Source organism: Globicephala melas, chromosome 9, assembly GCF_963455315.2.
Source record: "Globicephala melas chromosome 9, mGloMel1.2, whole genome shotgun sequence".
NCBI classification, from domain to species: Eukaryota; Metazoa; Chordata; class Mammalia; order Artiodactyla; family Delphinidae; genus Globicephala; species Globicephala melas.
Window position 1 is genome coordinate 18,557,315 of NC_083322.1, and position 971,980 is coordinate 19,529,294.

At 39.7% G+C, this 971,980-nt stretch overlaps 1 protein-coding gene, 1 non-coding gene and 1 pseudogene across 4 annotated transcripts; all 3 read right to left on the bottom strand.

Moving 5' to 3' along the window:
• Positions 1–31,881: 31,881 nt before the first annotated feature.
• EXOC4 (exocyst complex component 4) lies at positions 31,882–838,936 on the bottom strand. 3 transcript variants are annotated; one of them, XM_060305296.1, is made up of 19 exons: positions 838,834–838,930; positions 821,004–821,059; positions 818,517–818,706; positions 807,212–807,406; positions 783,755–783,939; positions 772,703–772,812; positions 741,701–741,944; positions 720,633–720,807; positions 600,660–600,805; positions 595,216–595,304; positions 456,463–456,559; positions 269,234–269,453; positions 201,047–201,183; positions 177,433–177,588; positions 149,500–149,678; positions 100,317–100,458; positions 90,764–90,942; positions 87,746–87,905; positions 31,882–32,757 (listed from the first exon to the last, which is right to left on the bottom strand). In XM_060305296.1, the coding sequence occupies exons 4-19, from the start codon at positions 807,377–807,379 to the stop codon at positions 32,520–32,522; spliced, it is 2,625 nt and encodes an 874-aa protein (XP_060161279.1). In that variant the 5' UTR covers positions 807,380–807,406; positions 818,517–818,706; positions 821,004–821,059; positions 838,834–838,930; the 3' UTR covers positions 31,882–32,519. The 3 variants fall into 3 exon arrangements, with proteins under 3 accessions (XP_060161279.1, XP_030709707.1, XP_069902403.1); XM_030853847.2 differs by lacking the exon at positions 821,004–821,059 and having other exon boundaries at positions 838,834–838,936; XM_070046302.1 differs by lacking the exons at positions 31,882–32,757; positions 87,746–87,905; positions 90,764–90,942; ... (4 more) ...; positions 269,234–269,453; positions 821,004–821,059 and adding an exon at positions 390,889–391,250 and having other exon boundaries at positions 838,834–838,936.
• Positions 107,688–107,794, bottom strand: LOC115851967 (U6 spliceosomal RNA). The gene has a single exon (XR_004038982.1). It is a non-coding gene; the product is annotated as a U6 spliceosomal RNA (small nuclear RNA).
• Positions 733,415–733,748, bottom strand: LOC132597838 (large ribosomal subunit protein P1 pseudogene; annotated as a pseudogene).
• Positions 838,937–971,980: the final 133,044 nt, after the last annotated feature.

Here is a 971,980-nt window from a genome sequence, read left to right on the forward strand (position 1 = left end):
AACGACTGTCAAACTGACACTGTATCAGAAAGCCTCTGTAAAGCTATTAGCATCGCATAAATAATTGTATTAGTCAATGACCTGCATTGGTAATTATTTTTATTTTGTTGCATAGGTTCTCTTTGCAGTTTTCTAAAATACTCTTTCAAGATTTCAAAGCATGATTTTATGCTAGCGTGATTTCATGTAACCCAAATCCCATAGCCTTGAGCTCCACAAAGTAGACACTGTATAGAAAAGCAGAATGAAAATTATAGTAACTATTATTGCCATAGTGATGACAATAGAGATCCTTGTGGGGAAGTCACCCTCATCCTCCTGGCCTTACAGGGCCTTTTCTCCATGCTTCAATGACAGCAGTTGCAAATACAAAATGATCCTGTCACTGGCTGTCAGGGGAGAAGGAGAAAAAAATTCTTATGGACACCATTCATTGACTGTTATCTTTCTCAGTGCTTGAGGGTCCATTAAAACTGACAGAAAGCTTTCAGAATTACCTTCCTTCATTACCTTGCTAGTCATAAATGTAAAGGCCATAATGAAAGTATCTCTTTCTGCTAGGCTCATCTTACTGCTTGCCTGCTTCTTTTTTTCCAGTGTCTTAAAAACTCCTCCAAGGGATTTTTCTCTACCCTCACCCCCATAGGACATAGCTAGCTAACTGACATAAGGACGAAGGGGGCAGAAAGTATAAAAATGGAAACCCAGTGTGTTTTTTGTAGTTTTCAATAACTTAATCAGCATTTTCAGCAAAGCAAGCTTTGCCACTGTCATTCTATTGAGAAAAGTGTCTTAAGGCAGAGTTAGTTAGGACCTGTTAAAGAGTAAATTTCAAAAAGTTAAAAAGAGGGCTTCCCTGGTGGCACAGTGGTTGAGAGTCCGCCTGCCGATGCAGGGGACACGGGTTCGTGCCCCGGTCCAGGAAGATCCCACATGCCGTGGAGTGGCTGGGCCCGTGAGCCATGGCTGCTGAGCCTGCGCGTCCGGAGCCTGTGCTCCGCAACGGGAGAGGCCACAACAGTGAGAGGCCCGTGTACCGCAAAAAAAAAAGTTAAAAAGATGATTATCATACAAAAATAGAAACACGTGTGAAAGATTTTATTTAACACATCAATTTATGAGGGAACCAGTAAGAGGTTAACAGGGTATTCAGAGTCCACAAACAGAAACATTCTGAAATAAGTCCACTAGGTTAGAGATAAAACTGGTTTATGCCCTACAGGACATTAAACTCTAGCCTTTAGAGTTATATATTTCTAAATGTTTCTCTCTTTTCATCTGCACATCTACTCTCTGTCTATCCGCATTCAACAGATGAGGTAACTGAGGCCCACAGAATTTAAATAACTAGGCCCAACGACAAGCAGTGGTGCTGAAATCCAAACCTAGAATGACCAACTCCACTGTCTACCTTCAACTACTGCTTTTGCAGGTGGAAAATGTGAGGCAAGATAAAGGTACACAAGATGTCTCAGAAAAAAAAATGTTATCAGCTAATGTTCTTAAACATAAATAAAAGAACTCAGAGAATAACCCTTTCATATAGAATCATAGCATGTCAGAACTAGAAAGAACTTAAAAGCCCACGTTATTCCAACTCTCCCTTTTATAGAAGAAGAAATTGATGGCCCTCCAAGGATAATGACTTACCCAAACTCACCTGACTTGTTAGCAGCCAAGCAGGAATTAAAGTCAACACCTCTCCTTGCTCAATCTTTGTTGTCGCTAGTTCACCAAAATTCCCCCTACGCTGGAACTGTATGAATAGAATCCCCTAATTTGGAATTCTGGGCATCAAAATAGAAGGCATTCTCTCTAGAAAAGTTATTTTACCAGGTAGAGAAGACAGAATTAGGCAGAGGGAGGGAGGGGAGGGGAGGGAATATTTTGTCAAAAGTCTTCCTATTAGCATAAGACGTCAATAATTGCTTCTATTTATTCATTGCTTACTGTAAACCAGGCCTGTGCTAAGTGCTGTAGATATGTCTCAGTTAATTATTCCAACTGCTCTCCAAAATAGGAATTGATATCCCCATTTTACAAAGGAAAAGAATGATGCCCAAAAATGCTAAGCAAGTTGCTCAGTCACAAAATTTGTATCCAAACCAAAATTCCAACACAAGTCTTCCTGGATCCAAAGCCCCTGATCTTAACCATTAATACTCTGCTTTCTCCAGAAGTATGAATTAGTTTCTCAGGAAGTAATTGTGAGGCACAGAGAGTCTGGCCCTGGTGAGGTACTAAAGGGGTGTGTGTGTGTGTGTGTGTGTATGTGTGTGTGTGTGTGTGTGTCTGTTGGGGGCCAGGCAGGACAACAACTTAAGATTAAAATGATTAAAATGTTAAAATGATGACCAGAAGGGACTATATACAGTCTTTTGGAAGAAGATATGAGGATGTTATGCTAGGACATTCAGAAGAAGATCGAAGAAGAGCAGAAGGAATTCGGGAAGAAATCATCGCAGAAGGGATAGAAAGGAAAGGGCGTTTGAGAGACATGAGGTTTAATAACCAAAGCCTCCCAATGGCACTAAATAATAAAAACAGAAGGAAGGGCAAACAGAAGTCAGGTGAATGAACTGTGCCAGAAATCCCACCACAGCCACAGACTTCAAAAAGCACAACATACTTCATCTAGTTAAGAGCAAGTTTGCAATGGTGGCGCTCTGTGGGAAAGCAAACCATGCAGGCCGTGATGTAAAACACAGGAAATACACAGGTCATTATTATCAGCAATTAAATTACACAACCTATGTAAGCGGGGTCTGTTTCAGGTGCTGGCGATATAAAAGTTAAAGTCTGTATCTCTTTAATCAAGAGATTTGCATTATTGTTGGGGCAGCAGGATACAGAGATTTTCTAAATGAATTAAAAGTACACAGGAGAGGGCTTCCCTGGTGGCGCAGTGGATGAGAGTCCGCCTGCTGATGCTTTGCAACGGGAGAGGCCACAACAGTGAGAGGCCCGCATACCGCAAAAAAAAAAAAAAAAGTACACAAGAGAAAGTAAGTCCCACCTGATTGATTTCTAGTTAATGTTACAGGCCCTCAGGGAGGGACTGAGTTGGAGGCAACAGGACCACCACTTTCCCTTTACCACTCTTGGAAAATAGGACTCACTCCTTGAGGTGGATAAAGCAGGGCCCCAGCCTGGTCCATGGGAGTGGTCTGTTGAGATCAAAGCTGTGTCCCAAGACAGGGATGCTCAGAAGCTTCATAGATGAGGTAAGAATTGAGTTAAGGTCTTCAAGAAAGGAGGAGAAACACAGGAAGAGGTGCTGGACAGTCCCAAAATGGGAAGTGGCATAAATAGAGGCAAAGAGGCTGGCCTGGATGTTTCAGGAAGAATCTCTGAGAAGTCACTGATATTGAAAGAAAACCTGCTCACAGGAAATTGGAAAGATGGGGAAGGGTGCTGCCTTCCTGGGAGAAATGGAGCATGAGTGAAGAAGTGGATGAAACTGGCTCATGTGTCAAAATGTCTTAGCAGAGCCTAGGGGATAACACTTTGAAAGAGGGGGAGAAAAGATGGGCCTGGTGAGAGATTCTGACAGCCATGAGGGGAAGGCAGGAACCTTATAATTCTTGTAATGGACAGTTTCACATAGATGATGCTTTCCCATGAGATCAATAGGAGACTCTGTTGGTCTCTGATATACTGTGTATTTTGGGCACTTTACACGACATACATCTACACCTTATGGCCAAACTTCCTTAGTTACCTCTCTTCACTGAGGGCCCCTCCTTTCCTTGCAAAAAGTGCCTTGTCCATAGCAGATGCTTTATAAACATATATTGACTACACAAAAGCTTGGCTTTACAGTGAGAATACGGAATGTAGCTGCCACTTCACTCCTCCTGAGTGAACTCACATCTGTGTAGATGAGTGTTTGGAATTAAAACAGCAGGATGCCTGTCTCAGAACAGAGTATCTGGACTCTCAAGCTGCCAAAGAAATAAAAAGACACAAACCAGCATTCAAAGGGTCTAATAGGACTTCTTTAGAGTCAGACCTGGCTAATCAAAGCCAGTCCTCATGCCTGCCTCCCAAGGTTACAGAGAGAGTTAAATGAGATGAGTGTGAAATTGGCTGACTCACATTCAGCCAATGGTGTGAGGGGTAGATTGCAAATATGGCCACCAATTCTTCTTATCCCTGTACACACCCCTTGCAGTGTGACTTTAGCCCCTCCCATCAAGTGGTAGAGTCTACTTCTCCACTCCTTGAATCTGGGCTTGGCCATGTAACTCGCTCTGGCCAACAGAATAGTAGCAAATGTGGCACCAGCAGAGACTTGGAAGTGCTTGGGCTTTGGGATGCTGTGATCACCGTGTGAAGAAGCCAGGGCCAGCCTAGTGGATAATGAGAAGTAATGGCCTAGCTCTCTGGGGCCTTGGCCAGCTACTCCCATTGCCAGACGTGCAAATGAAGCCAGCCTCGGTCATCCAGTACCAGCCACCGACCTGCCAACTGATCTAAGATTCCTGAGGGAACCCAGCAAAAACCAGACCAGAAGAACCGCTCAGTCAACTCAAAAAATCATGAACTAAATAAATGGTCATTTTAAGCCACTAATACCTGGGATGGTTCGAAAAGGCAGCAAAAGTTAATATACAGTGCATGAATTGCCTACAGTCTCACCCAACTGTTTAGTGACAGATTGAATTTAGAATCTTTATCTTTGACTCTTACTCAAGTGATTATTTTCATATTGGCCTTTGCTACTGTCAGTATTATCTTCCATCAAAAACAAATATTTGCTGCTATAAAGCCCAAAAGAGAAGCTGCAAATCTTTCCAACAACGCAGGTATATTAGTTAGGGCTCTCCAGAGAAACGAAACCAATAGGATATTTATATAATATTTACAATAAGGAATTGCCTCACATGATTAGAGAGGCTAGAAGTCCCAAGAACTGAAGTTGGCAAGCTGGAGACTCAGCAGAGCTGATGATATAAATTCCAGTCCAAGAGCAGAAGACAGATGTCCCAGCTCAACAGTCAGACAAGCAGAGTTCCCTCTCATTCAGTCTCTTTGTTCTGTTCGGGTCATTAAATGATTGAACGAGGCTCACCCACATTAGGGAAGGCAATGTGCTTTACCCAGTCTACTGATTCAGATGTTAATCTCATCGAGAAACACTCTCACAAATGTATCCAGAATAATGTTTGACCAAATGTCTGGGCACCCCATGGCCCAGTCAAGTTGACATGTAAAATTAACCAGCATAGAAGGTGACACTTATGGGTGGTTTCTAAGTAAGGTATGGAAAGAAAGTCCTTTGGAGTCTGTGAAAAAGAACAAATCTCACATCTTTTACTGTCTTTGTACCAGCCACCCTGTCCAGCCAAGTGGCCTTGGATATCAGCCTCCATTTCATGTCCCACTGTATGGGAAGCACTCTTGCTTTCCTTAAGATCTATGATGATGCAAACCACTAAGAGTATTAAAAAAGTCTAGGATGCACACAGAAATGATAGCAACAACAACAACAATAATAAAGCCACACTTGCACGAAAACGTACAAGTAGATAAGAGGTAGCTTTGGAATACTTTTCCCTTCAAATGAAACATTATATATTCAAAAGTAGAAAGAAGATGGTAAAGAGAAATCATACCTTGAGTCATGCCACAGGGCCTTTTAGTGAGTCATGGGACTCTGTAAAGAGTCTTGCAGATACAAACAGCTCTGGATACGCATAGTATTTTCATGATAAATAAATGGAGGCTTAGGGCGTTTTTCAAAGTTCATTAATTAGTGAGTTCCCCTCAAGCAGCTCGCACTCTGTCATGTTTTGATTTTTGTTCCTGACCAAGTCACATTACTAAAGAGTCCATCTTGACTGTGAATTCATTCAGAAAGTGATTTATGGCTTTTATAAAACTCTTTTGCATAAAAATCATCTTGGAGAAATCTGATTTTAACTATTTAAGTACTGAGTTGCTTTTTATACTATGCCTTTTAAAAACTTGTGGTAAAATACAGATAACATAAAATTCACCATCATAACCATTTTTTTTTTTTTTTTTTTTTTTTTGCGGTACGCGGGCCTCTCACTGTTGTGGCCTCTCCCGTTGCGGAGCACAGGCTCCGGACGCGCAGGCTCAGCGGCCATGGCTCACGGGCCCAGCCGCTCCGCGGCATGTGGGATCTTCCCGGACCGGGGCACAAACCCGTGTCCCCTGCATCGGCAGGTGGACTCTCAACCACTGCGCCACCAGGGAAGCCCCATAACCATTTTTAAGTGTACAGTTCAGTACCATTAAGTATATTCACACTGTTGTGCAATCATCACCATCATCCATCCCCAGAATTCTTTTCGTTGTGCAAAACTGAAATTCTATACCCATTAAATAATAACTTCCTATTTGTCCCTTACCTCAGCCCTTGGAAATCACCATTCTACCTTCTGTCTCTCTGAATCTGACTAGTCTAGGTACCTCATATTAAGTACAATCATACAGTATATGCCTTTTTGTGACTGGCTTATTTCACATAGCATAATGTCCTAAAGGTTTAGCCATGTTGTAGCATGTGTCAAAATTTTCTTCCTCTTTAAGGCTGAATCCTATTTCACTGTATGTATAGGCCACATTTTGCTTATCCATTTATCTTTCAGGGGACACTTGGGTTGCTTCCACCTTTTGGCTATTGTGAATAATGCTGCTATGAACATGGGTGTGCAGAGACCCTGCATCCAATTCTTTTGGGAATATACCTAGAAGTGAAATTGCTGGATCATGAGATAATTCTATTTCACTTTGTAGTGAACGGCCATACTGTTTTCCATAGCAGCTGTACACTTTACATTCCCACCAAAAGAGCACAAGTTTTCCAATTTCTCCATATCCTCACCAACACTTGTTATTTTCTGTTTTTTGTGTGTGTTTGTTTTGTGTGATAGTAGCCACCTTAACTGGTGTGAAGTTGTATCTCCTTGGGCTTTGGTTTGCATTTCTCTAATGATTATTGACATTGAGCATCTTTTCATGTGATTATTGGTCATTTGTATATCTTCTCTGGCGAAGTATCTGTTCAAGTCCTCTGCCCATTTAAAACTCACGTTGCTTGTTTTTCTGTTGTTGAGTTGTAGGAGTTCTTCATATAATCTGGATACTAATCTTTCATCAGCTATATGATTTGCTAATATTTTCTCTCATTCTAAGGGCTGCATTCTCACTCTATTGATTATATACTTTGATGCACAATTTTTTATTTTGATTTAGTCCAATTTATTTATTTTTACTTTTGTTATCTGTGCTTTTGGTGTCATATCTGAGAAACCACTGCCAAATCCAATGTCATGAAGCTTTTGTCCTATGTTTTCTTCTAATAATTTTATAGTTTTAGGTCTTATGGCTTGGGCTTTGATTCATTTTGAGTTAATTTTTACATATGGTGTAAGGCAAGGGTCCAGCTTCATCTGCACGTGGACATCCACTTTTCCCAACATCATTTGTTGAAAAGACACTACTACTTTAAAAAATATTTTCAATTCTTAAAAAAGAAAAAAACCCGGGGCTTCCCTGGTGGCACAGTGGTTGAGAGTCCGCCTGCTGATGCAGGGGACACGGGTTCGTGCCCCGGTCCAGGAAGATCCCACATGCCGCGGAGCGGCTGGGCCCGTGAGCCATGGCCGCTGGGCCTGCGCGTCCGGAGCCTGCGCGTCCAGAGCCTGTGCTCCGCAACGGGATAGACCACGGCAGTAAGAGGCCTGCGTACCGCAAAAAACAAACAAACAAACAAAAACCCCAAGACTGTCTCTTCAGGCAGACAGCATTAACACTATTAACACTATACAAGATGGGACTGACAATAGGGTAGGCACTATTGAGCACCTGATCAGTATTAATTTAATAATCTGTGAGACATAGACACTGGTTAGTTTCCCTTTCTCCCTGTCCCTTCTGTTTCCTTCCAATCTCTGTATCCCTGGAGGGGTTAACTCCTGCAGACAGTATCACCTGGATCCCTTGCCCTCTGTCTTTTAATTGATTTTACCCAATGGAAGGCAGAGGATAGGGGACAGGCAAGAGAATGGTCAGAATTTCCCTCACACCTGTATCGCTCTGTGACCGTGGTTCCTGTCCGAAGGTCCCTTTTCATGGCTTCAACTAAGGCATTGTTTATATACCATTCAGCCATAGAGCTATGTTTACAGTTTGGGCATAGAAGTAAACCCAGGGGTGGATTATATTAAGCAATAATTTATATCAGAGGCTAACAAGAGATGGCAGAAATCTGGGACTATCCAAGTATTCTATTCCTTTAAATCTTGCTCTTTTAAGTCATCTCTCAAAGGAATCATGTCTTTCCTTGTCTCATTTCTCTTCTATGCATTTGAATCTAACTGATGGGCAAACTCAACCCACACCAAAGCCTGCCTCAGTTATTGAACTAATCTGATTGGTCCGGAAAGGACCTCTACTATCTAGCTACCTACTTGAATTAAATCATTCTGTAAACTACCCCTAGAATTTTATACCTTAGGGGTGAATCTTAGGCACAAGTAGTCAGTATAGCATTTCCCACACGTACCATCTACCATTATTGCTGATTCAATTCATACGACAATGCTTCTGTACTTACAGATATCCCCAGCTACCTCCGGCCAGCAGCTATCAGGAAGAGAATAATCAGTGCACTACTTGTGGGATATTTTGTAAACCCAACCTATTCCAAGGATGACAGTCTTCACAACTTACCAGGTTACAAGGCTAATTCTTAGTCCTTTGCCATCTCAAAAATTACCCTTTATGTTAACATTTTAAAGAAATAAATGGATATGGATCATAGTTAAAAATATAGGTGGAGAGATCTTCATGCCCAATCAGTTCATACTTATTCAAATAACGACTAGGAAGCTAGGAGACAGGACTTCCAAACTTGATTCCTATCTCCCCAACCAACCATTTCTCAAAGAAGCTACCAAGTCTTCTTAGACAAACCCTAAACAATATTTTATATTTTCATTATGCTTGTTTTAAAAAATGAAAGTAAAAAGACAAAGTATTTTTCATCCTGGCAATAAACCTGCACAGGCAGAGAATTAGATGTCAGAATCTTTAGTAGCAGCTGCATTATTTAGCTGATGAATTAATAGGAATTTGTAGAAGAAGAGGTAGGATTTAAAGTTAAAGCTGAATAACAACTAGGTTTTAGTGTCATTAAAATTCTTCTTTCAGCTGCTACTAATTTTCTTTTTGAACACAAAAGACATTAGTTTTTCTGAGTAAAGAGGAAAAAAATCTATATTGTTTTACAACAGTACCCACTGAAGAGGCTGCCACTGTAGTAAGAGGCAGTCGTTTGAATTGTGTAGACAGGAATAGATGAACAGAAGAGAGGAAGATTGAGAAAGGAAAGAATGTGCTGGGATGCTTGCGAATTTAGAAAGCATGAGCAAACTTAGAATGGAAACAGTAAGACTGTTTCTAGTGGTAGGAAAACAGATGAAGGAGAGTAAGAAGAAATAGCACCTGGATCCCTACCTTGACATAGGGGGCATTATTGAGAAAAAGATCAGGTGCTTCGAAAGGGAAGATTGGGGGCGTCATGTGAGGCCAAAGACAAGTCCAATTAATGAGAAATTACAGTGTGGCTATTGGTTTTAAGCCTTAAGCAAATTTCCATCATTCAGATACTGGTTGGTATTTGGTACTTACTTGGGGAGAAGGACTTGGATTTATAGCATGGTTATGTTTTACCACACTTCCTTCCCCTCCCCCCAAAAAATGCTGGTCTACTATTCATGTTGCCATGACTATCCACCCACCCAACTCCTGATTAGCAATATTAAATATGGAAATGAAATACATTTCATTGTTAAGCAGGTCCATTAATGTATTAATTGAGAGAAAAAGAACATAAGCATTTTAATTATGTGACTGACTGCAGAATGTGGGCTGTAAGCTGTCAAAATTACAATTCTGAGCTCAACCATTCAAAAACCGAACCATCTAGAGAGAGGAAACACCATAGCATGAGTAATGTGTGGAAATCCCAAAATAGGGACTAGGGTTACTGCCAAACCTCAATCAAGACTGTTTAAAAAATTGGACATGCTTCTTGAAGGAAGTCTGGTAAACACACAGCTCCTGAAGAAAAGCAGCAAATTGAAGAGAGCTGACTCCATAGCTTTTGATCCACTCTACTAGAATAGAGGAACAAGAACTCCCTCTCAAGGAGCAGCAGTTAAAAAGAGAGCTGCCAAGAGAGGCTGAGATAAGAAAGGAATGACTCAGCAAGAAGATGGCAGCCGCTTCAAAATTAAATGTGGGTCAGAGCCTCATTCCTTCCTACCCTTCCTAACGGCTCCTCTGAGGGCAGTTCTGTTAGCTTTGCAGTCATCCCTTAAAGACAAAAGCAAACATTCCACGACCACATCAGAGCATTAAAAGGGGTCACAAGTTAGTTAGTAAATGGCAGTCTCTCTTCAGAATTTACATACTAAACAGAAGCTTCTATTCCTGGAATTTCTCTTAGGGAGACAAGATAAATAAGAAAAGTTGCCTATGCTAACCCTTGGTCTAGTAGGAGAAACTTAAGTATAGATGATTCATCAAGATGCGTCAGGTTTTTTTGTTTTGCTTTTTTTTTGGCGGTACGCGGGCCTCTCACTGTTGTGGCCTCTCCCGTTGCGGAGCGCAGGCTCTGGACGCACAGGCTCCAGACGCGCAGGCTCAGCGGCCATGGCTCACGGGCCCAGCCACTCCGCGGCATGTGGGATCTTCCCGGACCGGGGCACAAACCCGTGTTCCCTGCATCGGCAGGCGGACTCTCAACCACTGCGTCACCAGGGAAGCCCAAGATGGGTGAGTTTTGTAATACAATGTGAGAGATGCTAATGATGGAGCCATGGACCAAGAGCTAAGGAAAGCAGAGGGGGCTGTGGCTACCTGAGCCCTTTTAGAACCCAGCCATTCTCACTATCGTAGGCTAGTGAACAAGCACCAGTGTCAAATCGAGTGAGGAGGGAAAGGGCATGCCCATGGTTTCCCCTTTGTTTGGGTCCCCTAATTCGCTAGACTGATTCTAGATGCCTCCCTTCCTCAGTATTTATGAAAAATACCTCATTGCCCCTGTTTCTCAGGAGACTCTGTGGAACTGTAAATTATTTCATGTGTTTCCCCTGAAAAATCTAGGATGTCACCCTCCCTAGCAAATTAACAAGTAGCTGGCCCACCCAGTATTGCTACCATTTCTAACACAGCTAAAGGAATTTCACAATGAGGGCAGCTGGTATGTGGCAGGCATTATGCTAGGTTCTTTACATACTCTGTTTCTTAATATTCACAACAATGGGAATTACTATTCCCATTTTACAAACCAGAAGACAGAGTTTAAGAGGTTAGGTGACTTGCTTAAGAGTGCATATGGCCAGTAGGTGGTAGAGCAAAAAACATAAGCCTAGGTCTCTGACCCCAAAGCCCATGCTCTTTCTACCACATTCTGTGCATCCCATGGAAAACTGAAGTATAATTAAGTACCAGTGAAATCTCTTAGAGGAAAAAAAGCTGATTAGTTTAACAAGTAGAATTAAAAACTGATACCCAGGTTGGAGAATACCCTATTTGCAGACCTAGCATCTATTACCCCCAACCTCTGCCGCACCCCTCCTTCCTAACAGCACTTCAACCTCCTCCAGGAACCCTGCCTTCCAGAAGCCAAGCGCTGCTTCCAGGAGGCTGGCCCCATGCAGTGGCAGCCCCTGCTGAGGGCCTTGATTCATTTCAGTCAATCAGAGTGTCCTGTTCCCTGCTGGTGACTGATTTAGGTTGATCACATGGCACTTGTCTGGCCAATGGTATGTCCCTATTGGAGGGGCTTCTGGGTCTCCTCTAAAAAAAAATGGTTCAGAGGCAGAGATGGTCTCTTCTTACGTGGATTGGTGACACGCCCACATAGGGCTCTTGCAACTGTGTTAGTATAACATCACCAACCTTTGTAGTGGTGGGATGGGGTCAGATGGAGCCTGGGTTTCCTAAAATGGCCACCTTCTGCCCAGGCCAAGGACCACCTTGTGTCTTTCATTATTTCCCTTGATGACGGAACTCACTCTTGAATGTTTCCAATGGTTAACCTGTTACTTGAGCTATTTAGTGCTTTTTTTTTTTCCTTTTGGTAGAATCTGGGGCAGTTAATAACTTCCCATTCATTTCTGTTTTGTAATTGAGAGAGCTTTCTCTGTGAAATGCAGAGCAATTTCACAGAAGCTATAGGAAACTTCTCTCCCATGTTCTTTTATAAGATCAAACAGGTATCTGTCAACAAAGGGCAGTCAACTTGGGCTCGAGCTCTTTAATGTGATAATGAGATAATGCCGGGTCTCTGATTTCTCTGGGGCTCTTCAAGGGTCTGCCGACTGCACCCCGCATGTACCTCTTCTCCCAATTTGGTCTCCTCTCAGCATGCTCCTCCTACTTGTCTGTCAAATTCAAATGAATTTCTCAATATTCTCTGTGTTCTTTATACTCTTAAAACTTTTCACACTACAACTTTATGCTTATAGGGCACCCCAGATTTTTATCCTTAAATTCAATTCCACAAATGCCTATGGAGGACCTGCTATGTGCAAAGCACTATGATAAGCACAGTGCAAAATACAGCCTGAGGGAAGTCTCTGCCCTCAGGTAGTGTATACTCTAGTAAGCTCCATAAAATACCTCAAAACTTTAAAAATATTAATTATATGTTGAAATGGTAATATTTTGGACATATTGGGTTAAACAAGCTATTTTATTAAAATGTTAAATTTTATTAACATTAATTTCACCTGTTTGTTTTCACCTTTAAATGTGGCTACTAGAAATTAATTACTTGTGGTTCACTGTTGCGTATTGGTTTGATATGATTTCAAATCCACTTGCTTATGACAAAGACCAAAAAGGTCTTTTTTAGAAGTGGTTTTGAAACTGTGCAACTCAGATTGGAACTTGAACCCACGGTCTTTTAATTGAGATCACACACCTGGTGTCAGGACTTAATGAAGCTCAGTTTCTTGTTGTCTCCTTACAGAAAGAATTCAGTGGGAGACAAAGTGATAGGTAACAAGTGGATTTATTTATAGAGGAACACACTCCACAGACAGAGTGTGGGCCATCTCAGAGGGCAAGGGGCCCTGAACTACGGGGTGGTTAGTTTTTATGGGCTGGGTAATTTCACAGGCTAATAAGGAGGAGGATTTTTCCAACTACTTTGGGGAAGGGGCGGAGATTTCCAGGAACTGGGCCACCCCTCACTTTTTGATCTCTGATGTTCGTCCTGGTAACTGCCATGGCGCTGGTGGGTGTGTCACTTAGCTTATGCTAATATATTACAATGAGCCTATAATGAGGCTCAAGGTCCACTGGAAGTCAATCTTCTGCCGTCTTGGACCTAGCTGGTTCTAACCAATATTTGTCATGTCCAATGGCTATGTCATTCTTTTAAAGGTTGTGCGCTGCCCCCTTCCCTCCAGTTTTAGTTTTGAAATAAGAACGAAGTAAGCTGTGTCCAGATGTCATCGTCTCATCTGTTGTCATTGATAAGCACTCTGAGCTCAGCTGCCCAGCGGCCCCGATGGGGGCTTATCAATCAAAACATATGAAAAAGCAAACATGGTGAGGGGACATTTAGATGATAATACCCAGAGTTTGTGAGGACCATCCCAGAGTTTTGGTCTGAGCAAGGCGACCCTTTGCGGACCTAAATAGGTCTCCAAATACCCTTAGGGCCATGGCAAAGGTGACTCTTCTAGTGGCAGTGGCAAAAGTCACGCAACCGCTCTTGGAGATCACCTTGCCCACCAGCACCATGGCACCATATTCCCTAGAAACATGGTTGAGCCGCAAGGGACTTTGGCCTTTGTGCCGGCAGCTGGACGTCAGTTCTTGGTTAGTCAAGTCATCTCTACCGAGTACCAACTCATATAAAGGTACCTCCTGAACTAAATTTGGACTTTATTCCTTTTGTCTCCCCTTGCCTGGAACAATAGTGTGATTAATCTATCCTTGCACTGGAGTATGTTCTTTCTTTATTGGCTCATTACGAGACATTATCCTGTATGCTATTGGCTTGTGAAATTATTATAATTCCTGCAGTGAACCTGTGTTAAGTAAAATATTGGCAAAGACGGGCTTCCCTGGTGGCGCAGTGGTTAAGAATCCACCTGCCAATGCAGCGGACACATATCCGAGCCCTGGTCTGGGAAGATCCCACATGCCGCAGAGCAACTAAGCCCATGAACCACAACTACTGAGCCTGTGCTCTAGAGCCCGCGAGCCTAGAGCCCATTGTCCACAACAAGAGAAGCCACCGCAATGAGAAGTCCACGCACCGCAATGAAGAGTAGCCACCACTCACCGCAACTAGAGAAAGCCTGTGTGCAGCAACAAAGACCCAACACAGCCAAAAATAAGTAAATTAAAAAAATATATATTGGCAAAGACAATCTCAGCCTCTGTCCCCAAAATAAATCTGTCCCCAAAATAAAACACATTATATTTTTATAATGAGGCAATGAGGTAGTGAGTAGTTCGGGTGACACGCCACCATGGGAGCTCTTATCCACTTTTACTGGGCTTCATAAGTTTTGGTGATGAGATTGTATGAGCTCTGTTCACTTTTACCTGCTTAAGTGTTCCTGAATCTTAAGCAAAGGCGTTAAGTATGGTCAGGTATGAGTTAAGTATATTCTTCTACTACCCTTTACTGTTGAACTTAACCATGGTTTTTCTTACTCTGCTTTAAAGAAAGTACTTTTCCATTCTGGTGCTAAAAGCATCCAAGGGGTCTTCTTCCCAGATGCTGCTCCTTTTGTCTCTTTCTCCTGATGCATCAGTTAAGAATACTTTGATGACCAGAGCTTCCTCTGTCAGAAAGCTCAGTACTCACCAACTAATTAACTCTCCGAAGAAAGCCAAGCTGCTGTGTCTGTCTTTGCTTCCTACTCTCTTGGTGGCTCTACTTCTGCTTCCTCTCTCTTGCTGTGGCCCAAAGAGCAAAGCAGGGAGATCACCCTCAAGGGCTGCAGGGCCTCAGGCTTGAGTTCATGCTTTTGTTTTTCCAGTTGGTAGAGACCTTCCTTGATAAACAGCTATTCATTTCATTACTTCAGCCTTCCACGGGGAGGGATGACTTTGCTAAAAGCAAGGTTCAAGCAGTTTTTTCCACTAAATGTTTTCTTTGTTAATAGTACTTTGAAGCAAAACAACCCATATTTGAATATATTAGAACAATCTTCAAATGGATTAACACTGTTTTTTTTCACATTTCTAACACTTCTAACACATTAGAAGTGTTATTTTTCAGCTGGCTTCAAAATTTCAGTTCTCTTATCTAGGTGAATGATGCCATATTTTCTTCCAAGCTCAACTGGCTCCTGGACTCCTCTGCTTGGGGCCCACACAGTCACCCCAAAGTCAGTGTGCACAAAGGAACTGAAACCAAACAGGACATGTGCGGCCTTTCTGTCCCCTGTTTCTTGACTCCAGCCTCCACGATCTTTCCGGAGTCCCAAAGGGCAGATTCCAACAGTTGCTAATCCAGGACAGGAAGGGATGCAAAGAAAAAGGAGGGGCAGACAGAAAACAATAGTGCAGCCTTGGGGCAGGGTCCTGGTTCCACCTCAAGGGATACACATGACAATGTCTTTAAGCCCTTCATAGAATTAAAACCCAGAAAATGGAAGATGTCAGCATTCTCCATACTAGAGAAGACCACCTGGGGCCACACTAAAGGAACCAGAGAAGTTCATCAAGAAGATCACCTGAGACCAGATTAAACGAGTACAGCACCCCCCTCCCCCCCACACACACCCTAATCTTATCAGCAGTCCCACCCTTGAACCCTTGCCATAAAACTCCAAACCAAACTCCCCTGGGCTGGGACACATACTTTCCGAGTGCAGGAGCCCACTGTGTCCCCCTTTGCCTGGCAAAGCAATAAAGCTATTCTTTTGTACTTCACCCAAAACTCTACCTCCGAGAGTCGATTCGGTACCGGTGTACAGAGGCTGAGCTTTCGGCATCAGAACCCCTCAACTCCCCCAACACTGGAAGGAGTTCCTCACTAAATGTGTAAATGGCACTACTGTCCTCCCAGTCACCAAGCTCAGAATGTTGACAACATTATGGTCAATTCCTCCCTCTCCCTTCCTCTCCACTAACGAACATTTGCCAGGTCAACATAGACTTTTACCTTTTTACCTCCTCCCCTCTTCTCTCTTCTGCTGCCACTTGCCTGTGTCAGCCCTTCTTTGCTTCTTTTTCAGATGATCGGTGCAGCTTCTTACCGAGGTTGCTGCTTGCCTCTCATTTCCCTAAGGAGGTGGCCAAGTTCAAGGTGGCCAAGTTCATTTTCCCGTGGAGGCTCCGATCAAGTCACTTGGCAGCACACGACCTGGTTCCCCATGACCTACAGACTAAAGGCAGATGCCTCAAATCACTTCCTGCCCAAGTGGATGTAAAATAAATATAAACACAACATACATCGGCTGAGAAGCAAACTCCCCCAGATAAAAAGTCTCCTGGCATTCCAAACTCTCTATGCCTGACTCTAATAGAGCTTCCCCCGGCTCCTCTCCAGACTCTTGGTTCCAGTAAAACTGAACTGTAGGATGCTCCTGAGGTGCGAGCACATTCTCAACTGAATAAGCTTGTGCTCTTCTCTCCACCCAAGTTTCTCTTCTCCCATGTCTAAAAATATAGTCCTACAAATCTGTGTTGGTGTGCTAGGGCTGCCATAACAAAGTGCCACAACTGGGTGGCTTCTTAGAACAACAGAAATGTATTGGGTCACAGCTCTGGAGGCCAGTCCAAAATCAAGGTGTCAGCGGGGCCATGTTACCTCTGAAGGCACTAAGGAAGGGTTTGTTCCAGGCCTCTCTCTTAGCTTCTGGTTAAGTTCCTTGGCTTGTGTCAGCATAATTCCAATTTTCATATAGCATCTGTGTGTGTGTGTGCGTGTGTGTGTGTGTGTGTGTGTGTACTTTTCTAAATTTCCCCTTCTTTAAGGACACCACTCACATTGGATTAAGAGCTCACCTTACTCCAGTATTACCTTATCTTAGCTATTTACATCTACAATGACCCTTTTCCAAATAAAGTCACATTCTGCCGTACTGGGGGGTTAGGACTTCCTCATATGAATTTTGAGGTGATATGATTCAACCCAAAACATCATACTTATAGCCAAACTCAGATGTCACCTCCTTATGGAAACATCCTGGATGTCCTCTTCATCTCCCTATCCAAGCTTGACATAATCTCTATCCCTCTTTGATGGCCTTTGCCCTAAGTAACCCCTATAACTTTTCTGTGCTTTATGACATGCGCACTGGCTTTGCATCTGGTTCAGGTACTTGAATGGGCTCCAAGCTATATTTTGAAGGGAATGTTGACACTGCTTGCAGGGTCTCTAGTTCCCACGTCCATTTCTCATCTCCCTCGGAAGAGGCAAGAGAAGCATATGTACTTCAAAGAGGGCTCTCCTTGGCCCTGGGAACCTGCTGTGTGTGATGAGGGGGTGTCCCAGTGGCAATTCCCTGCCATGACAGTTGTCCCCAAAACCAGTGCTGGAGTTTTTTATTTTGGCTGTGTTGGGTCTTCATTGTTGCACGTGGTCTTTCTCTAGTTGCGGCGAGTGGGGGCTACTCTTTGTTGTGGTGTGTGGGCTTCTCATTGCGGTGGCTTCTCTTGTTGCAGAGAACGGGCTCTAGGCACGTGGGCTTCAGTAGTTGTGGCATGTGGGCTCAGTAGCTATGGCTCACAGGCTCTAGAGCGCAGGCTCAGTAGTTGTGGTGCACGGGCTTAGCTGCTCTGCGGCATGTGGGATCTTCCGGACCAGGGCTCAAACCCGTGTCCCCTGCATTAGCAGGCGGATTCTTAACCACTGTGCCACCAGGGAAGTCCCAGTGCTGGAGTTCTGAAGACAGTACAAGCTCAAGGCTGTACTTCCAGCTGCTCCCACGAAAAACTGAGCTTGCTCTGAACCATGCCCGCTTGCCAGCAGCTCTCCCAACCAGAGCAGTTAATTTGCTATTTAAGATGCACATCTTGATTTCTCTCCACAGCCTGCCCAGCCACATTTTGCAGTTTTGATTAGGAGATAGCGCCCTGTGTGCAAGAACTGGGTCGGGTCACACCATTTAATAAAGTTATCATGACTGACGTGAGCACTACACAAAAAAGGGAACAGGAGTCACACAGCTGTACTTTGTGGCATGAGCTCATGCAGCTTCCACTTGGGTAGAGACCTTTTTGATGTCACAGGGTGAGGGATTAAGTCATAATTATGTAGATCTAAATTACCTTCCAGCAAACCCACTGGTGCTTCTTCATTAGCATCCCAGCAGGCTTTAATTCCAGCATAAGACTGATCACCCTTCAGCTGCCCGACATCCAGCCTGCAGAATATGTTTGGAATTAAGCAGGGACTTTGGTTGGAAAGAAAATCAGGTGCCGTTTCTCTACTTTTGTCTCAGACTTGATTTCGATGAATAACTGTACAGCCTCCGTTCATGACAGTGCTGGGGATGCATGTTTGCCGGGCTCTACACAGTTGACTTCACTGCCCAAGGCTCACAGCACTGGAATCTGAGAATGCAGTAGTTATTAGGGCCTTGGATATCCCGGATCACCTGAATTTTCATTGGAAGGCAGTACAATTCCAAGTCAGATTTCTTCCAGAGCCTTTTATGACTAAGGTGGCCAACTGATACGATCATGGACATTTTCTAGGCCCAGTCAGACTCAGAATCAGAGCTGTAACACCTTCGTGTCTTTTTCAGGGGCACTGAAATAACCAGGAGGAGAGACTTAGGGATTAGAGGGACCTGCTAGGAACTTGGATGTTTCCATCCCATATCAGGTTGTGCCAGTTGATCCCTGGTCAAAGTACAGGGTGCCTTGGGATTGGTGAGTTGACCCTTGTCTTGTGTCACCCAGGAGCTTGTTTTAGCAAGGATGGCCTATGAGCCAAAAGCACTTCCTGCACCTTCCATTGGGGGGAACCAAGGAGACTGCCTCCCCATGTTAGCAAGATTCAATAGCCTTGTTTTTTTTGCGGTACACGGGCCTCTCACTGTTGTGGCCTCTCCCGTTGCAGAGCGCAGGCTCCGGACGCACAGGCTCAGCGGCCATGGCTCACGGGCCCAGCTGCTCTGTGGCATGTGGGATCTTCCTGGACCGGGGCACAAACCCGTGTCCCCTGCATCGGCAGGTGGACTCTCAACCACTGTGCCACCAGGGAAGCCCTCAATAGCCTTGTTTGAGGAGATTTCAAGGTGGTCCCTGGAAGATATGGACAGTGAGATCTGCTTTTCTCCATTCAGGAGGGAGCCAGCCTTTCTCATACTCACCTTAAGGGATCCATTACAAATCAGTTACAGTGCAACACCTTAAGGTGTTACAGATACATTTTTTTCTATCTGTAACAGGGAATATTCTTCAGTTTACCTTAAATTGGGTAATGTTTAGCCCCTAAGAAAAGCATAGAGGAGATGACAGAGTTGGGAGGAACATTCCAGGCCAGCAGATCCTCCAACCAGAATTAGCTAGTAGGCTTAAAAAAGGAACATACTGCCAGGTCCCACTCTACACCTACTGAGTCAACATCTCCAGGGGTTGGGAGTTGGATTTCTTCTTCTTTAAGCTTCTATCAGGCTTAATCTTGATTGCAGTAATTTTCCTAATTCTTCTATGTGGTTTCTGGTCTCTGCTTTTTGTTTTTATCTTAGCTTGTTTATGTATTTGTGTCATAATTCCAGAGCGCTTCAAATTCTTTCTGGAAAACAGATGGCAGTGGTAGTGATGGGTGCCAAATTCTAAGTAAAATTGAAAACAGAGGTCATTCACAAAAATCATCTACCCACTGGAGAAGGAAACCACATTCATCACCTAGGATAAGTGGCCATCTATCTTTGGTTGAAACCTTTAAGTGACAAGCAGCTCACTACTTTAAAATGTGACCTGTTCCACTGTGGGCTGCTCTCACTGTGGAAAGTTCTTCCCTGTTTTAAAACAAAATTAGCCCCCTGGTAACATTTCTCTAATGACCTTAGTTCTTTTCTTTGATTATTTTAGAGGGTTTTTCCTCTCAGCATGTATTAGTTACTACTTGGGACATAACAAATCATCCCCAAACTTAGCTACTTAAAACAACAATTTGTGTGAGACACACAGCTTCTGAGCGTCAGGAATCCAAGAGCAAATTACCTGGATGGTTCTAGCTCAGGGTCTCTCATGAGTTATTTGGATGTCAGCTGGTGTATTTACAGCCAGCTCAAGGCTTGACTGGAGCTTCTGCTTTGCTTCCAAGGTGACCCACTCACACGGTTGTTGGCAGGAGGCCTCAGTTCCTTGCCATGTGGCTCTCCCCATGGGGCTGTTTGAGGGTCCTCATGACGTGGCAGCTGGCTTCCCCCACAGCAAGTGATCCAAGAGAGCAAGGCAGAGCCTCAGTATTTATAGGACCTCATATGGTCACACACCATCACTTCTGCCATAGTCTACTCAGTAGAATTGAGTTGCTTACTGCAGCCCAACTCAAGCGGAGTGGAATTAAACGCTGCCTCTTTTAAAAAAACAATTTCTCTCTCTTTACTGATGTTCTCCTTGGTGAGACATTATTCTTATTCTTCCCTTTAGTTCGTTACACGTGGTTTTCTTTAGTTCTTTGAACATATAGCTGATTGAAAGTCTTTATATAGTTAAGTCCAACATCCAGGCTTCCTCAGGAATAATTTCTATTGACTGCTCCTTTTCCTGTGTGTGGGCCATACCTTCCTGTTTCTCTGTGTGTCTCATAATTTCTTTGTTGAAAAGTGGACACTTTTGTCTTAAAAATAGTTTGTTGTTGAGATATATATCATAATGTTCACACTTTTAATGTGTACGACTTCAATGGATTTTAGTATACAGGCCTTCATGGGTGATATTGTGGGTTCAGTTGCAGACCACCACAACAAAGCGAATATAGCAATAAAGTGAGTCACACTTTTGGTTTTCCAGTGCATATAAAAATTATGTTTACACTATACTATGGTTATTAAGTGTGCAATAGCATTACGTCTAAAAAATGTACATATCTTAATTAAAAAATACTGCTAAAAAATGCTAACCATCATCTGAGCCTTCAGCCAGTCGTAGTAGTAGCATCAAAGATAATTGATCACAGATCACTGTAATAAAATAATAATGAAAAAGTTTGAAATATTTGAGAATTACCAAAATGTGACATAGAGACATGAAGTGAGCAAATGCTGTTGAAAAAAAATGGCTCCAATAGACTTGTTTGATGCAGGGGTGCCACAAACCTTCAATTTGTAAAAAATGCTGTGTCTGTGAAGAGCAATAAAGCGAAGCATCATCTTCCTCCTGGATTGTATTAGTCTCCCTGTCGTCCACCTTCCAATTCATTATTCATCTTCTTCCCAGGGTAATATTTCTCAAGTCAAAACCTGATCCCACTCTATTGCTTAAAATCCCTTAGTGGTTACCCCGCATTCCTCAATGTAAACACTAAAAACACATTCATGTCTCCTACGAGCCCCCAAGTCCTTCTCCAACCGCATGTCCCCCAAGTCCCCGCTAACAGCCATAGCTACTTCTCGTTCCTTCAGTAAGCATGGTGATGAACTTTTTAAAACCTTCTTAAGCTCCTCTCTTCTCATTCCACAAAGAAAATAACGGGATTTTATTTTGTTGGTGATTCCTTTTTATTTGGATTTGAGATGCATTTTAGAGAACTTGGCTCCCTTTAAAAGAGCCATTCATTAAGAAAGGGTAGGTTTGGGGACAGGATGAAACTTTCTAATCAGTAAGGTAAGAGCTAATCATGCAAATGAGGGACCTTTGTAGCTTGACTAAGTCAGAGGCTGCAGCTATACATTATTAATAAGCTGTGGGCTAGTGGCATGGCCCTAGATAGTAACAGGATAAGTTAGATGGACTTTAATTTGGGCATGATAAGGGTATAAAGCTCTACACCCCTGGACAGGGAACCAGTTTGTACCAACAGTAGGGGTTAGGTTTGGGGGGCTCTCTCTACTAGTTCATGGTTCCTAATTGTAGGCGGCTACAGTGGAGCCCTTAGTGGGTCAGAAAAGCACCATATCACTGGGGTTGAGCCCAGCCTTGTTTTCTGTGGACCTAGTTAGTGTCTTTGTGCTCTGAGGCAGGTTGGGACTAAAGCCTGGGTCCTGCCTTGCAAATTCGAGTTTTAGGTCCCAAGGTCATATGGACCACTCAAAGCAAAGCCACGTCCACAACTAGGAAAATGACAATCACTAGATGTCCTATGGTGGGGAATTAGAAACTGACACTAACGCAGCATCTGCAGGGCGGGATATTAATGAGAGGCAGGATAGCCCGAGCAGGTGGCTCCCTGAGGAATGCTGTTCCTCAAGGCCAGACCCCGGGGCATCCTTCCAGAACCTGTTCTCCAGAGATGGCTGTGGCAAACTTTTTAAGTCCTGCCATCTAAATCTGACCAGTACCAGAAGGTTGGTTAATTACCAAGAGAGGGGCTAGAAGTGAGTGGTGAGATGTGTTCAAGACATGAGCTTGGCTGCTGAGACGTCATAGGCTTTACCGCCTTCTCATGAATGAATTTAAAAATAAGTAAACCCAGTACTTGACAGCTGTGGACTTTGGACCCAGTACTTTGGGTCCTCGATCCCCCTTAATTATGGAGAACTATGCCTCCAGATCTGACTAGAAGGTGATTCTGATCCTGCTGTCAAAATGTTGCGTTTGCCTTGAAGTGAACATTCCAATAATGGTGTTGGTCAGAGGGGAGGGACAGAGGGTGGGGACTTTGCTGAACTTACAGAGCATGTTGAAAGACAACTTTTGTCCTCGCTTGCTAAATGCTGTCTGTGGCCTGCTTACTTTGTAGCATACCACCTGCTAGCAAAGCCATGGGCAGGAGGTATGCTGCTCCTACTTACTTCTTATGGTTGAAGGCTACTAATGTGTACCAAAGGAAGCTGACAAATAGGAATATCAAACTGGTTTAGATTCATGCCATGGGCTGAAGGTTTGTGCTCTCTCAAAATTTATATATTAAAATCCCAATCTCTAAGTGATGGTATTAGAAGGTGCTTAGGTCATGAGGGTGGAGTCCTCATAAATAGGATCAGTGCCCTTATAAAAGAGACCTCACAGAGCTCCCTAGCCCCTTTCACCATGTGAGGACATGGTAAGAAGGTGCCATCCATGAACCATAAAGTGGGCCCTCACTGAACACCAAATCTGCTGGTGCCTTGATCTTGGACGTTAGCAGCCTCCAGAACTGTGAAAACTAAATTTCTGTTGCTTATAACCTACCAAGACTCTGGTATTTTAGCAAGTCTCAGCCAGAAGAGACTAAGACAATCAGTCCTCAATTGACGGGTGGAACATGGGGCAAATTACTTAGATACCCTTTCTTGCCTTCTAAACTCTGAGTAGGGTTTGGGACAGTGTGTAACCATCACAGGGGTCTGCTGGGGCATGACCTGCACCACAACTAACTGTATCTAAGAAATAAGGAAAGGTAAATGGAAGAAAATTATAACAGTTAATAAAACTGCAAAACTTAAGGACTTCTATAACCTCTGTGAAAATACTTTAACATTTGCTATATTGTAGATGAGTGAATTGCAGCTCTTTAAGTGCCCAAAGGCCTAGTACCTTGTGCTTTATTAGTCTCTTAAAACTGGCTGAGTTAACAGCACCTCAGCGTTATGTTTTCTCTTTTCAAATTGCAACTTCGTACCTCCTTCAAAGCCATTAACATTTACTTCCACTGGAACACCAGAGAAATATAAGGAACTCTGCGCTATTGGAGAAGAGGGTAGAAAAACAGAAAATAGATTTTTCTCCCAGTCTTTTTCATGTTTTGGTGAATGGACCTGTTGTTGTCAGAGGATAAAAACTCAATTCTGGGGACTGGCACTGAATGGCACTGCTATGGAAAGCTTCCAAAGAAAAAAGGGTCTGGTCCATTGAGATGATTAGACCTCAGTGAAAATGTAGAGGTTTTAAGCTTTAATAACTGTTAATTATAACAGATACTAATTTTTCCTCTTTATGTATTGAATATAGGAGCTTTCCTATGAATAGTTAGAAACACTGAACTAAGACGTATGTACGTGGTGTACTAATATTACAGGAGTGAAAATAAAGGAAGGAGGCAGAAAAAGCAAAAGACATAAATAAACTGGGGGCTCCAGGGTCACTCCTTGGGCGAAAAACACATCCCTGTTGTTGCCTCCATCTCTAGGACAAACATGCTGACTGAGCACCTGACATTGGCAAAGCACCACCTCTTCTCCCCTGAGCCTCCAAACTTGGCTCCTGTGCCCATCACTCCACTCAAACAGTCCTCTTTGATGTAATAACTTCACTACATCTTTGATGTAATCCTCCATTAAAACTCCCTTGATCTTCCCGTTCTCCTCATCTTTGTTATGTGCATTATTCAGGATAGGCAAGGTTATGATGCAGTAACAAACACTCCCCAAATTTCAATGGCTTAAAACAAGAAAGATTCATTTCAGGCTTACATCACATGTCCACTGCAGGTCAAATGGAGCTCTTCATCTTCCTCCCTCTGGGACCCAAGCACACTGAGTGGTCACCATCTGGAATGTTCCTAGATGCTGTGGCAGAGGGGGCAGTGCTGTGGAGGCTTGCACACAGGTAATTAAATGCTTGGGCTGGGAAGTGACACACCTCTACTCACAATTCATTGGCCACCTAATCTTATGGTTCCAGCCAAACACAAAGGAGCCAGGAAATGCAATCCTACCGTATTCCTAGAAGGTGGAGAACAGGAAACATTGAGAATCTAATTAAAACTATCAGACTTTTATTTCATATAATGCAGAAACAAACCAGCCCTCCAAATGCCGCATCCATGTAATCCCAAGAGATTCAAAGATCCCACGTATCCACTGACTCCCAGCAAGGTCTGGAACAAATGAAAGCACATCCAATGTGCTGGGCCTCCTCCCTGACTCGTTTTCCCTCTTGACTAGTTTTCAAAACTATACTCTGCTGATCCTTTTTCTATTTCTGAGAGTTTTCTTTTTTGCTTAATTTTCTTTGCTTCCTTCCAAACTGTAGCATTTGTCAAAATGTACCCCTTCACCTCAAGTCCCCCCATCACTACCCTAACTCTACACTTTCTTCAAGACCGTAGTCCAGTTCCTACCCCTCCATGAAGTTGTATCCGGCTAACAGTCGTCTATAATGTTATTATTTTTTTCTGAATTCCTCAAGTACTTAGCCTAAACCACATAATGAACTTTCAGCACCACGCTGGCTTGCAGTATTCCGAAGTTGAGTCCTGTCTGTGGCCCTGTTCTTTCCATGTGACGGTCATGTGTTTGAAGGCAGGGCCTTGCCATCTACTCCTTCGCGTGGCAGCCTAATAGGGTGGGGGCACATTTGGGCTCTAAACGCAGGCTCTCTGGAACTGGCAGTCTAAGACCTGGGTGCTGGTCCTGCCTCAGTCACTAAGCGTCTCTACTCTGTTCCTTAGCACTCTTCCCCTGACCCCCCAGAAAACTGAGATGGTTGGGACGAAAGCGCTCCAAAGTTCTATCCAGGTCTTATGAATCGACTACTGGGCAAGTTACTGAGAAATCAGTTGACGTCATCTCCTCATCCCCAACTAGAATGAATACTCCCTCCCTCTGCCGCCCTATGGGAAGGTTATCTGGAGCCTGTTCCTGGAGCTCAGCAGGGCAGAAAAGAAGAGGGAAGGGGGTGGAACTCCCTCAAGCAGGCTATTGTTTTGAAAGGTTTAAGCCTTGGGAAAGGACCTTGGATCTCCCAGTGGCAGAAAGGAGAAGAGATTTTGGCATTGGGAAGAGAGAGGGGAGAATCGTCCAACCTGGAATGTTGAATCCCCCAAAGCTGAGTAGATTGACAGGGGCCGTAGATTCCATGGTGGCTCCAACCTGCGCCCAGCTCAGTGCCTCCCAGTGGGCAGGACGTGGGTGGGGCTGACGGTGGGGGGATCACGCGTGGAGGCTGGTCACTGCAGCCTCAGAACACTGGAGGGGACCTCCACATTCGGAGCTGCGGCACCTGAGGGCAGTTGGCATCCAGACCAGCAGTGACGAAGAGATCAGGACACAGTGATGACCATATTGTCTTCATGGAAGCCTCCCCTTCCCCGCCCCCAGGAAGAAACCACAAAAAATTACTGAAGTTGGATTTCTGCTAAGAATGGTAAATGAGAGCTCAGACCGGATTTGACTTTTAAAAGTGACCCTTTTCTCACCTCGATTTCACAGACCAATTTGTGAACTTAGAGATCCAGGATCCGACATTCCTCAGCATAGGTGGGCAGAGTGACACACAGCAAAGTCAAAGCCCAGGCAGGCCATTTCCTCTGTTAAGGTCCTGGTCCCTAAACGGTACTGGAGCCTTCAGAGTTTAATGAGATGTGCATAATACTTTGGTGGGCAATCAGATGCAAACTCACTAATAGCTGTTGATAAAAAGGAAGCAGGCTTGAGAACCAGACACCAAGGGCAGTTGTCCTGTGTGGGAGGGGGGGCTGAAACAGTGGAGTAACAAAATCAGGAATGACTGTTGGCGGGTGGGAGGGTGGCTCTTCAGGCTTCCAAATCCTGGGCTCCTCCTGGCAAAACCAAGGCCTTTCTAAAAACAGGGCCTGTCAGGGCGGCTGTACTCGTAAAAGCCACATCAACAGGGCAGGTTTTCTAGATACTGAGTCAATAGCACCTCAAAGAAACAGACAAGATCATATTATTATTAGAATATTATTTATCATGTATATGTAATACTTATTATGTGCCAGGTATTGAAGACCCTCTTTTACTTTACAGAGCAACAGTGTTGGATAGGAGCTGTTATTATTATTATTATCCCATTTCACAGATGAGGAAACTGAGGCTTGGGGCATTTAATAACTTGTACAATAGCAAACCACTTGTAAAAGGCCGAGGTGACCTTCTGAGCCAAGGTAGAGCAGATTCTAAAATCTGAGCGTTTAGCTCTCACCCTCCTGGTCACTCCAACACTTGGCCGAGGTGTGGGTCCTCTCCCATCTCCAGCTGGCTGGGCTCAGCCCCTGCGCCACATGTTTTTGTTTCCAAGAGTTATGTTGATGTACTGGCCACAGAGGTGGCCTCAGGCAGTGGGGGGCTGAGGAGAAGCAGGGGAGAGAGACAGGTAGCCCCAAATTCAGTGGGGCCACAGGAGAGGACAGAGCAAATGGAGGTGTCAAACTACCAGAAAATGTCATTTGGAACTCAAATGCAGCACGTGAAGTGCCCTCCCTTTGCTACAAGGGATGAGGGGTTTTGGCTCAGGATAGAGAATAGAGGGGTTCCAAACACGGACTCTGGCGTCAGCATCTGTCTGGGGTCAAGTCCTTAATCTAAGCCTGTGTTTCCTTACCTCTGTAAAGTAGGGATGATCATACTACCTACCTCATAGGATTATTGTGAGGATTAAATGGAAGTACGCGTTAAAGCATTCAGCACTGCACCTGACACGTATTCAGTCTTCAATAAGCGGTATCTAAAATAACATAATAGCAACCATAAAATAAAAACGGTAACAAAAAACGGGTACTAAGCGTTTCCTGCTCTCTCACAGTAAATAAATCCTCGTGAAAGAAAACTCAGCTTGGTAGTAATTAAGTAAGTTTGGGATGAGGAGATTGCCCATTTTCCTCCTCCTAGAGTATCTATTTGCAAAGTCAGCAGGCATCTGAGGCCACATTTCTAAATGAGATTGAGTATAATGGGAACTCCACTCACCCGACAGCACCTGACTTTATTTCTTTTCACTTGTATGTCCATAAATAAACTGTATATACATGAATAAAATACATGTGCTGCTTTCACAGCTCACTGCGTTCTCTCTCGGGTTCCTAGGGACCCCTGCTCCAGGTGTGTGAATGTTCTGGTGATATTTTTAATTACAGACATAAGTCTGTGGCCCAGGTATGTGAAAGCAAGTCCTCAAATCGGGCACATTTCCCTTTGAAAGAAACTTCCAGCTCAATTCCAGGGGCTTCTGCATCTCTTGATAATTAACTCTCTCTCATTACACCCCGGCCCAGTTGGAACAGGCCAAGCTGTTTTCAGATGTGATGCTGTGGTCGGTTTCCCTCTGCACCTCCTCAAAATTCCAGGCAGGTCTTGAGCCTCAGCCAAATTAGGACAACCACCTCCAGCTGTGTACATCTCATTACAACTTCCATCTCAGGAAGAATCTTGGCTGTATTTCACATCTGGTCATCCGCTTATTAATTATGTACTTCTTAGAACAACTGTGCCTAATTAGGACAGAGTGGAGACCTTTGCTGAGCCCAGTCATTCTTTGTTTTCTTGTTCTCGGTATCTCATTTCGCTCCCTCCAAATTATGCCCAGTTTGTTTTCCATCCCTGCCACATTAAGACAATTGCTCTCAGGTATGTGTATTACAGCACACGCTCTGCTTTTCAAAGCTCCTTGTTTTCACATCCTGCTAGAAGGACGGCCACTTCGCTGGTTTTCTCATTGCGTTTGTCTCCAATGGAGTGAGTCTAGCTTGCGCTTGTGGGACCCTGGTTACCCTCTGTTGTTTACTGTGAATTTTCTGTGCCCTGGTCCTGGGGAAGCAGCCACAGCTACGTCTCAGAGCAAGAATCCTGAACGCAATGGCATTGGTACATTCATGGAAGCTGTGAAGCGGGAATCCATTTGTTCCATCAACTTCCACGCTCTTTGCTGGTTAAGGAGGGAAGAGTGAATAGTGAGATACAGCCCAGGGCTTCCAGAAAGGCAAAGCTCAGAGAGAGCAGAAGAGGGGTGGGCTGAAGATTTCAGTCCTCAGTCCTACCAGATGTCTTCCTAAATGAAAGGGGAGCCTTGGGATGTATGGACTCTGACGAGGGCAAGATCAGAGTGGAAGTACCAGCGCCACGTCACAAGGGACTGTCTCTTTTGCTTGCCATTGCATGAATCCGTATCCGGATTTGTTATTGCTGTAACCGGCAATCATATCCTTTTGACAATGAATGCCTTAGCGCTAAGACATTCATGGATATGACTCGACAGTAAGAGTGATCAGGCTTTGGTTGCCAGTTCAACTTGGCTGTATTTGAGGTTTTCTTCTCAAGCTATTTGAAACACAAATTAATGACTGTCAGGCCGAGAAAACATTCAGGCAAGAACGATGTCCTGGAGAGAGGCTGGGGCTTCTGTGAGTGAGGTCACTCTGCCCAGGGCTGTAATTCCAGGTGGAGAGTCCCCGCCACATCCTGCATGACAGGCCGTCTCAAGGGTCTGGGCTGTGGGAGCTCAGGCCTGGTCCTACCACTGAAGTTGAGCTGATTTGCCTCCTCAGAAATGAACTTGTCTTTCAGAGCCTGGAAGCAGGGGTCCTCTTCGGCCAAGGGCTGCACGAGGAACGTCTATCCTTGTTCCTCATCTTATCAGCAGAGATGTAATCACGTGTGAGAGGGAAAAAGTTCTACTTGGGCAATACGACTAAAAACACCTCATTGTGAAGTAGGAATAAAAACACTGTACAAGGATGAAAGTCCCTGAGAGAAACTGTAACCACAGCACAGGTGTAAATGAGGGCTCATGGGGTGAACGGCACAATATTATCCAGAGTATTGTTTACAGATTAAGAGGTGTACTGATAAGTGATAATAAGATAATCGAAAGTAAGAAAACACGGCAGAAGAAGAAACCACTGTCAGCAGGCAGTTCTGAGAACACGATTTACCAAAATCTATCAAGGGTTGGATCCTATCCTTTGAAGAATACCTCTTCTTCAAGGAATTTATTCTAAAGGAGGCTGAGTTGGGAGAGACTCCTTTAATATTTTCCAATCCCTTGAAAGAAAGTAGTACTGGCGACATGGTTGTGGGACAGCAAGCTCAGTACCAGAGAGTAGATGACAGGGACGGTAAGAGAAGGAATCTCTCTCTGGGGCTGCTCTTGCTTGTGGAGCTGGTTCTCTGATGACCGGGCTGGATCTCACCTCAGGGTCGGCCTTCCTCGTGCTCTTGTCTGTTCTCCACCTCCAGACCCTTCCTCATGAGCCCTCTCCATGGTGCTGACAGTGGTATAGACAGTAACCCATGCATGTCCATCCCATTTGCCGCTTTGTAGAAGAGCGAGATAACGGTTTGCTTTGGCTTAGTGCCCTTTCTGGGGAGGCCTATTTTATTGGCCTTTTTAGCTGCAAAAGCACATTTATGGAGTGGTCTTCATGGCTGGAAACGAACTCTTGTGGCTACATATCAGTGTCAGTTGAGGTTGGACCCCGCCCTTGGCAGACCCTGGCTCTCTTTAGTGATGTCCGGTCATGGCTGTGAACGGCACAAAAGCAGTCTCACAAAACATCCCCAAAGTAGGACCACAACAAGTAGAACTCTTCACTGTGTCCCAGAAGGGGGTAGGTCTTGAGGCAGCTGTGCCATCTCCATGGCATCCACGTGACCATCCACCGAGTGTGTCACTGGCTATCCTTGACCTGTCGAAGAATAATGACTGATGCACCATCTTGCATAGAAATTCGGGACAAAGAACGCTAGATCGCTTTTTCTGTGCAGAATTGACCTTTTTCAATCTTATCATCGTTGTAAGCAAAGCACGGATTTCACTTTTCTAAGCGCTCCCCCGAAGCAGCTCATGTGGCCATTTGTCTGCCGGTTCTCAGCGTGTTTGGCATTCTACTCTGTCCAAACCCATGTCCCTTCCCACATCCAATCAAATGATCCTAAGTACTCCCTCATCCCACCCTGGCTCTTCTGGCCTCCCTATCACCACTCCAAGGTTCTTTGTCTAGAGTGGACAGGAAGGGGAAGAAAAGGCACAGGAGCTCTGTGGGCAGGCCACGGCCACTAAGGGGAGGCTTGCAAACCACAGTGATCAGCTCTGATCTCCCCTTGTCTCCCTCTTCCCACCTGCACTTCTCGGGGAGACTACTTCCAGTGATGCTGTTTAGGGGCAGTACATTTTTCCATGGTCATCTCCCATATAGATTCAACTTCTCCCCAGTTGGGCATCTGAAGCTACACAGATTTACAACATTCCTTCCAGAATCTCCTGGAAGACCATCTTCCAGCTGCCTGTTGAGTTCCCTTCACAGATGCCCCACTGGCCTGATTTCTAACCCAGCCCCAAGTGCACATCTCTTACGATTTTGGTTAGAGTCCGGTTCCCGTCCCGTCTTAGAGGTAGGTAATAAGGGTGTCCTCATTACTGACGATCTGCCCCCCTGCCCAGCAGCATTTGGTACATGTTAGGCTCTCAGGGAATGTTTGCTGAATAAATACAAGAAAAACAATACTCAACATTTAAGCTTCTCAAACCATTTTTTAATTTTCTGCTTTTCCCAACAAGACCTAAGTTGTACAAACAGGTGTAAAATTCTGAACCATCAGGGCATAAGGCATGACCTCATGTGGTCCAAGTTCTTTCCACTCTCCTTTCCACGTGTTTTCAAGTTGTGTCCCAGTCAGGACATTGCTTTCTTCTGTGATATACGAGCCATAGGCAGGAAGAGAGCTTGGAGATATGGGGACAGTGGGGAAGGCGAGTGTGCCAGGAGCAGCGAGCTCCCACACCAGCCGAGGGCAGCCTCAGCTGGTGGGTGCACAGAGGAGGAACGTCACAGCTGTTCCGGCTTCCTTTCACTCAGCTGGCAGGTCTGGGCTACTTTCTAAGATGAGAAAGACCTAGGGGCTCCCAAGGAGAGTAAGCATTGAAGAATCATTCACACCCAGACAATGTTTCAAGTAAGATAAAAAAATTCTCTAACCATCACTTTCTCTTGGAGAACAGAGGAGAAAAATCAAGAAGAGGGTTGAATCGCCTTTCCTTCTTTCATTTTCGTCATTAATTTGATGGTGCTTGGTTTTGATACAGCAGAAAAAAAAAAAAAAGGCATCAAACCAACCTATCACCTGGGTCCAGGCTACTGCATACAAAACTCTCCCAAGGATTGAGATAAAAGGATTTTTTCTCCCAATCCCTGAAGAGGTCCTGTTTCGGTCAGGGAAACTTGTTGAAAACTGCAGGCAGCTGAGAAGCCATTGGCAATAGAGACAGAAAGCAATGCACATACACTTATCGAACTGTAAACTGACAAGGTCAAGACAGTAAAAATCCTACTGTTTATGTAATAGAACCCTATTAAGTGATTTTAGGGAGGGACTAGAACTTAGGAACAATCTACTTACCAAAGATTGCTGGGTATTAGTCATTCATGCATTCATTGTTTTGCAGAGTTCAATTCGACACAACCTTCCACCCCATCCCACCCTAGGCCCTTTGGAATTGACTGCATCGAAGTAAATGTTCAATCCAAACATACTGCGAAGTCCCTTTACAGTTTATATGAAAAACCAAAACCAAAGAGAAAAGAACCCTTACAACTTCTCTCCACTCAAGCATCAGTGTAGAGGAAACTAAGTCAGCTCGGAATATACAAAATAACATACCAAAGAAAGGAGTATGACCAAGGAAACAAAATGAGCAGTCCCCCGCCCCCTCCCATGGTGTACCCATTACACCGTAGTTATTTTCTTATCCTTGGTGGCTTGCTTGATGGCCGCCTGCTCGCAGATGATCTCCTTGAGCCGCTGCAGCCGCATGTTCTGGGTGGTCTGGTCTCCCACCCCCGTCTGGCTGCGGTGCAGCAACGTCAGGGCGTGGATGTACTCCAGCTCTGTGTACTTCACGCCCTGGTCCACTACCAGGTTCAGGAGTTCATCGGCCGTGTTGTACAGCATCTCGTAGTACTGCCTGAGAAAGCAAGACACAACACTGCTCACTGGCTCCGTGGTCAGCAATCTATGTGGTTTCAGTGGTAATGAATGTGCTATTTATAAACTACTTAGTTTATCTATTCAATAAACATTTATTGATCACTAGACATTGTTCTGAGCCATATGAATGTAACGGAGAACAAGACAGACATGATCTCCATCCTCTTGGAGCTCACTTCATGAGAAGTCTAAATAAAGACCCAGGGACACCTGTCATCAAGGTCTCAGTTCACGCAAGACTTTCTCCTAATTTTGCATTTGCCTCAGGAGATCAAAAGAAAGAGAAGTTGGCGTACAGAGCAAGAGAGAGAAATAACCATCTGGCAGGCATTGCCAGTAGTTTCTGTCCCATTCAATCCCTCATTCATTGACTCATTCATTGGAGGCTCTGTGAAAAATATGGCTTTCTCCATAAAGTGGGATAATAATAGTATCTCTGAAGTTACAGTACCTCTTAGGTTGTTGGGAGAATTAGTTAATCCATATAAAGTACTTAGAATGGTGCCTGACACAATTCTACCTGCTCCATAAACATTAACTATTATTACTGGAAATATATTTATAATAATGTATTAATAGTAATAGTAGCATATAATGATGAGCAAGACACAGCCCCTTTCCTCAGATAGCTCAGAGACAAGTAGGGAAAGGTAATGAAAAGCACAGAAAACTGCTAGCAAAGTTAATTTCCATGTACTGTGTCATGTAACCCTCACTACACCTAGGGAGCTATTACTGCCTTTTCTCAGATAAGAAAACTGAAGCCCAGGGAAGTTATAGGACTTGCCCAGTGTCACAAAGACATCTGTGGCTGTGACAGAATGAACCCAGGCTTCTGACTCTTAAGTCCAACACTCTTCTTCACGGACAAAGACAAGAATGTTCCAAGTGCCCGGAGTGAGGTATCAATGGTATGAATTTCCAGCAGAGGAAGGAGGAATCACACCATGTTGAAGGGAGGGGAAGGATCAAGGAAGACTTCAAATGGTGTAGGATACTGTCAGGCAGGGCTTCCAGGAAGGAAATTCTAGATTAAAGGAAAAGAAAAGAGATGAGCAAAGACAGGGAAGAGTAATCTGGTTAGCCCGGGGAGTGCAGCTGAATAGCAGAGAGTCAGGGCAAAAAGCAGTGAAGGACAGAGGTAGAGAGTCTAACAACATCAGGATAGTTAAGTCAATAAAGCACTTTAGGTCTAGATAAGTCAAGAAAGCACCTCCCATCTGGGGCCCCAAGTTCTGCTGAGAACAGAGGCACCATTCCAAGTTGTGCTTCCGGAAGGTTAATGTGACAGCAGTATGTAGGATGGTCTGGGAGGGGACCAGGTATAATTCTAGCAAAAAGGAAGGGCCTTGAGAGCCATTTGGCTCAAAGCCATTGGCCCAGGTGATGGAGAGAAGAGTAGTGCCTTCTAATGTAAGGGAAGCAGGCATTAGAGTGAACGTGCAGTGCAGAGAAAACATGAAGCTGGGAGCGAAGGACGGAGAGGGCTGCCACTTGCCAATCTTAACACCAACATGATGCCACTACAGTCCTCACCAAGTCTACTGGGCTCTGAGGCTATGACTTGCCCAGGTACTACAAATGCCCCGGGAGGTAGAGTTCAGTGCAGGCTCTGAGCCAGTGATGCTATCATAGCCAAAGGACAGAGGAGCCTCCCCAGGGACAGTTTACTTCCTCTTCTCATCCCCACAGAAAAGGTGGCTCTTCCAGGATTGAGGGGACAGAACAAGGCAGTTTGCCCAAGGCAACTTGGGGGGGGGGCGGGTGAAGGGACCTTTCAGGATCACTTGCCCCAAAATCTTGTACTATTGGACTTGGAGCCTTGGGATGTTGGATTTCTTCTTCATCAGGAACATCCTGAAAAAAAGACTATCCTATGGGAGAACTAAGCCATCTTTATGGTAAGGAATACATTCTGGGAGCTTGGTCATTTCAAGAATACTTTATAAACTGCTGCTACAAATGGGAAAGTGGCAAGAGCGCTGTCATCTTTTCACGTGGCTAGTTCATTTTCCTGCTTTGCTAAGCCGCCTTTTCCAATTAACACTCTTTTTTTTTTTTTTTTTTTGCGGTACGCGGGCCTCTCACTGTTGTGGCCTCTCCCGTTGCGGAGCACAGGCTCTGGACGCGCAGGCTCAGTGGCCATGGCTCACGGGCCCAGCCGCTCCGCGGCATGTGGGATCTTCCCGGACCGGGGCACGAACCCGTGTCCCCTGCATCGGCAGGCGGACTCTCAACCACTGCGCCACCAGGGAATCCCTAACACTCTTTTTTTTTTTTTTTTTTTTTTTGGTACGCGGGCCTCTCACCGCTGTGGCCTCTCCCGTCACGGAGCACAGGCTCCGGACGCGCAGGCTCAGCGGCCATGGCTCACAGGCGCAGCCGCTCCGCGGCATGTGGGATCTTCCCGGACCGGGGCACGAACCCGCGTTCCCTGCATTGGCAGGCGGACTCTCAACCACTGCGCCACCAGGGAAGCCCCCTAACACTCTTTTTAAATGGGGGAAATAATGCTCTTTTATGACTACTTCCTAAATGGTGGCAGGAATAGCAGGTGCTCGTCTTAAATTGGAGAGTTTTTGAGTTACTCCTGGCAGCAAATAGCTCAACATCCTTGTGTAAACGGTCTTCTTGGGGCTAGTCTTCTGTAGTGGTTTCAAACGAGTGTTCACTCTAACCTCATGGGACCACGTATTTAGGAATCACTGGTCAACGGTAACTTTGAACATAGACAGAGGTACTTCTGAAAGAATAAGTGAATGAACTCTGACTTCCAGAGGTCTTGAAGCCCAACATTAGCTACAGTCAAGAATTGTTTTGAAGCTTCATGTTAGCATAAAACTCATGTGAACTATTCCTCCTCCACAATACCTCTGCTGGAATTAAAAAAATACTATTTGTAGGAAAAACTTGCTGCTGTAGGAGAGTGCATCACATTTAATCCATGGCTTCACATGTCCCCTGGCACACCTTGGCTTCCTCCCCCATACCAGCCCCAGTTTTCAGAAACGAGGCCCTACATCCTCTGATTCCTCTTACCTTAGATGCACAGTTGAGGGAGACAGCTGTCCATTTAGGAAACTACTAAACAAATGTTCAAAACACTGTTCAAGAAAAATACATGTTTGAATCTAGAATTGTCACATGGAATGAGAGAGAACTGGGGGCTCATGGTTCTTTCAAAGCTAGAAAGGACTTGATAGCTGCAGTTCCAGAATGGTGATTCTCTAACTAGAGTTACTGGGAACTTATGAAAAGTACAGATTCCTGAGGTCCCATCCCCAGATACTGTGATTTGCAAAGGTTTGGAACCAGCCAGGACTCTGAGCCAGAGTTTGTTTGATGGGGGAATAGTTACAGACCCATTCCCATCTGCTTGAGCCAAGGATCTAAAAGCATTAGGGAAGAAGACAGAAGCAGTAAGTGGGGTTGTGATGCTTTTCGCTGAGATTAAACCAAAAGAATTGGGTTTCTTTGTATTATGATGTTGATATTTTCATCATTCATTTTAAGAAGTAACGCTGAACCCATTAGACCAAACGAAATTGGATTTCTTTTGAAAAATCTGATGAATTGTTTCCAGGGATACTGGCTGGTTTTCTACAGAGACCGCTGTTCCATGCTGGGAGCAGACACCAAAACAAAGATGCCTGGATTTCTAGACCTGGAGCCTGCAGCGTGATAAGTGATAAAGGGCACGCCACTTAAGTCCTTAATGTTTCAATATCCTCTGTGCAATGAAGACCTTTATAAATCCCAGGATGACACTCTGAAGTGGACTGAGAGACTAAAAGAGTCCTCAAGAGCCTCAGATGAACAGTGCCCCAGAATTGCAAAGCTGAGTTATTAAACAAAATTGACAGGTAACTGATGGTGTATTTTCTATAGTTAGGGGAAAAAAATCCCCATAACCATGATGATATATTAGATCATAAAGAAACATAGATATTTAAGACAGAATGCAATTCATTCATCTTTCAGAAGAGTACCTAGGAGCAAAGACTATACTAAATCAGCATAGCAACAGTTGTACTTGGAGGTGGAGAAAGGGTGCTACAAGGTGCTCTAAGGAGAAAATATTTAGGAAAATGCCTCAAACTACACAATTAGAATGAGCTTCCATGGTAAACACTGACACGCTGAAATGAACATGTAACCCAACTGGAATAAATAATTTAAACACTGACACACTGAAATGAACATGTAACCCAACTGGAATAAATAATTTATCAGGTCCCAGGGAAATGAAAGCTTGATCTTTATCATCACACATTAAAAGAGCAGCCATGGCTTCCAGGGCACCACATTTTATATGAGATAGCACTTGACTTAGCTGCCTGGATGGGACCAGTGAACACGTATTTGATTTAAGCCTTTTTTGGCTCATGACTTGTAGAGCAAGTTTCTTCATAGCCTGTGATATTCAGGGTCCAGTTGCTAGACGTGGACCAAATATCCCATTCCAGAAACCAGAGATCCATGTCCCCCTTAGGGATGGAAATTTCTGTGAGGAGGTGGTTCTTCCCTGTGGTTTCTCTCTCCCTTTGCTGTGGGCCTTTGGGCAGAGTTCCCAAAGTGGAGAGGGAGGGGAGTGCAGAGATAGAAAAGTGATGTCACATAGACTGGTCTCACAGTCTATAACACGACAACGTTTAAATTTTGTTCGGGTCCAAACAGATAATTTTCTCATATCTTCCTCATGTTTCCTTTATCCACAGACTGTTCTTCCTTGTGTTTTTATCTTCTTATTTTACTTCAATGGTATTGCACTGCAACTTTTTCTCCCCAGTGATTCTATCTGAAAACATTCATACCAGTAAGGATACGAAGGACATTTTGATAAGTTGGGCAGATCTTCTTTTTAAAGCGTAAAAATAAAGTTTATTTTGTTTTTCTGTGATTGGAAAATTAAGACACGTGTCATATAAGATATACAGACTATACAGAAAGATTAAGCGGAAAAAAAATTACTCATATCATTCCATCATAAAGACATACCACATTTTGGCATTTCCTTCTAGATTTTTTTCCCCCACATGTAGTAGCCTACCAATTTCTTTCTTATAGTTGAAATATTTCGGCTGACACACTATTGGACACTTCGGTTGTTTCCAATTTAAAAAACTTGCTTTCCTGAGGACAGATTTCCAAAGCAGAATTAGTCAAAAGATAAGTATATGTTTTAGGACTTCGGCAATGCCACCAAATTGCTTTCTAAAAAACTTGTATCAATTTATCTTCATACCAACAGCACATGACAGCACCTAGCCCCTCATATTCTTTTTTTTTAATTAATTAATTTTTGGCTGTATCGGGTCTTCGTTGCTGCGTGCGGGCTTTCTCTAGTTGCGGCGAGCGGGGGCTACTCTTTGTTGTGGTGCGCAGGCTTCTCATTGCAATGGCTTCTCTTGTTGCGGAGCACCGGCTCTAGGCATGTGGGCTTCAGCAGTTGTGGCACGCAGGCTCAGTAGTTGTGGCGCACGGGCTTAGTTGTTCCACGGCATGTGGGATCTTCCCAGACCAGGGATTGAACCCATGTCCCCTGCACTGGCAGGAAGATTCTTAACCACTGCACCACCAGGGAAGGCCCCCCTCACATTCTTTTAATTTATATGAGGTTGAACAATTTTTTATCTACGTATCAGTTTTTAACGTACATGGGTATGCACACATGTATAAGCAAATTGTCGATATCTTTGTATCTTTTGCGTATTAGTGTTTTTCTTACTTCTATTTCAGAGCGCTTCATAAATTTTTACAGGTACGAAGCAAGGAGTGCTCTAGTCTCTCATCCCTGGTTCTCCCTCCCACTTTGCCATACTCAAAGTTATCACTGTATCTCTAAAAGCTACTGGAAACAGATTCAGTTCTCTTCTTTGTCAAGTGAGGGAAGAAAGCCCTAATAAGACCAGTTATTCCCAAGCCAGGCACGCCTCATTCCTATACCTGTAGGAGGCGCATAAAGTCTGCGTGTGGGGATGAAAGGAAGGCACTGACTGGGGGACTGTTCACTGACTGGGGGACTGTTCACAGCTCCTCCATCTGTCCCCCTCTACTGGATGGTGTTCAGATTCCTAGATCCCCAAATGGAAACTACATTTTCCACAGATATACAGCTATGTCACAGGCTAGGTTTTAGAATTCGTCTTGATCGTAGTAATAGTTAACAGTAATGTTGAACTTTTAGATGCATTAACGTATTCAACCCTTTGAAGTAGCTTCTGAGATCACCTACATTTTACAGATAAGCAAACTGAGTTTTAGAGAGTGTGAGTCATTTGTTCAAGGCTTCAAAATGAAGGACTCTGAACCCTATACTTGCTCTAAAGTCACTGTAATACAGAAATATTTGAACCTGTAAAAAGCGGAAGTACTAATTACAAAGGATACTTGTCTAGCTAATTCATTTTTAGTCAGGATTTAGGAAATATGAATTAAATAAAATTCACATTCAACTCTGCCTTCCATTGTAATGGAACAAACTACTATTGTGGCAATTCAAAATTCATTTATACAATTCACAGTAATATTTGAATAACACTGGATTTGATCTGAGAATTCACTGCTCTAAACCAAATAATGAAATCATGTTGTATATTCAGCATTCAAGAGTTACAGGAGGGCTTCCCTGGTGGTGCAGTGGTTGAGGGTCCGCCTGCCAATGCAGGGGACACGGGTTTGTGCCCCGTGTCGGGAGGATCCCACATGCCACGGAGCGGCTGGGCCCGTGAGCCATGGCCGCTGAGCCTGCGCGTCCGGAGCCTGTGCTCCGCAACGGGAGAGGCCACAACAGTGAGAGGCCCGCTTACCGCAAAAAAAAAAAAAAAAAAAAAAAAGTTACAGGAAAGACTTTTGGCTTTTTCATTCTGTCACCTCTCTCTACTTCTCCCTTTTTGCCCCTCCAATCTGGTAATGGACAAGGTGCCCTTTCTTTCCAAAAGTTGGCTGCCTTTCTGATTCATTACTTCCTCGAGGAAGGGGGATAATTAAGTCATTTCATTGTGAAGACTTTCTCATCTAGTCCTTCCCGAGATAACGATAGTATTAATGTCAATAAGAGAATTAGGCTCTGAAGCTGACTTAAAATGTAAGTTTCAAAGGAAGAAAAATTTACGTGAATATAACTTAGCATCGACTGTAGCCCCCCAAATTCTTTTTAGCCAATAGTTGCAACATTATGAGCAATTTAATAAAAACCCAGGAGTTGATGGGTCACAAAATTGTCAGATAAAACATTCAACTCCTGTTTTCTCTACTCACTCAATGGTATACATGGTAATAAGCAGGGAGATGGAAAGAGAAAAGAAAGGAACTGAATAACCCATAAACCAGATAATCATCCCATGAATAACTGAGAGGTAGTTACAGCAGAAGGACTGAGAGAAGTAAATACCCAAGAGATCAGCTAAGCTCAGATTCTGGTTAAGTCTTTCATTCCTCCCTAACTAGCTGTGTGACCTTGGACAATTGCTGTCAGCTTTTCGAATCTCTGCCTCCCCCCACGTGAAAAACAGAGGTTACAGCAGATGCTATTTTAGCACTGGCATTAAAACCTTTACAGCATCCTCTGCTTAGTCCTTTAAAATCACGGGCTTCTAGCAGAATTAGTTGATGCTGACTTTCCCTAAGCTATGGGAGGCAAGATGCAGTAGTGATTGATTCGAAAACATTCTGAACAAGTGTAAACTTAGCTCGGATGTGCCTTCCAGACCAGCGATAAACGGATGGTAATTCTGTGTGTCAGAAGAATAAATTAGTTTATTAAAAAATATAACATAATTGCTCTCATTTGTCTTCCCCTTAAAAGAGCTTAGAGTTTATTACAGACATGATTGAAAATTCTAATTTGAAAGAGTTGAAGTTATTTCCATTTCAGGAATGAGAAAACTAAGGTAGAGAAAAGCTAAATAATTTTCAGAGCATCAGTGGCAGAATTAGATTCGTATTCTATATGGGGATAGTTATTAACACTCCTTACAAGAAGTTGTGCAGGTCTTTTGTTCTCACCAGGACAGTCTGAAGAGAGGTAAAGAAGGCCAAGGTAAAGAAGGGTGAAGAGAGGTAAAGAATGGTCTTTAGAAAACAACAGTGCATAAATTCCCTCAGCTGGTGGCAGCAGAAACCCATTCAAGAGGTAAAGAGAGCCCGGGAGTCTGCTGCTGTCAGGCTTGCAGAGGCTTCTTTGATGGGTCGTCTACCTACATTTTCTCTGTATAATGAGGCACACACACCACTGCCTCCATCAATGGCACCCATGCTTAAACCGCCGTGCTTCAGCAGGACTAGGGGCGGGGTGGCAGTGGCTCTCCAGGGGAGATGTTAAAATTTAAAGTCAGCTGCCTTCATTCCTCTCAGTAACGGACCCCGATTTTTTTTTTTTTTTGGCGGTACGCAGGCCTCTCACTGTTGTGGCCTCTCCTGTTGCGGAGCACAGGCTCCGGACGCGCAGGCCCAGCGGCCATGGCTCACGGGCCCAGCCGCTCCACGGCTTGTGGGATCTTCCTGGACCGGGACACGAACCCGTGTCCCCTGCATCGGTAGGCAGACTCTCAACCACTGCGCCACCAGGGAAGCCCCGGACCCTGATATTTTTGATAGCAGTGGCCAGAGCCTTGCTTTATTTCTCTTCAGAAAATAAAACCACTCAAAGGAATTCCTCTGAGAACCAGCCCTTTTGTGATGATGACCCTCTCCCCAGCTCAGTTACACTTGCTGATATGGGAAGAAGATGTCTTTTTGTTCCCTTCGCTGGAAATTCTGCTCCCCAACTTTGGAACACATTCTGAATTTATAAATATCTGTGGTTAGAATTTTCTCCTCAACAACTTAAGGATTCACATGTCACTCTCTGCTACATCAGATAATTTTTTAAATTAAGTTTTCTAAAACAGGGCTAGAGGAAGAGCTGCATTTTAAATTCAGTACAATTAAAACTGTGTCTCTTTGGTCTGGCACTGCCTTTGGTCAAACCCCATTTGTATGAATAATTATTCAGTCCATTAAGAAGTCTGCTCAACTCCTTCTCCCATTTTGAAGGTTTTAATAAATAGTGATCGGGCACATTTTTGTTTGCACTTGCCAAAGCAATTCTGATGAAGTCATCTTCTGATGTTATCAAATAATGAAATATGAAAGAGTGAATAGAATTATCCTCCTGTTCTGTGACTTTTTTATTTACGTCCTTCATTTTACTTTCATAATTGTGTTTGTCTCATACTCCTGTAAATGCTCTTTTGATTATCAAAAGGTGAGTCCAGGTTAAGGAGAGCTATGCTGTGCTGAATATCACTTAAGAGAGTCTTTTCCATTAAAAAAATATAATTTATTGAATATCACTTTAGAGTCTTCTCAATTAAAATAATAATTTATCTAATATCATAGGTGGATAAAAGGACATGGTATTATGCACTTTGGTGGCCTCAACACTACAAACTGTTTACCAATTAGCACAAGGCCCTTGTATTGGATATTATCTATATTTCTCAGACTAACAATCCGGGAAATAACTGCTGAGATATGCTGAATAAAAATAATTCAAAGGCCCTATGGTTTTCTCAGTTTTAAGTAATGAAATGGAATGATCAACTTTTCAATAAATAATGCAAAGGATCTCTTCAAAGGAAAACCCAGTATTATTATTACTAATGCTTAGGAAGCTCTAATAACATTTTAAATGCTAATATAATATACAAAGGTATAGTCCTTGATTTCAAGAAGCTTTTTTTTTTTTTAATCTATACTTAAAAAAAAAAAAAAAATCCAATCCAGGCCCAGATCAAAGGTCTCTAAGACACCAGGCAAATGTTTTAATTTAAAGTAAAATAAGTCCTGGGCTTGCTAGCCAGCCTGCCTGCTAATTGTGCTACTCTCTTTCGGTACATGAGAAAGAAGAGCTGAAGGGCCCTAGACAAGGTACAGAAACCAAGGTTTCTGCTTCAAGTGATGGAGAAGTGAAGCGGTAACAGGTGCTGGGTTACTGTATTTATAAGATGGAGATTCTTCTCTACCTGTAGTGCTTGGGGAGAAGGGTCAGTGAGGATAGGCATGGACTGTCTGGTCTGATGGGAGACCATGCCCATTAGACTATTAAGCCGATGAGGCCAGGATGATGGATTGATTCTGGTAAGTGCCAGTTAGTTGTATTCTTTAGCTACTGACTCTGACCCTAGCCAGCTACCTCACCAGTGTGTCAAAGACAAAAACTCAGTGAAGCTGAATGGACAGTTCACTGCAAGCCATTATCCCTGCTGGGGGCTTAAGATGCAAAGATTGCTATTCAGCCAGCAGTCCGCTGAGTTACTCAAACCCTGACTCCTTACCCTTTGGTCCTAGGCAGAGACCCTACTATGCTGCTCACTTTTGTTACAGGAAATTTCTCTACTTTGCCAAGACAAAAGACTGTATCTTTTAGGACTGAAGGGCCAGAAGGGAAAACGGTTTTGGCAGAGGGACCAAAAAATCAGGGGATTATTTGAAAATATGAGCATATGCCAATCAGTAGGTCCCAACGGCAAACACTCGAGGGGGTATTTACTAAACCCTTAGGTTATTTATGAAAGGGAGAAAAGCTAAACAAACCAAAGCTACAAAATGGGCCACCTGAGATTCACAGACATGTGACTCAGAACGGATGTCAATTAGAAAAATAATAGACTAAATCAGAAGGAGCTAATGGAAATATGTACCATAACCAGCAGGGTTTAATTAAAGACCCAAATACTCTGACAAACATGATGGATAGCTTTGGATAGCAATATGAATTTGGTGGATGTAAAGACCACTGTGGCTGGTATATATTTGGATGTCAGTGAACCATTTTATACAGTGCCTCTAAAAAACTGTAACTAGCAAAATGAATTTATTCTGAATGGCTACTCCTGATAGGACACAGACTGCAAAACAAACAAAGGATAACAATGAAGGCAAATCAAATTCAGAGGAGAAAGCATCTACTGAATGCTAAGGACACTGCTGTGTAACAGTGATCTCACCTAATACTTTAATTAATGTGCAAGAACTACAAAGAGTGCTGAAAAGGTCAAATGTTACTAAGTGGGGAAAGGCCGGGAACAGCAACAAAGTAATAGAAATAATGTAAAGGACACCAGAGAATTTAGAATTATGGGCAGCTGATAACGAAAGGAGATTTATCTTAGAAAAACCCAAGTGAATATGTCTGGAAGAAATTATGATCTCCTATATTCAATAGTTGGGAGAAACTTTAGAACAGGACTGGTAAAAATGGTCCATGAGGGTGTGCGGGGGGGTAAGGGCCTTGAACCAGGGCATTTTTTTTACTTACTGTTAAAAAAGTACCCGTTATAGGGCAAGAAGGTGATGATAATCCCTGCCTTTGTTGTGCTTCCTAGTTCTGTGTTGCTTTATACTATAATCCACTTGAAATAAATCAGAAAAGAGTATCAAATGGGATTAAAGGGACAGAAGACTGGAGGAAAATAGAAGATTAGAAGAGATTCAGTCCAATTTTTGCTCAAATGTCAGCTTATCAGTAAGTGAGGTTTTCCCTGACCACCTTAGGTAAAATGATACCTGGCCCATCCTCATCAAGCTTTGTCCTTTTGCTTAGCTTCTTTTCTTTTTAGCCTTCATCCCCATCAGAAGATAGATATATTTCCAAAATATATTTTTAACATATATGTGGTATATTTAAAAAACTATGTGCATATAAACACACAAACACAATTAGAGACACAGCATAATACAGTGGTTAAGATCATGGACTCAGGAGTCAGGGGCCTGGGTTTGAATCTCAGTTCCGCCTCTTACTATTTGTGTGTTCTTGGGCAATTTATTAAACTCTCTGTGCCTTATTTTCTTCATCTGAGAAAGGAAAAAGTACATGAGGTTGTTACAAGGATCAAATAATGAAGAACAGTGGCTGGAACAGAGTAAATGTTATGTAAGCATTTATTACATAAATTAATGTCTGCCTCCCATCCTAGAATGCAGGCTCTCTGAGGGCAGGGTTGGATTCTGTACCATTCATTGTTAACCCCCTGGGCATCTAGTGAGTGGTGAATAAATGAAAAGGAAAGAATGAATGAGAGAGCCAACAGTCAGTAAATTTCATTAAGTGATAGACCCCAAGATAAAAAAGCAGTCAATGATCCTTTGACCTTGGGAAGGGAGGAACTATGAATAACACAGGTTCTCTGTGTAACAGGCTAAGGGGTATTATTCTGATGTAATTCTGAGGGGGCAATGTGGATGTTTGGGATAACTGGTTGCAGCTGAAAAAGGGGAGGGCACAGAGGGAAGACATCTGTTTTTGGCTAGTCATCTGCAATCCTCCCCAACTCTTCTTTCATTCGCTGGCAGAATTAGACATGAATCCCGTATCATTTACTTAACCTGTTTGACCTAAGAAATTTCTTAGCTTGTCTGAACTTCAATTTCTTCATTTATGCAATAGGGTAGATAATATAACATCACAGGGCAGGTTTGAGGATTAAATCAAACAACATGGTAGAATACCTGCTCTGTAAAAATGGTAAAAAAAAAAAAAAAAAAAAAAGCAAAAACAACAACAAAAAAACCACAGGCAACTTTTATTGTACCAGCCACATATATATTCTCTCTTTGGAACCTACTTTACCATAATTGTGTGAGGCATCCTATCCTCCACATTGAAATGACTTTTTATTAATCTTTTCCTGTCGACTCTTGGCTCAAAAGAGGGGTTTCTTTTCTAGCCTTTTTTTCCCTTTCTTTCTAAGATTGGCCTTATGCTTTTAATCCCAATCCCTCCCATTGCCCTTAGGATCCTGCTGGAGTTTTGCTTTCAACTCCTGTATCTAGTATCTACCCCTTTCACAGGTTCTTTCATGTCTGCCTTCAAATATCCTTGTTTCTCATATCTGGACAAAAACAAAACCAAACAAGAAACTCTAAGCCCTTCACGCAATCCTGTGTCCACTCTATGTCTCATCTCGTCTCTATTCTCTCTTTCATTGTCAAATTTCTCAAAAAAATCATTTGTATTTGCCATCCTTCAAAAGCCTCCACTTTGTCTGAAACTATATTCAAAAAGGTCACTGATGACATCCTAGCAGACAAACACAGTGGTCTTTCCCCTTGACAGTTTCCATCCTGGACTCACCGTTCCTGGAGCCACGTGGTTCAGGCTCCTTCCCCAGCTCCCTGAGTTCCTTCCTTCCCTTTAAAGGCTCCTATTCTGTCTGCCCACTGCAGGCCTTCCTCCCAGTCAGGGGCTCGCCCTGCTCTTTGTTCTTCTCTCTCTGCTTCCAAAAGTCTCTATATGAGATGGTTTCTCTCTCATGATCTGGTCTCTGAATAGATCAAAGCTTCATTTTCACTGATTTGCAGACATTTCTATCAGATGCCCTTATCAGGTGGCCTCCCTAACTTGCAAGTTTTGCTTCACAGCACTATAGTTTGCAAAACCTCTGGATGTCAGTGTCACTTTTGAGTCTTCGCTCTTTATTTCTTTGCCTGATGATCACTAGGTCTATCAGTGCAACATCTTATATATTCATTTCTTCTTACCAATCTCATTATCATAGATCTTAACTATTTAAACTCCTACCTGCGTCTCTCACAATCACTAAGTCCTCCTAGGTTAATCTTCTCCAGTTCTACGTGCATCAGATCACTATTCTGTGTTAAAACAACAACAACTTGTGTATTCACTAGTGCCAATAGGATAAAGTCCGAACTCCTAACACTGACATCCAAAGCCTTGGATTTGGTGCCAATCCCACCCTTTTTCCCCACTTTTCTCCTCTATCAACCTTCTATTGAAGCCAAACTGAGCTATCAATGCCCCTTGAACATATTTAGTTCTTTTTGGCTCTGGGTTTGTGTATTCAAAGCCTAACCTTCAAGATTGCTGAAACCCCTATCCTCTATGAAGGACGCTATCCTAAGCCATTTCTTCCTTCTCTGTTACTTACGGATGCGTCACCCATTTAACATGTATCATCCACAGTAGGATCTGTTTATTTAAAGTACAAAACAAAACAGAGCAACTAAGATTCTTCTGGAACTAGAAGTGTAATTTTTAAAAAAGGTATCGGGGTATTGAGTTACTACCTGTGTGAACTTGCAAAAGTTACCTCTCTGGGCTTCAGTTTCCTCAACCATGAAATGAGGATACTGACAATATCCACCTCATAGGGTTGTCAGGAGGATTAAACTAGTTAATATCTGTAAAGTGCACATAATACATAAGCGTTTGTTAAATAAACAAAATAAAAGGGACAAAAAGCATACAGTGCAAAGTCTCTCTCCTACTTCTGTCCCTTAGCCATCCACCCTGTTTCCTTTCCTGGAGACAATCGCTGTTACAAAGTTTCCAGGGTATCCTTTCAAATACATTTTATATTCAATACATATACAAGCATAGTTGTGTGTGAGTGCACACGCACGTGTACGTATGTGTGTGTGAGCACGCGTGTGTATGTACCCACACACAGCACACATATTTAAAGAGAAGTGGTGTTTACATGCTCTTCTACAACTTGCTTTTTCCACTTAATATACCTTAGATGTGGTTCCATTTCAGTACATATCAACCTGCCTCATTCTTCTTAATAGCTGCAGAGGATTCAATTATATGGATGTACCATAATATATATTTATTATCTTCTCCCAGAATGCAGCCTTCTTGATGACAAAGACTGTGTCTTATGACTCCCTGTAGCGTCCTCAGTGCTTATACAGTACCTTTCAAAATTCTTTTTTTGTTTATCTGCTCAACAAATATTTAAGCATCAATTATGCACCAGGTAGTATATTGTAGGCACTGTGGATGCAGAAAAGAGTAAAACACAGTCCTTGCTCTCTGGAGATGCAGAGTCTGGTGTGACACTGGCCACGTATTTACAGTAATGTGACAGCAGCTCTAATACAGGTACAAACGAGACAATCTAAGATCACCGAGAGGAAGGGCTGTGTACTTTTTAGATCAGTCAGGGGAGGCTTTTTTGAGGAGGTGTTACGAGGAGGCAAACATGAGGGAAGGAAAGAACTCTTAGAAGTAAGGGAGGCAGAATGTGTGAAGTGGGTGGGAAGGTAGGAAGAATATGGTATTTGGGGGGAACTACAAATGGTTTATCCCTCCCCAGAGTGCAACGGGTGTGTGGAGGGGGAAGGAGGGATGAGAGGTTAGCAAGGTAAGCTAGACCAGATGATAGCGGACCTTGTGCGTCACAGTAAAGACTGGACTTCGTGGGTGGATCGAAGAAAGGGATGCAGGGTGTGACTGTTTTAGAGCTGTTAGCCTTTTGTTTTGCTCAGGTTATTAAGACAAAACTATTATCATCTATTATTACCAGGATTCAATAAAAGAAGGTATTTTAATACTCCTCAAGCAGGAAAGAAAGAATCTCAGAACAAAAGGGACATGTTTTCCTTTATGAGAGACTCACAAACTCACTAGACTGTCATTATTTTCCTCATTTTCCTAAGGAAGACAACAGCGGTCTAGCTTCAGTTTCCACGCTGACATTTGGGAACCAAAGCTGTAGTTGATGGGGAGGAATCTGAAGAGAGGAGTTTTGGAAGAAGTCAGACATGATGACAACTGGGTTTTAGAAAGACCTCTCCACGTCTTTCTGTAGGTGGAGGACGGACAGTTGGAGAAGCTAGAGAGCCTTCAGGCTGTCGGACTACCCAGCTTCTCCTTGGTTTGCTCAGATTCTCCTCTATCAGGCCATATCCATCTTCCAGGTTTCCTCACAACTCCTGTTCCCAAGCTTGTAGCTGAACAAAATCAACCTCAAAGAGAGAGAAGGGCGCCAATACCTTGATAGGAAAATCCAGGCCCTCACCTCTAGTAGCTTTTGTTCAGGTCACGACTGGCATGAACTACTACAATACCCACTGCCGGGCTGAGATGAGGCAGAGAGGAAAGGGAAGACAGGCAGTAACAACAGGAGAAAGCAGGAGGGATACCTTGTACCAGAAGCTACCTTCTATCCCTACTCCTCCACTCGTCTGGTTGAGGGAGCTCAATGTGAGGGAGAGAGGATTTAAGACACTTACTGTAAGGTCGGATCTTAACAAACGGCACCGCGAAACAGAGGAAAGCTTCAAGTGAGCTTTATTAGGGAGCGCTCCCGGGCGAGGTTCACTGGTCCGAGAGAAAGGGGCCAGAGAAGTCGCAGCCGGGCGAGGGTTGGGCAAGATTTTATAGGGGAAGAAGGGAAAGGGGTGTGGTGAATCTGGGAGGGCGCAGGGTATTCCTTATTTGGTGGTCTTTTCGGGTATCCTGGGGGACCGATAGTCCCGCCCCTCGAAAGGCGGGAAGGCTGGGCCGGGGCGGGGTGGGGAGTCCCCAGGTCAGTTCCTGGAACTGGGTGGTCCGGAAAGTCTCCAGGTCAGTTTCTGGAACTGGGTGGTCCGGAGAGTTTCAGTCTGATGCAACCTGTGAATCTGATTGCGTTCCCCTGCCTCGGGCCAGTTGGCCTTACACTTACAATTACATATAAAATCATAAATTAGGAGGAAGGTCACTATGTTGTTTAATCTCTTGACAACCACACACATTAGGCTTGATAACCTTAGTTGGCAGATAAATAGAGGGTCTGAGAAGAAGGTCAAGTTCTCCATGAGACTGACCCTAGATTCAGACCCTGGCCCTTTGGATTCTCTACTGTAGTTGTGGGGAGCTTCTGGGAACACTGGTACAGGGAGCCTCATATTACATAGCAAGAATTGGCTGGCACTAGGTTCTTAGTTTATAATCGGGATTTGAGTTCCTAGAGGGTGTCTGGAGAAAAATGAGACATAATAGGATAAAATTAACCATAGGAAAATTCATTCTTAGAGTCAGCAGAGAAAATCAGGCCTTGAGGGATGGAATAGCAATTTTTTTAAACTGACCCTTTCCATTAAAAAGACTAATAGTAAGACTGATCAACAATGCCTTTCTCCTAAGTCTGTATATATAAAGAAAAGGGCCTTTGATGGGGAAAATACATATAGCATTTGCATTCCTTTTTTAGGAAGAAAAAAGTATCACATTTGAAAAACCTCCCAGAAAGGGCAAGTTCTGAGAGAAAGGTCTTTGAGTATGCTTAATACTTCTATTTAAATGCTAATGCTAACCTATAGCTCTGGACCACACAGAAACTAGAGTTTTCAAAGAGCAGAAAGTGAATTTAAAATGAAAACTTAATTTCTGGAATAAAAGATTTTCTTAAAATTTCTGCAGAGAAGCTAACACACAGAGTCTTGTGACAGGAATACCCCTCTGATCAGAATGGAAACCAGCCGATGACACAGCAGGTGAGTTTAGTGGCTGAGTGAGGGCTGCCTCCATTGTAAATGGGAGTCTCCCCTCAAAAGGTTTGTCTTTGCAGGTCAACGTCTGTCACAAACTGTGCCTGCCCAGAGGTGGTGCTTTTCCCCCCTCCCTTGTAATGGCCCGTGCTAAAGGGAGTGCTGGTGTTTGGAAGGGAAGCTGGAGACCAAGACAGGAGAAGCATGAGGCCTGGGGTCAGGTGGCCCAGAATAGCCGGGAGGACACAGAGTGCACAGCGAGGGGCTCCTGAGAGGTTCAGTATTGCTTTACTTCCCATGGGAACTAACAGTAGTGAATGCAGTGACTGAGGCCCTGAGTGCTGAGGAAACGTCTGTCCTGAAATCAGAGTTCGCAGAGGCTGGGACACCCACATGGCTGCATGGTGGCTGTGCAGGGAACCGAACTCAGAAAAATAAAATCAACCAAAATCAGGAAATACCTGTCCTGGGGGTAGTGACTAAGAAAGGGGTACAAGGAGGCTTCTGGGGTGATTCTAATATTCTCTGCTTTTATCTTGGTGATGGTTATCTGAGTGTATTCACTTTGTAAAAAGTAATCAAGAGCTCCCCTGGTGGCGCAGTGGTTGAGAGTCCGCCTGCTGATGCAGGGGACACGGGTTTGTGCCCGGGTCCGGGAGGATCCCACATGCCGCGGAGCGGCTGGGCCCGTGAGCCATGGCCGCTGGGCCTGCGCGTCCGGAGCCTGTGCTTCGCAACGGGAGAGGCCACAGCAGTGAGAGGCCCGCATACCACAAAAAAAAAAAAAAAAAAGTAATCAAGCTGTATAGTTAAGATTTGTAAAGTTTACTGTCTGTATATTATACTTCAATAACAACATATTACCTTTCTTTTCTCGCTTCTCTCCCTACTCCAAACAAAAAAGAAAAGACAAAGAGAGCAGGCAATAGGCCAAGTGTTGGAGTGGGTACCTGGGTTTTTAATTCAGTCTCATATCCTAACATTAAGACAACTGCTAACTTTATGAACCTTGAAAACATCCTAACTAAAAGAAGCTCATCACAAAAGATCACATGCTGTATTTATATGGTACATCCAGATTAGGCAAATCCACAGGGGCAGGAAGTAGATTAGTGGTTGCCAGGGGTGGGGTGGGGGATGGGAGTGACTGCTTGTGGGTACTGGGTTTCTTTTTGGGGTAATGAAAATGTTCTAAAATTAGCTAGGGATGATGGCTATACATCTATGACTATATTAAAAAAAGTGAATTTCACACTTTAAAAGGGTTAATGTTTATGGCATGTAAATTCTATCTCAATAAAGCTGTTATAAAAATGCTAATTTTATGAACTAGAATCTTGACTTTTTTAAAAAATATTTTTTTAAAATTAATATATCTATTTTTGGCTGCATTGTGTCTTTGTTGCTGCACGTGGGTTTTCTCTAGTTGTGGCGAGCTGGGGCTACTCTTCGTTGCGTTGCGTGGGCTTCTCACTGCAGTGGCTTCTCTTGTTGCAGAATACGGGCTCTAGGCACGTGGGCTTCAGTAGTTGTGGCTCACGGGCTCTAGAGCACAGGCTCAGTAGTTGTGGCGCACTGGGCTTAGTTGCTCTGCGGCATGTGGGATCTTCGTGGACCAGGGCTTGAACCCGTGTCGCCTGCACTGGCAGGCGGATTTGTAACCACTGCACCTCCAGGGAAGTCCTAGAACCCTGTCTTAACTCTGCAGAAGACGTACATCCACAGCCAATACTGTTGTGAAGATTGATCCATTAATCAAGACATTTGCTGCAGTTTCATGGTCTTCTGTGACATTTGCAGAAAAGATTCTGTAAGCTGCCAGATACAGAAACGTTTTTGCCAGCTCACATTTTCATTAAGTGTCCCGAAATGAACTAAAGCCATTTCTCAGGGTTCTACACTTTTGTAGGTTCTGTGACTCCCCAGCATCTTGGCACTAAATGCCTTTGAACTCTCTCCATCCCCATTCTCAAGAAAACTTTACGACAACTCATAATAAATAAACTCCACTAGAAAAACAGGTTAGGATTGGGAACAATTCTATGTGTATGATTACAGAGTAATAGAAATATAATTGAGTCAAAGATACACTAATGATTATACTAATGTATTTATTAAGGGGAACAATGACTACTTATTTAACACTTGCTATATGCCAAATGCTTTAAGGTTTACCTGATTTCGTCCTCACAATCGAGCATCACAAGGGCTAAATACCTAAGGTCAGCAGGCTGGTTAACAACAGCCGGATCCCTATCCTACCTCCCTCCCCCAGATCATTCCAGAAAAACCCTTGAGTTGGGCCATGAGAAAACAATTTGCACCCAGAATCAAGCTTGGGGAGACAAAAATGTTTACTCGTAATCAAGAGACTCATTCTGAGCATACTTGTGACAGCCCTATATAAACTGTAAAGGGCTAATGCAAATACACGTATCTGGCAAGAATATACGAATGCTATTTTAGCCTGGGCATCAGATGGGGGAAAAAATTAGAAGCGGAGGTGCAGATGACTGCTCTGTGAAATAAAATTCGTATTTTATGGCAAGACAAGAAAAATGTAAACACAAAAATTCTCTGCCCTTTGGCCTCCCCTGCTCCACTGTGCATTGTGTATCTGCATTATGCATTGTCCAGACCTCCCCCATCAAGCAGGAATACCTGCTCAACCATAAAGAGCAACGTTCTCCCAGCATCAAAAAGACAACTCCTTAAAAGATACCACTCCGTCTTGGGCTTGTGAGGGGTCACATGTCGCACCATGATGACACTTAGATCTGGATTATGTAAACTGTCAATAATACATCATTTTATGTACAGCCCTCTGTCTCAAAAAACTTATATGACTGTGCCTTGACTTCTAATGGGTGTAACAGTTCACAGAGCTTTCTGAGATGCTCTTCTTGGGTTATAATCCTCAAATGTGGCTCAAATAAAATTTTCCATTTCTTTCTTAGATCGACTGATTAATTTTCTGTCGACAGCTCAAAGTGTGACTGTTGTGCTACCTTATGCAAAATTAAAGTGAAATTTGAGACTTCTTGCACTCATCTGCTTTTTCACACAGCTGACCTTCAGATCTTTATTCATGGTAACGAGTGACTCCTCAGGGTTGAGCTGAGGCTGTACTAGAAAGGAAGGTGTACGGTGGGATGGGGACAGATTTTACAGAAAAAGTATGTTGATCTATAATGAGAAAAGTTGAAAGTTATTTTTAAAAGCAGCAAGAATAGCCTGGACTCCTGAACCCAGTTTTCCACAAATACTGTAGAATAAAGTGGTAGGAAAGAGTGAGAGGGCTTATTCCATTTCCTCCCATCTGCTACCTTCAGAATTAGTGTCTCATAATTTCCAGGGCTTTCAAAAATCGAATGCACTTCCACAGTGCTTCACATACAGTCTAGTGGGGCTCTGTCAGCAAGCAGGATGGGGCCTATGATTATTCTCCCGTGGCCCCAGGGAAATGCTGCTTTCGAGACCTGGGATCAGTATAGGAAGCGAAATGAGAGGAAGGTGGCAGAGGGGAGTGAAATCAAGTCCCCCTAAAACTGAGTTCCCCTAGTGAGTTTATGATGAACCTCTTTTTTTTTGTTTTTGGCTGCACTGTGTGGCACGCAGGATCCTAGTTCCTCGACCAGGGATCCAACCTGCGCCTCCTGCAGTGGAAGCAGGAGTCTTAACCACTGGACTGCCAGGGAGGACCCTATGATGAACCTCTTCATCTAAAACTTGATTCCCTTTCTTGTTCCATCCCTGTTCCCCTCAGGATTGAGGAGTATCAAAGAAAAGGGGGGACTGAAACCAAGTAGGGCTCTATGGGGTCCTCCTGGGTACAAAAGCACCTCCGTGTACTCTGTTTCCTGTTTGTAGAAAAAGGGTTTGGTTTCCTAGACCTTTCCTGAGGTCCAAAGAGCAGACTAAAGCAGTTATCAATTAGGGAAGTGAGGGAACACATAAGCAGTCAAGCAAGAGTAATGATAGTTTAAACAATAGTTCAGCGATCAAATAGAGTCCTAGCTCCTCCTCAAGGGATATACATAACCATCTGACACATATCTTTGAGTTGTTCTGTAGAAACAAGGACCCCCACCCTGGTAGACAGAGGAAGGTGCTACATGCTGACCACTAGCACGTGGACTCCAGACTGGACAGAACCAGAGGTTGCTGATTAAGATTCACAAAACATCACCCTATTACCCCACCACCAACCAATCAGAAGAAAGTCTATGAACTGCAACTCTCACTCCAAATACTGCCTTTAAAAACCCTTTCCTGAAAGCCATCGAGGAGTTTGGGTCTTCTGAGCACAAGCTGCCCATTCTCCTTGCTTGGGGCCCTATGATAAACGCTGTAGTTTCCTTCATCACAACCCGGTGGCAGTAGACTGGCTTTGCTGCGTCGCAGGTGAGTGGACCAAAGTTTGGTTTGGTAACAGGATTATTTGAGGTAATCCATAAGTCAGAAGTAGAGTTATGATTAAGCCCCCTCTGCCTGGACCCCCAAGTTACTGATCTAGTCACTAGTCCATGCTCCATCATTGATCAGGCCAGTGCTACTAACCAAGGTTAACCTAGATACCCTGCTTGAAGCCAGCACTACAGTGTTGAAGCTGCACACTCAGCAGGGTAGGGTGGCAAAAAATAAGGAAGAAACAAGTAAGCCGGCAGTCTGTGAGTCAGTGAGACTTTCTGGCCAGTTTTCTGCTTCTTCTCTCCTCACTTCCCCTTCAACACCTTGTCTAAATTCACAGGCACAGGAGGGAACTAACCTGCTTACCCACACCCACACCCACCAAAAAACCCTCACCTAACCTGTAGCACTTCTTCATGTACCTATTTTACTTCAAAACCAAAGAATGCCCCAGTCTAAGGTTGTGCTGGGAGATGCTGCACGTTCCTTCTGGGCCTGGAAGGGACTGCTGTGCCTGGAGGTCCCTGAATGCCCCAAACTAGGTAGCTGGGAGTGTCCCTCCCACTCCAGGCTTACGCTTCTGTCGAGAATCCGCTTTACTGGCACCATTTCTAATGTTTTCAAAGGGAAACATTTCAAGTGTGTGTGTGTGTGGGGGTGAAACAAACATTGGTTTGTGACCCAAATGTTCCTGCAAATGTTTTCTCAGACTGGGAGGTGCAAATGGTTACAAACCATTTGGGCAGGGAAACTGCAGTGACATGTTTCAGAAATAGTTGCTTGGGGAAAAAAAACTGAGTGCTACCAAGTGCAGCCAGGATGTCCCTAAGAAAATACCCATGTGGGGGACTTCCCTGGTGGTCCAGTGGTTAAGACTCCACGCTCCCAATACAGGGGGCCCAGGTTCGATCCCTGGTCAGGGAACTAGTTCCTGCATGCCGCAACTAAGAGCCCATATGCCGCAACTAAGACCCGGCACAGCCAAATAAATTTTAAAAAAAGAAAGAAAGAAAATGCCCATGTGTTCTTTTATAGTCCATGTGACAGTGCAGACCTGATCTCAGAGGCATCTATTCTAATCCTGGCCCTGCCACTAGCTCACCAGTGATCATACCACTTAATCCCACTGTACCTCAGTTTCTGTATCTGGAAAAGTAAATGGATTAAAACTAGAATAGACGACATTTAAAAACCATCCCAATCCATGAGGGAGACTGAAGTAGGCAGGAGGGGCAGCATTATTAATATTATTTCCATTTTCCAGGGAAAGAAATTTAGGCGTGGAAAGATTAGGTCTCAGGTCACACAGCTAATCAACAGCAGAGCTTTAAATCTGTCTCTCCTAAGCCCAAAGCCTGGAACTTTTCGATCACACCACACAGGCCCTCAACAGTTTTTCTGGTTCGCTGGCTTCCTGGGTGTCTCTGTACTGAACAACAGTGTGCCCAGTCATAGATGGCCTACATTTGTTATTTGTCCTCTCACTTTCTTTTTTCCTTTTTTTTTTAAACCATGCATTGTGTCACTCAATCTGCACTGGAAAAAAAATGTGCTTTTTGACAAGAGCACTGAGCACCCTGGGAGTGCGGTAGTGTGGCTTTATTTCAGTGCATACTCAATGGAAAGTAATAGTGGCTTCATTGTAGTAAAAGGCTTTATTGTGCTTTGTAATGAAGACACAAAGCACTTAGTTGAAATCAGTCTTTTAAATAATCTGCTTTATATTCTATAGCGGAGTCGCAGATACAAGGGAATTCAAAGTGATTTCTACAAAACAATTTATTCAAAGAAGCCATACTCGGGAACCTCAGTTTTGCCCCGGGACTTTCTCCTGGGTCAGGGTTTCTTATCTTCTCCCTTTTCCTACTGTGTTTATGGTGGGCATTCTCGGATCTTTCTCAGTGTTTATCCTACTTGTGAGAACTGGTAGATTTCCCCATACAAACCATTACATATTATATGATCTCAATCAGGGTTTAAAAATCCTGTACCACCTACCTGTGTACACACACACACACACACACACACACACACACACACACTCACATGTGCACACCAGAATACAAGACAGTTAGCTCAGTGGGAGGAGAAGATTTTAAAGTCTTTAAACAAAGATTATAACTGTTGTTGGACTGCACGAAGATACAGAGTAATTAAAAAGCTCTTCAAAGAATGGAATAAGTCCATTAAATCCAGTTAAATAATTTTTCAGAAACACTGCAAGAAACACTCCTTGCTGTTTCGTTCTCTCACAATGAACTGAAGGAAGAATATCTCATTTTCTAAATGGAACTTTATGGAGTTTTCAATAAGTCCCCTCAGCACTTATCTAAATCTTTAATTAGTTCTATAATATACTGATGATATCGAGCCTAATTAAATTTATATAGATAAGGCGCAATGAAATTCTAACCAAGTGAGCTGGAAAGCATATATTAAATAGTAAATTTAATGGTTCAAGCTGATAACTACAATTTTATATCAAAAAATTAAATTCAATTTACATGTTGTATTCAAATTGATTTTGAGTGTGCAAATTATTGGAAAAATCTCTTGAATATATCAGTAAAATTGCTAATCCAGCCTGTTTAAATATCAGTTATTAACGTCTGCATTTGCAAATAAGCCACACACATTTGCATTTTTACTGCATATAGTAAAAAAATTATCTAAACCTTATGCCATTTCATTAAGAATACTAAGTGGTTTTTCTTTGGGCTTCATGCATAAATTAAGGAGGCAAAGAAATGACTATTGGCTCTAAAGAAGAGAGAGTCAGCAATTTATAATACAGCAAGGCAAAGATGATATATATATTTTGCTGACTAAAGCAGTTTACGTTAACCTTTGGGAATAGCAATTACAATGGTAAAATTCTTCCTTACATAGGATCAACTGGAATGGAACTGTACACAAACGTCTGATGCCATAATCACAGGTAGAGGTGGATGTACACAAATTTAGTGGTGTTTCCCATCAGTCTGGGGAAGGGAAATGCCTTATGTTTATCAGAGGGTAAAGGTATATACCGGCTGATCTCATTTCACAGTTCAGCCACGGAATATGCTTCAGAAGCTATATTAAATATTCACTTGACTGGTCAAAGAGAAGGCCCAGTTACCTATGCCATATGCGTCGATTGATGAAAGTACCATTCTTGGTTACCATGGGTGACTGCCTACCCCTTAGAAGCATCAGCATTAAACATGCACAAGACATACAGGTATATTGAAGATATGACAGATAATGTTATTTGAGCCTCAGTGACCTCAGAATTAGCTGTATATTTGTAAAAATGTGTGCAGTGATTACTCTGGACCAGCCATTATCTGCTTTTCCCCAAATATACCTTTTTATTATTATTAGCTTCCACTGGTTAGAAAGCTATCCTTGAAATAATCAAATATTTACTAAATATCTATTATATGTCATGTGCTTGCATTATGGGAGATATAAATAATATGCCAATGACTGTAGAGAACAGAAAAATGAGTGTCAGCTGGAGCAGTCAATCATTTCAAAAAAGGTGTGGGAGGGTGATGCATTTTGAAGAGGAGGAAGTTTAAGAATAAGTAACGACAGCCAGAACAAAGGCATGGAGACTGGACTATAAATCACATGTAAGGAGGACTGTGGGATCAGTGGGAACAGAAGATTCTGGAAGAAATAATGGGAGAGGAAGCTGGCCAGTTAAGAAAGGGCAGTGATTAGCAGAATTTTTACTCACACCTGAAAAGTTTGTGCTGGATATAGTATTTACAAAAAACTCACTCTAAGGATTGAGCAAAAAATTAATTTCAGGGAGCAGTATCACAAAGGATGACCGAAGGGAAGAGACTAAAAGACATAAACATCAGCTGCAGGATTGTTGCTTTATTCCAGATGTGATATGGTAGTGATGGTGGGAACAGCAAAAACAAGAATCAAACTGAGCACCACTTAGAGGAAGAAAGAGTCAACAAGGACGTGAGAGCTTGACATGATAGACGGATGAGCCATGGTGAGGTGTCAGACATTTTTGTAATGTAAACTCTAAGGTTCAGGGATGGGGAACAGAATTAAGGTTCAGATTTGGCACACTGTGAGCCGGCTCTTAGAACCAAATCCAAAGTGAACGAACCAATTATTAATACCTGAAAACTTGGAGGAAGAATTGCTAGGACCAGCAAAGAGTGATGAAAGAAAATTAGGAGCCAATGACTAACCGGATCTCCCTCCTGAATGGAGAGTGCTGTCAGGTTTAGGAATGGGAGCTTGCTTTATGAAAGAAGATGAGCTCTTTTCGAATGTAAATGCTTCAATTAAGTGAAAGCCTGTGTATTCTGAGACTCTATGCCCATGATCATTCATTCTATTGGGACAGCTAAGCAAAGCAATATGAATATCTGGGGAGGGGTTGTCAGTTCTGAATGGAGGACCATGATGGTGGGCAGTGAAGAGGGAGACAACATTCTCAGGCCTGGGCAAGTTTATATCATTTCATCAGTAGCATGATTGTCTGTTCCGATCCCTAACTTTCTGTTCAGAATGTTCCAAGGATGACAGAGGGCCGAAGAGAAAGGATTTAGAATTTCATAGCGCCTTTCGAAAATTTGGTAAAACCATGGACTATCTTGCCAGAGAAAATTAACATCCACATAAACACAGATTTTGCACATAATTTAGGGGTGTTTATGGACCTCCTGAAGCTCCATCATGTACTTCAAGTTAGGATTATATCGTTTATACTCTGAATACCACACATACACACAAATATCTATATCTAGAGAGACACTCATCTTTTCTACACGAACACGCACCATACGCATGTGCATGCGTATCTATCTATGTATCTATTAATATGGCTGCACGTAGCTCTCTTTCACCCACTTCTACTTCTGATTAATCAGGGTCTCTATCCAGACCAGATGGAAGCAGAAGAGTTGGGCAATGGAAAGGTGGGTGGATCTTTCCATGTTGTAGCAAAGAAAATGAAGGAAGAAACCTCAGTATCAGCAGAAGTAGCAACACAGGTTATGGGATTTATTTTATGGACACATATATAGATATCTTTCCGTGTGCACCTGGAGTGCTTTGAGGCTGCTGGGTAAGCAAATGTTCATTTATCTTGATTCTTAGGGTCCTGACCTAGAGCCAGTCAAGCTCTAGAGAGGTCCTGGTTCAAACATATAGCCCAGGGATCTTACAAAAGCCCCTCATTATTGCTGCTGGTGACATAGACAGGTTGGTAGTGTCCTGTGTTGTGCCTGCTCTGCTTGGTACAGGCCTCTCACTGCTTACTATCTGGGAAGATGAGGGCTTAGGGGCCCTGGAGAACAGCAAAGGAACATAAGGCAAGAAACAGTGAAAGAAGTAAAACAGAGATGAGAAGGCAGAGATAGGGAGAGGTGCAGAATCAGAATGTTTTGCAACTGATTTCTCAAAAAAGATTAATTTACCCACATAATTTAGCTCAGCACTCTAAGACAAGTTAAAAGATATGGAAGACAAATTAGAGAGGCCAACAACTTCTGAAGAACTGACTACATGCAGTGGTTCTCAAAGAGGAGAAATTCAAATTCAGATGCCTACAGTATCAATAGAGCACTTGGAAAAAATATTTTTATGCCACAGAGCTGGAATTAATAAAGGCTTAAATCTTTTTATGTGTTCACTGGATATCCACCGGAGAAGTCTCAGGTTGCTACATCTTGGGCTGCACGTTAAAATCCTAAATCTGACGTGTGAAAGTTCAGCAATGCCAGTCCACCTGGTGCAGATGAATGAGTTCAGACAGTCCCCATCTGCCAGATATGCTAATTCTTACACAATCAATACTGCAACTCCTTAGCCTCATACTTCTCAGACAGGTCTCAGAAAATGTGATGTCTGTTCCACTGTGCAGCCCACAGTGGGGGAAGGAGGCTGATATTGCAGCGGATTTTGTTCTCATCTTGACCTTTTAAAAGTAGGTAGTGGAAAGACAAGTTAACATATTTTATTTCCTTGTTATTCATGGTGCTAGGAATTTTGAAAAGAACTCCCTAGGTTCAGAATCAGTTGGTCAGTAGTAAGATGCTGAGGATTACTCTTTTATAATTGGAATATTGGAAACAAAAACATGTGCTTTTTCAAGAACACCTGGGCTACAGGCAGGGAATAACAATGTGTAGAAAGTCACAGGAAGTCTTCAGTTTACTTTGTTGTGACATTTCATTCAACTAGAGCAACTGCTCTAAGGGCATCCAGAGATGAAACAAGAAAGATGATGCCTCCACTCAGGACCAACAAAGCCCCCGAGGAGGGATGGGGATAATCTACTTCCACATTGTGCCTAAAATGTTCATGGCAAAGTATATAAAGCCACGATGCTAAAACTACAGGAGCACTGTTCTGCCTCATTGCCTTATTCTACAATGTGAAGAACAGAAAGTTAAACACCAGGCCCTCATCGCCCTTGACTGACGACTGACACATGTTGTAACTCATTGAGATGATACATTTGAACTTTTTTGAGTTTCTCCACCAGGGAGAAACACTCCAGAAATTCAATTATTATTGAATTGTAATCCTATAATGTATTTTAACCATCATCTCATGCTTTTTGATTATCTGAACCTGATTTCTTTTTATAATTCAAAGTGAAGAAATAAACTCACCCCAGTCTCCTTCTGTGAGGAAACCATCCCACTGAAATCCCCTTCAATGGCGCTGCCTAGGATCCAGCTCAGGTCAATGTGACAGCAGCTTGCTGTCTTTGATTGGGGAAACTTGGTCAAAACCACTGATATCTTCTTTCTTTGGTCTTTATCCTTGCTACCTTTCATCTCTCCCCTTGTTACTATATTCACATTTCAAATGAGAATTAAATTCCTCTACCTTGCCCCCTAATTTGATTCACTTTTCAGTAATGTCTACCAACTCTCAAACATATAAACTGGGAAACCAGGCACTGGCTACCCTTTTGCATGTTGCACTAGGAAGAAAAAGAATGAACAGTTGCCCATATCCTCCTTATATTTATACTAGGTACTTCTATTTGCAGTTTCATTTAATCCTTAAAATCACCCTAAAATGTAAACAAATCATTTCCATTTTAGAGATAACTAAAGTGTTCAAAGGTTAAGAAACTACTGGAGGTTATACAGCTACTAGTAAGTGGTAGAGTTGGGACTCAAACCTGGGTTTGCATTTTGTTTCCACTTTACCAAGGTACAAAACATGGAAGTTTTGAGGAGAGATACAGAATTCTTCTCTCTCTGTAGAATCTACATATTATGTAAAAGCTATGGATTATCTAAAGAGAGGAAGGATATTTTAGGATCTATGAATTATATAAAGCTGTTTAATGAAAGGAAAAAAAAACTCACTTAGCCGTTCCGAGGATTCAGATTTGATACATAAGCCAGAAAGAAGGAACCTATATATCTATATCTCAAGGGAGGATTGCCAAAGAAGGAAATTAGATTGTCTCTATAGTCTTTTATTCTGAACTATGTCTGTAATTGAACTGAGTACAGAGATAACACAGACAACTTTTCTTAGTCCGTTGGTATAAACACTTATCAATTAAGAGAAAGATGAGATTAACAGTTGTCATGCTCACATCTTAGGTTCATGCTGAGATACAAACTGCCATTTTGAGGGAACTTCTGCCACGTCAAGTCGGCTGACGAGTGGCTGCAGGAAGGCAGCTTTCCATTTTTGTTGCCAATGACTGGTTTAGGGGAGGGTATGTGATGCAGTTGGGGCCAGTAAGACATGAGAGGAAGTCTGCTGAGGGACCACTAGAAATGTTTCCTTGTTGACAAACCTAAAGCATAGGAAGGGAAACACTCTCTTCCACTGGATATTTCTATGGTGCTTGGAAATGCAGGAACCAGCACAGGACCGCTGAGGGGGCTGTGGAAGAGGAAGCCAACACACCTTGAAGAAGGAAAAGCAAAGAAATGGAAGAACCTGGGTTCTTAATGACGTCAATGGGCCACTGAATTAGCCAACCCTCAAGAAACCCTACCTTGGGACTTCACATGATGGGAGATAAAACATTTTTTTAAATAAATATTTTAAGTCATTTAAGTCAGGGTTTCCTGCTACATGCAGTCAAAAGTATCCTAATAAACCTCCTGATGTGAAAGATAAAGATATAGCTCACCTCTAATACTTCTCTCCTCTTCCTATATTTTATCATTTTAGTGTGAAAATGAGGTTCTATTTATTTATTTATTTATTCATTCATTAATTCTTGGCTGCATCGGGTCTTAGTTGCGGCATGCGGGATCTTCCTTGCGGCATGCAGGATCTTTCGTTGCGGCGGAGGGGTTCTCTCTAGTGGTGGCCTGTGGGTTTTCTCTCTATTGTTGAGGTGCATGGGCTCAGTAGTTGTGGTGCATGGTCTTAGTTGCCTCGCGGCATGTGGGATCTTAGTTCGCCGACCAGGTATCTAACCTGCGTTCCCTGCATTGGAAGGCGGATTCTTTACCACTGGACCACCAGGGAAGTCCCTGAAAATGCTGTTGTTAGTAATTTAAATAAACTACCTAAACCATTATTTTTACTTCTGCTAGTTTCCTGCCTGTCCCCACTTTTTGAGATGAAGCTATTAATGACCCTTTTTAAAACTGTCCTCCCGCTATTATCCCCCTACCACCCTTCACTCTACCCCCGTCTTCCATTTTCTCGCAGCTACATTTTTACTGTTGCCTGTGCTGTCCTGCAAACACAATCAAGTCTTTCATTCTTTGTCTAAATTATTCATGAAAAACTATAAAAGCATTTACATTATCGTGTGTTCTAAGTACTCTTCTGTGCTCGGCTTGGTGCAGTCAGGGATACTTCCTGCTCCACCAGCCGGTCACAGCCCTTGGGCCTCTCAAAGAGGAGAGCTCTAGAAGTTTACTTTGTACTCAAACCATAAATTTCTTGTAGAGTTTTTTTTCCCCCGGAAAATTTCCAGTTGACTTTCCTTTTTCTTGCATTACTTGTATTTATCATACTTAGATTTTTTCCCCCTAGATTTTTTTCCCGCCTAACTTCTCAATCCTACTATCTATTTTCTTGAGTCTTTCCCCTCCCCAGAGACCATTCTGAGGAGCTGTATCTTATTACTGCAACTTGGACTGGTTCTCTGCACCTGCCTTATGGCTGCCCTTTCACTGTTTTTCTGAGTGGGAGCAAGTGTTTTTTAAATATTACATTTTTCTAATTTTTTGGTTTATTTACTCTCTTTGCTCAAACATACACTTAATTAGTTCCTCAGGAAGAAGAACATGAGAAGCAAACTTTCTGAATCCTTATAAATCTGAAAATGTCTTCATCTTGCCCTCAGAATTGGCTGATACACTCTTTGGATATATACTTCTAGGTCGAGATGGTTCTTTTTCAGAACTGAGAAGATACCAGTTCATTATTTCGTAGCACTTAGTGTTGTTGGTCCCAAGTCTGACGCCAGCTGACTTTTTTTCCCTCTTTCTCTCCCTCTGTAGCTTTTAGCGACTTTACTTTTGGCCTTCTGATCATTCATGAGGCTGTGTTTAGGTGAGGCTGTTTTTTCATTCACTGCACTGGGCGCTCAATACGCTCTTTTACTATGAAGACTTGTGTCCTTCCTCAGTTTTAGAAAAGCATTTCTACTAATTCTGTAGTACTTTCCCTTCCCCTTCATTTTCTGATCTTTCCCTGGGACTCCAAGTAATTGGATACTAGGCCTCTAAGTATAGGTTCCTAAAAAGCCTCTTCTCTGAGTGGGAGGGAGTTCTGCCTTTGAGTTACCATGTGAGTGGTGCAGACAGTAGTGTTAACAGGTAGGTTTCTCTTTAGGGTAAGCAGGTAGGGTGCCAACTGTCAGTCTGGGAACCTCCTTCTCCGATGCCACGATGAGGAGGGTCTATCCTGGGGTTCCAACATCCACGCCAGAGCCTTGACTTTCCTTAACTATTTCCTAAGATGGCTCTTTCAGGAATAAATTCTGGATGCCACCATGTTGAAAGGGTGAATAAAACAGTGCTATATATTTTATCATTTATAAAATTGTTACTAATCCCCGTTTTCAGTTTTTCGTGGCACGTTCACATTTTTTTGGGGGTGTGTGTGTGTGTGTGTGTGGCAGACTGTTGATCACGAGCCTGGAACTTCTCCAAAGCACTCACTGCACTTCCCAGACTGAGGTTTACCCCCACTGGTTTATCCAGTGTCCCATCTTCTTCCCATCTTCCAGAAATCTGTTGACATCACTTGTTCATTGGTAAATCCCTTCCTATTCTTTCTCAGTTGTGGATTTATTCCTTTTTGCTTCTCTGTGAATGTGCAGGCGTTGGTCTGCCATCTTGAACCCTACGTATTATTTAAACTTCATGAGCTTTGTTAAAAATATTGGAGACGTCATTGGCAGTATAAGAGAGTGCTTGTTTTGTCACACCCTAAAGATGATCAGATCTTTAATCTTTGCCAGTTTGGGACGTGAGAATGGCATCTCATTTTAAATTTTACTGTTTTTATTACTAATGAAATTGAATGTTTTTCCTAAATAGAAGAGTCATTTGTTTTTTCTCATTTGTGACTGTTCGTTTATGTCCTTTTCTGGTCAAACTGTCATTATGATAATTGTGACATTTATGATTTTTTTCCATTTTCCTAGAAGGATGTATTGGAATGCATACCTTTGAGCATAGTGTCTTCGCACTAATACTTGACTGCGTGCCAAATTGGCCTGTATTTGAGGGGACATCAGATGTGGAAGTGTCAAAGAGAACACAGCCGGAGGTCATGATGTGACTTGTTGGTTGTGATAGTCAGCATCTGGGAAGTCAAGTCTACCCAGAGAGTACCCATCCTCCCTCACCCAGACCTTGTGGGCACCCCATCATCACCCTGGATCCTGCCCTGTCCAGGCAGATGTGTTATAACGCCTGTTGACAGAGGAAAATAAAAATACAACCTGTTGGCAAATAAATAAATAAATAAATAAATATATATATTATATATATATATAAAATATATATATATAAATATATATATATATTGGAGATGATGCAGATCATTTTAAAATAACTTTTAACGTATGGCATTGAAATTCAGTGTACGGTCATGGAGCACAGTATTGCTTGGTTTTCAACTTGCTTTCATCTCCAGAAACAAATAAAGAAGAGAGATGCTGGGTTCTAACGTGCTGACTCTTAAAAGTGCAGGATTCTTTGAGTGCCCAGGGCCAGCCCAGGGCCAGCCTCACTGAGAGGCCCAGCTGCTTCCACAGGTAGCAAGGTGACTATCACACCCCATTCACCAGTGAAGCTATGGTCTCAGCTGGCATCATTGCTGGGAGGGTGGTAATAAGCAGTAACAGTAAAGGATGTCAGATGGCTCTGCGCCTGGGGTTGGTGAACAGCTTCTGCCCCTTGATGTGGCACAGAGAGGTGCCCATCAGTCCCATTAGCAGCAGGATGACAGTCGCAAGGGCAACAGCTTGTATGTGATGGTGATGACAGCAGCCACAGTGAGAACAGGCTGGCAGCTGCCACAGACACCCCAGTAGCAGCCACTGGACAGTGACAGCAGCTCCAACTGCAGGAGAAAGTGGTGACAGACATAGGGCAACACATACCTAACACTTGGATGTAATAGATTGAAAATCACTTTCAATATATAAGAAATTGCTTTCCAGGTAATGTGGTTATGAGAAAAGACTTCAGTATGCTTAAAGATGCCTCTGACAAAAGGTGCCTCTGTTAGAAAGATGCCTCTTTCTAACACCAACGTCAGAGGACCTCATAAAGGGCCTCTGTCACCATCTCTGTATCAAAGATTCTGATTTCCGGCTTACAAGGGGTTAATTTGTTTCTAAAGAGCTTGTGTTTCTAGATGGGCTGTACTCTTTGTTGTCATCAGGTGGCAATACAGAGTCATAATTTATAATCCCAGATGGTTTGGGTTACTTGGGAGATCAGACGTTTGGTATTTTAAATCACGACTTTGTAACTAAACTCACTGTCTGCTTGTTAAAACAACCTGAACTGAGAGATGCAGTGAGGAACAAAAACTTAGAAAAGACAAAGCTTCATTGCAAATACAAAACAAAAGAATGCCCTTACATTTATTTAGCTTTCCTTAACTTAATGGATCTATAATGAAGTCTTAGCTTCATTTGCACAGAAGTTTCTTTCTCTTCATTAGATGCATCTATTTTAACTTCCGAGTTGTTATTAATTCTGTAGCTTCTTGTAGCCCAGCTCCTTTGCTATAATAAGAAAGTCTTCATCCAGCTGGGATGGCAGTAGGTATCAGATTTTGAACCAGTAATACCTGTCTCTTCCCTCCCAGTGTGATCTACTCTTTCTCTACCTGGAAGTTCTTTAGTCCTAATTAGCTCCATTTCCAGGACTAATAAAAGCACCCTCTTGCTACCAGAGGCAGTGTTACAAATTTTGTGTCTGTCTTTCCTTAACCAGAGACGAGAGAGAGAGAGAGAGAGAGAGAGAGAGAGAGAGAGAAAAATAAAAGGGTAGGGGGAGGCTCCCTGTCATTCTATACCACTACTCTCAATTTTTGTTCTTATTGGGGTTTTTTGGAAAACAGATTTATTGAGATACAATTCACATACCACATAATTCACCCATTTAAAGTGTACACTGGTCAGAGGTATACAGATCCTCCCTGTCTACCTGGCATTTTAAGGCTACTTCTCTACATTATTATAATGAACTCTGGGCTCAGGAGGAGAACCCATGGAGAAATCCTCATTGGAGATGGAAGACTAGTACCAGAGTTAGCACTTAACAAGGTAGTATTGACATTCAAATTCTAAGCCTAGGCATATGCACTGTGCCTACCGGTTCAGGAGTCCAGCCACCCTCCACATCGGGGTGACCTCAGAACCCCATGTTCTCCTGTTGAGGACTTGACTTTCCACTCCTTAGTAACAAGTCTCCCCCTACAATATCTCCCTCTCATATAATCACAATTCTTATATTTTGTTTTGACTTAAGAGTTTAGTGGAATTTAGATGGTAACTAACTGTGTTATCATCTCTACTTTAATTTACTTGAGAAAAATGATTCAAACTGATGTGGGCAGAGCAGATATTTATGGCTTACAGAGAACATGGCAATATCAATACTAAAAGCTAAGAAAACTAATAATGTTTCTGTGCTTACTTAATAACAAGGACACGAGTATGTGTAGATGATGAACAGAAGTCGTAATTATTATCACATAGTAACTTCTGTTTATAAAGAAGTGTCCAGCAGCAATGTTATTCTGGTTAATCTTAGAGAAGGCAAACATTAAGGGGAGTGGGGTTAGCATGACACCCTTAGAATTTTATCAGAAACTGGGAGGGAGGGAGGGTTCAAACCACAGGATGATGTCCCTTCTCCTCCAGTTGCCTGTCAACTGCCCTAGGGCATCACGGGTCCCGATGTGAATGTGAACTTGTGAGTGCTTTTGACAGTAGCCTGCAGGAAACATCAAGGTCTCCAGGAGGGAGCCCTGAGTGAGAAGTCAGGAAATCTGGGCTCTAGTCCTATCAGGATCATTTACTGGCCAGTTACTGCATCTCTCTGAGCCAGTTTCCTACGTGTTAAAGGAAGTGGCCAGGTGATACCATTTTGAAGTCCTACCTAGCGAAGTCTTTGTAGAAAGGTTTCTGGGAAGACAATATGATCTAAGAAGTCTGAGAGCTCATCAGAACTCTTCTTACCAAATTCTATTTCTGTTTTTTTACTGAAATATAGTTAATTTACAATGCTGTGTTACTTTCAAGTGTACAGCTAAGTGATTCAGTTATACATCTCTCTATACACACACACATATATATCTATTCTTTTTCAGATTCTTTTCCATTATAGGTTACTACAATATATTGAGTAGAGTTCCCTGTGCTATACAGTAGGTCCTTGTTGTTTATCTATTTTATATATAGTAGTATGTATATGTTAATCCCAAACTCCTAATTTACCCCTCTCCGCTAACTTACCAAATTTTAAACTTCCCCCCTAACCCTCTACTGCTTTCTCTTTTCACCAATCTTATCGAAACTGTAGTCACTTTAGACAGTTCAGGTTTTGCTACTGTCTCCTCATACTCTTGGTTATCTTTCACTGTCTTTGAGACCTAGACAGGGAGAGAGGGAGCTGGGCTCACTTTCTTTCCTTCCTTTGCACATGAGACAGGAGCTAAATTAATTCACATTCACAGAAACTTTCAACTTCACAGGAGGACTATAAATGCAGAAATACAGATTACTGTTATTTCTGGTAATTTCAGCATTTATTATTGATCCAAGTGACAGAGGACAACAGATGAGTATATATTTTAAGAGATTTTCTTTTCTTTTGATAGCAATCACCTTGGAAGTTTTATTTTTGTATGAACCCCTTAAACACTTAAAACACCCACATGCCACATTCAGGGTTAAAAAATAATTCTTCCTTAGAACCGACTAAATCTGAAACTATATAGTACAACACACTATAGTAACCAAACTCTCAGTTTTCTTAAAGGTATAGTTTAAGGAGAGCAGTAGCATTCCAGAACTATACTTTGTAACCTTCTTTTTAGTAGCTTTTGGTTCTTGACAAAGTAACCCTTCAGCTGTCTATAATATCCTCCCATTCCTTCTATATCTCACCTCTTTCAAAGTACAGCTCAAAAACTCCTTCTTTTACATTTTTCTCTAATTATTCCAATCCACTCTGAATAATGTCCCAGCAGCACCTCTATCTAACTCCTTCCATAAAATAATTTTTAATTGTCTATCATCTTTGGCATATGATAAACTCCATAACTTTATTGGCCATGCCACTCACTTATTAAATTTCATTCATTCAGCAAACTGCTATTGGATGTAGTAGTTATCTCTTTTTGTTTATCCAGCATCCGTCCCACTTCTTTTGGTAACAGAACCTTTCCTCTTCTCTGGAACCCATTCTATGAGGTCCAGGTTAGGCTGATCAACCCTTCACAATAGGTGTGGATGCGTGACTGGATTACCCAATCAGAATGCTCCATTCTCCTGGGCCACAGCAATTGGCTCAGAGATGGATAGGGCCCATCAGAGTCCCTCCAGGAGATATGCCATATGGATGTCAGGAGAGAGGGTATCCCTTTCCCTAAGATTTCCAGCTATGAGTATGATGTAACTTTGGGGCTACTATTTTGCCACATGGGGAGTGAGGCTATACAATGAAAGCCTGGCAGATGCAAACAGCAGCAAGAGCTTGACAGAAAAAAAAAAAAGATTGAGTCCTGCTGATATGGTTTGAATCCTTGGACAAAATCAAGTCTAAAACCAATCACCCCTTAAATATCCCAGTTTCATGATTCAAAACATTCTCTTTTTTGGCTTAAGCTAGTTTGGATTTGGTTTCTGCTCTTTGCCACTGAAAGAATCCTGACAAATACATGAGATATTTACTGTACCAAGCACGGAACATCTAACCTAGGGCCTGAAGTTTCGATACAGTGCTAGCTAAATTTCAAAGATAACCCCTAGGGCTTCCCTGGTGGTGCAGTGGTTGGGAGTCCGCCTGCCAATGCGGGGGACATGGGTTCGGGCCCTGGTCTGGGAGGATCCCACATGCCACGGAGCGGCGAAGTCCGTGCGCCACAACTACTGAAGCCCGCGTGCCTACAGCCCACAAGCCGCAGCTGGAGAAAGCCCGCGCGCAGCAACGAGGACACAATGCAGCCAAAAATAAATAAATAAAATAAATAATAAATTCAAAGATAACCCCTAATGAACCATGCCTTACCTTATCCATGTCTTTGTGTAGTCTCCTCCTATACTAAGTCTGGGCTAGGCTAGTGACTTGCTTTAACTAATAGAATGTGGTAGACGAGATACTGCACCAGTCCTGGGTCTAGGTCTTAAAAAGGCCTGGAAGCTCCTACTTTCATGCTTTTGGGAGTCTTCTTACTGTGTAAGAAGTATGACTACCCTGATGGAGAAACCACATGGAAAAGCTATATGAAAGGGAGGAATCTCTGAGACTACATGGGGTGGGGGGAGGGATCCAGCCACCTGAGCATCCCAGCTGAGCCCAGCCTTCCAGCTATCCCCACCGGACATATGAGGCAAACTATCTTGGATGTCCCAGCCCCATGTGCCACCAGATTACAGCCATGCAAAACACCCCAGGATGGGCCAGCAGAAGAACTGTACAGCTGAGCCCTAGTCAATCTTCTAAATCAGGACCAATATAATGGTCATGGTTCTTGGTATTAAGTCTTGGGATAATTTATTATATAGCAAAGGATAATGCAAACAAATGTATAGATCCAGTAATTAAGTTTTCTCAGCTACAGGGAGCCAAGCTATAGGGCATGCAATCCAGCCAATTTTGTTTTCTTTTTAAAAAAGTAAAATTCTTGATTAGAATTTAAGTACTCTCTATAATGGATCAAGATAAAGAGATATGATATAATTTTTTATATCAAAACTTCAATAGTGATGAGTAATAATGTAAGACTCCAAGCTTTACTGAGGATTGACAGGATTAAAAGCTAAATTTTTTTCCTATGTATGTATGGAACAATCAAGATTCTAAGTTACAGAGACGGAATTATCAAAAGGATTCTGGGTAAGTCATAGATGATTCAGGAAGACTGAAGAATCAGACTTGGAAAGTGAGCAGGGTAAACAATGCTAGGCACAGTTGGGTTCGAGGCCAAAATCACTCCAGGATCACTCTTCAAGGACAGTTTCTTGAAGATGCCACCATTGCTGCTGCTAAGCATAGAACACCACGTCTTAACTCTGCTGCCAGCAGAACTGGATGCTGACCGCGCCATGGCCACTGCTGCTGCTGCTACCCCAGGTGACTGAAAGTTGCCACTGCTGCTGATACCATGTCACAAGACTCTATATCACCCCTGTACTCAGAGTCCTGAGCTCCCTGATTTAGAGTTTCGAGTAGGTGCATCTGATCGGCCCAGCCAAGGCTGGGTCCCCATCGAGTGATCAAGCCTGGACTCTGGGTTTTTATAATGGAAGATGGGCTCTGCCTCCCTCCAAGGCCACGTTGTGGGGAATTCCCTAAACACAGAAAGAAGCTAGGTGGTCCAAAACTGACAAATATCAATCATATATCACTATTTTACTTTCCTTTAAAAATGACTCGGTTTTCTATTGATAGAACAAAAGATATAACTTCTTTCTTCCCCCTCCTTTCTGAATACATTAAATTCATTTGAAAAAAACAATAGCTTCTTAAAAGCTATTTTAAGACAATTTCATCAGTCATTGTATTACCATCACATGTAGATGTTTTACTGATACGTTGGGAATTGAGGTTTGCACTTGGCAGTAACCCCTCTCTTCCTGTGCTGTCTGGTCTAGTCTTCCTTCCTGACCTGGACACCCTGTAATGCTGCTGCTGGGCCAGGTCTCTTGGAGGTCCCATCCCCCATCCTGGCCTTGTTGGACCCAACAATGACTATGATCATTCCTAGACAGGCCTTAGGTGCTGTGCTAAAATCCCTTCTCATAATCTTTCTGGTTTTCTTTTGTTTATCCCTACAGGCCTACATAACAATCTCTCCTTTCATTTTCCCTCAGGGAAGATAAAAAATTGTTACCCTTCCTTCAAAAGCCCTTTCAACTAGGAATACCCCGTCATCATTGTTCTAATAGAATCTACAAGATCACTGAGGCTGTGGTATATCTTCTTGAAATACTAATGCATTACATTGTCATGAGCTGTATAGCACAACAGCTAAAATGCAGACAGACCTGGCTTTGAATCATGGTTCTGTCATTTACTAGTTGTGTACACCTTGGGTTATTTAATCTTTCAGAGACTCAATTTTCCCATTTGTAAAATGAAAACTAAGAGCTAAGCACACTAGGTTATTATAAGGATTAAATAAGATAATGTGTATAAATCACATAAGCAGAGTGCCTTACACAAAGTATGTACTCAATACAATAGTTGTTATTAGTAATAATAACAAGAATAAAATAATAAACAATATTTATTTTAAGCAATTTGTTGTTACTACCTAGTTTTACTTATGTGTGGAAAAATGAGATGCTGTGACCGAATTACAGAGCTATAAAAACTTTACGACGCGGCATGAAAAGAAAATGAGGCGTTACAGTTAATCAGATGTTCTGGCCTATACTGAGACATCATATTGAATCATCAATTTTTAAAGGCAGAATACAGTAAAATATACGTAATGCTAAAACTATACTAAATGCGGTAGTCTTCTTTGATGCGGGACAGGATTTTCCATCCTCAGGGGTAAATATCATTACACTGAAAAAACACAGAGGTCCCAGGTGGTATGATTTTTCATACAGAAGAATTATCAATAACCGATTCTTAACTGCTCTTCTATCTGGTTCTAAATATAAATAATATTTCAAAGAAAGAGATTAATATGGGAAAGGGAAAAACAAACTTATTGTTCTAAGAAAAGGACAGTCTGATATAGGAGACTAAACAAACCTTTGAAGTTAGGGTTTATAATGGCTCACTGATCAGGCAGGAATGGCCAGGACAGATTAGACAGAATAGAAAAACTTAATATTAATATTAATTATTTGAGTTAAAAAGAACTGTGAACATGTCTAATGTATAGTTCATATTTTTAGGGGTGAGCCAGCCTCAGCGCCAACAGCAGGATACCTGTGTGTGATCGTTAAGTCACGCTGGCCAGTATCTGCCTGGGTGAGGATCCCTTTTAAGGTAGTTGCCAAAGGGAAATTTGTCTTTCATTCTACAGGTGAGCTAACACAGGGGTGGATGTTATCCAAACAGATCTGCACAGGTCCTGTGAGAAGAAAGGGATCTCATGAAAGGAGCTGCAGCTTTTACTGGAAAACTGCATTTTTTTCTAACTTAAAAAAAGGAAAAAGAGCTATTAGAGACTCTTTGGCTTCAGGGCCCAAATTTAAACATATGCCATTGGTGAGGAGACTCAAAATGCCTGAGAGGACATTCTTTTCCTCTGCACACAACAAAAAGTAAATATTTAAGGCTCATTAGAGGAACTGGCAAATAGCTGATAGCCAATAGCTACAAAATTTAATGAAGGCAATCAGCTCCCTGGCAGACATATGCTTCCCTTGTTCAAATGTAAGTTATGTGTCATTATCACTTCAATACTTTCATCCCTGGAGAACCAGGAAACCAAGAAAGGAAAAAAATGCAAAATTTCTGAAAACTGAAAAATAAAAATTCTTCGATGCTATATAATTAAAGTTAACAACAGAAACAGACCCACCGCCACATACATGCAGCGGAGAGAAGCTGAAACTTCAAACAACTGACTTATCACAGCAAGTAATTACTTTATGTTTTTCACAAACATTTGAAACCTATTATTACTTTCACGGTGGCACACATCAACAGAAGACTGTCACCTAAGGGAGAAATGGTGAACTGGGCTGTAATTAATTTCTGGTCGAATATATCATGAAGCCTTTAATGTTGTCAATAAAATGCTCTAGCCACTAAAAATCCCCAACCTCTCCCTCCCTCCTCTGTCCCCTGTACCCCAAAATGTTTAATCAGCGTCTTTGTGAAAGACTGCCAAAAGGAGTATGAGATGCGGTATTAATGCTCACTGCAAAGTTGAGGCCATCGATCCGCTCCTTGCCTTGACCCAGGTATCAAGAGAGAGACGTCAATCAAGAGCTGGCCTCTCATACCCCGCCTTGTTTTTTTCATCTGACTCCCATCTCCAATTGAGAAAAACAGAAGGTGTGCAATTCTTTGGAGAAATTTAAACATGTGGATACCAGGCAATGGAAATCATTACAGCAGCAACTGAAGGCTATATCCTTAAAGGTTAGAACACAAAGATTAAGAGTGCCTCCAGGAAAAACTGAAATGGCTGATCTGAATAAAACCTTTCCATCAATTGGAAAACCACAGCACAGCAAAGGAGATGAAGAGCTACAGCAGATGTGACATTTATATTTTTGAGTACCTACATGTTTATTTTTTGAGTTACTGTTCAGAGTCTTATATGACCTTTATAGGTCATGCAAAAAACAGTAGCCAGCTTCTCTATCTGTCTAACTCCCCAGTACGTGTGGTGAGCAAATGCTACAACCATGATCTTGACTGTGAAAAGAAACAGGCCTACAATGCTTCTTTCTTCATTCATTCATTTATTCATTCACACACACATGCATTAGTTCGTCCATCCTGTCAACAAACATTAAAGCACCTGCTTTACACTGTATACCTGAGGAATCTTTACAGTATCTTTATGGAATTAGATGGAAGTTAACTACCCTCCTTTTAAAAGCCTTTCCTCTGATGGTCTCCTTTGACAGGGGTCGAGGTGGAGCTCTAGACCCCTTAACCCCATCTCTGGCTACACATAGTGCAACTCGGGGCGAGTCTTATCTGCAAGATACCCTAGAGTTGATCTTCTAGTCAAACCCTTATTTTATAGATGAGGAAACTTCAGCCAAGAGAGCTCAAGTGACAAGTGCACAAGTTTATGCAAAAATCATGGGCTGAATTTGTTTACCAGCCACCCATTAGATACAAAAATACTATTTTGTTCACCCCGAAACTTCCAAGAACACAACGTGACTCTGCCTCAAAATAATAATGGTGACTCCGTAGGGGTTTTAAATGATGATTTAACCTAATCCATAAACGTGCTTTCAGGTAATTTTTACTTTCACTGCCTGCAGCAGGAGAAGAAAAAAGAGTAATGGGGACTGAAGGGGAATAAGAGGCTGAAAGAAAAATGGCCTGGATATTGTAGAGTCTCGAAGAACATGAGGTTAGGCCAGTATTCCTCCAAGAGTGCCCCAAACTACCTGCATCAGGATCCCCTGGGCACTTGTTAAACAAACTGCAGTTGCCCGGGCCCCACCTTCAACCTTCTAAGTTGGAATTTTTAGGAATGGAATCAAAGAATTCCACCTAAAGCAAGTTCCCTAGGAAATTCTTATACCCTGTAGCTTTTGAGAACCACCTGGTTAATCGGCTTGGTGTTTTAAGAGTATAGGCGTATGTACTTGGGATTTATGATAGAGTTTACCAGTGATATGAATCGTGTACTGGTTCTAATTTGCGGTATGGTTCCAAGAGCATGGTCTTGGGCGTCCAGTGCTATTGCTCCAGGACGGTTGTTTGGAAAGCGGGCAGAGGACCAACAAGCAGCACCAAGGACCTAATGGCTGAGCAAAACCAGGCCCAACACATTCCAGCATAAGAGGGAGCTGCAGAGTCCTCCAGTGACACTGCTAATTAAAGCATTAATTACAACTGCCAAGACCAGAGCTCAACGGAGACACACAACCAGAAAAAATAAAGGAAAAGAAAATGTTTGAAAGATGAGAGCCTAACTGAAAAATAAAATCGTATTTTAATTAAACGAAGCAAAACAGAAACCCAGTATTACCAGATGACAGCCCTGATTTCACATGGTTAAGAACATTCAGAGACTTTGGGGTTGGACTGACCTAAGTTTGAACCCTGAATCTTATTATTCTGTAAACTGGGAATTTACTTAGCCTCTTCAGGCTTTAGTTTTTTTCAACTAGAAAATGGGGTAATAATAGCTACATATATAGTTTCAGGGAGGATTCAGTGAACCAATGTAGGTAGAGCATTTCCTATGGTTTGTGTCATTTACTGAGTTCGATTATATAACAGTAACAATAATTGCCCTTTCATTAAAATGGTAACATATCATCATCGTCACTGGGAGAAACTAACTAATTTAGGCCTCTAGGTGATTCACACTAAAGGTACTTGATTTCTAGAAGCTGCCTTTGCTTTAGTGAAAGTCAGTCCGGAGTCAAAGGTTTACAAGGCTAGGTACATGTTTATTTCTTGGTAACCTATCTGTAATTAGCTATGGACGCTCTCCGATACGTGCATGGAAATTCATATTCATCAAACATACTTGAAAACTCCAATTACATTTTGGAACACTTTAGATTGCTTACTATTACGAAGAAGTAAAGGAAAATGAAAACAAATTCAGAAACCAAAAGCAAGCAAAACAAATCATGGCAACTAGTCACAGGAACTTTATAATGAAGTGGGGAGGAAGAACACATTAATAAAAATTAGAGCAATAAAATATTAAATGATGGGTACAAATGAAGAACCATATTGATATAATGAGGTATTAATTACAGAGTACAGAAAATAGAGGTGGGGGAGGAAAGAGATTATAAAGCGAGAAATCGATGTGGACCTGGCTGTTAGGGGGGCTGAGAGAGCAAAAGGGCCTGGCTGGGTGCTGACCACTGAGCTCACTGTGGCCACCTGGCCTCCTTGCAGCACTGTGGTCTTGTTCTCTTAGACTGGCAAATGGTGTTAGGCAAAGCAGGGGGGTGGGAATGGAGAGAAAGGCTTTTTGTAAAAGATGGAACAAGAAAGGGAGTGCAGAAGGAAGTCTGGTCTTGATATGGTTTGTAAGGGGTTGTAGCTCTGCTTTTACCACTGTAGCAATTGTGCCTGTTTCCTACTTTTAAGCATCAAAATCAAACATTCTATCTTAATTTATAAAACAAGACAGGTCAGCCTTCAGCCTCAAGTTTTTCAGTAAGAATTCTAATAGAGTCAATAAATGGTCATTCATGGGCTCTAGTCACAGAATAAGCTTAATGCCTTTCTAGAACAATGCAATCTTTTCCTGGCAGAAAATGGCCTCACTGGGTGAATTAATTTAATTTCCGCACTACGACGACTACAGAGGTAGTGCAGGGGATATAAATAGCACAATGTGATGACAGATTCTGGACAAGTCACTTCTGATTTCTGTTCCTTGGGATCTTTATTGGAAATAACAACACCTGTCACCTATGCTAATCTCTGAATCATTCCAATGCACGACCACTGGCTGCCAATAATCTCGAGGAACCCTAAATTATACATTGACATTACGTATGTACAAGGTATGGTGACATTAATTGAGCGTAATCAAAAGAAATCTTACTTAATCAAGGCCTCACACATCAGATAGTTTATGAGAAATCAAACACCAGTACTGACAGGTATTACTTTTTGAGAGCCTTCTGAGTACTCACTGTTTTATGGTGCTCTTGGGGGATATGAAGACCAGGAGGCATATTCACTTGCCTTCAGAGAGCCCTAATTAAGCAATTGATGTATGGAACCTACTATAAGTGCAATAAACATAGAAAAAGGAGATCAGTAGAAAGTGGTATGGTTAGAAATAGGTATGGTCAGAAACAAAGTCAAATAAAAGTTTAATTAGGGGGATGTAATGCTATTTAAATCTACTCATAAAGATATTTACGAAAATTCCTCAGAGATCATGCCATACAAATTTGTTTTGTTACTAAATTTTACTAACTGGCATACTTCCTTAAAGGTATTTAGCCCATTATATTTCCCAATTTACTTGGGTACTTGGGAAAGTCAGGGCTAGTTTTGCATCACCATTAAATTCAAGAGGCATAACAGAATTTTTAGTGGCATCATCATTAAAAGAATTTTGGTAGCATACTAATCTCTCCTACAAAATCAATCACAAATCCACATGGTTAATGATCTTGAGTCAAAAATCTGGAGTATTGCAGGTAAAGGGTAGAAAAGGTATAGGTTATCCCCGAATCAGAAAGGCAGTTAAGACTAATGGCACAATAAAGTTGGGGGAAAATGTGCAAATGATGTGAAAAAAGAATTTTTTTTAGAAACAAAGTTGCTCTACAAGCAAGGCAAGCAAAGAAACTTTTACGAAATGCGGGGGTGTTTCATATTTTCAGCCGAGCCACCTCTGAAGCTTACCCACCTCCTGACTGTCGCATCAGAGTGACAGGGAGTTAGGGGACCACAGGTCTGTCTAGATGTCTGTGGGTGCTTCCAGCAGATGGCAGCATGTCATCGCTATTCCCTATCCATCAAAAAATGCCCTGGTCACTGCAAATAGGAAAACCCATAACTTTTCCTGCCCCAAACCAAAATAATGTTCCTGGTACAACAGGTCTGTAGGAAGTAAGTGTACCTAAGCAGCTCCCGTGGAAGGAATTCAATATTCTCAGCTACGCCAGAGGTCCTTCCTGGCCTTAGAGAAAGTACAAGGTCAAGGATAAAGCAGGGGTCCAAAACTGATATATTTAAGCTGGCTTTGTCAATTGCTCTGTCACCTTGAGGAAAGCACCTGAACAGTTTACCTCAAAGAGGAGTTGGAGAAATTAAAATGAGAAGATGCTTTCATTTACTGAGAAGAAAGATGCTGTATCAATTTGTGGGTAAAGGACTACTGCAGTGCAGGCAGCACCTTCACATGCTGTCCTTTTCTGGCTCTTGTACTGTGGGACCATTCCTTCCCTATCCTCTTCTGGGGTTCCTCTTCCTTCTCATGCCCTTTACATGCTGGTGTTCCGCAGGAGATGGTTCGCCATCTCCTCTAATAGTTGTTTTTTTGTTGTTGTTGTTGTTGTTTTTGGCGGTACACGGGCCTCTCACTGCTGCGGCCTCTCCCGTTGCGGAGTACAGGCTCCAGACGCGCAGGCTCAGTGGCCATGGCTCACGGGCCCAGCCGCTCCGCGGCATGTGGGATCTTCCCGGACCAGGGCACGAACCCGTGTCCCCTGCATTGGCAGGCGGACTCTCAATCACTGTGCCACCAGGGAAGCCCTCCTCTAATAGTTTTAAACAACAACCCCATGCTGATGATTCCCCAAACTGTTCAATCCAGGCCCCTCCCATCCTTCACTCTCCTCCAAGCTTCTAGCTTACACATCCTGTTGCACGTGAGCCACCTCCACTCGGAAATCTCACAGGCATCTTACACTTGTCATGTCCACGATGATCTTCCTTCCACAAAGCCTATTCCTCCCTCTTCCTGTAGGCGTATCTTATTTGATGGTACTGGGACCCAGCTAGATAGCCATGTCAGAGAGTGGCGGTCATCCCTGACTCATTTTTCTTTATCTTCACCATTCAATCGCTCTTTAAATCCTGCACATTTTAGCTCGTTCACACGTCTCAAATCTGTCTCCTCCATCCCCACCAGGACAGATCTGGTTCAGGCCCTACACACCTCTCTCTTTACAATCACCTTCCAATTGGTCGGCAAGGCCTCCAGCTTTATTGCCCTCAAGTCCATTTCCTATACAGCTACTGAAATTATTTTCTTAGAATACAAACCTGACCATCTCACTCTTCTGCTTAAAGCCCTTTAGGTCACCAACAGCATAAAGTTGTCACTCCACAAATATTTATTGAATGCCTACTACATGCCAGGTATTGTTCTTAGCCCCGGGGCTACAGAAGTGAACAAGAGTCCTTGCCTTCTGGAGCTCACAGACAGGCGAGGAACAAGTAAACAAGTAAATATAAAATATGTTAGATGGTGATACGTGCTGAAACATAAATCAGGGTAAGGAACATAGGGAGTGCTGGTGGGAGAAGAAGGCATGATTTGAAACTGTAGAGAGAAAGCCTCTGATAGGGTGGCGCTTATCCTGAGCTAGTTCTGATTTCTCCTCAGGTCTCCTATTTTATCACTCCCTTCCTTGAGCATCTGCTCCAGTCACTCTAACTGCCCTTTCTGTTCCAAATGGCTCTCTCCCTACCCTGGATAATTTCATTTAAGATTAGTATTAAGTATCACCTCCTCCAAAAATTAATTCTGCCTCCATTTCCTCTCTCTCCAGATGGGTTAGGGGAACTCAAAAAAGCATTAGATATTTCCTTTATAAAGTTCCTCATTAATGTGAGTAAAAAACTTGGGCTACTTATTTCCTATGACTTAACATTTAGGATTTTCAAAGCTTTAAAGCTCAACCTTTAAAAAAATTGAGGTATAATTGTCATATAACATTATATTAGTTTTTCTTTTCTAGAAAAAAAAAAAACCCAGCTTTATTGAGATGTAATTCACATACCATACAATTCACTCATTTAAAATGTACAATTAAATGTCTTTTAGTATATTTACAAGGTTGTGCAACTGTCAGCACAATCTATCTTGGAACATTTTCATCACCCCAAAAGGAAACCTTGTACCCATGTCCCTATTTCCTTCCAACCCACCTACTCTAAGTAACCACTACTCACTCTCCTTTCTACCCCTATAACTTTGGCTATTTTGGGCATTTCATATGAATGGAGTTAAACAATATATGGTCTTTTGTAACTGGCTTCTTTCACTTAACATAAAGTTTTCAGGGTTCATCCATGTTGTATTATACATCAGTACTTTAGCTTTTAGTTGAATGATACCAATCGTATGTATGGATTTATCAAATTTTATTTATCAGTCGATGGTTACCTAGCTTGTTTCCACTCTTTGGTTTTTATGAATAATGCTGCCATGAAAATTTGTGTACAAGTTTTTGTGGAGATATAAGTTTTCATTTCTCTTGGGTATATGTCTAGGAGTACAATTGCTGGGTCATGTGGTAACTCTATGTTTAATTTTTTGAGGAACTGATGAATTGTTTTCCAAAGCAGCTGCCCCATTTTATATTCCTATCAGCAATGTATGAATGTTCCAGTTTCTCCACATCCTCTCTAACACTTGCTATTGTCTCTTTTTGATTATAGCAATCCTAGTGGGTGTAATGTGGTAACTTATTTTGATTTTGATTTGCATTTCCCTAGTAACAAATAATGTTGAGCATCTTTTCATGTGTATATTAGCCATCTATATATCTTCTTTGGAGAAATGTCTATTCAAATCCTTTGCCTATTCTTTTTATTAATAATTTTATTTTTCCCCAATAGTTTTAGATTTAGAGAAAAATTGAGTAGAACAGAGACTTCCCATATAACTTACCCCGAGATTCCCTATTACTAACATCTTACATTAGTATGATACATTTATCACAACTGATGAACCAATATTGATACATTATTATTAACTAAAGTCCATAGTTTATTCACATTTCCTTAGTTTTTACCTAACATCCTTTCTCTGTTTCAGAATCCTATCCCGGATACTACATTACATGTAGTTGTCATGTCTTCTTAGGTTCCTCTTGGCTACAATAGTTGGTCAGATTTTCCTTGTTTTTGATAACCTTGACAGTTTGGAGGAGTACTGGACAGGTATTTTGTAGGATGTGCATATATTCGAATTTATTTGATATTTTTTCTCTCTATTATATGCATGATTTATGCATGTTGATGCTGACCTTGACTGCCTGACTGAAATACTGTGTGTCAGATTTCTCCACTATAAAGTTACTCTCCCCCATTCCATATGTACTCTCTGGAAGGAAGTCACTATGTGAAACCTACCTTAAGAAGTGGAATGTTTGGCTCCCCTACCTTTATTTTTTATAAGTTTATTTATTTATTTAGGCTGCATTGGGTCTTCGTTGCTGTGAGTGGGGTTTCTCTAGTTGCAGCGAGTGGGGGCTACTCTTTGTTGAGGCTCACAGGCTTCTCATTGCAGTGGCTTCTCTTGTTGCAGAGTACTGGCTCTTGGCGCATGGGCTTCAGTAGTTGTGGCACATGGGCTCAGTCGTTGTGGCACGTGGCTCAGTAGTTGTGGCTTGCAGGCTGTAGAGCGCAGGCTCAGTAGTTGTGGCGCACGGGCCCAGCCGCTCCGCGGCATGTGGGATCTTCCCGGACCAGGGCTCGAACCCGTGTCCCCTGCACTGGCAGGTGGATTCTTAACCACTGTGCCACCAGGGAAGTCCCTCCCCTACCTTTAGAGTACGGTAGCTACAGAATCTATTTGGAATGCCTCTGCACAGATTTGTCTCTTCCTCGTTTACCAATGTATTCAATCATTTATATCAGTATGGACTTATGGATATTTATTTTATACTTTGGGTCATAATTCAGTACTACTTTATTTTCTTACTCAGATTATCCCAACTTTGCCATTGGGAGCTCTTTCTGTTGGTTCCTGTGCCTCTTTGACACAATGTGTTATGTGTGTGCATGTTTTTAGTACTTCCTTACTTTATGGTACTACAAGATGCTCCAGGCTCATCTTGTATATTTCCTGCTCCAGTCCTACAATCAGCCATTTCCCCCAAGATCCCTGCTTTCTTTTTTTGAAGAATAGTACTTAGAAACCAGATTCGGGTTACTAGGTATGCTCATTGCTACTGAGATATCTTTATCTGGTCTTTAATTAGATTATTTGTTTTTGTATTATTGAGTTGTAAGAATTCTTTATATATTCTGGATATGAGTCTCTTATCAGATATATGATATCCAAATATTTCCTCCCACTCTATTGGCTGTCTTTCACTTTCTTGATTCAATCTCTTATTGAGTTAAACAAATATTGGTGTATTGTACTTCTCCATATAAACTTATGTTCAGAGGCGGCAGTTCAGGTAAGATTTCTTTTCTCTTTTGGTCCCCGGGTACCAAACGGTTCCTTCTCTACCAGTGAGATTTTTCTGGTATCTTCTGTGGAGATGCTCCTGCTTCACAGTATGGGCACTATACATGGGAGATATAGAGCTTCACTGGTTAAGTCAGCATATATAGAACAGCTTCAAAGCTAACCTGGAGCTGCTGGAAGAGGGACTGGGGCTAGAGAGGGGTGGGGCATCTAGAAGCAGAGAGTGTCCATCATTAAAAACAAAATCACTCGGTTAGTATCCCTCTAAGAGTGATCATAACTCTGCTACATCATGGGAAATAGATGATGAGTACCTACGCTGGGAAAAGCAGGGCTTTCTTAGTAACCATTCAATGAGAAAAGAGAGGCTGCCAATTTGGTCTTTTACACCTCACACCAGAATCACTCTAATTGCGTTTTTGTTTGCTCTGAATGCTTCAGACCCTACTATGGAATTGAGGAATGAGCAGCTTTCCCCAAATTTGAAGCTTGTTCCTACACTAGGTAAGTTGTATAGGGCAGATAAAGGAATGCAGGTCTCCAAATATGCTTAGAGGTTTCAGTATGTCTATTCACTATCCAACAACAAGGATATAAGAGATTATAATTTTGATTTAATGTGAAAATGGGAAGTGGTAGATAGGGTGTAGCACTACAAATCAAGTACCATTTATTTAGGAAATGAAGAAAAATTTAATACACTTTGATATTCATTGACAGCTTACAAATTAATTTTCCAAATCCAATATCATCTGTTCCTGAGTTCCATTAAGGTAGGCAGCGCAATTTTCATCAGAGAAGTTCAGTGATTTACCTAAAGTAACACAGCTCCAAGCTAGGACTCTAGCACCTTAAGAGTGGTTTGACTTCCACCACAGTGTTCTTGCTAACAGAATCTTAAAAGGTCGAATGGTTTAAGAGGGCAGCCAGGGAAGCCATCTCAATTTTAGTGTGTTCTTGATTTATGGATCTAAACACAATCTGAAAAGACTAACCTAATATATTTTTGACCCAGAGTTGACCCAAACCCAATCCTAACTTGCAAAAGGAGGAAAGCTGAAGTTGAAGGTTTGAGGCCATCAATCTTGTTACACATCTTAGATGGAAAACATCAGCAAACTAGCCAAGAAAAGGATTACTGAGCAAAAGTGAAGGAAAACAGCTAACAGGTAGGAGTATTCTAGATGTACATAAAAGAGTGTGAGTTTAAATATAATGAAGATCCTTTACATTGGAAAAATTCTCTGTATATGAACTGTCTATGTTTATACACACACACACACACACACACACACAGAGTAATATCTTTTTTTTTTCCCAACCAAGATATTCTGAAATTTACATGGAAAACCAGTGCAGGGAACATTGGAACATGGAAAACAATGGAATATTGAGGAATGGCCAACCTTCTCTCATGAGGAATCTAAAAATACAAAATGTGACTGCCTGTATTCTTCAGCATTCTCCAGAGAAACAGAACTAAATGGATGTGTGTACATAAAACTATATTACGTATATACACATATATCTATATCTATATATATAGAGTGATTTTTTATTGGGGTTATAATTGACATATAACATTATATTAGTTTCAGGTGTACAACACGAGTCAATATTTGTATATATTGTGAAATGATCACCACAATAAATCTAATTCACATCCAGGAAAAAAAAAAAAAAGGCCTTCTACTTTCAAGTTAGTCTGTAGTGATTTTCCAGGACAAAGCCTCTTTTTGAGTCTGAAAAATCAGCGGTTGGGTCAAAACCATAGCAGAGAAAATTACCATAGGGGACAGGGTCTCTCTGCAATTCTGGTCATGTTATAGGTTATCTTGATCCTTTGCTTACCCAAGATTTATCCCTATTAGAGATTAGCTGGAGCAAAGGTGTGTATGAAAAAAAAGACAACTCAACAATACCACTGAGTAGTGGTTTACCACTACTCAACAATACCGCTGAGTAAAAGAGTCAGCATGAATGGAATCAGTGCAGATCTCTCATTTCTTTATTATGGAAGGAGTGTTCTATTTTCCACTGGCCGGGAAGGCTATGAAAGTAAAAAACTACAAGAGCCTTGCAACTTCTTGTTAAATAAGTTTTCTGACACATGGCAACTAGTGATTAATTACTGTGTTAGAAGATTACATTCCTATAGAGATTTGCTGGAAATACAGATGCTGTCTATGCTTGATTAGACATTGCTTAAGGAATGCTGAGACACACTGCTGCTACAGTCTATTATTTCTGGCTATTTTGGTATCGCTGTTATATTTACTTTACATAGCTTCACATTCAGTAGAATTGATAGAGCCCATTTCATAAAACCTGTCCCTACCAAAAACAAGAACAGAAAAAAATAAGGCTATGAAGTGTGTTTATGTATATGTGTATGTATGAGAGCGAGAGAAAATGAAGGAGAAAGAGACTACGAATAGTAGGGGTGTAGTACTCCTTTTTGTAATACTTTCTCTCTACAAAGAAAGAATTGCAAGGGAGATGCTCTGTTTCTCATAAGCCAATAAGAAAACTGACCCACGTCAGCTGGTTAAAACGTTCAGGGCATTAAAGATAAACTAAACTTTGTCATTATCCAAATTCTTTACCACAAAAAGAAGCCTTGATTTGATACCTAGTCATTCATCCAATACACAAAATGAGCACTTACTCTGGTCCATGCACTGAGGAAACAAAAAATCTGGGCTTCCTGGAGCTTACAAGTCTGGTAAAGATGTGTCTTTTGAGCTGAGATCAGGACAGAATCATCCAATGCTATACACTTAAGCTAGCCTATCTCCTCTCATAATCCATTAGGAGTAGTAATAGCAGTACCTCTCCCAAGAGGTCACATTTCAGCTTATACCCACTTCCTTGGATACCACTCCCAAATCCAACTGTGAAAGGCATGGCTTTGCGGAAGAATTGCTTTGCCGGTATACGGCCCATCGATGCCGACCTCAACACCGCCCAGTCAACATTTCATTATTCAGATGCTAGTGTTTTTACTATGTGTTCGGGCCCCATACTGTCTGCCAAAAGCTGTGTTAATTTACTTATTTCAGCTAAATAAAAAAAAATCATTTAAAAAAAGGTTGATTGAATTTAGGAATTATATTCCTCAGAGAATTAGTAACGCTTCTCCGTATCCCTCAGGCCTCCATGTTCTTACCTTCCCCTTGTCAATGTTATTATGAATAGACTAATTCAATAATGAGATCATTCCCCATCAGAGAGACCAAATAAATGCAGCATTCAGTCACACCTGGTTTCCCTAATCTGAGCAAGGAACGCTTTCCAACAAATTTAGCCTAAGATAGGGAATTTAATGAACACACACACAAATAGAAAGAAAGACAGGGAAGGAGGACAGAAAAGCAGAACAACAGGGTAGCAGTGGAACAAATGGAGTGATAGACTGGAGAAGACAGGTTAAAAGTGAAGATACTTGGTTATACGATTTCAAAACAAAGATCGTAGCATAGATGTCTTAATAACTGTCAAAGTAATATAACATTTCATCATCCCCTTAAGTGTCTCAAGAATTATTTCAACTTTTCTTGAACTTCTACAAGAATCAAAAAATCAAGTGGAAAAACACAGAAATACTAAATATTAGGTAGGAGCATTCTGGACTATTAAAAACAAAAGACTTCCTCGCCATAAAGGAGTTCATGGAATAATTCATCTAGGTATAATCGTCAATAAAGCACCAACACCATAATCATTATCCATCCTGTTCAAAACTTGAGTTTTCATTAAAGCTCCAAAGGTATGGCTAGTGTTGATACCATATGAAGAGAGAATAAAATTAACTCTTGTATCTGAAAAAGTGTACTATAAGGAAACACTAAAAACTGAGATCAGCAACCCTAGAAAAGAGAAAGTGAAAATGCTATTTAAAAAAGAACCTTCAATTACATAAAGTAACAGTGCGAGTAGTGATGAGTAACCATTTTCCCCCCAATGAAAAAAAGAAGGGGGGATGGGTTTCAACTGGGAAAGATAGAAGAGATGAGGAAAAAGATTCATGTAAAACTACATTCAACACGTTATTTAGGATGAGAGAAAATGTAAAAGATTCAAATGTCTACAAGTCTGCGTATACGTAGATAACTAAATTATGGTTTACTTACTCCATGGAACATTTGTTCAGGTGTTAAAAATAATACTTTCAAGGGATATTAATGGATATGGGAAAAACCATGCTTTCACAGATTATTATTGATATAGGAAAATGCAATTAAATGAGTAAAAAACCCATTAACAATTTTGTAAAGAGAAATGATATGCATGCCCATGAGAACTCACCAAGACACACAGCACATGTACAAAAACCAGGAGAAAGTGTATCACATATCATAGTCTCTAGATTAAAAGTTTATGACTAATGTTTATATATTCTTCTTTATATTTTATGTTACATATTTTATGCAATGAGTATATATTACTTTTACAATTAGAAAACAAAGTTACTAAAGTTCTGTAGTAAAAGAACTTAGGTTCGACAATAGGAAAAATCACCTGTTTAAGAGTTGTTAAACATCCAATAGAATTTTAGAGAATTACCTTCTCTATAACCAAAGTACATCTATTTGTTCCATTTTTTTCCTTTTTTTGAAATTGAGGTATAATTGACGTATTAGTTTTAGATGTAAACATAATAATTCAATATATGCATATATTGTGAAATGATAATCACAATAAGTTTAATTAACATCCGTCACTTCTGTTTCTCTTTTTTTTTTGTGGTATGCAGGCCTCTCACCACTGTGGCCTCTCCCGTTGCGGAGCACAGGCTCCAGACGTGCAGGCTCAGCGGCCATGGCTCACGGGCCCAGCCGCTCCGCGGCATGTGGGATCTTCCCGGACCGGGGCATGAACCCGTGTCCCCTGCGTCGGCAGGCGGACTCTCAACCACTGCGCCACCAGGGAAGCCCTCATTTTTTTTTAAACTAAGTTTTTAAGTACTAAGAACCCATTTTAAAAAATGACTTGATAGACAATGAGGCCTTGGCTTTGGTACAGGAACTGAGCCCAATCTTTCCTCCTACCTTGCAAAGTCCAGGTCTGCCTCCCGAGACATGGTGATGTTTGTCAAATTCTGCTGAAGGACAAAAATGTTCCTACACATCTTCTTGATGCCAGACTCACTGATGCGCCTGAAGTACTGGGCGCCATTAATAAGGATGCAGGAGATCAGGTGTCCTAGGCCTGAGGGATCAGCACAGGGCAGTGGGGAGGAAAGAGAAGACAGATTAGTGCCATCATGCTTTAACCGACATAGGATTTCTCTCTTCTACTGCTCAGAAAATTTAAATGACCAAGGAAAACTTATTTCTGATGGTTGGACCAGCTGATCTTACAATGATTTCAGAGTATTTAGACAGTGCCCAAGTAGTTACAAATGGGAAGACTTTCTGCTGGCAAAAAAACTGGTATATCTGCAGCTCCAGCACTGCCATATACAGTTAAAGCCACCATTCCAGGGCTTAGAGTACATGCCAGGTTGCTTTAAACTACTGAAGTGCAAAGAACTCTTGTTTTTCTGTACAGTTATTTTAAAGCAGAGAAGAACACATGTAAATATGATGATCTGTTTGGTCTCCTTTTCCTCCTACAAAACAGGTAGGGGTGTACTTTTGGCTCAAACGTTGATTGGCAACCTACATAAGTAAAAATAAGAAAATGGGCTATTGGCATTCATGTTACTACATCTCAACACTGATAATGGAGTATACTTCTGAAGTAGTAACTGGAGAGAATGTAATCAGAAACAAAGTGCAAAGGAAAAGCAGATCATGCATTAACTGTGGAGTTCCTGCAAGACACCTGTGCACTTCTCTGGGGTATCGTTAAGTGATTTGTTCTCAAGGTCTATGAAATTCAGCAAAGAGCTGGGTAGCACATCAACAAACTAAGAGGTCCCATTCAGGTTACCCTAGGTAATGAAGTTGAGGAATGCTGGTTCAGAACAACCCGAGGCCCATGTGGGTTACCATTCTTAGAAGTTAGACTTTAATTCTAAATACTTGGAAGTAAGTAAACCTCTCTTCCTTCTTCTTCTCTTCTTCTTACAAAGTTGGACTCTGGCAAGATGTTCTCCCCAGAATTCTAAAGTTAGTCTGACTAGTCACAAGCAGCCTACTATTTTTATCTCAGGGCGTAATTTCAGGGTCAATGGCTCCTTCTGTCTTCAGAATGAGTTTTCCCTTGATTCGGATAAATATAGAAAAAGGACAGGAGAGGGCACTGTCTCTTGCTTCAGCTACACTCACCCAGTGTTGCTTCAAGACCACAGATTTGTGTGTATGTGCTACTATTTGAAAGCGAAGTAAAAAGCTTTTCACTCGAAGGGAAAGAAACACACACATGGATTTTACATTTAAAGCAAGACAGTTTATGTGAAAAATCTCTAGGTTATTTTGCTGTGATTCTCCTGAGCCCAACTTCACGCAGAATTTTGTTCTGCAGTGCTTTAATGTGGTCTGCCCTACTTGGAGGCTATGAGGCAATGCAATGCTTGTAGAGAATAATAAAGAAAGAAAGAAATGTATATACCAATTAAGTATAAGCAATTATAATAATAAACCAATTAAAAGTTGGTCTGCTTTGTATTATCACTATACATCAGGAATTCTAAACAATATCTGTGATTAAAATACTCCTTAAAAAAAAAATTAAATACTCCTTCTTGACACACCAAGAAGACTGAGACCACTGCCACCTCCCCAACTTGGGAAACTCAATGTTATGCCTTTTGAATTTGGAAAGTGATATCACAGAGGGATAGCTAGCTTTTTAAATAGGAATTCTCAAATTTATGATTTTTTTTTATAGCTAAAGTATCTTCTATGTCAGAGGATTATACCTGTATCTCAAGAAGATGTTGCTGCCCAGCAGAATTAGATGTTAAGAAATGTCTGGTCAAAATGAGAGGAAACCTCTGGGATGTGAATGTTGATACGTGGGGCTTGGAAGAACCACTGTCAAGAGCCCGAAGGGAATTCTGCGTAGCCGGGAAAGTGATTTCTTAGATGCGCCCTGTACCGCCAAGCTGCAGACTATGCTGCAGTCTCCAATTCACAGAGCCATGGGGCTCACTAATAGCCAACCTTGTTTCATACTTTCTGGCTAAAGTCTTTTAGGGATACTCCCCTTGAGAACAGATCTCCATCACTATAATTTAATGGGAAAACAGGATTTTTTTAGGGGGCAAGGGGTCCACATTTGCTAGAACAGGACCATTTCATAAAGCAAGACATGGTCATGCGTTGACACTCTCTTTCCATCTTTAGGCTGCCACAATCCTTTGCGCTAAGTACCTTCTTAATTGTTTTAAATGACACTGGCTCAATTCTGTGAGATGCCACAGATACTTTTGGCCCCCAAGTCCACATATAAACCGAGCAGAACAAGAATAAAAGGGGATATAATTTGAAATCCTAAAAGGGGTCCTTTGGAGGAATTCATCATGAAAATGATTTGGCTGGCGGTGCATTTTTTTAAATGTTGAAGGCGAATGCCTTTGGAAAGTACTGTCTTTCACACCCTTCCTTACTTGCTTGACCCTGAAGGCATTTATGGATGCAGCCTTCTTAAAACTGCTGCTAATCAGAGGTTTCTGTGTTTTTCAGACAACAATTCATTCTCTGAGAGAAACCTTCCTCTTCCAGTGATACTTTTAGCCAACAAGGGGATCTTTCAGGGTTGTCTCTGTTTGGTGTGTGTGTGTTTCTTTTTCCATTATGAGCTTCTCTTGAGTTAATCTGTGGTCCACTCTACAAATTTACCCAGCTCTCATGAGCAGCATGTCAATGAGGCAGCCTGGCTGCCATCTGCCTTACCTCGGATTAAATCTCCTTATGAAGAAGGAGCAGATGGAAGCCATACTGTTGCCTACCTAGACACACACACAGAGGCTAGGCACTGCAGCTTTAAACCAAAAGGAAAAACAAACAAAAAATCAACAACCTTTTCCTACAAGTTTTGAACTTCAGTAATAGAGAAAATCAGGAAAACCTTCACCTTTCCTTCCTCCCAAACTCCCAGGGACAGAGGCAGGGTCTGACCTTCAAATATATACTGGAACTTGTGCTGCTGGAGGCTGGCACTCATGGCCTCCTCAATGGCGCTGATATCTTTGTTGAGCTTGACCACCAGAGGGTCATAATCCATACTTTCCACATTAGCGACAATGGCGTAGTTCCCCTCCTTCGCTAGAGGGATGAGATAGTGGAAACAGTGAACCCTGAAAGGGAGAGGGATGGGGAAAGCAGTTAGTAATAACTCCTTCTGATGAAAATAACCATCTTCCTGTGACAGAGCACCCCAAAATTTAAGACAGCAGTGGCCCTGTACATTTTAATGTGTCCCTCCCCCTTTTCACCAGGAAGCCTTCTAAGTTATTCTATAGAAAAACGGAGTGATCTCAAACAAGTCAGCTTCTGTGATCCTCGCTTGTTTAATCCATACATGGGGGGTGAAGAGTAGATGAGCTTTAAAATCCTTTCCATGACAAGATTCCTTGCATAGAGTGAAAAGCATTATCTCTTTCAAGCAGATACTGTTGTAGTGAAAATGAGAGGCAGAGGTCACAGATCTTTGAAACTGGTTTCAAGTGCCATTTACTAGCTATGTGACTTCAGGCAAGTTACTTTCTCTCTCTAGGCCTCAGTTTCCTTATCTGTAAAATGGGGATGATAACAACACATACCTCATAAGGTGCTCCGAGGAGCTACTACATAGAAAGAGTAGAGAGCACGGGGGCTGGCGATATTATATTTAGCATTGTTAACCTATTACTTAACCAAAACACTTACTGAACATGTATGAGTGTGTTAGAAATTGTGCTAGGCCCTGGGAATGTAAGACACAGTTTGTGCCATTAAAGACGCCACAGCCTAATGGGGATGACCAAGAAAAAAATGACCCAAAGATGACAGTTTCTCACTCAGAAGCATGTGTACCCAGGGTGCCATGGAAGTTTGCAGAGGAAAGGTTCAGAACAGGAGGTGATACCGGTCACAGAGGACATATCTGAGTGAGCTTGAGGAAGGAGTACATTCCTATGTTGAAATGCCCCGAGTCAGTCTGATAATGTAAAATTCTTAGGTTCTTTTTGGTAGGTATCATTAACTGCCAAGGAACTCTGAGATGCGTAAGGATTGGCTACTCCATAACCTCTGTATTAAGCTGTAATGAAAGACGCTGCAGGCCAAATAATTCTACCACTCATACAGGTATTTATTAAAAACAAACATACAAACCCCCTGCACCATCCATTGGCAGGCATAGTTGAAAACAGGTTGTTCTGTAAGCTTAGGGATTGTTTTAGGTTCTCTGTCTGATCTTGACATGGAAGGTTGACTGGGAGTAGACATAATGACAATTCAGAGTTAGGATTCTGTTATGCTTAGAGTTGGCATCAGGTAACAAGAAATATTCCTAAACAAATGGCCACAGCCTTGGGCATCATCCCCAATGATGCAACTATAGGCTTAACCATAATTTTTCTTTTTTTTGAGTCAGGTTTATTGACAGATAATTTACAAACAGTAAATTCACCCGTTTTAGTGTACGCTTTTATGAGCTTTGACAAATGCAGCCAGTTGTATAAGCATCAGCATAATCAAATTATAGAACAATACCATCACCTCCAGAATTCCCTTGTGCCACCCTTGAGGTCAACCCCTTCTTATACCCCAAGGCTCCTGCAGCCACAGCTCTATTTTCAGTCCCCACAGTTTTGTCTCTTCCAGATGCCATATAAATGCAATCATACCGCATGTGGCCTTTGGGGTTTGGCTTCTTTCAATCTGAGATTTATCCATGTTGCTGTTCATTCCTCGTGATTGCTGAGTGGCCTCCTGCGTATGGATGTGCTACAATTTAACCCTTCACCAGCTAACATCTGGGTTGTTTCTAGTTTGGGGTGATTAAGAATAAAGCTGCTTCGTGTATAGGTTTTTGTGTAAATATAACATTTCCTTTTTCTTGGGTAAATATCTACAAGTGGGATTGCTGCATCATATGGTACATAGACGTTTAATTTTATAAGAAACTGCTAAACTGTTTTCCAAAGCAGCTGTGTGCTGTTTTGCTTTCCTACTACCAATGTACAAGAGTTCCAGTTGCTCCACATCCTCAAAAGCACTTACTGCTGTCAGGTTCTTTTTAAAATTTAAGCTTTATGGAGGTATAATTGACAATAAATTATAAGATATTTAGTGTATGCCATGGTAATTTTTTTTTTTTTTTTTGTGGTACGCGGGCCTCTCACTGTTGTGGCCTCTCCCGTTGCGGAGCACAGGCTCCGGACACGCAGGCCCAGCGGCCATGGCTCACGGGCCCAGCCACTCCACGCATGTGGGATCTTCCCGGACTGGGGCACGAACCCGTGTCCCCTGCGTCGGCAGGCAGACTCTCAGCCACTGCACCACCAGGGAAGCCCTGCCCTGGTAATTTTATATCTGTACACCCTGTGAAAGGATTCCCTTCATCTAGTTAATTAACACACCCATCACCTCACATATTTAGCCTTTTTTTTTAAACATCTTTACTGGAGTATAATTGCTTTACAATGGTGTGTTAGTTTCTGTTTTATAACAATGAGAACATGAAGTACTACTCTCTCAGCAAATTTCAATTATACAATACAGTGTTATCAACTAGTCATTCTGGTTTACATTAGATCCTCAGACCTTATTTATCTTAGAGCTGAAATTTGTACCCTTTTACCAGCCACTTCCTATTTCTCTCATCCTCCAGCCACCACTTTTCTACTCTGTTTCTGTGATTTTTTTTAAAAAAAGATTCCACATATAAGTGATACCATGCAGTAGTTGTCTTTCTTTGTCTAGCTTATTTCTCTTAGGATAATGTCCTCAAGTGCTTATCAATTAAAAAAAATTTTTTTAAGTCATTCTAATAGATGTATAGTGGTGTCTCATTGTGGTTTTAATTTGCATTTTCCTAGTGACTAATGATGCTGGACATATTTTCATGTGTTTATTTGCCATCCATACATCTTTTTTTTTAAAGTTTTTTTTTTGATTTGGACCATTTTAAAAGTCTTTACTGAACTTGTTACAATATTGCTTCTGTTTTATGCTTTGTTTTTTTGGCCAAGGGGCATGTGGGATCCCAGCTCCCTGACCAGGGATCGAACCCACACTCCCTGCATTGGAAGGCGAAGTCCCAACCCACCAGACTGCCAGGGAAGTCCCGCCATCTATATATGTTTGTGTTCACATCATTTGCCTAATTTTTTTATTGACTTGTTTTCTTATTATTAACTTTTGAGAGTTCTTTATATATGCTGGATACAAGCTGACACACATTTCGTAAACATTTTCTCCCAATCTTTGGTTCGTCTTTTCATCTTAACAATGTCTTTCAAAGAATTGTTTGAAATTTTGATGAAGTTTAATTTACCAGTTTTTTCTTTTATGGGTGGTACTCTGGGGGTCAGCTTTAAGAAATCTTTGCCCAAACAAAGTTACAAAGATTTCTTCCTATATTTGCTTCTAGGAGTTTTATAGTTTGAGGTTTTACATTTAGAGCTATGATCCATTTTAAGCTAAGTTTTACAAAGGATGTGCTATATTTTTATAACCTGCTCATGGAAGGGAATCCAAGTATCTTGACTACTAGTTCATTTTCATGATAGGTGATCACCTCAACAGTTGCTAATCAACTAATGATTAATTTTGCCAATAAAAGCTCATTCTGACATTCACGTGCTAATTATTAAAGTATATGGCTTTGATCAGGATACCAGTAACGGCATCAGTTGCAGTCCCTCCAGAATGTGACATTTTTGGTATAATGAAAGTTGATCAACCCTGGAGTGGGATTCACGCCTAGGAAAATTGATTGCTACTGTGGTTGAAGTTTAAACTAAGTAACTCTTAGTTGAAAATAAAATCAAGCCATTAATGCTAAAGTATTTTTACAGTAAATTATAGACATTACAACCTCAGACGATGGGAAGACCACATATCAATACAAAGGCATGAGGGTGTGAATGGAGGACAGTTTTAAGGAATGACCGGAAGTTCCTTTTAGTACATACAGATCACACAGAGGCGTGAGGTGAGCTTGGGGAGATGTGCAGGGGCCAGGTCATCATAAGCTTTGAGGCCATCTAAGGACTCCAGGCTTTATGTGAGAAGTCACAGGGAGTCTTAAGAGGATTTTAAGAGGTGAAATTATATAATCAGATATGAGCTTTGGCAAGATGACTCTGCACAGTATAAAGGGTGGATTAATGGTGGAGAATGGTAGAAATTAGAAGTAGAGACTACTTAGGTAGGAAATTACTATGAATTGGAGGTGAGTGCTTATGCGATCCTGAAGTGAGTGGCAGAGAGGAGAGATAAAAACTGTTTTAAGATATTATCTTCCTCTCCCAAAATGATTAGAGATGAAAAGAAATTAAAATAGTCATTGGCAAATGTCAAATCCAGAAAAAGGTTTTTTTTCTTTTTCTTTTGAATTCTGGCATGTTGTTGCTGACCTTAACACAACTTTGGCATTAAGGTTTTCTGCAAATATTGCTGATTACACAGCGGGATGGTTGATTTTCAGAAAGTGCACACTTAGGATACCAACAGCGACAGGCAGTTACTGTGCAACCCACTTAGAACCCTCCTGATGGTGAGAGAAATCAGCTGATAAAGGTGACATTCTTAGCATCTTAGACTCAAATGGCAACTTAATTTTCTTCTTCTAAAGTTCAAATAGAAAAAAAAAAACAACGTCAACAATTTTTAATGGTCTCACCATGTCTTTCATCTCTTGGGGGTGTCACATGCCTTATGATTCAAACTGTAAAAAAGCACTGCTTAGTGGTTAAATGTGACCTACAGTGACACAGGTAAAATGTCACATGCTCTTTGGATGGGTCCTTCAACACAGAACCTACTGGATTTGAGAACCCTTCTTGGTTTTTTGTTGTTTTTTTTTTTTAGTGAAACAAATAAAGTGGTTATTAGGAGGAAAAAGAGTACGTGTGGATAGACACACAGGCGGGGAGAACCCTTTTTGGTTTTAACTTTAACAATGTTAAAGAAAAGGATGGGCTATGGATATAAAATATTTGAGGGAATAAGACAAATTTTTGGCATTTGAAGTTGTTCTGGACTTGCTAGCTTTCCCCATTAATTTTTTCCCATTAAGTTTTTTTGTCTATTGTATCTGTGCTCTTATTATAGTGGCTTCTTGGGTAAAAGTGCCAGAGACAGTGCCTAACTAGCCACTTCTTCATTGTACCAGCTCCTGGACCACAGGACCTGAGTTCTAATTCTCCTTTACAGCGGGATGGGAACAAAACAAACCTTAGCTGCTGACGGTGACAAGGATGATGCTGGCCATGCAGTCTTTGTACCTCTTAAATACATGTCACGGACTGCCAAGTGAAAATGATCTCCAAACCAGTTCATTTTCTTTAATGAGCAACAGGTTTTGTTTGGGGAACCCACACTTACTTTATCTGGGTTTGATTTCAAACCAGCTAATTCTCGAGAGTCACGGAGCCCTTATTATGCAGCAGGACTGTTCCAGGTTCTGGAGCCAGAGCAGTGAAGGAGGCACACCTGATTCCTGCCTTCTATGTGCTAATGGTTTCTTCCACAGTCACCCACCAGGGGTGCCCAGAGCACTTAGCCATCTCCTCTATTCTAGCTTTGGACAACTACGGTAATGATTTATTTGAGATTTTCCTTATTAATTTTCTATCATCAACTGTACAAACAAACCAAAGCTTGTTACTGTGACAAGGAATGAATAAAATTGTGTCAACATTCACTATCTGAGTAGTACATGGAGTGTTCTGTCTAGTTTTTTGTACCATACTTGAGAGGAACAAAGACAATTTGGAGCACATTCATAGGAAAGCAACCTGAATGTTGAAACCATGTTAAATGAAGACATAAGGAAATTTAATTTGGAAAAAATAAACATGTTTACTGTTTTCATTTAAAGTCAGGGAAAGATAATTCTGCATCCAGGACTCTAAAACTCAGTGTTTTTTTGTTATCTATTCTTAAAATGATCTTTTTCTGTTTTTAAACTAATGATGAAGGAGAGATAGCAATAGGTGTTACAGCATTGAATGGTTTCTTGTAAAGTTAATAAACAATGACTAAAATATGTTCGGCATTATTAAGAACAGTACTGCCAATATGTACAAAAATAAAAAGGGCAGGATAGAGGTCAAGGATTGAAAAGGTCTTACTCAAAGACCTTTGGGTAAGGCAAAGATGCCTTGAAAGTATCCCACTTGGAATTGACTACACACTACAGGCTGATAATTCCAAATGAAGAGCACACCGTGAACCCACACAACCAATGGCATAAATTCCAGGAGCCGTGATAGTAATTAATTTGATGTTCCCTTGTTTTTCTATGCAACCCAGGTAACAGAGGCATCAGAGTGTTACTGGGTGTTTTTTTTCCCCCGTCGATTGCGTTTATCTTATTCACAGAAAATACCCGATTTATTTCACTGTCAGCTTGTAAATAAATAGAAAACAAATCTAACCCTTATCATAAAACAAATCAGAAATCATAGAGGAAAAGTCTTTATTTCTCAACAACTGAATGTAAGAAATAAGATCAGAAATAATGCTGAGTAAAATAGACTTGAAATCTACCATGCTACTTCAGTTGCCCTACTCGAAGGTCTCCACAAGCAATACAGAAGTAACTCACTGGACAAGATAATGAAGAATGAAAAAAGCAAGCAGCATACAAAAGAAGTGACATCAACAATACGTTATCAAGTAAGCTTTGCCTGAGCACACCTGCAAGATAGCCAAGTTCTAACAGGAGTCCAAACATACGAACCAAAATCCTATTTACATTTTTAAAACCTAAATCTACTAAAGACTTGAAACAAAAAGGCAATACTCTATCAACTTTAATAATGTCTCACAGTAATACAAAATCAAATGTATTACTATACGCTTTCTGACCCTGAGCGTTTTTTGTTTGTTTGGTTTTGGTTTTTTTTGCGGTACGCGGGCCTCTCACTGCTGTGGCCTCTCCCATTGCAGAACAACAGGCTCCGGACGCGCAGGCTCAGTGGCCATGGCTCACGGGCGCAGCCGCTCCGCGACATGTGGGATCTTCCCGGATCGGGGCACGAACCCGTGTCCCCTGCATCGGCAGGCGGACTCTCAACCACTGCGCCACCAGGGAAGCCCCAGATCCTGAGGGTTTTGATCCTGATGTTTCAAAACTATATATCCAACTGTCTCTTTGACATTGGTATCCAGATGTCTAATAAGCATCTCAAACCAAACATCACCAAAATGGAATTCTTGATTTCTACCCCTCCCCCAACCTTTCTCAGTCCCTCAGTCTCTCTCACCTCACTCAATGGTCTTGGCATCCACATAGTTTTGCTCTGTGGTTTCCCTGGAGTCCTGGCCCCAAAGCTGTGGTTTTCCTGGAGTCCTTTCTTTCTCTCACTGCCAGCAGTCCTGCACCCAATCCAATCTATCAATATATCAGCTCTACCTTGAGAACATGTCCCAAATCCAACACTTCTCACGCCTTCACCTCTGTCATTCTGGTGCTCACATCTGGTCTTAACTGATCCCTCTGCTTCCATTCATATTTCTCCCTGCAATTTTTTTTCCCATACAACAGCCAGAGTGATCTTTTAAAAATGTGAATGAGTGAATGAATGAATGAATATCTCCCCCTTGCTTAAAACCTTCTAATAGCTTCTTGATGCACTTAGAATAAAATATGAACTCATGCTGTACAGCAGAGAATGGCACAGCACTGTAAATCAACTACACTTCAATAAAAAAAATAAAACAATCCCAACTCTTCACGTGGTCTGTAAGACCCTATAATGAGTCGGGCTCCATGACCCCACGTGCTCAGGCTCCAGCCTGCCTCTTTACCTTTCCTTCCATTCCTCCCCACCTCCTTATTCACCGGGCTACAATCATACTGGATTCCTCTCTGTTCCTCAAATCTGCCAGTTTGGTTTTGTCTCAGGACCTCGTGAGTGCCCCTCCCTGCCTGAAACTCTTCTCCACTAGGTCTTTGTACAGATGGCTCTTTCTTGGTACCTCGGCACAATTTCCCTGGCCATTTTATCTATGAAACAAAATACCAGATCTCCCTTTCTCATCAACCCTAGCCGTTCTCTACACTGTCCAGTATAACAATAGCTACATGTGGCCACTGAACACTTGTAACGTGACTAATCCAAATTTTGACGGGCCGTAGCATAAAAGATGAAGTAGATTTCAAAGGCTTAGGACAAAAAAATGCAAAATAGATCAATAATTTTTATGTTAATTCCACATTGAAATGATAATATTTTGGATACACCGGGTTGGATAAAATATATTATGATTTACGTGTTTCTATATTTTCAAATGGAACCATTAGAATATTTAAATTATTTATGTGGTTCACATGTGTAAGCTCACTTTATATTTCTATTTGATAGCGTGGTTTAATTCCATTCTGCTATTTTTTTTTTTTAGTTACACTAACCTGAAATTTCCCTTTTTATTTACTCACTGGCTGTTTACCCCAATTAGAATGTAGCTCTATGAAAGTAGGGACCTTGAGTGTTTTTGTCATTGTTGTATCCGAATTCTTAGACCACTGTCTGGAACAAAGACAGCACTCAATAAATATTTATTGAATGAATAAATAAATGATTGGAGACTTTCTGGTCTTTTCTTCCTACTGTTTCTAGAGGTGTGATAATAGAGTCTACTAAAGCTAATCAGAATATTCTACACTTCAGGGGAAGAAGCAAGAGTCCAAGAATATCATATCTTGGAAATTTCTTGAATTATGATTGAACTTAATGTCTTCAATTGGGTTTTAGGTTCTTTTTTTTTTAATATTTATTTCTTTATTTGGTGGCACAGGGTCTTAGTTGCAGCAGGTGGGCTCCTTAGTTGCAGCTCCAGGGCTCCTTAGTTGCGGCTTGCCAGCTTCTTAGTTGTGACGTGTGAACTCTTAGTAGCAGCATGAATGTGGGATCTAGTTCCCTGACCAGGGATCAAACTTGGGCCCCCTGTATTGGGAGCGCGGAGTCTTATCTACTGCGCCACCGGAGGAGTCCTGGTTTTAGGTTCTTAAAGAAAGGGATCATGGTTCTTGCATCTGTATACTCCCTTCTTAGTATAGATTAGCATAGTACCTTACTAAAAATATCAATGGCAATAAAGTCATCATAGTCGAAAAGCTACCATATTTTGAGCACTTACTCTGTGGTAGGCATTGTACTTATAACTTATCATTTCATTTATAAAATCTCTAAGTTAGAAATTACTGTTCCTATTTTTAAGAGGAGGAAACTGAGTTAGTAAAGTTAATTAACTGACTTAAGATGGCCTAGCCAAGTAGTATAGACATTCCAATCTAGATCATTCTGATGTCATAGGCCATGCAAACTCCAAACCACCATATTCACAATACAGCATGTGCTTAAAAACTTTAACACTAAAAATCACTTTCAGTGTAAAAAAAAGACATCTATAATATGAACCAAAAATGATAGTGACACTCTCCAGACATAAGCGAGTGATTTATGACCCACAGTGCAATTAAATCACAGTCTTCTGCTTGGCTGTGTCATACCTTACTTCCAGGTGTAGGACCAGCAAGCAGCGGTCAGCCATGTCCTGGAAAGATTTTGCAAGTTCGCTCAGAGTCTGCATGATCTGCTCTGACACTGGTGGGAGATCCACATTCACGTGGGTATCTTGAGCAGGAGACAGATCTGAAAGAAGGGTGAGGACAAAACACCAATCATTTCATTAGATGCCTACAGATAGCTTTTGAAATGACATATGATTTTGTTGTTCATCATGTTGTTTTTATCAATTTGGCTAATACTAGTGTTGGCAGCATCAGACATCTGAGACATGACAGACTATTTCGGTACTTGATTAAACATAAAAGCCCAGCTGATTGTCTTGCATCAATTCACAGAATGACAGAAACAGGAGCTCAGAGTTGGAAGTGAACCTAGTAATCTAGCCCAACCATGTGGTCTATGCTTGTGTTATCTGTACATCTTCAAGTGGCTGTTCAGCTTCTGCTTGCACACCCACACAAATGTTTGTGAAAGGAAACTCAGTTCCTCTTGCGGCAGCCTATTCCATCTAAGAAAGATATGACCATCTTACATCAAGCCATGTCTGTTGTCATTGACTTCTAATCATTGGCCCTGGTTCTGCCAACTTAACAATCACTCTTAATTGTGTCAGTACTTCAAGTACTAAAGATATCTCTTTTGGCTTCCCTGAAGTCTTCTCCTTTTTGGGCTAAATGTCCCCAGACTTTTCAACTATTCTCCAAATAATCCAACTGAGTCATTTTATAATTCTCATAATTCACCAAAAAAAAATTCCAATTGTTCTGTATTTCCCTTGAAGTGTGGGACTTAGGACCAAACATAATAAATACCACAGAGTGGTCTGACCTGTCTAGAAAGAGTGATCAATTCCCTTGTTCTAGAAGCCGTGCTCCTTGCGTGTAAGCCTAGAATCTTCCTGGGGTGGTGTGGGGCGAGGGAACAGGATGTGCTGCATTCTCCTTAACTCAAACAGAGCTTACTTACAATCGGTTAAAAGCCCTAAAAAGGTCTTTTGGGAAAATTTGATAAACCTACCTTCTCTATCTCTTGCAAGTAATTGATAAAATATTTAATAGCATTTGGCCATTTTCTACAGGAAAATACTAAATAGCAAAAATGTGAACTACGTTTCCTTATGTCTAGACTTCTGTTGTGTATCCAGTTCCCCATAATTTCTCAAAGATCATCAACAATAATTTGGCAATTTAATTCAAAAGTTCTTTGAATTCTCTAGAGCCTCAAAGGCTGGCCTTGAGTCCCGTCTCCACTATTTACTTATTATTGTGACCAAGAGCTAATGGCAAATTCCTTCCGCCTCAGTTTCTTCTGTAAGATGGAGATAACATACCTTCAGAATGTTGTTGGGAACACTGAGTAAGTTACAGCTGTTGGGAGTATTGAATGGGTTAATGTAGATAAACTGCTTCGGACAATAGCACGTAAAACTCACTGAATATTAATATAAATAATAAACACAAGTAATAATTATTCTTTAGCAAGTGATTTGTCCAGGTTAAGAGTCCTAAGCTTAATTATAGCAACAAGGTACTTAAAAGATATAATTCCATCCACCTTGAGGTTCAATTTCCATTTATTAGTATCTTTTGCTTTTCCATGTGAAAATTCTTCTCCTTCTCAGAGGATGCAGTGTCATTTGGAAGAAGGGCTCCCTGGACTTAGGGGACATGGGATTTGGCGAGGCACTACTGGCTAACTTGGGAGGTGTCCACCTTATATATGTCGTGGAAGGCATATCTGCAGTTGTGGGCTTTCAGAGCTGCATCTGTTCCTAGACTCAGCCAAGCACAGAGACAAGCCTGGAGAGACTGTCAAGAATTAAAAGGTTAAGTTCTCCTCAGTGGAAACAGACTTCAATAAATTAAAATATCATGGCAAACACACACAAAAAAGAATTTTGTTCAAGGGAACTGACGTGTAAGGAGGAAGGAAATATAGCGATGGAGATTTAAACTTATTACCAGCCTTGGCATCGTCCGAGATGTTCACTAACTCGGTCTGCAGGACTGGATGTAGACACTGCTTTCCTTCTAATGCTATCATTATTCAAGTTGTTTGATTGCAAGGTGAGATTACTGCCTTCATAATGTTTTCTTTTGGCAGACTGGATGAAAGCAACTATAAGTAACACTAGTCTAATATTTCAAGGCGTTTTAGTGCTTTTGATTCCTCTGTTGTGTGACACTACCTGTTCCATGAAGAGCAATGTATATATCAATAAAAAAGGGAAAGGGGCTTCACTGGTGGTGCAGTGGTTAAGAATCTGCCTGCCAATGCAGGGGACACGGGTTCAAGCCCTGGTCTGGGAAGATCCCACATGCCGTGGAGCAACTAAGCCTGTGCACCACAACTACTGAGCCTGCGCTCTAGAACCCGCGTGCCACAACTACTGAGCCTGCGCGTTAGAGCCCACGCTCTGTGACAAGAGAAGCCACCACAATGAGAGGCCTACGCACCACAACGAAGAGTAGCCCCCGCTCTCCACAACTAGAGAAAGCCCACACACAGCAACGAAGACCCAGTGCAGCCAAAAATAAATAAATTTAAATAAATAAATAAAAAGGAAGAAATCAGACCCTAAGGAAACCGGGCTCATGGTCCAAGGTCTAAGGCTATACTAATCTCCCAACCTACCAAAGGCATTTTGGACAAATTTCACCAAGTTAAAAAACATTCCCTTTCTTCTTATGGAAATACGTAATTTCATCATGTGTAGCAGCTGACTGGCCAAACTCTGCAAATTAAAAAAAAAAAAAAAAAAAAAAAAGAATCCAAGTAGAGTAAGTTAATAGCCGGGAAAGCAGTCTACATAAAACTTGCAATAGTTTAGAATAGCAGCCTGCTGTACATTTAGCTAGACTGTAATCTACAGCAAAAATAACATTTTAGTAAAGCACATGAAAACTGATGCCCAGGGCTCCACTGAAAAGCTGGTCTGAGAATTCCTCAGGGCTCACTGAAATTTATGAAGTTTTCTTAACAAGAAGGAATGTACTGAGAAAAGAAGTGCTGAGCATTGCAAAGCCAACACAAAACAATTACCTAGCTCTCAAATGTCAAATGGAAATCTACAAAAAAGCAATGCTGAGAGAATCTGCTTGGGAGATTATAGTCAAGATAGGAGGTTACTGGACACCCGCACACATACACACTCAATCTTTCAGAGGTTCGTGGCTGTATATTTATCTCAGGGATTGCTCTTCACATTGGCGGAGCCCACCTATATTAGGCTTTAACAATATTAGTACTTGATTATTTGATTAAGATATGCACTTTGAGCTGTTTTTCTAATACTGGGGATGGGGCACATCAGATCATTCAAAGTATCCTTGTTCCTCTTACAACCACTGCATAAAAGCAGGCATCTTTGAGACGCCTAACTATTTGTGGCAACGTGACTGTGGCTTTCTGTGCTAAATTGGTTGGTTTATATGAGGATGCTGAACCTTGGTCTCTGGGGCAGACACTGCTTGTTAGGTGAACCAACAGATATTGCCAATTCTCTCTTGTTCACTCCACGGTAGACTATGAGAAGCTAAATGTCTGCATTCCCAGCCTTGCTTGTGGCTGGAGGTGGCCATATGCCACTGTCTGGCCAATGACTCTCTAGGTAGATTCTTCTGTGGCAACCTGATCTAATCCTGGGCTAATTCTGCGACTCATCTTTTGACAGGAAAACAGAACAAAGTACAGACTGTTGCCACTAACATTTTCTGGATTTTAATCCCCCGAAAGTCTTCACTACCACCTGTCAATCCTTCACTAGTACTTGGCTAGTTCCTTTCTCTTTCTCAGCAACTTTCCCAAATTCATGCTGTGCTCCCCAGGCACTTTGTCCTTCCCACTCTCTTAACTCCTCTCTTGAGCACTTCAGATTCTTTTTTTTTTTTTTAAAAAAAATATTGTATTTATTTATTTATTTTTGGCTGCATTGGGTCTTTGTTGCTGTGCACGGGCTTTCTCTAGTTGCAGCGAGCGGGGGCTACTCTTGGTTGCGGTGCACAGGCTTCTCATTGTGGTGGCTTCTCTTGTAGCACGGGCTCTAGGCACGCGGGCTTCAGTAGTTGTGGCTCGTGGGCTCAGTAGTTGTGGCTCACGGGCTCTAGAGCGTGTGCTTCAGTAGTTGTGGCACATGGGCTTAATTGCTCCATGGCATGTGGGATCCTCCCGGACCAGGGCTTGATTCCGTGTCCAGTGCATCGGCAGGCAGATTCTTAACCACTGCGCCACCAAGGAAGTCCCTCAGATTCTTACTAAGACTTCAAAAGGACTGTCAGCATTTGCTTTCTCCATAGTCTTGCCTTCCATTAGTTCTTCCATAATCTGATTTCTGCTTTCACCTGTTTATTAAATAATTATTCTGATAATAGTCACCAATGGTATCCTAACTGCCAAATCCATTGGGCACTTTTCAATCCTACCCTCAGAAAGGCTCTCTGCTACATTCCACAGGACTGCCCATTTCCTTCTTGAAATTCTGCTTTCTTTTGGCTTGTACGGCACCAAAGTTCTCTGGGTGTCCTTTCACCTCCCTGCCGTTGTTTTAATAATTTCCTTCACTGGATACTCTTCCTTTAGCGCACCCATAAATGCTGGGGTTCCCGGGGATTTTTTTTTTCTATTGGTCTCCCTTGCTTGTCATTCTATATGCTCTCTCTGAGTGAGCTCATCAATTTTCATGGTTTTTCCTATTATCTTGGAATTGTTGACTCCTAAACTACATTCGATCAACTGTCTGCAAGCTATCTTTACTGTACATCCTGCAGGCCTCTCAAATGCAATGTGTTCAAAACTAAAGTCTATCTTTAGCATCTGCTCTTTATCCTGAATTCTCTTTCTATTGGAAATCTCAGCTGCAAATACTGAGAGTAATCTCCTCTCTCACTCCCCTCAGCAAGGAATAATTTCTGCCAACTTTATTTCCTAAATGTTTTCTTAATATATTTTGTCGTTTCTGTATCTGCTCACTTTCTTGGTGGAACCCTCATCTCTTCCATGGACTACTGCAATAGTCTCCTAACTGATGTCTTTGCCTCAGTGCCTGGCCCCTACCTTACTTCAATCTTCCATATTTAGCTAATTAAATATAAGTTAAACAGTTATTTATCTAAGACACAAAATTTGACTATGTCAATTACTTGTAAAAACAGTATCAATGTTTCCCATTGCTTATATCATGAACCTCCTTAGCAAGGCTTTCCATGATTTTGGGTTTCTGCCCAACCCAGTTTTTCTCCATCTTTCATCATTTTCTCCTTCCTCTCCAACTTCCCTCTTCCGCAACTCTGGGCCCTTTGACCTGCCACCCTTTTAAAGCAAATTCCCTAAACATATTATGGTGTTTTAGGATTCTATACCTTTGATGGCTCTTATTCCTCTTTCTGAACTATTCATGCTTTCTGCTCAGAAAGTCTTTCCCGATTCTCCAGGCAGGGTCACTTGTTCCTCTGGTTGTGTTTTTCACACAGTTCTATTAGTTATCATATTCCATTGATATTATCTGTTTATCAGTATGTATCCCTACCAGATCATTAACTCCTTCAAGTAAGGGATTTTATACAGACACACACACACACACACACACACACACACAAATACACAAATACACACACATATACATACACACACACACACACACACGCACCCACATTTTCAGGGCCAGCAGAATAACAGGAGGCATTACAGGAGCTTGATCAAGGCCTTTTTAAACAGAACAAATGATTTAATTGACCGATGTAACATGACAAATAATTCATATAATAACAGATTGATAAAGATCAGGCAGGAGAAGGAACGACTCGCCATTTACAACTATAACTTTCACTTTAGTTTCTTGAGTATATCCTAGGGACAGAGTAGGATAGGGAAGTAATTTATTACAGCTGGTTTCCTGGGCTGTCTAGGAATCTTGCAGAAGTACAATTTAAGACAATTCTGGCCAATCCCTACAGCCTAAGTACTGTTTCTATAAATTGTATTGCCTTTAGAAGTCACCTTGATTTCATGAGTCCACCTTCCTGAAGCCAAGACTTGGGGGTCTCTCTCTTCTATTGAAATAAAATCCCTGGCATATCGAATACTCAGCATCTCTCAAGGAAAGCCATATACTAACTGTCACGGAGAAGCAATCAGCCTAGGCCATTAGGATGTCTCAAGTGGTTCCACATCCTAATATTAACCAGACTGAAATCTGTTTAGGTCTTAAAATTAGTCAAAATTGAACACATTCAGACCCAGAAGAGCATCTGTTTTCAAGGATGCAGCTGCTACACTTTCAATGGCAACTTACTGTGACTTCTTTAATTGATTCATAGGAGGATGTCCTTGTGCATCTGCAATATTATCTAAAATTGTTGCAATATTAGCTTACACTAGTATCAGCTGTCATGAAAGTGATAAATTGAAAAGGGGAAGATGGTCATAGAAGGAAAAGTAAGGTTAACTCTGTGAATTCAAACTTTTTAGAAGATGGGAAAAGACAATGAAGAATGATCTCATGAGATTTTCTCACTGGAAAACAGTTTAGAAGATCAAATTTTGGTATAATCGTTATTTCTGACTCCTCTTCCTGTTTGTACAGATACCACATAAGATCTCTGCTTGAACCTGGGATAAAATTATTTAGTTTTCAATCTTCAGTTTTCCTATTTAGAAAATGGTGGCAATAGGACCTTCCTAACTCCTAGAACAATGTATTATTAGATTTTGGAAATAATTTTGAGATCCTTTGATGCTGTAATCTGGCACACATTATAAAAAAATAAAATTAAGGATGCCAATTAGCCTGTGACACTAAGAACTCCTGGGGCTTACAGAGTCAATGGGGGCTGTGACAGGAGACCCCCATCTAACCTCTTTTTTCTCCTTAAATACCTATGGGATATGCTACTATCGAGCCCAACACTAGGATAGGATTTAAAAGTGTCCTACACTATAATACCACAGATCCAAGTTGGAACTCTAATGCCAGCTAGCTCTATCCTCAGCCTTCTTAACTTCTCTGCACCACTATCCCTACTTTTTTTTTTTTTTTTTTTGCGGTACGCGGGCCTCTCACTGCTGTGGCCTCTCCCGTTGCGGAGCACAGCCTCCGAACGTGGAGGCTCAGCGGCCCTGGCTCACAGGCCCAGCCGCTCCGCGGCACGTGGGATCTTCCCGGACTGGGGCACGAACCCGTGCCCCCTGCATCGGCAGGCGGACTCTCAACCACTGCGCCACCAGGGAAGCCCACTATCCCTACTTTTTATTCATTCCCTTAAATTATTTGCAGCATATGTATGCTAACCTTCCTCCACCCCAGTGCTTTGTACACATTAGGCACTTATAAGTATTCTTCTTTTTTTCTTTTGCTTAAAAATATGGAACGCTTCATGAATTTGCGCATCATCTTTGCACAGGGGCCATGCTAGTCTTCTCTGTATCGTTCCAATTTTAGTATATGTGCTGTCGAAGCGAGCACTATAAGTATTCTTTTTTTTTTTTTTTAACTATAAGTATTCTTAAATTATTTATCTATGAAACCTACTGGCTTCCAGTATGGATAGGTGATTTTCACATGCTAAAGAATCTACTGTCTTATTAGCATCTAATTTGAATTTTCCTATGATAGAGACGTTCTTCCTCCTTCACTAAGCCAATTACTCCAAGCTAAAATTTCATGGTGACTCTTCCGATCACTCTTTCTCTTTCCTGAAACACATTTTTAACACCTAGCTACTCTTTGCCAACAGCCCTAGCGTTAGCCCCTATTATCAAGTCATATAGTCACTCTTTCCCACTCTCCTAACAATTTAGAACCTAGTTTTAAGTTCTTTTCTACGTAAGTATGGGCCTTATCTAAGAACCATGTTTGGTAGGTTCTCTCCATTTTGCTTCCTATGTCAGAAGCAATGGTTCTTCTGCCCCCAAACAGTAACTACCTGTTTTCAGTCCCGATTACTTTAGAAATTTTGGGTTTAAACTAGCAAAGTCAATTGATTTTGAAAACCAAAATGCTGACTCAAATTGCTCCCTGACCTATAAAATTATGATGGTAAAGTATGGGGACATATTATGCATTATTCAGATTAGAACCTGTATGTGCATGCATACACATGTGTATATGCCTGTCCCACTCACTGCCCAGCCCAATGTCCCAGATGTTCAATAACATTTATTTGGGAATGTATTATTATAAGACAAAAACAAAAACAAAACAAAACCTACACCAAAAGAACCCGAAGACCAGCTTCGACAAAGAAATTGCACTTTTGCCATTTGCAGCAACATGGATGGACCTAGAGATTAGCATACTAAGTGAAGTAAGGCAGACAGAGAAAGACAAATATCATATGATATGACTTATATGTGGGATCTAAAAAAATTATACAAATGAAGTTATTTACAAAACAGAAATAGACTCACAGACACTTAAAACAAACTTATGGTTACCAAAGGGGAAAGGGGGGAGGGATAAATTAGGAGTTTGGGATTAACAGATACACACTATTATATATAAAATAGGTAAACAACAAGGTCCTACTGTATAGCACAGGGAACTATAGTCAATATCTTGTAATAACCTATAATGGAAAAGAATCTGAGAAAGAATATATATATATATATATGAATCACTTTGCTGTACACCAGAAACTAACACAACATTGTAAATCAACTATATTTCAATTAAAAAAAATAACTTGCACTTAATTTTGTGGATGATGCTAAGAGTAATTTTCATCTCTGTGAAACCATACTCTTTTCTATTGTTTCCCAAAGGAGTAAAATGTATTCTTCCACTTTTTAGTCACCTCTAGAACACATTTCTTAACAACCCCAAGCCTCGTTTTCCTCATCTCTACAACTCGGAGCCTTGTTGTGAGGACCAAAATGGGGAATGTGGTCCCTAACACAGCACCTGCCACAAAGCTAGGGACCGTCCCCTGAACTCTAGTAACTCTCTGCCCCCCTCTTCTGGCCTCACCACTTTCACCTTGCACTGTATTTTCCCTGGTAGATTGTGAGACCCAGGACAACAAAGGCAATAACTTATTCTTCCTGGTATCTCTCATAGTCTATAGCTCTTCTTTACACTCAGCAGTAATGCCTATGGAATTAAATCTTCAAGTTAAGAACAAACCAAAGAATTTCATAATTTTTTTCCCATTATATCTTCACAATGCTGTTAACCTATGTTTTCCAAATAGTTTAGTAGCCTGTGACATTATTCTATTTCAGGGTAAGAAACTGAAGCTCCAGAAAGCCTAAGAGTGTTTGAAACTGCAGAATTATGCCAAATGCTGACCTATACAGGGAAAGCAAGGGAGATTTGTGTAAGGCCCATTGTGAAGAACAAATCAAAAGTAAGAACCAAGGTAAAAAAGGATAGCTGTTTCCTTAGGCTACCAAGGAGAGAGGCCAATTCTGAGCCAACAGTTTATCCTACACACCGCAGAGTTCCATAGTGGGAAAATCACATCCAGTTCCTCACGAAACAGTGCTTGATGGTCACAAGCTTGAGCAGGCCCTGGACCTCCATGACATTTAGCATTAGACTCCTATCTCCATGCAGTGCAAACGGCACACACACATGGTTTTTACACCTTGGGAATGATAGAACAGACCTCAGTCTCTTTCAGTCCTGGGGGGAAACATTAAGATTGATTTTTCTTTTATTCCAAATAATCCTCCCTGAGGCTTAGTAAAAACCTAATCGTCTACTGAAAAGGTGTGCGGTACGGCCAGTTCAGGTCCTGCCAGACGTGAAAGAGAAATGGGGGGAAACGTTAATGAATAGCTCCTGTCCTTCTGTTGAAAGACACTATTGTAGAGCTATCTTAGATTTCCATGGACTCTGTAAGCCTTTTGTATTCCTGTAAAACCCTGCATCTAGGAGCTTCCCTGGTGGCGCAATGGTTGAGAGTTCGCCTGCCGATGTAGGGGACGCGGGTTTGTGCCCCGGTCCGGGAAGATCCCACGTGCCGCGGAGCGGCTAGGCCCGTGAGCCATGGCCACTGAGCCTGCGCGTCCAGAGCCTGTGCTCCACAACGGGAGAGGCCACAACAGTGAGAGGCAAAAACAACCCTGCATCTAAGAGCATCTTAAAATGTTAATAAAGACTTAACCAGATATTTTGGTGAAAAAACGACACAGATTTAAGTTTTAACAGAATTTTAGAGGCAAAAATATTATACAGCGAAGCGATAACATTTATGCGTGTGTTCAAACAGGATCCTTCCAGCTCTGCATTTGTAAAATTTCCAAAGAGCCTAAGGGGATGGCTTATTCACTGGGTAAATTAGAAACATTAGGTCCATTTACAAATGGTAAAACTGAACCAAACGGAAAGAAAGCATGTAACCCAATATGACAGCAAAAAAGTGCCACAAATAAAGATAGAACTAAAGGAGTTAAAATGAAAATCCTATATGTCATCCCTCTTTATTTTAATTTTTTCTTTGCCTTTTTTCACGAGTTTCCTGCTCAGGCAGCTGCATCATTCATAAGTTTGGGCCAAGTTGAGAAATAAACATCACCTTTTTGACTGACAGCAAGTACAACCTCACTTTTATCTTTGTAGCCCCAGCATAGAAAGCAGTTTCTGCAACCTGCAGTCAAGTATCAAGTTCAATGAACAAGATGGTACCCTTTGGAGACAGACCTGAGTTCAAATTCTGACTTTCTCATATACCATTTGGGTGAACTTCTCATCGCAGATTCTCCACTTGTAAAAGGAGAATCCTCATACCTACCTCACGGGATTCTGAATATTAAATGAGAAAAGGTATAAACAGTTAGAATAGCGTCGGCACACAAGGGCTTAATATAAGGCAATTACTGTTACTACTACTATTACATATTCAGTAACGATGTGTTGAATGAAAAAAATGACAAAGTGACAAAAACCCAGTATTCTTCTCCTTTATCTATATAGCTTCAGGTAAAGGAAGGATTATACTAGCTTTATGCATTTAATGGGAAAACCTGATGAGAAAAATAGGTAGAATTCTAGAAGCATTGGTCACTCTGATCCTATTGCTATGCGGACGACACACAGACAACTGACTTAACTGCAAGACAGAGTTGACCCGGCCACCAAGCACACAGACCATCACCGAGACTAGCTGTGTAGTTGGTGACAGCTCGCTTTGAAGCAGGCTGGAAGTAAGAAATATGGAGAGAATTAACTTGCTAACACACAGGGCAGGGTTTGCAGATGTAAATTTTGCTAAGAGAATTTCTACTCAGTGAGGACAAGCGTGGCCACTTCTCCAGGATGCAGTAAAGATAACAGTTAAGCAGCTCCCCTTTCATTTCTGCTGGGTCAGATACTCCCTGTGCGGGCTAAGCTGATGAATGGGTGCCACACACCTATTGACTAATGCCTTGTGAAGGTTCATAATATACAGCCATATTTCTGTCTTTATACATTAGTAACACATGAATACTGTTCACACATCCATTCTGGTCTTGCCATATAATCCCTAGGATAATTAACAGTTCACAGAGATGCTTCCAGAACCAACTTTCTAAAAACCAAAATTAATAATCTGTTTTTTATGCCAGTTAAGGGTAAGCTACATAGAGAAGCAATCATTTATCTATCAGGTGATTATATAATTTCAGGATATTGCCTGAAAATCTAAATAATTTTATTTCCTGAAGTAAAAGAGTATGGTTCTCATATTAATTATGAACCTGATTTTTCTACCTACCACAACATTTCTTTGGGGTTAACTACCGATGTTTAGGCTCAGAAAGTAGTGGTTAAATTCTGACTCAACCACTTGACTCGGATCAACTGAATAACCTTGGGCAAATTGTGAAAACTTTGAATTGGAGCAGTTACTGTTTCAGCCTCCAAAGGTCTGTGTAAGGATTCAACGATATAGAACACATAAAGCTTTCAGAACAATGTTTAGTACATAGTAAGGGCTCAGTAAATCTACGCTATTATTGTTGGATCTCCTAGTGGGAACTCTGGAAGAGTGAAACTCCTAGACTCATCTCCTTACTCATCAAAACACCTTGCAAAAAACCAGACAGCTGTGGGCTTAGTTGTTCCTGTGGCTAACGCACAGAAAGGAAATCACATGTTGAGATATTAAGACATTCAAACTGTATAAACTCATGACATTTTGACCTTTAAATAAGGAACTGCAAAGGTCTGAGAACACTACAGAATTCTCTCAATGTTCAAATCAGTGGAGACATGCAGGAGGAAAAAAAGGCTTCAGGGTGGCAGGCTTAAATTTGCTCTTTTCATCCACAAAAAGGGGAGAATGATTTTCTTCAGGGCTGCAAATCCAGTAAAAGAGGGCATTTCAGGCAGGCATGAGGAGGTGGCCGTTTGGTGGGAAAGCAAGGAATGACACTCAAAAGCAGCTTGGGAGGAGATCAAGTTGTCTTCCTCACCTTATTGTGAGGGAGGAATGACAAGGATCTCTCTTTTCCAGAAAAGGATGTCCCCAGTACTTGATTCTTTAGCAAAGTGAACTGGGGTGTTATCTTAGGAGTTCAAAAGGATATTCAAAAAAGCTTTGAAATTGTGTTTTTGAGAGATCAGGTCTTCCTTACTCACATAGGGCTGGAAAGGTCATATTTATATTTATATTTTGAATTAGAATTTATTTCATGGTCAGTTTATTTTCCCTCCTGCCAAAGGCACTATGAGGAGAGAGAAGATATACACACGAGTACGTGTCCATGTGGTAGAGGTAAGGGAGTAATGATGATGAATCCGTACAGACTCTGAAATTTTGACCTGAAATGATAGAAATTGCGATTTCACTTGAAGAGACTGAAATTGCGTTACAAATTATTTCAATATGCACATAAAGACACTGACAAGTCAGGTCTTCTATTAAGGCTAAAACAGTTGAATCAGGCTTATTTTGGAAAGATGGTTTCTATATTTACCACCATAGGAGACTTGTTATTTTATTTGCTTTCTTGGGACTATGTTCCTTTTGATATCACCCTAGATTAAATTTACTACAGAAAGTGAGATGGGCAAATAGTCTGTGCCCTTGTCTGCTGTCATCTTGGCATCATCCCCAGCCCCTTTCCTGGAAGCACATTTTCCAACTTCTTGCCAGTAGGGTTTGGAGTTTAGATTCTGCCAGTGAGAGGCACTCCCGAAAGATGTGGAAGGCGAAAAGAAGGGGAGGGCATCATTCTCCTCTTGCAGCGGGAGAAAGATGCTCAAGCAGATGGCAAATAAGAGGCTTGCGGCAGCTTCCAGGAGAGCTCCTGCAACAGCTGCTTCCTGACTGCAGGCAGGTGAAACCACTGGCGCAGTTCCTGTATTTCTTCATTTCCCTGCAAGCCAGCCGCTAGTTCTCCTTGCTCTTTGCTTCCTTCCAGCTATTTTCTAAGCCCTTTTAGCAATTTTTAAAACATCTAATTCCTTGTATTCAATTCCCTCTTGCTTGAAATCCCTAAAATGGCTTCTGTTTTCCTGACTGAGCCTTGATGAATAAATATAACCTTCTGCTCAGGAGATATTTCTGAGCTAAGGCAACTCAGATCTCAGAGCACATCTGGAGCAGGAAGGAGTGGGATGAAGGGTCACCAAGAATCCCTGGGCCACCCTTCGATGGCATGTCGTAACCCCTGAGGCAAGGATTTTCAGGATGTGCTCCATAGCGTTCCTAATCTCCCAATCTCCATTCTCTTGGTTTTGCCCTCCTCCGCCTTCGGAGAAGCTCCTCTTTCATTCGTTACCCATTAAGATTTGGCAGGACAAGTCTGCTGCTAAAAGAGCTGTTTGCAAACCACTGCCCTTGAAGAGGAAGGATCTGGTCACAAGCAAACAACGTCCCACTGTACTGCAACCTCCGAGTGCCAGCCAAACCTTTAAATTATGGGACAACTCTTATAGAATGGGGATGAGTGGCAGGAAGAGCTATATAAGTAATAAAAATAATATTTACCTGGAAACGAACGACTTGCTTTCTCTTTATCATTTTAGTTACACGAACTGTAGGATAATTTTTTTGGTACTTACTGAGTACTGAACAAATTATAAATTGCTCTCATTCTGACTAATGCACGCCAAGATTCCCTTGCAAAGTAGATTCAATCTTCCCTTCAGGAAATGTTTCACAGAACCATCCTGCTGTCTAATTTTTCAGAAAACCGTGCCGTGGGGTTTTCTGCAGTTTTCTAAAGAAATCACAGATTAAAGGTATAGGCTCAACAAAGTAGACTTCTTTATTTTCTTTTATTTATTTATTTTTGGCTGTGTTGGGTCTTCATTGCTGCACGCGGGCTTTCTCTAGTTGCAGAGAGCAAGGAGGCAACCCCTCGATGTGGTGCACAGGCTTCTCATTGCGATGGCTTCTCTTGTTGCAGAGCACGGGCCCTAAGCGCCCGGGCTTCAGTAGTTGTGGCACACAGGCTTAGCTGCTCCACGGCATGTGGGATCTTCCCAGACCAGGGATCGAACCCATGTCCCCTGCATTGGTAGGCAGATTCTCAATCACTGCGCCACCAGGGAAGTCCCTAGACTTTTTAATCTTAGCGACGTCACTCAGTTTGGAGCTGCTTTCAATGACTATATAAAAGCTTCGGCCTCATACTGAGGTATCTTCTAAAATACTCCATGTCCGTGAGAACACTAAGTATGTCGCAACTTCTGGGCTCCATGGTTTGGATCACCAGCCCTTTGGCAACCAGGTTAAAGGCCTGAAGTTTAGAAGGAACCATCTAGGTATTGACCCATAAAGGCTTAGATCTCTTTGTTCTTAGGCTATTCATCAGAACACTCACTTTTAAAAAGTGAATAACATTCTTACATTTTTACATCTTCCTCTGTTGGACTGACTAATAGAATTTCATTTTCAGAGAAACAACAAGTGATTTCGGTAAATCTTGGTTTGATAAAACAAAAGAGCTAAGTTGAAAAACATGTTCATATCTATTTGGAAATTAAACATACACATTTGAGATTGTGGCTAGACTTGTCTCTGCCCACTAACTAGACAGATATATGCACAGTGACCATTCTCTCCACTATAAATGCTGTCCAGTCTCTTTTGGTGGCTCTTGGGCAGCTATGATGCCTTCCTTTGCCTCCTGTCCGTCATCACATTGTTCTAGGTGCCAACAATCATATCAGTTCTAGGGATCACTGTCAAACTTTGTCTATAGTTTCTAGAATTTCTTCAGCTTTCACTGTTTTAAGAATAGGCATTTCCACTGCAGGGGGCATGGGTTCGATCCCCGGTCAGGGAACTAAGATTCCATGTGCCATGCAGTGTGGCCAAAAAATTAAAAGAAAAGAAAAAAAAAAAAAGAATAGGCATATCTGCTGTAATCTGGTGTTCTGTCATATTTTACATGCTCCACATTTCCTCAAATTCAGCAGGTTTCCTTAAACACCCCAACATAATATATTTGAACTCCACTTTGGAAGACAGATGCCACCTGATGCTTTCCTCACAACTGTTTCTTACCACGAGTTGTCCTACCCTTTCGTTGGAAGAACAGTCCCCTTTCTAAGTAAGACAGAAACAAAAGAGAAATAGAATCGTTGTGCTTTCTGTTAATGGCCTTCACTACTTTACTAATTGGGGGCCTATACATTTCCTGTTTTCTGTGCCTAAACGTCCTCAGCATCTCTAATGAGCAGCAAGGCATTCTGGGTTTTGCCTCCCTGACTCTTTACCTAAAGGCTCCCCTTACATTTCGTGTGCCTGCTCTGCACTCATCTATGATTCTTCTATGTGAGCTCATCAGAGAGCTCTCTGGATACTGTACAGCAGTGTGGTGGTTAAAAGTACAGACTGTGGAGGCATACTGAGGAAGTTCAGATTCTGGTCCACCACTTGATAACTTAATAGCTATGTGTCCTTGAGTAAGTAATTGCACCTCTGTGCCTCAGTTTCCCGGTATGTAAAAAATGGGAATAACTACGGTATCTACTTCATGGGTTATTGTGAGGATTGAGTGTGTGTGTATGAGTGTGTGTGTGTGTGTGTGTGTGTATTTTAAAAATACACCTTGGCACAGAGTGTGTTTGATATTATTTTTTGTTGAAATTACTTAGCATTATATGGTTCAAATTTTACACTGTATAATCTCTCAGCCCTCAATCATGAACTATATTTATATTCCCTTTGATAGGTTCTAACCATCACATCTATATTTTTTTCCCAAATCTCTGAAAATGTATTTCACTTTCTTCGCTGTGTGAACTCTCATTTGGTAAAATTCTCCAAAGACTATTATAATTTTTGCTTCTTAAATTTTCTTCTTTTTGGTCAGAATTAAGTACAGAATATTTAGTCTCCATATTTTTCCCTCTTGGAAGGAAAATCATCTAAAAGACAAGTGGAGAACTTACATCTCAGCCTATTTTAGTTGAATTAGACTTCTGAAAACATCAAGCTAATTGCAACCTCCCATCACGACTATCAGCATATCGATGCCATAATTATATCAAGAGAGCACCATCCATCGTCTGTAGCTCACTGAGTGGTCTGTAGTACACTTTTATAACAATATTACTTGCTGCTTCTTTTTATGTTTCACTCTTGAACTGAATGTTATTTCTAACCTCTCCTCAGAGAGGTGGATTTTCATAAAATATTTCTCTCATGTTATCTATTAGCAAGGATGGTTGCTAAACAATTGTGATTTCTTCCATATGAGATACAGAACTCAAAATAGATGTAGAAGAATTTCTACAGGGTTTTAATTTCCTTAGGTACCACAAATGGTCCATTTTGTATTGTGCCATTATTTTACATGAAAGCACTGTACATACAGCAAACATGTTTATAAGTAATCGCAAGATCAGTAGTAGAGTCAATTCCCAATGAAACTTATACAGGATCCCACATCTTAATTTTAGTTGGTAGCGTTAACCTCTTCCTTCATTAAGCCATTCACAAGAACTTTTGTTGTGATACCAACAATACTAAGTTGAGTTACTTTAGGGGTATTCAGAAGTTTATTGCCCAGTGTGGGAATTACCTCTGAACACCTCTAGGTTATTTATCTTACAATTATCTTAACATGCTTATAATTCTACATGTTAACCCTATTTCACTCTTATCTCTCAACATGGGGCAAACACAGGGCATGAAAAAAAAAGACATTTGAATGAGTCCATTTTGCAACATCTAGCAGGTCTGCTAGGAAAATAATAATAATAATCATCATCATCATCTAATAACAATGATCATGATCACCATCTAAGACTACATTTGTGTATTACAGATCAATTACTACTAATACAATTATCTCTACGATGAGAGAAATTTCTGTGAATCAATTGAGTATATATCCTAAGGAGAATTTTATACAATAAAGTTCTAGTTCAACTAAATCATCTGGATATTCTTCTTTAGTTGCTTGTATGTAGATGTAAGCTGTACTACACATCCATGATGTGCAGGGAGAGTTTCATTTTAACGAGCGTCATTTTAACTTCTGGCCCTGTTTGGCAGAGCTAATTCCATATCCTGGCACAAAGCTTAGCACAGCCATAGTCCACCCAGTTGTATAGCCAAGGAACCTGGAAAGGCCTTGGATGCCTCCTTCTCCTGCACTTCCTATATCTAACTAGGAAAGCCTGCTGATCATTCTTCTGTAATCTCTAAATCCAACCTCCCTGTCTCCATCGTGGTTCAGGTTTTCACCATCACCCGGCTTTTTTTTTTTAATCTAGTATTTTTTCTTTAAATTTATTTATTTATTTTTGGCTGCTTTGGGCCTTCGCTGCTGTGCGCGGGCTTTCTCTAGCTGCGGCAAGCAGGGGCCACTCTTCGCTGTGGTGTGCAGGCCTCTCATTGTGGCTGCCTCTCCCGCTGCAGAGCATGGGCTCTAGGCACGCGGGCTTCAGCAGTTGTGGCAGGCGGGCTCAGTGGATATGGTTCACAGGCTCTAGAGCGCAGGCTGGGTAGTCGTGGCACCCAGGCTTAGTTGCTCCACGGCATGTGGGATCTTCCCAGACCAGGGCTCGAACCCATGTCCCCTGCACTGGCGGGCAGATTCCTAACCATTGCACCACCAGGGAAGTCCTATCACCCATACTAATGTAGCAGGTTTCTAACTAATCTCTTTGCCTCAAGAATTATTCCTCTGTAGTCTTGCTGAAGAAATCACTCCAAAACCCCATCTGACCATCTCTCTACATCTAAAATCTTTCAATATCTTGGGATTTACCTGGTGGTCCAGGGGCTAAGACTCTGCACTCCCAGTACAGGGGGCCCGGGTTTGATACCTGGTCAGGGAACTAGATCCCACGTGCCGTAACTAAGAGTTCACATGCGGCAACTAAAAGATCCCGCATGCTACAACGAAGATCCCGCACGCAGCAGCTAAGACCCTGTGCAGTCAAATAAATAAATAAATATTAAAAAAAAATAAATATTAAAAAATAAATAAAATAAAATCTTTCAATATCTTGACATCGTCTTCCAAATAAAATCCCAGCTGACCTTTGCCCCATCTCTAGTTTCATGGTTGTTGCTCCCCTACTGTGAACCTCATGTTCCAGCCCTCTGGAATATTTGAATTACCCTGAACTCACCATATTTTTTTCACATCATAGCCTTTTCTCCTCCCCTCCCCCTCCCTTCTTGGTTTCTCCTCCATAAAATGCCCTTCTGTCTGGTGAATTACTATTTAATCATTTAAGATCCAGATGAGCTGCCACCTTCTCCAGAAAGCCTTCTCTGATATTTATATTCTCCTTTAAAATGTGCACTTTATATATTCCCATAGTATGTTGCCGAATCACAACATGGTGTAATAACTTTCATGCCTGTCTTTTCCATGACTTATAAATCCCCTGCAGGCAGAGGTTGGGTCTTGTTTATTCATGTCCCCAGGACCCAGCACATAGCTGGTACTGTGTTATTTGTTAAAACAAGTTGATCCATAAATATTTACTGAATGAATGAGTATCTTCCCTGATGGCTCCATGAGATAGGACTTCACTGATCCAGTAAATTAAACTAGATAAACTTATCCAATAGAAATTAACTATTGGATAAATTCAATAGAACACATGATTTATGAATCCTTGTCTATAGCTGTAACCATTATGACTCTCGAGCTAACTGACCATGTGCCTTTTTGTCTCCTCAGTAGGGGACGCCTACTGGAGAAGATGGATGTAGGGTGCCGCAGCTGGCAAGACCAGGGAACACGACAGAACAGTCAGAGGTCAAAGGCAAAATCAGAGGAAAGCCAAATTCACTTTTGTAAGGAATACACTTCCAGCCCTTCCTTATTCTCTGCAATTCAAAAAACCCATAACACACAGAATCACAAGAAGTTCCCTAATACAGAGAGTGAAAATCTGTAAATTTTTGCATTTGCAGTGTTCATCTAAGACTTGCTTTATTTAAACATAAAGACACATGAATAATACTCCCTCTGCACATCCTACCACAGTATGCTTTCAAACATGCTTTGATGGGTAGAAGACCTAAATAGACATTTCTCCAAAGAGATATACAGGTTGCCAACAAACACATGAAAGGATGCTCAACATCACTAACATTAGAGAAATGCAAATCAAAACTACAATGAGGTATATCACCTCACACCAGACAGAATCGTCATCATCAAAAAATCTATAAACAATAAATGCTGGAGAGGGTGTGGAGAAAAGGGAACACTCTTGCACTGTTGGTGGGAATGTAAATTGACACAACCACTATGGAAAACAGTATGCAGTTTCCCTCAAAAACTAAAAATAGAACTACCATACGACCCAGCAATCCCACTACTGGACATATACCCTGAGAAAACCATAATTCCAAGAGAGTCATGTACCACAATGTTCATTGCAGCACTATTTACAATGGCCAGGACATGGAAACAACCTAAGTGTCCGTCGACAGATGAATGGATAAAGAAGATGTGGCCCATATATACAATGGAATATTACTCAGCTATAAAAAGAAACGAAATTGAGTTATTTGTAGTGAGGTGGATGGACCTAGAGTCTGTCATACAGAGTGAAGTAAGTCAGAAAGAGAAAGACAAATACTGTATGCTAACACATATATATGGAATCTAAAAAAAAAAAAATAAAGGTTCTGAAGAACCTAAGGGAAGGACAGGAATAAAGATGCAGACGTAGAGAATGGACCTGAGGACACGGGGAGGGGGGAAGGGTAAGCTGGGACGAAGTGAGAGAGTAACACTGACATATATACACTACCAAATGTAAAATAGATAGCTAGTGGGAAGCAGCCGCATAGCACAGGGAGATCAGCTCAGTGCTTTGTGACCACCTAGAGGGGTGGGATAGGGAGGGTTGGAGGGAGACACAAGAGGGAGGGGATATGGGGATATATGTATACATACAGCTGATTCACTTTGTTATACAGTAGAAAGTAATACAACATTGTAAAGCAATTATACTCCAATAAAGATGTAAATAAATAAATAAATAAAAGAAAAAACATGCTTTGAACTTAAGCAATTCTGATATTTCAAGTTTGTTAAAATGTCACTATACTTCTTTTATTAGGTAAGGAAGCAACTTAAATGATAAGAAAGAGAAATAAAGGACTTTCTAATCCAGAAATTAGAACACATGTCCAAGACTCACCAAAACGGATTTTTTAGAAGGAAATAAAGCACTACAGATGAATGACTGGTAAAAAAAATCTGTCATATGAGGAAGTGGAAATCACAGATGGACAGACTCATCATGTACAATGAGGGGTGCTGAAGAATGAGAAGTACAGAATTTGAGAAGAAAAAAGAGAGGCAGAGTAAAATGTCTTTTTAGTTTAATGAAAAGTAATGAGGCTCCGAGATCAATACCCGAGCTCTGTCACTGGCTAAGCATAGCTCACACTGTTTTGCTTCAGGTTTTCCATCTGTAAAATGGGAATAAAGATGTTGCTTTCTAATTAGCTCAGAACATGGCTGCGGGGATTAACCAATGGATGACTGCAGTGTAAGTGACACATGTGTAGAGCCAGAGAGGTTCTGCTGGGGACATGGAAGGAAGTCAAAGAGCAAGTTAGAAAAGTTTTAAATACACAGAGTAACTCAGAGCCTCTTTGGTACCCCTGGCCTGCTCACTTCAACGAAGACAGGAGAGATGCCCAACGAAGCTCAGAGAGCGGCGTAAACTCACTGAGATGAGCTGTGATCAGCAGGCCTGACCACGCTCCCCCCAGCTCAGCAGACACTAACGCGGGAGAGGCTCCCCTCAGCTCAGCAGACACTAACGCGGGAGAGGGCGCAGCTGCCACTGGTGAGGAGGACCCAGCTGAACACTTAACTGGTTTTTCATTTTGTGAATTAACAGCCTTCATGGTGTGTATACTCCAACCAGTAAGAAACTGTCTCCTTAGAACTGCCTGGGGTACTCCTCTCTGCCTCTGCAAGAAGGCATACGTTTCACATGGAAATTATAGCACTTTTAAGGAGGCAGTAACTCTTCCGAAAAAGGTTTGTTTTCAATTAGTTTGTGCAAACATCGTGCCTTAAGAAAACGTACTCCCTTCCTCCTTCTTTCCTTCTTCCCTTCCCTTCCTTCCTTTCTCTCTTTCTCCATCTTACAAAAATTAAAGAAAAAAGGGGCAAAACAATTCTCCATCAGATTTTATAGATAGATATATCTGATTTATATAAGAGCCCAGATGTGAGCCGGGAATATTTTTTAAAAACCAACAACTCTGAAGCCCTATTGGTCCTCTACAACAATAAAGAGCAATCAATCTTTTACGAGTCAAGCCTTGCACATTAACCCTGATGATCAGGTTTCTCCATTTGCCAAGGTCCTCGAAACCTTATCTCCCCTGCAGAATTCCAAAGCCAGGCCTGGGCCGCTGAGGCACATCATCGTATTTCATTTCTCTGGGGTTTGTAACCACTGTAGTTCACAAAGGACTACACAGTTAGGGCCTAGGTTCTCTTTTCAGCCTTTAACCAGCCTCTCCACAGGTGGTTCTTAAGAAAGATGGGTCTGGGGAAGGCCATTTAGAAACTAGAGTCTTCCTTCTGGTGGCGGTTGTTTGCTCTATGGCTGACAATCTTGAACCAGTGAAGTGTAGACTGATAAAACTAAGTTTAAAAGCCTGAGAGACAAATATGGCTGTTTCTTCAACTTAGCTGGCTTTCTGTTTTAATATAAAAAGTTAGTATCGGGCTTCCCTGGTGGCGCAGTGGTTGAGAGTCCGCCTGCTGATGCAGGGGACACTGGTTCGTGCCCCGGTCTGGGAGGATCCCACGTGCCGCGGAGCAGCTGGGTCCATGAGCCATGGCCGCTGAGCCTGTGCGTCCGGAGCCTGTGCTCCGCAACGGGAGAGGCCACAACAGTGAGAGGCCCGCATACCGCAAAAAAAAAAAAAAAAAAAGTTAGTATCAGGGAGACTGTATTGTATTCTGTCGTAAAGAACTAGACGAGGAGCCAGAAGACCTGAGCTCTATGACTGGTTCTTTTACCGACTTTTCTAAGGGAGTTTTGGATTTATTTTCTTCCCCAAAGATTTATATACTGCCGATTTTCCTAAGAACTTGTGCTTTCTTATAGATTCTCTCATATTAGAGTTGCAGATTTTAGTTGAAAAGATTTCACAGGGGCGTACATACATAATAAAAACAACCTCATAAAATATGTAAGACAGGCTGCCATTTCTAAACTTACTCTTAACATTCATCTCTTCAGGTCGAGCTACCCCTTTCTTCTTTTCTCCATAATCTTCGATATTTCCTAGGTGACTGTGTTAAAAATAAAACAAAACCTCTGTGTAATTTAACCACGTATCTGCATTCATGTCCTATGTAGATAATGGCCCCACGAGGCTCTAAGGCCCCAAATGGCATGGATCCCGGATCTTCTGTTCACCACTGAATACCCTTCCCCAGGCCTGGGCACAGACTGAAGGGACAGACGGTTTGGTGTCAATTTCATCCTGCTCTTTCCCTTCATGGGAATTCTCATCTCTTTCTTTTTTGATACTTTAATATCATGGATTCCTCTCTAAAAATTTAAGTATAAAATCGGTCTTTTCCCCAAATCCTTGACACTAATTATCCCCGTTTGGTGCCCACGGCCTCCACTATCTGTCACTTTCTTTCAACTCCATGCCTTACTTGTAAGAAATGCTTCTGGGCGCTGGTACTTCTTTTGCCCCTCGACTGTCTGTAGTCTAAAGAGAAGTTCCTAAGAGTTCAAAATTCCTGTGTTCCACTATGGACCATATTTCGTAGTTTATTGTATCACAACACTATATAAGGGAGGTTGATGGTTTTCTTGGTTGGTCAATTGGCATTTATTAAACACTTAGAGTATACTCTAAAATGTACTCTAAACCTGAAAGGCATTCCCAGAGCTGGTCTTTTTTTTAAAAAAAAGTCTGAGCCCTTTAAATACTGAAGGACCCACTCCCCCACAAAACGGGAGCCCCATGACAACCTTTTGGGGATATCTGATGTAGGGGAGTCAGATGAGGCACAGGGGCAGGGGGTGATTAGCTGGGGCCACCTGGCAAAGTGGAGGAACCAGGGCAAGTGGCCACAGGCTGTGGTGCTGGCTCCTCACGGAAGCATCTCTTTGTTTGTAGGGTGCCTGCCACCCTAGCATCGCAAAGCCATTCCTATATGTACCGCATGTGAAAACATATTGAAAGCCTCTTTGGATCACAATACATCTGTTCTAAGAGGCTGAATGAGTGATGCCAGGGGAACATTAACTCAGAATTTCCTAACTCGAGTGCAATTAAAATCTCAGCCACAGCACGGAATTAATGTAGCCCTTTGCATTTTAAATACATATTTTAATTAAATGACACCCATCTGTAGAATATGAGACTGCATTTTTATTGAGGATTTCAAATGATATAATCTGTTCCTATGAAGCGTAAGTGGCTTGGTTCATGTTTCCAGAAACCTCCAAAGAATTATATAGATCTGGCATAAGCACATGTGGTGACACTCAATTTTGCTTAAATTTAAATCTGTTTAACTTGCGTTATGTGTTGTTTGTGTGATAAGATTTAGATTATGTACAAAAGTGACAGAAAATAAGAGCACAGCCCTTTCAACGTCTTGGACCATTTCTCTGGAGAGTCTGTCAAAGGAAACACAGGGTCAAGGGCGGCGCATCTCAGCCCCAGCTAGAGCTATGCAGTCAGGGTGATAATCTTTTAACGCATTTAACCTAATGAGAAGCTTCACCTAGGTAAAAGATATGTTAATGAGCCTAACTACTAAATTACAGACAGGACAGCTACCTGGGAGCTGCACAATTATTTGTGACAGAAATGATTTGGGGTAGGTGTAAAGTTTCTCAGGAAACTGAACTGCACCAACAAGAAGTAGAGAGCAAATGTACCCTTTTCTCTCTAGAGTATGTTTGTTTCAGATTTTTTTTTTTTTTTTCCTACCTGTATTTCCACATTAAGTACATTCTTCAAGAAGATGAAGCCCTAGAGGAGGCAGGAGGTAACCTGGGTTCTCCATCTGGCTGTGGCTCCACGTTGATTGGTGACCACGCAAGAGTCAGCCAGCTGACACTCAGTTCCCTTGTCCATCAACTGCAAGCGGATGGCGAAGTGGTGTTGAGATGAAGAGTGGGGGTACTCGGGTCTGATGGTACAGATTTAAATCGTACCTCCATCACTCTCTGTTACCTCCCTCAGCCTCAACTTTGTCCTGTAAGAAGTGAGGATAACTACCCCCTCCCTCACAGGTTGCTGTAAGGACTAGATGAGATAGCACAGTGGAGACCTTAGGACAGGGACTGCCTCATTCTTGGTTGGTGTTCAATAAATGTCAGCTACAACTGCAAGCAAAATGTCAGGATTCACTCTTGGGAAACCTGGGAATCACACTGTCCTAGGTTCCAGTCCTGGCTTTGCCACTTACTACCCCTGCATGCTTGTAGAGAAGTTACTCAATCTTTTGAACCTTATTTTTATCATCTTCAAAATAGAGACAACAATGCTTACTATATTAGTTTCCTATTGCTACTGTGACAAATTACTACAAATGTAGTAGTTTAAAACAACACAGATTTATTATCTTCCAATTCTAGAGATTAGAAATCTGACACGGGTCTCACTGGGCTAAAATTGAGGTGTCAGAGGCTCTAGGGGTGAATTTGGTTCCTTGCCTTAGCTAGCTTCTAGAGGCTGTCCACATTCCTTGGCTTGTGGCCCCCTTCCTCCATCTTTAAAGCCAGCAATGTAGGGTTGTCTTTCTCTCATTGCATCACTCTGGCCTACTCATCTGTTTCCCTCTTCCACTTTTAAGGACCCTTGTAATTACACTGGGCCCACCTGGATTATCCAGGATAATTTCCCTACGTTATTTAAGGTGAGCTGACAAGCAACCCTAAGCCCATCTGCAAACGTAATTCCCCTTTGCTGAACATCTTCACAGGTTCTGGGGATTAAGACATTGACACCTTTGGGGGGGTGATATTCTGCCTACCACACTTACCACCACAGCATTAAGAAAGTTAGAAATAATATTCTAAAACTCCCAGTACAGGTAAATGTTTTGCTAAGTTTTACGTTTTGATCATAAAGAAGTAGGCTTCAAGTTCTGATCATACACCTATAAACACTTGTCTGTTAATAGCCAGGATACTATTACAGCACAGTATCTGGCTCTCTGGGTTAATCTGTTGGTAGCAATTTGAGGTAAGTAAAATCTTCTTGCATGATTATTATACTACACAGGGATTTGCCTCAAAAACTCTGTCATATAGTTTGTGGAAATATCTTAACAATAGTGAATTATTTATAATATTACTTATGGGGTATAATGTTATATCTCTAAATATTAAACATACTTGAATTACTTTACCAATTTTTTCTCTTGTGCATTTATTTATGCATGCATGCACGCACATATAAGGGCTTAAATTTTTTCCATTGTATCTAAAAAAAAAAAAACCTAAATCAAATTATCAGGGTTCTACTATTTCTCATGGAATTATTGCTGATAAACAGAATCTAGCTCGATCTAGTCTATGTTAGGCATCCTGTTAATTTTAGCTATCTAATAGTCCTTATGAAACCAGAAAACATCTTCAAGATAGTGTAACCACAAGCAAGGCAGAATGTAGAAGCAGCCTCCTGGGATCTTATTACATACTGGATAGTAGAGCATTTATTATCTCACCCAAACCCAAGCAAATACTTCTGGTAAGATTTGGGTTTGGTGGAGAGTACTAGGAACAAGGGCAGATTACATAGTTACCATAAACTTCACAGGAGAAATCGTGAAAGCCCAGATTCCAAATGACATTTGGAAGGTCTGTTTTTCTCTAGTTTTTGGATCTCAGGAAGACTGACTGAAACTTCGTAGACAATAGGCTCTTCTTAGATTGGGTCTACCTAACATGTTCATATAGTAAATTATTCATTAGAATTGATTAAAACTTAAAAATGAGGGCCCAGGGACTTCCCTGGTGGTGCAGTGGTTAAGAATCCGCCTGCCAATGCAGGGGACACAGGTTCTATCCCCGGTCCGGGAAGATCCCTCATGCTGCGGAGCAGCTAAGCCCGCGCACCACAACTGCTGAGCCTGCGCTCTGGAGCCCACGTGCCCAAACTACTGAGCCCAAGTGCCACAACTATTGAGGCCCGCATGCCTGGAGCCCGTGCTCTGCAACAAGAGAGGTCACTGCCATGAGAGGCCCATGCACCGCAACGAAGAGTGGCCCCCGCTCGTCACACCTAGAGAAAGCCCACACGCAGCAATGAAGACCCAACGCAGCCAAAAAAAAAATACATAAATAAATACGTAAATAAATAAATCAAAAAAAAATGAGGGCCCAGCGAGGACCTTTACTACTGTAATCAATTTTTAGCTCCCTTTTTATTTTAATCAAATCTAGATATGCACATAGATTAAAGAGCCAAGTAGTGTTTATAAGCTTTTTCATTAGGTGACAACTTTCAACTCTTAGTCAATTTCCTTGGTGCTTATCCCTGTATGGTTAAAGAACTTGTCCACTTTGCTACTTTCTTAATTTTTCAGGTTTAGGTGTTTATTTGTTGCCCTCCCACTAAGAAAGATTAGGATTTAACTCCCTCCACTTATGCACTCTCTTCCCATTACTTTCTCACTCAGTTGTCTCATAACTGTGGTTAGATCAGTATTTCATGTTATTATGACTAGATAAATGCTACTGACATCTAGGGCCATGCAAGATGCCACATTTCCCCCTGCACAATACGTTTGTTTTCTCTGGTGCTAATAACAGCCTTGTTATTTGTTTGCTTCATTTTTTTGTACTTGACAGATCGTTCAACCTCAAACACTTCTCTCTCAATAAATCCAAACACATTGGGTTTTCTAGCAACATCACCTTCCTGAACAAACCTCTCCTGTGACCTTCTGAATCATTCCTCTGGGGGCTAGTTACTCCCTATGCCTGTTGCCGTATTGGCACCTCCCGCCATGATCATTTTTGGGGGTTCCTTCTCTGTGTTGGAATCTCCATTTCTTGTATACTATGCCTTCCTAATTTTACGTAAACTCTTTCAGTTTGGTAGATTCTGAGAAAGATTGCATGGAAAGTAAGTTTTTTGAGACTTTGTGTGCCTGAAAAGGTTTTCTTTTTCCCTCACGCTGAATTGATAGTGTGGTTAGGTATATAATTCTAGGTTGGAAATACTTTTTCTTAAAAATCTAAAAGGTATTTTTCTATTGTCTTCTAGCTTCCAGTGTTACCTTTGAGGAGTTATTGCTTTTCTGCTTCTTGATTCTTTCTATAAAACCTTCCCCCTGCCCCCACACGCCCCCGCACCCTGACAGCTGTAGGATTTTCTTTTTATTCTGAGGGTTCTGCAGTTTTGCAGTGATTGACCTGGTGGGAATCTAGGTCTATTTTCATCCACTCTGCTGGGCACTCTGGGCCCTTTCAACTTGAAAATTCATGTTGATCCAGCAATCCCACTCCTGAACATCTATCCAGACAAAACTATAATTCAAAAAGATACACACACCCCTATGTTCATAGCAGCACTATTCACAATAGCCAAGGCATGGAAACACCCTAAATGTCCATTAACAGATGAATGGATAAAGAAGATGTGGTACATATATACAATGGAATACTACTCAGCCATAAAAAAGAATGAAATAATGCCATTTATAGCAACAGGAATGGACATAGAGATTATCATACTAAGTGAAGTAAGTCAGGAAGAGAAAGACAAATACCATATGATATCACTTATATGTGGAATCTTAAATATGACACAAATGAACTTATCTACTAAACAGAAACAGACTCACAGACATAGAGAACAGAAAAGTGGTTGCCAAGGGGAAGAGGGGGTAGGGGAGGGATGGATTCGGAATTTGGGATTATCAGATGCAAACTACTATATACAGAATAGATAAATAACAAGGTCCTACTGTATAGCACAGAGATCTATATTCAACATCCTGTGATAAACCATAATGAAAAAGAATATATACATATACGTATAACTGGATCATTTTGCTGTACAGCAGAAACTAACACAATACTGTAAATCAACTATACATCAATAAAAAAAGTGAACATCCAGAATAAATTTCTATTATAAAGATTAAAAAAAAAAAAGGAAGAAGGGTATGACCATAATTTAGCCCAGAAGTAGGCAAACTTTTTGTTGTAAAGGGTCAGCTAGTAAACATTTTAGGCTTTGCTGATCTATGACTGCTGCAACTGTTCAGTTCTGGCGTTGCAGTGCAAAAGCAGCCATAGATAGTATGGAACAAGTGGGTGTGACTGTGTTCCAGTAAAATTTCATTTACAAAAACAACAACAAAGAAAATTCATGTTTTTTGTTTTGGGAAGTTTTCTTAATTTTTCTTTGATGATGCTCTTTATTTCTTCTTCTCTCTGTGACCCTATTATTCAGTTCTTGGACATACTGGTCTGCTCCAGAGGGTCCTTTTTATTTTTTTCCTATTTTCTATTTGTCTTTATGTTCTACTTTTTTTTTTTTTTTTTTGGCTATTTCGTCAACTCTGTCTTGTAACCTTTCTTCTGAGATTTTTATTTTCACAACTTATTTTTTATTACCAAGCATTCCTTTTTGTTTTCTGAATGCTCCTTTCATATAGTGTATTATTCTTATGTCACAATATCTTCTCTTATTTCTTCTTCTAGGGATAGTAACTATAGTTTTTTTTTTCTTTTAAGTGGTTTTTCCTTTCTGGAGAATCCTCTAAGTTACTTTTTTGGTTTATTTCAATTATATGGTCTCCTTAAATGTCTACTATCCTTGGCTGTCTGCTCATATTTAAGTGGGGCTGACTGAAGTTTTGTGTCTGTGGAGGCGGAGCCTGTGGACTGAGGTCATCATTGTAGGCGATCTGGCTGGTCTGTTTCATTGGGGAACCACAGACGTCAGTGTCTTTGGTTTTTGGGCTGTTCAGCTTCCTCAGAGAAGACTTTCCAGTCTCTTATTTGAAGTTATATGCCTGGCTGCCAGCCAATCAGTGAGGGAAGGCAGGTCTCAGTAGTCATTAATGTGAACTTTGAATTAATTGCCCTAATGTCAGGATGGTAGCCCCACACTCAACTATGTCTTACGTCTTGCAGTCCAAGGAATTTCTATTTAACCATTTTTAGAGAATAAATCTCTAGCGCTCTTTTGTGATTTTGATAGGAGCAATGCCACAGCTACATGAAGTAGGGGAGAAAATCTGATGGTAAATGTCTCATAAACAGACTTTCAACAAGTCTTCCTATTTTTAGCCCCATCTTCACTCCCTCTTTCAGAGGTAGTTAGCTATGCCAATTTTTTTTTTTAAATGTAGGTTGAATAACCTCTTGGTGTCCTCACTACTGGTACAGAAATTGCCTTTCTTGGATTTCCTCTTCTGCTTTTTAGTTTCCGTGGACTTTTTGTTTTGTTTCAGTGGGGCAAGTGGTGGAAGCATTGATAAATGTATGTGTTCATCATATTTTTTTTTACAATTACTTAAGGCTCATACTAGGTGACAAATTGCTTATCTTTATTAACTATATGGTTATATAACCACGTGGCTGGACCTGGGTTGTATTTTACTCAAAACGGTATTCTTCCACTTTCCCAATCTATAGGTTCGTCAGTTTGATGAATATCCTTCCTAAATTCTATGCCAGTCTCCTCCCTGGCAAATTATAATTAGCTAATTATAGTTAGATAATTTCTTCAATGTCTTGGGAAGAAATATACCAGGAACAACATAAAAGATGGAGTTGGCAGCCTTCAGTGGTTTTTCAAAGCCTCTGACTCTGTGGACATGAATGAGTCATAGCCAAGTCTATGAGTTGAGTTCAATACTAATCTCAGTTACTGGCCTAAAATTTAAGAAGGGGCTCTGGTTAAAGGAGAAGGTAGAAAGCCTCAAACTATGCCTGCTCAGGACCCCTCTAATCTGTCTGAAAAACCACTGCTCTATGGCAAAAAAAATTGGGTGTCTAAGTCAACAATTCATTAGTCTACCGGAATGAACCTCGTATTCTTTTCTGGGAAGGATTTTGACCCTGCCCATAGTGCCTCCTTTAGTCCAACTCCAGACAGGTTTTCTTAATTGGCTCTCAAAAATGTTTACTGGATCTCTGCCACAATACTGCCCTTGTGAGAGAGGTTGTTCTTGTTTATATTATAGCATTGGATTTGGTCCACATCACATTATTTAAGGTGTAGTCTCATAGTAAGTAAATGTTAGAAATCAAAACTAGGGGAGCTATTGGAACCTGTAGGGGCAGTGGTGGGGAGGAAAGTTCTCTCTGAGACTTTAGAACAGGGGACTGTGTTCTTGGAATTATTCAGATAGAAATATATATTTCCTCCCTGGAATAATATTATTAACAGAGGTTAAGGTCAATTAGTTTATCCATTCATTTGCTGTTTGATACAATCACATTTTTGAGTCCCTTCTATGTACTAGTTGGTGGTGTTAAGAGGAAAGAGACAAAGTGCATACTTTCAAGGCACTTACAGTTTGGTTGGAAAGGCAGAGAGAGTAGTAAATAAATGCATAATACAGTATGTAAAATGCTAGAGATAGTTCTTGGGTATTTTTAGAGCTCAGATAGACGTTATTTAATACAGCCTGAGAAGGCTCCCCAAAGTTTCTTGAAGTGGTGATGCTTAAGCTGAATTTTAAAAGAGGAACAGGACTTAACCAGGTTAAGGAGAAAGGGTACTCAGAGGGGACAGCTTGAATAAAGGCAAGAAGGTGAGAAATGGCATGGCACTGCAGGAGAACTAAGGGCAGATCAACGCCCATAAAACCATCTAGATTGTGAAGAACTTTCTGTGTCATGTTAAGGATCTCCCAGGGGATGATGAGAAGCCACTGCAGCAAGTTAGCTGGTCATATTTGCATTTAGATAGATCACTTTGGTATGGCAGTTGTATCATAGGAGGATAAGGAGAATGGAAACAGGCCAATCAGTAGCAGGCTACTGAGATAATTCAGGTGAGAAACAGTGAAGGTGTAAATGTATAAATTACGTCGGTGACAGCAAGGATGAAGAATAAATGACAAATGTATACATATATATTTAGAAATTAAAATTAGCAGATCTTCACAGCAACTATCAAAAATAGGCATTATTAAAATATGCAAATAACAAATACTGGAGATGGTGTGGAGAAAAGGGAACACTCCTACACTGTTGGTGAGAATGTAAATTGGTGCAGCCACTATGGAGAACAGCATGGAGGTTCCTCAAAAAACTAAAATTAGAGTTGCCATATGATCAAGCAATCCCACTCCTGGGCAAATACCTAGACAAAACTATAATTCAAAAGGATACATGCACTCCTATGTTCACAGCAGCACTATTCACAATAGCCAAGACATTGAAACAACCTAAATGTCCACTGACAGAGGAATGGATAAAGAAGATGTGGTACATATATACCATGGAATACTACTCAGCCACAAAAAGGAATGAAATAATGCTATTTGCAGCAACATGGATGGACCTAGAGATTATCATACTAAGTGAAATAAGTCAGAAAGAGAAAGACACATACCATATGATATCTCTTATATATGGAATCTAAAGTATGATGCAAATGAACTTATCAGCGAAACAGAAACAGACTCACAGACATAGAGAACAGACCTGTGGTTGCCAAGGAGGAGGTGGGGTCAGGGAGGGATGGATTAGGAGTTTGGGATTAGCAGATGCAAATTACTATATATAGAATGGATAAACAACAAGGTCCTACTGTACAGCACAGGAAACTATATTCAATGTCCTGTGATAAACCATAATGGAAAAGAATATGAAAAAGAATGTATATATGTATAACTGAATCACTTTGCTGTACAGCAGAAATTAACACAACATTGTAAATCGACTATACTTCAATAAAATAAATTTTACAAAATAGGCATTATTATACCTAATTTGTAGATGAGAAAACTGAGACTCAGAGATTAAAAATCGTGTCCTGTAGCCCATAACCAGAAATAACAGTGTTTCTATGGGAGAACCACACTCAGAGCTTCTAGCAGTCAATTTACAAAAGAACTTCTAGAATATAACACATTCATTAGTCAATGAGTGAGTATTGGTGCCAAAACAAGTACTGCAGGAAAGGTTATTAAGGAAAGGAAAGACAAGTCAGAGTGGAAGGTCAGAAAGAACATTTTCAGTAAATAACATCCACATTTGGCAAAAGAGAAAATTGATAGAGACTTAAATATACTGCTTTAAATAAGGAAGTTAATGGCCAAAAATATTGTGGAAATCCAAAGATAATCATACTGTTTAATCCTAGGGGAAATTCTTAACAGAGATAAATGGGTGCCTTGGGAGGAACTTTCCTGTGCTATATAACTGTTGCTATCAGTGCTTGAATTGAGAGGGGAAAGAAAGGGAATGGAGAAAAAGAGATGGCTCATTTGCAGACATAGATTTACCAGCCAATCAGCAAATGGAAGAAGGGTAGCAGATTTCAGGCCCTCACTGGAAGCATTTTGTTAATTTAATTCAATTTGATGAAACATTTACTGAGTACCTGCTATGTTCAAGGAGATAAGCCTTGAATTGGCTTTATTACTGATACTGATAATTAACACTGCCCTTGTCAACATCTGTATCAACATGAAGTACTACTCACTAGGCCCTGTTCAGCACGCCTGGGTTAGGTGTGATTTCTACCTGGTGCTTTGGTGTACAATCTAAGCCAATATGGAGTATTGATGAGGGAAAGAAGTCTCAGTACTAGCTGATCTGGCAGTGGTGGCAGGGTTGTTAACTAATTCACATGACTAATTCAGTGTGGAAAGTAGAAAATTAAGTGAACTGCAACATGGGTAAATGATCCCTATAGAATTTAAGCTAAATAGCTAGTTTCACTATTCTTGCTTCTCATCCTTTCTAAGTATATTATTGGGATGCACTTCTCAACTGTTTAGATGTTTCAAGTGATTCTGCTGAAGTAATAGAAGCTCTGTGATAATGAAGTCTTTTTGTTGTTTCACGATGAAAGTGAAACCTTAAGAAGTGATCCTTAGTAAAGGGTTGGTATACAAGGGAAATCATGGAATAATCCATTACCACAACAGTGGACACAGAAATTACCATATTAGCACTTAAGAATCTTAACTTCTATGAGGTACATATATATAATGGAATACTACTCAGCCATACAAAAGAATAAAATAATGCCATTTGCAGCAACATGGATGGCCCTAGAGATTATCATACTAAGTGAAGTAAGTCAGAAAGAGAAAGACAAATAATACCATATGATACCACCTGTACGTGGAATCTAAAATGTGACACAAAGGAGCCTATCTACAAAACAGAAACAGACTCACAGGCATATAGAACAGACTTGTGGTTGCCAAGGGGGAGGGGGGTGGGAAAGGGATGGATTGGGAATCTGAAGTTAGCGGATGTAAACTATTATATATAGAATGGATAAACAACAAGGTCCTACTGTATAGCACAGGGAACTACATTCAATATCCTGTGATAAACCATAATGGAAAAGAATGTGTGTGTGTGCATATACATATATATATGTATACACATATATGTATTTATAACTGAATCACTTTGCTATACAGCAGAAATTAACACAACATTGTAAATCAACTATACTTCAATTAAAAAAGAAAATCTTAAATTCTTAATCTAAAGACCAGAATGGCCTGAACTCCTCAGATCCTTATAAGAAAAATCCTACTTTGGACTAAGTCATACTTTGCCATCAGAATTTTACTGAACATTACAGACTATAGCTAATAAAATCTTAGTATGTTAAAGTTATGGCAGATGTTTTAAATTAATGCATATTTACTTCTTATTTTAAAAATTCTACCATTTATGGCATTAATGAAGTGTCAGTATCCTGTTCACCTTCCTAGGGATATTCAGGGCTACTGAGACATTTAATAGTCTATAGTTATTCTGCTTTTTAAAAAATAAAACAATTTATAAGACATCTAACTGAAAAAAGTCCATAGGAACAATCAACTCAATGAGACATGTTACAAGTTAGTCCCTAATGAACAAAAGAATGCAGCTGAACACAGACAGAATCCTTTGATGCCTCTAAAAGGCCCAAGAGCTTCAGAGCTCCTACTGGCTCTGGAGTTGGATGGTCTGTCATTTTTCTTAATAGTTTTTACTAAAACCACAGTGCAGCAATTTCTTCATTTCCATATCTCCTGATATGGAAGTACAAGTTTACAGAGAAAGTCATTTAATGAGAGCTGAGGTTTAACCTTAAGTTTCACTCACTGTGGCCCCGAATAAACACACCCTGTGCCTGAGTTCAAAGGCCACATGGATCTTGGAAGGCTGTTAAACGTAAGTGCTCAAAGTTGAATTTCAAACGCAATGTACCAGTGATCCCTTGGCGGTGAAATTCAATGATCAAGCAGAATGGGCCAGTCATCAACAGGAAGGATAGGAGAAGGGGGGAAACTGGAGGCGGACTTGGGCATTTCACACTGAGCACCATCATGGGCAACTATGGAGAGTAAAATGAAAGAGTTGGAAATGAAATATTCTTAGGATGGCTAAGATTGAGGCAACGAGTTTAAAGAGAGAAGAAACAGAAGGAAAAAACTACCATTTATTGAGAGATCATTGTATAGTAGGCACCGGATCAGGGGTCATGCGTACAGTAGTTGGCTTGATCCTCGAAGCAATCCTGTGAGGGATTTAGGACACAGACAATATCATCGATGATATCAAAAGTGCCTTGTGCCAGGCCGAGGCCATGCTCCTCTGTTTTGTTGGTGCTGAGTAATAGAAATAAGGCAGGATTGTAACGTTAGATGTCGGTCTTGCCTCAATATTCCATGGGTAGGGCTGGGTCAGGGGAGAGAAAGTCTAGGCATGGTGTTGAAGAAAAGCATCTCTCCCCGCTTGTTTGTGGGAACAGGAGGTGGTGGGAAGAGCTTCTGGCCACTGGTGTCGCTTGTGGCAGCCATCTGTCTGTCAGTGACCCCTGTTGTGCTTCGCAGATCGAGGCAGATCCAGCAGCATATGCAGAACTCTTTTGCGGGGGCATTTCTCTAGCACACTTCCAAGATTTCTGTGAGAAGCCCAAAGGCTGTTGGCTTGAGCAAACGCGTTAATTGGGCTTGTGGTACCTTTAAACAAATAATACGATGGTGGATTTTTCATCACATTCCCTCTTTCAGAAGTAGACATGACAGAAGTTCTGAACATCTCTCTCCGGGTAAAGTTTGAGCAAATATTTTTCTTCATAAAGCTGATCCTACAGGATGGCCTTTATAATTAGTGTACGAAAAAAGACTCTGATGTTATTTCTGTTTTGATACTTACGATAATAATCCATGAATCTTAAAATGAATATTTCAGTGAGAATTTCTCTCTACACGGTCTTTCTCAGTATTCTGGCACCACTATTTAAAGGCTGTGGCATAAAAGGTCAAAAATCTTGTCATCATTTCTTGAGTGAAGTTCTCTATTTCCCTAAAAATTGTGCAACAGACTCTCTTGGAGAAAATGGACAGGTCCTCAGTAGGCCCAAGGAGAGAGTTTCCAATAAAGTCAGAGCGTATGTGGCCGCTTTATTCTGATCCTTTGTTCAGGCTGCCTCACCCAAATCTCCCAGAGATTCCTCATTATAAAGAGAAGAGACTTGATCTTAATTTGAAAATAGAACTATTCCATGAAAGTGGCCAAGATAAAACCTGGGATAAAATGTAAACACCTAAAAGTATGTGTCATGGAGCTTTTAAAAATCATTCACTTGGAACCACAGGTAGCTGCATTTTTTCAGACTTAAAATGTTAAGATTCTCAATAATGAGCTATATATAGAAAGAGATATTGTTTGAACTGGCAATCCCCCCCACCCCAGGTGTTAGGCTAATGACTTTATCATTTTCCTTTCAGTAAGTTTCTCATATAAAGACAATCTTTACATACAGAGACCCACTTACATAGCTTATCACCACCTTTCCTGAGGTTCAGGAATACAATAATTCAAATAATACGTTGTCTTCTAGCAACATCAGGCTTCATAATACCTCATCTTTGCTGTACACTGTGTGTTTTCGAAGAATGAGGTTCCAAAGAGATACAGAATACACAAATATTGGAAAATAAAAAGAAAGAAAAAGAAGAGAGGAAACCCCAATTGCAATTAAAATGCAATAGTCTTCCACTGCATATCCCAATGCTAGTTAATACAGACATTTCCAATAACTTTAAGTGGTGATTGTTAAAAAAAAAGAAATCAAGTTTGCATTTCTTAAAAGACAAGAGGGAAGAAAATGACTTGTCATATCTGGCTGGTTCAGAAATATAAAATCCAATTCTGAAGAAGTAGAGATAAGAAAAGTGCTGTGGAAGTGCCGTCAGCTCAGCAAACACCAAATAATGAACAATGCAGAGACTGTCCAGCATGATAAAATACTCTATTAGAGGGACTGTTTTTAAATGAGTGATAATTGTGGCACATCCACAGTGAAAGGTTACTGAATTTTTATCTGTAGCAAGAAGCTTTTGACAGACTTGCTGAAAAGTCACCTGCAAGTAGACCTTCTTTAGATGAATTTGACCAAAGGGGTTTTCCAGAATGTAACACCTTTCTGACATTTACAGGATTGTTGCTTCCTTGAAGAATCTGATCAGATATTCTTGATTTCTAGAAAAACATTTAGGTTTTTCATTAGTCTTAGAGAAGAGTCCTCATTATTCTTCCTTTCATAAAAATTGGATTGGATTACGTTGTTAGTTAAGAACTCCAGCCAAATTCACCTAGGATTCAACGACCAGACCTCAAAGATGTTAGTACACAGAATTAACTGCTATTCATAAACAACACTGTGCCTTGGAGACCTACACCTGATCTATTCCTGTACCTCATATGAAGAAGAAGGGAGTTCTTTTACATTTTTATTGTATAGTTTATAAGAGTGGATATAAATTACGATATTGAATTTAGGATAATAAAGTAACTGAGAACCTTTCCCTAAATACACGACTATAAAATTTGGTTTCGAAATAGATCCTTGGCAGGGGGGTGGAGGTTTTCCAGCTTCGGTTTCTTACAGCAGGTGAAGGTCAAGACCACCCCCTTTAAAGTGCACCCAGTGTCATTCACAGACGCATTCTGGGATGCAGCGTGCCATTTATCTCGCTGCTGTGATTTTGGCAGACAGCTAGAGAATAACATTATCCCGGGGAGGGAAACAGAGGTGCGCTAGTTTGGTGTTCTGGGGCACACTAGCAACAGGCAATTATGTTGTTTTTCTAGACACTGTGGTCTGCACTCTGAGAACAGTAGGGTTCAATCTAGATTTTGTCACTGTCTCACTTTGACCTTGGGCCAATGGCCAAACTTCTGTTTCATGATCATGCTTTGTAAAACTGAGAGAATAAAGGCTATTAACTGCAGCTTGAGGCAGGGATAAAGGATTAAGAATGAATGATTATAAAGGTCCTTGAAAAAGTATGAAATGCAGTCTAAATGTTGAGTGCCATTGTCATCATCTTGCCATCCTCTGGGACTGTCACATGCACACACATTCATGTATACCGTCCCTTTGTTACACTTTCCCAGGGGCTGGCTGACTGCAAAGGGTCTTTGTGTATTACTGATTAATAAGTAAGCTGTCTGAGAAAGCAGATTCAGTTTATATCCAAAAATGTTTTGGAACATTTTTCTAAATCCAATCCCACAAAGCGATAGAGATTTCTTCCATTCAGTCCAGGCCAGCCCTCTATCCTCTTTCTGTTTCCCCCATCAGGATTCATCTTTCCTGGTCCCCTGCATTTGTAGTACACCCACGCTTAGTTTTGAGGGTGAAGAAATTAAAAGACACACTCTTTTTCTAGTGAGAAGTTCATGAAGTCATGGCTTCATGTTGGTAAGGGGGCTTATCTCACATTTTAAAGCACCCAACTATCCGAGGGCTTTTCCAGATAAGAGCTTACATTTAATAGCACAATCAGTGCCTTCAGGTACAATCTTTCACTTACTTCTCATTCATTATAAGAGGTTTTTTTTTTCTGTGTGGCGGCCAAGTCGGTCCCCTCCGATTTCTCGTTCAAAACCTGCTGCCCTAGTAGCCACTTCTCCTCACCTCCGCTCAGGGTGTCAACCCGGGTAATTCTGCATTTCCACTCTCTCCTCCGTCTGGCTCTGCTATTTCAGCATGCTATTTTAAAGCCCTCTCTTGCTTTCCACCTTCTTCTGCCTCCCCCTTTCCCCAGAGATTTTCATTCCTATTTCTTCTTCCTGTTTCCATTTTAGAGTTTTGTTTGAAGATACAATCATTCATCTGGAAGCTCCCAGTCACCACACTTAAGCCATCCATGATATTACCATATTTTCATAAAATATTTCCCTTCTGGATACAAATGTTGGCATTTTCAAAGAAACAGCCACATAATTCTTTATGAGTAGATACTTAAAACTCCAAAATTACATCAGAATGCCCACAGCACTAGCCCTCCATAGCTTCACAACTGATAATCACCTCCTTGCTGCGGGAGGTAGGGTGCTGTTTTCTAATCAGTACTCGGCACAGGACAATGGACTCGGCAGATGACCAGCTGATTGACAAGAAGGAACTGTATTTGCTTCTGGCATGTTTTTCAACAACATCGGAACCCTCTTTTCATAGTTTTGAAAAACAAAAAGGACAGATGTTAACAGGGTTTTAAAAGCAACCACAAGACTTGAGATAAAAGAGAACCCTGAAGGGGTGGGAGAAGGTGAAGACCCAGTATTCGGGGAGCAGAGCAATGAGTGAGAGCCCCAGTGATAGGATTCATAGTAGTAACCCCAGGAACCCCATATTAAGTTCCCACTCTGTGTCTCATGCTTAGAACTCCAAGTTCATCATCTCATGTAACGGTTACACACCAACCCAGTGAGGATGCATCATCGTATCTATTGAACAAGTAAGAAGACCTATTTAGTCCAGAAAGGTGAAATAATTTTCCTCTGGTGATACAATAACTTGCCTCATTTGTCCCCAAGTGTACTTGACTTCAAAGTCAAATATGTACTATAAGCCTCCAAGACTAAAGGAGAAGCATGGGAAAGAGTCTATGAAATAAAAGAAAAACATAGAGGTTTAGAGGGAGGCAAAATGACCACGATCTAGGAGCCATGTGAGGGTATTCAATGAGAGGAAAGGGAAAAAAAATAAGAAATGTTTAAAAAGGGGACTAACCCGTGTTATCAGTACTTAAGATGTACTGAGAAGAAAGGAACATGGGAACGGCATGGGTCAGCCTGAAGTTTGGATGATAATCAGTAGTAACAGTGCAGAGTACATCAATGTGGAGAAGGAGCTACAGGGGTCCAGATGTTTTTCCTTATAAAGTGAGAGAATAACCAGCATCTCCATTGTTTGTAACAACATGGGCCTCAGAAAGTTCCTAAGAACAACCAGGTGAACACCCTGAGCGCAGGGACTTTCTCCACACAAGTCTTTCTTCATGAAGATAAATTTCAATCAGCTTATAAGTAACAATAGAGTACAATTAAGACTGAAAATGAACAAAACTGAATCATCATAAAATTGTCGTTTAGTGTTTTCATTCCTACAAAACATATGATTAATTCGGAAACTGGTACAACATGGAAGTGTATTTGGACACTTTTCAAAAAAGCGATAAAGGCTCACACAAAAGTAGAAGTTGTGTCAATTAGATAAGATCAAAACAAATTCCAGATTGGACAGTAGGTGGGAAAGCCCTGAACAAGGTACTATTCCAGTGGTAATGTAATTTTCTTAGTAAACAGTATGCTCATGAAACTAACCAATGACAATGAATTTGGAAGTTGTCAGCAATTGAGGAAGAGGAATGATAAGAGTGAAACCACAGAATGAGAGTCAGCTGAAGAAAATGACAATGAACAAGACCAAAAAATGATTATGGCAGAGAAAGCCCAACCTCGAAAAGAGGATTCGAGACACTAAGTATGTAGAGTTAGGCTAAGCAGTTGCTGAGGAGGTGCTGTCTGATAACAGTCCACAAATATTTGAAACTTGTAAATACCGGAGCAGGAGAGAAATTACCATACACAGAGTTTTAATTAAAAATAATCAGATGAAATCATGACAGAAAAATTCTGGCTTAATGGTTTGACAAAAGCAAAGCTGAAATGGGACAATGTCCCAGGAGATCTTGTCTAGGGACATTTTAATTCTCATTTGTGTCAAGGCAGAAAAACAAACAGCAAGGGGAGGGGGTGGGGGTCTGCATTTTATCTTCCATTTGCCATTAGGGCAGAAAAAGCCCATGATAGAGAGCTCTATTCATATTCAATTCCTATTCCACCTTCTAGAAAATGTTAAATCATAGTTGGCAATGTATAAAGGCCTCCTGGTTGGCGAAAAAACCATATACTCGAGGGATGGGGGGGTGTACAGACACCTGGACCTTGTCCATCTTTATTTTCAGTGATATAATTGACTTGTAAACACTTCTACATTCATTCAATTGGTTTGGCAATCACAGCCTTTTGTGTTAAGAGAGACACTGATTCCTGTGCCCTTCTCATTTCACTGATTTGAAAAAGGTAAGAGGAAGGTTTTTATTTTTAATCAGACCTGGGGGACAGTTTGGTTAACTAGGAACTGCTAAGCAGAAGTGGGCAGCTGTCCTGACTCTAGTATAGACACGAATTACAACACTCTGAGCCTGGTGTTCTCGTCTGTAAAATGGGAAGTCATGTTAACCCAAAAGATATCTTGTTAACTCAAAAGATAAACTTTTGAGACTAAAACTGGCAAAATAACTATCAAGCATTTCCCAAATATAAGAGCTCTAGAAATTAAAGAAGAAATTCTGGAGGGCTCAAAAATCAGTGGGTCTCCACCTCGGCTGTTTGTTGAAACTGCCGGAGGAGACTTTTGAAAGCATGGTACTCTGGGCATCTCCCGCAGAGAGTCTGACCGGAAGCTCAATAGGTCATCCTAATATAAGCCGAGGATGAGAACCAATCCTCTAGGACAGTGGTTCTCAACCTCTGATGTGAATGGTTTGGGGAGGCCCAGGCCACATCTTGGAACGATTAAATGAAAATCTTTGGGAGTGGGGCCCAGCATCAGTATTTTTTAAAACTCCCCAACTGATTACAGTTGACATGCAGCTAACTTTGAGAATCGCTACTCTAAAAGGACATTTGTCAGGAAATAAGTTTCACTTGTAAGTGGGTTTTCAGTCAACACTGCACATTAGAAGGACCTAATGTAAACGGGTTAAAATAAAACTTTATTTTTGGTGAAGAAAAGTTCAGATAGCTCTTTTAATCTCAGCATGGCTTTGTCTGAAATTAATAGGTTTGTATACATTTACTAAGGATTGTTTAGCACATGTGGCAACTAAGAAGTAGCTGCAGGCCCGAATCGAGTGGCTCAGGGCAGAAAAAAACATCTCCTTCCGTAGGCCTTTCAGACCCACAAGATTATAATCTTCATCAACTGCATAATTGTGACGACTATTTTTTTAAGCAGCTATTCAACTTGTCCAAACATTGGGCTTATAATAGATGCATTCATCATGTTAAAAAATGGTCACTAGAAAGAGAGACAAAAGCAGTTTGCCGTGGGAAAGTGGAAAGTCAATCTAGAGTTCAGAAGGAACTGTCTAGAGGGGACTATATGAATCGGAGGCACAAAAATCAATCCCAGAACATCACTAGTGATAAGGCATATTGATAGCAGTTATCCTTGATAGATGCGATGAGAATGTTTTTATCTTTGTGGTTTTCCTTCCCCAAACCCACCAGCCCTGTCTAATCATGAAAAGAGATTAGACAAACCCATATTGAAGGACATTCTGCAAAATATCTGACCAGTATTCCTTTAAACTGTTAAGGTCGAGGGCTTCCCTGGTGGCGCAGTGGTTGAGAATCCGCCTGCCGATGCAGGGGACACGGGTTCGTGCCCTGGTCCGGGAGGATCCCACATGCCGCGGAGCGGCTGGACCCATGAGCCATGGCCGCTGAGCCTGCGCGTCCGGAGCCTGCACATCCGGAGCCTGTGCTCCGCAACGGGAGAGCCCACAACAGTGAGAGGGCCCGCGTACCGCAAAAAAAAAAAAACAAACAAAAAAACCCCCCAAAACAAACAAACAAAAAAACTGTTAAGGTCATCATAAACAAGGAAAGTCTAGGAAACTTTCACAGTCTAAATGAGGCTAAAGAGACAATGACTAAATGTATTATGATATCCTAGAGATGGGAGCTTGGAACAGAAAAAGGACATCAGATAAAAACTAAGGAAATGTGAATATAGACCTTAGTTAATAATAATGTATCAATATTGGCTCATCTGTTGCGACAAATGTAAGATGTTAACAACTGGGAAAACTGGGTATGAGATACACAGGAATTCTGTACTACCTTTGCAACTTTACTCAAAATCTGGAAGTATTCTAAATTAAAATTTTTCTTAAAAAATCAATCTCTGGACATATTAACATTCATCAGTGAACTGAGGTGTGGAATTATATTAGTAGCTGGAATCTTTGAGAATTGTGAGTGAAGTGTAATGATTGGGCAGCAGCCAGGTTTGAAACAAGCAAAAAAGAAACCATAGTCATTTCATATTGGTTGACTTGAACATTTCTAAAAATAATTCAATCAAGTAATAAAGTAACCAAATTGCAACAGAAGTCATCTGATGGTGTGCAAATCTGCCAATAATATGAAATTACATTCCTGCAGTAGTGAAGCATATGCCCTATCTTGTGCCTATGCTGTGAGAAATAAATGATTCTGAACAAATTATATAAATATAGCATAGGACAGTGTTTACCAGAAGTTGTTCCATAAAAGAAAAGTCCTGTAAGATGCTCTGGGGTGAGAGAATTCCATTGATAAAGAAGTTTGGGAAACACTGCATTGCTGTAATTACTCCGTTGACATAAAAAGACTTTAAAAGTTTTACTGTATGCAGGAACTACATTTAAGGTTCTTTAACCTAATGGGTCTCAAGTGTATTTGACCACTAAACTCTTTTCCTTTTAGCATCAATAGAAAAAAATTTGGACAAAGCCAGGCCTAACACGTACTTCTCTGTCAGGGGATTTGGAGACTGAACAAGTAAAGTATTTATCCATGTCTTGATAGAACTAGGTGGACATTTCAAGTATGTTTCAAAAAGCTAACTGTATGAACTGGCATTATTTTAGAACTTTATCAGTAGCGAACTAAGTGTTGATCTATAGCACAATCCAACAGAACTTTCTGTGATGATGGAAATGTTCTACATTAGCCTCGCTAATACAGTGGCCACTGAACATCTGAAATGTGGCTAGTGTGACTAAGCAAATGAATTTTATATTTCAGTTAGTTTTAATTAATGTAAATGTAAATAGTCACACAAGGTTAGTGGCTGCTGCCATAGGAGAGTGCAGTAGCTAGAAGATACTCTGTTAACATGATAACAAGACAGGTAGAGTTTCTAACTTCGATAATATTTGTAGAACAAAAAAAGAGGGAGAAAAATTAATGAGATATTTTATTACAACTAAGATGAAATGCAAAAAGGGATATGTGCAATAGTTCCGTATATTTAAAGCACAGAAAGTCTGGTTACACACAAGACGATGATCAGAAATGATCAGTAGTTGACTGTAGGCATTAAAGTGCTTTCATCAAAAAAAAAAATACGATGACCTTCCTGGATGGTTTAATAGGAATAGGGTATGAATGGAACTGTTATCACTGCCAGTACTTAACCTTGGTAATGGTCAAGACGATGATGTAGTAGAGAGAAAATTAAAGTGGCAATTTGAGGGCTTGTTTCCATACCAGTTCAGGCAGAGACATGCAGAGTGACCATTCTGAAGCCTTGATTCCTCCATGTGCAAAACATCTGAGTTAGACCAGATGATTTCTAAGATCCCTAAGAATAGTTCTGCTTAAAGAAAGAAGTATAATTTGCACACTTATGTGTCACTGCAGCATTATTCACAATAGCCAAGAGGTGGGTGAACTCTGAATGTCCACTGACACATGCCTGGATAAAGAAAATGTCGTATATCCATACAACAGAATATCATTCAGCCTTAAAAAAGAAGGAAATCCGGTCATATGCTATAACACTTTGAGGACACTAGGCTACAGGAAATAAGCCAGTCACAAAAAGACAAATACTGCACGATTCCACTTATAAGGGCGCATCTAAAAGTAGTCAAACTCATAGAAATGGAAAGTGGAAAGTGGTTACCAGGGATTGGGGGAGAGGGGGAAATACGGTATTTATTGTTCAGTGGGTACAGAGTTTCAGTTATGTGAGATGAAAAAGTTCCAGAGATCTGTTGCATAGTAATAAATAGAGTTCACGTGACTCTACTGTACTGCACACTTAAAAACAGTTAAAATGGTGTGTCTGATGTTATGTATATCTTACCACAATACAAGAAAAAAGAAGTACATAAATAACTGCATAACTAATACTGCAATTCATGAACCAATTCCAGGAACCAAAATTATGAGATTTATTTGACCCTGTGGTTTTGCAAAAAAAAAAAAAAAAAAAGATTACAGTATGACTTTTTATTATCAATGCACGTGGGCACAGCAAGAACTGCGGTAACAGGAGCTGAGGGAGCCAGAAGGGGATACAACTGGTGTTGAAGGAACCTGCAACATGGGCCACATTCACAAAGGCTAACAGTCAAACCACCATCCGAGAGAGTGTAAGCGAACTTGGGCCTGATCTGGGCTCCTACTTCTGCTAGATTTGGTTGCCCTGGACTCAGAGACTGGGTGGGACCCTCAGGCCAAAAGTTTTTAATATCCAGAGATGGGCAGGTAGAGACCAGGGAAATGTTTTCAGACACATTAAAGTATTTCATAGAAAAAATATTCAACATTTAATTTCTGAAGAATAGGACAGAAGAGGTTTAGACTGAAGCAAAGGGACTTTAATAAAAAACAGATGACCTCCTCGATGGTAAGGTTACTTAAAGAGCAGAATATATAATCAAGGAAGTTTTAGATTCTCTAACCCTGGAGATTTTTTTTTTTTTTTTACAGAATCTGAGAAAGAGAGGAGGCGTCCCCTTGAGGAAGCAAATGCAGTCAAAACAAGCTCTGGAGCCCCCTTCAAGTTCTCTGTACCCTATTTTTAAAGGCAACACATCCTTAAAACAAAGGGATAAAATAGAAAAGAAAATCATTAGTGTTCCAATTGAATACACTCTTAATTTTTATCTAGGTCACTATTTTCTGAGAATTTTCTTAACCATAACAGTTAATCTCAGACTTCTTATTTAGGATTGTTACAAACAGCAGATATTACAGATACTATCCTGTGCCTTTACTACAAGGTTGAAATTGTGATCAATGAGAGAAAATATGTATAAACCTAGATCCTGAATGCCCAACGCTACATATGATTCTGCTCAACTTCCTTGCACTGAAAGCATATTTGTTAAAACAGACCCTGAACATAAAGACATTCTAGAAGTGGGAGTGGGAGACTGAGTCGTGGGTAAAGAGTCAGAAAACTAGGCATATACAGAGAGAGCCTGAGAGACCCATGAGAGGAGGTCAAGTTAGGTCAATCCAAGTCTTCTCTAGGACTGTTTCAGGAGCTGTTGGCAAAAATGCTCTTTTTGTCTGGGATCAAATAATCTTGGGGCTGCTGGTAACCAAGGATGTTGCCATACGAAAAGGTCTTACCTGAGACGGAGAGCAATAAAGGAAATACACCAAAAATAGAGAAAGTGGGGGAGAGAGAGCAGGTGTGTAAACATGTCTGTTACATGGTGTTATCTTGTGAACCTCTGGATCCAGCCACACCTGAAGTCTTTTGATTTACCAGTTTTATAAATTGATGCATTCTTTTTCTTTTAATTGGGCTGTGACTTTCAACAGAAAGAATCTTAAGTAGAACAGGGTTAAGGAAGGCTGAGCGGGGGAATACCAGGAGAAATGGAGCAGGAACCATGGACTGTGAAAGTTAAGAGCAGTGCCTTTGGAGTGGTCAGGATCTACAGGAGGTGAGGAGACTCTTTTAAATGTAAAGAACACAGAGTGATGCTTAGGCAAATACTAAAAGAGATGGAAAAACTGTCTTTGAAAAAATGGTCAACTCTTATCTCCTGGGCAAGTGGCCAGCCATGCTCTGCCATTAAAATGCAATACTCTCTTCAATATGACATGAGATATTTCAGGTGGAGGAGAATACTGCTATTAATATCTAAAGAGATTTTCTACTATGAAAATAATTTTCTGCAAACTTCCTCCATTCCATTCTACTAGTAGCTTCTTAATTATAAGAAAGCATGGCATTTACCATACCAAATAGTTAAAGGATGTGGACAAGAAAAGAAACTTCTATGCTTCTTTTCTTGCCTTTTCCCCATCCTGAGTCTCTGTGAGTGCTAGACAACAGTCTGGCATTTTCTTCATGCTATCGAGTCTCCAGACTTGGCAACACTTTTGTTGAGGTAATCATCTGGTTCACTTTTCAAAAGAATAATAAAGAGCTGTCCTTTATTCCCTTTCTAAAGTCACACTGACATGGCCAATCAAAGTAACCCATTCCCTGCTTTGTTCAAATTATAAACATCAGTGGGCATCCCTCCTGGGAATTCAAAGAACAGCCCCGTGTGGGTGAGCAAGGCATATTGTTAGCAGAATAAACCAGGTTTGCTGGATGTTCTGTTTTTACAGAGACAACATAAGTAGTGATTACAGTTCACTTGGGCTTTGCACTGATCGTCAAAATGCTAACAGTCACTTAAATCACTCACTGGCTGGAATAATCACCCTGAAAGGAACTGAGAGGGTACAGCCTATAAAATGGAACTGAGCACATGAGAGGTATTAATGGGCATGGGACAAGAGGTCTCTGTCAGAATAACAGAGGTGCTGGAAGACGTGAATTAGACATCAGCTGTACTAGGGACTCTCGGTGACGTGAACAGAACAGGTAAATGGTGCAGTTACAAAGTTGACCGTAACTCACAGAGCATCTTTCTCTTTTTGAGAACAGCTGAAGCCAGGTTAGACTGTGTGAATCACTCAGTGGCTTGCTGTGGAGGCTGTGTCCTATTCTGCCTCGTGGAGCTCTTTTAGGATGGACAGAACAGAAACCTGGGAGGCTGTGCTGCCAAAATAAGAGACTGCATTATGAAATACTGGACTTCGATGGCCCACCGAACGAGAGGACTCCTTCCAATCATCACTAACAAACCAACCCAAGCAGCCCTACATTTGCAAGAGTCAAAGGAAACTAGGAAAAGAGGCATCTGGTCCCTTTTCAGAGCTGTTTATTTTGCAACTAGCAAAAGGGAGTCAGCGCTTGCTGACTTTTTTTTTTTTTTTTTTGGTGGAGTCGGGTGAGTCTGGGAGATAAAATGGCTTATTCTGACTACTACTTGTGACAGGTTCCCTGATATGAGGTCGTTATAAAGTTGAAAACCTCTCAAGGATACCTACTTAGGCAGAGTCTGCTCAGACCCGATACTGAGTCCAAACTATCCTTAGTAGGTGAATACATTTCTAAGAATAAACATGTACAATTTTATCATCAGCTAAAAGTACTATTTTAAATACTAAAAAGTGCAAACATAAGAGTATAAATAAAAAGTAATATTTGAAGATTTCTAAAGCAGAATACGTAATCTCAGAAGCCCCCTCCTTCCATCTGCTTTCCTCACCCCCTGTTGACCCCCAGGACAGCTACACAATCAGCATGAGATCATAAGTAAGTGAGCATTCAAAGGTCTCCTAGACTCTGCCCGTGGGGCCTGCATTTCAGGGCATAATTTACTCTGGTTTATTTCATCCACATCTTCTCCCTCTCTGGGCTGGAAATCATGGTTAATCAAGCAATAATAACTTTTCAAGAGACAATGATAAAAAATAACTTTCTTTGAAGTCCACAGTCCAAATAATACAAGTTTTTTCCTTCTAACAATCTTCTAACAGTTCGTTCTAATACTAACTTCAGAGCTGATTCAGTTTCTTTCATGTTCTTGCTGTGATTTTGCTTTTTTCTATCCTGTTTTCTGTCCCTCCATTCATGCATTCAAATCTCCCATCTCCTTTATTCCTTCTTCATATCATTTTTTCTTTGCCTTTAACTGTTTAACACTTCTGAACTAATGCTTTTAAAAAACATTTGTGCTATACTTATTGAATAAAGTTTATGTGTCCCAAAGTTTTCAAATTATTTTTGAAATAATTGGTCATTGGTCCTTGATAGAAAAAGGTTTCCCATTTTTACTTCAGACCCTATTCCTTAATTTCCTTGAGATGTATAATGAGGTTATCGTTCAGCCATCTCTTTTCCAGAATAAATGTTTTTCTCATTGTCTCTGTTTTCTAGCAACTTGATCACTTCTATTATTCTCTTTTTAGATACTTTTTCATTCGTTTTCTATCAGTTAAAATGAAAACATCAACTGCGTGCTCAGCTTTGAGCTCTGAGACACAGTTTCTACCCTTGAAAAGTTGTAAGAAGGACAAAATGTATTGCTTTCTGTGCTAAGACACAGTGGTTCAATCTTACACAATCCGGTGTTTCTAAGGTTTAACATCAAGCTATGTTAACATGGGCCTTTTTGGCTTCCCACGCCCCACGTGGGGAAGCTGAGATTACTTCCTTTCACAGAATGACAAAGTACCAGAGGCTCAGCACAAGCAGAATTCTTGCACAGATCTTCCAACAACTCGGACATGTCCCCTTATGGCATTTCAAATGAAAGTATTCAGTCTAGTTCCTCAGCTGTCCCCACAGGAACCACCCTGCTGGTACTTACTCTGGGATGTAGAAAGATTGGAGAAAGCCGACTTTGTTCGACCTGCTAACCATTCCAAGCTCTCATGCATGTTGGCCAAGGCTTTGAGGTCGCTGACATCACGGAGGATGTCCTGTGGAGGGATTAATTTATCACCCAGGTTCCCAATAAGAACTTCTGACTCCTTGCCAAAGGCTGCTCTGCAAAACAAATCAGAAACACACTTTACTTATAGCATGGAAAAGATAGGGGTGGACAAGACATTCTAAGGCATGCCTAGCAAAATGGTTGTTATTGTCACTATATTACAGCATGCTATTTTTCCTAGGTTTAATTTTGTGAGAACACTATCTTATACATAAACTGGCTTCAAATTACTCTTGTAGGAGAAAGAGTTCGTGGAAGAAGAATGAAGCGACTCTGATGCTTGTACCCTCAACCAGCATGGGCCTGACCTATACAGTGATGGTCCCTGGGGATGGCTTTGATGCCTGCTCTTCTGTAGGTTTTTCCCTTACCTCTTCTGCTATGGAAGTTGAAGAACAGCTTAGGGTGTTAAGTATATACGCGGTTTGAAGGTGATTATAATATATAAAACAAACACATTCACCTGGCAGCTTGAAAATCTTTTAACCTGTTCAAAAGCGGAGGGCACAGCCTCTTTGAGAAAGCAGATTATAGTTGAGATGGACGACAGGCCTCATTCATTCATTCATTCATTCATTTACTTGTTCTAACACGGATCTGAGGCAAGGAAGCTACACAGCGTCAAGGCATTCATTATTCGGACAGAGAAACGAGTACGAATCAATGAGGGATCCTTTTACTGGCTGAAAAAACATAATCAAGTAGATTTCACATACAGTCCAGGGTCTTCATAATGTTTTTGTTTTGGGGGGCTTGAAAAATCACGTTATGTGGGGTTAGAGAAGAATGACATTGGAAGGGATCCTAAAGACCATATGGCACAGGCAAGGCACAGATGGAGAAATGGAGGCTGATGTTCTGCCTACAGGACACACAAGAACTGACCCATAGTTCTCTTTCTTTCAAAAACAGGGCTGAAATGATACAAGATGACTGAAGATGTTAGGGAGAAAAATCATGTCTTTTCAGGAAAGTTATACAGAGGTGGGTAAGCAGAGATGATGCTGCCGGAAGGTAGAACAGGTAGCTGAACAGTTTTCTGTTAAGTCCCCAAACTTTTAAAACTCACAACACCTTAAGTTAACAGAAGCAAGGGCGTTATTTCAATAGAACAAACCAAACCAAGTTTCAAGCAAGCAGTGATTGTTAGCAGCTGACACATAGTCAGAATGGCGCTTAACTGACACAGGAATGTAGTGCTCAGCACTACAGCAGACACTCAAGGTTGAAAGAGGTTAACTGTTCTGAATTAAGTGCCTATTCAATTATTATTAAATGCTACCAAGCAGTGACTCATGATAAGGCTTCTTGCTTCAACAGAGGGTAACATTTTTTATGGGAAACTCACGATTGAGTTGGTTAAGTTGTGGCTACGAAGGCAGTAACAGTGCAGTGGACAGAGCATGGGAACCCCGGGTGTGCAAACAAACCTTATTCGGGGGTCCTGTAATAGGGCTTGGGTGGGGCCTGAAAATCTACATTTCTGATGAGGTTTAGTCTCCTTATGGGGGAAGGATGCTTTCTTTGAATAATAAGGGTTACAGCACAGGCTTCTAAGTCAGGAAGACCTGGGTCTGAATCCTAAATCTGCCACTCACTCACTGTGTGATGCTGCTTAACTGCCCTGAGCACTGTTAGCTAGGGGTAATAGTACCGACCTCATATGAAATAATGTAAGATGTAGATGAGGTGATTTAAAGATCTTTACTGGGAAAATCTCCGTTATTACAAAAGGAGAGAGAAAAGTATATAAATAATAACAAACTTCCATATACCCATCGCTCAGCTTCAATTATTAGCAACTCATGGTGAGTATTATTTCATTTATCCATATCTACTCCCCATCCCCCTTGGAGTATTTTGAAGCAAACCATTCAGGTGATGTGAAGTGCGTAACACAGTGCATGGAACTGGGTAAAAGCTAGTAAGCTGTAGTTATTATTATTCTTAGGTCTGCTGAGATGGCTGGTTTATTTAGCATCAACCCAGGGTATGCTGTGACAAATAAATTGAAATAGATGAGTGACGTGAAGTAAATAAATTAGATCGCAAGGGCTAGTTTTACAAATGGAACAACATAGCAAATGTCACTGTGTCTCAGAGTCCAGACTTCTCAGAATCTTTAAGAGGTAAGTCATTGCGACAGAAACCACCAGTTGCCTACCCGGCAGCCATGTTCCCATGCCTTCTCAGTCAAAGGACCTTGATATCGCTGTGGTAAGCAAGGTACCCAACGTAAAAACAAAATCAACCAAACCAAAAACCCTGCTCAGTTTCCCAGCCCCTCTTGTTGATGTGGTGGTCAATAAGATATAAACTGGAATCAGGAAATGGGCTTCCGAGAAAGTTCTTCCAAGCAGTCTTAGTTGGCAGGGACCTCTTTTGCCTTCCCCTTTCTGGAATTCAGCCAAGGTAAGTGAAGCTGTGGTAGCTCTTCTTCAAATACCAGGTGACCTTGAGTACGAATATCATGCTGAGAATAATGGCGCCAAAGACAGGAGGGCATGGGGGCACCGATGACATCATGGAACTGCCACATGGCCCCAGACGATACATTTCTGGGCTTCATGTTATAGGAGAGAAAATGAAACCTTATTTGTTTAAGCCACTGCTATTCCAAGTCTCTGCTAGTAAGCAGCGAAATGTAATTTCAACTGACAAAATTATCTAATTAGCATAAGTGATGTCATCTTCAGAAAACTTTCTCTGAATTTAGATATCCCTAAAATTGAGTTACTGGGGAAAGCAAAACAGTATCTCTTCCATGATTTGAGCCCAGCAGACAGTTATAGTATCTTCCCCCTTGGCTATCACTCAGTCAAGTTGTAAATATTTAGTTTTCTTAATCTGTCCTTATATATCAGCTCTCCCAGCCCCTTAATCATCTTTGATAGCTATAACACAAAAAATGCCTGTGAGCTGGGTGGTTAAAAAGCAACAAGGGAGGCAAACTGCCTTTGAAAAACAGGCTTGGAGCCATTTTTACGCATGTAGGTGTAACCCTGGGTGGAATGTGACAATCAAGACAAATGTATTTATGTAGCAGTCTAATCTACTTATGCAGGATCTCTGGGACCCGGGCATGTCTGCCGTGTGCTGCCAGCACTAGACGTCTATCCCATTCCCCTTTGGCTCACAGAGATTTGCTTAACTTCCTCCGATGGGAAAGCAATAGATGGAGAAAAATACAAACTGCCTCGTGTTGAATACATAGTAGACATCTCATTTGACAGGAATCCATAATCACCCCCTGAAAACCTGGAGAGAGCACCAGAACCATGACATGGAGAACAAATGATTGACAGCTATAACCATTTCACACGAAAAACCATTCCTTCGAGGATTTGTGTATGTCAAAGAGTTTGGTGGACGGGTTTTATGTGTTACAATAACCTTAAGGGGATGGCTCTAGCTGCTCAACTACAGATTTTTCCTAAACCCTCTAATTTATTAAATAAATTATGGCATATCCACACTGTGGAGAACTATGCAGTCATTAGAAATTACATAGTAGAAAATATTTGATACCATAGAAAAAATGTTTGATATAGTTTATTTTTAGCCATAATATGAAGTTGAGTAAAAAAAAAACTGTAGTCACTCTATATTTAAGAAGAACATAATTATATATCTATATGAACTGAAAAAAGATTGGATATCTATATACCAAAATGTTTAATTGTGTGACTGGATCATGCTTTGTGTTTCTCTGTATTTTCTATACTTTCTCCAATGAACATGTTTACCAAAAACCTGAAAGCCCTACCACAAATGAGAAAACCTTCCAGATGGACGCATCAAGCATTTTAACCTGGAAAATTGGAGGACACGGGTATTACAGTTACTTGAGCCAAACTGGAGGCAATGGTTGGTTGGTCTAAAAGCTGGTTAAGACCGTGGCTTCAGGCTTGCTCAAGATGCAGTCAGAAGGGGACCCTCCTGCACTGCTGGTGGGAATGTAAATTGGTGCAGCCACTATGGAGAACAGTTTGGAGGTTCCTTAAAAAACTAAAAAGAGAGTTACCATATGATCCAGCAATCTCACTACTGGGCATACATCCAGACAAAACTATAATTTGAAAAGGTACATGTACCCCAATGCTCATAGCAGCACTATTTACAATAGCCAAGACATGGAAGCAACCTAAATGTCCACTGACAGATGAATGGATGAAGAAGATGTGGTGTGTGTGTGTGTGCGTGTGTGTGTATACACACAATGGAATACTACCTAGACATAAAAAGGAATGAAATAATGCCATTAGCAGCAACATGGATGGACCTAGAGATTATCACACTAAGTGAAGTAAGGCAGACAGAGAAAGACAAATATCATATGATATTATTTGTATGTGGAATCTAAAAAAATGATACAAACGAACTTATTTACAAAACAGAAATAGACTCACAGACATAGAAGACAAACATATGGTTACCAAAGGGGGAAGGGGGGTAGGGATAAACTAGGAATTTGGGATTAACAGACACATACTACTATACATAAAATAGATAAACAAGGACCTACTCTATAGCACATGGAACTATATTCAGTATCTTGTAATAACCTATACTGGAAAAGAATCTGAAAAAGAATAGGTATATATGTATTTGTATAGTCGAACCACTTTGCTGTACACCTGAAACACTGTAAATCAACTATACTTCAATTTTTAAAAAACGTTCTCGGGGCTTCCCTGGTGGCGCAGTGGTTGAGAGTCCGCCTGCCGATGCAGGGGACACGGCTTCGTGCCCCAGTCCCGGAGGATCCCACATGCCACGGAGCGGCTGGGCCCGTGAGCCATGGCCACTGAGCCTGCGCGTCCGGAGCCTGTGCTCCGCAACAGGAGAGGCCACAACAGTGAGAGGCCCGCGTACCGCAAAAAAAAAAAAAAAAAAAAAAAAAAGTTCTCAAAAAAACCAAAAACACAGATGGCAGTCAGTGTCCACTGTGGAGGTCTCATGGCTAGAGTGACTACCCCCAGCATCTGGGTTAATACTGTTTCTTCTTTCTAGATCTGAATTTTTACTTAGCCTTCATCTTCTGCTTATTATGAAAGCACATTATTTACTGAAGATATTCAATATGTTTATGTGAAATGGGCAGCAGAAAAATCATTATCTGGAGAAGGTGAAATAAGAGGCATTCAGTCGTGGCCTAAAGAGTCTCTGATATACCCAGGAACAGACATCAGAACCCAAAACTCGTATGTTTCAGGCACTGAACCTATGTGAGAAGTCACCCTTATTATCGGTAGGCCAACATGCTCACGTAGAAGCCTAAAACACTGAAGGAGTGTGTTAAACCTGTTCAGTTTAATTTTACCACACAATTATAATCTTTAAAGAGCTTGAATCTGACAAGAAATCATTTAAGAGAACTTTGCCAAGAGTGTAAAACCTGTTTAATTTAATTTTACCACACAATTATAATCTTTAAAGAGGTCGATCTGACAATTCATTTAAGAGAAGTTTGCCAAAGATGTGAAAATTGTCTCCATTTAGTCTTTAAATAATTCTGTTATTCCCTGAAATCTTAGGAAGGAAAAAAAAAAAGTGCACTTTCAGCAGACTAAATGCACTTATGAAAGAAACATCACAAATAGTTTCAAGGTGACTGATTTGCAGATCTGGGCTACATTTGACCACATAACATACATGTTCAGACCCTGTCCCACTCCCCAAATCTTCTACTACTACTTCCCATTGCTGTCCCGCTGTAAGATAACTGCCCCAAGAGCCAGGAAACACTGTACAAAGGGCAGTCCCCTATGATCCAGAACAGAGCAGGGGAAAGACACCGGCTGGCTCAGGTGGAGAAGCAGACGATAAGGACGCCTTGCGTCCTGGAGGGGGCAGTGCTGTACCCACTCTGAGTACGGAATTGCTTTCCTTGCCTGAAATGTTTCGAGGAGCACCACTCCCAGGAGATTTATTCAAGCTCTTATTCACAATCATGGTATGCTGTTCAACAGTGTTGCTGGCCAAGAAACTTACCGGGAGAAATGGCTGATGCAGGATTCAGCTATGGTGCAGTTGGGAGACAACATGTACAAGGCTGGAGTGCTGGGGTACTTTGACTCAGGACACCAATATATAGTGCTGTTATTTATTTATTTATTTTTCCAATAACAAGAAAGTATAGGTCTGGGAATCCAAGGATTAGAAGTAGGAAAGGTCCCTCTTCTCATTATTAAAACTACTCATGGAGGTTTCTGCTCCTGTTCCCACAACTCTGGTCTAGAGGCACTCAGGAAGGAATGCTTCCACCAGAAAATACAACAATGACTAAATTATATGGGTAAGAGAGATTGTCAACCAGTTCTTTTGGGCTTCTCACACTACTGAACCAAAAGGCAGAGAAAGGGGTCAATTTGATGCCTGGAAGGACTGACCTCAATTGCCAAGGGCAAAGTGAGTTGCTTCTATGAAGTAAAGGCAGAGAGGACTACATCGGATTCACTGGAACCCCTTTTAGTATTTTCAGGTCCATAGTAACAGTCACGGAAAAAAACCCATAGCAGCCGACTAAAGGCAGAACTGCCAAGAACTCAGCCTTTTTCAGGAACAAAGGCTCAGTTCAACACAAATAGGCTAAACACTCTGAGCGGCTGAGCGCTGGCACAGGGCAAGGGCAACATGGGATGGATGGTAGAAGAAGGAAGTAATAAATGTCACCAATTAGAGAAATGTGACCAGTTAGAGAAATGGAGGCTGCAGCAGCCTTGCATTTTTTTTTTTTTTTTTTTTTGCAGTATGCAGGCCTCTCACTGCTGTGGTCTCTGCTGGTGTGGAGCATAGACTCCAGACGCACAGGCCCAGCGGCCATGGCTCACGGGCCCAGCCGCTCCGCGGCACGTGGGATCTTCCCGGACTGGGGCACGAACCCGTGTCGCCTGCATCGGCAGGCGGACTCTCAACCACTGCGCCACCAGGGAAGCCCCATGCCCTGCATTTTTATGCATATATTAATCAAGGGTTTCTTTTTGTTTTCCACTTCCTTATTTTTTTTTAAATGGAAGTATAGTTGATTACCAATATGTGTTAGTTTCAGGTGTACAGCAAAGTGATTCTGTTGTGTGTGTGTATATATATATATATATATTCTTTTTCAGATTATTTTCCATTATAAGTTATTACAAGATATTGAATATAGTTCCCCGTCCTTATTGTTTATTTTATATATAGTAGTGTGTATCTGTTAATCCCAAACTCCTAATTTTTGTAGCAAAATATACATAAAACTTACCATTTGAATCATTTCTAAGTGTACAGTTTAACGGCATTAAGTACATTCACAATGTTGTACAACCAACATCACTATTTCTAGAACTTTTCCATCTTCCAAATAGAAACTCTGTACTCATTAAAGAGTAACTTCCCATTCCCTCCTCCTTCCAGTCCCTGGGAACCACTATTCTATAGCTTGCCTCTATGAATTTGCCTATTCCAGGTACCCCATATAAGTGGAATCATATATGTCCCTTTGCGTCTGGCTTTTTTCACTTACAATATTTTCAAAGTTCACCTGTGTTATAGTATGTATCAGAATTTCATTCCTCTTTAAGGCTGTGTATTTCATTGATTGTTTATCCTTTCTTCTGTGGATGGACATCTGAATTGTTTCCACCTTTTGGCTATTGTGAATAATGCTTCTATGAACATTGGTGCACAAGTATCAGTTTGAATCTCTGCTTTCAATGCTTTTGGGTATACACAGAAAATGGAATTGCTGGCTTATACGGTAATTCTATGTTTAACATTTTGAGGAGCCACCAAACTGTTTTCCAGAGCGGCTGCATCATTTTACATTTCCACCAACAATGCACAAGGGTTCCAATTCCTCCACATCCTTATCAAAATCTACTATTTTCCGTTTTATTTTTAATTTTATTTTAAAAAATAATAGTCATCCTAATGGGTGTGAGGTGCTATTTCTTCTACTATTTTACATGAGGAGCTGGTAGTATTAACTTTCCATTCTAGTTCAGAGGTCACCGTACATGAGGAATCACATCTGCCTTGACATGGGACTGCAGAGATCCTAGACTTAAGATGAATTGAATGATGGATGAGGCTGACTCACCCTTGTTGGGGAGAGAGGGAGAATTCCTTTAAATGATGAGTAGTTACCTTGAATTGGGCAGAAGTACCAAGTTTTAATGGATACAGAATAAAAAGGGGGTGAACCCTGGAAGTCCAAGCTTGTTCGCCCTAAGATCCATTTCCTCACCTTTGCTGTGATCTGTATCAGAGGGAGGCAGGGGTTGACTCCTGCCAGCTGTTTTCCAGGTTCTCAGCTGGGTTCTGACAATGGGAGGCCCTGGTGGGAAACTGAAGGCTAAAGGGGAAGGAGAAGAAGTCAGGGCATTGCTATTCCTCTCCCTCCCCCTCGCCTTGGGTCCTGTCTCCAACCGCAGACACGCCTCCTTTTTGGCTCTAGCTCCTACCATGCCCCAAATTCCTTTGGGTACCTCTGTGCTCCAGTAAATGGCTCTTCCCTTTGGAAAGAGCTAAAGGGAGGCAGTGGCTCCTTGCTGTTGCTAATCTACAGGTTCTCCTAATGTCCTCTGTTTGACACTCAGATCCTCATTCACCTGTAATAACAAATTCCCTACATTTAATTCCCACTTGAAGGAATTTATGGGAATACTTGAAGTGGTTTCTGTTTTCTGGATCAGACCTTGACTTATACTAGACCTAATAAGATGTCTGACCATATTCACTGCAGCTGGAACTTGATTAAATTCTTTGGCATGGGATTAATTAGTTCTGTTGTATAGACAGAGAAACTGAGACATGTTAAGGTAACCTGTAAAGACCACTTAGCCATTATCTGTCAGAGCTTAAACTGATGAAGGTTACAAAATGGTCAGGTCACCTACCTAGATTCCTAATAATACCGAGTGATTCTTACGAGATGTGACAATGACACTTCCATCTATCACTCCTGCTTTTTACAACTGCTCAATCTTCAACACTTCCAAAACCTTATTTGTCTGTGTCAAAAATAATGGAGGTGGTACCATTCTGATGGGTTCTTTAATCAGGTTTTTAAAAACTTTTCTAAAGTGATCTTGGCTAAACCCTCATAAATAGGAAGAAATAAAATAGTCCCGTTACCTTGATTACAATATTATTTTTTTCTTCCTAGAAACTGCTAAACCTCATCACTAAGTCTATCCTTCAATAGTTTTCATCACACACAATCATGTGAGTAGCTATTTTTCATATTTAATAAGTAATTTCTCCTCTTCAGAAATTTGTCTCCTCCTTCAATAATCACAATCAAAGATTTTTCATTTGCTTTCTTTGCCTACTGTCTGTCCATGATTTAGAAACTTGCAATACTCTTAATATACTTGCTATATATATATACATATATGTGTGTGTGTGTGTGTGTGTGTATATATATATATATATATATGTTGCAGGGGAACTGGGGTTTCTACTCACTCAGAGATGTCAGCCAAAGAAATTAATCATGACTATTATTAAGGTGTGTTGGGGGGTGACCACCAGCTTGTCCCCTTGTGCTTTTAAATCACCTTGTTCACTGGGACAGGCATAAAACACTAGACTTTTGGATTTACAGTGTTCTGGCACTGAGAAGGGTCTTGGTAGTTAGCCTAAACCAGTAGCTATAAGCCTGGCTAGACATTAAAAACTGAACTAGAGAAGTTTAAACAAAATACCTGATGCCAAACTCGACCTGCCAAAATTCAACTTTAATTGGCATGGGTGGGGCTCGGTCACAGGCACTTTTTAAAATAATAGCTTTACCGAGATCGAATTCATATACCATAAAATTTACCCACTTAGTATGTGCAGTTCAATGGTTGGTTTTCAGTATAGTTACAGAGTCACACAATCACACAATTAACTTAGAACATTTTTATCTCCTCCAAAAAGAAACCCTGCACCTGTTAGACTTCCCATTTATCCTCAACTCCAGCCCTAGGTCACCACTAATCTACTTTCTGTCTCTATAGATTTCCCTATTCTGGACATTCATATATAATTCCTATTAATATAAATGGAATCACACAATATGTCATCTTTTGTGACTGGCTTCTTTACTTAACATGGTTTCAAGGTTCATCCGTGTTCATGCATACAATAGTACTTCTTGTATTACCAAATAGTATCGCATTGGATATACCATAGATCTATCCCATTTTGTTTATCTGTTCATCACTTGGTGGATAGTTGGGTTGTATCCATTTGTTGGCTATTATAAATAACGCTGCTATGAACATTCACATCTAAATTTTTGTGTGGATGTATGTTTTCATTTCTCTTGGGTATATATACCAAGGAATGGAATTGCTGGGTCATATATGGTAACTCTAACCCTTTGAGAATATGTCAGACTGTTTTCTAAAGTGGGTGCATCATTTTACATTTCCACCAGTAGTACACAAGGGTTCCAATTTCTTCACATCCTTGCCAACACCTGTGATTACCCATCTTTTTTTTTTTTTTTGCGGTACGCGGGCCTCTCACTGTTGTGGCCTCTCCCGCTGCGGAGCACAGGCTCCGGACGCGCAGGCCCAGTGGCCATGGCTCACAGGCCCAGCCGCTCCGTGGCATGTGGGATCCTCCCGGACCGGGGCACGAACCCGCGTCCCCTGCATCGGCAGGCGGACTCTCAACCACTGCGCCACCAGGGAAGCCCAATGATTACCCATCTTTTAAAATTATAGTCATCTTAGTGGATGTGAAGTAGATTACCCATCTTTTAAAATTATAGTCATCTTAGTTAGTGGATGTGAAGTAGTGTCTCATGGTTTTGACCTTCATTTCCTTGATGGCTAGTGATACTGAGCATCTATTCATGTGCTTACTGACGATTTGTATACCTTCTTTAGAGCAGTGGCAATTCTGACCCTTTGATCTTTTTTTAAAAAAAATATTTATTTATTTGGCTGTGCCGGGTCTTAGTTGCGGCACACAGGCTCTTTGCTGTGGTGCACCGGCTCTAGAGCGCGTGAGCTCAGTAGTTGCAGCGCACAGTCTTAGTTGCCCCGTGGCACGTTGGACCTTAGTTCCCCGGCCAGGGATCGAACCCGCGTCCCTTGCTTTGGAAGGCGGATTCTTAACCATTGGACCACCAGGGAATTCCCTTTGATCATTTTTTAATTGGGTTATCTGCCTATTACTGAGCCATACATTCTTTAGCAGATATTTACTAGGAATCCACCATTACCCAGGCCCTGTCCTAGTTCCTCTGGGGGGGTTCAAAGTCCACTAGAATGATTTTGTAATTTGCTAATATGCCATGATCCACAGTTTGAAAAATGCTGTGTTAAAGTCTGGCTCTGTGAATGTGTTCCTTGATTGTGTCTCCCAAAGATGGCGAACTTCTATCAAGCATTTTATAGAGAAACCCCCCACATTTCCAATGGGGCAATCTGGCAGTCACTACCTTAAACAAAAAGTCAAGCTTGGCATTGCCAGTAGCAGCACAGCCAGACTTTATATGAAGTGACATAGTGGGAAGCACAAAACACCACCTACATGGGTATTCTTGATAGATACGTTCAGTCTGGATATAATCACAAAGAAACTTTTAGCTAAATTCAGATCTCTACTTGGTAACTGGCCTAGACTCTTTATCAAAGGATTCCATGTCATGAAAAAGAGAGGGAGCTGATGAGACTGTTATAGATGACTGGAAACCAAAAAGACATATTATAATATGTAAACCTTGATTGGATCCATGACACTTTTTTGGTAATTGGGGAAATTTGACTATAGCCTGTATGTTGGATAAACTTTGAATGAAGGCTGGTTTTGTTAGGTGTGGTGTAGTAGTCAGAACAATGGCCCTTCAAAGATGTCTATACCCTCATCTTGGGAACCTATGATTATGTTACTTTATAAGGCAAAAATGATTTTGCAGATATGATTAAGGTTAAGGACATAGAGATGGGGGGATTATCCTGGATTATCTGGGTGGACTAAATCTAATCACAAAGTGAAGATGCTTTCCTAGCTGTGGTCAGGGAGAGAGATGTGATGATGGAAGAAGGCTCAGAGACAGGCTAGGTTGCTGGCTTTGAAGATGGAGGAGGAGGCCACAGACCAGAGCGTGAGGTTGGCCTCCAGAAGCTGGAAAGGCAAGGAAATGGATTTTCCCCTAGAACCTCCAGGAAGGAACGAAGCCCTGCAGACACCTTGATCTTAGCCCAATGAGACTTGTATTGGACTTCTCGCCTACAGAACTGTAAGAAAATGAATCCGTATTGTCTTAAGCCACTGGTAATCTGTTACGGCAGCAACATAAAGCACATGGTAATAATGCGGGTGAGTAGGAGAATGCCCTTGTTCTTGGGAGAGTCATGCTAAGAATTTAAGAGTAAAAAGCCATGATATCTTTAGCCTACTTTTAGATGATTTGGCAAGAGGGAAGTGTGTATATATATTTGGAGAGGAAACTGAGAGGGGATGGCAAGATGTTAACAGTCAGTAAATCTAAGTCAGGGTATATATGCAGTCATTGGAATGTTATTTCAACTTTCCTATGGGTTTAAAACTTTCCAAATTAAAACAAGTTTAAGTTTAGGGGAAAAAATCAGAAATGAGAAATAGATGGAAAATTGATGCACGTTTCAAAATCAGTATCTCCCCTGCCCAGAATAGTTCCTAGAACAGCAATCTCCTAATTGCTTCCTAACTGGATCTCTTGACAGTACTCTTTAAGTTTCTTCCCAATGTGCTGAGTTTCGGGAAACAAAGGTTTTGTATGAGGTACAACATGACTTGTATGGTGAGAATTTAATGCGCTAAATTAAAAACGTAAACAATATTACTGAAACAGTCAGAGCTCTTGCAAACTGTTCACGCTGTTCTCCTTTCAGATCTGGAGAGAGAAAATTCAGCATGACAGCCAGTTATGTTCCGACATGTTCAATCCACGTAGGCATAAACGCAGATTTTCTTCTGTCATTTCATCTTTCTGTCCTTGTATAGGAATTCTGGAGTAGTTTATGTGCTATGTTCTCATGGGTGAGCACAGAAAAACTATCATGCTCAAATAAGTGTCTTCTAGAAAAGAGAGGCTAGAGGTTTACCAAGGTGATGGCAGGGCAAAGGTCTAGAGACTGAAGCTCAGGCACCATTCTGCTCCAGGCAGTTTTACCTCTACCTGGGTTCCCTGCCTGAGAGACAGACACAGAAACATCACCCTTTTTATCAAAAGCCTGTATAGGCTGGGCTGGTGGCAAAACATCAGGGTTCAAACAGTGAGCCTCCAATTAAAGGCCAAGATTTTAATCACAGGTCAACAGAAGACGACTAGGTGATAAGTTCAAATACTACATTACAGGAGATTCATTATGTAGAAAAAACAACCCTGTTCCCCTTTGACTCAGAACTGCATAAGTCATTTGACAAGAAATGCTTTAAATTTTCTCTACAATCATAGTTTTAATTTAAGTTGCCATTTTTCTTCCTGAAGCATAACTTTTGTCCCTTTGCCTGTATTAGTAGCAACATATTCTATACATTAAACAGTCAGCCTTTTTATTTGACTAATTTCCAATCATGAATGTAAAATTACAGCTCAGACTGTAACAGGTAAAGGTAAACAGTTAAGTATCTTCACCTTGCTATGAACTGAGATGTAGTCCCCCAAATTCATATGTTGAGGCTCCCAACCCCAAAATCATGGTATTCAGAGATGGGATCTTTCGGAGGTAATTAAGTCATGATGAAGGTGGAGCCCTCATGATGGGATCAGTGACCTTATAAGAAGAAACCTGAGAGAAATCTCTTGTTCTCTCCTTGACCTGTGAGTTCACAGCAAGAAAACAGGCCTCTGCAAGCCCGGAAGAGAACCTTTATCGGGAACTGAATTGGCCAGCACCTTGATCCTGGACTTCCCAGCCTCTAGGACAGTGAGAAATAAATTTCTGTTGTGTAAACCACCCAGTCCAGGGTATTTTGATAAGGCAGCCCAAGCAGACTAATATACACCCTATACTCTAAGACTCCTTCTATGCTATCCTTACTCTTATTTAACTCCTTTACTTGTATATCAAGTAGTACATGAGCACAGACGTAACAGTCACCAAGCATTTATTGAGCAACTGTTGTGTGTCTTACTCTAGGCCTGACATTCAACAACAAAATCCTAAAGCAATGATGCTAGAAGCATGCTTGTCATTAACCCTACTCCTCTGATGGTGCTGAATCCTGATCTGATCAAGGAACCTGGTTTCAAAAGCCTTTACGGCACTTTCTGCTTTTATGATGATGTTTTTCTGGAAAACAATAATCATCAAGGAACTGACCAAGTTTTCTTATCAAAACAGCTTTATAATTGAAAGTTGTGATTCTGAGATATCAAATAAATGATGAATGTTTACCAAAAATATGCCAAAAATGTAAACATACTAAAACCAGAACCCTTAGTAGCTAAAAAAAATAGAAAAATTATATTCAAAATTCTATAAAATGGACAGAATGTACTAAGTGTACTGATTACATAAAGGGCTCCAACCTATTCTAAAGTGTAAATACACAACATAAAAATACAACTTTGGGCTTCCCTGGTGGCGCAGTGGTTGAGAGTCCGCCTGCCGATGCAGGGAACACGGGTTCGTGCCCCCAGTCTGGGAAGATCCCACATGCCGCGGAGCGGCTGGGCCCGTGAGCCATGGCCGCTGAGCCTGCGCATCCGGAGCCTGTGCTCCGCAACGGGAGAGGCCACAACAGTGAGAGGCCAGCGTAACGCAAAAATAAATAAATAAATAATAAATAAATAAATGCAATAGATAAAATGTAAAAACAAAACAAAACAAAAAAACCCCACAACTTTACTGGACATAAAATATGACCTAATATGCTAGTTAAAGCGTGTGTGTGGGTGTGCACGCACACCCACACACACTCACAAAACCAGCCTATAAGTTTGAGAATCAAAGGTTGTCATTTATACAAGGGCTTAATCTCCAAAACATAGAAACAGCTAATACAACTCAATAACAAAAAAACAAACGACCCAATTGAAAAATGGGCAGAAGACCTAAACAGGTATTTCACCAAAGAAGACACCCAGATGGCCAACAGGCACATGAAAAGATTCTCAACATCACTGATTATTAGAGAAATGCAAATCAAAGCTACAATGAGGTACCACCTCACAGCAGTCGGAATGGCCATCATTAAAAGGCTACAAATAACCAATGCTGGAGAGGGTGTGGAGAGAAGGGAAGCCTCTTACACTGTTGGTAGGAATGTAAGTTGGTACAGCCACTATGGAGAACAGTATGGAGGTTCCTCAGAAAACTAAAAATGAATTACCATATGATCCAGCAATCCCACTCCTGGGCATATACCCAGACAAAACTATAATTTAAAAAGATACATGTACCCCTATGTTCACAGCAGCACTATTCACAATAGCCAGGACATGGAAGCAACCTAAATGTCCATCGACAGATGCATGGATAAAGATGTGGTACATATATACAATGGAATACTACTCAGCCATAAAAAGGAATGAAATAATGCCATTTGCAGCAACATGGATGGACCTAGAGATTATCATTCTCAGTGAAGTAAGTCAGAAAGAGAAAGACACATGCCATATGATATCACTTACGTGTGGAATCTAAAATATCACAGAAGTGAACTTATCTGTGAAACAGACTCACAGACACAGAGAACAGACTTGTGGTTGCCAAAGGGTGGAGTGGAGGAGGGGTGGATTGGGAGTTTGGGATTAGCAGATGCAAACTATTATATATAGAATGGATAAATAACAAGGTCCTACTGTATAGCACAGGGAACTATATTCAATAACCTGTGATAAACCATAATGGAAAAGAATATGAAAAAGAAAGTCCCACCTCTGCTGGGACTTTCAGAGCTGTGCAGTTTTTCTGCCAGGAGCCACTGTATATGTATGCATAACTGCATCACTTTGCTGTACAGCAAAAATTAACACAATCTTGTAAATCGACTATACTTGAATAAAATAAAATTTTTAAAAAAGGTTGTTGTTTACAGATGAGGGATGGAGATGCAGAAGAGTGAGGGAACCTGGCTAAAGACACATGGAGAATTAGGGGTAGGGGTGGGGTAGGAGCTCAGGGCTCAGTCTCAGGGTTTTCTCCACATTCTGTGCCTCCCTTTTTGGTACCAAGTAGATGAGTACACTGATATATATGTATGTAAGTACAGTGAAAAGTTCCATGAAAATCGATACTAGGTAACAACAAGCAAAGAGCGAATTGGGAAGCAGCACATTATTCTCAGGCTGATGGCACTGCTCAGAGTTCTGATTCAGATTCAACTTCGAATAAAGCTGCACTTGAAATGCTCGGTTAGCTTGGAACATGAATGCGTCTTTCTTTAGCCAAGCCACTCAAATAAGCCTGGCTACTTTGTAGGATGTTGTCCAGCAACACAGGATATAAACAATAAGGTGCCAGGGTTTTTTTCTGTAGGTGCTGGGACTTTCAGAGGTGCACAGTTTTTCTGCCAGGAGCCACTGTTAAGTTATGCATTCCTAGAAATAGCAATAGTTTTCTATAAAGAACATTTCTTAAGCTTCAAAACAGATTATCAACATATGGGATTAAAATAACCAATAATTACTTACTATAAGCTAAACATATATTTTGGTCTTTCAACTACCAAGAATTATTATAGATTTCAAAGTCAAAATTTATACAGCACTGAACTTCCTCACAGAGTATTCCAGTTTATCGAAGATTCTGGTTATTTCTCAAATTGCTATACAATTTCCTTTTGAGAATTTTAAATCTATTCAGAGCAGACACTAAACAACTGATCTCAAGCAATGGCAATAATTCTGAAACTGAGCAACTAAGCGTCATGTCTTCAAAGTAGCTCTCTGGGGAAGGGATTGAGCAATTGGTGGGGGGTCTTAGGAGGAAGACAAAGAAAGATGGGAATCTCTGGGGCAAAGTATACTACAGAGAGGAATAAATGCTTCACATAAAATTGGCAGAAAAGTGAAGATGGCTTAAGATTAAGGTATTTTTTCAGGGATAAAAAAATGTTAGAATGATAGTGTATTTGTGAACAATTGGTGAACTGGCAGTGAATACTAACAGAGTTTGAGGACATGTGGAAAATTTTTTAAGCAAATAAAAATTTAAAAACTAAGTACTAATTATTCATGGTTAAATAACCGATAATGATGAACCGTGACCCCCTGTCCCACCACCACCCCTCACCTCAGTCTTATGCCCCAGAAAGAAGCATCTACAACTTTAAAAAAAAACCAATTTCTGTTTCTAATTCTTCCTGTGGTTCTATCCACCGCTGTATATAATCTGTGGAAACTGCTATGCACTGCTACATTCAGTTTAGAATTTTTATACTGATCTCCTGCCCCGTGGATGGGTGAGGAATTAGCTTACTTATGTCCCCTCTTCCCACCCCCCAATCATATCAATTTCCCCTTCTCAGTGTAGTTACATTATTATTTTTCATTTTTCTACTGGTCTCTTTTTAACATATTTACATATTATCTTTACCTCTAGCAGTAGTATTCACCCTGCTCTAAGGTGCTTATTTGCTTAACTCCCCCAAAGACTGTGAGCTCCTAACCCAGGAGGGAAGCAGGGTGAGATGCAGAAAGGGAGAGGGTTATGGGGAGGAGATGCTGGAGCAGTTGATACCTGAGCTGTATCCTGAGAGCCCAACTGGACAGGTACAGGAGGCAAGGGTGGGATGAGCAGAGGGGATCTCAAGAAGAGGAAGGGGCATGGGCAAACACATAGCGGGAGGAAAGAGTATGGTAGACTGGGAACAGGAGAAGGTTCAGTAAGATAGGGGCGAGAAGGCAAGGGGTCCTTCATCATCTGGCAGGGAAGTAAGCCTGCAGCAGAGAGCAGCTACCAGTAGAGATGGCCTGAGGGAGAGAATAGCAGGCATGGGACTTTTCAGTGGTGGGTGTGCACTGTCTCGTGTCTGCCCCTGGCTTAGGAACACCTCTTCTTGCTCCTACCCCAGAGAGATGACAGGTATCCTTGCCACCATCACAATGGCACAGAACATCATTCTCAACCGCACTTTCTGAAGGGCTGAGTAGGACTAAATTAGAGGGATTATTTTTTTCTTTTATTAAGACTCCAAATGAGAGAAAGAGGAATGGTATTGAATGTACATCTAAGTTAAAGAAAAATAAATAAATAATTCAATGATCTAAAATTAAACAAAAAATAAAATGTAGAAAATACTACATTAGTGACTTTTTACTGATACTAATAGATAACTACAATCCTCAAATAACCGTCTCAGTAGGCTAGCATTTAAGCACTGTACAGAGGAAATTTACATTTTTTTCATTTACTGCCAATTGTACGCTAACAAGAGTCATATCATTTTCATATAATAACAAAGTGCCTGATTCAATCATCTTGAACACTAATTGATATGTCTGTAGCTGAGACTCCAGTTAATTACCTGTCTTTTTTGTTTAATTTTGAGATTTAAATCTACTTCTCATCCAGTCTTGCCTGTCAATGTCCTATATACGTCTATGACCTTCATCTTGTGTAACTGAGGGAAAAAAAACATCTTAGCAAAGCATTTTCTACTCCTGTACTTATTTAATATATTCATATTTTCTGATTCATCTTTCCTTTTATAATTATATTGTTAAAGTCACATTAAGCCTGCAGAGGTAGTGGAATAAATGTCTCTATTCTAATAAACATTTGTTCGAGCGAGCTAAAGTCTTTTTTTTTTTTCCTGCATCAGATCTTTTACTTATTCCTTCAAATTTTTCTAAAGATTCTTCAATGGCTGTAGTTATCTAGAACCTTTTAACAGTCATTGCTTACATTGTTTTGAGATGCTTTAAATTTCCAAGTGGAATTTTTCTGAAAATTATCTGTGCTCTACTTTCTTTCTTTTCTTTCCTTCCTTCCTTCCTTCCTTCCTTCTCTCTCTCTCTCCCTCTCTCTCCCTCCCTCCCTCCCTCCCTCCCTCTCCCTCCCTCTCCCTCTCTCTCTCTCTCTCTCTCTCCCTCCCCCTCCCTCCCTCCCTCTCTCCCTCTCCCCCTCCCCCTCCCTCCCTCCCTCCCTCCCTCTCTCTTTCTTTCTGGCCGTGTTGGGTCTTCGGGTCTTTGTTTCTGTGCAACGGCTTTCTCTAGTTGCAGCAAGCGGTGGCCACTCTTCATCGCGGTGCGCAGGCCTCTCACTACCGCGGCCTCTCTTGTTGCAGAGCACAGGCTCCAGACATGCAGGCTCAGTAGTTGTGGCTCACGGGCCCAGTTTCTCCGCGGCATGTGGGATCTTCCCAAACCAGGGCTCGAACCCGTGTCCCCTGCATTGGCAGGTGGATGCTCAACCACTGCGCCACCAGGGAAGCCCGATTTTTATTTTTTTAATGTTTATTGTTTTTTATTGAGGTGATTTTTAAAAATAAATTAATTAATTAATTTATTTTTGGCTGTGTTGGGTCTTCGTTGCTGTGCACAGGCTTTCTCTAGTTGCAGCGAGCGGGATCTACTCTTCGTTGCGGTGCACGGGCTTCTCACTGCGGTGGCTTCTCTTGTTGAGGAGCACAGGCTCTAGGCGTGTGGGCTTCAGTAGTTGTAGCACATGTGTTCAGTAGTTGTGGCTCGAGGGCTCTAGAGCGCAGGCTCAGTAGTTGTGGCACATGGGCTTAGTTGCTCAGTGGCATGTGGGATCTTCCTGGATCAGGGCTCGAACCTGTGTCCCCTGCATTGGCAGGTGGATTCTTAACCACTGCACCACCAGGGAACCCCCTGTGCTCTATTTTATTAGTACTATGTTTACATTTAAATACATTCCCAGGCTTACTAGATTTCTACTTCTCTTGTTTAATCTCAGCTGGATGAAGAAAAAGAAGTGTAAAGACCAACCAAAGGCAAAAACAAAACAAAACAAAATAGATTAATTAATGGCAGTGCTGAGGGCTAGAACTCAGGACTGTGAGCTTTCAAAAGGAACATGCTACCATTCATGTAACTTTCAGGGAGGCCACTGAAAGTATTTTCTTCCAATTAAGGCATTTGGCTCACCATTCTTTATATTTTAGTTTTTTTCAATTGAAGAGTGAATGATCCTTCCTATTTTTAAATTCAGTTTCATTCAGTCAATATTTATTGAAAGTCTTCGATGTACTATTAGGGTCCACAGAAGGTTAAAGTACAAACCTGCTTTCTGCTTCTATTCTGACTCTTTTTATTAAACATCTAATATAGAACTCATGCCAAACAAAGTCTTAGGAATTGCCTTGCTCTTTGAAAGTTCTTTAAGCACTCTGAGTTCATAATTTTGTAAAGTGACAAAAATCAGTCTTAACATATCACTCATTTGATCCTCCAGATGAAATAAATAGTTATCTTCTAAATAACTAAAAATAGCTAAAAATGTTGTTTAGTTTTTCTTCCTTATTCAGGTCTGTGCCACACACTATCTAAAACCTACATAATTTGTTTTATATCATTTTTATATTTCCATCCCTTTTGTATCCTTCTTTCTTTTTTCAACAATAATTGTTTTTTCTTTTCTTTGACTAGGCAAACATAAAACTCAGAGGAAAGATAAGACAATCAGTTTTTTAAAATTTAATTTAATTATTTTTTATACAGCAGGTTCTTATTAGTTATCTATTTTATATGTATTAATGTATATATGTCAATCCCAATCTCCCAATTCATCCGAGACAATCAGTTTTAAAGCACTGTACATTTCTGGTTTCAATACAGTCTTTCCCTCAAATATCTGGATATTCTGTTACCAACCTGTTACTGGAAGGGAAAGAATGGGCAACAATATAATACATGAAATATAATACAATTAATTCTAATAATAACAAACTAAACCCAGGGTAAAAGCACCTGTACGGTAACTTTCTGCAACGTTAGCAAATTACGATTAAAATATCAGTCAAGAGGATGACGATCAATGAAAATGAAGGCATAAATCAAAGGTCCAAAAGTACAAATTCCTCACCCAATTTAAGACTGGATGGTCACTCTGTGCTAGCTCTAGGAGCCAGACTACTTGGGCTCAAATTCTAGCTCTGTCAACTTAGAGGCTCTGTGAATTTGGGGCAGTTATTTAAGTTCTCTGTACCTGTTTCCTTATCTGTTGAATGGGAATAATAGTGCCTGAAACCACACAATGTTGCCATCAAATACAGGCACTGTCAACTTTGATTGTAATAGATTACACAATCTTTCCAGAAAACTTCTTTATCGTTCATCTTTCTTCATGCTGGAGCTCAAGACTAATTTGTAAGTTTTATATATTCTTTGGCTTTTATCACCTGAATACTCTTGTCCTGGTCCTGCCAATCACATCTATCCACTTCAGGATTTTCAAACCTGGCTCTAGGGAAATGACTCTTATTCTTCGAAATTCTGGGGCCCTGAGTGAAATGGGGGTAACAGATTTGGGGGAATAGTCTCTAATGCACAGGGCCTCCCCACCCCCTTTACTTCTTCCAACACCTTAACTCTTCTGTTAATTACATGACCAGAAAACAGGACTGCTTTTATCAGTGGATATTCATTGATCTCAAAAGGATAACTACACACATATATATGACAGGTGCAAAGATAATGGGCTAGAAAGCCTGCTTTCAGCTTCTTTGGGAACAAAAGGATATTTGCTATTTTTCATTTTTCTATTAAAGTCCTGGCCTGACCTATTTTTTTCCTTTATTCGAAGTTAAGCCAGGAAATGATACATTTTATTTTTTAGTTAAAAAACAAGAATAGAAAAGGGCCTCGTTTAGTAATGAAGGGAGCATAACCTTTATTCAATGCAAAGGACACTGGATTCTATATTCATCTGGGCGCCAAATAGCTCTCTAAGCTTTAAAAACTAATTACAGGAACAGAGTGTGATTTTTCAGTCTTTTTAGCTCATGCCACGCTCTGTGGTACTCTAATGTGTGAAAATCAAGGCTCTGTAACTCTACCACATTGGAATATCAATGAAGAGTCTTCCCCTCTATGTACCTTTGCTTTCAGGATAGAGAATATGACAGATTAAGAGAAAACAATCAATCACATACAAAACAAAATAGATCTAAAAAATTATTTTTCTTCTCTTAAAGTAAATAGAATTTGTTTTCAAACCATGTCTGTTTGCATGCAAAAACGTGGACAAATATCTCAGTCATAATGTTCAGTAAAATGAACCAGATACTATGGTGAAATTTATATAAAATTCAAGGACAGTCAAAACTAAACTATGGTGATAAAAGTCAGAATAGTGGTTACCTTGAGGTAACCTTCTGGGGTGCAAGAAAAGTTCTGTATTTTGATCGGGGAGGTGGTTACATGAGTAAAATCACACATACCATTTCTTTGAGTTATATACCTAAGATTGCATCTTACTTCATGGATATAATAATTCACCAAAAATTAAAAAAATATGTTTAATTTGCTTTGCCTTCAAATTTAAGATGGAAGGTGACAATGCAGTGAGAAAAAAGGAAATAAAGAAAGCCAAGAACTTAATTCTAGCTCTTCTAAATCAGAAGCATGAGGTGGCATACAGACGTTCATCTCTGCATTAGCCTTCTCTTTTCTGAAATAGGGCTAGAAACCCTTCCCCTTAACTCTAAGCTATTGAAGATAACTAATAAAACTGATTGACAATCTCTTTGCAGGCATAAAAGACAATAAGCCTAGGAACAACAGGAAGAAGACTTACTTTCAGTTAAAGTAACCTGAAAAGTTGGGGAAAAATAATTATCCTCCACAAGTTACTTCTAATACAACTACTCAGGTTATAGATGTATTAAATAAGTACACTTAAAGATCAATAGTGGGACTATGCTTACCCAGACCTCTTAGAAATCTAGCAGCAGGAAAACATGATGGTAACATGGCCTGACTCTCCCCTAAGGTCAGTCTGATTATTCCTAGTTGGCACTCTAATTCATCATGTCTCAATAATTCTTTACCTCTTTTGATAGAAAAAATCATGAGGCTACTCTCTTCTACTATTGTTATGACAACATGATCTAAATTAAGAAGTGTAGAGAGCAGGGATAGGAAATATAATTTTAAGAGTGTATAACTTATTTCACATGCTTGGGAAAAACATTCATCACAGTAAAAGTTTTAGAGAAAAACACCTCTGTGACTTTGGCATAAGAAAGGATTTCTAAATAGGAAACAAAATGTCCTATCTATTAAAGAAATAAATTTGACTTATTAAAATTTTAAAAGTCTGTTTATTAAAAGACACCATTAAGAGAGTGAAAAGGCAATTTGTAAAGTGGAGGAAGATGACATTATCTATCTATCTATCTATCTACCTACCTACCTACTACCTATCCATCACAAAGGAGTTACATCCAGATGTGTAAAGAATTCCTACAAATCAGTAGGGAAAAGACAGACAACCTAATTAAAAAATGGGCAGTAGATCTGAACAAATATGTTGTGAAAGCGGATATTCAAATGGCCAATAAATACCATAAAAGTACATTAAAATATGTTCAACTTTATTAGTCATGAGAGAAATGCATATTAAACCACACTGAGATACCTCTACAAATCTACTAGAAGGCCAAAATTAAAAAGATGGAAAATATCAAATATAGATGAGATACAGAGCAATTGGAACTTTCATACACTGCTATGAGAGTGCAAACTCTTACTACCAGTTTGGGAAACTATTTGGCAGTGTGCACTACAACTCAACATATGCATATGCTATGACCCGGCAATTTGACTCCTAAAATGTAAGCAATAGAAATATATACATATGATTACCAAGAGACATATAGTAGAATATACAAAGCAGCACTATTTGAAGCAGTTTTAAATTAGAAAGTATCCAGGTACCCAACAGGAGAAAAATAAATGAATGCATATATACACACATAAACATTCAAATAATACAATATTAAAAAAAATCTGGGGTGTACCCATATAATGGAATACAATATAGAGTACAGAGTAATGAGGACCTATACACAGGAATATAGATGAATCTTGTCAATATAATGTGGAACAAATGAAGCCAGTCATAAAAGAATATATAAGTGCATGATTCCATATAAAAAGGTCAGATGCGGGTAATTTTCAGAGAGGAAAACAGTGACCATAAGGAAGCACGAGAAGGCTCACTATTGCTTTGTTCTGTTTCTTATTGCTATTATTCTGTTTCTTGATCTGGATACTGTTACACATTGAAAAGTATGAAAATTTGCCAAGCTGTGCCTTTGACATGTGCACGTGTAAACTATAGGTAACATAAGCAGAGAGATGGAAACTCTAAGAAAGAATCAAAAGGAAATGCTAGAAATCAAACATGCCATAACGGAAATGAAGAATGTCTTTGACGGACTTATTTAATAGACTGGGCATAACCAAGGAAAGAATGAGTAAGCTTGAAGAAACATCAATAAAAATTTCCAAAATCGAAATCCAAAGAGAAAAAAGAATGAAAAGAGAACAGAATATCCAAGAACTGAGGAACAAATTCAAAAAGTTATAATGTATGTATAATGGGCATACCAGAAGGAGAAGAAAGAGAAAAAGAAACAGAAATATTTGAAGCAATAATGACAGAGAATTTCCCAAAACTAATGACAGACACCAAATCACAGATCCAGGGAGCTCAGCGATCACCAAGCATGAAACACACACACACAGACACACACACACACACAGACACACACCCCTATACCCAGGCATACAATACTCAAATGGCACAAAATCAAAAACAAAGGAACATTGCAAGAAGCCATAGGAAAAAATTACCTTACCTACAGAAAAACTGGAATAAAAATTACATTGGACTTTTCTTCAAAAACCATGGAAGCAAGAATAGCAAAGTGAGATAATTAAAGTGTTAGAACAATCATCAACCTAGAATTTTGAACCCTATGAAATTACTCTTCAAAAGTAAGGGAAAAATGAACACTTTCTCCAACAAAAATTGAAGGAATTTGTCTTCAATAGACGTGCCTTACAAGAAATGTTAAAGAAGTTCTTTAGGGAGACTTGGACCTACATTAAAAAAGGAAGAGAATTAAAGAAAGAATAATTGAAGGTAAATAAAATCTTTTATTTCTCTTATTCTTAATTGATCTAACAGGTAACAGTTTGTTCAAAATAATAACAGCAACATTATGTACAGTGATTATAGCTTATGGATAAATGCAGTGAATGGCAGCAATGTTATAAGGGATGGGAGGAAATAATTGGGACTTTGTTATAAGGTACTTGCATTAGTTATAAACGTATGTTGCAAATTCTAGGGCAACCACTAAAAATAGAAGTTAAGAAAAAAAGAAATATAATATATATACTAAGAGAGGAGAAAAAGTGGAACTATACAAAACACTCAGTTAAAACCAGACGGCAGAAAAGCACAATCCATTGTTTTAAAAATCATTAAGATTGCCTCCATTAAAATTAAAAACTTCTGCTCTACGAAAGACTCTGTGAAGAGAATCAAAAGACAAGGCATACACTGGGAGAAAATTTTTGTAAAACACCTATCAATTAAAGGACTGGTATCCAAAATATACAAAGGACTTTTAAAGCTCAACAATAAGAAAACACATGACCCAATTTAAAAATGGTAAAAGATCTGAACAGATATCTCACCAAAAATATACATATAGTTATTAAATAAGCATATGAAAAGATGCTTAACATCATATGTCATTAGGGAAATACAAATTAAAACAATGAGATCACTACACACCTATTAGAATGTACCAAATCCAATACACTGACAACACCACATGCTATCGAGGATGTGGAGCAGCAGGAACTCTCATTCATTGTTGGTGGGAATGCAAAATGGTACGACCACTTTGGAGTACAGTTTGGCAATTTCTACAAAAACTAAACATACTCTTAACATACATCAATATGATCTAGCAATCACATTCCTTGGTATTTACCCAAGTGAGCTGAAAACTTACATCCACAAAAAACCCTGAACACGAATGTTTATAGCAGCTTTATTTATAATTGCCAAAACTTGGACGCAACCAACAAATCCTACAGTAGGTGGACGAATAAACAAATTATGGTATGTCCATACAATGGAATATTATTCAGAGATTAAAAAAGAGCTACCAAGCCACCAAAAGACATGGAGGAACCTTAAGTGCGTACGGCAAGGCAAAAGAAGCGAATCCGAAAGGCTATGTATTGTATGATGCCAACTATATGACATTTAGGAAAAGGCAAAATTACGGAGACAGTTTAAAAAAAAAAAAAGGTTGCCAGACGTTGGAGGAGAGGAAGGCTGGGGTGAATAGGAGGAGCACAGAGGATTTTTAGGGCAGTGAAACAATTATTCTGCGCGATACTGAAATGGTTACCTTCACTGTAACCAATGAATGGGTATACTCATTATACATTTCTCAAAACTCATAGAATGTACAACACAAAGAGTGAACCCTAATGTAAACTACAGACTTAGTTAATAATAATGCATCCATATTAGCTTACCAATTCTAACTAACATACCACATTACTGTAAGATATTAAAAATAGAGGAAATTGGGGGGGGTGAGGGTGAGTGATGGGATATATGGGAACTCTGTGTTTTTCACTCAATATTTTCTGTAAACCTAAAACTGCTACCTCATGCAAATAAAGTCTATTAACTAAAAAATAAATTATGCACATATAATATAGTTTTCTTATAACAATATAACTAGCTGACAAGTTTTTCTGAGATAATGTGAATGATGAGGGAGAAACCATAAACAGGAAGACTTTAGGTTAAATTACAGGTGAACTTTTGAGTCTCACGATTTTGAGAAAGTTTTAAATGGCACTATAGCAATTTTTCATAATAAAATGTTGGTAAAAATACGGCACCATAGTGTACGGATACGGTTAACTTTGTGAACGGTAAAGACCTATTTACCTATAGTTGCAACTCACATTCTGAGAGAGATGAGCTCATAGTTCTATGATGACTTAAGAGTAAAATATTGGTCACTACTTCTTTTATTCTTTTTCTGGTCTTTGCTTCCTTAAAGTGCTTTTACTTTATTTCTTTTTTTTTTTTTTTTACTATTTATTCATTCACGTGGATAGCAAAAGACAATAAGAATAAACTTACTTTTAATGTGACAAAATACTACCTCCACTTTTTTTCCCTATTTTACACAGCTCTAAAATGACAGACGTGAAAATATTTCACTGTGGCAAGCGAGCCATGTGAAAATGAGTAGCTTCATCAAATTAGGCTACATCTTCATGGCTAAGTAAGAAATTTAAATTGTGCAAAGGTAAAAGTTGAGTGATAAAGTTGAAACCGAGACCTTACTTTTGTCAAAATAAGTAGAAAACAATTGGATACACTATACATGAACAAATGTGGGAAGCACATATATATTTCTGGAAAGTTCAACTAACGGTTCTGTGAACTAAAGAACATGCTAAGAACAATTGTAACACACTTATGGGCAGGAATTTTACATTATTAACTGTCATGTTTCCAAGGTATGGCACAAAACAAGGGCCATACGGCTTTGTTGAATAAATAAATGAATGAATGAATAAACTATGAGCTTCCCTAAGAAGGGAGAATGACCTACAAAGTAAAAAATATTTTAACTTGATTTAGCAATGCTCCAAATTTGATTCACATCAATCCCTTCCTTCTAAAGTTTTGAGCACAAGCCATACTTGCACAGGAAATGAGGTGTAGTACAATAGAAATGGACTTTACTAAGTTCAGTTCATTGCTGTTTGATATTTAGAAATGGTCAAAATTTCATGTAGGAAAGAATTAGCTAAATGGATGTTTTTCTTCCCATGTTTAGTACAACTTAGAAAATAGACCATTTTACCTTATGAAATCTTCTTCCTCTTCTCTCTTTGCCCTCAGCTGTTTGGGTTGAGCCATGTTAATCCAGTTTGGTAGAGATTTCAAGAGCCTGCTGATATCATCATCTTTTGCCCAAGATGCACTGATGACAAGTTTTTCTTCTGACTGGACAATGCCCCTAAACACGACCAACAGAAAAGACACACTTCAGGACACTGCCTGGCTTCCAGTTAGCATTTTCCATCCACCTTTGCTGCAGAAAAATAAGATACCATATCCACCTCTCCTATTAACATAATCCATTATCTAGTTGGAAGCATGACATCCGTGAATAGGTCACTTTTGTGGGAAACATCATTCCTAGATTCCATTTTTAGTTTCTTCATTGTTGAGTAATTATGAAACTAATAATATTAATTAGTTCCCCTTATCATAGTTAATCCCTTAGAATAAATGAAAGTGTATGGGAGGTTTGGGGGGTGGGGGTAGGTAGGGATTCTTTCGAGAAAGATGTTGAACAAATAAAAAGTGGGTTAACCATACAAAAGAGTGCAATTAAATAATTGCACAATAACATAAATGATACCTGAAAGGTGATGGAAGTGTTACAAAAAGTTGTTCTCTGACCTCTTGGTTTAAACTACCAATTAGCTCTACTTGAAGGTGTTTTCTGAACCATGGATACCCCTCTATTCAAAGTAAATCTACCATCACAGAGAAATCTTCTGCCCCTGATGTAAGGCAGAAAACTCTTTGATTATTGCTCTCTCCAGTGGGCTTTGACAAATGACCTAGAGTGACAGGTTTCAACTCCTTTAATAGGGCCCATGGGTGAGCTATTAACACGGCTCTTTCCAAAATGTACTTGTAAATTCACTGTAAACGTTCAATTTCAACTTAACTAAGAAGCTTCCCTTTCTGTTCAACATTTCTGTCACTATAACTAATTTCAATGGTCTAAAAATCCCCCTCAGCAATTCTAGGTGACAGAATGACATTTATTTATGAAGGGATTGCTAATTAGCTGGCTAGTCCTCTGAAGTTGACCAAGACTATAGGAGGTTTTCCCCTCCATCACAGGCAGGAATTTATGTTGGTATAAGGGTTATACTGAAGAACATCATGTGCTTCTAAATATACAATATATACACGGTGTATATGCTTGGATGTACGGTAAAATCTCCTTTACCCAACAGACAATTAATGTCTGTAGACAGAAGTTGCTGATGCCTAAAAACCTTGACTCATGACAACCTAACTTGAGGTAACAAGATTTCAAGATGTAGGGAGCAATATTGCCCTGGTAATCTGAAAATAAGCTAGAATAAATAAGAGAACCATAGTTGAATTCTTCTAACTCACCACAAGCAAAAGTTTTCTAATAGTAACTATGGTCAGCAATACAAAAATTAGACTACAGAACCTTCTTCCCTGGGATCTCTCAAATTACCCTGACTGATATCTTCCATTTCTGTTTTTTCTTTGTTATTTTCTTGCATCTTTTCTGCAATATTTATGGATTAATCCCACAATATAATTTTTACACTATCAGAATGGCACCATCTCAGATTTATGCTATTCCACAGCAGAAGACTCCTCAACGTTCTTTGGCATTCTTTTTACCTGCCTCTGATCGACCTCCTCTCTCATTTGCTCTATGACTATTTTTTAAAAATATATACATATTTTTCGAATTTTATTTATTTTTTTATACAGCAGGTTATTATCTATTTTATACATATTAGTGTACATATGTCAATCCCAATCTCCCAATTCATCACACACACACCCCACCAGCTTTTCCCCCTTGCTGTCTAGAAAAGGGAACCCTCTTCACTGTTGGTGGGAATGTAAAGTGATACAGCCACTATGAAGAACAGTACAGAGGTTCCTTAAAAACTAAAAATAGAACTACCATACGACCTAGCAATCCCACTACTGGGCATATACCCAGAGAAAACCATAATTCAAAAAGACACTTGTAGGACTTCCCTGGTGGCACAGTGGTTAAGAATCCGCCTGCCAACGCAGGGGACACAGGTTCGAGCCCTGCTCCGGGAAGATTCCACATGCCGCGGAGCAACTAAGCCCGTGCGCCACAACTACTGAAGCCCATGCACTCTAGAGCCTGAGTGCCGCAACTACTGAAGCCCGCGCGCCTAGAGCCTGTGCTCCGCAACAAGAGAGGCCGCCGCAATGAGAAGCCCGCGCACGGCAATGAAGAGTAGCCCCGCTCGCCGCAACTAGAAAGAAAAGCCTGTGCGCAGCAACAAAGACCCAACGCAGCCAAAAATAAGTAAATAAATAAATTTATTTTTTAAAAAAGACACTTGCACTGTTCACTGCAGCACTATTTACAACAGCCACGTCATAGAAGCAACCTAAATGTCTATGGCTATCTTTTAAACCTTTGCCCTTTCTTTATCTCATTGCTTATCCCCCCCCCCCCCGCATTCTTCCCATCCGTCAAATAAAGGAGGAGACCTAATTATATACTTTCAAACATCCCACCTCCGATCCCCCACAGAAATACTTTCAAATCTGTTTCATTCTCCACTTCCAGTAATCCCTCTACCTAGGCTCTGGGGGACCCTTTCCCCACCCCACAACGATCCCCCCGTTTTTTCTGCATATTTAGGGCCTCTCTCAATATATTCCTCAATCCCGTGTTAATTTTTTAAATGAATGAATGACTGAATCTCTCTTTTTCTTTTTTTTTGCGGTACGCGGGCCTCTCACTGTTGTGGCCTCTCCCATTGCGGAGCACAGGCTCCGGACGCGCAGGCTCAGCGGCCATGGCTCACGCGCCTAGCTGCTCCGCGGCATGTGGGATCTTCCCGGACCGGGGCACGAACCCGTGTCCCCTGCATCGGCAGGCGGACTCTCAACCACTGCGCCACCAGGGAAGCCCCTGAATCTCTTTCTTGATCTAGCATTTGTCTCTAGTAAAGCTCCTCTCTCTCCTTCACACACACTGTCATCAAATGAGTGCAGCCTCCACTCACTGACGTTACTTTCTCACCTGTTGTTCACTTTTTCAACTCGTGAAGTCTCCCTCCAGGATCTACTCTATGATTTAACCCATCTATTCCTTCTTGCAAATTTTTCAATGATCATATGTTTTACTTCTAGACAAATCCACTGGCTTCCCCCTCCAAACTCTCCTGTGCTTGTATTATGAATTCTGTTCCTTCTTTTATCTCTTTGAATATTTTAAAAACAGTAATTGTAAAGTTCTTTTTATGTGTCTCTGTATTTTTTGGTAATTCTTTGGATGTCAAATGTCCTATCAGCTGCATTTTCCTTCTTTTCTCACGATGGTGAGTTTTCTCATGTGGTCTGCTCTGCTGGTCTGCAAGCTCTACCTCAGTGGGACATGTCCTCTGTAGGAGTCCCACATTTGCCCTGCATTTTGGAGATGTCACTCTTAGGTGGGTTGCATTTGCCTCTCCTGGATCCTAAAGGTTTCACCAGTTCCAAATAAGATTTTAAGATTCTTTTTTCCTTCCTTGTCTTGGCTTAAAATTTTCTCTCCCTACATGGGCGGTACAAATTGAGGTCCTTACTTGCACATGTCACATGTGTAGGATTCTGATTTCTTTTAGGGGCCACTTTTTCTACTCCAAGTAGGGTGGCTCATTCTCAAGCACAGAATTTTCCTGGTTCCATGTGTAGGTGGAAAAACCCCATGCACAACTTCTGCACTGATAAAATTTCAGGCCACGCAGGTGTTAATAGGCTAGGCCCCTATTGGGTCTTCAACTCTGCTATGGTCTGAATGTTTGTGTCCCCCCAGAATTCACATGTTGGAATCCTACCACCAATTTGACAGTATTTGGAGGTAGGGCCTCTAGGAAGTGATTAGGTCATGAGGGTGGAGCCCTCATGAATGGGATTAATGACTTATAAAAGAGATCTCACAGAGCTCCCTAGCCCCTTCCGCCAGGTGATAATGCAACGAGCAGTCTGCGACCTGACTCTTCCAGCACTATGATCTTGGACTCCAGCCTCCAGAACTGTGAGAAGTAAAATTCTGTTGTTTATTAGCCACCCAATCCTTGGTATTTAGTTATAGCAGCCCAGACAGACAAGGACAACCTCTATATGTGGTCCTGACACCTTTGTGGGCCTCTCAACTTCAACATTTGCTTGTTGCTATGGCTTTTGGTTCCCCCTTCATTTGAGGCATGTGGAAAATTTTCTTTCTTTTGAAATTGGTCACATATTTAAAATATATTCTTAAAGATACATATTTTTATCTGGACTTTCTATGTATTAGGAATCTCTATGTATTAGGAGGAGGAAAAGGGTTTCCTAAATCTATCCACTCCACACTTCTAACTGAAGTCAAAATTCAGTATTAAATCAATTGCATTTAGGGTTCTAGAACCACCGGTTCCCTGACACTGCTGTACCAATCCGTGGGTGTTTTTTTTTACTTTATACTCTGATTATTCAGAAGCATCTGATACTTTTGACTATTCCCTTCTTAAAATATTACTCCTTTGGTAACCACATCATCATCTTCTCCTAAGCTCTTTCTTAGCCGAACTGAGGGTTCTTTTCCTCTGTCCATACTTTACATGTTGGTATTCCACTGCATGTCTCACTTGGGCAATCTCATCTTCTGGCCAGACGTGACCCACCTGTATTCCAAAGACTCCCAAATTAATATCTTCAGGGCTGCCCTCTCTTCTAAGTCTCGGATCTGCATATACAAAGGTTAATGGGAGAACTGAACTTGGAAGTCCTACCAGCTATTTAAATTAGAGTCAAAGGAGCTCATTTATTATCCACCTTTCCGTCTCCCACTGAACATCTAGTATTCCCTATTTTGGCCAACAGTCCAACCATCCATCTTGTTACTTAAGTCAGGAACTCGGAGTCATCCTCATTACCCATAGACACCATAACCTCCCAATTCCATCTGCTTGGTAACTTAAAAATCTGTTGTTTCCTGTCCAGGTTCACTGCCCTTAGCCTATATTTAGACCCTCATCATTTTTCACTTGGACTTGGCAGTAACCTTATAACCGGGTGTCTTGCCTGGAGCTTCAAGACCATCAGTCCAACTCACCAAATCAGTCAGAAGAATCATTTTTCTAAAATTGTACAAATGCAGTCATGTTTTTTCCTTCTTAGAATTCTTCACTGATGCCTAATTCTAAGACCAAGTCCAAACCTAGCAAGGCATGAACATCTACCTTTTCAACTTCATCTCCTGCTACTGCTTTCCTCTTTTGTCTCTGGTCACTACTCCCAGTCAAATCCCTGCCTGTGTTGGCTCAACACCCTACCTGCAGTGAGTATTCTAATGGTTTTTGAAGGGGATATACTGTTTCCTGCTTGTATGTGTTATCTCTGCCCAGAGAGCCTTTTTCCATCTTCCTTGTTTGCCTCTACTGATCCAACGTTACCTAGGCTCTTCCCTTGGGACAGCTGAGTCCTTTCTTTTGTACCATATCACCCTTTACCTGAGGTTTTCAATCTCGACTGCACCTGGAGAGCTTTAAAAAAAAACAAAAAAAGTACTGGACGCCCAGGCCACTTCTAAGACCTAGTAAATCAGAATCTCTGGGGATGGGACCCAGGCATCAGCATTTTTAAAAGTTTCCCAGGTGATTCCAATGTACACTCAAAGGTGAGAACCACTGCCTTACACACACCTCTGCTCTCAGTGGTCCTACCACACTTCTTTACAAGTTGGCATCCCCTACTAGATGATGAGTTCTCTGAGGACAGAGCTGATTTCTCATTAGCTTTTGGGCTCCTAGCGCCTAGCACAATACCTGCTATTTGGAAAGTGTATAAGAACAGAACTGGACGTAAAAATAAGCCCTCTTCAGTTTTAGGAGACTGGGTAACTGATTAAGCTAAAACCATTTTAGTGGTTTTCCTTTACTATTTCTCTGCCCTGAACGACTTAGGTGAGCCATCAAGCCATCTGGCATTTTGACCAAATTACAGATCACTTTGCCATGGTCTCTCTATACCTGTCTGAATTCAGTACGAGTCAGAATAATGAATACAGGTGTGTCCCCTTCTGGAAAAAAAAAAAAAAAACGTCCAACATAAAAAAGTCCTGACTCAAGACAAATGAACCAAGGAGTGATTATTGTCAAACCTTCCCCTTCACTTATTCATAGGTGGCCTATTACTGGACAGTCTCCTTAACACCTCACTTTCTCTAGGAGGACTCTGTTGATTATGTCAGCCTACAGTAATCTTCCCCCTTGGAAAGCAAATGAATAAAAGCCTTCCTTTTATACTTACTGTTTATAACCTCATAATTAGGACTCTGTCCAACACAATGTGTTGGACAAACTATGGTCTGTCTGTCAAATCTGCCCCATTAGCTTACTTTGTATGTGTTTTAAGCTATGAATACGGTTGACATTTTTTAATGTTTTTTCTTAATCTAAAGAAGAAGAATATTTTGTGACATGTAAAAATTATATAAAAGTTAAATTTCAGTGTCCATAAGTACAAAGAACTGTGGCTGACCGGTTCAATTCCTCTTATACCCAAAGTACAAGTCAAATTCTGCCCCACAGAGTTAGAAGTCCAAACCCAACTCAGTTTTCTTTGAGCCCATCCATCCTGGCTCCCATCTGCCCCAGGGTTCAGGAGACAGTTTGGGTCTGTACGTGTGAGATGGTACTGTACGTTTTCGGGATCTAGAATTTTTCATTTTAGCACTCGCTGGAATGAAAAAATTAGCTTAGTGGGATACTATGTTAAAGGTACTCACATCATTTACTTATGTATTTTTTTAAGACTGGTTTAATTCAATAAAATGGTATCATATTACTGCCTTCACTAATATTCATAGACCTTGTCTTATTAAAAAACAGTAATCCAAATTAACTAGCACGCTGCCTACCTATATATTGCCCTCAACAATAAATTATTAATTCATATTGTAATGAACATCAATCCCAAAAGCAATTCCAAATATTCTGATTTGAAATATTAGCACTGATTAGCACCATACGGTCACCCTAAAGGGAATTTTTCATTCAAATGGCAAAGTTCCCATCCTAACTAATTGTATTTATTAGTTTATAATTTTGAGATAAATGGGATTATGTGGGTTACAAAATTCCAGGATATATCTAAATAGCCTCAAAAAAGGAGAACTAAATCTACAATAATTATTCCACAAGAGGAGTAGGGTCAATCATCACTACCAGGACCATAATCTACTAATTAATTCACAGCTCAATGGGCCACAGACAGAGCCATCTGTGAAACTATTTGTACCTGTTCCCAGGAGGAAGAGGAAAATAGGTATACCTCTTGGAACAGGTGATAAGGCTGCTATGGGAAGAGTCCACCCTCTAGACACAGCTGAGTGAATTTCATTCAGAAAACATCTGCTGGTGTCTACTGGCTCTGATGTGCACTGCTTCCTCTCTGGAACAGTTGGGAAATCCAAGTGTGCCTGGTCCCTGGATACAGCTGGGGTGCTGAGTCTTTCATTAGGTAAACAACCAGGGGCAGGTGGGGCTAATTGGATTCAACTGTTTGGTGGCAGCCTGGGCATGATGTTTACTTTCCCAGACTGAATCTTTCAGACACTTCAAAAACTAGGAGCCAAGCTAGATAAATAAACCCCGGACAAGGCTGGTCCAAATTAAGCTACTGTAGTCAATTTTCAACTGTGAACGACTGGACCTGTAGCTGGCCAAACTACAGTGCATCGTCCAGCAACACTGTGATCATGACAATGATGGATGCAGAAATCAAAGCTGGTACTATGCTGCTGATTAAAACAAAACAAACACAAAAACGAAACTAAAAAATCTCTTAAGATAAGATGGAGCAGAATAAATAGGAAGAGCAAAGAAACATCAGGTTGTCTTTCACATCACACTCATCATAAAGAGAGCTTTATGCTATGTATTTCTACCTTGGAATCACAACTTAAGAAACATCTGATAACTCTGGAGATGGTTGATGGGAAACAGAAACAATTCAAGAGGACCCAGGGAAAAGGACTTGGAATTTCAGAGCTTACAGCAGGTAACCTTTGGGGATAATTTAATAACAACCTTTAAATAGAGAAGCTCTCATATGAAGGGTCGTAATTGTTTGATATTTAAAAAACCAAGAAGACAATAATCATAGAGTGGACCAAGAATGTAAAATTTCTGAGAAACTTATTTTGTTTGATACTTGATTATTTTCTATTAATGAGTGTAAAAATCCAATAAGGCAGGACGTTGCTTAGTTTATTCACTTCTAGACTCTTAGCTCTAGAGTAACAATGGACTCCAGAAATGCTTAATAAATAATTACTGAATAAAGTAACAGACTGAATGAATGAATGACTGATATTACTGAAGCACAAAGCATCAGGGATGTAACAGATGGCATAAAAATACTTTTTTGCCATCTTCTTAGGAAACATCAACAATATTATCAATGAATTAATTTAAAAGTAAATAATAACAAGAACACCACTTACAGCAACAATAAATAACATTGGCTGAGACTTCTTTAGTATTTACCACGAACTAGGCATTCTTCTAAGCACTTTACATACACTAACTCTTTCAATCCTGATAACAACCCTGTGTGGTAGGCACTGTTATTATTCCCATTTGACAGATGATATACCAAGTTACAGAGATTAAGTAACTTTAGTGGCTGATGAGGGTACAGCCTGAACTGAGCCTACAGTGACTGTTCTGGAGTCTGTGCTCCAATTATAATGTCTCTCTGAACTATTTGAAACTTTGCTTGAGTTTCCCATTTCCTCTTTAATTCCACTGCCTCTTCTTTGGGCTTCAGAGACAGACTTAGCTCCTCAAGCACGTACAGCCATGTGCATACTCTGTGACCTGCATACTCTGTGTTCATACATAAATGGTATGAACCTTTCTGAACCTCTGTTTTCTCATTTGTAAGGTTGGAAGAATCTAACCTTCAGAAGGTTAGACTGACGAGATGAATCGATGACTATAAAGTCCCCTGAGCAGTGACCATGTACTTTCCAGAGTGTGTATTTCCATTCTAGTCCAGTTTGCTTTGCTTCAAACTGACTGCAACTGGCTCCTCACTGATCACGGTAGACTGAGTTAGGTGCAGGGAAATTAAGACTGGCTGTTGCTAGGGAATTCGTGGGACGCCTGGTTGGGTGGGTAGCATCTGTATTTGGCAGGAAGGCAGTTAACGGGCACTACAAAAGTAAAGCTATTCACTTGATCAATAAACATGAGGGAAAGGCCTGAATGCAGATACCATGCTAAATGTTGGGACAATTATGTGGGAAAAAACATAGTAACTTCCTTCTAGAGCCCCAGAGTTGAGATCAGTAACACATACGTGAATCACTTTGGGGACATTTTTGAACTACTCTTGCCCAGGCCCAGGGCTCTGTGGGCCTAGTGTGGGAAATCCAGGTTGTGTGTTTTAAGATCTCCCCAAATAACTCTGATGCGAGTCCACAGTTGAAAAACGGTATTTGAGAGAGAAAGACATGTAAACCAACAACTGATCAAATAACACATAATAAAGAAATTTTAAATTGCAATACACTGGGATAAATATCAAAATAGTTACGGGTAGTAAGTTACAGGAGCACATAATAAAAGCTCTCATTTGCTGAGTGCTCTCTATGAACCAGATACTGTACATATTTTATAAACGTTCTTTTGTATCTCTTCACTATTTAATAAAAATGAATGTATCAATGGTAGGTGAACCAAGAGAGTGGGTTGGTTCAGTTTGGTTCATATAGCACAGTTGGTTCATATAGCACAGTTTCAAGAGGCAAAGCGGAAGACAGGCTGGCATGGAGCTTGCAGAGGGTTTCTCGGGCACATGCCCTTGGCTATTCTGAGGTTCAAAGTTATTTAGCTGGCAAAGACAGCCAGGCCAGCTCAACTAGACTCTCATTCATTCACGATCCTGGTCTCTGTCTACACAGGAAACCCAAAGGGCTTCACAAGCCGTCACAGCCTACAGTGTCTAGTCTCTGCTCTTTGGCACAAGGGGGCCACTGAGACCTTTTAAAGATACCACTCTGATGACAGACGAGGTAGGTCATCTTCCTTCCCAAGACCTACGATGGTGCTCCTGTACTTAATATGGGAAGTTTAAAAAAACAAAACAAAACTCTTTTCTGCTCATTCTTACCCGACTACATTGTTCACCCCAGTCATTTTCATTTCTCAACCCCTCCTCCACGCATCATGTCCCTACTGCTTGCTCATCCTCTTTGGTCTGTCAAGAATCTCCTCCTTCACTCAATAAACATGTTGAGGGCCAACAAGGTGTCCAGCCCTGTGCCAGACCTGGTTTCTGCCATGGCTGATCACAAGTTTATCTCCACGTCGCTCTTCCTTCATGCCCTGGCATGAGTTCTCAGGCCTCTTTGGAGAAGTAGTAAAACGTGGACCCTGGGGATGGTTACACCTTCCCCTAATAAAAACATGTTTGTGTCTTATATCAACTGAGCCTCTGAGATTAGAAGATGTTTTATTTGTATTTTCTACCAGGCCCAACACAATGCAGGAAGGCAAAAATAAAAAATAAAAAATTGACTGATGAACTGATGCTAAATTGGAACAGACAGAAACTTTAAAGAACTGTGATTTTCCACTGTCAAATGACTATTCTGGGACACATAAGCTGCTGCTCGTACCTCAGGACAAAAGGGGGACAGAGGGAGAGAAGCACTCAGCTTGGAAGTAGCAGACGAACAGACCAACTGCCTGATCACTAATGCAGAGCTCCAGAGAATTCACAGCTGAGTTCTCCTTTAAGCCCCAAGGGGTGTGACTAATTAAGAAAAGACTTCTAGTCCTCACCTCACTTTTAGGAAACCTCTCTTTATCCAAAGCACGTAACATGACATCATTATATAAAACAGGCTTTCTCTCCAGAGTGAGGGGCTCAGAGAAAGGTGAGATGTTTTCGACCTTTCCTCAGATCTTCAAACTCCCAGTGGACACTCAGGTTCTCATGGTAAACTTGGAAAACATGCCAGCTCTCAGCAGAGGGCATTGTGAGCTTATGGACTGGATCCTTTCAGTAAAAGATATCTGCTGAGAAAGAATCGGATGGAAATGTTTCCCTGCCGCCTTCCTCCTTCCCCAGTGTTACAGCATTTTGGATCATTTGAATTGTATATGGATTTCTATTTAAGTCAGTCATTTGCTGGCAGCGAAACTAGAACATTTCCTGTTTTTCCTGTCACTGTAATCAGGATTTGGCTGTCCAAATTAGGACTGCCCTAATTACTCTTCAGCAGGTGCCAATCTGGGGGAGGGCAACAAATGGGAAGAGAGGAAGTAAGGACACTTTGCATCTTCAGACTCATACAATGAGGAAACACTTTCTTCCGAGCCTGGAAAACCTGATTAAGTAATAGGTAAAAGGCACCATGGGGTTATATGTTGTGTGTGTGCGCACGCTGTTGTGTAACAACTACGTAAATGATTTTCTATTTAATTCCCTTCAAAGCTTCACAGAATTACTTTTCCCAACCCTGAGATAAATTCATCCAGGGCCTGTAATTCAGCAACTGTGAGAGACTACTACAGATAATACCCTGTATAAGGAATGATGTGATAGTGGGCACCAATAAGTGGACATCATTCCAGAGAATCTGGCCATGAGGGATACCAAAGCGGTATAGTCTCTTCGGGGAAGGATCATGATGCTTGATGACCACAATATACCAAGAACCAAAAGCAATGGGTATTTTCCAAGATCTGGGAGAACACCAGTAAGAAATTTAAGTCTCTTATAGAGTGGATGAAGCAATATAGGGTGTGGTCATAGATGGTAGTAAAGGTAACCTCTGTCATCACTGTCACTGTCATTATCAAAATAGCAGCTAATCATTTGGGAGGTGGGGCTTAATATTTTGTTAAAACAGTTCTAAAAGGTTAACATTTTCAAAACAATCCTATGAGGGAAAAACTATTATTATCTTTTTTCACAGATGGGAAAACTAAGGCACAGAGAGGCTGAGTGACTGTTCAAGGTCATATAGCTAATAGGTAAAAAAGCTGGTATTCAAATTTAGGCCCCAGAGACTTCTCTTGAACCAGAGTCTGGATTTATTGTTAGAAAAACACATGAGATCTTGAGTTGAGCGTCCTGTGAGGAGCAGCGTCAGTGCACGCCCGAAGCTGAGCCATCTCACGAGGAACTCTGGTCTGAAGGGCTGGGGCAAGGCCTCTGCACGGGGCCTGCTACGAGCAAGTGAAACAGACTAAGCACAAAGAGAAAAAAGGTGGATGGGCTAGGCCAGAAGTGAGATTACCAGATTTATGTCCTTTCCAGATGAAATGTGGATCCTCTAGCAACAGGAGTAATGGAAGATTTCCCTAAATCTGCCTTCAAGCTTTTCCCTGATTGATCTGTGTGACGAGAGAGGACCTTCAAGATGGCGGAGGAGTAAGACATGGAGATCACCTTCTTCCCCACAAATACATCAAAAATACAGCTACATGTGGAGCAAGTCCTACAGAGCAACTACTGAATGCTGACAGAAGACCTCAGACTTCCCAGAAGCTGTGTGGCTGACAGGGTCTTGGTGCTCTGGCTGGCTGTCAGGCCTGAGCCTCTGAGGTGGGAGAGCTGAGTTCAGGACACTGGACCACCAGAGACTTCCCAGGGCCATGTAATATCAGTCGGCGAGAGCTCTCCCAGAGAACTCCGCCTGAACGCTAAGACCCAGCTCCACTCAATGACTGGCAAGCTCCGGTGCTAGACACCCCATGCCAAACAACTAGCAAGACAGGAACACAACCCAACACATTAGCAGAGAGGCTGCCTAAAATCATAATAAGTTCACAGACACCCCAAAACACACCACAGGACGTGGTCCTGCCCACCAGAAAGACAAGATCCAGCCTCATCTATCAGAAAACAGGCACCAGTCCCTTCCACCAGGAAGCCTACATAACCCACTGAATGAACCTTAGCCACTGGGGGCAGACACCAAAAACAACGGAAACTATGAACCGGCAGCCTGAGAAAAGGAGACCCTAAACACAGTAAGTTAAGCAGAATGAGAAGACAGAGAAATAGGCAGCAGATCAAGGAACAAGGTAAAAACCCACCAGACCAAAAAATGAAGAGGAAATAGGCAGTCTACCTGAAAAAGAATTCAGAGAAATGACAGTAAAGATGATCCAAAATCTTGGAAATAGAATGGAGAAAATACAAGCAACGTTTCGTAACGACATAGAAGAACTAAAGAGCAAACAATGATGAACAACACAATAAATGAAATGAAAAATTCTCTAGAAGGAATCAATAGCAGAGTAACTGAGGCAGAAGAATGGATAAGTGACCTGGAAGATAAAACAGTGGAAATAACTACCACAAAGCAGAATAAAGAAAAAAGAATGAAAAGAATTGAGGACAGTCTCAGAGACCTCTGGGACAACATTAAATGCACCAACATTTGAATTATGGGATCCCAGAAGAAGAAGAGAAAAAGAAAGGGACTGAGAAAATATTTGAAGAGATTATAGTTGAAAACTTCTCTAATATGGGAAAGGAAATAGGCAATCAAGTCCAGGAAGCGCAGAGAGTCCCACACAGGATAAATCCAAAGAGTAAACACCAAGACACATATTAATCAAACAATCAAAAATTAAGTACAAAGAAAAAACATTAAAAGCAGCAAGGGAAAAGCAACAAACAACATACAAGGGAATCCCCATAAGGGTAACAGCTGATCTTTCAGCAGAAACTCTGCAAGCCAGAAGGGTGTGGTAGGACATACTTAAAGTGATGAAAGGGAAAAACCTACAACCAAGATCTCTACCCAGCAAGGATCTCATTCAGATTCGACAGAGAAATTAAAACCTTTACAAACAAGCAAAAGCTAAGAGAATTCAGCTCCACCAAACTTCTCTAGGCAGGGAACACAAGAGAAGGAAAAGACCTACAAAAACAAACCTAAAATGATTCAGAAAATGGTAATAGAAACATAGATATCGATAATTACCTTAAATGTAAATGGATTAAATGCTCCAACCACAAGACATAGACTGGCTGAATGGATACAAAAATAAGACCCGTATATATGTGGTCTACAAGATACCCACTTCAGACCTAGGGACACATACAGACTGAAAGTGAGGGGATAGAAAAAGATATTCCATGCAAATGGAAATCAAAAGAAACCTGGAGGGCTTCCCTGGTGGCGCACTGGTTGAGACTCCACCTGCTGATGCAGGGGACACAGGTTCGTGCCCCGGTCCGGGAAGATCCCACATGCCACGGAGCGGCTGGGCCTGTGAGCCATGGCCGCTGAGCCTGCGCGTCTGGAGCCTGTGCTCCGCAACGGGAGAGGCCACAACAGTGAGAGGCCCGTGTACCGCAAAAAAAAAAAAGAAACCTGGAGTAGCAATTCTCATATATGACAAAATAGACTTTAAAATAAAGACTATTACAAGAGACCAAGAAGGACACTACATAATGATCAAGGAATCAATCCAAGAAGATATAACAATTGTAAATATTTAGGCACCCAACATAGGAGAACCTCAATACATAAGGCAAATACTAACAGCCATAAAGGAGGAAATCAATAGTAAGACAATCATAGTAGGGGACTTTAACACCCCACTTTTACCAATGCACAGATCATCCAAAATGAAAATAAATAAGCAAACACAGCTTTAAATGACACAGTAAACAAGGTGGATTTAATTGATATTTATAGGACATTCCATCTAAAAACAACAGAATAACTTTCTTCTCAGGTGCTCATGGAACATTTTCCAGGATAGATCATATCTTGGGTCACAAATCAAGCCTTGGTAAATTTAAGAAAATTGATATCATATCAAGTATCTTTTCCAACCACAATGCTATGAGACTAGATATCAATTACAGGAAAAAACTGTAAAAAATACAAACACATGGAAGCTAAACAATACACTACTAAATAACCAAGTTACCACTGAAGAAATCAAAGTGGAAATCAAAAAATTGCCTAGAAACAAATGACAGTGAAAACACAACAACCCAAAAACTATGGGATGCAGCAAAAGCAGGTCTAAGAGGGAAGTTTATAGCAATACCATCCTACCTCAAGAAACAAGTAAAATCTAAAATAAACAACCTAACCTTACATCTAAAGCAATTAGATAAAGAAGAACAAAAAACCCCCAAAGATAGCAGAAGGAAAGAAATCATAAAGATTAGATCAGAAATAAATGAAAAACAAATGAAGGAAACAATAGCAAAGATCAATAAAATTAAAACCTGGTTCTTTGAGAAGATAAACAATTGGTAAACCATTAGCCAGACTCATCAAGAAAAAAGGGAGAAGACTCAAATCAACAGAATTAGAAATGAAAAAGGAGAAGTAACAACTGACACTGCAGAAATACAAAGGATCATGAGAGATTACTACAAGCAAATCTATGCCAATAAAATGGACAACCTGGAAGAAATGGACAAATTCTTAGAAAAGCACAAACTTCTGAGACTGAACCAGGAAGAAATAGAAAATATAAACAGACCAATCACAAGCACTGAAATTGAGACTGTGATTAAAAATCTTCCAACAAACAAAAGCCGAGGACCAGATGGCTTCATAGGAGAATTCTATCAAACATTTAGAGAAGAGCTAACACCTATCCTTCTCAAACTCTTCCAAAATATAGCAGAGGGAGGAACACTCCCAAACTCATTCTACGAGGCCACCATCACCCTGATACCAAAACCAGACAAAGATGTCACAAAGAAAGAAAACTACAGGCCAATATCACTGATGAACACAGGTGCGAAAATACTCAACAAAATACTAGCAAACAGAATCCAACAGCACATTAAAAGCATCATACACCATGATTATGTGGGGTTTATCCAAGGAATGCAAGGATTCTTCAGTATACGCAAATACATCAATGTGATACACCGTATTAACAAACTGAAGGAGAGAAACCATATGATCATCTCAATAGCTGCAGAAAAAGATTTGACAAAATTCAACACCCATTTATGATAAAAACTCTCCAGAAGCAGGCATAGAGGGGACTTACCTCAACATAATAAAGGCCATATATTACAAACCCACAGCCAACATAATTCTCAATGGTGAAAAACTGAAACCATTTCCACTATGATCAAGAACAAGACAAGGTTGCCCACTCTCACCACATATTATTCAACATAATTTTGGAAGTTTTAGCCACAGCAATCAGAGAAGAAAAAGAAATAAAAGGAATCCAAATCAGAAAAGAAGAAATAAAACTGTCACTGTTTGCAGATGACATGACACTATACATAGAGAATCCTAAGATGCTACCAGAAAACTACTAGAGCTAATCAATGAATTTGGTAAAGTAGCAGGATACAAAATTCATGCACAGAAATCTCTGGCATTCCTATACACTAATGATGAAAAATCTGAAAGAGAAATTAAGGAAACACTCCCATTTACCACTGCAACAAAAAGAATAAAATACCTAGGAATAAACCTACCTAAGGCGACAAAAGACCTGTATGCAGAAAACTATAAGACACTGATGAGAGAAATTAAAGATGATAGAAACAGATGGAGAGATATACCATGTTCTTGGATTGGAAGAATCAACATTGTGAAAATGAGTATACTACCCAAAGCAATCTACAGATTCAGTGCAATCCCTATCAAACTACCAATGGCATTTTTCACAGAAGTAGAACAAAAAATTTCACAATTTGTATGGAAACACAAAAGAACCCTAATAGCCAAAGCAATCTGGAGAAAGAAAAACGGAGCTGGAGGAATCAGGCTCCCTGACTTCAGTCTATACTACTAAGCTACAGTAATCAAGACAGTATGGTACTGGCACAAAAACAGAAATATAGATCAATGGAACAGGATAGAAAGCCCAGAGATAAACCCACACACGTATGGTCACCTCATCTTTGATAAAGCTGGCAAGAATATACAATGGAGAAAAGACAGCCTCTTCAATAAGTGGTGCTGGGAAAACTGGACATCTACATGTAAGAGAATGAAATTAGAAGACTCCCTAACAGCTTACACAAAAATAAGCTCAAAATGGATTAAAGACCTAAGTGTAAGGCCAGACCCTATAAAACTCTTAGAGGAAAACATAGCAGAACACTCTATGATATAAATCACAGCAAGATCCTTTTTGACCCACCTCCTAGAGAAACGGAAATAAAAACATAAATAAACAAATTAGACCTAATGAAACTTAAAAGCTTTTGCACAGCAAAGGAAACCATAAACAAGATGAAAAGACAACCCTCAGAATGGGCGAAAATATTTGCAAACGAAGCACCTGACAAAGGATTAATCTCCAAAATTTACAAGCAGCTCATGCAGCTCAATATCAAAAAAACAAACAACCCAATTCAAAAATGGGCAGAAGACCTAAGTAGACATTTCTCCAAAGAAGATATACAGATTGCCAACAAACACATGAAAGAATGCTCAACATCACTAATCATTAGAGAAATGCAAATCAAAACCACAAAGAGGTATCACCTCACACCAGTCTGAATGGCCATCATCAAAAAATCTACAAACAATAAATGCTAGAGAGGGTGTGGAGAAAAGGAACTCTCCTACACTGTTGGTGGGAATGTAAATCGACACAGCCACTATGGAGAACAGTATGGAGGGTCCTTAAAAAACTAAAAATAGAACTACCATATGACTCACCAATCCCACTACTGGGCATATACCCTGAGAACACCATAACTCAAAAAGAGACATGTATCACAATGTTCATTGCAGTACTATTTACAATAGCCAGGACATGGAAGCAACCTAAGTGTCCATAGATAGATGAATGGATAAAGAAAATGTGGCACATATACACAATGGAATATTACTCAGCCATAAAAAGGAATGAAATTGAGTCATTTGTTGAGATGTGGATGGACCTAGAGACTGTCATACAGAGTGAAGTAAGTCAGAAAGAGAAAACAAATATCGTATATTAACGCATGTATGTGGAACCTAGAACAATGGTACAGATGAACCGGTTTGTAGGGCAGAAGTTGAGACACAGATGTAGAACAAACGTATGGACACCAAGGGAGGAAAACCGTGGTGGGGTGGGGATGGTGGTGTGCTGAATTGGGCGATTGGGATTGACATGTATACACTGATGTGTATAAAATTGATGACTAATAAGAACCTGCAGTATAAAAAAACAAACACAAAACTAATACTAATCTTTCTTTGGGTTATTTGTATGTAAATATGTTAATATAAATGTTTCAGACATTACATGAAATTTCTAAAAATCTTATATGTTCTGGTATAATGTTATAAGTCATAATTCTAGTTATTACTTTAAAATGTATATCTCAGAAATAACTAAATTTCCTTGTCTATTGCATTACTATGAACTTTCATCAAATCTTTAACTGTGGTCACTTTCAAGTCTTTTGTCATTTACAGACAGTTCTGGGTGCACTCTGATGGTTTTGCAAAAATGTTCCTATAAAAGGGTTTCATCTTCAAGGAATTCATGGAAAAGATTCTGACAAGTACAGGTTTCTGGTAACTGACTACACTGCTGAACTGAATGAATAAGCATTTTCAGAACTCTAATGGAAAACTGATGAATTCATAAAAGTGCTAACAAAAGATCAAGATAAAAAAATTAATTACATGGGACTGAGTGAACTGATGAGGATGATTATAATTTTTGTGACTTTCTGTTTGAATCAGAAAAAAAAATCCCACAAGGACTCAGAGGCAAAAAATATACAAATCAATTTTCACTGCAAAGTAAAGGAGCTGTTACAGTGGAGATTCCTGGACTGAATGTCAATATTATGACACAGTATGAGTGTGTTTCGTGTTTGGTAATTGCAATCAGTGTTGCTTTTGTTGTGGTCATCCATTTACAATGCTTGGTGTCAGTTTATCTCTTTTAAAAATAAAATACAGTGTGTGTGTGTGTGTGTGTGTGTGAGTGAGAGAAAAAAAAAAAGAGACATGTATCACAATGTTCATTGCAGTACTATTTACAATAGCCAGGACATGGAAGCAACCTAAGTGTCCACAGACAGATGAATGGATAAAGAAGATAAAGAAGATGATAAAGAAGATGTATATTCCAATATACAATGGAATATTACTCAGCCATAGAAAGAAACGAACTTGAGTTATTTGTAGTGAGGTGGATGGACCTAGAGTCTGTCATACAGAGTGAAGTCAGAAAGAGAAAAACAAATACTGTATGGTAACATATATATATGGAATCTAAAAATAAAAATGGTTCTGAAGAACCTAGGGACAAGACAGGAATAAAGATGCAGATGTAGAGAGTGGACTTGAGGACACGGGGAGGGCTAAGGGTAAGCTGGGATGAAGTGAGAGAGTGGCATTGATATATATACACTACCAAATGTAAAACAGATAGTTAGTAGGAAGCAGCTGCATAGCACAGGGAGATCAGCTCGGTCATTTGTGACCACCTAGAGGGGTGGGATAGGGAGGGTGGTAGGGAGATGCAAGAGGGAGGAGATATGGTAATATATGTATACGTATAGCTGATTCACTTTGTTATAAGGCAGCAACTAACACAACAATGTAAAGCGATTATACTCCAGTAAAGATGTTAAAAAATATACTAAAAGTTATGGAGTGGAAAAAAAAAAAAAGAAAAACATATGAACCCCTGAAGTACTGAGTAATATATGGTCATCAATCTCAAAGGAAGTCTCAAGACGTGTGCCCCCCAAAACTCTCAACTTAGCCCTGTCCTGTTGAACATTTTAAAAAATGACACACACAAAGAAACTAAAAGATTGCTAATAAAATGAAGAATGACATGGAATTTGGAGGAATAGCTATGATTTTTTGATGACAGAATGAGGATTCAAAAATATCTCAATAGACTGAAATGATGAGCTAAAAATAACATTAAATTTAACGGCTACATGTGAGATCTTGAATTTAAGTTAAAAAAAAATCCCTGCAAATATAGCTTAGAAAAGATAAGGTTAATTTCAGCTACTGTTTCTTCTTATATTTCCTTATTCCCTACAGCCAACCAGTGGCCATGCCCTACAAATTTACCCCCTTAATTTACGTTTCCTGGTCTGCCCCTTCCCCTCCGCCTCCCCCGCCTCTCCTCTAATTCAGGCACTCTCTGCCTCTCTCCCTTCCACCTCCACACTCTTGCCTTTCCAATCCATTTTACACAAAGCTCAGAAAAATCTCCCTAAAGCACAGGTCTTCCCTGGAATTCCCTGTTTACTGACCTTCAGTGGTTCCCACTACCGAACTTTGAAAGGTCACGTTCCTTAAGCCTGGCATTCAAAAGCCTCCATTTTGGCTTAGCCATCTTTTCCAAAACCCAAACATTCATCACTTGCTCATCCTTTTCCTGCTCTTCCCCACCACCTTGACATTGTTCTGGTTCCTTCACTCCTTTAGCTCCTTCAGTTTTAATCCTGTCTAAATCCTCCTCATTCTTCATAAACTCTAGGTTTGTAACCTTCACCAAACCTCTCTTGTCCTCTTTAAGTAATTTCTTCCTCCTAGAGCATGTCATCATTACCTATCTTACCATATTTTCTGTCATAAATTGATGCTGTGGATACATGTCTGATTTCTTTGTCCCCTATTTTCCTTTCTATCCTCAACCAAGGACGTAAGCTCATTAAAGGTACAATCTGTAACTGATGGACTTCTTTATTCCTACACACTCACATGCAATGATGTGTGTCTGGCACTGGGTCCTGCACAAAGAAGGCAATGGTTTTGCTGAAGAACAAGAGCACACTTGCAACATTGGGCTCAGAGTGGAGTACTCCTTTTTTAAGATAGATACTACCAGACTAATGGTAACAGAGAAGGAAGAGTGGGATGGTTTGCAGACCCAGGACGTATCAGAAACCAAGGATGTTCTGTCTAGGGGAAAAGAAAAACAAAACAAAACTACTAAATGGACCATGATAGCCATCTTCACATATTTAAAGGGTTTTCATGTGTAAGGATGAAACTGATTTGGAATCACTACAGAAATAAGAACTATGTCCAATCTGAATATCATTTCAAAACAAGAAACTGTTCAACGGTGACCACTCTGCTTTGTGGGTTTAGTAAGCTTCCTATCACTTGACTTGTGAGGCAGGATCATAAATGAGGAAAAGGTCACCTACAATCAATAAGGTGCCAAGCTATACAAACTTTTAAAAAGATTTCTTTCAAAATAACAAGAACAACAATAATATATAAATGACCATCAGTGGGACTTAAGAGTCTATTGTCAATTTTGCTATATCTTGGGCAGGTTAGGTAACATCTCCATTATAATTAATACTCACTGGCATTATTATTTGTTAGAAATTATGGGCTGCCCTTAATGAAATATAAGAAAAAGAAGACATGCCTTGCTTTAAAAAAAAAAAAGCTTAAAATTCAATGCAGGTTAAAGTAAAAGTAAATTTTTAAAGTATGTTATTTGACTGTCATTTGGTAGATGTGACATTCATACAACCATTTTGGAGTTAACTCTGTGGCCCAGAAATTCCACTCTTAGACAACTAACACGAGGGCAGTGGCTTTTAAAATTTTCGTTTGGGTATCTCTTAAAGGAATTTTGAAAAACTATATTCTCTTTCCCACATTTTAAAATTGAAATTTAGCTGTTTTTTTTTTTTAGCATGAGTTTAATGGTTACAAAATATTGAATTTTGGCACATTATAAATATTGACTCTTTAAATCACTATTTTAAGCGTAACCAACAGAATCTCAATACCATAGGGATTTGAATGGGCATGATACATTTAAAACACACAAAAATAAACTCTTTTTTAATGGTTAGGTATTTTTCATTTTTCTCTTTCAGTTATTATTTCTATTTCATTTCCTCACCAAGTTTTACCCTACTGGAATATATCTTTATGCTTTAAAGTACTTTACCATTACTCTATTTGTAGTTTTCTGCAAAAAATAAATTATTTGTACAAATTAAAATCTAAAAAATTTAAATTAAAATTTTCTTTACCAAAAGACTAAATGTTAACATATCTTTTGTTTGAAGTGCCATTAGAATTATCAGTTGGTACACAACTGCATATAGCACACTTGTTGATTATGTGTATGATTTTAATCTAAAAGTATTATCATTCCTGATGAATAATTATTGAACAAAAAAAGTAAAATATTATTGGGAATGCATCTCTCTGAGTTTCTTTTCTTTATTTGGTTCTTGTAACTGTGGATAAATATTACTTATTGCAGGAGTGAAGGAGGTTAAGCATTAATCTATGTTATATTCCTTGGCCAGATTAATCTTCCCTGAACACTGCTCCCTGGTTTACTTATAATGGCTCCTTATCATCTACTAGTCAACATCTAAATTTCCAAGTCTTATTATTTTTTTTTTTTTGGCGGTACGTGGGCTTCTCACTGTTGTGGCTTCTCCAGTTGCGGAGCACAGGCTTCGGACGCGCAGGCTCAGTGGCCATGGCTCACGGGCCCAGCCGCTCCGCAGCATATGGGAGCTTCCCAGACTGGGGCACGAACCCGTGTCCCCTGAATCAGCAGGCGGACTCTCAACCACTGCGCCACCAGGGAAGCCCCCCAAGTCTTATTTTTTAAGATCCTTTGTTATATGGTCTTACTTTTCCTATTCAACATTACTTCCTACTACCTTCTCCTAGGAACTCTGTTCCATTCAAACCTCCTCCTCCTTTAATCCCCCTCTGAATACCAGGCAACTACGTTTGTGCTTCCTCTTCATCCCTGCAATGCCCCTGTTTATTCTTTCCACCTCCCTAAATCTCACCCATCTTTCTAAGGTCCAGAACCTAACTCACGTTCTGTGAGATCTTTCCTGACTCCAATCAGCCTGTCACTCTTTTTCGTGTTTTATTCCTTCTGCTCTTATAGTCTGTATTGTACAAGTAGTACCTGATGATATACTATACTGTACCCATCTATCCTTAATTATACATCACATAAAATTTAGTATTTTATTATACATTCTTTTCTTCTCTAATTGTTTCATGTCTTGTCAACCAGACCATAATTTGTTCCTATTATTACCTTTTTACAAGAAGTGCTATGATCTTTTCCACAAGCTCAAAGAGATTTGTGAACTCAGAGAAAAGAAATCAGAGGGAAAACTAAAGGTTTTCAAGTTCATAACAATGATTTTTCATTTCCATTGATGCTAAACAGGGTAACCATCCTTTCATGACAGTAGGAAGGCTATAGGTCAAACATCAGGAGGAATACGTTTGGACAGACTAAAAAGAAATCATATTATAGATTATTAAGGGTTACTAAGAGTTCCAAATTGCTTTACTTTAAAGATCTTTTAGAATCACAGGAGGGGCTAATCAAGATCCAGAATTTCCTTGAGGAAGACACATCTTATGATTCTAGACTTTCATAAAAATCAAGGCTGACACTTCATCGAAGCCACCCAAAGGCAGTCCTAAGCGGCTCTGTCCCTTTGTACCTTCCATTCCCTCTGCTGGTACGACTATACGTGTCTAGGAGACTATTTCTTTGGCACATGTTCTCATCAGGCCTCTTGACAAACTCAAGGATGGTCCTTTTCTACAATGACGGAAAGTTAGGCTACAAAGGCAGTATCAGCCACCACCCCAAAGGTCAAGTTCTAAATTGATGTTGCTTAGCTTCCAACGGAAGCTCTACCTGTAGGCTGCAGTGCAGGTGTCCTTGTACTCCTGTAGCTTCACGCACACCATGTTGAGGAACTGATCCGAATAGGCACTCAAGTCATGCATCAGGTTCATGAGGTCTTGCACTGTCTTCTCTACAATGATTGTGCTCTGGAAAAGAACACAGAGAGGACAAAGAAACTCATGAGTGTTTTGACTCGAGTAATGTTTACGACAAGGAAGGGCTACTGAAAGGATGTGATCACTTAAGACACTTGAGCTTTCCTAGAAGGATGTGACATTTAAGAATACTCCTGAAAAACAACAACAAAATAAGTATCTTACATAGTGCTAATCTTCCAAAGACCTGAGAAAGTGTTTTTTATGGAAGGACACAGGACAGGGAATTTCCTATTGATTTCATGGAATTCTTGGCATCTACAAGATATCTCTGCGGCTTTTAAGAAAGAAAATGCATATTCAGTTGGAGCCTGATTTATCACCCCCAAGGTTATACTTTGAGATGAGGGACTCATGACAGGCAGCATAAAGAAAAAGCCTTCTAGGATTTGTTTTTTAAAGTTTCAAAACCATCAATCTATTAAGAATAACAACTAACATTTGTATTGTGCCTTACAGCTTGTAGAATGTTTTCACATATACAGCATATGTTACCTCACTTGAAACTCACAGAATAATCATGATAATCATGAACACTTATTAGATTCTTACAAGTGTGAAGCTGAGCTAGGCACTCTACATGCTTTATGTCCTTTAATCCTCTCAACGCACCTACCTATTGGCTGAATCCCTTAATCATCCCCAGTGTAAAGAGGAGGAAACAGGCTTAGAAAAAGAAAGAACCAAAGCAAGGGCTCCAGACTTTGCTCTTTTAGCTATACCTTTCTGCCTCAAACTTTTTCTCATGACATCATAGTATTTCCTGTTGTTTTTGTCACTGTAGAAGCAGTGTCCAAAGAGACTCAGACATGTTTTTAAACTGAATTAAAGGAATATCCAAGGGAAAAAATAAGCCCATCTTAGACACTGATAGTACTGTGCAGCAAATTGGTGTTATATCTGAAAAGAGGCATATTCAATAAATTCTAAATCTTTGGTTAAGAAAAGACAGAGTTGTTTAAACCATTAGTTCATGCCTCTTTTGAAAGAAGCACAATTACACTGGAGTAAATATTAATCACATGCTTAGAAGCTTGGAATTCTTTGGCCAATAACCGGTTTGATGAATGTGTATTTATTTATATAGAATTCCATAAGCAATGTAGACTTAGCCATAAAAGTAAACATTAAAAATATTTTTTCCAGCCTGACACTAACCTTTGAAATAATCAAAGGCATTTTATTATGCTTAAATACAGACTATGGGGTACAGCATTTGGGTTAGCTTTTTTTTTCTTCTAAACATAAAAAGAATGGATAAACATGTACAGCTTTTCTCAACACAACGGAGGATCAGTTTGAGCTACGAGCTTACATATGCATGCTTATTCAGGACTATTTGGTTCTAGAGGTTTCTTCTTTCCTTCTCCTCTCCCCATACTCCAAGTAAAATAATCAGAAGGTGAAAAGGAAGGAGCAGTTATACCGTGTAAGGCAACTGCATAGGAAACCAACTTACAGTCTCTATAGAATCCCCACAAGTTCAACTTCCTTTTCTGTATTGATTTTAAGATTAAAGCACTGCAGCTTCACCCTGATCCATAATCCTGTTCCTCTGTGTTTGTGTGTGAGTGACAGGAATTGATTCTGCTTAGCTACATGTCCCCATGCTGCTAAGAAGAATCAAAAATCCTCATCCTGATTAAGAGCACAGGATATCCTACAACACGTGGACAGCAATTAATAAAGGAGAGTAGAGTGCACCCATCCTAACAAAAGCCGTTTGAAATCTGACAAACACTGCAGGGAAGATGAGCACAAAGAAATTGCTCAGATTATTGAGAGAAAGGGCCTGGTTCTATTCCCAATTACGCTACTGATAATCAACTCTGGGGCAGTTTCGGGAGCCCCTTCCTTTCTGACGGCTCCATCTAGCCTTCTGGTAACCAAGGATAATTTGATGGCTCCTCTACTCTACTGGCCCTCATCGCTCAATCGGTGTCTTGGTGCTTGCAGACTTGGGGAATATTGTGTAACTGTTCCAGGTCATCTTAGGTGTGTTTGTTCTTCCTGATTAGATTATCAACTTCTCAAAAGTGAGACGGGTGTTCTTATTTTCTAAAACCTTCCCATCCTTCCCTTCCTTTGCTTGTTTTATAATTTCTTAGGATCTTCAGGACAATACTACTAATCAAAGAAACAGGACTAATAATGTCAACCCATATAAATAATGTGAGGGATGTCATATATGTGAGGGATACTAGATACAGGCATCTTTGCATTGGGAAGTCTCTTTGGGTGGTTCAGTTTGGTCTGTATTTATGCCCGTGTTTTTGGGTGATGAGAACTGTGCTGATGACAGTCGGAGAGGAAGGGGAGATTGTAGGCACAGAGGAATATCCCCTGGAGATAAAGATTTTGGGGGTAAACAGGAAGTACCTGCAGGGAATGATTAGCTTATGTGATGCTATATGATTATATACAATTTTCTAGCTATTTGGTTGGTTTACCTTGTCACGGTAGCACTCTGGATAATCAATCACTACATTCTCTTCAAGGAAAATGACACTGTAGTTTGCCAAATGATGCATATTTTTACAGGGGAAAAAAGATTCCATTTTCCAAGAATTTACAACAATTTCCAAATCAGTGGCTCTGACAGATAAATACTGAAAATATCAAATTTCTAACAAGGTCAATCCTGTTTTTATTTATTTGATCCCTTTGGTATCACAAATGATTTACTGTCTCATTATTAATTTGGGGAATTGCCAATGTTGACTACAATGACTTCATAGTAAGTAAAACCCTGACTTTATTCATTATAATTTCTATTAAACATATCACAAATGATTGATATTTGTTTAAAAATAACTCAATTCTCATTTCTTGCAACCTATTACCAGGTAATAAGTCTGAGCATGACATGAAAAATGAGAAAAGGAAAAAATATCCCAAGATAGCTGAGACAATAAAAAAAAAAACCACTGCTATGAAAAATAAACAACTAAAGTTTCTTACAGGGATATATCAGCAATCTAAAATAAGAGGACAGTATATAATGACCAGCTCTTTGGTTCTGAACTTAAAAATTTTAATGAATGAATGAATGAAGATCATTGGACACTGAAGACCTTGTCCATTTGGCCCAAGCCCTAATGGGGTACGGCAACTACTGGTTCACTTCTTTATTTAGAGTCTCTTCTGTCACACTACAAAATCCTTTTGATCAGTGACTATACCTTCATATCTCTACTGCCTAGTAGCAAGGTATCTGGCACACTGAAGGTGCTAAAAGATGTTTATTAGATGAATTAATGCACATTCAGAACAGAGTGAAAAGACAGATTTAGAGTATAATTTTAATGTAAAATAGTGGGTCAAAAGCCTGATTTGGTAAAGTGGAATCAGACCATGGCCTCTTTGTTACTACATTACTGTACCTTAATTCTCATGGCTCTAAAGACTGAACACTTATTACGACTAAAAGTCTTAGACTTTGCTACCAAAACATTCCTAATTTCACTTGACTGTATTATTTTCTATAATGGAAATCCATAAATATATATACACACACAATTCAGGAAGTACAAACTCATAAAACTTTAGTTTGGAAAATGCAGTCTCTGTATGTGTGCTGTTTCAGCCCTTGAATCAGGGATGGTTCAGAGATGCTGCAGAGAACCTAGGGTCCTGGAAAACTACTTTAGGAAGAATTTGAAAGAAAACATAGAGTAAATCCATTCGCCACTTGAGACACACCCCACTACACCATACATATACACCAGCAACTGTGGAGGGAGAGGGCTTGACGAATGTCTGACGATGACAACAATGTTTCTGCTTATGGGGACACATCCAACTACAAGTCACCAAAACTTGTCATTCCATATTGTCCTTCCAATTACCATCAGCTCTAAGCTGTGGTTGGCCATAAACGGTAACAACTACAACAATGACAGTAATGACAGAAATCAAAAGGAAATTTTGCTTTCTGTTTTTTTAATCTATATTTTGATTTGCGTGATGTTTAAAATATTCTGAATGGGTTTGCTCCTTTAATAAGCTAACTGGTAAAAGACTATGCATCCAGGGGGTTGGTGACTGAGGAAACTGCCACGTCTATGCTCTTCCTAATCATCCTCCACCTCAAAAGCTGAGTAATCTTTTAAAAAGTTATGTCTGGGCTTCCCTGGCGACCCAGTGGTTAAGAATTCGCCTGCCAATGCAGGGGACACAGGTTCGAGCCCTGGTCCGAGAAGATCCCACATGCTGCAGAGCAACTAAGCCCGTGCGCCACAACTACTGAGCCTGCGCTTTAGAGCCCACGAGCCACAACTACTGAGCCCACGTGCCACAACTACTGAGCCCACGTGCCACAACTACTGAAGCCCGCACGCCTAGAGCCCATGCTCTGCAACAAGAGAAGCCACCACAATGAGAAGCCTGCGCACCGCAACAAAGAGTAGCCCCCGCTCAACGCAACTAGAGAAAGACCACATGCAGCAACGAAGACCCAGTGCAGCCAAAAAAAAAAAAAAAAATTCTTAAGAAAAAATGAATCTTTAAAAGACAAAAAGAGTTATGTCTCCCACAGAAATGAGTGCTTATGTCCACCAAAAAGACATGAACACAAGTCCTCATAGCAGTTCTACTTATAATAGTTTAAAAAAATAACAAAAGTGGTCCTTATGTGCATCAATAGTTTATGGGCAAATGAACTGTGGTATACTCATACAACGGAATACTGCAGAGCAAGGAAAAAGGATGAACTATTACTACACATGACACGGACGTGCATGCCGAGTGAAAGTATTCAGACACAAAGCAGCACAACTGTATGGTTTTGTCATTACTGTAGTTCAAAAACAGGCAAAAGTAATCTCTGGTGATAGGAGTCATAACAGTGGCTACCCTTGGAGGCGGTGGGTCCTGAATGGGAAGGAGAGAACCTTCCAGGTGCTGGAAATACCTTGGGTGGGTAGCTACTGCACGAGTAAAAACATGTGTAAAAAATTTTTGCACTTGAGATTGGTGCACTTCACAGTTTGTACATTTAACATCAAAAGAAAAAAGTTAAAGTTCTATCTGATTATGTCTCTACCAACTTAAAGCTCTTTAATGCACTAGGCCCCATATTCTTCATGTAATCCATAGGGCCCTTCATGGCATGGCTTCTAGCTACCCCTCTAGCCTCACTATTTGCCATTTTCCTCCTGCTTGTCTAACATCTGGCTACGTGGCGTTGCCTCAGTTCTTCATTCTCATTTCAGGGCTTTGCGCTTGCCTGCAAAGTTCTGTCCCTTGTCTCCCTTTCCTAGAGTACTTTTTCTTATCGTTCAGGTCTCAGCTAAAAACTCCTTTGTGTGGGAAGACTCTCCCTAACCTTCATTAGGTCCTCCTGTTAGAAACACCTAGAACATATCTATCTATCTAGCCATCTCCCCCAGAGATGGTTCTGTTTCATTTGAGAACCCAGATTAATACCCACTGCAAGAGAGGAGGGGGGACTGGGAGGGACATCTGGTCGGTGGTTACGTGCACACATGTTAAATCTCAATTTTAAACAATTTATGTCCAACCATCACACAAATGAATAGGCACCCCTTCAAAAATTTGTCTGAGAATACCATCTGTGAGTGTGTGAGTCTTCCATTATAATGGTTTTCACTTAGGGTATATTTTTAAAATGTGAAGATGTAGCAGTACTGTTGGCAATATTACCATAGACCACTGCTATAGATGAGAACTGTTGAGAAGGCTTAGACGTTTTGTGGGGAAAGAGCTGGGATTTAACGAATGGATTAAATAGATACAGATTTATTAAGCAAATATGTCCTCTATGCCAAATACTAGGCTAACTTAGGAGATCAAAAGGCAGATGAGACAAGTTTCCTGCCCTCCTGCCATCTTAGATATTAGTAGCAGAAGACACACAAGTTCACAAACAAGGACAATAAAGGCTCATAGGTGCTGCTACCTTGGGCATCTGTATATTGGGCAATAGAAGCACGGAGGAGGAAAGAGTTAATTGAACTGGGGTCGAAGGGGTGCAGGGAGTCCTGAGAAAGAGCAAGTTACAACTGAACTGAGTCCAGAAAGATAAATAGCAACTTGTCGATTGACAAAGACTGGGGAGGGAAGCACTTCTGGCAGATGAAGCAGCATGAACATGAAGTGGTGTGGGATTCGGGGAATTGCACATGGTTCTTCACGGCTGGGGATGAAGGGTGTGCATGTGTGTGTGTAGAGAAGCAGTACGAAGCTAGATCCTCAGGGTCCTTTTACAACATATACATACATGACACCTAAATATTTCGAATATCTCCTCCCCACCAAGAAAATACAACAAATTAATCCAATCTGATGTCACTAATCACTAGATGATCCACTCCAAGTGTAGGAAGATAATTTCAAAAGGTTCCATTCTACCATTCAGAAAAAGACAAATACACTTATATAACCAACTGGGAAATACATTCGGAGCTCTGGCAGCCTCAAGCGCTAGGTAGAATTTATACGTAGGCTTAAACAAAGAAAATATGAGGTCAAATTTTGGGCAATCAGAAAAACTATATCCCTTTAGAATTCACAAAAGTGGTCATAAAATTTATTTGCCAAGTGAAAACTTGGAAAACACATATGATGTAAATTACAAATAGTATTTATTTTTAACATTTTGAGTAGAGGATCATTTATGGTTGAATAAAATCTGTGCCTAATATATCTTATAAGTACAGCTGGCTTTTTATGAGGTTTATTTAGGAGGTTGTGACTTCATATTCACAGCAAAACAAAATAGCAGGGAAGGGGAAAGAAGTATACAACAGTTGTGCTTAATTAGACTATGAAATCCCAAGGGCATCTTTGTTTCCCAAGCTAACACTAAATAATAAAGGAATGTTTGTTGACTTATATACATCAAATCAATATAACTCTATGGACAGGTTATCAATTCCCTTTGATATGTAATGGAACCCAGAGAGGAGAAATAAATCAACGAATAGGTGAGCATTAGCACTTGTAAGAAATATCTCCAACTCCACCCTTCCCTCGCCCCATACACACACATACCACACACATAATTCAAAAGCACTTTAAGGTTACTATCCTGCAAACTACATAGTGCTACATGTTAGGAGGGAGACAGAAGTATATTAGCAACAAAATTAGCAGCTATAGTACTTCTTTTCTTGCCAAGCAATGTTCTTGGTATAAAGCATGGTCTCTTTTCCCAGGCGATAATGATAATCTAGTTGGGATAACATCATTCAGAACAAGAAACAAGTGGTTTTCCAAGAGATGAAAGTGCAAAAGACAATGGAGGAGAATAGGAGTTGGGGAGCCTGAACCGGGATCTGGAGGATGGGTCAGGTTTGGATTCATGGAAAGGAAGGAACAAGGTATTTCAGGCTAGAGAAAAGAGGTAGGCAAAGCCTGGGGATGAGGAGTGAGCTGGTCACAAATAGCAAAGAGAAGTCAAGGGTGGTTGGAGGATGAGAAAGGGTTGACTGGACAGTGGGGAACCAGCTTGTGGAAGGCCTGAGTGACAAGCTGAGGGCTTTTTCCTGCAGATGGAGAGAAGCAGCGCAGTGTATTAGGTAGTGGAGCTCAGAATCCTAATTCTAGAGCTGAAAGCAACTTGCTATCCACAGTCAAATTCTCTTAAGCACATAACAATTATGGTCCTAGATGGAACCCTAGTTTGGACAAACCAGTTGAGAAGAACATTTCTGCAACATTTGGGAAATTTCAAAATGGACTAGATATTACATGATATTAAGAACTAACTGCTAACATTGGTAACAGTGATAATGTTATTTTGATAAGAAAATGCTCTTGCTCTGCAGAGAAGTAATACTAAAGTATTTTGGTATAAAATAGCTTGAGGTCTTGGTTTACACAAGAGGAGATATATGAAGCAATAGTTTTCAGACACCGGAGAAGGAAAATAAATGAAGTGAGCCCTATGGATGCCCCAGCTGGTGTTTCCAGGCCATAATGCAGGAAGGTGATACTTAAACAGTGCCTGGAAGCCTTGCTGAGCTGAGATAGAACTTGGAGTTTTGGAACATTAAGGTAGCTAGAGTTTTATGAGGCAAAATAGTGGAGAGGAGGGAGCTGCACAAAGAAAGGGGAGAAGGAGGAAGGAGGGAGGAGAGAAGGAGGGAGAAGGAGAAAGATCCAGGGAGGGAGAGAGATCTCTGTAGATCATCAAGAGTGCCCTCAGATCTCTGGCTGAGGTCTGATCTGTGCCTGTGGAGCTGAAACATGCAAGGCTGGTGAAAGCACTACCTGGAAAGAGCAGGTGGAATTCCCAGGGTTCACACAGAGACGGGAGTGGTTCATGCTCCCACCGGCTGGAGTGGGACACCCAATAGATCTGCTGGAGTCCTCAGAAAGGTACTGGCACCATAGTGAGGCCAAGTTAACCTTGGACTAAAGATTGCCCTGGACACGCTGACATGTCTAACAAATCCTAGAAGGAAACCTTGAAATAAATGGCATAATTCTAAGTCATAAAACGTGTCCGAAACAAAGCTCAGCAATATTTAAAAGACTACAACAGAATCCGGCATCCGATGCTGCACCCAAATTACACGTCCAGCACCAAATAAGAGAAACAGACCCAGAAAGAACCCAGAGGACAGAACTAGTAGACAAGGAGGCTAAAATAACCGCTATAAATATGCTCCTATGTTCAAGAACACAGAGGAAAACACGAACATGACAAGAAGAAAAACGGAAGACATGGCAATGGAAACTATCCAACATAAAACACAGAGGAAAGAGAGATGGAAATGATGGAAGAGAGAGTCAGTGAACTGTGGGACAACATCAAGCAACCTAGTGTACGTGCAACTGATGCTCCCAAAGCAGGTGGGGAGGGGCAGAATAAAATGATGGCGGAAAAAGTCCCAAATTTGATGACAACTATAAGCCCACAGATCTCAAACAGAAGATGACAAAAACCACAGTGAGACACATTATAATCAAATTGCTGAAAACCAAGGATAAATAGAAAAATCTTAAAAACAGTAAGAAAAAAAAAAAAAGAAATGAGATTTGAAAGGAAAAAAGAAGAATTCAGGTCTTCTGATTCCCATTTCAATGTTCTCTTTTCTACCCCATACTGTGCCTTCTCCTGGCAAAAATGGTGTCAGGTGAAGATGGACCTGGCTGGCACATGGGGGTTGACAGAGGTACTAGAAACAAGTACTAGAAAAGCTAAGGGAGAAGAGCTTCAAGTAAGAGAGGTAGTGTAAGGGCTTCCAACTTTTAAGAAATAAACCAACCACTCACAAATCCTCCGATGGAGAAATAAGAACCTCCAATGGAAGACTTACTCCAGGTCATAGTCTCCCCAGGAATTTTATTTCCCAGTTGTATATTTTGAAACATTCTCTTTCTGTTCAAAGGACCCAATATTATTCCACGCTCTACAGTCGATACACATTAAAAAAAAAAAAAAAAACCCAAACTTTCTTTTCCTTAACCCAACCAATACAAGTTGATTTTTTTAAGGTAATTTACTCAAAGAAAAAATTAATAACAGGAAGCCACATAAAAGTAAAAAGGCATGAAAAAGAACAAATATAAACTTATAGAAAACATACATTCAAAGATAATCAAATTCTAGCCCCTTCTTGACTTGATTAACAAAGGTAAAATACTCAAATACTGTACCCTGGTTTCCTGTCTTATTTTGGATATACCAGCAAATATAAATAGCATGTATATTATAATACAAATGTGAACATTAGAATGAGCTACCTACCCATCACCCATCTGAAAATCTATCCAACATTTACTGAACACCTACTATGCATTATCTCATTTAACTCCCTAATACATTTTATTTATATAATATGTACTTACTACCTATAAGATGGCTACTATTATTCCTATTTGATAGTTGGGGAAACCCAAATACTAAGAAATCGAAGAGTTGTTCAAGGTCACACAACTAGAAAGCTGTAGTTCCGGCGGGGATTTGAACTCAGGCAGCCTGAATTTTTAGTTGCTTCCAGAAAAAAACACAGAAGTGCTAAGTGATGAGTTAATTTTTCCAGGCATTCCACAATACCCGGTGCAGCACAGTCGAGGTGAATGAGGACTGATTCTGGAAGGTTACTGTGACCTTCAGATGACAGTTTCAGCATTGCGACTGGTGAGACCAGAACCAGGTTTACAGGAAGCTGTGAAGGAGCTCAGCAAGTGGATGGGATGGAGTTAGGGCAGGAAGTAAAGACTGGACCCTCCTGGTCCTAGGCTCTCCGGGATGATCAGCCATCTGGAGGCACAGGTCACTCCAATGCCAGCAGCCAAGAGACTCTTCAGTGACAGTTTTAAGCCAGCAAGGGCTCTAATCTCTTCACACCTTCCTGATACCCTGCCCTCGTAAACCACCCAGAACTGATACCTAAGACAAAAGGTTTGGACATAAGGACATGAGACTGCCAGACAGGCTCAGGCTAATAATTCAAACTGTCCCAAACTTATCTTTCTGAAATTATATTTTCGCATAATTTTCCATGCCCTGCCAACATCATCACCATTGCATTTTCTAACACCCTTCTTCCTGAGAACTCAGAGTACTTCATAAATATCTCAATCAATATCCCAACAGATTGTGAGAAAGTAGAGCAGTCATTATCCCTATTTTTTAGCAAGTCTAACATTTAAAGCAGTTTCAAGCAACAAGTATAACAGTTCGAAAGAGGTTTTTAAAGAACTCGAGAACACCAAGCTGCCAACAAAGGTGGTCTTAAATGCCTGTATTTGTTTATATTTCTCAAGTTCTCATTCAACTCGGACTACTTTCTGTCGAGTTGCAAAGCACCTGCATTCCCAGAAACCCCTTTCTTGACGTAGCGGTATTATTCAAGCCTATTACGTGACTATTTAGCCCTTTTAAAGATTACCTGTCCCCAGTCACTCTACTTAGCACCAACAGACAAACCAACCTGGAAATTCACAGAGCAGAACCTTTACAATTCTTTCACCTAGCAAAGGCAAGGTCTCCCCAGCAAGAGGTTGCAATGACCCACAATGGGGCACAATTCATTAGGGAAGAGCTACAAATATATAAGTCAACGTGACAGAGGAGGAAGTCCGGCTGAACCCAGTGGGAGATGCAGGCATTTGTTCCACTCTGTGCAGGCTCACCTGTCTTTGGTGGCTCACACCATATAATCATCAATTATGCTGACAAGTTTGCCTCCAAATCGTTTCAGCCTCAGTTACTCAGGCATCTCAGAAGTGAGAGCCGGAGCCCTCTGAGGAGGAGAATGAGGAGGGAGCTTGGCTTCCAGGAAACGAGAACATATGGAATTATTTGGGGGAGAGAGTATGTGAGGAAGCATGCAAGCGTGCAAGCGGAAATTCGTTCAAGGGTGGAGATCCAACTCGGTTATGACTTATACTGGGAGGGACTATTTGAGAAGAGCTCATGAATTTCAAAAAGATCTTGTTTTTAACAAAACTGGCTGTTGTAAAACCAGCATTCCAGCCCATTCGATAAAGTTAACCGTTCTACGTGACCTTTGCACGCTGAGCAGAACAGTACGCACCACTGGGCAAAAATCACATCACCGTGCATCAGGAGACCTGGGCTGCAAACATAGTTGTAACGCTGCCTGCCTTTGGGGATACTGAACAAGTTACTCTCTTTTCTTCACTTGCAAGGGGTGTGTGATAGTCTTCATGACCCATGGTGGCATCGCCAGCCTGCCCACCGTAAAGTCAATTTGAGCTTTACCTCATTTTCCCAAGTTTAGGAGATGAGTCGATTCACACTTATCCTAGATTTTAGTTATCAAAGCACATTATTTGTGCCTATACAAGATTAGAAATTACCAAAATGCATCTGTTGAACTCAACTCAATGGCATCCCGCCGAAGTTTGCATGAAAGGAACAGTAATAGAACCACCCACACTGCCCAGGGAAGCAGCTTTTCTCCTGAGTCCAAAAAACAGTTAGTGGTTAAAAATCAGAATATCGAAGCTTTGATGTATTTCCTTCTAAGAGAATTTCTTCACACAGGAAACGCCCACGCCACTGGGAAAGATACAGCCAACACTTACGTGTACAATAATTTCTAGACTTTAGGATTTCAGCAGCCAGGAAACATAAATGGATCAACACAGATCCAACTTTTTATGGTGCTAAGTTATGACGCTTAAAACAAAACCAAAACAGATCACTTACACTATCACTGTTTTTACAGAAGTATGATAAAAGTATGACTATTTTAACACCAAAAAATGGGAGGAAAATAATATCAGAAAAAAAGGACGGTTCTTCCCCCAAAAGTAAACTTAAAAATCCTCTCTCTCTTTCTCTCTCACTCACATACTCACCTACACCCCATCCCCCCATTACCACGCCCACTACACTGACCTGGCTTTACCCATTATCTGTGGATGCCACTTTGGACTGGCTGACCCAGGTTAGTGGATTGGGCTTTGGGGACCACAGCTCTAGGAGGGAGGTGTTAGGTATCATTAACAGAGTACATGTTTTACAGGTCACTATGTCTGATGAGCCATAGATGCTAAGGGACAATGTTCAACTGTGGTGATTGTTTTCGGCTTTGGGCTCGAGGGGGTGGGCAGTCATCAATCCACCAAACCAGGGTTTTGTATTCATTCTGGAGTCTCTTATGAGACGAAGGAGGAGAACAGAGACAGACTCACGTGTTTTAAAAAGTAGGAGGAATTAAGCACACAAAGATTCAGCTGTCATGATTTTATCTTTGGGTTGTAGGTATAAAATTTCTTACAATATGAAATGAATACAAAATTCAAAAGTACTAAATGGAATAATAAAATCGTTCAACAGCCTCTTACTGTGGGTAACTTAGGAGGCACTTTAAGAACATACAGATATAATTTGGAAAGAAAACTCTAACGGTTCATAAAATTACCACTGTTCCCATGTAACTGAAAACAATAGAGCCTACCGCAAAATATAGACAGAGCATTCAAATCATTTTAATGGTTTCTCATTTTTTTCTTTTAAACTCTCTGCTCCTTTTATCACTAAGATTTTTTTTTTAATGAAAAGTGGAATGTCCCTGCTGCCCATTTTCTTCTTTTATTGTTTCCCTTTTGTTCTAAAAATGAGGGTAAAATTAAATGCTTAGATCACTAGAGATTTCTAGATGGTCAGACAAACGAGTACGGGGCTCCTAGGCTTGCGTTTTTCATAGATATGGACATATATCTCTCACTCGGTCTCCATGGCTCTTGTTCAATACAAATTTGATTTAGCCTAAGTACCTTCAGTATGTGACAACCAAATTTCTACCTAGAAGGAGGGGTAAAATTGGTTTCATTGCTTAAATTAAAATGGCAAATTTCTATGCATTATAAAGTATCCCTTAATTTTCTTGGTTTGTATATCTAAAATAAAATAGAAAACGTTTATATTTATACACTTTAATCTTTGCAGATTATTGTGAAATGTAACTGTTTTTCTTCCTATTTATTTGTCTCCCTTCCTGATCGCCACCTTTTCTCCAGGTTATTTCATTAACACTTTTCCTAGTTCCCTGGAGCTACTAATCCTGTGTTATAACCCCAGGCCATTCTTCCTCTTCTTTTATTCTCCTGTGTTCCTTTTGCTATTCTCCTTTCTGTCTTAAACTTTCTACCACACAATAAGCCTGTGGGTAAGGGCTGGAGAGCAACTGGAACTGTTTGTTCTCTTAAATAAATACGCATATACTTCTTATGGTATGCCACGCATTATTCTAGGTGCTTTTAAAATTATTAACACATTTAATCACCGTAGTAACTCTATGAGGCAGATAGTACTATGATCTCCACTTGACAGATGATGAAACTGAGGCATAAAGCCCAGGGTAACACAACTAGTGAATGGTGGAGCCAGACTCGAGGCCAGCCAGTCTGGCATCGGAGCCCTTGTTCTTAAGAAGAATAAGGAGAAGTAGAAGGGGAAGGGAGCTGGAAAACAGAGGGGGAACGAGAGAAATGAACAACTGATTCACTGGGAATGAGAAGGATGCAGGGAAGGGCAGCTTCAAAGTAGCTATGGAGACATTGTAAAAATCTGGGCTTGATGTTCACAGGAGCAGAGACACGTATGGCAGGCATGACCGTGCTAGTGGAAGAGTGTTGCCGTCTTGAAGATAAATGGTAACTGACGTGGCTCAAGGTCATCAGTGACCGGAACGCTGGCAGCAGTAGACTAGAACAGCCTGACTGGTCATGTGCTGGTAAATGGTTAGCAACCTGCTCTTCAGGGAGCTGAGGGAGTCCCAGTTTGTAATATTTGCTAGTTTCCATTTGTAAACACTCCCACCACGGCCGATTTCACAACTAGTGAATTGCCAGTGTGACGGACGTCACTGAACTCAGAGGTGGGAAGAGAGATGCACAGTAACACCCCTGGTAATACAGTGCTGCTGCCATCAGCTACGATAGGCGCAAAAAACTAGTAACAGAGATACTGGTAAAATGTAAAATAATCAAGAAGTGTTGAGTTTGAGTAGTTATTACCTGTGTTTTTAATATTACAGAATTTACTTTTTAATAATGGCTGTGTTTAATAACTGACTTACGAGATTTCTGAAAATTTAACAGCCAACCCTCTGGAGCCTATGGGAGCTAGGTCCTGCACACCACTGAGCGTGACCACCCGAACACATCCATTCTCAGATAAGTGGGTGGATCGTCATCTGGAGACTTGACCTTCACAATGTCCCAAATTTGCCACACCAGGAAATAAATGCAGGAAGAGGGAAACAAACAAAATGAAAGAGCTTTTGAAAAACCACAGAGCCATTCTAATCTGATGCAAGGAGACAGAGGCCAGTGCGAACAAGGGAGTTTGAGAAGGTAAGTTCAGAGAAGGCCTGAGCCTACGTTCTCTAACATGTCATCGGTCATGAGTAGCAAACAAAAGACCATGGTGGAAACCTGCCACCCAGCCTCACACTCTTTAAGTGAGGTCCTGCATCTTCATTCTCTGTTCTACGTAGACGCGTTATTTGCGGGAAACAAGACGTAAAGGAGGAGTAGGAAATGATAGGCCTTAGGTAAGCAATAATGCGAAACTGTATAAAAAGAAGATTCAGGAACATCATGAATCCTATTTTAGTATTAGAATCTAGATATGGCACTGAGAAAAATGTAAAGCTCTGATACAGAGAGAAGAAAAAGTCAAATATCACAGGGAACTAGCAATCTTTGGAGAAAGCCAGTCTGTTTCACTGACCAAGGTTTCCCCATAGTCAAGCACAGTGTAGTACAGTCGTATTCAGTAATTTTTTTTTCTCTAAATGAATTTCCATCCTATCTGTTCCATGAGGTGACTGTCTTTGAAATTCTTGTCACTTGAATACAAAGCGATGCTTGTGTGTGTGTGAAAACCATCTGCTTTTTTCTCTGTTACTCAAGATTCTAGTAATATTTGAAAATTCATGAGCTTACAAAAGAATGCACATTTAAAATGTCGACCTCCAGCTCTTCATATAACCTTACTAGGTGTAGTATGACATAGAATTTCATGTATAAAGTACTTATCAAATGCTTGTCAAATTGGAAGATTAGTGTAAGATCCATCTCATTACTCCAAACTGCCAAATAATGGGCTGCTTTGCTAACTGACACCTGAACATATAATTATAACTGGCAACCCTACATAGCAGAGCAGCTTAGGTCAAAAAATCAGCTAGCTTCCAGATCCCGAGTGGCAAACTGCGGATTGAACTGGAAGTTAGTTAACACAGTTCTCACTTTTATAATTGCTAAGAGGAAGCACAGCTGTAAGCCCCAGGTTGGCTTTGGTAAAGCCAATATTGAGATTAAGGCCCTTTCGGTTTTGTTGATACTGTGTTTTTCCTCCCCCAGCGTCCCCTTACTCAAGCAATAAGGATTTCCTGCTATAAAATTCTAGTTTAGAGAAGAGATCCTACCTTCCTGCTATAGTTGATGTGGTACAGCTTGGATACAGAAAAATAGAATAACTGTGTTTAATGAAGAAACTTTATCAACTTCTTTTTCCAAAACAATCATTTAGTGAATATTGTTGAGTATCTACCGTAAGGAAGACACTATGCTAAGGAGATACGCACACAGAAAGGGAGCGGGGGAGACTAACCTTTAAAAAATACCTCCTGTATGCCAGGGATTATGCTAAGCAGGGCCACATGCTTCATCTCATTGAGTCTTTACAGACCTCATATCGCAGAAAAGACAGGGAGCTTCAGAAAGGTGAAGTTCCTTTGCCCAAGATAGCAAAGGGTGGGGCCCAGAGCTGCCCTCAGACTGGTCCTACTCCCAAGCCCAGGCCCTTTCCATTATACCACGTGGCAGCTTAATCATAAATTCTCAGGCAAGGCCCTGGCAGGAAACAGACTACAATTTAGTTTTCAGCTTCTTGAGGAGGATGTAAAAGATATATACACAGACTGAGCGACTCATAAGAGGGATATATGAGTGCTGTTCATCACAGCCTGAGATGCTCTGCAAAGGTTTCACAGACAAGTTAGCATCTGAGCTGGGCCTCCAGGGAAGGCAGGTAGAAAAGGCAGATCTTAACAGTATTGGGAGGTAGGAAAGAAGGGGTCTGGGTGTTCCATCTTCCTCCAGTTGCCTGAGAGGAGAAGCAGGGCAGAGCTTTATGAGTAGAGGCATAGGAACAGGGATGAGAAAGATGTGCTGAGGGGAGAATTCACTTCTGGGTAAAGAAAGCAGATTGAACATACACATCTATTCTCTCTCCCTCCCCAAATCTCAATGAAATGGCAGTAAGGAGATTATTTTTGTCCAAGACACAAGCCTGCAAGGATAAAGAGAATAGGAGGGAGAAGACAAAAGCAATGCAATATTAGAAGCCGGAAAGCAGATCAGAGTGGTAAATGCTTCTAACAGGCTCAGGAAAGTGGAATCTTATGTCAGTAATAGGAAAAGGTGAGAAACAATCCACTCTCTACTGCAACTTCCCGACAGCCCCCCAGGTTCCTCTGGTCATGAGGACAAAAGAGAAGGAGTGCCTAATATAAGGGTTAGTTGAAAGTCTATTTAAGAAAGTAGTCAGATCCACAGATTTCCCCTCGCCCCCCACTGGGTAATTGTCTATCCTCCACTCTGATAAAAATCTGAAGGTTTATTCCTTGAAAAGAGTAAAACAGAAGGTCTCTGGACTCAGAGACTGGATGACAATTAAAGATGGAAGAACCAGGGGAAGGAAGTGAATTTATACATATGAGATGCCAAGACCCCCCAGCCCTCTTCCATCCTCTTCCCATTTGGTTCTCTGGATGCTGGCAGCGAGGCCTGCAGACCGCAGATCAGAGAATCTTCCTCTGTGGAGTCTGGTCCAAGAGAAATGACCTCAAGATACTGTCATTGGAAGTGTCCCAAACAAATGGCCCAGTCAAATCTTCAGGGTTCTATGAACCCAGCCCAAGCCAGGAAGTGAGATTAGAAGAATAAATAAAAGCTAAAAAAGCTCTAACCCTTAATATTTGAGAAACAGAAAGGATCCCTTTGAACCAAACTCTTTTACTAAATAGAGTTTAAAGTACTTTAATTTACTTACAAAAGGAAATTCTTGTTTTTTACCTTCTGTGTTCTTGGCAATTATCTGATTACCTAATTGATGAAATAAGCTCCAATTCATGCTGCTTTGAATGAGAAGCCATTAGCACACACGCTTTCAAGATCCCTGGGAACTATACAGTCAGATAACACACTGAGTGCAGTGCACCAAGTTATAATCTTCCTTCAATTGAGTTAATCAATACGCTTTTGCCCAGGTTCTACTGAAAGGACCTGGTTTCTTTTAATATGGACACCCATCTCTGAGGCTTTTAAAAATTAGTCTTTGTCAGGTTTAGGTAAGTGATGAGTTTTCCACTGCTATCGTACAGGTCAGACCACGTATCACGCTTAAGCGCATGTGGCAATAATCTTCTGAGAGACTAATTTCTGTGCTGTCACAGGAAACTTGGGGCGGGGGGGCACTCTATGAATATTTTTCTCCTTTTCTGCTCCCACTTGTAAAAGAATAACCGGATCTTTGGTTCCCAGGGAAAGGATTAACAGCTGCCTTTTGCTTCAAGGAATTCCCGAAAAGAAAATCTGCCATCTGGGTCTCTGGGAAATGGAGCTAGACTGCCTCAGTGGGAAAGGGAAGGAGGTTTTGCATGCTTTGGAAGGATTGGGATTGAGAACTTTCACTGAGTTCTGACCGGTGCCTTAGAAAGTGTTCGTAAGTTAATAGGTAAGTGAGAAATTTACATAGTAATTTACTCAATCCTCGCAACAACCCTGTGAAGAAGGTACTGTAACTGCCATTTTCCTAAGGAGAAAACTGAGGCACGGAGAGGGTAGGAACTGTGCCCAAGGCCACACAGCTAGTAAGTGGCAGAACCAGGACTTGAACCCAAGCAGTCTGGCTCAGAGCCCACTGGCTGCGTCACTCACAGTGGAGCCCTGGAGTCTGGGAACGCCTGGACTGGGGGGACGTAGCTTCCATAAATGGCAGAAGCTGCTGCCATACAGTGCCCTGACAGGCAGCAGGACCACTGATGACATGGAGCCCAAGATTGTGCTATAGACTTGAGAGTCCCAGGACAAGGTCCAATAGTTGAATATGCTTGGCACGGGTAGAGAGATTGCAGGGCACGGAAGAGCCAAACGTTTTCAAATCAGCTACAGGAACTTGCAAATGAGCCTCTCAGCAAAGACTAGGATGGAGAAAATCCACCTCTGTAGACATAACACGCACATCTCTCTCTTCATTAGAGAAAGCTGCACAATCCCTGCAGAGCTTTAAAACTCAAAGTTTCAGAGCACACGTGGGCTCTCCGATCCAGAGATGAATCAAAATGAGTTCTACCCTGGAGGGAAGAAGATAAATAATTAAATTGGAAGGTGCTTGTCAGAGCTGAGACTTAGTGGAAGAAGGAAGTAGCAACGTCCCAGATGAACCGACCCCACTGCCCACCCAATACCTCCTCACCACGAATGGTACGGCGGTCTCATCAGCATGGCCTTTCCAGCTGGCATTAACTCTTGCCTTCTTCCCCCATGATCCACGGCTGCACTGAACTATACACCCCCTGCCACTTCAGGGCCTTAGGGCCTCCTCTTCCCAATACCTGAAATGGCCACCCCTCCTTTCTCTGCTTCGTACTCCCCTACTCAATCTGCAAGTTCAAATGTCAGCCCTCTGGCGAAGCCTTTCCTGACTTTTTCTGAGTTGGTCCTTCATTCCTCTGTGCTCCCACAGTGCTTTGGACAAACCATGACTGCAGAATTGCTTGTCTGCCTACCTCCCAACCATTTCAACAAAACTAGACCTTGAGACACATGAGGCCCTGCATATACTCAGCGGCTAGTCAGCTTCTGGCCCCCACTAAGCCCAATGCCTGAGGGAGGCAGTAGAGGTCCTAGAGCCAGAGGCAAGAGTTAGAAAGACCAGGATTCAGCCCCGACTCTGCCAGTGACTTGCCCTGTGACCTCAAGAAGTCACTTAATTTCTCTCAAGCTCATCACTGTTGCAAAGATTAAATGAGATCACATCTACGAAAAGCATATTGCTCAAGAGTCCCCTCTTCATAAATGATAGTATAATGAATGTAATTTTGCTGAGAAAATATTGAGAAATAAATATATTCTTTATTAAGAAAATACATACAGCCAAATAGATGTCTCCAAGTTCACAATGAGGGGCCAATAATAGAGGTACTGTAATGGAGCAACTAACTAGGATACGAGTATTTCTATAGAGGAATGAATAAAAATAAACATGAAAATGCAAAACACGGGAAGGTAATCTGGTCCAATTATATGTTGAGAATATTAACATAAAAGAACTGTTCATATACTGAATTTATATACATTTCTAAGTAAACTACATCAGAGGACTCTCAAGGTTTTCATCATAAACAAACTACATTTATGTTTTCACCTGTTTCAATGCATTGCCAAAGAATTTCTTAATCTTCATTTCTACAAATATAAGGTTTCCATTTTTTAAGGGAATGAAAACACGAAATTTACTGAAAACAGAAATCTTAGAAATCATCTCAAATCTGTTTGGGCAAATGAAATTAGTCAAGATAATAACTTTGTCCTGTGAAATTTATCTAGGAAAAATGTTGAAGTATTATATAATGGTAAACATCTTTCAAATTACATCCATAATAATCCTTCACTTTCATTTTTCAGGAAAAGTTTCTCAAAATCCTAATTCCTAACAGGTGGTTTACTTATTTCAAAATAATATTTAATAAAACAAAATTTCCATACAACCATATACTTTATATAATTTCTTACACTCCCATCTCTGATGCTTTTCAAAAAATATATTCATACATTTCTGTCCACTGGAGAAGACTCCACAGGTCTTAATGTGACTCCATAATGACTCATTACAAATTAATGACTCATTAAAAATTAATGTTTCATCACTATTAATATCGACCTTTCAGTTTAGCAATAAAGCCATGTCTTTACAGGCTATCAAGGCAGACAAAGCAGTTTTCACCCCATTTAAATGTTTCCAAACCAGCATGTCACTTTATGATTTTATAAAGTTTTTCTTATGGAGACTAGCAGCTATTAAATTTCAAACTTTGAGTAAAAAATAGCAGTAGATTCTTATTGTTCTCAGTTTCTGCAACTAATTTGCTGCTTCTTAAAATAATGTGAACCAGAAAATCAGACAGACAAATTTTTCTAGAATAAATGGGCTGTGACTAAGGGTGTATGGGTAAAGCACATGGGCTTTGGTACCTAGCTTTATTATGACTGCTGTTTATGTAACTCGGAAGCTTTCAATTTTGCTTATACTAACCAACCTTTGGTACTTAATTTTCTTAATCAGTCAAGTACTTAGAGGAAACAAAATGCAAGAGCATCACTATCCTTGTCAACGACAATAATTCAGGTGTGAAAAAATTACAGGAGAACTTCGATAAATAAGATAGGATTTATGACAGATATATTTTTCATATACTTCTGTTAGAATTTAAGTTTCTTGAAAGCAAAGCCTGGTCCTACCCAATTTTCTTATTTTAAAGACTCTGTTTTTTGTAAAATTAATTAGTTAATTAATTAATTTATTTACTTTTGGCTGCACTGGGTCTTCGCTGCTGCGCGCGGGCTTTCTCTAGTTGCGGTGAGCAGGGGCTACTCCTGGTTGCAGTGCACGGGCTTCTCACTGCGGTGGCCTCTCTCGTTGTGGAGCACGGGATCTAGGCTCATGGGCTTCAGTAGTTGTGGCACAAGGGCTTACTTGCTCCACGGCATGTGGGATCTTCCCAGACCAGGGTTCGAACCTGTGTCTCCTGCATTGGCAGGCGGATTCTTAACCACTGTGCCACCAGGGAAGTCTCCATCCATTTTTGTATATCACACAGTACCTAGTGCTGTGCCCTGTATGTATATAGTTAGCAATCAATTATTTACTTCTTGAAATAACCACAGGAGTAAAAGAGCCTTTGATATTTCATCAAGTACACCAACTGCCTCCAGTGAGGATGAGAGCCACGCATGTGGGCACACCTCCCTATCAGAGCACAGAATGGGGAAGTGGGTATAACGACAAGGTAACTGGATGGAGAAACCAGAGGAGGGACCCAGGGCTGGAGAAGATAAGTGCTCAGAGAGGACCTCTCCCTCCACTGTCCCCAGGCCATCAAGTATTATCACGGCATAGGAGGACTAGCTGTCCATTCCTTGGGTGTCTGCTCTCAGGGTTCCTGCTCTGAGGAATCTGATCATCGAGCCTCACTCCTGCATTTTTACTTCTTATCATGTAAAACTACTAGATCCAAATACACCATGGCAGGACAACGTTTAGGTTTCCACATCTGGTAACCTAACTTACTTACAAAATCCAAAATTCTAGTGACAGGAAATCTATCTATTGTTCTGGAATTCCCTATACTAACCAAACCCCTCTGCCTTTCCTAATCTGAGTACAAACGTCTGAAAGGCCAGAAGAAAAGGATTTGACAGTTTATTGCTTACCAATACGCTACGGATTGATATGCAAGTTACTAAATACTAATATTTGTAGGAAAAGTTTGGGAGCTGGTAGAATTACCTAAAAATTACAACTTTTGTAAATTAACAAGACCTCCTAAAACCTTCCTAATCCAGAAGAGGCAGTGCAGTCAAGTGAGAAGAACACGGAAGCAGGGTGAGAAGAGGAGATCTGGATATTAGATCCTGATCGACCACTTACTAGCTGTGCTACATTAACGAAGTCATACATTTCCTTGTCTATCAAATGGAAGAAATAACCTACCTCACAAGGTTGTCGTGCACATGACACCAAGGCTCTAGGTAAAATGCCATTCAAATATTCACCGATCTCATCAACTTCCATATATAAATCAATGGACCTAGTCAAATCAAGTTTCAGGAACCCAGGAACAAATAAATAGCCACACAATGTTCTGTCGCATTTCATCACAGCTATCTATGTGAAGTTGCCATCAGAGGTTACGGTAGAGATGGTCAGCCATCATCAAAAGAAGAACTGATGATGGTGACAGGAGTAAGTCCGAGGCGTGAAGAGGAGAAATTCCAGAAACAACATAAAATGTAATTATTATTGCTACTAATACCATCCTAAACATGTGCAAGTAGAAAACAACTCAATGGCCACCTAATGCCTTTTGTGAAATCTGTTTACTCATAAAGCTCTGTTTGGTCAGTAGATTCCAGTAGAATTGTTAATTGTCACAACTGTCAGTCACTAGTATGTCAGAGCTTCATAGTTGGGCATTTTTCCAAAAAAGAAAGCCATCCCAAACTAGACGGCATCCTCTAACACAGCCTTTATTTTCTTGGCAAAGTGTTTAAAGGAAATATAATACACAAACAGAAAAGTCCATTAGTAAAAAGCATAGAGCTTGATATATTTTTACAAAGTTAATCCATCCATACAACCACCACCTAATGAACAGGAGAGCATTGCCAGCATTCCAGAAGCCTCCATTACTCACTCTGCCAGCCACTGTCCTTGCCCAAAGATAACCACTGTCCTAACTTGTACCCCCCCCCCCACTTTGATTCCTTTGACCTGTTTCTGAACTTTGAGGAAATAATATAGGATATAACTTTTGTGTATAGTTATTTGGCTCAATACTGTGTCTGTGAGATTCATCCATGTTGTGGTATTTATCAAGAGTCTGTTCTTTTTCATTCCACTATATTATTCCATTAAATAGACATACCATAAATTATTTATCTATTCTATTGTTTACAGATATTGGGTTGTTTCGAGTTTGGCTATGAACATTCTAGTTCATGCCTTTTGATGAGCATATGTACACAGTTTTATTGGGTTTATACCCAGGAGTGGAACTGCTGGGCAACAGGATATTTATTTATATGATCATCTTTAACAGATAATGCCAAAGAGTTTCCAAAGTAGTTGTGTCAATTTGTACTCCTACTAGCAGTGTGTGAGAATTCTAGTTACTCCATCCTTACTGCACTCAGTATGACAGTGTTTTTTAAGCCATTTTGTTATATGGGCAGTGGTATCTCAATATGGTATTTTATATTTCCCTTAAGGATAATGATACTGAACATCTTTTCATATATTTATTGGAAAACCTTATTTTCATAAGTGCCTATTCAAGTCTTTTGCCCATTTTTTATTGGGTTATCCATCTTTTTCTTACTAGTTTGTAGAAGTTCTGTATATATTCTGGACATGTATCTTTTGCTGGAAGCGTGTAGTACAAATAGCTTCTCTCACTCTACGGCTTGATTTTTTTACTCCCTTAAAGGTGTCTTTTGATGAACAGAAGATCTTAATGAAGCTCAAAATTATCCATCTTTTCTTTCATCACTTATGCTTTTTATGTCTTGTTTAAGAAATCTTTGTGTAAGTCGTGAAGATATTCACCTACAAAAGCCTTATTTTTATTTTTTTTTAATTTATTTATTTTTGGCTGTGTTGGGTCTTCGTTTCGTGCGAGGGCTTTCTCTAGTTGCGGCAAGTGGGGGCCACTCTTTATCGTGGTGTGCGGGCCTTTCACTATCACGGCCTCTCTTGTTGCGGGGCACAGGCTCCAGACGCGCAGGCTCAGTAGTTGTGGCTCACGGGCCTAGTTGCTCCGTGCGGCATGTGGGATCTTCCCAGACCAGGGCTTGAACCCGTGTCCCCTGAATTGGCAGGCAGATAACCACTGGGCCACCAGGGAAGCCCCAAACCTTATTTTTAAATTCCAGTTGGTTATCTAGTTGATCCAGCACTAGCTACTGAGAGGATCACCCTTTCCCCATAGCCCTGCAATGGCATTTTTGTCATAAATCAGGTGTTGGTCTGTTTTTGACCCTCTATTCTGCTTCACTGGTTTCTCTTTAATGTAAAAAAATTGTGCTGATCTCCTCCTGGTGTTATTTGTAAATACTTTCAATAGTCATTGATAAAGAAAATATCTAATGAGCCAAAGATACTATGAATTCAGTAATGCTTATAGATCATATTATATTGTTATTATAGCTTTTATCTGTATTGACAAGTAGTCCATTTTTGTCTGAGATGTAATTATTCAGATTCATGAATAAAAACTCAGAAACCCTCAGCCTGATAAATGCTGCTTTAGAAGTTAATTTTTAAAAGCTTTTACTCACAAATCTTTGCCCTAATATAACTTCTCACCATTAACATAAATCTATCACCACCACCAAATGTAAAAAGAAACATGTATGTGTGTATACATCTATCTATCTGTAGTTTAAGAAGCAACCTGGACTTCTTGTGGAGATCCCTGAAAATCTTAGGAGCAGCCATCAGTTTCTCAGCTGAAAGCAATGATTTAGCTTACCTAAAGGTAATCTTTTGTGCCGGAACTAGGATTTCGGTTACTTACTCCATCAATCAGTTGAGCAACCCAAGAAATAAAATGGGTCAGTTAAAGAAGTCTCCAGGAATAAAGCTCTTTTTAACGAAGCAGGACAGAGGGAAAACAAAAGGACAAAGAAAACTAAAGATATGAACCATGTGGGCCAGTGTTCGTGTGTGCCTTATGGCTGTATCGGAATGATTCTAAAATTATGCAAACAACAGCTGACCAAGTACCCTGTTTCATGACCTTGCCTCCTCTACCCTTCATTATCTTCATATGTGAACCACCTCCCTCCAAACCAGTGTTTCTCAAAGTGTGGTCCAGAAACTTCATCAGCATCACCCTGGAGTGCTTGTTAAAGTTGTGGATTCTTGAGCCCCACTCTGGATCTAGAGAATCAGAATCTGTGCGGCGGGGCCCAAGAATTTCCATTTTAAAACAAGGTCTGCAGGCAATTTTGTGCACCCAAATTTGAGAACCACTGTTTCTGGTCCTATTGTAGCTTCTTCTCAGTTCCTGAAAACCACTGAGGATCTCTTCTACAGCTTAGTGCCTACCCTGCCTGAGCGTAGGTCTGCTTTAAAGCAATCTTCCCTTCTCATACCTCAATTCCTTTTCTGACTTGAGAATAGATGGAGAGAATTCCTTTCAGCTAAAGAGAATGAGGGGTTGCGTTGTGAAGGAGATGGCAGTTAAGCTAGTAATATTTGGATAGTTGGAGATGGATGGAAGGACATTCCCCGTAGAGAGAACGGAAGGAATAAGAATGTAAAAGCAAGAATGCTCTCAACCATGCATGGGTGACAGGGAGCAACTGAGTTGAATTATTTCTAGTTATACAGTACAGAGAAAGAAACATACATGTTGACATCATGTGTACTATGCATATAATACATTTAGGTAGATCATGAGAATACATGTATGTGGAGACTTTTTAAAAAGTTTCTAGTGTTTTGTATAGGGTATTATTATTGCATAGACCTAAAAAATTTAAATTCCAGCTCTGAAACCTGGAAATAAAGAGGAAGAAGAGAAACAACATCCATAAGCACCTAAGTATTGTGGCTCTATACCAGACACTTTACTATTTGATCTTCAATTCACCATTTCTCTGAAATATATTTTCCTTCGTATGAAACCAAAACTAGTAGACATTAAGGTATTTGTCCCAGCATAGCCGCTATAAGGGCAGGAGTGGGGGAGGTATGGGGGAGGGAGGGAGACTTGCTTTTAATTTGTTTTGTATGGTTCCTTCTTCTCTCTCACAAATTGCCACAATTAAAGTTTTTCATTGTAGGTGGCAGGTTTTTGGAATGAGGAATTGCTGGCTCTTCTACTTTCTTCCTCGGAACTTGTAGTCTGATGATCTCTCATGCTCCGTTAGCTTGATTGTATCATATGTTGAAAGGCTGAGGAAAATGAGGCTTAGAAAGGGACAGCGAGCTGTCCAACATGAGACCGTCTGTGTAACCAGATGTTCCCCTCGTGCAGCAGTCCTGAGGCATATTTCTGACTCACACAGCTAACAGCTTGGAGTTGGGCTCCTCTTAAGGACATATGGGCGCTGGTCTACAAGCTTTGGATTTTTGTCAAAGGGAAAAACTTATCTATGATGCCGTTGGCTTTCAGAATTCTGTCTAAAAAGCCAGCATTGCATAGGGCGAACCATATGAAATTGCCAATATTTGACCTTGTGTGACCTACAAAAGAGGTGATTTCATAACCTGACAGAAGCATCCCAGATGTGTTCTAAGGAATGTGTTTTCTAGTCGGCTTCTGGCTCTGCTTTCTAGACGATAATACAACTATTTGTTACAAAATTTCTTGCATTTTAAAAAGCTTCAGCATACAAAACAATGGCAACACTGACTATTATATCTGTAAGTGTTCAGAGCAATTTTCATCTAGCATCTTATTTTATCTTCACAATCCTGTACACCAAAGGCACACAAAAAAAATCCCATTCTTTTTCAACTCTCAAAACTCCTTCATGAATCTCTTAGGTCCAGCCATTTGTTCTATTTCTGGAAGGATTCTGTGGCTTCACCCTCTAAAAAGAAAAAAAAGCCAACCAAACTCTCCTAAGTGATGGAAGATGGCAGGAAGGCAGCTCACTAGTCCTTGTCTTCAGTATGACTTCCTTCCGGCACTGACGACTGGAAGTCACTACCCTGTGAATAAGCCCATTTAGGTCTCCAACGCCAGCTGCAAGTAGGAGATTAAAGTAAATAGAAAGCCAGGCGCTGCTGCAGTTCCAGTGCGGGTACCGGATCCAAGAGATACTCATTCATTGACCAAACAGCAGCACTTTCAAACCCAGTGGGAACCTGTGGCTCCTGCTGAGAAACAGAAATTAAATTTGCAAGCAGATAATTCGTCTTTAGATGGTTGTCATATTCAGAAAAGCTCTTCGAGAGAGGTGGTGGGAGGAGTGGAAGGGAAGCTCCTGGCAACATAGCCACATCTAAAAAATGCTTATCAGGGAGCCAGGTGGCACTGAAGATTGATGTAGGAAGTCTTGTTACCTTCGGGATGCACGCTTGAAATGTAGCAGTGGCTGGGGTGCCATTTACCTCTGAGAGCAGCTGGGGTTGGGGAGAGGACAGCGCAAACAATGGGTATAGATTTAACTCAACTGAAAAGGATCAATGAGACAAGTGGAATAAGGTCTTTGAGAAACAAACTGGTCCCACTGGGTGGGGTCTTGCAAGGTTTCGGGGGAACAAGAGTCAAGGACCCAGAGAATGCCAAAGATGGCAGCAAAGCAAACTGCTGGAGTAGATGGCTGTTCCCAAATCAGCAAGTGGAATTTGAAACACACCCTGGGATTGGACAGCAAAGCTGCAACAAGATGTCACTTGCTGTTCAGAACAGATGAAGCACAGAGATGCCTAAGATGGTGACACTCTTTTGACTAACTTGAAAATAATTTAATATTTACAGGGCTTGGAAAGTGCCATGGAGTAAAAATATAGGGAAACTCTCTGATGTTTGTGAACTGAGCAGAACACCATCCCGTCTCCGAATCCACGTTTCTTGAGCACCTGCACAATGCCAAGTCCCTACCCTCAGGGAGTTTCCAAGATGCGTGATTCCAAAAGGCACTCAGCACGTCTTTACCAGAGCCATCGGGCAAATAAAATGAGGTCTGTTTAGTCTCAAGGTATTAGAGGACAATCATCCAGGTAGATCAAGTGGAGATATTATTTTTAAAAGGTTCTATTTCCTCACTGCATTTCTGGCTTTAGATAAGAACCGATCAAGCAAGGAACTTGAATCAAGAGGTGTTAAGAAGCCTAGAGATGCAGAAGGGAAGCAGCATTGGCCATTGCCCTACCAATTCAAATGTTTGGTTATTTTTGTAAATACGAGTGATACTTACAGGGTACAACAGCATAAAGGTATAGCCGATGATAAAAATCATGCATTTATTCATTCAACAGACTTTTTCCGAGCTACTACATGTTAGATACCCCACTAGGAGATGCACATGCAGTGAGAAGACAATCTCTATATTCAAGGAATTCACAGACTTGTGGGTGACAGAGAAGTAAATAAGCCATTACAAACAGGTGATGTCACACTGTTGGTAAATGGCAGTGCCAGGAATACGCCCGGGCAGTGTGCCCCAGGTGCTCAACCGATATGATGTTCTCACAACTCGAAGGCGCTACATCATCACATACGTATTTTCTCATTTACAATTGCACCAATAACTTAAATCTGTATAGAGCTTACATACACAATGTACTTTTATATGCATTACTCAGTTAATTCCCATGCTGATGCTATAAGGGTCAAGTTAGTATTATTTCCATTTTGTAGATCAGGAAACAAAGGCTTAAGGAAGTTAGGCTTCCTGTCAAAGGCCATACAGCTAGTGAGTGGCAGGTCTGGGATCTGACCCCATGTCTAATTCCAAAGATCATGTTTTTTAACCATGCGGGCCAGATTCTTAAAAATCAATATTCATGTACGGTTTCCCTCTACAAAGTGCTTTTGCATGTTCCAGATCATTTAATCTTCCAGACAACACTGTAAGGTAAATATCTCAGATTACAGGCAAAGAAATTGAAGCTCAGAGATGTTAAGGGATAGGATCCATTTACACAGCTAATAAGTGGTAAAGCTAAAGGCTTACAAGAAGGTGCCGGACTCTAATCGATGCTTCTCCCACTAGAGTCTACACATGTGATAACCGTTCACCAACACTGTTGAGTGTGAAGGGAAATGCTTTGACTGCCAGACAGAAAACAGGGAGCTGATTTAATGCCTACTTTCCCGTCACTAGTTGCTGCCACCCTCTCCCCAAAGCAAAAGGTATAAACTCTGCTTTTCAGAATCGTTCATCATTCTACATTAGGTTGAGTACTATTACATCACCACTTGGGCACTTGGTGCAGAGAAAATGAACTTGGAGATTTGAAGGTGACAGGCTAAAACATGGATCCCAGGGCCCTAGACACAAAAAGCTCCTATCTCCTTGTGCTGGTATCTTGAGAATCGAGACCAAGAGTCAGTCCTGCTTGCCCGATAAGTCAAAGACATGGGTGTGGGTGTTGTTTAATCTTCTTTTCATATCTTACTAGGCAGAAGAAATCTTTTAGCGTACCTGCTGTAGAGGAGCAGTTAAAATTCACAGGCGAAACCAAGTTGGTTTTCTGGCTTAGATTACTAGATTATTCCAGAAAGGCTTGAGAAGGGTTGAGAGAGGAGTATAAAGTGGCAGAATAACTCTCCACTAAATGCCTGGGAAAAGTTGAACATGAGAAGCAACTGTCCACTTCTCTTTGCTGGTAGAAGGAGCTGATTTGCTAGTGCCTTGGTAATAGGAGTGGGGAGTTGGGGCATTTACAAGTCCATCATCAGCTAGAGGGCAGGGCCGTGTTATCTCCTTCCTTCAAAGGAGAAAGACGTGGGGACATTACGAGAGTCACAAGAAGTAGGGAAAACATACTGCACGAGTCTCTAGCTGATGGTCTAGATCACAAGGCTTCTTCCTTTTTTAATTAGTGCCATCAGGCAAGTTTGTTATTATTATTTAATTTGTTTCTAGGGAGTAAAGGAAAGGGATAGTGAGTGAGGAGGATACATCCAAAAAGAAATGGCTAAGAGGGACTATTGGAAGGTAGGGGTGAGGTGGGAGTTAAGAGGGCTCCAAAGTTTCATATGCCTCAGGGTCCCACACAGTCTCTCTGTTTTGCTGATGGCTGTACTTGTGTTTTAAAAATAAAATATCTGCTGAGTGGATTAAAGGAGTGAATTGAATTCCTGAGGCTCTGATTACCTTTCCCTCCACCAGTTGTTATCAGCAACGATCAGTAAGACTGTCAGATCTGATGTAAACTTTTTCCCTCTTGCACTCTTTTTAGCTTTAGAGCATATGAAGTACAGGATTAACTTTTTTTTCTTTTGAACAGTTGAGCCCAGGAGGAGAACGTGCTGGAAAAATACCTCGTAACCAGAAAACCAATAAGAGGGGGCATGTGTGTGTAAGGGCTGCTGCCCTCAGAGTCTCCAAAGGCACTTCCCTCCATGAGTCCCAGATCCCCAAGTGCCCTATGTCCACACTCAGCTCTACCCGCACTCACCCTGAGAAACAGGAAGCAGGACCACCAGCGTCTAAGAGAGGCAGGTGTGAACTGACATGGCTGGTCTGCCTTTAGGAGGCCTCTCCCCACAGTCAAATGGGATGGACCATTTCACACACACGCTCTCCTAGGAACACTCCTGGTGAGGGCTATTTCTTCCGCGTGTACCACATCTTCTCGAGGTTCAACACTCCGCCTCCACTAGGCAAATGTACACAGTGTACCCACCAGGGACTGGGGACTGTCAGGACCTGCGAATGAGAACCTCTGTGCTCACAGACAAGTCAGGAAAAGACTGCAGCTGGAGGCTGAGCTCTCTCCGAGGAGGAGGAAAGCCTGGGGTTAGCAAGAGCGTGTAATTCACACATTCTGCTTGGCTAATATGAACCGACAGGTTCTTCTGAGGTTAATCCTGGTTAGAAGAGGTGGGGAGTATTAGAAAAGGATCTCTGTGCCCTCCAGAGATGAATACAAACATAAGCACATGGTAAGAGTTCAATAAATGCTTGTTGAACTGGACCAAATGGAATCAGGATGTCCGGGGAGTAGCAACAGGTGTGAATGCTTTGCTGGGCCTCAGGTACGCCTAAGCCTGATGCTAAGCATCTTAGATGTTAGGGCAAAGAAAGATTTTCTTTCCCCACAAAAGAGAGGGGATGATTATCAAAACAATGAGACCTTGACAAAAACAACAGTAAGAAGAAAGCAGCAGACGGCAACAGAACCCAGCTAGCTATATGGAGCAGGTGTTCTGGCTGGTGACTAAGCACGCAGTTATAAAGGATGGCACTGTTCCCAATACCTTGATTGCCTAACACACAGCCACATTGCACTTTAACAGGCACTCATCTACCTTAGGCTAGAATCATTTACTGGATTCCGAACATCAGGAGAAAAAGACAGGTAATTGACTAAATCTAGCTTACGGTAACTTAACCACCTCTCGGATACCCCAGGCCTTTCAGGAGGACTTAAGAGCAAAGATACCAGATTGTCTTTTAATTTATTTGTTTACTGTTACATTTTGTGTACTTAACAAATCATTGGTTCCTAGGTCAATATGAGAGTACTCAATAAATATAAACTTATTTTGTGCGAAGTCATGTTGGGCATGGACTTTGGGCAACAACAGATGTTGCTATTCCTGTCTCTTAGAAAGAATGCTTTTCTCAAAGAAGACTCTAAGAGTTTTGCTCGTTCCCTAATCTCCATTCCAAAGACTGGAGTCAGAAAATGCTGAGGCTTTTTTTTGTTTTTTGTTTTAATGAGAGAGAATATACTTTAGAAAGAATTGGTTAAATTTCATCACTTCGCTGTACAGTAGAAACTAACACAACATTGTAAAACAACTATACCCCAGTAAAAAAATAAATAAATAAAAAATAAAATTAAAAAATTTCAGTCATCTTTTGGGTTACGAGCATTTAGAAAAGGAAATGTTATCTAAGTGATATCAGGCATTCACTAAAATGTTATGTAAATTTTTTTTTCTTATAGGATTACTAGACTGAGTGATCTATATGTCTTCAGTTATCTTGAGGTCTATCCTTTTGGTAAAAATATGGGGCGGAAGACAGTTCATGAAGTCAATTATTAGCAGGCAGTTGAAAAGCTATACTGAGAAACGGTTGCTTAGTGGATTCTAAAAGGACATCCATAACCGATTATGGTCCTTGGAAATAACCTGTACAATAATTTTATCGATAACTTTGAGTAAAGGCGCATAAGATTTACTTACTAAATTTAAGAAAAACAGAAAACTGAGACTACTGTTATTACTACTGATGACAAACACAGAATTCAACATCTTCCTGATAAGCAGGAAACCAAATCTATGAAATTTAAGAGCAACAAATATTTTTCATTTAGATTCCAAATTACTGGCTTTGTTATTAGCATAAGAAAAAAATAAAGATGTGAGGATTTTATCAAAAATCAATGGGAATTAGAAATTTGATCAGATTCTTAGAAAAATAACAGCAACAACCAAAAATTGTGGGCTGGATTAGCAGCAGTAAAATGTCCTATGAAAAAAGTATTTGTTGGGACTTCTCTGGTGGCGTAGTGGTTAAGAATCTGCCTGCCAATGCAGGGGACACGGGTTCGATACCTGGTCCGGGAAGATCCCACATGCCGCAGAGCAACTAAGCCTGTGTGCCACAACTACTGAGCCTGCATGCCACAACTACTGAGTCTGCGCACCTAGAGCCTGCGCTCCACAACAAGAGAAGTCACCACAATGAGAAGCCCTCATAACGCAACGAAGAGTAGCCCCCACTCGCCGCAACTAGAGAAAGCCCGCGCACAGCAACGAAGACCCAACACAGCCAAAAATAAATAAATAAATTTATTATTTTTTTTAAAAAAAGAAGTATTTGTTGACTAAAAAGTTAAACATTTGTACTTGGCAGACCATAGCACTGTATTTATTTCTAGGTATCACATTTTGAGAGACATTGGACGTTATCCAGAGGAGAGTAATCAGGATGGTGAGAATCCCAGAAAATTCTTTATATGAGGAAGAGTTGAATAAACTAGAACGGTTCAATTTAAAGAAGAGGAGGCGGGCTTTCCTGGTGGCGCAGTGGTTGAGAGTCCGCCTGCCGATGCAGGGGACATGGGTTCGTGCCCCGGTCTGGGAAGATCCCACATGCCGTGGAGCGGCTGGGCCCGTGAGCCATGGCCGCTGGGTCCGGAGACTGTGCTCCGCAACGGGAGAGGCCACAACAGTGAGAGGCCCGTGTACCGCAAAAAAAAAAAAAAAAAAAAAAGAAGAGCAGGCTAACAGGAGACGTGATAGTTATATTGTAGAAAGGAAGCAAACTTGTTTTGCCAATATTTCAGATGGCAAAACTAGAAATAACGGACAATTTAAAACATATTTTTGGTTCAATTATAAGGAGGAACTTTGTTTTAAAAACAAAGAAAGGAAAGGAGGCCAGAAATGGAGTGGTGAGTTTCCTGCTAAGGTTGGCATTCAGCAGAGGCTGCATGGCCACCTAGCAGCGGTGATGCAAAATGGATTCTGACATGGAGGTGGGAGTCGGGAGAGGCAGCCGAGGTATATTTTAAGGGGTCTCATTTCTCAACATTACATGATTCTATAAGTCTGTTCATTTGTGAGCGTGATATTTCCCAAAGAGTACTCCTTCGAACATCAGGTCCTTGTGATAAAACTCTTGTGAAAAAAATCCATTGGGAAATAGTATATACTGTATCCCCCTCTGCAATGTGCTATTATAAAAATTTGATTTAATGTTAAACTAATTTTTTCCCAAGCCCATTTTACCGTGGAACCAGTTCTCACACAATACCTATTAATATCCCACAGAACTGGATCCTTTGGAACACATTTTGGGAAATGTTAGCCTACACTATAAGAGTGTATTATTTTCACCTTAGAATACCTTAAAGTGCACGGATATTAGAATTTCTGTGTCTGGTCAATGCCAAGCTTTAGACTGAAAATACAGAAGTTATGCAGCATCAAGAGAAGTGATTATGATTTTCTGCAAGTTTATAAAGAGAAGTAATGTACATATCACAGGAACTGGTAGTGTTCTGTTGATTTAAAAGAACACAAACAGATCAAAGAAATTGACATTCTACTGAAAAATAGTTCCTGAACATATTTACATGATGAGTTATTTCTCTGAACACTATGCCCATGAAAAACTCACATACCTTTAGTTACAAGATATTGAAAACATTAATATTTCATATGCTGAGGTGCCTAGAGTGAACATTCATAGTAAGTATATTGTCAAAGCTGGCCAAAACCAAGAAAATAAAACATGGTTTTTAGAAAAAGAAACCCTTATTTTTTGTTTCATGGTGTATTAATTTGGTGAGAATGCAAAAGATTGGAAAAATTCATTCAGTCAACAAATACCTGAGAACCTACTATGTACTAGGCATTAGCAATGCAATGGTGAGCAAATCAAGACACTGTATGTGCTTTCAGGAACTCATTATTTAGGGAAGAAGGAAGACAAATAAACCATTATGATACATTGTGCTAAGAATAGTGATGGGCTGGAGCTGTCTCCTTTTGGCTCATAAGAGTGAATTGTTAAATTTTTACTACTTTGGCAAAGGAGATGTTAAACCCAGGCATTACTAAACACACATATCATTGCTATTATCCATGCTCTTGAGGTCATTTGTGTCCATTGTATCCGTACAGTAAAAATTCTATACAATGGTGTTCATTTCTTTTCAGCACTGCATTCAGTACCATGTTGGTAGATTAAAATTGGCCAGGGTTAACTCCTGGGCATATATCAAGACAAAACTATAATTTGAAAAGATACATGCACCCCAATGTTGGTGGGAATGTAAATTGATGCAGCCAATATGGAAAACAGTATGAAGGATCCTCAAAAAACTAAAATTAGAGTTGTCATATGATTCAGCAATCTCACTCTTGGGCAAATACCTGGATAAAATTATAATTCAAAACGATACATGTACCCCTATGTTCACAGCAGCACTATTCACAATAGCCAAGACATGGAAACAACCTAAATGTCCATCAACAGACGAATGAATAAAGAAGATGTGGTATATATATACAATGGAATACTACTCAGCCATAAAAAAGAACGAAATAACGCCATTTGCAGCAACGTGGATGGACACAGAGATTATCATACTAAGTGAAGTAAGCCAGAAAGAGGAAGACAAATACCATATGATATCACTTGTGTGTGGAATCTAAAATATGACACAAATGAACCTACCTATGAAACAGACACAGACTCGGACATAGGGAACAGACTTGTGGTTGCCAATGGGGAGCGGGTGTGGGGGAGGGATGGACTGGGAGTTTGGCATTAGCAGATGCAAACTACCGTATATAGAATGGATAAACAACAAGGTCCTACTGTATAGCGTGGGGAACTATATTCAATATCCTGTGGTAAACCATAATGGAAAAGAATATGAAAAAGAAGGTATATATGTGTGTGTGTGTGTGTATATATATATATATCTGAATCACTCTGCTATACAGCAGAAATTAACATAACGTTGTAAATCAACTATACTTCAGTTTTTAAAAAATGGCCAGGGTAGGGATAGCTACACCATGGAAATTAACAAAACTACAAATCAGGGCTTGATTTATGGATCTCCCTCCCACTCCCCACTTTTTCCCCCAGAGGGCTGCTTGTTAAATAGTTACCAGGACACCACTGTATAAAAATTACTTTCAAGTCCCCAAGGTTCAGGTTAAAATAGATGAGACCTCCATTAAAAGGAAAAAGCTACCAAACAAGGTTTTTCAATCCTGGTATTCTTAGCTTCTGAAAGGCTGTCCTATACCAAAAAAAACCTGACTTTTCCCTGAATATATTTCCACTCAATGAACACGTATTAAACATCACATGTAAGACATTAAGGGGTTAAGAAAATGCCACGTATACTTTGGAGGACAGTCACCAGTCTAATTAGAAACTTTATGTTATACAGAATATACCATTCTATCTAAGATACAATTATCTTCCACTGTTGTCCCTTATGAGACATGTTTACAAGCTAGCTGTATTAGTGTAAAAAATATGGAAACTGGGAAAGTTTCAACATAATGTTCCTTGAGTCTAGCAAATCCTACCTGGAAAGTTTAAAATTTTCACATGAGATTTATCTGGAGAAAACTCTAATTTGAAAAGGTACATGCACCCCAATGTTCACAGCAGCACTATTTACAAAAGCCAAGACATGGAAGCAACCTAACTGTCCATTGACAGATGAATGGGAAAAGATGTGGTATATATACACGATGAAATATTACTCGGCCATAAAAAATGAAATAATGCCATATGCAGCAACATGGATGGATCTAGAGATTACCATACTAAGTGAAGTAAGTCAGACAGATAAAGACAAATATATGATATCACTTATATGTGCAATCTAAAAAAATGATACAAATGAACTTATTTACAAAACAGAAACAGGCTCACAGATATAGAAAACAAATTCAAGGTTACCAAAGGCGAAAGGGGTGGGGAAGGATAAACTAGGAGTTTGGGATTAGCAGATACAAACTACTATATAAAAACAGAAAAACAACAAGGACCTACTGTATAGCACATGGCACTACATTCAATATTTTGTAGTAATCTACCTGAAAAAGAATATATATATATAAGTATAACTGAATCACTTTGCCGTACACCAGAAACTAACACAACATTGTAAATCAACTATACTTCAATAAAAAAGATTTTTTTTTTCACGTGAGAACACTTAGATGGGAGACCATCCTTAATACTGATCACCCCATTGACTGCCAGGGTTGATGTAAAAGACTGAATCAGAGACCACGAGGGCATCATCTCCCCTCTCCTAGATGATCTTCCTGAAGCTGGGTACTCAGGCAAAAAGGGCCATTTCTGATTTCTTCCCTTTGCTACGGTGATACGTTGCTAGGGTTTCAAACTAGGACCATAAGCCTATGAACATCTCCAGGTGCGGTCTACGTCCCAGTGTGGGCTCTCGGACGACTTGCAGGGGTTTTGCTCCCAAACCCGTAAGTTCCAAGGTACTGTGATACAGTTGTGAGAAATAATAAGTGAATCCTAATCCTCTGCTCCTCCAGGAAAACTACCCTTGCTAACGTTAGTAATAGTCATCAGGAAAAAAGGCTATGTTTACCGTAATTCATAGTGAATAAATCTTATTCATCCATATTACCCCATTTACCTTTCTAAGGGAGGCATGACAAGTGCTAGTTCTACAAATTTTACAAATAAATATACAAGTGATGAGACCCACTTAAGACCACATCGTGGTGATAAAGGTTTTAAGCCTCACGTGAAAACCCAGCTCAAAATCCAGCAATCTTGCCGCTGTCACGGGTCAGTGGCCTAAACTACGGTCTGAGCACACATTTAGCCTGCCGCCTATGTTTTAAACAAAATTTTATTGGAACAGAGCCACATGCGTCCATTTAGGTACTATCTGTCCACGGCTACTTTCCTACTACAAAGGCAGAAGAGCGCGGACACTTTCAGTCCACCCTATAGTGGAGTGATCCAGAGGTACTGGGTACCGGACAGGGGCTCTCCAGGCCCAGGGTGCCAGCGGGGGATGCATGTCACCTACACATCAACCACAACTCAGCTAAGGGTGGTAGGAAGACTGGGCTTGCAAGGTACTTGACTAACTTCAGGTTGGCCTTTGATTTCTATTATCAGCATTTTGAGGTTTACACGAAATTGAAGAAAAGAACTGAATAAAAAGATAGAACTGAAGGCTTAGAAGATTAAATGAAAGCCTAAGGTAATGAAGCGAGCAGGTGACAGGACTAGAAATGGATTTTATGAAATTCCAGTCTCAGCTTTCTTCTTGCATTGTCTTTTTTCAAATTTCCTTTCACTTTATCCCCTATTTCTTCGCTTCACTGAAGACCAACTACACAGATATTGAGTAAGTGTGTTGTCTTACTATTTTTTGCTATAAATTACATTTTTCCCTGTGTGTTTACATGTATTCTATGGGGGGGAGTGAGGGGCAATTATCATAGAATTCATTGCAAAGTCTGTTGGTTTACTAGGGTGAACAAATGCCTGCCTTTTATGTTCTTTTAAATCCTATAAGGCTGACAAGTTCAGTCAGTCAACCAGAGACACTCCATTCCTCCACCACCACCGCCACTCCACCCCCCGAAAACCAGAAGAGTGCAGCACCAGCACTCTGACACCACTGCAGCAAAGACCAGATTACGGAGACCTGTGTTCATGACGTGATTATAAAAATGGACCTTTAATCTGTTAAAGGAAGCAAAGCTTCCTTTACACCTCACTGCATGGCAACACAAAGTGTGGAGTTTTGTTTCATCCAGGCTCCAAGCTGGTACTAAGAAAGATTCGATCTGTTGGGTGACCGGGGGATGATGTTGGTAGGATGTGTGTTAAGTGTCTGTGTCAGGGAGAAAGTCCACCAAGCCCTACCAAGGGTTTTGACTTTCCAAGGGAATCAGACACCAGATGGTCTGGGATGAGTCTACGCCACAGATCTCTTGAGTCCGTACGATGGGAAGAGGCTATATTACTAACCCAGCTATCTGTCTCTGCTGGTTGCCCACACTGCGGCCTCAATACATTTTGACTGAATGGAATGGTCCCAGTGGGCCATCTGCCATGCGATGACGCAGGCCACAGGATATGCATGGATGATGCAAATGCAGCACTCGCACCAGAAAAACAACATAAAGCATATGCCTACCTAGTCAGAGGAGGTATCATATCATCTCCATATCATCCTTCTAAATAGGTAACAGTTTATTCACTCTATTTCATATAGAGAAAATGCACAAGCAATAAAAAGCTAAGTTCCCATGACGCACAGTCTACTTATACAAATTTCAATTTCAAGATATACGTCTGAATTTACAGTCTTGAGGTAATGAAAGGCCCCCTAAGTTAGAAAAAAAAGAAAGAAACCCATATGAGAAAGAACCAAATCTATCACAATCAAAGTAGAAAATCTAGTGTGGTTTTAAGGTAAACACAGATATTTTCAGGAGTTAGTTTCGAGAGGCCCGATAATGAACTTTTTTAGTAAAAAATGGGCTTCTGAAGGGGATTTTAAGTTTGGTTGTAAAAACTGAATGGAATCTGAGGAAAAGGATAAAGCAATGTTATTACACCTATAGAAGCATGGCAGAGAGGTACGGCCAAGGGCACGGAGAAGACAAGTGAGCATTAAGGACTGTGTGTATTGTGTGTATATGTGTGTGTGTATATATATATATATATAGATAGATAGATAGATAGATATAGTTTGAGGTGATTGTTGGAATTAATGGAGGTATAGGCAACTGAAGATAGGCAACTGAGCAGTTTCTTGGTAGGATTGTTGTGATATCCTTACCTGAAGAAGTAGTTATGAATAACAACCTTTGTGTAGAGTAAGAATGGGCCTAAGAGGAGAGAAAGCTATAGCAGGAAAGGCCTCGCCAAACGTGGATAGTATATTCCCTATCTCAACAAAGGCCATCTTTCTAGTCAACAAATTAAAAAATGTGGGATCACGGCAGACCCTGACTTTCCATCCTCAACTGAATCAGTGGCCGTGTGATTCTGTTGCTTAATCTCCTTCCTGGTCTTCCATTTCCTACAGCCTAATGTCAGGGATTGATCTTCTCTTTAAAAATCTCTTTTATTGTAAAAAATATATATATATTTCACAATAACATATCTATAAGAATTTTTATAATATGTATGTACACCTTAACCAATAATCATAATGCAAACACCCAATGGAATCACAAACCTGGTAAAGAAACAAAACCTTCCAGAACACCAAGCACTCCCCACCCCAACCAAAACCTCCCTTCCCATCTGAGGTATCTTTTTTTTTTTTTGCTATTCTTTATGACTGTACTTCTTCAATATGCATCCCCAAACTGTATAGTACCATTTTGCCTGTTATGAATAAAATTATAATTTACAGTCTTTTGGATCTTAATTTTTTGAACATTATTTTGTTAGATTCATCCAGGCTATGTATATCATGCAGTCCATTCATTTTCATTGCTGTACAGAATTCCATTACAGGCATACACGACAATGTATCGGTATCTATTTCCCTTACTGTGCTGTTCTATTTCATGCCTCCATATCTTTGCTAATGCTTTTTCCTCTATTTCAAAAGTTCTCCCACCTTTCTGTACTCAGCTTAAGCATCATATCCTTTATGAAATCTTTGTTGAATGACCACTCTTTCTACCGAACTCCCAATGTTCCAGGTACATCTGTAGATCATGGCAGATGTAACACTGATTTGGTAATACGTCTGCCGCTTCTATTAAACAGTAAACTTGAAGGCAGGGCTAGCTCTGTGTCTTACACCAAGCTGAATGCTGAGTATCCACATGTAGCATGTTGGCTAAATATGTGAAAGAATAGTTAGATAACTTTCAAGTATAACACTTCATGTGCTCTACATCAACAAACAGATTAAAAAGGTGAATCAAATACACTGGCCTGAGGTTCATAAGTTTGGATTCTAATCTTCCCATAAAGCACCAGTCACTATAAAATTGGGGTACTGGCACAAGTCCTCCATGGCTGATATCCTAAAACTCAACAGTACTCTTAAATGATTACCAGCTTTGCTCTTCATTCTTTGTTGATTTCCAACTGTAGCATCCATTTCTCCACTACCAGCAGACAAACAGGCAAGTGCTAACCAACCTTGCCAAGGAAAATCCAGTGAAAATGAATTTATTAAGAGCATACATTTTTCACCAGAGCACAATTTTCAAAGCAATATGCTGCACTGTCATTATCTCATTACAGTAATTTCAACACTTGCTCCTATTAACTTATTAAAAAACATTTTAAATCATTTTCTTCATTGCAGGCACAACAAACTATCTCATTACCCAAATATGGATCACTGCCAAATGATATGGCAAGGGATGTGACAAAAGAAACACATACAGGAAAGAGTCATAGCTCTGAAAAAGGTACACATATAACAATATATAACTGCAAACCACTGCTTGCCAAATTAGAAGGGTTTTTTAAAACTGTTACCATTATGCCACAACAGTGCTAAGACATTATGCCTCTCACATTATTCTAAGTCCTCTAGAGGGAAAAGATATCTTTATTTGGCTTAATTTTTTTTTTTGCATAGTATCTTGGTAGAGCACAAATTAACTTCTAACCATTTTATATATGTTCCTAACACTGTAGAACAATCCTATTTAAATATGTGGATGAAAGCCTTCAAGTTTTAGAAATATATATACATCATTTCAAACACACTGTCTAAAGCAGGGGTTGGCAAACTACAGTCCGCAAGCCAAATCCAGTCGTTGCATTTTTTGGTAAATAAGGTTTTGCTGGAATCCAGCCATACTCATTTATTTACATATTGTCTAGGGTTGCTTTTATACTACAATGGTACAATTGTTCAAACAGAGACCATATGGCTCACATACCCCCAAGGAAATATTTACTATCTGGCCCTTTACAGAAAAAAGCTTACTGATTCCCTGGTTCATAGCCTTGCTGCTCAAAGCATGGTTAATGAAGCAGCAGCATCAACATTCCCTGAATGCCTATTCAAAATGCAGAATCTCAGGTCTCAACCAGACTACCTAAATCAGAATATGCATTTAAAAAAGATCCCTGGTTATTAACATGAATATTAAAATTTTAGAAGCACTGGTCTAAAGAACACAGTCCTAAAGACAAATAAAATGACTAAAAAGAGGCGGGCTTACTACTAGAGTCACAGCATTTTATTACTAGACAATAGAGGGGAGGGCAGCTTGCAAAGATTTTTATAAAGATAAAGAGAAGGAAAAAGGAGGTAGGTTGTAAATTAGGAAAGCATTAATATTGCATACGAAGGGGAGAGATTTCTAGCATCAGTTTATACCCCTATAGAAGATGGGACAAGAGCAAACTACTTTACCCCAGATGGTTAGGTTTTTTTAATAAAAGAACCATTACTGCTGAAAGCAGGTCTAGGCGCCATGTTACTCTCCCTAGTGCAAAAGCAAGTAAATAAGAAACAAATTTCCCGATTTTGACCAAGTCCATTTTGTTGTCATATACATTTCCTTTTTAAATACTCCACTTTCCCTGTGTAACAGGAAAACTGTTTTTCCAATAGGGCAAATGGATTATGATTTGCTCCCTGAAAATAAATATGCTATAAAATCCACTCTAAATTTCTATTTTATCGTGTGTTATTTGTGTTCCATTTGTAACAGGCTATATGCTGTCATTTTGGGTTTACTTTATCCAGCACTATGAGGATCTGACAAGAGATGAATACCATTTCCTCTTAAAAGCTACAAAGCCTGATCCATCACTGTGTTTATTCCTATATTCTTGAATTGGCAAGTTTCACCGTATCCAAACTACGCACTTCCAAAGAGAAAGAACAATATATAAAGAAGCACGAGAACCATTTTGTGACCTTTCCTTCTAGCCAATGGACAGCAAAATTCAGCCTTGTGAAAAACACGTGTTAGAATCAGAATCCTCACTGGAAAAGCAGCTCCATGAGCTAGCAAAAAGATGTCAGGCAAAAAAAAAAAAAAAAAAAAAAGATGTCAGGCAGTAATTTGAGAGGGAAAGTTACTGCTCCTTTGATAACAACTTTCAGTTGCTTAGAAACTGTTACCTTCTGCCCCCAAACACACCCTGCTTTGGTCATACTGGACTTAGCAGGTAGAAAATATATATTTTTTTAAAAAAGGAATCCTTTGTTTAAGAGCTTTGAGGCTGGACCATCTTTGATTTCAGAGGCGACAAACTGACTTCTGTCACAGAAAATTTATACCTTTTACTACCTCCCAATCTTCCAATTAAATCTTACAAAGAAGGAACGTGGCTGCTACCTTATGGTCTGTTTTCAGAGCATCATGGGATGTTATAGCTAGAAGGACATTCTGAAGAGGCACAATATCCTTTATTTAGATGAGAAATTGAGGCCCAGAGAGGTCACTGCCCAAAGTCACAAGTTGGGTGGCACATCACCACGATATCCACTCCCGCAGCACTTTTCATTTAAGTCTTTGTACTTCTTCATGCTTATACCAGTCCAGTGCCTGGTATACAGCAGGCATTCAGAAATTGTTTGTTCAGCTGAATAAAGATCCCTGAATTCCAGTCCAAAGTTTTTTCCACTGTACCATGCTTGTTCATGTTTAACAATGGATTAATCTTTTATCTTCCAAAATAATCTGAAGTCACATTTCAAATTATGCTTTTACACAGATATAATGAAATCTTTAAAAGGTGGGGTGGCAAAGAAATCAGAGGCTAGAGCATGACTGACATTTTACAACCTTCAGATGCCAACAGCAGGGGGCCCACCAGAATCCACCCTCTTCCCCCACTGTATAATGGCAATTATATTCCAGGGTGAATAACAGAATTATCTAAATGAAACCAGGAAGGTTAAAAAAAAAAAAAAAAAAAGCATACATCATAAAAGGATTAGCTGCTCAAGGACTTGGAGTTGGGGGAGGCAGGAAGATGGATCCAGCCTGACAATTTCATAAAGTAGCCATCAATTATTTAAATCACTGTGACTTTTCAGACAGCATTCTGGACAGCAAGAGAAAGAGAAACACTCTGAAGTTCTGAAAACCATAAATTAGAAGAGAGATGCTTGTTATTTTGTTTTGGAGTGAAACGTGCTCTGCCTTTAGAGGAAGGAGCAAAAGCAAAAGTAAAGGCATCCTAAATCGGAGGTGGTTCAAGATGATACTTTTCTGGAAGTTCAGCAGAACAAAGTATTTTTCTTATAGTACAAATGTTGGTGCTGTTAAAAATCCAGTGTAAATAAATTATTCAGTACATGAAAGGGTAGCAAGCTTTAAATAATACTGCAGGTAGAAAAGAAAGAGAAGTGGGTCAGCAGGAGAGATAACTGGATTCTACTGCTAGAGTTGCCATTTATTAGATGTGTTTCCTAAGATGACACTAAACCTGTTGAGCTTGACTTCACTCAGAGTTGGATTAAAATTCTAGCTCTAAAATTCTACTGTAGTCTAGTCTTTACATGACAGAGAATACCAACATTAGCTGGGGAATATTCATACTGAAGTTTAACCATACACAATCAGTCATTTACCAAACAGAGTTACGACTTACAAAGAATATTTGTCCCCTGTACATGAATTCGGTTACAACATTTCTTGTTTGCTTTGTTACATTTCTGTCATCTAAGTAAACTAGCCTATGCCTATTATGTCCAGGACCTGAAAGAAATAAAGAAGTAGAATTCAAATAAACCTAAAATTTTGGCCAGTACTTGAACTATTTGTATTTGCTAAGCTAGCTCTAAAGCAGTTGATTATTTCTAGCCAGGTACAAGGTCTGCAATAGGGTTAGTATTCATGAGGTCAACCTGGTCAGTAGTTTCATAAGCTTATTACCTTGGTTTTCCCTCGATATATCTAGTTGAGAAAGAGTAAAAATAGCTTTTAATCCAGTCACGTATGATTATTTCTATACAACTACTCCATAAGGAAGTAGACATTATAAATATATTACTAATCACATAAATAATGACTGCATTTTAGACAAATATAAGTACTACAGCAAGATTTTTAAAAATACAGTTACCCAGGGACTAATTAAATTGTAACATTATTTAATGTAATAATTAAATAATTATTTATTGTAACATTATAAATTATAACTTATCTCTGATTGTTTGTTTTGTTTTTCACTTAAGGAGAAATCTTTAATTTTCTCTTATTTATGTTCTATGCGTCGAAAAGTTTCTGATCACTTGCAGCTCGCAAACTTCTTGTTATCCAGGGTGCTGGAGAAAGTTCTTTCTGTATTTACAATGTGGCCCCTCTACCTACACTCCTTCCTAGTAATTCCTCTAGAAATGAAGAGAACTTGCTCATCGAATCAAGCCTCTGAGCTTGTGTTATATTTTACTAAATGCAGGTTACTACACATTCAAGAAGGGTGTGCACAGACCAATTCTTGTGCATTCCATCTCCCAGGCAGTAAACACTCTTTCTCCACCTTCTTCACCACTGACTGGTGAATAAGTCAGGTTCCAAATGGCTCAGTAGAGCCAGCCAGCTAACATTCAAACGTGCACGAGCAGGAAACACGAGTCCTCCTCGTGGCCCCCTGGCATCTCTTCCTGGAAGCTGAACACAAAAGCTCTTCTTGAAAGACACAGGTTTAGCTCTTGACAAAGCAGGATTTCATTTGACATGTGGCTATTTCCTTTGGGTTTACCTCTTTCTATAAGAAATCTCTGGGGGAGGAACCTCAAATCCCAGAATAAATTTACTTGTCTTTAACTCTGAAGGACTTGGTGAAAGATTTATATCTGTTCCTTCGTCCTATTAATCCCAGTTTTCCAGACAATTAAAAATCCCTATGCCTTTTTTCTTTTTCTTCTCCTGGGTAAGATCTGTTTTTTCACCCTTAAGTGGATTTTCTCCCCTACTTTTAAGTTGTGAAGGAGTCTGCCACCAGTGAATTCCTATGACCCTGTTTTTTTTTTTTTAATAGTTTTTTTGGGTTTTTTGGTTTATTTATTTATTTATTTTTGGCTGCGTTGGGTCTGCCTTCATTGCTGTGCGGGCTTTCTCTAGTTGCAGCGAGCAGGGGCTACTCTTTGTTGCGGTGCGCAGGCTTCTCATTGCAGTGGCTTCTCTTGTTGCGGAGCACGGGCTCTAGGCGTGCGGGCTTCAGTAGTTGTGGCTCGCAGGTTCTACAGCGCAGGCTCAGTAGTTGTGGCACACAGGCTTAGTTGCTTCGCAGCACGTGGGATCTCCCCGGACCAGGGATCGAACCCGTGTCCCTTGCACTGGCAGGCGGATTCTTAACCACTGCGCCCCCAGGGAAGCCCTATGACTCTCTTTTTTCAGACAGAATATTTTGGGCCACCTGACTCATGCTGTAGCAGAATGTCTTCAGCAAGTTGGTTTTATTATTTTTTTTGGTGGTGGGGGGAGAGATGGGTGGAGCTGGAGGGAGGGTGTTTTCCTGGAAAAGAACGCTAAGTTTTTTTTTTTTTTAATGGAACTTGAGTAAGTTTTAAAATAGAACCTAAGAGTAAATTTAAGTATTTTTACTTTTGCCTTTTTCTTAGATTCAACAGTTTACTTATATTCATACGTTTATTAAAGCACTTACCACATCATGTACTTAATTTGTGAGTTAAATTGTGAGTTAATTTGTGAGTCCGTCCTCACCACCATCCACAGCCCCCTCATCCGCACAACTCCTCTACACAGTTAAAAACAATATCCAACTGATTTGCAGACTTCTCACCACACAGAAACCTGTTTGTGGATGCTTATAGCAGCTCTACTTGTGGTGGAAGCAACCAAGATATCCTTCAATAGGTGAAGGGATAAACAAACTGAGGTATTTCTGTAACATATACCACATCCATAATCCATACCATGGAGTACTACTCAGTGATCAAAAGGAAGGAGCTGTCAAGCCATGAAAAGCCATGAATGTTACTCAGTGCTAATTTAAAGAAGCCAGTCTGAAAAAGCTAAATACTGCATGATGCCAATTATATGATTTCTGGAAGCTGCAAAACTGTGGAGACAGTAAAACGATTAGTGATCGTCAGAGGCATCGGGAGAGGGGACAAATGCTGAGTAGATGAAATATAGGGAATTTGGGGGGTGGTAAAAATCATTTTGGTGATACTCCAATGGTAAATACATGACATTATGTGTTTGTCAAAACCCACAGAACTTTAAAGCACAAACAATGAACCTTAATACATGTAAATTTGAAAAAATTCATTTAGGAGGTTAAGGGATCCCAGGATGAAGTGCGGAATGTGACAAAACCATGTAACTTTATCACAAATGTAAAAAATAACCCTCTTGAAAGGAAGGTGGGAGAAAAAAGTGCTGACCCAAGTAATTTTGGAAATTAGTAGAGTTTGTAAAACTACAGGCAAAAGGAACCGCACATAAGGACTGTGACTGGTTGATAAAATTGTTTCCCACAGGGCATGGATTATCGATTCTGATATTGCTATGCATGTAAGCTGGGATCGAACAGTTAGGGAAATGGATTATGGGTGGTAGGAGCCAGGTTCTTCCACTGTTGGAGAGGAAGGCTACAGATAAGCAAGAGGAAGAGGCTAGAATGATCCCTATGGCAACGCATGTGAGTCAGAGACATCAGTATTACCTCAGTTTTAGCTTAATAAGTGGCCACATACAGAAATATATATATAGATATGGATATATACAAGGGTTAGTACACACACAGATTTCCTTTCCCTGTCAGCTGAGAGGGCCTAGAAGTAATGATGCCCAAGTAGCAACAAGCATATCAAATCCCCAGATCCTGGTTGCCAACACTGTTCTCTCTAATAACAGGAACTGGAGCTTCTTGGAAAAATGTCTGATTCTAGAACTGGGCCAGGAAATATAAAGATGGAGGTTGGAGCATCTGGGAGTGTCAGAAAATAAGTGCTAAAAAAAAAAAAAAACAAAATCACAAAGATGGTGACACAGGAGCTCCCAATGGCCAAAGCTGGAACAACTTGAGCAAGAAAATAAAGATAGTATTGGATTATAATCTACTGTATACAGTAAAAATCCATGAGTTCATACTGACATAAATAAATGAGTGAATAAATACAAAAACTGGGAGGAAAGAGACAAACCTTTCAGGCAGAAGCATTCCAAATCATTTATGCAGATACTCCATCCTCAAGGAGGTGTAGCGTAACTCCCCACTTCTTTTTTTTCTCTCCCCACCCCTGAGTGCGTGTGCTGTGCATAATGAATTGCTTCCAAAGAGTAGACTATGGAAAGCAGAGGAAAAGAGTGACTTTCTAGTGGAGAAGTCTGCCAAAACACAGCCTCGGCCAGGCAATCAGGGTTAACGGTGACGGTGATAAGTCAAGCTGATAGCATACACACCTGATGTGACATGATGAGAAAGGCGCTTTACCTCTATGGTCTTCCTCCCCAAAACACACACCCCTAGTCAAATTACGAGAAAAACGTCAGACTAATCCATATTGCAGGACATTCTACAACATATCTAACCTGCTGTCAATATCATTTAAAAAAAAGAACGTCTGAGAAACTGTTACAGCCAAGAGGAGCCGGAAGAGACAATGAAACATAATGGGGTGTCCTGGATGGAGTTCGGGAACAGAAGACATTTAGGTGAAAAACAAGGCAATCTGAATAAAGCATGGACTCTAATTAATAGGAATGTGTCAATATGGGTTCATTGATTGTAACAAATTCACCATACTAATATAAGATACTAATAAGAAGGAAAACGGGGTATGGGCTGTATGGCAACTGTACCATCTTTGCCACTTTTCTGAAAATCTCAAACCTTTCTAAAATAAAATGTTTATTTAAAGAACCCTAAAATTCAAAGCTACTTTCCTTGGCAAACAACGTAGGTTGACTTCTATATACCCTGTTCCTAACTGGAAGCCAGAGGCCATACTTTAACATAACTGCTGGCAATTTCCACGTAACTCATTCAAGCAATGAGTGCCTACTATGTGTCAGAGATTTCTTTTGGCTCTAAAGTAAAACTTGGAAAGGATGGGAGAAAAAGGGATACTTCTTGTTCAAGAGGTAAGAAATCTGCATACTGTCCAGCCCTCTCTCGCTCAGGCAAGCTGCTCATTCTGGACAAAGCCTTGGAAGCCAGGGGCAAACACAGCAAGCAAGGTCACCAGAGCACTTCTGCAAGCACCTGATACGCAGCCTTGACCTTGGAACAACCAAGGGGAGAACAAATTAAAAAATGCTTTGTGGAATAAAAAGGAAGAAGCTATTAAGCTCCTGTGGTTGAAATGGGGCAAAGAGAAGTAGTGTGTGTTCGATGGGGAGAGCACAGAATGGCTCTCGTTGAAGTGCAGTTATCTGAATTTGACTTTCTGGCTATTTGCAAGTGAATACCCAGGGTATTCTGGACTCCAAAGATATTACCATCCATCATGGGAATAGCTGTAACTATGGAGGTAAAAAAGTAGATAAAAATGAGGAAGAAAAAGAAAGGGAAACTAGAAGCCTAGACGGATTTTTCTTTTTCCTCCTCAAAAGGCTGTATTTCCCATACGTACAATCCAAAAAAGACATAATGACATAGATAACCCGTAATGAGTTAGCTGTGTGTTGCCTTCTCCCTGAAGTAGGACTTTAACTGACAGAGCTCCTGTGTGTCTAAAAAGGTCATAAGTGAGAAAAGTACTGTCCAATCTTTAAACAAATATGAACATGCTACAGCCAAATGGCTGCTCTTGCGGACAGAGGTGATGAAAGCCCCCATCCAGTGGCTGCCGGTGAGGGCTCAGGGACGAAAACCTGATGACGATTTATGAGCACGACACTTATCCCAGAAAGTAAGCCCATGTGGTGTGTTCGGCCAATCATGACAATCAATCAGAAGAATGACTTCAAATCGGAGCAAAAGGTTGAGGTCACCAGACCTCAGGCAGCCATGAGGTTACTACCTGAAGCTTCTGTCTGGAGAGAAATACTCACCAGGAAACTGTCTTCCTTTCAGAGCTGGATTACTGGACCCCTGCCTTGGCTGGCCTCTCTGACCCCAGGCTCTCTGCCCTCTAATCTTGACTGTGAACTACCAAAGCCCACTCTCCCTGTGTTTTGGAACTTAAAAAAAAAAAAAAAGAGCACTGATTAGAGTGTACCCTTTCGCGGCTCTGTTAGAAAGGAAACAGTTCCGCCAAAGTTTAAGACCTCCGTGGGAGTCCTGTGCCCTGTGAACCTTACTTCTCACTCTCCATTCCTTCACTTACCTAGACTAATCCCATCATCTCATGAACAATCCTTTGGTGTCTTCACTTACGTTATGTTCCTTGTTTGGGGCACTTTCTACCCCACCTTCTCCATTTCTACATATCCTACAACGTACCAGTTCAGGACCCACCTCTTGGCTAAAGTTTCTTGAATCCTCCAGCCCTCAGCTGAATCCTCAACTCTTAAACTGCAAATCTTCTGAACCATCACAGTCAGTGTTCAGGTACCAAAGGTCCTCTACTGTTCTCACATTCATAGCGGTGAGGAATTCTGATTCCCCAACTAAACCAGAAGCTCCGGAGAAGTGGGAGCCATGCTTTAAATTTCTTCTGCCTCTCCACATCTCCTTGTCCAGTGATAGCACAAAGCAGCTGTGTAATGAGCAAACACTTATCATTTAGTTGCATTAGAATTTCAACAGTGGAAACTATTCAACTGTGTTGTGTCACTCTTGTTAGAGTTGATGTGTCAGATTTTCACCAGCCCATTTTAGAGTGTTTAAGCTAAGATAAAGTACATCCAACGTTGTGAGTAGGACAGGACCCTTGCAAAGCACGAAGAAAAACATCTGCTTTATTTGAACAGTTCCTTTTAAAGGGCCATTTAACTTGCAAGCTTAGAGAGTCTTCTTTCTCCCTCTTCCTTTTCTCACTAGAACATCTCTAAGCAAGAGCTGCACTATCCAGACGGGGCAAAAATGACTTAGGATAAGAACCTCAAAAATTCCCCAAGAACAGCAGTTCTCTGTCTACACTCATCCAGCTCCCACCACTAATCTTGCCAGATCAGCAATTGTGCTTCTCTCAAGAATGATAGCTATCATTTGCTTGGGCTGTCAAGCCAGACTTTTCTCCCTTCTTGGTATCTTTTTTTTGCGGTACGCGGGCCTCTCACTGCTGTGGCCTCTCCCGTCGTGGAGCACAGGCTCTGGACGCGCAGGCTCAGAGGCCATGGCTCACGGGCCCAGCCACTCAGCGGCACGTGGGATCTTCCCGGACCGGGGCACAAACCCGTGTCCCCTGCATCGGCAGGCGGACTCTCAACCACTGCGCCACCAGGGAAACCCTCTTGGTATCTTTTGATGGGATGTTGGGATGTTTTTCCTCTTCTCTTGTATTTAATGAAAAGAAATAAATCTGAGACTACCTTTGTTAGCAAGTAAAGTCAAATCTATTTCAGGCAAAGGCAGCTCTCTAAAGATCTGAGCGACAGAGTAGTTAATGTAGTTCAGCCCCCGTCAGCAGATCTGTCGTAAGTCATTACCTTCTCTCCTGCTTATCCACCAAGGAGTGGACCGAGGCAAGATCAAAACAGACAGCAGCCCATCAAACGTTTCAAAATACTTACCCCAAATAAGCCCTATTACATAGAACAGTCTAGGTGACAACCAAGATGGCCATCGGTGCCTGCCTTTACTTAGAAAGTAAATTCAGAATCCTCCTTTAAAACCCAAGGCTTATCCCTATATTGATGTCATTCTGAAACAGCCTGGTGCTCAGACAAGTTTCTCAGTACCAAGCAAAGCTGGTAAACAAGTGTCACTAGCTGTAACTGCTCTCTCATTCAGCAGTCCCTCACGACTCCTCCATCCATGTGGATAAGCCCTTCCAGCCTGTTGGTTTTAAACTGACCTCATAACCCAGATATAATAAATGAATTCTTGAAAAGTTGCATCTAAATTAAAATCTGTCCCAAACTCATTATGAGAATTGATGGATTGCTGAAGAAAACATCTGGAATTTTAATGGACTTCAAAAAATAAAGACTTCAGATAATTAATGATTCTTACACAATATATGGGGTTGGCTGCAGATGATTTTCTGCAGACAAAAGAAAAATAATTTCTTTGTTTCGAGCCCCTCTGGGCTTTCTCCAAAAGCCTAGCTGGCTATACTATATAGAAGTTAGTTGAGAGGAAGACGGCGGAAGAGTAAGACGCGGAGATCACCTTCCTTGTCACAGATGCATCAGAAATACATCTACACGTGGAACTGCTCCTATAGAACACCCACTTAACACTGGCAGAAGACCTCAGACCTCCCAAAAGGCAAGAAACTTCCCACGTACCTGGGTAGGGAAAAAGAAAAAAGAATAAACAGAGACAAAAGGATAGGGATGGGACCTGCACCAGTGGGAGGGAGCTGTGAAGGAGGAAAAGTTTCCACACACTAGAAGCCCCTACACTGGCGGAGACTGCGGGTGGCGGAGGGGGAAAGCTTCGGAGCCACGGAGGGGAGCGCAGCAACAGGGGTGAGGAAGGCAAAGCGGAGAGACTCCCGCACAGAGGATCGGTGCCGACCAGCGCTCACCAGGCCGAGAGGCTTGCCTGCTCACCCGCCGGGGCGAGCGGGGCTGGGAGCTGAGGCTCGGGCTTCGCTCGGATCACAGGGGGAGGACTGGGTTGGCTGCATGAACACAGTCTGAAGGGGTTAGTGCACCACGTCTAGCCGGGAGGGAGTCCGGGAAAAAGTCTGGAGCTGCCGAAGAGGCAAGAGACTTTTTCTTCCCTCTTTGTTTCCTGGTGCGCGAGGAGAGGGGATTCAGAGCGCCGCTTCAAGGAGCTCCAGAGACGGGCGCGAGCTGCGGCTAAAAGTGCGGACCCCAGAGACAGGCATGAGACGCTAAGGCTGCTGCTGCCACCACCAAGAAGCCTGTGTGCGAGCACTGGTCACTCTCCACACCTCCCTTCCTGGGAGCCTGTGCAGGCCGCCACTGCCAGGGTCCCGGGATCCAGGGACAACTTAACCGGGAGAACGCACGGCGCGCCTCAGGCTGGTGCAACGTCACGCAGGCCTCTGACACCACAGGCTGGCCCCGCACTCCGCGCCCCTCCCTCCCCCCCGGCCTGAGTGCGCCAGAGCCCCCGAATCAGCGGCTCCTTTAACCCCGCCCTGTCTGAGCGAAGAACAGACGCCCTCCGGCGACCTACACGCAGAGGCGGGGCCAAAGCCAAGCTGAGCCCCAGGAGCTGCGCGAACAAAGAAGAGAAAGAGAAATCTCTCCCAGCAGCCACAGGAGCAGCGGATTCAATCTCCACAATCAACTTGATGTACCTGCATCTGTGGAATACCTGAATAGACAACGAATCATCCCAAATTGAGGAGGTGGACTTTGGGAGCAAGATATATTATTTTTTCCCATTTTCCTCTTTTTGTGAGTGTGTATGTGTATTCTTCTGTGTGAGATTTTGTCTCTATAGCTTTGCTTTCACCATTTCTCCTAGGGTTCTGTCCGTCCATGTTTTTTTTCCGTTGTTGTTATTGTTTTTTTTTTTTTTACTTTTTTAAAAAAATTTTTTCCTTAATAATTATTTTTTATTTTAATAACTTAATTTTATCTTACTTTATTTTATTTTTTCCCCTTTCCTTCCTTCCTTCCTTCCTTCCTTCCTTCCTTCTTTCCCTTTCTTTCTTTCCCTTTCTGAGCCGTGTGGATGAAGGGCTCTTGGTGCTGCACCCAGTAGTCAGTGCTGTGCCTCTGAGGTGGGAGACCCAACTTCAGGACACTGGTCCACAAGAGACCTCCCAGCTCCACGTAATATCAAACGGCGAAAATCTCCCAGAGATCTCCATCTCAACACAAAGACCCAGCTTCACTCAACGACCAGCAAGCTACAGTGCTGGACACCCTATGCCAAACAACTAGCAAGACAGGAACACAACCCCACCCATTAGCAGGGAGGCTGCCTAAAATCATAATAAGGCCACAGACAACCCAAAACACACCAGCAGACGTGGACCTGCCCACCAGAAAGACAAGATCCAGCCTCATCCACCTGAACACAGGCACTAGTCCCCTCCACCAGGAAGCCTACACAACCCACTGAACCAACCTTAGCCACTGGGGACAGACACCAAAAACAACGGGAACTACGAACCTGCAGCCTGCAAAAAGGAGACCCCAAACACAGTAAGATAAGCAAAATGAGAAGACAGAAAAACACATAGCAGATGAAGGAGCAAGGTAAAAACCCACCAGACCAAACAAATGAAGAGGAAATAGGCAGTCTACCTGAAAAAGAATTCAGAATAATGATAGTAAAGATGATCCAAAATCTTGGAAATAGAATACAGAAAATGCAAGAAACATTTAACAAGGACCTAGAAGAACTAAAGAGGAAACAAGCAATGATGAACAACACAATAAATGAAATGAAAAATACTCTAGAAGGGATCAATAGCAGAATAGCGGAGGCAGAAGAACGGATAAGTGACCTGGAAGATAAAATAATGGAAATAACTACTGCAGAGCAGAATAAAGAAAAAAGAATGAAAAGAACTGAGGACAGTCTCAGAGAACTCTGGGACAACATTAAACGCACCAACATTCAAATTATAGGGGTCCCAGAAGAAGAAGAGTAAAAGAAAGAGACTGAGAAAATATTTGAAGACATTATAGTTGAAAACTTCCCTAATATGGGAAAGGAAATAGTTAATCAAGTCCAGGAAGCACAGCAAGTCCCAAACAGGAGAAATCCAAGGAGAAACATGCCAGGACACATATTAATCAAACTATCAAAAATTAAATACAAAGAATACATATTAAAAGCAGCAAGGGAAAAACAACAAATAACACACAAGGGAATCCCCATAAGCTTAACAACTGATCTTTCAACAGAAACGCTGCAAGCCAGAAGGGACTGGCAGGACCTATTTAAAGTGATGAAGGAGAAAAACCTGCAACCAAGATTACTCTACCCAGCAAGGATCTCATTCAGATTTGATGGAGAAATTAAAACCTTTACAGACAAGCAAAAGCTGAGAGAGTTCAGCACCACGAAACCAGCTTTACAACAAATGCTAAAGGAACTTCTCTAGGCAAGAAACACAAGAGAAGGAAAAGACCTACAATAACAAACCCAAAACAATTAAGGAAATGGGAAAAGGAACATACATATAGATAATTACCTTAAATATAAATGGATTAAATGCTCCCACCAAAAGACACAGACTGGCTGAATGGATACAAAAACAAGACCAATATATATGCTGTCTACAAGAGACCCACTTCAGACCTAGGGACACATACAGACTGAAAGTGAGGGGATGGAAAAAGATATTCCTTGCAAATGGAAATCAAAGGAAAGCTGGAATAGCAATTCTCATATCAGACAAAATAGACTTTAAAATAAAGACTATTACAAGAGACAAAGAAGGACACTACATAATGATCAAGGGATCGATCCAAGAAGAAGCTATAACAATTGTAAATATTTATGCACCCAACATAGGAGCACCTCAATACATAAGGCAAATATTAACAGCCATAAAGGGAGAAATCGACAGTAACACATTCATAGTAGGGGACTTTAACACCCCACTTTCACCAATGGACACATCATCCAAAATGCAAGTAAATAAGGAAACACAAGTTTTAAATGATACATTAAACTGAATGGACTTAATTGATATTTCTAGGACATTCCATCCAAAAAGAACAGAATACACATTTTTCTCAAGTGCTCATGGAACATTCTCCAGGATAAATCATATCTTGGGTCACAAATCAAGCCTTGGTAAATTTAAGAAAATTGAAATCGTATCAAGTATCTTTTCTGACCACAATGCTATGTGACTAGATATCAATTACAGGAAAAGATCTGTAAAAAATACAAACACATGGAAGCTGAACAATACACTACTAAATAACCAAGTTACTACTGAAGAAATCAAAGTGGAAATCAAAAAATTGCCTAGAAACAAATGACAATGACAACACAACAACCCAAAACCTAAGGGATGCAGCAAAAGCAGGTCTAAGAGGGAAGTTTATAGCAATACAATCCTACCTCAAGAAACAAGTAAAATCTAAAATAAACAACCTAACCTTATATCTAAAGCAATTAGACAAAGAAGAACAAAAAAACCCCAAATTTAGCAGAAGGAAAGAAATCATAAAGATCAGAGCAGAAATAAATGAAAAACAAATGAAGGAAAACTAGCAAAGATCAATAAAACTAAAAGCTGGTTCTTTGAGAAGATAAACAAAATTGATAAACGATTAGCCAGACTCATCAAGACAAAAAGGGAGAAGACTCAAATCAATAGAATTAGAAATGAAAAAGGAGAAGTAACAATTGACACTGCAGAAATACAAAGGATCATGAGAGAGTACTACAAGCAACTCTATGCCAATAAAATGGTCAACCTGGAAGAAATGGACAGATTCTTAGAAATGCACAACCTGCCAAGACTGAAACAGGAAGAAATAGAAAATATGAACAGACCAATCACAAGCACTGAAATTGAAACTTTGATTAAAAATCTTCCAACAAACAAAAGCCCAGGACCAGATGGCTTCACAGGCGAATTCTATCAAACATTTAGAGAAGAGCTATCACCTAACCTTCTCAAACTCTTCCAAAATATAGCAAGGGAGGAACACTCCCAAACTCATTCTATGAGGCCAATATCACCCTGATACCAAAACCAGACAAAGATGTCACAAAGAAAGAAAACTACAGGCCAATATCACTGATGAACATAGATGCAAAAATCCTCAACAAAATACTAACAAACAGAATCCAACAGCACATTAAAAGGATCATACACCATGATCAAGTGGGGTTTATTCCAGGAATGCAAGGATTCTTCAATATATGCAAATCAATCAACGTGATACACCATATTAACAAATTGAAGGAGAAAAACCATATGATCATCTCAATAGATGCAGAGAAAGCTTTTGACAAAATTCAACACCCATTTATGATAAAAACCCTGCAGAAAGTAGGCATAGAGGGAACTTTCCTCAACATAATAAAGGCCATGTACGACAAACCCACAGCCACCATCGTCCTCAATGGTGAAAAACTGAAACCATTTCCACTAGGATCAGGAACAAGACAAGGTTGCCCACTTTCACCACTATTATTCAACATAGTTTTGGAAGTTTTAGCCACAGCAATCAGAGGAGAAAAGGAAATAAAAGGAATCCAAATCGGAAAAGAAGAAGTAAAGCTGTCACTGTTTACAGATGACATGATACTCTACACAGAGAATCCTAAAGATACTACCAGAAAAATACTAGAGCTAATCAATGAATTTGGTAAAGTAGCAGGATCCAAAATTAATTCACAGAAATCTCTGGCATTCCTATACACTAATGGTGAAAAATCTGAAAGTGAAATAAGAAAACACTCCCATTTACCATTGCAACAAAAAGAATAAAATATCTAGAAATAAACCTACCTAAGGAGACAAAAGACCTGTATTCAGAAAATTATAAGACACTGATGAAAGAAATTAAAGCTGATACAAATAGATGGAGAAATATAACATGTTCTTGGACTGTAAGAATCAACATTGTGAAAATGACTCTAGTACCCAAAGCAATCTACAGAGTCAATGCAATCCCTATCAAACTACCACTGGCATTTTTCACAGAACTAGAACAAAAACTTTCACAATCTGTATGGAAACACAAAAGACTCCGAATAGCCAAAGCAATCTTGAGAACGAAAAATGGAGCCGGAGGAATCAGGCTCCCTGACTTCAGTCTATACTACTAAGCTACAGTAATCAAGACAGTATGGTACTGGCACAAAAACAGAAATATAGATCAATTGAACAGGACAGAAAGCCCAGAGATAAACCCATGCACATAGGGTCACCTTATCTTTGATAAAGGAGGCAAGAATATACAGTGGAGAAAAGACAGCCTCTTCAATAAGTGGTGCTGGGAAAAATGGACAGGTACATGTAAAAGTATGAAATTAGAACACTCCCTAACACCATCCACAAAAATAAACTCAAAATGGATTAAAGACCTAAATGTAAGGCCAGACACTATCAAACTCTTAGAGGAAAACATAGGCAGAACACTCTATGACATAAACCATAGCAAGATCCTTTTTGACCCACGTCCTAGAGAAATGGAAATAAAAACAAAAATAAAGAAATGGGATCTAATGAAACTTAAAAGCTTCTGCACAGCAAAGGAAACCATAAACAAGATCAAAAGACAACCCTCACAATGGGAGAAAATATTTGCAAATGAAGCAACTGACAAAGGATTAATCTCCAAGATTTACAAGCAGCTCAGATAGCTCAATAACAAAAAACAAACAACCCAATCCAAAAATGGGCAGAAGACCTAAATAGACATTTCTCCAAAGAAGATATACAGATTGCCAACAAACACATGAAAGAATACTCAACATCATTAATCGTTAGAGAAATGCAAATCAAAACTACAACAAGATATCATCTCATACCGGTCAGAATGGCCATCATCAAAAAATCTACACCTTAAAAAACAAAAATAGAACTACCATATGACCCAGCAATCCCACTACTGGGCATATACCCTGAGAAAACCATAATTCAAAAAGAGTCATGTACCAAAATGTTCACTGCAGCACTGTTTACAACAGCCAGATCATGGAAGCAACCTAAGTGTCCACTGACAGATGAATGGATAAAGATATGGCACATATGTACAATGGAATATTACTCAACCATAAAAAGAAACGAAATTGAGATATTTGTATTGAGGTGGATGACCTAGAGTCTGTCATACAGAGTGAAGTAAGTCAGAAAGAGAAAAACAAATACCATATGCTAACACATATATATGGAATCTAAGAAAAAAAAAGGTTATGAAGAACCCAGGGGTAAGACGGGAATAAAGACACAGATCTACTAGAGAACGGACTTGAGGATATAGGGAGCGGGAAGGGTAAACTGTGACAAAGTGAGAGAGTGGCATGGACATATATACACTACCAAACGTAAAACAGATAGCTAGTGGGAAGCAGCCACATAGCACAGGGAGATCAGCTCGGTGCTTTGTGACCACCTAGAGGGGTGGGAGGGAGGGAGACGGAAGAGGGAAGAGATATGGGAACATGTGTATATGTATAACTGATTCACTTTGTTATAAAGCAGAAAGTAACACACCATTGTAAAGCAATTATACTCCAATAAAGATGTTAAAAAAAAAGAAGTTAGTTGAAATATATATATGTTTTCACACACACATACACACACACACACACACACACACACTTTTTCTCCCCTCCCCTTCTTGATTTGCAAAAAGTTACTGATAGAAGTCTAGTTAACCAGGGACTTTCTAAGAAAACCAGCCAATGAGACAAGGTCCTATTTCTTCTCCATCTGGAGATAAGACTATAAAGATATTTGTAAAATTCAAGTTGATCATATTACGTGCTTATTCTGCCTGTAAATAAAAATCATCTCTCATTTGCTCACTTCAGAGCCTTTTTCATCAACAGTTATGAGGGCAAGTTCCCTGGTAGCATCATGTCGGTAAAGGCAGTACTTATAGATTAATCACAAGCATGAGTTGGTCAATTGCCTGTTCCATGACACCATTTAAAGGAAACGTCAGAATGGGTACTTTTAGAAATTGAACACTCTTAACAAAGCAACTACTTTCCCACTTAATTTACTTCCCTTTATGTTCAGATTTCCTAAGTAAGATATTAAAAACCATGGTAAAGTGCTTAGGGAATGATTGGGAATTCATTTCTGGGATGGCTGAAAAAGAATTCAAATGACCAGGTTTGGTTATGCTATGAAACCAATTCAGTAAAGTGTTAACTGTAGAATCCTGATGGTGAGTGTGCGGGTGTTTTTTTTTCAGTCTTTTTAGATGTTTCAAATATTCTCACGATAAACTGTGGGAAAAAAATTGCTGGATTCTTATGTTGGTTGTCTAATCATGTATGAAACAAACTATTGGTAAAAACTAGTGAAGCCTTTCATGTAATAGGAAATATTTTTCATTTCTGTAGGTGTAAGCATCATTCCCTTTGATGCTAATGGATTTTCTGAATGATCATGTGGGTGTGTGGACCAATAATAATAACAATTATGAGACAACAACTCAATATGTAGAGCAGTTCAGAAAGCCCTGCTGAACACATGATCTCATTGTACTCCTCACCTTCATCTTATGAGGTTGTTTGAGCTAGCATCATTCTCATTCTATATGAGGGACGTGAAGTTCAGGGAAGATAAGTGGCTTGGGCTTGTCTAAGGTCACTGGATTGACAAGACCAGATCCCCATTTTATATGCTTTTCCCACCATGCCATGATGAAATTTACATTTCCTGAATGGCTATGAAGAATCACAACAAAAATTCTATGAAAAATAAAAAGTATTAAACTAGTAATAGAATTAATCATACAAAAATAACACAACTTGATAAGAATCTGAAGACACAGATGAATGTTATGAGATTCCCAAAGTCCCCATTAGTACTGAAAGACTTAATTTGCTCAGCTGTCTCAGAAATAGACAGGTGAGTGTTGAAAGCCACGGTGACAATCTGAACAACCAAAGACAAGAACAAAGGCATCTTCTACTGCATCTTCCTGGATAAAACCTGAAGCAACCACTAGTTGGTTGGTTACTTGAGGCCTTCATGTGTCATGAAGAACCCAAACAATATTGCTGGTGAATATTTTATTTTACTTTTATTTTACCTTTATTAAGTAACATTTAAAGAAAATCAAACCCCCACACTGTGTTAGTATTTCTTTCGGGTTAGGTAAACACTGAAGAATCAGCTTAGACCCCAAGGCATCTTGGTTCTAAGACTTATTTTAGCATGGTGAGACCATTAGCACCAACTCTCAGAGCTTACAGGGGAGAAAAAAAAAAAAATCAATTGATCAGCTCTTTTTTCCATTTAATGATTTTCATGATGACTTCCTACAGACCTTAAACGGGACTAATCTATTTAGGCTAATAAAAGCTAAATCTATTCTGCACCATGGAGTGCAGTGGCAACAACAGGCCGCAATGCAAATACCACTCAAATCCAACATTCTTCATATTAACATAATTTGATATGATGAAACCATGTGCTATTGCTGCTGGCCACACTTCCCTGGGAAACGAACAAGAGGTTGCCGGCAGTACCTTGGCGTAGCTGGGGAAATAACAGGCTTGGGCATCAGTGTAATGGCAAATCATTACACTGTAAGCAGCTGTTCTACCAACTTTCAGTAAGGCTTAACCAGAGCTCCAGCGATCATTCAACCTACCAAAAGCTTTCATTTGGAACCTTCCTGACACCTACAGTTTAGACCACCTTGGCCCTATTGCCTTAACAGCAATACTGCTACACTGCTTCCTGCCAGAGGGTTTTCAAGGAAAATATAGCAAGGTGAATATGTTGCATTCTATATAATTTGCTTCCAATTATTAGGTGTAGTGGGATGAATAGTGTCCTCCCAACATTCCACACACAATCTCAGAATGTGATCTTAACTTGGAAATAGGGTCTTTGTAGATAGAATTAAGGTTAGGGTTGAGGTGAGATCATGCTGGATTAAGGTGAGCCCTAAATCCAATGAGAGTGTCCTTATAAGAGCCAGAAATGGAAAAATGGAGAACATGGGAGAAGCCCATGTTAGGATGGAGGCAGAGATCAGAGTTATACTTCCAGAAGTCAAGAAGTACCAGGACCACCAGAAGATGGAAGAAGCAGGGAAGGGTCTTACTCTAGAGCCTTTGGAGGGAATGTGGCTCCTGGCCTCCATAACTATGAGAATATCAATTTCTGCTTTTTAAGCCACCTAGTTTGTGGTAACTTGTTATGTTTGCCCTAGGAAATGAACATAGTAGCTTTTTTTTTTTTTTTTTTGGCGGTACGCGGGCCTCTCACTGCTGTGGCCTCTCCCGTTGCGGAGCACAGGCTCTGGACGCGCAGGCTCAGCGGCCATGGCTCACGGGCCCAGCTGCTCCGCGGCATGTGGGATCTTCCCGGACCAGGGCACAAACCCGTGTCCCCTGCATCGGCAGGCGGACTCTCAACCACTGCGCCACCAGGGAAGCCTATAGTAGCTTTAATGGTCATAAATACTGCATGTTGCCTCTGCTGCTAACGAATGACCAGCGGGCAAGTCCAGGAAAAAGAGAAAGGAAGTGAAACAATACCATCTCCTGCTGTCACTCTAGGGTAGTGGAAACAGAAGTTATAGGTGGGTCTTAGAGCACAAAGAACAGGAGTGAGTAAGCAGCAAGTTAGTGATAAGAGGAGATGCAGGCTGAAATCTACAAAGAGATGGCAGGGGTGCAGAGGCACCGTCAGTACAAATCAGAAGTCTATGAAGGTGAGAGTCAGGGAGCAGGCGAGTAGCCGGTAACAGCGGGCAATGCTGAAGTCCAGATGTCTGTGACACGGGCAACGAAGGTGATGTGTTCTACCACCATTACTCCGCCTACACCTTAGAAATGATGTGTTCCTAGGACACAGATTTTATTATTCTTGTTTTATAGAGGAGGAAATAGATACGGAGAGGTTAGCAATTTGGTCCTGACCACAAAATTATCCATTGAAATGTCTGGGATTTCAATCTATTTGTATCTGATTCTAAGACTTATGGATCAAGCTTGATTCAAAGTATCAAACAGAGCCCTCTGTTACAAACCTAAGTGAATTAAAGAATGCCTCAATTATAATTTTTTTGTACTTCCTCTCAGGGCAATAACTGATTCTATGGAGTAGAAAGATCCAGGCCAGCGGCACTAATTCGGGCTGCATATGTCGGGATCATCTGGGCAGCTTATAACACCTGGATGCCCAGGCCCCACCCCTGACCAACCGAACCAAAGCTCTGGGATGGGATCTAGGTGTGTTCAGAGAGCTCCTGGGTGATTCTAATGGGTACTGTTGAGAACCACACCCCTCCAGGTAGCCAGCGAAAGCACAGGAGGATGAGGAAGAGATGGGAGTGTGGGGTTTGCAGCCCACCTCTAACCATCTGACTTCTCAGATGTGCTCTGACACATACTGGGGCAATGAGGAAAATGAAAATATGCTTTAAATGTTTCAAGATTGCCTAAAATTTTTGACTTGCACAGCTTATGTTTTTTTTTTTTTCCTCCAATGATGGGGGAACAGAAGCCAAAGCATTAGGAAAGCTGTCTCTGTCTCACATTGCCCTACATGAGCCAGAAAACGTAGTCTCATCCTGTGTCTAGAAAGAACTTTGCAAAATTCAGCAACGTGCTAGACTAGGAAGCAGCTTCCGCTGCTGCTGCTGCAAATATTGTTTTTACAATTTCTGTGCCTGTATGAAACAAAGCTGAATAGCTTTTTGAAGTTAACTACTGTTGTTTGTCTCAAGGCTAAGAGTCCGGAGTGTTAGAGCCCCATTTCCTAACCTCCAGCTGGAAACGTTGGCATTAAGACAATGCTTCTAAAAGTTCTGTCTCTATGAAAATCAACTAGAGGGCTAGTTAGACCAGAGATTCCTGCATCCCATCCCAGAGTGGAGGGAGGTTCAGGAATCTGCATTTCCCACAAGCTCAGCTGATGTGGATGCTGCCCGTCCACGGATCACACCTGGTGTTGCACTGGTACAAGGCCGTGCTCCTCAAAATCTCATGTACATACAAAGCACCTGGGGATGCCGTGCATATGCAGATTCTGACTCAGAGTCTGATGTTCCTGTCCACAGACCACTAAGTAACAAGGATACCGGGTATTCCACTGGGAGGTAGGGGAGAAAACTTTACTTGTATTTTTTGTTCATACAGATGTCCATTCAGCTATGTGATAGGTAAGGGATTAAAAAACTTAAGCATTAGTCCCCCCTCCCCTTTTTTGGGTGGAGATACTAAAGAAGAATAAATTACATTCCCCAAACAGTGATAAACTAGGGAACTGAGGGAATTTTTCCTCATGTCTGATAAATGAACAGTTGGTAGATGCCTGTTACATATAAGGCATGAGGGAGTATCCACTTCAAACAATCAATTGTTTCCATAGCTCCATGTCCGGAATGCCAGAAGATCTGACTCAAGAGAAATGAGGAATTTCTCTTAATGGATTTCTTTAATTTGCATCAGTATACTTTGTCTTGCAATGGATGGAGCCATTTTGCAGAAAAAGCGATGGTAATAGAGGCCTCGCAGATGGTAAGAGCATGAAGTATAGTCCATCCTGCTTCTATCTGAGAGCATCAGAGGCATAAGATCTATGACATTTTAATTTAAACATTGTCATGAATCTTAAACCCAAGACCATGAATCTTACACCATGGGGCAAAACACGCACACCCATGCCCTTGTACTAAGGAAGTCATCATTCATTCATTCATTTTCATTCACTCAGCCATTTATTCAACATTGCTTTCTCTATAGCAGGCATGGTTGCAGGAGCTGGGGATTTAGGAGGGAACCATCTGTAACAAATATCCGAGCTATTCCATCTGTTGGAAAGTGGTTTAGACGCTGAGGCAAGAAAGACGGTTGGTTTTACACTTCTACTCCTGTGAGGCAATATACGGATTTAGAGCAGTACATCTCTGGCTATGGTGAGAGTCTGGTTCCAGACTCTCCCCCATCCCCCCAGTCTGTCACAGATGTATACTTTTATAAAATAAATAAAAATGAACTACTGGAAAAAAGAAATTTTTAAAAACCCGGTGATAAAAACACAAGTCCCAATTTTTTACTGTTAGGTTCAACAGACAATGTCAAATTGCTAAAAAAAAAAAAAAAAGTGTCTAAATGGTCTAAATGCTTACTCTCAAACTCTGCCCATCTCACAGCAGACTAGTAACAAAGAGGTTAGCGCACGGGATCCAGGGTTGGGTCGCCTGGGTTTGAATTACAGTTCTAGCGTTGCTAGCTAGGTGACTATGGATGGGCAAGTTATTTAATTTCATTGTTTCTCAGTCTCCTCCTTATAATAAGAATGCCACCTTCACAAAGCTGTTGTCAATGCATATAAAACATTTACAAGTCAATACATATAAAGCACTCAGTAGTGTCTGGCTCACAGTAGATGTTTTAAAGTGTTAGTTGTCACCATTACTACTATTTACTATTATGAATGCTATCATTACCACCATTAGACTTCCACTGTTACTACTATCACTTTGGGCATCTGCACAGTTGTTTCACCTATAAAATGGTGCTTGTAATTTCTTCCTTCCTATTTCCTTCCTTCCTTCCCGCCTATGAATTCTGTGCCTAGAAAGTAAAACTACCAATGCAAAACTACATTATCACCCAAGTAAATGCCCCCTTATAACCGACTGTCTATCCTGACCAATGTCATTTCAAAGAGGAAAGGACAAAATGTCCTGGGGTTTTCTGCGTCTGCACATCATCAGATAAGTAGATGGAAGCAGCACTGAGACAGCTGTCTGTCCACTCTCTGTGGAGAATCCAGTTGGGCTGATGCTTCATGACACTGGGTGCTGCCTCCGGGGAAAGGCACGATCCCTTCCACTCTGTGACCAAACAACAGTCTAGCAGAGGGAATGACTTTGAAGGACATGTAATTGAATACTTAACCCGCCTGCATTTTTCACACATACATATATTTCTTCAAGCTCCCTTCTTAACAATTGTTTTGTATTCTCAGCTAAAATGGTTGAGAATAATTTCTCCATTATTTTTCTTTAGTTACGTCTAATTAGCTGAGAATAAAAATATCAAGGTGACACTGAAACACATTTAAGAAACATTGAAATTTGAGCATGGGAAATTATGTTTGAAAACAATTTACAATCATTACAAAGCAAGAGACTTTCTCAAGATGGGAAAGGAAAATAACCACCTCTTCACTTGCTTTTGTAACCTCATAACTGACAATATTAAACAAATTTACTGATATGGTCTAACTAATTTGCATTCTTATAAAATTTTTATGAAGAAAGAGAGGACAACAAAATAACCAAATAAGAAAGCAGGTGTTTGGGCTCTGTAAACATATTTGGAGGTTGATAACTTGCATGGCCTTAGTTTTAAGACTTACTCACTTACATATAACTATCATATCTTGACAAGGTCAAAGAGAGGAGAGGTAAAGTTGGAGTTCTTACACAGCCTCGGAACGGAGTAACTGACTTAAAGAACAAGAGGTGTAGCAGCACGTACAAATGGCTGGTGATGAGGTTATGAGTGACTTGACAAGCACATCGGTAGGCTGCCCAGAGATGCCATTTAGCCAGCAGTGTGTGGCCCTGACATGGCCCAGACTGTAGTCAACTAGTGGAGTTCTAATCTGTCTTTGTTCCTCAAGTTGAAAATCATCATGTTTAATGAGCCAGCATCTTTAGTTCCCAGATTCACTCTGTAGTGCATTATTTCTCTTACATTTAGTACGCTAAGCATATTAAAGTTGCTCTGTGCAGCATACGGCATGACCCTTGAGGGATATACATACTGAGAGGTTTTCTGATGGAGAGGATGTTAATGATATTGTCAGACATAAGATAAATGTAAACAAGTTTTTGTCACTCTCTTTCTCATCTTCCCACTCTGACTCTGCAGTTAAGACTCTCAAAATTTATTCACTGTGTCCATCCACCCATCCATCCATCCACCCATCCATCCATCCCCCCACCCACCCACCGACACACATAAACATTCATTCAACAAGCTATCGAGTGTCTTCCTACTGCCTGATACTGTACTATACTTTTGGAACTTAATTTCTAGTGGGAAAAGATAGGAAATCAACAAGCTAGAAAATAAATGATTATAGTTGTGCTAAGAAGGAAAAAAAATTAAAATGTTAAAATAGTGACTAACTGGGGAGATCTATTCATGATCCTAACAAAAAACAGAATTCCATTCAGATGACTAACTGAAGAAATATTAATGAAAAGATGACTGACAGAGGTACAGGCAGCACTGAAAGAAGCAACAAGGGACGCTCAGGCACCCAGACACCAGTAACAGCAGAAAGCTATCATCAAGGGCCAAGGAGGAGAGACGGTGTTACCAGCGTCCAGTGAGAGCTGAAGCCATACAGGAAGTGTCGCCTGGCAGGACCTCTGGTGACAGAGGGAGGCACCCAAAGACAAAACTATGATCCAAAGTGGAAAGGAAGGAGATAAGAACCCAACCTCTTTCTCCTTTCACCCTCCAATCTCCTGCTAGTGCTTCCTATTGGCAGAACCTGATCACAAGTCATTGGCAAGGGAGTTTTGGTGACACAGTTCATAGTTTGGCTTCAGTGTTGAGAACAGACAGATTCGGAGCAGGAGGTGGGGGCGGGGGGGGGATGGAGAATAACCAAGGAAGGGGACCTACTTAGGCAGGATAGTTAGGAAAAGCTTCCCTGTGGAGGGGACGTTTGAACAGGCACCAAGAGAAGATGCCGGCCATGCAAAGAGCCAGTGGAAGAGTAATCCAGCAGACGGATGGGATGAGTGAGCACATGCGTTTGCTATTCTTCCTTCTCTGCATCCCATACTCAGTACAGATCCTCACTAGGAACACATCTAACATAAACTCAGGCAATGCAAATGAACACTTTCCTGGGTGTGATGCTACTGTTCAAGTTCTGGTAGAAGTGAATGCCTCTATTCTATTTTCTCAATACCATAGAAGAATTTGCTTATAAAAAAAGAATGCTCACAACTAGGACATTTCCCTATGAAAGGGCCAGCATTTCTATTAATTCTAATGTACAAAGAAGGAAGAACCAAGGAAGACATATATAAAAGCAGGTGAAGGCAGGCAACTGAAGCAACTATATATATATCTATATATCTATATATCTATATCTATATATATATATCTCACTTATAGAACTTCTCTTTGAAGATCTCAAGTCTTCTACATTTTGAGATATCCTCATACCATGCAACTTACATAAAACTATGCTATTGTACCCATCATTCTCTTAAATGAAGAAACACTATAAAGATTCAATTACAGTGTAATAATAATTAACGTATAGCCAGAATTGAAATTCATAGTAATTTTCTTTTAGTCTTATATTTACCTCTAAGTCACTGGCTTAAAGCATATAAAACAAACACCTCAAGTCTATTAATCCATACATCTGACAAATTATCTTATTTCTGTTGTCCAGAAACCATTTCTTTATACAATGAAAGTAAAATTTTCATATTAAGATGATCATCACTTAAATTAATAAATGATCTGACTTTTAAAAGCCAGTTTTTTGGGTGGGTTCAAATTCACTGTGACCTAGCCAAGTTATATACGGTAAGTCAGCCCTCAAATGGTACAGAGGGTTTACTGTTGGTAATTGAGGTTAGGCAGAATAACTTCCTTCCTATAAGTCCTTCTACTCCAGGATGCATTCACCATTGGAAAGAGAGTTCTTTTCAAGGACAAATTCCAGGCCAATAATGAGGAGTTGCCTGCATGTTAATGAGACTCACCATCTCCCATATTCAAAGCTAACCACTTTTTTCTTAAAGATCTTCAGGAATTTCCATTATCTCTACACTAGTCCTTAATTTCCCTGGTGCCTGTTTAATTTATTTCCTCTTGTTTTGTCCCTGATGAATATGGAAACAGATGGTAACTCTTCTCCTTCTTTTTTCAATTTGTGGTTCTTGCCAAGTCAATGAAAACTGCAGATAAAAATAGTAAGTTCAAAGGATGTGATTACCTGTAGGAGAGGCCGCTGCACCCCCAGCACTTTCATGGTGTCTGCATTAGCTAGGATCTTCAGGGGGTCAGATGTTTTCGTGACTCCTTCAATCTCCTTGTTGATCTCAGCCAAGACCTGATGGAGGAAGATGTTTTTGATGTACACGGTGAGAAACTCTCGAAGAGGACACTGTTTGGCCGGGCCAAGTCCCAGGGCGTGCTCTATCTCCTGAATGAATCTGAAAGACAAACAGAGCACAACCACTGTTAAGTGTATCAGAAAGATAGCTACAGAAATATGACCAAACACACGTGGGTATCTCTGACTTTTGCTGCTTCCATGGAGAGATGTGGGGAAATTACCAGAATTCTCAACAAGAGCAGGTCACTCTATTTTCCATCTACAGATTAGTTTTTTCTAACACAAGTTATTTCACTTATTCAATAGAAATAGGATGAAACAGAAACAAAAATTCCACACTAGGGGGAAAAGAGGAGAGACAAAAATATTTTTTATTAATTCAAGAAGGAAATAAGAATATAAGAAGCAAAAGAAAGCATTACACAAAAAACCAAATTATGATGCAAAGTACATCCCAAATACTGCATATTTCTTACTAGGATCTTTATACGTGTAGATAGAACTTCTAAAAAGAGAGAAAAAGAAAGGATAGTATTTAAATTTATGATGCTGTTGGGAGGTTATGAAAGGAAACAGGATGGGAGGTGGGGGCAAAGGAGAACTTTAACCTTATTTGTAATGATCAATTTCCTTTATTAAAAACACTTAAAGCACACATAGCAGAATGTTAACTGTCAAAACTCAGAGATGAGTATGCAGATATTTGTTATGTTATTCTTTGTACTTTTCTACACTGGCAGTTCCTGCTTTCATGGTTCTGATATGCACAAATGGAAGTTACTAAAGTTTAGTGAATAACACCAGTACAACAAGATTTGAATTCCAGTTACCACAGTATGTTAAGAAATCTCTATGTAAATAATTAATGTTTATCATAATCAATGATCAAACATGTCACTTCTTTCAAAGTCAAGCAGTGATTGGTCACTGCACATCCATTACGCAGTTCATGGACAGACAGCAAAGTGTGTAGCTGTGTTGTCTCCTTGTCTCTCAGTGATAGACCCATGTGACAGTTTACAAAAATGGATAACTGAAAAAATGAATTGGCCCAAACACCTAAAAGTACAGGGGAAAAAAAACCCTGAAAGTAACACTGGGAGCGACATTTGAACTGAATGTAAATGGATTTACAGAAGAAATAACTGACCCTGGGAACATCGACACTGGCCCCATTCGAGAGGTATCTGCAGCCAGAGTAAAGGCGGACTTACTGACCTTAAAAGAGAAAATGATTGTGATAAAAGAGATGAAGACACCCCAGGAGAAGGGATGTAGGCAAAAAATGTTACCTTAAAGGAACCCTTGGAGATGTTTCATGACATTGAAAAGCAAAGAATTAAATGCTGGCAGCTGATCTAAACTGAGAAGGAAGTATGACATTTCACCAACGCACAGAAAAGATGCTCACTGTGTATCATAAAGTACCCAAAAAGAAGGTGGCATGCACTGTTCAAATTACTCTTGGTAAGATTTACGAAGAAAACACTTTAATTCTCAGTGTTTCTAATGTTACAGTGTATGAATACATATTAGTTCTACTTTTCATTTCCGTATATATTTGTAACTGACAGTAGAGAATTTTTAATGTTTTCACAAAAAATTTTAAAGTCATGAAACAATTGTGATTTTTCCCATTGATTAATATTGCTTTGCATGGTGAGTTTTACAGTTCCACAATGCTTTGCAAAGTAAGAGTGGCCTCGTACTTTAAATTTTTCTCAAAAGTGTAGAAGCGAAATAAAAGGAAACAGAATCACATGAAATAAAGACAAAAAAATGAATGACTAACTGGGAATATATATGTGCAACTTATGTCACAGATGACAGTTAGTAAAAAAAACAAAGAACATGGTAGAAAAATGATCAAAAGACATGAAACGACAATTTACAGTAAGTGACCATTAAACACACCAAAAGTTTTAACTTCATTCATAATGAGAAAAATGAACTATACTGAGATACCATTTTTTTGGTAATTAATGTATTTTTATTATTTATTTATTTATTTTTAACATCTTTATTGGAATATAATTGCTTTACAATGGTGTGTTAGTTTCTCCTTCATAACAAAGTGAATCAGTTATACATATATCCCCATGTCCCTTCCCTCTTGTGTCTCCCTCCCTCCCACCCTCCCTATCCCACCCCTCTAGGTGGTCACAAAGCACCCAGCTGATCTCCCTGTGCTATGCAGCTGCTTCCCACTAGCTATCTATTTTACATTTGGTAGTGTATATATGTCCATGCCACTCTCTCACTTCGTCCCAGCTTACCCTTCCCCCTCCCCGTGTCCTCAAGTCCATTCTCTACGTCTGCGTCTTTATTCCTGTCCTGCCCCTAGTTTCTTCAGAACCATTTTTTCTTTTTTTAGATTCTATATATATGTGTTAGCATACGGTATTTGTTTTTCTCTTTCTGACTTACTTCACTCTGTATGACAGTCTCTAGGTCCACCCACCTCACTACAGATTACTCAATTTCGTTTCTTTCTATGGCTGAGTAATATTCCATTGTGAGATACCATTTTTTATACCCATGCATCAGCCAGATTCCAAAAGTTTGAAAACACACTGTCGGTTTAAGTGTGGACAAAGCCATTCTCATATATTGCTGATGGGAGTGAAAAACGTTACAACCCTCATGAAGGGCAAATTAGCACTATATCATCCAAAACTACAAATGCATTTCCTTTGACCCAGAAATCCCACTTCTGGGAAATTCTTCCGACAGCTGTTATCTAAATATGGATGAGATGATCTTTGTACAGGGTACAGGGATCAGTGTAGCACTGTTTTTATGGCAAAAGACTGGAAACAATGCAAAAAAATCCATCAATGAGAGATCAGTTAAATAAACTATGGTGAATCTACACATTCTGCAATACTGGGCAGCAGCCCCAACTCTCAAACGTGGAAGCTTTTGATGCACCAACAGGAAAAGATCTCTAGGATATATATTGTTAAGTGAGAAAAGCAAGGTATTTAGCAGTGTTCATATTTACTATATTGACCTGCATATAAGAATTATATAACCTCATTTATTTATTATAAAGACATCCTGGAGGGATTCACAAAAAACTAGTAAAAGTGAGTACCTACAGGAAGAAGGGATGGTGGTGGGGCCTGGCAGAGGACTGGGAATATACTTTTCAATTATAACTTTTTATAATCATTTGATTGTTTTAAAAACTGTGAATATATTAGCTACTCAAATAAAATTAAATTAGTGTAAAAATTATCGACATTTATCAAAGACTATATTTTATAAATTGCTTTCCAATTAGACCACATTTAAAGTTTGGTGTATAAATGTTCCTTAAGTTTAGCCGTTTAACCTAATTAAGAGTTTCCTTTACTTAATAAATAAATACATTGTGGTTGTTCTTCCATATCACCAGTGAAACATTCCATTAACCTCTGTGGCATGTGGAGGCGGGGGGTGGGGGGAAGGAAGGAGAGCACAGGGGATTATCACAATCACCCAGGAAAGTGGAAATTGAGAAGCCATGACAAACAGCAATGAGGTTTCTTAATTGATGTAATCAACATGGGAAGGGAAATAAAAGCCTGACCCAAAACAAGATATAATAAATCTTTTAAGAAGAGAATGAGTAGAAGAAGCCAGGAAAAAAATGAAGAAATAAAGAGTACATAGTTAACCATGGCTATAATTTTAAGATCTCCAAATACCACATCGTACTATGTTGCGTCCTTCTGATCTCATCTAACCCTCAGAGAAACCATCCACCCAGGGGCATCTTGGTCCCCTTGGTCTGACTCTGAAAGACAACCACTGTTATTAATTTAATAACAAGTAAATATACCAATCATCAGAAACGCTATTTATTCTTTTCAATGGGACTTAGAAGAAGAGTTTTCTGAGCAGAAGTACTTCTTGCATTTCCAAAATCTTTACCAGTTCTTAGGAGGAGATTTTTAGTAGTTAACCTGCTCCTAAACAAAGTGACAGAGGCTCTAAATTATCCACTTTTTCTTTTTTTCTAGTCCCTTATTTGTCTTTGGTGCCCCTAAAACATGAAACTGCTCTGAGCAGCACGGATGGAGGCGCTCCCATTACTTTCAGCTGAATGATCTCTTTCGAATACAAATCATTTATTCCCTAAAGCACACACATCAGTCTAAAATGACACATTCAGGTTGATGGTGTCATCTCTAACTTGAGGGGACCCATTCAACATGTTTCCAAATCTGCTTTGGGAGCTGTGAGGGTCCTCACTGTTCAGAAGGCATAAAACATGCAGAAGAGAATGAAACAGAAAAATTAGGGCTGTCTCACCAGCCTCTTCTTTTCTCTGGAAAAAATGAGAAGCAATCACATTAAATGGCAAAATGCCCTTTCTTGGGCAGGAAGGACACAGAATAAGAACTTTCCTAGGCATCCAGGAGGCGAATCACACTCACAGTCACTGCAGAGAGGAAAGGTTTAGGGAAGTGGAGTGGCCAAGGGCAAGACACGTAAAGTAGGTATTCCTGGGTCTGGATCTTGAGTGTATAGTCTTGGGCAGATTACTTAGCTTCTCTTCATCTTATTTGTGTATTCTGTAAAAATGGATATAACATGCAGGATTTGTTTTGATGATTAAATAAGGAAATAAAAGTTAAGCGCTCAGCACAGAGGCTGACATAAAGTCAACTGCTAATTAAGTGACGGCTGCTGCTATCTGTATAATTACTATCAGTACATAAAATCCTGATGAGGTTGGAGACTAGAGCAAAGTGTGACGCATTCTGTGATTGTTTTCACTTGCTCCTTTACTTTCCCATGCAATTATCTGCAATTGGCAATATGGGCCATTAGATTATTACTTTGACTATTTCAGGAACACACGGGATGTAGGAATGACCAAAGCCCCACGTGGCCAGGGGACAAGTGTAAATTTCTCACTGATGTATCCTCAGTGCCTAATACTAGTCTACGGCTGCTACACAGTAGGTTCTCAGGAAATAACTGGTGAATGCAGTGTTGAATAAAATTAATAGCTCCTTTAATTTCAACCCATAGCTCCTAAAACTAGGGCGTGACCTCTCCAATAAATAACGTCCTTCTCCCAAGGATTTGGACTGGAGGTCCAAATAAAAGATTCATAGAAAAAGAAAGAAAGAAAATTAACCCATATCTCCACCACAGATGCCTTGGACTGAAAGAGTATTCTCTAGTCCTTGCCCACCTTCTCACATTGTTTTTTGCTTTATGCAATTTGGTTGTTCACAGTACTTCATATTTGCCCTTTCACAGAGGATAATACTCATAATTGTAAGATTCATTCCATCAATACATTATTAACCCAAACATCTATTAAGAAACGTTAATGCTGCTTCCTGGTTTTATTACAGATAATCCTACAGTGAACATCTTCATTTTGCTTCTGTTGAATTATTTCTACATGTTAAGATACTGGGAGTAGGGCTTCCCTGGTGGCGCAGTGGTCGAGAGTCCGCCTGCCGATGCAGGGGACACGGGTTCGTGCCCCTGTCTGGGAAGATCCCACGTGCCGCGGAGCGGCTGGGCCCGTGAGCCATGGCCGCTGAGCCTGCGCGTCCGGAGCCTGTGCTCCGCAACGGGAGAGGCCGCAGCAGTGAGAGGTCCACGTACCGCAAAAAAAAAAAAAAAAAAAAAAAAATTACTGGGAGTAGCTCCTCATCATTTTCCATGGGTTACTCTATATTTTATTTCCCCCGGATTCCCAAAGTATGCTGCATGTATCCGTTCACCTATTAAGAACCGTAAAAGTAATCTGTTGAATGGGAGGTAGGAGAGTCAGTCACGGGTACAGAGGAGACTCATCAAAAAGCCCTGTTTTTCCAACAATGCTCCTAATCAGCTTTATGGAAGTAAGAAAACATCGAATTGTGAACAGTGGAAAGAATCTCATTAGGAAAGAAAACACTTCAAAGTTAAGATGGAACACAGATGGAACCCTGTCAAAAGGGTATTATCTAATCTTATGAAGTGCTTTCACACTAGGGATTTCCTATCCTTGTAAATGATGAGAAGGCAGACACAAAGCGCAGGTACATCTGTGTATATGGAACAGAGAGAGTAAGAATCAAAGAGGAGGATCTACATAATGCTGTAGGAGGAGTATCTAATCATAGGATTTTGAAGAAACTTATTCAGATCAGGCTCCCAAACCTCAACCTGTAGAGTAGGCTAGACCAAAAAACACATGAAGAGTGTAGGCAACCTATTTTTACTGCCTTTGAAAGTCTACAGCATGGATCTTATTTCCTAAATTCTAATGTTGCCATTTGTAAATATTTCACCAAAGATTTTATTGTCAGATTATCATCAACCAGTGGGCCTCCAAAAATCTGTACATATGCAGTACCTATATTTTAAATTTACTCTTTCTTATAGCAACTATGTGTCCTTTGGAATGCATACATGAACACACAGTACCCACACCTGACCCAGTATTTTCAAAATTTTTATACTGATTTGATTTATATCCAGGAAGATTATACTAATTAAAATTTCATTCAAGCTTCCCAAGCCCATTCCTTAACCCAGACTCCTCAACACAAATTCCATCTTATTGTAAAGCTCCATTTCTTCCATTTCATCTCAGCCAACAATTATGGCTGCCACCAGCTGGAAGTATTCTTGAACACAGAGGATCTGTACTGTATTTTAGAAGTTGCAATGACAGCAATATTCAGTTGAATGAAAATACTTGCTCACAGTGTATAAGTATTCCTTATATTCACAGCCTAGTAGTTTAAAAAATTCTACGGCCAACATTATCAGTAATGGGACAAACTGACGTCATGTGCCATATGACATGATGCAGAGAAGAATACAGCAACACTTCTTTGATATCTTGCCAAAAATGCATCACCTGAATCCAATCAGGGGGAAATAAAGTCTTTCCATAGAACCGAAATACAAAACTAAGGGTACAAATTTCAGAAAACTCAAATGCAGAATTCTGGCTTTTGGAGTACAAGGAATTCATTCATGGCTCTCCCACAAACAATGTCACTGTTTATTGGTAATTCTGTTGGTTTTCTTTTTCTTCAGTGATATCTATTATACTAAGGCTTTATTTATTTATTTATTTTAATAGATCTTTATTGGAGCATAATTGCTTCACTATACTGTGTTACTTTCTGTTGTACAACAAAGCAAATCAGCCATATGCATACACATGTCCCCATATCCCCTCCCTCTTGAGCCTCCCTCCCATCCTCCCTATCCCACCCCTCTAGGTCATCCGCAAAGCACCAAGCCAATCTCCCTGTGCTATGCTGCTGCTTCCCACCAGCCAACTCTTTTACATTCGGTAGTGTATATATGTCGATGCTACTCTCACTTCGCCTCAGCTTTGCCCTCCCACCCCATGTCCTAAAGTCCATTCTCTATGTCTACCTCTTTATTCCTCCCCTGTAACTAGGTTCATCAGTACCATTTATTTTTTTTTTAGATTCCATATACATGCGTTAGCATACGGTATTTGTTTTTCTCTTTCTGACTTACTTCACTCTGTATGACAGACTCTAGGCCCATCCACCTCACTATAAATAACTCAATTTCATTTCTTTTAATGGCTGAGTAATATTCCACTGTATATATGTGCCATATCTTCTTTATCCATTCATCTGTCGATGGACATTTAGGTTGGTACCATGTCCTGGCTATTGTAAGTAGTGCTGCAATGAACACTGTGCTACACGTCTCTTTCTGAATTATGGTTTTCTCAGGGTATATGCGCAGTAGTGGGATTGCTGGGTCATATGGTAGTTCTAGTTTTAGTTTTTTTAAGGAACCTCCATACTGTTTTCCATAGTGGCTGTATTAACTTACATTCCCACCAACAGTGCAGGAGGGTTCCCTTTTCACCACACCCTTTCCAGCATTTACTGTTTCTAGATTTTTTGATAATGGCCATTCTGACCAGCGTGAGGTGATACCTCATTGTAGTTTTCATTTGCATTTCTCTAATAATTAGTGATGTTGAGCATCTTTTCATGTGCCTCTTGGCCATCTGTATGTCTTCCTTGGTGAAATGTCTATTTAGGTCTTCAGCCTATTTTTTGACTGGATTGTTTGTTTTTTTGATATTGAGCTGCATGAGCTGTTTATATATTTTGGAGATTAATCCTTTGTCTGTTGTTTCATTTGCAAATATTTTCTCTCATTCTGAGGGTGCCCTTTTTGTCTTGTTTATGGTTTCCTTTGCTGGGCCAAAGCTTTTTAGTTTAATTAAGTCCCATTTGTTTATTTTTCTTTTTATTTCCGTTACTCTAGGAGGTGGGTCAAAAAAGATCTCTCTGTGGATTATGCCAAAGAGTGTTTTTCCTATGTTTTCCTCTAAGAGTTTTATAGTGTCTGGTCTTACATTTAAGTCTTTAATCCATTTTTTTAACATCTTTATTGGAGTATAATTGCTCTTTAATCCATTTTGAGTTTATTTTTGTGTATGGTGTTAGGGAGTGTTCTAATTTCATTCTTTTACATGTACCTGTCCAGTTTTCCCAGCACCACTTATTGAAGAGGCTGTCTTTTCTCCATTGTATGTTCTTGTCTCCTCTGTCGTAAATTAGGTGACCAAGTGTTCGTGGGTTTATCTCTGGGCTTTCTATCCTGTTCCATTGATCTATATTTCTGTTTATGTGCCAGTACCACACTGTCTTGATTACTAGAGCTTTGTGGTATAGTTTGAAGTTGGGGAGCCTGATTCCTCCAGCTCTGTTTTTCTTTCTCAAGATTGCTTTGGCTATTCGGGTGCTTTTGTGTTTCCATATGAATTGTAAATTTTTTGTTCTAATTCTGTGAAGAGTGCCATTGGTAGTTTGATAGGGAATGCACTGAATCTGTAGATTGCTTTGGGTAGTACAGTCATTTTCACAATACTGATTCTTCCAATCCAAGAACATGGTATATTTCTCCATCTGTTTATGTCATCTTTGATTTCTTTCATCAGTGTTTTATAGTTTTCTGAGTACAAGTCTTTTGCCTCCTTAGGCAGGTTTATTCCTAGGTATTTTATTCTTTTTGTTGCAGTGGTAAATGGGAGTGTTTCCTTAATTTCTCTTTCTGAATTCTGTTTTTGATGTATACTTTTGTATATAATGTATATCATTATCTAAAATATTTTAAACATAAATTTAAACATAAATTAATTCTTTTCATTCTGACGTTTCCTGATTCTGTCATATGACCACACACACGTTTTGGTAGTTTGGGGTGAATCATGTACACAAAATATTTACCTGACAGGCCTGGGATTTTTCTCCTGATCGCATGTATTAGAACCAGTAAATATGTGTGATTTATTCCTCTGAACTCCTACATTCTGCAGAATCTTACAACATATCATTTCCACTAAAGTAACTTCTAATCCAGTCTTGCCTCTCTGCAGAGATGTACCATGCTTACTTCCACCGAGAAGCTCTGAATCTCTTCTACTGTATAATGGCTTTAAAGACATTTAAAAAAAATCTGAACCATCTCCTCCCTTTCATTTAGTTCAAGGTTTCTATGTGAAAAGCTACGAGACATTTACAGGCCTATAGGAGCTCTGCTTAAGTTGTCAAGCATATTCAAAAGTAAGTCCCCATGTCACCATTCTCATGGTCAAGTTTAATATATGTACATTTAATAATGTCCCAGGACACAGATATTTACAAATATCTACATGAAAAACTTAATTAGCAATAAACAGTGATGCACTATTTATGACAGAGACACGAATAAATAATTTTGTGCTTTAAAAGCCAGAATTCTGAATTTGAATTTTCTGAAACTGATTTTGTGTTTTGGTTTTATGGGAAGATGGCAAACAACAGCACTAACCACCACCCTATAGCCTGAATGACACATTAGTTATGAGGAGACAAAAAAAATGCACATTTTCCCTCAAATCCAATAAACAAATAATCTTCAGAGCCAGAAGGAGAATGAAACACTGACTGCCAAATGCAGAACTTTTCTGGAGAAATATGGGCCCATGTGAAAAGATGCCAAGCAGTACTCACAAGAGTCCTGTGTGCTCTTCCTTCACATCACTCTAAGGGAACCAGTGGGCTATTATGAGAACACAGAACTCTCAAAATCCCTACCATCCTTAACTGGTTATGAAAAAAATCAATCTACAGCCCAGAGTAAAATCCATTCTTGGACACAAGCCCATCCTTGCACAAAGAACTATGTCCAGTTAGCTGTACTCAGGTAAATGGGCCTTTGGAATCAAACTCAAGTGAGGCCAGGCAAAGGCTGGACACAACTCAGTGTAAAAAGCAGCTGCCCCAGGGCTTCCCTGGTGGCGCAGTGGGTGTGGGTCCGCCTGCCGATGCAGGGGACGCGGGTTTGTGCCCCGGTCCGCGAAGATCCCACGTGCCGCAGAGCGGCTGGGCCCGTGAGCCATGGACGCTGAGCTTGCGCGTCTGGAGCCTGTGCTCCGCAACGGGAGAGGCCACAACAGTGAGAGGCCCGCGTACCGCAAAAAAACAAAAAAAACAAAAAAAAACAAAAAAAACAAGCAGCTGCCCAGCAAATACGGCTCCTTTACAACATATTTCTTACTTAGTCAGTTACTCTCAGATACGACATTTAAGGCACAGAGCAAACTGAAAGTAACTTGGGCCAAGAAGGAAAGAAGCCTCAGAGGAATTGATTGGAGATATATTCAACTGACTCAGATGATCTGACTCGAAAAAGATCATTTAGAAATGATTTACAAGGGACTCATTCAGAAACAGCAGCAACAGGCATATTTAAGACCACAAATCAGTGGAACATGAAAACCGAAGAAAAATCCATAAAGGTTAATGCACTTTGGAGCACATTTGCCTCTTAATTCATGGGAGTAAGTCACCGGCACATCAGGAAGAGTCTCCCCCAACAGTCTGTAATCGTTCATGCTGAGTGTAACTACTTTCCGTGGCTTTTGTATCTGAAGGTTTTCTGGGTAAAAGTGCAAAATACGCTCATCATCGCAGAGCCCAATCATGGCCTCAGTCCATACCCCTAGGAGACAATTTGCTGAACTAATGAAATAAAAAGGGATTTGGGTGCTCTATTTGTAACGAGTGAAATTCATGCTTAGGACGAGAGGAGAAAAGAGGGAAAAATCATTAAGTAGAGGGAGAAAAGAATATTATCTACAAAATTTGAGCTCTGCAGGCTTGTAAACAAATTTAACTTTAAAAAATCTTACCATGAGTATATTGCAAGTGATTTGTGACTACATTTAAGTGTTCCCTCCAGACTGAAAAGCACGTTAGGTAGAATGAAGTAAGCCTCTTTATAATGACAGCTATTTGTATTTTTTAAGCATATAATTGAGAAATTGAAAGAACCCAAATGCTAACTCTTAATATTAAGCAATCTTTTTTTAAACAAAAAAATCATGTAAATAAGGACTACTGATATAAAACTCAGATAAAATGATAATTCTGCTTCTTCCAATAGGCCTGGAATTCTGTTTTTATGCTTTTCATTTATCTTATTTACAGTAAAATAACCTTTTCTTTGTATTTTTTAATGGAAGATAAGGCTGTCAGGAAAATTTTCAAGAAAAAAAATCTCAACTTATTACAAAATGTCTATCATATCACCTGGAAACTTATGTGTAAAATATTAAATATACTTTATTTTAGGTGGTTCATATCAGTCTGGCAAATTTCCTCCCTGTTGCTACGTGAATAGAAGCAGTATTAATAACTGATTACATCTATTGAGTTCTCACCATGTTCTAACTGAAGAGCTTTATATGTATTATTTTAGGTAGTTCTTGCAATAATTCCCTGAAGTCTGTCCTATTATAATAATATCTGTATCTTACATACGATCTATGCAGGACTTCACTCTATCCATCGTACTTTTCTAACATTATTGTCTCCCGGATGTTTGCCCCTGGGGTTCGAACTGTTGAGGAGGGCTGGTGAGCAGAACACAATCAATAGAGTCCATGCGGAAAACCCTACTAGCATGTGTGTTGAGGTAGTGGAACCTTGTGTGGATTGAGAGGACCATAATATTGCTAAATACAAATATTTGAATATACCAAATTACTTGTCTTGAAATATAATAAATCTGATCTCCAGTCCTAACTTCTTTCCCCAAGCTCCTAACCTGTGTTTGTAATCACCTGTTAGATACTTTCTCTGGGTATCCTCTTGTTAACTCAAACAATGTCCAAAATGGAACCTCAGAGCCGCCCTCCCATTATTTCAACCCTCTCTTTCTGTGTTCTCTATTTTTGTACCATCCCCATTCAGTTACCCAGTCTTCTTGCTACTCATGCAAGACGCTTCCAGGCTTAGAGACATTTTCTTTATATTATCTCGATTCACTTCTTTATTCCTTCACTTATTTAAGCAATATCTATGGAGTGTCGACCTTATGCCACGTACTGTTATAGGGGATAAAGCGTCCACGGTGAAAGCATACTGCCCAGGGGCTGTTGTGCCCATAGCACATGATGTGAATGGTACCACCTCAAAGAGTTCCATGCCAGAGCCTGAGAAAACATCCCTGTGTCTCCTTTTGTAACACCTGGCACCATACTTTAGCCTTTCATTAAATTAGATGATGTAGATGAATGGATGGAATTTGATATAAGGTAATTTATTTCCCAGGCCTTCCTAAAACAATCTCCTAACTGGTTTTTCCATCTTTCATCCCTTCTTCCTTCAATGTATCTAACATACAGCTACTATATTAATTTCACGAAAGCACAGATTATATAACTACTTGCAGTTTCACGAACATGCCCTGCTTTCTTACCTCCAGGTCTCTGCCCATGGTGGTCCATTTGCCTAAACATTCTGCCCATACCTCTTTTTCCCAAATGTAACTTGCTCTACAGCCACTAGCTCAGATAATACTTTCTCCAGGAGGACCTGTCCCTCGAGTCTAGGTTGAATGCCTTTCACTTTGTCCCCCACAGCACCCTAGGTCCACAGAATATTCCTGTTGAGGTGTCTGTATTCCCTCCTAGTTTGTAAACATCCTGAGGAGAGGGGATGTGTCTTGTTCCTGTAGATAGTGTTTAGTACCTAGTAGGTAATCAAGAAATAAGTAACGTATTTCCACTTCCAGTCATTAGCAAACTTTGTTTTCTGTGTCTTCTCCACATTAAAAAAAAAATCCATGTCTTTTTTCATGATGTCCATGTGCTCTACTTCTAGTTCATCCAGGCGTTTTCTATATTGTGACAAATGAGCTAGAGTGGATGTTTAAAAAACTGTCATTTTCACTATAACCTCCCTTCAAGGACCCATTCAAAGCTCACTCAACTCGAAGTTTTCCCTGATCTCTCCCTTTTTTTTTAGTAAAAATTTATTTATTTTTGGCTGTGTTGTGTCTTCGTTGCCGTGCACCGGCTTTCTCTAGTTGTGGCAAGCGGGCGCTACTCTTCGTTGAGGTGTGTGGGCTTCTCATTGCGGTGGCTTCTCTTGTTCTGGAGCACAAGGTCTAGGCTCGTGGGCTTCAGTAGTTGTGGCGCGTGGGCTCAGTAGTTGAGGCTCGCGGGCTCTAGAACGCAGGCTCAGTAGTTGTGGCGCACGGGCTTAGTTGCTCCGCGGCATGTGGGATCTTCCCGGACCAGGGCTCAAATCCATGCCCCCTGCATTGGCAGGCAGATTCTTAACCACTGTGCCACCAGGGAAGCCCTTCCCTGATCTCTTTAGGCCACTTTATTAATTTGAACTCCTTTACTTCGTCACACAGCATTAGCCATTCTCCTCCCTATCAGAATTAAGCTCCTTCAGAGCAGCAACTGTGCTTTGTACATTTCTGAATCATACTCGAAGCACTTAACACTATGTCAAGTTCAGTGGACACAGTCAATAAATGCTTTAAGAAATGATAATATTATGTTTTTGTCACAACTTAGGCTCGTCTGAAAGGCCAGTGCTTTTTTGAAGGGTTACAATGCACAGGTTATTGTAAGGCTATGTTTTAGGGTATAAATATGGATGGCTAAACAAGGTGAAAAAAAGAATAGAGAAAGTGAAAGAAAAAAGAAAAGACTGTGAAGTTAAATGATGCATACATTATGTGAAATCTATTAATATGAGGCCTTTTAAGGCAAACTACTAACAAATCAAATCCTGATCACATTCCTGGTAATGTGAAATCTACCGAATCTGGCCTAAACTGAATACTACTTCTGCATCAATGACAGAAGTCAAAGCTTGGATGTATATCATGTGTCAAAAACATGAACTGTGAGCCTGCTGGGATAAAATTACAGTATATATTTGCTGGAAGAGGCAGGCTGGCCACTTGGTTCTCTCCTTCACTGTTCTTCAACAAGGATGGATTTTATTATATTTAATAAAGGAGTGCTTTGGAAAACTCAGTTTGAATTACCTCTAATGAGCCTATTTGGCAACTAACCTTGTTCCTGAGCTTAGTTTGTGATTTTTAAAAAAATTAATTAATTAATTAAGTTTTGGCTGCACCGGGTCTTCATTGCTGCGCGTGGGCTTTATCTAGTTACGGCAAGCGGGGGCTACTCTTCGTTGAGGAGCACTGGCTCTAGGCGCACGGGCTTCAGTAGCTGTGGCACGCGGGCTCAGTAGCTGTGGTTCGCGAGTTCAGTAGTTGTGGTGCATGGGCTTACTTGCTCCATGGCATGTGCAATCTTCCTGCACCAGGGATGGAACCCGTGTCCCCTGCATCGGCAGGTGGATTCTTAACCACTGCGCCACCAAGGAAGACCCAGCTTATGATTATTTCATATCCCACTCTTAGGTTTATCATCACTTGATTAACTGCCAAGCTGAATGCAAAGTGCTCTAAGAAAAAGTACCTGGAAAGTAGTGAGTGATCCCCCAGCCAACAATTATGATATATGCGAGTCACAGACATTGCCTGCCTAAACTTTTCTACTTTTATCTCCTTTATTCACATACTTGTTTCAATTAAGTCACGCTCTTCTTCTCATAACACTGTTGGTTCCATCCTCTGCTCCCACGTCCACACTTTTCCAGACCAATATCTATAATTATCTTGCAAATATTCACGAAGTTATTTTCTGTAATGGTTCAAAGTTCTCCTCAAATCTACCTCCTACAGAGCTCTTTCCTATTTGGAAGAAATTATGTGCCTTCTAGAGTCTCACTTTTGGCCATTTATAGTCATATCACACTGTTAGGGTTTCAACATGATAAAATGGGCTGTAGTAATATCAGCTTAATATTGAAAGTGAACTAAGCTAAACATTTTTAAGCCATCTCAGCTGGCGTTCTACTATTATTGTCCTACTTTCCTGCCAGAGGCCTCAGAGTCACTTCCTTCTTTATAGTTTCATAAATAGGTCCACTTACTGGAGGAAATAAAGACTTTATCATTCCTACTGTCCTATTTTATTCAAGTTTTCATATCCTCTGTAAGGCTAAATCAGAATTTAAAATTCTGCTCACAAATCTGAGATGCAGAAAAGCATAGATTATTACATTTATATGTAAAACAGTACAGAAAAAATAGAGCCTCTTGTCTGCAGATTATTTGTAGGTTAATATCTATTAATCGTAGAGGCATTAAAATGATGGAATACACAACATTTCTGAAGAAAAACTAGACCCTACAGAAGGATTCTGATTACAATATTATCAGTTCCTGCAGAACTGGTATTTCTCTGGATTATGCTGATGACAAATATCTAAAACACATAGAAGATAAAAGACCTGTCCAATAGTCAGTGTCTGCAATCAGATTACTCTGTTCACTGAGTTATACTCTTGGGCTGATTATTGCTACTAATTGTCGCTGAATATACCAGAGACAGAAAAAGCCTATGGAGGTAGTCTGAACATTAAGGAAAAAAAAAAGCCAACGTCTGCCCTGGTTTCATCTGAGAAATGCTTCCTGTTTTCAAAGCAATGGAAAAAATGTAATGAAAATATGATTCATCAACGTAAAAAATATGCAGTACGTCTTACGGAAAAATTAATTTCAGAAAACTACTTTGTTTCATATTAAACTTTTGAAAAAATATCTAGTCCATCTGATTGGCTGCAAATTCCCTCAGCTCTGTGTGTGTGTTTGTGTGTGTGTGTGTGTGTGTGTGTGTAATTTGCTGAAGGTCATACTGCTATCAAGTTTTAAGATTGTGTCTTGTACCTAGATCAGGCTCCTAATTAGTTCACCATTCTTTCTTCTATATCATATCCTAAAAACAGCAAAACCCATATGCATGGAAATTCAGAAGAAAGTAAAATAACTGGTCACAGATTCAATGATTTTAGAAAATTTCCCAATGTGTCCATTTCCAAAGATGGAAAGGCATATTTTTCACAAGTTAGTTTTAGATATTTTGGTAGCTTTAAAAACATTGGTGAAGTCAAATACATATAACTTGGGTGGAAAAACGAATGGGCAAAATACATGTATTAAAAAGGAAGGACACGACAGGAACCTCTACCATTGGTGTGCTTCTATAGGCAGGGATTCCAGAATGTGTTGTGACGTGGCACCAATGCCACACACAGGCCCGAGGAGCTGCGAGAGATCTGGAATTTTATGAGACTCGATCACAACGTTAGGCATCTTTTGCCTCTTGGTTCAATGTTCTATTTTTCAATGACAAAAGTGAAAGAGTAATTAGACTATGTGGGTTTCTCTTTAACCTGGTTGGCCATTTCTCCTCACAGCACAATTACCCTGCTAGATTAAATTTGGTTTAACTAGGGGGTTATTCCACAGCAGAGCCCCCCCACCCCCCCACCCCTGCTGACTCCAGTTCCCAAAGGACCTATCGTTTTGAGGTTGCACCCATCTAACATTCATTGGCCTTAATGAAAGCCAGATGGAAGAATGGGGCAGGCACAGTTGCCAAAAAAAAACACAAGGGCTTTTGCTTACATTGAAAAAGAGCCTCATTTAGTCAATCTGAATCTTCCTAATACCCAGTCAAATATTTATTAATGAGTATCAGCGTAGCAAGCCAGAAAGTCTTACTTGCATTAATTTAAACCATAAATAATTGAAGGTAGATTTCATTCCTTAAGTCATGGTTTCAGGAAAAAAAAATCCTCAATAGCATGCTAAACAAAGACCATTAGTGAAGTAAAATGGATTAAAAGTTGAGGGTGGTACATGTTTTGCCTACCCTTGATCTGCATGGATTGCTTCTCAATAATATATAAATCATAATCCTGTTATATGCACCTCAGTAGAGGGGACCCAATGAGAAACAGGATTATAGGGAATATATCTGTGCTGTCAGGCTGGATCAAAAATCAGTTCTGAGCAGATGTGGGTATCCATTTCTTCACTCACCAAACATTTAGTGTGCTTACTGTACAACAGGCCCCAGATGACAAGAACGAAAAACGGACAAAACATAGAACCTGCTCTTAAGAGAGCTCAGGCTGAGGCAATGCTGAATCCAAACCATAATTAACACCGATGTGGGAACATGAAATAAAATTAAAGGATTGCAATCAACATTCAGAGAGACAGAGTAGAGGGGAGAGGAGGTGGACTGCATAGGATAGAAAATATCAGAATGTATTACATATATTAACGGTAAACACTGATTTGTGTAATCTTTATTTTACATATATGTATATGTGTGTATTTATTTATTTATTTATTTAACACCCACATGTAGGAATGTACCAGATCTTGATGTATAAAATACAATTTTTACTGTGAAAAGAAGTATGTAAGCCACTGATCCAGAGAGTAAAGAACTTAAGAATTATACTCTAGACAGGCTAACATCACTCACTGTACCAACCACTTCGTAATTTGTTTATACACCTCATCCCCCTACATGACTCTAGGTGCTTTGAGGTAGGATATTGGTCTCTATCACTGCATTCCCCTCTGTGCCTAGCATAGCATATTGGCAGAAGCTCAGTGTAAACTTTCCCAGCTCTGAAAATGGCCACAATATAAGCCAGCCAACTTAGGTCTGTGATTAACTGAGCATATGTGAAGAAAATGTATATTCATTTGCTATTGGCCAGTGTTTATGATCATTCTATGCTTGTATCTTCTCTACCCATGACAATTAGATCTAACATCATTTGTGCAAGCTCTAATTAATTCATAGTTCTTCCTTTAGGAAGCATTCAGAAATTACAAACAGGGCTTCCCTGGTGGCGCAGTGGTTGAGAGCCCGCCTGCCGATGCAGGGGACACGGGTTTGTGCCCCGGTCCGGGAAGATCCCACATGCCGCGGAGTGGCTGGGCTCGTGAGCCATGGCCGCTGAGCCTGCGGGTCCGGAGCCTGTGCTCCGCAACGGGAGAGGCCACAACAGTGAGAGGCCCGCGTACAGCAAAAAAAAAAAAAAAAAAGAAAAGAAAAGAAAAAAGAAATTACAAACAATATTGCTGCTAAGACAAATTGTGCCTGTTATTAGCTGGGTAGGCAGTGGTGTAGAGGGAGGGAAGTAGGCCTATTGATTATTCATAAAGAGCAAATATGATATACTCAACCAACTAGAGAACATAAGCATGAGGGGATGGTAGTAAATAATGTCTATCTCATAGCCAACAAGAAGAAAAGCATTGCCAAATACAGTCCATGCCTCTCATCTCATTGCTACCCTTGGAAATACGCACAGGAATAAATAGCATTGTTAAGAAAGCAATAACAAGTAGAAAGAGAGCCACCTTCATGCTCTCGAGTCACCCTGGCCCCACGTGCCATGCCTTCATCTTCTGCCCTCACTTCGTTAAAGGATCCCATGGGCGTGTGCCATGCAGGTCGTGGCTCTTGGCCAGTTGTCATGTAACAATTCTTTTTTGCATTTGAAAAAAAGATAAGCTTGATCAACTTTGACCGTAATTCTGAGCCATTCTATTCCCCAAGGTAATTTTTGCAAGTTATAACACTGGAAAGGAACAAAAGCATGAGTGATCTTTAAAATTTTGTATCTTTCTCTCTGACTTGAGAAGTTGTGCATGATTGACACTCTGTAGTATTTTTACCAGAGGATAGAAGATACCTGCCTGTTAGGTCTCCACACTGGGAAAAAGAAGTTTTCATTAGATATCAACACTGTCAGTTACTTGGGTCACCTAAACCTTGAAAGCAATCACCAGGAGATGCCCATGAAATGTTGAACTTGAAATGAGTGAACTTTTTTTAACTACTGTTCCCCAAAGACTGTTTGAAATTCTGAAACAAAAGGAAGAAAATCGTATCATCAGAGGACTGAAAATTCAGTGCAGGAATATTACTTAATATGACTATTTTTTAATACTGTCTTATGAGGAAAATAAAAGAGATGTTATTAAAACAGCAAAACTTTTATTTTAAAGTTATGCCTCTTTCATTCAGAGCATTATAAAGAGAACCAAAGTGATTATTTTAGGTCTTGAAGAAGAGAAAGAAGACTCCTTTCCACTTTGGTTAGCTAATTTTCTAGTAGAAGGTACTGTCATAAAAATGCAGAAGGAATCAGAATAATTAGAAACTGGATCACTGAAGGATGTATTTATTTTCAAATGTACAAAGTAATACATATATCTACCTGTCTAATCTAAATATGATTTTAAGAGAAGACAAAAGGGATGAAAACTAAATAATAACCATAATGTTTCAAATCTGTTTTCAGAATTTGAGTCACTTTCATATTCATTACCTAATTTTATGCCACCAACATAGTGTAACATTGGAACTGTTATCTGGGGAAGTAATGTGTCTGTGAGTATAAGTGTAGAGAGGGAGGAAAGAATGTAAGATAGATGGATGGATGGATGGATGAAGTACATTCCAGAAAGCTATAGCTAGCTGATTCAATAATTTCTTTGTATTTAACCTACTCTTTGGAATGTACAACATTCCCTTTAATGAGATCAAGTAAGGAGAAAAGGCAACAAAATCGTCTCCGAACAGGTCCCATCTCTATGACTGGTCTATAGTTCTGGTCTATACCCTCTTCTAGACTCTTACAACTGTGTATGAACCAGTCTTTCCCAGCCCCACTTCACTATCCACCCTACGCTCCACCACCAGATTACTCTACGTTAAAGATCCCTTTCACAGTGATATTCCATTTCTCAAAAAACCTTCAGTGGCTTTGACTTCCCTCACATGAATCTCAAATTCTCTCTCTGGTTTTCAGGGTTGTCCTACCATCTGGCCCCATGACGTTCCCACATCTCTGCAGTATATTCATTTGCTCATTGTTTCATAAGAACCCCAAATTATTCCTGCCCTGGACTTTTCACTTAGGTTTTTCCACTCATTCAGAGCACACCTCATTTCAGTGAAGTTTCAGAATACCCATATTCAATATATATGAAATCAACAATACACGGGTTGAGAGAGAGGGCAATGTAAATACGGCGAGGCATTCAGCCTGCCATTCTACTTGATGAGAATAGGTCCCAGGGTAAGCAGGACTGGGAGACACGAATCCAGGTCTCTCAATCCGACTCAGCTCCCGGTTCTTTTGGTGTCAGCATCTAGCCACTCTGAGTGTGACTCTGTTATCTGGTATTTTAAAATCTGTATTTTTAATACACTATGATGCCTATTATTCATAAGGTGAATACTTCTATTGGAGCTTAACCAAAGAGGAAAAAAAGACCTGGAGAAAAACCTCGCTGCATTGTCTTTACCATGTTGAGAGACGGGAGTTAATTTCTAACTTGCTAAGTGGTTTTCATAGGTAATCATGATGATATCCGATTTTCCCCTTAGGTGCAGGAGTAGATGCTAACACCCATATGTAACTGAAACTCCATGATATAGCCTATCTAAATTCCACCTGTCTTCTAAAAGCTTAGCTTCGGGCCTATTGTCTCCAGGCTGCATTAATCTCCCTTTCTTCCCTAGCTTTCACAGACTAAGGAACACAATTATGTGTTTATACCTCATCTTTCACTGTCTGCTGTTATTTCTCATGAAATCATCTCTTCCCAGCTATATTTTCATTTCTCTGAGTACAGAGACAGTGCTTTTATTTTTTTCTCTATTTCTCACACAATGTGCCACTCATGTTAAGAACTCCATGGTATGATCTTTTGGACAACATCATACACAGGGTTGGGGTCAGACACGCCCAGGTTGGAAACTCAGCTCTCCAGGTATTTAACCAGAGGACTTCCCTGACCCCCACGCCCCAGACCCCTAATCTACAAAATGGGGAAACAATACCTCCTTATTTTAAAGTTTCCAGTGATGTATGTATTGAACTAATGCCTAATATTCACCTTATAATGCATATAAGCAAAGTACCTGAAATATAGTAGCGCTCATTATATGGTAGGTAATGCTTCTAACAATTAATTCATTTGTTCACTTGTTTGCAAATGTGCCTATCAAATAAATGATAGAGTATTTGTATCATGAAAATTCGGCCATCACTGAGTCTCTTTAAGTAGGACTCCCTTTGAAACTTTTAAGAACTCAGTTTACAATAATGGAGCTTTCTAGAGTTCACTCGGAGCTTACTAACCATATCCATGCCTGTATACTGTTTAGAGTTGACAACACCCTTTCATACACATTATCAGTTTTTCCTAACTTGCAAACAAGAAACGCCGGAGACCTTTTTCACGCAAAGCAAACCGGCAGCACCTCGTGTCTAGGGACAATAATCCTTCAAATGTACTCCGGGTCTCTGACGGCGCTGGGCCCCTCTGCCTGGGCTGCCCTTCCTCCCGTCACACAACTCTCTCCCTCACTTCAGCCAGGTCTCTGCACACATGTCCTCTTCTGAAGAGGTTCAAGGAAGGCCTGACATCTACAACAGTTTCCCAACCACTATCTCCTTCAATTGCCTCTTCTTTCTTTTTTTTTTTTTTTTAGAACTTATCGAATTTGGATACCATATATATCTACTTCCTTATTTGCTTATTCTCCATTTGTCTCACTGCAATGTAAGCCTCAGGAGGGCATGAAGTTAGGTTGGTTTACAGGTAGATACACAGAACTATGTGAGTGGAAGAATGTTGCCTGCCGTATCAGTAAACAAAGGATTTGCAGCCATCGAGCCACTACATTACAGCAGCCTCGACGGTGAGCCCTGAGGAGACTCAGGATGGAAACAGGATGCCCCCCAACTAGCAGTCAGCCACTGCAGCCACCCCCAACGACTGTACCTGAGGAGACTCAGGATGAGAAAGCATGGGACGCTGGCCCCAGAGAGCTGATTTCAATGAGCCCAGACTCTTGCATCTTCCTGTACGTAGAAAAGCACTAAATTCCTTAACTTGAGATGTCTGGTTTTCTTTAATTAACAATAACCTTTTGATGTTTTGACTATCCTGGCTCCTCTCTTACCTCTTCAGAACAGTCCCTCAGAGCTATCTGAGAGGCCATGTCCCGGGCCTAAGTCCTCAGCAAATCTGCTAAATAAAACGGAATTCTCAACGTTTCGGTCATGCATTATTTTTGACAACCAGAAAACTGCATAAGACACCGCAGGTGCTCGACACATACTTGTTGAATAAATGGAAACTTGCTGGGTTCTTGTCTAGTTCTAGCTGTGGACTCCAAGGACTAGGAATTCTAGGAGGTGATGGTTCCCCCTGAACCGATCAGTGAATGAATGGAAGCACTATCTCGACCGCTTCTCCCCGCCCCCACCAGAGCCATACCACCCAGTTGTTCCGAGAAGAATGAAGCTGCAGAGCTTATCTGCTGCCCTACTCTCACACTTAGCCCATCCTACGAGTCCTCTGACCTTCAGTGGTGCCAGGCAGTAAAACTGGAATCTGTGAAAGAACAAAAGTGCTTACGCAACATGGTGCTCTAGACCTTGTCACCTTTCTTTCATGACTCTTTAAGACTACTGTTTGATTATCATACCCGAAACGTAAGGAAAGAGCATGGGTCTAATGACATTCCCTGGGCAGAATACCTTAAATTTTTTTTTTTTTAATTATCACCAGTAGCACATTCTTGCATGTTCCAGTCCTGCAGCTCTCAATCTGGCCCCCTGTAAAAAGTAACATATGCTCATAATAAATCTTTAAAATGGCTCTATTAATAGAGTGGCTGCAGTGACAGTTTTATAAATGGGCCCCATCTTTATGTAAACTCTGTTTTATTAGATTGCATTATAATGATTTGTAATAAGAATATAGAGATGAATTCTGAGAGCAGGAACTGCAAATGCTCCTAAGCCAGTCAGGGGTTTCAAAGCCCATGAATTCTGTGTGGCGGACTATGCATTCCGGGAACAACAGACATCATCAGATTAGTTTTGCTACAGTTGTATGCTTCTCCGCCTGCTTTTTCCAATCAGATAATAACAGTCTCATAACTGGCTTTGTGTCTGTCAATCCAATTACTTCCTATTTGGGATGTGCTGACACTCCATTAAATCGGCAGACAGACAGCAGTATCTTTCATTACCCTCCGACTGAATAATTAGCTTCCTCGGTACATAACTAGGGAAGGAGCCCATCTATATAAAGTCAAGTGTCTTCCAAATAAAACCAAAGACACAGATCACTGAAAATAATCTTGTTAGCCTAATGTTATGTCAACGCCATGCCTAAAATAGGCAAAGTCATCTAGTTTGCCCTTCAGCCAACTTAGGAGCCTATCTGGGCAGCCTTGATCAGGAGAGGGGGCTTTGGTCATATTTCCACTAGAGCCTTCCCCCCCCAGAAATCCGACTGGTATCCACTCCAGGAAAAATACCACTTTAGTCTGGAATCCAAAGGAGATCCCAGGGATCCCACCATTTCGTCACCTTTGGGAAAGCTAAACTGTTCTTTCATCTGACCTGATTTCATTAAGAAATTAAAGGAGTATGACACTCATTAAAATAAGCTGCCTATGGAGAAAGTTAAGTAAAATTTAACCTAAAACTTTTAAGGCTGAGGACTGGGTAGCTGCAGTAAATTAAAATACAATTACAAGAATTTTAATGAAGTTATCTTATAATTATAAATCTTCACAGGATGCTTACAGTACTATTAAGAAAAAGAAATTTTAAAGGAAGAACCATCGCGTATCTTCCATATTCTGCACTCTATCTACCATAATGATCAGCATTTAACAGGTGTCCCATAAACTCTCTGTGTATCAACTTAAGGATGTTATAAAGAAGTTGTTAATACTCATGATAATTTTCAAAAGGAAAAATCTGATGTAGTTGGTGAAATTAATGCCCCAAAATATCATGAGAGTTTACTACTAAGAACCCACAGGGTTGACAAAAAGAGCCCCTTTTCCAATCCTTTTCCCTCTTGGAGCAGCTATGACACAAAACTCTTACTATCACAGTCAAATTCTAACTAGATATTTGGCATTTCACACCTTCAGTGGGTTAGAACCCCGGGAATGAAAAAGGGAAATTAATATGGAGACAGCACGATGTCATGGAAAGAACATGGCCTGGGAATCCAAAGACCTGGATTCCAACCTGGATGCCCAATTTATGGGTGTGGAACCCTGGGCCTCAGTTTACCGATGAGATGAACTTCACAGATTCTTCGCATATGGCCCCCACCTTACAAGAGTCAATATGGAATGATGGAGTGATTTGGCCCTTTCCTCAGCTTTCCTAGAACCTAAGAGTAATTCCCTCAGGGCCCTAAAAGAGACCTGGAATATCACTGCTATCTCATTATGAATATTCATTTCCAAAGGCCACAAAGACTAATAAACTCCCAGCTGCAGGGTCAACATACTAAAAAAGCACTAAAAGCAAGGAGACATTAATGTGTTGAATCACTAAAGCAGACAACTTTATAGCCCTTTAATGAGGATTATATTTTTTCCTGGTTGTGGAAACAACCATGATTGTGGCTAAAGGGAAAGGCAGGCCCATTAACCATTGTTCTCCCCTTTCTAAGTGTCTTCATTCCTTATTTATTGAGAGTAATAGTTATATTCAACAATAGTTATATATGAACTTGCTTGTGTAATACTGATTTTTTTTTTAAGTTCTTTGAATACACAGTCTCTTCGATTGAACACGTGAAACACTCACAATGAGTAGCTACTGTGGAAAAACAGAGGGATTAAGAGTGATTAGACTGGGAGATGCTCCGTCAATGGAGCCAAAGAGCTCTGATATTGAAGAAGTGAAGGTGATCAGTGGCAGTTGCTTGTGACACATTCAGGCTGTTATCAACAGCCTGGACAGTGCCCAAGGACACTAATACAATGATGGAAGGAGCACCTGGGCTGGAAGCACTGAAACCTGAATGAGTTAAATTCAAGGTAGTGCCACTCAGGTGCTAAGAGATGGAATAACATAGTGACTAAAGTTCAGTATCAAGAAAAAGGTGATTTAATTTTGAGACTTCACAAACACTAAAAATTAAGTAAGAATTCCAAAGCAGAAGAGAGAGGCTCTGCTGCCAGGCTCCCTAGGGAGGCCAGGGAATGTCAAGGTCTTTAGTAAGGGTGACAAGGGGCTAGGCTGCCAAGGGTTTTCTGAACTAATTCACCACTTAAAATGGGAGAGATACACTTAGTCTATGACTCATCTGGACAGCAAAGGTGAAAATACCACCCTAAGTACTGAAGTCACCTGAATGTATGAGATGGTATCTCTAAAGGGTACTGACATATTTTTACAGGTAAAGAAGAAAAAGGGTGGGGGTGGGATGGGAGAGAATGCCTCAAGAAAGCCATGTCCACTTTCACCTTTCTGGCACCAGTCCTGTGGCTGTTCCAAAGCTGAGAACCCTCTGGAAAGACAGCTCCCCACATCTGGAGCTCTCTATACTAAGGAGGCCCCCTCCAGACCTACTCAGAGAACCTGAAGTTGACTATTCCTTCTGATACCTCCTCCTGGAGAGCTATAAACACGTATTATTTTTATACACATTTTTTCAGACCAGCAAAATTGACTCAGTTTTCACAGCTCCATTTCCGGTTGGGGACAAAAATGCACATTCTACAGTAGCTCCACTTACGGCTTCATCATAGCATAGGAACTTACAGTTGTGTTCCTGTGAACAATTTTCTTCTATAGCAGTGTTTTTTTTTTCATTTTCCATATTTTCAAAAAAATGAAAACGCCTTAGCTATAAATAAAATAATCACACTTTCTATGGACAATGTGAAAGGTACCCTTTGGGGTATTTTAAATGATTAACCGTTATAGGCTGTTTAATTCTGATCTGAGTAGAAGCAAATGGGAAAGCCCCAAAGAGAACATCCAAAACTACAGGAGGGACGAAAGGAACGGCAGCAGAGTCCCTCAACCAGGGTCCTTAACCTGGGGTTTGTGAATCGCCCGAGCTGTGTAAAACTGCACAGGTCTGGGCATACAAGTATTTCTCCAGGGTCCACAGCTGTCACCAGATTCTCTAAGGTAGCTGTAACCACCCCTTCCCAAGTTCCCTAAACCACAAAATTCCCCTAAATAGAGTCTCATCTGCCTGGAAAAAAACAACGTTCAATTTAGTTTCCACGCTTCATACATCAGAGTAAGGAAGTAACCAGAGGCAAGTTTTATTTAGAGCCACAGATGTTTGCTTTCTGTACCTTGGACAACATTTTTATTTCATAAAGATGAAACATATAAAGAAACATGATCAGTTGTAGAAAATATAGTTGGTGGTGGGAACACTGTGTGGACCGCAGCTCTGGATTCTAACCCTGTTTCTGCAGCCACCCTGCTGCTCAGCTTGGAGCAAAGCCAATGAGCTTTTCTGGGCTCTGGTTCAGAACTACTGGAGGCAGTTAACCCACCCAAACCTTAATTTACTAACTCACTCTCACCGAGATTGTTTTGAAATATTTTTAGTAACCAAGCTGCATTTATTAAACAATAATTTGTTTCTCCTTTTAAGAATTAATTCAAATTTATATAACTGCCAACAGAGCTTCTGATCAGTGCTCCGACCCCTTTGTCTAACCATGCAACCGACGAATATTTATTAAGTTCCTAGCATGTGTGAAGCCCTATTTGGGAAGCTAAGTACACATAACTGAACTAGGGTAGACCCAGCCTCCCCTTCTATGGAGCCTACAGTAAGTGCTACATCTTGAGCTGATATAACACCAGCCAGAATATAAATAAACCTATTTGTAATTTTGCAGCCATATCATGCGTGCATCCATGCTCACGAATATACGAAAATAACTTGTGAAGCTTATCACCGACTTCACAGACTTCTAGGAGCTGAGAATCCAGGACAGTCAGCTGCTGAATGAGATCAGCTGCCAGCTTCCTGCTAGTTCTAAAACGTTAAGATCTTACCATACTAAGTGGAGAAGACAGGACCCACAGTTCAATACCAGTCCCTGACTATCCAGCCCTAATAAAAATGATTCTTCAGGGCTCCCCTGGTTGCGCAGTGGTCGAGAGTCCGCCTGCCGATGCAGGGGACACGGGTTCGTGTCCCGGTCCGGGAAGATCCCACATGCTGCGGAGCGGCTGGGCCCGTGAGCCATGGCCGCTGAGCCTGCGCGTCTGGAGCCTGTGCTCCACAACGGGAGAGCCCACAACAGTGAGAGGCCCGCGTACCGCAAAAAAAAAAAAAAAAAAAAAGATTCTTCAATAATTAAAACATTCCCACATCTCCCCGATCTACATAAATGTCTTCTTTCACTAAAACCTAATTATGTCTATAACTAAAGTAGATATTTATAATGATAATTCAATTTATGTAATGTACATCTTCCTCCATGCTTCAGAGAGTTGAGTTTAAATGCCCTTTTTGATTACTAATTATTTTCTAAGTGAGTCAATGCTTGTGAAATCTATTGGGACCACGTGCTGGAGGATGAATGTTCTGTTTATCTGACAAGCAGGCTCCAGAGCCCCCCACAGCGTGCACCGTGAACCTCTACCCACAAATCTCCAGCTGGAAAGGCTCCTTCTGTGAAGCTGAAGAACGTTCCAGTCATGATCTCTTCCCTTCAGTTACTGGCTAGCTGTAAATCTTGTAAAAGGATAACCCAGCTCTGGTAATAGGGGATAAATTATACGAAGAATTTGCCTCATCAATAATTTCAAATGGTATGCATGGGGCCACTCAGAAAATAAAAATTATGTAAAACAAGGCTAACATGGGATAAAGGCAAAGAGCTTCTACATATTTTCTACCAGTTGTGCAAGTTCTCTCACTTTGGTGCAATTTGAGGTGTTATGGCCATCACCTCCCCAGCCCCAGGAAATCGAAGCACGGTTTTTTGCATCATTTGTTTCAGCCTGCTCAGTGCTGAGCAACTTGTATGCGTGCCCCCAGTGGGAAGGGCAGAGGCTTTAGCAGCTTCAAGCTTTAGGACTACTAGGCAACCTTAGGTTTCCTAAGGGTAAAGACATCTCTCAGACTTTTCCAGTGAAAATCAATTTATCAAACTCCTTTCCTGTCTACACTCCACTGCATGCTCTACTGCTGCTAAAGAAGCTTGATCCTCCTCCACCTGGGGTAACTGCAGTTCGCTCAGCAGGCTCTGATTCATTGCCCATATGGCGAACCGTAAAATAGGCTGACTCTTACTTCTGCTGGGAAGATCGCATTGTGTGAGACATGTGCTCGTCCCTTAGCAGGCTGGAGGCAGCTCTGGCCTTCCTCAGGAGGCACCCCGCTCTAATGGCGTCAGGTGGGTTACATGAGAATATGTACTTCTCCTAATTATGTTGTCAGTGGGCTGAAGATCTTGCTGTCCAGAAAACGTAGCAAGTCCCTGGACCCTTTAAACTAGATGATCAATATGCTGGCTACATCTAAGATGAAGAGTTAGAAACGAAATACAGTAATACGGTTGTGATGGTTCAAATGCACAAGCTTACACATAAAAGCTTTCACTACTTTCAACAACAGTGTATTCTTAGAAACTGAAATATCAATAGAAAGAAAGTCTTTTCTCATTATTCTCCACAACTGACATCAAAATAGCATTTTCCCTTTGAAATGGATAGACTTAGACTGATTAGTAGACCTGCAATTATTATAATGGTAACACAATCCTATAACCAAAGTAAATAACTGAGGTATGGAGTTTCTGTAATTTGACCATGGCTAGATCTAGGTCAACACTGGGCCTAGAACCCAGGACTTTCAAACCCTCTTCTGGTCTTCTTTCCAATACACTGCTTTGTTTTGCTTTATTATTAAATGGTAATCCCATATTGTTAGTGTGGATGACTATAAAATTATATTAGAAAGTTTGCTGGAAATTAATAATTGAACAAATGAAGAGATGCAAAAGAAAAATGTGCCGTTTTGTGTCTGGGTGGGGTGAGGTAGGGAGACGTGGCATAGAACTGAACCCAGGTCAGCAAAATACAAAGTGGCACAAGGTAGAGAGTTTCTGTATAGCCTTAAGCGTGACGAAAATGCGGTCTCAACCCAGCGTTCCAGAACTTTTTTTTTTTTTTTTTGCAGTACGCGGGCCTCTCATCGTTGCGGCCTCTCCCATTGCGGAGCAAAGGCTCCGGACGCGCAGGCTCAGCGGCCATGGCTCAGGGGCCCAGCCGCTCCGCGGCATGTGGGATCCTCCCAGATCGGGGCACGAACCCGTGTCCCCTGCATTGGCAGGCGGACTCTCAACCACTGCCCCACCAGGGAAGCCCCAGAACTTTTCAAATAATTTCCTCCCTTGCTTCCTTCCTCCCTCCCTCCCTCCCTTCCTTCCTCTCTTCCTCCAAAGTACCTTTAATCAAGATATAATTCACATACCATACAATTCACCCATTTAAAGTTTATAATCCAATGGGTTTTAGCATATTCACAGAGCTGTGCAGCCATCACCATAACCAACTTTAGAACGTTTTCATCACCTCCCAAAGAACCCCACACCCATTAGCAGTGATTCTCCATTTCCCCACAACTCCACCCCACCTCCAGCTCTAGGCCACCACTAATCTACTTCCTGTTTCTATACATTTGTCAGTTCCAGGCTCTTCATATAAATGGAATCATACAATAGGTGTCTTTGTGACTGGCTTCTTTCACTTAGCATCATGTTTTCAAAGTTCATCCATGTTATAGCATGGATCTGTACTTCATCCTTTTTTATTCAGAATAACATTCCATTATATGGATATACCTCGTTTTATTTAACCATTCATCAGCTGGTGGATGACCTTGCTTTTCAACGTGTTAAAAATCCCTCCTCTGGGCTCTTCACTAACTTACAGTCCACAGCTAACACTATTTTTATCTTTCATTCATAATCACTAATGGAATATTGACTGAGGAAACCAAGGCAATCCAAAAATGAACTGAAAGCCAGATTAAAGATAACTGAAAGGTCATGGATTGGTGTGAATAATAATCCAATCAACTGTAAACCGAAAGTGGAACACCAAAAGAAAGCAATGTGGATCTCAGGAACGAGGCCGTACATTATCTAGGAATGTGCTGGTGTGTAGATTCAGTGGCATCACCGCAGAATAGTGACTGAAGAGAGACAGCGGGTTTCACAGCGCTTTCATTATAATTTCTCAGTAGGTCATTAGCACAAGGCAATGTCACTGCTGGAGCTACTCACTTGCCAGCTCCTGTGTCTTACACATCTTTGAACCTCCCCAAAAGCCTAGAATAGCATCTGGTCCAACTGGAGTTAACAAATATTTATTAAACGATCACATATTCCAGCTTCAGGGTTTCCTATGAAAATGCCAGAACCTGCCCCTGCGCCGGGATCCCACAGCAAACTTTCTAAGAGACATCTCTTTCAGGTCACTGCAGAGTATGAAGACATTTGATCTGTGGAATTGTATGTAAAATGACCGATTTGTTTTGTGTTAAATAAACATGTGAACCCAATGGCTAAATCAGTTCACAGGTATTTGCTGCGTATCTACTATGTGGCAGGCGTTGTTCTAGACACTAAGGGCCCAACAGACAGAGATGCTAATGCAGCTTACATTCTGGTTAGGGGAGACAGACATGACACAGACACGTATCAAGTAGTGACTGATGCTATGAAGTAAAATAAAGGAGACTCGGAAATGGGAAGTGATGAGCGTGAACATAAAATAATCAGGGAAAGCCTCTGGAGAAGGTGACATTTTAAACAGAGACAAGAAAGTCAAAAGTGATGCATTTTCTGGTGCTACAGCATTCCAGGATGGGAGAATAGCAAGTGTGAAGAGGAAGAACATATTTTTTGCATTTGAAAAACATTAACGGGGCCACTGTGGGTGAAGCAGGAAGAGGGAGAGAGTAACGAAAGATGACACCTGAGAAGCTGGGGTGGGGAGCAAGTTAAGAGAGCTTTAAAGGCCATTGGAGTATAATTGCTTTACAATGGTGTGCTAGTTTCTGCTTTATAACAAGGCCATTGGAGAAAAAAAATCCGATTGAGTGCCATGATCTACCTTGTGTTCTACCAGGATCACTAGAGTGGCTGCCATGTGGACCACGAAGTTTAGCAAGCAAGAAAAGTAGTAAAAGCTTCAGACAGTAATCTACTGAAACAACGCAGATGAGGGATTACGGTGGCCTGGATCAGAGGGCGAGCAGCAGAGGTGGTGTAAAGCAGCTAGATTCTCTATATAGTCTGAAGGCAGAGCACACAAGCTTTGCCAATGACCTGTTGTGTATGGGGCATAAAAGACAGAGAGAGGTGTCAAGCATGGCATGAAGAGTGGTGGTCTGAGCCCATGGAAGGATGGGGCTGGTGTTTACTGAGATGAGTAAGACAATGAGAGGAACAAGTTTGGGGAGAAATTAAGAGTTTTGTTTTGGACAAATTTAGTTGAAGATGCCAATTAGACATCTAAGTGGAGAGATCAAGTAGGGAGTTGGATGTATGAGTCTAGAGTTGAGAGGAGAGACTGGCAGAGCAGATAAAAATTTAGGAAATATTAGTGCATAGTTGGTTTTTAATGGCATGAGATTAGGAAGTGCATCTGAGAAAAAAGAGGAGAGGTCCAAAGACTGAGCCCTGAGATACCCTAATTTAGAAATGGAAAAGACACGGAAGGGCCACAGCAGAGAGGGAGAGGAAGAACCCACCAAGAACCTAATAATTATACTGTTTTGAACATGTATGAACTTTATTCCCTTTCCACTAGGATATTCCCTAAACTGGTTAAGAATAAAAGCATTGAGAAGAAGTATCAAGGTCATGCCACTACTATCTCTGTGACCTTGAATCAGTTATTTAACCTCTATGAGCCTGTTGTTTCATCTACAAAACAATATCGCATATATGTTGAGGGATTAAATGACAGAGCCCATAAAAAGTACTCAGTATAGGACCTGACAGAAAATGCTCAATAAATATTACTTCTCATTATTGTTATCCATGAATCCTTCCTCTTTTATGTCTAAAGCACTTCCCATCCATACTGATCATTTGCGATTTATTTACAACCTTGAAGTATAATGGTAACTACTTCTGTGTTTATGTCTTACATTGTCAACTAAAGTGTAAGCTATTTGAATTCAGAAACTGGTTCAACTTCTTTATATTCTCCACAATTCAGAGCACAATACTCTGAGCATCGCAGAAGCTTGAATATATATATATATATATATATATATATATATACACACACACACACTAGTGGACTAATTTCATTATTTTACATTTTTGACAGGGCAAAACAGAAAATAGGTCTTTGGGGTTTTCTTCTCCATTTGCCTGGATACTTGGAAGGGAAAATTTAATATGCAGCAACTAATATGTTCCTTAGAGATCCATAAACCATAGCCAGGATGATGACGTCATCACTGTTAAATCTTACCTGGCCTTTTGTTGGATGGGGGAAGAAGCGGCAAACAACTGAATAAAGATCAGCAAAATGTAACATGACACCAAATGTAGACCTTCTATGCAGGCTTAAGCCTGAGGAAAAATGTTTTCCAGATCTAGCGTTCCAAACTTCTCAGGTACTAAAGATGCTCTGAGAGCTTTCATTGCATTTCTGCAACGGGTGCTGATCTAAAAGACTCTGACACCTACTTTTTTTTTTTTTTTCTGTACGCGGGCCCCTCACTGTTGTGGCCTCTCCTGCTGCGGAGCACAGGCTCCGGACGCGCAGGCTCAGCGGCCGTGGCTCACGGGCCCAGCCTCTCCGCGGCATGTGGGATCTTCCCAGGCCGGGGCACGAACCCTTGTCCCCTGCATCAGCAGGCGGACTCTCAACCACTGCGCCACCAGGGAAGCCCCGACACCTACTTTTTGATTAACTAAAATGAAGCCTCTGGAAACTTCAATAAGAACAAGGATGCTTTGAGGATGGCCCGCCCAGTCCCTTTCTCAGGGAAGAATCCATAATCCCCAGAAAGATAGACTCTTTGAAACTAGTTTTTCTGTTGCACGGCCCTGTCTTTACACAAACTGATTTGCATGGTGTCCAAAGATAGCTGGCAAAAGTGGGAGAGCTGGGTCAAGTAACACGCACACTGCAGAGGGAAGACACATAGACTCCTCTTGTTCAGGCCCCCAGAGCTGCCCTGGTTTCTGTCCTTCCAACAGAGACCTTGGATTCTATCAGATACTCTACTTTCCTTCCAAAAAGTTTTCTTTTTTGTGTGTGTGTTGGTTTCTTTTACTTACAATTTTTAAAAAACCATCATTAATATATGTGTAGATTGGAAAGAGTAGGAGATTTGAAGGAAGACGACTTTTTAGGGTTTCTAAAGTAAAACCAAGAATATAGAACATTTGCTCGTTTCCTTCCTCTATCTCTTCCTTTGACCTCTTCATTGGTGATGGAGGTAGTGGCTTTCTCTGGGGCTGAGGATGGAAGAGGCCAGGCAGTTTTGAGAAAGTAAGTCTGTGCTTAGGGAAGAAGGAAGAAATGTGGGGTGGTTTTTGTCCCAGTCATCCCAGTTCCTTCCTCTCTTACCACTCTCCCTATATTACTCAGTAAACAAAGGATAAAACGCCTAAATTATGACACAGTGTAATAAACCAGACATATGGGAAGGAGAAAATCCAGTGAGAAAATTTTTCACTTCTATAGCGGTGCCACAGAAAACAGTGACTGAAAACCTAAGACTTAGTCAAGTACCTATATTATTTTTTTTATATTTAAAAGGGAACATCACAACTGATAACTGAAAAAGATTAATGTACAAGTATAAGCTGGTTTTAGTCACAACACTTCTGACACCCAACATGTCAGATTTTTTCCAGCTCTCCAGACACCAACTGGATGTCAAATGATTCAGTTCTGACACTAACTACCTAGAGTTAGCACAGACCCCACAAGTTAAAGGCTCAGTCCTACAAGACTGCCCCCACTTTGCACGCCCGTCACAAGCCCCAGGCCTTTAATGCTTTTCACTGACTAGCTAAATCAGGAGCTAGGCTGTGGGAACAAAGACCTCCTCTTTGGGTTTGGTAATTCGCTAGAACAGGTCACAGAATCGGGGAAAACAATTAACTGACTAGTTTATTACAAAGCATATTATAGAGGAACAAATGAAAAGGTACACAGAGTGAGGTCCAGAAGGGTCCCAAGCACAGGACCTTCTCTCCCAGTGGAGCTGGGGGACAACACCCTCCTCACACGTGGGTGTGTTCACTAACCTGGAGGCTCCGCGAATCCTGTTTAGTAGTTTTTAAGGAGGTGGGCATGGTTGATAAAATCATTGGCTGTGGGTGATTAACTCAATCTCCAGCCTCCCTTCCCTTTGAGGAGGCCGGGGGAGGGGGTGGGGGGCTGAAAGTTCCACTAATCATGCCTTGGTCTTTCTGGGCTCCAGCCCCCATCCCGAAGCTACGCAGGGGAACCCGGCCACCAGTCACCTCATTAGCAAAGAAAAGACACTCTGGGGACTTCCCTGGTGGTGCAGTGGTTAAGAATCCGCCTGCCAATGCAGGGGACATGGGTTTGAGCCCTGGTCGGGGAAGATCCCACATGCCGTGGAGCAATTAAGTCCGTGCCACAACTACTGAGCTTGTGCTCTAGAGCCCACAAGCCACAACTACTGAGCCTGCATGCCACAACTATTGAGCCTGCATGCCACAACTGCTGAAGCCCACGCACTTAGAGCCTGTGCTCTGCAACAAGAGAAGCCACTGGAGTGAGAAGCCCATGCACTGCAACGAAGAGTAGCTCCCGCTCACTGCAGCTAGAGAGAGCCCACCTGCAGCAACAAAGACCCAATGCAGCAAAAAAATAAATAAATTTATTTTAAAAAAAAGAAAAGACACTCTGTCATTCCAGAGAGTCCAAGGGTTTTAAGAGCTTCGTGCCAGGAAGCTGGGACAAAGACCAAATAAATATTTCATATAGTAGCACAAGGAATCATACTAGAATTCTAAAAGTTAATTCTAAAAACTGCTTAGCCAAATAGGCATAGAAGACATAGTTTCATTCCAACAGTGGTGGCACTTTGGGGCTGATCAACAGAGGTTCTTTCTCCAGATCCCCTTTTGCTGTGACGCAGTAATATGGGAGATGGCTAGCTAGGGTTACAGAGACAGTAACTGGTGATTTAATTTACTCAAGTTAGTTGGTCCTATGGGAACTAAAGTCACAGCCCTGGTCTCACCAAACTGTGCTCCCGTTAACTACAATATACTATTCTGGGGTCATGGAACTGCTGATAACAGCTGAGAATTGCACAACTGTTCAGAATGAAAACCAGCAGCCACGTAGTTAACTGCATTGGGGAAAGAAAAAAGCATTTTTTTAAAAACGTCTTCTTTTTTTAAAAGTTAGCCTGAGTGCAGCTGTGATTCTTGAACAGCTTGTTCCGAACCACATGGCCTTCCAGCCTCCTATTCTTCCCACTACGTTCCACAGCTTTCCCGAAGCAACTCTTCAGCATACTAAACTTGGGATTCTTTAACAGCAAGTAACACTTTTCTCTCTTTAATGGGATAATTTAGCCTTCTGACTTCCACAGCAGATGCATTTAAGACCTAGTGATGTCATTTAATTACAGACTCTGAAGAAATCTGAAAGCATCATTATAACTAGCCTGTGCTGGCAGCTCCCTGATGGAGCCCACCAGCAATGCCATGTACAAGAAGAACAGACTCCAGGGAGAAAAAAAGAAGAGAAAAAGGTACAGGTCAAGGCCTGTGCTCCATCACCTGAATACCGATGTCTAAAGGTCTCCATATATCCATCAAGTTAAATGGAGATAAAAATCAGAAAGGCAAAGACCGAGGGTCCAAATTACAAGGCAAATTAATGATCAGGTCAATATACCTACTGAATTATTATTAAGGTGTATTTTTCTCAATTAGAGTGATCAAATTAAGACATCAAAGGTACATTTTTCTGTCCTCTTAATGGTCTCTCGAAGTCTTAACCACTAGAGTTCAATAACTACTATGCACTTGCACTTGACCTTTTGCCTAGTTAAGAGAGAGATGAAGTGGTGAGAAAGTGCTTTAAGAAAAAAATTAAATGGCATAATTAAAAACTTTATTGATTTGAATTAACATAATAACTTAATAATATTTTCATTGAAAATGGAAGGGTAGATAAAATGGATGTTTTAAACTAATGATTACTATTCTCTAAGAACATAAGGATGGGGATGTGAAAAATTTATCACATTCCTAAGTTGTCCAAAGAAAGCAAATCAAAACAAGTCAAAAATAAATACACGTTTCATCTACTGCATGAAACTTTCTCTTGGTACTCACCACCATAAACTAATGATCTGAACAATTAAATTGTATAGGAGAGTTTAGCAAAATTTGAAAACATCATAACCCCAAATCTGTATTACCTCCTGTTACTGAGAACATATATCACTGGTATATCATAAGCAAAGGAAGAAAAATTAAGCTTTGTTAGTTTGTGAAAATCCGAACCTTCCTCCCTTCCAAATAATTTACCATTTTTAAAACCACCTACAAGCAATGATCCTATAAACTAACTCTCCACACAGTTCGCACTTTATGCACACTTTATTGCATTCACACTGAATGCACTTTATTATGCTACTTAAATGCAAGAGTGCAAGAGCCCAAACATGGATGAGTAACTTGGCAAGGTGAATGAGATGAACACTGCCCTTCCGCCACTAGGCGTCATATAAAATTCACTGTTCATAAAAGCAGTTATGTCCTAGGGGAACTGCAAGTAGGATAATGGCCAGGGCCATGGCTTGATATCATGATGCCACACACAGCAGTGCTTCATATGTAAGCAAAGCCTGCACGGGTATTAGATATGATCCTTTCTTCCATCAGTCAACCACAGATAATCCCTGGTCTCTGGATCCCTTCAATCAGAACTGGTCTTGGCAAAGAGTTTAGCAGCTCTGGGACTTAAGGATGCTGTGATGAGGTGGAGGCTCTAACTACTCTATGACCGGGCAGGGGCTAAAAAAATAAAGTTCTCAAGGGATACAGTGGCTCATATCCATGACAGAAGATGAGAGTTACAGAACGTTCTTTAAAAAAAACATCATTTACTGAATACTATGAACTATAAAAATTGCCACATACATTCTATATTTTATTTATTTATTACTAACCTTCATAATATTCCCATGAGATAAACATCCTCATTTTAAAGGGGAAGCACAGTGAAGCAACTTGTTCAAAGTCACTAGGCAAATAAAAATGGCACAGTTGGGATTCAAACCCCAGTCTGTCTTAACACTTGGGTCTTTCCACTCTGTCACCCCCTACTCTCCAATGGCTTGAGCCAGGGACCAGAGCAGAATCCACTGGTGTGTGGCTTTGTAGCCAGAGGGCTGAGGGTTGTGGAAAGTTATCTTGTCTGTCTGTATACTTCACACAAGACCATCAAGTGCTTGATACAACGTCCCTCTCCCCACATGCACAGTATAATTGTAGTTACATATGTACCTGGAGCCGGGGAACATTTAATATAAACACAACAATCCCTGGCATTCATTTAAGTGGATTTCAGTGACAAAAGAAAGTGTTTCAGGGGACCCATTAAAGTGTGGTTTGCCCCAGGCTCCACTTCTACTATGGACGATGCTTTGAAGAAGTCTCCCATGTTGGGATCATTTTTCTGCCCTGATTTGAAACTTATCCTTTGACAGCTTTCAGCCTGCCTGATGTGAGTCTCATCTGTTCAAGTAGATTACTGCAAACGAGACTCCTTGCCTAGTGAGATCAACATGCAGGGAGCATCAGATAATTTCTAACTGAATTTTGCAACACTTTTATTAATGTTAATGCCCTCAAGGCCCCATGGATGGGTGTGTTTGTGTGATTTGAAATAATCCAACAATTTTGTATAAAACCAAGAAGGGATATTCGCTTATTGGTAAGCCTAGAGGTCCAGGTATCTAACTAGTTTAGATCCCAGAATGACTGCATCCCCTTAGAGGTTACATTTATTTTAGTAAACCTAGGTACATATAACATTTCCTCATGTAGCATTTTGACAAATAACTGCCCATGTCTGGATTGATGACTTCCTCTGAGCTAAGGAAGCTCACATGTTCTCAGCAAAAGCTTAAAAGATGTTACAAACACAGACAATATTGCAACCCTTGGCAGCCTCTTCCTATTGACCCAACTTGGTTGTATTCTCCCCAAAGATAAATTACGTGGAAAAACTCATACAGGCTAGGATTACAAAGGAACAATAAAATATATATATATTAGAAGCTACAGGGGAATGAATAAAATTAGGTTGATTCTGACACAACAAAAGCTTTTTTTGTGTTGTCATCCATTAAGTGGCATGTCTGGAAGGAGGTATTATTTGTGTTTTATAGCTGGTGAAACTAAAGATAAGTTAGACAAGTTGCCCAAAGGAATAAGAGCTGTAAGTTAAGAATACAACTGGGAGTTGAGGTTCTACGTCCCTACCTCTCCATTGATCACAGTCAGGTAATGCTCAGCCCCATATGGGAGACTCATGTAGGTAAAGGAGGCCCACTATAAGACAAATTCTCTGGAGATGTATCAATTTTTACCACAAGCTTCAGCTATGAGGGCGGCTTGGCTTCCATCATATGGAAAAACACCAGATAGGATCAACAGATTTTAGAATTGAAAAGGGTCTCTGCATTCACTGGTATTTCAGTTCTTTTATTTTGCAGATAAAGAAAGCAACCCAGAAAGACTGAGCTATACGTTGGAGGAAACACAGCTAGTAAGTGGCAGACCTAGAACCCAAACTCGGGTCTACCAGCTCCTAGCCCATTTTCAAGAACATCACCACAGAGTGAAAAACCATCTTAGATTTCAAAACCTACAGAAAGCCGGTTTATTTTTATAGTGAATCCAGGAACCCCGAGAATTCTGGTCTAATCTAGAGTTTAATGACCCCCCAGGCTACCAACAAATGAACCAAATAACCTAACACTGCCTTCAAAAGTTTTCAGCTTCCAACAGCCTTTTGCCCAGGCTGCTTTAAATTCTACATTCAGAGAGGGTCTTTTTGCTTCTTGACACTTCATATTTCCCTTATATAAAAAGAAATACTAGGGCTTCCCTGGTGGCGCAGTGGTTGAGAGTCCACCTGCCGATGCAGGGGATGCAGGTTCGTGCCCCGGTCCGGGAAGATCCCATATGCCGCGGAGTGGCTGGGCTTGTGAGCCATGGCCGCTGAGCCTGTGCGTCTGGAGCCTGTGCTCCGCAATGGGAGAGGCCACAACAGTGAGAGGCCCGCGTACCGCAAAAAAAAAAAAAAAAAAAAAAAGAAATACTAGCTAAGAGTCATCATTTTCTTTTAGAACCAAAGCATTAGGGGGAACATACACAGCATGTTCTACTCTGGTCAGTGTGGCTAAGGCACGGCCAGTGTCGCACGCTTCCAAAAACTAATAGATGATCATCTGCTCATTTTAGCGATGTCACACGTGGAGTCACCATGAAGCAAGGCATATTCTAGTCAGAGCAACCTTCAGAGGCTCAAGGCTTCAGTGCTTCACACTGCAGGGGGCAAAAGTTAATAATTCCTAGTTTTAAAAATACCAACATGCTAGCAGGGGCTGTGGCAGCCATGGAAGCGCTCCACTTAGCTCTCCCTCTAAGGGAATGTGCCGTGGGGAGCAGAGCTGACTGTCAGCCTTCAGACCCTCTGGGTGTTCACGGCGGCCATGTTCGCCAGAGTTGCTCCCGGCCAGCGAGTGAGCACGGCAGGCATAGCTGAACTGGGCCGTTGCGGCCCAGTGTGGGATTCTTTACGAAACTACTCGGCTCCAAAAAGAAAAAAAAAACAACATTGCTCTTGGGGATTATTAACAATAATTCTGGTAGACTCCCAGTAAACCTGGGGGAGTTGCTAAGCCCAATCAAGAAGTTGACTCTATTAACATAAAAGGGCACTTTGAAAAAAAAATATATATATATATAAAGGAAGAAACTTGTTTGGTGACAAGCTCCTCAACCAACTTATGGGCTCCTAAATCCAACATATCTCGGAGGCTGCTGATACCATTAACGCTTCCCTTTTCCATAGTTACAAAAACAGAACAAATCAAAAAACCTCTCATTGACTTGGTAACACTGTCAAATAAAATGCTAAAAGTGTGGCTTTTTTAGTTCGTAAAAAGGAATCATAGGAAGAAGATATTATTTCACATATAAAGAAAATGAAGGATTTTGGGGGGAAAGCATTGTAACTATGAATGTTAAGGCATTTAGGGTACTGCTTGATGACTAGAAATAGGAACATAACGAGTTGTAAAAACAACTGTAGTGCCCCATTACTTTTATGATAATATCACTTGTCAAAGAAAACCCATCCTTCCGGCATCCAACCCCTGCTCTTTCCACCTACCAGAACACACTGCTCTGCTTCCCTAGTAAATCATCAGGATAAGTTCTCCAACCTAGACACCAAGAAATCTAACTGAAATTTCCCAAATGATCCAAAGGCCTAGTGAGCTCTGAAAAGTTTCAAGGAAGAGAGTTTCTAAGATATTTGTACCTTCTCTTTTTTTCCCTTCACTTTGCTTTTTTTTTTTTTTTTTTTTTTGCGGTACGCGGGTCTCTCACTGTTGCAGCCTCTCCCGTTGCAGAGCACAGGCTCTGGACGCGCAGGCTCAGCGGCCACGGCTCACGGGCCCAGCCGCTCTGCGGCACGTGGGATCTTCCCGGACCGGTGCACGAACCCGTGTCCCCTGCATCGGCAGGCGGACTCTCAACCACTGCGCCACCAGGGAAGCCTCACTTTGCTTTTTGTTGTATCATAAATGCACACCTTCTCACCAAGCACTACAGCAAAAATAAGAGTTAGCTGTATTGAGAAAGCCATTTAAGGAAAAAAAAAACCCCTCATTTTTATAGACAAGGCCATTAAATGCATAGTATTTAAACCTCTCACTTACACAATGAAGATGGCAAGTAGACATAAATTTTACAGTATCTAAAAGCAAAACCCTGGGGCCTACCAAAACAAAATTACGTTTCTAATGCAACTTTGCAATGGAAATTTAAACTCCAAAGGTAATTTTGCATCCAGGGTACTTATGGATGTATGAATTACACTCAAAGAAATGACTCAATACAATTTGCTTGATTGCTTTATCATTCCTCCATTATATCAGATCTTCTAAGGCAGCAGAAAAGATCATAAGGATGTTTGAGGATTGTTCATTTGAAGATACAGGGGAGGCCAAATCCTATCACACCTATTATGGAAAAGCGCCTGACCATGAAATCTTAATTAACACCGTAACAATTACTTAAAAGTCTCTGATGCAGCCCATGCGAGGCTAAGTCAGAAGGGAACTGCTGTTGGCATTTTAGAAGAATTAAAAGAAAAAAAATCGACATGGCAGAGGCCACATTATAGACTAAAGCAATTATTGCTTGGGTATTGTTTCTGCTATGTGATAGAATGAAGGGAAAACGGCTCTGAAACCTTGGTTTGACTACAACTTTCAGAATTAGTAATGGTGGGACGACAGTAAGTGAACCACAACTTTCTGACTCTATCCCCACCCGAGAAATAGTGGAAAAGTCTTAAATGAGATAATACCTCAAATTAAGTCCTCTTTAAAGTTAATAAGGGAATCATGAGGAACTTGGTTTACATTTTTTCTCATTAATTATCCCCTAAGATCTGAATCAAGAGGTAGGTAGGATTAATGGCAACTTGAGTTAAAACTCTTACTCTATATATTTTGGACCTTTCCTTTGTCTTAATCACAGCATGTCCTAGGAAGAGTGCCTGGGATTCCCATCAATCAAGTATACTTTTATGAGCCTTTCAGGGACACTTTCCTTTTTATAAATAAGTGATAAAGAATGAATGTTACTAAATATCTAGGCTGCAAATAGCAAAGAGATGCGGGGGAGATTTAGTTCCAGGGAGAACAGAGTATCACCTGGTTAAGGTATGGGACCAAGATAAACTTCATAATGACTCATAATAAAGGTGCTATATATGTCTAGCTATATGCCAGAGACAGTTTTCAGAACTTCACGTGTATTTAACAAGCTTAATCCTTACAAAAATCGTTTAAGAAAAGTTCATCATTATCATCCCCATATACCAGATGAGGACTGAAGAAAAGAGAGGTTTAGTGACTTGCTCAAGGTCACACAGCTAATAAATGACTAGGCCAGGATTTGAATCTAGACAGGATATTTTTAAGTCTGCATTCTCAACCATATGTCACATCTCTCATCTATACTACTCACTGGCTTCCTATTGCAATTCCAAATCAGGCTATTCCTGATTCCACCAATAATCATAATACTGCCTCATTCTTCAGAATGGCATTCACTAGGAATGTGAAAGCACTTTTCAGCTCTACAGTAGCAACTTCTCACATGACCCTCTGCAGGAAGTATTTTTACTATACATTGTGGTCCAAAAGGAGACCTTCAGATTGTCTGAATCAAACCTGGATATACAACTCAGTAATAAGGCTTTCTGATAATTTCTTCCAAAGATATAGCTATAAAAGCAAAGTCAACTGACAAAAAAACAAATCTCAGTAGAAATTCTGATCAGCACTATGTTCAAAGAACTCCTTGATAGGGAACAAGAATCATGAAAGATCCTAGTAAAATCATTTTAAGCCTATCATCTTAGCAGACTAAATATAAAAAAATCAAACATAAAAGAAAATTATAAAAAAAAGTCTGAAAATATAAATTAAGTAATTTTCTTGGCCCTCAAGTGGTCCTTTATTTAGAACAAAATTAAAGCTTGTACTTTTTTGTTTTCACTTTAGTTCCTTTCCAGAAGGCTAAAGATGCCTTCCTGTTACAGGACAGTTTTATTTCATATTTTTAATGTGGTAATGAACTACACATAAGTATTCTTAGATACAAAGCAATTAGGAGGACATCGATAAAGCAGGGAACAAATTCATGGCCCATAACTTGGAATAAAGAAACAAAGAAAATCATACTATGTTAAGAACACCCATTTGAAGACCCAAAGCAATAGGCTTCTGGACTTAATCCAAATTATTTGGCATATGAATAGGTTTATTCTGAACCAAATGTTAGCTCTTGAACATTTGATAACTCTTAAGAAATAATATGTTGATGACTTAAGAGGAAACAAATCAAATATGAATTGAGTTGTTCATAAATTACACAATTTTAAAAATTAGAGGGGAGAGTGAATGAATCTTGTCCATATTCACAAAGGAACCCAATCCATCATTCACATGCTGTAGTCCTTCATTCACAAAGAGGTCAATTAGCCTTCTTTGATGGTCCCTTTTTCCACATAAAGGAACTGAACTTGGGGCAACAGATGCCAAATGTCTGGAACAAGGGACAAGATGTTCAATTAACTCCTGAAAGATGACTGAATAGATTAATATAGAACTGAAACTAATGTACATTTCCTGTCAGTGCAGTTAGTACTGGAAAGGGAGAGGAAGAAGAGTAGTCTGCAAGGAGGATGCTGCACTGTTGCTTTACTGAGCAACAACGTGAAGATACCACCATTTTTATTCCTAGCCACCGAAGGGTGGAATTAGAAAACAGAATGTGACAATACATAAGGAGACAGTAAAAAAAAAAGAAATCAAAGAACTCCATTTCTTCAGGCGGCTAACCTATGCCTTAAAATCATACATACTTGCAACTTGAAGTCCCCTCTGCCTCTAGCTTTCTAACCTAGCTAGAGTTATGTCTCTATTTCGCCCTATTTAAGAGCGCTTTTCATCCATAGAATATCCATAAATGTCCAAAGTACCTTAAGTCCACTAAGACCGTAAGCAAAAAGAAGACAGATGTATTTCCTTCAAGAGAACTGATGATATAGTTCTCTTCTAGCACTGAGTCTAATTCTATACTCCCTAGAAATCCTTTTCTGAAGTTTCAAGAATGCCAAATTTCAGTTTTTCTTTTGTGGACACTACAGCATCCCAAATGGTCTATAGCCATGACTTACCTACATTGAGTGAGGGTTCCACACCAGTCCTACTATATCGCATGTATGTATGGACTTAGGACATTCAGCAGAAGACTGAACGAATAAGCTTGTGGGATTATGGATGCCTCACAAAAAACATGGACAAGGAAAAGATCTCGTATATTTTCTTGGATATTTTGATGCCTTAACTGTGTCACAGTCCTTTCTATTGTACTAAATCCAGAGAAAGCTATAAGGGAGAATATATTGCAGATAACATTAGTGTAGCTATACATATATTCTTCCAGACGCACCTGCTACATATTTGGCAGGTAAAATAAATTTGTCTTCTTGTCTAACTTCATTAAGGATGACAAACTAAAAGACAAGAGTACAAGGACAATGCTACATTGTGTACCCAGATTAAGGAAGCTCTGTGTTTGCAGATCACCCTGTGGGATTACCAAATTGACTATTTACTGAATAGCTTAACAAATGGCTGGAAGTCATTTCTCCATGATGCAGGCTAAGAATGATGAATGTACACTCTTCTCATTTATATACATGCTTAACGCATGGAGGCTGTGCCTTTCATCCATGTTGATTTCTAGGCCTTTTCCCCAATGGATAGGCATATTGCAGATTAAAGAGATTAAGAAACCTTGGCATGTGACATTACATAGTAAAGAGTTTAGGAGGGAAATGAAATTCCTCACTTCCTACAAGACAAACTAAGAAAAAAACCATGTCAATATTGTCTACCATTTTTTAAAACTGCCACAATTATGACTCCATAAAGAGTTAAATCTTCTTAAAATCCATAGACCTGGGGTGCTGGGGTAAAGGCACTGCTCCATCTTATTGCCATATATCTGAGTCACTGCTGTAGGTAACAGACTTTAGTCAGGTTATCCACATTTTCATCATTATGTAATCAACTAATAACGGGGTAGGGGTAAGCTGAGTGGAGGATTAGAATCTTCAGGGAAAAAGAATCATAAACTTTGAAATGACATCATGAGTTACCCATAAACCTCAGTGATTCCTGAAATTGGCCCAGGGATGAGATTCAAACAGCCCATGTAATTCACCTAAAAACATCTAATTCACTAAAGCCCACTGGAAATATGAACTCAGAACTATTGTCCATAAGTTAAGGACCATATACTATAATATGCACAAATAGAGTAAGAAGTTAGGCTTGAACTAAGTGGATTTTTAAAATTGCTTCTTTCTAAAAAATCAAGTTAAATGTCCTCAAGTTTCTATGCTTAATATCCATGGTCAATATGCCACTGACTATCAGCAACAGGTTGAGTTAAAACAGCACTGGCATAAGAATAATAGTAATAACTTCAACAGGAGCTAACATTTATTACATGCTTACTATGTACGGGGCTCTGTCTAAACTAACTTTATAGGTATATATTATATATATAATTTTTATAAAAAATATATATAATATTTTATAAAAATATATATATATAAAATCTCACTATCTTTGATTGCCTTCTTTTCCCAACATCTTTATTCAATGTCATTCTACTTCCTACTGGAACATCTTTAAACCTTTACAAACACTAAGAGTCCACAGCTGGTAAGGGGGCTGCATTCATTTAGAAAGCAAGTGAACCATTATAGTAACACAGACGGAATTGGCTAAGCATACACTTTCTGCTCATGCCTAAGAATTATTCAAGATATTAGTCTGGATCTTCAGGGATGTTGATGGTCTGCACCCCTGCAGCCTTCCCAGCTCTGCCCTGGCTGGTTAGCTCATGGGTAGAGAATCACACGATGAGGTCAAGACTGTGTGGTTCAATCTGCTTTCTGTTACCACTCAATATCACACACCATTATCCTTAATCCCAACTACGTGTTTTGAAAAGAATGTGTCTTTGATCATGAGGGGACCTGATGTAAGAGAGAATGGCTTAATATAAACTCACGTCTATTATTGGGATTGTGGGTGTGGGGAGATTAAAACCACCACCGCCACAAAACAAAACAAATCTCCAACTGGTAATGGACGGCAGACCTATCTTCATCGACACCGCTACCTGCAGTATTGTCCATTTAGGTCGGCAGGGCTGTGGACAGGGTGGTGGTGGAGTTGTGAAGGGACAGCGCGGGTGGCAGCTTTTTTATGTGTGACTATAAGGGCAAGGAAAGGAGAGCCAGCACCTCCAAGAATTGTATTATCAGCTTACTGCTGACATTTTAACCTCCAAAATGTAAAAGTTAATTAGAACCCACAAAAAAGTATCCAGAGACTTTAGCAGCTGTGGAAGGTAGCACATTTGGGGATCCGATCTGCTTGGGTAAGCAGCATTTCCCCGGCAGTCATCCAGGGAGCTTGAAAAGCAAAAACAAATAAAACAAAACCTGGCAGATCTACAGATGATCAGGCTCTGCTCCAAACCTACTACATTAGATCTCTTCTCAAGGGGGACTGACAGGAGGGCAGAAGTAGCACAGGGAACAGGGATCTGTACTTTTAAGAAACTCTGTAGGGAGTCTTACTTTGTCGTGTTTGGAAAACACCCCTAGCCACATCAGGGATGATACCTCGGGTTGAAAAAGATTGAACTTCCGCACATGACTTGAGTGGCCATGTCTCTAAAATCAGTAACAGAAACTGAGTGCGTAGCTTGTAAAAGAGTGTTGTTTTCAACCAGAAAGGGGCTGAGAGCCTTCTTACGCTTCTTGGCAGGTGTTGATGAAGCCCAGGCATGCACTGGGGAAAGATGACGTGTGATAAAAGCGATCAGAGGGCAATACAAGATTCCTTGGAGTCCCATAAAGGACCATGGAGTAGTCTCCCCATTCAGGCTCAGTGTAACCCTGAGGTAGCTACCATCCCTATGCTCATTCTACGGATGAGGAAACTCAAGGCCAGAGAAGTCCACTGATTTTCACAGTCACCCAGATAATCAGGCAGGAGGCAGTGCTATACAGGGAAAGGAGCAAGGCTCTAGAAGTCAGGACAATGAAGTTTCCACGCAGGCTTGCCGAAATTGCTTTAGCGCTCTGGGCCTCAAGTGTCCTTACTTGTAAAGTAAAGGGGTTAGATTAGATCATTTCTAAGGTCCTTTAAAATTTTAACCATCTATGATTTTAAGCTGTCCCAAGCAGGGTTTCTGCCCCATGGCTTAGTTTCTTTTATATTATATTTGACTGGCACGCTTATAATGATATTCAGCAAAAGGGGGCATTGAAAATCTAGGTTAGGTTCTACTGCAGGAGTTATCCAAATTTAAGGTTTACATATGAGAGTAAATCATTTTAATTAATGCACAGCAAGTTCTTTAGTAAAGATGGAAGACAGGGGCTGGCGGGGAGCTAGAGGTTTGCACTCAAAAGTGAGAAAAATTCTTTGTGTTCTAACACATAAGCTACAATGCTAAGTGGTATGTTCCACGAGACCAGGTGTGTTAGAGGCTGCTATGTGAGATGTTCCTAAATATAACCAGGGCTGCAGTAACAACTCTGTCTGCAAAATGCATGCCCGGCACAGCCTGGGATGCAGAGCACATACTAAGTAGGAAACGTAAATGTGCAGAACGGCTGTATAATTGTTGAACTCGTGCCTCATATATTCATAGTTAATTTTGGCAACCGATTTCAGTTATGGGAAGGGGGAAGACGGGGAGGGGGGTGACTTCTCCTGTCCTTCAACTTCCCAGAAATGTATTAGAAATGACAGCCTATGATTGCTGCAGACAGTATCTAATTAACTGTCATTATAAAACACATGTCAGAGCCTGGGGCCTATGAGGGATCTGATGTCTGATTTCTCTCTAGAATAATAAGAGTCTCCTTTGAAACAAGCTGGTGAATGAATTCTGTTGTCTTATTAATCAACCGATTTCAATCTGACCCCCTATTTCCCTCCCATACCTTATTCTTTCCTGCTGCATCCCCCTCCCCTAACTACTTTGGAACTCATATTTTAGACAAGTGATGGATTTAAAACGACTTCTGTCACCTTCTGCCTAAGCAATCTCAATAAAGATCCACTGCAGAAATATGATATGGAAATGGAAGCTGTTTGTAAAAACTATTAACTCAATAATGAAACAATTATTCCTGAACAACCATGAAAATTACTTACAAGCCTTATTTTCTCTCATTTTGCCATACCGCAGATTGTGATTCTATTTTCATTCTTATTAATTAGAACAAAGAACTTAATCCTTTTCTCCTTCTATTATGCAAAAACAAGCATGGTTATTAGGGAGCTATCTAGTTACCGATTAATTTTATTTAGGAATGAGTTGCAGAGACGGAATCATTACTGATGTCCTCTAACTAGAGGGGTTAAGACGAAATGCGGCCTGAATCAACACAGAAAGTAAATAATTTCCCTCAGTTCAATATTCCATTCACAAGATTACTCATCTGCTTCCCCAAATGGATCCATGACATTCTGCAACTAAGCAAGGAACATTAACAGATGTGGTCGAATGAAACAAGAAAAAAGACTGTCATCTGACAGAAGTTGTGTGAGATCCGGCATATAACACATCCACAGTAACTCCCACTCACCCCCTACAAAACTGGTACAATGCACATCCACAACCATGGAGAATGTGCTGGAGGTGGAGGCCACATTCTGTACCTGCTTAATATGTGTTACTGATAATGATCAAAGCAGGATTTTTCAAACTGTATCATAACCAGCATGGAATGGATTGATACCTGAGGGAATAGGATAGAATAAAACAGAAAGTATCAGAGTGTATTATATGTGGTCATATTATCATTATATATATATGTATGTATGTAAGAATGTATGTATGTGTGACTGTATACTGTTATGGCCAAAATTTCTGAAAATCCTTGGACCAAGGCTAAGAAATTGGTCAACAGATATTCATTAAATACACAGATGACCTCAAAGTAAATTCAAGTGGCCTAATGCTTGTCAGCTACTTAATTTAACTTCAAACTCTACTTATTAGACATATCTGCTCCCATCTTTCTTCAGTGTGGGAATGATCCTAGTGTCAAAGGTCTAAGGATAAACCCATACATAACTTCTTAAAATCAGTTCCAACTTCTACTGAAGAATTAGCTGAGATCTAGGACACTGGTAAGTGTTGAAAAGCTCCATTATGTGAATTACTGAAATGTAAAATAAGCCATAATATTTTATCTAGGTGATCATAGCAGATAATTATGTTCTATTTTTAAAATGCTATACTCTTCACTACACAGTCAGAAGCAGTCACTTAATTGTGACAGAGAGCCAATAAAATCCACTAATCTACCTATACAGCAGATATTTACATCTGCCCATCAGAGTACCGATAAGTAATTATCGTACTGGAACTCAAAGCTGACTTTTCCTACATTAGCTCTGCTGCAATACCTTGTCCAGAGTCTTATGTGGCTCAGGCCTTAGAGGGGGAAACTGGCCCAGAGGTAAAATAAGGCTAATGGACTTTGTGAACTGGATTGCTGTATAGAGAGTCCCCTCAGGACAAAATACTTCATTTGTCCATACGTCTATCCATCTATCCAACCAGTATTTACTGAGTGATAACTATGGATCAGGCATAATGCTAGGTACTGAGGATGTGTAGATAAAACTATGTTTTTGTTCTCCAACAACTTACTATCTAATAGGAGGATATCAACCTGTAAACAAATGAGTGCACGAAATATTAGAGATTCTGTGATGTAAATGTATACCATGTATGGTGGAGAGGAAAGGAAGGAGCAATTAGTTCTCAGGAAGGGCTAATCAGAAGAGAGCTGACTTTAGGTAGGATGGTTGGAGAAGGAGCAGACATAAAACATTCGGTTATGAGTGAGACACAGAAGTAAAGCAGAGCAAAGCAAAATGAGACCCTGCAGACCTAGGGTCAGATCTTGCAAGCTTCATTAAAGAGTTTGGACTCTACCCAGAAAGTGGGGAAGGGTAGGTAATGTAACAAAGTAACTGGCTGGGTGTTTTAGAAATACTGCTCTGGGGAGAAAGAGCCACGACCTAGACGGGTGGGATGGGGGGAGGGAGGTGGGAGGGAGGTCCGAGGGAGGTGGGAGGGAGGTCCAAGGGGGACGGGATATAGGTATGCATACAGCTGATTCACTTCACTATCACAGCAGAAGCTAACACAGCATTGTAAAGCAATTATACTCCAATAATAATTTTAAAAAAGTCATTGACTACGAACCTCTCCATTCAGGGTTTATCTCCTCAAAATTATGCAATCTATCTCCCTCCTAATACTCTGAGGTTATTTCCTGTCTAAAATTTATCACCAAAGTACCTTAAATAAAACCACCTTTTAAAAAGGAAAAAAAGGTATTCCTCAAGATTTCCCCTCACTTTTATGTTGGGGTAAAAGAAATTTGATCTGAGAACATTTATTTCATACATTCATTATACTTCTATATAACCAAAGCACTGTATAGGATATCCAGAAATAAAGACACCTACTTTCCAGATAAAAGAAAATTTAGCTTTGGTGCATGGGTGATATTTCTCACCTTCAACACCCAGCCTAAATGTCTTCTCCACCAGGGAGTGCACCCTAATCTCTCGGTAAGCTTTTAGGGTTGTCTGGAAGATTAATTAAAATGTCTAGTATAGGGCTCCCCTGGTGGCGCAGTGGTTGAGAGTCCGCCTGCCGATGCAGGGGACACAGGTTCGTGCCCCGGTCCGGGAGGATCCCACATGCCGCGGAGTGGCTGGGCCCCTGAGCCATGGCCGCTGAGCCTGCGCGTCCGGAGCCTGTGCTCCGCAGTGGGAGAGGCTGCAACAGTGAGAGGCCCGCGTACCGCCAAAAAAAAAAAAAAAATAGGACCATATCTTTATTTCTTAGAGTGCCTAGGAAGAAGCAATACATTAAATATATGCAACATATACTTGATGGCTGAGTGGATAAATGAATGAATGATAAACAAATGAAAACAATACATTAACAATAAATCTCCAGTAGCAGAGTTCAATTGCATTAATAGACTCAAGGGAGAAAGACTTTCGGACATGGACATGTCCCTGGACCCCCTCATATCAAATCATGGAGACGACAGTCTCATGTCTTTATGGAAGGACAGTTAGGGTTATGGCATGGGAAGAGTCAATCATGGGATGTAATTTTGTGGATTTCTTGGAAGCGATGAAACATGATGCTGATTAGATGGAGAGTCACTGTGAAATATCACGTACAACTGCCGACTGAAGGGGATTTATGAGTTTCAGTCATTACCCACCCTTTCCCCACCAACCACACTGCTGTGGTTCTAGAGGTTGCAAACAGCAGCTTCTCTACTTCTGGCTGAGACTTGGTTCTTTAGAGTCAGTTTCCCACAGGGGCCAGGCATGAGGCTTTTCTATGTAAAAGATGCTAATCTTTCAGGATTTTCATGAGTAATTAATCAGTGTAAGACGTCTTGTTTGCACATTGCTGGAGAAGATGCATTTAGGCTACCTTCTTTAGCAATACAGACATACTACAAGACAGAATTTTCTATTAGGAGAAAACAAAGAAATTTTTAAGGAGAACTGCTTCCATAGTATCTTCTATACATAATGATAAACTGTTCCATAAAAGGCAAATTCAAAGCTCCTGATGAAGGACAAGCAACACTATTTTTGAGATGTGAAGCTACTGAACCCCTTTGTTCTTTTCAGTTTGGGGATTTATTCTTCAAGATCCTCCTCCCACCATCACACTTCACGCCTCACCTAAAAATATGGACATTACAATTGATATACTATTTTATCACCAAGTGGTGAAAGTCATTTGGGTCACAGTTGCATACAATTCTTAAACATATATAAATCTATAACGAAACTGCTTAAAAATAAATTAAAAGCTAAGTTCTAATTGGTATTGCACTTACAGATTATTCTTGGTTTCAACCCTAGTCCTAGATTAGAATCCCCATGGGTAATGCATCTGGAATTCATTTCTTCACATCAAATCCATGTGAAGGCTTGTCAGTGGCACCAAAACTTATTTCATTGCAGCTTAAAATAAAAATCTACTCAGTTATTCTCAAATTGCATTGGAAACACATTTAATGGCTATACTTTAATTCATGCTGTTGGAGACAACGTCTAAGAGACTTAGCTGGTAGGATTCTCTCCTTTATTTACACAGGAAACGAGCAGTGAGCCACAGGTTATAGCTATGCTGAGAATAATTTAATTGCCTCTAACATGTTACTTCAATCAATTGTTGCCTTCCAAAGTATCTTGAAGGATGAGAGAACCCTCTGTCTTGTCCACACAAGTTTTTTAGAGCAGTCTGCACTAGTGGTGGGCACTTCCTCGGCCACCTTAACTTCGGCTGTCACAGAACATGCTGGCCTGAAAGTGCCAAGTGATCTCTTGACAGTGCGCACGCTCTCTGATGATGTCTCCACAGCAGCTGACAGTATCACCTGACGCCCCCGTCATGCAGGGAGGAGACACACTCCACTCTTCTATTCTTTGCTACTCCTCCCTTTTTCTTCTCCATTAAATGCTCCTCTTTAATCTCTTTAGCTTCATTTCTTCCATCTAACCTTAAATTTAGGTCACCTGCATTTTTTTCACTTTGTATGCCCACCCTCAATAATATCATTTACTGTAGTAGCTACAAGTCATCATTAACACCAACGACTAAATACAAAGTTTATGACCAGTACTTCAGACCCCAAATCTCAACGGCCTGCTGCATCTCCACAAGCATGCTAGAGAGGAAAGTCAGGTTCAAAATGGACATGATCACTAGGCCCACTAGCCCCTCTCTCCCAATCCAAACCCTTGCTCTTCCTACTGTATTCCACATCCTGGGTGATGGCATTCCCGTTTACCCAGATGCTCAAATTAGAAAACCTGGGAGTCAGCTTTGAGGTGTTTTCTTCATTTCTCAAATCCATCTCCCCTCTCTGTCCTTTGCTTAATTACTGCCACTGCCTTGGTTCAAGTCTTCATCATTCTGGACCCTGTTTACTACTAAAGCATCCAAGCTGCAACAAGAGGAAATTCTCCAACAGAAATCCGGTAAGATGACTCCTCTGCTTAAGGCCTTCCCAGGCTTCCCCAGGGCTCCGACACAGCGAGAGCACCAGTGCACACTCCCTGTGGCATGCAAGGCCCTCCGTGATCTGGTGCCAAGTTGTCTCCCATATATACCCTTGTCAGATTCTTTAAGGATTGTAATATCTTGGCCCTTGACTTCTGCTCTGCCAGGATTGCCTTCTACTTTTTGGTAAATTCTATTTTCAGTGCCTGAAGCCTCTCTTCCGTGAATCTAACTCAATCAAGTCAAGTGACCGCTCCGTTCTCGGGGCCTCCACATCTCCATTCACTGTATGGGTGCACGATCCCCTCCGCTAGACCCTTATGACCAGATGTATTTCAGAAATGAGAAGTTCAAACTTTAGAAAAGTTACGCAGGGCATTTACTATCAATTACGTAACAACTCCAAAAGGCCACGTAGAGCCTCGTATCAATTCAGGTCAGGTATTAGTGCTAAATGAGCCTCATGCAAAAAACTTTTCATTTTTCAGAGCTTTTTGGAATTTGGAATTGGGAACTCTTGTACATTCTGCCAAATAGATGTGACCTTCTCAAAGTCAAGAGATATCTTTTTTATTTTTCAAACTCCAATGCCTGGTATAATGTTTGGCTTATTATTAGCAAAAACATCCTTGCTAAATAAATATCTTATTAAGCCTGCATTGGCTTCAGCTTGCTTTTAGTGTTTACAAACAAAAATATTAATAAGCTAGTAAGCAGTATCATAAAAGATCAAATTATGCTTTACATTAAGGACTGTCATGTGTAAAGTCTACTTTAGAAGATCTTAGAAGGATTAAAAAGATGTAGTAGAGCCTAGTGTTTCAGAGCCTGGGCTCTGGAATCAAACAAGCCCTGGTGTGTATCCCGGCCCTGTCAGCTGTAGAATAACAGGCAAGTTGCTTGACTTCTTGAAGTCTTAGTTTCCTAGATAAACGATATCACACAAGCGTCTACGTGACAGGACCACTGTAAAGATGAATGAGCTAACACACGCTAGGTGCTTCGTATAAGTTATGTGATTAAAAATATAGTTAACTCAGGATTATAATAACATTTATAGGATTTTTAATTGAAATAGCTACATGAGGGATCATGTATAGAAGGCTGTACATGTTGATTTTACCAAGCTTATTAAAACAGTGATCTACTCTTTCTAAACATATAATTTGGTTACTTTCTTGATGTCTCGTCATCTTGGCACAGGTGGACATATTTAAAATATAGATGATGAGGCCAGCAAAACAAAGGCACTTGCTATAACTATATAGAAAATGATTCTGTTCTGGAAAAAAGGGTGGCAGATACAATCGGAGTGTAAGGCTCCCTGTGGTGACTGCTAATAGTCCAATCCTGGAAGCTAATTCTGAACAAAAATTGGTTCCTTTGGATATTAAACATTCATGATAAAGGGAATAAGGGAAAAGTTCAAAACTGTCTCAGATTTGCTTTGTTATCCTGGAAAGAGGATTGATAGATTGCATTTAGAGATTTCTTTCCTCATTAGAAAATAACCAGAAGTTTCTCTCAAGTAAGTCTTCTTTTTTCTTAAATGTTAACTATTTCCCTTGGTTGTTAATAAAAAGAAATTGGAATAAAAACCAGACACAGGGGCTTCCCTGGTGGCGCAGTGGTTGGGAATCCGCCTGCCGATGCAGGGGACACAGGTTCGTGTCCCGGTCCGGAAAGATCCCACATGCCGCGGTGCGGCTGGACCCGTGAGCCATGGCCCCTGGGCCTGCGCGTCCGGAGCCTGTGCTCCGCAACGGCAGAGGCCACAACAGTGAGAGGCCCGCGTACCGCAAAAAAAAAAAAAAGAAAAAAACAGACACAACCCCAGGACGGGAAGATCTGGTGGATCAAAAACGTGCCTGTTCAAAGTCTCTGAGAAAAACGGTACATTAATTGGGAATGAAACTTTCCATTTGACTAGCCTAACCACTGGGTAGGTGGTTGGCAAATTCAGCCGCTGTTAAATACCAAAATTTGGCTTTCTTGGCAATGAAAGCCAAATTCTCAGTGTTTACAATCAAACCAACTTATTTTTAAACAACTACGCACCAGGTCTCAGTTCGCCCCTTAATATGCATTCTCACACTTAATTCTCATGATGTTTTGTGGTAAACACTAAAAGTAGACGTGGAAAGTGATGTTCAGATAGGTTAATTAAGTAACTGGCCTGTTTGTGGATCACACAGCCTTGCCCGTGGCCGGCCGGTCTCTGGTGTATCAGACAGCAAAGCCCTCGTGTTCTCCACTCGAAGAGAAAGCATATAGGGCCTCCTCCCCCATGTCTTCATCGGCCTAATTCCTCACTGATTCTGAAAGACTCAGTTTAAATGTCACAGCCTCTGATATGACATCCTCTTTTCTATGTTCCCAAACCTGCTCTCTATATTTCTTCTATAGTACTTAACACAATATTCCAAAATTATCCATTTACTGGTCTGACTTCTTCATGAGGCCTGGGCTCTCTGAGAAGAGAGGCCTTACCTTTTACCTCTTGTACACAGTGAAGTGTTTGGTATATGGTAGTCAATCAAAAAGTATTTGTTGAATTGAACAACTATCATAAATTCAGCATCACATTTTAGGGAATTCCTCAGAGTGTTACCATGTAGCTAATAGACACTACCTTCCTGTGAGCCAAATACAAATTTCACATGATAACTAAGACTCCCTCTCAAAAAAACACTGCAGTACTTCCACTTTTGCCAATTAAGGTTCATCATCTAGCCTTGGTGATGGTTTCAACTAGATGCTTTACATATGTCATATCATTTGCCTTTCTCTCTAGCCCTATAAGGCAGAGACACCACTTACAGCCCTGTTTCATAAATAAGAAGCCTGAGGCTCAGAAAATTGGCAATTTACCTGAAGAGGCATGTTTTAAACCAATTTCTGTGTGGAGCCAAAGCTAAAGCCCTTGAAATAGAAAAGAAAGTTTTTGATGTGAATTAGAGTAACATTAAGAGTATATTGCAAGACTTTCGAGTTGGTATTTTAGAGAGGAAAACTAGTTTTAAACAAAATGAAGGAAAGGAACAGATAAGAATCGAGCCCTCTGAATAGGTGGGAGTGTACATGCAAATGAAAGGGGACAATTACATAAATAAGGGTTCTCAGCTCATCATGAGATAAGTGGTGGAAATTTTTTTTTAAAACATCAAGTGTCTGACAAAGAGTGGGAGGAAGAGGAAACCTATAGAAGAATTGTGAAAATGAGAGGATGAAAAAAATGAAATGGAAAAAATTCCACTGGGAATCTTATTTTAACTCTAATGAAAGACTTGCAGGCTTGAGAAAGTCTATAAATATACTAAGTATCATGGGTGATCATAACCAAGCGATCTGGGCAATCTGTTATTAAACAAGTGCTTCAGAGAATTTGTGTATTAGAAGGAGAAGTGCACTTGTTGGGTCTTTGCGAATCACAGTCAAGTACTAATTCTCCCCCTCTTTCTTCTAGAGTAGGTGATAAGAAGGTTCTGAAGGGCAGGGAAGGTTTTCCTTAAAGGGTGAAAATGTATTCTTCAGTAGATGAACCATACGTAGCATCAGATGGTGGTTTGGGAATCTTGACCATTATACTCTAGAACTGTATGATTTCCAATTACAATTTGATATTAAAACAGCTCTGTTAAATTTTAGCCGGTCCAAATTCCACTGAGGTAGATACTTTCCAACCACCATTCTAATGAAACGTCACTACTATTATTTTAGAAAGCATATTAAGTTGAAATTTAATTTAAATAGAGAGCGAGCTGCTTTCCTTTAAAGAATTACACTGTTCCCTGTGTTAAGCAAATAATAATTGACACAAGTACATACAGTTATAATTAGCAGGGAATTTAATTAAACAAATATGGCAACATAACCAGATGCATGACAAAGTAATTGTAATAAGCCTTGCCAATGTATTCTTCCCCATTTCATAGTTCTTACACAGTAATTATAAAGCTATCTCTTTTTTTATAAGCATAGAAATTCTAAATATGAGCCTCCTAGAAGCCATATTCAAGTAAAAGAATACGAAGAAAAGAAATCCTACTGAAGGGGGAGCACTGGAGAATGCAAATGATTATTTCACTCAGAACTCCTGATAAAAGTTCAATTGATCGGGCTTCCCTCGGGGCGCAGTGGTTGAGAGTCCGCCCGCGATGCGGGGGACACGGGTTCGTGTCCCGGTCCGGGAGGATCCCACGTGCCGCGGAGCGGCTTGGCCCGTGAGCCATGGCCGCTGAGCCTGCACGTCCGGAGCCTGTGCTCCGCAGCGGGAGAGGCCACAACAGTGAGAGGCCCGTGTACCGCAAAAAAAACCCAAAACCAAAAACAAACAAAAAGTTCAATTGATTTTAATTCTTTAGCTCTGTCCGAGCTTCACCAGACTTCATCCTTACTTCAGCCTTATGGGGTAGTATCCCAAACCCGGGCAGAGATAGAATTATTATCTATTTTTAAAAGCCTGATTTTACATAATCTCCTAGAGTAAGTTCTCTGTCCTTTGAAAAGAAAGCAAGTCACCCAGAAATCACATGCCGATGTGAGGCCCAAAACAGTCTCAAAAGAGAGAAGGGGAAATAAATTACAAAAGGGAGAGAAACTATGACTCACAGGTAAAGTCTATAAAGCATACATGCTTACTTAACACTGAAGAAAGAAAAATGATAGGTTAATCTGACATTTTCCTTACAGAAAAGATTATAATACAGAGGAAGATGATTAATGCAGAGAAGAGAAAATGCTATACAAAGATCTTAAAATACATTCCCTTTCTTATCTTATACTTACAGAAACATGATGCTTTCAGTGATTAGGAAACAAATGATTTGCCCATGGTAAAAAAGCACATCTAGAGAGACACACGCAACTTCTAATTCCGTAGTCTATCCTTGTTAAAAGTATTCCATTAATCTTGGGTTTTCAAAATGAGAATAAGCCATTTTAAAATCCTATCTCCTCTGCATACAAAAAGAGTCACCTATTCAGCTTCTAAAATTTTACCTAGCACAGGTTACATGTAAACCAGTGATAAATTCAATCAAGAGGCAGGTGCCTCATGACTATATCTGTTAGAGATCTCTTCCATCTAAATACTAAGTCCTGAAATCAAGGAGAAAAGATAGTGATCCTAATTAGATATAACATCTAGTTAAAGTGTTAACTCTCCCAAAACAACAGGATATGCTCATTTTACGGGGAATAAAACCCCAGACAAAAAACCCCCAAAACTTATGTTCACAGTGTAACATAAAGGCAGCAGCCAATAGCCTAACAAGTCCCACCTACCTTGACGTAAGACTTCATAGGTTATAAAGTTTTCACACATTTTACCTTATCTGATGATTATTAACAACTGCAATTACCTAGTGATTAGTATCTGCTTTTAATAATGCAGCATCTGAGACTGGAGAGGTTAAATGTTCTGCTCAAGATCACCTACCTAACAAACGGCATACCCGGGATTCAAAACCAGATCTTTGGGTTTTGAATTTATTGCCTTTCCCACCACTTTGCAGATGTCACACAAAGAAGAAAGGCCTGTATACATGCATAATAAATCTCAACAATCCAGACTAGCAAAAGCTTGATCAATACCAAGCTACTCCCGGCTGCCTGGGAAGAGCAGTGAATTTCTCTTTATCTTTCAGGCAATCTGGGGTCTGCCCTAGCTCTGTCACCCCTACTAGCCATGGGACGTTCGCAGAGTTAACAGCCAATCTATCCATCAGTTCATTCTTCTGTAAAAAGGGAAGAGCTCTGAAGTCTGTTTCCAGTTCTACATTCTAGGAAGACACTGGCAATTGGCTAATACTAGAGTCAACCTCTTTTCCTGTTGACTCTGGCAATAGGACATTTTCTCAAGGGAGACTCATAGCAAATCTTTCAAAGCAGGCTCTTAAGCACCCTTAAACTCTCACATACGCTGGAAAATACAAGGCTTTTTATGAGTTTCATGAGTCTGTTTCAGATACTTTAGAAGAAAGAGCGTTATCCAAGCTAATTAAATCATTTCATCATGTGGATCTAAGCAATTGTTGCGATTTTTCCAAAAATGCTCCTTAGGGTATCTTCTGCTTACATTTTGTTCAAAATTTCAGAGGTAAATATCAACAGAAAATGCTAATCTGGGGCTTCCCTGGTGGCACAGTGGTCAAAAATCTGCCTGCCAATTCAGGGGACACAGATTAGAGCCCTGGTCTGGGAAAATCCCACATGCCGCGGAGCAACTAAGCCCGTGTGCCACAACTACTGAGCCTGCACTCTAGAGCCTGCAAGCCACAACTACTGAAGCCCGCGCACCTAGAGCCCATGCTCTGCAACAAGAGAAGCCACCGCCATGAGAAGCCCACGCACCGCAGCGAAGAGTAGCCCCCGCTCAACGCAACTAGAGAAAGCCGGCGTGCAGCAACAAAGACCCAATCCACCCCAAAATAAATAAGTAAATAAAAATAAATCTGTAAAACAAAAAGAAAAAGTTTATCTTCCTTTAAGACTTCTTAATTAGGGAAGGTTGAAGCCCTAGTTGATTTATCGTTAATACTAAATTCTTAAATTATCAGTTTGTTTACTCTCTCCCTGACTGCAGATAGGCTGATGCATGCAAACTTTGGTGCAGGGTTGTGAATTTGCTGTCTTGTTTTTGCCATCAAGTTGTAAAGCTGGGTATTCCAGGTCAAATAATGATAATGGAAAATCCAAAAGATGGTTCGGCACAGTTTATTCTGTTAGCATTTTGTTGTACCAAATGTTGTATTTCTCAGAGTAAACAGACCATTTCCTAGGCCTTGGAAATATTTTTGTCACACACAACTTTCTGTCATCTAGGAAAAAAGACTTCCTTTAAATCAGCCTTATAAAACATTAGACACATCGTGTGACATTCAAACTTTTTAAGGAAAGACAGTTTTGTGTCAACTGGAGATGAGAGAGGAACGAAAGCCAGGAGATCCAGGTCCTGCCTCTGCTACCAATGTCTTTCCTAAATGAGGCCTAGAATAGTGCAAGGTCAAACCAGCTGGGCAGAACGGAAGTCCCTGGGACCGGAAAGAAGAACCGCAGGTGTGGGGTGATATCGGCAAGAGAGGTACCAGCAGCAGAGACTTGTCCTGGGAGACACTGGATTCTAAGATTCAAAGAGGACAGGTTGCCAGTGATTGTACAGCCCTCTCTCCCCTCTTCTCCCCCTACCCTAAGAACTGACATTCTATTAAAAGAAAATATTGAGATGGTATATATCCTTCCATATCCCATCACTAAAACAATATTTTGAAAGAGTTTCTGTGTTAGAGTACACATATTCAAATGTAGTTACTGTACAAAGATACTACAGAACTAGCAAGAACAGGGCCTTCTCAGTGCCTCCATTGTACAAATCTGCTTTGACTCAATACCGTGTGCTGTGTCCACAGGCTCGCGGAAGAGCTTCACTGCACAGAACTGAGCATTACAATCGGATGTGTAGAAACAGAGGTTACTTCCCAGTGATCTTTCCTGTAAGGGATTTGACTTGTCCTGACATTTTCATCTTTGCTCAGACTGGTGCTGACTTGGACAGGCAACGATTCATGCTAACCTGTACCCTGCTTCTTCTCATTTTGATTTCTGTGTCATATTCCTCATGAAAAGAAAGAGGATACTTCGAGCCTGAACTGGAAAGCAGAAGGCGGCTACCACGACCTTCCCACTTTACCTTCCTTCTACTGTGCTCCTTCCTCCCTTCCCCTGCCCCCACCCCACCCCCAAAGTTCAAGCGCTGATGCCCTTTCTCTTCGCTCCTCTGTCTCACCTTCATCAGAATCCCAACTCAGCAAGGCCCTTATTTTGCTGGCTGTCATGGTGAAAAGGGGTCAATGACTCAGTGATTCTAGGCTGTAAATATCTGATGACAGCTTTATGTGCAGGATTAAACAGTGCTGGTAAAGACAGAGGTAAGTGGCTCTGGAGTCATACTACCTGACTAGTTGTGTGTGTGACCATAAAATGTTATGTAATCCTGTTAAGCCTATATTTCTTCATCTGTAAAATGAGGAAGCTCATAGAATTGCTGTATGTAAATGAGATAACGCATGTAGAACCACTTTGGATCTGTATGTGGGACACAGTAAATACCCAGGGAAGTTTAGATACTATGTTATTACATCCTTAATGTCATCATCATCATCTCATCATCATTTATTAGCCTCTCCCAGAGAGCCATTAGAAGATTGGTTAGAGAAATAATATCTTAATCCAATATTCTATGAAAAAGAAGTTCTGTGGTCATATACATTTGGGAAGTGCCGGTGTAACAAAACTAAATGGATTTTTTTTCTTACTATGGGACTTTTTAGAATCTTTATTGTTCTAAAAAGTAATGAACTACCTAGAATGGGATTAATAACAGTATTTTCCAATCTTATTCTTATTGGCTTACGGAACTCTTTACTTGCCCAGAACATCTTTCAACATCTTGCAAAACAAGATAATTCTCCAGAACACAATTTAGGGAAAAGTGCCCTCACCTAGAAGATTTTAACGGCATAATTTCAGGCACGTTATTTCATCATATTTAAAACTGCCCACCCTATGAGGATGCTACTGGCTCTTTTCCTTATTTTTCCTCACCCTCCAGAAATACCTCCAAACGTTAACATTTATTCCTTAAGTACTTGAAACTGCCAACGCACTTTAAGTCTTGATTTTCCCTAATGAACAACATGATCTTTCTGCTCTATAATCTGAAGGTTGAAAAGGCACAATGTATCCCAGAAAAAAAAATACTATATATAGTAGTTAGATTATCAAATTTCAAAGATTAATAAAGAATCCTTTGGGTATCTGGGAAGAAAAATTAATGCTACATTATACACACACAAACACACACCACACTTTTCAGTGTATAACTATATAACATTGTATACCATTAGAACTTTATACCATGTTCTGTTTTATTTATTAGAAATGTATATACATACATAACATGGGGCAAAAAGGAAAGAACATGTGTTCATCCCCAATGCTCCCACTGCCTTTGTAACATGTTTCACTACAGAAGCTCCCTCAGCCTAAGTGTGCCTGTTGGTTTACACGTCTGCCTCTCCTGCAGAGTGGGACACACCCACAGGCACAGAATCCTGGCCTTTTCATCTTTGTAACCCTAGCACCCGACACGGGGCCTTCAATAAATAGCCACTCCACTCAATGGATAAATTATGCATTGATTTAATCATTTTATACTAACGTCATGACGTTCTGCCTGGGTCACAGTCATAAGTGGTACCATTAAAGATATTTCCTAAATAGCTCAGTAATTCAGAATTCGCCTGACTGAACAGAAAATAAAAGCAACCTGAAAAGTAATCGTTCCTTAACCTCTCTGGGTAAGGGAGCAGGCTCTGGAGCCAGACAGCCCGACCTCTGATCCCTGCTTCATCATGTACCTTGCTGTGCCAGGCAAGTTATTTAAAACACTTAAGACTCAGTCTCCTCAAAATGAGAATAAAAATAGTACTGTAGTAACCGGAGTTCTCCAGAGAGACAGAACCAATAGGATGTGCTATAGGCGGTACTGAGGATTTAGGAAGAGGCATTGAAAAGCAAATTGCTCTGAGGTCACTGAACAAATATTTAGCTAGAATCCAGATGCATAAGTACCTGGTCTTTACCAGATCTGCAGTATTCCAAGAATGTTCATATAAAAGACTTTCCCACACATTACAGAAGACATCTCATTACAGGATTATTGTTCTTTTTGTTAATCACACAATGGAATTACATGGCAAAAAAAAGCGCCTCCGTTAGAAGAATCCATCACGTAGTTTTGACTCCAAAATCTCTGAGGAAAAAAGCTGTCTGTTGACAGTCTTCTTTCCCATCTCAACCTGGCATTCCCAAAGCTGAAGCATCCTCATGACACTCCTTTGAACATCTGAATCACAAAGTGAACAGAGTCTACATCTTTAAAAAGTGAGATGCTTCCTATTGTTTTCTAAAATTGCTTTCTTCCCCTATCTTCTTTAGCTCAGCAGAAAACTCCCAAGCAATTTAACTAGAGCCACAAAATGCAACTTATGTTCAATGGCTTACCTTCAACATGACATCACTTCCCCACTATAATCACATTTTAAAGTGAGGATCCACTAGCTTCACACAGAAGGAGATGATGCTGGAGGAAGGAGTGGTCTCATCTGTGTTAAGGCTGGATGTTAGTATCTGCTTATGCTCTCGCTCTATACAGAAAACAAAACCTTGAACAACCAACTTCACAGATAGATTTTCTAACACTGTACAGTGAAGCTAGGGGGTATATTTAGCCCATCAGCACACATTTTAAAAAAGCAGCCAGACAGTGGTGATCTTGCCCATTGTTTCCTCTCATTCTAGAAGTCTGAATTCAGTATTTCCACGTATAGCTCTAAGAGTCACCGTTTTTTACTACAGTAACAGCGATTCTCCTAAATTAAATAATTAGATCACACCCAAATACTTTCAACTCATTTTGGTCAATGTTTTTATGTAACTTTACAATGTGTTTTATACATGCTTTTCAGAATTTCTTTCCATTTTCTGCTTTCTGGGTTACACGATACTAGAGAAAAATCAACCACATCATTTCTCCTACTTCTTGGATATGAAATACTTTCTGAATTCTATGTCATTTCCATATTTTTTTTTCTTTCCTTTGCTTAGGGCAAAAGGTTCTTGGTTCCTCGATCGTGAAACATTTTTGTGTTTGTGCATAGTGGCATTTTTTAATGGAGAGGATCCAAAGCTTTCACCATATTCTTCATGGCGTGTAAGACACAAAAAAATGAAGAATTACCAGTGCTGTAGAGGTTTATTACATTAAAAGAGTCATAGAGTCACAGACTGGTTATCATGTAAAAGGACTTAGAGATAATCTCAGAGACAATCAAGATCAATACCTTCATTCTACAGGTGGGATAATGGAAGTTCAAAGCGGTTAAGTAAATTTCAAAGAAGTTTTTCTAAAAAACTTACATTATGAAAAAAAAAAAGAAAGCCTGCGCTCTACAGCCCACGAGCCACAACTACTGAGCCCACCGCACCTAGAGCCCGTGCTCCGCAACAAGAGAAGCCACTGCAATGAGAAGCCCGAGCACCGCAACGAAGAGTAGCCCCCGCTCGCCGCAACTACAGAAAGCCCGCGCGCAGCAACAAAGAACCAACGCAACCAAAAATAAATAATTAAAAAAAAAAAAAAGAATTACAGTAGTTTGTAGTAGTAGTATCTTCATTTTAGTCTCCCTTTCCTCTGACCACTCCTTAAGTGGGATATTCCCTAAGGTGTCACCCAGTAATTTTCTTAATTAACAAACGCCCTAGTCCATTCAACTACAGTCATGGCTTTAATTACCACACAAATACCACTAACTCCTTTACATTTAAGTTACTGCAAGGTAACTAACTAATGCATCCTTCCAGATATTTCTTCAGGACCAAATGCCACAAGTTCAAACCTAAACTTAACATCTTTCCCCAGAAACCTGCTCCGGCTCTCAAGGTCTCTGTTTCAGAGAAAGGCACAGTCATATCCCCAGCTGCCCAAGGCAGAACTGGCACCCTGGCCTCCTCCCTCTCTTTCACCTCCAACAGCCTGTTCAAAATCTGTCAATTCTGCTGCCAAGACTTCCTCACTCTAGTCTTACTGAAACAATCTTATTTTAAGACCCCATCATTTCTCTACCAACTATTATAATAAGCTGTCCTCACTGTCTTCAGCTTTGCCTGGTTCAAAATATCCTTGACGCCACTGACACATTACTGTGGGCACTGAAGACGTGAGGTCTAAATGAGTCAGTGCATGTGAAAAGTGTACAGTCAAGCTGGTGCACTGTAATAACTCATCTCCTCTTCACTTTCCTCCACCTTTTTAAGTTCAAATCTGATCCAATTATTCTTCTGATCTGAACTCCTTCAATACTCCCCAACTCACAAAGTCTAAAATTATTAGCCCTAAACACAAGAAACCGTCAGGTTCCAGCCTGGGCCCACCTCTTCAGCTGCGCGTTCACCGTGCCTCCGCAGACTCCCAGCTCTCCAGGTTCAGTGAGTGACTTGTAGTTCAGCCAATGTGTGAGCATCTTTCCAACTTTACACAATCCACATGTTAAATTCTCAGGCTAGAATGTGCTTCTTTCCTTGTTCACCTGGAGAAATCTTTGTCATCCTTTAAGATTCAACATAAATAGTTGCTATGGTCTGAATGCTTGTGTTCCCCCAACATTTGTATGTTGAAATCCCAGTTCCAAAGGTGATGGTATTAGCAGGTAGGGACTTTGGGAGGTGATTAGGTCAAAAACAGTACTAGTGCTCTTATAAAAGAAATCCCACAGAGTTCCCAGTCCCTTCCATCATGTGAGGACACAACAAGAAGTCTGCAACCTGGAAGAAAAGGTCTCACCCAAACATGCTGGCACCCTGATCTCAGACTTCCAGCCTTGAGAGCTATAAGAAATAAATTTCTGTTGTTTATAAACTGCCCAGTGTGGTATTTTGTTACAGCAACCTAAATGAACCAAGACAGTGGTGTAATGGTCACAGAGCCTTTCTGGGCCTTCTCAGACAGAAGTCATTTAATCCTTCCATTGCACCTCTGCAGCATGAATGACATCTTGCTGTACCTACTACATATCTCATTTCTAGAGTTTTTGTTTGCTGTTTAGATGTAATCTAAGCTCACCCCTGAATGTTTGTTAATATAATCCTTTACTTAAAAACATCTTGTTAAGTATCTACCAAGTATCATATGCTTGTGTATGCTAGTGATACAGCAGTAAGTTCCAGGACTGCCTCAGTGAGATTGCCACTGCCATTGTAATCTGAAGACTACAGAACTGGTGGTTATTTCAGCTTCTTGGTGTTCATATTACCACTAGATGAAAGTTTCCTATATTCATACGTTTAAGCTGAAAAGATACAGAACACACAAAGCAGATTCAGAACACACAAAGCACATTCTAAAGAGATTAAGTTCTTTGATCTTTGAAAGAGATGGTCAACACGGTAGAGAAAAACATCAAGAGTATTCTGCAGGATAGGGATAAGAGGACTGGTGTCAGAGAAGCAGAAGGGACCAAATCCCAGGGCAAAGAAGCAGGCTTCACCTGTTCGGGGCAGCATTAGCAAAACATGGGGCCAGATGCAGGTAGTTACGTGCAATAATGTCTGATAGAGCAAGTTGAGAGTTCAAAGGTTGAGACAAATTGGAAAACTGAGACTGGTGAAAGATATGCAAAATCTCCTAAGGCCAGCAAAGCATGGCCTGTTTATAGCTCACCTTCCATGGAAACATCCATTAAGTTAACATTTATTTGCTGAGCAAAGCTGTTCATGACTTCTCTCAGTCTCTCTCCCCCGTGAAAAACATTAAAAATACTTGGATGACTTCTGCTATAGACTGAATATTTGTGTCCTCCTAAAATTCATATGCTAAAACCTAATCCCCAATGCGATGGTATTTGGAGATGAGGCTTTTGGGAGGTGATTAGGTCATAAGGGTAGAACCCTCATGAGTGGGATTAGTGCCCTTACAGAAGACCCCCCAGAAAGCTCCCTTACTCCTTCTGCCATGTGAGGGTAGATGGTCATCTATGAACTAGGAAGCAGGCTCTCACCAGACACTGAATCTGCCAGTGCCTTGATCTTGGAGCTCCCAGCCTCCAAAACTGTGAGAAATAAATTTCTGTTGTTTAAGCCACTCAGTCTATGGTATTTTGTGTAGCAGCCCAAATGAACTAAAATAGCTTCTCACTGTTTCTACCCTGTCATACTCCTATGGCATTCTGTACTCACTCTTTTTTTTTGTTTTTAAACAGTGGCCATGCTTGTAACTACTTGTTTCATATCCACTTTTCCCACTAGATTGTAGGCATCCTAAGAGCACAGACCGTGTCCATGTTGATATCCCTAGCATTTGCATGGTGCTCACCACAGAGTGATTGCTCAATACCTATTCTGAATGAATGAATGAAAGAATGCACAAACTAAAGAATGTACAAATGAAATAACAAACAACACCCTAGAAAGACAGGTGCCGTTGGTCCCATTCTATTATGAGAATATCATCGCTCTGAAAAGTTAGATGACCTGACCAAACTCAGAGATGGTGAGCAGCAAAGCCAGCTGTAGACCCAGAACGATTCAGTTTCTACCACCTATGCTCCTTCCTCTTGCTCACACAACTTTCCTTAGGTAGCAGTGCAATAAGAGAAAGCAAATGAATTAGCTAAATTCCTAAGCATTGTAGAGACATAAATGAGTCCCCTGGAAAAGGAACACTAACTGGAAGAAAAGATTTTAGATACTGGTCTTAAAGAAAATAAATTAGAAAATTCAGGAGATATAACAGAGTAGCCATTCCAAGTGAAAGGAATAGTATATAAGAGAGCAGTGTCAGCTCTCTTGAAACAAGTTAAAATAGAAGATCAGATGTAAGTATTTTGCAGTTGTGTTTTAAGACAATACGTAAAATCCAGCAAGACAAAAAGCCGTATATGAAACTGTGGTTTTGATGGAAACGAAGAACAACAAAGAACTAACAAACACTCAGACCAAGATTCTGTTACATATGGAGTTATTTGCTCACTTACATCATCCACCTAACTTTTGCTTTCCTGCTTTAATTCAGTCCCTGAAAACCAATTATACTTGAATGGAATGGAAACCAAGCAGTTTCTTAGAAGATCTAACGCCCTCTCACATGCTGACAAATCAAATCTGGTTGGAGGCAAAGCAGCAGGGAAATTTCAAACTATTTTGGGCTGTGTGTTTTCTCAGGTCTTTCCCTCGCTAGCCCTTCTCAGGCCTGATATCTGACTAATTGGAACTCTAGATTTCAAGCAGAAGTCTTGAGCTGTAATGTGGTACACCTGCTTAGAAATGTGACCAGAATCTCCAAGGATTCAACTGTAACATTTGGGAACGGTGAACACTAGTGCAATTACAAATAACTACCAGGGAAATGCTAATACATGTCACTTTGTTGGGAAAGAAGAAAGACAGGATACAACTTCATGGAAGCAATTAAAAGTGCCTTTGTGACTGTGAGATACACTGGCCTTCCAAATATTTTTATGGTCTTCAACGAAACAAGAGATTCAAAGGATTTGGTAAACCAGTTGAGGGGAAAAAGCACTTTCTGTGAGAGGCTCCTTCTCAACGTTAATAGACGTCTGGATATGAAATACAAACGACTTCTCTCCAAGTGATCTGCCTCCTGCATTTTAGGAAATTTTACATTCTCCAATAATTGATTTTCTGAAGTCTTCTCATTGACAAAGTTCAAAACAAGTTTATAATCCCCTCACACATCCACTACCCACCTCTCAGGTCCTACACTGTCTTATTTAAAAACTGGACTCTCTACAAAATGAAGTACCAGAGGCACTTCTGCTTTACATATGAGATTCATTCCAGAAGAAACCAGTGGTCTACCAATGATGCTCTGGGTCTCCATCCCGGGAAGTGCCTACAAAATCAAAGTAGCCAAAGACTTCCCGAGAAACTGGAGTTCAATGGACACATTAGAAAAAGTGTTTTAGGCCAATGATTCTTAAACATATTGGGGTCTAAATATCCTTGAAACATAAAACACATTTCCATCAACCACTAATAACAATGGCTCAAAATTAAGGACATAGAGAATCCACAATCTTGGGGGAAAGGAGACAATGGAGGCGGATGTGGGATGGAAATAAAAGCCCATGTAATTCGAATCTCCAGATAACTGTAATATAGAATCTACCTTCTTTGCTGATGACTGGAAAATCACAACATTAGGCCTTCACTTAAGGAAGTAGCTTTCCTTCACTGCAGATAAATTTCCAGCAATCTCATTTCAGTTCCAGAGGCGTGCCTGTTTAGTATTCATGGCACTAAAATCCACTGGCAAAGAAAAAGCCAACCAACCCCTATGAAGGCCAATGGGGGAAGGGAGAGAGTATATTAAACAAGTGGCTAGAATTCATCTTTTACTGAATCTCAAGGTACTATAAAAGGAGACTCAATTTAGTATGAAAACAAATTGGTCACTGATTTGATGTTAAAATACTAGTTCACACTGGATCCTGCTCAGTGCTAGAACTAGGGAATTTTAGACATAATATTGACCCTGTGAAGTCTGACCAGCTTAGAATTACGTATGACTGAACACTCAAAACAAGCCATAGTTTTAGAGTACTTCAGTCTGATTATACATAAAGCTTTTTAATATAGGCCATGATCATCAGGACCCAGAGACATGAGTAAAATTGTAAAGTAGGCCATCCGGGGAAATCTCTCCCCTTTCCATCACCTCTTTGGCCTGCACTGAAGTCTACAAGCTAGGGCAGGGAGTCCGGAAAAAGAACAAAAAACAAATTTAAATTTTGGAAGCGTTCTCACCTTTCCCTGATAAAGGTGGTTTACTGAGCTTAGACTGTTTGTGCAAACAATGTGGTTCATGCTGAACACCTGCTTTCTTTCTTGTAGTCTGGGATTTGGGGCGCTAGACAAAGGGTGCCTACATGACCAGGCGGCTAGTCCCTGACCTTGGGCACGGAATCTCTCATACATGCTGCTGCATTTCTGTTGCTGTGAGAAGAAGGTGCCCTGAGTGATCTCATGGGGGAGAGAGAGCATAAGGAAGCCAGTCCATGAATTCCTGAAGACCATTTGTGCCTTTTTCCCTTATCAGCCAACTGTGTATCCTGACTACATCACTGTAATAAATCTTAGCCATAGGTACGACTCTACGCCAACTTCCATGAGTCCTACTGAATCTTCAAACATAGGAGTGACCTTGGGGACTCCCAATGGAACGATGAAACGACTTCCCAATCCAGGGTTTCATGTGATTCCTCTTGAGACAGGGATTCATTCATTGGTAGGTTTCACATTGCCTCTCCTGAAGCTTGTCATAGATTAGTTATAAAGTATACTAATGAAAAGAATCATTGTAAGTTTCTAGGATCTGAGGTCTTCCTTCAAAAGTATATCATTTTTAACAAGTACCCTTCTGAAGAAAATATCCTCAGGCTCATTATCTAATCCAAAGTATTGATTCTGGGGTAGAAATCTAAGGCCAGGTAGAAAGATGTTACTTTAATAACTGATCAGTGCAAGAAGCATTTGTGGGGAAATTGCCTGGCGGTCCGGTGGTTAGGACTCTGCTCTTTCACTTCCTAGGGCATAGGTTCAATCCCTGGTAGGGGAAATAAGATCCTGCAAGCTGCGTGGCGTGGCCAAAAAAAAAAAAACAAAGGGATTTGGGGGAAATACAGGTTTTGTAGTACTTCAGCTCATACTACACCAGCAGTGCCTAGATCTGTAAATAGGGCTGGCCTAGCACAAAGGGAAGGTTTAAAGGACATACCCATAGGAAGAGAAAATCTACTGGTCTCCTAGCCTCTTTGTTTAGATTCTTCTTTTTCAGTATGAGAACAGGAAGCAAAAAGTTAATGAGCCATTCTAAGTCTGAAAGACTAAATTTTCAATCAGGATGTAGCTGTTGCAATTATGTGGTGATGGCTGATAGGCAAGAAAATAATTAATATTCTCCCTCGTTGCCGGTTTTTCTTGCTGAATTATACAGATTTTAGACACTGCCTCAGAATAGGAACAATTATGTTGAGCTGGGGGGAAGGGGAGTAACGAAGAGGCTAAGTTAGGCTGCTTGCTCTGTCTGATCCTATGAAGGGTAAGACAGCTCAAATCATCTTTACTTTTGAACAGAGTAACTCAATACATAAGGGTCTAGAAAGATACATCATCATTTTGCCAACATACATTTCAATGTATGTGAATTTCAAAACCAATTCACAAATTATTTCATCTGACCCTCAGAGCATACCAATTTCCTGTGTGATTTTAAATAAATCATGTTACTACTAATCCTCTTAGAGTTATTATTACAAGTTAAACATGCCAAATTTATTTCATATAAGAAAAACGAAATAATAACAGCAATATAAATCACCACCACCAATGCCATTAAGAACAACATAGGGACTTCCCTGGTGGGTCAGTGGTTAAGAATCCGCGTGTCAATGCAGGGGACACGGGTTTGAGCCCTGGTCTGAGTAGATCTCACATGCTGCGGAGCAACTAAGCCTGTGCGCCAAAACTACTGAGCCTGAGCTCTAGAGGCCGCGAGCCACAACTACTGAGCCCGTGTGCCACAACTACTGAGTCTGCGTGCCACAACTACTGAAGTCCACGCACCTAGAGCCAGTGCTCCGCAACAAGAGAAGCCACGGCAATGAGAAGCCCGCGCACCGCAACGAAGAGTAGCGCCCATTCGCCACAACTAGAGAAAGCCCATGCACAGCAAAGAAGACCCAACACAGCCAAAAGTAAATAAATTAATTTAAGAAACAAGAGCAATATAGCACTTAGCATTTATTCTTTCTACTAAGTATACAGCTGTCTTGATATTCTGGCCTAAGTTACTTTCAGTAGTAACTGCTTCTAGGTGAGTTCACCGCAATGCATTCCAATATTATACAATAATTTTAAAAGAATAGGTCTTGGGCTTCCCTGGTGGCGCAGTGGTTGAGAGTCCGCCTGCCGATGCAGGGGACACGGCTTCATGCCCTGGTCTGGGAAGACCCCACATGCCACGGAGCGGCTAGGCCCGTGAGCCATGGCTGCTGAGCCTGCACGTCCGGAGTCTGTGCTCCGCATTAGGAGAGGCCATAACAGTGAGAGGCCCGCGTACCGCAAAAAGAAAAAAAAAAAAAGAATAGGTCTTAATGTACAGCAATACTAGTAGTTTAGAAAACGGAATCAGTAGCAATTTGGAGTCAATCTAACTTAAGGGCTCAGAGGAGAGAAGTCTCAGATCTTCAGAGCAACAAAATGCTACTGGAGAATTCACTACACGCATTCAATTTATATTACTTTTACCACAGATTTGGAGATGCAGGTGCTATTCTAAGTGCTTCTTGAAACAACATATCTTTTGTCTTGATATATGAGTCCTAACCCTTCCCAGATGTAGTTGTACTGGGATAATGTCCGTCTTCTGAACCTCTGACTCTCTCTCCTCAACCTACTTTCTCCTCTCCTTCCCTTATTCTCCTTTGTTTTGTCTTTCTCCAAAATGCTTCAGTGAGACCCTCTTTAGAAAACAGAAAATTGTGTCCTGACTTATAAGAACCGTGGTAGAATTTATTGCCATCAGCCTGGCAGTTGAATGAGGAATTATGGGAAAGATGAGATGCATCTCTGTGACTGAAATTTTTAAGCAACAGATGAAAAGATTTCACCATTCTGTTTGAATTCTCTCTGTATGAACCTTTGTCTACTGCTACAATCCGATTTCGCTGAAGTTTCCTCTTCAAAAATGAACACGGAATTTTAGAGCAACCAGAGAACCTTCTGGACCTCAACACTGAATGCCAAGGCCAAGTTTTACTGGAAAGCAAAATATCTGGCACAGAAAAAAGTACTTCCTCTCACTGGCACGTGCGCATGTAATTGAGCCTCTGGCAGAGATGTGCTGTGGCTTAGTGGGTCAAAAAGATACTAGGTAGCAACTCTAGCATTGGGAAAATTTATGATGAGCAAACGAATGAAGGAATCTGTGACTTAATTAGTCAGGCTACCATTTTTTGCATAAAAAACTGGAATAATATTTCTTCATCTACAATAAGGTTTTAAGGTAATACTTAACTAACAAAATAACTGAAGCTCTCTATATAACTTGGAACTGGCAGTAATCCTAATTTAAAAAGAGCTGTAGTATGTTTAAAACAAAATCCTGCATTGGTGCTCACTGCCTCGGCCTTTTCTTATCTCCTCAAAAGGAGGCCAGCCAGGGTGAGCCTTTAATCCAGACTCCCATATATGGTTGCAGACTCCTGGGCAGCTGGCGGGTTAGGGCAAGTGATCTCAGAATCCTAATGCACACCAGATATCATGGCTAAATAAAAAACAGGTCTTGCAAAGATTAAAAAATAGGTCTTGCAAAGATTAAAAAAAAAAAAACAGTGGAAAATTAACTACCTAGGATTTTTCTAGATTGATAAAAAACCTAAAAAAAAAATTTTAAAAAATTCAAAAAGCTAAAATAGTTCCAAAGGAGGGCCTCTGGAGTGTGGAGTTCCGGAGGTTGGACCCGTGTGGCTGAGAAGGTCTCAGTGCTCTGACCGGGTATCAGGCCTGGGGCTCTGAGGTGGGAGAGGTGAGTTCAGGACATTGGTCCACCAGAGACCTCTTGGCTCCATGTAATATCAAACGGCGAAAGCTCGCTCAGAGATCTCCATCTCAACGCTAAGACCCAGCTCCATTCAATGAACAGCAAGCTACAGTGCTGGACACCCTATGCCAAACAACTAGCAAGACAGGAACACAACCCCACCCATCAACAGAGAGGCTGCCGAAAATCATAATAAGGTCACAGACAGCCTAAAACACACCACTGGACGCAGACCTGCCCACCAGAGAAACAAGATCCAGTCTCATCCTCCAGAACACAGGCACCAGTCCCCTCCACCAGGAAGCCTACACAACACACTGAACCAACCCTAGCCACTGGGGGGAACCAAAAACAACAGGAACTACGAACCTACAGCCTGTGAAAAGAAGACCCCAAACACAGTAATTTAAGCAAAATGAGAAGACAGAGAAACACACAGCAGATGAAGGAGCAAGGTAAAAACTCACCAGATCAAACAAATGAAGAGGAAATAGGCAGTCTACCTGAAACAGAATTCAGAGTAATGATAGTAAAGATGATCCAAAATCTTGGAAACAGAATGGAGAAAATACAAGAAACGTTTAACAAGGACCTAGCAGAACTAAAGAGCAAACAAACAATGATGAATAACACAATAAATGAAATTAAAAATTCTCTAGAAGGAATCAATAGCAGAATAACTGAGGCAGAAGAATGCATAAGTGACCTGGAAGATAAAATAGTGGAAATAACTACTGCAGAGCAGAATAAGGAAAAAAGAATGAAAATAATTGAGGACAGTCTCAGAGACCTCTGGGACAACATTAAACGCACCAACATTCAGATTATAGGGGTCCCAGAAGAAGAAGAGAAAAAGAAAGGGACTAAGAAAATATTTGAAGAGATTGTAATTGAAAACTTCCCTAATATGGGAAAGGGAATAGTTAATGAAGTCGAGGAACTGCAGAGAGCCCCATACAGGATAAATCCAAGGAAAAACATGCCGAGACACATATTAATCAAACTATCAAAAATTAAATACAAAGAAAAAATATTAACAGCACCAAGGGAAAAACAACAAATAACATACAAGGGACTCCCCATAACGTTATTAGCTTATCTTTCAGCAGAAACTCTGCAAGCCAGAAGGGAGCGGCAGGACATATTTAAAGTGATGAAAGGAAAAAACCTACAACCAAGATTACTCTACTCAGCAAGGATCTCATTCAGATTTCACATAGAAATTAAAACCTCTACAGACAAGCAAAAGCTAAGAGAATTCAGCACCACCAAACCAGCTTTACAACAAATGCTAAAGGAACTTCTCTAGGCAGGAAACACAAGGGAAAGAAAAGACCTACAATAACAAATCTAAAACAATTAAGAAAATGGTAATAGGAACATACATATCAATAATTACCTTAAATGTAAATGGATTAAATGCTCCAAACAAAAGACAAAGACTGGCTGAGTGGATACAAAAACAAGACCCGTATATATGTTGTCTACAAGAGACCCAATTCAGACCTAGGGACACATATAGACTGAAAGTGAGGGGATGGAAAAAGATATTCCATGAAAATGGAAATCAAAAGAAAGGTGGAGTAGCAATTCTCATATAAGAGAAAATAGACTTTAAAATAAAGACTATTACAAGAGACAAAGAAGGACATTACATAACGATAAAGGGAGCAATCCAAGAAGAAGATATAACAATTGTAAATATTTATGCACCCAACATAGGAGCACCTCAATACATAAGGCAAATGCTAACAGCCATAAAAGGGGAATTCGACAGTAACACTATCATAGTAGGGGACTTCAACACCACACTTTCACTAATGGACAGATCATCCAAAATGAAAATAAATAAGGAAACACAACCTTTAAATGACACATTAAACGAGATGGACTTAATTGATATCAATAGGACATTCCATCCAAAAACAACAGAATACACTTTCTTCTCAAGTGCTCATGGAACATTCTCCAGGATAGATCATATCTTGGGTCACAAATCAAGCCTTGGTAAATTTAAGAAAATTGAAATCATATCAAGTATCTTTTCCGAGCACAACGCTATGAGACTAGATATCAATTACAGGAAAAGATCTGTAAAAAATACAAACACATGGAGGCTAAACAATACACTACTTAATAACCAAGAGATCACTAAGGAAATCAAAAAGAGAAAATCAAAAACTACCTAGAAACAAATGACAATGAAAACACGAAGACCCAAACCTATGGGATGCAGCAAAAGCAGTTCTAAGAGGAAAGTTTACAGCAATACAATACTACCTCAAGAAACAAGAAACATCTCAAATAAACAACCTAACCTTACACCTAAAGCAACTAAAGAAGAACAAAAACCCCTCAAAGTTAGCAGAAGGAGAGAAATCATAAAGATCAGATCAGAAATAAATGAAAAAGAAACAAAGGAAACAATATCAACGATCAACAAAACTAAAAGCTGGTTCTTTGAGAAGATAAACAAAATTGATAAACTATTAGCCAGACTCATAAAGAAAATAAGAGAGAAGACTCAAATCAATAGAATTAGCAATGAAAAAGGAGAAGTAACAACTGACACTGCAGAAATACAAAGGATCATGAGCGATTACTACAAACAACAATATGGCAATAAAATGGACAACCTGGAAGAAATGGACAAATTCTTAGAAAAGCACAACCTTCCGAGACTGAACCAGGAAGAAATAGAAAATATAAACAGACCAGTCACAAGCACTGAAATTGAGATTGTGATTAAAAATCTTCCAACAGGGCTTCCCTGGTGGCGCAGGGGTTGGGAGGCCACCTGCCAATGCAGGGAACACGGGTTTGATCCCTGGTCCAGGAGGATCCCACATGCCACGGAGCAACTAGGCCCGGGAGCCACAAAAACTGAGCCTGCTCACCTAGAGCCCGCGCTCCGCAATGAAGAGTAGCCCCCACTTGCAGCAACTAGAGAAAGCCCACGAGCAACAACGAAGACCCAATGCAGCCAAAAATAAAATAAATAAATTTATTTAAAAAAAAAGAAATTCTTCATATTTACCTCCCTCCCTCCAACTTGTCCCAGTTCTTGGGGTTTTCCATGGAAAAAAAAAAAAAAAAATCTTCCAACAAACAAAAGCCCAGGATCAGATGGCTTCACACCTGTGAATTCTACCAAACATTTAGAAAAGAGCTAAAACCTATCCTTCTCAAACTCTTCCAAAATACAGCAGAGGAACACTCCCAAACTCATTCTATAAGGCCACTATCACACTGACATCAAAAACAGACAAAGATGTCACAAAGAAAGAAAACTACAGGCCAATATCACTGATGAACACAGATGCAAAAATCCTCAACAAAATACTAGCAAACAGAATCCAACAGCACATTAAAAGGATCATACACCATGATCAAGTGGAGTTTATCCCAGGAATGCAAGGATTCTTCAATATATGCAAATCAATCAATGTCATAAACCATATTACAAACTGAAGGAGAAAAATCATACGATCATCTCAAAAGATGCAGAAAAAGCTTTCGACAAAATTCAACACACATTTATGATAAAAACTCTCTAGAAAGTAGGCATAGAGGGAACTTACCTCAACATAATTAAGGCCATATATGACAAACCCACAGCCAACATCATTCTCAATGGTGAAAAACTCAAACCATTTCCACTAAGATCAGGAAAAAGACAAGGCTGTCCACTCTCACCACTCTTATTCAACATAGTTTTGGAAGTTTCAGCCATAGCAACCAGAGAAGAAAAAGAAATAAAGGGAATCCAAATCAGGAAAGAAGAAGTAAAGTTGTCACTGTTTGCGGATGATATGATGACATGATACTATACACTGAGAATCCTAAAGATGCTATCAGAACACTACTAGAGCTAATCAATGAATTTGGTAAAGTAGCAGGACACAAAATTAATGCACAGAAATCTCTTGCATTCATATACACTAATGATGAAAAATCTGAAAGAAAAATTAAGGAAACACTCCCATTTACCACTGCAACCAAAAGAATAAAATACCTAGGAATACCTACCTAAAGAGACAAAAGACCTGGATGCAGAAAACTATTAGACATGGATGACAGAAATTAAAGATGATACAAACAGTTGGAGACTTATACCATGTTCTTGGATTGGAAGAATCAACATTGTGAAAATGACTATACTATCCAAAGCAATCTACAGATTAAATGCAATCCCTATCAAACTACCAATGGCATTTTTCACAGAACTAGAACAAAAAATTGCACAATTTCTATGGAAACACAGAAGACCCCAAATAGCCAAACCAATCTTGAGAAAGAAAAAAGGAGCTGGAGGAATCAGGCTCCCAGACTTCAGACTATACTACAAAGCTACAGTAATCAAGACAGTTTGGTACTGGCACAAAAAGAGAAATATAGGTCAATGCAACAGGAGAGAAAGCCCAGAGAGAAACCCACGCACATACTGTCAGCTTATTTTTAATAAAGGAGGCAAGAATATACAGTGGAGAAAAGACAGCCTCTTCAATAAGTGGTGCTGGGAAAACTGGACAGCTACGTGTAAAAGAATGAAATTAGAACACTCCTTAACACCATACACAAAAATAAACTCAAAATGGATTAAAGACCTAAATGTAAGGCCAGACACTATAAAACTCTTAGAGGAAACATAGGCAGAACACTCTATGACATAAATCACAGCAAGATCTTTTTTGACCCACCTCCTAGAGAAATGGAAATAAAAACAAAAATAAACAAATAGGACCTAATGAAACTTCAAAGCTTTTGCACCACAAAGAAAACCTTAAACAAGACAAAAAGACAACCCTCAGAATGGGAGAAAATATTTGCAAATGAAGCACCTGACAAAGGATTAATCTCCAAAATTTACAAGCAGCTCATGCAGCTCAATATCAAGAAAACAAACAACCCAATCCAAAAATGGGCAGAAGACCTAAATAGACATTTCTCCAAGGAAGATATACAGATTGCCAACAAACATATGAAAGAATGTTCAACATCACTAATCATCAGAGAAATGCAAATCAAAACTACAATGAGGTATCACCTCACACCAGTCAGAATGGCCATCATCAAAAAATCTACAAACAATAAATGCTGGAGAGGGTGTGGAGAAAAGGGAACCCTCTTGCACTGTTGGTGGGAATGTAAATTGATACAGCCACTATGGAGAACAGTACGGAGGTTCCTTAAAAAACTAAAAATAGAACTACCATACGATCCAGCAATCCCACTACTGGGAATATAACCTGAGAAAACCATAATTCCAAGAGAGTTGTGTACCACAATGTTCACTGCAGCTCTATTTACAATAGCCAGGACATGGAAGCAACCTAAGTGTCCAAAGACAGATGAATGGATAAAGAAGATGTGGCACATATATACAATGGAATATTACTCAGCCATAAAAGGAAACAAAATTGTGTTATTTGTAGTGAGGTGGATGGACCTAAAGTCTGTCATACAGAGCAAAGTAAGTCAGAAAGAGAAAAACAAATACCGTATGCTAACACATATATATGGAATCTAAAAAGAAAAAAAAAAGGTTCTGAACAATTTAGGGGCCGGACAGGAATAAAGATGCAGATGTAGAGAATGGACTTGAGGAGATGGGGAGGGGGAAGGGTAAACTGGGACGAAGTGAGAGAGTGGCATGGACTTACATATACTACCAAATGTAAAACAGATAGTTAGTGGGAAGCAGCTGCATAGCATAGGGAGATGAGCTGGGTGCTTTGTGACCACCTAGAGGGGTGGGATAGGGAGGCTGGAAGGGAGAGGCAAGAGGGAGGAGATATGGGGATATATGTATATGTATAGTTGATTCACTTTGTTATAAAGCAGAAACTAACACACCATTGTAAAGCAATTATACTTCAATACAGATGTTTCAAAAAAAACTAAAATAAATAAAGGCTGTGAGTTGGAATGACATCAAAAAAAAAAAAGTAAACATGTAATGTGAGAAACATTTTCTTACTATTTGCTACCTTACCATGAACTACAGAGCAATAATATGCCTTTAGGAGAGCTGACATAACGTTTTTAAAATAAAAATTTTTTCCTTTTATAGCAGTTAGAAATTTTCTTTTCTTTTCTTTTTAATTGAATGATTCTTTAAATTCCACAGTGCTTTACAATTTTCAAAAGTGTCACACACATGATTTCATAGAATCCCATCATAACTCTTTTTCCCCGACCCTATATTGCCCCTCCCCCTCTCCTCTCCCCTCTGGTAGCCACTAGTTTGTTCTCTAGCAGATCTATAAGTCTGCTGCTTTTCTGTTTTATTCACTAGTTTGTTGCATTTTTAGACAGAAATTTTCTATTAACATAATTAGAAAACAGAAAAGAAAGAAGTAAACATATTCATTCAACAAATATGTGTTGAAGGGATATATTCTCTGCCAGATATGTGGCTCTGGACATGGGCTAGACAATGGTGGAAAAGACCAGCTTGAATCCTTTCTCATAAAACTTCCATTTGAGAGGGAGACAATCAAAACCAAGTAAAGAGATCAATAAAATAACTCTGTACTAAGTATCTCAAATTTACAAAAATAAATAGATAAAGATTAACAGGAGGCAACAGTTCTAAAACAAACCACAATTTTGGTCTATTTTATTCTGGCCTACTTAAAAATGTCCAAGTGTTTGTTAACAGTTGTAATCATATAGCACTTTATATCCTATTTCTTTCATCTAAAGTTCTCTCATGAACATTTTCTATATCATTAAACATGCCATATGAATATAAATGTAGTAATAGTTTTTATTATTAAATATGCTAACATTTACAGGGTACTGTATACAAGGTACTTTCTATACGCTAGGTCATTTAATCTTCATAACAAGCCTATAAGATAGGTTCTTCTACTACCCTCATTTTATAGACACAAAATAAGACAGTAAGTTTAACTAACTTATTAAAGATTACATAGTTAATTTAAAGCACTATCTAAGATTCAAGCCAGGCAGTTGGACTCACATCTAAGCTCCTATCACAGAATTAAACTACACTGTCTCAATGGCTGCATAATATTCCATCACTCTTATTTGGTACTTGGTGCTCAAACTTTTTGTAGGGTAAAAATGAAAACAAGGTAAAAAAAATATGGAGTGACAATGGAAGCAACAAGTAGAGAAAAAAAAAAAGCAGAGAGGTAGAAAAAGGTTTTCGTTGGGATGTCTAAATAAAATGGGTCAGGAGGGAAGAGGAAAATAAGCTTTCGAAAATTATCCCCTAGGCAAATTTCTAAAAATATTTAATCCAGAAGTGGTTGTGTATTCTGAATCACTTTTTTTAAAGTAAAGGAACAAGGACTTCCCTGGTGGTCCAGTGGGTAAGACTCCACGCTCCCAATGCAGAGGACCTGGGTTTGATCCCTGGTCAGGGAACTAGATCCCGCATACCACAACTAGGAAGTCCGAGTGCTACAGCTAAAAGATCCCGCGTGCCGCAACTAAGACCTGGCACAGCCTAAATAAATAAATAAATATTTAAACTAAAGGAACAAGTGCTTATTATGTATTACTTTCACGGTGAAAGCATCAGCTAGAACCTTCCCAACATTTGAGGTGGTGGGCAATATGCCACAAAGAATTCAGCCATCAAATGTGTCCAGGTTTAGCTACATTTGCAATTCCTTGGCCTCAGCTAATCCAAAGGGTACACAGAATCTTCTGAGGGCCTTCACACAATCTTATAAGAGTGACAGACCCAAATCAACCATCAGCACTGGTTTTACTTGCTGTAAGTTCTATTATACATGTAGCAGAGATTCACATATGCAAAGGCAACAGTGGTGGAATAATATACAACCATGTGTAATATTAACAACTATTAATAATAATTCACACCAAAGCTCCAGTTCCACCTGTGACTCCTCATCGTACTGTTCAATGCTCTTGGGTGTACATGTTTTATTCAATACTCTTCCATTCCCACACCCTAGCATCACTATCATTAATTAGATTTGCATTTACTGAGTAAAGATCACACTTCACACATTTCATTTTCCCCTAGACGGTCTTTTTTTTTTTTTAAGCTTCAAGTAAAAGTGATCCTCTATTAATAGAGTTAAGCGCTTGTGCTTTGAAATCAGACTGTCCTGGATTCAAATCTTGGCTCCATCACTCACTTCTGATTTACAAACCTACGTGGTGGGGTGGGGGTATGTGCAGAAAGTTTGTTATATTATTTCCTGTACCCAGGGAGTCTTCTGTAATGCTCTGTACATAGCAGATGCTCAATAAATATCTGCATATTATACTCCTCCGTATCTAAATTTCCTCTATATATTTAACCAGATCTAATTCTCTTCTACATTTATTTTTTTTCTTTTTGCCTCTAGGAAATATATACCTGGCAGATGTTTAACAGCTACGTATCGGCAGTGAATGAAATGATGTTGGTACATAATTTGGTTCTAAAGTTTATAAAGTGCTTTGAGCTGACAGAAATAGTGCAGATGAAGACTGTAAATGGACATAAAACATGAAATATCTGTCTCACAAACCTATCTTCTCTCCTTAGATTTCTCTCTCTCAAACTAGGAATTCCTCTGTTTTTTTCCTTCCCCTAAAAGGCAGACATACCAACCTTATACGCAGCAGTCAGAAACAGGGTGGCTCTGATTCATTTAGGACTTCCAGCATCAAGGCCCAAAAATGTCAAAGTAGCTCAAAACCAAAGATTAGGCTCATTCACCTAATGTGGATAGCTCGTTCATTAAGGCCCGGTAAATGGACAGTGATACCTGTCAACAGTGGCCACAAGGAGCAATGGCCGAATTACGGCAGCCATACGGTTTTGAGCTGTTTCGTGGTTCTGTAAGGGATGGGATCTAATTTCCAAAACGATCCCATTTCTGAGAGAAGTTCATCCACTACCTTCCTCTGGAGCTTTGATGCATGACATGTCACAGTGCTTCTGAGTGGGCTTCTGCCAGTGGTGCAAAAACTGATGACATGAAACAGGTACCAACAATGGCACAGCTGCTAATGGGTGCATTTAAATCAACGTCTATTCTTCCCATGCCATCAGGCAAAGCCCCTTTTACTGCTCTAAAACAAATACAGCTTAATTTTATTTCCTGCCTGGCTTTGTATAATCTTGACATGTCCTCAGTCAAACACGACCCAGTCCCTCAATCAGGCCCTATTTTTCTGGAGATGGGAAAACTAGAGAAAGCTAAAGTAATTATTGAAAACTCATAAGCAGCAGCTTCAGCCTAATTACCTTGACTTTCTTTTTAAATTTTTTCTATCGATTGTCTCTTGTTAATATACAAGTATTGACCAAGCGGATAGAGCCTGGTGCTACTGTGATAAGAACAGATGCCGTTGGGAAGCAAAATGTAATTAGGAGACCCAATATTTCTGCTCTTCTTTTTCAGAAGCACACACGTACAGGACAGACTTTGGTTGGAGACCCTCTTAAGAATCACCAGCAGCATCTACACAGCCAGAATCTTTGTTTGATGCCTTTGCTGTCTGTTGTGCCTTTGCCACCAGGGGGCAGCTGGGAAAAAGAAAAACAACCCCTTTTTCTTTGTTCCTCTTCTAATGTTAAAATAATGTATTTCCCTTATTTTCAGCACATAATCTACTAGAACTCCCAGGTCAACAATTCCAGGGGGACAAGCAACCCAGGAATGAAGGTGACATCCTTTGGAGAGGCGTGTGTTGTCTTTTAAATGCTGTCGTATTGAAAGTTTTGACTTGAAAACACCTACGTAATATTGGGTGAGCTGCCCTGAATATTAATGTATCATTGACAAATGCTTTTATCAGTTCCTGATTCCTTTGTCAGGGAGGAATGTGAAGTTTTCTTGCTGTAGAATATGAAACTCACTTAAAAAATAATTATTTCTCAAGCACTTTACACTTCTCAATTTCTCATATATCTAAGTTTTCAAGAGCATTTATAATGTGTTGCTGGTTGAAAGTCTTAAACTGCTATTGAGGTCTACCTCAATATAAGCAAACACAATTTAGTAACATTGGGTGGAAATCAGTTTTCTTAGGAGACAAGAAAACCCTGATATATCAGGGTGTCATGTTGCATTCTGCTTTATTTCATCTTTTAAATCAACTCTATGAGAAAATCAATAAAGCAGGAGCAGTTAGCGATGCTAAAAGTAATCAGAAATATCTAAAAGGGGCAGTTCTCAAAAAATAAACCTTGGTCACAAATTCTGTTACATATTCCAAAAGGAAAGAAGCATTCTTTTTTCTTTTTGCGGTACGCGGGCCTCTCACTGTTGTGGCCCCTCCCGTTGCAGAGCACAGGCTCCGGACGTGCAGGCTCAGCGGCCATGGCTCACGGGCCCAGCCACTCCGCGGCATGCGGGATCTTCCCGGACTGGGGCACGAACCCGTGTCCCCTGCATCGGCAGGCGGACTCTCAACCACTGCGCCACCAGGGAAGCCCAGGAGAGAAGCATTCTTAAAGAAGGACTGGAAATAGCCGTAACAACGAAGTGAGCAGTGCAAAATCCAAGAAGCATGGGGGAAAGTGATAGGAGAAGGCAGCCAATGGATCCAAAGGAAAAAATGAATGAAAGAATCATTAGACTAAGGAAGAGGGTTAAGGACTGGTACACAACTGAAATGGTACACTCAACAGCAGAAGCAGTAGCAGGAGAAATAGTTTAGTCCCCATCAAGCATATTACAATAACAACGAAGGTACATCAACCATAAAGTAACAAGTTTACAGACTTTGGGGGACAGTTCGTGAAAGGGCAAATGGATTTCTAGTAAAATAACTTCATCAGCCTCTGAGGGCATCACTGTCATCAGCAAGTCACAGGCATAAATATATAATCAATCCAGATCAACAAGGGGCAAGCAATTCATTGGAAGGTGCTGGGAAACAAAGTCACACTACGGTCTGTACAACTGTAGTGCATAACAACATCAGATGATATCACAGACATTCATCCGTGACATAGGTTTCAAACATGCCTTTAGTGAAAGATCGGTTCAGGTACCTTACATAATATTTAAGATTCAGAAATGAAAGCTGAAAAATATCTTTAGGATTTTGAATTAATGAATTCCAATGAGTAATACTGTAATCTGCATATAGCGGGATCAGAACACTCAGACAATGTTTCAGCAGATCAGGATATATTTTCTGAGTGCCTACTATGTCCCAGACAGTGGAATTCAAAGGCAGATAGGACCTGGTCTTTCTTTCTACAAAGGTCATTGTCTAGTGGAGAGAAACACTCAAACAATTATGATACAGAGTGACAGGAACAATAATTATCTTAGGAACAAGATGTTAACTAAGCCAGCCAAAGAAAATAAGGGGAGGCTTCATTTTTTTTTTTTTTTTTTTTTTTGCGGTACACGGGCCTCTCACTGCTGTGGCCTCTCCCGTTGCGGAGCACAGGCTCTGGATGCGCAGGCTCAGCGGCCATGGCTCACGGACCCAGCCGCTCCGCGGCATGCGGGATCTTCCCGGACCAGGGCACGAACCCGTGTCCCCTGCATCGGCAGGCGGACTCTCAACCACTGCGCCACCAGGGAAGCCCCGAGGCTTCATTTTTTTAAAATGTTATATTTAAGGCATATCTTTAAATGTATTTGAAATGACCATCAGAAGAACAGCAGGACTGTAAAGAGAGCAGTGTGTAAAGAGAGGCCTTAGCATCCTTACATCAGCTCAGGCCTCAGGTGGAGAGGAACAAACCAGTGTTGACAAGGGAAAACCTGTATTTAGAAAGACAAGGGTGGGAAGAGATACAGACACTGCTGGGAAGATACTATTGAAGACAAAGGGAAAGGCAGACAAAACGAAAGAAGAAAGCAGAGTCATCTTCCAGAAACTGTCTTATTGACAAACTAGTCAAGGTACAATGGAAAGAACTATGGATTTGTTGTCACATGACTTGGACAAAGTCCCAGCTCCACTATTTACTATGTATGTGACTGTTTCAACCAGGATTCTTTCAGCTACAAGTAAGAGAAAACTGGCTAAAAGTGGTAAACAGGGTTTTACTGTAAGAAACAGAAACCAGTATAGTTAGTTCAAGCAGAAAGGGAGAAATTTGGTACTTGTGGTATCACAGGAAGGGATGGCGGAGCTGGATTGAAGTTGTTTCCAGGAATTATTTGAAAGTAACACTAAACAACTGACCCCACCAGGCACTACTAAACCTGTCCCTATTAGGAAAGTGAGGAATTAAGAGGCTGCCCAGGCTACAATCGCCTCTTGATAGCCATGAAATTAGTAATTTTTAACATTGTTGCAAAAATACCAACATCTCCATTCTTGCTCCCAGGAAACAGCCAAGCCACAAAAAATAACCTTCACCTCAGTTTCCCCTTCCAAATGTCACATGAATGCACCTAATAGGAAGAACCTAATTCATCCCCTGAATTCTGAGGCAGGGACATCAGAAATGTACTCCTGAGGGCACACCAAGGGAAGGTGGGAACGTTTTCTGAGTGCCAAAGCACCAGGTTCACAAGTGGATTAAACAATAAAAATAACGACTGGAATTCAGGACAAGAATTCCAAAGGCAGGGCATTTTCAGAATTAATTCAGTGTTAATTCAGTGTCTTTACAATATCATTAAGGACTCAGGGTCTTTCCATTTTTCTATTCTTTAGCATCAGAGGCTTGTCCCTTTTCGATGGCAAAACGGCTGCCGCAGGTAACACAGGCACTTTGGACACTGTTGACGGAAACAAATGGGCTTATTTCTTTCTATTATCTTTCAATCAAACAGAACCTTTCCCCAGATGCCTCTGCAGACTTTCTCTCAGACTTTCTGAACAGAACTGTATTATTTATCCCATGGCCCAGACCATCACTGGTGAAAGAAACAGCATTAACATGACTGGCCTATAGATAAATCATGATGTACCCTGAGAGGCAGGAAAAAAGACCCTTCCCTGAGCATGTGGCCTTGCAAGAGAAGAAAAATTAGCATTTGACAGCCAGCAAGAAGGCGGGTGGGCAATCCTGAGGTGCAGCAAGCTGTTTATCTCCAACGCTCATTGTCTTACTTTCCTCGATTCTAACACAAGGATGTTAGTATCTGCCTCCTCATCTAACAGGGCCATCATTCCTATGGTACCTATGCCTATGATTTAACAGGACCATCATTCCTATGGTACCTATGCCTATGATTTAACAGGACCATCATTCCTATGTTACCTATGCCTATGATTTAACAGGGCCATCATTTCTATGGTAACCTATGCCTATGATTTAACAGGACCATCATTCCTATGGTACCTATGCCTATGATTTAACAGGGCCATCATTTCTATGGTACCTATGCCTGTGATTTAACAGGACCATCATTTCTATGGTAACTTTTGCCTATGATTTAACAGGACCATCATTCCTTATGTACCCTACACCTATGATCCAAGAGGACCATCATTCCTGGAAGATCACATGAAGTGACATATGTAAAACCTCTACAGACAACGTGATAGGTTATCATCATTAGCACATGGGGGAATGAAAAAGGAGACTTTTGTTCTCAGAAAGTACCACCCTATCTGGATAGCGTTAATTGAAAGGGCAAATAATTGTCTTGAGGAAAAGCAGTTTGCTGAGATGAGTGTTTTCCAAGCATTTTATACTGTCATTATGGAAAAGAGGGCTGGATTCTATCTGAAGGAAGACAATCAATAAACCATGAAACTGCCCAACATTACTGGAGTGCTTCCAGAGACAGAACTTTTGTGTCGCTCGGTTGATGAAGCAACCATGTTTATGAAGCATGTTAAGCGTTATCCCAGCAGGCAATAATGGATCAAGAGCCTGAAGTTGAGAGGACAGGGCTTATTATTAATGCACATGCTAATATCCATGCAGGTTTGATACATAAAATTTGTGGATAATTGCAAATTTCAAAGTCCTAGAGTTTTCAAAGGGTCATACCTGTTGCTTAAAGGGTACAAGCTAATGCATATCAATTCCTCCTATCAAGTTCAAGCTCTTTTTTGTACACTCAGTGGAATTTCATTTCCTATGGTTGGATGAGGGTAGCAAGGATAACTGTCTATTAATATGCTCATAGTATCTTTCTGTTTGCGAAAATTAATTCACTGAATCGAATTACACTATAATATGAAATATTATTATAGAATTGATCTCATAAATTGATGGAGCTTTTCAAAGGAATTTCCCTTAATATTCCCATTTATTTACTCTTAATTTTACTGCATTAGAGTCCTACACCCTCAAATACAATGAGCCATTATATAGGTTCCTCAGCCCCACAGTAACATTAAAGATGCAATTATATACACTGGCTATGCCTAGAATTTTGTCATACAGATGTTACGAGGTGAGAAGAAGTTTGACCTGTAGAATATTACCCTCCTGAAATGACCGAGAAGTAGTACAGGAAGGCTAATTTGTTATATGGTAGCCGTGTGATGAGCCAACTTGGCTAGGCTAACCTGCATTTCTCTGAATTCCCTTCCCTATGTGTTTCTGGTTAAAACGGGCTACAAGAGACATCCTTGCTTGAGATTTGAGGGGTGGAAGTGAAGTAGTATTCACTGTGTCTTATAGATTCAAGAGGTTGGGCTCTTAATGCTGATGCTGGTTCAACCCCTTGGCCTGGGACACTGTTGGGCCCACAACTCCTCCACCTTCCCCTTGGACCTTTGTACAGCTTCTTTGACTCCTGTGCCAGGTGTGTCTTTAGCTCAGTGATGAAGGGGGCACCTTCTCCTGCAGAACACTCATATCATCAGAGTTGGAGACAGTGAGAACTCACACAAATTCCAGCCTATTCTCGTAAGTTCCAGCTTGTCCACATTATCCCTTACTTTATAACCCTCTCTCCTCCTTCCTATCTGCTCTGCAGACTTCAAATTACAGTAAGAGGTGTAAAGAAACTGTCTAACCAGAGCCCACAACTGCATAAGATCAAGTCCCTGTAACAAATTTTTTATTACATGTGTGTTTTTATATAATACACACACATACCTACACATACTTCTGCTTTTCTGATTGAACACCAGTAATTTAATGCCACAATTAATTTGTTGGAATATCATTTCATGGCATAGTATGCATAAAGATCTTTATTTTGAAGAGAAATGACTAAAGGTAAGCTTTTTTTCTTAAGTTCCTACAATCCAGTAGTTGACAGATGTGTGGAAACATTAAGAAATGAAGACCTAAGGCTTAGAGAGGCAAGAACGATTACTACACATTCAAGAGACATTTCCATTTGAACAAGTTCAAAACTAAGTTTTAGCATTAAAAGCTAAACCTCATTATCTGCTAAATTTTGCTTTCAAAACTTCTTATTCTCCCATCATTCTAGAAAGCTTTGGCATTGCTATATTTGAAATGTTGATTTTTTCAAAACACACACATTAGAGAAAATGATAAAATGAAAATAGCATTAACAATATGTTAACTATATAGATCTCTATAAGGGGGGTTAAGAGCAGCATCTATTGTGCAAAGGGATCAAGTAACAAAAGTCTTCTAAAGAAAAATTAGCCAACACTCATATATACGGTTCTACAATGAAATTTCACTAAAAGCACAGGCCTATTTTATGAGTTTTAGATGTAATATTTTACCTCAATAGCGATTCTATAGGAAAACTCTACGATTACCTCCTTTGTACTGATGAGGAAACTACGACAAGAGCAAGAACTTTCCTAGGATCCCCTAATAGGAAAGTAGCAGGACAAGGCTTTTCGCCAACTCCTGAACTCATACTCTTAGCCAAAATGCCATGCTACAATTTTTAAAATTTATCCAAAATGTTTAGAAATAGAAATACTGCTTATAATAATCAATGACTCAACATGTAATGCCTCTTATCTCAATGCCTTACTCAGATTCCCTAACTGAACCATCTAGTTTAGTTTGCTCTGATCAGAATGTAAGCTTCCTGAGGCCCAGTCCCTATCTTCAAGACACTTCAAGATATTTCAAAGTCACGTGCATATAGACATGCCTTTTATGAATCAACGGTTTGTGGTATTTAAGTGCCAACTGGTATTAGCCTCTTGATGACATATACTGTATCTTCTACTTCCTTGCATCCTCTCAAGTACACACAGTGCTTTACTCTTCAAAGAGCCGATATTCAATGAAGTCCTGTTAATTTTAATAGTCAATTGCTTTTTAATCCAGCAATGTAAGGCTGAAAACGAAGACAAAAACATATTTTTTCACTGAAAAAATCTATAAAAATGATATACAGACTCATTCACCAAATTGCTTAACTCTACAACAAAGGCGTCCTATGTTGAAGCTTAAAGGTCCTTTCAGAGCAAATCCAAGAAAATATCATAAACAATAGCTAGAAGATGTATAGAACTTGTTTTTCTTACTCAAGGAAGCAATACAGATTCAAAATAATAAAGACTGCAAAAGGGTTTTGATAAATTAAAAGTACACATTCATCATTGAGAAAAAAAGACAAGGTAGGCTGATGTCTCAAAGTTCAATGTTGTCCTTTCACAAAATGCCTTTTGTTGCCCTGTTAGAAAAAGCATAGTCCTGTACTACAATGGGTATTGTTACAAGACAGGAGAGGAGGAGTGTCAGGTCTCAGAGGACCACATGTAGTTTGCATTTATATTATTCTGTACAGTCTAGACGGCACTTTTAGATCTCAGGTTTGGTTTCAGTCTTCATCTGGACCAGGTAGTTTTGTTCTCTTCCCCACCTACAAACTGTCAAAACAAGCCATATATTTCATAAATGTGTTCCACATATAAAAAGGAAAACTAGTCCAGAGCATTTTCATCTCAGTTACGGGGGAAGAATTCAGACGGAATGGAAGTAACAATGTCGAGATGGAAGGCAACTTCCAGGCAGGTTGGCTCAGATGGTGCCTAAGCTCCTTTCTGCAGTATCCCTGGAGACATAAGTAACATTATCTTCAAATCAGAAGAAGCTAATAGTTAAGACAATTTCTAATAATTACTACTTTAGAAAAAGATTTTAAGTTATGTTCTACTACAATGATGTTCTCAAAACACTAAAAATGCATATCCAAAATTATCTATGCGAAACAGGTCATAGTGACTGGAACAGCACAGCTTTCGCAGAAATTCAGAGCCTGTAGTTAATCTCTGCCGAATGCCTCGTAGCAGGAAGCTCAAATAGCAAGAAGTTATCAGTTTGTCATTCCATTATCCACACCTTCAAGTATAAGGCTCATTCTGCTAAGAATTCTTCTTGTCTTTTAAAATGTTGCACTAAGCATTATACGGTTTCCCAGTAATGCTAACCACAAAGGTAATGATGCTGTACATTTAATTTTTCCAGCCTTCATGTGTCCGCCAGCATTACAGATGAGTCATTAACAGTCTCAAATAGACTGACATTATTGTTTGCTACTGCTGAGAAATCTCATTTCTTTCAAGACAGCAGGAGGACAGTTTGGGTTTGATAATGGAGACGCACAGAAAGCACGCAGAGTTAAAAGAATCTAAAACTATACTAGTCCAACCTTCTAGGTTATTTATTTTGTCACTGAACTCAAAGGCTGAATGGCATATTTCATCAAAAGGTCCAGGCTGGGAAGATAGGCTCCAGCCTACAGAAAACATGGCAATTGTCCCCAACAACAACAACAGATTTGAAAAACCTCATCTTTCCCTGGAATGATTCAAAATACAGAACAATTTGCTAGACAAAGCCCCAGGATATGCCATGCATCGCAACTGGCCAGAAAGGCATCTTCGAAGGTACAAACACACTCTGGTTAAATTATATCCAAGCAACCAGAAACCTTAAGCTACTTCGATCCATGTTGACTTTGGAAGTCAAATAACATGAGAAGAATCCACACAGACCAGAACTTTTATGGCAAAAATCCTCCTTCCAAAGAGCTTCAGAAAAACTTAGTAAGCTTCATAAGGTAGAACATTTATACAAGAAAAGGAATGTCAGAAAAAAAGCTTAGCGGTGAGGGAACAGCAAACAGCCCAGTTTAGCTGAAGCATATAATCTTGTGGAAGAGAAATGGGGATAGACTGAAAATGCTGGCAGGGACCTATTATCAAATGCCTAGAATTTCTTGATAATTGTATTCAATTATAGTCAATAAAGATCCGTAGAAGGTTTAAAAGATAGTGAAAGGATTGGAACTGAGCCTGAAAATGAAAATAACAGCACTGAGTAGGACACAGGAAAGACCAGCTAATGGACTATTGCAATTGTCCATATGCAGCCAGAACAAGATTAATGACTGTGGAAATATTAAAAGAATAGCAAACCAAAGAGCAGGTCCTAGAATAAAATCTGTAAGATTTAGATGATAACTGGTAGTGGCAAAAGGAAAGATAAATATTATGCTTGTGGCATACATGGCTGAAAAAACAGAAGCTAGAAAGAAAAAGAACAATTCCAGCAAGATGAAAAGCTCTTTTTTGGACATGAGTGACAATGGCATATGTAGCTAAAGATGTCTAGAAGGCAGTTTATAATGAGGATTCTGGATTTAGGGAGAGAAAGTAGAGTAATATTACATAAATATAATGGTAAAGCAGGGATATAAGATCTCTGGTCTAGATTCTAGATATAGGTCTAGTCTAGATATAGACTAGAAGACCTACTTAGGTTAATACTTCAGGAATAGGAAAGAGAAAGCAGGCAAAAGAGGACAGAGAAAATGAACAGTCACAAAGGTAGGAGATAAATACAGGGCACAGTTCCAACCATGAATATTCATGAGCTTAAAGAAAAGGGTTTTACCTATCTTGAACTAATAAGACAAGGAGGAAACACTGGGGAGAGAATCTTTTGGATTTAACAATTAGGGGTTTATTAGAGTGATCATTAAGACCAGTGGTTCTCAACCCTGGCAGAATCAGAATCTTCCAGGAAGATTTTTAAAAATATCAATAGGGAAGCATATCACTGACCAATTAAATCAGAAAAAGGGTGGTTCCCAGACTTTTGTAGTTTTTAAAAGCCATCCAAGATGATTCAAACGCAGCCAGGTTTGAAAACCCCTGTTCTAGACAAAATGATGAAGTAAGAATACATGAAAAGAAAGAGGAGGAAGAGGAAGAGAAGGAGGAAGAGGAAAAGGACCGGGAAGGGAAAGAGGAAGAGGAGGGAGAAAGAGAAAAGAACAGAGTTGGTGGGTGGTAGAGAAAAGGAGCACAGTCTACTCTATGGATAAACCTGGTGTAGAAAGGAGGGCAGTGGTTTTTCTTGCGGTACGCGGGCCTCTCACTGTCGTGGCCTCTCCCGTTGCAGAACACAGGCTCCGGACGCGCAGGCTCAGCGGCCATGGCTCAAGGGCCCAGCCGCTCCGCGGCATGTGGGATCTTCCCGGACCGGGGCACGAACCCGTGTCCCCTGCATCGGCAGGCGGACTCTCAACCACTGCGCCACCAGGGAAGCCCGAGGGCAGTGTTTTGAGAAGATCTCAAGTCGGGAGGTTTCCTGAGGATAAGGAGAGACTGAGCATGTTTGTAGGTAAAGGGAATGAGACCAGTAGATATAGAGAAAATAAACATCCTATGGGCATGGAGAGAGGGTTGGGCTGGGGTGCAAAGGGAACAATAAAGCAAGATTCTGGAAAATATGAGAGAGAGGAAACAAATGGAGAGCTAAACTCAGTGGTGAAAGATTTATTTCTCATAGAACGGAATAAAGGAAGAGAAGTAAGATGAAGATAAAGAGCAATTTTTGAGGTAGAATGGAGCAGGGCCATGCTAAGAGAATCCTCTTCAGATGGTCTCAACAGGAAGATTAATAGGGGAGGATTTGGGGTTTCAAGAAGTAGAGAAGGACCACAACATCCCAAAAGGTAAAGCACTTAAGATCCCACTGAACTGAGGCAGGTAAACAATCTTTGAATGTAAGTAATCAGATTTCTTATGAGAAAAGCCAGGAAGATGACTGGATTACATGGAGAGGACTCAGATAAACTCGTGAATCGTCAACAGGGCTCGAATTAGAAGTCAGACACCAACTGCTCTGCAAAAAAAAGGAAAAAGACTGAATGAACCAAAGTTTCAACTGACATCTACATTAAGTCTCAGGAAAGTTAAAGATCTGATCAAAGTTTGGCGTGATGAGTGGCTTTAAAGCAGTTGACTAACACTAAACTATACTTTTACCTTCAAGAAATACTGACAATGAATTGAGAATCACAATTCGTTAAATCCCTTAAAATTTCAAAAAGTTGCATGAAATCAATACAGAAAAATTAGAATGTCAAGGAATCTCTGGATTTCTAGAAGGCATACAGAAACTAAAAGAAACTAGAAGACAGAACTCTAAATACAATTTTCCCAATAAATGGAGTCTAACAAAAACAGTAAGAGATTATCTAAAGTTTCAACCTGATACCTATGTTGAAAAAAAAAAAAGAATTATCATGAGATAAGTGAACTTCAAAGATTCCACTTACATTCTGCCAGGTCCTGTTTAAATAAAACGGAAAACCAATTTATGACCCATCACCATCTCCCCGCTTAATGTGATAATGACTGCACAGGCTTAAAAGGTTTAATTTTACATTCTTTCTAGTACTAGGGATGTTCCCATCAATAATTTGAGTTTTTAAGTGTCACCAACTCTCACCCTGGGCTGCTAACGGAAGCTGTCCCCATGATACAATGAAGCTCTCCTGGGGATAACAAACAACCTACCTGTACAAATTTGATCTGCCATGGGCGCTATTGTCTAGGGCTTGGCAAATGGTTTGTATAAAAATCCATATATTGAGTTGAGCAGAAATGAAATAAAGTCTGAGAAGTGACAGAATGTCAATTATGGAGTTGGTAAAATAGCCCTTTTAAAAAGTTGTTAACTTCGGCACTTTTCTGACTCTACAAATTTTATTTAAATATCATATTGCTCTGTCACAAGCCACGTCTTGAAAAATAGCAAAAACTATTTGGTGAAGAGGAGAAAAATAATTCTCTTAGGCAATTATTTCTCGGGACTTCACTTAAAATGAGTTAAAATTTGCATTTTAAAGTCTATCTACGTGACGTGTTTAAAATAGAGGGCAAATAAAGCAACAATACCCGCCCCCTCTTATCAAATAACAGGTTACTTGTCTCTGTCATTTGCACAGTATCTTGGGGAATTAGAAGAGTCCCAATAGATCACTACAATATATCTACAGATATATGGTGGTTTCCAAACACTGAAAAGGAAGTCACCATAGACTTATAAAAATTAAAGCTTAGGGGGAATTCCCCGGCAGTCCAGGGTTAGGGCTCCACGCTTCCACTGCAGGGGGCACGGGTCTAATCCCTGGTCGGGGAACTAAGACCCCGCAAAACTGCATGGCGCAGCCAAAAAAATAAATAAATTTTTTTTAAAAAATTTAAAGCTTAGGGACAATAATAATTAAAAAATGACATTCACATTTGTCAAACATAATGACAAAACCTCAATGTAGGATACTTAGACTTGGCAAGGAAAGGCAATAAGAGGAAAACACTCAGGTACATGGAATAACAACATACAAATTAACATGCAAAATGTGAGCTCTGATTTGCAGAATACTGTGATGTAATTAACTCCTTGGTTCCTTACAAATACGCTAAGAGGTAGATAAAGTAAGCTTTTTATTTTTTTGAGTTTATTCCAATACTTTATTTTTTTAACTTTTATATTGGAGTATAGTTGATTAACAATGTTGTGTTAGTTTCAGGTGTACAAAAAAGTGATTCAGTTATACATATACATGTATCTATTCATTTTCAAATTCTTTTCCCAATTAGGTTGTTACAGAATACTGAGCAGAGTTCCGGGATGCTATACAGTAGGTCCTTGTTGGTTATCCAATTTAAATATAGCAGTGTGTACATGTCAATCCCAAACTCCCTAACTATCCCTCCCCCCGACCCTATCCCAATACTTTGTTATTATTTTTTTAACATCTTTATTGGAGTATAATTGCTTTACAATGGTGTGTTGGTTTCTGCTTTATAACAAAGTGAATCAGCTATACATATACATATATCTCCATATCTCCACAAGACTCTTTTTGAATTATGGTTTTCTCAGGGTATATGCCCAGTAGTGGCATTGCTAGGTCATATGGTAGTTGTATTTTTAGTTTTTTAAGGAACCGCCATACTGTTCTCCATAATGGCTGTATCAATTTACTTTCCCACCAACAGTGCAAGATGGTTCCCTTTTCTTCACACCCTCTCCAGCATTTATTGTTTGTAGATTTTTTGATGATGGCCATTCTGACTGTTGTAAGGCGATACCTCATTGTAGTTTTGATTTGCATTTCTCTGATGATTAATGGTGTTGAGTATTCTTTCATGTGTTTATTGGCAATCTGTATATCTTCCTTGGAGAAATGTCTATTTAGGTCTTCTGCCTATTTTTGGATTCGGTTGTTTGTTTTCTTGATATTGAGCTGCATGAGCTGCTTGTAAATTTTGGAGATTAATCCTTTGTCAGGTGCTTCATTTGCAAATATTTTCTCCCATTCTGAGGGTTGTCTTTTCGACTTGTTTAAGGTTTTCTTTGTGGTGCAAAAGCTTTTAAGTTTCATTAGGTCCCATTTGTTTATTTTTGTTTTTATTTCCATTTCTCTAGGAGGTGGGTCAAAAAGGATCTTGCTGTGATTTATATCATAGAGTGTTCTGCTATGCTTTGCTCTTAAGAGTTTTATAGTGTCTGGCCTTACATTTAGGTCTTTAATCCATTTTGAGTTTATTTTTGTGTACCATGTTAGGGAGTGTTCTAATTTCATTCTTTTATGTGTAGCTGTCCAGTTTTCCAAGCACCACTTATTGAAGAGGCTGTCTTTTCTCCACTGTATATTCTTGCCTCCCTTATGGTCATCATAAGATGACCATATGTGCATGGGTTTATCTCTGGGTTTTCTATCCTGTTCCATTGATCTGTATTTGTGTTTCTGGGCCAGTACCATACTGTCTTGATTACTGTAGCTTTGTAGTATAGTATGAAGCCCGGGAGCCTGATTCCTCCTGCTACTTTTTTCTTTCTCAAGATTGCTTTGGCTATTAGGGGTCTTTTGTGTTTCCATACAAATTGTGAAATTTTTTGTTCTAGTTCTGTGAAAAACGCCAGTGGTAGTTTGATAGGGATTGCATTGAATCTGTAGATTGCTTTGGGTAGTAGAGTTATTTTCACAATGTTGATTTTGCCAATCCAAGAACATGGTATATCTCTCCATCTATCTGTATCATCTTTAATTTCTTTCAGCAGTGTCTTATACTTTTCTGCATACAGGTCTTTTGTCTCCTTAGGTAGGTTTATTCCTAGATATTTCATTCTTTTGTTGCAATGGTAAATGGGAATGTTTCCTTAATTTCTCTTTCAGATTTTTCATCATTAGTGTGAAGGAATGCAAGAGATTTCTGTGCATTAATTTTGGATCCTGCTACTTTACCAAATTCACTGATTAGCTCTAGTAGTTTTCCGGTAACATCTTTAGGATTCTCTATGTATAGTATCATGTCATCTGCAAACAGTGACAGCTTTACTTCTTCTTTTCCGATTTGGATTCCTTTTACTTCTTTTTCTTCTCTGACTGCTATAGCTAAAACTTCCAAAACCATGTTGAATAACAGCAGTGAGAGTGGACAACCTTGTCTTGTTCCTGATGTTAGAGGAAATGGTTTCAGTTTTTCACCATTGAGAATGATGTTGACTATGGGTTTGTCATATATGGCCTTTATTATGTTGAGGTAAGTTCACTCTATTCCTACTTTTGGAGAATTTTTATCATAAGTTGGTGTTGAATTTTATCAAAAGCTTTTCCTGCATCTCTTTAGATGATCATATGGTTTTTCTCCTTCAGTTTGTTAATATGGTTTATGACACTGATTGATTTGCATATATTGAAGAACCCTTGCATTCCTGGGATAAAACCCACTCGATCATGGTGTATGATCCTTTTAATGTGCTGTTGGATTCTGTTTGCTAGTATTTTGTTGAGGATTTTTGCATCTGTGTTCATCAGTGATATTGGCCTGTAGTTTTCTTTCTTTGTGACATCTTTGTCTGGTTTTGGTATCAGTGTGATGGTGGCCTTGCAGAATGAGCTTGGGAGTATTCCTCTCTCTGCTATATTTTGGAAGAGTTTGAGAAGGATAGGTTTTAGCTCTCTTCTAAATGTTTGATAGAATTCGCCTGTGAAGCCATCTGGTCCTGGGCTTTAGTTTGTTGGAAGATTTTTAATCACAGTCTCAATTTCAGTGCTTCTGATTGGTCTATTTTTATTTTCTATTTCTTCCTGGTTCAGTCTCAGAAGGTTGTGCTTTCCTAAGAATGTGGCCGTTTCTTCCAGGTTGTCCATTTTATTGGCATATACATGTTTGTAGTCATGTCTCATGATCCTTTGTATTTCTGCAGTGTCAGTTATTATTTCTCCTTTTCCATTTCTAAAACTATTGATTTGAGTCTTCTCTCTTTTTTTCTTTGTGAGTCTGGCTAATGGTTTATCAATTTTGTTTATCTTCTCAAAGAACCAGCTTTTAGTTTTACTGATCTTTGCTTTGTATTCTTCATTTCCTTTTCATTTATTTCTGATTTGATCTTTATGATTTCTTTCCTTCTGCTAAGTTTGGGGTTTTTTTGTTTTTCTTTTTGTAATTGCTTTAGGTGTAAGGTTAGGTTGTTTATTTGCGATGTTTCTTGTTTCTTGAGGTAGGACTGTATTGCTATAAGCTTCCTCTTAGAACTGCTTTTGCTGCATCCCATAGGTTTTGGGTTGTCGTGTTTTCATTGTCATTTGTTTCTAGGTATTTTTAATTTCCTCTTTGATATTTTCACTGATCTCTTGATTACTTAGTAGTGTATTGCTTAGTCTCCATGTGTTTGTATTTTTCACAGATTTTTTCCTCTAATTGATATCTAGTCTCATAGCATTGTGGTCGGAAAAGATACTTGATACAATTTCCATTTTCTTAAATTTACCAAGGCTTGATTTGTGACCCAAGATATGATCTATCCTGGAGAATGTTCCATGAGCACTTGAGAAGTGTATTCTGTTGTTTTTGGATGAAATGTCCTATAAATATCAATTAAGTCCATCTTGTTTAATGTGTCATTTAAAGGTTGTGTTTACTTATTTACTTTCATTTTGGAAGATCTGTCCATTGGTGAAAGTGAAAGTGTGGTGTTAAAGTCCCCTACTATGATTGTGTTACTGTCGATTTCCCCTTTTATGGCTGTTAGCATTTGCATTATGTATTGAGGTGCTCCTATGTTGGGTACATAAATATTTACAATTGTTATGGCTTCTTCTTGGATTGATCCCTTGATCATTATGTAGGGTCCTTCTTTGTCTCTTGTAATAGTCTTTGTTTTAAAGTCCATTTTGTCTGATATGAGAATTACTACTCCAGTTTTGTTTTTTTTTTTGCGGTACGCAGGCCCCTCACTGTTGTGGCCTCTCCCGTTGCGGAGCACAGGCTCCGGACGTGCAGGCTCAGCGGCCATGGCTCACGGGCCCAGCCGCTCCGTGGCATGTGGGATCTTCCCGGACCGGGGCACAAACCCATGTCCCCTGCATCGGCAGGCGGACTCTCAACCACTGCGCCACCAGGGAAGCCCTCTAGTTTATTTATATATTTTTAAAAATAATATTTTAAATAAACTTATTTATTTTTAGCTTCATTGGGTCTTCATTGCTGCACGTGGGATCTCCCCAGTTGCGTCGAGAGGGAGCTACTCTCATTGTGTTGCACGGGCTTCTCACCACGATGGCTTCTCTTGTTGCATAGCATGGGCTCCAGGCGCGTGGGCTTCAGTAATTGTGGCACACGGGCTCAGCAGTTGTGGTGCACATGCTCAGCTGCTCTGCAGCATGTGGGAACTTCCCGGACCTGGGCTCAAACCCATGTCCCCTGCATTGGCAGGTGGATTCTCAACCACTGCGCCACCAGGCGAGCCCTCATTTATATATTGTCTATGCTGCTTTCATGCTCCAATGATGCACTTGAGTAGTTGCAACAGAGACTGAACGACCTGCAAAACCTAAAGTATTTGCTAATTCCAAGTCTGGATTATTACAATAGCTTCTAAGGTCTTCTCCCTGCTTCTGTCCTTCTGCCTCCCCATATTCCATTCTCCACAAAGCAACCAGTGAAAATTTAAAATCCTGCTTTCCAATATGCTAGCCAGTAAGCACATGTTGCTACTCAAATTAAAATGTTATTAAACAAAAAATTCCGTTCCTTAGGTACATGAGCCCCAGTTCAAGTGCTCAATAGCCACAAGTGGTTACTGGCTACCTTACTGAACACTGCAGATTTTTTTTTAATTAATTATTTATTTTTGACTGCGTTGCGTCTTCGTTGCTGCACGCAGGCTTTCTCTAGTTGTGGCAAGCGGGGGCTACTCTTTGTTGCGGTGCGCGGGCTTCTCATTGCAGTGACTTCTCTTGTTGTGGAACACAGGCTCTAGGCGTGTGGGCTTCAGTAGTTGTGGCACCCAGGCTCAATAGTTGTGGCTCGCGGGCTTAGTTGCTCCATGGCATGTGGTCTCTTCCCAGACCAGGGCTCGAATCTGTGTACCCTGCATTGGCAGGCGGATTCTTAACCACTGCACCACCAGGAAAGCCCAACACTGCAGATTTTTGAACATTCCCATCATCACATAAAATTCTGTCGCTCAGCATTGCCTTAAAATCTAAGGTAATTTCCCTCTACTTCTCTAAACCCTCCAGTAACTTCTTCTTTTTTTTTTTTTTTTTTTTGCCTGTCCCGTTGTGGAGCACAGACTCTGGACGCGCAGGCTTAGCGGCCATGGCTCACGGGCCCCACCGCTCCTCGGCATGTGGGATCCTCCCGGACCGGGGCACGAACCCGTGTCCCCTGCATTGGCAGGCGGACTCTCAAACACTGCGCCACCAGGGAAGCCCCTCTTTTTTTTTTTTTTTTTAACATCTTTATTGGGGTATAATTGCTTTACAATGGTGTGTTAGTTTCTGCCTTATAACAAAGTGAATCAGTCATACACAAACCTATGTTCCCATATGTCTTCCCTGTTGCGTCTCCCTCCCTCCCACCCTCCCCATCCCACCCCTCCAGGCTGTCACAAAGCACCGAGCCAATATCCCTGTGCCATTTATTCAATGTCAAAGTCTTGGCTGAGGCCTACTAAGATCATCTCCTCCCCCCAGTGCCCCACCACTTCTCTGTCCCCATCTCCTCTCACTCTCTGCCTCACTGTGCTCTAATATGGGTCTTCACAGTGCTATCCAAATGCCAAGCATGCACTCGTCTCAGGCACTCTGCACCCAGTGTTCCCTCTGTCTAAACACCTGTCTCCAAATATCTGCAGGAATCATACCCTCACTTCCCTTGGCCTCTGCTCTGACAGCACTTTCACAGAGAACCCTTTCCTAACTTGCCCATTAGTCCACTTTATCTGTCCTTATGACATGTGTCACGGCTGGCCTATTATACCTATATTTTATGATTCACCAATAAAATGAGACATATTAATAATTATTATTAATATCTGTGTTTCCCCACTAGAGTATGAGCTCCAAAAAGCAGGAATGTTATCTGTTTTGATCTCTGACGTATCCCCAGAGACTAGAACAATGCCAGGTACACAGTAGGAACTCAATAAATATTTATCGAATGAATGAATGAGTGAATGAATAAATGGGAACACCCTTCAGAAGAGGCTCCAGAAGGATTCAGATGTAAGATGTTCTGCTTTGAAATCTGCCTCACTGACCTATCTCCCAGATGTGGGTTTAAAAGTTTGTCTTTAATATGATACCACTTATATGTGGGATCTGAAATATAATACAAGTGACCTTACAAAATAGAAACAAACTCACAGACATAGAAAACAAACTTATGATTACCTAAGAGGAAAGGCGGTGGGGGAGGGATAAATTAGGAGTTTAGGATTAGCTGATACAAACTACTATATATATAAACAACAAGTCCTACTGTATAGCAAAGAGAACTATATTCAATATCCTGTAATTAACCATAATGGAAAAGAATATGAAAAAATATATATATATATACAAACTCATATAACTGAATCACTTTGCTGTATACCAGAAACTAACACATTGTAAATCAATTATATTTCATTTAAAAAAATTTTTTTTAATTTTGTCTTTTACTTCCAGCAAACCTTAGTTTTGCTGAGATCTCTTTTCAGCTGACTTTGGAATCACTGTTAAAGTGAAATTTTCTCAACAGGTCCGATTGAGTCCTCTCTGCCCCAAGCTGTTCAACAAGAAAGGCTGTAAGACTGGAAATATCAGCTTGGGAAAACCCAATCTGACTTAGCAGCCCAAGGCCTCAGAGTAAATTTACCAGCCCAAGGGCAAAATTTAGCATTGCTAAATCTGCCAGTCTGAGGTTCATTATTAATCATGATAATGGGGTTTTCAATTCTCACGTAAGTTAGATTGGCACGACTAGTGATTACATGTAAGATTTTTTTGTTTTTATAAGTCAAGGTTTTGTTAATTTTGAATAAGTCATTATGGAAAGAAAGTAAACTTCTTTAGTAGTTCAAGATATTATTATTATATTATTAGCCATCAAGTCATACGGCTGCCCAGAGGGAGATACTATTTCTCTTGTTTTAAACTGTGTTCTGTTTCTCCACCCTAAACAACTCCTCCTAGGATTTAATGAAGGCAACACATAAGGGGTGGAAAGGTGAATGCAACTGCTCAAGGTTTAGTAAAAGCTGCTACGGGGCCAGTTGGTACCAGCTGCAGCAAGGCTGACTTTGTTACGGACCACCTGGCCTCTTCTCCCTTCTTTTCTGTCCTATAAGACAGACTTCTTTTTTAATTTAAATCTTTATTTTATATTGGAGTATGGTTCATTTACGATGTTGTGTTAGTTTCAGGTGTACAGCAAAGTGATTCAGTTATATACATACATATATCCATTCTTTTTCAGATTCTTTTCCCAAAGAGGTTATTACAGAATATTAAGTAGAGTTTCCTGTGGTATACAGTAGGTCCTTGTTGATTTTCTATTTAATATATAGTCGTGTGTATATGTTAATCTCAAACTCCTGATTTATCCTCCCACCTTTCCTAAAACAGACTCTTTATTTTTGCCAAATTCCCCAATTCAGCTACGTTAATGGGCAACAGATAAGTAGCACAAATATATTCGCTCATCTGACAGCTTTCATCTTGCTAATCTGCAACGAATGAATTCCAAAGCAGGTAAATAATTTAAGATTACTAATGTAAACAGAGAAGTAACATTTCACTCATAAATAATACTCATAAGGAAAGGAATCTTTATTCTCTGAGGCATACGCATAAAAGCAAATCTATGAGATGATCACTGACCTAGGAAAAGGTTAAGAACAGCTTAAATAATAAATGCAGAAGTAGAATTCAGACTGACATAAATTTATTTTTCCTGCTACTGCTTCCATATGGCAATAATCCAATCTGAGAAGCTGAATTTATGTGGTCAGGGCATAACTCAAAAGCCTGCTTGTTTAAAAATTCAACAATTTAGGGTAGTTGGGAGTAATGATATTATACACCACTCTGCATTTTGAATGGCAGGGAAATTTTACATTGATTTTCACAGGAGAAACTTAAATGAACACTCTAGTAAAAATTAATGGATTATTTTCCCTTTCCCAGTGACCTTTAAAATGCTTAGAATTCAAGGTGATGTACCTAACAGTTATCACTTCTGCTTACTGCATCAGTTATATTATATCAAAGACCTAAAGTTTCAATAATGTTTCCAAATTGGCTACTGATAGAGACATACAATTGCTCAAAGCAGAATCTAATGATAGCCAGCTTCCTTTTCCTTGTGAAAAGGATACATTTATTTCTTTTTTAACATTCCTCATTCTGCAGAATCTTGATTTTTCCCTAAAGGAGAAACAAATTAACTATTTTCCTTCATTGAAAGAGCCTCTGATTGCCCCCCTGAAACCTAGATAAAGGTAGAAGCAACAGGAATTTCATGAACTCAGGTAAAGCAGCTGATTATGTGCGGCCAAAGAAACTGTTTTTCTCTAGTTTTTTGGTCTTAACCTCTCATAATCGAACTGCATTATCCGTAGATGTCTAACATTTCATGGCAATGCAACAATGATTTTAACGCACGTCTCAGATGGGATAATAGGTAAAGCCTGTTTAGCAAGAAATCTTGAAGTTACATTTTCTATCTTGAGTTCTGCCCTCTTCTTTTGGGCCAGAGCTCACATGAAGTTGCCAATTTCACCAGATGCATAACTTCATCTATGTATCTTACTTCCAAATCAATATGTTCAAACTCCACTCTGTCAAGAACGAGAAGGATCTGAGTTTTTACCCTACTCACAAGCTAAGAAGTTAGCATGTCACAGTTTCAAGGATGCTGGCACAAGAAAAAAGCTCCGTGGGTCAGAGACAAAGTACGTTTCATTACTTTCAGCAATGATAGAAGCCAGAGCATCATCACTTCTTTGTTCAGGTTCCTTGAGGACCAACTGCCATGGAGCCATGTGACAAGGGTCAACTAAGTACATGACGCATAGCGGGTTACAGGACAAGAGGGGAATCCTGAGGTTCTTTATAATGGGCTGCAAGCAAACCTGCCCAATCTTTGCGCCCTGGAGGGAGCCATTATTTTTGATACTGGACAGTAAACAACCTTGCCTTTTGCTCCAGAGGAGAGACACTACTTCTTCTTCCAAGGCTGTTCACCGTACAACTGTCCTTGAGAAGATAATCCCCCCAAAAAAGGGCGCCATGCTATTCTGTCCACGAGATGTGAAGAAACAAAAGAAACCCATGGAAAACTGTCTCCCAACAAACATCTTACCATGTATACCTTCCCATTGGTTACAAGTAAAAGAGACACTCGACTCAGTAGGAGGTCAAAAAAAAGACCTGGCTGACTACAAAGGTTCAAAAATTTCTTCCATCTTACATTCAGCCTCATATTATGCCTGCTTCTTTCTGTTTCTAAATCTTACAACGGCCTATATCCAATATGATAAAAATTTGGTCTCTGACATAGTAACAAAATTAGGAATAGGAATGAGACCTCTTGACTTTCAAACGTATCAATGTTTGTGCTACACCACACTCCCTCTGTATTAAAAGAGATTCTCTATTTTATTAATGGTTCCAATTATCAGTTTTGATTCCTAGCTCTTTCCCTAAGGATATTATATGAGCCCCAAATAGGTAACACTCAGAAAGTATGCTTGATGGTGTTTCAAAGTATTTTTCTCTATAATAAGCTCCTAAGAGTATGGAAAATAGTAAACTGCAAGGTGATGCCACTGCTGATAAATGTGCAAAATATGGTTGTTTTTCTTAATCTTAATGAAAAAATGGAAATGAAGCCCCACATTTTCCCACGTCTACCCCAAACCAAGGCCAGTCCATTAATTTAGTGACAAGAAGAATGAGGTCTCTGAATTTCAAGTTCTCCATTCTCCCTTAATTGGATGTAGATGGTAAATGCAAGGGCATGTCTACCAGAAGCAAAAGGAACAGAACAAAACACCAGTCCTAACATCAACCACCACTCAGCTGCATGTTTACTTAGGAAAATTGAAGGGTCCTATGTAATGCTAAGTTCTATTTTAGCCCCAAATTATTCCTTCTTAAAATTATCAGATAAATTTAAGCCCTGACCAACACTGCATGTTTTGCATGGCAGTCAAGTCAATCTCAAGTTACCCATCCCCTTGCTGGAAAGTTCATTTTTCACATCTCCACGCGGTCTACGTTCTGTTTATCTACCACAGAAATATTGTTTGGTAAACACCACAGCTGGGCTGTCATAAGGATGCCAGGTAAGAAAAATACTGTTCTGATTCTCTTAAAAGTTCTTTTTCTCTGATATTTTAACAGAAAACCACTGAGGCAGGAGTGCAAAATTTACTACATTGTCAGGGACTACTAGTTTTACAACTCGGAATATCCCCAAGTAACTATTTCTCTTCGTCTTACATGAATAAGAAAATAAAATACCTCCAAATTCAGACCCTAAGGTGGGCTGGTTTGTGCATCACAGTCTCCTTGTGAAAGTGATCACTTCCTTATTGACGGTTGTGCCTTCAAATCTCATTGTTGGGATGGCTCACGGGCAACACTCAGGAGTCAAGTCCCTGCATTAGCTGCATGTTTAGCAGACTTAATTATTAAAATTCTGAAGTATTTGTATTATATTTCAACCTATCATTTATTAGCAAAATAGGTGTTATATGCATTTTTACAGCTAAGGAAACTAAGACTCAGAGATCTTAAGTGAGTGGCCCAAGGCCCAGAAATAATCCCTTTCTGGTGACGTACTCTCAAAATCCCATAATTAATCCTATTTCAGGGGCAGATTCACTTATGCAAGAAATAATGAAAGACCATCCTAGGCATATGAGTTAGGAAATGGAGATACAGGGAGAACAAGAGAGGCACAGTCCTTGTGTCAAGAGGCCTACGGTCCACTGGTGGTGATGGGGGAAGACACATTAGGCAATCATGCTCCATCAGTCACAGTCCCATACAGTAAAGGCCAATAATTCTGAACTCCATTGCAACCCATCATTTTACTCATTCATTTATCCATCATTTCTTGTTCACTTTCTATCAAGCAGTACACTGGGCAGGGTTGGAAAACAGAATGCTAAACTGCAAACTTTTATAAAACTCTGGCTTATTACATTAAAAATAATTATTTCTTGAAAAGGGGAGCATCATTTCTCAGGTTGTCAATTTAATTTAGTGAGAAATCACCAAAATCCACTTCAAAGAAATGCCTTTTTTTTTTTTTTTTTTTTTTTGCGGTACGGGGGCCTCTCGCTGTTGCGGCCTCTCCCGTTGCGGAGCACAGGCTCCGGACGCGCAGGCTCAGCGTCCATGGCTCATGGGCCCAGCCACTCCGCGGCATGTGGGATCTTCCCTGACCGGGGCATGAACCCGCGTCCTCTGCGTCGGCAGGCGGACTCTCAACCACTGCGCCACCAGGGAAGCCCAAAGAAATGCTTTTTATATTTATTGTCTTATAGTGTTTTTTTATCTGTTACTATATCCTATTAAAAATAACTTAGATGACTTTTTAAACCCTTTGTTTTTAAAATGCTAAGCTTCAAACTCTGCACGCAAAGAACAGCAGCAGATGGACACAGGTTTGAAGGCATATTGCAACTAAGATTACAACTAACCGGAAGAAGGCTGATGGTAACCCAAATGGAAGTCAAAGTTCACGCAACTCAAATCCGCAGGTTCCTGGAAAATAAATTACTTCTAACCTATAAGGTCTTCCTGCTTTCAGTTTCTTTACCTTTTAAAATACCTGGAATGCCTACCACCACATTATTTTTCTGAAAAATTCCTCGACATATCATGGTTTGACAAGAAAATCTCCAGTGGCTCCAAACTGACTGGAAGATGGTTCTCTAATTTGCATTAAGGGCCCTCCACAAATCCAGTCTTATTCTCCCCAAAATGAGCCCTTTCCCGGACAAAACTGGTCCGCCCACTGTCCCCAGAACATGCCTGCTCCCATACAAACATTCTCACTATTTCCTTCCTTGGAGGATAGCAATCCTTCCTTTTCAGCTAATGTTCACTGAACACTTACTAGGTATTAAATGTCTATTCTATTTGTCTCATTACAATACTATGAAGAATGAATTATTATTATCCTAATTTCACATTTCAGCATATTGAGGCTTAGAGAGGTTAAGAACCTACGGTCACATAGCCAGTAAGTGGGCAAGCAGGGATCTGAATTGAGGCGTTTACTTTTGGGGCCCAAACTATCAACCACTGTGGTGCAATGAGTAGGATTATCTGATGGAGGTCCCAGCGCTCACGCAGTGTCACCTGGAAGACAAACTAGCTGGGGCAAGTGAACACCTTTTTCCCAGCAGAAGGGACTGTACTTCAGATCAGTTATCCACAGCCCTGGTGGCTTCCTCCCTCAGAAGAGGAAACTGAAACTTGCCATGGGTCTGAAAGCATCTAGTCCAGCAGATGGACTTAGACAACTTCTGTAGACAGCTGGGACATCAAACTGAACTGTCTGGAACCAAGCAGCCTAAGTTTTCCTCCAATGCCAAGGCTGCTTTCTCATTCTCGCCCTATGGTAAGGCAGAATGACAAGAGAACTCAAACCCACACTGCAGGCTTGCAAAGCCCAAACCCAGTAGACATCTCTGTGGTATGATGGGAGAACTGGGGGAACTGTGCCGTCCTTTTTTCTCATCTTGACTTAGCCGTGTAAGTTTTCCATTCCCCTAGTAAAACCTATTCCTTAACCCATGCTGGGTGAGGTTGCACAATCAGCCTTGAACCCTGTCTGGCACATAATTAATGAAGACCTAGATGGAAGCCACCAGACACAACCACCACCTATGATGCCTTCTGGCATAAATCTTACCCACTCCTTCAAAGCTGAGCTGAAGTTCCGTTTACTCTGTGAAGAAGTGCCTGATTCTCCTTAATGAAGGGGGGCTCCTTGGGCCTCCAAGAATCCTGTGGCAGAGGTTATCCTTTGGTCTCTGTACAAAGCACACCTTTGATATATACGTTATTAGTTATGACATCTTTTTCACAAACTCAGGCAGACCTCAGAGATATTAGAGGTTCCGTTCCAGACCACCACAAAAAAGCAAGTGTCACTATAAAGTGGGTCTCAGGGAGTTTTTGGTTTCCCAGGGCATATAAAATTTATGTTTACACTATACTGTAATCTAGTAAGTGTGCAATAGCATTATGTCTTAAAAAACAATGTACATACCTTAATTGAAAAACACTTGATTGCCGAAAGAAAAAAATACTAAGCGTCATCTGAGCCTTCAGCTACTTGTAGTCTTTTTTGCTATAGCAGCATCAAAGATCACTGACCAGAGATCACCAAAATGAATCAATAATAAAGAAAAAGTTTGAAATATAGCAAGAACTACTGAAATAAGACACAGAGACGTGAAGTGAGTGAGCAAATGTTGTTGGGAAAATGGTGCCAATAGACTTGTTAGATGCAGGGTTGACACAAACCTTCAATTTGTAAAAAACACAGTATCTGCAAAGCATAATAAAACAAGGTATGCATTTAGATTCCAATGAAACTGTAACCTTTTCCCAAAGGTCGGGGAGGGGCCCTATATATTTAGTACCTTCAACGGGCCCAGTGGCAACCCTATATAAAACAGAGATTTAATGCCTATTTGCTGATTGTGTGTGTGTGCGTGTAACTATGTTTTGTTCTTCAGAAGGCAACATTTCATTCACTCATTAGATAGATACGAGCACCTGCTCTATGCCAAGCACTGTGTTGGGCACTGGATTTACAAAGATACTGTTCTGGCACAGGGAGCTCATAATCTAGCAGAAAGATGGCTATATGAACGATGTGTAATAATAAAATTACACAAAACCGTGCCAAAAAAAATACAAAACCATGGGGTGGAGTGGGGAGCAGAATATGCAGAGCTTCACTGACAGGGTGAGGGAGAAGCACACATGCAGAACCTTCACATTTTAGTAGGGTCTTGATGAGGAAACCAGCACGCTTCTACAACCGAATGAGAGACACACAGCAACTCTTCAGTTATTAAATGAATAATACTCACTTAAAAGGAGAGGACACCTATCATTTGTAAAATTATAAAGCTCACCTAATGATCACAAGTTCTTTCACCAGTTATTAACCTTGAAATACACACAAAAAAGGGTCATTTAACTGATTTCATTCTTTGGTAGCAGTCACCGGAAAGGATAAGAAAGAGCAGTGAAACTTTTAGAAGTTCTAATAATTCATCGTTCTCTGGACTTTTTTCTTTTTTCTTCTGTGTGTGTGTGTTTTTAAGAGTAAAGCTGAATCTGTGGAAAATATCAAGTAGAATTACTTGCTAACAAGATTAAAAAAAATGTTAAGTGAATGAAAAAATAATTCGTTTCTTTGTTTAGACCTGAGTCTAAGAAACACAGAGCTGGTGTAAATTATACGCAATTGAAGAAATATACTTTTAAAGAATTTCTAAAACTAATGTAAAACAAACTCTTTAATTATAAAAACACTCTAAAACAAAGCTCCAATTTGGGGGTATTTTCATTTTTATATCTCATGACAGGAGTCCAGATCTGTATTAAAAATCGTTTTAAGTCTTCAAGTCAAATTGCCATGGCCAGATGTGAAAAGTGCATACAGTTGTCCCCAGAATTCGTCCCTTGGATACTTGGTTCTGATACAAAATCCGTGGATGCTCAAGTCCTTATATAAAATGGCATAGTATTTGCATACATCCTACCCACATCCTTCCATACACTTTAAATCATCTCTGGATTACTTATAATACTAATACAGTGTAAATGCTATGTAAATACAATGTAAATGCTGTGCAAACACTTGCCGAGTATGGCAAATTCAAGTTTTGTTTTTTGGAACTTTCTGGAAATTTTATTTTTTTCAAAAATTTTCAATACACGGTTAGTTGAATCCATGGATGTGGAGGGCTGACTGTACTTTTTCTGAGAACAGGGAGAATTTCTCACACAGATCCTTCTCAACCCGTGCTCTCCTCTCTCAAAATTGTCTAAATCCATGTTTGTAAACAGGTTGTGTTCACATGTAAGTCTCTGCCATACAGAAGTATTTCAAGCTCTATAAAAAGCCCTTGCAACTGTTCAATTTGTTTTTCCCACCATGTTGAAAGCCTTTTGATGGTAAGAGTCCCGTGTCAACTTTTTCACGGCTATGTCCCCAGCACTCTGCAGTGCACTGCACACAGTAAGTATTCAATAAATATTTGCTGAATGAATCACTAAATGAATAGAATACATCTAGAAAAAGAGTATTTAACAAGTATCATGCTAGAACAAACTTCTCTGAGGGTAGGAGAGTAACAGTCTTTTGAGAACTTGTCTATAATATTTTCAAGCAGAAAAAATTTCTTGATTGGCATATGGTATGCTTTCTACTATACAAATGTGACTCAAGGCAATGCTAATTGCTTTAATGATTCTGCATCACCTGTAAATGGTTCTCCCCATCTGAACAGGAGTAGTACGCATATTGGACAGTAACTTTCCTATGAAGAAATATGCTTTCTAGAGAGAGAATAAGAGTTACCATGAGAAGTAAACTTCCTAGTTTCATGTGTCTACACTGAAAATACCATTTCCTCCCCAAGTTCAATAATTAAAGGCACTGGCACCCTAGCACCCTCCTTTTCCTTCCCCTCCCCATGCTCCCTCTCTCTCTCTCTGAATGCTCCTAATAGTGAAGAGAAAACAAACAAGCAAGCAATGTCTCGTGAAACAACACGCAAAATATAGAAGTAAGAGGGGGTCATCATCGAATTCAACAAAATTAATTGGGACTGAAAGTCCCTAAGAAGCAGCTTAAGAAGTAAGAGAAAAATATTGATTACAAAAGAAGACCAGGGACAGGTCAAACATCTTTTAAAGTCCCTACAATGCTCAGTCAAAATACAGGGGTCTTCATGTTTAAGACTCTAAATTACTCCAACTTTTAACTTAGAATTTTTAACCTTGGATATCTCCTGTTTGTTGAACTCCAATATTACTACCTCCCACCCCCTCAACCCCCCGCCACAGTCATTAGAAAACACTAATGATTTCAATGACTACTCCAGGGTCGGAGGGAAATGGTTAGAGACCAGATCCATCTTTGCAGTCTCAGGTGAAGAAAGACCATTTCCATCTGGGAGTGTTCAGGGGTGGCAGCAAGAAACCAGAGGACAATGAGACCTCTGAAGTCCTCAAATAACTGTTTCGGCAGCTCAGAGCCTCGAAGACCCAGCACGATGTTACCCATAATTGTTATTCTCTGCCTTCTAGTCGTCTTCTAGCTCTAAAACCCAGCAAGAAACTGTTGCTCTTTTGTGAAGATCAAGATAATTTTCGGAAAAAAAGTCCAAAATGGAGAAAAAAATTAATGGAATCAGAAGGGTTATACCTGAAAATTTGGAGATGAACAGATACAACCTACCCCGTTCTATGGAAGAGAAAATGAGGCCCAGAGATGGGATGCCTTGCTCAAGATCATGTAGCGACACAGCAGAGGCTTAAGTCTGGAGTCATTTATTCCTTTCTAGTCCAGAATTATTTTTTTTATTATATTATGACAGCGATTATGATATGAATGGGAAAGAGAACTAGAGTTCGGTTCTGAAGATGAGGACTCTAATCCTGGCTAAGCCTTAGGTAAGTCACTTCCCCCCTAGATCATTTCCACTCTGTCAGATGCTAGCTAACTGACAAGAGTTATTTCCTACAGTAACACTCTGTATTTGAGTGTACAAGACAGACCATCCAAGGCGATCTAGCTAACAGTATGCTTTCAGCAGCAAGCGAACACAACAGTACAACAGACAATCTATCTTCTCATACGGCAAGAAGTCCAAAGGCAGGAGTGCATCAGGAATGGGAAAATCAAGGCTCCTGCCCCTGTTGTCCGTGATTCTCTTGGCTCTTCCCTCCTTCACTGTCAACTTGTCCTTAGGTTACCTTCCCTAAAAACTGCAAAAGAGAGAAAAACCTCTCTCCCAACTGTAGAATAAAAATCCTTCCTTTCAGTCCGATTGGGCCAGAAAATAATTTGAAATTTATCCTCTTCTTCACTAGCTGAGCTCTTAAGAGCACCTAAACAAGGAGTGTTAGAAGTATTCAAGAGCCATTATGATGGCCCTAATTATAAGCATGTACACCCCAGGCTGACAGTCTGAGTTCCTGAAAATGTAGAGGGTCTATCAGTATCTAGCTGAGTCTATTTTCCCTATAAACATCAATGAATTGCTTAATACCATGTACTTTTATGAGATACTCAAAAGTGATCGTGTGTATCTTATCAGTGGGTTTCAGTCTGTGCATCCTGCTACAAAAATCCATGAAAACCACAACTCTGAGTTTCACTAAATCCGTTTCTCTCTCATTTCAGCCTGAGCATCGCGATCTAACTCTATAGGTAGCAAATTGACATGTTTAGTGGCCCAATGCAGACAGATTGAATCTGAAAAGAATACGGCAATAAGAAAGAAGCAAGGCATCAATATCATACAGTAAAGCTCTCGCCAACGACAGTGATGATGTAGGTGAATGACTGAGCATTTGTTAAACTTCTACCATCGTGAAAATAACCTATTATTTTCCTGGCTGTGCATTGAAATGCCTCCATCACCAACAGAACAAGTCAGTTAAAAATGATACAGTGTTTTTTCTATCACTGTTGTTCTATGCGGACAGTGTGGCATATTGTACCCCCACCCCCTGAACTCCACTTTACCAATAGTGTGCTTAATTTACCCCTCTCCTTCCTTCATTTTGTAACATGTTCGATATACTGGTGGTGATGGCTTTTCCTTTTTATTTTTCTGTTTACAGAGCCGGAGGTTCTTCACTACTACACTAAAATCTCATACTTCCCTAAGAATGAAATAGAAAACAAATTATGACAGTGATGATTCCATCACAGAAAATCTTCAAAACAATACTAAACTCATATAGGCAATGATTAGCTGTAATACCCGAGCTACCAGTCTGAGGCTTGGCCAAACACACATTAAATACGATTATGCCTCCTTCTATTAAGCCAGATGTAATCAAAACCTTAATCAGACAAGAAACAAGGTGTCTTTACAACTTGGAAAATAACAACTCTAACCTGATGGGGCAGAGCCTGGTGACAGGCCACTGCTGATAATCAGAACTCTTCCCTGTGGCTTAATCAGTAACGTGTGAAACTGTCTTCACCCCTTTTTATTTTTACTGTTTTTCCTCTTGATGTCATCTCCTGAATACTATTCCTGCCCCAAATCCATATACCTCTAGAGCACCCCCCACCAATGCCAGCCTTGGCAGACACTGCCTAATTATAACTGGCTGTCCCTTGCTATTACACCGACTACACGATTCAAGAGGAAATTGCTTATCAGAATCACCACTCTGAAGATACTGCCCGTTAAGAATCTTCCTGTTGTTACTGAGGGGAAAGCAGCCACTTGTGCTACCAGATCAGACTAAACATAACAGATGTAATTTCTTCTGAAGAGGTAATCAAGCCTAATACTACAAAATGACTTCTCTGAAAAAAAGCAACTGAATGATGAGCAAACTTACAGGTTCTAACATTACTAAATGCTGACATTTGGTAACGTATTCTCGTAAAGAGTGTGACCACGGGTGATGGTATAGTAGTGGAGCTATGGGGTGAAAGGGTCAGACAGAGCAAGGTTTAACTACTGTTACTAACTCCTATTGCTTACTGGTTGTGTATCTTGAACAATTTACTGGGACTCAGTTTCTTCAACTTCAAATTGGAAATAATGGTAATAACATAGGTTGCTATGGGACTTTTGAGAGAATATATAAAGCACCTAGTACAGTACCTGTAATAATATAAAACCTTCTCTCCCACCAGAATTTAAGCTCCAGGATGGCAGAGATTCTTGTCTGTTTCTCTCCAGAACAAAATAAGTGCTCAATAAATACTTCATGAATGATAAAAGAATAAACATATTGACTGCTTCTTTCCTTTTAGCCATGTTGATTAATGTCAATTCCTTTTTTTCAGTGATGTACAAAGAAATGTTCTTACTAGGACTAGGTAAGTTACTGAATCCAATCAGTATGTCCCCATGAAGCCATCCAAAATGTTTGTTCTTTCCCAAATTTAGCATTGAAAACTAAAGAAGATTTTGTGATAAAAAATGTCTTAAACTCTTCATTAATTTTAGTTTCCTATGTCACAAAGAATTCCTTTTTCCTGTATTGACCACCAGTCTACTTTTTTGGTCTTCTTCTTCTTATGATAATTCTTGTACATTGGGAGATTCACCTGCATTGTAACAGAAGAACTAACAGATCTCCAGTGAGAAGTAGGATTGTCTTAACTGACAGCTGTGCGGCCTTGCCCTAAAACTTCTGAGACTGAAGGTTTTCATTAGGTTCCACCTTAAGGATTTCAAAAAATCATTTTGTAAATACCATGAACTATAAAGCACCACACAAATTTCAGCTATTATTTCTATTATTCCATTACCTAAGTAACTGCCCATTGTCACTTAAGATAATGGTGACTAGTCCAAAAGATGGTGGAGGAGTAAGACATGGAGATCACCTTCCTCCCCACAAATACACCAGAAATACATCTACATGTGGAACAACTCCTCACATCTACTGAACGTGGCAGAAGACCTCAGACTTCTCAAAAGGCAAGAAACTCCCCTAGCTGGGTAGGTCAAAAGAAAAAAGAAAAAACAGAGACAAAAGAATAGGGACGGACCTGCACCTCTGGGAGGAAGCTGTGAAGGAGGAAAGGTTTCCACACACTAGGAAGCCCCTTCACTGGTGGAGACGGGGGTGGCGGGGCGGGGGGAAGCTTCAGAGCCGTGGAGGAGAGTGCAGCAACAGCAGTGCGGAGGGCAAAGCGGAGAGATTCACGCACGGAGGATCGGTGCCGACCGGCACTCACCAGCCGGAGAGGCTTCTCTGCTCACCCGCCGGGGTGGGCGGGGGCTGGGAGCTGAGGCTAGGGCTTTGGAGGTCGGATCCCAGCGAGAGGATTATGGTTGGCTGCGTGAACACAGCCTGAAGGAGCTAGTGTGCCACAGCTAGCCAGGAGGGAGTCCAGGAAAAAGTATGGAACTTTAAGAGGCAAGAGACCATTGTTTCAGGGTACAGGGAGAGGAGATTCCTTCCCTGTCTGCCCAAAGAAGGCACAGCACCACCTAAACGAGCTCCAGAGACGGGCGAGAGCCACGGCTATCAGTGTGGACACCACAGACAGGCATGAAACGCTAACACGGCTTTTGCAGTCACCAAGAAGCCTGTGTGCAAGCACACAGGTCATTATTCACACCCCCGCCACTGGGAGCCTGTGCAGCCCACCACTGCCAGGGTCCAGTGATCCAGGGACAACTTCCCCGGGAGAACACACAGCATGCCTCAGGCTTTTGCAATGTCACGCCGGCCTCTGCCGCCACAGGCTCACCCAGCATTCCAATTATAACTACCATACCCCTCCCTCCCCCCAGCATGAGGGAGACAGAGCCCCCTAATCAGTCGCTGCTTTAACCCCCTCTTGTCTGGGAGGGAACAGAAGCCTGAGGGCGACCTACACGCAGAGGTGGGGCCAAAACCAAAGCTGAACCCCAGAAGCTGTGCGAACAAAGAAGAGAAAGGGAAATCTCTCCCAGCAGCCTCAGGAGCAGTGGATTAAATCTCCACAATCAACTTGAGGTATGCTGAATCTGGGGAAAACCTGAATAGAAAACAAATCAACCCAAAACTGAGGCGGTGGAATTTGGGAGAAATGTAGACTTGGGGTTTGCTGTCTGCGACTGACGTGTTTCTGATGTTTACGTTTATCTCAGTATAGTTTTTAGTGCCTGTTATCACTAGTGATTTGTTTATTGGTTTGGTTGCTCTCTCTCTTTTTTTACTACTTTAAAATTTTTTAATTTAAATTATTTAATTTATTTATTTATTGATGTTCTCCCTTTTCCTCTGAGCTATGTGGCTGAGAGGGTATTGCTGCTCTGGCCTTGCGTCAGGCCTGAGCCTCTGGGGTGGGAGAGCTGAGTTCAGGACACTGGACCACTAGAGACCTCCTGGCCCCATGTAATATCAGTCGGAGAGAGCCCTCCCAGAGATCTGTTTCTATGATAAGCCCCAGCTCCACGCAAGAGCCAGCAAGCTCCAGTGTTGGACACCCCATGCCAAACAACTAGCAAGACAAGAACACAACCCCACCCATTAGCAGAGAGGCTGCCTAAAAACATACTAAGTCCACAAACAGCCCAAAACACACCACCAGACGCAGCCCTGCCAACCAGAAAGACAAGATCTAGTCCCACCCACCAGAACACAGGCACCAGGCCCCGCCACAAGCCACTGAACCAACCTTACCCACTGGGGGCAGACACCCAAAACAACAGGAACTATGAACCTGCAGCCTGTGAAAAGGAGACCCCAAACACAGTAAGTTAAGCAAAATGGGAAGACAGAAAAATATGCAGATGAAGGAGAAAGGTAAAAACCCAGCGGACAAAGCAAATGAAGAGGAAATAGGCAGTCTATCTAAAAAGGAATCCAGAGTAATGACAGTAAAGATGATCCAAAATCTTGGAAATAGAATGGAGAAAATACAAAAAAAGTTTAACAAGGATCTAGAAGAACTAAAGAGCAAATAAAAAATGATGAACATCACAATAAATGAATTAGAAATTCTCTACAAGGAATCAATAGCAGAATAACTGAGGCAGAAGAACGTATAATTGACCTGGAAGATAAAATAGTGCAAATAACTACTGCAGAGCAGAATAAAGAAAAAAGAATGAAAAGAATTGAGGACAGTCCCAGAGACCTCTGGGACAACATTAAATGCACCAACATTTGAATCACAGGGATCCCAGAGGAAGAGAAAAAGAAAGCTGCTGAGAAAATATTTGAAGACATTATAGTTGAAAACTTCCTTAACATGGGAAAGGAAACAGTCAATCGAGTCCAGGAAGCACAGAGAGTCCCATACAGGATAAATCCAAGGGGAAGCACACCAAGACACATATTATTCAAACTATCAAAAATTAAATACCAAGAAAAAATATTAAAAGCAGCAAGGGAAAAACAACAAATAACACACAAGTAAATCCCCATAAGGTTAACAGCTGACCTTTCAGCAGAAACTTTGCAAGCCAGAGGCAATGGCAGGACACATTTATAGTGACAAAAGGGAAAAACATATAACCAAGATTACTCTACCCAGCAAGGATCTCATTCAGATTACATGGAGAAATTAAAACCTTTACAGACAAGAAAAAGTTAAGAGAATTCAGCACCACCAAACCAGCTCTACAAAAAATGCTCAAGGAACTTCTCTAAGTGGGAAACACATAGAACAAAAGGACCTACAAAAACAAACCCCCCAAAATTAAGAAAATGGTCACAGGAACATACATATCAATAATTACCTTAAGTGTGAATGGAATAAATGCTCCAACCAAAAGACACAGGTTCGCTGAATAGATACAAAAACAAGACCCATATATACGTTGTCTACAAGAGACCCATTTCACACATAGGGACACAATCAGACTGAAAGTGAGGGGATGGAAGAAGATATTCCATGCAAGTGGAAATCTAAAGAAAGCTGGAGTAGCAATACAAGGAAGGGCACTACGTAATGATCAAGGGATCTATCCAAGAAAAAGAGATAACAATTATAAATATATACGCACCCAACATAGGAGCACCTCAATATATAAGGCAACTGCTAACAGCTATAAAAGAGGAAATTCACAGTAACACAGTAATAGTTGGGGACTTTAACACCTCACATACACCAATGGACAGATCATCCAAACAGAAAATTAATAAGGAAACACAAGCTCTAAAGGACACAATAGACCAGATAGATTTAATTGATATTTATAGGATGTTCTATCCAAAAACAGCAGATTACACTTTCTTCTCAAGTGCGCACGGAACATTCTCCAGGATAGATCACATCTTGGGTCACAAATCAAGCCTCAGTAAATTTAAGAAAACTGAAATCATATCAAGCATCTTTTCTGAACACAATGCTATGAGATTGGAAATCAATTAGAGAAAAAAACATAAAAAAACAAACACGTGGAGACTAAACAATACGTTACTCAATAACCAAGAGATCACTGAAGAAATCAAAAAATACCTAGAGACAAATGACAATGAAAACATGACAATCCAAAACCTATGGGATGCAGCAAAAGCAGTTCTAACAGCGAAGTTTATACCTATACAAGCCTACCTCAAGGAACAAGAAAAATTTCAAATAAACAATCTAACCTTACACTGAAAGGAACTAGAGAAAGAAGAACAAACAAAACCCAAAGTTAGCAGAAGGAAAGAAATCATAAAGATCAGAGCAGAAATAAATGGAATAAAAGCAAAGAAAACAATAGCAAAGATCAATAAAACTAAAAGCTGGTTCTTTGAGAAGGTAAACAAAATTGATAAAGCATTAGCTAGACTCATCAAGAAAAAGAGGGAGAGGACTCAAATCAATAAGATTAGAAATGAAACGGGAGGAGTTACAACAGACCGCAGAAATACAAAGCATCCTAAGAGACTACTACAAGCAACTCTATGCCAATAAAATGGACAACCTGGAAGAAATGGATAAATTCTTAGAAAGGTAGAACCTTCCAAGACTGAACCAGGAAGAAATAGAAAATATGAACAGACCAATCACAGGTAATGAAATTGAAACTGTGATTAAAAATCCTCCAACAAACAGAAGTACAGGACCAGATGGCTTCAAAGGTGAATTCTATCAAACATTTAGAGAAGAGCTAACACCCATCCTTATCGAACTCTTCCAAAATATTGCAGAGGAAGGAAAACTCCCAAACTCATTCTATGAGGCCACCATCACCCTGATACCAAAACCAGACAAAGATACTACAAAAATAGAAAATTACAGACCATTATCACTGATGAATATAGATGCAAAAATCCTCAACATAATACTAGCAAACAGAATCCAGCAACACATTAAAAGGATCATACACCATGATCAACTGGGATTTATCCCAGGGATGCAAGGATTATTCAATATACGCAAATCAATCAATGTGATACACCATATTAACAAACTGAAGAATAAAAACGATATGATTATCTCAATAGATGCAGAGAAAGCTTCTGACAAAATTCAAAACCCATTTATGATAAAAACTCTCCAGAAAGTGGGCATAGAGGGAACCTACTTCAACATAATAAATGCCATATACAACAAACCCACAGCAAACATCATTCTCAATGGTGAAAAACTGAAAGCGTTTCCTCTAAGATCAGGAACAAGACAAGGATGTCCACTCTCGCCACTAGTATTCAACATCGTTTTGGAAGTCCTAGCCACAGCAATCAGGGAAGAGAAAGAAATAAAAGGAATACAAATCGAAAAAGAAGAAGTAAAACTGTCACTGTTTGCAGATGATATGATACTATACATAGAGAATCCTAAAGATGCCACCAGAAAACTACTAGAGCTAAACAATTAATTTCGTAAAGTTGCAGGGTACAAAATTAATGCACAGAAATCTCTTGCATTCCTATACACTAATGATGAAAAATCTGAAAGAGAAATTAAGGAAACACTCCCACTTACCGCTGCAACAAAAAGAATAAAATAACTAGGAATAAACCTACCTAAGGTGACAAAAGGCCTGTATGCAGAAAACTATAAGACACGGATGAAAGAAATTAAAGATGATACAAACAGATGGAGAGACATACCATGTTCTTGGATTGGAAGAATCAATACTATGAAAATGACTATACTACCCAAAGCAATCTACAGATTCAATGTAATCCCTATCAAATTACTTTACAGAACTAGAACAAAAAAATCTTAAAATTTGTATGAAGACACAAAATACCCCGAATAGCCAAAGTAGTCTTGAGGGAAAAAAATGGAGCTGGAGGAATCAGACTCTCTGACTTCAGACTATACTACAAAGCAACAGTAATCAAGACAATATGGTACTGGCACAAAAACAGAAATATAGACCAAAAGAACAGGATAGAAAGCCCAGAGATAAACCCACGAACCTATGGTCAACGAATCTATGAGAAAGGGGGCAAGGATACACAATGGAGAAAGCACAGTCTCTTCAATAAGTGGTGCTGGGAAAACTGGGCAGCTCATGTAAAAGAATGGAATTAGAACACTTCCTAACACCATATACAAAAATAAACTCAAAATGGATTTGAGACCTAAATATAAGCCCAGGCACTATAAAACTCTTAGAGGAAAACATGGGAATAACACCCTTTGTCATAAATCACAGCAAGATCTTTTTTGACCCACCTCCTAGAGAAATAGAAATAAAAACAAATATAAATGGGACCTAATGAAACTTAAATCCTTTTGCACAGTAAAGGAAACCATAAGTAAGACGAAAGGACAGCCCTCAGAATGAGAGAAAATATTTGCAAACGAAACAACTGACAAAGGATTCATCTGCAAAATATACAAGGTGCTCATGCAGGTCAATATCACAAAAACAAACCACCCAATCCCAAAATGGGCAGAAGATCTAAATAGAAATTTCTCCAAAGAAGATATACAAATTGCCAACAAACGCATGAAAGGATACTCAACATCACTAATCATTAGAGAAATGCAAATCAAAACTACAATGAGGTATCACCTCACACAGGTCAGAATGGCCATCATTAAAACATCTACAAAGAATAAATGCTGGAGAGGGTGTGGAGAAAAGGGAACCCTCTTGCACTGTTGGTGGGAATGTAAATTGATACAGCCACTATGGAGAACAGTATGGAGGTTCCTTAAAAACTAAAAGTAGAACTATCATATGACCCAGCAATGCCACTACTGGGCATATACCCTGAGAAAACCATAATTCAAAAAGAGTCAGGTACCACAATGTTCACTGCAGCAGTATTTACAATAGCCAGGACATGGAAGCAACCTAAGTGTCCATCGACAGATGACTGGATAAAGAAGATATGGCACATATATACAATGGAATATTACTCAGCCATAAAAGGAAACAAAATTGAGTTATTTGTAGTGAGGTGGATGGACCTAGAGTCTGTCATACAGAGTGAAGTAAGTCAGAAAGTGAAAAACAAATACCATATGCTAACACATATATATGGAATATATTTTTTTTAAAAAAAGGTTCTCATGAACCTAGGGGCAGGACAGTAATAAAGTTGCAGATGTAGAAGATGGACTTGAGGACACTAGGAGGGGGAAGGGTAAGGTGGGACGAAGTGAGAGTAGAATTGACACATATACACTACCAAATGTAAAACAGATAGCTAGTGGGAAGCAGCCGCATCGCATGGGGAGATCAGCTTGGTGCTCTGTGACTACCTAGAGGGGTGGGACAGGGAGGGTGGGAGGGAGATGCAAGAGGGAGGGGATATGGGGATATATGCATACATATAGGTGATTCACCTTGTTATACAGCAGAAACTAACACACCATTGTAAAGCAATTATACTCCAATAAAGATGTTTAAAGAAAAAAAAGGAGAATCTGAATTTCAGGTTGTCAAATCTGTCAGAAACAAAAATGATAGCAAATTTTTTCAGAAATAAGAATTTGGGAATTGAGAAAAAAATAAGAGGTTTCTATAATCTACTTTAAAAGAAGAAAGTATTAAATTAATTGGTATTTTGTTTTCAGCTTTATTTTTTTTGTTTCTATTTACAATAGCTTTTCTTTTGTCATTTTCTTAATTACACTGGTGTGTGTAAGTTGCATTCCATAATTTTACCAGTAAAAGCTTCAATGCAAACCCTTCAAAGCACCTCACAATTAATTATGTGCTAAAATAAATCTCTTGGCTTCAATTTTACACTGGGTTTATTTATTTATTATTTTTCGCTGTGTTGGGTCTTCACTGCTGCGTACGGGCTTTTTCTAGTTGCGGCGACTGGGGCTTAGTGTTCGTTGCTGTGTAGAGGCTTCTCATTGCGGTGGCTTCTCTTGTTTCAGATCACGGGGTCTAGGCACACGGGCTTCAGTAGTTGTGGCTTGCGGACTCGGTAGTTGTGACTCACAGGCTCTGGAGCACAGTCTCAGTAGTTCTGGTGCACGGGCTTAGTTGCTCCGCGGCATGTGGGATCTTCCCAGACCAGGGGTCGAACCCGTGTCCCCTGCATTGGCAGGCGGATTCTTAACTACTGCACCACCGGGGAAGCCCTACACTGGTTTTTGAAAAAGAAAGAAGAGGCAAAGAATGGCCACTGAATGTGTACACACACACACACAAAATATTGTAAGAACTCTGGTTTACCAGGAATGGAGAGAGTGAAAGCCTGAGATATGAAAGCAATTCCCGTGTCATGGACTGAATGAATGTACCTCCCCAAATTCATATGTGAAGCCTTAACCCCCAATGTGATGGTATTTGGAAGTGGGGTCTTTGGGATTAGTGTCCTTATAAGAAAAGGAAGAGCCATCAGAGCTTCTCTCTACTGAGGACACAGTAGATAGAGACCGCAAAAAGAGGACACAGCAAAAAGAGAACCAAATGTATAAGCCAGGAAGAGGGAACTCACCAGAACCCAAGCAAGCTGGCACCCTGATCTTGGACTTCAGCCTCCAGAAATAAATTTCTGTTGATTAAGCCACCCAGTTTATGGTATTTTATTATGGAGGTCCTCGCTAAGACAACCCCTTCATACTCCGTCTCTATATTCAGATTAATTGGGCCTGAGAGTCTGCAGGTGCAATCTCTTTGGAGAAACAAACAACTCTGCACCTGCCCTCACAGAAAGCCGGTCGGTTCCAGACCTCCACACAAGGAATGTTAATGAAGTTTTCCATCCCTGCAGGGAGGCTTTTCCTCCCCGTTCTGAGAAGGAATCAGCAAGGTCTGGACATTTCTGCGATTCTTATCCCCAATCTGAACTTGAAAAATGTTGCTTCTGTCAGCAAAGAAAGAAAAACAATATAGGCATCTCTTTCCCCTGTATCCACAAATACTTAGGAAGCTGTCTTTTTTTCTACACTGCGTTTCTTTTGACCTTCAGTAGTAAAGAAGCAGCGATTACTGGAGAGGCTGTTAAACGATCTATGATTTCATCCTAACTTCATTATCCTCTCCATCCCCATCCTCCTCCCGGCTCACCCTGGTGTCCACAGTGACAAGCATCAAGCTCTGTGCCATCCTGCACAGGAGCCACAAGCCACACGTAGCTAGTAAGCGCTTCAAATGTGGCGAGTCCAAACGGAGATGTGCTTTAAGTGTAAAGTACACAGTTCTAAGATTTAGTATGGAAAAAAGAATGTAAAATATATTAATAATTTTTCTGTGGCTTATGGGTTGAAATGATATTTTGGAGGTCTTGGGTGAAATAAAATATATTACTAAAGCTTATCTCTTTCTCTAGACTTTTTAAAAATATGATACATATTATATTTCTATTGAAAATAAGTTACATTTGTGGCTCATATTTCTTTTGGAGAGTGGTGATCTGTACATTCATTAGTCAACCAAAGCCGTGTCTAAACTTGACATTCATTAGTCAACCAAAGCCACGTCTAAATTGTATATGTGTATAAATGTAACTAGAAATACAAATATACGTGTGTTAATCACCTTTGTAGTATGCTTTTGTAACTGATAAACCAAGTTTGTAAATTCCTATAAAGTAGAAGGAAGGTAACATGCTGGAAAATGTTGAACCGGATGTTTTCACCATCATAATTTTATCATATTAAAGCTAATGGAACTAATCAAATTAAAAGGTATACACACATATATATTTTTTCATACACACAGATCTGCATACATACATGCACATGGTGGTCATAAAAGTGGCATTAATTCTAAACAGTTGGTAGGAAAATCCATTCATACACCAATAGAAAGGACAAGTGACTACTACAATTTTATTTAAAATTAAGCTTGATCATTTCTAAAGTTATAAATGCACTGGAACTTCTAGCTAAATGCTGTCTAGTAGAAAATATAATTTAATACACAAATAAAAATCACACACAATCAGCACAGCAAAGCCTCAGTGGCAGCAAACTCCTTACCAGTGCCTAAAAAATGCTTTGATTATTAGCTTTTGATCTTGTTTAATGGTGTTAATATTCTCCTTCATTAAAACCTTTAAGGTGACATTATGCTTCAACTCAGCTCCAATTCAAATTATCCCATCTCAGACTGTAAATTATGCAATTCTATTACACTCTGCACAGAACTTTTTGAGGACGTGTAACAGCTATTCAGATAATGGAAAATTTCTAAAGTCTAGGACTACATTTTAATTTTAATTACTCAGGGAAAAATTCAACTTGGAAAATTAAGACTTTCTAGGTATTTTTAACCCTTTGGTGTAATACCACATGCAAATTCAAGATACTATTTATTTTCATTGACATATATCTCTGCATTCTGATTCTCCAATCTACTGCTTACCTGGCCCTTTCTGTTTATTTCACCAGGTAAGAATATGCTGTAAGATAATTGCTATTTTTAATTATCGTAGGAGAATTTAAACATCCAAGTAAGTGTTAGTCTTTCCAAAGTACTTGCCTACGGATGTTAGATATTTACTTCAGAGATGCTGCCACTGTTAAAAATATTATAGAATTCTATTTTAGGAACTGTCTTAAATAAATTAAATGGTAACTTTTCTTTGTCTGGTATAGAATTTTTGACCATTTAAAATCATTCAAACCTCAGTCTAATGAGTGAAGCAGTAAACAAATTAGGGACTATCATTTGCTCTAGAGCTCTCCCTTCCCTTTCAATTCAGACAGACCCACATCTGTGGGTCTAGAGCTCTCCCTTCCCTTTCAATTCAGACAGACCCAATATTCTCTGTCTGAATTCAATATTCTCATTCTGAAATTCAATATTCTCATTCTGAAATTCACAGTATTTCTTTTGTGTGGATGTTTTATTCCAGGCCACATTTAACCAAATTAAGCTACCTTTTCCCTTGGGGAAACTATAAGAACACAATTGTCCCTCTACTATTATGAATTCCACATAGTGCTAGCATTAATACTCCCTTGCACTGATTACCCTAACGGGTTCTTTTTCTCTACAACCAGGGCTGTGGATTCTCTCCCCAAATCTACAATCTCTATTAGCTTTCTGAGGTTTCCTTCTCAAATTACAATATAACTACCTCTAACTGCCCTCTTGCAATTAAACTTTAATTCATATTGAGTCTAAGATTTGAATTCAAGTTAAATTTTCTAACAACAGATACTATTAAGTTAATATTTAACATTGGAGAATGGTTTTTTTTCCTCTATCAACTAACGAATAAACTAAAACAGAGAGTGATCCCTGCAATGTTCCCTGGACCACAATGGATACCTAAGTCTCCATATAAAAACCAATTACCAAGCCAACCTCTTTCAGGCAATAAAACATAAATTCAGTAAAATAAACACATGTGGACTATTATTATTGTTATAATATGATTTGACACATGCATCTTGGCCAGGACTTACTAGGAAAATAATGACTATAGGCTCAAAATCACGAATCCAAAGGTTGAGTATTTGACCATGTGTCTCCCCAGAGATTCCCCTTTACCAATGAATAAATGGAAACAATTTCCTGCAATTTTGGAATATGTCAAAGCTCATGGAGTAAATCAGAGACAAATCCAGGAAAAGAGTCCACAACCAGTATCTTTCAATTTCTTTTGTTCACATACAAAGTCAAGATGACTTTGACATAAAGAACTTGAATCAACATCATACAGAATTCATTTACTGCAGCTTCTCTAAATTGTATCTTTCAAAAAAAGTCTCTTAAAAGAAGAGTAATTTTAAAAGAGGGAGTTCTGTTAACATATGACTTTGGAAAATACTCCACGTTATAGCAATCTCTTTGGCAATATACCCTTCAGCACATTATAGTTCAGAAGAGTCCTGAAGTTTAAAAACAAACAAAAAACTCTTAAATTTTATTTAACCAAGGATTTTTTTTCCTCCTAAAATTCCATTTTCTCCCTTACCGGCCATGACTCCAGTTATATTTCCTAGGGCACTAGTGTCCTGGGGAGCACAGTTTGGCAAATGCCGGTGTTGAAAATTATATAGGATTGAAAGAGAAATGAACATAGTGCCAGATTAAATTTAAGGAACATTCTATATGACTTTAGCAGCTATGCTGGACCTCAGTTTTCCTAAAAATAAGTCATAATGTATCTAACAACTATACAATGCAAAATTAATTGCTCTAATATGTTTTCCATTGCAAAGGCAAATCATAAACTTTAGTCCTTAAACCAAAATCCAACATTTAGTGAATGTGTAATGTTTCAGACTCTGCTGGAGCTTCTAGAGACGGTCCTTAAATGAAAAAGCTCACATTTAGTTGAGAAGGCATACACTTAGGTAAATCATTACAGGGAGCTATAGAGGAACAAATACTGATTCAGCCTAAAAAGGGTCAGGCATAGAAAGCTCTACTGAGGAGAGGACCTGAGGGATGAATATCAATTTGTTCCAAGGGCTAAAGGTGAAGGGCATCCCAAACAGAGAGGAGTTTAAGAATATGAATCTTTAAACAGCCTAAACGTAAATATATTCCTCTATAAATACATTTCACTCTAGCCTCTTCCATGTATGTTCTAATTTCACCCTTGCAAATATTTATATCCTATCTATCACTGTTGCTACTAAACAATAACAGCACTTTTAAAAAGCAACCTTGGGTTAGCGCACAGTTTTATAGAAATAATACATGCATGGCATAAGAACTGATAAAGCACATGCCTACTTTATTAATTTATTAATAATGGCCCGATTTTTAATTTCCATATTACAAACACACACAAGTAAATTAACCATCAATGTCTAAACTTTAACATTCTTTACAAAATCTCAATACACGGCCTCAAAAACCATCAAGAGAGAAAAACAATGGCCAATATATGTGACATAAGACAAAACAAGACATTAGCTCCTGGTGCAGAGTAATTGTCCACTGAATATTGGTAGCTCTCTTCATAAGCTTAAGAGATAGTCTGTAGCGCTAAAAATAAAGTTGTACAATATCTCTATGCATCTTAAGTCTCAATTCAAACGTGAAGCCATTCCTTGAAACTAGACACAATGATTTTAAAAAATAGCCTAACGCTTTGTTTTTCCCCATGGAGAGGCACTGATACACAGAGTAAGAGGAAAAAAATGAAAGCATAGGTTACAAATATAAACTTAATCTTTTTTTTTATAGAGCATTTGAGCTGTTTTATGATGCATTAAACTTATCTGCATTTTTCCTTTGTTCTTAGAACACATAGGCAGTTAGCACAACACTTTTTTTTTTTTTTTTTTTTGGCCACACCGTGGGGCATGTGGGATCTTAGTTCCCAGACCAAGGATGGAACCTGAGCCCCCTGCAGTGGAAGCATGGAGTCTTAGCCACTGGACCACCAGGGAAGTCCCAGCACAATACATTTTTAAAAGAGCTAATTTCAGTTTTATGGTATAGCTTGTTACAGTGAGGGAAAAGCAGGCAGGCTCCTGAGTTGCTGAGCTCTGGTTTCTGAACCATACTTTACCATTAATTAGATGTGTGACCTTAAGTTTTCATAACCTTTAGTGATCTATGGGCGAAGAAAGGGAATAATAATATTTACTTCACAGAGTTATTTTAAGAGTTAAATGAAATATCTTTGTTAAAGTGCCTTCCCATTCCTTAAGCTTAAAAATAAGCCATTTCACCACCCCATTTGATTTCTTTTGTTTCCATGAATGAGAACAAAGATAAGAACAATAGAAACAAAGATAATGACAAAATATAAGGAAGCCTAACCAGTCTAGGGAAAGGACCATCTTTCCATCTCTCAAACTCTGAGGGTACATTAAAATTACCCCGGGAGCTTCCCAGGTCCCAGGCCTTAACTTATAGTATCAGGCTCGCCAGGAATGGAGCCCAGGAATGTGCACTGGTTTTAAAGTTCCTCGGTAATTCTGATACAGCCAACTCCAGACCTGTGCTTAGAAAAAATTTCCTAAAGCAGGTAACAGTCCTAGCATAAAGCTGGTAATCAATAAATGTTTATTAAATAAACACATTACATGTGATTGACTGATTGAACCATTTGTGACATCATTTAAAAAGAATTTCTGAACACTACACTAATAATGTCCCAGGCACAGGACGCTGACAAATAACATCTTTTGCCTTCAGAGTTTAATAAGGGAGGCTGACATGTAAACAAATGAAATAAAATTGTGATAAATGCAACAACAGAAACACAGCAAAAAGAAGACTGGGATTAATGTGCTGCTCTAAAGTAGCTACTTTCAAGAAACCAATAGATTATGTTAGTTCAATGTCAACAACAACAAAACCTAAAACATTATATAGGGCTTCCCTGGTGGCGCAGTGGTTGAGAGTCCGCCTGCCGATGCGGGGGACACGGGTTCGTGCCCCGGTCCCGGAAGATCCCACATGCCGCGGAGCGGCTAGGCCTGTGAGCCATGGCCGCTGAGCCTGCGCATCCGGAGCCTGTGCTCCGCAACGGGAGAGGCCACAACAGTGAAAGGCCCGCGTACGGCAAAACAACAACAACAACAACAACAACAACAAAGATTATATAGAAAAGAGACCAGATTTAAGGGGGACTATCAATTGGTTTTGCATTTATAATGTATGCTTTTAAACGCTCCTTGATCAATAGTATGTTTTAGTCTTTACCTAAGAAACGGTACAAATGTGGAAAATACCCGACCCATATTTATGTTAATCTTCATATAACACAGTATTATTTCAAGCAATCCCTAACACAGCTGCATTTCAGTATAATAAATGAATCTGGGGGGCTTCCCTGGTGACGCAGTGGTTAAGAATCTGCCTGCAAGTGCAGGGGACACGGGTTCGAGCCCTGGTCCAGGAAGATCCCACATGCCGCGGAGCAGCTAAGCCTGCGCACCACAACTACTGAGCCTGTGCTCTAGAGCCCACAAGCCACAACTACTGAGCCCACGTGCCACAACTACTGAAGCCTGTGCACCTAGAGCCCATGCCCCACAACGAGAAGCCACTGCAATGACAAGCCTGTGCACCGCAACGACAAGTAGCCCCCACTCACCGCAACTAGAGCAAGCCCGTGCACAGCAATGAAGACCCAGTGCAGACAAAAATAAATAAGTTTATAAAAAAATAAAAAATAAATGAATATGGACAGTGCTTTGGCTTTTTTTTTTTTTTTTGGCTGTGTTGGGTCTTCATTGCTACGCGTGGGCTTTCTCTAGTTGTGGCGAGCAGGGGCTACTCTTCGTTGAAGTGCGCGGGCTTCTCATCGCAGTGCCTTCTCTTGTTGCAAAGCACGGGCTCTACGCACATGGGCTTCAGTAGTTGTGGCACGCAGGCTTCAGTACTTGGGGCTCATGGGCTCAGTAGTTGTGGCGCGCGGGGTCTAGAGCACAGGCTCAGTAGTTGTGGCGCACAGGCTTAGTTGCTCCACAGCATGTGGGATCTTCCTGGACCAGGGCTCGAACCCGTCTTCCCTGCATTGGCAGGTGGATTCTTAACCACTGCGCCATCAGGGAAATCCAGTCCTCTGGCTTTTACCATAATAGGATTTGATGCATGCAACATAATTGTTCAGATAAGCATAATTCAGATACCTCTAGAATTGCATGTCAAACTTTTAAAATGCTGAGACAACTTAATGGACATCACTAATAATGAAGACTAGAAATGCTGCTGTCACTAACAGTGTAACAATTATCAACACAGGCTTATTTAAGCTGCTAATACTTGGTTTTTGTCCCACCCATTAAATAATGATTATGGCAGTAAGTCTTCTCAAAGTTGATAGGTTAGTTGGGAGGAGGCTCAACTCTTGAGGGTAACAGGGTCCCTGTCTTGAAGTAGCTTATAAATGTCATGGGGAGAGACAGATTAACAAACAAGTCAGGTAAAGTGTCCCTGGGGAGGAAACGCTGAAATTAAGAATTTAAAGTGCTGAGGTGGGGAAGGGCTTGGCATGTATGAGAAACTGAAAGGAGGCCAGTGTGGTTAGAGCAAAGCTATGGTAAACCATGTATATAACATGTGATACAAGGATTCACATGAGTGATATATATGGGCATGTCTGCAGAGACCCCTGGAAAGCTCAGACACACATCATGGTCTGCCTGTGACCAGGGGACTAACGCCAAGACTGGTTCTACCTGAACTTTTGAGCCACAGTTTCCTTCGTTTTCCTATTTCTCATACATTATTAAGTTGAGCTTACGTACTTGTATCTCTATAAGCCACCTTAAATCCTTTGTGTAAAAGGACAGACTATAAACATATGAATCTGTTTGGTGAGATGAAGCATTTTATTCACCAGAATTCCTTCAAGACAAGGCCTACAGCTGAGAAGGCCAGCCGTCCAAGGAGGCAGAGTCTGCCTGGGCAGTGAGAGGAGGAAGGAGAAGGCAATGAGAAAACAGCACTGTGAGATGGGGCCTGTGGACACGTGTTTAGCAGCTCTTGAGACTCTTAACCTTGGGGTTTGGAAAAGCTACATGAAGGAGGTCTTTTTTTTTTTTGGTAACACAAGACCTTTTTATTTATTTTATTATTATTATTTTTTAACATCTTTATTGGAGTATAATTGCTTTACAATGGTGTGTTAGTTTCTGCTTTATAACAAAGTGACTCAGCTATACTTATACATATAGCCCCATATCTCTTCCCTCTTGCAGGAGGTCTTTACAAAGTTTTGCTGCAAGATGAATTTTCAACAGTGATTTCTCTCCTCTTCAAGAAAACTGGTGGTAAAGATCTTCATTAATGCCCAGGTCTCATGGTTAAACTGGTATAGTAAGACTGGGCCATGAGACTGCTCAGGTTTCTGTATTTTATATGTGGTAGAATAGAGAGATGCAAGAGAAACTGGTTGAACACTAAAGAAGGAAGCTTAAACTGATCAGGGAAAGTACTTCAGCAGGGTCACAATCACACTACTATAAGAATTACTTACCAAGAGGTTGCTGACGTGTTGGCTAGTTTACTTAGAGACTGAAACATAGTTTCAAGACTGGATTTGTTTTCCAAACTATTTGACTTATGTCAATAAATCTGGAGATGAGAAGGACTGGGCTGCATATGAATAAACCATTTAGATAAATAGTAATAGAACAAAATATACATAAGGAAAGAGGGCATTTGAACAATTTCAACGTATACACAGAAAACTGTGAATGCGTAACTGGTAGAGGAGATACCACTGACATCTTTTGGTTTCTCAAGTATTCAGAGTGTAATAAAAATGTCAAAACGTTCACACAGGAACCAATGAAGCATCGCCTGACACAGAAAAATGGGCCTGGACTGGACCAGGGGGCTACGCCTTCTGAAATGTTTAAAATGACAGACAAGCTAAATTACATTTAAAGGTTTTATTTTTCTAAGGCAGACAAACTACATGTTTACTGATACTGAAAGATCATTAACTTGTTTAAAAAAATATATTCAGGGTTTCCCTGGTGGCCCAGTGGTTGAGAGTCCGCCTGCAGATGCAGGGACACGAGTTCGTGCCCCGCTCCGGGAGGATCCCACATGCTGCGGAGCGGCTGGGCCCGTGAGCCATGGCCGCTGAGCCTGCGCGTCCGGAGCCTGTGCTCCGCAACGGGAGAGGCCACAACAGTGAGGGGCCTGCGTACCGCAAAAAAAAAAAAAAAAAAAATTCAGGCCTTGCTTTTCTCGTTCCAGAGCTTCCCATACCATTTATAACAGAGAATACTAATCACTAATAAAATTGGGCACCATTTCTTTTCTTATCAGTCCCAAAGGAGCAATAATCACCACTGTACTGCCATCTCCAATGTAAAGGAAAATCACTAATCCACTGGGACTCAAAGTAAAAAGCTGCAAGATACTGTTTTATTGTTGCCACTTTTTTCAATATATATTTTCATTTTGTGGAAGACTTCTACTTAATTAAACATATACATTGATCAAAGGAAAATGCATGCAGATATGCACATAATATAACGCCCGTTCTATACATTATGTGCCTACACACAGAATTCCATTTTTAGCTGGCTTCACAAAAAGGCCAGCTTTTTCAGAGTTAATCTCGCTGTAAAACATACTACCTTCTTCCTGATTTTGGTGAAGATCCCTATAAAATTATGCAAAGGCCTCAGGACATTTCTATGTGCATTACAGGGTGTCTAAATCATGCTTCTAACTCTGAGTTCAATGGCACGTAAAGTGATGCTAAATAGTTCTACTCTGGACAAACTATTTTAAGAGTGCTTTAAGGCAAATATAGATATCCTTTAAGCCTACTCTTAAAAATTTTACATATGAGGCTTCCCTGGTGGCACAGTGGTTAAGAATCTGCCTGCCACTGCAGGGGACACAGGTTCGAGCCCTGGTCCAGGAAGATCCCACATGCCACGGAACAACTAAGCCACTGTGCTCTAGAGCCCTTGAGCCACAACTACTGAGCCCATGAGCCACAACTACTGAGCCCATGTGCCACAACTACTGAAGCCCGCACTCACAGAGCCTGTGCTCCACAACAAGAAAAGCCACCGCGATGAGAAGCCCGTGCACCACAACAAAGAGTAGCCCCCGCTCGCTGCGACTAGAGAAAGCCTGTACGCAGCAACGAAGACCCAACACAGCCAAAAAAAATTTACATATGCCTGTACACACAGTTTGCTGGATTCATACACTAGTATCTTAAGATGCAATTAAAAATGTTAAATAAATACCCTTATCCAACAAGTTTTTTTCTAAAGTTGTATTTCATGGCAACTAATTAATAAATAGTTAAGATAAAATAATGCACAACTGCTTGAATGTATATTAAGGCCAGATTGAAAAATTTAACTAGTTTAGAGAAACATTAGTACTTGTAATAACAGTCAGATCCTGAGGTGTGGGGAACAAAGGTGCTAAGAGGCAACAGAGAGAGAGGGGCAAGTACCAATATAGAAATTTAGAACTCAAAATATATGGAACAATAAGGACACCAGAGAAACTCAATTGTTAAACTTAATTTGATTTCAAAGCATAACTACTCTTTGCCTAGAGATTAATCAAAAATGTAGGAGCCCAGTCAAATCTCAGTCTGTGCTAGCTGATTAGATGGAAATCATATTCTGCTGACTGTACTTAGCTGCATGTATTAATTAGCTCAAGTCACTGCCACAGTCATTGAGGACATCTGCTCCACATATAGCACCTTTCGATGGAGTCAGCCTAGGTACCTTGTTCTACCGCGAGACTCCGTCCTATCAAGCTACAGCTAACTGCACCAAGGGTAAACATCTTATCCAATGGCAGCCAATCCACAGGCTGGCTACAAGCCAAGCTCAAATTCCTACTGTCAGGAAGCTGAAATTGAAATGAGGAAGTTAGGGGGAGGGGAAAAAAGGGCAACTGAAGGATTACAATGCAGAGATATACTAGAAATGTCATGATGAGTAAGTTGAATTTTTAAAACTACAATGAGGGAAAAAGCAAGCATGAAAGTTAGTTGAGTAATTTACTGGAAGACAATATTTGTGAGCCAGCTAGCATTCAGATTCTGCTGTCTCTTTTTGCTCAGCTTTACAATGTTTACTGTCATTCTCATTTCCCCTGCAGTTTTTTATTTTTATTTTTTTTTGCGGTACGCGGGACTCTCACTGTTGTGGCCTCTCCCGTTGCGGAACACAGGCTCCGGACGCGCAGGCTCAGCGGCCATGGCTCCCGGGCCCAGCCGCTCCGCGGCATGTGGGATCTTCCCGGACCGGGGCACGAAGCCGTGTCCCCTGCATCGGCAGGCGGATTCTCAACCACTGCGCCACCAGGGAAGCCCCCCCTGCAGTTTTAAATAACTTCCAAGTACACCACATACATGCCATAACACCTGCAATAACCTGAACGAGTCTCCATTCTTTGCCAAGAAAAGATCCAACTAAAAGACTGAGCAAAAGTTTTGCCAATGGATTTTAAAACTGAGTTAAATCTCTAAGTAAGCTGTCCTTTCCCTCACTTGTTCTTATCCATTTGACCAGATTACCCTTAGAGAGAAGAATGAAGATGGTAGTAACAGCCTCAAAACCAGCATTCTTAACAATTTTATAATCAGTAACTTCTTCACTTCCCACCTATCTCTCCACAGTCTCTTCTCCCCAGCCCCACACACTTCCCTTCTCTTTCCCGTTCAGACTCACTTAGAAGACTTCACTTACTGTTGACAAATCAGTGATTGCCAGGTGTTTGAGAAATAAAACATAGTCATCTTCAACAAGATGTTGCAGACTATTTGTCACTACAGATATTCAGAAGATTTTAAGAATATAAAGATTTTTCAATGGTATCACTAATAATATAAAAGCTCAAATTCCACCGTGCTCATTGTCAACCAACATATCCCATTTCTAACAATTCTGAGACTTCAGCCATAATATTCCATATCTCCTATTTCACTTCCTCCACTCTTCCCCTCCATCCCCTCCCCTGCTTTTACCTTTTTCCCATGTGATAAACCATTCACTTAAACCAAAAGGTAAATAGGATTTGCTTAATCTCTATCCTCCAAATCCTTGCAGACTAAATATGTACTAAATATGTACTTCAAGGAGATGTCACACAGCTTTCTATTACTACCATCCATTAAATCTTCATATTCTTGGTCAAATTTTTATTATATAATATTCAAATATAATACTTACAAAAAAGTGTAAAGAATAATGAATACCCATGTAGTTGCTACTCAGTTGAAATAATAAAACAGTACAGAGTTGAAGTGTTGAGTGTAATTACACTCCTTTTCCTTCTCCACTCCCACACCCAGAAGTAACCATTATATGGACTTTAATGTTTACCATTCAAAATGTCTTTGTATTTTATATATGTATGTATTGCTAAAGAGCACAAAGACATATCCACTTGTACAGTTTCTTATGTTTTTCAACTTTATATAAATGCCATTGTACCATATTCTTCTTTACATTTGGGAGACTGATTCACCTCTATATATAAAGTTCCCATTAATTCCTTCTTACCGCTGGATAAAATGGGTAGCTTTTTATTGTTGTAACGTATCAATGTATTTATCAATCCTTCTGCCAATGAATGATTAGGATGTCTCCAGTTTTTTGCTATACCAACTAACGTAGCTTGTACTCCACTGGTAAGTAATCTATCTGTCTCATTTTAATATCTTATCTTTGGCTTTGGTGTTCTACGGTTTTATTTTGCTGCTTGAAGGCATGGGTTTCTTCTAGCTTTCCTGCTTGAAATTCATTATATTTTGGGGATCCAAGGATGTATGTCATTTATCAAATCTGGAAATTTCTCAACTTCTATTTCCTTAGATATTGCCTCTTTCCCATTCTTTCTATTATCTTCATTTGAAATTTCTTTCAGATATATGTTAGAACTTCTTATCTTGTCCGTTCCATTCACCTATTGCTAAGTAAGAAACCACACCAAAACTTAGTAACCACCACCATTCTGTGGTTCAGCCATTCACAGGGCAGGGCAGAGATGCACCGTGTTTGTTCCAGGATGTCTGGCACCTTAGCTGGGAATACTCAAACAACTAGTAGTGACCCAAAGAGTTGGGACTGAACTCTCTATATGGTTTGGGATTCCTCAGAACACTGCAGCCACAGGGGATCTGGATTTGTTTCCTGTCAGGGTTCCAAGAACAATTATTTCAGCAAACAAGGTAGAAGCTATATAGCCTTTTAGGACTTAAGCCTCTGAAATTACATAACAGGATTTATGCCACACACTCAGTTCAATTAGTCACAATCCTGCCCTGTTTCAAGGGCATGGACTTCATCTCAAGATAGGAGTAGCCTAAAATATACAAACAGCTCATGGAGCTCAATATCAAAAAAACAAACAATCCAGTTAAAAAATGGGCTGAAGACCTAAATAGACATTTCACCAAGGAAGACATACAGATGGCCAAGAGGCACATGAAAAGATGCTCAACATCACTAATTATTAGAGAAATGCAAATCAAAATTACAATGAGGTATCACCTCACACCAGTCAGAATGGCCATTATCAAAAAATCTAGAAACAATAAATGCTGGAAAGGGTGTGGTGAAAAGGGAACCCTCCCTGCACTGTTGGTGAGAATGTAAATTGATACAACCACTATGGAGAAGAGTATGGAGGTTCCTTAAAAAACTAAAAATAGAACTACCATATGACCCAGCAATCCCATTACTGGGCATATACCCTGAGAAAACCATAATTCAAAAAGAGATATGTACCGCAATGTTCATTGCAGCACTATTTACAATAGCCAGGACATGGTACCAACCTAAATGTCCATCGACGGATGAATGGATACAGAAGATGTGGCACATATATACAGTGGAATGTTACTCAGCCATAGAAAGAAACGAAACTGAGTTATTTGTAGTGAGGTGGATGGACCTTGAGTCTGTCATACAGAGTGAAATAAGTCAGAAAGAGAAAAACAAATATCGTATGCTAACACATATATATGGAATCTAAAAAAAAAAAAAACAACGTTTCTGAAGAACCTAGGGGCAGGACAAGAATAAAGACACAGACATAGAGAATGGACTTGAGGACACGGGGTGGGAGGGCAAAGCTGGGGCGAAGTGACAGTAGCATCGACATATATACACTACCGAATGTAAAAGAGTTGGCTGGTGGGAAGCAGCAGCATAGCACAGGGAGATCGGCTCGGTGCTTTGCGATGACCTAGAGGGATGGGATAGGGAGGATGGGAGGGAGGCTCAAGAGGGAGGGGATATGGGGACATGTGTATGCATATGGCTGATTCGCTTTGTTGTACAGCAGAAACTAACACAGTATAGTGAAGCAATTATACTCCAATAAAGATCTATTTAAAAAAAATGATAGTAGCATCGAAGAATCTGTGGTCCTTTGCAAAAGGGCCACAGCCTCCTACATATTTTAACTTTCTTTCCTATTTTCTAAATCTTTTGTCTTTATACACTGCATTTTAAGTAATTTCTTCAGATGTTTTAAATAGTTTGCTAATTATCTCGAGTGTGTCTAATCTAATATTTAAACCATAAATTAAATTCTTAATGCAAAGATTAAAATTTCATCCTTAGAAATCTATTTGGTTCTTTGTTAAGACTGCCTAGTCATTTTTTGAGAGCATCTTACTCTGTTATCATGTTTTTGAGGCAAATTTTATTTTTTAAACGTTTGAAACATACCCTTTTTATATTCTACAATTAGTAATCCCACTTCTAAAGTTATTGGGAACTAATTCAACTGCTTATTATCTCTGCTTGACTCCAGCTCATGGTTACCTATTATTTGGGGTTGTGAACTCATGCACTAGGAAATTTTATCCATGGGAAGAACCAAGGCCTAAATGAGGCATATCCCTGTAGAGAAGAATTGTTTGCTCTGCCAGGACAAATTGTTTTGTCATCTTCCTTTGCTGATGAGTGGATTTTTTTCTATTTTACCCTTTTACTGAAGGTGTAACCCATCAAAAATTCTAGGCTTTATATGGTGGTTTTAATTCTAAATCCCCTCTTGTATAGGGCCAAGGTCCAGTCTCCAGTAGTGATGCAGCTGTTAAAACTCAAGCCCCTTGGTTAGTGAGACTGACAAATGCCCCCCAGGCAGCTGCAATACACTATCAGCTTACTGTTCTGGTTTCTCAGTTTTCTCTTTATTTTCACCCCCAAGGGACCTCTTACTCTCTAACGAGGTCAGCAACACATTTAAAAGAAAGTTTATTACACTATATCCAGCTTTTCTAACTGCCTTTGTACTGGCAAATTTTCCAGAGTTTTTAGCCTTCAGCCTTGCCAGAAATCAAAGTCCCTTTATTTTATTTTTATGTGGTCATTGCTAACATTTTTTCTCCCCCATTTCCTTTGACCTAGAACCCACACATTTGTCACATATCGTGTGAAATCTTTTTACTTCATCAAACCCAATTATTACAGAGGTGATGTAATTTGGCATTGTTTAAATTACCAATCCTTAAATTAAAAATCAAATAAAAATATGGTAATTTTGTATTAAAATTATTTGTCTTTAAAAGCATATCATATAGAATGGATTAACAACAAGGCCCTACTATATAGCACAGGGAATGATATTCAATATCCTGTGATAAACCATAATGGAAAAGAATATAAAAAAATGTATATATATGTATAACTGCATCACTCTGCTGTACAGCCAAAATTAATACATTGTAAATCAACTGTACTTCAATTTAAAAAAAGGCTATCAAGTTTACATTTATTGTAGTTAAACCATAATTTTGCATTATTTACAAAGTTACAAGAGTGCATTAAAACTCAAAGAATAAAGTTTTCTGGCATTTAAAATAAATTTTAAATTAATGAATGTAAATTTAATACATCATCACGAAAGATGAATATCTTTCATTTGTAAAACACTATTTCATAGTTTACATGTAGTCATGCCAAAAGGCAGAAGGATGATATGATACTTAGAGACATCTTTTCTGAGCTACAATTTCCTCGTATGTGTGCTAAGTAGTTTGCACTAGTTAAGGTTTGTTAAAGCAGCTAATTGGATAAATCATACATGTTAATACTAGCAGAATAATACATCTTTAAAATAGCAAGTGCGATTTGTTGACTTTTTAAATGATCTAGTACAGCTTGCTATACGTGTATAAACAAACTTGACTGTGCCGTGTGATCATTTGCTTAATATGCTATGTTTCAATAAAAAGGGGGAAATTTCTATATTCTAGGTATTTTATTTTACATCCTTGGATGTATGGGTAAAATATTCACCAGTTTTTCATATCTTGATGTTAATATTTATTACCTGATTTTTATTTCCACATGAAAAACTAGTGTCATACAAGTGACAACTATTTTAACAAAACTGGCAAAACTGCTTTCCTTGGTTCAAAAATGCCTAAAAATCTCACGTGAATTCCCCAAAGTTGGGTAAAAGAAACAGTATGTTGTGTAGACCACAAAACTATACTAGGAGTAGGGCTTTTAAATTAGGATTTTGCTGGAACTTATTTTTACAAATTCTAACCTTAAACAATACTTAATGATCAGTGAAAGAATAATAATCACCATGTTTTCTTTGATTCAAAAGCTACAGATATTAGTTCTAATGGCTCAGATGACCAAATGATAAAGCACTCATTCTTCTATTGCCAGTCTCTGAACAGTTTAATATATACATACATAAGATCATGAGCCCTATCATATGAACAAATGCTGGATATGAAATCAGCACACTGTGCGTAAAATTAACAAGTCAGATGTAGAATAAGCTGCAAACTTGATACTGATCAATTATGCCCCAAGCAGAGCAATCAAGGAGCCCTATCTTTGAAAGTAAGCCTGTTGACCTGAAAGAATGAGAAACAACACTCCGGGTGATTTTACTCCTTCTAATCTGTCTGATAACACTAAGAAAATGTGTCAGCTGGAATGAGCCATGTAATATAAACACAGGGAATGAGAAGTGAGGCCCCACAAAGACAGACAGAAAAGGAGAGATGACAATCAAAAGAGTCACAGTGCTCAGAAAATCAAGGTGGGAAGGGCGGTCTTTCAAAGGGGCTCTCAGACTTTCTCCCCCTTTCATATAATGACAAAGTCTCTGCAAGATCAGAACACCAACTCGTTTAAAGAAAAGCATTTCATGGTGTTCAATGCAGAGGGGAAATCCATACAGCCTTTCGCCATCTGGGGACCAACTCCTTTCCTTCAAAAGCACGTAATGGTGCTTGAGAAAATAACAGTGTGCTCCAGGACCCCGCAGGTGTAGCTTTTGAATCATTTTGACTGGGAGCCTCAGACCCTATGTGGTGGTAAAAGGGTTTGATCATAAACACTACTTTATATCTGGTACAGGACTAGTATGCAATGAAATGATAACATGTGCATGAGAAAGGTGGCTTATGAAATTGTTCAGTGTATATACCTCTTCCATAATGCCACCCGTGGCTACCAGGGTGTTTCTGTAGTAAACATTTTGGTATGAACCTAGTAGCATACGAATTCTTAGTAGCGCAAAATGGTTGGTTTGTGTATTGTGAGACTTTGAGCTTTACCTCTGTGACTCAACTTCTTCATCTACAAAATGAGGATAGTTAACAGTGCCTGCCTCATGGGTCATAAGTTTTAGGTGTAAGGATTAAACAAATGAATATATGTAAAGGGATTAAAACAGTGCTAGATTTATACCATTCCGTAGTTGTCAGCTATTCCAATGGCATTATTATCTTTACCATGCTTAACAGACTTATTTCTATATCATTTATCCAACTTGTCAATTTTCATATTTTTTATGAGCTTCCATCTCAACCATTTGGATATAACCTCCCTCCCAAATAGGAAATGGAAAAGTATGGTACAATACATGTGCATATTTAAAAATAAACAGATTAATTTTTAATTATACAGATGACAGATTTTCTCTATTATATACAACTGAATATAGTACCCAGCATATCACTTCTTTTGAATAAAGTAGTTATACACCTGTATGATAATTCTCATGTACTAGACTTTTCTTTAACATTTTATTTTGAAATAACTGTACACTCAGAGAAGAGTTGCAAAGACAATATAGAGAGTTCCTGTATACCCTTATTTAACCATTGTGTAATTACCAAAACTAAAAAGTCCATCTTTGTATAATACAATACTATAATCTATAGACTTTATTTTGATTTCCCCAGTTTTTCCACGAATATCCTCTTTCTGTTCCAGGGTCTAGTCCTCGATGTTTCATTGAATTTAGTTGTCATGTCTTAGTCTCCTCCAATCTATGATAGTTCCTTGGTCTTTGTCTTTCACGATTTCAAAACTTTTGCAGTGTACGTGCTGGTTATTTTGTTTCTTTGATGTTTTCCCAGGATTAGACCGTGGTTATGGATTTTGGGAGAGGATACCACAGAGGGGAAGTGCCCTTTTCATCTTACCACATCAGGGGATACATGATATCAGTGTGCCTTATTACGAGTGCTGTAAACACTGTTCACCTGCAAGGCAGTGTCTATCAAGTTTCCTCACCATAAAATTATTTTTTACCTTTCCAGATACCCTGGTTGTTAGAAGTGAGTCACTATGTCCAGGGCATACTCTAGGGTAAGGGAATTGGCTTTGCCTCCTACTGGAGGGAAGAGTATCAAAGAATTTGTGTATCTATGTTAAAACTGTTGCAGGAGAATGGGGCACAAGAGGATGGTCATGTCCCAGGTCTCCGGTGAGTCCCTGGGACAGGCCGCCAAGTGACGGTCCTTGCCTTTGTGCAGGAACGAATTCAAGAGTGTGCCGTAGAAAATGAAAGCAGGTTTATTTAGAGATACGCATTCCATAGGTAGAAATGGGGTTGTCTCAGAAAGTGAGAGCAGCCCCCAAATAAGGGGTGGTTAGTTTTTATGGGCTGGGTGATTTCATAGGCTGACAAGTGGGAGAATTATTCCAAATACTTTGGGGAAGTGTCAGGGATTTCCAGGAATCGGGCCACCCTCCACTTTTTGACCTTTTCTGGTCAGCCTCCAAGGCTGTTCCAACTGTCATGGCACCTCTGGGCGTGTCATTTAGCATATGCTAATGTATCACAATAAATGTATAATGAGGCTCAATGTCTACGGAAAGTTGAATCTTCTGCCATCTTGGGCCTAATGGTTTCTAACTAGTTTTCATCCTATCCTGTTTTTCTCAACAGCTATGTCATGCTTTAATGGTTGTGCCCTGCCTTGTTCCCTCCTGTCTCAAAACCACCACAGTAATTAATAAATACTTCGGGAGAGATATTTCAAGGCTATACAAATAACCTGTGTCTGTAATTTAGGTGTTTTTCAAAAGCCATTTTTACATCTATCATTTTCTTTGACCTTCACAAGAATTCCTTACCTTATGAAGAGATAAGCTGAGCCTGAAAAAGATGGACTCGGTTCACTATAAGGAAAGGGTAAAATAAATTCCCAAGTTCTTGATAAGACTGTAAATCTACACGGCAGTGCTAATTCTGTTGCTCAGTATCAGCACCGGAAGATTTCACTGTGCAAACAGCAAATGGGGGCGAAAGTAGGCATGCGCACTCACTGGGATTAACTCCCTTTACTGCATACTAAATAAATTTGAATAATAGAAAGTAAAGCAGGGCAGAAATAGAGACACAAATGTAGAGAACAAACATATGGACACCAAGGAGGGGAAACTGGCTGGGGTGGTGGTGGTGGTGGTGGGATGAATTGGGAGAGTGGGATTGACGTGTATACACTAATATGTATAAAGTGGATAACTAATAAGAACCTGCTGTATAAAAAAATAAATAAAATTCAAATATTCAAAAAAAAAAAAGAAAGTAAAGAAGAGGGCTGGGCTGGAGACAATTAAATGTTTGATACCAGAGCTCTGTGTACACCAGATCGCCATTCGCCTTCTAAATTGAAAGCAGTGCTTACTGACCTAAGGACGTCTACTGGATTCCCTTTTGCAATAAACGAGACTCTGAACAACCTAATCAGTTCTTCATAGATATCTGAATCCCAATGGGGGATATAGTTTAGACTGAATCCTAAGATAGAGTTTTAGACAAACCTGTTTTCTAACTATTGAATCAAACTTCATTCATTCTTTCATAACAATTTTAGAAAATATCTTTAGTTAATACCGTTCATACCTGAAAGTTTGTAACGTTGAAATTCTAAACAAAAAAGAAAGCCTAGATAGAATACAACTTTTAGGTAATATTTATAAAGCACTTTTACATATATTTCCTCATTGCATCCTTCCAACCATCTTGAGATCAACGGAAAAAAATGACCTTATTTCCATTTTCCAGATGATACTTCTAAGGTTTTAAGTCAGTTTCTGGTAGCACAAGGACTTGAAACTAGATAGAACTGTATTATGCTGTAATTCTACATTTGCTCTACACGGATGGGTATTCACTCTTTTTATTTATATCTGAATTTGCCTGAGCATACCTGGATGTATCAGATCATTTCTCTTAGAAAAAATGCATTCTTGGATTCTATGTCAGAGCTAGTGAAAATCTTTTAAATCACATTTTTTTCAAATCATAGAACATACGTTCATCCGATTAAAACAGAAAATACAGACAAAATTAAAAAGAAGAAAGGAAAAAGAATACCCAGTGATAACTATGCTTGTTATTTGTTATATTACCTCCTAGTAATATTTACATAGTTAAGATCATACCGTGTCTATAATCACAAATTCACTTGAAACGTATATACTTTTTCCTAATAAAGGCTCTTCCTGGACATTTGTTAGTGTTTACCACTAATAAGAATAGCAAAAAGCTATATGATGCTTATGTGCCAGTCACTGTTCTAAGTGCTTCCCATATATGAACGTATGTAGTCTTTATCTTAGCCCTGTGAGCTAGGTATTATTATCTCCATTTTAAAGAACAGAAAACTGACTTCATGGCTCTGTAATAGAACACGATCTGGAAATACCATAATTTAGTTAGCTTTCCCACTATTCTCTGATGTTCACGTTGTTCACAATTTATAAAACACGGTTAATGTTAAGTTCTGACCCTGCATGTACTATTAACATAAATGTATGCTGCTTTCGCTGAAACTGTGGATTAAGTAAACTAAGAAGTGAAACATACTCTTTTTATTAGATACTTCTGAGTGAGTGGTACCAAAATAAAAGGTAATAGAAAGCAAGGCAGCCTTTATATTTTCAAATATCTTGGCTTGCCTAAAACACTGATTGTAAGTCCCATGGCCAGAAACCCACTGAATCGCATTTTTGCCTGAAAAACAGTCATTATTGGTGATATCACCTTCCCTCCATGATCAAAACATCTGGTGGTATGGTTTAGGTAAAGGAAATTGTGACATGGCAAAGCAAAATTACTCATGTATCATCAGTTAAAAAAAAAGCCAGCTGGATCAGAAAAATCACCTGTCTATCCTAAAACTAAATAAAACTTTCTAAAGTCCTTCAGAAATGTTTCTCTAAACTACAGTGGAAGGACCTAAGTCCATATACTAACAATACTGAATGTAAGCTAAGGCCCAGTGAATGGGCACGCTTGCCTTGCTACTGCCAGTCTGGAATTGTTTATAGGGATAAGGCAGTTGTCCTATTTTGTCATAAACACAGATTGTTTTCTCACTACAGATACAGGGAGAACATTTCTTTTTAACTGAAAAGAAAAGTTTCCCTTCAAAGCAAGTTTCCGTCATTCAAAAAGATATCTGGTGCTGAAATGCCCTCTACCTGCTTTATTTACATGAGAAACATGGCAGAAAGAGTCTTGCTCTCCACCATCTAATTTCTCTAAGCTACAGCCATTGATTCTTTGTAAGTTTATTTATTCAAAACAACAGCACAAACAATTCTTTTTTCTTGGGTCAGCAGCTTACTGAATGAACATCAATCATCAAAGGAGACGGGGCTGAAAGGAAGATGGAAGCCCATTTTCTCACAGATTGATTTTTTAAAGCCAAAACACACAGGCATAAGCAGGACGCTATTTATCATCAAAAAGGTTCAACTTGAAAGTCACAGCTAAAAACCAGGCACTTGCAGGACTGCCCAGTTTCCTTGAAATCTTAAAGAATTTTTTTAAGTCACATATTTCTTTTATGATGGCCTGTGAGAGTTAGATTACTTCACTATACAGAACCTACCTGAATAGCTTAAAACGAGGGGAGGGGAGGTTCCAAAGGAGAGAGAAGTGGATCAATGTTGGTGTTTATTATAATGATTTTCTAATGGTTTTCTCTACTCTCTTTACTTATGTTGATGTATTTAGAGTGGGGAAAGTTCATCAAAGACCTCTTTGATTAGAAGCTTAAATGTATTTAAATAATTATCTTTTGCATGTTTTAGAGGTGATTTGCTCCATAGGTCCTAGCAAAATTATTCTTTGAAAACCCTGATTTGCTTCTTGCTAGGAATTCTGCTCAATTATTTTTCCTTGCAAGGTGGAGGTAGAGAGTTCTTGCCTCAAAATGAAGTCAGAAGGGTCAGTATTCCTGAGACTAAGAACTGCAAAAAGTAATTGGTTTATATCCATTTTACACCCAGTCGTGTCAGAGGAATGTGTTTCCTTCCTATAGCTTTTCTGGAGGTTCATGTAAGGTAAGGAATGCATTAGACCAAGCATGTATAAACTATTGGCCTCCTATTTCAGTAGAATGTGCTATTCTCTTTATTTTAGATATTTTTAAACATTTGCCATACTGTTAAATCAATTTTAGGAGAAAATGTGAGGTTTTCAGTCCAGGATACAAGCAAATAAAGATGAAAGAAAAATCTCATATGCCTTGGGTTGGCTGGCTGAAAGGACCCTGTGTTATCACTATTTTCTCTCAAACTGAGACAAAATTTATTTCAGTTAAGAATTTGATACCAAAGCTATCAATCACCCTCTTGTCTGAGAATGAAGTGGGAACATCCATTTGCTCTCCAGATGTAAAACAAAGATTTTTAGCCTCTAATTCACAGGGATTACACTTAGAAATAAAGGTCACTCCTTGGAAGGGAGAAAATTCATTCATTCGTTCATTAAATCAATATGAAGGACTTTTACCTAATTTTTTAAAAACCCCACTACTTAACAATGAGATATGATTTGTTAACCATTCTAAACTTTCTGTTCACTCCCAACTTAGATCATAGACAAATTAGCAAACTAATGTTGTAAGGCATATATTATCATCTACAGCCATTTTGAGTAGTCTTTTAGCATCAACATTCTACAGGATGTTCTGCACTGAGAAAATGAAACATGTAGGAGAAAATAAAGGCCTGCCACAAAGAACGACTGGCAATTTCAACTGCTTATAAAGCATTATAGTTAATATAATGTCTATATCCTGTGAGGATTAGTGCAACTCAGGTGAAGCTAAAAACACTCCTCAGGGCCAGCTCTGGGGCATGCATGATACAGCAGCCCCAGTAGGAGCGCTGGGAACATCAGGCCGAAGGCTCTGCTCTGAGTGGCTGTGTGGTGGCCATCTGCAGTGAGAAAAAAGCTCAGAGGCCTTCAGAGATGGGGAGAGGGATATATTAGATCACAATCAGCTATGAGAAGCAGAACTTAAAGACAACACTTTGTGAAAATGCTTTGAGACTGTGTAAAAGCATGATTGGGAACAAAGGTGGCAAAAGGAACAAAAAGGCTTTGTAAAATTCTAAAAACAAAATGTTCTAAGTGGTGTATTCACATGCAGTATGATGGTCCATCTCCGAAAGAACAATTTATGGGAGAGAAGCAACAGACTTCCAGGGACAGTAGGTGAAAACATGTCCTGCTTGTCCAAGGTTAAGAGCATTAAAAAAAAAAATACTCCAAGGCAAGGGCCTATGTTATTAATATGTAATAGATAAGAGGTATTTTAAACGAAAGTCCTGAGATTAGTTTGAACATATAAAGAATAACCAGAACAATATAAAAATAGATATCCAAGTGAAAGAAGTAACTTCAGATCAACCAAGCAGGAAGAGTGGGTAGAAGTTATCAAGAGCTGGTTTGGTGACACAATGTGAAAACTTTAAAGGGGAAAAAAACAAAAGGAGGATGAGATCAGGTGTGGGATGAAATTTATGACCTCCCCCCCCACCAAAATTTTTTTTCCAAAATAAACATAACCTTGAGAAATCAGTCACTTTAATAAAGGGGTCAGCGTGAGGGAAACAGTTGGAAGTAAACTGCATTAAATTATTTCCCTGTGAGTGAACACACAGAGTAATAAGCTGTGAAGAGCGTAATTCTGTACTTACATTGTGTTTTGCAAGCAAAGTGGGAAATTGAGAATTACTGAACCTTGCTTAAGTTCTTATCCAAATGAGTGTTTCACTTAGTTAACTAAGATTCCATCTAGTTTTAGAACTGGAGTTAGTATGTGGAATAAAGCTGCCCATCTATGGTGCTACAAAATGGCCCAGCAAATCTGTTATACATGGGATTAAATCTAACCAAAGAAGCCTATTTGTATTTATACAGCAGTATTATTTAGGTAAGATCTGTTAGGTTCCTCCACGTACACATAACGGCTTTAGTGAGATATAATTTCCACACCATTAAGTTCACCCTTATTTTGAGGTTATTCTTAACTTGAACAAAACAGGAGAAAACAGAGCCTTATTAAAACAGTCAATGAAAGTTTAAGAGTACAATTATAGTGATGCATTTTAAGCCCAGTATACTGTTGAACACATAATAGGACATTAAATAAACATTCTAATTCACTGAGTGATGAAGGCTCTCTAAAAAGTAACTACCAGTGAAAGAAACAAACAAAATACACAAAATCTTTAAGTTAAAACTAACAAGAAAAAAAAAACACCCCAAAGCATTCTATTTTGATGCTATTCAGCAGAAAGGGAAGGATTTAAGAGTGATTGTTTCCTTGGGTGGCTTTGGAGTGGGATAAATGGAACAGAGCTTTCATTTATCTTTGTAACCATCAAGGTGCTTAGCACAGTTTTTTGCACACAGTGATGACTTAAATATTTGCTAAATTAAACTGAAGAATGAAGGAAGCTGGAATATAGAAAAAAAGCAAAAGCCAAAGTAAAAAGCCAGAAAAAAGCAAACTTTCACACACAAGCCTGTAATCCCAAATTGAAGCTTTGGAATTTCATTCTTATGGTTGATAACTTGGACGACAGTCTTTTTTTTTTTTTTTTTTAATTGCATGCAATACATTTGACATCCGAAAATTTCTACTACATACCCCTTGTGGGGAGGTCAGGATGGAGCTGACAAAGACGAGAAGTGTCTACTGATGAAATCATGGAACAAATCTAGCCCAGTAAATCATCTGGATAGGGTAGTCTGATCCATGGATTTGGTAGCAGGCTTGTGCAATGACAAAGACATGGGGATTGGTCATCTGTTCCCATAAACAGCAACACATCTTAACCGTAACAAAGATGTCAATAAGAATCTTGTAATTCTTTTCTCTAGAACTTAAACATGAGGAATAAGGGAAACACTAAGAATTACCAAACTAATTAGTTTTGTGTTATGCATAGGAAATAAGGAGTTCAAATAAAACAGAATAATATTCTATAAGGATAAGACAAATATTATCAATATGAAGAAGAATTACCATCAAACAAAAGGAGGCAAGAACGCCAAACCTTGGAGATTGAGCACTTCGATCTCACTCCCTCTGTCTCTGTTTCTCTCTCTCTCACACACACAGACACACACGTTTACTATATTTTTGTACCCCCAAATGACAACTGTATAAGAATTTTCAAAAAGCTTTCTATAATTATGCATAAGAACTTCTGACTGCAAATAAAAAGTCTTAATCATAGACAATCTTTTCACGAGTGAAAATTATCAGGAAAACAGGAAAGTAAATAGTTCAAGGGCATACATGCTTGGGTAGCAGATAGATATTTAACACCCTGTAAATTACTATATTTACTTAATAAAATAAAAGTAAGGCAACCTTGGGGGAAAAAGGAGAAGGTGATAAGTTAATAAATGCCTTATGGGAAATTAATGAACCACAGAAAGCACAGTACCCTCCCCTTCACTTTGTCTAGATCACATCCCATCACGAATGTTGTATTCAGTCCTGTTCCTACACATGAAGAGGGACAATACTTTACTGAAAAAGAACCAAAGAAGGGCAATCCAACTACGCAAAAGAAAGAAATGTAAAAATTAGGACTATTTAGCCTGGACATTATGCTAATGTGACATATATTTAATGGCTGCCACAAAAGGATTAGATCTCTTCTATGGTGCTCTCCAAAATATGTATAACTAGATCTTCCACTTCTTTAAAAAATAAACTTCTGAGCACATTCTAAATGTAATGTACTATGCTGTGCTAGGTGAGGCAGAAGATACAAAGGTGATCAGACAAGAACGCTGCTCTTAAAGAACATACAGTCTAGAAAGTAAATTAAGATACGAAGTTAGAGTATGAGTATCATCTTGTATCTGAAACAGTGCCTGGTGTATAATGGGCACTCAGTAAAATTTTTTTGAATGAATGAATTGCAACTCTCATCCCACTGATCTTGTGACCCTCTGCTTGACTTGAGTTGCATTAGCGGATCTGACTCATGTGCTTCGACAAAGCTGCAGGCTCATGGAGTAGGCAACCTTCCCAATGTCACTATTCTTTACTCATGAGACAAGTATAGATAATGCACAAGGCAGAAACTCTCAACTGCCAGAGAAGAGAACCAAATAGTGCTATGTGAATTTAGAGGTTGAAATTAGAAGTAAAAATTACAAGGAGGCAGATTTCATCTCCATCTAATAATTGAAACTGTCCAAAAAAGGAACAAGTATTGAACTCTGGGCTTCCCAAATCAAAATTGTGCCTTCTGAAGGCTCTCATCAGAGGGTTATTTTACACTGTTCCCCACTCCTACCCTGTTATCTGAAAACACAGTCCAGGGCTATTTATCTTAGCAGGGCCATCAGGAATACAGTCTGCTCTAAATCAAATAGTCTACAAAGTAGGATGATTTATTCACACTGGAAGTAGACAACTAGTAGATTAGCCCTCAGAATCTTTCAGAATAAAGTCAACTCTCCCCTGATCGAGAACCACAGGCTTACACACAGCCTATAGTGTATTTCCATAATACACTGCCTGGTTATTATGGGTTACCTGGGGTTTTCTAAGGTGGTTTAACCTATCCTTAAGTAGAACTATGAAGACAAAAAGCCTTCATAGATTGATATGCTATTACATACAGGTACAAATATACCATTCTAGTTGATGCTAAATAAATTTTTATCTAAAGAAGCAACATTGGATCATAGAGACAGATCAGTATGAACTCTCTTGAATATCATATGATAAACAATAAAATTATGACTTTAGCAAATGACTTGGGATGAAATGAGAAAATCCTTTAATATTTATTTTTGTAAAAAAGGTAAGCTTGCAGTTGATTCCTCCGCTTGGTGTTGACTCTGCTTATCATTTGCTAGTAGCAAAACACAATCACCAAATCACTTGTCTATGACTCTATTACCATAAAGATACACCTAAGCATATCCCTCTACCATCCATTTATTTCTTAATAAATACTCAATAAAATAAAATTTAATTATATTGACTTTTAAAGGTTGAAAAATAAAAATGCAATATAAACACTAAGTATTTCGTGTTTATTGAGTTGTATGTACTGTACTTTGCAATACCTCACTTTATTCAGCACTCTTCTTTTAAAGACGTTAAAAGTTTTAAGTAATTTACTTTCAAGAAAAAGCCCTAGCAATGTATCATGAGGTAAACTGGCATGACCACGGGGAATCAAAATGGAGGCACACTCAAACCAGTAGTGAGTGACTGGAGCTAACAGTTCAACAGGAGCCTTGATTGTGTAAACATTTTTGGGAACTTACAGTTTAAAGCAGAATTATCAAGCTGGCAACCTATGAACCCAAACCAGAGTGTTGACCTATTTGGTATGAGACTACAGTATTTAACTTTAAAAAATTAGATGACAATTGAATATATGAGGATTTCACATGAAAATCAAACATTAGCTGGACCTGAGTACAGGCTGGCCCCTTAAGATGGAACAAGGGTCCTCCAGTGTGCCTAAGTCATTCATTTATCAATCAAGCTCCCACCGGCGTGTAAATTTGCAACCCTTTACTTCAAGGAACAAATGTCTAAAGAAGGAAATAAAATACAAAAATAACCTGAATAATCTTGGAATATATGTATGAATGAATGTGTATTTGAATGTGTATTTAACACAGTTTTGAGTATTCATGAGTTAACTCTTTCTGGACTTCAACCGTGAAATAGAATAGCTCTACTGACCAATGACCATGTTGAGGGTCTGCCTTGCAGATATTTCACTTATGAATAACTGACAGGGTCATCTTAAAAACCTCCAAATTAATCATAAATTGATAATGAAGGAATTGTGAAACAATGTCCCCCGTCCCCACCCTCCCCTCAAAGTCCAAGAGTTTTCCATGGATGAAGCTGGAGGAAAACACTAACCTAACATTTATTTAGCCCAAGAAATCAGGTGTTATATACTTTTAAGAACAGTTTCTTACTTGAATTGCTAATTTGGAGTTGATATCTTCTAAAATGTTGCTAATATGACTGAGTCTTTTCCCTCTCCCAGTCTCATTACACTCAGATGCCAGTACTGAGCATCATGTTAGGCACTGTAATTCTGCCTTTATTAGATTCACGCATATAAATGGCACGCCAGTGAGCATGGTGAATTTTGATCATTATTTCTCCACTCAAGTTTTGTTCATCTTCCTGCTGAAAGAATGATCACTGAGTTTTACCACAAGCCCAAGGGACCCATTATTTATTATTTTACTTTTTATGGTGTGGAGTAAATAAATAGCATTAAAGCACTAAATTCATTCACAGAGATGAACTGTATTCATAAACTGGAGAAATTCTTTAAATCAAGCCTTGGCTGCTAATAGGCTCTTCATAAAAATGCAGAAAACATTCATTGTAATATGGCAGCAATAAACGGAGGCAGCTGGGTTAACAAACAAATATTAGAAGGCAAACATTTTAGGCGAGGCACATAAATGGCATATAACCGAATCATGAGGTTAAATACACAAACCTCACTTAATAATCTGTCATTTTCATGTAACTGGATTGTAAAAATTCATACCGTCATGTAATTAGCATAATAGAAGAATTCAAAATAAACTAAATGTATGAATGTGTGAAGATTTCAGCAACCCTGACCCCTCCTAAGATGTCCCTTAATTACCGTACATTTTGTCTTATTCGGCTTGTCTTCTATTAAAAGCCCATTCGGCAGGGAATGTGTGTGCATTTGTCTTTTGTAGTATATATAATCCACTCTCATTTCCATCTCTGATTTCTAGGGTCTCATGCAATTGCTGTAAAAGATTTTCTAGCCACCGATCCTTTGGGATTTTCTTTCCCCATCCCTCATGTGACTTAATCATTTAAGGCAAGCTACGACTCTGCATTTTTCCCTTGGCAGATTTAAACTCAGAGCTTGAGAGTGACACAAATTCCTTGCCCCCATTGGACTTCACTATAGAGGGTCGGTGTGGGTCTCAAGATTCTGGCCCCTTACTACCCTAGCATCTGTTCCTCCTTATACAATGCTGCACCAACACTACCCGCGTGGCTGTATTTTAACAATAGGAATGATAATGAATTTTCTGTGCCAATTATAACATTCATTCAGTATTATAAGGTGGTAAAGTATAGATATAAAGAAAAAAGAAAATGAGTATTAACAACAAAGTATCATAATAAGTATTTAAAATCATACTGAAGAGGATTACCATAGAAACTATAATCAACATATAAAAGGTGGCAAGGAGAAAGGCATGCCTGTTGTCTCTCTGTTTTTTTGAGATTTCTAAGCAAATCAGAGATGATGGGAAGCAGTATAACACACACAGAATGGAAGAGAAGGCAGAGCCAGGTGTACAGAATAGAGTCAGAGGTCAGAACACAGGGGACAACTTCCAAATGGAGGCATATTAGGGTACAGCAAGACAAAGCAATGATATGTGTGGCTAGCCAGACCAAGTAACAATCTGAGTCAGGGCACAGGAACAATGAATGGAACTTTTCAAAATAAAGGAATAAATGGAGAAAAGACCAAGGAAAAAACATACACAAGAGAAAAGGCAGGAGAGACAGTCAATTGTCAATAGTCAGAGTCTGCAAGAACTAAAAGGGAAACTGAGAAAAGAAAAAAAAATTATATGTAAGTATCACAAGAGCCAATTTAATAAGCCGTATCAATGTTTCAGGGATTTGGGGTAAAATCATCTGCTTCTTTCCAGCCATACCCAGTAACTTCTTCATTTGACCCTAAAAGTTGGTACAAACCAAGTGTACACAAAGCTAGAGAGAAAGTCTAGGGCCAGATATTTGGTTCTTTCATGTCAACTGCTAAGATAAGAGGTGCTGATGCTGTCTCTATCCCAGCTTCTCCAAAATCATGTCCTGTTAAAACTAGGGAGAGTGAGATGGTGGAAAGTACTAGTGAGAAAGAAGTAACTTCCTTTTGGAAGTTTGGGATTTCCAAAAGGTAACAGTTCTAAGATTTCAGTGCGCTGACATTAAATTAGGGAGCATATCTCCTGCAAATAAGTTTGTAAAAGCTGACTGAGTGATCCATTCATCTGTTCAACCTTCTTCATTTTGGAATGATAAGGCAATAACAACATGCTAGGCTTGGAGATAAGGACTTGTCTCTCTAAAGACTGCTTAAGTGATTCACTATGATTGAGGGTGATGGACAGCTCAGCAGCATTTGACCCAGTGGCTCACTCTCCTCAACACACTTTCTTCACTTGGTTTCCTGGAAACCACTTTCTCTTCGCCTTTTGCTTCCTTACCATCTGTTCCGTTTTGAACTTCCTTTGTTGGTAGCTCTGTATCTACCTAACCTCTCTGCACTGTAGGTCTTGATCCTCCGACATCTTTTCTTCTTTACCTATGCTCCCTCCAAGCAGATCTTATCCAGTCTCATGGCCTTATGCAGCACTGAAATGTTGATGACTCAGATTTCTATTTACTGTCTTGCATGCTGACCAATACAGTAGCCTGAACCACCTGTGGCAGTTCAAATTGTAATTTAAATTCATTAAAATTAAGTAAAATAATAAATCAGTTCCTCTGTTGCACTATAGCCACATTTTAAGTGCTCAGTAGGCACCCATGGCTTGTGGCTACCATATTGGAGAGTGAAGTTATAAAACATTTCTATCATAACAGAAAGTCCTATTGGACAATGCTGGTCCAGTTCTCACTTTCAGACTTTCCAGTCATGTATTCAACTAATTACTCAACGCATTCACTTGGCTATCGGACAACTCAAATTTAGCATTTCCAAAACTGAATGCGATCTTACCCTCCAACTAGCTCTTCCAACAGTCTTCACTCTCTTTGGAAAGCACATCTTCTTCCTTCTTGTTGCTTAGGCCCAAAATCTTTGAGATATGCTCGACTCCTCTTTTCTTTCATACCCATATTCAACCCATTGGCAAATCTTCATAAGACATCCAGAATATAACCACCTCTCAACTCCACAGCTGCCAGCCTAGTTCATTCAGATCATCACCTCTCAGCTGAATGACTGCAATGGCTTTCTACTCTCTGCTACTGCTTTTGCCCCCTACAGATATTCTTCATAATGGCAGACAAAGCAGTACTTGTAGAAAAGTTAAAGGAGATCATGACATTCATCTACTCAAAACTCTGCAACAGCTTTCCACCTCACTCAGGATAAAATCCGAAGTCCTGTCCGTCATCTACAAGGCCTGAAGTAATTTTGTCGCCAGCGTCTCTCTGCCCTCATCTCTGGTCTCAGGGTTTTTGCACTTACACTCTTTCCTTTGCCTAGAATGCTTTTCTCCCAGATATCTCATGGTTTGTTGCTGAATTTCATTCTAGTCTTTGCTTGGACATGTTCCCTGAGCACCCAATGGAAAACAGCATGCTATTTTACTCTTTCTTACCCTACTTTGCTTCACAATACTTACCACATCTGGGGTATTTTGTACTGGTTTACTGTCTGACTTCTCGCATTAGAATATAAGCTCCATGAGAGCAGGGACTTTCTTTTTTCCGTTGCTTGGCAAATAATAGGAGCTAAACAAATATTTGTAAAATAAAAACAAAAAATTCTATCATTGTGATAAATGCCCTAATAGAGGAATGTAGAAAAAGAATGTTCTCCAGACCCATCAACTCAGTCTACCAGTTGGGATGACCTAAATCAGGCAAATACTATTCACAAGTAGAAAGACTCAGGTACAAACATTCAAGAGAGTGTCCCACTAATAACAAGTTACATGTGAGGAAGAAGAGACACTTAGGGAATCAAGAAATGAAAGAAGAGGGCTTCCCTGGTGGCGCAGTGGTTGAGAGTCTGCCTGCCGATGCAGGGGACGTGGGTTCATGCCCCGGTCCGGGAAGATCCCACATGCCACGGAGCGGCTGGGCCCGTGAGCCATGGCCGCTGAGCCTGAGCGTCCGGAGCCTGCGCTCCGCAACGGGAGAGGCCACAACAGTGAGAGGCCCGCGTGCCGCCAAAAAAAAAAAAAAAAAAAGAAAGAAATGAAAGAAGAAAATTCCAGGGGCTCCTGTTCCTGACAGAGGCAAAGTGGTCTTGCAATCTGGGTGGCTCAACAAATACCCTCCAGCCAGACTGTGCTGTGGTTTCCCTGTCTGCTTGTTAGCAACAGGCCAAGAGCACAGAGTCAGAAATGGAATCAAACTAAAACAATCCAAACATTTGCTGGGCAGCTAGTAAATGCCAGGACCTTTCCCATATATCATTTTAAGGTGACACTTAGAATAACAGTGCCAGCTCGTTGTTATTTGCTCCATTTTACAGGTGAGGAAACAAGCGGAGGTGATTAAAGAATTTGCCCGAAGTCACAAAGCTCGCCAGGTGAGAATTTTAACCTAAATGTGACTCCAAAGACTCTGAAAACTGTGGTAAAGTAATACATCTACTGAGGGCAGAGTTCCAAGTAACAAGCTAGAAACGCACCTTTGAACCAGATGCTAAACACAAACAAGCATCCACTCAAATCAGTTCTTTGCAATTTTAATGCTCATCACTAAAACCGATCTGAACTGTACTACCACAAGCTGAGATAACTAATCTCCAGGAAGTTACCAAAATTCCATCAGAAACCTCAGTCTTAAAAATAAAATGAGCTTTCTAACTACTCCCCTCCCCCAATCTCATAGCTACAAAGTCAAATTAGGTAAAACCCAAAACCTATATAAAAATAAAATGTTTCCATAAACAAACATAATAAGAAAAAGGACATTCTTCAAAGTCCTTTTGGGTGTTCCTCAGAAATGAGAATCTTTTCTCTAGACCTTCAAAAAGCTTCAGTGAATCAAGGCACTCTCATGGCATTCTTCTCAGACTCCTCTGAAGAATTTTATCTTGTGTCAGTCCCGCTATCCTCCCTCTCTTTTCAACAATCCTCTTTTACCTCAAACATACACAATTACATTTTACTGGAAATTTCTCTCTTTTAAAAATAAAAATACTTAGAAGATTCAGGGTAAAGGAACATAATTGCTTGTGTGTTAAACACAGGCCAATCAGTGAACATGGTTCTTCATTTGGTGTGCTGTTTGAATGTTTCCTAAAATCCAGTTTTCCACATTAAATTGTCCAGGATTTGTGTCTATATAACAAATTCTTTTTTTATGATTTTTTAAAATTTATTTATTTATTACTTATTTTTGGCTGCATTGGGTTTTGTTTGTTTTGTTTTTTGGGGTTTTTTTTTGCGGTATGCGGGCCTCTCACTGTTGTGGCCTCTCCCGTTGCGGAGCACAGGCTCCGGACGCGCAGGCTCAACGGCCATGGCTCACGGGCCTAGCCGCTCCGTGGCATGTGGGATCTTCCCAGACTGGGGCACGAACCCGTGTCCCCTGCATCGGCAGGCAGACTCTCAACCACTGCGCCACCAGGGAAGCCCTGCATTGGGTCTTCATTGCTGAGCGGGAGCTTTCTCTAGTTGCGGCGAGCGGTGGGTACTCTTCGTTATGGTGCGTGGGCTTCTCATTGCGGTGGCTTCTCTTGTTGCGGAGCACGGGCTCTAGGCGCATGGGCTTCAGTAGTTGTGGTGCACGGGCTCTAGAGCGCAGGCTCAGTAATTGTGGCACAGCGGCTTAGTTGCTCCGCGGCATGTGGGATCTTCCCGGACCAGGGCTTGAACCCGTGTCCCCTGCACTGGCAGGCAGGTTCTTAACCACTGCACCACCAGGGAAGCCCTCTATCACAAATTCTGATTCGTCAGAACAGCACTGAGGGCTTCCCTTCAACCCTCCGCCCCCACATGCACACAGGTGCCCAAGCTGTTTGTCTCTCTACACCCCACATTATCCTCTCTCCCCACCTCAACACCAGCCTCCCCCGGCACCGTGATGTGGGAATCCAGCCGCGTATTCAGGAAGCTTTGTTACTGACACACCCCAGCTGGGGTGCCACAGAAGCACCTGTTCCACACCCACTGCTGGAAACATCCTGTTGCACCTCCTTGTACCACTGCAGACTCTGTAACCCCAGAGGCAAGTCGAGTTTGATCCTCACCTCTTCCCTCCAGTCACGGCCTCCTTGAGTAAGGGGGGAATCTGTTTTGACCCATGGTAGTGCCAATGTGAAAGAGAAAGATAAATGCCTTCTTACCCAAAGAAAGGGGGTTCACCCAACATGCCTTAATAACTAAGAAGGGCAAGAAGAGAGAGCAGGGTACAAAGAGAGAGGCAAAATGCAGAATGAACGATTCCTTTGTGCCTGTCAAGAAGGGGCCCACGTATTCCCTCCCAAGCCATAAAGGCATTTCTGAAATGCATTTATGATAAAAAGCAAGGCCTTCTTACAACTTATTTTCCATTCATACATTTAATGGGTTTCACTGCCCTCCCTATATTTACTGCACTTCCTCCGACATAAAAAACCACACACAGGGCTTCTGTAGTATATCAGATTCAATAGCGAGTCACTATAGTATGTATTTGTGGAGGAGTGAGGAGGCGCCTCACCAGTGCCTAAAACACAACATGGTTATTTAGGTAAAACACCCTAAACATGATGACGGAATAGGCAGCACATGAGATGACAAAACTATAAAGTAAAAGGGGAAAAGCTGACTGATTCAGGTATTTTGTGGGAAAACATTAAAAAAGGCAGTTGACTGTAAAGGCTATTTTTAGCATATTTAATGGCAAAGTCTAGTTAGGCAGGAGTTTGTACCAAATGCACTGGTTGTTGGAGTTCCAAGTATTTGAAGTAGAAAACTTCTGATCAGGTATCATCGGAGGCACAGTGTGGCGTAATGGAAGAGCCAGGAGACGGGTTTTTTTTTCTTCCAGGCTCTGCTTTTCCCTAGTTCTATTATCCCAGGTCAGTCACAAAGCCTTTCTATACTAGCTTCAGTCTCCTCTCAAGTTGAATATAGGGGCTAGACTAGGTGACTGCTAATCTTTTAAGAGTCAATTTCCTGCATAAGAATACCTTCTACAGATCATGCATAAGTGTGAGCAGTGGGGAGGCAGTGTGTTCCTCTTTCATAGGCTGCTGTTCAATTTGGGGGAAAAAAACAGCTTTAAAGAGTAACCAGATTACAACCTCAACAGCTGTTCTGGGAAAGCAGGATTGCCTGCCCGTGCTCACTTCTATAGTGTTGTCTCACAAGTGGATAGTGAAAAATGAACGTGTCATTCGTTCTTTAAGATGTGTCCCAGAGACTACTAAGTTCAAAATAGATTTCTCGAGTAACGAGCTTATCGTTCCCATAAGCTTAGAAAATGTCGCATATGCTCTTTGCCTCTGGAAATTCACAGTGAACCCTGTATAGGTAAAGGCTCTGAAAAGTTCTGCAATAAAGAGTTCCTCGTTTTAAAATCAAGCGAACAAAAAGTACGTTACAGTTGTATGGCAGTAAAAAGGATCAACTAGAATAGAGCTTCTTAGGAAAAAGAACTGTGTCTAACACCTTTCTAGCCACGGCCCTTAGCACAATAGCTGATATATGACAATGTTCACATTTTTTGAAAAACTGGAAAAACCTGGAGCCTGGAAATATGGCTAATGTTTTTTATTAGGTCTTGTCTAGCTAAGTAAAAAGTAAAATGCATTAAGAAAATGCAAATGTTAAAGTAAAATATACAGCAACAATAGTTTTTCCTGAGGACAAAAAAGTAAAACGGAGCCAATAGTTTCCATGGAATACTTTCCTCAAGCAATAAGGGGGAAAGCCAGAAACAAAGTGCACTGCACAGGGCTTATGAAAGTATTATGTTCCACAGGGGCTCAATAAACATTAGCTGATGTTTCCCAGCAGCGTCCGTAACTTATTTATCTAGCCACTTAGGTTCTCAATGCCTCGATTTCCCTGTCTATAAAATAAATAAATATTTACTGTAAAATAAAAACAGCAATCTATACTCACTGAGGACTCAGGAGGCTTAATTTATGCTTCAGAAGCATTTGGGAAAAGGCAGATGATGGATGGGAGTGTCAATCACCATCACCATCACAACTGCTACTGCGGTAAACAGGTTAGAAAGGCAGCGTGCCAGCTCGCCTGGCTCCTGTGCTTCCAGTTGTGGGAGATGCGTCCTTTTTATAAAACCACACACTGCTCAGGTTCTTAGGGCACAGAAAGAAAGATAAGAATTGCTAAATCAATAAAACCGGATATAGCTAAATTCCAATGTTTTACATTAATCAAGATTTCCTTTATTAATCTATGACAAATATTTTTACCCAAACACTACATATAAATTAAATTATTTCCTAGAAGAACCAAGATATAATAGCTTAAAAAAAATTCAAGGTATAGGTTGAGGCTTTGAACACAGAGTTGAGACAGAAAACAAAAAAAATCGCTGATTAGGATCTTGACTGTATACCACGGGTTCCTAATCCATCAGTTTGTAAATTACTTAAGAACAGAGATTGTGGCAATCACTCTTACAACCCTAGTGACCCGCAGAGTGTCTGGAATACATCAGGTACTGAGGAAAGGTTGAATGAAAGAATGGATGAATGCCCATGCCTCAATGTTTTATTAAGCAATAATCAAAATCTCACCAGCTACGTAAAGGCTCTCAATAATGATTCAGTTGTTTGTAAAATGCTTTAAAGAAAAATGTTTAAATTTTATTATCCCCATTAGCATAAGCCTGAAAGGTAGGGGAAGAGAGGGGGAAAAAAGACAGCATCTATATATTCTACAAAATGTTCACCAGCTTAATATATGACATGGCTACCAATCTGTACACCAGTCACCCCAATCCATTCTGAAGAAAAACCATTGCTTCCACCATAATACACTAGAACAAATTTATAAATGTTAATAAAATTTTTAAAAGGTCAGGTCACTACTTCCTGTAACATATGTCAGGGGGAACCTAATACATCCCAGTATCAGGTCATTGGCAGGACAACTATGACATTAAAGAATGGAGAAAATGAAATTTTTTCCCTTTTAAAATTAGTTAACCAGCACATCCGTCTGTTCCCCCCCTTGGCTGCCTGGTATGGAGCAAGAATTGTAACAGGAAATTTATGGAAAGATACCATTAAATCAATATGGCAAAGCGCTCTACTTTATATGGGGCTATAAAAGTCATGGGTATGGGAAAGCTGAAGGAAACAAATTGGCACTGAAAATAAGAACAGAAATGTTTTTCAAAAGTAAATGGATTCCTAGAATTTACAAACTTAGTAGATCAGGTAGCAAAACCAGCGTCTTGAAATTTGCCGTGTAATCTTTTCTTCTCAGGCTAAAATTAGAACTAGGCCTCTTATTCAAGAACCTAGCTTGAAAATGACAAACAAAAGTAAGGGTTCTGGCTGAACTATCAGAAGTTACTTTGGAAGAGGTAGTAAAACTGGATTTATAGAAAAGAGTCATAGCAAGGTTTTATTTAGTAACAAATGGAGATGTTATATTTTGGTAGATCATCCATGAGATTCAGAAGTGAGGAATGAAATGTGTTATCAAATAATCCTGCAGTAGAGCAAAATGTGTTCTGAATATCTGAGAAGCAAATGCTGAAAATACAGTATGTGTACATCATACTGACATTCTGAATAGATTTTTTTTTAAAAGTCCTAGACCAGGCCTCACTATTCAATATATATATATATATATATCTCCATGATATATATATTAAAAAATTACATATATGTATATATGTAAAACCTATGGTTTCTAAGTGTTGCACATAAAATATTTATATTTATATATCCCAATTACCTAAACGTATAGAACATACTAGAAACATTGCTTTGGGAAGTCTTAGAATAGTGTAGTTCTACAATTAAAAGGAGTCTTGGAGATCAGCTCGTCTAGTATCCACGTTGGCATTATTAACTTAGATGCTTACAGTAGTTTATAATGCATATTTATCCATATATGTATTTGATCCTCATAAGAATCATGTGCAACAGAAAAAGTCAAACTAATTTACACCAGATCGCTCAGCTAACCATGTGCAAGTCCAATGGGGAGGAGAAGGACACATAAGTAAACAAGCTCCTCGCTTAAATCAGAAATGGGAAAGAAATGCACAGAAAATGAAATCAACCCACGTGGATCACTATGATAAAGGTATAAGTGTCTACGAATAAAAACAACAAGCAGCGAAAAAACTCAATTTAACAATTTGCATGATAATGCACATGCCTCAGAAAAGGAAACAAATGAATTATATCAGGTTGCTATTGGGAATAAAGGGCAGTACATTTCTATTTAATACAGCAGAGAGTCCCCCATCACTGTACAACGGCCTATGTACCTTTTATGGTCAAGATGCATGTGCTTACAAAAAGGAAAAACAGAGACACCATGAAAATCACTTTGAACTTGGCCTGCAGGTTGTTTCTCTGCATCTTTGGATGTGGTTTTGTTTTGTTTTTTTCATTACCATTATCAAATAGAAGGAAAAATCTCCAACTTGCATCGCAGCTGAGCCTACAGAGACGTATTTTGTCACAGGCCATTAATGTTCATCATTACACAGCTTAATGCAGTTGTCTGTTCCCTTTAGTGAACTCTGCATAGATTTATCTTTGACTAATGCAGCAGAGGCTAAGGGAAACTACAAAGGTCTCCGGATTTGTTTGCCTTTATGGGATAGCATTTTGAAAACATTCTGGGCCAAAGGGACTCTACAGAACTGGAGGTGGTAATATGCCTTTCTCCCATCGCACTGGCTCTAATAGGTAATGGCTGTTCACAGGGATAAAGATCTGGGTACTCAGAGGCACCTTTGTTCAGTGGCAGAAAATTGTCCTTTTGGGACTGGAGCTCAGAAATCAGGAGAAAAACTGTATTCACAGACACACATTTTCTTACATACTCTGATTCCACAACCCTATCTTAGGCTCTGAAACTTCATTCATTCATTCCAACAAACATTAACTGAGACCTAGTATGTGTCAGGCACCATTCTAGGTGACAGGGCAATAACAGTGAACAAAAGAGACAAAAATCCTTGCCCCTGCACAATTTACATTCTTAGTGGGAGGAGACGGGCAATAAACCAGATAAAAGATACAGTACATAGATAGTGATAAGGGAAATGAAGAGCAAAACGTAGAGCACAGTACAGTTTTAAACAGGATAGCCAGGGAGGGCTTCCCTGGGATGGTAACATCTGAGAAGAGCTCCAAAGGTATGAAGGTGGTGACTCACATGAATGGCTGGTGGAGGAACAGTAGTGCAAATGTGCTGCTGTTCAAAGGTTCAAGGAAAAGTTCAAGGAGACCAATGCGGCTAGAGGGAGTGATCTACAGAGAGGGCTGTAGAAAACGTGCTCAGCATCAACTGGTAGGGGCAGATTATGTAGGGCCTTGTAGCCACTGTAAAGAATCCTGGTTTTTATTCTGCATCAATTTCTATTGCAGAGTTTTGAGCCAAAAGTGACATATTTTAACAGGATCACTATGGCTAAAAGGGAGGAGAGCAAGAGATCAAGCACGAGCCCAGTTAGGAGCCTACTTCACTAATCTTGGCAAGAGATGATGGTGGCATAGACCAGGGCAACTCACGACGGTGGCGAGCACTGGTTAGATTCTGGGTAATTTTAAGGAAAACCAATAGGATATGCTGATGGACGGCTTCTGGGTGTGAGAGAAAGACACGACTCCTAGATTTTTGGTCTGAACAACTGAAAGAATGGTGTTGCCATTTATCTAAGTGGAGAAGACTAAGGGGCAGCAGTTGGTGAACAGATGGTGTGAAATGTTGGGATCTCAGTTTTGGACATGTTAAAGCTGCGATTCCCATATGACACAGAAACAGAAATGTCAAGTAAGCTAAAAACATAATAAGGCTGGAGTTCACTGGAGCAGCCCAGGCTGGAGATATAAATTTGGTAGTCAACAGCTTTACATGGTATTTTAAGCTCTAGGAGGAGATGAGATCCACAAGGGAAATGAGTGTAGATCAAAAAGAGAAGGTGGCCAAGGACTAAAGCCTGGGTTCCATAGGCTAAGAGGTCAGGTGGGTGAGGAGGAAACTCACAAGGAGCCAGTGAGGTGAGAGGAACACCGGAAGGGTGCATTGTCCTGGGAGAGAAGCCAGGAAAGTATTCTGAGGAGGAAGCAGCAATAGCCGCATCAGATACATGGACGGGGTTAGTAATACGTCAAAGCAGCTGGCCACAACAGTGCAGACACTTTGTCCTAACCAGCAGGAAAAGTGTAGATCAGGAGAGAATGCACAGAAATGGAAAACTGAGGGTTATATTTGTCCCATGCTATCCCTTTTTCGATTTCAATTTTTCTATTACAAAAAAAAAGAGAGGAAATTTATAGCCTTACACATGTCATATTTTATTTTTGAGAATTGAGCATGTCTGTGAAATGTTTCGAGGACTTAGTAAAAGGCATAGGAAATCTCACTCTAAATAGAGTCCACTAATACATTTAGCACATCACCTGTTGCCATCTTGTATCTACTCCTTAGTAAGTCTTCCTGAGCAAGATTTTTAAAAAAAAGAAAGAAAGAAAGAAAAAAATTCTGGTATTATTCTGCTTTCTCAGTAAGGCAGACATCATGTTACTTTCCCCCCTTTGTTTTATATATGGACTTATTAATTTATTTTGAAGGAGAGAAGGAATGGGACAAAGAAATGAAGGAAGTGTCAAACAGGCTCTCATTTGCTAAAAAATGTTAGAAACTATTATCCTAGATTAAATATCTGAGAACAATCACTGAGTAAACTAATGCAACCCTTCAAAAATGAATGGCATATTGAGATAGGATTAAATGCCCTACTCAGAACTGCTTGAGGCAAAGTTCCCAAAGACACATAATCTCTATATCTAGTAATTTCTCTTCCTTCTTTTTGATTTCTCTGCAGCTTTTTAAAATAATTCTCTTCTCCTCTAAACATTCTTGCATGGTTTCCGTAACTGGCTTTGTCCTTTGCTGTCTGATCACTTCTCTCATCCTCTTAGAACGTTCTAAGATTAAACTGACCTCAGCTTTCAACTACCTTCAAGGCTTAAAAATCACCTCTATGCAGAGTATCACAGGGATTAAAGAGCTTGGATTTAAACATCACCAAGATTTCTGTTTGAATCTCACTGTAAAAATTACTAGTTGTGTGACCTACAGCAAACTACAAAAATCTTTCTGTGCCAGTTTCCGCATCTGTAAAATGTGGGTATTAGTATGACCTGCTTCAGAAAGTTTTTGTGAAGTTCTCGTGGAGGTTAGATGAGCTAATCCATGAAAGGTTCATCACTGAGATTGGCACAAACTGAGCCTGCAAAAATTGTTGGCTATCACTGTGACTCCCAAATACAAATTCCCAGCTCCAGCCTCTTTTGATTTCAAGTTTAATTTCTGTTGCCGACTGGAAGTAGTCATCTGACTCCCTCAAACTCTTGGTGAACCAAAGACAAAATAATTAAGGGACATCAGAGGTTAGAGAAGATCTACTGTTGCATCATTAGTGATTCAATTATAGCAAACCATTCAATAAACGTTAGCCTTGGAGAGTGATGACTAAAATGGTCTTTCAGTAATGGAAATGGAACTTGAAATAATAAGAAGATCTACAAGGGCTTTCACAATCTCTTTAGCCTCTTCCTCATACAACTGTATTACTCCATCTTCTTTGCCTCTGGTCAAGTTTCATTCTTACAGCTTTTATTAACGGTACATTTACTCAATCATCTCCATCAATGTCAAGGATCACTGGTCTAGAAAATGTCATATGGAACTTCAGAACCCCATGTTTCCAAGACATTTTCCTTTTCTAAAAGACTTGTATATAGTAATATCTTTTAAGTAACAAATCATTTCCATTTCAAATATTTTACCTTATTATTCTAAGAATTGTTTGGGAGGTAATACTAACAGAACACTTAGTACCCATACCTGTCCCTTCTCATCTATAAGAACATTCTAAAGTATGTTGTCACACCAAATTCCTGCTGGACTCGTAGCTCACTGTGTATTTTTTAACGGATCCTCTGTATTTCTTGTCAAAACATAAACCACCCAATAATCTACTTTTAAATATAACTTCTCACTGCCATCCAAATTCTCTTTGATTTCACAAATATATAGCTTCTAACCATAAACAGCTAATAAAATATATCCATGGGACCGGTAAAATGTGTATTTTACAACTTCTGTATGAGCTTTCCACATTCTTTGTAGCTATAATCTTTCTACTTTTGCCCAGAATAAGGGGCCAGAATGCCACCACGGCCCAGGTTTTGGAAGTAGTTACTAAACTGTATAGAATTCCTCCTGCATTGCTCAATGACCGAACGCAGTAAGATGGGTCTGTGGTTCACTGTGATTTTGTGCTTCTTTCCCACCAACAGCAGCTCTTAAAGTAGTAATTCTCAGCGCCTCGCTGTGTGAGGCCACAGCTGCTCTGCAAACATGGAGGAACAGAGACTTGAGAACACACGTGTGAATTGGGCTGACCTCCGTTCTCCCTTGCTGGGATGCTCTTGAAGCCCTCTCCCCTACAGCAATCTCAGGTGCCCCTCCTAACCAGCCCCCCCCCCACCCCCGCACCTGGCAAATAGCCTGGCTGGATGGAATGGTGCACTGGGAAGCAAAGGAAAATTCATGCCAGGCAAATGTGAGCTCAAATCTATAATTTACCATGTGGTACTGTGTTCCATGACCTTGAGCCAATCACTCTGCCTCTTTCTCACATTCCCGATTTTTCAAATCAAATGACTGTTACGAGATTTAAGATAAGGCGTGAAAAGTAGTTGGTACACACCAGGAGCTTAAAAAAATGAATCATGGCAGTCCCCTCCCTGCAGGCTGTGTGGCGAGCTTCTGCAGGTGGCAGCACAGCCCTGCTCATCTACTCTTCCCATCAAATTCTGCACTCAACTTCAATGAGGTGCTTACCGTGTATCCCCACAGAATAAAACTGGAACTGCGACTCCACATAAGGTAATCAGAAGGAACAAAGTTAAGAGAAGAAGAAGAAAAAAGAAACAGGAAAACGCTAAATTGCCCCCAAAGGTTTAATATTCTTCTGATTGGATGCTTTTAGAATTTGCAGAGTTCCACGAGGCCCATTCAGTAGGGAATTTATCTTGTCCATGGCTTATAGAGACCAACACAAAACAAAAACAACAGGCATTAAAGTGCTACATGCCTGTTATCAAGAGGTCTTTCACATAATATGGCAGAAACATTATCTTAGAGGGATAGGCATCTTTACGATCATTCCTGCTCCCCTTCCGTTTATTCTTTTTAAAAAATTATTGTAGTAAACATAGGCACACAGCTGTCTGTGTCTGTCTCCCTGTTCCCCTTCACCCTAGCTCACAGGCAGTAGTTTTCCCATATTAAACTTTGCTTGGAAAATACTCTGTAAAGAAATGACTGGAAACAAATTAGTCATTCTGCAGTTTATTGATTAAGCCACAGTCAATCAGGGTCACACCGGGTGTGCTTTGGGGAAGGGAAGCAATCAATTCAAGGCTGCGAAAAAAATTAATGAAAACATGTGCAGAAGTTTCAGCCCTTTTTTACCTCGTTTTGAACATTCACGCTGTGAGTCCTGAACATATTGCCCAAGGGCAATAACAAACCCTACAACTGGAGAAGGGAAAGCATGTTACTAACTACATGATACTGAAGGTGGGTAGCAGACAGGTGTTAGCTTCTTGAGTTGTTGAGAAATGGATGCTAGGAAAAGAAGACTTATCCAGAGAGGAAGACAGTTCAGTCATACTTTATTACTTATTTCTGGAAAAATCCATGTAAATGAAAGCTGCAGAACAGGTAAATGGCCATTTCCCCATTTAAAGTAAAGCAAAGAGGGTTTCTCTGGAACCAAAGTTGTAGAATGCTCATACAATAAAAAGAACAGGGGCTTCCCTGGTGGTACAGTGGTTGAGAGTCCGCCTGCCGATGCAGGGGACACGGGTTTGTGCCCCGGTCCGGGAGGATCCCACGTACCGCGGAGCGGCTGGGCCCGTGAGCCATGGCCACTGAGCCTGCGCGTCCGGAGCCTGTGCTCTGCAACGGGAGAGGCCACAACAGTGAGAGGCCCGCGTACCGCAAAAAAAAAAAAAAAAAAAAGAAACAGGAAAGTGACTGCTAGCTTTCCTTAATGTAGCACCAAATGGTAAGTCAGTGAGACCACGTGATCCTATTAGGTTACAATCTTCAGGGTGTGTGTGGGAACCACCTAGAGAGCCTATTTAACACACGGATCCCCCATGCCATGCCCAGAGTTCCGAGTTAGCAGGTCCAAAGGATGGACCAAGAATCCACACTTTTAATAAGCTCCTCTGCTGATCTGTATGCAGGTGATTCTCGGAAGTCACTTTGACAAACACTGTAAAAGTATGAAATACAACCAAAATAAGCAAGAATTTTTTGCTTTGGAAAAAAAAGAGACAGAAATTCAAATAACGATACAAAAGCATCATTTCCTCTTGGAACAAGGCTAGATGACAAGGCTCTTTGAGCATCCTTAATATTTATTCACTTAGTGAATGAATGAGTAAATATCCTCATAGTTAGGTAATAGGTACCATTTATTGGGTACTTATGTAACCCTCAACTTTGTTAAATAGAAAGATAAAGAAACCAAGATTAAACAACCTGCCCGATGTCACACAATCAAAAACATTGTGGAGCGAAGTCTACCCTACACCACAGTCTCAGTTCCTATGCACTTTGAAGAGTCAATGGCTAATGGTTTGAGGGCAGGTTTCCTAAGAGGGGAGAGCATAGTTGCTTCTGTCCTGGAGAAACCAGCCCCGATAATGGCCTTTTGCCCCATGTATCTTAATCAGAAAAAAAGCTTCCCAGAATTCTAGACACAGGACAGATGAAGGTAATCTTTGACCCGCTGGGATTCTGTAAAGCCCTAGAAATATACTGGGAGAGGTCATATGGCCTGTGAACAACTGGTTGCACATTCAAGCCACAGTCATGGAAGAGCAAGGGCTAATGACCAAACAAGTTCATACCAGCACAATCTGGTGACGGTAATATGGAATCCCTGAACTTGACAGTCAAGGTTGAAGACTCACAGAGTCTTCACAGACGTGTGTGGATCTCTCCCTCTCTCTCACTGCCTTTTGCACGTGCCCTACACTCTAATAGGAAAGTCCCCCCACCCCAACTCCTGACTAAGTACAATTCATCCTCCAGGTCTTAGTTAGGACATTTCTTCTTTTAGGAGGACTTCCCTGACTCTCAAAGAGGGGCGGGAGTGTTAGGCACATCTGATTTATTCATATTGGCTTGCACAGGCCCAAGCACATGTACTGGTCTCCCTGAAGCAGCTCAAAGTGCCTAAAGGCAAAGACCATGACTTGATTTCTTCTGAAAGCTCAGACCAGTGCAGACCATTAAAAGATGCATTAAAAACCCCACACATCTCTTGGCTTCAAGTTTTTCCATGGAGGCTCAGTACCATTCAGTTACCCCCAAACATTGATTCCACACTCAACCAAGGCAGGGTCCACACTGATGTCTCAAATAATAGTGCCAGCTCTTGTTAGATGAGAGGAAACTAACAAAACACACTCCCCCACAATAATATGCTCAGGAAATTGAAGATCATTTCTGCTTATAACTGTAATTTATATTAAAAGTATAATGACCCTCTATAGTGAAAATATATTTTCAAATTTGGAACATCACTGAAATTCAATTGTGTTTGTCAAGCAGGTTGGGACAGATTAATATAGAACTTACAGTGATGTTCAAGATCCATGCTAAAAAAAAATGCTCTTAGTAACAAAATTCTAAGAACTTCTTAATAGCTATGAACGGCAGTCTCTTCTTAGGGGTGAATGTTAATTATGAGCAGAAAGAAATTGATGTCAGTGACTCTTTTGCTGGACTTCATTCATTATCATTAAGTTAATAAGAAGACAGAAGTGATCAGCAGATATGCAGTTGTGATCTATGCAGTTGGCATGACAAGTTTTTGTTTCTTTTAAGCATGTCTCAGTTCCTAGAAGAAATGTCATTTTTTTAATAGATCTTTATTGGCGCATAATTGCTTCACAATACTGTGTTAGTTTCTGTTGTACACCAAAGTGAATCAGCCATATGCATACACATGTCCCCATATCCCCTCCCTCTTGAGCCTCCCTCCCACCCTCCCTATCCCACCCCTCCAGGTCATCACAAAGCACCGAGCCGATCTCCCTGTGCTATGCTGCTGCTTCCCACCAGCCAACTCTTTTACATTCGGTAGTGTACATATGTCGACGCTACTGTCACTTCGCCCCAGCTTCCCCCTCCCACCCCGTGTCCTCAAGTCCATTCTCTATGTCTACATCTTTTTTCCTGCCCTGCAACTAGGTTCATCAGTACCTTTTTTTTTTTTTAGATTCCATATATATGCATTAGCATACAGTATTTGTTTTTCTCTTTCCGACGTACTTCACTCTGTATGACAGACTCTAGGTCCATCCACCACCTCACTACAAATGACTCAAAGAAATGTCATTTTAATATCTGCCATTTCTGATGATCTCCTTGGCTGTCTTTGTATCTTCATGGCACATGTTAAGTTATATGAATGAGCTTTTTTTCCCCCTAAATGTCATTTGTTATTTGAAATACTCTTCTGGATTCTTTTCAAGTCCCCAAATCAGAAATTCTCCACCACCACCACCCTCGATTTAATTCCTAAACCTGGAAATCAAAAGTAAAACACAGGTAAATATTATATAAAACTTTGAAAGAAATCACTAAAAAAACTGTACTACATAATTCTACAATATTCTAGTTGGTGTTAATTAATTGGGACATCTTCTAGAGAGAGTCATGCCTGATTCAATTAGTTCAAGTAACTGTCATTCTTGTTATTTTTGGAAATATTTTCTACTAAAGGTGGAAACATTTTTAAACAGGTAGCTATCTAGAGGCTGCCTATCTTTTTCTTCCATAAGGTTCACTATAGCCCTCACGATGAATTTGTTTAATGTAAATGTGTCTGTAGAGAGAGTAATTCCATCTATATTCTGCTACCATTTCATTTGCACCATTATTTTAATTAATGGGTCATTCATCATTTTACTAGATCTTTTTTGTATTTCAGGGGGCTACTGTTACCTTCTTAGTGTATGTATTTGGGATTTAAAAACAATTCTCATTATTCCAGTTACATACTTTGGATACTTTTCTACTGTTTCCAATCCCTAATTTCACTATTGTCTCTGCATAGGGAGAAAAGAAAGTAGCATATTCTACGTACTAATATGAAAACCCCCAGAATGTTATCTTTGTCACTAAAGCTTAAAATTCAGCCCTTAATAATTTAAGTGCGGGCAATCTTTCTCCAACTCCTTCCATACTTCAATATAGGAGCCATATATCCTATTACTTTACCATGAATAAGCCCCAAGCAACAGGAAAAAGAGTTTGCTGGTCCCAGTACAGAGATAAGAAAGGGGCAGATATTCCACACATTCCCCCCACCCCACCTCAGTCTGCTTTAGATAACCAACAGCCTCCAAATGGTAAGGCCTCTCAGACCATTAAAAATGGTAATCCATTTAAACTATCAATTTTCAGTTTCTATGGCAACAGCCTCTACAAATATCATTTATCCAGACCTTACTGTGTTTCAAGTACAATTCTAAGTAATTAATTTAGGTACATTGGCTTGTTTTCTAACAATCCCACTAAGCTAATGGCATTATTCCTACTTTACAAATGAAGAAACTGACACTTACTGATGCTCAGTTACTAAAACGGGAATGGAACTTAGATGGCTTGACTCCAACACCTGAATCTCAACAGTATTTCTGCCTTCAGGGCTAAACTCACTCACAGCTCTCAGAATTCTAGTGAACTTAAGGCCCTCCTGTAAATTCCTACTAAGGCATATTCTTTCATGCAGGCTTGATTTTTTATAAACCCTTATTCACGCATGCATAGAACCAGTGCTGGAATGACAGAGATGGCCCAGTGCACTACTAGATTTCTTATTAAGAAAAGACTCCATATACTAGAAACCCTATTTTACGAGTCCCAAAGGGGAAAAAAACACATGTTATCTACGAGGAAATTCATTTCTTCCCATGACTGCCTATATCTTTCCTGACTAGATTCTTAATTACCTCCTATTCACCCTGACCTAACAAAATTGAATTCCTCCAGCCCCGAATTCTCTTCTGCCCCGGGCACTATGATGCCTTTACTCTCACACCATGCCAGTATAAAGACAAGAGCTCAGAACTGAGAACACCCCAACTCTCACGCATTTCTAGTTTGTTCACTTCAAGTTCTGTGCAGTTCAGAAACAGGGCAGTTGTTTTGAGAGTGACAACAGAAAAATGCTCAAAAAGTTGGGCTTCCTTATTCTTACCTGTCAGAAGAGAGGAAAATGGAGCTATAGAGGGAAGAAAATTCAGCTACACAGGGAAAGGTATTTGCTGAGATTTGGAGAGTTTACAAGCAATGACGGGATGTTTGCAGAGCTGAAGACCCTGGGGCGTGGGGGGGGGGAAGATTAGAGAAGGTATTTGCCCTGTTAACCTGCCAGAGGGGAACGAAAGTTCTAAAAGGTAAATGAATGGCTACGTTTGTGTGCAAACGAAACCAAAATAGTACAGAGCAGCCTTGTATACACTTCAAAAAATGACTTTGAGACACAATTTTATAAATGAAAGGGCGTGCTGGTATTAGTGGGCATTTTCAACTGTGACAGGCAAATACACTGAGAAACATTTGATCCTGGTAAAGTGCAGAGTCTTGCCTTGGCCTTTAGAAAAAAAACTTCTGAAAGCTGGGTTATGGTTTTGGATTCCAAACCAATTCCATGTAATAGAGAATCTGAAAGTATAGTGTCTACCTACAAATATAAAACATTATTATGGTTAATATTAATGTTTTCCTTCCTCTCTGAAGTTTCCATAGAAGACACCCTCGGGCCCATCCAAATCTACAGGAAACACTACGTACAACTGGTCCATGATAGGTGCAAATATATCACTTCAGGTTTCACTACTCTTAAAGGACACAATCTCACTCATTTTGCTCTCTTCCTAAAATTTACTCTAATTAGAAAATTAGAAAATAGTAAGCATTGTTATTTATAGTTTTAAATTTGTCAAGTTTCTTTGCCCTGGAGACTTTTACTCCTTGGTTTTCTTCTTTTCAACCAGGAAAAGCAGAGTTACTGTTTAAGTCCAAAAAGGGTCCACTTTCATATAGTGCCTGGCCTGTGAGTTTTTAAGATAATGTCACAAAAGCTATTTTTATCTTTATATCTGTAAGTGAAAATCAGGATTATGAATGAGAGTTTGGAGAACGGAGGGACAGTCAAAATTCTAATTAAAAAAAGTAAAAATAGGGCTTCCCTGGTGGTGCAGTGGTTGAGAGTCCTCCTGCCGATGCAGGGGACACGGGTTCATGCCCCAGTCCGGGAAGATCCCACATGCCGCGAAACGGCTAGGCCCGTGAGCCATGGCCACTGAGCCTGCGTGTCCGGAGCCTGTGCTCCGCAACGGGAGAGGCCACGGCAGTGAGAGGCCCGCGTACCACAATAAAAAACAGAAACAAAAACAAAAAAAATTAAAAATAGGCAATTGCTCTGAGGCCAACAGACAAGGAGGCACTGAAGGCCATTGGTCCTGGGGCTGCTTTTCCCTTGTCGGCCGCCACCCTGTCTCCACTTCTCTCTTGCTACGTCTCCTTCCTGAACCCTCTCTCACTGTTCCCCCACTGTTCCCCCTTCTCTGTGCATCCATGTCACTCTTTTCTTTCTCTTTAATTTCCCTTTGTTACTTTCCACTCCTCCCATTGCTCCATTCCCTCTAAGTGGCTTGAATGCAACTGCAATGTTTTTGGGTTTTTTTAAAACAATTGTTGTGTTTATTAAAAAAGTGCTACAATCTCTATATTATGTTAAAGACAAATTTAATAGCTTATATTTCTCTACGAACAAAAAAAGAAAAACCTGCATTTTACCCATATGTAGCCTTCAATTTCTTTGGGAGTAATCAGAAGAAGAAACTCTCCACCATGTCCCACTTATCTTCATTAAAGATACACTGTACCTTTAGGCTGTTTGTGAATGTAATCACAATTCACTCCCTCCCCATACGTATACATTTCACAAAATACATCCTTATATTCTGAGTACTTATGCTGGTAGCTTTTCATCTACACTAAGACTATTAACTGTGGATGCCATAGGGAGAATGGCAGTTATAAACCATCAACGTTATAGCCAAATTACCCAGAAAAGGAAACCAACCAGTTTTTCTGTTTATCTCTAAGCTAATAAAGAGAACTGACTTACCAAATAACATCTGCCTACTAGAGTTTTGGAGTTACAAAGTAAGGTCCTTGTGGGCAATTCTGGTATCAGACAGAAGTCCTCAGAGTAATATTTAAAATCATCCTATTCAGTGAACAAGCAATCTGTATCTTCATATTATGGTTTAATGCTATGAGGCTAAATCATACTATAAGTGATCCAAAGCCTGCTTCTATTAGAGTCAACAATCCCTTTCTTATGATAATGCAATAATTTTTCAGACTAATGAATCATGATGTTTTTCTGAAAATGTTCAATTCAAAACAAACACAGAATCTGTAGTGCTAAGAGACTATAGGTGTTGATTTTTTAATCATTTTGTTTTAATTTTTGGAAGATATATCATACTTTTCCTCGACATTTATTCAAGTTTGAATGAAAAGTTCCTGCTTCAGTTCAGAGTTTTGATCTTCTTGGCCGTGATGTGTTCCTTGGCCGAGACCCTAATGAGACTAAGTCTCCACGCACGCTGTCAATCATCGACATCAAATGCTGGGAGTGAGGAGAAAGTGGCTTTTTATTACAGAACTCTGAGGCCCTCTTTGGGGAGAAAAAGGGGGAAATGTGGTGAATGACTTCCTTCACTTTTCCTTCTTTCTCACATGGGGAGTACTTAGAACATATTCAAAGAAATTTTTATGGTCATAATAATTAAATCAGCAAAGAAACACCCTCTCTTCTTTTTTTCTTGCTTTGGGGACACATAAGAAACGTCCACTCCAGAAATCAAATGGACCAATCTCAATACTAAGAAAGCTTTATTCATAAGCTCAAATGAGAAACTTCTTCCTACCGTAGGATAAAACAACATAGAAAATAAGAATATGACTCCTGGCTTTTCTCCCTCTTTGAATTTCTTGTACTACAGTTATTTTACATATTAGAGTCAATTCCCCCAAACAGTAAATATCCAGCAGGGTAGGTTATTCATTATATTTATGATAAGAAAACTATTCCCGACTTGGGGTCCAACACAGTATCAGAAGTCGGCCAGAATTATTAGTATAAAATCTTAATATAAGACTCACTTCCCTGTTCCAAGGCATAATTACTGTAGTAAGGGACCTTGAAATGGCCACTCCATTAGTTTTAAGTGGTATTAATTAGGATTTATCATTTAGATCCTGTGTAACAACACACAGGCACAAACACTGACCGGGTAAAGTTTTGGCTCTTTCTCTAAGAAATTACCAATTTGAAGATTGAAAATATGACTAAGTAGTCTTAAAGGGCACACTTTTCATTCTAGAAAGGACATAAGCAACCTCAAGTTGCTGCCAGTGTGAGGAACAACTGAGCTTAAAGCTCCATTTCACAAATTAACTTCTGGCTGCATTTTAACTTCAAGACTTTTTTTTCCTTCACAGTGCCAGGAATACATTCCAGAGCCAATGTTCTCAAGTGAAAACATACAGTATTTAGACAAGCAGTAATTCGCTAGTAATGTTTCCACATAATTATTTCACACACGATTGCTAATCACGCCACGTGAGGGAAATCTCTAAGCCAGGGAATATATCTTGGCCATAAAATTAAATTATCAAACTGATAAATAAAGGAAAAACGGTCCAATAAAAGACTCATTCTAAGCTGGTTCAGAGTATTAAAAAAGTCTGTTTTAGATACTTACAAAATGGTAGCAATCTGGAACATTACCAAATCTTAGAAATATAAACACTTCCTTTCTCTTATCCCTGAAATGTTTAGCTAAAATTATTTTTCCCCAAAGTAGTGATACAATATTCAATAATTCCCCAGTCACTTACCATCAAACCTCTAAGGACTAAGGTCTTAAAAAATTATTTCATGAGGTCAGTTCCAATAGTTTCCCCACCAAACCACATTCTCGCTCTTAATACCCTCTCAGGCCACTAATGGGCAGCGAGGGAGGTAGGTTAGAGCAACACCAGAGCTTCTGAGGGCATCCTCTTGCTGAGAAGCAAGGCATTACACTCAAAGCACCTCCACTTCCCACCTCTTGCTCAAAAGGAAAGGCACAGAAGGTGGTGATTCACAGTTATTAGTGAGGTTCACACAGAGGAAAGCCAGAGAAACACTCAGCGCAGGCACACCTCTCCCTGCCTTCTTCAGAAACACAAATGAGCATGGAAGAAGTCAAGTGATAAATAATCTTTAGTGGTAAAAAAGTAATGCTTCACACATGGCAGTATCTGGCAGAGCATGTTACAGAGCCAGCTCGTGAAAGGCTTAGCTGTGAAATTAATTCCAGTTGGCTGGATATGAACCCTGTCACATATATTGAAAACTAGATGAAACATAACTAAACATAATGATAAAGAGCAATGAAAGTGGCGCTGGAAAAGTAATCATGAAGCTTCAGGCTTGTTTAATGATTTTGTCAATATCTGGAGAGGAGGAATTCCAGGGAACCAGAAGAAACCTCAGGGGGAGTTTTGCAAACCTTAGGAAGAAATTATACAAAGGGTTTGAAAATATCAGTATTTTTTAAAAGGAAAGAGGGTACTATTTTAAAATAATAAGCTCAAGAAAATGCTAAGCTAAATTTTAAACCTTAAAATTATTTTCCTTTATGAGTGGTATACTGAGACTTACACCACGACAAAAAAAGTCCACTCAATATTCATTGCAATCCACCACAGAGAAAAATCACTCATTTCTTTCTCTTCCTGATATTTAAGGCAGGCGATGGAAAGCACAGGTATATTAAGAGAAATGAATTAAGAAAAATTAAATACTTCTATTGCTTTCCTTTCATAAATTGTTTCTGGTATTGTTTCCCCACAACTTCAAGTTTTTAACTGCTCCTCAAGCAAAATACAGTTGACTTTTGAACAACCCTGGTTTGAACGGTGCGGGTCCACGTACACATGGATGCTTTTCAACAGTAAATACTACGGTACTAAATGGCCTGAGGATGGCTGGATCCCAGAAGGCAGAGGAACCTGGATACAGAGGGCTGACTGTAAGTTAGAGGCGGATTAAACTCCACATTGTTGAAGGGTCAGCTGTGTTCAACCAGCTGTTCACATTCTTTTTAGAAAAGTATAAACACTAAATGAACAAGTGAATTTTAAAAATCTGAAGAAGAATGGATATATGTATAACTGAATCATTTTGCTGTATACCTGAAACTAACACAATATTGTAAATCAACCATGCTCCAATATAAAATAAAAATTAAATTTTTAAAAATTAATAAAGTTTCTGAATCAAACTGCTAATCATTTACTCAAACTTTTCCAAATAAACATATAGATGTGTCGACTCTTCCTCATATAAGAGTTAGGGTTAGCAAGATGATACAAACAAATGGTCTGGGTATGTTAGAATTGCTTTCCTCTCCTCTTCTGGCTCCTGCTCTATCATGCTGCTTTAAAATAATCATATACATTAAGAGATATATGCGTTTAAAGTCAATTTGTAATAGCAATATGAAGACTAGAATATTTGAGAATATGATACTTGTCATATCTCATTGAAAAAAACAAGAGCTCACAATGGCAGGAGTCACTGGAGAAATAATGTAATGCCACGAAACACATGGAAATGCATGCTTTCCAGAAGATAATGCCAACAGAGAATGTTCATAAAGAAGCTATTCCTGTAAGTAGCACAAGGGTTCTTGAAAGTTTTCATTTCACTTCATATCAAGATTCAAAGCTAATAGGGAGATCACAATGTTCTATTCCAAAAACACCCAAGTGCTAATTCTTTCTTGCAACAGAGACATCCCTAATCTGTGTACAGAAATTTTCTTTCACATAAATTAAATTTTATTTTAAATACGTTTGAAAAGTTACCTTGGGTAAATTTATATAATCAAAATTCTTAAGTTATGCAAATAATTACACCTAATTAACCAGTTAAATTCATAAAGTTTTCTTCTAAGTCAGCCCAACTATTTTCAGATGCTTATCTTTTAGAAGCAAAACTAAGAGAAGGGTATAGTGATGAGACTAGGCCACCATGACAAAGCACTCTGAGGTTCTGCTCTTGACCTGGCCTGCAATGTCTCTGGGACCCAGAGCTAGTCATATTGTGTCTTTTACTCTTCATTTTTTTTTAACAGAAAAATCCTTTTTTCTAAGCCAGCAGGAGAATTATGGTTATGAACTACTTCCGTGGAAGAGCCCTAGAGCCTGAGAAACCTCCTATTTTAAGGGTTTTGAATAGAGGCACACCCTTGAAATACAGAGTAGGAGGTAAGGGCTCTGGGGTACTTTTGCCTGGGCTTTAATCCTGGCCCTTCTATTTGCAATAGGGTGATCTTGGTCAAAACACATCAACTCTCTAGGCCTCAGGTTCCTTACCTATAAAATAAGGATAATAATAATCCCTACCACATAGAGTTGCAGTGAAGAATGAATTAGATATATAGGTTAAAGCATTTAAAACATAGCTGGGGATATCACTAGGGCTCAATAATTTTAGTTATTTTTATTATCATTTACTTGAGACCTTTACGATACACAAGCAGATTGCAAAAGTGATACCCAGAACGTATGCTTAGATGATCAATTTCATCCCACATTACCCTAACATTCCTAGAATTCAGAATGTTTCAAAACGATTATTTACTCTTTTATATATAACCTGAAATACAAGGATCCAAGATGTATACTCATTATTCTTTCTGGGTACAAGTAGGAAACAATATTAGTGTTCCAGAAATGCAATGTTTGCATGGCATCAAACTTTTGGTGGCAAACTGGATGTGAGCAATGCTACCAAAATCACTAGGACTGCATCAATAAACTGACTCCTTAGGACTTCAGTAAGTTTTCTTGGAGTTTGCTGTGATACCGAGCATAGACAGCATTGATCCATTAAGGACCTCAAGTAATTCAATCATGTTTGTTTGGGAGAGACTTTGAGTTATCTTAGGGACAGTGAAACACCACCTTTCTCAGGATATGCTAATATATTTAAATTACAGAGGGGCTTCCTGATTGCATTAGAAATGCATCTGTCTTCCCCTTCTTGTCTGCGCAGAGGGCATGCCACAGGCTTCATCACAACCAAATGCAAACTTCTTCTAGGCTGGGGTTGCTAATTATATTTAGAAGAACAACTGGTTTCTTTCTCAGTAGTTATTCACTATCCACCAAATAATATCTGAAACAAGTGTAGCACATATAAACATGTTTCATCCAACCCCCAGGTAAATCCCTATGTGGATGCTTAATACGAGAATGGGTTTGGTAGAGAGTCTAAAAGACTGAGAAGAAACTAAAAGGAAAAGTAAATTGAAAATTTAGAAATATCAAGGCCTATTTTTCAGAGAAAGTAGAAAAAAGGAAATGAGATATAACGAATATTTGGAAGAAAAAATATCTAGTTCCCAGCAGTACAGTTCACTTAAATTGCTAGAAAGGTTTCAAAATGGCAGCAGAGGCTCCCTTCCTCTCCCCAGTCCAAACTATGAAAAAAACTTCCTGCAGACTCTCCAAAGCCTATAACAAAATGCTCCTAACATTTACATCTGTAATGGTTTTTCTCCTCGAGAAAAGAGAAAATATGGGGAAATAAAAATTTTGACAGTCTTTGTGATGTTCAGTAAGTTGGAAGGATGTTTGCAAACTTCAAACCTGAGAGACTTGTTGTCACACCTTTTCTGACAGGCGACTTTAAACAAATGTCTCACATAGGAAGTTCCTGTGGTGTGTGTGCTTGGGTTTGGGGAGGGGAGGAGAGAAAGCGCTTTATGTGCTGTCATGGGAAATTATCGGTCTACCTTAAGGAGTTTTACAGATGATCATTTTAAATCAAACACAGGCAGCCTCTCAGCTAACAAAAGCACTAAAGATAGCAAAAGAGGTGACTTTCTCTCTGCTTCATCCTCATCTCTACAATGACCTAAGTAAGAATAAGTTCTCCTTAAATAACTTTACCACAAAACATATTTGGAAATTTTATAATTTATCTCTGGATATCAAATAGATATCCAAGCAAAGATCTTAAGTTTGGGCTTCCCTGGTGGCGCAGTGGTTGAGAGTCCGCCTGCCAATGCAGGGGACACGGGTTCGTGCCCCGGTCTGGGAAGAGCCCACATGCCGCGGAGCCGCTGGGCCCGTAAGCCATGGATGCTGAGCCTGCGCGTCCGGAGCCTGTGCTCCGCAGGGGGAGAGGCCACAACAGTGAGAGGCCCGCATACCGCAAAAAAAAAAAAAACAAACTTAAGTTTGAATACAATGCAACTCCCTTTCTCATCCTTATTCTGCTCCTTCTTCCCAAACATCACTAGTAATTGTAGATGTTACCATTTTCCCACGATAAGGCAGTTATTTTTCTATTCTAACATTTTCACTGGGTGTGGGTATATTAATTTCAAAATAAGACTGTGTCCTGCCCTGAGCCGTCCCAAGATGATGTGTTAAGTGTTATAATGAAAATATGTCTGAAGCAAGATAACTTAAAAAATTCAAAAGGAAATCTCAAAAAATTCAAAAGGAAACTCAACTCACATTTTGCAAGGGCGGGTGAGTGTAAGCCCAGTGAAAGTTCATAGAGAAGACCAGACATGACTGAATCTGAAACAATAAAGTGTATGCCAGATAATGAAAATGAGTAGAAGGTTGGCATGGGTGGGTAGATTTTGGATAGAAATAAATAAATGTGGGTAACAGCATGACAGACCTAGGGAAAGGAAAGGTCTAGTGAGGGTCTAAAGTATAAAAGGTGAGTGTAAGAGCTGTACGGATAAGGTCAAGAAGGACTTATACTCTACAAAAAGTCATTCCGACTGCAGTAGCAGACAACAGGAAATCACAAAGAAGAGGGAAGCAGCACAATCATTCTGGTAGAGGCATGGAAGACAGATTAGAGAAGTTTAAGTTTGGAGTAATGGGAACCAATTAGAAAGCTGAGAGAGTAAAGCAATAGCAACAGGTATGGGAAGGAGAGAATGGATATGAGACATAATTATGAAGTAGAAGTGACAAAAAATGAATGACAGTGCATGAGTCAGGTAAGGAGGATAAGAGCTTTCTAAGTGGATGCCAAGATTTTTTTGGTCACCAAAAGAGCTGGAGGCATCCATCTCTCAGGACAGGCAATAAAGGAAGATTAGAAGCAGAAGAAGATTTGGCATAGGACGTAGGTATGCATAGGGGAGTAGAGGTTGGGGATGGAAAATTTAGACAGATAATTATTAGTAGTTCAGTTTTAGACCCGAACCTGCTTCCCGGACCTTTGGAGACAGTTCAGTTTGGAGATACTGTTTTGAAAGTTATAGCTGAAAATACTGAATGGGTGAGATAATGGCAGAGTAAGCAAAGAAGAGTCTAGGAAGGCTCTGTGGAGAACATGTGTTGAGTGAGCAGGTAGAGACAAGGGAAACTTAACAAGCCTGAGAACGATGATCTGAAGAGGAAGAAGAGGCCAGAGACAGTGGTGACAGAGAAGCAAAGAAGGAAAAGATTGAAATACAAAAGCAGGATCAGTTGTGTAAAACAGTAATGAAATCAGGTAAGACAAGGCTGAAAAATACCCTTGAGATTTGGCATTGAGACGGTGACGGGTCTGGGTCAAGAGTGTGCAAATGAATGGGCAGGGAGGGAAAGAAATGAAGAGCACAGCATATACCTGAACAGCTCAGTAGTAAGGAAACAGGAAACTTAAGTGATAGGCTGGGGATGGGGGCGGGGGGTGTGGGTGATATGCAGGATTAAGAAAAGAGATTTTATAAAATGGGAGAGGTTGAGCATATCTATGGGTCCCAGGGAAGAAGCCAGTAGGGAGGAAATGACTGAAGACAGAGAAGTGATAGGAGCTAACAAAAAGAACAAGATCCCAGAGGGCATGGAGGGAAATGGGACTAAGGCTAGAGGAGAAACTGCCTCTGAAAAAGGAAAGGCCACACAAAGAGATGTACCTCTACAACAAATAAATGCCTAAGAGTAAATAGGAAAAATTAAGGAAATTGAGCACTGGTGGGATAATGGACTTCTTTGTCACGGATCTTCTTCTATTCTCAAATTACTACAATGCTTTAATAAGGAACAAAGGCAAGGACAATGTCTGGCACACATGAATCACTCAATAAATACTTGTTGAAAAAAAGGAGTAAATGAATAAAAAGTAATTAACAGAAAAATATGATTAAATTGAAGAATTTTCCATGAAATTTCAGTTTATCTTAAGTACATTCAACTCCTAGTGAATGTCGGGAGTTGCATCTTGAAAAATCAACACATCAATCAAAAATATGTAAAAGAGAAAATGTAATGAATTAAGGCTTATAAAGAATAGGGCTTCCAACTTTCGGAGAAGGATGTTGGGTCCTTTTTATTCTTCAGTGAAATCCTCATTTCAATTTTCTTGAAAGCTTCAAAATAAGAAAGAAGTGTAGATTCGCTCAGATGCATTTTTGAGCACTGATGCACCTCTATCAAACCCGGCTCAGCATTTCTAATTTCACTTGAAAGAATCGATTTAGTAGCCTCTTTTCATACAATTTTCTTTGCTACCCTTATTTCCACTCTGACATTTAAAAAATAAATAAAATACGCAAACGAGATATTGATGGCTTTGCTGATGCCAGCACCCCAAGCACACTGGGCACAGCAAGAGAGCTGCCCGGGGGTGGCAGGCATCTCTGCTGACAGGGAGTTCTCGTGGCCACAGGAGAGGCTGCAGATGGATTAAAACTCAGAAAACAAAGTGGCTATGACAAACGTGACTGGACAGAATATACTATATTCTAATAACCGAGTAGCTAAAGTGAAGGCAATGAATAACGGTAATTAACAATAAGCTCAAGATAGTATAAAGAGGTTAAAAACACGTATCTTTTAATAAGCAAGAATTAAAATGCAAGACTCCAAGACCTACTAAAAGAATACTTAATATCGATCAAGCTTATTTTGTGATTTTAAAACTTGCCTACCCACTTGCCAATGACTCATTTGTTCAAAACATTTTTACTGACTGTCCGTTATGGACCAGAACCACATGATTTACCTCCTCTCTACAGTTATGGTAGAGCCTCTCAGCTGGGCCTCAGCCTGCTCATTGCTTGCTGTGATATTCCTACGTATTAATATTTGCCTAAGAATGCTGACTTAAGTTGCCAACTATCTTTCTGTGAGAAAGATAATTCTTAATTCTGGGTTATATGACTTTTTACTTTTCTTAGTGTTGAAATTCTTGTTCTTTATTAAAACTGGCAAATTATGTTGGTTCTAATTATTTTTTCACTGACTGATTCATAAATCCCAAAGTCTGGGAAATACAGAGTCAATTAATTTTATCTTCCCAGGCTTTTACTTCCAAGGACACAGTATATATTCATTATCTAAGTAGTCTGGCTTCCGGGCACCCTGGCTCACCACCTAGCCTACCCAGCTAGACCACGCCCCAGCTGTCCCCACAATCTCTTACTTGCGTGGGTGGCTCCTTGGTCCCACAAGATAGGAAAGCAAAAGATTTCTTGAAAAGTTGTTTTGAAGGAGTTTAAATTGTAAGCAGGTCTTCGGACCATAAAATCCTAAAAAGTTCTCATTTACTCCAAAACAGTAATTAAATATTGTGTTTTTATAACTGCAAATTTCAGTGGTATACTGGTACAGTGACTGACATAAAGAAACCAACTACTGCTACTACTTCCAAAAAGATGGTAACTGACATAGACATAATGTTATACCAAAGAAGCCAGACACCAAAGAGGACTTACTGTAGTATTCCATTCAGATGACGTTCAAGCAAAACCCATCTATCTACAACCAAAGAAATGAGAACAATGACTACCTATGAGGGATGGCTATCAACCGTCAATAGGAGGAAATCTTCTGGGGCACCGCAAATGATCTATATCAGTGTTTCATATATTGACCTCGGTCATGGTTACATTTTGGGACACATATGTAAAAATGCATACAAATATATGAAAATATATATGTAAGGATTTGGACACATTAATGTATTAGGTTGGCTGAAAAGTTAGTTCTGGTTTTTCTGTAAGATGTTCAGAACAACCTGAACGACCTTTTTGGCCAACCCAATATGTCATATCCCAATAAGAATGAAAAAGAAAAAAAAAAAAAGAAGATTAGCTTTCAAAATATGTACAGATTTTGAATTCATAGAGCCCAATTAAGTAAAATACTTCAATATTCTTTCACTAAGGGCAACATCCTAGAAACTTTCTGGCATTACACCTTTTTCTTCTTCCTATGTGTCAAATACTTTCTTACCTATTTACAAGGTGGTAGCTTACAGGAATAGGCTTTAAAGAATACTCAATGAGTTTAATAATAATAATCACTAAGTAATTAAAATTCTCCCAGGAGTACTGAAAACTACTCACTCTAGGACATCAAGAACTCCAGTATCTATTTCAATTCCAAAAGAATAGAAAGGGCAAACCCAGCATTTCCAAGTTCAAAACCAATGCTCTTACCAAAACATTAAATTAAGGTAATTAAAAATTAAACCTTCTCTTATGGTACTTCCACCTTGATTCTTTAAATCTGGTTGTTCTTGCTTCTCTTGCTTGAATCAAAGAACACTCCTCTCTCACTTATTAAATAACAAAGTCTCAAAAAAATACTGTGCTTAGTTTGAGGTTTCTTTTTGTTTGTTTTGAACTACAAAAGGAAAATTAAAAGGGTTTCTTGACCATGAAATGGAAAATATTTCACTTGCTGTACGACGTGTTTAAAAAAAAATAGTAGGAGGTATTAATAATTAAATGTTCAAATGACAATTACTGAATGTAAGAAAGTCGATAATGACCAAGCAAGAACCCTATAACAAAGTATGCAAAGCAGAAATAAGAGAACAAAATGGATGCGGGGAGGGGGTGTTTTCTGAGAAGCAAAGGAAAGGCTAAAATAAAATACAGAGAAACAGTGTAGAGCCAACACCCAGAAGGAATATAAGTTATTAAAGGGAGAGACCACGTTTTTCCTCTAGGTATTCCTATGTTATTTTTGACACCAAATTACATTATCAATTTAGGTTTCAAAATCAGATGTAAATGGGCCTCCAGCTGGACGGAAACCTATTTCATTGAACGCTGAATAAGCATATATTGGCTACTGCAGCCCAAGACAAATACATGCTCAGAATACATAAAAAGCAACACACCGATGAAGTAAACATTTTGCTCTGAAAAGAATCTCTACAGTCTTTCATATGTACGCTTCCAATAATTTTAATTGATCATTAGAAAATTTAATTGATAATGAGAAGAAAATCTGCAACTAGAATATCAGCTTAAATCTAGGTCAAAATCGTGGCAGCAGTCATGATGATTTTAGGTTTACTTGAGAATATAGTTTTAGTCCCATATTAGCTTTACAGCAGAAGCAAGCATGCCTTCTTTTTGCCTTAAGAGTCACTGTAAGGGTTAACTTATAATCACAGGTACCAGTTACTGGCACAAGGGAAAGAAAAGGAAAATACAAAAACAGGAGCAGAGAAGAAAAAAAGACAGACAGTAGAAGGAACTCCATTGTAGAGACTCTAATAATTGCTCTATGTACAGTCATGGTCTGAGTGTCTCTCTTACTCTGTGTCAGAAAGAAGAAAGTCAAAGCTGTAATGACACAGCCTTGGTCAACTAGGCCTTGACCTGGTCAGTGATAATCATGAGCACTAAACTGAAACATAAAAAAGGAATCCAAATGAGCAGGATTGGAAGAAACACTTCCATCCAGAGTTCTGAAGCTGCAGAGTATATTATAGAGAATTCCAATCATATATTTAAAGAATGTTGACCTCACAATTCAGCATCTTGTTAACTGCATCTTTTGATTAAGCATCTCTAGGAACGATACTGTCTTCCAAGGAAAACTTTCCTATTTTTGAATTGCCTGGCTCATTAGAAAATTCTCATTATGTAGAGTCAAATCTCTCTACCATCCAACCAACTAACTAGCTCTAATCCAGATTTAGAAAACAACAAAAAACAAAACCACTTTATTTCTTTTAAGTGGCACATATATTTGAAATTAGATATCAAATCCTCTGTTTTTCACTAAGATTTTCAGTTCTTCCTACTGTTTCTCATAAGGACCGGCCTACCCTTTTCTGCTAACTAGACTGGCTTCTCTTACCTCTCTTCACATTGTTGCTGAAATGTGCATTGACATGTTGGCTGGAACCGTGACTGACCCTCCAATTTACTCCATTAATATAAAATTGCCAGTTAGTTGCAATCAGTGTTCGGGCATATATCACACAACATATTTTGAAAATACAAAAGTAAGAGAAAGCTTAGAAAAAAAATTTATCATCTCCAAACGTTACTTAGTTTGAAGACTAAAAGCATTTAACATTTATTATATAAATTCCAAAGCAGTGACCCAAATGTGGGGTTTGAAATCTAAATATACCGCCACTCAAGTGCTTCACAGGCCTTCACAGGTCAAACAGTCTGAAAAGATAGCAATATTTTTCATAATTCTGAGGACAAGGAAAAAACCATTGTGTTTCATAAAAATGCAGTAAGACAGCAAAATTTCCTCCCATGCGTGAATAATGTATGACCTACAATGTTATTTGCTAGACTGTCTAATCACCAGCATCTTTCAAAATGTCTATATAAGCTTCAGCTCATTAAGAACAAACATGCATCGGTATAAAAATATCACATACCTGTGAACACTCACACTAATATTCTGCCAAATGCCATGCACACATCAAACTGACATGGGTGGGCCAACTTTTGTGCATTTCTCAAGGATAAAAAATATTCGGAAAAGAAATACAGAATTACTTCACTCTATGACATTCATGCTAACTCCAATAATCAAAAACACACACGCACGCTATCTACCTATCAATCTATCTACCTAGGTAGATAGATTAATATTACTATTAATCTATCTACCTAGGTGATTAATTATAAATTAATTATAAATTAATTAATATTATATTGTATATCTGTGTCCCCAAAGTACCCTTTTTTGTTGTACTCAAAAACACATAACATGTAATTTGGGCTTCCCTGGTGGTGCAGTGATTAAGAATCCGCCTGCCAATGCAGGGGACATGGGTTCGAGCCCTGGTCGGGGAAGATCCCACATGCTGTGGAGCAACTGAGCCTGTGCACCACAACTACGGAGCCTGCGCTCTAGAGCCCACGAGCCACAACTACTGAGCTCATGAGCCTAGAGTCCGTGCTCCACAACAAGAGAAGCCACCACAATGAGAAGCCCGCGCACCGCAACTAAGAGTAGCCCCCGCTCGCCGCAACTAGAGAAAGCCCGTGTGCAGCAACAAAGACCCAACGCAGCCATAATGAATAAATTAAAAAAAACACACACATGTAATTTACCATTTCTTAACCTTTTTCAGGTGTACAGTACAGAAGTGTGAACTATATGCACGTTATTGTGTAACATCTGTAGGACTTTCTCATCTTATAAAACTGAAACTTGAGATCCACTGAATAACCACACCCCTTCCCTGCGCCCCCGGCAAAAGTATCTTTTTAAAGGTATTCAGGGCTTAGAAGGTTTTTAAATGGAAGTATCACAGATTCTTATTTTCTTAAATCACAGTATCACAACAAACTGAGCATTTTAATAGATTTCATTCTCATCACTAACAAGTTTTATCCTTCAATATATAAAACCACATATTTGATTGATATTAATGCCTTTCAGTTTTTGTAAATCCTATTTGTTCAGAGACCTGCCAGTTCTCAAAGGATATCTGAGTCATTAGTTTAAAACAGACAGATCATGGTGCTGCTCTTTTTTCCTGTAAAGGGCCAGTAAGTAAATATTTTAGGCTGTGTGAGGCACAGGGATTCTGCTGCAAATATTCAACTCTGCAACTAGAGCCCCCAAACTGTTATGGGCAATACATAAATGGATGAGCCTAACTCTGGAAATAAAAATTTATTTAGAAAAACAAGGGACAGGCTAAATTTCTCCTGTGGGCCATAGTTTGCCAACCCCTGAAATAGTTAAGGGATAGTGACAAGGAACAGGACAGGGACAGGGAGTAGTTAAGAAAGAAAATCAAATAAATGTATCTATGAAGAAGTACTCCTGAGACCAAGTAGCTACTTAGTAGGGTTGACATTAATTTTCTATTGACGAACTTTGATTGTGAGGTCCTATAAAATGGAAAAAGTTCTTTTTATGACTTGTTTTAATGCTGACTGACCTACTGGCATTCAGTACATTAGCATACATAATGAAAATATTGATCTTCAGTAAGTACATAGGATTTGACTTACCTTAATAATGGATGGAATATGACAGTAATATTTCTGGCTCCAGGTTTGCAGACAAATTTTGTTCCTCCACCTTCAATTAAGTTGTCATCAGGACCCCCTTTCAGAAAAAAAATAAAAGAGAGATTAGCTTATCAGAACTTTTGCAAAGAAATAAGCCTATCAGATGTATGTTACACTATCACAAGGAAGATCATCTTTGAAAACAGCTGCCTTTAATATTTACAAAATTATTTTATTTTGAATGACTTGATTCAGTCTTCCTCATTAAATAAGCAATGGATTTGCATTTTCACTCTGGAGTGAGAACATGGAAGCACAGTAAGAATAACTATATTTAAAGAAACAATGCAAGGGTACAACCCAGTTAAGGCTAAAATTTTGATCTCTAATCACCACTGTCAACCTTGTACAGCACGGCACATGAGAACTTCAGGGGAGGGCTTCCCTACTGGCGCAGTGGTTGAGTCCGCCTGCCGATGCAGGGGACGCGGGTTTGTGCCCCGGTCCGGGAAGATCCCACGTGCCGCGGAGCGGCTGGGCCCGTGAGCCATGGCCGCTGAGCCTGCGCTCCGCAACGGGAGAGGCCACAGCAGTGAGAGGCCCGCGTAACACAAAAAAAAACCAAAAAAACTTCAGGGTGAGGAAGAAGTGCCGTTCAGGCTTGTCTAGGGCTCGAAAGGTTGCAGCAGAGGCCCACATGCACCTAACCAAGCATACTTCATCAAATCCAAGACCTCACTAATTGTAAGATACACTATCGTTGTAAGTAACACTAAGAAAAAAAAATCCTGCTAACTAAAGTATACAATGCTTCCTTATTATTTGGAATCTTTTTTTTTCTTTTATTGAAAAGTTCTTTACAGCTTAAATATACAGAACTAGGTTAAATAATTCATAAATAAGTAAATTTAAGGATTTATTAAGGTTTTTAAGATAAAGAGGTATTTAGCCAAAATCTCTCATACACGTATAATAAGGAAACCTAAGAAAAGTGAGTTGGTTAAGGTGTTCTTAAAACTAGATAATATTCAGAGTGCAGCTCTTCTGAATGGCTCAGACTTGTCGCTATCTTTGTTTTCTAAACAATTTCACTAAGTGGATTTCTTGAAGGAGTACATCCAGTATTTTACTCCAAGCTGCTGATACCGTTTCTGCAAGGTTTAATGTTGACATGTTCTTGATACTATTAGAAGGTTTAAAGAGAAGGTGTTCTTACAACAACCAAGATTAATACTCTTTCGTCAAATGGTCCTTAAGAGGTTCGCTAATTGAAATACTGAAGGGTCATGATGTGAAGAATAACCACTCAGCTCACACGTACTGAGGCAAAAACAACTCATTATGACTATCTTCCGGTCGATAGCCATTAAGATGTCACTGATTTAAGATATATCCTAATTTCAGAGTTTAGAACGTGACAAATGTACATCCTGGGGTGTTGGGAGAAATGCTCCCCCGCCCCCCACCTTCATGTTTCTATGCATTAGGATGAAGCTCAATTAAAGTAATCCCTGGCCTCTGTCCATCTTTTACCCACTCAAGGGAAGTGAACTAACTCCTTCGGTAAAATTGAGAAGAAAAAGCGGGGCATGCAGAACTCAGCAACCCCCTTATTCCACTTGAGAAACCAGAATGCCTGTACAAAGTCAGCATTGTCTCACCAAGTTTAGCAATGAAGGTCCTACCTTGTCAGAGAAGGATAAAGTGGTCCAGTACCTTCTGTAAGTAAGTACATTTGTCTAATTTTGATTTTCAGTCAGCAAACTCATCTGGCTCTCTTAACTAGGCTACATCCTTCAGTCTAGCTTGTATCAACATAAAAGTGGTATTTCATCTTCCATTTACTTACTTATATTATTTCATAATAGTGTCAGAACTCTGACAGGAAAGGTAGATGCTATTTAATAGACTTTCTCAAAACCCTAACAATCTACACTTACAATACTGCATTTATTTTTGCTAAATTAAAGTTTCTTTTTAATTATAGTTCTCTGCATGATACCAAACATAAATCTCACCTGATATATTATCTGCCTTAATGGTCTCTGAGGTATCTTGGAAATTGACTGATAAAAACATGTGAAGCTTTAGAAATCCATAGCCTGGATCATCAAGACTTCCCAGAGGCATCAGAGTCTAGACAAATCCCACTTGGCTCAGTCGTTTCCACCAACTAATCAAAGGATGGCTTTTCTTAAGAAAAACAGAAACTGTAATGGCATGTACAGCTCTAGATTCAAAATCATGAGCTGTTTGTTCTCATTTGGAAAAAAATCCTCTTGTATTATTATATTTGCATTGGAGATATCAGCGTTCTGCTAAGTCAGTGATTTTTGCTCAGTTAAAAGGAAAGCGAAAGGAGAGCATCAACACTACAACAGGCGCTACTCCTTTAATAAAAATCTTCCTCAAAAGGTCACATGGTATGGTTACAAACAAAAAATAAAGAATAAAAATAACTTCTTTACTAACACTTCTCTTCCTAAGATCGTAAAATCGAGTCAGAATTGAATCACCAAGGAAACGTGCACATGTGTCCAAGAAATCAGGTTATATTCAGCACTCCAGGAACAACATAAATGACTTCCTACAAAATACATAAATCTACACACAAGAAATAATGCACTTTATCTACTCAATATGAGCACATCCTTAAAGGACAGATATGAGCTGGACTGCATGGTCTCTAATGGCTTCTAAAAATTCTGAAGTTTTCTGATTTTAGATTCTCAATAATTAAATACAGGCCTGACTACCCCAGCTCCAAACTCGCATCTTCATGCACACTGAACACACTGTATGCATGACCACCTCAATGCCTTGGCCCACACTGGACTCTATCTGGGGAGACCTCTCCGCTCCCACCATTCCTTTAGGGCCCAGGTCTACACCTAAACTGTCAAGTGCCCCTCTCCCAATGTCCAAAACTCCATTAACAGTGACTTTATAAAATAAACCATATAACCTTAACATAGGTCTTTTCTGTTACTGTGACTTGTTTTCTAGTTCTTATGTAACCTTCTCCCCACTTGGAATGTAACATCCCAGAAAGTACTTATAAAAATATATATATTTGGTGAATGAATGAAGGAAGAAACGATGACCTAACTCAGTAGAATGTTATTAGAATTAGATAAGAAACTATATGTGCAAGTCCTTGGTGAACTGCCAAGAACCTAACAAATGTCAGCAATGCTCTCTGTATCCCTAAAGGCTTACAGCTAGTAGATGTGCTTCGTCAACTTTTGTTGATGACAATCACATGGGGAACACAGATAACAAAGAATAAAGATGCAAAATACCAAAAATAAGGCACAATAGCCACTAGAAATGTCAGTGGGAGGAAGATTTGGCTGTGAAAATAAAGGCATGATGACAACGCATCAAGCTAGAAACTAATAGTTTCATTTGTTCTAAATCTGTGTGAGCTACATACAGGCTATTACCGAGTCACACAGTACGGTTAAACTAATTACAAAGTAAAGACTGGGGCCTCCCTGGTGGCGCAGTGGTTGGGAGTCCGCCTGCCGATGCAGGGGACGCGGGTTCATGCCCCGGTCCGGGAAGATTCCACGTGCCGCTGAGCGGCTGGGCCCGTGAGCCATGGCCGCTGAGCCTGCGCATCCGGAGCCTGTGCTCCGCAACGGGAGACGCCACAGCAGTGAGAGGCCCGTGTACCGCAAAAAAAAAGTAAAGATTGGGCAGACTTATTAAAAAAAAAAAAAAAAAAGAAAAGAAAAATTCCCCTTCCTACCTCAACCTACAACCAAAATTCCATCTACAGGAAACTTGTATGCTTTTCCAAGCCCATTACCAAGCGCCATCAACACTGCATTTGATGCGATTTCCTCTTCACAGACTAAGTCCAAATCTAGCTATAACTAAATTACTACTAAACAGCACCAACCCAGTGAAAACAGTGCTTGAAAATAAAGGTGTCAGGACCACAAGTAAAGGTCATGGCCAAAGACTGTATGGTCTGCGAGTCTCCATCCTCTGAGGTTTATTCTAGCTTTTCAATATTCTGCATGAGAAACAAAACTCGCCCCTCCTCACAGGCCTTCTGTTAATCAAGTAATCTGGGAGCTGCCGTCATGAATGTTCTTAGGGAACATGTTGCTCAACCCTGAGAAGATCAGGGAATGGGCCGGTGCAGCTCCCTCCCCTTCATTCATTATGCTCACAGTAATCCCTGCTGTCCCAGGCCAGGTGACAGGCACCAGAGAAAATGCTGAAGGATGATGGATGGCTGGAAAGAAAGGGGAACTGACAGCCATATTACAAGTAGAATATATATTGTTCAGAAAGGAGGGGACAAAATGCTCCAGTCATATTTCCTGGTCCTAACAAGGAGCACAATGGCTGACGGGCTCCCTCAGGTGACTGGCAAAAGGCACCAGGGCCACACAGTGACTGCGGGGATGACAGCATCTTAGTGCACGCAGCCTGACCCTTCTTTTAGAATTTATTTACTTATAAGTCATTAGCTCCTAAACTTATATATTCCTTGATTCTTCCCAGCTAGAATTTGATGTAGTTTATAATTAACACAGTCACGTTAATAAAACACACAAAAAAACCCAAAGTCTCAGAAAGAAATGGAAAGGATTGTTCTCCCTGAGAGGACTACATACCGTACAGTGGGAAGAATGAAAAAGATTTGTGTCAGACCCCGGATCTCTATTTATTAGTAGTATAAGTATGATAAAAATATTTAAATTCTCTGAGTCTCAACTTTCCCATTTATAAAACACAGATTGCAATAAACTCTTTCAGAGACTTGTGGTGATGTTTAGGTAAGATAATGTACTCCAGGGCATTCAGTACAGAATTTGACACATGGTACATCTCAAATAAATGACTGTCTACTTTTTCCCTTTAGAATTACCAAGCAGTTAAGGATCTAAATGATCACACTCTCTCTCTCTCTCTCTCTCTCTCTCTCTCTCTCGCTCTCTCTCTCTCTCTCTCTCTCTCTCTCTCTCACACACACACACACACACACACACACATATATATCATTGGAAAATAAACTGAAAAAACAAAAGGTTCAAATTCAAAAAATGTTATACTTGCTACTTTAGGCAACATCATACTAGTCAATATCATCAGTGAGACCAATTAAAACACTTTTGTCTTATTTTAGGGTCAATAGAATTGCAGTGAAATTTTTAAAAATTGTTGAGAATACTTAGAGCCTGACAACAGGAAATTAGTCTTTCTCTTAATTTTTCAGTTAAAAATAATCAATATTAAATGTATAAATGTTAAAATTACGCATGCTCTGTGCCAAGAGCTTAGATGAAAATAGTATAGAATTTGATGGCCACTTTTGTTGAACCACAGAAAGCAGTATGCCTCATCTGACATTGTTAATGTGTTCTGGATGTAAAGTTGGCCTTTCCACATAAAAAAGAACCACAGTGAAGGTGAACTTTTTTTTTTTAACACCTTTATTGGAGTATAATTGCTTTACAATGGTATGCTAGTTTCTGCTGCATAACAAAGTGAATCAGCTATATATCCCCATATCCCCTCCCTCTTGCGTTTCCCTCTCACCCTCCCTATCTCACCCCTCCAGGTGGTCACAAAGCACGGAGCTGATCTCCCTGTGCTATGTGGCTGCTTCCCACTAGCTAGCTATTTTACATTTGGTAGTGTATATATGTTCATGCCACTCTCTCACTTCGTCCCAGCTTACCTATCCCCCTCCCTGTGTCCTCAAGTCCATTCTCTACATCTGTGTCTTTATTCCTGTCCTGCCCCTAGGTTCCTTAGAACCTTTTTTTTTTTTAGATTCCATGTATATTTGTTAGCATACAGTATTTGTTTTTCTCTTACTTCACTCTGTATGACAGTCTCTAGGTCCATCCACCTCACTACAAATAACTCAATTTCATTTATTTTTTTTTTCTTAAATCAATTTTTTTTTATTTTTGGTTGCGTTGGGTCTTTGTTGCTGTGCGCAGGCTTTCTCTAGTTGCGGAGAGCGGGGGCTACTCTTTGTTGCGGTGCACGGGCTTCTCATTGCAGTGGCTTCTCTTGTTGTGGAGCATGGGCTCTAGGTGCACAGGCTTCAGCAGTTGTGGCTCGCGGGCTCTAGAGCACAGGCTCAGTAATTGTGGCACATGGGCTTAGTTGGTCCCGTGTCCCCTGCATTGGCAGGCAGATTCTTAACCACTGTGCCACCAGGGAAGTCCAATTTCGTTTCTTTTTATGGCCGAGTAATACTCCATTGAATATATGTGCCACATCTTCTTTATCCATTCACCTGTCGACGGACACTTAGGTGGCTTCCATGTCCTGGCTATTGTAAATAGTGCTGCAATGAACACTGCGGTACGTGACTCTTTGAATTATGGTTTTCCACATAAAAAAGAACCACAGTGAAGGTGAACTTTTTTTTTGATTAAAGTATAAATAATTTACAATGTTGTGTTAGTTTGAAGTGTACAAAGTGATTCAGTTATATATATATATTCTTTTTCAGATTCTTTTCTATTATAGGTTATTACAAGCTGAGTATAGTCCCTTGTGCTATACAGTACGTCCTTGCTGTTTACCTACTTTATACATAGTAATGTGTATCTGTTAATCCCAAACTCCTAATTTATCCCCTTGCCCCTCACCCCCACTATCCCCTTTGGTAACCATAAGTTTGTTTTCTCTGTTGGTGAGTCTATTTCTGATTTGTAAATAAGTTCATTTGCATAATTTTTTTAGAGTCTACATATAAGTGATATCATACGATATTTGTCTTTGACTTACTTCACTTAGTATGGTTATCTCTAGGTCCATCCATGTTGCTGCAAATGGCATTATTTCATTCGTTTTTATGGCTGGAAGGTGAACTTTTCTATAGCAAATATTCTGCTTCACAAATACTTTTTAAGGATTATGAAAATACATAGAGGACTTCCTTGGTGGCACAGTGGTTAAGAATCCGCCTGCCAATGCAGGGGATGCGGGTTCAAGCCCTGGTCCGGGAGGATCCCACATGCCACTGAGCAACTAGGCCCGTGCGCCACAACTACTGAGTCTGAGCTCTAAAGCCCGCGAGCCACAACTACTGAAGCCCTCGCACCTAGAGCCTGTGCTCCACAACAAGAGAAGCCACCTCAATGAGAAGCCTGCACACTGCAATGAAGAGTAGCCCCCACTCACCACAACTAGAGGAAGCCCGCACACAGCAACAAAGACCCAACGCAGCCATAAATAAATAAATAAATAAATTTAGAAAAAGAAAATATATACAGTACCATAAATATGCAATTTCTGATTGCATCAATAAAGAGGGTCGTTAATTGGCTCTAGGAGCCAGCTGAATGGCCTGAGTTCCCTAAATTCACAGCTGTCACCATGCCAGAGGTGTTCATTTAGTTCATTAAGTTCTTTAGCAAATGCCTGTTCTTAAAGCACAAATTATCATTATGACTTAGTGCTGTTGCTGCTGCTACCAGCAGCACCAAACTTGTAACAAGGGTCTGTACATGAGCTTGGTGCTTGGTGCTAGATTAAGAAGAAAACAGGACTTCCCTGGTGGCTCAGTGGTTAAGAATCTGCCTGCCAATGCAGGGGACACTGGTTTGATCCCTGGTCCAGGAAGATCCCGCATGACATGGAGCAACTAAGCCCATGCACCACAACTACTGAGCCTGCGCTCTAGAGCCCGTGAGCCACAACTACTGAGCCCGCGTGCCACAACTACTGAAGCTCGCGCACCTAGAGCCTGTGCTCCGTAACAAGAGAAGCCACCACATGAACAGCCCACGCACCGCAACGAAGAGTAGTCCCTGCTCGCTGCAACTAGAGAAAGCCCGTGCGCAGCAACAAAGACCCAATGCAACTAAAAGTAAATAAATAAAAATAAATAAATTTTAAAAAAAGAAGAAGAAGACGACAAAATACTTATTCTTACCCTCCAATGACTTACTATTAAAGACAAGTCAAGCAAATCAGGATTGGTGATGATATTCTACGGCTATTGGATCTGGGAAGAAAATCCAGGCAACAAGCCCCTTTGAGGAAAGGATCATCTTTTGGACTCAACTCTTACCTAGTGTATAATTATTATCAACAATACTTTTCACATACTGTTATTCATAGATGTAACTCTTGTGCCTAGAATAATTTCTGGCACATCATAAGCACTTGGCAAATGTTTATTAAATAAATATATGAATAAGCATGGATAGCACAGGGAACTATATTCAATATATTATAATAACCTATAATGGAAAATAATCTGAATACAGATGTATGTAACTGAATCACTTTGCTATATGCTTGCAACTAACACAATATTGTAAATCAACTATACTTCTTAAAAAAATACATGAAGCTGGGACAAAGTGAGAGTGGCATGGACTTATATATACTACCAAATGTAAAATAGATAGCTAGTGGGAAGCAGCTGCATAGCACAGGGAGATCAGCTCGGTGCTTTGTGACCACCTAGAGGGGTGGGATAGGGAGGGTGGTAGGGAGACGCAAGAGGGAGGAGATACGGGGATATATGTATATGTACAGCTGATTCACTTTGTTATAAAGCAGAAACCAACACACCATTGTAAAGCAATTGTACTCCAATAAAGATGTTTAAAAAATAATTAAAAAATTTAAAAATACATGAATAAGCAAATGAACAAACAGCAAATGATAAAGAATATCTCTTTTAGACCAATTGAATTCTAAGTACAAACCACACAGGACCAAGCAGGTGTATTTTGCATAGAGTTTGCTCCCTGAGGAATCCATGTTTCAATAAAGTGCTGAAAAAGTATATTGATTAAGATGTTATTTGTAGCAGACAATCTTCCAAATAGAAACAAATTAGTTATTCCCACTATAAGTAAATGGCTTGCCTATATTTCAATGCTCAATTATATTTTATTCCTGAATAGCCTAATGTTGTATAATTAAGACAGGTGTAATGTATTACACAGGGAGTAAAAAGAAGGTTAAGAGGGGGGAAGGGGACTGATATTTATTAAACATTGACTAGGAAACTGGTGTTTGTATTCACTTAATCCTAATAATACCCCTGTAATATTATCACCTAACACAGATGAGGAAATGGAGACTCGTGAGGGGCTTAGGGGGATGTGTTTTGCTCAAGGTCCCACACATGGTAGGTTCAGTATTCAAACAATTTGTTCCCAACTGTATATACTACAATGTGCTTAATATCATTTTATGGTCCCAAGAAATTCATAGGTTGAATCAAATGATGTAGATGATGGGTGACAGAGGAAATTTCTAAAATAGGGAGCAGTTAAGCCCTGATTTTACAGTGGTTTGACATGTAATATGCACTTTCCATGTAATCAACACTAAATACCACGGTTGGTTATCCAAGTCAAGGCACACAAAGCCTCTTTGACCAAAAATGTAGGTGAAGCTTAAGAAGAACAACGTTCTATGGATAAAACCCTCATGTAGACAATGATTCTGGAGGAAACACATTTAATGGTCCAACTGAGGCCAAAAATAACACTTTCTAATACAGTCCCAGCAGCAAGAAGCAGAACTCTACTTTTCCCCCTTTCTCCAGACTTGCCAGTAGAGGATATAAGGGGCCCTCTAAACCCACTCTACTGGTGAGGACTCCTTGGAGGTCCAGGAACATGAAGGTAGAAGAACAAGGGTTGGGACCTTCAGGGAGGGAACTCGGATAATCTGCCTGTATTAATACCTAAACACTGATATAAGCTGATTTTTTTTGTTTCCCCTTTTAAGTAAAAAATTTGAATAGCCCTTCTTTGCTTCTGCTTCTACTGTTACTACAGGTCGGTTCTACATGTCTATTCTTTTGAGACCCATACAGTGTTTTATGGTTTTTTACTTTAGTAACAAAGGAAAAAGGAAAGATGAGGAAAAATGACTGGAAGTTTGGCATTGACATGTACACACTGCTATATTTAAAATAGATAACCAACAAGGAGAGCACAGGAAACTCTGCTCAGCAGTCTGTAATAACCTAAATGGGAATGGAATTTGAAAAAGAATAGATACATGTATATGTATAACTGAATCACTTTCCTGTACACTGGAAACTAACACAACATTGTCAACCAACTATACTCCACTATAAAATAAAAATTAAAAAAATAGACAAAATACAGTGATACTATCATCACAAAAAAATGTTTTGAAAAGTCTCAAAGGTCTCACAATAAAATAAGCAGTTCTAGTGTGTAAATTTAGTTAATTTTTTTCTTTTAACATAAAACCTTGTTTGTATTTTTCTTCTCAGATTTATTGAGGTATAATTAACAAAACTGTAAGATATTTTAAGTTTACATTGTGATAGTTTGATACACATACCCACTGTGAAAGGATTCCTCCCCATCCAAAGTAACACAGCCATAGCTTCATATTTTTTGTAAGAACATTTAAGTTTCATTCTCTTAGCAAATTGCAATTATACCACACTCTTGTCTCTAATAATGTTGTCCTCTGTAATTCTTGAAAATACTGAAGCATGAATTTTGGGCTAATAACTTAATATGAACCCATAACTTAATATGAACATGGCAAACCCTGTGAGAAAAGCAAATGATGGCGGTGGTTCTTTTGGTGCTCAAAAATTATAATAAAATAGGGATGACATGCATCACTCAAGATACCATTATTCCCTGTCATAAGCATTGTCAGTCACTGCCAACTGAACCAGAATCCATGGGTGTTCCAAGCAGCCACAACAGTTGTTAGGAGTTGAAACTTACCAACCCTTTGAAAAAGAAAAACCACATCTCTTGCTCAACATTCTACACTCATCAAATCCAAAACTAAACCAAAACAATCAAATAAACAAAACGCTCTCCTGGGCATTGTCACAGTACTTTTATTATACAAAATGAGTCTCTTGGGGGGGCATGAAAAAGCAAAGAATTAGGAGTTCCTGATGAGTAAATTCATGCTCAATTTCTTTAGTGGGGTGGAGACTTAAGGTGAGTGGGGCTGAAATAAGCTAATCTTTGAAAGGAATGGGAGAAAAAAAACATTGATGAAGGAGTCCTTGATAATCCTATACTGCTGAGGGCCCAGGTGAGATGAAATAACTGGAATTTACAGCAACAGCATATAATATGGAACATTCTAGAGCAGAAGTAAGTGTGGAGAAGAGAGACTTGGAGAGCCAGAGTTAAGGATTTACCAGCTGGATGTGTGAGAAGGCAACGGGGAAAAAAAGAGTTGAAGGTTCTGGTAAGAAAAACAATTCATGTGATTAACCACAGATGGGTCAAGGCTTGATAAGAAAAGAAGGGAAGTTTGAAAGAAACTTGAATAAAGTATATGGTAGAAGCTGACACTTGAGGGTCTCTATAAGGTCAAAAAACATTCGAGGCTGGAGTGAGAGGGAGAGATTTGAAAGGAACAGGAGGCCATAGAGAGGGACATACTGAGAACTGTTTCTGTCCTCACTTCCCCTGCGGTCACAAACACAGGAAGCCCTCCCCTGAACTAGAAATGGGGTGGTGAATGTGGGGGGCAGTTAAGTTTGATGTTTGGTAGTTAAAGAATTAGGCAGCAGCAAAGTTTGGGAGTGGGGGTAAGACTGAGTAATGAAAGAAAGAAAGGAAATCCCACGGATCTGAGCCCAGAGGGAAAAGGGAAGTTCCTTTTCGTTCTCCCTAGAGTCACTCATAGGTATAAGGTATAACGTAGGGGAAGGCCATCTAAATTAGGGACTGCCCAGCGATGGATCATTGTGAGAAGGACAAACCACATGTGTCTTGAAGCATAAAGAACAGCAGAGTATGTGCATGTGCAGTATCTTATTTTTTGGGAATTTCAATGTGAGCAGGCTGCTGGGAAGCGAATAACTCATCTGAGTTTTGTTTCAAGCAAGACAATCTCTCCTGTATTTTCGGTTAAAGATCATGAATAATTCTTATAAAGAAATAAAAATCGTATCTTGTAGTTCAAGAACTGAATACATTCTAGCTCCTAAGTAATAAGTGAAATTTATAACAATCTATTATTTTGTGGGTGATCTCTTGATTTAAAAAAGAGAAGGAAAAAAAAAAAAAAACAGTTCAGTTATCTTCCTAAAAAAAGAGAAGAGGTTTTGGAGGATGGCATGACAAGAAACAAAGAGAAATGAAGCAACAATTTTTAAGGTTAATAATAGCTCATCCTGAGCCATCTGTAAAATGTTTACCTGGAGCTCTTCATGAGCATAAGTCAAAAAAAGTTCCATTAGTAACAGTACTGACGGTTTCCGTAATGGAGTCTGAGATGGCATGTTCTGTGGAGAGCATAGCGTGAAGTATGACCAATTACCAAAGGACCCAAAGTCACTGCATGCAGATTTTTAAATCGTTGATCAATAAAGGACAAGGGAACTTTGACCACTGTTGAGGAGCATTCCTACCTTAGTGACATTATCCTCCAACTCACTTTATTTTAAGGCTACATCAGGAGACTGCATTGATCCTTTTTTCTCTTTCCACTCTTTAACAGATGCCCTAGTTTTAATTATCTTCAATCAATTAAATTTATTTTAGTGGCTAGTTGGGTATATCTAGCTCAGAGATTCTCATATATGTAAGCTGGAGTCTGCAACCTTACTTATCGTGTGCCTGGTTTCCTAGCATAATGTTTTCAAGGTTCATTCACGTTGTAGCATTTATCAGTATAGTACTTCATTTCTTTTTATGGCTGAATAAAATTCCAATGTATGTATACACCACACTTATCTATTTACCAGGTGATAAAACATTTGGGTAGTTATACTTTTTGGCTATTACGAACAGTGCTACTATGAACACCCATTTATAAGTTTTGTGTGGACATATGTTTCCTCTTCCGTATATACCTAGAATTTGCACTGCTGGGTCATATGCTACATCTATGTTTAACATTTTTAGGAACTAGCAGACTGTTTTCCAAAAAGTCTATGCCCTAATGCTCATTACTGTTTTATTTTTAAATAACTAATTATTTAAAATAAAATCTGAACGCGAGGGGGATGAGGTGCTGCAATGGTCAGCACACAGAGGAAGTATAAGTATCTTGTTCTCCAGAAGAACACTTTCCCACCAGCCCTAGACCCCACCCCCTGACTCCTGTAGGGGTGGCCCTGTCTGTTTCCATCATTAAGGAAGCATTACCAGGTGTCACAGGTGGTGGCTAGGGCAGAAGCATTTGGGCATTGGTACAGCTGGGTAACTATCTGTACTATCTGTACTGTTTCAACTAAGTGTCTGTGCTGGTTCATCACCCACGATTGAAATAGACAATAAGGTTTCTCTCCTCACTCAAGTTTCAGGTTGCAGAAGATACTACTGTTTGCTCAGTCGTTCTTGTTAAAATAAAGCAAGTGATATGAAGGACGACAGAATGCAGTGAAGTTCTCTAATCAGATGAGCCCATCTCAGTGCTGACCTAACACGTATGTTTGACCAGTCAGGAGCCTTCTGATGCTGTCTTGTCAGCTGAGTGGTAGATTTATGGCGCGAATAAGCATCAAGCTGAAAACACAGAGACCATCAATCTTATTTTGCCTGTGAAATGGCCTACGGTGGAGCCCAGGCCACTGGGAATGCTTAGCGCAGAAACAGTTCATTTGGAAGAAATGCTATCGTTAAATGCTGTCATTGTCTTCACACTCAGAGATATGCTTAAATCTAAGTACTCCCAAAGTTTGAAAGGAATTATTTTGAAGGGCTTGATGTGACAGGTACAAAGAATAATAACCCCAAATGACTTTGAGAAGTCCGAGAGACAAAGGTCTCTTCAAATACAAATTAAGAGTCAAAATACAAGTGGCAAAACATGGTAGCATTTAGCTCACTGACAAGGATAATCAGTGCTGGCATCCAAACAGAAACAACATTATTTCATGGCTCATTGGAAGCATCTGGATTACTGAAGCACAGGTGGCTTCAAATAACTTTACCAATCACTGTTTAGGCTTAATCAGCAATAGCCAACCTTCCAGGCACTCTAGGCAACAATTCTTGCAATATTCTCACTGAATCAAAACTGGTCTTCCAAGTCAGCTAACCGTGAGCAGTGACATGATCAACACTCAGAATTAGAGCTGGCACCGTCATTTTTTTTTGTCTGTTGCTGTATAAATAGAGTACAATATAGGACTGTGCACACCCAATGTTCAGCCAATAACTGATAAACAATAATCAGTGTTTTACAACCTATTTAGACTCTCCATTCCTTGCGGTCTCAATGTCCAATATACTTTTTTACCATAATGGAATACGAGATTGATTAAAAAATGAAATACAGTCCTCTCGTTCATCTACAACTGAAATAATGACAATTATTTTAAAAAATGAGCCTGTTATGTTTGAAATCTTGACCTCTATCCTTCATTAAATGCATTAAGTTCAATGTCAGCCACCCACCAAAAAGTTGTGAATTTGTAGTGAACTTTTACAATCATATTTGCTCCACATTTTTCTGGCAAACATATCTTGGACTTATTCTCAAATTTTAAATTTCCCATTTGATCAGCTGTGATTGTTGAAAAGCACATACCCTAAGTGTTAATATTTTACACACTACTTGATCCCAAAATTTCTAGGAATTTCCTCCTAGGCTCAATGGAAAATAATATCATGGGTAAACTTAAGATTTGACAAACAAGGATGTTTATCACAGAACACTATATTAAACTTTAAAAAAAAATCACTTAAAATGCAAAACAATAATTGATTACACAGATGCACACGAATATGCATATATATAATTGATACAAACATTTACAGATGTAGATCTCTATTACTGGAATATGGATGATGCAGCTATTAAAAATATACAGATACTGCAATAAGGCAAGAAAAAGATCTAAAAAGCAGGAGCCCATACGGCAAAAAGTTATTAATTAAAATAATATTGTGAGATAAGCCTGTATTATGTGTCTCATAATTGCAATACTGGAAGTCTTTGCTGATCTGATTCTTTTTGGCTCTCATCTCTGCTGAATCTTGTTCCTGGATCTTTTTTTCCTGTATATGTTGTGTATTGTGTGTCTGTATGTTTCATAAGATCATTCCCTTAGAAATTTACCCTGAGCAATTCTTTGAGGCCTGGTTAGAAGGTATGTTCCACTAGAAAACATTAGTGATGGCTTCTACTCGTTTACCTAAGGGAACTACCAACCTGGAACCCATTTTATTTTATTTTATTTAACATCTTTATTGGAGTATAAGTGCCTTACAATGGTGTATGGAACCCATTTTAAACTAACCTCTCAATTTGAAATTTTCTCACGTCACCCAGAGGATGTATATTTTAGCAACAACACTGGTTTCTCTAGCAATTTTTCCTCCCTTCAGCCTATGCCAATGTAACCAACTTTCTTTCGGTCCTTTATAGGAGGTGGAGAAATTATGGAAAAGAGATGGTATTTCTAGCTGATCCATATACTCTAGGTGGAGTTTGGGGGTATGTTCTACTAGATTCCCTGAGTTGGCTAGGTTCTGGGTTTTGCTTCTCTTCTGTGCCTTCCAAGTTCACTTGTGTTTGGCAAATACCCTCAGAGTGAAAACTAACCTTGATAGTACTTTCTCCATTATCTCTCTGCAGTCCTTTTATTTTTTTTTGCTTCAATTATCCTAACTTTCTTGCCAGCTCACCAAAGCAACTTAACACCTTCTAAGTGTTTTATCCAACATTTAAAATTTTTTCATGGGAAGTTCAGGGAAGGTACCAGTCATTCTGCTAGAAAGAGAAGTCTCCACACAATCTACTCTTTAAAGAACAATCTACAGATAACTTCCCCTCTGAATTCAGTTACTCCAGGGAAAGTACCTTTGGAGTCTATTCAGATATCCCTAGCTCCTGGCTGTTTGTTTTTAATCAACTTTCATAGTTATCCTAAGATAAAAATTACAAGTAATACAAGAAAAACAAAAATAGAATAAAAACAGTAAATATAGCTCCGGCCTTAAATGTTATCAATTAACTTTATATAGTGAAATATAACAACATATAATAAAATGCAATTTGATATAGTAAATTATAAGACCAGATAAGGAGAATGAAGTTCTTTCCAACTTGTATACCAAGTAATTATGTGGCAGTAAGTAAGTTGCTTAACCTCTCTGAGCCTTCTCTTTCTCGTCAATAAAATAAGGAGAATGAACCACATAGTTTCATCTTGAAAAAACCCTTCCATCTATGAATTTTTATTTTCTAGATTATAAAACTGCCTTTACAACATATTCTACGCATTGGTTTTATTTACATTTGATGATACTGCATAACACACATACCTTTATCAAGTAGAAATTTCTGCCAATTATTATAATCACTGAGGTATCATATGCAATAATTCTAAGTGAAAATGAACTGTATTTTTGCTTTGGGGTATTAGTTACGCTTCAGGAAAAAATAATTAGTATCATTTTGGGCTGACATTTTTATACCATCTAATTATGACTATCTTATGCTCTTTTTCTTTTATAGGAAGCATCTTAGATTCTGCCTTGATTACCACAAGAATTCCCCAATGCGAAATTCCCCAATGAGAAACAGAATGGGCAAAATTCATGGCATGTCTGTGCAATTTTAACCTAAAACCTTTCTCAATTTTTCACCCCAAAGCAGGTATCAGAACTTTAATCACTATAATCAATGGTTTTCAAAAAAGCAATTCTGAGGGAAATATATTTAATAGGAAAACACTTTTAATTGAATCCAAGCTATAACAGGAATTACAGCATTTTTGTGCCTAGGAGTGAGCTCATGGTGATATAAACCTAACTAAAAGACATACTTCATGACACCAAGAAGCTCATGTCATGACTGGGCTATAAAAAAGAATACACCAAAAGTTAGAGACAAAGATATTATAAAATACACCAAAAGAATGAAAAACTAGCATTCCAAAAAGAAACAACTACTGCTGTTGAGTTTGTAAACTAATTTACAGAAACATAATAAAATCCAGGGAAGATATGTGAAGTTGCAGTTGTTTGGCACAGAAAATATGACATTGTTCCTCTGCAAAGTAGCATGATATTAATAATACGAGAAAACAGATTGGCGAAGATAACACGTAATACAGAACTCCTAATATTGGTATTCAATAAGTACTCCATTTGGCTGATCAAAAACAGTGACTCAATCACATAACAAAGGACCTAATTATCAACATTTTCTAAATACATCATATAAAATTATTGCTACAGCTTCTTCTTGGAAAAGTACTTTTCTTTTGTATTTCTTTAAAGACAGGTGAATCTGCTTTTTAAATGTTTTTCAAAAGTCTACAATATAGACAAGGCTTTCATTAAAATAAAATGCACAAAAGAATGACTTGTCCCTCAGGAGGGAGCAGAGAGGCAAAGGTTACTAACAAAAAAGCTCTGAAGATATGAGACAAAGCGACTTAGGTCTAGAAATGGATGGTCCACGGACACAGCTTCAGTGTAAACATTTTTTAATCTCAACAGTCAAGCACCAGTCCAGCAATAGAGAAATAAAGAGAGACTAGAACAAAACAAATGGGAGGCGGATTAAATTCAAATCCATTCAACAAGTATTTATTAAGTACCAACCATGTACAGGTACCAGATGAGGTCCTGGCAATAATAAGAGTATCATCAACCTTTGGCTGCTCATGTCGAAAGCCCTGAAGTCATCCTCTCTCTTCTATTTTGTTCATGCCTCTCATCCAATCCATCAGCCAATCCTGGCCGTTCGTCCTTCAAAACAGTGAGTCCCAGCACTTCTCACCTCCCTCACTGCTACTACTTTAGACTAAGCCACCACCATCTCTCTCCTGATCACTGGTCTCCTAAGTGGTCTCCTTGCCTCCATCCTTGCCCCCTTTCAGGAGATTCTCAACATTCAAGCCAGGATGATTCTGTTAAAATACAAGGTCAATCCAGTTACTTCTCTCTTTAGAATGCTTCCTATCTCATTTGAAGTTAAAGCCCAATCCCTTACAATGACGCAGAAGACTCTCTACTATCTGCCCCTGCACTTTTCTGGGTTCGTCTGCTACTATTCCTTCCACGTCCCAGTCTGCTCCAGTCACACGGCCCGTCTTACTGTTTGTGAACACACCACGAATGCATCTTCCTCAGGGCCTCTGTCCATCCTGTCCCTTCCACCAGGCAACACTCTTCCCAGATCTATATAGCTCACTCTCTTAGCTCCGTCAGGCCTTTACTCAACGACTTCCTTCTGAGGAAGCCCTTCCCCAGTATGCAAAATGAAAGTAAAATAAAATATGAATTAATTTAAGTAATAAATTTAGTCAGTAGAAGGCACATATTTCTATATACCAGCAACTACAAGCCTATAAAAAACTAAGTTGCTGAAATCTGGCCATGGTGATATAAATCTAAGGACGACACTACACAAGGAATGCCTACTAAAATGACACTCACACAAGCACACAACTGAAGCATACGTATAAAAAAATTGAAACCACGTATATATAAATGTCTGAGCCAGCTTTCTCCTAACTTTCTAGCCTCAGTATTTTCCCATGTCATTAAATATTCTTCAAGAACATGATTATTAAAGACTGCATAACACTGTAGGGATGTACCAAACATTCACCCTTCAACAATTAGTAGAAAGCCTGCTGCATGCCAGGCACTGTGGTAGGTGCTGCGAAAAAAGAGTGATCAAAAAATATATAGCTCATGCCCTTATGGATTTAACCATGGGGTTATCAGATAGACATTAAGCTACCACACAAAAAAATATATAATTACCACTGTCTTCTCTGTTACAAGATCGGAACAGAGTGGCAGCAGAGACCATGATACCTGTAATAATATGTCAATAATCTCTATAATATCTATTAGGGGCTAATTTACTTCAAGGTCAGATGGAGTGACATTTACATAAAGCCTGAAAGATGAGTAACGGGAGAGGCCACAACAGTGAGAGGCCCGCGTACTGCAAAAAAACAAACAAACAAAAAAACCCAAAACGAAACGTTTTCATTACGTTTCAGTAGAAAAGAGCATGCGGAAACATGGTCAAGGTTTTTTTCGCTTAACTTATGTGGAACCCAAACATCAAAGTGATTCACATAACCAAGCTGGTGCAAATGATTTTCAACGCTTGATTTGGATATTTTGAGTCTGTGGGCTATCTCCCGAGTGGTATAACATTGACTGTTCTCAATTATTGTTTTGATTTGATCGCTATCAACTTTAACTGGTCTACCCAATCCTGGAGCTTCGTCCAGTGAGAAATCTCCAGCACAAAACTTCACAAACCACTTTTGACACGTTCGATCAGTCAAAGCACCTTCTCCATACACTGCACAAATCTTTTTGTGCATTTCAGTTGCGTTTTTAAACTTTCTTGAAATAATAATGCATAATATGCCGAAAATGTTGCTTTTTTCTTCCACCTTCAATATTAAAAAGGTTACATAAAAATTCAACAATTTTGATAAGTCTTTTTTTAAAATGCAATCTGATATGAAAGCTGTCACATACAATCTAACAAAATTGTTTCAAATGAAGTTAAAGACAACTAAGTGCTACTAGAGCCATCTTACGGGAAAAAAAAGAACGAACCTTTTGGTCCACCCAATATCTCTCCTCCGCTGACTGCTACACACTCCCTATGCTTATAACACAACAGAGAGAGAGTAGAGTAATTGCTACAGCAATTGCTATCAGAAAATTATTAAGAGTTTCCAACTCACAGCAGGCACAATATACACATATAAGTGGAGTATGCTAAATTCACAAAAGTGAAAAACCCATTTGGTATAAATTTCTGAACCAAAATCTTGAACAACTATAAGTTCAACTTAAGTATGGAAATATTTCGTACCTAAAGTAATATGAAGGAGTTCTGTATTTTTATATTGGATTTCATAGAATAAAAATGATTTCTTTTCTACCACATCCTTTTAATTGGTAAACCCTAAATGAGGCAAAATATATAATTTTGAGTTAGAGTTCCCAGAATTTCCATGGAGCTCAGGACAATATTAAACACTTGTCAGAATTGTAGATATTTAAGCAAGTAAGTACACTTAGTGTTTAAAGATGCATATTCAGGCACGCAGGAGTAAAATGACATGATGTCTGGGAATTGCTTGTAAATACTTCAGCAAAGAATTAAAAAGAAAAATATAACAGGAGTTGAAGAAAATAAAGTAAACCGTGGTAACTGTTGAATGTGGATGATGAATATACATAGAAGTCATATATACACACATATAAGTATGTATAATGTGTATACATACACACACAGTACATACACACACACATACACACTTCCCCAACTTTTGAGTTTGTTTGAAATTCTCCTCCCCCCGCAAAAAAATAAGTAAAGCTGCCAGAAGTACACTACAGAGGGTCCCTGACGTAAAATGGTTTGACTTACGTGATTTTTTGACTATGATGGTGCGAAAGCAACAGGCGTTCGATAGCAGCCATACTTCAACTTTAATTTTGACCTTTTCCCCGGCTAGCTACATGCAGTACGACGCTCCCTTGTGATGCCCAGCAGAGGCAGTAAGCCGCAGCTCCCAGTCGGCCACACCATCACAAGGTAAGCAGCCAACACACAACCATCCTGTACCCAGACAACCATTCTGTTTCGCACTTTCGGTTCAGTATTCGATAAACTACATGAGATATTCAACACTTTATTATAATACAGCCTTTCTGTTAGATGATTTTGTCTAACTGTCAGCTCAGGTTAAGTGCTCTGAGCATGCTTAAGGCAGGCTAGCCCAAGCCGTGATGTTCTGTAGGTTAGGTGTATTAAATTCATTTTCCACGTACAGTATTTTCAACTTAAGATGGATTTATAGAGATGTAACCCCATCATAAGTCAGGAAGATTTATAGGTATATTTAACACAAAAAATGTTTGTTAATTTTCCCTGGATCCACTAGAGTTAGTAAACTCCCTCCTAAATCCAGTTTCAGCATGTCTGAATACTACATACATATTTATCAACAACTGAAGGATAATAACACAATTTAACTACTCAAGCCAAGACTGTGGACAGTACCCTCCAATTCAAAAGTACTTACTTAAAGCCACAAGACTTTCCCAGGGTTCTTTTTTAACCCTGCACAGATATCTTCACTGTATTCACAATATTAATTGTTCTATTACAAGAGACTCCCTTGAGGTAAACACCTGCCTTCAGTCATTTTAGATCTCTTTTGTTGAGTGCCGGCCTGGCAAATAGTACACACTCAGGAAGCCATGGTTTAGCAAAGTAGAGGCTTGATAGCATGACACAATGTGTAACATCAGAAGCATTAAGTTTAACAAGAGTTGCTTCAGGGGTGGCATTCAATGGTCTCAAAAATACCTAACTAAAGAAACAACCTGACTTAACATATGCTTCCAGTACCCCTCCAAATCATAAGGCAGGCTTGAAAGCAAAATATTCACAATTGGGTACAAATTTCTTGCAAGTTTAGCATAACTGGAGAAAAGTTTTACAATTCTGGGCCCAGAACAAATGATGGTTCTGCCAAGCTAATCTTATGTATCCCATATTTTATGACTTTATTTCATCTTTATTCTCATTGTGTTTTCAGACAGTTAACTATATTGCTCTCCCTCTCTCCCCAGGAACTGTGACCGCCTTGAAGGCAAGGTCTTTTTATCTCCTAGTTAAGTGTTCAGTAATTGATGAACACAATAAATGGAACACCATTCTGAGAATGCAGAAAGCAATGACCACAAACTCAAACGGCGTTATCAGACATACTGTTAACCTAGACATCTTTGAGGAACATAAGAGAATTCCTGTCTTTTGCCTCCATTTACCCAACCAAAAACCAATCCCAGTCTCAGATTAAACTGTTCTATATTACAGATCTAGAATCTAGCTTAAAACAAACTCCCAGGAAAATTCTGCTATGAAACTTTGAACATCTTCAAGTTGGAGCATATTCTACTAAAAACATCTTACCAAAATAAATCAAAGGAAAATTTCCTGACTCCACTCCACTTAAAAAGTCAGTAAAAGATGACTTAAAATTTCTTAAAATCATTCGTTTGTGCTTGCTCCCCCTGCCCCACATCCCTACCTGGCAAATAATAAATTCAAACTTCAGAGCCATGACTGTTTGCTTCCCTAAAATCTATCTCTATACTTAAGTTGTATGTAGTTTTATGAAATGGCCCATTTTCTATCACTCTGTGAACAAAAGAGATGGCCATACAGCTACATTCCAAGCACAAAGCGAGTTCACAAACACTGATGCAAATCTGTCCATTATGAACATTTGCATTTCTACTGTTAATGCTTTTTATGAGAAGCCTATAAAGTGATTATAGTTTCTGATCTTTTTTTTTTTTTTTCTTTCTTTGCGGTACGCGGGCCTCTCACCGCTGCGGCCTCTCCCGTTGCGGAGCACAGGCTCCGGATGCGCAGGCCCAGCGGCCACGGCCCACGGGCCCAGCCGCTCCGCGGCACGTGGGATCCTCCCCGGACCCGGGCACGAACCCGCGTCCCCCGCATCGGCAGGCGGGCTCTCAACCACTGCGCCACCAGGGAAGCCCAGTTTCTGATCTTCTTAAAGCACAATAGAGAAGGAAATATTAGAATGATCAGAGAGAATGCTTGTGGTAATACAATTTCACTCTGATCTCTTTCATGTACAACTCCTCGGAGATCTTGAAGGCTCCTCTTGGCGCACTGTCATTATTTATTTACTAAATTTCTGAGCTTGGTGCCATGAAATGGATTTAAATATTGTTATGCAGATGATGCTTAGGTACAACGTCCTTTTGATGCTGCTTAATCTATTTTTACTCCCAGTACTATCTTGTCTAAGATTCAACACCATGTGCTTTGAAACAAGTTGTTCTTCAATGTTTCAAAACCTGATTTATTAGTTGTTCGCATTCCATCTGCCTCCAAAGACTGCAATGTGCCTTTACTTTCGCTGGCTGCGCAAAAGGTTGAGGCTCAGTTTTCCTCCACTTTATCATCTGATCAGCGTATCTGACACATGTGTTAAGCTCTCCTTTCAACTATACAAATCACTTAAAATTCACACTTTTTTTTTCTCAAGATCACGCCAGTACAGCAGGAGCTTGACTAATGCATTTGTCATCTTCCATATTTACTAATGTTTCAAAAAACTGCTCTCAAGGAACTGTCCTTGCTATTGTAAAAAACCGAAGCCAGGCTGAAACACCGATGCTTGCCCAAACTGGGAAAACAAATTATTATTAGCAAATATGGATTGCATGATCCACAGCTAGGAAAGAACAGGAACCAGTGCTAGGGTCTGTAAATAACTACAACAAGAAACAATAACAGATGGAATAATCTGAGGGTGTGGGAATTTTTAAGGAGAAGAGAAAGAAAATGGTCTGGAAGAGGCAAGGAAGACACCTATCATATCTATGTGACAGAAAAGAGTCACCATTTAAAACAGCAAGTAGGGGAAGTGGGCTTTCAAGGATGAGAAGGGTTTTAGTTCTAATTGCTCTAGGAAGAAGGTTAAAAGAACATTCAATAAAGACATCTGAGATATGAAGGATTTGCAATGATGAGACGGGTAAATTCATTGGACGGAGGAGGGAAACAGAGATGTATAGAGTGGTATTGGGGATAAGGGGCCTGAGAATGTCAGACAACTGGGGACCCTGGGCTCGCTGTGGTAACTGACATGAATGAGACACTGGGCATGACGAGATGGACAGACTGCAGAGATGAGGCGGTAAGAGCTGTGGGGGATTAAGGGCCATGGAAACGAACAGGAATTTACACAGTTGTGACGCTCTCACTTACACTCTTTCGATGGTGGTATGGAAGCTACCCTTGTGAAATGGTCTCAGTCAATGAACAATTCTCAACTCTCATCTTTCTTATCGGATCTAGCAGCAGCAATTGGCTCAATTAACCATTCCTTTCTTGAAAGAATTTCTTCACTTAGCTTCCAGGACCTTGATTCTCCTTCTTACCTTGTAGCCAGTCCTCCATTTTCTTGCTGATTCCTCTTCATCTTCCTGACCTTATTATCACTTGACTACCCCAGGGCTCAACCCTTGAACCCTCTCTCTGCTCTAGATACATGCCATAGAAGATTTCATTTAACCTGGTAGCTTTAAATAACATCTATATGCCAATGACGCCTCAATTCCTATCTCCAGTCCAGACCTCTCTCCTGAACTCCAGACTGGTATGTCCAAGTGACTCCTCGGTACCTCCACTGGAATGCTAATAGGAATGACTCAAATTTAATACATCCAAAACCAAACTCGGACCAACCTCCCATTCCCTACTTGCTCCTCCAACAGTCTTATCTCAGTAAAAAAGAATAAAGTACTGACTCAGGCTAAAACATGGATGAACCGGAAAAACGGGATGCTAAGTGACAGAAACAAACACAAAAGGCCACATATTGTATAGTTTCATTGATACTGAATGTCGAGACTAGGCAAATCCACAGAGACAGAAAACAGATTAGTGGTTAGCAAGGGGCTGAGGGAAGGAGGGATGGAGAGTGACTCCTGATAGACAGGGATTTCTTTTTTCGGGTGATAACAATGTTCTGGAACTAGACAGTGGTGATGGTTGCACAACTCTGTGAACACACTAAAAATCACTGAATTGTACACTGTAAAACTGAATATTATGGTATGTGAATTTTATCTCAATAAACACATTTAAAATAAAATAAAAATAATAAAAGATGACAGGAACTTTGCTTTGTTTGCTCTTATCTTATCTCAAGCACCTATAAGAACATCGGACAATAGTGGGTATTGAGAAAATATCTGTTGAGCAACTGATGAATTAGTCTCTGAAGTTCATGCACATATATATACACTGACTACTATTTTGCTGTTCTCTCTTCTTCATATCTAATGATGTGTGAAAGAGGAGCAGATGTAAGACCAAAAGTCCATTGATCTATCTTGAAATCAGCCCTAAAAGTTAATGGAAATATGAAAAAAGAGCTAAATAAGAAGTACCAAGTGTGCCAATTCTTTAAGTTCAGAACTCTCTCAAGTTAAGGCAACTTTGATTATTCAGGTATTTGTACAACACTGCATTAAAGGTTTAAAATAATTTTCTGTAGAGCACAAAGGGTAAATTCTAAATCAATCCACAGGTAGCTATTACAAAGCAGTTTTGTGTACAAGACAGTGAGAGAAAACAACAAGTCTAAGATACGGTATCATCAAGGAATGTATAACCTACATGGGTAGAAAATAAATATCCAAGTCCTAAAAATTCCAAAGACAAAAGAACAGCAAATAAAAGAATAAAATTTGGTAGCAATCGAAAAAGAATCTCATATCCAATATTCTTAATTTTTTAAATCTGGCATTTTTTCCCAATGTGGAAAACAACTTATCATCAACTGGGATAGCAATAGATAGTCAATAATTATTTTTGTTTAGATGACTATAACTCCGCAGTACATCTTAAAACCTAGGAAAACACATTTCTTGACAGTCACACACACTTATTATATATTTTTTCTGCACACATAAGAAAGGAGCTCATTTTCCACTTCCCATTAGCAGGCAAAGAGATCATTCCTAATAGCATGGGGTTCCCAAGTGTGCCACTCCCTGCGGCGCTCATGCCAAGGCACAGAACACTCCTCTCAAGAAGAAAGGCCCAGTTGAAGCTGAAGTATCTGATTGTCTAGATTTCACCCTGCCATATCCTATTCCTCAGCCTGTTCACCCATAATCTCTTTTAGATGGGTTTCTCTCCCTTCTCATCACGGCAGCATTGTTTCATCTGAAATTCAATCACAGATGAATTAGACTTTAGGAAACATTCCCATTCTAGCTCTACAGTCACACCAGAAACCCTAGACCTATGTTTATTTTGTTACAGATTTTAGTTCTCCCATTTCAATGCAAAATCACTTTCCCCTGGACAATGCTACTGATATTGGCAAGAGAGCACAAGGGGCTGCCACACAACTCAATCACCAATAGCAACCAGGGAAACTCAACCCTCAGCAGACATTAGTAATCATGGGAAAAGAGCCAGAACTTTAATCACAATTCTTTCAGAAACAGCCAGGGATTTCAAAATGCTGTTATTCTAGGATATGACCCTAATACAGTGCTTAATCAAAGCCACTGTCAGGACAAGAATAACCTGCAGACTTTAATAAAAACCAATTTCATAAAAGTGAGTGTGTCGGCATCATGCTGGACCCAATTCAGCGAAATTCTAAAAAGTTTACATCTATACACATTCTATAGATAAGATTTGTTTATGATACCATAGTGCACTTCTATACTTGAAACTGTGTATTTATACAAATACACACACACGCACATCCACATATACATTGCCATTTAGGCACACAGTCACAATTAAGGTTACATAGTCAACAAGAGCAATGCAAAATGTGAACCTGGGTAATTGGTGACCAGCTGGGTGGGCAGGTGCAGGATCTGGATTGAATTGCCCTCGTGTCCCAGAGATGATCTAGAGGCTTTCTTCAAACCGGAAATTTGGGACAGAGCATTTTTGGTGCCAAGGCTCTGTTGGCAAGAGACACAAGTCCCAGATGTTCACAAGGCTACGAAGCTTGACTTAACTCTGCCACCAGCTCTATTTTTAGGCTACGTCCTGGTGAAATGGCAAAGGCCATGATCGTACCTTAAGATACAGCAGCTGCCACGATTGCTCCTGTAGAGAGCACAGCAGAGCTGTTCTTTGTCATCAGAGAAGAAAAGAGAAGCGGTACACTGCTAGCCCATCTTGTCTGCTATACTCTAGGGCTTTTCTCTTCTCCCCAACTAGGAGAAACCTGGGGAAAGTAGCAGGGAGTAAGGGGGCATGGAGAGGAAGAGAGAGGTTGCGCTGAAATGTTTTGTATATCTATAGAGGAGCTCCACCAGGGAATGATTATACATACATACATACACACACACAAAATGGTGGGACATACGTACAACAATTCAGAGTGGTTTATAATCTATTAGTGGTATATAATCTATTCTAATCTATTAGAATCGAAGGGAATGTGTTCACTCTTAATTCTTAAAAAACATCGGCCCATATGTGTGTTATGTACATACACACATACATATATGCATATATATATGCACACATATACACATACAGACAGCTCCAACACTTCCACAGACTGCCTTCTATCTCGAGATATTTCCACCAGATCTTTCTACTAATAAAAGGGGAGAGATTCCTCTAAATAGAAATAATGTAACTATGAGTGAATATTGCAGGCCAGTGACACCAACAGACATCAAAATTAAGCATTTCGATGAACTAAAAAAACAATCTGAGATTTTTTACCCCTGAAAAAACACCCCAATCACAAAGAGGTCTATGATAAAAAAGAAAAGAACATGCCAAATAAATTATTTCTTAATTCAAAAACAAAAGCAGCATATCAACAAGCGAGAGGCTGGACAAGGGAGTCTACATCTGTCACATTTCTATTCACTGTTACCAGGACAATCTTTAGGGGATTAGTCCCAGGATCCGTGATTCACAGCAAACCTGCTTTCAAATGTATATTGACAATATTTAATTATGTACTTTCTTGGCATAATCTGTATGTAGCTGATGCTTCTATAGAAGCTAAGAAAAAGGCTATTTCGCAAATGTCTATTCCTATCTGACCAGACGAAGGTTCGAAATACTAATAAGTCAACCCGATGGTTAAGCTAAGACCCTTCACTGGTTGGAGACACAGATGCACTTCTGGCCCACAACGGGCTGTGGAGGAACAAAGGGATAAGATGGCAAAGTTGTAAAGATGCTTATTTTCTTCTGAATCAGACTGAATTTTTTTTGTTTTTTTGCTTTTGTCTCCTGAATTATGAATTCTTAGAACATTGGAGGGACCCACATGTAAATACTGAAATATTTTCTAAATGATTTTCTAATTATCTGCCTTTTTTGGAAAATTTACAACATTGATTCTCTCCATTAGTGCAGATAACAGAGGGTACACAGCACCTAGATGATTGGACAAGTGGGAAACTACAGCACCTTCCTTTCACTGAAGAAAACAAGTCTATACAAATAACAGTACTTTAAAACAACATAGTTGCTAAATGTCCAAATTGCTTTTGCAATCACACTCTCATCTGAGCCTCATAGTAGTGTGTTACTAAAGCAATTGATGAGAAAATCAAGATACCAAAGGGTGTAGCACCTTGCCCAAGATCCCTACAGATGGTTAGTGGTTTAAAACAAACAAAAATGCTAGGCAATGCAAGGAACGTTCTCAAAAGTCAAGGGAGCTGTCTAGTTTCCAATATCTGTCCTATAATTAACTAGTAATGTGATATTTAGAGGAAATAATGTCAAGTTGGAAATGGATAACTAACAAGAACCTGATATATTAAAAATAAATAAATAAAATAAAATTTTTTAAAAATGTCTATTTGGACATGAATTTGTACTTTGTAGAGTAAGAATCATACCACGTTTTCTCCAAATATCTCATAATAGATACCAAAACAAATGAAATAATAAATAAGAGGTAGGCTTTTGGACACAAGAGAGTCCACATAATTTCAGCATTTAACATCAAGCTGGTTCCCCTTTAAGGTTTCTGGAAACTCTTAGATTCTAAAATTCCTCTCTCAGTTCAGGCTGTGATAGTTTTGCCTCAGTGACACCCAGAATGGTTCAATATGACTGTCTTTGGTTTGAGGATAGTCTCTTAATCACTGTCCCCCAACTCTACTTGTTGGAAAAAATATTACTTATTTTTTATCTCATGTACAGCTAGGTATCACAGGAATTCTTTTGATAAATGCATTTTAAGAAATTACTAAATTCTACTACATCTTTATGTAACCACATAAAATGTGGATTCTGATAGGAAATTAAAATGCACTTATTCTTGTTTTAATATGTAATCAGAATAAAACAAAACCGCTTTATTTTTGTTTGCTTAATAATCTATTTTGTATATTGTTTTTAAGATGTATATTTTACTATGTTTGCTCTAATATGCTTGCTCATCTATTATAGAAACACACTGTTACAAGAATTTTTGAAAAGTGAGGTATAGGAGTTGTGACAAGTGGATGTAGAAAGAAAAGAATTGTCTTTTAAAGCCAATCCTTCGATGTGTGGGAAACGCAGAACTGAAGAATCTAAAACCAGGAGGTCTGCCTATAATTCAAGAGCTTCCATCCGTAAAGATCTTCTCTGATTATATAGATCTGACCACTGAAGTTCATCAGCTATTCTTCTCGATCCTGACTCCCAAAGATGAGCTGATTCCCATTATATAATTACATACACATTAGTAACTCAAGGAGCAAGATGGCCTATGGCTGAAAGATTTCTAGCTGGATTATCTCAGGCTCTGAAGGTTATGCCTGCTGGGTAAGGATTACCAGAGTTAATTTCAGATAGTGAATTGGAGGTACCCAGGCTAAGGAAGAAATGCCAGCATCTACAACCAGAACAATAAAGCAGCATCTCCAAGCTTGCCTTGACAAATCTCTCCTTGCCTAGATGTTATTCATTCTCCTGCTTCACTTGTACAATACTTACCTATAGCACAGAAGTGGTGATTGTTTAGAAAAAGTGGTACTTTTTCTCTCCTGTGTTTCGCAACAAACGAAGGCTGAGAAGAATTACTGGGACCAAAATGAGAGGCTTTCCTAATTTTTTGAAGATGTAATCCCTTTGATTAATATCTGTGATTTTTGAAGGACTCTCTAGGAAACCCCAAGTGTGTACATTCCTGCATGCAATATAGTGGCCGAAAGGGAATGCTTTCCAAAGGCTTCTCAGGCTGCAGAGAACTCAAGTCCAGATCTTGACATACTTTTGTTTGGCCAAAGAATAATCCCAGCAGGTGAATTTTAGAGTTTGGAATGGGAAAAATGCAAAAACTGGTTAGCACCCTCAACAGACCCAAGAGACTCATATTATATTCTCAGGATATAACGTCACTGCCACACATCTTTGTATCTGAATCCACCTTGTTGCCACAGCACAGGGCAAATGAAAGCAAATGAGCCAATTCTCAAACCTATATTCATTAAATCCTCCAAAACCAAGTGTCATCTTTCATAATCCAGTCAGCTGCCAGTTCTGTCCAGCAGTGTACAGATCTAAAAGAACTCATGTCTGCAAACAGTTAAATAAGCCCCTTAACAAATTCATATCAGCAACTTAGTTCTAGAAAGCATATTTTTCAAACAAATATATACAGTGTTAAAAATGAAGGAAAAGAGGCAACGTTGCTAGGAAATAATGACTACATATTTTTTAAATGAGTAATTAAAATGGAATTACATCAAAGTAGCTGAAATGGGAGCAGAAAACTGCTAGGCCTTCATTTCCTTTTTATTTGGACCTCTTATTTTATATAAAACAAATAGAATGGCAAAAAAAGGCAATCTTTGTTACTGTTTTACTTAATGGCTAATAAATCATTATTCTCCCACACAGAAAACCATAAATAAGCAAGCCAGAAATACTGAGACAAATGGCATTTTGTTTGTGTTTTAGGATGCAATTTAATATTTTAAAAGGATGGAGTGGGAAGGGTCAGGTAAGGAAAGAGAGAGGAAAGAAAATCATTCATTTTGTGTATGTGGTATTTAATTTCTTTTCTGGATTGAACTGAGAATCTGGGTCTCATGAATCTAAATGCTGCCACATGGCCCAGTTCCTAATGACTGGTCTATTACACTATAGTTGGATTTATTTGAACAATTAAATGGCTTGTCCAAAACAGAAAGCATACCTGCCTTCCAGTAGATAAAATACACTAATTCCCTTAGGGGATGAATATAGGGCAAAAACACAAAGAAGTGTGCCTAACAATGGTAAAAATGTCAGGAAACAGAAAATGTCAAATCCCCAAGGGAAAAACAAGCTCAAACTCTGGTTCGAGTTCAGGTACCACTTTTCTGTGCGATGAAATTATACTCTACAGTCCCCCCAAGGGGAAAACAACGGCTGGAACTAATCAAAGTGTAGTGCTTGGTGAATTCTCTTTTTTCAAAGTTCAAAACAAAAGCAAAAGCAACAACATAGCTTTCATGTCATTGTTGGCAGGAAATTTAACTCTTCTCAGTATAACTTTTCTTTGGAAAAAACTGAACCAGAAATGAGAGTTGCACATTTCTGAGTCCCTCTTTCTGATTCCAATTTCCTGCCTGGTAGGCTGGAAGCTAAAGAAATATGGAGGAAAATTTAACTGTTAATTACATATTCAAGCCATCATCTGATTTTGCTGATGGGTTCAAACAACGATGCTAAAACTTGGACATTTTACTTGATGATTTTTGTTCAGTCTGACATGTAAACACCTTGTAAAAGACGAATGATTTGAATAAAATTGTCTGCAGACTCCCCACCTTTCCAAGGCCAGTCTAGTTCAGTTTCAGTGTGAGCACTGGAGTTTCACTTAGTTCTCAGTGCAGGCAATTTCCCCTAAGAGGTCCAGTTTTCATTATGAAACTCAGAGGCACTGCCATCCTCATTGAAATTCTCCAAAGCACCATAAATAACGCCTGATGGAGCCAACTAGTCTTTATGCTTCTGGTTGATTTTGCAATCGTAAGTGTCTGGCCTAATAAAAGTTAGATGAAACAAGTATTAAATATTTAGCTTTCGTGGAATCCCATCAACCTCCTCTTGGAAATGAAGGCCTTGCCTTTTGCACCACTTCCAGTTATATTTTGATATTGCATCAATTCCTTGTCAGGATGATATATTTTCACTGCAATAAAAGTGGGGTGAGGAAAAAAGAGAGCTAATACAAATGTATTCCTCAGTGCAGGGAGGCTGGTAATGGAGCTGAGGTCAAAGCTGGGGTCTAAACACACACTTCTAGGCAAACAACAATGTGTCATAGACTAAGTACTAGGATTTTGTCAAGTGTTTCAGGATTTCTAAAGAGAAAACTTCTCAGAGAGGCCTTCCCCAGCTACCCTATCTAAAATTTCCACCTTCCCCGTTGATACTTCATGTCTCCCTTTTCTTTAATTTTCCTCCTTCACATTTATCATTATTAAAACATTACACATTTCTTATGTTGTTTATCATCCATCTCCTCTTCTAGAACATATGTTCCACCACGGAAGGGATTTTTGTCCGTTTTGTTCACTGCAGCATCCTCGCTGCCCAGAGAAGTGCCAAAGAAACTATTTGTTGAATGAATAAATAAATGAATGAAAGGAAATGACCCAGAGGGGCAAAGATAAGAAATATTAACTACTGTGCTTCACATTTCACTTTATTAATTAAACCCACACAACAGCCTATTGTACAAATCAGGAATCTGAAATTCAGAAAAATAAGTTGTTCAAAGTTACTCAGATAGTAGGGAGCTGCACAAGGATTTACACACAGTTCTTTATGCAGCACCACACTGCCTCCTCTCCAAAGAAGAAATGAGACTTGAATTGCTGAGTTGGGCCTTTGTGTGAGTGAGGAGTGAAGGTGGTAATGGAACCAGCACAAGAAAAGGCAGGAATGAACATTCAGGAGCATCAAATATTGCAGAAAGGCAAAAACCTAGAATTTATGCTGAGATTTATATTCAAAAAGAAAAATTAGAGATGGACTCTGCAGGGCCTTAAATGTCAGGACCTGTCTTTTTACAAATGAACACTTTCAAACTTTATTTTTCTTAAACAGTAGAGCTTTTCTTTGTCATTTGAAAGCTTACATAGAAATCTGATATATTAAAAGTAGATAAAAGTCTGAGAGAAAATTCTAGAGACAAGAAGGTAGGTTAAGAGAAAACTGCAATAGACTACCAACAAAGGCCTGAAAAACAATGATGCAAGTGGAAAAAAATAACAAATGCCAGATTTGAAAAGTATTGTAAAAGGAAAAAAAAAGAACTTGGTGACAGATTAGGCAAAGATAATTGACAGAGAGGACTAGCAATTTTGGATTCCAACTACACTGAGAATGCTGTTATCTTGAGAGAAAAAGGAAATTTAGGAAGAAGGGCTTTGGCTTTGGTGAGTGTGGTCTCCATATATCCCTATGGCTTTAGGTGAGTGTGGTCTCCATATATCCCTACATGTCGAGGCCCCCAAGGTTCTGTTCCCCAATTCTCTGTTGTTCTCCTCTCCCTGAACAATCAAATACACAATCACGGTATCAACTACCACCTGAATACGAATAACACCCAAACACATGTATGGTCCTGACCTCTCTCCCAAGCTCCAGATTTCACCTGAGTAACTCATACATTTCAAATTCAACAATCTGAACTCATCTCTACATCTGGCCTTCTTCTGTCAAAGCTAAACCTTCTACTACCCAATTTCCCATGCCAATGGTCATCTCACACTTCTCCCTGTCCTTTATACCTTCTCCTCCCCCCACCCAATCAGTCAAGAGGGAGTGAAGAAGTATTTTCAATTTTACTGTACACTTTTCTGCATTATTTGAGTCTACACAGTAAGTATATGTAACTCACATAGCTTAAAATCCATACATTTAACAGAAAATAACGTGTTGATGAAGATGTAGAGAAATTGGAACCTGTGTGTGCTACTGATGAGAATGTAAAATGAAAAGCAATTTAGTGATTCCTCAACAAATTATAAATAGAATAACCATGTGACCCAGTAATTCCTCTTCTGGTATATATCCAAAAGCATTGAAAGCAAGGTCTCAAAGAGATATATGTACAACGATGTTTACAGCAGCATTATTCACAATATCCATATATTATTACTTACATAGCTAAAAGCAGGAAGCAACTCAAACATCCACCAGATGAATGACGGGTAAGCAAAATGTGGCATATACATACAATGGAACATAATGCAGGTTTAAAAAGGGAGAAAATTCTGACACATGCTACATGAATGAAACTTGAGGACACTATCCTAAGTGAAATAAGCCAGTCGCAAAAAGACAAGTATTATATTATCCCACTTACAGAGACTAGTCAAATTCACAGAGACAGAAGGTAGAATGGTGGTTGCCAGTGGCAGGGAGGGGGGGTAATAGGGTGTTACTGTTTAATAGGTACAGAGTTTCAGTTGGGGAAGACGAAAAATTTCAAGAGATGGATGGTGGTGAATGTACTTAATAACATTGTACTACACACTGGTTAAGATGATAAATTTTATGTGTATTTTACCACAATTAAAAACTTTTAAATTAAGTCAATGAAGCAACTCGAGACCCCAACTATCTAGTAATGATAAATAGTAGTGCTTAAAAAAAAAAAAAAAGAGTTCTTAAGCACCAAAAGGTATTCATACTATGTCTATGCCTTACTCTATACTCAAGAATGATCTTTTCTTATGCAAAGAAATGATGCATTACAAGAATAAACAAATTATTTACTGTCAGGTACTACATTTCCATTTCAGAAACAAAAAGCCAACTTATTATACTCTATGCTAAAGCATCCCTTTACTGTTAATCAAGTTTAAATAAAACTCTTTATGGATGGCTGGAGACCTAAAAGTGAAGTATCAGTATACCATTAATATTTTAATTGAACCATGAATATTCATAGCCATTTATTTCTTTAAAGAACAAGATAACTAAATTATTCTAATATGCAAATTTCAGTGCTGACAAGATATCTTACCTTCATCTACATTACAAAAACCAGTGCATTTTGAGTCCATTCATTATTTATGTAATCCTAGGGTTTTCCGGGTTATTATGAGCTATTGAACATACGCAGCATTTTCTCAGATGAGGGCAGAGTACTTGTGGTGTTCCAAAGTCATTTTGCCCTAAGCCGCCTGGAAGAGCTGTATTTGCTTTTTTCATGACTCCAAACTAATTTCAGCACCACCCCCAACACCTGTTCTTCACTACAAGCCCAAGGGAACAAGGAGAAGGCAATGTTATTAAAGATTTGTTTCTCTGGTTTCTTTCAATGACCTGGGAAACTCCAGCTCTAACATTGCAAAGGATGCTTAGAACTTTGACAGCTACGCCAACAGGCTTATAAAACTGACAGTTCATCACTTCACTTTTCAATTATAAAAAAAATGTATGCAAGCTGACTGATAATCCCCCAAAGTGAAGCAGCTCATTTTAATGCAAAGGTACACATAACCTATCAATCCAAGGAGCTACCCAAAGTATCTCACCATATCAGGATTATATGTATTTTAAATCATGTTTGTATTTCAAGTGAGCCAAGATGATAAGAAATATAATGGCTATGAGAAATTCTAGTTCTAATTTTGAGATATAAAAATATATCCCAAGTTGAAAAACCATGTGACTGGAGAATAAGAAGTCAGATGTTTAGTCGCCAGCAAATAATTAGCAATGTGGGAACAGGATTCAAGGATCTGGAGCATCAAGTAATATAAAAAGAGTCCTTTGTATGGCTAAGAATGGCCAGGTAAATCATGAAAATCCCACTAAGTATTTGATGCGAGGTGAAGCTGAGTTCAAAGAGAGAAATATGGCCAAAAGGGATGATACAGAACCATAGCCTTCCTTTTCTTTGAATCCCATGTTACAATCCCATTACAAAAGATAAATACTACAATTTCAACAAATTAAGACAATATAAGAATAACAGTATCAAATATATATACAGTGTTGGGAAAATCTGTACCTATTAGGGGGATTATGAAAGGAACATCTGTACTATTCTGAACATCTATAATCTCTACCATGCTGATTTGTCTCCAATTATGAACACATACTTTTATGATTTGATTGTGCTAGTATTTCACTATGCAATAATGTCCTTCCAAATAAACCTGATGGATCTATCTTAGTTTTTTCTCCCTATAGTCTGTTGGGTTTTTTTTTCCTTTTTTTTTGGCCGCGTGGCTTGTGCGATCTTAGTTCCCCGACTAGGGATTGAACCTGGGCCCCCAGCAGTGGAAGCACGGAGTCCTAACCATTGGACCACCAGGGAATTCCTTTGGATTCCGCACACACATTTTCTGGGGGGAAGTCAGAAACTTCTTGACGTTTACAGGCAACTCATCCAGACTGCAAGTGCGGTAGGAAGCAGCATGATTAGAAGCAAGAGTACTGAGTAAAAACAAGGAGATCTGGGTTCTTCTACAGATTCCATGACTTAAGTTGTTGTGCAATCTTAAACCAGTGACTTAACTTTGGGGTGGGTGGGGTGGGGTGTCTCAGTTATGTCCTCTATAATGTAGATTAGACTTTATCCAAGAGACCTTCTAACTTTATAATAATCATTGGAATAATTTGTAGGAACAGTTGGCTTAGGAACAGTTACAAGGTGATCCAGGAAATTACAAAGTGGCATTTTTGTAGTTCAAAAATTTTTCTTAAAGAAAAATATTATTAAAGGGGAAAAAAAGACAAATACAAGTTTCTTACTTCAACTGTTTCCTAGCTTCCTAAACTCTGATGAATGCATTAAGTAGACTGAATATTTAAGGATGAGTGGAAGTAACATATTTTACTTTTCTAATCTAAAACATTATCCAAACTTTAACAAAGATGTGTTCCAGCTCTATCATCTGTATAATTTACTCTTTTTGATTATATTTATCTTTAAATTACATTGTGAAAGAGACTGCCAAGTCCAAGCTTCTGTGCCTACAAGTATGTGAGCATCTTCCATTTATTAACAAATGAAAATATATATCCAACCTGGAGCATATTATCTTTTTCTCTCTCATTCATTCACTCACATGCACACAAATAGTGAATAACAGAACTAGAAAGTAAAAAAAACAAATGAAGGTAATTTACCTTAGCATCTTTTTAGAAGCAGAAATGAATGTCTATTATCAGCATCACAAGAATTAGGTGTGTTACAAGAAGACTGTTGTACAATGCCAATAATTACACAAAGGCTGAATTAATAATTAACATGACTATGGATATTTTAAAGGTCATCCTCTTATTTGTCATCGCTGAAGTTAAACACATGGATTAATTCGCCCTAAACCTCAAGGACCTCAATAAACACTTGCTGTGTGATGAAAGGGCTCTATGGGTGCTAAGGCCTCAGTTACCTCTCCAACAGGACACTGCAGTCCAACATTCTGTCTCCATGTTGGTAACCAGTCTTCACTGAGACGGTTTCAGTCTCATTTCTCACTTGTGAATGTTTATTTTTCTACTGAGACTGCGTAAGATCACCTCTAATGTTATCAGGGTGGTGACTGTTCCTTCCCCTTAAGAAACCATCTTTATAGAGCTGGGGTTATTGGGATCCGTTCCTTTGCTCATTTTGACTTTGCTGGCTGTGTAACTAAACTGGCCAAAGTAAGAGAATGTTTTCAATAATTCAAGCTCAACGAACAGATGCCCCCTATAAATGGGTTAAACGAGTTTTTTAAAAAGGCACAGGAATATACTACATAATGGTAATTTGACTGTGACGGAGACAAGGGATTAAAATTAAAGAGACAAGCCAACCAATCACTTTTCTTAAGGTGTGATCTGCCAATTATCTCAACCAACACAGATCCTAATATTATCATTCTAGGCCATATGTGTAATTCTCAGGCAAAAAATAAATCTTTTAACAAGTCTGTAAGAACTGTTGGCACCCATTCATGCCAGCCTGCACTAACATCTTGAGAATTTTCTCTATTCCAAAAACATATATAATGAGGGGGGAGTAGAAGAGGTGGGAGAGAACCTCGCCATAAATGTGATTTAGTGTTAGGTTGAAAAAAGAGTTAAAGATCCAAGTGATTCTTTTTAAATTTGCTAATAGATAGTAAGAAAAATGCTGGCAGTGCTCACCACTCACAAGCTGAAGGAGTGTACGGAGGTCCAGAACACTTTCAATATTCACTGTGCCCATCTGTCAGCAACACAGTCACCGAACAGAACGGGCAATTACCAAAGCCCTTTTCAGTTATAATCTGTCAACCACATCTAGTCTTCCTGCCAAAAGAAATCAGAACTGAGGAATGCAGAAACAGACTGGCTTTATGGGACTGAGGAGTAGTTCATTTAAGATGAACCTGGAGGTGAAGAAAGGGAGGGGGAAAATTAGAGGACTGTTATAACCACTCCCCAGAATATGTTTGAACTGTACACCACTGGGCATCAAAGCAGTGTGGAAGGAGAGAGGCACCGTTATGATGTAAACCCACTTTGCTCTACTGTGCTTATTACAACTTCAAACTCAAGAAATTGTCTACTCATTCCCAGAACTTATTCTTTCTGACACTGAACATACAAGATTGACCTCTGTCTACAGCTGTCCCATTCCTATACCCTACCGCCAAAGCAGTAAAATTTTAAAACCAAGGAAACTATTAATTCACATAAACATGTATTAAATGTTTTCAACATCTAAAGCAGTATTGTATGTGCTATGGCTCCGTAACTATCTTTGAAGGTGAAGGGGACCTCTTTTTAAAGTTAATGCTCTACTACCAGTCAACACCTCTCCTGTCCACTTTGTGATCAAGCTTTCCAGTCGAGATGTAAGTAACGTGCCCTGAAAACACAGTACACAGAATGGATCAGAATTAGAGAGAACAGTAGGTGTACAGTAATGTGGGTGTGAGGTGATGAAGACTTGGACAAGGTGGGAAAAGTGAGATTGGGAAGCCACAAGAGGTAAATCTAAAGCAAAGAGGAAATGGCAAGATTTGGTGACAGGTTAGATCTAGGAGATAAAAGCAATGTAGTACCTCTGAAAGTACATATAATGAATACATACTAACTTCCTTTTTGGGGGAAAAAAAATCACTTTAAAACTTCTTAGGCTGAGAATTTTGCACATCTCTTTCTTTTCAACAAATGTGTATGATCATAAATACCAGTATTTGATTTTTGGTGAGCACTTCACTGACCTACAATACATTTGAATATAATATTCTTATAATATTCCTTCTAAAAACTTGCTTCTAACAGATTTGCTATCACCACTGAAGACAAAAGATAATATTTCAATTTCAAGAGGCTCCAAACCTTCAACAAATAGCGTCTCCGCAGATGACATCTTTTCAGATGCATTTGGGTGCAAAGGCCAGAGGCAACGTTCTAATAAGAAGAAAAGAAGAGCAGCCAGTGTGAGACAAAAGTACAATATTAACAAGAGTTAGGACGCGGACATTTCAGAGAAGCCATGGTTACGCTGATCACCAGCTTCATCTTTCATGCACGTGAAGAGCAGACATCTCAGGAGAAAGGCAGTGATCAGCAGTGGCAGGTCAGCAATGCTTTTAGACAAACTGACAACGGAAAGAAAGAGCCCTGACCTTAATTATCCTTCAGAAACAATCGCTGCCTTACTTAGTACTAAAACCAGGGCAATCAGCAAATATTTTTATTCGGTGTCTATAAGTGAGAGTAACGACAAGGTTATTTTAAAATGCCTGCTTTCAAGGAGCTTACAATCTAGTTCAAACGATTATAATCTAAATTGAGTGTAATTCTCTCCCTAAATATATCTTTAAAAGCATATGTGTGTGCACGCATTGGTATATGTGTATATAAATATTTAAATACTATATTTGTGTACAGTTTTTATCTATGTAAAAATTGTTTATATAATCATATATATGACTATATAATTATATACATATGTATACACACACATGAAGACACACACACACTGTGGTGCATTCAGGAGCCAGAGCTATCTCTTCACATGCTACACACTTTCTACTTATTCACATCAGACGCTGATTATAAATAATAATGTATAATTACCCACACTATTAATGAGAACAGTAGCTTATGAGAAGTCTTACCTAATAGCCAATGATATTAAGAAGTAGTTTGAAAGCACAAAATGTCTTACATGTGCTACATAATAACTCCTATAATTATAACATGTAACCAAAGGTATTTTAAATTTTTCCAAGGCTGAAGAATAGCTTCTCACAGCAGAAGTCAAGTCCCCAGCATCTTTAATTCATAATTAACACAGGAAAATACAACCCTGAAGGCTACAAATCAAAACCCAGGTTGGCAGTTAAAGGCCCAGCTCTAAGTCCATGAAGTGCTACAGGACTGTGTGCTCTGGGGTGCATTACCACACTTTCCTGGGTCCCTAATTCCCCACTTATTAGAGTTGCCTCTGATGATTCCTCAACTGGATGGGTCCAAGTAGAGGACCAGAGGTGAAGACTTGCCAGAGGATAAGGCAAGCACCACCCTATCTCCAGTCTCTGTCACTGAAACTGGTCCTTCCTCCACTTTTCTAAGTAGCTCCATGGCTTATATGGACTGGTGCCAAAAAAAACAAAAACAACTGGATTCCTATTTTTCTCTGTCCATAACTAGTCAATTCCCCTCTCCAGATCTCAGTTCAGAGACACTTTACAAATGAGGTTCCTTCCAGCTCTAACATTCTCTGTAAACTTTTGAGTATTATATGCATCAAAGACTAGTATTGGCTTTCTTTTATTAATCAGAAGCTCTAAAATCAACATATTAACTATATTCAAGATCTAATGTTCATGTATTATGACAGCCATGTATGACCACACTCTTGTTTTCACAATTAGTATTGTTTCAAATTACCCTACATATAGTAAGTGCTTTATCATATGGTCCTATCCTTAAATATTATCTTACAATCTGGCTAGGGCTTCATGGTAAATGGAAGATATCTAACTGAAAGACTCAAAAATAATAGACTGTTTCCCCAAAACGTTCCCCAGCTTCACAGTGAAGAAGTGAGTTTATTAAATTGGAAATTTTCTTGTAGTTATGAATAGGAGGTGGGGTCGCAAACCATTTTCAGTCACTGAAGATCATATTCAGATATCACTATTCTGGGATTATTCATCACCAATCAAAAGCATGCTGTTCTAGCGGGACGGCATTTAGAGATGTCCCCAGAGTTTCCCCAGACTCCCAACGGCTCTTCAAATCAGTAATATATCTCCCTAAAGCTGACTATTTTATACTAAAAGTGCTTTTTGTATGCCAGAAGGAATTCCTTTTATTTTTTGCTTGTACTTCATTCTGCCATAACTTTTCAATGGCTAGAAATCTCTCATATACATACACAGAAACTATCAATTCTTCTTGTTTATGTTGTTCAAAGTAAAACGATTATCTAAGCAACCTGGCTGTTTATTATTCTTGATTTACTGCTATTTTTATATTGAGTAAGCTTGTACAAGCTTTTTTCCCTATGCTTATTGATTTTTTAGTTCCGGTTGTCTTTTCCAAGCAGGTTCATGTTTGAGTCTATTCGACTATTCACTGCTATGATTCAGATTTACTGTTTGCATCGCTGCAAATTTGGATCAGAAATTTAGACAGCATTCTAGACAAGAATTTAGGCTTTAATGACGGGGAAACAAAAGAAAATAGACTGGAATGTTGTGTTAAAATACCTTTAAGCACAAACAAGTATGACCATTCGAATAACAGCCTGGTTGCTTTAATATCTCCTGGAAAAGTCTTCATTCGTAAATACTACTGCCTTTTCCATTAGATTCTCTCCATCATCTTCTAGTTCATTTTCAACCAATGGCTCATTAATGCAGAAAATCTCCCCATCTACTTTTTTCGGTGAATCCTAGTTTTTCACTGAATTTCCTTCTAAAGTTATTAACTTTTATGAGTAATGTCTACACTCACTGGCTCCCTTCTGTCTGTTGACACTGGTCTGTATGGAACATCAAAGGGCTTATCTGGTCACTATTCTGAGTCATGCTTGTCTCTTGTGAACTGTTACATGACGCAGAGCCACAAAAGTAATCACTTAATAATCCCTTTAATATTGTACCTTAATTGTTGATATATTTAAGTTGGATCTTCCATAAGTTACTTAAAGGCAGGGTTCTGAAACGATTCTAAATTCTACTGTCTACGCAGGAAAGGCCACCTGGGATACTCAATAGGATAACGACTGGAAAGTGCAAAGAAAACAGTTTTTAAATTAGCACCTCTAAATAGTTTCAAATTAAATCATTTTTAAACATTGGTTATCATAATCTTATTTCTTTTAAATCCCTATTTAAAGGTGGCTTATACTGGGCAATTTACATTGGGGATTAACAAGCCTATGTCCCATGAAGCAGAGAATCAAGCCGATTTTAGCTGCTTCCTAAATCTTGTTCCCAACCACTAGGTGGAATCAGCCACTTCACTTTCCACAACATGAAAACTATACATCAGAAAGATGCTGAGGAGTAAGTAAAAGTCCTGGTTTTATCACTTCCTAGAAGGGAGACATGGCTGTGTAACATCTATGAGCTCCAGATTCAAGCAGGACGCAGACCACCCATCTCATGGGGTGGCAGGAGCACCATCTTCATCCGAGTGGATACTTATTTAAAATGTAGATTCTTCGGCCCAGATACCAGACCTGCTGAAGCAGAATCTGAGGGTGGAGATAAAGAACCTGTAATTTTTTTTTTTTTTTTAACCAAGTATCACTTGGGGTGCACTGAAAATCAAGAACCACTATGGCAAAGGAGCAACACGTGCTGAAAACCATCAATAAAGCAACTCAGGGAACTTGACTGTTAATCACATCTCTGCCACCAAATGGGCTGATACACTCAGAAGAAAACCTGCTTTAGGTTTTACTCTCATAAACTCTAAAATGTGGCTGAAGTGGATGAGCATTAACTGCTGAGGCTGGAAGACCTCAGACTCCCAATCCCCAGTCTAAAGAGACCTGGCAACCTAGTATGAAAAGACTGCAGAGGTTCTAAATACATGAGGTCTTCAGTACTCACACAGTGCCATCTACTATACATTTCATACTGGGACTAGTAACTTGACTTCTATAGAGCAAATGTGAACTGTCGAATATTTCCACTTAATCCACAGAGGCCTTTCCTGCCAGCTCACAATTCAGATTCAGCAGCACTGCCATCTTGGTACAGAGGAGTGATACAACTATTTGATATTTTATTGGATTTTGTCATTATCTCATAAAAATGAGTGGTGAAAAGAAAAAAGTGTGTACACTGGTGATCAGCATAGGTCTCATGAACAAATTCGAGATAGAGATGTAAAACATTAGTTGTGCAAATCTCTAACAGCTGCCACACGTATGCAGGGAGAAGCCTGGAAACTTGAGGATTCATTTACAAAGGAAAAAAACAGTATTAATCTTCATATGTGAAATGTAGAAGACTGCCAAAAAACTGAAGAGTTATTAGATATTTTATACTTCTTTTGGCTCTCTGGGAACAAAACTTAATGCCCACCGTAATTTCTGTGTGTGTGTGGCACACACATACACACACATATATATCTGAAATATAATCCACATATATTTTGGGGTTTTCCCCCCAATATTGAATCTTTCTCATTCTTTATTCTCTTATTAACACTGAGTTAATGCATGTTTAACTACAAAGTTATCTCTACTCTACTTTGAAAACAATTTGGTATCTTCTCCAGTTGAAAATAACTACCTATTGGTGCCTGATATCAAATTTCACTCACTTTTCTGAAGCTTACGTCATTTCTTCCTACTTTCAAAACTTAAGCTGTTCTCTTATCTCTTATGCCCTTTAGACATCTCATACTTTTGTTGTTCCCTTCATTCAAGTCCTGTAGAGAGACTGAAAACCCGCTACTTGCTTTCATCAATTGTACCAAGTGTTAAATATTTCCTCACATGATTAAGCTTCTTTTTCTTTATCACCTCACAGGTCATTCTATCACCTTTCTACTTATCCAAGGCTCTATCTTATTATACTTTGGACTTTTTAAAACTCTTTATTAATTATTCCTGGTTCTCAAAGGGAGTTCCAAAATCATAAAGTTGGTATGTTATTGTTCTTACATTGCCATCCTCTCCATCTTGAAAACTGGCTCTCTCAAGTTAGTTTCCCTAGTCCCCTTGATTAATTTTTTTTTCTACACAAAAAAATCACTGGGGATGCCAGACTTACTATAAATATGAATCATATTATCAATCTATTCACGCCATACACTGAACACTCTTATAACTCAGACTGTACCTGTTCTTCTAAATCAAATTTTCAATAAGCATCTTATAAATATAAATTGTTTTAAGACACTAATCACTTAAAAATTAGTATGGCCTACACATTTCCTTATGAATCCTGTCCTTTCTTATACACACTTAATCACTCTTCTTTTTTGCATTCCCAAACATCTCTACCATTATATTATATCTGTCATGCTTTTTTATGTGTAATTTGTTTTGGCAATCCTATCTACCTTACTAAGCGATAAGATGCCCTATAAGAGGGTATCTAGCAAAGTTCCTTGCACATAAATGGAACTCAAAATAAATTAGTTGAATTAGTGAGGTCACAAAGTCAAAGAAGTCAAGATGTTCTCATAATTTATAATTTCCAAATGCAGTAAAAATTTTAATGTAAAAAATTATAAAATTAATGAAAGAAATCATGAGAAAATTCCTTATATTATAACCATATAGTGCATATATATAATTTATAATATAAATTCCTCATATTGTAACCTTATAAGCCAGTAGAAGTCTTTTATAGATGTGTCACGAAGAACCCATAAGAGAAAAGCTTAATATATTAAACAAAATAAAAATCAAATATTTCTGATGACAAAAACTATGGTAAGGAAAGTCAAAAGATAAATGGAAAAAAAAATTGGAAACTCATATCTCAAAGTCCTAAATTACCTGATAAAGAATTCCTACAAATCAATAAAAAGGGGAAAATGATACAATTAGAAATTATTCAATGAACAGTTCACAAAAAAATAAATACAGAAAGTTCTTAAATGTATGAAAAAAGTGTTGAACTTCACAAGAAAAAGTCAAATTCAGGGCTTCCCTGCGTGGCGTAGTGGTTAAGAATCCACCTGCCAATGCAGGGGACACGGGCTCGAGCCCTGGTTCGGGAAGATCCCACGTGCCGCGGAGCAACTACGCCCATTCACTACAACTACTTAGCCTGTGCTCTAGAGCCCGCAAGCCACAACTACTGAAGCCCGTGCACCTAGAGTCCGTGCTCCACAAAGACCCAATACAGCAATAAATAAATAAGAAAGGAAGGAAGGGAGAAAGGAAGGAAGGAAATAAGGAAGGAAAGAAGGAAGGAAAGAAAGAAAGAAGGAAAGAAAGGAGGAGTCAATTTCAAACTAAAGCAAAACGCTTTTTTACATATCAGAATGGGAATGAGTCAATAGTTTGGTAATATAATGTGCTGATAAGAATGTGAAGAAATAGCATCAAACAGAGCTTAGCTAAAGTTTAAAGTGGCCGCTGCCACCATAGATGGGCATACTGCCACTACAGTGGGCATTATGGCAGTGTCCGTCAAAATCACAAATGTATATACCAACTGACCCACAAACTCCACTTCCAGGAATTTATCTTTCAGATATATTCACACATGTGCGAAAGGACATTCATATTTCAGCTCTGCTTGTGATAGCAAAGGATTAGAAACAAGTTGAATGCCCATTAATAGGGGATTAGTTACATAAATTATGATACATCAATACAGTGAAATACTCTCTCACCATAAAAAGGAATAAGAAAGAAAGCTCCATGATATACTAAATTAAAATAAGAAAACAATGTTCAGAACAGTATTTACAATGTGCTACCATTTACGTAAAATAAGAGAGAAAAGAATATAAATATATTTGCTTATTTATGCAAAAAGTATTTTTGAAACGAAACAGAAGAAGCTTATGATACCAGTTGCCCGTCAGAAAGCTAACAAGATGGCTGGTGTTAAAGGTTGCAGGGAGATGTTTACCATATACATTTTTAAACTTTGGAATTCTGAAGCATGTGAATTTATTACCTATTTACATTGACTTTTTAAAAATAGAAAAAAAATTTTTAAGGTAGCAGAGTATATTCAAGAGGTTCAAAAGAAAGAGGAAAAAACGTCAAGTAACTTTATTCTCACATCAGCACTTTAAAAAAAATGCACAAATATGTAAACACTTCTCCATTTTTCCTTGACATTCTGTATATAAGCCCAGGTTTGTTGTTTAAAATATTTTAAACCTTTAACATAAACCCACAAAAACATAATCTTCCAATATAACAAGATTACCTACAGCTAGCCATAAAATCTTTAAAACATAGTTTATTGAAAATGTTTGCCAATGGCAGTCATTCTTCATTCTTTCCACAAGTATTTATTGAGTACCTACTATATGGAAGACACTGTTCTAGATAGTAAGGATAAAACAGAAGAAAATAAGCATGGTTCCTGCACTTGTGGAGCTAATCTGGTGGGTAATAAACCAAGCAACTAAGGTTAAATATGCATCTTTAATCAATGCATATTGATTATGCATCGTGACCCAATGATGCTTCTTGGTCAAGAAAACTAAACAAAACTTGATGCTGAGGATTTATTAGCAATAGCTTAAGAATTTATCCACCAAATTGAAGATCTGAGTTTTGTTAATCCTAACCCCATTTTAGCCGACCTTTAAGTGTTGACTACGTGCTAAGCCATGCTGTATGTATACTCTCATACATCATGCTCGCAAGCACCCTATGAGATAGTATTTCCACTATACAGATGAGAAACTGAATCTTGGAAGGGTTAAATAACTGTAACCTAAAGCTCATGAAATAACTACTCTCACGTACTGCCTCTTGTGTGATTAATTTCTGGTCTCTGACTTAAAGAGAAAATATAACGTACAGATGAGTTTAAAGTTTGGCCCTTGGCCCTCTCACTCCAAATCCAAAATATAATTCCTGGCATTAAAAGGCTATAAATCTGAAATTCATGAAGATATGGCTAAATTTAAATCATGCTAAAAAAAATGGAATCTATTATCTTCACTTCATTTAGGCCAATGCATTTACATACCTTCATAAATGATGACTTCATATTCCTTATTTAAAAAAATTACACAGTATATCTATAGCCCCCACTGAATTGTCACTATTTAGATACTAACATTACTGCATTCTATCTTTGATATCTATCCTTTGCGCTCGCAGGGAACTTTATCTATATCTTGTGCTACAGTTATTTAAAAGCAATTGTCAGCACAGTCCTCGGTTTCACCCAAGGCAGTACTGAGAGGTTCTCAAAGTGTGGTCCTGAACCAGCAGCAGCTGTATCACCTGGGAGGGAACTCATTTAACATGCAAATTCCCAGGCCCAAAGAGACTAGAGTTGCCAGATTTAGCAATATCAAAACAAATGAGATGCCCAGTTCAATTCAAATTTCAGATAAACAACGTATTTCTTTTTCAGTGTAAGCACGTTCTAAATACCACATGTGACATACTTTAAATATTAGGTGCCGTGTATCTGAAATTCAAATTGAACTGGGTATGCTACATTTTATCTGGCAACTCTACACCAGATTTAAAACCTATTGAAAAACTTTGAAGGTGGACCCCAGCAATCAGTTTTGAAATGCCCTCAAGGTTAATTCTGATGCATGCTTAAAGTTTGAGAACCACTAGCTCAGACTTAACTCCCTCCATGAGCCATTTCTAACCAAGTCTGTGTCTAAGTTAACTCCTTTGAGTGGGCAGCATCTATGAACAGCCAACATATTCATTGAACAATATGGCCCAGGCACCATTTTAAGTACTTTCTTAAGGCTCATAAACAACCCCATGAGGTAACTACTATTATTAACTATTATCATTTCACAGATGAGAAAAGTAAGAATAAAAGAGGTTAAGCCCAGGATCCAGCAGGCTTGGGAGAGCCCACCCTGTTTATGGTCTTCCCTATGGACTCTACCACGCATGCCCAATCCTTGAGCTTAGCTTCTCCCTTGGCTCCTAATTAGCTCCACTTTGCTATAGTTCTGAATGGGAAAAGTCTTTCCCAGGGTCACTAACTGGGATTCTAATTCAAACTAAAAATGGTACAACTGGGCACCCCAATACTACTACTCAGATTAGAGATTTCTATTGCAAGTCCCCACTCACCAGGTCAGAACCCTGGGTTATCTGTAGTTGGCTGGGTGAAACTTGAGTTCATGGAACTCCTTGAATACTGCAATTCAGACAGCTAGAACTGACCTTAGCAACCTCAGCTCGCAGGCCTCAGCTCGCAGTCCCATAACAACCTGTGGCTCAGCCCTAGGTTAGGATGTAATTCTACTCTTGGTGACTTGCTATGATATCTCTTTCCTCTTTGTCCTCACATTACATGTCAAAAGCCTAACACAGTACAAACCTTGAAACATTATTAAATGAATAGTGAAAGTCATCCTGTCTGCTACTAGTCACTCACCAAAACTCGGCATTTTGACTGGTCCTGACCTTCAAAATGGGCCATGAAAAGTTGGTTTAGTAAGGTACAGTTCAAAGTATAACATAAAGTGACTAAAACATCTTTATTACATCTGATTTAGTTTCTTATTTAAAATAAATGGAGAAAGAGGGCAAAAAGTGGGCAAATGATCTTTCAATAAAACTCAATTTGAATCATACCCAAGTCAACAGAAATAAAACGAATTTTCAGAATCTTTTTTTTTCTCACAGTCTCTTTCATTTTCATACGCCGTTAAAAATGACCACTAATGCCAGAGTGTGACGACCCGCCAGGACGGATCAAGCAGCTGAAATACAGCACGTAGCCTCCTGAACGCCAACCGCAGACTGTCCTCCTTGGCCTGCAACGGCCAATTTAAATTTTCTTTTTTAAAGTGACACTGAATGACCAAAATGATTTCATCCTCTTTCCATGACTTCATGAGTCACCAGTCTATCCCGGCAGACCAGCACATTCCTAAGGAGTCTTTCTATTATTAAAGTTAATTAGTCAAGTATTCAGTTTGGCCACAGGGGGGCTAGCGATACAAAAATGTGATGACTCGGACTAAAAATTAAAAGCTTTTATTAAGAGGCACGAGGATTATTAAGGACACATTAAGATCCTTTTATGTTAGATTTCATAAGTAACAAGGTCCCAGTATGATACATGAACCTATAATGCATTAGTTGTATCATCAGAAACTACAATGACCCAATGCCCTCAAACCTTCTTTCAATTTATTGCCTTAGTACAAAACAAGACTATTTCAGCTGTGCTTATCTGAAACTAATTGCAGTTTTCCAGCTCTTCACACACTTATGAAAACAGCTATGGCTAAAATAAAGCTAATATTTTTCGTAGGTAAGAAAGAACTCTGTTTGTCAGGGGTCTGTCATAACTGCTGACGCAATGAGACCTAATAACAAGGACAAGTCTGGAAGCGCCAGATGAAAGGGATTTAGAGGACCACGTGAACCAGCAGTTCACAAAGCAGCAGTTTCAGGAGGCAAAGGAACCTAATAACGTAGAACTCAGGCAACAGAGAAGCACCATGAGTGTCTAGTCTAGAGGTCAGTGTGGCCTTCTTATCATCAGAGCAGAAACCCAGCCCTGGGCCTGGGCAGTCCAGAACAGGACGGCAAAGTTGACAGAAAGAGCAAAGGCACCCTTCACACAAGTTCCACTATTTCTTCACGGTAAAAAGGAAATGGACAAACGCAAATAGAGTCACCACTCCAACTAATGAGGAATGGCCGAGGCAATCCAATATTAAAGAGTCAAAGAATAAATTTAAAACTGATGGAAATGAAACGTAAATAATTTCTAGGGTTTCCGAGACTCTGTCCTGCATTGTACGGGTGACAGGCAAGTAGGAAAAATGGCTTCTTAGAAAACCTTGACTTTCCTGTGTCAACTGGATACCCCCCTCCCCAAGGTGGTGCTGCAGGCCTGGGCAGTATGCCTCCTTGTGATGGAAAATGTCCTGTGGTGATAGGCCCAGTGGAGCAATCACCCTTCCAGGGAAGGGGGAATGAATCACACCTTGAGTCTACCCCTGGGCTCAGGGTACCCCAGACCCCTGTCAACAACCCTCCCTCCCAGCGTTTAAACTTTGTGCCTTTGACCATCTCCTAGGCCTGAAGATATTTTATGCAAAGAGTTCTTGGACCCCTGAAGTCAAGGATGGGGGTGCTGACACCTTGGCTTCTGGGACCCCGTCCTCTCCTTGCTCAGCAACCCCTCCAGTTTAGGTCAGCAAACAGAGGCAGGAGTGGCAGCTATCCCCTCTCCCCGGGGATATGCAACCCTTAGCGATTGCCTCAGAGCCCCCTCCCAGCCAGCGGGGAGATGGACCCCTCCCTTGCTCAGTGCCTCCTGGGCGGGGCCCTCACCCCAGGGGGTCTATATATACATTTGGTAAGCCCACCCCTCCCATGTTGCATGCAGGCTATACTCTAGAGGCAAAGTATAGCCCTTCCCCCTGTAGCCTCTGCCCTGCCTCCGCCTGCTGGAGTGGTGGGGGGATGACTGAAGCGTCATCCTAGGTGGATTTTGTGGAGGTGGGAACAGGGGCATTGAGACTCTAACGCAGTAGACAATCCCCAGATACCATCGGTAGATTTGGAACTGCATTTGTTTATTATTTTATATGCGTATCTTTTAGGGCTGTAGATTTACTTTCCTAATTTGTTTTCCATAGCTTATTCCTGAGCACAAAATGATAATAATTGATTTACATGTCACCTTTTTGACTTTTCAAAGCCCTTTTACAACTATTGGCATTTTCCTCACCCCGGCCTTTGCTGGTAGCGTTATCTTTTCTGAGAGACCAGACACTGAGAGAATTCGAGTGTGAGCTAGGACTAGAGAAACTTGGACCTCCCACCGCGAGGCTGGGAGGCAGGAGTTTGGCTGAAGAGTGTTAGTTTCACAAGGGGAGGGTGGGGGCCTGGGTTGGGGACACTTAAAACCTGCAGTTACTGAATCTCTTCTCCAGGCCGGGTCCTGCCTCAACCACAGGGGAGCTGGCCCTGCTCTGTCATTAGGCTTTGTGGATAAGGGAGCATGGACTATCTAAACCCTCACCTCCCTCTTTTTTCTTTTCTTTTTGTTTGGATGTTTTCACGGGTCTCACTGATACCAAAGGGAAAGAATCTTCATTAAAGTCCATATTTCTTGTAAAAAAAAAAAAAAAAAGAAAGAAAGAAAACCTTGAGGGAAGAAAATGAATTAATTAAGGGGTATAGGGAAATACCAGTTAAAGAAGATACAGAGGAACAATCATCTATGGTACAAAACTGGGTTTATACAACTTAAAATATTTTCAAGGGTGATTTTTCACCTTATTTGCAAAGACAGATGGTGTTGAATGGCTACCCAAGGCCAATCCAACCCCACTTCCCAAAATAGAGACTAAAGTGCCAAATGCTTCCTTTTGTCAACCTTATCTGCATAGAGGAATGGTCATGTCACCAGACATAAGCCGAGGTGACCTGAAAAACCTTTTATGTTTCTGACAAGAGGACAAAATCACACACCCCATCCCTTACCCTCCTGCCTCAAGCATGAATATAATGACTGTCACTGCAGCAGCCATCTTGTTACCACCAGACAAAAGGCAAAAGAATTGTACAGAATCAGCTCTGATTTCATTGAACCAACTGCCAATCTTCAGACTTTTTATGTAAATAATAACAAACTCCTGTAAACAGGTTTCCTGTTACTTACAAGTAACTGACATTTGCTGTATCCTAAAATTTTAACCCCTGTGGAAGATGCAGTCCCATCATGTCCCTCAATGTAAATAGTTATCCTTGACTGACAGGATTGAAGGAAATCTTTATTTACTTCCTTCACTCACATGTGTTGTCTAAATTATTATTATTCTATTAAGCATTATTTGGTTAAGCACAAATTAGGAATAAATATTCAGTTGACACTAATACAGCCATGTAACATAGTTTAACATAAAATAAAGATTGAAAAAAAAAATAAAAAGATTCCAGTCTCACAATAAGAAGCCAATTCTCAGCTTATAAATCTATAAATTCAATATATTCCCATCAAAAGACGATGGGCTATGTAATGGAACTTGACATGCTGATTTTAAATTTCATCTGGAAGAATAAATACCAGCCAGTAGTATTTTTTAAAGAAAAAAATATATGTACGAGAAGTACTTGTCCTACAGTTTTCTAAGGACTATAGCACACAGCATTGAATCGGAATAGGCATGGGTAAACAGCTAAATTATCATTTCTACAGAGCCCAGAACCAGACCCATATACCTAAGAGTAGGCATCCAAGGAAGTATTAACCTTTTACTAGTCACTGCACCTTTTTCCATATGGTTCTGGTGGGACTGGCTGTGTTTTTATATGACTTCATTTCCAAGACACAATGAAGGGCAGCTGACCCAAACTGAGATTTTTGGACTAGAGACCAAGAGTCAATCTATTTCCAGGCAGCTGAGAAGCTCAGGAACCAGTTATAAAAAGACAGTCTACAGAGAGAAAGAAGAATAAAGTTGATATGTAGAGACAAGAAGAGATGAGAAATGAACAGAAAGAGAATGAAAACCTGATGGCATTTGAGACACTGGTCATAGTTGTTCCCAAGGCTCAGCCACATTTCCTGTTCTGGGGTTCTGAGAGAAAGCCCACTCTCCTAAATAACTACCCCGTTTCTCTTAAGCTCACTAAGCTGGCTCCTTTTCATCTGAAATCAAGAAACCCTAACTATGCATGTGGGGACTAGCATACATTTCAAATCACTGGAGAAAGGCCAGGATTGACCAATAAAAGGTGGGTTGGGTCACTGATGTCACATCTGAAAAAATTAAGTTCTATGTCACATTTACACAAAAATAAATTTCATATGTATTAATGACCCAGATATAATAAGGAAAAATTTAACTATGGAGTATAGAAAAAGAAAAGTGTTTGTTATTTTTTAATATTGAGGTAGGGAAAGTTTATTTAAACAAAATTAAAAATTAAGAAGCTGTAAAGAAAAAAGACAGTAACTGACAAAAGATTTAAACTTTTGCATAATGACAGATACTATAAAGGATTAAAAAGTGAGCAGCACACTGGAAGAAAATGATTTTGCCACACTTAATAAAGTGTATATGTAATATATACAAATTAACAAGAAGTACGGGAAAATGGTCAAGGGATAAGAACAGGCAATTTGGAAAGAAAAAAGAGAAATAGAAACATACAGCAAATGCAAACCAAAGTCTGGGGTAATTGGTTTAACTGCTTAAAATCATAGATCTGATAAGCATTTTACATAATTACTGTATATTATATTTCTCCTCCTAAGCCCTTTAGTCTTAAAACAGTACAGAGGACCAATGAAGCTGGTCATATGATACCCCTGGAGGTACCATAGCTGAGTGCAGACTTTCCTTCTTCTGTCCCTCACGATTCTCTTGGAGACAGTCATCAGCAGCATTCCCCTTCTAAGCAACTGAAAGTTTATGAGATGATTTGAAGAAGTATCAACAGTGTTAACCGTCAAATATCTTAAACAATCAGGATTCCATTAAACAAAATTTATATCTTATATCTCTTCAATGAGCATAACCACAGCCTAAGGGGACTATCAGAAAAACATAATATACATTTATTCCTTTAAAATTGAAAACAAAAAAAAAGGAATAGAAATTTAAAGAACATGTATAACATTTGTAATTGCCAAGATTATTGTTCTACCATTAAAGGGAAGAGGGGTTAGCTTAAACACATTTTTCCCATTAAATTAGCCAATGTTTTACTCCCCGAAAATGCCTCAGGTATTTCATGAACTTAAAAGAGAGCATTATTCATACATTTAATTGAAGAAATTGATTATTATGAAGTTGTACCTAGAAAATGAATGCAAATTAAAATATGGAGTAACTCCTTTAATTTCAAGTTATATCTGAACTCTAAGGAGCCAAAATTCTAATGCTGTTATTAGATTTTCCTTTTATACATTTCCTGGGAATTACATTTATAACAGATTCCAGGGCAAAAATGTTTTTACTAAAAAAAGAAAAAAGAGAACCTAAATGCCAGCTAACATTTCCTTTCAGGAAGCATTTCACTGTGGGTGTTTTAACAGATATATTTTGGCTTTGATCAAGGAATAAAAAGCAGATGAATTAACAAACATATGACAGAGGTCAGAAACAATGCGTGAGGGGAAAACACTTATTCTAATTCCCCATGCATGTGCTCTTTTAAGTACAATGAAGAATGAACTGTTGGATTCAGACAGTTAGTATCAGGAGAATTTTCTTTACGATTCAGAGCTCCGTAAAAATCATGCAAGTTTTATGCACCACACACCTGTATCTCAACATCCTGACAGGTTCTAAGAGTATGGATCTAACAACTCTTTTTATTCAAAATAAAATTCAATTTTTTTAAAAGTTCACGAAAAGCTTTGATTTTAAAATCAAATCATTAGCACTGGGCTCATGAAATCCCTCGGCCATTTACAAAATGCATATGGCGTGTATCAGATAACGGGCAAAGAACCAATACGCAACCTAAGATTTCTGTGTTTGTTTTACTTGGGAAGGAAGAGAGAGGCTAGGTGGTATTTAAAGGAGTGTGATGACTACAGCATTCTAAGAAACTCAGGCTGAATAAAAGCCGTATTATTTATGTTGAACATGGGTATCTGTCTCTACGGTCAAACACCCCTGTTAACTGTTTTAGGTTAGCTACTCTCTTCTGAAGAGATAGATGACCAACACTGAGGTAGAGGCACTTAGAAACTCCAAAGGAGGCCCACCCTCTATCAATCTAACAACATACTCCCTTTCTCTGACTTAACTTCATTCACATTCATTCACTCCCTTGCTGCTGAAACAGAAGGAAGCTGGACGTGTCTAAGAAAGCCCTGGGCAGGGAAGCTGATCCAGTCCTTGGGTATCAGGAAGGTTTCCTTGCTGGCTTGGCCCCTTTCCTTCTCACTTCCGCATCACTGCAGATTCCCCCAAGACCAAGACCAAGACCTCAGTCCTCTGCTCTTGAATTCCCCCATTCTTTCAGCATTTCACTCATCATTTCGACCAATACTCACAACAAATACTCCATTAGTGCCTTATCTCCTTCGTGTACAGCCCTATAACTGTTCCCAAAGTGGTTAATTCCTATCATAATACTCCCTTTGTAGGTCTCCACCATCCAAGCAGAAATGCTCTCTTACAAACTCATCCCTACCGTGGTACTTTACTTTATTTCTTTAAAACGCTGACACCAAATGTCTCATTAAATGTAAAGTTGACTTTTTCTTCCTCAGCAGCATGGGAGTCATGAATTTGGCGGCGACATGGGATTGAAGATGGAGGTGAGCTGTGGGGAGCTAGTCATCTTAAAATGGGGAGAAAAAGGGACGGAAAAAGTAGGGCAAGAAATCTCCTTTCAAAACTAAGAAGAATTAACTCTAGATACGTAGGGAAATTCCATTTAGGATAAGAATCAGCGACAGGCAACAGCCAGAAGGGACTATTTGTACTGAAATGCAAGCCATTAACTTGAGCCAAGCTAACAGCAAATGACTGCAGTGGCAACTGCTGGCTGCAGATAATTAGTTTAGAACCTATTTGAACATGAATATTTTATCATGCAGCACAAAACTCGTTATGGAGAAGAATTAGAGAGCCAGGACGTCTGAAGGCTCTGGAGAGGTGATTTGTCAGGTCCCAGTAAAGAGCCCTCCAAGAGAAAGCAGGTTTAGTGATTCAGCAAGACTGGGTTTCATTAAAGTTACAACAATCCATTAAGAACATACCTGGCGACAAGTTGAAGAGCACAGGTACCAAGCTACACTGCAACAACTTAACTATGGGCAAGACCTAACAGGAAAAATGAAGTCCATGAAAAATCATGGGGTTAGCATTTTCTTAGTGATGCACACACCCCACTTCTATCAGAAACAACCTAATCTGGCCAATTCCATCATAAGAGCATAACTACCTTATATAGTTACATATAAACGGTGAATATTCAAAATTCTGAAAGTTCAAAAACACAATTTTCATGCTATACAGGAGTATGCCAAACTGGAATTTTTACTTCGAAAAGTTGCATGTGGATTGTATGTTAGAATAGCTAACCATCATTGTTAAGAGTCTTATTTGCATTATCTCATTTAATCCTCAGAATTATCTATGACGTAGGTACCACTATTGTCTGTATTTTGTAGATGATAAAATAGCAAAGAGATGCTGAAGTAAACTTGTTTAAAATCATGTAGCTGAAGGAGCACAGCCAAAGTTTAAACCCAGGCAGTCTGATTCCAAAGTCTGTGCTCTTTCTCTCTGTGTGTACCTCAAGTGACCCCAAGGCTTCTAAATATAAGCCTGGATTCTTAGACGGGCAAGGTTAATGACTTTGAATTTTACTAAAAAAAAAAAAAAAAAAAATTAAAAACAGGGGCACATAGGTATTATTCAAAAATATAACTATTATAAACAAATGTAGCTTAAAAAGAATAAAGTTAGAGGTTATCTTTGAAGATGAGACTTGAAATGTCTTACTTCGGAAAACAGTTAACACACGGCTAATGTACTACACTCAGTGATCAGCAATGAAAAATGGCATTTTAATGATTGCTACTTTTACAATCTATTTATATGCCTCAGTCTATACACAGAAGAGCCACATCTAACACAGTCCCTCAGGCTGATGGGGATTCAATAAATACTTGTTCATTGTTATTTAGATAAATAACTTGCCCAGACCATTCTGTGTTATAGGAATTAATCCATACCCAAGGGGCATTACAGGCTAGATTCAATTTTTCCAATAATTTTACTTCTTAAAAAAATTTATTTATTTTTGGCTGCATTGGGTCCTCATTGCTGCACATGGGCTTTCTCTTACTTGCAGCGAGTGGGGGCTAAGCTTCATTGCTGTAGGCAGGCTTCTCATTGCGGTGGCTTCTCTTGTTGCGGAACGTGGGCTCTAGGCATGAGGGCTTCAATAGCTGTGGCATGTGGGCTGAGCAGCTGTGGCTCGCGGGCTTCGTTGCTCCGCGGCACGTGCGATCTTCCCAGACCAGGGCTCAAACCCATGTCCCCTGCACTGGCAGGCGGATTCTTAACCACTGTGCCACCAGGGAAATCCCTATCCAGTCCGCTGCTTTCCCAAATATTTTTCCATCCATAGCAGTCTTGGAGGTTTCTATATATTTCATGACATACTGCTGTGCCTAAGGGGAATCAGAAGATGAGGAATCTTATGATTCTTAATCCATCTTTTGATTCTACACACACTTCCTGCATGTAAGTTGCAAGGCAAAGGGTTTTAAAAAATTAGTTAAGACATGGGCAAGACAAAGCAGAGGGGGAAGATGGCGGAAGAGTAAGACGCGGAGATCAACTTCCTCCCCACAGATACATCAGAAATATATCTACACGTGGAACAACTGCTACAGAACACCTACTGAACACTGGCAGAAGACCTCAGACCTCCCAAAAGGCAAGAAGCTCCCCACGTACCTGGGTAGGGCAAAACAAAAAAGAATAAACAGAGACAAAAAATAGTGACGGGACCTGCACCAGTGGGAGGGAGCTGTTAAGGAGGAAAGGTTTCCACACACTAAAAGCCCCTTCATGGGCGGAGACTGCGAGTGTAGGAGGCGGGGAGCTTCAGGGCCGAGGAGGAGGAGAGCGCAGCAACAGGGGTGCGGAGGGCAAAGTGGTGAGATTCCCGCACAGAGGATCGGTGCCAACCTGCACTCACCAGTCTGAGAGGCTTGTCTGCTCACCCGCCAAGGTGGGCGGGGCTGGGAGCTGAGGCTCAGGCTTCGGTTGGAGCACAGGCAGAGGACGGGGATTGGCGGCGTGAACACAGCCTGAAAGGGTTAGTGCACCACGGCTAGCCTGGAGGGAGTCGGGGAAAAGTCTGGACCTGCCGAAGAGGCAAGAGTCCTTTTCTTCCTTCTCTGTTTCCTGGTGCACGAGGAGAGGGGATTAAGAGCGCTGCTTACAGAAGCCCCAGAGACGGGCACGAGCTGCTGCTAACAACTCGGACCCCAGAGACGGGCAGGAGACGCTAAGGCTGCTGCTGCCGCCACCAAGAAGCCTGTGTGCGAGCACAGGTCACTATCCACACCTCCCCGCCTGGGAGCCTGTGCAGCCCGCCACTGCCAGGGTCCCAGGATCCGGGCACAACTTCCCAGGGAGAATGCACGGCGCGCCTCAGGCTGGTGCAACATGAGGCTGGCCTCAGCCGCCGCAGACTCGCCCCGCACTCCGTGCCCCTCCCCCCCCGGCCTGCGTGAGCCAGAGCCCCCATATCAGCGGCTCCTTTAACCCCGTCCTGTCTGAGCGAAGAACAGACGCCCTCCGGCGACCTACACGCAGAGGCAGGGTCAAATGCAAAGGTGAGCCCCGGGAGCTGTGAGAACAAAGAAGAGAAAGGGAAATCTCTCCCAGCAGCCTCAGGAGCAGCGGATTAAAGCTCCACAATCAACTTGATGTACCCTGCATCTGTGGAATACCTGAATAGACAACGAATCATCCCAAATTGAGGAGGTGGACTTTGAGAGCAAGATTTATTCTTTTTTCCCCTTTTCCTCTTTTTGTGAGTCTGTATGTGTATGCTTCTGTGTGAGATTTTGTCTGTATAGTTTTGCTTTCACCATTTGTCCTAGGGTTCTCTCTGTCCTTTTTTTTTTTTTTTTACTTTTTAAAAAATTTTGTTTTCTTAATAATTATTTTTTTCTTTTAATAACTTTATTTTATTTTACCTTAATTTTATTTTATTTTATCCTCTTCCTTCCTTCCTTCCTTTCTCCCTTCATTCCTCCCTTCCTCCCTTTCTTCCTTTCTTTCTACTTTTTCTCCCTTTTATTCTGGGCCGTGTGGATGAAAGGCTCTTGGTGCTGCAGCCAGGAGTCAGTACTGTGCCTCTGACATGGGAGAGCCAACTTCAGGACACTGGTCCACAAGAGACCTCCCAGCTCCACATAATATCAAATGGCGAAAATCTCCCAGAGATCTCCATCTCAACACCAGCACCCGGCTTCACTCAACGACCAGCAAGGTACAGTGCTGGACACCCTATGCCAAACAACTAGCAAGACAGGAACACAACCCCAACCATTAGCAGAGAGGCTGCCTAAAATCATAATAAGGCCACAGACACCCCAAAACACACCACCAGACGTGGACCTGCCCATGAAAAGGACAAGATCCAACCTCATCCACCAGAACACAGGCACTAGTCCCCTCCACCAGGAAGCCTACACAACCCACTGAACCAACCTTAGCCACTGGGGACAGACACCAAAAACAATGGGAACTACGAACCTGCGGCCTGCAAAAAGGAGACCCCAAACACAGTAAAATAAGCAAAATAAGAAGACAGAAAAACACACAACAGATGAAGGACCAAGGTAAAAACCCACCACACCTAACAAATGAAGAGGAAATAGGCAGTCTACCTGAAAAACAATTCAGAATAATGAGAGTAAAGGTGATCCAAAATCTTGGAAACAGAATAGAAAACATGCAATTAACATTTAACAAGGACCTAGAAGAACTAAAGAGGAAACAAGCAACGATGAACAACACAATAAATGAAATTAAAAATAATCTAGAAGGGATCAATAGCTGAATAACTGGGGCAGAAAAATGGATAAGTGACCTGGAAGATAAAATAGTGGAAATAACTACTGCAGAGAAGAATAAAGAAAAAAGGATAAAAAGAACTGAGGACAGTCTCTCAGAGACCTCTGGGACATTAAACGCAGAAACATTCAAATTACAGAGGTTCCACAAGAAGAAGAAAAAAAGAAACGAAGTGAGAAAATATTTGAAGAGATTATAGTTGAAAACTTCCCTAATATGGGAAAGGAAATAGTTAATCAAGTCCAGGAAGCACGGAGAGTCCCATACAGGATAAATCCAAGGAGAAACACGTCAAGACACATATTAATCAAACTGTCAAAAATTAAATACAAAGAAAACATACTAAAAGCAGCAAGGGAAAAACAACAAATAACACACAAGGGAATCCCCATAAGCTTAACAACTGATCTTTCAGCAGAAACTCTGCAAGCCAGAAGGGACTGGCAGGACATATTTAAAGTGATGAAGGAGAAAAACCTACAACCAAGATTACTCAATCCAGCACGGATCTCATTCAGATTTGAAGGAGAAATTAAAACCTTTACAGACAAGCAAAAGGTGAGAGTCTTCAGCACCACCAAATGAGCTTTGCAACAAATGCTAAAGGATCTTCTCTAGGCAAGAAACACAAGAGAAGGAAAAGACCTACAATAACAAACCCAAAACAATTACGAAAATGGGAAAAGGAACATACATATCGATAATTACCTTAAATGTAAAAGGATTAAATGCTCCCACCAAAAGACACAGACTGGCTGAAAGGATACAAAAACAAAACCCATATATATACTGTCTACAAGAGACCCACTTCAGACCTAGAGACACATACAGACTAAAAGTAAGGGGATGGAAAAAGATATTCCATGCAAATGGAAACCAAAAGAAAGCTGGAGTAGCAATTCTCATATCAGACAAGATAGACTTTAAAACAAAGAGCATTAGAAGAGACAAGGAAGGACACTACATAATGATCAAGGGATCAATCCAAGAAGAAGATATAACAATTGTAAATATTTAGGCACCCAACATAGGAGCACCTCAAAACATAAGGCAAATACTAACAGCCATAAAAGGGGAAATCGACAGTAACACATTCATAGTAGGAGACTTTAACACCCCACTTTCACCAATGGACAGATCATCCAAAATGAAAATAACTAAGGAAACACAAGCTTTAAATGATACATTAAACAAGATGGACTTAATTGATATTTCTAGGACATTCCATCCAAAATCAACAGAATACACATTTTTCTCAAGTGCTCATGGAACATTCTCCAGGATAAATCATATCTTGGATCACAAATCAAGCCTTGGTAAATTTAAGAAAATTGAAATTGTATCAAGTATCTTTTCCGAACACAATGCTATGAGACTAGATATCAATTACAGGAAAAGATCTGTAAAAAATACAAACACATGGAAGGTAAACAATACACTACTTAATAACGAAGTGATCACTGAAGAAATCAAAGAGGAAATCAAAAAATACCTAGAAACAAATGACAATGGAGACATGACAACCCAAAACCTATGGGATGCAGCAAAAGCAGTTCTAAGAGGGAAGTTTATAGTAATACAATCCTACCTTAAGAAACAGGAAACATCTCAAATAACCTAACCTTGCACCTAAAGCAATCAGAGAAAGAAGAACAAAAAAAACCCCCAAAGTTAGCAGAAGGAAAGAAATCATAAAGATCAGATCAGAAATAAATGAAAAAGAAATGAAGGAAACGATAGCAAAGATCAACAAAACTAAAAGCTGATTCTTTGAGAAGATAAACAAAATTGATAAACCATTAGCGAGACTCATCAAGAAAAAAAGGGAGAAGACTCAAATCAATAGAATTAGAAATGAAAAAGGAGAAGTAACAACTGACACTGCAGAAATACAAAAGATCATGAGAGATTACTACAAGCAACTCTATGCCAATAAAATGGACAACCTGGAAGAAATGGACAAATTCTTTGAAATGTACAAGCTGCCAAGACTGAATCAGGAAGAAACAGAAAATACGAACAGACCAATTGCAAGCACCGAAATTGAAACTGTGATTAAAAATCTTCCAACAAACAAAAGCCCAAGACCAGATGGCTTCACAGGTGAATTTTATCAAACATTTAGAGAAGAGCTAACACCTATCCTTCTCAAAATCTTCCCAAATATAGCAGAGGGAGGAACACTCCCAAACTCATTCTAGGAGGCCACCAACACCCTGATACCAAAACCAGACAAAGATGTCACAAAGAAAGAAAACTACATGCCAATATCACTGATGAACATAGATGCAAAAATCCTCAACAAAATACTAGCAAACAAAATCCAACAGCACATTAAGAGGATCATACACCATGATCAAGTGGGGTTTATTCCAGGAATGCAAGGATTCTTCAATATACGCAAATCAATCAATGTGATACACCATATTAATAAGCTGAAGGAGAAAAACCATATGGCCATCTCAAGAGATGCAGAGAAAGCTTTCAACAAAATTCAACATCCATTTATGATAAAAACCCTGCAGAAAGTAGGCATAGAGGGAACTTTCCTCAACATAATAAAGGCCCTATATGACAAACCCATAGCCAACATTGTCCTCAATGGTGAAAAACTGAAAGCATTTCCACTAAGATCAGGAACAAGACAATGTTGCCCACTCTCACCACTCTTATCAACATAGTTTTGGAAGTTTTATCCACAGCAATCAGAGAAGAAAAGGAAATAAAAGGAATCCAAATCGGAAAAGAAGAAGTAAAGCTGTCACTGTTTGCAGATGACATGATACTATACATAAAGAATCCTAAAGATGCTACCAGAAAACTACTAGAGCTAATCAATGAATTTGGTAAAGCAGCAGGATACAAAATTAATGCACAGAAATCTCTGGCATTCCTATACACTAATGATCAAAAATCTGAAAGTGAAATCAAGAAAACACTCCCATTTACCACTGAAACATAAAGAATAAAATATCTAGGAATAAACCTACCTAAGGAGACAAAAGACCCGTATACAGAAAATTATAAGACACTGATGAAAGAAATTAAAGATTATCATCTTTAATAGATGGAGAGATATACCATGTTCTTGAATTGGAAGAATCAACATTTTGAAAGTGACTCTACTCCCCAAAGCAATCTACAGATTCAATGCAATCCCTATCAGATTACAACTGGCATTTTTCACAGAAGTAGAACAAAAAATTTCACAATTTGTATCGAAACACAAAAGACCCCGAAAAGCCAAAGCAATCTTGAGAATGAAAAACAGAGCTGGAGGAATCAGACTCCATGACTTCAGACTATACTACAAAGCCACAGTAATCAAGACAGTAAGGTACTGGCACAAAAACAGAAAGGTAGATCAATGGAACAGGAAAGAAAGCCCAGAGATAAACCCACACACATATGGACACCTTATCTTTGATAAAGGAGGCAGGAATGTACAGTGGAGAAAGGACAGCCTCTTCAATAAGTGGTGCTGTGAAAACTGGACAGGTACATGTAAAAGTATGAGATTAGATCATTCCCTAACACCATACACAAAAATAAGCTCAAAAAGGACTAAAAACCTAAATGTAAGGCCAGAAACTATCAAACTCTTAGAGGAACATATAGGCAGAACACTCTATGACATAAATCACAGCAAGATCCTTTTTGACCCACCTCCTAGAGAAATGGAAATAAAAACAAAAATAAGCAAATGGGACATAATGAAACTGTAAAGCTTTTGCACAGCAAAGGAAACCATAAACAAGGCCAAAAGACAACCTTCAGAATGGGAGAAAATATTTGCCAATGAAGACAACTGACAAAGGATTTATCTCCAAAATTCACAAGCAGCTCATGCAGCTCAATAACAAAAAAACAAACAACCCAATCCAAAAATGGGCAGAAAACCTAAATAGACATTTCTCCAAAGAAGATATACAGACTGCCAACAAACACATGAAAGAATGTTCAACATCATTAATCATTAGAGAAATGCAAATCTAAACTACAGTGAGGTATCATCTCACACCAGTCAGAATGGCCATCATCAAAAAATGTAGAAACAATAAATGTTGGAGAGGGTATGGAGAAAAGGGAACACTCTTGCACTGTTGGTGGGAATGTGAATTGGTACAGCCACTATGGAGAACAGTATGGAGGTTCCTTAAAAAACTACAAACAGAACTACCATATGACCCAGCAATGCCACTACTGGGCATATACCCTAAGAAAACCATAATTCAAAAAGAGTCATGTACCAAAATGTTCATTGCAGCTCTATTTACAATAGCCAGGAGATGGAAACAACCTAAGTGTCCATCATCAGATGAATGGATAAAGAAGATGTGGCACATATATACAATGGAATATTACTCAGCCATAAAAGGAAACGAAATTGAGCTATTTGTAATGAGGTGGATGGACCTAGAGTCTGTCATACAGAGTGAAGTAAGTCAGAAAGAGAAAGACAAATACCGTATGCTAACACATATATACGGAATTTAAGAAAAAAAAAATGTCATGAAGAACCTAGGGGTAAGACAGGAATAAAGACACAGACTTATTAGAGAATGGACGTGGTGAAGGGGAAGGGTAAGCTGTGACAAAGTGAGAGAGTGGCTTGGACATATATGCACTGCCAAACGTAAAATAGGTACCTAGTGGGAAGCAAGCCGCATAGCACAGGGAGATCAGCTCGGTGCTTTGTGACCACCTAGAGGGGTGGGATAGGGAGGGTGGCAGGGAGGGAGACGCTAGAGGGAAGAGATATGGGAACATATGTATATGTATAACTGATTCACTTCGTTACAAAGCAGAAACTAACACACCATTGTAAAGCAATTATACTCCAATAAAGATGTAAAAAAAAAAACAAACTTAGTAAGACATGATTCCTGCCCATTAGGGTTTCTCACAGTTGACTTGTGGAAAGAAATAGATAAATAAAAAATTGTAGTATAATGTGATGACTGCTAATGTATAAGGAGCTAATGGAATAGGGAAGAGAAGACATTAAACTGTGTCTGAGAGATCAGGTGGAACTCTATTGATAAAATGTAACATGCAGGATGCTCACCTGTAGCATGACAGGCAGGCCTAGGAAAAGAGCACATTCAGGTACAATAATGAAGAGGAAATGACAATGGACACAAAACCCAAAACCTGAAATGAGCCCTGTGATTGGAATTCTGGTTCATGGTAATTTTGTTAGAGGAAAAACAGTCAATTTGGTTGCATGGTTTGAAGCATAGATCATGCAGGTCAGTGTAGATACTGGCCTAGCACTGGACGAAGGCTGGAGGACAGAAGCAATGAAATTCTCTACTGGAGATCAATTTATTTTGAAATTGACACAGATGATAACAATTTTTGGTGTAAAGTGCTTAGGAACCTAGCATTTAAACATATTTTTCATGAATCTTATTACTCAAACCTTATTAACAATAAAGACTTCTAGAGAACAGTATTAAATGATTGAGAACTAAAACTTAAAATTTGATCAAGCTGCAATAATACAGTCTCTGAGCATTTCACAGCTTTCAGCAAAAGGCCTGGGCTGCATTCCTATAGACATTACCACTTAGCATGGGATAAAGTATTACTTAAGAAAGGCTAGAGATTATCATACTAAGTGAAGTCAGACAAAGAAAGACAAATACCATATGATATCACTTATATGTATAATGTAAAACGATGATACAAATGAACTTATTTACAAAACAGAAACAAACTCACAGACATAGAAAACAAACTTCTGGTTACCAAAGGGAAAAGGTGGGGGGAGGGATAAATTAGGAGTTTCGGATTAACATACACATACTACTATATATAAAATAGATAATTAACAAGGACCTACTGTATAGCACAGGGAATTCCACTCAATATTCTCTAAAAACCTATATGGGAAAAAATATCTGAAAAAGAATTCATGTATAACTGAATTACTTTGCTGTACACCTGAAATTAACACAACGTTGTAAATCAACTATACTCCAATGTAAAATAAAAATTAAATTTAAAAACAGATAACCTGTGAAATTTTTCAATATACAAAATGAATTTTTACTTTCAGACAGCTCACCTCTGTATTCTTCTAAACAGCATGTTTCCTAAAGAACTTACATAAGATTTATTTAAAATTTGTATTAGATATATAATATAAAATGGGAATATTTATAGATCTACATTCAATCCACTTACTAGGTAAAGGAAAATTTAAGCACCATAGAAGAGACATGGGTAGGGGCAGGAGGCACTGGGGGGTGACATGCTACACGACAGATAAAAACCTACCAGAACTTCTGATTTTCCAACAGCAAGATAAAACCTGAGATCACCTCTCACTGTGTTGGAAACAACAGAAAATCAGACTGGGCCATATTGCCTCCCATCCCTTATTCCTGGTTCCCATTATCTATGTCATTTCTAGAAAAGAAAATTTGGGTCTGGTAAAGTGGGGGAAATAATTAAAGGTAGAAAATCATATTAGAGATGGACCTTGAAAGACAGACCAGATTTTACTGAGTACATACAAATTGGGTTTGGAAGGGAGAAAAGGATTCTAGGTAGAAGTAATAGCGCATTCAAAGGCACACAGGTGGCAAGTAGGGAATATGAAGCACAGCAAGTAGTTCAGGGAATGGAATGGGAGGAAAAAGGATACGAAGAAAACAACAGCTGGCAGAGCAGACAGGTAGCACAGTAAAGAAGTCTCGAAAAGGAAAGTAACATATTTGGAATAGTATTTCAGGACAACTCAACACATTCTATAAAAGCCAGAGACAGCAAATTTATTTAGAGGATAATTAAACCTAATCCCAATGTGAGGTAGGAAAAGGCGTGAATTAATTGAGGCACTGGGAATGAAAAAAATAAATGACAGGCACATGGTAATATAACAGTATCTTTTACATGCATGTCACACTTCATAAAATACTTGATATCCAGTATCTTATTTGATTCTTATAATAATCCTGTAAAGTAAGTAGGATATAAAATGCTGCCCCTACTTTATCAGTCAAGAATCAGTGCCTGAGATACTGTAACTTGCCCAATGTTACCTACCGGCTGGTCAATCGCAACAGTAGTATTAGAGCTCAGTGCATGTTAATCCAATATCCTTCAACTACGCAAAAAGCTAACAGATCAGACATGAGGAAGGGTAAATTCTGCTCCTTCCTCTCATAGTTCAAACACATTTTGTTCAAATATTCAATAAAAATTTTTAAAGAGATGAATAAACATAGCACATTAATATAAGATGTGCCTTGATCTCAGAAACATTTAAATATGAAAAACATGATTTTTTCTTATAAAGAAAAGGTGGTGTTTAGTACTTTGCACCAGACACTGTGATACATTCACGTAGGCTGACTGGGCTGGCTGTGTTGATTAGTTGCGTAGCATCACAAGTTAGGGGAACTCTCCCTCCTCCCCACCCCCAATCCAAGCCACCACTGAGATTCAGCAAAAGGAACCTAAAGTAACTGTCCAATCTGCCACATGTTCCCAGGAGGTAGCCATGGTGGAAAGGAGGCAATGCCTAATGTATCTGGCTTCTGAAATAATTTCAATTATCAATAATTATGCCTCGGGGGACTTCCCTGGTGGTGCAGTGGTTAACAATCTGCCTGCCAACACAGGGGACATGGGTTGATCCCTGGTCTGGGAAGATCCCACAGGCTGTGGAGCAACTAAGCCCATGCGCCACAACTACTGAGCCTACGCTGTAGAGCCCGTGAGCCACAACTACTGAGCCCAGTGACACAACTACTAAAACCCACACGCCTAGAGCCCATGGTCCATTGCTACAGCAATGAGAAGCCCAGGCACCATGATGCAGAGTCGCCCCACTCGCCGCAACTAGAGAAAGCCCGTGCACAACAACGAAGACCCAACGCAGCCAAAAATAAATAAATAAATACATTTAACAAAATAAAAAATAAAATAATTATGCCTCGGGGCTCCCCTGGTGGCACAGTGGATAAGAATCCACCTGCCAATGCAGGGACACTGGTTCAATCCATGGTTCAGGAAGATCCCACATGCTGTGAAGCAACTAAGCCCGTGTGCCACAACTACTGAGCCTGCACTATAGAGCCTGCAAGCCACTGCTACTGAGCCCACATGCCGCAACTACTGAAGTCCGCGTGCCTAGAGCCCTGCTCCGCACCAAGAGAAGCCACCACAATGAGAAGCCCGCGCACCACAATCAAGAGTAGCCCCCACTCGCCGCAACCAGAGAAAGCCTGCACGCAGCAACAAAGACCCAAAGCAGCCAAAAGAATTAAAAAAAAAAAAAAATTATGCCTCAACTTCCTTAACATGTGGGTATCAATAAAATACGTCCGGTTAAAAGTTTCCAATGTTCACTACCCTGTAAACAAGAAGTACCTTTTTGTTTTTACATGACAACAGTAGCACAAAGACACCTTCAACGATTTCTGCCCTAATAAAACAGCTGCTTTGAAGAGAAGCTAAAACATTTAAAATGCAATGTAAAACAATCCTAGCTGACATTTAAACCAGTAACTCTGTCTGGAGCTTAGAGAAGCATTTTTGAGGTCTGAAAACCATGGTTCAATGGACCCATGTTTTGTTGTTTATTTGTTTTTAACATTTCTGAAATCAAAGGTTCTTAATGATATAAAACAACTGCAATACCATGCAGTCAGAATGCAACCAGATTTATTACTTTTTATATGCAATCAAATTGCCAAATGCCATTCACAATACCATTATTCCTGAACCATGAAAATATATTTAAATTCATTATTACTTTTAAAGATGCCCCAAATGATCAAATTCTATCTTCAAATGAAGACTCAATAAAATAATAAAATTAATTTCCCTCTCCACTCCGCAAGTCAGAAATGGATACACTGCTCCCCGCTGTTAATGAGGTGACAGAAAGACTACTACTATAGTACTAATGCACTCATTTAATGATTTTTCCCCCCTTGGTAATTACTATAATAACAGTAACTCATCCCAAACTTCAGCATTTTAACACTGGCATATTATTTCCATTTCCATATTTAGTTTGCTTACCTCTTGGACACATTTAAATGAATGAAAATTAGCTAGATTACAGGTGGTAAAAAGCCCAAAAGAAACACCATATGGAGATTCCATATGCTTTGGCACTATATCAGCATGTGACAGAATCCTGGAAAGTAACTTAAGAATAACTGACATTCCCTTGTATCAACTCTCTGTACTGGTGCTCTAGTACATTCACATTTAAACCTTGTGCTAACATATTCTATGTCAAACTACTGAATACAGTAAATCAAAATGCACAGCAGTTACTTTTCTCCTTCCAAAAAAAGCAAACAGAGCAATTTCAAAACAACTAAAATTACAAAACCATTATCTCCCTATACTCTAGAGCAGAAAATTACAAGATGAAACTTCCCTTCTGAAGAAAAACCTGGAAAAAAAAATCAAACAGCAAAGCAGTGAGTAGCTACAGCAGTACAGTTGACGGCAGCTGCACAACTAAAAAGTCTTCCAAGTAGAGGCATTTCTCACACAGCAAGAGTCTTTTATAACCTATAACTCAGGAACAGACTGATGAATTTCGAACCATGGTTTGCACCACACTATTCATTATAAAATTATCAGGAAACACTTCTGTGATAGGGTAATGTATCAGTCATGGTTTAACCAGAGAAACAGAACTAGTAGGAGATACAGATTAAGAGATTACAAGGAATTGGGAACCAGCTAGGGAAGTCCGAGATCCAAAGGGCAGGCACTAACCCTCAGGCAGGGGCTAAAGTTGTTGCCACAGATAGACTTTCTCCTTCAAGGAAGCTGCAACTCTGCCTTTAAAATCTTTAGCTGGTAGAATCCGGCCCATCCAGATATCTAGGATAATCTCCCACCCAAAGTCACCTGATTACAGGCTTTACTCATATCTATAAAACACCGCAACAGATAGATTACTGTATTATTGAATTAACTAAGGACTGTAGCCTACCTAAACTGACACATCAAAAAGAGCATCCCAGGTAATTATATGGAATCTGGCACCATGCCCTCATTTGTGGGGTTAGACAACAGTAGACAGCACTCCTGCAGCTGTATCTCAGCTAAGTTTGGGTGCTAATGTTTTCTTTTTTCCATATATATAATTCATAAAAATGTGTGATAAAGTACAAAAACTCTTAAACTAATAATGCTGCTGGTGATAATAAAAAATAGGAAGGTCGACCAGAGGGCAGACAGCAGAAGCAAGAAGAACTACAATCCTGCAGCCTGTGGAACAAAAAACACATTCACAGAAAGATAGACAAGATGAAAAGGCAGAGGGCTATGTACCAGATGAAGGAACAAGATAAAACCCCAGAAAAACAACTAAATGCAGTGGATATAGGCAACCTTCCAGAAAAAGAATTCAGAATAATGATAGTGAAGATGATCCAGGACCTCAGAAAAAGAATGGAGGCAAGGATGGAGAAGATACAAGAAATGTTTAACAAACTCCTAGAAGAATTACAGAACAAACCAACAAAGATGAACAATACAATAACTGAAATGAAAGCTACACTAGAAGGAATCAATAGCAGAATAACTGAGGCAAAAGAACGGAGAAGTGCCCTGGAAGACAGAATGGTGGAATTCAGTGCTGCACAACAGAATAAAGAAAAAAGAATGAAAAGAAATGAAGACAGCCTAAGAGACCTCTGGGACAACATTAAACTCAACAACATTCGCATTATAAGGGTCCCAGAAGGAGAAGAGAGAGAGAAAGGACCAGAGAAAATATCTGAAGAGATTATATTCAAAAACTTCCCTAACATGGGAAAGGAAACAGCCACCCAAATCCAGGAAGTGCAGTGAGTCCCATACAGGATAAACCCAAGGAGAAACACGCTGAGACACATAAGTAATCAAATTGGCAAAAATTAAAGACCAAGAAAACTTATTGAAAGCAGTAAGGTTAACAGCTGTTTTCTTAGCAGAAACTCTGCAAGCCAGAAGGGAGTGGCATAATATACTTAAAGTGATGAAAGGGAAGAACCTACAACCAAGATTACTCTACCCGGCAAGGACTCATTCAGATTCAATGGAGAAATAAAAAGCTTTACAGACAAGCAAAAACTAAGAGAATTCAGCACCACCAAACCAGCTCTAAAACAAATGCTAAAGGAACTTCACTAAGTGGGAAACACAAGAGAAGAAAAGGACCTACAAAAACAAACCCAAAACAATTAAGAAAATGGTCATAGGAACATACTTATCGATAATTACCTTAAACGTGAATGGATTAACTGCTCCAACCAAAAGACACAGGCTTGCTGAATGGATACAAAAACAAGACCCATATATATGCTGTCTACAAGAGACACACTTCAGACCTAGGGACACATACAGACTGAAAGTGAGGGGATGGAAAAAGATATTCCATGCAAATGAAAATCAAAAGAAAGCTGGAGTAGCAATACTCATATCAGATAAAATAGACTTTAAAATAAAGAATGTTACAAGAGACAAGGAAGGACACTACGTAATGATCAAGGGATCAATCCAAGAAGAAGATATAACAATTCTAAATATATATTCACCCAACATAGGAGCACCTCAATACATAAGGCAACAGCTAAGAGCTCTAAAAGAGGAAATCGACAGTAACACAATAATAGTGGGGGAATTTCACACCTCACTTACACCAATGGACAGATCACCCAAAATGAAAATAAATAAGGAAACAGAAGCTTTCAATGACACAACAGACCAGACAGATTTAATTGATATTTATATGACATGCCATCGAAAACCAGCAGATTACACTTTCTTCTCAAGTGCACACGGAACTTCTCCAATAGATCACATCCTGGGTCACAAATCAAGCCTCAGGGAATTTAAGAAAATTGAAATCATATCAAGCACCTTTTCTGACCACAACACTATGAGATTAGAAATGAATTACATGGGAAAAAACGTAAAATACACAAACACATGGAGGCTAAACGATACGTTACTAAATAACCAAGAGATCACTGAAGAAATCAAAGAGGAAATCAAAAAACACCTAGAGACAAATGACAATGAAAACACAACAATGCAACACCTATGGGATGCAGCAAAAGCAGTTCTAAGAGGGAAATTTATAGTTATACAAGCTGACCTCAAGAAACAAGAAAAATCTCAAATAAACAATCTAACTTTACACCTAAAGGAACTAGAGAAAGAAGAACAAACAAAACCCAAAGTTAGCAGAAGGAAAGAAATCATAAAGCTCAGAGCAGAAATAAATGAAACAGAAACAAAGTAAACAATAGCAAAGATCAATAAAACTAAAAGCTGGTTCTTTGAGAAGATAAACAAAATTGGTAAGACATTAACCAGACTCATCAAGAAAAAGAGGGAGAGGACTCAAATCAATAAAATTAGAAATGAAAAAGGAGAAGTTACAACAGACACCACAGAAATACAAAGTCCTTAGTGACTACTACAAGAAACTCTATGCCAATAAAATGGACAACTTGGAAGAAATGGACAAATTCTCAGAAAGGTATAATCTTCCAAGACTGAACAGGGAAGAAGTAGAAAATATGAACAGACCAATCACAAGTAATGAAATTCAAACTGTAATTAAAAATCTTCTAAAAAAAAAAAAGGTGCAGGACCAGATGGCTTCACAGGTGAATTCTATCAAACATTTAGAGACGAGCTAACACTCATCCTTCTCAAACTCTTCCAAAACACTACAGAGGAAGGAACACTCCCAAACTCATTCTACCAGACCACCACCATCCTGATACCAAAACCAGACAAAGATACTACAAAAAAAAGAAAATTACAGAGCAATAACACTGAATACAGATGCAAAAATCTCAACAAAATACTAGCAAACAGAATCCAACAACACATTACAAGGATCATGCACCGTGATCAAGTGGGATTTATCCCAGGGATGCAAGGATTCTTCAGTATATGCAAATCAATCAATGTGATACACCATATTAACAAATTGAAGAAGAAAAACCATATGATCATCTCAATAGACGTAGAGAAAGATTCTGACAAAATTCAACACCCATTTATGATAAAAACTCTCCAGAAAGTGGGCATAGAGGGAACCTACCTCAACAAAATAAAGTCCATATGTGACAAACCCACAGTAAACATCATCTCAGTGGTGAAAAACTGAAAGCATTTCCTCCAAGATCAGGAACAAGACAAGGATGTCCACTCTCACCACTATTATTCATCATACTTTTGGAAGTCCCAGCCTCAGCAATCAGAGAAGAAAAAGAAAGAAAAGGAATACAAATTGGAAAATAAGAAGTAAAACTGTCACTCTTTGCAAATGACATGATACTATACATAGGGAATCCTAAAGATGCCACCAGAAAACTACTAGAGCTAATCAATGAATTTGGTAAAGTTGCAGGATACAAAATTAATGCACAGAAATCTCTTGCATTCCTATACACTAATGATGAAATATATGAAAGAGAAATTAAGGAAACACTCCCATTTAACACTGCAAGTAAAAGAATAAAATACCTAGGAATAAACCTACCTAGGGAGACAAAAGACCTGTATGCAGAAAACTATAAGACACTGATGAAAGAAACTAAAGAGGATACCAACAGATGGAGAGATATACCATGTTCTTGGATTGCAAGAATCAATATTGTGAAAATGACTATACTACCCAAAGCAATCTACAGATTCAATGCAATCACTATCAAACTACCAATGGCATTTTTTACAGAACCAGAACAAAAAATCTTAAAATTTGTATGGAGACACAAAAGACCCCGAATAGCCAAAGCAGTTTTGAGGGAAAAAAAACGGAGCTGGAGGAATCAGACTCCCTGACTTCAGACTATACTACAAAGGTACAGTAATCAAGACAATATGGTACTGGCACAAAAACAGAAACACAGATCAATGGAACAATATAGAAAGCCAAGAGGTAAACCCACACACCTATGGTCAACTAATCTATGACAAAGGAGGCAAGGATATACAACAGGGAAAAGACAGTCTCTTCAATAAGTGGTGCTTGGAAAACTGGACAGCTACATGTAAAAGAATGAAATTAGAACACTCCCTAACACTATACACAAAAGTAAACTCAAAATGGATTAGAGACCTAAATGTAAGACCGGACACTATAAAACTCGTAGAGGAAAACATAGGAAGAACACTCTTTGACATAAATCACAGCAAGATCTTTTTTGATCCACCTCCTAGAGTAATGGAAATAAAAACAAAAATAAACAAATGGGACCTAATGAAACTTCAAAGCTTTTGCACAGCAAAGGAAACCATAAACAAGATGAAAAGACAACCCTCAGAATGGGAGAAAATATCTGCAAACGAATCAATGGACCACAGATTAATCTCCAAAATATATAAACATCTCATGCAACTCAATATTAAAGAAACAATGAACCCAATCCAAAAATGGGCAGAAAACCTTAACAGACGTTTCTCCAAAGAAGACATACAGATGGCCAAGAAGCACATGAAAACCTGCTCAACTCACTAATTATTAGATAAATGCAAATCAAAACTACAATGAGGTATTACCTCACACTGGTTAGAATGGGCTTCATCAGAAAATCTACAAACAAGAAATGCTGGAGAGGGTGTGGAGAAAAGAGAACCCTCTTGCACTGGTGGTGGGAATGTAAACTGATGCAGCCACTATGGAGAACAGTATAGAGGTTCCTTAAAAAACTAAAAATAGAATTACCGTATGATTCAGCAATCCCACTACTGGGCATATACCCAGAGAAAACCACAATTCAAAAAGATACATGCACCCTAATGTTCATTGCAGCACTATTTACAATAGCCAGGTCACAGAAGCAACCTAAATGCCCACCGACATTTTGAATGGATAAAGAAGATGTGGTACATATATACAATGGAATATTACTGAGCCATAAAAACGAATGAAATTAGGTCATTTGTTGAGACGTGGATCGATCTAGAGACTGTCATACAGAGTGAAGTAAGTCAGAAAAACAAACAAATATCGTATATTAACGCATATATGTGGAACCTAGAAAAATGGTACAGATGAACCGTTTTTCAAGGCAGAAATTGAGACACAGATGTAGAGAACAAACATGTGGACACCAAGGGGGGAAAGCCGCTAGGGGGTGGTGGTGGTGGTGTGATGAATTGGGCGATTGGTATTGACATGTATACACTGATGTGTATGAAATTGATGACTAATAAGAAAAAAAAAAAATAGGAAGGTCATTACTGTTGCCCAAAAACTAGATGTCATTAAACACAAGATTTGCTCAGTGATATTAGTTTAATAATCTCAAACTTAGAACTCTATTTTTTAAAATTAATTAATTAACTTATTTCTTGGCTGCACTGGATCTTCGTTGCTGCACGCGGGCTTCCTCTAGTTGCAGTGAGCAGGGGCTACTCTTCGTTGTGGTGCGCGGGCTTCTCATTACGGTGGCTTCTCTTTGTTGCAGAGCATGGGCTCTAGGCACGTGGGGTTCAGTAGTTGTGGCACATGGGCTTAGTTGCTCCTCGGCGCATGGAAACTTCTCGGACCAGGGATTGAACCCGTGTCCCCTGCACTGGCAGGTGGATTCTTAACCATTGTGCCACCAGGGAAGTCCTAGAACTCTATTTTTTAAAAAACCTTTATCATTTAAATTCATGCAGGAAAAATTACTATTATCATAAATGATGACCATAAATATATAATAAAACAAGCCTAAAAAGGGCCTGGTACTTAATTCAACTGAACACTGTACATTCTGCTATGAAAGGGGTTGGGTCTGAAGTTAAAGATTCTTGTTTAGGGAGCACCTACTATGGGTCTGGCATTCTGCATGATGCTCGGGTCACAGAGGTACACCAGGGAGACATGGTGCCTGCCCTCAGAAAGCTTGTTTGGTAAATATGAATAGTTTACTACTTAACCTCTCTTCCTTACCAGGGTAGGGCTGTTTAATACCTAACAAAAGTGACAAGAATTTCCTAAGAAAAAAACATGGCTTCAATTCAAATATGAAAATGTCCTACAACATACTTCATAAAAGTTTTGATTCACAAGAAAAGCTCAGTTGAGATACAAAATTCATTGGTTTCTTACCACGTATGGCTAATGGAAAATACAATACACAAATAATTCAAAATTAAAACCGTCAAGGGACAGATATGACAGAAGAAACATGAATTCTAACAAACAGTACACCAGATGACAAAGTCATGTTAGTGGGCAGAAAAGGTTACTAGACTACTATGTAACGAAATCCAGGATGAAAACTGTGCTCCAGACTTCAGCAAAACACCTGCCAAGATTTCCTGTTTGGGCCTTGGTTAAAACATACATATAAATATAAGCAGAACGGTAATGTACTTAGGTAGGTTAATTAAAGTACAACACCGAAAGAGACATAAGTGAATAAATGTCAACCTAAGGTTCTTTAGTGTCAAACAAGCATTCTGCCTTTGCTCTTGTTTTTGGTCAACTTTTTTTTTTCCCCAATAATATGCAAGAAAAATACAGCTAAAATGCATATCCTATTCACGCAGGTCATGAGCTTGGGAGGACAGAATTAGGATTCCCAAAGATCATCACCATCTAGAGCTATGCACCCAAGCTAAGATGAAGAAAATTTAAAGAATAAAGACCAAGTTGTAAAAGAGAGCAGAAAAATCAGCCATGTGAATATCGAGTGGTATTGAGAAAAGGCAAACTTATAAGGACAGAAAGGCTTCCAGAAGCTGAGAGTAAAGAAGGAGACTGACTATTAAGGGGCACTAGGGAACTTCTGGGCATGACGGAAATGTTCTACGTATGGATTGTGGTGATGATTACATGATTGTATGCATTTGCCACAACTTATCAAATTGTCCAACTAGAAAGAGTGAATTTTACTGTATATATCTCAATAAATTTGATCTTAAAAATCATAAAGCAGACAAATATAGCTTTAAAATAGCACCAGTGAAGAACCTGTTACACAAAAACAGAAATGAGACTTTTCTGATCAACAAGGAAAAATAAGGAAACAATGAACAGCCTGGGGAAACAACATCAACAGGCCTGAAAGAGTTAAGCAATCTTGGTTATTCTTTAGCTGTTACTACTAACAAACACTTGTAGCGAGACTTGTCCTTCACGAAGCTGACTGCTCTCTGACTCCATATGAATTACCCTTTGAACCTGGCATTTCTTCTCCCCCTGCACTCCCTTGCAGCACTCTTTATTTCAGAAAGAAGGTCACAGCTGATAACTTCAGGGACACCAGACCTGGTTGCTGAGCCACCTGATGCCAGCTTTGGCTAAGAATTTGCAGAAGAAAAGAAATGCAAGACCTGCATCACTTTTTTTTTTTTTTCCTGCATCACTTTTGATCCTTATCATATACCCCAGACTGCGAGCCCCACATATAAAATGTTCTCCGATTCCCCAAAGAGGGGGAAACGGTTCTTGTGGCATTAGCCTACTGTGCCTTCCCTTTGCCTGGCAAAGAAAATTAAAAGCCTCTCCCTAGGGCTTCCCTGGTGGCGCAGTGGTTGAGAGTCCGCCTGCCGATGCAGGGGACACGGGTTCGTGCCCCGGTCCGGGAAGAGCCCACATGCCGCGTAGCGGCTGCGCCCCTGAGCCGTGGCCGCTGCGCCTGCGCGTCCGGAGCCTGTGCTCCGCAACGGGAGAGGCCACAACAGTGAGAGGCCACAACAGTGAGAGGCCCGCGTACCACCAAAAAAAAAAAAAAAAAAAAAAAAAGCCTCTCTCTATTTCTCATCTTCCAATTCTCTGTCTCCATATTTTTATTCAGCATCGGTGCACAGGGAGCCAGGTTTGGCAACAAACCCTTAACAGTTAATATGAATCAACAGAGTGACTAGCTCTAAAATATATCTAGAGTAATGTTAGATTACATTAGCAGATATACAGTATCAAGAACAAAAAAAGTAAATTGTCCAACTCTCTTCTGGACAGGGGCAAATCTTACCTGGCAAAGAGTTTGTTTTTTTGTTTTTTGTTTTTTTTTAAAGAGCTACTTGAACCAACAGAAATAGTCAAGAATATCAAACAGAACGTCAAGGGCACTGGAAACCGAGAAATATAAACTGGAAGCTGAGGCTCATTGGGACCATGCTGGTAACCCTCATGTATCACAACGGCTGCCATGAGAGACTGGGATCAGACATTCTCTGAGGCTAGATGGGGTCAAAGCAGGACCAGTAAATGTAAGCAATAGAGACTGGAAAACTCCTTGAAGAAGTAATGCAGAGAGAATTCAAGTATCAGAAGAGTGGTCAAACAAGATGGCTTTTAAGACCCTTCAATATTTATTGAAAATAGTTCAAGTGAGTGATGAAAATAATCTGAACTGGGGAACCTGTAGCAAATATGGAAAGGAAGATTAAAAAAACTGCTTGAATGTAAAATCTAAATGATTCTATGACTATGAGAATGTGAAAAAACAAGAGAAAGGGAAGGTAAATCAAGTTATGATATTTAATAGGAAAAACGAAAGAACCTAATAGGTATTAAATGGCTATTTTGTATCAAGTGCTGTCCTAGGTATTTAATCCTCAGGATAAGCCACCGAAGTAGGTATTATTACAAGTCCATCTTCAGAAAAGAGGAATTGAGGCTCAGAGAAGTTCAACAACTTGCTCGACGTCTAGAAACTGGACGAGCTAGGATTCTTACTTGCGCTTGACTCAAACGCCTACACCATGTCCACTGAACACCAATGTAAGTCCCAGAGGTAGAACTTAGTTACCTGGAAAATTAACTTTTGAGAGATACTTTGTTTCTTAATGATGCTAACAAATGAGGCATTATGATACTTTTTTCTCCATAAAGCAGGAGTCCTGACCTAAAGTGTAGAAGAGGGGAAATATCTCTCTCATTTCTGTGTATCTGGCAGAGACATAACTGTCACACAAAAAACAGTTTAAGTAGCCTTTTTTGCAGTAACTTTTCAAACATCAAGCATATGTACAGATCCCTTGACTTTTAAAAGCCCAAACTGGAATAGAATTAAAAACAATAATAATAATCAGAACAAAACGTAAAGAGGTATCCTCCTAGTCATTCAAATCTTATCTCCCTCTTAATTTGATGTATGAGATACAAAGCTCTGAAGCATGCTGACCAGGAAAAAGAAGGAAGGAAATCTACAAATGGAAGATAACAAGGTCCCCACACACACAGAGCTTCGGCAGCCAATCAACCCAGCACATCAATATCCTGTTGCTTTAGAAACAACATAAAAGGTCACTGCTTTAATTCCCTTGATTTGGTTAAACCTCACATTTGACAAAATACCATCTAACAAACTTATTAGCATGGTCCTGGAGATCAAGAATAGAGGAAAGGGAGAAAAATGACAGTGTAGAGGTTCTAAAATTTCAGTTAAAATGTAGAAGAAAAAGGAATTAGACACTGTGGGGTGACCTAATTTAATTTGCTATAGGACCTGATAAAAATGGGTTCTAAAGTCTTTGATCCTGACTGACAAAGAAAAGACAATTTCAAATCAAAGATACCTGAATCACATAAGGTAAATCAGTGTCCTACTGGGAAAACAAATGAATGGCGGAAGTTACTGTAAAAGTCACTTTTCCAACAGGAATTGTACTAGATTTCAATTTAACTTGATCTTTAAATGATTAGGGGACTAGAAGGAAGACAGATAAAACAATGAAAACATTAGTCCTAGACACGCTGTGAATATGAAACTTAAGCATGTATTTTTCAGTCTATGTGGGTATAATTTTTAAGTTTGGTTGCAGGCATAGATGATGAAGACTCCTTTGTTCTCTTCAGGAAATATGTACTGAGTTCTGAACACTTTCATTTTCCCAGAGCACAATTATTTGGATGCTAAAAGCCAGGCAAAAAATATATGTATATAATAATAATCAAAATGTAGCCCCTAGCCTTTACTACTTAACTTTGTTCAGAAAGGTATAATTCAAAATTTTCTAAGTAATGTTATTTCTTGGAGAAATAAGATAAACCTAATTTCATTTACAGGCTAACTAAAGACTGAGGGTCCATTTATCATTTTTAAAATGTTGCTGGCTAGCAGGTAAGATTAGTTTCTGTCACTCACAGCACTGTCAAGATGACTCAATATGATTGCAAAGTCAATTTTTATGGCCATATTTGAACAAATAATAAATGTTCCCATAGAGGCTTCAGTTTGAGGATCTCAAAGAATTTGACTGATATAGAGGATAAACGACAAGCACACTTCTAGCAGGAGGTTCATTTTATAATCTCATCCTACTCTTTTCTAAAGAAGATCTAGAAGCCACTAAAATTATTAAAGCCTGGATAAAAGCAGTACGGAAATAAAGCTTAAAGGAAGTGAGATTATTGTAGCTGAAGAAAAAACAGCATAAGGATAATCTAATAATAGTTATTAAATATAGGAAAGCTTATTGTATAAAGGATAGGTGAAGCTGCTCAGGCGAGCAACTCACGCAACAATGGGAATGAAGGAATCAAGTAAAGAAAGGAACTTGCCCACAGTATGATCATTAGCTACTGAAAGTTATAAAAATAATCCTCTGAAAATTAACGCTAGGGAACAGCAAGTAAATAACACCTTGGGTGGAATCAACAGAATTAATTAAATTATATCTGGATAGTCAAGATAATCTACTGAGATTCCAAAAACAAAAAAATACTGAATTAAATAGAAACAATAAATTAAATAGAAACATAAAAGACTGCTTTAGGGAAAAATCTTAAACCATTTAGATTATGTCAGGATATGCAATTTATGTACAAAGTGAATTTTGGACGAGTTACAAAAAATCTGATTGCCTGTTTAAGTCATTACCAAAGAGAACTAAATATCTAAATAACAGACTGCAAAGCCAACCAAGAGTTCAAGGACAAATCTAAAAAGCCCAAGTTTCCCAAAACACTCAAGCTGTTATGTCTGTGGTCTAACTAAAAAGAAGGAAAAATTTATTTTTATAAGTTTGGTCATTTTATGGTTCTCGACTGGCATATTTCTATTTTAAACACACATAATATTACTAATATTTTTAAATCTCTAAATTTTATTTCTGAATCCATCAACAAGTTTGAGGAAAAACAATTCAAATTTTTCTGAATACATACAAGAAAAATAAAACTGGTACTGATAATCAGACAGAATTTAATGTCATTCATTAAATCAGTTTCAAACCATTTCAAAACATTTTGTGGACACTTTTAAATAGGCATTCTCTGGCTATCCTCAAAAAAAACAAGAGATAACAAGTGTTGTCGAAGATATGAAGAAATGCGAACACTTGTGCACTGTTGGTAGGAATGTCAATTGCTGCAGCCATTGTATAGGAAACCATATGGAGACTCCTCAAAAAATTAAAAATAGAAATACTATATGATCCAGCAATTCCTCTTCTGGGTATATATAAAAAGAAAATAAAAACAGGAGAGCAAAGAGATAAACGTACTCCCAAGTTCATTGCAGCATTATTCACAATGTCCAAGACAGGGAAACAACCTAAGCATCCCTCAACAGATTAATGGATTAAAAAAGATGAATGGATAAAGAAGATGTGAGGGGTGTGTATGTATATACATGTGTGTGTATATGTATATACATAAACATACACAATGGAATATAATTCAGTCAAGAGAAAGAAGGAAATCCTGCCATTTGCAACAACATGAATAGACCTATGTTAAGTGAGATAAGTCAAACAGAATGTGGAATCTAACAAGGCCAAACTTGTAAAAACCTTGAGTAGCATGGTGATTACCAGAGGCTGGGAGTGGAGAATTTGGGGAGATGCTGTGTAAGGATCTAGTAGGTAAGTTAAGTCCTAGATCTAACGCACACCGTAGTGATTTAGTCAACAAAACTGTGGTGGTAATCATATTGCAATACATTAACACATCAAACCAACAGGTTGTACACCTTAAACTTACAGAATGTTGTATGCCAATTATATCTCAATAATAAAAAGGAAGAAATAAATAAATGGGTATTCTCTAAGCAACATATTATCTCAAAGTAATTTTAAAAATAAGTTTATAACTGAGGCCTCCAGCTAGCAGCCATACGCTCCAGCCCCAGTCAAGTCTTAGATGACAACAGTCCTGACCAGCAACTTAATTATAATGTCACGAGGAATCAGGAGCCAGAACCGTCTAGCTAAGCCACTCCTGAATTCCTGACTCACAGCGAGGTAATAAATGTTTGCTGTTTTAAGCTCCCCTCTCAAAAAAAAATTATAAAATGCACTTACACTGTGTATTAAGAGACAAACTTACATGAGAGTTCAGGACCTTGGATTCTCCTAGGAATCAGAAGTGCCATGAGCACCACAAGAGAGCCCTGAGCCTCTGCTTTCCTCACTGGTAGCCCTTCACTCACGTGATGCAAAAATAATGCCTGGACAAAATTTCTTTCCCCCACATTACTCCCAACGCTACCTAGAATTTTTTACTCTATCATACTGCTGAAACACCCACCAAGTAAAGGCCCAAGAACAAAGATAATTATTCTTTCAAATACAAATATACCTGGGTGGATGATTCATACCTAAAAAAACCTAGTTATGGGGCATGATGCATCATTATTCCTAAGTGTTTATGGCCAATAGCTTTCAAATTTATTAGAGAGCTGCTAGCCTGTAGTGCCAAAAATTGGAGTAGGTAACAGTGATGGACATTCAGACATGGAAAATTAATGCAAGTGTCGTTCGGGCACAGATTCTTAGAGATGGCATACCTAACTTAGGTTTCCTGTGTAGTACACAAATTCTCAATTGTTTGAAAAAGTGGGGAGAATCATTTCCAAAAAGCAAATAAAGACTATAATCAGCTTAATCAAGCCAAATTATTTCATGTAGACATAAACATTCAAAAGATGAGCCATGATTTTCCTTATTGTTATCTATTTTAATGTGAAAACTTTCATGTTCCTAGAATTAAAAATATAAATGTTAGTAATGTCAGAGAAAGGGAAACAGCTAGAGAGAAGTGCTTTGATTCATTATGTAAAAACAGCCCATACGTCAAGGGATTCCAAATTTCAAAACAATATTTTTTTAAGTTTTTTGATGAGAAGTAAATGGAAAATAAATAAACTGATTCCTGCAACAAAGTCTTTCTCTACTTTATCACGGGAAGCTATCAGCTTTGCAAGCGAAACTGCCCAAGTCCATCAGGTCAATATATTGTCCCATGACATGCAAATTGATAACTGCTGGCAGGAACCTTGCAGAATAAGAGACCCAAACGTTCTGAATAAGGAAGAAACAGTAATTTACCAGAAAAACACACACATACAGATATACAATGAGCTATGCATTAGTAAATGAAAGCATAGGTTTGGAAATTATGTTTGTAAATTTGAAAGTAAATAAAAGGCAACTTAGCAACTTAGCAATTGGTTATAAAAATGAAGCCAGGCACGGAAAACTTATTAATGTTCTTTTAATAGTTTTCTGAGGTAACAAGAACTATGATGGGGTAATCAGATGGAGTTACCCTGGTTTTTAATATGTTTTCTTCTCCTGGGCACCCAGTACCATATGCTCCTAAAATATTTCCATTAGTGGCTCACTGACAAATGGGATAGAAACAGTATTCTAAGGCTGGAGTTTGAAGGAAAAAAGAAATCCAATGGCAACATTTAGATGATGTGTGGTTTACCACAGATTACTTAATGACAAAAAGTGGGCATCAGGATAAAATTGCAGCTCCTGTAAGCAATTGCATTAGTGAGGCAGGTGCTACATAAATGATAACAAGTAATGGTAATAGTAATAACAAAAAACGCCTTAGGTTTATCTAATGTCTTCCTTCTAAAACACTGAAAACTACTGACAGGAAATGGCTAACCACTCCTCCCAGGGTTTGGAGGTTGCTGATAGTGATTATTTTTAAATAGCTGAATTATAGAAAGGTTTATCGAAGAATCATAAAGCAAGAAGGGATTCTGAGAGATTATCTACAGCAAATCCATAGCCTCTAAAGCAGATGTGCCCCTCGGCATGCCTCCTTAGAACTTTCTGGGAAAGAGTCTATAAATTCTCAGGTCTGGGGATTCATAAACTTCATTGAGTGATGAACTTCTTCCAGACAGACAACTGAAAATTCCCATATCCATGATGGGATCTAGGGAAAGTTTTTCTGCTTATAAAACCATATTATAATTTCCTTTCCTATACAGAAAGCTATGTCACACACAAAAAAGGAAAAACTCCCAATTATTAAATTGTCACAACTTACACAGATATCATGGTTAGCTTTTAGAGAGAACCTATGCCTGAGACAAATGGCGTTTTCTATTATTGATTAACGGGTACTATGAGAGCCTGTCTTCCCTTAAGTCAGCAAAGAATAGAATGCAACTGAGATCTGGAACTCTGTTAAGAATGAGTTAAGTTCATTTTAAAGTTCAGACACTGGCAGCTATGCAAAATGGAAAAATACAGCCCAGGAGGTAAGGTTAAGGACAAAATGAGATACAGGAGAGATAGCTATTTGTATCAGATACCAGCTGACAACAATAGAAGAAAAAAGTCTCTTACCTAATCAAAGCATCACAAGTGCTTGAAGTAGGTCAGAATGAAGAATGGGGTGACCCCCATTTCCATGCAGAGTAGGACACTCTGCCAATGCCTTCTTTCCCACTCTTCGTAATTATAAGATGAGGAAGTGAGTGTGTGTGTATAAATATAAGATTGTTCTTTCCAGAAGTAATGGAGTAAAGCAAACCATGAGTACAAGGTACATGGGTAAAAGATAAACACAATTAAGTAAACATTTCCAGAATACAGGATAACACAGCAGTATCGGTTTATATTAAAAATGTACTGGATAAAGAACACTAAAAGAAGAGAAAAACATACACATGCAGCAATTTCACTGAGACAAGTGTGGCAATGTGACCCTTTCCTGATACATATATTATATCCCCCTAAAGAAAATTTAAGTTCCTTGAGAGCATGGACACAATTTTTTAACATATATTATAAATTCAATCATAGAAAAAAAAAGGAACAAAGGACCAAGTGTAAAAGATTTTAAGGAGAGGGAAGGAGATCTTTACTAAGCTATGGATGAGGAGAAAACCGTTTAACAGGAAATAAGGGGAAACAACTCTATTCCAGCCAAACATTTTGGTAGGGTTCTTCTATGAAGGCTGATCCATCCATTATCATCCTTTATGGAAGAAGAAGAAGAACAACAACAACAAAACAACAGGGAATTCTGAGAATTCACAATCTGTGCTAAGTGAAAGGCTGCACTTATTTCCCAGCTCTTGTACCACAGCGCAAAAGGATTTGGATTCGGACTCAGAAGATCTAGGTCTGAATTTTAGGTCTGCTGCTTACTAGTTATATGACGTTGGACAAGTTACCCAACCTCTGAACCCAGTAGCCTCATCCATTAAAAGTACTCTCATGGCCTGTCCGTCACAACAAATCATGTGAAAAAAGCAGGGAAAGTTCTTGTCGTTGTTGGTACTAAAGAAAGGAAATATTTATTTATAAAAGAAAACAAAATGAACCAAAAGAATGGCCTGTTGTGATCAATATGTAAAACTTTTTATAATTATACCTTCAAAACAGTTCATAATTATACTTGAGTACTGATATATCTTAAGTATGGACTCTATTTCCAAAGATTTTTAAAAATTTTTTATTCTATATTGGAGTATAGCCTAGTAACAATGTTGTGATAGTTTCAGGTGCACAGCAAAGCGACTCAGCCATACATATACATGTAACCATTCTCCCCCAAACTTCCCTCCTATCCAGGCTGCCACAAAACATAGAGCAGAGTTCCCTGTGCTGTAGAGTAGGTCCTTGTTGGTTATCCATTTTAAATACAGCAGTGTGTACATGTCAATCCCAAACTCCCAAACTATCCCTTCTCCCTATCCTTCCCCACTGGTAACCATGAGTTTGTTCTCTAAGTCTCCACAGATGTTTTGAGAAAAGTAAACTGAAGAGTTGTACAGCACCATTATTCTGCTTGAAGACAGTATTAATATCCACATGTTGAATTACTTTCGGGGGAACATGGAGGAAAAAATCCAACATGACATTCTACTAGATCTGCCTGCTAAGCATGCAAAGATCATGGTAGCTGATTCATTAGGGAACAAAGAATCTGACTAGTAGGGACACTTTTCTCTTGGTAAGAAAATGAACAAAATAGAGCACAGGTGGCATTCTATTTCCACAGTTAATGTAGACTTAAAAAGATCAAGTACAGTACACGAAGAGGGACATGTCCTAGTTTGCCCCTGCCTAATTCCTGACTACTAATACGCAGATGTGATGCAAGAGTTCAGGTACTCATCTTGGACAGAGAGGAGACATTAGGAACGGAGTACACGTGACGAAACTTTAATAAGAAAGAGCCTGGGCCCCTGAGGACATCATGGATCAAGGCCACCATGCCAGGACTTCACTGCCAGACTTTTATGTGAAACAGAAATAAAATTCTATCTTGTTTACACCACTGTTATGTTGAGTCTCTGTTATCTATAGCCAAACCTCCTCCTACAGCCAAGAGAAAGATGTTTGGCAGGAAGTCTGTCAACTTGATAAGAAGAGTTTTAAAATGGACTGACAGTAAAATAAAGACGCAAGCTCAGATAAAATAGTTAAGTAACATGGGAGACAACAGGTGACTGGGAAAAGTAGTATGATGAAGTAACAGTTCGCTGAAATAAAAAAGCTCGTTAGAAACAATACTGACGACTCTACTTGTCTAAGCTAATGACCAGACAGCATAGTCAAAGCAATCTCCCAAGTCGATAAGTGTGATCTCCTAAGAATCACTAACACTTTGGGGTTGTAAACAGAGAAAGACAAAGAGAGGGGGTTGAAGAGAGAAGGTAATAGAGGGAGACGGGGAGGAAGGGAGGGAAATATCTAGTAAAAAGTACGGGAAACAGTATTGCATATAAAAGAAAATTATAACTTATTGAACACTCACTCTGAGTAAGGGACCGGTAGCCATTTCTCTTCAGTTGCCCTATATAATCCTCACAACACCCCAACTAATCCCTATTGTTATAGATCAGGATAGTGTGGCTGGAAAAAGTCAGTAACTCAAAAAGCTAGTAAGTGGAGAAGCAAGAATCCTAATTCAGAGGTCTGTGTCTCAAAAGCCCACAAGTTTCCACTGCACGATGCTGCTGCCTCAAAGTTCTATTTCTGAACAAAACTAAGTAGACTCAAAATAGAAGTAAAACACCCCATTTGGCATAACAGGCAAGAGAAATAAATGTGATAGCACCCTATTAATCTGAGGCATTGGGAAAGAAAGAGACAGTGTGATAGTAACAGAAATTTTGGAAAAACTGAGTATGTTCAGTTTATAACAGCAACAAAATATATGCTGGAAATACTTAAACATGCAGTCACTAATCTTAGAAAAAGATAACAGCATGTTTAGAAGATAGATATATATGTTTCCAGGGCTAGAGTCTATAAAAGAAAATAAAAACCTACTAAAAAGTAAAAATAATGTTTTAATCAGATGAAAGAATTGATATTACGTTACAAGTGTGCGTTACACTGGCTTCCATAAAATAGTACCAGAGTCCTGATCCCAGTGCTGTCCTTAGTTTGAATGCAAACCCTACAATCCTCTGAGAGAATGCTGGTGTAAACGCTGGTGTCATCCTTGCTTTCTACCATGTTTCCAATGTTAGTGCTCATCCTACGTGAAGTGACGATTCACAATGGCTGTGGTCCCTCAGATAGGACTGTAAGCATCAAGGTATGATGACTTTTTCTTAAATGCAATCCTCAGAACACTATTTGGGATAAACATGAAAAGCTATCCCAGCTACCTCATAGTTTTCCAGTTTCCATCCCCAAGGATAGTATATTTGCAGTCAAGCAGTTCTTCAGCCGGATATGAATGACTCAACGGGTCCAAAGGTAAATATGCCGTTTCTGTTGGCTGACTTGAAATTGCAAGGGAAGCCATCCTCAGGTCTGTTTATTTCCTTCCTTTGTTTGATTCAGCCTGATTGACTTTGAACGCTAATGTTAACACTACTTCTGTGTGTGTGTATGCTAGTGTATATACATGTTAAAGTAATTCAATACTACAAGGTTAAACTGCAGAGAAAACATTTCTCAGCCCTTGATTAAGGCCTGCATTAAACCATCAGACCCCGTCACAAGCCTTGCTGATGAGTAGCTATTTGGACACACACAGAGCTGTGATTTCCATCCACTTTACTAATCAGCAAGTTCAGATTTGCTGTTAATGTGACACTGATGAACAGGAATGATGCTAATGTGACAGTGATGAACAGAAATGACAGCTCAGGGATGATTAAAATTAGCTAAGGCTCTTCGACCCAGGACAAAATGAAGGGGCTTTGGAAACAACTGCAGCCAAAGGTGCATCTCTGAAACAGAAAGGAAACACCAAAAACGTATGATTACTGATTGCACAAAAATTTGAGCAAATAAACACTGCAACGTGACATCGTTTAAAATGTAGGCAGTCGTTATTCAAGTCCTACACTAAATCAAAAATGACAATAAAAACATGAACATACAGAACAAAAGTGCTGAGCAAAACAAAAATGTCAAAAGGTAGAGGGTATGGTTTGATTATGAAAATACAGGGCATACTAGAAACACAAACCAAGTGCTTACTGGAGCTGAAATAAAATTCTCTGATCTATGCTAATTTGGAAAAAGCATTCTCAAATGTAATGTGGACTTCATGCACTTATCATTCTCAAAGGCTTGGAGTTAGGTATCTCATCCACAGCCTTCAGGACAATGACCTCACCTTCCTTACCTTCCCTTTTCTCACCATGTACTCCCCTACCACTAGGCCAAATCAGTATATATGGGAAAACTGAACTGGATTTTTAAGAGTCAAAATGTACTCCTGGCAAAACTGAAGGAACTAGTAAGGTATGTCTATTTTCCAATAGTCTTCTTAATCCATCCACCAATGTTTCTAGCAGCACAGTAGAGCTTCAGAAAAAGCAAAACTAAACCAGATCTACACAGAGATGGAGAGTCAGCTGTGGCACAAGAAGCTGACCGTAAGTAATCCACTCTACAGGCTACCCCCAGAGCTAGAGTCGAATAGGATACAGATGTCTTCTTTTTTTTTTAAAGTAAAAGTCCATTAATACATTCTGCCACTGTAAAATTCTAAATAAAGTAACCAGATTCTCATGTTGACAGCATTGAATTTAATTCCTAAAGACAGATTTACTCAAAACATAACCTGCACCAATGAGACATTCTAAAAGGGTTGGCATTCACAAGCTACAATGCCCTGGCATAGGCCCTCATTCTAGCCCTCAGGATCAAGAAGTATTTCAACACAAACATTCATATATATGAGGTTCTACAAAGAAAAAATAAGTATATTATCTGCCAAAAACATGAGTCTCAGAATTCTAGTAACATTTAGCTCAGGTTTTGTACAATGTTAATATTGCTATCAATTGAAATAGTCTACTGATAAACACTAAACAGAAATGGTTAAGTGACCTTCTAAGAGTCCAAAAATCTATAGATAAACCAGACACATCTTACAAGCATTCCTGAAAAGAGGTAACAAAGGAGATCAAAGAATAAGATACACTGCTTAGAGCTTCTGTAATCAGATACTGAAAGTCAATCAACACAGGCAAATCTTCAATTACTGTATTCCCAGTGGCAATCATTGACAGGGCTGTTTCTGGGTCATACTTCATCCATGTAATTTCACCCTGAAATCTCTGAGAAGAGACTATTTTCAGAGAGAATCTCTCATTTTAAACTCTAACTATAATAACATTACTCCTTTTTTAGTAAACGGTCTTTTCTCACGCATAATATAATTGTCCAAATTATCCTTTATTAGAATTCCTTCTCAAAAACAAATTTTCTGAAATTATCTGAATTACTTCATCGCTTCTAAATAAGTCAATTACATATGCCTGCAAACAAATTTATATTGGAGTAAATAATTCATTTTTTTCCCTTCTGCTAAGGTTCAAAATCAAACACGGTTTCCAAACCTAAGAACAGACGATGCCAATTTATATCTTAGCCACACCAAAGTCCCATTTACTTCTAAAAGAAAAGGATATCAAATACAGCCTTTCTCCTAGGTCAATGTTTTCTTCTAGTTTTGGGCTTTGTTTTCTGGCATTAACTTATGACCATAGCATCATGTATGAAAAGCACTCAGCACTCAGGAAAACTAATTACCTACTAAGCTAAGCTCCACCTCCTGGTCAGTGTGCTTGGTTTCTCCGGCTCTTCTCCGTTTACAGTGGGAGAAAGTAACTGATACTTCCTAAGAGGGCTTTCCCTGAAGCAATTTATCCTAAATCTTGTCATTTTGAACCCATTCCTCCTTTTATTTTTCTAAAATAGTGAATTATGATGGGGCATATACTAATGAATATAGTTAAAGAGTCAAGTTTAGGCTCAGAGAGAGGAAAAGTTCAGATAACTTAGGGCTCCCCAAAATGAGAAATAATAAATACTGGGTACTTGTAGGCCTGCCTGCCAGGCCTCTATTGCTCAAAACTCATTTCTAAAAACTGAGTCTAAGGGGTTTTCTTTGTTGCTGTTGTTTTGGATAAAAAAACTATCACATTCTTAAAAGTCAGGTTCACTGAAAAGAAGCAGTACAACTGAATTCTCAACTGCAACTCCAAGAAGGAGCCATATCCTGAGGACTAGTACATTTTTCACATGAAAAAAATTTTTTCATGTCTTTTTTCTTATTGAGGTTGATAGACCTGCTCTCAAGCCTTGCCTTGGTCTCAAAAGAAGTGGTAGCGCCACATGCCCTGACAACAGTCTTTCTTGGTTTTATTACAATGTTCCCTTGTCTCCCCTCCAACTTTCACCTACTTTTCAAATTTAACAAAAGAATACAAATTTAGTTAATGAATCTGTAGTTAGAAGCCAAGAAGACTGTACTATAAATCAAAAATGCTAAACATGAAATTGTTTATCACATTAAAACTGATTAAAGATAAAACAAAAAATTTTTTTTAAAAACCTGACTAAAGAAGCATGGATACTCTCCAACATGGATGGTTAAGATTCCATAAAACTAGGTCCCATTTGTTTACTTTTGTTTTTATTTTCATTACTCTTGGAGGTGGATCAAAAAAGGTCCTGCTATGATTTATGTCAGAGAGTGTTCTGCCTATGTTTTCCTCCAAGAGTTTTACATTTAGGTCTTTAATCCATTTGAGTTCATTTTTGTGTATGGTGTTAGAGAATGTTCTAAATGTAAAAGCTTTTGCACAACAAAGGAAACCATCAACAAAACGAAAAGGAAACCCACAGAATGGGAGAAAATATTTGCAAACAAAGCAACCAACAGGGATTAATCTCCAAAATAAACAAACAACTCATGCAGCTCAATATCAAAAAAACGAACAACCCAATCAAAAAATGAGCCGAAGATCTAGACATTTCTCCAAAGAAGACATATGGATGGCCAAGAGGCACATGAAAAAATGTTCAACATCACCAGTTATTAGAGAAATGCAAATCGAAACTACAATGAGGTATCACCTCAAACCGGTGAGAATGGCCATCATCAAAAAATCTACAAACAATAGGGACTTCCCTGGTGGCAAAGAGGTTAAGAATCTGCCTGCCAAAGCAGGGGACACAGGTTCGAGCCCTAGTCCACGAAGATTCCACATGCTGCAGAGCAACAACACCCGTGAGCCACAACTACTGAGCCCGTGTGCCACAACTACTGAAGCCCACGCATCTAGAGCCTGTGTTCCGCAACAAGAGAAGCCACTGCAATGAGAAGCCCGCCCCCGACAATGAAGAGTAGCCCACGCTTGCCGCAACTAGAGAAAACCCGTGCACAGCAAGAAAGACCCAAAACAGCCAAATAAATAAATAAATAGATTTATTTTTTAAAAATCTGCAAACAATAAATGCTGGAGAGGGTATGAGGAAAAGGGAACCCTCCTACACTGTTGATGGAAATGTAAATTGGTACAGCCATTATGGAGAACAGTATGGAGATTCCTTAAAAAACTAAAATTAGAGCTACCATATGACCCAGCAATCCCACTCCTGGGCATATATCCGGAGAAAACCATAATTCGAAAGGATACATGCACCCCCATGTTCACTGCAGCACTATTTACAATAGCCAGGACACAGAAGCAACCTAAATGTCCATCAACGGAGAAATGGATAAAGATGATGTGGTACATATATACCATGGAATATTACTAAGCCATAAAAGAAAGAAAGAAAGAATGCCAACTGCAGCAACATGGATGGACCTAGATATCGTCATACTGAGTGAAGTCAGACAGAGAAAGACAAATATCATATGATATCACTTATATGTGGAATCTAAAAAATTGTTATAAATGAACCTATTTACAAAACAGAAATTGAGTCACAGATGCAGAAAACAAACTCATGGTTACCAAGGGGGAAAGGGGGAAGGGATAAACTGGTGGATTGGGATTGATGCATACACACTACTATATATAAAAGATAACTAATAAGAACGTACTGTATAGCCCAGGGAACTCTATTTACTGCTCTGTAATGACCTATACGGGAATGGAGTCTAGAAGAGAGTGGATATATGTATATGCATGGCTGATTCACTGTGCTGTACATCAGAAACTAACACAACAGTGTAAATCAACTATCCTCAATTAAAAAAAAAACTTTTTTTAATATTCCATAAAACACCAATGGAAGAATCTGTGGTTCAGGAATGAACTTGGGAAAGACTATATAAGTGCATTTACAGTCACTAAAATAAAATAAAGATATCTTCTCATATAAAGATAACATCAGCTATATATTTAAGGGACATGAATAACAATGGATACCATACTACTAATTTTAATTAAAATCTTTTCCTAACTAGAAATTTCCCTTTTCCTACAGTTTTGCTTTGCTACAGAAAATATGTATATTAAGAGGTATTTGCATGTATATGGATACTAAGAACTGTCTATTACTCCACCCAAATGTTCAGTGATTACAGTCTCTACTAGATCCTGCCTCCTTGAGTCTTGCCATGATGGATGTCAGAAAAGTCACATATCTTACTGTGCCTTAGGAAAAAGGATCAGGGTAAGCCCCTCCACTACACTCCAGGTTGTGCAGTTGATATGCCAAAGCACTTGGTACCATTCCTGGCTTACTCACAGATGCTGGGCCGCGAGAAAGTGAATCGGATTCACATCCTTCCTCTCCTTTTACCTTTGACAATGCTGTGTATGTGTCAAACCTGTAGCCTTTCTCTGTCACTGCTTTTAACTCTTTTGTTTTCTAAACCCCCAGTTCCCTCCATTTACACCCAACTACTGGGACTTAGAAATCATACAACTAACTTTCTTGGATTAATCAAAAGTATACAAAGTAAACATACATGTACTTTAATTTCTCTTTATGAGATTAGTATTCAAGGAGGAACAAACATACCTCCATTTTCTTAATATTTCTATTTCGTCGATGGCAAAAGAAAATATTCAGGCATTCAAATAATTTACCTCTTTTTCTAGGGTATGACGTCACCCCACTCTCATGTTTGAAACTGCCACTTCTTGGCAAGGTAGCATAAACTGACATAGTGAGTTCTGGATTCTGATGGCAGCTCTCCCCAGACTGTATACTTGCAGGTTATGTTGGCCACACTGTTTAAGTGCTTTGGCCCTCATTTTCCACATCTATTCCTATACTTCTAGAGGATTAAGTGAAATAATGCATGTACAAGGCTGGCACATTGTAAACTCCAATACAGGTTAGCAGAGAAGTTGAAATGTTTCTCTCCAATCACAAAGGAAGCTCCAGATTATTCCTGATCATCCCTGCCAATTTCATTGGCAAAGACCGAATAATCCTCCAGATAGAAAAATGATGATCTACATATGAATCTGAATCTCCAGATAAAAGTGGTATTTTTAACATACTTTCTCTAGTTGTCTTTATTTTTGTTCTGAATAATGTCTCATAAGTGAACAACGATGCCACATGGAAAATGAACATGGGCATTTGAATTTATGTATAACTCACCAAAAGTCTGCAGAAGTAGTAGAGAGAAAAATTACAGAGTCAGAAAGTCACAGGTTTGAATCCTTGCTCCACAATTTACTGAGTTATTTCATTTTTGATGTTTAGTGCTCCATCTACAAAATGGGATGATAATACTTAAAACTCATGGATTTATTACCACAGTCAAGTGAAGTGATATGGCTGAAGCACCTGGCACAAAATAAGCTTACAAAATGTAAGCTCCCTCTCCTGATAAGCACGATGAATTTAAATTGCAACCCCTTCCCCAGCAAAGTTGCCTTTCATCCCCAAGGGAGCAAGGATGTCTGAGTGGTAGGGATTTATTTGTGGAAATCTGTTCTTAATATTCTTCTAGTTACATAAACAATTATGTACTAATTACACTGGGGCTTTATTTTTTGAAAAAAAAGGTACAACATACACCATAAACACAATAAAAATCCAAAGAAGAGGAAGAAGAGATAATAAGGGAACAGCTGGTATAAACTGTGCACATCATTCAAAGAGGTAATGGGGCCCGTAGAGTTTTTCAATAAAAGCAAAGAGAACACTAGGTGGTAAGGAAATGGATACTTTAGATGTGGGGAAGCAAGACGTATTCACTACTCTTCAGGATGCCAGGGGAGGCTTGGATAACATCTCCTGTCTTAATAAGCTATACTCCATTCCCAGCTGTTCATAACAATGACAGAGTTCACTGCGGCAGAGAATCCATATACAAAAACTCCATAGTTCCTAGAGCCACAGGTGCAGGGCAAATGCTAAATCATACATCTGTTGGTGCTTGGATGTATAAATGAAGAGGGATTTAAAAAAAAAACAAAAAAACAAAAAACACCTTGCACATCCAGGATCTTTCTTCTCCAATAACTGTCAAACTTATGTATATTTTCTAACGTATTTTTTTTGTTGTTGGCTCTGAGCACTTTTTAAAACATTAATCAACTTTATTTTTTAGGGCAGTTTTAGGCTTACAGAAAACTAAATAGTATGAACAGTACCCATATATCTTCTCAAGCTGAGCAATTTTAAGGGTCCTGGCTCATTTAAAATAGTCACCCAGAATTTGAATGAACCAGTAAATAATATGACCAAAGTAGAGAATTTGAGACCCTATTTAGATCTGCATAAACCAAGTGATGGTGACAAACAACCTAAAACCAATATAATGATCAGTCACCAGAAAAAAAAAAAAAGTACACCTGCAGATTTAACCAAACCTAAACAGGGCATCACTAAAGCCAAACTCACAATCGCAGTAATGAATAAAACATTTAAAGCGTATTTGTGGACTTCCCTGGTGGCGCAGTGGTTTAGAATCCACCTGCCAATGCAGGGGACATGGGTTTGAGCCCTGGTCCATGAAGATCCCACTTACCGTGGAGCAACTAAGCCCATGCGCCACAGCTACTGAGCCCGTACTCTAGAGCCTGCAAGCTACAACTACTGAGCCCACGCACTGCAACTACTGAGCCCGCATGCTGCAACTACTGAAGCCTGCACGCCTAGAGCCTATGCTCCACAACAAGAGAAGCCACTGCAATGAGAAGCCCACACACCACAGTGAAGAGTAGTCCCCACTCACTGCAACTAGAGAAAGCCCGCACACAGCAACGAAGACCCAGTGCAGCCAAGAAAAAAATGTATTTGTAACAACCAGAATTTTCACAGCCAGTTAACAACATTAACATCTCCTTAACCTCCATATTTGCTGAGACTGTAAGTTAACGTTTCATAATGGACCTTTCTCCAGTCTAAAGGACTCTGGATGTTTCTGAGATCAAGGCTCGGAGCGTCTTGTATGTTTATTAGAGCTTCTTTTAACTATGGAACTGATTCCTCTTGTTTTTAACAAGATGAGGTGCTCTATTGGGTCACGCAGACAGATTAAGCAAAAGATTATTTGGAAAGTCATCACTACCGCTAGGAAACAATTACAAGGATAATAAAGTGCAGAGGTTCTCCAAGTGTGGTACCTAACTTGTTAAAAATGCAAATTTTGGGGTCCCACTCCTGACTGGATAATGAATCAGAAACCTTGGGGGGTGGGAGGTACATACCCAGTAGCCTGTGTTTTTAACAAGCCCTCCAGGTGATTTTGATGCAAATAAAGTTTAAGAATGATATATTCAAGGATGCTTGACCATGGGGGGAAAAAAAGGAAATGAGAAATGAACAGTAAATATGTGTCCCCACCACTTTTTCCCCCTTTTTTTTCTTTCTGAAAACAGGAAAGAATTTTGATTATTTTTAGAACAATGTCATGTTTCATTTAGGAATTCGATGACTGACTTGTAGGGCTTGCTACAGTGGCCTACACAATAGAACACTTTCAACTACTGCACTTTTTCTCAATTGGATGCAATTCACATTTTTCAGGCATTCCAAAATGAAATGAAACCCTTTGCTTTACCTACATACAGTTTTTCCTTTGTATACAGTCTGACATTTATACTAACTAGAGTTTTTAACTTATCTTTTTTCTTTAGGTTTCCAGAGGCTTTCCAACCTTTCCAAAATACCTTCCACTATACTGCGTAAATCTTCTCATTCCTTTACCTATAGCTCTGGATATAATACAGCAGACATTTCTAAGGAAGATCTGAGATAATGGTCTCTATTTGTATGCTTGGAGCCCTTAGTTAACAACATAAAAGGCCCCGACGATCACATGACTTAAATACGTGCTATTTACTTCAAATCGACTAGTTCTATACAAGAAAAATCCAGTCGATAGGGATGGTTATTATGGCTAGTGTCCCTGTAATAACTTTGCTCCCTTGTTTATTGTCTTCTCAATCTATTTCCCATTAAGTCTCTCCAGTAAAATTAGTTATATTCTTACTGCTGATTCTACCTAATGTGTCCAGAGAAGTGAAAGGCCTTTGTGAACTGATGTGCTCAAGTAGGTAGTCACTATACATTTGTTTGCTGCACCAAGCTATATCCCAGTAAACTCCTCTCTTGAGAAACAGATTGTAGGACCAATGAGAAAAGTTTTATAGCATCTTAGATCATGTGTTTAAAAAAATTCTCTGCAAATCAGTTTGGTCTTTCCTCTTAGTCCAGTGAATCATTGGTTTATTCCAGGTGACTGAACTTCTACCACAAACGAATTCCTAACCTGGCATCAACTTAACTACAGGAGACGTGTTCAACATTTATAAATGAGATTAACTTATGTGAGCAAATTGGAAAGAGAAAAGAGTAGGGACTCTGTCAGACTGATTCGTGCTTTGGTCTACACCATCCCCCAAAAATAAGAAATTTCTCAACAGTTTGGGTAATAAAATGGTATTGGTCTCTCAAGCGAAGAAAGAGCCAATTATCGGGGAAAGGAAAATAATGCACCAAACATACGTCTCTTCTGGCAGAAGAAGCTAAAGAGACTGAAGTCTCAGCAGCATTATGGGCCTCATCTGCTAATGTGTAAGAAGTCAGCCCTTCAGGAATAAGAGGCAGATAACAGTCTCTCTCTGGAATACTGGCTCAGGAAGAGTAATGATCAGACACGCAGGAATCCCTCTAGAAAAGGAGAGGCCTTCATCTGAGGTCCACGGATAGAATTCAAGGAGTATAATGACCTTGGATGGGGAAAACTTATCTGTAACTTACTAACTGCTAATTGAAATTCAGCATTTTCTTCAAGTATGATTTTAGGCAATAACTACAATAATATGAACATATATGTAACACTGTCAACAACAGAAATCAATAATATTTCCATATCATATTACAGTTGTTGCAAGTAGTTAAAAATTACACTAATGCTCGTAACGGCTTTGAAATTACAGTGTTATTAGACTTTGCCATTACATATTGTTATTTATTACAACTATTTCAATATAGTTGGTTCTTTTTGTGCTTCTATGCAACTTTAAGGCATTTATCTCATTCTAAGAAGGGGTTCATGATTCAAAAAAGGCAAAGAATTCTACTTTAAAAAGAAGGAAGTAGGAGGGAGAAGAGAGAATACTCCCAATTAGTCCCAGAAATTCCAGCGTAAACCCCATCAGGAGGAAGAACTTTCCAAGAAAAAACAGATGCATGTTGTTCTCTTCTGAAATCCACAAACCCGTTAGGAAACAATACCAGCTTATTATTCTCACTTGGAAACTACAATAAAACCTTTAAAAGGTTGAGATGTTTTATTTACTCTAAAGAGAAGTAAGTTTCACCAATCAGTTTGACCTTTATTAACCTAGCAACAGTGGTTGCTCTGGGAAAGGAAAAGGCAGCTCAGGGAGAACTCAGCTAACTCGTCATCAGGAACCACATTTTCCTCTGGCCAAAATACTATCTACGGTACCACTGAAGTGACACTATCAGGCACTCCAAATACGGTCCTTATGGTATGCAAGTAGAAACTAGCATATAACCTGTGGAGGACAATTAAACTGGCTAAATGTCACACTTAAAAGACGGAACAGGTCAAAGCTCTCTGTTTGTATAAAAAGGATTTCAAATGCCTGACAACAGAATAATTTTCTGAAATCCTCAACAGGAGATTAAAACAATCACAAACCAACATCTTTATAATTATCAAATATGTTTTGATAGTTCAATCACCGTGCATAAGGGATATTCCTGAAATAGTGGTTTATAAGTCAGATACTTTCAATATACTAAGAAAGAGGTCGTTATCGAAAGGAATCTTACAGTAAGATTTGAGTGGTCTGGGACCATGCTTAGGAAAAACATGACACTAAACTATCTCAACATTGCATGGATCTACCCAAACTATAGAGAGCTGTTAACCATTAATATATTTATATCCTTACTGAATTCAAGATGAAGCATCTGCTTTAACAGAGGTATGCAAGAGCTTAACTATCGCCTCCCACTTATGTTACGAGATTCTAAACTTCCAACTTTTCTTTCTGGCATGATGTTTTCCTCTAAACTATCCCCAAAGTGGGTAGTCTCAGGCAATCAGTGCGTAAGAAGTTGTGGCACATTATAGTTACTAGCTGGAATTTTAACTGAAGGTAAATAACAATTATCACTACGATGAAGCTTTAGAAGTATTCCTGTGTGGCATCAGGCAAACGCAAAACACAAAGTGGAGAGTGAAACCCCAGGAGGCGACCTGACTTGGCTCAGAAATGAAATGCTGCAGACTCCAGTTTATGAATGGTACAGTTTATGAAAAGAGTTGAGAACAAAACATCTGACCATGGCTTTCATATGGCCCTGTCATAGATCTTGGGCAGACAGGCTCCTGTTTGACTCTAGTCACTCATAAAATGTGCAAGGCCCTTACAAAGGGATATATCCGAGACAGATTCTGTGCATCTAAAATGCTCGGCAGCTGAAAAGAAACACCTTTTCCCTCTTTGAACAGTGAACTTTCTATTTTCCACAGTACTGTGCCACCTAAATTTTTCTTTTTTAATCTGCACACGCAATTATGATTCAGTTGAAAACAAAGATAGTGCCACTATAATTGTGCCCAATGAGCCCAAAATATTAAACTTTTATTTTCAAGTACAGCTTTCATTACTCCCTCCTCCAATATGGTGTATATGATAATGTATTATTTGTTATTCAGAGGGTAAGAGTTCCATATAAAATGAATGACTTCAATTGCCTTATAAATAAAACACTGATAGATGTCTTGGTAAAATAAACTGAAGGAGCATTTCTATTTGATCACTCCATCATCTTACTGTCTTTATCTACAAGCAGAAGTTGTTGTTATGTATTTCCCGTAATTCATTATATGTAGAGTCCATAATGGCTGAAACTCAAACAAATCACACATATTAGGCACCTCAGAGAGACTCAAAACACATTAAAGGCATGAAACTCAGAAAAGATAATGGTGGCCCACACCTGTAGATTAGGGGATTGTTTGTATGTTTGTTTTGGGAAAGCTTTTGCTAGCTTGACTATTTTAAAAATTAAGCTGTAACACATCAGTAAAGGTTGATACTAAACTCCATTTTCACTTCTTAAAATTTACTAAAATGGCTGAAGAGAATGAATATTAGTCCTGACGAAATGTCTTTGCTGATTTTGATTTAATAAATAGGATCATTATATAAACGACCTAAATCCATTTTTAAGGAAAGCTGAATCCACACCATTATTATTGCATTGTTAAAGTTACAAATACTATATGAAACAGAACTAGAATGAATAGCAAATAATAAACACAGTATATTTTGCTCTGGGGTGTAATTCTAGGTTATCCTTCATTTTTCCCATTACTGTTGAAATACCTTGGGGGCAATACAAATTTCTAAAACTATAGAAATAGATAAGGAACGCTGATTGTTTAAGAGAAAGTATTTTTACACAGAAATGACAAAAACTATTTTCATTGAGAAAATCATGAAAGAAAAAGCTTTTTTCTCATGTGCAGAGTGATTTACAAATAAAATCTTAATTACAATCATCATGAAAGATGAGGTAAAATAAAAATCATTTAATTTCTAAGGATTTCAAATTTTCATCTAGCGTTTCCCATAGCATAAACAGCTCCGGAAGAATGATTAAAATAACAATAGTAAGTGTATTCAATGCAATAAAAGTTAAAGCCGGATTCATAAAAATGTCACTGTGCAGACTTATAAACATTGTTATTTCCAGTAGCCAACATTATTAAGGTGGCTCAGTTTACCATCCAAATCATGTAATGAGCACATACTAGCCCTGAAGGGTCAACATTCCACATAAAATCCTTTATTTTATACACCATCACCAACAGTAATCATCCTACATCTGAAGGTTATTTCCCATCATACTAGGGCTATCTTCAACACATACTTGGTTAATTTTTATGGCTAAGTGGAGAAAGGCACAAATGAAACTCAAAAACTTCCCTCTCTTGCTGAGCTTGTGGTGGGGAGGGAAAGAGAGTGAGAAAGGGGGGAAGACAAGAAGCAGGAACAGACAGAGAAAAAGATAAAGGAAAAAAAGGAGAGAGGTGAAGTAAGACAGGAGGAATGAAGGTAGGACTTTCGGAACTAAAAGGGAGAAGAATTAGCAAGAGCAACAGAAACATCGCCCATAATTCCTATAAACTAATAACTTGTGCTATTTGCATTTAAAATGTAACTTCAATAACCATTCTTCTTCATTGGACTATATATTTTATCTTTTTTAAACATTCTGCACCAAATATTGTATTTGGTGCGAATAAAATTAGTACAGTATTTTTTTTTTTTTTTTTGCGGTACGCGGGCCTCTCACTGTTGTGTCCTCTCCCTTTGCAGAGCACAGGCTCCGGACGCACAGGCTCAGAGTCCATGGCTCACGGGCCTAGCCGCTCTGCGGCATGTGGTATCTTCCCGGACCGGGGCACGAACCCGCGGCCCCTGCATCGGCAGGCGAACTCTCAACCACTACGCCACCAGGGAATCCCCGTACAGTATTTTAACTGAGCACTGTTTTCCCCTTTTCTCAAAGAAGCTTCATCAATTGACAGTTTCATCTGTCAACATTTCACATCTCAGTAAAACAAGGGCCCTGAAATCCAATTCCTTCACACTCAGATGCTACTGAATTCCTTCTATGGGCTAGATTCTGTACTTGTCCCTGAAAACATCAAAATGAGTAAGTTACCCACACTGAATGAGACAGACACAAAAAACGTTAATAGAAAAGAATTTGGTAAGTATATTAAGAGACAACCACAGGTCTTCTGGTGCATCCTAAACAAGCTTGTATCTGGTTAAGAATGAAATTTTGCCATTTGTGACAACATGGATGGACCTGGAGGGTACTATGCTCAGTGAAGTAAGTCAGACAGAAAGAAAACTACTGTATGTTTTCACTTGTATGTGGAATCTGAAAAATAAAACAAATGAACGTATGTAATAAAACAGAGACAGACTCACAGATACAAAGAACAAACTAGTGGTTACGAGAGGGTGAGGGGAGGGGCAAAATAGGTGAAGGGGATTAAGAGGTACAAACTACTAGGTATAAATAAGTTACAAGGATGTAATGTGCAGCATAGGGTAGTCAATTAATTATAATAACTTTGTATGGAATATAATCTATTAAAATATGAAATTACTATGTTATATACCTGAAACTAATATAATACCGTAAGTCAACTTTACTTCAATAAACATAAACAAGTAAAATAGATGTATACTCAGTTTCTCAAATATTCTGAACTAGCTTTACCATTCTGCTGGTTTCCAATTAATTAAATAAATCTTTCACATATGTTCATTTAAAATTAAAATAAAAATAAATACAGTGTTAAGCTGTTGGGAAAAAACGCTTTAGCCTTTCTGACACAGTTGTAATTTATTTTATTTATTATGGTGATGGTTGTACAACTGTGCTTATCCTAAAAACCACTGAATTGTACATTTCAAATGGGTGATTTGTATGGTCATGTGAATTATACCTCAATAAAGCTGTGTTTTAAAAAGTAACAGAAAAAAAGATGCAAAATATCAAAACAAAAAAAGCTCCCTAAAACCTTCTACTGTTCATATAGTTGCTGAGACTGTCATATGACCCACGTTAGAGACAGTAATTGCAGTAGTGATGCAACCAAAATCCAAAAAGTATTTTATTTTTTTAAACTTCCAGTATTTTTAAAACACTGCCATTGAGCAATGATTCAATTCAAAGATGTATTGATGAGATGTCACTTAACATCAAAGACAAATTTTCTATACAGACTGATGAGACCACAGTTACTGACAATAAGGCTCTTCAATGGCATATTTTCATTATTTTGATCATGATTTTAAACTGTAAGAAGACATGCTGTTGGCAAATTCTTTAGCAACTGGCTGTAGTAGAGCACCTATTTTTGCTACTATAAAAATCTGCCTCCGGCTTCCCTGGAGTCCACCTGCCGATGCAGGGGATACGGGTTCGTGCCCTGGTGTGGGAGGATCCCACATGCCACGGAGCGGCTGGGTCCGAGAGCCACGGCCGCTGGGCCTGCGCGTCCGGAACCTGTGCTCCGCAGTGGGAGAAGCTGCAACAGTGAGAGGCCCGCGTACCGCAAAAAAAAAAAAAAAATCTGCCTTGAAGAAAAACAAGCCCCACTGGAAAATTCAGTGTCCTGTGCTACTGATGGAGCAACCTCCACGGTCGGAAGATGTAAAGATCTTATTGCCTGCCTAAAGAAAGTACATTCTGAAGGTCTTGCAACACACTGTATTGTGCATCAATATTAACCAACTGCAAAAAGATATTCATCCAGTTCTTTATCCTTCTCACAGTATAATAATTAAAAACACCAGTAATAGAAAGTCATACCACAAATAAATGAGCAGCTAGTAATCACAGTAAACTATCTTTAGAGATGTATGCAAAAGAAACAACATGCTCTAAAAAATTGATTCTTTTGACAGTGTAATAAGAACTAGAATTTAATACTTGGTTTATCAATCTGATCTTCTCAATAATAAGGAATAAAGTAGGGCTTCCCTGGTGGTGCAGTGGTTGAAAGTCCGCCTGCCGATGCAGGGGACACGGGTTCGTGCCCCAGTCCGGGAAGATCCCACATGCCGCGGAGCGGCTGGGCCCGTGAGCCATAGCCACTGAGCCTGTGCATCCGGAGTCTGTGCCCCACAATGGGAGAGGCCACAACAGTGAGAGGCCCGTGTACCGCAAAAAAAAAAAAAAAAAAGAATAAAGTAGTGATGGCAACAAATAAGTTTGGAATATTCTTAGTCTACAACATCAGAGAAAATTTTCTTATACACAGACAATATATTGAGTAATTTACCATAGTATAATTAACATAAAATACTGAGTCAAAAATAATCCACAACCTCCTAGGGCACCCAAATTTTTCTCATTATAGTGCCAGGTTCTTAGCTCCCTGAAGCCTAAGTCCTCACTTTCACTGCTATCTAATCAACTAAAAAATGTTAACCTATACCTTGTTACATAGTTCTGTATTTTTCATTACCCTTCTTTTAAGAACTCTGATGCATCTTGTTGTCTCCATGGACAGTTTATAAATCTAGACTAGGTAGCCTCTCATTAATAATTTAGATACTGAAGGAGTTATCTGGTGCTGCACAGAAGTACCTCATTGTCAAATTTTCTAGAACATTCATTGTAAAAGTGAATTTATATGAAGGAAAAAATAACTACTTGTTTTAAATATAGGGATGCTCCTCTGCGTTGAATGTTAGAACTAAATCAATCAAATTGAATTCCACATTAGTAAGAAATTATTATCAATATCATTAATACATGTAAATCACCTAGAGCAATGTCTGGATATAAAGGTTACGTATCACACTGCATACATAAATTAACAAGCACGATATGGGACCCTGGTGAGCCACAGATGTGCCAGAAGAACACCATTCAATGCAACAACCAACTGTGTCCCCTGCCCAACTACTGTCCAGTAATTTGGAGAACAAAAAGAGCTCACATATACCCAGCAATTTCATGAATCCAGATACTAATCAAGAATCGGAAGTAAACCAAAAAGGCTGCTCAAGGGACAAGGTAGATGTTACAAATTTCATAAGCCTTACTCCTCACCTCAGATCTATTTATTTCTACTTTACAGAGAGCAACACAGTCTTCTATCCAATTTCTATGTCTAAAGAAAAGAATGAGAACAAAGATGACTAGAAGGAAGTAAGCTAAGAGCAAAAGAAAATATTGACAATAAGGAGAGAAAAGGAAAGAGAAGGGGAAGGGGAGGGGAAAAGGAAGGGGTGAAAATGAAATTAAACTAAACTAAATTAAATTAAATACCAAGAACACAAAGAGCCAGGACGCTGGATGATTTGGATCAAGGACAAACAGACCTAAACCTTTGTATAGTATTCTGTTTGAACTTCATAAAGATGATTCGAATTTATCAATAAAAGTTATCTTATATTTAAAATATTCTCTTCAAAAAGACAAGAAAGACATGAAATATTGTAAAAAGCTTTTTTTTTTCTTTTTGGGAAAAGGGTAAAAATTTTAAATATAGAAACAATACCAAACACAGGGCTAAAAGCTACCAATACTTTCTCTTCAATTCTGACTGCCTCCCTAATTAAAATATGTATTTGCACATTGCAATTTAGAACTATAAGATGGTTCTGACCTGCCAATCCATGTGAACAACCAAACATCACAACTACTGCATCACCAGGAGTATCATAATACAGTCACTACAGGTTCTGCTGTGATTAGTACCACTCTGTCCATAACACACTTAACAAACTTTGATGACAACACTAATTAGTCATTTGCAGCCCTGTAGGTTGCATTATCACCACCCACAGTGCATTACTGAAAATCACTATAACTGTGTGATTCATTTTAACATATGCTTTTAAAACAATGCTATTGCTTGTATGCCTCCAGTGTTTAGATTTCTCAATAAATAATCTCTTACAGTACTTCATTTAATCCTCATAGCAATTCCACAAGACTATATCATCACATTTTAGAGATGAGGAAATCACATCTCTTAGAGATGAGCAGTTAGGAGACTTACCTGAGGTCACCAAGCTATTAAGTGGAGGAGCTAAGGTTCAAAGCCAGGTGAACCAAAGCCTTGCAGATCAATGTTCAGAGCAGCAGTATTCAAAATAGCCAAATAGTGGAAACAATCCAAATGTCCATCATTGATGAACAAAATGCAGTATAACCATGTAACAGAATGCTATTCATCAATACAAAGCAATGAACTATTGATGTGTGATATGACACAGGTGAACCTCAAAAACTCAGGCTAACTAAAAGAGGCCAGATACAAAAGACCACATAATTGTAGGATTCTATTTATATGACAGGTCCCAAAAGGCAAACCTAGAGAGGCAGAAAGTAGATCAGTGATTGAGGTTGGGTAAGTAGTTACTGTGAACAGACACAAGGGATCTTATTGGGGTGATAAATAATGTTGTAAAATTGAACTGTGATAATGTTTGTACAACCCAGTAAATTCATCAAAAATACTGAATTGTACACTTAAAATGGGTGAATTTTATGTTATTTTAATTATGCCTCAATAAAGCTGTTACAAATAAAACAGGTGTATCTGACTCTGAAAGCATGCTATTTCACCAGGAGGAAAGAAGAGGTGTAAGATGACAGGGATCTAGTCATTCATGTGGGATAATTTATAATGAATTTACAGGGTCAACACTGAAAATACCTCATAGGTTTTAAAGATAAGCACTTCTTTAAAAAGAGAGGAAATGCCACCTCTGACATTAACTGCAAGGTTTACTTGCAAATAACAAAAAATCCAAGTAAATTACTTAAGCAAAACAGAGGGTTATTTCTCTCTCCAATCTAAAGGTACACAGTCCAGGGCTGGAACGCTGACTCAGGGTCATCAGGGACGGAGGCTCCTTCCTGCTCAACCAGCATTACTGCTTGGCTCCCAATATCAAGGTGGCCTCAATCCTGGATGGCTGTTGAAACTTCAGCTACCATACCCAAACTTCAAGCAGAGAGAAAGAAGAAGGGTTTAAAATGGGAAACTCCCAGCTGAGTCAGCTCCTCTTAAGGAGTTAGTTGTCACAAAAGCCCTATCCAACTACCTCTGCTTATATTTCATGGGTCACACCCACTTGCAAAGGACAGTTGGAGATATGTTTTTTAAGCTACGAACATTACCATCTAGAATACAACCAGAAAGGGGATATTTTTTTTAGAAAAAGGAGGAGAGGGCTTCCCTGGTGGCACAGTGGTTGGGAGTCCGCCTGCCGATGTGGGGGATAGGGGTTCGTGCCCCGGTCCGGGAGGATCCCACATGCCACGGAGCGGCTGGGCCGGTGAGCCATGGCTGATGGGCCTGTGCATCCGGAGCCTGTGCTCCGCAGCGGGAGAGGCCACAACAGTGAGAAGCCCGCGTACCGCAAAAAAAAAAAAAAAAAAAGAAAAAGGAGGAGAAGCAGGCAGGTAAATGTATTCTGACTAAGTAACCAGCAGGTTGTTAGATTCCCTTTAAAATTGCTCAAGACCAAAAATAATCAAAAGAAAAGTATGGAATAAAAACTCAACACTAATACACAACTAAACACCTAGCACAAAGACAGTATCTTTGTATAGCATTTTATTCTTCTCAAGAATGTGGTGTTCCTATTATAAGCATCTAAACTGACTATTCATTTTTAATACAAAATTAGAGTCTGCAATCTCTATCTGAATAACAGTTTGAAAGCTAGTCCTTCATCCTTTCCCAAAACATTCTCCCATCTCCAGCTCTGCAATTCATGCATAAACCCAAATGAACGAGACTTGCACAAACACCCAATTATAGAGCCTGGTAATTGTTAATTTGTTACTATAGCTACAGGTTTTATGTCATTTGATGGGAATGTCTCTTTTCAAATTGCTCTAGGCCCAGGGGAAAAAGTATAAGGTTGATGATCTCTTAATGCACGTGCATAATTCTATTAGGTTTGATCTTCTCCAGGGAAAATAAGAGAATTCCTAAGTGCTACGGTATTAAAGAGGCAACAAAAGCAGCCGGTCTTAGACAATAGCGCTATCCTGATTAGCACCGTCTTTTCTTGGTTTATTACCAGGTTTGGAGGACAGGTTCTCAAAATGAGTTCCCTGGACCATCACCATCACACAAGAACATATTAGAAATGCAAACTCGCAGACTTCACCCCACACCTACTGAATCAGAAACTCAGAAAATGTGGGACAGCAGTCTCTGTTTCAGTAAATCCTCCAGGCTTTCGGATGCACCCTAACGTTGGAAAACGCTGTCTCAGGATACACCCCATATGGCACTTCGTTCACTGAAAATACCTAAGTTTTCAAGGACAAATAAGAAATGTCATTACATATTCAATCAGGTATCTCTGTGGCCATGGATAAAATAACTGTATTTGTTGATTTCGGATTTTAAGAGGAGAGGAATTATAATGGCCTACTTTATTCCTTAGTTTATACCTTACTACTAGCTGCTGGTGATGGGGAAAAAGCCACCTAGTCATGCTAGAATTCTTCCAGCCATGCTCAGCTATGGAGATAAGCCACCATGGTGGTAACCATTCATAGAGGTCTTGAGGAATAGAACACAGGAGTGATTCTGGTGCCTTTTACAGGAAAGACCACAGGTTAGGACACATATTGCTAGACAAAATAGCTATGCCCTATGGGCATGCCAAACGTATCTTTTCTTGAGAGCACATCTAAACAGAGCGAGATTCTGATTTCTGGTTCTGCTGTGGTACAACCCACAGCAAGTTATTGGACATCTGTTCTTCCCTTCTAAAAAGTGCAGATGCCCACGCACAATCTATCCAGAAGGGATACTGTGATGATCACAGTCTACAAAGCAAACTAATTTTAGGAAGAAAAACTGGAGCCAAGTTGCTACGTAGTAATGAAAAACTTGAAACATGAATTAGAAGACAACAGAATCTTGATACTTCATGTGAAAATTTTTTTAGACTGCTAAGTAAGCTGAATACTCAAACTAATTGAGGATGTTCATTATTCCTTATTTAATGTTCTTGTAAGTTGAGAAACAAAGTTTATAAGGACTTGAGACATTAGAATAGATTACCCAGTGAAAACTGTAATAGCTACTTACTTAAGAATCTTTTAAAAATATCTATCCGCACATCTGAAAGAAGTCATAGCATCAAAAATACTGCTAGTTTAGTGAGTTTAAAATTATTTTTAGAAAAATAATCCTTTCCCCCCCAAATTAAACCTTACCTAAGTGTCAGACTATGGAAGAAAAAAACTATTTATAATATAGAACATACAAAAAGTATCTAAAAATCATTAAAGAGAAGTAAAAACAGACAACCCAATAAAAAGTAGGAAAGCGATTAAGATCAAAGAGTTTTCAACTCTATAATAATAAAAGTAATTCAGTGAAAAAACTACATTGTCAAATAAACGTACAAAAAGATATTAAACCTGGCTAGAAAGCAGGTATACACTCCAGTCAAGTTTTGTAAAAATTGATAATATCAAGTGATGTCAAAGATGTAAAGAAATGGACTTCTGAAGGGAGTGTGAACTGGTAAGTTTTTTGGAAAGTAGTTTATTTTTTTAATTAATTTTTTTGGAGTATAGTTGCTTTACAATGTTGTTAGTTTCTACTGTAGAGCAAAGTGAATCAGTCGTACGTACACATACACACACACACACACACACACACTCACCCTCTTTTTTGGATTTCCTACCAATTTAGGTCACCACAGAGAAGTGAATAGAGTCCCCTGAGCTATACAATAGGTTCTCATTATTTATTTATTTTACTTATTTTATAGTGTATATGTGTCAATCCCAATCTCCCAATTCATCCCACCCCCAGCAAATGTAGTTTAGTAGTCTACACAAATTCATATTTTCATATTCAAATTCTGAAGAGACTTATCCTCTTACCCAAGCGTTCCCCTTCTAAATACCTATGTTAAAGTATTCAAAAGTGTTCATAGGAGTGTTCACTACAACATTTTTGAAATAGCAATTTGGAAAATGTGTATATGTGAGATCACCTGATACATATTATAAACACATAGAACAGGAAGTAGAAGGATGCACACTAAATTCCTTACAGTGGATCGTCTGGGCAGGTGAAGATGAGAGGTTAAACGGTTTTACTAATGTTTACAACAATTTCATGCATAAAATTCAGTCAACATGAACAACAATTTCATGTACAGAATTCAAAACACACAGAATTTTACAGAGGAACACTTGAAAGAAAAAAAATCTTACACTGAATCCAAACATATAAAAATAAAAAAGCAAAGACCTTAAGCCTCCCTGATTGGAGGTTTCAAGGGAGGACTGGGAATCCTAACTGGTCAATTTCCCAAACCTTTCCGGGCATCTAAGTGTTCTAGAACAAACACAGTTTTAAAACCACTAAACTCTATTAACTCAGAAGATACTTCCTATTCCCACAGCAGAATATAATGTTTTGAGGGATTTAATATCACTAAAACCATCCAAATTTCATTTACACACATGACTATATTTAGATTACTCAATCACTACCATGGAGTTTTACCTTCAACTTAAATCAGTCATACATAAATATCAAGAAATGTGTCTTCCTAATCCATTTAGATATTCTAAGATGTAACCTGTCATCCAACTGCCAAATATAATGCAACTATCAAGTAAGTCAACTTCTATGGAATAAGTATTTTTGAAAATATTTCTTCAGCATTATCTCCCATTTCAAAGAAACTCTATTTGAGGAAGACCATCTGCAAGTATGTAGACATTCATTGAACACACAAAGAAGGGACTTGTTCATTCATCCCATACTAAATGCCACTGATGGGCAACGACTGCATGGTGAGTAAGCAGGAGACTTCAGCAGTGGTTAATGGCAATTAAGTTGAACACAACCATAAAAACATAGCAACTAGGACCCCGAGAGAGGGACGTGGGAAGTCATCCAAGCTACTAATCATTTATAACAATTTTTACATTATTTAAGGGAATCCAGCTACAGAACCTCAAGCTTTTGTTATTATACTATCAAGCTTTTGTTATCATACCATCAAGCAATTAGACAGAAATCTGAAAACATTAATGTGATTTGCAATAGCACTAAATTCTTAAAAGAATCAGAGTGAGTCTGGAGTCCTCTCAAGAACGTGGGTGATTTTGCAATTACCTGGGCCTTAAAGAAGTTTCATAAAAGAGATGGAGAGAAATTCTTGGTGTTACCTGTTAGAAAAATTTTCATGGCTCTGGTTCATTTCATGTCATCAGAACAAAACATTTAAAGACGTGATGGCATTATTTATCCAAAGATTGTATTTCACTGACCATTATCACAGTGGTTGCAAAAGTCATACAATTCTAACTTAGAAACTTGCATTCAAGAGCAGACTATTAAATCATTAAAATAAACCCACAGTTTTGGATACAACGGGCTCACAGACAAAGGTATAATTATCGAAACTGACAAAAAGGTTTTGTCAGAAAACCTTTTTGTAGAAGCAAAAGCAAACATTTGATTATGGTTATTGGGAATCATTAAGACCTCATCTATGTGAGTTTTTTAAAAAGCTGACGGAGGAAGATTTTTATACTTATAAACCTTAGTTATCTGTTTGCCCACCCTCTCCCTAACTTATTCAAGACACTCCTCATGTCTCATGAGCGGTGCTTCTTCAACCAAGACTTAGTCCTGAGCTCTCCTTTGCATTCATCCCTACTTTTCTAAAAAGCTCAGCAACGCCGGATTTTCCGTCTACCACACAAATGACTCAGATACTTCAATTCCTGATCTAATCTCTCCCAATCCACTGCTTTGAACCCTGAGGGTTCAGCCTTTCATTTCACTGGCCAACACCAACCCTCATGCTCATAAAAATCTAATTTCACAAATTAGATTGATCAGGATCCTACAAAAATGGATTTCTTTTCCCTACTATTTCTGCTAGAATAGGGTATCTTTATGAAATCAAGTATTTCAATGGGAAATGGGATTAAAGAAGATCAGAAACTCAATAACAATGTAATTTTCCCAGTACAAATTTCAATAATTAGGTATTTACACGTTTAAGTTAAATATTATGTGTACATGTATAATCATATAAACATACATGAGTCAATCACTATTAAAGATTGTATCATACTTAAAGTGAAAGCCTTCTTTTCTAATCATCGCCAGCAAAGATTTTTAAGTATTCTTCCAAGCCCATCGTTCACCACTATATACACCGAACACATAGCAAGCCAAACAAAGGAGAAATGTTGCCAGTAGAACAGCTGACACCTCACCCCACCCCTGGAAATTCCAGAATGTAATAAGGTTATTACCAATTGTAAGCCTCTTAAAGCAAATCGAGTTCCTTAAATAACTGATTGAGCTGTATCAGACTATAGTTTTTAAAAACCTAACATTAGAGGAAAAACCCTAGAATCCTCTTGGTTTTTCCACTCCACTAAACAATAATCCTTGCTTTCTTTAAAATGATTTATATTAAATTACTATGCTTTTCTTGATTCATTTTCCCAATTTTTATAAATTCATTTATTTCTGCCTACCTTTGATATTTAAATAATATAGGTATGTATGTATTTAATTCACACTTGTTACAAAAGGATATCATTTTATGTGCTTTTACTGAAGTTATTTGATTGTTTTCTTCTATAGATAATAAGGCTTAGCTGGGAACTGTATTTTTATATGTACTTGTGAATGTGCGTACACACATACACGTGATAGTAGTATTTTACAAACCTAATGAAAACTAGGCAACTTCTCCCCACCTTTCCCACAAATCTGCACACACTGATGGGGTCACTGATTCCCTGTAAGCCACCCATGCACCCTTCCCCCAAACCCATGCATCTGCTAATTCATCTGCTTGAATCCCTATGTTATGGATTTGGAAATGTAGAAACATTTTCCAACAACAACAAAAGGTCTATAAACATTATTACACCATAAATTATTCAGCAAATATTTATTAGACACCAAAAAAGCATGTAATCAACAACATCCAAGCACGTGAAGATCAGCACTGAGGCTGACGGCTACAAATCTGAAAAGACCAACTCTTCAGCCTCTGACTGGCAGTTTTTCCTCCACCTCTTCCCCAGGATTAAACTGCAGCCAATTGTCATCCAGCCAGTGACGGATGCTCTTCACCAAAAAAAGAAGGAGGATTAAGCAAAACTACAAATAAAGCTGAGGGTCCACAGTGGGATTGCAAGAGTGATAGACTAGATCAACAAATCATGTTCCCAAATCAGAGATGCGTTAGAGAGAAAAATGTAATGACAGAAATCACTGATTATACAGATGTCACATGGTCTCCTCCATTCATGGTCACCATAGTCCAGAAACTGCTTATGAAGCTGTTTTTAAAAACAACCCTCAGGAGTCTAACAGAAGCTCCTACCCTTTATGGAAACAGAAAAATCAAATCTGGGAGAACATGAGATAAACCAGATTGACACAGATTGTCCACAAATCTTAACCCCCAACCTCCATCCCTGGCCTAGGAAGGGACCCCTTCACCTGTGTTCATCTTAGCACTGGAAGGCAATGGTTGCCCTGACGTCAATAAGCAGGCAGTCCATAAATAGTACCCATCAACAGCTTCAGATACACAGAGTACCATCATAAGCACAAAAAAAAACAGTGAAGAGGGCTTCCCTGGTGGCGCAGTGGTTGAGAGTCCGCCTGCCGATGCAGGGGACACGGGTTCGTGCCCCGGTCCGGGAAGAGCCCACATGCCGCGGAGCTGCTGGGCCCGTGAGCCATGGCCGCTGAGCCTGCGCGTCCGGAGCCTGTGCTCCGCAATGGGAGAGGCCACAACAGTGAGAGGCCTGCGTACCGCAAAAAAAAAAAAAAAAGAAAACCAGTGAAGAGAAGGACTGGTGATTTTAAAATACTGACAAGGTCCCTTTACTTAGGAGTCTTAGAAACTAATAGATGAAGAAGGGAAAGACAGAAAGCTACCCTGGCGGAGTGAGCTAACACAAAAGGTGCATTGCTCCTCTATTTCTCAACTGAAATTAGATGTCTAAATTAAGAGAAGAGAAGGTGAAAAATATTTTCCAGAATGAATGAATTTTCATTATGTTCTATCTCCTTAGGGAGCACCAATTATGCTGATGACAGCATCCACTTTGTTTTACAGAGGTCTAGGGTTGCCTTACTTCTTACCGCAGACACCTAAGCTTGACAAAGGTCACTTACCATTAAATGGTAATCTATGTCTTGAGATAACTCACTACCTTGACTATGTCTCAAGTGATTTAAAATAATTAAAAACACCAATGAAAATAAATAGACTCCAAAAACAGCAAACCACCATTTAGAAAAGAAACTTCCTTTTCTAATGAAAGAAATTTTGGTTTGTCTCCTAAGCATACAAACACTTTAAATATTTGTTTAGCCACTGAATATCTAAAAGAAATTTATTGGAGAAAGATTGAATAATAAGTAATAATAGAGGAACAAAATATATTGCTGTGTTTCTAAAACATTCCAAGCAAACATTTATAATAGATACTCTGCATAGTAAATAGGCCACTAAAAAATCAGGCATTTCAGGTTCTTGCATTTTCAGATTTTTTTTTCTTCCACGTCTCTGAATTTTCCATTGCCTTAATAGCAATCTCAGAATTAAAATCAAAAGACAATTTTTTTTACATATAATTTCACACTTTCCCACCCCTGCTTTGCTGTCAAGTATCTGACCCTGGTTTGATAATCTCATTTCCTGAGAATCAAAAAGCTGGAAATTTAAGCTTCCTAGAGTGTTAATTGCAGCCCTGCTCCATTGCTAATCAAAAAATTGGATGTTTTGCATGAAAATGCTTCTCTAATTAATTCTCAGTCATAAATAGCCCTGGTTTTAATAACCCCTCCTTGATTGGATAGCCTTTGAAGAGACAGTGCAGCTAATCCGCTAAACTAGAAAAACCGCACGCAGAGGAAATGATAAGTGGGCTTACAAGGTATGAACTAGATGATTGCATTAATACTGTCAAACCAAAAAAGTGAGTCTCCTTTCCAGGTCTTTCATGCCTCACCCTGCACCCCAAGTACGATAAACCATGAAACTAGGAATCATGAACAAAGGCAACTGCAAAGAGGTCAGACACCAAAAGTCAAATCTTTTCACCTTCGTTCCATAAAACAGCTATTCCTATCATTTTTGTAAAACAAGTTTCCCTTGACATTTTTTTTCCTAGAAACTGCAGATCCAGCAATGTCCACTTGTCACGTTGCCTATTTTAATAAGCCAGCGTTTTTGCTCCCACCTTTCCCTCTGCTTCTGACTGAAAATATATTATCATACATCTCAAAGAGGTGCTGAACTGAATTTTCATTATCCCAAATGTCAAGATTCGTTTTTGTCATCAGAGAACACAGCTGGTCTACACCAGCAGCCCTTTGAGTAATTCAAATGGAACAAGTCACCTATACATAACTTCATTTTCCCTAGACTAGGTCTTGCATTCTGCAAGTTTTAATTTACAGCTTGTCAGTTTAAGATACCATTTGCTGCCACGGTGGCACGCAAAGAAAAACAGAAAGTCTTAATTAGCAGCACTTTGCATTAGACCTACAATTACTAATAAGGCAACAACTGGGAATTTTTAGCTTCAGACCATGACTTATTTAGAACTCACTCACTACTGTTTAATAATATTACACAAACGTTCAGAAGATGCTGGAACTATACAGATACACAATAATCAGTACTTTTAGTAAGCACTGTTTTTAACATATGAATGAATATAAATATACATGGCTCTAAGCTGACTTGTAAAATAGTTATGTCTATTTTCTCTATACTTAAAAATGCCATAGAGGTAAATATTTTTAAAGTTATTTCAAAAGAAATTGGGCTTCCCTGGTGGCGCAGCAGTTGAGAATCTGCCTGCTAATGCAGGGGACACGGGTTCAAGCCCTAGTCTGGAAGGATTCCACATGCCGCGGAGCAACTAGGCCCATGAGCCACAACTACTGAGCCTGCGCGTCTGGAGCCTGTGCTCCGCAACAGGAGAGGCCACGATAGTGAGAGGCCCGCGCACCGCGATGAAGAGCGGCCCCCGCTTGCCACAACTAGAGAAAGCCCACGCACAGAAACGAAGACGCAACATAGCAAAAAAATTAATTAATTAATTAATAAACTCCTACCCCCAACATCTTAAAAAAAAAAAAGAAATAACAGAACAACAGGTCTGGACTAGTTATTAACAACAAGCGAAAAAAGATTTGAGATGGATTCTAATTTGAATTTAGGATATTCAAATCCACAGCTACACAACATATCAATAAGCTATTACATTAAAAATCTACAAGCCACCACAATAAAACACCATTATACACTCATTTCAAAGTCTGAAATTAAAAAGACTGACAAATCCAAGGTTGGCATACACTGCCGGTAGGAATATAAAATGCCATACTCGCTTTAGAAAACTGGCATTTTCTTAAAAAGTTAAACACACACCTACCATATGATCTACCAATCCCGCGCTCAAGTATTCCCAAGAGAATTGAAAATATACATCTCACACAAAGACTTATCCATGAAAGTTTAGAGCAGCATTTTTTACAACAACCCAAAACTGGAAACAACTGAAACATACATCAACAGCTGGAAGGATAAACAATGTGATATACCCATACCTACTGTGTATATCCGTACCATAGAGTACTACTCAGCAATAAAAAGGCACAAACTACTGATATATGCAACAATATGAATGACAAAGTTATTATACTGAATGAAAGAAGCCAGGCACAAAATGGTATACTGTATGATTCCATTCATATGAAATACAGAAATTGCAAGCTAATCTCTTGACATAAATCATTTCAGTAGCTGCCTGAGGCTGGGAATTGAGGGAGAAACAGACTACAAAAGGGCACAAAGAAACTTTTGAGTGATGAAAATGTCCCGTATCTGTGTACACACCCATCAAAACTCATCAAGTTGTTCCTTTTGAATGAATGTAGCTTACTGTATGTAAATTATCTCAATAAAGTAGAGAAAGGCACAAGCCGTTTCAAATGCAAGTTATTTTGCAAACCTTATCTAATGAAACTCTATTAACTGTTCATCTCTATCATTTATTGGTTTTGCGACTTTGTTCAGGTTACTTAACTTCTATAAGCTGTGGTTTCTTAGCCATAAAAAATTAGAAAACAAGGCCTACTTGACAAAATGATTATGAGAATCAAGTGATAATTATGTATATACTCAAAAATGCCATCTCAATAACTTCACTCTCTTCTCTCAAATAATATTAGTTTCCCTTATCTCCCTTCTTAATATAATCTATGATATATTTGCTCATCTCTCAAGTATTATTAACACACTGGACAAAGCTCTAAACTTGGAGAGAAAAGACCTAAGCTTCTGTCTAGTTCACCATTTGGTTAATGTGTAACATTGAACTTCTTTTCATTTTTAAAAAGCCTGAATAATTATTGGGAACTTATTGTATGCCGGACACTGGACTAGGAACTTGGTATGTAAGGTAAACACAACTGACAAGGTTCCTGCCTGTGTGGAACTTTAAAATGAATAAGTACGCATTTCAAACAAACAACAACGAGTAATTAGCTGAATAATTATAAGCGTGCCATGTCCTACAAATAAGGAACCTATACTTGTCCAGGAAAATTTAAACAAGCAAAACAAAAAAAGCTTCCTGAAGGACGTAATAGTTAAGAAGATGAAAGAAGATACTCCATAAAAAATTTTTTAGAATACTGATTTACACATGGTAAATACTTAATAAGTATTATATAAAAATATTTTTATAAAGCAAAGAAGTACCTTAAAGATGACAACTATTTATCAAGGAGAAGGAGAAGATAGGGGCAAACCAATTCCAAGTAGGGAGGCCTCAAGGCCTGAATGAGCTTGGCAAGTTCTGAGAAGTCCAGTAGAAGGTCATGAGAAGTCCAACGAGAAGGCCATGGTGAGGAAAAGGGGACGAGAAGAGGCTGTGTGTAACTGGTGGTCAAATCATACATATTAAGGACATGGGGTTTAGCACAAGGGACATAAGGAATCACTGAATACTTTTAAATCACTCTGGTTCCAGTATAGCCAGTGGTTTGGAAGAATTTAAGGCAGAGGCAGTAACAAGCAAGAGGTGATAGCAGTTAGAACCTGGGTAAGGCAAGAGCCATTTATAAAAACAGTAGATGGGTTTAGGAGGCAGTATCAGTAGGGTCTGGTAACAAACTGTGTAGTACAAAGGTGGAAGACAGGAATGACTTCTGAGTTTAGCAACTGGTAAGTCAACAACACCATTTAATGAAATCAGGTACATTGAAAGAAGAGCAGGCTTGGGGGTGATGGGGAGAAGGGGAGATCATGAGTTTGATTTGGACATGTTCAGTGTCTGGTGCACATGAGACAGCCCAGAGAGGTAACAGGTTCTGTACAGCTTGCCTTAGAGAGTTATCATGATGATGTTTTTTATTGTACATATAAAGTATTATAAAAATTTTTTAACCTCATTTCATACTGTAAAGTCTACAGAAACATTAGACCTCCATCCTTTCTCAAAGTCCCTCTCAGCTTCTAAGTTAAAGTCACAGAGACCTGGAGGGGCAGGGAATAATTGCAAGACTGACAGCTCAAGTAAATTTGGAGTCAGAAGAAAAAAGGTGGTTCTTTTCCTAGCTTACAGTAAGGGAACTAGTTTAGCAACTTCCATCCATTTGTCTAAGGGAATGTTTGGAAGTCTAAAAGGAAGAATCCTGAAGTATCAAGACTGGGTAGTATATTAATTTTCTATTGATGTGTAACAACTTACCACAAATTTAGCAGTTTAAAACAACCACTGATTAGCTCACTATTTCTGTGACTTAGGAGTCCAGGCATGGGGTTAGCTGGGTCCTGTGCTCAGGGTCTCACTAGGCTGAATACTAGGTGCTAGGCAGGGTTGCAAACTTATCTGAGGCTTGGGGTCTTCTTCCGAGCTCATTCAGGTTGTTGGCAGAATCCAGTTCTTTGTGGTTGTAGGACTGAAGTCCTCGTTTTCCTGCTGTCTGTTGGACAGGAGTCACTCTCAGCTCCTAGAAACCACCTCAGGTCCTTCACATGGCCCACTCTTCTCACAAGAATTATTTCTTCAAGGCTAGTGTCTGTACTGCTTCTTGTCTCTTTTAAAGACTCACTTGATTAAGTCAGGCCCACCAAGGGTAATCTCCCTTTTGATTAACTCAAAGATAAATCATTAGGAACTTTAATCCTATCTGCAAAATCCCATTACAGGTGCAGTATGATGTAACCTAATCATGGGAATGAGACTCTATCATATTCACAGATCTGGCCCACACACAAGAGGAGGAATTCTAAAGGTCACAGGTCATTGGGGTCAACTTAGAGTTCTGCCTACCACCAGTGAGAATATCAATAAGATACATGTAATAAAGATGTAATTCAAAATAGAAAGCCACTGACCAAAAAAAAAAAGGCAAAGAGAGAAGAGAGGAGATATCTTTATATTCCATCAAGTGATGACAGGTTAATAGGTGATTTCTAACAAGAAAGGCCACCCAAGAATTCTGGGTAAGACCGTATATACACAATCAGGACTTTCTATGAAGAACACAGGGTCACATTACTATGAAAAGCTGTAGTACTATAAATCAGTGAATCGGGAAATAGCCTGTAAACTGAATACTCATATCCAGAAGTAGGGAGACCTGAGAGATTTTTTTTGGTTTTTTTAATAAAGTAGACTACACATCCACCAGAAAAGAGAAAACTTAACAGGCTGATAAAATCACGTCAGTGAGAATGTAGAATAATGAAATTCTCATAGAATTTCTCATTCATTTCTGTAACTGTAAAACGCCTGTTAGTATCTTCTAAAGGTAAACATGTGCTTAGCTCATGACCCGGCAATTCCACTCCTATATTAATTCCCAAGAGAAGTGAGTGCATATGTACAAAATTCTTCATAGCATAGTTATGTATCATAGCCCCAAAGTGGAGGTGACAAACGTCTATTAACAGGGGGAATGAATAATTTGCCCTACAATCATACAATAGAATATATAGCAATAAAAACAAACTATATCTTCAATAACATGTATGAATCTCCAAACATTATGTTGAGCAAAAGAAGCCAGATACATAAGACATAGTATGATTCTATTTGTACAGAGTTAAATAGGCAAGACTAAGTGACAGCGTTCGTATGAGAATTATTGTTACCTTGAGGGGGGTGAGGCGGACTGGGAAATGACATGAGAAAATCTTTTCGGTGCTGGTTACATGATTTATATAAATATGCAAAATTTTAGATGTATATTCAAGATAAGCACACTTCACACTTCATTGTAGGTATATTCTATCTCAATAAAAAGTAAAATAAAATGGCAATAATAAAGAAAATAAGGTAGAAAAAAGGAAGAACAGAAAGGATTCAGTTCCTAGGCTCATATGTTAGAGAAAATTCCTATTTATATAATTTATATCATTACTTCTAAAAACATTTAAGGCAGTGACAAATTTCAAAGTGTAAAATAAAACAATTATGGCTAAAGATGAAGCAAACAGCATCTAAAATTGAGCTAATTATTCCCCTTGGGGCATTGTATTTGCCTAAAATTGTCCTAGAAGTGAAAGTTAAAAAAAAAAAAGAACCATACTGACTGATTCGGGGATAACAAAGGATTTCAATTCCTTAGGAAATAAGACCAAATTCTGTATCTATTCTGAGGAAACTACATCTACTAAGTTAATCGGAGTAAATAGTTTTGAAATGATCGGAGTCAAGAGCTCAAATTAGATGCTAAAAGAATTTCTGTAGCAAAAGATCTTCTCTTGAAAATTTTTTTTAAATGACTCACGAAATATTTAAGAGGAGTTAGAATTAGTGATTCCAACAGATTCCAGAAAGAGTCACAGAATCTACAAAGGGTAGATAATCATAAACGAGTGAATGGCTTGACCCGTCCACAGCCTCGCTTTGACCAGTCCTCTTTCTGTAGCCACTCTGTGGAGAATAACGTCCACACACAGCTCATTGCTCACCTTCCAGGCTAAGTCAAAAGTTCCCCTTTCAGATTAGTTGTAATTGTTTTTGTTTTCTTACTTCATTTCAGTCATACATCGTTTGTTGTTTTTAAGAATTTATGTTGTTTTCAATAGATCATTTCAATTTATTTCCCTTTATGGTACTAATTTGAGCTCTCTGCTACCTCTAGGATTTTTTAGGTTAAAAGTTAGAGTATAATTTATTTTTCATTTTCACAAGTAGCAAGGAAATGATTTAAAACTGGAGGAAAGAGGAAGGCAAAACAACAAGGTATATAAAACATTGCCAAATGCTGAGATGTAGTTAATCCATAAAAAGAAGTCATGTCCATTCCACTTTAGCCTCCTCCTTTTTTTTGCCATATACTAATCATTCTAAATTATTTGTGTAGTAAAGTTCAGAGTTAGTGCGACAAGATCAAAATAACTTTGAAGAGAAATGGCTACTTTCATTATTGCCATGAATATTTATCTCTGGGGAGGATATAAATGGGAAGAGCAGATCACTACAGAGTCACTAAGTGCTGCCCTGTGGTTAGAGATATATGTAAATTCCACCCAGACTACTGCAGTGGATGCCACTTAACACTGTAAGATTCGGAGGATCACCGAAGTAAACATGGTTTCTCAACCCTCTAACTAGAAGGACTTTTGTCAAAGAAAACAGAAAAGAAGCAAAAGAGTTTCTAAGGACCATTATAGGAGATTCTACTTAAATGTAATTGTCCATTACCATGCTTATTCATTAATTTTAAAAGAATTTACTGAGTGTCTCCTATGTGTGAAGAATGATGCTAAGTGCTGGGGGGGGGATAGGGGGCAGTCACAAATAAATTAACATTTATTCAGTACTTAGTATGTTCTAAACACATATTAACTCATTTCATCCTCACTATGGCCCTAAGAGATAGGTATATTATATTCACAGTTTATAGAAAATGAAACTGACACACAAAGGGGTTAATTTGCCCAGTCACCCAGATAGGAAACCTGGCTGCAGAGACCACGCTCTGAAATACTAAGTAGTCCTCAGACCCAGAACAGAGAGTGACTGATTGGCTGAGACTCAAGAGTCTAGAGCTTTGGGCAGAATGAGAGTCAGAGAGAACACTGAGCTTTTCTTTACAATTGAGAAAACTGGTAAAGTGACTTGTACAAAATCAAAAAGCAAGTTATTACGAAAGATGGATGGTATCTTGATTTTAATAATAATAAAAATACAGAAGATACCTAGAAATAAAAATTAAAGAATTCATATTCTTCAGAGACTTATTAGGGCACTAAAGTTAACAGATCAGTCAAATCCTAGAAAGAAGAAAGCAGTATTTGCAATTTAAAAATAGAAAGAGGATGAGGGAGGGGAAAAAACTCTAACTCCAATGCTCTGCACTTAGGAAGGGGAATGGTAATGCGTAATCGAACATTGCGGAATGCCTTAATCATGAGGGAGTTGATAATAGATTAATTCAATTAGTTAGTTTACCTAATGTTAGATTATATAGATCTAAACAAAGCTAGAAGAGAAACATGAAAATATATACTTTAAAAAGCTATCTTCACCGCTAACACTCCATAAAAACTACTTCTCTTCTTGTATTTCCTATCTTAAAACAAATAACATCATGATCTACCCAAGTCACCAGATTGGAAAACTGGGAACCAAGCCTATCTCTTGCTCAATCTCCACACAGAATGAGTCAACGTGTCCAACTGACTCTACCTCGAAATTAGCTTTTGGATCTATTCCCACCTCTCCATCTTCACTGCTATTACCCTCCTAAAAAGCTGGCATATGGGCTTCCCCGGTGGTGCAGTGGTTGAGAGTCCACCTGCCGATGCAGGGGACATGGGTTCGTGCCCCGGTCGGGGAGGATCCCACATGCAGCGGAGCGGCTGGGCCCGTGAGCCATGGCCGCTGAGCCTGCACGTCCGGAGCCTGTGCTCCGCAACGGGAGAGGCCACAACAGTGAGAGGCCCGCGTACCGCAAAAAAAAAAAAAAAAAAAAAAAAAAAAGCTGGCATACTCTTCTATAAGCTTTCACCTGAAACAACAATACAATTTGCCTTCTTGTCTCCAACCTCACTGCATTGATTCTCCTCCGCAAGGCACCAGAATACTATTACTAAAATACAGCTTTGATTATGTGACTCTCCTGCTTTAAATCCTTAGAGGATTCCTTAACATTCACAGGACAGAAACCATGCCTTCTTGCTGTTATACTAGGTCCTTTGAGATCTGCCCACCCATCTCCCTTGACTGGGTCCAATATTCCCACAAGGCAATACCTACAGTTAGTTCCCTGAAGCTTTCACACAGCTGTGTGTTTTACATCCTCTCCCTACTTGCAGTGAGTGCCCTTCCCCTGGTCAGTATGGTTAACTCATCTTTCCAATTTCAATATAATGATTCCTCCTTTGTAACAGCTTCTATGACTCCCTCGGGAATGTTGTGTTTTCTCTTCCATGCTCCCCAAGGTACTTCTAACATTTATTAAAACTGCCTCTGTTTGCATGTCTTGCCTTCCATGGGACCTAGAACTCTCCCATATGTAAATGTTTCAGGAGCAGTGCCTAGAATATGGTTGGCCTAGAAATGTTGATTGTATGTTGTCAACTCCAATACATCAATTACAAGAACCTTAAGAAAGAGGCAGGGTAAGTATCCCTACTTTCACTACACCAGCTGAGTAACCGGGGGGTCAGAGGTAAAGTGACTTGCCTAGTAAAAGCAAGATGAGTAATAGGTACTCCTCCCACTAAACCACAAAGCTGCCCTAGCTACTCAAAGCATGAACAGCTGCGCCAATATTCCACATATGAACCTCACTAACCAACTAAACAGGGATATGTAAACGAGTTAACCGGTGCTGAAATCAGGCATTAATGTGCAAACAAACAGGGACTTATTTGAGCTCAGTGGGCATGAATATGCAAATGAACTGGCTGCAGTTCAGTAGATGTCATCACAATTCTAGGAATGAACATCCTATATTATGACTATTACAGTATTCATGCAGCATTCATACAGACTATCATAAATTACTGTAATATGGGATTTTCAAGTTTAAAACTGTGGTGAAGCCAAAAGTAACTTGATGCATATTTTCATCCACACCACAATTACAAGCTGGAAATCCAGTGTGAGCACACAGAACTCTGCCATCTCCACACAGAAGCAAGCTGCCATTTGCAGCCTAAGCTGAACAAGGGACTTTGGAATTAGGCTGGGCTGGTCCAGACGCTGCCAATATCTCAAGTTGTAGCTACCATGCATGGCCTGATTTTGATACTGCTACCATAGTTGCATTTAAAACAGTTATTTTTCCTATAGGATTTTTAATAATAAAGTGGCAAGGCTATACTGCTTGAACACCACTCAGAAAATCCAGTGTATGATTATGTGTAGCTTTTGCTCTAGTATAATCATCTTTTATATTCCTATCATTGTCAATACACCACTGGTTCCTATCAGTTCTTCATCTCTTAACTGTTATGATGCACAATGACCAAAGCCATTCACAACAGCTTTGGTGTCCTTTCTGTCATCTCTGGTTCCCAAAAGTAACAAATTATAATCAGTAGAGGTCAGTATACATGAACTGATTTCCTTAATTAACAGAAAAAGTTACATCCAATTCATGTTATGAAACAAGAAAAGCCTATACTCTCTCACTTGCATGCATTTATCCCTCCATGCCCACTGCCTGAAATGCCCATCCCTCCTTTCTTTATCTGGAAAGCTTCCTTTCATCCCTTATAAGCAGCTCAAACCTTAAATACTTATGAAAGCCTCCCTGCCTTTCCCAGAACTTGTACACACATCTCAATTACATACATATACAACTCCATCATAGCACATATCACAGGGCTGTGATCACTTACTTGTATGCTGAATTAATCAGAACATAAGTAGGGCTGCAAGTAATACGAGAATCAAACTACAAGTGACTTGAACAAGACAGTTTCTTCCTCTCTCACAGAGAAGTCTGGGATGGGATGGTGGCTCTGGTCATCACAGTGTGACACTCCACGGTCCCAGAAACCCAAGCTCCCTGTATCCCACTGCTCTACCATCCCTACAGTTCGGCCTCACCTGCGCGGTCTAAGATGACTCCCCACCATGCTTCGTTCACACTGTGTGTATGAACATCTTCACACAGCACACAGGTACTGGGCTGGGAGAGAAGGAGAGCCTTCCCTTTAAATGTAAGACCTGAAGTTATGCATATCACTTTCACTCACATTCTACTGGTTAGAATTATGTGTCCATGGCTGACTGCAAGGAAAGCTTACATATGTTTATATTTTGGGGTGGCCATGTGTCCGGCTAAAAATCAGGGGCTCTGTTAATATAGAACAAATGCTGGGAGACAAGTGCCAGGCTCTCTGTGACACATTCATGGTCCCTTTCTATTCTTTTGACTTTCAAAGGCAAAAATCAAAACTTGGTTCTGTTCATCACTGTATCCTAAAGGCCAAGTGAAGTGCCCAGTATGAACACATGTGATAAATCTGTACCGATTCAATAAACAATCAGAATTCCTAGAAAATACAGGAAAGAAAAGCAGAATAGCTGTTGACCTCGCTTAATGCTAGGTTCTGACACCCAGATGGAGGATGGGGGAGGGGAGGGTGTGGGTCAGTGGGGAGGGAGCCCTCCTGACCCTGAGGTTATCTTCTCATGAACTCCTTAAGGTACAGGACTAGTTCAGTCATCATTCACAGCTTCGGCAGGGACACGGAGTATCAGTGGAAGGCTGCAGGCCCAAGAACCAATCCAGCGGTCACAAAAAACTCCAAATTTGGTTTAGACTTCTAAACAGGGGCATTACACTACATATATGGTTTTGTCTCTGGACACTTAGAGGCCCTTTTAAAAATGATTATATTTCTACTTCTTATGAAATGTATTATATATATGAGTATCTATGATATTTGTATGGTTTTAAAAATAATACAACAAGCCATACCATTTCCATCACTTAGCTGAAGAAACACACCACCACCATTATCCCCTTCAAGCCCCATGTGCTCCTCTCTTTGATCATATCCTCCTCCATCCTTTCCGGAGCAGATCCCTTTCCTGAGTTTTGTATTTATGCCCCCATCTCACCTTTCTTACATTTTCATCACATGAGGAAATACGCCTCCGGAAGACACTATTCAGTTCTGACTGCTTCTGATCTTCATGTAGATGGAACTAGACTATATATGTTCCTATGTGGTTGCTTCGGAGACTCAACCAAGGTAATGTATAGCAGAGTTCGTTCACTTTCGCTGTTATAAAGTATTGCGCCATGTGGAATTATGGCTATACTGATTTATAACTCCTTTTTCCTGTCTATGGCCTTTGAGTTGTTTCCAGTTTTCTGTTATTCAAACAATGCTGCTATGAGCATACTTGTCCAGAGGTTTTGCCTTTCACATCTGAGTTCTAACCCATCAAAAATTTATTTTCCTAAATGATATGAGGTTCAAATCTAATGTCTTTTTTTCTTTACGGATAATCAATTGTCTTAACACCCACTATTGATTAGTCTGTCCTATCCCCACAAATCTGTAATGTCATCTCTCTCCCGATATCAAGTTTTCCGTTGCGTAGGAGTCTGCTTCTGGGAGTCTGTAGTTTTGTAATGGTGCCTTGGTGCCACACAGAGGAAGGGGAAAGGAGCAAATGGAAGGGGGGTGGGCATCTAAGCAGGTGGGGCTCTGAGCCCTCAACCCCACTTAGTCAAACCATTTGAACTATGAAATAAGACTTAAACAGAAGACAGGTTCTATGACTGAAAAATGAGTTTAAAAGCACTAGATTATGAGTTCTAAAGCACATTCTACCATTAAAATCTATTTCTTCATTTTCTAGACATCATACTATGTGCTTGTTTACATCAATTTCTTCTGAATTTTGGTAACAGATCACTTTAGATAAGGTAATCTCTAACTATTAGCCTTCCTGAAGGACTCAACTTTCATTTTGAAAATGTAAAATTACCTTATGAATTGTGTCTTACTGGGACAATGATAAATTTGTTATGTAGCATTCTCACTAGTTTCTAATAATTACTTTCCTCACTACATACTACAAATGTTTGTGGTCTTCTCTACCTTCTAAAAGAGCTCAGGTCAGAATTATTAGTTGCATCATATAAACTACTAGGGTTGCCAAAAATACAACTTCTTATGGTCCTAGAGAAAGTCTAAGAAAATAAGGAATAATAGCAAAGCTATCATCTTCACATTGTTAAAAAATTAATGTGAACCAAATGATGAAAAATATAAGAGAAGCTAACATTCAAAATTCTCTGTTACATCATGTTAGAAGTTTCTGGTGTTTTTTCATACTTTGCTTTAAAGAAAACCTTTTAACTGAAGTATAATATAGATAGACATGCATACGTACCACTTTTAAAACTCAAATATATATCTCATTTAACAGCATGGCCTCTTCTCCCCTATCTCTGTATGGATGAATGAATAAATGGATAGAACAAAAGTTTTTTAAAAATAAGATGATATATCATCAACTAGTTCTGCACAATGACCAAGGGTCATTCCTCAAGAGTGAGGCTCTTAGACTTTACTAAGTAAGGCTTTGTGATGGCCACTTTGCACTCTAATGATCCATTTTCTCATGACCTTCCACGTGGTTCAGCTACCAGTGGTTTGTCCACTGGGTAGAAAGGATGTTTTATGAACTAGACTTATTCAGAAAATAAATCCATTTTATATAAACTAAATCCACAAAAGAACATTTTAAAATAAAATAAACATCTATCTGGCATAGATTAAGACTAAGGGCTGGTACGCTCAATAACAATTGTGGCATAGGAACACTTTTATTTCCTACATGATTTGAAATAACGCATTTCTCTGCTCATGACCTGAGGAAAGTATATTTATTACTTACTACTTCTTAGGAAAAGATAAAGAAATTAGCATTTATAAAAATTTTATTATAATTTCATATTAAGACATATCTTACATATAAGTTATGATCTGTCTTTTAAAAAGCAAGAATATAAATATACAAAAGGAGGGGGAATCAATTTTCATATACTATTTTACAACCTAAAACAGAAGAGATAACTGTAAGAGATTAAGGTTATTTTGAAATAATTATGTGCAATTTTAACCAAAAAAAAAAGTACTTTTTTCCCCATGTCGCTTGCATATTGTTACTCAGTTATTAACAAAGTCATTAAGCAAGATTTTAAAGACTACAAAGAATTTTCTAATCAAATTTCACGAATATAAAGCTTTACAAGTGCTTCTTATATATAATGCTGTGGAACAAGAGAGTGGTATGTGTGTAAAACTGCTGTACCTCACTTCAGCCAAAACGCCCCTGAAAATGTGTGCATAAGTGAAATCTTGCTCTAAATGCTCCATTATAGAACAGCCTGCTACCCAGGAGACTCCTATACTAAATCCTCCTGTAATAAATCCTTCTGTAAAAAGGATAATCAACTCATGCTTAATCTATTTCAAATATTGCCTTACCTTAAGGCAAGGCACCTCCAAGCAGATTAATTACATACGATACTATTAAGTATTCACAACCCCAGTCACCAACAACCCATTAGAAAGAAAAACTCAGAAAATTCAGGTCAGGTCAGTATAAGAGCCCAGTTTTCCCTGATGTCAGTACTTCCATATTTACTATGTAAAGCAAATCCTCTTAGAGAAGTCAATTCTCAAGTGGTTGTAGCTTTACAGACTATTTCAAGTGGTTAGAGCTTTAAAGACTATTTCAATGTCAGGGCCATGGAAATGCCACTGATTTAACTAATGGTAATAAAAATGACACTCTTAAAGGTAATATGATTGAGTACAAACAGAAGTACTAAGTAGCCCCAAGACAGAGAAGAAACTGTAATCAAAACTGAGTATACATTTCTACTTGGATTGGTGACAATTAATGTACTCTACCTATTAGAGAGTTTGATCACCTTTAAAAATGAGCAAAGGGCTTCCCTGGTGGCGCAGTGGTTGGGAGTCTGCCTGCCGATGCAGGGGACACGGGTTCGTGCCCCGGTTCAGAAAGATCCCACATGCTGCAGAGCGGCTGGGCCCGTGAGCCATGGCCGCTGAGCCTGCGCATCCGGAGCCTGTGCTCCGCAACGGGAGAGACCACAACAGTGAGAGGCCTGCGTACCACAAAAAAAATAAATAAATTTTAAAAACCGAGCAAAGACAAAGTACAGAACTCCTAGTCTGTTTATTAAAGCTCCCACTAGCGTTTCTCAAATAAGTAGGCTTGTGCATGCAAATAAGGAGATATGGAGGAAAGAGGCCTCCTTCATCATATATTTTCGAAGTGCCTAATTCAAGCCAAGTATCGTCCTAGGCACTGGAACGCATTAGTAAGGCTTGCATTCTGTGTAGAATATTAACAAGTTGACAAGATGTACATATTTTTTTAAGTATTATGAGGAAAATCAAAAACATGCTGAGATTACGAATGATAAGATGTGGGGAGGGGAGATAGGATGCTGGAAGAGATCAGGAAACAATAATGAGATGTGGGCAGGAGACCTAGATCTGCAAGTCATCTGCACCTGGCCCCAAGCAAAGCTTGGTTTTGGTTGAGACCATCAGGGGAGAGTGTACAGAGGGAACACAGGAAAGCTTTCAGGACCAAACCATGAGACACTCCAAGGAGCCCTTGAGAAGACTCAGAAAGAACATGAGAAAGAGAAAAGGAAAACAGTTGCTGAACGAGCAAGTGAGATGAACACAGAAAAGCAAACACTGAATCTGCCAAGATGGAGGTCACCGGTGACCTTGAGGTGAGCCGACCCAGAGAAACAGTAAGAGTGAATGGGAAGAGAAAATGAGAGATAAAGAGAGGGATGCAGCTCTCCTCATTCCACAATGATAAACTTCTTTTAAAGCACCATTTTAATTTCAATCAATTACAGCTATTCTAATTTTTCCAGAGTTTTGATATCTAATTTTACAGTCACAATATCCCCTCCTAAAAGAGTCAGAACTGGAAACAGCTCTATTTTTCAAATGAGAAAACCGAGGCAAAGGGGATTAACCAGAGACCCTGTTTTGGTCATGGGCAGCAGTAACTATTTTGACTTTTTTTTTCAACCCTCATGAGACAATGTGTTCATCAGTTACCTTATTCTCCTGAAGACCCACACATTAAAACTCAGACACTAGACTGCCACTACCTCTTGCGAGAGCACCAGAATCACAACTAACTGCTGAACAATCATTGACAGGAAGACACTGGAACTAATGACCAAAAAAGATACCCCACACCCAAAGACAAAGGAGAAGCCACAATGAGATGGTAGGAGGGGCACAATCACAATAAAATCAAATCCCATAACTGCTGGGTGGGGGACTCACAAACAGGGGAACACATACCACAGAAGTCCACCCACTGGAGTGAAGGTTCTGAGCCCCATGTCAGGCTTCCCAACCTGGGGGTCTGGCAACGGGAGGAGGAATTTCTAGAGAATCAGATTCTGAGGCTAGCGGGATATGACTGCAGGACTTTGACAGGACTGGGGGAAACAGAGACTCCACTCGTGGAGGGCACACACAACGTACTGTGCACATCAGGACCTAGGGGAAGGAGCAGTGACCCCATAGGCAACTGAACCAGACCTACCTGCCAGTGTTGGAGGGTCTCCTGCAGAGGCAGGGCGGGTGGCTCTGTCTCACCATGAGGACAAGATCACTGGCAGCAGAAGTTCTGGGAAGTACTCCTTGCCGTGAGCCCTCCCAGAGTCCGCCATTAGCCCCACCAAAGAGCCGGGGTGGGCTCAAGTGTTGGGCCGCCTCAGGCCAAACAACCAACACAGAGGGAACCAAGCCACATCCATCAGCAGACAAGCAGATTAAAGTTTTACTGAGCTCTGCCCAGAAGAGCAACAGTCAGCTCTACCTACCACCAGTCCCTCCCATCAGGACACGTACACAAGCCTCTTAGATAACCTCATCCACCAGAGGGCAGACAGCAGAAGCAAGAAGAACTACAATCCTGCAGCCTGTGGAATGAAAACCACATTCGCATAAAGATACATAAAATGAAAAGGCAGAGGGCTATGTACCAGATGAAGGAACAAGATAAAACCCCAGAAAAAAAATTAAATGAACTGGAGATAGGCAACCTTCCAGAAAAAGAACTCAGAATACTGATAGTGAATATGATCCAGGACCTCAGAAAAAGAATGGAGGCAAAGATCGAGAAGATGCAAGAAATGTTGAACAAACACACAGAGATGAACATATAATAACTGAAATGAAAACTACACTAGAAGGAATCAATAGCAGAATAACTGAGACAGAAACGGATAAGTGACCTGGAAGACAGAAGGAATTCATTGCCGTGGAACAGAATAAAGAAAAAAGAATAAAAAGAAATGAAGACGGCCTAAGAGACCCCTGGGACAACATTAAATGCACCAACATTCGCATTATAAGGGTCCCAGAAGGAGAAGAGAGAGAGAAAGGACCCAAGAAAACATTTGAAGAGATTATAGTCAAAAAATTCCCTAACATGGGAAAGAAAATAGCCACCCAAGACCAGGAGGTGCAGAGAGTCCTCAGCAGGATAAACCCAAGGAGAAACACGCCGAGACACATAGTAACCAATATGACAAAAATTAAAGACAAAGAAAAATTTTTAAAAGCAACAAGGTAAAATGACAAATGGCATACAGGGGAACTCCCATAAGGTTAAGAGCTGATTTCTCAGCAGAAACTCTACAAGCCAGAAGGGAGTGGCAGGACATACTTAATGTGATGAAAGGGAAGAACCTACAACCAAGATTACTCTACCCGGCAAGGATCTCATTCAGATTTGATGGAGAAATCAAAAGCTTTACAGACAAGCAAAAGCTAAGAGAATTCAGCACCACCAAACCAGCTCTACAACAAATGCTAAAGGAACTTCTCTAAGTGGGAAACACAAGAGAAGAAAAGAACCTACAAAGACAAACCCAAAACAATTAACAATATGGTAATAGGAACATACATAACGATCATTACCTTAAACATGAATGGATTAAATGTCCCAACCAAAAGACACAGGCTTGCTGAATGCATACAAAAACAAGACCCATATATATGCTGTCTACAAGAGACCCACTTCAGACCTAGGGACACATACAGACTGAAAGTGAGGGGATGGAAAAAGATATTCCATGTAAATGGAAATCAAAAGAAAGCTGGAGTAGCAATACTCATATCACATAAAATAGACTTTAAAATAAAGAATGTTACAAGAGACAAGGAAGGACACTACGTAATGATCAAGGGATAAATCCAAAAGAAGATATAACAATTATAAATATATATGCACCCAACATAGGAGCACCTCAATACATAAGGAAACTGCTAATAGCTTAAAAGAGGAAATCGACAGTAACAAAGTAATAGTGGGGGACTTTTAACACCTCACTTACACCAATGGACAGATCATCCAAACAGAAAATTAATAAGGAAACAGAAGCTTTAAATGACACAATACACCAGACAGATTTAACTGATATTGATAGGACATTCCATCCAAAAACAGCAGGAAGATCACATCTTGGGTCACATCAAGCCTCACTAAATTTAAGAAAACTGAAATAATATCAAGCATCTTTTCTGACCACAATACTATGAGATTAGAAATCAATTACAGGGAAAACAATGTAAAAAACACAAAAACTTGGAGGCTAAACAATACATTAAATAACCAAGAGATAACTGAAGAAATCATAGAGGAAATCAAAAATACCTAGAGTCAAATGACAATGAAAGCATGCTGATCCAAAAACTAGGGGATGCAGCAAAAGCAGTTCTAAGAGGGAAGTTTACAGCTATACAAGCCTACCTCAAGAATCAAAAAAAATCTCAAATAAACAATCTAACCTTACACCTAAAGGAACTAGAGAAAGAAGAACAAACAAAACCCAAAGTTAGAAGGAAAGAAATCATAAAGATCAGAGCAGAAATAAATAAAATAGAAACAAAGTAAATAATAGCAAAGATCAATAAAACTAAAAGTTGGTTCTTTGAGAAGATAAATAAAATTGATAAACCATTAGCCAGACTCATCAAGAAAAAGAGGGAGAGGACTCAAATCAATAAAATTAGAAATGAAAAAGGAGAAGTTACAGCAGACAACACAGAAATACAAAGCATCCTAAGAGACTACTACAAGCAACTCTATGCCAATAAAATGGACAACCTGGAAGAAATGGACAAATTCTTAGAAAGGTAGAACCATCCAACACTGAACCAAGAAGAAATAGAAAATATGAACACACCAATCACAAGTTATGAAATTGACACTGTGATTAAAAATCTTCCAACAAACAAAAGTCCAGGACCAAATGGCTTCACAGGTGAATTCTATCAAACATTTAGAGACGCGCTAACACCCATCCTTATTGAAGTCTTCCAAAAAATTTCAAAGGAAGGAACACTCCCAAACCGATTCCATGAGGGCACCATCACCTTGTTACCAAAACCAGACAAAGATACTACAAAAAAATTACAGACCAATGTCACTGATGAATATAGATGCAAAAATCCTCAACAAAACACTAGCAAACAGAATCCAACAGCACATTAACAGGATCATACACCATGATCAAGTGGGATTTATCCCAGGGATGAAAGGATTCTTCAATATACGCAAATCAATCAATGTGATACACCATATTAACAAATTGAAGAAGAAAAACCATATGATCATCTCAATAGATGCAGAGAAAGCTTTTGACAAAATTCAACACCCATTAATGATAAAAACTCTCCAGAAAGTCAGCACAGAGGGAACCTACCTCAACATAATGAACACCGTATATGACAAATCCACAGCAAACATCATTCTCAGTGGTGAAAAACTGAAAGCATTTCCACTAAGATCAGGAACAAGACAAGGATGTCCACTCTTGTCACTAGTATTCAACATCGTTTTGGAAGTCCTAGCCACGGCAATCAGAGAAGAAAAAGAAAGAAAAGAAATACAAATAGGAAAAGAAAAAGTAAAACTGTCACTGTTTGCAGATGACATGATACTACACATAGATAATCCTAAAGATGCCACCAGAAAACTACTAGAGCTAATCAATGAATTTGGTAAAGTTGCAGGATACAAAATTAATGCACAGAAATATCTTGCATTCCCATACACTAATGATGAAAAATCTGAAAGAGAAATTAAGGAAACACTCCCATTTACCACTGCAACAAAAAGAATAAAACACCTAGGAATAAACCTACCTAGGGAGACAAAAGACCTGTATGCAGAAAACTAAGACACTGATGAAAGAAATTAAAGATGATACCAACAGATGGAGAGATATACCATGTTCTTGGATTGGAAGAATCAATATTGTGAAAATGACTATACTACCCAAAGCAATCTACAGATTCAATGCAATCCCTATCAAAGTATCAGTGGCATTTTTTACAGAACCAGAACAAAAAATCTTAAAATTTGTACAGAGACACAAAAGACCCCGAATAGCCATAGCAGTCTTGAGGGAAAGAAACGGAGCTGGAGGAATCAGACTCCATGACTTCAGACTATACTACAAAGCTACAGTAATCAAGACAATATGGTACTGGAACAAAAACAGAAATATAGATCAATGGAACAGGAAAGAAAGCCCAGAGATAAACCCACGCACCTATGGTCAACTAATCTATGACAAAGGAGGCAAGGATATATGATGGAGAAAAGACAGTCTCTTCAATAAGTGGTGCTGGGAAAACTGGACAGCTACATGTGAAAGAATGAAATTAGAACACTCCCTAACACTATACACAAAAATAAACTCAAAATGGATTAGAGACCTAAATGTAAGACCAGACACTATAAAACTCTTAGAGGAAAACATAGGAAGAACACTCTTTGACATAAATCACAGCAAGATCTTTGTTGATCCACTTCCTCTCCTAGAGTAATGGAAATAAAAACAAAAATAAACAAATGGAACCTAATGAAACTTCAAAGCTTTTGCAAAGCAAAGGAAACCACAAACGACGAAAAGACAACCCTCAGAATGGGAGAAAATATTTGCAAATGAATCAACAGACAAAGGATTAATCTCCAAAATATATAAACAGCTCATGCAGCTCAATATTAAAAAGACAAACAACCCAATCCAAAAATGGGCAGAAGACCTAAATAGACATTTCTCCATAGAAGACATACAGAGGGCCAAGAAGCACATTAAAAGCTACTCAACATCACTAATTATTAGAGAAATGCAAATCAAAACTACAATGAGGTCTCATCTCACACCAGTTAGAATGGGCATCAACAGAAAATCTACAAACAACAAATGCTGGAGAGGGTGTGGAGAAAAGGGAACCCTCTTGCACTGTTGGTGGGAATGTAAATTGATACAGCCACTATGGAGAACAGTATGGAGGTTCCTTAGCAAACTAAAAACAGAATTACCATATAACCCAGCAATCCCACTGCTGGGCATATACCCAGAAAGAACCACAATTCAAAAAGACACATGCACCCCAATGTTCACTGAAGCACTCTTTACAATAGCCAGGACATGGAAGCAACCTAAATGCCCATCGACAGACAAATGGATAAAGAAGATGTTGGCACATATATACGATGGAATATTACCCAGCCATAAAAAGGAACAAATTGGGTCATTTGTAGAGACGTGGATGGATCTAGAGACTGTCATACAGAGTGAAGTGAGTCAGAAAGAGAAAAACAAATATCGTATATTAATGCATATATGTGGAACCTAGAAAAATGGTACAGATGAACCAGTTTGCAGGGCAGAAACTGAGACACAGATGTAGAGAAGAAATGTATGGACACCAAGGGGGGAAAGCGGGGGTGGGATGAACTGGGAGATTGGGATTGACATATATACACTAATACGTATAAAATAGATAACTAATAAGAACCTGCTGTATAAAAAAATAAATAAAATTTAAAAAAAAATCAGATACTATATTGAAGCTAAATGTTCTTTAAAATGAGTACCTTTCTAAGCTACCACATGACTGTGTGAGCAGTACAATGAAGCAGTGGAGGGGCTCAGAATAACAGGACATCCATGATTAACGCAGACACATGAACAAGTCTGACTTCCAGCTGTTGCGCTGCACTCTTGGGAACAGCACCCCAACGTCCTCAGCCCCGCTGCCTACAGCACACAATGTAATGAACCACCTGTACCCTGACAGTTAGAGCCAACTGAGATGGGTTGATGATACCAAAGAAATCTCATTTTTTCATTCTTTTTTCCCCCTTGTGTGTTGTTAGGTAGAACATTTTTTAATTGCATGATGAATTAGAAATGTTGACAGGAGCTTAACTTTTGTCAGATGTGAGCCTTCTAATGTTACTTTGATGGTCTATCTTTACCGCTCTCCTACCACAGAAGGAAGAGCTGACCTCACGAACCAAACCACTGGGAAGCGAAGCCTGCGGCTTCATGGCTCTAAGAGAAGAGACAAAAATCTCCTGCCAGTCTCTTATGATGTGACTGAACTATTTAACTATGCCTTTTCAGGATAAGGTGAAATGCAGATCTCACTGTGGTCCTCAGACCAGTCAGATTAATAGAATAACTGAAAAAGAATGACCGTTTTTTATGGAAAAAAGATGTGATTCCCCCCCAGCTCCTTTCTTCCTGCTGCAATATTAAAAGCATTCATCAGAGAAACTTTGGTTCCTGAATGAAACTCCATCAAACTTGCACAAAAACTGGTCAGCTGATACAGCCTCTCACCAAGCACATGATGTGTCGGCTCAGCTCAATTATTTTTAATGATTATTATGAACATGATATGTTTGCTAGCTACTTTCTCCCCTCTAACCAGAGATAAATGCTCCTATTTTGCTCAACACTGGTAAGTACAATAGACTGTTGCTTGAAAGTTCCATATTTCAACTAGCTTTTTGAAGGATGGTAAAGTTCCTAGATTATGATGATTCTTCGATTAACCATTCTCACAGAATGAAAGTCCTCTGTAACTTAGTTGGATTTTTCAATGTTTTTCAATTATATACAGCAATGTTGTCCCAGGCCAGACAGCTCAAGGGCAACATTTCTATTTAATAAAGCCATGTATAACTGCAAAGAACAAAAAAGTATCTACGTATAGGCTCTACTTCGGCTTAAACTTAAAAGCTAATGCAAACCTATGAAGCTGATAATGGCTGTCAGTGGCCCCATCTGCTTTGGGACCCCCTTCCTAACCTCTCACTAATAAGCTGTCCATCCTACTTTAGACCTCTGCCATCCTCATTCCTTCTGTCAGTGAGTCAATCAGTATTTACTGAACATTTACTACACCAGGCACTGTACTAAGCACAGGGAATAAAACAGTATGTCCCTCATGGAGCTTAGAGCTCTGTGCAAATCCGCAATACAGTGTGGAGAACGATATAAGAAAGGGAACAGTAAAGATGTGAGCACACAGCAGGGGCCACAAGCCCAGAGAGAGAGAGAAGGAAAGAGAGACAGAGAGTGTGTGCTTTGTGCTTTTTGTTTTAGAGGGGGTATGTTAGGGAGAGGAGACACCAGCAGGGAGGGCTCATCACAGTGACAAACTGAAGTTGGAAAGCTGAGCAGGGTTTAGCCCAACGAGGAGACAAACTGAATGTATACGAAAGCTCTGAAGTGACAAAACTAGAGATAACAACATTTGGAGAGAAGGAGGAAGGCATAACATTAACTACATGTCAGGTACTTTTCTCAGCACTTTTCATAGCTTACTCACTTAACGTTCACAACAACCTCATGGGGTAGGCACTGTTTAGAGATACGCCCATTTAGAGATAAGGAGGCACAGAGCTTCTGAAGCTAGGCAATGGGGAGCTAGATTTTAAACGTAGGCAGTACGGGCCCAGAACCCTCTACTGTTCACTGACTGGCTGTACTGTCTGTCTCTCAAGAGGTCATGGACCACGGGCAGGGTTGGGGATGGGGCACAGCTAGAGCAAAGCGCAAAGTGCTCACTCACCGTGCTCACTGTCTACTAAAAAAGAAGAATCTGGTATCTGTCATTTATTCTCGTTCAGTAACAATGCTTGAATACGAGTGAATGACAAGTTGCACTGCTGTCCCATTAGTTACGTGGTCTACCTTTTCATCTCTAAGTGTCAAGTGAAAAGCTTTACTGCGGTGCAGGCTGTCTGCTGCAAGTCGGGGAGGCTGTGTATACGTATGTAGGGACGGGGCTGTTCTCTGTACTTTCCACTCAGTTCTTCTGTGAACCCAGAACTGCTCTAAAAAATTAAATTTTTTAATTAATAAAAAAGGAAGTGATCAGGATTCAAGCTAAAAAAGAAGAAGAAAGGCTCTGTGTGTCCTCACTAAAGGAATTTCATATACTAGAAGCCAGGTGGAGAGAAATTTTGGAGGTAAACTTAAACTACTCCTTAGGTCAATTCTGAATTTATAAGTAGGACACTGTGCAGTCTATTTATCGCTTGTAAAAAATAAAATACAGTATGTGTGTGTGTGTGTGTGTGTGTGTGTGTGTGAAAAACAAAACAAAACAAAAACCTGTGGGGTTTTGGGAAACCAAAAATAAATAAATAAATAAAATAAGTAGGACACTGTGATGGAAGGTGGAGATATGGAAGAGCTCTCCAAACCTAGGTAATTTTCTACGCCCCCTAAGTGTCAGTTCAAGTATGATCAGTCCTACAAGAATGTGTGTTCCAGAACTATCATTTCCTTCCAAGCCTTGCAGTGCACCCTATACTGCCGGGAGGTAGTTACCTGCAGAAGCCCAGGTCACCCTCCTCCTTCCCTCCTTGTCTGACTGACCATACAGTGGCTCACTCCTTCATTTGTTCCAAACCTAACTACTCTCTGTACTTCTCCACTTCAAGATTCCAAGACACACACTTCATGTTTTCTAGAACATACAGCAATACTTTACTATTAAATAAAATGCTTGTAATCCAATTTTCTTTTCCTTATATCCTCAAATGTATTTCTAGGCTTTTAATTCTGGTAACTTTATGTCTGAGTTGTGGAATTATTACTGTGATATAACTTTGAGACAGCATAGCAGAGTCTTTGGAAGAATTTACAGGTATTTACTGATAGATTAATAATGAAGGTGAAGGTAGGAATGACTAGGCAATAATCTTTTAACTCTAGAAAGGCTGGCTAGTTGCTTCCTGATATTCTGTTGTAGAATTATGATGAGTCTTAAAAACTAAATATTTAATTGTGTAGGCTACAAAATATTCCAAGTGCCTGCAATGCATCAAAGACAGTGAAAGTGTTCTTCTCCATCCCTCATGGAGAAAGCCCATAGTTCTAAAATAATTTAAAGAATCTCTCCCCTCTCAACTCCTCTAGCAATTTTATCCATACCACCCACTTAGTTGTTACCACTGACTGCCTTATATTGTTATTGATATTCATTCTTTACTTTCATAACTGGATCTTAAGGTTTTTATCTTTTATTTCCATGTACTCAACAACTTCCATCCCTTCCAGTGCTTGGATGTCTTGCACTTAGCAGACCTTCACCAATCTTTCTTAACTGATCACATTTACCATGATCAGCATCCTTTTGGTCACAGGAAAAAATGTTATTAGTGTGATTTTTTAATTTAAATAAATTTACTTATAATTTATTTTCTTAATTATTTTCTTCTTCAGATTCCAACATTTTAGTAACCACACATGAACATCAAATATCCTGTGTATCAAAGTTATGTTGATCAGAACGTACTGTTTAAAGGCATCCTTCTTCCCTTTAAATAACAACAGAGGCTGCATCTGTACTTTTCCAAATCTCAAGTAACCCTGCCATATTCCAGAAGGTACGGAAAACAATAATTAAAATAACACTGGCAGCCACAGAAGACTGGCCTTCCCCTAGACTGTGACTGGAATCATGTCTGCCATCTTTAAGCAAAAAGGAACTGCCCTCGTTTCTTTTTACACTGAGTTCCCACCTGAATTAACAGGTCTAGAAATCCTGTGGCCACAGGAATAGTTTTAGCTGCTTGGCAGCTCATGCTGGGAAATGATAGAAGAAACGGATTTCCAGGTCTTTCAATCTTTGCTATCTTGGAAGAATCCTGTGAATGCAGACCTCAAATTCACATGCTATAAACACTTCAGATCATCCTCCAGAAAACTGATTTTTCTGGAGAAGGTCGATTACCCACCTTGAAGCTCTCCACTCCGACTGTACAGCTCCCTTCTCTGTTCTCGCAAATAGGCACTCATACTGATGGCATGGGAGGATGATTCGAACCTGCAACGAAATGCAGCGTAAACAAACGATTAGGTAGTAACCAAGCAGGCGGTGTCCAGCTCTGTACATTCCGTTGAACTGCTGACAGTATTCTACTCCAGCCCGTGCGATGCCCCCTAGTGTTCCACGACCAAGACCTTCTGGCTGTTCCAGGCCAGGGCAGGCTGCCATAGACCTTGATTTGTGAATGATATTCCTGCCTAAACGCTCCTCCATGACAGTATTTGGATCTTCTGCTCCTTCTCTATTTCAACTGATACACTCGATCCTGCAACTTTCTTTTGCCTCCATATCCCTTGCCAGGATCCCTACATACACAGCAACAGCCGTATCCTCTAATGGCATTCTGATTTTGCTCCTAGGCAGCTCAAAAGACATCAGTGTCTGCCAGCTGCCACCACAGAAATACGGGCTCCTCAGAGCTGACCCCTGGCCTTTCTAACTCCCCCAGTGAGAGGACTAGCCCAATGGGCTGTGAGAAATGATGTTAAATAACTATACCAGAGAAACAAGGCATCTATGGTCTCTCCTTAAAAGTCCTCAGAAACAATATACTTTCTAAACGGCTGCCAGGATTCTTACCGGCCACCTGTAATTCTTAGAAGGATTTCTCCTGTCAGCCTGTTATCCTGACAGAAAATCTCAGGTTTGAAATGTAATTTCTTACCACATCAAAGGATTTACGGTTTGATACAGTCATAATTTTACCTGGTTTTTTTGGTTGTTGTTGTATTTTACCACATAAAATACTTTCAAAAATACCAAGCTACAAACTGTTGTTCACACCTCCCCAGGCACTGCTTCAGAGGTCAGAAACATGGGGGATGGGTTCGTGATACAGAACATGGCTTTAAAAGCTAAAACAATGACAACAACAAATCACAGTCTTAAAAGTAACTTGCAGGCAAGGAAGAACAACAACAAAAAAAAAAACAAGTAAAATTATGACTGTATCATCAAACTGTAAATCCTTTGATGTGCTAAGAAACTCCATTTCAAACCTGAGATTTTCAAAGTCGGGATAACAGGCTGACAAGAGAAATCCTTCTAAGAATTACAGCCACTAAGGGGCAAACAGCAACACAGTGAAAGAGCAACAGTGATAACGGGATAGGTTCCTGGCCACAAGGAAGGAGCACCAACATTTTCTTAATTGTGCCTTCTTTATCGGTTCTTTGACAAGGAAGATGAATACCAAGATGAATGTCAGTCTGAGGGAAACAGCTGAGTTACTTGATCCTTTCTCTGCACCCTGCCGAGAACTAAGAGGGCACAAACAGCCAGAAGAAAGGCAAAGTGTGCAGTACTTCAAAAGTGTCACCTGCCAGTCGAGTGCTGACGAGAAGCCACTGACCTCCAAAAAGCACACTGACAGCTATTGATCAGAAACAGCAAAAGAAAAACTAAACTCGAGCAAAGAACAGAGAGGCACACCACATACAATAAGAAAGAACTTAAACACACTTAATTAACCTTGGCTAGGGACAATTAAAGAGAGTAATAAGGTTCTTCACAGATGTGACAGAAACAGATGACAGCTTGCCAAAATCTGAATCCTTTATGACCTGAGGCATTTTCACTACTCAGGAATCCTTTTTGCGTTTGCAACAAGTCACAGATGGATATAATTTTACAGCAAAAGAGGCATGAGGGATTAGCCAGTCTCACCTCCCCACTTTACAGCCAAAGGCACCGAGGCCACTGAGACAAGAGAACTGCCCTGACTCACATGGCTCATTAATGGTGGAACCAAGACTAGAAATGGGCACATTTCTAAGAGGGGTCTAATTCTGTGCAGGTGATGAGTTTTTATTACTATGTAATAGTAACAAATGTGTAACGATTACTTAAGTTCACTTATTCATTTCCAGTCACTTATGTTTTCCAACACCGCAATTGCAGGACTGGCTAAATGTCTGAAAATGTTTATGTGGTCTGAGGTTGCAAGTTAGGGGTGAGGGCTGACAGCATAAACACCCCGAAACCTGCTTTCTGCAATAGGCGTAGACTGAGAACGGTCAGTTGAGCTTGAAGAGGGGTGGGTAGGACTGGAAGGGGCGGAGGGAGGAACGGAGGGGAGAGCGGAAAGAAAAGGCCTAACCGTAGGCCTTAGGCAGTATCTGAGGCAGTCTTAGTTGCCTCCATCAAACACCTTTCCTCCCACTGTCTGTCTTGTTCGCTGGCACAGGCCCGATTCTATCTGGGCGTCTGGGTCCTCGCTCCCTCTCACTAGGCAGGGTGCTCAGGAGAGGGGGCTCCCTCTCCAGCTGCAGACCTATCACTGGAGATGAACTCTGACTGGTTTAAGACTATCACCATGGTCTACTTCCCCTTGCCGGTGACTGGTTTAGGAATGGGCCTCAGACCCAGGTCCTATTAGTTTTCTTGAGAAAAACTTGCAGAGTGGCTTTGTGACTGGCAAAAAATATTAATAGATGGATGATTAATCATTAATAAAAATGGATTTGTAATGATACAGCCATTTTGGAACACAGTGTGGCAGTGTCTTACACAGTTAAACACAGTCCTACCATATGATCTAGTAATCATGCTCCTGGGTATTCACCCAAATGAGTCGAATACTGACACTGACACAAAAACCTGCACGTGAATGCTTATCGCTGCTTTATTCATAACTGCCACAAGCTGGAAGCAATCAAGATGTCTTTCAATAGCTGAATGGAAAAACAAGTGTGGTACATCCACAAACTAGTATTACTTAGCGATACAAAGGATGTCACAAAAAGCCACAGAAAGACATGGATGAACCTTAAGTGCATACTGCTAAGTGAAAGAAGCCAGTCTGAAAAAGCTACGTACTGTATGACTCTAACTTTAAGACATTCCAGATACGGCAAACTATAGAGATAGTAAAAAAGATCAGTCACTTAAAGGGGGTAAGGAAAAGGAGGAGGAATGAATAAGTGGAAAACCGGATGTTTAGGGCAGTGAAACTATTCTGTAAGATACTATAATGGTGGATATATGACATTGTGCACTTCTCCAAACCCACAGAACTATACAAAGAGTGAACCCTAACGTAAACAATGGACTTTAATAATAGTGTATCAACATCGGTTCATCAATTGTAACTAATATGCCACACTAATAATAAGAGGAGAAACTATGGTGTTAATAAAAGGAGAAACTATGGTGTAAAGGGACATAAGGGAAATCTCTGTACTGTCAGCTTAATTTTTCTGTAAACCTAAAATGGATAAAAATAAAGCCTATTAATTTAAAAAAAAAAAAAGGGATTTTCAGGATGAATCACACACTATTTCCTGGGCACCACCATTTTTATTGGAGTGGGACTGAATGCAGAGAAATGGAAAGGGCTGAGTCCTTGATGATACTGTACCGGTGAATTAAAGAATCCTCTATATTTACTCTTATGTGTGAGATAATAACTTTCTATAGGTTAACCTATTCATTTGGGGTTCCATGCTACTTGCAGACTAAAGCCTTTTAACTGATACTGCATCCAACCTCTGAATAAAACTGCTTAAAAAAAAAAAAAAAGAGAGAACGAATTCAATAAACAGAATGGATTTCATTCCAGTGTGGGCACAGTAAATCTCCTCTCCTCTAGACCACAAGATAAATGAACTGTTGAAACTTTCCTTAATGATTAAGAACTCTATGAACGCTTGACAGAAAACAAATCTCAAAAGTGCATCAACAGAAGATACAGGACTTTCAACTATTTAAAAAGAAGGAATTCAGAACACTGGGATGATACTTCTGTAGTCACTTTACATGGTTAGATGTACAGATACAGGTTCTTAAATATCTATTAATTCCTTAGAAGAACATACGTCTGCCAAGATTTAAATCCTATTTCTACCACTTGCTAGCCGTGTGAATTTGCATAATTTCCTTAACCTCTTGTGCCTTTTTAAAAAAAATTTTTAAAAACAAATTTTATTTTGGAATCATTAATAGAAAAGATGCAAAATAGTACAGGGAGTTCCTGTGTACCTTTCACCCAAATCTCTCCCTAACGTTAATGTCTTACATAATCGTGGTACATTTTGTCGCATCCAAGTAATTAACATTGCTATGACAAAAAACTACAGACTTTATTTGGATTTCACAAAATTTTCCACTAACGTCCTTTTTCTGTTCCAGGATACCACACTGCATTTAGATCACATGTAATTCTGATAAATAGATTGGGGTTTCCAATGAGCTTTTTCTGTGCCATGTATGTGATCCAATAATCCCCTCTGACGAGCGCTGAGGAGAGAAAGTCATTGACCACAAGAATAAACAATACCCAATACCGCATAGGTAGTGTTTGGTAGCCTTTGATTCCCAAGGCACTGTTAACTCAGTAGAAGAGTTGGCTTTGCTCCGAGGAGGGTAGTGTGAAGTTTCCTGAGAAGCTTAAGAGCTGATCCTGATTGAAAGTCCCTTCCTAACCTCCACTAATACCATGTGCTCATCTCATACATTTTACTACATGGAACTATCACCAATTATTTACTTGTCTGTCTTCTTTTCTGAATTATATGTTTCTGCGCATGCACCTCAAATTTTTTTTAATGTGTAATAGAGGATGAAAAATAGAACCCACGCCCATCAGGTTGTTAGAATGAATAAATACATGAGACAATCCATGAAAATGGCTTTATGCCTTGGCTAGCACTTAGTAAGGACTCAGTAGGCATTAACCACTACCCTGCTGCCCAAATTTGGTATAATCTGAATCAAATTATGTTTGATTGAGATTCTTCTGAGAAACTCATTTACCACAGTGCCTGGTACATAGTAAGCACTCAAGCAATGGTAGCTGTTATCATTATTATTATTAATGTTAACAATAATATTAACTGTTAGCTGTTACCAAGTGACATATACTTAGGATATGTGGCCAGGTGACTGTAGCTAATCGTAATTTGAAAAAAAGAATTTCCACATTGTTCTTTTACTAAATCAAGTAAAACCCAATACTACTTAGCTAGAGAGATTTGCATGACTTTATTAACAAAGGTTGTTTCTTGGCACTTGGGGCTTTCCAAAGGCTGAAATATTTCATTTCCTTTCATTTCATAGAAAATTCCCCAGAAACAAGGGGAGAATTTCATTTCTCTTCATTTTATATGACTCCCCAGAAACAAATTCCAGAATTTTTTTATTAAAAGTTCTAGATAGTCCAGTAACCATATTCCAAAATAGTCACCTCCCTTACAGAAAATGGAAGTACACAAAGTTGAATATGTAGTCACTTCCTATCAATTATTTCAAATCAACTCTAAATGGGTGAAGTAATGGCTGTCAATAAAGTAGAAAACTGTTCTTCTGGGATCTAACACATCTTGACACCTACCTTACCAGCAAGGAGACACTTACTTGAAAAGAGAATTTTTGGGCCTTTGAGGTTTCTTCTTGGCAAAAAAGGCTGCACACTCGCGCCCAGTGCTGGCATAACTTAGTTGAGCTGAGGGTTCAGAGGCTGCACGAGTATTTTTCATATCCAAGTACTCAGTCAACAGCATCTGTACAAGCAGACAAACAGCTTAACACACACATTTATGATGTGCTATTAAGAAAAAGCAATTTTAAAACCATGAAGACCTAATTCTAAAACCTCCCTGACATTCAGGATATTAACCTAGCTATTCATATTCCTAGGTGTAGACCTAAGGGAAGATTCATTATAGCCAGAAAGTCAGCAATTTGCTACCTACTCCTAAAACTGGGAACGGTGTATAGTGAGCATTTGTACATGGGGGTAAAGGGAACATTTTTATTCAGGGTCTACGATGTGTCAGGCACCGGGCTGGGTGAGTTAATCAATATACTCCTTTAGTCATAATTTAATCCTCATTATTCCAAATTGCGACAGCAGCAGCAGTGATGCCGTAACATTTACTGAGGGCTTACTATATTGCAGGCAAGGGGCTAACCCATTTAGATATTCTACCTCATTGAAAGCACAAAACTTTATCAGGAAAATCAGTTCTCAGATTATAGACAAGGAACTGCACCAGCACACTAACAAACCGGCCAGCCAGGTTAGCGTAGCCCACAGCAGACTAAGTGGTCCTGACCTGCAAAGAATTTCTAGGGCCCACTACTCATCTTCAGAGTTTCAAAGCAACAAAAGCAACAGCTTTTTTGATCACTACTGCCAGCAGGTCCTGCTTATAAAAATCAATCCACTTTAGAGCCTCAGCGGTTTGGGGGCCTGGGCTAGAATCAGTTGTACTATTTCTAAGACAAGTGTAAAAAGTTCCCACTGTTGTGAAAGAAAATAGCAGATCTGGAACAGAAACCACCATGGTTCCTAAGATTATCTAACCCGGGACTAAAGTGTATCAACTCAACTCATTTCTATAATCACTTGCCACATTTAAAATTTTAAGATAACCAAGTGGTATACAGTACATGTAGACAAACAATTCTACCCATGACTGAAGTGAAAGCTTTTCAGAATCAGGGTCCCATATAGCTATTATTCTTGCATATATGTATATAATCATTCGTTCATTCAATAGAGACGTGAGGGCCATATCAAGCGTTATCATCAAAACATTTATGAAGCACACCTGCGAATATATTGCTCCAAGTAAGTTTTAAAGCCAATTATGTCTATATTATAAGCACATACACATTACTGAGTACTTATCAAATATCAGACATTTTAAAAACATGACCTTACTCAATCCTCAAACCTATGAAGTAAGTATTACTAATTGTAAGTTAGAGATGAAGAAACTGAGAATTAGTGGTATTAAGAAACTAGCCTATATGCATGTGTGGAGGCAGGAGCTAATGGGAAATCCCTGTACTCTCCCCCTCAATTTTGCTTTGAACCTTAAAATGCTCTTTGAAAAAACTCCAAAGACAAAGGGAGGGGGGGAGGGAGGGGGAAGGGGAGGGTGGAGGGAGGGACTAGCCTAAGGCCTTATAATTACACAATAACAGGCCAGGATTTCAACTCAGGTTTAGTTGACTCCACAGTCTGGTCTCTTCCCCATGACACTCCATTCTCACTAAGAGCATAAAAACTATCAATGAGAATGACTATGGGTGGCAGTAAATGGACTTTATTTCATTTTCTGTACAATAAAGAGTTCGCGGGGAAAGCATAAAACATGTTAAGAGATTGGTCAATGTTTTTTAATTTATTTACAAGGTCACGGGAGTATTACTCAGCAAGCTGATGAAGTAATATAATGACAAGTACTACCTCTGTTACTATATCACCGAAACTGCACAACAGTCAGGGAGAATACTGAATTGGGTCTCTACTTTAGTAACAATTCCAGTGATGGACTCAATTATTTTGTAGATTTGGCACTGATGCTAATAAAGTTTGCAGGAATCCGTGATCAAAAGAAGACCAGTACATCAGAAAAGAATTTCAAATTGTTGATATCTTTCAAATTTCAACACAGAAAGATGTCTACAAATGCCCTGGTTTCACTCAGATGGTGGTTATTACACCAATATGACAGAATTATGTTTCTACCAAAGCTTGAAGACACACTACACCAAGTAATTCTGTCGAGGTAATTATTGTCCTAAAATTCAATGACTGTCCTTTTACGATAAAATATTGACTGACCAGGACCTAACTAAGTAGCATTCTTAAATCCAGGTATTTTATGGTCACTGTTCCTTTTTCTCCACATCAATGAAGTCCCCTTAATTATTAGCTCTCAGGAGTCTTAGTCTACTTCTATTCACCAGCTTCTCCCTTTCTATCTACACAAATGTACTATTTCTCCCCTCTCCACAAAAATCTTGCTTTGGTCCTCACGATCTATAATCTTATTTCCTTTTTATCTTTAGGTTCTAAACTTTTAAAAGCAGCCTCCACATATATTATTTCTCTTACCATGATGTGGTTTTTATCCCTCATTTCTCTCCCAAGCTCCAGTCTGTGACTGCATGCCTGACCTATTCACCTATTTCACTGATAAAATCAACCCTAAATTCTGAAACCTAAATCATCTTCCCATAAAATCAGTAATTTCTTCTGCCAACTTTGTTTTTTAGTATTTTCTTATTCTCACTGATCTCCAGGCTTAAAACTTCAGAACTGTCTTTAATACATTTCCTTATTCTTTGTATCCACAAAGGAGTCAGTGTCCAAGTTCATTAATCACTCTACCTCAACTCTATGAGTTTGCCCATTCTGGTCCACTCTGACAGCCACCACCTTAGTTCACCTCACGCAGTTTTCCTCATTTAGTTTTCTGCCTCCCATCTCTTACTCTTCTGATCCTCCTACATCCTCAACAGAATGATCTTCCTAAAGCAAAGCTGCTCCAAATAAAGGGTACAAATGAATTTATCTACAAAATAGTTACAGATGTAGAAAACAAACTTACGGTTACTAGAGGGTAAGCGGAGGAGGATAAATTGGGAGATTGGGATTGGCATATACACACTGCTATATATAAAATAGATAGCTAATAAGGATAGATATAATAGATAACTAATAAGGACCTACTGTATAAGGGAACTCTACTCTATACTGTGTAATGGCCTATATGGGAAAAGAATCTAAAAAACAGTGGATATCTTGATATGTAAATGTATAACAGCTTCACTTCACTGTACACCTAAAAGTAACACAACATTGTAAATCAACTACACTCCAATAAAAATTAAAAACAAGAAACAAACAAAATAAAAAACACAGTTGCTGCTACCATCAAAAGGCTCCTCATCACCTCCAACTATCTGACCGCAATACTCCAATCATATCTTATTCTCCCTAACATGCACCCAACACTCCAATCAAGATCACCCAGTTAACTCTCCCCTGAATATGCCAGGGCCCCCTCATTGCTGGAAGGCCTACCCTAGATTACCCTCTCTCCTGACTCCTAACAGCCCCTTCCAAAAAGCAGTTCCAGTGTTCCCTCTTCAACCACTCCTTCCCCAGGCCACTCTAAGTCAGCCGTCCCCTAAGTCAGCTGAGCTCAAGTATCCACTTTACACATCATTAAAAATAATTATTCATCCCAAACTGCCTAAGACTATTAGCTATTATTTAATGAAAAGCCACCTCACCATTGATAAACATGAGGATTTTTTATATTCCTTAAAGCATTGTATTTCTTCATTTCCACCACAGAGCCATGCAACATATCAGTGAATCAAAAAATACAGGGAACCACTGAATTTTAAAAACCACGTGATAAGAAGCCTTGATGGATATATCATTATATGCAAGTTAGAGACAGTCTCCAAAGTAGAAAGAGTCCACAGTACAAAAATCTACCCTGTGAGTTAAGTAAAAAAGGGATAGCTGCAATTTTAACCGCAGGCTTTGCGACGTTTGTTTCCTTCATTGTGTTTGCCTCTTTTTGCTAATAACATTCACCACCGGTTGAAAAATACTGCTTTAAGACAGGTAAAGTTTTATGTTGACACTCAAATTGGTAAAAGTGCATTTTTTAATATCTCAAAGAATAAGCCCCTACTTCTAAGATGCCTGAAATGTGTTTGAATTACGCTAAATCTACTACAAAGTCTTGACACAAACACCAGATGCCTGGTATTAAAATATAACCATTATCATTTCTTGGTGATTCTGCATCATTGTGGATAATGTACTGCATCTTCCAAATGGTACATAAATATCCTAAGCACTCACGGATGAGTTCAAATTTCCATTTTTATGAAAAGAAATAAGCTATACAGCTTGTCTTTTGCCTGCGGGAAATCACCCCAGATTGGAATTCTGGGGCAAAGGGCATTACATATAATACCAAATACATTCTGCCCACAGAAAATCTGTAGAAGATAATCCCATGTGTGTTCTTGCTGCCTCTAAATTCCTACATATCTCATTCATTCCTTTCTCTTTTTAAGTACCAGGAATTGCTATTTCTTGTTGATCAAGAGTTCAAAAAATTAAAAGTCATAGTTTGTGTTGAAAAGCACCTGAAAACTCTACATACACCAGTGATATCATGATTCACTGTATTTTTTGAGTATCTGGTATGCTGGATGGTTCTGTGGTAGAAGCAAAGAAATATGATGCTTCAATAGAGCGTACAAATTGGAGTGGTTAGGCATCTCTTCTGCTAGAAGACTGATTAGCAGTTGCTAAGATGCTAGTCAGTAATCCCATGATACATAAAGCAGGGCCAAGATTTTGAGATTTATAACATGCTCTAACATTGGTAATATCATTCTGAATGGGCCCCTCATTTACCATTTAATCCTCTTTATTTAACATATTGCCTATGGCTGCTTGTGGTCATACACATAGAATTTTCTAAAAATAAATGTGGGATTTACAGACTTAGAATTAACACATCTCCTGTCTTCAGCCTCTGCATTTATCCAAGTAGCTACTCACTGAAACACCCAGATCCTTCTAGATACTTAATGTGGTAGATCCTTTTTAGTATCTTCCCAGCTTACAAAATCTTCGCCTCATCTAAGGGCGGTTCCCCAACCACACAATGGACTTGGGTAGCCAGGCCTGGGATCCCACCCTCTAGGTCAGAGCCTACTTCACCAGGGAAACAGCCAACCCTCAATTAGCCAATCAGATTCTCTTTCCCAGAAATGTGTTAGTGGGATATGGTCTGTGCTCATCAATGTAAGTGAGGAGATGTAAATACTTTGGGGCAACCACATTTTACTATGTGGATGAAAAAATCAAAGACAGCCAATCTGCAGAGAGAGAATAAAGAATGAACCAGATGATCAGAGAGAAAGAGGAGACCCACAGGAGAGCGATTCAAAGGTTGCAACCTTAAGTTATCCATAGTGCAAAGGTCTCAAATCCAGTCGCTGATAAGGTCTTAGATTTTCTACCCTTGGGTTCTACAATATATCCTTATAGCCTTTAGTATGTTTTCCTTATTTCTTCCTTATGATAACTTCATGAGTTTTTGTTTCTTCACTAAGCTATCTATGGATAAACAATTATACACTAATATGCATCCAGTGACATTTATATCACAAATACTATTTTTGTAAAACACTGGTATCTTATAAAAACGGGAGTAGTGGTTTGCACAGATTTCAATCTCTGCAACTAGGAAACCAATTCTCCTGACTATTACCTTCAAATGTTTGATGATTTACAGCAAAGCCATACTGTGTATGTGTCCCCCTACCCGCACCCACCCCCCACCGTGAATCTGAGAACTAGATTGCTTCATGACGGGAGCAATTCTAAGGTGAAAAAAAATACCCTTGAGCTCCCAATATGAAGTAAGGCTCAACTTTCTTGTGCAATATCTTGACTGTGCCTACAATAAATATTGTAATTTTTAATAATTTGCTCTTTTAAAATACAGATGCCCAGGAGTTTTTCTCCCAGGAACAGCAAAGTAGCTTCCTTGGACCATCCCTCATTCTGATGATAATTAGAACAGGTGAAAAAACATATTAAAAAAATAAAAATTTGAAGGCCCCGGAGAAGAGCCAAATTCGGCAGAAACTGGTGGCTATGACCCCTGAGAGAAGAAAGGAAGCACACAGTTCCTCTGGATTCTTCCCAGAGAACCCCTCCCAGCACCCGTGGAGCAAGAGTAGAACCAAGCAGAATCTAGTCTCACGGGATGCAGGAGGCAAGGCCTAGCAAAGGGAGACCAGGAGGCCTAGAATTTGAAAAGAGAAATCCAGAGGTGGACGAGGGGCAAAATCAGGGTAATATACCCCTCAAACTATCACCTTGATTCCAGAAAATATTAAAGAGGAACACTGAAACAAAGCAACAATATTTTCTAAAACTAGGACCACCATTTAAAATTACTACAAACTATCAGACTTCCCCCCCCCCCCCGTAAGGTTGCTAATGGATGAAATATTAGTGACAAAGAAAAAACAAAAGACGTCATCTTTTGAAAATAGCAGTCTCATTTCCCCATTGTATAAAGACTAAAGTATTCTGCAGTAAGAAAAACAAAAGAAAAATAAACAGTCATTCTGCAAATGGAATGGCTGCCTGCTTCATTACACTCATTATCAATGGCAATTGTATCATTAAAACTACTATGTTTGGTCTTGTGAATAGTTCCTTAGTGTTCAAAGTAAAACAGATGAAAAAATTTCAAGACTACACAAGTAATTCCTGGTCCCCTGTCAAAGCCCTGACAAGCAGAGTCTCAAAGAGCTCACATTTACCTCCCCCCACCCCCCCAACAGAAGAGCTTTTAACAAAGAAATCCCAGTTTTAGATAGCTTTCAAAAGAAAGTTTTCATTTATTTTAAATTAAACGTGTTTACTTAATACGTAAAATATGCAAGGTATTATCCTGGATATAAAAACAAGACTTAAAAAAAAAATCCTTCCCTAATATTAAAACAAGTGAATTTTACTATATATAAATTAAAAATTTAAGTGAATTAAAAGCCAAATCAATCAATCCATCAATCCTTCCCTCAATGTGCTTATAGAGACAAACATGAATGACTACAATACATGGGAGAAAGTTGGAAGCATCAGGTCAAAGATACTGTTGTGAGCATTTATAGAAGGACAAGATTGATCCCAAGTAGGACAATAAAAAAGAGTTTCAAGATCATAGGACAGGGCTTCCCTGGTGGAGCAGTGGTTGAGAGTCCGCCTGCCGATGCAGGGCACGCGGGTTCGTGCCCCGGTCCAGGAAGATCCCACATGCCGCGGAGCAGCTGGGCCCATGAGCCATGGCCGCTGAGCCTGTGCGTCTGGAGCCTGTGCTCTGCAACGGGAGAGGCCACAGCAGTGAGAGGCCCACGTACAGACAAAAAAAAAAGATCATAGGACATAAATAAAATCTTATAATGTGTAAAAGGCCAAAAAATGGCAGAAAGAACAGAATAAATAAACAGTGCTAGGGAAATTCCGAGTGTCTTCAGTGAACTGCAAATACTTCAGGTAACATAAAAATGAAGTCTGAGAGGTAAGCCTGGAAAGGTGGTAAATGCACCAACTTCTCAGGGCCTCTAACACCAGGCTCAGGTACTGAAGTCAAGTACAGAATGAGGAGGGCAGTAAAAAGCTTTCAATAGGTAAATAAAATGTTGATAAACACACTCTAAGTAAATTAATCTGCTGGCATATACAATAATAGATTAGAAGGCAATGGGATTTGGGGAAAAATGAATGATTAAGGTAATAAGATAAAGGGAGGGGGACAAGAAAAAAAACTACCATGATAATTGAAATTAAAAAAAAAGGATTTTAAACTAAAGTAGTGGTGATGAGATTTTACAATTAGGGATACATTTGTGAGTTGACGCAGAGGAAAAAAATGAAAAAATTTAAGCAGGTATTCTACGAAGAAAAGAAGAGAAATTTTAAAATGCTAAAAGATTGCACATGTGAGGGACTAAAACACTGTGGTTCAAGAACAATGATCAGGAATGCAGGAAAAATGAGTTTGATAGGGACAATAAATTTAGTTTGGAATATAATCCCTTGTGAAGCATATGAATATTCACGCATACCCTCAAATACAGAATTGTGAAAGGGGAAATAATGTTGATGAGATTTCCATGATTTATACACTAATTAACTTCCATTAGGACTGTTAACTGTTTTTCTACAAGTTCTCTGAAGGATACTGTGAAGGACATATATCTTCGAATATCTGTAATCTGATTTTATCCCATAATATTTTTAAAACAGCTTTGTTGAGGTACAATTTATATACCATAAAATTCACCTAATGTCCTGTACCGATGAACAGCTTTTAAGTAAATGTATACAGCGGTGCAACCATCACTACAATCATTATAAAACACCTCTAACACTTCAGAAAGTTCCCTTATGATGTTACCTGCAGGTTTTTCACAGAGACTTTTATCAGACGGAGAAAGTTCCTTTCTAGTTCTAGTTTGCTGAAGGTTTTTGCTTTTGTTTTGTTTTTTCAGTCATCAGTGGGGTCAAGTGCTTTCCTGTGTCTATTGAGATAATTATGAAGGTTTTTCCTTTATTCTATGAATGTGGTATATTACATTCATTGATTTTTTTTAATAAATCCCACTTAATTGTGGTATGTAACACATACCACATACATTCATACGTGTGATATGAATCCACATGTTGATGGATTCAATTTACTAGTATTTCGTTTGAGATTTTTGCATCTATGTTCACGAAGGACATTGCTCTATAGTTTCCTCTGTTATCTCGAATTTTTATCAGGGTAATAATGGACTCACAGATGTGTTGAAAAGTGTTTCTCATCTCTGTTTTCTGAAAGAGTTTGCAAAGGATTGATATTATTACTTCTTCAAATGTTTGATAAAACATTTGTGTACTTATGTATGTGTAGGAAATTTTTAAATTATTTAATTTATAGGCATAATTTGAAAATATTGTGGGTTCGGTTCCAGACCATTCTAATAAAGTGAGTATCGTAATAAAGCGAGTCACATGAATTTTTTTGGTTTCACAGTGGATGTAAAATCTATGTTTACACTAGACATGTGCAAGAGCATTATGTCTGGGAAAATGTACATACCCTAATTTAAAAATAATGCTGTTGAACATACAGCACTGATAAGACTTAACTCAACACAGGGTTGCCACAAACCTCCAATTTTTAAAAAATGCAGTATCTGCAAAGCTCAACCAAGCAAACTGCAATAAAATGAGGTATGCCTGTATTTGTTACAGGACAATTTAGATTTTCTATTTCTTCTTGAACCAGTTTTGGTATTTTGTTTCTTTCTAGGAATTTGTCCGCTTCATCTAAGTGGTCTAACTGGCATAACTGTGCTCTCATTGGCATAAAGTTAGTCATTATAATCTTTTTAACATCTATATGGTCTACAGTGATGTCTCCTCTTTCAATCCTGATTTCGGCATTTTTTGAGATTTCTCTCCTTTTTAATTTATAAGTTTAGCTAAAGATTTATCAATTTTTGATCTTTTCAAAGAACCAACTTTTAGTTTCATTACTTTTTTGTATTGTTCCTCTGATTTATATTTGATGTTTCACTCTAATCGTTATCATTTTTTCCTTCTGCTTGCTTTGGGTTTGATTTTTTTTTCCCCTCCTTTTTCTAGCTCTTAGGGTGGAAACTTTGATTGTTGATCTTAGGTCTTACTTCTTACACCCATGGTGTATTCAGAAGTTTGTTGCTCTACTTCTAAATATTTGAGAAGTGCCAACATTTCTTCCTGTTGTTTATTTAATTCTGTTATGTATGGAGAACATACTTTGTGTGATTTCAATCCTTTTAAATGTACTGAGACTTAACTTCATAGTCTAGTGTATGATCTATCATGGAGTATGTTTGACAGACATGAAAGAATCTGTATTCTGATGGTGTTAAGTAGGGTGTACCATCTATGTCACTTTAAGTCATGGTGCTTGATAGTGTAGCTCATGTTTTGTATGTTTTCTGTCCAGCTGTTCCATTAATTATTTTAAAGGAGTATTGAAATCTCCAACTATAAGTGTTGAATTTCCCACTTATTTCAATTCTCTGTGTTCCCTCCATGCATTTTGGACCCCACAGTACTTTCATGATTTTTTATTTATAGCTTACCCATAGAAAATAGAAGACAACAAGACCACGCCAAGGGAAGACACAGAAGTGGTCTCAAAGCCCAAAGGCACCTTCCTAACTGCAGCTTCATTCTCTGCCCATTTCACTAAAACGTATTTTAAAGTTCATTCTACATATTTACGCCTCTTTCTCCCCTTTTCTCATTAAAGTTGACACAACCTCCATGGTTTTCTTACACCATTACAAAAATGTTAGCTGCTGTTAGTTTTACTCTGTACTACGACTCACAGGTTTCATCAGAATATATTAATGACTCCTTTTTACCGTTACAGTCTTTCTCAGTCTCCTCAATCCCAATGACCTCTATTACTCTTTGACATTCTTTCTCCGTTGGAAATACTCCATCTCCAACGTCTCTAATTCTGAATTCTCCTCTCTGACCACAGTGTTTTTTCTCCTCCCCAAAATACATACACCTCTTCCTTCTTAGTTTGTGCTAAAATTCTAGAAAGACCGGTCTATACATAGGAATCACTTGGAGAACTATTTTAAAATAAAGACTCATGCACCCCACCTTAGAACTTCAAATTGAGAGGACAATTCAGACACAAAAAGTCTGTGCTTAAAACCAGTTCTACTACTTACTAGCAATGTGACCTTGGCAAGTTACTTAATCTTGCTAAACTGTATCTCCCTCAACTGTGAAATATGGGTAATAGAATCTACTTCACAGAATTAATATGAAAACTAAAATAAACAACATACATAAAATGCTTGGCTCGTAACAGGCTATTATTATCTCTGAGGATAAGGCTCAGAAATTTGTTGTTTTTTTAAAATGCATCCCAGGAACCAGGTAACTAAGATATTACCTCTCTGTGCCTGAGAACCTTAGTTCCTCATCTTTAAAACAGGAATAATATTACCTACTCCCACAGAACTATCATCAGGATTAAATGAGTTAATGCTGTAAATCACTTTGAACATAACCTGGGGCATAGCAAACACTTTATAAATGTTATTAAATAAATAAATAAAATTATCTCTATATCCTCATCATCTACTCACTGACATTCTTCTCATTCTTCTTTCCTCCTCCCCTTCTCTCTACAGTAAAGATCTCAATCACCAAATTCAGGCTCCTGTTAATATTCATCTCTAAACTTCTGAAATATTTTCTTTCACTTCCCTGAGATTGACTACCACATTTTTGTTCTCAACTACCTGAAGTTCGATATTCTTACTCTTTACTCTTGTTCTCTTCCATTTTAGTTATATCTTCATTTCAGATGATTCCCAAATCTCCCTCTACCATCATACTTTCTCCCAAGCGCCAGAGATGCACTGTCATTGCCTGGAAGAGTGTCTTATCACAGTAAGAAAGTGAAAACAGCACAACAGATATTGAGAGTATCGGGGCATGGGGTCAACAAACATCCTGACCAAGCAAACTCTTTATTATCACCTCTCTTCAAAAGGAGGAAGAGGGGGAAAGAAGGAAGAAAGAAAGGTCCTCTTAGTTTCCCTCTTTGTTAACACCACTGTCATTTCTCTGACCTCCCAGGATCACAATCTGTAGTTAGCTGACTCTTCTCAGGCTTGTTCTCCAAATCAACTGCCAAGTCCTATGTTATACCACACATCTTACGTCCGTTTCCTCCTTTAAACGTTTTGATTCCTACCCTCATGTCTTTAAATCTGATCCTCATCCTTCACACAGCTTAGTACAACAGTCTCCCAACTGCTCAGCCCGCCTTACACCTCTCATGACAATCTATCCCACAACCCACTATGCTCACTAACACACAGCTCAATGTCATCGTTCTGCCCAAATCCTTCAGTGGTGTCCTTGCAAGCAAAATAAACCTGTATATCCTCCTGTCATTCAGCACCTTCCACAACCCAACTGACTTCTGCAGCCTTATTTCCTCTTAGTTGTTTTTATATAATTACCATTTAGTTAACCTAGATAATTTCCTGTTCCATAAATAAGTCCCAAGGGTTTTTGTCATGTCTGAGTTTATCCTTTATTCCCCCTGCTTGTAACTACCTCTATCATTAATCAAGCATGGGAGAATGAGTTCCAAAAAGTGAATTTAAGTATTAACTTGATTGATTTTTAACAAATTACACATTCACCATCCAGATGTTACTAATCACAACCCACATCCCCAGTGGAGATGCCAACCCCATGCACGAGGAAGCAGTGGTGTTACCCTTGGAAGTTTTATCTTCTTATGGTGTTGTCTCTACCTTCTTTTCTCCCACAGTGGTCTTTTATGCTACTTACCCTTAGTCTTATGATAACAACTAGCTGCCTCTACTTTCACAACAGATATAAATGTGTAACATGTGCTGGCAGGTAGAACAGACTTTTCTTAACCTCTTTACTACCTGAAGGTCAATATTCCATCAGTAGGCTGACAGACAAATTGAGACTATCAGACAATCAGGGAGCATATCTCCAAAAGATGCTGGTTTTTTTTCTGGTTTTCACATCTTTACCATACTCATTTTAGATTAACACCAGACATTAATAATTCGTATCTCACAGGGGGGAAAAAAGGCACATGTGTGAAAATTGTGGGGGAAAAACAAAAAAAAAGCTTCTGATTGATCCAGCTCATTACCATTATATGTGTGTATGTATATATATTTAACTTTTCCTCTGTTTATCCCCTACAGTCCCAACAGAGAGAATAAATATGAATAAGCACATTGTGCGAACAAGCCACGGTCCCTACCTTCTGGGAGGTTACCATCTATCTTAACTGTTAGCTATGGTATCTCTCTCATTAAAACCCACACTGTAGTTTGTATCTCTCAAGGATTTTATTTTGTGGTTATTTGCCTTCTCTCCTGCCTCTCAGTGCAAGCCATGCCTTTTCTTTGTATCTCTGTTAACATCTAGCACAGTGCCTTGAACAAAGTCGATGCTCCCTAGTAGGTTACCTAAATTGAAAGTAAGATGTTTGAAAGGGCAGCTACTTATTGATGTTTTACATTCACAGACAAGCTCCTTGGAGTAGAACTATAACACCCATGGTGAAACTTCAGGCTTTTTGAGGTACATTAATTTACTCACATCACAGGAATACCATTTATTAAATTTCTGCTCCAATGAGATAAGTGCTACCCTAATGACCTGAAAGAGTTAATGCATCTTGGAAAAGACCCAAATTGCTCTCTGGAGACAGTTTATTCAATTAAGTGGCTACAACCCAGAATTTTCAATTAGCAGTTCAGTTACTAGAGACTCCTTCATACTGGTTATCTCTTATCTGTGAACAATGACACACCTACAAAAAAACAATGTTTGCTTATAGATCATTCAAAATGGATTATTTAGGAATAACAAGTGCAGATTCAGACTTGATTAATATTTATTTTGTACCTACTGAGTGCCAGGAACTATGTTAAGTACATTTCCCTTAGGATTTGCGGGGAACATTGTTAAGACTGGGAGATAATGAGATTTAGAGGCACTGAGAATACAAAGCACAAGGACAAAGCAGTTCCTTTCTTTAAGGAGTCCACAAAGAAGATTTCAACTGAATTCATCTAAGGCTCTTCAGAATCTGGCTTCTGTCTATCTGATCACATTTTACACCCCTCTGTACAAATTGTGTATATGGTTAATTCAGTAAGGTACTCACTGTTGGCATACATGCCTGTTATACCTACCTAGAATGATCTGCCCACTCACCTGAAGTCTAGCCTTCCTTAAAGAGCCAGCTCCTACCAAATTCACAAAACCTTCCCTGACCAATCTATCTTAACTCATCTCTCTAAATTCCTACAGGACTCACAGTTGATTACCCAGATTTGGCAATTAATCATATACTGCTGGATATTTAACTTTACCTCTACTTATCTCAAACTCCCAACATGACTTAATGAGAAGGCACTTTGTCTAATACTTCCCTGTATTACCACAGATTCATGCCACGCTGGAATACCTTAACTAAAATCCTTTAAAACTGAAGGAGCAACTTAATATCACTCATTTCTATACTTAACTCTTGTATCTACAATAAAGATTCCATCTATAAAATAAGAAAAATTCTTCTATCTGAAAATGATGAAATTTTATATATATATATATATTTCCCTTAAGTAAGATACTAAACTGATTTAAAAAAAAAAAAACTGTAGACAGTTTGGTTAAACTAAAGTAATCCTGTTTTATCAGTTTTGTGGCCAGAAAACAAATTTCCAAATCCATAAGAGGCCTTTGATTATTATATGCTATTTCTACTGAAATATTTTATGTTAATTCAAAACATGGGACTAAGCCATTTCATTTACCTACTACATTTGAGGTTAGCCTATAATTTAAAAGAGTAACCAATTAACTGCACTGCTGGTTTAAGTAAGTTTATAGTAAACATAGAAACTCTAGGGTCCAAAAATGGAGAACTACTTCATTGATATTTCTGGCATCGAATTTAATTATTTCAGATCAATTTTTCTATTCAAATTTATTTTTCCCACATACTACTTTGTTTTATTTTTCTCTTTTATTTAAAAGCAATATATGCTCATAAAAATTTTACCTGGTATGGAAACATGTAAAGATTCAAGTATTCTTTAATAATACTGTTATATACAATATATTTTAAAGATTTGCCTTTGTTGATACTTTCATTATTTTCTCCTGTCATTCCTCTAAATGCTAATAAGCAGTGTTCTGCACAAAGTACCTATGAAATGCATTATATGCGTCTATCAGAGAGCCCAATTCTACAGGCAAGTGAATAAAACCTGCCGGATTGGCAGAATATGGTCCAGTAGGATCCTTTGGGGGTTTAACTATTTACTTCCCGTTTTCCATACATCACAGCACATCTCAATTTGGTGATTATGCTACACTGACCTGCTCCGACACATTTACTCTTCCCTTCTGTCCTCACAACCCAAGGGCAATATCTCAATAGCTGAAACGCCTGAAAGTTTAGAAAGAAGTTGCATACCTGAAAAATTTCTCTCTCCAAAGTGTACATCTTTTAATTTTAACTTTCAAAAAGACTACCACCCCCCATAGAAGAATGCAATTTAAAAAAATGCATATACTCTATGCTTTCACTTATATGTGGAATCTAAAATATACAACAAATGAGTAAATATAACAAACAGAAACAGAATCACAGATACAGAGAACAGACTGGTGGTTGCCAGAAGGGAGGGGATGAGGGGCAGGAGCAAAATGGGTAAGCAGGATTAAGAGGTACAAACTACTAGGTATAAAATAGGTAAGTTACAAGGATGTAATGTACAGCATAGGGTCTATAGCCAGTATTTTATAATAACTTTACATAGAGTATAATCCATAAAAATATCAAATTACTAGGTTGTACACCTGAAACTAACATAATATTGTAAGACAACTGTATACTCCAAAACAAAAATGCAGTGTGGTAGGATGATTAACCTGTTTCCTTACAACCTGAGAATGAATGTTTGTAAACATGACTTCAGAACGTCAGAGGGAGGGAGGAGCCTAGCTCTCCTAGTTATGCAAATTGCTACAGCTCCACCTAATTTATCCTTAGCCCTATTCTACCACTGGGTAACTAGCTCATACCATTTAGCAAGTCATAGGAAAGAAAAAGACAGCGTGCTATTTAAATACCAACCACGCTAACTCAGAAGCAATACAATACAATTCATGTACCTCATGTTCTCTGCTAATTGCTTAAGACATCCAACTATGGAGAAGACAGCAACAGTAGCCAGGCCCTAGTCTTCTGTAAATGCCAGCTCTTAATAACAAACTCCAAAAAGGTCTTAATCACATTTACCAAGAGCTCATGAACTTTAAAAGTTGTTAATCAGATTTCCATGTAAATGGAATGACGATTAAAGGTTAAGTACAGATTTCTGAAATTTCAGAAGTTAGAATATATTGTCCTTCACAGGGGAAATAAAAAGAAAAAACAAAACGATCAGTCTTGACAGCAACTAAACATCTTAATTAAACGTGCAGAAGTACCATGCTTATTTTTACATGAAGTTCTATTTTCAAATGTCAAAGTTAATCATGCACTTGACTAAAAACGTGCAATATTCACTCCGCCAGAGAAGAACTGCCTTAGTATTCTTTTCTGAGACAACGTCTGCAGGTCTCCAAAAATTCCTCTGGTGTCCCCTCAGACCTTATCCCTGCCTGTGCTGTGTGAAAACCTGAGAATCCCAGTGAAATGCCTTCTACAGAGAGAGCTTAACTGCTCTCCACATAAGGAGTAACCGAAAGCCACACATTTTCAGTCAGGACGGCTTCATGTTTATGTGGCTCAGGAGAAACACGAGGTGCTGCCTCCATAAATTTGCTGCACCTGTGTCCCTGGAGTGACAGGTTGACAAATGAACATGACATCTCCTCACAATCCAATAAGAATTTATGATTCTTTGAAAGAATACATTGGATCAATTATAGTGTCATCACAGTTGAAAGCAAAACCACGTCTTTGGAGTGCACTTCACTGAATTTGTGAGTGTTTGTATTCTGCGATAGGATAAACGGCAGATCCCAAACCCCAGATCAGGTCCTCATTCCGGCTTTAATACTCAATCTCAGATTCTCCAGCTTAAGAGGAGCTGGGTACAACCACCGCTGAGGACGATAATGACTAAGATAAACAGCTACACAGTGCTCTAGACAAAATATCTGCAGAACTCAAAACTGTAAATCATTTGTAGTGTACTACCTAGCCAGTAAAAATAATTATTCTTTAATCCAGGTACACATCTAGACAAGGAAAAATATCCCTTCTGCAATCCAACTCTTTTTCTGCTTTTGTCTCTGATTATACTTCTAACTTTCCCTTCTTTTATTCCTTCTAAACGTCTGAGAATAGTTCAGTGTTTGCTCAATACAAAGTACCTACAACACACTTAAAAAGCATGGGTTCTTAGTGTTACTACCAGAGCTACAGCTACCAGTGCAGTTAGAAGTATTTCTAATAATCGTAGTATCAGGATTACTTTTCTCTAAAGAACAAACCAAAACTCATGCATTTTTTAAAAAATCCGTAAGTGAAAATGTAACACAATATACTGGTTAGCCAATTTGAGGTGAAAAAAAGAGGAAGCAGAGAAGAATTTTTAAATGGCTATTCTGGAAAATACTTCTGCTAAATTATGACGTCCTTTTAGCAGCAACTGTAGTTGCCTCCCGAGGGCTGGAACAACAATGGGATACACCAACTTTGAACTAGAAGAGGCTCCCTCTTCCAGGGGATACTTTCAGAATTTTACATTTGACTCAATCCACCTAGGGTAAGACTTTTAATAAGCAATCTGATTGAAAAAATGACACCACTCAATATGGGGAGCTCTAAGCTGCAGGAAGGTAGGTGTGCTGAGCTATCACACTTGCTAGTGCCCCTTTGTCACCAACAGACCACAGTAAGGCACCTGATTAAGAGTTACGACATTAGTCTGTGAGAATTTCAGTAGAAGTCTCATTTCCCCCAAGGAAGCATACACTGAGTCTTACTGGGTATGTGCATATGGGAGTGCGTGGGCGTGTGTACATGCGCACACGATGAATAGCAACTGAATTAATGTTTTTTATGAAGATGAAAACCGTAAGCCTGGCCTCATTAGTACCCAGTTCTCCTAAAGTAGTTTTACCCAACAAGATAATCAGAACAGGGCATCAATAAAGACAGAATTCCTAGGAACTGGTCTTTAAAACAACCCCATACAACCATTACCACCACAATATCCACCACAGGCCACTCATCAGAATGACGTCTCCAGCGTCTCACAAAATCAGTTAAGCTCATTCCAATAGCTATGCCTTTATTCATAGAATTCTACTAATTTGAAAACCCGTCTCATTTCCCTCTGCTACATCAAATTCAACCACCTCTCAAGGCCCAGCACAAACATCAACTTTTCACTGATATTTCTATTCATTCAACAAACATTTCTGAGTGCAAGGCACTGTACATACACAGATGCACAAGACAGTTTATGCCGCAAAGGAGTTCGTAGCGTTGCTCAATGGTCTTCCATTCCTTTGAACTACAGCATTTAGTTTCTCTGTTGGCTTACACAAATAATTCTGTAAATAAAATTAACCTTTAAAATATTATAAACACGACACCAAAGTATATATTCAAAAAACGTACCACTAAAGCAGAAGAGCTTCCAGCTGCTGACTCAACTCATCTTTGTTCTCCATATTCTCTGGCTTGTTGCTATAATTTGCTTTATTAGATAGTATTGATGAGTGCCTTCTATGTGCTAGGCACTAATGTAAGTACCTTCATTTGTCACCTCACTGGCTATGTGGAGTGATCCATTTCTCCACATCACCCAGCAACCTATCATGTTCTTCAACCATGGGCTCTGATACCTGATTCTATACTGGTAGCAGCTGCAGCCCAATAGTAAGCTCTGAGAACTGGAGAAGGCACATCTATCTACCTTCAAGTACAAGATTATCTGCACCATCCAGAGCAGCTCCTGGAGCTCAACTGATGATATCTCCTAAGTTTTCTCTTATCAGAGACACTGATTAGACAGAAAAGAAACTAGTGTGTTATTATTAACCCAATTTACCAGAGTAACTCCACCGGAAGTTCCTCTCCCTCCTGAGGGTGTTCAATTACATGATCACATGAATGTAAATGATGATGGTGTGCTCCATAAAGGCAACAGAACTTATCATTCCTGAGAGTGATGTACTTCCAGGTGGGGAAGATATAATAATTAGTGACTATTTCGTTGCCCTTGGTACAGCTATTCCTTCTTCTGGACCCTTGAAGCCATTATCTAAACATTTTCTAGCCGCATGTTGACCCCTCTGGAATCTGGTGACCCATATGAATACGGTGATTCTAGGATTCAGTTACAATAACTTGTTAATAACCACCTATAGGCTGAAATACAGTAGCTTTCATTTCCTTTGCATTTACCTTCAACTGAAAAACACATATTTCCCATTAAATAATAGCTTCCATGGAAAAAGGCATAATACACCTAGACTGAATACAGCATGTAGCACAGCAACCAAAGACATTCTGATTTAGCCCAACATGGAAGGAAACAGACTGCTCACAAAATTAATTTCTTATAATTTGCATTCTAAGAGAATGAAGCTATTATAATCAATAATTCTCAGATTAATAAATAATATAGGTTATGATTTGGGACACGACAGGCAGGGCAGGAACTGCACCGCGTATGTTTCCTGAAATTCTGTTACTTTTGCTGCTTGAAACGTCGCAAGAACCATAAATAAATCATTCAACTTTTTTTTTTTTGCAGTCTGCGGGCTTCTCACTGTTGTGGCCTCTCCCGTTGCAGAGCACAGGCTCTGGATGCGCAGGCTCAGCGGCCATGGCTCAGGGGCCCAGCCGCTCTGCGGCATGTGGGATCTTCCCGGACCGGGGCACGAACCCGTGTCCCCTGCAGCGGCAGGCAGACTCTCAACCACTGCGCCACCACGGAAGCCTGATCATTCAACTTTTCAGTCAAAATAGCAGTAAGGTAAAACTCATAAATCTATGGAGTGTCAATTATGCATATTATATATACATGCAGTATCTTTTTAACATCTTTATTGGAGTATAATTGCTTTACAATGGTGTGTTACTTTCTGCTTTATAACAAAGTGAATCAGTTATACATACACATATGTCCCCATATCTCTTCCCTCTTGCATCTCCCTACCTCCAACCCTTCCTATCCCACCCCTCTAGGTGGGCACAAAGCACCGAGCTGATCTCCTTGTGCTCTGCGGCTGCTTCCCACTACCTATCTATTTTCCGCTTGGTAGTGTATATATGTCCATGCCACGCTCTCTCTTTGTCCCAGCTTACCCTTCCAACACCCCATAACCTCAAGTCCATTCTCTAGTAACTCTGCAACTTTATTCCCATCTTTCCCCTAGGTTCTTCATGACCTTTTTTTTTTTTTTAGGATTCCGTATATATGTGTTAGCACACGCTATTTGTTTTTCTCTTTCTGACTTACTTCACTCTGTATGACAGTCTGTAGGTCCATCCACCTCACTACAAAAAACTCAGTTTCGTTCCTTTTTATGGCTGAGTAATATTCCATTGTGTATATATGCCACACCTTCTTTATCCATTCATCTGTTGATGGGCACTTAGGTTGTTTCCATCTCCGGGCTATTGTAAATAGAGCTGCAATGAACATTGTGGTACATGACTCTTTTTGAATTTTGGTTTTCTCAGGGTATATGCCCAGTAGTGGGATTGCTGGGTCATATGGTAGTTCTATTTGTAGATTTTTAAGGAACCTCCATACTGTTCTCCATAGTGGCTGAACCAATTCACATTCCCACCAGCAGTGCAAGAGTGTTCCCTTTTCTCCACACCCTCTCCAGCATTTATTGTTTGTAGATTTTTTGATGATGGCCATTCTGACCGGTGTGAGATGATACCTCATTGTAGCTTTGATTTGCATTTCTCTAATGATTAATGATGTTGAGCATTCTTTCATGTGTCTCTTGGCAATCTGTATATCTTCTTTGGAGAAATGTCTGTTTAGGTCTTCTGCCCATTTTTGCATTGGGTTGTTTGTTTTTTTAATGCTGTGCTGCATAAGCTGCTTGTAAATTTTGGAGATAAATCCTTTGTCAGTTGCTTCATTTGCAAACATTGTGTCCCATTCTCAGGGCTGTCTTTTCGTCTTGTTTATGGTTTCCTTTGCTATGCAAAAGCTTTGAAATTTCATTAGGTCCCATTTGTTTATTTTTGATTTTATTTCCATTTCTCTAGGAGGTGGGTCAAAAGGGGTCTTGCTGTGATTTATGTTATAGAGGGTTCCACCTATGTTTTCCCCTAAGAGTTTGATGGTGTCTGGCCTTAAATTTAGATCTTTAATCCATTTTGAGTTTATTTCTGTGTATGGTGTTAGGGAGTGTTCTAATTTCATTCTTTTATATGTAGCTGTCCAGTTTTCCCAGCACCACTTACTGAAGAAACTGTCTTTCCTCCACTGTATATTCTTGTCTCCTTTATCAAAGATAAGGTGACCATATGTCCGTGGGTTTATCTATATGCTTTCTATCCTGTTCCATTGATCTATATTTCTGTTTCTGTGCCAGTACCATATTATCTTGATTACTGTAGCTTTGTAGTATAGTCTGAAGTCAGGGAGCCTGATTCCTCCAGATCCGTTTTTCTTTCTCAAGATTTCTTTGGCTATTCGGGGTCTTTTGTGTTTCCATACACATTGTGAAATTTTTTGTTCTAGCTCTGTGAAAAATGCCAGTGGTAGTTTGACAGGGATTGCACTGAATCTGTAGATTGCTTTGGGGGGTAGAGTCACTTTCAAAATGTTGATTCTTCCAATCCAAGAACATGGTATCCCTCTCCATCTATTTGTATCATCTTTAATTTCTTTCATCAGTGTTTTATACTTTTCTGCATACAGGTCTCTTGTCTCCTTAGGTAGGTTTATTCCTACATATTTTATTCTTTTTGTTGCAATGGTAAATGGGAGTGTTTTCTTGATTTCACTTTAAGATTTTTCATCATTAGTGTATAGGAATGCAAGAGATCTCTGTGCATTAATTTTGTATCCTGCTACATTACCAAATTCATTGATTAGCTCTAGTAGTTTTCTGGTAGCATCTTTAGGATTCTCTATGTATAGTATCATGTCACATGCAAACAGTGACAGCTTTACTTCTTCTTTTATGATTTGGATTCCTTTTATTTCCTTTTCTTCTCTGATTGCTGTGGCTAAAACTTCCGAAACTATGTTGAATAACAGTGGTGAGAGTGGGCAACATTGTCTTGTTCCTGATCTTAGGGGAGATGGTTTCAGTTTTTCACCACTGAGGATGATGCTGGCTGTGGGTTTGTCATATATGGCGTTTATTATGTTGAGGAAAGTTCCCTCTATGTCTACTTTCTGGAGGGTTTTTATCATAAATGGGTGTTGAATTTTGTCGAAAGCTTTCTCTGCATCTATTGAGATGATCCCATGGTTTTTCTCCTTCAGTTTGTTAATATGGTGCATCACGTTGATTGATTTGCGTATATTGAAGAATCCTTTCATCCCTGGGATAAACCCCACTTGATGATGGTGTATGATCCTCTTAATGTGCTGTTGGATTCTGTTTGCTAGTATTTTGTTGAGGATTTTTGCATCTATGTTCATCAGTGATATTGGCCTGTAGTTTTCTTTCTTCGTGACATCTTTGTCTGGTTTTGGTATCAGGGTGATGGTGGCCTCGTAGAATGAGTTAGGGTGTGTTCCTCCCTCTGCTATATTTTGGAAGACTTTGAGAAGGATAGCTGTTAGCGTTTCTCTAAATGGTTGGTAGAATTTGCCTGTGAAGCCATCTGGTCCTGGGCTTTTGTTTGTTGGAAGATTTTTAATCACAGTTTCAATTTCAGTGCTTGTGATTGGTCTGTTCATATGTTCTATTTCTTGGTGGTTCAGTCTCAGAAGGTTGTGCATTTCTAAGAATTTGCATTTCTTCCAGGTTGTCCATTTTATTGCCATACAGTTGCTTGTAGTAATCTCTCATGATCTTTTGTATTTCTGCAGTGTCAGTTGTTATTTCTCCTTTTTCATTTCTAATTCTATTGATTTGAGTCTTCTCACTTTTTTTCTTAATAAGTCTGGCTAATGGTTTATCAATTTTGTTTACCTTCTCAAAGAACCAGCTTTTAGTTTTATTGATCTTTGCTATCATTTCCTTCATTTCTTTTTCATTTATTTCTGATCTGATCTTTATGATTTCTTTCCTTCTGCTAACTTTGGGATTCTTTTGTTCTTCTTTCTCTAATTGCTTTAGGTGTAAGGTTAGGTTGCTTATTTGAGATGTTTCTTGTTTCTTAAGGTAGGATTGTATTGCTATAAACTTCCTTCTTAGAACTGCTTTTGTTGCATCCCATAGGTTTTGGATCATTGTGTTTTCATTGTCATTTGTTTCTACATATTTTTTTATTTCCTCTTTGATTTCTTCAGTGATCTCTTGGTTATTAAGTAGTGTGTTGTTTAGCCTCCATGTGTTTGTATTTCTGACAGAATTTTTCCTGTAATTGATATCTAGTCTTATAGCATTGTGGTCAGAATGGATACTTGATACGATGTAAATTTTCTTAAATTTACCAAGGCTTGATTTGTGACCCAAGATATGATCTATCCTGGAGGATGTTCCATGAGCACTTGAGAAAAATGTGCATTCTGTTGTTTTTGTATGGAATGTCCTAGAAATATCAATTAAGCCCATCTTGTTAATGTAACTTTTAAAGCTTGTGTTTCCTTATTTATTTTCATTTTGGATGATCTTTCCATTGATGAAAGTGGGGTGTTAAAGTCCCCTACTATGATTGTGCTGTCGATTTCCCCTTTTATGGCTGTTAGTTTTTGCCTTATGTATTGAGGTGCTCCTATGTTGGTTGCATAAATATTTACAACTGTTATATCTTCTTCTTGGATTGATCCCTTGATCATTATGCAGGGTCCTTCTTTGTCTCTTGTAATAGTCTTTGTTTTAAAGTCCATTTTGTCTGATATGAGAATTACTACTCCAGTTTTCTTTTGATTTCCATTTGCATGGAATATCTTTTTCCATCCCCTCACTTTCAGTCTGTATGTGTCCCTAGGTCTGAAGTGGGTCTCTCATAGACAACATATATACAGGTCTTGTTTTTGTACCCATTCAGCCAATCAATGTCTTTTGGTTGGAGCATTTAATCCATTTACATTTAAGGTAATTATCGATATGTACATTCCTATTACCATTTTCTTAATTGTTTTGTGTTTGTTTTTGTAGGTCTTTTCCTTCTCTTGTGTTTCCTCTGTAGGAAATTTCCTTTAGCATTTGTTTTACAGCTGGTTTGGTGGTGCTGAATTCTCTTAGCTTTTGCTTGTCTCTAAAGGTTTTCATTTCTCTGTCAAATCTGAATGAGATCCTTGCTGGGTAGAGTAATCTTTGTTGCAGGTTTTTCTCCTTCATCACTTTAAATATGTCCTACCATTCCCTTCTGGCTTGCAGTTTCTGCTGAAAGATCAGCTGTTAACCTTATGGGGGTTCCCTTGTATGTTTTTTTTTTTTTCCCTTGCTGCTTTTAATGTTTTCTTTGTATTTAATTTTTGATAGTGTGATTAATATGTGTCTTGGCGTGTTTCTCCTTGGATTTATCCTGTATGGGACTCTCTGTGCTTCCTGGACTTGATTAACTATTTCCTTTCCCATATTAGGGAAGTTTTCAACTATAATCTCTTCATATATTTTCTCAGTCCCTTTCTTTTTCTCTTCTTCTTCTGGGAACCCTATAATTCGAATGTTGGTGCATTTAATGTTGTCCCAGAGGTCTCTGATACTGTCCTCAATTCTTTTTATTCTTTTGTCTTTATTCTGCTCTGTAGAAGAATAACGTTATTTCCACTATTTTATCTTTCAAGTCACTTATCTGTTCTTCTGCCTCAGTTATTCTGCTATTGATTCCTTCCAGAGAATTTTTAATTGCATTTATTGTGTTGTTCATCATTGTTTGTTTGCTCTTTAGTTCTTCTAGGTCCTTGTTAAACGTTTTTTGTATTTTCTCCATTATATTTCCAAGATTTACGCGTCCATCTCTGGAGCTCCTTTAAGCAGCACTCTGAATCCCCTCTCCTCGCGCACCAGGAAACAAAGAGGCAAGGAAAAGTCTCTTGCCTCTTCAGGAGCTCCAGACCTTTTCCCAGACTCCCTCCCGGCTAGCCGTGGTGCACTAACCCTTTCAGGCTGTGTTCACGCTGCCAGTCTTCTCCCTGCGGTCTGACCGAAGCCTGAGCCTCAGCTCCCAGCCCCACCCTCCCCGGCAGTGAGCAGACAAGCCTCTCGGGCTGGTGAGTGCTGGTCGGCACCGATCCTCTGTGTGGTAATCTCTCTCCTTTGCCTTCCGCACCCCTGTTGCTGTGCTCTCCTCCGTGGCTCCAATGCTTCCCACCCACCCACCCCCAGTCTCCACCAGTGAAGGGCCTTCCTCATGTGTGGAAACCTTTCCTCCTTCACAGCTCCCTCCCACTGGTGCAGGTCCTGTCCTTATTCTTTTGTATCTGTTTTTTTTTTTTCTTTTGCCCTACCCAGGTACGTCGGGAGTTTCTTGCCTTTTGGGAAGTCTGAGGTCTTCTGCCAGAGTTCAGTAGGTGTTCTGTAGGAGTTGTTCCACATGTAGATGTATTTCTGATGTATTTTTGGGGAGGAAGGTGATCTCCGCGTCTTACTCTTCCACCATCTTGACGCTCTCCCCGCCATACATGCAGTTTTAAAGGTGCAGTCAGCACTTTCCTGTCCAGACAGTCACCAGCTCAGCCTTATCTATCAGTATTGGTTCACAGATATATCTACCACTTGAATTTTCAGAATCATCAACTGTGAAAGAGCTTTCAAAAAAACCTAAAACTCTCCATAATAAAAAGGTTCTACAGGTAACAACTTTAGGAAATAAAGTTTATTATTTTGTCTCATGTGTCAACAATACTTGAACTAAAAATCAATGATATGAATCTAGATGGTGGTATTCCTAAGCTTTGTCATAGATGAGCTGAAAGTTGCCAAGATAAAAATTCTATTAAATAATAATCACATATTGCCACCTTAGAAATGTGCTCTATTCTTAGCAGGGAAGGAGTTTGGTGTTTCATAACCTTCAGCCTAAACGAACCAAAGCAAATGTTCTTAAGGAATAAAGGTAGTTTTGGAGAAATAATTAAAAACATAATACAAAACATAAAAACAAGGGGTTGTTTTAGTACAGAAGAAATTTCCTTTTAGAAATGAATTAAGGAAAACACCTCCTTATCTATTGGAAACTGAATATTTAGAATGTTTTCAGTCCAGTTATGTGTGAATAGGGCTAAAAAAGTAATAGTAGCCTGTCTCTAGTTTTCTTTAAGATTGACATTTAAAAGCAGCCTGAACCACACAATTTAGAACTTAATCATATATTGTCTTGAAATGTCAGTGCTGTTAAAAGTAACATTAGGGGCTTCCCTGGTGGCGCAGTGGTTGAGAATCTGCCTGCCAATGCAGGGGACACGGGTTAGAGCCCTGGTCTGGGAAGATCCCACATCCCGCGGAGCAACTAGGCCCATGAGCCACAATTGCTGAGCCTGCGCGTCTGGAGCCTGTGCTCCGCAACAAGAGAGGCCGCGATAGTGAGAGGCCCGTGCACTGCGACGAAGAGTGGCCCCCACTTGCTGCAACTAGAGAAAGCCCTCGCACAGAAACGAAGACCCAACACAGCCATAAATAAATAAATAAATAAATAAATAGGAGAACAAACCACTCAAAAGTCATAAGGAGAGTGTGTTTCCTTTAAAAAAAAATAATAATAACATTAGTTTGATCTCAACTAGGATGCAATCTAAGAACATTGTGTTATACTTTTTCTTTATCTCCTGTATTATCTATAGAGGTTGCTCAATTCAAATGATACGAATAAAGCACTTTTTACGTAGAAAGGAAATCATCCTGCTTTCAAAATAAAGTTGTGCATTTAACATACAACTCTTAACTGTAAAGAAAACTTCTTAAAGCAAAATATACCCTCTTTGCTAAAACAGCTAATTACCAAGAGATCATGCTTTTAGTAATAGAATATTCTCTTTAAAGCATGTTTTAAAAATTACTTATATGTTTATGATAAATTTTCCTTAGAAAATTTTGTTAAAATAAATAGGAAAAAAATTAAGGAGGTTCTCTGGATGCTTCATTAATAAGTAACCCAAAAGTTAATCACTAATTTCAGATAAATAACTTTTTAATTAAGTGAAAATATCGAGCTTGAAATTTTCAATACAGATTTTTAAAGAATTACAAATCTATACGTTATTTTCTAAGAGCAAATGTAAAGAGAAAAGGGAAAGATTTCTTTTGACAATACCTTGAAAACAACATAAAGTAAATGCAATTCCAATAGCATAAGTTGCAGCAGTGTTCCATGCTATCAATTATCACCCAGAATTTTTACTGTGGAACTTTCTACTATATTCCACAACAAATCTGGTCAACCAATGTTATTAAAATCATTGAGTACTATTGTAAGAAGAAATATATCTGCTTTCATATAAAATGATTTCTATAACCCTGCTGTCTTATTTATAATTCGCAGTGATTTTTATACTCTCACAGTCTACCACAGATTTTTCTTAGTGATTTATGTTAGGCTCTTTTAAAACCTCGTTCATATTTATGGTTTATTCTCCTCCCAGAAAAGATCCATTCCATGTATATGTGTCATGATAAACTTACAGGCTGACAGAGGGTAGACACACATGGAGCTTACATAATGGAAAGGAAATTGATAAACAATCAGTGAAGCCATTATAAGGTACTTTTCACATAGAAAGAAACAGAAAATGGACTAGAGAATTGAACTAAGCTCACGTGACAGAATTTTAAACTGACATATATTTCAGAGTGTCCATATATCGCTCATTTGCTCAGAGTAAACACAAAGGTTAGTACCTCACATATGTAACGTTTTGTTGGCTATTCTGTCATTATTGCTAAGAACATGTTTCCACAGTCTGCATTTGTTAGACTGTCAGCTGCTGTCAACAGCCCTTAATGGTGGAGAATCAAAGCAACCCACTTGAAAATAAATTTTATAGGGGAAAAAACCCCTCTTATCTAGAATCAATGAGCATTAGCTCCTCTGGACATATGTGATGGGCAGAGAGCTGAAGGTTGGGTGGAGTATGAAGAAGGCGGTGGTTGAGGTTGGCAAGATGACTCTTGGCTCCTCTCTACGCCTGGGCTGTGCCACTGTTCTGCCTCTTTGGTCACCAGCTATCCGTTCAGACACAACATGTACTGCTTCTCATCACCATACGTGACACTTCCCTGTATTTCTTAGATTCTATAATACAGGTTTTCTCACATTTTAACATATCTAAAATAATTATGTCTTTAAAAATAGTTATCAACAAGTTGTTTTACAATAGATGTACACATTTAAGGTACTTTTCCTTTTTTCCCTAATCTTAAACTTCTTAATGTTTTAGATAAAGGAAATGAAATATTCACTAATACTGCTGCTATAGGGACTATTTTTTTTTTATTTTAAATTTATTTATTTATTTTTGACTGCGTTGGGTCTTTGTTGCTCTGCGTGAGCTTTCTCTAGTTGCTGCGAGCGGGGGCTACCCTTCTTTGCGGTGTGTGGGCCTCTCATTGCGGTGGTTTCTCTTGTTGTGGAGCACGGGCTCTAGGAGCACAGGCTTCAGTAGTTGTGGCTCTCAGGCTCAGTAGTTGCAGCTCTCGGGCTCTAGAGCACAGGCTCTGTAGTTGTGGCGCACAGGCTTAGCTGCTCCACAGCATGTGGGATCTTCCTGGACCAGGGCTCAAACCCATGTCCCCTGCCTTGGCAGGCGGACTCCCAACCACTGTGCCACCAAGGAAGCCCATATAGGGACTATTTCTAATCTAAGCTTTATCCCTCTTCCCTCCTCACTGCTTTTCTTCTTTATTTCATTTTATTCTGTCTTCAGCTGTTTCTTTCATGTGAAAAGCTGGGCTGTTCAACAAATCACAGTGCACTGGACTGAATATTAGAGCTTCACGTCTTCTCAGTAGTAGGAGAAAAACGTTTAAAAGCAACACAATAATGTGAATATACTTAACACTACTGAGTTGTACACTTAAAAATGGTTAAGGTGGTAAATTTTATGTTATGTGTTTTTATCACATTTGAAAAAAATTCTTAAAAAGTTAAAGTAAGACAACAGGTCATTCTGGAATCATCCCAGTATACAGCTGTCTTCTTGACGCAAAATCATTGATCTCTTTTCACCGTATCAGTCAGGTATGGGCTGAGCAGGTCTAACTGATCAACACACTGTAAGCTAGCAGTATGCTGGAGACCTTACTCAAAAAAGGTCGGAATTGGTGCTCCATTTCACATTCTCTCCTTAGCATGGCAGTTCACCGATGGGCAGCCACCATCTCAAATCCATAAATAAACCCCTTTAACTCTTCGTCTAACTCAAAGTTTTTAAATAATATATGCTTGGAGATATACAAATATACAAATAGGAAAATCTACAAATGGGGGAAAAAGTGAAATTTTTTAATACTATTAGTCTATCAAATGAATGAAAGAAAAATTCATTTGGTCAAGAATGCAAGAAAAATATCTTATATTAATAAATAAAATATTAGTAAATTACCTAAATTAATAGTTATATTAATCTGTGTTTAAAATAGACATTTAAAATCCCATTTAAAGCTGAAGAAAGTAAGATTAAAAGATGATCTTGCCCTAAGTTACAATTCAACAGGAAATCTATAAGTAGAAATGACAAACCAACATCAGACTTTCAAGTTAAAATGTAAAGACGGTATTTGGCCAGTAGTACCCCACACAATCTCTCCCACATACTCATTAAAATACCTATGAGTGCAAAAGAAGACAAAAAACAACTCACAATGCCAAAACTCTGAACCCACACACAACTACTACCAGAATCTTTAAAGAATTTCCACTAAATACAGGTTGATGGAATAGGGATTAAAACCTACACCTTTTTGGTTTAAACTTAATAGTAACTGCTGCACCGATGGAAGGAAATTGAATCTGCTCACGTGGAAATAGGTACAGAAAACCTTTCCCACTCTCCCACTGTCTGTACTCTCCAAACCAAACAAAACTGGGCAACCATTCACTATTACACTGATGCTGGCTTGAGAGGCAGCTAGCCCTCCTGCTTACCACCGGACACTTTCTTATCCGATATCCACTGGAAACAGCACTTCAAATTCATCAATATGCTACAAACTAGAACAAGACTGGCAATGGAGCGCTGACAAATAGAATCTTCTTATGTAAAAGGCTGTAGATAAAGACAAAAATAATCATGGAAGATGCATTTATGTTTATTATGATGTGTCATCTATTTTCTATGTACCAGGGAGTCAGGTAGTAATGGAGGATGAAGATTCCATCTCAAGGAAACAGATTTGCATTATATGAAAACTAGGAACTGAGTTGGCAGACATAAACATGAAACTGACTTCTAGCAATAAAACTCAGAAAATGATTTCATTAGTACCCACACGTTTTAGTAATAGGTTAAGAAGCAGATTCTTCATATTGGAACAGTCAGCAAAAATTGGGTCTAGAGGAACTTCCTCTCATTTGAGAATGAGTAAACAGGAAAAAGAAAAAGTGAGGAAGAGATACAGTTCAAGAAACTAGAAACAAGAAAGTTTCAATAACTTCTGGCATCTTCAAGTAGCATGTAAGAAGAACACATGGCCTCTTGCAATAGTAAAAGAAATCATTAAAGAGAAAAAAGGCTGAAAAGACACCAGGATAAAATAAAAACAAAGGAAACATGAGAAAAACTACAAAGAAAATAAAACATCATAGCAGAAGAGAGAGCTATAATAAAAGGACAAAGGTAATCAATGATATTCCATCAAGTACAATCAGAGGTATAAAAAACAAACTTGAGAAGTACTTCCAAATGTAGAGGGGAAAACAACAACAAAGGTGGAAAAGGTTGAGAACAGATGATATGGAGATTTGAGAACACGGTTTTAATCCATGAATTTAGAAACATTTTTTTAAAAAGATATACGTGTACACGCACACTCACACACACACGCGCACACACACACCCTGAAGTATATTTTCTTGTTTTGGGGGAAAAAAAATACCATGAGTAAAACAAGAGTTTACCACATTTGGGGGAGGGTGAGCAATGAAATGACCTTTTTCTAGATAGACCTAATTTGTGAGGCAAATAAAAAATAGGTAGAACTAAGAACTTACAAAAAGAACAAAAATCAGGATAGTCTTATACCTTCTGCAACACTACATGACAGAGAAGACTATGGAACAATGTCGACAGATCTTTAAGGGAAAAGTGCATGCCAAAAATAATTTTTTCTCACGTTTAAGAAAGCCCAGAAGACATAACCTGTGAGAGTTCAGAAAATAAGGCACCACTGTTCTCGGGAGTGTATTAGTTTCTTAGGGTAGCAGTAACAAATTACCCAAATACGGTGGCTTAAAACAACAGTAATTATTCTCTCACAGTTCTGGAGGCCAGAAGTTTGAAATCAAGGTGTTGGTAGGCCATGCTCTTTCTGAAAGTTCTGGAGGAGGATCCTTCCTTGCCACTTCCTAGTTGCTGGTGGTTGCTTGCAGATGAATCACCTCAATCCATGGCATGTGCAATCTTCCTGGACCAGGGCTTGAACTCAGGTCCCTTGCATTGGCAGGCAGATTCTTAACCACTGCACCACCAGGGAAGCCAATTTTGTGATTTTTAATGAAGCAAACATTTGGAGAAGAAGGTCCACTAAAATGTAAGAACAGTTATTTCTAGGTGCTGGGAACATGGAAAAGTTAACTTTCCTTCTTCTATTTTTATGAATTTCCCAAATTTTCTATAATGGTCATGCCTTATTCTTACAAAAGGAAATAACAGTATAGGAGAAAGGAGGGGAGTCCTGGTGGACTCTGCGGAAATCACAGAAAGCGAACCAACCTTCCTTTCTCGTCTGTAAGATCTATATATCCTAGTAGGGAGAAAAGCAAGCAAAAGTCCTTGATTGCCTAAAACAATGTGTAGTGAAAAAGGATCAACACTGATGTTTTCATGCCTCAATATGCTTTAGAAAATGATATATCTTCTAGAACATAATAGTGCAGAGTCAAAATACATCTGAACCCAAGAAATGATGAAAATGCTGGGTGGACCTGGCCAGACTCACTTAAAAATGGAAACATAAGCTACCAAAGCAAAATGAAAATGATTTTTCCCCTTTAGTACTTGACTCGTGGTTAAAAATCCAACATTAAACCTACCAGAATGTCTCTGTGTTTTCAAAGGGATAAATAAACATATGGAAATGTAACTGCAGCCTAAGGAGGGCAGATGGCAAATAAAGTGTCAGAAACAGGTTTAGAAATTTGTAAGTTGAGGCTGAGTTGTAGGCTGACTCCCACTGCCAAAACTTGAAGTTTACCACTTGACGGTTTGTCACTCTACGTCCTCAAAAATAGTCCCAAATCAAGTATATTATCACTATTCATGTGAAAAAAGTAAAGGTGGTCCTTAGTCTTCTCAGTTCCTGCTGGGTTCAGAGATCTAGTCCATGGCTTCTGACATTATCTGTGAGGATGGATCAGTTTTGATACTTTCTCAAAACACAGAAAGAGTAAAATTTTAGAAAGACAAATATGAACAAAACCTAAGCTCCAATTTTATTTTTATTATTCAACAGACATAAAATTACTTTGCCCAATCACTAAGAATTTCTAAATGTTTAATCTCAATATCTGTATTTATGATGGCGAGTATAGGGCCCAGTGAGTATACTTGCTGGTGCGACCAGGTTAATACCAGGTTAGTAGCATTAATCTGGTCAAGCAAGAAACTGGCATCTAGTCACTAGTTAATAGTGGCACATGAGAGAGGAAGCCAACTTCATTTCACAGACAAACCTGCTTTAAAAGCTGGGAGTAACCATTCAAAACACAAACAAATCACCAGAGAGAATTTTACAACACGAAGAATGGAGCAAAAATTACAAAAGCCTATCTCTCAATCCAAAAATCTGGACAAAGTCCCCTTTTAAATGAGAAGGCAGTTGTACTGACAGTCTTGGATTGTGATTATACTGGGCTGAGAGAAGAAAAGAGTTGGTCCAGCTTCACTGGTCTCACGTACCTGCAGAGAGAATGCCGACGCCAAAGAAACAGAATGTGTGATGCCTTCAAACTCACAGAGACTGAAAACAGTTAGAGTAAGAGTAAGGGCTCTATCTGAGACTTTAATGGAAAGAAAAGAGAGGCCTTCCTTACCAATATCACTACAAAGTGTCCCGGTTGACTCAGTAATCTCTTAGAGTTAAAGAGACAATACATCTGATGTCAACACAGCTCCTGGGAAGGCAGTTGGTACAGGCCAGCGGCTCACAACGACAGCCTCATAGTAGAATCACCTGGGTAGTGTTAAAAAACAATCACTGTCCAGGCCTCCAGTACAGAGCCTGGGCATAGTGGGTTTTGCTTTGTTTTAACTCCTTAAGATGATTCTAATGTGCAGGCAAGGCTGAGAACCACTGAGGTAGCAGAAAGAGCCCAGGCACAGACATTAAGGCCATGGATTCTATGGCTGCCCTTAAAATTTTTCAGTTGTGTTGCCCTGTACAAGTCACCTTGTATTCCAAAGCCTTACTCTACACAACTGTAAGGAGTTTCAGAACGCCGCATGTGTGTTAGCTGTAAAGCACTTTCCACGTGTTTCAGCAATCCTTTTACAAATATAATATTTACTAAGAGAGTGATTTCAGGGACTCTTAATAAATCTGAAGACCAGAAACCTATGACTGCATATGCACAGTTGAGTAGATTCTGTAATGAGTTTAGAAAAATTTCAATTTGTCAGAAGTTGAAAACTTTGAGAAATGCTGTCTCCTAGAATCAAGTGCATGGTAGAAGGAACTTAGCAATCACTATATAATCCAGAAATATGGAAAAAAATATGCACATACAAAATCATATTCGTGCTCCCAAAGTTCTGCCTAATTTTTTTAAAAAGTGTCCTATTTAAAAAAAGAATTCTATATGCACATAGTTTATCTCTAGGCAAATATACATGATTAAAAAGAGCCCCACAAAAGTGTGAATAGATCTCACCCAGTCCTATAACTTTAAAATACAATCTCTCAGCCCAGATCTCTTCCCTGAACACCCAGAAGCATATGCCCACCTGCTAGCTCTGTATCTCATGTCTCACAGGCACCACAAACAATATGGCCCAATAAAGCCCTAACTCTCCTCTCCCTTTCCCCAGTCTCAATGTGGCTGGCTCCTTCTCATCATTCAGGACTGAACTCAGATGTCATCTCTTCAAAGAGAGCTTGCTGACCACCCTAGCTTGAAGAAGACACCTCCAGAACAAATCACACCCTACAGCATTGGTCCCTTCCTTAATGCTTCTTTTTCATAGGAACACATCAGGAAGGAAATCATCGTTCGTATGTACCTATGTATATATGAGTTTACTGCCTCCAACCCCCCTCTAGGATGTAAGCTCCATGGAAGAAGGAACTCTTCTCTGTCCCAACAGCTATGTTGTTCACTGCCATGGTCCCAACACTAAAACATTATCTGAATAAAGTCAGTCCTCAATAAATATGACTCTCCAACTAACTATGCCTAAATAGAGACAAATAGAAGAAGAAAGATTCCAGAAGGTTAGTAAAAAGGAATAAACTACTCACAGATGGTCAGGCTCTTTGAAAGAGTTCTTTTTTTCACACCTGAGACCCCCATGTACCCCTATATAAAGATACTCACTTTGGTGCAAAAAACTTATTCAGACTAATTGCTACTCTCTACTCTGATCCTTCCTTTTCTGGTCTCCTGGAGCCTATTACACTGGCTCTCATCCAGAATCATCCTTGCACCTTTGGAGTAAAAAGTCCCTTGGTCAGCCAGCTTGACTCTGTAATTTAGCTCTCCCCGAATACAGTGTTCAGCTTGAACCCTTGGCCAACCACAGTTAGTGAGTGAACTACATCCCACTCTGATGTGGACCTGGTTCTCAGCATACCTTTTTGGCCAGGATATCAGTACACCCAAGTCTCCTGGGATCAAGAGAACAGAACGTGATCAAAATTCCCTGAACCACGCGGCTCCTGTGGTCTATCATTTGTCACCAGTCCTGGCACAATGGCCAACATAAGGGAAACACTCCACCCCAAGCTTTTGTTGTCTGGGCACCATCCTTATTGCAGGTGCTCGTTTGCTTTCTGTGCACGGAAGACAACATCTCACTTAACCACCTTCCACTCTGAGGGGGCATTTTCCAGCTGACCTTTCTGGGAATACAATTTTGAGAGACAGGGATGAAGCCCCAGGGCCCTTAGGTACTATGCTTGGTTCTGGCCCGTCATCACAGCCAACAAGACAGGGAAACTTTTCCTAAAGGTCACTGTTACCACCCACGGACATCCCCCAACAGAGGGCAAGCCCACAGGCAGGCAGCTGCATCTGAAGAGCAGCAAAGAGAAGCACTCATCCGAGTATCTGCTGAATTCTGCACGCTGGTGCTTGACCATGGGAAGGGACACAGACAAGTTTTTAGTACTTGAGTTTCCATCCCTGGAATGAAGTGATAACAGACTCTAGGGCAACTGCACTTCACAGACCAAGTCCTTACCTATAGGCCTCATTTCTTTTTTTTTTTTTTTTAATAAATTTATTTATTTTTGGCTGCACTGGGTCTTCATTGCTGAGCGCAGACTTTCTCTAGCTGCAGAGAGCGGGGGCTACTCTGTTGCGGTGCACAGGCTTCTCATTGCGGTGGCTTCTCTTGTTGCAGAGCACGGGCTCTAGGCGCGGGGGCTTCAGTAGTTGTGGCTCACGGGCTCAGCAGTTGTGGCACTTGGGCTCTAGAGCGCAGGCTCAGTAGTTGTGGTGCACGGGCTTATTAGCTGCTCTTGCGGTGTGTGGGATCTTCCCAGACAGGGCTTGAACCCGTGTCCACTGCATTGGCAGCTCCTGCACTGGCAGGTGGATTCTTAACCACTGCGCCACCAGGGAATCCCTACAGGTCTGAGTTCTGATTCCATCCAAGGCTACCCCGCTGCTCTCTGGTAGAGAAACCAGCGATGAGCTCACATTCTACACTACACAGGAGAGAGTCCGCCAAGAGGTCGGTGTGTCTGCTGTTCATCTTTTCCCTTGCACTGGGCCTGTCCCGCCAGGACTTCCTGGAAAGCCATCCTTCTGCTTCTAGCACTACTTACATTCCCGCACCAGGTCTAGCCTCCACAATCATTCCATGCCTGGGATCCTGGACAATGCATCACCTCTGGAAGAACTTAAAACCCACTCCATGCCTTTCACAGCAACCTGCCCTCTCACAAGCCCCCCATTCCCACAGACATGCACTTGATATGACAGATTACATTACCATTATCCACCTCCTCTGATCAATGGTGCTCACCCTTATCTTTCACTGCCTTATCAAGCTTCACTACAAGCTTCCTATTGGACTGTCAGCACCTCAGACTCAAATGGGCTTAGAACAAATCCATCTTCTCTTTATTACAAACAGTACCACCATTCTTTCAGTTACACAAAACTGATTCCTCGGTCAACTTTAATTTACTCCTTTCCTCCCTGTATGGTCAATCTTCGAGTCTCCCAGATGCCTTCTCCTTGTAGTCAAACTCCATTTACCCCGACCTCCTCCATATTTCACTCGATTTAGTTTGCTCTTCTGTCTCCTCGATCATAAACCAACCCCTCCTTCTCTACTAGCTTCTCTCCTTCAGCTTATAAATAAGCTCAAATATCACTCCTTTTAAGCTCCCCTTGAGTCTCTTCCCCATCCCCCCTAGACTGAGCAATCCCCGTTTCCACAGCACTTCAGCACCGTTCCATCATTAAGCGCATCATGTTATCACAATTTACATGTCTGACTGCCCACTAGTGAGGGCTGTTGGAAGCAGAGATTCCAGCTTTTTCCACTTTAAAACTCTGAAGTATAATAAATTTCAATACACGTTTACTAAGTGGATAAATTCTCCCTGTATTCCATTCTTTCTATTCTCACTGTCCTTATTCTGTTCCTCCTCGTCTCATACTAGACTTTCAAAAGGGTCTTTTCAATTGGCCTTGAGCTATCCCCTCCAACTCATCAGAAAACTACATCCAGCACACATCCTAACACAATAATTTCATAATATCAATTCCAACATTTAAAACACACACACACAAAACACACACACAAAAAGAAAACCAAAAAAAAGATCTCCAATGCTTCCCACTGCTTATGGCAAGCCTTGTCAGCAGGGTGATCATTAGAAATTAAGAGATCTGGAAGACCAGGTAGTTGGGATTTCACTTCACAGCTTTCCAAGATTACTAACAAAAGGAGAACTCTGCCAGCAGTGCTGTACTCTCCTCCAGGCTGTTCAGGGCCTCCCATCTCAAGAATATCTATTAGTATGTATACTGTGTTTGCATACGTTCACATACCTACACAGACACACATACCACACACACAAAGCCTTAACGATTTTAGTCAGAATGAGCCCCACTGTGCCATTCACCAGCCCTATCCCTTAGAGAATGACTGGGGTCTTACAGGGAGTGACAAATGCCTCATTAAGATGTTAAAAACTCTTGCACCATAAAATGTAAAACTGAACATTTTTAGCTGGGATTTCTAGACCCTCCATGATTCAGCCCCAACCTACCTGGCCAGGATTTCCTCACATGCATGTCTCACACATGTACAGCCTCTGTGCTAGTCCATTCAGTACAGTCCCTCCCCCACACACTCCCCACCCTTTCCTGCCTCTACCTTTCTCTGGTACCGCTTCCCAGATCTTACTTGCTTACTCATCCATAATACCACTCCTAGCTTGAAGCATCTTCCAATGACTCAGTGATCTCTCCTTCCCTTTAACTCCCCTGGTACCTGGAGCCCATCTCATTTATTTGGCAGTTACCACTAGCTGCTAAAGTTACAACTTTTGAAATGGAAGATTTTGACCAGAATCTCCCAGTAGTACTAAAATATCTCCACAGTCAAGTGATGCATACTGATGACCAAATGTAGCATGAGGAGTTAACGCGAAGGCTAAATGTGCTTGAAAGGAAGAGGGAATTGAATGGGCAGCCGGGGTAGAGTTAAAGGTGAGAATAACAACAGTGAGAGCCTTCATAAGAGTACAGAGTTGATTCTAGTACTTTCCTCTGTATCCGTTAATGTGCCATTCAGGAACAGTAAGACTCAGTGAAAACAGGAAGAGAAATAAGATGGCCCTTGCAGTTTCCAAGAACTACGATAATTTTTTGAAAAGTCGAAAAGGTGGTTGATGTCACCTATACAAGACCCTAGCCTGGAAATAGTTAGTTTGTGGGGCTGGGACAGGGTGGCCAGTAAGTGATTATTCTATTGGGTCACTACACGTGCTTTTAAAAATGCTTTTAAATGAACACATTTAATTAAAAGGAAAAACTAAAGAGGGTGTAACTCGCTAGAAGCGTTGTGTTAACCTGAGTTTGGTTTCTCTGTGCTGTCTGAACTGAGCGAGAGGTGGAAGACTTGACCACAGAGTTACAGTCACCCTGATTACTTTATAGTTAGAACTCTCTAAACACACTCCACAACTCAATAGGGAGGCAAACCCAGGGGAAACACAAGAGAAGTCAACTGGGCTGAGAGACTGATAGACTCCCACTGCATCTTTGCTTCTTTTGTGTTACAGACTTTGTCTTTTAATAAGTCCTGACACATCCATGAGTGTCAGGCCAGTGATACTTTTTTTTTTTGGTCCCAGTTAATCATGTGTCAGGAGTTAGAAGGTAGTTTCATGTAGTATCACTGTCCTCATAAATACAAACACACACACAAACGCATAGGCAGTATCTCATTGGTTGCATGATGCATATTATTTCACAGTTTAACATTGCTCAAATTGAGAGGGGTCTTATACATGATGACATATTAGAACTGATGAAACGGTACATTTCCTCTAAACTTGACTATAAGAACTTAAACGCACAGGGGCACAACAGATTCAAAAACTGACTGAAATGAGCATTAGTGAGCTAAGCCAACCCACCTCCTTTCATAAGACACACACACACAGTCAGAAGGAAAAATAAACCTAGAATCCAAATCTCCTGATTCCCAGTTATTGCTCTTACGTTCTATAAACCCCTTAGCAAAAAATATTGATGAACTGACTCAATGTTGCATGTAAACAAGAGGAAATCAAGAAAGGTTTTGAGATGAGGAAGACAGGAAGAAAACAATTCAATATACTATAAGCACTGCAAGAGCAAGGACAAAGTCCATTTTGCTTATTATGATATTCTGAGTGCCCAGCACAGTGCCTTGCAGATAGTAGGTATTTTATAAGTTAATTTCTGGATGAATGTTCTGAGATGAAAAATCTGGCTGTTGAACTTAAGGTAATTAGCAGGCAGTAGCTGTAGTACACAGCAGTGTAGTCAGAGGACCATGCCGTCAGAACCTCCTGGATGCCTGTTACAAATGAAGATATCTAGGCTCTTCACAGGCTGGATGAATTAGAATTTCTGGGTTGGGGCCCCAGGAATCTGGACTTTTAAGGAGCAATCCATGGTGATTCTCAGGTCCATTAAAGTTTGAGAACCAGAGTGTAAGAGAAAATAATGACCTGCACTGGAGGCAATGGAAAGAAAGGAGAAAACATCACAGAAAATAAAAATTTAAATCTAAAGAACATCGGTCTTTAGAGAAAGAAGAGACAGAACTTGGGCGATGGGAGGAAAAACAAGGGAAAGGTAGTTATAAGCTAATGTAAGAACCATTTAAATATAAATGTACAAACATTAAAGAATCAGGAACTCTGAGTAGCCCTGGGATGAAGGATTAATTCCATCAGTGCGCAAGAGGCCAGGAGTACCGTATGAGGCATCATTCGGATAATTAAATAATTAACACACATACGATTAAAATTCCTCTTGGGGAAACCAATAATGAACAAGAAACACCTTATGTAGTTTCACAAATGACTCTTCAAATATCTAAAGAAAAAGACAGATCTGAACGAACTATGGGGAAAAGTGAAAAGTATCTTGTTACAGTCAGCTAAAACTTATGGAAGAGAGTTGGAGGTAGCAAATTCATTCATGCTACTCAAATAAGCCAGACATGAGAAGACGAACTTTTAAAATTATCAAGGTGGGGAAAGAGGAGGAAAAGAAAAATGGTGCTAAAAACGGAGTGGGGTATGGAATTATTGAAGACTAAACTAGCTCGGAAACTGAACTGATTCTTTTTAATTTGTCTTTGACAAGAAAAGTGAAGAAGACATATTTGTATAATTAAAGAGAATGAAGACTTTGCAGAAATAGCGACTGACAAAAAGCAGATGGGGAACACTTGACAAAACTGAACTCGTAACAATCAGAAGGCCCGAATGATGGGAAACTAAGCCTCTTAAGGGAATTCACTTACACACCTGAGAAGTCATTTACAATCATTATGGAAATATCACAGAAAAATGGTGAAACAGAAGATGTGAAGGGGGGAAAAATTAGATAATGAAATATCTATCAATCTTAAAATGGTTACAAAGAGACATTATGGAAAATGTTAGTGGGAAATGAGTCACAGGTATGAAATGTGAAGTTGTGGGGAATACAGTCAGTCACCATGTAAACTCTTGTATGGTGACAGACTGGAACTAGACTTGTCCTGGTGAGCATTTTGGAATGTATAGGAGTATCAAATCAGTATGTTGTGTAACAGGAACTAACACAGTTTTGGAGGTCAATTATACTTCAAAAACAAACTCATAGAAAAAGGGATCAGATTTGTGGTTACCAGAGGCAGGGGGTTGGGGGGAGGGGGAATTGCATGAAGGTGGTCAAAAGGCACAAACTGCCCGATATAAGATAAAGAAGTACTAGGGATGTAATGTACAACATGATAAATACAATTAACACTGCTCTATGTTACATGTAAAAGTCGTTAGGAGAGTATAAATCGTAAGATTTATCAACACAAGGAAAAAAATTTTTTTCTATTTCTTTAATTTTGTATCTATATGAGATTATCAATTTACTGTGAGAATTTCATAATGTATGTAAGTGAAACCATTAAGCTGCACACCTTAAACTTACACAGTGCTGTCTTTCAATTATACGTCAATAAAACTGAAAATAGGGGGCTTCCCTGGTGGCACAGTGGTTGAGAGTCTGCCTGCTAATGCAGGGGACATGGGTTCGAACCCTGGTCTGGGAGGATCCCACATGCCGCGGAGCAACTAAGCCTATGAGCCACAACTACTGAGCCTGCGCATCTGGAGCCTGTGCTCCGCAACGAGAGGCCACGATAGTGAGAGGCCTGTGCACTGCGATGAAGAGTGGCCCCCGCGTGCCACAACTAGAGAAATCCCTCCCACAGAAATGAAGACCCAACACAGTCCAAAATAAATAAGTAAATAAATTAATTAATTTAAAAAAAATCAGAGAGAACATTTCCCAGCTGTGGTCAGAGGAAGTCCTGACTACTGAATGAAAAAAAAAAAACTGAAAATAAATAGAGAGAAAGAGAAAGAGAGAGAGAGAGAGAGAGAGAGAGAGAAAAAGGAAGGAAGGAAGGAAGGAAGGAAGGAAGGAAGGAAGGAAGGAAGGAAGGAAGGAAGGAAGGAAGGAAAGGAAGGAAGGAAGGAAAGGAAGGAAAGGAAGGAAAGGAAGGAAAGGAAAAGAGAGACAAAGAGAGAGAGAGAAAGAAAAAGTGAGTGGTAAAATCAGTGACCTTAGGGCCTGAACCAAGATGGCAGAGTAGAAGGACGTGCTCTCACTCCCTCTTGTGAGAACACCAGAATCACAGCTAGTTTCTGGACAATCATCGAAAGGAAGACCCTGGAACTCACCAAAAATGAGACCCCATATCCAAAGACAAAGGAGAAGCCACAATGAGACTGCAGGAGGGGCACAATCACACTAAAATCAAATCCCATAACTGCTGGATGGGTAACTCACAGACTGGAGGACACTTATACCACAGAAGTCCACCCACTGGAGTGAAGTTTCTGAGCCCCACATCAGGCTTCCCAACCTGGGGGTCCGGCAACAGGAGGAGGAATTCCAAGATTTGGAATTTGAAGGCTAGTGGGATTTGATTGCAGGACTTCAAAAGGACTAGGGAAAACAAAGACTCCACACTTGGAAGGCACACACAAAGTAGTGTGTGCATCGAGGTCCAGGGGAAGGAGCAGTGACCCCAGGGAAAACTGAACCAGACCTACCTGCTAGTGTTGGAGGGTCTCCTGCAGAGGCAGGGGGTGGCTGTGGTCCACCATGGGGACAAGAACACAGGCAGCAGAAGTTCTGGGAAGTACACCTTGGTGAGAGCAATCCCAGAGTCTGTAATTAGCCCCACCAAAGAGCCAAGGTAGACTCCAGTGTTGGGTTGCCTCAGGCCAAACAACCAACAGGGAGGGAACCCAGCCCCACCCATCAGCAGTCAAGCAGATTAAAGTTTTACTGAGCTCTGCCCACCAGAGAAACAGTCAGCTCTACCCACCACAGTCCCTCCAATCAGGAAATTTGCACAAGCCTCTGAGATAGCCTCATCCACCAGAGGGCAGACAGCAGAAGCAAGAAGAAATACAACCATGCAGCCTGTGGAACAAAAACCACATTCACAGAAAGGTAGACAAGATGAAAAGGCAGAGGGCTATGTACCAGATAAAAGAACAAGATAAAACCCCAGAAAAACAACTAAATGGAGATACGAAACCTTCCAGAAAAAGAATTCAGAATAATGATAGCGCAGATGATCCAGGACCTTGGAAAAAGTATGGAGGCAAAGATAGAGAAGATGCAAGAAATCTTTAACAAAGACCTACAACAATTACAGAACAAACAAACAGAGATGAACAATACAATAACTGAAATGAAAACTACACTAGAATTAATCAATAGCAGAATAACTGAGGCAAAAGAACAGATAAATGACCTGGAAGACAGAATGGTGGAATTCACTACTGGAGAAAAGAATAAAGAAAAAAGAATGAAAAGAAATGAAGACAGGCTAAGAGACCACTGGGACAACATTAAATGCAACAACATTTGCGTTATAGGGGTCCCAGAAGGAGAAGAGAGCGAGAAAAGACCCAAGAAAATATGTGAAGAAATTATAGTTGAAAACTTCCCTAATATGGGAAAGGAAATAGCCACCCAAGTCCAGGAAGTGCAGTGAGTCTGATACAGGATAAACCCAAGGAGAAACAAACCGAGACACACAGTAATCAATTTGGCAAAAATTAAAGACAAAGAAAAATTATTGAAAGCAACAAGGGAAAAATGAAAAATAACATACAAGGGAGCTCCCATAACGTTAACAGCTGATTTCTCAGCAGAAACACTACAAGCCAGAAGGGAGTGGCACGATATACTTAAAGTGATGAAAGGGAAGAACCGACAACCAAGATTACTCTACCTGGCCAGGATCTCATTCAGATTCGATGGAGAAATCAACAGCTTTACAGACAAGCAAAAGCTGAGAGAATTCACCACCACCAAACCAGCTCTACAACAACTGCTAAAGGAACTTCTCTAAGTGGGAAACACAAGAGAAGAAAAGGACCTACAAAAACAGACCCAAAACAATTTAAAAAATGGTCATAGGAACATACATATCGATAATTACCTTAAACGTGAATGGATTAAACGCTCCAACCAAAAGACACAGGCTTGCTGAATGGATACAAAAACAAGACCCATCTATATGTTGTCTACAAGAGACCCACTTCAGACCTAGATACAGACTGAAAGTGAGGGGATGGAAAAAAATATTCCATGCAAATGGAAATCAAAAGAAACCTGGAATAGCAATACTCATATCAGATAAAATGGACTTTAAAATAAAGAATGTTACAAGAGACAAGGAAGGACACTATATAATGATCAAGGGATCAATCCAAGAGGAAGATATAACAATTATATATGCACTCAACATAGGAGCACTTCAATACATAATGAAACTGCTAACAGCTCTAAAAGAGGAAATCGACAGTAACACAATAATAGTGGGGGACTTTAACACCTCACTTACACCAATGGACAGATCATCCAAAATGAAAATAAATAAGGAAACAGAAGCTTTCAATGACACAATAGACCAGATAGATTTAAATGATATTTATAAGACATTCCATCCAAAAACAGCACATTACACTTTCTTCTCAAGTGTGCACAGAACATTCTCCAGGATAGATCACATCTTGGGTCACAAATCAAGCCTCAGTAAATTTAAGAAAATTGAAATCATATCAAGTATCTTTTCAGACCACAATGCTATGAGATTAAAAATGAATTACAGGGGAAAAAACGTAAAATACACAAACACATGGAGGCTAAACAATACATTACTAAATAACCAAGAGATCACTGAAGAAATCAAAGAGGAAATCAAAAAATACCTAGAGACAAATGACGATGAAAACACAATGATCCAAACCTATGGGATGCTGGAAAAGCAGTTCTAAGAGGGAAGTTTACAGCCATACAAGTCTACCTCAAGAAACAAGAAATATCTCAAATACACAATCTAACCTTACACCTAAAGGAACTAGAGAAAGAAGAACAAACAAAACCCAAAGTTAGAAGGAAAGAAATCATAAAGATCAGAGTAGAAATAAATGAAATAGAAACAAAGAAAACAATAGCAAAGATCAATAAAACTAAATGCTGGTTCTTTGAGCAGATAAACAAAATTGGTAAGGCATTAGCCAGACTCATCAAGAAAAAGAGGGAGAGGACTCAAATCAATAAAATTAGAAATGAAAAAGGAGAAGTTATAACAGACACTGCAGAAATACAAAGCAACTCTATGCCAATAAAATGGACAACCAGGAAGAAATGGACAAATTCTTAGAAAGGTAGAACCTTCCAAGACTGAACAGGGAAGAAATAGAAAATATGAACACACCAATCACAAGTAATAAAATTCAAGTTGTGATTAAAAACCTTCCAACAAGCAAAAGTCCAGGACCAGATGGCTTCACAGGTGAATTCTTTCAAACATTTAGAGAAGAGCTAACACCCATACTTGTCAAACTCTTCCAAAAAATTGCAGAGGAAGGAACACTCCCAACTCATTCTGTGAGGCCACGACCACCTTGATACAAAAACTAGACAAGGACACTACAAAAAAAGAAAATTACAGACCAATATCACTGATGAACATAGATGCAAAAATCCTCAACAAAATACTAGCAAACAGAATCCAACGTCACATTAAAAGGATCAAACACCGTGATCAAGTGGGATTTATCCCAGGGATGCAAGGATTCTTCAATATACTCAAATCAATCAATGTGATACACTGTATTAACAAACTGAAGAATAAAAACCATATGATCATCTCAATAGATACAGAAAAAGCTTTCGACAAAATTCAACACCCATTTATGACAAAAACTCTCCAGAACGTGGACAGAGAGGGAACCTACCTCAACGTAATAAAGGCCATATATGACAAACCCACAGCAAACATCATTCTCAGTGTTGAAAAACTGAAAGCATTTCCTCTAAGATCAGGAACAAGACAAGGATGTCCACTCTTGCCACTATTATTCAACATAGTTTTGGAAGTCCTAACCATGGCAATCAGAGAAGAAAAAGACATAAAAGGAATACAAATTGGAAAAGAAGAAGTAAAACTGTCACTCTTTGCAGATGACATGATACTATACATAGAGAATCCTAAAGATACACCACAAAACTACCAGAGCTAATCAATGAATTTAGTAAAGTTGCAGGATACAAAATTAATGCACAGAGATCTCTTGCATTCCTATACACTAATGATGAAAAATCTGAAACAGAAATTAAGGAAACACTCCCATTTACCACTGCAACAAAAAGAATAAAATACCTAGGAATAAACCTACCTAGGGAGACAAAAGACCTGTATGCAGAAAACCATAAGACACTGATGAAAGAAATTAAAGATGATACCAACAGATGGAGAGATATACCATGTTCTTGGATTGGAAGAATCAATATTGTGAAAATGACTATACTACCCAAAGCAATCTACAGATTCAATACAATCCCTATCAAATTACCAATGGCATTTTTTACAGAACTAGAACAAAAAATCTTAAAATTTGTATGGAGACACAAAAACCCCGAATAACCAAAGCAGTCTTGAGGGAAAAAAAACAGAGCTGGAGGAATCAGACTCCCTGACTTCAGACTATACTACAAAGCTGCAGTAATCAAGACAATATGGTACTGGCAGAAAAAGAGAAACACAGATCAATGGAACAAGGTAGAAAGCCCAGAGATAAACCCACGCACCTATGGTCAACTAATCTATGACAAAGGAGGCAAGGATATACAATGGAGAAAAGACAGGCTCTTCAATAAGTGGTGCTGGGAAAACTGGACAGCAACAGGTAAAACAATGAAATTAGAACACTCCCTAACACAATACACACAAAAAAAAACTCAAAATGGATTAGAGACCTAAATGTAAGACCGGACACTATAAAACTCTTTGAGGAATACATAGGAAGAACACTCTTTAACATAAATCACAGCAAGATTTTTTGATCAAAGCTTTTGCAAAGCAAAGGAAACCATAAATAAGACAAAAAGACAGCCCTCAGAATGGGAGAAAATATTTGCAAACGAATCAACGGACAAAGGATTAATCTCAAAATATATACACAGCTCATGCAGCTAAATAGTAAAGAAACAAACAACCCAATCCAAAACGGGCAGAAGACCTAAATAGACATTTCTCCAAAGAAAACATACAGATGGCCAAGAGGCACATGAAAAGCTGCTCAACATCACTAATTATTAGAGAAATGCAAATCAAAACTACAATGAGGTATCACCTTACAACAGTTAGAATAGGCATCATCAGAAAATCTGCAAACAACAAATGCTGGAGAGGGTGTGGAGAAAAGGGAACCCTCTTGCACTGTTGGTGGGAATGTAAATTGATACAGTCACTATGGAGAACAGTATGGAGGTTCCTTAAAAAACTAAAAATAGAATTACCATATGATCCAGCAATCCCACTACTGGGCATATACCTAGAGAAAACCATAATTCAGAAAGACACATGCACCTCAATGTTCATTGCAGCACTATTTACAATAGCCAGGTCATGGAAGCAACCTAAATGCCCATCGACAGACGAATGGATAAAGAAGATGTTGGCACATATATACCATGGAATATTACTCAGCCATAAAAAGAAACGAAATTGGGTCATTTGTTGAGACGTGGATGGATCTAGAGACTGTCATACAGAGTGAAGGAAGTCAGAAAGAGAAAAACAAATATCGTATATTAACGCATATATGTGGAACCTAGAAAAATGGTACAGATGCACCAGTTTGCAGGGCAGAAATAGAGACAAAGATGTAGAGAACAAACGTATGGACACCAAGGGGGGAAAGTCACTGGGGGGTAGGGGTGTTGGTGTGATGAACTGGGTGATTGGGATTGACACGTATACACTGATGTGTATAAAATTGATGACTAATAAGAACCTGCTGCATTAAAAAAAAAAAAAATCAGTGACCTTTTCTCGCATACAGATTGTGAGCTCCTTGAGGCCAGAGACACTCTTCATCACTATCCAACATTAGCACCAAGTTTGCAGCAAACAGCAAGTGACCACCAGATAGTTGAACATGCATACATTCAAAGAGCTAGAAAGTGAATGCTACCAAACTTCTCCATTTCTTCTGAGCAGAAAATTGTACCACAGAGAAAGGTTATAGCTCATTTTTCTCTCACGCATGAAATAATATAAAAGCAAAAGGTAAAATACTTGAACATCTGGTGGGTAATTAAATCATCAACCATAATCAGAATAAAAAAGTAAAAACTCTAGTAACATAAATATAGTAGATTTGAGAAACACAAAATGAAAGCCAGAAAAGGACAACAGATACCATAAATTTGAGCGAACATTCTCAGTACTTTCTTTAAAAAGAAATCCTCTAATGTATTTGGAGGACATGCTAAGTTTAAAGAGAAATCAAATATAAACAGAAATCCTAAAAACTACCTTTATTATGATCATTATATAATTTAATGATTCATGGGAGCTCCTCACACACACATTCCAACACAACCCCCAGCCACTTACTAATTTATCTTCAATTTACAGACAGGGCAGACAGACAAATTTACATAGAGGCATATGCTTCCAGTAGGTTGACACTAAATTAAAAAGAAGAGATCTCAATTATAAACATAAGCCAAAAGAACTATCTGCTGCATTTCCTACAAGCTAAATTAAAAGGGGAGACTTCATTGTGGGGTCGCTTTTTGTGTACAGCATAGTGCATTCCATGTCGTACATGTTAATAACTACACACATTAAACAGAACTGAAAGCCACTGAACTCACATACAAAGGCTGTTTACTTCACAGGTCAGTCCTAGTCTTCTTATCAGGTCGCTAAAACTGACCTCTACAGCCTTAGTAAAGAAGGATTAGGCCAGTAGACTATCTCGTAAGGTTGCAATGATATCAGGCTTTTTATTTTTTTAATTGGCCACACTGCCTTCTCTCAGGAAAAAAAAAGACAAAGAAGAGATAAAGGAAAAGGGTACTGGTCTTGATTATGGGGAAAGTGTGTTTCATCATTTATGAGTCTTAATGCCACATGAGGAGTAAAGGAGAATGACTCAAAGGTAATAATATCATTTATATGCGTAACAGTAGCGCTGGCCTAAAGAGGACAGTTAGAGTCAAATTCGGGATCTTCTCATCAGAAGGCCAAACTCAGGATGGGTAGATGGGCAAGTACAGACATGCCAGTTGAGAGAGTTAAAAGGACAAGGAAGGCCCAGACCACTCTAGGTTTGACCAGTTCATATCCAGTTTGTCTGGATGCAAAAAAAAAAAAAAAATTTCAAAAACAATCAAGCTGATATGAGAGCACCATCCTCTTAAAACAAGTGTCAAGAATAAACTGTCTCCTTTTAACAACACATGAAAACACGCTGCTTAAGATAATTCAAACACTTATGCTACCCTTAGGAATAACAGATCAACAAGAACAAATTAAGACATAGTTTCCGTACCTTGGCTATTGTGAATAATGTGGCAACCTAACTGTCCATCAATGGATGAATGGATAAGGACGATGTGGTATGTATGTGTATATATCACCTGTTTTAAGTATCATTTTTTTTTAACAGATCTTTATTGGAGTACAATTGCTTCACAATACTGTGTTAGTTTCTGTTGTACAACAAAGTGAATCAGCCATATGCATACACATGTCCCCATATCCCCTCCCTCTTGAGCCTCCCTATCCCATGCCTCTAGGTCATTGCAAAGCACCGAGCTGATCTCCCTGTGCTATGCTGCTGCTTCCCACTAGCTAATTGTTTTACATTTGGTAGTGTATATATGTCGATGCTGCTCTCACTTCGCCCCAGCTTCCCCTCCCCCCACCCCAGATCCTCAAGTGCATTCTCTACGTCTATGTCTTTGTTCCTGCCCTGCCACTAGGTTCATCAGAACCATTTTTTTTTTTAGATTCCATATATATGCGTCAGCATACGGTATTTATTCTTCTCTTTCTGACTTACTTCACTCTGTATGACAGACTCTAGGTCCGTCTACCTCACTACAAATAATTCAATTTTGTTTCTTTTTATGGCTGAGTAATATTCCATTGTATATATGTGCCACATCTTCTTTATCCATTCATCTGTCGATGGACATTTAGGTTGCTTCCATGTCGGCTACTGTAAACAGTGCTGCAATGAACACAGGGGTACACGTCTCTTTTTGAATTATGGTTTTCTCAGGGTATACATCCAGTAGTGGGATTGCTGGGTCATATGGTAGTTCTATTTTTTAGTTTTTTAAGGAACCTCCATACTGTTCTCCATAGTGGTTGTATCAATTTACATTCCCACCAACAGTGCAGGAGGGTTCCTTTTTCACCACATCCTTTCCAGCATTTATTGTTTGCAGATTTTTCGATGATGGCCATTCTGACCAGTGTGAAGTGATGCCATTGTTAGCCTAATAATACCTAATTTATCTGGCAACCTAGACCACTGAGAACTTAATAGGAAAGAAAAAGGGACGTATCCACAGTCAAAATGTACCTATGTTACAAAAATCGAAGTTACGAACTCAGCCACTTGATGCCAGAGTGCTGTTTACTTATTCTACACACAATTCTCACCACCTTGCTTCCTGCCTTTGCAGTTTATACCACAGTAGTTGCGCAACTCAGAAGGCAAGAGAAGCCTGTCTGAGACACGATACACAGCTAGATATGATGACCTACAACCACACAGCAAGGGAAAAAAGGACACATGGCATGAAAAGCAGACAAGGAGATAGAAAGACATGGAAGTCGAGGTCTGATTCAAAGTGGGGGCAACACCGCACCTGACTCCAAAGGCGATAAGGTGACCAGTGACACACCACAACAGAGTCAACAAGGGGCAGGTCTGCAGAGTTCAAACGAGGCATCACTTAACCAGGTTCAAAATCATGGCCTTCAATCATCAAGAAAAGTCCCAATGTGTTCAGGATTTTGTGACAAAAGGGACTGAAGGAGTTCAGAGCACGTCACAGCAAAATATGCCACTCTGGGATATTAACTTCTTTTGAGTCAAAGGCATTTAAAAAACAGCAAATATAAGGAAAACACTTGGATCTTCCTTCTTTTTCTTAAAAGAGATGAAATTCCTATATGAAAGATGTCCTCTCTATACCAGAAGCAAAGTAGCATTCTTATCATGAAGGACGAGAAGTTGAGACGCAAGGGATTCTATACAAACAGACCGTGTTAAAATAATTCTTATCGGGAATTCCCTGGCTGTCCAGTGGTTAGGACTCAGCACTTTCACTGCTGGGGCCTGGGTTTGATCCCTGGTCAGGGCTATAAGATCCCATAAGCCGTGCAGCGCGGCCGGGGGGGGAAAAATATTCTTATCTTCCTTTGGCCTCCTCACATAGTTGAGTCATTTTTCCATAATGGCCTCTCTTTGTTCAACCTAATATTAGAAAGTAAATAGGTTTTGCCAAGTCTATGAGTCTTCATTTCCTTATGAGGGTTCCCTTATCGCATAAAACCAATTTTAAACAAATTTGGATGTTTTTCTCCTATTAATCTGTCTCTGTCAGTTTAATGTTCAGACCCAGCCAGGGACCCTAAAGGAAAGGAAAACTTTTCCCTCCCCTACAGACCCAATCTGAGAAATGTATTATACAAAATTTTCTGTTTAAAAATGTTGGGCTTCCCTGGTGGCGCAGTGGTTGAGAGTCCGCCTGCCGATGCAGGGGACGCGGGTTCGTGCCCCAGTCCGGGAAGATCCCACATGCCGCGGAGCGGCTGGGCCCGTGAGCCATGGCCGCTGAGTCTGCGCGTCCGGAGCCTGTGCTCCGCAATGGGAGAGGCCACAACAGTGAGAGGCCCGTGTACCGCAAAAAAAAAAAAAAAAAAAAAGTTAAAATACAACCTTTGGTGCTTTAAAGGGATGAGATTTTGTTTTCTGAAAAATTAAGCTACACTGAAAATCAGATTCCTAAACAGTGCTAAATAAATTGGGCATTACCAATGTTCTTTTTAAAGAAAATATGATTCAGTAGTTAGGAGTTTACTTACAATATAAAGGAATCAGTCTTCATCAGAACAAAGATAGCCATTTAAGCAGAAAAAGAATAAGGATAAAGCTTTAATTGCAGAAACAAAGAGCCATATGGATCTGTCTATTATGACAGCAGAATCCTGAGGTCTGTGAAAAGGCACCTCATTTCAGTCCTGGCACACAAGCCTTAAAAAATGGTTAAACAAGCTCAAAGCATCTTTGAAGCAACATCAATGGTGCATTGGGTTTCCAGTTTTTTCTTCACTGAATTAAAAGTTAATAAATGTTCCAGGCAGTTCCTCTGCCTTCCTTAATCCACAACCCCAGCCAAACTCTAGGAAATAAAAGCAGCCGGAACCATCACTTACAGTCTAGAGGGTTTGCAAAATGACATGGTGGGGGAGCTTTGAAGTTCGTAATAATAGAGAAATATACCATGAATGCCAGAGGGGGGAGCTCAGAGCAAAGGGAAAGATCATGTTTATAATAGGCAAGAAAGGGAAATTCTGAAAACCTTCTGAGCTTTTTACACAATATCTTTTCTCTTTTTTTCAGTGTTCTCTTTTGAAGGATGAGTTCCAATACCCTTTGAAATAAACAATCTTTTTCCCCCCCATTTTTTTTCTAGGTAGAAGGAAAATAAATAAAAGTACTGCTGAGGGTAATGGGTTTAAACAATGGGCAGGTGTCTGAAACTCTGCTTTAGGGAAGTCTTCTGCACATAGCCTGCCCTCTCTAATCAGTTTTGTTTGCAAATGAACCTACACAGTAGGATTGACATCTAATGGTCCTCGAGGCACAGTGAAAGAATTAGCCCAATACCATTATTTTAAAGAGGTGTTAGGCCTCCTCCAGGTTCCTTTATATGTTTACTTCTAAAGACAAAATGGAATTTTAATAGGCTCTTTCCATAATTAAAGAGACTATCTTTGTGTATTCACTGCCCTTTTAACCACTAAGGAAATACCAACAAGAAAGGAGCCACCGGCCATTATCTTTTCCTAGAAACAGCTTCCAAGTATAGACAGGTTTGCATAGACAACCAGGGTCACCCAGTGCCCTTCTTCTAGATCTGAATTTTCAGCATTCCTTTTAACTGAGGTTTTAATCCTGAACAGAGACAAAAATGGCATTAAAATAGGTACAATCAAACAATAAAGCGTTCTGATTCTACAGGGAAAGTTAAGGCTCCCAAATCAGTGCCCAAAGAAAATCTTTGAAAGAAATCAGCATCTCTTTGTATCTGTTAGCTACTGCCACAATAATACTGAGTAACAAACCACCTCAAAACTTAGTAAGCTTGCTCACATATATGCTGGTTATCTGGGATTCAGCAAAAGACCTAGTCCAAATGCACAAGCACAGTTCAAGCCTTTGCTAGTGGTATATCTGTGAACGTTGCACTGCCCATGGTAAGCCACATGTCTAACCCCAATATCAACGATAGCAGGAAGCATATTGCTCTCATAGAGGCAGGGCTGCTTGGTGGTGGAGCGGGCTGGGAATGAATACTTGCTGAACAATAATCCAATCTACCATATCCTCAGATTCAGGTCGCTAGACATTTTTTTTGTTTACCCACACCTGGTATCCTGCTGGTATCCTGCTGTTAATGGAATACAAAGGTGTTGTCACTTACACCATCTAGGTAAACGAGACCTTATTTTATAAGCTTAGCATTTAGAGGACTATTAGAAAGTAAAAACTAAACATGAAAAAAACACTTTAAAATTGGGATTATATTGTATTTCTGAGTATAAATGGACATGATTAAAAGCTTTATTAGCACCTCAGTAATCTGTTGACTAATAAATTGTCCACCTTACATCAGCATCAACTATCTTTTATGCAGTATTAACTTTGCATAGAAATAGCCTGCTAGGCAGCAAAATCACAAAGCAAAGAGAAGGCAGAAAAGATTTCCAACTTTGATAACTTAAGTAGTAGTGGTGGTATTGACAGAAACTGGCAGAGAATGGAAAGCACTTGATGGATTTACAGCAGCTATGAACAAGTCTTTACAGGAAACAACATGAGAAGATAATTTTTAAAGGCTCCGATTATCCACATACATTTAAGAGTTAACTTGTCAACCACCTAACCAGTTAAATCCTACTGGAAACAAGATGTGGGGTGGAGACAGCTGGGGTAGGAGGGTGTGCATGCATGTGCTGTATGTATATACGTACACCTATGTATGCATATAGCAAAACTTTATTAAAGTGATCCAAGGAACCCCAGGTTCAGATTCCACTGACAACTACTGAATGCCTACTGTGTGTTCCACAGAGTATCTCAACAAATACAAATCTACGTTGTAAGGAACTATTATTATCCACATTTTACAAATGAGAAAAGTTAGCCTTGGTGAAGTTCTGTGATTTAAAGATTGCACAACTAGTTAGCCAGAGAACCAAAATTTGAATATAAATCTTCTAAATAAAAGCCTGGGTCTTTTTGCCTACCACCCCATGCTAATACAAAAAAAAAAAAAAATCCTTTATTTCTTACCTTAGCAAGAAGGAAAATTCTTTTATATTTTCTTACCCTTAACTCCGAATAGTACAGGGATGTAGTAGATCAGAAATACAATTAGGCCCTTAATAGCCTTACGACCCTCCCTATGATATGCCCCACAGATTTGGACAAATATGACCAAAATTCATAATAACCTACTAAACCTGACACCAGGTATCAATCAGCTGTGAAAAGTTTCAAAAAGGGGTTAATCTCAATACCTTCAAATACTGTCTTGATATTCTGTTTCCTGGAATGCGTTGTAACTAAAGTAACTGAACCGCCTGTTTCCCATAAGGCCTTATAAAATAAAGGCTTCGTCAAAGGAGGTGTAATATATATTTTTTGCTTTCAAAGGCCCTAGATTTCTACCTACAGCCCTTGCACAGTGTTTCTCGACTTCATTATGGGTCTAGTCTATAAACCTATCCATCAGGGCACACAATCCCACTTAACATGCAAACGTGGCTCCAAGAGCATTGCCTCCAGTACAGGCTAATCTACGCTTGCTTACGGACGCTAAGCTACACTTAATTTATACGTATATTACTCTGGAAGAGCAGAGTATGGAGGAAAGACTGATAAAATGGATTCTTCCATCCACAAGGGTGATTAAGAAAGAAAGGAATACTAGTAAATAGATTGCAAATCTGCAGTAACTTGTCTCACTTCCAGATAATTAGTTGTGAAGTTTTAAGGCAAGTGACTCACAAGGGAGGGGACAAATTTATTGTCTTACACAATCTAATAATCCTGGCAGCTAAGAAAGTTATCTATTTATTGATGGGCAACTGTAATTTATCTTCCCTAGGTAAAATGCAGTTATTTAAATGTTTCTCTCCTTTTATGAATGCTGGCCTCAGCAGCAAACATGTAAATGACTTCACAAGAACAAAAAACACTCACTAAACGTCAATAAACCCCCAAAGCAAAGCTGTAAAACTGTCAGAAAATGCTGTACCAGGTCAGCAGTGGACCAGCAAACTCAGGAAGAATTGTGAATTCAAGACATTTGTGATGGTAAGATACCAGGATTTATACCATTTACCATGGCGAAGAAAGTATTCTAGCCATTGCTCTGCCGTTAAGACTGTGACCTTTCGGAAGTCACCTGACTTCTCTGAGCACCATTTTTCTCATTAAAACACAGAGGTATTTGAAAAGATTCATTCATTCAGAAACATATACTGAGCACCTAGTATTTTATAGCACTGAACTCAGAGGAGTGGATACAGCAGTGAGCAAAATGCCTGACCTCAGCGACCTTCTATTTCAGTGGGAAGATGAATCCATTAGAATCCCTCGAGCCCTAAAATTCTATTACCTTTCAAAACTTCAGGTAATAACTCATTCCAGTAAACATGATGTCCAGAAGGGCAGGAAACAAAGCACAGATAAGCTTTTTTTTCTTTTTTTAATAAATTTATTTATTTATTTTTGGCTGCGCTGGGTCTTCGTTGCTGCATGCAGGCTTTCTCTAGTTGCAGCGAGCGGGGGCTACTCTTCGTTGTGGTACGTGGGCTTCTCATTGCAGTGGCTTCTCCTGTTGCGGTGCATGGGCTCTAGGCATGCGGGCTCAGTAGTTGTGGCTCACAGGCTCTAGAGAGCAGGCTCAGTAGCTGTGGCGCACAGGCTTAGTTACTCCACGGCATGTGGGATCTCCCCGGACCAGGGCTCAAACCCGTGTCCTCTGCATTGGCAGGTGGATTCTTAACCACTGTGCCACCAGTGAAGTCCCGATAAACTTATTTTTAACAGTATGTCAATTAATTTCAAATAACATAACCAATATAGTGGGAATATAAAATTGTGCAGCCAACTGGAAAACAGTTAGGCAGTTCCTCAAAAAGTTAAAAATAGATTTGCCATATGACCCAAAACTTCCAGTCCTAGGTATACTGAAATTGTAAATATATCTTCATGCAAAACCATGTACATGAATGTCCACAGCAGCATTATTCATAACAGCTAAAAAGTGGAAACAACCTAGATGTCCATCAACCAATGAACGGAAAAATCAAACGACCATACAACGGGTTACTATTAGGCAATCAAAAGGTATGAAGTGTTGATACATGATATAACAGGCATAAACCTTGTAAACACGACACTAAGTGAAAGAAGTCAGCCACAAAAGATCACGTATTATACCACTCCATTTATATGAAATGTCCAAAATTGATGAATCCATAGAGGCGGAAAGTAGACAAAAGCTGAGGAGAAGGAAGAATGGGAATGACTACTAATGGTGGGTTACTGCCAATGACCAAGTTCCCTTTGGGGATGATGAACAATGTTCTGAAATTAGGTATCGATAACAGATACACAACCTTATGAGTATACTAAAAATTACTGAATTTACACTTCAAAATGATGAATTGTACGGGATGTGAAATATATCTCAATTTTGTAATCTGGAAATTTTTTTTAATTATGGAAAACATATTGGGCTCAATATCTAATAAAATCATTTACCTTGGCAAAACTTGGAAAATGGCTTATTGAAATAGAAAGTAGAAGATTTGCTTTAAAAATACTTAAGTGAAATATTTTAAGTATTCAGATTATGATTTCAAAGTAAATTTTACACTTGGTCATTATTTTAGGTCCAAGGCCAAAACACTGTTAAAGTAGATTAAAAGACATGAAAAGTCATGTTTCTATCAATTCTTTCTCTAATATTCTAAGACTCCATTGTTCCAGTACCCTTGCACCAACTAAATCAATATACTCTTTCTTTCTCCTTCATCACTGTTTTTCTTAATTCATATTATTAATTACTGCAATCCCCATTCCCAAGTCGTCTCTGTCTTGGTTCATACTTTCCCTGCCTCTTCAGACTTTCCAAGGCATCAATAGTTCTACCATCCCCCTTAATCAGCTTTTGACTCATATCAAGTCAGGGTTCTCAGATATACACATCTGTGTAACATTCATAAGGTAACTTTTGGTTAGTGAAGAGGAGGAAAACACAAAAATTAAGAAGATATTCACTGTAAGCAATTTTATCAAAATTAACTTTAAATCCTGGTATAACCCAATTCAGAACTAAATATACACAACAAGCACCAATAAAATGGTTGTGGAGTAACAAGAAAACCCACTTATGTAGAATGTAGCTGAAGGAACCTGGAAGTTATGTTAAACAAGTCTTAAAGCCACAACTATTAAATCAGTTTCCTGATTTATAATTTCCACAGCAGCAAATTTCTGAACATTAAGTTTATGCATACTTAGGCAAACCTACAGAAGCTTCAGGGATTTTTAGAAGAACCGTATGAGTGCCTACATAATAAATATAAAATATTAGCACAGAGTGAGCACCATTTGTTCTGAGTTCCTTCTTCCCAAGGTATGTACTCCAGTTCGTGGCACAGGCTATGGCTGCTTGGAATAACAAATGGCATTTAGATGTCAATGAAGAACAAAGTCAAGGGTGAAGGACATGCTAGTAATTCTCTGAGAAGTCCCAGAGGGAGAAACTCCCTAAAGCTCAGTTTGGTTGGCCCTGACCAGAAACTCACCTGCGGCTGAGAAATTTACATTCTACTACACAAGACTACAGAAGGGATAGCTGCTCCTCACATCAGACCAAGGAATTAAAATTGGAAATTTTTAAATTAGGACATTCTCTATGCTGAGGTTTAATAATCCGTAGACATACAGATCACTGTCAAGTATGATCCAGCAATTCTGAGTACTGCATTTTAAACTTGCATTAGGCTGGAGCACTTTCACCAAGATCCTATCAGTCATAAGTTGAGAAGTTAAATACCCTATTTCTCAAACTCTTGAAAGCATCACAGACTGAAAGCAAATAATCTGCAAACACAAGGTGGTTACGTCTCTCATCCTTTTCTGTAATAAGGAAATCGATTCTCTCCTCAAAATCTACCAACTGATTTTTCTCTTTCTTTTAATCCGGATTATTAAAGGTAGTATAATTTCTCTACCCGAGAATCTCAATCTGAAAGGAAGAAAAGCCGAACAGTGGATCCCCACGGTGTGTATGTGTGTACTGCCCTCACCCCTCACCCACCAGAAACACAGTATGAAAATATTTGGCCACCAGCCTTTTGAACCCTAAGCTCTATCATGGCAATCGATGGAGAGGACTGGCCAAGAGAGTCCCCTAAGGCAAGATTCTAATTTCCAGAGTTCAGTGGTTCAACCTTCCTACACCACCCCCATGTTCTCCTGCACCCTAACCCACATGTAACCACTAGATGGCAAAATGAGGTTGAAGAGTAACCGACACAAACTAATCCCAGATACAAAATGCTGTTTTCACTTTTGATTAGATGTTAAAATTCCTTCTCCCACAAAAATTAAAGCAAAAGTCCATTGCCACTCTACTTCCTGTTTTGTGAACAGCAGGTGATTAACCACAATGTTTTGCATGCTGTAAGATAATAGTTTCCAATTATGTCAAAATGTCAGGGTTGTTGATGAAAATGCATAGAGGTGAGCAAAATGCCTGGGACTTAGCATACAGAGTAAACAAAATAGTAACACAGTAGGGGGGAGACTCATCCTATTGAGGGAGGCATTCCATGGATAAGCCTAGCCTGGAAAGTTGGCTAGAAAAACAATTACTCCTTTTCCCAACCAAAATGTTCCTTGGCTTATGAGGTATCCAATACACAATCCAAGTTCATGACCCACAAGAACTGATTATCTGGAAAGAATGAAAGAACTCCCCTCATCACCTCTGACGTACCTCAAGGAACAGACAGGAGCACGGGGAGGCACAGGGGGATGCAGGGAGTTCTCTGGAGTGTGTGGAACACCAGGCAGAGTCTAGAGCCATCTTTTCAAAACAAACCCAACCACTCGTTAGTGGAAACGGCAGAGACCCACACCATGGACCACACTGTCAATATGAACTGCTCAGTTCCCTGTGTTGCTTTAAGAGAGGAAACTTCTGAAGTTTACCAAGAAGCTGACATCAAAAATGTTCATGAAAGTCAATCTGGACTGAATGACATGAGTGCAATAATTCAATTCAATAATGAGAACCTCTATACTACATAAGGAAGCTGGTGATGGCAGCCACTTGTTTAAGGCAGGAAAGAAACAGAAATAATTAACAGTTCTTTCTTCACCATGTGTACACAGATACTGTCTTTAGAATTGCCTTTGGCAAGGCAATAATAGCAAGTCAAAGTAACGGTTTCCACAATTTCTGTAAAGTATTTCTGAAAGAAAGGCAAAGGGAACCAAGTATTTTTCGTTTTCCACAGGAAAAGTAGCAGAAAATTGAGCCATGTAAATAAATTTACCATAAACATCCAAACAGATACTATTATTATCCCACACTTCATAAGCAACAGTTATTTGCATGTAATTAATTTGCTTACTTCTGGTGCCTCAGACAATGTAATATGCTTATCAGCTTCGTTTCTAAACAATAAGAGTTTAACTCTTCCTTTTATATTTATAAGGAAATATTTATCTTGCTCTTTCCTTGACAGATTCAGAGCCGTCTGCAGGCGTAACGCACAGAACTGCTTCTGTGGCGGTTACAGACATAACCCCCAACTGGGGCATGATGTCACCAACTTTAAAGTATACGTGGATTTAACCAAGGTTGAATTCAGTTAACAACTCTACTATCCGGGCAGGCATGTTGACCAGTGATATATTCTGTGTGAAAAGCGTTACGAGAAACAGAAAAAACATGTAAGGGAAAGGGGCAGGAGGGGCACAATCAACACTAAATCCAACTACTGAATCCTGTCCTCCAGGGAAAGGGCAACTCCCTACCAATGTCCCCCAATCCTCTGCAGCTTTCATGGCTGCTCAGCTCACTATCTTCAAAGCCTTTCTCCCTAGAGACCCATAACTAGAATCTATGGAGCACGTTCCCCTCCCCCAAAGGGTACCATGACAGTGTGTTGCCCCACTCCTGAGCTCTGGCCTTGGAAAAACAGCATTGCTTCCTACACCGGAACTGCTGCCACCACTGACTTAGTTTGCAGCTGTGAGAACTCCCCTAACCTTGTCTGTGCATTGGCCAACCTAGTTACTAGAAGCTTCGTTCCCCAAGAATTTTGGTAGTCATTTGCCACGTCATGGATTCAAGATGATAAGTGTCCCACCTATTGATCCCTCCCTTATTCTTCTCTTTTCTTGTTTTAAGGTTAGCTTCTCTCTGACAGAAGATAAGAAATGAGTCAAGTTGATCACATTTTTTATGGAGCATTGACTGACTATATTCATAGTGCTAAACCTTACATCAAATATACAATATCCTAAGAGCCAAAAAATGATGTTACTTATAATATTTCTGGCATATCTCTGTATGAGTAATACTTGTAAAGTGCAGGGTTATGCAAATAAATAATAAATATCCATTCATTCAATAATGACTAAGTGCCTACTATGCCCAAGGACAGTGCTAGGTACGAGGTACATAGTGAAAATAAGGTAACCACATGGTTCTCATTTTCAATGAACTTAATATCGAGCAGAGAAGAAACTGACAAATGTATACAAATGTGTACACATGTACACACATGTATGAGTGCACATGCACGTGTGCACATACACACACAATTTCAAAATGAGCAAATGATGTAAAGGTAGGATAAAGAGTGCTATAATATAAGAAAACTATGGACGGCTTATCTAAGACAAGAAAAAAAGATAAGATAGAATATCTAAGCCAGTATTAGTTTTTACCTGTGGTTCCACTCCTCTGTATTATGAAGTCTCCAGAACAACTTTAGAATTAATCTCTAGAAGAATTCTCACTTTAAAGAAAATTATTTAGCTCCTCCTTGGGTTATTCCATTTGTTCTATTACTTTCCCTAATGATATTTTCAAAATAAGACTAATTAGTTCCTTTTCTTTGAAAAATGTAAGCATTTCCCACAATTTCTTTAGTAAGATAAAGCTTCACGTATTTCTCTAAAATTGTTTCTAACTACAGATTTTTTTTTCTATCATTATAAGGAATGAGATTCCTAGTTTTTTTTTTAATTGCTCCTAAGTCCCCAAGGGACTTTCCACCAATGAACACTTTAATCATCTTTCTCTAAGTTGAATGTCATTCTGAACTGGGTCATTTTGAAGAACTGCATAAGCCAGTAAACATACAACCTATATAACCCCCATGTTAAGAAAACGCGGTTCTAAAATCAGCCCAATGCAGTTTAACTATAATTTCATTGGCTTCCATCTAATTTAAGCACCATTTTATTATGCAATACTAGCTATAGGCAACACAGAACTCTTATATTGGGTAACCTTTATATTATGCAATGCAAGCTGTATAAGTACCCTTTTTATTACATAATGTAAGCTATAGGGAACACAGAGTTCTTATATTAAGTATCTTTTTTTAGTATATAACACAAACTATATAAGCACCCTTTTATACACAATGCAAACTATAGAGAACACAGAACCTCTAAGACCAACCTGAAATATGGAAATATTCAAATCACCCCAGGTAAGGGTGACTTAGTTATCTCAGGAGAGCAAATAACTTCACCAAGTTGTTTTTGACCTCAGAGCTGAGCTTCTGTTTTGACTTGCTTTCAGTTTTGCATACATCATTGTAATTCCTGCCACCTACTTTAATAAAGAAAGGCATACGTGGCCCGACTCCCTGGCCTGCTTACAGGGCTCAGAGGCACAGGCAAAAACGATAAGTCCAGAAGCATGAGTCAGGACCTTAGCTTCAGTCAGCTACTTCCAAAAAAAATGAAATTTTTAAATGGCCTTAAGTAAGGCTATCAAGCAAAAGATAAACATCACCTCATGTAAGTTACACATAGTACTTATTTCTTACTTCTGCCTAATATTATAGGTGGTCATTTACATGTCCATCTCCATCAGTAAATTAAAAACTGACTGAAGGCAACGATCATATTTCTTCATCTCACAGCTCTAAGGTATCCTGAAAAAAATATTCAATGACTATTCAATAAATTAAGGAATATAATTGGCCTTTGAAAATGAACTATATAGACATGAGGGGAGAAAAAGAAAGGAGTAGTTAAGGAATTTTTTAAAAAATGTTTAAGTACCATACTTATTGGGCTCTCATTTCAGCTCTCTAGCTGAAAGTAACAGAAAACAACTCAAAATATCTTAAACAAATAAGAGAGGAATTTATCATATAAATTTAGAGGTGTCTCCTGCACTTCTAAGGGGGAGGGGGAGGGGAGGGAGGGAGGGGAGGGGAGGGGAGGGGGGAGGGGAGGGGAGGGGGAGGGGAGGGGGAGGGGGAGGGGAGGGGGAGGGGGAGGGGGAGGGGAGGGGGGAGGGGAGGGGGAGGGGGAGGGGAGAGGAGGGGAGGGGAGGGGAGGGGAGGGGAGAGGAGGGGAGGGGAGGGGAGGGGAGGGGAGGGGAGGGGAGGGGAGGGGAGGGGAGGGGAGGGGAGGGGAGGGGAGGGGAGGGGAGGGGAGGGAGGAAAGGAAAAGCACTTGATGACATTAAAATTTAAAAAAAAAAAAAAAAAGACTGGAAGCAACCTCTTTCCTGTGGATCCTCTGAGGTAAACCCAGCCCTGGTCAACCCCTTGACTGCAGCCTGGTAAGACACTCTGACAGAGGAGCCAGCTAAGCTGCCAGGACTGCTGACCCACAGACACCGGCAGATAATGTGTGCGCTGCTTCACATCACTAAGTTTGTGGTAATTTGTAAGGCAGCCATAGAAAACCAATACAGTAGGTCTGGGTTGGGGCCTGAGACCTGAGATTCCCCACTCTGAATAGCAGTAGTACTCATCTGACACCAACACATGCTGTCCTCCATTTGGGTTGACCTTTCAAGTTGCTCTTGCCCCCATCAGACTGCAAGATTCTTAAAACACCAACCACGTTCACCAAGGCTCCCAGGACAGGACTCAATAAACACCTGAGTATTGGCTGTGTGTGATCATGCCACTGTTTCCTTCTTGGTATCAGTCATTCAGACTTCAGTTTCCTTTTTAAATCTGCTTCACATCAAAACACCTTAGACAATGTGGTAAATTTCTTTACTGTTTGTTCTTAGAACTTACTTTAAAAAAAAAATTAACTGATATATAACTGATATTAGTTTGAGGTGTACAATACGACTGACTCTCTCTACATATATACATATATATGTATATATAAAAGATCACCACAGTACGTGTAGTTAACATCCACCACCACACAGTTACAATTTTTGTGTCTGTGATGAGAACTTTCAAGATCTACTCTCTTAACAACTTTAAAATATACAATACAGTATTATTAGCTATATACCCCCATGCTGTACGTTATATCCCAAGACTTATTTACTTTATAATCGGAAGATTGTACTTTTTGACCATCTCACCTATAAAACCTAATTGTTTCAATGATGAATACCAACTTGAAGAACTGGAGAATTTCAAACTTGCCTCTGTAAGTAAGCCTTTTATCTGTTCTATGCTATGAGCCTCCTTTCCTGTTGTTTCTTGGCATTTTCCCAGTCCTACTGACCATACATCAGCTCATCTGTCCCTGTACTGTTATTCCATAATCACCAAAATTTTCACTAGATGATTCCTCTGATGTCCCTCAAATTAAAACCTCATTGTAATTTTCTCGAAGTCACTACTCTACCTTCTTTAATTCTGCCTAGACATCCTGCTACTTGAAATGAGTTATTCAGGAGTCTCTTCTGTCTCTTCTTCTGCCCAACACTCCTTGAATTCACTCATACCAGGAAGATTATATTGAAACACTTTCCATATTGAATATCACTTCTAAACATAGTCAAGGATGACCTTTTCTCAACACTGAAAATATCTATCATCCTTACAGTACTTCCCCATAAGTGTTCATTTTTGTTTCATTTTTAATTAAAATTCTAAAAGCTTCTCACGTATGAGGGCTTTATCTAATCCCATATCCTACTTAAGAGTTTGCTATAAAATAGCTAGGCAATCAATTACAGTGGTCTCCCAGCCCCAGAGTATATTCACCTTATATCTAACCATAATCATAGTAAACCTAACAGTAGTTTTAGGTAGTGAGTACATATCGTGATTCAAAGTAGGATAAAAGAAAATGTAGAATCCCAGGAGCGATGGCTATAACAGAATTTCAGGAAGTGGATCACACATATTTAGCAAAGTTTTAACCAAAGATTCTGTTGTGGCTCCTTGAAGATTGTAGCCTCCATCCTTACCCCAAAAGAATCAATGTATGGACCCATTTTTTCTCACCAGGGCTTCACCAACTTGTGTACATTTTAGATATTCTTCTCAGTAATTTCTAACACGTTTTTCAAGAATACTGACTTTAATTCAATAGTATCTTTGCAGTACGACATGAAAGTAAGAGACAGATTATTCAGTGTTCTCTAGAAACCAACACACAAACAAAGCAAGCAAAAAGAGCTAACTGGCCAACCTTATGCTCCAAGATACTTTTCCATTCCTTTCACATTCAGATCAAGCAGGAGAAACTACAGTAATCAATACTAACATTCTAGACACTAAATGTACCACATCAAAAAACAGTGTTGAGTTTGGGATCCTACAACATTACAGCCTACAGCTTATATAATGTTAAACACTGAGCCAAGAAAGAAACCAATACATGAATTCTGTGTGAATTAGTTGTCCCTTGTCCTGGACTTCATGGTACGTTTCATGACATTCTCTCCATGAGATGAGTAAAACTGATAAAACTACTAAGAGGAGATGAAAGGGGGGTGAGAAAAGTTAGGAAACAAGAATTCGTAATAAAAATGGGAAAAATTTAGTTAGTAATAGTATAGGCTTCACTCAAAATCAAACATTCACCTCTAGATTGATGCCAGTGAAAAGAAAATCAGGCAAAAACTGGAAATGTATTTAAAACATTCATGTATCACATGTGCAATCCACAAATAAATTTAAAACTCCTTGGTTTTTATTTCAAAGAAGTTAATTCACTCTAAAATGAAATTTTAAGTGACAGTAAAAACACATGGAGCCCAAAGGTACTGGTACTGGTAAGACAGGCTGGTTGAGCATGACTGCAAGTAATGGGAGATACAATTGTTGAAACCATGATGTTAATGTTAAAAATAGAGAGGCAGAAAACATGTTGCAACTATGGCATGGATGTTCCCCAACTGTCTTAGATCTTTGGCTCTTTTCTGGCTGCAACGGACATCCAGTCTAGCTTGGCCTCCTGGTCACTACATGTTTTTCTGCTCTTAACTACAAACCAGATCTTCTTACCCTACCAACCTTTTGATCATAAAATCTTTTCAACACCTTCAGTGTTAAAAAGGTTTTTAGCGGACATGCAGTCAGACCTTCCATCTTCACATCCTGCCCCCTCTCTCTCTCTGAATCCTTCCCCTGACAGGAAACTCCCTCTCTCCCAAAATAGTGTATTACAATATTGGATGGCTTATTATTGGTAAGCACTTTTACTGGGCAGGAATCTTACATCAACTCTTTAGCCTGAGTTTAGTCCTCTAATAAAATAGAATTAAAAGAATTACTTATCTATATGGGAACTGTTCAAACGTTTAAAAGGCAATGACTCTGTCTCCACCAAATCTTTCATTTGCAGCCCTGTGAATCCCCTCCCTTATATTACACACTGTGTATGCTTTTCTTCAGTCTCAGCTTCCAAAGCATAAAAATCGCACATTCGCAAAGACCTCATCATTCATACTGTCTACATTCAAGTCAGCTCTCAGTGTGACCAGACGATGCATTTAGTCACCTGCCTTTTATTTCCTCACTCATACAAAGATGTTCCCAAGGCTCTTCCTCTCTAATAGCCCACAGCACTGCCTCCATCAGTGCAGGACCCTGCTCACCACACGGAGGGCACTGACCGTGCACTATCATCATTCCTCCTCCCCTCCAACACTGGCTGCTGCTCCCTCTCTCCATCCCTCCCTCTTTAAAAACTGAACGCTGCCAACCTTTCAGAATCTTCCAGATTGATTTTCCTCAATTCTTTCCTCTCAAATATCTGGGAGAGGACGGGCCGTGCGGAAATACTAACATTCATGGACCATGAGTTAGGTGCTTTGCATGCACTTTGTACACACTTTCCTCAACCGTTCCATCTTTTTGAAGGTTTTCCCATAAGGTGTCTCCATGCTGAATAAAGTTGCTCCTTTTAAAATTAAGGTATATTATTCATGCATCTACCATATGCAAAATACTGTGGTTGGCAGTGGTACAAAGATGAATAACCCATTATTCCCTCACCCAAAGGATCTTAAGAGCTAGAAAGAGAAAGAGCCATATATGCAAATAATATAATGTTTTTAACAAAGGAGAAAGGAGAGAAGATATGAATAAAGTAGCAGTGCAGTCACTCTCGAGTTTCTAAATCAGAACAGTGTTGCTGCAGTGGCACTTCGAAATTCCAAGCTGTTCACATGAATCATGGTCAAGTACTGTATCAAGTTTGATGCACAGGCTAAATAAAGTTCTTTGATCCATCTTTCCTTTTAAGCTATTGCCTTACTGCTCTCCTTCAATTCACTGGCAACCTTCTTAATGGGTTTTACTCTATCTCACATACCACATATTGGCTTCCCTCCTACAATTTAAATTTGAACCTCACTTCTAAAGTCAAAACTCTATCCTCTGAGAATATTAGTGAGCTGATTACCAAATAAAAGGTTTTGTTGTTTTTATACAACAAGACCACATTCCCTCCCTTTCGGCAACATCTGACATTGTTGACAACCCTTACTTGGTATCTATACTAATATATGGCTCTTCAACTTATACCTTTTCGACGAATCTTTATTTCCCGTTTCTCCTAACTCACCAAAAGGGAAGCATGAACCAAAGCATTCCTGGGATTTCCATTTTCTCATTCTTCCTCAGAAGAATTTTCTGCTCTCACCACATCAACTATCTTTTTGCTATAGTTGCCTGTATATATAAACATATAGAGATACAGGTTTTACACATACATATATATATACATACACAAAAATAAAGGTAATGTAACAGACAACTATGTATCTACCATGCTTTAACAAATGCTAATATTTGCCTTACTTGTATCATGTCTTTCTTTTTTTTTTCATTATTTAAGAGGTAAAATGATAAAAATACAGCTAAAGCCCACTCTACCATCTCTTCCCTTTTTTTATACTTTGATTATACATATATTTATTGAGAAACAATACATACTAACGTTCTGTATGCTTTAAAAACTTGTACACAATGTTCATAGCAGCATTCAAAATAGCCAGAAAGTGGAAATAATCCAAACGCCCATCAAGAGATGAATGGATAAAATGTGACATATCCATACAATGGAATAGTATTTGGCAATTAAAAGAAATGAAGGACTGCTACATACACCATGGATGAACCTTGGAAACATGTTCTATCTGAAGGAAGCCAGTCACAAAGGGCCACACACCATACAACTCCATTCATATGAAATGTCCAGAACAGACAAATCTATAAAGACAGAAAGTAGATTAATGTTGCCTAGGACTGGAGAAGATGGGAGATTTGGGGGGTGGGGGGGGCTGGCAGCTAAGGATTTCTTTTAAGGGTAATGAAAATGTTCTAAAATTGATTGTAGTGACAGATGCACAACTCTGAATATACTAAAAGCCACTGAACTGTACACTCTAAATAGGTGAATTGGATGATATGTGCACTAGTATCTTAATATGGCGGGTTTATCATTATATATATAAACATAGCATACACATATTAGGTTACAATTATATTACATACATTACATCCACTTATAATAGTTACATTATATTACACATATATATTATAGTCTCTTAAAACTTATTCGCTTAGTACTATATTTATTTAGTACAACTAGTCTATCTTAACTGCTCCAGTGCATGGGGAGATAAATTACACTACATTTACCACCTCCGGTACTTTTTTTCCTATTGGAAGTACTGCTACAATGAATATCCTTGTACGTCTCCTTGTTTTACACGTGACCGCTTTCTGAACCCTAAAAGCAGAAAGGCTGAGATGCGAAATACGCGCATCTTCAGCTGTGCCAGGTATTTCCAGACTGATCACTAAAAGTAAAGCAGCAGTTTGTTCCCAGCAGTCGCATACAGGAGTTCCTGTTCCTACCCATCCTTGCCAGCTCTTGGTGTTAACAAGCTTATTAGGTCTTGCCAATCAATAGGTGTAAAATGGAATCTCACCAGGGTTTTACTTTTCATTTCCCTGATTATTACTAAGGCTGAGCATCTTTCCTAATTGGCCATTCAGTCTTCTTCCTCTGCGAATTGCCTAGTCACATCCTTTGCCCATTTTCTGTTGAGCAGTTCGTCTTTTTCTTGATTTCTATGACTGCTGCTGAACTCTGGATACTTATCTTTCATCACATAGAAGAGCTGCAAATATATACTCCCATTCTATGGTCTGTCCTTTCATCTTCTTTTTAATGCCTTTTGTTAGTGAAGATTTTTATGTTAACGTATTACAAAACGGCCGTCTTTTCTTTTCGGGCTTGTGATTTTTACATCTTGTTTAAGGAATTCTTCCCTATCGCAATATCATGGAAATATGCACTGTATGTTTCCCCTATGAAAATTTCAGAGTTTTGCTTTTCACATTTAGACTTATATCTCATTTGGCATTTATTTTTCTGTACAGCATGAGGTGGGTGTTTAATTTTAGTTTTTTCATATAGATAGCCAACTTGATCATCTATCAAATCCATCCTTACCCCTGCTAACCAGTAACTGATACATTACTTTCAAATCTACATTACCTAGCTATTTTATAGACACTATTTTACAGTTCATGTAATAACTGATTCAGGCAAAAATCAACAATGTTTCGGTAACAGACTGTTAAGAAGATAAGCAAATAGTCTCTAAGTACCACTTTATAGAGTGCTTATTAATTATAAAGGAGATCTGCCCAAAAATACAGAGTTGGAAGAAATACTTTAATCAAGTGATTAAATGCAGCATCACCAACAACAGAATAAAGAAATATATACTTCCTGCAGTGACAAAATGGAAAGTACACAACACCTCCTATGGAGTACTCTTGCCAAAATTTGTCAAACTGAATCCCATCAGGGGAATTAACTGGACAAATCCAGATGTAGGGCATTCTTACAAAACAACTGGACTGGACTCTTCAAAATATCAGTAAAAACAAAAAAGGTAAAAGGACTACTCTAGATTAGCATGACAAACAAAATTTAATACAAAACCCTTGGGTGGGTCCCAAATTATTCTTATTTTTTTTTTAGAATTATTTTTATACAGTAGGTTCTTATTAGTTATCAATTTTATACGTATCAGTGTATATATGTCAGTCCCAATCACCCAATTCTTCACACCACCACCCCACCCCACCGCCGCTTTCCCCCCTTGGTGTCCATACGTTTGTTCTCTACAACTGTGTCTCAATTTCTGCCCTGCAAACTGGTGCATCTGTACCATTTTTCTAAGTTCCACATATATGCGTTAATATACAATATTTGTTTTGCTCTTTCTGACTCACTTCACTCTGTATGACAGTCTCTAGATCCATCCACGCCTCAACAAATGACCCAATTTTGTTCCTTACTATGGCTGAGTAATATTCCATTGTATACATGTACCACATCTTTAGCCATTCGTCTGTCGATGGGCATTTAGACTGCTTCCATGACCTGGCTATTGTAAATAGTCCTGCAATGAACATTGGGGTGCATGTGTCTTTTTGAATTGTGGTTTTCTCGGGTATATACCCAGTAGTGGGATTGCTGGATCATACGGTAATTCTATTTTTAGTTTTTTAAGGAACCTCCATACTGTTCTCCATAGTGGCTGTATCAATTAACATTCTCAGCACCAGTGCAAGAGGGTTCCCTTTTCTCCACACCCTCTCCAGCATCTGTTTGTAGATTTTCTGATGATGCGTGTTCTAACTGGTGTGAAGTGATCCCTCATTGTGGTTTTGATTTGCATTTCTCTAATAATTAGTGATGAGCAGCTTTTCATGTGCTTCTTGGCCATCTGGATGTCTTCTTTGGAGAAAGGTCTATTTAGGTCTTCTGCCCATTCTTGGATTGGGTTGTTTGTTTCTTTAATATTGAGCTGCATGAGCCGTTTATATATTTTGGAGATTAATCCTTTGTCTGTTGATTCGTTTGCAAATATTTCCTCCCATTCTGAAGGTTGTCTTTTAGTCTTGTTTATGGTTTCCTGTGTTGTGCAAAAGCTTTGAAGTTTCATTAGGTCCCATTCGTTTATTTTTATTTCCATTACTCTAGGAGGTGGATCAAAAAATACCTTGCTGTGATTTATGTCAAACACTGTTCGTCCTATGTTTTCCTCTAAGAGTTTTGCACTGTCTGGTCTTACATTTAGGTCTCTTATCCATTTTGAGTTTATTTTTCTGTATGGCGTTAGGGAGTGTTCTAATTTCACTCTTTTACATGTAGCAGTCCAGTTTTCCCAGTACCACTTATTGAAGAGACTGTCTTTTCTCCATTGTATATCCTTGCCTCCTTTGTCATAGATTAGCTGACCGTGGGTGCGTGGTTTTATCTCTGGGCTTTCTATCCTGTTCCACTGATCTATATTTGTTTTTGTGCCAGTACCATATTGTCTTGATTACTGTAGCTCTGTAGTATAGTCTGAAGTCAGGGAGTCTGATTCCTCCAGCTCTTTTTTTGCTCAAGACTGCTTTGGCTATCCGGGGTCTTTTGTGTCTCCATACAAATTTTAAGATTTTTTTGTTCTACTTCCATAAAAAATGCCATTGGTGATTTGATAGGGATTGCATTGAATCTGTAGATTGCTTTGGGGTGTATAGTCATTTTCACAATTTTGATCCTTCCAATCCAAGAACATGATGTATCTTTCCATCTACTTGTATCATCTTTAATTTCTTTCATCAGTGTCTTATAGTTTTCTGCATACAGGTCTTTTGGCTCCCTAGGTAGGTTTATTCCTAGATGTTTTATTCTTTTTGTGGCAATGGTAAATGGGAGTGTTTCCTTAGTTTCTCTTTCAGATTTTTCATCATTAGTATATAGGATGCAAGACATTTCTGTACATTAATTTTGTATCCTGCAACTTCACCAAATTCACTGATTAGCTCTAGTAGTTTTCCGGTGGCATCTTTAGGATTCTCTATGTATAGTATCATGTCATTTGCAAACAGTTACAGTTTTACTTCTTCTATTCCAATTTGTATTCCTTTTATTTCTTTTTCTTCTCTGATTGCCGTGGCTAGGACGTGAATAACAGTGGTGAAAGTGGACATCCTTGTCTTCTTCCTGACCTTAGAGGAAATGCTTTCAGTTTTTCACCATTGAGAATGATGTTTCCTGTTGGTTTGTCACATATGGCCTTTATTATGTTGAGGTAGGTTCCCTCTGTGCCCACTATCTGGATAGTTTTTATCATAAATGGGTGTTGAATTTTGTGGAAAGCTTTTTTTGCATCTATTGACATGATCATATGGTTGTTCTTCTTCAGTTTGTTAATATGGCGTATAACATTGATTGATTTGCGTATACTGAAGAGTCCTTGCATCCCTGGGATAAATCCCACTGGATCATGGTGTATGATCCTTTTAATGTGTCGTTGGATTCTGTTTGCTAGTATTTTGTTGAGGATTTTTGCACCTATATTCATCAGTGATATTGGTCTGTAATTTTTTTTTTGTAGTATCTTTGTCTGGTTTTGGTATCAGAGTGATGGTGGCCTCACAGAATGAGTTTGGGAGTGTCCCTTCCTCTGCAATTTTTTGGAAGAGTTTGAGAAGGATGGGTGTAGCTCTTCTCTAAATGTTTGATAGAATTCACCTGTGAAGCCATCTAGTCCTGGCCTTTTGTTTGTTGGAAGATTTTTAATCACAGTTTCAATTTCATTACTTGTGATTGGTCTGTTCATATTTTCTATTTCTTCGTGGTTCAGTCTTGGAAGGTTATACCTTTCTAAGAACTTGTCCATTTCTTTCAGGTTGTCCATTTTATTGGCATACAGTTGCTTGTAGTAGTCTATTAGGATGCTTTGTATTTCTGCGGAGTCTGCTGTAACTTCTCCTTTTTCATTTCTAATTTTATTGATTTGAGTCCTCTCCCTCTTTTTCTTGATGAGTCTGGCTAATGCCTTACCAATTTTGTTTATCTTCTCAAAGAATCAGCTTTTAGTTTTATTGATCTTTGCTACTGGTTTGTTTCTTTTTCATTTATTTCTGCTCTGATCTTTATGATTTCCTTCCTTCTGCTAACCATGGGTTTTGTTTGTTCTTCTGTCTCTAGCTCCTTTAGGTGTAAGGTTAGATTGTGTATTTGAGATATTTCTTGTTTCCTGAGGTAGGCTTGTAGAGCTATACACTTCCCTCTTAGAATTGCTTTTGCTGCATCCCATAGGTGTTGGATTGTTGTGTTTTCATTGTCATTTGTCTCTAGGTATTTTTTGATTTCTTCAGTGATCTCTTGGTTATTGAGTAACGTATGGTGTAGCCTCCATGTGTTTGTGTTTTTTACGTTTTTTCCCTGTAATTCATTTCTAATCTCATAGCACTGTGGTCTGAAAAGATGCTTGATATGATTTCAATTTTCTTAAATTTACTAAGGCTTGATTTGCAACCCAAGATGTAATCTGTCCTGGAGAATGTTCCATGTGCACTTGAGAAGAAAGTGTAATCTGCTGTTCTGGATGGAATGTCCTATAAATATCAATTAAATTTATCTGGTCTATTGTGCCATTGAAAGTTTCTGTTTCCTTATTTATTTTCATTTTGGATGATCTGTCCATTGGTGTAGGTGAGGTGTTAAAGTCCTCCACTATTATTGTGTTACTGTCAATTTCCTCTTTTAGAGCTGTTAGCAATTGCCTTATGTATTGAGGTGCTCCTATGTTGGGTGCATATATATTTATAATTGTTATATCTTCTTCTTGGATTGATCCCTTGATCGTTATGTAGTGTCCTTCCTTGTCTCTTTATTTAACATGTAACATTCTTTATTTTAAAGTCTATTTTGTTTGATATGAGTATTGCTACTCCAGCTTTCTTTTGATTTCCAATTGCATGGAATATCTTTTTCCATCCCCTCACTTTCAATCTATATGTGTCCCTAGGTCTGAAGTGGGTCTCTTGTAGACAGCATATATATGGGTCCTGTTTTTGTATCCATTCAGCAAGCCTGTGTCTTTTGGTTGGAGCATTTAATCCACTCACGTTTAAGGTAATTATCAATATGCATGTTCCTATTACCATATTGTTAATTGTTTGGGGTTTGTTTTTGTAGGTCCTTTTCTTCTCTTGTGTTTCCCACTTAGAGAAGTTCCTTTAGCAGTTGTTGCAGAGCTGATTTGGTGGTGCTGAATTCTCTTAGCTTTTGCTTGTCTGTAAAGCTTTTGATGTACAGTAATCTTGGTTGTAGGTTCTTCCCTCTCATCACTTTAAGTATATCGTGCCACTCCCTTCTGGCTTGTAGAGTTTCTGCTGAGAAATCAGCTGTTAACCTTATGGGAGTTCCCTTGTATGTTATCTGTCGTTTTTCCCTTGCTGCTTTCAATAATCTTTCTTTGTCTTTAATTTTTGCCAATTTGATTGCTATGTGTCTCGGCGTGTTTCTCCTTGGGTTTATCCTGTATGGGACTCGGTGCACTTCCTGGACTTGGGTGGCTATTTTTTTCCCATGTTAGGGAAGTTTTCGACTATAATCTCTTCAAATATTTTTTCAGGTCCTTTCTCTCTCTCTTCTCCTTCTGGGACCCTTATAATGCAAATGTTGTTGTGTTTAATGTTGTCCCAGAAGTCTCTTAGGCTGTCTTCATTTCTTTTCATTCTTTTTTCTTTATTCTGTTCTGCCGCAGTGAATTCCACCATTCTGTCTTCCAGGTCACTTAACTGTTCTTCTGCCTCAGTTATTCTGCTATTGATTCCTTCTAGTATAGTTTTCATTTCAGTTATTGTATTGTTCTTTAATTCTTCTAGGTCTTTGCTGAACATTTCTTGCATCTTCTTGATCTTTGCCTCCATTCTTTTTCCGAGGTCCTGGATCATCTTCACTATCATTGTTCTGAATTCTTTTTCTGGAAGGTTGCCTATCTCCACTTCATTTAGTTGTTTTTCTGGAGTTTTATCTTTTTCCTTCATCTGGTACATAGCCCCCTGCCTTTTCATCTTGTCTATCTTTCTGTGAATGTGGTGTTTGTTCCACAGGCTGCAGGATTGTAGTTCTTCTTGCTTCTCCCTAATTATTCTTTAAAGCACAAAGCAAATGCTATTTTTGGATAATTGGAGAAATTTGAATATGGACTGTATATTAAATATGATTGTATCAATATTAAATTGTGTGTGATAATGGTACTAAAGCTATGTAAAAGAATGCTCTTATTGTACGAAAACATAGGCTAATATATTTATGAGTAAAATGTAATGTGTGCTATGTCATGTGTGTTATAAATACACACAAATATTTCTATAATTTTGTACAGATGTGTGTATACATATGATATATAATATGTATACTTCCACTGAGAGAGAGAGAGTAAATACTGGGAAATGTTAAGAAGTGGCAAATCTAGGTGAAGTGTGTATTAGTTTGTTCCTTTTTTTCGTATATTAGTTTTTATTTTACTATTCTTTCAGTAGTTTCCAATGTTTGAAATTTTTCCCCAGAAAAAGCTGGGGGTAAAAGTTATATTGCCTCTCCTGACTTACATCTTGAACTACTGCTGCCTTTTGGACATTTCATCTTAGATGCTGATTGTTATTTTAATAATAACCTAAGATAAATACATTTTCCATATAGCCTCTCTTTCTGACTTTCCTACTTCTAGTGAGTTCCTTTAGCATCTACTTTCTCTATTATTTAGACTCAAAATACTGTAGTCAACTTGCAGGATACTATTAGATTGATAATTAATAAATACTACAATAATTACTTACTGAAACCAATTTTACTCATTTTTACAATTATAGTAGAAAAATTATTCCTCCCAAATAAACCAGTGAGAAAGAATGTATAAGTTTGTCAGGGAATAAACTTATAAATCTGTGAAGGATAAGGTAAGTCACAGGAGAACTTTTAAAGAAAGCTAATCCAAAGTCATTCCTCATCAGAGAGTGAACTGACTTGTTCCAATTTCCAACCTCTTAGAACAAGAAAACCATCACTGGCAAGACATCTTGGAGCCACAGGGTATAGGTGATAAGGTATCAGGGATTCTACTGACCCAACGCCCTTGGCTGCAAGTCATCGACCTGCAAAGCAGATCTCTAAACCTGCCAAGAAAGTGGTGATGTAACACAGAGCATCTGTGCATGCACCCCGGCACTGTGCAGTATCCCCAGATTCTGGGAACCTCTCAGGGCTACAACCAAGCTGCCTTGACTTCAGGAGAATCTGACAACAGTTGGCACAACACAGAATCTTTCCTCAACTTGCTTTCAATGAACATTTACTGAGTGCCCGTGATGTGCCATACACACCATTATGCATGATGGGAGGTAAAACATAAATACAACATGGGCCCTGGGTCCAAGAGGGTCACAATGAAAATGGTTAAGAAAATAAAAAATTTCCACAGAGTATAAGTCAGAGAAACGAAATGTATACAATATACAGACCAGGAAGTCGATCATTGTTTTTAAGTAATAGGTTATCCACACAGGGACTCTGAAGGTTTCCCAGGTGGACCAGAGCACCACCAGGGCACATCAGCAAGAGTAAAAGGCACGTACACAGGCAAAGAAGAATGAAAAACATGAAATATTCTGGCCTGTTGCATGCACTGTAGGAGGATAAAGGGTAGAAGGTGAGAGGGAAGCACCACGACAGAGGAGAAGCTCGTGACCACCACACAAAGAAGATCATGAAAGGCAAAGCTGAAAGGTTTCTAGCCAAGAGTCAACTATGTGTGCAGAAGAAGGGGTGTGTGAGTATGTCTGTGTACATGACAGTAGTGAAGTGACTGTGATTAGTACATTTATTCAAAGGACGTAGCACTTACTAAGCACCAAAATATGTGTCTGTCTTTAACTCATTTAATCCTATCAATAGTTTCACGATATCTATACTAATTCCCTCACTTTACAAAGCAGAAATCTAAGGCTTAAAGCGACTACGTAATTTCTCAAGGCCACACAGCTGGTAAGCAGCAAAGCTCCATTTCTCTCCCCCAATTTCATTAGTACCTGTTAACCATTGCTTCATTCAATCTCTCAGAATTATTACTCCAGACTCTCCCCTGTGTGACCCATGTGGAAGCCAGATCAAACATCCTAATACGTTGCTTTCAACTTATTACTTCTGTGCTCAAATCATCTGAATGATCCCTTACTAACTATAGGAAAACATCCGAATTCTAAAATTTAATCTCTATCCTCCAAATTCCCAAACTGGGATCCCCAGAAAACAGATCCTCTGGGACACAGTTTAGAGTATGGAACGTTCATTAAGGAGTACTCTTGGGATCAACACCCACAGCTTCCTTTCACATAAGTAATGGAAGCCAGATGGAGCAGAGGGAGATGTCAAGCCACAATAAAGGCCAAATGACAGCATCAGCTGACACTGGGGGGAGCTATGGAGGTAGGATGGCCCTTCAGTGTCATCCAGAATTGGGCTGAGATGGCCTGGCCTTTCTACTCTCTCACTGCTCAGTGGATGTAAGCCAACCCAAGATGAGGCATCTTGGGTGATGTGGCCCAGACTTCTGAAGGGGCTGATAGCTACAGACCTGGGCACCAACATATCTGATCTGATCTACAATACAATTATGAACAGTCCCCTATTTAAAACTTTTCAAAGGCTCCACTGCCCTTCCAACAAAGTCCAAGCTCATTAAGCATGGGCCACAAGTCCCAATGGGGAAACCAGGGTTTATAAAAATTAAGTCACTTGTACAAAATCCCAGAGCCAGCCAAAGTGGCTAAACAAAGTCAAGTTTCAATCTGACATCAAAGTCACTTCTAAAGTATCCATAAAATGCCAATGTGAGGGTATGGAAGGAGATTCAAGCTCGGGATGTCTAAAGAAAGACTATCTACGGCAACATTTTCCTAAGGGCAGTTTTACCACCTATCTAGGTCCCAACAAAACATAACTATTAAATAGAGTGAATTAAGAATGCTCCCTGATAACTCCTTTGGATGTAAGCACTAAGCAAAACGACAAGGAATTTGGTTTTGAAAAGGCCAAATTACCAGCTTCGGCATAACCTCCATTGAAGCTTGTAAGTCCAAAGAAAATTCAATGAGCTGCGCAAAAGGAAAATAGCTGAACTCAATAGAAGGAATAATCCTGAAATGGGCCTTCAGTAGATGGAGCTCTCCCCTCTGAACTGATGCTGAACCACAGAGCAATCTGAAATCTGAAGAGCTGGAAATACAGTCATTCAGACAAAGGTTCTGAACATTTGCACTGATTAAAATGCCAATCACCCTTCTCCTAAGAGCACTGGCATTAACCCTGGTGTGCCAGCCACATTTCAACCCTGAATAATGTTGTTATTAAACATGAACTGAGCACCAATAATGCCTTCAGCACCTCTAAGAAAGAGACAGAGTCCCTGCCTAGTACCTCCCCGTCAAACAAGTGTTTTGAGAAAGACAGCAGAAGGACTATAAACCACTTCTGGATTTTATTGTCATGGGGTAAAAAAAGAAACCCTCAAAATTTATCTCTCCCCTTAAATTTTAATTTTAACACAATTTGGGAGTCTGTTTATAGAAAAATGCCCTTTATAATTGCTTCTTTTTTCTTATGGTTGCTCTTGTCATATAAATTAGCCTTATGACCAGGCTCTGCTTTAATTAAGAGGGTATTTGATTCTACATGTTGATTTGGGATTAACATATAATTGTGAGGTTGCAGAACTGGGCTATCCTTAGATGCTAAAAAGCCTTGTACCAGAATATGGAAAAAGAATTAGACACTACCCCCAAACAAAGATGGAAATATTAAAATATCCAGAAACATTCCCAAAAATATATGTCTAATCCTCCAAACTCCCCACTGCAGCACACCCCGTTTTTATCGGCTAACTAATGCCGGCCCACCGACTGCTGGCCAAAAAACAGCTGAATTCTGAAGTACTCAGCAAGTACAAATCACAAATAGTGCACAGCCCAGAAACTCTTACAAGGCTTATGATTAGACTGCCTGCTGCAGAGCAGGACTAACTTTGACCAGCAGCCAAGTAACAACCTCAAAAACAATACACCCTACAAACAAGCTCAGTAAAAGACAGTGATTATTATTTAATGATTCACTTTAAGATTTGGGGTCTTACCTGTTCCTTTCAAAGGCCATACTTAGAAGTAAACTGTATTATTAGAGAGGAACAAAAAACTTGCAACTCAACATGAAGGAAAAAAACTGTTTTGTTATTATGATTTACTTTGACTTTTAGAAGGCCAAAGACAGCAGGTAAAAACACACAATCAAGTATTTCAGTATAAACAACACTGCATGAGTTCCAAATAAACGATCATGGTCCACTTCACATTGGGACACAGCTTTTCCTAAGCCAGCACGCTTTTGTGACCTTGAAGATAAGTCTCTCATAATCTGATCATAATTTTCACCTACAGGTGCCTTCACTGGAGTATTTGATGTTGGGATTTTTGTTCAAACGACTTTGAGAATGTCAATTCATGTTTAAATGAAATGTAAAGACCAAGAAATTGTTCCACTTTTGCCGATGTTGAGTCCTGAAAACATTAAATCAACAGATACACAATCTGTGATACCATCTACTTAGAATTCTGCAAGTGTAAGGATGTGCTAAATGTACTGGCAGAGGTCAGGAAAAGCACAGGAAAAGGGAATTGTCTTTAAAATGCATAACTAAGAATATTTCTGTGTAACAATAAAAATTCTCAAGTTTATTTCTTTTTTTAATAACACCTTTATTGGAGTATAATTGCTATACAATGTTGTGTTAGTTTCTGCTGTATAACAATGTGAATCAGCTATACGTATACATATATCCCCATAACCCCTCTCTCTTGAGTCTCCCTCCTACCCTCCCTATTCCACCCCTCTAGGTGGTCACAAAGCACTGAGCTGATCTCCCCATGCTATGCGGCTGCTTCCCACTAGCTATTTTACATTTAGTAGTGTATATATGTCAGTGCCACTCTCTCATGTCGGCCCAGCTTACCCTTCCCCCTCCCTGTGTCCTCAAGTCCATCATCTACATCTGCGTCTTTATTCGTGTCTTGCCACTAGGTTCATCAGAACCATTTTTTTTATATTCCATATATGTGTGTTAACATAGGGTATTTGTTGTTCTCTGACTTATTTCACTCTGTATGACAGGCTCTAGGTCCATCCACCTCACTACAAATAACTCAATTTCGTTTCTTTTTATGGCTGAGTAGTATTCCATTGTGTATATGTGCCACATCTTCTTTATCCATTCATCTGTCAATGGACACTTAGGTTCCCACCATGTCCTGGCTATTGTAAATAGTGCTGCAGTGAACATTGTGGTACACATCTCTTTTTGAATTATGGTTTTCTTAGGGTATATGCCCAGTAGTGGGATTGCTGGGTCATATGGTAGTCCTATTTTTAGTTTTTTAAGGAACCTCCATAATGTTCTCCATAGTGGCTGTATCAGTTTACATTCCCACCAACAGTGCAAGAGGGTTTCCGTTTCTCCACACCCTCTCCAGCATTTATTCTTTGTAGATTTTCTGAGGATGGCCATTCTGACTGGTGTGAGGTGATACCTCATTACAGTTTTGGTTTGCATTTCTCTAATGATTAGTGATGTTGAGCATCCTTTCATGTGTTTGTTGGCAATCAGTATATCTTCTTTAGAGAAACGTCTATTTAAGTCTTCTGCCCATTTTTGGATTGGGTTGTTTGTTTTTTTGATATTAAGCTGTATGCACTGCTTGTAAATTTTGGAGATTAACCCTTTGTCAGCTGCTTCATTTGCAAATATTTTCTCCCATTCTGAGGGTTGTCTTTTCGTCTTGTTTATGGTTTCCTTTGCTGTGCAAAAGCTTTGAAGTTTCAGTAGGTCTCATTGTTTATTTTTGTTTTTATTTCCATTTCTCTAGGAGGTGGGTCAAAAAGGATCTTGCTGTGGTTTATGTCATAGAGTGTTCTGCCTATGTTTTCCTCTAAGAGTTTGATAGTGTCTGGTCTTACATTTAGGTCTTTAATCCATTTTGAGTTTATTTTTGTGTATGGTGTTAGGGAGTGTTCTAATCTCATACTTCTACATGTACCTGTCCAGTTTTCCCAGCACCACTTATTGAAGAGGCTGTCTTTTCTCCACTGTATATTCTTGCCTCCTTTATCAAAGGTAAGGTGTCCATATGTGCGTGGGTTTATCTCTGGGTTTTCTATCCTGTTCCATTAATCTATCTTTCTGTTTTTGTGCCAGTACAATACTGTCTTGCTTACTGTAGCTTTGTAGTATAGTCTGATGTCAGGGAGCCTGAGTCCTCCAGCTCCATTTTTCGTTCTCAAGATTGCTTTGGCTATTCGGGGTCTTTTGTGTTTCCATATAAATTGTGAAATTTTTTGTTCTAGTTCTGTGAAAAATGCATTGGTAGTTTGATAGCGCCTGCATTGAATCTGTAGATTGCTTTGGGTAGTAGAGTCATTTTCACAATGTTGATTCTTCCAATCCAAGGACATGGTATACCTCTCCATCTGTTTGTATCATCTTTAAGGAATTCTCAAGTTTATTTCTAATGACATCACAAACTATTAAAGACAGTGCTTTAATAGGTAAAGTGATTCAATGAGGATCTACAATCTGTAGATGGCTGAAAGATGCTTTGACTTCCTTATGTTCGGTTAATACTTAATAAACTGTTTAAGGCCCTTTTCTTTGTGTCCAGAAATGACTTTATAGATGTAAGACATGAAGTTTAACTGTTTTTTATAGAAGAGGATACAAGTTTACACTAATATACACACATTCATTTGCCAAGTTCCTTTTGATATAAAAGATGGATATCTTTAAGATGGCTGACCATAACTTATTCACACAGGTAAGTAATTTATGATCTATAGCCAAAATAAAAAACAAAGTTAACTGACCCAAAGATAGCTAGTATATGACTCTTAAGATCATAGCCCCATTCAATGTAATACCAGTCCCAAACTTTAGTAAAACAGGATGAGAGATGTTGACCCAGCACAATTTAAATGATCTAGAGCTACAGATGCTAATGTAGGTTTCAAACAATAAATTTTAGTACCATCTTTAGGGGACTTTTTTTTTTTATTGGAGTATAATTGCTTTACAATGTTGTGTTAGTTTCTGCTGTACAATGGAGTGAATCAGCTATATGTATACACATAACCCTTCCCTCTTGGACCTTCCCCCGCCCAACCCACCCATCTAAGTCATCACAGAGCACCGAGCTGAGCTTCCTGTGCTATACAGCAGGTTCCCACTAGCTGTTTTACACATGGTAGTGTATTTATGTCAAACCTAACCTCCCTTTTGGGGACTTTTGATGTACCTATCCAAACAAAATACAAAATAAGACAGCTGACAGATCCCCACATGTGCACAATGTGAAACACGTATAGAGCCACATGCAGAGAAGAAATTCACACAAGTACAGACATACATTCATCACTCTTAAGGCGTTTTTGACAACCCTAAGCAAAACTCTAATTTCCCTAATATAATGCTTTTTTCTCTAATACAATGCTTTCTTCTCTGCCTCCTCTGATATCCGATAAGATATACGTCCTGATAAGAAGAGCATGAGCTACCTTGAAACACATGCCCAACACATTATGATGATTCCTGCAGGCTAGCTGTATGGTGCTCATGGATAGAAAGCCATTTAAAAAGTACACTCACTGTGTACTGGCTCGGCAGGACGGGCTGTCTGGAGGTAAGGAAGAAATGAGAAGGTGATAAGCAGGCAGGCCCAGGTAAAATATTATTTCTTAGCCCCGAAAAGAGCCTCCCTGCAAATCTATATGCTTAGTCTCTATGTCTGTATTCGTAAAACAAGGCAAATAACTCTGAATGTTCTCTTAAGAAAATCATACAGATAGATTAATTAACAATGATACAGAACCAGGAAAAGGCAAAATTCTTTTAAAATGTTAACTGACATCACGTTTAGCGGCAAGTGAGGTCCAATAATTTCTAGTTCTTTCCTTCAATTCCCCACTCTAGCCCTGTAAGGCTAACTAAGCCAGAGCTATGAAGAGCCAAGTCGTATTTCCAACACTTATCAAGCTGGCCAAAGGCAACATTCTTCAGAATACCAGATCCCTGGGGTAATTAAAACATAGAGAAAAGAAAGGAGGAATTAAATGAATGACCACAGCCTGCTAAATGAATAAGGCTGAAAAAGGCTAGTTGGTGATAGATATGTTCCATGTAAGAAAAGTTGCCCAGGGGTCAGGATGAGGATAGAAGAAAGCACACCCACTACTCTGAGCTAGTGATCTCGAAAGGTAATAGTGGAAATGCTCAGAAAAGCCAAAGCAAATCAACTCCTCTGGCCATTTCTGGAAACATTTTGAACATAAACAAAGAAATGTAGCCTCCAGCACCTTCTGCCTCTCAGAGCTGGTGACACTCCACATGACTGCTTTGAGAAGACGGGTAAGCACTGTGCTGAGATGCAGCACGGAGCACAGACGTTACATGCATCTCTCCCCTCGTGTGTGCAGCAGGCAGGTTCTGCACAGGGAATGAAATTAAGTGAGAGTAAACCACATACTCCTAAAATTCTGGTATTTTTAGGCCATCAAAATGGTAGCTCTGTAGCAGGAGAACATAACCTCAATAAAGTGGCAATAAAGCTTGATCGTCCTGTTATTGTATTTTAGCTAAACACTTATAAATTTGCTAGCTGATTGTACAATCCCTGATGAGCAATGCAGAGGCACAGCCTGTGAGTAAGAAGGACAATGATTTATCGATATACTAACCTACCGGGAGGTTTATCTGATTTTGATTACACTTCTCTTTTTATGCAGTCACTCAAATAGCTCCAGCAACGGAACACTGTCTACATAAGATGGTCCCAACACAGGCTACATATGGTGCTTCAGAAAGGGCTTTTGGTCTTATAAATAAAGTGTTAAATATTAAAATATGCAAAGGTAAATAAGAAGAATCATTGATACCTGTTTGACCACCTCCTCCTAGCCCCACAGTCCCAGAACCCATGGCTAGTGTCACCATTCTATGAAAACATATAGAATTCACAAATGGTAGACCGAAAAGAATATAGGAAGCAATCTAACATTCCAGCAGACTATTTAGACTTTGGTGTCAGACTGATTTAGATTCAAACCCAATTCTTGCCACTTGTCAGCCAGGCAGTAAAACTTGGACAGAACATTGAAATGTAGGTAAAATGAGATCATCACAGAGCTTAGAACAAACGAAACCTTAAGTAAGGAATGCCACCACTACACCACCACCACCTACATCATCACCATCAACACCTCTACCGTTACCACACCAACTCCATCATCACTACCAATACCTACATCATAACTGCATAATTACCGAGAAGATGAAAACAAATTAAATTAAACCAAATATACATTTAGAAATCAATTATTAAGAGTAATCAAACATCCTACTCAACTCACTTAGTAGGATTATTGCTAAAACTGGACTCAGTAAAGAGAAACACAGAAGCCCGAGGTCAAAGCCTAGTCAAGAAGAGGGGTAGAGGAACCGAACTAAAGTTTGGTCTAGGAGAAAGTCTTTGTCAAATCCAAGGGTAAACAATCCCAGAGTGAGGGCAAGAGTAGTTGTCCTAATAAAGAACTTGAGGCTTACTGCACACACTCTGGGACATGCATATTGGCAGCAATGGACTGTTCCCTCTCTCTCTGTGTCCAAGTTCAAAATTATAATACCACATTACATTCCTATGGCATATGACATTTAATGAACCATGGATACATTCATTTTTATCAATTGATAACTGTCAATTGATAAATGGCTGTTGCCTAAATGAAGACTTTCTTTACAAGCAGATACAAAACTAATTTAAAGTGAACTATGAAAACTGTATTTTATTTATATGCTAGAATTCTAATAATAGGTTTCCTTCTCTGAAGCTCCTTCTAGCTATAAGAACTTCACCCTTTGTACTTATCAATATAGCAAAGAAACTACAGGAGGCGAAAAGAATCAAAAGAAATTTCAAGAAATACATACCCTCTTTTGACCACTAAATTAAAAATACAATCCTAGAAAACATTAAGGGTAAAACCATGTTTTTAATGTTTTAAAGTAAGAGAGACCTGGGACTTCCCTGGCGGTTCAATGGTTAAGACGCCATGCTTCCACTGCAGGGGGCCCAGGTTCAATCCCTGGTCGGGATCCTACATACTGCACAAAGCGGCCAAAAAAAAGAGAGAGAGACCCAACAGGTAATATAATGGACACAAATTTAGTTATATTAGTCCACAATGCTCAAAAATTACTAAGCATTGGAACATGTGCCATAAATACAAAAAAAAGTATTTTTCAAACCATGATCTTGTTAGGGTTCTGTGGAGGTACTTTCCCTGTAGCTCATGGAGCCATTACAGATCATGCAAGAAAACAGCATGGGATTTGGAATCAGAATCTCTCCTGGGGTCAAGTTTACTTTTTCCCCTGGGTAGCCATGGGACTTTGTGTACATTACTCTCAGCTTCAGTTTCTTCATCTGTGATGTAGGAATAAAAGGAGATAACGCACATCAAAGAGCTTTGCAAGCAGTAAATCACTATTCAGGTATTACCTATACTGAGAACACCAAAGCAGACTCACTTTCGAGATGTTTTTCTAAGTCTTGACATGTTTTGTCTTTAAGATAATATGTATCTCGCTTACGGCCTCAGCATCTTTCTCTTTAATATGTATCTTGCCTACAACCTCAGCATCTAACACAGTGTCTTGCCCACAGCAGGCACACAAATATTTGCTAAGGTGAGGTGGATGGACTGGTGGGTGGGTAGATGGATGGATGCAGTTTCTCTTTTCCTTGCTCAAAATTTATAATCCTATTACCACCTTAGGGTGGTGTATTTGTCCCAAAAGGCAAACAAAAATCACATTCAGAAAACAGGAGATTGTAATATTAACATTTATTAGCAATACTTATATTATTTTACCATGATCTGAATAAAGAAACCACAAAAAGGAGGAAGAATCTTATTTTTTGCATTTTCCACAACTTCTCTATACCTTCTCAAATATGTGTTATTGGTCTTATGATTATTATTCCATATCTTTTCCCTCTTCCTTCATGTTTAATACAGGTCACGGGCTATATACTAACATAAAATTATAAATTTTCTTGACATTTGTTCTACATATCTCATTAGAACTTTACTACCAAATCAGCATTGTATGATGTTTATAAACAAAGTTTCCATAGACTCAAAAACATCGTAAATTCTGCCTTAGACAAAATAAAGATACAATACCTAACTTCTGACTTCTTCACTCAGTCTCTTATTCAATAAATATTTCTATGCTCCAGGAACTAAGAATATAGCTGTGAATCTTTTCAACGAATGACGCTGGGAATACTGGATATCCACAAGCAAAAGAATGAAGTTAAACCCTTACCTAACACCATATACAAAAATTAATGAAAACTAGATTAAAGACCTAAATGTATAAACCTAAAACTATAAACCTTTTAGAAGAAAACACAGGGCAAACGTTTTACCACATTGGATTTAGCGACTTAGCATTCTTGCACATGACACCAAAAGCACAGGCAGAAATAGGCAAAGTGGACTTCATGAAAATTTGAAAAGTATGTGTGTCAAAAACAATTATCAATGGAGTAAATAGGCAACCAAGGAAAGGGAGAAAATATCTGCAAATCATCTATCTGATAAGGGATTAATATTCAGAATATATGGAGAACTCCTAAAGCTCAACAACAAAACAACAAACCACCTGATTCAAAAATGGGCAAAGGACTTGAAGAGTTATTTCTCCAAAAAAGATACACAAATAGTCAATAATATTGCACATGAAAAGATGCTCAACATCACTGATCATCAGGGAAATGGACATGATATACCACCTCACACTTGTTAGGATGGCTACTATTAACACACACACACACTCACACACAAACACACACAGAGGACAAAACAAGTGTTGGCAAGGATGTGGAGACATTGAAACTCTTACACACTGTCCAGGGGAATGTAAAATGGTACAGCCACTGTGCCAAAAAATTAAAAATAGAAATTACTGCATGAGCCAGCAATTCCACTTCTAGGTATATACTCAAAAGAATTAAAAGCAGGGTCTCAAAGACGTATTTATACACTCATGTTCAGAGCAGCATTATTCACAACACTGAAAACATGGAAGCAATCCAAGTGTCCACTGACAGATGAATGGATAAGCAAAATGCAGTACATGCATACAATGGAATAATATTAAGCCATAAAAAGGAAGGGAATTTTGATATATGTTACATCATGGATGAACCTTGAATACATTATGCTAAGTGAAATAAACCAATCACAAATACTATATGATTTCACTTATATGAGGTACTTAGAGCATTCAGAATTAGAGAAAGAAAGCAGAATGATGGTTTTCAAGGGCTGTGGGGAGGGGGGAATACAGAGTTATTGTTTAATGAGTACAGAGTTTCAGTTTTACAAGGGTTATCGAGATAGATGGTGGTAATGGTTTCACAATATTTTGAATGTATTTAATACCACTGAATTGTACACTTAAAAATGGTTAAGATGATATATTTTACGTTACATGTATTTTGCCACAATTTAAAAAAATTGAAACAAAAATATATAGCTGAACAGGAAAGTACACAGGGCTTTACAGAAGTCCACAACAGAGGTACGTAATCCTTCTTTGGAGGTCCCAGAAAGGTTGACATCAAAATTGAGAAATGAAAGATAAATGATAGTTACCCAGGGAAGGAAAGCTGAGGAAAAGTATCTTAGGCAGAGGGTAAGTTAAGGGTGAAAGTTTCGGGGCAGGAAAGAATAGGACCCCATCGAAGAACTCAAGTGAGATGTAAACGCTGTCAAGGCCGAACTCAAGGAAGGCCTTATAAGCCACGCCAAGGAGTCTGGACTTAATCTTCAGAGTTGGGACATTAAGGAACATAAAATGAGAGTAAATCAGGCTAGAAGATCAGTTTACAGAATGGTACAGTGACCTGGGGCTAGTAAATGCCGCCCTGACCTAAAGCTGTAGACTTGCAGTGAGACAGAAATTAGAGGGTTTCATAGATGTGAATCGGGTGGAATTATTAAACTTTAGTGATCAATGTAGGACGTTTTTAAAAGATGTGGAGCATCTGGAATGGTAATATTCAGAAGTCACTATGGTGGAGAACATAGCTGGCTTAGCACCTAGCACTGAGTTAAGCAAAGACACAGGACTCAATAAATAATGTTGGCATCACCATAATGGCCAGTCACTACCAGAGGCCAAATTCATTTCTACTAATGTGGACAACCCACAGAGAAGTTCAGAGCTTGAGTTCTCGGTCAAATGTGATGTCCAGCCAGCAGTCCTTCCATAAATGCAGTGGGATCACGGGAATTAGAGGAAAAGGATACTGAAGAGGCAGGAGTAGTGACCACAGTTCTTTATAGACTTTAAACAGCTCCCAATCTCTCAATATGAAATGCTAAAGGATGACATGCATGTGGTTCCCATGAATAAAACGATTTCTCCCTTTCTTTCAAGAAATATTAGTGTCTTGCCACTCAAAAAGTGTGGTCCACACAGCACTGCCATCACCCGAGAGCATGTTAGAAATGTAAATTATCTAGCCCCACCACAGAACTACTGAATAAAAGTCTACATTTAAAGAAGATCAACAGGTGATTTATATGCATGAAAGCTTGAGAAACACTGAATTAGGGATCTGTCCACAACTCACTTCCCTAAAGCTAAAATAAACATATCAGCCTTGCTGCCCCCATAACTGAAGGAGTAACTCAACAACAGCCTTCACATTTTGCAGCTTACAAAGCAGTACACTGGTATTTAATGACAATTAGCATGAGTCAGAAAGTAACTACAGGGTATATGCGGGATTGCTGGGTTGTATGGTAGTTCTATTTTTAGTTTTATAAGGAACCTCCATACTGTTCTCCATAGTGGCTGTATCAATTTACATTCCCACCAACAGTGCAAGAGGGTTCCCTTTTCTCCACACCCTCTCCAGCATTTATTCCTTGTAGACTTTTTGATGCTGGCCATTCTGACCGGTATGAGGTGATTCCTCATTGTAGTTTTGGTTTGCATTTCTCTAATGATTAGTGATGTTGAGCATCCTTTCATGTGTTCGTTGGCAATCTGTATATCTTCTTTGGAGAAATGTCTATTTAGGTCTTCTACCCATATAGCTGATTCACTCTGTTATACAGCAGAAACTAACACACCACTGTAAAGCAATTATACTCCAATAAAGATGTTAAAAAAGGACTTCCCTGGTGGCACAGTGGTTAAGAATCTGCCTGCCAATGCAAGGGACACAGGTTCGAGCCCTGGTCCGGGAAGATCCCACATGCCACGGAGCAACTAAGCCCGTGTGTCACAACTACTGAGCTTATGCTCTAGAGCCCACGAGCCACAACTACTGAGGCCCACGCACCTAGAACCTGCGCTCTGCAACAAGAGAAGCCACCGCAATGAGAAGCCCACGCACCGCAATTAAGAGTAGCCCCCGCTCGCCGCAACTAGAGAAAGCCCATGCACAGCAACAAAGACCCAATGCAGCCAAAATATAAATAAATAAATAAATAAAATTTATTTTAAAAAAGGATGTTAAAAAAAAGTAACTACAGGATTTCCTGCATTCAGTAGGCCAGAATACTTAGGCAAAACTAATATAATTATGATTTCTTCTTGTTTTAAATACTTTCCAGAGAAAAAATTCATTTCCACTACACATGTATTAGGAAGAACAATAGATAATTTACATTCTTATAACTCAACCCCAGTTTCCTAGTTTCCCAAAGGGCTATGCAAAGTCCTTAATTATATGCTAGTCTGGAACAACTATTTCATTAGCTAATTTTCTGCCCACCCCCTCTTGTCAGGTGAAACTGTTACCACAGCTCTCAGTGGAGGCACAGTTACTGTGTTTTGGATAATGATTTGCCTTAAAAGGGGTAATTAATATTCCTGTTCCAAAATAAACACCACATCTATTAACAATAATGTATTTAGGAATAGATTAAAAGGTTGAAGAAGCTAAACTTACATCAAAATTTAGACCAAAAAAAAAAATTCATGTAAAAATCACTGTATACACTATTTAATACCTTGTTATTTTAAAAAAATCTTCAATTAAAAAGATTCGCACCGATGATTTATCCTCTAATTACTAAAGAACACAAAACACTGTCCATCTATGACAGACCAAATTTTACGGTAGCTAAAATCACTGAGAGGTTAAAAAACTGACTGAATGGACAGAGAAGAAAACAGATACTTTCCTATATTTGGATCAATATTAATACAAAAGCCACTACGAAGAGGCTCCATCTCTTCAGACGTGCACTTGGCATCAAGGAACAATATCGTAAACAAACAGCAGTGTTAACTGGGATTCTTAGGCACATCCTAGAGTGGTGTGAAAAGTCATGGCAACAATTCCAGTTGGTTAAAAGAACTTGAAAGACATTTTTATAACTTGTACTGCTCCCTGCACAACCTGGTGAAGAGTTTCAGAACCTGACTTCAGCCATGAACCTCTGGCTACAAACAGCTCAAGTCACCAGGCCGAGGTCTCACACTTCATTTTCTCTGTCCTATTTTCATGTATGTTTTAATTCCTGCATCTGCTCTTCCTTCCTTCTTTCTTATTCCCCTAGCACACAATTCATGTTCCAGAATACCCACTAATCTACCAATCTGTATACCCCATCTATCTCTATGCTCATCCTCTCATTATCTAGTTTTATTAACCCATCATGTTAACACAAAACAGGAACAAGACGGGTGATGGAAAGAAAGGAGGGCCGGAGACAAACCTTAGATAGTTGTTATGGCCAACAAGCACTAAACCTAGGAGAAAGAGGTCAAGAGAACTTCCTCAGAGAGATCTGGCTTTGGTTGCTAAAATGATGAAGTGAAAAACCATGAACTAGACTCAGTGCTCTGACATTGACATGCTGCCGTAAACAAGGAAAGCAAAAATTCCTCAGAAAAAAATGGAGAGAACCTTGTTAAACCTCAATCTCCAGTCAGTACTGTGACTCCTCAACAATAGATTACATACAAATATTAGAAATTTATTAAAGGGCTGCCCCAGTTTAACTAATGCCAAGTGAGCAGAGGGGCAGAGTGAGCAACCCATCAAACCTAGTAAAGAGATGTAGCTATAGTAGGTGATTGGTAAGTATCTAAGAAAATCTAAAGTCTCTATTCTTTAGGTCCAAGATCTTCAAGTAGCTGGATTTACAAATTGCAGGACTAAGCCTACTCTAAGGTCTCATCATGTCATGTCTGATCAACCCTAACAGCCGTCTAACTGCTTCTCCTGCCTCCAGTCTCCCCATTTTTCTCCAGGCTGCTCGCATGTCTTTAGTGCCACTAACCGCTGCCCCTGCAGCCCCAACTGTCTTGAATGTACGCTCAAAATGCATATAAAAGCACTATTATGCCTAACACAAAAATGATATTCAGTAAGTGTCCGTTACTACGAATCCTTAGCTGACATTCAAGATCCTCAAAAATCTGGCCCCTACTCACCTCTTTGAACGATGACTACGCCCTCATAGGAATCATCTACTGCAAACAAATGGGGATACTGACTCACTGTAACCAGCAATGCCACACGCAAGATATCTCTATTTTCCCTGCTTGGAATATACGCCACTCTACCCTCCTGCTTTTTCCATCTCTTCACTCACTCCTACTCTACTGTACAAGCTCTCTATCCTCAGGAGCAGTCCGGCTCTAATCCCACCTCTAAAAGGGCCCAACTTCACTCCTGGGATGTCCAATAGCTTATTTTCTCTACACCACACGTGTGCTGTGCATCTTTCTGTGAATATTAAGCACTACTTTAAACTGGTGAGATAAAATTTCTGGAACATATAAAAATGAGTTTCATAACTGAAGCAACATCTCAGCATGAAAACTCATTGTGCCCAAAATTCCAACTATACTGATCTTTATGTCTCTAGGTTGTAAGACAGAATCTTGCCCTCAAATGAACAAGTAATGAGAGAGTTTCAGAGTCCCTGACAGTGTCTTATTTCTTGACCTCAGTGTTGATTACATGGGTATGCCTAGTTTGTAAAAACATGTGAAAAATATACACTTATGAGATGTATATTCTTGTATTTATAAAAAATACAAAATAAGCAGGTGGAGAAGGTGAAAGAAGATTAAAAGAGAAAAACCTAAGATATATAATCTGTACAAAGGAAATAAATTCATTCTCAAATATTGGTCTGGCAGCCATGTCAGTAGTCCCAGGCACCTAGTTATCTCCAAGGGTATTTAAGAATGCTTACCTTTAGTGGTTTAAAAGCTATTAATCACTTTTACCCTTTTAACAAGGTGTAGCTCAGCTGAAATAAAAACTATAAACTAAAAATGTCAACATTTCAAAGGATAATACCCTCATAATTTATAGAAATACCAGGAGGACCAGCTAATTACATGAATAAAGCACTTTGGAAATGTAAATGGTCTACAAATTCTAAATGATGATGATAATGACGGTTGAATTATCTGTATTTTTACCCTTACAAATGTAATTTAAAAATAATAAGCACTTACATACCGCTTTACATTCTCTAATCAGCTTAGAGATACTAATCAAGCCACAGGTCATCCTCTGAAATACATGCAAATAATTCCATACAGAGAAAATGTAAGCGAAGTCACTAAGTTAGGCTCACACTGAAAGGAACTAAAGGGAATCAAGTTCTCTTTGGTCCCTAGGACTTCAGTTGAGAAGGTGGAACATGAGGAAATAAACGGAAGAGGACAACAAAAACTCAGCTTTGTTTTGCTTTTAGCTCCCTTTTTAACACTGGCTTCAAGAAAGAAAGCATTATTGCGGAATACGTGGAAAGGAAATGTTATTAAATGACGATCTGGCCCCACTATGTTTTAGTCCACATAGTGACTAAAGCACACATGTAAATAAAGCAAATGCGGAGTGAGTGTAAAACAAAGAAAAGGGTTCACATGCAAGTGTACAAGGTCACTGAGATGCGGGATCAAAAGCAACTGTCTGTAACCATACTAGGGAAATGCTGATATAACCCTATTTCCTAATAGGACCATGTACACACACATATCCTTTCACTTATACTGGAGTCGACTGAAAATGGCACCCAAGCTTAACTATGAACGAAAGCAAGGAGATAGCTTGACCTATGTGAAATAAAACTTAACCTGGGAGGTTATAGCCCGTATGTACTTATGATATTCTGGTCCATCCATCTTGTAGAAGATTCCCAAGACTTTATGTGTGGCAGTTCTGGCCTGGAAGGTCTGCCTAATTGCCTCTACAAATATTTTTTTCAGATTACGACAAGCATATTAAGCTTACGTGGTAAGATACCATAATAAAGGGAAGGAGACAAAGCCATAAAGGTTTATATAATTTTTGAAAACAATGGAGACAATATATCATGGTGGCTAAGTGTTTAACTGAGATTAGACAAAGCTGAGTTTAAATCTCTGCATCACCACTTAATGGCTGGGCAAGTCACTTAGCCTCTTTAAATCTCACTTTTGCCACCTTGAGAGAAAGAATAATAATGGCATTATCAATGTGGGGATTAAATGGGATAATGTGTATAAACTATAAACATGTGGTAAATGCTCAATAAATGTCAACTGTAATTTATACACTTTTTCATTATTAATGGAGAAAATAGTTTAGAGGGAAGAGAATGGTGTATCTACACTAGAGGAATGGCAAGTAAAAATGCTCAGAGGTAAAAGAGGATGAATTATGAATATTGAAAGACAAGTGAAGATGGCAGTGTGTGAAGATGCCAAGTTAGCATCTGCCCACAACTAGGGCACCTGTCGGCCGCTGGTGGGGAACCCTAATGCCCAAGGTGACGGGAGGAACCCCCAAGGGAACTGGTAGGACGTGGGGGGACAGAGGGGGGAGGAGAAGTGGACGCCAGACAGGATTGGTGCCTCGGAGGCCAGGGAGATCAGGAGAGGCAAGCGGGAGAGACCCTCAGGGAAGAGGGGGAGAGGAGTGGGGGGCGACTGCCTGGCCCACATGGGCCAGCGAGCCTGCTGAGCTCCCAGGCCGGTACCCCCCCCCCAAAGCCCCATCCAGTACGCGTGGGTTCTGGGAGCGTAAGAGGGAGGCCAGGGAGATCAGGAGAGGCAGGCAAGAGGAGCCATCCGGAGGGAGCGGGAGAGGAATGGAGGGCAATTGCCCCACCCACCTAGGCACGGGGAGTCTGCTGAGCTCCCAGGCCGATCCCCTGCCCTCAAAGGCCCCCACCTCCTCCAGACTGCGTGGGTCCTTGAGGGCATAGGAGGGAGGCCAGGGAAACCAGGAGAGGCAAGGGGGGAAGGGCCTCCCGGAGGAGGAGAGGAGCAGAGGGCAACTGCCCCACCCACTCGGACCCAGAGGCAGGGGATATCAAAGAGAGGCAAGCGGGAGAGATCCTCAGGGAAGAGGGGGAGAGGAGCGGAGGGCGACTGCCTGGCCCCTTGGGCCAGGGAGTCTGTGGTTGGGGGGAGCCTGCTGAGCTAGAAGGACAGTCCCCTGCCCTCCAAGGACCCCCCTCTCCCCAACCACATTGGTCCTGGCGGCATAGGAGGGAGGCCGGGGAGATCAGAAGAGGCAGGCAGGAGGGGGCCTCCAGGACCGGAAGACCAGGAGAGGAGAGGAAGGGGTTTCGCAGGCCCACTCGAGCCCTGAAGCCTGCTGGGCTCCCACCTGAGGTCCCCTGCCCACTGACACCAGGGGTAGGGGACACGCCTGGGTCCCTTCTGTTCCTTAAGCCTAAGCCCCACCCCTCGAAGCCCCCAGGGCCTTTTCCATCCCTGTGGATCCTAAACATAGGCCGCGCACACCATCCAAACCTCACCCTTGCCTAGGCCTGACCCTCCACAGCCAAGATCTTCCCCACAACTTTTCCTTTCTTTCCTTCTTTCTTTTTTTTCTTTTCCCTCCTCCTGTTTTTTACTACTGTGGTACTGATGTACCTTCCGGTTGTTGATTCATCTATAGTTTTATTTTTCTATTCTTTGTAACATATCTGTTTGTTTCCCACTCTAACTTTGTTTTTTACTTTGTTATTGTTCTCTATTTTTCCTCTTTTTCTTTGTTTTTTTTGCCACCCCACACAGCTTTCAGGATCTTGGTTCATGAGCCGGGGGTTGGGCTGAAGCTCCGGCAGTGGGAACATTGAGTCCAAACCACTGGACTAACAAGAGAACCTCAGACCCCAGGGAATATTCATCAGAGTGAGGTCTCAGGGAGGTCCTCATCTCAGCACCAAGACCCAGCTATATCCAACAATTTAGAAACTCCAATGTTCGAAACCTCAGGCCAAACAACCAGTAAGACAGGAACACAATCCCACTAATTAAAAAAAAAAAAAAAAGACAGCAAAAAATGTCACAGATGTAGGAGCAAGGTAAAAACCTAACAGACCAAATAAATGAAGAGGAAATAGGTAACCTACCTGAAAAAGAATTCAGATTAATGACAGTAAAGATGCTCCAGAATCTCAGAAATAGAGGAGCTGATTGAGAAAACACAAGAAATGCTTAACAAGACCTAGAAGAACTAAAGAACAAACAGAGATGAACAACACAATAACTGAAATGAAAAATACACTACAAGGAATCAATAACATAATAAACGAGGCAGAAAAACGAATAAGTGAGCTGGAAGACAGAATGGTGGAAATAACTGCCGAGAAGCAGAAAAAACACAAAAGAATGAAAAGAATCGAAGACAATCTCAGAGACCTCTGGTACAACACTAAATGCACCAACATTAGAATTACAGGGGTCCCAGAAGAAGAAGAGAAAAAGAGGACACACGGGAAGATGGCGGAAGAGTAAGAGGCGGTGATTACCTTCCTCCCCAGATACATCAGAAATACATCTACACGTGGAACTGCTCCTATAGAACACCTACTAAACGCTGGCAGAAGACCTCAGACCTCCCAAAAGGCAAGAAACTCCCCACGTACCTGGGTAGGGCAAAAGAAAAAAGAATAAACAGAGACAAAAGAATAGGGACGGGACCTGCACCAGTGGGAGGGAACTGTGAAGGAGGAAAGCTTGCCACACACTAGGAAGCCCCTTCGCGGGCGGAGACTGTGAGTGGTGGAGGGGGGAAGCTTTGGAGCCTCGGAGAAGAGCACAACTACAGGGGTGCGGAGGGCAAAGCGGACAGATTCCCGAACGGAGAATCAGAGCCGACTGGCACTCACCAGCCCGAGAGGCTTGTCTGCTCACCCGCCGGGGCGGGCGGGGCTGGGAGCTGAGGCTCAGGCTTCAATGGGATCGCAGGGAGAGGACTGAGGTTGGCAGCGTGAACACAGCCTGAAGGGGGCTACTGCACCGCAGTTAGCCGGGAGGGAGTACGGGAAAAGGTCTGGAGCTGCGGAAGAGGCAAGAAACTTATTCTTCCCTCTTTGTTTCCTGCTGCATGAGGAGAGGGGATAAAGAGCGCTGCTTAAAGGAGCTTCAGAGACCGGCGCGAGCTGCGGTTATCAGCACGGACCCCAGAGACGGGCATGAGACGCTAAGGCTTCTGCTGCAGCCACCAAGAAGCCTGTGAGCAAACACAGGTCACTATCCACACCGCCCCTCCCAGGAGCCTGTGCAGCTGGCCACTGCCAGGGTCTCGTGATCCAGGGACAACTTCCCCGGGAGAATTCACAGCGCGCGTCAGGCTGCTGCAACGTCACGCCGGCCTCTGCCGCCACAGGCTCACCCCACATCCGTACCCCTCCCTCCCCCCGGCCTGAGTGAGCCAGAGCCCCCGAATCAGCGGCTCCTTTAACCCCATCCTGTCTGAGCGAAAAACGGACACGCTCAGGCGACCTACACGCAGAGGCGGGGCCAAATCCAAACCTGAACCCCGGGAGCTAGGTGAACAAAGAAAGGGAAATCTCTCCCAGCAGCCTCAGAAGCAGCGGATTAAAGCTCCACAATCAACTTGATGTACCCTGCATCTGTGGAATACCTGAATAGACATCATCCCAAATTGAGGAGGTGGACTTTGGGAGTAAGATATATTATTTTTTCCCCTTTTCATCTTTTTCTGAGTCTGAGTGTGTATGTGTCTGTGTGAGATTTTGTCTGTATAGCTTTGCTTTCACCATTTGTCCTAGGATTCTGTTCGTCCATTCTTTTTATCTTTTTTTTTTTTTTACCTTTTAAAATTTTATTCATAATATTTTTTATTTTAATAACTTTATTTTATTCTCTTTCTTTCTCTGTATTTTTTCTTCCTTTTATTCTGAGCCGTGTGGATGAAAGGCTCTTGGCGCTCCAGCCTCGAGTCAGTGCTGTGCCTCTCAGGTGAGAGAGCCAACTTCAGGACACTGGTCCACAAGAGACCTCCCAGCTCCACGTAATATCAAACAGCGAAAATCTCCCAGAGATCTCCATCTCAACACCAACACCCAGCTTCATTCAACGACCAGCAAGCTACAGAGCTGGACACCCTATGCCAAACAACTAGCAAGACAGGAACACAGCCCCATCCAGTAGCAGAGAGGCTGCCTAAAATCATAATAAGTCCACAGACACCCCAAAACACACCACCAGACGTGGATTTGCCCACCAGAAAGAAAAGATCCAGCCTCATCCACCAGAACACAGGCACTAGTCCCCTCCACAAAGAAGCCTACACGACCCACTGAACCAACCTTAGCCACTGGGGACAGACACCAAAAACAACGGGAACTACGAACCTGCAGCCTGCAAAAAGGAGACCCCAAACACAGTAAGATAAGCAAAATGAGAAGACAGAGAAACACACAGCAGATGAAGGACCAAGGTAAAAACCCACCACATCTAACAAATGAAGAGGAAATAGGCAGTCTACCTGAAAAAGAATTCAGAATAATGACAGTAAAGATGATACAAAATCATGGAAATAGAATAGAGAAAATGCAAGAAACATTAAACAAGGACCTAGAAGAACTAAAGAGGAAACAAGCAATGATGAGCAACACAATAAATGAAATTAAAAATACTCTAGATGGGATCAATAGCAGAATAATTGAGGCAGAAGAACAGATAAGTGACCTGGAAGATAAAATAGTAGCAATAACTAATACAGAGCAGAATAAAGAAAAAAGAATGAAAAGAACTGAGGACAGTCTCAGAGACCTCTGGGACATTAAACACACCAACATTCAAATTATAGGGGTCCCAGAAGAAGAGAAAAAGGAAGGGAGAAAATATTTGAAGAGATTATAGTTGAAAACTTCCCTAATATGGGAAAGGAAATAGCTAATCAACTCCAGAAAGCACAGAGAGTCCCATGCAGGATAAATCTAAAGAGAAACACGCCAAGACATATTAATCAAACTATCAAAAATTAAATACAAAGAAAACATATTAACAGCAGCAAGGGAAAAACAACAAATAACACACAAGGGAAGCCCCATAAGCTTAACAGATATACAGACTGCCAAAAACACATGAAAGAATGCTCAACATCATTAATTATTACAGAAATGCAAATCAAAACTACAATGAGATATCATCTAACACCGGTCTGAATGGCCATCTCAATAAATCTATAAACAATAAATGCTGGAGAGGGTGTGGAGAAAAGGGAACCTTCATACACTGTTGGTGGGAATGCAAATTGATACAGCCACGATGGAGAACAGTACGGAGGTTCATCAAAAAACTAAAATAGAATTACCATACGACCCAGCAATCCCACACTGGGCATATACCCTGAGAAAACCGTAATTCAGAAAGAGTCAGGTACCAAAATGTTCATTGCAGCTCTTTTTACAATAGCCAGGACATGGAAGCAACCTAATTGTCCATCAACAGATGAATGGATAAAAAAGATGTGGCATATATATAGAATGGAATATTACTCAGCTATAAAAAGAAACGAAATTGAGTTATTTGTAGTGAGGTGGATGGACCTAGAGTCTGTCATACAGAGTGAAGTAAGTCAGAAAGAGAAAAACAAATACCGTATGCTAACACATATATATGGAATCTAAGGGAAAAAAAAGGTCATGAAGAACCTTGGGGTAAGACGGGAATAAAGACACAGACCTACCAGAGAATGGACTTGAGGATATGGGGAGGGGAAAGGGTAAGCTGTGACAAAGTGAGAGAGTGGCATGGACATATATACACTACCAAACGTACAATAGCTAGTGGGAAGCAGCCACATAGCACAGGGAGATCAGCTCGGTGGTTTGTGACCACCTAGAGGGCTGGGATAGGGAGGGTGGGAGGGAGACACAAGAGGAAAGGGATAGTATGTATATGTATAACTGATCCACTTTGTTATAAAGCAGAAACTAACACACCATTGTAAAGCAATTATACTCCAATAAAGATGTTAAAAAAAATGAATAGAGAAAGGTTGGAAAAAGAAAAAAAGAAGAAGAGAAAAAGAGAGGGTCTGAGAAAATATTTGAAGAGACTGTAGTCAAAAACTTCCCTAACATGTGAAAGGAAACAGTCACTCAAGTCCAGGAAACATAGCGAGTACCATACAGGATAAACCCCTGGAAAAACACACCAAGACACATATTAATCAAACTATCAAAAATTAAATACAAACAAAAAATATTAAAAGCAGCAAGGGAAAAACAAAAAATAACATATAAAGGAATCCCCATAAGGTTATCATCTGATTTTTCAGCAGAAACTACGCAGGCCAGAAGGGAGTGGCAGGATAGATATACTTAAAGTGATGAACCAGAAAAACCTACAACCAAGATTACTCTAACCAGAAAGGATCTCTTTCAGATTCAATGGAGAAATCAAAAGCTTTTCAAACAAGCAATAGCTAAGAGAATTCCGCACCACCAAACCAGCTTTACAACAAATGCTAAAGAAACTTCTCCAGGCAGGAAACACAAGAGAAGAAAAAGACCCACAAAAACAAACCCAAAACAATTAAGAAAATGGTAATAGGAACATACATATCAATAATAACCTTGAACATAAATGGATTAAATGCCCCAACCAAAAGACAAAGACTGGATGAATGGATCAAAAACAAGACCCATGTATATGCTGTCTGCAAGAGACCCACTTCAGACCTAGGGAAACATACAGACTGAAAGGGGATGGAAATCAAAAGAAAGCTGGAGTAGCAATACTCATATCAGATAAAATAGACGTTTAAAATAAAGACTGTTACAAGAGATAAGGAGGGACACTACATAATGATCAAAGGATCAATCCAAAAAGAAGATATAACAATTATACATGTCTATGCACCCAACATAGGAGGACCTCAATACGTAAGGCAAATGCTAACAACCATGAAAAGAGAAATCGACAGTAACACAATAACAGTAGGGGACTTTAACACCTCACTTACACCAACGGACAGATCATCCAAATAGAAAATAAATAAGGAAACACAAGCTTTAAATGACACAATAGACCAGATAGATTTAATTGATATTTATAGAACATTCCACCCAAAAGTGGCAGAATACACCTTCTTCTCAAGCGCACATGGAACATTCTCCAGAACAGATCACATCTTGGGTCACAAATCAAGTCTCAGAAAACTTAAGAATATTGAAATCGTATAAAGCATCTTTTCTGACCACACACTATGAGATTGGAAATCAACTACAGGAAAAAAAACTGTAAAAAACACAAATATATGGAGGCTAAACAGTGCACTACTAAATAACCAAGAGATCACTGAAGAAATCGAAGAAGAAATTTTAAAAAACATAGAAACAAATGACAATGAAAACACGCCAACGCAAAACCTATGGGACGCAGCAAAAGCAGTTCTAAGAGGGAAGTTTAAAGCAATTCAATCTCACCTCAAGAAACAAGAAAAATCTCAAATAAACAATCTAACCCTACACTTAAAACAACTAGAGAAAGAAGAACAAAGAAAACCCGAAGTCAGTAGAAGGAAAGAAATCATAAAGATCAGAGCAGAAATAAATGAAATAGAAAAGAAGAAAACAATAGCAAAGATCAATAAAACTAAAAGCTGGTTCTTTGAAAAGATAAACAAAATTGATAAACCTTTAACCAGACTCATCAAGAAAAAAAGGGAGGATGCAAATCAATAAAATTAGGAATGAAAAAGAAGAAATCACAACTGACACCACAGAAATACAAAGGATTGTAAGAGACTACTACAAACAACTATATGCCAATAAAATGGACAACCATGAAGAAATGGACAAATTCTTGGCAAGGTACAATTTTCCAAGACTGAACCAGAAAGAATTAGAAAATATAAACAGACCTAACACAAGTAATGAAATTGAAACTGTAATTAAAACTCTTCCAACAAACAAAAGTCCAGGACCAGATGGCTTCACAGGCGAATTCTATCAAACGTTTAGAGAAGCGCTAACACAAATCCTTCTCAAACTGTTCCAAAAACTTGCAGAGGGAGAAACTCCCAAATTCATTCTATGAAGTCACCGTCACCCTGGTACCAAAACCGGAAAAAGATATCACAAAAAAAAAAGAGAATTACAGACCAATATCACTGATGAACATAGATGCAAAAATCCTGAAGAAAATACTAGCAAACAGAATCCAACAACACATTAAAAGGATCAAACACCATGATCAAGTGGGATTTATCCCAGGGATGCAAGGATTCTTCAACATACGCAAATCAATCAATGTGATACACCACATTAATAAATTAAGGAATAAAAACCATATGATCATCGCAACAGACGCAGAATAAGCTTTTGACAAAATTCAACACCATTTATGACAAAAAACTCTCCAGAAAGTGGGCATAAAGGGAATCTACCTCAACAAAATAAAGGCCATATATGACAAACCCACAGCAAGCATCATACTCAATGGTGAAACACTGAAAGCATTTCCTCTGAGATCAGGAATAAGACAAGGAAGTCCACTCTCACCACTCTTATTCAACATAGTTTTGGAAGTCCTAGCCATGGCAATCAGAGAAGAAAAAGAAATAAAAGGAATACAAACTGGAAAGGAAGAAGTAAAACTGTCACTGTTTGCAGTTGACATGATACTATACATAGAGAATCCTAAAGATGCCACCAGAAAACCACCAGAACTAATCAATGAATTTGGTAAGGTTGCAGGATACAAAATTAATGCACAGAAATATCTGGCATTCCTATACACCAACAATGAAAAATCAGAAAGAGAAATTAAGGAAACACTCCCATTTACCATTGCAACAAAAAGAATAAAATACCTAGGAATAAACCTGCCTAAGGAGGCAAAAGACTTGTACTCAGAAAACTATAAAACACTGATGAAAGAAATCAAAGATGACATAAACAGTCGGAGAGGTATATCATGTTCTTCAATTGGAAGAATCAATATTGTGAAAATGACTATACTACCCGAAGAAATCCACAGACTCAATACAATCCCTATCAAACAACCAATGGCATTTTTCAGGTTTTTATTTTAAAGAAAAGGGCATGGCTCTTCATGGCATATGCTTTCCCATCTGTCTAGTCTTCTGATTAATGATCCCAGGAGATGAACAACACCTCTTCACATATACTGGAAGGGTGTTTATATGCAGGTAGAAGAAAATTATAAGAGTATTTTATATTAAAAATGCAAGCTTTCTTTCAAGTGAGCATTTTAAATTTCCCTATTTCACTTTAGGAATTTCACCTTTACCCTCCCACAAGTAAATGGATTTTTCATCATCTCCAACTGCTACCAGGTTTTTAAAAAAAAAAAAAAAAAACGGTGAAAGTACTGCTCTTTGACCAGCAACAATAATATAAAGACTTGGTGACCATGGCAAAATTATACTAATTACTACAGTCTAGCTGGGCATCTTCAAATTGAGTCTCTCAGAAGTACTTTACTACCATAAACTGACTCAATTATGGCAATTTTAATTTCATATTCTTGTAGTTCCTTTTTTCCATTTTTTTCCTCTTGTAACTTTGCTGGTCTTTAAAAAGGGCACTGTCACCTTTGGTCAGATCTTTTTTAATGCTATATTTGTAACATTCTCTTGAAGCTTGAAATTAAAATTTCTTTTCCTACCAATTTAGTCCCTTCGCACTTGGCAAACATCTTTTTTGATTCTTGCATCTCTAATGGAGCTGAAAATTAATATGACTTTTTTGCTTAATTCTTTGATTATGCAAAAGAATCATCAATGAAGTTAGCATGGTTCTTTCTGTATAGTAGCCCAGAGTTATCATAAAAGCCTTACCTTACATTTCTATAGCACCTCATCTCCCAGAGGACCACAGAACACTTCACCAACTACACTCAGAGGACACACCTCCACACTGCTCATTGGCAGCTGTCCGTAGGCGAAATGCATGCTCTGATTAACTAGCATTTACTCGAAAGAATACCATAATAGCAGCTTTAATGATTCTAAAGAAAGACTTAACACTCAAAGAGGGTAATTACACACAAAAGATATTACTGAAAGAAGTGGAGTTAATTTACAGCAAATGTGGTTCACTTATAGCAAGATATGAAAGAAAACCTTCTTAATAAGGATAAGAAAACCAAAATGAAAAATCAAACTGTAAAATCTTTTCTTCCAAAGAACTAAGGGCAGCTTTTGGATAGTTTTGGCTTAACCTACTATCAAATTTGTCACCATTCTTCCAAAAGTACTGTCACACCCACAATAAAAATGATGCCCATGAGCGAGCATCGTTATCTAGTAACAAAACCATGATAGTCTCCATTATTACCGGTTTCTCCTGCCAACATTATTTCATGCCCCTTACTTGGAACCCCAAGCTAATCTGTCTAACCAACAGAAACCCTGGGGATGATCTAACTGCCATCCAGTGTAAGAGAGGATGAACTGGTCTCCTGGGAATGCAGCAGTCTTTCAAATCGTCACCGTAACAAAGTTTTATGAGCCCTTTGCTACGTGGCTTTTAAATCTACAAAGTTCATCACATTTAAAAAGCATTTAAAATGGAATCCTAAATCAACGGATATGTAACTGGGTATATCTACTACTCATTCATTCAAGAAATACTAATTAGCTGCATACTGCACATAAGCAGTGCCAGATTCTGAGGTGGGGCTGGGGTGAGGCCACAATTAATAAATAATAGTCCCATCCCTTCTCTCAAAAGGCTTACAGACTAGTTGAGAAAAAGGAATTAAAAACTGAAGGTGGGAAAGCACTGTGAGAAACTGAATGACGTGTAGGAAACGGTCTTCCAGAGGACTTTTATCTGATTGAGAAGGAAAGATGCAGATTCAGAAGAGAAAAGATATATTGGGTTGGCCAAAAAGTTCATTCACGTTTTTTGTGAGACTGTACAGGAAAACACAAATGAACTTTTTGGCCAACCCAATATAACTATGAGACATGTGGAATGAGTAGTAAAACAAGAAGAGCAGTGAATTTTTGAAAAGAAATGCTCAGTGAATGCTTCCAGAGGAGATAAGATAGAGCAGACAGGAGTATATTAGAGAAGGTATTCAGGGATGGCAGCAAAGCCAGTGGGAAAGATGTGCAGTATCAACAAGTACTAGGTGAGAAAGGACAGTGTCATATTTGGAGGACAAAGAGAAAAACTAATTTAATTAGGACACAGCATTTCTAAAGGAAGAGAGTAAACTCAACGGAAAAATAGGCTTTGTCCAAATTGTGGAAGCATTTGAATGACAACGAAAAAAAAAAGCCTCATCCAACAACCTAATTAATACAGGGAAACACAGACCATTTGTAATAAACCTAAATTTCAATTTGCATTTCCAATTTACTTCTTTGATTATATAATGATGCTACTACGAAGACTGGCACATACATCACCACCCTACCTTAAGGAGTCAAGCTTTTCTTCAGGAGCCCTTAGTCATCCAAAATCTTGGAATTATCACATTTTTACAGGACAAAGGAAGAGTCCACAGTCACCTAGCCTGCTGAATATGCTTTTTCCTTATATGAAAATCCTAGGAGGAACAGGAAGTATAGGACTGGTATTCACTCCTGCGGCTCTTCTACTCCCAGAGCACCCCAGTGAGGCCACCTTGCAACCCTACCGGGTTATTAGGTGTCTTTGAAGACCACCACCATAATAATCCACACACACAGCAGCCCACTCTATCAAAAGTATCCGCCTTCGGTAAGGGACCCTACTGACCCTACTGGTGCTCTATCCCAAACAGAGGGGAGTAATTCTGTAAGATGAGGCTGGGTTGTTGCTGGGTCAACCACAGGGCAATGAATCTCCAGTTTAGCTTATGTCAATAAGCAGAGCATCTAAAATGTGCCTGGGTGGAGAAAAACAAGAGGTGGTTATTTCTTTCTGATCACAGCAGGTGAACAGATCATCAACCAGGGCCCAGAATCAGAGAAGAAAGAAAGAAAAAAGCCTGTGGGGATATTCACTCTATTTCCCGACTGATACACATTCAATTCTGTCAGGATCAAATGGCCAATGAAATTCAACCCCACTTTCCTAAGGGACTACTCTGTGACCCAACGGTTTTCACTGTAGAAATATTCCCTGACATTTCAGTTTACATTCTGTATTTCTTGATTTCTTTCTGCTGTGCTCATCTTACTATTGTGGAAAGTAAACCATCCCTTTATTTCATATTTGAATTTTTTTAAATTACTGTAAAGTCTCACCCCTCACTGTTCCCAAGTTTATCATCTGCGTTTGAATTTTCACTTAAAAGCACCTGACCTACATTATCCATTTTGATTTTTGTATTCCTTTTCCCACGAGAGCAGACACTGCCATACTCGTTGATCACCTGGTAAAAACACGGTTGACAATAAACAAGTAGTTAATTTTACTCTGCAGCCCTTTTTGATGATCTGCTCTCTGTGAAAATGCTTGAGTAACCCCCCAAAAGTGCTCTGTATTAAACCAATGACAACTATTGAGGGGTCATAACTCTGAGTGACTAACTTTACAATGACGCTGTTTCTTCAGTGCCATCCTATCTCTGAAAAGGTTAACATCTCTTTGCTTCCGTGCCTGCTCCTCAACAGGCCAGTTCTCCAAAATGCACTGAGACTTGCCTCATCTTGAGTCCTTCATCGCTGCAGATGCTCGGCTTCGGATTCCCACCCATTTGCCTTTCTTTCTGGTGTACACGTGCCTGACACTCAAGGCAGCAACCCAGATGCTGCCTCACCAGAACAGGGGAGACAGGGATGATAAGCCCCAGCTCCATGAGGAGAAGCTGTTTCGTGCAGCACAGCCGAAAATAGCACTGGCCTTTTTCATTGCCATATCACGCTGCTAACACACAGCTAATGTGCTGTCATTTATCACCCCCGTGAGACTGGCGACTGCGTGCTGAGCATCCGTCATCTGCTGTAGTTCACTGGGCGGCCGCCCTCATTTTCCTTAGATGGAATCATATCGAAGCAGTGAATTTTGTTGTCATGGCTCACTTTGTATTTTTTAAATCCTTCAAAGCTTTTAGGTAGCTAATCAAAAAAGGTTCGTGCCACTCACTACTGTGTCCCTTTGCCAACACCAACAAATACTTCTGGGAAGACCAGAACTACTAAAAAGAATAAATAAATCTGCACCTTTGAATGCTAGAAAATTTGCTATATGATCTTAAGGATAAAAAAATTAAAATAATTTTGAAGAAAATTCCCCTGCGAAGGGCCCAGGTTTTATCAACACCTGACTGTATTACAGGTATAGATCTGGCAGCAAAACTATAATCTAAAAATGTACATAAAACATAGGTGGTGAATGGGATGCTGTTAAACAGTTTGAGAGAGATCTCTGAGTAACAGTTTCTTAAGATCCTTTAAGTTAGGAAAGACTTTTTTATGGCTATATATAATTTCTGTGGCTTCCCATTAACCACCTTCCCTGGAGTTCTAGTGGCGATGAGAGAAGAAACAGGAGAGCGTATCAGGAAACCCTTGGTGTCACCATCACGGACAAGTTCTCCGTCATGATTTGGCCATGGGGTAAGCTAATACAGGGATTGTGAGGGAAATAAACCTCAAATCACCTCAACTCCAAGGTCTTTTGCTAATGGCTGGCCCAGTGTATTCTTGCCCTGCTTGCTCTGCTTCTTCCTTTCCTTTGAGGCTCACTTCCATATCTGTTAAAACAGGCTTTTATTCCCTCTCCAAGGTGTCTGTCCACATCCCCTAAGGAATGGTCAACTCCAGAAAGCCACCATCCCTAACCTGAACAGCACTTGGGTCCTGCTCACAAATTTGCTGCCATGTCACCCACATATAATGGAAAGATGGAGAAGCAAAGAAAGGCAAAGCATGGCATCACTGTAAGAAGCTCCAGTCTCTAGAGACTATAAAATATGTTGCTTGTGGCAACAATGGAGAGCTGATTAAATTGATGAACTACCGAAGGAAAGCAGCCCTCGCTTCACTTGTACACTCATGAGTTTCTGAGCTGGTCCATTTGCATAGCTTCAGCTATTACGCTCAGGCAGATAGATGATCCCTAAATTTCTATCTCCTGCCCTAACCTCTCCCCTAGCCTCCAGTGCTCCATCTCTAGTTGCCTGTAACACAATTCTATGGGGATATTCTGCCAATACCTCAAATTTAACAGGCACAAAGCACCATCTTCCTGATCCTAATAACTACGCAGGCTCAAAACTTCACCCTGACTTACGGCTCTCCATTTATTAGAGTAAATGGTAAAAGGTTCTGAAAATTCATTCTTCTTTCAAATTCTCTCTAATCTCAGTCCTCTTTCTTTTCACTGCCCCTGCCCTAGTCTAGCCCTTCCTTCCTGTATTGACTGAACTTGACTTCTAATCGGTATCTCTCCATCCACTTCCTTCTCCACCAATTCATTCTGCACGCTGTTGCCAGATTAAACATCCTGAATATATTACTTTCATCATTTCACTCTTCTACTGAAAAAGCATAACAGCTACTATCATCTATGAAGTAATCATGCCCTCCCCAAAACAATTTAAATCTGATTAAGCCTCTTGACCTAAGTTGGGGACATCGATAAATAGCAAATGACACAATGGGGAAGCAATCAACAAAAGCCAGAATGTGGGAAATTACTATAGGACAAATGATCTGGCTTCTTCAGTAAATAAATTTCAAGAGGTAAAAATGAGATGCAGGGGAACTTACACATTAAAATAGTTTTAAGAAACTTACCAAACACACTGAGGTATTTAAACCTTATTTGAATCCTGATTCAGACAAACTGTAAAAAATACACAATTATGACATTTGAGACGACTGGAAATGTGAACCCTGACTGGATATTTCACAGTAAGAAAACTATGCTTTTAGGTATGATCATGGTTTTTAAAAGGAGACCTTATCTTTCAGAGATTCACATTGGAATATAGGTGAAACAATATGCTCTCTAGGATTTTTTTTTTAAATAAGGGAAAGGGAAATGGGCAGGGGTAGAAACGAGACAATAGTACTATAAATTGGTAACATCAGAAAGTGAATTTGGACAATGGGTGCATAGGGGTTCATTATACATTTCTATGTATTTCTGAACACGTTTGAAATTTTCTGTAATAAAATAAAAACAAAAAAAACGTTACGGCAGCCCACAGCCAAAAGAGGCAAGCCCAATCTCTTATTCAAAGATCTCCCTGGCACCCAAAACTATTCAATCTTATTTTGGTAACACTTCCCCCCCAGAAAAAAGCTAACCAAAAAAACCTCCATTCTTCCCAGCTCTCTATAATACTATGTGTATTACATATTCAACCCTAACCATGTTAGGGTGTGCCAAGTCTCTCCTTGTCCATGAACTCAAATGCTTTAACGCATTCTGACCTTGTTCTTCTATGATCTCCTCTGAAATTTATTCCTGGGACCATAAACAGCCCTGTATTATTGTTGGTTATGTTTTTGTCTTAACTCCCTGCAAGGTTAAAATAATTTCATAAATGCCTTTTACATATACATCTTAAAAAAGAAATACCTTTTCTCCGTAGTTAAAAACAACAACAAATTTCCATTAATATAAATCTGAAAAACTCATACAGGTAATAAATAGGGGTGGGGAGAGAAGAAACAAAGAAAACAACTCTTTTCTTAATAAAAAGACAATCATTAAGATTCTGATATAACTGTTTCCAGTCCAAAAACTTCTTGAATGAAAAAATATATTTTTCAATGTTCTCAACTACTCAAGTCAGAAACAGGAATTACCTATGTTTGCTGTCTTTGGGCTGCTAACTCTAAATAAAGTTGAATCAAAATCTCTAAATGGAGACTAATTACAGCACAGTCATTTGGATTTTCTTTTCCCTTTAACGTATGTATATATTAAAGCATTTCCCATCTTTATGGCACTTTAACATGCTATCATCGTTTGCTATATGTCATAGAACACACACTCCCTCCTAAACATGCCACAGTGATGCATCTTTCTAAATAAAACTAAACTCACTTTTTGTACATTTCTCCCACCCCCTTAAGACTGTCTTCTAATAGTCTTGGTTTTAATATGACCAAGCCTGTAATACTTGCTCATTGTAGCTCTTAACCAGATTGTGCATTAGAATCAGTCGGAATCCTACTGAAAGAGGCTTTTCAGATGTGGGATCCACAGGTAATTCTGACTGGGAGGAAGGGAGGAAGAAAGGAAGGCTCAGTGACAACTAATAGCTGTGACTAACAAAATATTCAGAACATTCAGATGATCTAATCTGAAGTCACTGAGAAAACATAAATAATTTTCTTGTTCCTATGGGGTAAAGCAAAGGCTTAAACCAATTTTAGTGCATTTAACAAAATACCTGGCATCTTAGAACTGGAAAACCCAAATCTCTATTCAGTGACTGCTATTCTTTGAAACATGAAATCCTCAATTTTCACAATTTGAAAATATGTATACATATATAGGTATAAATACACTACTTTATATACATACACTTAGTAAAATGCCTAGTGAGACATAGTCCTCAACGCAGAGTCCTTATTTTAAAATTATGAGAACTAAGGTCATTTCAACTAAATGAATCACCTACAAGTATCACAGATTCTCAAGTGAAATGTCAAGACATCAAAGTCCAAGCCAAAGCAGGCGTGTAAATCACTGACTTAAACATTTAAAAAGAAAGGTAGGGGGACTTCCCTGGTGGCACAGTGGCTAAGAATCTGCCTGCCAATGCAGGGGACACGGGTTCGAGCCCTGGTCCAGGAAGATTCCCACATGCCGCGAAGCAACTAAGCCCGTGCGCCACAACTACTGAGTCTGTGCTCTAGAGCCCACAAGCCACAACTACTGAGCCTGCGTGCCACAATTACTGAAGCCCGCATGTCTAGAGCCCATGCTCCGCAACAAGAGAAGTCACCGCAGTAAGAAGCCTGCGCACTGCAAGGAAGAGTAGCCCCTGCTTGCCCCAACTAGAGAAAGCCCGCATGCAGCAACAAAGACCCAGTGCAGCCAAAAATAAAAAAATAATAATAATGATAATAAAATAAAATACATTTATAAATTTAAAAAAAGAAAGCAAGCTAGGGCAAGCTGAGTTCTACATTTGACTCTTTGGTGCTATAACCATGATTTAAAACTCTTATCTCAGTTTCTCCAGCTCTAAAATGGGAACAATATGACGCATGGTAAAAACAGAAAGGACAAAGGGATTCATAAGATGCAAGAAATCATTTTAGTGCTTGAGTCTAAAGTGACAGATAAGTGAAATTACTTAAGAATTTCATAAATTCACTTGAACCAAGTAACTCCATGAAAGAGCTGTATTTTCCTAAATGTATTGTAAATGGTCTTTGTTTTAACATGATTGAAATGGTAAGATTTGCTGAGCCTGATAATCATTTAAATATTCTCTAACCAATTAAGATCAATAGGCAAGGGGCTTCCCTGGTGGCACAGTGGCTGAGAATTCGCCTGCCAATGCAGGGGACACGGGTTCGAGCCCTGGTCCAGGAAGATCCCACATGCTGCAGAGCAACTACGCCTGTGCGCCACAACTACTGAGCCTGCACTCTAGAGCCCGTGAGTCACAGCGACTGAGCCCGTGTGCCACAACTACTGAAGCCCACATACCTAGAGCCCGTGCTCCACAACAAGAGAAGCCACCGCAATGAGAAGCCCGCACACTGCAACAAAGAGTAGCCCCTGCTAGCCACAACTAGAAAAAGCCCGCGCGCAGCAACGAAGACCCAATGCAGCCAAAAAATTTTTTTAAATAAATAAATTAAAATAAGAAAAAAAAAAGATCAGTAGGCAAGAATAAAATCTTGATCTTTATCTTGTGACAAAGACCCAGCAACAATAATCTAATGCCAGTGTCTGATGAATTATTCTAAAAGCAAACTTACAAACCTTACAATGTTGTGGTGGAGTAAAGATTGCCAAGAATTCCTTGCTACTCTTCCCACTGAATGGACTCTATTTTCCCTCCACTTTGACCAATAGAATGTGGCAGATGTGACACCATGTAATATACAAGGCAGGGCCTTAAGGGATCATCAGCCTCTACCTTTACCTTTTTGACTGCTCTGGACTGGAAGCCAGCATTCATGTAAGAAGTCCAACTACCCTGAGACTGTCACGCTATGAGGTCCTACGGAGAGAGACAGAAAGCGTCTAACGCAGCCCAGCCTTTAGCTGAAGGAGCCAAGTGAATGTTCTCAGTTGACGCCATGTAAAGTAGAAGCACCACCCTGCTGAGCCCTGAGTGAATTTCTGACTCATAAAACTGAGAGCAAACAGAAGCCATGAAGTTTGAGCAATGTGGTGTGCAGCAACACACCATCAAACCAAAAGAACTATAGCTATACTCAAGAATTTAGGCAACCTCGCAAATTACTTCCACAATCAGAATAGGTTTAAGAGAAAGAACGTTTTTTTGTAAAGTATTATCAATTCAGGAAGATATCATCATTTTTGCTCTAAAATCTTCTCAGGTAGGCAAGAGCAGTATCAGTGGAGCAATGCCAGTTGCTTTAATTTCACTCAAATCATATAATGATACTCTACCTCACACTATCCCACCTATTATCATTAATCATCACCACTTAATTATGGCCTCTTGGTTACTAGTAACCCCCTTGCTTGGGCCCAGGTGCACCAAACCTTGATAAACACACAGCCTCCTTAAGGACTAAGGCCGTTTAAATCACCAGGGGCAGTACAAATCTGCCTTGGCTTTCAGCGGTCCACCCTCCAGTACCTCAGACAAAACCAGACAAAGAGAGGGACTTCCCTGGTGGTACAGTGGTTAAAAATCCTCCTGCCAATGCAAGGGACACGGGTTCGAGCCCTGGTCCAGGAAGATCCCACATGCCGCGAAGCAACTAAGCCCATGCGCCACAACTACTGAGCCTGTGCTCTAGAGCCCGTGAGCCATAACTACTGAGCCCGTGCTCCGCAACAAGAGAAGACACTGCAATGAGAAGCCCGCGTGCTGCTACAAAGAGTAGCCCCCGCTCGCCACAACTAGAGAAAGCCTGCACACAGCAACAAAGACCCAACACAGCCAAAAATAAATAAAATAAAATAATTTAAAAAGAAAAAAACAACAGACAAAGAGAAAAGCTTTGGAGGTGGTGGACTGTAAGGAAGCCCTGTCATTTCTACCCTTGGGTCCTCTAGACCAAGACCCAATCAGACCCAAGCAGATACTTCCTGGGCAATTAGAAATTTAAGGAGAGCAGACTTTCCACCAAATCCACCTAATTCTGGGGCATCAGCCACCGAGCTACTATTTTTTAAAGTTTGGCCCAGTGTATTAAGATATCCATGACATTCACCACAACTTTCACTGGGCCTCAGACACCCTAGCACTCTGACTTGCGCAACTGCTACACGTGCACGGGGAGCCAGAGGAATCTCCTTGGCTGCCCATCATTTCCTGCTTTAAGTAGTGAACATAAAACAACCTACAGAGAGTCCTGATGCTATAGAAGCTGACTTCAATTTAGAGGAAGATTTCTACTTTAACTTTCACATGTTCACTTAATTCTATGCATTGGGCAGCATACTATCCATTGACCAGACAGAACAAAAAATCGAGGAGCAAGCACCTTCCTAGAGACTCAGTGGCCTGGCCAACAACATGACTCTAATATGCCACCCCAAACACAGGCTATCAAAAAGTGTTAAAGGTTGAGAAATGAAGAAAAACTATTTCTGTAAGAATAATCGCACAAGTTATCTGGCCTAGAATACAGCAAAAAAAAAAAAGCTAGTTTTACTTTGAGGAATGGAATCCTCAGCTAACCAAAATATCACATGAAACAAAAGCTAAGAATAACCTAGTTTCAGACCTGAATTCAAAATAGAAATTGCATCTGTCTCCTTGAAAAACTCCTCTAGGTCATGGATCAGTACCAATAAGATTTGTGGATTTTCTTACCTGACAGCAAACTTCAAGTTCTCTCTGCATGAGGTTAATTTTATCACTATTTAGACATTTAAGTGGCAGTTAACACAAGTAAAATGATTTTCCATTCTGTCTCTGTTAAGCTCCAGAAAGAGAGATCAGGGCACTAAAAAGTGAAGTGACTTGTGGTGTCACTGTCAGTGGTTCAACAGTGTAATTACAACCCACAGCCTCCATCTGTAGAATACTACTTAGCACACTCGGGGTTAAACACTTAAGCCGACAATGGCTAAACAGGCAGTTTGGCTTTGAAAAGAGATGTGAATAAAAAAATGAGATTTTTTTTCGGAATCGTAACACCTGAAAGATAGGTTTGTTCAAAGTGATCCTCTTATTTCCTCTGTTATGTTAAATCCCACAAGAAATGGAGCATTTTGTGTTTCTAGTGTACCTCGGTCTTAACACACTTGAAAATGTGCAGCCAACGGTATGACAGGCATGTCACCAAGTAGGTGACATTTCGGAAGGTGCTGTTTGTTACTCAGAAGGGCAAAAACATGCATTTCTATTATCACAGTTCTAAAGCGTGTGTAAAACTCAAAAGGGAGTTCAATGGTGTGTGGTCACAGGGATGACACCAGCAGAAAACTCTGACACCCTGTTACTATGATAGCGACAGCCGTGTCTCCACACACGGCTGTCTCCAGACACAAACACGCCGAGACAAATGAGGCTTCCAGCTACAGGATGGATTCTGCCTGCCAGGGACAGCCCAGGTTCCAGTGGAGAAAAGCTGCCGAAGTCTCTACGTGATCAAAAATTATTTTCTTTCCCAAGATTCAGTAAACAAAAGAGCATTTCCATTTTTCAGCAAGAAACATTTTCGATTCAAAGAAACACTGAAATTCGAAGCCTAAACACCTGTAGCTCCATTCAGCATATGATCCCATCACCTTCATACATGCTGGTACATGCTAACTGCAGGCGTCTATTGTTCTCAACTATGTCTGTTCTCCAGAAAAGATTTTAACCTAAAGAGCATTCCACCAACAAGTATCAGAAAACTAAATTGGCCCTAAGCATAAACCTCTGCATGCAAACTTAAACCAAAAGTCTTCTTTTCTAAGCCCTCCACGTTGGCAAACATTCTCCTGTGCTACTTCCCATGCCAGCTGGCTAACACTGAGGTAAAAACACACACTCTTGCCCACGCCCCTCACGTCACCAGAGTGAGCTCTCTATCTTGTGTTCAGCTTTATTCCTCAATACTTAGCCCATAGTTCGCCCCAATAACTTAACACTAAAATATCAGTCATACTGGAAACCAGCATGACACGTTGACTACATGGTTTTATATATTTTCCAAAAGACTCCCTAAAGGTTTACAAATCCTTCCCTCTTCTTTGTATTCCTCTAACATGCTCCATGAAAGCCTGTGATTTGTTCTACTATTAGACAATATCTCAAGTAATATAACCCACAGACTCTCCACTAGCCTACACACTAGTTTCCTTGCCTTAGTCTCCAGCCTCTACACCCAATCCTTTTCAGTGCTACCATATTAATCCTACTTCATCTCACCACATGCCAATCCAAATCCAAAATGGCCCAGTATCACCTAAAGAAAGGGTCCTCAAACTTGAGCGTGCATACGAATCACGTGAAGGGCTTATTAAAATACAGATTGTATGGCCTCACTCCTTGAGTTTTTGAATCAGTAACTATGAAGTAGGAACACAAATTTCTTTTTTAACATGCTCCTTGGTAACACTAATGCTGCTGGTCCAGGAAACATACTTTGAGACCACTGACCCAAAGCAACAGTTCCCAATTACAGGATCCCAAACAAATTATCAGAATCATCTTAGGAGCTAAAAAAACAAAAAACAACAGCAGCAACAAAAAAACCCACAAAATCCAGTCCTCATCCACAGTGATCCTTAATCAGAAGGTCAAGGATGGGACTAGGAATCAATCCAGAGGTAAACCTAATGCATACTCAGCTTCAGAAACCATTAGCCTAAAGACAAATCACAATCCCCTTAGATGACACTTAAGGGCTTCCACAACCTGAACCCAAACCTACCTATCTGACCTTACCTTCTAGTGCACAAAATAAACCCTCAGTTACAGCTGAACCATTCTTTTCTTACTTATCCGTGAATATCCTTGTCCATTCATTCCTTCTGTGCCACTTACCAGTATCTCACTTGCCATTCCAGCTGTCTAGAATGCCATTTGCATCTTCTCTACCTCTGCAAAACCTCCAAGAATCAGCTCTTCAACAATCCTGAACACCTTTTTTGGTCCATTTAACATGTTTCAGGATGATTATATGACACACTGTGCCAACTACCATTCTTACATTTAGCAACATTAGACCATTTGTGTGTCTGTGTCACTGCATATCCAGTTTATTAATGGGTATATAACCTAATATTTCACTGTAAGAAATCTGTAAGTAATCTGTAACCTGAAAGAATTTTTTAAGGAACTAGAAAATACAGAAAACTAAAACCGATTTAAAAATTGTATAACAATTTTTTTTTTTAATGTTGAGCCTTCTTTTAATTTATTTATTTTTATTTTTGGCTGTGTTGGGTCTTCGTTTCTGTGCAAGGGCTTTCTCTAGTTGTGGCAAGCGGGGGCTACTCTTCATCGTGGTGTGCGGGCCTCTCACTATCGCGTCCTGTCTTGTTGTGGAGCACAGGCACCAGACTCGCAGGCTCTGTAGTTGTGGCTCACGGGCCTAGTTGCTCCGTGGCATGTGGGATCTTCCCAGACCAGGGCTCGAACCCGTGTCCCCTGCATTAGCAGGCAGATTCTCAACCACTGTACCACCAAGGAAGCCCAATTTTTATTACATAATAGTAACCATTTAAAATATGTAGATGACCTCTTACTTTAAAATGCTTTATTCTTGAATCTGTGGATTAATAAAGATGAGTATAATAGAGAGCTAAGAAACAATCAACCAGAGATTAATTCAAGTCATGACTAATATCACTCTTCCACTACATGTCTAAGAAAACACAAACTGGGGGCAGAAAAGTAGAAAAGTAAGAGGAGGAGAAAAATGGAGGAAAAGAAAGAAAGGAAAAAAGCAAAGAACACTGTCATATCTTGACCTCAAAACAAGTAAACATAATACATGAAATGAAATGTTATTTCTACGTTAGACCCATCACCTTGTACTATTAGATCAGTTTTAGTTTTATGTTCTTTATCTGTCAAATAGCTTATGCCAACAGTATATGTACACATTAACATGAAATGGCAACAGTATTGCCAAGTGTATGATTTGGGGACTACAAGTTACTCAGAGATTTAACACACAGTTGATGCCTCTTTAGTGTCTTAAATACATCTTAAGGGTGAAGGGAGTGGGGAATGGGAAGTGATTTCTAATGGATACAAACAGGGACTTCCCTGGTGGCATGGTGGATAAGACTCCATGCTCCTAATGCAGGGGGACCGGGTTTGATCCCTGGTCAGGGAACTAGATCCCACATGCATGCCACAACTAAGAGTTAGCATGCCATAACTAGGGGGCCCACATGCCGCAACTAAGGAGCCAGAGAGCCACAACTAGGACCTGGCACAACCAAATAAATAAATATTTAATGGATACAAACAAGGTTTCTTTTTAGGGTGATGAAAATTTTATAAAATCATATCATGGTGATGGTTGCACAACTCCATAAATATACTAAAAAGCATTGAAATCTATACCTTAAACAGGTAAACCTTGTGGCAGGTACATTAAATCTCAATAAAGCTCTTTAAATAAACAAATGAATAACTCATTCCATAATATGGAAGATAGGCTCCCCAATCATCTTTTGAAATGACATGTGTGAAAGGTATATCTCATTTAATAAGCCAGAAACATACTTTCATTTTTTCATTTCAAGTTAATGTCTGATGGAACTTAAAGTTCCTTAGTTTATTATAAACATTTTTAATATGAGATAATGGGTTTTGTTTTCAGAAGTGTAGGAATTATATACATTTGACAAATCCAAAGTAAGTAGGGCTAAGTAAGGCATATCTTACTTTGTTCATAACCATAATTAATTCTTCATAAATCCTATAAATAGGATCCTAGTAGATTCAAAAGTTGTTTTAAACTTAGAACATTAGTCTTATTCAAATATCAGATATCAAAAACTTATTCATAAAGCATTTTATAACCTTGTGACAACAGGATTACATAGTCTATAACATACTTCCTAGAGCTTAACGTATTCAGGTTTTAAATGCCATAAGTACTGATACAAATAATTCCATTTGATAATATTATATTCTAATACTGTCCAATACATTTGCATAACACAAATATTTTTATTAGTATTTCATGGTACATCTCTTTCCATTCATATACTTTTAATCTGTCTATATCTTTATGTTTAAAATCTCTTAAGCCCAAAATGAGGAACTTGAATTAAAAGATGGGGATATATTCTTCAAAATGCCACTGTTATAATAAAAGGTAAAGAAAAGCTATGGAAATGTTCAAGCTTAAAGGAAACTAAAGAGGCATGAAAAGCAGATACAGTATCTAATGCTAGACTAGATTTTCTACTGGAGGAGCAAAAAAAAAAAAAAACTGCCCTAAAGAACATTACTGGGTCAATCAACAAAACTAGGAAATAGAAAATAGATAACAGAGAAAACACACACAAGTGCATATATAGAGAAAGAAAACAATTGATAAAGTGACAAAATGCTAACAGCAGTTGAATTTGAATTAAGAGTTATATGGGCACCCTTTGTACTATTCTTACCTTTCTAAAAGTTTGAAGTTATTTTAAAATTTCAGAAAAACAACATAAAACATATCTCTTGTAAACAGTATGGTTGGGTTTTTCTTTTTTTAAACCAATCTGACAAACTCTGCCTTTAAATTGAAGTGTCTAGTCCATTTACATTTAATGTAATTACTTACATGGGCAGTATAAGTCTAACATGTTGCTATTTGTTTTCTATTCATCCTATCTTTGTTTTGTACTTTATCTTTTCTTTCTTCATTGTTCTTTTTTCTTCCTTTCCTGCTTTTTTCTTTTGGATTAATCAAATATTTGTTCACTATTCAGTTTTATGCCCTTTACTAGCTTTTCAGCTATACATCTATTTTACAATTTAATGTTTGCTCTAGGGATTATAATATGCATCCTTAACTTACCACAGTTTACCTTAAACATTGTATCTCTTCATGTATAATGTAAGAAACTTACAGCAGTAGAGTTTCATTTACCCTATTCCCATCTTTCGAGCAATTATTGTCATACATTTTACTTCAAAATATATTATAAAACTCACATACATTACTATTGGTTTTGCTTTAAACAAAAATTAAGAAATGAGAAAAATATATTTTATTTTTGCCCACATATTTACCACTTCTGGACTTCTTTATATTTTCCTGTAGATGAGTTACCATCTGGTATTGTTTTCCTTTAGCCTGAAAAACTTTCTTTAACATTTCTTTAAGTGCAGGGCCAGTGAAAACAAATTCTTTCAGCTTTAGTTAATGTGAAAACGTCACTATTTCACCTTCATTTCAAATGATTTTTCCAGTGAATATAAAATTCTAGATTGACAATTTTTGTATTTTATAGGACTTTCAAGATGACATACATCAATTTCTGGCTTGTATTGTTTCTGATGAGACATTAGTGAACATCTTTATCACTGGTTCCCTGTAGGCAATGCACTCTTTTTCCTCTGGCTATATTTAAGATTTTTTTCTTTGCTTTTCAGCTACCTTATGATAATGTGTCTAGATATAGTTTTCTTTGTGTTAAACTTCCTTGGATTTGTTGAACTTCTTGATCTGTGGGTTTATGTTTTTCAACAAATTTAGAAATTTGGGGTCATTGTTTCTTCCAATAATTAACTGCCCCAATCTCTCTCCCTGCTCTCCCTCTGTAGTTCCAACCACACAAATGTTAGACAGCATGATACTGTCCCACAGGACATTATGGCTGTGCTCATTTTTCTTTTCAGTCTATTTTCTCCCTGTACTTTAGTTTAGATTGGTTTTGATTGATTTTTCTTCAAGTTTTCTAATCGTTTCTTATACAGCATGCAATCTGTTGCTAAATCCATCTGGTAAATTTTTCATTTCAGATATTTTCATCAAATTTTTAAAATTCTGGTTATTAGTTACATTTTTCTGCTTTTTTGCAAGTATAATAATCGTATGCTGCACAACGTGGATGCTTCATTATTGAGATACTAGATTATATTACTTTATTTACAGGTGGATCAGACTAATACTGTAGAGACTTGGTTTGGGGCTTTGTTACATGAAATTACAGTATCACGTACACTATGGCTAGAACAGCCCAATTCCTAAAACATCTGAGGTCACATATGAAAGCACAGGATGTTCACTAAGTTCTCCCCACACTGGCTGGTCTGAATTCCAATGTTTCTGAGCATTTGGCAACTTCTGCAATTTCCATTCAGCTCACAGTCCCACAGTAGCTATATTCTGCCTTGGAGTGGGTGAAACTTCACATCTGACCAAAGGCTCAACACTACTCTTTTCATATTTCTGGGGTTCCTTCTCTCTGCAATTCCCTCTCCTTCAGTATCCTAACCCACAAACTGCAGCTGCCTCCGCACCCCTGAACCCTGAACTCTGCTTCATCTACTACTTAGAGCCTGCTGATGTTTGTTCACTTTCCTATGTCATAGTTTGAAAGTGTCCCCAGAGAAGGAGCTGGGATGTATGTGAAAGTGACCTCATGTATTCTCTTCTCTCAACTGATGATGCTGATCGCCTGAGTCCACCCAGTTTTCAAGTTACTTATGGTAGGAGGTAACCACATCATGGACAGAACCAGAAGTCCTTAATTCTAACTATTTTTGAAATAGCTTTAAAATCTATTATCTAATTTCATCATTAAAATAAACATGTAACCTGAAAAGCATATACTTCCATGACAGATTAGCAAACCAAGATATAAAATCTTAAATAACCAGTTTCCAAGCAATAAAGATATTTTATTCAACACACAAATATTCATCAAGCACCTACTATGGGCACGTGGTAATTGACATAGCAGCAAAACAAACTCATGGAATATAGTTGCAACCTATATTCTTTCTACTGAACCATCAATAAAGCACACAGACTGTATCCCAAAAACTGTCTAATGAATGAATAATCAGGAATCAATCAATCCACCAAGAGCATGCCTATACTCTCAAAAATAACTACAATCTACACACATGATTTATTTTTTTCCTGCAAAGAATCCTATTTGCCATGCAAATAATTTCATTTCTACACAGTTATATTTTTCAATTCCCTATATATACTTAATTTTTTTCCTATTAGTAGATACTGTCTAACCAAGTCACTTCTATATAGCTATGTCAAATTTGCTTCAGCTAACTCTTAATCGTATTTCTCATTTTCATCTGGCCATATCAAATATATTTTCCTGGCGCATGGAGAGAAAACATAATAAAATTTCTAAATACCCCCTCTGCAGCATCATACCAAACAGTAATATCATTCCTCCGATCTTCAACAGATCAATCAAAGTGGTACATTTATACCTTACAGGTTTATCTTCATCTCTTAAAATAAGCTCTTGACCTGTCTTTTACCCCAACATATGCAAGAGCTGACTGTAAGAAAATGGTCATAAACTTAAGCTACATATGTTTAGATCCTTGATTGCTACGTATTGAGAATCTCCTAATTTTAAAGCCTGGCCAAAAGAAGTTTGTTTAAAAGGTCTTTTGAAAATGATAGAAGTTCATAACATCAGCAAGCATCACCTTTAAACAGGAACACTACATTCTCACTGCTTATGATTAAGAGAATATTTTAGGTGGCTGATTTTTTTATGTTCCTACCTGTTATTCCGAATCAAGATGAGCACCCTCTGTAAAAGGATCTTACCTGCAGCACATCTTGGATCTTCACCCACACGTCTGCCATGTCATACAATTTGACATCTTCCTGCTGAGTCAGTGGAGTCACAACAGTGTCTTGCAGGTACCCCAGGACCACAGAGTGTGCAGCAGCTACAGCATTAAACTTGTCAAACAGCAACTCCAGCAGTTCTAGAAGTAACCTAGTGAAAAAAATAAACATTTACATACAAACAAACACAAAATGATTGACACTGGCCTGCAAGAAAAACATCAAACTAAAGTGAAGTAGCACACTACCATGTAAACAGCTCATTAAATTTCAACAGATTTCATTTCAAACATTTGTCTGATCTAAGTAACTTTTGAAAATTTATCTGTCTGTTTCCTCTGCTATAAAATGGACATGGTGAAGTCAGACAAAGTATTATATGATCACTTATATGTGTGATCTAAAAAATAATACAAATGAATCTATATACAAAACAGAAACAGACTCACAGATGTAGAAGACAAACTTATAGTTACCAAAGGCGGAAGGGAAGGGGGAAGGATAAATTCGGAGTATGGGACTAACAAATGCAAACTACTATACATAAAATAGGTAAGCAATAGAATTTACTATATAGAGCAGGGAACTATATTCCATATCTTATAATAACCTATAATGGAAAATAATCTGAAAAATATATATGTATAACTGAATCACTTTGCTGCACACCTGAAACTAACATAATATTGTAAATCAACTATACTTCAATTTAAAAAAATGGACATGGTGTACAAATTTTAAAGACAATCTTAAAGTCCCTAAACCAGCAGTAGCAGCTCAGTAAACATTTGTTTCCTTTTTAACATAATTCGGTGATTACTATACTCTTTTATATAGGTAGTTTTTCTAAGCAATTCAGGCAATTTTTCAGACAACAGTTCGAATGTTACAGAGAATGTGCTATTCTCTAGCAATAAATTGGGCACTTTGGTGAGGACACTAATCCTTTTAGTCATGGAAAGCTGCGCTTACTCCCATTCAAATGTATGGCCTAACTTGCCAGAAAAAACTACACACCTGCTGAGAAATCTGACTTTCACCACAGGGAGCAGCTTGGACCTCCGCATTATCTCATTTTGCATCTTGAGAGATGGACACATATTATTACATGAATTTTATATACTCAAGGACACAAAATGAGGCTGCAAGGCAGCTGACCCCAGAACAAAAGTTGATTTTCATGTCAGAGCACTGAGCCACCTACCTCTCTCTATAGTTTTACAGTGGAGATGTATATTCAGAGATGGCTCAGAGCTTCATGTCATGGATGCAAAGTAATTCCCCCATCACTGAGCCTTACAGCATCACTGATCACTCACACTTGGAATCATCCTTTCCTCCTCTGAAGTTGTATTTTATTCCACTTTTAAGGAACTTATCACACATATGGCTCACATGCGTGACTCAATCAACGTGGGTCACATTTATTTATATATAGACATTTTACCTCCCTTCCCCATTATGAGTCCTTTAGAGCAGGCACTGCTTTATACGCCTCTGTATACGCAGGAGCACTCAGAACAGGGAGCAGCAAATATTGGCTGAATGAATTTAATGTGTATACCATGAATGAGTACAGACAATTTTGGAATGTGACCTTTATCGTATAATCTGTGGCTCTCAGTTCATAGTTCCTAAGTAGACTTATAAACCAACCTGGAAAGTAGAAAAAGAAAGCAAAACATCTTGTCAGCAATGTCGATTAACAAGATTTTATTACCATAAATAAGAGGCTGTAACTACAATCTCATCAAAACCTATAGCATAATATCTATTCCTAGGGCTTCTTTATTGACCAATTACTGTAATTAATGTGCCAATGTGACAGCCAATAATTATCTTATGATAAAACCCTAATATCTCTGACATTTTTATTTAGACAAGACAGAATCAATAAAAATGTACATATTCCTCCCAGTCTAGAATATATATATATAATCCAGAAATTACACATCGTATTTGTAAACAGGAGCCATTCTACCTTTGAAGGATGATTTTTTAACATCTTCTAAAGGTAAATTCATATTTATACTCACATTCACCTAAAACAATTCTTCACTTTCATCTGTGTTATATAAGAACTACTCAAAATCAGCAGAAAGAGGTACAAAGTACAGGAAGTTGTATCTAACTTAACTAAAATAGTTAATTCAGTGTTGGTAAATACTCTGTGTAAGACTGGTATCTGGCATCATACAGAGAAAATACCTGATTAAGGTTCTACTTTTCAAATAAAGATTTATGCTGAGTATGTAAAAGCCTGTGGTTCCCAAATGTCAATCCACAGACCAAAATGTATTTTTCAGTGGTAGACAGAAAAATAAGACCATATATTCACGTTTCACAAAGGTAAATTTGTTTGATATTTTTGGTATTCTCTTGGTAAGAAAAATCTGTTATTTTCTCCCATGACTGCAGTTATATTGCCAAATGTCCTTACTTGACAAAATTAAAACGTAGTAACGTTATGCTATACCCAAACATTTCTGGAATGATTTTTTTTTTAATTTTTATTTTACAGTGGTGTATAGTTGATTTACAACGTTGTGTTAGTTTCAAGTGTGCAGTAAAGTGATTTAGTTATACATATATCTATTCTTTTTCAGATTCTTTTCCCAGATAGGTTATTACAGAGTACTGTGCTATACTGTAGGTCCCTGTTGATTACCTATTTTATGTATAGCAGTATGTACATGTTAATCCAACCTCCTAATTTATCCCTCCCCCTCACCTTTCCCCTTTGGTAACCACTAGTTTGTTTTCTTTGTGCGTCTGTTTCTGTTGAAATGATGTCGATTCATGACATTCAGAAGCGTAAGGCATGCTGGTATCCAACTTCCCAATGGCATGAAGTTCTAGGTACAGGCCTACAAACCAGCAATAAAGCAGAAAACACTGGAAGAGGAGTGGCTCCTCTGAATGGAGGGGCTGCTGTCTGGTTATCTCCAGAGCCACTAGACTCCATGACTACACACACCTTGGCTGCCACTCAAGGACAAGAGCAACTCAGCAACCAGGGGCAGTGCTCTGTTTAGAAAAGAGACCTAAGAGGGAACTGAGGTGTAAAATGAGGTCCATGGTATCTTAACAGTATGGAAATAGCAATCCCTGGATAAAATGCAACACACGACCACCTTCGGCCACACCTGGAGGATCAAGACCAAGACAGATGTGTTGTAGTATGACTATCAGAGCCATAAGACAGGCTACAGAGGGAAGAAAACAAGAAGAGCCAGGCCGGAAATCAAGACACTCTATTTGCCGCTCTGCCTACCTTGAAACATCCACCAATTTCAAAGAGAGGGAAGCTCTCCTCTGCCTCACCACAGCACAGTCTCGACAATACTAATAAAACCCGCAGCTCTGACATTAAAACTTAAAACTTTTGTGCTGCAAATGATGCCATCAAGAAAGTGAAAAGGCAACCCAAGAAATGGGAGAAAACATTTGCAAATAATTTACCTGATTTGTATCTAGAATACCTCAAGATTTCTTACAACTAGTAACAAGACAACCAAATTTTAAAATGGACAAAGGATTTGAATATGCATTTCTCCAAAGAAGATATATGAATGACCAGTAGGCAAACAGAAGATGCTCAACATCTCAGCCATCAGAGAAATACAAATCAAAACCAGGAGATACCAGTTTTTGGATGGTTATAATCAAAAAGACAGACAATACAAAGTACTGGTAAGGATGTAGAGAAATCTGAACTCTCATACAGCACTGGTGAGAATGTAAAAATGGTACAACTGCTTTGGAAAACACTTTGGCAGTTCCTCAAAACATTAAACATAGAGTTACCATACGTACCCAGCAATTCCACTCCTAGGTATATACCCAAGAAAAACAAAAACACACATGTGCACAAAAATGTGTACACAAGTGCTCACAGCAGCATTATTCATAATAGTAAAATATTAAAATAGTAGTAAAATAGTAATAGTAAAATCATAAAGTGGAAATAATCCAAATGTCCATCAACTAACAAATGGACCCAAAAAACCCGAGGTATATTCATACAATAGAATATTATTTGGCTATAAAAGGAGATGAAGTACTGATACATATTACAACATGAACCTTGAAAACATTATGCAAAGTGAAAAAAGTCACAGAAGACTACGTTGTGACTTTGTGTGATTATATTTATATGAAATATCCAGAATAGGCAAATTGCACAGAAGGAAAATATGTTAGTGGTTCTTAGGTAGGTGGGAATTACCCACTAAAGCATATGGGGCTTGTTTTGTAGCAGGGACATAAATGTTCTGGAACTACAGAGCGGTGATGGTTGCACACCCTGTGAATACACCAAAAACCAGTGTTTCAAGGGGTGATTTGTGTAGTATGTGAATTATATCTCAATTTAGCTGTTTTTTGTTTTTGTTTTTTAAATCATCAGCTGTGGCTCTGAGTCAGGCCAGTGAGGGCCCAACACCTCCCCTGTGGTGAAGTGAAAACATATAGAACAGTGAAAAAAGGAAACTGATGTCTCAAAAAGTGAAGTAGTATGAACACTGACTCCTTCAGAATCTTACTACCAGGAGGACATTAGTTTTTCTCTATTGGTTCACTTGTTTTTTGTTTGTTTTTCCTTGTTACATAAGTAACCGGTAAAGAAACAAAAGATGCACATTCTTTCCCAACATTGATAATCCCTAACCCTGTAATTATGAGAAAATCTCTCAACTTCTTCAAGTGTTCCTATCTGTAAAACCAAAGTATTAATTAATACCTGTTCAGGAGCCTCACACAACTGATGGATGGATCACATTAGAAAATGGACAGAATTAGTTGAGGTAATTGTACTGTATTAAAGAGAGAGGAGGTTTCAGGATCCTTTTGTCTGGATTTCTGGCTTGAGCAACTCTGAAGACAATGGTTACCCTTCCTGAGAGAAAGAGAAAGAGAAAGAGAGAGTGGGGAGAGGGAGAGAGAATGAGAATGAAGTGAAGACAGAAACTGTTGAAAAGGAGAGCTGTTGGGTTTAGATCTGAAGATGTTAAGTTTAAGGTGTTACATACCGGTCCTCTGATATGCAAGTCTGGAGCCCAGGAGAGACACTGATTTTTGGAAATTTACAAAGTGATAAATATTTGAGAGGATGAGATTACTCAGGGATAATATGCAGAGTAAGAAAAGCAAGCCAACATTCCCCGAAATAGCAGCAGTGAAGAGATGTTCAGGAAGTAGCGAGGCAGGAAAACGACAGGAAGGAAAATTGTAGAAGACAGTGGGGAAGAGAATAGCAACAGAGCCAAGGCTACACGGCAGCCAGCTGATGTAAAGACAGAAATGTACAACTCACAGGTCCCAGTGACCTTGGGAAGAAGGGTTTCAGGGGAGCACTGGATGCTGAACTCAGCAGCGGGATAAGGAGTGAATGGCTAAGAAGGGAAAGAATCCAAGTCAATCACACACTTTGCAAAGGCTGACCATTCCTCACCAACACATGCTCTCCTAAAAAAAGAAAATGAAAAAGCAAGTGACTCTCTCCCAATGCAGCAAGAATAAGAGAGACCAGGAATCACTCACATGAACAAGACATAAAATGCAGTAGTCTGGCCCAATTTAAAGCTACCAGAAATAAACTGAAATATGCTGTTAATATTCACAGGCACTCGCTGGCTGCCCACCCGACACTACATTGAGAAAACAAGTGTTTGCCTTTCCCTGCAGACACACTCAGGATGACCTGCACACACAGAGCCCCACAAAAGTCATCCCCTGAAATTGAAGACACGGGGAGGGGGAAGGGTAAGCTGGGACGAAGTGAGAGAGTGGCATGGACTTATATACACTACCAAATGTCAAATAGAAAGCTAGTGGGAAGCAGCCACATGGCACAGGGAGATCAGCTCGGTGCTTTGTGACCACCTAGAGGGGTGGGATAGGGAGGGTGGGAGGGAGAAGCAAGAGGGAGGAGATATGGGGATGTATGTATATGTATAGGTGATTCACTTTGTTATACAGCAGAAACTAACACACCACTGTAAAGCAATTATACTCCAATAAAGATGTTAAAAAAAGAAAAAAGTCATTCCCGACCCTACTCCACCAACAAAATTTCAACTAAATAAAAGATGATATAAAACATGACACTGCAACTAGCTCAGTTGCTTAAATCCTGTTAGGATCAAGGTTTTCACCACTGATCCAAAAGACAAAAGAGCAGGCAGAATCATTAAATTACTAGAGATTCCTTAAATTGAACTGAATAAAAAAAGGCCTCAGACAGGAATAAGCCTAAGAACCATAGAGATTAGAATTTCAGTTAATTGCAATTTCTACCAGTCAGAAGAAAATCGTGCGTGCAAATGCGCACGCGCGCGCGCGCGCACACACACACACACACACACACACACACACAGAGGTTATTTCCAGAGTCACAAAACAGTATGCAATAATATGCAATACAACACCACAGTCAGTGAAAGAAAACTTCAATCCTGGGATGGCAATGTGGTATAAATGCCGGTATAAAGGACTGGCATTAGAAAGCTGGACTTGGTAGCAGCTCTCTACTGAATAGTCATGGGATTTTCAGTACCTCATGGGACTGTTCCAAGTCTCAGGCTCCTCAAACACAAATTTCCTCAATTACAATTTCCTAATCACAAACTGTGAGAATTAAATGCAATAATGTAAGTGAAAGTATACTAAAAAGCAAGCTCAAAACAACAGTAAATTGCTTCCTTCAACCGTTACCATGTAGAGGGGGAAAAGGCGGGGGACAAGAGATACTCCAGATGTCCCCATGGCCCAGCTGCATCTCTGTCCTTCCCCCAGCTTAGTGAAGTCCTGCTTGTATTCCATAAGATACACTAGTATCATCCCAATAGAACCCCTCTTTAATTCTGTTAGTTGGAGGTGGGTTCTGTCACTGCTAACTAAAAGAGGGTCTAATTCACAGAATAACAGCCAATTCCTTCATTCTATAATCCCTCAAAAAAAAGCAGATGATCACAATGGACTGAGAGAAGTGACAAAAGAGCAACATGCATGGCCTCCTGGGCCAGAGAATAAGAACACAGTCCCTGTTTATGTGTGGTTATGTACCCACACCTCTCCCCCAACACATGGCCCAATGCCTAGTTAAGCTGTGGGTGCCTGAGTACATATGAGTAAAAGAATGAGCAATTTAGGGTGGCAGTATTCGGAGAAGTCCAGGACTAGAGCCACCAGCCTGGGGTCCTCTGCATGGGGCCAGCAGCTAAAGCCGTCATGATGGACGAGAGCCCTTAAACGGTGAGGCTGGAGTGAGATAATGATGATGACAACGACGAGGACCACAACAAAGACAACTACGTCTTCACAGCCACACTGATGACAACAGGCCAGGCGCTGTGTGAAGTGCACACTTTATCCTCGGGAGAACCCAATGAGGAAGGTACTACTTTTATCCCCACATTATAGACAAGAGAATGAAAGCTCAGAGATAAAGAGAGACCAAAGGACTCGATTTTGGAGAATGTTTCTTTTAAAGGATGTTAGGAAAAAAAGTAATTTAAGAGAAGAGGCCAGAGTTATCAGTACTATCAAATGCTACAGAAACCAAGGCTGGAAAGAGCATCAACAGAAGTCTATCCTGCCTCTATTTTCTCACTGCCAACCAGTTTACCCCTGGTACTCTACTAAAACAATTCCTGCAAAAGTCTCAAATCATCATTTTGCTCAATCTAAGATATACACACTACTCTATATAAAATAGATAACCAACAAGGACCTACTCTACAGCACAGGGAACTATACTTAATATTTTATAATAACCTATAAGGGAGAAGAATCTGAAAAAGAATAGATACATACACATGTATAACTGAATCACTCTGCTGTACACCTGAAACTAACACAACATTATAAGTCAACTATACCTCTAAATAAATAAATAAATAAGACCTCTTCAGTCCTTATTCAAGGAGGTGCAGTGCTTGTTTCTACTGACCACTCACTCCTCCTTGAAACACTGCCTTCCACGGGCTCCAACCCTATACTCTCCCACTCGCCTTCCACCTCCCTGGTTGCGCCTTCTCAAGAATCTCTTCCTCAGCCTGTTCCTTAAATGCTGTCAACTCTTCTCGATCCTCATACTCTCTCTGGGTGAGCTCATCCACCACTTACGTCTTCAATCATCCACCCGCTAATGACTCCCAAACGTATCTTCTGTCCAGATGGCTCTCGTGAGCTGTAGACATCAAACCTAACACGTCTTAAATAAAACTCATCATTCTCCTAGCCAAACCTACTTATCCATTTACCTAAGTCAGTGAACGGTATCACTTACCCCAGAAAATCATCCTCCCCTCCCCTCTTCCTCAAATCCAATCAATTACCAACCTCTTTTATTTCTACCTCTTTACTACCTCTACCATGGGCCTACTTTAGCCCATTGCCACTGTTACTCTGCTAATGCAGGCCTTATCATCTCTTCCCTGGATTTTTAAAACAACCCTTAGAGGAGACTCCTTTCCTCCAGTCCTTGCCTCTCCTTCTCTAGACTGTAAATTCAATGAGAGTAAGAACTATGCCTGATTTATCACAGTATTCCAGTATTTGTCATAATAGTAAGCATATGACAGGCAATAAATGAGTATTTGTTCAAAGAAAGAATGAAACAATGAGCTCCAGCAGATGGGGGAGATAGAGACCGGATTACAGATAACAAGTGGCAAGGAAATATGTCTTACTGCCTGTGATCTCCTGGAGGGAAATCAGAAGACCACAACCAAAATATTTCACACAAAATTCTCCTCTCAGAAAGATAACCTCATCAACATAAACATGAGAACGAAAAGAAATATAGTTACAAGCTGAAAGATATATATGCATTCAGAGCTAACTTTAATAATACTGTGTTAAAATCTATTTTGTATTAAAAAACATGAAAGAGTCAAGAAGAAGCAAATATTTGTTCTTTAAACATACTTCCGATTACCTGGCAGGTTTTAAAAACAGGCTTCTTATAAATACAAGCAAAATGTTACCTATTCTTCCAGACAGCCTACTAACTTCCTATCCATAACTACTCCTATGTATCTCATCTTGGAGTGCCACCATGAAAAAAGGCAGAGAATTACGGAGAAGAAAATGTTCAGGAATAGTCACAGTTGCACACGTCAGGAAATGTCTATGGTATAAAGCTACATCATCAAGCTGTGAAAAATGTTCAATATTTAAGGTGAGATTCAACTATCTGGATCTAAATTTAACATCCAGGGAACCTTGAGTTAGTCATTTGGCTGGAAAATCCATGTTAGCAGCCAAGAAGCTGCCTTGCTTGGTCACGAAGTAAAGATACACACACAAGGTAGAAAATCAGTCCTGCTCTACTACTTATCTGCTGAGACCTTAATATCAGGTTTCTGCGTTTTCCCACTGACAGACAAAGGCATTAACCACAGAATATTTATTTCCCTACTTCTATGTTCTAAAAGATAAGAAAATACTGAACTCTGAGCTTAGGTCTTATAAGGTTTTATATGAAAAATTAAAAGAAACTGATCATCAATTATTTCATATCAAAATGGTCTTTGTTTTACACTCCTGTATCTCACATACACATTTTCATAATAAGCTTGGCTGAGCTAGTATTTTTCATTTCAAACAGGACATAGATGCCATTTAATCTTCAAGGTTATCTAATACCTACTTCCAAGGGATAGAGATTAGTTTCACCACTTTTATTAATAACAATCTTCATGTAAAGAGCAGTTACTATTTGAGGAGTGCTGACTAATTCTCCATCTGCACTATGAAAAGAATAGGAAAAAACTATTAGCAATATAGAATGAAACACAGTAAAAATAAAAAGAACCAGTCCTGGCTCTAGTAATTGCCTTCCTGTGTCACTTCCCCACTTGTCAAGTCAGCCTCTCATGCTCAGTTTCTGAATTCTTGGTAGATGACCTCGAATGAACTTCTAGTTCTAACGTGTGGCAAATTAGGGAGTGAAATTAGAAAATAAACCCAGGCCCTTTTTCTTTGAATTAAAGTATTAGTATCATTCTTTCAAAAGCCTTTCCCAGGACAGTCTCCTCAACAAAAGACGATCAAAAAACTGAATGGTCATGTGCAAAAGAATGAAACTGGAACACTCTTACACTATACACAAAAATCAACTCAAAATGAATTAAAGACTTGAACTTAGAACTGAAACCATATAACTCTTACATGAAAACACAGGAATAAGAGCCTTGACATTAGTCTTGGCAATGACTCTTTGGATTTGACACCAAAAGCAAAGATAAACAAGTAGAGAACCACATCAAATTAAAAGCTTCTGCACAGCAAAGGACACCATCAACAGAATGAAAAGCAACCTATGAATGGGAGAAAATATTTGCAAACCATATATATGATAAAAAGTTAATATCCCAAATGTATAAAGAACTCACACAACTCAAAAACAACAACACAAAACACAATCCGATTAATGGGCAGAGAAACTGAATAGACATTTTTCGAAAGAAGACAAACAAATGACCAGAAGGTACACAAAATGGTGCTCAACATCACTAATCATCAGGGAAATGCAAATCAGACCATAAGGAGCTATCACCACACACCTGACAGAAGGGCTATCATCAAAAAGACAAGAGATAACAAGTGTCGGGAAGATATGGAGAAAAGGGAACCCTTGTACACTGTTGGGTGGGAATGTAAATTGATGCAGCCACTATGAAAAACAGTATGGAGGTTCCTCAAAAAATTAAAAGAACTACCATATGATCCTGCAATCCCACTTCTGGGCATATATCCAATAGAAATGAAAACAGACTCTCAAAAAATATCTGCACTCCCATGTTTATTGCAGCATTATTCACAAGAGCGAAGACATGGAAACAACCTAAGTGTCCATCAATGAATGAATAGATAACATACGCACACACACGCACAACCCCACGTTTCCACTGCAGGGAACAGGGGTTCGATCCCTGGTCGCAGAACTAGGATCCCGCATGCTGCGCGGCATGGCCACAAAACACACACACACACACACACACACACACACACACACACACACACACAGTGGACTATTATTCAGCCATGAGAAAGAAGGACATCCTGCCATTTGCGACAACATGAATGGACCTCGAGGGCATTAGGTTAAGTGAAATAAGTCAGACAGAGAAAGACAAATACTATATGTTCTCACTCATATGTGGAACCTAAAAGAGCCAAAGTCAAAGGAACAGAGACTAGAGTGGTGGCTGCCAGGGGCTATGGAAAACGGGAGATGGTGGTCAAGGAGTACAACCTTCAAGTTATAAGATGGATAAGATCTGAGGAACTAAGGTAAAGCATAGTGATTATAGTTAATACTGTATTATATAATACTTGAAAGTTACTAAGACAGTACATCTTAAAAGTTATCACCACAAAAAGAAATGGTAATTATGTGATGTGATGCAGGTGTTAGCCAATGCTAGGGTAGTCATCATTCTGCAATATTTAAGTATATCAAATCAACACATTGTACACCTTAAACCTACACAATGTTATGTCAGTTATTATCTCAATAAAGCTAGGGGGAAGAAAAGCCTTTCACCCATTTGAAAAATCATATTTCATCATAATGGAACATTGGAAAATGTATCCGCAAATCCACTTCCCAAAGAAGAAAAGTTATGATTTTAGGTGTATATTCTTAGTACTTAGTTGTATACTGGTCTTAGTACAAGAACGTACAAGCTTTCTAGGGGAACTGTTTACGTGTCTCTAAGTCATCAGTCTGATTCTCAAGTGAGTCAATTAAGACTCATTTACTCTGTGGCGGCTGATCACACTTCTTAACATGTCCAGCTATCGCTGAGAGGCCTGCCATTGATCACAGCGGGGTGTGGGGTGGAGACTGTACGGGTGCGGGAATGGATGTGTCAGCGTAAATACCGCCCTTCTCCTGAGGAAGAACAAAATCAGGCCCAGGAAATGAGTTAGGACTGTGATCTTTACATAAGCCAGAAAGCAAACTTCCATGGAGGATACAGACAACTTATCCTCTTAATTCCACCACCAACCAGCTTTGTGAAACTGTCAAATTATTGCAGCTTTCCCACTTCCCCGGGTAAATCTGGGATTAATAAAAACGCCCCTACCTGTGATGAGGCCAACAGTAAGGCTCACTCAGGTGAGATGCCAGATGGCAGACTGCTTTGCGAAGCATAAATGCTACAAAACTACAGAACTCCGTGATGTCTGTGATGTTACAAAGAGTGTTCTCAAATTTTAGCATGTGTAGAATCATCTAGAGACTCCTGTGGGCCCTGCACTCAGGGATTCCAATTTAATCACCCCTCCCCACAGGGATAATTTGCATTTCTAACTTTCAAGTGACATTGGTATTGCTGGTCCTTAGACCCCACTCTGTGTAGTGCTGAGATTTTTTTAAAAATAAAAATCGTTTCCTCTTATTTTAAAATTGTCTTCTTTGCATTTTTCTTAGTTATTCATTCATTAAACTTCCTGGGCACTTAGTACGTGCCCAGCCCTAAATCAGGCTGCGAACACAAAGCTAACCCCCTCTTAAAAACTTACAGCCCAATCTGATTAGAGAACATAATGATGATATGGGCCAGGAACTAGAGGAGCCCAGAAAAATAAAGTATAGCCTAAGATACACACAAAGGTGCTCTAATCATATCTGACCTCACTCCTAAACATCACCAAGGGAAGAATTTCATTTGACACACTTTTTTTTTTTTTTTTTAGCAGCAAACAGCTCAGCTTTTTATTGAATGTGTTACTAAAGAGGTTTAGTCAAAAAGAGCAAAGCCCAGGTCATCGTCAGACTCTTCAGATTCTTCTTTCTTCGCTTCCACCTTCTTCTCCTCAGCTGGGGCAGCAGTGGGGGAGGGGGCAGGTCACCTGCCTCGCACCGCGGATGAGGCTCCAGATGCTGACACTGGCCAAAGCCTTTGCAAACAAGCCTGGCCAAAAAGACTCAACATTTACACCGGCTGCTTTAATGAGGGCATTGATCTTTTCCTCCGTGACCATCACCTCATCATCATGCAGGATGAGGGCCAAGTAGATGCGGGCGAGCTCCAAGGCGGAGGCCATGGTGCGGGCGAGCGCTAGGGAGGGGCTGCCGGGCGAGGTGCTAGTTGCCTGATGAAGTGAGGGCCTCACCCCAATGCAGCCTTAGCTTCCTCGGAAGGACGGAGCGGCTCAGCGGTAGCTGAGGAAAGCTGACACAAGTCTTTGTTTGTGTGTTTTTGCTATGAGAAGGATTCAGTGCCGGTTTGAGTGTGGAGTATCTTTGGATTATGACACCAACAAGCACACAGAAAATGAAAAGGTCTAAGGCAGCTCCTACTATCTGCCAAATGAAGAAGTGGCCTTGATGCAACACGAAGGCAGACGCCTAAATAACGTTATCAATAACCTAAAATGTAGATTTTATCCGTCATTTCCTTAACTGGCCCCATCTCTAATATGAACCTCCTACAGCGTGCAAAACAAGAGAAATAAAAAGCATTTTTTTTTTTTACCCTGACAAATATAAAATAAATATTTAAGAAATGTAACACTGAGTAAGACCTCTAGCACATTGAGCCAAGCTCCCTTTCTCCAGGGACTATAACCAAAGGACATCATAAGGATCAGAAAGACAGCTGTCCAACTGCACGTTTACCAAAGAGCTACGAACATTACCCACATTATTAATTCACCTGATATGCTAAGAGGCTATCATCTATTGCTTACCTGGGAAATCTAAAAAAGAAAAAAAAAAAAAAATGATACAAATGAACTTATTTACAGAACAGAAACAGAGTCCCAGACTTAGAGAAGGAACTTATGATTACGAGGGGGAAGGTGGGGGGGGGGCAGTTAGGGAGTGTGGGATTGACATGTACACACTGCTATATTTAAAATGGATAACCAACAGGGACCTACTGTATAGCACAGGGAACTCTGCTCAGTATTCTGTAACAACTAATTAGGAAAAGAATTTGAAAAAGAATAGATAAATGTACATGTATAATTGAATCACCTTGTTGTACACCTGAAACTAACACAACATTGTTAATCAACTATACTCCAATATAAAATAAAATGTTAAAAAAAAAAAAAAAGAAGAAGCTATCATCAATTAATTTAAGTCTTACAAGAAAGTATGTAGATTTGGGACCAGTACTACCTTCCATGGTAATGAACTCTATATTTTAGTTAACAAATGGTGTAATAAGCCCCATATGTAAAGAAGTAATTCCTTTCATTTGTTCTAAAAATATTTTAGTAAAGCTGCAGGGGATTATATTCTAGTTGAGGAATAGTGGAATTTCTTCCATATGTCCCTGGTTCATCCTATTCATACTCTTCAGTATTTAATAGTTGGGTGTATTTAGAGCATGTTCTCACTGATACATGTAATCAAAAGTAGAGATTTAATCAAATGGAATCATAATCACTGAAGTTAAATTTACTTGCTTCCCACTTGCTTTGATTCAAATTAACGACTCATCTAAATTACATCGAGGCCCTTCCTGATTCCAAGCATGTCCAGGTGCTACACGCAGTGCTTGGGAATGGCTACAAGAAGCCACAAGGACAAATGCTTGACCTTGCTTCAAAGCTGCTCTTAAATGATTTTTCTGTAAAATAAAATGACCAATTCCACCAAATCCTACATTTCAGATACTTAGGTGAAGAGTAACTAATAGAGAAAGAAGAGATGAAAGGAAATGCTACTTATTTGAAAAAGAAATACATGCCTGACTCTAGCCACAGATATAAAGAAATCACGAGAAATATTTATTTCTCTTTCCATAAACACTGTACTTGTACCATAAAACTAAACTTGGGGCTTGAGCCTTTTGACTGTCTCATAGATAAAACCACTTTGTATGACTGGCCTATTACAACAGTATGCCCTCATTTCAAGTTCTGGACTCTCAATTTTTAAAGTACATTTCTCTAACTTTTAGAGCAGTAATTCAATGTATCTCTACAAATCTAAAGCCTGCAGAGACTGAGAAATCGGGGGCTGGGGGAGTGAGGAGTTTTAGGAAATGAGGCAAATACTAACTATGAAGAAAAACATGACTATAAAGTGGATGATTCAATGTTAGAATTATTCAGCAAGTATTCATCTAACACTGACAATCAATTACATGACAGACACTTAGGAGGCAGAAACGAAAAGGGTATACAGTCCATTACAATACAATGTAATAAGTGTTATGACTATTTAAAAGTAGCATGGCCACTCCTTCAGATTCCAGATCAAAAATATAAAGACTAGAAGAAAGTTTGGGAAATTTTATTTATAATCTAAGAGTGAAGAAGACCTAAGTTCTGACACAAAACCCAGACACTTTAAAAGAAAACATTGATAAATACAACCTCATAAAAATAAAAACAACGTATACATGATCAGACATCATAAAGTCAAAAGAGAAAGAAGCTGGAGGGAAATTAGAATATAAATCCCAAAGAACTAATTTTCTTGATATATAAAAAGTTCCTGTAAATCAACAGAAAGACAAACATACTGGAAAAATAGGTGTTCACTACTTTTCAGTAAGGAAATAAAACATTATTTGACCACTGTACTATTGAAAATTTCAACTTTTAAACAAGTCGGCTTTTAGGATAGGATAATGAACCATCCTGTACCTATCACCCTGATTCAATAAGTATCATTTATCACTAATCTTGTTTTAGCTATATCTACACTCAACCCAGATTATTTTGAAGTAATATATCCATACATAACATAGATATCATAACAATGAATTACTTTTTATACAAATAAGAAGTTTAACCTCACTCAAATTTTCTCTAAAAAATACAAATCAAAACCACCTTGGAAATACCATTTTTCACTGATCAGACTGACAAAGATAAAAACATTTTGATAATACAATCTGTTTACTAGAGACTACAGGAACTCTCAAACATTATTGATGACATGAAAACTTGGTATTATCTCTAAGAAAAACACACTTGGCAACAATTATCAAAATCGAATAAACCACAAAAATCTAATCAACCAGCAAAGAACTCTGAAAATGGCACAAAAATCGGATGCTCTCCTTCTCGCATCTTATATGTCATCTTCAAGGTAACTGCACAACTAGAAGAATAACTAGCAGGTGCTATCAAATGAATGGAGCTTGATAACTACAACTTGTATAAAACAACAGTAAAAGCTGCCTTACTTTATTAGTTAAAATACACACACACACCATCCCCCCCCAGACACAAGACACACCCTAATGCCCACCTACCCAGACCAGATTAGGTCCCCATGGTTATATGCTCTCATGGCACATTTTGCTTTTCCTCTGCAGCACTTATCACAGTTTGTAATAATACACTTATCTAAAGGTTCTCTTACTAATGCCTTTCTTCCCCTCTAGACTTTAAACTCCATAAGGACAGGGACCATATTTGTGTGGCATTTGAGCCCAGTTCCTGGTCCATGACTGATATTCAATATAAGTGGAATTCATTCTTTCATTCAAAATATATTTATTATGGGTCTGGTGGGCTCTGTGCCTACATTCTGGATATATGGTGCTGAACAAGGCAAACTAGTTCTCTCTTCTCTTGAAGCTTCCATTCTAGGAGTAGTCAGAAAATAACCAAACATGCACACACACACACACACACACACATTCACACACACATACACACCATAAAAAGTAACTTAATGAACATGATCCAGTTGATCTGCAAATACGTACTATGTTTTTCCACACTAATACCCCCAATCAGCATTTCCATTTGTAATGATTTTTTTTGATTAAAATAACTTGAGTAATACTTTATATTAATTCTTAAATAATGAATTTATTTTTCACTATAACTTAATAACAGGTGCAAAATAAAGGGGGGTGGAGCCTATAACCTTACTGTCCAAACACAACTACTTTTAGCATTAAAGCATATTTCTCTCCCGTTTCTTCCATGAATTTTTCCTCAGTATAACAGTGAGCACAGAATATGCAGTGTTCTCTGCTTTTTATATCAGACGCTTAATCTTCCCTCATTCATAATAGACATCAAGGAACATCACAAAATGGTCTCCTTCCAAAAAGGGAAAAGGTCTCCCTGGCAGCCACTGTCCATTCATTCAATCCTTTCTGCCCTCTTCCAGACCAATAGTCTTACCAAAGTGGAGCAGGCCTCCAGCACCTCCCCAGTCTGCTTTCATTTTTAACCAGGACCACTTTCAAGTAAGTCAAGTAGCTGTTACACGCCAATCCTTCTCTTCTCCCACATTCTACTCTCTCACATATTCTTAACAAGGTATCACACCTTTGAGAAGATTTTGTTCCATGTATTTTTCACGCTTTTCTTATTTGCTAAATAGTAAAGGACTTCCTACAGCTTTTCTGAACAAAAATGAAAATGCTCATGAGCTAGATTTTGGGAAAGAACCAATAGCTAGGCAGCAGGAGTTGAAGAAACTGGTTATGAGCTGCACAGGCTGCAGACCACACAAGCCATCTGATATTGAAGACATTGCCTGCCTTTCTGAGGAAATTATGGGTAGCAGGTGGTTCTGGGAGATTTAAAAAGCCCTTGTTACCCTAATGTTTATCAACTTGGCAACAATAGTAGTTGAATATTTTCCTTTCATAGTAAACAGAGGTTTATAGACACTAGATAATGAATGAACAGGAAGACAAAATATTTCTCCTATAAATAGACAATAGATAGGTTGGGGGATCAAGAATAAAATAAAATAACAAGTGGGTGACCAAAGTGATTTTTGAAAACTGTCTGTGAAAGTATTCTGGCTCTGCAGGAAGTGAAAGCAAAACAGTTCACTAGTCTGGTTCCTACTACTTTTCTAGCAAAATAGCACACAACATTAATTCTCTTTACATAAAGACAAATGAAAACAGGCCTGCAATGCATCACAACCAGAATATATTTAAGAAGATGATGCTGAACAATGAGACTTTTAGGGAAAGTTACAATTCTGGTGCCTAGCCTCAGAGTAGCATTTATATGCTAACGATTTGGAATAGGTTATTTCACTGCGGGGGGGCGGGGGGGTAGTGAGGGAGAGAATCATTTTGTGGAAGAAGGATTCATGGTTGTTTTTGCCTATGCTCCCACTTCCTTTAAGGAAAACAGTCTCTTACACCTTTAACGTAAGATTTCTTGAATGGTAAAAGATAATATTAATAATAATGTAAAGTATTCTGACTTTACTTCTCTCTAAAATAATGTCACTCCCACCTCCCAGTACAGTTTAACACAAGGTATCATGCAAGCTTCAAGGATAATCTGACAATATCCTTTCTAAACTTCTAAACCTCTAGAAGCGACAATGCAATCACTTCTGAATGAAGTTTCCCAGGTAATTAATTCTTGAGGAGTTTTAAAGCATTTGTTGGCACACAGCTACCATAGACTAGCTCCAAATTATCAGCCATGTGGAACACCAACCCAAGAATTTAATCTTTGATTTTCGAAAAGAGTGGTTCCAAATATTTGCTTACTCTGTACTATTTTATCTAATAATAAGGAGTTTTGGCCCAAATTTTCATATTTGTACATTTTATAAAATGGGATCATGTTATAGGCATGAAATCAAGACGAATAGCTTGTTCACTTGCCGGTGTCCAAATATATCCTACCTACAAAGGCCTTTAAAATACTGACAAAAAACGAAACTTAAAGAGGGAAAAATACCCTCCTGCTGACTCATTCTTCACAGAGAAACATTTATTATTTCCTGGGGCAGTATGCCGAATTTCCACTTCTGTTGCTGTAATTTCCACTTGTGAATTTTGGAAGGCGCCGAAGGAACAGAAGAGGAAGAGGTCAAAATCCTAGGAAAGACACACTGCTGCTAAGGGGACTGTAATGAGAACTACAGAACAGTTACTGACCCGTGCCCTTTTCGTTTTATTTCCAATATATACTATAGTCATGCTATTTCCCTATGAAAGTTCACTGTACTCATCTTGGGACTTGCAGCAACTGGGCAAACAGCAAATCAGAATTCTGGAGTGTTCATTAGTAAGGAGGCAAAAGGTCTACACAAAAATCCAGGCACCAGGCAAAGAAAGAAGAAAAGCACAGTTCCATTCAGAACCATTCTCAGCTTCTCTGGATCACAGTGTGAGTGATCAACGAACATGAAAGTTGAGAAAGGAACCAAGAATAAATAAACTTATGTATTCACACACACGCACAAATGCATGTAATGGTAACTACTGGCACTGCTCTGCCAAGCTCTAACCATATAACCTCATCTAACACGAGCAACCCTGTAAGACAGGTTCTGTTTTCCTCAGTTACAGAGCTGAAATTCAAAGTCAGGTCTGCTCAGCTCCAAAACCCATGCTCCTCAAAACATGTGCTTTGAAATACTCTGTGGCATAAGAGGGGTGGAGAATGTTTTCTTCACCAACCGTACTTCTAAATGAAGTGCACGAGGGAATTAATTGTTGAAGACTTCTAAAGTATAATTAAGATCACTATTATTTAGAAAAACAAAAGAATATAGAAAACATAAACAGAATACATTATTTTCTTCAAAATTTTAAAGTGGGGAACTCCATACTAAGCTATTATTATTTCTCCTTAAATTTGTTTATCTTCTTTAAAAAAAAAATTTAAGTCCTAAGTACAAACAGAATTTCCTTCACAACGTGTCAACAAGATTATGAACTCTGTCGAACACACACTATCTCACGCCTCCCAGGAACACACATTATTTGAGCAACTCAGAAGAAATGCCCTACTTTGCCCTCTGTTCTCAGATAAAATTGTAGTTTCCATTGGCCTTTTCCCTTCAAACGACAAATTCCTGCCTTGCCCATATCTGGTGTACGTGGAGGGCTGGGGAATAGAACAGAGAAAGGGAAGGAGGGAACGAAGATCCATGTAGAGTGAATCTTGGATTCTCTAGGAAAGCCTCAATTTGAAATATCTTCTCCCACCATCAGATGACATTACACTAGTGTGCCCTAAGCCCTGGTTTGGCAGACATGAGCTCCCAGTGTATCACAGTCAAGACCGAGTTAGGATCAGAGGACAATTTCAGTTTTCCCGTTACGAAAGAAGAATTATGAAATCCAAACCTTATTAGTTGTTTTAAGTACATAAAGGAATCCCTGAGACTGATTTGCCTATTGGCAAATATCACTACACATTAAAGAAGAAAGCATGGGACAGAGGAAATACCATGGACTTGCATTCAGCTGGAAGGCCAGCCACTTGTTCTGTGACCTTGAGTTAATTACTTCATCTCTGAACCCCAGTTTCCTTAACTATAAAATGTGGATACTAAGTAATCAGCTCAAAAAGTTATAGTGAGAATTAAATAATATACATAAGTTGCCTTGAATATAGTTAAGTGCTTAAGAAATATTCAATAATTGCTACATTCTTTCATTTGAGTATGGACAACATGCTTTAAAACTTCTCAACTACCTCAAAAACCAGCTGAACTATGCCTCTTCAAGCTGTTTTCACCAATCTGAGTTTGTATGGGCCACAGTATACAGAGTTCAAGAAACAACATAAACCTAAGATATTTACTTACCCCACCCACCCTAGAAAAGGTACAGTAAATACAATGATCAAAACCACAAACCATGGGACTTCCCTGGTGGCACAGTGGTTAAGAATCCGCCTGCCAATGCAGGGGACATAGGTTGCATCCCTGGTCCAGGAAGATCCCACATGCTGTGGAGCAGCTAAACCCGTGCGCCACAACTACTGAGCCTGCACACCACAACTACTGAAGCCCATGTGCCCTAGAGCCCAGCATGGCTCAACTACTGAGCCCACGTGCCACAACTACTGAGCCCACGTGCCACAACTACTGAGCCCACACGCCACAACTACTGAAGCCTGTGCACTCTAGGGTCCATGGGATGCAACTACTGAACCCACGTGCCTAGACCTCACACTCCGCAACAACAGAAGCCACTGCAATGAGAAGCCCGTGCACCGCAACAAAGAGTAGCGTCTGCTCGCCTAAACTAGAGAACGCCTGCACACAGCAGTGAAGACCCAACGCAACCAAAAAAAAAAAAACCCACACAAACCACACCCCCACCTACCTTGGTTGGTTCTCAGCCGTGAGGTTCTCTCCCCTCTGGTAACCACTGTCAGCCACCTGGGTTGTAGACCTCTTCACAATTTGCTTCAGCTCCCGCTCCAAGCGTTCTTTGATCGCCTTAACTGTCTCTGGGATCTTCTTCAGTTTGGCCAGCCCCTTGATGAGGATACCCATAAAAAGGGTGCTGTTCTCCTCTGGATCCAACTCCAAATCCTCCTTGATGTCCTGAAGGTTTATCTCCTTCACTGTAAAAAAATTAATAAATAGCCACAGATTCTATCGGCAAATCAAAAAACAGAACGGGTCTAAAAAATGCAGTTATTCCCTTAAAGGAATCAGAGAGGTTTTTCAATTAAATTTGAAATTAAATTATACTTACACAGTAACTATCAAAGAATCACACACACACACACAAAAACAGTTACGTTCCTCATATTAATACCCATCAATTAATAAGAGAGAGAAGAAATTAAAAGTAAGCAAATCTCCACAGAAATTTTCCCACAGACTACCATTTCTAGTGAGTCATTTATTAACATTGGTGACATTTATCAACCTTCACTGTTCATAAAATGCCATACTTGGTGCTGCAGGAGAATTCCAAAGAGCCAGACCATAGTCTAAAATTCCTACTTATTAGTTAGAGATAAGTAGCTTGATAAAAAGACATCATACATACATGTGGAACAGAAAAGGTAAATAAGTTAAAATTATAACCAATAAGAGAGATGAAGAAAAAGAAAGGAAAAATAATAGGTACAAGTCAGACAAGACTGAGGAAAAGAGTAATGAAGAGTATCTCATAAATACAAAAGAACGACATTCTAGTTTTATTTATAAACATGTCCAGCAAAGCATCATTATCTACTGAAGACAGGTCTTGCTAAAGCATGGAAGTCTTCTGAGTAGGGTTATATGTCGAAAGTCTCTGCAGATGTTTAGACTACAGCTTGCATCCAAACCATCTGGTTTCTAACAGTGGTTCTTAACCCCTGCAGGAGCTGGGGAGAGCGCAGGACTGGGATCTGAGACTCCTGTCACCTACTGAAAACCACAGGCCTTTCCCTCGAACTAACATGTATATACACAAAACTTCTCATATGACTTCAGGGGTTTCCACAACTACCAAAAGAACTACAGGTTGAAAACCTCTGGCCCAAAAATAATTCTCTCATTTTACAAATGGCTGGATTAAGATAGACAAAAGCAAAAGTGAATACCAGCCTAAAGATGGACCCTAACAAAGTTGTCCCCATCCTCCCCTCTCCTCCACTCCTCTCAACAACTGAAAGGTTTTTAAAATGTGATATCCTGAAAGAACATATACATTCTTTACTAGATTCAAGCTCAACTGTACAACACAAACCACTCCAAGTTGTTCAACACCACTGGAGTGTTTTGAAATCTACTTATTTAAGGAAGAATGAAAATATCCCAGTATATGGAATAAGTCCTTCTAACCACTGTATAACATCTCTGAAACCTCTACTTCAGATGACATGTAGGCTATTCTCAATCTCTTTTTTTGCTCGCAACTCATAAAATGCACTTAAGTACGAACATTTAATGTTCATTTAATGACACCCATGATATAATTACTTACACAAATTTGTTCTTAAGTGAATAAGTCCTCTACAGATTTATGCATAATTCTGCTGCCTTACTTCACCTCACTAGACCCCTGAAACCCACAAGAGAGAAGCACACAGAGAATGACCAAATCCATATGGTTTCCTTCACAGTGTAGAGGGCATTTGATGATACCATATTTAATTTTAAATATCTTAATAGTAGCAAACTGGGTGTAGAACCAAGAAGGCTTAAAGCCTCTAAACTGACATGACAATTCTGAAGGCAAGTCGAAAAAAGTCATCGATATTTCCAGACGTGACATTCCAATAACAGACATTTTAGTTACTGGTTTTGTTTCACACGTGAAGAGCTAGACACCTCAGGCCACAGAATCACTCCATGCTGCAAAACCAACCTCAACAGCAGCAAAGTACTTAGCAACCAGGGAGCCATCTAAATTCAGCGTGGCAGAGGGGGAAAATGAAACAAAACTATACGCAGAGCTTCAGGCAGGCAAGAAGGTAACAGAAATTCAGCTGGGACAAAAATGGTCTTCACAAGAGCACATATGAAGCACAGACAGGACACATGCAAAGGGCCACCTAAACATCTCAGGCACCTGCTGCAAGAGTGCTTGGGTAATGAGGTACACGTAGTTGAAATCAATAAGCCCCTAGATTAAGTGGCATACAGCTACTTATATGCACACTAATATGATAGCCTATTAAAAAATAACAAATAAGCAAGGTATGAATAATAAAATGTCACAGCCCCAAATGGCACATTTGTTTACAACCTTATCTTTCTGTTTGTCTCCCAAAATCTCCTAGAGCATAAACACTGAACAGAGCCAGTATTAATTAATTTATATTATCTATTTCACTTACACCAGCTAAAAATTAAAAGGGAATTTAAAAAATAATATAGAGCTGAGGCTTGGGCTTCGGAGTTCAGACCCCAGGGAGAAGACTGGGGTCGGCTGCGTGAACACAGCCTGATGGGGGCTAGTGCACCACAGCTAACCGGGAGGGAGCCTGGGAAAAAGTCTGTAAGTGCCTACGAGTCAAGACACCATTGTTGCAGGATGGGCAAGGAGAGGGGATTCAGAGCACCACCTAAACGAACTTCAGACACAGGCTCAAGCCACAGATATCAGAGTGCACACCAGAGACGGGCATGAAAGGCTAAGGCTGCGCAGCCACCAAAAAGCCTGCGTGCGAGCACAGGTCACTCTCCACACCTCCCCTCCCGGGAGCCTGTGCAGCCCACCACTGCCAGGGTCCTGGGATCCAGGGACAACCTACCCGGGAGAACACAAAGCGCACCTCAGGCCTCTGCAATGTCACACTGGCCTCTGCCGCCACAGGCTCACCCCGCATTCCGTACCCCTCCTTTCCCCCAGACTGAGTGAGCCAGAGCCCCCCAATCAGCCGCTCCTTTAACCCCGTCCTAACTGGGTGGGGAACAGACGCCCTCAGGTGACCTACACACATAGGTGGGGCCAAATCCAAAGCTGAGCCCCAGGAGCTGTGCAAACAAAGAAGAGAAAGGAAAATTTCTCCCAGCAGCCTCAGAAGCAGCGGATTAAATCTCCACAATCAACTTGATGTGCCTGCATCTGTGGAATACATGAATAGACAAGGAATCATCCCAAAACTGAGGTGGCGGACTTCAGGAGCAACTGTAGACTTGGGGTTTGCTGTATGCGACTGACTAGTTTCTGATTTTTATGTTTATCTTAGTATAGTATTTAGGACTCGTTATCATTGGTGGATTTGTTTATTGGTTTCGTTGCTCTATTTTTATTACTTTTTTAATTTTTTTATTTTAATAGTATTTTTTTACTTTTATTTTAATAACTTATTTTATTTTTTTCCTATCTTTCCTTTTCTTTCTCCCTTTTCCTCTGAGCTCTGTGGCTGACAGGGTCTTGTGCTCCAGCGGGGTGTCAGGCCTCAGCCTCTGAGGTGGGAGAGCCGAGTTCAGGACATTGGACCACCAGAGACCTCCTAGCCCCATGTAATATGAATAGGGGAGAGCTCTCCCAGAGATCTCCATCTCAATGATAAGATCCATCTCCACTCAACGAACAGCAAGCTACAGTGCTGGACACCCCATGCTAAACAACCAGCAAGACAGAAACACAAACCCACCCATTAGCAGACAGGCTGCCTAAAATCAAAATAACTTAACAGACACCCCAAACACACCACCTGACGCAGTCCTGCCCACCAGAAAGGCAATATCCAGCCTCATCCACCAGAACACAGGCACCAGTCCCCTCCACCAAGAAGCCTACAAAGCCCACTGAACCAACCTTACCCACGGGGGCAGACACCAAAAAGTGGGAAATACAAACATGCAGCCTGTGAAAAGGAGACCCCAAACACAGTAAGTTAAGCAAAACGAGAAGACAGAGAAACACAGCAGATGACAGAGTAAGGTAAAAGCCAAGCAGACCAAATAAAGAGGAAATAGGAAGTCTACCTTAATAAGAATTCAGAGTAATGACATAAAAACGATCCAAAATCTTGCAACTAGAATGGAGAAAATACAAGAACCGTTTAACAAGGAACTAGAAGATCTAAAGAGCGAACAATGATGAACAACAGAATAACTTAAATTTAAAATTCTCTAGAAGGAATCAAGCAGAATAACTGAGGTAGAAGTACGGGTAAGTGACCTGGAAGATAAAACAGTGGAAATAACTAACGCAGAGCAGAATAAAGAAAAAAGAATGAAAAGAATTGAGGACAGTCTCAGAGGCCTCTGGGATTTTAAACACACCAACATTTGAATTACAGGGGTCCCAGAAGAAGAAAAGAAAAAGAAAAGGACTGAGAAAATATTTGAAGGAATTATAGTTGAAAACTCCCCTAATATGTGAAAGGAAATAGTCAATCAAGTCCAGGAAGCGCAGAGCCCCATACAGGATAAATCCAAGGAGAAACACACCAAGACACATATTAATCAAACTATCAAAAATTAAATACAAAGAAAACATATTAAAAGCAGCAAGGGAAAAACAACAAATAACATACAAGGAATCCCCATAAGGCTAACAGCTGCTCTTTCAGCAGAAACTCTGCAAGCCAGAAGGGAGTGGCAAGATATATTTAAAGTGATGAAAGAGAAAAACCTACAACCAAGATTACTCTACCCAGCAAGGATCTCATTCAGATTTGATGGAGAAATTAAAACCCTTACAGACAAGCAAAAGCTAAGAGAATTCAGCACCACCAAACCAGCTTTACAACAAATGCTAAAGGAACTGTTCTAGGCAGGAAAAACAAGAGAAGGAAAAGACCTACAAAACAATTAAGAAAATGGTAACAGGAACATACATATCTATAATTACCTTAAGTGTAAGTAGATTAAATGCTCCAACCGAAACACACAGACTGGCTGAATGGATACAAAAACAAGACCCGTATATATGCTGTCGATAAGAAGCCCACTTCAGACCTAGGGACACAGAGAGACTGAAAGTGAGGGGATGGAAAAAGATATTCCACACAAATGGAAATCAAAAGAAAGCTGGAGTAGCAATTCTCACATCAAACAAAATAGACTTTAAAATAAAGACTACTACAAGAAACAAAGAAGGACACTACATAATGATCAAGGCATCAATCCAAGAAGAAGATACAACAACTGCAAGATATTTATGCACCCAACATAGGAGCACCTCAATACACGAGGCAAATGCTAACAGCCATAAAAGGGGAAATCGACAGTAACACAATAATATCAGGGGACTTTAACACCCCAGTTTCACCAATCCACAGATCATCCAAAACGTAAATAAATAAGGAAACACAAGCTTTAAATGACACATTAAACAAGATGGACTTAATTGATATTTATAAGACATTCCATCCAAAAACAACAGAACACACTTTCTTCTTTAGTACTCATGGAACATTCTCCAGGATAGATCATATCTTGGGTCACAAATCAAGCCTTGGTAAATTTAAGAAAATTGAAATTGTATCAGCTATCTTTTCCGACCACAACACTATGAGACTACATATCAATTACAGGACCACCTCACACCAGTTAGAATGGGCATCATCAGAAAATCTACAAACAACAAATGCTGGAGAGGGTGTGGAGAAAAGGGAACCCTCTTGCACTGTTGGTGGGCATGTAAATTGATACAGCCACTCTGGAGAACAGCATGGAGGTTCCTTAAAAAAATAAAAACATAATTACCATATGATCCAGCAATCCCACTACTGGGCATATACCCAGAAAAAACCATAACTCAAAAGACACATGCACCCCAATGTTCTTTGCAGCACTATTTACAACAGCCAGGTCATGGAAGCAACCTAAATGCCCATCGACAAACAAATGGATAAAGAAGTTGTGGTACATATATACAATGGAATATTACTCAGCCATAAAAAGGAATGAAATTGAGTCATTTGTTGAGATGTGGATGGATCTAGAGACTGTCATACAGAGTGAAGTAAGTCAGAAAGAGAAAAAACAAATATCGTATATTAACGCATGTATGTGGAACACAGAAAAATGGTACAGATGAACCGGTTTGCAGGGCAGAAGTTGAGACACAGATGTAGAGAACAAATGTATGGACACCAAGGAGGGAAAGCCACGGGGGGATGGGGATGGTGGTGTGCTGAATTGGGCGACTGGGATTGACATGTACACACTGATGTGTGTACATAAAACTGATGACTAATAAGAACATGCTGTATAAGAAAATAAATAAAATAAAATGTAAAAATTAAAAAACAACTAATACTGAATTTCTTTGGGTTATTTGTATGGAATATGTTAATATAAATGTTTCAGACATTACATGAAATTCCTAAAAATCTTATATGTTCTGGTATAATATTATAAGTCATAATTCTAGTTATTACTTTTAAATGTATATCTCAGAAATAACTAAATTTCCTTGTCAATTGCATTATTATGAACTTTCATCAAATCTTTAACCGTGGTCATTTTTAAGTCTTTTGTCATTTACAGACAGTCCTGGGTGCACTCTGATGCTTTTGCAAAAATGTTCCTATAAAAGGGTTTCATCTTCAAGGAGTTCATGGAAAAGACTCTGACAAGTACAGGTTTCTGGTAACTGACTGTACTGCTGAACTGAATGAATAAGCATTTTCAGAACTCTAATGGAAAATTGATGAATTCATAAAAGTGCTAACAAAAGATCAAGATGAAAAAAAGATTAATTACATGGGACTGAGGGAACTGATGAGGATGATTATAATTTTTGTGACTTTCTCTTTGAATTTTTTATAAATGTAATAAAAAACAAATGTAACTTTAAAGATCTGCATAGTATCTCATAGTATATTTAACAATTTCCTCATTGTTGAACATTTAGTTTAATATTTGTTAGAGCAAACACTACTTTATACACATATCTGTCTGCATTTCTGTTTATTCCTTATAATTGATTTCTAAAACAGTGCAATTATACTGAATTGTATTTACTTCCTACTGGAACACTGCATTTATTTATATTGTGAAAGTCATATTTTTCTGTCTATTCAAGTATGTATAATACCTAGTTTTGTTCATTGCAAAATAGACATAAATTCTTTCAATTCAAAAAAAGACTGTAAAAAATACAAACACATGGATGATAAGCAATACACTGCTAAATAACCAAGAGATCACTGAAGAAATCAAAGAGGAAATCAAAAATAAGTAGAAACAAATGACAATGAAAACATGATGACCCAATACCTATGGGATGCAGCAAAGGAGTGCTAAGAGGGAAGTTTAGAGCAATACAGTTCTACCTCAAGAAACAAGAAACACCTCAAATAAACAACATAACTTTACACCTAAAGCAATCAGAGAAAGAAGAACAAAAGAAACCCAAAGTTAGCAGAAGGAAAAAAAATCATAAAGATCAGATCAGAAATAAATGAAAAAGAAATGAAGGAAATGACAGCAAAGATCAGTAAAACTGAAATCTGGGTTCTTTAAGAAGATAAACAAAATTGATAAACCACTAGCCAGACTCATCAAGAAAATAAGGGCGAAGACTGAAATCAACAGAATTTGAAATAAAAAAGGAGAAGTAACAACTGACACTGCAGAAATACAAAGGATCATGAGAGATTACTGCAAGCAAATTTATGCCAGTAAAATGGACAACCTGGAAGAAATGGACAAATTCTTAGAAAAGCACAACCTTCTGAGACCGAGCCAGGAAGAATTAGAAAATATAAACAGACAAGTCATAAGCACTGAAATTGAAACTGTGAATAAACATCTCCCAACAAACAAAAGCCCAGGACCACATGGCTTCACAGGCAAATTCTATCAAACATTAAGAGAAGAGCTAACACCTATCCTTCTCAAACTCTTCCAAAACATAGCAGAGGGAGGAACACTCCCAAACTCATTCTACGAGGCCACCATCACCCTGATACCAAAAACAGACGAAGATATCACAAAGAAAGAAAACTATAGGCCAATATCACTGATGAACATAGATGCAAAAATCCTCCACAAAACACTAGCAAACAGAACCCAAGAGCAGATTAAAAGGATCATACACCATAATAAAGTGGTGTTTATCCCAGGAATGCAAGGATTCTTCAATATATGCAAATCAATTAATGTGACACAAAATATTAACAAACTGAAGGATAAAAACCATATGATAATCTCAATAGATGCAGAAAAACCTTTCGACAAAATTCAACACCCATTTATGATAAAAACCCTCCAGAAGCAGGCATGAAGAGAACTTACCTCAACATAATAAAGGCCATATATGACAAACCCACAGCCCACATCGTTTTCAATGGTGAAAAACTGAAACCATTTCCACTAAGATCAGGAACAAGACAAGGTTGCCCACTCTCACCACTCTTATTCAACATAGTTTTGGAACTTTTAGCCACAGCAATCAGAGAAGAAAAAGAAAAGGAATCAAAATCAGAAAAGTAAAACTGTCACTGCTTACAGATGACATAATACTATACATAGAGAATCCTAAAGATACTACCAGAAAACTACTAGAGCTAATCAATGGATGTGGTAAAATAGCAGGACACAAAATTAATGCACAGAAATCTCTTGCATTCCTATACACTAATGATGAAAAATCTGAAAGAGAAATTAGGGAAAACGCCCATTTACCACTGCAACAAAAAGAATAAAATATCTAGGACTAAACCTACCTAAGGAGACAACAGACCTGTATGCAGAAAACTATAAGACACTGATGAAAGAAATTAAAGATGATACAAACAGAAAGAGAGACATACCATGTTCCTGGATTGGAAGAATCAACATTATGAAAAAGACTATATTACCCAAAGCAATCTACAGATTCAATGCAATCCCTATCAAACTACCAATGGCATTTTTCACAAAACTAGAACAGAAAATTGCACAATTTGTATAGAAACACAAAAGACACCGAATAGCTAAAGCAATATTGAGGACGAAAAACGGACCTGAAGAAATGAGGCTCCCTGACTTCAGACTATACTACAAAGCTACAGTAATCAAGACAGTGGGGTACTGGCACAAAAAAAAGAAATGCAGATCAATAGAACAGGATAGAAAACCCAGAGATAAACACACGCACATATGGTCACCTTGTCTTTGATAAAGGAGGCAAGAATATACAATGGAGAAAAGACAGCCCCTTTAATAAGTGGTGCTGGGAAAACTGGACAGCTACATGTAAAAGAATGAAATTAGAACACTACCTAACACCACACACAAAAATAAACTCAAAATGGATTAAAGACCTAAATGTAAGGCCAGAAACTATCAAACTCTTAGAGGAATATATAGGCAGAACGCTCTATGACATAAATCAATGCCAGATCCTTTTTGACCCACCTCCTAGAGAAATGGAAATAAAAACAAAAATAAACAAATGGCACTTAATGAAACTTAAAAGCTTCTGCACAGCAAAGGAAACCATAAACAAGACCAAAAGACAACCCTCACAATGGGAGAAAATATCTGCAAATGAAGCAACTGACAAAGGATTAATCTCCAAAATATACAAGCAGCTCATGCAGCTCAATATCAAAAAAAACAAAGAACCCAATTTAAAAATGGGCAGGAGACCTAAATAGACATTTCTCCAAAGAAGATATACAGATTACCAACACACACAAAAGGATGCTCAACATCACTAATCACTGGAGAAATGCAAATCAAAACTACCGTGAGGTATCACCTCACACCAGACTGAATGGCCATCATCAAGAAATCTACAAACTATAAATGCTGGAGAGGGTGTGGAGAAAAGGGAACCCTCATACAATGTGGGTGGGAATAAAAATTGATACAGCCACTATGGAGAACAGTATGGAGGTTCCTTAAAAAACTACAAATACAACTACCATATGACCCAGCAATCCCACTACTGGGCATATACCCTGAGAAAACCATAATTCAAAAAGTATCATGTACCACAATGTTCATTGCAGCACTATTTACAATAGCCAGGACATGGAAGCAACCTAAGTGTCCATCAACAAATGAATGGATAAGGAAGATGTGTCACATATATACAATGGAACTCAGCCATAAAAAGAAATGAAATTGAGTTATTTGTAGTGAGGTGGATGGCCCTAGAGTCTGTCATACAAAGTGAAGTAAGTTAAAAAGGGAGAAACAAATACCGTATGCTAACACATACATGGAATCTTTAAAAAAAAAAAAATGCTTCTGAAGAACCTAGGGGCAGGAAAGGAATAAAGACACAGACGTAGAGAATGGACTTGAGGACATGGGGAAGGCAAAAGGTAAGCTGGGACGACCTGAGAGAGTGGCACTGACGTATATACACTACCAAATGTAAAAGCAATAGCTAGTGGAAAGCAGCCACATAGCACAGGGCGATCAGCTCGGTGCTCTACCACCACCTAGAGGGGTGGGATAGGGAGGGTGGGAGGGAGACCCAAGAGGGAGGGGATATTGGGATATATGTATATGTATAGGTGATTCACTGTTATACAGCAGAAACTAACACAACACTGTAAAGCAATTATACTCCAATAAAGATGTTAAAAAAAAAAAGAGGGCTTCCCTGGTGGCACAGTGGTTGAGAGTCCACCTGCTGATGCAGGGGACACGGGTTCGTGCCCTGGTCCAGGAAGATCCTACATGCCGCGGAGCGGCTGGGCCCGTGAGCCATGGCCACTGAGCCTGCGCGTCTGGAGCCTGTGCTCCGCAACGGGAGGGCCACAACAGTGAGAGGCCCGTGTACCCCAAAAAAAAAAAAAAAAAAAAAGAAGAATATAATCAACCATGAAGACTAGTCTGATAACCACAAAAAGCCTGTGAGGTCAGACAGAATTATTGGTGCTTTAAGGAAAAAACCTTGTATAAAAATAATTTAGCTGAAATTCAGTAAGGCCTCACACGACCATTAGCACAAAATATACATCTTTCCAAACTAATAAACCCTAAATCATTCTCTTGTATGTATCTCTATCCTTATACTATGTACTCAACGTGTTGGTTTTAGAACACTTTAAAATTGTAAATACTTCACTTCCTTTCCCAATTCTCTTATTTTTTTAAATAAGTTTATTTATTTTTGCTGCGTTGGGTTTTCTTTGCTGTGCCCTGGCTTTCTCTAGTTGCAGCGAGCGGGGACTACTCTTCACTGCAGTGCGTGGTCTTCTCATTGTGGTGGCTTCTCTTGTTGCGGAGCACAGGCTCTAGGTGCGCAGGCTTCAGTAGCTGTGGCACACAGGCTTTAGAGAGCAGGCTCACTAGTTGTGGCACACGGGCTTAGTTGCTCTATGGCATGTAGGATCTTCTCAGACCAGGGCTCTAACCTGTGTCCCCTGCATTGGCAGGCGGATTCTTAACCACTGCGCAACCAGGGAAGTCCCTCCCAATTCTCTTTTTTATTTTTGCTGAGGATCTTATCAAGTGACGATTTCTTCAACTTGGTTTTGAAGATTTTCACTGACAGGACAGTGCTAAATGTAAACATTTAGCACTGTTACGACTCTGATGTTCTTTAACCAATTATTTCTACTAAAATGCTATTGGTCCCAATTGTTTCTTTTATACACACACACATAGTCCTAGACAGATAAACAGACATATCAGACAGATAAGGCAGACAGATCACTATATATCTGTACAGACATATATGCCTAAGTGGATATAAATCATGTCCATGTGGTATCATGGAAGGAGGGTTTAACTAGGACACTTCGGTAGTCATGCACGGATTAAGTAGATGCTACCTAAGGTCTTTTCAAACTCTGTAATTCCCTGTTTCCATTAACTAGGGTTTAACTCTGGATATCTCTAGTTCCAAGGCTTATAGTTAATTATGTATACCAATATTATAAAAGCCCATTTAATAACAGATAAGCAAGGTGAATAATCCATTTATGCAGCTAAGTATCTTATGAAAGAAAACTACTTTTTTGTTTCCCAGTGAATATGGAAAGCAATCTAGACCAGTCCCTGTCTGCTTTCTTTTCTCAGTATGCTTGGTAAGAAGATCAGTAACCCATGCCGTGCCTATACACATATTTCATCCAACTGCAGAAGATAAGGGCCCTGGTAACACACTTAGAGTTTTATTAAATATGCTGTTTTATTTCATTTATCATTTATATTTATACATGTCAATTAAAGTACAAGAGATAATAGTACTGTTTACTATAAACTCCTATAGACGTCACTCCTTACACTATGCACAGGACATAAATTATGTAAAGTTCATATAAATGATTTCAATCTATAGAACTTAATTTACATGTTGTGTTCAAAAACATTACCCCTATTTAAGAGGAGAACTATGTGCCACTATTGAACAGAATTCAATATAAGAAAGAACCTTCAAAAAATTACCAAGCTCAATTAGACCACAAAATATCCAGAGAATTACACATTCACAATGCTGCCCCCAAAGATGGGAGCCTGGCCTCAGAACACTGTCAGTATTCTCAAGTAGAAAATAAGAAAGTTACCACTTAAAAATAATTCTTATGCTTCTGATCAAAATGGCACTGTAAATTCATACTTGAGATATCCAATCTGCTCTAAACACAATTATACACAAAATATAAATTAAGAAATTAAAAAGAAATAGTGGGCTCAAAATTGAGAATAACATGTCTGTGGACAAGAAATGCAAACAAGTCGAGCCAGAGTGTGTGTGCAATGAGCTCTGGGTGGAGAAGCAGGCAGTCAACCAGGATTTGGCCCACGTAGGGTTATAGACTTAACACGCTCCACTGGCCAGGCGAGCTGACAAAATCCTCCACCAACGGCTGCAAGCACAGGGCCAAACAAGCTCTAGACCTACCGTGGTAGGCTACTGGCCTCATCAAACCCTTATCCTCCATTTACATCCCAGTGGAGGGACTTGGCCAACTACTTATCTTAAATACCATTCAGTTCACCAATGAAAAATTACCTCTAACATCTTTTATTCTAATTAACACACCCACTGGTGCAGACTGAGAGAGCAGTACTGGATGCACTGGTTGCCTCTGGAGTATAGAATCTTGATTAGGGGCTTTCAAATGTTAACTAACTACCCCTAGAGTATGCATTCCTGATTAAGGTACTTCAAATGTCAACTAAGCACCCCTAAGGTACAGATTAAATTACACCCCACTCCTGAAAGGAGATTCCCAAAAGCTGTTGCCAGCTGCTACGTGGGGCGATCATTTACACTGAGCTAGGAGACTTTACAGCCTCGGCACAGGGATAGTTTCAGTTCAGCGGGACGGAACCTCACACTGCAGTGAGTTTTGAAAACACAATGAATGTACACTGATCCTTCCATAGTGAAACCGGGCTAAGGGGGAAATGATGGCATGTTTGATTGGGGAGAATGTAGAGTGGAATACTCTATTAGGATAAAAACAAACAAAACTAACATCTATTGAATCAATTTTCCTTGGGACAGTACTTAATGTGCATTGTATCACCTAGAGCAAGGAGGATGCACCTTTGTAGGTCAAGGAGTAGCAATCAATGGAGAAGAGGCTACTAGAAATATAACAGGGACACAGGATAACAGACAAGGAACAGATGAATAAATTGACAGTTTATATTAATATTCCCTAAAATGTATCAGACTGTGGTAGTTAATGTATGAGTTTGTAAGTTCAACTGCCCAGGGAGATAGTATGTAGAAAGAACAAGAACTTGGCATCACTTTAGATTTAATTATCATGTCTACCACTTTCTAGTTGTGTGATGTCTCTCAAGTTATTAAATCTTGCTGGACCTCAATTTCTTCATCTGTAAAGTGTAGATAACATTATCAATAGAATTGTGCCTATTAATGAGATAATATGACATCAAGAGAAATTCCCAAAAGTAAAAAATTGTATTTTTAAAAATTCTAGCTTTAGGAACTCCAGGGTTGCTGAAGACAAGGGTGGTGGCTTAGGTCCCCATTTCTCAACATTTCCTCCAAAACCAACATAGAACAACAAGAAGAATAAACAAAACTCATAAAAACTATGCCTTCATGATAATCTAAAGACAGAAATTGCCCCAAATTCAAAATAACTGTAAATAAAAATAAGAAAAAAGAACCCACCTAATCCCAGGAAGTAATATCTCATGCTCCTGCCCCACCTCTGCTTTGCTACAAGGCTTTGTTATAAGCAAAGGTAGACTATGAAAAACTATGACGAAGAGATTAATTAAAAGGGAGTTAGTGATGAGCCTAAGATTGATCTAAAACCACCAAAGTTTTAGAAAGACAAATTCCACCCTAAGTTTCAAAATACTAAAAAAGTATCCAAGCAGATCACAGCATGGACTATAGGGACTTAAAAGCAGACACAATTTGAAAGAGCAGTGTTTGAAAATACACAGCCCCTGAGAGAGAAATAAAACAGAAAGAAAGAGATAAATGCCCTTTGTCTATTGGATGATGAAGGGAGAAAGAAGCAAAAAGAGAAACAGGAGAGTCAAAATTCAGAGAACAAACAAGCTTCCCCCTCTGCCAAAACAAAGTCAGCTAAAGTATCTGGAATTTGCTACAGTGACAGAGGAGGGAGCCAATGAGCTAGGAATCCTACAAAACACCCCAATATCATAAAAATAAACAGAAAAAACAATGAACACATTCTCATGAGAGTACTACCAAAAAAAAAAAAAACCCAACACACATCAACAGAGGAGAATTTCATCCAATAGAACAAACATGAAGGACAGGAAAACTAGAAGATGACACTCCAGGTGGAATTAATATACTCAAACAAGAATTTGGGGATATGAAAAGCCACCTTGAGTCAAAAATTATGACAGACATGGACAATCAAAAGCAAACTGTGAAAAGAAAACTTACCAAACTCAGGAAAGAGATGGAAGAAAAAGATAAAATTATCTCAGATATGAAGAAAAAATACAAAATACCTATGGCAGAATAAACTGAAATGAATAATTTATAAAGGATACTGATGAAATGCAGGGAACCAAAGTACAGGATAAAACAGAGATAAAAAAAGAAAAGAAATGAAAAGATGAAGCAGGTAGTAGAAATGGAAGACAGGTGAAGAAAAAATAACAGTGATAAAGAGGGAAAGCAAACAACAGAACACTTAAAATTGTAAACAAAGAAAACTTAGGAAAAATAAGGAATGTACAAAATGAAACAATAGTTCATTGGGTATCTTGGAAAAGTAACAGCAAAAAAAATATCAAAACTCCAAGACATATCCTACTAAAACTATTAAGTTCCTAAGATTAAAAAATCCTTAAGGCCTACAGAATAAGGAACTTACAGGGGAAAAAAAAATTAGGTATCAGAATTTTCCTAAAGCGCTCAAAGGAAAAAAACAATAAAATAGCATTTTTTAAAAAACAATTCAATAATTGAAAGTGTAAACCAAAGAATTCATATCCCCAAGTTGTCCTTTAAGTAACAAGGCTACAGGGAAAGGGGAAAAAAAAAAAAAGTTTTCAAATAAAGGAACTCTGCACCCATGACCACTTCTTGAGGAATTTTTTAGGTAATAAACTTCATCCAATCAAGAGATGACTAGGGAGTGAGAGGAGGAAGATGGCAGAAGAGTAAGACGGGTAGATCACCTTCCTCCCCACAGATACACCAGAAATACATCTACACATGGAACAACTCCTACAGAACACCTACTGAAGGCTGGCGGAAGACCTCAGACCTCCCAAAAGGCAAGAAACTCCCCTACGTACCTGGGTAGGGCAAAAGAAAAAAGAATAAACAGAGACAAAAGAATAGTGACGGGACCTGCACCAGTGGGAGGGAGCTGCGAAGGAGGAAAGGTTTCCACAAACTAGGAAGCCCCTTTGCGGGCCGAGACTGCGGGTGGCGGAGGGGGAAAGCTTCAGGGCCGCGGAGGAGAGCACAGAAAAGAGGGGTGCACAGGTCAAAGCGGAGAGATTCCTGCACAGAGGATCGGTGCCGACTGGCACTCACCAGCCCAAAAGGCTTGTCTGCTCACCCACCGGGGCAGGCGGGGCTGGGAGCTGAGGCTCGGGCTTCAGTGCAGCGAGAGGAATGGCAGCGTGAACACAGCCTAAACGGCTATCTGCACCACGGATAGCCGGGAGGGAGTCTGGGAAAAATTCTGGACCTGCTGAAGAGGCAAGAGGCTTTTTCTTCCCTGCTGCACGAGAGGAGAGGGGATTAAGAGCTCTGCTTAAAGGAGCTCCAGAGACAGGCGCGAGCCACGGCTATGAGCGCGAACCCCAGAGACGGGCATGAGATGCAAAGGCTACTGCTGCCGCCTCCAAGAAGCCTCTGTGCAAGCACAGGTCACTATCCACACCTCCCTTCTGGGGAGCCTGTGCAGCCCGCCACTGCCAGGGTCCCGTGATCCAGGGACAACTTCCCCAGGAGAACGCACGGCACGCCTCAGGCTGGTGCAACGTCACGCCAGCCTCTGACACCGCAGGATCGCCCCACATCCCCACCCCTCCCTCCCCCTGGCCTGAGTGAACCAGAGTCCCTGAATCAGCAGCTCCTTTAACCCCATCCTATCTGAGCGAAGAACAGATGCACTCCTGCAACCTACACGCAGAGGCGGGGCAAATCCAAAGCTGAGCCCCTGGAGCTGTGAGAACAAAGAAGAAGAAGGGAAGTCCCTCCCAGCAGACTCAGAAGCAGCGGATTAAAGCTCCACAATCAACTTGATGTACTCTGCACATCTGTGTAATACATGAATAGACAACAAATCACCTCAAATTGAGGAGGTGGAGTTTGACAGCAAGATTTATTATTTTTCCCCTTTTCCTCTTTTTGTGAGTGTGTATGTGTATGCTTCTGTGTGAGATTTTGCCTGTACAACTCTGCTTTCACCATTTGTCCTAGGGTTCTATCCGTTCATTTCTTTTTATTTTATTTTAAAAAAACTTTTTCTTAAAAATTATTTTTTATTTTAATAACTTTATTTTATCTTACTTTATTTTAATTATCCTCTTTCTTTCTTCCTTTCTTTCTACTTTTTCTCCCTTTTCTTCTGAGCTGTGTGGATGAAAGGCTCTCGGTGCTACAGCCAGGAGTCAGTGCTGTGCCTCTGACGTGGGAGAGACAACTTCAGGACACTGGTCCACAAGAGACCTCCCAGCTCCACATAATATCAAATGGCAAAAATCTCCCAAGGATCTCCACCTCAACACCAGTACCCAGCTTCACTCAAGGATCAGCAAGCTACAGTGCTGGACACCCTAAACCAAACAACTAGCAAGACAGGAACACAACACCACCCATTAGCAGAGAGGCTGCCTAAAATCATAATTAGTCAACAGACATCCCAAAACACACCATCAGACGTGGACCTGACCACCAGAAAGACAAGATCCAGCCTCATCCACCAGAACACAGGCACTAGTCCCCTCCACCAGAAGGCCTACACAACCCACTGAACCAACCTTAGCCACTGGGGGCAGACACCAAAAACAACGGGAACTACAAACCTGCTGCCTGCAAAAAGTAGATCCCAAACACAGTAAGATAAGCAAAATGAGAAGACAGAAAAACACACAGCAGATGAAGGAGCAAGATAAAAACCCACCAGACCTAACAAATGAAGAGGAAATAGGCAGTCTACCTGAAAAGGAATTCAGAATAATGATAGTAAAGATGATGCAAAATCATGGAAATAGAATAGACAAAATGCAAGAAACATTTAACAAGGACCTAGAAGAACTAAAGATGAAACAAGCAACAATGAACAACACAATAAATAAAACTAAAAATACTGCATATGGGATCAATAGCAGAATAACTGAGGCAGAAGAACGGATAAGTGACCTGGAAGATAAAAAAGAAGAAATAACTACTGCAGAGCAGAATAAAGAAAAAAGAATGAAAAGAACCGAGGACAGTCTCAGAGACCTCTGGGACAACATGAAACGCACCAACATTTGAATTATAGGGGTTCCAGAAGAAGAAGAGAAAAAGAAAGGGACTGAGAAAATATTTGAAGAGATTATAGTTGAAAACTTCCCTAATATGGGAAAGGAAATAGTTAATCAAGTCCAGGAAGCACAGAGAGTCCCATACAGGAAAAATCCAAGGAGAAATATGCCAAGACACATATTAATCAAACTGTCAAAAATTAAATACAAAGAAAACATATTAAAAGCAGCAAGGGAAAAACAACAAATAACACACAAGGGAATCCCCATAAGGTTAACAACTGATCCTTCAGCAGAAACTCTGCAAGCCAGAAGGGACTGGCAGGACATATTTAAAGTGATGAAGGAGAAAAACCTACAACCAAGATTACTCTACCCAGCAAGGATCTCATTCAGATTTGATGGAGAAATTAAAACCCTTACAGACAAGCAAAAGCTGAGAGAGTTCAGCACCACGAAACCAGCTTTACAACAAATGCTAAAGGATCTTTTCTAGGCAAGAAACACAAAAGAAGGAAAAGACCTAGAGTAATGAACCCAAAACAATTAAGAAAATGGGAATAGGAACATACATATCGATAATTACCTTAAATGTAAATGGACTAAATGCTCCCATCAAAAGACACAGACTGGCTGAATGGATACAAAAACAAGATGCATATATTTGCTGTCTACAAGAGACCCACTTCAGACCTAGAGACACATACAGACTGAAAGTAAGGGGATGGAAAAAGATATTTCATGCAAATGGAAACCAAAAGAAAGCTGGAGTACCAATTCTCAAATCAGACAAAACAGACTTTAAAATAAAGACTACTACAGGAAACAAGGAAGGACACTACATAATGATCAAGGCATCAATCCAAGAAGAAGATATAACAACTGCAAAATATTTATGCACCCAACATAGGAGCACCTCAATACATAAGGCAAATACTAACAGCCATAAAAGGGGAAATCGACAGTAACACATTCATAGTAGGGGACTTTAAGACCCCACTTTCACCAATGGACAGATCATCCAAAATGAAAATAAATAAGGAAACACAAGCTTTAAATGATACATTAAACAAGATGGACTTAATTGATATTTATAGAACATTCCACCAAAAAACAACAGAATACACATTTTTCTCAAGTGCTCATGGAACATTCTCCAGGATAGATCATATCTTGAGTCACAAATCAAGACTTGGTAAATTTAAGAAAACTGAAATTGCATCAAGTATCTTTTCCAACCACAATACTATGAGACTAGATATCAATTACAGGAAAAGATCTGTAAAAAATACAAACACATGGAGGCCAAACAATACACTACTTAATAACGAAGTGATCACTGAAGAAATCAAAGAAGAAATCAAAAAATACCTAGAATCAAATGACAATGGAGGCACAACGAGCCAAAACCTGTGGGATACAGCAAAAGCAGTTCTAAGAGGGAAGTTAATAGCAGTACAATCCTACCTTAAGAAACAGAAAATATCTCGAATAAACAACCTAACCTTGCACCTCAAGCAATTAGAGAAAGAAGAACAAAAAGACCCCAAAGTTAGCAGAAGGAAAGAAATCATAAAAATCAGATCAGAAATAAATGAAAAAGGAATGAAGGAAACGATAGCAAAGATCAATAAAACTAAAAGCTGGTTCTTTGAGAAGATAAACAAAAGTGATAAACTATTAACCAGACTCATCAAGAGAAAAAGGGAGAAGACTCAAATCAATAGAATTAGAAATGAAAAAGGAGAAGTAACAACTGACACTGCAGAAATACAAAAGATCATGAGAGATTACTACAAGCAATTCTATGCCAATAAAATGGACAACCTGGAAGAAATGGACAAATTCTTAGAAATGCACAACCTGCCAAGACTGAATCAGGAAGAAATAGAAAATATGAACAGGCCAATCACAAGCACTGAAATTGAAACTGTGATTAAAAATCTTCCAACAAACAAAAGCCCAGGACCAGATGGCTTCACAGGTGAATTCTATCAAACATTTAGAGAAGCGCTATCACCTATCCTTCTCAAACTCTTCCAAAACATAGTAGAGGAAGGAACACTCCCAAACCCATTCTGCGAGGCCACCATCACCCTGATACCAGAACCACACAAGGATGTCACAAAGAAAGCAAACTACAGGCCAATATCACTGATGAACATAGATGCAAAAATCCTCAACAAAATACTAGCAAACAGAATCCAACAGCACATTAATAGGATCATACATCATGATCAAGTGGGGTTTATTCCAGGAATGCAAGGATTCTTCAATATATGAAAATCAATCAATGTGATACACCATATTAACGAATTGAAGGAGAAAAACCATATGATCATCTCAATAGATGCAGAGAAAGCTTTCGACAAAATTCAACACCCATCTATGATAAAAACCCTGCAGAAAGTAGGCATAGAGGGAACTTTCCTCAACATAATAAAGGCCATATATGACAAACCCACAGCCAACATCGTCCTCAATGGTGAAAAACTGAAAGCATTTCCACTAAGATCAGGAACAAGACAAGGTTGCCCACTCCTACTACTCTTATTCAACATAGTTTTGGAAGTTTTAGCCACAGCAATCACAGAAGAAAAGGAAATAAAAGGAATCCGAATTGGAAAAGAAGAAGTAAAGCTGTCACTGTTTGCATGACATGATACTATACATAGAGAATCCTAAAGATGCTACCAGAAAACTTCTAGAGCTAATCAATGAATTTGGTAAAGTAGCAGGATACAAAATTAATGCACAGAAATCTCCGGCATTCCTATACACTAATGATCAAAAATCTGAAAGTGAAATCAGAAAAACACTCCCATTTACATTGCAACAAAAAGAATAAAATATCTAGGAATAAACCTACCTAAGGAGACAAAAGACCTTTATGCAGAAAATTATAAGACACTGATGAAAGAAATTAAAGATGATACAAATAGATGGAGAGATATACATGGATTGGAAGAATCCATGCATCTTGGATTGGAAGAATCAACATTGAGAAAATGACTCTACTACCTAAAGCAATCTACAGATTCAATGCAATTCCTATCAAACTACCACTGGCATTTTTCACAGAATTACAACAAAAAATTTCACAATTTGTATGGAAACACAAAAGACCCCGAATAGCCAATGCAATCTTGAGAACGAAAAACGGAGCTGGAGGAATCAGGCTCCCTGACTTCAGACTACACTACAAAGCTACAGTAATCAAGACAGTATGGTACTGGCCCCAAAACAGAAATATAGATCAATGGAACAGGATAGAAAGCCCAGAGATAAACCCATGCACATATGGTCACCTTATCTTTGATAAAGGAGGCAGGAACGTACAGTGGAGAAAGGACAGCCTCTTCAGTAAGTGGTGCTGGGAAAAGTGGACAGGTACATATAAAAGTATGAGATTAGATCAGTCCCTAACACCATACACTAAAATAAGCTCAAAATGGATTAAAGATCTAAATGTAAGGCCAGAAACTATCAAACTCTTAGAGGAAAATATAGGCAGGACACTCTGTGACATAAATCACAGCAAGATCCTTTTTGACCCACCTGCTAGAGAAATGGAAATAAAAACAAAAATAAACAAATGCGACCTAATGAAACTTAAAAGCTTTTGCACAGCAAAGGAAACCATAAACAACACCAAAAGACAACCCTCAGAATGGGAGAAAATATTTGCCAATGAAGCAACTGACAAAGGATTAATCTCCAAAATTTACAAAAAGCTCATGCAGCTCAATAACAAAAAAACAAACTACCGAATCCAAAAATGGGCAGAAGACCTAAACAGACATTTTTCCAAAGAAGATGTACAGACAACAAACACATGAAAGAATGCTCAACATCATTAATCATTAGAGAAATGCAAATCAAAACAACAATGAGATATCATCTCACATCAGTCAGAATGGCCATCATCAAAAAATCTAGAAACAATAAATGCTGGAGAGGTTGTGGAGAAAGGGAACACTCTTGCACTGCTGGTGGAAATGTGAATTAGTACAGCCACTATGAAGAACAGTACGGAGGTTCCTTAAAAAACTACAAATAGAACTACCATATGACCCAGCAATCCCACTACTGGGCATATACCCTGTGAAAACCATAATTCAAAAGGAGTCACGTACCAAAATGTTCATTGCAGCTCTATTTACAATAGCCAGGAGATGGAAACAACCTAAGTGTCCATCATCGGATGAATGGATAAAGAAGATGTGGCACATATATACAATGGAATATTACTCAGCCATAAAAAGAAACGAAATTGAGCTATTTGTAATGAGGTGGATGGACCTAGAGTCTGTCATACAGAGTGAAGTAAGTCAGAAAGAGAAAGACAAATACCGTATGCTAACACATATATATGGAATCTAAGAAAAAAACAATGTCATGAAGGACCTAGGGGTAAGACAGGAATAAAGACACAGACCTACTAGAGAATGGACTTGAGGATACAGGGAGGGGGAAGGGTAAGCTGTGACAAAGTGAGTGAGGGCCATGGACATATATACACTACCAAACGTAAAATAGATAGCTAGTGGGAAGCAGTCTCATAGCACAGGGAGATCAGCTCGGTGGTCTGTGACCACCTAGAGGGGAGGGATAGGGAGGGTGGGAGGGAGATGCAAGAGGGAAGAGATATGGGAACAAATGTATAGTATAACTGATTCACTTTGTTATAAAGCAGAAAGTAACACACCATTGTAAAGCAATTATACTCTGATAAAGATGTTAAAAAAAAACCTGTCACATTTACAGAAATCAATTTGTAAAAATTAAAGTCTAACAAAGCCAATTTAACAGTAAGAGGTAGAGAAACATGCACTGCTTGGAGAATTCTACATTGGTATAACTACTTTAAAAATCAATTGCAAGTAAACTTTAAAAGGCACAACATTCCTATCCATACACACACATGCACCCTAAGAGCAAGGCTTCCCTACCTCCTGGGCATCATGGCACATACAGAAAATAATAGTACTTTTATAGCACAGCTAGGGTATATGAAGGTGGCTGCATGTGGCTAGAAGGGACTTGCCGAGAGATTCTGACTGCCCCAACTGGCTATTCCAAAGGCTGAAATGTTTATCTTAGATATACTATAAACCATTCCAGGGGTTGGGAAACTGTCCTAGAGAAATATATACAAGAATCTTCATTGCTGTAAGGTTCCCAATAATGAAAAACAAGAAACAACTTATACCTTGTCTATCTATAACAGAATGAATAAAGTATGATCTAGTTATATAATAAAATACTATGACAGTAGTAAAATTAATAAACTAAAGTTATAGCACATGAGAAAATCCAAAAATACAATGTTGAATGAAACACTCCAGTAGTAGAATAATACATATTGTATTATATAATTATAAGTTAATTAAGCAATTATATAATTAAAATTAATAAGTAAATTAATTTACTTAAGCCTTAAAATATTCAAAGGACAATACAGTTTGGATGTGTAAACATAAAATTTATATATAAATATAAATATATATAAACTACATGCATTGTTTCTATTTGACACATGCCCAAAATATGTACACATATACATACATACACATAGTAAAAGTATGAAAACATACAGGAAAAAGATACAGAACAATTTCAAAATAGCAGCTAACCTCTGGGGTAGAAGGGAGAGGAAAGAATTGGGAAAGAAGTCACGAATTCATGGGAGCTTCAATTACATGTGTAATGTTTTATTTTTTTAAAAAAGAATCTGGAGCAAATATAGAAAAATAGTAAGATTTATTAATCTAGTGGGAAGTACATAGGTGATGGTTATATTGATCTCTGATGCATGAATAATGTAATATTCATATTTTATAATACATATTGATTATAAATATTTTAATAAATACAGAATACAGGCACACCTTGTTTTACTGTGCTTCATTTTATTGTGCTTTGCAGATATTGCATTTTTTACAAATTGAAGGTTTGCAGCAAGCTTGAGTCAAGCAAGTCTATCAGCATCATTTTTCCAACAGCATTTGCTCACTCTGTCACATTTTGGTAATTCTCACGATTTGTCTAAACTTTTTCATTATTATTATTATATTTGTTATGGTGATCAGTGATCTCTGATGTAACTACTGTAACTGTTTTGGAATGCCACAAACCACAGCCAAGTAAGATGGAAAACTTAATGGATAAATATTGTGTGTGTTCTGACTGCTCCACTGACTGGCTGTTCCCCTCTCCTCAGGCCTCCCTATATCCAGGGACACAACAATACTGAAATTAGGCCAATTAATAACCCTACAATGGCCTCTAAGTGTTCAAGTCAAAGGAAGAGTCAGTCAACAGGGCAAACTTCATTGCTGTCTTATTTTAAGAAATTGTCACAGCCTTCCCAGCCTTCAGCAACTACCACCTGATGATCAGTCAGCAGCCATCAACTTCAAGGCAAGACCCTCCACCTTTTTACTTCAGTAAAAAGATTACAACTCACTGAAGGCTAAGATGATGGTTAGCGTCTTTTAGCAATAAAATGTTTTTAAATTAAGCTATGTATATACATTGTTTTTTTAGACATAGTGCTATTGCATACTTAATAGACTATGGTATAGTGTAAACATAACTTTTACACGCACAGGGGAACCAAAAACTTCCTGTGACTCACTTCATTGTGGTGGTCTGGAACCAAACCCACACTACCTCTGAGGTATACCTATATTTATATTCTGTATCTTTTTCCTGTTTGTTTTCATACTTTTACTGTGTATATGTATGTATATGTGTATATAGGCTGTACATGTGTAAATGCAGACTATATATATTGTTTATATATATTGATCCATATGTCTGTTTTTGTCCCAATACCACACTGTTTTGATTACTGTAGCTTTGTAGTATTGTCTGAAGTCTGGGAGGGTTACGCCTCCTGCTTTGTTCTTTTTCCTCAGATTTACTTTGGCAATTCTGGGTCTATATATTTATATATGTGTATATGTTATACAGTATTTATTCATATTTATAAACTATATTATTAAATACATTTTTATACATTAAAAATTAATATTTTTCTTAAAATAAACTCTGGTCTTGCTTCATTTTTACATTTAGAAACATATGAACTATTAGTTCTATTTTGTCTCCCTTGTATATATTCCTCAACTCTACTTTTGACCAATCATAGAAGTCAAAGATATTTAATAAGAGCAAATGCAAGGATACTTCAGAAACAGTTGATTTAAAATAGTAAGGGAGGGGACTTCCCTGGTGGTAAAGTGGTTAAGAATCTGCCTGCCAATGCAGGGGACACGGGTTTGAGCCCTGGTCCAGGAAGATCCCACATGCCGCGGAGCAACTAAGCCCATACGCCACATCTACTGAGCCTGAGCTCTAGAGCCCATGAGCCATAACTACTGAGCCCGCCTGCCACAACTACTGAAGCCCGCATGCCTAGAGCCCATGCTCCACAGCAAGAGAAGCCACCGCAGTGAGAAGCCCGTGCACCGCAACAAAGAGTAGCCCCCGCTCACCACAACTAGAGAAAGCCCACACGCAGTAACAAAGACCCAATGCAGCCAAAAATAAATTAATTAATTAATTAAAGAAAAAAAATACCAAGGGAGGTCCTGTCCTGAGGACAGAAGTAACTCAAAAGGTGTCAAGATTCTGGAGAATCAGATCTTCACTATTCTAGACATTTGAGTTCCAAAAAGAGAAACTTCATCTCCTTTTATTAGGATTCATAGCTCCCAACGCATGTAAAGAGAATTTTTAAAATATCAGACCCAAAATTCTTAAGATAAATATCAAGTCTCAGAACAAGGTTTGATGAAATAAAACACACATCAAGAAAACAGCAGCAAAATAAAAAAAAAATCATCTCATTTGTGATCTCTTTAAGTTTTATTGCTTAACCTATGCTGGTTCCAAAAAGGAAGGGAGTAGGAAGTCCAATTTCATTATAGTTATATTCACAGCAATCCCAGCAGGAGTGTAAATAAAATGAATAAAGAAGCCACAATGAAATGCCTGTGTATCTTGGGAGTAATTGCTCAGTCAAAACGTTCCAAAGGCAATTTGCCAAATAAAAAGACATAATGGGAATCCAAAAGCTTAAACCAACATTTTACTATAATTATTGGCTTTTCTCCACACTTCACCCATCCTTCTACCTAAGTTATAGTTGAATTACTGTTTCTAAATTAGACTTTAGTTCCCTGTATATTACAAAATACTGTGACTGATGAGAATAATAGAAAAAAAGGCTTGCAAAATACATCTTTTACATATTCAGAGTGAGGACAGCATGAGGCCAGCCTCCAACAATTACCATCTTGGTTGAACCTGGACCAATCACTCAACCTCCCTGGATTCAGTTTCCACATTTGTAAAAAGAGTTTTAAAAATAAGCCTTGATTAACTGGAGTATAAGCAGTTTTTCATATATTTACTAGCATAGGTGTCCTCTTATGCAAACTGCCTGTTCATATTTTTGCCTATTTTTCTACTTGCTTGCTTCATTGATTTATAGGGATTCTTTATATATTCTGAATACTTAACGTCTGTCAGATAAATGCCAATCTTTCCATGTATATAGACTCTTCTGTGAATTGCACATTTGCCCAGTTCTTTATTATGCCATTGCTTTTTTCATTATTATGTAAGAAAATTAAGTGGATGCTAATCATTTTCCTCTTAATGCGTTGCTTGCTTCTGCCAATCTGTGCCTTGATTTTGCATTTTGTAAGTAAATGTTTTATTTTTTAATTAGATGATGCATAGACATATATAATTCCATACTTTTAGGATAACTTAAACACCTGATAATACACTTAAATATGTCATATAAATATAATAATCTTAACAGTGACAATATCAGTGTTGTCACTGATAATGACAACAGTACCCGCCCCAACTACCTTGTAGGACTGCTGCATCAGTTGAACGATATAACGTATCTTGCAAACTATAACATGTAAACTATGATAAGATCACCTCTCAGGGACTTCCCTGGTGGCCCAGTGGTTAAGAATCCACCTGCCAATGCAGGGGACATGGGTTCGAACCCTGGTCCGGGAAGATCCCACATGCCGCGGAGCAACTAAGCCCATGTGCCACAACTACTGAGCCTGCGCTCTAGGGCCCACGAGCCACAACTAACTGAAGCCCGCGTGCCACAACTACTGAAGCCCACACGCCTAGAGCCCGTGCTCCGCAACAAGAGAAGCCACCGCAATGAGAAGCCCACGCACCGCAATGAAGAGTAGCCCCTGCTCACCGCAACTAGAGAAAGCCCACACGCAGCAATCAAGACCCAACGCAGCCAAAAATAAAATAAAAAATAAAATTAATTTAAAAAAAAGAATAGAAAAGTCACTCACAACTCTACCTCTAAATAAGACATCTGAAAAACGACTCACTCACAAGCCATCAAAGTTCTCATTTAATTAATAATAATCTGAAAGTTTTCAGGAATCACCTCTCACTTTAATTTATGGCACCCCGATGGGAGATCTATTCTACCCAGGGATTCCCTGTTGCAACTTCCTCTATAAAAATGTCAGTTCTAATGGATTACACCCTCAATCCTACTATTTCACAAGATGAGAGAGGAGCTTTAAGAGCCTATGTTAAATTCCCTGCTGAAAATGACTATTACTTTCTAGGCTGACTTGCAGAGCACTTCACAAATAAACTCCCGGGACTTACTGTTCATTATTAAGAATAAGACAAAATTTCTGTCCTTTGTTATAGTGTATTTCTTCAACCCCACACTTTTATATTTACTTAGTAACAGTTTATGCAGTTCTCTAGATAATTTACATCTTCCTCATTTATACAATCCCCTTTAATAATGTGACCCGGATTAATATAGTCCTAAAAACTAGAACTGCAAAGACTTCACACATAATTTCAAGAAAGTCAAATTTTTATACACTGGCTCCTAAAAATAACTTAAGTCAAGAAGATAGGTAGTGCAGAGTGTGATAAGCAGAATAATGGTCCCTGAAAGATATCCATGTCCGAATACCCAGAGTCTGTGAATATGCTGCTTTACATGGCAAAGGAGACGTTGCACATGAAATTAAGGTTAAGGACCTTGAGATGGGGAAAGGATCTTGGATTATCCAGGCGGGAATCAATTTAATCACATGCGCCCGTAAGAGAGGAAGAAGAAAGCAGAAGAGTGGGTCAGAGAGATGTGAGGTGAGAAGGATGTGACCTGAGAAAGATGTGACCCACCATCCCTGGTTTTGAAGATGGAGGAAGGGAGCCACAAGTCAAGGAAAGCAAGAGCCTCTAGGAGCAGGAAAAGGCAAGGAAATGGATTCTCCTGCAGAACCTCTGGTAGGAACATAGCCCTGCCCACAGCCTTCATTTTAGCCCAATGAGACCCATGTCGGACTTCTTACGGACTTCAACTGTAAGATGATCAATGTATGGTGTCATTTGTTGCAGCAGCAATGGAAAACTAATACCTAGTTTTTGGTTGTTGTTTTTTTCTTTAAGATTTTTTTTGATGTGGACCATTTTTAAAGTCTTCATTGAATTTGTTACAATATTGCTTCTGTTTTATGTTTTGATTTTTGGCCACGAAGCATGTGGGATCTTAGCTCCCCGACCAGGGATCGAACCCACTCTCCCTGCACTAGAAGGCAGAGTATTAACCACTGGAACACCAGGGAAGTCCCATAATACCTTATTTTCAGGAAAACAAACTGAGCATACTCTGGAACCCAGCTACTATTTGTCAGCTGTGTCAACTTAAACCCATTATTAACTACCCTCAGTCTTGGTTTTCTTATCTGTAAAATGGGGCTAATAGTGCCTCTCTCATAAGATCGCTGAAAGGACTGAATGAGTTAATTCATGTAAAGCACGTATTTCTACTGTTAGAAGGTACTAAACACATCTTAACTACTGCTACTATTGACTTTAATCAGTAATAATTTAATTACCTTCTTTTTCAGTCACCCCCCAGAAAAATCAAGAGATTGACAGTCTTCCAAACAAGTCAAGGAAATGAGCTTTTCTAAAACGAAAGGTTTGTGCACATATCTACAAGCCGTCTCCATAATGGTCCCAAGCTCCACTCATCTATCACACAGTTCTTCCAGAGTCATCCCCACAGACTGCTGAAGTCAAAGTGTCACTATGAACTCCACTCAGTGATAAAGGCTATCTACAGGGCCTGACAGGAAAAGCGCGCAAAGAGGAAGAGCTGTCTTATTAAAAATAACAGATGTTGCAAAATTAGTTTCTACTGAAATTTGCCATCACTGGCATTTTCTTCAGCTTTTTTGGTATTTATATTTTTCATTTTCAAAATGCCTGACCCATCATCTCTTCATGAACAATTAAAATTTTTATTTCACTTGGCCATTGACTCAGCAACATTTATGTAAATTGATATAACCAGGCTAAGCAATAATTCACATTATAAAAACACAAAGATCTAACAATTGGTAATTTCCACAAAAGGTAGAGGTAAACTACAGATCAAAAGTATTAATGCATTTTCTATTTCATAATTCCACACTCTCTAACAGCTCAAAGCAGTGTCAAAATTCAGAGAATAGCAATATTACAACAGAAAGGGGGAGAAAACAAAACCTGTTAATTCCAGGAAGAAGCTTGAGCACAAACCTCTGTAAAGTGTCATAATAAAAATAAGTGCTTGGGTTTTAGGGAAAAAAATCAGTAACTAAGACTAATAGAAAAATTTATTATAAAGCAATTCCTATACATTTCCTACGGTAAAAATAATACTCTTCAAGATTCCAGGCCTAAATAACCCTAAATTTTAATTAAATTATATTTTATAAAGTAATTAAATATGCCCCAGCAACAATATACTGTTAGGCTCTCAAAAGAATCACTTTCAGTTAGTTGCACAAAACACATTGACTGAATCCAAATTATTTTTCTACCTCTTCATCATTTCAAGGTCTATAGGACTACAGAACTGGTAGGAACTAAGTTTTCTCTGAAAAGCCAATGATAATCAATATTACTATTTTCTTTAAAAGGCATTGAGAACTTTAGCCGTCACACAAAGGCAACTGTGGGACAGCCCACAAAAAAACATCCAGTCACCTTCTCCCTAGCCCAAAGCTGCGACAAACAGGGCAGGTGTTTGCAGACCCCAGAAGGTCTGAATCCAGCTGAGCTGAACCTTCTGATGGGGCAGGTCTGAGCCACTCCAGAAGAATTCCCTTAAATCTTTGCATCCATATTCAAAGTACACCTTCCCTCCCCCAACTTTAAATATAGGCAAAAATGGCTCTCCTCTGTCTTATTCAACACAGTATTAGGTTGCGTAGGAATAAACAATAATCGTTTGTGGATATGTCCCCAAAGCGCACTGTGTGTGTCCGCGCATGCACACACACACATGCAGGCACATGTAGACGTGGAGAGGCCACTGGAAGATATAAGAAATCAAGATATAGGGCAGGGGTCACACACTCAAAAGCTCTCAGACCAGGAAGGTACTACGTGCTGCAGCTGGGTAAAAGCTAACAGGATCAACAGAAGTTACAGCAAAACATCAAAACAAAAAGCATATGCTCCGTCAAAAAGCATTCAGGGGATTTCCCTGGTGGCACAGTGGTTGAAGGTCCGCCTGCCGATGCAGGGGACGTGGGTTCGTGCCCCGGTCCGGGAGGATCCCACAGGCCGCGGAGCAGCTGGGCCCGTGAGCCATGGCCGCTGAGCCTGTGCGTCCGGAGCCTGTGCTCCGCAATGGGAGAGACCACAACAGTGAGAGGCCCGCGTACCGCAAAAAAAATAAAAATAAAAAAAGCATTCAAATTCAACTTCAGAAAAACAAGCAGTGCTGGTCAAACAAAACACAGCTGGAGTCAGCAGACAGGCCAGCTTCAGCTGACAGTTTTTAAAACTGATAATGCAATAGGCCCAACCAATCATCTTCTGTCTTCTTCCCTCTGAGGGCAGCAAAGGGCTGATCACAGGCTCCAAGGCGGTAACCTCAGGCCCTCCCAACCCTGGCCGCGAAGGCTTCCCCAGGCCTGGGCCCAGGAACCGCAGCCCAGCAAAAAGAAGTTGAGTGGCTGAAGAATTAAATACTTACCACTTGAGCTTCCGGGAGTAGAATACTGAGAGGTATCGAGGAATTTTCGAGGAGTAGGAACGTTTGTAACATCAAGCAGAGGAACAGGAGAAGCATCTTTCACGAGGGAGCTGAAGGGGGAAAGTAGCAGTAGTTACTTAGCGCTTTCTCCAAAATCAACTTAAGTCCAAAAACATGCCCATCCTTTATTGCTTTCCTTTTGTCATGAACCCTCTTTATACTCTGACTTCAAATATCTCAAGTCTACTTCAAGTAAAGTGTTGGTCACAGACAGGGGAATAAAAATGTATTTGAAGGATTCCAAATATCAATATTTACATTTTAACTTTTTATTACAATACTAGGTTAAAAAAATAGTTTAAGTATATTCTGATCATCTGATGACCACCTTATAACCAAATTCTGCCACACGCTTCATTACCCCCTTTGTTTCTATATTAAAATTATTTTATCAGCAAAGAAAGATCAAATAACACCTTACCATGATAACTGAATGAAAGTTAAGCCTAGATTAACTTGTGTCTTTCAAGCTGGACCTTTCTTTTTTTTTTTTTTTTTTTTTTTGACATATACTGGGAGTTCACTGCACTTAGTTTCCTTTAAAAAAAAGATTCATAAATTTCATCGAGAATCAGGTTTATAAAAGATGATTTAAGGAATCACAAACAGGTTAATTCAGTATTTGATTACCCATTTCACCTTTTCCAAAAAGGCCTAGCAACTCATCTTAATAATTAACTTTGGAGTCTCCAAAATAAACACATTAGCTTTAAATGACACAAAGACTATAAAAAACCAATTTTCAAGATAATTCCCATTTACAGGCATCTGTTAAGTCCAAGAATGTAGGCAGTGCCAAGGCAAGTAACACCTGTGCCCTACCCTGAAGAAACTGAATCATCTAATCACACTGCATCTCTAACAGAAAGGCTTCTCGAACTCATGTTCCAAGGATAGACAGGTCAAAGCCATAGTTCTCACCTCCTTCCAGTCCCAATAACATCACCAGTAAGAATGGCTACCACGGAAGTGATTCTCAAAGTGGGCTGTAAAGGGAGGGCAGACAGAGGGGAGCAGGAACAAGACTACACCTTCAAGAAACCTTCCCCCAAATGGGAGAAAAAAACGTGTGGAAGTTTGAACATTGACCCCCTAAGTGATATATCCCCATCTCCCTCCCACCACTCCTTTGAAACTTCCACATGCAAGGTACATGTATATTTCTAAGCTAATTAAAAAAAAAAAAAAAACATGTTTCAGAAAACTTTGAAAAACAAACTTTAGGTTAAAAGGCAAAATTATCTTTCAAGGTGTTATTTTTATCTAGTGTTAATGTTTACAGCCACTGTCCTAGGCCCGGAGGTTAACTATGGCAGTCATTAGCTTCTCCCTTTTCACTTACTACAGGGAAGGGGGAAGCATTACTCAAACAAGTCTCAGCCTCTGTTATGTGCTTGGCACTTCACTCAGTGCTGAGCATCCAAGTATGAGTAAGATATGAGCTATACCCAACTTCATGCATTTCCAAGTGATGGAATCATTTGCAGACTAACGCGAAACCTCAAGTGAGGAATGAGACATAAAAGTAACAGCAATAGCATTTCCCAGGATCTGAACTGACACAGTTCCAGTGACTCTATTCCTCCAATATAAAGCTGTAAGTTCCTATTTGCCTACACTATCTTAAGAAAACCCAAAAGAGCCTTCAAATCCACTGACTGGCTACAATAGTCTAATCATAAAATCAATTTGATCATATTTACCCGTTCATCTCTTCTATACTGACTACTGTTGTATTCTCATTTTTCTCCTCAGCCACCTCTCCTTCTTCTACCTGCATTTTACTCACAGGTGGAAAACTAGCTCTACACATCTCCCCAGCCTCTGGATACACATGCCCAAAGAGACAAAGGATAACCACCGATGTTTACAGTGCTGTTACTGAATAATTAGGAAGAAGTTAATTTTAATTTTACATGATAGAAAAAAGATTTGATAAATTTAATAAATATATCCATAACAGAAGTGGAGGAGTTATTTTTAAAGCATTAATAAATGAAGGTATCCATTAGCAGGAAATTCAGGTACATAGCTGGAGTACTGCCCACCAAGGCTGTAAATGAGGCAGCAGTTAGTACAGACGTGTGTGCACAGTGCTATGTATATCTGTAAGTATAATACACACTTCTATAAATATAGATGTGCACATGATTCACTTTAGATTAAAACCTACAATCATTTTCTCAGTTTCAACCTAAACATGTATTTCAGTTAAATATAGGGTGATAAATGGCCTGCCATTTTAACTCTGAAAAAACATAACCTGCTGACTTTATTATCAGAGCCAGAAGGGCCCTCAAACTCCATCAATAAACTCTTAGAAAGTCAATTTACTGTAAAACTATTTGCATAGACTCTTTTCTCTTTCTAAAATTTTCCCTTGGGCCTCAATTTTCTCCTTTGTGAACACTAACCCAAAGGCAAGTAACTCTGGAAATGACTTCTGGTTTTTCTCTTGTTCTTTTATGGAAGGACTTAGTCTCAAGAGTTCAAGAAACAGGGGGCACACCCACTCATGTAGTTACCTCAGACGTGAAACTCAACAGAAAGGTACCTGCTACTATAGAATATCACATATCTTAGTTTCCATTTCAGAAGAGAGAAAAGTTGAAATAAAGAAATACATACATCAGAAATAAAGTTGAGAAGTATTAATTAATACCTTCAAAGGGTTTTGAATCTCTCAGAGGAAGTATTTTTGAGAAAAATAAAATAAAATCAAAACTAGATTGTTCTTAAAAGGAAAGAAATAACAAATTTGGAGAAAATGTGGAAAAAAGGGAACCCTCATACACTGTTAGTGGGAATGTAAATTGGTGCACCACTACAGAAAGAAGTACGGAGATTCCTGGAAAAATTAAAACTAGAATTACCATATGACCCAGCTACTCCACTTCTGAGTATTTATCCGAAGAATACAAAAACACTAATTCGAAAAGATACATGCATCCTATGTTCATAGCAGCACTATTTACAGTGGTCAAGATACGGAAACAACCTCAGTGCCCATCAACAGATAAATAGATAAAGAAGATGTGATACACACACACACACACACACACACACACACACACACACACACACACACACTGGAATACTACTCAGCCATAAAAAATATGAAGTCTTCCTCATTTGCAACAGTATGGATGGACATTGAGGGCATTAGGATAAGTGAAATAAATAAAACAAAAAAAGACAACTCTAGGATTTCACTCATGTATGGAATATAAAAACCAAACACAAACAAAATAAATGAGTAAACCAGAACAAAACAAATAACACTAATACAGAGAACAGAGTAGTGGTTACCAGGGGGAAGAGGAATGGGAGGAGGGCGGAAGAGATAAAGTGGGTCAACTGAAGGGTGATGGATAATAATTTTTTGGTGGTGAGCACGCTGTAGGCTGTAGTGTATACAGAAGTCAAAAGATAATGTTGCACACGTGAAACTTATATTGAATACAATGTATAAACCAATGTTACCACAAAAAAAAATTAGATTGTTCTTTGAGTTTCTAATTAGTACGAATCCTCTGAACAGCTTTATTTCAAAGAAATACTGATAGAAATTATTTTTCTTCTTAAAGATCTATGATTACAAATTTTTATTTTAAATCCTTTCAGAATCATTCACAGCCGAGTTGAAAAAGACAGGTGATGCACATAAAATCCTTCCCAGTATAAGACAGGTCCCCAAAATCAGTAATTGTATCTTGTAATTGAGTGGTTTGCTATTTAATAACCACATGGTGGCAGACAGGAAAACTATAAAGCAAATTTAACCATACCAAAAACAACCCCCCACCACCATAACTCCTAGGACTTTCTGACCATTCAACACTCATCCAACTAGTAAGGATCTACTTCAAAATGTGTCTGATTTCAGTATTTCAGGCCATGAAGTTTTTTTTTTTTAAGAAGGGTTAGAAGTGCTAACAGCTTATTAAATATTTGCATTTTAATTATAACTTATTTCTATTCCTTCACTTAATAATAAACATGTCCAACTCTGCCCAAAATTCACAGCAGCAGGTCATTTGGTTGACTTTAGTCAAACTGAAACTTAACAGAGGTGAGTTGAACTTTAAGTTGTAAATCTAATAACTAATATATTCACCCTATAACCCCAAAAGCTGGCACAGGACCTGTCAAAGAGCAAGTGCTCATAGTTTGTCAAATCAAACTCAGCTGAGAAGTGTCTGTCAAATATAATATGCCCTTCGTAAGAAAATGTAACAGAATAATGAATCAGGAATGTCTGGCACAGTAATTCTCTATAGTTCTAAGATCTGCCTGAACGTACAGAAAGAATAATGATTCAGAGGGTAGAAAAGTCAAAAACAGTCATGGTCTCAAATGATAAACCAAGAGGGAAGACATGCAATACAAGATAAGGTGAAGCTAAAACCTAAGCAAAGCAGGAAGGCGAGGGGAAGCACTGAAAGATAACAAAAAGAAAACAGACATACATAAAAAGAAAAAATTAGTTAGGGAGCAAGAAATACAATGGGGTGATCAAGTATTAAACCAGGATGCATGCAACAAGTAAAAGGATTAACCTTTTTTAAAATAATTTTTTATTGATTTTATCTGCTTATAAAGGTATTAAATGTTCTTTTTTGAAAATATAAAGAAAATGAAAATAATCTAATATAATTATAGTATAATGTCTTTCAAAACATTTAACAGAAAGGAGTCTGTCCATCCCTACACACACACACACGCACACACACACACACGCCCCTACTCATGCATACACACAAAAATGTACACATGATTTTCAACATTCTTTGGATCACCCTGTATAGAATATTAAACCCTAGGTTTTCCTTTTAACAGTAAACATGTTGCCATTTCATTAAAAGTTATCTTCAGAAGTATTATCAGGGCTTCCCTGGTGGCACAGTGGTTGGGAGTCTGCCTGCTAATGCAGGAGACGCGGGTTCGGGCCCTGGTCTGGGAGGATCCCACATGCTGCGGAGCAACTAGGCCCATGAGCCACAATTACTGAGCCTGCACGTCTGGAGCCTGTGCTCCGCAACAAGAGAGGCCACGACAGTGAGGCCCGCACACCACGATGAGGAGTGGCCCCCCACTTGCCACAACTAGAGAAAGCCCTCGCACAGAAACGAAGACGCAACACAGCCAAAAATAAATAATTTTTTTTAAAATGTATTATCAATAGTATTATTATTAAAGTAATAATACATGCTCCGGTGAATACATTCCCAGTGCAGCAGGTATGAAATAAGTCCTTCTTTTCTACTCCCTGCCACCCCATTTCCATTTCCCATAGGTAATTACTTTTATCATTGTTTTTCAGCATTATCCTTCTAAGAAATCATTTACACACACACAAATTTTTACATCTATATATAAAGGATATATATTTAAGTATATATTCTTTCAATTCTTACACAAATAGATTCATAACATACATGCTGTTTTTCACCTGGCGTTTTTGAACCCAAGAATACACCTTGGAAATCTTTTCCTATCAGCACTAAGAAATCTTTCTCATTCGTTTTAATGTCTAGTATTACACAGCATGGATACACCATAATTCATTTAACCATAGTCCTCTTGAATATTGGGCTTGTGTATTTTTGTTGTTCTGCCCAAAATGTTCCAGTCAACATCCTGTTACATGTATTTTTATGAAATGGTACTATTTTTGTAGGATGTGGACCTAGAAAGCCTCCCACATACATATTCTCCTATTTTTTCCTAATGCTAATAAAGTTGCATCATGTGATTTTTTTAAACCAAGTTAGAATTTTTTGTACATAATAACAGGTAGGCAGCTAAATTTCTTTTCTTCACACAGCTGATTGTATCAACACAAATTACTAAATAGCCTTCATTCACTTCACTGAACTGAACTACTGTTTTAAAATATTGAAGTTTCATATATCCTGGGGTCTGTTTCTAAATTCTATTTCCTTCCAACAATCTGATTTTGTGTTTGCATGTCTGTACTGTTTTGATTAAAGTAGCTTTATAATATACTTTAATATTAGATAAGGAAATGCCTTATAATCTCCCTTCTCAATTTTTTTTTAAACAATCCTTACACATTTATTCTTCCATGTGAACTACAGATTTGACAGTTCCAAAAATCTCAACTGAGATTTAACTGGGACTTAACATCTTTATGAGCTAAGAACATGGAAAGTCTCCCCATTTATTCGGGTTTTGTTTCACAGCCTCCAAAAACCATTTTTATTTTTTCCATACAGGCATGTATCCTTCTTTTATCAATTCTACTAGTTTCCCACTTCTACTTCAAAAATATCTGTTCTACTTTATATGTATTAAGTGCCTTCACGTGACTTCTTTTGTTTTCTCCTTCAGTAGAAATCTGTGTTTCTGTGTTTGTTTTTGGATACCAACAATTGGAACAGTCTTTGTATTTGGAGACACTCTCCATGGTCTGGGTCAAAGCAAAAAGGGAAGAGGGCCTGGCCCTTCTTCCTACTATACAAGTTGACATGTCTCAAGCTCAAAGAATTGGATGCTTCCAGCCAAGACTTTGAATCTTGAAGAAATAAAGGCAAGATGCAGCAACATTTAGAGATCATTCACTTGAGTTAAAAATCCAGCAATTGTAGGCATAATGCAGCAACCCAACCAGACCCTTCCTATGGCTTATCTATGATGTACGCTCAGCTGCTGCAACTCCCTTGGTCCCTCCAGGGTTTTAGAGCCTGATTATATAGACTTCCTTTCCTTAGATTCTGTGACCTACTTGATAACTTTCCACTAAATTTCTTTCCTTGTTTTATTACCAGGACTGATTTCTGCTATTTGCTATCAAGAATGCTGGCTAAAACATCATCCTTTGTAATAAAAATTATGTTTTATTTGATTCTGTCTTCTCTAGTGACTTTTCAATATAAAAATCTTTAAATATACATATCTAGGTTAATAAACACAAAATTAAATGAATTAAACATTTTCTCTAACTATTAATATCCAAAACTTCTGACATCTTAAGAATTCAGCACTCCTTTGCATCTCCTGCTTATCCAAATTTCCCAGTCTCTACTAACTTAATATGGTGATATAAATCCTGTTTACTATTTTTTTAACATCTTTATTGGAGTATAATTGCTTTACAATGGTGTGTTAGTTTCTGCTTTATAACAAAGTGAATCAGCTATTCATATACATATATCCCAATATCTCCTCCCTCTTGCATCTCCCTCCCACACTCCCTATCCCACCCCTCTAGGTGGTCACAAAGCACTGAGCTGATCTCCCTGTGCTATGCAGTTGCTTCCCACTAGGTATCTAATCCTGTTTACTATTATAGAGTATTCGTCAACCACATAGACCTTCTTTTTCAAAAATAGTTTTCAGCTTATATTTTTGATCTTACAAAAATATTTTTCAGTTATTTATACGCAAATTTACATATTTAATGCTGTGCAGTCAGTCCTGGCAGCAGTTTCAAACCACCTACAACTTTATTGTTCTCAAGTTGCTGATTTTGGTTTACATCTTATAGTTCATTTTTGAGTATTTTTCTCAGAAAAAGAACACTAGCTTTTCATTTTGTGTTAATTTATATCTGTTTTGTCTCTGTGTTGCCTATGTCCACTTGGCTGGGTATAGAAATCTTTGGTCCCAATTCTTTCCCATTCAACGCTTTGTAGACTTTGCTCTGCTGTCTTCTTGCATTTCATGTTCAGCAAATCCCAGTGAACCTGATTTTTACTCCTTTCTGTTTATCAGGACTAAGTTTAACTATATAAAACAGAAGACCCAAATAGCCGTGGCCTGAGTAAAACAAAAGGACTTCCTTTTTCCCGTATAAAAGATACAAACCCATTCAGAGCCATAATGGAGGGCCCATGTCATTAAAAAGTTTACGATTTGGCTTTCATCCTCAAGGTCACTAGTGTCCAAGACGACGGCATCAATCCATGCCCTCGACAGAAAGTAAAGGAAGGCAAGTGAAGAGTAAAAGAGTGACCATACCAGTTTAGATGGTACCTGTAAATAATTTTCCTGTGAGTCCTGATTCAACAGCTTGCAAGCAGAAGTCTCACGAATCACCTTTAGCTACACAGGAGGATGGAAAATGTAGCCTTTTAGCTGGACATATGGCCACCACGAACAAAACAAGAGTTGTCATTAAAAATGAAGGAGAGAGACTTCCCTGGTGGTCCAGTGGTAAAGAATCCGCCTTCCAATGCAGGGGACACAGGTTCCATCCCTGGCTGGGGAACTAAGATCCCACATGCCACGGGGCAACTAAGCCCGCGCGCCACAACTACTGAGCTCACGCACCTCAACAAGAGAGCCCATGTGCCGCAAACTAGAGACAGAAAACCCACATGCCACAACTAGTGAGAAAGCCTGCGTGCCACAACAAAGAACCCACACTGCAAGGAAAGATCCCACTTGCCTCAACAAAGATCATGCTTGCCACAACTAAGACCCGACACAGAAAAAGAAAAAGAGAAAGAAAGAAAGGAATTAAATAAATCTAAAAAAAAAAAAAGGAGAGAATGGATATCGGTGGGCAAATAACTATATCTGTCAGGGCAGGTAACATAATTTTTCTCCTTGGTGCTTACAGTATTTGTTTTTGAAATTCATAAAAAACTTCATGATCATATCTAAGAGTAAGTTTTTCACTAAGTTTACCTTGAATCCTTTTGATTTGCAGACCAAGGTCTTTTTTTCTGTTTAAGTTTCTTTCTTTACACTATAATTATTGCTACTATTTCTGTCTGTATTAGTCTGCTAGGGCTGCCATGACAAAGTACCACAGACTGGGTAGCTTAAACAACAGAAATTTGTTTTCTCACAGTTCTGGAGGCTCAAGCTGTTGGCAGAGTTGGTTTCTCCTGAGGCCTCTCTCCTACGTTTGTAGACGGCTGTCTTATCACTGTGTCTTCACATGGTCTTCCCTCTTCGGAAGTGTGTGTCCAAATTTCCTCTTCTTATATGGACACCAGTCATATTGAATTAGGGCCATGCTAATGACCTCATTTTAACTTATTTACCTATTGAAAGACCCTATCTCCAAATTTAGTCACAGTTAGGTACTGGGAGTTAGGACCTCAATACATGAATTTTAAGGGGACACAATTCAACCTATAACACTATCATTTTAGTGTCATTCTGTAGAATGCCTAAAATCATTTGATTGATCACTATTCTCCACATTTCACATTATCTTTCTTTTATCATCTTGCGTTTTTCTTCTTCACGATAAGAAAAGTTTTCCCTCATATCACTGATTTAATTCTTCTAATGTTTTAAGAAAGACTTAATTTCCCTATTATCATTTTGGTTTTTCCTTACATTTTGTTCCTGTTGTAGCCAGTTCTTTTTGCATTTCTCCCAATCCCATTCATATAGCTCCCCATTATCATTTCATAGAAACTATATGCTTGCTACATACAACCACAGAATCGCAGTCATGTTCAACAATAAGCACATATTTTTGTGACTGGCTGATTCAGGCTAGGCAGCTCAGCTGAACATGGCTCGATTTCACATGTCTCTCCTCCTCCTCCTGGGACCAGCGCCATCATGGCAATGGCAGAGGCATGACGGGGCATGCTCCCTGGCACAAGCAAATTTCAAGCTCCTCATGTTACATGCTAACAATCAGCAACAGCAAGAGCCCAAAAATCAAAGAGAAGGAAATACACTCCTCCCACTCAACTGGAGGGGAAAGGCTGATAATTTTTAGCAAAATTCTAAACCTACTACATCATCTTGCATCTTTTGAGAAACTTGAGCTTAAGTCTCCTAAACTTCTGCTATTTTGCTTTATAAATCTTTTTCTTCAAATAAATGCTCTTCTTTGAGACCTCAACTTAATGCTTTTTCCCTAATGCTTATTCTACAGCATAAGGGAAAATAAGTATTTTTCCCTTGGGCTTATAAGGGAGTGGGGTTATTCTGTTTGTTTTTAATCCTTGCACGGGTAGAAATCTATTTAGATCTACTATTTACCACCAGACACTCTGGAAGCTATTTCCTTAGCACAGCTCCCATCTACCACTTTACTCTCCAACAAGATTGTATTCAGATGCAGTGCTGAAGTTAAGTCTAAGGTACATAACCCTTAGCTCAATTTGTGTGCCTAAGTTTTTCTAGTGCCCATCTGCAGAGAAGAGATGCAAACTTCTTTCTCTGACTAGACTGAAGCATCACACACAAAGTTGGAAATTCTGGTTTGAACAGAATAGGATTTTATAGACTTCACTCCCAGCATGCACTGCTTCCAGTGCTCCTCTCATCTATAGCCTGATGAAAAAGTATCAACAGCATATAGTGCTCAACTGCCCTCTGAAGAATCTTATGGCTATTTTAAAGGAATGTTGGAAGGACATATGATGTGCACAGCTATCTGATACATGTTAATAACGCCAACGTTCTACTGTCTTACCATCTGGTCTTATTCCCTACCAGGTCTCTCCTAACCTAATAAATGTCCTGAGTCCACCCAGGCCCTTCAACACAGGACTGTGCTACAATGAGCCCAGGCATAAAAAAAAAAAAAAAAAAAAAATGCTCTCTCTAAACCTTCCCTAAACTACTCCAGAAAGAGGACTGTCCAAAGCTGAACACAGCCCTAAGTAACAAAGAGTCTTCTAACTTCATATTCATACACCTATATTTCTCAATTAGGCGGACTTCACTATACAATTTAAGGATTTATTTTCTCTTCCTTCTGAGATATGCCAGAGGTCTCTCTGATCCACTTACAGACCCACAGTAAATGTTTCTTATGTATCTTTACATAAAAGGACCACAAGAAATGTGCAGTGAGGGAATGAACAAACTTTGAATGTCAGCCTCCAGAATGTGGAGTATTTGGTATCATAAAACTATCTTACATTTTCAGAGACAGTATGTTAAAAAGAGAAGTAAAATAAACTATAACAATATTGTGGGAAACAAATAGTATTCCTTAAAATTCTACATGGCCACAAGACACTGTGGCAAAGAGCCTCTTTAACCAACCTCATCCTGCCTTTTTCCTTGTTCTGCTGCACAACTCGGCTAGTGGATTTGATGTACAGGTGCCGATGCAGCTCGTCTATGAGAACTAAGTGGAGGTTCATCTTCTTGCTGTGAAGCTCCAGCCTAAGGTCACTCAGTCCTTCCACCTGGAGCAGGGGACCCTCCAAAGACTCGACTGCAGACACCTGAAAACGGCAAAAAAAAAAAAAAAAAAAAAAAAAAGATTAAGACAATGAAATAATCTAGTAATATTATAAATAAGAAAGGCTATCTTTTAAAAGATACTGTCGGGACTTCCCCAGTGGTCCAGTGGTTAAGAATCCGCCTGCCAATGCAGGGGACACGAGTTTGATCCCTGGTCCTGGAAGATCCCACATGCCGCGGAGCAACTAAGCCCATGCGCCACAACTACCGAGCCTGGGCTCTAGAGCCCGCAAGCCACAACTACTGAGCTCACGCACCACAGCTACTGAACCCCATGCGCCCTAGAGCCCATGCTCTGCAACAAGAGAAGCCACCGCAATGAGAAGCCCGCGCACCGTAACGAAGAGTAGCTCCAGCTCGCCGCAACTAGAGAGAGCCCGCACACAGCAGCGAAGACCCAACGCAGCCAAAAATAAATAAATAAATAAATTTTTAAAAAATAAAAATAAAAGATACTGTCAAAAGAGTTTGAGAACTTTATCAGCATACTTCAGACTTTCAGTGTAATGCGGATAGGCCTAGTTCTACTCTTGAAGGGTTTAACACTGGAGACAGATAATGCTGAAGAAAACAATCATGGTAAACATGAAGGCATCTAAAGCACCTCAGCAAAGCTGTACATACTATTTATTCCCACACACATTGCCTATCCATGGACACAAGTAAAACGACCTCCTACTGAAATAATTATGATGTTTATATCCTCACAAGATGTCCACATACTAATGATTTAGATCAACTTTTAGTCAAACTTAGTCTCTTATGACTAAGACTCAATAAAAGCACACTTTATAATTTTCTTAATAATTCTCATGGCCATCATGAATCAGAGCTTGGTAAGCCTAAGTCTACAAGTGTATTTACAGTCATCTCTAGCTCTTTCTCATATTCACATACACACAGAGGAAAATGCATTTTTACATGAATGTTACAAGCAGACAACAGCAGTCATCACCTCTCCTTGGACTGACTCAGTCTGATAGAAGAAACGGGATTTGAAAGGTGAACAGAAGATAAACTATGAGAAGGGAGAGTCTCTTGGCATAAAGTGCAATTTGGGAGATTTTAAGACACAAAGGATTGAATGAATAAAAATGGTGTAGGAATACCTACAACAAATGGACAAGACGAGGGATTCAGGGAATTTGGAATAATTCACTTTGAAACCAAAGTGAGAATTGCAAAGGGGAAAAAAAGACAGTATGTATTATATAATCCCATTTAAACATGTACATAAAATTTTATTTATGTCTTTCTATGTATAAAGACCTTACATATTTTTCTTAAAGAAAAAAAAAAGTGAAGAGGTACTATTCCTTGGGAGAAAAAAAGAAGAGAGAAACACAAAGACTAATAATAATAATGATAGTAGCAGTAGTAGTAGTAATAATAACAATAGTAATGGAGAAGAGTTGACTACAAGCTGAACTCAGGGAAAAGAGCCCTGCCAAGCTCCCTGAAAGAATGAACGTGCAATGACTATTCCCTGCGTTGGTTATACATCTAAATGTTCCTCATTTGTACAGATAAAGGCAATAACTAATAACACTACTTAAAAAATCAAGCATTTATACAAAAACAATCAACAGATGATAGAACTCATGAAAGATCAGTGATCAAAAATGCTGATCACAGATCTATCCCAGTATATGCAGTCACTTAGGAGAGTGCGGACAGTGAACACAGAAAGCTTTGTAGCTGCCAAGTACAAACCAGCCTGAGATGGGGAGGAAAATGCAATGGCTTAGCCACAAACACATCACTTGTTTTGTGAAGTGCTATAATGAAATGTCAGCAACAAATAAGTTTCCTTAAGTTAACCAAGACAGAATCGAGGAATGAAAGAGTGACAGGCCCTGGGCCAGCTCTGCCCTCTGAAGCCTGCCAGTTCATTTTCAGGCTGAATCGCGACCGCCCCTGCTATGAGAGCCTCCCTGCCTGGTGCAAGCTGCGGGCAATTCCAAATGGAAAGGCTGCCTCACGAAATGACCAAAGTGTCCCCAAGGAGGAAAAACAACAACAAATTCATTTACACGTGTGCTCTAAAATGGATTTTAACTCAGGTCTCTAGCAGAGAAAAGAGGATGCATTAACCTTTAGTGACATCAAGATTCAGAAAATGAAAAATAATTTGGTAAACCACTGGCCCATCATGTAGCCTTATCCCTCAAGGTAATTAAATCCAGCTGAGATATTTAAGCTTAAAAACCACCCACTGCACGTCCACACTCAATTTGTTTGTAAGAATTTGCATGAAGATTTTTAACCCAAACAGCTCATGTTCCAATTACAAAACTATACGACGATGTCAACTTTCAAAGCCACTTAATTTTTCTTAAATGTAGGCAAAGCACTTAGCAACACAGTGCCTGGCACATACTGAGGGCTCCTCACATTATTTTTAACAGAACCTATTTACCATGTGGATAAAGAAACCTCGGAGGGTGTTTCCAACATGTTTTAAGGCAGCATTTTCAGTAAAGTGCTGTTTCCATCATGGAACTATTATTAATCACGTAGAAAACAAACTTTCTGAATATGTTTTCTTGACCGAAAATACAAGTACAGTTACCATATATACAATCAAGAGTAGTCTCAGAACTTCAAAGATTTAAAAACCTTACCACAAATAGGAAAATAGCCTCTATTTCTGTAGGAAGATACAGTGCCTTATTTTCTGGCCTTCACAAATTAAAAGTCTATTTATAAAGCTGTAATTATGAAAGCTAAGCAAGGCCACTGTCTTCCCTGACTCTAACCTTGCTTAGTGGTACTCGAAACAATTTGCAGAAAATAGTTGTCAATGCATATATTTCATCCCTAGAACATCAGTTTAAAAACCTGAACTTTATCTTCTGTGGTTTTAAGTAGCTTGTACCATAAAGCTTACACATAAGGAAAACTCGGTGGGGCAGCAGTCAATCCCACCATGTCTGATGATTAATTCTGTTTTACTGGGGGGGGTCTGGTTTCTAGGCATTTCCTAACATTTAACCTTTAATAGAGGACAAATCCTTAAATATCCATCTACAGTTAGAAATGTGCGTAATTACTGATAAAAATACCACCATTTTTTTCTTTAATGTATGGGAAGTGGTCATTTTGTAAATTATTTCACTGTTTTCTAAATTTAATGACTGCAGAGCACTTTTTAAATAACACACCGATGAAACATCAACAGGAATTCAAGAGATGCAGCTGGATTAAAGTGGACGGCAACAGATTAATTCTTTGAGAAATAATCAAAATCGGTTTCAGAAATGTGACATACAACAATGAATACTATCACAAATAAATATTAAAATTACAGGACAAGACACGGCAGATGAGGCAGATGAAAGATCAGACAACATACAGTGGAACTGTTCACTGGAAAATGCTGTCTTTACATCTACTCACAGATCGAAATATGATGAATTCATGTGTCAAATGATCTCTACTGTGACCTTCTAGAATTCTCAGGTATGCCACACCATTTCTTTTTTTTTTGAATTTTTGAATTTTACTTTTTTATACAGCAGATTCTAACTAGTTATCTATTTTATACATATTAGTGTATACATGTCACTCCCAAACTCCCAATTCATCCCACCACCACCACACCCCCTGCCACCTTCCCCCCTTGGTGTCCATACGTTTGTTCTCTACATCTGTGTCTCTATTTCTGCCCTGCAAACCGGTTCATCTGTACCATTTTTCTAGGTTCCACATATATACGTTAAAATATGATATTTGTTTTTCTCGTTCTGACTTACTTCACCCTGTATGACAGCCTCTAAATCCAACCACGTCTCTACAAATAACCCAATTTTGTTCCTTTTTATGGCTGAATAATATTCCATTGTGTTAGCACTGCACTGAACACTGGATGTATGTGTCTTTTTGAATTATGGTTTTCTCTGGGTATATGCCCAGGAGTGGGATTGCTAGGTCATATGGTAATTCTATTTTTAGTTTTTTAAGGAACCTCCATACTATTTTCTCCATAGTGGCTGTATCAATTTACATTCCCACCAACAGTGCAATAGGGCTCCCTTTTCTCCATACGCTCTCCAGCATTTGTTGTTTGTACATTTTCTGATGATGCCCATTTCTAACTGGTGTGAGGTGACACCCCATTGTTGTTTTGATTTGCATTTCTCTAATAATTAGTCATGTTGAGCAGCTTTTCATGTGCTTCTTGGCCAACTATCTGTCTTCCTTGGAGAAACATCTATTTAGGTCTTCTGCCCATTTTTTGATTGGGATTTTTTTTTAATATTGAGCTGTATGAGCTGTTTATATATTTTGGAGATTAATCCTTTCTCTGTTGATTCATTTGCAAATATTTTCTCCCATTTTGAGGGTCTGCTTTTCATCTTGTTTGTAGTTTCCTTTGTTTTGCAAAAGCTTTGAAGTTTCATTAGGTCCCATTTGTTTATTTTTGGTTTTATTCCCATTACTCTAGGAGGTGGACCAAACAAGATCTTGCTGTGACTTATGCCAAAGAGTGTTCTTCCTGTTTTCCTCTAAGAGTTTTATAGTGTCCAGTCTTACATTTAGGTCTCTGATCCATTTTGAGTTTACTTTTCTGTATGGCGTTAGGAAGTGTTCTAATTTCATTCTTTTACATGTAGCTGTCAAGTTTTCCCACCACCACTTATTGAAGAGACTTCGGTGCTTTCACCATTGTATATCCTTGCCTCCTTTGTCATAGACTAGCTGACCATAAGTGCATGGGTTTATCTCTGGGCTTTCTATCCTGTTCCATTGATCTATATTTCTGTTTTTGTGCCAGTACCATACTGTCTTGATTACTGTAGCTTTGCAGTATAGTCTGAAGTCAGGGAGTCTGATTCCTCCAGCTCTGTTTTTTCCCCCCTCAAGATTTCTTTGGCTATTCGGGGTCGTTTGTGTCTCCACAGAAATTTTATAATTTTTTGTTCTAGTTCTGTGAAAAATGCCACTGGTAATTTGATAGGGATTGCACTGAATCTGTAGATTGCTTTGAGTGGTACAGTCATTTCACAACATTGATTCTTCCAATCCAAGAACATGCTACATCTCTCCATCTGTTTGTGTCATCTTTGATTTCTCTCATCAGTGTCTTACAGTTTTCTGAGTACAGGTCTTTTACCTCCTTACGTAGGTTTATTCCTAGATATTTTATTCTTTTTGTTGCAATGGTGAATGGGATTTTTTCCTTAATTTCTCTTCTTATCTTTCATTGTTAGTGTATAGGAATGCAAGAGATTTCTGTGCATTAATTTTGTATCCTGCAACTTTACCAAATTCATTGATTACCTTTAATACTTTTCTGGTGGCATCTTCAGGATTCTCTATGTATAGTATCATGTCATCTGCAAACAGTGACAGTTTTACTTCTTCTTTTCCTATTTCTTTTCCTTTTGTTTCTTTTTCTTCTGACTGCTGTGGCCAGGACTTCCAAAACTGTTGAATAAGAGTGGTGAGAGTGGACATCCTTGTTTTGTTCCTGATCTTGGAAGAAATGCTTTCAGTTTTTCACCATTGAGAATGATATTTGCTGTGGGTTTGTCGTATACGGCCTTTACTATGTTGAAGTAGGTTCCCTCTATGCCCACTTTCTGGAGAGTTTTTATCATAAATGGGTATTGAATTTTGTCAAAAGCTTTTTCTGCATCTATCAAGATGATCATATGGTTTTTATTCTTCCATTTGTTAATATGGTGTATCACATTGACTGATTTGCATATGTTGAAGAATCCGTGCATCACTGGGATAAATCCCCCTTGATAATGGTGTATGATCCTTTTAATGTGTTGTTGGATTCCGTTTGCCCGTATTTTGTTGAGAATTTTTACATCTATATTCATCAGTGATATTGGTCTGTAATTTTCTTTCTTTGTAGTATCTTTGTCTGGTTTTGGTATCAGGGTGATGGTGGCCTCATAGAATGAGTTTGGGAGTGTTCCTTCCTCTGCAATTTTTGAAGAGTTTGAGAAGAATGGGTGTTAAGGTGAAGCCATCTGGTCCTGGACTTTCGTTTGTTGGAAGATTTTTAATCACAGTTTCAATTTCATTACTTGTGATTGGTCTGTTCAAATTTTCTATTTCTTCCTGGTTCAGTCTTGCATGGTTCTACCTTTCTAAGAATTTGTCCATTTCTTCCAGGTTGTCCATTTTATTGGCATAGAGTTGCTTGTAGTAGTCTCTTAGGATGCTTTGTATTTCTTCAGTGTCTGTTGTAACTTCTTTTTCATTTCTGATTTTATTGATTTGAGTCCTAACCCTCTTTTTCTTGGTGAGTCTGGCTAATGGTTTATCAATTTTGTTTATATTCTCAAAGAACCAGCTTTTAGTTTTATTGATCTTTGCTATTGTTTTCTTTGTTTCTATTTCATTTATTTCTGCTCTTACCTTTAGGATTTCTTTCCTTCTACTAACTTTGGGTTTTGTTTGTTCTTCCTCTAGCTCCTTTAGGTGTAAGGTTAGTTTTTTTGGAGATTTTTCTTGTTTCTTGAGGTAGGCTTATATTGCTATAAACTTCCCTCTTATTACTGCTTTAGCTGCATCCCATAGGTTTTGGATCGTCGTGTTTTCATGGTCCTTTGTCTCTAGTTATTTTTTGATTTCGTCTTTGATTTCTTCAGTCATCTCTTGGTTATTTAGTAATGTATTATTTAGGCTCCATGTGTTTGTGTGTTTTACGTTTTGTTTTCCCTGTAACTGATTTCTGATCTCATAGCACTGTGGTCAGAAAAGATGCTTGATATGATTTCAATTTTCTTAAATTTACGAAGGCTTAATTTGTGACCCAAGATATGATCTATCCTGGAAAACGTTTCATGTACACTTGAGAAGAAAGTGTAATCTGCTGTTTTGGGATGGAATGTCCTATAAATATCAATTAAATCTATCTGGTCTATTGTGTCATTTAAAGCTTGTGTGTCCTTATTAATCTTCTGTCTGGATGATCTGTCCATTGGTGTAAGTGAGGTGTTAGAAAGTCCCCCACTAGCACTGTGTTACTGTCAATTTTCTCTTTTATAGCTGTTAGCAGTTGGCTTATGTATTGAGGAGCTCCTATGTTGGGTGCATATATATTTATAATTGTTATTTCTTCTTCTTGGATTGATCCCTTGCTCATTATGTAGTGTCCTTCCTCGTCTCTTGTAACATTCTCTATTTTACCTGATACAAGTATTGCTACTTCAGCTTTCTTTTGATTTCCATTTGCATGGAATATGTTTTTCCATCCCCTCACTTTCAGTCTGTACGTATCTCTAGGTCTGAAGTGGGTCTCTTGTAGACAGCATATATACATGGGTCTTGTTTGTATCCATTCAGCAAGCCTGTGTCTTTTGGTTGGAGCATTTAATCCATTCATGTTCAAGGTAATTATCAATATGTATGTTCCTATTACCATTTTCTCAATTGTTATGGGTTTGTTTTTGTAGGTCCTTTTCTTCTCTTGTGTTTCCCGCTTAGAGAATTTCCTTTAGTATTTGTTGTAGAGCTGGTTTGGTAGTGCTGAATTCTCTTACCTTTTGCTTGTCCTTAAAGCCTTTTTTTTTGCAGTACGTGGGCCTCTCACTTTTGTGGCCTCTCCCGTTGCAGAGCACAGGCTCCGGACGCGCAGGCTCAGCGGCCATGGCCCACGGGTCTAGCTGCTCCACGGCACGTGGGATCCTCCCAAACCAGGGCACGAACCCGTGTCCCCTGCATCGGCAGGCGGACTCTCAACCACTGTGCCACCAGGGAAGCCCTCCTTAAAGCTCTTGATTTCTCCATCGAATCTGAATGAGATCCTTGCCGGGTAATCTTGGTTATAGGTTCTTCCCTTTCATCACTTTAAGTATATCGTGCCACTCCCTTCTGGCTTGTAGAGTTTCTGCTGAGAAATCAGCTATTAACCTTATGGGAGTTCCCTTGTATGTTATTTGTCATTCTTCCCTTGTTGCTTTCAATAATTTTTCTTTGTCTTTAATTTTTGCCAATTTGATTCCTATGTGTCTTGGCATGTTTCTCCTTGGGTTTATCCTGTATTGGATGGACTCACTGTGCTTCCTGTACTTGGGTGGCTATTTCCTTTCCCTTTCTTGTGTTAGGGAAGTTTTTGACTATAATCTCTTCAAATATTTTCTCAGGTCCTTTTCTCTCTCTCTTCTCCTTCTGGGACCCCTATAATGCAAACGTTGTTGTGTTCAATGTTGTCCCAGAGGCCTCTTAGGCCATCTTTATTTCTTTTCATTCTTTATTCTGTTCTGTGGCAGTGAATTCCACCATTCTGTCTTCCAGGTCACTTACCCGTTCTTCTGCCTCAGTTATTCTGCTATTGATTCCTTCTAGTGTATTTTCATTTTAGTTATTGTATTGTTCATCTCTGTTTGTTCTTTAATTCTTCTAGGTGTTTGTTCTTTAATTCTAGATCTTTGTTAAACATTTCTTGCATCTTCTCAATCTTTGCCTCCATTCTTTTTCCGAGATCCTGGATCATCTTCACTATCATTATGCTGAATTCTTTTTCTGGAAGGCTGCCTATCTCCACTTCATTTAGTTGTTTTTCTGGGGTTTTTATCTTGTTCCTTCATCTGGTACATAACCCTCTGCCTTTTCATTTTGTCTATCTTTCTGTGAATGTGGTTTTCCTTCCATAGGCTGCAGGACTGTAGTTCTTCCTTCTGCTGTCTGCCCTCTGGTGGATGAGGCTATCTAAGAGGCTTGTGCAAGCTTCCTGATGGGAGGGACTGGTGGTGGGTAGAGCTGGGTGTTGCTCTGGTGGGCAAAGCTCAGTAAAACTTTAATCTGCTTGTCTGCTGATGGGGAGGGCTGAGTTCCCTCCCTGTTGGTTGTTTGGCCTGAGGCAATCCAGCACTGGAGGCTACAGGCTCTTTGGTGGGGCTAATGGCGGACTCTGGGGAGTGTCCCCACACCATTTCTTAAAGGTAGAGTACTACATAATGAGCCAACCAGATGTATTTGGAAGTTTTCTTACACATATTTTCAAAAATAAATCCACGTGGGGAGAGGGGGAGGGAGGGGAGATAGATACTACCAACAAGGATTTTTTCACAGAACACCTACTATTATCTGACAGAACGTTAATGTTCTAACTCACCAGAGTTAGAAACTGCTCATACAGACAACAGAAATCTGTCTGAGTTGAAAACAAATATTTCTTTTAGGATTACGAAGATAAGCAAACATCTACAAAATGTTTTAACACATGATATCGAACCGGACAGTATGCTTCACTATTGAAAACCTATCCATTTAGGAAACAAGTTCTGAGAAATATTTCCTTAACTCAATAATATAGGTCAGAGGTACAGTTAAAATGTACATAATCAAGAATCGTCTGGTGCTTTCAAAAAAGAAATTTGCCTTGAGTTGAGAGATCAACCTACAACAAAGGAAATCTTTGTAATTAGAAACTACAAGTGCCCTTAAATTTTCTTTCCCAAATGTCTATTTCTCATTTTCATTTTAGTTTAAACTAGGAATAATGATTTCATAGTTAAGTGTTTGTCTTCTACCAGTCTTACTCAAGCTGATTAGGTAAAAAGATCTAGTTTTGTGCTTTAACACGAACCAGTGGAAATGTCTTTAAGTAACATCAAAGTCAGCCATTCTCAACAGCTGCTTCATTGAAAAAAACGCTAGAAAAGAAACCACTGATCTTTATTTTTTTGGTTGGGGGAGGTGAGATACACAAAGGTGAATGACAACTGTAACTGTTTCTAAATAGAACTAAGGTTCAAGCCAAAAAACAAACAAAAAAATCTTCCAATTTTAAGCAAAAAAACCCAACCTGATAACTAAACCATCTGCTGGCTAATATTTTGGCAACAGTGTTCCCTACAAAAAGCAAATGTGTTGCCACTGTTGAGTCCAAAACAAATATTTCCTTCAGGACTCTGATAATTACATGGTTCCAAAATGTTCTATCACTTTTCAATAGGTCAGTACATCTCCCTTAAGGAAGCATTTTTCTAGTAAGACAACATAACCATCCTGAAAATGTTGCCTTGGCCCAACTTACAGATATAATAGAAAGATATGAAATTAGGCTATTTTAGAGAATCGATACCATCCCTTCCCATAAATATATAAAAAGACACAAGTCTGAACACCCTCAACTAAATAAGAACACCAAAAATCTTTGGCTGTGAATAACAAAAGCAACATGCCTTGGAACCTGAGATTTACTTAGCACCCAGGTCACCAGCCTGCTGCCATGGGCCCCTGAACTGTGGGAAGGCAAACTCTGGTGTCTTCAGGCCCTAGTCCTCAAGACAGTACTCTATCTAGAATTCTCCACATTCAAGCTCAGGGGGTCCCAGATGGGCCCAAGAAGCCTCGCTCTGAATCAAGTATGATTCATACCCATCTCAACACAAGCAGGGAGGATGTTTCTCACAAGAATCCCAAATCATTCACTTACCAAACATTGCCGTTTAGCTATACCGTATTTCCCAAAGCAGAGATTTTATTCTTTATCAGACAGAAACTGGTAAAAGAGACCAAATGCAAGTTTAAAAAAACAAAAAAAAACGTGATTTCATGTATTAGTTTGAAATACGAAAATTACTGTTTTCACGAGTCAAAAATGATCAAATATCGGCTGTTTCAATCTAACAGTTTAAGGAGCCAGTCTGAAGGCTTTGATGCATCTAGGAAATCACTGTACTTTGTAGAATGTTGTGGCCCGTATAGAGTCCTAAGTATTTAACTGCATACAGAAACTAGCAACAATTTTACTTGCAGAATATAGTATCATATTATATGGGATATAAAACACAAGCATGTGACCCCAAAGGATTTTGTGCACAAAACTCCTACCTGTTAGATATAAACTTGATAATAGCACTTAAAAACTTTCTTAAGGATAAATTTCATCCACTCACTTCTGTTTATAGCATGACACGAGCCACCACATGTGGCCTAAGTAGAGGACGGCTTAGACTGCTCTGCACGCACAAGTGGTTGGTGGAGGGAGGAAGAGAGTATGGGGCTTACAAGGGAGAATAAAGGGCTCAGGCTACTGTGGAGGTTTCAGGGAGTCCTAGGGGTCTAGAGGAAAAACAGAATCCCTGATCCCAGCTTCACTGGATAAGATAGAGGTTTCTGGCTCCCTAGGGTTCAGCTTGGCCTCTGACTGAAGGCCTCAGGGCTATTGACAGTTTGGTACTTAAGACAGACTTCCCAAGAAAGCCGCACAGGGCAAGGCCGAGTGCCTGGAGCAAGAACACTTTTCTTCCCCCTAACTCCTCAGCTTGTAGCCCATCAACAACGATCAAATCAGACCATCAAAAAAGCCCATTCTTAGAATAAGTCATTTTGCTAACATAACATTGATCAGCCGCATTCAGGTGCCCCTTCTTCTCCCTCAGGAAGCCCAATACCTATTATGCGGACTCAGCAGGCTCTCACCACTACGAACAGGATGCTAGCCACCTCCATTCTCCCTTCATTACTGCCAGGGTTATTGCATGTTTTTATTTAATAAACCTTCATCAGCTCAAATGGAGGGTTGTTAGTAGTTGAGGTAACAGCCAAATGATAAGGCTCCAGAGAGATATCAGTGCTTGCTGGTGCATTAACAAAGAGAGGACAAGGGCTGAGGTCAAGCACGTGTCAATGTAAATGAGGCGATAGTAGGTACTAAAGGCTTAATGCAATAGACTGCCTGGGAGATAATGGAATTTACAGGATAAAGCAAATGAGATGAAGTTATTGATAAGTGAAGGAAGGGAGGGGTGCCTGTAAAATCAAGTGCTGTCAAAGAAAAGGCCTTTTACTTGTGAATTTCTCCTGTACAGGATCTTCAAATCTATCTTAGAAAACAAAACTCAAGAGATCAAATGTGCCTTCCAACTTCATCAAAGATCTCATCCTATGACTGCCATGAACCACTGACTTGTTCTAAAAGCATACCAGTCTACTAAACTATTCTTAAGCTTTTTTGAGGGTTCTCCCTTATTTTTGGTTTTCTTAAACATCAGGGCATTCTACCACATCTAATTCCCATATTTTATTAAAGCAAGTCTTTTTTTTTTTCTCTCTTGTAAAGTATGGGCAACCAGGTCTTCTAAAATAGCCGTCCCATTAGCACAAGCCTCACAGAATGACAGTATCCGAGAAATGAAAGGTAAGAATTTTCTGTTTTCAGGGGTCTTTAAAAGTTGTTAAGACTGAGGCCCCATGCCAATTTTACATATTTTAAAAAAAAACCTGTGGCCCCGAAATGCTTTTCTTAACCTTTTTCTTTCAAATTAGAAAAGTAACAGATGTTCAAGAAAACCTGAAAAACAAATCACAAGGGAAAAAGATCCATATTTTTACTGATCAGATAAAATACATTTTAAACTGACTCCTTCCGATCATTTTCCACACAGAGTTTTTACAAAAATACTGTTACTTTTCAATATGCTTTTTTCATATGGAAATATTTTGGGACCATCTGCCCATCACTAGACATGATTTTTAGTATTTTCTTGCTAGTCCATAATATGAATATTCCATAAATGACTTAAACCAACTCACTATACTTAGGTAACTGCTAATTTTTTTACTTCCATAAATCTTACTGTGATAATTATCCTTGTATACATATTTTTGAATGCTTCACAATTAAAATTCTTAATTCCTTCCTTAACATAATATTCAAGAAGCAGAATTCCAAGACCAACGTTATTTAGGGTTTCTGATGCATAATGCCAACTTAAGAGCATTATTTTGTTCTAAATGGACTTAACAACTCTGTTCACAATCACTTTCCTGATGAAATTAGACTATACCTAATACCTTATAAGAACTGTAATTGCTTATGGAAAAGCTCATGAAAAAATCCTTCTTTGTTCCTAATTTTATGATGCCTTCAATTCTCAGTTCCCATTGTTACCAAAAGCTCTAGGTCTCTCTGTACACTGGTACCAAATCAAATCTCAGAATCTCAGAGACAGAGTTTGGGGTGAAGTAGAAAAGAATAGCTTTATGACTTTGGCAGGCAAAGGGGGCCACAATGGGCTCCTGCCTTCAATGTGTCCCAACCCAGGAGGATTTGCTGAGGGTTTTATAGCAGTGGTTGGGGTGGGGGGGGGGGAGGGGGGGAGCAGGCTCAGCACTGCTCAGCACTTCTACAGCTCTTTACTAACATGAACTAATAAAATCCCACAAAAGAACATGAGAGGAATACGGCTTTTTTTCATTTAAGAGCTAGGCAACCACAAGTAATTAGTATTGGGATGGATCTCAAAGAAAATAGACTTCCCAGCAAGCTCCCCCTATCTTGTCAAAGCCAAGCAAAAACTACTGATCAGCATTCTCAGACCACCACCAGGTGGAGAGAGGGCTCCCAGCAACAACAGGCGTTGCCATCTGCTGCCAGTCTTACACATACATTAGGGTCCCCACCTGGCCACAGACTGACCAGTCAAAATCCTATTCGAGCAAATCCATACGTGAGGCTGAAACCAGACATAAGAAGGACGATGTGAGCAAAGGACTTGTGTGTTATTCTTGACTGAGATCATTCCTCCTACAGACTTGAAGTGTGTAAATGTAAGCACGTGCGCCTATGGTTAACCTGATTACAACATGTAAGCATTAGTGATGGTAGAGCCAGGAGAGAAATGCTGCTCAACATCAGAAGCCCCAGACTACCACTTTCTTTTCACCTGGCCCCGTGTGACAGTGATGACTATCATGCTACCTACACCACTGTAAATTTCTATACTGCCTTCCGTTTCCCAAAGCACTTTACCTGTACAAAGTTTCATTTTTATTCTCACAACCATTCCATAATGTACACGGAGTAAGTATCTGTATATCCACTATACAGAAGAGGATACTGGAAAACAGAGAGAAAGTGATGCATCTGTCTAACCTCACAGAACTAGTGGGTTGTTGGGTCAGGACTAGAATTAAGAACGTCTGGCTTTTCAACCCATTTTGTTTTTACTATACTATGCTGTACCTAGACACCACTTGTCAATAAATAAATTTATTGCCCCAATTTCAATCCATTCAATCCCAGCAGTAAGTCAGATAAGAACACACAGTAAAGATACAGAAATCAGAGCACCAAGATGACAGCTCTAAAGAGTTCCAAGTCAGCTCAAACCTGGAGAGCATCTAATTTAGCCATTCAACCAAACTCATATTGACCAAATAATCAGGCTATAAAATCAGACTAAGAGCCAAATACTCATCAGCTCTATCCAAAAACTGCACTAGAGGACAGCAACAAAGTAACTTTAGTCAACCTACAACATTTCTACATAAAGGTCAATATTGCCATGTGATGTCTGTCTTACACAAATATTTGGTTTCAAATGTAAGTGTTAAATGAAGTCAAGGACAATTAGTTTTGGTCTACTGCATAGCATAGGTTATACCCTACACATCACTGGTTCCAAATCTGTCTGAACATTGGAATCCCTTGGAGAATGCCAACAATTACTGAAGCTAGCGTCCCACCCCCAGAGATTTCAACGTCATCCGTCTAGGGTGCAACCTGGGCTTTAGGATTCTTGAAGGATTCCCTAATGTGCAGAGTTTGGGAACCACTGCCCTACAGTCAAGTGAGCCAGCTGAAAACTGCTGAACCTTATGAGGTTTAGTGAAATAAAACAATTTCTATTTGCTTTAAAGTAAGAGGCAAATGAAGAGCAGACAGAAAGAGCAAAATAAAACTAAAGGAGAAAGAAAGCTATTACAATAAGCCAGTGCCTATCAAACAGTGTGGCTTTTAAAAACCCCAGCCTTCAAAAACAAACATAAATTAAAAGGGCAATGAGCGGCAAGAAAAATAGTTACTACAAAGCCCTGTACTTTTACTCTCTAGGAGAAACGTAACGCTGCCACACTAAAGCTACTTACTTAATTTGGGATCCAAAAACCGAGGTTACTCATTTACTAACTTTATCTTCAGCTTTTCCTTCATCTTTTTGCCAAGAAAATCAGATGTAGGTGTTTGAGGGATTTCAGGGTTCCCAAATGCAGCTGAAAGCAGCTACGGCTGACCAGAAAATAGCACACCATGGGCTTCCCTGGTGGCGCAGTGGTTGAGAGTCCACCCGCCGATGCAGGGCACGCAGGTTCGTGCCCCGGTCCAGGAAGATCCCACATGCCGCAGAGCAGCTGGGCCCGTGAGCCATGGCCGCTGAGCCTGTGCATCCGGAGCCTGTGCTCCACAACGGGAGAGGCCACAGCAGTGAGAGGCCCGCGTACCGCAAAAAATAAATAAATAAATAAATAAAATAAAATAAAATAGCACACCAGACTACCCCACTCCCAGCCCCCGTATTCCTGGAACTCCTGTTGCACTGATCATGATATGAGATGCTGTTTATTTCTTCAACATCTGTCCCTTCCTCCTAGCACGTAAGGCCCTTCAAGTTTAAGGCCACCTTCACAGATCCACATAGAAACAACACAAGTAATCAACAATGGTATCGTCACATTCATTTGTCCGTCTATCAAAATATGTGCCAAATTCTTTGCTGACAAATTATTAGTATAGAATACTGGCATCAGTCTTTCGGATCAGTATTCTACACTAGGAACAGATGGGCTTTAACGGTGGCTGTTTCATTATTGATCACGGATACTTTTTTTTTTATCATGTAGGGAAATCTATATGGAATATTGAAACATTTTGCAGTCACTGAACCACTGTCAGGTTTGGTCCAATAAGTTCGCTAGAGTTTCGGCTCTGATATTCCCAGTGCTTTCACCTCAATACCATTCATTCCCAGAGTCAGGGTAGGAAAAATCAGCCCTGTGAGATCTCAGAATCTTTCAAGCCAGATGAAAGGAATATGCACTTTGGCCCCTTTTTTCTTGTACATGAATCAGTGGATGCATGGTCACCCCTTGCCTGCCCATAATTTGAGAAAAGAGGCATTAGTTTATTTGCTGATGACACAGTTTTACTGGCACCAACAGGAGCAACCTCATTGGTCCACTGGTCCTGCCATCTAAGCAATGACAGAAAGAATAACTGAACATCAACTACTCTGATACTAAAATCAACATTTGTTGATAAGCACTCTCTTATAGTGAACTGGCTTGTATCTGATTACAATACCCAAGAGTCACCTAAGACTAGATTTTGCAACAAACTGGTCTTGGACAGTTTACCAACAAATTACATCGCTCATAATTGGACAGTCAGTGGGTACCCATCGAACATATACTTGATGTAAGCTGAAGAGGTGACTGATGACACAGAAACTGAAATTTGTTCATGCCAAATCCCAAAAATATGGCCTAGGGCTCTGGGGTCTTGATCATCCATCTGTGCCTGTGTAAGAGCAGACTAGACTTGTTTTCCGAGAAAAATCCTATCTCTGCCTGCAGGAATTCCTTGACCATATAAAATGTGGAGTGGTCTTTCATTCAGGGCAAGAAGAAAAGGAATCAAAAATGCCTAACTTAGCCAGCCCTACCTTCAACTCTCATCAGCTCAAAACAAGTCCACCTCAGATGAGTTTTTGAGGGTATAACATGATAGCAATCACTACATCCTTTCTTACAGTATCAGTAAACATAATCAATTATAAATAACATTTCTAAGGTCTTACTATGTATACTGTGCGTACTTTACATACATAGCTTAATATTTCATTTAATCCCTTCAGCAACTCTGGAGGCATACAATTATTCTCAACTCCAACTTTCAGCAAAGTCAAATTAAATAAGTAGCCCCAAGTCATCCAGCTAGTAAAGGGCAAAGCTGGGATTCAAGCACAGGTCCACCTGACCCACACTAAGACCCACGCTGACATTCACAGCCTTGAATGTTGTACAACAATTGCAAAGGCTCTTGTAAACGAAGAGTATTACACATATACCTATTTTGATTATAGGATCTTAAAAAACTATGCAATTAAATAGCTGTTTTACTCTCTTCACCCCAGAGGTGGCCACATCTTCACAGAGTAAATGAAATAATTCCACCATACCACTCTTTCAGCAAAGCACTCTGGGATCCTCTGGGAAGAAGACAGGCAACATATATATGTTGTTATTATAATTATCATAATAATCCTTATCTGACTATACAACTATGGATTCTTTTTAAAAAGGCATATAAATTTTTAAAAAACGACAAAATGATCAAGAGACATTCAAAATCTCTACAATCTCAGGAAGCCTTAGAAATGAAAAATTTATTTTAGTCACAAGCCTTGTGACTGTCAGCTAAAGTGCTTCAAAACTACTCACACTGGCTTGGTTTCCACTGATTGAATGCAATTATGAATTGACTTCTATGGGTTGATAAATCAGAACTTGTGTAAGTGGTTTTCAAAGCTCATCTGTGCAATTTCAGTTCGATGCAGACTTCCACACAAAATTCTCCTTAAAAAAATAGTTCATAAAAATATTAACTATCATGAAATACCTTCCTGGTTAGCTCATGCCACTGGGAAGAAGCTGTTCTTACATTAATAATTCTTCCCAGAATTAATCAGTCATTGTACATTAGAACCAGCAGCTGGAGTGTTTTGAGTGATAATGAAACCTGTAACAAGGCATCTTCAGCCGTCTTTTCAAGACAATAAGGGAATTAAAATTTCAATTTAAATGCAGAGGTTTGAAACACGCTTCACTGGCAAAATTACTTCAATTAATGTGAGTGGAATACAAAGGACAAACTGCAGAAATGTGATGCAGCAACCAGAAATTATGTCATTAATGCGCTTGCATCAACCCAGCACAATGACTGCAGAGGTCTAATTTAAACCGTACATATCACAAAGCTACAGGCTACAGTATTAATCAAGTCTCTGATTTCAATATGACGGATACAGGCTTCTTGTTGGATCACTTTTAGCTTTTCATAGGCTAACAGCAGCTGTTTACCTTGAAGGAGGAAACAAAAGGCCATGCCTATTTGCAGACATCCCCTGTCATGACAATTTATTTTATGCAATACTCAAGTTATCAAAAGACATAAATATCCCATCTAGAAGCCAAGTCTACAGCTATCAGCCCAGGCTGATGGTGAAATAGGAACTGCAGGAGCTGACAAGAGCCATGGGTCACCACTGATTTATTTACTCTGCATTTATTAACCTGAGTAGGGATTAAATTACTGGGCATCTGCACCTGCCTTAAAAATGGAAAGACAGGGCTTCCCTGGTGGCACAGTGGTTGAGAGTCTGCCTGCCGATGCAGGGGACATGGGTTCGTGCCCCGGTCCAGGAGGATCCCACGTACCACGGAGCGGCTGGGCCAGTGGGCCATGGCCGCTGAGCCTGCGCGTCTGGAGCCTGTGCTCCGCAGCGGGAGAGGCCACAGCAGTGAGAGGCCCGTGTACCGCAAAAAAAAAAGGAAAGACAAAATCTCTTGATAAAAAGATCTAAGCAAATCAGAGGGGTTTGAAAGACTAGATTGTTCTGTCTTCACTTTCCTCTGATGTCTTTTAAAGGAAATTACTTTTTCTTTTTTTTTAATTTATCTTTATTTATTTATTTTTGGCTGCCTTGGGTCTTCCTTACTGGGCATGGGCTTTCTCTACTTGCGGGTGAGCAGGGGCTACCCTTCGTTGAGGTGTGTGGGCTTCTCATGCGGTGGCTTCCCCTGTTGCGGAGCACAGGCTCCAGGCACATGGGCTTCAACAGTTGTGGCTCACTGACTCCACAGCACAGGCTCAGTAGTTGTGGCACATGGGCTTAGTTACTCCGCAGCATGTGGGATCTTCCTGGACAAGGGATCGAACCTGTGTCCCCTGTATTGGCAGGCGGATTCTTAACCACTGCGCCACCAGGTAAGTCCTCCTCTGATGTCTTTTAGCAAAGATTTCCATTTGGACCCTTGAGATGCCTTAAGTAGATTTTACTTCTAATAGCACATAACCATGGGGAAAGGAAATGTGATTATTTTCTCATATGAAGTGCAATCAAAGAGCAGTTATAGACCTTACTATTTACTCATATACAAAAGACCAAATTGAGGAATATTTCCAACGTTTTGAGCACATCTTAAATCCTACCTCCATGAAATCTTCACTGTATATTAGAATATGCTAAACCCCCTGGTCATCCAAACCAACTACCTCCTCTGGAAAATGGGAAGGACATCAGAAACCTCTCTCTCATAGGGTTGTTGTGAGAATTCAAAGTGTTAACAAAGGTAACATACTTAAAATGGTACCAGCACACAGTGAGGGCTCAACACATATTAGCTATTATTATAATTATTGTTTTTGTTGTCCATTTAAATATTGCAGAAAGGAACGGTTAGAAACTAGAGAACCTTGCCATTAAAAAAACAAAAACAAAACCTAACAAAAACCCCAAACCAGAGGAGAAAAAAATCAGACCAGGCTCCTAGAGAGGAATTTTCCTTTTCTCTATTTAGTGGTGTCAAAGTCTTCCACAGAGTTACCCGTTCGGCTAATCATCTGTGAACTCTGACCATGTGAAGTACATTATGCTAAGTACAGGGCAGACAAAAATAGGTAAGATATAGTCCCTGCCCTCAATGACCTACCATACAAACAAAAGCAATTATATTTATGGAGACAAAGAAAAGCATCTACTCATGTCAAGTATTCTTGCCACAATAAAAATATATAATAATTCTTTTTTAAAAAAAGAGAAGCATCTAATTACCAGGGACATTCAGAAACTTGATGAAATTTGAGCCAAGTCTTAAAGAACAAATCATCATTTTCCAAGCAAGCAGGATAAGGATTAGGTTCAAGGAAATCTACGATTCATAAACAAGAAATCTATCACATCCCTATACATCAGCAACAAATAGCTAGAAATTATAATTAATAAAGAGCCACTATTTTAAAAAGCAACCAGGAGCTGAGAGCCAGAAGTAAAACTAACAAAATACATGTACTGTCTCTAAGGAATACATTACTAAGCATTATTATAAAGCACATAAATTAAGACGTCAATAAATGAGAGACCTGATATTACAAAGATGAAGTTCTCCTAAATTTAATCAAAATACCATCACGCTTTGCATGGAACTTGACAAGTTGATACCAAAATTCATATGGAAGAGAAAAGGGCCAAGAATAGCACAGACAGTTCTGAATAGCAAAGTGAGGGAATATATTATAAAATTATAGTAATTAAAACAACATGGTTTTGGTGCAGATACAGACAAGACCAACTGAACAACATAAAGAGCTCAGAAACAGACCCATGCACATGTGAAAACTTGGTATGTGATCAAGATGGAATTATAAATCAGTAGGAAATGAATTCAATAAATGGTGTGAGCCAAGTGGCTATATAGAAGGTAAAATTAGATCCCTAGTTCATACCATATATGATAATACATTTTAAATGGATTCAAGACAATGATATAAGAGATTCTCTTTATGACAGTAGGATAAAACACTTTCTCAAAATAAGTCACATAACAAAGGAAATAAAGAATGAAAAACATTATTGAATTAAATTTTAAAACTTTTTAATAAAAGACACCCTAAACAAAAAGATATACTACCAACTGGGAAAAGATATTTACAATCCATCTAAAAGACAAAGGATAAGTATCCAGAGTACATAAAGAACTACAACAGAAAAAGAGGAACTTCTGGGAACTATCTCTCTCATACTTACTCTTTTCTAGAGGTGACTACCCTTCCTTCCCACACAACTCCCCAGGACCCCCCTTCCCCCAACAAAATAGTTTTAGTTGGAACTGACAATCACAGTACCCAAGCTGCCTAATCTAGATCTGACCCCCATTTTTGAATTATAAGATTATTTTCCTCTGCAAAGCTGGAAAAATGTAAAATACAGCTCACAACCCTTCTTTTCCCCACACATCCAAACCCTGCCCACACGTGGAAGAAAGTCTACAGTAAAACAATGAAAAAACATACAGATGGCATTGCACATATACTCCTGTTCTTTTAGCAGATTGGTTACATGAGTAAAGCAATTCTTTTACCTAAGCTAGCTAGAGCTAAATTTCTGTAACTTACAGCCAAGAATTTAAAGAAGTATTTAATGAGGTCCTTAAGTCAAAACAAAGACAAGACAATGTTCATTATTAATTAGCTCTTAAATAAATTAGCCCTTAAGGAATAAAGGCTAATCCTAAAATCTGAAATCCTAAAATGAGCATAATTAACACCAAAATAAGTTCTAACAACCTATTTTTTTTTTTTTTTTTTTTGCAGTACGCGGGCCTCTCACAGCCGTGGCCTATCCCGTTGCGGAGCACAGGCTCCGGACGCGCAGGCTCAGCGTCCATGGTTCACGGGCGCAGCCGCTCCGTGGCTTGTGGGATCCTCCCAGACCGGGGCACGAACCGTGTCCCCTGCATCGGCAGGCGGACCCTCAACCACTGCGCCACCAGGGAAGCCTTAACAACCTATTTTTAATATATGGCACTTACTTAAAAGCAGGCCCACTACAAAAAATCATGATTCAAATAGATGTGTAAATGCTACACAAATATATATAAGCTTATCTATTCTGATTGCTGAATCTTGAATATTTAGCACATATATGCCTTCCTAACACAAACCAACAGCAAAGCTAAAGAGGTGACTAATTTTTTTGTTGGACACTGTATAGTCATCATTAAGGAAGATGACATTATAAAGATACTGAAAATACCCAATTATTTTACCACTCCAAAGAAAAGACCATTATTAATCTCCCTCCACTGTGGAAACTGACTATTCACTATCACACTACCTGGTTTTAATATATGAGAGAATATCACGGCACATCTCATCTCTTGGTTACCAAATTTCCTTTAAAGCTTCGTATGACAGACTTAGAGCAAAATTCCTCTTGAAAGTCTGAATGAATTAGAACCACTTAGAGGATTTAACCTGTTTTTCTCCCACTAATTCCTCTCAGTGTTTTTTCCCCCCCAGTGCTACAGCCAATCTAATTTGTTGAAACAAAGATAAGGGACTTTCACCTACAGTGAAAAGAAAATCCAAACACAGTCCATCTACTCCTGAGAGTTTCCGTAGTCACCAGACAACTGTGAGAAGGAAGTAGGGAACTTTGTGTGGAAAGAGGAGGTGGAATGAGCAGCCCTTGCTAATAGCCACAGGCCCTAGGAAAGTTAGCGCTTTTAGGGAGCAAGATGTGTATTTTTTTTTTTTTTTTGCGGTACGCAGGCCTTTCACTGTTGTGGCCTCTCCCGTTGCGGAGCACAGGCTCCGGACGCACAGGCTCAGCAGCCATGGCTCACGGGCCCAGCTGCTCCACGGCATGTGGGATCTTCCCGGACCGGGGCACAAACCCGCGTCCCCTGCATCGGCAGACGGACTCGCAACCATTGCGCCACCAGGGAAGCCCTATTTTTTTATTCATTATCTTGACGCTCAGCCACATGTACCACCAGCTGCAACCTTCTCTGAATTTTCATTCCTAATTCAAAAAGTAGCAAAATGGGCTTCCCTGATGGCACAGGGGTTAAGAATCCACCTGCCAACTCAGGGGACATGGGTTCAAACTCTGGTCCAGGAAGATCCCACATGCCGCAGAGCAACTAAGCCCATGCACCACAACTACTAAGCCTGCGCTCTAGAGCCCGCGAGCCACAACTACTGAGCTCACGTGCTACAACTACTGAAGCCTGCATGCCTAGAGCCCATGCTCCACAACAAGAGAAACCACCGCAATGAGAAGCCCACACACCGCAACAGAGAGTATCTAGAGAAAGCCTGCACACAGCAACGAAGACCCAACGCATCCAAAAATAAATTAATTAAATAAATTAATTTTTTTTTTTTTTTTACAAAGTAGCAGAATGGATGAAGATACAGGCTAAAGGCTAGGCTGTGGAATACTCCTGCTGGACAAAGTTATTCCAGAATTATTCCCCCCAAAATTATTTTCTTTCTTATCAACTTAAAGGAAAAAAAACAAAGCCCTAATATAAATAGTCCTTCACAGAATTTTTGGAACATAGTTTATAAATTTCCTAAACTTCTCTCTCATGCAGATTTCATTCTTCAAAATGGGATTCATTAACTATCTTCCTCTGAAACTAAAACAAACACCTCTCATTACCATTCCAACATGACTTAAGTACTGGTTTCTTACCATTATACTTCTTGCCGCTGTTCCAAAGGCAGACAATGCAAACACTGACATTAGGAAGAGAATCGCCTACTATTGCAAACACTGACATTAGGAAGAGAACCGGCAGGCTTCACCTGCAAGGGCTCGTGAATCCCAAGAGGGCAGTTTGTCATGTGCTTCATGAAGGACAGAATTCAGAGAACAGAAGGAAGCGCTCCATCTTAGCAGAAATGCCCAGGAGCGCAGGCTGTGCTCTTACCAGCATGTCGGTGGCACTGAGATAGTGCTTGCTGGCCATGCACTGTTCCAGCTTTTGAGGCACTTGCTTGATATTCTCGATTTCATCCAGCAGGTTCAGGACATGCTTGTGTTCAATTCCTTCAATCCACAATTTCCGAAGCTCATCTCGTTTGCAGTGCAACAGCATCTTGCATGAAAGCAGATTCTCTTTTACCTACAATAGAACAGTTTCAATCTTGGGTCAGTCCAAAGTCTTTCCAGCCTAAACCCACAATTTGGTTACTATTCTTCACCAGTACTGTTATAAGTAACAGTTCCTAGTTATCACTGCCACTCATTCTGCTGTGGTTAATCTGCTTGTGAAATTCTAATCCTGGTTATTACACAGATTCACTTGCTCAGGTCTCCACTTCTCTGTATTTTCTCTCCTGAGAAATGAGAAAATTACTCAGGATATAGAGCATATACTCTGAAAATATGAATTTCCACACCAAAGTTAATATATCTAGAAGGGAATGACTGATTTGCGAGTCCGTGCTATTATTCCTTCCCCATTCTTCCTGGCGTCTTTCCTATTCAGATGATAGGTCACTTGGTTCATCCTTCTAGGTCTAGAACTTTAGCTGAAGTTGATAACAAAGGACACGGACGTTCGTCTCAACTGACTAAAATGAAGGTAAGCCCAGTTTCCAGAAAAGAGTAGACGCTTCCAGAGACAGTCGTGAAATAAAGGGAATTAAAACATACCAAGAATTGTTTCCATGTATTCTGATTTTAGGCATTAAATATGACAGTTGCAGGCATTCTCATAGATCTGCACGGTTTGCTGACCAGCCTAGGCACAGCTTGATAACACAGGAGGAGGAGAAGAGGATCAGGGAAGGGTAGTTGCCATGTATATGATAAGTGTATTTTCATGTTCTACCCTAATTAAAATTTTGATTTTTTTTTTTTTTTTTTTTTTTTTGCGGTACGCAGGCCTCTCACTGTTGTGGCCTCTCCCGTTGTGGAGCACAGTTTCCGGACGCGCAGGCTCAGTGGCCATGGCTCACGGGCCCAGCCGCTCCGCAGCATGTGGGATCTTCCCGGACCGGGGCACAAACCCATTGTCCCCTGCAGGCAGACTCTCAACCACTGCGCCACCAGGGAAGCCCAAAAATTTGATTTTTATAGCATGAAAAAATAAAAAGAATCATGACCTTTCATATACTTTTGACATTCCTTTACATGTATTTTTATTTAAATTAGAATTTCATGTTTGTTTACAGTTTTGGTTTTGTTTTCTGTTTGAGGTAAAATTTATGCATGAAAGTGCATCACTTGATGAGTTTTAGCAAATGCATACACACCTGCAATAATCCAAACCTTCGTCAATATATAGGACATTCCCATCACCCTAGAAAGTCTACCATGTTTTTAACAATTAAAAATCTGTCTTCTTTTACAACATTTGGTGTGGTGGTACACAGACTCATGATGCTACTTTTTGGTGACTGTAAAACTAAATTTTGACATTTTTCCAGCAAACATGGAAAATATGAATTGAACGCTAAAATTAGAAGGTATCTTGAGACAGCATCTAATCTAATCCTACAACTTTAGGACAATATCTAAATCATACTTTTATCAAACTGTCCAATGTAAAAAGAGCCCTGAATAAACAGCTTCTGTAAGCTGTCTTGATTAGCACAGAAGAATGACTGTTAGCTTTCTGGGGAGTTATAGACCCCTTTGACAATCTGTTGAAGAAGGTTCTAATCACCTCTACTCCTTCCATCAATCCCAAAGAGATAGCAAAATAATTCTATTTATTTTTTAGCATAAAATACCAAGAAAAGAGAGAACAGAGAGGAGGGAACAGCAAGGATGGCTAGAAACCCTTGGAAGCTGGTAAGAAGATGGCTGGCATCAAGTGGGGTTTGGTAACACTGAAAAGGAGGCACCCAGAATATTGAAGGCAAGAGTACAGGGTTGAAACTAAGTATTTTGAGCCCTCATCCAACATCCTCATCAAACCACACAGACATGTAATTCCCTCTGCCACAGCACTGGCCAAATAGGAGGTTTACAATCTGAAGAAACTGAACTAGAAAGAATCTGGACCAGGAAATGCCAGACAGCTGAGAGGAGGGTGTGAGGCACTGGACAGAAAACAGGAGAATGAAGTCAAAGTGGACCCACTGACAAGTAAGGTCCTCAGCCCTCCCTGGACCCACAGCCTCCTTCCTGGGTTGGCTCCAATAACACTCAGCTTGACTTTGATCCCCAACACAGGAAACTTATGGCTTTCCCCTGGGAAAAACAACCAAGGAAACTGCTGGGTCCCAGCCAATCATCACTAGACAAGCCCCACCACATGCTGTGAGCTCCATCTCAGCTTTGTAATATACCTCCCTCCTCCATCCAAACAGTTAGCCAAGGATCACCACACAGTCAAGTAAAGCCTGTAATATGGAAAGACAGGCATGAAAACAAAGAAAAAAGTGCTGAGGGGAGTAGGGGAACAGAAACTAGGCAGGAAAAAGAAATTTTAAAAAGCTATAATTAATATCCCTTGGGGGAAAAGATATTACATCAATGAAACAAGAACAGGATGCTATTAAAAATTCAGAGAATGAAAAACAGCTCTTGGAAATTAAAAATATGATAGCAAAAAAAATCCAACACAAAGGTTAGAAGAGACTCTTGAAATCTCCAAAGAGTAAGACACAAAAAACAAAGAAAGGAAAATAGGAGATAAAAGAAAATGGGGTGGTTGATCCGAGAGGTCCAAATAAGAATTGCAGGGGAGGAAAAGTGAGACAAAGTGGAGAAAAACTAATAATAAAATGGAAGAAAATGTTCCAGAGTAAAAGACATGAACTTTCAGATTGAAAAGGCACACAGAGTGTTTGAGACAATGAAGTGAAAAAAGACCCAGGGCACATTATCCTGACTCGTAAGAACATAAGGATATAGAGACAATCCTAAAAGCTTTCAAAGGAGGGAAAAAAGCCATACAAAGGACTGTGTATCAGAATGCGTCTCAACAGCAACACTGAAAGCTACATGACAAAGGAATAATGTATCTTCAAAATCCTAAGAGAGAATTATTTCCCAGAAAAACTATCAATCAAGTGTGAGGAAAAAATAAAGACATTTTCAGGCATGCAAGCTCTTAAAAAATAAACCTCATATGCACCATTATCTCAGCAAGCTACTGAAGAACGTACTCCATCAATATAAGAGAAAAACAAGAGGAGAAACAGAGGATCCAGGAAAGGGGGAAACCGATGCAGAACAAAGGCAATGGGATTTTACAATCATTAACTACAAGGAAAACGAGAACAAAATTGCACAAGCAAAAATGGTATGCTGCTGGGCTTCCCTGGTGGCGCAGTGGTTGAGAATCTGCCTGCTAATGCAGGGGACACAGGTTCGAGCCCTGGTCTGGGAGGATCCCACATGCCACGGAGCAACTAGGCCCATGAGCCACAACTACTGAGCCTGCACATCTGGAGCTTGTGCTCCGCAACAAGAGAGGCCGCGATAGTGAGAGGCCCGCGCACCGCGATGAAGAGTGGCACCCGCTTGCCACAACTAGAGAAAGCCCTCACACAGAAACGAAGACCCAACACAGCCAAAAATAAATAAATAAACAAACAAATGTGGGGTTTAAAAAAAAAAAGTATGCTGGATGCTTTAGATGTAACTATTTACGTCGTTATAATAAAATACGCACCAGCTATTTAACCGAAAACTAGGACACAACTATACAGAGAGGATGAGGGGAGAAGATGAGGTGGGGTGGGGGAAAGAGTGAAGGAGGAACCATAACTGGAAGCTCATATACAATGTCTAAAATAGAAAAATCCAGAAAAGTAGTATCAGCATATTACTTAGAAATACAGAAATACAAATATCTGGGAAAAAAAAAAACTGAAAGAGTAAAAGTCCATACCTCCGAAGTGTTGGAATTAGTACTGTGGTAGGATGAGGTAGGGGAATGCTGGTTTTTATCAGCATTTGTGGTTTTATTTGATTTTTTAAACACAGTTCTCAAGGCCATTCCTAGATCCTCTAGGAGTTCTTGGTGCCTGGGTTAAGAACTCCAGCTATTAAATCCATTCTATGTTAAATCTTAGTTAAAATCTCTCAGAATCTAATTTCTGATATTCTACTTACATCACCTTGGTTCTATACTTCTCAGCTTTTCCCTCTGTGTGTAATGGTTACTATGGAAACTGTTAAAAATAAATTTTATGTCATACAACACCCAACTAGGCTCTTGATGCAGATAGTGGGAGATAGACTTACAGGGTGTCAGCAAAGCTTGGCAAACTCCCTTCTGATTGGAATAAAAGACCATTATGGCATTTCACACTAGGATATATACAGTATAATCAGCTCACTCCTCATTTTTACATACTACATGGAGGAAAAATGAAAAGGAAGGTAGAATGTGTGTGTGTTTGGGGGTGGGGGAAATGGCATCAGGCTGTGTGGAAAATGAACATTACCAAAACCATTTCCTAAACGGTTTAGCCAGAGCTGCAGACATAAGAAGCTAAAAGAACTTTTAATACTAAATTGCCCTGAGGCTTCAGCTTTTTGATCAGAAAGTCAGTTATGAAGAAATGCTCTTTTAAAACTTGGGGTGGCAGGGGGAATACCAGTCAGCAATAAAAAGGAAGAAATGTGAAGAACCTCAAGATTATGCTGAGCAAAAGAAGCCAGACGCAGGAGTATACACGCTATGAGGTTCTGTAACAGGTAAAAATAATATATGGTGATAGATTTCAAATCAGTATTTGTTTGGGGCAAGATGGGGTGGGGGGTACGGCCTATAAAGAAGCAGGAGAGAAGTCTCTGGGGCAATGGAAACATATTCAAGGATATATACGTCTGACAAAACTCACTGAACTAAAAACAATGCATTTTATTGTACGTAAACGCTAGCTCAATAAATATGATTTTTGAAACAGGGAGGGGAGAAACAGGGCTATGTCCATCCATGAATAAATGCAGGTAAATGTAAGAAAGGTACCATATTCCACCTAAATGTTTATTTCTCAAAGGCCTGTTCTTTTAGAAACGTGGTGACAGCATTTTAATTCCATTCTAATTTAATCAGGATAGTTAAGATTCAAAAATTCTGTTACTCTGTTTCTTCCTTAAATAAATCCATGAAGAGTCAAGCTTTTCAAATCATGACATCAAAACCCAAGTAAAGAAATCCTTCCTCAAACACAAGTTTCCTTTGCTTCCTCAGAACTCTAGTAACTTCATTTGCTCCAAATTACCTAAAACAAGAATTTCAGTTTCAATAAACAAGAACTAAATCACTTTAATTAGAGACTATTAGAAAAAGAGAAAATAAGGAACACAGGGCCCAAGAGGTCATTGTGAATGGATATGTGAGATGACACAGAAAGCAGAGAGAGAGAGATTTTTGCAACCCTGCCTTGAGAAAGATCAAGAGAGGAGGAAATGAACTGGGGCCTCTGAACAACACGTTGGGACATGTGACAGAGGAGGATGCTGATGGAGGCAGAGGGGAGGTGGTGGAGGCCCTAACTTTTAAGCCATAAAATCAGAAAAGCATTGAACTTGGATGGAGTATTAGGGGAGGAGGGGAATGCCTTTGAGCGTGCATGTTATCTGTAATAAAATACAACAAATGTGCAAGCACCTCATTGATACTGTAGACTAGAAATATCCTGTAAAGTTCCTCAGAAGCAAGGGATGGGAAATGAAAATTAATGAAACAATCAACGTTATTCTTACTTCTAAAAGTACAGAGTATCAAATTTTCTCTTATTTGTAGTAAAAACAAATCCACATGTAAGCATTTTCACGGGTATCCTCCTAACACATGTCCAAGCCACTTTTTCCCATAGTCTTAACGGAAAGTGCTTAAAACAAATGAACTTTAGAAACACTACTCAGTGCTCTGTTTAAAAGCCCTTTAGAACTAAAGATCATTTTTTAATTACCCTCAAACTTCTATTTCTCATGCTTTTTGCTCCTTAGTTTTTCAGCTTCCATTTTAAGGTCTTAAATTCTGAGAGGCTTCACTCAACCTTTTCCGAAGGCAATACTACGCTTTTGAGTTGCAGAGTCTGGATACAGAACACAAATACAGACACAGTTAAACTTAATGAAAAGACTGCCTTGTAGTTCTTGTGACCGCATTGATGATCCGGACCACTGCCTAGATTTTAAATGATGATATCTCATTCTTGCCCACAGTTTAGCATGTCCATTTCTAGGCTTTTTTCCCTTTCTCATACAAGCAGCTGGGATTTTATGTCTGGGCTTAAATAACTTCCTACCAAAACCATGTTGTCCTACTGTGACTTACTTTTTTATATCCATTAAGGTTATTCTTCATTCTAATTCCACCTCACAACATATACTTTCATATAAAAAGGTCACAAAATTATTTTAGTTAAATGTTAAGTAATGAATGTTACATTACTCAATGATCAAGCCCTAACAACTTCACTTTAACAATCACATATGGTTATTTCCAATTACAGGCAAGAAAAATGAGTTAAGAGCTCGATCAAGCACCAACAGAACAGCCGAAACTGGGGCGAAATGTAAAGTGTGTGTGCGCACATCAAAACAGAGACAAGTGTCTGTGTTTTCCCTTCAGTTTACCTGCTTCTATGATAAGCATTAGATGGATACTTAGTATCTTTAAAGAAATCTGGCATCATCTCATCTACTTAATACAGGATGGAAGAAACACTCAAATTCAAATACTAACAACAAGCATACGGCCCAAGTTCCCAACTCATATCCATTCATATTCATCTATTCTGGTGCTGCTATAACAGTCATTATGACAGACACTGGTAGAACCTATAAATTCTGAGGTTTTCTAATGCAGCAACATCTCATTTGTACTCAATAGTAATAAGACAGCCCAACTATTTTACTTATCCACATAAGTGACCTGATCAATCATACATGGTATTTTATTTGCACATTTAATCTCGAAAAAATTCTAAGTGGACTTGACTGATATAAAGAAGTTTGGAGCATCAAAGAAGAGTCAGATCTATCTGTCAGCTCATATTGTCCTCAAGGACAGAGATTCTACCAACAAGAATCCATAAATGAAAGAAGTGCCAAGATGGGAAATGTAAACAGTTCTGTGTTCTCAAGCTTTAAAAGGTAACAAAGCATGAACGTGAACATCTTCATCTGCCTTGGCCCCCACTAAAATCTCTTCTCAGTATAGCAGCTAGAGTGGCCCTTTTAACATGTTAGACACATCGTGCCGTTCTTGTGCTCAACACTTACAATGATTTCCACACACCCAGAGTTAAAATCAAAGTCCTTACAGCGATCAAGACCCCACGTGACCTGACCCACTCTGCCACACCTCACCCACCAGCACTCTCGTCTCCCTCTGCCACTCTCCCCACTTCTCACTGTGCTCCAGCTCCAACCTTGCTGCTCTCCCAAATTCCAATCATGTTCTTGCTTGAGGATCTTTCTGTACCTGCTATTCCTTCTTCCTGGGGTGCTTTTCCAGACTCTCCCTCACCTTCTTCTAGTGTTGGCTTGAATATAACCTCAGTGAAGCCTTCCCTGACCACTCTGTTCAAAACAGCAACTCCCCTATTCTCCTTCCTTGCTTTTTTTTTAAATTTTATTTTAAGCACAGCATTTCTTACCATCTGTTATACCCTCTTACTAATTGATAGCCTGCCTTTCTTGACTAGAATGTAAACTCCACGAGGACAGGAATTTTTGTCTGTTTTACTCACTTCTATACCCCAGGACCTAGACCACTGCTCAGCACAAAACAAACACTTAATATAGAGACTAAATCAATGTTGCTAAATATCATCTATTTGTTTTCCTGTGTCTTCCCACTAGCATGTAAGCCCCATGAGGACAGGGACTGGTATTTTCCACTACATGGAAATCTAAAACATATTTCAGTATCGAAACCACCACCAGCACATAGCTGGCACTCAACAAATATTTATTGAGTGAATCCTCGTTCCATTCTTTTGGCAGAGAGCAGAAAGAAAATGTCAACTCAGATTCACACATTCTCAACATCTTGCTTGGCTCTGAAATAATGTAAACCAATGATTACTGGATCATCCCCATTTTTACTTTAAAAATATACATACCTTTATTCTGTATACAATCTAAAGTGCAATTAAAAACCAAAACTGACAGGCAAAGATTAGTGAGGAAACATCAGTGTTTCCTTGGTGATGAGAAACAGACTTTCACAGTACAAAACTGTCAAATTATACAATAAAAACAAATTCCCTTTCATTTTTCCCCAAAATTGTCTTCTCCCATGTATCAACTATCAAAGGCTTTCTTGAAAAGACATTTAGCCCTTTATTTTTCTCTTGCCAATACTGAGGCTAGTTCATAATACTGAGTTATGTGACATTTACTTTCTTGACAACTGTCTGATATAGTAAAAAACAATTTTCTGTTGTTTCCTTTTGCTCAGAACTCCAGCATACTTGAAAATGAGGAGGACAGTGAAAAGACTGGCTACTAAAACAAATGTGAAATAATCAAGATGAGACTCTCCTTTTCAGTACCAGCAAACACTCTTTGTTTGGGCAAAGATACTACTGACTCAGAGTGATAGGGAGTCAAGGCAGCGACCACAGCAGTGCCTCCCTTGAGATTAGGACAAAGTCCTTCCAGTCAAGCACACTCATCAGAAAACACCAACACCAAGAGGTCCTTCACTCTTACTGTGATTACCCGAGGCAAAGCCAGAAGGTCAGCAGCTTTACAGATTCACTTTCTGACCCCTCTTGAGCTTAGTATATTGGGTCAAAATGGACTACAGTTCACTTTAAATCTAGAGCTACTGATCTATAGCTTTACCTAGTTTCACCGATAAATCCACAGGATGAGCTCACCACTTATAAAGGCTAAGAATTATAGAATTCCTTTTGAAAATGCCCAGTTAATTTTAAAATGTAAAGCGGTCACCACATTGCTTCAAAAAAGGTTAAGAACCTACTGATTGTGGAACTGTACTCTTCAAGGCTGAAACTCACATATAACAGCATTCTTAGAAGAATCATTTAGGTACCTATTACCAAATCATAAGGTCTAGAAGGCAGGGAAGAAAACATGTGAGGAGACCATAGGCACAGCCACCACTGGGCAGGTACATCCAGAGAATTCCCGAACCAATCAAATAGCACAGGGCAGCGCACTTCAAATGGTCTATGCAGCCCTCTGGCCACAGAGGTGCTTGAAGGTCAGCTGCTGAGCGCTAAGGAGGGGAGCCAGCATGAGGCTCTGCATCTCTCAGCCCAATAGCAAACAAGAGGCAACTGGTATGTTGGGGTTCTGCAAAATATCTCATGTACAAAGAAATGGGGGACTACTGCTTAAAAGATGTCTGAAAACCAGCATCAAGGACCTCAGAGCAGGGAGACCAGAGTTCAAATCCTAAATTTGTTGAGTGGGGAACAGACACAATTCTGCCTGGCAAGGAATCAGTGCTCAGTAAGTGGGACCAATTGTTATTTATCAGAGAGCAGTAACACAAGGTATTAAAGGAGTGACCCTCAAAATAAATAGCCAAGAACCACATAACTATGATGTGACAGTGTATAACCTTTACTTGATCCGTTCATCCCTTGGCCAAATATAAAAAATACCCCTTATGAACCCACTTTATCCTTTAAGAACTAAAGATGTGGCACCCAGGAACCAAAAGTTTTTCAAAGACCAACCACAGAAGGAAGTGGGGAGGGAGGGAGGGAAGGAAGGAAAGAAGAAAGGAACCAATTTCTGCCTTACAGACCAGAAATAGAGACACAGATGTAGAGAACAAATGTATGGACACCAAGGTGGGAAAGCAGGGTGGGTAGGTAGTGGTGGGGTGAATTGGGAGATTGGGATTGACATATATACACCCATACGTATAAAATAGATAACTAATAAGAACCTGCTGTATAGCGCAAGGAACTCTACTTCACTTCGCTGTACAGTAGAAACTAAAACAACATTGTAAAACAACTATACCCCAATAAAAAAAAAACAAAGAAGAAAGGAACCAAGAAGAGGGAAGGAGAGGAAGAGAGAAAGAAAAAGAGTGAAAGAAAAACAGCTCCAAAATATGAAAGACAATTACAACATAAAAATTAATGCATGCTTGTCACTACTAAAGAATCATGTTCAAGAACTTCAGTATTCATAAGTATTTACATTTAATAATTTGTGAGTTAGATTTTCTTCTCAAAAACCACCAAGAATGTACAATGACTGCAGAGAAATCACAACCAACTTCAAATGGGGTGACATACTCAACACCAAAAATTTTTTTTTTATTTTCAACTGCTACAGCAATACACACACACAATGTGTGACATGAGCACAATAAATACATTTAATACATTATAACGAGAGCCTCTAACAATAAAAGGCCCTAGAGTCTTAAAACAGCTCCCCTTTTAGGCTTCCTCAAGTTGAGGCCATCTCCTCTGAGCCATTTCACACTGCAATGAAAAGTAATGGCAGAGGGACTTCCCTGGTAGAGCAGCGGTTAAGAATCCACCTGCCGGGCTTCCCTGGTGGCGCAGTGGTTGAGAGTCTGCTTGCCGATGCAGGGGACACGGGTTCATGCCCCAGTCCGGGAAGATCCCACATGCCGCGGAGCGGCTGGGCCCGTGAGCCATGGCCGCTGAGCCTGCGCGTCCGGAGCCTGTGCTCCACAACGGGAGAGGCCACAACAGTGAGAGGCCCGCGTACCACAAAAAAAAAAAAAAGAATCCACCTGCCAACGCAGGGGACGTGGGTTCTATCCCTGGTCTGGGAAGATCCCACATGCCACAGAGCAACTAAGCCTCTGTGCCAAAACTACTGAACCAGCACTCTAGACCCCACGAGCCACAACTACTGAGCCCGTGTGCCACAACTACTGAGCCCACACACATAGTCCGTGCTCTGCAACAAGAAAAGCCACCGCAATGAGAAGCCCGCGTACCACCACAAAGAGTAGGCCCCACTGACTGCAACTAGAGAAAGCCTGCACACAGCAAGGAAGACCCAACGCAGCCAAAATAAATAAATAAATAAATTTATTTTTAAAAAAAGAAAAGTAATGGCAGAAGCCAAGGATCAGACTTAAGGGAGAAAAGAAGCAAGTCCAGATGCCCTCTGTGATCCTCTGCATTCTGGCATTTTCCAGAAACCTGCAAAACTCCTGCAAAGCATCAGTATGAATCACTCGTTAAGGCTGTTACCACTACCAGGGCACCTCCAAGCTATAACACCTAGACTAATGGTAGATGCAACAATCACCAGATATTAGAAGGATGGAGGCTTACCTGCTTTATTTTGTTTCGGGAGTTGGTGATGCGCTCTGTGATGCTCTGGTACGTGCGAATGGCTGTCGTCAATTCTGTGTAGTGCTGCACAATCAATTCATCCAGGTCACGATCACACTTCTCATAGGCTTCTTCAAGACGCCCCTTCTCATTTTCTCTGTCTTCAACATCATCACTGGTAGACAGGGTCCTGGTAAAGACAGAATATATCAAGCTGAGGCAAACTTAAAACCCAAAAGTAGACGAAGGATGAGTTAGTCAATGAGAGCACATTCACCTCACTAACTAGGAAATGAAACAAGTTACTAAGAGAAAATATGAAACCGCCTGCACAGTAAAATCCAGCAGCCTATCTAAATGGATTTATTGGTTGCCAATCCAAGGAGTCTTTCTCCTCACTTTTCCCCTTGGCATAATCAGGTAACAGGCAGCATGAGCTCTGCAAGAACCTGGGTAGGTCTTGATTTGTTGGAGTGAATTCAAGTACTTGCATTCCCCTTACCAGTGACAAGTCTGGCCAATGAGACCTAAGGACTTCTAGGAGTAGTTTTCTTTTTCTTTTTATAAAATGATATTTTTTTATTTATTTATTTTATTTATTTTTGGCTAATTTGGGTCTTTGTTGCAGCAAACAAACTTTCTCTAGTTGCGGCAAGTGGGGGCTACTCTTCGTTGCAGAGCATGGGCTCTAGGCGTGCAGGCTCAGTAGTTGTGGCACACAGGCCCAGGTGCTCCACGGCATGTGGGATCTTCCCGGAGCAGGGCTCGAACCTGTGTTCCCTGCATTGGCAGGCGATTCTTAACCACTGTGCCACCAGGGAAGCCCCTAGGAGTAGTTTTCTTGCAAGAAGGTTAACAGGAAGCAGGTCCCTTTTCCCAACACCGGGTACTGTTATACAAAACTAAGATAATCATACATTAGCCATACTATAATCCTGGAAGGGGAAGCCAAGAGAAATGCCAAGCTACTGCCATTACATCATTGGGCCACTAGAGCAGCCAACCCACAGCTGCCTTACCGAGGAACTCCCTGTTAGGGGAGATAATAAATATCCATTGTTTAAGTCACTTTCGCTTGGTCTTTTTTTTTTTTTTTAACATCTTTATTGGAGTATAATTGCTTTACGGTCTTCTTTTATACATAGCCCAAAGCACTATAAAATTGCTTCTACACTGAGGAACCGCCTTCCAAATAGTTCATTCAAATGACATGAATTTAGTACAGAGCCCCCCAGCGGCCTGGAAATAAGGTCACAGTCATTCTAAAACCCACTACAACAGACGGCAATATCAGCTATACTACAAGGCAGTTCCTGCATTTACTGTTCTTCCAACAGCACTAACAAGATTGATACGAATCAACAATAAGCAGGGAATGAGATAGATACACTTATTAAAAATCTTTCAATAACTTAGTTTGATACATGAACCACAGATCTTGTTTCCTCTTTTATCCTTCTTGGATAATTTTTTTTTTAATTTAGTGTTATAATCAGTAACAAAGAAACCTTTTTCTCTTATCTGTTGGCTGCAGTAATTTAGTTTCATTAAATTCCCTCAGATTTGTCAGCTATACATTCAGCATACTTTATTTCATTTATCTTTTTTAATTTAGGGAGGGGGTAGTTTAGGCTCTCAATGATGGATGCAATCAATTATAAGTCCATCATTAAAACTGCTTTCAGAGATGGTCTGTCAGCGAATCAGTCACATAACCCCTTCCAGATTTTTGCAAGCAAAACACTGTACAACAGTCTTCTCCAAAATGTCACTTAGAGTGAAAGATCTTAATTCATGAGTCACATAATATATAAAACTTATCTTCCAATTTAGAGGGCGATTCAGCAGGCCAGTCTCTGACTTCAATCTGACCTCAAAAAAGAAGTTTGCAAGTGTGTTAGAGATGTCAAGAGATGGGGCCCAGCATGAAATGGGGAGCAGGAGGGATAGAAATGGAAGGAAGGAAAAGGTGAAGCCTGTGAGGGCTACAGGATACGCTCCAGGCCACACACTGGGAACCCCAAGACTTGAAGGAAGGCCTTTACCACGCCAGATTCTGTGTCCTCCTCTGTCAAGCATTTGACTAATAAAGTAAGTCAGAGTAGAGAACTTAGGGGGAATTTGGCTTCAAAGAGAGAGCTACCAATACTACTTGCAGTATTTGGCTACAGGGTGGCTAAGCATATCACCCTGTTGTTTCTGTGATATATAACTTTGCTCTTTAAATCTGAAACCTTCCAGGCTGTTAATCTAAAGTAAAGCACAGTCAGAAAATGCCTTCAATTTATCAAGTGTCCCAAAGGGAAGAGTTCCCAGATATTGAACTATTATTCCCCTCTTTCACAGCCAATGGCCACAGACTTTTCAAAGCTACACTGCATCAGTTTGCCATCTTTATGATGTTTTGCGTGATTTCCTCCCCACCACCGTTTGTGGGAGGAAACATGCCAAGCATTTCACATTGTTTACATTAACTAGTAGAATTACCATCAAGGAAGATGTCAGGCTGAGAGAGAGGACACCTTCTCGGGCATCAGTGGTCCCTGTAACACATTACCATGGCATTAGAAATGACTTAGAAAACACAAAGGGTTACTAAAATGAAGATGAGAAAGATGGGCCTATAGGGGGTTTTAGCTCCTATTTTCATTTTCAGAGAAAATATTTATATAAGGATATAGCCTGTGCCATGTTTGCCCCACATCTGAAATTCATCCTCTTGATGTAAACTGGGCTGAATGACATTTTGCCTTTAGTCAAATATACTTACATAGGAGAACTCTGAGAGGACAAAACCATTAAAGTTTTTTTTTTTTAATTAGAGAAAAGGAAGGCAGCGATAATAGCCACTAATATCTAGAGGCTGCACATTTTATAGAAAGTATGTTTAATCCTCAGAACAGCCCACTGGAGTGGGTCCTGTGGTTATCCTGCCTCTCCCTTTTTTTTTTTTATAAATTTATTTATTTTTGGCCGTGTTGGGTTTTCGTTGCTGCACGCGGCTTTCTCTAGTTGTGGCGAGAGGGGGCTACTCTTTGTTGCAGTGTGCAGCTTCTCATTGCTGTGGCTCCTCTTGCTGCAGAGCATAGGCTCTAGGCGCTCGGGCTTCAGTAGTTGTGGCATGCGGGCTCAGCAGTTGTGGCTCAAGGGCTCTAGAGCTCAGGCTCAGTAGTTGTGGCACACGGGCTTAGTTGCTCCACGGCATGTGGGATCTTCCCAGATCAGGGCTCGAACCCGTGTCCCCTGCATTGGCAGGCAGATTCTTAACCACTGCACCACCAGAGAAGTCCCCTCCCTCTCCCTTTTTATAGGAGAGGCATGAGATTTGACCTCCCACTTCACTCCTCCATACTGTCAAGAAATGCGAAGTCTGAGACTTTATCCTACTTAGAAGCTAACAAGTTAGCCTGCCACAGTTTCACGGATGCTAGGGGAAGTCACAAAACTCCCGGGTGGGTCAGAAGCTCAGGACTTTATTAGTCATAGCACAGCAAGTAACACGAGCATCAGCATATTTGTAGCTGGCCCCCTGCCCCCAAGTCCCATGGGCGTTGGAAGGATGGGCCCAAATGGATGCCTACACATGCTGAGTTGCTGGAGAGGAACCCTGAGCTTAAACATGCCTGCTTAAAGGCAGTAAACATGCCTGCCCTTTGCTCTGGAAAGGTTTTCTCTATTTTCCAAACATGTCAAACAAACATCCTTGACAGTCTAAAACAAAGGGCACCCGTACTTTGCTCACAAGAACTTCAGAAACACAAACTTCCCAAGGAGAATCGTCTCCCAACAAAAATGAAACCTAATTCATTGGGTTCCTCCGGGGACTGCATGGTGTCAAGCAATAGTAGACCATAAATGAAGATTCATTTCCAACCTGTTTTCTTTTCTGCAAAGTGAGACCAGAAATACAATGCCTCCCACAATAAATATCTGCACAATGAATGAATGATAGACCATAAAAGCAGACTGACTCTAGGGAGAAAGTTCCCACACATGCTACCAAAACGCAGCAAAATTCAGTGTAGGATTATCCTACTTTAAGCAAGTCACTTGACCTGAACTGAGAGCAGGGTAGAAGAGAACGTCTGTCGTCTAGCTCACCCCGCCAGCCAAGTCAGGAACTTCTCCTTGGCCTTCTAAGCCTCTGTGCAAGGGAAACCTCACTGGCCCACAAAGCCATTCACTGCAATTTTGAACTGCTCTACTTGTTACAAGGTCTTTCATTAACATAAAGCAAAATCAGCCTCTTTGTAATTTCTACCCATTGATCCTAGTTCCACCTTTTTCAGCAACATAAAATAAGTCTATTCCCTCTTTCATAAAGTCTCTCTTTAAATGGTAAAGGACTCTCAATAGTTTTTTTCTCACCTTCAGCACCTCCAATTTCTTCATCTGTTTCTCCCACAACATGGCAGCCCACCAGCCTTGTTACTTTCTTCTTAAGTTCCCTTGAAAATGGGTAACACTCACATAGGACTTACTACATTAATCTAAGTGGTTTATATATAATAATTTATTCCAGACAACACCTGTGGAGTAGGTGCCATTGTCCCCCCTCTTCTTACAAATGAAGACTGAGTTGTGCGTTTGAAGCACAGAACTTTTAAGTAACAGAGCCAGGCCTCAGACCTGGAGAGTCTGGTTCTTAAAAGGTTCCCTATCCTGCCTCAAGATGTGGTACTCAGAACTGACACAACATACTTCTAATAGGGTGTGATCATCCAGACAGAAAGAGGTTTTATATCCCATAATATAGGCACTCTATTTCTAATCATGTAACCTAAAACTACACAGTATTCTTTTGTAAATGTTGAGTCCAAAAATGATCCAAGATCCCTTTGACAGACAATCTAGCTCTCACTCACCCTCTACTTGGGAGATTTTAAAACTAAATGCACAAATTTACATGCATTCCTGTGTCCCACATTTTGGGAAAAGAAGGTCAAAAGTGAGGCACAGGATATAAGTTACTGAATGTCTATTATACACCAAACAATGCATGAGTTATTTTGTACACATAATTTAAGGTGACTCTCAAAATGGTCTGGTGAGATAGTATCACCACCTTTTTACAGATCAAGATTCAAAGGAACAGTGAGGTAAAGTTGCACACAGCTAACATCAAAAATGAAATTAAAGCTGAGTATACTTGACGCCAAAACCCATGCCCTTTCCACTATACATGCTGTGAAACCGCCTTTCCCGCCTTCAGCTCCCGAGCTGCAGGACTGCAGCCTAATCAAGCTACAGCCCACATGTCAAGAGAGGAGTGAACAGCTAGAGATGTCAACAGAGCACCTGGCGGCTTCTTCAGTAGTAACAGTCTTGAATCTGGACAAGAAGGTTTAAAAAGCATGAGCTAAAAGAAGACATGGAGCAGAGGAGAAACTATTTGAAGTTGCCATCCCAAGATGCCTTCAAGTTACTGAACCATTCTTTAGAGCTTTCCACTCCTATCTCAAAATCATTATGCTTTACAAACTATTGCCAAGTTCATGGATGCACATAAAAGCGTAGATTCCAGTTAAGCTGGACACAGACGTCTCTGGATCACTAAGAATTTTTCACTAACACAGCTCTGGCATTTGCATGATGAATGACATCACTAACCATGACTAATTAATCCCAGGAAGGAATTTATTTACCCAGTGGACTAAAAGGACCACGGTACCCATGCTACGCTATTGTTAACAACACCTCGTAGGAACACGTCCCTTAAATGGTTCTAGTGAATTTACAACCACCAGCTCCAAGAAAGCCCTATAAACAAGCATAAAAACCCAGGGGAAATACCTGCAGGTCTAAACTGAAATTTGTCAGTTTCCTTTTTGACACCAGCTTCTGTATTTCAGTGTAGCCGGTCAGGTGTTTTGAAAGGAAAATAACTAGTCACTGTTAACTGGCTCCTTCTATGGAACAATTTTGCTTTCACTTTGGACTTAATAGAGTAATGGAGTCCAGACAGGAGAAAGTACACAAAAGTCGATATTACTCTTTAAAAAAGACAAAAGCAAGATCAAATAAAAGAAAAAGCACACCTATGAAAACAGGGTTAGTCCCCCAAAGGTAACCTATCACTCAAGAGAAACAATAACCTCCAGTCAAAGGCAGAATACGATGAAAAAAACAAATCTAGAATACTACCATTAGGAATACAGCAGAAGTGTCTTGCTTCTGACCAAATAATGTCAAACATGAGGCGTCTGCAACTTTCAAGCTCTTTGACCTTGGGCAAGTCACTTAACATGTCTGGGCCTGTTTCTTTCCTTGTCAAACAGACAAGGTAAGAGAACCTGCCTCACCAGGTTATCGTGAGGATTGGAGAAGTGTGTGAATGTGCTCTGTAAGATATAAGATGCCCTCAATGCGGGGCTGACACGTTATTAGGAACAAAATCAATCATTTGTGAATCACAACATTGTTAGCCCAAGTCCCCTAAAGCCTCCCCCAGTGGAAAATTCCTGAGGATGTTTATGAACTGAGATCAGACCTTTTCTCTATATTCTTATGGTGCCTGGTACATTAAGAGCTTAGATAAAGCTAAATAATGAGCAGCAGCAAGATGCAGGACCTGAAGAGGTCATGGAGGGCAGTCACCTGCCTTAAGGAACAACTGCAACTAGACTATCTCACACAAATAAATGTCAGTTCAAAAATCTATAGGAAAGGACAAGCAATAGCTACATTGACCCTCTTTCGTCCATTTAGTCATTGAACAAATAGTTACGACACACCTACAACTTAGCAGGCATAGCTGGAAGTGGCTAGAGACACAGCTGTGAATATAAACCAATCCCTCCCTCATGAAGCTCACACCCTGGTCTAGTGGGGGAAGCAGGCATACAACACATGGAGGCCGGGAGAGTGAGGGAGCAGCTATGGAAAAACGAAGGCAGGGTAGGGGGAAGGGAGACTCTTTTACACAAGAAGGCCAGGAATGGTTTCTCAGATCAAGATGCCATTTGAACAGAGCTTTCTAGAAAGCCGGAGAGAGCAGGAGGGGTGCGGCTGGCACTACCCGGGTAAACTGATCCCAGAGACAAGAGAAGACACACAGGCCCTGAAGTAGGACATGTCTGGCCTGTTCAAGGAAAAAGGAATGGTCAAGAAGTCAATGTGGCTTTAGAGAAGGGAGGACGGATGACAATGATAGGAGACGAGGTCAGAGAGGAAGCCGGGAGCCACATCAGGACAGCTTTGCGGGCTTCTACTCTAAAAGTGTTCTCTGAAGTCACCTGGGAGTTAGCACCAAAGAAAAGAATAACAGCTTTCAACCAACAGTTAATGGCGAATAATGAGTAACAATATTTACTTTCAAGTTTCATTTCAATTCTATCCCAGTTCTTTCCAAAAAAGATCTGAGATGGTTTGTATATACAAGAATGTGGACAATACAAATAAGAGGAACTAGTTGAAGACAAGCAGGACAACAATGCCATATAAATGTAAAACACAGGTCATACGGACAAACGTAGCATGTATGAAATGAGCCCCCAATTTAACTTTGGGGTTCCTAGTAGCCGATGCAAAAAGAGAACCCTAGCCAATTATATATAATTCCCATTCTCAAAAAGACAGATTCCAGTTGCTCTAAGCAAGCAAACTTTAAACTAATACTAAATTCTAAAAACAAAAAAAAAACTTTCACTTAAAACAAGAAGACATGGACTTCCCTGGTGGCACAGCAGTTAAGAATCCACCTGCCAATGCAGGGGACACAGGTTCAAGCCCTGGTCCGGGAAGATCCCACATGCCACGGAGCAACTAAGCCCGTGCACCACAACTACTGAGCCTACGCTCTAGAGCCTGAGAGCCACAACTACTGAAGCCCTCGTGCCACAACTACTGAGGCCTGTGTGCCTAGAGCCTGCACTCCACAATAAGAAGCCACCACAGTGAGAAGCCCACACACCACAACGAAGAGTAGCCCCCACATGCAGCAACTAGAGAAAGCCTGCGTGCAGCAACGAAGACCCAACACAGCCCAAAATAAAAAAAAAAATTTTTAAATAAAAATAAAACAAGACATTACACAATATAGTGATCAATGTCCTCAACAACCTTCTAAAAACAAAGTAATGAATTTTACACGGCCATTTCTTATAAGTCCCTTCAAGAACGTAACATTAAAACACAACTCGGACCTAAGAGATTTTCAAAGACTCTGAATATAGTCCAAAGTATTAAGCTTTCCAATGATTTTAATCTAAGAATAGAATTTAGGGAATTTAAAGGACTAAACGGAACAAATCATGTTTCATTAACTTCCTCCTCTGAGCAAGCCTTTTGATAGTTCAAGCTGACCAGACAGAAATTCTCTGAAGAGCGTCCACAGTACAAGTATTCGGTATTGGAGGGCTAATAGAGGACTGTTAAACATTGTAAGACAGAAAAGCATGTAGTAAGACTGACAACAAGTGTGAAAAATTAGCCTGACCAGGGCTCTTGCCTGAGCCTCAAGATTGCCAGGCTGTCACTCTGGAAGCATTTTAGGGTATTTCAACAAGTAAGAGTGCCCAGAGTACCATATGTTATGGACTGAATTGTGACACACACACCACCTACCACCACAAAATTCATATGTTGAATCCCTAATCCCCAACGTGACTGTATTTGGAGGCAGGGCCTAGAAGAGAGGTAATAAAGATTAAGTGAGGGGCTTCCCTGGTGGCGCAGTGGTTGAGAGTCCGCCTGCCGATGCAGGGGACACGGATTCGTGCCCTGGTCCGGGAAGATCCCACGTGCTGCAGAGCGGCTGGGCCCGTGAGCCATGGCCGCTGAGCCTGCGCATCCGGAGCCTGTGCTCCGCAACGGGAGAGGCCACAACAGTGAGAGGCCCGTGTACCGCAAAAAAAAAAAAAATTAAGTGAGGTCATACAGGCAGGGCGTTAATGCGATGGAACTGGTGTCCTTCTAAAAAGAGGAAGAGACACGAGAGCCCTCTCCCTCCCCACACACTCAGAGGAAGGGCCATCTGAGGACACACGAGAAGATGGCCATCTACCAGCCAAGAAGAGAGGCCTCACCAGACACCAACCCTGATGGTACAAGACTGTGATCTTAGACTTCTAGCCTCCAAAACTGTGAGAAAATTTGTTGTTTAAGTCACCCAGTCTATGGTATTTTGTTATGGCAGCCTGAGCAGACTAATACACCACCCTATAAAACACAGGAGGTGTTATTCTGGTTGGGTAAAATCTCAAGGCAGATGTTACCAGTAATCCCCCCCTTAACCTCAGCAACACAGATTCTTCCCCAAGAAGAGTTACCTGCCTGATAGAGTCTCAGATAACTAATTAACCTGCTATAAGAAATATTTAACATAATACACCTGAATTTTGGTGACACCTGCAGAATAATCAGCATTAAGTCAGGCTTTCTGAAAACAGTTAATATGCTTAATTGTCTTCTAAGGGCATTCCTTGTTAGCATCCAGTGACCTCTCCTCCAGGAATGATAAAGATTAAACAATTAATGGAAATCACTTCAAGCAACTCAGAGAAACTAATTACAAGTAAGGCTCCACATATCCAGAAATCACTTACCAGGAAGCTACAGCTCTATAGATCAAAATCTACAGTAAGAATCAAATCTCCTCAGTGATTCCCCAATCTGGGAAGTACTCAAAGTGGGCCCCTTAGCAGATAAACTAGATGTCACTGAGCCCCTGCACTTTTTACTCATCAAGCACCTGAATCCCTCAATCAGTACCACCTTCTCTCTTTTTCGGACAATTCTTGTGAATTTTTTAAATTGCATAATGGAAAAAGCAGGAGTCATCTTTACAACATATTCTAACATATTATCATAAGGCCCAAACTGAGTATTTTTAAACTCTCAACAAATATTCAAGGGTTAACTAGTTTCTGAACCTCACTCCAAGTAGGACGAAAATGAACAATTAACTTACTGATCTTTCTAGAACATAGTATTTCTTTTTGTTATTGATCCCAACACAAGAAAAAAAGAGTCTAGAGCTGACATGATTCTTGAAAACGTGAATTCTATTTTCTTTTCCAAACTGCTTTTAACTAGAAGATATTAGATTACACTATTAGATCCGCTTAGCCGTTATTTCAGTGTGAGTCAGATTTTCTTTTCTTCGAAAATATGTAACAGCCATCCTAAGAAGTGCCTGACAGTAACAATATACCTATTATGTCAGGAGGGACACTAAATACAGTTCTGAGTAGTGTGAAAGTACAAACTGAAAAGGAGGAAAAGAGTTTACTACGACTATGAACCCTAACCAAACAAGTTGAGAGTGGTCTTCAAAGCCTATTAAATGAAGCAGACCCCTTTGTATAAGAAGAATAGTCTACAAAGGCTTCCAATGAACTATAAAAACTCATAATTCTGAGTTTTGTAAAAAAAAAAAAATTACACATTAAATATATGAGATGTGTATCACTATATAATCACATAAGATATGGCTTCACTCAAAGCATAACCAAATCTACATTACACTTTTAAATCAGATTTTATTATATTCAATTAGACATCGCAATTGCTTGTTTCTGAATTATGTCTTATTAGATCCCACAAAACACAAGATAATCCCATCCCAACTGATAGCGAATCCCATCCCAACTGATAGTGATTCATAATGACAAGTCCCTCTGAAAAAGTTTTCTGCTGCATAAAAACAACATCCCCTAATTCACTACAAAGAGATTCACTTAATATCAAGTGACAGTAAACAATTTCTGCTTTAAAGTCAATTGAAAATTTCACTGGCATCTTCCTTCAGACAGTGCTTAGGGCCAATTACTACACCTGACACATGCAGTTTTTCTATATTTCAATTAACTCGGTTATATAAAACACTTGTGGGGACCAAAAGTATAAATCTTGTAGCCAACAGAGAAGGCCATTACCAAAATTAAGTAAAATCACCTCTACCAAAAGCATACAACAGTCTAGGGTTGACAAAGTCAACTTAAAATCTCCCCCACCCTTACCGAACCAAACCCTACCTCTCTTTCACTCCCATTTTAAGCCCCATGTCCTTAAAGCACCGTTGTCAGTCATCTCATTTTTCACCTCCTGGGGAATGTTTGTTACTACAACGCATTACAGCATTCGACCATTTTAAACATGTATGCTATTCCCTAATGAGAAGTTTCTAGTGAGTGCCTCAGAAACAGTGTTTTATAAGATATTAATAGACATTATGTGGTAATAGGCTATTTTGGAAATTCTGGGTTACACAAATTGAAGGTTTCCTAACAACAGTCATTTTCAGGAGACTTTAATATGTTAATGTACAAGCTACCTCTGGGCGGGAGGTTGTCTGGGTAGGAGCGGGGTGGATAGAAGAGGAATATATTATGCAGCATTTCTGCAATTTATTAACCTACAGAACCTTGTCATTCCCACCACCTTCCCTCTCCCCAGCATATACATATATTATAAACATACATACACATGTGAAATTTTTATGGAAATTTTCAAACACAAAAATTAAGAGACTCATTGAATAAACCCACCTTCAACAATTATCAACACATTCCCATCTTGTTTCATCTATACTCTCACTGACTCCAATCTTCTTATTTTGCAGCAAATCCCAGAAGTGATATCATGTTTACTGGTATGTATTTCAGTATTTATCTGTTAAGAAGAGTACTTTTTTTTTTTTTTTTTTTAATGCGGTACGCAGGCCTCTCACAGTTGTGGCCTCTCCCATTGCAGAGCACAGGCTCTGGACGCGCAGGCTCAGCGGCCATGGCTCACGGGCCCAGCCACTCGGCGGCATGTAGAATCTTCCCGGACCAGGGCACAAACCCATGTCCGCTGCATCGGCAGGCGGACTCAACCACCGCGCCACCAGGGAAGCCCAAGAAGAGTACTTTTTAAAAAGAAAAATGGCCATACCATTATCTCAGCTAAAAACAAGCTAACAATGCTACTTGGTTTCTTGTATTTTCCCAAATTATGTCCTAAGGGCTATTCAAACTAACATTTATTAGACTCACCTGAGGCTCTTGTTAAACAGCAGATTCAGGTTAGGTGGTTCAGGTGGCGCCTAAGAGTCCGCATTTCTAACAAGCTCTCAACTGACATTTTGAGTACAAAATAACGTCTCCCGTAATATTCAGCACAAAAAGGCACCAAGTTGCCAACAGAAAAACACCTGAATTACATGCCACGGTATTTTTTGCAAAGGCTTTATATAAAAGTCTATGTTTAAAAGAATAAATGAAAGTCAGAAAAGTTTCTAAGGATCTTGAAATACTTATTTTTCTTACAATGTCAAATGATACACGAGAATTTTCCCTTATAACTTCCTGTTAAATGGTGAGTCTCAGTGTTTTTCAAGGTGAAAACCACAAAGGACTGGCTACCATAAAGACCAAGGTCATAACTCATTTCATAGCTTGAAAGCAGTTAACAAAAACGTATGGAGCAGCAGAGTATAAGACAATAGGGTAGGGCTTCCCTGGTGGCGCACTGGTTAAGAATCCGCCTGCCCAAAAAAAAAAAAAAAAAGAATCCGCCTGCCAATGCAGGAGACAGGGGTTTGAGCCCTGGTCCAGGAAGATCCCACATGCCGCAGAGCAACTAAGCCCGTGCACCACAACTACTGAGCCTGTGCCCTAGAGCCTTGGAGCCACAGCTACTGAAGCCCGCACGCCTACAGCCCGTGCTCCGCAACAACAGAAGCCACCGCAATGAGAAGCCCGTGCACAGCAATGAAGACCCAACACAGCCATAAATAAATAAATAAAGACAATAGGTGGCTTCCCTGGTGGCGCAGTGGTTGAGAGTCAGCCTGCCGATGCAGGGGACACGGGTTCGTGCCCGGTCCGGGAGGATCCCACATGCCGCGGAGCGGCTGGGCCCGTGAGCCATGGCCGCTGAGCCTGCACGTCCGGAGCCTGTGCTCCGCAACGGGAGAGGCCAGGGCAGTAAGAGGCCCGCGTACCACAAAAAACAAACAAACAAAGACAATAGGGAAGCAGAGCTCACCACTGCAAACTGCAAAAGGCCAGCACAGGTTGCAAGCGTCCCAATGCAAACAAAAACAAAACCACCACCAACAGAAAGAGTCTAAGTACTATGTCACCCAAAGAAAACCCATTTACCAGCCACACTAGACCTCAATAAACAATACCATCACAGGTATTAAATAAAAAGAACTACATTTTTTAAAATAAGTACATAAACAGATGCAAACTAGTTCCTAGGCATTTCTAAGAGTTCTGGAGGAAAAGTTCCTGAAAAAGTACTATACGAAATGAACTGTTTCATTAAATACTCTGTAAAATACTGCAAAATCAGAAAGACCATCAGCGCTGAGATACCTAGCTCACCTTCGCGCCACAACTTCATTTAGCACATCTGGTTACCTTATTCTTCCTCTCTGAGCATAGGCAACCCAAAATTTGACCCATGACGATTAATATCCTGAGATATTTTTTAAAATATGAAGCACTGATAGACTTCTACTGCTGGAACGGATTAAATAACAGGAAATAGATTTACCCTCCCATCTGAAACAACAAACAGAACGGGTTTCAAAACCTTGGACATGAAAGCTGTTCGAATTTGCAGAGCAGAGTCCCGGAGAGGAGAGAGCTACCCAAAGCACCCTGGCAATCTGTGGAGGAGCTCCCTGGAGTCTTCCCCTGAGCATGCGTGGTAGAAAACTACTCAAGGCCACAAAAAGAACCACCTGAAAGCACTGCGAGAACAATTATCTGAAATCACACACAGCCCGAGTGAAAAATCTCATCACTCACAGAGCACTGGGTGGAGTACTCAGAAGGATTTTGCCATAGTACTGAGACAAAATGGCCCTAAACTAATGTTGCTCTGCTCCCAATTAGCAAAATTTAAAACAGGACCTTAAAGGGCCACACTGTTTCCAAGTAACAGCCACATCCCAGAACAATGCTCAAGAATATTTATAGGAAAACAAAGATATCCAATATCAGTACCCAACAAGGTAAAATTCACAAAATCTAGCATCCAAAGTGGCAAGGCACACGGGGGCGGGGGGCAGGGGAGGGGGAATTAATCAACCAAAACTAACCCCAAAATGACAACAGATGATAAAATTAGCAAAGAACATTTAAACAGTTGTAACACCTGTATTCCATGTTAAAGAAGCTATAGGAAAGACTGAAGATATTTTTTTAAATACCCAAATCAAACTTCTTAGAGAGCAAAACCACAATCTAATAAAAATTACATTACATGGAATTAACAGCAGATTAGGAATTGCAGAAAAGATTAGTGAACTTTAACACACAGCAACAGAAACTATACCAAAAAATAAAAACTCACCAAGAAAAAAAAACCAAAAAAATCAAAGGGGGCGGGGGGAGAACATCAGCGTTCAGTGAGCTGTGGGACAACTTGAAGTGTCTTAAACTACTTAAAGGTAAATCTGACAAACAATACGTGGACTTACACATTGAAATCTACAAAAAAATTGCTAAGAGGAGTTAAGTGGAGAGAGATACCCTGTTCATGGATCAGAAAACTCATATTGTTAAGACGTCAATTATCCCATATTAATCAGGACATTCAATGCAATCCCAACCAACATCCCAGCGGGTTTTATTCTAGAAATTGATTAGCTAATTCTAAAACTGATATGGAAATGCAAAGGACCTAGAATGGCCAAAAAAACTTTGAAAAAGTAGAACAGAGTTGGAAAGCTTACACTATCTGTCTCCAAGACTTATAAAAGCAGTAATCAAGACTGTGTAGAACTGTCATTAAGATAAACAGACGAATGGAACACACTAGAGAGTCAAGAAATATTGATAGCTCCACACTGGCCACCTGATTTTTGACAGAGGTGCCAAAGAAATTCAGTGAAAAAAGAAGTCTTTTAAACAAATGGTGTTGGAACCACAGGATATCCTTACAAAAAAACTGAACTGGAAAAAAATTGACAGGGATGCTGGAAGTGTTCTCTATCTTGACACGAGTACTGGTTACACAGGCAAAAATTCATTAAGCCATATACTTAATATGTGTGCACTTTACTATATGTATGTATACCTTAAAAACGGAGACATTAAGTTATCGTGTTAAGTTTAGCACACAGAGTAAGATCCCATATTTATCTTTTAAAATATTTCTATCTATCCATCCAATATCTCATACAGAGAGAGAGACACACACAGAGAGAGATCTAAAATGAGGCTCACCTAATATCAATGATGGTAACTTATGGAGGATAAAGTTTGGAAAAATATTTTTTACTTTCATCTTCACATTTTTCTGCATTTCCATTGTTTGAATACTTTATAATGAGTATGTACTATTTTTATAATAATGCAATGATTTTTAAAAGCTGAAAGCAAAGTTATTAACGACGGTTAATTCTGGGTGAATATGAGTAACTTATATTTCCTTCTCTGTAACTTTCTACCACTTTAAAAATATTCATACAAAGATATTTATATTCTTTTGTTACGCTAAAAATAGTGTTAACTTTGTTATAATTACAACCGTTAAGCCCTGTAGGTACCTGGACAGGATCCACACAAAAACCTTAAAAACAAAAACAGTATTTTGGGAAACAGGATTTTTGGACAATGTTTCTCTCTGATGACATTTTTTTAACAAGTCTATGTGATACGATTTTTATAAAGGAAAATGGGAAAAGTTACAATGACAAGTGTGCATAGAAAAAGAACAAAAAGCATAGAATGTTGGTGAAGATCTCACATATATCCAACAATGGAGAAAAGATAATCTTTTCAACAAATGGTGTGAGAACAACTGGACAGTCACCAAAATAAAAATCAATCTAGACAGAGATCCTACAGCCTTCACAAAAATTAATTCAAAATGAGTATGAGACCTAAATATCAAACACCTAGAAGTTAGCATAGGAGAAAATTGAGATGACCTCGGGTACAGCAATGACTTTTTAGCTACACACCATCCGTGAAAGAAACAAGTGATAAGCTGGATTTTACTAAGATTAAAAACTTCTGCTCGGGACAAGACGAATTCTCTGCCTAGAGAATAAGAAGAAAAGCCACAGACCAGGAAAAAATATTTTCAAATCACATATATCCACATACATGCAACAACACTGTCTAAATGACAGTGGGGTAAACACTTCCCTCTTAATCATGCAGTAGAGGAGAGTTAACAGAGACAATCATCAAAAATACTCGGTTTCTGGCAAGAGCACGGGAAAACAGGTACTCTAATACACCACTTGTGGGGATGTCAATTACCGTCTTTCTGGAGGACATTTTGGCTCTGTCAAAACACAAAATGCACATATACTCTAAATCAGCTATTCTCTTGCCACTGCCATGGACTTACACCATGGATATACTGCCCAATGTACAAGAATGCTCATTGCAACATATTTTTAACAGAACAAAAAATAAAACCAAAGTATGTGTTAAAAAGTGGGGGGGTATGGGCCACCAATTAAATAGACTATGGTGTATCCATGTGACAGAATACTACCTAGACACTAAAAACAATGAATAAGATCAACGTGTGCTGCTAGAAAAGATCTCCAAGATAAAGAAAAACAAATGAACAAAGGTTCAAAAGTGCACATAGTATGATCCCATTTGTTTAAAGCACATAGAATATATAATTTTTATGAATATTCCTTAAGTGCATATAAACTCATAAACAATATTAGATATTAATACATTAAAGAATATATATTATTTTGTTTAAAGATTATACATTCACACATACTTAAATACAGTCTTATATTTCCCTCAGGACACTTAAAAGGGGTATGTTTCATGAGGGAGACGAACAGGGGGGAAAGTCTACTTTTTATTTTGTACCTCTTGAAATATCTGACTTTTCTAAATATGTAACTAATTTTTAAAAATTATGCATATAATTTTAGAAAATCACATATATAATTTTTTAATGGCAACGAGGGTTATCTAGGCAAAGAGACCATGGTCCCTTCGGTTTGCTTGTTTATAGTCTTTTTATCTTTAATAAATGTTTTACATTTTATGTCTGTTCATATTTTACATGTTTCTTATACACACATAAGCACAGATATATTTAAATCTAGCTTCTTTAGCTGAGTCTCAAATTATCAAAGAATTACCATCTTAAGTCAGCTATACAAGGTTTCTTAGTTACAAAGAGAACATTCTGTCAACTGGCATCAAACATTCTAGTCAACATAGCAAGGATATTTCTGACGGAAAATTATATCCTGGTTGCTATCTGGCAAACTTACTCAAATCAACTTTCTAACCAGAGAAGCTGGGGCTCCTGGAAAGGAGGAAATGAACATTTGGGTGCCTTCTCTGTGCCAAGCTGTGAGGCACTTTTACATACTCTTATTTAATTTTTTGAAAACCCAGAGCACATTGTATGATTATCCCATTTTACAAATGACAAACTAAGACACAGGGGTTTTTAAGTAATGAGTCCAAGGTCACTTTACATGGATAATACAGTAAGGCTCTACTACCTATACCGAACCTCCCACTGAAGACTCTGACAACATTTATCTATAAGAAATGGCTTGGAAACAACCTGATCGTTATCACCCCAAATTAAAACTATATACCTCAAAGCCTTTAAGAAATTTCAATGCTAAAAATGACACGAGGTTAGAAACTTAGACATGGGTTCCCAAGGTATCAATTCTGTGCGTTTAGCAAAAAATGGGAATTCTTTTGCCCCTTACATCCATATATGCTTCCAGATGCCCCAGGGCTTCCAGAAAGTTTATACGTGTTTAGTTTCCAGATATACCAACAGTAATTTTCAAACAGTACTGCATCACTAGAGTCAAGACTCCCCAGGGTACAAAGAGAGCTGGAAATCCTAAAAACCATTATGAGACAGGCTCAGATGGAGAGGAGTTAGTGCTCCTCTCCATCAACACTAATCCCCTCATGACTCCGAGGACTCCGAGGACTCTGCTCTGAACAGTGACCACACTCCCTTCCTGCCACAGTCTGTGGCATGGACCTCAAAGCTGTTTGTTCAAAGTTCTGATCAAAACGTGGACTCCTTCATCAAAGTTTACTTTGAATTAAATACAGGGCTGACCAAAATACTCTGAGGAGGAAGGGGATTTAACAGGTGTCTACCATAAAGGATTTACCAAGTTTTTGAAACTCCAACTTCTGTGAAGACATAAAAGTTGATGACCATGTGAGCCTTTAACTGCCTTCAAACCTCCTTGACATCTGTGAGCGGAGTCTGTCCACAAAAGCTCCGCTCCGAGGTTTCAATGAGGTCTCCTCAAGTCACAGCCCAAGTCTGTCTTGCAAATTAAACCAGCTATTAAAGGCCAACTCATAAAGAGAAGAGAGTCACATGTAATTGGGAAGTAAATCACCTAACAGTAAGTGGTAGACACATTTCCCAATTAAAAACCTGACAAGACCTCACAAAAATAAAATAACATCTCCAAAATGCCATCTTGCTTGTTTCCTATTTAGAAGGGCTGCCTGCCCCAACTTCACACCAAACAAAAGGTTGGGGTGGGGGGTGAATCAACAGAAAAGTAGGAAAATGCTGTGTGGGTACCTTGTGTGTCCAAATAGTACATCGGCAGGTAATTAGGACTCTGTCCACCCAATTAGTTCCATTTTAAAGGGCCAGGGGCAAAACTTAAAACCAAAAGCTGTGGTTAGCAGCAGCCTCCAAAAGACGCAGTCCCAAACACCATGCATCCCCTCATCAAAGCACGGCATCACAGCAGAACCTCTTCTGCAAAACCCCATAGTCCACCCTTTGAAACAGCTGACCCTCCTGAAATATTTTTATTCAGTATTTTATAAATGGTTAAGAATTTCATTTATGAGTCTCAAGGCACTTAAATAACCCATCCACCAAATGTAACACTTCCATTACAATTACACTATACTTCTTTAAATCATTTTGACTTTTAAATGCTTTAAAGTGGACTATCCCTCTAACAAATTAATCACTTAACTATTTGGTACCATGGCTGCAAATAGTGATGAGATTTGGTTATTCCCCATATATACTCCTACCCTGTCCTCAGGTCAAACCCTTATCCACCTATTGTCTTTTTTCCATTTAAAAGATGCTTGTAAAAATAAATGCTGTTTATTGCTAATAGGATGAATATGAAAATATAGTGTTATGCTAATACATAATGTAGTACAGAAATGACACCTGTTACGTATCAGAACGGAATTGAAGGAGAATTTTTAACATTCACTATTCAAAAAGGAAAAACAACTGCTCGTTGATAGAAAAAGATAAAGCTAAACTATTCAAACTTTTCAAAGGACAGTGGACTTTATCACTAACAAGTAATTTATTTTGTGACAAAATGACAGGTCCAAGGAAACACGGAAGAGAACTGGCACGTACCAGATACATCTTCAGGGATGCTCAGATTTTATAAACATGAGCCTAAAATGGTTTTCCTTTTTGAGGCTTGTTGCCAAAGCAACCAGGAAAGCTACAGTCTTTGACAGAGAATTTGAAGTAGAGGTTAAGGATAAGAGGAGGTAATCATGAATACAATGTTGCAAGACGGGTAACACAAAGAATACAAATTGAACAGACAGACAAAGCAGCAACTTCAGAGTCAGAACAATTTACTAACAAGAGATATGCATCCTCCGTTCTTTCTATTTTCATTTTATTGAAATGGGTTTGAAAGGGTTCTCCACCCTTATAATTTATTTCACTTAAAGAAAAAAACCTCTAAAAGGTCGACCACTCCTACTCCCACCATATATAGTCTGGGAAAATGATATGCATAGAGGATAACGTGAAATTTGTTTTGTTTTGTTTTTTAAAGACTAGATCGGGATAGGAAGGCAGAACAAAAATCAAACACGGATGTGTGCTTTCAAACCCACAGCCCTTCTACCAGCTCACTACAGGCTCTTGTATTTGAGGCTGTGGCCATTCACAGGTGGTTGGAGGTGTCCAACGTGTGAGAACACAGTCTGCAACTCGTGACAGGAGTCTCCGGACTTCGGGGCCTGACACCCAGAAGCCCAGGGAACAAGATGCCTTCCACAATGATTGGTGCTGAAAGCAATCAATCAGTAAATGTATGAATAAGTGAACACACCTGGCTTTCTCCACCAAGTCCCAAACAGTGTGCTTTTAGGGCCCCGGGACCCTAATGCGAAGCTCTGGCCCTAAATTAGGAAAACACTGCGAGGCCGGGCTCCTCCCTCTAGCCCAACCCCAGAGAAAAAGGCAGAACTGTGGGGGCCCTTGGGAGGGGCTGAGGGGAGGCAAGGAGGGAAGGGAGGGGTCAGCAGGGTAGAACCCAGCTAACCCTTCTCCCTTCCAAAGCGGAGGTCGAACCGCTGCTCCCGTCCCCTGACCCTGCCTCCCTCACCTGATCACAGAGATGAGCAGCCCCGAGGGGTCTTTGCTTTTGCTGACTGTGCTTCTGTATTTCCCACCAGCTCCTTCTGCCGCCATCTTGGTACAAGGTGGAGAGCGGCTGAGCCAGAAGGAACAGAGGGTAAACTCTGTAATTGACCTCTGGAGAGTGCACCAATGGGAGAAGAAAAGTCCAGAGTCACGGAACTGGATAATCCAATCGGTAAAGGAAGGAGGCGGGACTGAAGCAGCAAGTTTCGAGGGCCGACGCGCGCTCTAAGCATTCTGGGTACTGTAGTTTTCTTCCGCGTTTCCTGGGCGCGCAGAAAAACTGATCTAGTTGCGACTTGAGGAAATCTCCTAATGTCTTCATTTATATTTATTCTGATCGTGGGTTTTTTCCCAGTTTCCTTGTTTTTAGAATTTTATTACTTTTTAAATCAAATTTATCTGACATTGCCAAAGTGCGTATGTGGGGTGTGTATTTAAGTAGGGTCGGTGCTTGACGTGTATATACAAAGTTTTTACTTTAAACACAGGTGGTTAAGAAAAATCCAATAAAATGCGAAAATGAATAGACACAGAAATGCTTTTCTTTAGTATTCTCTAAAACTAAATGTTTATACATTCGTTTAATGCGTGAGTTCGATTATTTTGACATTTCCAGGTAATCCTAAAAAACATGCAAGCAGGAACACACAAATGGATACTGATAAAGAAAAGACAGAAAAACCGAAAAGCAACACTGACCAGATTGCAGATTCCTTTTCTTCCCAAGCTAAATAAAATATAGTTGGTAATGATGCACAGTTGTGCTTTATTAATATTTTTACTGTTAAGTTTTCATATGTCCTGCATTCAACTCTACTGGCTTAGTCACTAATTCAGCAGATGAACTAAAAAAACGATCAGAGTAAGAATAGAAAGTGCATAAATCGAGGAACAAGAAGAAAAATAAATATTGAAAAGGAGGGAAGGCAGTGAGTGATCTCCTTAGTAGAGGTAGAGATTAAAGAACTTCAGAGACGGATAGAAAGCAGACTCAGAGGTCCTGGAGTTACGAAATAGCAAGCACAGAGAATGTCCACTGCTTTGATTAGGCAGATATAAGCTGGTAGAGGTTCACAGTGATTTTTTTTAAATAAGTTGGAAATATATTTTTTTTTCTTTTAGTGTTTCTTGCCTTTGGCCCGATAATTCCAGTTCTAGGGACTTTGATCCTAAAGAAACAGAGATACAGAAAAAATACTGAAAATTTTAAAACAGAAGTATTAAATAAATTATGGAATGTCCACAAGAGGATAGATATATTATAACATATAGCCATTGGAAATCACAATTTTAGTGAGTTTTAATGAAGAGAAGATGTTCATGATGTAAGTGCAAAAAGCAGGCTATAAAATTAAAGAACTTATATATATATATAGAGAGAGAGAGAGAGAAAGAGAGAGAGGGGGGTAATTGGGCCTAGTGGCTAAGGATGCAGGCAGTAGGGAAAAAAACACATGATCACCTCAGTTGATACAGAAAAAGCTTTTGACAGAATCCAACAACCTTTTCATGATGAAACACTCAGAAAACTAGAAATAGAAGGGAATTTATTCAATGTGATAAAGGATGTTTATTAAAAACCCACAGCTAATACTCAATGGTGAAAAACTGAAAGCTTTCCAGCTATGATCAGGTACAAGACAATGATGTCCATTTTGCCACTTGTACTCAACAAAGATCTGGAAATTCTAGCCAGAACAATTAGGCAAAAAAAAAAAAAAAAAAAAAAGAATGAAAGGCATTCAAATTAGAAAGGAAGAAGTAAAACCATCTCTATTTGTAGACAACATGGTTGTACATATGGAAATCCTAAAGAAATTTTTAAAAACTATTAGAGCTAATAAATGAATTCAGCAAGGTTGCAGGACACAATAGCAAGGCAAAAATATCAATAGTGCTTTTAGACACTAGCAATAAACAATCCAAACAGGAAATTAACAAAACAATTCCATTTACAATAGCATCAAAAAGGATAAAATACTTAGGAATAAGTTTAACCAAGGAGGTGAAAGACTTATACACTGAAAACTACAAAACTTTGCTGAAAGAAATTAAAGAAGGCCTAAATAAATGGAAAGACGTCCTGTGTTCATGGACTGGAAGACTTAATATCATTAAGATGTCAATACTCCCTAAAGCTATCTACAGATGCAATGCAATCCTTACGAAAATTTCAACGGTCTTTTTGCAGAATTAGAAAAACTGGTCCTAAAATTTATATGGTATTGCAAGGAATCCCACATAGCCAAAACAATCTTGAAAAAAATAGCAAGTTTGGAGGACACAGACTTCTTGACTTCAGAACTTACCAAAAAGCTACAGTAATCAAAAGTGTGGTACTTGCAAAAACATAAGCACATAGATAAATGGAATACAATTGTAAGTCCAGAAATAAACCCATACATCTATAATCAACTGACTTTCTACAAGGGTGCCAATATTATTCAATGGGAGAAGAATAGTCCCTCCAACAAGTGATGCTAGAAAAGCTGGATATCCACTTGCAAAAGAATGAAGTTGGACACTGTCTTAGTCCATCCACAGATTGGGTAGCTTATAAACAACAGAAATTTATTTCTCACAGTTCTGAATCTTAGGAAGTCCAAGATCAAGGTGTCATCATGGTTGTTTCATGGGGAATGCCCTCTTCCTAGTGCTTAGCCAGCACCTTCTCGTTGGGCCCTCACATGGTGGAAGAGGCTAGGGATCTCTGTGAGGTGTCGTTTATGAGAACACTAATCCCTAATCACCTCCAAAAGCCCCCACCTTCTAATACCACCACCTCTGAGGGTTAGGAGTCAACATATGAATTTTGGGAGTGGGGAGGATACCACCTATTCAAACCTTGAACCACACATAAAATTTAACTCAAAATGCATCAAAGACCTAAACGTAAGAGATAAAACTCTTAGAAGAAAACATAGGGGGTAAATCCTTATGACCTTAGATTTGGCGGTGGATTCTTATGTATGACACCAAAAGCAACAGCAACAAAGGGAAAAATAGATAAGCTGGAATTCATCAAAATTTAAAACTTTTGTGCATCAAAGAACACTATGAAGAAATTTTAAAAAGACAACCCACAGAATGTGAGAAAATATGTGCAAATCATATATGTGATAAGGGTCTTATATCCAACATATGGAAAGCATTCTTACAACTCAAAAGCAAAAGACAAAAGCTCCAATTAAAAACTGGGCAACAGATGTGGACAGACATTTCTCCAAAGAAGATATATCAATACAAATGGCCAACAAACACATGAAAAGATGCTTAACAACAGGGAAATGCAAATCAAAATCACAGTGAGATACCACTTTACACCTACTAGTTTGGCTTTAATTTTTTAAAATGGGGGAAAAAATGTTGATTAAAAAAACCTTCAAACTTTGTTGGTGGGAATGTAAAATGATACATCAGCTGTGGAAAACAGTTTGGTGGTTCCTCAAAAAGTTAAACATAAAATTACCCTATGACCCAGCAATTCCACTCATAGGTATATATCAAAAAGAACTGAAAACAGGTGCTCAAAAAAATACTTGTACAAAAACATTCATAGCAACATTGTTCATAATAGCAAAAAGGCAGAAACAACTCAAATGTCCATCAATAGATGAATGTGGTATAATATGTGGTATGTGACTAAGGTATAAACAAAATGTGACATATTCATCCAATGGAATATTATTCGTCTATAAATGGGAATGAAATACTGATCATGCTACATCATTAAGGAAACTTGAAAACATTGTACTAAATGAAAGAAGCCAGACACAAAGGGCCACGCAGCATATGATTCTGTTTACACGAAATATCTGGACTAGGTGAATTCATACAGACAGAAAGTAGATGAGTGAGTCCCAGGGTTTGGGGTGAGGTGCGGATGGAGAATGGCTGCTTTGTAGACACAGGGTTCCTTTGGAGATGATGAAAATATTCTGGAACTGAATCATTGTGATGGTTGTACAATTTTGTGAATATTAAAGGCCACTGAATGATACGCTTAAAAATGGTTAAAATGATCAATCCTATGTTATGTGTATTTTACCACAATAAGAAAATAAAGAATGTAGTTTATGCGGTAGACTGGCCAGATTCGATCCCAGCTCTCCACTTGCTTGCTAGGTTACCTTAGGCAAGTTTCGTCATCTTCCCGCGCCTCAGCTTCCTTATCTGTAAAGCACATGAGGATACTACTTCCCTTAGAGTGTTATAGTGAGACTGTGTGAGGTATACATGACCAGCACTTTGTAAGTATCAGCTGTCGTTACTAAAGTACGGTACTAATTTTGTTTAAAATACATCTCTGGGTGTTATGAAGTTGTTTTGAGGAGCAAGCAAAAGATAATTTTTTGTTGTTTTTTTTTTTAAACACTTCACTGTGTTTTCCAAATTTTCTCTGAATAGGTGTTACTTTTATAAACAGAAATTTTTAAAAAGAACTTCGTTTTTAAAAAGCAAGAATTGGATAAGCATCAAAAATGATGGGCTACTTTAATTACACACTGGAAATGCAATTACATGATAATTAAATCAACACACCCCAATTAAACCTTCATTCAATAAATTGTTTTCTCTTCTCTGTTCCACTTCCTTCACATCCCACCTCAGGAAATCTTTGTACCATTGTACCTTTCATCTTCAGGTGACAACCATAGCCTTTCACATTGTTTCTATTCTAGATGACCTTCTAAACTAATTCCAAACTTGCACTAAACTGTGAACAATGGGGAAAATACAATTAGGAGAAGGCATAGTGGGTCTGCTTGTTTGTAACCTTCAGCCTTCAACGCAGACTCCCAAACTCACCGGGCTACTTGGAACCAGCTAAGGTTTATGAACATCTAACGCATTGATGATAGACTGCTCTGCGTGGAGGGGCTGACATGCTATACAGGGAAAGAAAAGAAAAGGAAATGACCATAAACCACAGCATCAATGCCCAAAGAATAAGAGCATAAATGCTTCAGATCTTTCAATGGGAAATAAGCAAGGAAGGCTAGGATGCTATAGCAGTCAGTCTTCATGGAACAGATGGGTTATAAGTCAGCTGGACCGAAAACAAAAAAAGTACAGACTTAAAAAGCATCTGAGGAGGAGAAGGGCCTTCTATAACAGGTTAAGGAGCAAAGGGAAAACATGCATCCTATGATAAGAGAATAATTTCACTAAAGTAAAGAACTCATGGAGAAAAAGTGGAATTATGGGTAAAGAGACACACGGAGATCTGCTCAGAAAGGACCCTGAACGCCATGGCCAGGCATCGGATATGTCTGTGCAGTGAGGGTGAGAAGCAGTGTATGTTCAGGTCTTATTTTATGCTGTCTATTATATTGTAAACCAGGGCAGACTGTTTCTTATTATTACATTTGTAAATATACCCAGAGGCTCTTAAAGCCACAGGAACAGCCAATTAAATTAAAATGCTTTGACCTCTGGATGAGAGGCTCTATATAAATCCAAGGTATTGATATTCTTATTATTGTGGATAAATGAAACGTGTGAGTGAGGCTAGCTCAGCAGCAGAATGGCTTCCCTGAGATTCATAAAAATAATAATGCCAGGCTTGGGTGTCTGCAGGACACCCAGCACAGATCCAGGGGATTTTAAAAAGAGTGTCTCATAATATAAGCCATGTGGGCAGAATTCTAAAAAGGAGGTATTTCATGCCCCCATCAACATTGCCTGCTCACCCAAGATATAAAAATCTGCTTTAGGCATGGCCGAGTAAATCAAGGCACAGCACACAGATTATAAACTGAAGGCAAAATTCAATGATGCTGGACTTCCCTGGTGGCACAGTGGTTAAGAATCCACCTGCCAATGCAGGGGACACGGGTTCGAGCCCTGGTCCGTGAAGATCCCACATGCTGTGGAGCAACTAAGCCCGTGCGCCACAACTACTGAGCCTGCGCTCTAGAGCCCAAAAGTCACAACTACTGAGCCCATGTGCCACAACTACTAAAGCCCGTGCACCTAGAGCCTGTGTTGAGCATCACGAGAAGCACACACACCACAACAAAGAGTAGCCCCTGCTCACCACAACTAGAGAAAAGCCTGTGTGCAGCAACGAAGACCCAATGCAGCCAAAAATTAATTAATTAATTTTTTAAAAAGTCAATGATGCATCATGGAAAAAGGAACTGTTTTATTTATACAGGATTTGAATTTTATATCAGCGTCTTCAATTACTTTGGTTCAAATAAATCTTACATAAATATAAGCTTAGATTAAGATATACACACATTGTATTCTATTTGAAGGGAAATATTATAAGTAGATTACAATAGGCTGTATCTCTCACTGGTTGATTTTGTTTTCCGTATTCTCGGTAACATGGTTCAGCCTATGCTGTCTGATCCGGAAATTGTGGCCAAATCTTCAAGTTCATTTGAGTTTCTGACTGTTTTAGGAGGTTGGCCAAAAATAGTGTTTTCAACAATAAAGGACAACTTTGTTGAAAGGGGAGTGTCCTTTGTTTCTGTGGAATACAGCCTGACGGCTTGTAGCTAAAGCAGCAACTGTCCCCAGCTTCTCTCCCAGATTCCATCAATCAACAAACACCAAATGTATAGGATGTTCCAGGCACCATGTGTAGCCAAATACCTTTGGCTGGGTGTCCCAACCAACACCTCCAACTGAACCCACTTCTCCTACCCCTTTCTATCCTCATTGGCTTCTTTCTCTGTGTTTCCTGTTTCAATAAATGGCTCAAAAATCTCTTGACTGAAAAGACAACCTCCAGAATGGGAAAAAAATATTTGCAGATCCCATATATCTGATAAAAATTTAGTATCCAGAAAATATAAAAAACTTTTACAACTCAGCAACAAAAAGACAATCCAGTGTTTTTAACAAGCAAAGTTTCTGAATACACATTTCTCCAGAGGAGATGTACAAATGGCCAACACACATGTGAAAAGATGCTCAACACCATTAGTCATTAAGGAAATGCAAATCGAAGCCACCATGAGATACCACTTCACACCCACTAGGACGGCCATGATTTAAAATTTTTTGAAAAAAGAAAATAAGTGTTGGCAAGTCTGTGGAGAAATGGAACCCTAGTACATTACCTATGAGAATATAAAATACTGCAGCTGCTTGGAAAACAGTTTTGTGGTTCTTCCAAAATGTAAACATAAAATTCAACATGACCCAGCAATTCTACTCATAGGTACCTATGCCAAAGAATTGAAAGCAAGTGTTCAAATAAAAACTTGTACACAAATATTCATAGCAGTACTATTCACAATATCCAAAAAGTGGAAACAACCTTAATGTTCATCAGTGAACAGACGGATAAACCAAAGGTGGTATATACACATACAATGGAATATTATTCATCCATAATAAGAAATGAAGTACTGATAGATTCTACAACCTGGATGAATCTCAAAAACATTATGCTAAGTGAAAGAAGCCAGACAAAAGGTCATATATGTCTGATTTCTTTTATATGAAGTATCCAGAAGAGGTAAATCCAAAGAGAGAGAAGACAGATTAGTGGATGTTGGGAGCCAGGAGGAAGGGAACGTGAGGCGTGACTGCTACAGGTATACGATTTCCTTTTGAGGTGATGAAAGTTCTGGACCTAGAGAGTGTTGCATACCATGTGCATGTCTTAAATGGCACCAAACTGTACACGTTTAAATGGTTAATTTAATATTACAAATTTTACCCCAAAAATATATCTACCTATACACGTGTATGTATATGGCGTTTGTGGCCTTTGCTGATGTGAAGCCGTTCTGTGAGGTTTGCTTATCAACTAATGACTTAGTGATCAAACTTTGCACTATGGATTAAAGAAAATTTTATTATGCATTACATCAAATCTACCATTGTATGAGTAGAAATTAAGACTTTATGTAGTTTATATATGCTGTAGTATTTCTTCTAATAAATCTCTCCTGTAAACAAACAAAAAAGGCAGGAATCTGATCCTTTTACTCCTGCCTTGAAAATCTCCAAGGACTGCCATTGCCCAAAGCATGGTTTTCACATTGTTTACTAGAGAGCCAGCTCCGAGCTATCTTTCCAGCTTCCTTTATCGATCACTCCCCATTATACCCTACTCTCTAGACATGTCCCCAATATTCCAGGTATTCTTTTTTTGGCTGCATTGGGTCTTCGCTGCTGCGTGAGGGCTTTCTCTAGTTGCAGCCATTAGGGGCTACTATTGTTACGGAGCACGGGCTCTAGGTGCGCGGGCTTCAGCAGTTGTGGCTCGCGGGCTTAGTTGCTCCGTGGCATGTGGGATCTTCCCAGACCAGGGATCAAACCCGTGTGCCCTGCACTGGCAGGTGGATTCTTAACCACTGCATCACCAGGGAAGCCCCACACCAGGTATTCTTATATTTCCCTTTTTCCTACCTACTTTTGCTCAACCTAAAATGTCTCTGAGCCTAGATACCACACCTGTTAAAATGTGGTTACCTAGCTTCAGGTTTGTTGAGATACTCAAAGATAATATATGTTTGTAGGACACTCAGCATATGGTTGTTTTTAAGAAAAAATGGTTTTCAATTCACCTGGTTAAAATTCTGCTTACCTTTTAAGGCCAAAGTTTGTTGTCGAAATTCAGCCTCGGTACGCTGGTGCTGGTTTAAATCTCCGAGACAGAGTTTTGGGTGAAGTAAAAGAAATAGCTGGGGCTTCCCTGGTGGCGCAGTGGTTGGGAGTCCGCCTGCCGGTGCAGGGGACGCGGGTTCGTGCCCCGGTCCGGGAGGATCCCAGATGCCGCGGAGCGGCTGGGCCCGTGAGCCATGGCCGCTGGGCCTGCCGTCCGGGGCCTGTGCTCCGCGGCAGGAGAGGCCACAGCACTGACAGGCCTGCATACCGCAAAAAAAAGAAATAGCTGTATTGCTTTGCCAGGCAAGTGGGGGGGCGGGGGCGGTCACAGAGGGCTAAGGCCCTCAAGACTGCACCTCCCACCCTGGAGAGGGTAGTGAAAAGTCTTACAGTGTTCAAGGAGCAGGGCGTGATCAGCTCAGGGGCATTCTTCTGATTGGTCAGTGGTGAGGTAATTGGAAGTCAACATCATCAACCTTCTGGTTCCAACCAGTCTGGAGGTCTGTGCGCGCGTGGGCAGCATACAGTTAATTTCTCCCACCTGGTGAGGGTTTCAGTATCTGCAAAACAGCTCAAAGGACATGGCTCAGAATATTATCTATAGTCCTTGAGGAAGAACTAAAGGTCCGTGACTTTGTTTAATGGCTAAAGTATTATTATTTTGTCTTGCTTGACTGTTTTCCTTTCTTTCTATATTTTCTCATTTCTCTGATTAAATTTATTCTTTGACTAAAGTTTTTCTACAGACAAAAGGCAGGCAGAGACGTGGGTGGGTGTCTATTCTGGGAGGACCTCGTAGGTCCTTCTCGGTTACAAGGTCAGTAGCTCACCTGAGCACTTATGCATGGCACACGTGCACAACACAGATCCCTTAATTCTTGGTTAGTAGCAATTATGACAAGAGAATATGATAGTTATGCAGAATGTATTTGTTTCCTTTAGTCTTGTTTGCAAAAGAGAGTGCAAAAACACTGTTAAACTCATTTTTACACACTCAGTTTTTCCACAGAGCAGTGGCTCAGTATTTGTTGAAACATCCTCTCTACCATAATATATAAGGAGGCTGAGACTGAATCTTCCAAAGATACTTGATTTTTAAGGGAAATTACACCAGAGAGGCTGGTAAAAGTCACCACAGTCATCAAACTAATAACAAGTGATTTAAACACAGTATTTCCTTTAGCAATTTTAAAAAGACTTCACCATTTAGTTGAATTAATTCAAACTGAAGTTACCTTTTGGGAACAATAACAAAAATAGAAACATTTTTGATAGATTTATAGATTATAATCTCATCTTAATATATAAAATCAGAAGGAACATTAAAGCAATCAACAATATGATTTCATATCTGAAATTTTTCATACTGTCTGGAGTTAAAAACCTCTAATGTGTTGTTTATATTTTTCACATATATAAGGAAAACTGTAGATAATACAAAACTCCATGTGCTTGTTCTGTAAAACTGCTTAGAGATGTTGATTGTGGAATGAAACAAATATCCAAAATAACAAAGCATTTGAATTTTTATTTAGTTATTTGATGCTTATTTTTGTCCTTAATTGGCTCATCAGTGATTTAGAAAACAAAACAAAACAAACTTGTACCAATCAGTTATACAGTGGCATTGTCCATTCCAGGATTTCAAGTACAGGTTTCCCCCACTATCCAAAATTAGAGCGTTCCTGCGAAACCTTTGGTATGCTAAAATGGCCTCAAGGGAAGAAGCAATTACCTTCAGACTGATCTTGGTAAGGGATGCACAAAATAAATCTAGATAAAGCACAGATGCACACAGACAGAGTTCAAAGCTAAGGCAGCTTCATGCTGAGATGTTGAGTGTAATTCCTGGGGAAGGAACTTGGCAGGACCATTCTCCCTGCGCTGGGTATGTGCTGCCTCTGTTACGGGCTTGCTGCAGAAGGAACGCAGAACGCTATTTTTGCTTTTCACTTCTTCTTTGTCAAAGTGAAAATCATCTTCGAATTTCTCAGATGCCGAAAACAGGTACCAATGTAGGTCTTTAATAAAAGCAAAGGGGTATAAAGCAAACTTTCGAAGAACAGGGGACACCTGTATTAATGTCTCAAGAAATTCAATCATCCTGAAATCACACTTCCCTTTGCAATGGCTTCTGGCTGCTACAACAGCATGACCATCTTCAGCTCTTCTAAGAGGATCTTCAACCATCCACAGAGATCATTTTATTTGTTATGACAATGCCCTTTAATACCCAGAGATTGGAAGGCATTACATGGGAACCTGATTCACAGACGGGATTATTATTCTGTATGGATTAAACATCTATTGAACAGAGATGATCGAGCTGAATTGGTTCAGCTGATAAGTGAGAAACAGCAACCTACATGGTATAATTTGATTAGCTCTCCCAAACTAACTTGCCTCTATTAGTCCTGTTTCATAAAAAACCCTTGCGAATAAAACCATTGTGTGTATGGAGAGAAGGGTAACACATTAAGACTTATTTATGTTTTATGCATATATTTTTCCCAACAGATATATGAGTAATATGCACCAAGAGATGTGTAAAAGATATTCACAACAGCATTATTCATAATATCCCCAAAGTGAGCATTACAGAAAAACACCCAACAACGGTGGAATGCATAAACAATGCCACAGCCATATGAGAGAACACTCTAGAGCAACAAAAAAGAAGCCAGCTTCAGCTACACACAACAATGTGAATGGATCTCAAAAACACGATGTGGAATAAGAAAAGACAGACACACAAGAATGCACACGGTTTAATATCATCTATATAAAGTTCAAAAACAGGCAAAACATACTATACTGTTATAAGTCAAAATAGTGATTACCTTCTTGGTAAGAGGGGAGGGGAGGGGTACTGGTAATGTTCTCTTTCTGGATTAGGTGTAGTTACGTAGATAGTAACTTTTTTTTATATTCTATCTATATTTTATTTTTGTGAGCTATTCTACTAACCTTTCTGAAGGTGACAACAATGTACTGTCAAATATATTGTTCTCTTTTCTGAATGTGAGTAGATATATTGAATTTATATATATTCTGAATAGATTATGCTTACATATGGATTATATACCCTTATAGGAATACAAGAAGCTGATAATGTGATAATCTTGGTTGCCTCTTGATGAAGGAACTGGGTGGCTAAAGGGTAAGGGTGTATTTTTAAATTTTTGAACCATATAAATGTATTATCTGTTCAAAAAATAGTAATTAAAAAAAATCCTTACAAGGAACTTTACCTGACATAACATACATTGTTCGAACAGACAAACAATTTGATATTCTGGCTTTTACTTACTTTTTACTTCTGTCACTAATGTCCTGCTTGCACAGTACTCACGTTGTTCTGCTATGCTGCTGACAGCTTGTTGACTATTAGCCTCTATTCGAGAAATTCCAGGGTATTTTGTTTCCAATCATCTTCTTTCTTCAGCATTTTCTATCCATGTTCCATTTCAGACTCCAAAAATCTCTCCTAATATTTCACTGGCAATTCTGATACATTTATTTCAGAGTTCCTACACACAGTTCCTTCACTTTTACACACTCTAAAACTTAAAAATTTTTAATTAAATGATTGCTCAAAATCTCATCAAATCCTTTGGTGATGTAATAAGTGCTCAGAAGCACCACTTTTATAAACATTTGTATGCACTAAGTCAAGGCAAAATAGGTGACATTTGTTTAACTTTACAGGCTTGTGAAATTTCCACACTTAATTTCAAAAATATTAAGTAAATAAATGCTCAGATATGCACACAATCCTTTAAAAACCATCATTACCACCTGCTACCTATTCAGTGCCAACGTGGAAATTAACAAATATGGTTTTCACCTGAGCACTGAATGCTGGGTTCTTTGGCTACAGTGTTCATGTAGAAAATGTGCTCTTCTTTGAGGAAATGTAAATAGAATTGTTATATATGAGGGATGAGTATGAGTGCAAAGAAGGGCAAAACGCAGAGAATTATGGGAATGAATAAGAGGATGACGTAAACACCTTAAATAGTCAAAACTGTTTAATCCTAAACCTACTGAGTGACTTGATGAAATATCAGAAGTTCTAAAATCATTTTTTTAGCCATGATCTCATTTAACAGATGGGAAAAATGGAAATAGACACAGAGTCATCTGGAATATGTCTGTTCAAGGTTTTCATTCTTTTAATCCAGGGGTGATTATTTAAAACGTTAAGAATGATATGACATAGGTACTGACCCATTAGAATGGACGACTCAGCCTTGGTCCTGGAGGTCATCTGTGGTGCCAGGAATTAAGTCTTCAGGTCCTGTAGCGATGGCTGTGAGAGGTATGAGAAAGAGAGCACATGCGGTGGGAGTGGGGAGCTCAGGCAACAGCTATTTACCCTCAGTAAATAACATTTCAGTATCCACAGCCATGTAATTATGCTGTTGCCTATCAACCCTACTCTAATCCTAAGATTATCTCTAGTCCCTCTTTGATCTTTCTAGGTAGAAAGAATTATTCCGGATTCCACCACAAAGAATGATGGAACAGAAACAGTAAATGAATGACTTTGAACTTCCACATCCATTCAAACTGACTTTTAGGATAGAAGAACAAAATGCAATCTATGAACCTCAGTGGGATCCTAGATTTTCAAAAAGCAATAGCAATAAATGTAAAAGACATTTTTGAGACTGTTCTAGGATTTTAAATATGGACTGTATATTATTCTCTTTTCTTAGGTGTCATGATAGTACTGGGATTATATAGGAAAATATCCTTATTTTTAGGAAATGTGTGTTGTAATATTTATGGGTGAAAAATCATGATTTCTGCAGCTTACTTTCAAATGGTTTAGAAAATAAGATATATATAAACAGATAAAGCAAATGTGGCCAAATATAGGCAACTCATAAGTCTAGGTATACAGGTTCTCGTTCTTTTCTCCCAACTTCTCTGTAGGTTTGAACATTTTAAAAATAACACATTGAGAGGAAAAATATGAAAGGTGTATGTGTAAAAAGCATATTTATTGGGTATTTAATACATACACAGCAATGAGCCAGACATGGAGAAAAACAAAACAAATATGAAAATAGCCCCTCCTTGTAGAAACACACCAGCAAGTTGGGAAATAATGCAGGTGCAGTGCATGATTGCAATTTGATGTCACTACATGATTTTAGAAATGGAGTGTTCAAACAATAACACCGTCAGTCAATGGTACAAAGAGGAAGAGAATGTTTAATGGTGTTACCCAGAAAGGGCCATGGTGTGGCTCAAAGCAGGTTCTTTTGTTTTGTTTTGTTGTTTTTCGGTACGCAGGCCTCTCACTGCTGTGGCCTCTCCCGCTACGGAGCACAGGCTCCCGACGCGCAGGCTGAGCGGCCACGGCCCACGGGCCCATCCGCTCCGCGGCATGTGGGATCTTCCCGGACCAGGGCACGAACCCGTGTCCCCTGCATCAGCAGGCGGACACTCAACCACTGTGCCACCAGGGAAGCCCAAAGCAGGTTCTTTTAACAGAGCTGTCAAGCAGAAATGATACTTCTCAACAAAGGGGGATGAAACAGCTCTGCGATCACCACCATCCAGGGAAAATGAATTGTACCAAAGCAAAAACAGAGGCCAAGAGACCAAGGGTGCAGTGCACTCTGAGCAGGATGAGAGATGCAGCAGCAGTCTGCACCCTTTCTTGTTAACAAGTCGAGCAGGCAACTAGCAAGTAATTTGCAGAATACATGGCCGGCAAATCTTCCCTAGAAAATAGGTGAAAAAAGATTCAGTCCTTAGCGGTGATGCTTTGACAGGCAAATGAATCTGCATTTGCAGCAAGAACAACATGGAATGCATAAAAGACGGCGCAAACTAGGCCTGAACCATCTTCTTTCAACGTACTGGTTAAGGTTTTTTACCAGGGTGTTAGAAGATATGCTTTAGTATATGTTTAATAAAAGTGCCTAGAGAAAAATAAGCTATCTTCCTTACAGAGAGTGCATTCAGTCTTTCTCAATAAATCTTTGCTGCCATTTCCATAAAATTCTAAGATAAGAAATTTTTTCAAGGTATTATTACGTTTAGGTACATGGACCCAAAGAACTGCCTATCACGAGGTCTTTATTCCCCTAACCTGGTCAGGCAAACAAAAGCTAAGCGACCCCCTTTGCAGAATCCGATTCCAACAGTCTTATTTCTGTCCAGGATGCTATGTTACATTAACATGAGGAACACCAAGGGTTTTAAAAGATTGGAAGCTGAGAAAGGGACTGGGAGAAACAAAATTGAGAGTCAGAGAGAGGAAAAAATCTTTAGTAGGAAACCCAGAAAGATAAATAAGGTGGAGTTGCATAGAAAGTAAGGATTTGCTGATTGTAAGGGGGAGTCACACAGGAATGAGCGACTGGGGGAAGTACACACACACACACACACACACACACACACACACACACACACACACACGGCTTTCACAAATATCCGTAGGCCATGAAAATTCTATTCTCCCCACAAAATCAGAATTGTTCTTTCTGCAATAGGAAGCGCGCCCTGGATGACCTCTCCTTCACAGCCATCAACCCCTCCTTCTACATCCTTCCGTATCACTAAAATGAGAAAGCCCAAGCATCAGACCGCAGCAAATCCTAGAAGGCCTTTGGCACATCCCATTGGTTTTGCATCACATTTATTGCTGAATCTCACTAGCATCTCCTGATCTGGTTTATTGCTGATTTTAATCTTGTTTGTTTTGTGCTTCGGAGCCTACCGCAAAATACCTAATATATTCTTTGTAGCTAGAGACTGTATAAATAAAATGTATCATAGTCCCCTTATAACCAAGCTCTATCATCCACATTACCCAGCACCTAGATAGTTTACATTTTTAATTATTTTCCCCAAAAAACTCTAAATTAATACAATGAATTTAGAAGTTCCTCCACCTCTCATCGGAGCAAGTAATTGAATACTCCATTATGATAATAGACCATTTTTCCTCCTAAGTGCTCATTCCCAGAGGGCTTTGTTCTGTGCAGGAAGTCCACAGGTGGTAGTTCTGAAAGGGCAACGTGTGCTGAGTACTCAGATAATAATGCTTTGTTATCTTGCCTTGGATCTTAAACTACTTCTACTCTAACAAACCCTCCCAGGGTTCTGCAGCCAATCGTATCAAGGGAGCACCATTCTTTGGGTAAAAAAGCAATTCCCAGTCTCTGGTGATGAGGATGTATCTTTACTTCCTGATACAGGGAAGGCATCTTTCTTATAGGAAATTTCATGGCCTGTTTTTAGGTGGAAAGGGTCAGAGAGCCCCTCCTGCACTTGCTGTTTCTCAAGTGCCTTCAGCTCAGAATAATCGATGCGCAAAAGCAGCATTGAGGGTGGTACATCCTGAACTCCTTCGGAGCCTGGACAGGCAGCCAACACCACGGTGAGGTTGGAGGGCTGATAAAGGGCCTCGCTGAACAGATTCATCTCCCCCTACAAGCCACAGGGGTGACAAATCACTCCTCTGTCCTACATGTCACATCAGAAACCCCCTCTGAAAACAGAAATAAAAATCATGACCAACGGGAGGAGGAAGATGAGCATCTGAACAGCTCTCCCTTCAAAACCCTGTGATTCCTGATCGCCTAACAACAGATTCCTCCCCTGGCTTTCAAAACCCTCTACTGGGGCTTCCCTGGTGGCGCAGTGGTTGAGAGTCCGCCTGCCGATGCAGGGGACACGGGTTCGTGCCCCGGTCTGGGAGGATCCCACATGCCGCGGAGCGGCTGGGCGCGTGAGCCTGCGCGTCCGGAGCCTGCGCGTCCGGAGCCTGCGCGTCCGGAGCCTGCGCTCCACGGCGGGAGAGACCACAACAGTGAGAGAGGCCCACGTACCGCAAAAAAAAAAAAAAAAAAAGCCCCCTACTGTATGGCCCCAGACTGATTTTCCCACCTGGACTCTTAACTACTTTCCCCATTTATCTTAGCTCTGGGTTTTCAGTTCATCTACCGGCTGCTACTAAGATCAATTTCAGCCAGAAGTAATTCTTCTCAAAGCATCTTTCCTACGGGGTGCTACTTACCCGATCTGGGCATGGGAACCCTTGACAGAAAATGCCATCAAGGTCCCCTGAGTCCCTCGTCTATCCCTGACAATACCTAATGAGTGTTTGTAACAGAAGGATTCATTGTCCACACAACAGTGAGAAATTTGTATGCGGTAACTAGCAGTTGATCTTCATAAACTCAGCTATAATTGATAGACAATGTCATTCTCTTGTATTTCTAATCCCTTCACACTAAAGGGCAATGTGTGCTGTGCACTCAGCTCTAAGGGAACAATCTGTTCCCTTGGGGATGGGGTCTGAGGGCTTGCCAGGGATACTAGAAGCCCCAAGATAAACATGGAGCTTCTTTCTGAATCTCGTCCTTTGCACCATGCAGGCCTTGTTATTAAAGTACACAAGTGACTAGCAAATAATTGGTAGAACGTTTGCCGGCTAAGCACATCTTCCACAGCAAATCAGACAGATTCAGGACTTAAAGGTAATTCTTTCACAGGAACATGCACAGGGGCAGGAGGGAGCTTCTGCAATGCTTGTCATGTTCTATTTCTTGATCTGGGTGGTAGCTATATGGGGGTGTTCATTTTCTGAAAATTCATGCAGCTACGTACTTATGAGTTGTGTACTCTTCTCTATGTGAGTTATACTTCAATTAAAAAACTCACTAAAGGCAGAAGGGGAGAGGCAGCACGTGGAAGGGAGGGCCTCTGGAGTGTGGAGTTCTGGATTTTGGAGAGTAAAACAAATGTGCCTCAGGCAAAACAGTCTGTCAACAGAGACTCAAGGCTGGAGAGTCCAGGATCAATGTGCCAACCGATCTGGTTCCTGATAGACCTACATGGGAACCAGACGACTATTTAAAAAATTCATGCCATCTCCTGTGCCTATTAAAGTATGTGGGGCAGATGAGGATTTCCATATAAGTCCTCAGTTCACAGCTACCACCAAAGCTTCTAAATCTTCTGTCTACTTTCAATAAAAACTTGTAATAAATCACAACCAGAAGAAGCAAACGTGAATGTAAACTGAAGCCAGAAATGAATAAGAGTAAGTTCATTTTATTTTAGTGGCATTTCTTAGAGGTGATAAGCACAGTTTTCTAAATACCTGTTCGGGGTCTGAAATCCTACTGTATGTGTGTCCAAAATGAAATCAGTATACAAAGGGCAATCACGTAAAATGTATTCGTGTATTTCAGGTTAAAATTCATGATGTGCCATAATGTGAGGTGTCTCATGGGTTTATATGTCTCTTAGTTTATAACCCTGGTGATACATTATTGGAAGACATTTGGAAGTGATAAAGTAAAGGCAGATTTTGTCATTTCCTGATAGAAACAATAACCTGAAAGTCAGGCTGACTTTTATTGAGATTCTATGCTAGGTAACATTACAATAAGTATTTCTGTATCTAATTCTGTCATCTTAGGGGGAAATCTAGAAAATATGTCAAATAATCTAACAGATAATTCATTTGATTGTTTTCATTTGTGTAGAAAACGCAAGAGTACGAAAAGTAACTTGTAAGTTTTTTTTTCCTCCAGATTGTTCTCCCATCTGGACTCTAGGTATTGTTATATCACACAATTCTGGTTAACTTTCCTTGCTGTTTTAATTTTCCTTTAATTAATTTTGATACCTGATTTGCATCAAAATCTTATTTGTACTATAACATTGCCAATTAACTGTGTATTGAAGAAGTGAAGAAAATTAAATAGGTTTAATAGATTTGAAAAAAAGCTCATTAAAGTATTAAAGAAAATTGAATATGTTAAGTATATGTACTATTTGAAATTTTAAAGGAATGCTGATTAACTAGGTAAATGGACTAAATATTAATCAGTTTAAAAGTTATTGTTCAAAATTTGCTAATTCTATGAAATAGAATAATACAATTTATAAGCTGAACTTAAAAACTTAAGGAAATTATTATTCAGCCATAAAACGAATGAACTATTGACACATGTTACAGTGTGGATGAACCTCAAAAACATTATGCTGAGTAAAAGAAGCCAGAAACAAAAAGTCACAGATTGTATGACTCCGTGTATATGAAATGTCCAGAATAGATACATTCATAGAGACAGAGAAAATTGGTGGTTTCCAGGGTCTGGGAGGAGGGGGAAATAGGGACAAACGGCTTAAACGGTAAGAAGTTTTACCCTGGAGTTACGGGAATCTTTTGGAACTAGATAGAAGTTGTGTTTGCACAACATTGTGAGTGTATTGTACTAAATGCCACTGAATTATTCACTTTATTTATTTTTAACATCTTTATTGGAGTATAATTGCTTTATAATGTTGTGTTAGTTTCTGCTGTATAACAAAGTGAATCAGCTATACGTATACATGTATCCCCATATCCTCTCCCTCTTGCACCTCCCACCCACCCTCCCTATCTCACCCCTCTAGGTGGTCACAAAGCACCGAGCTGATCTCCCTGTGCTATGTGGCTGCTTCCCACTAGCTATCTATTTTACAGTTGGTAGTTTATATATGTCCATGCAACTCTCTCACTTTGTCCCAGCTTACCCTTCCCCTTCCCCGGGTCCTCAAGTCCATTCTCTATGTCTGCGTCTTTATTCCTGTCCTGCCGCCAGGTTCTTCAGAATTTTTTTTTTGTTTTTTGTACATTCCATATATGTGTGTTAGCATACGGTATTGATTTTTCTCTTCCTGACATACTTCACTCTGTATGACAGACTCTAGGTCCATCCACCTCACTACAAATAACTCAATTTCATTCCTTTTTATGGCTGAGTAATATTCCATTGTATATATGTGCCACATTTTATCCATTCATCTGTCGATGGACACTCAGGTTGCTTCCATGATCTGGTTGTTGTAAACAGTGCTGCAGTGAACATTTTGGTACATGACTCTTTTTGAATTATGGTTTTCTCAGGGTATATGCCCAGTAGAGGGATTGCTGGGTCATATGGTAGTTCTATTTTTAGTTTTTTAAGGAACCTCCATACTGTTCCCCATAGTATCAATTGACATTCCCACCAACAGTGCAAGAATGTTCCTTTTTCTCCACACCCACTCCAGAATTTATTGTTTGTAGATTTTTTGATGATGCCCATTCTGACTGGTGTGAGGTGATACCTCATTTTAGTTTTGATTTGCATTTCTCTAATGATTAATGCTGTTGAGCATCATTTCATGTGTTTGTTGGCAATCTGTATATCTTCTTTGGAGAAATGTCTATTTAGGTCTTCTGCCCATTTTTGGATTGGGTTCTTTGTTTTTTTAATATTGAGCTGCATGAGCTGCTTGTAAATTTTGGAGATTAATCCTTTGTCAGTTGCTGCATTTGCAAATATTTTCCCCACTCTGAGGGTTGTTTTTTCATCTTGTTTCTGGTTTCCTTTGCTGTGCAAAAGATTTGAAGTTTCAGTAGGACCCATTTGTTTATTTTTATTTTCATTTCCATTTCTCTAGGAGGTGGTCAAAAAGGATTTTGCTATGATTTATGTCATAGAGTGTTCTGCCTATGTTTTCCTCTAAGCGTTTGATAGTGTCTGGCCTTACATTTAGGTCTTTAATCCATTTTGAGTTTATTTTTGTGTATGGTGTTAGGGAGTGTTCTAATTTGATTCTTTTATATGTAGCTGTCCAGTTTTCACAGCACCACTTATTGAAGAGGCTGTCTTTTCTCCATTGTATATTCTTTCCTCCTTTATCAAAAATAAGGTGACCATATGTGTGTGAGTTTATCTCTGGGCTTTCTATCCTGTTCCATTAACCTAAATTTCTGTTTTAGTGGCAGTACCATACTGTCTTGATTACTATAGCTTTGTACTATACTCTAAAGTCTGGGAGCCTGATTCCTCCAGCTCCGTTTTTCTTTCTCAAGATTGCTTTGGCTATTTGGGGTCTTTTGTGTTTCCATACAAATTGTGAAATTTTTTGCTCTAGTTCTGAGAAAAATGCCCTTGGTAGTTTGATAGGGATTGCATAGAATCTGTAGATTGCTTTAGTTAGTATAGAAATTTTCACAATGTTGAGTCTTCCAATCCAAGAACATGGTATATATCGCCATCTGTTTGTATTAACTTTAATTTCTTTCATCAGTGTCTTATAGTTTTCTGCATACAGCTCTTTTGTCTCCTTAGGTAGGTTTATTCCTAGGTATTTTATTTTTTTGTTGCAATCGTAAATGGGAGTGTTTCCTTAATTTCTCTTTCAGATTTTCATCATTAGGGTAAAGAAATGCAAGAGATTTCTGTGCATTAATTTTGTATCCTGCTACTTTACCAAATTCATTGATTAGCTCTAATAGTTTTGTGGTAGCATTTTTAGGATTCTCTATGTATAGTATCATGTCATCTACAAACAGTGACAGCTTTACTTCTTCTTTTCCAATTTAGATTCCTTTTATTTCTTTTTCTTCTCTGATGGCTGTGGCTAAAACTTCCAAAACTATGTTGAATAATAGTGGTGAGAGTAGACAACCTTGTCTTGTTCCTGATCTTAGAGGAAATGGTTTCAGTTTTTCACAATTGAGAATGATGTTGGCTGTGGGTTTGTCACATACGGCCTTTATTATGTTGAGGTAAGTTCCCTCTATGCCTGCTTTCTGGAGGGTTTTTATCATAAATCCATGCTGAATTTTGGCTAAAGGTTTTCTGCATCTCTTTAGATGATCATATGGTTTTTCTCCTTCAATTTGTTAATATGGTGTATCACATTGATTGATTTGTGTATATTGAAGAATCCTTGCATTCCTGGAATAAACTCCACTTGATCATGGTGTATAATCCTTTTAATGGGCTGTTGGATTCTGTTTGCTAGTGTTTTGTTGAGGAGTTTTGCATCTGTGTTCATCAGTGATACTTGCCTATAGTTTTCTATCTTTGTGACATCTTTGTCTGGTTTTGGTATCAGGGTGATGGTGGCCTCATAGAATGAGTTTGGGAGTGTTCCTCCCTCTGCTATATTTTGGAAGAGTGTGAGAAGGATAGGTGTGAGCTCTTCTCTAAATGTTTGATAGAATTCGCCTGTGAAGCCATCTGGCCCTGGGCTTTTGTTTGTTGGAAGATTTTAAATCACAGTTTCAATTTCAGTGCTCGTGAATGGTCTGTTTATATTTTCTATTTCTTCCTGGTTAAGTTGCAGAAGGTTGTGCTTTACTAAGAATTTGTCCATTTCTTCCAGGTTGTCCATTGTATTGGCATAAATTTGCTTGTAGTAATCTCTCATGATCCTTTGTATTTCTGTAGTGACAGTTGTTACTTCTTTTTTTTTTAAATTTTATTTTATTTACCTTTTTATACAGCAGGTCCTTATTACTTATCCATTTTATACATATTTGTGTATATACGTCAATACCAATGTCACAATTCATCACACCACCACCCCTTCCCGGCCACTTTGCCCCCTTGGTGTCCATACGTTTGTTCTCTATATCTGTGTCTCTATTTCTGCCTTGCAAACTGGTTCATCTGTACCATTTTTCTAGGTTCCACAAATATGTCTTAATATATGATATTTCTTCTTCTCTTTCTGACTTACTTCACTCTGTATGACAGTCTCTAGAACATTCACGTCTGTACAAATGACCCAATTTCATTCCTTTTTATGGCTGAGTAATATTCAATTGTATATATGTACCACAACTTCTTTATCCCTTCGTCTGTAGATGGGCATTTAGATTGCTTCTGTGGAGGAGAGGGGGAAGATGACGGAAGAGTAAGACGCGGAGATCACCTTCCTCCCCACAGATACATCAGAAATACATCTACATGTGGAGCAACTCCTACAGAACACCCGCAGAACGCTGGCAGAAGACCTCAGACCTCCCAAAAGGCAAGAAACTCCCCACTACCTGGGTCGGGCAAAAGAAAAAAGAATAAACAGAGACAAAAGACTAGGGATGGAACCCGCACCAGTGGGAGGGAGCTGTGAAGGAGAAAAGGTTTCCACACAATAGGAGCCCCTTCGCCGGTAGAGACTACGGGTGCCGGAGGGAGAAGCTTCGGAGCTGCGGAAGAGAGCGCAGCAACAGGGGTGCGGAGGGCAAAGCAGAGAGATTCCCGCACAGAGGATCGGTGCCGACCAGCACTCACCAGCCCGAGAGGCTTGTCTGCTCACCCGCCAGGGCGGGCGGGGCTGGGAGCTGAGGCTCGAGCTTCAGTCGGATCGCAGGGAGAGGACTGGGGTCGGCTGCATGAACACAGCCTGAACGGGGCTAGTGCTCCACGGCTAGCCGGGAGGGAGTCCGGGAAAAAGTCTGGACCTGCCGAAGAGGCAAGAGATTTTTTCTTCCATCTTTGTTTCCTGGTGCTCGAGGAGAGGGGATTAAGAGCAATGCTTAAAGGAGCTCCAGAGACGGCCGCAAGCCACGGCTAAAAGCGCGGACCCCAGAGACGGGCATGAGACGCTAAGGCTGCTGCTGCCGCCACCAAGAAGCCTGTGTGCGAGCACAGGTCACTATCCACACACACCCTCCCAGGAGCCTGTGCAGCCCGTCACTGCCAGGGTCCCGTGATCCAGGGACAACTTCCCCGGGAGAACGCACAGCACACCTCAGGCTGATGCAACGTCATGCCAGCCTCTGCCGTCGCAGGCTCGCCCTGCACTCCGTACCCCTCCCTCCCCCCGGCATGAGTGAGTCAGAGCCCCCGAATCAGCTGCTCCTTTAACGCCGTCCCGTCTGAGCGAAGAACAGACGCCTTCCGGCGACCTACACGCAGAGGCGGGGCCAAATCCAAAGCTGAGAAAGGGAAATCTCTCCCAGAAGACTCAGGAGCAGCGGATTAAAGCTCCACAATCAACTTGATGTACCCTGCATCTGTGGAATACATGAGTAGACAACGAATCATCCCAAATTGAGGAGGTGGACTTTGGGAGCACAATATATTATTTTTTCCCCTTTTCCCCTTTTTGTGAGTGTGTATGTGTATGCTTCTGTGTGAGATTTTGTCTGTATAGCTTTGCTTTCACCATTTGTCCTAGGGTTCTGTCTGTCCGTTTTTAGTTTGCTTCCTTTTTTTTTTTTTTACTTAAAAAAATTTTGTTTTCTTAATAATTATTTTTTATTTTAATAACTTTATTTTAATAACTTTATTTTATTTTATCTTCTTTCTCTCTTCCGTTCTCTCTTTCTTTCTTTCTTTCTTCTTTTTCTCCCTTTTATTCTGAGCCGTGTGGATGAAAGGCTCTTGCTGCTGCAGCCAGGAGTCTGTGCTGTGCCTCTGAGGTAGGAGAGCCAACTTCACGACAATGGTCCACAAAAGACCTCCCAGCTCCACATAATATCAAACAGCGAAAATCTCCCAGAGATCTCCATCTCAACACCAGCACCCAGCTTCACTCAACGACCAGCAAGCTACAGTGCTGGACACCCTATGCCAAACACCTAGCAAGACAGGAACACAACCCCACCCATTAGCAGAGAGGCTGCCTAAAATCATAATAAGGCCACAGACACCCCAAAACCCACCACCAGACGTGGACATGCCCACCAGAAAGACAAGATCCAGCCTCATCCACCACAACACAGGCACTAGTCCCCTCGACCAGGAAGCCTACACAACCCACTGAACCAACTTTAGCCACTGGAGACAGACACTAAAAACAACGGGAACTATGAACCTGCAGCCTGCAAAAAGGAGACCCCAAACACAGTAAGATAAGCAAAATGAGAAGACAGAAAAACACACAGCAGATGAAGGAGCAAGATAAAAACCCACCAGACCTAACAAATGAAGAGGAAATAGGCAGTCTACCTGAAAAAGAATTCAGAATGACAGTAAAGATGATCCAAAATCTTGGAAATAGAATAGAGAAAATGCAAGAAACATTTAACAAGGACCTAGAAGAACTAAAGAGGAAACAAGCAATGATGAACAACACAATAAATGAAATTAAAAGTACTCTAGACGTGATCAATAGCAGAATAGCTGAGGCAGAAGAACGGATAAGTGACCTGGAAGATAAAATAGTGGAAATAACTACTGCAGAGCAGAATAAAGAAAAAAGAATGAAAAGAACTGAGGACAGTCTTAGAGACCTCTGGGACAACATTAAATGCACCAACATTCGAATTATAGGGGTCCCAGAAGAAGAAGAGAAAAAGAAAGGGACTGAGAAAATATATGAAGAGATTAGAGTTGAAAACTTCCCTAACATGGGAAAGGAAATAATCAAGTCCAGGAAGCACAGAGAGTCCCATACGGGATAAATCCAAGGAGAAATACGCCAAGACACATATTAATCAAACTGTCAAAAATTAAATACAAAGAAAGCATATTAAAAGCAGCAAGGGAAAAACAACAAATAACACACAAGGGAATCCCCATAAGGTTAACAGCTGATCTCTCAGCAGAAACCCTACAAGCCAGAAGGGAGTGGCAGGACATACTGAAAGTGATGAAGGAGAAAAACCTGCAACCAAGACTACTCTACCCAGCAAGGATCTCATTCAGATTTGATGGAGAAATTAAAACCTTTACAGACAACAAAAGCTGAGAGAGTTCAGCACCACGAAACCAGCTTTAAAACAAATGCTAAAGGAACTTCTCTAGACAAGAGACACAAGAGAAGGAAAAGACCTATAATAATGAACCCAAAACAATTTAGAAAATGGGAATAGGAACATACATATCGATAATTACCTTAAATGTAAATGGACTAAATGCTCCCACCAAAAGACACAGATTGGCTGAATGGATACAAAAACATTGTGCTGTCTACAAGAGACCCACTTCAGACCTAGAGACACATACAGACTGAAAGTAAGGGGATGGAAAAAGATATTCCATGCAAATGGAAACCAAAAGAAAGCTGGAGTAGTAATTCTCATATCAGACAAAATAGACTTTAAAATAAGGACTATTACAAGAGACAAAGAAGGACACTACATAATGATCAAGGGATCGATCCAAGAAGAAGATATAACAATTGTAAATATTTATGCACCCAACATAGAAGCACCTCAATATATAAGGCAAATACTAACAGCCATAAAAGGGGAAATCGACAGTAACACATTCATAGTAGGGGACTTTAACACCCCACTTTCAACCATGGACAGATTATCCAAAATGAAAATAAATAAGGAAACACAAGCTTTAAATGATACATTAAACAATATGGACTTAACTGATATTTATAGGACACTCCATCCAAAAACAACAGAATACACATTTTTCTCAAGTGCTCATGGAACATTCTCCAGGATAGATCATATCTTGTGTCACAAATCAAGCCTTGGTAAATTTAAGAAAATTGAAATTGTATCAAGTATCTTTTCTGACCACAACGCCATGAGACTAGATATCAATTACAGGAAAAGATCTGTAAAATATACAAACACATGGAGGCTAAACAATACATTACTTAATAACGAAGTGATCACTGAAGAAATCAAAGAGGAAATCAAAAAATACCTAGAAACAAATGACAATGGAGAAAAAACAACCCAAAGCCTATGGGATGCAGCAAAAGCAGTTCTAAGGGGGAAGTTTATAGCAATACAAGCCCACCTTAAGAAGCAGGAAACATCTCGAATAAACAACCTAACCTTGCACCTCAAGCAGTTAGAGAAAGAAGAACAAAAAGACCCCAAAGTTAGCAGAAGGAAAGAAATCATAAAAATCAGATCAGGAATAAATGAAAAAGAAATGAAGGAAACAATAGCAAAGATCAATACAACTAAAAGCTGGTTCTTTGAGAAGATAAACATAATAGACAAACCACTAGCCAGACTCATCAAGAAAAAAAAGGAGAAGACTCAAATCAATAGAATTAGAAATGAAAAAGGAGAAGCAACAACTGGCACTGCAGAAATACAAAAGATCATGAGAGATTACTACAAGCAACTCTATGCCAATAAAATGGACAATCTGGAAGAAATGGACAAATTCTTAGAAATGCACAACCTGCCAAGACTGAATCAGGAAGAAATAGAAAATATGAAGAGACCAATCACAAGCACTGAAATTGAAACTGTGATTAAAAATCTTCCAACAAACAAAATCCCAGGACCAGATGGCTTCACAGGCGAATTCTATCAAACATTTAGAAAAGAGCTAACACCTATGCTTCTCAAATTCTTCCAAAATATAGCAGAGGGCGGAACACTCCCAAATTCCTTCTACGAGGCCACCATCCCCTTGATACCAAAACCAGACAAGGATGTCACAAAGAAAGAAAACTACAGGCCAATATCACTGATGAACATAGATGCAAAAATCCTCAACAAAATACTAGCAAACAGAATCCAACAGCACATTAAAAGGATCATACACCATGACCAAGTGGGGTTTATTCCAGGAATGCAAGGATTCTTCAATATATGCAAATCTATCAATGTGATGCACCATATTAACAAACTGAAGGAGAAAAACCATATGATCATCTCAATAGATGCAGAGAAAGCTTTTGACAAAATTCAACACCCATTTATGATAAAAACCCTGCAGAAAGTAGGCATAGAGGGAACTTTCCTCAACATAATAAAGGCCATATATGACAAGCCCACAGCAAACATCATCCTCAGTGGTGAAAAACTGAAAGCATTTCCACTAAGATCAGGAACAAGACAAGGTTGCCCACTCTCACCACTCTTATTCAACATAGTTTTGGAAGTTTTAGCCACAGCAATCAGAGAAGAAAAGGAAATAAAAGGAATCCAAATCGGAAAAGAAGAAGTAAAGCTGTCACTGTTTGCAGATGACATGATACTATACATAGAGAATCCTAAAGATGCTACCAGAAAACTACTAGAGCTAATCAATGAATTTGGTAAAGTAGCAGGATACAAAATTAATGCACAGAAATCTCTTGCATTCCTATACACTAATGATGAAAAATCTGAAAGTGAAATCAAGAAAACACTCCCATTTACCATTGCAACAAAAAGAATAAAATATCTAGGAATAAACCTACGTAAGGAGACAAAAGACCTGTATGCAGAAAATTATAAGACACTGATGAAAGAAATTAAAGCTGATACAAATAGATGGAGAGATATACCATGTTCTTGGATTGGAAGAATCAACATTGTGAAAATGACTCTACTACCCAAAGCGATCTGTAGATTCAATGCAATCCCTATCAAACTACCACTGGCATTTTTCACAGAACTAGAACGAAAAATTTCGCAATTTGTATGGAAACACAAAAGACCCCGAATAGCCAAAGCAATCTTGAGAACAAAAAAAGGAGCTGGAGGAATCAGGCTCCCTGACTTCAGACTATACTACAAAGCTACAGTAATCAAGACAGTATGGTACTGGCCCCAAAACAGAAATATAGATCAATGGAACAGGATAGAAAGCCCAGAGATAAACCCACGCACATATGGACACCTTATCTTTGATAAAGGTGGCAGGAATGTACAGTGGAGAAAGGACAGCCTCTTCAATAAGTGGTGCTGTGAAAACTGGACAGCTACATATAAAAGAATCAAATTAGAACACTCCCTAACACCATACACAAAAATAAGCTCAAAATGGATTGAAGACCTAAATGTAAGGCCAGACACTATCAAACTCTTAGAGGAAAACATAGGCAGAACACTCTATGACATAAATCACAGCAAGATCCTTTCTGACCCACCTCCTAGAGAAATGGAAATGAAAACAAAAATAAACAAATGGGTCCTACTGAAACTTCAAAGCTTTTGCACAGCAAAGGAAACCATAAACAAGACGAAAAGACAACCCTCAGAATGGGAGAAAATATTTGCAAATGCAGCAACTGACAAAGGATTAATCTCCAAAATTTACAAGAAACTCATGCAGCTCAATAACAAAAAAACAAACAACCCAATCCAAAAATGGGCAGAAGACCTAAATAGACATTTCTCCAAAGAAGATATACAGACTGCCAACAAACACATGAAAGAATGCTCAACATCATTAATCATTAGAGAAATGCAAATCAAAGCTACAATGAGATATCATCTCACACCAGTCAGAATGGCCATCATCAAAAAATCTACAAACAATAAATGCTGGAGAGGGTGTGGAGAAAAGGGAACACTCTTGCACTGCTGGTGGGAATGTGAATTGGTTCAGCCACTATGGAGAACAGTATGGAGGTTCCTTAAAAAACTATAAATAGAACTACCATATGACCCAGCAATCCCACTACTGGGCATATACCCTGAGAAAACCATAATTCAAAAAGAGTCATGTACCAAAATGTTTATTGCAGCTGTATTTACAATAGCCCGTAGATGGAAACAACCTAAGTGCCCATCATCGGATGAATGGATAAAGAAGATGTGGCACATATATACAATGGAATATTACTCAGCCATAAAAAGAAACGAAATTGAGCTATTTGTAATGAGGTGGATAGACCTAGAGTCTGTCATACAGAGTGAAGTAAGTCAGAAAGAAAAAGACAAATACCGTATGCTAACACATATATATGGAATTTAAGAAAAAAAAATGTCATGAAGAACCTAGGGGTAAGACAGGAATAAAGACGCAGACCTACTGGAGAACGGACTTGAGGATATGGGGAGGGGGAAGGGTGAGCTGTGATAGGGCGAGAGAGAGTCATGGACATATACACACTAACAAACGTAAGGTAGATAGCTAGTGGGAAGCAGCCGCATGGCACAGGGATATTGGCTCGGTGCTTTGTGACAGCCTGGAGGGGTGGGATAGGGAGGGTGGGAGGGAGGGAGACGCAAGAGGGAAGACATATGGGAACATATGTATATGTATAACTGATTCACTTTGTTATAAAGCAGAAACAAACACACCATTGTAAAGCAATTATTCCCCAATAAAGATGTTAAAAAAAATAAAATATAATGCATATATGTGGAATCCAGAAAAATGGTACAGATGTTCTTATTTGCAGAGCAGAAATAGAGACACAGATGTAGAGAACAAATGTATGGATATCAATGCAGAAAGGGGTGGGATTGGAGGAACTGGGAGACTCGGATTGACACATATACATTATTGATACTATGTATAAAATAAACAACTGATGGGAGCATACTGTATAGCACAGGGAACTCTACCTAAGGCACTGTGGTAACCCAAATGGGAGGGAAGTCCAAAAGGGAGGGGATATCTGTATGTGTATAGCTGATTCATTTTGTTGTGCAGTGAAGGCTAACACAACATTGTAAAGCAACCATACTCCAGTAAAAATTAATTTAAAAAAGATATACCAAAGAGAATCATTTGACATTGATGATTAAACCTTCGTAGGGATATTCTACATGGTCCATAGGGAGGTGGACATGAAGTTCACTTTGTGATTTAACTGGAGATGTTTGCTGGTTTAACAAAGGAAACTATCTTGGTGTTAGTGGAAGGAATTGAGCATCTCTGGAATTTGGGAAGAGAGAGAACAAATTCCAAGATCTGTCTACTTGAAAAACTTTCCCCAGCATTGGTAGAGTAAGAATGGCATGTAAAGTGTGAGCTTTGAGAAACTATAGACAGAAACTAAGAATTATTTGCAACTAATATGCATGTCCTAATACAAGAAAATAACTGTTCCAACATAGGCCAGCAGGGGACAGTGACAATGTCCTCTGCTCCGACTACATTCAGTGGTAGAAAGTGGATCTGAAGTTTAATTAGGTTAAGATTGCCAGATTTAACAAATAAAAATACAGGACATCCAATTAAATCTGAATGGCAGATAAACAGCACATTTTTTAAGTGTAAGTATATTCCATGTATAGCTTGGAATATATTTAGACTAAAAAAATGATTCATTGTTTCATCTGAAAACCAAATTTAACTGGGTAGCCTGTATTCTACCTGAATTAAGGAGCGTGTGAGTGTGTGTGTGTGTGTGTGAAACAGTCTCAAAGAAGAAGTGTAGCTCATCCAGTTTCCACAGTCTTACATTGTAAAACAGGGTCTCTGTTCATTTTACCCTAAGATGGTTTGAAACGATAAAATAGTGGTCTGAAAGATTTGGAGTTTTCTTTCCTGATCTCCCTTACTGCCTCATGTCTTTTGTGCTTTATTGCCATATTTCTAATTAACCTCTTCTCTTTCTTATATTGGCAATCAACCTCATGGTTTATGTCTCCAATAAAACTGTCTTCTCCCTGTTTTCTTACCCTGCCCTGAGGTGTAATTTTGTTCGAGTCTTCTCAAAACAAGTAGAAAGTAAATGAGGACTGTCAACTTACCTCAACCTGGACCAAGTGGGGGTAGAGAAGTAGTGAAAATATGAAGCAAAAGAGAAGAAAAAATCATCTGTTTTACTTTCCTCTTTCTGCCACGTACCATAGTATACGGGACCTGCCGTGTCTGTGTACATTTACCTTAGAAACAAGCTTTGTGTAAATTAAGTAAGCCATTTGACCTCAGGTTTTTCAACTGTAAATAAAAATAATCTCAACTTACAACTGCAAGGAGGCTCCACTGAGAAAAGGATATGAAAGTACTTTAGAAAATGTTAAGGGCTATGATTATAGGGGTTTTTTTTATTATATATTTTTTCCTCTTGGAATACCACATCAAATATCTGCTTTGATTTCTACAAAAGAAACATTGTTATTATATTCCCTTTACCTTCACCCTGATCCCAACAACTAGTTAAAGGTGTTATAAACAGTGATAAAGAAACTTAACTGAGTCAAGTGCCACCTCTGGCATAATACACTAGCACCTTCCAATTTCTTGAGTTAAGCCCCTCCATTGGGAGCAGGTGATGGTTGGAGGAGAAACAGTCTCTTTTTAAAGCTTCAGATGTATGAAAGGAAACGCTCTGGAGCTAAACACCAGGAAACATCTATCAAAACACAAAGGAAGTGACAAATTACTTCATAATATGCAGAAAAATATGCATTTGAATGATCATCTTTAAAGACTTTTTTTGGGAAAATAACACATTTGTAGATGTTATGCAGGAGGATGGGTGACTGCTTTATTCTATTAAATTTTCCCAGAAAAGGAAACTTTAGGGACTCTAAAGATGATTGGAAATCACACTTATAGCTTCTCTCCTTATCTTCCCCGCTTCTTTTGGACTTTTGCTCTCAATAAGCATCACCTGTGTTGGGTCTCTGATGTTATATCCATCACCTGTGTTGGGTCTCTACTGTGATTTTTGTTTTGTTTTGTTTTGTTATGTTTTTAAAACATCCTCTTGGGTTTCCCTGGTGGCACAGTGGTTAAGAAACCGCCTGCCAATGCAGGGGACACAGGTTCGATCCCTAGTCTGGGAAGATCCCACATGCTGCGGAGCAAATAAGCCCGTGCGCCACAGCTACTAAGCCTGCACTCTAGAGACCATGAACCACAACTACTGAAGCCTACGCGCCACAACTACTGAAGCCCGTACGCCTAGAGCCCGTGCTCCACAAGCAGAGAAGCCACCGCAATGAGAAGTCCGCACACCTCAACAGAGAGTAGCCCCCGCTCGCTGCAACTAGAGAAAGCCCCGTGCAGCAGCAAAGACCCAACGCAGCCAAAAATAAAATTAATTAATTAAAAACAAAACAAAACATCCTTCTTGTGGTCTCTTCTTTTCTGCCCCACAGAGATAGCTAAGTGTTTTCTAGCTGTTTGTGTTCTTATATCCCTTGGATACAATCCAGTTTTGTAAATCCAAGTTACAGCAATTCCCTACCTCTTACAAAAGGGGATATGCCTCTCAGGAACCCTTGTTGGTGTTCCTACAAAGCCATTTAACACTATTCGTCAGTGTTAGTTGCCAGCAAAGGATTAGACCACAGGTTTCTAAAAGGGGGTGGAGAGAGGACATAGAATACTTATTATATGGATTGACACTGCCACCCTCACTCGGTCCATTCAGCCATTTGTCACCAGTCATATGCCAAGGGTCTTGGGAAGAGTGGAGATTCCACAGTCGAGATTGACAATGACCCCCATTCTTATTCACTCTGTTTCATAGAATTGTGAAATATTGCAATTTGCATGTATACAGTAATATAGTATTACAGATTATGTGGTTTAGTTTTAATCCACCAAATGAAGAAGTAGCTTTAAAATATTCCTGCAGAGAGACCATGAATTGAATTGAATTTTGACAATGCAAGCACAAAGGAAGAACAAGAAATTGACAGAGCTGACGCTTTTCCTTCTCCTGGCTTGAGCTCTATCTCAGCCACATTACAGGTGAAAACAGTGATAATCTAATAGAGCTGACACATTTGCTTAAAAATTTTGTTTCCCTGAAAAAGTTTTATAACATAAATAAATGAAATAAAATCTATTTTTAAGTACTGTGTATTTTTCCCTTGATAATTTAATAGCCATATTAGTAGAGCAGTATATATATATATAAAATGTAAAACTACTGATATTTTGCAATTGTAAACTCAAAGAATTGTTACTGACAGCTATATGCAACAACAAAAAAAATGTTAGCAACCACTGGGTGAAAGTCAGTATGTTGGAGTTGGCTCATATAGGCTCATGAGAGCTGACTGTTAAATTTGGAGGAGTTTTTTTCATGCTATCTGTTAAATACAACTATTATTAAAATTTTAATTATATAAATTTATAATGATATAAATTATGTTAAAAACAAAAGTAGGAAATATCAAACTTACCACTTCTTAATTATTTTAGTACTATTATTTTACCATTATCTATGCTCTTGAAGTTGTCTACATCTATTTTATCTGTATGGCAGTGTATTAGTTATCTATTGCTGAATAACAAATTACCCCAAAATTTAGCAGCGTAAAATAACAAACATTAGCTTACCAGGGTTCTAAATTAGGAAGCTGAGAGCAGCTTAGCTGGGTAGTTCAGGCTCAGGGTTTTTCATGAGGCTACAGCCAAGATAACCTTTGGGGCTGTAGCCATCTCAAGGCCTGACTGGGGCTGGAGGATTTGCTTCCAAGAATGTTAACTCACATGCCTACTGGCTGGAGGCCTCAGTTCCTGCTACATGAGCTTCTTAATCAGGCAACTTACAGTATGGCAGCTAGCCTCAAAGTGACTGATGAGATAGAGATAGAGACAGAGAGGGAGAGGGAGAAAGGGGGAGGGAGGAGGGGGGAAGGGGGGAGAGGGGGAGAGGGGGAGAGAGGGAGAGAGGGAGAGAGTGAGGGAGGGAGGGAGGGAGGGAGGGAGGGAGAGAGGGAGGGAGGGAGAAAAGCTGAAATGTCTTTTTTTTTTTTTTTTCCGGTACGCGGGCCTCTCACTGCTGTGGCCTCTCCCGTTGCGGAGCACAGGCTCTGGACGCGCAGGCTCAGCAGCCATGGCTCACGGGCCCAGCCGCTCCGCGGCATGTGGGATCTTCCCAGACCGGGGCACGAACCCGTGTCCCCTGCATCGGCAGGCGGACTCTCAACCACTGCACCACCAGGGAAGCCCTGCAGTGTCTTTTATAGCCTAATCTTGGGAGTAATATACCATCACCTCTCCCATATTTTGCTGGTCACACAAACCATCTCTAAAACAATGCGGGAGGAGAATAAACATTAGAAGTGAATACCAGGGGGACTATCTTGGAGGCTGCCTAGCACAGGTGGAAATACAATATGTTACTCTGTATTTCTTCCCCACTCACATTCAGTGACATCACACTGATTGTTTGAAATTGGCCATGGTAGAAGTATTATACCACAGAAATCAGCAAATGGTACAAAATCAAATGGCTGTTGTTCTTTCTTTGCATGTTAGTTAGTTTGTTTTGCCTGGAGAACCACGTTAAACACTTCCCAGATTAGAGTACATCACCACACTGCACTGTCCATGCATGCTGTGTTTACAAGGTAATGGGGGTGGGTACCCATCGGTATGAGCATGTGGTAGGGAGAATTAGCTGTAAATTAGTTGGGATGAGATGGGGGTTAAAAATCCAAGGCAGAAGTGGAAAAACCAAGATGGAGGAGGTAGGAGGTGGGATCAAGTGAGGGGCTGGTCCCTCAGCAGATACTTACCAAGTATGACATGGTGAGGACCCAAGGCTCCTACTCCGTAGGGGGTTGACAGACTATCTGAATTTTGACCTTGAGCTCATTTCAGTGCCCTAAACTGAGACTGACAGGAGTGACTTAAGATTGGGCGAGCAAGAATTTGAACCAATGATTAAGGAAATAAGGAGAGAAGCATAGCAGAGGAACGAGAAACAACGGGAATGGTCTTCTGGATACTGAAAGGCTCTTGCACAGAAGAGTGTCAGGATAATGACAATAATGATCAGAAATGGCTCTACCCTATGAGCTAAGATCTGTTTCAATCTTGATTCGCTACTAGATAATGAATATAGGCTTGTTTCATCATCAATTTAATCATTCAAAATTCAACTTAATAAATGATTATTTAAGGTCTGCTGTGTGCCACAGACTGGCCTGGGCTCCTGGGAATGGAGGCTGGGGTGGGAGGTAAGAGAACTATATTAAACAGTCTCTACATTACTGACTTCTGGGTCTAGTTTACAACATTTTAAAGAATCTCCAATTTTTTTCTGATAACAAATAAGGATATTGGAACTTAAAAGTTGTGCGGTTTTTTTTCCTTTGGTAAAATATACACCACACAAAATTTACCACTTTACCCATTTTCACGTCACTATCCATTTTCAGAAATTTTTCAACATCTGAAACAGAAATCTGTACTTGTTAGACAATAACTTTAGTCTGACAGATATTCAAACTTTTCATATTTTGGATTGCTTTTATTTTTCTTTTCCTTAATTCTTTCAAAGTCTGGACATTAGGCTTTAAATATGGAATCATCAAATCACTAGCCAGTGTTAACTGAGCCTGACATGGATTAAAATGTCTTAAACCCAAATAAAACAAGGCATTAACCTACATTGTATAACTGCTGATAAATTAGAACTGAAAATTTAAAGACCAATGAAAGAATGGGTTAATCAGTTTAACTGCAAAATCGGAGGACAACTGGATGCAACCAGCCCAGCAATAAAGGCCAGTTAGTTCAAATGTCCACTGAGCATAGAAATCAGCTGGGCTGAAATAAGAGTCAGAGCTGTAGCTTCCAGAACTTGGCCACCCAACTGTGTATGGAACCCAGATGTCCTACTCTGACTTGCAATCTTTCACCAGGTTGAGCTAAATATATATATATATATATATATATATATATATATACACACAGAAATAAATATATACAGAAATATATATATAAACAGAATATACATAAACAGAAATATACATATAAACAAATATATATATATATATATATATAAACAGAAATGTTCTAGAGAGCCCAGCAGTCTGCCTACACCACCCCCACTCATCCAATGTCTACACTTGATGGCTAGACCTATTTTATTTTCAATCTTAGGAATCATACCAAAGTATCAATACTATGGGAGGAGGGTTGGGAGGGCAGGTGGGCAGGAGAATGAGATATAATACAACCTCAGTTCCGTATTTGTCCTTAGTACTTCCTTAATTTTGAATTTTGTCAGAAGCAGTCCCTTAGACAACTATTCAAGTGCCGTTTAGTTTATTCTGGAGAAGCAGGAAACTCCCTAAGGGAGTGGGGAGGTGAGACAGGAAAGGGAAGGCAGCCCATAAAGGATGCATTATCAAGCTAACTTCCACTTGGGTGACTGAAGTGTAATCCTGTAAGAAGCTCTGGTAAATGGTATAGAGCACACATCTCAATCATCCAAGCCCAGGGCTGAAGGACCTGGGGTATTGTAGGGGAGAAAAAATATTTTTCCCTCTACCGTTCTGAGTTCTTAGCTGAGACCTCTGTAATAAAACACAGATGAGGAAGAGAAAAACAAACAAGTTCATTAACTTATTTAATGAACAACTTAACCTCCTACGTACATGAGAGACACCCAGGGGAAAATGATTAACTCTCTGAGGTGGCTTAGAACTGGGTTTAAATACCATCTTAGGGGCTTCCCTGGTGGCGCAGTGGTTAAGAATCTGCCTGCCGATGCAGGGGACACGGATTCGAGCCCTGGTCCGGGAGGATCCCACATGCCGTGGAGCAACTAAGCCCGTGTGCACCACAACTGCTGAGCCTGTACTCTAGAGCCCGTGAGCCACAACTACTAAAGCCTGCATGCCTGGAGCCCGTGCTCCACAGCAAGAGAGGCCACCTCCATGAGGAGCCCATGCACCGCAGTGAAGAGCGGCCCCCGCTTGTTGCAACTAGAGAAAGCCCACGCACAGCAGCGAGGACCCATCGCAGCCAAAAAATAAAATAAATAAAATAATAAAATAAAACACTATCTTAACAGGCAAAGGGGGACTTCCCTGGTGGTCCAGTGGTTAAGATTCTGTGTTTCCAGTGCAAGGGATGAAGGTTTGATCCCTGGCTGGGGAGCTAAGATCCCACATGCTGGTGCAGCCAAAACAAACAAACAAACAAACAAAATAGGGCAAGGGGAGGGTAAGTGATTTTTAGAAAGATGAATGGATCCTTAGAAGGCTATGTGGTGGGATAGTTTGTGACAAAATGTGTATGGATGTGGTGTTGACTTCTAGTTTCCTCTCCTGTGATGAGTCAATCTTCCCTGGCTGATGAAAATCCTAGGGATTTATGACAATTGAGTTCCTTTTGGAGGATCTGTTTTTAGGCAGAGAAGGGAAGTTCAGAGCAACTTCTCCCTGCATTTGCACTTTTCAAGTACCTACAGCTCAAAATATTCAATATACCAAAGCAGCATATTTTGCAGCGACCTGTCCTGAACTCACACAGTCATATTTTGGAGTGGATATTCTGCTCTTCTCCAGTATTTATGTACCAGCTCCCACAGTCCCTGTTTGAAGGCGGTTCTCAGGGGTCGATTCAAAAATAGCCTGAAATGTGAGTCTGCATTTGAATTCATATAAGTTGAAGAGGCAGATTGAAGGCTGTAAAACATGATGAGCCGTTAGAATTTCATCCAAGAATTTCTCTTGAATCACTGGAAAGTATTTTCAACATGGGAATGTTACGTAGCTTATGCTTTTAGTTAAGATTATTCCGGCTGCTGTGTGGATAATAAATCATAGGAGAAAAAGAGTTAAAACAGAGAAACCAATTAGCAGCTATTTTAAATTAGTAACTGGGCAGTAGATGGTGGGGGCCCGGGTTAGGGGGATGGCAGCAGATGAGAGAAGCGGTGTGATTCAAGATATTTCGAATCAAACAGTATTGTAAGGAAAGAGAAAAGTCAATGGTGGCTCAGCTTTTTGACTTGAACAACTAAGAGACTGACAGTGCTCATTCTGGAAAGGCAGGAGAGGCACAAGTTTGGGGGTAAAAATCAGAAATTTTTTTTCTAACATGTTATGCTTGAGATGTCAGTTAGACATACAAGCGAAGCTACTAAGTAGGCAGCTGGAGCTAAATTTTAAAGAAATCTGGCTTGAGATATAAATTTAGGCCTAATAACATCAATTTAGGTGTCAAAAAACAAGATAACATTTAAAGCCAAGAGATCAAACTTGCAGTTTTAAAATAGTTGCAGAAGACATGCCTACCCCTGTGCCAGATAGCTTCTGTTTGCCCCTCCAGCTCCTCTCCTCTTTCTACCCTGCTTTCTGCCTCAAAGGGATTGATGGGTCTCTATGTAGCCATCAGTGGGTTCCCTGGACCTCCAGCTCCCGGTTGAGTTCCACCCACGTGGGGGGACCCTTCCTCCACCCCCAGGAGATGAGAGGGAGGAAAGATGATGAGGTCCTTTGGTTGCCTCCTTATGGGGTCACCTCAACCAAAGGTCACTGCTACTCTTTCAAGATGGCTTCCTTTGTAATTGAGCAGGGTCCTCTGGGGCCTTCCGGGGGCAGGCCATTTCCCCATATCCTCTGGTTTAGCTCTCTGAAGTACCTAGATAACAGTAACTAATGCACATTTCCTGAGTTGTTTTACAGATGTGAAAACCCCCCACCAAATGGAAGATATTAACTACTTGACGACCATGAGCACATAGCGCCCAGACCTCCTGGAGCCTAAGGATTGATGATGTTAACCCCTGTGAACTCACCCTGTTACCTCACCATCAACCAATCAGAGAATTGTGCAGGAACTGGTCACATACCCTGCGACCCACTTCCCTCACCTGACCTTTAAAGATGCTTTGCTGAAACCCTTCAGGGAGTTTGGGGTTCATGAGGGTACAAACACCCCGTCTCCTTGCTTTGCCCCATAATAAACCTTTCTCTGCTCCAAACTCCAACATTTAGGTTTGTTTGGCCTCACTGTGCATGTGCCACATGAACTTGCCTTTGCTAGCAAGTTTAACTCTCTCTTCTGCATCCCGGCAACCTCTATTTTCCCTCTCAGGCTGGTAGCCAGGGTGGCAACAGCTTTGCTATAGCCTCTGGCATTCCTGTACCCCCTGGGTTCCCACATCTAGTTCATACCTTTGTAAACAGTCCATATATTGAACATTCCCCAAATTATACAGCTTAGTATGCCGAGTGCTTCCTCTCGGGACCTTGAATGATATACCTCTTTTCTCCTCTTCAAAATCACCCCCAAAACAAGAATGAGAGAAGTGAACAGAAGCATGAACTCCCTCTTGCCATGTATAACCCCATGTCACACCCTAGGAAGGTGGAAAATTGGATGAGGAATGAGAAATGATTTGGCAAAACTTAGGAAACTCAAGAATTGGGAGGACCAGGTTCTTCGGAAACAGGGGTAAGGCAAAGGGATAAACAAAAGAAGATCGTGGAGAAGGCTGTTTAGCAACACGTGTGTCCTCACCTCTACTTCAAATCCAGGATAGGTACTCTCACCCACTCCTGCAGGAGATAAGAGGTTTATTTTCTGCAGAAATTAAACCAGAGAGGGTCCCAACTGGTACCAAGAGGAATATTTCCAGGAAATAAAAATTGGAATGGATCCATTTCCTGACAAGTTTGACTATGAAGAAAATTTTTGGCAGTGACATTTTCCATTTCTCTGTGATTTTGTACAGGAAAGCTTAACTCTACCTTCAAAGAATATTAAGCAGAAGAAAAATGAGTATATTTTTAACTCCAGGTAAAACAAAAATTTGCACAAGAAAATAAACGTAATTTTGGCACATCCATTGGCTCAGCAGTGAACAATATTTATATACTCATTATACTGAAAACAGATTTTACATGTAACTATGTTGGGAAGAAAAGGAGGTTTCTAATAACTTTAAATGAACATACCTTATGACCCAGAAATTGGGCTTAAAATAACTTGTACTGTTTATTTGCACATATTCAAGGATATTTTTTATCATGTTGTTTGAAACAGCAAATGGTTGATGACACCCTAAAGGACAACAGAGTTAAATCAATAGTATTCCAAACAATTCAACCATCAGAAAGAAAGAGGCAGCGCTATACATACTGATACTGAAAGCATTTCCAAGATGTATTGTTAAGTGAAAAAAGCAAGATTCAGAATACTATGAAAACTTTATGTAAAAGTGTGTTTGTGATTGTATATGTAGAGAATACTTCTAGAAGGAGATGCAAGACACAGGTAACATCGGTTGCCTCCGTGGAAGGGAACCAGGTGGCCATGGGATGGTGTGGAAGGGAGATAGATTGGGATGGGCTAAGAGAGTGGTATATTTTGTCATAAATGTCTCTGGCACTGTTTGACATTTTTTAAAGTATGTGTACGTATTGTTGATTCCCCCAAATCCAGACTCAAGGCTCTTCCATAGTCACTCATGAATATGCAGAGCAGAGGATGAGTTGAGTCACCCAATGCACACGTTCCCAGGTGACGTCTAACAAGGCTACCCTCTGTCTTCAGTTCTCAAACTATAAACAAGTATCCTTTTCACCGTCTATCTAGCGCCGTGTTTTTCTCATTCTTGTACGTTGTGTTGGTGATTTCACTGCATAAAATGGCCCCCAAATGTAAGGCACATGTGTAACTACTTCTATAGGTTGGGTTTCACCTAGAGTTGGAATTTCTGGATCAAAGGAAATGAGAATTAAACTTTTTGAAAGCTACCTCCAAATTTTGTTTCCAAATTTTTCTCTCAGTCTCATCGTATGGAAACACTGATTACCCTTACCCTTATCAATGTTGGAGATTATCAATCTTTTAAATTTTTACTAATTTGATGGGCAAATAATACTACCTCATTTTAAAATTTCTAAGTTTAGTAGAGTATTCATAGGGAAAACTACACAGAAGTGTACCATTCAGTGAATTTTTTCTTTTTTTTTCGGTATGCGGGCCTCTCAGTGCTATGGCCTCTCCCGTTGCGGAGCACAGGCTCCAGACGCGCAGGCTCAGCGGCCATGGCTCACGGGCCCAGCCGCTCCGCGGCATGTGGGATCTTCCCGGACCGGGGCACGAACCCGTGTCCCCTGCCTCGGCAGGCAGACTCTCAACCACTGCGCCACCAGGGAAGCCCTATTCAGTGAATTTTTGAAAACTGAATGCAAACCTGTGACTCAGCGCCCAGATCAAGCACCTTGCTCCAGTCACTATCCTCACTTTAAGGTTTCACTTTGAAGAGCATAGATTCATTTTGTCTGTTTTTCTACTTTATATAAATGGAATTATCTAACATACACTCTTGTGTGTCTAGCTTATTTAACTCAACATAATGCTTGTAAGATTCCTTCACATGATTGCAGGGAGCTATAGGCCATTCGTGCTCACTGCTCTGTCTCACTGTGTATTTTGTTGATCTGAGGTAGAATGGTATTTAGTTTATAGACAGATAATAGGTGTCTTTATAATATTAAATCTCCCCATTTAGAAACATACCATGTCTCTCAACTTATTTTATTATTTCATTATAGATAGTGCACGTTTCTTATTAGATTACCTTCTAAGTACTTTATAATTTTCATTGCTATTATGAGAGGAATTTTAAAGTTTCTATTACACATTATTACTGAATTTTAAGAGCAAATAGGAAATGGTTTTTATATGCTGATTTCAAATCTTGTCAAATTTCTGAACTTTCTTATCAACACTAATAGTTTTAATTAATTATCTTGAAATTTCTAGTTAAACAGTAATTTATAAAGGTACAAATAAGGACCGTTTGGTTACTTTCCCTCAGTATTTGTGACTTATTTCTTTGTCTTCCGGCTCAAAGTTCTAGTACAATGTTGAATTCTGGGTGAATGCAGACACCTTTCTCTCATCCTGAATTCAGTGGGAATAGCCCCCACAAAGTTCCATTGCTTGCTCTGAATTTATGGCAGATATCAGTTATCAAGTTAAGGGTGTTTTCTTCCTTTCCTATTTTAGCATGAAGTTTTTAATGTTAATCAGAAATAGGAACTGAATTTGAGCAGATTTTTAAAGCATGTATTAATGTTAATTTCCCCATTTGTTAATTTGGAAATTATATGAAAAGATTTTCCAACATTACAATTTCCTTATATTCATGGGATTAAATGATAGTTGGCTATGGTGAAGGTTAAATGTATATACATTATTACATTATTTAGGATATTTACTTATATTTATAGCCAAATTTTTTTTTTTTTTTTTTTTTTGGTTCTATGCTTTCCATCTTTTTCTAGTCCTGGATTCCTGGATTAATTTATATAAAAATTATATGTTTCCTTATGGCCAACAGGCATATGAAAAGATGCTCAACATCACTAACTCTTAGAGAAATGCAAATCAAAACTACAATAAGGTACCACCCCACACTGATCAGAGTGGCCGTCATTAAAAAATCTACAATTAACAAATGCTGGAGAGGATGTGGAGAAAAGGGACCCCTCCTACATTGCTGGTGGGAATGTAAATTGGTGCAGTCACTATGGAAAATAGTATGGAGTTTCCTCAAAACACTAAAAATAGAGTTGCCACATGATCCAGCAATCCCACTCCTGGGCATATATCTGGACAAAACTATAATTCAAAAAGATACATGCACCCCTATGTTCACAGCAGCACTGTTCACAACAGCCAAGACATGGAAACAGCCTAAATGTCCATCAACAGATGAATGGATAAAGAAGATGTGGTACATATATACAATGGAATACTACTCAGCCATAAAAAAGAATGAAATAATGGCATTTGTAGCAACATGGATGGAGCAAGAGATTATCATACTAAATAAAGTAAGTCAGAAAGAGAAAGACAAATACCATATGATATCACTTATATGTGGAATCTAAAATATGACACAAATGAACTTATCTATGAAACAGACTCACAGACATATAGAACAGACTTGTGGTTGCCAAGGGGGATGGGGGTGGGGGAAGGATTGATTGGGAGTTTGGGATTAGCAGATCCATTATTCAGAATGGATAAACAACTAGGCTTTACCGTATAACATGGGAATGATATTCAATATCCTGTGATAAACCATAATGGAAAAGAATATGAAAAAAATGTATATATAATTGAATCACTTTACTGTACAGCAGAAATTAATGCAATATTGTAAATCAACTATACTTCAATAAAATAAATTTTAAAATAAGAATTATTGGGCTTCCCTGGTGGCACAGTGGTTGAGCCGATGCAGGGGACACGGGTTCGTGCCCTGGTCCGGGAAGATCCCACATGCCGCGGAGCGGCTAGGCCCATGAGCCATGGCTGCTGAGCCTGTGCATCTGGAGCCTGTGCTCTGCAACAGGAGAGGCCACAACACTGAGAGGCCCGCGTATCGCAAAAAAAAAAAAAAAAAAAGAAAGAGTTATCTGTTCTTCAGAAGTTTGGTAGAACTTGTCTATAAATTGTCTGGTACTGAGCCTTTTAAGGGATAGGTCTTTGATTACCTATTCACTTACTTTTATAGTTACTGAATTGTTCAGTTTTCTACCTCTTATTTCTCCTTAAGTTAATATATAAATTTCTGGGAAATTATCCATTTCATCTATATTTTCAAACATAATGGCATAAAATTTACATAATCTCTTATAACTTAAAAAAAATGCTGGACCTTTAGTTTATTTGCTTCCTTTTTTCTAAGGTTTATTATTTTCATTTTTTCTCAATTTGTCTTTGTAAGAATTGCCAAAAAATTGTTTATTTACTTTTTTAAAAAATAGTTCATTTTTTATATTGATAAAGTCTACTATATTTATATTCTGCTTCATCAATTTCTGCTTTCATTTTTATAATACTTCCCCTTTACTTTTGTGTTTCTTTCAAATGTCCTAGCGATGAATGACTAGTTCATTTATTTATTTATTTTACATCTTTATTGGAGTATAATTGCTTTACAATGGTGTGTTTAGTTCATTTTTAATCTTTTTTATTTTCTAATACATATACTTAAAGCGATAAATTTTTTTGGCCACACCCCACAGATTTTAATATGTAGGGCTGTTGTGGCCATTCATTTCTCAATAATTTGTAATTTTGGCATTGATTTCCTTTTTAAGCCAAGAATTATTAGAAGTGTCTTCTGTATATCCAAGTTGTATTTTGGGGTAATTGAATTTCCTTTTTAACACAAGAAAATGCACAACAACGTGAATATACTTAACACTACTGAACTAGACACTTAAAAATAGTTAAGATGGAATAGTTTATGTTGTATATATTTTACCATAATTTAAAATTTTTTAATGCAAAAAAATAAAGATAAATAGATTCCTGGGTGGGCTCAATGTAATCACAAGGGGCTTTAAAAATGGAAGAGGGAGTTAAAAGAACAAGAGGAATGGCATTGTCAGAAGGACTTGACCCATCCTTGCTGACTTTGAAGATGGAGCAAGGGGTTGTGAGCAGAGAAATACAGCAGCCTTTAGAAGTTAGAATAGACCAGGAAATAGATTCTCCCCTAGAGCCTCCAGAAAAAATTGCAGCCTTGCTGACACTTGATTTTTTAGCCCAGCCCCATTTTGGACTTCTGACCTCCAGAACTGAATTACAATAAATTTGCATTGTTTTCGGCTCTCCCCACAAACTGTCTAAAAGTGTATTTTTAAAAAATCTAATTGAACAGATTTTAAGAGAGGCTATAATTATGCTAATTCTAATGAACTTTTATTACCAACAGTTAAATAAGCCCTAAAGTTAATATGAGATACTGCATTAGTATTAGCCTCTTTCTATATTTGATATAAAAGTAATTCTAGGGCTTCCCTGGTGGCACAGCGGTTGAGAGTCTGCCTGCCGATGCAGGGGACATGGGTTCGTGCTGAGCCCGTGAGCCATGGCCACTGAGCCTGCGTGTACAGAGCCTGTGCCCCTCAACGGGAGAGGCCACAACACTGAGAGGCCCGCGTACCGAAAAAATTAAAAAGTAATTCTAATCTTCTTTATTGATATAAAAGTAATCTAAGTATAGTGATATAAATGGCCGGGCATATAAGCCATAGGGAAATTCTTCCTGTAATATACTCAATAATCTGTTCTCCCCTTGCCATCCTTTTGCACAACCATAGTGCAGATAGCACAATCCAAGGTTTTCAGTGAGACAACAGAAGCAGAAGGAACGTAAGCTCCAACCCTCAGGATCTCAGTGGTGGACAAGGGGGTAGGACCTCCTAGGTCAGGGTTACTTCCACCATCCTAACTGAGCTCTCTCCAGAAGCCACTCCACACAGCTAGGATCAGAACACTAAGCCTTCTGGCACCCAGGCCCAAAGAGTAGAGCCTGGGAAATATTAACCTGAAACATTATTAAAACTTTCATCTGCAGTGTTTAGAACAATAATGAAAGAGTAGTCCAGCAGTGAGAGAGAAAGGCCACAGTTCACCAGGCTCTTTGCCCTCTCCAGGGCTTAAGGGAATTTCATTCCTGGAAATGTGTACAGAGCCTTTGCCATTGTGTCCCAGATGAGTTCCACCTGCTTATCCTCTGAACTTTAGATTACATTAGAACATTTGCTTGTCTAGAAGGAGGCTGAGCCTCTTCTCCACCCTTCTCCCTGGCCATTTGAGAAAGGTCTGAGAGGGAGAATGATTCTTTTAATAAATGGAGACAGAAACCCATTTTGCCAACAATATTTTCATCAATCTTTCATTTCACTATTTTTAAAAATAGAATTCAAAGTGATTTTCAAATTTGGTACAATTCCTCTGACCTATGATTCTCAAGTTTGTAAATTAGTACAGGAACTTCTGGCTTATAAGGTGGGAAAACTGAGGCAGGGAGTTGCGGGGGGAGATGGAGTCCAAGTTACTCAAGATTACAAAAAGGGGAATTTGAGGGAGGGAGGGATAAATTGGGAATTTGGGATACATACTACTATATATAAAATAGATAACCAACAAGGACCTACTGTATAGCACAGGGACCTACACTCAATACCTTGTAATAACCTATAAGGGAAAAGAATCTGAAAAAGAACATATATATATATATATATAACTGAATCACTTTGCTGTACACCTGAAACATTGTAAATCAACTATACTCCAATTTAAGAAAAAAGAAACTAAAAAAGGGAATTTGAGAACCTGTGACAGCATAAAGAGTTGATGAGAAACTCATCCGGAGGCTTTGCAATTTTCTCCACTCTCTTCCCCTCAATGACTCCTCGGCATCTTAGAATAATTACCTCCTAGACTTAGTCTATAGCTGTCTTTCTATAAGGAAGAATATGAAGGTGAAGATGGACTCCACATGTTTAGAGCTGAAGTAATATTTTCTTTCCTACCCTGCCCCTCACCAAATCATGCAAATAATTTTGGGAGTCCTTGAGTCATGAAAAAACTTAAAATCTCCTTTTAGCAGTTAACATTTTTGGTGTTAGCATGCTATTCCACATGTAAATCCTGAAGACAAAAATATTTGCGGACAATAATTTTTATTAGGACTTTCACGACATACAATCTTTATAAACTACTTTCTTATGTAACCTTCCTCAGAAAGCAGTTTACTTAAGACGGCAGTTTCTGCAAGTTGTAAGTTGCTGAGAAGTCACTAAGGAAAATCATTTATGTGCAAGATAAAATATTGATCAAATGGTTGTAACCTGGAGTGAGCTCTCACATAAAAGAAAAATAAAACGCAAAGTGTAATGGCACTCAAGTGAAGAGAGATCTAGAAATAGAATTGATTACTAAGAGTTTTCTCCTGGAGGGCTGAAATGCCTTACCTGGTCATAATCTCCTCCTTTTCCTGCTCCAGGGAAATAATCGATGAAGAGACCTGAAACTTATAAGGAACTGCTTCAACAGAAGCTGTGAGAAAGGGGAGTCATTGAAACGATTCTTTAATGAATAGCCAGTAGTTGATAGAAGCTATAAAAATAACTTTTCACCCTAAGGCAGAAAAGCCATGGACATGATCCCTCTGACATATTATATGACTTTAAAATAAGGTTTAAGAGAAATCACAAAGATATTAAAAAATCAACTCTTGGGAAAACAAACTATGCTATGAATGGTCATGTTTAGAATTCATAAGAAATGAACTGAGTTTTGCCACATACCTAAGTTTTTGCCAACTATTGCCCAGAGGTTAGTGCATCTGGAGCAAAGGGCACCAGAGATGGAATGCCAGTGCTACTATCCATGCCTTTTCTATTCTACCTAAATATACTATGAGACCACATTCCCATTCCCAATTTACAGTTAGAGTGACCTCTTGACTGAATTCAGCCCTGGACTTTTTTTTTTTTTTTTTTTTTTGCGGTACGCGGGCCTCTCACTGTTGTGACCCCTCCCGTTGCGGAGCACAGGCTCCGGACACACAGGCTCAGCGGCCATGGCTCACGGGCCCAGCCGCTCCGCGGCATGTGGGATCCTCCCGGACAGGGGCACGAACCCGTGTCCCCTGCATCGGCAGGCAGACTCTCAACAACTGCGCCACCAGGGAAGCCCCTCAGCCCTGGACTTATGATGGACACTGCTATGATAGCCTGTAAAAACTCTCAAAACTCTCATGTACTGTATAAACCACATTCCAAATCTTCCTTCATTTCTTGGCTGGAGACAAGGTTTTCCACAGAGGATTCCACATCTCTAGAAGATGACAGAACCACTAAGTGTAAGAAGTCTGGATTCCTGAAACTCTGCAATGGAAAGCTGCCGTTTGGATTGGGATATGAGCAAGAAATGGACCTGTTATCGTGTTAACCACCTGAGGTTTGGAGGTGATTTGTTATGGCAGATAGGCTACCTTGATTAACACAATGCTTATTAAAATTAGAGATTCCTTGTTCCACTCCAAGATATATTGAACCAGAAACTCTTGGAATAGGATTCAGGAATCTGGGATTCCTAACAAGTTCTCCAAGTGATTCTCTGCACACTAAAGTTTGAGAAGCACTGATTTAGACTTTGATTTCTTTGAAAGCCTTCCGTATATAACAAGTTGAAACCTTGCTTAAAGGTGTTAAGCGGGACTGTTCAAAAGAGTGTTAAATCTGTTAGTAGAGACCAATGCATTTGAAACTACGTTAATCTTGTTTACAGCACCACACTCATAGTTTAAATCATGTAGGTCAGGGTATGCAACATTTATTCAACAAATTTATTAAGCACCCACCTTGTGCCAGGTACTATACTAGGTGCTGGAGATACACGATCAACAAATAGTCACATCCGTTCCCACAGAGCCTCTTATGTAAATGGATAACTGTAACATGTTGTGATAAGTGGAAATGCGTGGTGCTCTGGGAGCAAATAGGAAAAAATTGACCCCCGGTGTGCTGGATTCACGGCTAGCATCACAGCTTAAGTATGAAGGATGGAGGATGGCTAGGAATTAGCCTGATAGAAGGGAAGAGGAAAGAGGGAGGGTAAAACATTGGTCCAAGTGGGCAAACAGCGTGCACTAAGATCAAAAGCTGAGAGAGAGCATGCAACATAATGCTAGGGGTGGGCATGAGGAGAGCTGGGGCAAGAGAACTAAGTACGGCCAGGTCAAAGAGGGAGGTGAATCAATTTAAGGAACTTGGTAATTATCTCGAGGGGAATGAGGGGCCACTGAAGAGGTTTACAAGGAAATGCACTTTATCACATTTGCTTATAAGAATTACTCCAGCTACATTGTGGAGAATGGATTGGCTGGGCCAAGACTAGAGGAAACCCATTAAAAGACTTGTTTGTTGTGTTGCAAAATTCCAGGTGATAAGTTAACTAATCAATTTGTTCATTTGCTTTACTTGTATTGAGTCCCATGCAGGGGGCTTAGGATACAATGGTGACAAGACAGACATGATTTCTGTCCTCACGAACTTTAAAGCTTAGAGAGAGAGAGCCACACACACAGAGAGATTGAGATTGAATATTTAATGAAAAGATGATAGTGGCTGAGACTAGCCACAGTACGAGTAGAAAGAAGTACTGGTAATTGATGAAATGCAGGAGTGGAGGAAGGAGAAGCCCAAGAGGATGCTCTGGTTTCTGGCATGAATGAATGGCACCACCGTTCATTGAGATAAATAATAAAAGAATAAGACTAGGTTAAAAGAGAGAATGTGTTCAATTTTGGACTAACATTACCTGATTTCAAGACTTATTATAAATACAGCAATCAAGACAGTGAGGTATTTGCATAAAGATAGATCAATGGAACAAATCAGAGAATCCAGAAATAGATGCACACATATGTGGCCAACTGATCTTCAGCAAAGGCACAAAAGCAATTCAATGGAGTTAAGATAGTCTTTCCAACAAATGATTCTGTAATAACTGGACAACTATATGCAAAAACAAAGTTAGGGGGCTTCCCTGGTGGCGCAGTGGTTGAGAGTCCGCCTGCCGACGCAGGGGACATGGGTTCATGCCCCGGTCCAGGAGGATCCCACATGCCGCAGAGCGGCTGGGCCCGTGAGCCATGGCCGCTGAGCCTGCGCGTCCGGAGCCTGTGCTCGGCAACGGGAGAGGCCACAACAGTGAGAGGCCCTCGTACCGCAAAAAACAAAACAAAACAAAAACAAAAACAAAACTACAACGAGATGCATACCCCTGTAGAATGGCTAAAATTAAAGACTGATCAGACCAAGTGTAGGAGAGGATGTGGAGTAAGTGCTACTACACACACTACATACACTGCTGGTGGGAAGGCAAAATGGTACAAACACTCTAGAAAATAGTTTGACAGTTTCTTAAAAATTAAGCATACACCTTCCACATGACCCAGACATTGACTTCTAGGTACTTACTGAAGAAAAATGAAAACATATGTCTATACAAAGACTTGTACACAAATGTATATAGCAGAATTATTTGTCATAACCCCAAACTGGAAACCCAAATGCTCAACAGGTGAGTGATGGAACAAATTGTACTATGCCTATACAATGGAATACTACTCAGCAGCAAAAAGGAATTCACTATTGATACATGCAATAACAGAGATGGATCTCAAAATTATTATGATGATTGAGAAAAAGCCAAGAAAAAAGGATATATGCTATATGGTTTTATTTCTTCAAAATTCTACAAAATCCAAATGAATCTATATAGAGAGAAGGCAGATCAGTAGTTGCCTGGCAATTGACAGGGAGTGGAAGGAGGAGCTGGAGGGAGGGATTACAAAGGAATATCAAGGAAACTCTTAGCAGGTGACGGATTTGTTTATTATCTTTTTTTTTTATTTTGCAGTACGTGGGCCTCTCACTGTTGTGGCCTCTCCCGTTGCAGAGCACAGGCTCCAGATGCACAGGCTCAGCGGCCATGGCTCATGGGCCCAGCCGCTCCGCGGCATGTCGGATCTTCCCGGACCGGGGCACGAACTCGCGTCCCCTGCATCGGTAGGCGGACTCTCAACCACTGCGCCACCAGGGAAGCCCTTGCTTATTATCTTGATTGTGGTGACAGTTTCATGTAAAACTCTTCAAACTGTACACTTTAAATATGTGTAGTTTCTTGTATATCAATTATAACTCAATGAAACTGTCGAAACACTTTAAAAAATAAAATTATATGGGTGGGCCTCATCCAATTCATTGAAGTCCTGAATAGAATAAAAGCCTTAGTAAGAAAGAATTCTCTCTCTGCTTGACTATCTTCAAGCTGGGATATCAGTCTTCTCCTGCCTTTAAACTTGGACTCAGACTGGAACTTGCACCATTGGCTCTCCTGATCTCTGGCTTGGGACTATAGATCTTGGACTTCTCAGTTTCCATAATTGCAAGAGACCAATTCCTTAAGTAAATCTCAATCTCTCTCTGTCTATCTCTCTCTGTCTCTGTCTCTCTGTCTGTCTGTCTGTCTCTCTCTCTATATATAATATGAGATACATAATTCTATATAATATAAATGCTCTCTCTATATAATTGTATATAATTCTTTATACATAGAATAGAAAATATATTATAGAGAGAATTTTATATATATATATATAATTCTATATAGGGAGAATATAGAACATAGAATACAGACCTATATTCTCTGGAGAACTCAGACTAATACAGAAACAGAGAAGGTAGACAGTTGGATCAGTCAAGGAGTGCTGGCTGGCCAGGTGGTTGAATTGGAAAACAAAGAGACAAGAGAGTTGAGGAAATGTAAAGCAATGGAGGCAGGGGAACAAAGGTGCTGGGTGTGAGGGAAAATAGAAGGGTCAGTGAAGTAGAGTGGTCAAAGTGTAAACTAACAGATAAAGAGGGAATAATGGGTGAATAAAGTAGTTGCCAGGAGGAGAACTTTAAAATGAAAGCTTTCAGACAAATACTGTATCATATCACTTATATGTGCAATCTAAAAAATACAACAAACTAGTGAATCTAACAAAAAAGCAGCAGACTCACAGATATAGTGAATTAAACTAGTGGTTACCAGTGGGGAGGGGGGAGAAGGGGCAACATAGGGGTTGGGGAGTGGAAGGTACAAACTATTGGGTGTAAGATAGACTCAAGGATGGGGAGTCTAGCCAATGTTTTGTAATAACTTTGATAACTGTAAATGGAGAGTAACCTTTAAAAATTATATAAAATCTCTTAAAAATTAAAATAAAATAAAACGAAAGCTTTCAGAAACAGAGACATGCTAGGTGATGACAAGATCTAGGGATGTGACCTTGGAAGCAGATGGCTGAGAAAAAGTGGAGGTGATTTTTATTGGTATTGTGTGAATCAAGGAAATGACTGACCAGGGTGTTGAGTCATCCCCCGTGTTCTTGGTGAGAGGAAGACTCACAAGAGTCCAGACATGTGTTGCCAACTGATATCAGCATCTCCTATGTTCAGATTCTGCTACTGTAAGTGATGCAGAACCTCTGGAGAAATTACACTCCTAAACACATAAAATGATGATGGAAAATATCATGCTTGAAATATTCTGATCAGAAAAACTGTGTATTTACTGTTCTAGATGGTGCAGCCCCTTTTTTTTTTGTCCTTTTATGGTGTTTTTAGCCTTGCAAGCTATAGGACTATCGGAAGTCTTGTTAGAGAAGTTCCTCTCCTGCGATTGATTTCTCCTAATCCCTCACCTGGCAGCTCTGCTTTAGCACAGCAACTTGAGGAGTTACGATTGGATGGATTCTATGAAATTAGGGCATTAGATCAGATCAGCAAGAGGTTCTGAACCTCTTTTCGATTGTGGACCTCTTTGGAAATTTGATGAAAATATGACTCCTTTTTGCAGGAAAACGAACGTTTGTACACATCCACACAATTCTGCATTGGATTTAAAGGCCGTTCACAGACTGTCGCTTAACACAACCTAAAACTGATTAATGTGGGTATCTTTTCAGTTCTACAATATTATGACTACAATTATACTACAAAATCATTTGGCTCACTAGCAAAAAAAAAAAAAAAGAGTGTTAATCTTATTGCAATCCTTTTTCCAAAACTTGTCTCAGATCCCTTTCTGTAATTGGTGAGGTCCAGAGCTACCATACAAATTCCTCTCTGACTGTAGCCTGGTATTTCTTTGCTAGTGTGACCCTTCCCTGTCAGAGCACCTGAGAGTCATGTTATTCACCCCAACGTATTTTATTTAAAAAGGATCAATCTCTTCGGCTGAAACAGCTGAGCCTGATATCTGTTTGTGGACTGGCAACAGCCCAAGCCCACAGCTGAAGTGGTGGAAGGGACACCAGAGACATTTACCACCCAGCCAATTCATTCTGAACTGGGAATTACAAGCCTGAGAGTAGGGGGCTTGGCACAGAAGACAGGGCAGGGAACTGATGGGCTGATGACAGGGTCTCTGCTGAACACATTTGTGCCTGTGGTCTCAAGAGTATTTAGACATGACAAGCCTAAGAATAGTCCACGGAGTGAAAGGAGGAAAGAGAAAAGAAAAAATCCCCCTAAACAAGCAAGGAAGCTACAAACATAGACCATTATAAAAAATCATGTCTAGAGATAGCCTTAATTTTTTTAAGTTATTCTTAAATTAAAATCAGTCACCAAGCTGGTATCTTTCTCTTTCTGTTAAAAGGTCACTGACCGTTTGCCCAAAGCAGCAGTAGGAGATCTGCTGGGTATCCAGAGTAGGTACAAATTCTAATCCATTTTAGAAAATAAGTGTGCTCTGTAGATCAGATTATTTTGTCCTGCTCTTCCTCTTGGGCAGAAAATTACCTTTATTCTGTTTCTCTCTATCTATGCCTTCTCTTTTTCTATGGCAGCTCATTCTCTCTCTACCTCTAACTATACTCTATCAAATTCCTGGAGTGGTGATATAAAAATTATACAGGTTATCTACGTATTACTTTGATTTTATCTATTGCCCAAAGGATTTGAAGTGATTTATAATAAAGACTAAAATACTAGAAAACCACTAAATAATAGCAAAAGAATAAGAGCCAAGCAATATGTGGATCACAGCTGTGTCATAAAAACTTAGGCTAAACAAAACTACTGCAGTAGATCCCAAAACATAGTTCTGAGCTCCCTGGAAGCTGAGGTAAGAAATATAATGACATGGGCTTCCCTGGTGGCGCAGTGGTTGAGAGTCCGCCTGCCGATGCAGGGGACACGGATTCGTGCCCCAGTTTGGGAAGATCCCACATACCGCGGAGCGGCTGGGCCGGTGAGCCATGGCTGCTGAGCCTGCGCGTCCGGAGCCTGTGCTCCGCAACGGAAGAGGCCACAACAGTGAGAGGCCCGCGTACCGCAAAAAAAAACAAAAAAAGAAATATAATGACAGGAAGTCTTCACTACCTATTAAATTAAATATACCAACTTAAAAGGATTTTCCTACAATCAAATTCTAAAATGAATTTATCTGCCATGGAGGTATTCAACTGATATGATGAATTTAAATATCTTCAATTTTATTTGAGATATAGCAATATTTTTATACAGAAAGTTCTCAGTATATCCTTGATAAGTACCAAGGGGAGGATGTTAAGTCATGGATTTGTTAAGGTTTTTCTCAAAAGTAGCTTAAAGAAGCTTATCATAGGAGTGTTCTTTGTTAGTTTTTGACTTGGCATGAGGATAAAACTTAGGCTAGAGGAGAATTTAAGCTAGAGGAATACCACTTAAGGTATGCTTCTTAGAAAATTCTTTTTAATTATCAGTTGTCTGCGGGGGGTAATTAACAGACAATGAATGGCAGGTAACTTGAGACCTAAAGCATAGATTGTCCACATTGTTGATAGAAGATTCATGTGCTGTATGTGTCTGATGTGTTGCTGGCAAAGCTGAAGTTTTATTATGAAAACTAAGATTTATTTAAACTAAGACACTTGATTTATATTCTTGCCTAGATAGCAGGTCTTTCCATTTGTAGCCTGGGTAGGATTCAGGTGTACATGCAAAGAGTGCCAAAAATTCTCTCAGGAAACAGCTTTGGATAACTAAAATATCTCCTGGTAACTAAATTAAATAACGAAGTTGTTTAGTCTGGAAACTGGAGTACCTATAACCATGGTGACTATTTTGAAATTGGCACAATTTTAGGCTTTTCTTTTTGGTAGTGGTTAGTCAATGGGATTATTTGCTTTAGGATGATTGCTAAAGAGAGCAAGATTATGCCATTGCCAAAGAAAAGGATGCTTTTATTCCTGTTTGCTATGGGAGGAGAGAATGCATCCAGCTCATCTTGTATAATATATAGGTATAAGTTCCAGGGAATGGGAAGGAGTTATATAGTTGCTACTAAGAAGGAACTGGATCGCCCATTTCTGCTCTTCAAGAGTCACTTAAGGGTGCTATTGAAGTGAGACAGAGGAGGATCAGATTTACAGTATTCATTTCAGTCCACAAGTCATCAGAATCAAAAGAGTCAACATGTCAGCATGGTTGTTAGAACAAGAAGAAATCTGCATTATAGTTTTCCATATTGTAACACACACATAAAAAATTTTCCTTTAGAGTCAAAGTTCACTCACGTACCTTATTCTACGACTTAGCATTTGAGAATAAAGAGTTCCTTTGTTCTATACAAAGTTATTTGCTCTCTTTGAATATGATTATCCTATAGTCAATGACTATCTTATAGTCAATGCCTATCCTATAGGCAAAACGGAGGTTCTAAGAAGAACAAAGTAATGAAAGACACTTCTTTGAGTTCCAGGATTTGAAAAACAAATCTAACCGATGTTGACAGCGTGCGATGAACAAAGGAGTATAATCAATATAACCATCTGGACCTCAGGTTCAAAAAAACAAACAAGCAAAACAACAAACAAAAAAAACCCCCCAGCAACACAAAATGTCTAGGTCTTAAAATAGACTGTAAGTCAAGATTGGTTATAAGAGACACAGAAGGTCATTATATAATGATAAAGGGGTCAATTCATCAAGAGGATATAACAATTGTAAATATATTTTACATTGCAGCAACCCAACATTGCAGCACCTAAACATATTAAGCAAATACTAACAGATCTGAAGGGAGAAATAGACAATACAATAATAGAAGGGGACTTTAATACCCCATTTTCAACAATGGATAGATCATCCAGATAGAAAATCAGTAAGAAACCATTGGACTGGAACTATACCTTAGACCAAATGGACCTAACAATCATATACAGAACATTACATTCAAGCGCAGCAGAATAAACATTTTTCTCAAGAACTCAAGAAACATTCTACAGGATAGATCATACATTAAGTCACAAAATAAGCCTTAGCAAATGTAAGACGATTGAAATCATATCAAATATCTCTTCCAATCACAATGGCTTAAAACTAGAAATCAATAACAAGAGGAAAAATGGAAAATTTACAAATGTGTGGAAATTAAACAACACACTCCTGAACAACCAATGGGTCAAGGAAAAAACCAAAATGGAAATCAAATGATATCTTAAAAAAAAAATTAAAACACAACATAAAAAATTTATGGGCTGCATCAAAAGTAATTCCAAGAGGGAAGTTTATAAAGATAATTACCTACATTAAAAAAAAAGAAAGCTCTCTTGGGCTTCCCTGGTGGCGCAGTGGTTAAGAATCTACCTGCCAATGCAGGGGACACAGGTTCGAGCCCTGGTTCAGGAAGATCCCGCATGCTGCAGAGTAACAAAGCCCGTGCATCACAACTACTGAGCCTGCTCTCTAAAGCCCGCGAGCCACAACTACTGAGTCCGCATGCCACAACTACTGAAGTTGCGCACCTAGAGCCCATGCGCTGCAACAAGAGAAGCCACCTCAATGAGAAGCCTGTGCACTGCAAGAAAGAGTAGCCCCCACGTGCCACAACTAGAGAAAGCCCACGTGCAGTAATGATGACCCAACACAGCCAAAAATAAATAAAAATAAAATAAATTAATTTTAAAAAAAGATCTCAAATAAAGAACCTAACTTTATACCTCAGAAACTAGAAAACCAAGAGCAAAAACTAAGCCCAAATAAAAGATCAATGAAACTAAGATTTGGTGTTTTGAAAAGATAAACAAAATAGACAAACTTTTATCTAGACTTACCAAGAAAAAAAGGATGGTTCAACATCCACAAATTAATAAATGTGGTATACTACATTCAGAAATTAAAGGATAAAAATCATATGATTGGGGCTTCTCCGGTGGTGCAGTGGTTAAGAATTTGCCTGCCAATTCAGGAGACATGGGTTCGAGCCCTGGTCCGGGAAGATCACACATGCTGCGGAGCAACTAAGCCCATGCACCACAACTACTGAGCCCGTGCACCACAACTACTGAGCCTGCGAGCCACAACTGCTGAGCCTGTGCACCACAACTATTGAAGCCCATGTGCCGAGAGCCTGTGCTCCACAGCAAGAGAAGCCACCGCAATGAGAAGCCCATGCACTGCAACAAAGAGTAGCCCCCTGCTTGCCGCAACTAGAGAAAAGCCCGCGTGCAGCAACGAAGACCCAACACAGCCAAAAATAAAATAAATTTATTTAAAAAATCATATGATCATCTCAATTATGTAGGGAATAGATGTAGGGAAAGAAATTGACAAAATTCTGTATACTTCTATGATAAAAACTCTCAAGAAATTGGGTATAGAAAGAATGTACCTCAGCATAATAAAGACCATATATGACGAACCACAGCTAATATCACACTCAGTGGTGAAAGGTTGAAAACTTTCCTTCTAAGATTGGGAACAAGACAAGAGTGCCCACTCTCACCACTCCTATTCAACATAGTACTAGAAGTCCTAGCCAGAGCAATTAGTCAAGAAAAAGATGTAAAAGGCATCCAAATCAGAAAGGAGGAAGTAAAATTGTCTCTGTAGATGATATGATCTTATATACAGAAAGCCCTAAAGACCCACCAAAAAGCTGTTAGAACTAATAAACAAATTCAGTAAAGTTGCAGGATACAAAATCAGCATACAAAAATCAGTTGTATTTCTATATACTAACAACGAACTATCTGAAAGAGAAATAAAACAATCCCATTTACAAGAGCAACAAAAATAATAAAATTCGTAGCAATAAATTTAACCAAGGAGGTAAAAGATCTGTACACTGAAAACTATGAGACATTCATGAAAGAAATTGAAGACGTAAATAAGTGAAAAGATATCCCGTGCTCATGGATCAGAATTCCTGCTGTTAAAATGCCCGTACTTCCCAAAGCCATCTATAGATTCAATGCAATCCCTATCCAAATTCCAATGTCATTGTTCACAGAAAAAGAAAAAAAAAAAAACAGTCCTAAAATTTGTATGGAACTACAAAAGACCTCCAGTAGCCAAAGCAATCCTGAGAAAGAAGAATAAAGCTGGAGGCATCACAACTCCTGATTTCAAACTTTTCTACAAAACTACAGTAATGAAAAACTTATGATACTGGCATAAAAACAGATACACAGACCAATGGAACAGAATTCAGATCCCAGAAATAAACCCATGCAGGTACAATCAAATAATATTCGACAACGGGTCCAAGAAGGCTCAATGGGGGAAATGATAGTCTCTTCAGTAACTTGTGCAGGGAAACCTGGATAACCACATGCAGAAGAATGAAATTGGACCCCTATCTTACATCACTCACAAAAATTAACCCAAAATGGATTATGGACTTAAATCTAAGACTTGAAACTGTAAAACTTCTAGAAGAAAACATCGGGAAAAAGCTCTGACACTGGTCTTGGCAACAATTTTTTGGATATGACACCTAAAGTGCAAGCAGCAAAAACAAAAATAAACAAATGGGACCCTGTCAAACTAAAAAGCTTCTGCACAGCAAAAGAAACAATCAGCAAAATAAAAAGGCAACCTATGGAATGGGAGCAAATATTTGCAAACCATTTACCAGACAAGGGGTCAGTATCCAAATGTATAAGAAACTCATACAAAAGAAGAAAAGGATATGATTAAAAAACAGGAAAAGGACATGAATAGACATTTTTCCAAAGAAGACAAACAAATGGCCAGCAGGTACATTAAAAGATGCTCAACAGAACTAATCATCAGAGAAATGAAAATCAAAACCACAAGGAGATATCACCTCACACCTGTTAGAATGGCTACTGTCAAAAAGACAAGAGACAATAAGTGTTGGCAAGGCTGTGGAGAAAAGGGAACCCTGTGTACTATTGGTGGGAATGTAAATTGGTGAAACTGCTATGGAAAACAGTATGGATGTTCCTCAGAAAATTAAAAATAGAGATGCCATATGATTCAGCAATTTCACTTCTGGGTATACATGGGCAGGAAATGAAATCACTATCTCAAAGATAGTGTTCATTGCAATATTATTCACAATAGCCAAGCCATGGAAACAACTCAGGTGTTCATCAATGGGTGAATGGATAAAGAAAATGTGGTATATATATAGAATAGAATATAAATAGAATAGAACAGAATATATAGAATAGAATATATATAGAATAGAAGGAAATCCTGCCTTTTGTGAAAACATGGATGGACCTTGAAGGCATTATGCTAAATGAAATGTCAGAGAAAAACAAATACTATAAGTTCCCATTTATATGTGGAATCTTTAAAAAGCTGAATTAAAAGAAACAGAGACTAGAGTGGTGGTTGCTAGGGGCTAGGGGGTGGGAGAAATGGGAAGATGTTGGTCAAAGGGTACAACCTTCCAGCTATAAGATGATTAAGTTCTGGGGATCTAATATACAGCATGGTGACTATAATTAACAATAATCTATTATATCCTTTTTTCGGATTAAAACTTAAAAAAAATTATTGGTATCTACAGGCCCTATTACTTCTGCATCCATGGAGGAAACTAATCTGCTTATGGAGATCCAGACATTGTATAAAGATATCATCCCAAAGGTGCCTGGAGTCAAATCTGTTGTAAAAATTGCAGATTTTCCTGGTTTAATATGGATAAGAAAAGTTTTATGTGTGACAATTTCCTGTAATTAATCATCTTTCAGATTATTATTATTTGCCTATTTGCTTATGGAGACTGCTTAATAAAGGAAAAGCAAGACAGGAATGGGAACTATTTGTCACCAACTGTATTCCAGCTTCTATGTTGAATGCTCTGCATTTGTTGTCCATTCACTATTCACAACAATCCTACCATGCGGGCCTTATTAGCCTCTTTTTCAAATTTGCAAGTTGTAGCTCAGCAACATAAGTAAACACTCCTTGTAAGTGAGAGGGTCAGAATTTGAATCCAGGTCTCTTAGACTCCAAAACCTACGTTTTTCTACTCTTTCCTGGTAGGTAGGACACAGGATACCGGGAGAGGTGTTAGAAGACAGCGTGGCCACTTACTAAATATGTGATCTTATCCAAGTGCTGCCCATTAGGAATAGGAGGCTGGTCACATATGCAATTTAAAATTTTCTAGTAGTCACGTTTTAAAAGTTTGAAAAAAATCAGGTAAAATTCATTTAAATAATGATATTCTATTGACTTACCTCAGTGTAGCCAAGATATTATCATCTCAACATATAATCAGTGTTTTACAATTATCCATGAGATATTTTACATTCTTCTTTCCATACTAAGTCATCAAGATCCAGTGTGAATTTTACCCTATTAGCATGTTTCACTTTGAACTGGCCGCATTTCAAGGGCTCGATAGCCATGTGAAAAACCGTAGCTACCATATTGGACAGTTCAGCCTCAGCCTGTATAATTTCCTCTTTTGTAAAATAGAAATAATAACCTGCCTCTCAAGGATGTCTTAAGCATTACATGAGATAATTTATCTAAAAATGTTCTTGAAAAAAGCAGAATGAGTGTGGTGGCCTGAATAATGGGCACCCCGAAAGATTGTCTTAATTCCTGGAAGCTGTGACTATGTAACCTTATATAGCAAAAGGGCCTTTGAAGATGTGATTAAGTCAAGGATCTTGAGAATGGGAGATTGTCTTGTATTACATGTGTGGGCCTGATATAGTCTCAAGTGTCCTCTGTAAGAGCTCTGGAGGCAGGAGATCAGAGCGAGCAGTGGGAGATGTGCTGACAGAAGCAAGAGGGTGGAGTGATTTGAGGAAGGCGTCTTGAGCTAAGCTGTGTAGGCAGCCTCTAGAAGCTGAAAAAGGAAAGAATCCTCCCCTCAGAGCCTCCTGGGCAACCAGCCCTGCCAACACCTTGACCTTAGCTCAGAGAGACTGATTTTGGATTTCTGACCTCCAGAACTGTAAGATAATAAGTTGGTGTTGTTTTAAGCCACCGAGTCTGGGGTCATTTGTTACAGCAGCAATATGAAAAAAGTACAACGGGCAGCGTAAGTGAAGTGTATCGTTACCATCATGTGTTAATGTGTCATCATGTAAAATACCATTTTAGGCTTGGCCAGAATTGGAGCTTGACTGTGGGTGGTGCAGGGGGGTGGATTAGGGGCGGGTGTTGAGCCATTGCCAGATGGAGGTGTGATTCCCCACCCTCATCCTCCTCTATTTGCATTCAGAAACAAGAGGCGGTAGAGCTACTTGGGGAAAATATATTAGACCCTATCCCCTTCCTTCTGAGTATGAAAGACATAAAGCCATGTGTGGTAGATAGTCCACCAGCCCAGGGCTAGACTGCAGAACATTTAGGTCCCTGAGAGAGGATACCACAAAAGAAGAGGAAATCTGGGCTGGTGGCTGGACATAGCATGAGTGGATTGGCTGTCTGAGGATAGTGCTGGTTTGGAGCAGAGCCCGTGGACTTCTCGTCCAGCCTTCCCTGCACCTGAGACCTCCATGGTGAAATGGCTTCAGACACAAAGAGCTGTGCCCCTCTGAGACCCAGGCAGTCACGTGCCTGGCTGCCTCTCCTGGCAGTCCATTGGGCCTGATGGCAGGGGACAGAGATGGAGACTCCAGGCCAGCAGGGGACTCAACAGGTCCCATTGCTGTTGGCTGGTTGGTTGGCCTCCAGGGCAAATGACTTCTCTGTCTCCTGGCTGCCATCTGCAGGCGAGCACTGAGGGGGCCTCCCAGGAGAAACTGCGGGGTTCCTGAGGTCCGCCAAGTGGGACTCGGTGGTGTGGCAATCCGGGGTTTTAACAAAAAAGGAAGCATCTTATCTTTTGTCATAAGATTGTGATACTTGGGTTAGTTTGGGGAGGTTTTCAGTTCTACATTTGCATCAGGAGCTAAGAAATGACCATGTGTAAGTGATCTGATGGGACTAGTGTACCTAAAAAATAGAGATTATACAGTATTCATCGACAGTGGTACTTAAAATGACCACCTTTCCAGGGGAGACTGTTCTTGCTTATCAAGGAAGATTCACTTGAGCAGACCACCTGTATATTTAAGAGGGGACCCCCTGTGGCATGAGGAAGGTGACGAGGCTGCTCATGGGCAATCCTTCTTAGTATAGGGGTTGTCTCTGAGAAGGGGCAGAGAAGTTGACAGAGAAGCAAGTTAGCTCTAGAAGGGAAACACAGGGGAAAGGCGGGAGGGAGGACCTCAAGGATTGTAGCGTGTGCTGGTAAGCTGGCCCCTTACTGGGGGCTGTCACCACCATCTCCAACACCCTCTCCCCAGGGATTAAGCCTTTAGTGTCTATCGATAATTCGAAATATCAGGGTGAACTTCAAGAGTGAAACCCTGGACTTTCTGCCAATAAGCCTAAGGGAAAGTTTTGCTGTAGGGCAAATAATAATGGAGAAAGCAAAAGAACTGTGAACATCTTTGCACTGTCACCATGAGTTTGTGGAGCAGTTATACAATTGATACAAATAATGCTCTACTTCCCGAAGCATTCAACCCTCAGTGAGACAGTCAGTGTCACCATTTCACTCCTGGCTCAGGCACTGCACTGTCTTGTTGTCTAAAACCTCAAACAGGGTCATCTTAGGAGAAAAGGCTGGGAAATGCTCACATAACCCTTTTACTGCCATCTTTTGCAAACAGGACTCCACACAAGCATCACTGTGCTCGTCAGACATTTGCCAAATTTCTACATAAATAACCCTTACCTGAATCTCTAGCAGCTGGGAAAGAAATCAGATTTCATAGGTTCAGACTGATAAGGTGGTCAATCCAGGCAGACTTTGTTTTGAAACTAGATCCCCTTATAGGAGCTGTGAGCGTGTGAATGTGTGCTAAACGTGGCACCAAAAGCCTGTTAGACACAGCTCTGGGCTTCACAGAGGTGTGAGCGGAAAGAAGTTTTCTCAGTGCACCACCATAGAGCATTTTAACACCCTCTGTCTCTGTGGATGAAATACTGTCCTCCTGTTTGGTCTAAAGCCTCTCTGTGTTCTTCCTTAATATTCAGTTTTATTCAGAGAAAATGATGCACGGTAATTTTAAGAGGGCGCTATCAATGGAAGAGGTCAGGTTGGAAAAATTAACTGCTCCAGGCTGCTGGTGCTCTTTATTAAGGAGACGAAATGTATGCACATGAAGACAAAGACAAGCTTCAAGTCTGAGGGAATGCTTAGAGCAGGTTGGTAAAGAGACTCAAAAACTCTTTTCTGATATGAGAATGACCATTATGGAGCTGCCACAGTGCCAACCTGCAGGCGGGGTGGGGTTATAAATCTCTCTTTGCAGCAGCCCCGACTTCAGTCCAGGACTCCTGGTGCAATTAAAGAAGCTCTGAATACACCCATTTGCATGAAATGAAGTGAAAGAAGATTAAGTAACTGGAGGAAGAAGGAGAGGGAAGGAGAAGGGAATTGGTGACAAACAAGGCCTACTGGAGAGTGGCTTTCCGTTTACTTCCTCTACGACTGTCTGCCAACTCTTCGCTGATATTCAGCGTGCATGATTCAAAGCAGCCCCAGAGTGCAAAAATCAGGTGAGGGTGGGGCTGAGCTCTGCCACCTGGTCTCCGTCACCTAGCTCGGCGGGTGCTTTCCACCTGCAGGCGAGGGTCCTGGCTTGCAGCAGAATAACTGGGCTGGTGCTATAGCCTGCTGGTGGTCACAGAGGCTGGGACATTGAGCCTACCCCATCAGGGCCATTTGTAATTCAGGTGGTCAAGTCACAAGTTGCAGGGACAAAGCTGAAGATGTCAGCAATGGAACAGTCAGGAAAGACATGAGGCACGAAGAGTATGCCGTGTAGAGAATACGGCCAAGTTTGTCCTGGTGCTGGTGACAAGTGTGGGACATGGAAATAGTCCTTTGTTCAAGTGTGACATGATGCAACCCACCCCAGACCCTCTGAATTTTAACTTCCTTAAAACTCTAGATCCTATTTCTCAGTAAGGGCTAGGTGCTATATTGGGTTGGTTGATGAGCTCAGACCCATCAATTTCAATTTCCCCAGATTACAGCAAAATCATTGAGAGGTTCCTTTGACTGACGGGCTATTCTTTTTCTCTTCCATCATCACAGCATGTTGACTTGCCGTAATTAACTAACTTAATGTTAATAGCAAACTTCAGTGATGTATATCAGCCTTCAAACTCACTGAGATCTTAGGAGGAAAAAAGAAGACTAATTTTTTTTTTGCTTGCTTAACACAATCCCCCGGGGAAATCAGAAGCTAAGGAAAATTCCAGCAATGAAATTAAAAACTATTCCCTCAGTGGATTAAGTCAAATAATAGGGAACAAAAATGGCTGTAATTTAACTGCAAGGGACATTTTAGTGTCATTTCAGAGTTGACAATGCTGGGACACAATTGGCCTTCAATAAACATTGAAAGATAAAGGGAGAAAGAGAGAGAGAGAAAGAAATTGAGAAATGAGGGATGGATGTGAGACATGGAAAAAAGGAATGATGACTCAAGTGTAGCTCTGAATTTTTAGGAAGGTAATGAAGAGAGAGACATATATATATATATATATATATATAGGTATGTTGGAAAACTATCTAATTGCTCACAAAAACTTTTGACATGTCAGTAGTTACACTGACATAGACCTAAAAATCAAGGGGATTCTATAAATATTTTATTACTGTGGGAGGAGTCTCCCAATATTGCTTGCAGTTATGATACTTAGCGCCACCTGGAATGGGAGTAAGTAAGGCTTATCTTAGGTAAAGATAAAACCTACTAAGAAAAGTGTTCTCCTGACTCTTGGATCAAAATGAGAAAACAACAGTACCCCATATTCTCAACCTGTAAAAAACCATACATATATATATATATATATATATATATATGGGTTTTTTGGGGTTTTTTTTTTTTGCGGTACACGGGCCTCTCACTGTTGTGGCCTCTCCTGTTGCGGAGCACAGGCTCCGGACGTGCAGGCTCAGCAGCCATGGCTCACGGGCCCAGCCGCTCCGTGGCATGCGGGATCCTCCCGGACCGGGGCTCGAACCCATGTCCCCCGCATCGGCAGGCGGACTCTCAACCACTGCGCCCCCAGGGAAGCCCTATATATAGTTTTAAATTAAAAGATTCAACTGTGGAAATCAGGGCTCACTTAAGACCCTTCTTGGTGATTAAATTAAAGCTGTCTATAACACTTGAGAAACCTATCTTTCTAATTTATATATGTATATGTTAAGTAATGTTGACAGGAATTGGTCCTAGTCCATAGTATTTTAGTTTAGGGGTTAGAATTATATGCACTTTCATCACTCTGCCAGAAATTCTAAGTGAAGGGTGTGACCTCATTCCATAAATATTAATCAAAACCCAATTACATATAAAATAATGAATGATGACAATCTCAATTTCCTCTTTTGAACTCGCCTGAGGAAGAGAAGAGTGAAAAAACTGTAAAAATAGAATATAAAGACATTGGACCAAAGGAAGGGGAAGGTGGGAAGAAGGAAATAATGGGAAAGGCCTTGAGAAACGATGAAGATTAAAAGAAATTCTAAGAAAAGTCATTGATTAAATGGCTGGAGCACCAACCCAGAAGATGGCCGGCATGACACCATCAGAAACATATATCACCATACCCCAGAGAGGCAAAGCTCTTGCATCTGAAGCACGAAGTCTTATGTCCAAAGCCTTTACTTCCTCCAGTGCTCTTTCTTAGCCACATCTTCTACATAATACAGACTCTGCCCTCCAGAGTGTAGGGATCTGAACATTCAAACTGGGCAGTGAGTGAATACCAGGGCTCATTCTACCCAACCTACTTCCACAAACCCATGAGGTTCAGACAGGGGCTTCTGGTTTTCTTTCCCAGCAACACCTTTCTCTTGCCAGTTCTGGCGTATATATCCTTAGACGCAATCTCTCCCTCCTTTTAGTCTACACTAACCAAGACTCCTTCTCTTGCTTCCTCTCTCTTAATTTTTAAGGGTTTATATTCTATCACATCTTAGATGATTAGCTGTGGATTATAATTTGAGTATAAAGAAAGAAACCAAGGTATTTTGATAGTTGTTGCAAGTGACAGACATCTAACTCAAACTGACTTTAGCACAAAAGGATCTTACTGGTTCTCATGTTGGAAAAGTGCAGACCTTCAGGTATGGCTGGGTCCGGGGGCTCGAACCACATCAAATCATTAGAACTCAGTTTTCTCCCTCTTTCTCATCTGTATTAACATCATTTTCAAGAAGATGTTCTCCATATGGGAGCTCCCAGCAGCTTCAAGCGTCTATCTTCCTTATATTAATAGCTAGAAATATCTGCAAAATCTTATCTTTCCCAATAATTCCATTGAAAATCCCAGGATCAAATTGCATACAGGTCATTGAACTAACTAATCAGTGTCATCAGCAACTGGAAAATGACTGGCCATGCTTGGGTCACATGCAAATTTCTGGACCTGCTGGGGGTGGTCAATCCCACAGAACTATAGAGACTGGGAGTGGTGTTGTGACCAGAAGAAGGGGAAGGAGTTTGGGGTATGCACAAGCAATCAATGTCCACTATCTATCCTTTCTCTTCTTTTTCTTTTTCTGTTCATTCCTGGAAACGTAACAAGGTCCTCTCCTGCCCTTTTCAGGAACCACTTCTCCTACCTCCCATTCCAATCGGAAGATGAATTTCTCAGCTACTTATCAACCTAAGTGGTATACTCCGCATCCGCTTCCCCTCTTTTCCTTCTCCCAGAGCTTTCAAACCAAGTGAAAATATCTGCCCCCACCCCGCCCAGCATTTGCCGTCTGCTTTCAAGTTTCTCTAGATAACTTGCCTCTGCTCAGGTAATTTTTTCTTTTCTGAATACATCTGCTTTCCTCCATATCATCTCACATCATTCTGCTGCCTGGTCCCATGCCTCATAATGCTGCCCTTTGCCCCGTTCTATCAGCGTCTTTGAACTTCTACACCTAGAGGGCTTTTAACCTGCCAAACTGTGCTGACCTTAACACATAGCAACACAACTATTTGTTGAACTATTGACCAAAAAGAAAGTGTTTTTAAAATCCACAGGAAATTGGGGGATGGTGGGTAATTGACTATAATAAGTGATGGTAAAAATTGCAAAATTATTGCACGTGGATAAATGTATGAAATTATTTTGCTTGGAGTTCCAGGGTTTAGTAATTTGGTTGTGTGATAAGTAGCCTGGGAGGTTATAGGGAAAATGCTGAATTTATAGGCTGGACTTTCCCTCACAAAATATGTAATGCTAAGGTTGCAAATTCAAAAGTCTACAGAAGCCTGACAGGTTGACATAAATAAGAACAGGACTGGATCTCAGACAGTAGAGAGTGATGGGGATGATTGGGTGAAGTGAAACGTGCACGACCCTTCTAACAGTGGTGTGTAGTGGTTTAAAGCACAGATTCTGGAACCAGACAGTCTGAGTTCAAATCCTGGTTCCACCATTTTTCACCTATGTGATCATGGTCTGAATATCTGACCTCTCTGTGCCTCAGTTTCCTTATCTGTAAAATGGACTTTTTGGTTGTTTCCACTATTTGAGTACTACAAATAAGGCTGCAAAGAACATTGATGCATAACTATCTGTCTTGAGCCCCTGTTTTCACTTCTTTTGGGTATAGACCTAGGAGTAGAATTGCCAGATCATATGGTAATTCTATGATTAACTTTTGGAAGAACCGCCAAACTGTTTTCCACAGCTGCTGCACCATTTTACATTTCCCGTCAGCAATGGAAGCTCGGTCCAATTTCTCCAAGGATATATTCTTTAACTGAATTTCTGCCATTAATGGGCACACTCCATATCTGTACACCCTTACTTCACATCTCACGTTTCTGGGAGAGAAGATGTAATGGGCCCAGCTTAGGATGGGTCAGGGGCATCCCTGTATCAGTAGACAATGGGGGGAGGGGGAGGGATCATATGATATATATGTGGTCATATGGGGGAGACATTGTGTGAACAGTCAACCCAGGAGGTTTGTACAATACTCAGTTTTCTTTTTTCTGAAAAGGGGATACTACTACTTAATATGCTATACCTGTGAGGATTAAATAAGATAATGCATATCAAATTTTTTGTAACTGCCTACCACTCAGTGGCTGAAGGATAGCAGCAGTGTCAAAGTATGCTTTGTGGGTGTGCACAGCTGTTCTCTGTCAAGTGTCAAGTACACCCAGCTTTCCTATTACAGAGGAAACTCTCTGTTGTAGATTTATAAGTGAATTTATCCAAAGCAGTTTTCAAACCTATTTCTATTTTCAGCCCATATCACCGTCAGGGGCAACATGCTTCATCTCTTTACTACGTGCTTCGTAGAGTAGTAATTTGTTGTATTTGTCCGAAAACCTCCCCTTTTGAGCTCCTGAGACAGCTTCTCGGTTCTACCTCAGTGGCCCCCGAGACCTTCTCTACAAGGACTTGTTCACATTTCTGTATCCAAGTGAATGGGAACGTTTGCACAGGCCTTGGGCTTTCTTCCGAGTTGCATTCCAAATCACCTGTTCTCTTTACGTATCTTCACAGATAAGCTGATAGCCTTTTTCGCTTTATTGAAGTGTCAGAGTAGAATTACTTTTTACAGCATTTGAGTTAAGTTGCTGCCTATGAGAAGGACAGAGATGCTGAATGGCTGCTTGGTGGGTCGGTGTAACCACCAGGTGTAGGCCTTCTTCCTGTTACTCGTCACCCAGCACAGGTGATCCAAACTCATGTCTCAGTGAAATGACGAATCACCTTACCTGCCTGTGGGGTTACTCTGATCGCAAACCACAACTCATGAAGGCAAGAGTCTACTGATTCGGAATTTAGTGGATGCATGCACTTTTTAGCCTCTTTGTTCCTTTTAAGATTAGGGGTACAATTAGGGACATCTGAAAAGAGATTTTTCTCTATATAAAACTACAGAGATCTGACTCATGCTCTCCCTTGGGCCCCACCAACTGAGTTAATCACGCTAACCCAAACTCTGAGAACTACTACTGTGACGTGACCCATGTGTGACAACCGTGTATTTTTCCCACATACAGCCACCTCCCAGTTATCTGCACAAATGCAGGGGTACGGTGGTGCAGATAATTCAAAACAGCAAACAGTCCAAAAGCCATTTCTGCTTGGCTTGAGAATATATTATGCAAATGTTGACAGCAAATTTACTTTCCTTATTACCTTTTGCTTGGATTCATATTAAAAAATTGTTTGCATTCTCTATGAGTGTGTGTGTGTGGTGTGTAGACGGAGGTGGTAGGAATGGCATCCCTGGAATTCAAGAGAATCATAAAACCTTGGCACTCAAAGGAGCCTTACAAATCATAAAGCAACTTCTTCCTTCTTCGATTTAGAGGCAACCAAGACCCAGAGAGGTTATGTGACTTACGTGAGAAGTGAAAGTAAGCTGGTGGCAGACCAGGAACCGGACTTACCTCTCTCACTCGCTCATTCCAAGGGGAGAAACACACACTGTTGAATCGAAGCCCGACTGAGCTTTCTGGCCTTGTCAGGACGAGCCCAAACACAGAAGCAATCTTGTTAGCGCTTCCAAAGGGCGAATCCATCTGCATTCCCACTTCCGGAGGCATAAAACTTCCTAAAAAGCCTGGATCAGGAGGCTCCACCTCCATGTGGACTAGATAACACCTGTTTTCCCAAGGCAGTTAATAGCCCCAGTGAGCTCTGGGTCTCCTTAGTACATGCTATCGAGATTTGAATTTCTCGGCAAGAGCTCTCAAGGAGGATCACCTGTCTTCTGTGTGAGCTGGGCATAGGGAATTGCTGGGAGGCCACAAACACTGGAATAAGCAGATCTATACCTTGGGCAGTGTGGCGAGGGATAGCGAAGCAAGCACTGTGCTTTGACTCAGGACTCCGGCAGCATATGCCAGCCTGATGGGTAACCTGGGGCTTGGCTGCCAGTGAGTTAAGTTGCCCTTGAAATAACAGCTAAAGAGCAAACATGAAGCAGATAGGCAGGGCTCCACCTCTGGCTAAGGTCCCCAAGAAGTACAGCAGTGAGGCTGGAGAAAAGACATTCATAAGATCAGCCAGCCAGCAAACATTAGCTCAGGTGCGTCTGGGGAGGTGGGTGGCTGCAGGGGACTGTGATAAGCTGTGCCACGCAGCAGCGCATTGATGTCCAAAGCGACTGGTGTCTGTTCCAAGCGTCATTATCAGCTAATGGCTCTTTGTAGCTTGGAGCAGACTGGCAGTAGTTCCTTGAGGTTCTCCTGTGTGGGCAGGTGTTCTTAGTGCCTTGGGTCCTCCTGGAGCAATTCAGCAGAAGGCACTGGACCGCCTGGAGGTGCTCAGAGGCTGGCATGACATTGGAGGCTGGCTTCCAATGGGAATGGAACCCAAAGACTGAGGAAAGGCTCTGGGCAGGGATACAGGCAGTGTTTGCTTGGGCTTCCAGGCTGACATGTCGAATCTATCAATACCACTTGCCTGTCCTGTGCGCTTTTATTTTCTGCCAAGAATGAAGACAAACATTTACCTTTGAATGAAGAATAATGTCTGAAACTACTTACTGCGTGGAAGTTCTTTGTTTTAATCAGAGATGCATTTTATTAATGTTTTATTTAATGTTTATTAATTCTTTCTGGGCAAAGCCTTTTTCTCTGCTCATAGTAACATCTGCCTCAAACTGCTAGGGTTATCAGTAATAGCAATGTTATAACACAATAAGTTACTAACAATAATACACAATAACAGTATAACTTTAGTCTATGAAATGTTAACACTGACGAAGTCGTTTGCATAGAATTTCCCATTTAATTCTCACAATAGCCGTGTAAGGTAGGTAAGAGCATTTTATTACTCCAGGGCTTCAGCAAGGTAAACTGGCTTATCCAAGGACACAGTGGACCGGAGAGTGGAACTCAGATCTTATTCTTTTCCAGGTTCTATGGCTCTCCCTTTCACCCAGTAAGTAGCTTGTGCATTTAAAGGTAATACCAAATACCTGGAGAGAGAATTAAATGGCTTGTGATAAGACAAAGTGAAAGCTACAACCTCAACCCCAGTGCTGGGCAGAATGCTCAGTGCATGGTGGGCAGAGCAATGCTGCATTACACATGCTGCCCTGCCATTTGGATTGAGAATCTTCTATTACCAGCTCAGAGAGGACAAAGAATACGTACTAGCCTGCAAACAGTAATTTCAGGATCATTAGAAAGAACTGAAAATGCAAATTTTTAGGTCCTATCCAAACCTACAGAATGAGAAACTCTGGGGTGGACAAAGCAATCTATTTTAATAGGTCCTTCAGGTAATTCTGATGCACACTCAAGTTCAAGAGCCACTGGCTTGGACCAGGGGTTAGCAAATTTTTTCCTTAAAGGACCAGATATTAAATATTTTAGGCTTTGGAATACACACAATCTCTATCTAGATTATTCAAGTCTGCCATTGTAAAGCAGCCATAGAGAATATATAAATGAATGGATGAGGTTATATTCTAATAAAGCTGTATTTAGACTAATGAGGGCTCACTTGGTTAATGGTGTTAATGCACACTAGTATGAGTATACCTAGAGAATAAATTCCTATAGGTAAAATTGATTTTTTAAAGTGTAAAGTACTATTTTAAAAAATTTAAGAAGTCATTTATTTCAGTTCTCTAATGACTCATTTTTAGTCTAAGATACCTAGCATTTCAGTATTACAAGGACACATAAATGTGTTGTTTTCCCTTTTTTAAACAAGATTATATATATATATTTTTTGAATTTTTTAAAAAAAATTTTATTTTTTTTATACAGCAGTTCTTATTACTTATCAATTTTATACATATTAGTGTATATATGTTAATCCCAATTGCCCAATTCATCCCACCACCACTCCCAACCCCACCCCACTTTCCCCCACTTGGTGTCCATATGTTTGTTCTCTACATCTGTGTCTCTATTTCTGCCTTGCAAACAGGTTCATCTGTACCATTTTTCTAGATTCCACATATATGAGTTAGTATATGATATTTATTTTTCTCTTTCTGACTTACTTCACTCTGTATGACACTCTCCAGGTCCATCCATGTCTCTACAAATGACCCAATTTCATTCCTTTTTATTGCTGAGTAATATTCCATTGTATATATGTACCACATCTTCTTTATCCATTCATCTGTAGATGGACACTTAGGTTGCTTCCATGATCTGGCTATTGTAAATAGAGCTGCGATGAACATTGTGGTACATGACTCTTTTTGACTTATGGTTTTCTCAGGGTATATGCCCAGTAGTGGGATTGCTGGGTCATATGGTAGCTCTATTTTTAGTTTTTTAAGGAAGCTCCATACTGTTCCCCATAGTGGCTGTAACGATTTACATTCCCACCAACAGTGCAAGAGGGTCCCCTCTCCTCCACACCTCTCCAGCATTTGTTGTTTGTAGATTTTCTGACGATGGCCATTTTAACTGGTGTGAGGTGATGCCTCATTGTAGTTTTGGTTTGCATTTCTCTAAAAATTAGTGATGTTGAGCTGCTATTCACGTGCCTCTTGGCCATCTGTATGTCTTCTTTGGAGAAATGTCTATTTAGGTCTTCTGCCCATTTTTTGATTGTGTTGTTTGTTTGTTTTTTAATATTGAGCTACATGAGCTAGTTATATATTTTGGAGATTAATCCTTTGTCCATTGATTTGTTTGCAAATATTTTCTCCCATTCTGAGGGTTGTCTTTTCATCTAGCTTATAGTTTCCTTTGCTGTGCAAAAGCTTTTAAGTTTCATTAGGTTCCATTTGTTTATTTTTGTTTTTATTTCCGTTACTCTAGGAGGTGGGTCAAAAAAGATCTTGCTGTGGAAAATTATATGTATTTTAAATATTGTATCAGTTAGGTTTGCTGCCTAACAAACTACCCCAAAGCTTAGCGACTTAAAACAACAACCATTTGTTATAGTTCCTCATTCTGTAGTTCAGCTGGATGATTCAGCTCATCTGGGCCAGGTGAGGCTGATCTTGACTGGGATTGCTTATGTGTCTGGTCAGCCAATAGATTATCTGGAGGTTCACTTGTCTAGGATGGCCTCACTCACGTGTTAGGAGGTTAGCAAGCTATTGCCTGGGGTGATGATGGTGACTGGGCCGGAACAAGCCCAGGCTTGCTCACATGGTAAGTGGGTAAGAGAACTAGTGAAAGGCCACAAGCCCTCTTGAGGCCCATGCTCAGAACTGGCACAAGTCACCTCTGCTATATTCTATTGGTAATGCAATTCACAAGGTCAGCCCAGACTCAAGGGGTGGAGAAGTAGACAAGTCCTCTTGATGGAAGGACCTGAAAAGGCACATTACAAAGTAATGTGGACTCAGGAAGAGGAATAACTGTGGCCATTTTTGCAAACAATCTACCATAGAGATGTTTTTAATTTTTAATATTCTGCTTTTAGAAAGTTCTGAGAAAAACTGCGTTGATCATGAAACTAACATATGCATGACACTTTGGCTTTCTCTATCCCCACTGGTACATCTGAGAGAGAATTATGTTGAACTTCACACCTTATGGGACCTTAATGACCTACCCAGTGCAGTGAGGAGAGACCCAAGTGTGTGGGATTATTTTTAGTCTCATTTGACAGTATGTGAAGCTAAAACTATTTTGGAACCATTGTCCATATCCTTTATTTTCTCTCTCTCTCTATCTCACATTGAGATACAATGTATATGTAATAAATTTCACCCTTGTTAGTATGCACCTCTATGAGTTTTGACAAGTGCATACAGTTGTTCAAGCCCCAGCACAATTAAGATATAGACTTATTCCATCATCTCAACAAAATCTCCCTGAAGATCAGCTTGGTGCTTTGTGTCCACCTAGAGGGGTGGGATAGGGAGGGTGGGAGGGAGATGCAAGAGGGAGGAGATATGGGGATATATGTATATGTATAGCTGATTCACTTTGTTATACAGCAGAAACTAACACACCATTGTAAAGCAATTATACTCCAATAAAGATGTTTTAAAAAAAAATCTCCCTGAGCACCTTTAGTCAACTGCACACTCTACCTCCAGCTCCTGGGAACCCCTGATCTCTTTCCTGTCCCCACAGTTTTACCTTTTCCAGAACATCGCATAAAATAGAATCATACATGATCTAATCTTGTGGTTCTGGCCTCTTTTCCTTAGCATAATTCCATTAAGATTTATCCATGTTGTAGCACGTATCCGAAGTTTGTTCTCTTTTATTACTGAATAGTAGTCTTCAGGAAATTAACTCAGGCCAAGTTCAGAGGTAGGTGCTAAACATACAAACTTGTTCTTTACTACTCTAAAGCCAATGGAATTAGCATAAGAGCAGAAACAAAAAGCCCATGCAGAAAAAAGTCTTTGCCTTGCCCTTTAACATGCCATTTTCATAGTTTTCTCCACCAAGTGGTTTCTTTACTTTGAAGTTTTTATTAAGTGCCTTTTAAAACAAGGTATAATTTTAAAGATCACCTAATACAACCTAGTTATTATTTTTAAATAATTATTTACTTTTTATTAAATTATCACAGGTGGATAATTTTTTAAAATCAATTAGTGTTAGTGTTAAACGACATAACTAAAAACCACAATCCCCTGCCCCACCATTTCCTGACGCCCTGTATGTCAACTCCTCCACTTTCAATCCTCTTATTTGTTTCTTCTGGTTTTAACCTTCGTATTTCTAAATCATTTGCTTATACTAATAATGTTTAAATTATCCTTTCTGACATTTTCTATTGATTTCATATTATGTTAGGAGAAGATTTAGGTATCTTACATACTTTCTTTCCCCTCCATCCAGACTTGTAATGTAGTTACATCACAATTAAATGTTCAATTGACTTGTGTATTTACATTCCATTATTATGACTATACCACCTACTGTACTATGATTCATTCCTTTCTTGGATATTTTTTTCCCTGATGTTAATGCTTCATATTTTTCATTTCCTGTTTTCTTTGTAAATATCTAATTTTTCATCCAACAACCTCTCAATACAATTTTCCATGCTGACATACTCATCAGATGATCTATCAATTACTTCTTTTTCCTGGAACTTTCTCTTCTTCTGCTCCAGTCTTGACTGGTTGGTTGCTCCCTGGACTTGCTGCTTTAATTCTAAGAATTCACTTTATCTCTCTCTTGTGCTGGATCCCCAAACACCTGTTTCCCATATTTTCTTATGCTTGTTGTAATCCTTTTCGTGGAGTACATTTTTTAGTAGTTTCCTGAGAATGATTAATGAGAGGGAAAAAAATTTAGGTCATTTTACACCTGAAAATGTCTTTATTTTACCCTCACAGTTGATAGTTTGGCTGGATACAGGTGGAAAATAATTTTCCTTCAAATTTTTAAGACATTTCCCCATTATCTCCTAATTTCCAACAATGCTGTTAAGAAATCCAATGCCATTCTGGTTCCTGGTCTTTTGTATGTGACTTAAAAACGAATCTCTAAAAGTCTTAGTCTCTTTATTCCTGATGTATTGAAATTTTACAATGATATCCTTTGGTGTGGGTCTTTTTTTATTTTTTGTAGTGATATTTTGGGGCTCTTTCAATCTGGAGACTCATGTCCTGCAATTTTCTTGTATTATTTCTTTGATAATTCCCTCCCCACGACTTTCTTTGTTCTGTCTTTCTGTTACACCCAGATGTTGGATCTCTTAGTTTGAGCCTCTAATTTCTAATTGTTTCTCCTATATTTATCACCTTCTCTTTTTGTTACTCTCTGAGAGATTTCCCAAACTCTTTCTTCTACCCTCTTATTTAAAAAATTAAAAAATTTTTGTTGTAATATTTCAATTTTAAGAGCTCCTTTTCTCTGATTATTTCTTTCATTGTTCCTGTTCTTTTCCCATGGATGTATTATTTCCACTGTTTCTAATATTATCAGTTATAGTTATTTTTTGAAAATAATTTTTTGCTACCTAACTTGTCTCTATGTCTTCTTGGTTTCCTTTTTTTTTTTGCAGTACACGGGCCTCTCACTGTTGTGGCCTCTCCCACTGTGGAGCACAGGCTCTGGACATGCAGGCTCAGCAGCCATGGCTCACGGGCCCAGCCACTCCGCGGCATGTGGGATCTTCCCAGACCAGGGCACAAACCCGTGTCCCCTGCATTGGCGGGTGGAGTCTCAACCATTGCACCACCAGGGAAGCCCTTGGTTTCCTTTTTTACCCGTGTGTGTGTGTGTGTGTGTGTGTGTTTTATTTAGGGGCTTTCATATTGAAGGATTTCTTCAAATGTCAAGAGATCCTTGGTTGTCAGTTTATATTTAAAAAGGAGCTATTAAAGAGCTGTTTGGAAATTCCATCTGTAGAACTGAGCTTGCCAGCCTCGTTGTAGGTTGGTGGAGTAGTAAGCTGCTAGATTTTCATTGGTGGAATTCACCACTATCTGTATATCTAGGTATTATTTTCTGGGACACTCAGTTATTCCAGAGAAGAATTCTACAGTTTACATTGTTTGGGTAGAAGGTGGTGGAGAAAGGAGGAGACCATGGCAATAAGGCTGGTTCCCAGTGTCCCTGCAGCTGAGTGTGGGGTAGGAGGTGAGGGTTTCACTGTGTGTTTAACTTCTTTTTTAGACTAGTGCCTATTCCAGACCTTCAACTGGGCTGGTGTCCCTGAGTTTGAAGGTACTCTGTTTCAATTTCTTCTTGGTCCAGGGTATGTGAGAGATAGTCAGCTGGCTGTTCATGGGATGAGGCTTTGAGGGGCTCCCTCTGCTCCTTACATAGACTTTTAATAAATTGCCCCATTTTAGCCCCTCCCCTCATTCCTACTTTCTGTGGTATTGTGTCTTTTTAAAATTATTTATTTATTTATTTTGGCTGTGCCGGGTCTTAGTTGTGGCATGCAGGATGTTTAGTTGCGGCATATGTGTGGGATCTAGTTCTCTGACCAGGGATCGAACTGAGGTCCCCTGCATTGAGAGCGCAGAGCCCTACCCACTGGACCACCAGGGAAGTCCCCGTATTAAGTATCTTAAAAATCCTATCATTAACCAACTATCTAGGCTTCCTCCACTCTGCTACATCATTTAAACTCCTTCATTCATTTTCATATATTATAGTTTGAAGTTATAAATACTTCCTGATTTCATGGACTGTGGAGTTTGCGTTTTGTTTCTCATCATCCTTGTTGGTTGTGGGTGATAGCTGAGGAAAAAGAGGGGGCAGAAAAAACTTTGTTCTGCCATCTTAAAATTGGAAATCTCTGATAGCACATTTTCGTTTTGATAGATATTCTCAAATCACCCTCCATACAGTTTGTACCAATTTATATATAAACTATATAAAAGTGTCCCTTCCCCATATCTTCACCATCTTAATATATTAGTTTTTTAATCTTAGTCAATCTTAGTGAAAAAATGGAGGTGGCACAAGTTTAACAATATATTTGGTAAAGGGCACTGAGACCTCATTCATTCTAAATATAGTCATTCAGTAAATACATGTCCTTGCATACAGATGTTTGTAGATAAATTACTATAAACCCCTCTTTAGAAAATATCTCAAAGCTCACTTTTCTGACAGTAGAAAGCCAGTAGGGTGTCTACTGTCAGTGCCAGGAGAGTTATATTTATATATGAGAATTTGCACATGAGTGGGCTTATTCATATATAATAAAGGGCCCAGGGATGTGGAATCTTAACTCTGGATCCTGTGCCATTATTCCCTCGTTTGCCTTCTTGGAGTTTCCTCCAGGGAGGCAAGTAGAGGTGATGGAGAGGTGGGAGATTTTTCCTGCATTATGTTTTCTTTTCAGGCTTTTGCCTTCTTAGCTCTTAGTTTTACACAGTATGTGTCCTCTAAGCTGTTCAAGGTGGTATAGAATCTCTTTGACAGGGAACATTTCATAAATGGCGCAATAGCCCAGCTGTTAGACACTAGGCTAAAGGGAAAAATTTGGCACAGAAGCTAATCCAAATCTCTGGACTGCCATCACCTAGGGTGGTGGAAGGTGCTGCTTAGAAGAGAAAGATCTGACTAGGAAGTTATCTATCTTCATGTCTGAGAAATGAGAGGGGATGGGATTTTCTGTTTAGTGGCCAGTGAGGGTCCTTGTCTATCTAGAAATGTAGAGATAAAATCATAAAGACATTAATGTAAGGTATATCAGAAAGATTTGCCACATTGTAGCAAAATGAGTACACCAAATTGTGAAAGCACTTTGCCAGTATGTGGAAGACCTGCTTCTTTCCCCTTTATTGACATTTTATGGCAACTTTTTTTTTATTGGGGTATATTTGCTTTACAATGTTGTGTTAGTTTCAGCTGTACAACGAAGTGAATCAGCTATACGTATACATATATCCCCATATCCCCTCCCTCTTGGACCTCCCCCACCCCCCCCAATCCTACCCATCTAGGTCACCACAGAGCACTGTGCTGAGTTCCCTGTGCTATACAACAGGTTCCCACTAGCTATCTGTTTTACACATGGTAGTATATATATGTCAATCCCAATCTCCCAATTCATCCCACCCCCTTCCCCTGCGTGTCCACACGTCTGTTCTCTACATCTGCGTCTCTGTTCCTGCCCTGAAAATAGGTTCATCTGTACCATTTTTCAAGCTGGAGGAGTCAGGCTCCCTGACTTCAGACTATACTACAAAGCTACAGTAATCAAGACACTATGGTACTGGCACAAAAACAGAAATATAGATCAATGGAACAGGATAGAAAGCCCAGAGATAAACCCATGTGCCTATGGTCACCTAATCTATGACAAAGGAGGCAAGGATATACAATGGAGAAAAGACAGTCTCTTCAATAAGTGGTGCTGGGAAAACTGGACAGCTACATATAAAAGAATGAAATTAGAACACTCCCTAACACCATACACAAAAATAAACTCAAAATGGATTAAAGACCTAAATGTAAGACCAGACAATATAAAACTCTTAGAGGAAAACAGAGGAAGAACATTCTTTGATATAAATCACAGCAAGATATATATTTTTTTCTTTTCCTTTTGCGGTACGCGGGCCTCTCACTGCTGTGGCCTCTCCCGTTGCAGAGCACAGGCTCCGGACGCGCAGGCTCAGCGGCCATGGCTCACGGGCCCAGCCGCTCCGCGACATGTGGGATCTTCCCAGACCGGGGCATGAACCCGTGTCCCCTGCATCGGCAGGTGGACTCCCAACCACTGCGCCACCAGGGAAGCCCGCAAGATATTTTTTGACCCACCTCCTGGAGTAATGAGAATATGGCAACTTTTATACCTAATTCCCAATCCCTAGCTCGTATCTGCAGCTATGGTGGGGAAGTAATCTCAGTCCAGGGGAGGGGTTAAGGGAGTAGATAAAGAGGGTTCCTGTTGAGTGCGGCAGGCTACCAACACAAACATCATGACATCATCTCTTACTTTTTAAATTTTTTGTTTTGTTTTGTATGAGCCTTACTGACTTGTCTTCTAAGGTTTACTCTCCTCAAAGATTTAAATGGGTCTTTAATGTTCTGAAAAATTTTTTAAAAACAAGCAAACGATAAGGTTGGTTTCATTTAAAGGTGAGTTATTGTTCTGAATCCACTTCACTGCATTTCATCACCCTTATAAAAAGGCAAAATGGGAATAAACCTCTGTCTTCTTCAGAATTAGATGAGAAGACACAACCAGACATTCTGCCAGGCTTTTCTAGGTGGGATATAGACAGGGATGTCTGCCTTACATTTCAGTGAAGTTTCTAAGCATGATTTTTAGTTTCCCTAGTGAATGCCTAACACCTGTGGGTCTCCAGTGTCATACTGTATTTCTACCTTATTTAAGAGACACCCAGCAATTTCATCAATAAGGGTTTCTTTTGTTGTCACTTGACAAGGGAACAATACGTTGACAGACTAAGGCCACAATAGCTTCTATCAAGCACTTTGGGAAATCAGAAATGACAATGAAACCCACAGCATTAAATAACCCATGGTGCCGGGAATTAATCAGAAATCTGGTGTTGTTGAAAATAAATGAGTTTTTAACAAATTAGATTTGAGAATTACTTACAAACTGTGGATTAGGGGTCTGTGCAGAGGCGGCTTCTGCTTCATTGGGAAATCCACACGGGGTAACTGCAGCTAAAGGGAAGAGGAAAATCTGCTCCTTCCCCTGGGGAGAAGGGAGAGGAGGTTACTCAAGTATGTGCCAACTGTCTTGCCTATTCCCACTCTGGCCAGGTCAGGTCTTTGCTTGAGGCTCTTACCTTCTCTGAGTTGACTTTGATATCCAGCAAAAAAACATTTGTCCTACTTAATCTCTCACTCTCTCCATCTGCTCTTCATCTTAGACTTAAATTACCTGAAGGACTTCCCTGGTGGCACAGTGGTTGAGAATCCACCTGACAATGCAGGGGACACGGGTTCAATTCCTGGTCCAGGAAGGTCCCACGTGCCGTGGAGCAATTAAGCCCGTGCGCCACAACTACTGAGCCTGTGCTCTAGAGCCTGCCTGCCATAACTACTGAACCCATGTGGCACAATTACTGAGCCCGCAGGCCTGCAGCCCATGTCCACAACAAGACAAACCACCACAATAAGGAGCCCACACAGCACAGTGAAGAGTAGCCCCCGCTCGCCACAACTAGAGAAAGCCTGAACGTAGCAACAAAGACCCAACACAGCCCAAAATAAATAAATTTATAAAAATAAATAAATAAATAATCTGAAGTTATAGAGTAAATTATTTAAAATATGGTGACACTCAATTTCATAATTAAATTCATCCATTTATTTTGTTTGGGAGACATTCAATTAATGATCTACAACAGGCAGCAAGACCTGGTCTGCTAAACCCTAACAATCAATTAGATTTCATTCAAAACAATATACCAATTAGCAATGGAGTGCCTACTGTGTGTGAGATGCTAGGCTATTTATTAGGAATACAAAATTGCCAAAGCTCTCCCAAGGATCTTAGACTCTTGTGGACAAGCTGGATCTGAATACAAAGCAAGATGTCCTAAGGGCTCAGATGAAGTTTCAAATTGCTATCAAATGGCAGAAGAGGGACAGGAAATTCTAGCTTGAGATGTTTGGGAAGACTTCACAGATAAGGGAGCATTTGGAGTGGGTGTTGGAGGACTGATCTAATCACAATAGGTGAAGGAAGGGTTAATAGCATTCTGAGCAGATGGAACAGTATGAACAAACACTAGGATGGAGTTTTGAAAGTAGAGGACACATATAGTTAACAACACAGTACTATGTACTTGAAATTTGCTAAGAGGGTAGATCTCAAGTATTTTTACCACCCGCAAAAAAAAAAACAAAAAGGAAAGGAAAGGGAAGAAAGCAAAATGGTGAGGTGATGGATATGTTAATTAGTTTAATTGTAGCTATTATTTCACGAAGTATGGGCATATCAAAACATCAAGTTGTGGGCTTCCCTGGTGGCGCAGTGGTTGAGAGTCCGCCTGCCGATGCAGGGGATGTGGGTTCTTGCCCCGGTCCGGGAAGATCCCACATGCCACGGAGTGGCTGGGTCCGTAAGCCATGGCCGCTGAGCCTGCGCCACCAGAGCATGTGCTCCACAGCGGGAGAGGTCACAACAGTGAGAGGTCCGCGTAACGCAAAAAAATAAATAAAAAAATAAAAATAAAAACATCAAGTTATATATCTTAAATAGATACAATTTTTATTTGTCAATTATACATCAATAAAGAAGGGGGGAAGAAAGTGCAGGACACTTTTGAAAATTGTAATTCATTCATTCATCCAACAAGCATTGAATGCCTACTCTAGCTTAGCTACTGTATAATGTAGTTGAAGTGTGAGGTTGAGGCAGGAATATAGTAGGTGATGAGGCAAAGGAAAAGTTTGGGACTACAGTTTGAAGGGCCAAGAGTTCATATGAAATGTTTAGTTTTATTTTGTTTAATATTGTTTTCATAAGTAGGGTTATACTGAGCCTATTTTTCTGTCACTTGATTTTTTTCACTTGATATGTCTTGGAGATACTTCCATGTCCATATCTGTAAGACTGTCTTATTTTTTTCTATTTCTGTATCATATGTAGAAATGGACTATGATTTATTCAACCATTTTTCTTATTGATGAATATTTAGTTTGGGGAAAAGTATCTTAAGTATTTTCTTTCATGAAAAGAAATCAGCCCAAATGCCATTACTACGTTACAGAAATTTTTAAAGGAAGATATATCAGAACCAAGACTGGATAATATCAATCAACCAATCGGTCAACCAATCAATATTTGCAGAGGACTCTTATCAGAGTAGTGTCAGGAAGTAGTGCGTTCAAACTAGGTAATTGGGAAGAGTTTAACAAAGTCTGATAAAGTTAATGATTCTTAATAAAGGCACTATTTACAAAAGTATAGGCATGATTTAGGGAAGCTAACAAAGAATGGTGTTATACCCCACAGGCTAACATCAAGAAACTGTCACCACCTCTAGGCCGGACTGGCAAGAAGGGGGAGTAGTTATCAGAACCTAAGGCAAGTAACTGCACAGAGAGAGGCAGCCAACTCCTCATGGCCAGACAAAGAGAGATCCATGACATAAAGACACCTTGGTCTTACTTTCCTCCTGACATTGTTTCTCTGGGTCTTCCACTGGCCCAACCATTAAGCAGCCAGAGGGCAAGGTGATGCAGTCCACAGAAATGAGCAGGATGGAGAGAGAATCTGAATGTACATTCAGAAAATCTCTAGTATAAAGACCAATTACGACTTATCAAAATTTTTGTATTAAAAAATTAGAATATAATATTGTTGGGCTGCACCCTGCAGGCCTGCAAGCCCTGTACTTGCCAAGCTTCTTCTTTTTTTTTTATGGCTGCGTTGGGTCTTAGTTGCAGCATGCAGGATCTTTCATTGCGGCGCTCAGTCTTCTCTCTAGTCGAGGCCTGCAAGCTCGGTAGTTGTGGCGTGGGCTTAGTTGCCCCACAGCATGTGGAATCTTAGTTCCCTGACCAGGGATTCGAACCCACATCCCCTGCATTGGAAGGCAGATTCTTTACCATTGGAACACCAGGGAAGTCCCTTGCCCAGCTTTAAGACCAAAGAAGAAGCCCAGAGTCAGCAACAGAGACACAAATGATTTAGTGGATGGTGGGGGTGGGGTTATTTGTCTGAAGCAAGGTCCTGGAGCAACACTCCACCACGTGCTGCTGTAGCACGCAGGACATCACAGCAGTCCACGCTCTCCAGGGTTGGGGGATGGAGAAATTGCCAGTTATAGGAGTAATTGACCTCAGGTTGGCTCATTAGTTACCAGGGAAATCAGCAAAGTGCCACGCCCCTCACCACCCTTTTGATAAAAACAATCACCAGCTGGGGCCTGGGGCCCGTATATAGGAAGGTCAGTCATGCCAATAGGGTGTAGGTGCAGCAGGTATTGATCCAGCTGGGGATGTACAGAGAGCAAGAGAACAGCCATCTTGAGTGGCCTGACCATACAAAGATGGAGAGTGTACACTGGGAGTTGTAGGATAAGTACTGGTTGGGGAAGAAATTAAATAGTTTCGAGGGTCAAAAACAGGACTTCTAAGACATTCTACAGTCTATCTACTTGACTAGTAGCCCACAAAACAGGTCTTCTGAATCTTTATCTTTATTCTTGACTTTTCTCCTGAGTTCCAGACTCAGATTTGGGTTGATTGCTGGCTATGATTTCTGTGTCAAACTTAGTATGTCTCATTCATGCCTCTCCAAACCTGTCCCTAACTGCAATCCTGTTCGACTATTCTCTCTGTCCCCTGACCTTGAACTCCTCTATTTCTCTCACCTTATTATATGAGCTATCACTTTAAGTTTCTTCCTCAACTAGACCATTAGATCATTGAACTCAGGACAAGGATGTGGCTCCTTTTTACCCTCCATAATGTCCTGTGTTGAGCTTGTCTACCTCCATCTTGGGGAGAACTGGTAACTTTCTCTCCTAAAGCAGGCCTATTCCGTGGGACTCACCCTAGTTTGTATGACCTTAGTTATTCCCAAACCTTTCCGTTTTTTAGTCATTTCCTCACGATATTATTTGAGGGCAGAGCCCATGTTTATTTGTGTTGATATGTCTCCTGGTGTCCCATTTTCCAAGAAAAGAACTTAACAGTAGGAGACCAGTGGCTGCTGTTGCTGTTTTTGCTCTCACTGTTAATTGTGTCTGGAGTCAACCATGTCTCAGCTTGGGCACCATCTAAGCTTACTAGACAAATTTCAATGGAAGAACTAAGTTTGGAAGTATTATATTAAAGATGGACGCCTGTTGTGTCAGGGCTCCCAACTGCGAAAATTGCTTTCAGTTCAGCCAGTACTTAACTGCTTTGTCAGCTGACGTGAATATGCAAAGGAAAAAAAGACCACTGACAAATCACAGGGTGGTTTGGTGATTAGGCATTACCAATCAAAGTCCGGACATAACGAGTCTTCAAGTGCTGCAGGTATTAAGAAAAGCTCTTAAATTGTTCTGAGCTCGTTGAAATGGCTGTTAGACAAGACTGAAAAATATATGATTGTAACTATCCCTTTGTGGGTCTTTTCTATACTCGTTTGAAAGAGGAATGGCAGCTCATAAAGAACTGCAACCTCCTCGCAAGCCAGAAGGTTTAATGCAGAATTAAGGATATTGCAATCTTGTAGCTGAAATAATAGAAAGAAAATTGAATTATTCTTCCCATATTAAATGCATATATTCCCGAGTATTTCTGCCAAGATGACTTTGGTAACCCATGGAGTGAAATACACTTTGTTTCACAGGGGGGCATTCAACGAAGCTGTGGGCTCGACTGCAACTGCTTAGAAGGGAACCAAAAAACATCAGAATGAAAAAGCACTCTCGATGTACGGTTATATCAGCCCTAAATTGTATCACAGCTGCTTCTGGCACCATTAGACAGAACACTGGGTAATTTATAGAAGTCATTTTTAACAATTTGATTGTTGGTATATATCTGCTGAATTGATTGGTTGCGGAGACAGATCTTTATTTTTATAATGGCAATAACATCCTTTGCAGATTACTGCTCAATTTATTCCTGATGTTAACATTACCAAGCAGCGCCTATCAATTTATGTTGGAAAAACATGTTCTTACTTCTTAATTATCTGTTTAATTGTAGAGAGACTAGAGTCCTGTGATACCCTGATTTGCCAGCACTGGGGAGCCTGCCAGAGTCTCTGAGAGTCTTGCTGTTTGGCTTCTAGAGGGCTTTTTGCAACCTCGTGACATTAGCAACCTTTACCCATCTGTGTATAAGGAGGCGCTTGTGCCCTGAATCACAGCCGGCAGCACAGCCTGCTCTTCTGCTCCTCGGATGAAGTCTCCAGAAGCTGGCAACTGGCTCCTTCATTGACTTACTTTCCCGTTGATCTACTCTTGTCAGCTCTAGTCATCAGGAATCCTGGTGATGACACCCTCCATCAGGCCCCCCTTCGGCACCATGGGCCTTTCAGGAGAGAAGTTGACGGGAGGGCAGGAGTGCCCAAATTTTGTGACAGCTACCTGGAAAAAAATTATAGGCCTCATTTCTGACCAATGGATTCAGAATGGCAAAAATGGAAATTATACACATTTACCCAGTCTCCTCTTCACCCCAGCTGTCACCACCACTAAACAGAAGCATGAATCTATATAATAGATGTGCATTAGAAGGCAACTACTGTAATTCACAGCATTGATATTTGCACACTATTTGTGACATTTATTTTTTAATTAAATTATTTTTACTATGGTAAAGTATATGTAACATAAAATTTACCGTTTTAATCATTTGTAAGTGTTCAGTGACATGAAGTCCACTCACACTGTTGTACAGCCATCACCACCATCCATCTCCAGAACTTTTCTTCACAAACTGAAACTCTGCACCCATTCGACAGTAATTCTGCATTTCCCCCTTCCCCAGCCCCTGACAACCACCAGCCTACTTCTCTCTATGAATTTGACCACTCTAGGTACCCTGTGTAAGTGGAATCATACAGTATCTACCCTTTTGTGTCTGTTTTCTTTTATTTAGCACACTATCTTCAAGTTTTGCCCATGCTGTAGCATATATCAAATTTTCCTTCCTTTTAAAGGCTGTATAATATTCCACTGTGAAACAGCATGTAAGACATTGACCAGCTTCAACTGGTTTTGCCTCCTTAAATAGGTTGTTGATTCATCAAATTGAAACAGCACCAGCTTCAACTGGTTTTGTCTCCTTAAATAGGTTGTTGATTAATCAAACCTTGAGTTATTTTACAGACACAGCACTGTGCAAGTGCAAGATGGGAACCCACGTCTCCGGAGTGACCCTGGAACCAAGAATCTTCAGTCTACGGAATTTAAGGAATAGAAATGTTGCCACCAGAGCTCTTTACGCAGCGAGAAGTCGTTCAATGCGGAAAAGCTGGCTTCCAGCAACACAAGTAGTTTATGTGGACTCATTCAAGACTAGCCAATCAGCTTCCAAGTTTGAAATTCCCCTAATCCCTTAAATTTCACCCCGAACCCTGGATCGAGGAGACGGATTTGAGTCCTGTGTCCTTGGTAGTTGACCTTGCAATAAAGCTCTTTCTTTTCTCAAAAGTCGGTGCTGTAGTATTGGCTTCTATGCGTGTCGGGCAGCAAGCCCTTGATCGGTAACAATTGTTTGAATAGGCCATATTTTGTTTACCCGTTCATTTGTCAATGGACATGTGAGTGGTTTCCTGCCTCCTGGCTATTGTAATAGTGTATAGTGGTATGCTTTGATTCCTTTCTCTTTCTCTTTTCTGTATCTACTAGAGTTTTTTTCTTTGTTACCATGAAGTTTACATAATACATCTTATAGTTATAACATTCTATTTTAAGTTGGCTATTGTGAATAATGCTACTGTGAACGTGGGTGTACAGATACCTGTTTGAGTCCCTGCTTTCATTTCCTTTGGTCTTTGCCTACTCTTTAGAGGCACTGCTCATCTCATTCACCATGTGACTCAGCCCCAACTTTCATCTGCCTGTGATTCAGTTCCTGCCAATGCCTTTCACTGCGACTACCTGGAGTGCACCCCTTCTCTTTATCTGCCCTCCCTGCGTCCCCTTCTTCAGCTCACAGATTCCAGTTTCTCTCCCAAGCCTCCCTTTCACCATCAGCCTTCAATGGAAGAGGCATTAGCCCAGGGCTGGACTCGCGGAGGAGGGATACTCCCATTTTTCTCACTGATGCCCAATAGCCTAGGCGGGTCCCAGTCCCAAGCCTTCCACAGCTAAAAGGTATAATCCCTGATTTCTACCCAGCAGCCATCATGAATACGTGAAGATCATCCCTGATTTTGAGACTGGCTGAAGATAAAGGCTGAGCACAAGCCCAGTCATCAAAAGCCGGAACCACGATAATGACCTCAGCAGCTTTGGACCCCAACAGCGCCGCCGGCAGGAGGAAACAATCTTTGTCCCAAGTGGGATCCAAGCTCAGGTAAAGAAAGCCGTCTCTCTGGTAAGGGGGATAGTTTGCTTAGGACCAGCAGCTTTTTCATGGATTGTAATCACACCTTTTCTAAATCACTTTGGATTTTTATTCTTTTCATCATAATCATCATCATAATTTTACATCACTACCATTTGTTGTACACTTACTATATACAAGGCACATAATAAGAAATTTACTTGAATTTTTTCTCTTTCTATATTTTTAACAATTTCCCTGTTAATAGGAGGCAAAATACTCTTTGGAGCCAGACTGCCAAGTTCAAATCCCACTTACTAACGGCTTGAACCTCTCTCTCCTTCAGTTTCCTCATGCAAGAGGGGATAATAGTATGTACCTTAAAGAGTTGTGAGAATTGAATGAGATAATTCGTGGGAAGCACTTAGAATCATATCGAGCACAAAGTACTTGATTAAGGTTAGTTATTATTTCTCCATCTTAAGGATCAAGAAACCAGGGCAGAGCAGGTTAAGAAACTTGCCCAAGGCCACACTTCCTAGGTCTGTTGATTCTTAGGTGTATGCTCATAATCCTTCTCAGGTTTATAGATGCTTACCCCATTGCTCATGGGAGAGGAAACAGAAATAAGCTGTATTTCAGCCTTTTATATATAAAGATACTGTGTTAATCAGCCTACCTCTACTTCAAGTTGCAAAGAGTAGATAACAGAGTTAAATAAAATTTCTGCATCTAATTTTTACTGACCTCAGGCAAGTAGATATCTAAAAGGCTGATATTTTGATAATACCTTCCTTGTACAAACACACATAAAGCATGGAGATTCCTTATCTCACCCTATGCTAAATATCTATTCTCAACATTCCGAGACTTTAGAAAGCAGACTATTAATCCTTTCCCCTATCTCACCACCCTCATCACTCTCCACAAATTGGTACATAAGAGATAGTGAATGTAGATGGCAGTTCAGAGCCGGAAATGATCTCTACAGGTATTCCTTATGCAGAAAGCTGCCCTTTCTCCAAGAGGAAGGACCAGATGAGTCCTGGCCAAGTGCATTTCCAAGTCATCAGAGTAAAACCCTTTTAAAATCTGGACCATTTCAAAATCACTTTTAATAGACTTATTTAATTTGGGGGGGCTTTACTCAAGTCAGAGCAGTTTTACTTCTTTTCCCGCTTTCATTAGACCTCATGCTGTGGTTGATATCAATTTGTTATTTACAAATGGGCATGGCCTGTCTGATCCTATGAAGGTAATATGGTAAATTTCTGAATGTAGCTAGTTTTAAATTGAAGCATCATTCTGCTTCAGTGATGGGTTTCTGGACATAGATATCAATTCATGTTTGAAAGGTAATGCCAAGTAATTTGGAAATTATGGAATGGAGGTGAACTTCTCTTCTTTGGAGATACATGTCTGGATTTTATGGAAACTTTTCTTGCAGAAAACAAGGTGTTAGACTAGAACGTGTCATGTAAAGTTTCTTTCAGTGGCCACATTTTCTGATTCTATAGGAGAGAGGCTGAGTGTGTATATTGGGGGAAAAGATTATGTCTGGGTCAGGGATTGGTAAACATTTTCTGTAAAGGCATAGGTAGTAAATATTTTAGATTTGCAGACCATATGGTCTCTATCACAAATACTCAAGTCTGCCATCATAGCAGGAAAGCAGCCATAGGCAAAAATGAATGGGCATGGCTGTGTTCCAATAAAACCCTGTTTACAAAAACAGGTTGTAGGTCAATTTGGTCTATGAGCCATAGCTGGTGGGCCATAGTTGGTTAGCCCTGTACTAGACTCTATGCTGAGCACTTCATATGCAGTATCTCAATCACTCAGACTACTGAACTTCAAGATAGAGTCTAGTTAAATGCTAACTAACCAAACCTAGTTAAATTATATGAACACAGATAGAAATTTTTCTCATGCATCCAGTAAGGAACAGAAAAAAAAAAAAAAAAAAAAAGGCTGGTCCCTGACTTTTCTACAAGAGGTATCAATGCCAGACGAAATGTAAAGGAAGAACATCATCAGAGTTCTAACAGAACGTGACCTGTGAACATTTCATTATCCAAGAAGCATCAATAAAAAGCTACACATGAAATAATTCAAAGAATACAGACCCATGAGCACTCCTGAAAAAACTGCAGATAACAATTTCACATTGAGGTAAATCAAAATAAAGAACTCAGGAACAGACATTCCGTGATAAAAGTGTAGTGAGTATTAAATACATTTGAATATAGGGTCAAATCTAGAACCAGAAGTGGATTCCAAACAACTATGGGAATTATGCACAGAAATTAGAGTGAAAGCTACAAGTGTGGATAATATAGGAACACAACTAACACAAACCAAAAAGTGGGTGAAGAGCGTTAGAAGAAACTGTGAGTGCTGATGTCTAAAATAGAAAACTGTAATGACTTTAACCTCCTAATATTTTTCATATTCTCTTTTTAGCTTAGGAGGGATCTTTTAGACAATTGCTTCTATTGTACTGAAGGAAATATTTATTTGAAGTTCAACAATTCTGTTTTACATCTACTAAAAGTAAAATTAGGTTTAATTCTTTTTAAAGTAGCATCTATATAGTATGAGCTCATTTTTTTAAATTCTATTTTTCTAGTTCATATTTGCATTTTTAAAAGGTGCTGTGGGTCACAAAGTGTTTGGTTGAATAGAATTTCAAAGTGAAGGGATTTGAGTTCTCTGTAAATTTCTAATCCTTTTAAAATATCCATATTAATTTCATTTATATCATGTACAAGTAAGTTTTTACAAAATGGAATGATTTTCATAAAGAAAAATAATAGAAAAGAGAAACATGTTAGTAGTAGTTAACTTTTGGTGATGATACAAAAGATTGATTTCTCTTTGTTCATTTCTATTAAAACAATTTTAAAGAAACCAATATGGATTTGTAAAAACATAGAATATATTGCTATAGAAGCCATAGAAAGAACTTTTTTAAAGAGGAGAGAATGGTCAACAGTGCCAATTCTAAAAAGAAAATGAAAAATATTAAGAGACAAACATTAGCAACAGGAAAGTCATAGTTGACCTTAATGAAAACAATTTCAAGGGAGTAGTAGAAGCAGAAGCCGGAAATTACTGTGTTTAGAGTGAATGAGAAGTGAAAAAGTGAAGATTCCGTGTTTAGGTGACTCTTTCCAAAACAAGTCATTGTTCCTCGAAATCACCTCTTGGGATAGATGCTATTTCCTCTATGGAGAAATTGAAGTTTGTTTCTTAACCAAGGTCATATTGCTGGTCACTAGAGAGCCAGTATTTGAACCCAAGTCTGTCTGACTCCCAAACCTATTCTCTCTCAGTATACCATGATTGGTTTGAAGTTTTAGTTAGAAGAGAAGATGGAGGATATGATTAGAAAACAGAAGGGACAAGGATGCCTTTTGAGGTGCATGTCCAGCCCACAGTTCCCACTCCTGAGAACTTCCTATAGTCCGAGGAATGGATGATGATAGCTATGGATGTACTACATGGTCCTGCCATCCAGGTCATACCGAACGGATTAGGTGGACAATCAATGAACAATACTGACTGGACTGGAGTAGAGCAAACAAGAGCCTAAATCTTCTGGGAATTATTATCGGAGCTACAAAATGCTAGTACTTTTTTCAGACAGCCACTTGAACTGAGGAGAGTTAAAAATGGGCCAAGGTAGCCGTATTTGTCCTTGTGCACATGGTGAGGCAAAGAAAGCTGAGTAAAAGAGACAGACCAAGAAGACAGAGATGGGGAGAGAGATGGAGGAGAGGGTGGTAAAGAGAGAGAGAAATTATGTGAGGAAAGTGAAGGTGAGAGGCCAGCTGGCTCCAGAGAGAGAAAGGGACTGAGTGAGGTGGAAGAGGAGCTGCTTTGAGTCAGATGGGTTTTTAGTTCTCGTTCTGGAAAGTTCTAGCTGCACTTTTTCTAATTGAGCTAGTTTTAGTGGGTTTCTTTCACTGCCGACCAAATAGTCTTGAAGAAGGCAGGAAGGTAAGAATTTAGTCACGTCAAGGGAAGACTGATGGAGGTATGGAAACTAAAGGATTACCTGACATGGCCATGCCCCTGGGCCTGCTACTTATCAGCAACTCACTGGATAGACTGCTTATCCACTGGAGGGTTCCAATGCTACTTAATAAGAATGTCTACTGAGAAATATAGCTCTGACCCCTCTTCACAGGTGCTTTCCTTCCTCTCTGACTGGGCCAAGAAAACCTCAGAGCACGGAATTTTTAAAAAGGATATAGTAGGAAGCATCTGTAATCTAAAGGCAGCTATGCATTGAAGAGAATGAGGTGATGCGATTTGCAGCAACATTGATGGACCTGGAGATTGCTGTGCTGGGTGGGGTGACTCAGACAGAGAGGGACAGGTATTGTGTGGTGTCCATTATGTGCAGAATCTAGAAAGAAGATAATACAAATGAACTTATTTACGGGACAAAAACGGACTCACGGACTTAGGGAGTGAACTTATGGCTGCCAGAGGGGGCGGAGTGGGGGAAGTGAAGCGGGGAGGTATGGATTGGGAGTTTGGGATTGACACGTGCGTGCTGCTGTATATAAAATGGATAACCAACAGAGACCTACTGTAGAGCACAGGGAACTCTGCTCAATACTCTGTAATAACCTAAGTGGGAAAAGAACTTGAAAAAGAATAGATACACATGTATATACATGTATATGTATAACTGAATCACTTTGCTGTACACCTGAAACTGGCACAACATTGTTAATCAATTCTACTGCAATAGAAAATGAAATTTTTTTTTTTTTTTGTGGTACGTGGGCCTCTCACTGTTGTGGCCTCTCCCGTTGTGGAGCACAGGCTCCCGACGCGCAGGCTCAGCGGCCATGGCTCACAGGCCCAGCTGCTCCGCGGCATGTGAGATCTTCCCGGACCGGGACACGAACCCATGTGCCCCGCATCGGCAGGCGGACTCTCAACCACTGCGCCACCCGGGAAGCCCCAAAAATGAAAAATTTTTTTAAAGTATAACTACTCTCATTCCTCCCAATCCTGGCCCTTTCTCTGCTTTATTATTTTCTCTTTAGTGCCTATTATTTTCAATCATACTATGCATTTCACTCATTTACTTAGTTCACTGTTTGTCTTCCTCACTCTAATATAAAATTTCTGACTATTTTGTTCACCATTCACTATCCACAACACCTGGCACACAGTAAAAGCTCAACGAATATTTGTTGAATGAAAAAAGAAAAGACAGCTTCTTGAAGCCCTCCTGAAATGGCAGTGATGACTCCTTTCTTACAAGGAACCTGGTGAGGATTCCCATCCTGCTGTGAAACTGACAGTGTGATCCATACTCCAGTGCTTCCCAGTCTTTGAGGTCTGTGTGTTCCCTCCCAAGCTCCCATACTGCTTCTTGAGTTGAGTTTGGAGAACATAGGGTTTCCATGACTACCCAGTCTCAGTCTTTCAGGCAGCAACTGGAGGAAGAAGAGACGATAGAATTCTGGTGTCAAATCTTTATAATGAAGCATTGGCTTTAGGGACCCAGGTCGTTCATTCGTTAATCATCCGTTATCACAGTTTTCCTGAAAAGTCACATGTAATTAATCGATTGGTTAGAAGAGTAATGATAACAAGATCTTAAGTTTAAACTTCAACTAAGGCACTTAGCATTATTCTGGTTCAAAGTAACAGCTGTTAATCTAGTCATATGCTTTCTAAATTGCCTGCTATTAATATATATATCAGCATCCATTGCATCCAATTATTCATCAGCATAAATATTTGAAAATCTCCTCACAGGGCATGACCCATCCCACAGTAGATTGTAGGCACCATCCTCTTACCAAAAGCTTGGAGTATTTTTTTTTTTGTCTGATCCTCTCTAATAAGGACCCAGCGGTGTGGAGTTTCCAGTGGAGAACTGATAATTCAGTGTAGTGGATGAACTTCGGCTCTCAGATGGAATGAGACACAGATGCTCTCCCTTGATGCATTTTGTACCCTCAGCCAGCACTTTGCTCACATTAGATTTCATCCTTTGAATAACGAGCATCTAGTGTCCAAGCCAATGTGTGCAACTTGACGGATGTAGATTTAAATGCTACAATGCATTACAAAGTGCTACATGTCACCCCAGGTTGTGTTTGCCTCCATCATGGCTTAGGCTGATGGGTTGCAACATAACAGGATGTGGCAAGCTGGGTGATGTATAGTGCAATGTTACGTGTCCCGCCTGCAAAATAGTGTGTTCTCAGTGGGAGCAGCACATCACAACAGAAAGCCCTGCTCTCCACTAATCCTCCATCTGTCAGTGGGCTGGGAGGGAGCTGGCTCGCTGGGGGTAATGGACTCTCTCAACACCGTAGAAACCAGTTTGAAGTTGCATTTTACCCAGTTCGATCAGCAAATGCTTTCAGAAAGCAAAGCCCATCAGCCTCAACCTAAAGCCACCTCAGGGAAGGGATGAGCCTGGGGTTGCACATCTGTGGTTAGAAACTAGGCGCGCTGGAGATCTTGGCCTTTGCCTCAACATGTGAGGGCAACTTCCCAGATAGCCTCTGAGGTGTTGGCCAGGTCAACATTTCACTCTGAATATGATCAAGTCACTGATATCTAAGTGTGCACACCAGGCTACTGTTAGCCTAGAGGTCTCCATTTTGTACATTAGAAAAAGGTACCGCTTTTTCTGCCAGGTGCCTAAATAATGGGCCGCACGTTCTAACAATAGCCGCTTGCTATCAGAGCGAGCCTCAGTTCTTGGTCACTGGAGAGGATCTTTAGCCAGTCTCACCCCGGAAGACTTCCTCAGTCAGGCTACCCTTGTGTCTTGCCCATTGGCATTGCCTCTTGAACATGCCTAGTTCCAGGCAGGGCCCGCTTCAGAGAAAACTTACATGGCAAGTGAAGGAGATGTTTAAAATCACAAGCTGTTCAGAACACTCGCCTCCTGAGGGCAGGACCAAAGCATGACAGTATAGTTCACCCCGGTGAAGAGAAGTTTGCGGGCTCTCGCTGAATGCAAGTCATGATTAATTAATGAGGTGTTGGTGTTTAGAAATAATTGGCTTTCTTAATTATGAAAGTAATGTCCATTAGAGAAAAATAGAAAAGTATAAAAAGTATAAAGTAGAAAATGAAAATCATCCATAATCCTACCGCTCAGAGCTAACAACAATTAATGTTTTGGTGTATTTTCTCCCAATTTTTATTATAGACACACAGGTGCATTAAAAAAAATTCTTCAGCTGATATATATAAAATACATATTGTTATATATAATTATATAATGATTATGTATTATAATTATATAATGTAGAACAGATATATATTGTTGTATATAAATATATATATATATAATTTGCACCCTTCTTTTTTCCACTTAATTTAACGTTATTAACGTTTCCCCATGATTTACTTTGCATAAATTACTAGCACAGGAATTACTAGATAAGAGGGACATTTGTAAATCATGCAATACATAGGGTCAAATTACAAGAATATTGTCTGGCTTTGAAATCTTAACAACCTTGCTGACCTCGCTGGCCAGTGAAGAACAATCCAACCCCCTTCCTCTGAGAAGGGCCCAGGTTCATTACTGGAAGCAGCCCACAGTGGCTATAGGCTGAGAGGGCTGCTTCCACCTCATCCACTGAGTCACCGGAACAATAAATATGTCCACATCCCAAGGCTCCGTTTCTACTTTGATGACATGAGCTTAAAAATGACTAACCGGACCAGGGCTCGAACCCGTGTCCCCTGCAATTGCAGGCGGATTCTCAAAAAAAAAAAAAAAAAGACTAACCCCAGAACTCCTAAGATCTCGTTGAGCGGATCGCCAGACACCCAGGATGGGCTCCCAGACTTCCTCACACTTACTTTCCACCATTCTTGGCTTTGCCCAGAAGCAGGCTTTTTCATACATTCAGTCTGTTGTACAGATTGGGGAAGGAGGTTGGTGAGTGGAGGGTCAAGAGGAGGAGTGAGGGCTGAGCAACAGGGGGAAAATGTTCCACAGGCCTTGTGCTCTGGTCCATTTCCTAAAGTCTTCCTCAGTTCCCAAAGACTTTTCACAGGAGAAGTTGGGAATAAAACATAAACTTTTTCATCAAACCTGTTCAATGCAGTAGCCGCTAGCCACATGTGGCTATTTAAATTTAAATCAATTAAACAAATTAAGATGGAATACAAGAAAATATCAGTTCCTCAGTCTCTCTAGCCACATTTCAAGTGCTTAATAGCACACTTGTCTGTATAGAACATTTCTGTGATCCTAGAAAGTTTTATGGACGGTGCTGCTATAAACAATTCTTCGAGGAGGGTAAGTGCATATCCCTGGGATTCTGGCGCCTCTGCCAGCACTTTATCAGGGAGAAATTTCTTTAAAGACTCTCATTTTCTTTTAAAAGCTCAGGTGAAGTTTTCATTCTATAATATAAAACACACACATTTGCTTTAATGTGAAAAAATGATTTTAAACCCACTGAATACAATTGACAAACCAGAAAGGCATTTGATTTATCCTGTGGTTTTGCATATTGCAGCTGGAGGAGCTCAGCTCTTTTTTTTCTGATGGTGATGTTTTTATTTTATTAAAAATTAAAAAAAAATTTATACAAATTTTAAAGCTTACTTCCCATTTATAGTTATTACAAAATATTGGCCTGTGTTGTACGATACCTCCTCGAGCATATCCTACACCCAATAGTTTGTACCTCTGACTCCCCACTCCTTATATTGCCTCTCCCCGCCCCTCCACTGGTAACCACTAGTTAGTTCTCTATATCTGTGAGTCTGCTTCTTTTTTGTTGTATTCACTAGTTTGTTGTATTTTTTAGATTCCACTTATAAGTGATATCATACAGTATTTGTCTTTCTCTGTCTGACTTATTTCACTTAGCATAATGCCTGGAGGAACAGAGCTTTGGGGGCACTAAGGGTGTGGCTCCCCTTTGCCTGTCACCAGTGGTGAGCCTTCCTGCCTTCCAGAAGAGGAGGGGCTGCACAGCAAAGTGATTTGTAATTAGGCTCTGAGAGTGACGCCCGTGCCCATCTCTCACAGAACTTCTCCACACCTCCCAACCCAGTGAGATACTGTGCCTCACGGGGAACAAGTAGGGTTATTTCAGAAGGTCTTACTCATTTTTTAACTATGCTGTGACAACCTGGCCAGCTGAGTAGACGCAGATTGAACTGGTTGACCAGATAACGGACTCCCTGTCTGATCACTAGCATTCTGTACTAGGATGCTGTTCTCAGAGAGATCACCTCAAGGCCAGTTGCTGAGATTCATTAGTCCTAGGCCAGGGGTTTTCAAAATCACTTGGAGAGGTTATTAAACATGTAAATTTCCTGATAAAAAGAGCCTTGAGTAACTATATTGCATGTGGTCCCTTAACAATATTTGCTGAGCACCTACTATATTTTGGGCATAGTAGCAGGCAATGAAAACACAAGGCAAATGATCATTAATTTTTAGAATCCTAAGATTAGAAGCTACCTCCAAAGGATATATAATGCACACCTAAGACTTAAGTGGCTTCAGTTTTAAGCTACAGACTGACCCCTCTTTCCATGCATGAGATCAGGTCTTTTGTTAATGCTTTGGTCTATATTTTTTCCAAGGTAATGCTTTCATCTAACAAAGGCTGCTTAATGATTTCCAACAAAGAAGATGTTCAGAATAATATGAAGAAAAGTGAAAATTTGTGCAGAGCATGGAGGGGGTCTTACTGGGATTTGTGGCCTCTCTGCAGTTCTAAAGACTTTGAAGGAATTAGATCAAGTATCTGTGTAGCTTCCTGTTTTAGAATCTAAAACATAAAAAAATTTGTGTGTAGCTCAAATTCCCCATTCTGTGGTTGAGGCTTATTTCTTCTTTGTGCTCAGAAGAAATGGAAATGCTGAATTTCCATCCTTGCAAAAAATTAAAAACTTCTCAGAGTTTTAAAAGTCTTTATTCATATATTATGCAGATTTACCACCCAGGCGAAATCATCTCTTTTTTTTTTTCACCTTCCCCCCAGGTGGTATTTTCTCACTCGAATCACTCCTATTTGTTTCTGGAACTCCTCTAATTTACCCAGGCCCACTCTGGGGTAAATATTCTGGACAAAATAAGGTCCCAATCCTAGCTACAGAGCTGGATTCCACCAAAACTACCTCAAGGCCATCCAATTTCAACTGGCCCATTGGTTTTTCTCTAACCTGGATCCTAACACCTGTTTTTCTCTTATTGTCACCTCTGATCAAACCCCTCTATTAAGATTCTCTTAGCAGTCAACTATTGCAAATATATCATATATAGGAATTATTATTACAAATATTTGTTTCAATTAATTAGCGATGGCCTTATGACGAGGCCTGACTGCATTTTTCTATTGTAACCATGTGGTAGCTCTAGCCCCAGGGTGATGCACAGCCTAGCAACACTCCTTAATGATCCTCTTAATTACACAATTGGGGTAACCATTCTGTCTAAAAAATCTGCTTCGTAATTACAAAATCACCAGCCCAGCCAGCCGTGTTGACCCATCAATCGCTCGCATTCCACTGTGTCCTTATATTGTGCTCTGTCTTCTCTCCAAATGACAGGGAAACTTTGGAAGCTGGTGCGTGTGGGGTGCAGCTGCTCCTGTAATAAATGTCTCTGCCTCTCTCTGCCCAGGGCTGCTCCACCGCTGGGCTTCTTCCTTTACCTCCTGCCATCTTTTCCTCAGCAATAGCCTCAAAAACACAAAGGAATTCATCCCCTTTTTCAAATCCATCTACAGAAAGCTAGTTGCAGTAATTTAGCATAAGCCTGAAAAAGTGATGATGGCCCCTTAGGTGGCCCGGCTTGGCTCCTTGGATGCGGAAGCTGTTGTTGAAATTGCCCCTTCATTTGTTCCTGTTTACTAACCAGGCTTGTGTCATCAGGTCCAAAATCAATGTGTGTCCCTCTGTTATTCTGTGTGTTGCATTGAGTTGCGATGATCTGTGGACATGTTAGTCTCCTCCATTGTACTGGGAGTTCTGGGCTGTAGCACCTAGTGCAGTGACTGGCCTGTAGCATAGGCTCCATGCATCATTGTGGTGAAGTGCTGGCAAATGAAAAACCTGGCAAGTTCTTAATTTTTCTATGTCACATCTTTCCACTTCGAAGACTCCTACTGGTAAACTTGTCCTGACTGCAGTGTACATGAGGAAATCTTTGGACCCAAGGTAACACACATGCATCTTGAGGGTCTGGTGAGTGGAGCTCCTTTTGGATCTCATAGAACTACTCTTTGGCTGTATAGTGGGAATTCCTAGCATCTCCAGTATCCTCAACATGTTCTTTTATTTCATCCAGGGAATCATCACTTCCTTATACTGTAAAAATATTGCTTGTCTAGGTGCCCTTTGGGAACTGGTGGCCCCAAGAGCCATGGCATGGTGGATTCTGAGGACTTGTGCCCCAGTCAACACCTCTTCTTACTGAAACCCTGCCTTCTAGAGCAGTGGAGACTGGCTAGGAGTTTTTCTTCATGTTGTGTGTGACATGGTTTGAACTAAAAGGGCAGGCTTAGAGCAACAGGGACCCTCATTCATTGCTGGTGGGAATGCAAAGTGATACAGGCACTTTGGAAGACAGTTGACAGTTTCTTGCAAAGCTAAACATAGTCCTTCCATACAATCTAGGAATCATGCTTGTGGGTATTTACCCACTTGATTTGAAAAGATGCATTCACAAAAAACCTGCACGTAAATGTTTAGAGCCGCTTTATTCATAATTGTCAAAAACTGGAAGGAACTAAGATGTCCTTCCATAGGTGAATGGATAAACTGTGGTACATCTATATTTTGGAGTAGCATTCAGTGAGGAAAAGAAATAATCTATCAAGCTGCCAAAATGCACAAAAGATCTTAAAGCTCCTAGGTGAAAGAAGCCAGCCTAGAAGGCCACACCTCGTATGAATTCGTTTTTGTACAGTTCTGGAAAAGGCTAAACAATACAGCCAGTAAAAGGATCAGTGGTTTCCAGGAGCTCAGGTGAAAGAGGGGTGGGAGGGATTGACAGATGAAGCACAGGGGATTTTTAAGGCAGTGAAATTATTCTCTAAGTTCCTGTAATAGACACATGACATTATGCATTTGTCAAAACCTGTAGAACTTTGTATAGCGCAAAGAGTGAAGCTTCGTGTATGTAAATTAAAAAAAAAACCAAAACTATTTAGGGGATTGAAGGGTCCCAGGAAGAAATGCAGATTATGGCAAGAGAACCTAAATGTATGAAACAATCTCACTGAAGGGGGCAGGAGAAACGGTGCTGACCTGAGTAACTTTGGGGATTGGTGGAGTCTGTACAACTAAAGAAGAAAGGCACTGCAAATAGGCACTGTTTTCTCCAACATAATAAGAAATACGGTCTTTGGTCTCCACATTTGGTCTCCATCCCAATTCCTGGCACAGAACTCCTAAAACTCTCGGAATTTCCTAGAAGATAGAGTGAGAGGGACCTCTTTTCTTTTCTTTTTCTTTTTATTTATTTATTTTTTTTGCGGTACGCGGGCCTCTCACTGTTGTGGCCTCTCCCATTGCGGAGCACAGGCTCCGGACGCGCAGGCTCAGCGGCCATGGCTCACGGGCCCAGCTGCTCTGCGGCATGTGGGATCATTCCCGGACCGGGGCACGAACCCGCGTCCCCTGCATCGGCAGGCGGACTCTCAACCACTGTACCACCAAGGAAGCCCTTTTTTTCTTTTTTTAAAAGATTGATTGATTGATTGATTGATTTAGCTGCTTCGAGTCCTAGTTGCGGCGCACAGGCTCTTCGTTGTGGCGCATGGGCTTCTCTCTAGGTGTGGCACTCAGGCTCCAGAGCATGCAGGCTCAGTAGTTCGTTGCCCCACAGCATGTGGGATCTTAGTTCCCCGACCAGGGATCGAACCTGCGTCCCCTGCATTGGAAGGTGGATTCTGTACAACTGGACCACCAGGGAAGTGAGGGACCTCTTTTCTTATTTATAATATGCCCCGTTCGACCGTGCCTGAGTTTATGCTCACAAGGTCATTCTTGGAGGATGGGGGGCAGGTTGCCAGAGGAACCAACTATGTGATTAGCGAGTTGGAACTTTCAGCCCTACCTGCCCTCCTCCCTCCTTCCAGAGAAGGAAGAGGGGCTAAAGATGGAGTTAATCACCAGTGGCCAATGATTTAATCAATAATGCCTATGTAATGGAACCTTCATAAAACCCCTAAACCACGGAGTTTGGAGGGCTTCCAGGTTGGTGAACACATCGAGGTGCTGGGAGGCTGGTACCCAGAGAGGGCCTCGAAGCTCCACAGTTCTTCCTCCTACCTTGCCCTGTGCATCTCTCCCCTTTGGATGTTCCTGAGTTGTAACCTTTATAATAAACTAGTAAAGTAAGTACAGTGTTTCTGTGAGTTCTAAAGCCGTTAAGGTAAATTATGGAACCGAGAAGAGAGTTGTGGGAACCTCCTATTTGTAGTCAAGTCAGACAGGAGTACCAACGACCTGGAGACCCACTGCTTACGCCTGGCATCTGAAGTGGGGGGTGGTCTTGTGGGACTGAGCCATTAACCCCGTGGGGTGTTTGCTAACTCCAGGTAGTGAGTGTCTGAATTGCTTAATATAATGGAAAACCCTAAGCATTTGGCATCAGAAATTTTCTGTGGGTAGAGGAAATAGTTTTTCTTTTAACAGGAAATACACAAGATAAGCCTGGAGCATCTTATAGTGCCAGAAAGTAAGAAAATGCACACACACACACAAACTAAAACAGAGCACATTCATGGAACTGTGTCAAAGGGGAACAAAACTCAACTGAAAAGCTCCCAATGGCCAAAGCTGGGACAGTTTGAGCAACGAGATAGATAAAGCTGTATTGGATTATAACCCAAAGTAGAAAATAAGTATCCATGATTCATACTGATATAATACATGATTGTATAAAATAAATGGGTGGGAAAGGGGAACTCTCCCATGCAAAAGAATTCCAAATAATTTATATAGATATTTCACCTTCTAGGAAAGGGAGCATACTTCCCCTATTTTTAGGTGTCAAACATGGTAACTTCCTTCCAAAGAGAACAGTGCGGAAAGGGGGGAAAATAACTCTACAGTGAAGAAAACTAACAAAAACACTACCTCAGCCAGGTGATCAAGCTCATCATAATTGTCATAAATCATGTTGATAGTATATACTCTTGATATGATGTGATAAAAATGGTACTTACTTCTGTGGTTTTGCTCCTCATAACCTATAACCCCAGTCTCATCCTGAGAAAAACATCCAATTCCAGTAGAGTGACATCCTACAAAATACCTGACCAGAAGCCCTCAGAAATGTCAAGGTCATCAAAAACAAAGTCTGAGAACCTGCCATGGCTATAATGAGCCTAAGGAAACATGATGACTGCATGTAATGTGATACCCTGAATGGGACTCCGGGTCAGAAAAAGGCATTAGAGAAAAACGAAGGAAATCTGAAAATACTATCGACCTTAGTTAATAGTATTTATGTATCAGTAAGGGTCCATTAATCATAACAGACGAATCACAGTAATTTAAGGTGTTCATCACGGGGAAACTGGGTGCAGGATATACAGAAACGCTGTATTATCTTTTCCATTGTTCTCTAACTCCAAAAAGGTGCTAAAAAACAGTCTATTATTAAGGAGGAACAGGCTCTGTGGTCATCAGGGCTACCATCCTTGTCCTTTTTTCTTTCGCTTCCACTCTCTGGGAAGCTTACAGCCCCTCTGCTTTGCCCTCCTTTACCTTTGGATAGGATGGCAGGGCGAGGGTGGGTTTACTCTTTGCCTCTCCATATCCACTCATCACCCTCTCTCTATGTCTCCAGAAGTTGCCCACTATGAATTGCACCAACTGGGCTCCCCTGCCCTCTGACTTCTGTTGGGTTCTGCAAATGGAAGTCATGGGCAGGAGATCAAAAAGTGGAAGGAGTGAGGTGCTGGGGCATTTATTCCCCCGGTGGCCTGGCTGTGGGCTGGCGGTAACTGTGCTGTGCCATCTAAGGCCAGATGTCTGTTGCGTGTGTCTCTCAACAGCTCTCTCGCTGTTTCCCTAACCATTTCCTCTCTTGCTCCTTCAGGGCTAGGCTGGTAACTGACTCTATTGATATCCAGATATTTCACCATCACTTACTGGTTTCTTTTAACCCTGCCCATATCTTTGTAAGTAGCCCCTTCATTAAATTCGTCCCAATTTCCCCACTTGAATGGGCCACCTGTGTCCTGCCCTGATCCTACTGATGGGCCTCAGGGTCCTGATTACCAGCAATGCTCCCTTATGTGCTTGATCCACTCCCTGACACCCTGCAGCCCCACCAGCCTGTAACCCACATGAGAACATGAGAAACTTTATCCTCTAGCACTCTGAAGCCCTCCCTAACTGCTCGGGCTGGTGAGCGCCAATTCTATTTGAATTTAAGAAAAAAATAAAATGTCATGAAGAACCTAGGGATAAGACAGGAATAAAGACACAGACCTACTAGAGAATGGACTTGAGGATATGGGGAGGGGGAAGGATAAGCTGTGACAAAGCGAGAGAGTGGCATGGACATATCTACACTACCAAACGTAAAATAGATAGCTAGTGGGAAGCAGCCGCATAGCACAGGGAGATCATCTCGGTGCTTTGTGACCACCTGGATGGGTGGGATAGGGAGGGTGGGAGGGAGGGAGACGCAAGAGGGAAGAGATATGGGAACATATGTATATGTATAACTGATTCACTTTGTTATAAAGCAGAAACTAACACACCATTGTAAAGCAATTACACTCCAATAAAGATGTAAAAAAAAAAAGTAATATAACTTCTATAGTGTTAATTTTTTACAGTAAGCATGTCTTCATGCATTACTATGGTAATTACAAGACTATAAAAAGATAAAAATAAAAGTAATATATGCTTATTTTCAAAAATTTGAAAACTATTTTTAAAATTTAAAGAAGAAAATAAAAATGACCCACAATGCTGGCATGTTGAAAGCACATGAGAATCCTCAGTTCAAATACTGGCTCCATCATTTTGTCTGTAACTTTGCATAAGTCACTAAGCTCCTCTGAGCCTCATTTGCCACAGCTATAAAAGAGGAACACTAATACCTCCCTAGCAGGATTATGTCAAGAATTAGGTGTAATAGACGCATGGCCTGTGGCATAGTGCCTCATGCAGAGCATTTATGAGTAAGGACAGACCTGGGTTGGAATACCTGGCCTTGCCAGTTACCCGCTATTAGACCTTGGGAAAGTTAGCTACCATCTAAGTCTGTGAAACAGGGAGCTACAAATGATAACTATTTACTAGGGTTAAACAGGGTAATTCATGAAAAAAGGATTCATTGCCATGACGAGCCCATGGCCAGCGCAGTGCATTACAGCTGCTGTCTTCATCTTCATCATCATCATCTGTATAACTTTATCATCAACAACAGCATTCATCATTTTAGGAAAGGAAATCAACACTGAAGAGACAACCCACCCCCCCCCCGGTCTGTTTTTCACTACATTTTAAAAATGGGGTTTTTACATATTAAGTGAGACCTGAGAGTAGGGGGGAAGGGGCCAAATTGGGCCCATTCGCTATCCCCAAATTTACACTTTCAGAGATGTATTTCTTTAGTCTGAGGATAATGCAACAAGGGTAATATAGGTGCTCATGGATTACTGAGCTTTTAAAAGGACTGCTCCCTAAGGGTATGGGGCCTGGGACACTTCCCATCCCTACATTCTCAGACCTGTGAAACCTGGTAAGAACAAACAGTAGCAGTAATCTTACATTGAAGGGAAAAAAGGGAATTTGGTGTGAGTAAGAGAGAGGAGGGAAATGGGGGTGAAAGTTGAAAAAGAGAGGTGATGGGGGATGTTAGGAGAGGCTGTCTTTTCTAGTTTCTCTCAGCGATGGGGGAAGGTTTGCCAGCTTTGTCTTCATTTTATTTATGTTTGTTTGCTGAAGAATCCCACATATTGTTTCCTATGAGCCAGGCACTGTTCTAAGCCCTTTACAGCTATTACATTTGTTACAAACATACCAATTTACAAATATAATCACTTGGTTATACGTAGGCTTAGGAGTCTCTGACCCTTTTTAAAGCAGCAGGCATACCTGTTCTCTCTCAGCCCCCTCTTTTTCTCTTGGGGTCAGTGAGACAGCATTTGTGCAGCCAACTACACACCACGTGTTCATTAATTCTTTCAAGAAAGATTTACTGAACACCTGTTCAGTCAGGGACATAGCTCACACTGACCTCTTAGAGCTTATATTCCAGTAGAAAGAGACAGACTACAAATAATTAGTTATAAATAATTATTCTAGGGAGCTCAGTATTTCAGTATGAATAAGTTCATCACGTGGTCTTTCTGAGAGCAGCTTTTGATCGACGAGAGGGTGGCAGAGGGCCTGGATTTGGGGAAGAGGGTTATATGTGGACGTGTCAATTAGAGGAAGATTCAGGTGGGGTGATCAGAGGTCTGGGCTGTTGTTCGCAACACGTCCTTGCCTGGGGTCGGCCCAGGGTCCCCGGCTGAAGACTGCAGGGGCTTTGGCACCTTTAGGAAAACAGGCTCGTCCCGACCTCACCACGTTTCTCCGGGAACTCTCGGATGTGGGCGCGCGGCCGCACAAGCTCCAAGAATCAGGGCAGTGCTGAGTCCAAAGGCTGGGTGGTTTGGGGACTTCTTATCTCATTATCTCCTGTGGGGATGGTTTCCACAAGCCAGGGGGGAACCGAGGATGATACATTTTCTTAGGAAAATCATATTAAAGTTCAGTTTGTTAAATCAGCCTCCTGATGTTATCGATGGTGGGCACTTGTTGTAGGTGCAGAACCAGGAGGTGATGAATCCTTTAGGCTGAGCCTACACGTGGTTATCCTGACTGAGGATAAAATCCATGAGGGAAGTCGTTTAAGGAATGGGCTTATATGATAGCAGGCTGGTAATGCTGCTTGATCAGATTGGAATCATGATTTCCCCCTGGTCTGTGTGTCATTTCAATATCAAAGCTTTTGACATGGTTGAAATTTTCCACGTCTCCTGGCGAGAGCAGCAGAAACACCTGTTACCTATGTCCCTTCCTGCTTTCAACACCCAAATTCACCAGCTTACTGGGCCAAAGTGTTTCTGGGAAATTTGGGGGGAACAAGACTGGGGAAGGAGGTTTCATGATGCTGGAAATTAATACAAGCCCATATGATGTAAGTGCTTCTCAGACAGCCTTTGGTGCTAAGTAAAGCATCCTAACAGCCTGAGGGGCATTAAATTAGGGGAACATCTTGCCTTTTGGGAGACTTCATGGCAGATGGGACATGAGGTTAAGCCAGTGAATGTTTTTTAGGAAACAGTGTAAGGACTGGTATTTGCCCCATTGATTTATTTACCCAGTAGGTAAGTGCTGAGCACATTCTATGTGTCAGGAACTGTGTAAAATACAGAGGAGAGGCTGCTTGGACAATCATTTCCTCTCTCAAGGAGCCTAGGAGCTTAGGATCTAGGGCAGTGTCAGCCAAGTCTGCCCCTGCTTGTTTTCGTCCAGCCCAAGGACTAAGCATGTTCTTCACGCTTAAAAAAATTGAACTATAGCAGATTTACAATATTGGATTTGTTTCAGCAAAGTGATTCAGTTATATATATATTTTCAGATTCTTTTCTCTTATAGGTTATTACAAGATATTGAATATAGTTCCCTGTGCTATGTAATAAATCCTTGTTGTTTATCTATTTTATATATAGTAGTGTGTATCTGTTAATCCCATACACCTAATCTATTCTTACATCTCCTTCCCCTTTGGTAACCATAAGTTTGTTTTCTCTGTTTGTGAGTATATTTCTGTTTTATAAATAAATTCATTTGTGTCATTTTTTTAGATCTCACATACAAGCGATATCCTGTGATATTTATCTTTGTCTTACTTCCCTTGGTATGATAATCTCTAGGTCCATCCATGTTGCTGCAAATGGCATTATTTCATTCTTTTTTTATGGCTGAGTAATATTCCATTGTATAGATATGCCGCATCTTCTTTATCCATTCATCTGTTGATGGACATTTAGGTTGTTTCCATGTCTTGGCTATTGTAAATAGTGCTGCTATGAACATTGGGGTGCATGTATCTTTTGGAACTAGAGTTTTCATCTTTTCCGGCTATTGATATATGCCCAGGAGTGGGGTTGCTGGGTCATATGGTAACTCGTTCTTTACATTTTTTTAACGGTTGAAAAAAAAAGACTGTTTCATGACGTGTGAAATGACATGAAATGCAAATTTCAGTGTCCACACGTAAAGTTTTGTTGGATATAGCCCTGCTCATACATTTATATATTGTCTGTGGCTACTTTCTCACTACCATAGCAGAGTCGAGTATTTGGGGCAGAGACCTCATGGCTTGCAAAGTCCGAAATGCTTATTATCTGACCCTTTAAAGAAAACGTTTGCCAACCACGACTAGGGGACACAGATAAGTAAGAGGAAGCCACCTCACAATGTGATAAGTGCTAGAGGGTGTAGTGCCTTTACGACTCCAGGACAGCCAAGATATTGAATTGGTCGTTAGTAGGGGTTATTGCTGTTACAAAGAGCTGACTTAGCAATGAGAGAGTGTTTAAAATAAAGAGAAGTTGGGGCTGGCTGATGGGGATTAATAATACGATAAGTGAGAGGACATCAACCTAGTGAGAGATGCTGGTGAGTGGACTAAGGAAGGGGACTGACTTGGTTGGGGGGCTTTTTGAGAGCAGAGCCTGAGATAAGAACTTGAGTCTAAGGACTTTATTTGGGAGATTATATCAAGAAACAGGAGGGAGAAGATGGAGGGAGTGAAATAGAGAAGAAGAGGAAAAGGTATGTTTGGTTACTGCTGGGGGCAGCTGGGGCTCAGTGCTTCTGGGAACACTCTGAGGAACCGTGCAGAACAAGCCTCAGAAGTGCCCCGCCCACCATAGGATGGGGGTGCGAGGTGATTACGCTCTGATCCTTTACTCATTAAGCTTGCATCATCGCCTCTGCGCTAACAGGCTGCACCTACTCATGGCTGCTGAGCGTCTGAATCTTGCGGAAGGCCCTGGGTCAGCAAGGTATAGACCGCGTGCTTGGAGTGGGGTGCTGCAACACGCATGGCTCTGTCTACCAAGGCTGTGCTGAAGTCAAGTGACCGAGGAGATGTGGGCAGCACGTACCGTGAACATCTCCTGCAGAGATGTCCACGCAGCTGAGGAGGAGTAGAATTAAGCTTTGGCCCTCGGCTATGATGCATTCGGCTGGACTCACATCTCTTGCTGCTGGTTACTCAGATCCCCTGGCTGGCCTCACAGCTCCTGGAGGAGCCTGTGCCACATGGGCCAGAAAGCTATACAGCTCTGGGGATCGGAAGGCCTTGGTTCCATCTGGGCCTACCTGTCTTGGTCCCTCTATTAGTCAAGGTTCTCCATAGAAATAGAATCAGAGATACACACACACAGAGGAACAGATTTATTATAAGGAATTGGCTCATCCAATTATGGAGGCTGAGAAGCGCCACGATCTGCTGTCTGCGAGCTGGAGGCCCAAAGAGGCCAATGGTGTAATTCAGTCTTACTCCGAGGCCCGAGAACCAGGGAGCATGTGGTGTAGATTTCAGCCTGGCCCTGAGGCCTGAGAACCTGGAGAGCCGGGAGGCAGAAGATCGATGTCCCAGCTCAAGCCATCAGGCAGCGAGGGTCAAATTCTTCCTTCCTCTTCTTTTTTCTTCTTCAGGCCCTCAGTGGGTTGAATGATGCCCACCTGAGTTTGGGAGGGCAAACTGCTTTATTGAGTCCATTGATTCAAATGCTAATTTTATCCAGAAATACCCTCACAGACACACCCAGAAATGATGTTTAGCCAAGTTTCTCAGCACCCTGTGATCCAGTCAGGTTGACACATACAATTAACCATCAGTTTCTGACTGACCTGGTGAGCTATTTATCTTCCCAGCGGGGGGAAGTCTGCCTCTGTGGAGAAGATGGGTTCTCTTGGCCCCACGAGGTGTCTTATTACCCACTGGATGCACTGACATTTTCTTACCTCTTTGTTGATCAAAGCTTCCAGCTTCCAAGCACTAAGGAATTGTAAGCAACCATGAAAAACTGTAGGCAGATTCCTGTCTCTGACAAACAGACCAACCTTTGACCAGGACTTTTCTTTGAAATAAAAAATAAAGAAAGAAAGAAGCTGTGGGACCTTCCTGAGCCCCAGCTCACTTTGTTTCTTGGAAAAAAAAAAAGACTATGTTTAGGTGGTAGATGGTAAACCTCTTCACGTTATAGGGGTCTCGCTTTCCTGGGACCATTGGAAAGACACTTTTCATATTTCCGAGCACTTGATCTTTGATTGTGTTTGCTACTTGTGCAATATCTGGGGAGAAAAAAATATCCTGTTACTCTTAAATATATGCAAAGTATCTCACCTTGGTAGAAGGCAGTTTTCATCAAAGGGAGAAATAAGCAGGGAGGGGAGGAGAGGAGAGGGAGAGATGGAGAGAGCAGTGAGGCATCTCAGGATGCCATCCATACCCTGGGCTGTCAAAGAAGAGGCAGGCACAGAGAGAAATGATAGCAGAAGGGGATCGTCAACATCTGGAATTCACCCCTCATCACATCTTGGTTCAGTCTAGGTGAAGCTGTTATGAAAAGATCTATTCCGCTTAAATCCATTCATTTTCACAACAGCTGAGAGAGGCACCAAGTGTAACCAATCCCATTTTGCAGATACAGGAAGTGAGTACCTCGTGTTCTATGACAGAGGGGCTGGAGAGGGAATCCAGAAACATCCATTCCCTGGGCCAGCTCTGGCTCGAAACAGCCTGGTCCCCTGGGGTCCCTTGCTGCCCTTCCTTTGCCAGTTCATCCCTTTACCTCTAATGGCATTTCCTTCTCCAAGGTAATTATGAGCAGTAGTTCTGAGGTTCTGCTGTTTGGGGAAAGAATTTTTTTTTTTAAGGTTGAAACTCTCAAACTCCGGAGTCAATCTCTTAAACTTCCCTCTTGTTTTAAACACTGAAGGGCAGAAAAGCTCACTGTTCTTAAAGACAAGATAAATCAAAGGCAAGAGTTAAGCCCACGGTTACCCATCTGTCATAGAAAAGATTTTCCCACCATTGCTGTATTTGGAATTTGCAGTAAGCAACATGTGTCATGTCAATTGCTTCGCATTTCTTTCATGCTCCCTATGTTTGAGAATTTGACAACCTAACAAATATGTTTCTCCCCAATCACAAAAGTCAGTCTGATATCCTTCTTTCTCCTTAATAGATAAAGGCCCTAAGACAGAGAAATGGTGAATGACTTTTCTTGTGGTCTTATGAAAGTCAGTGACGAGGTCAACATTTGGAATTATAACTGGAACTCCTTCTAGACAGGCTGACTAACTAACATGCACAGTCCAATCCTGGGCCGCCCAGACTGTAATAAACCAGAAAAGAATAGTAAACTAGGAAAACGCATTCACTGGGGGATCTGGGTAGATTGCAGCATCTGTCATAGGGCTCTTCAGACAAACACTGATGATTCCCAGAGAAGAATAGAAATTACATGAGGAAGGAGAAGCCAGCAGTCTCAGAATCCCTACTTCCTCTAGCCCCTCTAGACAGTGCTTTGGCGGGAAGCTTGTTACACTCATTCAACAGGCTCTGGAAGATGCAAAATGTAAGCTGAGAGATGGAAGCTCAAATCTTATTGCTGGTGGCTACACAGCCCCTAAGCCTGAAACAAAGAGATGCCCACAAGCCATCGGGATTCCAGACACAGCTTCAACTGTTAATTCTACATGGGCAGGACTTGATTCAGAGTAAGATGTCCTTGCTGTCTCTCAAGAACCTGTGCTTGCAGAATTCAGATTGGTAGAACTCAAAGCTACCCTGGAGTGTAGTAAGCAGCAAAGGGCAACTTCAACAAGATTTCAGTTATGAGTTGAGCAGTGCTGGGGCACCACCCGCCTCGTGACTATCACAGTCAGGGCCACTTGAGGTTCTTGAGCTAGCTGCTCTGAGAGCCTTCTGCTCAGTGACTGGAGCCCAGATTCCAGTAGCAATGTAGCAGATGTTCAGGAAATGGGATGACCAGATGCACAAAGAGACAGTCTTATCACCCCTAGGTTGTGGCTATCTTTTCCTGGTTCTTCAATCCAGCATTTGAAGCCTGGTCTATATGAGGAGACCTGGGGATGGGAATGAAGCTCTGGTCTCACAGAGCTCCAGGTAGGATGGTTATCGTTGAAGAAGGTCCAAATTAAATCAAGTCTGGAGGCTGACTTACTGTTTTCCATGATGACCTTTCAAATCGTGAGTAAATAGAGAGTCAAGTACATTGTTGCAACTGAGCCCAGCCATAGGCCTGATCTGCTTGGACTATCTTGGTTTCAGTAGGTAAGTTCCTATATAATATCCCTGTAGAGAACCTTCCCACTCATTTTTTCAACAGACATCTTTGTGGACCCACTCTAGACTAGGCATTGCATTTGAAACTGCAGATACAAAAGGGCTAATTAATAAATGGACCTTTCCCTTGAAGACATTATGGTGGGGTTTACAGTAGTATTTCCTGGAATCATGTCAACCATAGTATTGGATGGGGCAGGGTTAGGGTAGAGTAGAAAGGCTAATCAGGGACCAGGGTCAAGCCCAAATGACCTTGACTATTTGCTGTGATCTCTAGTGTTTTCGCTGCGGCAAGAGCCATGCTCTGAACCTTAGGCTTTTTGACTGGGGCCTTGATATCCTATCTGGTACCTGTGACACTCTCCTACCTAGTGTTGAGCTTTGATGAGTATGGACTCTTCTGAATCTCGGTAATGCCATTTTTATACTTCAAGCAACTCAGCATCATAGAAACTTCTGCTGACATGCCTCACCCAGTGGGCTAGACCCCCCACTTATTTATGCCATCCCAGACTAAGTCTGAACTTGCTCTAGCCCTTTGGGCTTGGGAATTGCCTCATTCCCTTCCTTCCTTCCATTCTTCCTTCCTTCCTCCCTTCCTTCCTTCCTTCCTTCCATTCTTCCTTCTTTCCTTCCTTCCTTCCTTCCTTCCTTCCTTCCTTCCTTCCTTCCTTCCTTCCTCACTGGGGCTAAGACCACTGGCTACCCTCCCTTGAGGACCACTCAGACAGCAAAGTTAACACCTCAATCCCAGCCCTACTTATTTGTGACTTCTTCCCTCTCATCTTGTCCTGCAGCTGAGAACCCAGCATGCCTTTAGGACAAAGTCCAATTGTGATGACATTCTCCAGATTAAACCTTTACCAATGAAGGCTTCATCCTTGGTGTCTTCTGTACCATGCCTCCTCCCCTATTCTCCCATCGCAGATTCCTCGTGTGTACTGGGGAGGACAGCAGCCTGTCTTTATTTTTTATTATCTTGTGTTTACATGCCTCTGGTTAGTAACCTGAACCCATTTCCATGGTGAATGTGGCAGGACTATGTGATTATGGGTCTGAAACTTTCTCTTCCTTTTGAAAAAGCTATGTGATTACCAGAACTATAACTTTATCTCCCTTTGTAAATTGTTTCTATTATTTTGTAGCTCACCTGTCACTGCCAACAGCCTCCTGACTGTTTTGTGAAAAGTTCTTATAAATGTTTAAAGAGAACTAGGACAGGAAATTCCTAAAGGTCAGAATCTAGAAAAGAGAGGTAACATTTCTATGGGACTATATGACTTGGTTGAATTCTTACAACCCCATTTTACAGATGAGAAAAACTAAGTCTCAGAGTGGTAAGTAACTACATAAGATAGGGCAACTCTTTCAAAGGTGAATTTGATTTAAATCCAGATATATCTGACTCCAGGGCCCATGCTTCTTTCACATGTAGTGCTTCAGAAGAAGTTGGGTCGGAGGATAACACAACAATGAAAGTATCATAGATCAAGGAAGTAGGTGAGAAAAATGATATCCTACACAGATGGATTGTTTGGTGATGAGGGAAGGCAAAAAAGTGATAACATTTCTGCAATATCTGCACTTGATTTTATCCATGAGAGGGGCAAGGATCACAGCTCTCTCATTTACCACTGTCACTCTGCTGTCTAGCACAATGTCTGCTTCCTAATTTGTGCTGAATGTGTCAGATAAATTTATAACCTATGACATGAGGCTCTTTTGGCAATTAGATCTCAGCAAGAGTAATCAAATGCACCTTTATTGGTTTTAGCTACTATGCTTGCAGATTGTTTTATGAATATGTAATCAGTGGTGCCTCATAACTTACCCTCAATCTTTCCTAGGTGGCAATTGAGAAAAATGATTTCTGAGCTGTTTGGTTTGGATAATCAGGGACCATCCAACGTGATAGTCACTAGCTGCGTGTGACTAATTTTAAATAACTTCAAATTAAATAAAATTAAAAATTCAGTTCCTGAATTGTACTAACTACATGTCAAGTCTCAATGTCACGTGTGGCTCGTGGCTATCACATTGGATAGGGCAATTAGAGAACATTTTCCTGATTATAGAAAGTTCTACTGGATAGCAATGGTTTAGAGCACAGCCTTTGGTGTCAGGCAGACTAGGGCTCAATCCTAGTACACTGTTCAGTGGTTGTGTAACCATGGACAACTAATCAACTGACATCTGTAAAATGGAAATAACAATAGTATCGGCCTCAGCCAGGGTTCCCAGAAAACAAAGCCTAAGACAGAGGCCTATGTGCAACTACTTTACTGGAGAATGTCATTGCAGAGAACAAGAGTAAAGGATGGGGTAAATGGGTAAGTGAAGACGGAAAGGCGGGAGAGCCCATTGCGGATGTACGTTTGAGCGGGCCTCGGCGATAAGCAACTAGCTACTTGATTCTGCGAGACTTCCTGAAAAGAAATGTATGATGTGCAACTCGGATTCACTTGTCTGGGGAGTAGTGAGGGATGGGAAACATTTATCTATTGGTTCCTACCCCCTTTGCTTCCTTTGTTGGGGGGTGATTCAGATACTCATCTCTGAACAGTCTAAGCTTTGGTTGTCTTGTCCTTGCCAGGCAGTGATCACTGCAATCCTCACTCATCATCACTAAGATGCCCTCATTGAATCCCTGGGGTTGCGGACTTGGTCTTTCCTACTTGAGCTGTATAGCAGTAGCTCCTTGTGGCAATCAGGGTCCATCACCCTTGCCAGTATAATAGTTCCTTTCTTAGTCTCCTTGTCCTTCAGCATGAGGATCTCAAAGCGATCAGGTGCAAGTTCAATGACTGAATCCCCTGGCACAAGCACCCCCCCTCACCATGTAGTCTAGATATTGGGGAGACAGTTCCGTGTATCTTCTTTTGGCTCAATGCGTACACTATAGCCTGGAGCAAAATGTCACAAACCAACAGGGTGTTAGCCCTGAGATGGAGCCTAACTGGGGATGACACTCCTCAATATAGTATTCTTTTAGACTGGTTGCTTCTGAATAATGGGATACATAGACAGACACCAGAGGATCCTGTGGTCCTGTATCCATTGTTGCACCTGTCTTCCATAACAAAGCACCTTTCCTACTAAGGCAATGTTGTACTGTATATTATGTTAATAGATTCAACATTCTGTAGATCGATAACAGTGGCTCTAGTGGAGGCACTGTGGGCTGGAAAGGCAAACACCTATATGGAGCAAGGGTCAGTTCTGTTAAGGGCAAATTTCTGCTCCCTCTAGGGCAGAAGGATCTGATAGAATCAACCTGCCACCATATGTCTGGGTGGAGTCCTTGAGGAATGGTGCCGTATCAAGGGCTCAGGGTCATTGTTTGCAGATTGGACATTTAATGTTCAGCCTTGTTGGAGGGACCCACACACAATTTCCATCCCTGCCACCATGGTTACTGCTTCTAGAGTCACTGTCCACCCCTGGAATGGCTTAGGAGGAGACTGGCTGACATCCACGGGGTGAGTCATCCTGTCTACCCACCTGACTGTTGAAAGCCTCCTCTGCAAGGGATGCTCTCTGTTGGGCATCAGTGTGAGACACAAAGATCTACACACTTTCTATTTACCCCTAGAGCTCCATCCACATGTCTTTTCCCCAGACTTCTCTGTCTTATATCTTCCAGTCTCATTCCTTTCAAGTCCCTGACCAACCATCCAAAGCTTTCACCACTCCCCAGGAATCTGTGTTTGGCCATACCTCAGGCTACTTCTCTTTCCAGAGAAAGAGAAAATTTCCCTTTACCACTGTACTTAAAAAATCCACTTTGGGATAAAATCCAGCACTGACATATAGTGCCAACCCATCTGTGATGCAAATTCTATCTTCCTCTATTATTTGGGTGTAGGGACACCCTCCTCCCACTCCATGAAGTCATCAGTGTGAGCCGAGGCACAAATGCTGGTGAAACATGGGGACAATGGAGCCAGGCCACCTAATCACGAAATTTGCTTGTGCATTCCGAACCTGCTGATAGGATCCCAAATGTACTGTTCGTTATGCAAACTGACTTTATGATTTGATGGTTCTGGTAGTGGTGAGCTTAGAACGGTTAGTTTGGATTTCATAGCCATTTGGCATCCCGGATGTTAGATCTCTACGAGGTCCCATGAGCACACCAGGAACTATTACTAAAAAGGAGAGCGATTCTCTGATTCAGACGGTACGGTCTTGCTCCAGAAACCTGCTATAATCCTCATGTCAGGGTTTGCCCCACTCTTCACATAGCATACTTTTTTTTTCTTTTTAAAATTTATTTATTTATTTATTTATATTTACTTTAGGCTGTGTTGGGTCTTCGTTGCTGCGCACGGGCTATCTCTAGTTGCAGCAAGCACGGGCTACTCTTCATTGCGGTGCGCGGGTTTCTCATTGCGGTGGCTTCTCTTGTTGCGGAGCACAGGCTCTAGGCACGTGGGCTTCAGTAGTTGTAGCACACGGGCTCAGTAGTTGTGGCTCGTGGGCTCTAGAGCGCAAGCTCAGTAGTTGTGGTGCACGGGCTTAGTTGCTCCGCGGCTTGTGGGATCTTCCCGGACCAGGGCTCAAACCCGTGTCCCCTGCATTGGCAGGCAGATTCTTAACCACTGCGCCACCAGGGAAGTCCTTCCCATAGCACTCTTACCCACCAGGGATCTCCCTAGCACTGTTCAATCTGCTGGTCATGTGGCCCAAGCAACAGGGCAATTTGCCCCACAGTCCAGACTTGTTGCTGAATTGTTTTTGTGTTCCAGATCCCACTTGAAAATGGAAACCTTTCTGGTCACCTGACAAATTGGTCAGAATAGTATTTTCAAGTGCAGGGCATGCTGCTTCCAATATCCAAAAAGGTTCATGAAACATTGTGCCTCCTTTTTAATGATAGGAGGTATAATGTACAAAAACTTGTCCTCTACCTCAGAACGGATATCCAGGGACATCCCAGGAGGAACGTGCCAAAAGACACCACAGGGATGCCATTAACAAAATTCAACCTGCAGGAAAAATGACCGAGTTTCTTTAGCAAATACATTGCAAGGGAAAAAACCAGGCAGATGCAAGGGGAACTGATAAATTAAAAGAGACTTTAAAAACACATTAACTAATTGCAATGTGTAGGTTTTATTTTTATCTTTATTCAAACAACCAACTTAAAACTCTTTTGTGACATTTATGAAACAACTGGAAATTTGAAAAATGACTGAATATTTGATGATATTAAGGAATTACTAAGTATTTTTAGATGTGAACATAATACTGTAATTATGTTCAAAAAAAGTCTTGTCTTTTAGAAGTATATTTGGAATATTTATGAGTGAAAGTATATAACGTCTGGGATTTGTTTCAAAATAATAGGGGAGGTGGAAAATGAATGAAGTTACAGATGAAAAAAATTGTCAGTGAGATGATAATTGTTGAAGTTAGGTTAAGGATACGTGGTGATTTGTTATATTACTCTGATTAATTTTGTATATGTGTGCAATTGTCTATGATAGAAGTTTAAATTTTTTTTAATTTAAATTTTTAAAAATCATTAGTAAGTAATTACATTGGTAGTGCTTCAACCTGAGTCTTTGTAGAATTTATCTCCATGCACTGGCTCACTTACAAGGGCATCTGGGACATTTGCCATCCCATTCTCACCAGATCCCCTTAGTATGATGGTACTAATGTCCTGGGGGAATGTCAGAACAATCAAGTCCTTGCAGACTCTATTAGGGCAGAGACTAGAAAAGTTAGCACAGCCCTGGGGCAAGGCAGTGAATGCGCTTCTGTCCCTCTCACGTAAAACCAAACTGATTCTGATCCTCCCCATACTGATCTGGATGGGGAAGAAGGCATTTGCCAGATCAATAGCCACATATCAAGAATTAGGGGCTGGGTTGATCTGCTTTAGTAAGGCAACCACAGCTGGCGCAGCAGCCGCTATTTGAGGCTACCACCTGATTAAGGTTTATGGCTGTCATCCACCAGGATCTATCTTGGATTTTCTGTTTTCTTTTTTGTTTTACAGCATCCAGATAGAGGAACTGAATGTGACTATTACAGGAACCGCTACCCCTGCATCTTTTAAACCTCTGATGGTAGCACTAATCTCACAATTCCCTCTGACATCTATGATTGTTTTACTGTCTTAGCCAGAAAACTGAGGGAGGAAGACAGTGACAAGGGCCTCCACACTGTCTTTCCTATCATTCCTATCATAGCAGGCTTTTATTCTAGAGGTCAGAGAACTAACAACGGGATTCTTCCAACTTCTGACAATATCCATCCCAATGACACATTCAGGGACTTTCTCATAGCAACCCATGCTGAGCATAGGAAGAGAGGCTCCAGGGCAGAAAGCATGTGACTGAGGGCAGATATCACCAGGGTACATCTGTATGAAGCTGGTTGGACCCTGTGCAGGACTGGTCACTGAACATTGGCTAGATTATCCGATAAGTGAGGCTCAGAGGATTTGAAGTGGTATATAGGGAGAGTCCTATACAGTCAGATCCATGTCAAAGGATTATTGGGAGGATTAAATGAGAAAACCATGTGACGCTGCATTGCACATTACATACTTAAGTGCTCAAAAACTGTTAGCTACGCTGTCATTACTGTCATTATAATTATTATCATTTCCCTGAGGAATAGACCTTTTATTTAGGGAAAGAGCAAGGTGCAGGAAGCTTAGATTATTATACCACTACCTCCTATATCATCTCTGGGATACTTTTCTTAAAAATTCATTTGCTGGCTTGGCCCCATAAGGCAGGCAAACGTAATTAAAACTATAGTAGCAATCGCCATTTTATTGCTTCCACTAGGATCTTTTGTTGTAATAACGAGTTATTTTTTTTTCAGCTATCTTCCCTCCCTTTATTAATTAATTTTTTACTCAGTAGCCATGCTGGATACTTCTCATTCCTTAAATTCTCTTTTCAGAGGCCTGTTGTGATTTCATTATGACACCTGAATTCTGAGCTATACTTATTCTGAATCTTGTAGCTATTGTCAGGTTCATAAAACTTACTTTCAGTAAAAATATGGAAGACTAGAATCGTTAACAATTTAACTTACAAACTTTGCCTAATAGCACCCAGCAACACAGTATTTAGCATGATTATGCTTTTTAAGAGCCTATGGAAAATTTATAAAACTGACCATGTGCTAGGAAAAAGAAGAAATCTCCTCGCATTTCTGAGTACTGAAATCACATAGAACAGTGTTGCATGTTGGGTTCTCCAGAAGCATACCCTACCCAAAGGGCAAGGGGGCTGGGGTACTTAAATACCAACTCCTAGCAGTCACTGGTTGGAGGCTGCTCCCTGGGTTTGAGGGTGGGGAGGTATTGATTTCCAACACTTACGATCTGGGTTGTGAGAGCCAGAGAAAGCACTCAGGCAAAGAAACACAGGGCGGGCAGTAGGAGGTGGGATCAGTGCCCACTGAAGCGGTAAAGGCAAGGGGGTGGGGCAGAGCACCAACCACAGTTGGAAAAGGGGTGGGTTGAGGAAAGTGGGTAAATAACATGCCAAAGGCCCTTTCCAAAGATATCCCAAATCTTGACCTCTATTCCCCTTAATAAATTTGCCTTCTCTTATATCGCCTGAAGATGGGTGACACGCCAGTGCCGGCCAAAATGTTTTTTATCACCCCTTTTTGCATGGCCTATGTCAATGGTCTAGCAACGCAGTTTAGAATGCAAAGGTATTTTGCACCTATAATCATAAGCTGGGGAGCCTGATCCAAAATTCTGAGACAGGAAGAGTCCCACATTTACATCCTATTACAAATCCTTACAATGCTTCACCCTTCCCTTGAGGTAACTTGGGCAAATCTCTTTGGAACCCAGAATCTTATTAAAGCCTATATATGTTGGTGAGTATGGTGTTAATTATAGGAGAGGGAATAGGAGTTTAAATATCTTTGGAAAGTACTGGAGCGTTAGTGATATTTGAAGCATATGGCCCAAGTTCTTTTGTTATTTCTCAAAGGGTGAAACAAGTTTTTGTGAGAAAGGAAATCTTCTAAAGGCTGGAGTTGATTGTAGTCTGTATTCTGTAAGACATCCATCTGTGCAGCAGCTCTCTTGCCCCCCGGAAGCTGAAGTCCTACGTGTCATCCTCCCACTTACCCATGTAAGTAGTTCAGAGAAAATTTCCATCTCAAGTCCAAAACCAAAAAGTTGGAGAGATCATTTTCACAATCTGTTCAGACATCAGCAGACCAGAACAACCCCATCCTCCAGAATTGTTGGGCAAAAGTAATGCTGCCACCTCCAACTGAGAGCTCACTTACTTTCGAAGGTCTCCCAGCCCTACCCCTTGGCGTTGGGCAGTTAACTTTCTGCAGGTTCTCTCAGATACATCCCTCCATTCCCTGTGCCTGCCTTCTTAGATGAGGATTCTGTATGGCTTATCTGAACTACAGTCTCTGGGAAGATTTTCTTGCCTCCCACTGCTATCTACCCTGCGTGATCTGTGGCCAGGATAAGCCACTTAAGATACCACTTTCATCTTTTTTTTTTTTTTTTTTTTTTTTGCGGTACGCTGGCCTCTCACTGTTGTGGCCTCTCCCGTTGTGGAGCACAGGCTCCGGACGCGCAGGCTCAGCAGCCATGGCTCACGGGCCCAGCCGCTCCCCGGCATGTGGGATCCTCCCGGACCGGGGCACGAACCCATGTCCCCTTCATCGGCAGGCGGACTCTCAACCACTGCGCCAGGGAAGCCCCCACTTTCACCATTTTATTCTCTTGTGCAGTACCTACTCTGGCTATCATTTTTTTTATCCAAGGCCACACCCTGACTTTCAAAGTTCTATCCTTCTTTTTTTTTAATTAGACCAATTTTTTTTTTTGACCATGCTGTGCAGCATGCGGGATCTTAGCTCCTCAACCAGGGATCAAACCCATGCTCCCTGCAGTGGAAGCACAGAAGCTTAACCACTGGACCGCCAGAGAAGTTCCCAATCCTCCTTTATCTGTCTGAAATACCCTAACTCCCAATGTGTATCCTGTGCCCTCCCTTATCTGGTCTGTTGCCCAGACTCAGGATGCTTTTCTTTCTCTCACTTTTCTTTCTCTCATGTTCTTCCTATTCCATTCCTACCTAGTGCTAACATACCCAAATATCACTAAATGAGATTATATGTGTACAAGAATCTTGTGCTCTAACTTGACATAGTCAATCTTCACATGTTGGTCCCCTCTCCAGAAGCCTCATCCGTTACAATTTTGGGTCCCCTGGTCCTATGAAGGTCTCCATTTCAGAGGAATGAGGCAGAAAGGGAAACTGATTTCAAACTTTAATCAACAGGGTCTTCCAAACCAATTAATCTAAGAGCCTACGCTTCTGTGACTCTTTCATTCCATTTTATTTTTTCCATAGCATTTATCTGAATTTGAAATTACCTTATTCGTGTATTTATTGATTGTCTACCCCTCCCCACTAAGTGTGAACGCCACTGGATCAGTGCTTGTCTTGTTCAACATTTAATCCCCCAGCACCTGTGCTTGGCATAGAACAGGTGCTCAAGAAATAGTAGTTGAATGAATGAATGAATCTATTTCATGAGGCCTTCTCTTATTTGGTTAGCTGGCATTGATTTCTCACTTTCCTGACTGTTAACTCAGTACCTCGTGTGTGCCCTTTCGGTTATATCTAGTGTGGCAGCTTACTAAAGTTGTCTGAACTTATTTTACACATGTATCTCTTATTTCCCCAACTAGACATACTTCTTGTTGGTAAGAATTTAAGCTTGGTGATTGAGATCACTGGTTTTGGAACAAGACAGAACTAAATTTTAATTCCATTAATCAGCTGTGTGACTTTGAATAAATTACTCAACCTTTCTGAACTGGGACAAGGTAAGAACAGTACTTTCCTCCCAGGATTGGTGGAAAGATTCAATGAGAAATCCTATGTTAAAGTGCTTGTTAGAGTGCCTTGGAGATAGTAAATCCTCATTAAATATCAGATACTTTTAATTTGAAAAAATACATACAGAAAATATAATGTATACTTATATACATTATAATATATATATTTTAAAAATATAATGTATGTTTTAATATACACGATAACATATATTATTAAAAAACATAGTGTCTATTTTTAAAAAGAAAATAATATAACAACGATGTGCTCACCACTCAGAATTAACAACTGTTAACATTTCACCATTTTTCATATATTTTTAAATAAAAGAAATAATGCATTATAGATAAACATAGTGCGAAATGTTATTATGACTATGATTATGCTTTCCACCCAGAAATGCTCCTTGAGGATAATAATCATGTCATATATTTTTTCCAATCCTTCCTTCTTCTGTTCCAGCCCTTCTAGAACAGACGATGGTATAGGTGCTCTAGGAATACTTGCTGAATTAAATTGAGATGATAGTTTATTCCCTCTGGAGAGATCTGATCTAAAGAGGATAAGAGGCTTCTTGATTGTCAGAGCCAGGAAAAATCTGCAGTGTTTCTAGATCATGTATAAAAGATTTTATTAAGTCTATCAACCCTGTGACAAAGCTGGAGATAAAGTCTCTCCCTGTAAATCTCGGAGGGGCAGTCTCCTTTTGTGAACCAAATCAGAGGTCGCAGGAGCTGGGTGGCCCCACTGACCAGAACCAGCACCAGAGCGGGAATCAGAAGACCTGGGCCAGCTGTCTCTATTTGCTTCCTAAAAAGTCCCCTGGCCTCCTTTGAGCTCAGACTCTTCACCTTCCTAATGAATTGGTCCAAATGGTTGAGCTCTCGGGTCCTACCTGTAAATGCTAAATGGTGTGATACTCTGAGTCCGGTGAGTTTCTGAACAGCCTGGCTCCCTCATATTTTAAAGTTGAATAGTTATCTATTCCCATGTAACAAGATACCGCAAAACTTAGTGGCTTAAAAAACAAACATGCATTGTCTCCGTGTTTGTGTGCTGGGAACCCCAGCATGCTTAGCTGAGGCTCTCTCACAAGGTGACAGGCAAGGTGTCATCAGGGGCTGCAATTAGCTCAAGGCTGGACAGAGGGAGGATCTGTGTCCAAACTCAATCAGGTGGCTGTTGGCAGGTCTTAGACCCTTGCTGGCTGGGGTAGAGACAGGGATTCCTTGCCAAGTGGGCTTCTCCATAGGGCTGCTGGAAACCAGGCAGCTGGTTATCTTCAGAGGGAGAGAGGAAGTGGGGGGGCTGAGAGCGAGGGAGGAGGAGGAAAGAGGGGAGGGAGTACCCAAGGTGGAAGCCACAGGCTTTTTTTGAAATCAACCTCAGGAGTAACATCCTTTCACCTCTGCCCTCTTCTCATTAGAAGGGAGAGAATACATCCAGCTCATGCTCAGTGGGAGGGAATTACCAAAAGCGTGAGAAACAGAAGGTGGAGATCGCTGGAGCCATCTCAGAGGACGCCTACTATAAAACGGAAATGGAGACAAGGTTGGATGGAGACACAGACAGGACCAGGAAGAATTTACCTGGTGGGGCCAGTGATGCCGGCACAGAGAGGGTGACCAACTCACCCCCGTTGGCTTGAGGCTTGTTTTTAGCACTGAAGTCCTGCATCCCAGGAAACCCCTCAGCCCCTGGCACATCAGGACAGTTGGTTACCCTACGGGCGTTCCGGTGATCGCTAGTTCTCCATGGCAGGGTGTGCCCTGTTAGTATGGAGGTGCTGCCATCACAGTAGCTCCTGCAGACAGAGCCAATATCACCAAGGGGACAGGGTCTACACTGAAATGGGCCACGCGTGACTTGCCATAGTGAGAAACGTGTTCCTCATTCGGCAGCTTGTGCCTTCCCTGGCTGGGAAGACCTTCTTGCTGAATGGTATACAGTTTACTGTGTCACGCAGGGCATTGTTGCTAATGCCACTTTGGCTGGCACTGGGCTGGTGGCTATTGGCATGTCATCCTGCAGCAAGAGCACCATGCCATCGTGACAGATGGAATCGTGTGCTGTCATGCTGTGGAATCAACAGGTCCATCATGTATGAAAGAGACAGACAAGAAAGGGGTTTCAGAAAGTCAGAACTCAGACAGAAGCCCAGGAGATTTAGGGATATTGTCAGGGCAGTGCTAAGAGCTTTGAACTTTTTTGAGATGAATTTTCTGAAAATGAAACCAAGTAGACCAATGTCCTTTGAAAGGCTTTGCAAAAGCATTTGGCATCGAAGATAAGTTCCACCCACTCTTGTTTTTTTCTTTCTTAGTGGCAACAAATGCCCGGATGGAAGATCATCTCCTTCCCACCATGACCACAATAAATCAGAGCAAAACAGGGAGAGAAAAAGAGGAAGAGAAACAAAATCCTCCAAATCTAATTAGACTTTCAATCCCGCCTCTGCTTTGCCATTTTTTTGTGCCTGTGTGGCTAAACCGGGTGTCAAGTTAATAGAAAAATTATTTGGTGAAATCTCCTTTAAGAAACACTTTTGCTGAGAATAATAAAATATATCTCATACATTATTACCATTTTTTTAAACTTGAGAGTCATCCCCGTTCCACTAGAATGTAATTAGTCTTACAATTATGACTATAATTCCCTGCGTTTTCCTTAGAAACCTTGGCAAATACACTCTCAGTGAAGAGAAATAATACCAGGAATAGAAAGGGAATGATTGTTAGTTTCAATGCAATGTATCTCTTAGTAATAAGAATGGTAGGGAGAAAGGGGTAATAAGGAAAGCACCGCACTAGATGGATGTGGATGTGCTAATAGTCCCAGCAGCTCAGATGTTTGGAGGTTGTATCTGGCTTTCCTTAGGCCACTATGGGGAAAGGAGACAACAATTACAGATAGAAACCACTAGAAGCTGTGAGAGTGGGAAGGGAATCCCAGATACTAGCCAGGATGATGCAATTTCACAGGGTCTGTTAATTATTCTCTCTCACACTTTCTCATGTAGAATCCCACCTTGCAGAGGAGGCAGGGAAGGTGTTATTAACCCTACTTTATCTAGGAGGAAAGGGGTAAAGAGACTTCCTTCACATATCTGAATTCCCAGCCAGTATCTTATCCCTGGACCCAGAAGTCCTCACTAGAACATGATCCTAACCAGAGCTGAATCATGTGTCATTCAGTGCCTAAGTAACCCATGTCTCAGCACTTAACACCCATTAAACAACCCCCTTCACATAATGTTACAAAGGAAAAAATGTCATTTTCTTTTTTTCCCCAAACAGATTTTAATGTTGTTTTAGACAAAATGCACAATTCAATAGAAATAGCATTTGACTTAGGTCAGAAAACTTAGGTACAAGTCTAATGCCACTATCCAATTATTATTGGGCTCTTTTTCCTTTTTTCTCATTGAGGTGCAATAGATATATAACATTATATTAGTTTAAGATGTACAATCTAATGATTTGCTATTTGTATATATTGCAAAACAATCGCCATAAGTCTAGTTAACATCCGTTATCCTACACAGTTACAAAACTTTTGTTTTTTCTTGTGATGAGAACTTTCAAGATCTACTCTCAGCAACTTGCATATACGCGGCACGGTATCATCAACTATAGTCACCATGTTGTACATCACATCCCCATGACTTATTTATTTTAAACTAAAAGTTTGTGCCTTTTGACCCCCCAAATGACATTTTTCAATCCCCCCTCTTCTAAGAAAGATGGATGCCAAGGAAGTTCTTTTGTGAGGATGAAAATGGAAGGACATAAGAGAAGCTCTAAATTTTTCCATGGGAAAAAGGGAGGTGAGGAGACAGTGAGGCTGAACTCCAAGTAGCTGAGAGTCGGCTTAGTGGGAAGGGCAAACCCCTGGGTCTTAAGGGGAAATTAGAAGGATCTTGATAAAATTTTGCTGAGTGAACTGTAATATAGCTCTCTCCTCTGTCTTATCACAAATCTGTCAAAATGTATGCAACCGCCCAGTGCTTTCGGAGTTTGAGCTCTTTTACATGGGCTTGTTTGTTTGTCGTGCTATTCGGGGGATGCGGAGGATGCAGTAAAGTGCTGAGGTGACCCCAGTGGAGCACTGAGAATGAGTGTGGATACTGCCCACACAGAGGAGATCGCCCTCGGTCACCCTGACCAGAACTAGAGCAACTCAGTGGCTTGACACATTAGACAGGGTCAGAAATGATGCTGCAGAGTCATAGATGTGCTCAGGAAATAAGGGCATTCGTTTCTTTATTTTAGAGAGTCATTTAGGGTGAAGAACACCCTTGGATACTCTAGCTTAGGAGTAGGAATAAATAGCACAGCATTCTGGAGGTTTGTCATTGGGATGTCTTCTCCCGACTGACCCTAGATGGAGAACAGTGTATCAAGAACAGAATAGCTGGGACTTCCCTGGTGGTCCAGTGGTTAAGACGTCGCCTTCCAATGCAGGGGATGCGGGTTCAATCCCAGCCTTGGGGATCTAAGATCCCAGTATGCCTCGCGGCCAAAAAACTAAAACATAAAAGAGAAGCAATATTGTAACAAATTCAATAAAGACTTTAAAAGTAGTCCACATCAAAAAAAAATAATAAGAATAACTTATCAAGAGCTCTTCCAATCCAGGCTAACTTTCCCTATTTTCTCTATTGCTTTTCCTGATGATATGTTAATTACATAAAGGGAAATGATGAAACCTTGCCCCTACCCATTCAATTTGCCCCCTACCTCTGGCCCAGAATCTACTGAACTCACACTTTGATCACCAAAGCTTAAAGATACCAGATGGTATTAACCTGTACTTTAAAATCAAGCAAGTCAAACATATTAGCAACAGAAGCTTGCAATAAGTCTTTGCACAAATCTCTTACTGAGAAAATAACCTTTTGTGGTTTCTGGCAATTAACCAATTTGCTATTCCGTGTGGGATTCTGAGACGCCTATATGTTCCATTGGCTGGTAGCACACTACGTTTATTAGGAGTAAAAATCAGTTCTTTATACCAGTCCCGAACCACAGCTGAACCAGAACAGAAGAGATGATGCCCCGGAGAGAGGATGGTGCTCAGCAATGGGATGGGACTCACCCTACTGCCCCTCCCCCCATGGCCTGAGTAGCAGAGAAAAAAATGGGTGGCCACATGCCAGTGAAACATCTGTGTCTACTGCAGAAAAACCCCGTATTCATTCCCTCTGCTTTTGGACTCATTGCAGGAATCTCATTATGAACTCATTTCATCTCTCCGGGGAGCAAGCTGATGGAAGACCCTGTTAAAATTGTATTTCAGTGTCTTGAACCTATTTAAAGCAGACTGCTGGGAGGTTATTATCATTTCTGTCGTTAAAAGTGGAAACAATGCTAACCATAATAATATTTTTATCGAGCTCTCAAATCACAAATATTTATTGAATAAGTATTATGTCTACCTAGCACTATTGGAGCTTCAAAGCAGCTTGGTACCTTGCCCCGTCTCAAGAAATTACACCATAGGTGGAAGAGAAGATGTACCTTAAAATATTTTTAGTAGAGTTGGGCTGTGTAGTGGAGAGATTCAGCCCAGAGATATGGAAGTCCTAAAGTCTAGTTTCAGCCCCAATGTTTATTCCCTGTGTGACATGGAGCAAGCCCTGTGGGCCTCAGTATCCTTATTAATAGAGTGACAGTTTTACCCTACATTATAGATTCACCAAATAGGTTTTGAGCATGTATGTATCAGGCGTCATAGGGGGTTATAGAAATAAAATGATCCATACTTGAGTGGGAGCAGCAGAAAAGCCAACTGATAATTATAGTATTCCATGCAAGGTAATGTAATAGAGATTTGTTCTTTCAATCTTTCATGTATTCATTTAGCACCTACTATGTGCTAGTCCTCTTTAAGGGCTTGGGACACATCAGTGAACAAAATGGACAATTGTCTCCTACCTTCATGGAGATTAGTAGGGAGAAGACAGTGTAAATAATGACAAGGAAAAATAAAAAGATAAATTGTATGTCAGAAGGTATTGTAGGAAGATAAAATTGAGGAAGATAAAATAAGATAAAAGGAGAGTAAATAGGATCAGAAGTGGGGAGAGGATGGGGTGAGAAGAGCTGAGAAGGTGATTTCTGAGCAAAAGTTTGAAGGAAATGAGGGAGTTAATCACACAGAGAGCTGGGGAAAGAGGATTCTAAGTAGATGGTCCAGCCAATGCAAGGTCCGATGCAGTATATGAGGGATGGTGAGAAGGCCAGCATGGCTGGAACAGGTAAGCAAGGGGCAGGTGAGGAGGTGAGGACAGAGAGAGGGGTGTTTGGTGGGGGCAGACTGTGTTAGTTCCTGTGGGACCCTGGAAGGATGGATATTGGATCTTAACTGTGAAATGCGGAGCTTTGGGAGGGTTCACAGTAGAGGAGGTTAATCTCTCACTTATGGAACGAACGACAAACATCTTTACAACCCCAAGGAGCTTGAACCATAGCCTCAAGACAGCACTGGAGTGACATTCGCTATTTGAATTTTAGAGGTTACTTCTGACAGCTGCAGAGAGAACGGGTTGCAGCATGAAGACTGAAGGGATCAAGAGAAGCCTTTTGCCCCAGGTTTGCTGAGATATAGTTGACACAGAACATTGTGTAAGTTTAAGGTGTACAATGTGTTGATGGGATACACTTATATATTGCAAAATGGTGACCACTATAGATTAGCTAACACTTCCATCACATCACATAATGACCACTTCTTTTCTGTGGTGAAAAAATTTAAGATACATTCTCTTAGCAAGTTTCAAGTATATAGTACAGTATTATCGTTAACTATAGTCACCATGTTGTACATGAGATTTCGGGAGCTTCTTCATTTTATAACTGGAAGTTTGTACCCTTGGACCAACATCTCCCCATTTTCTTCATTCCTCCCCACCCCAGTCCCTGGTAACCACCACTCTACCCTCTGCTTAAAATAAGCCTCTTTTAAAAAGCAAGACAGGCTGAAACGAATATGATATTAGAGATGGAGAGGGAGATCCAAATCAAAATATCCTAAGGTAACAGAATCAAAAAGATTTTATGACCAGTTCTATTTAAAGAGAAAGGGAGAGGGTAGCCACCAAGTTTCAGGCTTGGGCAAACTGGATGAATGGTGGTTCTGTATCGCTGAGAGAAAAAATACACAGTTCAGGCTCAGGTAAGGTGGGTTGGATAGAAGACCCATTCCGTTTCAGACTTGTTGAATGTGGGGTGCCTGTGGACCACAGCGATGGAGATGTTCAGTGGGTAGTCAGGATAGACATCACCAGTGCTCGTCAATACCTGCCTCTGCTCTCCTTCCAGGCTCCTGGAAGCCTGCACTTCCTGTCCCCTTGCCGTTGGGCAGGGCCGTGTGATTTCTTCTGACCGCTGAGTTGTGCATGAAAGTGATGTGTGCCCTTTCTGGCACTATGGGCATCTTCAACCAAAAGTGCCTCTTGGACATCCACTGTGTGCCAGCTACTGTGCTTGCAGCAGTGAATGAAACAGACCGAGCGCTTGCTTTTATGGATCTGATCTTCTAGTTTGGGGAGGTAGACTGACAAAACATTTTTTTTTCACCCCATGTTATTTCTGAAACTGGGATGCACTATATAATTGATGGTATGTCATGCTTAATTTTTTCTTGTGAGTAGCATACAAAATAATAGTATGTCTTACAACTGATGACATCTTAAATTTGATGAAAAATGGTTATAGGTCATAATAGACACTATAATATAAAAAACGACTGTTGATTTAACCAAAAGTTCTGATATACGATGTTGGTGTGTCATGGGGGGCTGGTGAAGGATAGCAGAAGCGGTGTAAATGAGCTAAATTCTCCTTTGTTATTGTGGGAAGTCAATAGATAATGTTTAAAATGGGAATAACAGGATATGCATGTTATTTAAAACAATGAGATAAACACTCAGGGAATTAGAATCAAGAGTGATTGCCTCTCTGACTGGGGTGGAGAAGGATTGGGCAGGGGACTGCTGGTAACCAGCAAAATCCTTTTCATACCTTTTTACGTTTTTTTTTTTTTTTTTTTTTTTTTTGATGTGGACCATTTTTAAAGTCTTAATTGAATTTGTGACAATATTACTTCTGTTTTATATTTTGGTTGTTTTTGGCTGCCAGGCATGTGGGATCTTAGCTCCCTGACCAGGGATCGAACCTGCACCCCCTGCATTGGGAGAAGTCTTAACCACTGGACTGCCAGGGAAGTCCCATATACCTTTATACTTTTAATCATGTAATATATTTCTTTGATTAAAATACAAACTAATTTTTTTTTTTTTGGCCATGCCACATGGCTTACAGGATCTTAATTCCCCAACCAGGGCTTGAACCCCGGGCTGCTGCAGTGAAAGCACAGAGTCCTAACCACTGGACCTCCAGGGAATTCCCACAAACTAATTTGTTTAAAATGACTGTGTGTGTCTTAGGTTGTATTCCCTGAAAGCAAAGGCTGACAGGGACTCAGGTGCCTAGGATTTATTGAGCTCCTCAGGAAAACTCTGAACGGAAGCAGGTGCAGCAGGGTAAGGAGGGGGCGGAGCTTAGCCAGGAAGGGTCCTCAGCTAGTCTAGCCTTGGTGGATCCATGGAAAGCCCTGGGTCATAAGTTGCTCTGCAGAGTGGTCCCACCTTGAGACAGGAGGACTGTATCAGTTGGTCAGTGACTGACCCCTGGGTGGGTTGTGACTTCTTAGGTATCTCAGGGTGAAGGTTCTTTGTCAACCGAGGGAATACGCATGTCATTAGCATAACTCCATGGCAACTGGGGAATGGGTACGCTAGCTGGAAAGGTGCACCTCTGGGTGGGGCGTCAACAGTGTTTTCTCTACCACGGCATAATTCCCAAGGATAAATGTACAATCTGAGTAGTCAGGGATTTTGGGGTTGCAAGTGACGGAAAGCTGCCCCCAACTAACCTAAGGGAAAACAAGGCAGGGGAAGGGTTTTATTGACTCAATATCAGACTTGGCTGCATCCAGGGCTCACTCAAAGAACATCACCAGGGCTCCATACATCTCTCCCTCTCTCATATAGGCTCTTTCAGTGTGATGATAATCATGATATTCCACAGCCCAGGGTTCCCATCCAGCTGGCTTAGCAATTCCAGTGGAAGAACAAGGTTTCTTGCAGCTCTGGCAGAAAAGTACCAGGGAGGTTGCTGATTGAGCCCCTGGGGTTGTATGCCTCTCCCTGAGCCAACCACCACTTCAGGCCTCAGGTGGGAGGGAGAAAGGTACTCCGTGGTGAGGCACAGGGGCAACTCTATCCCAACCACATGTGAAGGAGGAATTTTCCCATGGAAAAGAGGAATTCTGTTACCAGAAGGAGAAAGGGCTGTTAGGTATGCAAAAACCCAATGGCAGTCCATGACCATCCATTCCTAATTCTTCTCATTCTCCTGTGGCCAGAACCTTACTATCAGAGGGGAAGGAGATTGCACTCCTTTATTCACTCCAGTTCAAGGGTACAGCCAACCCTTCTAACCTTAGCTGCCATCTTTAAGAAGCCCAGGGACGGATGTGAAGTGAAATTGGTGACTCCAGTTAGTTCCTCTCACTTCTGCTCTATGCCAGGAGGTCTGAGAGGAGTAGAGGGCTCGTGGAAGGTCAAACTAGAAGGCGGAAAAAACTTTTTTTGACCCAGTGGTAAGACAATAAATTCCGTAGCTATGAGGTCTTGAATCAAGACATTACGACCTTTTCAGTCTTGAAGGTGCGTCTCTGCCAACCTGCTTATTCACATGAGCTGAGAGGAGCCGGAGGTGGGGAGGCGAGGGGTTGCGGATGAAACATCCCAGCGTGATGCTTTTAGCAATGACTGTTTAGCTAAACAGGCCTCATGCCTCTTTTTCTTCAGCATTAAAACTACGCTTTAATGAAATAGAGGGAGACGTTTAAGAAAAGAACACATTAATTCACTCTTTCCACGATGGATTTTGTATTTCCCCTTCGCATGATATTTCGCAGCTCACAATCTCTAAGCTGCTTTTAGTAAACGAACATTACGCCTTGCATAAAATTAGATTCTGATTTAGACTTTAAGCACCAGCCGGCCTAACATCTGGCACCTCCAAACCTATCCCTGGCTCAAGGTCGGACCTTGTGGACATATAGCAAAAAGTCAAAATTGAGTCTTAAGTCATTACGTACATTGGGGAAATAGTTAATACTGAAAAGCAAAGTGATGGGGAAATGTCAAACTCTACAAGATGACGGTTTCCAGCAATGGAAGGCAGAGAGCCCACCACGGAGATATTAACATTGGAGCAGCAGCGTGGGTCTTAGAGCACGGTATCAGAATCACTAGGGATGCGTATAAAAAAAGGCAGATGCCTGGGGACCCACCCCAAACCTAACATGAATCACTGTCTCTGGGGAGGTGGGGGGGAGCCAGATATTTACACGTTTAAGAAGTATCCAGGTGATTCTGGTGCACATTAATGCTTAGCGAAACAGAAAGCCACCAGACTAGGTAGAACTCTCTCTCTGGCACCCAACAGTACCTGGCACTTCATAGCCACTTACATTTTAAGGCTGCTTTGGAGAGCTAAGGTTTTGTAGGGACAGATAAAGAAATGAGCAATGCAATTGTGATGTATTCATCATAATGCGATCACTCTGTAGAAAGAGAGCAAGAAATGCTTAGCATGAAGATAGTATTTTTAAAGAGAAAGTACTATTTGATCAGGAAAACCCTACCTCAAGTTTCAAAGGATAAAAGAAATGAATGGATTGACAGGACTTAAAAGGGTGTTTCTTTTGCTCCATTCGGGAGCAAAAATGTCTGTCCTTGTCTTACACAAAGTAGTTTTTCAGCCTTCTCTGAAACCTTGGCTTCAGCCAATGTGAATGCCTGTGGAATTTGTGTACATCAAGTGGTGGGATTTTTCCAACCAAAGTGTTTTTTTCCACGGAGATAAATTTGCTACCAGCAGCTGAAAGAATATATATTTTTTCATCTTGTTAACTATACTTGAGCCTCCAAATCCTACTTTAGAATTGAAAAATTAGATAATAATTTCAAATTTCTGTCCCTCTGAGAACTTTTGCTTTGATCAGAACTTCTAGTGGAACGTGAACTTGTTTACTCGTATTTCCCCCAAATCACCCTCTACTTATATACTAGCAGTTATTGAAAGGTGATCTAAATACTTGAGACAATCTGCGTCTGGAAAGGAGGAGTCCCTGGGGACCTGATAAGAGAATAACCCCATGACCTGGGGAGTTGGCCCATCTTCAAAGCCCAGTCCTGAGGCGTTCTCACCTGGCAAGAAACATTCTCGGGCATGATATACCCAGTCCTGCTCAGGCTACTGTTGTCACAAGGGCTTCTGAGAAAGCCAGGCTTGCCAGGGTCAGTGAGTGGTCAGGTGGGCACCAGGGCTGTGGTCACACAATGTGATGAGGTGGCTGTGATGCAGGGCTGGACTGCACAGAGGCAAGTCTCCATCCCAAAGCAAACGGGTCAGAACAAAGCAAGCAAGCTAAGTTCCTTGGTACCAGGCAGAGTCCAGGGGCAAGCTCCAGTCCTCAGGGAGGCTGAGTTACTCAGCAGGGTAAGTGATTAGACGGGAGAAGGATGGAAGGGTGCAAGAGCCCAGCCTTTAGACTAAGCCATTGTGGGGAGGCCTTAACAGTCACAGGAAGCAGCCTTAGGGGAACCGAGACTTCGATTGGCCTGGAGGAGACTGACTCAGTGAGAGAGGAGTCTAAAAGCCATACAATGTTCATTTTGCTCACTGATCTGTAGTTTGGGCAGGGCTCAGGAGTGGAAGCTCACCTCTGTTCCATTCAGCATAAGCCGGGCTTGTCTGAAGTCACTCACTCCCATGTCTGGAGAGTGATGCTAGCTGGAAGCTGGGAACTTAGTTGGTACCGTCAGTTGGAACAAGCTTACGTGGCCTCTCCATGAGACCTGGGCGTCTGCACGGCATGGCGGCCGGGCTCCGTGGATCAACATCTCAAGAAAGAGAGGGCCAAGCAGAGGCTATGGTGCTTTTGATGACCTAGCCTCAGAAGTCCTATAGCACCTCCTCTGCTGCATCCTGTTCACTGAGGCTGTTCTGTTCTATTCATTCATTGCAAAGTCCCAACCAGGTTCAAGGGGAGAGGAAGTAGATCTCCCTTCTTAATAGAGAGTGTTAAAACTCTGGGGAAAAAAAGCACGTGGGAATATAAATATCGGAAATATTGCTGTGGCCGTTTTTGGAAAATTCAGTCTGTGACAGTCGCAGTATAAAATCAGGGCTGAGGCAGTTGGCACACTTCCTCTTCCAGTCAGAAGGGCTCTGGTACTGGAGTCCACTTTAACCTGGGAGGAGACAGAGACTGGGGATGGCAGATGGTGAGAACTAGGTGTCAGCACCCCATCCCAGCTTTGAAAGGCAGAGCAGAAGAAATGAAGTAAAAGAGGAAGGGGGAAGTTGACAAGAATTCTTCCTTCTGCTGTTCAATAACTATTTAATATTGTGATAGGAGAAGCCTGGCATCTCCTGCATGGATTGTGTTTCTAATTGAATCCCTCTCTGGGAACACACAGGCAGCACAGTCCTGAAGATGGTACCTATACGAGACTGATAAGGTTCATCACACAGCTCGAGATTAACTATAAATTCCTAATGGGTTGATGTAAGACACATCTCCACTTCACAGCAGACAAAGAGGCAAACATAATGATCCATGAAAGAAAGAAAGAGAGATGCTGCCTGAGTGAAATGAGCCTTTGTATGTCACCTTCCTCACCTTGTGTTTTTGTAGCTGTGCCTTCAGACTTGCAGATCGCTGCCTGAGGTTTACTGGAGGTTTCTTTCAGGGATCAGTAAAAGGGATCTGTGGGCTGGCCAGGCTTGTATTTTCCATGCTCAGGATTCAGTTTACAACATGTAACTTGTGAAGGGGTATCTGGAGGACTGCTTCCCCATCCAGGAAAACTTCTATTCCGGGAAGTCAAAGAGGGCTTCAACAGTCCATTGGTGCTTGATGATGCAGGGCTTGAGTGAGAGGAAGTGGAGCTTGCTGTCTCTCTTCCCTCCTGGCAGACTGCACCGTGAAGGCAGCCTTGGGAACACAACCTACATTCCGCGCCCCAGAGGGCGGAGCTAATGCTGCGTGCAGGAGAGTTCTGCCTCAGTTGACCAGGCTGCTCCAGAAGCCTTTGGCATATTTTCCTTTTTTCCATTGCTCCAATAAGGTTGCTTCCCCATGTCCCTCCTGGC

Excerpts from the sequence above, each read along its gene's own strand:
- EXOC4 (XM_030853847.2), bottom strand. The coding sequence starts at position 838,919 with ATGGCGGCAGAAGGAGCTGGTGGGAAATACAGAAGCACAGTCAGCAAA. Across the intron at positions 269,454-456,462 it reads ATATTCCATCCATTATTAAG|ATTCATTCAGGAGATAGAGC; the intron begins GTAAGTCAAATC and ends TTTGTCTTTCAG. Across the intron at positions 177,589-201,046 it reads ACCTGCACTGCAGCCTACAG|GGGCATTGTCCAGTCAGAAG; the intron begins GTAGAGCTTCCG and ends GGTCGTGTTTAG.